Source organism: Haliotis rufescens, unplaced genomic scaffold, assembly GCF_023055435.1.
Source record: "Haliotis rufescens isolate VD_foot unplaced genomic scaffold, xgHalRufe1.0.p SCAF_45, whole genome shotgun sequence".
Classification (NCBI taxonomy): domain Eukaryota; kingdom Metazoa; phylum Mollusca; class Gastropoda; order Lepetellida; family Haliotidae; genus Haliotis; species Haliotis rufescens.
The window spans coordinates 2,311,143-3,446,995 of NW_025964168.1; the positions used below are offsets into that span (position 1 = coordinate 2,311,143).

Sequence of the window (1,135,853 nt, forward strand, 5' to 3'; positions counted from 1 at the left end):
ATTCTACCCCGAATCTTCACGGTTCGGTTTATCGTGTGAGTGACGGGCATCACCAGTAGAGCAGACCATGCTTCCCCTTTTCGCAAATACCTGGTGTCTTCGCTGATATTCAATGAATCATGCATATACTCTTCGTCGCTATTTTGTCTTTCCCTCAATGGAATCTGTTTCGGCAGATAATGGAGATTGCTTATTCTGCGGGGTTGATGTTTTCAATTATATAAAGTTGAGGGAAGCCACTTCCTATTCTTACTGTGTGGTGCATGGAATATGGCTGATAAGCTGCACGTGTTGTGTAGATATTTTACTTGCTGAGAAGCCTTGCCAGTTGTCCTCATTTCCTTTTATGATAATGGACAAATTTAATTGGTTCAACTTTCGGAAAATGTTCTGATTCTCGAATTCCTGATTCTGTTGGAATTTGATAGAGTTGATAGAATAAATTGATAGAAAGAAATTGCTGATTGCGTTAATGAATTAAACCGTACAGATTACATCTCCCCAATGTAGGCGCACCAGGCTACTTTTATGTGATAAATTTGTTCATGGAGAGGTATCTGTCACTTTTGTAGTAACAATTTTAATAGCACAACCGTCGTTACAGTCCTTAATCACAAACTGTAACACTATAAATGTGCAATTTAGGACTCCAAGTTTTGATCCAAGCAGCAGCTGTAATATCAGGCTAAGCATTGACAGTGAATGCTCGATAACTGGATTTGGATTAATTCGATAATATAGGTCTTCAGCAACCCATGCTTGCCGTAAAAGGCGACTAGGCTTTCGTAAGAGGCGAGTAACGGGATCGGCTGCTCAGATTCGCTGACTTGGTTGATGCATGTCATCGATCCCAATTGCGTCGATCGATGCTCATGTTGTCAATCACTGGATTGTCTGGTCCAGACTCGATTACTTACAGACCGCCGTCATATAGCTGGAATATTGCTGAGTGCGGCGTTAAACAACAAACAAACAAAGAAATAATTCGATAATAGATCACATATAGCTGCAATGTCATTTTTGGCACTTTGGTCAAACACTGGAACTACCTTGAAAGGATATAGCGTCGATTGTCATAGTGACTTTGATTGAATGTGAACATGTCCTTCTACCCTAGTAGGTTATACCTAGACGACCAAGGTGCCTGGACATGGGTTACACGCTACAACTGTCCGTGGTCATGTGGGCTCCATTCTAAGAAAGCCATGCTGTGCTGGACTTTCCCTGTGAAGAATGTGATCAGTAGATATAGGGGTGTATTTTGCTGGTCAGAATGTTCCGAGTAGCGGGGAAAGTATAACCTTCCGCATTCATGGTGAAGTGTAAGAATGAGTTGCGGGTGCTGTCCACACCCAATGATACCCCAGTTACCGTAGAAAGGCAGTTGTAGTGTCAGCTGAGGTCGTCTGGAAGCCTGATCTGCGTGTTCAAATATCGTTACATACGGAATAGCTCTAAGTAAAGGTGTAGAAAATAATGAGTATACAATCTCGATTTGCTTACGGTGTTTGCACAGTAGTCAGTGCAAAGACAAAGAAACCTCCTTAACTCGAACTCCATTTACTCGATATGTCCTTTAAGGTGATATAACTTTATTACCTAAATAGTTCCGGGAGAAGCCTTTTGACACAATTATTTAATGTTGGTCAGCACACTGAATGTGTAGAAAAAGAGGATTATACAATCTCGGTTTGCCTTTGAAGTTTGCACAATAGTCAGTGCAAAGACCCTGAAACCTCGTTATCTCGAACTCCGTCGATTCGATATGTCGTTTAAGACGCTATAACCTTATAACCTAGTAGTTCCGTGTGAAGCCTGTCAACAAAATGTTCTCATATTGGCCATGACCCTGACATTTTGAATATCCAAGTACGGTTCTGCATTTGCTTTCCAGGGGTCTCCTGGAAGCCTGATTTCATCTGTTAAAATATCTGTAGATACTGTGTAGCAATACACAAGCATATAGGCTAAGGCATATATCAGTGCCAGCAGAATACAAATGCGCAACTTGGCTACAAAGTTAAACGTAACCCATTTTACAGGTACTGGATTTAAGCGGAAAATAAATATATATTTAAATAATTTAAATACACCTGGAATGAAATATCCAGCAGCAAAATTGGAGTGAAAACTGCATAATACCACGTGTACCTACGGGTACGTTATTAAGACTACATTTGGATTATGAAAAGGGGTTTAACGCATTTAAGATTATTTCACTCATAGCAACGTGTATGCACGTGTGTCTGTGTGACTGCTTGTATATATGTTTATTCATAATACTGAGAGGCCATAGACCTATAGTACATGTTATATAGTAATGGGTGTAAAAACATTTATAAGGTAAGACATTTGGAGACTCTTAGCTTCATAGCATGCAATATGTACATTGACAGCTTTTCCGTTATTACTACATTCTGACTTGACATTGATGTAACAAATTTCTGTTGACTTGGATAACGGATATACTATTTATCAATGGACTGTTTTCTGAGTTCAGTATATACAACGGACAAATTAGTAAGAAATGGTATTCATTTTCTACAGTGTTTAAATTACAAAACTGGCAAATTCTGTGTTCTGTCAGTTTTGTGACTGCTTGTACTAGTCCGGACAAGTATAATACCGGTTTTATAGTGCTGGCCCACTGAGATACCATGCCGCAGTTTAACAGGGATACCCAACTCAGACACAGACACAGCATACAGACGGAGCATTGAAAATAACAAGGTAAGCGTTGGAATGTGTATCTAAACAATTATTATTTGATCATGATGTGTATATATATGTATGATATGTCCACCACTTACCCAAATGTAACGTTAAGGTTACTCTGAAAGTATACAATATTGATAGAAACAAGCAACTGCATTTAAATTGAAAAGGAGTTCCAGTAAGATTTGAGTTTCCTGACCCATATCTACTAGACCACGGAAGCGGTTTGACTCATTTCGGGATTTTTGCAGTTAATAAGCTCTTACATACTTTAAGACCCGCTGATATTCTGTAATATGTCTGGAAAGAAGCCATAGATTATTATAAACATTGGTATGAATGACTTACGAGAATACAGCCGAGAGCGCTCGCCTTTCATAGGTATCAATTAATCATCACTTCGGGCATCACTTCGGGCTTTCCTCCCACATTAAGCTGACACGCCGTGATATAACTGGAATACTGTTAAAAGCGGCGTTAAACCCAACTCACTCACTCAAAGAAGGATAAACTGATTGCAATATAAGTCATTTGCCAGAAAGCCATTAGCAAGATGTGTTCGAAATCTGAATTTTTCAAAATCTCTGACGAGAAGGTAATATTCTCATCAACTGCCTGAACAACATTACCTAATCATATCCTAGTGACATGGTGTATTCTGTGATATGTGTGGAAAGAACCCATAGATTATTATAAACATTTGTATGAATGACTTACGAGAATACAGCCGAGAGCGCTCGCCTTTCATAGGTATCAATTAATTATGTTTAATGTATTCCATCAAATCGCACTAAATACAGGTGGTATGCACCTGGCTATATCAACCAATCACCTATTAGACCAAGACACCCGAGTATTTATATTCAAATAAACTCATTGCCATGTTAATATGTCCTGATAAAGACTTGTTGTTTAACTCCGCACTCAACAATATTCAAGCTACATGGTAAAAAATCGAGTCTAGACAAGAAAATCGAGTGATTGGCATATATCGTTCTATTTATATCCGAAATCCATACATTTAACACCCTTTTATCATCGCAAGATCTGAAAATTATCATTAATGAAGGAAAAGAGTTGTATTATGCACATGAAATAAAAATACAGTTTCACATGTTGAGAATAAAATCCTGTCTTACACGAACCTTTTGTACACAAAGACCTGTGTCTTACAGTTATTTGAAAAAAATATGGAGCGTTTGAGCTCATGTGTACAAGATTTTCTGAGATCTGGTTTGGGTTGAAAGTGACAGTTAGCTGAGCAAAACAAGTAACATTCGAACTCGTACTGACCCCGGAGTCACACCACAGGGCAACATGATCTTGTTTGATGCAGCTTCTTGGGCAACGCGACCCGTGAAGATCCAGGGTAGAAAAGGTCATCAACCCATGCTTTCCGTAAAAGGCGACTAGGCTTGTTGCAAGAGGCGTCTAACTGGATCAATGCTGATGATATCAATCACTGGATTGTCAGGTACAGGCCGTCATATAGCTGGAATATTGCTGAGTGCGGCGTTAAACAACAAACAAACAAACAAACAAATATCTTGGGCAACGCCTGGTTGACTTCTATTTTGAAAAGCCAAGTAGTTTGAATTGTTGAGTTGGTCAGTTGGGAGTTGGTCAATAAAAAGTGTGGCCCACGGTATCAAAGGCTGCAGACAGGTCTAATGAAATCGAAGATGCCGTTTTACCACCAACAACACGCGAGATCATTAATGACTGATCAGTGACGTTCCCCTGCTAAGAAGGATAAACTGATTGCAATATAAGTCATTTGCCAGAAAGCCATTAGCAAGATGTGTTCGAAATCTAAATTTTTCAAAATCTCTGACGAGAAGGTAATATTCTCATCAACTGCCTGAACAACATTACCTAATCAAAACTAGTGACATGGTGTTTTGTATCGAGATTATATTTCTTTCAGCTACAGCTAGAACATTTTGCAACACAGCAATTTTTGTGTCCGTCAATCTCTTTTTTTATATCCAACCACATGTAATATTAAATGGTCGGTCTCTTGAGTATAGATCTGGGCGTTGTTAGTATTACCCTCTGGCCCTGCCCGACTTTGGCAATCCCAAGTTCCGCAATGCTACTACCTTCCTGCTATGGTTGTCGTAAGTCTGTGTGTAAGTATGCATGGGAGTTACGATCGTCTTAGCGTTAAAATCGCTTTGTGGAACGTGGCCTGGCCATTGGGAGGTAGATATTGGTTAAGGGGCAACTATGGCAATGGACAGGTTCTACGTTTTCTAGCTTTTCTGCCAAAGATTTGTTGTATGTTCTCATATAAACAACACCCTCAAGACCACGGAGGCGTTTTGCCTTATTTCGGGAGTTTAGCAGTCATCTGCATGAGCCAACATACTTAAAATACCGCGCATATTCTTATATATGTCTGGAATGAACACATAGATTATTATAAACATTTTGGTATATTTTTTCTTACGAGAATACAACCAAAGGTAATCGCATATTATAGGTAAGAATGAATCACGTGTGAACTCATAAGTGAACTCTGACATTGTGAGAGGCCCGCTTGATATAGTCAGACAGTTCTTGTTAACTTTTAAGAAATTTCTATCTGTCAGATACCATTGCGTTATTGTGGATTTAGTTCAACAATGCTAGAAACAGTATTTCAGTTACACCAGGATGTGTCAGCTAAAGAAATTTAAAAAGGAGGAAATCCCAAAGTTATGCATATCTAAGACCTTTTACCACTTAGGTGAAATCCACAAACGCGTGTATGGTGCTGACAAACCAACCCCGTGGGGAGTCCTGGTTAGAACTGGCCCCAGCAACACATGATATTCGTCAGAGCGGCAGCTTAATGGGTCGGTTAGTGACAGGTGTCCTCGTACCCCAACTGCGTGGATCGTTGCTCGCAATATGTTGATGGGGGCCTATTCTAATCACTGGATTGTCTGGTTCTGACTCGATTATTTACAGACCGCCGCCATATGGCTGGAATATTGCTGAGTGCGGCGTTAAACAACAAACAAATATGTAATCAGCAGTACTTCCGCTCTATCACAGTGCCCTGTAAAGTATTGAGTCTTGATCAGAGAATGATAGCTAGAACAATGTACCACAGTCAGGTCACACATTGTAACCACAAAGTCCTACTTTTGGTCAGCTCTTATGGCACAAAAAAGGCCCTTTGGAACAATTCTTCTATGGACTCCCCAACAGGTCACAATACAGTGTTCGTCCGTTTCATTGTTTCAGTTTCAGTTTCATGTTGTTTAACGCCGCACTCAGCAATATTCCAGCCATATGACGGCGGTCTATAAATGATCGAGTCTGGACCAGACAATCCAGTGATTGACATGATGAACATCGATCCGCGCAATTGGGCCGTTTCATTGTACTTTACATTAGAAACCGACACATGGACATCATGCCAGAAGAAGGTGTCATATTCAGGTCACTTCTTGCATGTCGAGGTTACCAGGGTTACAGCTGCTACCTGACCTCGCATTCTGCTTGGAATGTATCCCCATGCAGTCAGATCTAGCCTTGCCATCTCCTGTATCCACACATCATATGTCCTTGTAGATGAGATCATATTTTGGGATATCACTGGGATCAAGTGGACTCCTCACCATCACCTTGCCTTTCATAGCCCCTCGGAACAATGTCTCTACAACATCTATGAAATGCTGCTTCTTCTTAAAAGTGCCAATGAACTTGGTGTTGTCAGGACTCCTGGTTAAATAAAAAATAAATTAATAAGATGTTAAAGGATCTAAGAAAATAAAAATATCTGGTCAAAACTTATATTGCAGATGTCAATGATTACATTGTAGCTCATCAGATTTGGTTTTGTTCAACAACAGTAACTGGAAAAGTTGTTTAAGGCACTGATTAGGGCTTGGCCAGTCCAAATTTACTACCCGGATACCCACCCCCCTATTACCCGACCCTACCCGGGTACCCGCTGGAGGTCTCAAGAGATAGTTAAAACATGTCCAATTGGGAATAGTTTGACCGTACTCCTGTCAAAATAAATTTAGATACACGTATAAACCTATCTTGTCATGCATACACTGAAGTTGACTGATGTTTTATCATAAAGCAAACATATAAAGTCAGAAGGAATGTGTGCAAAGTCAGAAAGAAATCTGAACATTTATCACTTATGTTGTAACCATAGAGTTCTAGATAATTTTTGCCATTAAACAATATAATCATGTGACTAACCACGGGTCCGGGTAGTCCTGTGGGTACCTGGGTCCTACTCAGTACCCACCCGACCTGGGTACCCGAGTTTCCCGTCCCATCCCTAGCACTGATGTTTGTAAATGCAGCAATTGTCACTTTACATGGAGAGAGCACATACCATCATACATCATTCCCCTAGTCATACATTGACAGACAGACTGACAGTTAAGTTTATTCGTAGTTCAGGCCTGAAAAACCCTATGGTACAAATATAGTTACAAATGTCGTCTAGTGGGAGTTACAAAGAGTTTACAATTCTTCATTTATTCTAAATACACATTTGAGATATTTGGCAAGTTAAATAAATGAATTTGAACTAGAGATAGATCTAATGCTGTAGTACATGTTGTCCTTTCTAGCGTATCACAGTCTTTCACTCTGTTTAAATATATAGAGAATCTCAACCAAGTGTCTTTTGATATCAAATATATCTGCACAAGTTGATAAAAGTTTTAAAGCTCTTCCAAAGCAAAGCTAAACAACCATTCACCCATATCATGGGTATACAGTTATCTGTTGCAAAGAAACATGACGTAATCACAAAGAAAGAAAAGAAAAGTAACATAAGTTAGAAGGACAGAGATTTTAAGCATGCCTATTCTCTTCACTTTCTCAACACCCTCTTCAGGCCACCATAAAAAATACATCATTACATAATGTTACATTTGACATTGTCTGACAGGCATTTCTGATCCCTCAAGATCTGGGGTAGAATAGGTCTTCAGCAATCCATGATGCCGTACAAGGCGGCTATGTTTGTTGTAAGAGGCGACTAACGGGATCAGGTGGTCATGCTCGCTGTCTTGGTTGATGCATGTCATTGCATCCCAATTGCGTGGATCTATGCTCATGATGTCAATCACTGGATTGTCTGGTCCAGATTTGATTATTTACAGTCCGCCTTCATATAGCTGAAATATTGTTGAGTGCGGCGTTTAACAACAAACAAACAAATGATAAGCATTTCTTAGAAGTTGACAGATTGCAAAGCAGAGGTGGATAACAACTTCTTTTTTATACTTATAGATTGGTATAGATCCTCATACGGTTGTAAAGCAAGTTTGTAGTTTTGCTTGACAATGGCATAAAGATCTATACTGAAATGTCGCTATTACAGTATAATAAATATATTGTTACCAATAAACCTTTGTCTGCTTTTACATTTGACATGTTTGAGATTATCAATAGCTTCCACTCAAAACTTTTGGTAAGTCTTACCCCCAATCAACTTTCATGTGTTGAGCATTGAAGAAAAAGACTGTTGCAGGGATGAGAGTGATGTCGAAGTAGGTTTGATACACCGGCACTGCATCCACATCAACCAGGTAAATAGCAGCCATGTTCTTCAGTTCAGGGGCTGCCTTGGCCAGCTGTTTGTAATTGGCACACATTAGACAAGTCAGAGATAAGGTTAGGAGAGGTGAGGTGGAATGGGGTTTAACTTACATTCAAGATTATTGCACTTATATAGCGACGTGCATGCACATGTATGTGTATGTGGTTGTACTAGTCTGGACTAATGCTGGTTTTATAGTGCTACCCAACTGAGATACCATGCCCACAGTTTAACATGAATACCCCACTCAGACACGGTGTACTGACTCTGAGCTGACTAGTCCTTGATTTAGCCTCTGAGTGTCGAGGCAGGCAGGGTAATAACAAGTATCATCTTTAGATGTCTTTTGGAATGATGCGGCCAGGGATCAAACCCCCAATCTTTTGCTCTCCAGGCAGATTCTCAACCACTAGACCATGGAGGTGGTCTGTGAGAGTTAAAATCCATCATCGACGGTATTCCAGCCATATCGTCAGAGATAATATGACATTAAAATATGTATATGTATATAAATGAATGAGTTTGGTACATTAGTAATGAAGGTTGGTTGGTTTGTTGTTTAACGCCGCACTCAGCAATATTCCAGCTATATGACGGCGGTCTGTAAATAATCGAGTCTGGACCAGAATATTAAGCATTTAATATACATGAGTTTATACTGGGTTTCGTTGTGTTTTTATGTTAAAACTACCTTTTATTAAAACAATTTGCCCTGAATTAGTAAATCTATATCGTGAAATTACTGTGGTGATTTTTTTCTCTCTTGATACGATGAACCCTGCGTTGTAGTGCCTTGCTGCGCTATTGTAGCAATATTACCACAAGTGATGAACATTGCTTAGTTCTCAGGTCAGAGTTTGACTGACACTGACGGACTTTAAATGCTTTCAGATGGAACACTGCTTACGATATCATCCATCTGAAGACAGCCATGATCATCATCTCTCCCAAACCGCAAAACCAATACTAGATCCTCTATGTCTTTTATGGTATTATCGACCTGTTTCTTTGTACTCAGTTTAGGGAGCAGAAAACTCATCCTGACAACACCGTGAGACCCCAAGTCGCGAAACTGGGCTCCAGTCTTGCTAAAGAGTAAACGCGCTATGTTTGACAGTGGGAACCAGTTAAATACGGCCTTGACCTTAGCTCCGGCCTCATACAGCATAAACATTTTTTTCTTCCATCAGGGAACGTATTTATTAGTAACTTTGAAACCCCAAATTAAATACGGCCTTAAATACTTCTTTTAAGAAATAATCATTTATTTTTTAAATGACATGGTCGATAAAATTTAGTTTGTACCAACTTTGCACGTTGTAAGCAGCACCCCCGCATGGCATGAGCGAAAACTGTGGCATCAAGATAAGTCCGAATGACAAGGGCAAGGGAAGATTTGGTAATTTTGTTGTTAGCGTAGAAATGTACACGTCGTTGTAACTATTTAACGTAACTATATGTTGCGTTAACGTTTGAAAAACAGGTAATAGTGTGAATAGAGCTGTCAGTAATGATCTCTATGAGACATATTCTCAAATTAGATATCAGATATTCTCAAATTAAATTCGGCCCTCGATTATAGGACGTCTAATGTATTCTAAATCGGATACCAGTCCTAACGACCATAACAGCCCACTTGTCTGATGTAAAACGGGCCAGTGCAATATCATATTGAAAACAAATTTTATTTTATTATCTTTAGCCATATACGTATACAGTTAAACTTTGTAAGAATAGTATGAAAATTAGTCAATAGGGTAGTTGCCAAATAGCCTTTATCTTTCTAACACTTGCAGGATTGTCTGAACCCCTAAATGGCTAAAATGAGCTAACCAGGTCAATTTTTCCAAATTCAATGGAATGTCTAAAGATCTGTGAGCAGTCTGTGACCCAAAATTATCTTAATTAGACATCTCATATATGAGAAAATCAGCTTGAGTCATGTCATTGTTCAAATATTAAGAAGATACTTCTTGAAACGTCCAAAAGAGCATTTTTTTACATATTTTTGTTTTAAGTCCAAAACGAGCAAGTGTTCAAATTTACAAAGTCCTGTTCTTCTTACGGTCATATATGATAAGGTTAATAAGAATTTCTAAAGCTGTACTGATGTGTTAAATTATGTTATCCTGTGGGTCAAAAAGGGCCCTATCATACCTTAGTTTTCCTTTGCTATGACTACCAATCTGTCCAAGCATATAGTTTCCCTTTCTACACAAGAAAGTTGCCATCGATGTGTTAAGATGTATATCCTCATAACCAACATGAAACTTCTGAATTAATCATCAAATTCCATTATCTCTTTTCAGTAACAGGAAGCTGACAACGTACAGGTCTACACCTATAAACTGATTTAGTCTGCAAAATGCTGAGGCAGTTGTTACGGACACAGTGTCCTGTAAAAAGACTAATTTTGACATGTATTGAAAGACCTCTGCAGAATGCTGGTCTTCTTTCAAGGCAGATGTGGACAATGGTTTGTCCGAGCACAAAGCAGACACTGATGTTGCCAAAGCCTGCTTGGTGTCAATCAACAAGGCTGCAACATGATGATATACTCATGACAAAGGAAGAGAAAGCTGCTGCTGCTGAGAAAATTCTTGCCAATCTTGACCCAGATAGACAAAAGCAGCTTGATATCATAAAGCTAGAATATGATGTACTCCAGCAGTCTCGTGTGGATGTATGTCATCAAATCCTTTTTACATGTTTTATAACCATTTTCCTCTGATAGCTGAAAAGATTCATTACAATTTACTGAGAACACAGTTTAATTGTATCCATAGCAAGCATAGCTTACTGGATATTTATGATCAAATTTATTAGAACAAATCATTTTATTTTAGAAATCAGAGGTGATTAGAATTATTCTCCCAGCATGGGTAATCTCTAGTTTTCTGGATTTCAAAGATAAGCCAAGACAAGTTCCCTTACAGTTCAACATATCATTAAGTTAATCATCTAGGCACTATCATCTTGATCACAGGGAACATGAAATAAGATGGTGTTTTTCAAAACATGAATATGTTGCCATGTGTCACATTTGTGAATGTTATGCAAAACTTGTTAGTTTTGCAGCTTTAACATATAAGGGTAAAAGATCTAATGTTTATTAGATCATTTTTCTTCTTGATGAACATACAAGTTTGCATTTGGAGAAATAAAAATAATATTGTTTTTGAGATATTCTTTTCTTTCGTATATATTTTCTTGATGTTGTTGCAGGTACCAGAGAATATCCTAGCATCAGATTGGCTAGAGTTACTAAATCTACCATCACAAAGCTCCAGAAGGCGTCTCTATCGTTACCTTGTGAAAACCGAAAGAAAAAAGAAATCTGCAGTGATGAAGAAGGCCAAGAGGGCTCTTTTGAAAGCTGAACAGATGTCGAAACCTGAAGGAGAGAAGGAAAAAAAATCAAACATTATTTTCCCTATGTATAACAACCCTGCAAAACTGTATCGGAACAATAATGTGGCTCATTCAATGATGTTTGGACCTGATGTTATTGTAGATCTTGACTTTGATGACCACATGCGAGATATGGATTCTTCACATCTAGCAAACCAACTTTTCATGGGTCACAGGTTCAATTGTGAGGACCCAGAACCTTTTCATATGATTTTTACCAATGCCTCCTCATCAAATAGAACCATTCAGTATATGTCCAAAAGGTGTGGTTTTTCACTTGACAAAATGATGTTTACTGTGACTGAGAAGGATTATCTAGATCTGTATCCAAAGGAAAAGCTGGTGTACCTGACTCCACATACAGACAAAGTCTTGACCGAGTTTAGCTATGACGACATCTACATTATAGGAGGTCTCATTGACAAAGCCATTTCAAAACCTTTGACTTTTGCCAAAGCAAAAGAACAAAGGATTAGGACAGCCAAATTTCCCCTGGACAACTACCTCATGTAAGTGGTCTTCTTTCTTTTGTTGGTGAAGTTTATAGAATCTGTCGGGATTCTTGGTGAAAATAGGTCTTTAGCAACCTTTTCTTGTTGTACATTGTTGTACAAGGCGACTATATTGATAGGGTGGTCAGATTTAGTGACATGGTTGATTGCATGTCATCGTACTTTCGGGGTGTGACTTTGATAATCATACCGAGATTGTCTCGTCCATACTTGAAAAGTGACAGGCTGCTATCATAAAACAGAAATATTGCAGAATGTGGTTTTAGACCATGTAGACAAGATAGAAAAATGATAAAGCCCCGGGAATTCCAGGTTCTCCACTGGCTCATACATTTTACAGGAGCTGAGCGATTAGGATTGTGCGGTTTCAGTGTACGATAAGGCTGATTGTGATTGCTCAGGCAATTTACTACTGGTTTGTCTGATCCACATTTGTCTGTTTTATATGTTGCCATTATCAGATAATAAAGCGGGAGTATTACCGACAGTGGCATAAAAGAATGTTCAATCACTCACATATCAGGAGGTGAGGTGAACTGGGGTTTATTGTTTAGTGCACTTATGTAGTATATGTGTGTGTGTGTGTATGGCTGCTTGTACCAGTCCGGACTGAGGCCGATTTATAGTGCTAGCCAACTGAGATACCAATTACCATGCCACAGTTTAACATGAGTACCCCACTCAGACACAGTATACTGACTCCAAGCAGACTACGGGGGTAGTCCTTGTTTTAGCCCCTTAGTGCGGAGCATCAGACGGGGTAGCAACAAGTACCATCTATTAACGTCTTGGTATGACATGGCAAGGGATCAAACCCAGACGCTCTACCACTAGACCACAGGGGTGGTCCACACATCAAGACGTTTAAGAATGCTCATTTGTCAGTCTTTGATGCCGAGCACCAGGCAGGGTAATGAACATCAACTTTGAGTATCGAGCCGCTACGGTTCGTAAATCAATAATATTGGGAGAAAATACATAACTTAACATGCTTAAAGTAGCCCTTCTTTTCAACCTTTTGGGATCATAATATTAATTACATAAATGTAGAACTTTATTGATTATGTTGAAAATGCCTAAAAGAAACAGTCAGGTGAGCCAGAGGACCTTATGATTTTCTCACGCTTGACTTTCAATCTCCTTTAAAAAGGTCCACAATGTCCAGACCAAGTCTAATTGCTTCATTATTCTGATTTCAGTTGGGAGAAAGGAGGAAAAAGACTGACAATAGATCAAGTGATCAAGATTCTTGTGTCACTCAAACACAGCAACTGTTGGAAAACTGCACTGGAACATGTACCATCACGAAAAATTGTCAGATTCTGAGAGCTGCCGAGAAACCTAGGACACTGTATAGGTTAAACTGTTAGGCTTGGATACATGTCATTGAATGCACACTGACCTTGAGAGACCTCAGAAATGTGCTAGTCTTTGTAAAGGGACGATAACAAGGAGTTCAGTGTTGAGAGGAATTAGAGTGAGTGAGTATTCCATTTATATCGCTGCGTGTCAGCTTAATGTCGGAGGAAAGCCTGAAGTGATGCAGGTCTCAGACGTTTACCACTTCGGTGAAACCGACGAGCACGGGTATGGTGCTGACAAACCTAGACACATAATCGGGATGAACCGGGATTCGAACCCACAATCATAGGTTTCTGGCGTGCCCAAGTGACGCAACCCTGCACAGCAAATCGCGGCGCCTTAGACGACTGGGCCACCTGTGCCCCCAGAGGAATTAGAGATGACCTTCGGATGGTCATTAAAAAAACAGCTTAATGGAACAAGAACACAGGGCACTTATACAATGTTTACTCAGATATATTGCCTTAGTGTTTTGTGGGATACGTTCAATCAAGATGTAGTTTGCTATTTATCATGTTTGTAGTAATGCTGTTTTGCCAAGAATTCCATTGTGGCATATTCCGCCATATTTAGACCACATGTAACATTAGGTCTTTCAGCCTTTTAAAATATCCAAAAACTATCTTGAAGAGCAAAATACTCTTGCATGTCTCAGCAGGAGTGCTGCTGAATACCAAAAAGTGTGTATGTATGTATGTGTTCATACCTGCTGGAAAAACTGTTAGGAAACTGCCGCTGATTGATTAAAAATGTAGTAGATATTCATGTGAAGGTTCAACGTATGCTGATTAGAGAAACTTATAAAGGCCAGGTAGATAATATGTCTTCAGCAACCCATGCTTGCCGCTAGAGATGACTATGCTTGTCGTAAGAGGCTACTAAAGGGATCGAGGGTCAGGCTCGCTGACTTGGTTGATGCATGTCATCATATCCAAATTGATTAGATTGATGCTCATGATGTCAATCACTGGATTGTCTGGTCCAGACTCGTTTATTTACAGACCACCATCACATACCTGGAATATTGCGGAGTGCAGCATTATACAACAAAAACAGGGGACCCTGTGTTTTTTTCAGCACTAGTATTAATTTCCTTTCAAATACTGCTTATTTGGAGAAAGTGCTGGTTGATTAACTGAACGCAAATGACTTCATTATTCCCTGGTATGAATCCTGCACCCCTTTATCTGTGCCAAGATATGTTTCTACAGAGCTATTTGCATTCATCCCAATATTATCTGACAACGAGTTTAAGTCCTTGGCTGTTTCTCTGATTAGATAATTACAAAGAGTTCCTCAAACACTAATTTGTGAAAAAATAAGAGTGTGTATTAGTCAAAGAGTAATAAACAATGAGAACATATCCTTTCTGTTATTACATAGTCTGCATCTATGAAATAAATTAATGGTTGACGGACTACAGCCATAGAGTCCCCGGATACAGTCAAAGGTAAATTTGATATCGCCACACAAATCTCATGATGGTACAACACATGGTATTGCTCTTTACAATGACATCTCGGCTTGTTTTCAAATATCAGTGCAGTGAATTAGCATGTGATGGGTACAGCATCAAAGTGCCTTATGTATCTTGTTCAGCTTATCTTTATTTATGTGTTCAACATGTTTCTACATGTAGGATACAACCAGGTCAAAACATATAGAATCTGTTGCAGATTGCATAAGCACAATCGTCAACATGGTTTATGGAAATTTCCTTTAGGTGAATATGAACCATATCTGTGTCCCAAGATCATGTCATAACCATGTGTTTGTACATTGACAAAGAAAATCAGCTTTGGTTGAAAAGCTTGTTTATATTCAATGCTTCCTGAAAACCTTTAAATATCAGCTTGCAACACATTTTAGCCTTTTGTATTCTGTCAGTGTTATAAGCATAGGTTCAACAGTATTATTTACAAGTATGATTGGAGATGAAAGCATGAATTAGTTACATGTTTCAGTGGTCAGAATATATTTATGCACAGCCTTAAACAGAAATCTATTGACACTGTCATCTGAGTTTTGGTTGCCATATAGAATAACATTTGAGGTCAAATATTATGCGGAGTCTGAACCACAATTACAGATATGATGTTCTTAAAGATTTTCCTTGAATCAGTCAGGTTACAATTACTGCATGCATACCAAAGTCTTGAATGTAAAATATTTGCTTCCCATTTCCCGTCAGGTAAAAACAATGCACAGTGTTTTCTTTGTAACATACATTCTGTTCAAATACTTTGAATGAACTTGTCCTCTAACTTCATAAAAGAAAACAAGGGACATGAATTTATACATAATGGTTTAATTCAAAACAATAAACTGAGAAACAAACATTTCGATTGTCAATGGTAGACATCCTCAAATATCCAATGTATTATATTTCTATTGTATTATTTACGATAAATTCACTGGACCAATTTCCTCTGATCTCCTTTGAGAGGAGTCCAGTGTGAGTCCAGGGTAATTATCATATTAGAATGGAGATATCAAAATCATAATACACTGGTTAATGTACAAGTAAGTCTTTATATGAATACAACGTGTGATAATCATGCACCTTCAATGAACCAAAAACAAAAACTTTAAACTCTGAACAATGCATCACAACATATGACTTTAGAAATAATTGGCTTTTAATGGCAAATAAATAATGATCATGGAGTGTGTTTTTTTTATCATATCAGTGTGGTTACTGTTTAGCTAAGTGATTATCCTTTGATGACACATGCAACAGTGCACATGTATCTGATTTCTGAAGATACATGACATAGCCAACATGTGCCATGCTGTCATTATGTGTGTAACTGTTACATCAGTATACTGCATGTCAGGTTATTTTCAGTTTTTTAATGTATTAGGAGCATCAGTTGTCATGTGATGGCACAGAGGTCCTGAAGCAAACGTACAGCGTTCATTGTTGTCATTTCTTTTCTCTGGGACACTGACATCTCTGATCAGGAGGGACACCTTCCAAGGCTTTCTCAATGTGATTCCCACAGCCTGTTGATTAGAAAAATATAGTGCTACTTTTAAAAGGCTTTAATTGGCTCCGATTACCAAATATAATTACTGTTTTCTTTAATACTTTCATTATATAAAAGTGTGTTTTAACTAATGCTAGAAAGAAAACTGCAAACATCGAAGACAAACTGATTTAGAGACAGCCTAGATCAGATCGGTCTATATGAACGATACATCTTGCCAACGCGGCCATCCTAACCTACACCTCTATTCTTTCAACGCGTAGAAATTTGTCACGTGGCTTTGCAGTCCTTGAAAGGGGGAGAGAAAAAATCAGAATCTGAAAATTGTCCTTACCGGCCCAGGTAGGTTTTCCGCATTTCTCACAATCCTTTCTAAAACACATGTTTATCTAAATATTGGTAACGTCTTTTGAGAGGAAGTAGATGGCGCTGATTTCTTTCAAACTCCTCACATTATACTTCAGTACGACCGAGAGCCTAAAGTGTGTCAACTGTCGCTGTATGGAGTTCAATTACTTGTTTACGATGGCAACAAGATGGCGCTGACTTTTTAGTCTAACAGTAAGAATATTTTGGAAATATTTTCGCCCTTCTCTATTTATTTCTTTGACCACAGACCTCACATTCCGTTGATTTACTGTGATAAATAACGGGATAAAACAGCTGTTTACATGGGTTAATATTTTAGCGTTGCTGTGTCGCCCACCAATTAAATCCTTCGGCTTCCCTGGCTTGGTAGGCCAAGTAGGCCAAGATACATGACACATTTGTTCTAAAATTATAAAATATGATAAATCGCAAAGAACAATGAAGAAAGAAGTGACGTCTATATATCAACATTACGTACAACCTCTTTATGGATGTTGATAAAATGTACAACCTTTAAGAATATATACCAATATTTTAATAATGATGATTCCCTGAATAGAATCAGTAATAGAAAGTAATATGTTTAGTCCACTAGTCCTTAAAATGCCAACATATTACGAAACCCCTAAAAATTATAAATTTCTACTAATCCTTATGATACCCTAACTATTGGGCAGATTGGCAAGGATTACAGGCGTGCAGGCTAAAACGCAATCTCATTAAAATCAGATCTTAGTTCTCACTACCGGTAAACAAAGATCTGAATACATCCCATTACGGGTCACGTCAGACCGACCTTGGGCAAACTTTGACCGACCAATTATGACTGACAAGAAGTCAACATTAGCCAATCAGAAGGCAGCTTTCTTGTGCTTTACGGCACTAATTTCAAATTGGCAACTACGCTTCGAAACATATTTTGACAAGTTCTCGATTACAAATTTGAAACCTGAACAAAAGAACATTTGGGAATGGCTAATATATGGTCAAGATTGTATGGATTCAGTTGTTAAGTCTGTAACTATCATTCGGAATACCCCGTGTTAAAGTTTTCGCGGCTGCATGATCACATTCCGACTGTCACTTTCATGATCTGGTAAGCGACGGTCTGATTGGTCGGATGAAAGGTCGTTCTGACGTGACCCCTAATGGGATGTCCTCAGATCTTTGTTTAGTGGTAGCGAGAACTAAGATCTGATTTTAATGAGATTGGCTAAAACGGCACCTCAGCAAAATGTCACCAATTTCTCAGGCGAAAACAGCACCTCTATTTTTAAAAATGATAAGAATGATTTTTGTAGTAGTATATATGCATTATTTACATACTTTATTATGTTATGACAATGATATCTCATATAAGAAATAAACAACTCGTGGTTGTTGTTTATCGTACAATAAAACGCTGCAGGGGATTCTATGCGCCCCTCATGGTTTACTCTCCCTGCAGTGTATTATTGTACGATAAACAAGGACCATGAGTAATTTATTCCTTAAATAAGTTAAAAAAAATGGTAAAACATCCTAAAATGTACTGTTTGTGCATTTGTGGATGATCATTTGAAAAGATATATATATATATATATACAAAATACAAGATACAAAAATCTAGCATTAATGTCAGTGAAATATCATAAGGTGGCATGGATGGCCCAGTCATGATTAAGTTTTGGCCAACATGACACTTGACACTACTAGAATATTGTTGACTGCAGCAACACACACTCTGTCACTCATCCTACTGGTCCCAAGCACGCATAGCCACTGTTCCAAACGAGAATCCTAGCAATGCATCTATTGATGGCCAGTGCTTCAATATAAATATTGAAATAATTCATTTTCAAAGTATGATATGACCTTTTCAGATCTTTTCCTTTCAGATGAAGCTGTGTGCCCGTTAATGAAGACCACAGATGGATGCAACATAACAAACTAAGGTCTACCCATCTGAACTATTTCTTCTCATTAAAAGATTAAAATAACCACAAACATGCCACCCTTCCAGCGTGGTGCTCCAGATCTTCTGGATGCTGATGTCAGCTTTTCTCTGGAGCGTCTGTTTGACCATCATAATATGGATCACATCCCTGAGGGTAAAAGGCTTGATGGATTCCAACAGAGAGATCTTGGTCATATTAAAGGCTACAAAGCTGCAGTGAGAATATTTGGAGGCCCGCTCAGCAGGAAACGTATTATTGTCGCTCCACCTATGGAGACACCAATGAAACACAGACTTGGCGTATATCACAACAGGAAATCTCCACCTCCGTCAATAACCTTGAACTCTGGCTTAGAGCCACAGACTCCCCCTGAAAAAAAGCCATCAGTGGAGGAAGTGGAAGCGAAGAAGGAAAGGGAGAAATGTGAAGAGTATCAGCAATGGATAAGTGATCGTAAAAAACTTCGACAAGATTTAAACAGCATTGGTCTGAATGATAAATGGCTTCAAGGAAAATCAAAGAAAACAGTGTTGGAGACACGTGTTATGAATAGGATGAAAGAAGAGAGGAATGTTAAGCCAGAGGAGCCAGTAATTAAGGAACCCCGTCCTACAGTGACTCAGGCTCCTCCTGTCCCAGTGATGAAGATCCCTTCCCCTCATGGACTGCAGGTCTTGGATGAGCATCTCAATAAAAAGAGACTCAGGCTCTTGGATCTTTTCCGGCTGGTTGACAAGGACAAAAATTGGTCTGTGTCTAAGGATGAATTTGCCAAATGCATAGAAGAGGTAAGAGGGCTTTGTTCAAATGTATTTTATTTGTCATAAATGATGCTGTGCTTGCCTGTTTAGGTTAAGAATTTCATCATGACATGATAACAACCTTAACAGGAATTGTTGTATTGACCTTCTCATCCAATAGATAAGCTCAGTGACTTGATTGACAGTGTGGGACTTTGCTCATGATATCACCCACTTGTTTGTCTGCTCCACAGAGATATAGCTGAATGATGCTAATTGTGGCAACAATCAAAATATTTAACATCTTTCGTCCCTAATTGAATTGGACGAATATTAATTCTACACTCAGAGAGTAGGAGTTTTAAACTTTTATTGACAAGTCTTGAAATATTTGCTATCAAAAGACAAGAGGGTGAGATTCTATTTTTCATCCAACATCATTGTTCCAACTGTTTCAGTTTGTAGACAGTAAGAAGCAGTGTTGTAAAAGTACGAGCTAACCAGCTTCAGTGTCAGAGAGATTAGAGATTTCCTGTGATTGTGATGTCATGGTAACCAATGGCGTTAAAAGAACATATTTGTTAAACTTTCTGGCGCTCTGCATTAAGGGGCTAAAACAAGGACTTGTCGGCTCAGAATCAATATACTGTGTCTGAGTGGGGTATTCATGTGGAACTGCAACATGGTATCTTGGTGAGCTAGCACTTTATAATCGGCATCAGTCCAGCCAAGCATACACACGCACACATACACACACAGATGGCATCACTATGGTCTGCAAAGCATTGTGATGCAATTTCATTGCAGCAATATCTCCTTGGAGAAATAGCTTCTTCTCACCCAAGTAAGATCTTCTGTGGATGCCAGGTTTGGATGATAAAGCTTTTATTTGCTATGTTTATGTGCTACATTTCTGCTGATATCAAGCCAACTTTCTCTACCATTGTGTCTTCAGGCTGAGCTTGACATCACGGAGAAAGAGTTGGAAGACCTGGTTATCTCCCTTGACTCTGATCTGACTGATGAAGTAGACTATCGTGAGCTGGCCAGGGGGATGCTGGTATGGAAGAGAGAGAGGCGAGAGAAGAAGAGAGAGCTGTTATCTCAGAACTCAGGAAGCTCTTCAAACAGAAGTCGCTCAGGATCTCCAGGTTCCTAATACTGTCTAATACTGTTATTACACTGACTAATGTGAAAACAGTTACCTTCTAAAAAACATGTATCAGTGATGTATTAAGTCTGATAAATTGTCAGTTTGAGAATGAATCTGAACAGAATTTGTACCAGACGCAGTGCCTTCAGCATGTTCAGTTGGTTCCATAAATGCAGTATCCAGTATTTCACTGAATTCTCACACATTAGCTGTGTTATTTTGTGTTAAGAAATAGCATGAGTCTAAAATGTTCAAAGTATAAACAGATTTTTAACCCCTGATATTGTCAACAATAATCTCTAATTGCATATTATCTGTCGAAGCATTTGATAACATTCACTCACTCTTTGTACATAAAATGATTTGTAAATATCTCAAGGGTTCCTGCAGTCCTTTCACAAATAAGAATAAATGCAAATAGCCTTGAAGACATGAAACTTTTTATGGACAATTTCTTGATTGTTTGTAATGATGTTTCATGGCTACTTCTCGCCCTTTCATCAAAGGAATGAAGTGGAAAGAAGAAGCCCTGAAACTAATATCATCATACCTCCATGTCAGAATGATGAGATCTGATTGATCCACGTGATCTTGGTAAAATACTGTGTAACCCGCCTTGGAGGGTAATAAATTTTTCAGCAGGGGAATGAATCTCCTATACCCCACCACGAGCAATACAGGCTGCACGTGGATTTCTCAGAGGCAGAATAGATCCCTTATACCTTATACCCTTATACCCCCTTCCACGCTTTTTCCGTATCAATGGAAGTCACGTCGACTCATGGGACACAGCACAAGTTAACCTCAGCTCATTCGAACAGCTGTTTTCTATCAGTTTTGAATTTGTGTTAATTATTATGTCAAATTTAAACATGTCGGTAAGATAAATTCGATGTAGCAGGATCACGAGGGGTACATGGGGTTTTATGTGTCCCTTCTAAGGTTTAAGACCACTCACCTCCGGCTCATGGTATAAAACCTAACGTGATACGTATAAAGCCCCATGTACCCCTCGTGATCCTGCTACAACTTATAAAGATGTTGTTATCCTTAAAATGTTTCATGTGTTCATGTCATTCCAACTTTTAAGTGCCAAAGAAAAGTAGGTTTACAATATTTTCTGCAGCAACATCAAGAGGTGGAAGATCACCGAGTTCATCATCCAAGAATTCACATCGTAATCAAGGTGATGAAACTATTGCTAAGCATCCAGTAGACAGAGCTTTCGACAGAACTGTGACAGCCGAAGGCCGACCAACCTCAAACAAAAGTAGCAACAGCAGTGAGCGATCAAGGGGCGGTAACTCTACTCCCCAGTACCTCGAGCCCCCTTCTGGTGACACAAGACTGGAACAGATGATCTTATCATCAGATGAGGCTATGGTTGACCTTCGGAAACATGATCACGTGGTACTTGCAAGGGCCCTTTCAAAAAGACAGGTGGGTTTTTTCAAATGTACCTTTCATTCTAAAATTTAATAAAATTTAATTAAAGTAAGGGACCACAATTTTGCAGGGGATATGAAAAAAGAACATCAACGTTTATAATCAATTCATGAGTGAATAAAAGTTTAAAACTTTGAAGCTTGCTCAGGTGATACTTTCTATATATTACCCATAAGGGTAGAATCTTGTGTAGTAACATTCCGATATTAACACCTGTGCATGTCACAGTGCTTCGAAGTTGTGTACATACAATATGACATCATCCTTTGTTCATGACATCACAGATTGATTACATTATCTCAGTAGGCTGCCTACAGTGAAGTTTTGAGGGGTTGACATTTCTTCAGTTTCTTCAACTGTCAATGAATAATATACAGAATAACCTTCTCAAAACTAAGAATGACAGATTATTTGTCCATATGTACAGATATGTCATAACTCCTGCTTGTTGGTTATTCTCCATCTTCCCAAAGCAAGGGTATTAGCTGACTATAAAATTAAAAGTCCAGTTTCCACCCTTGCCGACCTAGGCTGGAATTTCCACCCTTGATCGTAGCGCCACCAGTGGCTATACCAAGTTATGTCTCTTCTATGTTCCTCCTATTGACCAATCAGATTCCATCTCTCATATCACTTGCATTTGCTTCAAACAAAATGGCGGTGCCCAGTCAAGACGATCTGCTCAATAGTCAAGATCTGTTTTGTAATAAAACGGGTCTTAACCAGGGAAGTGCATCAAATCATGTGAGCACCTTGATTAAAAACATGAATGAATTTGAAGAATATCTCTCTCCGCCCAGTTGGCGGTACACATGCTTTGCAAATCCTACATTCGACCGAAATCTGCACGTTGAAACCATGTTGAACCGGATGTCTAGTTCGTTAAGCGATTTTGATTGGACTATGCATAGACTAGTTAGTCCAGCCAAAATGTAACTCCACAATTGCAGCCTAGTTCAAGGGTGGAAACTGAACTTCCTCTAAACATGGTAATACTCGGAATATTAATACGTTTTAAGTAATATTCACCAAAGGAATTACATACATTTGGAGGTTGAAGAAAATGATAACTTGGTAACTTCATAAATGACATGGTATGTGTTCCAGTATTATAAACTGAAGTACTATGAAATTTGTTGCCTTTTTAATCATACATCACACCACAGATTTACATGATAATGCAAATATTGCTCACTTTAAATTTATCTTGTTCAAGATCTCTAATGGTTGGTCATTATGCACTGCAGGATGAATCACACCAACAATTTTAGTGGGATGGAATAATAAGATGTTTTGACACATTTTGGTGAGAAGATATGTGGAGCTTACCCCAACTGGTGCTTCCCTGAATAGTTGTCTCCCTTGTTTCAGTCTTCTGCAAGCAAGAGAGATTCGTCCATGTCACCAAGCCCCCCTGCCTCTGTCATCAAGATCGGCAATAAGGCAATAGACAACCACTCGCTCGTCTCCACCATGGGAGGGGAGATCGGTGAGATGGTGAATCGCTTCCGTCAGCTGCGACTCAAGGAGTACTATGATGTTGTTCGTATGTGTGAGGAGAAGGGTGTTCCCCTGACACGCCATGTGTTAGACAGAGGTAGGGGAAAAATACATGTGTCAATTGGGTAATTCAAGTAGGGGCCCCAGTGCTTTTCCCCCATAAGATTGAAAAAATAACAATCTCATTAAAATCAGATCTTAGTTCTAGCTACCGTTAAACAAAGATCTGAGGACATCTCATTAGGGGTCACGTCAGAACGACCTTTCATCCGACCAATCAGACCGTCACTTACCAGAGTGACAGTCGGAATGTGATTTCTGATCATGCAGCCTCGAAAACTTTAAAACGGGCTATTCCAAACGATAGTTACTGGCTTAACGACTGAATCTATACAATCTAGACCATATATTAGCCATCCGAGAATGTTCTTTTGTTCAGGTTTCAAATTTTTAAGTGAGAATTTGTCAAAATATGTTTTGAAGCGTAGTCTCCAAATTGAAATTAATGCCGTAAAGCACGAGAAAACTGCCTTCTGATTGGCTAATGTCGACTTCTTGTCAGTAATTCCATTGGTCGGTCAGAGTTAGCAAAAGGTCGGTCTGACGTGACCCGTAATGGGATGTCCTCAGATCTTTGTTTAGCTGTGCAGCGAGAACTAAGATATGATTTTAATGAGATTGAAAAAACAACAACACATTTTCAAAGAATATTTGAAATTTTCAAATAAAGGGCCCATGTCAGAAAATGCCAAGAGTGAACCCTGAGCCCCGGTCATAGTTAATGTTAAATCATGGGAACCTGAGATGGGCTGCTTTACTGATTCATGACTTCTATGGTTGCATACCTGATGTTTGAGGCTGCCTCCATGATCTTATAGAAGGGACATTCTGCCTGGAGAGTGGAAGGTCGGGGGTTCGATCCCCAGCCACTTCATACCAATAGGCGTAAAAAAATTATGCTTATGGTTACCCTGTTTTGAACTTAGCATTAAAGGGGAAGTGTACACGCAAAAATCACTTTCTTTCTTTTTCTAAACAAAACGCAATTTTAGAATTAGTTAGTATCTGTGTTTGAAAATATACACTCATTTTTTTCACAGTGAAAGTAGGAAGCTCACAATAGTGTGAAAATGATATGCCGTTATGAGGCCTTCGTTTTTCGAGCTAAACAGGCCTGAGTTATCCCCCTTAGATTATGACGTAATTGGTGCCAATTCAACTGGGTCCCTGTCTATTCTGAACGCAAAAGATATCAAGTACAAGTTTTCGGTAAAACAACATGGCCTACGACACACTCCGGCGCAGTGGTGACTCAGCATAACACTATGCTGGCTGGCATCTGAGACGCTAGAATCACACACCTGTACCTACACCACGTGAAGCGGCTCTAACAAAGCATGATGACATCATAATGTTTATCAATTGGCACCAATGACGTCATATTGCAAGGGGCATAAGCCATGGTGTTTTTGTTATGGAAATAGAACACTTGGTAAATGTGAAAAATATAAATCGTTTTAATGCAAAACATATGTTAATTAATTGTGATATTTTTATATTTTTGTCTATGACACTTTTAGGTTAACACTTTTATTGTGGAAAAAGTACAAGGAAATTAGGTTCATTTCTGTGTGCACTTGCCCTTTAAGGGGATAAAACAAGGACTTGTCTGCTCAGAGTCAGTATACTGTGTCTGAGTTGGGGTATCCATGTCAAACTGCTAGCATTATAAAACCGGCATTAGTCCAGACTGGTATAAGCTGACACACACGTGCATGCTTGTCGCTATATAAGTGCAATAATCTTGAACACAATGTTTTAACCCCAATTCACCTCCTTACTTGACGGTTGAGTATTTTTTCAAGCAGTTGATGGGACACTTTCAGGCCTGGGTCCAATTTCAAAAGGCAGATTTAGTCCTATTGATGTTATAAATCTATGTTAAAGTATACACATTACGAAAGTGCTACCATCACTTTGTGGAACTGGTCTCAAGTGCTTGCCAATCTATATCAGCCAAACCACTAGAACAATTTAAGAGTTTCATACACAGGAAAATATGTATTGCCCTTCTTACATCAGATGAATCTGAGAAATATTAGAATTCAGAAGTTAATCTCAAGCTTCTTTCCCCCCAGTTCTGTTGTATCCACCTGACCTTCCCCCTGGGAGCATCAAGAGACGGGTGTCCCAGCCTGGACAGAAACTGCTCTCCACCCGCTTTGCTATCTCCCCCAAACCTCAACGCCAACCACTGGAGGTCAGACACAAAGACAAGATGAAACGATCCAAGAGCGGGCAACTCATGATCGACAGCCGTCATAGATACCCAAGAGGATCTAATGTGACCCAGTCTGTTTCCAAGGAGACTCTGTCAACTGGACGAGCTTTGATCAGTCGTAAGATTGATTGCTGGATGTCTTTTGAGGAATATGAGGAGCTCACTAGGTATGTTGGAAAATCATGATGACATCAGTGTTGAGGTTTCAAAAAGATATTCAGAAACTATTTCAATCTGCTTGGTCATTGTTCTTTGTATTATGTTATATAAGTATATATGTTCATTTTAGCCTCCTCTTGTCCAGTAATGGAGAAGGCTATTTAGAATAAGATCTCAAGATTTGAAGTCAGTTCATTTGTATCACCAATATGAAAATGATAAAGATTCATGTCATCAAAGCTATACAGAATCTCACCAAAGTGTCTTTCATATTATCAAATATATGAACACAAGTCAACTAAAGTAGCAATACTCTGAGGCTTATCGTGGGTTCTACACACTAGTAGCTGATCATGCTGATGCAAAGACATAACTCAAGGAAATTATGTTATTGTAAATGAAAGTTTTGTCCATAATTATGTTGCAAACATCTTTGTAAAATGTCCATATTAGTAATAATTCTTTATGTGTATTTTGTTCAGTGTTTGAAAAAGGCGTCTTGCTAAGCAAATTGCACAGCGACGTGCATGTTATTTCATGTGAACGTTATGCCATCAGTGCTTTATTAACATTGTCTTCCATTCTGAAGTACAATAAGTTTGTGTGCATAATTGTTTGGTTTGTTTCATGTATACTACTCAAAGAAGTTAAGGAGCACTCGATTCTTTCATATTGCCAGTTAATCTGTCCTGCCTTGACAGATTCACTATAGTAATATGAAAGAATCGGAGTCTTTTATTCCATTAACTTCCTTTGAGTAGTACATGACATCATCATGAACTCGGGGACAATGCCTGTTTTTGATGTCATACTTAAAATGGATCTCACAATAAGCATGACAAGAATTTTGATATTAAATAATCACACAAGGAAAAAAGCACCCTCCAAGCTCAGAACAATAGTGAGTTTGATCCTGTTCAACTGATTTCTTGTTCTTTTTGTACTATACATCAGGAAAGTTTGTGCAAGCAGGAAAGTACAGCGAAAACTGTGAGTGACATGGACGGGAGCAAAAAAACAACAGTTTGTATTATCCGTCAGTTCGTTATAAGCGTGTTTGTTATAAACATAGTTAACTGAATATTATATGTGCTCCATCTCTGTTTCAAGTCATTTGGCAGTGCAGTACAAGCAGCTCCATGGCAACGTGGACCACAATGCCTTCTGGCCTGGTCACCTCCTCAACAAGCTGCGTCTGTGTATGCCGACCTCCAACGATGGTTCCCAGGCTGTGTTCTACAACACAAAACAACCGAAGCGTTCCAACCCAGGATATCACAATGACCTCCAGACTTGGCCGGTTGGGCAAGAAGGTCATGTGATGTACGCCCCCTATGAGCGCCACTACAGGAACCCCTGAAAGGGTTCTGGATATTTGTTGTGTGTTGTACAGTGTGTAGAAATCTCCAGATTATGAGGCTGTGATATTTTTGCCAAAGATGAAGAAATTTTTGATTTTCTAAAGAAGTTGAATGTATTGTACATGATGAACCAACCATGATACAGACATTATATTGTGTTTTTTCGATAATTCATATTTCATATATATGTACCAGGTATTTTACATCTAAACTCAAATATAAAAGATGATTGTTTTCTACCCAAAACAAGAGAAATAAAGCAATTTTATTCTAGGTTTATTCTCTGTTATTCTCGAGTCCTGCGAGTCGAATCACATCAATAAATGCCTGGGTGCCGTTGTACAAAACAATCTAGTGCTACGCTGTCATATGTCTATGTTAAGATATGGAAGTTACGATCACCTGAGCGCAAAGATCGCTTTGTACAAAGCACCCTGTACTGTAAAATTATTAGCAAACATAATCATGATGATATACAAATGTTTAACATCCATGATCTTGCATCTTTACGATAAGATAAGAATGAGTGCGAGTGAGTTGGGTTTAACGCTGCTTTTAACATTATTCCAGTTATATCACGGCGTGTCAGCTTAATGTGGGAGGAAAGCCCGAAGTGATGCAGGTCTCATACGTAAACCACTTCGATGAAACCCACGAGCACGGGTATGGTGCTGACGAACCTAGAAACATAATCGGGGCAAACCGGGATTCGAACCCACAATCATAGGTTTCTCGCATGCCCCAGGGACGCAACTCTGCACAGCGAATCACGGCGCTTTAGACGACTGGGCCACCCGTGCCCCCAGATAAGAATGAAACGACCAGCTTTGTTACGTGAGACACAGTGACTGAAAGCTGATAGATAACTCGCTCAAACTGTGCACATTGCACATGTATAGCATGCCATCCACAGTGACACACCCTGGTAACCTGCATGTGTCATAAAACGCCACAACCACATGGTTCATTGATCGGGTATAACGAAGGCAAATGCCTCCAAAGTGTATATGACAGAAAAAATAAAACTGCTAGAATAGGCATGATTGAATTTGCCACACACATTTGTAATCTGAAAGTGTGATGTCGCGACTGATGGAACAATATGGGCAAACAGGTGGGTTATGATAAGGATGGGTAGAGAAAGACCTTAGGGTTAGTTGTGAGGTTGGGTATGGGTGAGCTATCTCTTTTAACATATTAATCCAATGTAATCTGAAAGTGTGATATCGCGACTGTTGGAACAATATGGGCAAATAGGTGGGTTATGATAAGGATGGGTAGAGAAAGACCTGAGGGCTAGTTGTGAGGTAGGTATGGGTGAGCTATCTCTTTTAACATATTAATCCAATGTAATTTGAGGAAACTCCATATTTGGGTTAACAATATTTTCTTTATTTTGTCCATAGTGAAGATTCAACAATAGCTATCTGGGATCCACCAGACCAACAACAGCAGCTAAAGAAAATAACAACACACAAACATACAGTGGGAGCTGAGAACATCCTCCATTGTTCAATGTATTTCCATTCTAATTCAATAAATACCTTAGGCTAAATTGTACAAAGCGATCTTAGCACTAAGATCATCTTTACTCCCATACTTTAACATGGATTTACATGGTTGTAAATTACAACAGTCTTAGCGCTAAGATTGCTTTGTACAAGTAGGCCCTGGACTTTCACCATGTTAAAATTATCAACCAATTCAAATTACACTAAACATTCGTTCGTGACTGAAAGAAGTGGCAATATAACCAGCACTTTTCTCCACTTTTGCATGCCATCTCAAATACAACTGGAACATCTTCTAGCAAAAGGAGTTCTTAATACTCAGCTAAAAGTTCATTTCTAACCGATTTCATAATCAATCCAATACACGAAGGACTTGTTTGGACGAGTTAACAATTTTGAATGTATATCTATACCAAACATAGATTTTTTATTGGTTATTGATTTTGCGAGAGAAATTCTGTGCTCAGTTAGTTTCAAGACCATTAAAAATAGGATATGTTTTCAGAAAGACAAGCTGGGTCAGTGCTTTGAAGGGCATCAATCGAGATTTGACATTTTACCAGCCGCTCAGGGGCAGTAGACACAAATGGTCATGTCCCATTAGTCACCAGTCGGACAAGTGGTTTTTGAAAAAAAAACTAGATTTTGGGAGAAAACAACTATAGCCCATCTAGATTTTCACTGACCCTTGAGGATCCGGGATAGAATAGGTCTTCAGCAACCCATGCTTGCCATAAAAGGCGACTATGCTTGTCGTAAGTGGCAACTAACAGGATCGGGTGGTCAGGCTCGCTGAGTTGGTTGATGCATGTCATCGATCCCAATTGTGTGGATCAATGCTCATGATGACAATCACTGGGTTGTCTGGTCCAGACTTGATTATTTACAGACTGCCGTCATATAGCTGGAATACTGTTGAGTTGGCATTAAACAACAAACCAACCAACTAGATTTTCACTGCTGGGGAGAGACTAGATACCTCCAAATGTAATGCATATTGTGTGTTCCACACATCAGGATAGGGCTGGGACAGGTAACTCGGGTCCTCAGGTCGGACGGGTACTGGGTAGGACCCGGGTACCCACAGGACTACCCAGACCCGGGGTTAGTCATGGGATATATTGTTTACTGACAAAAATGATCTAGAACTCAATGGTTACACTACAAGTCACAAATGTTTGCATTTCATTCTGACTATGAACACATTTCTTCTGACTTTTATGTTTGAATAAAGATAAGACTTCTGTCAACTTCAGTGTATGCATGACCAGATCGTTTTTATTAAGACGTGTACATCTAAATAATTTTTCCAGGGGTACGGTCAAACTTTTCCCAATCTGACATTTTGTACCTATCTCTTAATTGCGACCTACAGCAGATACCCGGGTAGGGTCAGGTAATAGGGGTGTGGGTACCCGGGTAGTAAATTTGGACTCGTCCCAGCCCTACATCAGGGTCATGCTATGAAAGTCATTGTGCTGGCTGCTGCATCATATTCCTTCCCCTGAACACCCTCGGTGTATGTCTGTCCACATAACAGCAATAGAACATCCTGTATCCATGGTAACAGGTTTTGTTGGGATGGCCATGTTTTCGTCTTCAGTCATTGTCACTAAGTTCTTCCTCATCACTGAAGTAGGAATCCTTCTTATACTTCTTCCTCTTGGGTTCTTCCTCAGCATCATCTAGGTAGGGAAAAGGATACTGACCGGACTCCTCGTTGTGTTTTTGATGCTGAAAAATCCAGTCCGCAATGTGAAAATATCATTCCAATTTGGTAAAGTACTACTAAAAAAAAGTCTTTCATAACAAATTAACCACAGTCATATGAAAAAATGGGGTGTTCTTAACTTCTTTTGAGTGGTATATTTGAATGAGTCAAGGACTTAGATTATGTGAATATTCAACCATCTTGTCTTCAATCAGACTTTAATTTGCAGCAGTTATTGGTATAGATTTTAGTTGTCAACTAACAAGGGGTGACATGTAAATGAAAACTAACAATCACAATAATGATTCTGGGGCAGAATATTTCCTCATGCTTGTCTTAAGATTTGTGATTTATGGCCGGGAGGCGACAAAATGGATCGAGTGGTCAGACTCGCTGATTTGGTTGATGCATATCATCCTATACGCTCATGATATCAATCACTGGATTGTCGGGTCCAGACTCTATTATTTACAGACCGCTGGAATATTGCTGTGTGCAATCAAAATGTTCTTACAGATACGTAACACAGACAATTCCCTGATTCCTTCATGTGTTTATGATCACATGGTGGAAAACAACAACAGTTTCTTATAACAAGACAAATTAAATCAAAACTCATGATCATATAACAAATGATCACCTTCAAACCTATCTTAATCAGCGAATGAAAATCAGAAGACTGTGCCTACCATCACACTGAACATCGAAATCCATCTGATATCATAAAAATTCAAATATTGCAACTTAACTTTTGTTTAACTTTATACAGAAATTTGAATTTGACTGTGACCTGTTATCACTGTAAGAAGCCTTACCTGGTAGCGGATAGCTGCCGATAGACTGTCTTCGGTTTGGTTGTCTCCCTTGTCAGAATCTTCTTCATCCCTGGAAAATAAATACGCTCTGTTGTGAAATCGCAGTAGCAACCTGTCACGTATTACAGGTCAAGGAACATTTTTGCCATCTTCAGAGTGCATCAGAAACATCACTCTTCCAAAGTACATTATTTTTTTAAGTGGCCCTACCTCAAGGCCTGTCTATGTCTCTAATGACCATGCATAACCGAGGACAGAAAAGTGCCAAAGTGGTTGATGATGTAGGTGAAAGTTGAGTTACCCGGCATTAATGCAGCTATTTGTATAAACATAATGGCAACAATGACATTCAACCCTAGTTTATCCAATTTTGGAGTCACATGTCAGCCTTCAAAATTCATGCTAGTCCGCAAGCCCGAGACTACTAAATTGTGCTGTGGGCAAGAAAAACCTGATGATGGCAGTGCTTCAATACTGCTACAAATTGGAACTGAATGAAACTGACAGAAATTGTAAACACAGTACAGTCTAACATTGTTGTGTCAAACACTGATGTGTCAAACTTTTGTCTCGAAGTAAAAGCTTGGTGTGTATTCCTTCTTTATTCATCATTTTTGGTTGTGTCAAATCTTGGACAACTCAAAGTATTTACATTGGTCCCTTCAACTTCGACACAACAGTGTTTGACTGTAAATGTTTTTGTCTTGTTCATGCAGGACTAGCAACAATTTCTGAGGACCCATGAAATGTTTACACCTAACCTCTGAATGAGTCTGAAAAAAATGAACTGAGTGTTGAACCAAAGACATTCCAACATACTCTTCATCTTCCTCGTTCTGTTTCTTCTTTTTCTTCTCCGGAGGCTCTCGGTCTCCCAGCAGGTTCTTTGGACATTGATAGCTCAAGTGACCTTCATCCTGTTAAACACAAACATCACACAAATTTGAATTGCACATTGATATATATAATTTCAGTTAGGCTTAAAAAAATAAAAGAACTGGTTCTCAGGCAATGACTTTTGAAAATATTGTGTGGGCGGCATTTTTTTTTTTTGCTTGTTCAAACTAGTATTTAGCCAAATAAACGGTTGGCATACCATCAACCTGGGAAAGGGCCTCCCTACATAAACAAGCATACAAACTGCTATTGCCTCCATGACCATAACATGTGATGCGCAGTAAAGCAGTGCTCATGTAAAGGGAAGTAACTGCTTGCTTTATTGGATCCAAACGAAACGAATGAAACATGCAGCAGACTTTATGATGATGCGGGCAGTGCCTGAGAACCAAGACTATTATTTTGTAAGCCTGATTTCGCAAAAGAGTTGTTGTCATGTGCACAGTGAGAAGGCTGTAGGCATATACTACTTTGGTAAAGTGCAAGGGAATAGTGCCACTGAACATGGCCATAATATCCTGACATTGGATCCTGGAGACTCTAAGGGCCACAACAGCTCCTCAGATCATTGAACTATGTTCCCCTCAACATATCACAGTAGGAAAAAAGAAAAGGTTGAAAAGAATACCAGTACCAAAAGACAAATAAAGTCATGACTCTTTTGTACAATAAAATATATTTGGACATAAGCAATAAGCAGACACTGCAAATAATGTTCAGCTTTCAACCTATCACATATAAAATTACATTTTGTCAAGGTGATGTTAGAAATTTAGAAGCTTAATGGAGATTGATGGAGGGATCTCCCCATGTTCAATGCTGGTAACATGTATCATATTTTTCAGACATTGCAAGTCTATAACAATGATTACAACAGTTAAGGGACGGTGGGCATGGTGCAGTAGCAGGGGTGATGGGTTGGCTTGATGACCCAGGTTCAGTTCCACACATGGTTTCAGTAAATGTGTGAAGCCAAACCTCCCCACCCCTATCACACCCCCTGCGTGAAATGGCTGAATTGTGTTAAGCAGCATGAAACATATTAGATTCACTACGATAGTTGAGATGCCAGACCATGACAACAAAAAGCAAAATTACACAACAACAAAAAATGACATAAGAACTCTGAAGATCTGGGGTAAAATAGGTCTTCAGCAACCTATGCTTGTTTTATAAGGCGATTATGCTTGTTGTAAGAGGCAACTAACAGGATCGGGTGGTCAGGCTCGCTGACTTGGTTGATGCATGTCATCGTATCCCAATTGTATAGATTGATTCTCATGATGTTAATCACTGGATTGTCTGGTCCAGACTCGATTATTTCAAACCGCTGTCATATAGCTGGAATATTGTTGAGTGCGGCATTAAACAACAAACAACAAAGAAGTTCTCCTCTCACCCCACATTCATAGCACCGTGATTTGTCTTTGTACGTTTTCTTCTTGATGAACTCAGTGGTTCTCCCATTGTCCTTCGCAATGCTGCATTTGATTGTCCTTCCAAACATCTGCAAAACAGGGACAAGAGAGAACATGTAACCATGGTAACACAAATACCATCCACCTTTTGGGGCAATTCATGTCAAAAAGAAAGAAATATATGTTTAGTCAAGTGTGTGCCACCGGGCACTCCAAAAGATATAAGAAGTGCTCTTTTGAATTTAAGTGAGGCAACCGGAAGGAAACTTTTGATCACACTTTGATCTCAGTGAATATTAATTCAACATGAACTAGATAATATTACATTGTGAAACACAAAACGTTTGTCTCCTTCCATTTCACTGCAATTGATAGCAGACCCATGAAAATGCGGGGTAGAATAGGTCTTCATCAATCCATGCTTGCCGTACAAGACGACTATGCTTGTCGTAAGAGGTCTAACAGGATCGGATGGTCAGGCTCGCTGACTTGGTGCATGTCAACGTATCCCAAGTGCGTGGATCGATGCTCATGATATCAATCACTGGATTGTCTGGTCCAGACTCGACCGCCGTCATATAGCTGGAATATTCTTCAGTGCAGCGTTATATAACAAACAAACAATTGATAGCACCTTTTTCAGTATACACCTGTGGACTACAGACTACCTGAGACTTGTTGAGAGAGCGCACAGCCTTGTGAGCGGAGTCCCGTTCGAGGTACAGCACAAAAGCCACGCCCTTACTCCGCCTTGTGTCTTTGTCCTTCATAACCGTCACTCTGGAACAAAATATCCCAGTCATGTGTCATCACTACAAACAACCACCATACGACCATGTTTACACTTGTACTTGGGACATCAATATAAAGAGTTAGCTGTGGTCCAAGGCAAGTTGAGGGCCGACATGAAGCCATAGGTCACTAAACCATTAACTAATAAACAAATATGCATGTATCCTAATCTGATTGGTTGAAACACATTGTTAATATCATTCATTTTGATAGTCACAAATGTGGCCAAAATTTGTTTTTGTTATAAATCATATATTATAAATTTTTAATATACATGTAACATAATCAGTTGGATTAGAATTTAATGAGGAGAAAATCACTGAAGATGCATGACCTACATGTTCAATGAGAATGCAGTGTTAAAAAGGAAGGGTCCATGAGGAATACTGAAATCATATTTGAATCTTGGGACTAGGGCTGGGATGAGTCCAAGTTTACTACCCGGGTGACTAACGGGTGGTCAGACTCGCTGACTTGGTTGATACATGTCATCGTAATCTTCCCCAAGCAAGAGAGTTAACTGACTATTAAAGTCCAGTTTCCATAGTTTCAGTTTGTTGCCGTCTCCATTGAAAATGTGGCAGGTTTTAATCATTACGATGGAAACTTTATGGGGATTGTGTCTTGTTTGGAGTTGTTTCTATTTAAAGTACAGTGTATGTACATAGTCCATACTTTGGTTGCTCTCTGCTGGTTTTCTTTGGAAAGCCTGGGTATGCATTAAGTTTTTCATATTAATACCTCATCAAAACCCAACATTTGGGTGGGATGGAAACGGGGCTTGAGCATCCCACTAGCCTGACCAGACAAGTTTGTGGTCAATAGTATGAGCAGCATGCTCCACAACCATTGTGACCACCCAATACCCATCAAAGTCTCTGTGGGGATTCTGGTTAAAAATATAGGTCGCCAGCAACCCATCCTGCGTTAAAACTCAAAGACCTCAGTGTCATTCTGGGATCAGGGAGCTGGGATCTATTCTGAACTCAAAAACACACGGCTTCCCAAGCGCGGGTATATAGTTTTCTTGAAAAGGAGAGTATTTTGTGATTTGTCAATCTGTGTTCAGTAGTAACTAGTGAAACAACATGTGTAGACTAGCTGTGATAAGGCTCAGCTGATTGCAATCATCCTAGGCAGAAGTTCAAAGCAGTGTGACTTCATATCTCGTTACGCATTAAGGAGAAAAAGAATTGCAAATTGTCAAACAAAGGTATATGACAGTCAGAACTGCATGAGGGTATGATAATGATTATCTCCTAAATGACAGGGGGAACTTAGTTAATAAAACATTAAGTCATAATTCACGGACTGGGTATGTTATATACTCTGATTCGGGTACAAGATTATGCCTCAATCGGAGAATCTCCCACATCATTAAACTTCAGCTGGTATTGTTATGTACATATACAATAGTCCAGGGCTGAAAAGTGAGTGAGTGAGTGAGTTAAAATTTTACATCGCATTGGCAATATTGCAGCCATATTGCGATGAAAACAAGTTAATTATTACTAAATACCTGTCGACAAAGGACAGTAAAACAGTAAGTCATGTATCACAGCTTAGGTATAAAACAAACCAGATCTAGTGCTGGAAAGGGTGAACTCGGATATTCGGGTCCTGAGTATAAACCGGATACACACAGGATGTCCCAGACCTGTGGTTAGTCACATGTTATATTGTTTAATAATAACAAACTCCATGGTTACACAAGTCGATAAATATTGGCATTTCTTTCTGACTATGCATGACTTCCTGGTGACTTTCATTCGTTGGAGTAAAGATAAAGCTTCTGTCAACTTCAATGTATGCGTGATCAGATTGTCTTAGGCGTGTATCTAAGAGGCTATTGCCGGGACTTCGGTAAAACATGAGACCTACATACAGCGGGTACCCTAGTAGGGTTGGGTACTACTGTCAGGTCCTACTGTAGTCATATCTTTTTGTGGATACATACTAGTTTAAGATACAAATCTGTGATAATCTAGTTCTTATACTATCCATTGTCAACAGGTTTTAAGTGATCTAAATGTATTTAATTATCAATGTACAATTTGTTCTGGTCTTGCCTGAAATACTGCTGTGTGACTTTTAACTCACTCACTCACTATTGTCATGACTTTCCCCAGACCTGCTGACAGTGTCGCTGATCGGATTGCTTACCATCGAAAAAAAACTACGTACAAAATGATTTATCGAGTTCTTTGTTGCTGATTTGGTCGCTTACCATCGAAAAAAAACCTACAAACAAAATGATTTATCGAATTCTTTGTCGCTGATTGTGTCGCTTACCATCGAAAATAACCTACGTACAAAATAATTTATCAAGTTCTTTCCAGATTTTTGTTTGCTTAGCGGTATACTGATATGAAATGCTGAATGAAATGCTTCAACAAACTTCACCACCATAAACCTAGTTCTCGCTCGCTATATCGTATTGTTCCTAGGAGGGCTGGGACGGGTAACTCGGGCACTTGGGTACTGAGAAAGATCTGAGAAATTACATGTATATATTGTTGGAAATGACAAAAAGTATCTAGACCTATATGGTTACACTACCAGTCACAAATGTTCGCATTTCTTTCTGTCTATGCACCAATTCCTTCTGACTCTTATTTATGTTTGAATAAAGATAAAACTTCTGTCACCTTCAGTGTATGCATGACCAGATCGTTTTATACGTGTATCTAAATACATTTTGCCAGGGATACGGTCAAACTATTCCCAATCGGACATTTTGTACCGATCTCTTGAGACCTATAGCCAGTACCCAGGTAGGGTCGGGGAATATTGGGGTATTGGTACCTGGGTAGTAAACTTGGACTCGTCCCAGCCCTAGTACCCAGGGTACATTCCGAATGTAAACCGATCTCGAGTGACTGTATCTATCTGTATCAGCCAGTGTCCGACTGTCCAAATTTACTTACTTGACCACTTTCCCATATTTGGCAAATATCTTGTGCATATCATTGTTAGTTAGTGAAAACGGTAAGTTGGACACATAAATGGTACTTCTGCTCGGGGCTAGTCCACCGCTCATGATGATCATCAATGCAACTCAGTCTGTTGACATAACGGGGGTCGCACATTCACATTTAGAGTTGTCTGCCGATAGTTCACTGTCGCGCCGCAAGTCGATGATCCCGCCAGCTGACTGTTGAAAACCAAATGTAGCAACTCCAGTGTGTTGTAGGCAGTAAAGATGAGATGATCTTGATATTCTGGACCAACCCCTGTATCCTGCTGTATCCTCCCTTGAAAATCGTATTTGGTACACAGATTAAACTTTTAAAGAAAATTATGGCTAACGTAAATTTTTTCCTTTATTTGTATTTTTTGGGGTCTGAAAAATAGCTGGGGGGGGGGGGGGGGGGGGGGGGGGGGGAGGCATTTGAATCCTTTACGTAGGGGTAGGGGGGCCATTTTTTAAATAACTGACGACTCATTTAGTATCAGATGTATGAACATATTGGCGATTCTCATAGATAGGCCCCTAAATATGCTCGAAATCGAGATCTTGGATATACTTGCATTCGAAGGAATTATTTCTTAAAAACCCCACCCATCTATACGACACTAATAGAAGAATTTCTTTGATAGGCATTTAGAAGTTGGAGTACTAAGTAAGGAAAAGAATTTATGGATGAACAACTTCTTTATTACAATAAGAGCGACGTTTCGGTGTAGGTTCTAACACCGTTATCAAGCAAGTGATCTACAGAGTGTGGTTGGCAAGTATATATACAAGTAGGAGGCAATGTTTATACAGTAGAGTAAATATTGTTATACTGGAGTAGAAAGTGAGTATGGTTTTACGCCGCTTTTAGCAATATTCCAGCAACATCACGGCGGGGGACACCAGAAATTGGCTTCACACATTGTACCCATGTCGAGATTCGAACCCGAGTCTTCGGCGTGACGAGCGAAGATTATGGCTGATTGGGTTTTTTGATGAGTTGATGGTACGCCAGGGGTATGTAATAGCCTTGGTCAGGGTTGATTGACGGCTGGAATCTTTTGATGTTGATGGCTTCTTGTAGTTTCCTGATCTTGAAGTCTTTGAGGTTGGTGGTAAGGGCTGTGACTCTCTCCCACTGAATGCTGTGGCTTGGGTTGTCATGGATGTGGTCTGACAGAGATGATTTAGAGTCATCTTTGGAGACTGAGCTTTGATGTTCTTTTATTCGGGTTTTGACGGGCCTAGATGTTTCTCCTATGTAAGCTTGTCCACAATTGCATGGAATGTGGTACACTGCTCCTGATGGTTCTAGCTTGTGGCTGGATGGTGGTTTCCCGTGGCTTTAATTGTGTTCTGAATGGTATGACTTCTCTTGAAACCTACAGCGCTAACTTCGAAAATATGACCAGCAAAATCTTTATAGAATATAATGGTTTTCAATTATTATGTCTTTCCTTTTTTCTTTTGGCCAAGCTAACCTACAGATTGGAGGATACATTTAAAATTGTCAACATATCAACAATATACTTCAAGCTAAAAGTAAAACTTCTAGCCAAATTCCCTTGTTTCGATTTTCGCAGTCAGGGCAATTCAATTCATATGCAAAAGGAAACAGTACCGCTGGAAGGGGAGCACGATTCGTGCCCATATGGGGATACGTAAATCGAAATGCCTTATCCGTGACTTACTTAAATCTGATATATATGTTATCAGTTAGGAAGTCCAGGATTTCACCGAATGTTTTGTCAGTAATCTCCAGGTGGCGGATTTATATGGAACTTTGGAATCCAGTACACAAGAGGAATGGACATGTCTTTAGGTTTTAGAGTCGAGTCAGAAGTTGATAACACTGATGCGTGGTTTTGGCAGACTTCTTTCTCAGTTAACCTACTGGCCTTATACTAGTATGTGGTAGTATTTCATACGTCACTCATTCCAAGTTCTTTCATGTGTCTTTAGTACAAATTTCACGTTATTCGTTTCATTTCAGAACGATGAGTGAGTATGGTTTTATGCCGCTTTTAGCAATATTCCAGCAATATCACGGCGGGGGAATCCAGGAATGGGCTTCACACATTGTACCCATGTCGGGAATCGAACCCGGGTCTTCGGCGTGACGAGCGAACGCTTTAACCACTAGGCTACCCGACCGCCCCCCAGAACCATGAGCATTAGGCAGTTGATGATTCATTGTTTGTTATTTTACAGTAAACTACGGTTATAACGAAGTCAAAGGGACCACTGATTTTAGTTCGTATTGCCGTAGTTTGTTATGTGCATATATACAGCATAACTACAGCAAATAGTCGGGACAAAAAAAGTAAGTTCGTTATACCCGTCAGTTCGTTATAAGCGTGTTCGTTACAAACGTAGTTTACTGTAACTTCAATGCACCCACGTCAAAAGGATATGTGGTGTCTGAATCATGTCTGAAGACGTGCAAATCTAAGTGGGAGTTGTTGGGATTATAAGCAAGCAGACCCTGTTTTACTGATTTCATTTTACATATGCTGATCCCCAAAGCAAAATCCAAACCCACCAAACCACCCCCACCCTCACCCCCACCACCAACCCCACCCCCAACCCCAACCCCAACCCCAACCCCTGAAAATCAAATAGTCGCTCCCAAATAGCAATTAAGAATGGCTTCCGCACCATTCGTAGGAGGATAAACATGGCTTCATAATCCGTGGGCAATTTGAAAGGAAATAATAATGCATAAATGAGTAAATGACAAGTCAAGCTACAGCTCCCACGACAGTCGGCCTATATAGTCAATCTAAAATTAACACAAAAATAGATGGTATGAATTAATGTCGCTTTCAGGCCGAAAAGCATTACGTTCTCGAGTCTTTGCTGTCGGGGCAAAATGACGTCAAACAAGTTGATGCTTTTGAACTACTTCCCTTTTGTACAGTGTTGAGTTAAATACGTTAAGGAAATGGTTATTTAACATGATATAATCCATCTGTTACAGCAGTCAATTGTGCCATTGTTTAACACAGCATTTCACATTATGCCATTACTACTCTGAATCCATTATCCCCTGGGGCGTGTCTGTAATCATATCCATAAATCCCCTGACCAGGGCATCATTGTCTCTCCGTCTGTCCATTGTTGTCCAATAGTGTATTATATATACTGAACCGCAAAAGAAACGTCACCATGGATAGATATAATGGGAAACCTTAATTGTCCAAACACTGTAAACATACTTTGAGACATATTAAAAAGATTAAACTTGGCAAAACTGATCATCAAGGTTAAAATTAAAGTGACAAATGTTCTTAAAGTGAAACACAACACTAGTCTCTGAGAAAATGGCATCACGGGTCAGTATCTCGTGTGTCCGCCATGTGCATTGATGACTGCCGTGCAATATCGATACATGGAATGGATGAGGCGGTTGATGAAGGCCATAGGCACTTCAGCCCACACTCTGAGAAACGCCTGACGCAGCTAGTTCAGCTGCAGTTGTCGGCCTTGGTCGGACGTTATTCAGCCGTATTTGAATCATGTCCTACATGTGCTCAATGGGACTGAGGGCAGGTCACTGCATGGTTCTGATGCCATTCTGCTGGAGGAAGTCTCTTAATGCTCTCGCAGTATGGGCACGGGCGTTATCATGCTGAAACTCGTGGTTGCGGCAACATGCCAAATGAGGTATGGCGTGTGGTCTCAAGACTTGATCAATGTACCGAGCTGGTGTGACACCATTGCCCCTCCCTGGCCCGATGTTCTGGAAGACCACAGGGCCGACCCTCTGTGAAAGACCAATTCCAACCCACAGCATGATGCTCGGACCACCCAACGAGTTTCTCTAAAACATACGAGCATCCGAATGACATTCTCCGCGGCGTCGCCAGACTCTCCCTCAGCCATCTGCTGTTGAAATACAGTTACGGCTCTCGTCTGAGAAGAGGACTCTTCTCCAGTGCTGGTGGCGCCAATGCTGGTGCTGTGTTGCCCACTGAAGACGGCCCCGGTGATGACGTGGTGTCAGAATGGTTCCTCTGTGTGGCCTGTGACAGTGGAGGTGTCTGCTCGTCAATCATCGTTTGTCCAGCTTGCAATCGTCCAATGGCCAAGGATTTCTTGTCAATCTTGGCATGTGGTAGCAATTCAAGAACGAATGAATGTTATCCGATCTGGGTGGATATTTATAGGGCAAGAAATGGGGGAGCGCATGTGCATTTCAATTTGCAGGGTTTACCATGGCCATTGCCGTGATGCGTTTGGGTGATCGGTTTTATTGTCATCTGCTTTGTTTTTTTATCATCAAATTTCATTTTTCCCAACAAGGTAATGTTAAATTTCAAAAACTTTGACAAAAAATCCCCAGATATTTAAATGACAATTTTTCATGCAATGTGACTCGGGGTGACGTTTCTTTTGCGGTTCAGTTTATATATGAAGGCCAATGACATGTGGAGTGTTTTGAGAAAAGTAATGAAAACCATTACCATATGCATGTCAATGAACATTTTTTATTCACCGATAAATTCCTAAACTTTAACACATTCTGACAGCAGACATATAACTGTTGCTATAAAAAATATTCAAAAAAGGAAATAAACTTTTTTAATTTGTGTAAGGGTGGAAAGGGCCAATGTCTGTATTTTGGCTCTTTTGACCCCAGGAATTTGCATGGGATTTAACATGTGAGATTGATAAACTACTACTAAAAGTATAAACGCTTACTACTGAAGTTCTTTAAATGATTTAAACGCATGCCAACTTCGTTGAAATAATTGAAACATAATAATAATGTTTCCAAACTTTCAAAATCTCTTGAACAACCAGTCTCAGTCACACACGGAAATGAGAGCTAAAAGGTCCAAAATCTAGCAAAGTGACTTTGGCCCTTTTGGTACCTGACTTTGGCCCTTTTACAGAATTTTAAGTAGCTATATTTAAAAAACTTGTCAATGAAAACATACAATATTTTTACTACAACTAGAAAAGAACTCATAGATGTTATTTATGCAATAAGATGCAATATATATACATCTGTACTGTTAGTCTTGTATTCCGACTGCACCTGTTTGTACAACCGCTAGTTGTAAACGCCTCCTTGCTGGACTTGACTTGTATTATTAGAGTTGGAATCACCGTTCGACTTATTTCTATTAGTAATTTGTACAGTAATTTACATTTATAACGAACTCAAGGGGACCACAAATTTTAGTTCGTTATAACCGTAGTTTATTATAAGTATATATACAGGGTGTATACAGCAAATGCCCGGGACCAAAAAAACAGTACGTTATATCCGTGTTCGTTATAAACGTACTTTACTGTATTTGATTTTTTCACTACCGACTAAAGCAGTTTGGACTCAACATTTTTTTTAGCAATATTCCAGCAAAATGACGGCGGTCTGTAAGTCGTCGTTTCTGGACCAGACAAACCAGTCACTGACATCATGAACAAAGATCCACGCAATTGGGATCGATAACATGCATCAGAGACCATATACCGAGGGACAGGCCTCAGGGCTAATTAGTAACTGATCACCGCCGCGCGAGACAAAGCGATGATTATCGCGTGACTGTGCGAGATCTGCGAAATCTGACGGCTCACGTTCGAGTGTATACGCTGCATGCATCAACCAAGTCAGCGAGCCTGATCACCCGCCTCTTACGACAAGTAAAGTCGCCCTTTACGGCAAGTGTGGGTTGCTGAAGACCAATCCTATCCCGGATCTTCAGGGGCCCATTAATTAAAAGAGCTGAAAACATGCATAAATCATGCTTTATGTACTCGGGTGAAATCGCATTTGCACTGTACAGCGAAAAAATGGTAGCTGATACCTACCAACTTCCTGTTCCAGCGTTTAGCCCGTGCGAGTGTCTGCACCCCAAATCGACAGCATGCACCCAAATAACAGCGATTTTTATCCTCTCAATCATTGACAAACATATGAAATTAATAACTAATTTATTTATACCCATGCATATCTTTATAGTATACGAACTAGTGTGTTCCCATGTACACTATAGTAACTTTTCTTATGATTTATTGTTATACATTGTAGATAATCATGAGGGTGCATTATCAAGTGTGAATGATCATTCACCATGTATGTGATGTGCATTATCCTAATTATATATTCATATACAATTCCTTATCCTACCGTCTTGCTTTATATTTGATTATTTTGCTGAAATTTATAACTTTTCGCTTGTACCACCGTGTGTGGTTTTTTCATGAGAATAAACTTGAGTTGAGTTAAAAGCGCGCAAGTTTGACTCCGTTTTCGACAAAACAGAAGTGGCTTTAAAATATAATATATTCCCAGGAATACTGGGGGAAAGAAATCATTTCGCCCCCTGTTTTGCAGCAAAATATAAAATCGTTCACACAACACACTGGTTCTTCTAAAACACAACGTGTTCTTGGTTCCCCCTTTCAGAGAGAGAAGGAGCTGTGTGCCCTGAGGCGCTGACTCAGAAAATATATTCCGTCTCAAACAGAATTCACAGAAGCTCCCAATTTATGTTCAGTCAGTTTTAATGGTGAATATCAGTCTATCAGTTTCTGGAGAATCAAATACTACAGGGTTGCTGTCTCAAAAGATAATACATCTGTGGTTACAATCGACAGGAAGTTGTCCAAAGAGGTCGCCACTTGATCAGTCTGCATCAATCTTAGTTGCGTTCTGATATTTACTTGTTTCGGGTTCAATGAGTCGTTATTTATGTGCTAACATAATACAATGGAAACTGCTCCAGTCTATGATTACAAGTGATACTTTTACGTTTGGGTAATATGAGTACCTAGTATTGAGTAAAAAATAATTTCTAATAAAAAAAACTCCAGAAGCATGTCCATAATCATGATAAATCAACTCCAACCATATCATAAGCATAATTATGTTCATGAATCATTATCAAATAGTGATGATACCAGGTGTTCGCGTGAAGGTGTCTATCTCTATCAGCTGATTTCTCATCCACAATAATATTTGTTGCTGTAATACAGGCCAAAATAACTCTGACCTTATAAATGTATTGATAACAGATTGATTAATCTGCGCTGTGCAGAGTTGCGTCAGAAACCTCTACTCGTGGGTTGGAATCCCGTTTCGCCCTGATTATGTTTCTAGGTTTGTCAGCACCATATCCCTGCTCGTGGGTTTCACCAAAGTTGTAAACGTCTGAGACTGCATCACTTCGGGCTTTCCCCCCACATTAAGCTGACACGCTGTGAGGACACTGTTTAAAACGGCGTTAAAACCAAACTCACTCACTTCTTAATACATGTAAATAGCAAAATACTCTTCAAGACAGACATACCTATATGTTTTTCTTTCACTGTCAAGCTGCCATACATGATATGGGAATAACTTTGACAGGGCATTGCCTCGGTAAAGAACACAAAAATGCTTGGCAACGGTTTTGATTAATAAAATTTGAATTTTATTATTTTTCCTTCAAACTTTTAGAACGTCAATGGGAATCTATCAGCTTTTTTAACATCAGATCAGGATAACTCTTCAACGAATAATAGATGAGTTTGTGATGTGTGATCAAAACCACAATATTATAAATAAGAATATGATCACATACACACGTACGGACATATGTATAAATGTTTACACCAGCGGTAGCCTTGTGATAAAGTGATCGCTCGTCACAGGCCCGGGTTTGAAGTATCTCATACTTGGTGTCCCTCACACACTCGCTTTAGCACAAAGATTTGTTTTTGTTTGTTTGTTGTTTTACGCCACACTCAGCAATATGACGGCGGTCTGTAAATAATAGAGTCTGGACCAGACAATCCAGTGATTGACATCATGTGCATCGATGCACGCAATTGGGACCAATGACATGCATCAACCAAGTTAGCGAGCCTGACCACCCGATCCCGTTAGTCGCCTTTTACGACAAGCATAGTCGCCTTTTACGGCAAGCATGGGTTGCTGAAGACCTATTCTACCCCGGAATTTTCACGGGTCTTGGCACAAAGAAGCTGTTGTGACATTACAATAAACTATGTGAGAATATATCAGTTTATTGCTGACAAATATATCTGTTCTTACGTTGTTTTTGTAAGATTAATTAAATACTGGGACTTCATATTTTGGACGTTCATACGTTTTTCAGGAGGCTGTATTCTTGAAATGACGTAAACACTGATGGATTACTTTCACATTCCCAGGGAAACCCCTGGGAATTCCATGCACAAATAAATACAGAAGAGTTGGTTCTGTACTGATTGTATTTTGGTGACAACAAATAGATCCAAATAATATCTATAGATTGCTGAAGGCAGTCGCCTGACCTCTTGTCCAGAGGGCACGGGTGACCTTGTCGTCTTAGGCGCCGCGATTCGCTGGGCAGAGTTGCGTCCCTTGGGCACGCCAGAAACCTATGATTGTGGGTTCGAATCCGGGTTCGACCCGATTATGTTTCTAGGTTTGTCAGCACCATACCCGTGCTCGTGGGTTTTACCGAAGTGGTAAACGTCCGAGACCTGCATCACTTCGGGCTTTCCCCCAACATTAAGCTGACACACCGCGATAACTGGAATACTGTTAAAAGCGGCGTTAAACCCAACTCACTCAATCACCTCTCGTCCAATGGAAAGCCGTATATCGTGTAAACGTCACATTAAATACTTATATTTATTTGTAGTCAATTTCAATTGAAGAAAAATATTGAAATGCTTGTAAAGAAATTGATATGGAAGCTGGATTTGAACCGCAGTCAACAGCAGCGAGTTATGTTTTCCAGAAGGGCTTTGTATTCCAGTTACTGTCACCGTATTCGACGTAATAAGCGCTCTGCTCTAATAAGCGCCCACGGCGATATTTGCTAATACATGTATATTGGCGAGTGATTAATCCCAATTAGCACTCCTTCCGATTGGCTTATTTTTTTCTGTATAATACGCACTCGTGGGTTATATGCACCCTTAATTATGGGCAATTAAATTCTGGAAAAATATATTTCAATTGTCGTATATAAACATTTCAGGCTGTCAGCATAAACCACAAAATTTACTATCTTTCAACTCTGTGTTTTTTCCACCAAAATTATATTCTAATAAGAGCCCCCTACTTCTAATTTTGAGAGCGCCCTGGGCGCTTATTACGTCGAATACGGTATATGTCCCTTGTTTAAACGAACAAGGCAGGCTTGATCGCTGGAGCCGTTTCGTGATGGGACAGTTTCTAGAAGGCTGGCTGTACATATATAAGACCTACAAGAGGGCGATCCGAGGCCTTGTCGACCTGACCTGTGTCGAATCAACTTGCGGATTGTGTAATTATCTATAAACACAGATTCCTGCCAGTTTCCAACACTATTCTGGATGTCAATGTCAATCACTGGATTGTCTGGTCCAGACTCGATTTTTTTTACAGACCGCCGTCATATGGCTGGAATATTGCTGAGTGCGGCGTTAAACAACAAACAAACGAACAAACATTGTTTACATTATGGTTACAATCGACTGGATTGATTGTGAACCTAAAGCTGTGTGTTTCAAAATAATCTATCAATTATTCATTGATCTTGTGTGCATGGTCGTTTACTGAAATTACTGAATGGTCTGTATATATACGTACCGATTTCCGGGTAAACCCTTCGTTTCTAACTAATTACGTTTCAATTTGGACATCACACAGTAACATCACCGTTTGTACTATAATAGCTGCGGTGTCACGTTTATAGTACGTCTGTCTGAATGGGAAAAGCGGAGGCGTGCACCTCGGATAATAATAGATCATAAAGCCGTTGACTACAGTCACGTGATCTATAAGGTCGTTGCACCAAACGGAGTATCAGGGTGATATGGCTGTTTTGGTAGGTTATATGTTGACCGATAGACAAATATAGTTGACCCCTTTATCTGGACGGTGTATGCTTACGTCGCTGGTGCTACCAACCTTTAATTATGATGGACGAGGGAGTTCGGGATGAAACTTTTATTCAAGCAGCCAAGATGACAAACATTACAACATTTTCGTAATTAAGAAAAAAACAAACCATAAATAACATATACAGTAAACTACGTTTATGACGAACACGCTTACAGCGAACTGACGGATGTAACCAGCTATTTCTTGGTCCCGTCGATTTGTGTATTTTGTTGTACATATGCCTATAACGAGCTATGGTTAAAACGAATTAAAATTATTGGTCCCTTTGAGTTCGTTATAACCGTAGTTTACTGTATTTAGATGTGATGGTTCTTAAGTTATTAAGTGTTTTTAAATTATGAAGGAATGGGAAGATACGGTTATAACGGTAGAGGGGCCTCGTGGTTAAAGCGTTTCTCTCGTCACGCCGAAGGCCCAGGTTCTATTCCCGACATGGGTACAATTTTTGAAGCCCATTTCCATTCCCCGTCGTGATATTGCTGGAATATTGCTAAAAGCGGCGTAAAACCATACTCACTCACTATAACGGTAGACGTAGCTATATACAGATCAATCTCATTAAAATCAGATCTTAGTTCTCGCTACCGCTAAACAAAGATCTGAGGACATCCCACGTCAGACCGACCTTGCGCGAACTTTGACCGACCAATGGAATGACCAATCAGAAGGCAGCTTTCTCGTGTTTTACGGCACTAATTTTAAATTGGCGACTACGCTTCGAAACATATTTTGACAAATTCTCGATTACAAATTTGAAACCTGAACAAAAGAACATTCTGGAATGGCTAATAGATGGTCTAGATTGTATGGATACAGCCGTTAAATCCATAACTATCGTTCGGAGTTAAAGTTTTCGAGGCTGCATGATTAGAAATCCCATTCCGACTGTCACTTTCATAATCTGGTAAGCGATGCTCTGATTGGTCGGATGAAAGGTCACTCTGACGTGACCCCTAATGGGATGTCCTCAGATCTTTGTTTAGCGGTAGCGAGAACTGAGGTCTGATTTTAATGAGATTGTATATAGATAAACCCCTCCAACTCACATAACATAGGAGTGTCCTAACGTAATCGTCGTGAAAGATTACAATTACCGCTGAGCCTATCAAAGCGGAGTTGGTTGTGCGTCAACACGTGTACACCCATCGTACGATCTACGCTGGACCTTTAGACTTTTTTCGTTAATCGCGATAAACGTGTACTGCTGCTAATGAATTGGGTATTTACACCAATCACAAATACTTTAGATCTGCAGCTACAGATCTATGTCCCGAATCCGCAGGCTGAAGGACCTATCATCAGAAAATTGAGTAGTTGTTCCAAACTTTGATTGTGTTGGAGATTTTACGATGCTCCAACCTATAGGCTTTGCTAACGAGTTGTTTGCGACAATACAATGATTGACATCATGAGCATCGACGTACGTAATTGGGATAAGATGATATGCATCAAGTCAGCATGTCTGACCTTCCGATCGATCGATCCCGTTTGACGCCTCTTACGATAAGCATGGGTCACTGACACAAGACAATTCACTGACCCGGATCTTCACTGGTGTCCCATGTAGCCCCGTGGGTACTCCTGGTCCCGCTTGCACAAAGCGATCTTAGCGCTAAGATGATCGTAACTCCCATTCTTCAACATAGGCTTACGATAGTCTTAGCGCTAAGATCGCTTTGTGCAAGTGGGTCCAGGTTAGAAAACAGGCCTAGTCACAAAGCTATCTTGGCGCTAAGATTGTCAAAGTTATCGTAGGGAAAGAAATTCCAGCTGAGGCAGTTTCGTGAAGAGCCCCAAGCATCCAATGTTTGTCGTACACAGAGAGTATCGCTGTCCATGTCAAACCGGATGTTGGTAGGTGTCAACTACCATTTTCTCCCTGAACAGTAAAAATGTGATTTCGCCGGAGTTCATGAAGCATGATTTAGGCATGTTTTTAGCCCTTTTCATTAATATTTTGAACCCATTCGAAAATATATCATGCACCGAGAGCTTCCGGACCATAATCGTTATAGTATTTTTATACAGCACTGAGCCACTGGGTAATAAGGTCGATATTTGTATTTTGACCTTTGATGTCATTTGGCGTGATAGTCACGCCGTGAAAACGACAATATTAAATCATACTAGCGAACTTTTGTGTCAGGTTTAGCGTTATAGGCTATTTTAGTATTTGTATCAATGTATTACCTTTGTGAGATGAATATATTCTGAGATATTTAACAAAACAAAAACTGTACGAGTTGATGGTAGTTGGCGGCGTGAACAAATGTACTGTCAATGTACTACCTACCAACTTCCGGTTCCAACCAACAATAACTGGTTTGTCTTGTCCAGACCGAATGTTTTCATGTCACCATTAAAAAACTGGAATACTGTTGAGTGCGGCGGCTGGAAACTGCATTCTACCATGAATTTGGAAAATGATCGATTCTGATTGGTCATTCAGAGGTATCAAATCGCCATAACCACCCCTGATTAGAACAGACGATCTGACGCCCGCACCACCACGGAAGATAATATTAATAGAAACTTACTGTGTGCTGTTTGTTATTCGTACTATAGATCAGTACATCTCGCTTTATCCAATTATCTGTGTGGTACCTGTTATCTTGTCTTATCTACCTGTTATTGTATAATGTTTATCTATCTGCTGCTCATCACAACACGTCATGCATATATACCTCTCGTCACTTGGCGGTAGTCACTCCAGCTTGATAAGGGTGTCAGAATCTATATCGAAACGTTGCTATATGCAAACCAGTTGTTGATGTTGTTCTTACTGCCGAAACCTGCTTTAACATTTTACAACGTCGAGTCATTTTTTATATACCTAATATTCACTGTAATATAGTTTAAGTATTTTGATTTTAGTTAATTTTGCTTTCATTGTATTTTATTTGAAATAATATCTCGTAGACACTGTAAAAATATGCTTAGAATGTAAACACGTACGAGACATGTTTAGGAGTGTGTTTAAACCATAGTGAGTGAGTGAGTTGGGTTTAACGCCGCTTTTAACAGTATTCCAGTTATATCGCGGCGTGTCAGCTTAATGTGGGAGAAAAGCCTGAAGTGATGCAGGTATCAGACGTTTACCACTTCGATGAAACCCACGAGCACGGGTATGGTGCTGACAAACCTAGAAACATAATCGGGGCGAACCGGGATTCGAACCCACAATCATAGGTTTCTGGCGTGCCCAAGTGACGCAACTCTGCACAGCGAATCGCGGCGCCTTAGACGACTGGGCCACCCGTGCCCCCTGTTTAAATCATAAACGGACTACACATTTGGTGTTCTATCTGAACATGTTTGGTGCCACAACACACGAAATGAGCTATCGTTCACACCCGATACACATCCAAAGTGACATGTCTAAATAAAGTGCATATCATAAAGTGTTTGGACATTAAGTCAAATATGGAAAATATGTATAATATATATTGATATTAGATATAGTTTAGACACTTCAGACTAACAGTTATTTGTATTTGAATTACCTAGTTACCATGACAATACATCTTTGCCAATCAGAGTGGTCGTTGGGCTTCGACGACAGCACGTGCCACCGCACGCGGTAACTGATGTGTCCAACGGATAAATTCACTAATGAAATATTTTTAACGCTGACACTGTCAGTTTTTCACAGCAGATGTTAGCACCTTCTCCCTTCTCTCTTATTATGTCTATGTATTTGTGGAGATTTAACCCTTTCTATAACCGCATGTAGTAGTCTATAAAGCGACCCCTTTCGCAAGAATGCAGGTGCAGATACTGCGGCCCTCACACTATTAGAAGCAACAGCATATTACAATGAAAGAAGTTCTCCAGTCTACTGTGCATTTCTAGATAATGAAAAAGCCTTAGACAGGGTTTGGCTGGATGGACTTTATTAAAACTTTATGACCTTGGTATCACGGGTAAAACATGGCGAATACTACGTAGCTCTTATATGTCCATGTACTCCTATGTCAGCTTTGCAGACTATAGATCAGACTTGTTTTACGTATGCCATTGAGTTGGTAAAGGCAGAGTTATATCTGCTTGGCTCTCTACATTATATATCAATGATCTGTTATGTGAGCTGGAACGCTCTAAGCAAGGGCTAAATCCGCCGTGGGCACATACTCCAGGCCAGCTCTTGGCAGATGATACAACACTGTTTAGTAGCTCACCAACAGGCCTTCAAGATCTTCTCAATGTTGTAAATCAGTATGCATATAAATGGCAGCTTAAGTACAATGTCACGAAAATCGCTGTTCTAATATTTGATGTGCAGCGTAAATTTACCTGCTCTCAATCACTGTACTTGGGCAGTATGTGTGTTCCACTTCAGCAATCTATAATATATGCAGGTGTCAGGATTAGCTCTGATAAGTTTTCCTTAGAACGAACGCAATTAGCTTGTGAAAAGTTAAACATGTTAATCAATAGTAATAATGAAACTGGACTAAAGTTTGGAGGCATGAATCCAATCCCAGCAAAAAGGATCTGGAAACGAGTGATACTCCCATGCCGGCTCTATGGATGTAATGTCTGGGGACTATTAACCCTCAAAGAATACGATATGCTGGAAGTTATTCAACTTTTTTTCAGTAGAAAAATACACGGCCTTCCAAAATGTACATCAGGTACTGTTGCTGTGGACAACATCGGCTTGATATCTCTCCAATACTTTATTGACAAACAGTCACTGTTACTACTTGGAAAACTATGCCGGTCCAGTTACAGCTATGTTTTTAAAAAGGTATTCATTACTCGCCTTGGGCAGTTTAGATACGAAATATCGTTGGATAACTTCAGAAAACGATGTGCTTTGTCACTTGTATATAACATGCTTAGACTTGTCAAAAAATACAATCTCTATGCAGAAATAGAAGATTATCTAATTAAATGTAGCTTCCCAAGTAAAAAGGCATGGTCTGATATTGTTAAGGAAAGGATTATTTTGCAGACTGGGAAGCTCTATGCACTAAGCTGCTATCTAGACTTAACTTAAATATATATGTTTCGCTACGTAATGATAAAGAACACAGACTCTGGCTACTTGCACTTGAAAGTCCTGAACAGTTCCCAAACCTGTCTCATCTTGGGATGCCTAAATATAGAATCTAGGGAATGTCGATGTAGAATTGTAGCTCATGATATTATTAAGCATGTCTTTTGTATTGTACATTGAATATGAATGACAGAAATGAACTATTTGAAATCATTTGTGATGTGATAGATGTCTCTACATTTGCAAGACTATGTAGTGAGGGCGATGATTAGTCTGTCTTACAGACCCTGATACAAATATATATCAAATACAGCCCATGCAAGTCTATAATGTTTGGCAAGTCTAGAAATGAAGAGAGTCACTGGGCTCCTTTTTATTATATTTTTATTAAGATAACTGAACAACTGTTTTTTTTATGTAGGATATGTTCATTTCAGAGACTAGATTTTAGTCTAGGCGATGATATAATCCTGTCTGTACTACTTGGCGGTATGCCTGAGTGTGTTAGCTCTTTATCTCAAAGTCTATGGGGTGACCTTATGGTTATTGTGTCAAGATACTGTAGGAAATGGCTGTATCTGTTACAAAACAGTTATGCTTGATTGTCATGCATTTTGTAGTTATCATTTCTCATAATATTGTTAATACAGGGTCCAGTTGCACAAAGTGATCTTAGCGCTAGGACTATCGTGAGCCTATGTTAAAGTATGGGAGTTACAACCGCCTTTGCGCTAAGATCGCTTTGTGCAAGTGGGCCCGGCTCTGTAATTATACACAATATCATATATGATATGTATCTTCAATATCTGGAGGAAATAAAGAATATCTATCAGGCGCCCCCCAGTACAAGCCTTCAAAATCTATGCTAACTTATATACCCCATCTATAAAGCGAATCGGAATGAAGCACGTCACCAGCGCATACACTATCCCTCCCTACATTCGCAATAAAAACGTGTTTGTCTTCCTCAGAAAAAAATACATTTTTTTGTACCTTCTTTGTAATGTCATCACTTATACTGTTCCGTCTCCATTCATTTGATACATGCCACCGTATCCCAATTGCTTATCGACGCTTATGATGTCAATCACTGGATCGTCTGGTCCAGACTCGATTATTTACAGACTGCCGTCGTGCAGCTGGGATATTGCTGAGTGCGGCGTTAAACAACAAGAAGGGGGCACGGGTGTCCCAGTCGTCTAAGGCGCCGCGATTCCCTGTGCAGAGTTGTGTCCCTTGGGCACGCCAGAAACCTATGATTGTGGGTTCGAATCCCGGTTCGCCCCTCTTATGTTTCTAGGTTTTTCAGCACCATACCCTAGTCCTGCACCATGAGCGTGGAACATATTAAATTTATGAAAAAAATCATCTAGAAATGCATACAAAAGCAAGTCTAGACAGCTCAAGCTAGCTGTATTCCACAATCAGCATAGGGGATTTTTGTTATCTTTAGAGTCAAGAAGGATATTGTGTTATATAAGATTTCAGAGACTAAATGTTTGTCTTCACCATACCCGTGCTCGTGGGTTTTACCGAAGTGGTAAACGTCTGAGACCTGCATCACTTCGGGCTTTCCTCCCAAATTAAGCTGACACGCCGCGATATAACTGGAATACTGTTAAAAGTGGCGTTAAACCCAACTCACTCACTCACTCACTTAACAACAAGGAAACCAAAAGAAAGGGTTCGTGTTTTGTCACGGTAGAAAGGTTTACAAACATACTGTGTTACGCTTAACATTTAAAACCTCACACTGTCCATTCGGTTCCAAATTCAGTTTTGCGCTGTTAAATCTACAGGAAACCTTGTTCTACTTTGAAAACACGGCATGTTTGTCCCCTATACAAACCCGTGTCCAAACCTACTTGAGCTCAACACCAAGTCGCGTGCACGTGTTGTTTCGTGCAGACCACGTGACTGATTATATCGCAAGTCAAGTGGTATTGTTTCCCGACCTTTCAGATTGACACGACAGTTTAAGTCACGTACACGCACGTAGAGACTGTCTGTCAAATGTGTGTCACAGAGTATGTGTGAGTTAATTAAAGGGGCCGTCGGCGCGCGTGTGGGTCCTTCTATATCTGTACATCGCACATGTCAAACGTCACCTACTTATTGTAGGGGTCGACTGCCTTCCCTAGACTCGGATTATTACTCGATTTTTTATATGCCACCGTGACAGAGCTCGAATATTGTTGACTGCAGCGTAGTCCTGCACCATGACTGAAAAGTATTTATTTTATAAAAAAAATCAAAAAAAAATCTAGAAATGTATACACAGGCAAGTCTAGACAGCTCCAGCTAGCTATTCAACAAATCAGCATAGGGAAATTTGTTTTTAATTATTTTTAGAGTCGAGAAGGGTATTGTGTAATATAAGATTTCATAGGTTAAATGTTAGTCAAACTGCAGCGTAATGATATTTTTTATTGAATGTTTGTGTTACGGTCAATTTATACACGATTAAGACGTTGTTCGTTGCCACTCAACGATCTTAATTTAACGCCGCTTTGAACATTATTTCAGTTATATCACGGCGTGTCAGCTTAATGTGGGAGGAAAGCCTGAAGTGATGCAGGTCTTAGAAGTTTACCACTTTGGTGAAAGCCACAAGGACGGGTATAGTGCTGACAAACCTAGAAACATACTCGGGGCGAACCGGGATTCGAACCAACAATCGTTAGTGTCTGGCGTGCCAAAGGAACGCAACTCTGCACAGCGAATTGCGACGCCTTTGACGACTGGATCGCCCGTGCACCCCTCAATGAAATGTGTACATGCATACGTCAATACACATCTCAATATATCGTCCACCCAAATTAGATACATAGTGCCAAACTTTAATCTGGACTCCCCATTTCGAAATTCTTGGAACCGCCCTTGACCTTTGCGTACAATCAATGGGCTGATTATGTGGTAGCAAAACCACGCTGACCTGGTGTCGTCCCTTGCTGAAATCTTGAGCTATCAACATGTAAACATTCCTTATCTTATCTGGAGAGAGCGTTGACAGATATAACCTGTAGACAGAAACCGATGAGCTGTAGCCACGTGGTGACATGGTGCTCTAAACATATGTCACAGGTGAAACGAGTGAGTGAATGTTGTTTTACACCGCACTAAGCCAGCTTATCCACACTGAGATGGTTGTGCTATAAAATCGAAACCCTCATACTGTAACATTGCAGGGTAGATGTAACGCTACATTCGCTTTGTGCGGTTGGGCCCTTGTCCAAGCAAAGCAATGGATGACAATCGAATTTGCATATGCCAGAGGCAAGGGAGTTAACTGACTCTAAAAGTCCAGTTTCAACCCTTGCCGAACTGAGCTTGAATTACTTGGCTCGATCGATCGTAGCGCCACCATTAGCTATTGCGAGTTATGTCCAATCTCATTAAAATCAGACCTCAGTTCTCGCTACCGCTATACAAAGATCTGAGGACATCCCATTAGGAGTCACGTCCGAACGACCTTTCATCCGACCAATCAGAACATCGCTTACCAGATTATGAAAGTGACAGTCGGAATGGGATTTCTAATCATGCAACCTCGAAAACTGTAACTCCGAACGATAGTTACGGCTTTAACGATTGAATCCATACAATCTAGACCATCTATTAGCCATTCCAAAATGCTCTTTTGTTCAGGTTTCAAATTTGTAATCGAGAATTTGTCAAAATATGTTTCGAAGCGTAGTCGCCAATTTGAAATTAGTGCCGTAAAGCACGAGAAAGCTGCCTTCTGATTGGTCATTCCATTGGTCGGTCAAAGTTCGCGCAAGGTAGGTCTGACGTGACCCGTAATGAGATATTCTCAGATCTTTGTTGAGATGAAGCGAGAACTAAGATCTGATTTTAATGAGATTGGAGTTATGTCCCACCTCTAATATCACTTTGCTTCAAACAAAATGGCGGCGCCCGTGCAGTGAAGACATAAGCATATGTATTGTGAAATACGGGTCTTACCTCGCGAAGTGCATCAGATCACGTGAGCAAATTGATTTAAACATTTAAACAGATTTGAAAAATATCTGTCGACGCCCAGATGACGGTACATATATTTTGCAAATCCTGCAGTCGACCGAAATCTTCACGTTGAAATCCATGTTGTTTACGAACCGGATGTCGATTTCGTTACGCGATTTTGATTGGACAATGCATAGACTACGTGCCTGTTAACTCCCTTGCCTCGGAAAGATGCCCAACATACAGTCGGGGTAAAATGACACGCAAGTCAGATTGTTATCACCTATTCTCCAGTTTAGCCACCTCGATACTTTAGTGTATTTCATCCCTATTCAGTATTGGAGCTGTATGCTACCGTAGTTTCGTTTTGAGTCCGATTTGAATGACGGCGCTAAAAATAGCCTTCCAATTCAATTGTACTCATGTGCGGTAGAAAGTGGGAAGCTACTGAAATGGGTACCCGGTATGATGAGACGGAAACGTGGCTGTTAACTTTCTAGCGTCTCAGGCAGGATGGGTTGTATACTATGGATCGAGCGCAATATTTCACAATGTAAACAAATTATTATTATTAGTAGTAGTAGTATCCCAAAAGCAAGGTATTTTCACTTACTGCATTTACTGCATCGAATCTAACGACAAGCACGAATGAGATTCTCCGGGCTTATTTTGCCCCAAGGAACAAGGTGAGGTGAAATGGGGTTTAACGTCGCGTCCAAGATTATTGCACTTTATAGCGACGTGAATGCATGTGTGTGTGTGTGTGTGTGTGTGTGTGTGTGTGTGTGTGTGTGTGTGTTTGGCTGCTTGTACTAGTCCGGCCTGATGCCGATTTATAGTGCACACAGTATACTGACTCCGAGCCCCTTAATGCCGAGCGCCAGACAGGGTAACAACAAGTACCATCTTTTAACGTCTTTTGGTATGACGCGGCCGGGAATCGAACCCCGAACCTTCCGCGGTCCCCAAGGAACAAGTGAACTGATGATTGTCCGTTGACACTGGTGATAACGCACTGCGAGCATGTTTGCACGTGCGGAGTCCGACGGTGAGTAGTTGGAACATGTCGTTACTGCCGATGTAATCGAGGAAGAAATTGTCAAAACGCTGTTCCCGGAAACTACTGCACGTCATTAGGCGGGATTTCCAAGCTCGGTGTTAACAGAATGAATAGAATCGTCTCCAGACATTTGTCTGATGTATACTATCTACATAATGACTAAAGAGATAAGAGTGCACACGTGCACATGAACCAGAAAAACAACTGCACAGGTGACTCAACGTCGTCGGAACCTTGATACAGATAGAACAGGTGTTGAACCATGTGTCATGTACTGACGTCTAGAAACTGCAGTTATCTTTAATCAGTGACCCTTGAGTACAATGTAGGGGAACTACCTGACCAAAGTCATCCCTCAGCAAACCGGACCGCAGGTCACCGTACCCTCTTGGTAAGGTGTGAATGAGTGAACATGTTTTTATTCTTTCATTTCTTTGTTATACACACAGACAGCACGAATATTCATTGCATATACTTCAGTCCACGTGTAATATTTAAAACACACACACACACACACACACACACACACACACACACACACACACACCGTGAAGAATCGGATTAGAATTTGTCCTCAGCAACTAATGCTTGTGGAAAGAGGCGACTAACTGGATCGGATGGTCAGGCTCGCTGACTTGGTTGAAGCCCATGCACTCGGCATTATTCCAGCTATATGACGGCGGTCTGCAAAATAATCGAGCCTGGACCAGACAATTCAGTGAATGATATCATGACCATCGATCCACACATTTTGGATCGATGACAGGTATCAACCAAGTTAGCGATAGTGACCACCCGATCCCGTTAGTCGCCTTTTACGACAAGCACAGTCGCTTTTTACGGCAAGTATGGGTTGCTAAAGACCTACTCAACCCCGGAATCTTCACAGGTCCGAAAATTCTTGAAGAAAATGATCATGCTGAAAAAAAAACAAGAAATTGCCTGCCACACGAATTACATTTCTTGCTGCAGCGTGACGTTCATCCCTGCACAGAGGGTAGAACATGACCCTGATGGATGTCGTCTCGGTAGCGTACACCATTCAAATTGTCATTAACCATGATGAGTTGTGATGAAACCCCATACCATTAGGGACAGTGGGGCAGTCTAGTGGTTAAAGCGTCACGCCGAAGACCCGGGTTCGATTCCTGACATGGGTACAATGTATGAAGCAATTTCTGGTGTCCCCCGCCGTGATGTTGCTGGAATATTGCTAAAAGTGGTGTAAAACCATACTCACTCACTCAGCCAATACCATTACATTTCCACCCCAAACTGACGACGTTGAGTAACGCCAGCGTCGTTAAAACGTTCTCCGGGACGCCTGTAGACCCTTGCACCACCATCAGAGCTGTCCAGATGAAACCGGGGCTCATCTGTGAACAATATACTGTCCCAGTCTTGTCTACTGAAACTCAGATATTTTCCATACCAAGATAGACGTGCCTGACGTTGACGTGGAAGCAAAATAGGGCGAATCGCTGACCGTCGGGGCCGGATGTTGTGCTCCCTCAACCTGTTGGGTAAAGTGTTCTGCCGCTAATTGGTCGCAACCAAAGCATTTTCTGAGCTGCTAATGTGGCAGTTTGGTATCAATTCCGTAGATGCATCCACGGAATATGGCCCGTGGCAAGTCATGAGTGTTTTCCTGCTGTAACGTCTCTAAAGAGATGGTATTATGTTTCGGTGAACATTAAAATGTCCGGCAACTTCGTTTTACGCCATTCCTTTTTGTAGCATATCCACGTCGCGTAGACATTGATTTTTCAGCAAATGTTTGTATGAGCACCTGACAGCTAAACAATCTGTATTCCCTGTTCACATTAAAAAAAACACGTTTCTTAGTATCATGCTCCCAACAAACACGCAATCATCAAAATTAGTCGCCGTGCATGAGTGAGTGAGTATGGTTTTACGCCGCTTTTAGCAATATTCCAGCAATATCACGGCGCGGGACACCAGAAATGGGCTTCACACATTGTACCCATGTCGGGAATCGAACCCGGGTCTTCGGCGTGACGAGCAAACGCTTAAACCACTAGGCTACCCGGCCGCCCCTTCGCCATGCATGAACATGCTCATGCAAATTGTGAATCACAACGAGATATCTTCATGAATATGTATTCAAAGATGCATTATTTAATTTCAGAAATTGTTTCAGAAGTATTTTCATTTCATTTATCATGAAGCAGTCACTTTTTTTCCTTTAGTATACATCTAAGGCTGTTTTAACCTCTTATTTATTAATTTCCTGAAGTTATACATCGAGACCCAAACTCTCTAAAGGCAGACACGTAACATGATATACTACTAAAAAAAAGTTAAAGAGTGAGTGATAAGGGACCATGGTCAAACGCCGTTTTGAACAGATTGCAGGAGCCGTATATCACATACAATGTGACTGTGGCGACTCCTATGTAGGAGACACATCCAGGCCCCTACCCATTAGAATAAAAGAACACAAGACCTCAGTACAAAAAAATGACTCAAAATCAGCCATCTCCGACCACACCCAAACCCACCCCGATCACAACATCCAGTGGAACAACATCAAGATCCTGGCCAACAACCAATCAGACTACAAAATCAGGAAACTCCTAGAAGCCATCCACATCAAAAGGATCCAGCCAGCAATGAACAGAGACCAAGGCTATTACATCCCGCCTGCTTACCATCACCTAATTGCTCAATCCCTTTGTCCATCCAATTAATACAGTGGCTTCCATCATCTCCATCAGTTAGCGTGTTTACTCTGCTAGTATACTCTGTGTTCATCAGTCATCCACTGGCTTCCAATTAGCTTAATCACCTCTCTGTGCCCATCAACTAGTCACTGTAACAACTTAGATGTCAATAAGTGTATATATACCTATGTTGTTTAGCCCTATCCGAATAACTAACTACCTCAATGAACACCAAACTCAAAATCTTAAACAAAACTGCAAAAAATCAAATATCTTCACCCCTAAACTCAAAATACCCCAAATAGACACAACGCTAGCTAACCAAATAAATAAACAAACCGACCCAAACATAGCTAAAACCACCACACTTGCATACATACACGAAAATTGGCCAAATTGGTGTCACATATACACTGACGGATCTTCAGACCCGACCTCCAACCACACAGGCTTCGGAGTCCATACCACACATCCAGTTATACCCACACAATCTTACCGACTCCCTAACAACCAATCTATATTCACAGCCGAACTTATGGGCATGGCCTCAGCCCTGCATAACCAACAATCTAAAAACAACACAAAAATCCTAATTCTCACCGACTCCCTTAGTGGACTACAAGCCCTCCAAAACAAAAATACCAAAAAGGGCCTAAATTAATAAACCAAATACTTAAAAGCTCCAACGACCTAACAAAAGCAGGCAAACAAATAACCTTCTTGTGGATCCCCGCCCACGTAGGAATTTACGGCAACGAAAGCGCCGATAAAGCAGCTAAATTATCTCTCAAAATACCAGAAATAAGCCTAAACCTACCCATCTCAAAATCAGAAATTAAAAGTGTAAACAAACAAAAAATAACCAAAAATGGCATAATCAATATCAAAACTCAAATAGCCAAATCAAAAAAGGGCTCAGAAAACCACTAGCCAAACCTAAAATCCTACACCCCTCAAAAAAAATTGACAGATTAATTACAAAACTCCAAACAGGACACACGAACCTAAATAACCACCTAAAACAACTTAAAAGACACACCACAGGACACTGCCCCCACTGCAAACAACCCGAAACCACAGAACACGCACTCATCCACTGCACCCACTACCAAACACACAGAACCACACTACAAACCAATCTCAATCTAAATAAGGTTCCTACTCTAGATGAAATACTAAACCCTCAAAATAAACTAGAAAACTTCAAGGCCCTAGGCGTATTCCTAATCAAAACAGACCTAATTAAGCGCATCTAAAAACTAATTAATCTACCAATCCAAAATCCAATAAACATACAAACACCCACCTCACCCGGCTCCCTTAGTTCCCTCCTCCACCCACCTCGGCATTTATTCCAAATTTAAAAATTTCAAAAAATCAATATAAGCAACCCATAAAACCCACCTCTTGGGTTGCACACACCACTTTCACCCTTCTCGGAATACACTAAATGGTCCGGCCAGGCCCGTGTGCGAAATACGCTGCAGTCGGAAAGCGCACGTTAAATCTTCTATATCAGTCAGTCAGTCAGCCCTATCCATCACTTGCTTGATAAAGGTGTTAGGATCTACACCGAAACGTCGCACTAATTGTAATAAAGAAGTTGTTCATCCATAGAACTAGTCTTACTTCAGATTGCAGGTTGTACCACGGGGTGTCAGCGTAAAGGAGATTTACAGTAAACTATAAATGTGGGACTAAATCATTTATAAAAAAAACCCCAATTAATAAGAAGCAAAAAATGTTCTAAGGCAATATTTGTCACAAAAACCGTTAATTAACTACCGAGAGTTAATGAGCAGAGTTGTCACGTGACGTGACGTCACAGTGAAGAGTTGACAAACGAATAGCAGCTACAAGATATATGGTCCCCACCCAACTATATAAAGGGAAAGGGATCTAACGAGTTCGTTCGAGGACAAATTCACAATGTTCACTGTTAATACCCCTATAAAACTACACACTGGTTAAACGGCACCCTTCACTCTAAATCTATGTGTTCTAATACAGAATACTGGACGCGTCCATACGTTCGGCCACAAAATACGAATGTTCTAATTCGGGCAGCACGAACGCCTGTGATCTGTTGTAGAACGCGTGTGTTCTCTCTTGGGAGAAGTCCATGCACATTTGCAGAGATAATTTGCTGAATATTGTTAGACAAATTTAAATTCAACGAATCTTATATTTGGAATAACACTTTCTTAGTAAAGTACAGATTCTCGTTCTCTTTTTTTTTTTTTGGGGGGGGGGGGGGGGGGGGGGAAGTCCCGTCCGGGATTCGAACCCACACTTGCCAGGGTGAGGCACCTAATCGCCAGCACACAAAGTCAGCGATCTAACCCACTCAGCCACCGAGACTTCCACAAAAATGAAAGTCCGACAACTGGTAGTCTAGATCACGTACTTTGTGTACCCCTCTGACAAGTGTAAATTGGCACGGCTCCCATGGCTGAAAGCTATGAAAACACAATGCCATTTAGAAAGTGGTCAAATGTAACAATTGTAATATTTGGGAAAACACTTTCTTAGTAAAGTACAGATTCTCGTACCATTTGGGGGTTGAGTCCCGTCCGGGATTCGAACCCACACTTGCCAGGGTGAGGCACCTAATCGCCAGCACACAAAGTCAGCGATCTAACCCGAGGCTTCCACAAAAATGAAATTCCGACAACTGGTAGACTAAGTCTAGATCACGTACTTTGAGTACCTCCCTGACAAGTGTAAATTGTTTACTAAGAAAGTGTTATCCCAAATATAACATTCGTTACATTTGACCACTTTCTAAATGGCATTGTATATTCACAAATTTAAATTCGACGATATATTTATTTTTGAGAAGAAGAGAGGCTTGTAGATTGGTATGTCAAACAGAAAATGTGTATAAGAAGGGTTATATTTTGAGTTTGATGAATAATAAATAGTTTATTAACATGGCATACGTTGTGTTAATAATAACTCATATGTAGCCTGACTAGATACAACAGCAACATTATTGATTTACAACTCATTGCTAATACATGGAAATAACTTGCTTGCATTGGGGACATTTACGTGTATCAGAACACTGGCATTCTGATGGCTAATCTTATGGGTGCTCTGGAACATATACGGTCTAATTGCTGGGGTTCTGTTTTTCTAACTAGCATTCAAAGCTGCCTATGCCCTGTGAACCACATCCGTTATGTGAGAAACTGGCGTGACGTCTCATTTATTTGGCGCTACACTTTCCTATGATCTGAGGGATATCTGTGGTAAGTATCCATCTAGGAATACTCTTGTTTCATATTTTATTCTTACCTAAAATTGTGTTATATTTCGGCGATATAATCATATGCTGATAGCATGCGAAATAAAACCGGCCCCTTACGAAGCGCATAGCAGACGACATATTCCTCGCCATTTTGACAGCCATTGTTCCACACGCATTATTCAAATTGTGAGATGAAATCACAATTCAAATTGCACTTGTGACTATTTGAAAGTTTCCGTTCATTTGAATGATGTTCAAATAAAATGAATATATATTTCAGGTTCTATAAGAATCGTCCGAAAGTGTGTAGCGGACTACATGCGACAGATCTCTGAACATCTAAATGTGGGATCCTAGGGCATGATCAGCATGCATCGACAAAGCATCGAAATCATCAGAGAGTAGGGTAAGTATGTAATGAACAAAAAGAACAAAACCATCACAGGACATGTTTTTGGCTATCTTATGTGAAATATTTTAGATAAAACAGTCTTTTTGTTTCTATTACAGGGTGCACTGCAGATAATCACTACCATCCATGGAAATTATTGCACACAGCACACGTCTATATGTAAATGAGGAAAAGAAACAAGGTTTCGCAGATCAAATAAGAAGGTACTTGTGTATATTGTGCTCTAGTCTTTATCCAAGTAAGTAATAACTTTGTTAGCCAAATGACATTTTTGGCAAAACATTTTGTAACCTGTAAATAATGAAACAAATGTCACGGTAATCTTGCGTTTACTAACGAACATTGGTTAGGATAATGTCTTATGTAATATGTACGAGTTTTATAAATATATGACTATGACAAAATATTTGTTTGGTGTTATAGGATGTTGCGGAGTCGTATTTGACATGAAGATTCCTGAAGCATGCGATGGTCATGTCGCTGTTACGATCATCGTCCTCGGGATATTTACCCACAAGAAACATCTGCGAAGTAGAATCTTGTTATCTTAAGTATGGAAGCATATGCTTCAATTTGCTACACGACAGTTTGTAATGTTTCATGAATAACTCTGACTCACATATCTAAGTGACTTGATATCCATGTCCATGACTAATAAATTGTATTCGACACACACGATGATTTGTCATTTCAATATATACTATGCAAGCACGTGCCTGAGAACGTGTAGTGTTCTGAATCTCGGTCCAGAACACTTAACAGGCGTTCTAAAAGTGTTACATCGCCAGAACACGTTGAAGCGTTCTAAATATGTTTGTATAGAACACTCCTGTCCTGTGTCGAGAACATCAACGTTCCGAATATGTTCAGAACACATGGACGCGTTCTAAAAGTGTTACATCCTTGTGTTCTGTCTAGTCTGTTAATTTCTCCCAAAATTCATACTTGTCTATATTGTTATATTGTTAAAACAGTTTTTTTAGTAAACAGTTATATTGAGCAGTAGTGTAGCTAGGAATGTTTGTATTGTAAGCACATGCATGCTGCATAGCTTGACATAGGATTTCCCGATCTTTACTGAGTTGCCAAGAAAACGTTAGTACTTTCATGGACCATTGTAATGATCTTTAATTAAGCAATTATCAGATCAAACACTAGTAGTGACCAGTTATGTTTACAGGCACAAATACAAGGCGATCCAAACACAAGCAGGTTCCTGTAATAATGTCTCCAATATTGATGCCAAGTTGACATATTGTAAACTTGTAACATAACCGTACAGGCTGGAACCACATCCTCAGAATGTGCGTACATTGTGTGATGCTACAGTCGTCAAACTATTGGAAATAAAAGTACATTTCTCCTTGTATATTTAAGTGATTTTTCATTCCTTACATCTGTTGCTTAATTCTTAGAAGTGTTCACTGAATTTGTTTGAACGATTTCAGGTCGCTGAGTTATGTACCACGAAATATTAACGTCACTTTAACAGACCAAAATTTCGATATTTCTGTCATACATGTAACACATTTCAAATATCTTCATAATCAACAAGAAACATTGAGGAATATTTTCACAACTCGTGTCATTACGGCAAGCCGAATTCAGTCATCTTCCCGAGGCAAGTGAGTGAACTGACTTTAAAAGTCCAGTTACCACCCTTGCCGAACTAGGCTGGAATTCCTGGGCTCGACCGTAGCGCCAGTGGCTATTACGAGGAATGTCCCTTCTATGGCTCTCCTAAGGACCAATCAGATTCCACCTCGCGTACACTATCACTTGCATTTGCATTGAACAAAATGGCGGCGCCCAGTCAAGACGATCGGATCGATTATCAAGATCTATATTGTGATAAAACGGGTCTTACATCGCGAAGTGCATCAAATCAGGCGAGCAACTTGATTAAAAACATGAAAAGTTTTGGAAAATAACTTTTGACAACGACAACTCCATAATACCAGCCTAGTTCGGCAAGGGTGGAAACTGGACTTTGATAATCAGTTAACTCACTTGCCTCGGGTAGATGAATTCAGTTTACGGGGTGAGGTGTAATGGGGTTTAATGTCGCGTCCAATATTATTGCACTTATATAGCGACGTGCATGTACGTGTGTGTGTTTGTGTGGCTGCTTGTACTAGTCCGGACTGATGCCGATTTATAGTGTTAGCTCACTGAGATACCATGCCGCAGTTTAACATGAATATCCCACTCAGACACAGTATACTGACGCCGAGCCGACCAATCCTTGTTTTAGCCCCTTAATGCCGAGCGCCAGACAGGGTAACAACAAGTACCATCTTTTAATTCATTTGGTATGACGCGGCCGGGGATCGAACCCCGGACCTTCCGCTCTCCGGCCGGACGCTCTACCACTAGACCACGGAGGCGGTCCAATTCATTTTACGGAAAGGGGCGAGTTGTTATGAATGGCACACGGTCCTTCCAGCCATTCAATAACACAGGCATGGCAACATACATTGATCATTGTGTGAAGTATAACCTTATTGTGTATTCTGAGTGAAATCCCATAACAATTGCACGTATATTTTCTATCGACCAAAGGAAATTAAAAGTGCACAACAAACAGTGACGTAAGCAGTTCGTGGGCGGTTCTCTACGCGTAATATGCCCAGAACGGTTATGTGTGATAACGATTTTTCACCATTTGCGTCATGTCAAAATGTCTGAAGAAATTATGGCATATTGAGAAAACAATATACATGTGCAAATTCTATATTTTATTGTCTCTGACAACGTGACTTTAAAGGCAGCCTCACTGTGTCTGGTTTGTGTTCGACATCCTCGGGTAAAACGTGAGAAAGTCGTTTCCCACGAACCTGTGCTAAATACATAAAATAAAATCCAAAATGAAACTAGAAAATTTACAATCGTGAGATTCCAAAAATACAATTCAAATATGTGTTTATTAAATATTTTGAGGAAACTATATTCAAAATATAGTATTCTCACAGTGGTTTAGAGCTGAATCAAAGTAATCAACCTCACAATACCATGTGCATACGCCAATGTCACGCCGCACAGTTTGATATGTGTCATTTTGAAAATTATCAATAATTATTTTTTATCAACAATTTTATTTCCAATAACACACAATGAGTGGATAAATAGAGGATTCATCACGAGTGTTTTTTAATACCTCGTCCCGTTAATCGGTATTTGCCTCGCCAAAGGCTCGGCAAATACCGATTAACTAAGACTCGGTTGATATTTCCCATATTAAAAAACACAAGTGATGAATTCTATTTATCATTTTCACATTTTTGCTTCCCTTTTAAGGAATAATTGCATAACATTTTCATCAGCAACTTGTCGAAATCTTACGTATAGATCGTGCGTAGTGATACATGTTTTCCATAGCCGTGTAAACCAAAATATACAACCTCTGAACTCCTCTATGGCATATTCCTTCGCTAATTTGCATACTTATGTCATTGGGGTAAGACATACATGTTTTTATGTCATAAGCTTATGTCATGGATAAATGTTTTAGTTAAATGATAAAATCAGTTAGTCCGCGAAACAATCTGCGTTTCTGCAATACACTATAGCTAAGATCCGTATTGAGTGAGTGAGTTGGTTTTAACGCCGCTTTTAACAGTATTCCAGTTATATCGGGCGTGTCAGCTTAATGTTGGAGGAAAGCCCGAAGTGATGCAGGTCTCAGACGTTAACAACTTCGGTGAAACCCACGAGCACGGGTATGGTGCTGACAAACCCAGAAACATAATCGGGGCGAATGGGGATTCGAACCTACAATCATAGGTTTCTGCACAGCGAAATGTATGAAATAACAGATTTATGTTGATCATATTTTAAAATTTTGCGGGGATGGGTGGTAAACTGTGTAAGCGCTTGCTTTATGTGCGACACAATAGCTACGCCAATGTTGAGTGAGTGAGATGGGTTTAACGCCGCTTTGAACAGTATTCCAGTTATATCAGGACGTGTCAGCTTGAAGTGGGAGGAGAGCCTGAATTGATGCAGGTCTCAGACGTTTACCACTTCGGTGAAACCCACGGGTATGGTGCTGACAAACCAAGGTACATAATCGGGGCGGATAACTATAGGACCTTGGGTTTCTGGCGTGCCCAGGGGACGCAACTCCTACGGCGCCTTAGACGACTGAGCACCTGGGCCCCCTACGACACTGTTCAGCGACGGGTATTTCGAATCAGACTCAAAACGAATCTGTCGTGGCGAATGTGTCCAGTGTATTAATCACAACAGAATGGATATAAATAAAGGATAATTGAGGATGAATTGATGCTAACTGGACAGTCTCCTGACGAAAACAGCACGTGGAGTAAGACTCTCATTGGGCGGACAATCTCTCACCCGTGTGACACCCTATCCCTGCAGACACCTTCTCACTTGACAGCGTCAAACATAATTCTATCATAAGGAAGGGTGAATGGACAACATCGGTCCCTAAGCTGATTGCTACATTTTATCTACAGGATTCACCAGTGTCGACATACAGCAGTCAAGAAATCAATGTATCCACGAGAAAGTGTACACGCGCCGAGTGTCGATTCATTCACTTCCGAGAAAGAGAGCGTGCAGACAGCACGTGACCACCGTAAGACGGAGTTCTCTGTGGCTCCATGTGACAGAACAGCGTGCACACAACGTGGGCTTATTTCACTGTTGCGGGGATATATGTATGTTTGAGAAACGTTGATATCGCCCACATGAATTTGACGGTTTTCTTATGTGTGTTGGAGAATCCATGTCTCCGAGGGATTACTAGAGATTGTAAACCCTCACATGAGGGAACGTCCCGAGGGGGCCGTAGGGTATATGTATGTTTGAGAAACGTTGATATCGCCCACTTGAATTTGACGGTTTTCTTCTATGTGTAGGAGAAACCATGTCTCCTCGAGATTACTAGAGATTGTAAACCCTCACATGAGGGAACGTCCCGAGGGGGCTAGACTAACATTTAGTCTCTGAAATCTTATATTACACAATATCCTTCTTGACTCTAAAAATTAAAAAAATTCCCTATGCTGAAATAGAGCTAGCTTGAGCTGGCTAGACTTGCTTTTGTATGCATTTCTAGATTATTATTTGTTCATAAAATAAATATATTCCACGGTCATGGTGCAGGACTACAAGGGGGCCTACTCGGGACGTTCCCTCATGTGAGGGTTTACAATCTCTAGTAATCTCGAGGAGACATGGTTTGTCCAACTTATAAACCGACTCATCGCATAGACAACGTTTTTAATTAAATAACTGTAATAAAAACTCTCAAATGTATAACCTGCATCGGAGATGAAATATCGCCTGCAGTCGTGAACTCGGTTCAATGAAACCGGTGACCTCAGCACGTGGGTTTGCAACGGTGCGAAATCTGCACGTGCGTCTCGCAATGGCACGAAATCTGCACGTGCGTCTCTTAGGCTGTTCGTAGGTTTTGTTCTGTCAAGGGTTTTCAATGATTGTACAATTCCTGCGAGGTGTAACCACAATTTCAAAAACTCCATATCGAGTTACACAAACAGCCAGTAGGTTTATAACATTCTAAAGATGCTCTTGAAAGAATGACTCCCCAGGCAGCCAATACAAACATGCGTCAGATTGCGTCAGATTGCTCATTTATAAAATATACCTTGAAACTGAACCTGATTTAATTGTTACAAAATACGAGCTATGGCAACTTGTGCATACATTTGGACACAAATACAAAGAGATACGTGGTGAAAATAGGGCTGTGTCATGTGAACGATCTGACATCCTTCGTCTCCAAAATCATTATCTTCAAACAGTCAAGCAGAAACGAGAGGAAGGATAAGAGCCTGTTTTCCTGGATGAGACATGGGTGAATGACTCCCACACATGCAGCCAGCAGTCAGTGGGTACCCAGTGGGAACTGTAAGGAGTCTGGGGACGTTTACCACTTTCGTGGAACCCACGAGCACGGGTATGGTGCTGACAAACCTAGAAACCACAATCGTGGCGAACCAAAAAGACGTTTAAAGATCGGACTTTTTGTTAACTTGCCTGGCACTCGGCATTAACCAGATTAAGTGTAGGATATGGTCCGAAAAGTCACGATTATATTTGCACGTGGGGTCAGTTCGAGGCCGTCAGGCCGAGAACTTGCCCCACGTGCAAAAATAATCGTGACTTTGAGGACTATATCCAACTTAAAACAAAGTCCCATTCAAAATACATGTTAAACTAATGTCCACCCAATATGCACGTGCATATATAATGGAGGGTCGTTCTTGTTTATGCTGAATCGATTGAAACTGCGCGCATGAACGCGCTAAAGTTCGAGCAAAACTATTGGAGGTCTCGTCTAATATGAGCGCGGAAAAGCACGTGCGATTTCTCATTTAGCTTTCAGTCTTTGTACGTGATGAAAATTCATTACACGAAGTCGAACCAGGCAGCAATTAACTCAGATTTTGAAAGACTCATTAATGCTCATATTGAATTACTTGACGTGGCTGTACCAGATTTTGATGTGGGTAAAAGTGATATCTTGGAATCAGATGAGTTGTCTGGAAATGATACAGATTTGGTGGAACTCTCTCAACACGTAGAAGCAAGTATTCCCCAGGCCATACAAATTCCCGTTACAACTCATAACATTGATGACGCAGATAGTATTTGGAATTCCTAACCTTTTAGCAAGCCTGTGTCAGAGCAAGATCTTCAAAGTCTAAATTGTAATTCGGCTTTTTCTCAGAACACAGAAAACAAGAGTAGCTAGGCCGTCGACGTCTTCCAAGCGCGGGTCAAGGAAAGACAATCCCATGGGTTACGTGATGACGTCGTGTTAAACCCCGACAGTATTGCTCTTTCGCATCGTGAAACAGATATTAATAAAAAATCTCATGCGTTTCTTGGTGGAAGTACGAAACCTAAAGGGCGAAAAATATCGGGGAAATACGTTATATGAACTGATCGCGATCGCCTCATCGCAATACTATCGCCGAAGATATCCAGATTAACGTTAACGAGTCTCCTTATATCAAGGGGATGAGAAACGTTTGGATGCTCGCATGAAGTCATTAGCTAAGCAGGGTATTGGCATTTAGAAAAGACAGGCAAATGTTGTTTCTGTCAGAAATCATGGTAACATATTGTTAACACAAATACAGGACGGTTCCTGTATTTGGGGTTTAGTGCCCTTTTGGAATCTGCCGCCTCTGGTTCTGCTATCTCAACTTCGAAAACGTTGACATCCACTGCCTCTACATCGGCTGAGGCAATGTTGACAGCTACAGCGGTGACCTGTGAAGATCCGGGGTAGTATAGGTCTTCAGCAACCCATGCTTGCTGTAAAAGGCGACTATGCTTGTCGTAAGAGGCGGCTAACGGGATCGAGTTGTCAGGATATCAATCACTGGATCGTCTGGTCCAGACTCGATTATTTTCAGACCGCCGTCATATAGCTGGAATATTGCTGAGTGCGGCGTAAAACAACAAACCAACCAACCAACCTACAGCGGTTCTGGATGAAACGTCAACTCTCGCAGTAACTGAAACAACTACAGCCGAGAGTGCAGCAAAAAAATCCATGAAACTCGTATTACCAGATGGGGCAACTTTGTCGTTGTCTTTCTGAAATAAATTTAATTTCTAATGTGTCTCCGTTTCATTTACCTCAGAGGACAGAAATCATGGTAGTTTTATAGTGTTAACACAAATACAGGACGGTTCGTGTATTTGGGATTTAGCGCCTTTATTACAAACAGAATTTCAGTTATATCACGGCGGCATGTTCATTGCAGAAGAAAAGCCTGCCAAACTATTGTGGTTATGTGTTGCAGTGAAACGTGCGAACGTCGACTGGCATATGCAAACCAATGGTGAGCGTAGTTCCTTAACTAATTGGGAGGGTGCGTTTCTACGTTTTGTCTATCAAAGTTCACAAACACGGTTCGACTGACATGATCGGGTAATGGAGTTTAAACTATTGGAGGGTGCACATTAGTTGATAACTATTGGAGGGTGAACATTAGTTGTTAACTATTGGAGGGTTTATCTGCAATACACCGACTACTGGAGGATTACAGCATGAATGCGCACGACCCAATTCACACGAACATTCATGTGACTTTGTTTTAAAACAAGGATCGGCCCGTAGTCGAGGTGTCCAAGAGGGGTATGCATGTTAGACCTCGGCATGGTATCTGAGTGGGCTTGCGGTATAAAACCGTCATTAGTCCAGACTAGTACAAGCAGCCACACACACATGCTGGCACGCTCGCGTCGCTGCTACATATACGTGCAATGATCTCCAACCCCATTTCACGTCATGTTTTACAGACCGCCTCCGTGGTCTAGTGGTAGAGCGTCCGCCCGGAGAGCGGAAGGTCCGGGGTTCGATCCCCGGCCGCGTCATACCAAAAGACGTTAAAAGATGGTACTTGTTGTTACCCTGTCTGGCGCTCGGCATTAAGGGGCTAAAACAAGGACTGGTCGGCTCGGAGTCAGTATACTGTGTCCGAGTGGGGTATTCATGTTAAACTGTGGCATGGTATCTCAGTGAGCCAGCACTATAAATCGGCATCAGTCCGGACTAGTACAAGCAGCCACACACACACGTGCATGCACGTCGCTATATAAGTGCAATAATCTTGGACGCGACGTTAAACCCAATTTCACCTCACCTCATGTTTTACAAGGACCGCCTCCGTGGTCTAGTGGTAGAGCGTCCACCCGGAGAGCGGAAGGTCCGGGGTTCGATCCCCGACCGCGTCATACCAAAAGACGTTAAAAGATGGTACTTGTTGTTACCCTGTCTGGCGCCCGGCATTAAGGGGCTAAAACAAGGACTGGTCGGCTCGGAGTCAGTATACTGTGTCTGAGTGGGGTATTCATGTTAAACTGCGGCATGGTATCTCAGTGAGCTAACACTATAAATCGGCATCAGTCCGGGCTAGTACAAGCAGCCACACACACACACACACGTGCATGCACGTCGCTATATAAGTGCAATAATCTTGGACGCGACGTTAAACCCCATTTCAACTCACCTCATGTTTTACAAACTTCGGAATACCAGAATCTTCTTTTTAGAAACCACAAGCTGCGACTTAATGACGAGTGAGAGACTGACTTGGTTGATGTATGTTATCGTATCCCAATTGCGTGGATCGATGCTCGTGATGTCAATCACTGGATTGTCTGGCCTAGACTTGATTATTTACATACCGCCTTCATATAGCTGGAATATTGCTGGAGTGCAGCGTTAAACAAACAAACAAACATGAACACCAACGTCGAAGACGGCACAGGGCAAGGACAGTATTTTTTTTACTTGTGAACGATTCTGCTTGTTCAATAATGATAGTCGTGTTCGGGTTTAATGTCACAGCTAGAAGGGGATGGGGGGAGAGGTGGCCAGGTGGGGGTTGGGGATACATTGCTGAGTGCGGCGTTAAACAACAAACAAACAAACAAACATAAACTTGGATCTAGTGGTGAGACTGCATGACGTTGTGACTTTAACACCGCGACCCGACGACGCGTGAAGCGTTACCTATGTTTTCAGTCACGGTTTGTCTGAAATATTTGGTGTACCCGTAATGGGATGTCCTCAGATCTTTGTTTAGCGGTAGCGAGAACTAAGATCTGATTTTAATGAGATTGAATATTTTATTAATATTGGCGTGTACAGTGCACAACCAACCACCTTTAGCTGAAGTGATATCGTGTATATTGTGCAAGGGTATCGTGCAGAAAGTCCCCAAGGACCCCATCGAGGTGGCCTAGCTTTGGCAACTGGTGGCCTATAGCCCATGTTCTAAACTGTATAAAGAATTTTGTTATGCCCACATTTGATTTTTGAATATAACTTTGTATTCATGACTCACTTGTGTATGTATCAACTTGTTATCGTCGCTATATGGCTGAAATAATGCCGATGCGACGTTAAATTTTAACTCACTCACTCATTCACCCAAATAATGATACAAGCATCAATATTCCTATTGGTGCAACCACCATAAAATGATATCATACTATCCTTTTTAGTGATGTCATACTTTAGTGATAACTTGTGTTTATGATATATATTATGGTCGTCAATTATACTTTAGTGATATTACACAATCATACTTAAGTGATATCATACTATCATAGTTTAGTGGTATACTGTCGTAGTTTAGTGATATTATACAATCATACATTAGTGATATCATACCATCATACTTTAGTGGCATCATACTATCATACTTTAGTGATATCATACTATCATACTTAAATGATATACTATCATACTTTAGTGGTATACTGTCATACTTTGGTGGCATCATACTATCATACTTTAGTGATATCATACTATCATACTTAAGTGATATACTATCATACTTTAGTGGTATACTGTCATACTTTAGTGGTATACTATCATACTTAAGTGGAATACTATCATACTTTAGTGATATCATACTATCATACTTAAGTGATATACTATCATACTTTAGTGGTATACTGTCATATTTTAGTGGTATACTATCATACTTTGATATCATACTATCATACTTTAGTGGCATCATACTATCATACTTAAGTGGTATCATACTATTACACTTAAGTGGTATACTATCAGACTTTGATATCATAGTATCATTTTAGTGGTATCATGTTATCATACGTTAGTGGTTTCATACTATTATACTTAAGTGATATCATACTATCATACTTTAGTGGTATAGTATCATACTTAAGTGGCATCATACTATCATACGTTAGTGATATCATACTATCATACTTTAGTGGTATAGTATCATACTTTAGTGATACACTATCATACTTTAGTGGTATACTATCATACTTAAGTGATATCATATGTTTATACTTTAGTGGTATACTATCATACTTTAGTGTTTTGGAAATATATCAGGACTCGGTGCGTTGTTCCTATGTGTTTGCAACATTAGGAAAAGTACATAGCTCAGACGGCATTGACAATGATTAAACGTTTTTGCAAGGTTACAAATGAACTCTCCAGTCAAAATAGAAATTGAGAGTCCATGAATATGTACTTACGTGGGGCAACAGACCCTTGTATTCAGCTCATATACAGGTTGTCTATCAAATAAGAACGACAAAACACGGTCCGCAATCATATAAGAAATCTCTGCCAAAAGCGGGGTCTAATGCACTATCATGCAACGTCAAGATCAGAAAACAAACCTTTGTTGCAATGTCCTTCCTTTGTCATTAGGGATTGCCGGTCGACGCCCCATGCACGTAACGCCACCTGCTAAACATGTCCAGTCTCGGCGTCTGTATTGATTAAATCAGTAAAACTGTCCTTCCTACGCATGTCAATCGATAGATATAAATATTAGCAATTGATATTGTGTAAATTGCCAATCACACATCTTTAGTATTATTGCCTGGTATTTTATTGGAAAAAAAAAATTGTCCCTGACAATTCTTGAAAAATATAATCATGCTTTAGAAATTTCCTGCCTCAAAAATGCCATTGTTGCAAATTGTTTTTCTTAAAAGAAAATTCAGGCTCATAGTTTTAAATAAAAAAATCTGGTTTTGCAGCTTAAGCTGTAAACCTATTGTAATAGTACATGTATGAAAATAGTTTGGTGGGTCCTTTTACCGTCTTTAAGTATTTGTCCTTGAATTATTCGTGATGATGACATATGGGGAAAGTGTTAAGGAAATTATAAAGGTGCCATGATTAATGTCTGACATAAGTATATTAAACGTTAATCGAATGGATACTAAACTAAATATCTTTACACAAGGTATATTTTGGATCAAAACTAAAATGGAACATTAATTATAATGATTAACAATATGGGTTTTGTTCAGGTTTTGGCGCAGGGGTGTAGAGTAATGAGGAAAGAGCGAAACTTCCACAAACACAGAGGAGTCGAACCGGAGCCATCGGCGTGACAAGCAAACACTTTAACCACTAGGCTACCCACCGCTCTCCTCGCAGTTGACACTTGCCAGTGGTTCATGCACGAGTCGGTCGATATTGAGGCCTGAAGCTTCACCTCACGTCACGAGTTGCGAGCAAACATCCAACCCGACCTACCCGGATGTAGCAGTGTTGCACTGTTGGTATATATAGAGCGGGCGTCACGTGCAGTATGTAAACAACCCACAAGATCGGCCTGTCCTCATTTGGCCGACACCCCATTTGACCTTCACCCCATTTCGCCTACACCCTTATCAAAACAAATTTACACCTGACTGCACATCGCCATCACTCCTACAACTTGGGTAAAGAGTTCACCCATTGGAAAATAAACTTGCCCTCGTTTGGCCTACACCTAATAAGGCCTACAATAAATGTAAAAATACACGCAGACAATCGTGAATTTTTAATGTCAGTTTAATAGTTTAGAATAACAATGTATACATTTTTGTAAACAATCCATATCTAATATAAATCCCCCTCCTCCTCCTCATCATCTTCATCCTCACCATGTCATCAACATCATGAAATCACTGTCACTTTAACAGATGACCAACAGCATCCAGAAACTGCATTAGTTCTTCTTTCAGTGGATAGCTGGATATCAAGTCTTTCAATTCTTGCAGGGCGGTGGGGTAGCCTTGTGGTTAAAGCGTTCGCTCGTCACGCCGAAGACCCGGGTTCCATTCCCCACATGGGTACAATGTGTGAAGCCCATTTCTGGTGTCCCCCGCCGTGATATTGCTGGAATATTGCTTAAAAACGGTGTAAAACCATACTCCCTCAATCAATCAATCAATTCTTTGGTCTATGTCTGTCAATACGGGTTCGAATCTGTGAAGAGTGGAATAAACAACCTTTAACAGAACAACCAGGAATATAGCCAAAAGAAGCATGGTCGCAACTGTTTTTTCGTCACGTTGGTCGAGTTCGGAGTTGTATTTCTGCTGTGCAGGTGATATGCCGAAGTGCTTAATAAAGGTGTTAGGATCTACACCGAAACGTCGCACTAATTGTAAAAAGGAAGTTCTTGATCCATAGAACTCGTCTTACTTCATCACACCAACTTCTATAAATGCCACTGAAAGAGGTTACGTGATATGCCAATTAACACACACTTCCAGTGAATGGCAACCTGACCCTTGGCTTTCAGCCGGTGTCTAAAGCATGCATGAAGAACTTGTTGACCGCCTCTTTGAGATGTAACAAACTCAACTCTCTGAAGATTTGCCATTTTGATACCGACTGTGAAAGGGGCGGTCGGGTAGCCCAGTGGTTAAAGCATTCGCTCGTCACGCCGAACACCCGGGTTCAATTCCCAACATGGGTACAATGTGTGAAGCCCATTTCTGGTGTCCCCCGCCGTGATATTGCTGGAATATTGCTAAAAGCGGCGTTAAACCATACTCATCATCATCCGACTGTGAATTTGTTGTTCCTTTAAGTGTGTAAGCTGTCGCTGTCTGCCTCAGCATCTTTGGCTGACCTGCCTCTCTTTGGGACTCATGTGTGCTAATAGGGTATACACATCTATTGGGAGTTTTAGAATTGATAGGGTTTCTGTTTATAAGATACTTTTAACCCATGGATTTATCATACAGTACAGCCTTGGAGCAAGGCTAGAGTTCGCACTAACGCCAGGTTCATAGTGAAGGCCCAGAGATATTGAGCATCAGTTTAACATGGATACCTCACTCAGACACAATCTACTGAGTCCGGCCAAAGTTTTCATGAAACAATTCGTCTCCATTTTTATATATCATATATATGATTCTGAAAATAGAGAGTTCAAATATTTCTATAAAGGGAATTTCAACATGAACAATGTCACGTGTATCTGCTGTTGACACGGATTATAATAATTTCACCACTTTGCCCGAGCTGCATCATCGAGAGAGATTTAAAAAAAGAAAGAATATAATATTCTTGTGCTTTTAAATAATCGAACTGTTTCTACATCGATAATATAAGAATACAAATGACCACGTGAGCACAAAACACTCGCGCTTATAACAGAGTTAAAACGGTAAGACGGCCGGCCCACTTTCTCGACTGAGAACGCCTACGTGCTTCGCTGCTGATTTGTATGGGTTGTTTTTTTGGCAAGGAAGAATTTTACTTGCTTTATCTAAGTACTATATGACGGTCACACATGCGCGTGTGTGTTCGTTTTCCGACAAGCATCATGTGTTTAATGGTTTACGATATACGCCCTTACTAAGTATCCCGATCGTGTGGTGCATACATGTTGTATCGATCTCCTATCGAGACTCCAGTATCAAGAGCTGTGACGTGCCATAACGTACGTCTCTTGGCAAATTTCCCATTTCAGAAATTGATAGTTTCTAAATGAAAAGAATACCTTTCGTAGATATGCATGTTTAATTCAACACAGGCTATATCAATAGTTGCCACACATATGTTGATTAGATCGATAAACTATAAATATAAGCAACCCGTCACATGATCGATTTATGCCAACTCTATCGGACATATCCCTGTATTTTTATACTATGTAGTTGTTCAGTTATATTTTATGTAAAAATTATCTTAACCACATTTGACATGCATGTGCTGTTTGCAACCACGTTGCTTTCCTCTTGAAGCATAAAAATATATGAACCTAAATATAATTTTTATTCAATTATCCGTCAATTTTCATCTGCAGACACTGTGTAATGTAACAACAGCTCTCTCTAACACCTATCAACATCTATCTATCAAGAGTATATAACACTACTTGCTACCTGACGGCCCGTTTTATGGATAAGGTTGTACACCGCGAAGCACGTGTCGGAGAAGCGTGACTATGACGTCACAGCATGGCCGTACACGTGAATTTTCTAGAGGCAATTTCTGTCAAAATGTGAGCAGACGAAACAACGTGTACGCGAGAAGAGATGGTGTTTTAGCTCTGTCTTAGTATACATTCACATTTTGTGATAAACCCCTATATGGATTCCAACGATTTAGAAGGGAATAACGGACGAGGACTGGACGAAGGCGGGATTCGGTAAGAATGTATACTGTTTACGTTTTGAGCGAGCAGCTTGAGTTGGCGCGAGCTGCATATACTTAATGTCGTATGCATACTTTTCTATACTAATTTTTGAGTGAAGGCATTGATGGTAGGTGATTTGTATTTTGTGATATTTCATTTCGATTATCAGTTATTGCAGAACGTTGGGTTTTGAGGCAGGCGTGTTTCGTGTAGCCATTGAATGTTGTTTATGGGCTGTTGGTATCTCTAGTCGACAACGTGCACAAAACGTGACTGCGCTCAACCAAGGAATACCGTACATAGCGCAATAAATTTAACTAGAACGATCCAGATTTTATCGTTTAATTCCGATTTAAGACACATTTGGTGACATATTGTTTTGGCGAATTAATCTAAACTTTAGAGTAAATTAATAAAAATAATTTCTCGTGTGATTTTATTTATTTTAGCTGCTCTGAAGAGATTGTTGTGAAACGAATTCTAATTTTACAGTTCATTTCTATTGTATCGCTCTACTAGGTGTGTGTGACATGTGGATTCAGAGTAGTTTGTTTCGGATGTTTTCCTCAATATAATTCAAATCTGTATTCTGTAGAAAAGGGAGTTAATGTTATATGTGTTTGTTTTATTACTAGAAACACTTAACTTTTTTTCCACCAAAATTACTGTTCTGAGTATGAGAGTGTGAGATGTTGCAGAAAATACTTTTACCCATGTAGGAATAAACACTATCATTGATGCTGATGAATGTATAGCTGTACATAAAAATCTTTCCAATTTTATTATTTTAACCTGTGTATCATTGTATGATAGATACATGGGTGAATTTTTTTATATAATTTGAGGCAGGTACTTGACTCATCAATATTTTTAGTAAATCTGTTGTCTTATCTTATACATGTCACGTTTCTGAATGTCAACATATTTTATCCTTCACACAAACCCACTTGTCCTGATTGTAGTCATGTGGCATACTTGATACATATTGCTGATTAAATGTTAAGCTGATCATAAAGTCACAATGAAATAATTATTAGATTTTAGTCCATGTATTTAAGTTGAAGTGAGAGTTATTTTATGTTTTATGTTTTTTCATAATCAGCTATCAGTGAATGAGTGAGTGAGTGTTTTATGCTGCCGTCAGCAGGAACATCATTAAGTCCAGTTCAGGAAAACCAATGATTGATGGCTTCAATACTCATCCACTCTATAGTGATACACAATCAAATAGGGTGCCATTCCACAAAGCGATCTTAACGATGAGACGATCAGGGATTGAATGGTCAGGCTCGCTTACATGGTTGATGCCTGTTATCCATCCCAATTGTGTGGAGAGATGCTCATGATATCAGTCACTGGATTGTCTGGTCCAGACTCGATTATTCATAGACCGCAGTCATATAGCTGGAATATTGCTGAGTGCAGCATTAAACAACAAACCAACCGACCCATACTTTAGCAAAAACTTACATTAGTCGTACCGCTAAGATCGATTTGTGGAATGACACTTAAGGTCAACCAATCCTCTCTTTACATTCCCCTAAGAAATTTGGGGTCACGAGTGGCCCAGTCGTCTAAAGCACAGCAGTTTGCTGTTCACAGTTGCGTCCCTTGGGCATTCCAGAAACCTATGATTGTGGGTTGGAATCCCAGTTTGCCCCGATTGTTTCTAGGTTTATCAGCACCATATCCGTGCTTGTGAGTTTCACCAAAGAGGTTGATGTTTAAGACCTGCCTCACTTTCGGGCATTCCTTCCACATCAAGCTGACACACCATGATGTAACTGGAAGAATGTTCAAGGCGGCGTTAAACCCGACTCACTCACTCACTCACCCCTAAGAACGTATGGGGCAGAATATGTCCCCATCAACCAATGCTTGTTGTAAGAGCTGACTTAAATAAGGATTCTGGGGGTTAAGATTTGTGAACTGGCTGATGGTGTGTCACCGTGCCCAAACGGAATGAATTGTTGCTCATGCTGTCAACCACTGGTTTTCTTAGTCGAGACTTGCCAACTTGAGGTTGGCATGACATTGCTTCACTATTTATTTGTTTATTTTCTTTATTTGTTTCTGTTTATTTTCTCCATGAATGTTATTATGGTGTGTTTGTCACACAAGATATTAGAGATTTAATGTTACTTCTAGTTGCTGATGATATTGTAATGTTTTCATACTCTGTTAATGGTCTACAGACACAATTGATTGTACATTGTATTACATTCTTTTTGTAACAGGTAGGGATTGGAAATTATAATTTGTCTAAAACAAGTGTAATTGTTGTTAGATATGGCGGTATCATTGCCAACAATGAAAATGGACATATAGTAATATATCCCCTTAAAAGTGTTAATTTTTAAAAATATTTAGGCTTGATGCTATCATCTAAACCATCATGGTCAGTTGCGTGCAAACAATTAGCATCACAAGCATGAAATTATACCTGTCTATAATATTTTCGAGCAAAATATACTTGCTTCCTTTTCTATAGCTTGTGCTATATTTGACGACAAAATTGGGTCAGTCTTGTTATATTGAGTGCAAAATATAATGAAGCTATTGAAAAGTACTTCATCTTACTTTAAGTGCTTTTTTTAAGGTTGGAAAATATGCTCGTTAGGGCTTTGTGTAAATCCAGAGTGTCATTAATCATTGAACAATTTCAATATATATTTTAGACGTAGATGCGAAAAAAGAGAAGTTGAGATGTGTGTCTGTAAAAACTGCCAATTAAGAGAGACTGAGGATGAATTTCATGATCTATTAGTATGTTATAAGTATGAACATCTTTGAGAAATGTATAAAGTTTTACAATATGCACAAAAACAAGATGTTAATGATCAGACTTATAATCCAACAACTCTGCTGTTATACGATCACTAGCCATGTTGTTGAAACATATATTCTCTGTCAGAGAGTTTTTGTACATCATGTATATCACATGACTAAACAAAGGAAACTGACATGTCAGCCGTACAATGGACAGTGTGACCTTAAGTACTGAATAAAATATCTGCCTGTCTCACTATTGCTGGTGTGAGACAGCATTCATTTGCTCACTCAAGGGTACTGCAGAGATTTATCAGAGATTTCTGACCAAGTGCCCTTGGCAGACAAACAGGGGAAAAAACAATTATTTTGTGCAACATTGGGATTTCGTGAAAGTTGAAATTAATAATTATTTAGTATTTTGACGTTGCATTTAATACAAAAATTCCTCTTCCCCTTTATTGTCCTGTCTTTAGTGAAATACAAGTCAACTCCACAATGCCACATATTTCTTAATATTAATTAATGTAAATTAGGAATTTCTTTCATTCCTAATTGGGACCTTGAAGACCCGGGGTAGAACAGGTCTTCAGCAACCCATGCTTGCCATAAAAGGCGACTATGCTTGTCGTAGGAGGCGACTAACAGGATCGGGTGGTCAGGCTCGCTGACTTGGTTGATGCATGTCATCGATCCCAATTGCGTGGATCGATACTCATGATATCAATCACTGGATTGTCTGGTCCAGACTCGATTATTTACAGACTGTCATCATATAGCTGGAATATTGCTGTGTGTGACGTTAAACAACAAACCAACCAACCAACATTCCTAATTGGGAATTTTACTGATATTTGCTGCAGGCTTTGGTCGAATGTCGGCTTCTGAGCAGGTCTAGATAAATCCCTGTACTGATTTAAGGAGTGGTTGGTTGACTGATTAACTTTCTGACAGAGGGTACCGCTGGCATAAAAATCGGATAGAAATGTGTGTTTTTAACACTGTTTTTACCTGAAACAGAATAGAAATCAAATTACTTTTTAATAATCTATTCCTTGGTTTACAAAACCAAAAGACTGGACCCAAGAGAGTTAAAAGATGTGACCCACGGACCTAATGGGTGCTAGGATACAATTGTGCTATGACGTCATAAGACATTTGCTGTCAACTTACTTCAGTGAAGATCGTCATGTCTGCTGACTACAAACATATCTTATTTTTCTCTCATTAGTTTGTAATGTAAAAAAAACATTATTTCAAATCCTTTCAGCTTTCATATCTACTTTCAATTCATCAGACATTATGTCTAAAAACAGCAATTGTTACATTAACATTTACATTAACTGTTAACAGTTATAAGTAGGAAGCGTCCAAATGTTTGACGTCATGTATCTCTGTAATGAATATGAATTGAAGCTTGCGAATTGTATTTTTGTGTTCTGAAGATACTGTAGTTTTATAATATAATGAAAAGTCAGAATGTGATTTTGTTACCCATAAGGTCCCTTATGCCATGGTTGGTCACACATATTGAATACCCAAAGAAAATTATCAATAAGCATTGTGAATGATAACTTGTGCGTAAATACTAATTTGCTTGAACAATTACCTCGAGTCCTCTTAAGAGATGGTACTTGCAGTAACCCTGATGCTTAGCATCAGAGTCCTTATAATGTATCTGAATGGGGTATGCATGTTAAACTGCGGCATCTTGTGTTTTGCATTAATGGTAAACCGTAAAGGTAGATACTTCCAGGGACTCGCAAGTATTTGGACCAAGCTAAATTCCTGTATATATATATATATTTTTAACCCTGTTATTTCGTTTTCAGGTCTGGGAAAACAGATGCATCCCAAGAGAAGGGGATGATTCACGATGATGAGAGCAGGTGAGAGAGAATTCAGAAACCTGACTGGCTATACCTCCCCAAAATCAAGGGCTGTTACGTTCTCCTTTCAAAATTTGCCCCTGGGAACAGCTGCACCAAATTGTTTGATCCCTAAAACTAAGCTGAATATTGGCTCAAAAACTCAAAAATGACCCAGAAGTTGCAGTGTTCTCTATGAGAGTTGTAGATAAAGGGAGGTAACTCTAGGTTGCAATTCACGGCAGCTGAACATGTCTGTGGTATATCAGTGGCCAGTACACTGTGAATTTGCCTTCCTTTTTTTCATGGGGTATATCAAATTGGTTAAAGACTTATTTCCAGGGGTATTTTTCTATGGAATGTAAGAGCCCTTGTTTTTGGGGTGCCTTTGACTTCATTGCTCCCGAGCCTTGTTTCACTGTAAGGGTCTATCGTATAGAACTTAATATTAGTGTCAAATAAACTGTTGTATGCAGTGAAAATCTGTAATTTATGAATAAGTCAATGCAATTTTTTTTTTCCAGTCATAAGAAAAAGTAAATTTTAATCATTTGTTGCTATTTTCAGAAGTTATTAAAATTGTTTCTGACGTGACCTGTAAAAGATGTTCTCAGGTCTTGTGTAGCAATAGTAAGCACTAAGATCAGGGCCCAGTACCACAAAGCACTTATCACTTTGACTGTTATAGGTTTATGTTAAAGTATAGGAGTTACATTCTTTTTACCACTAAGATTGCTTTGTGGAACAGGGCCTTGATTTTAATGAGATTGCGAGTACCGAGATATGATTTTTTTGAGATTTACTTTCATATAATTTGAGGGTTTTCTCAGCCAATAGAACATTTAATATTATGATTGGGAACTACCATACTTGCTGTAATAAGTGCCACAGGTGCCAAGAAAAATAACAAAGGGGTAGGTGCTTTTTTAATTCTTATGAGAACCATCGCAAGTTCAATTTATCAGAAATTGAGCGATAGAGAACAAAATTAGTTCAAACTTAATTTTTTGTATAATAGTTACAAAGCAGTTGGATACCTTTTTGACACTGCTGTGTTTGCTGTGACATGATCTGTAATATGCACAAGAAAAAAACGGATTGTCATGTCAGTTTTTGGGCTTAGTACCAGGCGCTTATATACATTACTAAGAGATTGGTCTAGAAGTAGGAGCGAGATGCTTAATACAGCAAATATGGTATGCAGAATACTTTCAAATCAACTGACAGTATATATTTTTCACTCTGTAATTTCTACCTCAAATGCTCTATTGAATTAAGAAAGGAGTCGATCCTGCTCCAGGTGTCAATTTCTTGTGATGTTCACCCAGCCAGGCCACTGTGATCCTTATCCCTTATTTCTGACTGCTGTGTCAACTGTCACCTTGTTTACCTACTCACTCACTTGGTTCATTTGCTTCTCGATCTTATATCTGTACCCTAATAATCTGTCCTGTACCCTTCTTGTACAGTTGAATGTTCCTCTGTCTTGTACCTGTCTTGTACAGTTGAATGTACCTCTGCCCTGTACCCTTCTTGTACAGTTGAATGTACCTCTGCCCTGTACCCGTCTTGTACAGTTGAATGTACCTCTGCCCTGTACCCTTCTTGTACAGTTGAAAGTACCTCTGCCCTGTACCCTTCTTGTACAGTTGAAAGTACCTCTGCCCTGTACCCTTCTTGTACAGTTGAAAGTACCTCTGCCCTGTACCCGTCTTGTACAGTTGAATGTACCTCTGCCCTGTACCCTTCTTGTACAGTTGAATGTTCCTCTGTCCCGTACCTGTCTTGTACAGTTGAATGTACCTCTGCCCTGTACCCTTCTTGTACAGTTGAATGTACCTCTGCCCTGTACCCGTCTTGTACAGTTGAATGTACCTCTGTCCTGTACCCTTCTTGTACAGTTGAAAGTACCTCTGCCCTGTACCCTTCTTGTACAGTTGAAAGTACCTCTGCCCTGTACCCGTCTTGTACAGTTGAATGTACCTCTGCCCTGTACCCTTCTTGTACAGTTGAATGTACCTCTGTCCTGTACCCTTCTTGTACAGTTGAATGTACCTCTGCCCTGTATCCGTCTTGTACAGTTGAATGTACCTCTGCCCTGTACCCGTCTTCTACAGTTGAATGTACCTCTGCCCTGTACCCTTCTTGTACAGTTGAATGTACCTCTGCCCTGTACCCTTCTTGTACAGTTGAATGTACCTCTGCCCTGTACCCTTCTTGTACAGTTGAAAGTACCTCTGCCCTGTACCCTTCTTGTACAGTTGAATGTACCTCTGCCCTGTACCCTTCTTGTACAGTTGAATGTACCTCTGCCCTGTACCCTTCTTGTACAGTTGAATGTACCTCTGCCCTGTACCCTTCTTGTACAGTTGAATGTACCTCTGCCCTGTACCCTTCTTGTACAGTTGAATGTACCTCTGCCCTGTACCCTTCTTGTACAGTTGAAAGTACCTCTGCCCTGTACCCTTGTACAGTTGAATGTACCTCTGCCCTGTACCCTTCTTGTACAGTTGAATGTACCTCTGCCCTGTACCCTTCTTGTACAGTTGAATGTACCTGTCTTGTACAGTTGAATGTACCTCTGCCCTGTACCCTTCTTCTACAGTTGAATGTAGCTCTGCCCTGTACCCTTCTTGTACAGTTGAATGTAGCTCTGCCCTGTACCTGTCTTGTACAGTTGAATGTACCTCTGCCCTGTACCCATCTTGTACAGTTGAATGTACCTCTGCCCTGTACCCTTCTTGTACAGTTGAATGTACCTCTGCCCTGTACCCTTCTTGTACAGTTGAATGTACCTCTGCCCTGTACCCTTCTTGTACAGTTGAATGTACCTCTGTCCTGTACCCTTCTTGTACAGTTGAATGTAGCTCTGCCCTGTACCTGTCTTGTACAGTTGAATGTACCTCTGCCCTGTACCCTTCTTGTACAGTTGAAAGTACCTCTGCCCTGTACCCGTCTTGTACAGTTGAATGTTCCTCTGTTCTGTACCCTTCTTGTACAGTTGAATGTACCTCTGCCCTGTACCCTTCTTGTACAGTTGAATGTACCTCTGCCCTGTACCCTTCTTGTACAGTTGAATGTACCTCTGTCCTGTACCCTTCTTGTACAGTTGAATGTAGCTCTGCCCTGTACCTGTCTTGTACAGTTGAATGTACCTCTGCCCTGTACCCTTCTTGTACAGTTGAATGTACCTCTGCCCTGTACCCGTCTTGTACAGTTGAATGTTCCTCTGTTCTGTACCCTTCTTGTACAGTTGAATGTACCTCTGTTCTGTACCCTTCTTGTACAGTTGAATGTACCTCTGCCCTGTACCCGTCTTGTACAGTTGAATGTACCTCTGTCCTGTACCCTTCTTGTAAAGTTGAATGTACCTCTGTGCATTGGTACTGTTCTTGACATTTGAAAACTATAGTTCGTGGATTTGGTTTTATGATAAAGTTTGTTATTGTAGACTATTACATTGAACTAGCCATGATAAGCAAGAATGGTTACAGAAGGGAACAATGTTTAAGCTCCTTGGTTATGATTATTTTGCGGATTTATTTAATCCAACTGATCTTACTCTCAGCTTCAGCTGTTTTCTGTGTCCCATTGAGCCGCTGGAGATTGCATGTGCTTGCACTTCATTGACAGACCCGTGACATGGCCCGCTATGAGGAAGCTGCTGTTTTATACAGCGTTATATTGCCACCTGGAATGCAGCTGTTGACTTGTCCAAAGGGAGCTTTTTATTTGGAAGTTTATTGACATTGTGCAAGTTGAGACAAACTTTGCACCCAACAAGAACGTTGTTGAGTATTTGCTGGGTTAATGTTGATAAGCTGTCAGTTGTGATCTTATATTAGAGCTGTCTACTGATCCTGCTTTTATGTAGAGATGAGAACATCCTCAATTATCCAGTGTTTGTTATCTCTTCTTATGATAAATACACTTCAGAAACAAATCTTTGGTGGCGAATGGGGCCAGGGTATTTATTATAACAGAATGCAGGTATTATACCCTGGATTATCGAGGATGGGTTGTTCTGTAGAGTTGTAGAATACACAGTGTCGTATTTCAATAGAATGGAAAGTTTTAGAAAGATGACATCATGACAAGTCTATTAAAGGGACACTACTCTAAATCTCCATGTTCAAAGAAAGTTTGTAATGTCATTTTAGTTTACTTTAATAGTAATCATAGTGATTTTCTTTTTTACCAGGATACAATTATTTTTGAACTAGTGAATTCCTGTTTTGACTTTGTAAACATTAAATGTTTATTTGAATGAGAAAAAAATAACTTAAGGTTTTTTATCCATGTGGTACAAAAAGCAAAGTGAACCGCAATGCTTGTGGCGATTTGTTTCTGTTTCAGACATCTGAATTTCAACATCTGTGGTGACGATTTTGAGACTAAGACAATCCACAGAAATAAGACCCCACGGGTAAGATTTTAAGTGTTCATTGCACATGTCAGCGATACACGTAGGCCATGTGCAGTCTGCTGTGCAGAGTTGTGTCCCTTAACCCTGCCTAATTATGATACTAAGACCATCAGCGCCATACTCTTGGGTTTCATCATGGCGGTGAAGGCCAATAAGCTGCTCACTGGTGTTGCTGCCCGCCTCTGTGGTGCAGTGGATAGAACCTTTGCACGGAGAGGGGAAGGCCATTGGTTCAATCCCAAGCTGCGTCATACCAAAAGACGTTAAGAGAGGGTACATTTTGTTACCCTGTCTGGCATTTAGCATTAAGGGGAGAGATTCAGGACTGGCTGGCTCAGAGTCAGTAAGAGGTATCTGAGTGGGGTATCCATGTTAAACTGTGGCATGGTATCTCAGTGTGCAAGCACTACCTCACCTCACCTCACCTCACCTCACCTCACCTCACCTCACCTCACCTCACCTCACCTCGGTGACATAAAACAACATTCATTCACTCCCCCCTGCTATCCAAATACCATTGCAGTATGGACTGTTGACATTTGACAGGCCACTTTGACATACCTACGCACCCACCATTCATGACAAACAGGACCTTTACGTGTCTGCCAATTTCTAGAAACATGTCGTACGAATACTGAATGACTCAATCCGAGATTTACGTGACAAGATCTGGTACTCACGGGAATGCTGGATGCTGTGCCCTGTTCCTATGTGTACACAGTGACTCACCCAGATTACCTGGGATCAGGCAGATACCTAATCTAGATAGTGTGCATTGCCTCTTGAGGCTCCACACATGACTGTCCCCGACCTGTGCAGATCCGGGGTAGAATTGGTCTTCAGCAACCCATGCTTGCCGTAAAAGACGACTATGCTTGTCGTAAGAGGCGACTAACAGCATCGGGTAGTCAGACTCGCTGACTTGGTTGATGCTTTTCATCTTATCCCAATTGCGTGGATTGATGCTCATGATATCAATCACTGGATTGTCTGGTCCAGACTCGATTATTTATAATTGCTGAGTGCGGCGTTAAACAACAAACAAACAAACAACATGACTGCCCCCATGAGGATTCCAGGTTAGAATTGATCCTCTGCAAACTATGCTGGTCGTAAGAGGCAGTCGTCAAATGGCTGGAATATTGCTGAGCAAGATATTAAACAACAATCAAACAAACACTAGAACCAAAACTGATCATATTATGGGGAAGGATCTGTTGTACCCAGAATATTTTGAAAAATGCAGTTTGTAAACAAATATGTCCACAAGATGTCAAAAACATTTTTCTTTACCTGAGCACCAGGAATAATGTTGAGCGTGGGTGTATATATTTCCATATACAATAATCTTTTCTCACTGACAACGATGTGGAGTAAAATGCAGTAACATACAGGGTGTTAGTTTTCAGTAGGTGCCAGTGGTATCAGACATATGTAAAGATGAGATCAATGTCAAGCTAAAAGATACATGGAAGTTGAGGCTATATGTAAATTTAGAATGAATGGGATGTATGCCAGAAAAATCACAGAATTTGCGGGGGTTTTATCAACCAGAACACTCATTTTGCACTCTAATGATGTCCAATCAATAAATATACGTTTCAAACACACGAAATATGAATCCACCAATAAAATAAAATTTGAAATATTCTCACTTTTAAAGGTGTTTTGGTATTACGACTGCATAAATTAAGTTTACATCTGAACATGAATTCATATCAGACACTATGCTTATGTATTTGCCTAAATGCAAGAGATAAAAAAAAAATGAAGAAAAAAAAGAGAGTTTGTATTAATGTTTGCGGGGGAATGGGGATGCTTTTGCAGAATTGTGTAAATCCCAACTCACTCCTTTTAAACCTTTCTGATATTGTCTTTATGTTGTTTCTGACATTGCCGAGTGTGTTGAGAAAGTTAAACATTATACATTGAAGGCAGACATTTTACTATTGGATGTGTTACCGTTTATTGCAGGACCCAATGTCGCACCGTATCATAGAGAAACGTCGGCGAGATCGGATGAACAACTGTTTGGCCGATCTCAGCAGGCTCATTCCTGCAAGTTATATGAAACAAGTGAGTACATCTACATGACATTGATGGCGTGGGTCACCGGCCGATTGTTCAAGCTACTTTCTTTAGAAAGTCCTGTACTTAAAGTTTGGAACATATCGCCATAGGTTTTTGAAAAAACCCATTCTTGTCCCATGATTCCAGCTCAGTTTCTAACAAATTTATTAAATATACTGTTAATATTCTGTCATCCCAAATTAACATCTAAGTGCAACCCTCTCCTACACGTGAAGATTGTCAACACACAGTCACCTCCCTTGCCTTACATGAGTCTTAACCATGGCAGTTGTCATACAAATTGTATATGGTTAGTGTAATGGATTCAAGTCAAATATTTTGTTCTACAGTGAGGTTTGTTCAGACATCTGAGATTTAAAAAAAAGTGTTTTTTTCTGTTTTAAAAGTATTTTTGTGAATCTTCATTCCAGGGTCAAGGTCGTATAGAGAAGACTGAGATAATTGAAATGGCAATTACACTGATCAATACACTCACAGAGAAGGTTGAGAAAGCAGGTAAGTTCAGACATGCTACCCTGGATACAATGTACAGAAGTGTTCAAGTCCAACCTAAACTTTACTAATTCTCTTTTCTTTCTGTACAAATGATTATTCCGACTTCATTCCGGATCCTAGACTTGTGCGAAATCGTATGACAAAGATTTATTTTCTATGCTTGTAACCAATACCAAATGAGGGCCTAAGTGGTCTATTGCATAGAACGTCTGCCTGAGAAATTAAATTGGGCCCAGTTATACCATCATCTTTATGAATGTTCAAAACGTATTTCAGAGAGTTCCAAAGGACTTCCGGACCAGTCTCAAACCCTGAGCCACTGCTGTGTGTCGCAGTTGTCACTGGGCTATCGGGAATGTAAAGACGAGGTGATGCGCTACCTCGTGGAGGGCGAAGGGATGTGTGCAAGTGACAGCTTCTGTGACCGGGTAATGGGTCACCTGACGTCTGCAGGGGAGAAGCTTCTTGCATCAGGTACAACATTTACCAATGGCGCCTTTGGACAACCATCGGCTGTCCTTTGACCCTGAAGTCACTGTTCACAGTTGCAGGGTATTACCCGATAAAATAATGCATCCAATTCACATGAAAATTGGGGTTTGATGCATAAAATTTGCACTTTTAGTACAGTGGGATGCAAGTATTTGGCCGTGCAAAGCGGAATGCATGTTTGATTTTGCTGTAGATTTTGTGGACCTTACTCATGCCAGGATCTGTTAATCTTTGTTTCAAATCCCAGTTTCACCTCAATTATCTTTATCCATTGTTTCTTGTATATTGTGATTTTATATAGACTTATAAATGATTGTCAAAATCATCATTGACGATCGTGCTCTATTGACATGTCACTATAGGTTTGTAATGCATACTTCTTGATATTTTTGGGTTTGTTTTTATTTTGACAATAACTTTTATTTCCATAGTATCAAGAATTCCAGCAGATGAAAAACCTGAGATTAAGACTTCTGACATTCCCAGTAACTTCGCTGAGAGTCTCTTCAACCAGCAGACATCTGGTCAGTCCAGCCACAATGATCTACAGTTACGTAATCTCCTCACCAACAGTGAGCGAATGATGGATTTAAGTGATGGACTCCGAAACAGCCGGTCCGACACCTGTTCCCATATCAGTCTGTCATCCTTAGCTAAGCCATACTCCCGAGCAGATGGGCACTACTCCACAAATTCCAGTGATGGCACTTCCTTCACAGAATTCTTACGGCCAGACTCCGAGAGGGGTAGCTCAGGTAGCGGAGGGGGAGGACAAGGCAGCATCTATAAGTTCAAACACAACATTACGCAAAGATTCTCCCAGGAGAAGAACGTGAATCATCCGAGTGACACAAGCAGCTCCTGCAGCAGCTCCAGGGAAGATGCAGGCAAGCTGCAGAGGAGGAAGATCTCCAAGGGTAAAACCCGAAGCCAGGGATCACGTATTTCCCCCTACCCCAGCTCTAGCGAACTGAGTTCCGGAAATACCTCCAATGGTACAAGCTCCTACCATGGTGATGTGTCTGCCGTTAGAAGTGACTCTAGCAACAGTCCACCTGACCAAGGACTGAATGTACAGTCTTCATCAAACGTTCCACTCCCTGGGTTTGTTCTGCATCCAGCCGGAACACACTATTTCCCTATATCTATCCACCCAACTAGTATCCCAGAGTGCTTCCGACAGTCCAAGTCGTCGGCGGCAGGAATGGGACTGTTCCATCCGATATCTATACCTGTTCAGTTTTTCGGACCATATATAGCCATGGGTGATGATCGCAGCATAGACAACTCAATTCAGTCGGGAAGTACGTGGGAACCCACCCAGCTTCCTTTAACCTACGCACATGTCCCTGGGCATAATAGTGGAAATGGTGTATTGTGATTTTGAGCGCAAGGAACATCAATGTGTGTGAAAAGATTATGTAAATAAGAGGCAAGACAATCTCTGTCAGCTTCTGTTATATCATCAACATTGTAACCCGAGATGTTCAGGGAGCTGCAGCATGTCATCCTGCATTCCCAGCATGCACTTCAAGTGGTCATTGACTTGTCGCCAGAACAAATGTACATGGAGTTCTCCATAGTGCAACATAAGCAGTTGTGATCATTTTATATTAGTTATGTCTATGTTAAACATACATAAATTCCTTATGTAATTAACTGGTACTGAGGTACTAAGCATAGTATGAGGATGATGTCATTCATTACCCCTTGTGGTCAAGGGGGGCACGAGTGGCCCAGTTGTCTAAATCACAGCGATTCGTTGTGGAGAGTTGCGTCCCTTTGGCAGGCCAGGAACCTATGATTGTGGGTTCGAATCCCAGTTCGCCCCCATTATGTTTCTAGGTTTGTCAGCACCTTACCCGTGCTTGTGGGTTTCACAAAAGTGGTAAACGTCCGAGACCTGCATCACTTTGGGCTTTCCTCCCACATTAAGCTGATATAACTGGAATAATGTTAAAAGTGGCGTTAAACCCAACTCACTCACTCACTTGTCATGGCCATTACCCATTATTTCTTAATCCTTTTGAGCTCCCCTTTAGAAACATGCAGCAATCACCACTGCTGTCCTGAAAAAAACACACAATTTGTCAACAGTCATCAGCTATGACGTCATTTCTAGTGTGACGTCATTCTGACCCTATGTCACAATAAGATTCGAATGATGTCAACAATACTGAAACAATACACTGGTACACGAGAAGGGATATTTGCACTAGCACACGTATGATGTTTAAGAACTTGTTTATTTCTAACTCTGTGGGTAATAAATGGTATTATTACCTACAAGATAAAGATGCAGGAAATAAGATACTAAATCCGTATGTCACACATGTGTTGTACATGGTGAAAATCACTGTGCCATCAGTGAAAACTCTGTGGAATTAAATTACCATAAGGTGAAGAAATTCTGAAAAAAAATCTTAAGTGTTAGCGATGTCATGTTCTCACATTCGAGCATAGAAATGTCAACAATGCCCATATTTGGGCATATATTAATATTCATGGGCAACCAGATTTGCAACTGGGTTCAGTTTGGTCTGTTAACGATCAAAACTTGTTACGCATTTCACAAATTGCGAGACAAATGACATGTTCAATGAATTGTTATTGTTTGCTCAAATACTGTTCATGTCTTCTCCGGGGGCACGGGTTGCCCAGTCGTCTAATGTGCCGCGATTCGCTGTGCAGAGTTGCGTCCCTTGGGCACACCAGAAACCTATAATTGTGGGTTTGAATCCCGATTCGCCCCAATCAGAGGCTTTTGAGATTAAAGTCTGTACAACAATTGATAGAAGACAAAAAGGCACGAAGGGCGTGGAGAATCATGCAAATATTGCTGTAGTTTTTAGGCATACATATACATACTGGCATAATTTTTCTTTGCTTTTATGTACATGACATGTTTTGAAATCACTGAATGATATTCGTGAGTTTTATCAGGAATTACTTGTTCAAGTTGTAATACGAACTAGTCATATCAGAAACAATATGGCAGCTGTGTACTAGCAGTATGTGATGGTGCAGGAATACCGATGGAAGGTTGCCCTGTTGCAGTGGCTGTTAGCTGATGGGTAGATTGTAACAGTAGGGACTTGCGAAATACAGACATGGCTCTTTAACAGCTGAACATTTAGTTCAGGGAATTGAATAACACTTTCATGATAGACCAGACCTATGTTTAACTGATTTTCTAGCCAGTTTGCAGATCCACAATAGATGTGAGATGAATTTCCGAGTGTCCTTCAAACCCAGGTACTTCACCACGATCTATGTTCAGTGGACAGTAGAAGCTTATGATTACTATGTTATCACAGGGTAGCCTAGTGGATAAAGCGTTTGCTCATCATGCCAAAGACCCAGGTTCAATTCCTAACATGGGTACAATCTGTAAAGCCCATTTCTGGTGTCCGCCGCTGTGATATTGCTGGAAAATTGCTAAAAAGCAGCGTAAAACCATACTCACTCACAAACTCAATCACTATGTTATCACGATGGTATAAATGTTGTATCATCAAAGGTGAATAGGTGGTCATGTGACAGGGCTAAAAGGTCAAGGTAAATGTTGAAACATCAAGGAACTTGGTTGTGAGGATGTGTCCTCGCATTAAGCTAAATTGTTCTCTCAATATCCGATGATACTGCTTGCTCTTGAAATTGATTTTTTTTTCTTAGAAATGGCTGACTGTTCATCCTCATGACTCAAATACTTGTTGAGGTCGTGTGTCGACAAAGTCCCGAGGTTAAGTCTAGCTGTGAAAGGGTTGCTGGTCTAGGTGTACATTAGTGTGTTATTTTGTTGTGTCCCTGCAGTTCATGGGATGGAGTTTGTGATAAGCAAAAGCTCTGTGAAACAAGAGAAGATTCTCGAAAATATGTTTCCCCACCTGATTTTCATTAATCTTAAAATTGTTGGCTTTTGTGATAATTTGTGATAATTTTAATACAACCTTGTTTGAACCATGGCTGTGATTATCAAGCTGTTTGAGCAGGGTCCTGTTCACGGAGAAATGTTAGTTCTTGACCTGACAGATGATGTATAGAGATATCTTGGCACTACTGCTAGATATTGTCGGAAGTTTTCTAATAAACTTTGTCCCCAGCTGTGCACATGCCCGTGTTCCTATGCTACAGCCCATCTAATATCACTTTGATAGTAAGGTAACAACAGCGTCAGGAAGTACCGGTAATCAATGAAAACAAATTATCAACGCAGGGCTGTTTGAGTTAGGTTGCTAAAGATTGTTATAGAATTGTCCACTGACAATAAACATGCAATATTCTCCTTGTCAAGCTGTGTTCGTTACCTGTGACCTGTTCAACACTGCAATGTCAGTGCTACAACTGTCGTTTGTGTGTTTGTTAGAGTATTGGAGTTATTCTGGTTGGCTAAATTGGGGACAGTGATCTCCAATCTCCGGTTGGATAAACTTACGAGTGTCTAACCACTCATTGAACTTGCAGGTTCTGTTTCCGAGTTTAACTCTGTCTGTTACCTAGAATTTATTTGTTATAGAAATTGTTATGTTTTTAAAAAACTGTTGTGGTATATATTCCGTTTTTAATGTGCATGTTATTTATCATGAATTACAAAGTTTGGAATTGTTAATGTCAGATTAACATAGGAGTGGTGCTTGATTAAAAAAGAACTGTAACTATTCGTAAGAAATCGAATGTGATGGTGTCATGCTTTTACAGGAATTTATCTTTAATTCGGGTTCATGTATGGTGTATCATCTGTTCATTGTTTCACATCTTACAGACGACATTCCATTTGTAGCTCACCTGGACCAAAGGTCAAGTGAGATTCTGCCTGCTTGTTAATAGTCCGTCGATGTCTACATGTATGGACAGTGGACATCTCCATAAAAGGCCTGGACTGCTAAATATGAAAATTAGTATGTGCATTCCCACAAGTGATGACGCTGTTGTTTTGTTGTTGCACAGTTAGCTCTTACATTCGAATAGATTCAATAAGACTTTTGTTGTTTGGTTCAATGATGATGACAATGAGGAGAGCGCCACATTCACTGTGACCCAGAGCTGTCACCCTTATCCTACAAGGATCTTCTGATCCTCTACAACAATATCAAGTTAGTCAACTGTCAATGTAGATGAATATCTCCAACTGAAAGTGTAAATGTACCAGGTGAGCTACAGTGCTTGGGCACTGTCACTTAACAAAAACAATTGTAACATGGAATTTGTATGTGAGCCTTTTCTGCAGGGACTGAAAACAATGTACTTAACGAAGTAATGTTTTAATGAGGTTTTATTATGAAAATAATCTATCAAACAATCTTTACCTTGTGCAAAGATGAGTTTGATTTTTATTTTGTTTTGAAAGTATCGTGACGGCTAACAGTATATATATATACTTGGCAATGTCTGTTCTAAGAGGCGACTAATGGATCGGTTGGCCAGTCTTGGGGACTTGGTTGATGCATGCCATCGTATAGAAATTATGTGGATCGATGCTCATGATGTCAATCACTGGATTGTCTGATCCGGACCCGGGCACATGTATATACAAACTACTTTCATTTAGCTGGAATATTGCTGAGTGTGTAATTAAACAACAAAGAAAACTAAGTTCTTACAGAGATTGATTGAAAATCAAGCCACAGTTTGATTATTTCACAGAAAGAATAGGACAGAAACAGTGCCTTCACTTTCATCCATGTGCAGGATAGCAGGTCATTGCGTGCACTCATTCAAAATGCGACTATTGGTGAAGCTGAAACACAAAGTCTTCTCAGATAGACCTTCTTTGGAATTGGCACCCTCTCAATTTATTTTCAAAGAATAAGCCTTTTTAATATCTTTAATTAAATTAGATTTTAATTGTTTTTTGATGATGTACATATGATAAAGAATTAAAAATGTAATATTTTTAACCTTAAGTTATATAACAGCTATTGTCATGAAGTGACATATGAAAACAGCTGTATATTTTCAGAACGAAATATCGTTGTACATAATATAAATAATGATGATGATGTATGTTATTGGCAGTTGTTTTTGTTAGATGTTGACGTGAATGGAAGGAAATGCAGCTATCATTTACTGTATTCGATGTAATGAGCGCCTCGCTCCAATAAGCGCCCACGGCGATATTTGCTGATATATTGCCTTGTGAACAATCTCAATTAGCACCCCTTCCGATTGATCAATGTACACAAGACTTATTTATTCATGTATAATACGCACTTGTGTGTTATATGCACCCATTTATGGGCAATTAAACCCAGGAAAAATATATCTGTGACTGTTGTGTATAAACATTTCAGGCTGTCAGCATAAACCACGAAATTTACGATCTTTCAACTCTGTCTTTTTCACCAAACTAATATTCTAAAAGGAGCCCCCTATTTCTAATTTTGAGAGTGTTCTGGGTGCTTATTACGTCGAATACGGTAATTAGTATCCACTTTGTCTGAGACTCTTCTGTCTGTCTGTTTTGGAGTGTCCTATATTTTATCAGATGTCCCGTGTTATAAAATCATTTGCATAATTCATACTTTTTCAACTTGTTGTTCTGTTCTGGCTTTTCCGGTTTTACAAGGAACTGAATTAGCCATAATTGTTATGTTTCATTATTACACAAAGAAATCACTCCCGGTGTTGGTGAAATACTTTGGATATATTAAGGCCAGATTAAGTGTGATGTCTATGGTCATTTATTTAATTGCTCCTGAATTCTCAAATTAAGGTTATAATAAAACTAATAATAGGAATAGTTTCAAGTACTCTCCTTCAAATTTAACTTTGTTTTTTTACCATTACAAAGTTTAGGCTGACTTATCTGAAAGACCATCTTCAATTTTTCCCAAACATGTTTGTATTCATATGGCTCAAAGTCTTATTAAATTCCTCAAGTCAACTGGTATAAAATATAAATGAAGTATTTTCATACATTATGAGATATTTTATTTGATAGGAAATCTGTACTTTTTAGGCTTGATTTTACTGTAGAATTTAAATAACACCTTTAGTTTGTTGATGCAGACATCATGTGGAAAATTGCCAAGAGTCATGTGATAAATCTACCTCTGTAACAAAGAAGCTTAAGTGATTGAGAAAAATTATTTTTCAAAAATGCATAAGATTTGAACAGCATCAACACGAGGTTGTGATGTGTGCATTGGCTGCATCGAATGGATGAATCGTTGTTTGTGTGTATATAGATTATCATCCCAAACTGGCTTCCACAGGAGATAGCGCTTGGGTAAGATCAAGCGATATCTCCTTGGAAATATTGTTACAATGAAATTACATCACATGTGTTTTCATACTGCATTGGGCGAGAGAGTCATGAATGTAGAACCCTCTTATACATACTCGGGACGCTCCTGTCATTGGGTATATTACATACTGTTACAGATATTATGTTGTTAGGATTTTGTTGTTTGTTCAGCTGACCTCCAGATCACTGTGCATAATTTTATGTGATAAAATACAGATGATATCAATGTTTTTTCTTGTCTGTTCTTGACTGTTAGGACATGTGACCGTGTCACCCCACGCTGTTGGAGAGCAATGACATGTGACATCACCAAATGCCCATGGGCAGAAAACAGTGTCACTCCATTCTTTTGGGCAGTAATGACATGTGACAGTGTCACTCCACGCTGTTGGAGAGCAATGACATGTGACGTCACCAAATGCCCATGGGCAGAAAACAGTGTCACTCCATTCTTTTGGGCAGTAATGACATGTGACAGTGTCACTCCGAGCTGTTGGAAAGCAATGACATGTGACAGTGTCACTCCACGTTGTTGGAAAGCAATGTAAACCAAGAGATTTCAGAAAGATCATCTGCAACATCAATTGATCTTGAGACAAGATAAAGAACAGATTTCATGTGTCAGTTTGAAAGGTTTATTTTTTTACACTGAGAAGAATATATTTCTTCTTGAAAAACACAAATATGTACACAGAAATGAATGGCAGGTATTCATAAAGGCATGCATGTATCCTAGGTGCTGAATGTTGATGATGCTTCAGTCAACCCATTCTTCCTGAAACAGGCAAACACATATTTTAAGAACCCGAGACTCCTTATACATTATGAATTAGTGAGTGAGTTGGGTTTAACAACGCTTTTAACAGTATTCCAGTCATATCGCGGCGTGTCAGCTTAATGTAGGGGGAAAGCCCGAAGTGAAGCAGGTCTCAGACATTTACCACTTCGGTGAAACCCACGAGCACGGGTATGGTGCTGACAAACCTAGAAACATAATTGGGGCGAACCGGGATTCGAACCGACAATCATAGGTTTCTGGCATGCCCAAGGGACGCAACTCTGCACAGCGAATCACGGCACCTTAGACGACTGGGCCACCCGTGCCCCTGATAACATAGAGGAATATCCCCAAAGATGTTTGAAATTCTGCTAGCCCTAGGGATACATTTAACATGAACAAAACTGGTCCAGGCTAGTGGGAAGATGCTGCTTTCTACCTCTGACATCATCAGCAAGCTGAAAACTTGGTCTCCCATCCAACTACTATTCATACAGAGATGCCACCCATTACCATTTCGGTGGAATCAGTACAATATCTTTGCAACAAATTCCTCTGATACAACAAATTGAATTTTTTTACAAATTGTGGCAAAACCAGTGATTTTTGTCCGCTGACTTCAGTGTTGTCGGTCATGGTGGTTGTGAATGTAGAAAGCAAGTTCCAAAGAACATAGTGTTTTGATATATGTAAGCGAAGGTACATCACATTTTTTCAAAGTGTCAGGCAGGCAGATAGTTTCAGTTTATCAAGTTTACAGATTTTACTCTGAATCTGCTCTTCCTGGAAATCTACTGGATTGATTGCATACATGATAACTTTGGCTAAAAAGGAAACATTTCTGGGGCATTGGCATGTCACTTTACATCATGCGTGTCACTGTCAGTCATCTTTATTGCTAATGAAAAAATATGTTTTTACAAAATTTAATGATTAACAAGTGACATTGTATTAAAGGGTCAAGTTCAGTGACTTTTTTCAATAAAATACTGTAATGTGTATTTAAATAAAGTCATACCTTCCTCCTCATTTTTGAGAGATTCTTTTTTTTTGATTATGGAGACTAAATCTACCTCAAACTATCTTTGATTTGTGTTGGTTGTATAATCCTATTTTTAAATCTGCAAAAAGACTCTCAATCTCTGATGACATCAAACTATATTCTGAATATCAACTGACTTTTAAACACTAAACAGTGCATCTTGGTTTGGATGAAAACAAAACATTTCAACAAGAATGATATGTTACAAGCACTTACGCTTCGTGGACAAACACATCAAAAGTGATCCTGTCTATATCAGCACCAGCTGGCTGATCGTCATACTTTTTCACACCAAGAGTTGTCAGAGCTGAAAAAGATTTGGGATATCTTTCAATAATATGAAGTCACATATGCACAGAAAATTTAATTTGTGCATTCTTTATCTAAAATACAAAATATTTTCAACTGCAGTGGTTCAGGGCTCACTTGCACAAAGTGATCTTAATCTAACAAATGACCCGTTCTCCTGTTAAATAATAATAATATTCATTGTATACATGTATCATGATGTATATAGTCTCTGGTAAAGGTAGACTCTTTAAAAAAAAGTAAAGAAACCAACTATATTTGAAGATAATACATGTACATCTTACTGTAAAAATATTTAACAAAATGGTCTGAAAAAAAACCAGCATGTATTTTTTCAGTTAGATGGACTAATGTTAACAAATTTATGCCAAATAAGGTAACAAATAATGGGCTACACACATTTGTCTGACAAATGGGGTCTTTCCCCCATTTATACTTTCAAAGACAATAACCTTAATAAAAACTACACTAGTTTAGTTTCTTACTTGTTGCCATAATCAAACCATGAGCTTAAAATATTCAAAAGAGATCAATACTTCATGGTTTGAAATACACTGTCTTCCTCTATCACCCATCAATACATATACAACAACTTTGCAGTAAAGTCCTTATTTTTAACCAACAAATCAAGTCACGGCCTGCTTCAAGCCAGAGGTAACCAGTAATTCGTGTGCAACATGTCCCATAGGCTGGCAGCCATCTACTCCACACATAACTTCAATATCAGGCAATGGTGGGATTAGTATCACCTTTCCGAGGCAAGGGAGTTAACAGACTATAAAAGTCCAGTTTCCACCATTGTCAAACTAGGCTGGAATTTTGGAGTTGTATTTTGGCTGGACTACCGAGTCTATGCATAGTCCAATCAAAATCGTGTAACGAAATCAATATCCGGTTCATAAACTGTTGTGCAGATTTGGGTAGAAGCATGTGTACTGTCGACAGATTTTTTCCAAATCTCTTCATGTCTTTAATCAAGACCCCCTCTGTGGTTTAGTGGTAGACCTTCTGGGGTATGTAATAGCCATCAGTAGCGCAACGATCGAGCCACGAAATTCCAGCCTAGTTCAGCAAGGGTTGAATCTGGACTTATAGTCTGTTAACTCCCTTGACTTGGGAAGATGGATTAGTGTTAAGTTCATGCATGGAGTAGGACTCTGAGTTACACAGTCAAATTTCTCTACCTGACTAAAAGTTGACATGTGTCACTATCGTTCCACATATCAGCCTTAAATAATAAATGAATGTTGTGTATACAAGCCTGTGGTGTACTGACAATGGTTATCACCAGAACAGTACATCCACTTGTATATCTAACTATGATCATTCAGCACAGTAACCATAGTAACCTACCTTCATAGTATTGCTGTAGGGTAATGTAGCCCCTGTTTGTGGGATCTAGCATTCCAAACACAGAGTGAATGTTGGAGTCGTCAAACAGACTTGGGATGTCTAACTTTGTGCTCCGACACTTGTGAAGCTTCTCCAGTGTACCGATGAGGAATTTTTTCGGATCATCTGCAATAAGAAGAATAAAAATGTGTAATATATTTCCTGACTACTCAGTGCATAATACCCAATCACATGCTATTTGATTAAAAAAACTCAAAACAGTGAAAATATTAACCACCTGGCAACTGATACAATTTTCCTTGAGTAAAAAACTTTATCTTAAAAACAAGACATAGGTTCTAACCCTCATGAATCGTGATAATCATGCCAGTCAGAAATTGATGATGTCTGAAGATGTATATTTATTATTTTATTTTATATTTTGCCAATTATATATATATATATATATATTATGGAATGGAAAGAATGAAATTTACCTTAATAATCCACCATTTTGAATTTGTTTTCCCTGTTATTATTCTAATGTCCACTAGACTTTAATGGTAATGCATTTTACTAAATATGTAGTCATTTTGGTTAGGAGTACGATACAAATGCAAGCATTGTAATTTTTTCTGTTTATTTTGAGATCTATATAGCTAAAGTGAGCCACCTCCTAAAGATGCTTGTGAAGGTTCCTCTTACCTGCTGACTGGTCACCATCAATATCAATGTTTACATCACAAAAGTATAGAATACCAACAGTGAAGGTGTTTCAAGTAAGGATCGTAATTATAATTACCAGGTCTGCTGTATATCAGTTGGGATGTTAAATTGTTAAAAAGGTCAATAACTCTATGTTTATCCAGGTATTCATGAGCGTCCAGTTGTCTAGGTCCTTCCTCGGCTGCCATTTTGTCACAAATGAATTTGTTATGGCAACGCAAACTGGTCCTTAAATAGCTATGCGGAACTTGCAATTGCGCAGTCAGCTACTAAACTGGCGCCAGAGAAGGTTCGCGCAGCAAACTTAGTGTGTTTGATTAAACGAAAACGGATAGACAGGAGCCCAGTCTATCAGTTTTTGGCCTGAGATCATAAGTCAAATCCAGTACTTTGTAAAATAAATCATACGGTTGCTTTGGCCATTATAATAAGCTATTACACTTGCAATGAAGAGAAATATTCCGAAATATAACACATAATGAACAATATTGATAAAAATGAAGATTTGTTTTCATCCGGGTCTTTTCAAAATGGCAGCGCCCATTTGACATGTTATCCTAATCAGGCGGGAGAGCACGAGTTGTTTACATGAATAAAAAAATTCGGAGAAAAGGATTGCACGTGCTTAAAATAAAGAATTAACACTTCCGGATACGGATACGCTATTGTCATCGGTTATGCGGCTTTACAGCTGCTGTGCATCGGGTTGAACTTGAAGACCAAAGGGAAGCAAATACAGGACGAAGTCAAGTCTCAAGACAAGCACCAGCTGATTACCTGTTCAGTGAAACATCTTCAAAGATCTAAGCGAGACGTCTTAACATAAACGTCAACATGGCTATGTCAGATTGCATGTCGGATCAAGTGTTTGCGAACTCTCTGAAATCGTCACACAAAACCCTTTTTGTTCTAGATAGACATCCATATTTCAGTAAATCTAGTAAACAGCCAATTGAATATGATGTGATAACAAGGTCCAAAACACCAGGTATAATCCCAGCAGCTCCGATCACAAAGACGTTATGGACCTGCAGCGTGGAATGCATGATGGAATACATGCGAATTGTATTTGACATCTACCCAGTGAGAAAGTTGGTATGTACCCGGACTATCTGATAATTGTCAACAATGATCAGTCTGGGGTTATAGCGAAAACGGCACCTCAGCAAAACGGCACCGGGCGAAAACGGCACCATATTTTTTTTTTTACCTTGGTCAAATGAATGATATTAAACTTACATTGTAACTTGCAAAGGCCAATAATTGTGAGATGTTAAAACAAGTTTACATTAGAAATTAGCCTCTGCTCCAACTATAATCCAACTTAGCTTATACGCAACTCAACTTATGGTGAAAACATAACATGCTTTGTAAAAAACAAAACAAATAAGAAATTAGCCCCCTACTCCAATTTACTCACCGACTTTTATTCACTATACGCTTTGAAGTTTTAAGTACCTTTACTCAATTTAAGCTGAAACTGTATTTAAGAGGCCTAACATGGTATGCCAATTATTCACAATGGCCTTTCGATGTGTTGCATGCGAGAAGAATGACAGAAAAAAAATCAACATGCTGTCTCATGTGATAACTGTGACCAGTGGAACCGGACTTTCTATGGCCCGTTATAGAGAAATTTGCCATACTGACTTCCCTTTCCGCTGTGTGAAATGCGTAGCTCCCGTCATTGAAGAGGTGATCGGTAACTTTCATGTCAGTTTCCAGTCAGAAGATGCTGAAGAAATGAGAGTACCAAACCTATCGGAAATTCACATTACGGCTTCAGATGTACTCAATACATCAAATACCATGTAAATAAACCCTATATATTATGGAGCTAAAACGGCACCTCAGCAAAACCCTATATATTACTACAAAAATCGTTGTTATCGTTATTAAACATAGAGGTTCCGTTTTCGCCCGACACATAGTAGCCGTTTTCGCCAAATGCGGTGCCGTTTTCGCCAGAGAAATCGGTGACGTTTTGCTGAGGTGCCGTTTTAGCCTGCACCCATCAGTCTGCATGGAATAAGTTCCAACAAATATTGTAAGTGTATTGTGGAAAATAATTCTTTGTGAAAACTTCTTTTTTTTATAATTCCCCCGCCCTTTAGAAAATTAGCACAAAGGAACAATTTCACTACAGGTACAGATAGTCTTTGACAATATCACCAGGGGTCATTGAGTGTGCATAAAGCTGCTCTCAATGATCTATTTCTACATGCTATGCCATTGAATAAGTCCATCAATGTTGAGAGTTTTCAATATTTGTTCAATAAATATATATGCGGCAACACATTTTATAGCAGGCACCAGTTTATGAAAACATTTGTATTTTCAATATATCATGTATATATATTTGTTTCAGTTTTAACTTAACCATGTTAACTCATGTGGTTAATGGATTGTAAACATGGTAAAAGGGAACTAATATTCTAAAAATAATTATTCGGTTTTCATAACTATGGACAGGAATGCAGTTAATTAGGTATTTATTTATTGACATTGCACACATGTTAACATTGCCAGTCCAAACCATACATATATATACTGTGGGACTTCTTTTGCAATAAATCAATTACATTTGTAATGACAAGGATAAATACAAGGCTTTACAAGCCGTGTTTGGGGGTCTACAGGGGCTTTACCCCCATCTGATACATTTTCAAGCATGGGAGCTGAACACACAAAGCGTGCAAATAAATGCTATTGTCAGGTTTTTCCTGTTTATTTTCACTTTTTCTCAGTTGGATTTAGTTTTCTCCTAAAAACGCTGAGTGACCAGGATGAAGTAGTTCCATGTCATATGTTTTGGCTACAAGAAACTGTCATGGAATTTCCACATGAGCCACTTTTACTCACTGGGCTATAGGCCTACACTTCTGTCAGTAATGATTCAAAAGCCGACCCTCGAGGTGTCAGAAGCCATGCCTATACCTTCCTACTCCAAGTTCCTTACTATGATGGGGGCCACGGGTGGCCCAGTCTTCTAAGGCGCTGTGATTCTCTGTGCAGAGTTGCGTCCCTTTGGTAGGCCAGAAACCTATGATTGTGGGTTAGAATCCCGGTTCGCCCCAATTATGTTTCTAGGTTTGTCAGCACCATACCCGTGCTCGTGGGTTTCACCGAAGTGGTAAAGATCTGAGACCTGCATCACTTTGGGCTTTCCTCCCACATGAAGCTGACACGCCGTGATATAACTGGAATACTGTTAAAAGCGGTGTTAAACCAAACTCACTCACTACTATGATCCACATGATCCTTACAGTGTTCCCTCCCACACTGTTCGGTCACAAAATCGCCAAATGAATTATTAAGACTGTCATTCATGCATACACATGAATTCAATGTCTGACCCTTTGAGCCACATCGCCTCATTCCTCACCACTCGGCATCATGTAGATTACGGAATGGGACGAGTGTTGCCAAATGGCATCAGGATCACTCGTGAGTGATAATAATCCGTGTGGAGGGTCTTGTCAGAAACCCTTTATATTTCCAGATGATAATGCAGGCTTGGCAGATTGTGTGGCACTGCACCCATATGTCGTTGATCATTGCTCATGCTATCAGTCACTGGTTTGCTAAGTCAGGATTCCATTAAAAGGTGTCTCTATTTTATGTAGATGGAACATTGCTGACTGAGGTATCTCTTCTTATCTTACATGTCCTTTCATGGATCATATTTCAACATGTTCAATACTTCCCGGGTCATATTTCCATTCTTCCCGGATTTGTATACACTTCGTTCCTCCATCACCTCACCTGTGAATACATATTGCTGATGATTGTCACTACTTTTAACACATTTACTAAGCAAAGACCTGGTTCAAGCGAGAGGGAAGTCATTAATTATTAATGGCCTCATTTCATTAGCTTACTTTGGGGCACGAATGACCCAGTTGTCTAAGGCGCCGCGATTCACTGTGCAGACTTGCATCCCTTGGGCACGCCAGAAACTTTTCATTGTGGGTTCGAATCCCCGTTTGCCCCGATTATGTTTCTAGGTTTGTCAGCACCATACCCGTGCTCATGGGTTTCATCGAAGTGGTAAACGTCCTAGACCTGGATCACTTTGGGCTTTCCTCCCACATTAAGCTGACACGCAGTGATATAACTGGAATAATGTTAAAAGCAGCGTTAAACCCAACTCACTCACTCACTCATTAGGTTACTTAAACATGTTAAAATAGACATGTAAGAGCTATACTGTTTATCAACCTGAAGTCATCATCAGCTGATAATCACAGGTGACAGGGCTGCATAGTGTATACAAACCTGTGAATTATTACTATTATTATTATTATTATTTTTATTATCATTATTATTAGCGTACCTATGCTTACTCGTAGATTTGCAACTGCCAGGAAATATTTAATTCAGAGTAGCATGCTGATGCCTTTGGCATGTTCATGGTACATGATTAGCATCATAAATGTTAATTGGTGTTAATTACATATTCAGTTTATTAACTGGCATCGTCAGGTTTATGTTTGTCATGTTTTGAAGGTAAACCTCACTGTATCACCTGTCAGTAGTGGTCAATTCATTTGTTTTCAACAAACTGTATCATGTGTATATAAAGCGTACATAATTACACATGTTACATATGTACAGAATCTGATTGAAGTATTACTATTACATGTATTAGGCATGTATGGTCAAAATCATTGTAAACATGGTAAATAGGAAATTTTAATGTTTGAATATGTTTTTGTTTTCAGATTCGCATTGTCACCGGAAATCATTCGCTAAATTCATGGTCTCAGAAAGAACAAAATTTACAGCAGGTAAAGTATCTTTCAACACTCAAGGTTATGTGGATTAGCTTTTCCATTATGACATTTGATGCTGTAAAATTTGGCGGCATGGGTGGCCTAGTTGTCTAATGTGGCGGGATTTGCTGTGCAGTGTTACGTTCCTTAAGGCAAGCCGGACGGCTGTTATTGTGGATTTGAGTGTCAGACTCACTCTGATTATTCTAGCATGTCTAGGTTTGTCAATGTGTTGTCAGCACCGTAACTGTGCTTGTGGGTTTCACCAAGATGGTAAACATGTTGACCTTCATCACTTCAGGCTTTCCTCCCACATCAATCTGATACACTGTGATGGTAAAAGATGGTACTTGTTGTTACCCTGTCTGGAGATCAGCATTAAGGGGCTAAAACAAGGACTGGTCGGCTCGGAGTCAGTATACTGTGTCTGAGTGGGGTATTCATGTTAAACTGCAGTATGGTATCTCAGTGAGCTAGCACTATAAATCAACATCAGTCCGGACGAGTACAAGCAGTCACACACACACGTGCATGCACGTTGCTATATAAGTGCAATAATCTTGGACACCTCAACATTTTACAGTAAAGTCTTGGAGACCATAAAAAAATATTATTATGAGTTATCGGTAATAAGAAAGTATTATGCATGCTATAGATGTACAACATGGTTGAATGATGCTGCAACATGCTATGTTCCAGCTGATGATTGCTCTCGCTCACCTGGGCCCGCCGACAAGTCGCAACAAGTCGGAGGACGAGTACAGCGTGATGCACGGCTTGGCTCGGGCTGTTGAGGTCATGTGTGAACCAAGTGAAGCCCAGTCTGATCAAGTTGAAAATGGAGAGGTCGTGCACAACCATGGACGTATCATTTGCCTCACTTCATTTAAAAGGTATACCAGTAACCATGGTAACTTATGACATAGTGTTATTCTTTTCAACATGTGGAACTTGCCAAGACGTACAATATTTGCTGTAATAAGCATCTTGGGCGATTAGAAAATTGACAGAGGTGTGCGTCTATTGAAACTATAATATCAAGTTAAATTTGTTTTTAGAGATTGAGAGGCATTGAACAAATTTGATTCAAACGTTGATGAATCTATACCTTTTTCGATGATAGTAACTGGGCAATACTATACCCCCTGGTGTGAAGAAATGGCGTAATAAGCGCCCCGCTCTAATAAGCGCCCACAGCGATATTTGCTTATATATTGGCTAGTGAACAATCCCAATCAGCACCCCTCCCAATTGATCAATGTTCAAAGACTAATTTATTCGCGTATAATACGCACTCATGTGTTATAAGCATCCTTAATTATGGGCAATTAAATTATGGAAAAATATATCTGTCGTATATAAACATTTCAGGCTGTCTGCATATAAACCACAAAGTTTATCTTTCAACTCTGTTTTTTTCACCAAAATATTATTCTAATGAGAGCACCCTATTTCTAATTTTGAGAGCGCCCTGGGCGCTTATTACGTTAAATACAGTATGTTGAGTTGATTCCAAGTTGTCTAAAATTTACATTAAAAATAAATGGCTTCTATCTCCATGATGTAGTTAAACTAGTTTGAAGTTGCTTGTGAAGATGAAGTTGGTCCAAGGGAGATAACTCTAGTGTCTGTTACCAGTTATGTCTGTACATGATGCTATGTTTGCCTTGAAAAGTAGAAACCAGGGCTGGGACGAGTCCATATTTACTACCTGGGTACCCATCCCCTATTACCCGACCCTACTCGGTTACCCACTGTTGGTCTCAGGAGATGTCTCAAAATGTCCGATTGGAAACATTTTTAGCATAGCCCTGGCAAAATGTATTTAGATACAAGTATTCAACAATCTGGTCATGCATACACTGAAGTTAAATTAAGTTTTATCTCTATTCAACCATGTAAAAAATCAGGAGAAATGGGTGCATAGTTAGAAAGGAATGTGAACATTAGTGACTTGTAGTGTAACCATTGAGTTTTAGATAATGTTTGTCATTAAACAATATATCACATGACTAACCACGGGTCCGGTTAGTCCTGTGTGTACCCGGGTCCTACTCAGTACCCACCCGACCCGGGTACCCAAGTTACCTAGCAGAAACTCTTCCAAACTGGTACCAGGAATGCTGTAATGTAACTGAAATACTGTTCAAAGAGATTTTGAACCAAACTCACAACAAAGGAACCAATTTTATTGATGGTTACGCTGCATCCTTGCATTACGCTTCAGCTACTGCTGATCTTCGTATTGTTTCACCATGTACAGGCGTGAAGACTAAGTATTGAAGCAGTTTTATCTTATTGGTCCTGAGAGTGTTTATTGGCAGTTTGAAGTTGGATATGATTATGACAAGGAATATTATTGGGGACAACTTATTTATGATACTTGCAAGGCGACTAAGCTTGTCATTAGAGGTGACTATGCTTGCCGTAAAAGGCGACTATGCTTGCCGTAAGAGGCGACTAATGGGATTAGGTGGTCAGACTCGCTGACTTGGTTGATGCATGTCATTGTATCCCAATTGCGTGGATCGATGTTCATGATGTCAATCACAGGATTGTCTGGTCCAGTCTCTATTATTTACAAACCAGTGTCATATAGCTGGAATATTGCTGAGTGCGGTGTAAAACAACAAACAACAACAACAAAAGGTTCCAGGGAACTTATCAAGACTGATGCCATAATGTTTTTGTTTTGGAGTTACCCCGCCCCCCCTTTGCCCCCCTTTGTCCCTGTATATTCACTTCTACATCAACAAACAAAATTCTCATGTGGCCCATGGTGGGGGATAATGACACTGCTTTCTTGTCTATAATATTCTTTGTCATAATTTATTGGTCCTGCTGTCATTGAAATACATGGCACATTTACCAACCCAAACATCCCTATGATTATATGGCTATTATGACTTATGGTAACCAGAATCTGGAATTTTGAATTCCCATTTTGAAATTTTTAGTGACTTGCTGTAGACCTGTTACCAAATCTTACCATGTGACGACAATGTTGCATTGATAAAGGGAGTTAACTGTGTATTGTGTTTTTGTGTGGCCAGCGATGCTCATGTCCGGATGCTGGAGGAGTGTGTTCTGGATGCTATCACTCAACACAATAAGCTGCAGGCGGACCAGGAAGGGTATGTATTTGTCAGTAATGTCCCATATTTGTATATCCAGGAAGATCCGGGATAGAATAGGTCTTCAGCAACCCATGCTTGCCATAAAAGGCGACTATGCTTGTCGTAAGAGGCGACTAACGGGATCGGGTGGTCAGGCTCGCTGTCTTGGTTGATGCATGTCATCAATCCCAATTGCGTGGATCGATGCTCATGGTATCAATCACTTGATTGTCTGGTCCAGACTCGATTATTTACAGACCGCCATCATATAGCTGGAATATTGCTGAGTGCGGCGTTAAACAACAAACCAACCAACAGCCATAACCATATAGTTTTATATAGATATACAACTGCTACAGTGCTGTTGCTTTTTCAGTTGTAGGACTATAAAATATCGACAGTGTAATGACATACGATTACTGCAAACACTTTCAGTGGGCTATCGTAAGTCTATGGTTTAACATAGACTTACGACTGTCAATGAGTCTAGTATTGAGGCTTAGTAAGTGAAATTACAATTTATGGACAAAGATTAAAATTCAGGGTCAGTACTTTGTCAAATATCTTTATTTGGCTTAAAAAAAATAGTCTGGGTTCTCAGGCACCGCCCGCATCATCATAAAGTTCGCCGCATGTTTCATAAAAAAGAAAAAGAAAAAAAGACGCCGCCTGCCTGCACTATATTTTAAAAAAACATTGCCTGAGAAACTGAGAACCAATTCTTTCTTTTTTTTAAGCCTTTAATGTGATATTGTTTTTAAGAACAGTCAGGGAGTTCATGATAGTGTGAGTCATTCTTGTACGTTTCATGTGAAGAATAATATCATTGTTAGTGCTTGCCCTGAGTTCCAAGAGTGTCCAAGACTTTACTTTGGCAGATATATCAATGAAATGGTAAAGAATCCTCAGTATTACCTTTTGCATTGCCAAATGCATAATGATATTACATGGTCATGATGGTAGCATTGAGATTGTTATGTGCCGATTAATTAGTTGATGTGCGGAGTTGCGTCCCTTGACACCAGAAACCTCTGATTGTGGGTTCAGATCCCGGTTCGCCCCGATTATGTTTCTAGGTTTGTCAGCACCATACCCATGGTCGTGGGTTTCACCGAAGTGGTAAACGTCTAAGACCTGCATCTCTTCGGGCTTTCCTCCCGTCGTGATATAACTGGAATACTGTTAAAAGCGGCGTTAAACACAACTCACTCACTCACTCATTAATTTGTTGAAATATGTTTTTTTAATTGAACATGTTGAACATGTTGAAGTCTTGCTTTCAGTTTGATTGTATGCTCTCTTCAATATGATGTTGATGTTATACTTGATAGAACAGAATTTCATACTTGAATACCAAATGAAATTTAGTCTCCTGCCAATTTTTCCAAAACCTTAACATACATAGCAGGTTCAGATATAGATGCTCAGTGATTATTGAAGTGTCCTGAAGCCCATAACAGTGACAGGAAGACGATGGCACCAGTCTCCACAGACACTGAACATCGCAGCTCAGAGGATGGCTACACATGAACACAAGTCCACCTTGTTGGAATACAATGTCGAAAAGAAGTGAAAAGAGTCAATGAAATCTTATATTCAGTTGTCATTGATGGCCAGCTTTTATTATCACAGAAACTGTTGTGCATTCTTTGCTTGTGTTCAAACATTGGGAGCAAGATTAACAGAAAGTGTACTCAAGTTGTCAACCATGGTCAGATCCACATTGGATTAGTTTCATGCAGGACAAATATTGCCAATGTCAATGTATCGTGGAAAGATTTACATAATCAAAACTGTTCCATGGGAATAATTCTTGAACATAGAATTTCACAACAGGAACAGATACTCTTTGGCAGTATATCCGTTTGAGATTGTGAGACTTTGAGATTTACAACCCAGGATGTTTTCCATGCAACTACCTTCATTGATGTCTTATTGTGAGACTTTACATGGACATTTCATCATATCATCACCAGCCAAATGGGGAAGTTACTTTCGTGTTAACAATTCCTGTCATACAAAAGATGGTCTGTGAAAGAAGAGGCGTTGTCAGAACAGTTATTTATCATCCCGCTCACTGAAGATACTTGGAACTGCTATCGATGGAAGGTGATCATGTGACATTGACTGACTGTGTGAAGTTCAAGACTGTGGAAGACCCCTGATGTTGTCATAGTTACGGTGATTACAGGTAAGTGTTTATTAAAATTGATTTTCTGATTTTTCTACAAAATATTTTTATTTAGATTATGTTTGACCCAACTGCATTTATCACATGAAATATGCTGATAAGCATGTCTACCTTTTATTTTTTGGTTCTTGTGCAGCAGAACTACATTATGTAGAGGGGAATGGAGAGTTACGAGGATATTCCACTACTTAAAACTTATCCCTACTTTTATTTTACACTTTGACAAAATATTCTGTGGTTGAAAATATTTGAAAAATAAACCAGAACTCTTTGTTGTCTGTATTTATACTGCGTGAGTCGCCCTTGCGTGATGCACGAGGAATACGTTCTCTGACGCTGTTGCACGTACACCAAGCTCCATCGCGAGCTGACATTTACAATGCATGGTACACGGCTCTTCATAATTTCGTTGGATCCTAAACTAGTATTTATCAATCGCTTGCACATTGTTAATACATGCTGATGGGTTTAATAGGAAATATAGAGCCCCGAACAAGCGATATTTATATTAGCTTCTCTTTTTTTTTCGTCCAGGTTTATCTAACTGCTATAAATATGAACATTGTTGTGAGTAACCTGCTCTAACACAAACTATATACATATTATTTTGAGCTTTTAAGCATTATGCAAAATTATGAAAATATTTAATAGTTAATTTCACACCATGCCTTCAGGTGCCGCAGTAGCTGAGATTGACACGTTTTTCAAATCTAACGATATGGGTTCGAACCCCGCTGACAACACATGTTTTCAGAGAAAATTGAAAATATTCACTTGTAAATAAATGTAAAAAATAGTTCCATCTGCACCAAATGGAAATTAATTCAAATGTGGCTTCAACATGTTCAAGATAATGTACAGTTGACAAGCAACTCTCCATTCCTGAAAAATAATGGAGCGTTAAAACAATGGAATGACGTCACAGATATGTTTTAAGTCAAATGCTTCTTCATGAACCATTCACATATACATGATGTAGGCTAGTGATTTTCCTTGATGTATTAATTTTTAAAATTTACTCATTTCTTTGAAAAGAAGCTGGACTTAGATTTAACTGAAGTAGAATCTTTTTCCGGAAAGTCATTTACCCCAAGGAGTGAGTGAGTGTGCCCCCCACCGTGATATTGCTGGAATATTGCTAAGAGTGGCATGAAAACCTCTCTCTCTCTCACTCACTCACTCACTCACTCACTCACTCACTCACTCACTCACTCACTCACTCAACCACTCAACCACTCACTCAACCACTCACTCAACCACTCACTCACTCACTCACTCACTAACTCACTCAACCACTCACTCACTCATTCAACCACTCACTCACTCACTCACTCACTCACTCACTCACTCACTGGAATATTGCTTAGTGGAGCATTAAACAACAAACCAACCATGCCAGTAAGTTGTGCAAATGTATGGTCATATGTGGTGTATATGTTGAACTCAACAGGTGCTTGAACAGTTCAACATGTTCAATGTAGTGATGGTTATGCAACAACATATGATCTGTATAAACTGGAATAAAGTTAAATGCGGCATTAAACCCAACTCACTCACTCACTCACTCATCAGCATGGTCAGCTGAACAAGGAAGCTAATTTAGAAATTTTACAGCACTTCCTCTAGTGATTATGAGAGTTACTTCCCTTCCATTGATTTCAACTCAGGTGAGTTGACAGGGGGTTTAACATTTCATAAAGAGTATGTGCATGCATCTGAGTGTGTGGTGATGTGTGTGTGTGTGTGTGTGTGTGTGTGTGTGTGTGTGTGTGTGTGTGTGTGTGTGTGTGTGTGTGTGTGTGTGTGTGTGTGTGTGTGTGTGTGTGTGTGTGTGTGTGTGTGTGTGTGTGTGTGTGTGTGTGTGCGCGCGCGCGCGCTGTTAAACATGAATACCCCATTCAGGCACACCAAGCTGACCAGTCCTTGTTTTAGCAATCTCATTAAAATCAGACCTTAGTTCTCGCTACCGCTGAACAAAGATCTGAAGACATCCCATTAGGGGTCACGTCAGAACGACCTTTCATCCGACCAATCAGAGCGTGGCTTACCAGATTATGAGAGTGACAGTCCGAATGTGATTTCTGATCATGCAACCTCGAAAACGTTAGCATGGGGTATTCCGAACGATAGTTACGGGTTAAACGACTGAATCCTTACAATCTAGACCATCTAGTAGCCATTCCAGAATGATTTTATGTTCAGGTTTCATATCTGTAATCGAGAATTTGTCAAAATAATTATATTTCGAAGCGGAGACGCCATTTTGAAATAAGTGCCGTAAAGCACGAGAAAGCTGCCTCCTGATTGATCATTCAATTGGTCGGTCAAAGTTTGCGCAATGTCGGTCTGACGTGACCCGTAATGGGATGTCCTCAGATCTTTGTTTAGCGGTAGCGAAAACTAAGATCTGATTTGAATGAGATTGTTGTTTAAGCCCCTTAATGCCGAGCGCCAGGCAGGGAGAGTACCATCATTGCCATCTTTTAGTGTCTTTTGGTATGCCATAGCCAAGTGATTGAGCCACCCACCTTCCAGTCGCCAGGCAGATGCTCAACTAGACCACAGAGGCAGTGTTTTAACTCAGAGTGTTCAGTTTTAGTTGAGACAGAAAACACTCACACAATGATAAGAAATCTAACACTTTGCAAAAATAATTTTGTTCAACTGGAGGGTATGGCATTCAAGAGGACCTGTAGCTCATGACTTAGGATTTTTAAATACTAGTTTCCATTTGCATGATTAGATGGAGTGAGTGAGTGAGTTTTGTTTACTGCTGCTTTGAACAGTATGCCAGTTAGATCATGGCCTGTAGGCTTACTGTGTGAGGAAAGCCAGAAGTGATCTTAGACGTTTGACACTTTGTGAAACCGATGAAGAAGGGTTTGGTGCTGTTGAACCTATCATCAGGGCAAACTGGGATTCAAACAGAAAAATAGTCACAAAATAGAAGTTACAAATAAAAGACGTTGATACTTCATAACGTACAGTGCCGAGTCTGGTGAGTCCCATCATTATGTAAAGAGTTATAACATGATATAGCAGTTGTCTTATCAAACTACATCAATCTGTTATCTGCGAAGATAATAACAAATATTGGACATTGCGATTTAATTACATTAACAACTGCACAGAGAGTAGATATATACCTAAAACATGATTTAAACAACAGGATACGAGAAACAAGATAATATCTTTTAGATTAAAAAATTACAAAATCTAACATCAATAAATATTTTGTTAAAATGACCCCTAGGAAAGACCTATGACTCATTCAGGGATGTGAAATGCGGAATATCACATTTTTTAAAACAGTAGTCCTCGGAAAAAATCATCATCCGCGTGAAAATATGATTGAAGATTTTAAAAAACCACTCTGAAAAATGTTGTCAAAAACTGGACAATCTTCGCTGATTGGGGAGGGGGGGAGTTTATGGCAGTATTGCTCCCAGACCTGGCGGGTAGCCGGGTGTGCGGAAGCTATGCCCAATTTTTAAAAAGTACTGATTTAACTTCGAAATTTTATTGCATTCGCCATCATTGTTTATTTGACTTTTTGACTTTTGCCATTGACTTATTACATTTCTTGGTGAATGTTGTCTAAACTGCACGAAATTGCTTAAAATGCAATCAAATATTTAAAAAATTTCCCCAGACCCCCATAGACATTTCCTCTTTTCCCTCGGAAAACCTGCTCACATCCCTGCTCCCTGTAGTACAGATAAGGAGTCATAATGACCTCCAGTTTTACAAGGATAGGGCTGCATGACAATCAGTTGAGCACAGCCTCACTCAAAGGCTCTTGTTGATTTGTTGCTGAAGTCAGTGGGGCCACTAATGCTGTTTATGTGCACCGTATCTGGCTGGGCATTTAGCATGTGTTGATGGAGGGCAGACAGAGACATCGGAAACACCCTGTTGTCAAGATGTACCAACAATGCAGGCATTTTATGGGAACATTAATTGCAGAGCATGTTATTTTCGAGGAGTTTGAAATGTCTGGTATGGTTGTTCCCTGGTAACATTTCAACTGTTTAGTGTGTGTGTGTGTTTGAGGGTAAAACCTCCTGAACTTGATAATGAAGCTCAATGTAAACGTGGACAAGAATCCACATGTTGCTTGGTGTCAGGTACATACCACTGCAGTTTTCACGTGTGCTAACAAAAAACTGGGCTGGGGGCATCTTCCTGAGGCAAGAGCGTCCTCTAGCCTTTTTGTCAAAGTCTTTTTTCCACCCTTGCCACTTTCCTGTGCTAAATAGACTACCGCACATATTGATAGTCCAATCAGAGAATGTTTCACAAAATCAACATCCATGACTGGTACACCTGCGTATGAAAGTCATTTACCGCTGCCTGTCTTTGTTGTCATGAATATGTCTTTTTCATCTTTTAAACCCCTCAGTGATGTTTTTGTTTCAGGGATGAAATTGTGAGTGTTTTCGTTATCTGATCGACTAGGTTGTCGCTTATGGTAGTTGCCATCGACGAGCGATCTGATTGGATATTGCGTTTTCATTACAAGGCGCACAACTCGTGATCTACACGAGGTGGCGGCAGGGTTCAGCCAAGAAAGTGGCCTTGATGTGGCAAGGGTAGAAACTAGGCTTTCATATAGGCTTGTGGACACGCTTGCCCCGGGAAGATGGGCTTGGGGTGGGGGGGGTGTGGGGTGTGGGGTGTGTGTGTGTGTGTGGGGGGGGGGGGGGGGTGTGGTTGACCTTGTACTGGAAGTTGTTGCCAAAACAATTAAATAAAACAAAATAAGTAAAAAATAAAGTACAACCTGGTACAGTAGTATGGGGTTTTACTTCACCTCAGTTTTACTTCAAAGTAAAGCCTCGCAACTTGAGGAATAATTGTAAAACTTGAATAAGACACACGGTTGACAAGTTCTGTTTCAACCAATCGATCAGCTAAAGTTGAATGTCAGCCACATGATTGCAGTCATATTGGACAGCTGGCTGTGCAGATTCATCCTCAGGCACAGCCGCCTGCTTCCTGCCTTCATCATTGGTTCAGGGGCACGGGTGGCCCAGTTGTCTAAGGCGCCGCGATTCGCTGTGCTGAGTTGCGTCCCTTGGGCACGCCAGAAACCTATGATTGTGGGTTTGATTCCAGGTTCACCCCGATTATGTTTCTAGGTTTGTCAGCACCATACCCGTGCTCGTGGGTCTCACCGAAGTGGTAAACGTCTGAGACCTGCATCACTTTGGGCTTTCCTCCCACATTAAGCTGACATGCCGTGATATGACTGGAATAGTGTTAAACCCAACTCACTCACTCATCATTGGTTCTTCTGTAGATGTTGATGGCTCTGCTTCTGTGACCTGAAATGTAGAAGTTGTAACTGTAGATATTTAAACAGGTTGAATGAATAGAATAGGTACAATTTCACTATTCGCATGAAAATGACTTGACGTGACTTTATTTGGACATCCTTACAACTGATCAGTGATAACAGACATCTTCGCAAGCAAGTTTTGTAGAAATATCACAAAGATTGTTGTGTCATTTCAGAATGTGTAGTAAAATGAATATTGTATATATTTGACCTCACGAGAGACTAAAGAACATTCTGAGGAATGAACTGGGCATGACAAAGATTTCTGCAGCTGAGTTCCAAGCTCTGGCTCCAGGGCCCGCTTGCACAAAGCGATCTTAGCGCTAAGATGACCGTAACTCCCATATTTTAACATAGGCTTACAATAGTTGTAGCGCTAAGATCGCTTTGTGCAAGTGGGCCCTGATCAGAAACACTCAAGCTTCATCAATTAAACATCTTTTGTGAGAATTTACGTAGTATTGAAGCAGACCCAGGTTAATAGGTGATTAGGTGGTTTTGTTGAGCAATTGTAAACATGGATTTGTAAACATGGATTTGTAAACAGTCAAAGCAATGGCAACATTTAACATCTCCTCTGAAGAAGGCAAAGGTCATGGTGATGGCTTCAGCTTTCTGGGATTCAAAAGGAATCCTATTGGTGGACTACCTCCAGAAAGGTCAGACCCATTAATGGACAATATTATGCTAATCTGCTGAGGCAACAGAGTGAAAATATCTAGCCTTTCTAGGCTAAAGACCCGTGAAGATCCGGGTTAGAATAGGTCTTCAGCAACCCAAGACTTACAATGCAACTTTTTGGGAAGATCTTACAATATAACTTTGTGGGAAGATCTTACAATATAACTTAGTGGGAAGATCTTACAATGTAACTTTGTGGGAAGATCTTACAATATAACTTTGTGGGAAGATCTTACAATATAACTTAGTGGGAAGATCTTACAATGTAACTTTGTGGGAAGATCTTACAATATGACCTTGTGGGAGAATCTTATGGTATACCTTTGTGGGAAGATCTTACAATATAACTTAGTGGGAAGATCTTACAATGTAACTTTGTGGGAAGATCTTACAATATAACTTTGTGGGAAGATCTTACAATATAACTTAGTGGGAAGATCTTACAATATAACTTAGTGGGAAGATCTTACAATGTAACTTTGTGGGAAGATCTTACAATATAACTTTGTGGGAAGATCTTACAATATAACTTTGTGGGAAGATCTTACAATATAACTTAGTGGGAAGATCTTACAATGTAACTTTGTGGGAAGATCTTACAATATGACCTTGTGGGAGAATCTTATGGTATACCTTTGTGAAAAGGTGTTACAGTATAACTGTGTGTGAAAATCTTTCAATTTAACTTTGTCACAAGATATTTAGCGCTGGGAGATCTTAAATTATAGCTGTGTGTAAATTTTACAATAGAACTTTGTTGGAAGATCTAAACTCTGGCTTAGTGGGATAGTCTTTCAGTATAACTTGATAGGATCAGACTTACTATGTTTAATTCCTCATGGTGACTGATCTCTCAATTCCATGATGTTCAAGTCTGACACTCACTCGACACAGATAGATGCGTGTTTACACACATGGTTCTGATGAGAAGCAGTGAGTAATTAATCCATTGCTAATTAACAGTGGCTCTTGTGGCTTCTGCTAATATTGTGGGTAGATGATGGATGCCTTGATGCTTGCTTTGTGAGAATCCTGTTGGAGGAAACACCATCACCCGCCAGAGTGTTGAGGAGACCATGCGGCTTTCACAAGCTGTATAGAGAATATGGTATTTGACGTAATAAGTGTGCAGGACGCTCTCAAAGTTAGAAACAGGGGGCTCTTATTAGAATAGTATACTGAACCACAAAAGAAACATCACCCCAAGTAACATTGAATGAAATGTTGTCATAAATATCTGGGTAATTTTAACCAGTTTCTAAAGTTTTTAAATCTAACATTACCTTGTCCGGAAAAAGGGAATTTGATGATAAAAAAACAAAGCAGATAAAACCGATCGCCCAAACGCATCAGGGCAACGGCCATGGTAACACAATGCACGTGAGTTCCGTGAAATTTGAAAGGCACATGCATTCCCCAATTTCTTGCCCTATAAAAATCCACCCAGATCGGATAACATTCATTCGTTATTGAATTGCTACCACATTCCAAGATTGACAAGAAATCAGCGACACCAAGCCCTTGGACGATTGCAAGTTGGACAAACCGTCCGGCAAGTAGCCAATGCATGTCAAGTCCACGTAAGGACCATATACAGGCTCCAGCAACGGTACCAGACCACCAACACTACAGGTGACCGACCATGTATTGGAAGACCAAGGGTCACCACCCGACGTCAGGATCGTCAGATTGTGCGACAGCATCTTCAAGATCGCTTTGTTACTGCTGCAGAAACTGCTCGACAGACCATTGGGACACATCAATGACACATTAGTGCGGACACCATGCGTCGACGATTGACAAGCAGACACCTCCACTGTCACAGGCCACACCAAGGACCCATTCTGACACCACGTCATCGCCGGGACCGTCTTCAGTGGGCAACACAGCACCAGCATTGGCGCCACCAGCAGTGAAGTGGAGTCCTCTTCTCAGACAAGAGCCGTTACTGTATCTCAACAGCAGATGGCAGGCAGAGAGTCTGGCTACGCCTTTGGGAACGTTTTTCGGATGCTTGTGTTGTTGAGAGAGACTCGTGGGGTGGTCGGAGCCTCATGGTGTGGGGTGGAATTGGTCTTGCACAGAGGGTCGGCCCTGTGGTCTTCCAGGACATCGGTCAAGGGAGAGGCAATGGTGTCATAGCAGCTCGGTACATTGATCAAGTCTTGAGACCACATGCCATACCTCATTTGGCATGTCGCCGCAACCACGAGTTTCAGCATGATAATGCCCGTGCCTACACTTCCTCCAGCAGAATGGCATCAGAACCATGCAGTGGCCTGCCCTCAGTCCTGACTTAAATCCAATTGAGCACCTGTGGGACGAGATTCAAAGACGGCTGAATGACGTTCGACCAAGGCCGACAACTGCAGCTGAACTCTGTCAGGCGTTCCTCAGAGTGTTGGCTGAAATGCCTATGGCCTTCATCAACCGCCTCACCCATTCCATGTATCAACATTGCACAGCAGTCATCAATGCACATGGCGGACACACGAGATACCGACTTGTGATGCCATTTTCTCCGAGACTAGTGTTGTGTTTCACTTTAAGAACATTTGTCACTTTAATTTCAACCTTGATGATCAGTTTTGCCACGTTTCATCTTTTAATGTGTCTCAAAGTATGTTTACAGTGTTTGGACAAATAAGGTTTCTCATATATCTATCCATGATGATGTTTCTTTTGCAGTTCAGTATATATTGGTAAAAAAAACAGAGTTGAAAGATCGTAAATTTCGTGGTTTATGCTGACAGCCTGAAATATTTATATAAGACATATTTTTTCCAGAATTTAATTGCCCATTATTAAGGGTGCATATAACACCCTTAAGGGTGCATATAATGTGTGTATTATACACGAATAAATAAGTCTTGTGTACATTGATCAGTCGGAAGGGGTGCAAATTGGGATTGTTGACTAGCCAATATATTAGCAAATATCGCCGTGGGCGCTTATTAGAGCGAATATGGTTAGTGATTGAAAGTTGATAGTTGGATAGAAACATGTTGAAAACTAATTGTTTCACAGATCACAGAGATTAAGTCACTCCTGATTGATTACAATTGTCTTTGATTACATGTTGAAGTCGTAATAGACAGGGTTATTGATGATTTATAACAATTTGCCAAAGGACATCTAATACAATGTCATGTCATGTTTTCATTGACTTTTTTCTGAATTCAGTTCAAATGGAGACTAACCGTGAAGAACCGGGTTAGAATAGGTCTTCATCAACCCATGCTTGTCGTAAAAGGCGACTATTGGGATCGGTTGGTCAAGCTCGCTAACTTGGTTAATGCATGTCATCGTATCCCAATTGCATGTATCGATGTTCATGATATCAATCACTGGATTGTCTGGTCTAGGCTCGATTATTTACAGACCGCCATCATCATAATCATATAGCTGGAATATTGCTGGGTGCGGCATTAAACAACAAACAAATCCCAAACAAATCAAATGGAGACTTTATTTACCATTGATAAGTTTACCATCAGTTAAGTAGTCCTTATGAAATGTACCTAGCCTTGGGTAGCCTTGGTATGATTGGTTGCTACTGTGTGGGTTAAGTGAGACTCTTGTCATGGTCATGCTGTTATGTGGAGAATCGGAGCTGACTTAAGGCAATCTGGAACATCACCTCTGATGTGCAGGGTGGCTGCCCTTGGGTGTGCCAGGATCACTGTGTGGTTTGTCTGCACTATATCCATGTGTCTTGGTTCCACTGAAGTTGTAAAGGTCTTTGACTAGTATGGCATGATATAAACAAAATACTGTTCAAAGCGAGTAAAACACCACTAATTCATGCCCTCACTCACTCTCCCGCTGACTGACTCACTAGCTCAATCTCTAGCTCGCACTAACTCACTCGCACACTCACTCACTCTCTAGCTCACTCACTCACTCATTAACTTACTAGCTCACTCACTCTCCAGTTCGCTCACTCACTCACTCATTAACTCACTAGCTCACTCACTCACTCTCTAGCTCCCTCACTCACTCATTAACTTACTCGCACACACACTCACTCTCTAGCTCACTCACTCATTCACTCTCTAGCTCACTCACTCATTAACTCTCTAGCTCACTCACTCTCCAGTTCACTCATTCACTCACTAGCTAGCTCACTTTCTAGTTCACTCACTCACTCACTCACTCTCTAGCTCACTCACTCACTCATTAACTCACTAGCTCACTCACTCTCCAGTCCACTCATTCACTCACTAGCTAGCTCACTTTCTAGTTCACTCACTCACTCACTCACTCTCTAGCTCACTCACTCACTCATTAACTCACTAGCTCACTCACTCTCCAGTTCACTCATTCACTCACTAGCTAGCTCACTCTCTAGTTCACTCACTCACTCACTCACTCACTCTAGCTCACTCACTCACTCATTAACTCACTAGCTCACTCACCCTCCAGTTCGCTCATTCACTCACTAGCTAGCTCACTTTCTAGTTCACTCACTCACTCACTCATTCATTCTCTAGCTCACTCACTCACTCATTAACTCACTAGCTCACTCACCCTCCAGTTAGCTCATTCACTCACTAGCTAGCTCACTTTCTAGTTCACTCACTCACTCACTCATTAACTTACTAGCTCACTCACTCTCCAGTCCACTCATTCACTCACTAGCTAGCTCACTTTCTAGTCCACTCATTCACTCACTCACTCACTCACTCACTATGTTACTATGTATGTCAACAGTTGCTCAGACCTTGGTATGTACTGATCATCGTGATTGTACTTGCCTTCTGAGTGGCGGGAGCAGGTTCGTATGGCACAGGGTTGTAAATATTTTCTGGAGAAAGACAAGTATTTGATTGACCTAATGTACTCATATATCATACATTGAGGAATGAATTTTGTACAGCGATGTCAAGTAGAGCCATTGACCCAGTCTCACAAATTGGCATGTCAAAGGCTGCATATCCCCCTTACTGTTAGTTCAAATCAAAACGTACAGGAATGTTGCTGATATTTTTAACCAAGGGTCACGACAGGTGTGATTCTAGGATTTTTAACCCATGACTAGGGGATCCAGGCACAGCTAAGGGATGCAACTCTGCACAGCCAGTTGGTGATCTGTGCCCCATGTCACAGTTGAATCAACACATGTTAGCCTTTATGCAAAATTAAGTTTAAAAGGATAACAAAACAAATGAATGTTATATTAATCAGGTTTGAACATACTCTGAGAATTTCTCCTCCTCCATGAAGTGGCAGATGCACTTTCTTGACCCATATCCTGTACATCATGAACTTGAAAGTTTGTGTTTCATGGATTAATGGTGTTTTGTTCGGAAGGATGGGACCCGTGAAGATCTGGGGAAGAAAAGGTCTTCAGCAACCCATGCTTGTTGTAAGAGGCAACTATGTTCGTTGTAATAGGCGACTAATGGGATCGGGTGGTCAGGCTCGCTGCCTCGCTGTCCCAAATGACACGTGACAGTGTCACTCCACGCTGTTCAAGCGCAATGACGTGTGACAGTGTCACTCAATGCTGTTGGGAGACCTGTGATGATCTGGGGTAGAATAGGTCTTCAGCAACCCATGCTTGCCGTTAAAAGACTTGTCATAAGAGGCGACAAACGGGATCGGGTGGTGAGGCTTGCTGACTTAGTTCATGCATGGCATCATGTCCCAATTTCGTGGATGATGCTCATGATGGCAATCACTGGATTGTCTGGTCCAGACTCGATTATTTACAGACTGCTGTCATATAGCTGGAATATTGCTGAGTGCAGTGTTAAATAAATAAAGAAACAAACGAACAGATGGATGGATGGATGTTAACCTCAAGACCTTATAATTATCAGGGTCAAGACTTATTGCACTTGATCATGCTGAGGTCTTCTGTTTAAAACCATATTGTGATGAACCTATATTTTTCTCTGACTTTTTTCTTTTATGTATATTGCAACATGACAGTCAGTAAAAGGCGACTAACGGGATCGGGTGGTCAGGCTCGCTGACTTGGTTGATGCAGGTCATCGATCCCAATTGCGTGGATCGATGCTCATGATAGCAATCACTGGATTGTCTGGTCCAGACTTGATTATTTACAGACCACTGTCATATAGCTGAAATAATGCTGAGTGCAGTGTTAAATAAATAAAGAAACAAACGAACAGATGGATGGATGGATGTTAACCTCAAGACCTTATAATTATCAGGGTCAAGACTTATTGCACTTGATCATGCTGAGGTCTTCTGTTTAAAACCATATCGTGATGAACCTATATTTTTCTCTGACTTTTTTCTTTTATGTATATTGCAACATGACAGTCAGTAAAAGGCGACTAACGGGATCGGGTGGTCAGGCTCGCTGACTTGGTTGATGCAGGTCATCGATCCCAATTGCGTGGATCGATGCTCATGATAGCAATCACTGGATTGTCTTGTCCAGACTTGATTATTTACAGACCGCCGTCATATAGCTGGAATATTGCTGAGTGCGGTGTAAAACAACCAACCAGCCAACCAAGATATCTAAATGTGTGGCATTAAACAACAAACAAACAAACAAACAAACAAACAATCAATCAATCAATCAGTTGGCTAGAAGTAAACACTGTCCCAAAATACAGATGGTTTCTCATAAATAGGCCAAGTAGCCCTGGAGCACATTGCCACAGTTTTGTGCATCATCATGGAGTTTGCCTGTGGTGATGGTGGTGATGGATGTACACCATGGTACACATGGGCCAGAAGTATGTAGCTCCTTCCAGCATCATCTGCATGTGTGCTCAGTCAGCATTGTAGGGCCATCTTGGTATGTCGGGTGTCAGGCAGGAACATTTTGTCCCAGATATAAAGTTATCTTATTTAAAAGTATATATCTACAAAATAAAAAGAATAAGATCCAAATGGAGGCAAGAACAATCCTTAATTTCAGGCAATATGGGGCAACCTAGACTTGCCAAATCATTCTAGACTTTTTTTTTCTCCTTTTTAAATTTTTAATCTAGGGTCCTGGAGACCACTAGGTCTGAGTATGTTGACAATGTGATTGACAGTTGAAGAACATGTTGTTTATGTCTATGCCACACTGACTGGATGCTTTTATGAAACTGGAATAATGGATGACTAAAAGGAACAATGAAAGGTGCAAGATTGAAGGAGATGGATGTGGATGGTTGGTTTGTTGTTTAACGCCAAACTCAGCAATATCCGAGCTAGATGATGGCGGTCTGTAAATAATTGAGTCTGGACCAGACAATCCAGGGATTAATATCATGAGCATCTATCCATGCAATTGGGATCGATGACATGCATCAACCAAGTCAACGAGCCTGACCAACCAATCCCATTAGTCGCCTTTTACGGCAAGCATGGGTTGCTGAAGATCTGAAGGAAGGAGATGGAAAAAGCAAGCCAAAACACCTGCCCCAGTGCTGTCAGTGGTTTGGCCCATGCACGTGCAATACATGTCAGTAACAGTCAGTGTGGTAGTCCTGCACCATGGCCCCGTGAAGATTCCGGGGTAGAATAGGTCTTCAGCAACCCATGCTTGCCGTAAAAGGTGTCTATGCTTGTCGTAAAAGGCAACTAACGGGATCGGGTGGTCAGGCTCGCTGACTTGGTTGATGCATGTCATCAATCCCAATTGCGTGGATCGATGCTCATGATAATAATCACTGGATTGTCTGGTCCAGACTCGATTATTTACAGACCGCCGTCATATAGCTGGAAAATTGCTGAGTGCGGCATTAAACAACAAACCAACCAACCAACCAAGTCCTGCTCCATGACTGTGTAATAGGTGTATTTTTTAGAAAACAAAACCAACTGGATGTATGTAAAAGCAAGTCTAGCCAGCTCTTTGAAATCAGGATCAGGACTGTTGTTTATTACAATTTTAGAGATTGGAAATGTTTAGAAATGTATTGTGTAATAAAAGATTTGAATGACGATATGTTAGTCAATCAATTTGTGTACTACGTGGTTCATTCCAGATGTACCGTATGTGAACTGCACTCTTGGAAGTTAAAAATGAGACGTTTTTCTATCTCTCTCTCTCGTTATCTGTGTGACCCCTCAATAGTGACGCTGACTTTATATTGGCGAAGTAGATACTTCTTGCTGATATGGTTTTGTGAGATGATATCGAAGTATCCTGTGTGGTCCACTCAATGATAAACAAAATCTTTTCATACCTTCTCATGATGTGTCCTATATATGTTGAAGTGACCATCAAGGCCTAAAATACCTATGTTGTTGCCAAATTGTTTTTATGTTTTGGTATTGTGATTGGCACTGGTGCCATTTTGAGCTGTACATTCTGTCAGTCTTGCTGAAGTGTCTTGAAAAAGGACATCTTTTGGACACTGTTCAACTTGTGAAAGTAGTGCAAATCAAAAGCGTAAGACACAAATTTAAAATGAAGAAAAATTAATTGTGGAATGGTTTTGATGCATGATGTGGTGCCTGTGGTTTGAACAGTGTGCTCAAGGACAAGCTGTGTTACAATTGTATGATTAGAGTGTGTGAGTATGGTTTTATGCTGCTTTAAGCAATATTCAAGCAATGTCACGGTGGGGGACACCTGAAATGGGCTTCACACACTGTACCCATGTGGGGAATCAAACCAGGGTCTTCGGCGTGATGAGCCAACACATTAACCACTAGACTAAACCATCCCGTTTGATTAGAACCTTCACGGACAGATCCAAAATTTTGAAAAAATTCCCAAGCATTACGAAGTGGACAATTCCACATGATAGTTTACATGTGAGGTATCTGAAAACAAGAAAGAGCTCGCAGTCTCTGCTACATCCCAACCCCACCTCTCCCCCACCCCCAGTGCAAGTATTTATCCAACAATTTCAAGCCCACGAGGGCACGCTGATCTCTTCTGTATTCCAATGTAGAGTTCCTTGAATACTGGACAGGATTACAAAGCCAAACACACCTGCCAAGTCCTTGATTCTGTAGACTGCGTGAGACTTTGTTTGTGTTGAGGCAGATGATCGTCTGATGTAGATTTGTTAACCGATTGGATACTCATGTGTATCTTCAATCAACATTTTGGCTCAGTATGAATAGATAAACATCACTTTTTAATTTCATTACATCTGTTGATACTCTCTATATAAAAATTATTAAAATGAATTCTTTGATCTGCGGAACATTTATCATGTTTATAGAAGGAATATTTTCAATCATTTTTTAGGCTTTAAAAAATAAAAGAATTGGGGACTGAATTTTGTGTACAATAATTTCGGCAAAATCATGTTGAACTTAAGTATTGAAGTATTGTAGCATTTTACTGCCAGGGTCATGTGTTCGAAACATGGAATATTTAAAGATTTGTAAAAACTTTTAAAAATAGAAATACAAACGGAACATGTGGCGGACTTTCTGATGATGCAGGCGGTGTATGAGAACTATGTCTATGTCAAGCAAGCCGTGGACCCGGCGTCTATTAGATGCCCGGCATCTGTTCTGTTTAATGCGGACACAGTGGAAACACTACGTTGTCGAAATCCCACAATTGCAGGAAACACCCATTATCAAGTGAAGGAGGAATCATTTCATGCAGTAATTAAATGTGGTAAGGATAAGTAATTTCATCAAACGATGGACCCGTCAACAATTAGAGGCCAGCGTGTATTGAAGGTCCTGTATAGAGGAAATACAGAATTTTTTGAAAATATACAAATCTGTAAACCAAACATAAATGATAGTGGCCTGACTAAAAATGGAAAGTAAAGATAATATTTCTGGATAACCAGATTCACTTGCTTGATAACTGTGTTAGAACCTACACCGAAACGTTGCTCTCAATTGTAATAAAGAAGTTGTACATCCGTAAATATTATTGTTACTTAGTATTCCAACTTCTAAATGCCTCTCGGGGGCACAGGTGGCCCAGTCGTCTAAGGCGCCGCGATTCACTGTGCAGAGTTGTGTCCCTTGGGCACGCCAGAAACCTATAATTGTGGGTTCGAATCCTGGTTTGCCCCGATTATGTTTCTAGGTTTGTCAGCACCATACCCGTGCTCGTGGGTTTCACCGAAGTGGTAAAAGTCTGAGACCTGCATCCCTTCGGGCTTTCCTCCCACATTAAGCTGACACGCCGCGAAATAACTGGAATACCGTTAAAAGCGGCGTCAAACCAAACTCACTCACTCACTCTAAATGCCTCTTAAAGAAGTTAAAAATGGAAATGTGACAGTTGCATACAACCAAGTGAGAACATCTGTTCCAACCTGACACCTACTTAAAGTTAACCTTTATCATGCCGTCTACAGGTTGTGGAGATTAAATTAGAAAGTGCTAACAGCATCATGTATGTTGCTTGTTTCATCTTCCATCACATATTAATCATGGTCATGCTTGCGGTGATCCTATCTTGATGAGTTGGTGATGAAGACCAGATGGTTGGCAAGGGGCTTCCCTGGGAGGCTGCATCCGCTGTCATCAACTTGTAGTAACAGCTTCTTCAGCAGTGTTCACAGCATGTGGAGCTTGTTGGAATTATTGTTAAAATCAAGGTAATTTGTGGTGGGTTTTTGTTTACCGAAGACTACAATCATGGAGATTTGACTCTATTGTGAGAGTTTTCTTTGACATGGACAGTCTCCATCACACACTGCTTCCATCACACATTGCCTCCATCAGACCATCACACACTCCCTCCATCCAACGAACACTGCCTCCATCCAACGAACACTGCCTCCATCCAACGAACACTGCCTCCATCCATCACACACTGCCTCTATCCATCACACACTGCCTCCATCCAACGAACACTGCCTCCATTCATCACACACTGCCTTCAACCATCACACACTCCCTCCATCCAACGAACACTGCCTCCATCCAACGAACACTGCCTCCATCCATCACACACTGCCTTCAACCATCACACACTGCCTCCATCCATCACACACTGCCTCCATCTATCACACACTCCTTCTATCACACACTGCCTCTATCCATCACACATTGCCTCCATCATACCATCACACACTGCCTCCATCCATCACACACTGCCTCCATCATACCATCACACACTGCCTCCATCCATCACACACTGCCTCCATCATACCATCACACACTGCCTCCATCCATCACACACTGCCTCCATCATACCATCACACACTGCCTCCATCCATCACACATTGCCTCCATCATACCATCACACACTGCCTCCATTCATCACGCTCTGCCTCCATCATACCATCACACACTGCCTTCATTCATCACGCTCTGCCTCCATCATACCATCACACACTGCCTTCATTCATCACACACTGCCTCCATCACACATTGTCTCCATCCATCACACACTCCCTCCATCCATCACACACTGCCTCCATCCATCACACATTGCCTCCATCCCATCACACACTGCCTCCATCCCATCACACACTGCCTCCATCCATCACACACTGCCTCCATCCATCACACACTGCCTCCATCTATCCCGCACGCACGCGCGTACACACACACACACACACACACACACACACACACACACAGAGTCACTCAATGACTTACTCTGATCCTAAACTAGGTCTTGGCAGGAGTGGAATCAGTACCTTGTATAACTCTTTGAAGATGATAAGTATTTCCATCATTTAATTAGTGACCAGCAAACCAAGTGTTTCTTGTTGACATGAATAAACTGAGACATACATTCAAACCAGGTTGTGTCAAACCTAACTTGTCGAAGTAGAAGCTTGGTTACTGCAGTATTCCATCTTTGTTCATCATTTTCATTTGTATCGAACCTTGGATAATTCAAAGTATTTTACGTAGAGCCCTCCAACTTCTACACAACAGTGTTTGACTGCATGTCTCTTTCATTAGGTTTCTGAATCAATCCGAACATAATGTACCATCATCAGTTACTTGGTCCAAGAGAACCAAGCTCTATAGTTAGCAGCATCTGATATTAGGGATATAAAATTGAATACCACATACACCGGTAACCCAGTTGAGCACAGTTCCCAAAGTGTTCCCCTGCCTCCCTTAATTTTGATTTATGGACACAGGAGCAGTCTAGTCAGGCTAATCAATATTTATTTGTTTAGAAGGAGGTTAAACCAGTATTGTCTTCCCATTTCCATTGCACAGCATTAGGTGCACATACGTCTTGATTGCCTCTCCGTTCCAGGGAGTTATGTTTATGATGTGTTATCGCATCAGATACTTATGTAGATAATTGTGAACAGCTGTTGCATATTACAAGGCACTCTCACTCAGAACTAAAGCCAATAGATGAGATGCTTCTTAATCACATAAGCTTAGCATCTTCTCATTAATCATCTTAATCAGAGCAGTTTTCGACAGTTTTTCCCCAGTGATGGGATGTCTGATGATGTGACTTTTAATAGGGATTAGCTCGTCACAATGGCTGAACATAATGGATTGAACTGGGACCGTGACTGTCGGAGTATCTTTGTAGTACTTAATGCCACAATATGAGGTGAGGTGAGGTGAGGTGAGGTGAGGTGAGGTGAGGTGAGGTTTAACCCCACATTCAAGATCATTGCACTTATATAGTGATGTGCATGTGAGTGTGTGTGTGTGCTATACTTGTCCAGACTAGTGCCAGTTTGCTGAGACACCATGCTGCAGTTTAACATAAATACCACACTCAGACACAGTTTTGTGACTCCTGAGCCAACCAGTCCTTGTTTTAGCCAAGTGCCAGGCAGGGTAACAACAAGTACCATCATTTCATGTCTTTGGTATGGCCCGCCAGGGATTTAAACCACCAACCTTCCACACTCTGGGCAGAAGTTCTATCTACTAGATCACGGAAGTGCTGTTTCAGCTTGTTCAGTATTAGGTGTGTCAGATAACACTCATACTGTGATCAAAATTTGGGTATTTTTATCCCCTGCCACGAAGTTCCGCAAGGGTGGAAACTGGACTTTTATAGTCAGTTAACTCACTTGCCTCGGGAAGATGTGTGTGTTTGGTAGAGCCTTACTGGAAATTGTGGAAGAGAATAACAATTGTTGATAAAATGTGTTTGTGTTCCTTGCCATTAACCCCGGTTTGGTAAGTGAGTCGGGGTCAGTGGTGTGGGAAATAGTTTATTTTAATAGTGTTAATAGCATTTTGATTTTTTAAAAAACATGACTTGATTGAAGATACCTTTTACTTACAGTCACCTTTTAATATTACTCGGTTTAATGAAATGGAACATTAAAGTGTTGTATTGAGAGACACAGCTGTGCTGATGAACGATAATGCGTTTAACATTGCAATATATTATGGCTTTGTTATGGCAACTGCTTTGGATGGCTAGGGGATACATTTGATTAAAAGGTTAAACTTTGAATGTATTGAATAAAAGGCCAGAAGGTTGAAACAGTTTGTTCAGCAGCTGTGCTTAATGTTCGTTGGAACATAACCTGGGGCTCTGATTTTCAAGTTAAATTGAGTCTGTGGTGTTTATATTAACAATAAAGTTTTACTGTCCATATTGGCATCATTTTACAAAGGTAGGATTTATTCATGACACTCTTGATGGCTCAGATATTGCTACTACAACCTTAACTTTAACTCAGTTAGTCTCTTGAAATACACAATAATTGTAAATTAGAAGATTGACTGTGGACTTCTTCTTCCACTTGGTCCAAAGAAATGTCCTTGCCACATATGAAAGGTGAGCAGTCAAGGTCACAGTGACAATACTCTGTGAAGTGTTTCTTGTTACGCCTCAAAGAATTGTCCCCCATCAGCAGACAGACTTGACTTATGGATGTCAACTTCTTTAATCTCTCAAGGGCAAGTGCATTGATGGTTCTGGAATAAATGAGGGGGCACGGGTGGCCCAGTCGTCTAAGGTGCCGTGATTCGCTGTGCTGAGTTGCGTCCCTTGGCACGCCAGAAACCTATGATTGTGGGTTCGAATCCCGGTTCGCCCCGATTATGTTTCTAGGTTTGTCAGCACCATACCTGTGCTTGTGGGTTTCACCGAAGTGGTAAACATCTGAGACCTGCACCACTTGGGGCTTTCCTCCCATCTAAGCTGCCGCGCCGCGATATGATTGGAATACTGTTAAAAGCGGCGTTAAACCCAACTCACTCACTCACACTCACTCTGGAATAAATGCATGAAATAATTTCCCAGTGTGACGTCACGTCTTTAGTTCATGCACGATTCAGTTCACAAACCAAAACTAAAGAGCTCCACACAGCGATACTGACAACCAAGGCACTGTGCAGAATAAACTGGCTCTGGTCATGTAAATTATTCAAAGCAAATTGAAGAGAAAGCTTGTGTGTTTGTCTTAGAGATGAGTTAATAAATACTAACTGCCAGCTTGATTGCATTAGCAGCTAGTGTTTATCAAAGCCTAGATTATATAATATAAATGCCTCAGTTGTATGAAGCCAATCACGTTGCAGGTTCCCCAGAAAGAAGGGCTTCTTGACCTGCTAATCAGCAGTGCGGTCACTGGAGCAGAAACTTCTCTCGTGGAATAAAGCGAGCAGAGCCAAATAAACTCAGGGTTATCGGCTTTTGTTTGCAAACAATGCTTCAGAATGGTCGATGTACTAGCCTTTAAAGAATTAAGTTGATGAATTCCGAAAGTCAACACTGTCTTCACTGAGATTACAGCTTCTATAATGCTAAAATGCCACTAAAGATATTACACAATGGGCATGAGGTATGGCATGTGGATGTTTCACTACGACCTCATAGGCCATGTTAAACTAACAATGTTAATAATCTTCATGGTGTTTTATTTTATTTTACAACTACTAGGTGAGGTGAAATTGGGTTTAACGTCGCGTCCAAGATTATTGCACTTATATAGCAACGTTACAACTACTAAACATGACACTGTTTTATATACAGTTTACTCATTTGAAAGAAATTTAGTTGCATGACACTTATATTTGTTTTTAAAAATAAAGTACAAAAATGAAAATGATAATTGATCTGCATAGATGCATTGTATATATTCCCCGGCAACTGCAAGTTCTTATAAAGTGCGAACAACTTTCACTGAAGTAATTACATTTGCATAAGACTTAAAAAATACAGAACATTCTGTAGTTTAACAGTACTAGCATGAATACAACTCAAAAAAGGTTAGGCCAGGCGTTTTATATTTTTTGGTTTACAGACCCCCCAACTCTAGTTTTTGAGAAAACGTATAAAAAAAGTGGTAAGTGGTAGAATTTATGTTGTTACAAGGGGCTTTATCGTCACAAATGGTGGTCTTTTGAGCACAGAATATGTTCATAAAGTATGCCAGAGCTATTCTGCATTACAAAAAAATGCATCTTGGCTTCTTTTCTTTTCCCCCCTCCTCCAACCCTGGACTTTGGGCTGAAAAATCCGTAATTCTAAAAATAAAAAAAGCCTGGACTTAAGGGCCTCCCAATTGTTTTATATTACTATAGTTAATCGATCTGTCATGCCTTAACTTTTTGGGTGAGTATATGTTTCCTGCCAGGCCTCAAGACCCAAACAACTTCATTCCAAATATAATTAAAACATATGGATCAGTTTTCTTTCCACCGACCCGAACTAATTGGTTAGCACAAATCTAGAAACCATGAATTCAAAGTGTTACTATTTCAGTTGTGGAAGGTTTATTATTGATGGAGTTTTCCATTCACCATTGTTGCTTGTTGCATTATCAAAGTGGTCTTTTGTTCATTATGTGTCTTCATGGTTGAGTCTGTGGTGCTTGATTTGAGATGTTTCCCTGTTATTTGGGGGAAGGCAGACGACAGAGAAACGCCCTGTAGACTACAGGAATACGTAGCTGTACATAAAAAGATATGAAATAAATATTCACCCGTGTATTCTTAGAGGCCTGAGGCCGAATATGAAACAGCACAAAATTATTTTTAAAAAGGTCGAAGGATACATGGGTCAATATTCTTCCAATTATTTATTTTTTCCAGCTATTTTTCTATTTTTCCCATACAACAGCGTATTCCTGTGTGGAGATATGCAACTGTTCAAACAAGAGACTAGGTCGTCTGTGATGGTCATCTGTTTTACAGGAATGTCGATCTTCAGCCAATTCACTCAATTCTAGAATTCCCTGATTCGGCATGTCTTGAGGGTTGTTTTAGATTGTCTTCGAAATCAGGAGCGGTGGGGTTATATGCCAAGTGGTTGAACAGAAAGAAGAAAATCCAGCAAGAATTCTATGTTTGAGTTATATTTGTTTTTCAATTGAAAAAATGTCTTCAGGGATTGTCAGAGACAGCATCAGAAAAAGGAATGTGGTTGGGTAGCCAAGTGGTTGAAGTGTGTACTCGTCGCACTGAAGGCCCTTGGGTGGATACCCACATGTACAATGTGTGAAGCATGTTTCAGGTGTACCCCGCCCTGGTATTGCTGGAATATATCTGCGTTAAAACACACTCACTCTTTCAAATTGTCTCTGTGACCCAATGTAGATTTGTTTGTTTTCGGGCTGGGACTGGTAACTCGGGTTCTTGGGTACTCGGGTGGGTTTGGTACTGAGTAGGACCTGGGTACCCACATGTCTACCCAGACCCGTGGTTAGTCATGTGATATAAGGTTTAAGGACAAAAACTGTCTAGAACTCCATGGTTGTACTACAAGTCACTAATGTTCGCATTTCTTTTTATATGCTTGGAAAAAAGATGAAGCATCTGTCTACCAGATCGTTTTATACGTGTATCTAAATATATTTTGCCAAGCCTATGGTCAAACTATTCCCAATCGGACATTTTGTTCCCATTTCTTGAGACCTACAGCGGGTACCCAGGTAGGGTCGGGGAATAGGGGGATTGGTACCTGGGTAGTAAACTTGGAATCGTTCCAGCCCTAGTTTGTTTCTTGGTCAACAGATCTCAGGATCCCAAGGGACTCGCCAGGAAAGTTTGATCAGCGCACATGTCTGTGACTTTTGCCACTAGTCCAAAGTCAAGCAGAATTTCATTTGGTCGAGTAAACTTAACTAGTCTGTTATATTAAGGCTAGAATGTTCTGAAACTGATGTAAAGAGACAAGTACAGGCTGATTGACTCAAAAGTTTTCAGCACAGCTCAGTGTTTCTGTTTTAACATGGTCGGTAAACTAAAAGGCTGCCAGATCTTGTGTCAGGTATAAATATTATATGGTATGCCATTGGAGTTATATGCTTTATCTGACTCGCCTCCGTGGTCTAATGGTAGAGCATCCGCCCGGAGAGCGGAAGGTCCGGGGTTCGATCCCCAGCCGCGTCATACCAATAGACGTTAAAAGATGGTACTTGTTGTTACCCTGTCTGGCGCTCGGCATTAAGGGGCTAAAACAAAGACTGGTTGGCTCTGAGTCAGTATACTGTGTCTGAGTGGGGTATTCATGTTAAACTGCGGCATGGCATCTCAGTGTGCTAGCACTATAAATCGGCATCAGTCCGGACTAGTACAAGAGGCCACACACACACACATACACGTGCATGCACGTCGCTATTTAAGTGCAATAATCTTGGATGTGACGTTAAACCCCATTTCACCTCACCTTTATCTGACTCATACAGTATATAGTTATCTTTTGTCGTAAATGGATCGCAAACACGATCTATGAATGAATGATGAAACTCCGAAAGTCAGACGACATGCAGTGATAATTCTTCTGCAAAATAAACATCAAAGCAACAATCAAACAGACGAATGATTGTCTTTGGTTCCTAGGCTTTCAGCCCATTGGGAATCCAGTTTGGAATAAAATAGGCCTTCAAGCAAACTATGCTGGCTGTAAGAGGCCACATGATGAATCTGTTGGTCAGGCTCGGTGGCTTGGTTTATAGCGTGTCTTTGTACCCTGATGGTGTTACTGGATTGTTGCTCACAATATCGATCACTGGACTGTCTGGTCCAGACTCGACTCTTTGCAGACCGCTTTCATATAGCAAGAATGTTGCTCAGTGCGGTGTTAAACAACAGACAAACAGTTTCTATGCTTTCATTGGGGTAGTTGCACAATGTGACCACGCATGACATGGTTCAAGAGCATGATGACCAGTAAAAAGCAGGCAACACTGACAACTATCTGTTATCAAGTCTGGACCAGACAATCCAGTGATTGACGTCATGAGCATCGATCCACGCAATTAGGATATGATGACATGCATCAACCAAGTCAGCGAGTCTGACCACCTGATCCCATTAGTCGCCTCTTACAACAAGCATTGATTGCTGAAGACCTGTTCTAACCTGGATCTTCATGGGTGGAAAATTATCTATTTGAGAAAGATGCAAAATTTTGAAATGCAACTCAGAAACAAAATTTGGTAATGTCTAGTGATTGTGCTAAAGGCAAATTTACTTTATACTTTATCAGCTTTTAACAAGATATTCTTCTGCATCATAACCAAATTTCTTTTTTATATCTTAAGACATTTTGTCAGCACCAAACCCATGCTTGTGGGTTTAACCTCACTCACTCACTCACTCACTCACTCACTCACTCACTCACTCACTCACTCACTCACTCACTCACTCAATGGACCAAAAGCCTTTAGCTGTGCTTTTAATCCTTGTCTGCAGAATGCTCTTGTTGGAAGAATATGATGTTCAATTTGCATGCTGAAAAAATAATAAATACAAATATGTAATAAGTATCTATACAATGTTTTATTTCAATAAGACATGCATTCTTGTCGAGGACATGTACACAGTTTGTGGTGGCGGGAACCACAGTTATCGGAGCCCCTATGCAGAAAGGGAGGTTCTCCATTCGAAATGCTTGATTCAGTAATCAAGGGCAGATTTTGGGGGGTGATTTAGATTCTTCAGAAACTCAGACCAATTTTGTATCATGTTTTACAAAAATGCTATAAAATATTTGATGTAAGGTTTGTTTTTTAAACATTGTTTGATTTTTGTTACTACAAACTGATTAGGTATTTAATTCTAATTTCATCTACTGGCATTTTGACCATGAAAATTTGTAAAATCATTAATTAGTGTGGTCTTACCTACCTAATGGTTAAAGTGAGTGAGTATGGTTTTATGCCGCTTTTAGCAATATTCCAGCAATATCACGGCAGGGGACACCACAAATGGGCTTCACACATTGTACCCATGTCGGGAATCAAACCAGGGTCTTCGGCGTGACGAACTAACGCTTTAACCACTAGGCTACCCAACCACCCCCCTAATGGTTCAAGCAAGACTGACATACTACTCAAGTAGGTTAAGGATCTTCTGATTCTTTCATGTAACTGTACATGCTATAGTTAATCTTGTCATGACATGACGTAGTAATATGAAAGAATCGGTCATCATGGCATCATAGATAAACTATAGTAATATGAAAGAATCGGATGATCCTTAACTTTTATTGAGTAGTATATCAAAATATGCAAGTCATACTCATCAGGTATTTTTAGTCAACCAAACTCTTGTGGCTGAAGCTGATTCATGATCAGGGATGGAAATTAATCAAGAACGCCTATGACTCTAAATAGGGATAACATATACCGTATATCGCCATGTATAAGGTGAGGTTTTTATACCTAGAATTAGGGGTTTTTCAAGGGGGGTCATCTTATACACAGGGTTGAAGAGTTTTGATGTTCCCCCCCAACACAAAGACATTATCGTGAGCACATAACACTGGAAATACAATACCATGTCAACAAATCCGTACTGAAGTACACAAATTAATCATGTAAATACACTGTCTGGTTTTAAAAAGTGTTCATTGTATTTCTGGATTTATGTTTGTAACCTGTATCTGGCAGTAGCGATCGGCTGTACCAAAGTCCTATGATTATGGTTATTAATTTTTTTTAAATGTATATAGTAAAGCTGCAACTAAAATAACACGATACTGGAATATATTGTTCCTGATAAAATAATAGTTTCAGATACAATTCTTCCGATCATTGTATCAAAAATCTTTAAAGTTATATTATTGGTAATATTTAACCGAATCACTGATTGGGAAAAAAATGTGTGAACACCTGAATGCTGTTTCCGACTTTGTTTACAATTGAGACAATACAATACACAGGGTAATCTGAATCTCTGCATTTTAAACAATGGCACTCAGAACAGAAAATACAATTTAAAAGGTAAATCATCGTGTGTAGTGATGTTTTATCTCAAGTTTCAAATTTGTATTGACCAAGTTTACTTGTTATCACCTGTTTATTTACCTGAATTCGCTGAAGGGATACAATGTCATTTTTATCTGCGGAAGACAAACACGTTTTTATTGCAAATGTAGGGGTTGTGTATGTGCTGGTGATGTGCTTAATTCCGATTCGCTTTATGGACGGGGTCTATAAATTAGCATCGATTTTGAAGGCTTTTACTGGTGGGTTGCCTTATAGGCGGGTCACTTTAAAGAAGGCGATATACAGTGACAATACCCCTCCAAATTCTACTAATCTTTAGTGGTATTCACAAAACTGGTTCGGCTAGCGATCTCGTACTAAGTTCCATCCCTGCATGATGTGGTTCTGATATGTAGGAAACAGCAGAAAGTACCATCTTCTTTTATAAAGAAATCTAGTAAGAATTCTAAGAGTTCTATTTGTCATATAAATGTCTTCAGGGATTGTCAGAGTCAGCATCTGAAAAAGGATTGCTTGGATAATCGGAACCACAATGTACACCTTAAACTATGAATACATAATTACAGAGTGAAATGTTCCAGAATAGAGAGAAAACTGAAAAAACAAACTGTTTCCGCCCCAAACCTGGAACAATAACACTGATCATTCCAGTATCCTGGAAACTAAACACAAACAGGACAATGGCTTCTATAACAGGAACAGTCTTATAGATTTCTACACACACCTTTGCATAATTCTTGTATGATACATGGACACGGAAGATATACACACTGCTAGCCCTAACCCCTGCAGGACTAAATAACCAATGGGTGTTAGAAGCTATGGCTAGATCTAACATGTCATAACACAGTTATCAGCCGTATTACATGTATACTACACAAAAGAAGTTAAAGAACACCCCATTGTTTAATGACAGATTAACTAGTAATATAAAGACTCACGGGTGTTCTTTAACTTCTTTTGAGTAGTATATTAGGCACCAACCATTTTGTGTAGGACACTGGAAATATTTCCCCTTAAGGCCAGATTATGTTCGTTTCTTGTTCTACGGATATATTTTGCGAGAAAATCGTTTTTGTTTAGTGGGAAAAAACAAGGTTAAATAAGATAAGACAAGATTAATTTTTGTTTGATGGCGCATTTGAGATAATTAGTTTATCATTTTTATTTTATTTGATAAATTTTGAAATTTAAAAAAAAGTCCTGCCCAACTATTATGTGGTTGGTTAACATGGTTAACAGTTTTTAGGCACACCCTGTTGTTAAAAAAGATATTGTTTTGAAAATAATATTGTAAAATGTCTGTCTTGAAGGATTCTCAGCTCTCATCTACATACTTATGTTTATGATCCATCTTTGTATCCTCAGTGCTAGTTTAATATGTGCTACACATGTACTGTATCCCTACAACAGCCTTGATGGACTATAGTCATTAAATCGGTTCAAATAATTTCAAACAATTTTGAATGAATATTTAAGTACCATATTCTTTTGGGTATAGTGCACACTTTCCCCAGTCATCTAAGGCGCCGCTATTCGCTGTGCAGAGTTGCGTCCCTTGGACACACCAGAAACCTATGATTGTGGGTTCGAATCCCGGTTCGCCCTGATTATGTTTCTAGGTTTGTCAGCACCATACCCGTACTCGTGGGTTTCACCGAAGTGGTAAACGTCTGAGACCTGCATCACTTCGGGCTTTCTTCCCACATTAAGCTGACACGCCGCAATATAACTGGATCAATACTGTTAAAAGCGGCGTTAAACCCAACTCACTCACTATTTATAGCAACCATGGTTAGATTACAGCTATTGGCACCTTGAAACAAACTTTAGTTGACAGAGAATGGATGCATATATCATAAATACCATACTTTCACTTGTTGAAAGTGATATTTGTTGTAATTTGATGATTGTGTATCAATATATCGTTTTTGCGATCAAACTGGCAAGACTGCGGGAAGTCTCAATGGTGACTGGTCAAATTGTTCCATATGTAAATAATATCTGGCAATAGGAATCAGCTGTACCTACACTTGCTACACTTATGGTTATTATTTTGAATATATATATTAAAAGCTGCAACTAAAATGACACTGTATTTAAATTCATTATTCCTGTTGAAATAATAGTTTCAAATTCATTTAAAACAAATTCTGATCATTCTTTCAAAATTCATTTCTAGAATAGAGAAAATGTGTGTACAACTAATTGCTATGTCCACCTCAGATTACAAGAGAAAAACCAAGGTATTTTTAATCTCTGCATGTAAAACAATGCCTATCAGAACAGGAAATACAGTTTAACTGGTAACTTCTCATGTCTTGTCTTGTATTTTTCTCAAATTTCATCTTTTTAATGACCAAGATGGTTATTCCCTGAACATGTGAAGGAATATGATGTAGTTTTTAACTGTGCTTAAACAAACAATCTATTTCCAAAATACAAATCCCCCATTTGATTGCGAGTCATGCTTGGGTGCACACTGTACTCAAAAACATATGGTGCTAAAGAATTTCAGAAATGTTTTCATAATAATATATTGATTCAAGATCTATTGTTTTGCTGTCCATGTGATATGTACAGGCTGGTAAGAGGCCTGGTAACCAACCTGAGATTTGGGCATTGGACATGTCCTCCTTGGCCCTACTGGAGCAGCCGTATATCAAACTGGCCAATACTTTCCACTACCCAAGCAGATGGAATTAATCCAGCTTATTCAGAGGCCTTCAGATAAGATAGAATTTATTGCAAGCTCGGGATTTTGTGACCCACATGCAGGACCACGTCAAGATGCCCTCTCAGTGGACGATAAGTCTGTTCCATATTGTGCTAAAACTTGCTGAAATTGTGTGAAATGAGTTTCTTTATATATAATTTGCAAGTTATTAAAAAATAATGCATATGGTATCTTTACCAAGTTAAATTGGCAATGACTATGATGTGGCTTATTTTTTTTAACTGCGCTGCGTAATTTCATTGTTTATGGCTGATGCCGGTTTTTTTGGATAACGTCTTTTTTCTGTCTGCTCATCCATCATTACCGTGTCCGCAACTTATGTCATCTTAGTAACAACACTGAAGATGCCTGCAGTTGTTGACTCAGGGGGTTAAGCCCTGACAGGCATTTATTGTGGGGAATAGGGCAGAGGGCAGCTGGTGTTTTATTACCCGACCAGGAGGTTAGTGATAAAACTCTAAGTACCGAATTTAATTATTCACAATGTCAAGATCAAGGGTCGTTTCACACATTCAACAATGTATGCAATGTTTTTGTAGGATTAACTGATATAGCAGAAACAGTATATGTATAATGTCTAAGAATCACAAGATAGATAAACGCGGCGAACGTATCAGCCAACGAAAACAGTTGTCACCGCTGCGGCGGTAGCTTTAGGCCACGCCCCCAAATTAGTTTGTTTTGGAAAGTGGATTACTGAGCGTGTGATTTCAGCACTTTCACTTGGACATTTAAATACTTTCTGCGAATATTATTGTTATTATCTCTCTCTCTCTCTCTTTCTCTCTCTCTCTTTCTCTCTCTCTCTCTCTCTCCTCTCTCTCTCGGAAATTGACTAACTGTATCTTGGAAATTTATTTTCGCAAAATGTTTTTCGCTTTACTTGACCTTTACGTGATAATATATACTTCACTGTTGGGGAATACGTATTGTGTATACCTGTTCTAATCAAATGATAACATGCTTTACTGTTGGGGAATACATATTGTGTATACCTGTTCTAATCAAATGATAACATGCTTCACTGTTAGGGAATACGTATTGTGTATATCTGTTCTAATCAAATGATAACATGCTTCACTGTTAGGGAATACGTATTGTGTATACATGTTCTAGTTAAGTGATAACATTTGCAGAGGAGAAAGCATGATAAATGATAATATAGTTGACAAAATATATATGGATCTTTCAAATCTCATCAGACTTTAACACTGACATCACATGTTGCTATGGTGAAACACCTTCGTTTATATTTACAAATATAGCACAGTTCCAAGTATGGGTCCTTGTCCCACAAAGCCATTTCTGGCAGGACATAATTCTCACATACACTACCAGTAATATAATTGGCATGAATTGTTCCACATTCTCACCAATATTCATAACACTCCCAAACACTTGATTATGAATCTGTAACAAGAGACACATAGTTGCTTGTGTTAATCCAATCACAGGTTACATAACACTCTGCGGTTGTCGGGTAGTCACATGACTTTTAACCAGTCATATTGTATGTTACACCAAGGTCCAGTTGAACTGTCTTTCCCATTGCTCCCGGGCAGGTGTCTTAGTAGATGATGGGAATTTGTAAAATCAACAAAATGCACTTGGTCCATCCCAGAATTGAACAGAGAGGCTGTTCCTGACAAACAACGGCCAGTCATTGATCTTGATCTGTCCCATACTATGCTTAGAAGGAATTATGGCCATAATCCTAAAGATGGCCGCTATTGCACCACTGGAAACTTTCACTATTCCTTCAATGAAATCCACTTTCAGAATTTTCAAATCCTTTGGAAGAAATACCTTTGTCTTTTGCCCTGAGCATTAATTTATGTCATCCATTCTGGGAACTTATTTCGGTCAAACGGGAGACTCATTCCGTCTGTCGTAGTCATAATCATGTTCGTGGTCCAGCATTCCGTTGGAAACTGGGTCGTGTTCGGGCATCTTCTTCTCAGAATTAAAAAGCAGCAAAATTAATCTTGCTATTAACTCCATGAGTTCCATGATAGTCAGTACTGAAATCCCCATCCACAGTCCCAGAGTGCCGCCAATATCAGCAAACAGATCGGCCAGGCCATACGCTGGGAGCTGGCGAAACTCCACCACACTTAAATCCTCCAGGTAAATGTTAAGTCGCAGCAAATTCTGCCGAATCAAGTTTGATGCTCTCTCGGTTTTCTCTTTCTCGGATAACGAGTAACTTTGTTTGATGATGTTCTCAGTTCTTGAATCATTTCTATCACTCTTCAACTTTGTAAGGTTGGCCAGATTGGAAAGATACGTATAAGCCTCATGCATAAAGTTTTGGTTTATTTTGTCTCCATAAAGCAATTGCAAGGCATTCAGCTGGTAAAACTCCAGGGGCCAGTACGAAAGCGACACCGATTTTTGAAACGTTGTCTCATGGCAAGGCTGGAAACATTTACACGATTTTTCATACGATCTGTCGTGGGACATCTTTTGTATCAGTTCTTGCTCACACTTGAGCTTAGGGAGGTCTACGTGCCTTGTTTCGTTAGAGTTCATTGCCTTGTACATCAGATCCTTCCAATTGTCTATCACGCCACAGAAGGTCACATTTTCCGCTTCAGTTTCCGGCAGATCAGATGACATGCAGCCACACTGACTCATGATAAGTCGCTGCTGACAAAGCTGCAAACATGAGAAGAACGTGTTCCGATACACCTGCGTTCCCAGCAAGTCATCGTTTGTGCAGTTTCCGTAGGGCTCCGACAGCCGCGTGTGCAGCACGGCTTTCAATCCGATGGAGGAGGAATACCCAGGTGGAACATCAAAGCCGTGATTTACTGGACTTGGCATGGTGTTGGGTGCATGCACCACCACTCTGACCCCCGCACTGTGGAGGATGTTGGAATTCATATCATACAATCCGTAGGACCCCAATGGAGGATCGTCATTGTCAAGGGAGATAATCAAGGAGAGACCTTTTTGTGGTCCAGTTGCGTGCATCAGTAGCTTCTCCGCCATATCTCCTCCATTGAATGTGAAGCAACTGTAATAATTTCCATCGAAAAATGTTGTAAAATTGTGCACCGAACAGACTTCGTCACTGAATTTGCAGTTGATGAGAAAGTCGTTTATGTCATGGCTCATAAACTTGGCTTCTTCGCCAAGATTCTCATAGAAGGCCCGGATAGACGTTAAGTGAGCAGCATGCTGATCATCAAAACGTAACTTTTCACTGCTCACAAAATTAATCCAAGAAATGAGTTCTGTGCTGTTTGATGAAAACAGAATGCGCATTTTGCGCCAAGAAATGGGTTCGATGTTACATACAGAAATGGACGGGAACTCCACGGGCATGCTCTCCTTGATCTCGGAGAGCTCCACCACCTGGAACTGTAGGTATTTCCTCACCAACAGGGACAGCTGGAGTGTTGCTGCTGTGAAACCCATGATCACCAAGAGGGCCCAGATCACCTTGCGCTTTGTGTCGTCGGACGTAACAATCTTTGCAAAGCCGTGAGCATTGCTCTCCGACCCTAACTCTGCAATCACGGAGAGGGCAGTGCGGTTTCTGTGGCGATGACGTTGCTTGACCATTCTAACAGGGTCGTTCAGAAGACCAAACTTGCCCACGCCTGAAAACTTCATATGTTCGCTTCTGTGACCTCTGAAAAATACAAATGTTATAAGGGAATTATGGAGTGTCATAAATCCAGTGGAAGTTTGAATGTAAACAAAAGTTTTATGTCGGCAATATTCCAGCTATATCATGGCAGCCTGTACATAATTGAGTCTGGATCAGACAAACCAGAGGTTGATATTTTTGAGTATCTTCCCATGCTGTCAACATTACTGATTGAAACTGATGCAGAAGTGACAGGCCTCTCACCCATAATTTTCTTTTTATGAAATCTGAAAAATGAAAGTCAGTTTGTAAACATTTTAATTTTGTTCTGCTGTAATGTAAAAAATGTACAATTTCGATGATCTCGAACTTGCCCACGCCTGAAAACTTCATATGTTCGCTTCTGTGACCTCTGAAAAATACAAATGTTATAAGGGAATTATGGAGTGTCATAAATCCAGTGGAAGTTTGAATGTAAACAAAAGTTTTATGTCGGCAATATTCCAGCTATATCATGGCAGCCTGTACATAATTGAGTCTGGATCAGACAAACCAGAGGTTGATATTTTTGAGTATCTTCCCATGCTGTCAACATTACTGATTGAAACTGATGCAGAAGTGACAGGCCTCTCACCCATAATTTTCTTTTTATGAAATCTGAAAAATGAAAGTCAGTTTGTAAACATTTTAATTTTGTTCTGCTGTAATGTAAAAAATGTACAATTTCGAAGGGCACTTTCTTCTGGAAAAAAATGATTTTATTAACTATTGAAACAATAAAATCTTTGGAAGTAAATTGTTCCAAATGCTGACTTTTATCATCAGCTTGGAGATTGATGCCAGCATTTGTAGTATCGGTGTTATTCATTTTCCTAATTGTAACAAGCTTCTTTAGGAAGTTAAGGAATTTTGAATTTAAAAAAAATAAAAAATTGGGATCCTGGATCTTGAATACTGACCAAACAATCTGTAAGAATTAGGAAAAAACAAGTTAGAGAATTGAACTTACACATTACATTCTTAGTGACGTGCCTATTGTAGCTCCTGCACTTTAACACAAGTTAACAATAGTCAAAGCACTAAGATGGCATACAGTGGTCACAGTGCAAGATAGCTTTGTTTAAGCGGGCCCAGGGCCAAGGCAAATAATAATGATAAAATATCCTCCAGACCCATGGGGAATCCAGGTTATAATAAGTCCCCAGCAACCCATGCTGGTTGTACGTGGTTGGGTGGTCAGATTCAGTGACTTTGTTGCATGTCATCGTACACCTACGGTGTGAAAATGTTGCTCATAACCATCAATCACTGGATTGGCTGGTCCAGACTTAATTTTTTCTTTGTTCTTTTATTCTTTTGTTGTTTAACGCCGCACTCAGCATATTCAGCTATATGACGCGGGCTGTACATTATCGAGTCTGGGCCAGACAATCCAGTGATTGACATCATGAGCATCGATCCACGCAATTGGGATCCGATGACATTGATCAACCAAGTCAGCGAGCCTGACCGCCCGATCCCGTTAGTCGTCTCTATGACAATCATAGTCACCTTTTACGACAAGCATGGGCTGCTGAAGATCTAGTCTACCCCGGATCTTCACAGATCACTTGATTATTAACAGGCACTGGAATATTGCTGAGTGCATTGTTAAACAACAAACAAACAAATCGTTTCCTCATGTGGAGCACACTGTATGACATAGTGAGTACTGGAGTCACCTTATTCTTGAGTGTGGAATAAGAAATATTAGCATTTGTGGAAAATAAAACAAGTGGGCTATGATAGCCAAATAACAACTACAACACATGGGTGTTGCATGGGAAGGGGTGTTTTGACAGCCTTGTGTTTGTTGATTGATGAACTGGGAGATAAGGTCCATCTCATAACAACTTAGTCACATTCTAAATCTGGCAATGTTGTTGCTTCTCTAGAGGTATGACTGGTGATGCAAAATGCAGCTGAAATCAAACTCACTCCAACAGAATACAACTGATGGCATCAATAAATATGATACAATGGAGACCTATTAATACCGTGGTCTAGTGGGTAGAGCGTCTGCCTGGAGAGCGGAAGATTGGTGGTTTGATTCTTGGACGTGTCATACCAAAAGACGTTAAAAGATGGTACTTGTTGTTACCCTGCCTTATGCTTAGCATTAAGGGGATAAAACAAGGACAGGTTGACTTAAAACGAGCATTAGTCCGGAGTAGTACAGGCATGCACGTCGCTATAAGTGCAAGAATCTAGAACGTTAAACCCGGTCTCACCCCATCTCACACAATGGATATGTGTTAACCAACAAAGACATGGAAATGAGGATCTGATGATCTGTCATAAGTACTATGGAACAATTAATCGCTATTTTCAAGTGAACTGGTACAGTACGTCAGCTACAGTTATTGCCATTATGCCATCCAGAACTACCTATGCTTCGGTACTAATTCATCCAGTGGCTTGTTCCATTGGACTGACTGGTATTCCTAGCGAATGTCAGTGACGTCTGCTGGTGGGGGGTCACATTTGCTGACCGCGTTTTCAGAACAAGTTTGGCTGATGTATCTGCCACCATTGCTTGTTTCTGTCCTTTTGAACTTACATAGTGATGCCAGACCAATGTATGGGGTGGTGGTGCCCCACTGGTTGGGTAGCCTTGTGGTTAAGGTATGTGCTCGTCATACTTAAGGCCCGGGTTTGATTCCCGACATGGGTACATTGTGTGAAGCCTATTTCTGGTATTCCCTGCTGTGATATTGCTGGAATATGGATAAAAATGGGTAAAACCATACCAATCACTCAGACCAATGTTTAATCTTGTTTTGCTGATTTGGTGTTCCAGGAGGCAAAATGGAAAAGCTTAAAAAATAATTCAGAGTGTGTTTGGTTCAGACACATATTTTATTGTTAGTGAAGACTAACAAAATAAAACAAGAATCTTCTTTAGTTGCATTTGATTAGGATAATATACATATACGAGTCACTAATGCTTTGTCTCTGAAAATATATAGTTTTGATAGAAACAAACAGAGCCATATAATTAAAAAGGAGCCCCCATCTAACTGTTAGATGGACCTGTGGACAATCTAGACTTGCTTCATTTAGGGCTAAAGCATTACGGGTTCAGGGACAGACTTTGTCAATGAGGGCAGGATTTTTTTTATAATTTCAACATCTTTTTTATTCTTTGAATGTCATGTTTCCACACAGTGACTCTTTGGTTGCAGACACGTCAGTTTTAAAGAATACAAATAAGTCACTCCAAAAGGTTTTTGTTATTTTTTCCCAACTCTTTGAAATTACTGTTAGGCGCATCCATGAAGCATTGAAATAGTTTGGTCTTGCTTTAGATGTCTTTCTTATGAAGCTTTGATATTGATTTCAGTACAAGTAACATGATCTATATTGACTTATAATTAACATCTGAAGAAATAATGTGATGGAAGGAAATATTGCACAGTGTGAGATTATTCTTTGGGTTTTTTCATATTTCCACAAACATGTCAGTCTGTCTTGAGAGAGTGTTTTGTTCTGCTTGAATCATAGCACGTCTCCTCTAAACATGGAAATACAAATGAAGCGAAAAAAGGGCATCTTCCAGGTTTATTTGTATGTGTTTTAGCAATTAAACAGAGAGTAAGACATTAATGAGTGACGAGACTGGTAATGATAGTACTCCTACAATGCTGGACTCTGTACAGAGAGATGCTCAAACTCAAAGCCCATTATTATAGTACCGGAAATGAGTATTTATAATGCGCCAAATTCCGTACACTTGTGTTTGCTCGAAGCACTACACCATTATTACCCTGGTCAATTGATCAGTGTGGTCTTAGTAACATTTTCAGCTCCCTTGGGAGCCCCCGAGGTGCCTATGAGACGCTTGGAGGTTAACAGTCACTTTGCCATCTCATCCTCCCTTAGAACCCTCAGCTGGGTGAATATTACATAGGCCAGTGGATCGGAATGGATCAGTGTGCATTTCTATCCTCAGATTCCTGGGAGATATTACCCAAGCTGACAGTTTGACTTCACTTGTAGGTTAAGTCATCGTACGGATGACCAACAAGGTTGTGATATCCCCGTGGGGCGGTCGGGTAGCCTAGTGGTTAAAGTGTTTGCTCGTCAAGACGAAGACCCGGGTTCAATTCCCGACATGAGTACAATGTGGGAAGCCCATTTCTGGTGTCCCCCGCCCTGATATTGCTGGAATATTGCTAAAAGCGGCGTAAAACCATACTCACTCACTCACTGATATCTTTGCAGTGTTATCAACATTTACTCACTCAATGCACCTGTGAAGATCCGGGGTAGAACAGGTCTTCAGCAACTCATGCTTGCCGTAAAAGGCGACTATGCTTGTCGTAAGAGGCGACTAACGGGATCGGGTGGTCAGGCTCGCTGACTTGGTTGATGCATGTCATCATATCCAAATTGCGTGGATTGACAACAAAGTCTAGTCTTCATGATGAACACATGTTATCACTTAACTGTTTTATAACAAAGCTTTGCTAATTCCATAAATTGTGCAGATCCTGGAGTTCAGAAAGGGTGCTTGTAATGCACATCCCCTAAAGTTTTTACTCCTTGACTTGGACAGTTTATTATTCACCTTAGCTGACCTTCACTTGCAGTGTTCCATTCAGCAAGGGAAGTACTCTCTCATCCATTTCTCGAATACCTGCTGTCATTTCTTCAAATGTACATTGATGAATAGTGAATCTTCTTGATTAATTAATTCCAATTTGTCAGGAAACCTCTGGAAATCCCTCGCTACTTTGTCTCATCTAAAGAATGAAGCTTGATATTTTGCATTCTAAAGCAGTTGTTATGATAGTAAGCTAGGTTAATCATTCATAATCAGTTGTGAGGTAAACCTCTTATAAAATAAAAGTAGTTGTCAGCCACTACAACCTGCAGTAGGTAACGCTGCAGAAAAGGTGTACACCTGTCCAAGCCATGTGATTACAACCAGGATGCTGCCTATCTACATGTGAGCAGTAAATTAGTTTAAGCAGCCTTGTGCTCTCTTACGGAGGCCCTCTGATATCCCCTGTGTGGTAATTGTTGGATGATAAGAGCTTTGGAGATAGGAATATGATTCCCCGATTTCACGTGTTTCCAGTGATGGATTGAAGGCCCTCCTGGGGATTAGGGAAGTTTGGGGAGGGACTAACGTGGTCAGGAAGACCCCTGGGAGAAGACAGGCAGGTGGATTAGCGGGGAGATTGCTTGAATATGAAGCAGGTGGTAGGCATGCTATGAGAGTTGGAGAAGCCATGATTTTTTTATATCTTTTTGCTTGTTTCCATGTCAACCAGGACAAAGTATAGCTGATTGTTCTGACCTGCAACATAACAGTTCTAAGGAAGAGAAAATATGGGACCCTTGAAGATTCGGGGTGGAATAGGTCTTTCAGCAACCCATGCATGATGCTCATGTATCAGTCACTGGATTGTCTGGTCCAGACTCGATTATTTACAGACCGCCGTCATATAGCTGGAATATTGCTGAGTGCAGCATTAAACAACAAACTAACAAACAAACAAAACAAATTTATGGATGTCAACTTCTTTATTATGAGGAACACAACGTTTTGGAGGATGTACTTACTCTTCATCATTCACCTGATGGAGGAGTAAGTATACAAGTACTCCGAAACGTTGTGTTCCTCATAATAAAGAAGTTGACATCCATAAATTCTCTTCTTCTCTATGTGTATCACTTTTATGCCTTTCAAAGACATAACAGTTCAAGCAGATCCAAGTTAAACATCTACCTCTCGTTAGTACGCCTCTGAGTCTTTGATGTAGAGGTATTTATTTTTACTCAAGTTGAGAAAAATTATATTTTCATTGCTGTGAACATAACACTTGATATTTCACTGCAGTACACGTAACACTTGGACGGAACTATTGTCGTACAAGAGTTACCCCTCTGCAAATTGTCTCCCTTTATTATAAATATCTAGCCCCTACACAAACTGTTGACTTCCTTTTTACATTAGTTCCACATTGACAAGGCAAAATAATGACAGATGTTTTTTTATGCAGTTAATGTCTTTTTTTTTGCCGTTTCTTTCTCTCTTGAAAATGTTTTGTTATAAACTGTAAATTTCACATTTAACTTGTCATTCAAGACTGTTCATTACTCAAAGCACCATTATTGTTACTTGACCAGCGTATTTTCTTTCACTTCCAACAGCGATGTCGTAGATTTCAAGAATATTTTTTGTTTAAGTTGATTTTGTTTCGTTTCATATCCAAATGTATGATAAAGAATTTCCGTGGCCTACTTTTTAAGTTGCAACAACAAGGGGTGGTAAAACGTCCCTGCGTGTTAGGTAGGGAGAATTTACGTTTCAAGGTTTTACATTTGTAATGAAATCATTTATTTTCCAGTTGACGACTACACAAAAGGTGTTTGATAAATAGGATATTCCATGTGTCTCGTGAAATATCATGTTTCTCTCATCTCATGATGGGGGTAAGCACTTGTGGCTACTCCGTACTCGTGAGAATATCTCCTTTCACCCCCTCCCACACCCTCATCCCCTTATTTCACTCAACACATGAAATATCCTCCATATATCACTGAAGATCATAAGGTTGTATACATGATGCAGTGAACTTCAAGTGAACTTACATTTTATAAATAATTATATGTGATGTTTATGATGTATGGTACATGGAAATAATTAAAAAATGATACTAGATATACGTACAGTAGACTTTCAATTAAACAACACTCCAAGTTTGAAAGTCTTGAAAAAATGGATGGGTATTTTCTTCGCGGATTCAAAATTTGCTTATAAATGATAATTTCGACTTGTTTGACTTGTGTTCGGTGCTATTCTTGCTGAATCGGAGGATACATGAATGGGAAGCCGTATATTACTACAAACGTATATACAATGACGAGCTGCAGCCAAACTAACACATGTTTTGTTGTTGATTAACGCATGTACAACTTGAAAGGGAGAAGCTGTCGGTCAACATCATACAATAAAAAACTACATAGTATCCCTTCAGATAATTCAGGTAAATGAATTGGTGCTAACCTTGATCAATAAAAATGTGGAATTCAGATAAATTATCACTAAAACTGATGATTTACAATTAAAATTGTATTTTCTGTTCTGCTAGCATTGTTTTATGTACAGCAATAAATATTACCATGTGTATTTTCCTGTAAACTCACCTGGTAAAAGCAATCAGCTGTATACACATTTTCTTCCTATCTACCAGTGATTTGGTTAAAATATATACAATAAATATCAAAGGATTTTGATGAAATGATCAAATGAATTGTGTCTGAAACTATTATTTTATCAGAAACAAAATATTCCAACATCAAGTTATATCTCAGCTGCAGCTTTTACAATATATCTATAAAATAATAATAACCATAAGTGTAGCACTTTGGAACAACTGATTGCTGTTGACGGATTTGTTTTACGTTTAGAACAATTTGATCAGTCACTGTTGAGACCTTCTGCATTCTTGCTACAGCAAATGAATAAAAATAAAATGCAAATATCATAATTACAACTGGCAAAAGTTATATGTATAATATCAGGCAATGGCCTTGTTCGAGGAATGTATCCGCAGATATCCACATAAAGGATTAATATCCCATACATCTAAAGCTGTACAAAGAAACTTGTCGGATGTCAAATGTCTTTGTAACAATCTAATATTTTAAAATATATATAGCGTTTCGGGATATTATGACCCGTGACCACATATTTTTGTTGTTGGGGTGTTTCACATAGGTGTCAAGTCTCATTGGTCAGCTGAGATAGCACACATGACAACTATGTTCATGATGTCCACGTTTCGTGAAGAGATAAGCGCAACTCACACAGGTCGGCCCGTCGTTACGACCTCCTGATTTCCATACATTGTACAACATTGGCTGTAACAAATATGGACTAATCGATTTGCTACCACTCACACGATTCGATCTGCCGATTCAGTGTCAATCTCATGATATCTCACGGTAATTTGTTGCCATGGTATCAAAATGTCTGAAGAAGACGTGGCAGCGTAAAAAAAGAGAAGTTCTTGGACGAAGGGCTGGAATCTCTGTCGCCACATGCATGGAGCATACAACTAATTAAAGCAGGGGTCCGGAAACCGTCATATGCGCCGGACATGTCCGATTGGGAATCTCAAATGTCCGTTTTAAAATATTGCTTACCGGACATTTTAAAAAGTATTGTCCGGACATTCTTAAATTTTGACCGGACATGATCAACAGTTAGGACTGAGCAGTTTCTGTCTGCAGTTGCAACACAATGAAGATTAACTACACTGACAAGCTTTGTTTGTTTTGATTGCTGTAAATACATCGTACCTACATGATAGTCCAATCGGTCAATCACTGTAATAGGCAATAAACTGAGTTGACACTGATTAATCGAGGATTAATTACTGAGAACATCTTGTTAATTTGCGTGAAAGGTGTTTACAACTGTACATTAATACCTTGCATCATTATCCTCACAATGCTACGATACGTAACCTCAGACAAGAAGCGAAAGCGTGACGACAGCCAGTCGACCGATGCAGATCAGTCGAGCGGATCTGCCAAACCCTCAAAGTCTGGACGATCATTTTGTAAGTCGTGGCTAACGACTTTCACTTGGTTGACATACAATGAGGATTTGCAGATTTTATTGTTTTCAGTAGCTAGTCGTATATTGAATCTTGATTGACCGCCATTTTGCTTTCTCGGACGATCGATATCCAATTTTTTTATGGTCAATAATTAAGTACAGATGAAAAAAGTATTCAAATAACTATTGCTATCAACGATATTTTTGTATTTGTGATTAAATTATCTGTCTTGTTTTTAAAAAAATCTTTAGTTTAAAAAAAATAATTCCCGTGAGGTCACGTGATAACCAAATATGGGATAATAGTCTCGATCCAAATGTTACAACGCGTACACTTGAGCAGACTCATGAATATAACTCATGAATATTAATTAGACCGTTCACTACGTTAACAGATCGTTATTATAAAAGAAACAAACGTATGTTTTCCATGTAAATCTAAAATGATATTATTTGTTATTAATCGTCCGGTGAATTAAACAATTTAAATTGAAACAATTCATAATTCATCATATTATGAATACGTAAACTTGTAATGTGTGTGAAAAGTCGTACTAAAAATACGCTATTTGAAGGGGGCGTGGCCTAAATGCAAATGTCCGATTGGGATTTTAAATTTTCCGGACCCCTGAATTAAAGAATTAGAAATGGAGGATGATCAGTCTTATTACTTTTTTGCATGAGAAAGGAAAGTTTTGACAATCTCTTGACAAAAATCCAGCCAAAGATCTAAAAGCATGACACCAATCTGCGTGAATGCAGGTAGTGAGCCACAAAATGCTCGGTTTCCTCTCTTGAAAAGTCGAGGCATGGTTTCTTCACAGCAGACGAAGCCATGTTTCCCGCTTGTGTGTACACAAATATCACCTGACATCAAAACGCAATTTGATTGGCCGCGCCACATCCAACTTGCCAATTAGCTAGAACAGACTCTACACACTCGCGACACAATCGATGCGGGTTCGAGGGGCTGATTTGTCCCTTTTGTCGAATTTGATTAATCACTCAGACGATACGACTCGGCCGAATTTGGCATGTCAATTCGACGGGCCGACCCATGTGAGTTTGTGTGAATGATGACAAATACACAGGTGGAGGGTTATACCAGGAAACATGGATGACACATTTACACATGCAGATGAACATGCAAGGTGAAAGGTTATAGTATGCATTATCCACTAAATGTGAGGATTCAAGGGAATTAACCCTCGCAGTCAAGTTTGTTGGGTCACTCGCGCTAATTGGCATTTGGTGAATACGCGAGCTAATTAAAATGGGGCCGGCTAGACGACTGAAAGTTGGAGTGTTGTTTCCCTTTAAGTGAACGTTGTGTTCAAGGGGACTGGGTCCAAAGTTTCTACTTGTTCGACTTGGCTGATACTACCATTTATCATATAATGGGTAGGTTTAAGCGATATCCATTGGGGTCATATGCGGATAGAGATGCAAATATCAGAGGTCAAGTAGGACTACTTTCACTGTTTATAAACAAACATGGCGTCGCCCTCGTCATTCGGCGATCGAGTCAGAATTAACTATCGGGAATCTGGATAAACTACAGGGATAATTGCTATCATTATCAAAAGAACAGACTAATATACTGAAAATCAGTGTCTAACTGTGACGTAGCTAAGGCTCACTAAATACAATGTTTATTCCTTATGCAGGATATTTACCATCCCCAAACACACTCGCGTGATAACCTCTATTTATCATTGTTTATAGCCACTGTTATGGTCCTATAGATACACAGAAGAAATAAATATGAAGTTCATTATCTTTGAACAGGTCACTGTACTTGCTATTATTAACGTCTAACCTACACGTTCGCTCGTGACGCCGAAGACCCGGGTTCGATTCCCGACATGGGTACAATGTGTGAAGCCCATTTCTGGTGTCGCCGTGATATTGCTGGAATATTGCTAAAAGCGGCGTAAAACCATACTCACTCACTCACTCACTCTAACCTACATGTTTGCCTCACAAACTTTGGAACTTCTAATCACAGGTTTCTTGTTGAAACTGGGAGATTAAAATGTTATTAAAGAAGAGAGAAAGCGTATATTGTGCAGAAATGCAGTTGGTGACGAAATGCTTTTTTGTTGGAATGTCCCAATTTGTCATGTTAGAAATGAGTTGCTACCAGATTTCTTCTGTAAAAATCCTACTACTGTTAAATTTTCATATTTAATTTCATGTAATTTAAATTCCTTACTAATGAAACCGGCATACTGTTTTAAAAAGGTAGGCTCTATAAAAACATGTTGCACCTTTCTCTGTTTCACCGTTGTGATTTATGAGAATAAATCGTCTTTTACTTCACCTAAACTTACACAAAGATTTGAACTAAGTACCGTGTAGCGCATAGCGTGTTGATAGCTGATTGCTAGCAGCCAGTGAACAGTGATCCACAGCTGGTGTGTTTAAGCATTTGTTTGTCTAGTTAAACCATTACCGTATTCCACGTAATAAGCGCCCAGGGCGCTCTCAAAATTAGAAATAGTGGGCTCTTATTAGAATATTATTTTGGTGAAAAAAAACCAGGGTTGAAAGATCACAAATTTCATGGTTTATGCTGACAGCCTGAAATGTTTATATACGAGAGATATATTTTTCCAGAATTTAATTGCCTATAATTAGGGTGCATATAACACACGAGTGCATATTATAGGCGGATAAATTATGTATATTGATCAATCGGAAGGGGTGCTAATTGGGATTGTTCACTTGCCAATATATTAGCAAAAATCGCTGTTGGCCCTTATTAGAGCGGGGCGCTTATTACATCGAATACAGTAATTTGTAAAGTGAATCAGGGAATCAGGAAGATTATCTAGCTATTAGGAATTCCTGCCTAGATGATTCTAGTTATCAGGAGGTTAGTTGATAAAGAATGAAGGATTCGGTTGGAATGTATCTGGGTTTTGTTAGGTCTTGACCCTGCAAGGGTCAATTGATTCAGCCTACTGCACATCTATCAGTATCTTCTAATGGCATGCATAGGAAAGCCTGAGTGGGCTGCATGTCGCCACTCTCCATGCTCTGAAGGCTGTTTTACTTAATCACCAGTTCAAGTCACATCAGGGGTGGTCCGTCCACCTGTGGCAGAAGCCAGTCAACCTGCTGATAGATCCCATGTTCACCCAGAGTGGATGTTTGGTGTTTTAGCTACGAATCTGTGTTAGTTAGTTTCATCTCAGTGGTAAATGTCTGAAAAAACTGAGATACTGTTCAAAGTGGAATTAATACAACTCTCAGGTGCTCCCCCCGAATGAAACAACCTCATAGAACATTTATCCATTGAAAGCGACACGCCGAAGACCCAGGTTCGATTCCTGACATGGGTACAATGTGTGAAGCCCATTTCTGGTGTCCCCCACCGTGATATTCTTGGAATATTGCTAAAAGCGGCATAAAACCATACTCACCCACTCACTCACTCACTATCCATTGAAATTCACTCACTATTGAAAGTAAGTTTATATATTAACTGTGTCCAATTCACATTTTATAATTGTTTCACCTGGTAGCTGTTGTCAGCAAGAAAGACATACATGCACCCAGTTGTAGGAGTATAGCACCAATTAAAACTCTGCTAATGGCACTTTGAACCAAACAGTCTTTTAAATGAACAACAATTTTTAAAATTTCTGTAATCATTTTCTTATGAACATTATTTTCATCAAAAAGTTTTGGTTCACCTCTTGTATTAATCACATCTTGGCATATTTAGAATTCCATAAACAAAAACAAGGATTGGTCTTACCTATAGACAGTATAAGCTTGTATCCTGAAAAGCACATTTCAATGATGTGACCATGAAATCTTGGCAACTGCAAATATTTCTGAGAGCTTGAAATGGGGCTTTTTATAAGGGCAGTCAGTATGTGTGTTTCCATGTCATCTAGTGCAGGTCCTTGTCAGGATGGGGTTCAGAAGATATCGGTACAAAGGTAATCTCAGAATATCTTTCCAAACTCAGCATCACCAAATCTATTTTATGGGTGAACTTTGATGATTTTGTGTAATAAAAAGGGACACAAGTTTGTTTTGTGTGTTTGAGTATCTGTCAGAGTGACACTTTATGTACAGGAACACAAACTGTGGCTGTTTGATGCCGGCGCGGGCGGCCGAGCACATCACACTGTCTCCTACACTGATAAGGGCCTTTGGGTCAAAACAGCAATCCGCATCAAAACACTATATTCTGTCATTTAAAGCCTTGTAAAACTTTAGTTTATAGAGTTTGTGGATTATTTTGTCAATATTTCATCCATTTGTAACCCTTTGCAATTATCTCTTCCAGAGCTGATAACATTTGTTACTTTTTGAACTTCATCTTGTGTAAAAGCTCTTCTCGCATTGCAATGCCTGCAAGCATTTCAGGAACATTTTGGATATTCATGTTGTTTTCAATGTATTTGTTATCAGAAATTGAAATGCGCTGCATGAATATGTACAGACTTGCTTGTTAGTTTTGGTAATTTTCAGCAGGATGTATGTATGTTTCTGGAACTTTCTGTCATGATAAATGTCAACAAATCTGTTTTAAAGACTGCAAGACGGTATTACATTTGTTGTACAAAACCTACACACCTGCCATGTGTAGCAGGTGTGAGTGTGTGTGCTTTTTTTACCAACTGAACAGCATCTCTGTCATGTTATGATGTGTAAGCTTCATGTGGGAGGAAAGCCAGAAGTGATGCATGTCTCAGAGAATTTGCACTTTTCTGAAGCCAAGGAGCACAGGGTATGGTGCTGACAAACTGTCAATAGTGACAAGTAATTTAGATATCTTGGTTGGCTGGTTGGTTGTTTTACACCGCACTCAGCAATATTCCAGCTATATTACGGCGGCCTGTAAATAATCGAGTCTGGACCAGACAATCGAGTGATTGACATCAAGAGCATCAGCCAACCTGACCACCCGATTCCGTTAGTCGCCTCTTACGACAAGTATAGTCGCCTTTTAGGGCAAGCATGCGGGTTGCTGAAGACCTATTCTACCCTGGATCTTCACGTGTCCATAACTCTATATGGGGATTTGTGATGCTTTAGATGACACACTCTGCAGGCCGATGAAATCCAAAAATTGATAGTATAGTGTTGCAGATAATTTACAAAATATAAACTAACATCTGAGACTGAGTGAATGTTTGAGAAACTATATCCCAAATGAAGCAAGTCTTGATTTTCCTGAGGTAAATCTCCCATCTCACAATTTAAATAGTGTTTCTTTCAAAATTATACATTTTCAGAGACTGTCTCTAATCCATGACCAGCAAAGGGACATAATCCAGAGCAGCAAGTATCGTCACCTCAGATCACTGCTCTTTGTTGTGTAGTACCATAGAAAAGGCCATGTAAATGATACAAAGGAACAAGGTATATTTCATATAACTGATGACCAAAATAGAACAGAATGACATAAGTTGATATGACCGTGGTCTAGTGGTAGAGCGTCTGCCCAGAGAGTGGAATGCCCAGGGTTTAATCCCCGTCCGCATCATACCGAAAGACGTTAAAAGATGGTACTTGTTGTTAACCTGCCTGCCTCGGATTTGAGGGGCTAAAACAAGGACTGGTCGGCTTGGAGTCAGTATACTGTGTCTGAGTGAGGTATTCATGTAAACTGCACATGGTATCTCAGTGGGCTGGCACTATAACATCGGCGTCAGTGAGGACAAGCTGCCACACACACATAAACACACACCATGCACATTGCTATTTAAGTGCAATAATCTTGGACGCGACATTAAACCCCATTTCACCTCACCTCACATAAGGTGGTACAAAAGAGTGGATGATAATGAGAATCTAGGAGACAGGTCGAGGTGTAATTCTGGTACATCGCTTAAAACATAATGGGGGGTAAATCTGAAGAAAAGTCACAGACCATCGTATGTGAAAGTTGGAGGACTTTTCAGCTGAGATGAACAGGTGTAAGGAGGCTGCATGTGAAGTTCTAAAGCACCTTCTCACAGACATGTAGTTGTAATGGTGGAAACAAAATGTACATGTGTAAAGTACATCCGACTCAACTGTGATGATGAGCCAAAATGTAAATCAGGTAGCTAGCCAGTTTTCTTCAGGGAGCTATTACACAACTGCATACATGAGTAAAAATGGTTATCATTAGTATATAGTTTCATTGAAGAAGAGTTCATGTTTGCTGCAGTATCAGTTCCCATGAAGACTATTTTACATAGGAAGGGTGAAAAACGTTCATAATGATCAATATGGATAGTCAAAGAAGCTGTAGTCATTGATGTGTGTGGATTTGTCATGTTTGTGTCAAAATCAAAAATAGATTCCTTTTTTGCACCACTAGACAAAATGATTAAGGTTATCCAGTTCGTCATTGCAGTTGGTTTAAAATCACGTGAAACATGAAACACTGGAAGGTAAACATGAGCATGGAGTCTACCTGCAGAACATATGGTATGACTCTCATATTACAGATTAACAGACCATGGTATAACTCTTATATTACAGATTGACAGACCATGGTATGACTCTCATATTACAGATTGACAGACCATGGTATAACTCTCATATTACAGATTGACAGACCATGGTATAACTCTCATATTACAGATTGACAGACCATGGTATGACTCTCATATTACAGATTGACAGACCATGGTATGACTCTCATATTACAGATTAACAGACCATGGTATGACTCTCATATTACAGATTGACAGACCATGGTATGACTCTCATATTACAGATTAACAGACCATGGAATAACTCTCATATTACAGATTGACAGACCATGGTATAACTCTCATATTACAGATTAACAGACCATGGTATGACTCTCATATTACAGATTGACAGACCATGGTATGACTCTCATATTACAGATTTACAGACCATAGTATGACTCATTTTGCAGAGTAACAGACCAGGGTATGACTGCCATATTGCAGACCAATAGACCATGGTATAACTGTCATATTGCAGACCATCAGACCATGGTATAACTGTCATATTGCAGACCAATAGACCATGGTATAACTCATAATGTAGACCTACAGACCTTGATATAACTGTCGTATTGCAGACCAACAGACCATGATATAACTGTCATATTGCAAACTGAGTCTTCACAGCCTGGAAATTGAGAGGGGGACTGATACTCCAACACTCCAGTTGAATATAGTTTCTGCCCGCACTGTGACTGCCATTCCGTGGAGGATGAGGAACACTTCCTGCTCTCATGCCCACTGTATACAGACAGACCTTAGGAGAAATCTCATCACACTGATAGAAATAGGCAACCCTTCCCAGACTGATAAAACCAACCTCCTAAAACAATTTATGAACCCACCAAAAGAATGGTCAAGTCTTGTTGCCAGGACTGTATTCCACATGTTTAAGCTGAGGCCACGAGAAATTCTATTCTAGTCCATCAATGCAGTATCAACACTAAGTGTACGCTGCTAGCCATCTCATGATATACATAAATGTTTGTATGATGTAAATGAAATAACATGTAATACCTCTATGTATAATGTACATCATGTATATCTACCTTTCATGTCTATAATTATATTTATTCCATATGTAGATCGTTTGTACCCTACCCTATGGGGGTGTTCAGTACAATAAAAATTCTTGATTCTTGATTCTTGATTCTTGACCATGGTATAATGACTGTCATAGTGCAGCCCACGGCCAACATATTGCCACAATATGACACAAGAACAATGCCTAATGTTTCTTGATACACAGATTACCATGTTGAGCAGTGCTGTGTCGTGCATGCATCAGTAATGGTGAGATCTCCTCTCACAGTATCAGTCGGCAGTGCTCCTGGAGCCAGAAATGTGAATGTGTATTGATGACTGACTTCTTGGTCTTGATAAGAATCAGATTCATTTCTCTCCATTGGCCTGATACATGTCTTCAGGAGCTGTGTTGTCTGAAGCTGTTGTTCAGATTGGACAAATGTTGGGTTGGAATGAAACCGGGGTAATGGTTGAAATATTTGACCCCGATATTCCAGTGATCACCAGAGTTCACTGGAGGTAATATCCTGTATTGTGTCACGAACATGTGGAATAAATAAATACAGAATTAGAAAACTAAATCCTTGGGGCCACAGGAAATATATCAAGTTGTCCATTAATGGATTTTGAGACAAGAAAGGAAACATCATTGAACTGATGCTTAAAAAAGATTCTATTGGGACCATCTTTGGGACACAGAAAATTAATCAAGTTGTCTGATATATACTGGATTTTGAGATGAGGAAAATGGTTTTTTTAGATGAAGCATATAAAAAATAATTGTAAACAATAAGAATTCTTATTAATTGGGACCATCCTTGGCACTGCAGAAAATACATCAAGTTATTCAATATTGGATTTTGAGAAAAGGGAAATGAAATTTTAAATGAAACATTTTAGATAATGGTGAAAACAAATATTTGGACATGACATTATTGTGCCGTCTGTATGGAGTTTGAAATAATGAAGTCTCATTTCATGTTAGTATTTCGACTTTTATCTTTTTAACTCTTTGAATTATATTTGTATGCTAAGATAAAAAAAATGTTGTTCATGGAAACATGGAGATTTTTAGGGGTGACATTGTAATAAGGTTGGACCATTGTTTTCATTTTCAGTAACATTTTGTATCTTCCATGTAATCACTGAATAATGCTAACTGAGTCTGATAATGATGTGAGTGAGTGAGTGAATATGGTTTTACGCCGCTTTTAGCAATATTCCAGCAATATCACGGCGGGGGACACCAGAAATGGGCTTCACACATTGTACCCGGGAATCGAACCTGGGTCTTCGGCGTGACGAGCGAATGCTTTAACCACTAGGCTACCCGACCGCCCCTCTGATAATGATGTGATGAGATCCAGGTTGTATATAGGCACAGACTTGTTATATAGGTCCGTGATATGGGCTATCACGTATGGTTAAGTGGAAGAGGATGAAAAAACAGTTTCATCAACTTGCAAGATATTACCTATGTAAATGTTAATTCACTATGGTAAACTGTCAAAGTTTAGCCTTTACTTTTTTCGAGGTTCATAAGTTTTTAGATTGAAGTTGAGTTTGTTTATTATGAGGCCTATCATTAATGCAAATTGGAAGACTTGTCAGTTGTGTTAGCATGCATACCAGTAATCATACAGTTGACTCTGCTTTTAGGGGAGATTTCCATTGAATAAGGGGCAGGTTCTGTTGTTTTTATTGACTGTTCACAGTAGCATGAAGGCCAACACACTTTAACATGTGTCAGGATGCGGTCCTCACACAAATTCCAAGCATGAAGTTGTATTTCAAATGCTCATACATGCTAAGCAGGGATCAAGCAGAACCCCATGTGGTCTAAATGGGCTAGAACATGTAGGGTTCCCTGTTTCTTCAGGCTGGATGGACTTCAAAGGTAGCCTGCTTGCGGTACTGTTGTAAGGGGGACCTGCAACATGCACAGCCTCTGTGATCTTGCAGGTCCAACACTCTTCAAAGGCAGACAGCTAATAATATTGTTGTATGCAGTATGCCTCATTGAGTAGACACCTAAACTAATCTGTTTGTTTGGCCTTTCTTGTGATGATCGATATACAATGGCTACCACCTTTACCTGCACCTGTTTGTATGGATTTGTAAAGTATCTAGCTCTACCTGATCATGCTGTCTTGCTTTGTGCTCATGGCTTCTTCAAGGAACAGCTGTTATCAGTATCTAAGTATTAATATAGACCATTTTCATCATTATAAGAAATCTGTACTAAAAACTGTCCATTGTACAACTCCGACTACATGTATATGATAAGCATGTGTAGAATGCTAAATATATTGATCTGAATATATGACTGGGCAATATTATTTGACAGAATGTATTTGAATTTTAGCATCTTTCCATTCGTGATATCTGATTTAAAACGGAACTAGACTATGCAGAAGAAAATATAGATACGCATCAAGGAAAGTATTCATCCACTGTGAAACGATTTGCGGAATCGAATCTCATTTAGCATGACTTTCAACCAATCAGATTGCAGAACACACTCATTCATTTTACAATATTACTATTATAATTACCCTAATTACATAGAGTTGTTATTTTACACAGGGCACTACCTTCAACACCTAGCCCTAGACTGGAAACCGACAACAGACTTGGGAGTATTGTCACCTCTTTTATCATCAACACCAAAAGCATATTTACACTGGTATCTCTCTTGCTTGATGGGAGTCAAAATGAAGTTGAGGAAAAATTTGTAATATTACAATTAATTGTTTACATATAGAACTTAATTTTTACCGCTATTTTGCATTTGGTGGCCACTGAATTCTTTTCCAAATCAATCAGTACTGGTTATTAGCATTAGCATTTTATAATCCATGTCCTTCTATGGTGGTTCTATCTACTGTGTACCTGTTGAGGCTCATCTGTGAAATATGGACCTGTGAAGATCTGGGGTAGAATAGCTGTCTTCATCAACACATGCTTGCCATAAAAGGCGACTACGCTTGTCGTAAGAAGCGACTGATGGGATAGGGTGGTCAGGCTCGCTGACTTGGTTGATGCATGTTATCGTGTCCCAATTGCATGGATCGATGCTCATGATGTGAATCACAGGATTATCTGGTCCAGACTTGATTATTTACAGATCGCCATCATATAGCTGGAATATTGCTGAGTGTGGCGTTAAACAACAAACATCTGTGAAATAGCTGACATGCCTTTTACCTCAAAGAGAAACTTGCTGCAAATGTCAAGCAATCAGTCACAAATAAGAGAGGATGAATTTGATTTGACAGAACAACTTTGCAGGCTGTTCTAAGAAGTTAACTAGCTTCACTTAAACCTCCATTTGCTTCAAATGCCTCTGTAAAAGTCAGTCTTCATTGGGGAAGTGCACACCCACTTATCTTGTCCCAGCATCATGTAATTATCATCGTTTACTCATGAGAGACCTTTTATTGAATGTACGACTCATCTGGTTAACAAATTGTAAACGTCAACACGATGCACAAGAACAAATCTTTCTGTAAAATTGTTATGACAGCTTCTGACTCCAAGAGGTCAGACTGTCTGGGCTGTGGGGGAGCCTAGTGGTAAAAGCGTTCACCCGTCACACTGAAGGTAGAGGTTCCATTTCCCAATGGTCAGCATTAGAAAAACTAGCACTCATCCTGTAGTCCTTGCCAAACTGACCAATGGTTAAGGTATCGTAAGGACTTGTAGAAATTTGCCATTTTGAAGGGTTTTGCTGTATGTGATCGTTATAAGGACGAGTGGACTAAAAATCTTGGTTTCTATCGCTATGAATATTGCCGATGTGATGCTAAACTTTAACTCACTCACTCTATCGCTATGGTACTATATGTGAAGCCCATTTTTGTTGCCCCAGCTGGGATATTGCTAGAATATTGGTAAAACCAGTGTAAGACCCAACTCACTCACTCATTATGTGTAGGCTGACTGCTTCACAAGGATCACACAGTAACAGTTGTCTTCTAAGAGGCAATCAGAACTGCTTTGCATGAACATGCATGTTAACTGTTGAAAGTTTTGTAGGCCAAATATAACTGCATAGTATTCAAAAGTTTATACAGCCTGACCCCCAAAACATCTCTGTCCACTGGCCAGGATGTGTTTTGGGATTTTACTGGTCTCACGATTCAAACTAAGTGGCTGGTGAAGATCCAGGGTAGAACAGGTCTTCATCAATCCATGCTTGCCTTAAAAATCGACTATTCTTGTCACAAGAGTCAACTAACAGGATCGGGTGGTCAGGCTCCCTATTGCGTGGATCGATGTTCATGTTGTCAATCACTGGAGTGTCTGGTCCAGACTCGAATATATTCAGATTACCATCATATAGCTGGAATATTGCTGAGTGCGGCGTTAAACAACAAACAAACAAACAAAAATCAGACTAAGTATCCCCCAAAATGTGTCTTGTTTTAATGTAGCAGTCCAACTATTATGTCATCTTCAACAAGCAAATGTCAAGAAAAAGCTGCATCCCTATATACTGAAATGTCACGTTCCTAAGCTGTACAGTCTTTCAATTTGACAAGTTGGCATGTTCTCACCCAACACAATGATGTGGTCATTTACCATGATTGAGACAATTTTACCAATTCCGTCAATTCCAAAGGAGTACACAATCATATACTTGCATAACTGCTGGCTACGGTCCATGCACTTGCACTGTTCTTGATCCAAACATTTCAAGTGCAAATGTTGGAAACATGCTGAAGGAATTAAGTGCTAACAACTGTTATTTAAATTCTTAGTGATACTGAGATTTAAATACTCTATAGAATTCTCTTGTGTAAATGGAAGATCTTGGGAAATCTTTCACGGAGGCACATCTGTACCTGTGTCAAAGAATTCAACTTTCAATAGATTGGTAATGCAGGCATCTGCTATGAATTGATTGACAAGGTAATCAAATTCACATCAATTGCTAGAAATTGTTTATCATGTTGTTGCCAATTTTTAAAACCACTTGTGGTTGAGACACTGATGAATGGTAAAGCTTGAAGTGAAACACAGGAAGAATCGGTGTCTATGTGATATACTGGATGAGCATGTATGTGATACAGCATTGGACTGTGTTAGATAATGTGTTGTTTGTTAGTGAATAATATATTGCATTAGAGTGGATGGAATATATAGCATTGGAGTGGATGAGATATATAGCACTGGGTGTGGATGAGATATATTGCATTAGGTGTGGATGAGATATATTGCATTGGGTGTGGATGAGATATATTGCATTGGGTGTGGATGGAATATATTGCTTTAGGTGTTGATGGAATATATTGCTTTAGGTGTTGATGGAATATATTGCATTGGAGTGGATTAGATATATAGCATTGGGTTTTGATGAGATATATAGCATTGGGTGTGGATAAGATATATTGCATTGGGTGTGGATGGAATATATTGCATTGGAGTGGATTAGATATGAAGCATTGGGTTTGGCTCAGATATTTTACATTGGTGTGGATTTGATATATAGCATTGGTGTGGATGAGATATATTGCATTAGGTTGGATGAGATATATTGCTTTGGGTGTGGATTAGATACATAGCATTGGAAGTGGATGTGATATATTGCATCGGTGTGGATGAGATATATAGCATTGGTGTGGATTAGATATATTGCATCAGTGGGGATTAGATATATAGCCATGGTGTGGATGAGATGATAAAGCATGAGAGTGGATGAGATATATAACATAAGATAGGATGAGATATATAGCATTAGAGTGGATGAGATATATAGCATAATAGTGGTAGAGATTATATAGCATAAGAGTGGATGAGATATAAACATAAGATAGGATGAGATATATAGCATTAGAGTGGATGAGATATATAGCATAATAGTGGTAGAGATTATATAGCATAAGAGTGGATGAGATATATAACATTAGAGTGGATGAGATATAAACATAAGATAGGATGAGATGTATAGCATTAGAGTGGATGAGATATAAACATAAGATAGGATGAGATGTATAGCATTAGAGTGGATGAGATGAAATAGCATAAGAGTGGATGAGATATATAACATTAGAGTGGATGAGATATATAACATAAGATAGGATGAGATATATAGCATTAGAGTGGATGAGATATATAGCATTGGTGTGGATTAGATATATTGCATCAGTGGGGATTAGATATATAGCCATGGTGTGGATGAGATGATAGAGCATGAGAGTGGATGAGATGATATAGCATAAGAGTGGATGAGATATATAACATAAGATAGGATGAGATATATAGCATAAGAGTGGATGAGATATATAGCATTAGAGTGGATGAGATATATAGCATATAAGAGTGGATGAGATATATAGCATCAGAGTGGATGAGATGATATAGCATGAGATATATAACATAAGAGCGGATGAGATATATAGCATAAGAGTGGATGAGATGATATAACATAAGAGAGGATGAGATATATAGCATAAGAGTGGATGAGATGATATAGCATAAGAGTGGATGAGATATATAACATAAGAGTGGGTGAGATATATAACATAAGAGTGGATGAGATATATAACATAAGAGTGGGTGAGATATATAACATAAGAGTGGATTAGATGATATAGCATAAGAGTGGATGAGATATATAACATAAGAGTGGATGAGATGATATAGCATAAGAGTGGATGAGATATATAACATAAGAGTGGGTGAGATATATAGCATAAGAGTGGATGAGATATATAACATAAGAGTGGGTGAGATATATAGCTTAAGAGTGGATGAGATGATATAGCATAAGAGTGGATGAGATATAGCATAAGAGTGGATGAGATATATAGCATAAGAGTGGGTGAGATATATAACATAAGAGTGGATTAGATGATATAGCATAAGAGTGGATGAGATGATATAGCATAAGAGTGGATGAGATATATAACATAAGAGTGGATGAGATATATAGCATAAGCGTGGATGAGATATACAGAAAACTACAGTCAAAGGGACAACTAATTTTAGTTTGTTATGACAGTAGTTCGTTATAAGCATTTCAACATGTCCTATGTTTATTAATCTCATAATGACATAAAACGCATAACAAGTAAACAAGTGTCATAGAGATATTAATGGCACAGTTTTATTGACATACAGACACAAGTGTCACTTGCCATGGAGTTGTCTTACTTGATCACCCATTTGTGGAAAATTCTCTCGTCATCCATGTTTTGGAGTTGAATTTGTGATTGACTGGCAAACTTTAAACGTTTTGAAACGCCTTAGATTCTCGGATTCGGGCGCTGTTTTACTATTGTTAATTGAAGAAATTAATCACTTGCTTTTTAATTGTTTATTGCCACTTTAAACAGCCGTGCATGGCCGCAGATGTTTTGATTGGCTGATTGGTAACACGTGAGCACCAGCAGAGATTAACAGTTTGTTATAAACATAAACATTTTAACAGAGTACACGCGGGACCACAAAGTGAATTCACTATATCTGTTATTTCATCATAAGCGTGTTCCTCGTATCCAACAATTTTATATAATAAAATATACAGCAAATGGCCGGGACCATAAAAACAGTTTGTTATATTCATCAGTTCATTATACAATATTAAAAAAAATATATATAAGGATGTTCGTTCAATGTAGCTTTCTCTTTAGCATTGTAGTGGATAAAATATATTGCATTGGATTGCAACAGATATTGCATTGAGTGTGGATGGAATATCTGGCATCGGTGTGGATAAGATATATTGCATCGGTGTGGAGCTAGTAGATATTAAAAGTATATCACAGGCAAAAGAGACACTTGAATTGACATTTTAAGAAAACAAACATTTCTATTGATGTTTACGAAGCCTTCACTTTAAGATGAACTTATTCCCATGTGACCAGGTGATGTAAGAGATTAGAAATTAATTTAATTTTTACTATCCCACTAAAATGATCAGTTACATCGTTGCCGTCAATGTTAAGTGATTGTCCACAAAGAAATACAATCTAACACCGTTGTCTCAAACTTTAATGTGTCAAATTGCGGCTGTCTCGAAGTTAACGTTTGGTCCCTACATATTCCTTCTTTTTTCATCATTTTCGGTTGCCTCAAACCTCGGATAACTCGAAGTATTTACGTAGGTTCCTTCAACTTCGACCCCACAGTGTTTGACTGTATCACTAGGCCTTCCTGAAGTCTCTGACTAACACTTATGACACTTGCGAACCCAGACACGTAATATGTTATGGTTGTGATATAATACTTCCCTAACCTCTATTGCTTAATTACTGCTAAAACCTTTTTCAGTAAGGTTATATAAGTGACAGTTATCACGCATTTCAACATGTGGCCACATACAGAGTTTGCTTTTATCACCTTCTTAATGAGTGACTTCAGGTGTTTGGGCCATGAAGATAGTTTTTTTCAGTTTTTTTTAGATTGGACAATGAAGATCTGGCAGAAGTTAGTGCTGGTTATCACTTTGAATATTCAGATTGAAATCCCAGCCCTCCCAGCACTCATTATGCATTTGTAATTGTTTTAATTTCAAAAATGATGTAATGTTTCTTAAGCCACTGAAACAACTGACGATTGACGTCTCTTTTTAAGAGACTTTAAAGGTGAGGTGAGGTGAGGTGAAATGGGGTTTAACGTCGCGTCCAAGATTATTGCACTTATATAGCAACGTACATGCCGTGTATTTGTGTGTGTGTGGCTGTTTGTACTAGTCCGGACTGATGCCGATTTATAGTGCTAGCACACTGAGATACAGTATACTGACTCCGAGCCAACCAGTCCTTGTTTTAGCCCCTTAATGCCGAGCGCCGGACAGGGTAACAACAAGTACCATCTTTTAACGTCTTTTTGTATGACGTGGCTGGGGATCGAACCCCAGACCTTCCGCTCTCCAGGCAGACGCTCTACCATTAGACCACGGAGGCGGTCCCAGACTTTAAAGAAACAAGGCCCATTTGATAAGAGATGAAGGATACATGACTGTCAATTTCATTAATTTACACCGGTTACAATGTCTTATTGTCATTTCATTAATCATGACATTGCCAAAGAATATAATTATATCCTTCTTTTTCAGTTTCTTAAACATATTTTTGGGTAAGAATTAGACATGATAGTAGATCAATAATGGTTCAGACTATAACATGTTATATTTGGGATTACACTTTCGTAGTAATTGTTCAGAATTAATTACCTTTTATGGGATCGATCTCGCCTGCATTAGTAGAAATGATATGCCAATATGATATTCTACTTAAGAGTGGATATGTAAATTTGATCTGAAACAAGTTGTCTTTAGTTCAAACTTTTAGACTTAAGAAGTTAGCAACTTTTTGAAGTTTCAAAGCAGTCATATCTGAAAGTTTGTGTGTGCAGATGTATCTTGTTTGTAACTATCATTACATATTCTTACTATGGATGCCCATTTTTAAAGTCTTTAAATATCATCTGTTGCTTTGGATTTGAAAGAAAAACATGGCTAGAAATTTTCAAACCGATTTCTACAAATTTTGTTTATGATTATATGTATCTTGAAATTTCATCAATACAATTTTAATTGAAGTCATATTTCTGGAGAAATTTTAATATTTATCATGATTCTAACAATTTTGTTTGGTTATCTCCTCATCGTTAAGTTTCTCACTCAACTTTAATTAACTTTTACCTGGTACATTTTACTAACATTTGTCTTACATGTTTACTGGTTTTATCTGTATGGAGTGTTACATCAAAAGAAATTTTTACATCAAAAAGTCATTTATATTTTTTGTCCATGGTACTTTCTAATTTAATAGTCATAATGCATTCACTGAAACTGAAAGTGGTTAAGATTATCCATACAGGTTATGAGTTTATCAGGACAAGATAGGCGGGGAAGATGTTGGACTGTGAAAGTAATTAAATACCTTGTCTGCAATGAGAACAACAGACCCTCTCTTCACCACACCACACTCAACAAGCATGCTTGGTTAACCCGAGCACCTTATCCTGATCTACAAACCCATTTTATCATCAATCACACATTAGTCCTTAATCAAGACAATTAATTTTAACAAGCTGCTGACGCCTACAAATTTTATCTTTTAGATAATCGCTTGTCTTTATGAAAGTTTTAAAAGTTTGAAAAAGTATAAAATCATTTTATGACATACCTAGACTTGTCCGATCCTGAATTGAATTCCGTGGTTCCAAAGGTCAGAAAACCATCCATGGGTATGTGAAATGCTATGGGTTCCACTGAAGATCCCATAGTATCCGGATGGAGTAAATAGGACTGGTTGCTAAACTACCATCACAGTGAGTGCTGTCCCACTGGGTTCTCTATGTTTCTGTGCAGAGAGTGGAAGAGGGATGTGTCTCACCGGCTCTCTTAAAGGCACAGTGTGTATGTATGTCTGTCAGCTGTTACACACCTTTCATACACTACACGCAACATGTGCGTCCAAACAAAGGGGATATTCAGACAGGCGGTGCCAGTGGTTGATCCTGATGGTGATTGGAGGGGGTAGGAATTAACAGTGATGATGGACTTGGGATGGATAACTTTTGAAGATGTGACGGGTGGTGGGATGGCTATATCACTGCCCTGCCCTGCCCTGCCCTGCCCTGCCCTGCCCTGCCCTGCCCTGCCCTGCCCTGAACAGGAACTTTTTAGAAGGAAGTGCAAAAGAACTTTTAGGAAACATTATGACACAGTTCACTCAGGACTTGCTGTATTTTCATGAGAGATTCAAACACAGGTTTTTAATATTTCTGAAAACTCATATCTAGTTCTGAAAAAGAAGTAGTGTAAAATTATTGTCCCCCTGAGATGGTTTGTAAGACCAAGTCTTTCAAAGTATGTTTATTTCTGCCACATTTTTAATCGCAGAATATATGTTCCTTTAAATTTTGGCTAAATTTGTCAATAATTGCCAACAGCTGAGGGGATGATGTAAATCTGGCTGGGGTCCATGCAGGTAGCAAAAGTACTGTAAGTCCCCATGGACCCTAGCATGGTGATCCACCTTCAGATGCTGGCGATCTATAGCCCTTTTTTATATTGTAAAAAATGTTTCGTGACTATTTAGTGATACCTTTTTATTGTTGTATGCTAGTTTTAAACATTAAATCTGTGATATTCTAGTAATTTTACTGTCCGTCGCTGACAGGTTTTTATTTGGTTTAGATATATGTATAAATACTATATAACTTCTCGTCATGATATGGCTGAAATATTGCTGATGTGACGTAAAGCATAAACTCACTCACTCACTCACTCTGAAAAGGATATGGTTAAATATTTTTGTTAAGTTGTCTTATAATATATTACCCTGGTATGGAAAGAAGCCCAGGGAATATCTTGAAGAAGTCTTGACTGACCAAAATATGAGACCCACCAGAAGAAAAGAGCTGTGACGTCACAAAGAAAGACGTTTGACGTCAACTTACTCCCGTAATAATTGCCACGTTTGCGGACTGTACAAAAATATCTCATTTTTCATTCATTAGTTCGCAATGTAACGGAAACATTCTTTCAAAAAATTCTAGCACACATGTCTGCTTTCAATTAATCAGATATTATTTTCTAATAACTGCAGTCAGTACATACAGAGTTTTCAGTCTGAAAAAGGGACTTTGCAGAAAATGAGGCCAATGTTTGATGCTATGTGTCTCTGTAAAAAATATGAATTGAAGCTTGTGGGTTGTATTTTTGTGGTCCTAAGATATTGTAGTTTTGAACTATATCAAGAAGTCAAAAAGTAATTGTTCACCAATAAGGTCTCTTATTTCATGGTCAAATATTATAAACCTGTAGGGGATTTCTTGGCTATTTTTGGTATCAGGGTCTGTATGAGAAACAAATATTTCCAACTCTGCTGGACAATCCAAGTCTGGGTTGGCATGAACCCAATTCTCTAAAACGAAAGTTTGCGTCACACACGCTTAAGTGATTATACATGGCACTGGTACTTGAGCTCGAGGATGGAGATGTGATAGGTAAGCTGTGTGGTGTAATTGTGGTATTATGTCCATTATAAGTGATGCGGATGCTGTCAAAAGACGTAATTAACCTTTCCGGACCAAGACCATACAGATATTGGGATTACACAAATAGCTGTGTATATCTCTTGGTTGTTTTGGCATTGATAAAGTCCTGTGTTTATTCATCAATAATCTTGTCTTTACTGATAATGACATTATTAGCTGTTCATTTAATCAGCTGCACAAATATAACAATAAATCTTGCCACTGTTTATCAGGAACTAATAAATGTCTTCAACTGATACTTAAAGAGAAAGTCAAAACTTCTTCTGTTTTGGGGGGGGATTTGATAAGTTTCTCAGATGACAGCATCCGTTGATGTTAGTCAACCAAGTTGGACCCCAAGGTTACTTTAGTCGCCTTTTTAACGGTGTAGACTCGCAACCCTCTGGTAATTTGACTCAATTATGCACACCGGTTTTTAAGTTATACCTCCCTTTAAAACACAATAAATATAGAAGTAAATTCTTATGAATATATACATCAACACTAATAACTTCGCAGGCTGCTTATTTAATCATTTTCACCAAAAAAAATGAACACAACAATACAGAATCAGTGACATCATTCAGCCCACTAATGCAACACAAGACCCACCGGTTGTCAACCAATCAAGAATCAGTCGTCTGTTGTAGGTTGTGGCCTAATACTTTTTAGTTTATGGAAACATTAATGTGACCGAAATGTCCACAGAATGAGTGTCTTGCCATGTGTTTATTTCGCCATATCACTCCCTGATATATCACTTCACAGTGGTGACATATTGAGTACAAATACTGTCGTTAAAGGACCAGCTGCTAATATACAATAGTTGGACTTGGGCAGTGAACTCTAACTCATACCAGCATTACAGCTGACACTGTTCCAAAGTGGTATTAAATCTTACTCACAAGCTCCCATGTTGAAGGTAGCCTGTCTCACAGTCACTGAATCATTGTTCTCCCTTCAGCCAAGCCCTCCCTTTAATGCTATAGCTCTAAATGAAGCAAGTCTAGATTTTCCTCATGTTCTGAAGGTCCAATCTCACTGGGGCTCCTTTTCAATTAAATTGGAGTTGTTTGTCTTTCAAAAACTTATAGAGAGTCAATATGTTTAAGGTTGAAATGGTCTTTTCCTGGTACTGAAGCTACGAGCTGTCTTGGTGTCGGAGATACAGATGTCCACAATAGTCACCCAAACCAGCAATAGCGATCAGCTGCACCAAAGTGCTACGCTTAGGGTTATCATTTTTTTGAATATATATAGTAAAAGCTGCAACTAAAATAACAAGATATTTAATATATTATTCCTGATAAAAAAAATAGTTTTAGATACAATTTTTCCCAATTCTTGCATTAAAATCCTTTAAAGTTATATCATTGGGTATGTTGACCAAATCACCGGTAGATTCCAAGAAAACGTGTGTACAGCTGATTGCTGTTTCCGGCTTAGTTTACGATTAAATCACAAGGTAATCTTAATCCCTGCATGTAAAACAATGCCTAGCAGAACAAAAAAAACAATTTAAATGGTAAATCAACATGTCTGGTGATTTTGTTATCTCAAATTTCAAATTTGTGCTGACCATGTTTCTTATCACCCGTTTGTTTACCAGAATTAGCTGAAGGGGTATGGTGTAATATTTTAGTGAGCATAATATCTATTTTAATAATAATGTTTTTGTTTTCCAAATTACTAAATCTGCTAGAGTGGGATGCGCATTATACTTGGGTGCGAACTATACTCATGAAAATACGCTACTTCTACAAGTTCTAAGAAGTACGATACACGTTTTGGGTGACCATTGTAAACAGACATCAGACATGAGCAGGCACCAGGGACTCCAGGAGAGGATCAGCAGTAGGTGGTTGTGGGCGGACCCGATTGGATGACCACAGGAGCCTCCATCAGGACTCCATCAACATACCAGCAACTATTTACATCAGTGGTAGCTGTGGTAATTACATCTCAGGCTGATCCTCTCGTGTAGCGTCTGTATATGCCCCCAGTCACTTAATAGAGTATGTGTACATGAGATTCATGGCTGTTTCTCAGATCTTTGGTTTCCATATCTGTGGTAGATCTTACTATGGCAGGGCTACAAATGTATTGAATTAGTAAGAATTTTGGGGTGTTAGTGACACCATCTTCACTTGACAAAATCCCAATGAATAATGGAGGAGTAATGTATAAATATCACCAACTCACCTGAATGAACTGTTACAATACTTGTAAAATAATTGTGACATTATATGTTATAATAATAAAAATATGATGCACTGAATAATATAATTGTGGTTGAATTTACACAGCAATGTCATCATCTAATATGTTGGACAGGCGCTGTGCATATAAATTGTTATTGTAGTTGGTCTTTCTGGTGGAAGCCTGCTTGTCCACACCCCACAATCTGGAAACCAAGCTTACCCAGAAACCCTGATGACCAGATGAATGTATAAAATATAAAAACATGACTACAGAAAATGTTGCATTTATCCTGAATTTGGATCTGGAGATGGTGAATTTCACTCACCAACAACCATGCTATTATGCTCCACTTGCCGGACAATGCCAATGCATAATGATGTTTGTTTAGTAGGTCATCACATGGCACAATCTGTTCTTATTCGTTTGTTTTCCTTGAATAAAGCGAATATGCATATGCATCTGAGTTTTTGGTAAAATATTTTGTTTAAGATAAGGGGAGCTAACTCTGGTCTGTTAGTTTAATGATTCACATACCTTGACATTCATTTATCCAGACAACAAGTATCTGGATAAGCGAGTTCCACTGACTCGTCTCATATTAAAAACACAGGTCTGTGTACTCGCGGGCAGATGACCACAGAGTACGCTGATCACTGGGCGGATTAACGAGACTGATCAATGAGTGATTTTGGTAGTTTGTTGCAAATTAGGTGTGTCGGAGTCGGAGTGAAAGACTGTCGGATTAACGTGTCCAAATAGCACTGTTTAATCAGTTCCCATCATTTGTGTCAGATAAAGCCGATTGTTGGATTAACAAGTGTCGGATTAACAAGACTTGACTGTATTTGAAAGGGCTATGGTAGAGAACTAATTGAGACCAAGTAGATGTATGGAGAGAACAGCAAAAGAAGAAATGAATCTTCAACCTGTCTTGAATGGCAGAGTTTAGATACTCACTCTTCTCTAGGAGAGATGGATTATCTTCCTCTCACAGTCTCCAAGTTACGTATGAGCACTTAGTTGTAATTCTGTAAGTGCCTTACTGTGTTGAATAATGTCAACCATACTTGTATGAATATAGGTACTTGTTGTTACGCTGCCTGGCGCTTGGCATTAAGGGGATAAGACAAGGACTGGTCGACTCGGAGTCAGTAGAGCTTGCACTATAAAACCAGCATTAGTCTTGGCTAGTTGGCAGCCTAGCTCATACTTCCACACGCATCGTTATATGAGTGCAGTTATCTTTAACGCGATGTTATGTCCCATTTCACCTCACCCCAACACCACAGTTATCGCAAATACCTGCACAGATACATATACAGGATATATACAGACACATTCAGGCCCGATTTCTGGATAGAAACTAAGTCTGAATTTTGACTCCAATTTGAGAAAACTCAACAAAATGCATTTCTCAAATAAACCAGTTCAATTTTTTACTCAAATTGAGTTCAAAACCATGCAAAACTTAAGTTAACCTACATGGTAACTTATATTTTATTCAGACAAAAATGGCTATTGCTAATAGATTTAATACCTGCACAGATACACAAAGAGTACATAAACTCATTCAGATCACCCAGTTGGGACAATCCTGTTCACGCAATGACAGCTAGGTTTAAGCCATAGTGATTGACACTAAGAACGTCTACATATGTTATCTCAACATTTTGATACCGTGGGAAAGTGGTTGGAAGACAAAGATGGATGTAAATGTCAAAGATTGTCTGATGAATGATCAAACCAGCTCCCAAGACGGAAGACGTCTGCTCACCTATTGTAAGTTCTTCTGTACCGCCCGGTCAGTACCTCTCATCACACTGTCGGATGAGCATGCTTCCATTGCATAGTACAGAACAGGGGTAGTGATACACTTTGCAGCGATGTCAAATGTACTAGATAGTGATGTTGCAGTACGGAACACATCACATCAAAATTGACATTTGTCACATTGAAGAGCCACATGTATCACCAATGGTATCATCTTCTAGAGGCAAGGGCGTTAACTGACTATAAAAGTCCAGTTTCCACTCTTGCCGAACTAGTCTGGAATTTCCAGGCTTGATCGTAGCGCCACCAGTGTCTATTATGAGTTATGTCCCTTCTATGTTCCTCCTATTGACCAATCAGATTCTATCTCTCATATTACTTGCATTTGCAACCCGTGAAGATTCCGGGGTAGAATAGGTCTTCAGCAACACATACTTGGGTAAAAGGCGACTATGCTTGTCGTAAAAGGCAACTAACGGGATCGGGTGGTCAGGCTCGCTGACTTGGTTGATACATGTCATCGATCCCAATTGCGTGGATCCATGCTCATGATATCAATCATTGGATTGTCTGGTCCAGACTTGATTATTTTACAGACCGCCGTCATATAGCTGGAATATTGCTGAGTGCGGTGTTAAACAACAAACAAAACAAACAAACAAAACTTGCATTTGCTTTAAACAAAATGGCGGCGCCCAGTCAAGATAATCTGCTCAATAATCAAGATTTATATTGTGATAAAACGGGTCTTACCCCACGAAGTGCCTCAAGTCACTATGCATAGACTGGTTAGTACAGCCAAAGTGTACCTCCATAATTGCAGCCTAGAACGGCAAAGGTTGAAATTTGACTTTTATAGTCAGTTAACTCCCTTGCCTCGGGAAGATGCAACGGCATGGGCTTGATACCCGAAACAATATTTTATATGTGATATGTGTTTCTTGTTGTTAAACACAGCACACTGCATCCAAGTCAGCGAGTCTGACCACCTAATCCATTTAGTTGCCACTTATGGCCAGCATGAGTTGCAGGGGACCGATTCCGAGCCAGGAATTCCCATGGGAATTTTATGAAGTTAACTCGGGCACGCCTGAAATCTCGGTGAGATCGAATCCAGTTTTTCCTCGATTGTGTTTTCAGGTTTGTGATCACCATACCTGTGCTCATGGGTTTCACCAAAGTGGTAAACGTCTGAGACCTGCATCACTTCAAGCTTTACACCCACATTAAGCTGATATCACTATTTAAAGCAGCGTCAACCCCAACTCACTCACTATCATGTTCAGGAATTATTTGGAGTCATATCATGGATTGTTATCAATGTGATAAGACCACCTGCATGGTCTAGTGGTAGAGCATCTGCATCTGTCCGGGGTTCGACCTCATGGCCGCCTCATAACAGAAGATGTTAAAAGATGGTACTTGTTGTTACCCTGTCTGGTGCTAAGCATTAAGGGGCTTAAACAAGGACTGGTCGGCCCTTGTTATGTCGAATGCGATATATATATATATATATGATACGGAAACCCACTCAACGCATAATCTCTATAAATACATGATATGATACTCTTACCTTCTCGTTCTGTGGCACGACATATCACGATGTACCAAGCCTTGGATGGACATCTTTGAGAGACATTTTTAAAGCTGTTGTGAGTTAACAATTAAACTTCTTTAATGAATGTGACATTTCAGTGCAGGGGCTAGTACCTCTGTGAAGCATGTGTTGCTTTATAAAGGTATCAGCACCTGTACCGAAACGTCATAAATATTTTAAAATACAGAAGTCACAGCTTGTCAGAAGTCCTCACTTCATTACCATAACTGACTGAAACTACGATTACAGTGTGTTTATTTCCTGTGTGTGAAATTATCTAGGTTTGCTTTAAAGCTATTTCATTATGTGTGTTACGTGAAAACAAATTTCATGCGAGTGTCATTATCTTGCCGTTACAATTCCTACAGTTTAGGTATCAGTATAAACCATTTTGTATGAAAGCGCCGGAGCGTAATGAGATAATAGAGACCATTTCGATTCTACATCCCGCCATCTGTTGCGTTGACATGTTTTGAACGTTTAGAAATACAGATCACTGAAAGTTATATTTCTGGCTATTCTCTCAATGTGACTGTCCTGTACATAAATCAGATCTTTGATTTGTCCATCCAAACATGGTGGCATGGTACCCCAGTCTTCTTAGGCGCCATAATTTGCTGTGCAGAGTTGCGTCCCTTGGGCCTAAGAAACCTCAGGACGGCCTAGCCCTGGACCCAGGGGGGCTTGCAGCCCCTGCACCCTGGCTTCTCACTCATTTAGGGTGGGTTTTACCAAAGTGGTCAACGTCTGAGACCTGCATCACTTCAGGCTTTCCTCCCACATTAGGGGGCACAGGGGGCCCAGTCGTCTGAGGCGCCGCAGGTCGCTGTGCAGAGTTGCGTCCCTTGGGCACGCCAGAAACCTATGTTTACGGGTTCGATTCCTGGTTTGCCCAGATTATGTTTCTAGGTTTGTCAGCACCATACCTGAGCTTGTGGGTTTCACCAAAGTGGTAAACGTCTGAAACCTGCATGACTTCGGGCTTTCCTCCCACATTAAGCTGACACGCCATGATGTAACGGGAATAATGTAACATTAATTAAAGTAACATTACATCTAACTCACTCACTCTCTCCATTAAATTATGGAAAGCCGTAATTAACCAAGCTAAACAATTCTGCCAGACTTCACTAGTCATTCTTAAATCAAAAGTCAATTGTTTACATGCTCCAAGAATGGAGTGATGGTGGGGTAGCATCGTTGTTAAACTGTTCTCTAGTCACTGGGTTATATTCCCCCCATGTCTGAAGCTCATTCCTGGTGTCCCTGACCATGACATTACTGAAATATAGCTAAAATGGCATAAAACCTCACTCACTCACTCACTCACTCACTCACTCACTCTTAGCAGATAAATCCCAGAATAAAGAGTGTTTGAAAGAAATATACACCTGGGTGTTTAATTACAGAAATATGGTACTTCTCACCCAGAATCCACTGCTGTATCTTCATCAGCATATCCTGATAAAGAAACCTGATAACATATTTCTGCTGGTTCCACCTTGTTCAAGTATTGCTGACGATATTCCATTCTCTCCCTTCTCTTTCTTCTCTTATGCATCAGTGGGGAAAGTGTCACTCTGGAGGAAGTCGTAGGAGTAATAATTCTGACCTCTTCTTCTGTATCACCAGGTTCTCATCTACAAAGTGTGTTTTCCATCAACACACAGATCCATCATACTATTTTTACTTGACGAAACTAATGAATTTCAACTTAGTGCCATACTAGACCATGCCACAAGCTGATGAGATCATTAGAATATAGGATTTGGTGTGCTCTATGACCTTCCTTTTAGAATTTGTTTGTTTGTTTGTTTGTTTGTTGTTTAATGCCTCACTCAGCAATGTTCCAGCTATATGACGGAGGTCAGTAAATAATTGAGTCTGGACCAGACAATCCAGTGATTGACATGAACATAGATCCATGCAATTGGGATACGATGACATGCATCAACCAAGTCAGTGAGTCTGGCCAGCCGATCCCATAAGTCGCCTCTTATGACAAGCATAGTCGCCTTTTACAGCAAGCATGGGTTGCTGAAGACCTATTCTACCCCGGATCTTCACGGGTCCCTTCTTCTTAGAGGTCATGGCATCCAATCTAATTTATTCAATGATTATTTGAAGTATTATTTTCTTATCCGACTTGATTTATTCTTAATAGAAAATACATAAACATGTGCAGGCATTAACCCTCCCATCAAATACACTGTCATTTTATCATTTACTCCAGTGCATTTTCGCAGACAGCGTCCATATCGAGAGGAATCTTGTTTCGTTATAAACTATCGCAGGTCAATAACGTTCCTCCCCCACTGCCAAGCTTGACACAGGGCAGTATACCTGTATCATATACCTGTAATCAAACAAATCTGGTGTATAGCCAGTGTAAGAGAACCTGAGTTTGCATCACAAACATAATATATCCCCCTGAAAAGACTACCATCTGTAAACAGGACACAGCTGTGCAGTGGAAAAGCCGAGACAGGGGTTTTAGATTACTTGATTTTCACATACTTTCTGCGATTTTCGTTGGAGCAGATCACAACAAGTGGCGATATCATTGGAAGCTGACTCAACTTGTTTTGTATTCCCTCAAATACAACGGGGGATGCTGAAAGTACAAGGACTTCACTCCATTTAAGTACAAGGATTAAATTAATTAAATTAAGAATTTGTACAGCACATTTCCCAATTAACAACTGCTCAAGTGTGCTTAGACCATTATTGATGTAGTCAAAGGCTCTCTTGAAGAGACAGGTCTTGAGCGTTTTTTTAAAGTTTGTCAGATTTTCTGCCTCTCAGATTTCTTGTGGCAGATTGTTCCAAAGCAGTGGGCCAGCATGTTTAAATGACTTTTTGCCGTACGTTTTGGTACATGACATTTTTCTAGCTCAGAGATCTTAACTATATGGCTAAAATAATGCCGATGTGAAGTTAAATTATGACTCACCACAGCTAAGAAATAATTTCTTATACATGTATTTGATTAATTCTTTCGAGGCATTGCTTGTATGAGGCTGCTATGTTAATTTTGAACTCTCATTCAAAAGTGTAATTTTAATTGACTGTTGATTTCAAGCTCATGAGTGACAGAAATTCTGTGCTGAGATGTTAATTTTCAAAATTCAAAACACCCTCGGCAACCATGACCTTGTACCCGCACTGAGTTGACCCCATACATGCCAACACTAAACATGTTTCAACTTCTGGCCAACATTTATCTTTTTCAAGATAGTGTGTAGCATGGCTTCTCATAGACTTTCACAAATTTCTAAGGCAATAATTATTTGTCTAAATAATTATTTCTAAATTATATAAATAATAAGAACAAGTTGTCCCTATAACAGACTGGCTTGTACTGTCCTTGTACTATCTAGACTTGCTTATCATAAGTATAGAATAACTACACATCCATGGAGTTATCTTTCAGTACAGCTTGGAGCAAGGCTAGGCTTCCCACATCAAATAAATATAAACACTGTCTCAGATGTGTTTCATGAGTTATGCTAGTACTTGTTGAAAACCCTTTCAGTTGTACTGTCTTCTGTTGACTCACAATCAGTGAGTGTGTGTGTGTTTAGGTGTTGTCTAGAGTGGGCCAGCAATGGCGTTTAATGGGTCTTGGTTCAGGACACCTTACAGTCCCAGTTAGTTTGATCCAAGTCCCTCAAACACCATTATGTTGTGTTATCACCTACCTCAAATGATTTACTTGTATCAATCCAACAGTGAATGAATACCCTACGCAATGTCACAGAGTCCCACTTGGCAACTGACCTGGGCTGGGCACCAACCAACCCACCCATCCACCCACCAACTCACTCACTCACTCACCAACCCACTCACTCACTCACTCACTCACTCACAGAGTCCCACTTGGCAACTGACCTGGGCTGGGCACCGACCAACCCACCAACCCACCAACTCACCAACTCACTCACCAACCCACTCACTCACTCACTCACCAACCCACTCACTCACTCCCCAACCCACCCACTTACCAACCAATTTACTCACTCACTCACTCACTCACCAACCCACTCACTCACTCACTCACTCACTCACTCACTCACTCACTCACTCACAGAGTCCCACTTGGCAACTGACCTGGGCTGGGCACCAACCAACCCACCAACCCACCAACTCACCAACTCACTCACTCACTCCCCAACCCACCCACTTACAAACCCATTCACTCACTCACTCACTCACCAACCCACTCACTCACTCACCAACCCACTCACTCACCAACCCACTCACTCACCAACCCACTCACTCACTCACTCACCAAATCACCTACTCACTCACTCACCCACTCACTCACTCCCCAACCCATCCACTAATCAACCCGTTCACTCACTCACTCACCAACTCACCAACCCACTCACTCACTCACTCACTCACTCACCCACCAACCCACTCACTCACTCACTCACTCACTCACAGAGTCCCACTTGGCAACTGACCTGGGCTAGGCATCAACCAACCCACCCACCCACCAACCAACCAACTCACTCACTCACTCACACACTCACTCACTCACTCACTCACTCACTCACTCACTCACTCACTCACCAACCAACCAACCCACTAACCAACCCATTCACTCACTCACCAAACCACTCTCACTCACTCACTCACTGTCACTCACTCACTCACCAACCCACCCACTCACCAACCCACTCACTCACTCACTCACGCACTCTTACAATCTTTGTTTTTGTCTGTTTCAAAACACTGTCAGATCTGTGGTGTAGTCAGGCACTTGTATCAGTGAAGGGGATTAAAGCTACACGATATATCTTGATGACCACACGCCTCGATCTACCCAATTAGATCTTCTCTCCTACTCATACACAGCCACTCTTCTGTCAAGGAGTTACTTATCCCCTAGAAACAACCCCACGATAGCAGATTGCGTGTTGAGTTCTCCGAACTATGTGACGTGTTTGGATAAAGATGATTATAATGTCCGATTGACTGTTTTAACCCATGGTGCCTTGTGTCAGATTGACAGATAATTGACAGATGTTTGATTGATGCTAACAGATGATACAAAAAGTAACACTGCTTGTGAATGCTTCATTTTTTAATCCAATTAGGAAGAAAAAGTGTGATTTTATCATTTTTTAAGGATGTCATTTGAGTATTTCTTCATTTGAGTGTGATGGAGATGCGTAATGATCTTTTATTTCTAGTTCCGTTCCACCCCAGACAAAGGCAGAGAAGGAAATGCTATCAGCTGATTCGGCTGATGAGTTGTTGAACTGTCAAGCTGTTTTGGTGGACTAACGTCTAGTTTCTGAAATGAACATATCTTACAGAAAGAAAACAGTTATCTTAATAAGAATATAATAAAAACGAGCCCAGAGACTCTCTTCATTTTCAGATACTAATTCTGCGTTAATCTAGACTTCCCCACTATTATAGACTTGCATGGGCTTTATTGGAAATATTTGTTTCAGGGTCTATAAACCTATAATAGCGGTCAACCCACCTATAATAGCAGCCAACCCACCTATAATAGCGGTCAACCCACCTATGATTACATATAGCCACAGAAGTTACAATGGCGATTTTATACGAATCACAGGTGTTCTTTTATGAGATGGTATTCAATCTGTGAGACAGTATATGTATCACTTGCAAGTGTTTAACTTTTTTTGGGTCATTGTGTCATGTTGTTCCTGACAGTACGATCAAAATATATCTGATATCTCTGTTATTTGTAATTATGTGAGAGATTAATTTACTATATTGTCCAGTGGTCAGAATTTGTTTGGGTCTGGGCAGACATTCTGGAGTTTCAAGTTACAAAATGTCATTCCATGTACAGGCTCTGTGCTGGTCCTAATGAAAGGGCTGGGGATGGCTTATCTTGAAGACAGATAACGGAGATCATATTACTAAGCAGTAACCACTGAAGATCCTGGGTAGAGTGAGTGAGTGAGTATGGTTTTACGCCGCTTTTAGCAATATTCCAGCAATATCCCGGCGGGGGACACCAGAAATGGGCTTCACACATTGTATCCATGTCGGGAATCGAATCCCGGTCTTCGGCCTGACCAGCAAACACTTTAACCACTAGGCTACCTGACCACCCCATGTAACAAAGTAAATTGACAGGTTTCTTGACAAATGGTTGGGAAAAGGGCAACTCATAAATTACAACTCATAAATTATTTTTGGTTTTTGATGTAAAGTCTGTCATGGACGCGATCCGTGGGTGGACTCTGGTACAACACCATGATTGGTGCAACGAGGTTTGGGTGGATTCACTGACCTGGGCTCCAGCAAGCTGGACAGTGTGCGTCATTGGTCATACTATCAACCACTGGTACTTCCTGACCTGACTTGATTATGGACAGAATAAAGGAATGTTCTCTGTAACTTACTGACATTCTCGTCTCTACAGGTGTGAACATCAACATCCTTACAAACACCCGGTAACTTATCGACAAACTTGTCCTCACAAACACCCGGTAACTTATCGACAAACTTAGCCTCACAAACCCATTACCTATCAACAAACTTGTCTCTTTATGTGTGAACAGGATTGTCCTCACAAACACCCAGTAACTTATCGACAAACTTGTCTCTACAGGTGTGAACAGGATTGTCCTCACAAACACCCAGTAACTTATCGACAAACTTGTCTCTACAGGTGTGAACAGGATTGTCCTCACAAACACCCTGTCACTTATCGACAAAGTTGTCTCTACAGGTGTGAACAGGATTGTCCTCACAAACACCCTGTAACTTATCGATAAACTTGTCTCTACAGGTGTGAACAGGATTGTCCTCACAAACACCCGTCACTTATCGACAAACTTGTCTCTACATGTGTTAAAAAACACCCTGTAACTTATCGACAAACTTGTCTCTACAGGTGTGAACAGGATTGTCCTCACAAACACCCGGTAACTTATCGACAAACTTGTCTCTACAGGTGTGAACAGGATTGTCCTCACAAACACCCTGTAACTTATCGATAAACTTGTCTCTACAGGTGTGAACAGGATTGTCCTCACAAACACCCGGTAACTTATCGACAAACTTGTCTCTACAGGTGTGAACAGGATTGTCCTCACAAACACCCGGTAACTTATCGACAAACTTGTCTCTACAGGTGTGAACAGGATTGTCCTCACAAACACCCGGTAACTTATCAACAAACTTGTCTCTACAGGTGTGAACAGGATTGTCCTCACAAACACCCGGTAACTTATCGACAAACTTGTCTCTACAGGTGTGAACAGGATTGTCCTCACAAACACCCTGTAACTTATCAATAAACTTGTCTCTACAGGTGTGAACAGGATTGTCCTCACAAACACCCGGTAACTTATCAACAAACTTGTCTCTACAGGTGTGAACAGGATTGTCCTCACAAACACCTGTCACTTATCGACAAACTTGTCTCTACATGTGTTAAAAAACACCCTGTAACTTATCGACAAACTTGTCTCTACAGGTGTGAACAGGATTGTCCTCACAAACACCCGGTAACTTATCGACAAACTTGTCTCTACAGGTGTGAACAGGATTGTCCTCACAAACACCCTGTAACTTATCGATAAACTTGTCTCTACATGTGTGAACAGGATTGTCCTAACAAACACCCTGTAACTTATCGACAAACTTGTCTCTACAGGTGTGAACAGGATTGTCCTCACAAACACCCTGTAACTTATCGATAAACTTGTCTCTACATGTGTGAACAGGATTGTCCTAACAAACACCCTGTAACTTATCGACAAACTTGTCTCTACAGGTGTGAACAGGATTGTCCTCACAAACACCCTGTAACTTATCGACAAACTTGTCTCTACAGGTGTGAACAGGATTGTCCTCACAAACACCCAGTAACTTATCGACAAACTTGTCTCTACAGGTGTGAACAGGATTGTCCTCACAAACACCCTGTAACTTATTGACAAACTTATCTCTACAGGTGTGAACAGGATTGTCCTCCCAAACACCGTGTAACTTATCGACAAACTTATCTCTACAGGTGTGAACAGGATTGTCCTCACAAACACCCTGTAACTTATTGACAAACTTATCTCTACAGGTGTGAACAGGATTGTCCTCACAAACACCCTGTAACTTATCGACAAACTTGTCTCTACAGGTGTGAACAGGATTGTCCTCACAAACACCCTGTAACTTATTGACAAACTTGTCTATACAGGTGTGAACAGGATTGTCCTCACAAACACCTGGTAACTTATTGACAAACTTGTCTCTACATGTGTTAACAGGAATGTCTTTGCCCCACTCTAGAACGTATCAACATACCCGCCTATACAGGTGTGGACAACGTCACATGCCACACCGACCTGCAGACTGAGTGCAAGGTGCAGAGGGATGCAACACTGACAGATGTGCAGCTGTGCAGCTGCCTTGCATGACGAGATGCTCGGCTACAGTGGGAACAGGCCATCATGGCCCAGAGTGCAAGCTGTGGTAGGTTCAAGGCTGGTGGGAGATGGAGCCAGTCTTTCACCAAGCTAGAGTACTTCCATGAGCAGGCTGGCATAGTGTGCTGAAGCTGTGAAGGGATTACTGAAGTTAGTAGGCAGGGAATTGTTGTAATATCACAGGGGTACAGCTTGCTGATAAGGTCCTGGTTTAGTGCAGTTTCTTCTGGTGTGAAACAGATTCTGCTACTTCTACTGCTGCTACTTCTGTTACTACAACTACTACTGTTGCTACTACTACAACTACTGCTGCTACTAGTACTACTAGTACTGTTACTACTGCTGATGCTACTTCTACTACTACAACTACTACAACTGCTGCTGCTGCTACTACTACCACTACTACTGTTGCTACTACTACTACTGCTGCTCCTACTACTACTGCTGCTACTAGTACTACTACTGTTACTACAACTACTGTTACTACTACAACTACTGCCTCTACTACTGCTGTTACTACTACTACTACTACTGCTACTACTGTTGCTGCTACTACTACTACTATTACTACTACTGTTACTACTACTATTACTACAACTACTGTTACTACTACTACTACTGCTACTACTGCTGCTGCTACTACTACTATTACTACTACTGTTACTACTACTATTACTACAACTACTGTTACTACTACAACTACTGCTTTCTACTACTACTACTACTACTGTTACTGCTACAACGTACTATATTACTGCTGCTACTCCTGTATACTGTGTCTGAGTGGGGTATCCATGTTAAACTAGATTACGTGATGTCATAGAGGTACAGCCACACAAAACTTGAGTCAACTGAGCAAATTGTTTTGTTGTGACAAGTCGGTAAAATAAGCAGCGATCTGTGACCTTTTGCAAACGGACAAACTTGAGGAAAGTGCGGTGATGAAGTACCTGCTTAAAAAAGGCTTAACACTAACAAATGGACTGACCCATCATCTTGAAAGGCTTTGGTCTCCGTGTTCTGGAACACCATGGTGTCATCATGATGGACTATCTTCCAAAAGTCCAGACAATAAATTGAGCATACTATGCTGCACTTCTGAGGCAATTACCAAATGAAATTAAGAGTGAGTGAGTATGGTTTCTAGCGGTACTCCAGAAATGGGCATCACACATTGTACCCATGTGGGGAATCAAACGCGGGTCTTTGGTGTGACGTGCAAACGCTGAAACCACTAGGCTACCCTCTCCCCCGAAATTAGGAGGCATAAGAAACGGAGGAAAGGTGTGCTCTCCTTTCTGAACAGTGCGCCAGTGCACAAGTCAGTCATTACCATGGCTAAAATCCATGGATGTGGCTTTGATCTCCTTCAGCACCCACCTTATTCATCTAATCTGCTTCCGTCATTATGAATCAACTGGATCTGGAACCCATTTTAACTCAAACAATAACATCATAGCAGCTGCGTAGAACGTTTTGGACAGCCAAGAGGACTTCTATAAAACTCACCTGGGATAATATCCCCCAATTTAACATAGTTGATAAATGTGTATGAATATGGAAAGGGATTATGTTGAAAAATATATCGTGTTAATGTCTGTAGATCATGTCTTTCTATGTAGGGTTCCGAACATATCAATCATGCTTTGTATGAGGACCTCGTATCAACATGCAGGTGTTGATATCGCAATGGCAAGTCATTACTGATAAATACTTCTTTAGTTTCACACTTAATCGCAAATTATATTTTTTTATGAAACAAAGTATTAACAGGTAGGTGTTGATGTCTTAGCAGCAATAATTGCCTGATATATACCTTCTATTGTTTCACCGTTTAGGGAACATTTTTTGTTTTGTATGAAACAAAGTATTAAAAGGCAGGTGTTGATGTCTTAGCAGCAATAATTGCCTGATATATATATATACCTTCTGTTGTTTCACCGTTGAGGGAATTTTTTTGTTTTGTATGAAACAAAGTATTAACAGGCAGGTGTTGATGTCGTATCATTAATAATTGACTGATATACGTGTATATACCTTCTATTGTTTCACCATTTATGGAATATTATTATTTTGTATGAAACAAAGTATTAACAGGCAGGTGTTGATGTTGTAGCATTAATAATTGACTGATATATACCTTCTATTGCTTCACCGTTTAGGGAAGATTTTTTGTTTTGTATGAAACTGAATCTTATCGCACTATCTTTTCAGGTATAAAATATTGTCCTGTGTTAAGTAATGAGCAAACAATGTGTTGAGGGATCTCATTATCTTGAAAACAAATTTTTGTTTATTATTGTTGGCTCTGAATGGCATAGATTGTGTATACAGACACACTGTTGTTTACATGGGAAGATAACACACTCATCATTTCAGCTCGTATTATACTCGTTTCAGTCATTTAAGAATTGACTTCAATATTTTTTTGGTTTATGGAAGTATAAACGTGAGAAACGACGTGCAAACTGTTTAAATCCTCGTAGCGGGTTTACTCAAAGTGTGCACACCAGGTGTTATGTTAATAAGTCCGTAAACGCTGAACATAGTGAAGTCAGTTCTTATAAATTATACATCAACAAACTTCCCAGACTGCTTATTTAATGATTAGCACACAGGAAACTGTAGACAATAGTAGGAAATCAGTGGCATTGTTCAGCACAATAATGCAACACTGACCACACCCATTCTATTATCAACCAATCAGGAAACAGTAGTTTGTAAGAGGGCATGTCATATAATTATGGGTGGTTATGGGAACTTAAACGCAAAGTAAAATTGCTTGTTTAGCCAAGCAAATACCATGTAATTGCTTGAAATTTTTTAATTTAAGATATCTTTTAAACACATGGGCATGATTGTGACCTTCACCTTGTAATTTCATGGCTGGAGGTAAGGTCATGATAAATTAGTTGTTCCTTTTTATCCCTTCTCTCTTTACTTGAAAGATTCACCATGTACTAGGGCTGGGACAGGTAACTTGGGTACTTGGGATGGGTAGTCCTGAGTAGGACCCGGGTACCCACAGGACTACCCAGACGCGTGGTTAGTCGCGTGATATATTGTTACTATAACCCCATGGATACTTGCTGGTTACACAACAAGTCACAAATGTTTGCATTTCTTTCTGACTTTGCATGCATTCCTTCTGACTTGTATGCGTACACTACAGTGCACACATGACCAGATCATTTTATATGTGTAACTAAACACCTTTTGTCAGGGTTTCAATAAAAAGTAATTCCCAACTCTTGAGACCTACAGCAGGTACCTTGGTATGGTCGGATAATGGGGGGGCAGGTACCTTGGTATGGTCGGGTAATGGAGGGGCAGGTGCCTTGGTATGGTCGGGTAATGGGGGGGCAGGTACCTTGGTATGGTCGGATAATAGGGGGGCAGGTACCTGGGTAGGGTCGGCAATAGGGGGGCAGGTACCCAGGTAGGGTCGGGCAATAGGGGGCCAGGTACCTGGGTAGGGTCGGCAATAGGGGGGCAGGTACCCAGGTAGGGTCGGGCAATAGGGGGCCAGGTACCTGGGTAGGGTCGGCAATAGGGGGGCAGGTACCCAGGTAGGGTCGGATAATAGGGGGGCAGGTACCTGGGTAGGGTCGGCAATAGGGGGGCAGGTACCCAGGTAGGGTCGGATAATAGGGGGGCAGGTACCTGGGTAGGGTCGGCAATAGGGGGGCAGGTACCCAGGTAGGGTCGGGCAATAGGGGGCCAGGTACCTGGGTAGGGTCGGCAATAGGGGGCCAGGTACCTGGGTAGGGTCGGCAATAGGGGGGCAGGTACCCAGGTAGGGTCGGATAATAGGGGGGTCGGGTACCTGGGTAGGGTCGGGTAATGGGGGGGCAGGTACCTGGGTAGGGTCGGCAATAGGGGGTCAGGTACCCAGGTAGTAAATTTGGACTCATCCCAGCCCTACCATGTATGTACACAAACCAAACATTCATGCTTGGTCTATGAATCACATCATGGACAGTTAATGTACACACAGATGCCTTGCACAGATTGGTAATGTAATACGGAAAATGAAATGCCTCTCGCCTTACGTTTCAGAAAAAAAGGGATTAAATTTAATAACTTATTAATTGTTGCCTTATCTCTAATCACCTTTTAAATTTGTATTTACAAGATACACTTTGATCTTTTGAACCCTGGGATTGAAGCCAATTCATTTATTACTTTTTCAACATATGCAGCTGAAACTTTCAAACGAATTCATCCATTCTGTACATAATAAACAGTTTAATTTCTATATGGGTACAATGGTAAGAGATGATCTGGAAATGCCAGGGTTAATTATATGAATTAACCGCTTGTTTTCTTTGTTAACTAATCTGATCCAAGGATCCAGCTCAAGGAATTACCTCGCCTACCGTGAACATTTCTGGTAATCTTCAACACATTATCAAAGCATTACACTCATTACTCCTCTTGTTTATTCACTTCTTTTGAAGACTGTATCTAATTCAGTAACCATATATCGCTGTGTAGAAGGCAAGTTTTCCGTACCTAGAATTAACGGGCTTTCATGTCGTCTTATTCACAGGGTTGCTTAACACCGTATTACCATGTCAACGAATCTGTACTAAAGTACGCAAATTAATCATGTAATTACCCTGTCTGGTTATAAAAAGTGTTCATTGTATATCTGGACTTATGTTTGTAATCTATTTTAATTTTATTCAAAATTGAATTGAATTCATTCATTCCTTTGAAATCGTGTGTGAAGTGATCGGTAGATCAGACAACTCACCGTTATATACAGCAACAATGGTCAGATTACCGCTATTGATGCCTTGAAATGAACTTTAGTGGATAGAGAATGGATATACGCACTCTACAGACAGACCTTGCGAACTAAACTATATATCCAGACAAACTGAACTATATATCCAGAGAAATAAACTATATATCCAAACAAACTGAACTATATATATATATATACATAACATTTAGGAGAACTATGACGTCACAATACCAAGGTATTGGTCACAGAACTATATGTTACTACTTCATGTCCGTTATTTAGTTATGGCCTGATGAGACTCGTACGTGGTACGAGTTGAAAGCGCTAGCCAATTAAAACTGTGTTCAATCTTACTCCACTTATTTAATTATTACTATATTGTGCCTGAGAGTTAGAACTTTACTGTGCTTTTTTATATATATACAAAAACAGATTAAAGTAACAAACCTATTTTGAATCTTACAAAAATTACACACTCTATGCAAAAACTGTGTTTATTCAGTTGTGATGCGTGTAGTAATCTATACTGTTCTATCATAATGGGATTGTCAATGGTGTAACAATATATGGCAATACAGCATTGTATCCCGATACGAGGCCTACGATACAATACATCGATTGACAACCACTGTATCAGTGGTGAATAATAATAATTTAAAATGCTACACGAAACTTCAACAACCGCCTTATACAGACTCTGCTATTTCCAGGTGGCTATAGTGAGTGAGTGAGTGAGTTTTATATTTTACACCGCTTTTAGCAATATTCCAGCAATATCACGGTGGGGGACACCAGAAATGGGCTTCACACATTGTACACATTGTCGGGAATCGAACCCGGGTCTTCGGCATGACAAGTAAACGCTTTAACCACTAGGCTACCCGACCACCACCCCCAGGTGGCTATTAAGAGCATAACATTCACAGTTCCCTCAAGCATATATATATCTGCCCTCAAATATCTTCAAAATCGGAAATTTAAATACAAATGATTCAGGGTTGTCATTCACCTGCAAATAGACAGAATATCAACTTATGAAGACAAAGTACCATATCAGGATAGGAATCGTATCGCATCTATGGTATCGGGATATGAATCGTATCGAGACCCCACCATATCGTTACACCTCTGTGATGGTATCACGGTTGGCATTTCATTTGTCTGGAACTATCCTGATTATTTATGGTAACGCATGTACTTATGAAGGCCATAAATCAGATTTTCAATTCAGTAATCTTGGCCCAGGATATTGTAGAAACTCTTTATATTTCTCCCGGATGATATTTGTATCTGATTATCTGTATGCCTGGCAGCACTTGCAATTGTAACAGTCCATTCCTCACAACTAATTACATTATTGATACTGAGGCGCCAGACAGGGTAAATAAGATCTAAGTTTATGACACTTTTTATCATTTCATAATGTTCCAAGTCTTAAATCACACAAACGTCTTCTCTCACTTCAAAAAGATAGAAGCGGAAAACATAACACATGTATTCTACATTAAGATGATACTGTCCGACTTTTGTTCAATAAATAAGGAGAAATCATAATTTAACCATTCCGCCTAATTCAACACAGAACAGGTTGATTGTGAGTATCAGCAACAACATTAGTTTGAGGGGAAGCAGTATATACTATTAAGATTGTCTGGTGAGGCGAGGGAGGCAGGTCAAGAACATCTTTACATGTTAATCTGAAACTGGACGGAATCAACACGGGGTCGTGTAGACGTGAAATGGATGCTATTAACATACTCCTACTTTCAACACTTGAAAATAAATATTGTGTTTAACATCAGGTGGTATCTGTTAATATGTTCAGTCATTGACACCAGGCCTCGGATATAAAATATGGAGAGGGTATTTTTATGAGTTAAAATTTATGATGTGTTGATGCAATATGCATGGCTGTAGCTTGGTGCCAAATAAGATTAGGCCTCTCTGTTTTTATTATTTGTTTGAGGTTCTCTTTTCATAATTACAGGAATACAAATTGAACAGCAAAATCATATTATTTTTCAAATGTCTTTAAAGTATGACCAATAGAGTTTGAATAAATAACTGAAATTATAGAAAGTGTTTGGGGTGTTTCGCTGAAAGGACAAGAGATGTTGTATTCAAGAACATATTACATGTAACTAGGTTACCTCTAGGTCGGTGTAATATACATAGTAAATATTTAGTATAAGTAAAACTTGTTTCTTTATCTTTAAATTACACAGTTGGTAAGGCAGGATGTTTCTAACTAACAAATCACTAAATTTATCTCATATCGTCATATAAAGGGCAGTTGAATATGACATGATTCTCATCTTCAAGAACATTACATTCTATACAAAGAAAGAGTGTCAGCATCTGGGCATATTCCGAATGAGTTAAACCATGGACACTTAATACGATTTAGGGTCCATGGTTAAACCAGCTAAAAGGGACAAAATGTTTAATAGAATTGAAGACCTGAAAGAGTTAATTTGTACATATACTTTTTTATTACTGAAATTTGTAAACAGATTGAAAAATATAAAAAAAACACGACTTTATATGGCGCATTGTGAAATTCTGGATTAAATTGATATCAGGAGCAGTAAATGAAATTTACAAATCATGAAAAAGGTTTAAATACAGTGAATATTGCAGGTGCTGAAGGCTAATTTGTGCATTCGGTTGTGATAAATGCTGTTGGTAAATAGATGCATTGATGCTTCAGTAGTCATGGAGGAAAGGCTTGATTGTGTTGGTTTTGTTTTTCAGACTCAAGAAGGAAAGGAAGAATTCATGGATACAAGGGAGACAACCAAGGTAAGGTTGATTATTGGTACATCCCATGTGATGTCAGTGGGTGAATCAGATGAATTTGACACTGCTTTCAACAGTATTTAAGTTACATCACTGCCTGCTAGCTTGTGACGGGAATTCTCTGAATCATACAGGTTGCAGACATTTACCTTTTGGCGAATCAATGTTTATATGAAAAACAAAATATCTTAATTCTTACGAATACACAAACCTGTATTACATCAGTAACATAAAAACTGTATTTTGACTGTTGTCACACTATAAAATCTTCAGATTTTCAACAGAAGTCCTCTTCACAATAAACCATCCATAATCAGTTGTGCCACCAATAGTATTTTGTTACCCATGCTTCAAGCATGAAAACTGGGATTCGAACCGATGAACAGTGATTTGTGACACACTTTGCATGGTGTCTGAGGCATATCATGATTTATTTGACTATGATGGATATATGAAATTTATTTGAGATAACATGCTATGGCATTTGTCATTACTAAGTGTGTTTGCTCTGGCCAATTTGCGGATTTTTTAGTGGGATCGAGACAAAATATTCTGGTGAGCTACAGAGTCAAAGGGCTCATTTTTGCTTTAATGTCAGTAAGTGAATGAGCCATGAGAAAAATGTCACCTGGGAGATATTTCCATATTCACACACCTCAAGGTCTGAGGCAGGTCTCTGTGCCACGGATGGCGCCATCGTCTTCAAACGTCCTAATCATAGTGGTCACCAGAGACGGGCTGTTATTGTAGAAATATTGACCACTAAGTTGTGTGTGCTGGTCAAGATGCAGAATGCAGTGTCGCCTTGCATGGATATAGATTTCTGACTGATCTCTCACATGGACATACTGACCATTAAGGGCAATCCTGATCTTTGAAACTGGTCATGAAGACGTCCCATTGTGTAGCATCAGGTCAAAGTAGCAGATATGGGGAAATAGGTCAGGGGAATACAACATGGGGCGAAGTCAGGATTGTCAGTGAAACATATTTGACATTTGGTAATCCTCAAATAAACCTGCCCATGCAGAATGGAAGAATCTTTTACAGGAGTAGTAAAAAAGGATGAATAATGCAAGTTAGATTAGATTGCGATATCTATAGTGAATTGAGAAATGGGATAGATTTCATAGAAAACAACATCCACCGTAGACATAGACACAAGATTATGTTCCAACCAGTATAGGTTAATCATCAGTTTCGTGAGGTATATTGTGATAAACAGTTATATATTGCGAGATGCACAGAAAACTGCAGATGTTGGTCTTGAATGTAGATATTGTTGTTTTCTTTGTTTCATAATTTGAAGTATTGGCTATGTTGTATGATAAGTCATGTAAGCTATTGAAAATTTTGAGACATGATTTTGGCTGCTTATGCTTTTAGTATGACCCTGGCAAAACAGATGTTCTTCCCTGGAAGGATTAATGTTGTCTGAGCCAGGTGATCTACAGCACTCTGTGTCTCCTTTAGCCTTGCTCCAAGTCTAACTGAATGACAAGTCCATGTATAGTAATTCTATTCTTATAATAGGCAAGTCTAGATAAGTAGACAGTCTAAGGACGCTAGTCTTTTATAGGGACAATTTGTTCTTATTATTTACGATGTGTAATCTGGGACTTATGATTTTAACTAATAATCATTTCCTTAGAGATTTGTGCAAGTCTATGTCTCTTTGTACTTGTAGCCTTTGATCATCTGAAGTCTGATCTCCCTTATAGTGAGGAGCCTTGGGAATTATAATCTAATTTGAATTTAGTTCTATAGCTATTTCTTCATCAGAATATTTAGGAATTATGTTATTTACAGTATGACAAAGGTATGTAGCGTGGAAGCAAAGTTTATTCCTGTATAGTTTAAGTACCAGTAGTTTTGTACTGGGTGGTACTCATAAGACATTTGAGCAGGTTATTTGGCTCCATTATACAGATGAGGAATATCACACTGGAGCTATTTTCAAGTTTTAGGCCATACATTTATTTTTTGTTTCACGGGCCCGCCGCACCAACTGAAAAGCAGCTGGAAAAGAAATAGATTAAACATAAATACCCTTTTTATTATGTCTCCCACTAGTAATACAGACCCCCTTATACAATATAAATGTTACATATAAATTCCATGTCTACATCACGATCAGTGATTCAAGAAGCCAGCTGCAGAATTCTTTTATATAAATAAATTAAATAAATAAATAAATAAATTGATTGATTGATCGAACGAACGAACGAACGAACGAACGAACGAACGAACGAACGAACGAACGAACGAACGAACGAACGAACGAACGAACGAACGAACGAACGAACGAATGAATGACATAGCTATTTATTTTTATTTTTATTTCAACCGACCTTGTGTGGAAAAGCTGGAACAAATCCGTGAAACATAAAATTAAAAAAGAGTGACCTTAGTTGCACCGGATTGTTGGTATGATTGATAGTCTGCCAGGGATCACTGATGCTAGTTTGGCTTGATAAGGTTGTTATGGGTTAATATGTAATCAAATTCAAAGTTAGGTCATTATTGTCGATTTTATGCAGAAGATTAATTTTTTTAAAGTTTTTGGAGGAAATTAAGTTATTTACTGTATGAGTTATGTGTGATTTAAATCGAAGCAAAAAACTGTACAAAATATCTTCATGATGGTTTTGGAATAGCCTATTGACCATGATGAATCTTGATATGATTTATGCAAGGTGGAAAATCAAGTTTTAATTTTATAAAATGGTTGTTTTATCATATTATCTAAAGATAGCATCCACATCAAACAAGGCCATTAATCTTGTCTTCAAATGATTGATCAGAGTTTGTTTCATGACATTCCTGTGGTGATTTAAGTTTAAGATTTGAATTTCAAATTGACTTTTATTTTGGCAAATAACATTGAATGATGTAGATAATAGCCATCCTTGATACAGTGACAGCAATATTGATGACAAGTTGATAAGAAGCGACTGGGTTCAAGGGAAGCATAAACTGCTCTCTGTCTGCTGCTTGTAATATTGTACTGATTTCATTGAACAATTGCATGTTACACATTATTATGTAGTGTTTATCAAGAAATGTGTTCGATGGATTTATAAAAGATATTTATTACACGCCTGTGAAGAGATCACCTGTTTAATCACACTAAGCTGGTATTACACACTGTTTAATACCAAAGAGCGTGCTTATGTACTTGGGGAACAAGTTTCATGTACAAATGTTGAAACTTTTAACGTCCCTTAGCTAATTCAATGACTTTGGGTGTAGAGATATGATTGTTTCTCCAGCGTGTCTTCCAACGACATTTCACAAATTATGTCATCAGGCATTGTGACGTGATTGTAAACTGTGTGGTGCAGGACCCCATTCCACAAGGCGATCGTAGCGTAATGACAGTCATAAGTCTATGTTAAAGCATGGAAGTTACGATAGCCTTATCGCTATGAAAGCTTTGTGGAACAGACTCCTAAATTCTAAAAGTGGGACGTTTTATGGAATTAAATTAGTACATGGCGACGTTTGACATGTTTGAAGTATTATTCTTTTAAACTCAATTGGCTTATGTTGTGAGTCGTGTAAATGTCTGCCTTTTCACACATGACAGTGTAAGTTTAAAATAGGTTATGAACAGCAAGTATAGGCTGCTGGGGCAGAGAAGGGGATGAGTATAGGCTGTTAGAGCTGAGAAGGGGATGAGTATAGGCTGCTAGAGCTGAGAAGGGGATGAGTATAGGCTGTTAGAGCTGAGAAGGGGATGAGTATTGGCTGTTAGAGCTGAGAAGGGGATGAGTATAGGCTGCTAGAGCTGAGAAGGGGGTGAGTATAGGCTGCTAGAGCTAAGAAGGGGATGAGTTTTGACTGCTAGAGCTGAGAAGGGGATGAGTGTTGGCTGCTAGAGTTGAGAAGGGGGTGAGTATAGGCTGCTGGGGCAGAGAAGGGGATGAGTATAGGCTGCTAGAGCTGAGAAGGGGATGAGTTTTGACTGCTAGAGCTGAGAATGGATGAGTTTTGACTGCTAGAGCTGTGAATGGATGAGTATTGGCTGCTAGAGCTGAGAAGGGGATGAGTATAGGCTGCTCGGGCTGAGAAGGGGATGGGTTTTGACTGCTAGAGCTGAGAATGGATGAGTATTGGCTGCTAGAGTTGAGGAGGGGATGAGTTTTGACTGCTAGAGCTGAGAATGGATGAGTATTGGCTGCTAGAGTTGAGGAGGGGATGAGTTTTGACTGCTAGAGCTGAGAAGGGGATGAGTATAGGCGGCTAAAGCTGAGAAGGGATGAGTTTTGGCTCAAGGAGCTGAGAAAGGGATGAGTATGGGGTGCTGGAGTTGAGAAGGGGATGAGTATAGGCGGCTAGAGCTGAGAAGGGATGAGTTTTGGCTCAAGGAGCTGAGAAAGGGATGAGTATGGGGTGCTAGAGTTGAGAAGGGGATGAGTATAGGCGGCTAGAGTTGAGAAGGGGATGAGTATGGGGTGCTAGAGTTGAGAAGGGGATGAGTATGGGGTGCTAGAGTTGAGAAAGGGATGAGTATAGGCGGCTAGAGCTGAGAAGGGAATGAGTATAGGCTGCTGGGGCAGAGAAGGGGATGAGTATAGGCTGCTAGAGCTGAGAAAGGGATGAGTATTGGCTGCTAGAGCTGAGAAGGGGATGAGTATAGGCTCCTGGAGCTGAGAAAGGGATGAGTACAGGCTGCTAGAGCTGAGGAAGGGATGAGTATAGGCTGCTAGAGCTGAGAAAGGGATGAGTATAGGCGGCTAGAGCTGTGAAAAGGACGGGACTGGAATGGAACCCCCATGTCTTGTTGAATATATGCTCTTAGGTCTGAAAGAGAGACTGGATGAGACAAGTCTGTGCTAATATTTTCATATCTTGTAGTGTATAACAACATACCAGTCAGTACAAAGAGTTAAATCTCAGCAAGAATCCATCACAATATGTCTTATCCAATCAAAATACATATGTCATGATTAACACATCGTTTACATAAGCCCCGATAGATAATGGGGAATTCTTGCACAGGCACCACAAACTGTTTGAGGTGCATTCCAGTCACTCTGGTGTTGACTAATGGAATAAGTGAGCGTGGGATAACATCTTCGTATCCCCCCTAAACTATACAGCACCCTAATCATAACACACAGGCTCTCCAAGAATCCTTGAACAAGTCATTTCCAGGAACAATCCAATCCGTGTAATAAATTTACATTACATACATTTAGCTCTAGCCATTAAAATTTATGAGTCTGCTTCTGTCTCTATTCACATAACTAATTTATGTAAAACGTTCGAAAATAACTGATCAGGAAAGATATTTTTGATGGATTACATCTGAGGAAGTACCGACAGGTCTTTGTTCCTGTCAGGGTGGGGGAGTCCAGTGGTTAAGGTGTTCACTCAAAATACCAAAGGCCCATGTTTGAATCCCTACAAGGGTACAATATAAGAAGCCCATATCTGGTGTCTCCTACAATCATGCTGCTAGAATATTGCTGTGATGTTGCTAGAATATTGCTGTGATGTTGCTAGAATATTGCCGTGATGTTGCTAGAATATTGCTGTGATGTTGCTAGAATATTGCTGTGATGTTGCTAGAATATTGCCGTGATGTTGCTAGAATATTGCCGTGATGTTGCTAGAATATTGCTGTGATGTTGCTAGAATATTGCCGTGATGTTGCTAGAATATTGCTGTGATGTTGCTAGAATATTGCTGTGATGTTGCTAGAATATTGCCGTGATGTTGCTAGAATATTGCTGTGATGTTGCTAGAATATTGCTGTGATGTTGCTAGAATATTGCCGTGATGTTGCTAGAATATTGCCGTGATGTTGCTAGAATATTGCCGTGATGTTGCTAGAATATTGCTGTGATGTTGCTAGAATATTGCCGTGATGTTGCTAGAATATTGCCGTGATGTTGCTAGAATATTGCCGTGATGTTGCTAGAATATTGCGGTGATGTTGCTAGAATATTGCCGTGATGTTGCTAGAATATTGCCGTGATGTTGCTAGAATATTGCCGTGATGTTGCTAGAATATTGCTGTGATGTTGCTAGAATATTGCCGTGATGTTGCTAGAATATTGCTGTGATGTTGCTAGAATATTGCTGTGATGTTGCTAGAATATTGCCGTGATGTTGCTAGAATATTGCCGTGATGTTGCTAGAATATTGCCGTGATGTTGCTAGAATATTGCCGTGATGTTGCTAGAATATTTCCGTGATGTTGCTAGAATATTGCCGTGATGTTGCTAGAATATTGCTGTGATGTTGCTAGAATATTGCTGTGATGTTGCTAGAATATTGCTGTGATGTTGCTAGAATATTGCCGTGATGTTGCTAGAATATTGCCGTGATGTTGCTAGAATATTGCCGTGATGTTGCTAGAATATTGCTGTGATGTTGCTAGAATATTGCGGTGATGTTGCTAGAATATTGCGGTGATGTTGCTAGAATATTGCCGTGATGTTGCTAGAATATTGCCGTGATGTTGCTAGAATATTGCCGTGATGTTGCTAGAATATTGCCGTGATGTTGCTAGAATATTGCTGTGATGTTGCTAGAATATTGCAGTGATGTTGCCAGAATATTGCTGTGATGTTGCTAGAATATTGCAGTGATGTTGCCAGAATATTGCCGTGATGTTGCTAGAATATTGCCGTGATGTTGCTAGAATATTGCCGTGATGTTGCTAGAATATTGCCGTGATGTTGCTAGAATATTGCTGTGATGTTGCTAGAATATTGCTGAAGGTGGCATAAAACAACATTCACAAGTGTGAGTGAATTAACCTGCCATGAATGACCTTGTAAGATATAGTGTCAAGGACATGCTGAAGGTAGCGTGACTATATCAACAGTATAGTTACCATACACCCTTAATAATATGTTCCTGTTCAATCATTTACATAATCTATTTGGGAGGCAGCTCCCAGTTTACTTCAAAATTGCCTTCAATATTTTTTGCGTTTTTTGAACTATTAACGTAAAGATTGGCATGCGAACTGTGTAAATCTGTGTAGCTGATTTAGGCAAAATGTGAACATTGATTTTTATGTAAAAAAATTCATTAAAAGTAAAATATTGAAGGCAATTCTTATAAATAGATATGCCAACAATAATAACTTCACAGTTTGCTTATTTATAAGTCAAACACTGTAGACAACAAATTAGGTTACATCATTCTGCGAAATAATGCAGCACAACCCAAGCCGGTTCTGTTATCCAATCCAATCAGGAAACAGTGGTCTGTTCGTGGGTGTGGCCTTATATCTTTGGTTTATAGGAAGAAACACAAACACAAGTCCTTCGTTACCTCATCAAATGAGACGGTATCCCTTGCAGCACTTTATCAATATAGCTGTATGGGTGTTGCCTGTCAGGTAACAAGTCCTTGGTTACCTCATCAAATGAGACGGTATCCCTTGCAGCACTTTATCAATATAGCTGTATGGGTGTTGCCTGTCAGGTAACAAGTCCTTGGTTACCTCATCAAATGAGACGGTATCCCTTGCAGCACTTTATCAATATAGCTGTATGGGTGTTGCCTGTCAGGTAACAAGTCTTTGGTTACCTCATCAAATGAGACCGTATCCCTTGCAGCACTTTATCAATATAGCTGTATGGGTGTTGCCTGTCAGGTAACATGTCCTTGGTTACCTCATCAAATGAGACCGTATCCCTTGCAGCACTTTATCAATATAGCTTTATGGGTGTTGCCTGCCAGGATAAGAGCTTCTATTTGAGAGGGTTCACTGTTCCCCTGAGAGAAGTCATCTATACATGGGTCCCATGTAGATGCATTCATATGCAATGAGCTTGCATCTGGTTTTCTTAAGTCATAACTCGTTGGGATTCTGGGTAAGAATATAGGACCCCAGCAATATAGTTTGAACGAGTTTACTTCATGGAACAGGTTGCCAGGCTCGGTGACTTTGTTGATTGCATGTCATCGTATCCCAGTTTTGTGGATTGATGATCATGATGTCAATCACTGGATTGTCTGGTTGATACAACAAACAAAGCCAACTCCATAATGTTATTACTTTGCTTCTTTACATGGACTGACCGTCATGTAGAGGGCGCTGTCACTGGTAGGGTTCAAGGGGAACTACCCTGTCCTTCATTTTAATCCGTGAGCTCAGTTTGTTCGGCTAAGATGATGTACCCTTCCATGTGGCTCCAATGCAATTACATGTGTCTGTGTATGTTAACAGTCAAGCAGTTTAGTATCATTTTGGGTCCACATATAACCTCCGTACAGTGAAACCCTGTTAGTATGGACACAGATGGTCCTGATATCAAAATAACTGCTGAATCTGCGATTATGCACAAGGACATGACTTATTGTGCCAGTAAGAGGCTGTTGAGTAGTGAAGTGGTTACAGCCTTTTTGCCTCGTCAACCTGAAGACCTGAGTTTGATTCCCAACCTACAAAGTGTGAAACCTGTGGTTATTCACTGGCTCACTCACTCACTCACTCACTCACTCACTCACTCACTCACTGATCATCGGTAGAAATTTGCACTAGTCCTATAGTCCTTGCCAAATTGCCCAATAGTTAAGGTGTCATCAGAGACCATATAATAGAGGGACGGCCCTCTAGCCTATGCGCGAAACCATCAGTGCTACGGCTTGTACTGCGCAGCCTGTCCGGAAGCGAGCAGAAACGCGTTCACTCAGTCATCGTTGTTGCCTTTTTTTCCCATGCAAAAGATATATTTCACAATACATAATTACACTCATGTATTTCTTAACATTGTTAACATTACAACTGAGATTTGTTGGTGCCCTAAAGCATGTCGTTGTCACTGTATTTGATGACTGTGATCACGCTTTGTCTTTGTCCGAGAGAACAAAATGGCGCACATGTAAAATCGGCAAAAGTGCAGATTTTGATTTTCAATAACGGCCTCTAATTCGCAATGAAAGTCCTTGGTTACCTAGGTGTATAAAAAGGAGATATGTTAAAAATTGGCTTAGTGCCATTAACAAATTTAGGGCGGATCCGAAATTTCAGATTTTGACTCCAGAAATGGGACTAAATCTGAATTAATCCGAAATAATTACATCACAACTCTTAATTTTCGCATGCTTTCAGACGAATGCGTTCCTATTATCGGTCCTGAATTTAATAGTTTTACATTCATCACGATTTCCCCTATGGCTTGGTACCAACGTTATTTAGGTACGATCGGTAGTTTTTTTGGTATGATTTTTGGCGCAAGGCCATATTTTACGTCACATATTTTAAGTTAAATTACCATATAGCAGACGACATAACATGCATTTTGTCTGTGATTATCATCCGCATATATCCTTTGAAACATTCTACAAAGTGACTTATATTGTATGATATTAGAATTGTTTTTGTAAAACGCGTATTTATTTTTACCATTGCTTCGCAATTTCTTCGTAAGTTTAACTTTGTTTCAGTTAGGCTTCTATCACATATCGCGCATATACTACATACTACAATACTACATATTTGTTATCTTCTGTAGATTTTGTCTGTATAAATCATGACTACATTTAATCAATTATTTATTTTATGCCGTGTAAATATTGATTATGAGCAAAATGATATTGGCCTAAACCCAATCATAATAATGTAAATATGATGAAGGTACTACTTACTTTGTGTATTTATACAACAATGAAAACATCATACAAAAATAAAAATCCGTTACATGAAATATTTGTATAATAAAATTATCATTTGCTTTGTAAATGCCAAGAAAGAAGAAGGATTATATCGGCAGTCGTCGGGAGAGAAGTTCCAGACAACAAGGTCGAAGGTGTCATTCAGTACAATATATAGATGGTCTATTGTCCTTTACTGTGAAAAATACATTTACATATTTGTCAGAGTTTGTGATGTTTTGTTTTGTTTTAATAGTAATACATGTGTAGTTGCATGCTTTGTTCCAGGTTAGAGTTTAAAGTTTGTTTTTGATTGATCAGATATAGAAAACTATGATGAAAGAATATTGAAAACAACAAACGTTACTACAGTTTACGATATACTAGTAGATATCTGGTACCATGCTCGTTGAAGCTATATTGTTATACCTGAAATACCTAATTATTTGTATGCTGAAATATCAATCTAATCGGGTAATATCGGAATATTTGGAATTTAACAGTAGCCTCCCTTTGAAAAGAAACTTACCTCGCTCCGGCAAACCCCTTTATCACTGCTAGGCCCAAACTGGCATTAACCAATAACGTTTGATTCTTTCGAAGCCCATTGTCGGACACATCGAAAATTCATTTAATAACGCTCGTAGTTTAATGTGTATTTCTAATTCATTGGAACTATTAGCATTATAAAATAGTAGCGAATTTACATGAAATAAAAACATTAATATGGCGTCATTTTTTTTCTTGCTAATAGTAAAGCATTTACACCAGTCGGTGATCATGCATTTTTGCAAGTAAATCTAGTCTGGACTTATTATAAGATATGAAGTTAATATGGAGACATATTTTGTGAACATCGGGAATATGGTGATTTGTTACAAGTGTCTTCCCTGCTTCTGGATGAGTTTTATTTACACTTCCTGAGTTCCTGTGCAATTTACCGGATCGTAGTTTTCTGTGGCGTTCGTAGTAGATTTGGTATATTTGTTTATTTATAATAGTTAACAATTGCAGCATAAAATGAGATATATTAACTGATTTTTAAAACAAATAGAATGCGTTATAAAATACTTTTGATATCGGAACGGCTTTTTCTTCACACGCCCTCGAAAACTTACGCTTGTGGACAGACGTCATATTTTCATTTCCTATCTTTTTCTTTGAGTGAATCTTTTTGGGAGGTATTTACCAACGGCTTGGTAGCGGTAACATCACTGTCATTCTATTTAGACCAGGAAAATCTTTGTGATCCGCTAAGAGACGTCCTTTTATTGGATTGTCGCTGGTCGTAGTCGGAGAAATCTCGGCTAAGGGAATTAACTCTAGCCCCGGATATTATATAATATTGTTTACGTGGTTACCAGAATGGTCAGTCGTGAATGTCTGCGCATCTATTGCGCATCTGCAGCGGTACAGAGAGGTTAACAGCAGGGTGTTGGGGTGTATCAGTTACATGCCAGACCGTAGCGCTGATGGTTTATGATAAACTGTTGGGGAGGGCCGTCCCTCTATTATATGGTCTCTGGTGTCATAATGACAAGTGGAAATTTGCCATTTTTAAGGGTTTTGCTGTATGTTACCATTATAAGGACTAGTGGACTAAATATGTTAGTTTCTATCACTGCTGATGAGCAAACACCTTAACCGCTAGCGTACCCCACCATCCAGACTACTGAAGAAGTAACTGGGTAGAGTTAACTTTCTTGAAATCTTGTACAAGCACTGCATGTAACTTTCATCATGCATCAGGCAACTGCTGAAATAATCATGAACATAAAATGTTACGTTTTTGCGTTTCTTTTGGAGAAATTTCAACTGCAGGTTATGTTTGGGTTCAGCGCCAAACTCATAAACCTTTCAGTGTCTCTCTAAGAAAGGTAAGAAAAGCTAGTTTATACCTTCACACTTCGAGAACTGCAGGGTGGGCTTGTTGAAATTTGAGTAGGTTTTGTTTCAAGCGTATTGCTCTAATAACATTTTGTATTGCTTTCAGAGGATTTGCACAAATATAAATCTACAGTGCTTTTTTACACAGTTTGATGTCATGATGATAATGATGCATGTTTGAGGCAAGATTTTGATGCTCTGTGTTACCTTTTTCATTTTTACCCATGTGCTAGTTTTATCACCATGATGAGCCATGTTGCTAGCATCTGTCAAATAAAGGTAATATTTATTTGTGTTCAGGACCCGTGAAGATCCTGGGTAGAGTGAGTGAGTGAGTGAGTATGGTTTTACGCCGCTTTTAACAATATTCCAGTAATATCACGGCTTGGGACACCAGAAATGGGCTTCACACATTATACCAATGTTGGGAATCGAACCCGGGTCTTCAGCATGACAAGCGAACGCTTTAACCACTAGGCTACCCCACCGCCAGATCCTGGGTAGAACATGTCTTCAGCAACCCAAGCTTGCCGTAAGAGGGGACTAACGGGGTCGGGTGGTCAGGCTCGCTGATTTCGTTCATGCATGTCATCGTATCCCAATTGCGTGGACCGATGCTTTGATGTCAATCTCTGGATTGTCTGGTCCAGACTCCATTATTTACGGACCACTGTCACATAGCTGGAATATTGCTTTGGCAACCAGTTTGGACATAACATTGAAAATATATTTCTGGTGACGTTTGAAAAAAACATAAATGGTTCATGAGAATTGTCGTGTTCACGAGGCGTAAACATTCAAAAATGAAATTTCGCTGACAATTTTGAAATGTTGATGGAAGAAGCATGTGAAATCGGTGCAGAATATAACATTATTGACAGTTTCGCACTCATCAAATCTAGACATGAAATTGCTTGTAAAAAATATTCATAGGCAAAAAGTGCAGATAACGCATCAGTTGTAAATGGGCAAAGATTTGAAGAAAGTGATTGTTGATTATGAACTTGATGCCATTTTCAAAATGGATGAGACTGGTTTGTTATATGATTTACACTCTGACATCTAAGCCTGTTAGTAGTACAAAACTTTCAAAAGAATATTGAATAAAGATATTATGCATTATATAAGAGGGTTTTTTATGCCTCGGTGTAATTTGGGTAGTGGGTTAATTTGGTTGTCAGTTAACAAGGGATTCAGATATCGAGAAACATGTTTATCTGGACACTATTTTAGAAAGTGTCCATTTAAGTAAGGCTCAGCTGTACAACAAGGCAGACTGTAATTAATCAAATCTGAAACCAGGGGTTGACAGCATGAGCACCCATCCAAGCCAGGTGAACTTTTGTCAATCCACATTTTGGTTACGTTTGTGACAGACCTATGGTTTGAGGGACCTGTTTTGGCCAAGATTACCCATTAACTGTTCTAGCAGTGCAGTTAGGGACACAACTGGTAATGCGGCGCCTACGTCCATAGGCTAGACTGACCTATGTCCCCCATTACATTTCACTGTATTGGCACCAACATTGTATTGCAATATATTGCGATACAGGTATCTGTATTCTGATATGTATTGTGATGTATTTGGAGATGAAGTGTTTGACAGTGATTGAAACTGATTGACACAAATTGTACATGCAGATCCTATTTTCTCCATACTATGGTAAATATTACTCAACACGGTCAGTTGCTGCCATTTGTAGTTATGGATAAAGGGGAGAAAAATCACTTTCTGCATTTCCACCGTTTTGTCAATCAATTTCGAATCACAATCATTAGTGAATAAATTTCTGTGTAGTTTTTAGTTTAAACGATACAAAATGATAACGAAACCCATTATATTGTTTTACCCAATATCCTGGAGCGCAGAAGAAATATTGCAATACATATTGGTAATACCATTCAGTCCTGTTTCAGTCAAGCAAAATGAATTAAGACACATTTTCAACTATACAGTTATCAGCAAATATGGAAAACAATATGAAAAATGGTGCAACTCACATAATATGCTCGGGAGAATGGCCTCTGACCATCGTCGCACTCAAGTTTCAAGTACCTGTGCACTGAGTATATTTAGGAAGTGGAAGTGGCAGCATTCACTTCCTAATAAATGATAGCGTGAAACATGGTGAGTGTTGATGCTCACTGAAGTATGTGGCAGTGATGACAGCACTCAGACAGGGCTAGGCCTCTCTGCTCCTGTACCTTCATGGCCTAGTGGATAATGTCTGCCTAGAGTGTGGAAGGTCAGTGGTTTCATCCCTGGTCACTTCACTCCAAAAGACATTACAAGATGGCACTTGTTACCTTGATTGTCGTAAGGGGCGACTAACGGGATCGCTGTCTTGGCTGATGCATGTCATCGTATCCGGATTGCGTGGATCGATGCTCATGATGTCAGTCACTGGATTGTCTGGTCTAGACTCAATTATTTACAGACCGCTTCGATATAGCTTGAATATTGCTGAGTGCGATGTAAAACAACAAACAAATAAATAAATAAATGTTACCTTGACTGGCACTCGGCACTAAAGGGATAAACAAGGACTGGTCAGCTTGGAGTCTTTATCCTGGTTTCGAGTGGGGTATCGGTGTTAAACTGCAGTATGGAATCTTGGTTGGCTAGGACTATAAGACTTTAGTCTGGACTAGTAGAAGGAGATAAATACAAACACATGCATGTTGCTATACAAGTTCAATAGTCTTGCAAGTGCCGTCAACCCCATTTCACCTCAGCCACCTGTACTGTGAGCCAGGGAGGTAAATTATTTGGGGGCAAGGCGTCCAGTGAAGATAGCTATCTCTTTTGATAGATACCTTCACATATCCTATTTACCTGCTTCATGCATTTGAAGGCACCGATTTAATGGAGGGGAATTTGTAATGGATCGACAGGCAGGAATTTTAGGTGATATGAACATGGACCATCCTCTACATACCGACAGTTGGTGGAGTGCTTTGTGCTGTGTCACCATGTTGTTTATGGGATTTCAAAGGAATTATTTCAATGAATCTGGTCCACAAGGCATATTCTGCAGGTTATTTAAGTGTATGACTTCAGACATATGGGGTGATGACTTTTTATTATTGACCAGACTGTTGAATTCTTTGGATTGATAGCAAGCAGATAATTGAAGGATTTATTTTTTATTTTTATTGAAAAAGTCTTGATATGTTTTTTTGGTTTTTGTTTTTTTTGGGTGGGGGGGGGGGGGGCTTGGAAAAAGGTGTTGACAGCCTGGGTTTCAGTTTTTGCATACAATGCAGAATAAATTCTAGATATTTCTTTTGTTGACAACCAGGAAGTAATAGTATTTCCGGCACTTGACAGACATGTAATTTCCTCTTTGTTTTTTAATATCTCTGAAAGATGTAATTCAAATAAAAAAAAAAAAAAATAGACTCATGAACACCAGGTGTCAAACATGACATGATAGGGGGTAATTCATCATATCATGACAGTTCAAGATTTAAACAAAAAACATTTCCTGAATCTTCAACAGGTGGTTATGAAAAAGACTCTGTGGGTTAATGGCCATGACTTAATTTCGAATTGGCCAATTAACCCCATTGCTCATTCCAGCATGGACAGGTAGGTCTTTGTTCTTGACCGTGCAGAACGTTCTGACATATCTTCAATGTGTGCCAATTCTGCCATGATAATGTCCAACACGTCTGCCTCCCCCTTACATTGTTCTGCACCATTGGGAGCAGACGGCAACTCTTTCAGAAGTGCTCTCCTCTGGAACGTGACCTGATTTCTCCCCTACATGATGCCAGCATTGATCTCAACTGTTCTTGCTGAGAACATGGCAGGTTAATACTCGAATATAACAACCTAATTGCACACAGACCCAGATCTGAAGATGGTGGCACAGTTTCTGGGGAATATTTCGGTAACATAGATATAATCCTGTCTAGTTCGTCTATGCTGTTCCCCCATGTATATTTTCAAAGCATCCAGAGGACATATTACAGCGAAAACAGTAGTATGTTTCTTTTTCGTAAGAATATTTCAAAGTTGAAATCAACAAATACAGTGAACCTTTTTCCTTTGCACTCGTTAATCTCAGTGCACATCTTCAAGTGCTCAAATTCACACTGATTGCCCTGTATTGTGGATTTGGGGCCAAGAATAATTCAGTTCATTCATGATGAAAGATATGTGCCCGGAATTGGATGGTATTTTTTAATTTGCACAAAACTAAGACACAGCCAATGAGCCAAGTCAGTCTGGGAAACAAACAAGACCTTGTTCTGTCTTGCGGTACTTGTCAGAATTAGTCATGTCAGGACCAGTGAAGATCCGTGGTAGAATAGGTCTACAGCAACCCATGCTTGCCGTAAAGAGGCAACAATGCTTGTCGTAAGAGGCGACTAAAGGGATCGGGCGGACAGGCTCGCTGACTTGGTTGATACATGTCATCGTATCCCAATTACTTAAATTGATGCTCATGATGTCAATCACTGGAAATGGATGTGTGAGTGAGTGAGGCTTATGTTGCTTTGGAGATAATATCTTGAGCTGTATGAAGACTTGTTAAATCAAATGTGTGACGGAAGAGAGCATAAGTTGGTTGTTGGTTGGTTGGCTGTTTTACGCAGCACTCAGCAATATTCAAGCTGTTTGGCGTCAGTCTGTAAATAGTCGAGTCCGGACCAGATAATCCAGTCATTGATATCATGAGCATCGACCCATGCAATTGGGATCTATGACATGCTTCAACCAAAACAGAGAGCCTGACCATCTGATCCCGTTAGTCACCTCTTCCGACAAGCTCAGTCGCCTTTTACGGCCAGCATCGGTTGCTGAAGACCTAGTCTACCCCGGATCTTCATGGGTCAGAAGAGAGCATTAAACAGTTATGACTGTAAATTGACTGCACAATATAAAAATATAAAAGTGGTCCTGCCCCACACTGGAGCACATGTAACACATGTTGCGTCTCCTTGGGCAAGTGACTTTGTTTGAAATGTGCCTCTGTTCACCAGGCAGTAAATGGGTACCCGGTAGGATGAGATGGCAACTTGGGTTGTATAGTCCCCAGGGAGCTGAGAATGATTCTTAGGTGCACACTAATACAGTGACTGGGGTAATAATAGCACTTTGGGCATGCCCCTGTGTGGTGTGTAAATATGTGCAATGATAATGGCCTATTATTATTATAAATAATCATGTCTGGACCAGACAAACCACTGATTCATATGAACATTTGTGCTTCACAATGACACAAAATCACACCATCAGATGTCCTTAAGAGTGTTCACTGCCTCCAAAATTTCAGTATGCATTTTGAAAAATTATTGTAAGAAATGCAATAAAAGCACCATGACTGATTTGAGTACATAAATGCCATATTGCCATAAATGGACCCTCAAAACACAGAAACGCAAAAGAATTTAAGAACTAGAAGTGAAATCTTTAGATTCCCTTAAACAACCATGAATTAAACCTTTTTTATGCTTAATGTGAAACTGGTATCTTGCCACTAGTTGTCTGGGTGATATTATCTTCTGTTTGAATCAGTCTTCCTCCAGACAGCATCATCTCTACACCATTCTTTACATTACCGTAATTAAAAAGAGAATGTGCCCTGCGTTCCTGTAAGGAATACCTGGGCCAGTGGAATAGGGACAAATTAAACATCAATTGACCTACAGCAAACTAGCCATAGAACACGACTCAGGAGGCCCGCTACCCCAGAAATTTCTAAAAATAGCCGCAAAAAGTGATTGTGTGGATGTATGACACAGACAGTTGCGTGCCATCTTCAGAGTTTGGTACGTCCCAAATATGTAATTCCCCACTGAATGCTGGGATACCTTGACCCTCCAAGAGCTGGTATGTCTACTGGCAGTGTTTGAGGTGGTGAGGTGAAATGGGGTTTAATGTCATCTGATTATTGCACTGATGTAGCGACGTGCTTGCACGTGTGTGTGGCTGCTTGTACTAGTCCAGACTAATTCCGACTTTATGGTGCTAGCCAACTGAGATACCATGCCACCGTTTAACATGAATACCCAACTCAGACACAGTATACTGACTCCGAGCCAACCAGTCCTTGTTTTAACCCCTTAATGCTGAGCACCAGGCAGGGTAATAACAAGTACCATCTTTTAACATCTTTTGGTATGACGCGTATGGGGATCGAACCCCGTCAAGGGCTACTTTACATGGGGCTAATGGTAAGAAATGGATTTTGCAGGACCCTTGATCACTGTTTGTTCACAGAACCACTTGCGTTCCTGGCCAAGATTAAGTTATAACTGGACAATAAATGACTTACTTTATTAATTCATTATCTTTATGAACTCAATATTGTTTTTTCGAGTTATTAATTCTTATAAATTTCAAAATTCTTGAGTTATTAATTCAATAAACTTCAAAGTGGAATTTCAGAACCACACTTTTTCATAAATCTTTTAATAACATTTAACTAATATTACGAAAAACAATTTGATCAATATAGTTTTTTGTTATTTCATGTGTCTGAAAACTTCTCCATAAAATAAGTGTGAACTACTCCGTATTCAACAGTTCGCGTGTACTAACCTAATATTAAGAAATAAAATTGTTTTTTAGAGGTTTTGAAGCCCTACAACTTTAATGCATCTGTGTTGAATATATATCCCAATGGACATTAAATGCCATGGTTCAAAAGATATTTTCTCTAAGTAATAAAAGATCCGTTTTTATATAATGTCATGAGATGTTTGTGTCTGGAAATTGTTCCTTCACAAAATATGCTTGTCCTGCTCCATATTCAGCAGCTCGGGCAATACGTACGCAATTTCCATATTATGTTTTCCTCTGACAAAGATAAAATCTGTCCGATCGGTTACAAGCTCAGCATGGTTTATGGGTAATATTGGCGATGGGAAAATAGTCTCTCCTGTTAGTTTATTGATTTGCGTGTAGACAAGGTGTATAAACGGCACATGCCACACGGGGAAGAAGCACACTAGCTTACGATGAAACAACCGCCATCAGGGGACACAATTTGATCCCCTATTTTGTCAGATGTTTCATGTGTTTGTTGTCGACAGTTTCTCTTGAGTCTTTGGTAAGGTTGCTTTGAAAGGGAGAAATGATTTTTCAAAAGATAAAAAATGTGGAATTACCATTATGTCTCCTTTTCAAATAACATAAAAGGACAGACTTACTGATTTTCTTCTTTAACAAGAAAGACTGCTGCAAATTTACATGTCAAAACAGCGAGTGAGTTTTGTTTAACGCCACTTTGAACAATGTCCAGTTTTTCATGGCGTGTCAGCTTAATGTGGGAAGAAAGCCTGAAGTGATGCAGGTCTCAGACGTTTACCACTGTGATGAAACCCAGGTATACAGTATATAAGTATGGTGCTGACAAACCTTTAGAAACATCATCAAGGCGAACAAATAATCATTGGTTTCTGGCGTGCCTAAGGGAAGCAACTCTGTACAGCAAATTGTGGCACCTTAGATGATTGGGCCAAACGCACCCCACAAAATGTCAAAACAAATAATTGAATTAACATTCTGTGCTGAATATAGATCTATGCCTATCTTATTTTCTGTTTTTGTTTTTAAATGTATTTAAAAATATTTAAAGAAATTGTTACATCCAGTTAACCAAAATAACCTTGTTTATATATTTATATACCTCCTGACTCAGTTTATATGAAGACAATACTCAAAGAATTATACCGACCTGGCTGAACAATGAATGACTTTAAGTCTGAATGTAAAAATATCATATTGGTTATTAAGGCAAAAAGGTTGATCTGATTATGATATGTAAGTGTTCAATTACCCATACACCAGCATGAAGTCAGCCTTTAAGTGTCTCCTAATGAATGATAATGGGTTAAACGGTGTGAGGGATGGGCTTCATGTGGCAATATCACAGTGGGTGATGTCGAGAATGACCAGAACACACTTCAGCTAATGCTGGGCATTGAACTGGAACCATGCCTTAGCAAGAACCAGGAACCCTGATCTACAAGTGGTCTAGTGCTGGGACTGCATTAAGTACTGTATATTACAGGGAAGTCCTTAGTCAGGGGTAGAAAGTAACAGTTATAGCCCACTAGTCCTTACAATGATAACATATAGAAAAACCCTTAAAATTGGCAAATTTATACTAGTCCTTATGATACCTTAACTATTGGACAGATTGGCAAGGACTACAGGACTAGTGCCAGTTTCTAACACTGCCTTAGTGCCTCAAAAGGCGACTAATGGGATCAGGTGGTCAGACTCGCTGACTTGGTTGATGCATGTCATCGATCTCAATTGAGTGGATCGATGCTCATGATATCAATCACTGGATTATCATGCCCAGACTCCATTATTTACAGACCGCCGTTATATAGCTGGAATGTTGCTGAGTGTGGCGTTAAACAACAAACAAGCAAACAATAACACTTTATCTATGAAAACATTTCTTTTAAGTTATTGTAATTTTTCAAAATAGCCTATTCTCTTCTGCTGTTTTCATTCAAGGAAACTAGACTTTGTTCAGCTTGTTCTAGACTTGCCTTGGACTTCAGTAATAATAATGTGAAATATGAATTAATGGCACAGGACTAGGAAGTTGCTCCTAAGCCATCCCAAAGTGTCCTTGTCACCCCTAACTTGCTCTAAGTCCACCTAGGTCACTTCTAAGTCATCCTTGGGCGGTCGGGCAGCCTAGTGGTTAAAGCGTTCGCTCATCACACCAAAGACTCGGGTTCGATTCCCGACATGGGTACAATGTGTGAAGCCCATTTCTGGTGTCCCCCGCAGTGATATTACTGGAATATTGCTAAAAGCGGCATAAAACCATACTCACTCACTCTATGTCATCCCTAAGTTGTCCTGTCACCACTTATTCGTCCATCAGTTCTCCCATGAGCTGTGATCACTTTGTTGGGGATGAATAGGTCCCAACTGCCTCCGTTTGCCTTAAGGGCCAACTGTCACCCCTGATTCGTCCATAAGTTGCCCCAAAGAGCTGCGAATCAGCCTTGTGAAGACTATATGTTCCTTTCTAGGCTATATATGTCCCTTGCAGGAAATATGTTCCTTGTGTTCTTGCGAGACTACTGTCTTTGCCCAATCTGAGACCATTATCCTCTTTTGTTTTAACTACCTCCGTGGTCTAGTGGTAGAGCATCCGCCCGGAGAGCGGAAGGTCTGGGGTTTGATCCCCGACCGTGTCATACCAAAAGACGTAAAAAGATGGGACTTGTTGTTACCCTGCCTGACGCTCGGCACTAAGGGGATAAAACAAGGACTGGTTGGCCTCAGAGTCAGTATACTGTGTCTGAGTGGGGTATTCATGTTAAACTGCGGCATGTTATCTCAGTGTGCTAGCACTATAAATCGGCATCCGTCCAGACTAGTACAAGCAGCGACACACACACACATGTGCATGCACGTTGCTGTATAAGTACGATAATCTTGGACGCAACGTTAAACCCCATTTCACCTCACCACCTTTTGTTTTCAAATTGTACCAAAGACTCTTATGGGAACAGGTGCTGGATACTTCAGACATGGTATTTGAAACATGAGAGCGAGGTTCAAGAACAAAACATAATCTGTGATTTCCAAGTGTCAGGATAATGGCTGCCCATTGTATAAACTTTACAATCAGATCATGAAACATGAACATCCATCTTGAATTACACCAGGGATCATTTGGACAGATTTGTTAAAGGACTGAATTAACATTTTGAAGATTTCCAGATAGCGATCTCTTTACACTTAGCCCTGAAGCAGCAGAGGATCATGTTTAATTTTAGCATAGTCTTGACTTCACTTTCAAAAAAATATATAATTGTATTAGTTGTTTTTTCCCCAATGGTTATCATGGGAAGACTGTCAGAAGGATTAAATCAGATGAAAATGATTGCTCTCTTTCCAACAGATTTCATATCCAAGGATTTTTTTCTAAATCACTTGACATTTTGATAATTTAAACAGCATTGCCATGTTAACAATTTAATTTGAATCTCCTTAATCAAAAACCTCTGATTATACGGACTCTGATTATGTGCTGCAGTTGCGTGATGTCAACAACTGAGGAAGAACAGTTACTAAAATTAACTCAGCTTCTATTTTCATGGGAGAGCTAAATATTGACCAACCATGAAACTGTATAAGCATATATGAGATGTGATTGTACCCCGCTTAGCCTCAGTTTCAACAAACTAGTCCTCTTGCAGTGCAGCATGGGTAATCTCACGCCGCCAAGATGGTACTTTATCAATTTCCTCCAGAGAATGGAGATAATCAGAATAGTTATAAAATTCTTCGTTTTAATATTAAGTATCAGATCAACTTCTGCCATCTTCCATCTTCTTAATGAAAAAATTTAAGAAATCAATCCCAATCAGTTCTTACACGTGTGCGGGGCTCACGGCATAAAGGGAGACCACTCTTGTGATGATGGGATCATGAAGGAATTCAGAACACTGACTGAATCAAAGAGATGGATTAGTGCCAAAGATCCTGTTTGTAAGGAATACGATTATCTGGCCACTTTCATGATTTGCAAACATCACATGATGTATTTAGCCATATTTATGGTATTATCTAGGGGATAGACTAACATCTAGTCTCTGAAATGAACATATCGTACAGAAAAAACAGTTGTTCAGTTATCTTAATAAAAATATAATAAAAGGGAGCCCAGTGACTCTCTTCATTTTCAGATACTGCAGTAATCTAGACTTGCCAAACATTATAGACTTGCATGGGCTGTATTTTATATATATTTGTATCAGGGTCTGTAAGACAGACTATCTAGGGGAGTATAGAGGAATATTGGTGTATTGTCTTGCTCAGTGATAACACTGGGGAAATGATGTAAATTTTGTGTAAAGTTTGTGTCAACTTTGATATCTCTTTATTTGAAGTTGTTATGTAATAATGACAAAAGATTTTTTGTGTTAAATTATTTACGTATCAAATCGGATGAGATAAGATTGGGTCCTGTCACTTTCGGTATTAATGGAAAGATTTAACCATGGTTGAATTCATGGGTTGAATTCACAAGGCTACGGAGAATGGCCATGTAGTACACAGTCACCACTTGCTACAAAATCTACTTTGAGAGGAAGGCTGACTGGCGGTCCTTCCTGGTTTGAACTTGTGTTTTGTGATGCATATAATCAGGATTTATACGCGATGCAGAAATGTGCTTCCACATAAAAAATGTATATTGTGTCCCGAGGTACGCTCAATAAAAATATTCATTGTACCAAATTCTTGACAAAAAATATATAGTTCCTGTAATTTCGGTAACTATTTAATCTTACAGTGCTCTCAAATATCCTGTGAGGACCCATGAAATTAGTAATCTCTGGACCCCTAGTTTTGTAGGTCAAGGTAAAACACTGGTATCAATAGCTGTTGATGATTTCTGTTACACAGAATCAAAGTCTAAGTTTGACCCATCACCAATGTCAAGGTCACCAATGTCAAGGTCATGACCTTCACCAGAAATTGGCATCAAATTATACTGCATTGTGCACCTGTGGACCAATCAAGTACTGGAACTACAAAGCTGACGCAGGGCATATTTAACCAGGAACCAGTCTAGATGAGAAGGTCTACATTGCAGGATGTCACCCATTTGTTAAAAAATTAATGTACGTTGTATGTAGCTCTTTGTACACACAAAATAAGGACTCATATTTGAAGACATATTTTGTCTATAATTTCATGAGGGTCAGTACTCTACGCATTAGATTAAACATCCTTTGTTGTCATAAACAAATCATTTTTAGAAATTAATGCCTTTGAAAAACTGACAAAGAAAATCCTTGAAACAGGTAATTAACATAATCTGGGCTTTTGCAACATCGAGACAGTTCTGTTTGCTTGAAGGATATACTGCTAAGATATTACGCCACTTTTAGCAATATTCCAGCGAGGGAGACCCGAAGTTGGCTTCACTCTTTGTACCCATGTGGGGAATTGAACCCAGGTCTTTGGCATAACGAGGCTACCCCATACCTCAAAGAGAGCATGAGTGGTTGATACTGGTGCTGGATGCCTTCCTGAGCCAGGGCCAGACAACCCTGCTGGTTTAAGCACTGATTGACAAGTGTAGCAGATCAGAGAAAAGCTGAACAGTTTTAATGATGTATTTACTCAGAGGAAACGTCTTCAAATGCTTCCTGAATTTGCCTGGATTGTGACAGAGCATGTGTGTCAGATGCCAGCTCTTTAACAAATCCTTGTTAGCGAATGAGTATGAAAAATGTCCTATCAGCTGTGCAAAAGACTTGGGTAAATACTTTCACAGAATTACATATAGGCCCAAAAATAAACTTCTAGTAAGTTTAAAGAAAAATAATTCTATAAAGAACTCTTGAGTAAAAAATAATTCTATAAACTCTTCAGTATTCTAAGGAAGTCTCAAGTCTCTTAATTTCAGAGCTGAGAAGGGGATGTGTTTAGGCTGCTATAGAGCTGAGAAGGGGATGAGTATAGGCTGCTAGAGCTGAGAAAGGGATGAGTATAGGCTGCTATAGAGCCGAGAAGGGGATGTGTATAGGCTGCTAGAGCTGAGAAGGGGATGTGTATTGGCTGCTAGAGCCGAGAAGGGGATGTGTCTAGGCTGCTATAGAGCCGAGAAGGGGATGTGTATAGGCTGCTAGAGCTGAGAAGGGGATGTGTATAGGCTGCTAGAACTGAAAAGGGGATGTGTATAGGCTGCTAGAGCTGAGAAGGGGATGTGTATAGGCTGCTAGAGCTGAGAAGGGGATCTGTATAGGCTGCTAGAGCTGAGAAGGGGATGAGTATAGGCTGCAAGAGCTGAGAAGGGGATGTGTATAGGCTGCAAGAGCTGAGAAGGGGATGTGTATAGGCTGCTAGAGCTGAGAAAGGGATGAGTATAGGCTGCTATAGAGCTGAGAAGGGGATGTGTATAGGCTGCTAGAGCCGAGAAGGGGATGTGTATAGGCTGCTAGAGCTGAGAAGGGGATGTGTATTGGCTGTTAGAGCTCAGAAGGGGACTTATATCCAACATTAAGCTGACACACCATGATATAAATGAAATACTGAGTTGTTAAAACCAACCCACTGTTTGTTTCAGCCTTGAACTTAGTGTGACTTCCACCTGGCCAGAATGGAGTCCTTCTTTAACACTGATCTGTTGTGAACCACTTGCCTGATAGATTCCAGCAAGTTCCTACATTAAACAGACCCTGCTATCAGTACGGGTGTTTCTCATTAGCCCTGCTGACTGACGGGAGTACTCAGCATTTAATCTACTGCCCTAATCAATTCCACTTACACTAATCTGTATAGTTTCCTGGTGAATTTATAGCTGCTATTTTTGTGTATTTTTTCAGCTGCTAGAGAACAACTATCCCACGTTAATGGTTATGAATGACTTACACAGATTAAAAGAAACATGTTTTTTTTTATAATCACAAAATGCAAGATTAACTGTTTTCTACATGCTAACGTTAGCGCCCTTTCACTCATACCATCCCCACAACAACAACCACAAGGCTTAATAGCTCTGTCATGAAGCAAATGAATTACAGTCAAACCTCGTTGTCTCGAATTTGGATGAGTCAAACACACAGTGCTGTCCCAGCCATCACTATCTGAACCCAGATGTGTCAAACTGGATGTGTCAGACTGGATGTGTCAGACTGGATGTGTCAGACTGGATGTGTCAAACTGGATGTGTCAGACTGGATGTGTCAGACTGGATGTGTCAAACTGGATGTGTCAGACTGGATGTGTCAGACTGGATGTGTCAGACTGGATGTGTCAAACTGGATGTGTCAGACTGGATGTGTCAGACTGGATGTGGATGTGTCAGACTGGATGTGTCAGACTGGATGTGTCAAACTGGATGTGTCAGACTGGATGTTTTAGACTGGATGTGTCAGACTGGATGTGTCAGACTGGATGTGTCAGACTGGATGTGTCAAACTGGATGTGTCAGACTGGATGTGTCAGACTGGATGTGTCAGACTGGATGTGTCAGATTGGATGTGTCAGACTGGATGTGTCAGACTGGATGTGTCAGACTGGATGTGTCAAACTGGATGTGTCAGACTGGATGTGTCAGACTGGATGTGTCAAACTGGATGTGTCAGACTGGATGTGTCAAACTGGATGTGTTGAATTCCCAGTTGTTTCAAACTCACTTATAGTCTCAAGACAAAAGGACGGTAAATCTTGAAAGTAATATGTCTCTAAATTAATACGACTGCCGACCCCCAGGCCAATTATGCGACTCAATATCAATGGGACACCCCACACCATCCCCAGTGGAATGAAACACATCCTTACCTATAATCCAACCTTACCTTAATGCAATCAAACAGCAAATAGGACCACTTATCAGCGCTCAGTAGAGCACTTCCGTGAAAACAATAAACAGTGTTTTCCTAAAAACAATACACAGTTTTATGTTTATTCTGTTGACTGGCGTTAAGGAAGTTCAAAGGCAATAAGGGACGGTCGTGTAACCTCATGGTTAAAGCGTTCACTCATCACGACTAAGACCCGGGTTCGATTCCCGACATGGGCACAATGTGTGAAGCCCATTTCTGGTGTCCCACGCCGTGATATTGCTGGAATATTCCTAAAAGCAGCGTAAAACCATACTCACTCACTCAAAGGCAATAAAAAATTTGAACCAACAACAGTTCACTGATTGTTATGCGGAAAATTGAAAGCAGGTGACAAGAGAAAGATGCTGCTCAATAAACCTTGTTGGTGTTAATATATTGAAGTTGGTATTTCCGCCATCTGATTGTTGACAGTATGGGCCGGTCGGATAGCCCAGTGGTTAAGTGTTCGCTCGTTACGCCAAGAACCTGGGTTCAATTCCTGACATGGGTACAATGTGTGAAGCCCATTTCTGGTGTCCCCCGCCGGGATATTGCTGGAATATTGCTAAAAGCGGCGTAAAATCAAACACACTCACTCACTATTGTTGACAGTCATTTTGGATATGTAAATGTGAAGTTCCATTAATGCGAACAAAGACCACTCACATTTTCCTCATTTATTTCTTGCGCTTGTTAATTTCAAGATTTACGGTATGTCTCTAAATTAATGCGACTGCTGACTTGTAGCCAATATGTGACTCAATATTATTGCGACCTTTCCCCAACCCTAGTGGAATTTTGGAGAGAAAATTACTTCCATGAGGTTTACCCAAGATGTATTTAATCAAACTTACTTCAATCAAATAGCACTGCTTATTAGCAAGAGTAGAGAACTGCTTCCTGTACGAAAACCTCAAGGGAGGTCTATTACGTAATTTCTCATTAGTGTTCGAATTATTTATTATTATGTACTTGATGCAACTGCTGCTCAATGTAGTGTGATGTGGAATTGATAGTTGTTGTATGCATTGAAGTTGGTATTTCCGCTGTCCAAAGTGTCTTCCATATCTCATTCATTAGTGTTTACATTCATTTTGGCAAAATCATGTGTGAACTGATCAGCCGATTGCGCAAACTCACCGTTATTTACAGTAACCTTGATCAGATAACCGCTAATGACGCCTTGAAAAGAACCGTAGTTGACAGACAGAAACATTTGACATAAATACCATATTTTGACGCATTAAAAGTCATATTTGTTGTAGTTTGATTATTTTTTGTCTACATTATGTTTTTGGATTAAGACCGCAGGAAGCCTCAATGGTGACTGGTCAAATTGTTCCATTTGTAAAAATATCCTGGAATAGCAGTCAGCTTTACCAAAGTGCCATGTTTATGGTTATAAGAATTTTAAATATATTTAGGAAGAGCTGCAACTAAAATAACATGATATTGGAATATGTCAAAAAATAATTCTTTCAGATACAATTTCTTCCAATCATTGCATCAAAATTCTTTGAAAGTATATTATTGAGTATTTTTTTAAATTGTTATTAAAAAATGTGTGTTCTGCTGATTGCTCTTTCCGGCTAAGTTTACCAGACAGTACACACATGTTAATTTTAATCTCTGCATAAAAAACAACGCCTAGCATAACAGGAAACACAATTTAAATGATAAATCATCATGTCTTGTGATGTTTTATCGCAAATTTCACATTGTTTGACCAAGTTTGTTATTACCTGTTCATTTACCTGAAGAGATACAAGGGGAAGCCCTCTTGTCAACAGTTTTAAACATAAATGCCAACTTTAATTAATGCAAGCAAAGATTACTCACATTTTTCTCGTTAATTTCGCTCTTGCATTAATTTCAAAATTTACCTTATGTTTCAACTTACCCCAATGAGTTTAACTCCATTTTGTGTGGAAACACATCTTGTTAATGAGTATGGAGTATAATGGCTAGTCATGATATGGCATGAAACATCAAAGACAGGAATCTTTGGCGTCAAAGGCCATGATGGTAATGAGGTCAAGCACTGCCCCTCGGATAAGTCAAACTGTTTCTCTGGTCTCCCAACACGTACCCGTTAATCCGACATGGTTGGTTGCATATGATTATGTCGGATTAACAAGTATGTCGGATAAACGAAATTAAGTAGCATCAACGTTCGTGATAAAAAATCAGACAACTACACGATAGATAACGATAGAAACATGTAATAAAAAATAAAAATGAAATATTCATATTGGTATGTTACATTGTTAGCGGAATATGTTTTCTAATCATGCAACCTCTAAAGCTCAGCACGACACAACTGTTACGGACTGTATGACTTAAGCAAGTTTATCTCTGCAGCCGTTGTAATATGCCGGCTCGTCTCTCATCAAAACATGGGCTGTGTACTCGCGGGCACATGACCATGGAATACTGTGTCGGATTAACAAGACTGATTAATGAGTGATTTTGGTAATTCGTTGCAAATTAGGTGTGTCGGAGTCAGAGTGTGAGACTGTCGGAATAACAGGTCTAAATAGCACTGATTTTATCGGTTCCCATCATTAGTATCGGATAAAGTCAGATTAAAGAGCGTCGGATTAACGAGACTTGACTGTATATGGGTAACCTTCAAACACTCAGAACGAACTGGTTGAAGAAAGATTTTGGATGATAAATACAAGCTCAATCTCAATCTCATTGATAAAAAGTAAAGTAACTCGTCTTCATATTTATCATCTCGGGAGAGGTTTTCTATTATGTTGAATAAACACATACAGGTCCAGTGGTAAGCAACACATCTATTCTTGACACTCATAATACTAGTAGTGTGACGATACTCCGTTGCATCAACGATTTTTTACTTCTCGATACATGTATCGATCACAGTCTCACACTAAGTAAAAAGTATCGATTCTCACCTCAAACTAATAAATGTTACACCAAACACTAAGTACCAGTGAAAACGTAAATATTTTCAGCCATTCTGCCATACTAATGACACTGCCAACTGTAAATCGTTAGTGTGCCAGGTATTTTACCATCCTGTCTATGAAAAACATGGCTTACGCACTACAGATAAGAGCCCATGCAAGTATCATGATACGTATCGGATTGTGAGCAAGGTATCGTGATACGTATCGGATCACACAGTTGGTTTATCGTCCAAGCCCAACAGAATACCCCATTTGGCATTCCAGGTCAGAATTGGTCCCCTAGACTAAAATCTAGTCTCTGAAATGAACATATCGTACATAAAAAAAACACTTGTTCAGTTATCTTAATAAAAATATAATAAAAAGGAGCCCAGTGACTCTCTTCATTTTCATCTAGACTTGCCAAACATTATAGACTTGCATGGGCTGTATTTGATATATATTTGTATCAGGGTCTGTAAGACAGACTATTGGTCCCCCAGCAACAGAGTGCTGGTGAAGAGGTGAATTAATGGATAGGGTGGTCATGCTCGGTGTCTTGGTAACTTCGGTGTAAATGCACCACGACATTGACCAGTCATCAGTCACTTGATTGTCTGGTCCAGACTCAATTATTTACAAGCTTCAGTAAAATATCTTGAATATTTCTCTGTATGATGTTATTAAAACAACAAAGAGACAAACCAATAAAATCATGACTGATATTGGGAGATTATTCTCTAATTAATCTCATTCTCATAATCATATTATTTGAAAAGAAACAATACATTTTGTGTCTACCCTTCACAAACAAACATGCATACTCTTTCTTAATCAAAAGTTGTTTGATCAGCCGGTTACAACACTTAAGGCCTCATTATAGCTTTCAAAACGTTTTATGGTGGACGTGTGGACATTTAGAAATTTGATGCATCAGTGACCAAAAGTGTGTCCAATGCTTTTCCCTATTTTGACTTATACCATATGTTGCCATGGGTTTTTTTCAGGTGAACATTTGACTTGCCTGCATGTGTTTGTGATGGTTGCCACCTGAGGGGCAGGATCTGCTCACCTTTTTCACAACATTTGGTATCATTGCTATTTGATAGTGATTCATAAACACATGCTAATCAGAATCATTCAATGGACTTGCTTTTAGCAGAGATTTCTTATGATTGAGAAAATATTGTTTTGTCACTTTTATTTAAGAGTTCAAACTAGACCGCCTCTGTGGTCTAGTGGTAGAGCGTCCGCCCGGAGAGCGGAAGGTTCGGGGTTCGATCCCCGGCCACATCATGCCAAAAGACGTTAAAAGATGGTACTTGTTGTTACCCTGTCTGGCGCTCGGCATTAAATGGCTAAAACAAGGACTGGTTGGCTCGGAGTCAGTATACTGTGTCTGAGTGGGGTATTCATGTTAAACTGCGGCATGGTATCTCAGTGTGCTAGCACTATAAATCGGCATCAGTCCGGACTAGTACAAGCAGCCACACACACACACACGTGCATGCATGTCGCTATATAAGTGCAATAATCTTGGACGCGACGTTAAACCCCATTTCACCTCACCTCACTTAAACTAAATATTTAGGGAATCATGAAGAGAAATGCATCTATAGCAATTAGTAAGTGTAGTTAGGTTCCGGTCTTCAAACCACATCATGCCTTTTTGTTCATTCATACAAGTTTATATAAAACCTGATATTAATTTTAAGAAATTGCATTAACTGTGAAAGTATGGATTTGTTTGAAGCCCTTGGTTACTTTCTCCTGTGTTCTCCTCATTCACTGATGTTGTGTGAAAATGAGGACTCCAGCCTTGTTATTAAGGCTGTGTTAGAGATATAACGAGCACATAATTCGACATGACAAAAAAATGTCTCAAAGCCAGTTTCCTACTCAGGAATTGTTTCATATTTTTTTAAGTTGGAAAAATGTTGGACTGGCTTGAAAAAGTCAGTATAAAATCACCTCTTGTGTTGAAAATTCCAAACATTGGCCGATGGCTTAATTTGAAGAGGAAAAGTATCAACATAACTGTTTTGGCTCAACTCGATTACTTGTACTGCCTCTTTTCTTTACATCAATTCCCCTGGCAATAGCTTCAAGACTAGCCTTGCTCAAAGGCTGTACTGAAAGAAAAATCCATGGATATGTAGTAATTCTATCCTCCTAATAGGCAAGTCTAGGTATGTGGACAGTGAGGACTCCAGTCTCTTATAGGGACAACATGTTCTTAATATTTACATAATCTAGAACTTATGATTTAAACTAATAATTATTGCCTTTGAGTCTTGTGCAAGTCTACTTCAAGATGAACACAGGCATTTGTGTTATTCATGACGACAAGGCAGGCTATTAAGTAACACAATTTCTTACCATGGACATGTGTTTCCTGAAACTGAAAACTATTCCCATGTTGTTCATTCATAGGAAAGCCATACAGTACTTGATATATGATTCACACTATTGTAGCCTTGGATGTAGCAATATGTGGATTGGAGGGAAACAATGGCTGCTTGTTATGGATAGAACTTGAAACAATGACATGTACCGTATTTACCACAATAAGCACCCTGGGCGCTTACAAAATTGTCACTGTGAGGGTGAATATTAAAACCATACACAAGTTAAATTCTTTGTCAGAGGTCAAGCAGGAAAAAAGAAGTTACTTCAAATGTTGACATGTTGATGAAATTTATATTTTTTTAACAATAGTCACTAAGTTTATATGAACACACTTATAATGAACTGATGGATATAACGTACTGTTTTTTGGTGTGTTTTTTTTTGGTCCTAGCCATTTACTGCAAACATCTTGTATGAATATGTATACAACTAACTATGGTTTTAACAAACCTTTGAATGATTTTTAAGGGCGGTTGGGTAGCCTAGTGGTTAAAGCGTTCGCTCGTCATGCCGAAGACCTGGGTTCGATTCCCGACATGGGTACAATGTGTGAAGCCCATTTCTGGTGTCCCCCGCAGTGATATTGCCAGAATATTGCTAAAAGCGGTGTAAAACCATACACACTCACTCAATTGAATGTTTTAGCTGAGTACAAGGTGCTTAATGTGGTGTGTCTTATATATGGATTATTCACTACAGAATGTCCATATCTATGTCAAGTTCATATCAAGGCTCACAGTGATAATACCATGTAAAATATCTTTTGACTGTATAAACATTGCCTTACCTGCAAGTTTCTTTTTCTCTATATTAACTGTTTAATGAGTCATTAACAATTACTGCGGACTAAGACTCTGTTACTATTTGTGGTGCAGAGTTGCCTCCCTTAGCCATTCCAGGATCCACTGACCTTGATAATGACCCTTGGCTTGTCAGCAGCATTAAAATGTGTAAGTGTTTCACAAAAGTTGATCTTGACCGCCTCCATGGTCTCGTGGTAGAGTGTCCACCCGGAGAGTGGAGGGTAGGGGTTTGATCCCCGCCGCGTCATACCAAAAGAAGTTAAAAGATAGTACTTGTTGTAACCCTGCCTGTTGTAACGCACGCACGCACCCAAGCCATCCCTATTTAAGTGCAATTATTGTGGATGCAACGTTAAACCCTATGTCACCTCACCAAAGTGGATCTACATCACTTAATCTTTCGCCTATTGTAAACCTCCTGATAAAACTGACTCAGATAAAAGGGCATCCTTTTCTTTTCTGTCCACGGTCGTCTACAAATGTGGCAGCATGAACAAAAACATTTACCGGATAAACCACAGACCGATATGTTGGATAAGTGCACTGACATTCGTAGGGCTTCTATTGCTTGCCTGATTACAGAGACAGGCAATCTGAAGTGACAGTTACCTGTAAGCCATACTGTTACCCTTGCAAAAAGATGATTACTGTTCACAGGCTATTTTTTTGTAATTCACAGTGTTGTGTTTTGAGTCCAATTTTTTTAGGTTGTATATTACTCTGTCCTTTTGACTTACCACATTTTTCATATCTTGTCAGCTTTACTTCCATTATGGAGAATGATACATGGCTGGCAACATATAGATTTTACTTGATGTAAATGTACTGTTTTATCTTACTGGATCCAGGCTTGAGTTCTTCTGTTATATTGCTGGAATATTGCTGAAATATTGCTGAAAGTGGTGTAACACCATACTCACTCACTCACTCACTCACTCACTCACTCACTCACTCAAGCACTCACTCACTCAAACACTCACTCAAGCACTCACTCACTCACTCAAGCACTCACTCAAGCACTCACTCACTCAAGCACTTACTTGGGCAGTATCTTATATGTTCACTCAATATGCAAGCACATTCACACCACCTTCTTTTATAAAGACTGTTAAAACTTTTGCCACAGGAAGATGGTAGACACTTACTAATTTCCACCCCTGGTTGCCACAATGTCCCTCTTTTTCAACCCTCACGTTGAATTTGAATAAAACTCAAAATACATCACTCACCTTTTGAATTCTGAGAGAATATCTCTGTTCTCTGATATCATCCGCAGTCATGGCAAATCAAGATTATTGAAAACAACCTCTGAATAGTAAGTTCAATGTAAATGTCACTACTTTTGACCTGTTGCTAAGTCACTATTCACTGTGTTATTTCATGTGTGTATATATATTATCTAAATATTGGACATTTACTCAGAAAATTCAATTGTTTAGATTTAAACAAAGCAAAAATCTGCTTGGTACCTTGACTGATAAATCATGCACGGTGATGATGGTATTTATCTGCATTTCTGCCTAATTCTCTCGAAAACAATTGAAAACATAACAAAAGTAACATTACAAGTCCTCCTCTGAAAATACTGTGTCCTGCTGTCAGTCAAAAGGCCATTTTGTATTGATGTATTGATGTGATATGGAAACACGGGCACAAATATTTGGTACTTTCTTTGAGGTGAAGGTCGGGTGAGTGAAAGTACACATGGTCATTAATTCTCTCCTGCTGTTAACAGTTTTTATCATCATGTAGATTTTGCATATCTTTTACATATTTTTTCACACAGTGAATTACACAAAGTTTATTTATCAATGTTCAATATATCATATCTAGTTTATTTGTTTGTTTGTTTGTTATTGAACGCCACACTCAGCAATATTCCAGCTTCATGACGGCGGTCTGTAAATAATCAAGTCTGGGCCAGACAATTCAGTCATTGACATCATAAGCATTGATCCACGGAATTTGGATCAATGACATGCATCTACCAAGTCAGCGAGCCTAACCACTCGATCCTGTTAGTCGCCTCTTACGACAAGCATAATTGCCTGTTACAGCAACCATGGGTTGCTGAAGACCTATTGTATCACGGATTTTCACGGGTATATCATTTCTAGAACTAAGCCATAAAATTGATGAACTTTTGGTATTCTGTTTGTTTTAACATTAATTACAAAAGAAATTAACAAATTTAGTGTTGTGTACCATGTTTCTTACCTTTAGACAAGCAACAACTACTATTCTAATCTTTTTTAAACTCTGAAACGTGCAGCGTAGATCGTGTTAGGTAGGCAGAGCATGTACTGTTTTGTTGGTCATCTACCCCCATTGACTTCACCTCATCCGCTCGTCATGCCGAGGACCCGGATTCGATTCCCGACATGGGTATGTAGCAGGGCGTGGAGTCATCCCACAGATGACACCCTTACCTTGTCAGCTTGCTGACGGGGTTAACCTCTTTGGTCATGTGGACAAGGCGTCCGACCTCTGATCAGAAGGTTCGTGGTTCGAATCCCATCACGGGACTCGGAAATTTTATGTCCGCTACATTGGCGCCCAACGTGGGGCTGAGCACGTTCATATTAAATTTGAGCAAAATAAGCCTCAGTACCCTACTATGCGGCCCGGGACGTGCCTTCTGTTGACGGGGGAGTATGTAGCAGGGCGTGGAGTCATCCCACAGATGACACCCTTACCTTGTCAGCTTGCTGACGGGGTTAACCTCTTTGGTCATGTGGACAAGGCGTCCGACCTCTGATCAGAAGGTTCGTGGTTCGAATCCCATCACGGGACTCGGAAATTTTATGGCCGCTACAGGTACAATGTGTGAAGCCCATTTCTTGTGTCCCCCCGTGATATTGTTGGAATATTGCTAAAAGCGGCATAAAACCATAATCCAGGGATGTGAAATCTCCGCGGAAATGCGGAAAGTCGCGTTTTTTAAAACAGTAGTCCTCGGAAAAAATCATCTTCCGCGGAATTTTTTTTAAAAGTTTAAAAAAAAACACTCCGAAAAATATGATAGAAAACCGGACAATTGGCGCGGATTGTCCTGTTTTCGATCGGAGCTTTCACAGCATAGGTTTTCGGACATCATACGTTTTCTGTCACGAATACTTGCACTATAACGTGGGGCATGGCGTCACACAGAAATTGTAAATACTCAGTCAGCTGATGGCTTGTTTTTAAGATAAAGTTGTCTTTTAGCCTGTAAGTGAATGAGATGTTTTACAGTTGTTCATGTGATAAGCGAGAAATTTATGAATGTTTCTTCAGCGTCCAAAACCCCATGTCATGGGGATATATATTGTATTAATGTCTTATGTTTGCAATGGAGTTTTGTTTTTTTCATCAAAAGGTAAGTACAAGGTAAGTTTTTTTCAATATGCTTCAACATGGGGAAAGGGTCAGACATTGCACACTTGTGACAGTTGTCCTTGTGTCTGGGGGATGGGGGTTGAAGTTTATGGCAGTATTGCTCCCAGACCTGGCGGGTAGCCAGGTGCGCGAAAGCTATGCCCGATTTTTTTAAAGTACTGATTTAACTTCGAAATTTTACTGCATCTGCCATCTTGTTTATTTTACTTATTGACTTTTGCCATTGACTTATTACATTTCTTGGTGTGAATGTTGTCCAAACTGCATGAAATTGCTTAAAATGCAATCAAATGTTTTAAAAATTTCTGGGGGGGCATACCCCCAGACCACCCTAGACTTTTCCTCTTTTTTCGGGAAAACCTGCTCACATCCCTGATAATCACTTACTCAGTTACCTCGGTTAAACCGCTGATCGTCTATAACGCTCATAAATTATTATTTAATCCCAAAGGTATTGTTGCAGCGAGGGATCACTGTATGTGATTTTTTCAAAATGGATAATATTTCTATTAAATATTTGCACACACATTTGTAAAAGGATTTTTTTCATTTTTTTTTCCATTTGATTGACAAAACATTAATGTCAAATGTTCACCAACTGCATGTTTATTCAGTATATTTCGTACAAACTATACATATTATGTTATACGATTTTATGACATTGGATATGCATCATGGTATTGGATAACGTTAGATTTCCAATCTAATTTGAAATACAATATACATATATTTTTTATTGATGTAATATGTATTTTACAATTAGTTATAGACACCATATCATAGGCTTGGTTGTTTGTTAAAACTTTACAATGAGTGTGTATCCCGAAAACTTTACAATGAGTGTGTTTCCCGAAAACTTTACAATGAGTGTGTATCCCGAAAACTTTACAATGAGTGTGTATCCCGAAAACTTTACAATGAGTGTGTATCCCGAAAACTTTACAATGAGTGTGTATCCCGAAAACTTTACAATGAGTGTGTTTCCCGAAAACTTTACAATGAGTGTGTATCCCGAAAACTTCACAATGAGTGTGTATCCCGAAAACTTTACAATGAGTGTGTATCCCGAAAACTTTACAATGAGTGTGTATCCCGAAAACTTTACAATGAGTGTGTATCCCGAAAACTTTACAATGAGTGTGTATCCCGAAAACTTTACAATGAGTGTGCATCTGGATACAGAGGACAATCATGCTTTTCATCTTCTAGACATTAGTCACAAATGATTTCTGAATTACTCTCTTGTTTTGTATAATTTAATCAGTTGTTTCACCCTTTTTATATATTGAAATGAAGCTCTTTACTTTATTTCTTTGCGAACAGTAAAAAATATATCAACATTGTGGAAATTTATACGATTATCCTTGCGATTCCATATGAAAGGAGCATTTTTTGCATCTTTCAATGTATAGTTCGGGACAAAAAGACAAGAAACAACTACATAAGAATGAACAAAAACATGTCTAGGGTTCTTTAAAAAACAAATGAAATATTCTTTTCAATATTTGATTTATGTAAAATTGATGCCTAGCAAGTGCACGTAATGTCCAGTTAAGATGCACGATCAGCATATCCAATTTAATCTATTCAAGATATTATTTTCCCGGGTAAAACAGTCATTTTATGATTTGTCTAGAAAGTGTAAAATTCTGTTTTACAAATCAAGATCTATCCAACTGTGAAATAAAATTAGGTGAGATATATATTAATCAATATACCAATGTTGTCTTTCTCTGACTTTGTAAGGGACAGAATACAAGACAGGACGTCATACAAAAAGGCATAACAGTTTCTGTAATTCGTAACGTTTTGTTATAAGACTCGTTCTCCATTAATACATGGACAACATGAGTCCACTCACTCACTCACTCACTCACTCACTCACTCACTCACTCACTCACTACAAGTAGAAAACAGAATTTGTACATGTTGACTGAGCTAGCTTCCCTACCTGAGTCACAGGTTAACATGTAACTGTCTTGTACACGCGGTACCCACTCACTCACTCACTCACTCACTCACTCACTCACTCACTCACTCCAAGTAGAAAACAGAATTTGTGCATGTTGACTGAGCTTCCCTACCTGAGTCACAGGTTAACATGTAACTGTCTTGTACACGCGATACCCTCCATGTCAGTGCTGCCCCCTGCTGTGCTCCTGCCAAGAAGGTGCCACGATGTTTACACTGGGCTGAGACACGAGCAACAACAAGGCATGTTACACTGCACATATTGCATCTGCTTCACTTGCCAACAAAACCATTGTCTTGCACCAGGACCTTTTTGGGGGGGGCCCACCCAATGTTTGTGTTGTCTGTCTAATGACTGGTTGTAACATTTGGTGGCAACAGCTCTCTTGACACCGGCAACAGCTCTGAAGCAAAGATGTACCATTTGACGAGGGTCCTGATGGGTCGCCATTTCTCAGTGGGCAGTTTCAGTTTGTTTGTCAGTAAATTAGCCGTCAATGTTTATTATAATTTTAATGAGTAAGAAAAATGGTTTTATGTTTAATAACTAATTTCCACAGGAGATGCCGCATCTGTGATGTTGCTACAATGAAATTGCATCACAATTATTTGCAGACCATTGTGACGTCATAGGTTACCATGACATCACAATCACATGTCATTCATAATTTCACCACCACTGAAGCTGGTTAGCTGTACCTTTTTACATTGAAGACACTGGTTATTAATGTTTACAACTGATAAAGTTGGAATAATGATTTTTGATGATAAATAGAATCTCACGCCCATGTCTTTTGACATCAAACATATCATCGGTAAAAGTTTATGACTCCCCGACAAACCTCCGAGTTTTAATTTTGATTGACTCGTGTTGATAATTTTTACATCAAAAGACACAAGGGTGAGATTCTCTTTGAATGCACCAATGTTTATTCTTATTTTGCTCTCCTTTTTTGACAGGACTTGTTTTTTATTTCACAGCAGGCACTGATGCTGTCTAAGTTATTGATAAAGGTGCAGTGTACAAAACCATGGGGGACCAGTAACAAGTTGCTTGTCGTCATTCTTCCACATTTACAATAAGTACTAAAAGTTCATTTAAACAAAGTAGTATTTCATCGTTGTTTTATGTTTAACATTTATGATAGAACTTAAAACAAGTCCTTGTGTTAGTGTTTCTGCATCCTTTTATGCTTGTCACAATAACCGTTCAGGAACCTCGTTTGATGGCAACAGCCAGCGCTCTTGGATTGCAGTGGCAAGACCTTTGGTGGAAGTAGAGGGAATTTTGTCACTGACCTTTATGTGAAGGCATTTGGCTTCAGACCACACAACCGTTGCGGGATATGTTGGGTGATTTCTTTTTGAGGACTAACGAGTGTTTGAAGACCGAGGTCACCAAGGCCCTAGTTATAGATTAAACCGTAAATAGATGTGGAGCAATATTGGGGATTCAGCGATGACATTTACACAGTTGCTGCTTTCGTGTCAGGTCTTATGCATGTTGATGACTGCTTGTGTAGTTTTAAAGAAATTTTCAATCAGTCTTGGTGCTCAAGCATGTTCATTTTTCGGTAATCTTTTGCCCTGGTCACCTCTTTCACCTTTTCCTACGTCACAAGAGTGATAGGATGATTTTCGGTTTCCATCATCAACGTCAGACATTTGTAAAGATAATATTGAGTTCATATCCATGTTTATATTTGTAAGGACCTCCAAGGAAAATGTTTATGTGTACAGATAGTTCTATGGTCGTAATTGTATCTGCAAGATATGAATTCAGATTAATTAGATTTTATTTGTATATGGATATTTTGTGTGTGTTCTTTGACACTGCATCAATCACACTGTGCTACAATATTCGTTGATGAAATCGTCTGAAGGTTTTTACGTCTCTGTTATGTTGGCTGGTTCTTGGACCAACATGCTTATAATAGTGGGGGATGCAAATTTGAATTTTGTTTGATGTGGAAGACAACTACCAAAAAGTGTACAGTAAACTAGATTTATAACAAACTGACATATAACGAACTGGTCTTTTGGCCCCGGACATTTGCTGTATATATGCTGTATATATGCCTATAACGAACTACAATTACAACGAACTGACAGATATAACGAACTGGTCTTTTGGCCCCGGACATTCGCTGTATATATGCTGTATATATGCCTATAACGAACTACAATTACAACGAACTGACATATAACGAACTCATCTTTTGGCCCTGGCCATTTGCTGTATATATGCTGTATATATGCCTATAACGAACTACAATTACAACGAACTGACAGATATAACGAACTCATCTTTTGGCCCTGGCCATTTGCTGTATATATGCTGTATATATGCCTATAACAAACTACAGTTACAACGAACTGACAGATATAACAAACTGGTCTTTTGGCCCCGGACATTTGCTGTATATATGCTGTGTATATGCCTATAACGACTACAGTTACAACAAACTAAAATTTGTGATCCCTTTGAGTTCGTTATAACTGTAGTTGACTGTAATTTATTGTCTTCTTTTATTATACCAGTAATTAATATTTTTCATATGATAGTTTCTCTTACATATTTAATCAGACATTCAGGTTAATACCGGACCCGAGTACAACAAAGAGCTACAAAGAATGTGATAAGACAGGCAGTATCTACAAATAAGCTTGGGTTGTGATACTGGACATATAGCAATATATATTTGTTAAAGAACATTGACAAACTCACTCAGTCACATTCACATTCACACACTGTTTGGACACATTCCTTATTCAAAAGCATGGTAAAGTAATGAGTGAGTGAGTTTGGTTTTACGCGCTTTTAGCAATATTCCAGCAATATCACGGCGGGGGACACCAGAAATGGGCTTCACACATTGTACCCATGTCGGGAATCGAACCCAGGTCTTCGGCATGATGAGCGAACGCTTTAACCACCAGGCTACCCGACCACCCCTAAACATAAAGTAATGATATGACTTATTATCAAATTGAATAATTAATAATTATTCCAATCAAATGATTGACACAGTATCAAAGTCAGATTTATGATTGTTACTTCAGGATGAGGCAAATCAACTCACAGTACAACATCCGTTTGGTATACTTAGACTTGTTGGCTCTTGCCATAAGAAAAATTTCTTTCAGTGATGTATCTGTTATGAAGGATAACATTGAAATAGTGCGAAGTTAAGTCATTTATTATCTTGCCCTCTTTCAAGATAAACGAAAGGGCATGATTTACAGAATAGATCGCAACAAAGATTTGCCTCTACACATCTGAAAGAAGAGAGATTGGTCTGTAGCAGTGGACTGCATCCGCATCCAGAGCATCTGCACAGAGAGCTTATCCCTGGCTGCCTCCTACCAAAAGAATGGTACTTGTTGTTACCCTGCCTGACATTTGGCATTAAGGGGATAAAACAAGGACTGGTCAGCTCGGAGTCAGTATGCTGTGTCTGAGTGGGGTATTCATGTTAAACTGCGGCATGGTATCTCGGTGAGCACAACACACGCACGCTATTTGAGTGCAATAATCTTGAACATGACCTCAAACAGCATTTCACCTCGACCACCTCGAAGGTCCGGGGTTCGATCCCCGGCTGCGTCATACCAAAAGACGTTAAAAGATGGTACTTGTTGTTACCCTGTCTGGCGCTCAGCATTAAGGGGTTAAAGCAAGGACTGGTCGGCTCGGAGTCAGTATACTGTGTCTGAGTGGGGTATTCATGTTAAACTGTGGCATGGTATCTCAGTGGGCTAGCACTATAAATCGGCATCCGTCCGGTCTAGAACAAGCAGCCACACACACACACACACACACACACACACACACACACACACACACACACACACACACACACACACACACACACACACACACACACACACACACACACACACACACACACATGTGCATGCACGTCGCTATATAAGTGCAATAATCTTGGACGCGACGTTAAACCCAATTTCACCTCACCTCACCATTGCACCTCACCTAGTGCAGCAGTGGGTAGCCTAGTGGTTAAAGTGTTTGCTCTTCACGTTGAAGCCCATGTTTGCTGCGACTATGTGTGAAGCCCATTCTTGTTGTACCCAACCATGACATTCAGAATATTGCTATAACATTAAATGTCAATGCCAGAGAATTATCAGTCGATTATCTATTGAAACAGATTCTATTGCTGATGAAAGGCAAATTACCATATTCAACGTAATAAGCGCCCAGGGCGCTCTCAAAATTAGAAATAGGGGGCTCTTATTGGAATATTATTTTGGTGATTTTGGAGTTGAATGATCGTAAATTTCGTGGTTTATGCTGACAGCCTGAAAGGATGATATACGACAGATATATTTTTCCAGAATTTAATTGCCCATAATTGAAGGTGCATATAACACATGAGTGCGTATTATACGTGAATAAATAAGTCTTGTGTACATTGATCAATCGGAAGGGGTGCTTAGTAGGATTGTTCCCCAGCTAATATATTAGCAAATATTGCCGTAGGCGCTTATTAGATCGGGGTGCTATTTACGTCGAATACGGTATATGAGATGGATCACTGAAAATCAGTGATGATAGTCAAGGTATAAATATACTCTCTCACTCCGATTCTAGTACAATTTGTGAAATTCTACTTACCCCCTGAACTACAGAGCGTCATCTTGGAGTGGAAAGACTATTCAGACGAGGTACCTATGTGCTATTTTGAATGGTGAGGTTGCAATGTGGTTCGAGTGTTGGCTTGCAACAGACACAGTCCGAGTTTGAATCCTATCAATTAATACAGTATGAGAAACTTAGTGATTCTCTTCTGATACTCATGTTCGTAAAACAAGCAGTGACACAACAAATGAAGATATAGATGAGTCTATATACAGTCTCAGAGAGTCAGTGTGATCTATAAGTGGCAGATTTCAAGAACAATGGAGCAACAGGACCTAAGACATTCTCATTCAACAACCTACTCAGCTGTTTGATGGCACTGATGATTCCGCTTGTATAACCATCTTGTATCGGATTTTATTTCAACAGTTTGAGAATCTAGCAGTCCGTTCAATCTATTCACAGGTTGTATATATCAGCTTTCAATCCTAGGAATTGATACGATCTATCTAGTTCATGTATGTATGTTGAAATTCTTCATTATGAAAATCAATTTGTCGCCATTTCTGTGATTGAATGACGTGGGCATGGTTGGAATGGGGATATATTAACTGCGAGCAGGTCCCTGTCATTAAAAGTCACTTTTCTATATGTCAAAAGAAAGAGTTTATTGTTGTAAATAGATGTTTTACTTCTACTCGTGAAATCATTGATTGTAATAGTAGGGTTTCTATACAACTCTTGATTAAAAAAACTTAATTCAATATCATATATTAATATTCGTTTCCGGAGCATAATTTGAAGGTGAGATGAGGTGAAATGGGATTTAACGTCGCATCCAAGATTATTGCACTTATATAGCGATATGCGTGTGCGTGGGGGGGGGGGGGGGCTACTTGTCCAGACTGATGCCAATTAATAGTGCTAGCCCACTGAGATACCACACCGTAGTTGAACATGTATACCCAACTCAGACACAGTATACTGACTCTGAGCCGACCAGTCCTTGTTTTAGCACCATGGAGGCGGTCCGCATAATTTGAAAAACGTCAAAGATTTTTGTATAACATGTATTAACCAGGAGCTGAAGTGGTGCTTTTTGCTATTGTGGGAGCCACGGGGATTTGTCATCTTCTGATGACTCTTTCAAATGTGCAACCATTCATTAAAGCTGTACATGATTTCATCAGCAAGTGTTGTGGCAACAAATAAATCATTTTCATTTGAGGAAAAAGATTAACTATTTCAAAGCAGGAAAGTACACAATATTAATAACGGATCATGATTTAAGATGTAACCTGTCATGCTAGTTGTCTCTGTGAATAATCATATCAATTTCAGGTGTTCTCACATCAATCATTAATTAGGTGTAATCGCTTCGTTCTCATTGTAATAGTCTGGCTTGGTCATAAGCAATCGAGTCCTTTGATTGTCATTCATGTGCCCTGAAACACTGAATTTTATGACTGTTGGATAGGGCTGCGACGATACAGGAAGGTCAAGATACGATACGCATCTCGATATTCTGGTCACGATACAATACGTATCTCGATACGCAATGATAAAAAAACAAGACCTAAAGCATGTCAAGATTGAACCTTTCATGATTTCGGAACAGTCAAAATTATTTTATAATAACAAGACTACTGAAGTTGTTAAGCTTCAAAGTGGAACTTTCCCTAACTTTCCTTCAAAACAATTCAAAGTTCAAACACCAGAAAATAAATAATGTACTTCACCAGTGATACAACTTCAAAGAGTTTTGATGCAATGGTCGAAGAAATTGTATCTGAAATTATTGTTTTATCAGGAATAATATATTCCAATATCGTGTTACTTTAGTTGCAGCTTTTACTATATATATATATATATATATATTTAAAGCCATAAGAACCACAAGCGTAGCATTTTGGTACTGGTGATTGCTGTTGCAGGATATTTTTACGTATGGAACAATTTGACCAGTCACTGTAGCGACTTCCAGCGCAACATGTATGTATGTCAAAACGTTATGTTGACATATATTAGCCAAATTGCCTCAAAAATGAATTTTATCGAGTCAAAGTATGGCATTTTTAATATATGTATCCATTCTGTAGCAACTGAAGTTCGTTTCAATGCGTCAAAACCGGTAATCTGACCGTGGTTGCTGTGTCTCTTCACACACGATTTCACCTAACTTAATGAAAACAATATTAAATGAGATTTTGAATAAAATTTGTAAAATATATTACAAACACAAGTCCATATATACAATGAACACGTTTTAATAACAAGATAGTATAATAATGGTATTGAATTGTGTACTTCAGTTCGGATTTGCTGACTGGTATTTCCGGTGTTACGTGCTTGCGGTGATCAGCTGATAATGTTCTTTTTGAGATGGGAAAAAACATCTGTCAGTGTACATGTAAAATCTGAGCTTATTAAAAATGTAAGTACGTTTTTTGGAGCCATGCATTACCGCGCACTATAACCAAGTTAGCGGTTTATAGAAAGGCACAATAGCGAGGAAACGCTGTACTTGAGATTTGCGTTCCGTATCGTGGCGTATCGATAAAGGGGCCCACGTGTATCGTATATCGTATCGTGGGTCAAGTATCGCGATGCATCAGAATATCGGTGTATCGTTTCACCCTGACTGTTGGATATATCTTTACATATTGTTATGTACACGTCTTGTGTGTTTTTATAGTTGTTGTTGTGTAGTTGTATCATTTAAGACGTGCAAGTTAAATATTCAATGAAATGTGGCACAGGAATGAAAACCAAAGGAATCGATCGTTTATGACCCAAAATGAAATCATTGTAACTTAACCAGCATTACTGAAGTCTCTTCTGGCTGATGTGAAGACACTGAGCTCAGTTCATGTCATGTCATGTCATGTCATGTCATTCTGTTGCTATCATCAATTCATGTCATTCTGTTGCTATCAAGTGTCATATGTGACACAAACTCATGTCAAAGTTATTAACACTATTTATTACCTACGAGGGCAAACATATCGGGGGTTCATAAAAATCATATGTGCCCTAGGATCATATCACGTCACGAGACAACAGTGTATTGTTTCCATCATCTGGACGGCATTGTTGACGTCATTCAAATCTTATTGTGACGTGAGGTCAGAATGACGTCACGCTAGACGTCATAGCTGAAGATTGTTGATGTCATTCGACAAATTTGGTTCTGCTGCTGTTGCGACTTGCTGTCCTTATATGTAAACACTAAAATTTGTCTCTGTTTGTAGACATCTTCTTCGGTAATAAATAGAACATTATGTTCGTGTTCATACTATGTTTACGACACTCATGCCTAGATACCGGAATTTAGACACTCATGTCATATAGTATGACATGAACCTGAATACAATATCCCCTATTTATTGACTGTTTAGAGAAAATATAATTGATACCTCTCTCAAGTAAAATAACACTTCATGCTAGAACTATTTTCTGTCTGCTTCCTTGACCAATCTCATTAAAATCACATCTTAGTTCTCGCTACCGCTAAACAAAGATCTGAGGACATCCCATTAGGGGTCACGTCAGAACGACCTTTCATCTGACCATGCAATCAGAGCGTCGCTTACCAGATCATAAAAGTGACATTTGGAATGTGATTTCTTCATGCAACCTTGAAAACTTTAACACGGGGTATTCCGAACTATAGTTATGGGTTTGACGACTGAATCCATACAATCTAGACCATATATTTGCCATTCCAGAATGTTCTTTTGTTCAGGTTTCAAATTTTTCATTGAGAATTTGTCAAAATATGTTTCGAAGCGTAGGCGCCAATTTGAATTTAGTGCCGTAAAACACGAGAAAGCTGCCTTCTGATTGGCTTATGTCAACTTCTTGTCAGTCCTTCCATTGGTCGGTCAAAATTTGCACAAGGTCGGTCTGATGTGACCCGTAATGGGATGTCGTCAGATCTTTGTTTAGCGATTGTGAGAACTAAGATCTGATTTTAATGAAATTGCTTCCTTGACCTAATGGTGTTAAGAATAAGATTTTGAGGATCAGTTAGAAAATACATGATGAAGACGGCATCCTTTCTTATATAATATCATGTATATATCATAATGATGACCAGACTAAGGTAACAGTTTCACTCGTAACTGAGCAGCATCAGAATAGCAACTTTACCAGGTTACTTAATTAGACTTTTGTGTTATTTATCAAGAAACTACAAATATTCTCCAGATGTATCTGGTTTAATGCCACAGTAAATGTCAAAGAAACAATATGTAATATGGCAAGTTGATAGTGAATACTTATTTTTTTGAAGGTATATATACTTAGAAGTTGACGGACGACAAAGTAGACACAATTTATAGATAACAACTTCTTTCATACTGTAAAGGCGACGTTACAGTATAGATCCTTATACCATTGTCAAGCAAGACTGGACAGTTAGAGAAGTTGTTATCCATAAATTGTGTCTACTCAGTGAATACTTACTTTGAGTGAATCCCCATAGAATTGGTCCCCAGCATCCTAACCTGTCACAAGAGGCGACTCAATGGATCTGACTCAGTGACCTGGTTGATCCTGTGCCATCATACCCTGATGGCGTGGAATGTTGCTCACAATATCAATCACTGGATTGTCGGGTCAGATTCAATTATTTACAGACCGGGTCAGATGGCTATATTATAGCAATTAATATGCAGTTGTATGTATGATCCATGTGACAGCACAACTCCGAAACATGTTGTTTACTTCTGAAATTTCACTCCTGTATGACACTGACAAAGGAAAATATTACCTATCTACGATATAGTTGAATACCATTATCAACTGGGTAATAAATCCAGTATTATGACTGTCACAGCTGTATCTTCATGAATATCATTATTTGTAATGTATTTATTGATAAATACTATATTTATTTGAAAATATATACTCCATGCTTCATTCAAGTGAAATTGCACTTACTGCTGTTACTGTTGTTGAAGCTCTACAGAAAATAACAGGGTTGGGAATTGGACCAAAAAGTGTATTGGGATATACATGTATTGCAATATTATTGCAATATATTGGGTAATAATTTCTACCAAGAGAAAAGCTTTTTTCATATCCCTTTGACAAATATTAATATGAAAGCTGCAATGTTAACAATTTGGTCAAAATTATGAACCAATTTTAATAAATTGTACTATTATTTTTATCTACAATCAAATAAAGAGTATGAAGCATTTGTTTTGTCTTTGATATAATAAGGTAAGACTTTACATCATGGCATATATACATGTCAGTCACAGTCTCCAACCTTTTTTAATCACATTTGAATAATGTTAACTCTGTGAAACAGTTTGAAAAACAATGAAACATTAACATTAACATTAACATAAATTTGATAAGAGTTATACATCATGACAAATTCCATGTCAGTCATTGTCTCTCATCAAACATTGTGAAAAAAATTATACTCAATGTCAGAAGATACAACTGGTCAAATTTCAAATGTTTTACCACTACCAGCACTGTGATCAGTGATCACAGTACTGGTAGTGGCCCTTTTGTTTGGCACGATGTCAAAGGCGTCCGCCATGTTGGATAAACAATCAAGGGAAGTAACTCTAGTTCCAAGTTGTCAGCAACGTTCGTTCCCGATGATTTCCGATTGTAAAATAGGTATTTTTATCAGGTGGTGTTTGAATAATGAGGGAAAAACCGATATGCCAAAAACGTATCGCGATACGTATCGTGATGAATTTGTATTGCAATATACCGGTATACCGATAAAACCGCACATCCCTAGAAAATAACTATTACATATGGCTGCAGTGTTACTGGGTGCAGCATCAGGCAACAAATACTTACTTTTTATGCAACATTTGGTGAGTGGCGGGTTCTACCGGTAGAGCGGGACATGCTTACTCTTTCTGCAAACACCTGGTGTCATCACTGATTTTCAGTGATGACACCATATAATTCTTATCACTCTTTTGCAGTTTATGCCCAATGGAATCTATTTCAGCAGATAAATGAGACTGGTTATTCTTCTGGCGTTAATGTTTTGAATGGTTGATTCCGTGCCATCATACTCCACATGCAGTGTTACTAAATGTGACAAATTTTATGACCTAAAACTAAGTATTTTTTAACTGTAAAATACATCATATTAATTGGTCTGTCCCTAAAAACAAAACTTCAATTCAAACCCAGGGATTTAGAAGAAGGGAATATAATGTTCTTTACTGAAACAAGGGGGTCTTTCCTATGGAAGCCCATGAAGGCCACAAAATTGTATTTTTGTTCTTGTAAATTCTGGTCTTGGAAATTTAAGTTCTTATCTGGCAACAGTGTTAACTGAAAGCAGAAAGCCTTGGTAATTAAGTTCTTTTAACAAATTCAGTTTATCTTGAATTTTCAAATTATACAAGACAATTTTTCAACTTAATTAATATCTTGAATTTTCTAGATAGTATAAGATAGTTTTCAGAATAATTTTCAAATTAGTCTCTTGAATTTCAAGATACTATCTTGAATTTTCAATGAAGTATCTTAAATTTTCAGCTAAGTATCTTGAAATTAAAAAGATAAATAAATGGAATGGCTTCTTACATCTGGCATATATAGTTGTAATGTACTTCTAAAGGCCAGCTGATCAAACACTACAAGTTTGATATGCGAGATGTGCATTTTAAGAAATTAAATCAATAAAATCTCTCTCCAAACCAAATGTGTATGGACAATATTCTTTTCATGTAAATAGATTATGCTGGCTAGAACAAAGTGAGCTATACAAAGCCAACAGCAGCCTGTATGAACACACTTCCTATAGACCTATAAACTGTAATTTTCATATGATCAGATATTTGAATATGTCATCTCATTTAGCCTTACACTTAATGCTTATGAAGACCCAAGAGCATATATTTAATAAAACGGTCCTCTCTATTTGATACTCATCCCCTTCTCAGCTCAATCAGCCCATACCCATCCCCTTCTCAGCTCATAGAGACCATGCCCATCCCTTTCTCAGCTCATAGAGCCTATGCCCATCCCCTTCTCAGCTCATACAGCCCATGCCCATCCCCTTCTTAGCTCATAGAAACCATGCCAATCCCCTTCTCAGCTCATACAGCCCATGCCCATCCCCTTCTCAGCTCATACAGCCCATGCCCATCCCCTTCTCAGCTCATAGAAACCATGCCCGACCCCCTTCTCAGCTCATACAGCCCATGCCCATCCCCTTCCAAGCTCATACAGCCCATGTCCATCCCCTTCTCAGCTCATACAGCCCATGCCCATCCCCTTCTCAGCTCATACAGCCCATGCCCATCCCCTTCTCAGCTCATAGAGACCATGCCATCCCCTTCTCAGCTCATAGAGACCATGCCCATCCCCTTCTCAGCTCATAGAGCCTATGCCCATCCCCTTCTCAGCTCACACAGCCCATGCCCATCCCCTTCTCAGCTCATAGAGCCCATGCCCATCCCCTTCTCAGATCATAGAGACCATGCCCATCCCCTTCTCAGCTCATAGAGACCATGCCCATCCCCTTCTCAGCTCATAGAGACCATGCCCATCCCCTTTTCAGCTCATAGAGCCCATGCCCATCCCCTTCTCAGCTCATAGAGACCATGCCCATCCCCTTCTCAGCCCAGAGAGCCTATGCCCATCCCCTTTTCAGCTCATAGAGCCTATGCCCATCCCCTTCTCAGGTCAAAGAGCCTATGCCCATCCCCTTCTCAGCTCAATCAGCCCATACTCATCCCCTTCTCAGCTCTAGGTAAATGCGGGTTCCTCGATACAAACTTGATATGTTGACATGACATTATTCATACCCTTTTTCAGGGACCATGTGTTAGTTACCTTACACTTTGATGTGTGCAGTATGACATGCTTTATTGTGATATAAAACTAATATCTTCCACATTTTAGCAATATATACAGTGATACACTGTCATGGTGTCATGGCAGATGTATCATTTACATATTCATGCAATAACTGAAAATATCCAAACCAATATTTTATCTCTTCTCTATAACTTCCATGAAGAGAATTGATCTATTCTGATAATGGTAATAGGACATCTCTTGTTAAGTTTCAACCGGCCATCCTCCAGTGGACATTATCACAGGTAGCTGTTAACGCTCATCAGATAACGAAACAATCCATCACACATTACTGTCACATGCAATGGTATTAGACACAGTAGTTCGAAGCTTACCTTCTTATCGCATTCGTCCTCACAATAGTAGTCTTTGGCTTTTGTCGTTCGTTTCCCGGGGTAATGTGTGTAAACATAGAATGCATTTTACTCCGAAGTTTGCAGACAAATTCTGGCAGCGATACGGCGCTTACGTTTTCCATGTATCTGTCACTTATTGGCGCCGATGGAACCCATGTAAACTGATCCTGATGCTGAAGAGCATCACACAGCTCAACTGATGCAGCTACGATTGACTGAGATGACGAGATATCAAGAGATACGTCCAGGCTTCATTGCAACATTAAATATTTCTTATGTTTATTAGCTTTGTAACAAACTAAAAAAGGTTTTAATGTAGACTATTGCACATTTTCTGCTGTCAACTCTTGATTCAGGGCGAGATGTGGGCTGTGGCTAATGTAGAGGGAAGCTGACTGATGAATGGTGCTTCCTTCATGTAATTAACTGTGTGCAAGATTCACCTGTTTCTAAAACCAGCTTGTCAGTCGATTGTTTATCTCTACTATTCATGTTTAATTTCATATTGCCATTTTAATCAATGGTTTAAATACACCAGTTTTTGTCGAATAAATGTGCTAAGTTATATTCCTCTGATACCTCTCTTGTTAACTTTTGTATGTTTTTTGTCAAAGGAAATAGGTTTGATGATAACTGAAAATTGATAATTGGAACTTGGTAATTATTTGGAGGATGGTTAATAATAATCTGTGGGATGTTATTGACAATATGGCTTTAGAGATTGATAAGTCTTCTGTGTACATAATAAACCTTATATCTGGACAAAATCAGGGAAGGTTTTTTGTGAGTATTGGCGTCGAAAAAATGAGCCACACCCTCAAAGTTTCTGTTCCTTTCGAACATAAGTGTAATGGAAATAACTTAAAGTCTAATCTAGGTTGGTAACACTCACTCACTCAAAGCTGATGCAGTGCATGGTTATCCTAAAACCAGTCTATATTGCATACATTATATTGTGTGATACATTCCCTCACTGTGTAATGCACTCACTCACTCATGGGGGGCACGAGTTGTCCAGTCATCTGAGGCGCTGCAATTCGCTGTGCAGAGTTGCATCCATTGGTCACACCAGAAACCTATGATTGTGGGTTCGAATCCTGGTTTGCCCCGATTATGTTTCTAGGTTTGTCAGCATCAACCCGTGCTCGTGGATATCACCGAAGTGGTAAACATCTAAGACCTGCATCACTTCGGGCTTTCTTCCCACATTAAGCTGACACGCCACGATATAACTGGAATAATGTTGAAAGCGGCATTAAACCCAACTCACTCACTCAAAGCTGATGCAGTGCATGGTTATCCTAAAACCAGTCTATAATGCATTATACATTATATAGTGTGATGCATTGCGTCTGTGTAATGCACTCACTCACTCATTCACTCTCTGTATAACCTTTGCACAACTGTTTTTGAAGTATGCCAACCTGGTGATCAGGTTATCGATAAACATATTTGTTACCCTTAACAGTCTCACGTATGTTTTCAATATAAATGACATGACTACCACTTGCATACATTTGGCATTATTTTTGCATACATATAGCACTTTATGCTAACTTGGGATCATGAAATACACCCATGCTTTTCAAAAGAGCTCTGATTCAGTGCCGACAATCTCCATAACACATGCTCTGAGTATACTCAGTTGCGTCAGATTCTCTGAGCTTCAATAACCCCTCGATTACATCCCTGAAATGTGGCATTGTCTCGATGCATCTCCTCCAAGACACTTTACATCCACAAACAGTCGATATATAGTTTCCATATATCATTCATGCCAGTAGTTATCTGTTTCCTTGTGTGCAAATATTTCATAATGATAGAAAATCTCCAGCATTCTCTTCGGATAAGAAGATTACTGACATGGTGGGACATTAGATGTGGGACAGTAACTTGAGTCTAGGGAATCAAAATTGTTCTGTGACGAGATTAAAATGGCCTCATCATTTGTCTATGAAAGTTTTTCTGTTGCATTGACCATAAATTATAATAAATTGTCACAAAATACATTATTATACCTCCATGTCAGAATGATGCATCATGTGTCCTTGATAAAATACTGTGTATCCTGCCTTGAAGGGAAATAAATTTCTCAGTGGGAGAATAAATCCCTTATACCCCGCCATGAAGAACACAGGATGCTGGCCACTTCATTTGTCTATGACAGTTTTTCTGTTACATTGACCATAAATTATAATATATTGTCACAAAATACATTATTATACCTCCATGTCAGAATGATGCATCACGTGTCCTTGATAAAATACTGTGTATCCTGCCTTGAAGGGAAATAAATTTCTCAGTGGGAGAATAAATCCCTTATACCCCGCCATGAAGAACACAGGATGCTGGCCACATCATTTGTCTATGACAGTTTTTCTGTTACATTGACCATAAATTATAATATATTGTCACAAAATACATTATTATTCCTACATGTCAGAATGATGCATCACGTGACCTTTATAAAATACTCTGTATCCTGCCTTGAAGGGAAAGAAATTTCTCAGCGGGAGAATAAATCCCTTATGCTCCCCTTCGATGCAAAAAGTTGCGCACTTTTTCTGAGTCAATGAAAGTCATGTAACATGGCACAAATTAACCTTAGCTCAATGGAACAGCTGTTTTAATTCTTTTACAATGTCATATTGAAACATGTTGGTAAAATAAATTCTTTGTAGCATGATCACTCGGGGGTACATGGGGTTTAATGCGTCCCTCGTTAGGGTTCATACTACGAGCCTGAAGTTGGACATAAAACACCATGTACCCCGAGTGACCATGCTGCAACTTACAATGAGACCCCTACCATTGGTATGAATGACCTGTGTACTTGGTGCCTTGGTCAAGTCATGGCAAAGACTGTCAGTTAACTGCAATGGGTCAGTCTTCAAGTTGCAAGCTCCCCACAGTGTTAGCCCATTCTCAGAACTCTCTATACTAATGAAGATCCGGGGTAGAATAGGTCTTCAGCAACCCATGCTTGCCGTAAAAGGTGACTATGCTTGTCATAAGAGGTGACTAACGGGATCGGTCGGTCAGGCTCTCTGATTTGGTTGATGCATGTCTTCGATCCCAATTGTGTGGATCGATGCTCATGATATCAATCACTGGATTGTCTGGTCCAGACTCGATTATTTACAGACCACCGTCATATAGCTGGAATATTGCTGAGGACAGCGTTAAACAACAAACCAACCAACCAACCAACCAACCAACCAACCAACCAACCAAAATCAGAACTCTCTATACTATCACTGCTTCCCACTGTACTTAACAGCCTAAAACCATGCATGGAGTTACATGGAGTAACTCGCAACACTAACCGTGATGTTTATGTGCAAATGATGACTGTTATGACACCATACACTCTCCCCAACCCTCACCCCCAGCTAGATTGTTTTGTTTGTTTGTCAATTTGAATTTCTATTTCATTTCACTGTCTGAATAGATTGGGTTAGAACATGATGGTCGACAAGGCTTTCGGGGATTAACCTACGCCATGTGAAGCTTTTGCCGCTCCAGTTGTACAACCGTACAATCAAACATTATAATTGCATGTATATCCAGTATTCAAATTCAGTTTCTAAAATCATAATAACCACCTCTGTTTGTCACAAGCCACATCACCACAGAAGCTCTTAGTCAAAGAAAAATATTTCTTTTTCAATCACTGTCGGTACTCATTTTGAACAACATGTGAGATTCCAACAGGTAATCTAGCTCAACAGTGAAAACACAGTATGTTTTATCACCTATAATCTTTCTGCTATTGCTGTCAGTCACAGCTGATGGTTGCCATTTCATTACGAATTCTATGTACAAATTTGAGCTAATGTTTCTGTGCACATATATTTCAAGGTGTCTTCATTTGTATGGCTGTAAGAAAAGATTTCAGTGGGTGATTTTATTAATTTATTGTAAATCAAAGATTTCATGAAGTCAGCAGCTTCTTAAAGTGAGTGAGCTGAGTTGGGTTTAACGCCGCTTTTAACTGTATTCCAGTTATATCGCGGCGTGTCAGCGTAATGTGGGAGGAAAGCCCGAAGTGATGCAGGTCTCCGACGTTTACCACTTTGGTGAAACCAAGGAGCACATGTATGGTGCTGACAAACTTAGAAACATAATCGGGGTGAACCAGGATTCGAACCCACAATCATAGGTTTCTGGCGTGCCCAAAGGACGCAACTCTGCACAGGGAATCGCGGCGCCTTAGACGACTAGGCCACCCGTGCCCACCGCAGCCTCTTTAATGTCTTAAAGGGTTAATATTGTTCCAGTTACATATAATTTCAAAATAAGGGAGGTGGGTTGGCTTTGTAATGTTTTATTTTTCGTTTATTCTTTCATCTGCAACAATAAAAGGAGAACTTCTTTAGGGTTTGCTGTGTTTGATGTGATTTTTTTCATGTGTGGTGCATGTTTTTTCATGAACTGAAAATTAGTTTGGGTCAGCACCTTTAATTTGGGTCATTCAGCTTCTCAGAACCAAGTCCCTCTTTGTATAGGCCTTCCAGCAATTCAAGATGGTTTGCATGGGTGAATTCAACTATAGATACTGAACAATAAAAGTAAGGATCTTAAATATATATCTGTTGATATATTTTTGAAGTGAAGACAGAGCACACAATTTCATAAAAAATTTCCCCGAAATATTCATGATCCCTTACTTTATTTGTTCAGTATACATGGAACTGAACTTTCTTGGAACTGGTCCGTTATGTTTATCCAGAATAAACCAATCATCTTCTTGCATACATCTTACATATGCTTTTGATATCCTTTGTAAATATACACATCACCAGGGAGATTTTTATCCCTAAGTCTATCAAAGTGAATTTCCAAGTATCTAGATGTGAACCACAGGCGTCAGAAGATTCATATCAGATTCCAATCATAATCTATGTTTTCATAGTTTTTAGATCCAGACGTTCAGTTGCCAAATGAATAATTGATAAAGTAAGCATATTTACCAGCAGTCTTGGCTTAGAAATAAGTATACTCATGACAACATTTTGAGTTACATGTATAAATAAACATATAAACTAGATTCAAGCTATGTGGGGACATGAGTGGCCCAGTCATCTAAAGTGCTGTAATTTGCTGTGCAGAGTTGTGCCCCTTAGGAGTGCAGGATCCTATGATCGTAACAATAAGGACACAACACTGTTATTCCTGCTCCAAGCCTTCACCTTTGATTGAGGTCAAGGTCACTGTTCTTTAACCTGAGTTTGTTCAATTGAGGAGAAGGTAAAAGCGAAGCCAACAGATTATTAAATTCAAAAGTATATATGATAACTGTTCTAAATAATTAACTTCTCACAGCCTATGGCATCAATGGTGGAAAGTAATGTGAAATAATGGCTGACATGCCTGTATTTCACTACCATGGCATGGATATATGGCTCTTCAAATGGATAAGGACGTTTGTGTTGACCTGTATTGAGCTCTTGATGCATTGCCACAAGTAGAACATATTTCCATGCTGTGAACAGCTGTAGTCCAGTAAACATCACGCTGACCTTCCATCATATATCTGCCATTGTTACATCCAGACACACAGACTATAACTCAAACATGGCCTCCATTTCGAAGCATCCAGACACTGGCTATAACTCAAGCATGGCTCCCATATTTACCATGCAGACACATAGACTTTTACTCGTCTCATTTGGATTCCAGATTTAAAATGGTCCCCAGCAAGCATGGATGGGGGGGTTGTTGCTCATAATATCGACCACTGGATTGTCTGGTCCTGACTTAGTTATTTACAGGCTGTCACCATATAACAACAAACAAACAATTACTCAAACATTTGGTCGTCATATCGACTGTCAAGACAAACTGTTATAATCTGCAACTTCTGTCCCCCAAGATTCATTTGATAGTGAGAACCAACAGAACTTGTACAACTGGACCAGTATTTTGATAATTCTGATAATACAAAACAGAACTAAACTCTCATAACACTTGCATTCCCAAGCTGAATGAATGCATGATTGGTTGGTTTGTTGTTAAATGCCACAATCCAGTAATCATGAGCATCGATCCACGCAATTGGGATCGATGACATGCATCAACCGAGTCAGCAAGCCTGACCACCCGATCCCGTTGGTCGCATCTTACAACAAGCATAGTCACCTTTAACGGCAAGCATGGGTTGCTGAAGACCTATTCTACCCCGAATCTTCACAGGTCGGATGAATGCATGAAGCAGTTTTGTTGGTTTACACTTGGTCGCTGGTCCAAAAAAGAGAAATTGTCACAAGGCTCATGAATGTCTCCATTTTCCTACTAAATTAAACGCGCAGGCGTAACTCTTTATTGGTCTACATCGCTGCAAACTATGCAGTAAACATTTTGATGTGCAGTAAACTGTTTATAACGAACATGCAATTAACAAACTGACGGATATAACAAACTGTTTTTTTGGTCCCGGCCATTTGCTGTATATATGCTGTATACATGCGGGCGGTCGGGTAGCCCAGTGGTTAAAGCGTTCGCTCGTCACGCCGAAGACCCGGGTTCGATTCCTGACATGGGTACAATGTGTGAAGCCCATTCTGGTGTCCCCCGCCTTGATATTGCTGGAATATTGCTAAGAGCAGCGTAAAACCATACTCACTCACTCACTCACTCACTGTATACATGCTTATAACGAGCAATGGTTGAAACAAACTAAACTTAGTGGTACCTTTGAGTTCGTTATAAACATAGTTTACTGTATTTCGTATTTCGCAATGAATTCTCTTTTCAGCACTTACTAATTTGAGTGATATTTCAATTCAATTTTTTTTATATATATATACATACCATTAGAGTTGGAGGTATTAAAAAAAAATGTCACAAAAGCGTATTTGTAAACCAATAATGGCATGAGACGTTTTGTTTTGATGACATGAGAGATTGTATGTATCAAATGGGGAGGTGAGTTCTTCACACCTGTTGGTGTGTGTTTCAGGAGACATGGCGCTGCCAGAAACACTCCTACAGCAACTATTCTTGGAACTACCTGTTAACTGCCTTGACAAGATCAAAATAGCATCTTTCAAAATATCAAGGTTATAACATGGGAACTTTGTAGTAATTTGGTATCAGAGAAAATCAATATGGAGTCCCATTTGTTTCATAAAATCAATTGATACAGACACTAGTAGCTATTATGCGTTCCAACATCAATTAATTCCTGGATGGCTTTAAGAACTGAACAAATGTTCCAGTTGTGCTTCTCTGTAAAACATCTGTTCCTCACGTATGAATATACTTTTTGGCAATTCTTGTTGTTGTGTTGATATGTTTTTTCTTATAGTTGTTTCGTCTGTTCACAGGAATCCAAGTTTTGAGTGTTACATCCCACATAATGGCTTCATGGACAGATGTGGTAAGTTTTATACATTGCTGCCATCTTAGAAACTAAAACGTGTGTCTGTTTAAACACGACTGCTTCCGTGGTCTAGTGATGTAGCATCTGCCTGGAGAACGGAAGGTTGGTGGTTCGATCCCTGGATGGGTCACACCAGAAGACATTAAAAGTGGTACTTGTTGTTACCCTGTCTGACGCTTGGCATTAAGGGATAAAACAAGGACTGGTCGTCTCGAAGTATACTGTGTCTGAGTCAGGTATTCATGTTAAACTGAGGCAAGGAATCTCAGTGGGCGAGCACTATGAGACCAGCAGTAGTCTGGACTGTACAGGCAGACACACACGCATGTGCACATCTCCCAAAAAATGCAATGTTAAACCCCATTTCACTTCACCTCATCTGTGTATATAGGATTTTATCCGTGAGTTCCAACTAAGTGTTTGTTGTCATATTGGAAATATTCAGAGGTAATATATACCATTCTGTACAGTTATGTAAAACTAATTATAGCTATTTGACCGGCCAGCCACCATCTGGTAAAAAAACATACCAATTATCTGCAGGTCTGTTTTGAAATTGAGATGGGATAATGATTGATCGGATGTTTCTGTTGTCGAAATATAGATGCAGGAATATTCCAAAAAGAGGTGTAACACTCCCTCACTCACATTAACACAAAAACTTCTTACAAGCACAATCGACACAAAGACAAATATATTTTTTGCAGACACCATCACTGACATTTCTAAGACACACATCCCACAGCCATCATGCATCTCTACCATGAGGACTTTCTCCAGACACCCCTCTCTAAATTGTAGACCTCTTCCTGACACTGCTGTCATTTCGATATCCCTTTCCCCTGAAAACTGAAGTCAATCAGACATCTGACCGACACCTCCTTCAAGAGATAGAGACATTTCACAGATACCATGTCTAAGCCAAAGACATCCTTGCCTCCATTGTTTCCAAGCCATTTTTTGTGAACATTCCTCGTAGTGTTTCACAGAAGTCTAGAAAAAGTTTCCTAATAAGACAGCAGAGGTTATAATGTGTTGAACGCCAGGTCAACGATCTTTACCTTGTTCATCTGTATTGCCAGACCTTCTCGCATCAGAGATGGAAGCAGTGGTGGGAGTAGTAATAAATTGGCCACTTTACACCTTGAGATCATAACCCTACGCCGACATCAAAAAGTTCTGTCAGCAGGTGGTCGATGTATGTGCTCTCTTGCGTCTGTTAATAAAAGACGTGCCGTAATCTGCTTGCAGTTTCGTTTGAGTGAGCTCTTGGAATGAAATTAGCTTTTCTCCATGGTTAAATTGTACTTATTGAATCAGTGAGGAATTGGGAAGGATGCATATTTCAAAAGAAAATTATGTGATGACATGTTAGTGGGATATGGACCATGAAATTGTGGGGGAAAAAACAAATTTCCGATCTTCTTTTTCTTCTTTTTCTCTCCACAGTGGAATCAGTGCTTAAGGAACACACATGACAGAGACAGAATGGAATTTAACAATATTAAAGGAGAACTACACACAACACATTGGTTACCATGGTCACCGGGCCAGTCGGGTAGCCTAGTGGTTAAAGCGTTCGCTCGTCTTTCGAAGACCCAGGTTCGATTCCCGACATAGGTACAATGTGTGAAGCCCATTTTTTATGTCCCCTGCCGTGATATTGCTGGAATATTGCTAAAAGCGGCGTAAAACCATACTCACTCACTCACTACCATGGCCACCAGTCTCACTTTTTGAGAATAATAAAACTATCTGGTTGACCTGTTGTTTTTTCTCCAAACCCAGTGATGTTACTCTCTTTGCCATGCTAAACACCCCTGTGTTTGGAAGATTTGCAAAGGGGTGCTTAAAACCATACATAACAGTATATGTTTGATGTCACATATCAAGCAGGATGAAACTTCAATATCACGTGGTGATGAAACTGAACATTTGGAATAATAGCTCACTACACAAGGTGACTGACAACTTATATTGTATTTCCGAAATTAATGCTGTAAACAGTATTGTCAAAGTTTCTTATCCATTCTTATCATTGTCTCTGCTCTTTTTCCTTTCAATGGAATCTGTGTCAATGGTTGACACTGGTTGACTGGCGTTGACAATTATATAGACGATAACGGAAATAGCAATCACACTGAAATTCATTTTGTGTTGCTCCTGTGTTGAGTTAGTAAACAATCCTACACATCTTTACGTCGATAATTTCTTAGTGCAAACATCAAAGGAAAATAATCTGCAACCATTATTCTACCACAAATGAAACTATCAAAGTTATTTTAGTTTTTGGGGTGGTACTAAGGTATGGGACTCTTTTAAAGATTACTTGCATATTGGTCGAGAATTTGGTCAGGTGGTGTTTATTTGAAGAGCGCTAAATACAGTGATTATGGTACATGAATGACCATTCTGAAGTGATCTGTTGACTAATCAGATGTAACTGCTTATTGAATTGTGTCTCCTCAAGTTGTTCTAATTTGAAAGATTTGAGTCCTGAAACCATTTACTAAATAAGAATAACAGTAAATGTTATCCTCTTTGATTCCAGGAAAAGTTGTTTAAGAAGTGCATATGAAAAAAGTTGTGCTTTTGTTGAAGAAAGTTTCCTACAAATGTTTTATTGCTGTTGTGCTAAGTTGTAACTGTTAGTTGAAAAAGTTGATCTCATCTTCCAGTTTCACACTTCATTAGCACAAATAGGTATCATTATTGATTGAAATGTAACCAATTAGAGCCCCAGAGTAAACAAATGTCAACATTTTGTTTTGAAAGAAAACGAGCATAAAGATAACTCACCCCTTCGTCTTCTTCGCTCCACATGTAAAGCCCCCGACATGTTCATACCACGGCTCATAGATCGTACAGCCAATCCATTGATTCCAACTTTCTCTCAAATTAAAAGTTATTTTGAAATGTGGGGGGTTGAGAAATGAGTTCTACAGTGGGCGATGGCCCAAGTCATTGAGAACTCCACAGTGAGGGTAAGCCGGCCAGAGACAGGCAGGGGGATGCGTGATGGGGGATGCGGAAGAGGATTCCGGGAGCAGGGAGGGGTAACACGAGAAGCTAGCTGATCACTTAAACACGCTCAGATCAATTATCAGTGATTGGGAGCATAGATGACGAAGGTAGTTATGAGATGCTGTTGAGAGACATGCTCGATCACACAGCCAGCTAATTGTTAGGCAGGAGGAATGATTTCAGGATACTTTGCTCCAGGATTCAGAGAACTTTGAACATGTTTATGTGGTTGTTAATGAAGGGAGGATCAAGGAATTAGCACAGAGCAAATAAACCTGGCAATGCTACACAGGTATAATGATATTAGGAGATGATGTCTTCTCCTTACTGTACAGCGGGGGCTACTTCTATCAGAGGAGTTGAAGTCAACATGTTGATTGAGGTTATTTATACTACTCAAAAGAAGTTAAAGAACACCTGATTCTTTTATATCACTCGTTGATCTGCCATTGCATGACAAAGTAGACAATGTATGGAGAATAACTTCTTCATTATCCATAACAAAGTAGACAAAATTTATGAATTACAACTTTTTTTATGCTTGACAAAGTAGACAAAATTTATGGAAAACAACTTTATTTTTCTAAAGAATAGTATGTTAAAGAAATTGTTATGCATAATTTGTGTGTAAATTGTGTCTACTTTGTCATCCATCAACTTCTAAGAAATGCCTATCAAACTGTCATGGCATGACAGATTAACTTTAGTAATTTGAAAGAATCGGGTGTTCTTTAACTTCTTTTGAGTAGTATACATATTGTTTAGGGCACAAATTTTACAAACAAGAATAGAACATGAGTATTTGTAGTGGGCAGAATCATTATTTGAAGCTTTATTCTTTACAAACTGGAGAATAATCTTGGCTTTTTTAGGTCACATAAATTCTTTCTTCCCTCCATATTTACATCATGTACAAGAAAATTCGTAAAAACACGGAAGTATGTTAGTTCAGCCTTTCTCACAAACCTTATATCTGGACAAAATCAGGGAAGGTTTTATTGTGAATATTGGTGTCGAAAAAATGAGCCACACCCTCAAAGTTTCTGTTCCTTTCGAACAAAAGTGTAATGGAAATAACTTAAAGTCTAATCTAGATGTGTAACACTCACTCACTCACTCAGCTGATACAGTGCATGGTTATCCTAAAAGCAGTCTATATTGCATACATATTTACAGACTGCCGTCATGTTGCTGGAATAATGCTGAGTGCGGCAAACAAAACACTCACTAGCTCACTCAGATTCACTCACTTACACACTCTGTCACTCACTCACTCACTCACTCACTCACTCACTCACTCACTCACTCACTCACTTACACACTCACTCACTCACTCACTCACTCACTCACTCACTTACACACTCTGTCACTCACTCACTCACTCACTCACTTACACATACTGTCACTCACTCACTCACTCGCCAGTAGCGTGGTGCAGGCCTGTTGACATGTAGACGTGTATTCAGGTAGTGAAGTCTCATCTGAGACTGACATTTGGAAACTTTTTGAAAGCACCATTGCAAAAGCAATACACCACTGCTGATCGTCATGGTAAATTACCAGTTGTAACAGAATTGTCATGTAAATAATGTCTCCAGGAAGATAGCTTTGAAGATATGGGAGATTACTTTCACACCCTAATTAGTTGAATGATGGCCCAGAAACAAAGTGAGATGGTGAACCAGAGAGTCCTTTCCACAAAATTGTCTATTTGTTCTAAGCCTTTTCTCTGCTCTTAAATGACATGAATGCGTAAAGTTGAGCCCCAGTTTGTTTACCTGCTGGCTATGTTAACACACTAATTGGAACCGTGGTACAATTGAGAACTCTTCAGTTGGGAGATACAAACATGAGCGATGGTGTGATTACGGGACGGAGATACAGCAGTAGGTTAAGGGACAAGCATCCCGTTATAGGTAGTTTGTTTTCTGTACAGGAATTTGAGATATTGTCCTTGTTAGTTTTTATGAGTCATAACATTTCGATTTTCTTTTTTGCACTGTTGGTCTTTGAGGTGGTTCCATCTTGGTTTTAATTTGTACTCTGTGGAGTTTGTTGCAATCAGGAATGTAAAGTTTCATATAGTATCTTGTGAAGAGGAATTATCTACTCAGTCTGTTGCACATTTTCAGTATGTCTCGATGTTGCAATAAGTACCTTGTAATAAATGTTTTGTTTGTTTATTTGATGTTTAATGCTGCACTCTGCAATACTCCACCTATATGACGGAGATCTGTAAATAATCAAGTCTGAACCAGACAATCCAGTGATTGATATCATAAGCATTGACCTACGCAATTGTGGTGATGACATGCATCAACCAAGTCAGCGAACCTGACCACCCTATTCCGTTAGTCGCCTCTTGAGACAAGCATATTCGCCTTTTACGGCAAGCATGGGTTCCTGAAGACCTATTCTACCCCGGATCTTCACGGGTATTGTCATAAATGAAATTATTTCCTGTTAGGTTGATATACGCCATAACCTGTGAGTTACCATCAAACTTGATGGGCTGTCCATGTGTCATGCCTTGTTCCTCTTTCATTGATGTGTCAGCCTTACGTTTGCATGGGCGAAAATATGGTTGCTTCTAATATATTTTGTTTGTGTTTTTGTTTGATATTTATTTCCAGAATTAACCAACCTCAAATCAACATGTTCTATTTCCTCCTGAATCTTTGCAAATTGACCGAAAAAATATGTGAATGAAATTTGGTCTGGAGTCTTGTAGTTGTGGATAGAGAGACACAGTGGCAAGTGAGTGAGCTGGGGTCAATGCCACTTTGAACAGTTGTATCACGGCATGTCAGCTTAATGTTGGAGGAAAGCCTGAAGTGATGCAGGTCTCAGACATTTACCACTTTGGTGAAACCCACGAGCACGGGTTTGGTGAAGCAAACCTAGAAACATAATCAGGGCGAACCGGGATTTGAACACAAAATCATAGATTTCTGGACGCAACTCTGTACAGAGAATATTTCATTGGCTTTGTCGTTATATTGTCATTATCTTTGGACATTCATTCCATCTTGTATTGTGTAAATATCATCATGTATATATAGTTATAGTTAAGAAGTAGCTCTGAAACATCATGACGATGAATAAAAGAAGTTGTTATGCATAAAAAGTGTCACGTATTCATACTGGAAAACTGTTCAAAGCTCTCTTAACTCACTGACTACGTGCACTATGGAATGATATTCAATATAGCATTGAAAGAGATAGCGTTTTATATAATAACTTTATTGGCTATATATGCAGTTGTATTTGTTGCATATATTACTTTATATAAATCAATGCTATTTCAGTGCACATATCAGGATCTCGAAATAATGGATATTGATTTTATCTCAATGCAAATATTTTGCCGCCAAGCGGATCCGCAAATTTTATTGACTACAAATTTTTGAAATCTGATGGCTTCCCCCATAAACACCCCGTAATTATGGACCACACTCCATTGCAAAGATGTTTCATCTGAAAAGGAACATATCCATTCTCATCCCTGCATCTCAACACAGTTGCAAGGGCAATGCACTTCTACTGCTCCATCAGGAGTCCCCAAGTTTTTATTCAAGGGAGAGTACACTGGTTTGTGTTTCATACTCATCACACCAATCCTGCTGTGGAGTCTTGGAGAGATATCACATCATCTTTCATTCCGTATCTTTTGATGCTAATTTGGCCATATTGAATCAGCCCATGTTAAAGCAGAAATGGGGGAGAGTTTGTTCAGAGTAATCAAATGGCAAACTTCACAGCAAGTACCAACCAGTACCAACCAGTACCAACCAACCTCTGTATGGAGGTTCATAGTGCAATGTTTCAGTTATGGGAGCTTGTTGGAATGAAGCTTGACTAACACTTAGTCTTTCAAATGAACATATATCTTACAGAAAAAACAACAAACAGTTGTTATATTATCTTAATAAAATATATATAAAGGAGCCCAGAGACTCTCTTCATTTTCAGTTACTGCAGTCATCTAGACTTGCTCATTATTATAGACTTGCATGGGCTATTTGGATATATTTGGACAAGAATGAAGCATTTGTGTCTTGTCTTTACCAGGGCATATTGATTTGAATGAACATTCTTTTGGGTTTTGTGGTGCACTGATCGATCTTATGATTAGATAAGTGATTGTTTGTAGGACGAAAAGTGATTATTGATCACTTAATCATTAAATCGGTAATAATACACTAACCAACTGACTTTGGAGCATATTTTGTTTGAAAAATCTATCTAAATTAAACTTATGTGTTTTCCTTAGCTCAATAACTTGGCCTAAACATTGTGGGCACCCTGCTCTCTGTTGCTGAAGACCCCTGCTTGCTGTAAGATGCTGGGTCGGGTGGTCAGGCTCGCTGACTTGGTTGATGCATGTCATTGTATCCTAATTGTGTAGATCGATGTACATGATGTCAGTCACTGGTTTGTCTAGCCATTACTTGGCCTTGGTATTGCTGGAATATCGACCAATCAGATTCCACCTCTGATCTCACTTGCATTTGCTTCAGACAAAATGGCAGTGCCCAGTGAAGGCAATCTGATCCACAATCAAGATCTGTATTATAATAAAACGGGGCTTAACTCCTGAAGTGGATCAGATCACTTGAGCATGTTTATTAATAACATGAAAAGGTTCGTAAAATATTTGTCGACACCCAGTTGACAGTAAACATGCTTTGTAAATCCTGCATTTGATAGAAAATCTGCATGGTGGTAGCCATGTTCTCCGCGAACCACATGTTGATGTCTTCACACGATTTTGATTAGATTATGCATAGACTGGATGGGCCAGCCAAATATCAATCTGAAATACCAACCGCCTTTCGGCAAGGGTGGAAACTAGACCATTTGGATTATATATTGTACAGGCAGAGCATGTTCTGTTTTGTTGGTCATCTCCCCCCCTACGACTCTGCTGATCGTCTCTAACGCTCATCAATTATTTGACCCCGAAGGTAGCATTGTAGCGTGGGATCACTGTATTTTGTAGGTATATTTTAACTGAGGTAACTTTATTTGGGGGACTAAATGTTACATCTACATCATGCCCCAGTTCATGTGTTTCCTCAAAGTGGTAAGCATCTCTGAGCTACATCCTTTCTAGCTTTCCTCACACATTAAACTGGCACAAGTGGGTCATCCGATGATTCCATATTTGCCTATTTATGCATCCTTGCTTGTCAGCACTATGCTCGCTCATGGGTTTTTCCATGATGGTAGACTGCCTCCGTGGTCTAGCGGTAGAACATCCGTCCTGAGTACAGAAGGTCCGGGGTTCGATCCCCGACCACGTCATACCAAAAGACGTTAAAAGATGGTACTTATTGTTACCCTGCCTGGTGCTCAGCGTTAAGGGGCTGAAACAAGGACTGGTCGGATCGGAGTCAGTATACTGTGTCTGAGTGGGGTATTCATGTTAAACTGTGGCATGGTATCTCAGTGAGCTAGCACTGTAAATGGGCATCAGTCCAGACTAGTACAAGCAGCCACACACACGTGCATGCACGTCACTATATAAGTGCAATAATCATGGACACGTGAATGTCTGAGAGTTGGTATATAATGAACCAAAAATATTGTTCCAAGTTGCATCACTTCTACTGCATTGGCTCTGGTCCCACACAAGGCTGCCACATCAGGATGTAACTGAACGACTGTTCAAAGTCATCTAAGGTGCCACAATGTGCTCTGATTGTAGGTTCAAATCCCAGTTCACCTTGATCATGTTTCTAGGTTTGTCAGCACCATACCTGTGCTCGTTGGTTTCACTAAGGTTTTAAACATCTAAGACCTGCATCACTTCCGTCTTTTCTCCCACATCAAACTGACACGCTGATACAACTTGAATACTGTTCAAAACTTTTAAGACAGAGTCCAGTTGGAACCGTTTTCACAAAAGAGCTATTTTTAAGGTGGTTGTCTATTTCAGAATAGAATGCTGCAATACTTTCTTGCACCAGACACTGAAGCTCTCTCAGGTCCATGTGTCCTTATGCTGCATCTTGAAATGTCAAGATAATTTTTAAATGTCATCCGTGGATATATCAGGATACCAATATTTTTCCATTTTGTAATGTTAAGTGTTTTTTTAACAAAGTATCATTCCCTGGGTAAGGTGATATGGACTTGGAAAAGGTTTGATATGTTTTAGAACCAACAGATTTATTTTCAGTCTTAATATGAACTAATCTGTCATGGCCGCCATGGGGTTGTGGATAGAGCATATTTTTCACAACAAGCATTTGCAGTAAACAGTTCTTCTTCTTTTTTGAGGGGTGGTCAGGTAGCCTTATGGTGAAAGTGTTTGCTGGTCATGCTGAAGACCCGCGTTCGAATCCCAACATGTACAATGTGTGAAGCCCATTTCTGGTGTCCCCCAACTTGATATTTCTGAAATATTGCTAAAAGTGGCGTAAACCCATACTCATTCATCTTCTTTTTTGAGTGGAAAGCTTAGGGCAAAATATCTTCTTTATATGATTTCCAGAACAAGATATTTTGTTCTAAAAAAATCCCCATCTCTCCCCTTTCTCTTACACCCCACCCCCTTCCCTATGATAATAAATAGTCCATCCCTAACGGAAATCATTTTCAACAATGATTAAGTGCAATGCATTCCAAAGTATTTATCATTAAGGTTTGATGTCTGAAAATATTATGACCGCTGTTCAGATTACATAAGCTAAATATTCCAGTACTGCAACAAAATCTATGTGCATGTATTTTAAATATATTCATCATGCATCCTGAAAGCTGATTACGCAGATTCATATAGTTTGCACATCGTTTTTTTAATTCATACCTCAATGAACCGAAAAAAATACACAGTCAATCCTCAAGTAACATGGATGTCATATCAGGGGCATATTGCACTTTCTCGTTGTTGAAGAATTCTGGTCGCCATGGTGCCACTGATGGTGACAATGTCATGTGGGCACCATACTGATTGTCACAGCGAGATAGGTCACTGTCCATTTCATTGCAGCTCTCGTCTCGTTTCTAGCTATTTGTTCCAAAGTTGATGATACATAAACTAATAACATAGGATATTCATGGCCACATTAACCTTTTGAAGAAAGGAAAACCAGCCAAATGAACATGTCTGTTTTTGTATTCTTTTGTTCATCACAAGCCTCCATCCCTTTATGTAGCCCCAACCTGACATCTTGAAGGAGATCCACAGCAGAAAGTATTTGCAATAACACTCTTGCATTGAAGCTACTTTGGTATCGCAATTTCAAGCATTCCTCTGTGACATCATACAAAGACTATACAGTAAGCTACGGTTATAACGAACTCAAAGGGACCACTTATTTTAGTTCGTTTTAACCGTATATAGTTCATTATAAGCAGATGGCTGGGACAAAAAGACAGTTTGTTATATCCGCCAATTCGTTATAAACGTGTTCATTATAAACACAGTTTATATATACACTGTACATATACCTTTCTCACTGAAACCAATTTCTCTTTCTCATTCAAGAAAGTTTAATCTTGCTCAACATGCCAAGATGCAGGAGAGTTTTTTAAAAATAGATAAAGCTTAATCAATTATTTTCAGGCATGTATGTGTTCAAAATGTATTTTCAATAAAATTCAGAATTATTCGTTTTTACTTTTTCTAAATTTATTTGCAAAATGTAAGATAGACTATTAATAGTAATTTTGATCTTTTGTTTGCTTTCCAATGCTTGTGAAACATCAGTTGTATTTTACTAGAATGAAAATAATCATTACATTTCCTTGGAAGTTAATTTGCATATTTATCAGTAAGTGACCCCAACAGAAACCATTAATATCTGTTGCCTCTATCATGCCAAGAAGTTTGCCCGTTATATACCGTATTCAACGTAATAAGCGCTCAGGGCGCTCTCAAAATTAGAAATAGGGGGCTCTTATTAGAATATCAGTTTGGTGAAGAAAAAACAGAGTTGAAAGATACATTTCGTGGTTTATGCTGACAGCCTGAAATGTTTATTTACGAGAGATATGTTTTTCCAGAATTTAATTACCCATAATTAAGGGTGCATATAACACACGAGTGCGTATTATATGCAAATAAATAAGTCTTGTATACATTGATCAATCGGAAGGGTTGCTAATTGGGATTGTTCACTAGCCAATATATTAGCAAATATTGCTTATTAGAGTTGGGCGCTTATTACGTTTAATTGTTGAGCTACAAAAATTTATATATTTTTAACCTACCCATGTTAATTGGTTATAGTCAACGAATCCATCAACCATAAAATAACAAAGTGTTGCCTGGCTGATTACAGTGCTCAATATTCATAGACAGGTTCAAATCTCATATCATATTCATTTTTTTATATTAATTTCATCAAATCAGTGACTTGTGAATTCTTTGGGTTAACAAGTGATTTACATTTGCTACTTGAAGTGAGCTTGTCGTAAGAGGTGACTAACGGGATCGGTTGGTCAGGCTCGCTGACTTGGTTGATGCATGTCCTCGATCCAATTTGTGTGGATAGATGCTCATGATATCAAGCACTGGATTGTCTGGTCCAGACTCGATTATTTACAGACTGCCGTCATATCGCTGGAATATTGCCGAGTGCAGTGTTAAACAACAAACAAACAAACAAAACTTGAAGTGAAATAACATGTATTCAGGTCACAGGGTACGATATAGACTGACATTTAGTCCCAGAAATAAAAGTTATCTTATTTAAAAATCCAAATGGAGCCCAGAACAATGCTTAATTTCAGGGACTGGCCAAATCTGCTAGGCTCTGATTGAGGCAATCTGGACTTACCCAATCTTTCTAGACTTGAGTTGGACTTATTTCTTAAATTATTCTTTAGGGTCTGGGAGACAGACTAGGATTGATGTTTAGGCCTGGAAACATGGTCAAAAGTACCTGATCATAGCCATGTATTCTATGGATGTGAAAACTATTAACAAGGCTGTTGATATCAACATAGTATTATCACAGTGTTTTCAGTTCAGAAATAGGACAAAATCTGACCAGGCTATGTTCAGTTTGTGATTTATGAGGGTCAGCTGACAGCAGTGTATGACCTTGAACACAAGGGGAGGGGGGCACGGGTGGCCCAGTAGTCTAAGACGTGGCAATTCGCTGTGCAGAGTTGCGTCCCTTGGGCATGGGTTTGAAATCCGGTTCGCCCCTATTATGTTTCTAGGTTTGTCAGCACCATACCCCTGCTTGTGGGTTTCACCGAAGTGGTAAATGTCTGAGACCTGCAACACTTCAGGCTTTCCTCACACATTAAGCTGACACCCTGTGATATAACCGGAATACTGTTCATTACTGACTTTATCAAAAGAAATTCACTCACTCACCTCAAAAGCTTTCAGTACATGCATGCTATACCAGTGATGTAATACTAGTACTTGTCATTATATGGCTGAGATACTGCCAATAGGTCGTTAAATATTAACTCACTCTAATGCTAATGATGGACATATGTCTATAACAGAGTGCAATAACCTTGAGGTTTTTTGCATAATATTAAATATTCTTAAAATACCTGCACCTCTGTAAGTATGTTTGTATATAAGCCTTACTTGTCTTTTGATTACAGGCTTTTGTTTTGAACAGTCAACATCTGTGTTGGTTTGTTTGTTGATTAATGCAGCACTCAGCAATATTCCAGCTGTATGAGGGTGGTATGTAAATAATTGAGTCTGGACCAGACAATCCAGTGATTGACATCATGAGCATCGATCAAGGCAATTGGGATACGATGACATGCGTCAACCAAGTCTGGAGCCTGACCACCCGATCCGGTTAGTCTCTCCCTCTCATGACAAGCTTGCTTGTCCCCCTGTTGGCATTGCATAGCAAATCTTGGGTCAGAATAAGTCCCCAGTACCTCATGCTTGTCCCCCAGTTGGCATAGCAGAGCAAATCCTGGGTCAGAATAGGTCCCCAGTACCCCATGGTTATCCCCCTGTTGGTATTGTATAGCGAATCCTGGGTCAGAATAGGTCCCCAGTAATCTATGCTTGTCCCTCTGTTGGTATTGCATAGCAAATCATGGGTCAGAATAAGTCCCCAGTAAGCTATGCTTGTCCCCCTGTTGGTATTGCATAGCAAATCCTGGGTCAGAATAGGTCCCCAGTATTCTATGCTTGTCCCCAGTTGGGAAACCATATCAGGAAAGGTCCCCATCACCTCAAGTCTTTACCCCATGATTCTACACAGCTTCCAAATGAAACTGAAATGTATTGTAGATCACCAAGTAAATACATGTACATGTACTTTGCCTGAAGGTGAGAAGTTCAATATATCAAACTAAACATATGAACAATCATGGTATACTCACAGCACAGCACATACGTCTATCCACAGAGGAACATACTGCTGATTGACCTGAAGACCAGTCCCCAGTAATTACAGGCCTCATGAAAGCACAGGGAACCACTGCAGGGTCATGATTGGTGGTGCCACAGACACAGGCAGTAGTTCCTGGAACTGCTCAGACTGCCATGAGGTCTTGAAGAGTGGAATGTGCACTTTCCTAAGTTTCTTGTAATTCACCAAGGTAACTCTAACTCCTGCAGTGGATGCCTCGTCACCAGCATCTTATCAGACCATACATCATGAAACCATCCTACAGGTTTGACATTCTCCTTGTCCCAGGATCAAGATCTGCAGGTGAAGCATGCAAATCTACAATGATTGAAACTTTGTGGTATTCTTCTGTGTTAAGTTTATGTATGGTTTTGACAGATATATTGAAGGTGATAGATATTTGCTGCAGTAGTACCGTGTACAAGGCAAGTTTTACCATACCTAGAACTAGCAGGTTACAAAGGGGTTGCCCTGTATACAGAGTTGAAGAGTTTTGATGTTTTTTTCTCCCCAAAACAAAGACATTACTGTGAGCATGTAACACTGGAAATACCTCAACAAATCCATACTGTATGCAAATTAATCATGTAATTACACTGTCTGGTTATAAACAGTGTTCATTGTTTATCTGGACTTATGTTTGTAGCCTGTTCTATTAATTTTATTTAAAATTTCATTCAATTTCGGCGAAATCCTGTGTGAAGCAATCGGTAGATCACACAACTCACCGTTATTTACAACAACCATGGTCACATTACCGCTATTGATGCCTTAAAGCAAACTTTAGTTGACAGGGAATGGATACCAATATCATAAATGCTGTACTTTGACTCATTACAAGTCATATTTGCTGTCGTTTGACTATTATATGTCACCATAAAGTTTTCGCAATCACGGGCGTGGGAGCCTCAATGGTGACTGGTCAAATTGTTCTATACATAAAAATGTCCAGCAATAGTGTTCAGCTGTACCAAAGTGCTACGCTTATAATGGTTATTACTATTTTGAATATATATAGTAAAGATGCAACTAAAATAACATGATATTGGAATATATTATTCCTGATAAAATAATAGTTTCAGAAACAATTCTTCCGATCATTGCATCAAAATTCTTTTGCTGAAGGGATACAATGTAATTTTTTTTCTATGCATAATACTGGTACTTGAAGTTCGAAACAAAAGAATTTTTGTGTGTGCGCAAATGTAGGGATTGTGTATGTGCTGGTGATGTGCTTCATTCCAGATCGCATTATTGATGGCGTATATAAATTAGCATCAATTTTGATTTATAGGTGGAGTTTCTTTATAGATGGCAATATATGGTATATGACAGAGCACATCTAACATTTGTGGTTGATTTCATCCACTTTGATAATGTCTTGTTTTGTTCAACAGGGGACTAGGATTACAGTCTTTCTCTTTCTGAAGTCATCTTGTAGGTTCTCAAGATATGGTCACAGATTCCTGTGATATGGTCACAGATTCTTGTAATATGGTTACAGATTCCTGTGATATGATATGGACACAGATTCCTGTGATATGATATGGTCACAAATTCCTGTGATATGGTCACAGATTCCTGTAATATGGTTACAGATTCCTGTGATATGGTTATAGATTCCTGTGATATGGTCACAGATTCCTGTGATATGGTCACAGATTCCTGTGATATGGTCACAGATTCCTGTGATATGGTTACATATTCCTGTGATATGGTCACAGATTCTTGTGATATGGTCACAGATTCCTATGATATGATATGGTTACAGATTCCTGTGATATGGCTCCGGATTCTGATGATATGGCCACAGATTGCTACGGTATGGTCAAAAATTCCTCTGATAGTGCTCCCGATTCCTATATGGTAATAGAATCATATGATATGGTCACTGATCTGATTCTAGTGATATAGAAACAGAATACGTGTTTAAAAGAAGAAAAATAATTCAGTCCCTGTCTCAGAAGCAATCTTTTGTTCAGTGAATGTCAGCACTGTGCTGAAAATAAACTGTAATCCTCCACATGATGTTGATGTCTGTCTGAGGGCTCCTTCAAGTATGTACCCTTATCTCTTAGTCAGATGGACAAATCAATCAGTTGAAAGAACTTGATAATTCTTTGTGTCAACATGACTGAATCCTCATTATAAGGGTATTCATTTCCCTTCTTAGTAACAGTTTGGTATGATCAACATTATCTCCCTTAAACTACATGTCTGAAGTTGCCACAGAATATGGATTCCGTCTCACTTCAAACACATTATATTTTTATAAAGTGCCCTGTTCAACAAAACAATCTTAGCACTAAGGTGATCGTTACTCCCATACTTAACTTCAACAGGCTTACGATCGTCTTAGTGGTGAGGATGCCTTGTGGGATGGGGCCCAGGGCCTTAGTCTGGTCAAGTTTTCATGTTTTTTTTATCTTATATTTTTTTATGTTATGCTGTTTTTTGTGTTCAACTGGTCATTTGGCCCAAGGTGCGACAAGTCACTGGACAGCGTTGGATTCTGTGGATGACAGAGTCTGAGTACCATTTTTGCCTAACTACCACTTTGTTATAATGTAGGCACCACACTCATAGACTGACATATTGCCCCCCAAATATAGTTCTGCATAACATCTGATAAAAATAGTTCCATGATAAAAGGTTTGGGCACAAATGCCTTGAACTCTACGGACATGGGGAAATGCTACACTGACGTGATGTTGGCAAACGTACTGTTTGCGGAAGAGAGAGTTCACTTCTCTTGTCTTAAGATCGCCAAACTCCTTCCCATTTATTGTTTTCTTTGGGAATGCAATCATAGTGAATTTTGAAAAGGTTTACAACTGACCATATTTCCCAAATGATTTCACCTTTTTGTTTGTTTGATCAGATTGGTTCAAGATTGCAAACGAATGGAAAATCAACCTACTTCCCTCTTACATGCTTACTATATCGATTATGTGATAGTTGTAATGAAATAGAAATTAAAATTGACAAATAAAGAAAATAATTTAGCAGGGGTAAGGTTATTGGGCGTCACAGCAATCATTCCTTGTTGTAAACATAATTGTCAGTCGGCTGCAAGCTCAATTCCATGCATGGTTGTAGCCACCTATCTCAGTAGGGAATTCGGACTTTGACTGGTGGCAGTGATAGTATAGAGAGCTCTGTGAATGGGAGAGCGCTGCGAGGAGCTAGTAAGATCGCCTGCCATATACGATCATGGAGGTGGACTCGGTCTCATTCTTTCCCATGATAAAACTTGACACAGTCGTTAACCGAGGCCTGATGTGGTGCCGTTTGTCATTTAGATTTTTTAGAAGTTGTTGCTTATGAAATGACGATCAATTATGTTCAGGTGCCAGTGAGACTGTCTCTATTGCGATAATCAACAAAGTTATTCACAAATGTCATGAAAATATTTGCAGACAAATAGTGTAAATTGTGTGATAGGCATTACTTAGAAGTTGACGGATGACAAGGTAGACACAATTTTATGGATAACAACTTCTTTAATACTGTAAAAAGCGACGTTTCGGTATAGATCCTTATACCGTTGTCAAGCAAGACTGAATGAGGGACTTAGTACAGACTATATATAGTAGGTGGAGGATTAACAGTAAGAACAATTGCATATATGAGTGGGATATCATAGGTAAGGTGTTGACAACAAGGGGATAATACTGTCACAACACGATGGACAGAGAACACATAAGTGGAAGCCAATGGGACATGAAGACAATTAAACAGGATAAGTGATTATTGCTTGATGAGTTCATAGTAGGTGAATGGGATGAAATAGCCTTGATCTCTGATTGATGGCAAATAGTGTATTGGCTTATCTCTGGTAACAAGGTCATGGAGCTAAGGTACCAACCATTTGATAGTGATGGGGGGATTTTGTATGGAGACCAGATATGTGTACAGCTACATCTCCAAAACCTGATTGAGGCTAAAAAAAATTATTAAAAAGTATAGAGCAACAATGTGTTTTTTGTGGCTGACAATTTCTTTATTTTTCAACAGTCTGAGGCATCATTATTTTTTTCAAGCATTTTCGGTGACAATTCATTTATCCAATTTCTATGAAATACCAGGCCAGGCCCCTACCACCAGAAAATGAAATAGTCCGTCCCTAAGATACCTTGGTGTGGTACGGTTTTGTCATCACGATTATTCATAGTGAAGCCTGGTAGTCTGGACCTTGCTGATATGGACCCCTGCTTTTGGACAACATCTAGATCTAGATATACAAAGAACATTATACTGTAATGACCCGCCCAAGGGGTTTCCAGGTTTGATTAGCCCTCTCAAAATATATGCCTTAAGAGGCGACAATCTCATAAAAGTCAGATCTTAGTTCTTGCTACGGCAAAACAAAGATCTGAGGACATCCCATTTCGGGTCACGTCAGAACGACATTTTGTGAACTTTGTCCGACCAATGAAATGACTAACAAGAAGTCAATAATAGCCAATCTGAAAGCATCTTCCTCGAGGTTTATGGCACTAGTGTCAAACTGTTGACTTCCATTCCAGATTTTGCTTTGAAAAAACATTGATTCAAAATTTGAAAACTGATCAAATAGATGGCGGAGAATGTATATGGCAGTACTTCCCACGGTCTATACAAAGTCTCTCCCGTTGAAGCAAGAGATTGACAATGATTTTGATGGAGTCGGTCATACAGCCCATAACTGTCATTCGGAACACCCCGTGTTAACATTCTCGAGGTTGCATAATTAGAAAACACATTCTTACTGTCACTTTCCCGATCTGAAAAGTGACACTTTCATCGGATGAAAGGTCGTCCTGACGTGACCCAAAATGGGATGTCCTCAGATTTTTGTTTAGCAGTAGGAGCACTAAGATCTGATTTTAATGAGATTGTAAGAAGCGACCAAGTGGATCTGGTGGTCAGGCTTGGTGATTTGTTGACTGCATGTCATTGTACTCCAATGGCGTGGGATGTTGCTCATTATAATTATCATTTGAATATTTACAGAGCACTGTCATAGTGTGGGCTGATCTTCAGACAAGCAAACAAAACTGTGATAATGAATCCTTAATCGGAAAAACCATATGGTTTTACTGTGATCAGTGCAACTTTGACAATGTTGCACTATGTATGTTTGCCAATACGCAACATCACTGACAAAGCATTCATTAGCTTAAATGTTGTATATTGACATGGCATATAAAAATATTACCACATGCATTGTGCAATTCCACTGAGAGCATGCGCATGTCAATGGGGTTCAACCATGTTGTGCCTACATCCCATTGTGCCTACATCCAAATTTTCCTACAGACGTTAATGTAGGCACACTGGGAACTCAGTTTCATCCCTATATATGTAAATGGACTGAACCACAATTGTTTGACTTATTAGGTTTTTTTTTATATCTGTTGCCCAATCAAGTCAGGCTTGTACTCTTGACGATTCCAGTAAAAATTCTTGAATTAAATCAAATTTGAACAATAAATTTCTATGATTTGCCTGTGGTTAAATGATTGAATGTAAAAGTATTGCCAAAACTATTGTTATAATTTTCTTCTGTGTTATATTATGAATGTAATGTATCCTGACTTTTATTACATGTGTTATTTAATCTCACAGTGTTTCCCTTTGTGCCTACACTGTTTTGTTGGTATGGTGCTGACAAACCTTACCACACCAACAGATACAGAACTGATTTCTTTGCCACCACGCCCTACTTGTGTTGAAGAAACATTTCTTGAAACAGTGAGATTGTTGTTGCAGTGATATACGCAACTCAGGCAACGGGTGCTGCAGCATCATCTACTGTGTCTGCATCAGCAGTGACAATGCTGCTTGTTCAAATTCCACTTATCTGCAGGCTTTCTAAATTAAGAGCTTGTGTTTAGCATTGAAGAAAGGGTATCTTTGTGCCTGTAATGAAAATATAGATCGTAACCAATTTACCTAATCTGTGCAGTAATTAGCAGGTGTTACTTAACTCGTCCACACCGCAGGCTGGTAAACTCAGACAAGAAGCTTAAATGAGTGAATGAAGGTTCATGTTGGTTTCAGCAATGTTGTAAGTTAATAAATTTGCCAGAGACTGCAAGAATCTATTTCACCCATTGTTGGGGGATACCAGCAAGAGAGAATGTTCGGCTTCATGTCACTTTTCATTTCTCAGCAGGTCAACTTAATATGGGAGGGCATCCCAAAGTAACACAGGTCGTAGAATCAAGGTCAGCTTAATGTTGGAGGGCATCCCAAAGTAACACAGGTCGTAGAATCATTGTCAGCTAAATGTGGGAGGGCATCCCAAAGTAACACAGGTCGTGGAATCATTGTCAGCTAAATGTGGGAGGGCATCCCAAAGTAACACAGGTCGTAGAATCATTGTCAGCTTAAGGTGGGAGGGCATCCCAAAGTAACACAGGTCATGGTATCATTGTCAGCTTAATGTGGGAGGGCATCCCAAAGTAACACAGGTCATGGTATCATGGTCAGCTAAATGTGGGAGGGCATCCCAAAGTAACACAGGTCATGGTATCATTGTCAGCTTAATGTGGGAGGGCATCCCAAAGTAACACAGGTCGTAGAATCATTGTCAGCTTAAGGTGGGAGGGCATCCCAAAGCTTAAATGAGTGAATGAAGGTTCATGTTGGTTTCAGCAATGTTGTAAGTTAATAAATTTGCCAGAGACTGCAAGATTCTATTTCACCCATTGTTTGGGGATACAAGCAAGAGAGAATGTTCAGCTTCATGTCACTTTTCATTTCTCAGCAGGTCAGCTTAATGTGGGAGGGCATCCCAAAGTAACACAGGTCGTAGAATCAAGGTCAGCTTAATGTTGGAGGGCATCCCAAAGTAACACAGGTCGTAGAATCATTGTCAGCTAAATGTGGGAGGGCATCCCAAAGTAACACAGGTCGTAGAATCATTGTCAGCTAAATGTGGGAGGGCATCCCAAAGTAACACAGGTTGTAGAATCATTGTCAGCTTAATGTGGGAGGGCATCCCAAAGTAACACAGGTCGTAGAATCATTGTCAGCTAAATGTGGGAGGGCATCCCAAAGTAACACAGGTTGTAGAATCATTGTCAGCTTAATGTAGGAAGGCATTCCAAAGTAACACAGGTCGTAGAATCATTGTCAGCTAAATGTGGGAGGGCATCCCAAAGTAACACAGGTCATGGTATCATGGTCAGCTTAATGTGGGAGGGCATCCCAAAGTAACACAGGTCGTAGAATCATTGTCAGCTAAATGTGAGAGGGCATCCCAAAGTAACACAGGTCATGGTATCATTGTCAGCTTAATGTGGGAGGGCATCCCAAAGTAACACAGGTCGTAGAATCATTGTCAGCTAAATGTGGGAGGGCATCCCAAAGTAACACAGGTCATGGTATCATGGTCAGCTTAATGTGGGAGGGCATCCCAAAGTAACACAGGTCGTAGAATCATTGTCAGCTAAATGGGAGAGGGCATCACAAAGTACGAGACATAGGTCGTAGAATCATTGTCAGCTTAATGTGGGAGGGCATCCCAAAGAAACACAAGTCGTAGAATCATGATCAGTGCAAATGTAGGATTCAAACCCACTATCACAGGATTCTGGCATGACTAAGGGATGCAACTCTTCACAGCAAAGATGTGTGCCCATGGTGAGTGAGAATGTAGGCTTGTACATGTTGTGGCATCGACCAAGTGAAACGATACTGTTGTGCTTGGGAGTGTTCTGCCAGACTCTGTTGCATCAGTTTAGAGTTGCAACCAGCGTTGATCGATAAGTTAATTATCCACAAACCAATTTTGTCGCTTATTGTTATATAAGGAGTACAAAACAGTTATTAAAAATCTTCTTTCTTTTTTTGTCATTTTTTTGTTGGTTGTATTTGAAAACCAACTAAAAAAATATGAGGCATCTAGAGGGAAATCCAATCCTCATTGACTGACAAGATATCTTCTCACCAGTTTGTTTCCACAGGAGTACCTTTAAGAAAAGACCTTTTGTTCATACGGAATATAAATATGAAAATGAGTCCATGGGGGTAAGATTCAATCTACTGAATTGATTTTTGTTGTTTTAATGCCTGTAGCATGTTGGGAACAATGGCAATGACCCAGACATTACCCCAGACAGTAATGGAGGGCCATGCATCACTCATCAGAAAATACTGGTCAAAATTCTGTCAGTCTGGACTGTAAAAGTGTTTATAGGAATGATTTGAGCAACATGAGAAGAGGTTCTTGGGGAGATGATTGACTTCCGCTGCCTGTAGACGAGAAGCGTTGGTGGATACGATATCACAAGCACCATTATCTGTTCCGTAAACCACAGCGGATTCATGTAATCCTTTAACCTTTAGCTTGCTGAATTTCTCTCCCACTTCTTTACCGTAGCCTTGCTCCAGGGCTTTACGGAATGATAATTCCATTGATGTATAGTAATTCTGTCCTTTGAACGGCAAGTCTAAATAAGCTGAAGTAGACCTATGATGCCAGTTATTATGGGGACAACTTGTTCTGATTATTTATATAATCTGAGAATTATAATTTAAACTAATAATCATTTTCTTACAGACATGTGCAAGTCTATCTTACCCTTGCCTGCTGGATTTTTTAAGCATAAGGTGTTGTCATAAAGGAAGGTGGGTGATTTCAAACGTTTGAAGTTTCATTTGACAAGGGACAATTGAAACTACATTTTGCACATTTATACCTGAGAGATAAATGCACATTATATTTTAAAAAAAATATCTTGACATTTTCAATGACATTATATATAAGTTTAAGACCAAATTAAAGCGAACATAAAATTAGTAAAATTTTAATGTTGATTAGAGATGCATATATTTTTAATAGATCTTGAAAGAAGATTTTAACAAAACTGATAGAAAACGCATAATATGTGATCAAACTATTGGGCTGTGGTACAATAGCTATTATCACAACTAAAACTATTTTAAATTGTTTGTAATGTTTGATAGGCATTTCTTTGAAGTTAATGGATGACAAAGTAGACACAATTCATGGATAACAACTTTTTTAATATACCCTTATTGCCATGTTTTGGTATATTTACCATTGGCAATGAAAGTATATTCAAGAATTTGCTGTCGATTAATTGTCTCTACTTTGAAACTATTTTACGGGTAGGAGTGAGTGAGTGAGTGAGTATGGTTTTACGCCGCTTTTAGCAATATTCCAGCAATATCACGGCGGGGGACACCAGAAATGGGCTTCACACATTTTACCCATGTCGGGAATCGAACCCGGGTCTTCGGCATGGCGAGCGAACGCTTTAACCACTAGGCTACCCGACCGCCCCTTTACGGGTAGGATAAAGCATGTCCAAGTGTTTTTCTTATATCTAAAGGGGCGGGTAGCCTAGTGGTTAAAGCGTTCGCTCGTCACGCCGAAGACCCGGGTTCGATTCCCGACATGGGCACAATGTGTGAAGCCCATTTCTGGTGTCCCCCGCCGTGATATTGCTGGAACATTGCTAAAAGCGGCGTAAAATCAAACTCACTCACTCACTCTTATATCTAAAATCTGTATCCATTGGATAAAACCTCTTTATACCAAGGGTAAGATTTTTAAATATCATAAAAACCTGAGGGGAAGTGTTTTATCTAACTTCTAAGCTGAAAAAAAGAACTTATAAAACAACCTTTATCAACATGTTTAAGTTTCAAACATACTTTCCATGAAATTTAGGAAACTGGCGCAATATATCTGTTGTTGGCGTACGGTACTTGGAAAAGACATTCTTAAAAGCATTGTGATTTATCAGCGCTTCTATAGCCTAATGGTACACTCACTGGGCTATAGATACGAAGGTTACGTGTTTGATACTTGGGAATATAAAGAGTAGATTTGTTATTTGATTTTACGTTTCATTACATTGTGTTCAAATGCAAAACAAATTTCTAGCGAGAAACATTCATATGTTACAATGTAAATGGAAGTTGTATTTATTAAATACCCGGGATATTATATAAAATCCTGGGATATTATAACACATTATACGAGTGTCGGATTAACGAGACTTGACTGTATAAATAAAGTGACCAAACCCTTTCCATTTCCAGTAGAAATATCTGCATATAGCAGAATCGATTGTACAATTCCGACCATTTCATGAGCAAGTGTTTATGAATCACTATCAAATAGTGATGATACCAGGTGTTTGAGAAGAGGTGAGCGTTTCCTGCCACACTGGTGGCACCACTCACTAACACAATATTACATGGCCTGGGGCCCCCACAAATTCCTTACTTACCTGGTCCGGCGCAGCTATCAGTTTCCCATTCCATACCCGCATGGTACCCCTATCCTTCAATTTCATAATAATCTGCTCCCTCGACACCTTTCTACCCGCAGGGTATCCATATCCTTCAATTTCATTAAATTGCTTCCTCTACACCTCTGTACCTGGAGGGTATCCATATCCTTCAATTTCATAATAATCTGCTCCCTCTACACCTTTCTACCCGCAGGGTACCCCTATCCTTCAGTTTCATAATAATCTGCTCCCTCAACACCTCTCTACCCGCAGGGTATCCCTATCCTTCAATTTCATAATAATCTGCTTCCTCGACACCTTTCTACCCACAGGGTATCCATATCCTTCAATTTCATAATAATTCGCTTCCTCTACACCTCTGTACCTGGAGGGTATCCATATCCTTCAATTTCATAATAATCTGCTCCCTCGACACCTTTCTACCCGCAGGGTACCCCTATCCTTCAGTTTCATAATAATCTGCTCCCTCAACACCTCTCTACCCGCAGGGTATCCCTATCCTTCAATTTCATAATAATCTGCTCCCTCTACACCTCTCTACCCGCAGGGTACCCCTATCCTTCAATTTCATAATAATCTGCTCCCTCGACACCTTTCTACCCGCAGGGTATCCATATCCTTCAATTTCATAATAATCTGCTCCCTCGACACCTTTCTACCCGCAGGGTATCCCTATCCTTCAATTTCACAATAATCTGCTTCCTCTACACCTCTCTACCCGCAGGGTATCCCTATCCTTCAAGTTTATAATAATCTGCTCCCTCGACACCTTTCTACCCGCAGGGTACCCCTATCCTTCAATTTCATAATAATCTGCTCCCTCGACACCTTTCTACCCGCAGGGTATCCCTATCCTTCAGTTTATAATAATCTGCTTCCTCTACACCTTTCTACCCGCAGGGTATCCCTATCCTTCAGTTTCATAATAATCTGCTTCCTCTACACCTCTCTACCCGCAGGGTATCCCTATCCTTCAATTTCATAATAATCTGCTCCCTCGACATCTCTCTACCTGCAGGGTACCCCTATCCTTCAGTTTCATAATAATCTGCTCCCTCGACACCTCTCTACCCGCAGGGTATCCCTATCCTTCAATTTCATAATAATCTGCTCCCTCGACACCTTTCTACCCGCAGGGTATCCCTATCCTTCAATTTCATAATAATCTGCTTCCTCTACACCTCTCTACCCGCAGGGTATCCCTATCCTTCAATTTCATAATAATCTGCTTCCTCTACACCTCTCTACCCGCAGGGTATCCCTATCCTTCAGTTTCATAATAATCTGCTTCCTCTACACCTCTCTACCCGCAGGGTATCCCTATCCTTCAATTTCATAATAATCTGCTCCCTCGACATCTCTCTACCTGCAGGGTACCCCTATCCTTCAGTTTCATAATAATCTGCTCCCTCGACACCTCTCTACCCGCAGGGTATCCCTATCCTTCAATTTCATAATAATCTGCTCCCTCGACACCTTTCTACCCGCAGGGTATCCCTATCCTTCAATTTCATAATAATTCGCTTCCTCTACACCTCTGTACCTGGAGGGTATCCATATCCTTCAATTTCATAATAAACTGCTCCCTCTACACCTTTCTACCCGCAGGGTACCCCTATCCTTCAGTTTCATAATAATCTGCTCCCTCAACACCTCTCTACCCGCAGGGTATCCCTATCCTTCAATTTCATAATAATCTGCTTCCTCTACACCTCTCTACCCGCAGGGTATCCCTATCCTTCAGTTTCATAATAATCTGCTTCCTCTACACCTCTCTACCCGCAGGGTATCCCTATCCTTCAATTTCATAATAATCTGCTCCCTCGACACCTTTCTACCCGCAGGGTATCCCTATCCTTCAATTTCATAATAATCTGCTTCCTCTACACCTCTCTACCCGCAGGGTATCCCTATCCTTCAAGTTTATAATAATCTGCTCCCTCGACACCTTTCTACCCGCAGGGTACCCCTATCCTTCAATTTCATAATAATCTGCTCCCTCGACACCTTTCTACCCGCAGGGTATCCCTATCCTTCAATTTCATAATAATCTGCTTCCTCTACACCTCTCTACCCGCAGGGTATCCCTATCCTTCAAGTTTATAATAATCTGCTTCCTCGACACCTTTCTACCCGCAGGGTACCCCTATCCTTCAATTTCATAATAATCTGCTCCCTCGACACCTTTCTACCCGCAGGGTATCCCTATTCTCGCAGGCCAGCACGCCCCGAGAACTAATTTCCCATCCGCAGGACATTCTTTGTGCGATCGAGCAGCCCCCTTGTATATATCATATATATCCCAATGTGTTTTAAATTATATTGTTTTTAACCTTTGTCGTGTTTTCATTGCACAAATGCAAAGGTAATTCATTTATTATAAGTAATTCATTTATTGAATCACACATTTGAATTTTAGATATCAATAAAACTTATGCATTTTTAGATATGAATTATTGATATCACTATATCAAATATGTGATGTAAAGAAAACACTTCTTATAATGAGATGTCACATTCCGAAATAGAGATTATTATACAAGCATGTGTGTTCTACTGATTATATGAAATGAGTCTCAGAATTATTGTATTTTGTGAGCAGGAGCAAGGGTAATACATGAAGTCTCGACAATGTTTTGTAAAATCAGTATGACACACATGTGGATAGATTGACTTCTCTTTTACCTGGTACTTATTATTTCTTAATCCTTTCGAGGTCCCTTTTAGTAAAATACAAAGGTCGCGACCACCATCTTAGATTTTGTTTGATGTTGTTTAAAGCTGCACTCAGCAATGTTCCAGCTATATGACAGCAGTCTGTAAATAATCGAGTCTGGACCAGACAATCCAGTGATTGACATCATGAGCATCGATCCAGGCATGTGGAATACGATGACATGCATCAACCAAGTTAGCGAGCCTGACCGCCCGATCCCGTTAGTCGCCTCTTACGACAAACACAGTCACCTTTTACGACAAGTATGGGTTGCTGAAGACCTATCCTTCCCCGGATCTTCACTGGTCTCAGAAAACCACTATTGTCAAATGACATCAACAATCTTCATCTATGACGTCTCTCCTGGTGTAATGTCATTCTGACTTTAGTGACATAACAATCAAGTTCTAATGACATCAACAATGCCTTCCGGGTGATATGAACAATACCCGGTACACTGGTGTGCATGAAGTGATATTTTGCACTAGTGCACATACAAATTCTATAAACTCTAAGGGTAATAAAAGACATTTTTAGGGTATAGAAATATAATTCATTTTGTGCTAGCAACTATTTCCTCCACCTTTTTCAAACTCCTGGATCTGTCTCTGGGCTTTTGTGTGTGTGAAGATCCGTGAAGAATAGGTCTTCAGCAACCCATGCTTGTCGTAAGAGGTGACTAACGGGATCGGGTGGTCAGGCTCGCTGACTTGGTTGATGCATGTCATCGTATCCCAAAAGCGTGGGCCGATGCTTGTGATATCAATCACTGGATTGTCTGTTCCAGACTCGATTGTATACAGACTGACATCATATAGCTGGAATATTACGGAGTGCGATGTTGAGCAACAAACAACAAACAAAATTGTTTGCATTCCTCTATACATCACATGCAAACTTTCATGCACATCTATACTGCTGAATTGTCTCCAGGGGCAAGACACAGCACTCTGTTATCAATTTGTTAACACAAATGTTTATCGGCACTAAGCTGAGAGGAACACAAACCCATCTTAATCATCTCTTTGGGCCCGTTGATTGGCTTGTTCCTGTCTTAGCTTGTGTACCCCCATAAACTCATGTTAATGTGCCAAACATTCTGATAAGAAATATTATGTCTACAAATTCAAATTATGTTTCACATTTTTAGTGACCATAAAGTATTTTTAAGTACATCTTCCCAGATTCCATTACTTTCACAATCAATCGTAGTGTCACAGTTTTTCACATAGGCTCTGACAAGCTCTGTAAGCTTCCAGCATGTATAGTGTCTGATTCATTCATTCAGAATGTTCAATGGAAGCAGTCCAATATCCAGTATAAATTTAAAAACATTTGAAAAAACACAAGATATTCAGTTTTGTGTTCTGAATGCATTGGAAACCTTATACTTATATATATATATACATTGTATATCTTTTTAAATGTTTCAAAGTTTATTTTTGTTTCATTTTGTTTGTTTGCTTGCTTTAGGTAATTTGAGACATAATTTGAATGTTGCTAGATGCTGCTCCAGTGTATAAAGATAGCTGCTGGATTGTTTTGAGTTCTGTGTTGGTCTCCTTACTGTCATGTATAAAGTGGTCGAAAAACAGAACAAGTCAATATTACCCAGTTGGAGTCAGATGGGGTGGTATTACAGGCCTTATCATCCATTACTAGAGAAGTGTGTTCGAGGTGGGGCGAAATGGGGTTTAACGTCGCGTTTAAGATTATTGCACTTATATAGCGATGTCCATGCATGTGTGTGTGGGTGGGGTGGGTAAGGTGTTCGGGCTGATTGTTAGCTCAACTGGTCTGAAGGACCAAGGTGAGCTTATGCGTCTGTCGTCTGTTTGCAACATTTTTTCAAACGACTTCTTCTTCAGAACCACTTATTAGAAATTAACAAAATTTGACTGGAAGCATCCCAAGGTGGTGGGGATTAAAAATTGTACAAATGGTGGAACTGACCCCCAAAAGGGGCTGAGGGGTGGGGCGAAATAGGGGTAATATTGCGTTATTGCTTTAAACGACTTCTTCTCTGGAACTAAGAGATAGATATCAACCATATATGGTTGGAAGCATTCCCTCACTTTATGTTTTTCCCCAACAAGATATTCCATATATTATATTTGGGATAACACTTTTTTTCAGTAAAGTACAGAATATCATACTTTTTTTTGGTTGAGTCCCATCCGGGATTCAAATCCATGCTGTCAGAGTGACAGTGTGGCAGTGTGTGTTCTAATCCCGGACAGGACTCAATCTGTACTTTGCTGAGAAAGTGTTATCCCAAATATAACATTTGTTCCATTTGAACACTTTCTAAATGGCATTGTGTGTTCAAAGATATACCAACAACCAGTCAAAACACACTGAACTCTACTGTTTATATATTGTCAGATGTCAATCATGATATCAGAGTCTGCTTCATATGATATGGCAAGTTTGCAAAAAAAAAATTATTGGCAAAAGACAGCCACTGTCGCACCAGACGTTAAGTGACGTGCCTATGCCTGAGAACCATTTCCTAATTTCCTAGCCTAACAGTTACGAAATTGTACACCAACACATCTTAATTACTTCAGTGGGAACAGCCAGAACCACTCAGGCGTTCACCTCCCCATCAATACATGTGGATTACTTCCTTGATATGTAATGACTAGAGTGTCTAGAGTTGTTCAAGCCCTCCACTAGTTTAAGTTATAGTGCACTGAATTAGTACATACTGCTTCTATAATCGCCTGGACAGCTTGACAGACCAATATCTTTCATTCCTACTTAGTGTCAGTTTGCCTGGCGTACCTTTGGCAGCAGACAAAACATCAAATTTGTGATATCAAGTAATGTTTTATGATATCAGTAATTATTTTAGAAGTGATGATGAAAGAACACTTTATATTTTTCCCCAAACAAGACTTCCAACAGACTAAAGTGGGCACTCATTGAACTCTGTTATATTTTGCCAGTTGTCAAGCATGAATAACAGTGCCTGCTTCATATGATGCATGTGTAGCGGCCATAAAATTTCTGAGTCCTGTGATCGGATTCGAACCACGGACCTTCTGATCCGAGGTCGGACGCCTTGTCCACATGACCAAAGAGGTTAACCCCGTCAGCAAGCTGACAAGGTAAGGATGTCATCTGTTGGATGACTCCACGCCCTGCTACATACTCCCCCGTCAACAGAATGCGCGTCCTGGGCCGCATAGTAGGGTACTGAGGCTTATTTTGCTCAAATTTAATATGAACGTGCTCAGCCCCGACCTCGGATCAGAAGGTCCGTAGTTCGAATCCCATCAGCTGACAAGGTAAGGATGTCATCTGTGGGATGACTCCACGCCCTGCTACACATGAAATTTTAAAAATATTTGAAATAGTTTTTGTTATATCAACTGTTTACTCCCCTCTGTTAGAAATCCTGGATCTGTCGCTGGGCTTTTATTTGAATTCCTCTACACATCACAGGTACACATCACAGGTACACATCACAGGTACACATCACAGGTACACATCACAGGTACACATCACAGGTACACATCACAGGTACACATTCATCCTCATGCCGTAATGTTTCAACGAGCAAGATACAACGCTCTGTTATCAATTTGTTAACACAACTGTTTACCGGCACTAAGCTGAGAGGGACACACAGACTCATCTAAATCAGCTTTGTGGTCCATGGAGTGATCTGTTGAAGTATTTCATTGGGCGTAAAAGGCAAATTCGCGGTGAAAGTTATGTGCATGGACTGCTGAAAATCCGTGATGACTGCAGGTTTTTGTGAAAAGGGTAAGAACACCCTGAACTGCCCTGATCTGAACATTGGAAGATTTGTACTCCTGACTGTTGGTGCACCTCGAACTGGGCCTAGTATCAGTGAACATAGCCCTGATCAAGAAAGGATTACTTTTTCCTATCTATTAAGGCACAATTACCAAACATTCAATGTATGCTGAATAAAACACAAATATCACCATTCCTTATCATATGAACTATGTCTTACAGTTGTAAATATTTTTATGTGAATTCCACAGAATTTCTTCCTTGTACAATTGTTAGCTTTTGGTACAGATACATTTTTTCCAATGAATGCTTTGTTTACGTTAACAACTCTCAAAAGTAAATTAAGCGGACATAAAATATTTGAACACAAAAAATCCTTAAACCATAATTAGTTTGGCAGATCGGTAATTTCAGTGGTTTCAGGTCGGCATTCAACGTAACACTTCGTCAGTCATCTCGTCCACTCATCCACTACCATATAGGTATTCAGTACAAGTGGTTTTCAAAGCAGTAGTATGTAAAGTTTCTCAGACTGGTCTTTAGCAACCAATGCTTGCCGTAAAAGGTGACTATGCTTGTCGTAAAAGGCAACTATTGGGATCGGGTGGTCAGGCCTGCTTACTTTGTTGATGCATGTCATTGCATCCCAATTGCGTGGATTGATGCGCATGATGTCAATCTCTGGATTGTCTGGTCCAGACTCGATTATTTACAGACCGCCGTCCTAAAGCTGGAATAATGCTGAGTGGGGCGTTAAACAACAAACAAACAAACAAAAATGAAGTTCCTCAAGTTGACAGGAAGCATATCTGGTCAATCTGGTGATGTTCCCACTGCAGTGTGGCCTCATGAACTCTCATGTCAGCTTCGTGTGAATACCCATCCCCAGTGTATCCTGACAGTTTACGTCCAATTGTGTGGATTCCTATCATAGGATGATTACAGGGTTTGTGCTTAAAGATCACCAAGCCCAAGTTAACATTTTCTTTCATGTTTTATCTGGATAATGATGATCAGATGATATTTCAAGTAATACATGCCTATTCTCTGTACGCACTGTGAGTAATTTGTTTGTCATTTTCACCTGCAGTTATCACGAATATCATCATGATAATAATCACAATAATGATGCTTCGCATTTACTTCGCGAAATTGTCAGTGACAAGTTCACAAATATTTAGAACTGTTTTGTCTCATCTCTCATGTGTCTCATAATGATACTGTGAATATCCTGTCCATTCATTTCATTTTGTAGATTCACAAAACCTCTGTGCGTTTAAGGCCAGCAATAAAAGTGTTCTGTGAGAGGGAGAAGATGGTATGGAGATTATCCGACCATTTCGGGCTTGATCCTATTTCAATTTGCAATAGTAAGTAGGGCTGGGATGGGTAAATCGGGTATTCGGGTATTCGGGTCGGGTGGTTCCTGAACAGGACATGCTCGTGGGTTTCACCGAAGTGGTAAACGTCTGAGACCTGCATCACTTCGGGCTTTCCTCCCACATTAAGCTCAGACACGCCGTGATATAACTGGAATAATGTTAAAAGCGGCATTAAACCCAACTCACTCACTCACTCATCATATTCCCGTAACAGACACACAAGTATACAGATAGCCCTGATGCACTGGAGTTTTGATATGTAAATGGTATGTTGGGTGTAAGTCACTATTTCACTGAGAATCATCAAAGAGGACATTTATCGAAAATGTCTACTAGTTTTCCTCTATGAAAATGTATCTGTCAAGCAATGGATTATTGATAGCTGTGGGAATGCTTGTGGTTTCATTACAGGGGTTACACGTTTGACCTGTGTCACCTCCGGCTTTCCTCTGTATGCTTTGATGTAAGTGAAATACTGTTTTAAACTGCGTTGAACTGACTCGCTGAGTTCGCCATGATTGTTATCATCACTATCAGTGTGATTGTTTTTTATAAATTGACCAAATTAACTATTCTGAAGTGAGAAGCATCCTTGGTAATATCCTGACCAAAGTTTGCCAGAGACCAGAGATGGAATCCTTTGAGTCCAAGCCTCTTGGTTATCAATATACTTTCAAAGTCTTCACTTCAGAGACTTGGAGGTGGCCACAAGGATACCATTCTTCTGGCATTGTGTCAACTTACAGCACCATGATCTTGTAACGTTTACTTTATCGTCCTCAGTCACAGATACGGGTTTCAAAGTAAACATGAGAAAACTTCATTGCACTTTTAGTTTCGTTGTGTCAAGATGGTGCCAAAGATGCCTTGTTGTTATTGGCAACCAGAACTCTTACCCATGACTTTGAGAGATAGAAGTTTTCCAGATAAAATGACATAGAAAAGACAAGTTGAGGCCTTTCCCTACCTATGAAAATACTGTTACAGTTTACTAGGGTGAACTTATCATTGAAGCTTGTGAAGTGGCACTTGTATTCTAGAACTTACCAAAAAGAAGAGGTTACATTGTAAACCATGAATTTTACTCTTTATTTTCTTTCTAGCTATTCTGTCATTGATTCTTTCCCTTTCTTTCCAATAATGCAATAATGAACTTTTTCACTTCTATTTTGCTATTTCTTTCTCACAGTTAGGTGTATCTTGCCTCAGTGTTTCTCATTCATTAATCCCATCCTGTCATCTTCACTTGTTTATCTCTCTCTCTCTCTCTCTCTCTCTCTCTCTCTCTCTCTCTCTCTCTCTCTCTCTCTCTGGGTACTGCTTCTCATTCTTCCCCACTCTTTTTCTGTTGCTCTGCCTCTCTTTGTCATTCATATCCCTTCAATATCTTTCTAACCATCCTTCCAAAGGGCATTTAATTCTTTATGAACCGTTTCACAAGAGGCACAGTTTTTTAATGGTAATCTCTTAACATTCATAGGCGACAAAAAAGTTCTTTATAGAGACGGTCTTTTCAATAAAGAAAGCAGCGAATCCCACATTGCATTGAAATTGGTTACGTCTCCAGATATCAGCATCATTAATGCCTTATTGGTTAGTGCCTGTTCTTTGCCATTCAGCCGATGGCGCCAAGGGGTTTAACCAGCTAATCTGAATTAAGACTTGTATGATCTGGAGTCATTCAACCTGAATCACATGGTATGGCTTACCAGGGATCTTAGGGATGATAACTTATCTTTATTTTGAGGAACAAAATCCAAAATTACTTAATGGAGCTGAAGAACGTGTCAAGATTGATATTTAAAATCTATTTTTGTGAAATGATATTTAACGCTTTTTTCTTTGTAGGCAGGTTGCAGTAGTAAAGGTGACAGGCTATAGGAATGTTGCTGTTGTTTGAAATGTGTAAAGTATGTAATGTCTTTTATGTCTTTTGCCTCTGTTCACCCAGCAGTGAATGGGTACCCGGTAGGATGAGATCGTGATTGTAAATCTTCTAGTGCCTCACAGGCAGATTCGGTTGTATAATCCCTCTTGTATCATTTGGGTAGTAATGGTGTCAGCTCTTTGAGCATGCTTCAACAGATGGACGACAAATATCCTTTTATTATCACTATTGTTATCTAAATAGAACTGATAGGAAGAAATGTTGGAAATAATGAAACACAATGACTTGGTTGTGTGCGTGTCTGAGGGTATGGGTAGTTGCTCATAATATCAATCACAGGATTCTCTGGTTGCAATTATTTAGAGTCTATTGTAGTAAAACTGTTTTTTTTCTGAGTGCAGTGCAGTTCTGAAACTCCATCTTAGTTGTAAACGCTGATGGAATCTAATCCATGTTCATTCTAATTTGTGGCAGCAAATCGTCACTAAAGAATTTGAAACCTGCATCACTTTGGGCTTTCCTCTGACATTCACCTGAAAAGACGTGATATAAGTGGAATATAGTTCAAAGTGGCTTTACACTCACTCACTCACTCACTCACTCACTCACTCACTCACTCACTCACTCACTTTACCCCTAAGTTCTTGTCGATATACTCCTACACTTCCATTCTCTATGGTAACACAGAGCCTGGTTCAGTATGGACCAGTTGAAGGAAAGAACACATGGTTATCTACCAATACGTGATACCTGTGTACATTTCGTAAATGTCAGTTGGGATATAACATAACTGACATTTCATTACAGTGAGCCAGATCAAAGAATTTTATGGCAGTCTTGTCAATTTCATGATAGAGTAAAATAAAGTCTGAATAAGAGCTGGGCTATTATCTGTGAATTAGGTTACTATGGGAGTATATAAGGCAGTGAAAATTGGTTATTACTTGGCGGGTTTATGGTTCATTGTCCGGTGTAGAAATGCCGTGGAGTGCATTAGATTGATGATAACCATTAAGGGAGAGTGAGTGAGTGAGTGAATTAGGTTTATCATCCCAATCTGGCTTCCCCAGTAGATATCACTTGAGTGAGATCAAGCAATATCTAGGTTTGGGTTAGAACACTAGGATCTGATGTTTTATTGTTGAAAAGGGCAGTTAGATCCCGAGGCGCGGAACCCAACAGGCATTTAAACACCAACAAGTTTGTTAAACAATATTTTCTCTACTTCATGCCAATGTCTGAAATTATGGTGACAAGTTGGTATGGACAAATAAACAACTTTAATGCCATTTAAGACACATTGTTGTTTTCTGATTTATATCTTTCATATTATACCTCCGACCTTTTTGGTCAGGGGTATATAGTTATACCAAGGTTCCGTCCGCCTGTCCGAAACTATTCAGTGGATTCATCTTAAACTTAGTACATATAATCTGTGTCATATGGAGGGGTGCAGTCAAAAGAAAAAAAATGTTTTTATTAATTTTCCATTTTTTTATGAATTTTTCAAACCCTAACCATATCCATTATTTAATTTGAAACTATTGACACATTAGGCGGGTCAGGGGTATTAGTGAGCCACGCTCACTTTTGCCCTTGTTATTTCATCGGTATGATTTTGCAGCAAACAGACTATAAACCATGGTCAACATTCATAGCACCTAAAATGCTAAAACATTAGGAAGAGAATATATGGATGTCAACTTCTTTATTATGAGGAACACAACATTTCGGAGTACCGGGCTATATGCTTACTCCTTCATCAGGTGAATGAATGCCATGAGGCAGAGAGCATGTATATGTACAGGTAAGGACAACAAAATTAATAAGATAACAAAAGGTGGAAAATAACAAAGGGTAGAAACTCATAATAAAGAAGTTGACATCCATATATACTACTCAAAAGAAGTTAAGGATCACCGGATTCTTTCATATTACAATAGTTAATCTCTCATGCCATGACAGATTAACATTACCAATATGAAAGAATCGGGTTATCCTTAACTTCTTTTGATTTCTTTCGTGTCAGTTAAATATCACAGTATGTCAACTTGATGTGAAAGGAAATCTCGAACTGATGCAGGTCTTAGATGCTTACCTCCTTAGTGAAACATGAACACTGGCATGGTGTTGACAAACCCAAAATGTAATTAGGTCATATCTGGTATTCAAACCCATAATCATCAGGTTCCTGATGCGCCCAAGGGATGTAACTCAGCACAGTTAATTGTGGTGCCTTGAATGACTTGAAGTAATGGTGATGAGATGTGTCCAATATGGAATGGTACACCAGATGGGTGTTATTTCGAGAAAGACGAAAGAGCTCTGATATCTGTAAAACTATAAATAAATAAAAACATACATCATGTCCATGTTTTATATCCTTCATTCTAATTCCCTCGAGACTGTGGTATTTAAAAAAACAACTTTATTAACGTAGTTAATGAGTGCATGGACAGGCAGCAAGTTAATTAGGTACTTATTCTTCTTCAGCCTGCAGAGATAATAACTTCAAATAAATGGTTGCATGCATTGAATGGGGCTTTAGAACCTGCCATTACGCTTCCCTGCCTCAGGGTAGACATTCCCTAGCTCATTACCTCAGCTGGACTTATTCAGGAAAAAAGATGCTTCAACCTACAGTCTACAGAAAAACAACGGCAAAAATAATGATGCAAAAAAGGTTAAAAGGATAAAATATATTGAGCTATTTTGTAAATTACATTCAGGATCATGAGTTTTTCATTTTCACCGATCCTGCCAATTCAAATGAAGTCTAAGAGTGAGTTAAGATTTAACGTAGCCTCAGCCATATGGCGACCCAAGTCCAACAGTGAGTAACATGGCCTCAGCACAATGTCAGCGAAAGAGCGACCAAGGTCTAAAAGAGCTAATGGGTTGATAAACTTAAGCCGATGCTGGACCCACATCTGTGTTATTTATGTTTTTATTCATGCGAGTAGTTTGGTTTTGATGAAGCTGTATTGGGATTCTTGGTCAGAATTGGTCCCCATTACCACTTGTGGTACAAGTGCCATCTGGGTTGGTGGGGTAGCCAGGTGGTTTTTTTAGTGTTTGCCATTCATGCCAAATGCTAGGGCTGGGATGGGTAACTCGGGTACTTGGGTCGGGTGGGTCCTGAGTAGGGCCCGGTTACCTACAGGACTACCAGGACCCGTGGTTAGTCACGTGATATATTGTTCAATGACAAAAACTCACTATGGCTCAGTGGTTACACTACAAGTTGCTAATTTTCGCATTTCTTTCTGACGATGCACACATTCCTTTTGACTTGTATATGTTTGAGTAAAGATAAAGTTTCAGTCAACTTCAGTGAATGCTTGTCAGTGATCTAATTGTTTGATACATGTATCTAAATAGTTTTTGGCCAGGGCTGCGATAAAACATTTACCAATCAGACATTTTGTTTCCAACTCTTTGAGACCTGCAGTGGGTACCTGGGTAGGGTCGGGTAATAGGGGTCGGGTACCCGGGTAGTAAATTTGGACTCGTCCCAGCCCTACCAAATGCCCTAGTTCGACTCTAAAAATGGGTCCATTTCTGTTGTCCTCCAGTGTGATATTGCTGGAATATTACTAAAAGCAGCATAGAACCATACTCACCAACTCACTCACTCTTTCAGTCCCAAAACTCCCTCACTCACTCATCCCACCCACCAACTTGCTCGCTCATTCACTCACTCAAACAATTTTCATCACTTTTTTGCCTTTTACATGAGGAATTTGTTTTGACAGATATCTGAGACTGAGTATTGATTGAACCCATATATTTATATACAACTGAACTTTTGATAGTAATAATCTGATATGTTTTTCTATTTGTGATGTGAGGTGATGTGAGGTGATGTGATGTGATGTGATGTGATGTGATGTGATGTGATGTGATGTGATGTGATGTGATGTGATGTGATGTGATGTGATGTGATGTGATGTGATGTGATAATTTGGTGGTTAGCATGTGTGGCCTGGCCAATTGGCAGATTGGCATCAGTGTAGGACAGTGGCATGCAATATGGGTCATGCTGTCAACCTCTTGTTTAACCAGTCCCCAGTGTGACCTTGGTCATAGCTTGCTTCTTATTCATGATTGGGAAGAAAATATTTGAACATATTGAAAACAATTTGAGTGAGAATTGTCCTACTTTTAGAATTTTTCCTTTATGTAGTGGCCATGGTAAAGATGTACAAGTCCCACGAAGGGACTTGAACCACAGACCTTCTGACCTGAAGTCGGACACCTTGTCCACATAGCTAAAGAGGTCAACCTTGTCAGCAAGTTGACAAGGCAAGGATGTCATCTGTGCGATGACTTCAACTCTGCTGCATCAAGCTAGTTTTTTCACTAATGGATGGTGGTATCTGCAGTGAAATGGAAACATGATGGATCGCTGTGCTGGGATGTGCTTATAACTAATTCACTCAGGTGTTTTACAAGCAGGAAAATTGAAACATGCACCACCGACCACACAACTGATTAGCTTGTCTCCATTACGCGTGAACATCGTCATCAGTGATGGCCTCAGTCAACACTTGTTGAACATAGTATTGCTGCAGGGATGGGGCCCTTTTTTATGGAACATCCATGAGGTTCATTCCCATCTGGTACCGGGGATTCAGGGGCCTTTTAAGACCGTGTTCAAGCAGTGTGGTATTTGGATGCAAATAAAATCGCATTTCAGTCCTTTGACCCTTTAAACATTGGATCGTGTCTAGTTTTTTGTTCTGCCGTTGTAGAGTGAATTCTGACGTGTGCTTTTCAGATTGGTGTACCATATTTTCTTGAGTGTTGTGCGCCCCTTTTTGAAAAAAAACACAGCTGTGTAGAAGGGTGTTCACATTATACACGCCATAATGAGTTTTGACGTTTTTTTCCCCCAACCCAAAGACATTACCATGAGCATGTAACACCTGAAATACCATGTCAACAAATCCATACTGAAGTATGCAAATTAATCATGCAATTACACTGTCTGGTTATAAAAAGTGCTCATAGTATATCTGGACTTATGTTAGTAACATATTTCATTAATTTTATTCAAAATTCCTTTTAATATTGTTTTAATTAATTTCGGCAAAATCGTGTGTGAAGCGATCGGATTACCGCTATTGATGCCTTGAAACAAACTTTAGTTGGCAGAGATTGGAGACATATATCATAAATGCCATACTTTGACTTTTCAAAAGTCATATTTGTTGTAGTTTGACGAAAATATGTCAACACATAGTTCTCGCGATCACCTGCGCAGGAGCCTCAACGGTGACTGGTTTAATTGTTCCATGCGAAAAAAATAACCGGCAGTCGCAATCAGCTGCACCGAAGTGCTACTCCTATTATTTTTAATATATTTAATTAAAGTTGCAACTAAAATAACATGATATTGGAATATGTTAATCCTGATAAAAAAATAGTTTCAGATACAATGTTTCCCGATCCTTGCATTAAAATCCTTTAAAGTTATATCATTGGGTAAGTTTTAACCGAAGCACCGGTAGATTCCAAGAAAACGTGTGTACAGCTGATTGCTGTGTCCGGCTTAGTTTACGAGAAAATACACAAGATAATCTTAATCCCTGGATGTAAAACAATGCCTAGCAGAACAGAAAATCCAATTTAAACGGTAGAACAACATATCTGGTGATTTTGTATTTCAAATGTCCAATTTGTACTGACCAAGTTTCTTATCACCCGTTCGTTTACCCGAGTTCGCTGAAGGGGTGTGGTGTAATGTTTTTCTGCGCATAATATTCTATTTGTATTTTTTCCAAAATACTGAATTCACAAGAGGGGGGTGCGCATTATACTTGGGTGCGCACTATATTCAAGAAATATGGTAATAGTACTGGGGATTCAGTGGTGAACAAATGAGAATCAGTGTGAAAAATAGGATGGTATTCAGGATTCTTGGAAAGGGCCATAACAACCTGAGTTAGTTTCTTGTTTTGGGGGTTGAATTTTCCTGGTCAGTATGCCCCCCATCGAAAAATACCTATGTTATTTATGCCTAGCCTCCGTGTGGATTCTGAATAGTGAGAGAGAGCTTTTAGCAATATTTCAGCAAGACCACAGCAGGGTAGACAGAAATGCGCTTCACACATTGTACCCATGTGGGGAATCAAACCCGGGTCTCCTGTGTGACGAGCGAACTATTTAACCACTGGGCTACCCCAGACTCCAAGTTGGAATAGGTCCCGAGCAACCTATACTGGTCGGAAGATGCGTCAGTGGTCAGGTTCGCTTGGAAAGCTTACTCCAATAGGTCAATGCCAGAGAATGCTCAGTCTCAAATATCTGCCAAGACAAATTCCTCAGGTAAAAATAGTGATGAAAATTGTGTTAATAGATCACTGAAAATTAGTGGTGACACCAAGTAAGCATGTCCTATTCTGGTATCCGACACTCAAACAATTTTCATTGAAGAAGCGACCCATGAAGATCCGGGGTAGAATAGGCTTCAGCAACCCATGCTTGCCATAAAAGGCGACTATGCTTGTCATAAGGGGCGACTAACGGGATCGGATGGTCATGCATGGATCGATGCTCATGATGTCAATCACTTGATTGTCTAGTCCAGACCGCCTTCATATAGCTGGAATATTGCTGAGTGCAGCGTTAAACAACAACCAACCAACCAACAACCATTAAAGAAGCACTAGTCTCACCCGTCATCCTACATGCATCATGGGGAGAAGTGAATCTTACCAAGACTGTCATTATTCACAGAACTGTTGTGTGAGTTAACTCAGCAAACTTAGCTAGATCCCGCTAGGTGAACCAGAAGATACAAAATCTCCTTAATCTTGTTCTCCCAACAAGTGGTTTTGCATTCAGGGTAAACATGTTGGGGGAAAATGAACCCAGTGATTGGTTGACCATATGCAAACATAGATTAAGGGTTTAGCTGGTGTAGCTCTGTTCAGATACTTTGTTGTACTGACTGTCCTTCTGTTGACATAGACTGCCTTTAGTAGATGGAGCAGAAGATTGTCTGACGAGGTGGTCAGTTGCCATAGGACCCGTGAAGATCCGGGGTGGAATAGGTCCGTAAAAGGTATCTATGCTTGTCGTAAAAGGCGACTAACTGGATCGGGTGTTCAGACTCGCTGACTTGGTTGAGGCATGTCATCATATCCCAATTGCATGGAACGATGCTCATGATGTCAATCACTGGATTGTCTCGTCCAGACTCCATTATTTACAGACTGCCGTCATATGGCTGGAATATTGCTGAGTGCGGCGTAAAACAAACCAAACCAAACCAAAAGTTGCCATAGATGCTGCAATTTGCTCACAAGAGTTGCCTCGCCATGATACTAGGTTTGAATCACAGGCTCTGATTATGTTCTTGGTTTGTCAGCACCGTACCCATGCTCATGTGTTACACCAAGTGGTAAACATCCAACATCCTGCATCATTGGGGCTGTCCTCCCATATCAAGGTGACATGCCATGATATGACAGGAATATTGATGCTGTTCAGAGCAGGGTGAAACTCACTCACTCACTCTAAGATTGTCTAGTCTTTGTCCTGTCTTGGTTGTTTAATGCCACACTCGACAATAATCCAGTTATATGATGGCGGTCTGTCAATAATCGAGTGTGGACAAGACAATCCATTGATTGATGTCGACTATGCTTGTCGTAAGAGACGACTAACAGGATCGGGTGGTCGGGCTCGCTGACTTGGTTGATGCATGTCATTGTATCCCAATTGTGTGGATCGATGCTCATGATGTCAATCACTGGATTGTCTGGTCCAGACTCCATTATTTTAGACTGCCATAATGTAGCTGAAATATTGCTGAGTGTGGCGTTAAACAACAAAAAAACAAACAAAAAAACCTTATTTCACCCAGATGGCCATGATATATCAAACATATTGCACTCAAAGCTAGTCTGTCTCACAGTCCCTGAACCATATTGTTTTCCCTTCCTTCAGCCCTTACTGTAATGCTATAGCCCTAAATGAAGTAGGTGAGGTGAAATGGGGTTTAACGTCGCGTCCAAGATTATTGCACTTATATAGCGACGTGCATGTACGTGTGTGTGTTTGTGTGGCTGCTTGTACTAGTCCGGACTGATGCCGATTTATAGTGCTAGCTCACTGAGATACCATGCTGCAGTTTAACATGAATACCCCACTCAGACACAGTATACTGACTCCGAGTTGACCAGTCCTTGTTTTAGCCCCTTAATGCCGAGCGCCAGACAGCCTAAATGAAGTAAGTGTAGATTCCACAGGTGAATCTCCCCTTTCACTGAGGCTCCTTTTCAATTTAAGTGTAGTTGTTCCTGTCAAAATTATATATTTTCAGAGCCTAAATGTTCTGGAGAGGGTCTATCTCTGATACGTTGTACCCTGTTCACATGCACCTCAATACATATGTATTTACTTATGTGTGTATCTTTACACCAGGAGCACATTTGCATCATGTCTGGAGCAGGTGCAAATGTAAATGTAAATTTGCACTGTGTGTGTATGTTGTAATGTGAACGTTTATGCCAACGTCAGAGGATGATCTAATTAATATATGTTGATTTGTAAACACCAAACGAATTGTCAACAGCTCTGTGTTCTGAAGTTGACACTATTCAGTAAACAGCAGTACCAGTGAGTGAGTGAGTATGGTTTTACGCCGCTTTTAGCAATATTCCAGCAATATCATGACGGGGGACACCAGAAATGGGCTTCACACATTGTACCCATGTCGGGAATCGAACCTGGGTTTCGGCATGACGAGTGAACGCCTTAACCACTGGGCTACCCCACCGCCCCTACAGCAGTACCAACTTTATGTGGACATCCAGAGCTGGGCGAACGGTGTTTTCTTTGGGTTTCAAGGAGTCAAATATTTGTGTACAAATTAGATCAAACACATGTAGCTTTATGCGAAGATTTCGGTAAAGTAACTCTCTTCTCATTCAACTTTGATTGGTAAACATCCTGTTTTATGTTGAAAGTGGTGAAAAAACTGATGAATATATGTGCCTTACACCATTTGCATACTTTATTTACACACCTTGGATGCTTTTCATGTGAACGCATAGTTAATTTACATATACACAAGTATGTGTTGTGCACATGTGTAAAATTACTTACGTGGATAAATGTTGTGCATGTGAACGGGGTATGAGAGATCAAATACTACACCAAGACACCTCTCGCAGAGAACCTTGTGACTCGGAGAGTTCTTCCTGTCGATATGACCAGCATCGGTGTGTTTACAAGATGGAGGATAAGTTCCCCATGATGTCAGACTGATAGCCAGGAACAAGTTATTAACATTGTCGACTAACTCCAAATACCTCCTGTTGTTTGTCTTCCATACTTGCTAGTGTTTGTCTTAGATTGCTGGGACATCTTGCATGTTGAAAGGTGCAAGTCAGAAGATGCATCCATCACATGGCGGAGAGACCTTTCCTGTTTGGAGCATTAACTTTGATTAATTTCCGAATTTTTTCATGGCCTATTTTTGTTTATATCTCTTTGTCATTGGATGTTTGTGTTTTTGTAGCTGACATGTGAAAGTTGGTTCACACATAACAATTAATCTATTTCACATTATTCATTTGTTCAGATGCTGATCCTGAGAAACATGTTTGTTCTTGGGGTTAATTGATAGGGCTATGAATGGAGCTGAGAAGATAACATCAGGAAAATATTCACTTTGGGATGTTTTTGGTTCTGTGAGAGTGATGATTTTTTGAAAACCTTCAAACAGAAGATAGCTGCATCTTTTATTCACTGCATTTTAAAGACCTGATTATGTACGGCTTTTGTTCTTTGATAAGAAAGTAAAATATGATAAAGCGCTTTCTTGTTGCAGCATGTTGTGATTATAAGCTGGGGTATTCTGATGATTAATCTTATTTGAATACATGCAGAGCATGTTGTACTTTGTGATTTTAAATTTTTCTTTCAACCAGAAGTTTTTATACTGCTACAGCTTCACAATGATGAAGATGAAGATCTGTTTGTCACCCACTGTATGCTTGTAAACATTAATCAGAACAGTTATTCTAAATTTGATTGAGGTTGCTCAATGGGCCAATGGAAATAAAGGATGCCAGTTTCCAGATTTTGGTCATATTTAATGGAATGAAAAGGCAGAAATTTTTGATAGTGGGAAATAATGATGCAAAACAATTGATAAATTATTTGAAACTTAACATTTTTCATGTTGCCTGGAGATTGTTTTCTTTGGGCCCTATTGGTTTCTGAAAGATTTGTGAAACCCTGATTTTGTAGATGGGCAATACCATGTACCAGGGTCACGTTCCTCAAGGGACGTCAGCACTATGACTGTTGTATTGTGGGCAGTGGGATAGCCTCGTGGCTCAAACGTTCTCTCTGCACACCAAAGGCCTGGGTACCTTTCCACACATGGGTATAAGTGTAAAGTCCATTTCTGGTATCCCCCTGCCACGATATTGCTTGAATATTGCTAAAATTGGAATAAACCCATACTCACTACTCATGCGCCTATGTAACGTACAGAGTTCCGTAGCACTGAAATCCCTTTCTGGAATGATGTGTGGCCAGTGTACCTGAAACGTCAGGGTACTTTGGACAAATCAGAGAGATCTACTTTGGCCGTCAAATGCCTTGAATGCTTGTAATTATAGCCCAGAGCCTAACAGCAGGTTGTATCCCCTTTTAGGACTGAGCAGCTCATTCCAAATGAATTTTAAGCCATGTGCTTAAATACGGAAAAAATGCAACAACAACTAAAGATTCCATTTCATTCAATTTCAATGAATCAACTCTTTTCAAGTTCAGAGGTAAATAAAACAAGAATCACCACTTATAAACACCAGGACATCATGAAATACGAGCCAGGAGACCAATGTGTCTTATAAATATGGAACCTCTCACAGCGCCAACAGTCTGAACTAGTCTGGAGGATCCTAGTAATACCTTCACATTCCACATGTTTCCAAACAGCCTCTGCTCGGAATTGATTTCTTAATTTAAACCCATGGGCTACAAAACGAAAGAAAAAAAACTCTCGTTTTTAAGCTCATGAGCTAAAAAATGGATGGGATTAAATACATGGTAGGCACTTTCCATTATTAATACGGACATCTGTAAGTAACTGTTTGCAATGTAGAACATGTTCTGGAATATTCGAGTTTCATTGCACAATGAAAGGTACAGCCATTTGTCAGAGCCTCTTGGGATCATGTATTTGAAAATAACTGTCTGTGGACCTCAACAAACATGCAGACATGTCAGTATTTGTTCAATGTCACATGAACTGCCTCCGTGGTCTAGTGGTAGAGCATCCGCCCGGAGAGTGGAAGGTCCGGGTTTCGATCCCCGGCCGCGTCAACCCAAAAGACGTTAAAAGATGGTACTTGTTGTTACCCTGTCTGGGGCTCTGCATTAAGGGGCTAAAACAAGGGCTGGTCGGCTCGGAGTCAGTATACTGTGTCTGAGTGGGGTATTCATGTTAAACTGCGGCATGGTATCTCAGTGTGCTAGTACTATAAATCGGCATCAGACCGGACTAGTACAAGCAGCCACACACACACACACACACACACACACACACACACACATGTACATGCACGTCGCTATATAAGTGCAATAATCTTGGATGCGTTGTTTAACCCAATTTCACCTCACCTCACCTCACCTCACCTAACCTCACCTCAATGTCATATGGGAGCTCATCCGTCCCAGTTTTCAGAGAGGTCTTTGTGACATGTATGTGTGATGTCGACACGTGGAGGTCATTTCCACATTTGGATGCATCAGTGATCAAGATGGTGTCTGAGGCAATTCCCTATCTTGACTTGTACCTATGTTCCTGTGTTTGTTCAGATGAACAATTGACTTGCCTTTGCATGTGTTTGTGACAGGTGACAAGATTTGCTGACATTTTTCACAAACACTTGATATCTTCACTAGTTGATAGTGATTCATAAACGAATGCTTGTATAGACGGAATTATACAATGAATGATTATGATTATGATTATGATTATGGAAATGGTTCTGCTGCTTTTATTTCCAACTCTTGAAGAAATAAGGGTCGATATTTTGGTGGCCATTTCCAACCGAACGTAGACTTTGCCATCAGTGCCAAGCATTAGATTGAGAGTGAGTGTGAATAGGTATGGTTTAACGCGCTTTTAGCAATATTCCAGCAATATCGTGGCGGGGGACACCAGAAATTGGCTCAACACATTGTACCCATGTCGGGAATCGAACCTGGGTCTTTGGTGTGACGAGCGAATGCTTAAACCACAAGGCTACACAACCGCCCCTTAGATTGAGACATTGTGTCAATATTATTAGGGTAATCATAATAAGATGATCACAGAAAAATTGCCAATTATCATTTATCAATTAATAACTGAAAATTATCATGAATATTATGGTATGAATTCGTCTTACACATTTATCAGGCTTCTTATGTACAAAACAAACCAATTGTCAGATCAGGGTAGCTTCATGCACTTTTAATGCAAAGAAACAAATAATAAAAAAAAATATATACCGTATTTGACGTAATAAGCGCTCGGGGCGCTCTCAAAATTAGAAATAGGGGTCTCTTATTAGAATATAATTTTGGTGGGAAAGAAAAACAGAGTTGAAAGATTGTAACTTTCGTAGTTTATGCCAACAGCCTGAAAGGACACAAAAGAAAAGTCTGTGTGTATCAAACACGACAGATATATTTTCCACAATTTAATTGCCCATAATTAAGGGTGCATATAACACAAGAGTGAGTATTATACATGAACAAATAAGTCTTGTGTACATTGATCAATCAGAAGGGGTGCTAATTGGGATTGTTCACGAGCCAATATGTTAGCAAATATCGCCGTTGGCGCTTATTAGAGCGGGGCGCTTATTACGTCGAATACGGTAATAGATAAATCCAGAAAATCACTTCACAATTTCTCTTTCCCTTTCAAGCTGCTGTGCATGTCTAAATGTGAATGGAAATATCATTTCACAATCGCCTGTTCCAAGAACATGCTAAGCAACGTTTGAACTTGATTAATTTTAATTCAAGAAACTTATTAATCATGAAAAATCCTGTTGGCTCCCTCTTTAGCCCAGTTAAGCACTCGTACTCTTTAAATCTTCAAAGAAAAGGAAAGTAGTTTTGTTGTCCTGTCCATCCTTATAAATGAATCAAAATGATAAATAACACCATGATCACAGTTTTTTGGCCTTTGAGTATGTCATTAAGGGATAAAGTTAGAAGATGAATTATGCGTTGGTTATAATTAGCAAGAGCTACAAATTCGCTGACACAAACGCTTCTTTAATGTTGCCATCAACCCACAACATCAACAAGGATGTTGATGCAGCGGAGAGAAGATGTGGAACGATATAGGATAGTGGTCTTTAAATGCCCTGATGTCCCAAGTGGGTAAACATGGAATCAAAGGAATGAGCTTCAAGATTTACTTTTATTTCTGTTGAGTCAGACAGAGCAAAGCTGCTGGAGTCTGCCTTTTGATAGTGAGATCAACAAATTATCAACAGTGTATGTTTCCCATGTGGTCAGCAAGAATGGTACAGAATCTGACCAATGCTTGTGAGGCCGCACTTGAATGATGTTATAGTTTTCAGTTTTTTTTGCTAAACAATTAGTTTGGGAAAGAGAATATATGGATGTTAACTTCTATATTATGAGGAACACAAAGTTTCGGAGTATATTCTGACTCCTTCATCAGGTGAATGATTGCTAGTTTCGGTTTGTTGGAATAAAAGTAGGAATTAATTAGTATAGCTCAAATTTTATTTTTTTTCTGACATGAAATCGTTTCAGTCATTTTGGGGCTTTCTATTTTTTTATTTTTTTTACTGTTCACTGACATAAAATTTTACAAATATGGAACAAAACTTAAAATATGAAATGTTATACAGTTATGTTGAATTGTTATATTTCATTTTGAATTATTTTTGTAGTTTTATTTTTTATTTTGCCTAATGTATCTGTGATGGAGCAGTAGGGCAAATAAAAAATATAAAAAATTCTCATTGTGGCTTTAGCCTGTCAAATCAGTCAACTGAAAAATACAATAGTGTCAGCTTGCCAACATACATCACATTCAGACTGAATCAAATGCAAGTGATGATTGAAGGCTTGTGGTCCTAAATATACACTATTTATTTGATGTATGATATTGTATGAAGGAAAATAAGTAAGTTAACATCAGATTAGTATTGTCTTGTACACAAAGGACCGCCTCCGTAGTCTAGTGGTAGAACGTCCGCCCAGAAGGCAGAAGGTCCAGGGTTCGATCCCCGGGCGCATCATACCAAAAGACGTTAAAAGATGGTACTTGTTGTTACCCTGTCTGGCGCTCGGCATTTAGGGGCTAAAACAAGGACTGGTCGACTCGGAGTCAGTATATTGTTTATGAGTGGGGTATTCATGTTAAACTGCAGCATGGTATCTCAGTGAGCTAGCACTATAAATCGGCATCAGTCCAGACTAGTACAAACAGCCACACAAACACACACATACATGCACGTCGCTATATAAGTGCAATAATCTTGGACGCGACATTAAACCCCATTTCACCTCACCTTGTACACAAAGAAGATATGTTGTATGTTATGATTGCAATTTGAAGCCTATGAAAACCACATTGAATATTTCCATTTTAAGAAATGTAAGAAAAATATATTCAAAGATCATTTTCAACACAGACAGATGTATCAAGATTACATCTGAAAATACCATATTGAAATTCTGCTATTGATTAATAGCCATGAGTTGAATGCCTCATTAACCAGCTTCATATAAAAACCTATAATAAGCAATTCCAATCTGATTTTCACTGAAATTATTCAATTTATTTTTATGTAGATTTGAGATGACATACTCCAGACGACTCAGAATGAACTAACTGGCAACAGGTTCCTAAAATCCAAAGATTGTTAAGGCGTGTGGAAATGCAATCATGTCAGCTGGGGTATTTTTCATCGGGGAAAAACGGATGACATGTTTTTGTTGGTGAGAAAGATTGATAGATGCATTTGCAGTGTAATTTTTCACTATGTCATTTTATCAGTGAAAAAAACTCCCAATGTGGTCGAAAGCTTGATTTTTTTCAATCTGACTGTGACTTTGACTTTTAAGCATGTTGATAAAGTTCTTTCGGAAATTTTCCGAGTTATATATATCCATGTTTTACATGGTAAGAAGGGTAAGTGTTCTGGTGTATTTTGAACTGTGCTGAAGGTCCAGATGGAAAAATAGTGAGTATGAGGGTGCAGGGAGAGATTCCCTTGTGCTAAGTTTTGTTTGTTTGTTTGTTGTTTAACGCCGCACTCAGCATTATTCCAGCTGTATGACGGTGGGGGACACCAGAAATGGTCTTCACACATTGTACCCATGTCGGGAATCGAACCCGGGTCTTCGGCTTGACAAGCTAACACTTTAACCACTAGGCTACCCGACCGCCCCCCTTGTGCTAAGTAAATACTGTACATATTCCACTTCTTTTCAATCTAATACATCAACGCCAGAGAATAACCAGTCTTGATTATCTTTCAAAACAGATTCCATTGGGCTTAAAAGGCAAAATAGTGGTGAAAATTATATGAATGGATCACTGAAAATCAGTGATGACGCCAGGTGTTTGCAAAAGGGTATGTGTGTCCTGCTCCACCTTCATTCATATAATTTGTATAAACTGATAAGTGTTTGTTTGTTGCTTGACGCCACACAGCAGCACTTATGCTATATGATGGCTGGTAAACATTCCAGCCTTGAGCAGACGATCCAGTGAACGTCCGAATACTTCATTATGATGTAGGGGCATATATCTATGTTATACTTTCTAGAGGACTTTAGTGTGTAGTATGTTCAGAGAACTGAATAGGGAACTATGATCTGAAACTACCAGTTTGATATACGGTATTCGACGTAATAAGCGCCCAGGGCGCTCTCAAAATTAGAAATAGGTGGCTCTTATTAGAATAGTATTTTGGTAAAAAAAAACAGTTGAAAGATAAATTTCGCGGTTTATGCTGACAGTCTGAAATGCTTATATACGACAGATACTGTATATTTTTCCAGAATTTAATTGCCCATAATTAAGGGTGCATATAACACACAAGTGCGTATTATACACAAATAAATAAGTCTTATGTACATTGGTCAATCGAAAGGGGTGCTAATTGGGATTGTTCACTAGCCAATATATTAACAAATATCGCCGTTGGCGCTTATTAGAGCGGGGCGCTTATTACGTCGAATACGGTACATTATAAAATACAAGTTGACAAAAAAAGTGAAGTTTCAATTACATGCTTGAGGTGAGGTGAAATGGGGTTCAACAAAGTGTTCGGGATTTTTGCACGTATTTAGCGACATGCATGTATGTGCGTGTGTGTGGGGGGCTGCTATAACCAGTCCAGACTAATGCCAGTTCTATATTGCTGGAGCACTGAGATACCATGACGCAGTTAAACATAAATACCACACTCAGACACTGTTTACGCCAAGCGGACCTGTCCTTGTGTTAGCCCCTTAATGCTGAGCGCCAGGCACCTGTAACAAGTACCTTCTTCTAACATTTTTTGTATGACGCGGACAGGGTATTGGGCCACCGACTTGCCCCCTGACAGACCCTTAAACACTTAACCACCAAGGTGGTCCTTTAATTCCTTGTCTCTACCATGAATTTGGAAATTACTTGATTCTGATTGGTCAATCAGAGGTTGTCAAATTAAAGTAAACCCAATTTGACAGCCGCATCACCACGGAAGCTAATATTCGTAGAACAGTACTTTTTTCAGTCATTGTCATATTTGAATAATTATGTGTACAATTATAGGTTACAAAATGCAATAGGTTACTTCAATATATTTAAAGGATGTGTGGCAATAAAATTCATGCAGAAAACAAAATAGAAATCTACAAAGAGAATGTAGTTGAAGTTTTGGCGAGAACAGAAAACTTGGAATTTGGTGCTTTTCCATATACGACTGTGACATCATATCTTTTGCGTCACAATGACGCAAAATATGAAGTCATGTTGGTGACATGTTTGTAGAACGAAAGCTTTGCAAGACTTGCTTAGTTTTCCACCTGTTAGCTTCCTCGTATGTTGTCGTGCTTATATGCTTTCAATGCCTGTCATATGTTCGAGTATAATATTACTGCTTGAGCATATACAACGCCATATTTTGTTTAAAGACTGTTGTCGGTGAATCCGTAATTTACATCGACAACCCACTAAAAACACTGGATCCAACCAATGCCGCTTCACTCAATACATTTGCTAACACCAAAGAGTTCGCATTTTAGTTAGTCATGGTAGAATGGCAATATACATACTGTGTTTTCAATGTAGAGCTAGGTCACCTGTAGATTTTACGACGCTAACTTTAACACTTAAAACCACATGCTGCGCGTTCGGTTCCAAATTCAATTTAGTGCAGTTAAATCTACAGGTAACCAAGCTCTACATCATTGAAAACACAGTATTTTTATCTCCTAATTAACGTTGTAGGACTTATGTTATAGGTCATCAGTGTTTTGTGTATCTCTTGGAGAAAGAGACACCATTGAAGTTAATCTATGTTGTCGTTTGTTTGTTTGTTTAATGCCAAACTCAGCATTATTCTATCTATAATATGGCAGTCTGTAAATAATCAAGTCTGGACCAGACAATTCAGGGATTGACGTTATGAACACTGATCTACGCAATTGAGATACAAAACATGCATCAACCTACAGTCCGTTTTGTTCCAAATAACAACGTTGAATTGCAGCATAACTCAAAATCGGGAATAATCTATTAAATGTCATTACGGTACACAGCAATGATACCCTGTACCCAACAATAGCTGCTGTTCATTATTTTAGTCCCATCACTGGAAAAAGTTGTTAAGAAACTATCATGTTGTTATGTGTACAAGTTGACATCTTGAATGGAGGGAGGAACAACGGTAGGAGAAATCCTGACAGTCGCCTCTGACGACAAGCATGGGTTGCTGAAGACCGTTTCTAACTTTGATCGGGGGCACGGGTGCCCCAGTCGTCTAAGGCGCCGTGATTCGCTATGCACAGTTGCGTCCCTTGGGCACGCCAGAAACCTATGATTGTGGGTTCAAATCCAGGTTTGCCCTGATTATGTTTCTAGGTTTGTCAGCACCATACACATGCTTGTGGGTTTCACCGAAGTGGTAAACGTCTGAGACCTGCATCACTTCGGGCTTTCCTCCCACATTAAGCTGACACACCGTGATATAACTGGAATACTGTTAAAAGCGGCGTTAAACCAAACTCACTCACTCACTCTAACCTTGATCTTTGCAGGTCTAACCAGTGTCTTGATAAATGAATTCATTGTGTGTTGTAGAGTGAGTGAGTATAGTTTTCCACCGCTTTTAGCAATATTCGTGGGACACTATAAATGAGCTTTTACCCAGTTTTTCAGAAAAAATGGTGTGTATTATGATTAGCTTAGTTGCAGTTGTGATGAAGGATTATTTAACTGATGCTGAGACACTGTGGCAACACAGATGGATGCAATGTGCACTTTTATTTATAGCTAGCAGCCATGTCTTGAAATTAATATTTATGTTATTTATTTCTTGGCATACATCTAATTGTGATCAAAGAATGCGTGTTTATTCTGTGTGTGAGTGTTTATTCTATGTGTGAGTGTATTATTACTTGTATAAACCAAGGAATAAACAGAATCAAACTGTATATGAAAGAAACCAATCTGTTAACATCAAACAGTTTCTCATATGACAAATATTTGCAGAAGTCAAACTTGCCTGTTTCCTGGTTTTCATTATAAGTTGTAGCAGTATCATGAGTGTTTTATTCATCCTGCATTCGAGGCGGAAGTATAAAACCTAACACAAGACACGGTTGGTATAAAAACCTAACACAAGACATGGTTGGTATAAAACCTAACACAAGACACTGTTGGTATAAAACCTAACACAAGACACGGTTGATATAACACCTAACACAAGACATGGTTGGTATAAAACCTAACACAAGACATGGTTGGTATAAAACCTAACACAAGACACGGTTGATATAAAACCTAACACAAGACACGGTTGACATAACACCTAACACAAGACATGGTTGGTATAAAACCTAACACAAGACACTGTTGGTATAAAACCTAACACAAGACACGGTTGATATAACACCTAACACAAGACATGGTTGGTATAAAACCTAACACAAGACACGGTTGATATAAAACCTAACACAAGACACGGTTGATATAACACCTAACACAAGACACGGTTGATATAAAACCTAACACAAGACACGGTTGATATAACACCTAACACAAGACACGGTTGATATAAAACCTAACACAAGACACGGTTGATATAACACCTAACACAAGACATGGTTGGTATAAAACCTAACACAAGACACGGTTGATATAAAACCTAACACAAGACATGGTTGATATAACACCTAACACAAGACACGGTTGATATAAAACCTAACACAAGACACGGTTGATATAACACCTAACACAAGACACGGTTGATATAAAACCTAACACAAGACACGGTTGATATAACACCTAACACAAGACATGGTTGGTATAAAACCTAACACAATACACGGTTGGTATAAAACCTAACACAAGACACGGTTGGTATAAAAACCTAACACAAGACACGGTTGATATAAAACCTAACACAAGACACGGTTGATATAACACCTAACACAAGACACGGTTTGTTTAAAAACCTAACACAAGACACGGTTGATATAAAACCTAACACAAGACACGGTTGATATAAAACCTAACACAAGACACGGTTGATATAACACCTAACACAAGACACGGTTGGTATAAAACCTAACACAAGACACGGTTGATATAACACCTAACACAAGACACGGTTGGTATATAAACCTAACACAAGACACGGTTGATATAAAACCTAACACAAGACACGGTTGATATAACACCTAACACAAGACACGGTTGGTATAAAACCTAACACAAGACACTGTTGGTATAAAACCTAATATAGGATGCCTAAAACTACCTATACCCAACATGATACTGCTATAACAAATTTATCTTGCCGACATGTTTCAGTCTGCTGTTGTAAAAGTGTTAAAACACATTGAAAATTGATAGAAAACAGCTGTTAGATTGAGCGGAGGTTAACTTGTGCTATGTCACGGGACTTTCATTGACTCGTTAACACCGTGCAGCTTTATGCTTCGTAGCAGGGTGCAGGAGATTTATTCTCCCGCTCAGAAATCTACATGCAGCCTGTTTTCTTCCTGGTGGGGTATAAGGGGTTTATTGTGTCACTCTGAAAGTTATTCCCCCCCAGGCAGGATACATAGTATTTATCAAGATCACGGGAACCAATCAGATGTCACATTCTGACTTGGTAGTAAGTTTATGGCAATTATGTGTATGAGCAGGGATAGAATTGTTTTTCAAGTGTTCCACGTAACATTCATTAAGATGATGTTTAGATGTGTCCTTGGGAATTAAAGTGTATGTACCATCTGGAATCATTAAATTTTAATCCAGCTAAATCTCATCAAGGCCAGATAATAAGTGATTAATATTTTTTGAAAGTTTATCCCTTTCTGTTTCATTGAGATTGATGATATATAGTTCCCTTGTTCATTTCTTCATACACACACATATTTTGTGAATAATACCGTGCATTACGCGTGTTCACATGTTAATCACTTCAGTGTTTGTCATGACAGCTCCATTTATGTGACCAATCACAACAAGCAACACATTTGAAGTGGATTGTGTTAACGATCCAAAGTTCAATCAAATGAGTTAATTCAACAATAAAGTTATGGATATTTTCCCCTATATTTTCACCAGCAATTACAAGAGGTATCAATAGTAAAAAGGCCTCTGAAGACACCGGGGTAGAATAGGTCTTCAGCAACACATACTTGCCTTAAAAGGTGACTATGCTTGTCGTAAGAGGCGACTAACGGGATTGGGTGGTCAGGCTTGCTGACTTGGTTTGATGCATGTCATAGATACCAATTGCGTGGATCGATGCTCATAATATTAATCACTGGATTGTCTGGTCCAGACTCGATTAATTACAGACCGCTGTCATATAGCTCGGACATTGCTGAGTGCGGCGTTAAACAACAAACCAACCAATAGTAAAACAATTGTTTGGACACCATTGTTTCAACAAGGGTATTCACACACAAAAACCCTAAAAAAATATTAAACTTGGATGTTTTACTCAAGACTTAGATGCAACAAGACTTAGAGTATACGTACAAGTATGTGTCTTATTTTAAAGAGCATCGAATGTAAGTAATGAGAGGCCATTTTGTTTATGATGAGTAGATGTTAATCACCACAGATGAGGAGGGTATATAAGAAAACATGCAACTTTATAGATAACAACTCCCAGCTTATTGCATTTAGCCACGTTTCCATGTTGATTCATACACCGTTATCAAGCTGGAGTGACTATAACCAGGTAATGAGAGGCATATATTCATGATATGTGATAATCTACATCGAAACGATGCTAAATGCAATAAACCAGAAGTTGTTATCCATAAAGTTGTATATTTTCTTACTTTCTCACCTTCTAAGATGCCAATCAAACAGTTAGATACAAGGGTAGTTATTGTGTTCTGCAAGCTCTGTTTAGGTTATCAAGGGAAACGTGGGGGCATGGGTGGCGCCGCGATTCGCTGTGCAGAGTTGCGTCCCTTGGTCACGCCAGAAACCTATGATTGTGGGTTCGAATCCCGGTATGCCCCGATTATGTTTCTAGGTTTGTCAGCACCATACCCATGCTCATGGGTTTCACCGAAGTGGTAAACGTCTGAGACCTGCGTCACTTCTGGCTTTCCTCCCACATTAAGCTGACACGCCGCGATATAACTGGAATGCTGTTAAATGCGGCGTTAAACCCAACTCACTCACTCAGTCAAGGGAAACGTGATAAGAGTGTAATTCTTATCAGCACTGTGTTGGTTCTTGACTGTTGATTAAAAAGGTAGTAAAGTTATCCTCTTACCCTATCTCCCTCACATTTGTTCTTTTTCACTTGATCTGCGAACACAAATAGGATTTGGTATGATTCACGCTGTTCAGTTTCCGGGGCTCATTAACTAACACACATGAAACAAAGAAGAATTAGACATAACTTGCAAGCTACGAGGAATTACCAATTATCTGTCCAGACTGAATTAATTTTGTAACTTTCAACGTTATTTCACGAGGGACAAATATTCTGTAATGCAAAGTTGCAAGTTGGTTATTTTGCATATAACATGGAGTCTTTCTTTCTGAGATAATGAAGAAAAAAAAGACTGTTTCCCAATAGGTGCTGACCGGCTGAGCAGCGTTAGAAATTGGCACTCGTCCTATAGTCCTTACCAAACTGCCCAATAGTAAAGGTATCCTAAGGACTAGTAGAAATTTGCCCATTTTAAGGGTTTTGCTATATGCTATCATTATAAGGACTAGTGGACAAAAACTGTTACTCTCTAACCCTGCTGAGGCAATCTATTATTGGAAACCGACTGTGATGTCATTAACAATGGATGACGTCATCTATGTTGAAAAAATGCTTTGATATGATGATACACTGCTGTAGGCCACGTCCCAAATAAGGAAACAGATCGGCATGATTCAGCCAATCAACATGAAACATGAGTTATATAATGCTCAGTGAGAACTGAAAATAAATGCTCCAATATCAGAATAAATGATAATGTAATTATTCTTGTATGTACAATATGATACTCCAAACTAAACAGAAACAATCTGACACTTGATCGAGATCGAGAAAATGATCCTTAATGATATTTGATATTTGCCATTTCCAAAGAGTTCCTGTTCGTGCTTTGTTTGATGTCATACTAGCTTTTTGTTTCAAATCAAATATTGGCAGCTGTGTTCAGGATAGAGTTTTGGTTCTAATTTATAATGACCATATATGTATAGAATCAGTTTCAGGTGACAAAGCTTCGTCCATGTATTTCTGTATGTTTTTTTTGACGTGTGTGCATTCAGACGTGAGTCAGAATGTCACATGAAGTAAACGGGATTGATGCTCATCTCTCAGATGGTGGGATATATAGTAACTGAAATTTGAAATGTCACCGTTGTTCTTCTGGATGTAAGTTGGAGTTAATGATGCAGAAATATCAGACATCCAGTTGTTTTTCTGGATGTAAACAAGTGTAGCTATTGATGCAGCAAGGAGTGTTATGTTCATGCTTTTAAGGAGATGTGAAGTTACGTTTGTAGCTGCACCAAAATATGTCCCTGTCTTGCAAACTTTCTTTGTCAATACACCAAGAGGCAATTGGCAAAATAATAAAATAGAATCGGTCAGGGTTGATTTGAGACAAAGATCTTGAAATCATTATTTCATACTTATGGAAACATAAAGGTGTTTTTGAAACAGGCAATATTTTGAGTGAGTATGGTTTTACGCCGGTTTTAGCAATATTCCAGTAATATCATGACGGGGGACACCAGAAATGGGCTTCACACATTGTACCCATGTGGGGAATCGAACCCGGGTCTTCAGCGTGACGAGCGAACGCTTTAACCACTAGGCTACCCGACCACCCCCAATATTTTGAAATAAACAATTGTTTATTGTTGTTTATCGTACAATAAAACACTGCAGAGAGAATAAAACCATGAGGTACATTACATTATGTACTGCATCTTTAAAGTTATTGATAAAATGTACAAAATTATGTACCCAAATTTTAATAATGATGGCTCCCTAAATATAATCCGACCTCGGAAATTTCGGACAAGTGCAATTTACGATTTAAGTTTGGTATTTCCCGCATATTCTCACATTCTTCACATTGATTATCTGCACTTTTTAGCCTTATACCCATTGTCATATCGCTCCCACTTTTGGATGCGATTGTTCGGACACTGCGTTAATCTGCGAGCCCAGCTACATCTATGGGCAACAACTTACTAGACACTTTCCCCCAAAAAATAACGTTGTCCAATACATGAGATCATCAAGTTGCGAGCACATATTCGAATCTGCAAAAATGATGTCATGATAGAACAGTGTTTAGTGTTGTGAAATAGACCATGCTTCGTTCTTCATTGTTCTTTCTGATTTATCACATAGCTGTTTTATATTTTCAATTATATAAAAAACATATCTTTATTCATTTTCTTGATTTTTTTTTGTCATTTCATCCATAAAATGTGAAATGTGAAGGACATTTTGGAACATTATTGGATGTAAACAGATTCACATGTTACAGAATCTGCTCTGGCAAACATGGAATATAATAGCACAAATATTATAGTGAGCGATTGGATTTAATGCCGCTTTGAACAGTATTCCAGTTATATCACATTTTTTCAGCTTAAGTGATGCATGTCTTAGACGTTTACCACTTAGGTGAAACCCATGAGCATGGGTTAATGGTGCTGACAAACCAAGAAAGATTATCTGGGAAACTGGGATTCAAACCCATCGTTGTCGGTTTCTGGTGTGTTCAAGGGAAGCAATTCTGCACGACAAATTGTGACGCCTAAGACGACTGGGCTACCTGTGCCCCAACAAATGTCAGATCTGAATCTTAATTCATTACGTTAAACTTTTAGAAAATCCTTTAAAAGCATTGAAATACTCTTATCTGGTATTTGATGCTTTGTCCTTGGATTCATTTATATTTGATTTTACCTCATAGACATTCATTAGCATTAGAAAAAACAATAAGTTAAAATATTTGAAAGTTTAGCTGAATTTACTTTTCATAACTCAGGATAAGAACAAAACTTAATCAGGGCTTAATTATTGTAATTACTTAGAGAACAGATATTTTACCAGTGGATACCAGGTTTCATTTTAACAAAACCTGTTTGTCCGTCAATGACATTGATGTTATATTTCTCAGTTCTAGCACAGCTTCTCTATTATGAACTGTCTATCGTAAATATGAAAATGATCAAATATCAAATTGCAATCAAATGTCAGTTAAAAAATGAAAAACGGTAAACGTGTTGATCTACTTCTGTGTGCTCTGTAGTGGAAAACCTGTTTGTTTCCACATACAGTTGAAATGTCATGATCCTGACTGATCCCACCCACGGAACTCCCAGCCATCAAGGACAAATCTTTAAGAAATTGTATCTTTTATATACACTCAGACACAGCAGACAGATGCGAGGAATCTTGATAGCTACCCAATAAGGTTGGTTTGTTTGTTTGTTTGTTTGTTGTTTAATGCCTCACTCAGCAATATTCCAGCTGTATGATGGCAGTCTGTAAATAGTCTTGACCAGATACCAGTGACTGATATCATGAGCATCAATCTTCGCCATTAGGAAACAATGATATATGCATCAACCAAGTCAGAGAGCCAGACCACCCAATCCCGTTAGGTGCTTCTTACGACAAGCATAGTCAACTCTTACGGCAAGGATTGGTTGCTGAAGACCAATTCTAACCCGGAATCGTCACGGGTTTACCCATTAAGGATGCAGTGTGAGTGTGTGAGTGAGTGAGTGACCATATTGCACTTTATAGCAATATATTGCATCAATCTTATTTTGAGCAAACACTGTCATGTAGGCTACCCTCCACATACTCTTAACACTGAAGTGAGTACTCATTTCTCTCATGATATTAATCACTGGATTGTCTGGTCCAGACTCGATTATTTACAGACTGCCGTCATATAGCTGGAATATTGCTGAGTGCGGGGTTAAACAACAAAACCAACCAACCAACCAACCAACCAACCAACCAACTCATTTCTCAGAAAATATTGAGTATCATATGTAGTTTCTAGATGGAATTTTGTTTTCTTTAAAATATAATTAATAATTGTTTCTTCAATTCTATTTATTCTTCAATTCTATGATGTAACATTTTTTGCGAAAAAAAGGTAAGTTAGTAGTAGTTGTCAAATGGAGGCAGTGATAGACTTCCATCACGATGTACAGGTGTCAAGTTCCATCAGTGTTATGTTGACAGGAATTATGTGAAATATAAAAACATATCAATTCTGAGCAGACACTTTTATCAGCTTATAACAAGCAGTGAACAGGTGATTAGGTGCACCTGTAAACTCAGGGGAGACAACTCTGCATGCTCACATATCACTGTGACAAGGGAGGACAAGAATTCAGCAAATTGCTGTTTTCTCGTCATATTGTAATGGGGTAGTCGTGGTTAAAGCGTAGACTCAAGTTTGATATCTCACATGGCTTCAACGTGTTAAACCCATTTATGTTGATGTGGCTGTTATACTGGTAAATGTGACACAAAGTTGCTCACTCACTCACTCACTCACTCACTCAATCAATCAATCAATCAATCAATCAATCACTCAATCACTCACTCACTCACTCACTCACTCACTCACTCACTCACTCACTCACTCACTCACTCACGCAGAAGTATTGTTTCTTCATAAGAATTCGTACATGTGAAGTAAACAAGATATCCCTGATGGTAGAAGTGATTAAAATGGGAATCTGTTGTCCACAATGGATACGCATTAATTGTCGTTTGATTAGTGACCACCAGGGGAAAGCATGTCGCTGTTGTCTAACTGGTAGCCTATCATCGCTGGATTTCATGGTACAACTAAGGACAACTAAATGCAAATTGGTCGTTAGATGGCTGTCCTTAAACTAACATAACCAACTGTAATAAGGCTGTGTTGTTCAGTAATGACAGAACGGTCTTCTGCCAATTACGACAGTTATTATAGTTGATTTTAGCAAAGGTGCTACTCAAAATAATTCATTCTTTGTCTGAGACTATATGTTGATAGCCAACCATTGATGGGCATATAAAGATATTGCCATCAAATTGATAAAGTATCTTGGTTAAGTCTAAAAGTAAACTGGAAACACATCGTGGCCACACGATCCTCATTAGTCCGCCCTTCAGGGGCGCAACTAGGCTAATATTAAGTGTATGCAAAAACAATTTTACAAGGGTCCGTTAGCTCCACCAGAAATTTAAAAAAATAAGAGGCTCTTAAACGCTATTTCCTGCATTTTTGGACCATTAATGTTCGATTTTTTTGTAACAAATATTGGTAATTTATTTGTTATAATTTTGTATTAGTAATATCATTCTATACGAGTTTCACCCACACATTTTAGACTAGAAACATCTATGATTACAAATGAAAATTGAATGTTAAAACGAATTGATAATATTATTTTTATGTGTTTTTACATGTTCATTTGTAATATCTGATGGTTATATTTATTTTTTCATATTTGAATGCAAGCTGACCTATCATACTGAAAATAATTGTGTGAGCACAGCTTGCTTACGTCAAAAACCATCAACCACTAAAATCCTGAAGTGCAAAAACATTCCGATTTTCAAGTTAGAGAGTAAATATCATGTTCGACCGTGTAGAGTTTAAATCAATAATTTACTGCATAGATGGTAAATTGAGGTTTACTTCTTAAAAAATTGTGGGTTTTTTTTATGTTTAAAAAAAAGTTGTGGTTTGTTTTTTTTAGATGTAAGCAATTGCTTTTCTGCTACAGTGGTAGTTTCGCCCCTGCCCTTATGACAAACATGAGGTACTGGGGACCTATTCTGACCTGGAATACCCACAGGGTCTGTTTGTCCTGAAAAAACATCTTCCGCTTAGAAACAAATTATTATATCTCAGACGGCTCATCTTTTGTCATGTTTTGAAACATAACTCTGGACAGTTTTTGAAACCCTACAAGATAAACAAGGCTCCTGTATAAGAGTGACTATTCTAATGCTGGTTCTATTTGGTTTAAATTTGGTTCCAAAGCTAGAAAGAGGCAGAACAGTACTGTTTTGGCTGGATTGTGTAATTTAATTTGAGCTTTTAATCAACTTATTGAAACAGATTTCATAGTCTAGCTTATGTTCATATACTACAGTCAAGATCCAGTAGCAGACTTAAAGGGGCACTGATCTAACGCAATTCCCCGGGACTGGTTGTTGCCTTTGTTATTGTTTTTTCCCAGTGAGTACCCGGATGTATAGCAGAAATCTAGACTAGTTCGCGACCTCTGCTGCGCAATTCGTAAACGCATTAGTCACTTTTATGGGTAGTAATAAGGGCGTATGGTCACATTGATCAACAAAATAAAATACAGCTTTCGACATAATAAGGAAATGTAGGTATCTTTGTGGGTATCATCGGTAATGGTGACGAAGTTTTGATAAGTCACTTGCTTGGTAATTTTGCGGTTTTCATTTACACTATTTTGACTTGCAACACAAAGTAAATATTTCACCTGAGCATTGCCTTTTTTATAGTGTGTATTTTTTAACTGTCAAAATGTGTTACAATGTCAAATTTATTAAACGTCTAAATATTCAGTTATTTTACAAAGTGACTGAAAAACATTTCCATCTGTATTATTATGATAACGAATTCCAAACATTTGGATGTTTAATGTCATCACCTAGAGACTGAAAATGTTGAAGAGTACATTTCTATGTTGTTTGGCTTCTAATCATACATACTAATCTGTTGTGATGTTTAGAGGCTCTTCTGATCGTCTTAATCAATCTGGGCAGACTTTTTTTGTCAAAATGACTGAAATATTTACACATTTTATAAATTGCCTGAGAGAATTACATTTTACAAATTGACGGTAATATATACACGTTTACAAAGGAAAAGACCTGTGAAAACAACGTCTATCGCGCATTGAAGAATTTCCCAACCAAGACGAAGAGAAACAAGAACGAATCGGTTCAAATGAAGGAAAACAAAATGCAAATACCATAATTACAACCTACCAAATTTATGTGTATAAATTATAGGCAGCTTCCTTGTTCGAGGAATGTATCCGTGAATATCCACACAAAGGAACAATATCCCACTCGTCTGCAGCTGTACAAAGAAACTTATTCGATGTCACGTGTCTCTGAAACAATCAAATATTTTAAAAGATATATATCGTTTCGGGATATTATAACCCGTGTTCGTTTCTCAACTGATCACTTGGATTGTTTCAGGTGTTTCACATAGGTATCAAGTCCCAAGGGTCGGCTGAGAAAGCCCACGTGACAACTATTTTCATAACGTTCACGGTTCCTAAAAATCCATTGAGTGATAGATAACAATGATCAACCAATCAACGTATTATCAGTTAACCCTTTGAACAAAGTATGTTGTTTTTACATCGGCACTTCACGCCATGATATGAGTGTATTCCCTTTGGTTTAGTAAACCTAGACATGTAAACACTCACTTTTGACATATCCACTGTGCAAGATAACAGTGATTAATCAATCAACGTATTTTCTGTTAATCCTTTGATGACTAGGAACGATCCGTTGATTTTCAAAAAAAAAGTAAATCAACTGATCATTCACCTCTTGCTGGTCTGCCACGTGCATATTACATAACCCACATTTCACCTCACTTCAAACCTGGATTTAGATTGAATAATTACCCCAGACACAATAAAAGCCAAATGGGAACCTTTGTCAGGTAATCTAAGTGGTGCTACCACTAATTGTACCTGTAATAAAACCATTAACTGAGCATCAAGTAAATGACGACAAATACACAAGTGTAGGGGTTATACGAGAAAACGTGGATGACAACAAGGGAGTAGTAATCGTATTATCGACGCAAGCCGAAATCCGAAAATGCTTTCACTGCATGGATACTTTTTCAGTATTAAACTATAACCATGTGGGGTATTTCCAAATGACGACATCCGATGAGCTCTGCCTTCCTTTTTGTCTCTTTGTTTAGGCTGAAGAAATGAATTAACATGCGCCCTTTGTCGAAATCTTTATAGATCACAGTGAACCAATCAGTGTTTATGCAAAAATGCGTAAAACAAATATTGCCTCCAGCCTCCCAAGTTTATTTAGCTGTCCTTGCAGACGGTAGCCCAGTCTCTGGTCACGCTCAGTTGCGTTATGTATCATCCGGGTACTCACGGAGGGAAAAACAATAACAAAGGCAACAACCAGTCCGGGGAACTGCGTCAGATCAGTGCCCCTTTAAAACAGTATGATCTCACTTAGTGCTGGGCAAAATCTAACTCATTATATTAATAGGGCTGTGTGACCTTCAGGGAAAGGAATGACCTTGCACAAACGTACAGAGGCCAGTCTTTTGAAGGAATTCCTATTCAAAGGGCAAACTGTCTCTTAGAGCTAGCCATGCCTACTCTGCTTGAATTCACAGCAAAAAAGTAACCTGATTAATGGAAAAGATATGCTGGCAGCTATATAACATGATCAGTCTATATTCTCTAATTAGCAGAACAGACTGGAGATTTTAGAATTATTAACAGAATCATCTTCACTTCGGTATACAATCATTCCACTTGAGTGAAAAGAATTTTCATGTCTTCTAAATTACATTTTGTCATTTATGGAGTGAGATATTTCCCAGCTAAGACGTGGAAAGAATTTCGTAATTCTGTAATTACAAAATGACTTCTATTAATATACAAAGGGCAAAAAACACACGTCCATGAAGACAGTCTAAGGGTTATAACAGTAATATGTTGTCCGGAAAATCTGATTATCTGAGATATTTCTGATATATGCTATTCACATACGTCAGTGTACCGCGATGGAATTAATAGTTTTGTGTAGTTGATTTCATAAAGATGGTTTAGTTTATGTGTTCAGTTGAAAAATTAATGATAATATGATTTTATATGTTGGTAAGCTACTTTTATGTACCATTTACCACTTACCAATTTGTATGTTACCGCATTTTCTTGAGTATAGTGCGCACTTTTTTTCCAAAAAACACAGCTGTGTAGAAGGGGGTGCGCATTATACACGAATTAATGAGTTATGATGTTTTTTGCCCCCATGGAAAGACATTACCGTGAGCATGTAACACCGGAAATACCAAATATATCGGAATCAGAAAAATTGTGTTCAGACAGAGTGAGTGAGTTGGGTTTAATGCTGCTTTTAACATTATTCCAGTTATATCACAGCGTGTCAGCTTGATGTGGGAGGAAAGCCCGACGTTTACCACTTTGGTGAAATCCATGAACACGGGTATGGTGCTGACAAACCTAGAAACATAATCGTGGCGAACCAGGATTCGAACCCACAATCATAGGTTTCTGGCGTGCCTGAGGGATGCAACTCTGCACAGCGAATCGCGGCGCCTTAGACGACTGGGCCACCTGTGCCCCCCAGACAAAGTGATGTCAATTTGATGGATTTTATTGATCAGTTTTTCTCCTTTGAAAAGAAATCATATTTTCTAATATTAAATTAACTTATTGATTTTTGATCCACCGAGGGTATGGTCAGTTTGGTTTTTGGGGGGTGGGAATATGATAGGTTTCAGGACTGTATCATATTTTTCTGACACCCCATTTTCTGTTACACATTTTATTGAAGTTGTCCATTGTTCATGATTAAATGTGGGGTCATTGCAACAATAGGCCAGCTGAGATGATGTCTTCACTTGAGGTCAGGAAAACTACACTTTTCAACATTTTATCAGAAAAAAAGACTGGGTAATATAAGAAGTATAACCTTCTTCCAACTCGATCCGTGAAGATCCCGGTTAGAGAATAGGTCTTCACCAACCCATGCTTGCTGTTAAAGGTGACAATGCTTGTTGTAAGAGGCGACTTATGGGATCGGGTCGTCAGGCTCGCTGACTTGGTTGATGCATGTCATTGATCCCAATTGCGTGGATCGATGCTTATGATGTCATTCACTGGATTGTCTGGCCCAGACTCGATTATTTACAGACCGCCGTCATATAGCTGGAATATTGCTGAGTGTGGCGTCAAACAACAATCAAACAAATTCTTGCAACTCAGAATTACGTATTATCTGTCCCTCGTAAGTTGATGCTGAAAGTCCTTCACCAAGGCTCGGAATCATTCACATGGAACAGACAATTCCTTGTAGCTCCTAGGTAAACTGGGCCCTTTGAATACAACTAAAAATGAGTACTCTGAACTTGTGCCATGACATGTGACACCCCGCTTTGCCCTCATATCTAGTGTCACATTGAAACATTTAAGACCAGTTTGAAAAATAATATCTAATAAATTGCATCCAAAAAAATATCTTAAATGAATACAAGTCCTTTTTACATTGACTTCCTTATTCTGCACAAAGTCTCCTGATGCAACAGCTTTATAACATGGGAAAAACTTAATCCAATCAATTCTGTCATGGACTACTGTTTTTCGCTGACTCAGGAGATAACGCTGTTTCAACATCCCCTTGAGTCGGAGAAGATCTTGAAGGATAATTTGATGTTGTTGCCTTTGCTGCACTTTCTTGATCAGACATCGTCTTTGTTCAAAGGAATCCTTGGTATTCTTATCAGCTGTATCGTGTGATGAGCCTCTGCAAGTACTATAGTTGTCCTTTATCTCTCATGAATTGAAAACTTACCTATATTTAGCAATTTCTGTACACAAACAACTACATTTTCCTCGACATTTTTCAAAGTTCCTGACAGTGAGGTAATGCAGATATATCTGTTATTATGGAAACACTTTGACTAGGAATCTTTTCTCAACAGTCAACCATCCTGTCTGAAGAAAGTCTGGAAATAGCTGAAAGGTTGTTAAGGAAATTGGTTCAATTGAGCACATCTCTGAATGAGTGGTTTGATCAAAGCCTCTAATCTTGGTGATCAGGTTGCAGGTAATGTGAACCTCCACCTACTATTGCTACCAAGGAGTGACTGTGGGCGATCACAGCAGCCTCAAGTGCTGGGCAAGCTGGGATGTCCCAGGGTCTGTACAGCTAGTGGCTCTCATGACATAGTCACGTCCTTGAGATGGAAGCTGGTCGAGATAGTGGTTGGTGGGAAACAGGTCATGGGGATGTGATTAGAAGTGTCTGTAGATGTGATTAGAAGTGTCTGTAGATGTGATTAGAAGTGTCTGTAGATGTGATTAGAGTGAGTGAGTATGGTTTTACGCCGCTTTTAGCAATATTCCAGCAATATCACGGCGGGGGACACCAGAAATGGGCTTCAAACATTGTACCCATGTCGGGAATTGAACCCGGGTCTTCGGCGTGAGGAGCGAACCCTTTAACCACTAGGCTACCCGACCGCCCCAGATGTGATTAGAAGTGTCTGTAGATGTGATTAGAAGTGTCTGTAGATGTGATTAGAAGTGTCTGTAGATGTGATTAGTAGTGTCTGTAGATGTGATTAGTAGTGTCTGTACCTGTGATAAGTAGTGTCTGTAGATGTGATTAGTAGTGTCTGTACATGTGATTAGTAGTGTATGTACATGTGATTAGTAGTGTCTGTACCTGTGATTAGTAGTGTCTGTAGATGTGATTAGTAGTGTCTGTACATGTGACTAGTAGTGTCTGTACATGTGATTAGTAGTGTCTGTAGATGGTATGTGGCTGGTGATTGACTAAGGATGCTGTTTACAATGTTTTAACTAAATTCATAAATTTCATGAAAAAAACACTTAAAATTTGGACATTGATGCTAAGATAAATATATAAATCATATTTTTATGAAATGTGAAAAATTAAAACAATGGTTAAAAAAAATACTCTTCCAGCTGGCACAGTTTGGAAAATATATCATACTACCTGGTGTCAGCTAAAGAGATACGGCTGCCCAGATGTAGACAAGCCATCTCATTTCATGAACATGTTTGTAACTGGAGGCTGCACCAGTAGATAGTGTAATTTACGACATGGATCACATTTTACAGTGCTCGTCACCAGTGTTGAAGTGTTTGTTATTATCTGTGACATTTTGAAATGAATTTTCACATTTAGATTTTGGTTGAGTTATATTTTCATGAAATCACTTGAAGGATTAAATTACTATTTTTATGTCCATTTGAATCATTTCACTTTATTGTTCCAATGACATTTAGGAAATATATGTATTCTCTGAAATTGACTGATTTTCAACACGATGGCAGATGATTATCTTAAACATTTTTGTATTCCAGTGTTTCAAAATGTGTGATAGTCTTGGAGGTCATTGTAAACTTGTGTCAGACTTTTACATATTCAGGCTGTGATACAGGTGGAATATTAACTCAGTAACTCTATATACAGTAGCATGCAGAAAGTACCAGTGTTCAGACACACGTCTGCTTTAACATTTCGCTCTATGAAGATCGGTGTCTAATTTGGGTTTATTTTCGAACTGAACCATGCAATCAAAATTTTTGAATGACTTGCTACAAGGTATTTGCAATAACCTGCCAATTTCACTCAGACTTTTCTGTCTCGATACCCTATTAACCCATATCTTATGACAGCCACAACTGCAGCAGACGACAGCAGGAAGACATAGACACTGCATCAACATGATGTCTGAACTTGTATTTATGTTTTATTCAGAGTTTGAAATGGATAGCCTGAGTGTCCAGTAAAAGTGAGATCTGAGTATGACTGATTGTTTGGAAATGTTGTCAAACAAATAGTATCAGTATTGCCAAGAAAGTTGTGAGCTTTTTTTAACCCCTAGTTTCGAAAAAACGGGTGGATATAGCGATCAGACATGTCCATCCACTGTCTGTTTTCCGGAGCAGAACTCCAAAGCCGTTGAATATTTCTGAATAAAACTTGGTGAACAAGCGCATTTTGATCATTTGGGATACTTTTTTAAATTTTATTTTTTTGCATTAAGACAAGTTGGAATTATACAGAAAATGAGACTAGTGCTCGTTTCCAGAGCAGAACTCCAAAGCCGTTGAATATTTCTGGATGCAACTTGCTACACAGATCAGTCCAGTGGTGAACTGGTGCTCTTTGATTTGGGAGTTGTTTTTTGTTATTTGTTTATGTTTTCATGACGACAGGGTGGACTTTACTGAAAATGAAGGTGGTGCTCGTTTCCGGAGCAGAACTCCAAAACCGTTGAATATTTCTGGATGAAATTTGCTATACAGATCAGCCTAGTGGTGAACTGGTGCCTTTTGATGATTTGTAATACTTTAATATTTTTTTAATTTTATTTTCATGACAAGTTGGACTAAATATGAGGATATTGGGATATTGAAAAATATTGAACAACATTATTGTATCACCATCAAGTTTGAGTAGTTAATGTTTGCATATAAAATGGATTATGATGTTTTCATCAACAGGGATGAGAATTTTCCACAGATCTGTGGAATTCTTCGGATTCCATTACTTCACTTTTGTGAGACATGCTATGATGATATGTGCACACATCATATAGTCCCCTGGCCCCAGCTAACTTCAGTGTTTTTTACATGTGAATCTGAAACTTCTGCCATTGCGTGGTATAGATATCTCCTCAAATGATCGGATGGGTGGGAAGTGGCCTTAATTTGACGGCCTGCAGTCAATGTCTAACTGTTCCACAGGAATGTGACTGTTTTCTTGACTTGCCGATAAAATGTTCATTGCAGGAAATGTAGACGTCTGCTTTTTAACACTTTAACATTGAAAACATCACTCCCCAGTGAGGCAATAGATGTTGTTGTATCAATGTCAGGTTTTATGAATCCAAAAGAAGTGAAGGAAATAGAAAATGAATTATTGATAAGGGGTTTGTTTGTTAGAGGCTTGTTTTATTGAAGCTTCGTCTTGGAAATCAGAAGTTCGTGGTTTTTATGAAGATTTCTCGTTCCTAAACTACATGTGATATGAAATTTGAGAAATGACACTTTTATCATGATTTTTTTCCCTTCATTCTGATCTAAGGTTCTGATATTTTTTTAATGTTTGAATGGATTTTATTTCTCCTTGAGTTAATAAAATATTCTCAAAATAATTACCATGGGATTATGTATAATTATTTGACCAGATTTATTGCAAGTTTCGTTACCTTTTCCTTTTATGGAGATTGCTACACGTTTATGGCTGATAATGTTTGCACAGATGCCAGCCATTACAGTTTTGGCAGAATCATTACGATACTTCAACCAAATTTCACCAACACACTTTAGCGAATTTAAACAAGGGATTGACCTTGCTACAGTCACTGTCATAAATAGCACCAAATAATAATCAATCTACAATCCTTGTTTTAGCTTGTGATTGCAACGTTTTATGGAGTTCGGTTGAAAAAATATGTTTTGTCAGACATCCTAACAGCTGGCAATTTTATATGTCAATTATCCCAGATAGTCCTAATTGCCTCAATCTGGGGTTGGCATCTCTGTTTGCTCAAGAAATATTTATGACTAAATGCAACATTGCCAACATTGAGTTTTGTGATGTAATTAAGCAGGTCATGTAAAGTGGATGCTTGAAGATTTTTCCTGAATTTGACTGACGCTGTTGGGTATGGGGGGGGGGGGGGGGGGGGAGTGTGTCATGCATATCTCCTTTATTGTGTTGGGAATTTTTGTTATTCAGACTCAGGTATGTCATGTCAAGGGTCAAGGTCTTTTTCAAGTTCATACCCTGAAGTCAATGAGGCTTAGATGCAAAAAGGTTGTGACTGATCTATTTATAAGGTCATAGTGAAGGTCATTCATAAAGTATGTTTGTAATTTTCACTAAAATGCCTTTTTAAGTTTATATATGAAGTTGCTACATTATTTTGATACAAATGTATGACAAGTGATCACAGGTTGGAGTGACCTACTTCAGCAAGATAGAACGAGGAGGATTATGTTATACCGGTATTTATGTTTTGTTGAACTTCACCAAGGGACATCGTGTCTGGTCTATAGATGCTGGATAGCCCTTGGGAATGTTCTTGAAATACTTGCAACTGATATTAAAATCGATTTCACTCTCAAGGTCATACACGATGAATTGTATTGTCTTATGTGAGTATGGAAAGCGCTTTGTCCCTTAATGTTATGATGTTCACAAGGACTCAAGTGTTCACTGTGGTGGGATGAAATTTAGGATGTGTCATTAGCGTGGGAAATGAAAGTGGTGGGTTTTTTGTGACATCTTTGAAGTTCAAGGTCACGGGGATGGTCATTCTTTAGGTTTCTTTCTTTGTTTTGTTTCTTCTTTAATGCTGCACAGCAATATTCCAGCTATATGACAGCTGTCTGTAAATAATGGAGTCTTGACCAGACTATCCAGTGATTGATATCATGAGCATTGATCTACGCAGTTGGAATACGATGCCGGCATCAGCCAAGTCAGCAAGTCTGACCACCTGATCCTGTGAGTCGCCTCTTACAGCAAGCTTAATTGCCTTTTATGACAAGCATGGGTTGCTGAAGACCTTTTCTAACCCAGATCTTCTTTAGGTAGTTCTGATTCTTGTGCTGAACCACCCCCTGTGTTTGTTTGTCATGTTTGTAATCATGTTTATAAAAGCTTTTAATCAAGCATGTGATTTGCTGAACTTGAAAGTCCAGGTCATTTAACTGAAGTGCATGTAACTGTCTTATTAATGTTAATAATAAGAAGGGCAGTTGGGTAGCCTAGTGAAAGCTCCTCACACAGAAGACCCGGGTTCGATTCCCGACATGGGTACAATGTGTCAAGCCCATTTCTGGTGTCCCCTGCTGTGATATTGCTGGAATATTGCTGAAAACAGCGTAAAACCATACTCACTCACTCACTTATATTAAACATTCTTATAATGCGCTAACTTCCACACAACAACATGTTTAAAGCACTGACAACGTACATTCATATGTACACTAGAGTTGAGAGTCTGAGTTGTCACACAAAACTGTTCAAGTCTTGACTTGAAACTATCAGGTGATGGGTCCATTCAGGGGGCAATTGGAAGAGCATTCCATGTCTGACGAGCAGTTACTTAAAAGTTTGGTAACCAAAGGATTTAAGTTTCCATGTGGGAATGACAACATGAAGTTTGTCATCAGACTGCATGGCTGGTAGACTGACAGACAAGATCCTTGAGATAAGATGGAGCTGTTCCATTTACACTGGAGGGAACATAACACTGGGATTCGTGTGTTCTCACACGTCTTGAAAAGTTAAGGTAAAATTTGGGAGTAATATTATGTTTTTAAGACTTAAGAATCTTTAAGGAACAATTTCACAAATTCAGAATAAAAGAGTACGATAAAGTAAGGGCATTACCCTATGAATTAAACTTTCATTTTAATTTCTTTCACTTTATTATTTAATGTTACTTTTTATTTGATCACTAACATGGAAAAAATCTGTATGCCAAGTAGTTAAAACAGAAGAGTTTCTCCTTCTTTCTTTTCAGTAGCATCCTTTAAAGTTAGGGAAAAGAGTTCATGGATGTCAACTTCTTTATTATGTATTATTGTTTCTCATAATAAAGACGTTGACTTCCATAAATTCTCTTCCTTATGTGTATCACTTCTAAATCCCTTTCAAAGACTTGATCCTTTACGGTTGACTAGGTGATCCCTTGCTGTGCGTGATGCAGCTGGTGGAACAACTCTCTGTGTTTGTTGTACCGAAGTGTAGTTCCTGGTTTTTAGCTAAAGAAATAATCAGATTTCCCTTGAAGTTAGTGACTTGCCAAAACGCTGCCCTACATGACACTGAAGAATGGACTACAAGCTTAGGGTCTTGCATGTTTGCTTTGCTTGAAACCAACAAAGACATTTTCTGAAAATGTTTTTATAATTTGATTGAAATAATGTTGCATGAAAACCAAATATAACACTTAATGATTAAAAAACACGGACATTTTGAACTTGTAGCAAGAATTATACGCCTTTGTTAGAGGAATTTAATGTATTATGAGATTTCCGCCCTCAGCCTTTGGCCTTGCTGTCTATGAGGCAAACTGAGGTTTAATGTTTCGTTTAGGATTGTTACCCTCATGTAGCATGTTTTGTTTTGTTTGTTTGTTGTTTAACGCTGCACTCAGCAATATTCAACTATATGACGGCCGTCTGTAAATAATCGAGTCTGGACCAGACAATCCAGTGATTGACATTATGAGCATCGATCCACGCAACTGAGACACAATGACATGTATCAACCAAGTCAGTGAGCCTGACGACCCGATCCTGTTAGTCGCCTCTTACGGCAAGCATAGTCGCCTTTTATGGCAAGCATTGGTTGTTGAAGACCTATTCTACCCCGGATCTTTACGTGTCTCATATAGCAAGTGCATGCATGTATGTGCATGTTTGAGTCACTGCTTGTACAAGTCCGGACTAAGCCAGGTTTGGTGTGCTAGCCCACTGAGATACCATGCCGCATTTTAACATGGATACCCCATTCAGAAACAATCTACCGACTCCAAGCCGACCAGTCCTTCTTTTAGCCCCTTAATGCTGAACACCAGGTAGGGAAACAAAAAGTACCCCCTTTAACACCTTTGGCATCTTCATCTGTTTCTGTTTTAGCAGACTTCTAAATGCATGTGGGGGCACGGGTGGCCCCGTCGTCTAAGGCGCCTCAATTCGCTATGCAGAGTTGCGTCCCTTAGGCATGCCAGAAACCTATGATTGTGGGTTCTAATACTGGTTCGCCCCGATTATGTTTCTAGGTTTGTCAGCACTATACCCATACTCGTGGGTTTCACCGAAGTGGGGTAAATGTCTGAGACCTGCATCACTCCGGGCTTTCCTCCCACATTAAGCTGACACGCCGCGATATAACTGGAATACCGTTAAAAGCGGCATTAAACCAAACTCACTCACTCACTCAAAATGCATGTGTAGGAGTAAACAGAGCCTTTGGGGGGACATATTTCCATTTGACCGCATCAAAAAAATAAAACCAATTGTTATAATCATAGAGTGTTCATGAAGCCATACTCTCCGAGGGATAGGCTAACAACAAAATTATCCTACAGCTGTGGTTTTCTTTTACTACAATTTGAAAACAAATGGAGATTGAGATACAAAGTGCTTATTTGTTGACATGTTGCCAGATGACGGTTTGGGCTCTGTGCATCACATACATCTAAGGTCAATGTTCATATACATTACACGATGCCATTTCACTGTAAGGAGCTAGAATTACAGAAATATCTGTTGCCATAATGGCAGTTATTTCTTACCAGTTTATATGCTGCTGTAGCAGACAACATGGAAATTTATCAAAAGTCATTGACCATTGTGGCAATATTTCTTGTAACCTGCCCACATTTTTCATAAATTAGAAAGAATCCACTTGTACATGTTTACAGCTGGAGTCCCAGACAAACAAATTGACGATATTTGACCATTGTGTTGACCAGGAATCTGTTATAAGGGTACACTGTCTTACAGGAGTTGAATACCTCTTACCTCATGCTGGCCTGAAGTGTACGTCGCAGGTCTTAGATGTTTACCCCTTTGGGGAAATTCAGGAGCACGGCTATGATGCTGACAAAACTTGAAAACAACAAAACAAATCTTGGATTTGAACCTACAATGATAGGCAAATCTTGGGGCCTCAGATAACTGGGCCACCTACAGCACTCATGACTCGATTTAGCTATATATGTACAGTGCAGCCTAGTATTGAAAAATGCAACCAAATCTTTATGGCCACATGCACCAAGTGCATGTAAAAAGAATTTGAATTTTTTGTGTGACCAGCCCTTACTCTTCCACACAAAAGTAATCATTGGAATGCTCTTCCAATTCCTTCAGAATAGCCCCTTCACTTTATATTTTCAAGCTAAGACTTAAAACTTTGTTTGATAACTCAGCCATTTAAATCTTGTTTACATATGTATGTGTGCTCTCAGTGCTTTGAGCATGGAAGTTAATACATTAAAATGATTCTTATTATTATTATTTAGACTAGTTTATAGGGCTTGGATGAGTCCAGATTTACTACCCAGGTACCCACCCCCCTATTCCCCGACCCTACCCGGGTACCTGCTGTAGGTCTCAAGAGATAGGTAGAAAATGTCCGATTGGGAATAGTTTGACAGTTGCCCTGGACAAAATGTATTTAGATACACGTATAAAACGATCTGGTCATGCAAACACTGAAGTTGATTGAAGTTTTATCTTTATTCTAACATATAAAAGTCAGAAGGAATGGGTTCGTAGAAAGAAATGTGAACATTAATGACTTGTAGTGTAACGGTATAGTTACAATATGGTTACAAGAGGAACAAGCCAAATGGCTACTCCTGCCCCTCTCGTGACCATTCTGGTTGGTTTGTCATATTTTTGCACATAACATTCATCGATAGGGGTACGAGTCTTCTTGCACATTGCGGAAAGGGGCGAGTGGTGATGAATGGGGATGAGTCTTCTTGAAGGTTACGGATAGGGGTGAGTGGTGACGAATGGTGACGAGTCTTCTTGTAGGTTACGGAAAGGGGCGAGTGGTGATGAATGGTGACAAGTCTTCTTGTAAGTTACGGATAGGGGTGAGTGGTGACGAATGGTGATGAGTCTTCTTGGAGGTTATGGAAAGGGGTGAGTGGTGACGAATGGTGATGAGTCTTCTTGTAGGTTACGGATAGGGGTGAGTGGTGACGAATGGGGATGAGTCTTCTTGCAGGTTAAGGAAAGGGGCGAGTGGTGACGAATGGTGACGAGTCTTCTTGTAGGTTACGGAAAGGGGTGAGTGGTGACGAATGGGGATGAGTCTTCTTGCAGGTTAAGGAAAGGGGCCAGTGGTGATGAATGGTGACGAGTCTTCTTGCAGGTTAAGGAAAGGGGTGAGTGGTGATGAATGGGGATGAGTCTTCTTGCAGGTTAAGGAAAGGGGCCAGTGGTGATGAATGGGGACGAGTCTTCTTGCAGGTTATGGAAAGGGGCGAGTGGTGACGATGGTGACGAGTCTTCTTGTAGGTTATGGAAGGGGGTGAGTGGTGACGAATGGTGACGAGTCTTCTTGTAGGTTACGGAAAGGGGACAGTGGTGATGAATCGGGATGAGTCTTCTTGGAGGTTACGGAAAGGGGCGACTGGTGATGAATTGGGACGAGTCTTCTTGCAGGTTACAGAAAGGGTCGTGGTGACGAATGGGGTCGAGTCTTCTTGCAGGTTACAGAAAGGGGGGAGTGGTGACAAATAAACCAGAGGGTTGAGAATAGATTAACATATTGTCTCTGAAATGAACATATTTTACAGAAGAAAAAAAAGTTGTTAAATTATAGTTATAAAATACAATAAAAAGGAGCCCAGAGACTTTCTTCATTATAGACTTGCATGGGCTGTATTGGATATATTAGTTTCAGGGTTTGTATAAGAGACAAGGTTAAGAACTTAGCTCTTTGAAAGATAAAACTGTCAAGATATGTTTAACTCAGATGCCTCTACACAATTAATGTACGGTTTCATCGTATTGAAAAGCCCATCATCACCAGTTAGCAACAGCCCCCTGGTGGTGAAGTGCATACGTGGAACCTGTGGTCTTCCGCGGAGCATGCTTTAGGGGAATATTTTGTGAGTACATCACGTCATATTGTCCCCGCAAAACTGTACTGGCAGCTTTCATCTTCATAACCCACAGTGGCGCCTTGAACATAATAAAATCTACACTTGCGTGGGTCCTGTTATTGACTACATTGTCTCTTGAGACTCTACAATCGCATGCTAGTGGCGTCTGTATATTGTAGCACTGAGGCTGGTGTTGGGTATATCGTCTGGTTTCATTGAGGTGGTGTAATCGTCAACAAATGCACGCCCTCAGTCACTCACACGCAATTACACTTGCACCCACTCACTCACTCATGTACTTACGCACACTGACAAATGTCACTCACTCACTCACTCACTCATATACCCACTCACTCACTCACTCACTCACTCACTCACTCACCCAGCCACTCACTCTGACAAATGTCTGATACAAACTCTATGAGCATGTTCTGAATACTGCATGGTAGATCACACACCGCCTCACACACCGCCTTTATGGTTTAGTGGACAGAGCATCACTCTCACTCACTCACTCACTCACTCACTCACTCACTCACCCAGCCACTCTGACAAATGTCTGATACAAACTCTATGAGCATGTTCTGAATGCTGCATGGTAGATCACACACCGCCTTTATGGTTTAGTGGACAGAGCGTCACTATCACTCACTCACTCACTCACTCACTCACTCACTCAGCCACTCACTCAGCCACTCACTCAGCCACTCACTCAGCCACTCACTCACTCACTCAGACAAATGTCTGATACAAACTCTATGAGCATGTTCTGAATGCTGCATGGTAGAACACACCGCCTTTATGGTTTGGTGGACAGAGCATCACTCACTCACTCACTCACTCACTCACTCACTCACTCAGCCACTCACTCAGCCACTCACTCAGCCACTCACTCACTCACTCAGACAAATGTCTGATACAAACTCTATGAGCATGTTCTGAATGCTGCATGGTAGAACACACCGCCTTTATGGTTTAGTGGACAGAGCGTCTGCCCAGAGAGCGGACTGTCAGTGGTTCGATCCCCTGGCAACACAATACCTAAAGATTGTATTTGGTACCCTGCCTGGTGCTTGCATTAGGGGATAAAACAAGGACTGTCCAGCTCGGAGTCAGTATACTGTAAAAGCATGGGGACCCATGTTAAACTATGGAATAGAATCTCAGTGGGATAGCACTAAAAATATGGTATTTGCCCAGACTAGTACAAGCAGTCAGAGACCCAAGCACAAAGCAAAGCACAAAGCATTGAAGCATGTAGCTATGTGAGTAAAATAATCTTGACAGTTACATGAAACCAAAGGATGCCATGAAATAACTGGGATAATGCTGATCGCAGCATTCAACAACAACCCTCTCTCTTTCTCTCTCTCTCTCTTCTCTCTCTCTCTCTCTCTCTCTCTCTCTCTCTCTCTCTCTCTCTCTCTCTTCTCTCTCTCTCACTCACTCACTCACTCACTCACTCAAGATAAAGAGATACTGCTGACTGGAGATATTGAGAACGATGCTGTGGACATCTGTGGATCCTGTGTTGGATGATAACACAGACAAATAACTCCAGTGTTCATCACCAATTTCGAAAAGGGGCAGGAATTTAAGGATTGCTCGTCCATGAGATGCTCTAATTTGTGTGAAGCCTTTGAGGCGGCTCGGAGCTTGTTACAGACAGACTGGTATGTGAGGGTGCAGGGGGCAAGGTAATGATGATGATAGAGAGGAGGGGGAGAAATGGGGTGCAACATCACGTCCAAGATTATTACACTTATATAGCGAAGTGAATGCATGTGGGTATGTTTGTGTGTCTGTGGGTGTGTCTGTGTATGTGTCTGCTTGTACTAATCCGACCAATTTCATAGTGCTTTCCCACTGGGATACCCTGCTGCAGTTTAACATGAATACCCCACTCAGATACAATATACTGACTCCAAGCCGACCAGTCCTTGTTTAAGCCCCTTAATGCCGAACACCAGACAGGGTAACAACAAGTACCATCTTTTAACAACTTTTGGTATGATGCGGCCGGGGATCAAACCTCTGACCTTCCGCTCTCCGCGGGTAGCGCTCTGCCTCTAGACCACGGAGGCCGTCTGATGAGAGAGAGAAAAGAAGAGAGATGCATATAGAGCGAGATTATGCCACACTAGACAACACATTTCCTGTTATGTATGGAGTGAAGAGTTTTGTTGCTTAAAGCATTTTGTCTGTACAATTTTTATTTTTATATGAATACTGCCAGAGACTTGAATTTTATAAACTCAGTGCATATTAAATCCATATAAATAAGTTGTTGGTCTTGTACAGTTTGGCATAAATCATGGTTTAGAAGCAGTTCCATAGCAACCAAAAGTCGACATTGCATGAGGTATTGATACAAGTTTTAAAATGTATGACCACATAGGCAACTCCTAAGGGACCAGTTCAAAAGTTCAATGTCAGATAAAAATCTAAATTCTTTAAGTTTAGGGGTGGGGGTATTAATAGCCCTGCTAGTTTTCCATCCAACAAAATATCTTTTTTTATGGATATTTTCTGATAGTCTAACTAAACTAAGCAAAAACTCTGTTCCCATTTTATTTCATATGCTGTTAGGAGTTGTCATACAGACCGCTGTCATATAGCTGGAATATTGCTCAGTGTGTCGTTAACACAAAACAAACAAACAAAAAACATTAAATACATCCAGTCTTTGCATGAGGTAGGGTTGTGTCATGGCCAGCACTGGCAGGATGTCCTTCTAGTGCAGTGTGTAATATAGAATGGCAGATCTATAAAAAAAACTACAAATAATTTTCCACACCTAGTAAATAAACTTCAGTGGATAAACTTTCTGAAAAAGGGCCCAACATGAGAATATGTAACAAAAGAGGCAACTAATCTCTGGAAATCAATATTTTCAATGTTACCTTATGGACCCGTGAAGATCCGGGATAGAATAGGTCTTCAGCAACCCATGCTTGCAGTAAAAGGCGTCTATGCTTGTTGTAAGAGGCGACTAAAGGGATCAGGTGGTCTGGCTCGCTGAAGTTGTTGTTGCATGTCATCGTTTCACAGCTGCGTGGATTAATGCTCATGATATCAATCACTGGATTGTCTGGTCCAGATTATTTACAGGTGATATAGCTGGAATATTGCTGAGTGTGGCGTTATAAACAACAAACATACAAAAAATGTTGGGTTTTGGGGGGACGGGGTGGGGGTATGTCTCAAAACTGATAAGGTCTTTAATTTATTTATCTGACATTAGACGTTTGAACTGACCCCAAAACCCCCACAGAACAATTCCTGGTTGCTGCATTGTTGAACAAAGTGTCACTGTAAATGTTGTGACTCCAGAGTATTATATGTTCAAGGGCTTCATGCAGATACATTCAGCTTCTTCCTCTGAAAAAAATGTCCTGGTGTTTTGCAAGGGGAAAAAACAAGTTCAGTGGGTTCACAGCATGTCACAACTGGGACCTTCAAGCTTTTATGCATAATAAATCTTTCTTTTATCTTTGAAATGAATGAATGTCTGTACCTCAGTTCAGTCAATGGTATGCTTGGAAGTAACACAGCTCTTGTGTCACAAGGATGAATTGCCGATCATTCACACAGACCGTCGGTACTTCCCCAGTATAATACCTTCCGGAAAAAGACATTTTGAAGTATGCCATCATGGTCAATCTCAGACTGAATGACACCTGACATATCCCATGATGCCACACTATTCTATTTGTAATTTTCTTCAAAGCCAAACTCACCAAAACTCACACAGACTCAAAGGGACTTTAAACGTGTAACCGTCCCCATGGTGTAGTGGATAGAGCATCTGCTTATCCCAGGCCATGTCATACCAAAAGATGTTAAAAGATGTTACTTGTTGTTACCCTGCCTGGCACTCAGCATTAAGGGGTTAAAACAAGGACTGGTTGTCTCGGAGTCAGTATACTGTGTCTGAGTGGGGTGGCAGTTTTAAGCTGTGGCATGGTATCTCAGTGAGCTAGCACTATCAAAGGCAATAGTCTGGACTTATACAGACACAGACACACACACAGACACAGACACACACACAGACACACACACACACACACACACACACACACACACACGCGCGCGCGCGATTCGCTGTGCAGAGTTGCGTCCCTTGGGCATGCCAGAAACCTATGATTGTGGGTTCGAATCCCAGTTCGCCCCAATTATGTTTCTAGGTTTGTCAGCACCATACCCATGCTCGTAGGTTTCACCGAAGTGGTAAAAGTCTGAGACCTGCATCACTTCGGGCTTTCCTCCCACATTAAGCTGACACGCCGTGATATAACAGGAAAACTGTTAAAAGCGGCGTTAAACCAAACTCTCTCACTCACTCACAATTCCTGAGCTATGAGCTGTTTTCTGACAATTGTCTAAACCAGGACTGTGCTTGACAAAGAACCCCAGTAACAATAATAGATTCATCTTTAAGGAAAATTCTTTCTCACAAACTGTTTGCAGTCATTGTGGCCATTTCATACACCTGTTCTACAAATTCTGTTCAGGCAATATGAGATATTACTGAGTATATCTCTCCCTTGTAAATCGATGGCAGTCAATTGACTTCTTACTACCATCTGACACTGATGTACATGTAATTATCTGTCACATAGGCATGAAGATGTTTTTTCTATGCTGTTGGTTACCTGGACACCTGCTCATCGCTGCCAGGTACCCGTGAGTCATAACATTGTTGTGTTAGGATCCATGTTCGTAAGTTACGTTATTCCTTTCATGGAATAGTTGGACTTAATCTGTTGCCTGGTTCAATATGCCAATGCCCCGTGCCACACAGTTGTCTGTCGCAGTTCCCATTTTTGTAGATCAGTTTCATGAAAAAAGAAATCAATTCTCGATCATGACATGTCACATTAGTGCATTTTACAGTTGACAAAGCTGCCAAGTCTTCCATTTACCTCATCTATACTTCCATATTCCCCATCCATACTTCCATATTCCCCATCCATACTTCCATATTCCCCATCCATACTTCCATATTCTCCACCCGTACTTCCATATGCTCCATCTATACTCCCATATGCTCCATCCATACTTCCATATTCTCCATCCATACTTCCATATTCTCCATCCATACTTCCATATTCCCCATCCATACTTCCATATTCTCCATCCATACTTCCATATTCTCCATCCATACTTCCATATTCTCCATCCATACTTCCATATTCCCCATCCATACTTCCATATTCTCCATCCATACTTCCATATGCTCCATCCATACTTCCATATTCTCCATCCATACTTTCATATGCTCCATCTATACTCCCATATGCTCCATCCATACTTCCATATTCTCCATCCATACTTCCATATTCTCCATCCATACTTCCATATTCTCCATCCATACTTCCATATTCCCCATCCATACTTCCATATTCCCCATCCATACTTCCATATTCTCCACCCGTACTTCCATATGCTCCATCTATACTCCCATATGCTCCATCCATACTTCCATATTCTCCATCCATACTTCCATATGCTCCATCCATACTTCCATATGCTCCATCCATACTCCCATATGCTCCATCCATACTTCCATATTCTCCATCCATACTTCCATATTCTCCATCCATACTTCCATATTCTCCATCCATACTTCCATATGCTCCATCCATACTTCCATATTCTCCATCCATACTTCCATATTCTCCATCCATACTTCCATATGCTCCATCCATACTTCCATATTCTCCATCCATACTTCCATATTCCCTATCCATACTTCCATATTCTCCATCCATACTTCCATATACCCCATCCATACTTCCATATTCCCCATCCATACTTCCATATTTCCCATCCATACTTCCATCTTCCCCATCCATACACCTTTTCTTCCATGTACCCCATCAATACTTCCATCTTCCCCATCAATACTTCCATATTCCCTATCCATACTTCCATATTCTCCATCCATACTTCCATATACCCCATCCATACTTCCATATTCCCCATCCATACTTCCATATTTCCCATCCATACTTCCATCTTCCCCATCCATACACCTTTTCTTCCATGTACCCCATCACTACACCTATACCATTCATGTACCTCATCCATGCATCTCAAGTTTCCAAATTCCAAGTCCGACTCCAGAGTCCAATCTCTGTCCTTCTGTCTGCAGTCACGTCTGCACAGTCTCAGGTGTGTCTTGACTGTGATTGTTTAATCTGTTTCCAGACCTCACTTTGTCTGGGTGGTTGTTTGTCTGTCTGTCCTTGTGTCCTGGTGTGTATTTAGCCCCTCCCATGTTAATACCTGTCTGAGACTGTATGTCAGCCTGACTTGCCCTGACTTGCCCTGAGTAGTGCAACTGATAATTAAGACTGGGGCCTGTCACCATGTTGATCCCCTCTGTGGTGTGAGAAGGGGAACTAATCAAGGCTGGGGACGTCTTTGTGGTTGAACCTCATCAAGGCAACGCTCTCTGTATTCAACTGTGCAGAACAAATGTCATATGGTAGACAGCGAGTGAAGAAGTCGGGTTTAACACCCACCTTGAACAATACTTCAGCAACGGTAATGTCATGGTATATCATGGTGTCATGCACAGATTAAGGGGGGAACAAGGCAATTTGGCAGCAGTTTCATTCAAATCACTTAAAGACAACTGTGCCTATTCAAATTCAAGATTTGCCATGATTATATTTCTTCTATCTTTCTTTAAACAAACTGTACTTAAACCTTTGAAGCCTATAATGCAATTCCAACAAAGAACTTTAATCGAACTTTGAAGATGTGAAAACAGTGACACATGCTCCACCGCTATCTCAACCAGGGGAGATAACTGTGCAGGAATGCGATCATTCGTGACCAACGTGTGTTATTTCGGGACAAGCCGAATAGCGACTTGTGCTCCTCTAAGGGCCATTTTTCGCGACCTGGTCCCATTTAGAGTGAGTGAGTGAGTTGGGTTTAACGCCGCTTTTAACAGTATTCCAGTTATATCGCGGCGTGTCAGCTTAGTGTGGGAGGAAAGCCCGAAGTGATGCAGGTCTTAGACGTTTACCACTTTGGTGAAACCCACGAGCACGGGTATGGTGCTGACAAACCTAGAAACATAATCGGGGCGAACCGGGATTGAACCCACAATCATAGGTTTCTGGCGTGACCAAGGGACGCAACTCTGCACAGCGAATCGCGGCGCCTTAGACGACTGGGCCACCTGTGCCCCCGGTTCCATTTAGAGCAAACGGGCATGCCTTAAACAATTGTCAACTCGTTGCGTAATGGTTCACATATATTTCCCTATAAATTATATATATTTCAGATGTAATTTAAAGCACATCGGAACGTGCGGGATTATACAGTGTGATTGAACACACTTATCTGTGTCTTGTGTGTATTTTTGGATGCAAGACATATGTAAAATCAAAAATTATTTCTGAGGGATTCTTTGATGAAGAACTTGAAATCTTACACGCATTCTGATTGGATTGTCGTATTTTCACACAAAACATTCATCGATAGGGGGACGAGTCTTCTTGCAGGTTACGGAAAGGGGTGAGTGGTGACGAATAGAATGTGATCATTCAGGGGAGATAACTACAAAGGGTATGTTATATGTTAAGGATAAAACATTTTTCAGTTTTGAGGGCCTGAGACTTTTTTTCCCAAGCTCATAATTTTACATTTTCAACCCCAACCGAGGAGGAGTGTTTTAATCAACCTATGAACTCTCTAAATGCAAGAAATACCCACAGAAATTAAGAAAACATTCGGATTCCTTATAGTGAAACAATACAGTGTGTCGTGGTATGTGTCCATCAAAGCGTGAAAGAGAATGATCACATGCAACATGCACACAACTGAAGTCATGACATGAAAGATTGAACAGTCTTTCATCACCTGCCCTGTTGGCTCAGTGGAAAAACAGTGGGTTACCAAACTGAACATGATATGTGAGGTTGCAGGTTCAATTCATGTCACAGAATTTTCATGTGAAATTTTTTGTGTGACTTTTAACCAATCCAATATTAGCATTATATTTATATCAAAAGGCCAATCTATAAAACTTCAATTGTAAACCCAAGGTCTTACAATTCAAATGTAAAAACCTCAAAGCAGGTTTATAAAACTTCAATTGTAAAACCTAGGTTTTACAATTCAAAATGTAAAACCTCTGAGCAGGTCTCATTTGAAAGTAGTACCTCTAACAAGGTTACTATGAGACAGGAAGACATCTTCAATGAATAGGCAAAAGTGGCAGCAGGTTTATAAGCGATTGTTCTTTTTTCCCCAGGGCCCCGTTCCACAAAGCGATCTGAGCGCTAACATGATCGTAACTCCGATACTTTAACATAGGCTTACGATAGTCGTAGCACTAAGATCACATTTTGGAATGAGAGCCTGGTCCATACAGGTGGAATCTTAGTAAAACCATGTGTTTATATTAATTTTTTATATTTTTTTTATGAATTTTAATATTTTAAAATGTGAGGACCACAGGGCACTGAAATCTGAAACTTTGTGAATGGTAATGACGATAATATTCAAGTTTTTGTTAAGTATCACAATTTGCAAAATGTGTGTTGATGCTGCAAAATTTATTTCTTGTTTTGTTGAACCTTTTTGAATTTTTGTTTTGCTCACTACAGATGTGAATTGTGAGGAGGTGAGCTACATGGCCTTCTGACTCTATTTGTCTGGACTCACAGCATATTATGCAGACTAATCTCTATGACCAGTAAATACTTTGCTCTGTCTTCAACAATGCATTTTATGCCAGTTTTTTATGCATTTCAGAACTGAAAAACAAACGGATGGAAGATTGAAAGAAAGGTAAGATGTTATTTTTGTATCAGAAAAGTTAAAAGATGTTTCTTTCGATGGCCATGATCCAATATTGATTTTGTGGTTTTGCAAACTTAGCTAATTTGGAGCATAAATCCGAACAATTTCACCCTGTTCATTAGGGTATCTGGTTTATCAGTTATACTCCATTCACTGGGGCAGCAAGTATAATTGTTTAACCCTTTCACTGGGCCACATAGTACAACAGTTTAACCCATTTACTGGAACATCTGGTGTAATAGTTGTATCATTAAAAACCCTTTCACGAGGACATCATGTCCAGTTGAACCCCATCATCTCGAACCTTGCAGGACCGTGTTGTAACTTTAATTTACCTGGACATTCAAGATAACATGGTATGGTCAGCTGGACAGAACCAGTAACAGTATTATAGATCATAGCCATTTGATTGCATACTAGTCTGTCTAACAGACCCTGATACAAATATATATCAAATACAGCCCATGCAAGTCTATAATGTTTGGCAAGTCTAGATTACTGCAGTATCTGAAAGTGAAGAGAGTCACTGGGCTCCCTTTTATTATGTTTTTATTTAGATAACTGAACAACTGTTTTTTTCTGTACGATATGTTCATTTCAGAGACTAGATGTTAGTCTAATTGCATACACAAGAAATTAAGAATATGACATGTGTATGACAAATTGAAATGTATTTCATCGGCAATGATGAATAATGATAATGACAAATTATGTACAGTGTACATGTACCTTATTAGGCATATCAGTAAAACCCCATGTGTCAATACACGAATCAGTTATGGCTTGATGGCTACAATCCACGAATTCTTTCATCTCGCACCTTACACAAAATGAGAAACATCTTGAAAATTACCGTATTTTCTTGAGTATAGTGCGCACTTTTAAAAAAACAAACACAGCTGTGTAGAAGGGGGTGAGCATTAAACACGAAATAATGAGTTTTGATGGGTTTTTTCCCCATGGAAAGATATTACCGTGAGCACGTAACACCGGAAATACCATGTCAACAAATCCATACTGAAGTACGCAAATTAAACATGTAATTACACTGTCTGGCTATAAAAAAAGGTTCTTTGAATATCTGGACTTATGTATGTAACTTATTCCATTATTTTATTCAAAATTCCTTCTAATATTGTTTTAATTAATTTCGGCGCACAACTCACCGTTATTAACAGCAACCATGGTCAGATTACCGCTATTGACGCCTTGAAACGAACATTAGTTGACAGAGAATGGATACATATATCATAAATGCCATACTTTGACTCGTTAAAAGTCATATTTGTTATAGTTTGACGATTCTATGTCAACACGTACTTATTCTTAAAGTGCATATCATTGAGTGAAGCTCATTAAAACAATCTCTCACAAACCAATAAACATATGACATTTTCAGTTTAAGACCAGTTGTCCTTCAATCCCAATTTCTTAATACAACAATCAGAAGAAAAACCCATTTGAAAGAATGCAATAAAATTCAAGTTGTAGATTTGTCATTTTAAGTGCCATGTTACCCGAGTTCATATTTTCCCAGCTGATATAAGAACTGACAGGAAAACATGAAGCCACCACTCACCATATGTCACAGGTTGTCAAACTCCCATCAGAAACTACTTTGTGTTTGACTGGAGCAGTAATGGATCTAAAGGTAGAAAATATGTAAATAATTTTTACACTGATTTATCTTTTTAGACCATATGCACATATCATTGTACTTTTTCAAGGCTGTAATGCTTATTATTGGTAAATAGAAACATGAGCTCAGAACGAAAAGATTGTCATAAGTTATATTTGGAACAACATTAGCTTATCATTAGTGATCTTTTGTTAAAGGGAGTATAATTTGGTGTCACTTTAAACAGTCCCAGTGGGGATTCCAAGTTAGATTTGATCCACAGCAACCCATGCTGGTTGTAAGAGGTGACAAAATAGATTGGGTGGTCAGGCTCGCTGACTTGGCTGATTACATGACCTTGTCCCGAACAGCATGGATTGTTGCTCACAATATCAATCACGCGATTGTCAGGTCCAGACTCAATTACGTAGAGACTGCCGTTATATACAGTCAAGTCTCGTTAATCCGACACTCGTTAATCCGACAATCGGCTTTATCCGACACTAATGATGGGAACCGATTAAATCAGTGCTATTTAGTCCCGTTAATCTGACAATCTCTCACTCCGACTCCGACACACCTAATTTGCAACAAATTACCGAAATCACTCATTAATCAGTCTGTAGCTGGATTATTGCTGAGAGCATCGTTAAACAACAAACAAACACTTTGAAGAATATTTCAGTCTTCGACAATGTTGTAACTTAGTGTGGGAAGTGACCCATGAAGATCCACGTTAGAATAGGTCTTCAGCAACCCATGCTTGCTGTAAAAGGCGACTATCCTTGCCGTAAGAGGCAACTAGTGGGATTGGATGGTCAGGCTTGCTGACTTGGTTGATTCATGTCATCGTATCCCAAATGCGTAGATCGATGCTCATGATGTCAATCACAAGACAGACCGCTGTCATATAGCTGAAATTTTACTGAGTGCGGCGTTAAACAACAAACAAATCTAGTGTGGGATGCAAGCCCAAAATGATGCATGTCGTAGATATTTTTACCATTGGGGAACCCAGCATCGTTGGCCTGATGAGTTGACACTTTAACCACTTGGCTGTCCCACCACAAGGCCATGTTTATGAGGGCCGGACATAAAGATGGAAGAACATCTTTGAAATAAAGTCTGAACACGAGATATAACACTCTGACTGAGTGGAAAGAGGCAATTTGGACCCATTACCACTCATATGGTTTCAGAACATTTTTTAAACTTTCGGTGTCATGCCATAATGGAGTAATATTTGCCGGAGAAAGCAGGTGCTTGAATATGTCCTGCTTTCACCGGCTGCCATGATAGTAGTTACCTGGCAGATGTATGCTGCATGTGTTGCAAAGTTCTACGTTTATGTGTGCTGGTGATCCATGTGTCCTCATCAAGATCTGCCTTTGATGTACTGTAACCAACGGCAACGGAGTGGACGGCCATGGTTTTATTTCTGGTGTTGAAATCTAAATCAAGCAGTTTATTGAATATGTAAACTGCGGGGAGCATGCATCAGTTGGTAACATGTGTTTGCTGTACAGTATGAAACAGTATTCTTCCTTTGATATTTAAAACCAGTCAGTTTGAATTTATTTAAACCGTTCACATAGGAACATTTCCAAGAATGTCTCATGAACAGGTTATTGAAGATATCAGAATACATGCGTGGTATCCAAACCAGCCTCATGAGCTATTTTAATTATAGTCATACAAATATCATAAGACCAGACAATTTTTTTTTAATTTGCCGATTTTGAACTTTGTCGGGAGGTCAAAAAACATTATCTAAAAATGGATAGTACAGGCTTTGTACAAATAACGTAATGCAAGACATATTTTTGTTGGCCAACATTGATAGTGAAAAACTTAGGTCAGTGGGTAAAAAAAGATATTTAAAAAAAATATTTTACACGATTGTTTTAATTAGCTTAAAGTATTTTATTGGGATCGTTAGGTGATTAAAAACAGTAGGATTGTGGCCTGGTTTATCTTCCCGAGGCAAGGGAGTTAACTAACTTTAAAAGTCCAGTTTCCACCCTTGCCGAACTAGGCTGGAATAACTGGGCTCGATCGTTGCGCCACCAGTGGCTATTACCAATTATGTCCCTTCTAAGCCTCTCCTAAGGACCAATCAGAATCCACCTGTCGTATCACTTGCGTTTGCTTCACACAAAATGGTGGCGCCCAGTCAGGACGATCTGATCGATAATCAAGATCTATATTGTGATAAAACGGGTCTTACATAGCAAAATGCATCAAATCACGTGAGCACCTTGATTAAAAACATGAAAGGATTTGGAAAATATCTGCTGACAACGAATTGGCAATGCACATGCTTTGCAAACCCTGCATTCGATCGAAATCTGCACGACAGTTTATGAACTGGATTTTGATTTCGGTGTGCGATTTTGATTGGACTTTGCATAGACTCGTTCATCCAGACAAAACGTAACTCCATAATACCAGCCTAGTTTGTCAAGGATGGAAACTGGACTTTTAAAGTCAGTTAACTCCTTTGCCTCGGGAAGATGGGCCTGGTTTGGAATATTGTAAATATTTTAAATTTCAAATATGACTTGTATTGATGATTAACCTTGGAATTTTTTTTGTTTTAGTCATATGAAAATCTCTTAGATTATTTATGTTGTCAGAGTGATCTTTATTGTCGGCCGTATGAAAAACATGTTGTCATTCTGATGTGTTTTCTTCTTCTGAATGTTCCATGTTAAAGGGCAAGTTCACACAGAAATGAACCTATTTTTCTTGTACTTTTTCCACATTAAAAGTGTTAACCTAGTAGTGTCATAGACAAAAATATAAAAATATCACAATTAATTAACATATGTTTTGCATTAAAACGATTTATATTTTTCACATTTACCAAGTGTTCTATTTTCATAACAAAAACCACCATGGCTTATGCCCCTTGCAATATGACGTCATTGGTGCCAATTGATAAACATTATGACGTCATCATGCTATGTTAGAGCCGCTTCACGTGGTGTAGGTCCAGCTGTGTGATTCTAGCGTCTCAGATGCCAGCCAGCATAGTGTTATGCTGAGTCACCACTGCGCCGGAGTGTGTCGTAGGCCATGTTGTTTTACCGAAAACTGGTACTTGATATCTTTTGCGTTGAGAATAGACAGGGATCCAGTTGAATTGGCACCAATTACGTCATAATCTAAGGGGGATAACTCAAGCCTGTTTAGCTCGAAAAACGAAGGCCTCATAAGGGCATATCATTTTCACACTATTGTGAGCTTCCTACTTTCACTGTGAAAAAAATGAGTTTACATTTTCAAACACAGGTATTAACTAATTCTAAAATTGCGTTTTGTTTAGAAAAAGAAAGAAAGTGATTTTTGCGTGTACACTTCCCCTTTAAGGTCCACAGATCCGAAAGTGTACAAGGCCTTCATCAATAGTTCCTTGGAACCAATCTATTTTCTTTAAAATGAGAAAATATATTTAGTTAGAGTGAAAGAATGAAAGAAAGGAGGGTGGAAAAAGACAGATAGTTGTATTTTGCCTCCTGCAACCTCTTGACAACTATGTAAAACAAGAAACTAAATAAATTGGCTTGCATTATTATTCATCAAAATTTCATGTCAAATATTTATCTTCATTTTAAAGATGTTTTCCCCTGCTCCAAACCGATGTGTGACAGGATGACATGTGCAAGGCACGATACCTTTCCCATCATTTCATTCCTCATCCTATTGATGCAAAAACCATACTAATTTCAGAACTCTGGCATCATGAGAAAGATGTCTCAAGTAACACAAAGTCTATAAAAAGATTTGCTGTGTGGAATCAAGGAAACCAGACATGGCTCTGTTTGTCATAGACAAGACTTTGTCAATGACATCAGACATTTCTTTAAAATAATTATCATTTTATTTTTTCGAAAGAACCTTTCCTCTTCTGCTGTTGAATCAAGCAAACTAGACTTGGTTAGTTTGATGTAGACTTGCCAAGGCTTTTAGCAAAAGAAAATACCTGAAAAATATATATTCCACGGTCATGGCGCAGGCGTAGACTTGCCTCAGCTTTAAGTAAAAAATATTGGAAAACATATAAATTCCACAGTCATTGCACAGGACTAAACATTGCTCATAAAAAAAATACATGAATTTCCAAAAAGCAGTGGGTTTAGTCAAAGCCAACCTAATGCAAGATTGTCCAACAATGTTGCCTAAACACCTCCCATGTCCTGTCAACAAACAGGCAACAAGATGCTGATGTTTCCCCAACAATGGCTTCCTCTTCCTGAACCCAGCCAGCAATAGTTGTATCTGAGATCCCTTGAGGAGTTGCAGACTGACAGCAGGGTGTTCAATATCGCCTGTACACTCCATGAAGACACAACAATGTCTAGACTCCACCTGTGTCTTGGCCTGCACCCTCAGGGCCATACAGTCATGGGACATATATATGTGTTTGTCAGTTGGGCTGAACTGACTGTTGTCTTCATAAGTATCAGTACCACTGTTATGTTCCCCAGGTATGATATTGTAGTATAAGGGGAGGTAACTTGTACGGGCAGTGTAAGGGGGATAACTCTAAAAGGGTGTAGAACAAATATGGTGGACGAAGGGGATGCGTTGCTTGGTAAGCGGGTGCATGGTAAGAATAGAAGGGAGGAGAGGGCAGTTAGACCGTTAGGTTAGTTGGATTTGTACAGTAATGGAATATATAAAGATGTGTGTTGATTGTAGCAGTGACCTGCGTGTTCTCTGGAAATGTTTGATGATTACAGTGTGAATGAATGGGTTACTGCCCTTCTCCGTATTGATGAGAAGCTTGTTTTCATCGTCCCTACACATCACTGAATACCCCAAAAACTGCCTGCAATAATCCAGTAGGTCTTCTAAATTACATTTCGACACCAGTAATGAGTATAAGCTCAGTTTAACACCACTTGGAACAGTGTTCCAGTTATATCACAGCATGTGATGTGGGAGGAACGCCCCAAGTGTCATAATGCAAGTCTCAGACGTTTACCACTTTAGTGGAACACACATGCATTGGTACGTTGCTGACAAACCTAGAAACATTATCAGGGCGAACACGAGATTTGGGGTTTCTGGCTTTCCCAAGGACGCCACTCTGTACAGCGATTTGCGGCGCCTTTGACGACTGAGCCTCCTGTGCCCCCTATTTTGCAGCAATGTTCACCGTAGCTCTAGGCTCCCAAACTCTGTGGCAGTTAACATGGTTATTGTGCCAGATTAGGTACATCAAAGAATGGTATAGAGGCACAAGTCCATTATCTTGTATAGCTTGTATGCCAGCTTCTTAGTGTTAGTCTTTTCAGTTTCTAACACAATGAGGTGAGAAACCTATTTGAGATAACTGGTTACAAACATACAAGTGAGGTAAAATTCCAGGCCCGTGATTGGCTACTCCATGGTGATGACCCAAGGATAGGTCAAGCATTTCACCCACGTCTGTGTTGAACGTTGTTGTTTTAGAGTCGTTACACATGTTCTTTGATCTTATCTAGTTTGCATTATAATCATCGCCTTATTATCAACAGATACGGCAGATTACTTTTGTGCAGGGTCATCATTTAGTTATGAGAAGTAAGCTGTACATAGGATGATGTCACTCATGACCATTGTGTTATGTATAAGTGTGCAACTGCGATCATCTGAATAAACAAAATATGCATCTATTTCATGCTAAAAAGAAATATTAGGGTGTGTAAGAAACAGTGTGAAGCTAATATTGTCATACTCATATGTCCATTGGTTGAATAGGAGCTATCTTGAGTGACTGATGAATTTGGGGTTTTTTCTTACTTCTTTTTTTCCACTTCTATGCCAGCAATTGAAAAGATGGACCTATACATTTACTGTTTATTACATTCATTAACTATTTCTGAAAATAATGACATGGATTTATTTTCAGATTTGTTGTACTGAGTAAACCTTGGATGACTTTGTTCAAGCTTTTGAAGTTCCTCATTTACTAATCAGTTCCATCGCAGAAAGTGCAGGAGAGCAACTTACTGGGATTGAATGTCTGTGATTATAGTTCTGTATCATAGCATGATTCATTACATTGAGGCTCTATTACAGGGATCGCACATGTTGAAAGTGACTGATTCATGGTGTTAACAATGGAATATTTATTGAATACCATGAACAAACAATGGCAGTGCTGGTTGATCTTATCGATAGCACATTTTTATTTCTTGTTGAACAGATGAACCATTTTGTGAAGGGAAACAAAGTAAAGTGAAAAAGCTGATTTCAAATCTTTTTGTTTATATTTATGTTAACTTTTATGTCAAATTTTTTTTATAAATAATCTAAATTCAACATTTATGGAAATCAAGAAACCATTTTAGGAAAACCTATTTAGACCAGTCTCATCTTTCGAAATTCATAAATGTTGCAAGTCAATGCCAGAGACAAACCAGTCTGCCATCACAGATTCCACTGGGAGTATAGGCAAAATAGTGGTGAAAGTTGTATGAATGGATCAACTGGGCAGGATACCAGATATTGACCTGGTAGTCTGTATGTTTAGGCAAGAAATCATGCATGGTTGTTGCAAAACAAGCAATTCATAGGTTGCTAAAACTTCTTCTTTGTTCCCCACATCAATTACAACACAAAACTTAACATCTTCAGATCTGTAGATTTGTCAAAATCATCTTGATGAAACCTGGTATGTAAACAGTGTGGAGGAAGTCTAAACATTTTGCTTCCTGAGTCTACTCCTTAGAGAGACTCTTCCAAGCCGCTAGTTTTGTGGAAGATCTGAACATACAAGTGGTGCTCCAAAATAAACCTTAAATAACAAATACACGTTCTGTTGATCGTTTACAGAATCTCAGGTTAACTGCATTGAATCTTAAGATCTGAAGGTTGTAGGGTTGACTAACTAGATAATATCTGTCCTGTAAACATGCATCTGGGTGTTTAACACAGTTTATCAGTGTGAGAATTTTGTTTTGCGATTAGATGCCAAGGTCTGCTGCAGAGATAATCAGGTGTAAGATATTTCAAAACATGCAGGAGACAAAACTTGGTTTCTTTTGCCCCAGACTGATGTGGCCAACACATACTTGAACCCTGTAGAAACATTGATAACCTTTGTTTACTTTATTTAAATATAGTTCCTTTCCTCTTATGGGAAATAAAGGATTATATGAACCCACAGAAATTTAATATGTCATTAGTCACAAAAATGAAAATGTCCAAACAAATCTATGCTATTTTTTAAAATATGTAAAGAAACTTTGGATAGTAAATTGTAAATATTTTTGGTGCAGTTCAGATTTATTTTTGTAATGTACAGTAAACTACGGACATAACGATTCAAAGCGACAACTAATTTTAGTTCGTTATAAGCATATATACAGCAAATGGCTGGGACTAAAACATTAGTTTGTTATATCGGTCACTTCGTTATAAGCGTGTTCGTTATAAACGTAGTTTACCTTAATTTGTATTATAGGCTGGTGGCCTTAAAACTGAAATAAAACTGGACGGACGGATAATATGAATGCAAGTCCTACCTTTCCATTATTTGAATACAGGTTATTATGAAAGTTCTTTATAGTTCCTAGATGGATAAATGATAATATGGAAGTTGTATATAACTGTTTGAATAGAGGGTCTTAAATCAGGTGAATGACATATTTTTCTTGTGTAAGGAGACACATTTCAAGGTTTGATTCATGTTGATAAACTGAGGGAGGCTTTTTCAGAACCATTTTCCTTATTATCCATGGATAGAACTTTGGTACTTGGATTACATTAATGTATCACCGTGTTATGGGTTTTCGAACGCTTAAAAAACATTTGTAGATTCTCTCTAATCACATGAACAACTGTAAAACATCACTTATAAAAGACAACCTTCTCTTAAAAACAAGCCATCATCTGAGTATTTAAAATGTCTGTGTGATATGTTACACCCCCAAGTGAGACATGTCGCGATAAACATGGCTGTCCGAGAACGTATGATGTCCAAAAACCTATGATCCAATGATATGCGAGTTAATTCTCTATGGAAACGTGCTTGTGAGATCTTCAATAGTAGTTCAAATGTTTTATGTTAGTTGTGTTTTTGAGGGTAGGAAAACAGTTTCTTGAGAGCACACTTAGGAAAAGCCCTCCAGAAACTGTTACTGTCAGTCGTCCTCTTGGTAAAATAATCACGACCCTTGTTCTGCCATAACTCGAGCAAGGCAGTGTGAGAAGATGTACAAGGGAGCTTTTCTAAGTGGGTGTCGGGTTAACGAAATAATATATCTCTTGTCTAGTAATTGTCATATTGTTGTCTTAAAAAATAACATAGCCGTTGGTAAGTGGATGCTGTTGACTTGTTATCATGCTATCGTCATACACCATTAAATTAGGGAGGTATATTGTGAGAAGAATTAGAGACATGCCAGGAATTGGTTGCTGAGTTTTATGGAATTGTTGATAGTAAGTTTCATTGCTGAGATCCATAGAATTTTTGGTAATAAGAAGTTTTTTTGCTTTGTTTGTGGAATTGGTTATAGGATGGTTGTTAATGTTGTTTTGGGGAATTGGTAATTAGGAATTGGTTGCTTTGTTTTTATGGAATTGGTAACTAGCTAGGATAGTAGGTTTTTAATTGGTAACTAGGATTTGGTTGCTTTTTTATGGAATTGGTAAATAGGAATTGGTTGCTTTGTTTTATGGAAGTTGTAAATACGAATTGGTTGCTTTGTTTTATGGAATTGGTAAATAGGAATTGGTTGCTTTGTTTTATGGAATTAGTAAATAGGAGGTTGGTTGCTTTGTTTTATGTAATTGGTAAATAGAAATTGGCTGCTTCATGTTTGTGGTATTGTCAAATGAGGAGGTTGACAATCTTGTTTTGTGAAATTTGTATGTCATTAACTTTCTCGTTTTCTTTATTGGAATGAAGAATGTTTCTTTTGTCATTCGTTATGTGGAATTGGTATAGTTTGATTCCTTTTACTGGAAAAAAAAAGTTTGTCACTTTGTTTCTATGGAATTGGTTAAAGTTAAGAAGAATGTGTTTTTATATAAGAATATGTGTTGCTTAGTTCCTTGGAATTGGTAGAAAAAGGTCTGTTGCTTTGATATATGGAAATGGCAAATAGGAGGTTGGTTACTTGGTGGCTTTATCAATATCCTAGTCCAACTCTTCTTAGAATTCCTGACTCAGAACTCAAAAGCTTGAAGTAGCCTATGTAAATCTTATGATACAGCCAGACTCAAATACAGTGGCACACCCTCGCACATCAGACAGAAGCCTTGATCCATTAGGCAGATATGATCTTGTTATGTTATTCCAAGACATTGTACATATTCAGGTTACAGAGGTAGATACTGACTGGGGAAACACAAAAAGGTGTTTCCTCAACACAAGAAATAAAGAGTGAGTTGCCTTTTTACCCACTTTGAACTGTACTTCAGTCGTTATTTCACAGCATGTCGTCACTATGTGAGAGGAAGACCACCTCTGTGGGCTAGTGGATAGAACGTCTGCCTAGAGAGCGGAAGATCAGGGGTTCAATCCCCAAGCCGCGTCATACCAATAGACGTTAAAAGATGCAATCTCATTAAAATCTGATCATAGTTCTCGCTATCGCTGAACAAAGATCTGAGGACATCCCATTAAGGGTCACGTCAGAACGACCTTTCATCCAACCAATCAGAGCGTCGCTTACCAGATCATGAAAGTGACAGTCGGAATGTGTTTTCTAATCATGCAACCACGGAATATTTTAGACGGAGTATTCCGAACGACAGTTACAGGTTTTATGATTATATCCATACAATCTAGGCCATCTATAAGCCATTCCAGAATGTTTTCCTTATCAGTTTTAATTTTTCTAATCGAGAATACGTCAAAATATGTTTCAAAGCACACTCGCCAGTTTGAAATTAGTGCTGTAAAGCTCGAGAAAGCTGCCTTCTGATTGGCTAATGTCAATTTCTTGTCAGTTATTTCATTGGTCAGTCAAAATTCGTGAAAGGTCGTTCTGACATGACCCGTAATGGGATGTCCTCAGATCTTTGTTTAGCGGTATATAAGTCATTCGGGGTAGAGTAGGTCTTCAGCAACCCATGCTTGCCATAAAAGACGATTATGCTTGTCGTAAGAGGCGACTAATGAGGTCGGGGGGTCAGGCTCACTGACTTGGTTGATGCATGTTATCGATCCCAATTGTGTGGATCGATGCTCATGATGTCAATCACTGGATTGTCTGGTCCAGACTCAATTATTTACAGACCGCTGTCATATAGCTGAAATATTGCTGAGTGCGGCGTAAAACAACAAACAAACAACCTTTAAGGAAATCAAAAGGTTAGCCAGTTTGTAGCATGGGCCTTGTTTCACAAACACCCTTGGCACATGAGTGTGGTAAATCTTTGAAAGTATGGAAGTTAGCGCTAAGATCGTTCTGTGGAAAAAGACAGAGTACCAGAAGTCAATCTTTTTGAAACAATTATGGTAGAATATTGTTAAATTAACTTCCTGACTATTCCCAATGGGGGGGGACAGTGATACAAGCTTTCCCCAGCCAAGCGTCTCTTTCAAGTGAAAAGGGGGGCACGGGTGGCCCAGTCGTCTAAGGCGCCGCAATACGCTGTGCAGAGTTGCATCCTTTGGGCACACCAGAAACCTATGATTGTGGGTTCGAATCCCGGTTCGCCCCAATTATGTTTCTAGGTTTGTCAGCACAATACCCGTGCCCGTGGGTTTCACCGAAGTGGTAAACGTCTGAGACCTGCATCACTTCCTCCCACATTAAGCTGACACGCCACGATAGAACTGTAATACTGTTAAAAGCGGTGTTAAACCCAACTCACTCACTCACTTATTAGCCAATAAACAATTGCACATTAACAATAAAAAACACTTGCCAATATGTTTCTTTGTCCTTTTGGACACTAATATGACAGCTCTTTGTGAAGATCGGCATGAGGACAATCCACAGATGGTCGCATCAAGTGAACTTTTTAATCAGCCAATTAGTGTTGCGGCTTCTGAATTCTCGGTACGTGTGAGCGAAACTTCAGACAAGCATATCTGACTTCTGTATCTTGAAAACGAATATAATTGAGTAAAACCGAATACGAAAAAAATATAATGCTGTGCTATTATATTGTTATGGATACTTTATACATGTTTCCGTTACTATGGAGGGTATATATGAGTTGTGTGGTATTTGTTTTTGGCAGATAATGACATCCGAATCCAGGTGGTAAAGAAATGAAGCTGAATTGTGTTAGAAAGCTATCATTTGATTGGCTCCAGAACCCACGCATTCTTCATTTTTAAAGGAATTTGCTAAGGGTGCAACTGAGGCAACACTTATGGTATCCTCAGAACTTGACACAGACAGGTATCGTATCGGGGTGACAGATTTGATGTTATTGAGATAAGGCAAGAGTCACAGGATCACCATAATTTAAGAAATAACAAAATTTGAAGACCTGTTTTATAAAGTTATCAGATGTGCTCATAGATATGGGAATAAGACTTTGCTCTCTTCGACACTTACATTTAAAAAAACTATAACACCAAGAGCTAACGTAAAATTTTATTTTTTTTAAAGGTAGGTTTTTGAGGTTTTCAGGAAGTAATCTTTTTACATTTGAACATGAGCAAGTTTTTGACCCTTTGATCAGACTGGCTCATACATTTCTTCTTGAATATGGAATAATTAGCCTTTTCACTCAGAAATCTAAAACTTGCAACTGGAAGAAAGAAAAAAGGCTAGTTGTCAGTTATCTTCACATGACTGACAATGTTGATACCTATGTGCTCCAAATGTCACATTTTCAGTGGACCAAAAATGGCCTTATTCACTCTTATCCTTTGATTAGCTATTTTAAAGAAAACGCCATCAATTATTACATTTGTATGCTCAACATGTTGAGGATTTCACTGTTTGAATCCTGCTTTCTGGAAACATTATCTCCTTCAGGATAACTGACGTAAAGTGAGTGAGTTGGGTTTAACGCCTTTTTTAACAGTATTACAGTTATATCGTGGCGTGTCAGCTTAATGTGGGAGGAAAGCCTGAAGTAATGCAGGTCTCAGACATAACCACCTCGGTGAAACCCATGAGCACGGGTATGGTGCTGACAAACCTAGAAACATAATCGGGCGAACCGGGATTCGAACCCACAATCATAGGTCTCTGGCGTGCCCAAGGGACGCAACTCTGCCCAGCGAATTGTGGCACCTTTGACGACTGGGCCACCCGTGCCCCCACTGACGTAAAGACTGGTTGGAAAGTGGCAATTAGCAAGTACAGTAATGACAATTTCCGAATGAGTAAACCTATGAATTTGTTTAATTATCCATGCCTTTGTACTGTTCATTGTCTGATGCAATTGCCTATTTTGACTGATGTACCATATGTTCCTGTGTTTGGTGAACACTTGCCTTGCCTTTGCAAGTGTTTGTGATGGGTACCGCCAGTGGGCAGGGATACACTCACCTTTTCTTGAATACCAGGTATTATCACTATTTGACAATGGGGGCAGGGGTGGCCTAGTCATCTAAGGCGCCGCGATTCGTTGTGCAGAGGTGCGTCCCTTGGGCACGCCAGAAACCTATGATTGTGGGTTCAAATCCCTGTTCGCCCTGATTATGTATCTTGGTTTGTCAGCACCATACCCATGGTCGTGGGTTTCACTGAAGTGGTAAACGTCTGAGACCTGTATCACTTCGGGCTTACCTCCCACATTAGGCTGACACGCTGCGATAGAGCTGTAATACTGATAAAAGCAGCATTAAACCCTGTTCACTCACTCACTATTTGATTGTAATTCATAAACATTTTCTTTGATACAGTCAGAATTGTACACTGGACTGTTTTTAGCACAGATTTCTCATGATTATGGAAAGGGTTTTGTTGCTTTTGTCTTTTTTATTTTTATTTAGGTCTGTAAAATAAATCATTTCATTGACACGGCCTAATACTGCAGTTCCAATAGATTAAACATATTTTTTAACAAGTTCAGTCTTTGTTTGGCAGAACAAGAAGAGAATGACACTTTTCCACTTTGTAGGATCATCAATTCCATCACCCAAGGAAGAAAAATGTCACTTTTATTTTGTCTCACGACCATGAGTAGTTCAAGTCATAATCCATGCTCAACTTCTTGATAAGAAATCTGATAAAGGTGTAAACCTATGAACAAACACTTGCATCCCTTCAGAGTCCAAGTAATCCATCTTTATTAAGCCGAGTTTGCTGTTTCCACCATCAGCATCATGCGTTAACTTGAAGCTGGCCAGTAATACCTTCAGAGACTCAATATCAATCAGGGCCTCATTCAAACGCATGATGAGATGGCCACAGCTAATTTCTCCAGGGCAAAAATCAAAGTTTTCTGTTTAAGTTGATGGTCTAAGGAGTTCATCGCCTCTTCATGTTTTTTATCGGTGTTTTTGATGAGTTTACATGTGCTTGTGACCGCAGTGCTGTGCTGATGAGTAGAATTAGGAGTGTTATTTTTAAATCTGTGGCTCTCGTTCTCATCCTTCCTGGCTGGGAAGAATTACAGATTATGTTCAAGAATGTTTTGTGAGCAACATTTATATAGATGTAGAGTTATATATTGATTAAATAATTGTCATTTCAAGCAGAATTTTTTTTTTTCAAGCACACCTTGGCAGTTAGTTCACACCTTGACTAACACTTAGTTTCTGAAAATATATACAGTCAAGTGTAGTTAATCCGACACTGATGATGGTAACTGATTAAATCAGTGCTATTTAGACCCGTTAATCCGACAGTCTCGCACTCCGACTCCGACACACCTAATTTGCAAAGAATTGCTGAAATAATTTATTAATCAGTCTCGTAAATCCGACACAGTGATCAGCGTACTAACAGGAAATCAACATTAGCCACTAAGAAAGCAGCTTTCTTAAGCATTGCGCTACTAGTTTCAAATTGGCGACTTCCATTCCAGACTATGCTTTAAAAAGTATTTTGAATAAGTCATACAGTCTGTAACAGTAGTTTTGTGTTAAACTTTAGAGATTGCATGATTAGAAAACATATTCTGCTAACAATGTAACATCATATGAATATTTCCTTTTTTTTATTACAACGTGTTTGAATCATTATCTATCGTGTAGTTGTCCGATTTCCGATCACGAACGTTGATACTACCTATTTTCGTTTATCCCATATACTCGTTAATCTGACATAATCATCTGCAACCAGCAATGTCGGATTAACGGGACTTGGATGTAATTTTAATAAAAAGAAGCAATTACATTTGAATTAGGGCCCTAGTGATCAGGGAGATTGCTGAAACTGTGCAAAATATGGATGTGTTTCCTTTGGGCCATGGCATTACAGTACACGCTGGGCGGAAAGGGAAATAATAATATGGTTCACGGACTGTGAGACAGACTAGGTCACACACAACAGCAAGGTTTAAGATATATATTCGGGGTGAGGATGGAGGTATAAAAAACCTTTTGGGGAAATATCAGGAAAAAATTGCATGGTTGTTTGGTAGGCAGAAAATGAATACATTATATATATAAGATATACCTGAGACATATTGAACAACAAGCTCTTTCAACTCTACATCAGTAGCGACATGTAGTCTTGAAAAAGATGACAGAGCACTTCGTGCAGAACCTCTAGATTGATGACATTTGGGATGGTAATTCTTTTGTACACTCATGTTTGAGAAAGTGTGAAATAAATGATGGAATAATATTCCCTCATGTTGGTGTTTGAAATTTCACTGCTCATTGCGCTTCCCAGCAGATGTATAGAACTCTTGTGATTAGACTTGCTGTATTAATCTATAGTGTGTTGAACATGATGGTGATGATCAGTCAGGACTGACATAACCACTTGGCATGAAATGATGCTTTGGCAGTGACAGTGATGCTGGAGTATTGCAATGGTTTAACTCACCTGAATTTTGTTTGTTGTTTAAAGCCGCGCTCAGCAATTTTCCAGCTATGTGATGGCGGTGTGTAAATAATTGAGTCTGGACCAGACAAACAGTGATTGATATCATGAGCATGGATCTAGTCAATTGGGATAGGATGACATGCATCAATTAAGTCACCCAATCTCATTAAAACCCGATCTTAGTTCTCGCTACCGCTAAACAAAGATCTGAGGACATCCCATTAGGGGTCACATCAGACTGACCTTGCGCGAACTTTGACCGACAAATGGAATGACCAATCAGAAGGCATCTTTCTCGTGCTTTATGGCACAAATTTCAAATTTGCGACCACGCTTCGATTTTTTTTGGACAAAATCTCGATTTAAAATTTGAAACCCTTAACAAAAAAACATTCTGGAATGGCTAATAGATGGTCTAGATTGTAAGGATTCAGTCGTTTATTCGGTAACTATCGTTCGGAATACCCCATGTTAAAGTTTTCGAGATTGCATGATTAGAAATCACATTCCGACTGTCACTTTCATGATCTGGTAAGCGACGCTCTGATTGGTTGGATGAAAGGTTGTTCTGACGTGACCCCTAATGGGATGTCCTCAGATCTTTGTTTAGCGGTAGCGAGAACTAAGGTCTGATTTAATGAGATGGTTCTGGGGAAGCACCTTGGTGCTTGTGGCGGGGTGCTGGTGGACTGCATTACAAGTTACATTTGGCGTCTTGGGATACATCCCAAATTATAAATTATTTAGGATAGGGTTACCCGCTTTACAGCAGGAACCAATTTATCCATTCTGCTTTACAGCAGATGGCTTAGTGTCCGCTTTACAGCGGATGGTCAGCTTGGCAACAATAGTTGCCCTAGCTCATGGTTTGGCAATGGTACTTGCCTGGCAGCGATAGCTGCATAGCAACATGGGTTGCTTGGCAACGGTAGTTGCAGGGCAGCGGGCGCTGCATTGGTAAGCAACATGGGTTGCTTGGCAACGGTAGTTGCAGGGCAGCAGGCGCTGCATTGGTAAGCAACATGGGTTGCTTGGCAACGGTAGTTGCGGGGCAGCGGATGCTGCATCGGTAAGCAACATGGGTTGCTTGGCAACGGTTGTTGCAGGGCAGCGGTTGCTGCAGTTGGGGTTGCTTAACAGGTGTTAAGCTCATTGCCGTAGTCCACCAGTACCTCCACATCCGCGACCATTTCATCCAATAATATCTCTTGTCTTAATTTGAAGCTCCGCTATCATGCATGATGGCGGCGCCTGTCATAATGGAGCCATGTCCTTATATAATGAGATTGTTAAGTCACCGAGCCTGACCAACCAATCGCCATAAACGCCACATAGTTGCCACTTGCAACAAGCATGGGTTGCTGAAGGCCAAATCTAGCCCCGATCTTCACTGGTCTGTGACAATTAAGAGATCTTATGGCATGGCACATTGTCTGTCGTCCTTCTGTCTGTTAACTTAAACATCTTGTCAATCACCTTGAAAAAAACAAGGTCTGTGAAGCTGATACTTTACAATTATGATCCTAGCTATTGTGTCTCAAAGAGTACTCACAGAATTTAACCCCTGTGGTGATTGGGGGTTAGAATTTATCCCCAGCAACCTTTGCTGGCCAGAGGGCGGTCAGGTAGCCCAGTGGTTAAAGCGTTCACTCGTCACGCTGAAGACCCTGGTTCGATTCCCGACATGGGTACAATGTGTGAAGCCCATTTCTGGTGTCCCCCATTTCTGGTGTCCCCCGCCGTGATATTGCTGGAATATTGCAAAAAGCGGAGTAAAATCAAATTCACGCACTCACTCACTTTGCTGGCCAGAAGCATGATAATTGATCGAGTGTTCAGGCTCAGTGACTTGGTTGATTGTGTGTCAAAGTACCCTTACGGCGTGGATCAGTTCTTGTAATATCAATCACTGGATCGTCTGGTCCAGACTTGATTATTTCAGACGGCCATCAAACAGCCGGAACATTGCTGAATGTGGTGTTAAACAACAAACACACACAAAGGATAGACCACACATACCCTTTTAAAAAACTATTTACTGATAAGGTTTTTTGTGTAAGACAAGGACAACCCACCACACAAAGCCTTGGTTGACATCTGTTTCTGTTTTAAGCAACAAAGATAACAAAATCGAGGCTTCAACGCTTTAAACATTTGGTGAGGATGTCTCTGTGTTGTCAGCAGGAGATAAGTTTTCTTGCAAGCTCCTGTTGTGTAGTGATACAGAAAATAAAAGAAAAATGTTATTGTTTTATGCCACACCAATAATCTTGAAAATACTTTGTAGCTCTTGATGTTTGATGTATGCCTCCTTTTTGACGAATACTCCCTCAGATAGAACACTTCTGTCACTTTATTCTGCTCAATTACACAACCAAGGAAAACATTTTCCAGCCCCTGGCTTAGACACGTCCGACAAACCAGTAAATCTTGTTTTCTATCGTATGATTTATTCAAATAATGTTTATTTTCAGGTGTTGTCAGCTTAAGCCACAAAAATATATAACTTAAATTGCTCCAAGATAAAGCATGGACAATGTTTTTGTTTGTTGGTTTAACTGCAATTTGTTTTTGATACCTGTTTTAATTTAATTTTATATTTTTTTCTGGAATATATCTATTTGTTTGTCAGTTGCATTTGTTTTTATCAGTAAATCCCTACTGAAAAAAATAATTTACATGAGCAAAGGAAATATTTTTGATCGTCATCATGATTGTTCATAGAATTTACAGGGATACTTGAAGGAGGAAATCTCACAGCCTCAGCTGCACTGGGGGAACAAGGGTTGTTTTCACAAAAACGGTCTTAGCGCTTAGATGTTGTGATGACTTTCTCATTGACTTTCTTTCACATTGACTTACTTCCCTTCACTTTCTTTCATTTTCACTTACTTTCACTTTCTTTGACTTACACTTACTTTCACATTGACTTACTTCACTTACATTCACTTTGACTTACTTTCACATTGACTTACTTTAACTTACATTGACATTGACTTATTTTCACTTACATTCACATTGACTTACTTTCACATTGACTTTCTTTCATGATGCTCATGATGTGAATCACTGGATTGTCTGGTCCAGACTTGATTAATTACAGACCGCCATCATATAGCTGGAATATTGTGGTGTTAAACAACAAACAAACAAAACATTGACTTCCTTTCACATTGACTTACTTTCACATTGACTTCCTTTCACATTCACTTACTTTCACATTCACTTATGTTCACACTGAGAGAATGTGTGTGCGACAGGTGCCACCGATGGGGTAGGATACGCACATCTTTTTGTGAATACCTGTATCGTCACTTTTTGCTAGTGATTGATAAACACATAGGCTTCTAATATAGTAAGAATCATACAATGGACTCTCTTTTTAGCGGAGATTTCTTATGTTTTGTCGATTATGTTACAACAGAACGAGGACCTGGAGAATGAATCAACACATGCAGTGCAAGCTTGTTACCTCCTTAACTTGATATAGTGTTTAACAGGCTGTAGCTGTACAGTGCCAGCAGAATCCTTGTTTGCGCTATCGCCTATTATCATCACTCCGGGTGTCTTTAACAAGAGGACCCGTGAAAATCCGGAGTAGAAAAGGTCTTCAGGAACCAATGCTTGCCATAAAAGCCCTATGAGTGGAAATACTACGATGGCATCACAGTATCTGAGACCGCCTCCGTGGTCTAATGGTAGAGCGTCCGCCTGGAGAGCGGAAGGTCCGCGGTTCGATCCCCAGCTGCGTCATACCAAAAGACGTTAAAAGATGGTACTTGTTGTTATCCTGTCTGGCGCTCGGCATTAAGGGGCTAAAACAAGGACTGGTCGGCTCGGAGTCAGTATACCGTGTCTGAGTGGGGTATTCATGTTAAACTGGGACATGGTATCTCAGTGTGCTAGCACTATAAATCGGCATCAGTCCGGACTAGTACAAGCAGCCACACACACACACACATACAAGTGCATGCAAGTCGCTATATAAGTGCAATAATCTTGGATGCGACGTTAAACCCCATTTCACCTCACCTCACAGTATCTGAAGATCTTTTCAGAATTTTAGCCCTGTTTTCTTAGATTTACAATTTTATTCTAAGCTTTATGGTTGAGCTGCTATCTATAATCTTTTGACAGATTAATTGACAGCAACACTGTCATAATCTTTTCAGACTTTAAACCCAATTTGTAAATTTATTATATAATTTTTCAGCTCTATGTCTTATCATGATTTTGCCTCATTGAGGCACTGACAGACAGCAGCACACTGATTACCTTTTCAGAATTTTAAACACATTTCTCATTTTCATAATTTGATTCTTTGCTTAAATTCACAGCAGGGCTACTGCTGTACGGCTGCAGGCAATAAACACATACTTTTTTACTGCAGGTTGTGTGAGTGGCAGCGCCACCTATTGAGCAGGACATGCATAACCTTTTTGTGAACATCTGGAGTTGTTACTGATTTTCAGGGAACGATTCATATAATTATCACGGCTATTTTACCTTTTCCTCCCTGGAATCTGTTTTGTCAGATTAGCGAGACTGGTTATTCTCTGGTGTTGATATTTTATGTAATGTTGACAATGTTTTCAATTATATTCAGACAGACTGACAGACAGCAACACACTGAGTATCATTTCAGAATTATAAACACATTTCTTAAATTCATAGGGGGCACCGGTGGTCCAATCGTCTAAGGCGCCGCCATTCGCTTTGCAGGGTGGCGTCCTTTGGGCACGCCAGAGACCTATGATTGTGGGTTCGAATCTCGGTTCGCCCCGATTATGTTTGTCAGCACCATACCCGTACTCGTGGGTTTCACTGAAGTGGTAAACGTCTGAGACCTGCATCACTTCGGGCTTTCCTCCCACATTAAGCTGACACACCTTGATATAACTGGAATAATGTTAAAAGCGGCGTTAAACCAAACTCACTCACTCACTCACTTATATTCATAATTGGATAATCTGCTCCATTTTGACCATGTTGTCAATTATCTTCTGACAGACTAATGGCAGTAACACTTTGTTCATCTTTTCAACAGACAGCAACCCACTGAGCATCTTTTCAGAACTTAGCACATTTCTTTTAATCAAAAAGCCGATTCTCTGCTTTATTTTGACTATGTTATCAATTATCTACGGACAGACTAATGGCACCAACATATTGATAATCTTGTCAGAATTTAAACCCATTTCTTAAATTTAAGATTTGATCCTCATGTCTCAAGTCTTACCATGTTATCAATTCACTAACGGACAGCAACACATTGCCTGATGACAGAGTCGAATGTTTTTACATTCAGACCCAGACAAACATAGCTTCCTTGATGAAATGCTGCTTGTTGTCTAGACAATTACATCCTGACATGTTGACAGGCTTGTTACCAAGGAGTTAAGTCTGAAAGACCTCCCTGCCGATACCCAGCTTAAACATGTCATTCATCCAGGAAGTGTTCCGATGCCATGACGTCATCACCAGAAGTAAATCTCAAATGTAGCATCTCTACCCACATAGATGTTCTTAAATACTTTTTACAATACAGGAACCTCTCCAAAAACCGATTCCATAAGTGCCTGGTCTCACACTTGACAGCTTATTGCTTTCTCGCTACTACGAATTTCAATGATGAGCCCAGTGAGACCCTTCTCTTCAGAGATCAGTGTTCTGATGTTTTAAGGGTTAACTGTGTTTAGTAAACAAATAAAAATAATCCATAGACTTGTGGTTCTGATGTTTTTACAGGTTCCTTGTGTTTTTTATACAAACAAAAGTAAACTTAAAGTAACATGAAAGTCAATACTTATCTGAAATATTATGGTCTTATAATCAATTGGACATTTATTGGTTCGTACATGTCAGAAAGTAATATTACCTCATGTGTAAGTCAACTAACAACAGACGTGTGGAGCCCTTGAGTTTTTTTTTAAGCAGATAAAAATATATGTCAGGAGAGTGTAAGTCATGTTGTTAATGTGCAACAGGTGGCTAAGCTCTTACTGGGGAATGGGTAGCCCATTTGTCTAACATGTCGCAATTAGCTGTGCTGAGTTGCCTCCCTTAGGTTGCCAGAATCCTGTGATCATGGATTTAGATCCCAGATTTGCCCTGATTGTTATTCTTGGTTTGTCAGCATTATTCCTGTTTATGGGTTTAAAAAAAAAAAACATTCTAAGACCTGCATCACTTCAGATTTTCCTCCCACATTAAGCTAACAGTGCCATGATATAAGTGGAGTTATGTTTAAAGTGATCATTTCCATGGTTTAGTGTCTTGAGCGTCTTACCAGAGAGCGAAAGGTCAGTGGTGCAATCCCTGACTGCATCATACCAAAGACATTAAAAGATGATACTTGTTGTTACCCTGTTATAGGGATAAAACAAGGACTGGTTTGTTCAGAGTGCTCGCCCCCTGAGATTCCATGCCCACACTTTAACATGTATACTGACTGCCGACTGATGCTTGTTTTAGACCCTTAATGCCCAGCGCAAATACCATCTTTTGAAGTCTTTTGGTGTGACGCATCCGAGGGATCGATCCCCGACCTTCAGCTATCCAGGCAGACGGTCTATCAGAAGCAATCAAAAGGGGCAAGGCCCTAGAACCCCTTTTCAGTGACGCCTCCAGGGGATCAAACCCCAGACCTTCAGCTATTCAGGCAAACGCTCAATCCTTGAGGCCATTGAAGCCATCGAGAGGGGCAATGCCCTAAAGCCCCGTTTCAGTGTGAGTCAAGAGGGTGTAGTTATAGGACAGTATGTGGAATGAAGACATTGTCTCTGTGTCATAAGGATAATCTTTAACGGCTGGACTGGGATGTGTTACAAAGTTTGTGTGTATATATATACACACATATGTGGTTATTAAGACTGCATGACCTGCGCATAGTCTCACTCTATTTACGACACCTCATGTAAACGTCAAAACATTTACAAATTTTCAGGAATTATAATATTCAGACAACACCAAAAACATCAATGCATTCACACTGCAATAAAAGGACTGTGCCAATTTGTCTTCAAATCTATTTCCTGTCCACTGGTTACCACGTTGGAGGTCACATTTCTTTGTTTCAACTTTCAGCAAGTTAAAAATTTAAAATACCAGAACCTTAAGGGTATAATCTATCATTGTCATAAGTAAAGGAACATTATCCTTCTACAATGGAAAAAGCAATTTCAAAATTCCTACGTTCACGAATCTTTGTGAAGTTTCAGTTATGATGCATGGTTTTTGGTGAAACAGTTGACAGGAAATCTAAGCTATCTTTGGCCATTTTGAGTCGGCCTTCAAGGTTAAATCAAATGTACTTTCACAGAAATAACTGTCATAAATAACAGAATAAATCTTGCCTGTGCATTTCTAGCTTTTGATGTTGATAAGGATGTAAGAGTTATGTCCCTTGGGAATATATTAATTTGTTTACCATGAAGTGCTGTTAATATACTATTCCTTCTTTAAAGATTAAAAAAAGAATTATACTTGATGTACGTATATTTTTGTTATGTTGTTATTATGAAGCTTATGTCCTTTATGTGTTTATCTAAATAAATATTATATGAAATAATTACAAGCTGTTTATGGATGTAAACAATAGCATGCTATATAAGCTTCTTTTTAGATGCACTGATTTTAGTTATCCATATCTTCTTCCATCTGAAGTATTGGTTAAATAAGTATGTTTGTTTGTTTGTTGTTTAACGTCGCACTCAGCAATATTCCAGCTATATGACGGCGGTCTGTGAATAATCGAGTCTGGACCAGACAATCCAGTGATTGACATCAGGAGCATCGATCTGTACAACTGGGATACGTGGACTTGCATCATCCAAGTCAGCAAGCCTGACCTCCCAACCCCGTTACAACATTTACAACAAGCATAGTTGCCTTTTACGGCAAGCATGGGTTGCTGAAGACCTATTCTACCCCAGATCTTCGCGGGTCGTATTTCAATGAATAGATGATAGCTGAACTTTGTAAAACTTAACATTCTCATACTAAAGCTAATGAATTTATTTCAATTAATTTATGCAAATACCTCGTATATTTCAAATAAACTTAATGGTGGCATTATAGTGGCAAGTTCTGAAGGAAATTTCCGTAGTCCCTTGAAATAGTTACACCTGTTTATAAACCTCGCCTTGTACCTAAATGTACAGTTGTACATCTTCCAAGCCTTCTTCTGAGGGGGCGGTCGGGTAGCCTAGTGGTTTAAGTGTTCACTCGTCACGCCAAAGACCCGGGTTCGATTCCCGACGGGTACAATGTGTGAAGCCCATTTCTGGTGTCCCCCACGGGAATATTAAAGCGGCGTAAAACCATACTCACTCATTCACACACCTTCTTCTGAGAAAGCCCAATCATCTTTTTCCAGCCAAAAATGGCCGATATGGTGCCAAAGTCCTAAAGAGGAGTGAGTATGGTTTTACGCCGCTTTTAGCATGGTAGTTTTAGTATTGGTAATTTGTTTAGTCCTAATGAAGTTATTGTGATATTTTTTGTGATTGTGTCATAGCTAGACGAGATTGTTGTGATTGTTTTCATGATTGTGTCATAGCTAGACAAGGTTGTTGTGATATTTTTCATGATTGTGTCATAGCTAGACGAGGTATTTGTGATATCTTTCATGATTGTGTCATAGCTAGACGAGGTATTTGTGATATCTTTCATGATTGTGTCATAGCTAGACGAGGTATTTGTGATATCTTTCATGATTGTGTCAGCTAAAAGATGTTATGGTGATGGGTATAGGTTGTCTCATTGGGTACCTGCAAGCTTAACATGTAACATGGGACAGTATCAAAGCAATCAACATACAAAGCATTTAAGACATGGAATGTTCAGTTGAAATACAGTAAACTGCATTTATAACGAACACCGTGTAACCATCTATACCGTAACGTCACCTTTACAGTATTAAAGAAGTTGTTATTCATAAATTGTGTCTACTTTGTCATCCGTCAACTTCTAAGTAATGCCTATCAAACAATACTGACACCTTGTTAAAGGGCAAGTTCACACGGAAATGAACCTTTTTTTCTTGTACTTTTTCCACATTAAAAGTGTTAACCTAGTAGTGTCATAGACAAAAATATAAAAATATCACAATTAATTAACATATGTTTTGCATTAAAACGATTTATATTTTTCACATTTACCAAGTGTTCTATTTTCATAACAAAAACACCATGGCTTATGCCCCTTGCAATATGACGTCATTGGTGCCAATTGATAAACATTATGACGTCATCATGCTATGTTAGAGCCGCTTCACGTGGTGTAGGTACAGATGTGTGATTCTAGCGTCTCAGAGAACAGCCAGCATAGTGTTATGCTGAGTCACCACTGCGCCGGAGTGTGTCGTAGGCCATGTTGTTTTACCGAAAACTGGTACTTGATATCTTTTGCGTTGAGAATAGACAGGGATCCAGTTGAATTGGCACCAATTACGTCATAATCTAAGGGGGATAACTCAGGCCTGTTTAGCTCGAAAAACGAAGGCCTCATAACGGCATATCATTTTCACACTATTGTGAGCTTCCTACTTTCACTGTGAAAAAAATGAGTTTACATTTTCAAACACAGATAATTCTAAAATTGCGTTTTGTTTAGAAAAAGAAACAAAGAGATTTTTGCGTGTACACTTCCCCTTTAAGTCACAAATAACAATAGTAACACAGTGATTATGCTATATAACCTTTGGAGTGGATATATTCTATGTATAAAATGTCTGACAGTCAAAATGCTTATAGCAAACTATATTGACAGTAGCGGGTGACCTCACCTAGGTGAACACTACCAAGCTGACTGTCGTTCATTTCCCGATGAACGTCAGTATGTCACGTGATTACATTGTCAATTGAGCGGAGTCATACAGAACTACTTTAAGGGAATTCCTCAATGTCTAAAAATAACATAAAAAATCATTAGGGACAACTGACAACATCGATTCAGGCTATGAATGATGCGGGCTTTGAGGCCAGACAGATCATATATGTCGAAATGAAGCGTCCATTCAAAGCTATAACAGAGAATGCTCGACTTACCAAAAGAAATCCCTGAGCTCCACACTGCCGTGTATTGCTTCGAGAAATCCAACCACGCCACCTCATGCGGTAATCCCCGTCATGAGCAGACTTAGTATGACTCAAACACACACCCAAAGTTCACAGAATGTTAATATCAATCCATTTTCAGCATCAGCCGCGTCTGGATTTCTTTCCAACGCTTACTTTTTCTGGGTGACATTTCCGTAGCCGCCATTTTCTACCATTTGTAAAACCAAGGGACATCACTCCAAATGGAATGTTTGGGACGGACATCACTGATCTCCGCGTTGATATAGTTCGCTTTAAATAATTAAAGTTTGATGTTTAATGGATAGTTTTGTTACATCATGGAATTTGCTCACGTGAGACACTGTCTTCATCAACTGATGAACTTCAATCCTTAAAAGAATATAACAAACTAAAATAAGTGGTCCCTTTGAATTTGTTGTGACCGTAGTTTCTGTATTATACTTTGTAGTGGTTTTCATGGATGAGTGAAGCATCTGTGGTCACATGTAGCTAAGGCTTGTGCGGGCAAGTTCCAACAAAGTTCAGTGAACTGTCACAGCGACTGATTCATGACACCCATTGTCTGAAGAACATTTAATTGCAAAGGCGCATTACCCTGGCTCATTACTCTGGAGCCTTGACATCTATATGCCTTGAAACACTTAATTGCTGTTATTTATAAGATGCTAATCCTAATTGTTGATCCCCATTTTTGTGTACATCGGCCGTCTGCCATCCTGAACGAGATGTGCAAGTATGTCACTGATGAATTACTGTTTACATTTATATTTATTACTTACTAAATGTCAGGTGACCTTGTCTATATAAGCCTTGGTCCAGAGGGATTGAAAAAAAAGAAAAGGTCTTACCCTTAGCCTAGCTAGGGTTAGGCTGGGTGCTCCGGGGCACCTAGACAACAACCACTACCACTATGTGCTGACCTGGCACATAGTGTCTTTTGTATGTATATATCTACATGTATAAAGTAAAACTGTATATACCGCAAGCCATCGTCTCCAAGTTGTCACTTCCTACTGAGAACCATACGTCGGCCCCCTTGCATATACGAGTGTGCAAATTATTCATTAATCAACGTCAGACCAACGCGTTGTTAGAACACTGCCTTATGCCCATTTTAAACCTGGACCCTCCCACAGGCTAATCACCAGAAATGGGCTTCACACATTGTACACATGTCGGTAATCTAACCCTGGTCTTCGGTGTGACGAGCGAACACTTTAACCACTGGGCTTCCCGACGGCCCCTTGACACTAGAACCCATGGACATCCATCCTGTCCAGGAAGTACATTGATATCAGAAAGGTTGCTCTCTCGGACTATGTTGGCCAAGCAGGTCAAGCGGCATTAAGTGGTCAAGAGGAATGTAGTGAGTCTCCCTTACATCAGTGAGAAGGCGCTATGTTGGTCAGTGAAGTGCTTGTGATGGATCACTCCCAGAGGTCACGGTATCCCATTCTTCTTGCCCAGTAGTGGTCAGTTTATGGGATATGACATATGTAGGCCAGGCTGAACCAGGCCATTACCTATCTGAATTCCTAGCTGATGAAAGAACTGGACACTTTGGAGCTGTAGTCAAATAGATTCTCCAGCAGCTAGTGATTGATGTCGACCATTCAAGATCAGGACTAAATGCTGCAGAAGTAGTATTGGGAGTGATCTGTTCTTAAGCCACCTTTCTCTTCAGCTGGTTATTCCAATGTCAGACTCTGACTGATAAGGATATTATTGATTTGTTTATTGGATAATCTATCTGGACCCAATTTGATAAAACTGAAATATATTTCACCAAATTTATACTTATTTCTTGCAGCCAACATGACACACATGCAAAACTATTTGGTGATTACTCAGTGTTTTTAGAAAAATGTTTCATATATTTGAGAAGGGGAAGAAAGGGAGGCAAAATGTTACATAATACTGGGGTGGCGAGTGTAGAGAGTCATCAAGATATACATGATACAGTCCTGGACCAATCTGACTGACCCTCCCACCCTTTATAACATGTTTTTTTTATTTTGTTGTTTAACGCCACACTCAGCAATAGTCCAGCTATATGATGACAGTCTGTAAAAAATTGAGGGTAGAATTGGTCTTCAGCATCAAAAGGCGACTATGCTTGTCATAAGAGGCGACTAACGGGATCGGGTGGTCAGGCTCACTGACTTGGTTGATGCATGTCATCCTATCCCAATTGCATGGATCGATGCTCTTGATGTCAATCACTGGATTGTCTGGTCAATACTTGATTTTTTCCTGATCGACATCATATAGCTGGAATATTGCTTAGTGCGTCATTAAACTGACAAAGAACATGATTTCAACTGCAATTTTCTTTAACCATCACCATTCACTGTGACAAGTCAGTAAAATAATCAGGGGTCTTTGACCTTTTGAAAATGTTTCAAACTTGGGGCAGTGATGCATTCTCGTTGTCCTTACACCTATCAACAATGATGGATGATGTCTACAGGGTGACTAATTGCTGACTTGGCTATATCCAGAGTTGAATGCATGTTATCTGAAAACTGATTCTGAGTCCTATCAATCAGTCATATCACATGCCTGTCGTGGAATTTGACAGTTTCAATAAATCTAATTTCAATAAATTGGTCTGGTGTGTGAGTTCACATAAGTCCTTCTATGTCTGCTAGTGCAAATAGAAGTAGCATCAAGGGAAATAGTAGGAAAACCTACTGAAATACAGTAGTCATTATCATCATTTGTAGTTATTCCATACTGGCTCCATTATGTAAAGTGATGTGGCTCAAGTTGGGAATTATCAGCTATATACACTGGGAGATGGAGAAACTGAATGTATAACGTTGAGTACAGACATTCGTTACAAGTATTATGCTGGATCAGCATCGCATAGGATAAATTATCTTAGCTGATATCTCATGGGAAGAAACACATGTAACATTTGGTATACACTTCTATATCACTATAACTTCATCACTTCATCTCTGGTACCTTTCGGTTTCATCCCAAGACATCCGTACCTCCGTGAGGATTAACACAACCCCCAGACCATTAGCACAAACCCCACACCGATAACACAACCCCCAGGCCGGCCCTACTCAACCCCCAGGCCGGCCCTACTCAACCCCTAGACCATTAACACAACCCCCAGGGCCAGCCCTACTCAACCCCCAGGCCGGCCCTACTCAACCCCTAGACCATTAACACAACCCCCAGGGCCAGCCCTACTCAACCCCAAGAGCTATCGAGATCCAGAACCTTCAGTTCAAACCTTGATGATTCACCTCAAGGATGTCCATGGGCCTCCATCTGCCAGTGCCTCTACACATCTCAGTGTTTTATATCCATCTGCTGGTCATAGTGACCGACATTCTTTCATTTTGCAAGTTTCATTTTGACCTTTTGCGTTCTTCTTAAATAGTGTGCTGTTTTTCCCCATTGATCATGGTGGCAGCAGTATGTTTCCCATTCACCATCCTTCTTGAACCATGTCCCACTTCTCCCTGTTTGTTTATCTATACGAGGGGCGGTCGGGTAGCCTCGTGGTTAAAGCGTTCGCTCGTCACGCCGAAGACCCAGGTTCGATTCCCGACATGGGTACAATGTGTGAAGCCCATTTCTGGTGTTCCCCGCTGTGATATTGCTGGAATATTGCTAAAAGCGGCGTAAAACGTCACTCACTCACTCAATTATCTATACGATAATGTTGTGCTTGGCTTATGACAAGTGCTGAGGTATCAATGAATGGTAAAACTATACACAAAACAACCAATGACTTTACTGCTAGTTCATCCGACTTGCTCATGGTTGTCTTCAGGAAGGAAATACCTGCATGTTATTTCACTTTCATTACATAGTACTCAGAAGAAGTTAAGGAACCCCTGTGACAAATGTATCATTTCATGACAGAGTAACTATAGTAATATGAAAGTATAGGGTGTTCTTTAACTTCTCGTAAGTAGTATACCTCTGTGGTTATGTTTTGTGATCTGAAAGCTGAAAGACATATCATGTTACAGTCATCTTCTTAATCCCAGTGAGGTTTCATCAGTTTGGACTGTCCTATTCAAAGGAGCATCTGGCCAGATTATCAAGACACTGTACACCTGGCCATCCACGTACGCACGCACGCACGCACGCACCAGGCTATCCATTTTACGTTGCCGCCCAAGACCTCAATCTCTTGAACAGCACAACACCTGAACCCCCAAACACTTCATCGGGGTGTCCATATAGACATTGGCACCGGAGATTCACTCCCTTGAACAACAGTACACCTGACTTCCCAAAGATTCCAACCCTACCAATCACATTAAAATTTAGATCTTAGTTCTCGCTACCGCTAAACAAAGATCTGAGGACATCCCATTAGGGTTCATGTCAGAACAACCTTTCATCCGACCAATCAGAGCGTCACTTACCAGATCATGAAAGTGACAGTTGGAATGTGATTTCTAATCATGCAGTCTCGAAAACTTTAAAACAAGGTATTCCAAACGATAGTTACGGGCTAAATGACTGAATCTATACAATCTAGACCATATATTAGCCTTTGAAAATGTTCTTTTGTTCAGGTTTCAAATTTCTAAGCGAGAATTTGTCAAAATATGTTTCAAAGCTTAGTCGCCAATTTGAAATTAGTGCTGTAAAGCACAAGAAAGCTGCCTTCTGATTGGCTTATATCAACTTCTTGTCAGTAATTCCATTGGTCGGTCAGAGTTCGCGAAAGGTCAGTCTGACGTGACCTGTAATGGGATGTCCTCAGATCTTTGTTTAGCGGCAGCGAGAACTAAGATCTGATTTTAATGAGATTGCAACCCTACAAACATCAAAAAATCGTCACCACTTTTTCTGATTTCTAAAACAAATGCACAGCAGAGTGAAAGACTTATAGTAGTTGATCAAGTTTTCCACTCATTCATTTATATTAGTATGCGGACTTCTCCATCACGATTGTTTAATTTGACATGGTATTTTCTCCACAGATTGATCGGTGACATCTCAAGCAACCAGACAGCCAATTGACCCTACATGCAGTGAGGAAGCCATCTTTGACGTAGGTATCTGATCTCAGATCCACGCTTTCAATGATGCATTCGAATTGTCGTTATATCTGTCGCCACTGATGGATGATGTTGTGGTAGCAGCAATTGTCTCTGCATCAGTGATGACAAGTTTAAGTGTTAATCAATGAGATCTTATCTCAGAAACAACACTCAATCACACCCACCATCCCTGTATGAATACATACACTGTCCATGCAAGTCCTGTAGAGAGCAATCTCTATTGGATATACAGATGACAAGGACTAGATTAAAAGTCACAGAACCTGATCTGAAATGTAGATATTGAGGTATGCTTCAAAAAATACTTTATTGTTATTGTTATTATAAAACCTGAGGTAAGTCTTCCCAATATGTTGTTGTTGTTGTTGTTGTTGTTGTTGTTGTTGTTGTTGTTGTTGTTGTTGTTCCATGTAGAATCTCCACTTCTCTGATAGGTGATACCAATATTACTTGTAGTCACCACCCATGCAGATCCGGGGTAGAACAGGTCTTCAGCAACCCATGCTTACAGGAAAGGGTAACTATGCTTGTCGTAAGAGGCGACTAACGGGATCGGAGGGTCAGACTCATTGACTTGCTTGGTTGATGCATGTCATTGTATCCAAAATGTGTGGATTGATGCCCATGATGTCAATGACTGGATTGTCTGGTCCAGATTCGATTTTTTTACAGACTGTCGTCATATAGCTGGAATATTGCTGAGTGTGGCATTAAACAACAAACAAAATCATGTCCAGGAGTGACAACATCCATTTCCAATACTGGTTAGAAGGCATTCTGTGTAATGATGACAACGATATTCACTATGTAATTTTGCCAAAACTATATATCTGTCTCATCTTGCAAAGATAGTTGAATATTGTCCTCACTCAGTGACAGTAACATGGTATTCGGCTAGACAGTATAAATATCCTCTGTATAGTGTAAGATGGTCAATAAACTATCCTACTTCATGCGAGAGGCATACAGACATATTTACAACAAATTCCTGTCATCGCTTCTACTTTGTGTTTCATAAATCTGATGTACGTGGTAGCATGCTAAACGAGTCACTGCAGTTTTATCTCTGATTAAATGACAGTTTAGAAGCACTATCCGCAATACTTCCCTAGAGTCCTGCTTCAGCTTTCATTATCTTGTTCTGTGTCTACCACCCATGCTGCCGCAACTGCGTCGATGTAGTTATGGTGGTGAAAAATACACGCTCATCTAATTCTGAGGCTAGGGCATTTGGAATAGAAATGGTAAAGTAGAACCTTGGTGAATAGTGAACACTGGTATTTGGAGCGGCAGTCTGACGGATATGTTGATGACTCCTGTGTTTTTATCATCTTTTGGAATGCAGGAAGTATCAGTCACATCATGATAAGTGAGTGAGTGAGTGAGTTGGGTTTAACGCCGCTTTTAACAGTATTCCAGTTATATCACGGTGTGTCAACATAATGTGGGAGGAAAGCCTGAAGTGATGCAGGTCTCAGACGTTTACCACTTCGGTGAAACCCACAAGCAGGGGTATGGTGCTGACAGACCTAGAAACATAATCGGGGCGAACCGGGATTCAAACCCGCAATCATAGGTTTCTGGCGTGCCCAAGGGATGCAACTCTGCACAGCAAATCGCGGCGCCTTAGACGACTGGGCCACCTGTGCCCCCTTTGAAAAGTAGATGTGAATAATTGTCATTGTTGGCTTTATCATATATGAAGATGTGAAATGTCTTTGTGCATTCTTCTTGGTCTAGCAGTACAGTGTCCGCCCGGAGAGTGGAAGGTCCGGGGTTCAATCCCCGGCTGTGTCATACCAAAAGATGTTAAAAGATGGTACTTGTTGTTACCCTGTCTGGCGCTCAGCAATAAGGGGCTAAAACAAGGACTAGTTGGCTTGGAGTCAGTATACTGTATCTGAGTGGGGTATTCATGTTAAACTGCGGCATGGTATCTCAGTGGGCTAGCACTATAAATCGGCATCAGTCTGGACTAGTACAAGAGCGCATGCAAGCACACATGCATCCACGTCACTATATAAGTGCAATAATCCTGGGTGCGGCATTAAACTCCATTTCACCTCACCTCACCAGGCTACTGTGTGTTATATATTCATGTGTATTAATAATGACCAGTTGAGTATATAGGGTTACTATTTGAGTAAACCAAACATGATATGCCTAGACTAATGAGAAATACAATTAAAACTGTAAATAATCATGTCTTCTAATTTTGATGACAAAATTTCCATTCATTGCCCTTTTGACCAAGTTTGTTGGCTCCAGCCAAGACCTCACATTGTACGCAATCATTATATCCTGAAACCTATGCCCAAGAAGACGTGGCGATATTGTACTCAAGTGTGTCTTATACACAAGAAAAAACCCCAGAAGAGTTAAAACCGATATTTGCCCATGTGCTTTCTTGCCATTCTTAATGCTGATTGGTCAGTTGGCCAGTTCTTTACTTTTAAATATAAGACTTAATTTCAAATGTTATGTTACAATCCAATTCAACTCAGTGAGCAAGATTTTGTGCTACATTTAACAGTATTGCTGGAATGTCATGGCAAGGGACATCAAGAATGAGTTTAAAATTCCTCCATGATACCCATTTGTGGAATAAAACATGGTAATCAATGTGATGAGTGAACACTTCAACCATTGGACTATCTTGCCCCCATCTAATTACATGAAGCGTTATTCTATAACACAAGAGTGTTCGTCTCGCGTTCTTGAATTATTTGAACATATTGACATTAGTTGTGAGGCAAATAGGATCAATGACAAACAAGGTTGCAATATTTACATATATTTGACATAAGAGTTAATCCCTTTATCTCCTAATCGGATGTAAGGGCCATACGTCCATCTTGTCATTATACAAGTTGGATTTGGAAATCTGTGTTTGGTGATCCCATCAGTTTGGCATTGAATGACAGGATTTGATGTCTGCAATCCTCTTTGCACTGACGAAAGTCATTCTCTGTCAACAAGGCCTCCTACAATGTGGTTACTGAAGCCGATTGTCTGGATATGATAGCTTAAACTGGTAATGGTAAGTCCTTCAATCAATGCAGCAGGACATGAACTACTCAACTGATAGGGATAATCAGATATGTCAGATATATTTAGATATACACTTTTTTAAAACTTTTAAAAAATATTTTTTTAAATTCAAATCAGTATATGATATTACAGAGTTCTACACTGAGTAGCACTTCATGTGGTATACTTATAAGGTGTAGGTTACATACCTATTAAGCAGACACTTGACTTAGAACAAAAATCAGTTTTGTCTCATGTAAAAAACAAACAGTGGGGTCGTTTAGTTTAACAGACAAGGATCTCACTGACGCAGCCTTAGACATTTGTGGGGTTTTCCAAGACTAGTCCAAAGGACTAGTGTAAGAGTTTGTATTTAGAAATTGAAACATTAAGAACATGTTCAGAATTATAGCCCCCAAATACTACTGGTCAATGTTTTGTTTGATTGTTTGTTGTTTAATGCCGCACTCAGCAATATTCCAGCTATATGACGGCGGTCAGTAAATAATTAAGTCTAGACCAGACAATCCAGTGATTGTTTTCATGAGCATCGATCCACACAATGGGGATACGATGACATGCATCAACCAAGTCAGCAAACCTGACCACAGGATCCCGTAAGTTGCCTCTTATGACAAGCATTGTCGCCTTTTACGGCAAGCATGGGTTGCTGAAGACTTATTCTAAACCGGATCTTCATTGGCTACTGGTCAATGAAGACTACCATGATCTGATTTTCACTTGTCCTCAGCACAATTTACTAGTCTCAGGCTAGTGGACTAGCATGAATTTCAATGGCTGTTCAGAATCACAATCAGAGTTAAAATATGTTTTCCAGTAAACTGTGTTAATTATGTTTAAAAACTAATATCAAATAAACAGTCACCATTTAAAAATGTACAATAATCTAAACAGCGTACTTGAGCATGAAAACAGTAACTGTAAGAGGGAAGAAATAGGGGAAAAAACCAATGTAACAGTGTTAGAAGTGATGGGTTACATGTGTGGACATATTCATCACTGTTATGTGCGCCATGCTGTTAGGGTATAAATTCAGGCCGATCTGCAATCGCTTCTTGCCATGTCCCTCTGTCATCGTAGCTAACACTTCATGAGTCGATGGTCAGGAAAAAAAGCAATTGGACGTAGAAGTGCCACCTTCCCTGGAGACATAGTCTCTAAAATTAGCTGTGAACTGGAAATGTTTGAAAACCGCGCATGCAGTGATCAATTGGTTTGGATTGAGTCAGTTCTGTTACGAGCAGTAGCACGCATTATCTTTCTCGTAAACGGATATGACCTTGGTCAGTGATGCTCAACTCCATGTTCTTGATATATCTGAGTATTTTAGGGTGTGGTTGGGAATAGTTTGCTCACTATTAGGAAAATAAACATTTTGAATCTGTGCTTGTCATGTGTGTGTTAAAACATCTAAATAGTTGTCATTGACTTTTGTTGTCATTGACAGTGATTTTTATATGTTGATTAATATTCATACATTACCTCGAGTAGAGATCACATTACTGTTTTTCTAAATAGTGAAGTTTTAAAATTACTGTAGTTGTTTTCTTAAATTTTTAGGGGCGGTTGGGTAGCCTAGTGGTTTAAGCGTTCACTGGTGACACCGAAGACCCGAGTTTGATTCCCGACATGGGTATAATGTGTGAAGCCCATTTCTGGTGTCCCCGCCGTGATATTGCTGGAATATTGCTAAAAGTAGTTTGTGGAATTGTCATGAAACAAAATTAGAATGCAGTGGTGTCATTGTTCAAAGAATGTTGTGCCACAGCTCTCATTCACTGTTGTTAGAACTGTTTTCTGAGATGGGGGAAAATATCGTGTGATTGGAAAACTTGAGTTTATTCAAAATGTTAGTAAATTTTGCGAGCCATGCTTTACCGTGCGCTATAACCGAAGCGCGCAATGATGAGGGAACACTATACGTAACAACTTTTAATGTGTGTGAAAAGTTATACGAAAATACGCTATTTGAAGGGGGCGTGGCCTGAATGCAAATGTCCGATTGGGATTTTAAATTTTCCGGACCCCTGGTTGTAAGCATTACGCAACCTGTCTCAATGAGAATTAATTCACTATTTGTTTAATCTTTAAATTGTTATCTTTGACAATATGACTTAATGTCATATAGTCCCTCTTCGCTTTCTTTGGGAGATCGATTGACTAAGGATATGTCGTTACAGGACTCTGAATACACAGAAACTCGAGTTGTGCACTGAACATATTCATACTAGCAAACAACGCTTTCTTATTACTGCAAACATATTAGTGTGGTAGAGGATATTTCATCTTATCTTGGTGTAGAGGATTTGTTGGTAAATTGGTACAAATCATAGAAATAATAAGATCCAGCAATGGGATGACCATTATGCAGAAAACAGGTCAGTGACCTTTGAGGTCAAGGTCATAATCAAAATAACATATGGAGGTCATATTCCCTGCATGTGTCCCATTAATACTGGAGAACAACAATCTTGCCTCTTTGACCACAACAGATAAGAGCTTGTCCGTGATTTGTTGATCAACTGAGAGAAGACCTTTGAGGATATGTCAAATGTGAGGTGATTGGCCCATTAAGCGTCCAATTCGTCAATAGGTTTTTGATGGCCCAGGAATTGGCCAATTATTGAAACGTGTTTGTTCTGAATTGTTTCTATTGGTGTCCTATCTTTTACTACTCAGTTATTAGACTGTTGTTTATGCTATCTGATCACGATCAAGGGGGGCAATGGACTTTTCTGAGACTATATAGTCATTAATTACTCTGCGATTATTGGTCGCTACTTGAACGATTATTGACATGTCCTGGATCAATTTACTGTCTCTGTGAGTAGTTTTCTTCTGTGATAGCCCACAATTATACGTAGCTTTTGGACATTATATTTTTTATTTGTTGGAACACGGGTCTGAGAATCCTTTTTTCAACATACATAGAAAAAATCCAACTACAAATGAACTATTATGTTTTTCCACACTCGGAAAACTCTCCTCAAAAGAAGTTAAAGAACATCCAATTTTGTCCTATGACTATAGTTAATCTGCCATGGCTGGTCGGTATTGCAACACACAGCCTTCCAATTCCTGTTTTCTTTAGCTTTTTTATAGTAGAGTTTACCTATTCAATCAGTCACAGCTGCATGATTCTGTGCATAGTAAATATAGAGTTCTGTCCCTTGTCCTTGATAAACAGTCTTTACTGAAATTAACACCCTTAGTATTCCAAGAAATGCTGACACTTCGCACACTCCTAGAATTCCAAAATCAAATTTCATTGATTGCCTGAGGCTAATGGATTTGGTGAAGTTGTTTGATCAAGGTTACAACATTCAAGGCCTCAGTAAATCTTTCAAAACAATTTATGGTAGACACGTAGAGCACATTTCCAAAGTTGACGGATCAGTGACAAGAGTTATGTCCGATGCAATTACCTTTTTTTGACTAGTGACATATGTTCCCGTGTTTTGTCAGTTGAACAAGTGACTTGCCTTTGCATGTGTTTGTGGTGGGTGCCACCAGTGGGGCAGGATTCGATCACCTTTTCGCAAACACCTGGTATCATCACTATTTGATAGTAATTCATAAACACATGCTCATATAGTTGGAATCGTACAATTCACTCTGCTTTACGAAGAGATTTCTATCAGATATGGAAAGGGTTTTGTCGCTTTATTTGTTTTTCACTTCTTATGAAATGTGACATGACAGAAAAATCTGTGAACCAGCTAATTATAATGGCCTGTCTTTACAATACAATCCATGGTAACATATTACCCCAAATCCACGATTTAACAAAAACATAATTCTTGATTATCTAGCATCATACCTTACCTGGCCTCGTACCCAAACAATGTTTAATCACTTGTTGGTTTCTCAGGGGTTGTCATTTCTCCTGCTTTATCTCCCAAATTTATAGTTTGGATTTTAACGCCACACTCGGCAATATTCCAGCTTAATGACAGCGGTCTGTAAATAATCGAGTCTGGGCCAGACAATCTAGTGATTGATATCATGAGCATCAATCTATGCAATTGGGATCTGACGTGCATCAACCAAGTCAGCGAGCCTTACCATCCGATCCCGTAAGTCGCCTCTTAGGACAAGCATAGTTGCCTTTTACGGCAAGCATGGGTTGCTGAAAACCTATTCTACCCCAGATCTTCACAGGTCTCCTCCCTCATTAAACTGACATGGGGTTGAAGAACTCAACTACTATAATGGGATCTAACATTTACAAAATAACATCTGCTGTTAACAAACTAGAAATGAACATTCCATTAAAAACATGATGTACTGTGTGATCAATCAACAGTGATTATTTCACAACAGAAGAAGCCCATGGCTAAAGTTTGTCATCTTCCCAGTTTCTTTTGATGACAATCTGGTGACATATTGTGGCCGTCAGCGAGTTAAGACCGGATGCTATCTTCCTACAACTTGTCACAAGCTGTGGAATGTCATCACCTTCTGTTGGTCTTTCTTCTAAAAACTGGACCATTTCCTGTCCTGAAGCATTTCATACGTTTCTTAATTGAAATGTGTCCCAGGATAGCGACCATCCCGGAAATGATTCCAAAGAAAGTCGAAGATGGATTTTGTGAAAATATTAAAAATACCACACAGGTACTAAATAACCCATATATCTTGTATAGAAAAGTGTTGGTATGTTCATTGTTCATAAAACTGTTCTGCTTGTTGCATTGAAACTAATTATCTTTTGAGAATCTTTCGAGAAAGTCACTGTATTTTTTCCATATTGTTACAGAAAGGATGGCAAATATTTGAGAATTGATATATCATTACTGAGCAAATTCTTAGCCGTATCATTGAAAATACAGTTTGCAGACAACTCCATGTGAGGTAATATCTTGTCCACCTTGTGTCAGGAGATGGCCTGAACTTGAAAGGTGCATGTACGTTCATGTAAGGCAATGAACCACTCAAGAGACTACAAACAGGGTGTTGCTCCAACTATTCATACCCTGAAAGTCGATGATCCTAAATGATCACGTATTTAGAGATATCCCTGAGAAAGCTTGAGATTCATCTTGTCTTCAAGCTACCTCAAAGACTGGGCAAACTCAGCATGGAAGTGCTTGTTATTTCCCCACTCACAGCAGTAGGTTTTAACCTTGAAGTGAGTAAGTTGGGTTTTATGCTGTTTTTAGCAATATTCCAGGCTGTCATGGCTGGGTAGACCAAGAATGGACCCATGAAGGGAATCGAACCCAGACCTTTGGCTTGACGAGCCAACGCTTTAACCACTATGCTACCACCCATTCACCCCTAAAATAAGTAGACCAAAGTTCGAACATATTTGGGGGACTACGCATGGTAGTCTGAATTAATACCAGCCTTTGATCAAGATACTTTTAACATTGGACAAACGTGGACAACTTTAGTACTAATTTTTCTCCTTCACATACAGGGGTCAAAATTAATCTTATCCTCTAACCCAAAGACTGATAACACAGAGGGACATCCCAATAAAAATAGCCTGAACCACCTCTTGGGGAGGCAGAGGTGGTCCAGTCGACTGAGGGGCTGCATTTTGTTATAAAGAGTTGCCTCCTTTGAGCACACCAAAAACCTATGAGGTTCGAATCCCAGTTCTTCCCCGATTAAGTTTCTGGGTTTGTCAGCTTGTGTTTGTTTGTTTATTTGTTGTTTAACGCCGTACTCAGCAATATTCCAGCTGTATGATGGCAGTCTGTAAATAATCGAGTCTGGACCAGACTATCCAGTGATTGATATCATGAGCATCGATCTACACAATTGGGATACAATGACATGCATCAACCAAGTCGGTGAGCCTGACCAACCGATCCGTTAGTCGCCTCTTCCGACAAGCATAGTCGCCTTTTACAGCAAGCATCACCTGCTCGTGGGTTTCACCAAAGTGGTAAACATTTGAGACCTGCATCACTTAGGGATTTCCTCCATTATAAGCTGACAGGTTGTGATATAACTGGAATACTGTTAAAAGCAGCATTAAACCCAACTCTAAACATCTAAGAACTGCATGAATTCTGGCCTTTCCCAAAAATTGAAGCTGACACACCGTGATATGACTGCAATTCAGATAAAAGTTTTGTTGAACCAAACATTCTCAAACACTCACAAAATGACTGTGGGGTGGGATATTGCTACTTATTCTCCTTTCATCAAGTTTTGTTCCTAGTCTGCACGATTAAGTCAGCAAACCGCGCGACCCGTGTAGATCCGGGGAAGAATAGGTCGAGCTACCCATGCTTGCCGCAAAAGGTGACTATGCTTGTCGTAAGAGGTGACTAATGGGATCGGGTGGTCAGGCTTGCTGACTTGGTTGATGCATGTCATCCCAATTGCGTGGATCGATGCTCATGATATTAATCACTTGATTGTCTGGTCCAGGCTCGATTATATACAGACCACCATCATATAGCTGGAATATTTTGCTGAGTACAGCATTAAACAACAAACAAACCAACCAACAGGAAACCTTGCAAATCCATTTCCGTACTAGTACAAGTATAATTGTGTGTCTTGTGCAAGCCAATTGTGATGTTCCGTCTGTCAGATATCTTCCAGTGAACTTGTTAATTCATCAAATGTTCTTGCTAATTTGACAATCAAACATTTTTCTCCCCTAGACTGGCTTCGTGACGTATCAGTATTCTACATCAGCAGCAAATCAATTTGCAATTTATTCACGGGGAAACTGAGCCCCTAGCATCATTTACATCACATCGATATCGTCAATCATATTTGTAATTATCACTTGTAACTTAACCGGTACGTGTCTATCGCCCACTTATGAAGTAATTGTGTACCTCAAGGAATGTGTTAATGGCAGTTGTGTCTGGTCGGAATTGCTGTGAAATTGATCAAGATGTTTTCATGAAGCCCTGTTTAATATCAAATTTCAAACAGTTTCCTTAAGCATTGTTAAGTATGATTAATCAGATTAAAATTAATACATTATACTCTACTTTCCCAAATAATTGATGTAATATTTCTATAAAAATTGTATGTTGAAATAAATGATATTTAAGAACTGTACACTATTATTATGATAACTGGGCTTAAATTCCAGCAGTAACAGATTGAAATGTAATATTTGAGATGGACTTGTGTGATCTGGCATCCTAAACATTGGTTTGGTAAAATGATAAAAAAGCAATTATGTTAACGTTAATGATAAAAAAACATATGCGGTATCAATTACCTTCTTGGATTAAGTTAATAGATGTGTCACTTTGTGACTCAGTAAAATGAAATGTGAAATTGGTGATGTGATTACATGACTGTGATATGGGCGCCACTAGGAGATGAGACTGGCCCAAAGTTTACCCATGTATACATCGAGACTGCATTGCTCAGTGACTGAGAAACATCTCCCTGGGAGTGGAAGCATTGCCCTTCAGACAATCGGTAAACCACTAGTAGGAAATGATATATGCTGATTCTAGCGTACTGTTAAAATATGCTTTGGACAAGTCATTTCCATTATTTGGTAAAGTGTTACATGAGCTATTCAGGGAGATTATGTAGTTGTCATGATTTCACCAAAAAGACGAAGTATCTCATAAACAACATGGATCAGGGTTTTACAACCAATTTCTTCCATATCCACATGGGTGATATAACTCTGAGACTCTTTTGGCGCCAATAATTCCTGGTAATTTTGTTCTTGTCACCTTGAATGATGGAGTTTGAGAAAAATCTGTTCTTTGACCCAAATCACCTTGCTGCTTAGTTGTAAATATTGTGCGATACAGAATTGTTTTATCCGGCTACTCAGTCCCCTTTCTCCGCCCTAACTTGATGAGAAAATGACGTTATCTGGCGTTACTTCAAACACCTTTGCTATTTAATCCGGTGTAATTGATAGGACTTTAACCTTAATGTTTGAATGGTTACTTGAGAAATTAGATTGTATTGAGCAAAGCTTTTATGAAGAGACCTATAGAGCGAAATGCTTGTAATATAATATTTTTACCTATCTTATGATAATAAGAAGCCAGAAATATCTCTTGTTGTCATTTAAAGAGGTTCAGTTGTTAAGTTGTGTATTTCTATAATGAAGATGAAGATGTAAATACAGATTTTCATATGAGCATGCATCTCATACTGAGTTTACAAAAGAGAGAGAGAGAGAGAGAGTATGGTTTTACGCCACTTTTAGCAATATTCCAGCAATATCACAGCGGGGGACACCAGAAATGGGCTTCACACATTGTGCCCATGTCAGGAATCGAACCTGGGTCTTCGGCGTGACGAGCGAACGCTTTAACCACTAGGCTACCCGACCGCCCCCCGAGTTTACAAAAGAAGTGTCAGAAGTCTTGTATTTCCTCATCACTGAGCTTTCATCCTGTGTGCAATATTTTAATGTCTTTTGTAATGACGAACCCAGGGATTGACCCACCGACTTTCCGCTCCCTGGGCAGACACACTGTCCACTAGACCATGGAGTCGGTCAAGGAAGAAGGGCTGTGTATGTTCATGGTCATAGATTGTGTTGGTCATATGTAAAGATTAAAAATGTTGTCAGTGTTGCTTTCAGCTTATTTTCATTAAATGTACATCTTGAAATAAAGTTTGAACCAAATTAGGAACAAAATCATGTTATCAAGTAAACACATCACAGTTTTTATTTTAGTTTTCCTTTAGCAAAATTGTTTTGTAGTTTATCCATAAAACATGGCATAAGAATGAAAATATTCTCAGACCAGAGAGAACACATTTGATGAATGGTTTGTTTATGAGGACAAGCTTTAAATCCTACCTTAGCCATTGATCAAGAAACATAAATCAGATGTGACATCGGAAGTAAGGAATGAAAACGCCATCGAGCGAAAGAAGAAGGACATAAATCTGTCAGCACGATCATGATGACAAGAATCGTATCCCCATCAAACTTTCACTTTAAGCGTCACCAACAAAACTGATCCAATTACGACATTTACAACTGTTTAAATAAAACTTTATCAAAATCTGATCATATCAAATGAATAAAACCCAGCTATATCTATTTGCTATCATTGTGAATGTTCATGACTGACACTTTACTGGAATTGTATTTCACCAGCTGATATTCGTTTCATCCAAATCAGACTTTTCTCCACTGAACAGTTTTCTTTGTCAATGTCTCAGAAATGGATGTGTAAAAACTTGATGAATCAATTGCTGTGAAAGCCATGTTTTTTTACACGGTCTCCCCATTTTCATTTATTGATGCTTGTTACAACTGGAAATAAAGTTTTGATACTGTTAGGATGACAACTTATCTCATAAAATCAATTATTGTTTGTGAATACATGATGACCAATAACTTCATAGTGTTTGATAGATGTCTTGAAAGTAATACCTTTGAATGAAAAAATATATGTTTGAAGCACATATTTGATTAAGCTGTCTTGTGTATAATATTTTATGGTATTTTCTTTGAAGGGTTGGCTGCAATATTTGTTTCACATGATTTCATCTGCTATGATTTCCATGCGTCTATAGAATCTCAGCTGGTAGGGCAGGACTTGCTTACCGTTTTTCAAAGACCTGGAGTTAATCATTCATTTTCAGTGATCCATTCAAATAATTTTCAACACTATTTTCAGCGTTCGAAATACCTGCCTGCCCGACCGTCTGAGACAGGTTGATTTCAACTCGGACTGTCAGATTTTCACATCCCCCTGCCCAACGGTCGGGTTATATTTCATAGGTGAAAATATTCTAAACATTTCCCGATGATAAGCATTAATTCACATGTAAAGATGAATGATAAAATGTAACCAAAAAGAAACCCCGTTAGTTTTTAGACAACCTAGCATTTAGCGATGCGCTTATGCTACAAGCAATCAGTTTTCATATTTTTAATTAAATTATCCTGAGAAACATATGATTATAGTGGGCAGGCAGGTTTTAGTCAGGGCTGGCAAGTATTTCAGCTAGCCAGTCCTGTGGTCTGGCTGAAATTTTTGGGAGTTTCATACCCTGCTATTTTGCCTTTTACACCTTATGGAATTTGTTTGTTTCTCTGGTGTTGACGATTTATATACCATTTTGATGCATAACTATTCTATTTTTGCGTAAGATGAGCCCGATGCAATAAAAATGCAATTCATATATGGAAAACATGATATTTAAAGAGAAACAAACAAGGTACAAGGAATTGTGGATTGTCTGTCACCAGAGAATGAATGGTGTTAATCCCAAGCCTTTTTGGGAGGGACTTACAGCATTCATTCTTGAGTGACAGAAAATTCGTAAATCCGAGTTTCGAGGAGGTTATTCTAAATATTAACAATTGACATTTTAAGAAAGAGAATGAAGAAAGGTAACAGTTAGAAACGTCCCCCAAAAGGCAACTGATAGCAGCCTAATTGTTCAGGTGAGAGCATGTGATCAATTTGTGAACAGTGGGTGCAATATTCCAGCTATATGACAGCGATCTGTAAACAATCGAATCTGGACCAGACAATCCAGTGATTGATATCATGAACATCGATTCAAGCAATTGGGAAACGATGACATGCATCAACCAAGTCAGCGAGCCTGACCACCCGATCCCGTTAGTCGCCTCTTACGACAAGCATATAGTCACCATAGACCTATTCTACCCAGGATCTTCACAGGTTCTCTGAAATGAAGCGCTGTGACATCATAAGGCTTCAATTGACCAATCAACTTTGAGAATTGCTAAAATGCACATGTGTAAATATCGGAAAGTTATCATTCTACCCTTCTGAGTATTTCCAGATATTAATTAATATCAGGGACAAGTGAAATGAATATCAGCTTCTCAACAAGATGTGCAACCATTTTTGTAATGTGTATAAATCCAAATAATGTCAAATATCAGCAACTATATATAAATACATTTCAATAAGACAGCTGAGACATATCGAAGCTATAAATCATTCTATCAACCTGCTTCAGTGAATACTGACTGACTGACCTTTGGAAGAGTTCTCGGTGGTCAGACAAGGAGGCTCGTTGCCACTTTGCCCATAGTAAAGGTTTTCTATAGTTCTGGAAATGTTATGAAGTAGAGAAACTGGCACATTTTTATGTAAGCAAGAATTACTTTCTGAACTTCTTCAAGACAAACGATATTCCAAGAATAGTCCAGCCAATGAAAAGTAAATATTGGGAACTGGAAGAGACTCAATCATAACTGTACATTGATTTACATATCTTTGAGAAAGCCATAAATAATTAGCCACATTTTCAAGCCTGTTATAAACTGTACAAAATCAAGGGCGGATACAGCATGTATATAAGGGGTGGGGGGTGGGGGCAGAACCCCTGGGCACCCCCTCTGAATCTGCCTATGAATTTGCAGAAATATCTTAATAGAGAGTTTTGACATATGGACAAAGGCTACAATTCTTGGGACGAAGTCCGGTAAAGAGAACCTCTTCTCTCCGATTGTTTCTAGCTCTTTGGAAATTATTAATAAGAACTCAATGCCACAGATATGGCATCCCATTCTTTTTCAACTTGTCAAAATATTATTTCACTTGATTACAGAAATAACAATGGTAAGCATAGCTATACTTGGGTGACAGACATCACCCACCAAATAACATCCCTCCTTTTCTGAAGAACCCCAAAACTACAAATATGAAGATCTGCACCTGTCATGTCATTAGAATGTGCCTCCTTCCTTCCATAGGCAAATCCCAGAAACATTTATTGCATTCATAGCTTCCAGATAAGCAGGCAGCGTTCAGAGATACCTTCAACCTGACCTGTGAGGGACATTTATCACTTATGCAAAGACCTCTGTTATAACCCTAGTCTAATCATTCTCCTTAAAAACATGCTGCCTCCCATAGGCCAGGTCGTTAGTGCTTTTGCCTTGATGTAATGGCACGTAAAGACGGAAGGTAATTTAGAAAGTGTGAGACTGATCTGTTCTTGACAAGATGGTGTGTGACAGAAACCATACTACCGAACAGTAGAGTGAGTGAGTGAGTGAGTGAGTTCGATTCCATGATGCTGTGAACAGTATTCTTGACAAGATGGTGTGTGACAGAAACCATACTACCACACAGTAGAGTGAGTGAGTGAGTGAGTTCGATTCCATGATGCTGTGAACAGTATTCTTGACAAGATGGTGTGTGACAAAAACCATACTACCACACAGTGGAGTGAGTGAGTTCGATTCCATGATGCTGTGAACAGTATTCCAGTTTCATCATGGCATCAGCATGATGTGGGAGGGAAGCCTGAAGTGGTTCAACCCCTGGGGTCATATGCCAAATAATTGTTAAGAGTTGGTATTTGTTGTTACCCTGCCTGGTGCTCAGCATTAAGGGGCTAACACAAGGACCTGTCAACTCATAGTCAGTTTACTGTGTCTTAGTGGGGTATTCATGTTAAACTGCAGCATGGTATCTCAGTGGACTAGCGCTGTGAAACCAACATTATTCTGGATTAATACACACATGCACGCACGCATGCACACAAACACGAAAGCATGCATGAGCTTCACAAGATAAGTGCATTAATCTTGAACGCAAAGTTAAAATTCATTTTACCTCCACTTATACAGTCATAGAAATATATTTTTGTAAGTGCCACAGAACATTCATAAAGATGTTGAAGTGTGTTATAATAATTGTAATTGAAGCATGTCATAATAATTTTGATCCTTCATCAAACTCGGTAAAGAGCATTTCACAAAGGCTATATAATGAGCAGTTGGATGTTTGAAAGTTTGCACTCTTCCTTTTTTAAGAGATTGATAACACCTTGTTTCACAAAAGAAAACCCCTAAAATAATTTCATAATCCTACTGTGCATTAAGCGTGTTCATTTCTACGTATGCCCTTTCTTTTAACCATGGAATTAAGATTTTGACCATGCCATAATGATTTTAACCATGCCATTATGACTTTATCCATGCCATTAAGACTTAAACAAAGCCATTATGACTTTATCCATGCCATTATGACTTTAACCATGCCATTATGACTTTAACCATGCCATTATGACTTGAACAAAGCCACTATGACTTTATCCATGCCATTATGACTTTAACCATGCCATTATGACTTGAACAAAGCCACTATGACTTTATCCATGCCATTATGACTTTGACCATGCCATTATGACTTTGACCATGCCATTATGACTTTAACCATGCCATTAAGACTTTAACCATGCCATTATGACTTTAACCATCCCATTATGACTTTAACCATGCCATTATGACTTTGACCATGCCATTATTACTTTATCCATGCCATTGGCAATAGAATACAAGGACGTTCAAATGCTGCTGTAGTAACTCCCTGGTTTCCGCTGATCTTATGTGTTTGATCATCAATCAATTTGTACATCAATCCAAATTTATTTCATCAGTAGAGCAGCTTGCTTTGTTAAGATGTAATAAAACTTTTGAAAAGGCAACCCTTCTAGTTTGAAGTTTTCCATTCCAATGAACGCTCTGACTCTGACTCTGACTGTGGCTGGTTGATGCATGCCCTTAAAAATGTGACTCTTATGTAAACCCCAAGAAAAAAACTTAGAAAAAGACTAACATGGAAATTAGCAATACCTCACCTGCTTGTTAATTTACAGAATAAGCCACAATCACATTGTTATCGATAAGGGATAACATTGAATGAAACCCAGCTATGAGGGTCAATGTGGAAATTGAATCCTACTTTAGCGGAATTGGATTCCAATATTTGCCGAGACAGACGATGGCAGTTTGGTCTTATTCAACATGGTTTTCTCAAAACACTGCTAGATTTTTAAGAAAATTGTAATCACAAAAAATGTCTTGATTAAATTATTTTTTGGCAATTCATTATTTCTTGAGTAATGTGATAGGTTGTCCATCAGTTTCATGTGATATGCGTTATCCAGAAATAGGAAGTGGTCAACACCACTTTTCCTTCCAAGACATGTTTTTTTAACATGTCATTTAAAGGGTTAACTAACCTGGTTTATGATGCAATACTGTTGCAATTTCATATTTTGACTTACATAAGTGGGTGGATAGATGATTGATTAGTTACAAAAGTGGGTGGAAAGATGATTGATTCGTTACATAAGGGGGTGGATAGATGATTGATTAGTTACATAAGTGGGTGGAAAGATGATTGATTCGTTACATAAGGGGGTAGACAGATGATTGATAAGTTACATAAGTGGGTGGATAGATGATTGATTGGTTACATAAGTGGGTGGAAAGATGATTGATTAGTTACATAAGGGGGTGGATAGATGATTGATTGGTTACATAAGGGGGTGGATAGATGATTGATTAGTTACATAAGTGGGTGGATAGATGATTGATTGGTTACATAAGTGGGTGGAAAGATGATTGATTAGTTACATAAGTGGGTGGATAGATGATTGATTGGTTACATAAGAGGGTGGATAGATGATTGATTAGTTACATAAGTGGGTGGATAGATGATTGATTGGTTACATAAGTGGGTGGAAAGATGAATGATTAGTTACATAAGGGGGTGGATAGATGATTGATTGGTTACATAAGTGGGTGGATAGATGATTGATTGGTTACATAAATGGGTGGAAAGATGATTGATTAGTTACATAAGGGGGGAAAGATGATTGATTGGTAACATAAGTGGGTGGATGCATGATTGATTGGTTACATAAGTGGGTGGAAAGATGATTGATTGGTTACATAAGTGGGTGGATAGATGATTGGGTGATTACATAAGTGGGTGGATAGATGATTGGGTGATTACATAAGTGGATGGATGGATGATTGGTTTCATAAGTGGGTGGATGGATGATTGGGTGATTACATAAGTGGGTGGATAGATGATTGATTGGTTACATAAGGGGGTGGATAGATGATTGATTGGTTACATAAGTGGGTGGAAAGATGATTGATTGGTTACATAAGTGGGTGGATAGATAATTGGGTTATTACATAAGTAGGTGGATGGATGATTGGTTACATAAGTGGATGGATTGGTGATTGGTTACATAAGTGGTCGGATGGATGATTGGGTGATTACATAAGTGGGTGGATAGATAATTGGGTTATTACATAAGTAGGTGGATGGATGATTGGTTACATAAGTGGATGGATGGGTGATTGGGTGATTACATAAGTGGGTGGATGGATGATTGGTTACATAAGTGGGTGGATGGATGATTGGTTACATAAGTGGGTGGATAGATAATTGGGTTATTACATAAGTAGGTGGATGGATGATTGGTTACATAAGTGGATGGATGGGTGATTACATAAGTGGGTGGATGGATGATTGGTTACATAAGTGGGTGGATGGATGATTGGTTACATAAGGGGCTGGATAGAAGACCGAATGGCTAAGTTGGCAGACAGATAATGGTTGCATAAGTGGTTTTCTCTCTCTGTATGTGTTGTGAAGTTGTAAAGCAGAAACAATCCCAGCATGTAGAGGAATCGGCTTGCATGCAATGGCACATGGGAATGTGTCATGAACGTCCCTTGTCAATGTCTCATCACCACAGGCCTGTACATGTGCCAGACCTTAATAGCATGACTGGACCAGCCATAAACTAGGGCTTCCATTGGCAGGGTGTCGATGTGGAGACCTGGTACACATCTCAGGGTCTCAACCAGGGACTAGTTCTGAGGTTAATAGCATGCCCTGATTATATCTGTGTTAAACCTCCCTTCTACAATTTTCGAATGTGAGTGTCGTGATTTGCTGCTGAAGACATTTATCACTGACTGCGCTGCTTGCTGAGAGACTTTTAGCAAAAGGCTGTTTTGGTATATTTTAGGATGGTATAAGTCAGGTTGGGTGAAACGGGGTTTAACAGTGCGTCCAAGATTATTGCTATTATAAAGTGACGTGCATGCATGCGTGTGTGGCTGCTTGTACTTGTCCGGACTAATCCTGCTTTTATGGTGCTAGTCCACGGAGATACCATGCCACAGTTTAACATGAATACCCAACTCAGTCACAGAATTCCTACTCCAAGCCGACAGTCCTTATTTTATCCAATTAATGGTGCCAGCTAGGCAGGGTACAAGTACTATCTTTTTACATCATTCTGTATAGAGGGGCATGGGTGGCCCAGTCATCTAAGGCGCCGCAACTCGCTGTGCAGAGTTGTGTCCCTTTGGCACGCCAGAAACCTATGATTGTAGGTTCGAATCCCAGTTCGCCCCGATTATGTTTTTAGGTTTTTCAGCACCATACCCATGCTCGTTGGTTTCACCGAAGTGGAAATCGTCTGAGACCTGCATCACTATGGGTTTTCCTCCCACATTAAGCTGACACGCCGTGATATAGCTGGAATACTGTTAAAAGCGGCGTTAAACCCAACTCACTCACTCAGTCGTTCTGTTTAATGCGGATGGGGATCAAACCACTGCTCTCCAGGCACTGGACGCTCTATCCACAGGACCACAGAGATGTAGAATCAGTCAGAATGTTGTGGAATACTTTATTTTAGGGTTACAGATTTGTCAGACAGTGTAAGATGCTGTGTGAAATTCTTCCTAGCCAGGAGTCTTTTAATATTGGTTTTCAGAATTTTATGATGAAAAGGCTTTTGATTTCTTTGCAGAAAGTTTTAGTCATATAATATGCCAAGAAGTTAGAGGCTAAAAAATATTTATAGTGATGCCAGCGTTGATTTGAGGTGGCCTTCTTAAATACAATCCTTGATCTTTTTACCAAAACACAATCAAAAGAAAACAATAACAGTTTTAAGTGAAAGCAAGAAAATGTAATTCCCCTTATTGGATTGTGTAATGTTTTCACTGCCATCAAATGGCAGATAATGGCCTTTCTATGGTTCCCCTGATCACTGGTAAACTCAATGCAAAATGTTTGAAAGAAGTTGTTATATTTTTATGGGCAGTCTGCAAAACATGTTTGAAAGAATGTTTATTGTCTGTGCAGCCAAGTTTGAAAATAGGTGTAGGAGAGGATGTAACAAAATCAGTTCCCTGTGCTAGGCAGCTTGAAGCTGAAGAGCCTCCAGTCTAGGTTGCTACTGTTTGTTGTTTCTATTAAAGTGGATCCTGGTATTAATTGATTTAATTGTTAGGCATGCAGTCTTTGGGAACTGGCTCTTATCAAATTGACATTCTGCTCAGGAACACATGCGTGCGATGGATGTACTTTGTGTTCATAAAATTATTCCTGGCTGTCAGAATTTGACATCCCTCAAATATTTTGCGAAGTTTCAAGGTGACATTTGCATGTGGGTATGTTTGTTTGTTTGTTTAACATCACACATAGCAATATTCCAGCTATATGACAGGGCCTGTAGATAATGAAGCCAGGACCAGACGATCTGGTGACTGATATTGTAAGCGCAATTCTCACCTTAGGGATATGATGATACACGAGCAGCCAAGTCACATGCCTGACCGACCGCCTCCGTGGTCTTGTGGTAGAGCGTCCGCCCGGAGTGCGGAAGGTCCGGGGTTCGATCCCCGACCGCGTCATACCAAAAGACGTTAAAAGATGGTACTTGTTGTTACCCTGTCTGGCGCTCGGCATTAAGGGGCTAAAACAAGGACTGGTCAGCTCGGAGTCAGTATACTGTGTCTGAGTGGGGTATTCATGTTAAACTGCGGCATGGTATCTCAGTGGGCTAGCACTATAAATCGGCATCAGTCCAGACTAGTACAAGCAGCCACACCTGCATGCACGTCGCTATATAGGTGCAATAATCTTGGACGCGACGTTAAACCCAATTTCACCTCACCTCACATGCCTGACCACCCAATCCACTGGTCACATCTCTAGACAAGCATAGGTTGCTGGAACCTTCTCAGAACTGTATATACACAGGGCATTTTGTACAAGTCTGACCTGTATCTACACAGGGTATAGTGACCAAATCTGACCTGGATTTACACAGGGCATAACGACCATGTCTGACCTGTATCTACACAGGGCATAATGACGAAGTTCCAATCTGTATCTACACAGGGCATAATGACCAAATCTGACCTGGATCTACGTAGGGCATTATGACTAAATCAGACCTGGATCTACGGAGGGCATTATGACCAAGTCTGACCTGGATCTACACAGGGCATTATGACCAAATCTGACCTGGATCTACACAGGGCATTATGACCAAATCTGACCTGGATCTACACAGGACATTATGACCATGTCTGACCTGTATCTACACAGGGCATTATGACGAAGTTCAAATCTGTATTTACAGTATACTGACTCTGAGCGGACCAGTCCTTGTTTTAGCCCCTTAATGCCGAGCACCAGACAGGGTAACAACAAGTACCATCTTTTAACGTCCTTTGGTATGACACGGCCAGGGTATCAATCCCCGGACCTTCCGCTCTCCGGGCGGACGCTCTGCCACTAGACCACGGATGCGGTCTATAAAGTTATTAAGTTTACTGACATGTAATTGTGTTGTTATTCGGTTGTAAGTACATGGTGTGGAAAAACAGTTGACAGCCAGTCCCTTGTGAAAGGTTCCTTGTGCATTTATTGTATGTAACTGAATCTGGCAATAGGGAGCAGACCAATTGGATCTAGCCATGAAATGTCATGCACTCATTAACTATCAAATCATTTTTTATCCAGACAAAACATATTAACCGTCTAGGTCTAATTAGATACTTGTAATCAGTTTGGCAACAGGTTCTTTTCAAGATTAATAAAACAAGAATTGAATTATTGTCTTCTGTTTATTCTGATGAAGACCCAAGTCAGTGATACAAATCTTAATGCCAGCCATCGTTGATTTGTCATTATATCATGGGCCGCCTCCGTGGTCTAGTGGACAAAGGGTCTGCCTGACGAACAGATGAATAGGGTTCAGTACTTGTTCATACCAAAAGATGAAACTTGTTGTTACCTTGCCCGGTGTCGGCATTAAGGGGCTAAAACAAGGACTGGTCGGCTTGGAGTCAGTATCCTGTGTCTGAGTGGGGTATTCATGTTATACTCTGCCATGGTATCTCAGTGGGATAGGACTATAAAACCAGCATAAGCTAAACTCCATTTCACTTCACCGCATTCATTAGATCATTTATGTGGATAGTGTGTTCATCATCCCAAACTGGCTCCCACAGGAGATATCACTTGGGTGAGATCAACCAATATCTACATTGTAGATAGGTTTTTCACAACAATTAATGACCAGTGAAGATCCGGGTAGAAAAGGTCTTCAGCTGCCACTCACTCACTCACTCACTCACTCACTCACTCACTCACTCACTCACTCACTCACTCACTCACTCACTCACTCACTCACTCACTCACTCACCCTCACATCATGCATGTCCCACAATTCCATAGATTCAGAATGTCTGAGTGATATGATGAAGATTTCATTCTTCACGTTACAGTGTTGATCTCTCATGCTAAGCCTGCAGTTTTTAAGAAACAAGAGCTGGCAGTAATTCTGCAGTTATCTGCACAGACCATAATTTGATTAAGGAATTTTGCAGAAATTTGTTCTTCACTAAAATGACATATTTAGAAGGGGGTCCTAAGTTTTTAAAGCCATGTTATTAAGTGCAGATGCATGGCTGGTGGCTGCCATATGCTTGCTGGTCGGTCGGTGCTGTAGATCTATGGGAATAGCATCAGTATTGATCCTGGGCCTCAAGATCATATCAAAATGCTGCAGAAATACATTACCAACTATAAGATTTTAAATGAATCCAGTTAATCTAATTTTAGTTTTTTGGTTTGTGACGTTTTTTCCTTCACCTTTTAAGATGTGGAGAAATTTTGACTAGGGATGATGTCTTTATGATCTACAGCAGAGGGGACTCAGAGTCTGTGGTTGAGGGGATGAGGCAGCTCCTGTATGGTGATGTCTAGCTGTAGGTTAGAGAATGGGAGTTAGACCAGGCTAAGTGGTAAGATTCTTTGGATGAAAGAACCTTGAATTTTTACTACAGGGCAATCATTGCTGTAAAGCTAATTTAGGTTTTATGAGTTTTGATAGACGTACTTGGGTCACTTTGTGGCAAATGGACTTGGTCTTTGTGGATTCCGCAGAACTCATCACTCGTTCTCCCACTCTTCTACATTCATGTTCACTCACTCACTCACTCACTCACTCACTCACTCACTCACTCACTCACTCACTCACTCACTCACATTCACTCTCACTCACTCACTCACCTATACTCACATTCACTCTCGGTCAATCACTCACTCACTCTCTCACCTACATTCACATTCAGTCTCCATCACTCACTCACTCACCTACACCCACATTCACTCTCCATCAATCAATTACTCACTCACTCTCTCACCTACACTCACATTCACTCTCCATCACTCACTCATTCACTCTCTCACCTACATTCACATTCACTCTCCATCACTCACTCACTCATCGACACTCACATTCACTCTCCATCAATCACTCACTTACACTTTCACTCAATTATTCACCCACCTTTTCACTCACACTCACTCACTCTTTATCACGTGTTCAGTTACACTTTCACTCACACTCAATTATTCACGAACACTTTCACTTACACTCAATTATTCACTCACATTCATTCATTCACTCACTCACACGTACGTTCACCACGATGACACTCACTCAGTCACTCACTCATGTATTGCCTTCCCAATGATACAGACCTCCCACACATGGCAAAGCTGACAGATTGCTGATCTTGCAAATTCTCTCTAACTCACTTGAAGCTATGCAAAACACCAAATACTCCTACAGCTGTGTCTGGCAGTACAGCATGGGTGATAAGAAAGTTCCAGGCAGCGGCTGCCTATATCTTCAAGTCCTCGTAGGTCCCTACTCTCTAGGCACAATGTCACCCCGTGTATTTCACCTCCCATCGATTCCTCCATCAACCGCTAATTTGATTAACTGTATTGTTTTAGCCTAAACAAGAGCTGTGTTTTGACACCGAGTTCGGCTAGAAGCAGGGCAGGCTGTGGCACCAGCGGGTCCTATTACGACAAACTTGGGCAGCCAATTGAGCGCTCTTCGATGATTGTCAGTTATGCGGCGTTATTGGGGATTTGTCCGTATCACATTGCGGCAATTGACATGTTTATAGAAATGGGTAGCTTATGGAATCATACTGCCATGTCTGGGTGTGACGGCCATGTGAAGCTTTTTACAGGATCATATTTGGTAATATTGACAGGTAATGTGACAGTGATGATAATTATTGATAATGTCTACCGTAAAGAAATAAAAACTTACTACAAGAAATAAAATGTTTTACTTCCATATGTAATATGAGATAACATTTTTGAGGGAATAAAACTCAAAATGGAGAGACTTCAAGACTTCAAGACTTCAAGACTATATATCACAACTGTTACAAATTTTAATTGTGTGTTAATCGTAATCGGCATGGGAACAAGTTGATTTTTCAAAACAGTGAGTCTGAAAATTAAATCGGCAACCAGGATTCCAGCAGTAATGTAGTGAATCACAAGCTTTTGGTCAGATCTCGCAAGCTGTATGCAACTTGACATCATGTGGATGCAGAGTTGTATACAACTTCAGTTTGTACAACTAATATATCGTACAACAAGTTGTACCAACTAGTTGTACCATGTGAATGCCCCTTTAAATAGTTCTTAAGATATATATTTAACAGGTTTTAATTATGTTATTTCAGATATTTTATGTATATTGATGGCGACAGTGAGTTTGGTTTTTTACATTTTTCTTGTTTCTGGTTTGCGGAATAAACAAGAACAAAACTTGTTTTCACATTTCAATTTTCGGGAGTGGGGAGATTCGTAAACCAAATTTTGAAAAAGGTCTGGCCTAACACCATAATGGATTCCAGGCAGGTTGGTGGTTAGTCTATGATTGTCCATCTGGGTAATTCAGTCTGTAATAATCTGCCAGTTTTTCATGATGGATGTGAACTATTTGTGTATGTATGCCAAATTTAGATATCATTGTGTCAATTATTGTTTCTTTGGCTGTAACAAATGTATTCATATCATTGCTGAAATTTTCAAATCATATCTGAAAAACTGACAATAGACATCAAACAAAGACAAGATCTCTGAAATTGAAAAAGTTTGGAAACAGTGGTTCTTGAAAGTTTAATGATGGATTGATGCAAGTATGGCTACTCTACTCCATCACTCGTTCGTCAGTGACAATAATTTCGGTCTTGATTCATGGTTCTGTAGGACTTGTTCATCAGTGAGGAGAGGCAGAAGTTGAAACCCGCCGCTACCATCTCGCACTCATGTTTTACTTGTTGGAGTGATGTATCACGTGGCAAGCGCGATGTTCGGTTCAGTCTCTAGATGGCAGTGATAAATGGAGGAATAATGACATGTGGAATTCGTACCTTGTGTGTGTGTGTCCTATTGATACAGATCATTCCAAATTATGTTGACAATTTCATTTACAAGTAAGTAAGTGAATTCTGCTTGGAGCGATATTTCACAACGTGGCAGATTAAAGTGATGTTTGATTTTACCACGTTGTCCCTTTGTCTAGCCAGGGGCCCCATTGAAAATGTCAGTTTGGCCATTACTGAGCCATTTCTATATGTATCATTTTGAAATTTGATCTGTAGCAAGTATGTGGAATAAATATACTACCGGTACCCTTTTTTTCATTTTTACATCCTTGAAACTACAAAACCTGTGGGGTTGATTCAATTTTGTTGTTTCTGTTGTTGTTGTTGTTGTTGCTGCTGTTGTTGTTGATATTATAGCTATATTGCAGCTGCCTGTAAATAATTGTGTTTGGACCAGACAATCCAGTGATTGATATTATGAGCAATGATCCACGCCATTCAGGGCACATTTACACTTAATCAATCAAGTCACCAAGTCTGACCAACTGATCCATGAAGTATAGGCTCAACAAGCATAGGTTGCTGGGGACCAATTCTAACCCGGTATCGCCGCGGAGTTGATTCAATTGATTCATGTGAAGGAGAGTGCAGGGTAAGACAGATTGTAACGTAGCATAGCATGGTGAAACAGATCATAGCATAGCATAGCATGGTGAAACAGATTGTAGCATAGCATAGCACGGTGAAACAGATCATAGCATAGTATGGTGAAACAGATCGTAGCATAGCATGGTGAAACAGATCATAGCATAGCATGGTGAAACAGAGTTTAGCATAGTATGGTGAAACAGATCGTAGCATAGCATAGCATGGTGAAACAGATCGTAGCATAGCATAGCATGGTGAAACAAAGTTTAGCACAGTATGGTGAAACAGATTGTAGCATAGCATAGCATGGTGAAACAGATCAAAGTATAGCATGGTGAAACAGATCATAGCATAGCATAGCGTGGTGAAACAGATCGTAGCATGGCATAGCATGGCGAAACAGACCGTAGCATAGCATGGTGAAACAGATCGTAGCACAGCATGGTGAAACGGATCATAGCACAGCATGGTGAAACAGATAGTAGCATGGCATAGCATGGTGAAACAGATCGAAGCACAGCATGGTGAAACGGATCATAGCACAGCATGGTGAAACAGATCATAGCAAAGCATGGTGAAACAGATCATAGCATAGCATAGCGTGGTGAAACAGATCATAATGGGATTGGGTGGTCAGGCTCACTGACTTGGTTGATGCATGTTATCCTATCCCAATTGCTTGGATCGATGCTCATGATATCAATCACTGGGTTGTCTGGTCCAGACTTAATTATTTACAAACTGACATCATTTAGCTGGAATATTGCTGATTGCTTTGTTAAACAACAAACAAATAAACAAACATAACTTGTTGGAATATGGGATCCAGTCTCACAACAAGCAGATCTAACTTATTCAAGGAAAGATTGAGGAACATTAGAAATAACCTGAATGAAATTAGTGTGAAAAGGCAGGTCAAGGATATTGTTGTTTAGGTGAGATTTGATCTCATGATCAGCTGATCCTGGCACATCTAAGGGATGTAACTCTGCAGGGAACCCCATTCAATAGATCATTGTACATATCAACGTATGACATCCATTTCCTTTATCAGAGAAGCTCACTGTACTGTTAATTTGATTGATTAGATTTCTTTGTCAATACACCAACCCCTTCACTAAGTATGATCCCTGTGGGATAGGACTGGGTCGAGTCCAAATTTACGACCCGGTTACCCACCCCACTATTGCCCGAACCTACCCAGGTACCTGCTGTAGGTCTCAAGAGTTGGTACAAAATGTCCGATTGGGAATAGTTTGACCGTAGCCCTGTATTTGGATACACGTATAAAACAGTCTGGTTCTGTATACACTGATGTTGACAGAAGTTTTATCTTCAATCAAACATATGAAGGTCAGAAGGAATGGGTGCATAGTCAGAAAGAAATGCAATCATTAGTAAACAGTATATCACGTGACTTCTCAGTACCCACCCGACCCGACTACCCGAGTACCCGAGTACCCGAGTTACCCATCCCAGCCCTACTGTGGGGATCTCGGTTTAGAAATGGTCTCTAGAAAACTATGTCGTAAATGTTGACCCAATGGATCCAGAAGTTAGGCTCAGTGACTTAGCTGATTGAGTGTTTTCGTACCCCAACACATGAAACGCTACTGACAATATTAATCACAGGATTTTTCAGGTCCAGACTTGATTATTTACACACTGATGCCATATAGCTTGAATATTGGTGAGTGCGGCGTTAAACAACAAACACACAGACACGAGGTATGATTCCACTGTCTGTAGGTCAGAGGAGTCCAGGACAAATCAGTGTGAAGGCCAGACAACAGTTCCCTCCGACATAAACCAGGCCAGGCTACCGAGGGATGGGTTGGAGTTATGAGTGAGTGAGTGAGTTGGGTTTGACGCCACTTTTAACAGTATTCCAGTTATATCATGGCGTGTCAGCTTAATGTGGGAGGAAAGCCCGAAATGATGCAGGTCTCAGATCGTGTGTCTCAGACCGTGTGTATTTTCTCGTAAACTAAGCTGGAAATAGCAATCAGCTGTGCACATGTTTCCTCCCAATCTACCGGTGATTTAGTTAAAATGTACCCAATGATACACTCTGACGGTCAAAATGCGTATTACGAACGACGGATATAACAAACTAAAATAAGTGGTCGCTTTGAGTTCGTTATAGCCGTAGTTTACGTAGAGGGGAATGTCTGAGTAACTCTCCATTCCTTAAAAATATCCCTACTTTTACACTTTGACAAGATATTCTGTTGTAGAAAATATTTGAAAAATAAACCAGAACTCTTATATATACTTATTATTTTGAGCTTTTAAGCATAATGCAAAATTATGAAAATATTATATAGTTAATTCACACCATACCTTCATGTGCCGCCGTAGCGGAGGTTGACAATTACACGTTCTCAAATCAAATGATGCGAGTTCGAACCCCGCTTCGACACATGTTTTCGGAAACAAATTGAAATTATTCACTTGACAATGAATATCCAAAATAGATCCGTCTATTCCAAGTGGAAATGAATTCAATGTCGGTTCAAGATAATGTATAGTTGACAAACAACTTTCCATTTCTGAAAAATAATGGAGCGTTCAAACAATAGAATGACGTCACAGATGTGTTTTAATGTAGAGTGCCGACAAGTAATCAGAAAGACTATCATGCCAGATGGAGCCTCAATCAGCCATGTCCTTGTACAAGTATTGGCCTGAGGAGACATTTGTTGACTGAGTAAGTATTTCTGTTATACCCCCATTCCACAAGGCGACGCTCTACTGCACTCTACATGCTCATTTTTCTGCTATCTAGGGGCACTTACGATCTGATTACAATCAGATAGTGCTCCTGTTGCGATCCAGTAGTGATCTATGCAATCCAATAGCGATCAGTTACTGTTCCTTTTGCGATCCAAGGTGATCAGGATGCGATCAAATGGCGCTCTATTTGCGCTCTGATGGCGATATATTGCTATTTAATGTGTTCTACTCTGATCCAATAGCGATCTAGGCGACCTATTGAGATCCATTGACACTCAATTAGTGCTCTAGGGAACCCTTTTGTGACACGATCGCCAAATTTTGGGTCCGATCCTATAATAACTCGTAGCGTTCTGAGGCGCTCATCAGTTCTACGCTTGGTAGCAGAGGGGTAGGTCCTAGTCTTTCGTGGCGCTCGGCGGCGCTCTAAGGTGATACGATAGGGCTCTGATTACGATCTTGACGATCAAGTAGCGCTCTGATTACGACCTTGGTGATCAAGTAGCACTCTGATTACGACCTTGGCGATCAAGTAGCGCTCCAATGGCGATCTCAGGGATCAAGAAGCGATCTGACGACATTCTGGGTGGAGCGCCACGGATTTTTGTGCAGGGAGTCGACAGGCGGCGACCTTGACGATCATGGAGATCAGTTAGAGATAAGATAACGATCCATTAACGCTTTTGAAGATCTTTGCGCTCTATATGGCGATCTATGGGGATTTGTAAGAGCGCCACAGATCACCGCTTAGTGGAATGGGGGTATTACCACAAATTTTAATGCTTACACTCTAAAGATGGTTGTGGCCTCTCTACGGCATGGCTTATGAAGTCAGTATCCAAAATATTGGGAAACAGCGACACTATTATTTTTTTTATACTTAACCAAGAGGAAGACAGAATATCAAATCAAACAAGTTTGAATATATTTTCATTTGCCTTACAGATCACTCTTTGATGGATTAGATAATAGAAATGATACCATTATGAATATTTAACAAAAGGTTCCTGTGAACTTATATTTGATCAAAAGGATTATATACTTCTCAAAAGAAGTTAAAGAACACCCAGTATTTTCATGTGACTCTGGTTAATCTGTCATCATGGCTTCGCGTATTAACAAATGAGGCGACTATGCTTGTCGTAAGAGGCGACTAACTTGATCGGGTGGTCAAGCTTGCTGACTTGGTTTTTGATGCATGTCATTGTAACCCAATTGCATGGATTGATGCTCATGATATCAATCACCAGATTGTCTGGTCCAGACTCGATTATTTACAGACTGCCATCATATAGATGGAATATTGTTGATTGCTGCGTTAAATGACATGCATCAACCAATTCAGCGAGCCTGACCACCCAATACCGTAAGTCACCTTTTACGGCAAGCATGGGTTGGTGAAGACCTGTTCTGATGATTGTAACTGTGTTAAGAATTATCACCGATATGTTGTTGCTATCATAGCGGAGGACATCCCAAGGCTTGTAATTTCCTCCCAACTGCCTTCTGGGATTGATGTTGGTGTTAAAAAATGGAAGAAAGCTTGGCCTTCTATGTCTGGAAGGTTAATTCCTGCCCTGACTAGCCCCATGGTAGACATTGTCAATGACGAGGAATCAAGTCTGAGAAGTAGATCATCTGTGTGTTGTATAAATACTTACAGCATGATGGAGTTTCACGCTCCATGAAGCTAATGGAGTATTTTGATGGAAAAAGTCATTACCCGAGCTAAGTGGTGCATGACAAGACCCGTCAGGAGATGGTGGCCAGGTCAAAGATGGCCGTCGGGAACAGGATTTTACAGGAGTGATGTAACATGGGCCAAATGAGAATTGGGCTTGACCTTTATTTCGAAAAAATGTAACTTTTTTTCTACTTGAAAATGTTTGATACATATGTGTGCTTGGGTGCATAATGTTGAACAGATATAAGTTTAATAAAACTATGGAGAAATAACGGTGTGGTGCTTTAAAAAATGTAGTGTCTGATGGTTGTACGTCTTTACAAGGTAACAAAATTAAGAAAGTTATGTATTTATGAGGCTGCAAGAAACTTACATATTTATAAGGTACGTTGCTAAAAAGTTTTGTTTATATAAGGTTACAAGAAAGTTTTGTATTTTTGAGGTGGCAAGTCAGTTATGTATTGATGAGATTGCAAAAAAGTGACATATTTATAAGGTGGCAAGAAAGTTTTGTATTTATGATTGCTATAGTATCATTTGAATTCATACCCGTGGAAATAGCAGAGTGGAATAGGTTTAAATCACCTTCTGGTATGTTTGTAGTTTCTGAGTTTGTTTGTTTTTGTTGTTTAACTCTGCATGATATCAATCACTGGATTATCGGGTCCAGATTTGATTATTTACAGTCCACCGTAACGTAGCTGAAATATTGCTGAGTGTGTCACATTAACACTACCGGTACTACTTGGGTCACACTGGACTCTCCCCCCAGAGTAAACTGACATGTGACTGAAACAATGCTAGAAACAGGGTTAAACCCACTCAATCACTCACTACACAGGCTTGATCCCATGTTTGATGTTACCTAATGCCCCCCTCCGTGTGAAACACGCTGCCAAGATAAACAATCCTTAAGTCACCCATTTCTAGACAAGAAGATGATATATGTATATTTATAGTTGCACAATTGGAAGATCATCACAAAGATGGCTACATGCTAATCAATGATGTTGATTCTTGGTGAGGCTGAAGAGCGGTACTGCTTCTGCAAGAATGAAAAGTTGGCGATATAAGTACAAACTGCGACCGTCAGCTGTTGTTGACTGATGAGTTGTAATCATTGTGTCTGTGGGGCATACATGATATTGGGGGCATGGATGGACCAATCTTCTTCAATCAACTTGCTGTGCAGAGTAGTGTCCCTTGCGGAGAATCAACCCAGGGCCCACTTGCACAAGCGATCTTTGCAATAAGATGATCGTAGCTCCCATACTTAAACATAGGCTTACGATAGTCTTAGCGCTAAGATCTCTTTGTGCAAGTTGGCCCTGGTCTTTGGCATGGCAACCACTAGGTTATCCCACCAGCCAGAACCAGTAAGGAATGGTATGAGGTTTTAATTGAGGTTAAATTTTTAACTCAAATCACTTGAAATAAAAGTACAAAATGAAATGTTTTTGTTAAGAATTAGGGAAATTTTAATCAAACCAAGTACTTTTATCAATTCATTACGCTTTTATTTTTGTCAAATATCGGTTAACGTTCTTCAATGATGGCATGCATCAATGTATGTTTACATCAGCCCTACTTCATGTTTTTATAAGGATTAACTGTTGATATTTTATTGTTCCTCACAATGTTGTAGTAAGATTGTTTAGAATAATATATGATGTTAACAAAGAGCTAGGTTGCACCTGATTTATTATCTGCTATATTATCGAGCTTATAGATCCATCTATAGAGAGAGCTGTATTTCATTCATGTTGCATAATGTTATGATACCAGACAGCAATGTGATTATTCCTTGTATAGTTATACAAATACTGTAAATCTCATTATGCATATATCATTGATGTAGATTGAGACTTGAAAACATAATTATGTCAATTAGATGGCATTTATAGGCTTTAGAGAATAAGTAATTACATTATGATCGTAATGATGTTGTGTTAGCATTCTCCATAATGTAATCATAATATTTGCAAAATGGTTTTTCATTTAAAATACGTACAGAGGCATTTTGCACCATGTGTACTAATTGTCTGGAATATTATTTGACTCTAACTTGTTTAATTTCTGTGACTGTAGGTGCATAGCCATAGAGGCTTTACACTGACTGTTTTGCACCATTTTGATACAATAGATGCTCCCTTGAGTATTTGTTTTTACTGCGAGTGAGTGACCCGCGATGGTCAGAGAGTTTGAGAAGTGTGGAAATTCAACTGTTGAGATGTGTTACATGGCCGAGATCCACTCTTGAGGTACAGACAACATGAATATGAGATAATATTAAGATATATGGGCATTTCATAAGCTGTTGTCAGTCAATTTCTTACATTTATTGGAAAGTTGAATTATTTAGCCAAGTGCGATAGTGTATCCTATTTTCGTAGTAGAGGTGCGCGCTATCACAGGAAAATCTTCATATATAGCAAGTTTTATGTGATAAAACCAATGCTATTGAGATTATTAATTGTGTTAGAAACTACATACTGCCCACATGGTCAGTGTTAATGCTTTCTTTTCATATTTTTGTGTGAACATAACATTTTCAAAGTTGCACGTAGCAAGGGAGCAGTCATTGTATTACAGTGTAAGGTATCATGCTATTGCTGTGTTGCAATTATATCAGCATGTGTGTGGTGTACTTCAGCATGTTTAATTACATGTATTGTCATGACAGTGAATGATGGATACATTCAATTACATTGTATCATTCTGTAATTTTCAGAACCCTGGAAAAGTAAATTCCGTGTTAGAAGAAATCTCGGCTTTGTGATGTCTGTATGATTCTTTCATCCTACCAGATATGAACCCCTCAATTGCTCCACAATGACCTATGGGGGCACGGGTGGCCCAGTCGTCTAAGGCACCGCAATTCGCTGTGCAGAGTTGCGTCCCTTGGGCACGCCAGAAACCTATGTTTGTGGGTTTGAATCCCGGTTCGCCCCAATTATGTTTCTAGGTTTGTCAGCACCATATCCGTGCTCGTGGGTTTCACCGAAGTGGTCAACGTCTGAGACCTGCATCACTTCGGGCTTTCCTCCCACATTAAGCTGACACGCCGCGATATGACTGGAATACTGTTAAAAGCGGCGTTAAACCCAACTCACTCACTCACTCACACAATGACCTATGCTGGTCGTAACATGTGACATAATGGATGGGGTGGTCAGCCACAATGACATGGTTGATTTTCAAACAGTAATACATTCAAAGGTTTACAGTAACCCAGCCTGATAACTGCTGTGTCTATTCAACCCAAAATCAAGTGTGTATGAAAGGAATAATGCTGGTCATGCATTATTTTTTAAAACTTTTAAGTGATTTTCATTTATATTTAATTTCCGACCAGCTTTCAGGTGTTTTGACGATAACATCTGTACAAAAAAGTAGTTAGGTTGGTCTCGCCTCTGCCTTAATTAAATACTATTTTCAAGATTCCTTACATCTTGTAGTGTTTCCAGAATTGATGGAGACCTTGTTTTTATTTCCTATGTTATAAAGCCAACTAGACATGTTTTGAATTTATAACTTTTTACAATTTCTAAATTGACAGCAATTTCAATTTCTTCCCCAAATTCTGAAAATTATCAACTCTTGTAAACGTGATCAGCTTCATTGTGACACAGAAAAAAATATATCAATTTTTTTTTCTTCAGTCGCCAATTTGATCTGTGCAACTCTGTTTTAATGTGCTGTTTGAGATGGTGAGAATTTTACACGACCATTAAGCCACCATATTTGCAATTTTCAATTACGGATTTCTCTCCCAGAACCAAAAGCCATCATAAAAAAATAAAATGAAATAAAAATAGTTTGTATTTTATTTGTACAACAACTATAAAATCTGACATAATTTGCTGATAACATTTTAGAAGATAATAGAATAAATACATTTTATTTATTGTCTCCAGACACAAAACATATAGAGTCAAGCACATGTTACTGTAAATATATTGAACATCCTACACATTTAACAGAATATTTATGGGGGTAACACTAAACAAGCAGACACAAACAATTTTGATGCAATATTTTTAAAAATATTACTGAGGAAAACGGAAATTATTATTTTAATTTTTCCCAATACAAACCCTTAAAATCATAAATCTGTTATCTTATAATCTATGAAGCTGTAGTAATTTGACCAAATAAGAACTACTGGTTATGGAAGTGAGCGACAGACAGACCTTAATTACAAGAATTTGAGTGAGTGTGTGAGTTAATTTGTAAAGTTACTTCTTCATTATTTCAGTCCCATTGTGAGAAGAAAATGTCGTACGTCAATATTGTGTAAAAAAACTGTCAATGAAGACTCTTTAATGATATTTTGTTGGTTTATTCTTTGTTTATTTGTATTTAATGCCGCACTCAGCAATATTCCAGCTATATGATGGCGGTCTGTAAATAATCGAGTCTTGACCAGACAATCCAGTTATTGACAACATGAGCATCGATCCACGCAATTGGGATACGATAACATGCATCAACCAAGTCAGTGAGCCTGACCACCCGATCCTGTTAGTCGCCTCTTATGCCAGGCATAGTCGCCTTTTACGGCAAGTATGGGTTGCTGAAGACCTATTCTACCCCGGATCTTCGCGGGTCTTGATCATTTGGCAGATTTAAACTTAAAACTAGTTGGGAGAATATCAACAAAGATTTATCTGTAAAACAGCAATACAATATGCAATTAGTGGTGCAGACTTGCAAGTGACCCCCAACAAGATGCTAGCCCTCTCAGGCAATTAAATTGAAAGTGTCGTATGATTTATCATAACCTCAAGGCAATATAAAATCTGAATGATTAACTAATGGCACTTTAGTGTTTTACCATAACCATCGACTTCAAATACATGACCATGGAACATGACTTATGTCACCATTGGCGCTTAATTATGGTCTTGTTGTACAAGAATCTGACTGTGAACCATTGACCCATGACCAGTAGCTGCAGTCATCCTGTCAGTGATTTATGAAGAAGAAGAATTATTGGGTGACAGTTATTGTCAGAATTGCTGTCTGATAAGTGGACAAGATGAAGATAGTCCCCTCTTGCCTCCATCTTGGCACTGTTGCATGTATAACTAATGACACTGTATTGACTTAAGGCTGGGAAATGACAGTGCTAATGTACTGCGTGATGACTTGTTTTGAGAGAACACTTGTGGATTTATGGGATGGTATAAGAACAACATCTGAAAGATCAATCTCAGTATGCCCCCAGAGAAACACAGGCAACCTGCAGATAAAGATCCTTGTGTGAGAAAATGGGTAAAAGTTGTATAATGAAAAAAGGATGTTTATTGTTTATTTCCGTCTCACGTTATCATCACCATGGAGTATTGGATGTAAAGGCTTTGATGAAAGGGAGTTATGTATTTCATGAAAAATTAAAAGAAAATAATGATATTGTTGTTTCTAATTACTAATTACTAAAATTATTTTCTAATTACTCAACATGTTTTTAAATGGTTCCGAGAAAGGTGGTTTTGAAATGAATCTGTTGATGTACTTTGTATTTTAAGTATGAAAGTCTCTTGGGTTCGATCAGAGGGAGATCAGGATCTGTTACAATCTCAAGACCCATCAGTGTTCATTAACTTCATCCAGGTATGAAAGCTTTGACATTTATCATCATCATCATCATCATTTGAAATTATACCGATGACATTTCCTTGTAAAGATTCATTTCAGTAAATGTGCCCAGGATGTTATATATCCTATAGAAGAAGCATCTTATGTGGAATTTGATCCTTGTAATGGCTGCTGAGTATGAATAGTTGATTGAATTAGTCTGAGTTATATTCTTGGTTATTTTCCTACTCCATTAAGTGATATACTCCATGCAGTGATATAACTGAATAAGAGTAATTGTTTATATGGTATTTTGCAAAGTATTTACAATCACAAATTATTTGAAAAGAATCTACATGACAGCCACGTCAGCCCAATTTTCCATGATTATGGAACATCCTTAGAAAATGGCCACTTTTCTTCTTGTGGCACAAATAGTCCCAGTGACTGTCATTATGACATCACCATAAAGCAGACAGTTACAATAAGTTGGTAGGAATATGCTTTCGATCATCAGATACAATAAACCCCCTCCAAATTTCCTATGTCATTGTGATGTCACCATTAAACAGTCACATTTACAATAAGTTGGTAGGAATATGCTATCTGTCATAAGTTACAAACACAAAACTCCAAATTTCCCATGTCATTATGATGTCACCATTAAACAGTCACATTTACAATAAGTTGGTAGGAATATGCTATCTGGCATCAAGGAAAGTCGTGCACAGATGTCATGAAGTCATCAGTTTCTGTGTTCCTCACATTGTACCATGTTTTGTGAAAACTATCAGCATTTAAGGTCAGCTACATCTGATAATTTGTGGGCAATTTGAAGGAGTGTGATCCTGAAACTTGTAGTATATCAGAAACACTATACATCTTTCACATCAGCATTCAAGAGGCAAGAGAGTCAACTGACTTTAAAAGTCCAGTTTCCACCCTTGCCGAACTAGGCTGGAATTCCTGGGCTCGATCGTAGCGCCACCAGTGGTTATTACGAGTTATGGCCCTGCTAAGCCTCTCCTATGGACCAATCAGAATCCACCTCTCATATCACTTGCATATGTTTCAAACAAATGGCGGCGCCCAGTCAAAACCGTCTGATCGATAATCAAGATCTGTGTTGCGATAAAACGGGTCTTACATTGGGAAGTGCATCAAATCACGTGAAAATGTCTGGAAATATCTGTTGACAACGAGTTGGCGGTGCACATGCTTTGTGCACATGCAATCAACCGAAATCTTCACGACAGTTTATGAACCGGATTTCGATTTCGGTGCGCGATTTTGAATGGACTATGCATAAACACGTTAGTCCAGCCAAAATGACACTACATAATACCAGCCTAGTTCGGCAAGGGCTGAAACTGGACTTTTACAGTCAGTTAACTCTCTTGTCTCGGGAAGATGTATCTGAATCTGAAATTATTGACATTTTTGTAGGTTTGATAAAAAAAAGAAGTTAATGAATGTCATGAGGCCTAGCTTCAACTTACCAATCCCAGTGCCGCTTAAATCTCTGAGAAAAAAATGCTTCTGGAAATCACAATAGGATAGATAAGCGCATGTACAGTCATTTAAGCTGCTTATTCTTTTCTCACGGGAGTGGGAGAATGTACACATCTGTGAATTGCTCCAAAGCATGCTGCACATGGCACTTTGTACAAAGAGATAACAATCTCTGAAATAATATTAGAAATTGTAAAAGGCTTTGGAAGTCAAGCGTTGTTGTATATTCCTCTTTGTGTTCTAGCTGTGTAATCATTTCTCTGGCATATGAAATCAAATTTTGTTAAAGACTATGAAATTATTTCAAATTGCCTGATTGACTGCGTGAGACTGTTGAATGTTTCTATGATAAAGTACAATGGTTGGAGCTCTGGGCCATTCAAATCGGATCATTTGTCCAGAATTTCAGAATAATTGGTGTAGATAGCTCTGAAACTTTAGGAATTTAAAAGATATGATTCATGTTTGTTCATCTACATTTGGCTGATTATGACCAGAGCAGATTGCAGGATCTTTTTGTGAAATGGAGGCCAATTTCAAAACCTCTTGGCATTTCAAGGTCAAGCAGTCTTTTATATTCAAACGCAGGCAGCATCTCGTACAGGACTTTCCCTTTTGGTTCTAATCATTATTTTCTTCGAGAAACACAAATCAGAACACCCCTGTCAGAGGGAGAAACTCATTCAGACCCTGTGGTGATAGATTCAGGCGAAGAGGGGAAACGGGCTGTAACGTCTCGTTCAAGATTATTGCACTTATATAGCGATGTGCATGTACGTGTGTGTGGCTGCTTGTTCTAGTCAGGATTGATGCCGATTTATGGTGCTAGCTCACTGAGATACCATGCGACAGTTTAACATCAATACCCCACTTGGACACAGTATACTGACTCGGAGACAACAAGTCCTTGTTTTAGCGCCTTTATGCCAAGATCCAGACAGGGTAGCAAGTTTTAACGTTTTTTGGTATGACATAGCCGAGGAAACCAGCAACCAGGAAGACGTTCTATCAACTTGACCACAGAGGCTATTGACATATACAGGAAGACTGACCATATTTTAAGAAATTTAATAATTGTAGTCTCAGGCCTCTGACCTACTTGTTAATCCGACATAATCACATGCAACCGGTGTTGACTGTACCTGTATTGCAATATATTGCAATGCAATATTTTTTCCAATACATAGCCTCAGACACTGATGGATCCAGATGGTGTAGACTGGATCACTGAAGGTTAAACTTGTTTGTTGTTTAACGCCGCACTCAGCAATATTCCAGTTATATGACTGCAGTCTGTAAATAATCGAATCTGGACCAGACAATCCAGTGATTGCCATCATGACCATCGATCCATGCAGTTGGGATACGATGACATGCATCAACCAAGTCAGCGAGCCTGACCACCCAAATCTCGTTAGTCACCTCTTACGACAAGCATAGTCACCTTTCATGGCAAGTATGGGTTGCTGAGGACCTGTTCTACCCCGGATCTTCATGGGTCCCAGATATACTAAGATATTGTTGACAATGTATGGCACAAAACTATTTACACATAATCAATTAATGACATTTCCTGGGATGAGGTCACTGACCCCTTGTAAAACTCTCACTCACACCTACAAGCAAGGTGAACTTGTGTCCAAGGGATTGGTTTATCCAGACTGAACTTTGCTATCGTCATGCAAACGGTTTGATGTTCCTCCAGGAGAATGTGGCTTAATCCCAAGGGAGCAGGCTACAATTGATTAGATTTTGATTGGCGCCAGTCTATTTGTGGCTTGGTTAGAGCCTTTATAATTACTGTGTTGGCTCTGCAGGAACAAATCGAGCATCTTAAGTGCCTCGAACTCTTTGTGCTCATTGCCTAGGCTTGTGGACTTGTCAGCTCGGTTTCTAACTCGTTTCATTTCGGGTATGAACTTATCAGCTGGCTGTTTCGTCTTCAGATGATGCAATCGTCGTAAATTGTATGGAATTTAAAACAAAATTTTGGACAAAACAGGATTATTCAAGGTATCCTAACGTCATTTTGTGACTACACATGCTACTCAAAAAATGTTAAGGACCAGCCAATTCTTTCATATTACTTTAGGTACTAAAGCTTTGGACAAAACGGGATTGTTCAAGGTGACCTAACCTCAGTTCGTGATTGTATTGTTTCTCAAAAGAAGTTAAGGAATACCAGGGTTAGAAACTAACAGTTTTCGGCCACTAGTCCTTATAATGATAACATATAGCAAAACCTTTAAAAATGGCAAATTTCTACTAGTCCTTATAATACCTTTACCATTTGGCAGTTTGGCAAGGGCTATAGGACTAGTGCCAATTTCTAACACTGAATACCTGATTCTTTCATATCACTATAGTTAATCCGTCATGCCATGACAGATTTATTATAGTAAAAAGAAGAAATCATGTGGTCCTTAACTAACTTGTATAATTGTTGTATATTTTTCATGATGTCCTGTTGATATGATATTTGATAGTTTGCATTGAAGAGGTTCATGATGTTCATAAGTAAATATATATATACATGGATTCATAAATGCATGCTTTTGATATAGTCGGATTCGTACAATGAAGATTTCTAATGATTATTTGATTTGCGTGTTTCTTCAGGTGAACAATTGACTTGCCTGTGCATGTTTTTGTGATGCGTCCCACCAGTCAGGCAGGATACTTTCACCTTTTCGCGAAAACCTGGTATCATCACTAATTGGTAGTGATTCATAAACACATGGTCCTGATATAGTCGAATTTGTGCAATGGACTCTGGTATTAGCAGAATTTTCTTACAAATATGGAAAATGTTTTGTCGCTTTTGTTAATTAGTATGATTTTGGAAAGGTATTTGTTGCCTATATTCAAGGAGATTGGCAATAATCTCATGAAAATTGTTTTCCAAATTAAATTGCTTCATTACATAGATGTCCCTTGCACAGGATTCGTGTCACCTAAACACTCCAGCATCTGAAATAAGGTGTTATTCGCCAGTGTACAAAAACAGTCTTGAATTGAGATGGAAAGGAGCCATTGTTGTCAATTTGATCACGTGAAGTCGGTCCGTTGTGAAAGTTGGGATCTGTATTTGGTAGCGGACTTGATGTAGTTTTGCATCTGAATCTATAGCAGTGGCAGGTGACGCCTTTGATCAGGACAGTATTGAAGTATGTGTTTGTATTGGAGATTCGGTTGGAGCAACTTGTCTTCATTTTGACTGGGTTCATTCTGGACAGGGAGGTTTTTCAGGCAATTCGGTGTCAGAAACAGAAGTTGCACAGATTTTATGGTCTTGTCGGATGATGATTGAAGAAATTCATTTCAAAATGTCAACGCCAGAGAATAATCAGTCTCGAATATCTACAGAAATAGATTCCATAAGGCATTGAAGCAAAATAGTGATGAAAATAATATAATGGATCAGTATGGATATATATATGAAAATCAGTGGTGGTGTTCACTAAAGGGTAAATATGCTCTGTATGTGGACTGATATTGCAGTAATTGATTGAGTAATTAAGCAACTTATACAGTGTTAATTCTATACTGTGATCATATAATTTTATTAAAAACTTAAGACTGATATAGCTTCACAGATTGGTCTGTGATTTCACCACTCGTCAAGACAGAACAGGAAAGCTGCATGTTGTTTTGATGTCTTTCCCATTGACTCTGCTGAACATTTCTCATAGGGAAGGGGCGGTGGGGTAGCCTAGTGATTAAAACGTTCGTTCATCACGCCGAAGACCCAGGTTCGATTCCCCACATGGGTACAATGTGTGAAGCCCATTTCTGGTGTCCCCCACTGTGATATTGTTGGAATAGCCTACTGTTTAAAACGTTCGCTCATCACGCCGAAGACCTGGGTTCGATTCCCCACATGGTTACAATGTGTGAAGCCCATTTCTGGTGTCCCCTGCTGTGACATTGTTGGAATATTGCTAAAAGCGGCGTAAAACCATACTCACTCACTCACTCACTCACTCACTCACTCACTCACTCACTCACTCACTCACTCACTCACTCACTCACTCACTCTCTCTCTCTCTCTCTCTCTCTCTCTCTTTGAAAATTAAACATTCTTTAACAAGCCAATTTGGTTCAATGTACATCTGCTCCACCTGGGTGCCACAGTCATATACGACCTTGAAGGGGTAGGGGTCCCACCCAGACCTGGAAGGGGGGTAGGGGTCCCACCCAGACCTGGAAGGGGGGTAGGGGTCCCACCCAGACCTGGAACGGGGGTAGGGGTCCCACCCAGACCTTTTTTATTCCAACTGAACTATTATATGCTGTGAGTTTGCAATAAGTTGCAGCTATATGAAAGCTGTCTGTAAATAATCAAGTTTGGACAAGACAATCTAGTGATTGACATCATGCGCATCTATCTACTAAATTCATGGGGAGCTTTATGCAACTGTTACTAAAACCCCTATAACATTTTGTGATATGTTTTCATTACCAATTACATGAATACCAAACACAGTCTCTCTCCCACAGTTTTTTAAAGGATGTATTTGCATTCATAATCACTTGTCTTTAAATGTGTGGTCACTAAATGATCCCCTTCGTTTCCAAAAAGCTGCATCCACTATGGTAAGTCTATGCTAAATGTTACAGTGATCTAAGCAAGAAGATCAATTTTCAAACTTGGCCCATCTTCCCAAGGCAAGGGAGTTAACTGACTTTCAAAGTCCACTTTCCACCCTTGCCGAACTAGGCTGGAATTATGGACTTTGAACTTTGGCTGGACTAACGAGTCTATGCATAGTCCAAGCAAAATCGTGTAACGAAATTGTCATCCGGGTCATAAACAGCCATGAAGAGTTTGGTTGATTGCAGGATTTGCAAAGCATGTGTACATCAACTTGGTGTCAACAGATATTTTCCAAATATTTTCGTGTTATTTATCAAGGTGCTCACATGATTTGATGCACTTCGCCAAGTAAGACCTGTTTTATCACAATATACATTTTGATTGTCAGTCAGATCGTCTTTACTGGGCACCGCCATTTTGTTTGAATATAATGTTAGAGGTGGAATCTGATTGGTCAATAGGAGGGACATAGAGGGGATATAACTCATAATAGCCACTGGCAAGGGTGGAAACTGGACTTTTACAGACTTGTAAACCTTACTCCCTTGCCTGGGGAAGATGAACTTGTCCCTGTACACTTCTTCAAAGAAAAGGAGAGCAATTTTGAGAACTGTATAATATTCTAATGTGTTAATATATGATGAATGAGAATAGAAAACCTCTCCGACATATCAGTATGTCTCTTTCAGCCAACAAGTTTGTACACCATCTAACTGCCAGGATAGAAAGGTGGTTAAAACATTCATTGAGTATACCAAAGACCCAGGTGCAATGTACGAAGACTAATTCTGGTGTCCCCCCCCCATGATATTGATGAAATACTGCTGAAAGCAGTTTAAAACCATATTCACAAAATCACCTATATGTTGAACTTTATCTTTACTTTTTTGGTTTTGAAAATCATGAAGTAGTAATGCATTCAGCACTTTCAAGAATGAGCGTGACAACCTGGTTCATTTAGTCACCTCTTACGGGGCGGTCGGGTAGCCTAGTGGTTAAAGCATTCGCTCGTCACGCCGAAGACCCGGGTTCGATTCCCGACATGGGTACAATGTGTGAAGCCCATTTCTGGTGTCCCCCGCCGTGATATTGCTGGAATATTGCTAAAAGCGGCGTAAAACCATACTCACTCACTCACTAGTCACCTCTTACAACAAGTATAGCATGCTGGGGACCTACTTTCTTACCCAGAATCCCCAGGTGCCTTAAGGTTTGATAGACATTAACATTACAAGACATACTACCTTATTGTGAGTTTTTCTCAATTGATTTAGTAGATACCTTCCTCTTGGCAGCCAAAACATTAAATCAGTTAATTTGGACATTTTCTTCCACTGAAAAGGTTCCAGAAGTGTCAACACAATAGACATGAAATATTTGGTAGTATTACAGAGTTTAAACAGGCCATCCATATTTTCCACTTAAACGTTGAAATAGTTCTTCTACGCCAACATAATTGTCAAGTATTAATCATCATTCTCCCAAATATAACTAAGCCATAGCCCTTTTCTTTTATATGTAGCTTTCTTTTCTTATGGATTAATCTTACTAGAAAAACCCACATAAGAATAAAAGTCGAACTAAAACAATTACAATCCATGAAATAAAATATGTGCCTCCATGCCTGGGCCTACCCTAGAGAGGTTCATAAAGTCTGAACCAATCACCAATAGCATGATTTGACGACTCCCGGGGGTGCGCGAGCTCAAACTACTGCTTCTGTCGACTGTCGTGTCTTGTCTACTGCCAATTGCCAATCAATAAGCATCTATTTCATGGTGTCTGTCTTCACAAGAGTGCTCGTGTAACTACTTCGCGTTCCGACCAGATAAGTTGATATAAATGGTAATCATGATTTAGGTGTGTGACAGGGGGATGAACTCCAACCGGGTTTATCAACCAGTGGTCATTGTTTTCTTCGTCTTGTAGTGTAACAGGTTGCAAGTGTCATGTAAGTTGTAAGGATAATAGTATAAATGATTTTTTCAAATGAATTGGGTACTAATTTATTAAAAAAGGATTTTGCTCTTTGGTGTTCAGATTTTTAGGTTCATGCCCGAGAGACTGGTGTCATAGCTTTAACATTAATCAAGGAGAACCTTTATCCAGCGAGGAAGAATTGTCTTGTTGACCATATGCATATAACCCAGCAAAACTTGCCAACTCAAATACTTTTATGACCCTAGGCCTCTCCCTGACAAAAAATATTTAAAAAGTTAAAAGATTTCTTAATTTCATTTAATTAATAAAGTGTCAACTATTACAGGATCTTACGTTCATAATAAGAAATATTGTTCAGTTCCTCTTTTGCTTGCCGTAAAAGGCGACTATGCTTATCATAAGAGGCGACTAACGGGGGCAGGTGGTCAGGCTTGCTGACTTGGTTCATGCATGTCATCGATTCCAAATGCATGGATCAATGCTCATGATATCAATCACTGAATTGTCTGGTCCAGACTGGATTATTTACAGACCGCCGTCACATAGCTGTAATATTGCTGAGTGCGGTGTTAAACAACAAACAAACAAATTTTAGAGTCAGATATTACTCTCTTCCCCCTCCCAACCACCACCGACCAAATATTAAATGAGTGGCTGGACCTTGTTAAGATTCAAAGACCAGTGCCTTGCCTTTTCTCCAGAAATGAAACTAACAGGCCATGATAGAACTTAAGTACTGTTTGACGCATTGTTAAACCAAACCCCCTCACTCCTTAACCTTTACCTCCTGCTGGAGGTTACTTATATAGGATAATTGAAATAGTGCCATGCTTGTCTGCTCATGGCTGGTTCATAGGTGGAATCAAATCTTGACTACAGGAGCAAGATAATATGATATTCAAGGGTCATATAGTTCCATTTAGCCAGACTGATTGCTTCTCACATTATAGATGCAAAAAGGCAAAGTAGATTACCCAGAACACTTTTCCCAATGTAACGAACTCCATGCTGCAACAGCTTGTAGCTAAGAGCTATTTATCTTTTATTGAATCTTATACCCTGTGTGTTATCTCTACCAGAAACAGTTTTACGATGCTGGATACACAATCACTTGCCTGATTTCCTCCAAATCCGAGTTATTGACCATAATTGTACAAGTGTAACGTATCGAAGAGAGGCTTGTTGCACGGCGGGAAGCATCATACGACAAAAGTGTCTTATCTGTCAGTGAACATGACTCGACTGAGAAGATGGACTTGTGTCGTGACGGGATGCGATAAGGTCTACTTGGGAGTCTAAGACTGGAAGTGGCGTTACCGGGTTCTGGACACTGACCAGGCCAACTCAATACTCCCTGTAATTCCATCAGACGGATGATTTCAGATCCTTTAAATAAGCTTCTCGGGACTACAGACAGTTTCACCTTGTTACCAAACTAATTATTCTGTCTTGTTTAGTTTTGGTTTTGTCGTTTTCTTGCTTTTTAAGGGTTAGGTATTTTATGTGTTGCTGAGATATATCACCAGAAATAGCAGAGAAGGATTATGGCCTGTCTGAAGGAGGTCTCAGTTTGTCCTAATCAGGCATTGTAAAGGATCTAGCAGTGATGGTAGATTTATGCTTTATCAGCAATTTATGTATGTGTGCTGGGGCAAATGAAAGTGTTTATATGTGGTATTTTGTGTAATGGTGACAACAGTGTTACAATGGCAGGTCGGTTTCCTATTTAACTAACTCACTCACTTTCTCAATTAAATATTGAGAATTTCAAATATAAATTTTTAATCCATCAAAATACAAACAAAAATTTTTCAAAATTGATGAACTAAATCCAAATATTAGACAATGTTAATTATTATTACTTTGCATGTTTGCATATCTTTTATATGTTTAGTTGATAAATGTTTTGAATCATTTTGAGTGAGTGTGATTTCTGATAGTTTAAAAATTGTATTCTTTGGGGACAAAACTCCAGTCTTACACTTTAACCTATAGGCTAATCTACTATCACTCATCACGCGAACTTGGCAACAATGGACAAAAGACATTCTGTATCATCAACTGTGTTCTTTGTGTTGAAATGTCTGTCTTGTTCCGTGGGTCTTTTAAGTTCATAATGGATTTGAAATATAAATAGCTCCATATTGCTCCTCAGCAGACAGCATGTCAGGAGAAAGATGTGTCCTTAGCATGTTCATTACTCATTGTCAGCCATAAAGAAAGTCTAAGACATCGTGTGTGTGTAGTCTGTGTGATGTAGCTCCATCCTTGTGTTAACCTGTAGGACTCCGGTGACGATCTAGGTTAGAATTGGGCTTCAGCAACCCATGGTTGTCTTAACAGGCAATTAGAGAGATCCAGTCAGGCTCAAACACTTGGTTGATGCATGTCATCGTATGCCAACTGCGAAGATTGATGCTCATGATGTTAATCACTGGATTGTTTGTCCCAGAGTAACGTTATATGGTTGGAATATTGCTTAAAAATGGTGTAAAACCATACTCACTCACTCACTCACTCACTCACTCACTCACTCACTCACTCACTCTAATCCTAGGTTCACCCTGTTTATGCTTCTAGATTTGTCAGTACTATACTTCTAGATTTGTCAGTACTATACCTGTGATATGTCAGTACTTTACCCATGGTCATGGGTTATATCAAGGCTCTAAACATATTAGACTTTTATCAATTCAGGCTTTCCTCCCACATTAAGCTGACACACCATGATATAACTAGAATACTGTTCAAATCGGCATTAAACCGAACTCACTCACTCACTCATGAAAATCTAGACTATAACTTAGTACATGTAGCTTGATTCGACATACCCTCTGACCCGTATCTGTTTTGTTTCTTTCTTCGTACAGGTAGTTTGGGTAGCATTGTAGTTACAGCGTTGACTCATGACGCTGAAGGTCTGGGTTTGATTCCTCATATGGGTACACTATGAAGACTATTACTGGTGGAATATTGCTGAAAGCAGTATATGAACCCTACTCCTTTCTTCGTTCCTTTTTAACATTCTCAATGACTTCTCTCCATAGTTCACTTAACGTTGATAAGTGTTAGAGTTGTCTGAAAAGACAACATTTCTTGAAGGCACTCAGTTGTATACTATTTGGGTAACTTACACAGGTACAAATGTACAGGAAAATAATTTCATATGTCCCAAACTGAATTTGTCTTATGCAAGAAAAGAAGAAATCGCATTTCAGAATTTAAAGGGTTATAATATCTGCTTCAGGCGTTCAGAAGAAATTGTATTTCAGAATTCGAAGGGTTATTCAAAACTGAAATGAAATTTCATCTGGAAGAATGATAGGACAAAAACACCCACCCTTTTTTAACACCTATGAATATAATTTGCCATTAATTCAACTATGACTTTACCTTATGGAATTCTGTGAGAAAAAAATTCCTGAAGTGACAATAAGGTTCTTTACTGTGGAGATGATGAGAGGCGCGCAGGGATGCAGTGTACATGAGATTTTCCTCATCCCTCGCACATGGATGCAGACCTCTAGACAGCTCCAAGAGGCAATGTACACATGACAGTGCTGTGAGGGCAGTCCACCCCAACATCCAACAGCCATTTCTGCCCCTCCATACTTCAAGAAATCACTTCACATTCCTTTGATGCATCAATATTTCCGATAAGGCTAATTTGGTCTTAAAACAGTTTGAAAATGTTGTGCAGGGTTCTGTTCCACAAGGTGATCTTAGCGCTAAGATGATCGTAACTCCCATATTTTAACAGCGTACTGCAGATTCTGTCTTAGGTGGGCCCTGGTTGTAAGACAGAACTTCTGCGTCTTGGTCCTAATCTAACTGTATGGACAAATTATGTTCTTCTATATTGCTTAAGCATTACATTATAGCTAAAATGGATAGAATTATCATTAAACTGCTCTGCTGTTGTCAGAAATGAGCGGGCCACTGTAACTTGATAATGCCCTCATATTGCTTGACGACGGGCCATTGTTAGCTAGGTGGCGTCATAGGGATAGGGATAGGTGACGTAACGTTCAATAGTGACGTCATCTGAATTAGAAGTGTGAATTTTATTTTCAAAGATTCATTCTTTTAGAATTATCAGGCATCAGGGATTTTGGTGTGATTTAGTTCTAATGGATGTTCAAATCTGTTAGGTTGAAGAAATTGGTAGTCCACTGGAGTGTGAGCAAGCATTTATCAGGATCAAAGTGCATGATCTTTAAAATATTCTCATCTAAATATGGTTTTAAGACTGGCAATGTAACATGATGTACCACATCCATGTGTTATGGCTATAGCTGGCAGTACACAGTTGCTTGTGATTTGTTTTCTATTACTCGGTTTTTGGATCCACCAACCCAAATATTCAGGAATGTGGAAAAAAAAGTAAAATGCTACCATAAGGTATAGTACAAACAGCAAGGGGCAGTTGGGTAGCCTTGTGGTTAAAGCATTTGCTCATCGTGCCGAAGACCCGGGTTCAATTCCCGACATGGGTACAATGTGTGTACTCATTTCTCGTGTACCCTGCTGTGATATTGCTGGAATTTTGCTGAAGATCCGGGGTAGAATAGGTCTTCAGCAACCCATGCTTGCCGTAAAAGGTGACTATGCTGTCGTAAGAAGCGACTAACGGGATCGGGTGGTCAGGCTCGCTGACTCACAAATCATGGAGAGACATAAATATGTTGAAGTTTACATATCTTGTTAACTTTCTGTTACCATACAATGCTGTTTTCCGATCAAAACCCTTTATGTAGTAGTACATAGTGCTTCTAATGTTACGATAAGTGGGACAAGTTACGAAGTGGCATTAAACCAAACTCTCACTCACTCACTCACTCACTCACTCACTCACTCACTCACCAATAATGGTCTAAATTCCATCACATGTCAATCAGTCATTGGATTGTCAGGTCCAGACTTGATTATTTACAGACCGCCATCATATAGCTTGAATATTGCTGAGTGCAGCATTAAACAAACAAACAAACAAACAAACAAACAAACAAACCTGGAGGAGCGGCATCAATGTCAGGCAAGACTATGCACTCCATGAAGTATCATCTCTAGAAGCAGGTTGGAGCACCTTGATGTGTTCAGTGAATATTTATGATTAGTGGTGTAACAATACGGCAATGCAGTATGGTAATCACGATGTGAGCCCCTTGATACAATACAACCTTTGTATCATGATACATACGATACTTTGCATTACAAGTTATATTGGTGTTATACCCGTGAATAATAACAGCAACTGTTCAACCACCAGCCTACGCAGATTCTCGAGTATTTCCCCGCTGGCGTTAAAAAGCGTAACTTTTACACTGCGCTCTAACTTTTATGATTCTGTCCTGCAATTTTCCAGCTTCGATCTCTGACATTGGAAAATAAGTGATTCAGGGTTGTGATTCACTTCCAAAAAGAAAAGAATATTAGCTTATGAAATATTAATACGGTATTGAGATTTGAATCATATCACACCAATGGTGTTGCGATATGTTTCGTCATGAATGACTACAGTGCAAACATTCCAGGAAAACTTGTAATGTCTCTTGTAAGAGATGGGTTGGTTTGGTTTGTTGTTTAACGCTGCACTCAGCAATATTCCAGCTATATGATGGCGGTCTGTAAATAATGGAGTCTGTGCAGAGTTGCGTCCCTTGGGCACGCCAGAAACCTATGATTGTAGGTTAGTATCCCGGTTCCCGATTATGTTTCTAGATTTGTCAGCACCATACCCGTGCTCGTGGGTTTCATCGAAGTGGTAAACTTCCGAGACCTGCATCACTTCGGGCTTTCCTCCCACATTAAGCTCAGACACGCCGTGATATAACTGGAATACTGTTAAAAGCGGCATTAAACCCAACTCACTCACTCACTCATATTGACTCAGAACTATGCATTATTTGTAAGGACTAAGAGTTTTTGATCATATGTCACAAAGGTATGGAATTGCTCATAAATGATTAAAACTATGACGTATCATAAATGATAATAATAAAAGGGACAAAACCCTTTCCATATATTCAAAAGAAATCGCTGCTAAAAGCACAGTCGATTGTTCAATTCTGACTGTATCATGAGCATGTGTTTATGAATCACAATTAGGTAGTGATGATACCAGGTGTTTGGGAAAAAGGTGAACGTATCCTGCCCCACCAGTGACACTGTCACAAACACATACAAAGAATATTTGTAAACATTTAAGATAGGAGGGTTTGTAAACAGAAAAAGACAGATTTTTCCATAATGTTTGTACACAACGACCTTTGGCCAAAGTTCTGAATAAGTAAATTGAAAAGATGGCTTGTCCATAAATTGTAAATAATATAGCATCATCTGTGAACGGGTAACATGTCCTAGGTCTACAAGACCTCTGCAGCTACAGTTCGGAGGCTATGTCTGACCTGTTGCTGAAAATCACACCCTTCCTTGCAGGCCATTTACAACCTGAAGCTATCAATCCGCTTGCTTCCTCCACACAGTGCTATTTGTATTAATTTATGGCATTACTGGGCATTGAGGCCAGACCAGAAACAGCTCTCTCTATCCCAGAGGTGAGCTGTGGAACCTCGTTATAGTAGTTCTCACAGTAACAAGACACATCAAATGGCCATGTGTCAGTTCCTTTGCCTTCATTAGAACCCTGATATGTTTGTTGACATTCATGTTTATGAATATTGCAAAAAATGGTTATGATATTTCAGTCCCCAGAAGAGACATGACCTTCTGTTAACACTTGTGTTCATGCCCTTGAAGCTCCTCATTTTGTGAATGAGTGAGTGAGTTTGGTTTTACGCCGCTTTATGCAATATTCCAGCAATATCACAGCGGGGGACACCAGAAATGGGCTTCACACATTGTACCCATGTTGGGAATCAAACTCGGGTCCTCGGCGTGATGAGCGAACGCTTTAACCACTAGGCTACCCGACCGCCCCTCATCATTTTGTGAAGGCCAATACAAGTGTAATGGATTAATGGCATTCTAACACAATTAAATACTGTTTTCACTGCTTGAAGTCTTTGAAGAAGATATTTTCTTTTACACTTTCTAACTAAGGAATGAATTTGTCTTCACAGTTGATTGTTAAAGCAAACTTTCTTTAGCTGTTACAATTTTTTTTTGGTCGGTTTACAAGACCAAACAACAAAGTTGGAAACAAATGAAAACTACTTTGGACAATTTTTGGGGAGGTCAACTACAATAAGTAGATGAAATGAAAAACCTTGAGATATTATCACCACTGTTTATAAGAAACAATAAATAATACATATAAACAGAATAATATACTCAAGAAGGATTTGTAACTTTAAATTTTTGGAGGTGTTGAACTTTAATATTTGTTTTTTTAAGTTTTTCTCGTCTTGAGAGGGTCCATATCATCTAGCATATGCAGTATCGATTTCTATTTACTTTTTATTTTACCTTCTCATCTCATTATATCAATAGTGTGATCAATCCTTGCACCCCCAACAGATATACCCAGTAATGCATCAAACAGCAGTGGCCCTTGGTAACACAGATTGTATGGCCATCTGGAAATGTCTTGTCTCAGTGATCGGTGATAGCGCATGACTGGGCACAGTCTTGTAAAGTGTTACATTGCCATTAAGCATCCTTGCAAGCATTCAGTGGATGTTCTTGGTGGATTTCAGCAGTCTGCAAAACACATCAGACATCAATGGGCTTAGTCTTTGCATTGGTTTAATAGAGAAATTCTCTTATGTTCAGTCTGAAGTTTGTCTCAATGATCCCATCACAACATGTGTGATGTCTCGTTTCTGATTCTGTTAAGGATGACAAAACTACTTTGTACAGACCACGTGATGAAACGAGATGGTTTTGTAAGATAAAATGAATGTGGATTTGATGATGTTATTTTCGTTTCATCTTTGGTGTGAGGTGAGGTGAGGTGAAATTGGGTTTAACGTTGCGTCCAAGATTATTGCACTTATATAGCGACATGCATGCACGTGTATGTGTGTGTGTGGCTGCTTGTACTAGTCCGGACTGATGCCGATTTATAGTGCATGCCCGCTGAGATACCATGCCGCAGTTTAACATGAATACCCCACTCAGACACAGTATACTGACTCTGAGCCGACCAGTCCTTGTTTTAGCCCCTTAATGCCGAGCGCCAGACAGGGTAACAACAAGTACCACCTTTTAACGTCTTTTGGTATGACGCGGCCGGGGATCGAACCCCGGACCTTACGCTCTCCGGGCGGACGCTCTACCACTAGACCACGGAGGCGGTCCTTTAATCTTTGGACCTCTTGGACTGAAAAAAAACTTGTCATATTTATTAGATGCATGTGAATTAAGATTGAAAAGATTAATGATTGTATGTTGTTTTGCCAAAGATGAAACAGAAAGTTTATAACCCTTTTGGTTTTGATATTCATTGCTAAATTATATCTCTCTGAGTCATTGAGGTTTTGTCCATACAGGGTACCACCATTCCGCTTGGACATGTTTTTTGCTGTATGTAAAAATCAATGCGTCATTCTTGATTCCCTGATTGGTTTTCTGTTCAGTATGTATAAGTAATCTGTATTTTAAATTAAGTTTTGGCACAGTGATAAAGATCCTGTTCAGTGTTTATATGACAGTGCCATAAATGAATGTCTATCTTTGGGTATTCCAGAATCCAGATGTATTTAACATGTGAATATACTGCGCATCTTTGATAGAAATATTCGGAGTGTCCGGGAGGGATACTGTATATGACTGTTTGTTTGTTTATTTAATGCCTCACTCAGCAGTATTCCACCTACTTGACAGTGATCTGTAAATAATCGAGTCTGGACCAGACAATCCAGTGATTGATATCATGAGCATCGATCCACGCAATTGGGATCAATGACATGCATCAACTAAGTCAGCGAGCCTGACCACCCGATCCCGTTAGTCACCTCTTACGATAAGAATAGTGGCCTTTTGGCAAGCATGGGTTACTGAAGACCTATTCTACCCCAGCCCTTCACGGGTCTATGACTTATTGTTGTGAGATGTTGTCATGCAAAAAGTTTTCATTATTGCCATGGAAATGAAACATTTACAGCATCATTATTTTAAGTTAAAAAATAATTAAGTACACTTAAGCTGTTTCCCTTAGTTTTGCAACATTATAAAATATCGCAGTATCTTTAAGGACAATTGAGTAGTATGTATTGAATTCATGATGTATTTGACCTGTAAAAGACAATACATTGATATTATGATGAATTTGACCTGTAAGTACATTGAACATCTAACTACACATTGACAAATATCCAGTTAATGTTATCCAGTTAAGGCTTAAAAACTTGCCAGGTGAGCTACTGCAAGGTGAGCTACTGAACCTCATGGTTGTTATATTCAGTTTTTCTTACCTTCAACATTTGAGATACACTTGACCTTGAAAGACTCAGGTTTATATTGGTCTCTGTGCCTTACAAGCTTAAAAGCCAAATTTAAACCATCAACTCTTGCTCTGAAGGTCACTTTGAGGACGGAAGATGCTGTCACCATAACATGTTTCCTCAGCTCACGTCTACATCTGTCACCAAACTAACAGCAATTAACACTGGGACTGCAGCTCTGCTGTGGTTTAACAGGCCTGGACAGATTTTGTGAACCTTTTCAAAAAGGCCTGGATTTAGACGTATCAATTTTTGTTCAACTTCATTAAACATGGTGGTAGATGGTTGACAGGCAGAATGTCAGTCTGAAATTGTAACATTCAGATGGTGAAATAAGACGGAAACAGGCTGGAGGAAATTTGGTAGAGAAGTTCAGATTGTATTGGGAATCACACTGCTTTTGAAAATGTCTAAGACTTGATAATTGCTCACTTTTGCTTCTTTTCCCTTTCTGAACACTTGTGTTTGATATCAATTTGTGGATGGAGTGTGATAGATCTGGAAAAACTACAGAAGTATTCATTGGAGAGTTACTGGCTGTTTCTCACAGTGAGATTTGCTGAAGCCTTGAACAGTTGGTTGGTTGGTTTGTTGTTTTACGCCGCACTCAGCAATATTCCAGCTATATGACGGAGGTCTGTAAATAATCGAGTCTGGACCTGACAATCCAGTGATAGATATCATGAGCATCGATCCACTCAATTAGGATACGATGACATGCATCAACCAAGTCAGCGAGCCTGACCACCAGATCCCGTTAGTCGCCTCTTACAACAAGCATAGTCACCTTTTACGGCAAGCATGGGTTGCTGAAGACCTATTCTACCCCGGATCCTCAAGGGTTGAAGCCATGAACGGCCTTGAACAGCCTTGAACAGCCTTGAACCGCCTTGAACCGACATGTATTAAGTACATTAAGCATCTCAGGAATATCTTTTATTAAGTATGTTTTTTTAAGAAATAAAGTTGTTTATCGTACAATAAAACACTTCAGGGAGGATAAACCATGAGGGGTGCAGCTATACGTTAAATGCCATATTTCCACACATAGGTTATTTCCATTTATCCTTGATACGGTAGTGACTATATGGAATACACAAGGACACACCCAAACGGTGTAGCTGCATTTATAACCTTCGAGGGCAAACATATCGGGGTTCATAAAAATCCTATGTGTCCCAAGAGTCATATCACATCACGAGACAACAGTGTATCGTCTAGTGGAAGGCAGTGTTGACGTCACTTGAATCTTATTGTGACATGAGGTCAGAATGATGTCACACTAGAAACGACGTCATAGCTGAAGATTGTTGACATCATTCGACAAATTGTGGTTCCGCTGCTGTTGTGACTTGCTGTCCTTATAGCTTAACATTAAAATTTGTCTCTGAATATAGACATCTTCTTTGGTAATAAATAGAACATAATGTTTGTATTCATGTCATACTGTTGCTCGGGAAGTACTGGAATTTAGACACTCGTGTCATAGTATGACATGAACACTATAATATCCTCTATTTATCTCGGATCACACTAGTGTCATCTCGCATAATGCATTCAATTTATGATAACCATCTTGTGTGTTTCAGATTAACTGTCATGAACCGGCTCCATTTATCTGCTGGTCTGTGGAACGTGTGACAAGTGTTTGTGCCGATGTGTAAGTATATCTCTAATCATTTCTTCTCACTCTCTCAGGGATGTGTGTGTGTTGGGGGGTGGGCACGGGTGTCCCAGTCGTCTAAGGCACTGCGGTTCGCTGTGCAGAGTTGCATCCCTTGGGCTCGCCAGAAACCCATGATTGTGGGTTCGAATCCCGATTGCCCCGATTATGTTTCCAGGTTTGTCAGCACCATACCCTTGGTCATGGGTTTTACCGAAGTGGTAAACGTCCAAGACCTGCATCACTTCGGGCTTTCCTTCCACCTTAAGCTGACACGCCGTGATATTACTGGAATACTGTTAAAAGCGCCGTTAAACCCAACTCATTCACTCACTCAGGGATGTACAGTCAGAGAAGTTGTGTCAGATCACCAGGATGGACATAGGTGGATATATATAATGGCCACAGTCTAGAGAAATCTGTCGCAATAGTTTTCTGAAGTTTTCAAATTTTCTCTGAATTGTAGGAAAGAGGATGTGTTTTCTTTTATCCTTCTTAAATAAAGCTACAAAACCCTATCCATATCCAATAGAAATATCTGCATAAAGCAGAGTCGATTGTAAGATTCAACTAAATCATGAGCATGTGTTTATGAATCACAATCTAATAGTAATGGTACATTCCAAGCTGTCTTTTCTGTTTCAAGATTAACTTTCAAATGACGTTTGTTTCTACTTTTGCGTTGTGACGTAAATCAATTTCAAAACCTTAAATTTGGCCATCAAGCACTCAATTCACTTCTTAATTCAAACAAAAGTCTAAATATATGTTGCTAATTGAGTATTGGCACCCTTCACGAAGGGGCAAGAAGTATCCTAAATGATGTCTATGAAAAGATGTATATACAGTAGGGCTGGGACGAGTCCAAATTTACTACCCAGGTACCTAACCCCCCTTTACCCGACCCCCCATTACCCGACCCTACCTGGGTACCCAACCCCCCATTACCCGACCACCACGGGTCCGGGTAGTCCTGTGGGTAGCCGGGTACCTGACCCCCCATTACCCGACCCTACCGGGGTAACCACTGAAGGACTCAATAGTTGGGAACAAAATGTCTGATTGGGAATTGTTTTACTGCAGCCCTGGCAAAAACTGTTTAGATACATGTATCAAACGATCAGATCATGCACCGAAGTTGACTGAAGCTTTATCTTTACTCACACATATACAAGTCAAAGGAATGTGTTCATCGTCAGAAAGAAATGTGAACTTTAGCGACTTGAAGTGTAACCACTGAGCTACAGTGAGTTGTTGTCATTAAACAATATATCACGTGACTAACCACGGGTCCGGGTAGTCCTGTGGGTAGCCGGGTCCTACTCAGGAACCACCCGACCCGAGTACCCGAGTTACCTGTCCCAGCCCTAATATACAGGGGTTGAATCCACACACAATAACTTGACATTGCATAAAGTTATCGCAGACAAAAAGACTGAAAAGTCTGTAGTACAAATTACATGAATTCTCCACACAATCTGAAGTAGGAGTAGTGGAGAGCAGTTGAAAACACATCAGAGACTCTTCGTTACCCAGAGTGTTCTTAAGCAGACCACCATGACAGATTGGCTTGCTTTTTGTGATCTCTGTAAGTCTTAATGCTGTTAAAAAAATTCATGTAATGCATAAGTTTTGCTGAGGTGTAGAGGTGTGAGTGTATTATACACACAGACAATGAAATCTGATTATTTTTTTTCCCAAAGTGAAATATTTTTTAGAGTAAAGGTTACTTAACCAAAATTACATATAACTTTAGCTGTGGTTGCTGGAGTCAGAGGACTTTCTGCTTTGAAAACCATCTTGCATTGGAAGTGATATCATTAAACAGGAATTGCCTTTAAATTTTAACATTCTTGATTTTTATGTAGTTGGCTTTAAATTTTAACATTCTTGAGTTTTATGTAGTTGGCTTTAAATTTTAACATTCTTGATTTTTATGTAGCTAGCGGCGTAGGGAGTCAAATTCACATTGCATATGACATGTGTTTTCCCCAACTGTATCGATTTTTTGGTTTGGCATTTGTGCTTTCATTTATGCATGATTCACATATTTTAACATGAAATCAGAGCTCCGTACATAAAAGGCCACAGTTTGTTACAGTCCCTGCACTATTACATTAAGTCACTACTAAAGGAGAAGATCATGCATGTTGGAGTGATTTATTCATTCCATGGAATAAGTAACTACCGTATTCGACGTAATTAGCGCCCCGCCCTTATAAGCACCGACAGCGATATTTGTTAATATATTGGCAAGTGAATAATCCTAATTAGCACCCTTTCCGTTTAATTAATGTACACAAGACTTATTTATTCACGTATAAAACGCACTCGTGTGTTAAATGCACCCTTTATTATGGGCAATTTAATTCTGGAAAGATATATATGTCGTACATAAACATTTCAGGCTGTCAGCATAAACCATGAAATTTATCTTTCAACTCTGTTTTTTTCCACCAAAATAATATTCTAATAAGAGCCCCCTATTTCTAATTTTGAGAACGCCCCAGGCGCTTATTACGTTGAATACAGTAATTGGTTTTCCCTTTAAAGTTTGCACCTTCTTCTCCGAAACTACAGACGGAGCATGACACGGTAGGAGGATGTCAGGCATCATAAACTGACTGAGGGTAGTTCATGGAGTGACTGACGGTATTCTTTTGCTTCGAAATGAAAAGACCGCCTCCGTGGTCTAGTGGTAGAGCATCCGCCCGGAGAACAGAAGGTCCGGGGTTCGATCCCCGGCCGCATCATACCAAAAGACGTTTAAAGATGGTACTTGTTGTTACCCTGTCTGGCGCTCAGTATTAAGGGACTATAACAATTAAGGACTGGTTGGCTCGGAGTTAGTATACTGTGTCTGAGTGGGGTTTTCATGTTAAACTGTGGCATGGTATCTCAGTGAGCTAGCACTGTAAATCGGCATCAGTCCGGACTAGTACAAGCAGCCACACAAACACATACACATACATGCACGTCACTATATAAGTGCAATAATCTTGGATGCAGCGTTAAACACAATTTCACCTCACCCCACCTCAAAATGAAAAAGGAATCAAATTGTGCAAATAATGTTGAAGGACATTTGTCTTAGAAACCACAAAGTCTAAGCATCTAAAACTTTGACTTGCTGTGCAGCATCACATGTGGATACAAATTTGTTCTTTTCAGTTAAAATGAAAAACTATATACAGAAGAGTGTTATTACCTCCTCAGAAACCACAATATCCAGTCAGCTGAAATATTTTGAAGAATTGTAGGTTCATAGTTTGACTTTGATGTCTTCATGTCATGGAATTGAAAAATGAAGCACACTGTTTAAATTGAAAAGTTTTTCTTCCATTGTGGAAAATGTAAATCATCTTCTCAGAAACCAAACGACTGACAAAGCGGATATTTTGTAAGTATTAATAGCTCTACAATGGAGTTTTGATTTAATCATAGTATATTGATAAAGAATTAAGCTTTGTTCTTTGAATTGGAAATAAAATGTATTCGTTTAGAATGTCTCAGTGATCAAGGTAGGACTTGTACAGAAGATGATGCCATAAAGTTACTTTTAGACGTTTACTGTGGCCATTGTTGAAGAAATTATAAAAATTAGAATATTTTGCATCACATAAAATTCATAACCACATGCGGAGATGCTTTACATGAATTTTTGTTACCATGTGATAAGAAGAAAAACATAACACAGGGATTATTCAGTCTTCTTACATCAATGAGACCACATCACACATCCCCCAGGAAGATCCAGGTTGAATGTACTGTGGAGTGATACTCCTCAAAATTTTAGTCTTTCTTTCATCAATTGTTGAATCAATAAACAAAATTAAATATATCTTTTTTTATAAACTTTCAATTGTCAAACATGCTTCTTTCTTTGAGAATTGATGATTTCCCAATGCAGTTTTATCCCAGAAACGCTGCTGGTAGTTTGGTTGAGTTCCAAAGTGTAGTCATTGGTCTGATTAGCCAAGCTTCATCACAATGGGTTTGTTGTTTCTTATCACACCAGGTCTACTTCGTTCTACTAGCTGTATTTAAGGTCGCACCGGTGACTGGCGGGGCAGCAGTTTTAGGCAGGAACCTTCTGTATGTCATGTACACTCCTACACAGTGGGAGCTGCTGACACACACATACGTCTCTCTCAATCACCTACCCAGCATCGGGCTGTCCACTGACCTTGTTTAGCCATGGCCTGGAAGATGGAGTTAGTTGGAGATACAGTGAAGCTCCCCAATATCAGGCTGTCCACTGACCTTGTTTAATACTGGAGTATACTATAGCCATTCTTGCTTCACAGCGGTATACAGATCTATACCGAACGTCGCCTTTACAGTTATTAAAGAAGTTGTTGTCAATAAATTGTGTCTACTTTGACTATAGCCACAGCCTGGAAGATAGCGTTTGTTGGATAAAGTATGTGTGGCAATACATAATTCATAATCAATATAACGTACAAAATCATGTCGCTGCCAAAAATGTACAGTCAAGGCCCATCACAATCTCTGGCAACGATGTTGTGCTGTCAATAACTGTCCTCTGTAAGGTCTGTTAGTCCAAATTCCTTGAGCCCTGTGTCACCTGGCCACTGTCTGTTGTATAACAATATGCCCTTAGGCATTCGTCGCTGGTGACATCATTGTCAGGAAGTGATTCCAGAGATGCAAAGTATGCAAGTACCGGTCTTCATTGTGCATAGTTTACTGGGCCTGCCTGTTCTTCTCTTGTGTCTGCCCTGTCTGTCTGTTACATTGTAACAGCAACATGGGAGCAACCAAAAATACCAGCAATGTGGACATGGGTGGCTCCTATGTGTATCATACCCAGGACCCGGTTGTGCTGTTAAGTTGTCAGTCGTGGCATTACTATGGTGGTTTTCATCAGTGTGAGTGTCTGACATGCCATCAGTATCATTTATATACCCTTATAGCTAAAATGGATAGAATTATCATTAAACCGCCGGCCTGTTATCAGAAATGAGCGGTCCACTGTAACTTGATAATACCCTCATATTGTTTGACGCAGGCCATTATCACGCCTATTGTTAGGTGGCGTCATAGGGATAAGGATAGACAACGTCACGTTCAATAGTGACATCATCAGGTTTGTTCTATGACGTTTCCATATTTGTAAAAGTGGGTCAGTGACATTTGTGTTGATTGCACTAAATGTTTCAAAACCGATATTGTTGTTTATTTTTATTTGATAACAAATTCTATCCATTTTAGCTATAATAATGGTAACGCTATTTTTCAGGGCATTATCATTTGCAGAAGCTCTCGGTCTTTTCACCTGCCCTCCTTTGTCAGGCAGTTAATGGAAGACCTCGGGCTTCTGCTTATGATAATGCCCTGAAAAATAGCATTACCCTTATATTATTGCCCTGTCGGCACAAGTTTTTAACTTTTTCACATCTTCTACAAAAAAAACATGCCTTGAACATGCCGACTCGTCTTGCATCAAAACACGGACTGTGTACTCGCAGGCAGTTAACCACAGAGTATGCTAATCACTGTGTCGGATTAATTAGAGTGATTAATGATTGATTTCAGTACTTCATTGCAAATTAGGTGTTTCGGAGTCGGAGTGCAAGACTGTCGAGTCGGATAAAGCCGATTGTCGGATTAACAAGTGTCAGATTAACAAAACTTAATGGTATCTGTATTGTGATACGTATTACACTACGTTTGGAATGTTTACACTGATTTTTGATTGTGCATACAGATCCTAATTTCTACAATCTGAAGTAAATATTACAACATCAAAGTCAGCATGGTCAGTGGCCTCTGCCATGAGAAAAAAATTACTTCCGCGTTTCCGCCTTTCAATTTTGAAGAGAAACATCATTTTATGAGTGAATTTCTGTGTAGATTTTTCTATGCTTGACACTTTATAAATATAGTTTTTACCATGTATACAAGAACACAGAAAAAATATTTTGCAGTACGTAAAAACATTTAAACGTGTATTGTTGTACACAGGTATACCGGTAATACCGTGACCTTGACCTTGAATATAGTGACCTTGACCTTGAATATAGTGACCTTGTAGGGAAGTGGGACTGTGTCAGAACATTGAGTCGTCCGACATATTTGTCCTGCTGCCATCTAAAGGCTATGGATTAGCACACACAACAGAGATCAGACAAGTCGAACCACAAGACATAAAACACATACTGTATGAAATGTTAATTGACACTCTTAAATGAAATGTAAATGTGGCCGTATTCATGAATGGCCTATTTGAACTCTTAATACCAGATAATGCATTGTGGGACGATGTAAGCGTGTGCTAATGATCTCCATCCATTTTCATCACTGCAAAACTCAGACGTGAATGTACAAGTAACAGTCGTTTCTGTGAAATACTCTTTTATGTTTACCCATAAAGTATTTTAGTATAAAGTGAACAACTGTGGTCTGGCTTTGGGTTTCCATTACTGCTTCCAGTTCATTATATCAACTCACCCTTCCTTCTGATGTTTTCGATCGACTATTATGTTTACCATTGCGTATGTGATGTGTTGTCCATGATGAGTGTTTACCGATGTAATATGTGTTCACTATTGTGATTTGTTTTCTTAAGATATGAAAAGATCCGGGTTGGAGTAGGTCTTCAGCAACCCATTCTTGCCGTAAAAGGCGACTATGCTTGTTGTAAGAGACGACTAACGGGATCGGGTGGTCAGGCTCTCTGACTTTGTTGATGCATTTTATCGTATCCCAATTAAGTGGATCAATGCGCATGATGTCAATCACTGGATTGTCTGGTCAACAAACAAACAATGCATACAGTGGACGGAAACTCCTCCACTTTGTATTAACAAGGATAAAGTTCTGTAGGCTTTCGATAAAAAACATGATAAAACATACAGATGGGAAGGAAATTAAAGTGTATCGAAGTTATAAAAATTTCAATATGTTAGGTTACCAAATGGATCAGAGTATGTACTATTTCCAATATGGTTTACATGTCCAATATTAATGTTTGTTTGTTTGTTTGTTTGTTTGTTCTTTAACGCCTCGCTCAGCTATATGACGGCGGTCTGTAAATAATCGAGTCTGGACCAGACAATTCAGTGATTGATATCATGAGCATCACTTCATACAATTTGGATATGTCGACATGCATCAAACCAAGTCAGCAAGCCTCACCAACCGATCCCGTTAGTCGCCTCTTACGACGAGCATAGTCGCCTTTTACGACAAGCAAGGGTTGCTGAAGACCTACTCTACCCCGGATCTTCATGGGATCCAATGTCAATGTCCAGTGTCAGGTGGCCTTGTGGTTAAAGGGTTTGTTCATCATGCTCAAGGCTTGGGTTTGATTCCCCACATGGATACAATGGTTGAAGCCCAATTCTGGTGTCCCCTGCTCTGAATTTTTCTAAAAGCGACATAAAACCATACTCCCTCACTCACTCATGGAGCACAGGTTTAAGTATTGAGTTGAAGAGTACGAAACTTCTGTGTAGTTTGTTATGGCAATGAATAACTTGGGGTGTTTGTTTACAGCCCTTATGTTAATATTCAACTGAGACAATGTTTCTGTAGAATGTAAATTTCAAGAATGTTAATAGTCAAGATGGATAATTTTAATTTAAATTGAAAACAAATTAACAAATCCTGTTTATAAAGATTGATAACTTTAACAAAAGTTTTAGATGTATTAATGGCTTTGGTCTAATGTTCTTCCCAACTCCTCAAGCAAAGCTGCTCGAGAAGAATCAATTGAAAATCATCCAGCAGTTTTGCCAGAAATTGAATTATTAACACCTTGAAGTAAAATGAAAATGTAAAATCTATTTCAGGGCAAATGACCCTTCCTTTCTCCATACAACATGTGATGTAATTGTGGATATCATTCATCATAGCCTACATCCCTGGACAAAAAGTGATTGAAAAAAACACAAGTTCCTTAATGGCTTTCTATGCACATTGATTAAGGGGATCTGTTCCCTATTTCTGCTGTTGATTCAGGGTACTTACATGTCAATTCCATATCGTGTCTTCCGTTTGCACCCTCGTAATCTCCATGCAAATCTAATCTACAGGCTTGTCTGATTCACAATCTGCATGTCCACAGAATGGTAGTTTGTGTCCTCGGAATTGGAAACAGTTCACAGACTTAATGTACATCTGGCAATTGTCTATATGTATAATCCAATTACAGGCTCACATTTACCAGGATAAAGACATTATTGTAGCAAGTCGGAATTGTACAATGGAAAATGGAGATTTCTTATTATTATGGAAAATGATTTTTTTGCTTTTAGTTTTAATTAACTAAATACTCCAGGACACAGTTGACACAATTTTATGGATAACAACTTCTTTATGTTACTGTCATGGTGACATTTCAGTATAGATCCTTATACCGTTGTTAAGTAAGGATAATCGGTATAAGGATCTACACCAAAATGTTGCTATTGTACATAATTTTATTATGAGTTTATGCAATAACAACATCGCCCACCGGCTCGTATAGGCTATCTCCATTCTTAGCATCCATAACTCTTCAATCCACAACTACTTCCGTGCACCATGCTGGTTTTCTACTTAGCGTTTACACAGGTCTCCACTGTGTATATTTTCATTACCATGCTCTCTGAGGCTATCTTACCCCAGTCCACAGGTACAGCGTAACTACACGTGTCTAGCACGGCAATTAATATGGCCCATTCTATATATATTGTGCATCTGCGTAACAGTAGTATAAAATATATATATGTTATAGGAAATAATTAACATTATACTTTATCAACTAACAATTTATCTATCGAACATAATACCCACAGTGCCTCGGGTAATTGACCCACAATGCATTTTGGGTAGCACGTCTTTTATTCGCCATATTGAAAGTTCCCACGCATGAATTATTTGAAAATAAAGAAGTTGTTGTCCGTAAATTGTGTCGCCATTGTCATCCGTCAACTTCTGAGAAATTTGTATAAAATATACTCCTTAACTACAATTATTTCCATGTGAAGGAAGGCTCATGTGGAACATATCTTTTATAGAAATATATTAATATTGTGAATTAATTGAAAAATATGTGAATATGAATCCAGTGTTGTACTGATGGATCCTCATCCTTATAGATGTGGAAATGTCCGAGTAAACATGTTGCCCCTGAACATTTGCCCTGGAGAAATTGATATACCGTATTCGACGTAATAAGCGCTCAGCTCTAATAATCCCAATTAGCACCCCTTCTGATTGATGAATGTACACAAGACTTATTTATTCACCTATAATACACACTCGTGTGTTATATGCACTCTTAATTATGGGCAATTAAATTCTGGAAAAATATATCTGTCGTATATAAACAGTTCAGGCTGTCTGCATAAACCATGAAATTTATCTTTCAACTCTGTTTTTTTCACCAAAATAATATTCTAATAAGAGCCCCATATTTCTAATTTTGAGAGCGCCCTGGGCGCTTATTACGTCGATTATGGTACCAGGAGTATTGGTTCCTGTGGAACAATATTCCCAGGATGTGGGCTGTATTTCCTTCCCTCAGTCAATTTCTACATGTGAATTTTATTCGTTCAGAATATTTATACGCAAGACTAATTCATCGCTTACAAAAACACCATTCACCTGAAAACAAGGCCAGAGCAATTAAATCACTTGTTTAGTTATTTATTTACAGATCTGCCAGTCACATTTTAGTCCTTTTCAACAATATAAAGTCGAAATTACCCTACCTGCTGAAAACAAACCCAATTTGTATGACCAACCATTAGTATCCACTGATCAGGCTAGGGCTAGAAGCGTCTTGATGTCAGTGACTGTTACATACCATAGTGCTGCACTGAAGATGTACTTATATAGATGTACTGTGTCTCTTAAAAAACAACTAAAATAAAGAGATTTCAGAAAGTGTTATTCTTGGAACCATAATGGCTACAGATTAAATTCAAAATTTTAAACAAATGCCTTGGTGATTTCTATCGTTATTGTATGAGACATTTACGTGATATTCTAATCACTTCTCTTTAAAATTTGGACAAAACCGCATCACAAGAGTACTGCATCACGCAAGAAACACTTACATTTTTGTGCAGATTGTGTAAAGTGGCAGGTGCAGCCAGTATGGCAGGACATGCTAACCCTTTTCGAAAACCCTTTTCAGGTACTGGTCCTATACAGTTAAGTACTGGCCCCGTACAGTTAAGTACTGGTCCTATACAGTTAAGTACTGGTCCTATACAGTTAAGAACTGGTCCTATACAGTTAAGTACTGGTCCTATACAGTTAAGTACTGGTCCTGTACAGTTAAGTACTGGTCCTATACAGTTAAGAACTGGTCCTATACAGTTAAGTACTGGTCCTATACAGTTAAGTACTGGTCCTGTACAGTTAAGTACTGGTCCTATACAGTTAAGTACTTGTCCCATACAGTTAAGTACTGGTCCTGTACAGTTAAGTACTGGTCCTATGCAGTTAAGTACTGGTCCCGTACAGTTAAGTACTTGTCCCATACAGTTAAGAACTGGTCCTGTACAGTTAAGTACTGGTCCTATACAGTAAAGTACTGGCCCCATACAGTTAACTTCTGGTCCTGTACAGTTAAGTACTGGTCCTGTACAGTTAAGTACTGGTCCTATACAGTTAAGTACTGATCCTGTACAGTTAAGTACTGGTCCTGTACAGTTAAGTACCGATCCTATACAGTTAAGTACTGGTCCTATACAGCTAAGTACTGGTCCTGTACAGTTAAGTACTGATCCTGTACAGTTAAGTACTGATCCTATATGGTTAAGTACTGGTCCTATACAGTTAAGTACTGGTCCTATACAGTTAAGTACTGGTCCTGTACAGTTTAGTACTGGTCCTATACAGTTAAGTACTGATCCTGTACAGTTAAGTACTGGTCCTGTACAGTTAAGTACCGATCCTATACAGTTAAGTACTGGTCCTATACAGCTAAGTACTGGTCCTGTACAGTTAAGTACTGATTCCATAAAGTTAAGTATTGCAGTTGTATGCTGTTCTTAAATGTTGCAGTTGAACAAGCGCTGACAGTTATGACTGTGTCTGTCAACTGGCTTAATGTCACACTATTTTCTTGCTTTAAGGAATACTTGAAAAATCAATTTTGAAAGAAATCAACAAATTACATCTTACTTACTCCTACCTGTTCGTAGTCATGTGCACTGCTTCACAACTGTATAAGGATCTACACCAAATGTCACTATAATAGTAAATTAAAGAAGTTTAAACATTATTGTCTTAATTAAGAAATGAAAATATCGTAAAATAAAAAGGGATATGAATTATTGGTAGTTTATTTCTAAAATCAATAATTACTAGTAGCCCTGTAAGATGCTTTAAATACGAGGCATAAACATTGCAGCCGGGAGCTAATACAAACTCTGTGACTTTCATCCAGTTTGAAATTGTATGAGCAATCAAGATCTTCTTCTGATTGTATTCAGCAATGCTTCCATTACATGTTCCAGCCCAGCATATTAAACTCCATGTTTAAGCCGATCGGTTCAGCAGGACTTTCAAGAAAAACATATGTAGTCAGAGTCATACAATGGAATGCTTTTAGCAGCAATTTCTTATAATTATGGAAGTGTTTTTTGTCACCTTTATTTCAAGAAAAGCGCATTAAACATGCACATTCTTCCTTAAAAGTTCGGATCAACTTTTGCAATTGTCATTCTTGTGTTTTTGAGCAAGGCTGATGATACCTCATTTCCGAGGAGCTAAAGAATATAAATTATTCCTTTGGAAAATGGCAGTAGCATCATACTTTTCCGTCTTTATAATGTGGAAGAAAGCCATTTGTGAAGACAATTCGAATTGTTTATGTGAGAGGACATGCATTGGAGATATTTCTCTTGCTAAAGAATGCATTAACGTCATCCTTTGATCTCACTGAAAATTCACTGAAACATTACAGAATTAATATTTGCGTGATAATTTCTATCAGAAGGAACATTTCAACACCTTTAAGTATCTCTGAAAACAAAAGTCAATAACTTTGTATGAACACTACAATATAGAGATCAGGTACGTGATTGACCAAACTAAGCAGAAAGTTGAGGAAAACTTTAATCCCCATCATGACCGTTCATCCCCGTGCTGTGAGGAGGGGCAATCAAGTCCCTCCCTCATCATCAGCCTCAGATTGCTGTTGTAGTTCTTAGAATCTTGTCGATATCTGTTCTTTCTTGAACATTATTTGGACTTTGTGAAATGTAACTTGAATAATTCGGGATCCACACATTGTCAAATGTGACAGAAACATTGTAGTACAGTCACATATCAGTACAAAGAGTCACGTTTACAGCATTAAAAAATGTATGTCGTAGTTCTTGCTTGAACATTGTTTGGACGTTGTAAAATGTAACTTGAACTTTTCAGTATTCAGATACCATCAAATACAACTGGAACGTTGTCACATTGAAACAGTCAAATTGCAGTAAAGCCAGTGAGTTACATTTACAACATTGTAAGATTGCAAATGAACTCATCTTTAAGAATGGTTTCAGAACCCTGATTCTGTGTTTCTTTTAGATTCAGATTGGATGTTCATTGTAATAGAACCTAATGGATCAAAAATAGGATTGACTTATTTCCACAGATAAAATTCCATTAGTACAACCACTCATTCTGCAATGATGATTCAAACAAACACAGAGGTAATTAAATTCAGCATGCACAATGTCAGGAGTTAAATGTCAGCACAAATTTCAAGTATTGAAATTTGATATTTGCAATTTGAGATCCCCTACCTGCAATGACATTTCATACACAGAGGTCATAAAATTCAGCATACACAAGATCAAGATTTAAATGTCAGCCTAAATAAAAATTTCAAGTGTCGAAATTTGATATTTGAAATTTGAAATCCCCTACCTGCTTGACGGGAGGTATCCATTACTGTACATTGTGTTGTTGTGCACTCTCCTCATGCTAAATCCTCTCTCTCCTTGTGCGTGGAGATTTAAGGGGGCACACCTCCCTCACGCCTATGTAAGGGTCAGCACAGCATCCTCCAGAATCACAACTTTATCAAGAAATCAACAGGTGTAAGTTTTCCAGTTTCATCCTGTTTTGTTGTAAGTTTACCAAGTGTTTCGCTCTGGCTTCTATACCGTTCCTTATTCTCAGAGCAATAGGAAGAGGGCTATTCGAGAAAATCAATGAAATTCCGACATGATAATTATACTTTTCCCCCGGTGTGCCCGCTTGCTTATTGCCTCCCCTGATCACTGAGCTAACCCATCGCTGGTATTTAATGCCAAATTTTACTTTTCTTGCCTGTTTTTATGCATCAACCTTCATCAACTCAGGATTCTGCAAGGTACTAAGATGTTGTGTGTATGTGTGTGTGTGTGTGGTGTAACATTGTGTTGGTTCCCTTTGATAGGCGCGAGGGTTCCTGTTGATTTATATCTTTTCTAAATCTCGTCAGCCTTTCTTCAATGTTTCCGTTTCTAATGACTGGGCGCAACAGCGCAACATTTCACAATGATGATGGTGATGGTGAAGGGCAATTTGTTGTGTGTTTAAAGCGTTTCTGTTGAAAACAGGTTTTGTTTGATTAAAGATGGCATGTTTTGCATGCTGGGATGACTTTTGTTGCCCTCTTGTAGTCAGCGGCTGCCATTCTCTACTGACATGTTTCTCACTCTCTCGTGTGTGAATTATGTAAGTGTTCGTGGTAGCATCACATTGTGTCCAAGGTGGCACGAAGACCAGCTTCAGCAACATCATCTTGTAGTGAATGTACATGAAACCATGGCTATATTATCGATGGGAGAAACATCTAAGTTAAATGTCTGAACAGGCTGTAGAGGTATGTGATTTAGCAGGTGTTATTTTTTTTAACAAGTATTGTTTGATCAGTGGGTGTAAGTTTTGAGAAAATTATTCATGATGTTATGGATTTTCACTGTCAGCAGTCTTCAAGGTAGTTAGTTGTGATTCAAGGTACAGTGGGAAGCTATGAAGTACTTGCCGTGTGTTGGATCACCATGGGCAGGTGGGTGTTGGTAGCTCATGAACAGATGTTGGGGAATACAAACTGACCTGAGAATGATTGTTTGTACATCACTGGTGTGTTGCTGGTGTGTATCTCGATCTGCTTGCTGTGCTCAGACTGATGTTTCACTGCTATCAATTTTCTGGATTAAGTCATTTAATGTTAGGAATAAATTTGAGTTTTGGATTTTCTCATTTTCTTAAAGTATCTACTCCACATTTGACAGGAGTACTGAGATATGTCATACTATGATGTTATGTCATAACTTATTGAACTGTGTAATTTTTTTAAATTTTTTTGTTTGTTTGTTTTTTAATGCCGCACTCAGCGATGTTCCAGTTACATGACAGCAGTCTGTACATATTCAAGTCTGGATCAGACAATCCAGTGATTGACATCATGAGCATCGATCTACACAAAAGAGATACAATGACATGCATCAACCAAGTCAGTGAGTCTGATCTCACGATCCCGCTAGTCGCCTCTTAGGACAAGCATAGTTGCCTTTTCCGGCAAGGGTGGGTTGCTGAAGACCTACTCTACCCGGGATATTTAATAAACTTGTAATGAAGTTGCACATATGCTTCATATCCAGGCAGTATCAAATACTATTTGCAAGACAACATGTCCAAGCAATCAGTCACATTCAGACCCCACTTGGATAGTCACAATTCCTATCAAAATTTGAGTAGTTTTTTTATATATATATATATATATATATATATATATATATATATATATATATATATATATATATATATATAATAAAATAATAAAGTCCACGTTAGTCCATCATCTTCTTTATATCAGTTTACTATGTCTGAAACTGATATAAAGAAGATGATAGACTAACGTGAACTTTATTATTTTATTATATATTACATGTACACCGAGTGAACATTTACCTCATTTTTGTGTATATATATATATATATATATATATAAAAAGGACAGTAAAGTTCTAACTCTCAGGCACAATATAGTAATGATTAAATAAGTGGAGTAAGTTTGAACTCAGTTTTAATAGGCTAGCTCTTTCAACTCGTACCACGTACGAGTCACCAGGTACGAGTTGAAAGGGCTAGCCTATTAAAACTGTGTTCAATCTTACTCCACTTATTTAATTATTACTATATATATATATAAAATACAAAAGTTCAAAGATGAGCGGTATTCATGGAGCATAAAATTGTCAGTTTGTGAAAGAAATATGCTCCAATACACTGCATAGCTGCACAGCTTATGTCTGTATCTGTGTTTGAATTTCAGCCAGTTCGAGATCAATATGATGGAAAAGGTATGTGATATTGAGAGAATATAACCTTCATATGACATGATGACTTTGTTATCGACCCGTGAAGATGCGGGTTCACTAAGAATAGGTCTTCAGCAACCCATTCTTGTCGTAAAAGGCGACTATGCTTGTCGTAAGAGGCGACTAAAGGGATAGGGTGACAGGCTCGCTGACTTGATTGATGCATGTCATCATATCCCATGATGTCAATCACTGCATTGTCTGGTCCAAACTTGAATATTTACAGGCTGCCATCATATAGCTGGAATATTGCGGAGTTAAACAACAAACAAACAAACTTTGTTATGAATGCGTGAGTGTGTGTATGTCATAAGGGGAAGTATAGCAGCTGTACCACAGTGGCCTGTAAATAATCGAGCCCGGAAATGTCAAACTAGTGGCTGAAATCATGAGTATGGATCCACTCCATCGGTTTACAGTGAAGTCAAATCACAGAAACTGATCCCAACGAAAGTGAAGTCACATGGATCTGTTCTCACCTGCCTGTGTTAATTAGTGAATGCCTTGCCATAATGTGCTTGTCGTAAGAGGCGACTAACAGGATCAGGTAGTCTGGCTTGCCGACTTGGTTGATGCATGGCATCGTATCCCAATTGTGTGGATCAATGCTCATGATGTCAATCACTTGATTGTCTGGTCCAGACTCAATTATTTACAGATCTATAGCCGAGTGCAGTGTTAAACAACAAACAAACAAATACTAAAGATAAACAAAAGATGTAAGGGAGTGATGTCCCTTTGTACAACTCCCAGTCATATTAATTCAGGGGGCAGCATCCGGACAAATGTATGTTGTTCTAGCCTTGGACTTTAGATAGAATTATGACCCACTTGTCTAAGTGACCTAGGTTTCTAGCTTTGTCAGCACTTTACCCATGCTCGTGGGTTTCACCGAAGTGGTAAACGTCTGAGACTTCGGGCTTTTCTCCCATAAATAGCATAGATAGCATCATCTTTCATGTTGACAAGCAACATGTCATATCTGGTTACTTCCTAGATTGTCTACCATAAATTTTATGGAATTATTTATATAACCAGATTTTTTATGGTGAAATCTTGATTGTAAACGTAAGTTGAAAGCAAAATGTGCCTTTCCATGAAATTGAAATAAAATGCACATGCTCTAGAGAACTTTAGCAACTGAGATATGTCGACATTGTAAGCTGAAGCTGATGGTTAATTACTCAACATGAAGGGGAATTCACGACCGGAAAATCATCTCTCTGATCAGTTAGCATGGTACAGAGTCTGTCTTCAGTAAGAATTTCTATGCACAGACCCAAATAAGACACTGAATATTGTGACCCGTGAAGATTACGGGGTAGAATCTTGGTTGATGCATGTCATCAATCCCAATGGCGTGGATCGAGGTTCAAGATGTCAGGCTTAATATATATTTATACTCAATGTACAAACATACCATTATTTTCTATAAATCACGGAGAGATATAAGTATGTTGTAGTTTACATCTCTTGTTAACTTCCTGTTACCACACAAGGCTGTTTTCCGATCAAAATCCTTTATGTGGTAGTACATAGAGCTTCTAATGTTACGATAAGTAGGACAAGTTACGAGGGCGGCGGGGCGGTCGGGTAGCCTAGTGGTTAAAGCGTTCGCTCGTCACGCCGAAGACCCGGGTTCGATTCCCGACAATGTGTGAAGCCCATTTCTGGTGTCCCCCGCCGTGATATTGCTGGAATAGTGCTAAAAGCGGCGTAAAACCATACTCACTCACTCACTCACTACGAGGGCGGCCCTCTCCTCTAAGGTGTGCAATTTGCTGTTCAGGGTTGTGTCCCTTAGGCATGGCAGGAACCTTTGACTGTGGGTTCAAATCCAGGTTTGCCGTGATGATGTTTCCATGTTGTCTCAGACCTGCTTCACCTCAGGCTTTCTCCCACAATACTCTTCAAAGTGGTATTAAACCAAACTCTCACTCACTCACTCACTCACTCACTCACTCACTCACTCACTCACTCACTCACTCACTCACTAATGTTCTAAATTCAGAGGATTGTGGGAGTTGTTGGGGAGCTAAGCAAGTTAACTCTGTTTATTAGCTCAGATGAATTTATTTAAGGGAGGTAACTCTGTCTATTTTCTTATATGAAGTTTGTAATGTTTTCAAGTAAGGTTTCTTTTGGATAAGATAGTAAAGTATATGAACAGTATTTTTTTCATTTTGTTACCTTGATCAGTATTATTTATAGTATAGCTCCTCACTCACTGACTCACTGACTCACTTAATTTTTCGGCAGTAACAGTAATAGACAAGGTGACACATCGTCAAATTTGAGAGTAATGGAAAAGTAGGCTTATGAAAAGAACAACTCTTAAAAAATTGATGGTGTCGCCCCCTGACCTGACTAAAAGTGGCAAAATACTCACTCACTCACTCACTCACTCACTCACTCACTCACTCACCCAGCTCACCCACCCTCCCACTCACTCACTCACCCATCCACCCAGCTCTTTTCAGCTCAGTTCAGCTCCACTCCACATTTTTAAGAAATAATCAAAGAAAAGCTGTATCTGACAAACTCATTTCGCCAAACATCATTTGCGAGTAGACACACATCAGTATTCATTAATGTGATCCTGGGGTTCAAGGCCAGATGATGCTATTACTGGCAGTCCATGCATGTCAATTTGCATGTTCAGGACTATCAAGAGATGGCCTTTGTCGTGAATGGTGTCACAGATGGGTGGGAAATCAGGCTATCAAGATGCAACTTTCTGTTTTAGAGCCCTTCTGAATCAGGAAAGTGTTTTCCAAAGTGGAAGTGCATGCCCACTGAATGTGTTAGCTTTTAAATGGCATCAAACATGAATATAAATAGATGCATGTATCAGGGATGTTTGCAAGCTGGACCCTGATTTGTGACGTACCAGATGGGCAGTGGGTGGCTGGATAGTTAAAGCAGTGTAAAAAAATATAAATATCAATGTTATTTTTTATTAATAATATGCTCAATTATATAGGGCCCGTGAAGATCCGGGGGTAGAATAGGTCTTCAGAAACCCATGCTTGCTGTAAATGGCGACTATGCTTTTGTCATAAGAGGCGACTAACGGGATCAGGTGGTCAGGCTCGCTGACTTTGTTGATGCATGTCACTGTATACCAATTGGGTAGATCGACGCTCATGATGTCAATCATTGGTTTGTCTGGTCCAGACTAGATTATCTATAGACCACCATCATATAGCTGGAATATTGCTGAGTGAGGCATTAAAGAACAAGAAACAAACTAACAAACAAGCAAATTCTAGTCTCTGAAGGAAAATATTTTACTGGAAAAAAAACAGTAGTTGAATTATCGACTCCTTGCCTCCTTAAAGACACATGTTCCACTACCAACATAGGTAATGTGAAAAAGCCAATGGCCATTCCCATGCTTGAATCAGATCTTAGTACTTGCTACCGCTAGACAAAGATCTGAGGACATCCCATTACGGGTTACGTCAGAATGACCTTTGACCGATCAATGAAATGACTAACAAGAAGTAGACATTAGCTAATCAGAAAGCAGCTTTCTCAAGCTTTACCGCACTAATTTCAAACTGGTGACTTCCATTTCAGACTATACTTGAAAAATATGTTGACAAAGTTCTCAATTAAAAAATTGAAAACTGAACAAAAGAACATTCTGGAATGTCTAACATATGGTCGTGATTGTAGGGCAGACAGATTGACGATGATTTAGACGGAATCAGAAAACACATTCTGACTGTCACTTTCCTGATCTGGTAAGCGATGCTTACTGATTGGTCGGAAGAAAGGTCATTCCGACATGACTGTAGTGGTGTTGTCCTCAGATTTTTGTTTAGCTGCACCGAGAACTAATGTCTGATTGGATTCATGTAGAAATATGTCAGAAGTATTGGTATGCATGTAACAGTTTGGGGAAGGAGGTCGAGGATGCTTTTCTATTTTTTTCCAAAAGTTTTCTTTTGTCTTGTTCATTTTTTCCTTGTTTTTTCTTTCCTGGCGTACAAGTACACACATTGTATAATTGGTTATTCTTATTAAGTAAGGCTATGTTCATATCGATAGATGATAGAAAGTACAGTTAGAGTAAGTACAACAGATAATAGAGATATGTGTGTGGACTTTGTAAATGCACTTCTAGAGAAAAGTCAGTGGATCTGTACAATTGTTATTTAGTTTTTTTCTTATGTTTTTGTGAGTTTTTAATTTTAATTTTCATGAAATCAACAATGGCTGTGAAGCAACACAGTTTGGGTCCAAAATATTGATTCATAAAAAGTATTTTAACACAATCAAAATCAAAACATTAAAGCATTCACACAGCTTAACAATCTAATGAGACGTGAGTGATTACAAAATTTAATTGCTAGAACTCTTGTTTGCTTCATGAGAATTAACTTTAATCTTGTTTACCAAGCGAACTGCTTTGAGTTGGTAGCTCTTGTGATATTTGTGATGTTTGACACGCCACCACATTAATGAAATTGTACTGCAAAGGATTCACCGCTTCCAATCATGCCTGTTTGAGAGCAAAATGCAATTTCTTCGATATCAGGTTCGGGGGTCAACTTTCACTGTAATTCCAGCTCTTGTAATTGACAATTTAAATTGGAAAATATTCCAAAGCTCTTGAAAGTTATGATCATTAAAACCCAAACCAAATTCCAGCATGACAGTTTCAGTCATATCGCATTTTTCCTGATGGTTTATCACATTGCTTTATATTTGTAACTGTTCAGTGTGACTTGTGAAGATCCGGGTAGAATAGGTCGTCAGAAACCCATGCTTGCCATAAAAGGCGACTCTGCTTGTCGTAAGAGGCGACTAACGTGATCGGGTGGTCAGGCTCGCTGACTTGGTTGATGCATGTCATTGTATACCAAATGGTGGATTGGTGCTCATGATGTCAATCACTGGATTGTCTTATCCTGACTTGATTATTTACAGACCGCTGTCATATAGCTGGAATATTGGTGAGTGCGGCGTTAAACAACAAACAAACAAAACTGTTCAGTGTCGTCACATTGTTGATGTATATGTGTTACAGTCAGTGTCTTGAATTAGGCAATATGTATGCTGACTGAAATTGCAGGCAATATACATACTGCTTGATTATAGACATTGCCTGTAACATGTAAATGCTCACATACACTCATTGTATCACTTGCATGGTAAAGGTGTTAGAATTAACACCAAAACCACCACGTGGTGAGTATGTATACCTGTACTGTTCTACAGCGTAGGTTTACTACTTCATTCAACAAAGCATAACTTACACATAATGTTCTGGGGCGGTGGGGCAGCCTAGTGGTTAAAGCAATGGCCTGTCACTGACTGACTGACTGACTGACTGACTGACTGACTGACTGACTGACTGACTGACTCACTGACTCACTGACTGACTCACTGACTGACTCACTCACTCACTCATGAGATCACTAACTCATTCACTCACTCATGAGATCACTCACTCACTCACTCACTCACCAATAATGTTCTAAATTCAAAAGATTGTGGGAGTTGTTGGGGAGCTAAGGGAGTTAACAATGTTTATTAGCTGATATGAAGTTATTTAAGGGAGGTAACTCTGTCTATTTTCTTATAAGTAATGTTTTCAAGTAAGGTTTATTTTGGACATGATAGTAAAGTAAATGAAAAGTATTTTTTCACCCTTATCAGTATTATTTATAGTATCACTCACTCACTCACTCACTCACGCTGTAACCTGAAACCAGTTGATCCAGTTTCCAATGGATGCACGGTCACCCCTCCACCTACTCTCCAGGCCATCGTCATTACCATATAAGTTCTCCTGATTCCTGACTGTACACAGGACCTCATGCCACCACAAACTTATATATATCCTAATTTTGAAACAAATGCCATGAAACCGAACACATAATTGACACCTCTTCAACTAATTGACTTCACACAGAGTACAGACTGCCACTCTTTCATCTCTTTAAATTGACCAATTTGTTGAACAACCAGGATAAAATGTGGCACATTACGATAATATTCCGTTTTAACTCGACGAAGATTAAACTAGTGACTTTGAATGATTGTTCGTAGGCTGATAACAGTGTTATGTCCTCCCGCAAGGTGTGTTTTCTAGGTCAAGGTCAGTTCGGAGACCATTCTGACTGTTTCCACATGTCCTAACTGCGTTAATCAATGTCGAGGCTAATGAAACCAGATGTCAAGGCAAATGAGTTTGGTTTCATGTTGGGATGGTGCTGTGTTCTCTGTGCAGAGTTGCATCCCTTGTTGCAGTGCCAGCATCTGTGGTAGATTCAAGGTCAATTTTACCCTGATTAGGATCCTAGGTTTGCTCATACTCTAGGATGTAAATGTCTTTAGTCTTTGCTCATAGGATAGTTGGGGTGTATTCTTACATTTTGTAGGGCGGTCGGGTAGCCTAGTGGTTAAAGCGTCCGCCTGTCACGTCAAAGACCCTGGTTCGATTCTCGACATGGGTACAATGCGCGAAGCCCATTTCTGGTGTCCCCCGCCGTGATATTGCTGGAATATTGCTAAAAGCGGCGTAAAACCATACTCACTCACTCATTCATATTTTGTTTCTTATTATATTTGAATAAATGTTTATCTAACCTGACTGAAAGTCATGTGAGATTATGTCGAGTCACGTTGTCCATCTGTAGTTATCTTTTGCACTTTTTGACTGCTTCTTTGACTGATCCCAGCTACGGTGTCTCTGAAATTCTGATCTGATTTTAAACAAGGCCGCCACAGAGGCCATATTGGAAATGTCATTTTTGGCCATAACGTAATAACATAATTTGATTTTCAGCAAGTAAGTGATGTTAGGAATAACATCTGAAATCTTTTTTGGCATAGTTTCATTTTTGATCCAATTACAACCTTTAACTTTCATGTTTGCCCCGTTTTTCTGGTATTACTGTATTTTCCTGTTGCGCTGAAACCATTTTTTTATAATCCAAGTTATACTGTCACATAATTTCAATCCTATAATAAACAGTTTGTATACCATTAATGGCTATCAATAGGCCATCTTTTTCTCAAAATGTATTCAAATTTGGTATAAACATAGTAACTACAAGGGCACAACATGCATGTTCCCGTTCTTAAATATTATGAATTTTGACCTTGATTAAACCTTTACAGGATAACCGTAAGTGTCAAGAAAATGAAATGATTTTGTGGCAATAAAAATCAAAGTACCGGTAAGTGCAAATTGGAAAACCATATCTTGAGCAGACAAATAGCTTAATTGCTATCATGTTTCGTCAAATTACATGCATACATTGGGGAGCAAGAACTAAAAGTAGTTTTTGCATATGGTTGCCATGGAAACCAAACTTGACTCCAAACATAAACTGTTGGAGCAACACTGGGAGAGGCTGTGGGTAGGATGGTCAAGTCACAGTTTCACCATCCTACATCTTTTTATATAGGTTATAAATAGTGAAACAAGTCCATGGACAACAGGCCAGCATGTTTTTCCCTTTGACTCATTTGTTTGTTACCCCTTGGCTGATCAAAGCTAAAAAGGCCTTTGTTTGGCCACTGAGCCATTCAATGAGAAGTTTCTTTCTTGTGTGGGGCAACTTTAGAGTTACATAGGACCCTGTGACCCCATTGACCTGACCTTGACCTTTGCAGTTGAAAGACCTTTGAACTTGCACCATGCTCTAAAGCATCTTCTACTCTAGCTGATGAAGTTCAATTTGGCATGTAGGTTCTTTTTTGTGAAGACATATTTTGATCAAATTGATGTGATTTAATTTTTATTTTTTTTAATATTTAAAAAATCTGATTGTACAAAACAGTTTAAAATCTTGTTCTTATGAAACACTGGGCACTGGACTTAAACTTTGTGTGAATGTGAAAACCATAAGAAGATTGAAGTTTGTTAGAGGCATCACTATTTGCACTCAACATCATTGGTCTAAACAATGTTGCAGAAATTATGTTTTGTGTGTTTCCCATAACCCTTAGCACCAATTTATCTAACTTCACCATAGATGTCTTTTTTGTGTTATTGGATGCAGCTGAGGTGTTTATCCTTAAATATTGTAAATCATGAAATTAATACATAAAAATGAGAGTGTCCCTTGTTGCATTATTAAAGTGACACACTATTACTGAAACATGTGAACATATCCTTGTAGAATTGACAATGTGTGAACTGAGGAAAAACTCACTCTACATAATCAAAGTGAAAGCATTTGTCTTATTGGCTGATTTAAGTTTCAGCACGACAGGACTTTGCAATACAGCTATTGTAACAGAGGAGGTTTGGTTTCTGTTTGATGTTCAGTTTCAATTTAATATATTGATACAATGGGCAGATGCAGCAGCTCCCACAGATAGGTCTATGCACTTCAGTGTTTGACTGTACTAAAACTGTTTCTTTTTTCATCTTTATTATACAACCTGATATACACAACCATTCATTGACTGGGTTTGCTGATAGCAGGAATTTAATCATCATCCAGATCAACATTGTGAAGTCGCCCTGGATGGTGTTGTTTAAAATCAGGAGAACCAGTAGCCATACTTAATGTGATATTGTAGTTTATCATCAAGAATGTTAGCCAGCTCTGATTTTATATGGTGGTTATGCATCAGTAGCCAACCCTAAAAGGATATGGTGGTTATTCATCGGTACCAAGCTCTGATGGGATATGGTGCTTTTTCATCAGTAGCCAGCCCTGATGGGATATGTTGGTTATTCATTTGTAGCCAACCCTGATTTTATACGGTGCTCATTTATCAGTAGCCAGCCCTAAAATGATATGGTGCTTATTTATCAGTGGCCAACCCTGATGGGATATGGTAGTTATTCAACGGTAGCCAACCCTGGTGGGATATGGTAGTTATTCATCAGTAGACAGCACTGATGGGATTTGGTGGTTATTCATCAGTAGTCAACCCTGAAGTGATATGGTGGTTATTCATCAGTAGCCAATCCTAATGGGATATTGTGGTTATTCATCAGTAGCCAGCCCTGGTGGGATATGTTGGTTATTCATTTGTAGCCAACCCTGATTTTATATGGTGCTTATTCATCAGTAGCCAGCCCTAAAATGATATGGTGTTTATTCATCAGTAGCCAACCCTGATGGGATATGGTAGTTATTCATCAGTAGCCAGCCCTAAAAGGATATGTTTTTTATTCATCAGTAGCCAGCCGTGATGGGATATGGTTGTTATTCATCAGTAGCCAACCCTGAAGTGATATGGTGGTTATTTATCAGTAGCCAGCCCTGATGGGATATGGTAGTTATTCATCAGTAGCAAACCCTGATGAGATATGGTTGTTATTCATCAGTAGCCAGCCGTGATGGGATATGGTTGTTATTCATCAGTAGCCAACCGTGATGGGATATGGTGGTTATTTATCAGTAGCCAGCCCTGATGGGATATGGTAGTTATTCATCAGTAGCCAACCCTGATGAGATATGGTTGTTATTCATCAGTAGCCAGCCCTGATGGGATATGGTTGTTATTCATCAGTAGCCAACCCTGAAGTGATATGGTGGTTATTTATCAGTAGCCAGCCCTGATGGGATATGGTAGTTATTCATCAGTAGCAAACCCTGATGAGATATGGTTGTTATTCATCAGTAGCCAGCCGTGATGGGATATGGTTGTTATTCATCAGTAGCCAACCCTGAAGTGATATGGTGGTTATTTATCAGTAGCCAGCCCTGATGGGATATGGTAGTTATTCATCAGTAGCCAACCCTGATGGGATATGGTTGTTATTTACCACAAGCCAACAATGATGGGATATGGTTGTTATTCATCAGTAGCCACTCAAGATGACATATCTTAGTTATTCATCACTGAGAATGTTAGTAGCCAGTCAAGACAAGAAACCATGGTTATATTCCACACCAACAATGTCAGTAGCCAGCCCTGATTGGATATGGTTGTTATTTGTCAATATCTAGCTGTACGGTGGTCATTCATTGGTATAGCAAACTTTGGTTGGCTATCATGATTATTTGTCAGTAGCCTGCCATGATGGGATATATCATGATTATTTGTCAGTAGCCTGCCATGATGGGATATATCATGATTATTTGTCAGTAGCCTGCCATGATGGGATATATCATGATTATTTGTCAGTAGCCTGCCATGATGGGATATATCATGATTATTTGTCAGTAGCCTGCCATGATGGGAAATATTATGATTATTTGTCAGTAGCCTGCCATGATGGGATATATCATGCTTATTTGTCAGTAGCCTGCCATGATGGGATATATCATGCTTATTTGTCAGTAGCCTGCCATGATGGGATATATCATGCTTATTTGTCAGTAGCCTGCCATGATGGGATATATCATGATTATTTGTCAGTAGCCTGCCATGATGGGATATATCATGATTATTTGTCAGTAGCCTGCCATGATGGGAAATATCATGCTTATTTGTCAGTAGCCTACCATGATGGGAAATATCATGCTTATTTGCCAGTAGCCTGCCATGATGGGATATATCATGCTTATTTGTCAGTAGCCTGCCATGATGGGATATATCATGATTATTTGTCAGGGCAGAGTAAGAGAGTACATGCAGAAGACTTAGTTTATCATACCATTAACATGGCCAATGTAAGGGATGCATGGGTTCGTCAGCTTGAATCCTGACAGTTTCTTGGGCTTTGGTCCTACCCGACACTAAAGCACATGTAGCACATGTGGTGTCTCCTTAGGCAAGTGCCTTTGTTCATAATATGCCTCTGTTCACCCAGCAGTATATGGATTCAGATGGTTATGTTAACCTTCTAGCGCCTCATAGGCAGCTTGGGTTGCATACTCCCATGGGAGCTGAGAAAGAAAATCGAGTGCGTAGTGATCATTTGACCGGGGTAGTAATGGTGGATGCGCTTTGAGCATTCGTCACCAGATGGACAATAGAGCATTACAAATATCCATTTATTTATTATAACGTGTTTATGCAGTTGCGACGTTGCTTGGTGACTTGGTTTCATGTAATGGATCCAATGTTTTTATCTAAGAATTTCAGAATCACGTCCCCATGTTAACATGGCAATCCTAGCCATCCGAATTGAAATCAGGATTTGATGTTGCAAGCTATGAGAATGAAGGCTGAAGTGATAGGTGGGTTTTTTCCAAAGTAATATCTTCAGTCAATGGGAGTGTGAGCCTCAGATTGAAAATGTGTTTACCATGGAAATAATTGAGGAGCCCCAGTGCAATATAAAGTGACAACATCATCAGGCTTTGTGGAGACATTTCGTTCTCATCATTGGAGTCTGAGTTAAACAACCACCTCTCACCACAGGCAGTGTAATATGACATTCAGTTGAGAAGCATAGGTTTCAGTACATCTGGAAGGTGCTGTACAGATAGGTGACATCAAGGAAGACCTATTCTGAGGTGTCACACCTACAGACAGGTCACACCTGAGAGTAGGTCTCCCTTGATGTCTCCTGTACAGAAAGATCACACCTGAGAGTAGGTCTTCCTTGATGGTCACCTGTACAGATAGGTCACACCTGAGTGTTCATTACCCTGTGATCACCTGAACAGATAGGGCACACCTGAGTGTTCTTCACCCTGTGATCACCTGTACAGATAGGGCACACCTGAGTGTTCATTACCCTGTGATCACCTGTACAGACAGGTCACACCTGAGTGTTCATTACCCTGTGATCACCTGTACAGACAGGTCACACCTGAGAGTAAGTCTTCCCTGTGATCACCTGTACAGATAGGGCACACCTGAGAGTAAGTCTTCCCTGATGTCACCTGTACAGATAGGGCACACCTGAGTGTAGGTCTTCCCTGATGTCATATGTACAGACAGGTCACACCTGAGAGTAGGTCTCCCTTGATGTTCTGTACAGATAGGTCACACCTGAGTGTTCTTTACCCTGTGATCACCTGTACAGATAAGGCACACCTGAGAGTAGGTCTTCCTTGATGTTCTGTACAGATAGGTCACACCTGAGTGTTCTTCACCCTGTGATCACCTGTACAGATAAGGCACACCTGAGATTTGGTCTTCCCTGATGTCACCTGTACAGACAGGTCACACCTGAGTGTTCATTACCCTGTGATCAACTGTACAGATAGGTCACACCTGAGAGTAAGTCTTCCTTGATGGTCACCTGTACAGATAGGTCACACCTGAGTGTTCTTCACCCTGTGATCACCTGTACAGATAGGGCACACCTGAGTGTTCTTCACCCTGTGATCACCTGTACAGATGAGGCACACAGAGTGTTCATTACCCTGTTATCACCTGTACAGATAGGTCACACCTGAGTGTTCTTTACCCTGTGATCACCTGTACAGACAGGTCACACCTGAGTGTTCATTACCCTGTGATCACAGACAGACAGGTCACATCTGAGAGTAAGTCTCCCTTGATGCTCTGTACAGATAGGGCACACCTGAGTGTTCTTTACCCTGTGATCACCTGTACAGATAGGATAATATCGCTGCACTATGTTGACTGCTCACTGACTCATAAACCCATGAGGAGATCATTAAAATGCTGGTACACCAATTTTACTGATCTGATCATATTCCCTCACACAATAATGACAAAATGAAACAATATTTCTTCCCTGATGGCAATAACAGATAACGAAAATATGAATTACCCTCAGACAAAAATAGATTCTTTTACAAACTAAATCTTCTTGGTTACCAAAAAAATAGGCATAATTCAGAACATACGATGGCATGAACGTGTGTTTTGGTCGTTATCCTGAATACCGAATGGTTAAGCAATCTTTTTCAAGTGTGCTGGGCCCTTACCCTCTAATCCTCAACCATATAAATGTCTCTTTTATTTGAATCTATTGTGGCATTAGGTATTCTATGTGCTGCTTGTTTCCGAATAGAGTTTGTAATGTTGTTATCAAACACTTCAGGCACAAGTTCATTGGCAATAGAAGTTAGGGCTGATTTGACTTTATAGAGTGAGAAAGGTTAATAAAAGCACTTGTGCTGTTTTAGCTTCCCTATCTGGGTCCAAGAAGCACCTGCATTGAGGTTAAAAAAAACTTACAGCTGTCTTCACTATTTGTACCAGACACAATTTGTTTTGGGAACAGTTAATCTGGTTTGTTGCATGTCGGCAGGTTTTTTATATTTTTTAGTATTTATTTTCTATTTGTTTTACAGATCTACCAACCCAGTATACTGAGTAAATGGAAAAAGACTTTAATCTTTTTAATTTTTTTAAATTTTTTTTATTCTGATAAAGAAATAAAAGAACAAAAAATATTTTTTCGAGAATCTTGCGTTGCAGTAGAGAAATGATGTTGCCTTTAGGACTCTCGTTTCTCACACCTACATGTATTTAAAAATGCAATTAAAAGTATTATGGAGTACAGAGAGAGTTAATGTGCTGTATATTTTTTTTATCTTCTCACAGTTTAAACGTACAGTTCTATTGTCTCAGTATTAAAGGGCATTTAAGTCCAAATACAGGTATATGTCGAGTCAGATCTCATCTTTGCGAAAGTTTTAGAAATGGAATATTTAATTGCTAGTTTTAATTAAGTCTTTCTTCTTGTAGGTTTTATTTCACTCTACTGACCATGACTTGAAAAAGTAGGTTTTTTTTCACTTTTATGAATATGTTTGTTTTGACCACTAAACTTTTGGTTCTGAAAATGTTTCAACAAGACATATGCTTTATTCAATCCATTCATAATGGTTTTATATCTTCCGAATAATTAGGTTTATTTAAAAGGGAGGTCACCCTAATTGCCATCTGGAGTGGGTTTTACTCATTTTTTCTGTATAATGTATTAAATAGGCATTGTGTTGTACCACGAATTTGGTGAAAGATATTATTTGGTCAAATTAATTTGGGATAAATTTAAACAGGATAAAGGGTTAGTTAGCCTAGTGGTTGAAGGTGAATGCTGAATTTCTGGGTTTGATTCCCAACATGGGTACAAAGTATGTAGTCCATTAATTTGATAGTTTGGAATATGAGCTAAATCCCTTGAATGTTAACCTCTGCCTATGAAAGTCGAGTCTAAATTAAAAACACAGTATTCAGTCAAGGACATCAACAGTGATCACTAACACATCTACGTTACACCACATACTTTGAGGGTGTGTTGGAGTAGCCAAGTGGATGAAACATTAATTCATCACACTGCAGAGACTGGTTCAATTCCCACATGGGTGATGTGTGATGCCCATTCTTTATGTCCCTTGCGGACTGCCTCCGTGGTTTTGTGGTAGAGCGGAAGGTCCGGGGTTTGATCCCCGGCCGCGTCATACCAAAAGACGTTAAAAGATGTTACTTGTTGTTACCCTGTATAGCGCTCGGCATTAGGGGGCTAGAACAAGGTCTGGTTTGCTTGGAGTCAGTATACTTTGTCTGAGTGGGGTATTCATGTTAAACTGCGGCATGGTATCTCAGTGAGCTAGCACTATAAATCGGCATCAGTCCAGGCTTGTACAAGCAGCCACACACAACGTGCATGCACGTCGCTATATAAGTTAAGTAATCTTGGACACGACGTTAAACCCCATTTCAACTCACCATGTGTCCCTCGCCATGGCTGGACTATCTCTAAAAGCTGTGCAAAACCGTATGTTCACTCACCACAACCTGAATAACACAAGCAAAGGACCCGTTGTGCCTATGATACAGAAATTATTTGACATATTGATAGGAATACAACCCTAATTACCAGAAATTGCAGTACATTTGAATGTAGACCGTAAGCCTGTAACATGATTAGAGCTGGGACCAGTGCTATCCTACAGGGACACTGGTGAACTACCTCCTGGGAAACTGGTGAAATATCCCGGAGAATGCAAGGGATGTTATCCTAACTGGATCAGAATCAGGAAGTATCTTGTCTCAAGAGTTTGTATACTTGCGAAATTTAATTACCACGTATACTAGGTGGCGCTACCTGTAGGCAGGAGAGGATCTCTGAATCACCATCGGGATGGGAAATACGATTGACCTGCGCCGCTGACGTGATGGCGTGTTTATTTGCTGTCTGCCTCGCGCATATACACGTAATTGCGGTACTAATTCAATTTTCGGCTAAATGTAGTGGCAGGGTCAAGTAGAGCAGTAGGTAGTAAGTTGATTGTAGATGCTTCGCGAAAAGCTTGTCCTTGGCCATCAACAGTTCTCGAGATGGTATTAGGCAGACTACCACAGGCGATACAGGGCTATATTCACAATGAAATTGGGGTGATTTGGGGGAGGGTGTTGGGACACTGTCATCTCCTGTTTGGACTGTCATCTGTTTCTGCTGACATTTGTATAATTAAGTATTTGAATTGATTTTGAGGTTGTAGCTCAATAAATCTTAATTTCGCCCATGTCTGTAAAGTGCCTACGGGTTAGCTTCAGAAAGTGTTTTGTGATGGGAAGCATGTTGGCGAACCTGTGAATATGCTTGATGAAATTGATGTGACATTTGAAGGCTAGAATAAATAAAGTGGTCAGCTATGAAAATTGCTACTACAAAATTTGGATGGATATGCGAATAGAAGAATTTTTATCCTAACTCATTCTAACTTGCGAAACTAATAGTGTATGTGTCGCACATCGATGTCGGTGAATAATATTTGTAGAACCTGTAAATATATTTTACGAAAATTAGTGTGCCATATGTACTGATTTCAACTTACTTGAGTTTGTTTATCAATAGAGAGAAAAAAGATCTGATTTTAATGAGATTGCTTGAGTGTATGAATGAGTACATAATGCTTAACACTGTATTATCAATGTTGCAGGTAATCACGGCAATCGCTATTGTCATGTTGCTTTAAATATACTACTCAAAAGAAGTTAAGGATCACTCGCTTCTTTCTTATTACTATTGTTTATCTTGCCATGACAGATTAACTACAGTAATATGAAATATTAACTTCTTTTGAGTAGTATATTAACATCCCCCAAACAGTGGATAAGACAACACACAAAAGATGGCCTCCAGGCTCTCGTTCAACAAAATGACAGTCATAACTTTGACACAGTGTGAAAGGCCCGTACCATGGTGGAATATTTTCTTAGAGCAGCAATAAAACTCACTCACTCACTCACTCACTCACTCACTCACTCACTCACTCACTCACTCACTCACTCACTCACAGGACTATTGTACCTGAAGATTGTACCGCCATTAACACAAATTAGTTGACTTAGTTGTAGGGGTGGTGGGGTAGCCTATAGGTCGAGGTGTTCGCTCATCACACTGAAGGCCCAGGTTCTATTCCCAACTAGGTACAATATGTGAAGCACGTTTGTGATGTCCCTTGCTGGGATATTGCTAGAAATTGCTAAAAGAGGCATAAAACCCAACCCACTTGCTCGCACAAAAAAAGCCAACTCGCTCTCACGAATGCAGCACGCTTGTTCACAGATTTAAGTGTTTAACGACTTGAAAATATCTAGTACATGGAATCCTAAATGTAAAAACTTATAAACTCTGAATCTTCGTGGTCGACGGAGCCATGGTGTTCATCAGTGATCTCTTGTGATCTGGAAGTACCCCATTCATGCACAGAGAGCATGGTAGTGCAGTCCACTGATTTAGCACAACTTACTGGGACCCTCAGCACTTGAGACCAGTCTGGGCCTTCCTTAGTATTTCCCCAATAATCTCTTTGTGCTGTAGAATATAGGGAAGCAATCATTACAATACATTGATTTCATGAAAAATAGACATATCTAAAGCATGCTATGTACTGCCTTCTTTTATTTACCCAATGTGAATTTTCCCATGTTATGATATGTTTTTCGAGAATATGTTTTTGCTATGAATTGATTTGTTGACAGTCAGTTTGATTAGGTTGTTTTTTAGCGATGTATATGGGCGATGTGTTTTCATGTTTAGGGCATTTCCTGTTGTGCCTGTGCTTATTAAGTTGTTTTCAGTCTGCAGATCAATCAACCACAGCCAAACTCCAAACACTGGAAACTAAATGGTGATAATTAAAAAAATAAATGATAGAAAAAAACACACAAAATGCAAGAAAATAATAATGGAAAATCTTCCTATTTTTAACTTTTCCATGCTAATTGTAAACATCATGAACATCATGCCCACCAGTCACAGTTTGGTTGAGACCCGTGAAGATCCAGGGTAGAAAAGGTCTTCAGCAACCCATGCTTGCCCTAAAAGGCGGTTATGCTTGTGGTAAGAGGCGACTAATGGGATCGGGTGGTCAGGCTTGCTGACTTGATTGACGCATGTCAACGATCCCAATTGTGTGGACCGATGCTCATTATGTCCATCACTAGATTGTCTGGAGTATTGCTGAGTGCGGCATCAAACAACAAACAAACCCCAAAACAGTATGGTTGATGCTGATATGTTTGCAGAAATTCTGTTGTTGATCATATGATTAGAGCTCATTACCGACCCTGCTGATGTAAAAGTCAAAGGAATCTTCATTTTGGATTGGCCCATGGCTGGCTCAGTAATTCGTGGTTTGGGATTCTAGGCAAAGATAGCTTGGTGTTCAGTTCCCCATGCTTGTCATTAGAGTGAGTGAGTTAGGTTGGATTTATAACTTGCCTGTGAAGAGATCACCCGTTTAATAAACATACAGCTGTATTACACATTGTGTAATACCAAAACGCGTGCTTATGTACTTTCGGAACCTGTTTCACAAACAAATATTGAAAGCTCTCAACATCCCTTGGCTTATTCAACGACATTGCGTGTGGAGATGATAGATCACTGAGAGGAGCTTATGCACACCGGATGACCCCAGCAACCTTGTTGTTAGGTTGACGTCACATGGCATTGTTTCGCCGAAGGATCTTGCAAAAGAATTCCACAAATTATGTCATCGGGTATTGTGACGTGATTGTAAACTTTGAGGTGCAAGGCCCCGTTCCACAAGGCGATCGTACAGTAGCGCGACGACAGTCGTTGGTCAAAGTTAAAGTATGTGAGTTGCGATAACCTTAACGCTACGATAATTTTGTGGAACGGACGTCTGAATTCTAAAGGTGGCAGTTTGATGGTATTAAATTCATACGTTTCAACTTTTGACGTATTTGAAGTATTACTGTGTTGAACTCAGTTGGATTATGCCGTGGATCGTGTAGGTGTCAGCCTATTCACACTCAACAGTATAATTCTAAAAACGTTATAAATGGCCAGTAATAAATAAAATACTAAACTCGCTCCCGTGTAAAACCAATTTTATGAAACTCGTGAATAGTTATGGTATACCAGAACTATTCACTCGTTTCATAAAATTGGTATTAAACGGGAGCTCGTTTAGTATTCTATATTTATAACATGGCTTTGAGCAGTATTCCAGTAGTATATCACGGCATGTCAGCTAAATGTGAGAGGAAAGCCTGAAGTGAGGTTTGTCTGGTCCAGATTCAACCTGGCCGTGTAATTTACAGGCAGCCATGATAAAGTAATATTGCTGACTATAGTACAACGACCAGAATCCGTTCACTTCCTACAAGCAGGCAGCAGTGTTGAGAGAAGCACACGTCATCAATATTGCAAGTGTGAGTAAATATAGCCTCGGTCCCTCAAGAATAGCAGGGTGATTATCTGGGACTTAATCACACATCAGGTCTGGAGATTTCAACATGAATGATTAAATATGTAAACCTCCACTTCTTTCTGAGTGATGAATTCATCCTGAGTGCATTGTTAGTTTGTCCCTTCTCCATCGCAGATTGGTTCAGATGGAGTAATGTGCCGAACTACACAGTCAGGCATGGCCCCTGTTGTCAACACCAACCAATACCATTTGTCACAAAACATATATCAAACAGCTTTTTATCTCTCACTACAAAGTGAAGTTGGGAATATATACTACGCAAAAGAAGTTAAGGACCATCTGATTCATATTACTTTAGTTACGCTGTCATGCCGTGACAGATTAACTATAGCAACATGAAAAAAATCAGATGGTCCTTTACTTTTTTTGAGTAGTATAGTATTGGGTTCCATATGTCAGTCCATCCCACTTCAATGGTTACAAGTTCTTTTGGAAACTGCGTTGGATACAAGGATAGTATTTTGCATTCATCAGTAGGGGATCAATGAGTTGAAGTTTGAAAACTCTCATCGGAAATCTATCTTATACAGAGTTATGGCCCTTGTTCATATTGTTTGTTTGTTTGTATGTTGTTTAATGCTGCACTCAGCAATATTCCGACTATATGACTGCAGTGTGTAAATAATTGAATCTTGACCAGACAATCCAGTGATTGACATCATGAGCATCGATCTACACAATTGGGATATAACAAAATGCATCAACCAAATCAGTGAGTATGACCACCCAATCCCCTTTGTCGCCTCTTTTGACAAGCATAGTTGCCTGTTACGGCAAGCATGGGTTGCTGAAGACCTATGCTACCCCAGATCTTCACGGGACCCCTTGTTTGTAACTTTCTTCAAAACTATTATGTCAGTATTCAAAATGTATCAGAAGTGAAAAAAAGTAAGAAAGGTTTTGTATGGTTATGGTGTTTCAAATCCCTGTGGGGGCGGTTGGGTAGCCTCATGGTTAAAGCATTCGCTCGTCACGCCAAAGACCCGAGTTCAATTCCCGACATGGGTACAATGTGTGAAGCCCATTACTGGTGTCCCCCGCCGTGATATTGCTGGAATATTGCTAAAAGCGGCGTAAAACCATACTCACTCACTCACTCAAATCCCTGTGTTTGGTTGGCCCAGTTGTCAGAGGCAGCCCTGTTGAAAGACCTGACTGTGGGTGGCTAAGCTGTTTGACTTAGTGATTTTGTGTCATTGTACACCGATGGTATGCAGTCAACCAATGGATTTCCAGGGCAAGTTGATTATTACAGGACGACATAAGATTTTGCTGACGGTGGCCAAAACATGCACTAACTTTCACATGTCAGGGAGCTTCAGTGGAAACTGTTATAGGAATTCTTGGAGCAGAGCCTGGTGGTTCCAACTATGGCTCGTCATACTGATGATTGGGCTTGGTGTCTCACACCTCTGTATGGATTCTGGCAGGTCCCAGATACAAGGGTGCCAACCCTCCCTGAATCCTGAATACCATCTAAGTTTTCTCATTGCTAACACCTGAATCCTGAATACTACTTAACACAAATCTCAAAAGCATTGAGAAAAAGGCGCAGTTTTGAAGTTAAATTACTGAAAAAATATAATGTATTTAGGAAACTTTTACAAAAACAAATAATTTTTGGGGAATGTAGAAACTGAGTACAAAATACAATTATAGTTGCGTCCCACGTACCACACAGCTGAGACCCCCAAATCCTGAGTACCGAAGGGGAGTTGGCAGCTTGAAGTTCCCTAATGCCATGATTGTAAGGGCTGACAAATAAGGATCAGCTTATTACAATGTGTGAGTGAGTGAGTTTGGTTTAACGCCACTTTTAACAGTATTCCAGTTATATCACGGCGTGTCAGCTTAACGTGGGAGGAAAGCCCGAAGTGATGCAGGTCTCAGACGTTTACCACTTCGGTGAAACCCACAAGCACAGGAATGGTACTGACAAACCTAGAAACATAATCGGGGTGAACCAGGACTCAAACCCACAATCAAAGAATTCTGGCGTGCCCAAGGGACCCAACTCTGCACAGTGAATCACAGCGCCTTAGACGACTGGGACACCCGTGCCCCCCTACAATGTGTGACCTGGATGACCGTGTGTCAACATGGCATCCGATGTTGCTCATGCTATCAATCTCTGTTTACCTGGCCCATTCTCCATTATTTATAGGCCATCACGCTAGAGGTGAAATATTGATGACTGGCGCTTTCTTTCTGTCTTCATTTCAAGGGTTCATACACTAAAAATACAATACTGGTACTCATTCCATCATTTTACAGTTGTCAGGAATAGACTACATTTTTATACAAGATGCTGTATAGATTTTCTATTTTGAAAGAAAATAACTGTCATTAAGTAACAAGTACTTGTCAATATTAATTGTCATCCTCGTTTGATTGGCTGCATCTGCATGCAATGCATAATGTCAGCTGCCAATCAAATTGGCTTGATTACTTACAGGTAGGCAGTCTTGTGTTTAGTTCTATTTGAAGGGTACTGTTTTGTTTCTTTGAAGCTTTACATGTTTTTAAGATTCTATACATATCTCTCAGCAGTGTTCTGTCACAAATGTTATCGGCTGTGCAGGTTTTTGTGATTTCTCAGAATTTTGTCTAAATAAAGATATAAGTTGAGTTTGTTCATTAGCAACTTCTAAAAAGAATTTGACATATGTTATTGTCTTGATTGCCCTGAAATCTCAGTTCATCTTGTGTTCCCTGGTGTAGTTTTGGGTTCAGGAGGTAACCAGCCTGTCATTTAAGAAGGGGATCATATGGTCCTTGTTCACAGCTGAGTAGGCGTAATAGAAGGTTGTGTGATTGCCAGATACAACACTCTCGAAGCTTTGACCTAGTGTGTTTTATCATACCCCGATTACATTTGTAACTTTGCATTGCCTAGACTTGATTACATACAATACAATCGACTCTGTTTTGGGGAGAGATTTTTTATGAATATGGAAAGGGTTTTGTCGTTTTATTTATATACAAGATAATGGATATATGGATGTTTTTTTTAGACCAGGCATTTCGAATTTTGGTGGTATTTGGGGACCTTTAACTTGAAAACTACCAAATAGATTTATTTCAAACTTTTGAACACTTTCTGTGGAAATAGGAGAGGTGCAATGTAAGTTTGATTTCAATATTGGGATTTTCTGATATATTTACTTTTTATTTTTTACTTAAACATTTGTACGACCTATAACTTAGAAACTATATTATGGAATATTTTCAAATTAAGCGAACAGTTTCCATGCTAATAGAAGAGGTGCAGTGCAAAGTTAGATTTTGATATGTAGGATTTCCTGAAACAATATGAATGTTTACATGTTTTGAACTTAGAATGATCTTTTTACTTCAACATTTGTGCAACCTATAACTCAGATTCTTTTTTGATTTAAGGAATACTTTGTATACTAATAGGAGAGGTGCAGTGCAAAGTTTGATTTTGATATGTGAATTTATTTTCTGAAAAAATATTGCTTTTTTTTCATGTTGTGAACTTAGAAATATGTTGGAGTCAAAGTTGGGGATATTAGTGATCCCTGCTCACTTCTTGCCTTGTTTATTTTTGTTCTTATAACTGATTTTATTGGTTTCAAAGTTTAATGTATTGTATGTAATTTATAGGTGGGGAACATGTAAGTATCAGTGAATTAAATTTATAGTGGGTTTCAGATTTGATTTTTCTGCTGTCATGAAATCTGTAAACTACTTGAAAACAAATAATGCTGTGGCTGTGTTTCAGTTTCGGACAATGACTGGCTACGTAAACACAACTGAGTGTCGGGAGAAGCTTTTTGAAAACCGTACGAAAACAAGATCACCAAAGACCGTCCAACTTTGTATGAACATGAATGACAAACCTTGGATACCAGAAATGGCTCCATATCTTGATATAAGTCAATAAATCTTCTGTAGTTTTATCATAAAAAATCAAATCGGTCGTGTTTAAGTGTCTGCAATAATCACAGTGGGCGGAGCTTATTTAGGAGTGCGCTATAAATAAGTACACTTGTTTAAGCATTAACCAATGAAATGTGTGTGTTACGACATTATATTGACCTGTCCGATCACTCGTATAGGCTACGCCCACTCAGAGTGCGTTAGTTCCGCAAATGCCCCTTTAAATAATGTATTTCAGAGTCAGTAACCATACTACAACAACGCCAGGGCTGAGGCTGTGTGTCTCTTGTGTTTTCATTTGAAAGATTTCCAGAAAAACAAATACATCCATCTGAGAACATTCATAAACTGTGTTATAAGTGCAGTTACATTCCTTACACAATATCATACTCACTGATGAGCTGAAACAATCTTTGCCTGAATTTATATCTGAATCATTGTCTAGTGGATAGAGCATCTGCCCGGAGAGCGGAAGGTCTGTGGTACTTTTTACCCTGCCTGGTGCTCGGCACTAAGGGGATAAAACAAGGTGCATGCATGTGCAATAATTTTGAACGTGACCCCATTTCGCTCACCTCTGAATCATTAACAATGCTGATTAGTTGGGCAGTCCCCCTGCAACACGCCTGATTAGGTGTACCTTCAACCAATGTGAAGTCCGTGTGTGGCGCCTGAAGTGCCATGTGTGTGTTGAAGTCAAGGTCACAAGGCAAATTGACAAAGAAAAGATTTTCTATCAATCAAATACTAACCTAAATACCAGGTCTCGTATACAGTCTACTAGGGCTGGGACGGGTAACTTGGGTACTCGGGTCAGGTGGGTCCTGAGTAGGACCCGGGTACCCACACCACTACCCGGACCCGTGGTTAGTCACGTGATAAACTGTTTAATGAAGTTAACAATAAACTCCATGGTTACACTACAAGTACTGCTAATTCCACATTTCTTTCAGACAACGCAACCGTTCGTTCTATCTTTTATGTGGTCATGTAAGCAAAAACGTCTAACAACTTCAGTGTATGCATTAGCAGATCGTTTTATACATGTATCTGAATAGTTTTTGCCAGGGCTCCTCTACCCTGGTAATAACGCCAACATCTGTCCAGGAAAATGTGGGCGTTATAACCAGGGTGGCATTATAACCAGGGAAGGCATTTTAGTCATGTCAAAACCAAGTCATACATGAATACATGTATATTTAATAAAAATCAGTGTAGTGCAGAGAGATCTGTATTCATTCAACAAGTACATACATATGTAATATAACACTCATATTGTTTGTGCACTAAATGGACATAGCACACTGTCATACTGGCATTCATTGTGCCTTACAGAAGCCTTGTATTGATTACAGCTGTATAGTGAATATGATTAAAACCAGTGTTTAACAATGAAGCCAGTGCACTATGTTCAAGACATCATGGCACCATCATGAACAAGTTCCCACATGCATAGGGGCGGTCGGGTAGCCTAGTGGTTAAAGTGTTCACTCATCACACCAAAGCCCCGAGTTCGATTCCCAACATGGGTACAACGTGTGAAGCCCATTTCTGGTGTCTCACCTTGATATTGCTGGAATATTACTAAAAACAGCGTCAAAGTTGGTTGGTTGGTCTACTGATGTTTTTGCCTCCCTCCTCTCTCTCCCCCCCCCCCCCCCCCCCCCCTGAATCAACTTCTTCTTTATTTAATTGGACATGACATCTTTTATTAAAGTTGTATGGTTTTATGGATGGTATTGTACAAGTGGTTCATGCATGTTAATATTATGATAATGTTGAGGTGTGTGGTTACTCCGCATGAGGCTGTGCAATATAAAGCACACAGCAATACACCAGTGAGGCATTGTGTTTTTATCAATACCATGCTAAGAAAACCTCTAACAGACAAGTTTAATGAAGCAGCCTTGTGGATAAAACAAAGGTTCATCACATGAAAAACCCAGGTTCCACATGGATACAGTGTGACATCCATTCTTTGTGGTCCTCGACATGATATATACTACTCAAAAGAAGTTAACGACCACTCAATTCTTTCATATGACACTACATGGCAGGACAGATTAACTATGGTAGTATGAAAGATTTGGGTTGACTCTTTACTTCTTTCAATTAGTATATATGGCAGGAATATTGCTCAAAGTGGTGTGAACTTTCTATACTGATCTCCCAATGCTAACTATTAATGCTATAGTGACATGCTGTATTACTCTATTTATGATGTTTTAACTTTGCTAATTACAGATACAGTTGTGGAGTAGGACTCATGCTCGACAGTGTCGTCTGCACCTCGCAAATCAAGAAGATCATGTATCCAGGACAGTGTCGTCTGAACCGTCTGAATAAAAAAAGTCACATATACAGGACAGTGTCGTCTGAACCTTCTGAATCAAGAAAGTCACATATACAGGACAATGTTCTCTGCACATTCCGAATCAAGAAGATCATGTATCCAGGACAGTGTTGCCACAGAATCTTGTATCCTTGATCAAGCACACCTTGAACTGTATCCTTGAACAGGTGGCATATATTGCCAACCGAATGTAATGTATCCTTTATCAGAGAAGGTTAATTGCAATCCTCTCATTTGATTATGGCATTAATTGACATGTATATTTCATTTTCATATTTGACTTCAAAATACATCTGATATGAATAAAAATGATTATAATTAATAATGTGAATTATTTTCAATTTCATTTAACAATTATGATAAAAATTCTGAAATGGCAAAAAATCAAAGATCTTTTCTGAAAATTTTGGTATTAGAAGAACTAAGTTTGTTGAACTCCAATGGGTTATAATACACATTTAAGTTCAGGATCCCATTCCACAAAGCGATCTCAGCTCTACGACTACTGTAAGCATGGTTGTTACGATCATCTTTGCACTAGGACGGCTTTGTGGAACCGGGCCCTGAACTGTTACAGTAACTAAATGAGGGCACCATTAGAGATGGTTACTCTATGGTGTCTGTGTTCAGTCAGATGTATGTGGTCAGGTATGGAAGCTGTGTGTCTGACAGGAAGGGTATACAGTGTTGTAAAGGCTGTTGCTGTGTGTTGCAGATTGATCCCCATCGATCACATGGAGTTGGTGCTGTTGCATATCACAGCCGTCGGGGACGAGGCCAAGCTGTCCGAACGACCAAAACGAGAGGTACATATACTAACCACACCCATCATAGTGTTTTCAGATACAGTCAAACACTGTTGTGTCAAACTTTGATGTGTCGAAGTTACGGTTGTCTTGAAATAAAAGCTTGGTTGATGCCATCTTCCTGAGGCAAGGGAGTTAACTGACTTTAAAAGTCAAGTTTCCACCCTTGCCGAACTAGGCTGGAATTCCTGGGCTTGTCCGTAGCACCACCAGTGGCTATTGCGAGTTATGTCCTTTCTATGACTCTCCTACTGACCATTCAGATTCAACCTCTCGTATTTGCTTCAAACAAAACGGTTGCGCCCAGTCAAGATGATCTGATCGATAATCAAGATCTATATTGTGATAAAACGAGTCTTACACCGTGAAGTGCATCAAATCACGTGAGCACCTTGATTAAAAACATGAAAAGATTTAGAAAATATCTGTTGACAAGATTGGTTGATGCGTATTCCTTCTTTTCGGATGTGTCGTACCTCGGATAACTCGAAATACGTACGTAGGTCCCTTCAACTTCGACACAATGTTGTTTGCCTGTAGTTGGGTTATGTGAGGTACATATGCTGTCATTCTAACCATGTCATCAATGTGTTACCAGGTAGTTGGGACCAGACTCAGAGAATAGGTCCACGTAGCAATGATTTTATTCACTTCATACACTTGAAGTTGTTTCAAGTACAATGTTCAGTGAGACCAATCATTTCTTTCATTTGACGAATTTTCTTGGTCAATATGCCAAGATTGAGGAGGAATAATAACTTCATAAAATTAATGTTTGAGATTCATTTTCTGAAAATACTCTTGGAATAAAAGTTATATAAATAAAACTAAAATGTTTTAATTGAGCATATTATTAATAAAAAATAACATTGTTGTTTATATTTTTTACAAAATATATATATATTTTTTTTCCCTATATATTGTAAAAAATATAAATAACAATATTATTTTTTATTAATAATATGCTCAATTATATAGGGTCCGTGAAGATCCGGGGTAGAATAGGTCTTCAGAAACCCATGCTTGCTGTAAATGGCAACTATGCTTGTCGTAAGAGGCGACTAATGGGATTGGGTGGTCAGACTCGCTGACTGCTGAGTGCAGCGTTAAACAACAAACAAACAAACAATATATAGGGCTGATTCATCTGTTGGTCCTGCCTTGTATTGTTTTCTTTTGTCCTTCCCCCTGGAAGTTACCAGGGCCCCTTTCCACAAAGCGATGATCAGAACCCTCAGGGTTGGTGTACATAGCTACCTAGCACCTGCTTGTCAAACAAGGTGCCTAGAATTGGACTGGCTGAACATCGTGTATGACCTTGTTGACCTTGCTGATCTTGTGTATCATTATCCTCGGACGGGGTGGATCGTTGCTCTTGCCCAGACTCCATTCTTACAGCTATTCATACATTCCTTGCAATATTGGATGATCATCAAATGACACAATAAAAGATGGTATTCTTAGGTTACGAAATTGATAGCTGTGGCAGCAAACTTGCTGTGCAGAAATAATTGTCTGCCTTCACTGCCATGATGAAATGGTTATGAGTTTAGATTCCTGAATTTCATTTTTTTAAAGTGGTACTAGTCTGAAGAAAATTGGCAATCGTTTCAAATTTGATTCCAGTTGTTCAAACTGGTTTATATGTGTCTGCTCAGTTTTTCATGGTGTCTTTCTCCAGTAAATCATGAAATTAATGAATCACCAAATTAATGTGAGTGTCAACGCCAACCCTAAAGTGCAACATTACAGGACCCCCAAAGATCCGGGGTAGAATGGGTCTTCGGCAACCCATGCTTGCCGTAAAAGGCGACTATGCTTGTCGTAAGAGGCGACTAACAGAAACGGGTGGTCAGACTCACTGACTTGGTTGATGCATGTCATCGATCCCAATTGCGTGGATCGATGCTCATGATATCAATCACTGGATTGTCTGGTCCAGACTTGATTATTTACAGACCGCCGTCATATAGCTGGTATATTGCTAAGTGCGGCGTTAAACCACAAACCAACCAACCAACCAACCAATATGACATTACTGGTTCAAATGCGAGTCGCCCAACCTGTGAACTCAGCTCACGATAACACCAAGAAGTTGACTTAGAATACCAGGATATGGGGTGATGGCACTTTGACTGAAAAATATGTTTTGCTTTCGTCACAAACTTCACTTGATCAACATGTGTAAACAAATTGACTTCACTGGACATGAAATTTTGTAAGAAGCACTCAGTTACATGTCTTTGTTTCTGATACGTGCAGTGAACTTGACATGAAAATAAATGCCAAATATACAGATACAAATGTATCACTTATGAATTTTATGCTCACGTTAATCTTGTGATTACTGTGTATAACAATTAACAGTTTCACACATATGACACTGATGTCAACATGAAGACATAGAAACCATTGTACTTGACTAAATTTAGAAGAAAAAAGTCCTGCTAATTAGGCACATTATTTTGTGCGACACATCTTTTTTCAGTCACATCATTTCCAAAATTGACATCAAGGAAACTGAGAGTTAGCTGTGACGTTCAGTGTCATTCAAAGTTTCTCATCTGTTCTTCAGGAGGTTTTTTATCCATCTTCTGAAAAGCGGGGGGTTATCTTGATTAGCATATGTGTATCCGTCCGTTTTCCGTTTCCTGAGTATAAACATTAAATATTTCTTGTTGAAACTTGATATACAGATCAGTCTGGTGGTGAGTTTGTGCATTTTAAAGATTTGGGATTTTTAATTTTATTAATTTATTTTTTTGCCATGACAACGAGGTTGATTTCTACTGAAAATGAGGGTAGTGCTCGTTTCAGGAGAGGAACTCCAAAGCTGTTAAATATGTATAGAGCAAACTTGCTATATTTATCAGTCTAGTGTTTAACTGGTGCTTTTTGATAATTTGGGAATTTAAAAAAATATTTTATTATGGTTTCATGAAGTTGGACTTACTGAATATGAGGGTAGTGCTCGTTTCCGGAGCAAAACTCCAAAAGCATTGAATATTTCCTGTCGAAAATTGCTTTACAGATCAGTCTAGTGGAGAACTGGTGCCTTTTGATGGTTTGGGATGTTGAAAAGCGCTGAACAGCATTAAGTTTTTCTTCACTCAACTGAACTTATCAAGTGGCAGTGAATCAAAAGTGGGGTATGAGTAGACAAACTCCATTTCTGAATTGCACCAGACCGGGGAGATATGTCATCACCTGATGACTCTTGTTGTATCTACAGGTTGTTCATGTTGACTGGGATACATGGGGACCCCGTTGTCAGGGTCGACCTATCACTACAGAGTTGTGTCACTTCGACAAATCCTTGGATCCCCGATTTCCCTGATCAGGACTTTTGGTTTGGCAGCTCCATACTCGAGGAGATAAACGTTTAGGACCTTTGGGGTTGAGTTTTTCTGACACATCAGCCTGATGTTCTGTGAGGTTGCTGAAACACTGTTCAGTGTGGGGTTAAATTACTCAGTCAGTTGACTAATGCTTCTGAATGGTTGAAGTAACATTTTGGTTTAAAGTTATTATGTGTTATCAATATCTTGTACACAGACAACAGAGACTCCCCCTACCATGCATGATTCTCAAAATTGTGCACTCGACTGAGATACAAGCCTGTTGTGATTCAGGGTCGGAATAGCTAGGTGAGTGCCTGGTAGCGACTGAGCCATAGAGATACAAGCCTGTGGTGATTCAGGGTTGGAATAGCTAGGTGCCTGGTAGTGTCTGAGACATAGAGATATAAGCCTGTGGTGATTCAGGGTCAGAATAGCTAGGTGTCTGGTAGTGTCTGAGCCATAGAGATACAAGCCTGTGGTGATTCAGGGTCGGAATAGCTAGGTGCCTGGTAGCGACTGAGCCATAGAGATATAAGCCTGTCGTGATTCAGGGTCGGAATAGCTAGGTGCCTGGTAGCGACTGAGCCATAGAGATACAAGCCTGTGGTGATTCAGGGTCGGAATAGCTAGGTGCCTGGTAGCGTCTGAGCCATAGAGATACAAGCCTGTGGTGATTCAGGGTCGGAATAGCTAGGTGCCTGGTAGCGACTGAGCCATAGAGATACATGCCTGTGGTGATTCAGGGTTGGAATAGCTAGGTGCCTGGTAGTGTCTGAGCCATAGAGATATAAGCCTGTCGTGATTCAGGGTCGGAATAGCTAAGTGCCTTGTAGCGACTGAGCCATAGAGATATAAGCCTGTGGTGATTCAGGGTCGGAATAGCTAGGTGCCTGGTAGCCGACTCAGCTGGGCATTGGGTAAGTTTGCTGATGTCACCATACTCAGACGTCATTGAGGCTTGTACTAGTCCGGACTGATGCCGATTTATAGTGCTAGCCCACTGAGATACCATGTACAGTTTAACATGAATACCCCACTCAGACGCAGTATACTGACTCCAAGCCGGCCTGTCCTTGTTTCATCCCATAATGCCAAGCACCAGTTAGGGTAACAATAAGTAACATTTTTAGATGCCTTTGGTATGATGTGGCCAGGGATTGAACCCCTGACCTTCCACTCTCCATGAAGATGCGGGGTAGAATAGGCCTTCAGCAACCCATGCTTGACGTAAAAGGCGACGATGCTTGTAAGAGGCGACAAATGGGATCGGGGGGTCAGGCTTGCTGACTTAGTTGATGCATGTCATCTATCCCAATTGCGTGGATCGATGCTCATGATGTCAATCACTGGATTGTCTGGACCAGACTCGATTATTTACAGATCGCCATCATATAGCTGGAATATTGCTGAATGCGGCGTTAAACAACAAACAAACAAACAAAAACTCTCCAGGCAAGCACTCTACCCACTAGACCACGAAGGTGATCTCATGAAACAGAAATAAATTTAGGCAAAGATTGCTTTAGCTTGTCAAAGGAGTGGGAATGATTTGTTTAAGAATGAAACTTAGCTTATAAGAGAACACACTTTAACAAAACTGTAAAGGCTAATGACCTGAGTTAGTTGTGTTTGTACATCTGGAAATCTTTCAAAACAAAACAAGAAGCATTTACTCCATATAAGGGGCGGTGAGGTAGCCTAGTGATTAAAGCATTTGCTCGTCAGGCCAAAGACTCTGGTTCGATTCCCCACATAGGTACAATGTGTGAAGCCCATTTCTTCTGTCCCGTGATATTGCTGGAATATTGCTAAAAGTGGCATAAACAACACTCACTCACTCACTCACTCACTCACTCACTCACTCACTCACACTTTAAGCATCAACTAGACCACGGATTCATTCTTCAGAAAGTTTGGAAGAAGCCATCATCTCATCTTCATACTGTTTCATACACACAGATGAGAAAAGAAATGAATGATAAATGAAAAAGAATCTGAACAAAATTTACCAACCAACAAAACTTTGATTCCTAAACTGAGACACAATATGTGAATGAAGGAAGCATTGAGTGTATCAACCACTGGTGGAACTGTGTTGAAGGATGGCAGAGATGCCGGGAGGTTTATGACCATTTTATGACAGTTTGGCGGCACAAGAGCGTCCCAGGAGAAGGATGTGTTCTATTAAGTATCAATATAGCCCCTGACTGCCACCTATCATGAAATACTATTATTTTTTCAATCAAGCTGGTCGGTCCATAATCTTGGAATCTGTAAGTCTCAAACTTGTTTCTGTTTTTGATGAATTCGCCTGTTATTGTGCAAGTAAATTCTTTTTTCCAAATATACATGTAAATAAGCATGTTTTGAAACTCTGATATATAACACTTTTAGGAAACAAAAACAGCTATACTGAAACACTTTCAAAATTAATTTTTTTGTAATACATGTATTTGGCAAAATGGCCCCCAAAATCAAATTATGTTGTTCTGTGTATTTAGGCATGAGGTAATCACACACATCAATGTCGTCGTACAGGTTCGACTTTTATTCGAGATGGATTTACAAGAGCATTAATTACTGACTTTATTACATACTTCAGTGTGAAAGACTGAGTGTTCTGAAGTTGAGAAAAGTGATATTTTCATTGCAGTGAACATAACACTTGATATTTCACTGCAGTGAACATAACACTTGATATTTCACTGCAGTGAACATAACACTTGATATTTCACTGCAGTGAACATGACACTTGATATTTCACTGCAGTGAACATAACACTTGATATTTCACTGCAGTGAACATAACACTTGATATTTCACTGCAGTGAACATAACACTTGATATTTCACTGCAGTGAACATAACACTTGATATTTCACTGCAGTGAACATAACACTTGATATTTCACTGCAGTGAACATAACACTTGATATTTCATTGCAGTGAACATGACACTTTGATGGAACTATTGTCGTTAAAGAGTTACCTCCCCTCAAATTGTGTCCCTTTATCGTGTCTCGCCCGTACACAAACTGTTGACTTCCTTTATGCGTTAGTTCCACATTGACAAGGCAAAATAATGACAGATGTGATTTATGAAGTTAATATTGCTTCTTGCTGTTTGTTATTCTCTTGAAAATGTTTTGTTATAAACTGTAAATTTCTTATTTAACTCGTCAATTGAGGCTGTTCGTTTTGCAAAGCACCATTTTTGTTACTTGACCAGCCTGTATTCTTTCGCTTCCAACAGCGGTTTCATAGTTTGAAAGAATATTTTTTATTACAGTTTATTTTGTATATAATTATATCTAAATGTATGATAGGGAATTTTCGTCACCCTAAATGTTTTTTGATACTTTTGGTTATATTTTTAAAGATTTTGTTAACACAAAACTACTTTCAAAGTCGCAAATACAAGGGGTGGTGAACTGTCCCTGTGTGTTAGGTAAGAAGAATTTATTTTTTAAGGTTTTACATTTGTAATAAAATAATTTAATTTTCCGGTAGACAACTACACAAAAGGTATATAATAAATAGGATATTCCATGTGTCTCGTGAAATATGTTTCTCTCATCTGGTGACGGGGGGAGGAGGAGATATTTTCACTCGCGTCAAAGCCACTCCTTTCCTCCGTTACTCGATGAGAGAAACATGATATTTCACTCAACACATGAAATATCCTCTATGGATATAATTTTAGTTTTCATGCATGTAATAATTCCATGGGGAATGTATATAATACATCGTTGGTCAAGGTCACTCTTTATGCAGTAGGGAGCAAGAGCTTGAGGGGTCCTAAAATGATTGAAGCCATGAACACACATGATCGCTTGAGGGGTCCTAAGATGATTGAAGCCGTGAACACACATGATCGCTTGAGGGGTCCTAAAATGATTGAAGCCGTGAACACACATGATCGATTGAGGGGTCCTAAAATGATTGAAGCCGTGAACACACATGATCGCTTGAGGGGTCCTAAGATGATTGAAGCCGTGAACACACATGATCGATTGATGGGGCCTAAAATGATTGAAGCCGTGAACACACATGATCGCTTGAGGGGTCCTAAAACGATTGAAGCCATGAACACACATGATCGCTTGAGGGGTCCTAAAATGATTGGATATTTGGTGACACCTATATAAGGTCATGCAATGTCATATGTAATAAAAAACGTAGCATTTTTCTTTACTACACCTGTCATATGTCATGGTTTTCTTGTAAAAGATGTGTGAGTGTGTGCATGATCGAGTGTTTATGTGTTTTTTGATTGGTTAATGCAGCACCCAGTATTTAATATTCTAACAGTATGAAGGTGGCCTCTAGATAATAAAATCTTGACCAGACAATCTGATAATTCATATCATAAGCAACGATTCACGCTGTTGGGATATGTTGACACGCCATGAACCAAGTTGCTGAGCCTGACTACCGGATCCATTTAGTCACCTTGTACGACTAGCACATTTTGCTGGGGACCAGTTCTGACCCAGAAACACCACAAGGCAAAGACTTTTTGTGGCATTTATGAAAGGCAGTGATGGTAGTGCTTAAATTAACAAAAATAAATATGATTTTTAACGAGTCACAGTATGGCATTCATGATATATGTATCCATTCTCTATCAACTAAATTCGTTTTAAGGCGTCAATAGCGGTAATCTGACCGTGGTTGCTGTTAATAACGGTGAGTTGTGCGATCTTCCGATCGCTTCACACACGATCTCACCGAAATTAATTAAATGGAATTTTGAATAAAATTAATAAAATAAGTTACAAACATAGTCCAGATATACAAAGAACGCTTTTTATAGCCAGACAGTGTAATTACATGACTAATTTGCATACTCCAGTATGGATTTGTTGACATGGTATTTCCGATGTTACATGCTAACGGTACAGTCTTTTAAATTTGCATAAGGGAAAAAATATCAAAACTCATTAATTTGTGTATAATGCACACACCCTTCTACACAGCTGTGTTTTTTGGAAAAAAAGTGTGCACTATACTCAAGAAAATATGTTAATGCAAGAACTTATTTAGTCATATGTACATATTTAATTCTGATCATAATCAGTACACAATATTATAAAAGGTCTGAAAGAAAAAAAGTGACCACTAGAAAATGTTTTTACGGAACAATTAAGCAATTTTTTATCATACGTTCAGATATGATTTTTATAAACCCCCAAAAAGCATGATCAGATTCCGTAAAAATAAAAAAATAAAACATCTTCATTTGTACAACAAAGCAGTCTAATAGAAAATGTCAGATGTAATACAAATGAGGGATTTGTGAGCTCTGTACAGAGACAAATACGTTGACACTTTTTTCCGATTGTGCCATTTCTTTTTCTCCTCTGTTTGGTCAAGCAGAAGAATAAAACACCAACCGATCTTTGAACCAATAGCCTGGGGAGTTATTACACATCGTGTATTAGCTTCTTAACTTCACTAGGGCAGCTGGAAGAACGAAGAGGTTGATGGAAACTGAATGAAAGTATTGAATGTCTCCCTACATCATATCTTGTAGTCCCTCTGGAAGCCAATCTGGCAATGCTTGCGTAATATAACGGACCTTATCCGAGCTTAGCATCACTGTGATTCCTCAAAATATTCGTCAAGCAGCTTACTATGTTTGTTTTATCAATAGCTAGTTTTAATCGTGAGGACATTTTTTCATCTGTGGAGATCGGAAAGTAATGACAGATCACTAAATAAATATTTGATTTCAATTTTACTCAGCTTGCGGTAAATGCGTAATTTTCTGTGTCACTGATGTGGCTATTTATCAAGTTTAGCCATCATTTCCTCACAGCTTGACATAATAATGCCTTGATTGACGATTTCATACGTTATTACGACGCTAACGCTGTAATTTTATTTCCACACGTCTCTGAGTGCTTGTCCACGGATGTTTTCTCAATGGGCATAGATTTCTTGCGGGTTTTCCAATATTTTTCTAGATGCCCTCTTACGACAAGATTGTGACAACTCTAATGAATTGTCACGTTGAATTCCACTGCTCTTGTGTTGCCAATATTGTTAGCTTAACTTGAATTAATTCTGTGTACAGGGTAACTATACTTGTGTCATCTCTTCAGATGTTTCCAGACAATAAATATTTTTCAACATTACTCTTTAAGTCAATTGTGTTTATGAGATTTTCTTTATAAGGGAGTCTAATATTTTCTTTTTTCTGATATTGGAAATTCTTCTAAACAATGATAGTGTGAATTATCTTTCATGCAGAATATATTCATGTAATTTGTTTGGTTTGAACCTGTTTTATTGACATAGTCAAAAGAACTAGATAACAGTGAATCACTTAGTGGGGCCACTTCTTTAATACAGGGGCAGTCGGGTAGCCTAGTGGTTAAAGCGTTTGCTCATCACCCCAAAGACCCGGGTTCAATTCCCGACATGTCACAATGTATGAAGCCCATTTCTGGTGTCCCCCGACGTGATATTGCTGGAATATTGCTAAAAGTGGCGTAAAACCATACTCACTCACTCACTCACTAATACATTTATACATATGGTTACTATGTACTATATGGTCATGTTCATCACATATGTTAAGATAGGCGAGGCTGTATCTGTACCAGACATTTTCAAATGTACATGTCGTTTGAAATTACACTGAAATTAAGAAAGTACAGATTGTTTTCTGGATTTCTATTTGCATTTTGTCTGTTGTTTACTGTTTCACGTTTGTATTTTATTTTGAATTGGGTAAAGGCTCGGGGCAATGAGAAGTCCCAGTAAATGTGATTCATTCGGAAACCATTGGGTTGTCTACAAAATTGTGTAATGTCTGTCAATCTTATATGTCATGCCTATCCTAATTACATAGAGTGAGTGAGTGAGTTGGGTTTAACAGTGCTTTGAACAGTATTCCAGTTATGTCGCAGTATGTCAACTTAATGTGGAAACAAAGCCCAAAGTGATACAAGTCTCGGGTGAAACCCACGAGCACAGGCATAGTGCTGACCAAGCTAGAAAAATAATCGGGACAAACTTGGATTCGAACACACAGTCATAGGTTTCTGGTGTACCCATGGGACACAACAACCTTAGATGACTGGGCCACCTGTGCCCCCTAATAACATAGAGAAAATGTCTTAGTTTCACACATGCCACCAGATAAAGTGTCTCAACCCTGACTTCACATTAGATCATGGAAAATAATACCTTTTTAATTATGATAAGAATGGTTGGGTAGCCTAGTGGTTCAAGCATAGACAGGTCATCCTGAAGGCCTGTGTTTGATTCTGCCCATTCTTGGTGTCCACCGCTGTAATATGGCTGGAAATATTGATAGATCAGGATTACACACAACCACTAGAAACTTTTAGCTGACCCCAACATTTTTTAAACAAAGAGTATGCACTTTTATCTTCTGGCCGAAGATATGTATTGCCACAATTTGAAACAAGTAGAGCTCTTAAATCTTTTTTCCCATCAAGTGTCTGTGTTTTCAATGATTGCCAAGTTCTGTAATATTTGAATTGTCTCTGTTTGTCATGTCATTTTTGGTATACAATATGTCATCACTTCATATGTACAAAGAATTCCCTTGTGGGTCATAAAGAATTGCCATTGCCATTGCCATTGCCATTGCCATTGCCATTGCCATTGCCATTGTCTTTATAGGTATGAGGAAAAAGATATGAATTATTTTAACAAAATCACTTTTTTGCAGTCAACACCGTTGAGTAGAAGTTGAAGGAACCTACGTAAATACTTCGCGTTATCCGAAGTTCGACACAAACAAAACTGATGAATAAAAAAGGAATACACAGGGAGGAAGCATTTACTTCAAGACAACCGTACATTCAACACATAAACCTTTGACATATCGGTGTTTGACTGTAAATAAATTTAGATCATCATATGGTAGACAAAAAAATGTACATCAGTACCAAATTTTAGCCACCTAATGTTCACATATTCAACGCAATTAGAAATGTGTGTCAGTGGCAATAAGGGTAATTTATCGACTTGTTCAGTGACATTGTGCACCAGAGCAATGGTGAATGGTTTCAGCCTTCGTAATCAGAAAACTTCTATAAGGTTTGTCACTTCCTTCCTGAATTTATTTGAAGAATTTGTTCTCAGAGCATCAATTAGGAGGGCTATGTTACCTGTAAACTGGATTTACAAAATTTAATTTGTCACATGAGGCATCAACACAAGGTTTAAAATTCTGATTTATGTTGAAAACATCATGACGTTCTTTTATCGTGGACATTTTCAATTCAAGGGCAATCTAACCTTGAGACGGACATTTCTTATAAATAAGTGGACTTGCCCAGGGGTAGAAGGTATGAAGGTTGACTGATAAGTTCTCAGCCTCACATAGAAGGAATTGCATGTACAGTAAACTACGGTTAGAATGAACTCAAAGGGACCTATAATTCTAATCCATTATAGTTTGTTTGTTTCTTTGTTGTTTAATGCCGCACTCAGCAATATTTCAGCTATATGACGGCGATCTGTAAATAATCGAGTCTGGACCAGACAATCGAGTGATTGACATCATGAGCATCGATCCATGCAATTGGGATCGATGACATGCATCAACCAAGTCAGCAAGCCTGACCACCCGATCCCATCAGTCACCTCTTACGACAAGCATAGTCACCTTTTACTGCAAGTATGGGTTGCTGAAGACTTATTCTACCCCGGCTCTTCACACGTATAATTCGTTATAACCGTAGTTCATTATAAACACATATACAGCAAATGGCTGGGACAAAAAAGCAGTTTCTTATATCTGCCAGTTCGTTATAAGTGTGTTTGTTATAAACATAGTTTACTGTTTTGAAATCTTTTGTTTTTGGCATTGCTTGATGTCATGGAGGTGTATCCACAAAAACTTGAGTCAAAATGTTTCACTGTGACATAGGCAGTTATAATAGCAAAAAGTATTATCTGCAATTGAAAATGCCTAGCAAATGGAACTTGAAAACAATCCACTCTTATTTTCCCGAATGTGTTCGTTTGTAGTAAGGTTGATGTTAAAGAGGGGCATCAATTAGCCATCTCACAAACAGCTTGTGTAGGCTGGTGAAACACTCTACAAATACAATGTTTACTACTCAATTGTTTACTCTTTGTTTTATGTGTTTATGTGTTGTGCTGTGTGTCGAAATATAACATGTTTGTTGTTTAACACCACGCTCAGCAATATACCAGCTTTGTGACATTGACCTCTAAATAATTAAGGCTGGTCCAGACAAGCCAGTGTTCAATGTTACTAGCAATGATCCACGCTGTCAGTGAAGGATGACATGCTGTCAACCAAGTCACTGAGCCCGACCACCGAATCCTTATGACCGGCGTAGGTAGCCGAGGCCCTGTTTTAACCTAGAAGCTCCACGGAGTGGAATGAGATGTGGGCCACATGTAACTCTAAGTTTTTCCAGCCTTTTGCTGTGAGTCAGTGACAAAATCTCGCCATTGAACTGTATGGAATTTGTCTTTGTAGGTGTCATCAATCCTGGCTAGTGAAGTTCTAATCAGCCAGTCTGGCAAATTCCTCTACAACAAGCTGGTGTCACTGGTACAGAGGCACTACAACCTTGGGTCTACCACCGTTACAGGCATCCCTATGAAGGTGAGTCTTGTAGGACCCTAATACAGAGGCACTACAGCCTTGGGTCTACCACCGCTACAGGCATCCCTATGAAGGTAAGTCTTGTAGGACCCTAATACAGAGGCACTACAGCCTTGTGTCTACCACCGCTACAGGCATCCCTATGAAGGTGAGTCTTGTAGGATCCTAATACAGAGGCACTACAGCCTTGGGTCTACCACCGTTACAGGCATCCCTATGAAGGTGAGTCTTGTAGGACCCTAATACAGAGGCACTACAACCTTGGGTCTACCACCGTTACAGGCATCCCTATGAAGGTAAGTCTTGTAGGACCCTAATACAGAGGCACTACAGCCTTGTGTCTACCACCGCTACAGGCATCCCTATGAAGGTGAGTCTTGTAGGATCCTAATACAGAGGCACTACAGCCTTGGGTCTACCACCGTTACAGGCATCCCTATGAAGGTGAGTCTTGTTGGACCCTAATACAGAGGCACTACAGCCTTGGGTCTACCACCGTTACAGGCATCCCTATGAAGGTGAGTCTTGTTGGACCCTAATACAGAGGCACTACAACCTTGGGTCTACCACCGCTACAGGCATCCCTATGAAGGTGAGTCTTGTAGGATCCTAATACAGAGGCACTACAGCCTTGGGTCTACCACCGTTACAGGCATCCCTATGAAGGTGAGTCTTGTTGGACCCTAATACAGAGGCACTACAACCTTGGGTCTACCACCGCTACAGGCATCCCTATGAAGGTGAGTCTTGTAGGACCCTAATACAGAGGCACTACAGCCTTGGGTCTACCACCGCTACAGGCATCCCTATGAAGGTGAGTCTTGTAGGACCCTAATACAGAGGCACTACAGCCTTGGGTCTACCACCGTTACAGGCATCCCTATGAAGGTGAGTCTTGTAGGACCCTAATACAGAGAAACTACAGCCTTGGGTCTACCACCGCTACAGGCATCCCTATGAAGGTGAGTCTTGTAGGACCCTAATACAGAGGCACTACAGCCTTGGGTCTACCACCGCTACAGGCATCCCTATGAAGGTGAGTCTTGTAGGACCCTAATACAGAGGCACTACAGCCTTGGGTCTACCACCGTTACAGGCATCCCTATGAAGGTGAGTCTTGTAGGACCCTAATACAGAGGCACTACAGCCTTGGGTCTACCACCGTTACAGGCATCCCTATGAAGGTGAGTCTTGTAGGACCCTAATACAGAGGCACTACAGCCTTGGGTCTACCACCGCTACAGGCATCCCTATGAAGGTGAGTCTTGTAGGACCCTAATACAGAGGCACTACAGCCTTGGGTCTACCACCGTTACAGGCATCCCTATGAAGGTGAGTCTTGTAGGACCCTAATACAGAGGCACTACAGCCTTGGGTCTACCACCGCTACAGGCATCCCTATGAAGGTGAGTCTTGTAGGACCCTAATACAGAGGCACTACAGCCTTGGGTCTACCACCGTTACAGGCATCCCTATGAAGGTGAGTCTTGTAGGACCCTAATACAGAGGCACTACAGCCTTGGGTCTACCACCGCTACAGGCATCCCTATGAAGGTGAGTCTTGTAGGACCCTAATACAGAGGCACTACAGCCTTGGGTCTACCACCGTTACAGGCATCCCTATGAAGGTGAGTCTTGTAGGACCCTAATACAGAGGCACTACAGCCTTGGGTCTACCACCGCTACAGGCATCCCTATGAAGGTGAGTCTTGTAGGACCCTAATACAGAGGCACTACAGCCTTGGGTCTACCACCGTTACAGGCATCCCTATGAAGGTGAGTCTTGTAGGACCCTAATACAGAGGCACTACAACCTTGGGTCTACCACCGTTACAGGCATCCCTATGAAGGTGAGTCTTGTAGGATCCTAATACAGAGGCACTACAGCCTTGGGTCTACCACCGTTACAGGCATCCCTATGAAGGTGAGTCTTGTAGGACCCTAATACAGAGGCACTACAGCCTTGGGTCTACCACCGCTACAGGCATCCCTATGAAGGTGAGTCTTGTAGGACCCTAATACAGAGGCACTACAGCCTTGGGTCTACCACCGTTACAGGCATCCCTATGAAGGTGAGTCTTGTAGGACCCTAATACAGAGGCACTACAGCCTTGGGTCTACCACCGCTACAGGCATCCCTATGAAGGTGAGTCTTGTAGGACCATAATTCAGAGGCACTACAGCCTTGGGTCTACCACCGTTACAGGCATCCCTATGAAGGTGAGTCTTGTAGGACCCTAATACAGAGGCACTACAGCCTTGGGTCTACCACCGCTACAGGCATCCCTATGAAGGTGAGTCTTGTAGGACCCTAATACAGAGGCACTACAGCCTTGGGTCTACCACCGTTACAGGCATCCCTATGAAGGTGAGTCTTGTAGGACCCTAATACAGAGGAACTACAGCCTTGAAGGTGTCTTGTAGGACCCTAATACAAAGGCACTACAGCCTTGAAGGTGTCTTGTAGGACCCTAATACAGAGGCACTACAGCCTTGAAGGTGTCTTGTGTAGAACCTTAATACAGAGGCTCTACAGCCTTGAAGGTGTCTTGTAGAACCCTAGTACAGAGGTACTACAGCCTTGGGTCTACCACCGCTACAGGCATCCCTATGAAGGTGAGTCTTGTAGGACCCTAATACAGAGGCACTACAGCCTTGGGTCTACCACCGTTACAGGCATCCATATGAAGGTGAGTCTTGTAGGACCCTAATACAGAGGCACTACAGCCTTGGGTCTACCACCGCTACAGGCATCCCTATGAAGGTGAGTCTTGTAGGACCCTAATACAGAGGCACTACAGCCTTGGGTCTACCACCGTTACAGGCATCCCTATGAAGGTGAGTCTTGTAGGACCCTAATACAGAGGCACTACAGCCTTGGGTCTACCACCGTTACAGGCATCCCTATGAAGGTGAGTCTTGTAGGACCCTAATACAGAGGCACTACAGCCTTGGGTCTACCACCGCTACAGGCATCCCTATGAAGGTGAGTCTTGTAGGACCCTAATACAGAGGCACTACAGCCTTGGGTCTACCACCGTTACAGGCATCCCTATGAAGGTGAGTCTTGTAGGACCCTAATACAGAGGCACTACAGCCTTGGGTCTACCACCGTTACAGGCATCCCTATGAAGGTGAGTCTTGTAGGACCCTAATACAGAGGCACTACAGCCTTGGGTCTACCACCGTTACAGGCATCCCTATGAAGGTGAGTCTTGTAGGACCCTAATACAGAGGCACTTCAGCCTTGGGTCTACCACCGTTACAGGCATCCCTATGAAGGTGAGTCTTGTAGGACCCTAATACAGAGGCACTACAACCTTGGGTCTACCACCGTTACAGGCATCCCTATGAAGGTGAGTCTTGTAGGATCCTAATACAGAGGCACTACAGCCTTGGGTCTACCACCGTTACAGGCATCCCTATGAAGGTGAGTCTTGTAGGACCCTAATACAGAGGCACTACAACCTTGGGTCTACCACCGTTACAGGCATCCCTATGAAGGTGAGTCTTGTAGGACCCTAATACAGAGGCACTACAACCTTGGGTCTACCACCGTTACAGGCATCCCTATGAAGGTGAGTCTTGTAGGATCCTAATACAGAGGCACTACAGCCTTGGGTCTACCACCGTTACAGGCATCCCTATGAAGGTGAGTCTTGTAGGACCCTAATACAGAGGCACTACAGCCTTGAAGGTGTCTTGTAGGACCCTAATACAGAGGCACTATAGCCTTGAAGGTGTCTTGTAGGACCCTAATACAGAAGCACTACAGCCTTGAAGGTGTCTTGTAGGACCCTAATACAGAGGCACTACAGCCTTGAAGGTGTCTTGTAGGACCCTAATACAGAGGCACTACAACCTTGAAGGTGTCTTGTAGGACCCTAATACAGAAGCACTACAGCCTTGAAGGTGTCTTGTAGGACCCTAATACAGAGGCACTACATACTTGGGTCTTCCACCATTGAAGTCATGTCTTCACCTACCCTTTGCCAGCTGTGTGCCATGAGACATTATCAAACTTAAACCCTATTTACATGATTTTCTTCAGCCTAATGAAAACAGTGGAATTCAGTGTCCCGAAAGCCTCGCTTCAAACACCCATAGGCAATATATGTAAAAAGCCTAAAGTCCCATCAAATCAAATTAGTTGTCACTCGATGAGACAGCCAGAAAAGAAAGAAATGTTTTTTTTTCTCTTTGCTTCAGGAATTATCTTTTCTAGACATGTAAAACTAACTTATCAATAAACACTGTCTCTATATGTCATTAACGTTTGCCTGAAATACCATCGCAGCCAGAGAGGGGGCATCTTCCGTTAAGAGTATATCACATCTGGTTTGGTGTCTTTAAGTTGGTAACGAAGACATTTACTGGTAACAGCAGTATCACACGGGGGAAGAAGACCGTGGGATCACCGTGTACTGACAGTAGTCGGTACTGATTACTGGCAAAACACTGGGCGATTACATTGTGTTTTTGATTACTTGGGGAAAATGGTCACTGACCTGTTGAAATACTGCACATGTCGTTGTTGATTTAGTCATTTTGTGGTGATTTTTCTTATAGATTATGAGTATTGATTGATTCTTGTCCTGCTACTGCTTCTGATGCAGGTTTATCATGTCATGACTCGCCACCATTGATTCAGGGGACTGGGGATGATGGCAGGGAAGTCACATTAAAGGGGTTCTTTGAATTGACTGCATTTGTGTTTTCTATGTAAGAAATCTTCTTTCAATAGGAATTCAACTCTGTTGTATTTTATGGGTGCAAATTCCTAAGATTTGTTTAATATTTTTATTTGGGAGATTAACCTTTTGTGTTTTCAATTTAAAGGTTTCAAAAGTAGATTATATTTATATTTTTATTTAGATCATATTTATTGAATCGAATTTCTTATTCAATCATTGTTGGTAGGCATTTTGAAAACATATTTACAACTACGGTCCACGTTCTAAATGCCTGAAATATATGTGGGTAGAGCATAATGATTTAAAGGGCAAGTTCACACGGAAATTAACCTATTTTTCTTGTACTTTTTCCACATTAAAAGTGTTAACCTAGAAGTGTCATAGACAAAAATATAAAAATATCACAATTAATTAACATATTTTTCGCATTAAAACGATTTATATTTTTCACATTTACCAAGTGTTCTATTTCCACAACAAAAACACCATGGCTTATGCCCCTTGCAATATGACGTCATTGGTGCCAATTGATAAACATTATGACGTCATCATGCTTTGTTAGAGCCGCTTCACGTGGTGTAGGTCTAGATGTGTGATTCTAGCGTCTCAGATGCCAGCCAGCATAGTGTTATGCTGAGTCACCACTGCGCCGGAGTGTGTCGTAGGCCATGTTGTTTTACCGCAAACTGGTACTTGATATCTTTTGCGTTGAGAATAGACAGGGACCCAGTTGAATTGGCACCAATTACGTCATAATCTAAGGGGGATAACTCAGGCCTGTTTAGCTCGAAAAACGAGGGCCTCATAACGGCATATCATTTTCACACTATTGTGAGCTTCCTACTTTCACTGTGAAAAAAATGAGTGTATATTTTCAAACACAGATACTAATTAATTCTAAAATTGCGTTTTGTTTAGAAAAAGAAAGAAAGTGATTTTTGCGTGTACACTTCCCCTTTAACAAACTAAAACGTTTGAGCATATACAGGGCTATACTTTGTTCAACAGCTAGTATCAGTGTTTCCCACTCAAAACACTGAGCTCAACAAATGCAGTTACACTTAATATATTCGTAGCCCCAAAGAGTTGTGTTTAATGTTGTCATAGAGGAAAGAACGTACATTCTCAATACTCTGGCGATGCAGATCTGAATGCAACATCTAATCACAATGAAATTTCACATCATGCATGAACAGGACGTGATGCACATGCACATGGAGAAAACAAAGTGTGTGCGCCTATAGGGGAACTCACAATCACTAATGCAATTGAGCTGAGCATAGGCTTAAGAATGCCTTCCAGCAATATCACGGCGGGGGACACCAGAAATGGGCTTCACACATTGTACCCATGTCGGAAATAGAACCCGGGTCTTCGGCGTGACAAGTGAACGCTTTAACCACTAGGCTACCCAACCGCACCTGACACATTTGAATCCAGATACAAATGTAATAAGGTTCGTTGGAAAATGTTATTACTTTTAATTCTAAATTATCTCCAATACACACTTCATCAGGGGGCACGGATGGCCCATTCATCTCTGGCGCTGTGCAGAGTTGCATCCCCAAATCCTATGGTTGTGGGTTCAAATCCCAGTTTGCCCTGATTATGTTTCTAGATTTGTGAGCACCATACTCATGCTCATGGGTTTCACCAAAGTGGTAAACATCTGAGACCTGCGGGCTTTCCTCTCACATCAAGCTGACACGCCATGATACAACTGGAATACTGTTCAAAGTGGCATTAAACCCAACTCACTGACAGTTCATCAAGTTTCTTTACACATTCTAATGGTTGAAATCCCAAACTGAAACAATGAGGTAAGGGCTCTCTCAATTTACCTTTTAACCTTCCACCAGATAAATAATATATGGACTGCAAACTCAACAGGCCTATATGTGTGTCAGTGACACACCATTACCCAGTTGCATCACTTTGGTGGTGTGTTCTTGTAATGAATTGTTCATTTGAAAACATTTCGAGAAGCGATGAGAACTTCTCAACGTGCAAACACCAGTGAATAATTGACATGTGCATTTTTGTACACTGAATAACCTGGCTCAAAGAAATATTTTTTGTCACACAGTCTCTCAGCTTTTCTGTTCATGAGGAGAAATATTCAATAAATGTTTTTTATAGACCTTAAAAACTTGCTGTTATATCCTTGCTGTTGAAATGCTATGAAAAGTTTGCCTGAATTTTGAGGAATTTTGAAATCCTCTCCATTGAAGTAGACATTTAAATTTTGGCACTTGTGAGTGTAAGGAATTCAGTGTGATTGAAAAGTGCTAAGAATTCCTTTCTAAAGAAACATGTGGCGAAATCCGAGTCAGTGAAGCGTGATAAAAAGCAATTAGATCCTAACTGGTCTCTACGTCACGTCTCTATCAGCAGTTGGAGCATATGGATGAGTGGATGAGTAGCAATCTGACCCCACCAGTGATTATCAGTGTATCATTAATGAAGGTCACAGTCTGTGTATGGACAATTGATCCAATATTCTACAACAACTTGGGAGAGTCAGAGGAAGACATCTGACCTCGACAGCAAACTGACAACAGTAATTAACACTGATTGCTGAATGTGAATCTGTTCTTGTCAGCATGTGGAAAGTGTTGCTGGAGCCTTGAATAAAGCCCTGAGTGGAGTCCTGATTGGAGCCTTGAGTGGAGCCCTGGGTGGAGCCTTGAGTGGACCCTTGACTGGACCCTGAATGGACCCTGAATGGACCTTTGATTGGACCTTTGACTGGACCCCTGACTGGACCCTGACTGGACCCTGACTGGAGCACTGACTGGAGCACTGACTGGACCCTGACTGGACCCTGACTGGACCCTTGACTGGACCCTTGACTGGAGCCCTGACTGGACCCTTGACTGGACCCTTGACTGGACCCTGACTGGACCCTTGACTGGACCCTTGACTGGACCCTTGCCTGGAGCCCTGACTGGAGCCCTGACTGGACCCTTGACTGGAGCACTGACTGGACCCTTGACTGGAGCACTGACTGGACCCTGACTGGACCCTGACTGGACCCTTGACTGGAGCACTGACTGGAGCACTGACTGGAGCCCAGTGGTCAAAGCGTTTGCTTGTCCAGCTACATACTTGGGTTCAGGTCTGCACATCGACTGTATATATATCTAAGGGGATTAACCTGGGGCAAATTGGCAGTCCTAGCAAGTTACATCCAAATCTTTCTTACACCATTATGAGTGTCTGATTAGTTAATGTTATGAGTTGATGTTGGAGGAAGGCCCGAAGTGATGCTAGTGTTAGATGTTTACCACTTCGGTGAATCCCACGGGAACAGGAATGGTGCTGACAAACCTAGAAACATAATCGAGGCGAACTGGTGATCGAACCCACAACTCTACACAGTGAATTGCAGGGCCTTAGACGACTGGGGCACCCATGCCCCCAGGACAAGTTTATAATGTCAGTCTACCTAACAGTTGAAGGTATTTCTAATTACTCTGGACTCAGGACTATCTCTGTGGTCTAGTGGGTAGAACATCTGTCTGGAGGGCAGAAAGTCACTGGTTTGATCCTTAATCATGTCATACCAGTGGGCACGGGGTAGCCCAGTCGTCAAAGGCGCCGCGATTCCCTGTGCAGAGTTGCGTCCCTTGGGCACGCCAGAAACCTATTATTGTGGGTTCGAATCCCGGTTCGCCCCTATTATGTTTCTAGGTTTGTCAGCACCATACACGTGCTCGTGGGTTTCACTGAAGTAGTAAACGTCTGAGACCTGCATCACTTCGGGCTTTCCTCCCACATTAAGCTGACGCACCGTGATATAACTTAAACCCAACTCACTCATGTCATACCCAAAGACGTTTAAAGATGGTACTTGTTGTTTCCCTGTCTGGTGTTTGGCATTTAGGGTATAAAGCAAAGACTAGTCGGCTCGGAGTCAGTATACCATGAGTGGGGTTAATCCAGGGATAGGGCATATCAGCGTCCTAGCAGTGGTTGGGTAGCCTAGTGGTTAAAACATTCGCTTGTCATGCAGGAGATCCTGGTTCTATTCCCAACTTCGGTACAATGTGTGAAGCCCATTTCAGGTGTCCCCCGCTGTGATATTGCTGAAATATCGCTAAAAGCAGCGTAAAACTATGCTCACTCACTCACTCACTTCTAGCACTATAAAACCAGCATTAGTCCACAGACACATACACATCACTATTTTAGTGCAATAGCCTTGAACGCAATGTTTAACCCCATCTCACCTCACCTTATAATCTTAATGGCAGGTTAGAGAATTCAATATGTATTTTTTTTATAAATTGTGAAGGTATTTAAAAAAATCAGTCATCAAAATATGTTAGTGTGAGAAACTCCATCATTGATTGGATGCACTTGTGATGAGGTATCTAAGATGTTGTTGTGACATGGCATGCTTTTTTCCAGAGTTGTGGAGAGAAAGTTTGGCACCTTTAATCATGCCTCAAGATATTCATGTGTAATTCATGCCAAGAACATCCGTTCACTATCAAATATTTATGTCTTTGCTCCAGGGAGAAATATGTCTGCATCTGTTTGTGATTCACACACAGACTTGTTGCCTTCTCCTTCTTGACTTTTTTGTTGACTGAATTGTTTTTCTTGAATTCCATACCTGACAGATTTTATGACTTATATAAAAGGTTATTTGAAATGTTGGCAATATGAGATCTTCTGTCTACACCCAGGGGAAATATCTTGAGAGGAAATTGTGAAGAAAATTCGAAAAAAATATAGATTCAGAAAGGTGATACTTTTGTGTCAGTGTTTGTTATGCTAGCAAGAGCCACATAAGTGTAACAAAGTCATTCTATCATAGTGGTTTGATTTTATTTTTATTTTAATTCATAAATTGTACTTAAAAAGCTAAATAGTTTTTTTGTGAACTCATCTAATACCTAGAACAGCACCTAAAAGATTGTTTCCAGATTTTTTTCCAATCAGTTTGCTTTAATCAGGAGATTATCACTGATCAGATATTAATTGTGATGCCTTTAAAGATTCACTGTGCAGAGTTGCTTTTTTAGTTGTACCAGGATCTGCTGTTTATGGATACTGATCCTAGATTTACACAGATTACGATCCTTGGTTCATGTCATCATTCCCTTCATATTACTGAAATAGTAGCGATAGCTAACTTACTTTATGATCCAAAGTTTAATAAAGAAATAGAAAACATGGATGGCCATCCTCCTCATGTAACAGGGAAAAGGTAAAATAAAATGTATAAAACAAAAAAAAGAAACAGAAAACATGTTTCCTGATAGCTGTTTTAATTCTTGCTACAGTTGATCTTCAAATATTTGAGTTTATGTGCATCCCAAAGGTTACCACTTTCCTGCTAGCAATTCTCACAAGATTTTTTTATGCGGGATTCCAGGATAAAAGTGGTCCCCAGCGATCTATGCTGCTTATAACTGGCGACTTAATGGAGAAGACGGTCCGACGTGGCTGTGTTGGTTGCATGTTAATGTACCCCAGCATGGTGGATCATTGTTCATAATATCAATCACTGGACCTTTGATCCAGTTCAAATATTTACAGGTTGCTGTCATACATTTGGAACAATGCTGTGCAACATAAAACAACAAACAAACAAATAAACACAAGATTTACAGTAATTATTCCCTCCCCCCACGACTGACTGTTGGAATTGTCCTCTGTTCCAGGAAGAGCAGAATGCAAGTTCCTCTGCCAACTATGACGTGGAGCTGTTGCACCCAGCATCTGTCCATGAGGAGATCTTCAAGACAGGTGAGTTAACTTGTGATGAACCAGCCGGTAGATAAAACACAATATCAACACAGGCATAAAGGCTACACCAATAATTACTTTAGGAGGAGGTCTTAAAGGCAGATGAGTTAACATGTGATGAACCAAGCAGTGTATAAAACACAATATCAACACCGACATCAAGGCTACACATATGATTACCATTTATTGACAATCTCCAACTTGATATTGAGTGATTCTGGGGTATAACAGAGAATTTTCCATGGATCTGCAGATTTGTAACATCAATGATCACTTTTGTGTATATGCCATAACAATATACACATAAATTATATACCGGTAGTCCCTTAGGTCCCCAGCTAACATTTGGGTGTTTTTTTTGTTAAAAACATTCTCATCCCTGTAAAGGGTTTCAGTGTAGTTTAATTCTTTTCCAGTGCTTCAATTTTTGTTTTTTTAGCTAAGTAAGTGACAAAAGTTGTTTCTGATGCTACTCTCATTAAGATTGTTTCAATGATGGATTCAACAAGTATCATCCATGATGTCTTATTTCAAATATTTCCTACGTGTTTGTCTACTCATAGTTTTATTCTATAGCCATTGTTTTGTTGTACAAGAAATAATGGTTGATTATTTTTAACAAATTTAATCTAGAGTATGGAGATATGTATGTCTAACATGTAGATTACATCAGAAGGAATATTCAAATCCAAAGTATTTTTGTTTCACAATGTATTCTTAGAGCTCAACAAGAATTTCAACTCTTTTTCAAAATTAGATGAAGTTCCACTGTATTCAGTCTTTGAATGAAATACCATTTCATAATCTGCCTGATTTAAATTTCAAAATAGTTGAATGTTTGATTTCTAGGATCTCTGAAAGTAGATACAACATCCGTGACCCGTGAAGAATAGGTCTTCAGCAACCCATGCTTGCTGTAAATGGCAACTATGCTTGTCATAGGAGGCGACTGACGGGATAGGGTGGTCAGACTTGTTGACTTGGTTGATACATGTCATCGTACCCCAATGGCGTGGATCGATGTTCATGATGTCAGTCACAGGATTGCCTGGTCCAGATTCAATTATTTACAGACCACCGTCATATATCTGGAATATTGCTGAGTGCGGCGTTAAACAACAAACAAACAAAACAAGTCATTGCCAGCAGGCCATGTTATTCCTTGGACAGATAATTCATAGCTTTTTCCCAAAATTTCTTTTTCAAACTGATTAGATTTTAGCTCAAACTGCACTGTAAATATTTCTGTTGTTTTCTTTAAGCACTATATATAGACACACATGGTACTAGGTCTTTACAGTTCCCCATGTAGATTCAATATTTTACAAGTCATGCACTCAGTAAAATGTCTCATATATTTGATTGAAGATGGGAAGGTTAATTACTTGACATCAAAATGGTTTTTAAAAAATGTGATTTGAAAAGACATTCTGAGGACAGAGTGGAACGTACGGAATCAACAGCCAAACCAAGGTCATTCTGGAGAAGAGTGGCAGGTTTATGGAGTGAGCTGTTGTATGACTGTATTGATGCCTGCATAACTTCACACTGAATCACATTATTCTTTCATGTGATGGAAGAATTTTCCCTTTAGGAAATATAAAATATTATGTTATATGTATAGATTTCAAGATAGAGATTTATTTTCTGACAGCATCTGATGATTCATTTACATCAAAGAATGTATAGAAAATGATCACCACTATTTCATTGGCTTCATTTCGCCACTTGTTTGTGGTGTACTAACTCACCGAAATTCTTGCATAATTTCTGTCTTTTGTTTGAATGATTTGCCACCAATTCCCTGACTCTTGTCCTATCCATACATCAATCTATTAAACAATAGCAGGCTGTGATATGATTCTATTGAAGCCACTGTTGAGATTGACATTATGCTTGTGGTTGACAATCAGGAGCTGCCAAAGTTGGTGATAAATCTTTCAAGTCAGTTCAAGTTTTCCCCTGTTGAACTTTATTAGAGTGAGTGAGTACAGTTTTATGCCGCTTTTAGCATTATTCCAGCAATATCACAGCGGGGGACACCAGAAATGGGCTTGACACATTGTACCCATGTTGGGAATCAAACTCGGGTCCTCGGCGTGATGAGCAAACGCTTTAACCACCAGGCTACCCTACCGTCCCTTAATTTTTTTTTAAAAGATTTAGAAAATATAAATTATTACGTAAACAATATGTTAGCAAAGCATAGTCTTCAGGGTGACTTGCCGATGTGACGTAAAGCATTAACTCACTCACTCACTCACTCTTCAGGGTGACGAGTGAACGCTTTAACCACTAGGCTACCCGACCATCCAGAACTTTATTAGAAATGGTGGCACCCTTTCTCAGTAATTACAAGAGACTAAAAGTGCTCTGTTAAGCTCAGTGGCTGGGCTTCCTTTGGTCATCAAGCCACAATGGTGTGTGTGGATAGATAAAGTTTGGGTTTGTTTTCAGTTCATGGTTTGATGGGTCCAGGCTCGATTTTTAAAGGAGACTTTGATATGGATGGAATATTGTGACTGTTGTTAAACAGCATTCGAAAACCATAAGTTCAATGTTAATATTTAAAAAAAGGTCTGAAAGATAATCCGACATGTCCAAATGTCATTTATGGATTTATGTCTTCCAGCCTCATCAATACGCTCATCAATACTTGTTGAAATTGCCAAAAAATGTTTTCTGTGTACTTTGCTCCTTCCAACGTTACCAGAGATGGTCTGGAATCAATGCTGGATATCTCCAAGGAAATACTGTCCAGTGCTTGTAGGCTTGTAACACTTCGCACAACTCAAGGGAGTCACTTCAACCTCCGGTTGAGGCTCAGATCAATCCTGGTAAAAAAAAATGGTTTATCACGCATCAGAGATCGTTGCAAGTCCTTCTATGAAATTTGATTTCAATTTAGACAGCTTTGTCACCCGTTGAATGCAACTTCTGATAATCATAGCAATTGGTGCACTTCTTTGAAGTTTAGATACGGACTCTAGATGATGTGCGTTCTCTTCATTTGCATTAATCAGTCTCAGGAAAAATGTCTTGTCTGGGCCACACAGCAGCACAGAGCATTACATGTCATTTTATTACAACGATGGAAGCTAATAAAGCTACAGAAAACCTTTATTTATGCACATAGAATGTTTTTGCAGGATAGAAAATGCAGAGATTGGAGAAAACAGGATCAGCTGTAGTAGTCTCCTTGTGCTTTTATTGCCCATAACAGAGCATATGTAACATCTTCTTTGTGTTTGTATTGTGAGAAAAGACAACTTTCTCAATGCTGGTTTTTCTCCTCTTGAATATTTCATGATTCTGCTGGGAGGACTTGTTACAGTGTGTCTGAACTAGGTATTAACAATTTCGTTGAAAGGACAGGAAAGGTGTTTGAAAAGGGCAAATTGTCTTAAGAAGGCTTATGTTCAAGTAGCAGAGCTTGGTGTTTCCACATGGATAGTGTTTTCCTGCATTTGTCTGTTCAACTCACTGATGGAGTGAACCTTTTTATTTGTCTCAGTAGATTTCTGACTTTAGGATAAGTGACCTTGTAGGGAAGGTCAACACAATCCCATGCTTCTTCTGTAAATCAGAGTGTGTATTATTTGTCAGAACTGTTTAGGTTCAACTATATTTGACTTACAGATGAAATAAGTATTCACATCTCTTCAGAGTCCCCCAGCCTCTGACTGACTCGGTTGTCTAGTGGAAGGTGAGCGGAAGGTCAGGGGTTCAATCCCCGGCATGTCATACCAAAAGATGTTAAAAGATTGTGCTTTTTTCTCTCTGGCGTTCAGCATTAAGGGATAAAATACGGACTGGTTGGCTCGAATTCAGTACACTGTATCTGAGCGGGGTATCTATGTTAAACTGCGGATGGTATCTCAGGGGGCTAGCACTATTAAGAATGGCCTAGTACAAGCACACACATGCACGCACACACTCACAAACTCTCTCTCTCTCTCTCTCTCTCTCTCTCTCTCTCTCTCTCTCTCCCCCCTCTCTCATGCACTCACACAGTCTCTCACTCACACTCACGCACTCTCTCACACACTCACACACTCACTCACACACTCACTCACACACACACTCACACTCACCCTCACCCTCACCCTCACCCTCACCCTCACCCTCCATCCTCTCACATGTCAGTGGGTCCCCTCAAATATAAAATGCACTCTATTACACAGATGTGACTGTACTGCAATTACAATAATTAACAACATTCATATTATCATGTTATTTGAGTTTAACGCTTTGAACACAAAATCTTTTCTCCAAATAAAGTATGAAGGTCATATTATAAACAGAACCTTCCTTTAGTGATTCAAAAGATAGCAGCCATGAAATCAAACCCAAGAAAGACAAGACATCACTTTACCACTGGGCTAGACCACCACTCCCCTAATTTAATAATTACCGTAACCTACACTGCAAGCAGATGCAAAACTTGTAATGACTCCAGTCTGATTTTGTTTGTTGTTTTGGAAGGGGCAGCCTGTGAACTGTGTTTCTAGCATAAGCAGATCATGTGGAGCCTATTTAGGGTGTGCCGTGCCAGTTCATGAGTTCCAGATTATTGAGGAAATGAAGTAATAGTCAATGAAAAGAATCAGTTAAAGATATTCTAAAATAGTTTCGCAAATATTGTACCAATGAAGTCTGATTTGTCAGTTCTCAGATCAGTATGTTCGACACTATTTCTGAAAAAATTGTGAATGAAGTTTGGCATTATTGATGTTCAAAGCAGGCTGATTGAGAACGGAAATGTGTCAAGAACCAGTGAAGAACCTGATGCTGCTGTGTCAGATCCCAGAGCATGCGATCTCGGTACATGTGGAGGGTGCCTGTGAAAATGAAATTGTACTATTTTGAAGTGCTATTGATTTCTTCCACTGTGATGTCGCCAGTTGTTCAGTCACAGTCTGGATCCACCGAAATAATTCTCTCCTAGACATGGAAACTCTTACTTTCCTTATGGCTAGATGTTTTCAAGAATACTCAGTAATGAAGAAATCACACGAATCTGTTGATTCTTTATCCAAAATCAACAGATTCAAGTGACTTTTCCGACATATACCCCATGGTTGATATATTATTCCTCTATAATTTTACATTATGACCTATAATTGTGTCAGTTTTTCTTTTGTAAATGCACGTTCAGATTGGCCATTGAATTCCTGGCTCAGAATCACCTGTAACAACAATAGAGTTACATCATGATGATGGTTTAATAGGCATTAATCAACAGGATTTAATATAAGGGCAGGACATGGGACAGATATTTTCATATTTGTTGATCATCTCTTTGAGTCAAAACAGTGAAATCCTGATCATTTGGAATAAAGGATTTACCATGGTCTATATATACCGCTCAACTTGTGATAGGGATATTTTACATCCAATGGGGCATACAGTGGATATTATTTGCATCCATTCTTAATTTTGTATGTGATACTATTGTCCACACAACTGTTCATGGATAGTTGACCAAGGCCGTAGTTAACTTTTTTTGACGACGGAAGGGGGGAAATATTTGTACAGGTATCACTTGTCCCCAACTTGATTCAAATAAAACTGTTTTCTATAAAAGTGGGTATGTGAAAGTGGGCAGCTTTAGTGGAAGGGGGTCTAGTGGGGGTGTGAAAGTGGGCAGCTATAGTGGAAGGGGGTCTAGTGGGTATCTGAAAGTGGGCAGCTTTAGTGGAAGAGGGTCCAGTGGGGATGTGAAAGTGGGCAGCTATAGTGGAAGAGGGTCCAGTGGAGATGTGAAAGTGGGCAGCTCTAGTGGAAGGGGGTCCAGTGGAGATGTGAAAGTGGGCAGCTATAGTGGAAGGGGGTCCAGTGGAGATGTGAAAGTGGGCAGCTCTAGTGGAAGGGGGTCTAGTGGGGATGTGAAAGTGGGCAGCTATAGTGGAAGGGGGTCCAGTGGAGATGTGAAAGTGGGCAGCTCTAGTGGAAGGGGGTCCAGTGGGGATGTGAAAGTGGGCAGCTCTAGTGAAAGGGGGTCTAGTGGGGATGTGAAAGTGGGCAGCTCTAGTGGAAGGGGGTCTAGTGGGGATGTGAAAGTGGGCAGCTATAGTGGAAGGGGGTCCAGTGGGGATGTGAAAGTGGGCAGCTATAGTGGAAGGGGGTCCAGTGGGGATGTGAAAGTGGGCAGCTCTAGTGAAAGGGGGTCTAGTGGGGATGTGAAAGTGGGCAGCTCTAGTGGAAGGGGGTCTAGTGGGGATGTGAAAGTGGGCAGCTCTAGTGGAAGGGGTCCAATGGAGATGTGAAAGTGGGCAGCTATAGTGGAAGGGAGTCTAGTGGGGATGTGAAAGTGGGCAGCTCTAGTGGAAGGGGTCCAGTGGAGATGTGAAAGTGGGCAGCTCTAGTGGAAGGGGTCCAGTGGTGATGTGAAAGTGGGCAGCTATAGTGGAAGGGGGTCCAGTGGGGATGTGAAAGTGGGCAGCTCTAGTGAAAGGGGTCCAGTGGGGATGTGAAAGTGGGCAGCTCTAGTGGAAGAGGGTCCAGTGGGGATGTGAAAGTGGGCAGCTATAGTGGAAGGGGGTCTAGTGGAGATGTGAAAGTGGGCAGCTATAGTGAAAGGGGTCCAGTGGAGATGTGAAAGTGGGCAGCTCTAGTGGATGGGGGTCCAGAGGTTTAGTCGTCCTCCCTATGAACTGAGAGAGTTGCTGTAAGTAGGCATGTACCACAGGGAACACAGGAAGTGATGGCAGACCTCCAAGACAACATGTTTGCTGGTAACATCCATGTGATGAATGGCAGGGTAAACAGTGTATGGAAGAGAGTACCTCATCATTCAGTCTCTGAGGAGTGTTAATTTGGCAGCACGTCATCGATCAACAATATATTTGCCATGGCAAACATATACTGTTACACCTTGCATTGATGAGTTGTTGATCTTTGTTCTCTCTATTATACTATTCAAAAGAATTTAAGGACCACTCCATTCTTTCATACAGTTAACCTGACATGCAATGACATATGAACTATAGTAATATGAAAGAATCGGATGTTATTTATCTTCTTTGGAGTGTATATTTCTGCTGTAAACGGCGACTATGCTACTATGGTAGTTACGATCACCTTAAAGCTACGACAGTCGAAGGTCTATGTTAAAGTATGGGAGTTACAATCACCTTAACGCTGGGCTGTCGTAAGTCTATGCTAAAGTATGGGAGTTAAATCACCCTAACGCTACAACCGTCGTAAGTCTATGTTAAAGCATAGGGGTTACAATCACCTTAACGCTACGACAGTCATAAGTCTATGTAACAGTATGGTAGTTACGATCACCTTAACGCTACGACAGTAGAAGGTCTATGTTAAAGTATGGGAGTTACAATCACCTTAACACTACGACAGTCGTGAGTCTATGTTAAAGTATGGGAGTTACAGTCACCTTAGCGCTACAACTGTCGTAAGTCTATGCTAAAGTACAGGAGTTACAATCACCTTAGCGCTACAACTGTCGTAAGTCTACATTACAGTAGAGGAGTTACAATCACCTTAGCGCTACGACAGCTGAAAGTCTATGTTAAAGTATAGGAGTTACAATCACCTTAACTCACAGATCGCTTTGTGGAACAGGGCCCTGGAGCATTGCCGAGTGCTGCGTACATGATTCACATGGAAGACAGCCATAGGGGGTCGGTACAGAAGACTGTTGATAGTAATTAAATACTATCCTCATGATGACACCATGACCTGCCTCCATTAATGTCCTACTTAAACAGCATGTCACCTTAATCTGACCCAATTACACCACAAGACCGCTATGATGGCTGGGATATGGCGCTCACCAGGGCATAAACAGCCATTCACTCACTCACTCTTAAGTGTTAATCAAACACTGCAGGAAGAACACAGCCTACTGTTTGTCTCATTGGACAGAAAGTGGCTCACGAACAGCCAGGGAATCCCATTTAACGACGGTCCTATTCTGACCTTACGGAGGCTAAACACAACATCAGGACTTAAATCTATGCAGAATCCAGTTAATTGGGCTTAATAGGAATCAAATGGGAGATCTGAACTGCCATTCCCTCAAATACAACTCCTATTCAGAGTGCTTTTCCTCATCAAGTTTATGCTGACTCTTCAGTTTTCAAATAAAGCTGTCCATTTGTCTGTTTACGCTGTCTTCAAGGGAGCAGTGTTTTGTGGTTTGTCATAAATTCACTGATCTTACGTAGTTGAGTGATCTCGCAGGAATGCTTTGTCTCAATGGAAAGCTTCATTGGATGTTTTTACGGTATTCCTTTATATATTTTATATTTTATTTTGTATATATGGGTCAATAAATGGGCATTTAGATATTTTTAGATTTATTTTTGAATCACAATGCATTAAGCAGAAAAATATTATTTGATCTCATGTTTACAATAGTGAGTGAGTTTGGTTTTACGGTGCTTTTAGCGATATTCCAGCAATATCACAGCGGGGGACACCAGATATAGGCTTCACAAATTGTACCCACGTGGGCATGTTTACAATACATTTGCTACATTGTTTATGTGAATGTGTGGATGATTGTACTGAGATGGACTGGACTCGGTGACACTGAAGAAATGGTTTGATCTACCCGCTTGCTTGCTGCACACACTCACGCCATATTTGACTTTCACAATATTTAAATTTTTATTTGGAAAAGTAATATGGTAGTTGGAACTATATATACTTGAGTGAGTGGTTGTCGTAAGACTAACGGGATCGGGTGGTCAGGCTCGCTGTCTTGGTTGATGCATGTCATTATATCCCAATTGCGTAGATCAATGCTTGGGATTGTTTGGTTAAGACTCGATTATTTACAGACCGCCGTCATATAGCTGGAATGTTGCTGTGTGTGGCGTTAAACAACAAACAACATGGATAGGATTGGTTCTTGCTGTAATGCAGGTAACCCTGTCTTGTCATTTATATTTTAGGATATATCCCAAGATGACAGGTGTAACTTGTAATGAAGGCCACAATGTTTTTCATAATGAAATGGAAGGGAAAAATGTTACGGCAAGTGAAAATGTTAAAGCAAGTGAAAATGTTACGGCAAGTGAAAATGTTAATGCAAGTGAAAATGTTACGGCAAGTGAAAATGTTAATGCAAGTGAAAATGTTACGGCAAGTGAAAATGTTGAAGTGAGTGGACATGTTAAGGCAAGTGAGAATGTTAAGGCAAGTGAAAATGTTACGGCAAGTGAAAATGTTAAAGCAAGTGAAAATGTAAATGCAAGTGAAAATGTTAAAGCAAGTGAAAATGTTAAGGCAAGTGAAAATGTTAAAGCAAGTGAAAATGTTAATGCAAGTAAAATAAACGTGGTAGCAAGGAATGATTGAGGGCGACTGAAGCAGCAAGCCAATGCTTATTAATGTCACAGGATGATATAGTTACTCCCTCATACCTAGTCTGACAGTAGAAGACAAATGTGAAGTTGAGCTGGAGATAATGTGAACAACCATAGGGATGCAGCTGGGATGATGGCATTTAGCTGTAAATATTAATATGAACAACAGTGGCGACAAGCATGATATAAAGGTATTTAGTGCTATATCATGTGTATATATTCCCTGACACAATCTATATCATGTCTGTATATTCCGACACAATTTATATCATGTCTATATATTCTCTGACACATCTATATATTCCCTGACACAATCTATATCATGTCTGTATACTCTCTGACATAATCTATATCATGTATATATATACAGTCTCTGACACATCTATATATTCTTTGACACAATCTATATCACACCTATATATTCTGACACAATCTATATCATATGTATATATTCCCTAACACAATCTATATCACACCTATATATTCTGACACAATCTATATCATATGTAAATATTCCTTAACACAATCTATATCACACCTATATATTCTGACACAATCTATATCACATCTATATATTCCCTAACACAATCTATATCACACCTATATATTCTGACACAATCTATATCATATGTATATATTCCCTAACACAATCTATATCACACCTATATATTCTGACACAATCTATATCATATGTAAATATTCCCTAACACAATCTTTATCACACCTATATATTCTGACACAATCTATATCATATGTAAATATTCCCTAACACAATCTTTATCACACCTATATATTCTGACACAATCTATATCATATGTATATATTCCCTAACACAATATATATCACACCTATATATTCTGACACAATCTATATCATTTGTATATTTTCTCTAACACAGTCTGTATCACACCTATATATTCTGACACAATCTATATCATATGTATATATTCCCTAACACAATCATTATCACACCTATATATTCTGACACAATCTATATCATATGAATATATTCCCTAACACAATCTATATCACACCTACTAAAGGTATATATTCCCTAACACAATCTATATTGCACCTATATATTCTGACACAATCTATATCACATCTGTATATTCCCCATGTCAGTATCAAGTTTGACCTAGTTACTGTCATCTGTGGCCATTTCCAGAAACTCCCCCTACAAAGATATTATCAAAGGAACGATATGACGTCCAGTATGACTGATGGTCTGAACAGAGACCATTATCCGATATGCGGTCTCTGGTAGGAGTAATGACTCCATCAAGATGAAGTTCAATGGCTGTCTTCATATGGAAGGAATGGAGGAATACTGTCTCAATAGAGTTATCCAAAGTTAAGATGGTTCATTGTGACTTCCTACATGCCTTTGTCTACAGTTCTATTGTTCTATAAAACCATATCTTCCTTAATATTTAAGCCCATTCTTTGGTCCTAGCCCTTATAGCAGAAAACCCTATCTTCCTATATAAGATAGCTACGCAAAAAATCGCAAAGAACAATGGAGAACAAAGCATGGTTTATGTCACGTTAAAACATTGTTCTGTTATGATGTCATTTCTGGAGATTCGAACGTGTGCTCGCAACTTGATGACTTCATAAATTTGATGACATTATTTCTAGAGGGAGGTGTTTAGTGAGTTGTTCCCAATAGATTGAGCGGGGCAACATAGATATACGCAATGGCTGAACGATCGAATACGAAAATGTGAGAGTTAAGACAATCGGTATTTGGAGAAAAGGTACAGGTAGTCGACGTGAGGATTGTGAGAATATGTCGGAAATAACCACCTGTGCATTAAATGGGCTTGTCCGACATTGCCACGGTCGGATGCATCATTATTAAAATACGGGTAAATATTTTTAGATTTTGTCCATTTTATTATCATCCATATAGAGGCTGTACATAATGTTGATATTTCATATAAGAAATAAACGACGAGTGGGAGTTGTTTATTGTACAATAAAACACTGCAGGAAGAATATAAGCCATTTATGCGCCCGAGTGGTTTATTTTCCCTGCAGTGTTTTAGTGTACGATAAACAACTCCCACTCGTCATTTATTTCTTAATTATATTTAAACCTTTATTTTGGTCATGGCCCAGATAGCATCATACCCATGGGTTTCACTATCATGGTGTAGGCCTCTGACCTGCGCCACTTTGGGCTTTTATTCATGGTAAACTGACACTTCATGATGAGTGACATTCTGTTAAGTCAAAAGTCTCCCTGGGGAATCAAACTGGACCTTCCAAGTGATGAGGGGGCTCAGGTGGCCCAGTTGTCTGAGGCACCACGATTCCCTGTGCAGAGTTGCGCCCCTTGGGCATGCCAGGAACCTATGATTGTGGGTTCGATTCCCGGTTCACCCCGATCATGTTTCTAGGTTTGTCAGCACCATACCCGTGGTCGTGGGTTTCACCGAAGTGGTAAACGTCTGAGACCTGCATCACTTCGGGTTTCTCCCACATTAAGCTGACACGCCGTGATATAACTGGAATACTGTTAAAAGCGGGGTTAAATCCAACTCACTCACTCCAAGTGATGAGCGAATGCTTCAACCAGTGGACTGTGGACTACCCCACACCCCATAATTTTTTAATTATTTTACGAATTCAGAACAGTTGAGTGTTTCATGATTTAAGCATGGGCATTAAACCTTATCTTTTGAACAAAGTGTCAGTACATTAAAATTGGTGTGAAATATGCTTGTAGAAGGTTTTCTAGGTACACTCGCACTGAGGGAGAACTGCACACCATAAGGAATGTGATATCAGATGTTTCACAAACATCATGACTACACACATCTAGCATGATTTACTCATTTGATGTCATTGTAAAAAAATCAATTTATTTGGTTGAGGCGACTCTAGGGAGACAATGAAAAGTTATGCTCAAAATCACTTCTCTTAAAATTTAGAAGATCTATGCACTTGTCTGGAAACAGTCACTGTTTATTTGAATAAGATAAAAAGTCAAGTAGAAAAAAGATGTTTTTAGAGGATTGATTTACTTCGGCATGACGAGGAGAAGTCATGAAGCTTGATCTAATACGGATCTGTTTGTAACTGATGTTTTATGTCAGGTCATTGGGTACAAGCAACGAAAAACATTGATCTATTCAGCTTTAATTTCTTCCAATTATTGTGTTCAAAGCACTGCAGTAGTTGTGTTGGGTCAAAGTCACAAACAATAAGAGTTTCAATTATCCATAATCCTTGTGAATAGCCTACCTCTATTACATCATAGCCAAAACACTGAATTTGGGCTTTCAACACAATATAAAATATTCTGATTGTCACAGAAGTCCTCTTCACTATCAGCTATTGAAACAAGTTGTAGTAAGTAGTATCAATGGATATTGTTAACTGTATTGTTACAGTAAAAGTTGTACTGAACATCTCTGTTGTGATCTCTATTCACAAAATGCAACTTACGCTGACGTTGTTGGAAGGTGAGGTGAGGTGAAATGGGGTTTAACGTCGCGTCAAAGATTATTGCACTTTTATAGCGATGTGCATCTACGTGTGTGTGTTTGTGTGGCTGCTTGTACTAGTCCGGACAGATGCCGATTTATAGTGCTAGCCCACTGAGATACCATGCCGCAGTTTAACATGAATACCCCACTCAGACACAGTATACTGACTCCGAGCCGACCAGTCCTTGGTTTAGCCCCTTAATGCCGAGCGCCAAGCAGGGTAACAAGAAGTTCCAGCTATTAACGTGTGTTGGCATGACACGGTCGCTGATCGAACCCCGGATCTTCCGCTCCCCGGGTGGACGCTCTACCACTAGACCACGGAGGCGGTCTTATTTGTTGGAAGACTTCTGCTGAAGCCCTGCGGTGACATCTCTCCGAGATGTAAAAGTCAAGTTTCCACTCTTGCCGAACTAGGCTGGAATTTCTGGGCTCTGTTGTAGCGCCACCATTGGCTGTTATGAGTTATGTCCCTCCTTTGCCCCACCTCTGATATCACTTGCATCTGCTTCACATAAAATGTGAAGACGATCTGATAGATAATCAAGATTTGATGGTCTGTTGGTAGAGCGTCCGCCCAGAGAGCAGAAGGTCCAGGGTTCGGTCCCCAGCCACGTCATACCAAAAGACGTTAAAAGTATTTGTTGTTACCCTGTCTGGTGCTCAGCATTAAGGGGCTAAACAAGGACTGGGTATCTCAGTACACAATAAATCAGCATCAGTTCGGACTTGTACAAGCACACACACACACGCAGGCACGCACGCACAGAAAAAAAATCTTGGACGCGATGTTAAACCCCATTTCAAACCTCACCTGTTTCTGTTTCTGATTTTGGATGTTATTAGTTCAAACTTCATTTTGCATTAAACACATTTATTTGGATTTATTTAAAAGAATATACTCTAGACATCAGTACATTATATCATTTGTTAATTATACATCAACATGTGCCTATGATAAAGAGTATATTATCAAGATCAATATCAGCCATCTTTAAATAACCATACCCCAACCAGTGGCAAACATAGCACAGAGATTAAGTCTAACTAGTTAAGATTTATGGCATTAATTAGTTATGTGTGTTCCACACATTTTATTTTTGGAATAATACTGTGCAAACTTTAGTATTTTTTTCAAACATTATGTGAATGCCATGTTGGGAGGCCGATCTAGAGCTGGAGTGGGCCAGTTATTGATATGGTTAGTCTAGTTTAGTTATGCAGACTGGCATCACATGATGGCAACATACCAACTTGGGGACATGTCACACATGTAGAGCATTGCACATGGAAGTCTGATTTGACCAGCCTTTACACACTGGTACGAGAACAATGTTATCACCATGCCTTAGCCTTGATATCATTGTTATCACCATGCCTTAGCCTTGATATCATTGTTATCACCATGCCTTAGCCTTGATATCATTGTTATCACCATGCCTTAGCCTTGATATCATTGTTATCACCATGCCTTAGCCTTGATATCATTGTTATCACCATGCCTTAGCCTTGATATCATTGTTATCACCATGCCAAAGCCATGATATCTGTTATCACCATGCCATAGCCTTGATATCTGTTATCACCATGCCATAGCCTTGATATCAGTTTTATCACCATGCCGTAGCCTTGATATCAGTGTTATCACCATGCCTTAGCCTTGATATCATTGTTATCACCATGCCTTAGCCTTGATATCATTGTTATCACCATGCCTTAGCCTTGATATCATTGTTATCACCATGCCTTAGCCTTGATATCATTGTTATCACCATGCCATAGCCATGATATCTGTTATCACCATGCCATAGCCTTGATATCAGTTTTATCACCATGCCGTAGCCTTGATATCAGTGTTATCACCATGCCATATAGCCTTGATATCTGTGTTATCACAATGCCATAGCCTGGATAATGGAGTTATCACCATGCCATAGCCTGGATATATGTGTTATCACCATGCCATAGCCTTGATATTAGTGTTATCACCATGCCATAGCCTTGATATCAGTTTTATCATCATGTTATAACATGCCATAGCCTTGAAATCAGTGTTATCACCATGCCATAGCCTTGATATCAGTGGTATCACCATGCTGTCACCTTGATATCATTGTTATCACCATGCCTTAACCTTGATATCAGTGTTATCACCATACCATGGTATTGATACTTCAAATCTGGAAAGTTTTCTGTCACAAGATCACTGCGAGTGGCTGACAATAGCCTTAGTGAGTCTGGAAAGTTTCTGCGACACCCTGTGGATGAGGTTACTCCTTTTGAAGAGTAGGAATCAGTTTGATTGTTGAAATTGTAACAGTGGGAAAGAAATACCCGTCGGGTTTAAATACTGGATAAGTCCAAAGCCGCCACCTCTGAGAATGCTGCAAGGATGAGCAAAGCTCAAAGCGAGTTGAAGTTCTTGGATTAGACGACAAGCATGACAATGCTACTTGGCAGCACAGCCATGGAACCCTGCTGCCCTACCCCATCCAGCTGATTTACCAAGGCCTGACTCACAAGAAACCCTGCTGCCCTACCCCATCCAGCTGATTTACCAAGGCCTGACTCACAAGAAACCCTGCTGCCCTACCCCATCCAGCTGATTTACCAAGGCCTGACTCACAAGAAACCCTGAAGCCCTACCCCATCCAGCTGATTTACCAAGGCCTGACTCACAAGAAACCCTGCAGCCCTACCCCATCCAGCTGATTTACCAAGGCCTGACTCACAAGAAACCCTGAAGCCCTACCCCATCCAGCTGATTTACCAAGGCCTGACTCACAAGAAACCCTGCTGCCCTACCCCATCCAGCTGATTTACCAAGGCCTGACTCACAAGAAACCCTGCTGCCCTACCCCATCCAGCTGATTTACCAAGGCCTGACTCACAAGAAACCCCGCTGCCCTACCCCATCCAGCTGATTTACCAAGGCCTGACTCACAAGAAACCCTGAAGCCCTACCCCATCCGGCTGATTTACCAAGGCCTGACTCACATGAAAACCTGCTGCCCTACCCCATCCAGCTGATTTACCAAGGCCTGACTCACAAGAAACCCTGCTGCCCTACCCCATCCAGCTGATTTACCAAGGCCTGACTCACAAGAAACCCTGCTGCCCTACCCCATCCAGCTGATTTACCAAGGCCTGACTCACAAGAAACCCTGCTGCCCTACCCCATCCAGCTGATTTACCAAGGCCTGACTCACAAGAAACCCTGAAGCCCTACCCCATCCAGCTGATTTACCAAGGCCTGACTCACAAGAAACCCTGCAGCCCTACCCCATCCAGCTGATTTACCAAGGCCTGACTCACAAGAAACCCTGCTGCCCTACCCCATCCAGCTGATTTACCAAGGCCTGATTCACAAGAAACCCTGCTGCCCTACTCCATCCAGCTGATTTACCAAGGCCTGACTCACAAGAAACCCTGCTGCCCTACCCCATCCAGCTGATTTACCAAGGCCTGACTCACAAGAAACCCCGCTGCCCTACCCATCCAGCTGATTTACCAAGGCCTGACTCACAAGAAACCCTGAAGCCCTACCCCATCCGGCTGATTTACCAAGGCCTGACTCACATGAAAACCTGCTGCCCTACCCCATCCAGCTGATTTACCAAGGCCTGACTCACAAGAAACCCTGCTGCCCTACCCCATCCAGCTGATTTACCAAGGCCTGACTCACAAGAAACCCTGAAGCCCTACCCCATCCAGCTGATTTACCAAGGCCTGACTCACAAGAAACCCTGAAGCCCTACCCCATCCGGCTGATTTACCAAGGCCTGACTCACATGAAAACCTGCTGCCCTACCCCATCCAGCTGATTTACCAAGGCCTGACTCACAAGAAACCCTGCTGCCCTACCCCATCCAGCTGATTTACCAAGGCCTGACTCACAAGAAACCCTGCTGCCCTACCCCATCCAGCTGATTTACCAAGGCCTGACTCACAAGAAACCCTGCTGCCCTACCCCATCCAGCTGATTTACCAAGGCCTGACTCACAAGAAACCCTGCAGCCCTACCCCATCCAGCTGATTTACCAAGGCCTGACTCACAAGAAACCCTGAAGCCCTACCCCATCCAGCTGATTTACCAAGGCCTGACTCACAAGAAACCGTGCTGCCCTACCCCATCCAGCTGATTTACCAAGGCCTGACTCACAAGAAACCCTGCTGCCCTACCCCATCCAGCTGATTTACCAAGGCCTGACTCACAAGAAACCCTGAAGCCCTACCCCATCCAGCTGATTTACCAAGGCCTGACTCACAAGAAACCGTGCTGCCCTACCCCATCCAGCTGATTTACCAAGGCCTGACTCACAAGAAACCCTGCTGCCCTACCCCATCCAGCTGATTTACCAAGGCCTGACTCACAAGAAACCCCGCTGCCCTACCCCACCCAGGTGATTTACCAAGGCCTGACTCACAAGAAACCCTGCTGCCCTACCCCATCCAGCTGATTTACCAAGGCCTGACTCACAAGTACCACCCTTGTTACAACTTTCCTGATGATTGGCATGTCACACACACAGCCAATCACTAGAGTAACGGAGACAGCAGGCTGGATAATGCAGAAAATGTGCTTGTTCCCTTCACTAAGAAAGTGGAAAAAAGAGCTCAAGCTGCCAGCACGACAGAAATGCCTGGCAATTGTTGACGTTTTTGCTGCACACAGATGTCAATCTTTCTCAGATGTATTGCGAAAGCGAACATTTGGAATTAGGTTTTTGCCGGCCATTGGATCCCTACGTCAACGGCGAACTGAAACTCGCAATGAGGGAACAATTTTCAAAGTAGTATGCCGACTGTGTAGCCAAGAATCTGAAAGAAAAATCCGAGACACACGTGGACTTATGAATTAGTGTTCTAAAACCAATCCATGCTCGCTTGACTGTGGCCGCCTTTGATCAGCTGTGAAAAGACAAGGAGACCGTCTTGCGTGGCGGGTGTATGCCTGGACTACTGGGTGTTGTGTAAGCTACCTGATCATCAAATTGACACTGATTGACAATGTGTAGTTAAGAAAACAGGATGTTAGATATTATGTATTTAAATATGTACTTTGACGATGTGTGGAATCTAATAAAAGAAATATGCTTCCTTACGTGCTAGTATCTTGTTTGTTTGTCTCTCTGCAAAAATAACTGTGTCATGAAACTATTGCCAGTTAATGTTATTCACAGTTTTCACAGTGCTTTCCAGTATCAGTGTTATCACCATGCCATGATATTGATATCAGTGTTATCACATGCCATCCCAAGTGAAAATAATAGTGGGATTTCCATCCCAGTGGGATCCCACTGGGATATGGTATTCTCAGTGGGATATATATATAGTTTTGATATCCTTGTTATCACATGCCTGTCTTGATATCCGTGTTATCACATGCCATAGTCTTGATATCAGTGTTATCACATGCCATAGTCTTGATATCCGCGTTATCACATGCCATAGTCTTGATATCAGCGTTATCACATATGCCATAGTCTTGATATCAGTGTTATCACTAGCTATAGTCTTGATATTAGTGTTATCCCATGCCATAGTCTTGATATAAGTGTTAGTGAGTGAGTGAGTGAGTGAGTATGGTTTTACGCCGCTTTTAGCAATATTCCAGCAATATCGCAGCGGGGGACACCAGAAATGGGCTTCACACATTGTACCCATGTCGGGAATCGAACCCGAGTCTTCGGCGTAATGAGCGAACGCTTTAACCACTAGGCTACCCGACCGCCCCTATATGTGTTAGTACTTGCCATAGTTTTGATATAAGTGTTGCCATAATCTTCAAGAATATTCAGCTTGTTATATTTGCCTTTTGTTTCACAGTGAGCCATGTGGAGGGTCTGGTCATTCCATCCAAGGAGGGACTTCCCACTGAGACGGTCACACTTAAGTGGTGCACACCCAAGTCCAACACCATAGGTAGGTGTTAGCAGCGTGGCCCCACTGAGACGGTCACACCCAAGTGGTGCACACCCAAGTCCAACACCATAGGTAGGTGGTAGCAGCGTGGCCCCACTGAGACGGTCACACTCAAGTGGTGCACACCCAAGTCCAACACCATAGGTAGGTGGTAGCAGCGTGGCCCCACTGAGACGGTCACACCCAAGTGGTGCACACCCAAGTCCAACACCATAGGTAGGTGGTAGCAGCGTGGCCCCACTGAGACGGTCACACTCAAGTGGTGCACACCCAAGTCCAACACCATAGGTAGGTGGTAGCAGCGTGGCCCCACTGAGACGGTCACACTCAAGTGGTGCACACCCAAGTCCAACACCATAGGTAGGTGGTAGCAGCGTGGCCCCACTGAGACGGTCACACTCAAGTGGTGCACACCCAAGTCCAACACCATAGGTAGGTGGTAGCAGTGTGGTCCCACTGAGACGGTCACACTCAAGTGGTGCACACCCACGTCTAACACCATAGGTAGGTGGTAGCAGCGTGGCCATCTAAGAGGGTCACACTCAAGTGGTGCACACCCAAGTCCAACACCATAGGTAGGTGGTAGCAGCGTGGCCATCTAAGAGGGTCACACTCAAGTGGTGCACACCCAAGTCCAACACCATAGGTAGGTGGTAGCAGCGTGGCTCCACCATGTAGTCATTACAAGTCCAAGTGGAGACATTTTACTGCAGCATCATGGAGAAGTGGAATCGTATTAAATTATACACATGCTTCTTTCAATATACTCCCTATTTTCTGTTTTCATTCATCTCCAATTAACTCAAACTTTCCCGAAACATATGATCATGGGTTTGAATCCCAGTTGACCCAGATTGTGTTTCAAGGTTAAGCAGCACCAAACCTCATGGTTTTGCCTTAGTGGTAAACGTCTTAGACCTGCATTGCTTTGAGCTTTCCTGTCACATTAAGCTGACACACTGTGATATAGTTGATGCTGTTCAAAGTGGCGTTAAACCAATTCACTCACTCACCAATGCAGATTGTTTTTTGTTCCACAAACATGATAACGCAGGAATATTGTTGAAAGCAGTTTTAATGTTGAAAAAAAATGTTCAAAGGGGTGCAGGGGAGATCAAGTGGTTTGAGGCACTGCTTTGTAAAGTTGTGTCCCTTTTCTGTGCCAGGATCCACTGGTCATGGCCTCAAATTGAGTTTCAGCCCATCATGGTCCTTGGCCTATCTGCACCAGATGTAAACTCCACAATCTGCCCTACTTTCCTCCCACAGATGGCACACTGTCACATTACTCAAATACTGTTGAAAACAGCATTAAACCCAACTCAACCCAAGAAACTAAAAAGTTTAGTCTCGCTGATTAAGTAAATGGCTGACAGTTCATGTTGATGTGACACTGGGGTACGGTTGGTTGTTGCAGAGCTGCATCACTGCGTCGGAGCTCACAGGATTACTCCAGTTGATGTCAACAGTCGGCCATCTTCCTGCCTCACCAACTTCCTGCTTGGTGGTAAGTGTTTTGTTGCCCAGATGTCCCTGTGCTGAAACTACAACAGCTGAGAGTTGGAGACCTAGCAGCTGAGGTGCTGGACACAACGTGTGACGTGCATGCTTTGTCTTTGAGAATATACCTGATGAAGATTCGGGGTAGAATAGGTCTTCAGCAACCCATGCTTGCCGTAAAAGGCGACTATGCTTATCGTAAGAGGCGACTAATGGGAACGTTTGGTCAGGCTTTCTGACTTGGTTGATGCATGTCATTGTTTCCCAATTGTGTGGATCTATGCTCATGATATCAATCACTTGATTGTCTGGTCCAGACTCGATTATTTACAGACTGCCGTCATATAGCTGGAATATTTCTGAGTGCGACGTAATAGATTAGATTAGATACCTAATCGAATCTTGACCAGACAGTCAAGTGATTGATATCATGAGCATCGATCCACACATGCATCAACCAAGTCAGCAAGCCTGACCACCCGATCCTGTTAGTCGCCTCTTACAACAAGTACAACATGGGTTGCTGAAGACCTGTTCTACCCCGGCCCTTCACAGGTTTCAAATCTTCACACACAGTAACTCCGTGTTGTGAATGATGGTGTGTGTGCTTTGTGTTTGAGAAATGTATACTGAACAAAAGAAAGTAGGAATCCATATTTTGGGTTGGTTTTTGTTGTTGTGGAATTGGGAGCTCATATGCCCCCAAATAACATTTTTGTTCATTATTTATCACAATAGCCATTGAAAACAAAATATGAATGTGATCTTGCATCTTTAAATCCCCTTGATTTAATGACAGTTATCAAGAATACAAACTTTGATTGAATGAATGATGCTGTCTGTAGAATTTAATCCTCTCATGTTTCCCTGTGTTTAGGCCGGGCCGTCATGCTGGAGCAGCCCCGGAAGACTGGCGCCAAGGTGATCTCTCACATGCTGACCAGCCACGGAGGCGAGATATTCATACACACCATACCTACAGCCAGGTCCATCCTGGAAGACCCTCCCTCCATCAGTGAAGGAAGTGGAGGTCGAGTGACGGACTACAGGATTCCTGTAAGTATATCATTTGCAGACATCACACCATACCTACAGCCAGGTCCATCCTGGAAGACCCTCCCTCCATCAGTGGAAGTCGAGTGACGAACTACAGGATTCCTGTAAGTATATGATGTGCAGACATCACACTATACCTACAGCCAGGTCCATCCTGGAAGACCCCCCCTCCATCAGTGGAGGAGGTCGAGTGACAGACTACAGGATACTAGTAAGTATGTCATGTGCAGACATCACACTATATACCTACAGCCAGGTCCATCCTGGAGACCCTCCCTCCATCAGTGAAGGTAGTGGAGGTCAACTGACGGACTACAGGATACTAGTAAGTATGTCATGTGCAGACATTTCCATGAAGACTTAGCAGTCACAACTTAGACAACTGAGTCCTGTATCAGTCACAGCCGGACTGCAGACATTTTCAAATCAAATCTGACCCGCCCTGGAGAATCTCCCTCCTGCAGTGTAGACTGTCAACCTGTATGAAAGTCAGGTTCAGTGTACACAAAAAGCCAACTAACATGCCCAGATTATTCACCAGCTGTTTTTCTTCCAGGACTTTGGAGAGTTCATGAAATCAAATCGTCTGGCTCCGGGAACAGCAATCACCCTGGAAGACAGGATCGGGAAGCCCATCGAGAGAGGTACCCTTATAATGATATGTCATTCTGGCTTCATGAAGATAAAAAACTGTGTGAAGATAATGTTTGGTACTAACAGAATTGGTTGTCATGGAGTAACAAGAATATATTCTGCAGGGAGTTGTTTGGCCAGGAGAAGACAGGAATAACCATATGATCTCTGTTTGTTTTATATTGAGAATCAGATTACGCTACACCTGTGCAAGAAGCAATGTAACTACATGTATTACCCATGGGGTTAGAAATAACGAAGCTCATAAAACTCGTATGTGCTCTAGTGCAAATATTACTTTAAGCTTACAGTGTATTGTTTCTGTTATCCGGATAACATTGTTGACGTCATTTGAATCTTATTGTGGCCTAAGGTCGGAATGATGTCACACTAGAAACGACATCATAGAATAAGATTATGGAAATCATTCAACAGTTGTGGTTTTCGTAGACGTTTGTTGTGATCAGTGCTCTTTTGTAAAGAATTGCTCAAAAGGATTAAGAAATGAATATATTATTACACTCACATGTGTGTCATACTGATTTTATGAAAATCATGTAAGAATTCATGTATTACCCTCACTCTTGCTCAGGAAATGCAAGAATTCTGACACTCGTTTTGTAAAATCAGTATGACACACATGCTCGTCTAATAATCTCTCTGTATTACTGTGTCTCTATCATGAGTGGGGGCACAGGTGGCCCAGTCATCTAAGGCGCTGCGATTCGCAGTCAGCACCATACCCCTGCTCGTGGGTTTCACCAAAGTGGTAAACGTCTAAGACCTGCATCACTTCGGGCTTTCCTCCCACATCCAGCTGACACGCCGAGATATAACTGGAATACTGTTAAAAGCAGCATTAAACCCAACTCACACACTCCATCATGAGCACCCTAAATGTTGATCATCACTTTTTTTATAATCATGATAGTTATTGATCATGGACCGCCTTGGTGGCCTGGTGGAGAGAGCGTGCATGTCGCTATATACGTGCAATAATCTCAACGTGAAGTTAAACTCCATTTCACCCCACCTTACCGTTATTGATCATTTTGGATAATAGTGCTTGCTGACAATGTTTGATAGTATTGATTGTTGTCCATGTCCTTGACTGTGGTCCTCGTGATGATTGATGGTGATGGTCTGTCTGTTTGTCTTGCAGCCCAGCAACACCTGGAGAGACTGACCAGGGTGTGGCCGATGGTCATTGGGGAAACCATCATGTTCAACATGGTCTCGGTCAGTATCATGTCCAAACTGGTCGGGGTTAAGCGGCTGACAAGTTTAACAAAATAATTGTTCCCCCCTCCCACATGGAGAGAGAATCTTTCAAAACAGTGCTGTAGCAAATAACCTTAGTAATATGTTGTAATCCAAACAAATCCACAGAGTTGTGTCCCTTAGCTGCCAGGATCTGCTTGTGGGTTCCAATCCTTGTCCTTGTACAAGGTTTCCCCAAGGTGGTGATCATATGCAACCTGCATCACTTTGTGCTTACACTTCCTCCATGATAATCTGACAGCTAAAATACTTACAATATGGTGTTATGTGATGAGCTGCACAATTCACTCCTATTTCCTCATTGTCACCTGGCGTGATACTGTTTACGTTTGGTTTTGAATTTATTTAGTTTCAATACCAACTAATTATTAGTACCATATTCGACGTAATAAGCACCCAGGGCGCTCTCAAAATTAGAAATAGGGGGCTCTTATTAGAATATTATTTTGGTGAGAATAAAACAGAGTTGAAGATCGTAAATTGCGTGGTTTATGCTGACAGCCTGAAATGATACAAAAGAAAACTCTGTGCGTACAGATATATTTTCAAGAATATAATTGCCCATAATTAAGGGTGCATATAACACACGAGTGCGTTTTAAACACGAATAAATAAGTTTTGTGTACAGAAGGGGTGCTAATTGGGATTGTTCACTAGCCAATATATTAACAAATATCTCCATGGGCGCTTATTAGAGCATTGCATTTATTATGTAGAATACGGTATTAGAATTATGATCATGCTTTTATTTCTTCTGAACAATATGTGAGTTTATTATGGATAGTGCCTACTGAATAACACCTGAATATCACAACCTTTCTTGTAGCCTGGATATATTCATACCTTTCTCGTATCTTCAATATTCTGTAGACATTATGCTGTTAAATACCTTTTCTGGACACGTATAGCTCTGTCTAAAATGATGCAATTTATTTTGAAGAGTTGTCTTCCTTATAGCTGTGCCAGGATCTGCTGGTAATGGCTACAAATCTAGATACATCCCAGCAATGATCCTTGGACTCTCGGCACTATACCGTGGCTCGTTGCTTTTACCAAGTGGTAAATGTCTAAGACCTGCATCAAATTCAGCTCTCCTCCACATAAGGTGATACGGCCAATCCATTCCTTCAGTTATAACATACATAGGCAGTGTATAAAACATATTCTTCCCTTCCCCAGTCTCTGGAGCCCCTCCTGGGCCTCATCACACAGGCAACGCTCAATGATGATGACGTTCTCGAGTGCAAGAAGGCCATCTACAAAGTGGTTGCCATGGAGAGCAAGAATGAGGCGCTACCATTCCCCGTACTTGGGTCCAGAGGGAAAGGCCCCAAGAGGTGAGAGCTGAACACACAGTTGAACAAATTGTAAAAATAAATTAGAGGGTGAAATTATTATCTGGTGTTTTCGGTTAATATTAACCCTGTTATACATGATTTTACCCTTATCAAAACTTTTACTACATGAGCGCAGGTTGCCAAGTGGTTTAATTCAAAGCCTCAACTCACTCTGCAGAGTTTGTTGTGACAGGATCTGTTTGTTAGAGTTTGGTTCCATTTTTTCCTGTTATTATCCCCCGCCGCGCGAAAGCGCGAAGCGGGGGATATAGTATTCACGACCGTCCGTACGTCCGTCCGTCCGTCCGTACGTCCCACCTGTTTGTTGCCGCGATATCTCAAGAACTAAACACTGGATTGTCTTCATATTTGGAACTATGGTGTATATACAGACACCGCAGACACCAGTCGGTTTTGGTGACCTTGATCCCATTTTAAAGGTCACAGCAGACAAATCTGCTTTTAGAGTTGGAAAACGGTGTTGCCGCGATATCTCAAGAACTAAACACTGGATTGTCTTCATATTTGGAACTATGGTGTATATACAGACTCCGCAGACACCAGTCGGTTTTGGTGACCTTGATCCCATTTTCAAGGTCACAGCAGACAAATCTGCTGTTAGAGTTGGAAAACGGTGTTGCCGCGATATCTCAAAAACTAAACACTGGATTGTCTTCATATTTGGAACTATGGTGTATATACAGACTCCGCAGACACCAGTCGGTTTTGGTGACCTTGATCCCATTTTAAAGGTCACAGCAGGCAAATCTGCTTTTAGAGTTGGAAAACGGTGTTGCCGCGATATCTCAAGAACTAAACACTGGATTGTCTTCATATTTGGAACTATGGTGTATATACAGACACCGCAGACACCAGTCGGTTTTGGTGACCTTGATCCCATTTTAAAGGTCACAGCAGACAAATCTGCTTTTAGAGTTGGAAAACGGTGTTGCCGTGATATCTCAAGAACTAAACACTGGATTGTCTTCATATTTGGAACTATGGTGTATATACAGACTCCGCAGACACCAGTCGGTTTTGGTGACCTTGATCCCATTTTCAAGGTCACAGCAGACAAATCTGCTGTTAGAGTTGGAAAACGGTGTTGCCGCGATATCTCAAGAACTAAACACTGGATTGTCTTCATATTTGGAACTATGGTGTATATACAGACTCCGCAGACACCAGTCGGTTTTGGTGACCTTGATCCCATTTTAAAGGTCACAGCAGGCAAATCTGCTTTTGGAGTTGGAAAACGGTGTTGCCGCGATATCTCAAGAACTAAACACTGGATTGTCTTCATATTTGGAACTATGGTGTATATACAGACACCGCAGACACCAGTCGTTTTTGGTGACCTTGACCCCATTGTCAAGGTCACAGCAGGCAAATCTGCTTTTGGAGTTAGAAAACGGTGTTGCCGCGATATCTCAAGAACTAATCGCTGGATTGTCTTCATATTTGGTACTATGGTGTACAGGCGGGGGATATTTCGTCACTCTGTGACAAATACTTGTTTTTCTTGTTCACAGCAGGGGTGGTCGGGTGGCCGAGTGGTTAAAGAGTTTGCTCGTCATGCCGCAAACCCGGGTTTGATTCCTGACATGGGTACATTGTGTGAGGCCCATTTCTGGTGTCCCCCGCCGTGATAATGCTGGAATATTGCTAAAAGCGGCATAAAACCATACTCACTCACTCCCTTGTTCTATAAGCTCCATACCTGTAAATGTCAATGACCAGCACCACTTAGGATTTCCTCTGACATAAACCTGTGATTTAACTGAAATACTTTTTAAAGCAGTTTTAGACCCACTCATTCCTCTTACCCTGTTCATGACATCTTTTACCCATGATATCCTCATTCAGGGAGGAGCAGTACCGACAGCTGTGGGCAGAGCTGGAGATGTTGGTGCGGGCGCATGTGTTGACATCTCCATTCCACGAGAAGGTGCTGGAGTGTCTTCTGGAATGCAAGAAGCCGTCCGATGACGCCAAGGGATCTCCCAAGAAGGCCCTGGAGAAGTCGGCCACAAAGGACGAAAAGATGGAGGTGTCCGAGCAGGAGGATTCATGGAAGGACTACGACAAGTAGGTCCACACAGTTGTGTCCCTTTAATCCCAGGAGTAGCCAATGCAATTGCATATTAAGTGGACATAGAATTGCAAGTCACTCATTGGTAGGGACTAGGGCTGGGACGAGTCCAAATTTACTACCCGGGTACCCTACCCCCTATTACCTGACCCTACACGGGTACCCACTGTAGGTCTCAAGAGATAGGTAAAAAATGTCAAATTGGGAATTTTTTACTGTAGCCCTGACAAAACATATTTAGATACATGTATTAAACAATGTCATGCATACACTGAACTTGACTTAAGTTATAGCTTTATTCAACCATAGTCAGAAAGAATGGGTGCATAGTCAGAAAGAAATGCAAACATTAGTGACTTGTAGTGTAACCATAGGGTTCTAGATATTTTTTGTCATTAAACAATATATCAGGTGATTCGCTGTGCAGAGTTGCATCCCTTGGGCACGCCAGAAACCTATGATTGTGGGTTCGAATCCCAATTCGCCCCGATTATGTTTCTAGGTTTGTCAGCACCATACCCGTGCTCGTGGGTTTCACCGAAGTGGTAAACGTCTGAGACCTGCATCACTTCGGGCTTTCCTCCCACATTAAGCTGACACGCCACGATATAACTGGAATAGTGTAAAAAGCGGTGTTAAACCCAACTCACTCACTCACTCAAACATATGTTTTCTGTTGTTCATGGTTCTTACATCTTCATCTTCTCATTACGTCACAGAATGAAAAGAATGACAGAGAGGGAAAAACAAGATTTCCTGAAAGGTGAAAAATCTCTGGACCCTTCTCCACCCAAGAAATTTAAGGCCGAGGAATCCTTTATCAGATCAGGCGGTCAGTTCCTTCACTTTTGACCACGTGTTGACCTATCATGATGAAATCCTTTTATTTAATTAACGCATTGATTGGTCGGATGAAAGGTCGTTCTGGGGCCCATAATGGGATGTCCTCAGATCTTTGTTCAGCGGCAGCGAGAACTTAGATCTGATTTTAAGGAGATTGGGCCGTCATCACAATATAAAACTCTTCAACAGAAGTCCTCTTCACTATCATCAATGGGATGCTGAATATTTCTACAGTAACATGAACATGTATTTACGCCCGTGAGAGGAGACGTTCTTGCCTTTATTAGTTGGACACTAACACATTTGGTTGTATATTAATCAAAATTTAAGACTTACATCTTGCTCCATTTTCTTAATTTAATCTTTTTGTTTTTCTAGTCCATCAAAGATAATGAGTAAATGACACTAAATTGTAAAAACTTTCATCATCAAATACATAATCGTTTTGATCTCAGGCCAGAACCTGCTGTCAATGTGGACCAATCGCATCAAGACGATACACAACAAGCGACACGTGGAGTTTGCTGGCCGTGAAGATTGTACCGGTGCAGTGGCTGAGTTGTACATACATCTCAACGATGATGAGTAAGTGGTCAATTATGTTACTATAACATCTTCATGGGAGAGTGGTTGGTTGGTTTGTTGTTTAACGCCGCACTCAGCAATATTCCAGCTATATGACAGCAGTCTGTAAATAATCGAGTCTGGACAAGACAATCCAGTGATTGACAGCATGAGCATCGATCCACCCAATTGGGATCGATGACATGTATCAACCAAGTCAGCGAGCCTGACTACCCGATCCCGTTAGTCGCCTTTTACGACAAGCATAGTCGCCTTTTACAGCAAGTATGGGTTAGTGAAGACCTATTCTACCCCAGAATCTTCACGGGTCTCATCAGAGAGTGAGCAGCCCAGTGGTTAAAGTGTTTTTTCGTCACGTTAAAGGCTCTTGCCGATTCTCAAAGTGGGAGCAATGTGAGAAGAGAAGCCCATTTCTGGTGTCCCCCGCCATGATATTGGTGGAATATTGCTAGAATCGGTTTTTAACCCTGCTCACTCACTTAAGCCTCATATTCATAAGAATTTTAACAAATAAATTTCTTGGCATTTAAATATTAGCTACCAATGATTTACTTCCACACCAGCAACATTAACATACCTCAATTACAAATTATGCCATCCATTGGGACAACTTGGGTCAGAACAGGTCCCCGTCGATCTGTTGCTTGTTGTAAGAGGCGACTAAACTGGATTGAGTCATACTTGGTCATTTGGTTGGATGCATGTCAACCGTATGCTGGAGATATAATATCATCCAGTGATTGTTCTTGCTCAGACTTGAATATTTACAGAACATTGTGATAGAGCTGTGAAATTGCTCTGTTTGGCTTACAACAACAAACAAACAAACAAACCAGCTGGAATATTGGCAACTACAGCTTAAAGAAATACCAAATCTATGCAATTATTCACATATTGGCCTGGATTATTTGCACACATTTCTAAGTACTTATTTGTTGGCCAAATGCTACTGCCATGTTAGCTCCTAGACTGATAATAAATGTTTATCTATTTGACTTCCCCTGAACAATGAACTTCACTGTGGAATGTTTAACACTTCACTAAATACTGACCTCCATTAACCAACAGTGACCAGCCGCCCATGGAGCAGACGTCCCAGGCCTCCAAGACTGCACCCACTTCCAAGCCACTGCAGAGTTTGAAACGTTGACAGATCATCATCAAGTCTTTAGCCACACATCAGCCTCGAACTCAGATAATAACCAAATAATGGAACACTTGAAACAATATTGATATCGTATTGCGTCGTTTTGAGATAACATTTTACTTCTAAGGGCTTTTGTCTGTTGGTTTACCAGATTTCATGTGATTGCTGCTTATCATGGGTTTGAACCCTGAATCACTTGGGTGGTCCAGTGGAATAAACAGCATCGTCAAGCATGTCAGGATCCATAGATAGTGGGTTTGAATCCCGATTTATCCCGACTGGATGTGTGAGCACCAAACCTGTGCTGATGGACTTCAAAGTGGAAGAAATCTGGGCTCTCAAGCTCAAGCTGTCATGATATAAGGTCCCTTCAAAAGGTACGCATGTTTCAGGTGACTTGACCGTCCCATCACTGGTGACCCTTATGATTTCATCACAGCTGGAAAGAGCCTTAAAGAAACTCATAGTTTGATTTCTGAATAAAGTAGAATGTTTTGGCATGTCATTCTATCTATTTTGACCTACACATTCAACATTGATTAAAATTAACCAAAAAGAAACCCCACAAAAAAACACCCATATATGTTCATGTTTCCTGAAATACAAGTATGTATATTTTTGCCTACCTTTTTTATCCTTTTTTTGAGGTGGGGTTGTATGCCAACTCAAGTGATGGCTAACTAGAATACAGTTCCGACATGTATTATTTTATCAACCAAGAACCAGTGTCTGTAAATATTTGAACCATGTTATCAATCTTAGAGTGTTACTTTCATTACTAAAATCTCTCCACTTACCATTTACGAATCTTCATCAGTCATTCACTAGTATTAGACTCAATCAGAATTACTCAGTCTTCCTATCTACATGTACATGGAATCATCTTGTTTGTAAGAAATGAATGTATTACACATGAGGAATAAAATAATTCTTCTCATATTTGTAAGTTATTATTTTAAACCCTGCTGGGATTGGGGAGCTGAATGTGGCCCCCAGGTCTCATATTTGTATATTGTGCAGAACACAGTCCACAGGTTCCCTTGCTTGCTGCAAGAGTTGACTTGTAAGGTATGGAATATTTCTTATATTTGACAGGTCTTTATATACCAAGGTTCCGTCCGTCCGTCCGAAAATGTTGTCCGCGCGATTTCTCTTAAACTATTCAGTGGATTCATCTAAACCTTAGTACATATAACCTGTGTCATATGGAGGAGTGCAGTCAAAAGAAAAAAACTTGTTTTTATTAATTTTCCATTTTTTAATGATTTTTTCAAACCCTAACCCTATCCATTATTTAATTTGAAACTACTGACACACCAGGCGGGTCGGGGGTATTAGTGAGCAATGCTAACTTTTGCCCTTGTTTTTGACCGAGTTGTGGTTTTGGAGCTCAATGTGGCCTCGAGTCTCATATTTGTATATTTTGTGTAACACAGTCCCCAGGTTCCCATGCTTGTCATAAGAGCGGACATGTGAGGTATAAAATATTTCTTCTCATTTTTTGTGAAGTCTTATTTTGACCCCAGTTGGGATTTGCTCATGTTTATAGTGCCCAGGCTACCATGCTTGTCGTAAGAGTGGACATGTGAGGTATAAAATATTTATTCTCATTTTTTGTGAAGTCTTATTTTGACCCCAGTTGGGATTTGCTCATGTTTACAGTCCCCAGGTTCCCATGCTTGTCGTAAGAGCCGACTTTTGAGGCTGTTGCCTGGTGTGGTCGGACTGATTGTGTCACATCCCTTAGTTCTTTAGGGTCATATCCACAATCCCAGATTGTGATCCTTGGTGTGTCAGCGCCATACCCATCCTCGTTGGTTTCACCACATTAGAAACATCGAAAACCTACATGCAAGTGAGGTTATGACCAACTGTCACAGCTATAGTCAGTAAAAGAGTTAAATTGAGATTTATCAAGAAAATACCTGTTTTTCTACACCACGAGTTAATGCCATTTGTCAAAGTGCTTTGAACCAAATAGAATGTACAAGCATAGAGAAAGATATTTTCAGGGTGCTTCGATCAGTTTCTGCTGGTATGAGGCCAGCATTCATTGATAATACTTCCTTTCCTTTTTGAGATCCTAAAATCTGATGTGCTGCTCTGAATGCATTTGTGATCCTGGACGTTATTATATACTACTCAAAAGAAGTCAAACAACACTGATTTTATATGACGATAGTTAATCTGTCAGTATGTCTGGTTTATTTAACGTCTTTGAATAGTATAAATGAAATTCTTATTCATACTAACATGGAACTTATTTTACTATATTGCTTAAATGTTGCTAAGCTTTCGTGATACCAGCAAGATCCTTGTGCAGATGCTGCCTTTTTAACTTCCATAGAGCCACAGATGAATGATGTATTTGTAGCGGCCATAAAATTTTCGAGTCCCGTGATGGGATTCGAACCACGAACCTTCTGATCCAAGTTCGGATGCCTTGTCCACATGACCAAGAGGTTAACCCCGTCAGCAAGCTGACAAGGTAAAGATGTCATCTGTGGGATGACTCCACGCCCTGCTACACATTCACTAGGCAAAGTGCTTTAAATGTACATATTAGGCAAAGGCAGACTTTGCATTTAACACTATCCATGTACCATAGAAACTGCCTGGAAATTGCAGATGTCATAAACAGCATTTGGTTGTGCATAAATTGAATATACAATGTGACGCTGTAATGTAGGACGGTTTTATTGCTGGAGAGGATCAAGCAAGTTCACATTATATACAATCACAACGACAATGGAACAATTTCAGAGTTGTCTCCCTTGCTTAAGTTTTCACATTGAAATCAACAGAGACGCTGGGAAGGGTATATGAGGGTATTAGTGTCTTATGCTTGCAGTCATTCTCATATATGACTGAAATAATATCGATAGATAAAAATTCTTTCAATATATGAGTGAATCCTTAAATACTATATAATGATATGCTGAGTGTAAAATACAGCGACATTAACAAATCAACTAATAATTGTTTGTGTCAGCATCGGTTAACATAGCTTCATGATTACCCGAGAACATTTGCCCTGTACAATTAGCACGATGTATACATGGTCGTTAGCATCATTGGTCCACCATAACTGTCCCTGGATGATGGAAGATGGTTTGGAAAATCAGGAATAACTCATCGTCAGTACTTCACAGGTTTGTACACTCCATATTCGACCAGAGTAGAGATCCAGGGAAGAATAGGTCTTCAGCAACCATGCTTGTCGTAAAAGGCAACTATGCTTGTCGTAAGAGGCGACTATGCTTGTAAGAGGTGACTATGATTGTCGTAAGGGCTCCGTTCAAACAATTATACGACATTTTGTACTAAACTCTTGAAACCTACAGCGGGTACCTGGGTAGGGTCGGGTAACAGGGGATTGGGTACCCGGGTAGTAAATTTGGACTCATCCAATCCCTACACTATTGCTTCGTTATCTGGCAGCAGTTGGGCTCACACAAAAATCATGTATTAAGTAGGGCTCATTTTACTTGTGTATACACTGCCTCGTGTTATTACCTGACTAAAAATAGTCACGACTACACTGCAAAGTGGCCGGTTGTATTGACGGTTGATGGTGGAATGATGTGTATACAAACCTGTGATTTACTGATGCTGGTTCCAACAGAGGTGTCATGACATACATTGTTCTGAAATGACAATCTTCTGCAGAAGTCCGTGGAAAGTAAGTTATTGTTTCTGTGGAATCCAAGAGGAACCAAGACCCCTGGCTGATAAGATCTGGGCCCACTTGCACAAAGCGATCTTAGCGCTTAGATGATCGTAACTCCCATACTTTAACATAGGCTTACAATAATTGTAGCGCTAAGATCGCTTTGTGCAAGTGGGCCCTGCACAGACCCTGTGTAGGACAAATAAAGACTGTAACAATTTTCAGTTTAACAGCCACAGACCCTATGCTATCTTAGTGCCATACTGTCATTATGTCCCTTAGGATATTGAGTCTTGAATTTTATGCTTGAATATTTTTCCACAATTCAACGCTCATATTGTCAGTTGATCTTTCTCAGATCACCAAGTTAGACTAGATTTTGCTCTTGATAGTTTAAACACCTTGTTTACTCAAATATTAATTCATACATATTATTAATTATTTCAACCTTTTACTAACCCATTGATGTCTAATTAAATTATCATCTTGTCAAAAACATTTGATCTATCAAGTCTGTCACTTGACTGTGTTACTAGGTTTGTCAGCACCATACCCGTGCTCGTGGGTTTCACCGAAGTGGTAAACGTCTGAGACCTGCATCACTTCAGGCTTTCCTCCCACATTAAGCTGACACGCAGTGATATAACTGTAATACTGTCCCAAGTGGCGTTACACACAACTCACTCTGCAGGGAAGGTGATATGGTAATATAACATCATGGGTACATGTAAATATCTCCCGGGCCTATGATGTTGTGTATAAGGAATTGATCCCGTATATCTCGGTTCCCTTACAATTGTTAGTAGCTAGCGCCGATATTGTGATCAATATTTGTGACAAAAGTCCACAACCATAATGAGGACGACATTACTTCATATAAACTATGTCGACATTAATCCACTACATATCTGTACTCACACACACTGGTTTGAAATTAGTTGTCTGGAAATCATTGTCATTTCTTACATACAATGGCAGCAGAGGTGAAGCAGGAAGACAGTGACACGATATAAAGGGATATAGAAAAAAGGCATTTGTAAATAGTTCTTGGATTACAGATATAGATTTTTTTAATATAAAATAACCAAATAAATATTGAACCTTGAAATACTATTTTCATTTTTTACTAAATCTCTTAAGTGTATCTTCTCGAGAAAATAAATGAAATAAAATAATTTATAGTTGTGCTTTTATGTTATGTCAAAGGGTTACCTCCCTTCCCTTCCTGCTGTGGTTTCATTCATTAAGGTCCAACAATTTCATATTCCGGGCTGGGTAGGCCTTGTATGTTTTTAAAGTAATATGTTACAGAAAATAATTGGAAAAAAATCATTTGTTCGCTGGACCCCGAAAAAATAATGTTGAGGGATAAAAACTTGAACTGGCAGGAAGGTAAAAACACAATGTTATGAAATTTCTGAGAATCCATAAACCAAGTTATTTCAACAAAATGCCTGAGAAAATATACAACACATACACAATATATACATACAGAACACCCCCAGTCTCATGACAGTGAAATACAGGACAATCTAGTGACATTGTTCATAAAGGTAGCCATATCATTGACCCAATTATCTAATGGAATATCGCATAGTCTTCAGCTATCTTCATTAAGATATCGTATTCTCTGTAATCGGTTTATCAGGATTACACCGTGAACTGCAGACACTTGTTTGAACTTCAAGATGTTCCTCATTTAGACCACAAATATATAAAGAATAACTTCACAAAGTACCCAAATCGGAATTCAAAATATTTTACAACCTACACAACAGATACGTGAACAAATTGAGCAAGGAAGTGACTAGACAAATCCACTTTAAGCAAGTACATATTTACATGGGTACTGATTTAGAAGTCAGGACATGATGGCTTGCTAACTCTTTCTAACAAGAAAATCCTAAATATAAAATAAAATAAAAGGTGAGACTTCCCATCTGACTAGGCAGGTACTGAATGTCCTTCCATGCAAGTCACATAGTCTGAATGTGACCTTGCCAGTTGACTAGACAAATGACCTCATTAACATGAAGGTGTGACCTCCCCTTTAACGATAAAAACATTAAAACAACAAAAGTAAAATTAGTCCCAAAATAATGAACAAACAGTTTTTGAGAATGTTCGTCCTAAAATTCAAATTGTGTGTTGTCAGAGGATAAGACTTACAAAGAGGACTGACAGATAAACTTATTCTAAAAAATTCAACTAACCGCAATTTCAGTAGAAGCATGGCTAGGGTGACAGTGAATGAAGTATACGTAACATCTTATTATTAAACATGAAAAAACACAGAATCTCACATTCATAGTAATGAAATATATAAACATGCTGAACAATCAATAAAATAAGTACAAAGTAAATAGTATCAAATATACAGTATTACAGGTTAAACGTCAGTAAAATATCCAACTTTGGCACCGTGCTAGTACATAGAATGTTATACAGATGGTTGGTTCTTGGCACTCTTCTCTTGAAATCATTTTGGTGGAAAGGTTTTATGGAACACGATCTATGTAATAACTTGGAATTCGAGGGGGTCTTGGTGTCCTTGAGCTTTCTGTTGTGTATTAATTTGGAACCCGAAATCTGTTCTAGGTAATGACAAGGACCCCTTGACTTTAATTCTTAATTTTAAATATTAATTTTAATATTACAAAATCATAAACTGAAAATAGTATTCACATTTGAAACACTTGTTTGACCATAAACATTTGCCCAAATCACTAGCTTCACTGGAATCACTATAAGTATCAGATGTTACCATACATGCTAATCACCAGCTGCTCTTGAAGAAATAGGGGCAGTGAGTAGCCTAGTGGTTAAAGCGATTGCTCTTGACGCCGTAGGCCAATGGTCAATTCCCCACATTGGCACAATGTGTGAAGCCCATTTTTCATCCTTTCACCATGATATTGATGGAATATTGCTATAAGTGGCATAAAATCATACTTGAGTAAGTTAAAATGTGCCTGCCCTGAACTGTCCAGGCAATAATACAAAGTGTGTATATTGACACAAGGTAGATATGTAATCATAATGGACATATGAAGAACTGGTGTATAACAGCATGATACATGCCTACATGGTGCAATGCGAGATCTTGTGTTATGAAATACACCACTCAAAAGAAGTTAATGGCCATGACAGATTAACTTATGTCATAGGAAAACGTTAGGTGTTCTTGAACGTCTTTTGAGTAGTATTGAAGGAGTCTCATGTACAAAAGCAACTGTGGTACGCAAAGTGGTGATACGCTGTGATATGAGCTCCTGAAACTACAAATAGTGCCATGGCAATGTAGCTCACCTGGATATGCAGTTGCTGTCAGCATTGATATTCAATTTTTTTCAGCAAAAAGGACTTGAACAAACACACTAAAATCCAAAAGATGTATTGTAGAAACAAGGTATGGCAACAACAGGCCATATATGCCTAAGTTCCTTAGTATAGCCATCATAGGGAATCTTACAGAGCCCAAACTGTATTTCAAAAGAATAAAAAAAAGTATGCCCTAAGTCAGAATTAAAAATACTCTGTATTGTAAGAAATGGAACATATGTTGAGCTCCAACACATACACCAATTTCATTCTGAACAAAAATGGCTGAGAAATGGCCATGAATAGGCTTTTTAATGAGGTAAATACGCCAGGTGAGCTAAAACTTTGTGTACAGGAGCCCCTGAAACAATTACACATATTAATAATCCATCGACGGCACAATATTACTTCATAATACCTACAGATGCTCCTACACCAGTGGTGTTTATACAGTATACAGCCCTAGAAATTTGGGTGTTTTTTCAAGATTGGTCAAGAAGACAAGTAAACCTTATTTCACAGGTCCCCAGAGTTTGTAATTAGCTGTGCTTGAACAAAATAAAAATGTTTACTATGTTTATTGAAACGCTGAGAACTTGTTCAGAGTTATAGCCCTCAAATGATACTAGCCAAAGAGGACTACCACCATTTGATTTGTACTTGTCTTCAGCACAATTTAGTTGTCTCAGGCTACAGGACAAGCCTGAATTTTGAAGGCTGCATACATATTCGACTGGTCAGCTAGGCAACTTACATACTTCTCAAAAGAAGTTCAATAAAACCTGACTCTTTCATATTAGGCTAAAAAAAATAATAGTCTTGGTTCTCAGGCACCGCCCGCCTCATCATTAAGTCTGCCTCACGTTTTTTTATATGCCATTTAAAAAAACAAATACAAGAAAAAAAACACTGCCCACCTGCGCTCTGTTTTCAAAAGTCATTGCCTGAGAACCGATTCTTTTAATTTTTTTAAGCCTTACCATAGTTAATCTGTCGTCGCGTGCATAGTAAGTACCACCATAACAATAACGGTTTCACAATAACTGTACATATGCAATGTACAAGGTTGGATGGACTGATCTGATATAGAAGTCATTCATTACGAAGGTAACAATACTGAAGAAGTGAACAATACTCTCATGGACTGGTGACAAAAATGTCATCTAAAGAATATAAAGAACAATAGCACTGGGCTCCCAGTTGATTAGACGTTAAAGGCACAAATGGGTCATTTCATATACCCCTCATCAATCTCCAACGATTTAATTTGGATTCCTCTGAGACTAGATATGCAGTGATAAGAGAAACACAATGATCGTCATGCATCTTCAGTTTCATGTAAAATGTATCCAAGAGGAATCTCTAAGATGATACTATCCTATCGACTCTCCTTGATTGTACGAGTCTTGTTAATGTTTGTTCATCTCCTCAGACTGGAGACTGAAAGCTGTCCAATCAAGACAGCGAATACTGACAACAAATCTCTGTCACAGAGACTCAACATATTCCTTAACAAACAATACACAATAAACAACAGTTATCCTGGTAACATAAAGGATATGTTCAATCATAAACTCCAGAAACACCTATCTTGACCACACGACTGTCTGTGTAAGTATTCATTCAACAAACATCAAATCACCATGGCAACATTCATATCCCATCATACATCTGACGAGTTATTGAGGTAGGGCGGAGGAAGTCGGTACGGAGGTGGATCAGAATGAGGCTGGTAATATGGCGGAGGTGACTTAGGATGTCGACGACCTGACCCTGTCCGACTTCCTGTCCCATAGTTACTGCCATGATCAGACTGAGGCTCATCCTCGAAGTAATATGTTGTCCTTGGCGACGGTGATGCGGACTGGTTCCTGTCATTGGGTAAAACTATGGGTTTCTTTGGTTTTAGTCCCATATCGTCGCCCTCCATTTCCTCGGGGAAAATTATGGGATTTCGGTCATTTGTAAACACAGGTTTTTCAGAATTCTGCAAAGCAGACTGTCGTTTCCTTCTCCTATTTACAAGCAGGATGATGAGAAGGATCAGCAACAGAAGCAGAAGGGCAATCATCACTGGCAGGACAACCTGAGCCCAGATACTCAGTCCCGTCCCTGTGGTGCTTGCCTCAGTGGTAGGGGAGATAAATGTTGTGGGCTTGTAAACACACGCTCCCTGCAGTTCATAGGAAATATCAAGGAGCCGATAGTCGGGACTAAGGTGGCGGCTGAAGCTTGGTCGAATATTGTTACCTTTCCTAACCATCCGTCTGTACAGCCTGTTGATGGTCTTGTTGTTGCAGATGTCGCCATTAAGAGTCGTGTTGCTCCAGGTCAAGACCAAGGAACCCATGCTGACGTCCATCACCACCATATTTTCTGGTGAAGAGTCACCAAAGTAGGAACTGATACGCTTCAAGAGGAGGTTCAGATTGGTCCTATCGTTCATAAAGGCTGCAAAATCCATCTTGAAGGTCATGATGAACTTGTGGGTGAATCTGACGAAGGAGGATGAGTTTACGTAGAGTTTGATGGCATCTTTCACCGACTGTCCCTGCGAATCTGTTGCAACTAGTGTAATCAGATGATAGCTAATATCAAGGTCAACGAGAAGTGGAAGCCCCGAAATAATCTGCTTCCTGGCATTCAGCTGCAGCCAGAAGTCTTTGGGTAACTTCTGCCCATTGAGCAAGGTCAAGGACAACTGCAATGCTCGAGTGTCGCCATCTTCCCGATCGTAGAACACACCTCGTGGAATAGGGAACTCCAAGTACTTGCCAAGATGGGCTGGTATATAGTCCACAGGGTTCTCCAAATAAGGAAAATGGTCTGTGGCTGAAACCAAAAAGAAAAGATGTTCATAAACATGATAAATGAAAACAAAGTCTGCAACAAAAAATAATACAATTACAATTATTGTTTTATTGATTGAAATCACAAATCAATGTGAGGAATAAGGATTGTGAATATGCTTAATGCACAAATTTAATTCACAAAATATATTTGGGTATTCAGAAATGAAAAAGGGTATTATCAATCTCAGTGAAAAGGAACGGGGCAAAGTTTCATTATTACAACAGCATATAACCTAGCCTTGAAATGACATTCACATAGTTCGATGATGACTCAAAATTATTCTTCTACATGTAGTTGGCACATATGAACTCCAAAAAAAACACCTAAACATCTTTATGAGTGTTCTGTGGCAGACATGAAAAACATATTTTTCTATCCCAGCTATTCTTGAAGGAATTCATGAAACCAAATCATTCACAAGCACACTTCAAGTAGCATCTCTTCACTCTGAGTGGGGTAAACCAGCTTTCATCTTCTACACGGGGGCACGGGTGGCCCAGTCGTCTAAGGCACCGCGATTCGCTGTGCAGAGTTGCGTCCCTTGGGCACGCCAGAAACCTATGATTGTGGGTTCGAATCCCGGTTCGCCCCAATTATGTTTCTAGGTTTGTCAGCACCATACCCGTGCTCGTGGGTTTCACCGAAGTGGTAAACGTCTGAGGCCTGCATCACTTCGGGCTTTCCTCCCACATTAAGCTGACACGCCGTGATATAACTGGAATAATGTTAAAAGCGGCGTTAAACCCTACTCACTCACACTCATCTTCTACAGTTTTATTCCCAATACAAGGACTATACATACCTTCTTTATATTTGTTATGTCTGTTTCAGTGAGTGAGAGTGAGTATGGTTTTACGCCGCTTTTAGCAATATTCCAGCAATATCACGGCGGGGGACACCAGAAATGGGCTTCACATATTGTTCCTATGTCGGGAATTGAACCTGGGTCTTTGGCGTGACGAGCGAACAGTTTAACCACTAGGGTACCCGACTGCCTCCTGTCTGTTTGAAATCATTTACTCTACCATAAGTTCTCATGAACAAGAGCCCTTTTCACAAAACAATCCAGGGTTGATGCCATTGGTAATATCCAATAGTCCGCTTCTCATTTCAGACTAGTTGTTATGTGAAATAACTAGATTTACAAATACTAGTCTGTCGAGATTGTTACTATTCTCGGACTAACAGACTAGAGGCAGTGTCTGTTCCTGCAATCTAAATTGTTACTTGTCTCGGACTAACAGACTAGAGGTTGTGTCTATCCCTCAATCATAGCTTTAGGACCGTCATAAATACTTTACTATGTAAGTGAGTGTGTTGGATTTATTGCTGCTAAAAAGTATTTCAGTCATATCATGGCATGTCAGCTTGATTGTGGAGGGAAGTCCGAAGTGATGCAGGTCTCAGACGTTTACCACTTTGGTGAAACCCATGAGGACAGGTATGGTGCTGACAAGCCTTGAAAAATAATCGGGCATTCTAACCCACAATCTGGCAAGCCCAATGGACGCAACCCTGGGAAGCAAATTGCAGCACCTTAGACGAATGCGCCCATCCATGTCCCCTACTTAATAGAAATTAAAGAAGGATAGTAGTATCACTATGGTAACGTGGGACATGGAACATTGCCTCTAAGAAAGCAGCACAAGAATGCAATAGGAAGCATTGATAGTGTCACTGCTGAACAGGGAAGTAGTAATTTACCTTAGAACTATTTTCCTTAAAACTACTTGATGACCTTATTGTATACAAAAAGCTTCAGCTGTGAAAATATCCTGTGGTGAATCTCCTCCATTTGTCTAAACTAAAGTCAACAAGTTCACCTCTTAAAAATACCACACAGAATGCAGATATCTCGAATTTCAGATAACATCAAATAAGACCAAAAAAAATCAGATTATCCATAAATATTCCGCCATGTTTGTAAGCTCATTTAGACAGGGAATGCTTGAGTTGGTTACATGATGATAGAAGGGGAGGTAATTGGTACAGGTATTAGTTTTTTTCTTCAATGAGTGGCGACTCTATCACAGTCTGTCGATGCAGTGATAAGACAGGACCTCTGAGCATCTCTAACATCTGGTTGTGTGAAGCATGTATCCTGTAGCTTATGTCTATACTCAGCTCCTTCACAGCATCAACATTATAGTGATTGCATCATCAAAAACTGACTTCCACTGTCACTATCCTACCCAGCATAGTACCTGCGCCATGTGACGATTCGTCACATCTTTCACAGTCCATTCAAAATATTGCATACGCTTTTCATCCATTTCATGTTTGACAAGTCTACACATTTTCATAAACAAATGTCAAAGAATGGTTACGGTTCATTAAGAAAGTATCCTAATAGGTGAAAATCTACTTGTTTTTGCGTAGTTATCCTTTGTTTACAGCTCCACGTGCTGTCATCGAAGCCCAACAGAGAGCTAGCGATACGGTTACTTTATATATAAATATATATTGTCATGCAACTCACTGTCGCAGTTGTAGTAGCATATCTATATAATAATGCAAAACAATATGTAAAGCGCCCCCAAATACTTGCATTAGTCCGTTCTATACTGATTTCTGAAAAAGCGCGTTTGTTTACAAACGAGAGAAAAGTCCGGTCATGTGATATGCAAATTAGCCTGTGGCAGTGGTGTCACCACTGCGCCGGAGTGTGGTCCACTGTAGGAGTGTAATGACTTGCCCTTCAGGGAGAACAGTTGGTACTACTTTCAGCTTTAGGCTTAAAAAAGTAAAAGATTCGGTTCTCGGGCAGTTTTTTTTGTTGCTTTTGCTTGTTCAAACTAGCAAGTAACAAAATAAACAGTTGTGTACCATCAACCGGGGAAAGGTTAACATCAAGACAAACAAGTATTCAAACCCCTATACCGCCATGACCATGATGCACAGTTACGAAGTGCAATGTAAAAGGAAGCAACTGTGAGCTATATTGGATTGCACTGTTTTTAAGTATTAGGATTTCTTTTTTTGTTTGAAAGTGTGCTGCTATGGTAAACTGTATGTATTTTAAGATTCCTTATTCAGATTTTATGTAATAAATAAGAATTGGTATAAACTACTGTTGAAATCATGAAGAAATTGGTATAAACAACCTTAGAAATCTTGAAAATTTTCGACTAACTACTGTTCAAATTACTTAACATTTTGGAATAAACTATGTACTGTCGAAAACAAGAACATTGTGGAATAAACTATGTATTGTCGAAAACAAGAACATTGTGGAATAAACTATGTACTGTCGAAATCAAGAACATTGTGGAATAAACTATGTACTGTCGAAATCAAGAACATTGTCGAATAAACTATGTACTGTCGAAAACAAGAACATTGTCGAATAAACTATGTACTGTCGAAAACAAGAACATAGTGGAATAAACTATGTACTGTTGAAATCAAGAACATTGCGGAATAAACTATGTACTATTGAAATCAAGAACATTGTGGAATAAACTATGTACTGTTGAAATCAAGAACATTGTGGATTAAACTATGTACTGTCGAAATCATTATTGTAGTTTAGTGAAAATTACAACATTAATTCATTTGGCTTAGCTAAACCTAGACTAACATTTAGTCTATGAAATCTTATATTACACAATATCCTTCTTGACTCTAAATATATATATAAAATGACTCTAAATAAATATATATATAAAAAGTCCCTATGCTGATTTCGTATGTGGAATAGAGCTAGCTAGTGCTGGCTAGACTTGCTTTTGTATGCGTTTCTAGATTGATTTTTTCTTTTCATAAAAATAAATATATTCCACAGTCATGGTGCAGGACTAAGCCATACCTTGTAGCCCCTGTAAGTTAAATTATTGTCTAAGTAAACTTTGACCACAATAATTGAATTCTTGTTTTACAGAATTTCCTGATCAAAATGCCAAGAAGCCAAGGCAAATTAGATACAAACAAAAATGTTCAACTAAATAACACGATAGGATCTAGTCGTACCTTCTGTTGTCCCAGCAGGAAGTGTCCAGGGCTCCACTGACACCCAGGGCAGCGTTTTCTGCTCTCTAGATGACGTCATCTCCTCCGTTGTTGTCTTCTGTCTCCGACTCTTGGACGTCGTAATCTCCATGAACGATGTTGTGGAAGAAGTGGATGAATCGGTATCAGTTGAGGACTCAGTCCTGGTGTCAACAGGATCAGTGACAAAATCTGGCCGGAAATCAGGAGGAAGGATAAAAGCTGATGAAGATGCCATTGTTGAAACAAGCTGAGGAGAGATGGTAGCGAAGTACTGGGCACTCTGTGATGATCCTGGAGGAGCTACTGCTATTGTCCACATCCCGCCACTCCCAAACACAGAGGAAACATCCATCCTGTCTGAAAACAGACCCATTCCTTCAGTCATCAGTCCACTACCTTGACCTGAATGATATAAATGATCAGTTACACTTGGAGCCATTCCAACCACTGACGCCGATGATGGGAAGATCTCTGGTCCCCTTGGATCCACAAACACAGGCTGATATGGTTTAGCTGTCTGAAATGTCTCCACTATTGGGACAACAGGAGGATTAGCACATGCTCCCACCAACTCATACTCCACAAACAGGGGGTTAAACTCTGGCTGCATGTGTTTGATGAAGGTCGAACGAATGGTCTCTCCTCTCCTCATTATCTTTGTGAAGGTTCTCTTGATGGTGTGGTTGTTGCACTCCAACCCATTCAGCGTCACATTGTTCCACGAAAGAACCAGCGACCCTCTGCGAAGATCCAACACTCTAATGTTGCTGGAGTCCTCGTCACCAAAGTAGGAGCTAATCCGACCCAAAAGTCGTTTCAGGTTTGATTCTTTCTCTCTCATGAATTCATCATAATCAACCGAAAATGCAATGTCATATTTATGTGTCTGTTGTATAGCTGCTGGTGTCTCAAAGTCCAGCTGTATGACAGTCTCTGCAGACAGTCCGCCCAAGTCGGTCCCCACAAGAAGAATCTTATTGTTCGTGGCATCAAGATCACTGACCAGCAGTAGTCCTGTGAGAACACGTCTGTTTTTGTCCACCTGTAGCCAGTAATCAGGGGGGAATCTCTGCCCGTCCATGAAGGTCAAGCTCAGCTCAAGGTTAGTCACATCCCCATCCTCCTCGTCAAAGAAAACATCATTGGGGATAGGGAACTCCCAGAAAACACCCAAAGGTACTCTTAGCGGCTCAGACATGGGGATCACAACAGATGGGGCATGGTTGATTTCTGAAACATTCAAAATGATAAATGATATTGTTTCCAAATCACAAATCTTCTGAAATGTTAGAATTATGACTTTTATGATATTTACATCATAACACAATGATTGCTTTGTGACGGTGAAGCCCAGGTCAAAATATCAATGCAACAGAAACAAGGCAAAAAGTGGCAAACTAATATCCCCGACCTCGACTCCAATACATGTCTAAGTTCAAACCATGAAAACAGCTCCTGTTGATATTGAAACTGTACCCGCTATTGGAAAAGAATCTAAGCAGTAGTTTTCAAGTTATAGGTCGCACAAATGTTGAGGTAAAAAAACAAACATTCTAAGTTAAAACATAAAAAAAATCATATTTTTTCAGAAAATACACATATCAAATCAAACTTTGCACTGCACCTCTACTATTAGTATAGAAAGCGTTCCTTATATTTGAAAAGAATCCATGTAGTAGTTCTCAAGTTATAGGTCACACAAATGTTTAAGTAAAAACAATTCTAAGTAAGAACATGTGAAATAGTTGTATTTTTTCAGAAAATCCAAATATTGAAATCAAACAGAATTCCTTGGTACAACTATATACCCACGCCTTTTTAGGTAGGGCTATAATAACCGGTTGTACGTTTGAATGTTTGTTTGTTTGTTTATTTGTTGTTAAACACTGCACTCAGCAATATTCCAGCTATATGACTGTGGTCTGTAAATAATTGAGTCTGGACCAGACAATCCAGTGATTGACATCATGAGCATCGATACGATGACATGTATCAACCAAGTCAGCGAGTCTGACCGCCTCATCCCGTTAGTCGCCTCCTACGACCAGCATAGTCGCCTTTCACGGCAAGCATGGGGTGCTGAACACCTATTCTACCCCGGATTTTCACGGGTCTTATGTTTGAATAAATCTGTTTAGTTAGTGATGTCATTTGATGCCTTTGCTACCATACACAATTTCTTGTGATCTATTTCCAAATAATGCTGATTAAACAAACTGTATAGTGACTTCAATAACAATTGAGTCATATGATAAATAAAGGATGTGGACCTTCACCTTAATCTTTGTATAGTGAAGGCAGTGGGGAAGCCAAGTGGTTAAAGCATTTGCTCATCAGACTGAGGGCCAGTTTTGATTCCTCACATTGGTCCAATGTTAGAAGCCCATTTATGGTGGCGCTGTGATGTTGCTAAAAAATTGCTCTAAGCATCGTAAAACCACACTCACTCAGTCATTCTAGGGTGAAATAACTCCAGAAACATAATGGTACCTGTCATTTCTGTAGTGGAATGATCTACTGCACGTGTGACATTGTCTCCAGATCCCATCACTCCAGAACCAGACATCTCAGAGACCTCAGCTGACCCTGCAACAGTTGTTGAAGCATACCCGCTTGAAGGGAGGGACTCCTTAGGGATACTATCCCCAGAACCGGACCCAGATCCAGACCCAGATCCTGATCCCATTGGAATATACAATGCTGATGACATCAAGGGAACAACGGAACTGACGGACAACTCATCACCAGAAGCCACTGAAGCAAACATCTCTCTGGTTGTGGGGACGAAGAGCTGTGTTGGGTACATTCCCATTGATACCTTGGATGACCGGATGACATGCGAAGACACGGGGATCAGTTGTTCGGGGATGATAAACATGGCTGTGTCGCCACTAAACTCTGATGAAGATGCATAGATGTTCTGACCAGATGATGAAAAGATGTATGGACTTGAGGATGTAGAGAAGGAGGAGGAGGAGTAGGAATAGATTACAGAAGAGGAAGAGGTGTAGGGGATCAGCATCTCCAAGTCAGATGTGTAAAGGGTTGTCATCCTCCGTGACAACTGTGTAAATGAGGGGCTGTAGTCATAGTCACTCTCCTTAGCCTGCACAACATAAGGCGTATCCCAAACACCCAGTGCTTCTGATATGCTTGTGGATTGAACTGGAGGAGTCGGTAGTGTCTCTGATATTGTGGACTGAACTGGAGGAGTCGGTAGTGCCTCTGATATTGTGGACTGAACTGGAGGAGTCGGTAGTGCCTCTGATATTGTGGACTGAACTGGAGGGATTGGTAGTGCCTCTGGAGATGTCACCTCCTGAGCCACCTTGGTAAAGGATGCTTCATAGTCACTCAGTTTAGGATGCATGACATCAGATGTTTCCCAAACATGCATTTCCTCCGATGTATCTGTGGTGGTTGGCACTATCGGGATCGGTAACACCTCAGGCAGGGCTGATGATGTATAGAACATGTCCACAGCTGGCGTTGCTTCAACTTGAACACTTCTTGAAGGTATTGTTTCTACAGATAACACAATGCCAGATGAGGAGTAGTCCGGAAGGTCATACGTCCTTGTGATAGGGCCTGTATCCACAACAGATGGCCAAGCATCTACATAAGAAGATCCCGAACCAGAATAGGAGCTATCAAGAGAATCTGGTAGAAGTCTTGTGACATGGGGTATCCATATTGGTCGAGAAGAAGGCACAACCCTAGCCTGACTAGACTCTAATGAGTCTGATTCACCACTGGTTATCATAGATTCTTGTTCAACATATTTGGAAGACATCATCATAACTTTTGAAGATGTCGAGAACGATAATGAGGGAGTGATTTCATCAAGTACCACCCGACTGGAGCTTGGTATTTCTTCTGGTCGAGAGCTAGGAAGCATAAATGAAGGAGATTCTTCAACAATCACTTGCTGTCTTGTCATGACCTGTGAGGCGTACATGGATTCTTCACTTGAAATTGTCTGACTCATTAAAATTTCTTTACTAACTCGGACAGTTTCGTACACCACTGTCGGTGTGACTGGCTGGAGCACTGGAGTTGGGACTGGGGTTCTGTAAGGTAGCTGTCTCCGTCTCCGTTTCTTGCTGGTCTGAAGCGAGTCTGATGAAGCCACATACCATCCTACTACCGGCTGACCCACTTCATTCTCGATGCGTCCTACATTCAGGTTGTGCTCAAGAACCTTCACAAAGTCTCCAATATGTTTCACCGTCGAGCAGGTCAACCTCCATGACAGTTCTACGTTCTTCTCCAGATCACAAAGCCCACCAGGCCCTGGTCCAGCTGAGAGGATCTGGAATCCTCGTTCAACTGCTCGCAGTTTATGACCACTAGAGGGCATCACTGTCATCTTCCATACAGGCTGGGACAGGAAGTCAGCCATGTTGGTCAACATTGTAACCTTCTGTTGCATGTCAAGCGAGTCAATGGCCACACACAGGACAAGACTGGCCAGCACAACCTCATCTCCGCATCCATGCTCATTTAAAGTGGACAGTGATGGCGAACTTGCACCCAATATGGCGGCATTGTCAACGGCAGAGGTTGGTTGCCATAGCAACGGTGTGGGTGTTCCTGTTGCTCCCAGACCAGCATATTTTACAGTAATTCGGAACACATCGGATATAGTCTGGCAGGAAGCTGTATCGGCATCGCACTGACGTGTCACCTCCACGTAGGTGTCCCCTGTGTCATGTGACCTTGGAACACCAATCAGTGAATGGGATGAGGAGTTGTAGTTGATCCAGTCAGGGAGGCCATCTTTGTCCACCTCATGTATCTGAAATATGACAATCAATCATTAAACATACAGTATACAAAGAATGTAGACATACTCATACCTATTTCACCACCACAGTTCTAAAACCTGTGACAAGAAAAGCATTTTACTCCATGTTATTAAACAGACTTAATGAATTCAGTCATAACATGATGCGACTAACCTTATACATGTGTTTCAATTTACTGACAAACAGTGGGTTATGCCCCCTTTTTAACACACACACTCAACCAGGTATCTCTCAGTATAAAAATTGTGGGTAGCCTTTGGAGGGCAGATTTGGGCATCAACCAAATACACATGTACATATAGATTCTGGAAGCTATCTGGATCTACCCAGATATACCATGAAGGGCAGATTCTGAGAGATCTCAGTATCAACCTGGGGATATTCATTGAAAGAAGATTCTGGACTCTACTTTGTCAGTTCTGGAAGCTACCATTTCCTGGATCTACCTGATACACTTTGAAGGACAGATTCTGAGAGATCTCAGTACCTGGTGATATTAATTGAAAGAAGATTCTGGCATCTACTGGGTAGATTCTTGCAGCTACCTGGATCTACCCAGATATCCTTTGAAGGGCACATTCTGGGAGATCTCAGTATCTGTTTAAGGGTATTCTTTGACCTGTGTTTATGTTATATTATGGAAGCTACCAAGTAAATTCAGGTAGTTAACATCTACCAAGCAAGGGGTATTCTTCGTATAGAAACACATGCATTAAATAAAAAACTCAAATGTATAAAAACAACACACATAATTACCCAAATGAAGCTTTTACAGCATGCTTACAAAGGAGCTAATTTTTGAAACAGTTATATACATCTAAAACATAATTTCATTTTTTTTATATCTTAAATTGTTCACTAACTTTGGGAAGAACCCAATAGAGAAATGAACAGATGAATGAAAACATATTGGTTACCCAATGAAAAATGTTATAACTCAATTAAAATTGAAACCCTAGAGTAAAAACTTAATTGCTCAAAAAATTATCTGGAGCTCTTCAACACTCACACGTGTCCTGTTTTAATATAAACTAATCACAGGGCAGTCACAAGTGGCTGTGGAATTTATATTTTTTAGGTATTTTCTTTTTACCTTTTTTTTTTACTAAATGCCTAGGCAAGTCTAGATCAAACCAGGGGCGGTCGGGTAGCCTAGTGGTTAAAGCGTTGCTCATCAGACCCAGTTTTGATTCCCAACATGGGTACAATGTGTGAAGCCCATTTCTGGTGTCCCCCACTGTGATATTGCTGGAATATTGCTAAAAGTGGCGTAAAACCATATTCACTCACTCACTCACTAGATCAAACTAACCAAGTCTAGTCTGCTTGATTCCACATATGAAAACAGCAGAAGAGGAAAAGTTCTTTCAAAGAAATTTTAAAAAAAATATATTGAAGACATGTTTTCATTGAGTAAGTGTTAGTCAGTCACAGCACAACCCTTTGAGGATCACTGCTGTAACAAGCCTCACACATGGAACACCTTGTAGAGTAGTTATTGTGAGCATGACATGGGAGGGCCATTACTCCGCGCTGCATCCATCTGTGTGGGAGCTGTACAGAAGGGGCAACAGGTGATACAGCCATTTAACTACAACACTATCAACTCTCAAGACGTTCCTTACGGAATTCACACATGGCAAGACAGTAGCAGGATCTATCTGTTACACACTGACACAGAGAAACCTCATTATCCCAGACTCCAATAGCTTGGTATATCGTTCAAGACAATGTACCCTGGCTCTTTTGGTGCTATGTTCTGAGATTGGCATTGTCATAACCTCCAGCTACGGATAACTCTAGACAAAACATTTCTCTATCTAAAATTATTTTTTTCCAAATCTAGCTAGACTTTTTTAAAAATCAACTTTAGTTTTGATTTATTCAAATACATATATTTCAGTCATAGTGAAGAACTAGGATAACTCTTAAGGAAGAGAATATATGAATGTCAACTTCTTTATTATGAGGAACACAACGTTTCGGAGTATATGCTTACTCCTTCATCAGGTGAGGGGACACGGGTGGCCCAGTCGTCTAAGGCGCCGCGATTCACTGTGCAGAGCTGCGCCCCTTGGCCACGCCAGAAACCTATGATTGTGGGTTCGAATCCCGGTTTGCCCCGATTATGTTTCTAGGTTTGTCAGCACCATACCCGTGCTCGTGGGTTTCACCGAAGTGGTAAACGTCTGAGACCTGCATCACTTCGGGCTTTCCTCCCATATTAAGCTGACACGCCGCGATATAACTGGAATACTGTTAAAAGCGGCGTTAAACCCAACTCACTCACTCACTTCATACCTTCAGCGCTAATTGATGTAAAGTGTTGGCTGCCATTGTCTATTGCTTAGATCACCTATCAGCGCCAATCATCTGTTGGCTTCCCTTGTTAGTTTCTACCCTTTGTTATTTTCCACCTTTTGTTATCTTATTAATTTTGTTGTCCTTACATGTGCATATACATGCTCTCTGCCTCATCGCATTCATTCACCCAATGAAGGAGTAAGCATATAGCCCAGTACACCGAAATGTTGTGTTCCTCATAATAAAGAAATTGACATCCATATATTCTCTTCCTTTTATGTATCACTCCTAAATGCCTTTCAAAGACAGGATAACTCTTGCTTTCATCCCAAAGATTTAAAGAAAACATGTACTCTCGGATTCCGGGGGCGTATCTCTATGTCCTCCTAACCCAAAGTTTGCTGCTCTCTGCATTCTAGGGGGCGGTCGGGTAGCCTAGTGGTTAAAGCGTTCGCTCGTCACGCCGAAGACCCAGGTTCGATTCCCGACATGGGTACAATGTGTGAAGCCCATTTCTGGTGTCCCCCGCCGTGATATTGCTGGAATATTGCTAAAAGCGGCGTAAAACCATAGTCACTCACTCACTCTCTGCATTCTACAACACTCCAAAATACACCAACAGTTTTAATAATAGCCATGATCAAATTGATACCAAACATATTACTTATTACACGCATAAACTCACAACATTGCTTAAGATAATGCATCTTCCTGGTAATGTCTTTACTTCTATCGAGACCGCCTCCGTGGTCTAGTGGTAGAGCGTCCGCCCGGAGAGTGGAAGGTCCGGAGTTCGATCCCCGGCCGCGTCATACCAAAAGACGTTAAAAGATTGTACTTGTTGCTACCCTGCCTGGTGCTCGGCATTAAGGGGCTAAAACAAGGACTGGTCGGCTCGGAGTCCAGTGAGCTAGCACTATAAATCGGCATCAGTCCGGACTAGTACAAGCACAAACACACACACGTACATGCACGTCGCTATATAAGTGCAATAATCTTGGACGCGACGTTAAAACCCCATTATACCTCACCACCTCACTTTACTTCTATCCACATTCCGCTGTCTCAAACTGTAGAAAACCCACTATATTTGTAATGGTTCTCAAGTTTCACTGTACTTGATACAGTGTTACTGCTGGCTTTTGAAACTGTGTCCTCTAAAAATTACCTATATTATTAAAAACTGATGAAAATTACTTTGTTTTAATTCTTTCAATATCATGTTCAATGCAACGATGTCATCTCTGAAGTGGTTTAAACATATTTTTATTTCAAAAGAAATCTGGATCGGTAAACAAGCAAAACTTGCGTATGTAATACCACTCCAGGTAATAACTTAACAACAGCTGGTTATATATCAGATTATATGTAAGATAGTGCTAAACATAAACATACTAAATGCACAAATGAAATATATGAAGCCAATACAAGTGGTGTCTGTGAAATAAGACATAGCAGTTTTCCATTACTACATGCATAAAATTAAGCTACTTGAATCTTTTGCTTTTGACAATAAAATCGTAAACTGATGTAAGAATAGTCATGTTTGTAGAACTGCTAACTAAACTACTGCCATGTAATATCATTTTTAAATCATACCCATGTGTGTAGAAATACATAGTGTTTCTGATATTATCGTATTTTTGACAGGTATAGAAAAAGTGAATTGCGTCTTCAAAGTGATACCCACAAGTGCAGTCTGATATGTCTGATACATGTCGTCTAAACTTATCAGCATTTAGGTCACTGCAGCCAAGCCGATCTCTGAAGTAACACTTCATTCCCACAAAGTTGAGTCACAATTTTCTCTTTTTTTGTTTGAATATTTCGGAACTAAGTCGCTACAAATATATATTTAATCTCAAAGCAAAGTGAAATGTTATTTCCTTGCACTAAAAAATAGACAAGGGGAAACCCTGATGGTAACAGATAAGCTGACTTCATCCGAAAAAAGTATACTTATATGAATATCGCAGATGTTTTGTTCAACAACAAAGATTTATAAGGTATTTTAATTGCCGGTCCACATGGACTGGCAGTCACATGAATTACTGGTCCAAACCTAATTTTACCGGTAAAAAACTGGTAATTACCGATAAACGGGACCATTGCTTGATGTAAGCTTGTGAGAATCCTGCAATCTTTGAGTCCAACTAACAGTGACAGTGAAGAACACAGGAATTGACAGGCTAACTCAGTCCTAACCAATGTGTTGGCACTCCTGTGATTCATATCACTGATTAAAATGCCTGGTTTAGATGACATTCATGAGATTAAAATTCCATTACTGCATAATTAAGAGTATTCAGAATCTAAACCCAAATGACAAGATGTTCTAAACATAAGTTAACTTAATCAGAAATTATTTTTAGCCCAAATCTCCCTTTACATTTAAAACTGTATGGAACATAATTCATGCATGGCAAAAACTGAAATTGCCTTCGCACAGTTTGACGCATGGGTCAGGAAAGGTTAAGCAAGATGTCTGCATCCTACATTACCGTAGTGCAGTGTGTGCATGTAGTGAGATGTTAGTTCTTGAGCAAATATATCTTGGGATGTATGACCAGACGAGATGAACATGATACCAACTCTAGTGGCGATATGTCAGAATTACGGCAATACACAGAAAACAAACACTGAATCGTATGTGTCATTCATAAAGCTGAGATATAAACATTTGCAATAAACATCCGACAGGAAGCTATGTAATTGCTGGTGATGTGTTACACATGCACTCCCTGTTTGGAAGTCATACGTTTAAAGAATTTAGAATTTCTAGTTCCTGCATATAGAGCTGTAATGATACACTAGGGCTAGGACGAGTCCAAATTTACTACCCAGGTACCCACCCCCCTCTTACCTGACCCTACCCGGCGGGTACCTGCTGTAGGTCTCAAGAGATAGGTCCAAATGTACGATTGGGAATAGTTTGACCGTAGCCCTGGCAAAATGTATTTAGATGCTCGTATAAAACGATCTTGTCATGCATGCACTGAAGTTGACTGAAGTTTTATCTTTGTTCAAACATATAAAGTCAGAAGGAATGTGTGCATAGTCAGAAAGAAATATGCAAACATTAGGGTTGCACTACAATTTTGCCATTAAACAATATATGATGGGACTAACCACGTGTCCGGGTAGTCCTGTGGATACCCGGGTCCTACTCAGTACCCATTCGACCCCGAGTACCCGAGTCACCCGTCCAAGCCCTAATACGCTTTGTTGCAACATGATACATATCATGAAAGACTCACGCTTAGTCTCTGAATATAAACTCACCGACAAAAGAAACACGTATACCATACATGTTGGTTAATATATGAAAAATTACTCCTATTCAAGAGAAATTAGATTGGTTCGACGCACAAATGAACATACTGGTATGTTGTGTGAACCGATGCTCATGAACACATCACATGTGACGTCACAGATCCATGCCTCGAGATGAACCATTTGTCTCGTGCAGGATTAGTGTATAAAGTTTGGAACACATGTTCAGCATATCTTGATAATGAAGACACTGTGTGGTAACACTTGACTGATTGTTAGTTTTGTCATGAATTGGTACTCATTGGAAACATCTTTTCTTAACATAAATACTTCTCTACATGTTTCTATGGTTCGCGTTTTTCTACGAATTACGAAACTCGAACTAAGTATCGCGATGCATCGATTATTCTATAAACTGTTACACTCTTAATACAGGCATTGGCGGATCCTGACAGAGAAGGCACACTTTTCTTTTTTTCAAGTCCAGATATACAATGAACACTTTTTATTACGGTTAGTGTAACGACAGGATTAACTTGCGTAATTCAATATGGATTTGTTGATATTCTATTTCCGATGACGGATCATGATCAGACTTGTTTAAGGTTGCGGGTCTGGCTTATGTACTGCATATACAATTTTGATACAGACTTCAAGGACCAAGTTAATACATCGGCTTATCTACGAGATTAGCTACAGTCATATACGGTAGGTCTTCGGCATGACGTCCAACACATCAACCACAAGGCTACTAATACTATAATAAGTTGCACCCATTCACAGCCAGGTGTTAACACGGTACAGGCGCCATTCATCAATGAAAATAGACAGAAACATATATAGCCTTTCTCCAGCACAACTGGCCAACATCAAAGGGAATATCAATGACTTCTCCTCCTGGCCCAGGTTACAGTTGTCTTGTGTACACAGAACCTCACCCATGCCCTAACATCTCCACTTCTCCCGAACCACTTTTCTAAACAGATTTCTATGATTACAATGTAATTGAAGATCTTGAAAACAACTTAGGTCATTGTGTATGAGTTTGTTTGGATTCCAGGAGGAAGAACTGTGAGTGAGTGAGTGAGTGAGTATGGTTTTACGTCACTTTTAGCAATATTCCAGTAATATCACAATGGGAGACACCAAAAATAGGCTTCACACATCGTACCCTTGAATCCTTGTGGGGAATATACCTCAGGCCTTTGGCATGATTTGTTTTTTAGTTAGTTTGTTTGTTGTTTAATGTCGCACTCAGCAATATTCCAGCTATGTGACGGCGGTCTGTAAATAATCGAATCTGGACCAGACAATCCAGTGATTGACATCATGAGCATTGATCCAAGCAATTGGGATACGATGACATGCATCAACCAAGTTAGAGAGCCTGACCACCCGATCCCATTAGTCGCCTTTTACAACAAGCATGGGTTGCTGAAGACCTAGTTATTCTCATCCGGATCTTCAAGGGTCCCTTTGGCATGACGGTGAACGCTTTAACCGCTAGGCTACCATCCACCTTAAGGGAGGCATCGACTTAAAGTACCCCATTCAGAAATTCAGATACACCACTATGGCCATGTTTTAGCCATTATTGTACATCTAACAGTTTGAAATTCAGTCAATCAGGTGACAGCTGACCTCACGTATAAGTATTGTGTCAGTTTGATGATTGTTAACAACTTTAAACATTTCAAGACATAAAATATATTTCTCCATGTTACCACTGATGATTTCTGAACCCATGTCAACTTGACTAGATTTTCATTCATTCAACGTAATTTGTTCTATCCTTGTGAGTCACTGATTTCACTTATATTCATGCCTCAAATACAATCATCGGACTATACAACACTTATATATGAATCACGTCAAGTTGAGAAAACTCAAGACAGACTTCCCTTTTACTTCATGACATTGGGAATAATACAGAGCACCTGATTCTCATTTTGTACAATTAGTATCAAACAGAACCACCCCAATTATGTCCTGCCTCCCAATCAAGTCCCCATTTAGTTTCCATTAGTGCTGGTGCTAAACTCTCTAATCCTGATATACCAGGACGCCCTTGGGAAAGAACCTTTGTGTCCCATCACTACCTTTAGGAATACATCACATCTTATGGCACTCGGGGTACAGTAAAATAGATTGTGAGGAAGAAAGCTGTGCCTTGTTTCAATATGAAGAGAGTTGAAGTGAGGTAAAAGGAGGTTTAGCATCAAACTTATTACATTTATACAACAATGTGTGTGTGTGTGTGTGTGTGTGTGTGTGTGTCGGGTCCAGTCTTTTGGGTATTTTTACACCAATGAGTAGACATTTTTTTAAATAATTCTGCTTAAAATGCTGTTTGAGATGACTTCTAATTTGTGTGTATCCATGTGCTGCCTACAGTGAGTATAAACTTACAACAGTAATATACATGTCCAATCAATAATAGTGAGTGAGTGAGTTGGGTTTAACGCCACTTTTAACATTATTCCAGTTATATCACGGCGTGTCATCTTAATGTGGGAGGAAAGCCTTAAGTGATGCAGGTCTCAGACGTTTACCACTTTGGTGAAACCCACGAGCATGGGTATGGTACTGACAAACCTAGAATCATAATCGGGGCGAACCAGGATTCGAACCCCCAATCATAGGTTTCTGGCGTGCCCAAGGGACGTAACTCTGCACAGCGAATCACGGCGCCTTAGACGACTGGGCCACCCGTGCCCCCCCAATCAATAAATAATAAACGAAATGTAGAGCCTGTTTTATGCATTATTCACATCAGTAGTGTTGCTGTGTGTGTGTGATGTGTGATGTCAGCAAATGAGACTTAAAAGAAGTACAGTAATACAAGTTGAAAATTCTCCATTACAGTGTTGGGGTTCTCATACTACTCAAAATTAATATGGTAATGGTATATAGCAGCTTAAACTCATTCAAAGGAATGTTCACGCTAGACAGAGGGGCTTGGGTGGCCCAGTTGTCCCACGCTCCAGAATGTCTCCCCAGCCATACTTAGACATGTTAGATGTCCAGGGTCTTATGATTGTGGCTTCAAATTTTGGATTTGCCCTGATTTTGATCCTTGGCTTGTCAGCACCATGCCCTCAGGTTCAGCACAGTGGGGAACCTGTAAGACTTGCATCACTTCTGGCTTCCTTCCAACGCCTAGCTGACATGCTGTGATACAGCCCAGAGCCATGACTGTGGAATTTATATTTTTTAGGCATCTTTTTGTACTAAGAGCCTAGGTAAGTCTAGATCAAACTAACCAAGTCTAGTTTGCTTGATTCCACAAGCATGAAAACAGCAAAAGAGGAAACGTTCTTTCGATGAAAAGTTTTTAAAATTATCTCAAAGACATGTTTTCATTGAATAAGTGTTAGTCTAGCTGTGATATAGTAGAAATACTATTCAAAGTGGCTTCACCCAACTCACTCACTCACTCACTCGGAGAATAATTGTGGAACATCTTCATTTTTTAACCTAAAGAACGAATGTGATAGGTACTATCTCCTATGAAGCCTGCATCATTCGTGCCTTCTGTCCTAATTAAATCTTAACACTGTTTTCTTTGTAACAGAATGTGAGTGTTATCTCGAGAGGAGATATATTTTTTTTAAAGTTATTCTCGCCCCACCCCATCAATCACAAAAGTGAAGCTGAAAAAGTGTGTCTTCATGTATACACCAATCTATCTGAACTTTGCAATGAATCCTCTCAGAATTCTCATCTAGATAAATAGGAGGAAAGCCTCATCCGGCGTCATACTGACAATAACTGTGTCAGTCTTATCGCACCATTTGGGTAAGTGACTGAGCTGGGCTTGATGCAGCTCTTTAAAACTTAGTTCAGTTACATCATGGCGTGTCAGCGTTATAGGGGTGGGGAATTCCTGGAGCTAAGCATGTTGTAAACACTTTCCACTATTGCTCAGAAACTGAGGATCATGATCAGGATGAATATAGGATTGGCACCCATGACAAGCAGATCCTGACATGACTAAGGGATGCAACTCTGCACATCGAATTAAACTCTTTTGACCACTGGGTCATATTTCCCCCTCAGAGACCCCGAGTGAATTCCAGGTTAGAATTGGTCTCCAGCAACCTATGGTGGTTGTAAAAAGCTTGGTTGATAGCAGGTCCTCCTACCCCGACAGCATGGATCGTTGCTCACTTTATCAATCACTTGATTGTCTTGTCCAGAATTGATTATTTACAGGCAGCCATCATATAGCTAAAAACTATTGCTGAGCGTGGCGATAAACAGCAAACAAACAATGCTTCAGAGGTATTCCTACCATAATTACTAACAATGACCGTCACGTTATTAAAGAGCCCATGAGCAGCTCTTCCCTCACACCTTCAGTGTTATTAAAGTCAGTATCTAGACAGTAGATCATTTATCAAGAAGCATCACACATGCTCCGTGTGATGAAAGAGTCATAACCACCGGTCTATAAGGCAACTACAGCATGTCAATTATCATTCCTGACCATGTACAACTGTCTACAGTCACTCTCGCAGCACCAACTGCAGGAATACATCTGCCACAACCCTCCCTCCACCTATTCAGTGATGGGTATTCCACCTCCCCCTGAATGTTTATAATGGCCATTCCAGTATGGCTTACACAGCTGACTCAAAACCAACCAACATGGAATAATAGCCCATTCAACACATGCCTACATAGTAGGCTTGGTAAATATGCTACTTATACCATGGCAATTGTTCCCCTTGGGAGATATGTTCCTCTTGATTTCAACACATTAAAATAAAAAATTAACAATTATATGGCTTATATGAAAAAATATGGCTAATACCAAGCACAGATGCAGTGCATAAGGCTGGACTTAACATACAACATGCTTGATGAATTTAAATAATGCACAATACAGTTTGTATTTGGGTGTAGTGTTATTTTTGTTGAAAACGACCAAACGATTTAGTTAACATACAACATGCTTGATGCATTTAAATAATGCACAATAGAGTTTGTATTTGGGTGTTGTGTTATTTTTGTTGAAAACGACCAAACAATTTAGTTAACATACATCATGCTTGATGAATTTAGATAATGGACAATACAATTTGTATTTGGGAGTGTTATTTTTGTTGAACTGGACCAAACGATTTAGTTAACATACAACATGCTTGATGAATTTAGATAATGGACAATACAATTTGTATTTGGAAGTGTTATTTTGTTGAACTGGACCAAACGATTTAGTTGATATGTTTTGGATACATATACATGTTTAGTATGCCACAAAGAGGAGGATGGGTAGGATGGGTGGGGGATGAGGGTGGATGGTGCTCCCAACCTCTGGATCCATATGCATGGTGTGTATTCTTTTCTCACCAAATTGGTTTTGCAACTTAATACTACCCTATCCTACAATACAAACAGACTTCAGGACCATAATTACTGCAAGAAATCTTCTAAGTTTAGGGGTATTCATATTTCTGTCTGTCACCAAACTGGAACAAAGTAAAAAAGACCATGGAACTGACAAATTCAAGAAACTACACAACCAGAGATGAGACAGGAATTCATGAAACTGCTGAAATATCCACCATACCAACAGTATACCCCTCATAACTCAAGGTCAAGGTCACACTTCAGATGGACCATGCAAGCATACTGATCATTTAAAATTCTGGTTAAGCCACCTGGGAATTTAAAATAATCTATTAAAAATTTAAACTGTTTCAGAAGAGTTTGCCTCAGAGATACAAAAAAATAATTGTTCACTGTAATTGAAAATAGATTGGTCGGGCACTAATATGTCCGGGAAATAGTTCTGTCTCAAAGTAATTTGAAGATGAAAACATTTTCAAAGGTCATAAGGTAGGTGTGTCTTGTCTGGGTGATAAAAAGTAGTTTTCAAGACCAGGAACAACTTTGAAATGGAATTGGCAGACTGTCCGTCTCATGAAGGCAACCCAATTCTACACACAATCCATACATCTTTAATGACAGAGTCTAATTACTTGTGGACATTGATACCTTGTGCTCATACACTTCCACATTGTTTCCTCATATCATGTTTCTCAGTCTCAAGTTTGGTCCACTCAAAACAAAAGGAAGCCATGGTAATAAATTGGCGGAATAGTTCTTGGAAGTGCCAGACTACAAGAGCACCTGCCAGATCATAAATTGCCCCTGGTCCCTATGCATGGCACCAGTGGTCATCTGTCTGGAAGTGCTGCACATGCTTGTATGCAATAACACACAGTCAGTGTTTACATAGAGCATTCCTACCTGGTATGGCACAGAAGGTTATAAACACCATATCTTCCCCAAATGTCTTAATGGCTGTTGAAAAGTCATTTCAAGTATGCCTTGAAGATGCTGATTGTGTTACATGTGTGTGAAGATGTAGTTACCTGTACTTGAAGATTGATCCTACAGCGTAAACATATCGCTCTGACATGACAAGAAATAGGCGTAGTGACACTCCAGGATTTGTTACAGTATAAATACATAGGCCAGATCAATCAATGTTCTTGTTTAACAGATTTTCTTTATCCCTATACCAAATGGTGTGGTGAAAAAGAGTTTAGCGTCACGTTCAAGATGATTGCACTTATATATAGTGACGTGTGTGTGTGTGTGTGTGTGTGTGTGTGTGTGTGTGTGTGTGTGTGTGTGTGTGTGTGTGTGTGTGTGTGTGTGTGTGTGTGTTAGGGTTGAGTTTCCTTAGAATTCTTGACACAAACGTTTTGGTATAAACCAAATCAAAAGATGTTACCATGGTTACTAAAAGATTATATATATCAAACACAGCATTTGTATTCTTCAATGCATGGTGCTGGTAGATTCATTTGTGAAACCAAATATATTGGTTTGGCCTTATAATTACCCAATTTACAGTCCAGATTTACACCTCCAAAATACTTTGTGAAACATAAATCGTAGAAACTTCAGTTTTTATTCAAATACAAAAAACAATACATGTTTGTATCCCATAATTCATGTATAACATGGTGAATAAAACGGAAAGGATTTTCAAGGACAGCATTTATTGAGTTGTGAAGTTTTGGGATGTTTGTTTGGAAAAAAACATCCCTCAAACAATCTATGTTTGTTTTCCAATGCTCACCTGTGAAACGACCAACTATACGAAAAACATCTCTAATAAAAGAAACTCCCATCAAGTGTCCGAAGCAGTTCATATGTTTGGGTATCAGGAAGACAGGTGTGGCAGAGTCAAGCATCCTTGGGTAATTAACCATCTTGTGATGCCGACTTAAATGCGAGTTAAACACCAAACAGCCACTATCAATCATGTGACCAAAACAGGACCAGGTCCTGTCAGTCATGCTTCAGACAAAGTCAAAACAGACAATTTGTTCAAAGGAAACCCTAGAAGAATCTTACATCCTGTTTGGATCCATCATGGCCTCACAAATTTCTTGGTTGCACCAAAAGGTCAAGGTCATATTTTCTGATCAAAATAACTGGTCCTGGGAATACTAACAAACATTCAGGATGTGCTGGGTAATATTGTTATTTATTCATGTATGATTTAACATGATATACAAGTCAAATATATTTGAAAATAATCCCAATAAATAGTGTAAATGTTCAAGTTTCTACTTCATGTTTGAGCTGAATATTATATCCAGCACATGAAAGCCAACCACTGAAAACAGGCAACTTGACACTGGTTTCAATGTTGATAAGCTGGAAGGGAGATCTAAAAAAGCCTAAAATATCCTTTCAAAGTTAAAGAAAACATGTCAAATACACACACAAAAATACATTCGTCACCACTCGCCCCTTTCCATAACCTGCAAGAAGATTCATCCCCCCTATCGATGAATGTTATGTACGAAAATACGACAAACCAATCAAAATGTGCGTATTACTTCAAGAGCTTCGGTCAAAGAATCCCACAGGAATAATTTTTGATTTTACATATGTCTTGCATCTAAAACTATAGCTAAGATACAGTTAAAAGTGTTCAGTCATACTGTATAAATACCGTAAGTCCTGATGTGTTTTAACAGCATCTTGAACATATAACATGGGGAAAATATACATGAATCCTTATGCAACGAGTTGACAATTCTTTTAACTATGCTGGATTACACTTAGATGGAACCAAAATGGCCATGAGAGGGCCCCTAGTTGCTATTGCTATTCAGCTTGTCCTGGAATAATACGAGTTGGTCACGAATGAAAAAACTGATAACAACTTTTCATACAGAGCTAGTGAAGCCACATGGTTTGGGTTTCATTTGAAGATTTGACTCATGCTTGTGACAGGGAGTATAAAGCATAGAAAACCAGAGTTGGGGAATTTCTTTGGGTGGGCTGCCAAAAACAAACACTTTTTTATGGAGGCTAAATAATATAAGGGAAGTGTTCAGTTAATCAAGTGTGGCAAAACATAAGTAGTTCAATTATCTTGATTATTTAAGTGGGCTGCAATATGTGCTGCTTGCTTGATGCTACACACTGCATCACACCACATGCTGGGGGGGGGGGGGGGGGGGGGGGGGGGCAGGATACCTTGTTGGGAGATTGGGTGGGGGTACTTGTGTTCAACACTTTAGTTTAGTAATCATTATTTCTAGACTAACATATAGTCCCTGAAATATAGTTAAATGTATAAGGTTAAACAAAAATAATTCTAAAACCATGAATATAGATCTGAGAATGGGATGGGTGTAGCTGCTAGAGCTGAGAATTGGATGAGAGTCGCTTGGATGAGAGTGTCCTGTACCCCACTAGTGACATTATAAATACAAGACTTATTTACAGTAAAATATATGTGTATGACAATTAGATCTATTTTGTAACTGCCATCAGACTTTCAGCAAGGTACCTCGAAGTGCGTAAGTGAAGTAAGTGATGTCACACTGGTCCACACTCGATTATTTACATACCAGAATATTGCTGAGTATGGTGTCAATCAATCAATCAATCAATCAATCAATCAATCAAGACAGCAACTGGCCAATCAGATAGTGATATTCTATAAAGAGTGATAAGACTTTTCCAGAAATCTCAAGAATACCCACAGGGTAATGAAATACAGGTGAAACTGTGGGTGACAATGTTTCAACATGGCACTGGCAATATCCCAGCCATATATTATCACAGACACACCATCCATCTTCACCTCACAGCAGTCTCGTAACTCTGGTGATACCCATGAATATTGCTACTCAATTAATAGACTATAACACACCATGCCTTTACTAATTCTCCTCACACCTCCTTTCTGATTTACATGGACCAACTGTCTGTGGCTGGCTGGCTGTTAATGGAGCCACGGTTCTACCCACGGCTTAGAGTTGATGAGTGCTGTTCTGTTCCTGCTGCTGAGTATATGACCATGACGACAGGTATAAGTACCAGCTTCCTCATGCCATAACACTGATAACATTATACCAGCTAACAATGTACATGCTTTTCTTGTCTCCCACACCCTAGTGAATAAATTGATATCAATCCAACTCAAGTCTTAGAATGATTTGGCAAGTCTAGATTGCCCCTGTTCTGGGCTCCATTTGGATTGTATTTTTTATTTTGTAGATACAGTATATATCTTTAAACAAAATAACTATTTCTGGGGTAAAATGTTCGTCTTAAGTTTCAAGAGAAAACTGTAGACAACATGGATGAGTTCAAATCTTCAACGGAATAAAGTGGGACTAATCCATATATAAACTAAAGTATGTACAATCAAACAGGATATGTTTTTTGTCCTCCACAGTATGATAAGAACCCTGTTTCATCTGGCAAGATTTTCATTCTGTAATTCCAGAAGCATAGCAAAATATGTTATCCCCTATATCTTCTGTTTTGGGGGTGTTTTTGACACAATTTTCATGAAAATGATATCTGAAGTCTTCTGCTGTAGACCCCTTGTATAAATCACAGACTGATTACTTCATCAAAGAGATAATGATTCTTCCTGACAGTTGCTCCAGGCATTTCTCCCACAATAAACAGACCATTGTGTTTCTTCTGCTTGACTGGCACCAAACCTATCTAGCCAACAACTATCACAGCCAGGGCAGACTAAGACTAACAGACAGTCCCGAAATAAAGTTATGTCTAAGGTTAGATAAACATAATCCTAAAAAGAAACCCTTGAGTATTAAAGAACCCGAGAATTTCTTAATTTGCTCCTGTTGAAAGGGGATGAGTATCAGCTGCTGGAGGTGAAAAGAGGATGAGAATGGAAATGGGGGAGATCGTTTCATAAATATGTGCTCTGGGCCCTGTAAGAGAGACTCCAGGGTTTGTTGAAAGCCTGTTTGATTAGGTCCGTCTGACCACATGACCACTCCCAGGACTGTTTGTCCAGCCTGTCCGCATCTACAGGTGTTGTCAGGAATGTTGGTCCAACTGTACAAGCTATGCTATCACCTATCAGTGAGAAAAGGTCTTGCATGCTTCCTCTAACACTTCAGAAAGTCTTTACCAAGCTATTTCCAAGTCATGCTTGGCTAAATTGAAAAATGGTATCTCTATTCCAATCCATTGGCATCATTGGTCTGTATAGTGCCACACAGCTTCAACAAATGAATAATGGTCAAGAAGAGAAGCTCAAAGTGATGCAGGTCTTAGACATTTACCACTTTGGTGAAACCAACGAGGACGGGTATGGTGCTGACAAACCCAGAAACATAATCGGGGCGAACCAGTATTCAAACCCACAATTATGGGTTACTGGCGTGCGTAAGAGTAAATGAAAGCTTGAACAATACTTGTTGTAATATATCATCGTGAGTGAGTGAGTGAGTGAAGTTTATCACTACTTTGAACAGTATTTCATTTAGGTTATGTGGAGCTTATCACCTTGAAAAGGGAAGAAAGAAGTGATGCAGATAATACAGTAAACAACGTGTTTAATGAACATGCTTATAACGAACTGACGGATATAACAAACTTAAATTAGTGGTCCCTTTGAGTTTGTTGTAACCGTAGTTTACTGTAGATGTTTACCACTTTAGTGAACACTGGTACTGACCATCATCTGGTCAAATCTTGGACTAGTACCCCCTATCAGACAGATTCTGGCATGGCAAAGGGAAGTAACTCTGCACAACAATGGTGGCACCCTATGGACCACTGGACTACCTGTGCCCCTGCATGGTAGGAATAGGGTTGTTGGGTGGCCAAATGGATAAAGCATTTGCTCATAATGCCGAAGATTCAAGTTTGATTCACCACATGGCTGCAATATGTGAAACCCATTCTTGGTGTCCCCTGCCATGATAGAGCTGGAAAAGTGCCAAATTGCAGCATAAAAATCTACTCACTCACAGTAGGGAGACAATAAGAATTGGCATCACATATTGCAACCACTTTCTCCATGTTGATGTTTTAACCCTTCGACCACAACCACACACCCAGGTTTTGTCTGAGTTGGTCTGTCCAGGTTAACCCTTTAACAGTCCACTCATTGTGACAAGTATGGAGTACATTCAGGGACTTTCCTCACATTCTGAACACACTGTGAAGTATTTCATTTAATTATGTCATGCTAAACATTTGACTTGGCCACTGGTTTGTCTGGCCAAACTCAACTAACTCAGTGGGTGAGTGAGTGAGTATGGTTTTACGCTACTTTTAGTAATATTCCAGCAGTATCACGGTGGGGAACACGACAAATGGGCTTCACACATTGTACCCATGTGGGGAATCCAACCCAGGTCTTCAGCATTACAAACCACGCTTTATCCACTAAGCTACCCCACCGCCCCCTACAAAATCAGTAGCCATATTGATGTAGCAGCGACATTACTATGACATCAAGCACCACTCATTCACTTTGAAATAGAAGCTTGTAAATACACTAAAGACTTCTATATTAATAGTATGAATGTCAAATTAAGGATAAAGAGGGCCCTAAAATACAATAGCAGAAAGGTAAACCCTCGGATATTATCTAATTGCCTAAACAGACCCAAGAACATATAGCACCCCCTTCTCAGATCTAGGATCCCCTTCTCAGATCTAGCATCTCCTTCCCATCCCCTTCTCAGCTGAAATTTAGAGACTTCAGGGTTCCTGTATATATTTTTATTAAATTTTACACAATACTTCACCATGTCAGGGACTCTGATATTCTGGTAGCTCAGCCCCTAATTTCCAGACATCCCCCCTCCCTTGGTGGTATGGGACGGCACCTTCAGTTGATCTGACCTGCAAGTCTGGGGTCAGACATATCCCAGCAATAATGAGAGAGGACTGAAGTAATATTGACAGAGTTTCAGCTTTCTCTCTCCATCATGCAGCCCCCATCAGGAGAGTTGGTGACAGACTGACTGCTACCACAACATGCTCCCCTGGTCTGCCGAGGCAGGGTGGTGATTGGTGGGGTACACACCAGGCATGATGGAAGATCCCGACGGAGATACTTTCATGTACACTGGGAAAAGCCAAACAGTTCCCACTGTCCATAAATACTGCTTCATTTATCGCCAACGTGGGACAATTTGTAAAAACACTTAGGCTGTTGGTTGATAATTACAGATGTTATGCTGAGTGAGTGAGTGAGTGAGTGAGTGAGTGAGTGAGCAGAGTTGTGCAAGCACTGAGCAGTATTTCAGTTCTGTCAAGTATGCACAACTTGCACAAGTCTCTAAGACAATAATTATTAGTTGAATTTCATAAATATCTAAATTATGTAAACAGTAAGAACAAGTTGCCCCTATGAGATACTGGAGTCCTTAGACTATCCACATATCTAGACTTGCCTATAAGGAAGATAGAATTACTACACATCCATGGACTTATCTTTTGGTGAGCCTAAGAGCAAGGCTAGGAAAGCCTAGATGGACTTTTTTGTGGACTAATTGTTATGAATCCCAAGAGCATGGGTGTGACAAGCCTTTTGTAAAAGGGGGGTGTATAGGGGTTATTTTTGTTTGTTTTTAGACAGGGGAGGGGTGTGCACTAAAAATATAATAATGCATGGACATAATTGAGGAAATCAGGGGTGAAATTGCAGTTGTTAGCCAAAACTGAAGTAATTAATTGTTATGTTTGTTGAAAGGATGTGACCAGATGAGTTACGTAAGTGTGTTTAATCTCCATCAGCATTGTGGGAGAAGACTTGTATAAAGTTAATATTTCTACCATGTCCTGTGTGGTTTCAAGTTCAAGTTAATTTTCAAGGTGTACCTCGTCTTGAAACTGTGAGGTTGTGGTTTCAAGCCCAGGTACCTGCGAAAACTTTATCACTTCGTTAAACTATTTAGATAGAGCCTCCACCTGGTATTGATCACATGACAAAAGCACACAGGAGGTACCAGTGGGAAGTCTCCGTTCTAAGCTTGAACAGCATGTTGAAAGCAGGCAGTACACATAATCCTCAATACAAAATATACTACTTGAAAGAAGTTAAGGACCACCCGATTCTTTCATATTACTACAGTCAATCTGTCATGCCATGCGAAGGATTGGGTGGTCCTTAACTTCTTTTGAGTAGTATATAAGGCAAGTGTACACAGTTACATATTATATGTTGTATGTAAACACTGAATATTGCTACTGATACACTTTTGAGAATGTAATTGTAAAATGCTGCAACCAGCCTAGCATTTCTTTTTGTTATAGTTTTCTAAGCCTCATCAACTCTCAAATTGTCCAACAATTATCAACTCTCAAATTGTCTCAATTATCATGTTTCAATGTCTAATGAGAAGATGTACTCTAAACTGGTTTCTTGCATCTCCAACACAACACAATTTTCTCTATTGCCAAAGAGTGTTCATTAATTTTGTCAGGGTAGATATGAAATAAAGCTACTGTGTTGAATTCAGAGGTTTCAAATGTGTCAGGTTTCAAATGAAATTTACAAGTATCAAACCAATGTTTGAAACCCTCTGAATTAATACAGTAGCTTTATAAACCTTAATGAATTTTATACAGGGAAAATGTACTATTAGAAACCTACAACTGACAAAGGTTCTGGCAGTGTATAGAATAGATCCTAACACAACAAATATTCAAAGGTTCTGGCAGTGTATAGAATAGATCCTAACACAACAAATATTCAAAGGTTCTGGCAGTGTGTAGAATAGATCCTAACACAACAAATATTCAAAGGTTCTGGCAGTGTATAGAATAGATCCTAACACAACAAATATTCAAAGGTTCTGGCAGTGTATAGAATAGATCCTAACACAACAAATATTCAAAGGTTCTGGCAGTGTGTAGAATAGATCCTAACACAACAAATATTCAAAGGTTCTGGCAGTGTGTAGAATAGATCCTAACACAACAGATATTCCCAATTCAAGGTAGTGTCAGAGGAGACCTGCTTAGATACGGCTGAAGAGAGTACAAGCAAGGTGTTACAACACCTGAAATGTTTTCTCACTTTATCCCCGGAAACTGAAGAGTGGTAGACAGGAGAACTATTTATAAGTAACTGCCAACATCATTACTTCAGGTTTTTATGACACTGAAGAATACAAAAAACAGAACTCCTGAAAAAACATACTTTCTTTGAAGTAAAATGCACATTACAATGTATTTCCTGTAAATTGAATTTACCTACTTTACATGCTATATATTCCTCCTTATTTTTGTTACATGTTACCCCCTGTAATATCATGCAGTATAAATATGTGTTTAGACAGAAAGGGACTTTAAAAAGTTGAAGGCATTCATTACAAGGACTCACAGCCCAAAAATAACTTGTGTTCCCAGTAACCTAACTAACCAATCATGTACTAAAGTTACAACCGTGAACTTTTGATCACACGTCATAGATTTTGGAGAACATTCATTAAACACTTATTGCCATATATAGGTTTAGAGCACGTTACTTGAAACACAGGACCTTATGAAACATGAAATACCTGGGTCTGTTATATAACATGAATTATCTTATCTTGGTATGTGATAAAACATGAATTATCTAATCTTGGTCTGAAATATGAACTATCATAGCTTATCTGTCTGATAACATGAACCATCATACCTTGGTCTGTCTGATGACATGAACCCATCATACCTTTGTCTGTGTGATAACATGAAATGCCATACCCTGGTATGTGTGATAACATGAAGTATCATACCTGGGTCTGTGTGATAACATGAACCATCATACCTTAGTCTGTGTGATAAATGAACTGTAATACCTTGGTCTGTGTGATAACATGAACCATCATACCTTGGACTGTGTGATAACATGAACCATCATACCTTTGTCTGTGTGATAAATGAACTGTAATACCTTGGTCTGTGTGATAACATGAACCATCATACCTTGGACTGTGTGATAACATAAACCATCATACCTTAGTCTGTGTGATAAATGAACTGTAATATCTTGGTCTGTGTGCTAACATGAACCATCATACCTTGGTCTGTGTGATAACATGAACCATCATACCTTGGTCTGTGTGATAACATGAACCATCATACCTTGGTCTGTGTGATAACATGAACCATCATACCTTGGACTGTGTGATAACATGAACCATCATACCTTGGTCTGTGTGATAACATGAACCATCATACCTTGGTCTGTCTGATAACATGAACCATCATACCTTGGTCTGTGTGATAAATGAACTGTAATACCTTGGTCTGTGTGATAACACGAACTATCATAACCTATCTGTGTGATAAATGAACTGTAATACCTTGGTCTATGTGATAAATGAACTGTAATACCTTGGTCTGTGTGATAAATGAACTGTTATACCTTGGTCTGTGTGATAACACGAACTATCATAACCTATCTGTGTGATGAGACTTTGAGCGGCAGCATGTTAAGAACACAAAGAAATTCTCTTACTTCTTTCACTGCCTGTTGCTGTTTGAGTGCACTGTTTCATTCTTGTACACAACTCCCAACACCTGTACACCTAGCAAACCTCCCTATCTGTCCATGATGAACTGAGATTGTCCATCCCACACAACCTACAGCAACTGTGAGTGAAAGTTGCTGGTCGATGTAGATCCTGACAGTTGGGAGATATACCTCTTACACCTGGACAGGTGATGGACAGAGTCCATCTGGAGGGATCCTGGCACAACTAAGGACCACAACTCACTTAAACAAGACCGCTAGGCCATCCCTGTTTCAGGACGAAGCAGGCCACAGACACAGTGAGAGTCAAACAGGATAGGGGGTGTCAGTTAAACCAGGGATTTAGACTGAGGTAGTGATGAAGGGGGGTTCTGTTCTAATGTTACATTACGACTTCACATGGTAACGCAAGACTCAAGACACCCCCAAGAAATATGGTTGCACTGAGCCTGGATAGAAAGCAGGTGGTCTGTTCTAAATCAGATTGCCTCACATTCAGTTTTTTTCTACAGCTTGTACACATCCCTGCAGACAGAGAGCTGACATTCTACATGAGGAGAAGGTAGTAGAGGTACAGCCTAGGATACTTCACATGTTTACAAGATCTCCCTCTCGCCATCCACCATATAAACAGAGAAGTCCGCATTCATCTTCCTGGTTCCCTCCATCCAACACAGCACCTAGTCTGTTACACACATGGCCACCAAATCCTGGCCAACCTAGGTATTGTTCCCGAGCTGTGTTGTCGTGTTTACACAGGTAATAGAACACACCTCCCCTACCTTCTCCACTGCAGCAAGAATCAGAGCCTCCGCTGGTTATCAGATGTAATAACATTGCCTTAATGTTGACATTGTTATGAAAACATATTGATGGTTAACATACATTCGCAGGTATTCTGATCACTTTGTCCATATTTCTGTTTCATTTCAAGGCAACGACATGAAGCCAGTCATGGTGCTATCTCTTCAAAACTAACATAACCTCATGCATGATAAGAGTCTATGTCCTTTCTGTATTGTACCATCTGTCGAGGATGAATTCCATTTTTCTGCCCATTCTATAAAGGATTATGAACCAGTATTCTTCCAAAATACTACTATATTTATCCAACTCATGACAAGCTGATATAACTGTCTTCCTGTAACAATAGTATTATTATTAACAAGTTTGCACAATTTGTATTCTTTGCTGCACATTAGTCTGATCACCAAACATTCGCCTGATCACCAAACATTCGCCTGATCACCAAACATTAGCCTGATCACCAAACATTCGCCTGATCACCAAACATTCGCCTGATCACCAAACATTAGTCTGATCACCAAACATTAGTACGATCACCAAACATTAGCCTGATCACCAAACATAAGCCGGATCACCAAACATTAGCCTGATCACCAAACATTAGTATGATCACCAAACATTAGCCTGATCACCAAACATTAGCCTGATCACCAAAAATTAGTCTGATCACCAAACATTAGCCTGATCACCAAACATTAGCTTGATCAACAGACATTAGCCTGATCACCAAACATTAGCTTGATCACCAAACATTAGCCTGATCACCAAACATCAGTCTGATCACCAAACATAAGTCTGATCCGTCATTCCTCCAAAACATGGACAAACTTGATAATATAACAATAATACTGTAATTGGGTAGGATTCCTTTAAGATTTGGAGATGACATATACAGTAGGAAAAGGGGAGAGACAGAACAAGACATATTCTTCATACAGCTAATCAAGATCTACCATCTTAAAACTGAACTGTGACAAGTGTAACGCCTATTTCTCAGAACCCACAGTGTGCCCTAGTTGTGTGGGCTGTTCCAGGGCCTGGAACATGAGACTAACAGGCCACATCTTGCCCTTGACATAACAACAGAACATGTCGGAGACATCCGATACCAGTCCCTGCACCTCCTATCTGCCTGCTTCACATGTCAGTGGGATGGATAAACATGCTTAAACACAGCTGTAGGGGATGACAGTATGACAGGCCCATTGACGCTTATTGGAGAATGAGAACCATGGAGAACCATTGAGCCACCACCACCACTATCACCATCAACACCACCACCATCACTATCACCACCACCATCACTATCACCACCACCACTATCACCATCAATACCATCACCACCACCACCACCATCACTATCACCATCACCACCACCACTCACCATCACCACCACCACCACCACTATCACCACCACCACCATCACTGTCACCATCACTATCACCACCACCACCATCATCACCATCACCACCACCACCACCACCATCATCACCACCACCACCACCACCACCATCAACACCACCACCACTATCACCACCACCATCACCACCACCACCACCACCACCACCACCATCAACACCACCACCACTATCACCATCAACACTATCACCACCACCACTATCACCACCACCACCATCAACACCACCACCACTATCACCATCAACACCACCACCAGCACCACTATCACCACCATCACCATCAACACCACCACCACTATCACCATCAACACCACCACCACTATCACCACCACCATCATCACCACCACTATCACCATCACCACCACCGCCATCACCATCAACACCACCACCACTATCACCATCAACACCATCACCATCAACACCACCACCACTATCACCACCACTATCATCAGCACCACTATCACCACCACCACCATCACCATCAACACCACCACCACTATCACCACCACCATCATCACCACCACCACTATCACCATCAACACCACCACCACTATCACCACCACCACTATCACCACCACTATCACCATCACCACACCACATCACCATCAAAACCACCACCACTATCACCATCATCACCACCACTACTATCACCACTATCACCATCATCATCACCACCGCCACTATCACCATCAACACCACCACCATCACCATCAACATCATCACCATCACCACTATCACCATCAACACCATCACCGCCAATACCACCACCAACACTGCTAATACCAGCCTCACACCACAATCATCATGTAGTATTCATCACAGCAATCAGCAGTGCAGTGTAAATTACACATACACAATTCCATAAATGCACAATAACTAATCCCCTACATCTTGGTGAATGAGAGACACACTGACTTGTCATCGCTGCACTGCAGGGGTAGAAATACGGCACTCATAAAGATGTTTACGTATGCCATTGGGACCATTAGTGTATCAACTGGAAGAATATAATATAATGTTAAACTCTGTTCATTGAGCTTGTCATATGTTCTTCATATGTTTGTCCTCTGTATTTTCTAAGAGTGCCCTGAAGGCACCAGCAACTAAGAGTAACATTGCTCCTGTCATTTTCATACAAGGAACTTCGACCCCTGTATTAATGTATCAGTTATGACTGCCTACAAAGAATCCACAGACTGCCTACTGACTGCCTACAAGTAGTCCACAGACTGCCTACTGACTGCCTACAAAGAGTCCACAGACTGCCTACAGACTGCCTACAAATAGTCCACAGACTGCCTATTGACTGCCTACAAATAGTCCACAGACTGCCTACTGACTGCCTACAAAGAGTCCACAGACTGCCTACTGACTGCCTACAAGTAGTCCACTGACTGCCTACAAGTAGTCCACAGACTGCCTACTGACTGCCTACCAGTAGTCCACAGACTGCCTATTGACTGCCTACAAAGAGTCCACAGACCGCCTATTGACTGCCTACTGACTGCCTACAAATAGTCCACAGACTGCCTACTGACTGTCTACAAAGAATCCACAAGTTTGCCTACTGACAGCCTACAAATAGTCCACAGAGTGCCTATTGACTGCCTACAAAGAGTCCACAAACTGCCTACAGATTTCCTTCTGAAGCCTTGAATTCATTGGAGTCAGTCTGTGCTTCATACACAATCTATTGATGAAATACACGGGTCTACAGAGTTGAATGCTTTAGCATATGTTGAGTGTCAGTGCATACCATGGTATATGTGTATGTAAGAGTCTGTGGGTTATAATAGACTGACACTTCACTACTGAGTCATTCAGGCAGTCCTGCACAAGTATAGGTTTCCACAAGCACAGTTCACTGATCATACCTCACATCCAAATCTAATTGGGCAGTGGATGTTTCCTCAGATAAAAGGTGCCACTTCCACCAAGACTACTGATAATGACAAATTTCAACTGACAACTTCGTACCCAGCCTTGACCTTGAAACTTCCAACATGTACATACATCAAGCGCAAACAATCTTCTTGGCAAGAGCATCCCAGGTGCCTGTTTGATTCTATTAAATGGCTATTTAGGGATCACAAATTACCCCCAGCCTCCTTTCCAACCCATCCTAACCTCATACCAATCTCCCTCCTGGGACCAGCTAAGTCCCATTGCACTCTCAAAACAAGTCTTACAATGTTCACCACAGAAAGACTCAACAAGCTAGTATCCCGGCTGCCCAGATGGTTGTACCAGAGCTCCACACTGACTCAAGGGGTGTGACGATACGTAGACTAACATTTAGTCACTGAAATCTTATATTACACAATATCCTTCTTGACTCTAAAAATATATAAAAATTCCCTATGCTGATTTCAGATAGAGCTAGCTTGAGCTGGCTAGTCTTGCTTTTGTATGCATTTCTAGATTTTTTTTTTTTCATAAAATAAATATATTCCACGGTCATGGTGCAGGACTAGACGATACGGTGATACAGAACATAACAAATGTTATATTTGAGAAAACACTTTCTTAGTAAAGTACAAATTCTAGTATTTTGGGGGGTTGAGTCCAAGTATTGTATCCTGATACAAGGCCCAGGGTACAAAACATCGATTTACAACCCCTGTATCTTGATACATACGATACATGACAATACAAGTTATTTTGGTGTAAAAACATGTGAATAATAACAGAAACTGTTCAACCACCAGCTGAAGCAGATTCTCTAGTACCGGTATTTCCTGGTTGGTTATAAATAGTATAACATCCACAGTGCCCCCAGTTTTATGTTTCTGCCCTTCAATATCCCATCTTGGATCTCTTAAGAAACAAATGACTTCAGATTGTGATTCATCTGCAAATATCCATTTATGAAATACAAGTGCTGTATCAGGATACGAATCATATTGTACCCATAGTATGGGGATAAGTATCGTATCTCAACCCTACCAAATCATTACACCTCTAATTGACTTGAATACATATGGGTCTGCCTGTGAGCACCTAGACTAACAGTTAGTCTCTGAAATCTTATATTACACAATATCCTTCTTGAATTCTTGAAAAATTCCCTATGCTGATTTCAGACTGTGGAATAGAGCTAGCTTGAGCTGGCTAGACTTGCTTTTGTATGCATTTCTAGATTATTATTTTTTCATAAAATAAATATATTCCACGGTCATGGTGCAGGACTAGTGAGCACCCTGCTGGTCGTGAGAGGCAACTAAATTGGAGCTGGTGGTCAGACTCTGTGACTCGGTTGATTGTGTGTCATCAAGCTCATGTCATCAGTCACTGGTTTGCCTGGTCCAGACTTGATTGTTTACAGGCCACCGTGAATATCGCTGACTGCTGTGCCATACAACATTCAATAAATCACAAAGGGGTCAAGTGACCCTTTACCTGTGAAGGAAACCCTGTAGGGATTCCAGGTTAGAATAGGTCCCCAGCAGCCTATGCTGCTCGTAAGAGGCGACTAAATGGATCGGGTGGTCAGGCTCAGTGACTTGGTTGATCGCGTGTCCCCGCACCCCAACAGAGTGGATCGTTGTTCATAATATCCATCACTGGATTGTCTGGTCTTTACAAGCTGAAATATTGCTGAGTGCAGCATTAAACAACAATCAAACAAAACTGTCAAGGATGACATTTCAGTGAGTTCTATCATGATGTATCAGATGAATGCGGTGTGTGTGTGTGTGGGGGGGGGGAATAATAAGCTCACCAATTCCATAGCACCGATTCCACTCAGAAAGTGAAGGCCATGTGGTTTTTGTAAGGGTCAGTGGCAATCCAAAACATTGTGATCCCATCTGCTACCTCGCTGCAATTTGTGTGCAGTAATACATCCTGCAGTAATACATCCTGCATGGTCAATATAAACCCATAACTCCCATGTTAACCTTGCTAAGATTGGACTAAGATAAGAGATATAAGTCACTGTAGCCTGTGGTCCTGGTACGGATTACACATCAAAGAAGCCCAGGAATGTACTTGGTATACCAAGAACTGTATACACAGCTGGGCCAGATACTTATCAGGCTTATGGTCTCTAACTTACTGGCTCATTGATGAACTAGCTGGGAAATTAGATTACAGTCATTAGGCCAGGCCAACTTGTCGTCTTATCTTTTTATTATACCAAATTTGTGGCTAACTTAGACCCCTACAAAACCAGTTAAAAACATTGTAGACTTAAACAAGCCAGAACACATCCAGCTTCATTTTCACTAGATTTCCGTATTATCAGATATAGCTGAGCTAACTAGACAAAGGGAAGTATTATAAGGCTGAGACAAGTGGTTAATGTCACAGACTGCAATAAAATGTTTGTATCAATAGGGTTAATTTGAAGCTGATTTCCTGAAAAAAGCTAGTGACATTGAAATATAACCATTAACCATGTCAAAATTGTATATACACTGAAACCAATGAAAACACATAATCAACTTTAACTCAAAATCAGAAAAGATGTGTTTTTGTGCTCAAATCCATCTCCAAACACATCGCATGAGATTCAAACCTTGTTGTGTTTGATTATCTCAGCCTAAATACCCAGAACAACTTAAATTGATTTTTGTTGCCAATTTGTCAAATTAGTAAAAATTGAATATGTCTTTTCAAAGTGTGTCAGGATATATTGTCAATCAACATGATCAAACATAACTTTTTTTAAATTTTTTTTATCAAAGTAGACTCATTCAACAAGAGAAATTGATCTGGCATTGTCCCATAAATCTCTCCCGACATACCATGTGTTGATATTCATCACAAATTACTTCATTATTTTTACTTTGATCATTTCCAAGACAAAAGTTAATATTTTGCATGATTAGGTTCTATGTGTTTCTTTCTACTATCAACAAAATTACAACTCAGGCTTGTAACTAGGTGTCAAAGAAAAACCAAGAAATGCCTCGAGCCGGCTGCCCGACCGACACAAGTGAGTCACAGGGTTACACGTCTGACAAACACAAATACATCCAGTTGATGATTCCTTGGAAGCTGTCCAATATGTTCATCACTACAGCGCATTTCTTCATGTTTATGACAAAAACTCTAAGCAGATGTCAGCCACCAGCCACAAACTGCCACAGCCATAGCCTTGCTGTAAGGCTTCACTGAAGAAACAGAATTTGGGTTATTTAAGATTTGACTTCAACACTGTTCAGTATTTTTTGCATTTATGGAAGTATAAACATCAAAACCAGTGTATTGGACTTATGCAAAGTGTGAATAACAATTTTTACATTTATACTTTCGTTAAATGTTTGTCGTAAGAGGCGACTAAGGGGATCGGGTGGTCAGGCTCGCTGACTTGGTTCATGCATGTCATCCTAATTGCGTGGATTGATGCTTACGATGTCAATCACTGGATTGACTGGTCCAGACTCGATTATTTACAGACCGTCGTCATCTGGGGGAATATTGCCGAGGGGGACGTTAAACAACAAACAACCAAACAAACTTCCACAAACACTAGAACATATTGAAGTCAATTCTTAAAAATAAACATTTCAACAATAATTACGTCAAAGACTGCTTATTAAATTAACAGACAAACTGTAGACATCAGTACGAAACAGTGACATCATTTAGTGCAGTAATGAAACACAAGGCCTGCCCATTCCAATCAGTCAGGAAACATTCGTCCATTAGTGAGTGAGTGAGTGAGTTAGGTTTAACGCCGCTTTTAACAGTATTCCAGTTATATCGCGGCGTGTCAGCTTAATGTGGGAGGAAAGCCCGAAGTGATACAGGTCTCAGACGTTTACCACTTTGGTGAAACCCACGAGCACGGGTATGGTGCTGACAAACCTAGAAACATAATCGGGGCGAACCGGGGTTCGAACCCACAATCATAGGTTTCTGGGGTGCCCAAGGGACGCAACTCTGCACAGCGAATCACGGCGCCTTAGACGACTGGGCCACTCGTGCCCCCTCGTCCATTAGTGGGTATGGCCTATATCATTCCCAGTTTTTTGAAACATTAACACAAAAACAATTGCTTGGTTAGCCAATCAAATGCCACATTTTCACTTGAAATATATTAATTGTGTCTTGGAAATCACCAAGTCTAGATTGGCTAACAATACAAGGATGTCAGTCTTCAATAGGAACAAAATATGCTGATAGAAACAAAAACAAAAATTAACTAATAATTTTATCAAGACTGATTTAAGTCTATCAGCGCAACTGCCTGGCAGGATGAAAAAAGACAATATCATTTCCATGTAACAAAGTGAGTACCCCGTGTTCCTTGCCACATTCCACTTTGTAAGCCTTGAATAAAGAAAACAAACCTTTGGAGGAGAGGGGGGCATGGATGTGTTTATTCCTTGTTTATTGCAATCTATAGGTCATCATAAACAAGTAAAAAGCCTCCTCTACGTAGGGAGTGAGGCTGATGTTTTCTCTCACCTGACATTCAAGTCGGGGTGGAGAGAGAAAAACGTTCCTTTGTGAACTTTGGTTTATGCTTGAAGTGATTATTTGCCTGGCTCTGTTAACATGGTAAATGCTGAATCCACATAGAGGGAGTTGCCTGTTGAAGTGGAAATTGGTATATTTGTATCTTTCCTTTCCCTCAACACGGAACTCCAATGGGGATTCCAGACATAAGGTATGGTTATTGGAGAAACTATAAGGTTGGTTAGGTATGGTTGAAGGCTGCATGATGAAAACCTTTATCTTCACGTACTAAATGAATACCCACGTGTTTCTTCCAACAAGCTGCATTTAGGATAAGAACGAAAGGTAAAGTAAACGATTATCAGTATTTGTTTTTATTTCATTAAGGAAACTTTTTTTAGTTTCTGGTTTATGGATTTGACCGACCAGAGCCTAAAAATATGATCAGAAAATAAATATAGATATCTGATAGTTGAAATATGTTTTCCAAACAACTATCTTCATAGTATTAGAAAAATAGAAACGTGTAACTTCAAACTCTAACAAAAAGTAAATATTGCCATTCTGAAGGTTATCCCAATAAATGCATTGTATATATTGTCAGATCATAGGTTTTTGGATGTCATAAGTTTTTGGACGGTCACGTTTATCGTGTTTACTCGCTATAACTAGGGGTGTAGCATCACACAGAAATACTCAGATGATGGCTTGTTTTAAAGAGAAAGTTGTCTTTTATGAGCGAATTAGATGTTTTACAGTTGTTCATGTGGTTTGAGAGAAAACTACGACTTTCTTAAGCGTCCGAAAACCAATAATACGGGTGATATACAATCTTTGGCCACTGCAAACACCTCATAAAGAGATCCGTGAAGATCCGGGGTAGGATAGGTTGCTGTAAAAAGCGACTCTGCTTGTCGTAAGAGGTGACTAACGGGATCGGGTGGTCAGGGGCGCTGACTTTGTTGATGCATGTCATTGATCCCAATTGCGTAGATCGATGCTCATGATGTCAATCACTGGATGGTCTGGTCCAGACTCGATTACTTACAGACCGCCGTTATATAGCTGTAATATTGCTGAGTGCGGCGTTAAACAACAAACAAACAAACCTGATGAAGAGCTTTCTGTGACAAGTCAATATGAGTACTACTGAACCTACACAACATTACTACATATGTATTATCTTTATTTCAAACTACCCAAAATTATTGGTATGCCAGTAATCTGCAAACCGTGAATATCCTGTGTGGACTAATATCTATTAATATTAACGAGAGGTTCTGGTGCTTGGACCTTACATTTTAGTTGGATTACAAGGCCGATCAATCTCCCAAATAAATTACAGAAAAAGAAAAACAGACTTTTGAAAAACATATTTTGGCCAACTGTTTTACGATTAAGTGAAATGAATAAAACTTGTGAGTTTAACAAGCTCTGAGTTTTTCAGTTTTATTGACACGTTGAAATATTTGATTCCAACAACACACAGGAGAGATTCTCAATTTCTTTCATATTAATCTTGTCCTAACAGTTGCTATATGGGAGAGTCAGGAAGTGAGTTGAGATTATATCACAGAGTGTCACTTTCATGGGGGTGGGGTGGGGGGGGAGAAAGCCTAAACTGAAGCAGGTTTACCACCTCAGTGAAACACATGTGCATGGTAGTTTCACAAAAATATCTGCAAGCTCCCAAGCAAAGTATACAATTGTTTGGAAAGTATATATCAAAAGACAACTGACATGTTGAGAAAAAGAAAATCGTGACACATTTTGATTTCCGAGACTAAATATTAGTGTAGGTGCATGGGTATAGTTGCCGTGGCATAACAGCTGCAGTATATGGACCCTGATGGGAGCTTGGCCATAACATGGGTGTTGATGATGAGGGTGAAGAGAAATGGGTCATAAAACAGAAAGCTGGTGTTTTTTTATTTAGCTTTACTCTGACAGCTGCAAAATCATGTCACAGTACCTGAAGGTTGTGAAGTGTTAATCACGTAAGTGAAGAATGACTAACATTCAGGAATTTCTCACAGATTTCTCTTTCAACAGCTGAGAGAGACTGTTGTTTGACACCCAGCAACATTCTAGGAACCAAGGCAGGCAGTACATAATCAAGTCTGGATCCAGCAAACCGGTGATTGAAAGCATGGGCTATGTCTACACTAGGGCTGAGACAGGTAACTCGGGTACCCGGGTCGGGTGGGTGGTGAGTAGGACCCGGGTACCCACAGGACTACCCGGACCCGTGGTTAGTCACATGATATATAGTCTAATGACTAAAATTATCTAGAACTCTATGGTTACCCTACAAGTCACTAATGTTCGCATTTCTTTCTGACTATGCACCCATTCCTTCTGATTTTTCATATGGTTGAATAAAGATATAACTGAAGTCAACTTCTGTATATGCATGACCAGATTCTTTAATACATGTATCTAAATACGTTTTGCCAGGGCTAGGTTGGAAAAGTTCCCAATCGGGCATTTTGAGACATCTCCTGAGACTTAAAGTGGGTACCTGGGTAGGGTAGGGTAATAGGGGGCGGGTAGTAAATATGGACTCGTCCTAGCCCTCGTCTACAACCACCAGGCTATGATCTGAGGCAAATGGGGAAAAGGACACTACTGTTAAAAAACATGTTTATATTCCTAGGGTTTTGTGTTTTGCGACTTGTGCCACAATATGAGTACAATATCATGAGATCTTGTATTGTTGTATACTCCCAAAGGAGCTGAGAATGAAAATAAATTGAAAGTACACTGATTCATTGACCAGGGTGATAATGTAGGACTTTGAGAATACTTTAAGGTGTGAATTTGGCACAATACAAATATATGCAAATTATTGTTATTATTGTTGATCCAAAACAATACTTATATGCATAGAGTCTTGTTAAAAACATTTAAACAGTAACATGAAGATTTACGTAAAAGTGTTCTCAACATTCTTAATTCAAGGCAAAATATATGATAATCAGCATTTGTTTTCATTTCATGAGACAACACTTTGTTTATTTTGTGGCTTATGGTTTTGACCGACCAGAGACAAAAGATACGAGCAAGTAAATAACTCAAGATGCTTGGTAGTTGAAATGTATTTTCCCAACAACTACCTTCATAGTATTAGAAATACTAAAAACACACAGCAACAAAAATCTAACAAATAGCAGGTGTCAGCTTATTAATAATTCTTCATCGATAATCGCATCAATTATCAACTAACAGTAAATCTCTTCCATTTGAGGAATAACATTTCTTTTAAAATGACTTACCTATATATCCTAAAAGACCGAGGGCCTTTGGCCTCGTAGGATACATGAGTCAATCATTTTTTTGAAAAAGATTTCATAACTATATGTATTCCTGTATTTGGAGGTTGGTCTGTGGTTGCTGAACACAGCAAGTTTCAAGTATTCACATATCTTGCATGTCATGTACCTGACAAATTAACACAATGTAATCATGTCTTATTGCAGTCCTGTATTTTGAAAACTGTTGTCATAAAACCTTGTTGGTGCCTACACCCTTCAAATACAACAGCTTTCTCCTCAGCACTAAGGAAGTTAGGATCTCAAGTAGAACCATCAAATTGTCATATCCCCACTTCCTGTTTGTGCTTTGGCCCTATTCCTGTGTCAAACCGGATTATCTATTCTTCAGTTACCAAACATTTATTGTCTCAATTCATGTTGCCAAGTTCTGAAGTGGAGCATCTATGGCAACCACTGAAGAGTTCGTCTCACTGGCAGTTAAGACCTGGGTGTGTTTTGGAAAGTAAACAGTATGACTGGTCTATGGTCAGGCTAGCTAACAGAATTATAAACAGACAGTGAATATCTCTGCCAGATCGACCAAAACCAACAAGGCAGCCATTAATCCATGCCACATTGTCCAGGTCCAAGTTTGGGGAAGGACTTTCTAACCTTCGGTATTTCACTCGAACATCACGAGGTCACTCTGTATGTCATAATCAGGTTATGTATATATAACATTTATTTTGGAAATGGAAACCGTTTCCTCTCAGATTCCTCCCAGACGGTGCCATTTTTTTTATTTTCGCGGCATTGTATTGATGGCAAGAATTTTGTTGCACATTCACATTATGAAGCTGACAGCACCTCCTGAAGTGACATATTTCCAGAGCAAGATTTGTTTTTGAAAACATTTTACATTATTCTATCATGTCTATTACGCTTCCTTGATAGGAACTGTAGAAATAAAACTGGAAATGTAGAAGATAAGAAATGGCTGAATAAGCAGTGGGGCTTCTTGATAGGGTTCACTTCTAAGACAGACTGTTGAACAGACTTGTATCAAGATTTTCCTTGGACACCAACTGTCAGTGTAACCAAGCTTTAAGCATGAGGTATTAAGCTGTTGACATACAGAATGTGTCAGCTGGGATTAACTTCTTCCAGGAGTATTTTCGTCCATATCTCAGTGCATCAGCTTAATGTGGAAAGTAATCCCAACATGATGCAGGGCCCTGCTTCACAAAGCATCTTAGTGCTGGGACTATCGTAAGTCTGTGTTAATGTATGGGATCGACCATCATTTAGTGCTAAGGTCACATTGTGCTAAGGTCTTCTTCAGCTGAAACCACAAGTATGCTTAGGCGCTGACAAACCTGATCATGAATCAGGGCAAATCATGGATCTGAACCCACGTTTATCATATTCTGAACAAGGCATCCACATTTATATCGTGAATTGCAGTGCCTGAGATTAAAGGGACATTCCACCCCTGTAATCCAGAAACAATAAGTAGCATGCAATGTCTTTCACATGTAAGAACTCGTTGACTTGAAAGTCTCCAGCCGATAAGAAAATATCAAAACAAAAATATCCTGACACTGAGCGGCTTGGATAGCACACACAGTTGTTCAATCCTTCAAGGAGCCTTGCATCACTGAAGAGAACAAGTTGCCTAACCTGTTTTTCTTAACTGAGGTAAAAACAATATTTTTTTCCAAAGTAAAGAACAGACTGAAAAGTATGTGGGAGGATTTCTATCACATGTACTGATATGTAACATCGCCTGTCAAGCAGAGGACACATGACACAAACCCATCCCGGCCAGCAACGATAGGTGAGTGATTGAGTTGGGTTTTACACCACACTGCCCTAAAATTGCAGGCACTGGCAGGGTAGATACCATTAGTCCAACCCAGTAGGGATACACACATTCTAACCAGGTTTGGAATCAACCCAGATCTATAGAGTCAACACTTTAACCACTAGGCTACCCTTCAGCCATGACAGGAGGAGTTCCTGCAATACCTCATGGAGTGAGAGTAGAGGACTAATGCCCTAACATTGTACCCATGTTGGGACTCGAACCATGGTCTTCAGTGTTACAAGCAAACCCTTAACCCACTAGGCTCCCCCCCCCCCCACACACACACACACACACACATGACAGTACGAGTTCCTGCAATACCACCTGGTGTGGGAGGGAGGATCCCGAACTAGGAATGCTTCACTTTGTATGTTTTGTAAAGATAGTGATTTACGGAGATTAAGGGCACATGGGTGTTATTCCACGAGTCTGTTCCATTCCACATTCTCCATGCAAGGTCCTGTGAAGAACATTGTCTGGACTTCCAGTCTGGAGGATAGGCAACCTCAGCCGCCAAGTTTCGCATTCCTTCTGCTGGTTTGTGACAGATCTCATTAGAGCCAAGCCCTACATGAAAGGCACATGTAAGTGTATGTAACATGTGCATGGAAGTCTCTCAGGCTTTCTTTAATGTTCTCGGTAAACCCAAGCTTTTGGGCATTAGCTGTATCATGTTTCCATGACAACTTCTTCCTGTGACCACTTCCTGTTTGTCTGATAATCAAAAAGGTTATAGACTAATCAAACCTGAGTTGGATAATGAATTATGTCGCTGTTCATAAAACGTCTGCAAGTCTGTTTCACTTCAGCATGACCACACACATGCTTTCTTATTATCCATTACTGCAGTGAATATAAAGTGTCCTTGAAAGGTATCCAAGATGGCAGCCAGGTAGCCATATTGAATTGATATAGCAGATGATGCACAAAGTTAACATTTACTATTTCATTTTGGATCATTCCTTTCCTCCAATTTTAAGCTGACATGAACATCATTGCCTGCTTGTTTAATGTGGGAGGAAAGTCTAAAATGATTAGGTCATAAGCATTTAGCACAGACAGACTGAGGACCATTATCAAGGGTTATTTGGGGAATACAAACTCATGATCAGCAGGTCCTAGATGGCTAAGGGATACAACTCTGTACAGCAAGATACATCATGTTAAAGCATTTGGCCACCTGACAATAATATCACTGTATTTGGGTGACTAGAAAGAGTGAGTGAGTGATTGTTTTTACACCGCTTTTAGCAATATTCCAGCAATATCACGGTGGAGAACACCAGAAATGGGCTTCACACATTGTATGCATGTCGAGAAGCAAACCCAGTTCTTCAGGGTGACGAGAAAACGCTTTAACCACAAGGCTACCCAACCACCCTTGACTAGAATGAACTGCAAGCATACAGGAAAAGTTTTAAAAAGAACCAGAAAAATCTAGGTCATGCATTCACAAAGAAATATACGAATATATTTAGAAAGTTATGTGAGGTTTAAGTGCTCTCATCAAATAGATTCTGTTCATATCAGTAGGAATGGTAAAAGATATACAACTATCCCTGCCAACACATCCACCATCTTAATGTGTGTAATACAAACGTTATGACCTTTCTCCACACAGCTGCATGCTGGGATTATCACAGCAATATGTTGAATATTTGCTATCGGGTGATAACAGAGAATGTAATTACTTTCCATCTCATGTGTCTTTTATCGCTGGTCTTACAGATGTATTTGTAGTTTAATGTTAAACTGTGATTTTCCAAAGGAAACAAATTGCAGAGTTTACATTTGAGCAAACTTCGAAATGGGCTATCGGGTGCTGCCTGCGATAACCAAGATAACATTGCTCTCCAAATGTGAGTAAATGTGGTTTCAACGGTCAACAATATTCAAGTTATACCACAGCATATAAATATCAGAACTAGTGGTCGACAGCATGAGAAACAATCCACATCGTTTGTGTATGACGATACACAATAAGTCAGTCAACACAATAATCGGGACGGTCGGGTAGCCTAGTGGTTAAAGTGTTCGCTCGTCACGCCGAAGACCCGGGTTCGATTCCCGACATGGGTACAATGTGTGAAGCCCATTTGTGGTGTCCCCTGCTGTGATATTGCTGGAATATTGCTAAAAGGTGGGTAAAACCATACTCACTCACTCATAAAATAATCCCCAAAAGCATTATCAATCTCAGTAAATAGGAAGGTGACAAACCTTTTCTTAATGTCATGTTGAAATGACATTCACCAAGATCAAAGATGGATCAAAAGTATTTTTCTTGTTGCCATACTTAAACTCCAAAGGACAGATCTAAAGACTTTACAGAGTGCCCTGAACAATAGATGACTGAGACTGAATATGCTCGTTGCAAATTCATCTTCAGTCGAAAAATGTCCCGTAAAATATTTTATGAATAAATAAGAACTTCACAACTTCTTGGACATGCCCATCCTTCAAAGCCAGTGCAGCGACTGAAGACACAAATAAGCTGAAAAATGCCCCTAGTGTCATGTGTTTTCAATTAGAGAGACTGCGAGTGAGGAGATTTTGATAGCCTACAAGTTGGTGCCTAGCCCACACAGGCTTCCCATGTTGCCATAGCTGATTCCACTTCACAATGAAAAGGCTGGTGTTTTTATACACAAAGATAACTTAATTGCCATCACATTTCCTGACTTTCAAATATTTCAGAAATCCCTGAACCCTATTCACACCCTTTGAAGCATCTGGTAGTAAGTATGGCTTCAAGATTAGCGTCATTTGGACATTAGTAGAAATTATTTTTAGTTGTGCCATTTCGCCAGTGCTTGAACGTTGACCTAGTCGGGTCTTCGTTCAACATCACCTTTAAGTGCCAAGGCACTTGGTAAAACATCAGTGAATGAAAGTGATCATTATCTTTCTTTGCTCTTAAGATATTTCAACTACAAATATTTTTCCCTCCTTATGCTGATACTTCCTTATTAAATATACAAGAGTTAAACTGTACTGTGAACCACCGAACATCATGGGGTCTTATTCATAAGGCTAAAAAAATGAAAGTCTTGGTTCTCAGGCACCGCCCGCATCATCATAAAATTTGCAGCACGTTTCATTTTTATTTCTATATTATTTTTTTAAATATAAAAAATCCTCAAATATTCCAAGTCGAAGGGTAGTCAAATACTGTTTTCCAGTATTTACCTCATCAAGGAATACTTTTATGTAGGGAAGCCCTTTCCCAGCTTGACTGTACACTGTTTATTTGGTTGCACAACTCTTTATTTAGTTACATACTAGTTTAAACACACACACACACACCCAACAAAAAGACATTGCCCACCCACACCATATTTTTTAAAGCTATAATCATGATAATGCCTGAGAAACAATTCTTCTTCTTCTTTTAAGCCTAAAACATGGTCATTTGTTTTAAGTTGGCTGGTTGGAAACCAACAACACAAGCCTAGGTGTAGACTTAATATGACTGTCTATGGAAACATTTTGAAATAATTGCAATTTATTTTTTTAAAAAGAACCTTTCCTTCTCTGTGGTTTTCAAGAATACTAGACTTGATTTGGTATAATCTTGACTTGCCTAGGCTTTCAGTCAAAATATAATTTTGAAATATTAATTAGGTTCCTCACTCCAAGAGTGTGGATCAGAATCCTGGATGGGACTCAACCGACAAAGGTACTAGAATTTGTACTTTACTAATAACCCATGCTTGCCGTAAGGGCGACTAATGAGATCGTGTGGTCAGGTTCGCTGCCTTAGTTGATACATGTCATCATATCCCAATTGCTTAGATGGATGCTCATGACGTCAATCACTGGATTATTAGACTCCATTATTTACAGACCGCCGTCGTATAGCTGGAATATTGCTGAGTGCGGCGTTTAACAACAAATAAAAGAAAACTTTATTAAGAAAGTGTAATCCAAAATATAACATTTGTTACATAAATTCCCAAGTCATGGTGCAGGACTAGCCTAGGTGTACAAGATGTGCACACCAGCATGTCGTTAACCTGCTGCAGAACACTAATTACACAGCCACCATGTAACCAATATCTACAGCATGTATACAAGGAGTAGAAGATATAGGCCAAGTGCATCAGTGATGACAGTTAATCAACACCAACTGCAATGAAGTAATTACCGTATTCATCGTAATAAGCGCCCAGGGCGCTCTCAAAATTAGAAATAGGGGGGGGCTCTCATTAGAATATTATTTTGGTGGAAAAAACAGAACTGTTTTTATACGACAGATATATTTTTCCAGAATTTCATTGCCCATAATTAAGGGTGCATATAACACACGAGTGCGTATTATACACGAATAAATAAGTCTTGTGTACATTGATCAATCGGAAGGGACTCTAATTGGGATTGTTCACTAGCCAATATATTAGCAAATATCGCCGTGGGCACTTATTACGTCGAATACGGTAACTGATTATCTCTCTCATTAACTTGTCATGTCTGACTTGTATCCAGAGATACAGTTTTTATTAACAGATATAATGTTACAGTCTCACCCTTCAGGAATTAGATGTTCTTAGGTTTAGCTTATCATAATTGCAATCAGACCTTGATTAAACCATCAGGACAGGACAATTAATTCTTGGTTTAATGGATCAGCCTACCCTTTAATTTATGAATGAAAACTAAACGTGGGATCTTCCTAACACTAATTTATTATGTTATCCATAAATGCCAGTAGTAGATGATTTTAGATTTGAAAGTTAATTTTCACAAACCTCTCTCACTCCCAGCATGCAATATGTTATTACGTTACAGCCATCTATCAAACATTTGAGTATAGGGCCATACTTTACCTTCAGATCAATCTCACACTGTGCATGGTGTTCAATAAAGTCATCTACCTGCAAATGGTTCCTTCACCTCTCGTTTCCCTCTAGCCTCATCTAATCCCTCCCTTGTCCCTTCTCTCACTCCCTTGCCCCCCCCCCCAGTTACACCCTCATCCCTTCTCTCACCCCTAATCCCCCATCTCTCACACCCACGTCCTCCTTCCTCTTACCCTCTTGTCCCTTTTCTCTCACTCCCTCCTAGTCTGTCTTACAGACCCTGATACAAATATATCAAATACAGCCCATGCAAGTCTATCATGTTTGGCAAGTCTAGATTACTGCAGTACCAGGATGAGGAAAATGAAGAGAGTCTCTGGGCTCCTTTTATTAAATTTTTATTAAGATAATTTACCAACTATTTTTTTTCAGTACGATATTTTCATTTCAGAGACTAGATGTTAGTCTGCCTCCCTCCCTCCCTCCCTTCTTTACCACCTCCCAGAACACAGCCCTCATATCGTGTAACAAATCAGGAAAGGTCATAACCAATGAAAAAGCAGAAGGCTTGAGGAATGACTTCTGACCACAATCGGATATGCTTCCATCGGAGAACATTTATAGAATCGCCCTAGTGTGTGCCGTCACCTGACAATCATATTGCCATTTAGATGAAAGCAGCACCGTTGTTGTCTGGCATCAACACAGTATTAGAGTGGCATTTCTACAACCATTCGTCTTCGTCAGAATTCATTTCACCGCCTAAACTACAGTTAACCGTTTTCCTTTGCCCCATAATGCTTTGCAACACATGATTATTCAGAGGTTTTATCTCATTCCCACAAAAAACGATGGTTCAGTTGGAAGAATTGCGATGTGGCTATCAAGGAAACAGAATGGAACCAGCAAAGCAATTGATAAGACTCCTCAGTAGAAGAAGAAACAGGATGAAATCGGGCCTCATATTGGGTGAAATGAACACATGAGGCCAGGGGCGCTACTTCACATCCTTTACTATCTGTGAAACACTCGAGGCAATGATAACGCTTATACTTAAGCTTCAGGATGATTGTTACTTGTTAAGATCTCAACAACAAGGCTGTTCATAACGGCCTGCTATCATCTTTTTGAAACATGAAACAAAATTATCCTCACAGTGCTGTGTTTGTGCCAAGACGAACAGGATCCACTTCTCTATTCCTTTCCCACTCATCAAAATACGATCTTAGCTCTCGCAACCGCTAAAAAAAGATCTGAGGACATCCCATTAGGTGTCACGTCAGAACGACCTGTTGTGAACTTAGATAGACCAATGAATTGACCAACAAGAAGTTGACATTAGCCAATAAGAAAGCTGCTTCTTGAGCTATACAGCACTAGTTTCAAACTTTCATTCAGGACTACACTTTGAAAAATATTTTGACAAAGTTCTCAATACAAACTTTGAAAACAAAACGGAAGATCATTCTGGAATGTCTAATAGATGGCCTCCATTGTATGGCAGTACTTCCCACGGGCTATGCAAAGTCTCTTCCATTCAATTGTTTATCCCATTGCAGCCAGAGATAGACAATGATTTTGACGGATTCAGATATACAGCCCCTTCATGTTGTTCAGAATACCTTATGTTAAACTTTTTGAAGTTGTCTAATAACAAAACACAATCCGACTGTCACCTGATCTTGTAAGCAATATTCTGATTGGTTGGATTAAAGGTCATTCTGACATGACCCTCAATGGGATGTCTTCAGATCTTTGCTTAGTGGTAGCTAAAATATGTTTTGCCTATTCAAATCAACATCTATTTATTCATTCACTTATTTAATCTCCTATTTTAAACAGAACTTACAGGACTAATTCCTGTGGTAAAACCTTCATGGTAAAATGGTTAAGAGATTCTTTTCAGCTTTCATCATTTACAATTCCAGAATGTCTGCATGGCTCTATTTACATAAATAACAAACGGGAAGCCTAGGTTTAAAGCATTGTCCCCTCAATCTGTAAAACCCATTCATGGTGTCCTCCACTGTAACTGTATGGATAACTCTAGCACTGCTAAAACTTGCTTCAAAACATCTCACTCACTCACTCTTTAGAACCATTGTTTAACACCACTCAGCAATATTCTAGTTATATGATGGCGGTATGTATGGTTTTTACGCCGCTTTTGGCAAAATATTCCAGCAATATCATGGCGGGGGACACCAGAAATGGGCTTCACATATTGTACCCACGTCGGGAATCAAACTCAGGTCTTCGGCGTGACGAGCGAACGCTTTAAGCACTAGGCTACGTGACCGCCCAGTCTGGACCAGACAATCCAGTGATTGACATCATGCACATCGATCTATGCAATTGGTATACGATGACATGCATCAACCTTGTCAGCAAGTCTGACCACCCGATCCAAATGTCATTTCTGACAACAAGCATGGGTTGCTGAATACCAATTCTAACCCAGATCTTCCCAGGGCTCCAGAGAAAGGATGTCAATGGGTAAACAGTGGAAGATACAAAAGTAATGCCTTGTTCTACAGATATGCCTTTTAGGCACGTGGGCAAAGTTTTTCAGATATTGACTTTTTTTATCTTTTGCAAATAGGGTAGGCTGACCCTAAAAATACAAAAAACAAATTGGTCTTTCCTAATGGTCAGTGTTGATATGAGGGTAAACAAACTCTTGAAATAACAGGGTATTTTTTTAAAATATACAAACAAAAGCAGCAATAAAAACAATGTTTAATTCCCCTACTCTGGTTCTGTGTCTGCTGTTAGTCGGCCATTATCTCATGTCCCAACACCATGTGTTCTGCATTAGTATCAAGTCACGGACAGAACCTAAATCTCATCCCTCCTAAATCTCGGCTCATTCAGTACTTATCTATGGTGCTCACAGCTAATATCACGGTACAGATACTTTCTCCATCTCCTTGCATGGACGTATAATACATGGCAGTCCATCAGGTTCCGCTTGTCTTGCAGCAGAGCACACATACTGGGTCCAGTGACATACAGTGAGTCAATATTGTTTAACATCACATTCATGAATATTCCAGCTATCTCATGACAGTCTCTAAATAATCGAGTCTGGAACAGGAATGAGCATCAATCCACACATTCGGGGGACGATGACACACAATCAGTCAAGCCACTGAGCCGGATCCCCACATACACTTTTGTCAACTCTTACAACAAGCAGACATTACTAGATAAAGAGACCAAATCTAACTTTGAATCCCCGCTCAAACCAAAACATATCAGAACCATAAAATTATGGACAAATAGCCTTTTGGCAAATAGATTTTGGCAGTTTACTAGTCAAATTAAGACAAGTGAAATGTCTTTTTATTTCCATCCACTGATACAAGGGATTGAAGTTCCAACATGTTAAGAAGCTCACAATAAAGTGGCTTGATGACTCTTGTACTTTATTCATTTCACATTTCACCCTTAAACAATTCTTGTATTGTTAGGAAATCGTTGGGAGGCAGTTTATTTTTTATGTCGATCTTTAAAAACCAACTGTTTAATGCATCTGTGGACACTAAATGTTGACAAATTTGATTCACATAAAGCATGAATGTACAACTGGTAGGATTGCAGATATGGTGTATTTCATCAAGAAGAGACACAAGGAACACACACAGTGATCTTATTTGTCTGAAGGGCAGAATAAAATGATGTGATGTGGATGGTTGTAGTGAGGCTGTTGGCGATAAAAATCAATTAGTTAACTTATTATGGCCTTATGAATGTAAGCATGATCACACTTAGACCAGAGCCCATACACCGATATATGGTCTCTCTTTATACTAACATGTGTGAAGCCCATTTCTGGTGTCCCCCGCCGTGATATTGCTGGAATATTGCTAAAAGCGGCGTAAAACCATACTCACTCACTCTTTATACTAACATATGGTCCCCAAAATAAAGTAAAGAAAATTCTCTAAACAAGCTTAGGTAACCTAAGCTGGACCTGAGCATGGGATGAGTAGAGTCAGATAGAGAAGAGAAGAAGATGAGAGTGCAATGGTTGTGATTGTTTTATCAAATATATGCTCCAGTGTCTTCAAGAGACTTAACCTAACAATTGAAATACTGAAATCTTATCACAAAGTATCAGCACTCAATAAACATTTTGGGAATCATTACCCCCTATCCGTCACTTGGAATAGAGAGCTAGTCTGTTTCACAGTCCCTAAACCATATTATTTTCCCTTTCAGTAACGCAAAACCTAAATGAAGCAAGTCTAGATTTTCCTATGGCTCAGGAAATCTGTGGTTCTGAATCTCCCATCTCCCTCGGGCTCCTTTTCAATATATATGTTTCTATCAAAATTTTCAGAGACTAAGCGTTAGTCTAACAGAGAATCTGTCATCCCTTCTAAAGGATTGGTTTCCTCTACACTGATGTCCGTGATTACATGCAGTATCTTGTTACACACCTTACAGACCTAACAGCCTCACAACTAATGCAATGGTTACATAACAACTCCCACAAGTCTGCACTGTTTTCATTATGAATCATTCACACATACAGCTACATTAACAACAAAAATATGATGTGGAAATCCTACAAATAGCTCGCAAGATAAGAGTTTCAATTTCAACTTCTGTCAAGATCACCATTTCAATCTCAGAAAACATGCTACAAATAGCTCTCAAGATTTCAATTTCATTTCTGAAGCACCAATGGTATGAAACATTAAATGAAAAAACATACGATACATTTTGTCCACCAACATGTTCTAAGTGCTCATGAACCTGTTTCACCCATGGTCTTAATAAGCTTAATATGTATATAAGTCTGAAAGCCATATATGTGCTCTAAAACTTTCCAATCCTTGCCTCAACATTATCAAATTTCTGGCTTATGTTCCAGCCCATGTGTTGCTTACCATTAGGTATGGAAGCAGTCAAAAACCACATGCACAACTTCTGCTTACACAAAAGCAATCAAGGCAGGTTCATGAACAGCTTGTATTGTGTGGTCGTGTGATATGAATTTTGGTGCGGACTTCATTGACCAAAAAAGATCTTCAAAACCTCTCACAACCTACATATGTGTGTGCTGGTGTACTTTAATGGCAATTGTCAAGCTATGCCAAGAATAGGACAATTAACAAGATTAACAGTTTTGTTTCATGGACACATCTGCCTTAAACATGTTAAATATAACCATTTAAAAAAAAAAAAATTAATATGTGTTTGAATGAAAATATGCTTCATATAACCTTTTTGGGTTTGTCTTATTGGGAGAATGTTTTATACAAGAACCTCTTTAACCCCGACATTTTATGTTTTCATTATTATTTATTTTGCATTCTTCCTCTCTGTAAATTCCAAAAGAACATCTCTTGCTACCTCAACACAATCATAATACCTGCAATTGGCAGGAACTGGTTTGAACATGTTGAATTCAGAGAAAGGAAAACACAAAATACCATTGCGCCAACATGATCAAATCAATACTCGGCAACAAAACCTGCTGGAGAGTTCTGTATCAGTCAAACCCACTTGAAGTTATATTTCAACATATGAAATGTTGTTCAAGCCAGCACCATTTACCCTACGATCATCTGAGTGAGGAAGAGACCGAGGTGTGGGTGAGGAAGAGAGACCTGGGTGTGGGTGAGGTAGAGACTGATGTGTGGGTGAGGAAGAGACCCAGGTGTGGGTGGGGTACAGACCCTGGTGTGGGTGAGGAAGAGACCCAGGTGTGGGTGGGGTACAGACCCAGGTGTGGGTGAGGAAGAGACCCAGGTGTGGGTGGGGTACAGACCCAGGTGTGGGTGAGGAAGAGACCCAGGTGTGGGTGAGGCTGCAGTAGGGCAGCTGTTGTACCCCCACATCTTGGAAGCATGTCACACAGTTTGAGGACAGTATTCCTTGTCCCCTTAACTAGTATCAGGCACAGGTCCCCTGGACAATGGAAGGAAAAGGTCTATCGGTGTAATGGCCCATTGTTCCCCAAACTCCAACCATTTTACAAGTTCTCTGGCAACAAATAGCACCACTGCCGCTACAGAACGGAAAGCCAGCCTGATGAGTCAAGACTCTTGAAGCATGAAAAGGAAATTGCTACTGTTAGCAGCTGGGGGGACCGTTTATACACAATAGTAACAGCAACGTGCACAAACTGGCGGCATCTGGGCTGGCACACCCACCTTCCGATGTTTTCAAATTTAAGTGAGGTGAATTTCAACTGTAACCAATTGTATTGTTAGGGAGCTACTTTAAATGTTCATGGGCTGTTCCAACCTGTTTTTTGTAAAAGAAATTCAAAATGTGATTCACGGAAACACTATGTGGTTCCATTCTAGTGGTACTAGCTGCTGTTTTTGTCTGACATATATCGTTATATATTGATCAACATTATTATTCAATTAATATGAAACATTTACCCTGTACATCTAGGATTAAGCAGGTCTTTTCTATATATTGTCATGTTATAACAATTGCCAAAACAATCGGGAAAGTCATCTGGTAATATCAGTGAGTGAGTGTTGTTTTACGCCGTTTTAAGCAAGATTACGACAAGGACACCAGGAATGGACTTCATACATGGTACCCATGTGAGGAATCAAACCCAGGCCTTGGGCATGACGAGCGAACGCTTTAACCACTAGGCTACCCCCTCACTCCCTGGTCATAACAAAACCCCTTATCTTACAACTGACGTATCATGAATGTTGTTCCTTTTCATGAACGGACTACATATTTGGAGATTTCATATTTTTCTGGTACTGCCAGTACAAACACTTGGTTTTACTGCTTACTAATGTGTGTGACTATTTTTTCGTTGTTAGTTCGTGCTGCACTTAGCAAAATACCAGCTGTAAGACAGCCGTCAGTAAATAATCGTGTTTGGACTAGACAATCCGGTGATTGTATGACCGTTATTCATTGCAATGAAAGGTTATGGTTCATGTATTTTATTTTGAATATTTCTTCAAAACAAAATAGGATAAAAAAATCATTATTGATTGATCAACACTACGTAAATGGTTCCCCTTATAAAGAGTAAGAGAGTAAGTTTAAATATGCTGTGACAATATTGCAATTATATCCTGGGAAGTAACAAAATATCGGAGGACAGTCGAAGTGGGATACTTGTGGGAATACCCAGGTATTAGATATTTACAATTTTTCAGAAATCAACAAACACAATTACAGTGCTGACCTATCATGCCTATCAAAGATTCCAATCAGGTTAATCTAGGATTTGAATCAAATACTAGCAGATCCTGGCATGGCTAAGGGATGCAACTCTGCACAGCATATGGTGGTCCCTAGGCCACAGGGCGATCCATGTCCCCTACTTTATCAATAATCAATAAGATATAGAGTTGGGTTTTACCCTGATTTCAGTTATATCACGGCCAGGACATGTAGTACATACATAAAGGTTTGAAATAGCAACATCGCCTAATGTTGTCAGTTATTGTTTTAGGTGCCATGACAAGTACAAGCTATTAAAATCAAACCACACTAGCTGGTCCATTCCTCAGCAGAGTTTGATTTTTACATATACTACACAAAAAAGGTTAAGGACTTTTACTGTAGTAATATAAAAGAATCAGGTGGTCCTTAACATTTTTTAGTAGTATATGTTAAAAAATACACTTATATCAATCAATATTGTTGAAAGAATTAGCATTGTTCTAGATACAAAATGTTATTTCAAAACATGTTACCTGTAGTTTGACACCATCTTGTCCAAATATTTCATGTGATGCCAATGAGTACTCAAAAATTCTTCCCACAAACACAAGAACATCTGGTAAGCCGTGTGATATATGGGCTCCCTGGGTATAAAGCGGCACTTTGTCTGGGACACCAACGCTTGCATCTCCCCGGCCGATGTTGACAAGAGAAAGGAACAGCAACACACATAGTGGAATGTTTTGGAACGATGTGCATTGGGGCTCCATTCTGTGTTTTAGAACAAAAACTTTCTTCTTTTCATATCAGATAAACATTCTATTCCATGCCATGTCCTGAAATTAACAAAAAAAACATAAGATTAATAATATGTTTACAAATCTGCTTTTGAGCAGTAATGACGTTGGTAGGAAGAACTTTTGTACAATGAAAACCTTTAGTGCTTATCAGATCTTGAACAGTTATCACATATATTCCCTTAACAAAGAGTATCATATCTTCACCTTGCCTTGCGTGTGTGATAATTTCAAAGATGTGAAGTGGTATAGATACAGCTTTACTCACGGTTAACGAGGGTCGGACTACGTTTTCTCAGCATGTGACGTATTGTGGAACAAATCAGTCACACCCCTCCTCTGCTGCAACGAGGCCCAGGTGGCGGCAAATGGGACAATCCATTAATGGACTGGTCCAGTCAAAGACGTGTGGTATATGCCGGTATGACCAATGTTATAATTCCAGAGTGTTCGGCATAAGGACCAAACGGGAAGCTCCTGCCTCCAACTCTTTCTTACGCTGACTGTGTTTGATTACAGTGTCTAAGACATTATACACCGTCAGAGAAGCTAACTAAACGAGTTCCCACTATAGTCTGCAAGAAATTAGGTTTGTCAGCCGCCGGCGTTAAATTTAGTCTTTGAAATATGACACTCGCCTGCCACAACTCGCTTTCATCGGCACCGGTATTCTTCGCAGCTCACTCTACGAGCAACGCACGATTCCTAACGCTTTCACCCATATCGCACAGCAAAGTTCAAGTCATAGTTACATTATGAAAATGCAATCGTATCATGATTTACTTCAAATATAAATGTATCTCAAATCTCAAGAATAATAACAAATCAAGTCAAAATACTGTCCTTCCCCATTCATCAATGATCGAGCATGTTGCCGTTTGTATGTCCCGCAAGTTCAAAAGCATAGTCACGTGACCAATCACATGACCGGTAATACAACAGTTATCAACAGCCGGTCGGCGCAATCAGGTGATTGAGGTGCGATTGTACTTGATAACAATGAGTGAATGGCTAGCTGTTGACCCGTACGATCTTTGTGAAGGGTTGGAGAAGGTACCTGTTCATTTCGAAGACAAAAGGCTGACAGAAACGGCGAAGGAATTCAAGGTTTGAGACGACACTAGATATTGTGTCTATGTGATAACGTTGAGTTATATTACCTGCATATACAGAGAAATCATTGTTTCTGATTCACAAACTGGTGATCTGTAATTATGAAACATCAGTTGTCAACTTACAGATATGAAACATGTGCTTTCGACACACAAATCTTTGAATAACTGCTAAATTTCCTGAATGGAATAAATTCATTCAAACACCAAACGTGTTGCGAGGATCAAGGACCATAAAATTCCTTATTATTTAAATTATTTTATGGGTTTCTGCTAGGGGGGTATTGGGAGGTCTGTGTGAACTTTCTAGCTATAAATTCTAAAGGCAGAGACCTACTCTGTCTTACGGACCCTGATTCAAATATATCAAAAACAGCCTATGCAAGTCTTTAGTGTTTGGCAAGTCTAGATTACTGCAGTGTCTGAAAATGAAGAAATTCTGTTATATGGTCTCTGGTTAAGGTCACAGTTTATTGTCTTATATCTTTACATTCATATGCATTTTATAGACAAAATGGGAACAAACAAATAAACTTATAAGTTTTATCATGCTAATTCTTTCATGTTAGTTGTGTTCAAGCAATATCAAACTGATAGCTGATTCTGGATATAAATCAAATGAATTGTTTCTGCAACTCTCTTTCCTGTTGGTCCATTAAAACATACTGACGTATAAATCTGTTGATGCACTGCAGCTGCACATGGTCAGTTGGAAGTACATCAGTAACAAGAGGCAACTAACAGGATTGGGTGGTCAGGCTTGCTAAACTGGCTGGTGCATGTCATCGTATCCTAATTGCGTGGATGGATGCTCATGATGTCAATCACTGGATTGTCTGGTCCAGACTTAATTATTTACAGACCACCATCATATAGCTGGAATATTGTTGAGTGTGGCGTTAAACAACAAACAAACAACAGCAATAACAACCTCAAAACACTTGATTTTGGAAAAGACATAGGCTTAACTATTCACATTGTAGTTTTGGCAGCAAATTTTACGATTCTTTTGTTGCAACGACAGTGTGGAGTGCACAGGAACTGAAGTACATTGAAGGTCAAGTGTGTTGAAATTGTTTAGTCAGTTGATCAACATAAGCTTGATTTACACCAACTCCAAGCAAATGGTATTGTGACACATCAGGTTCTGCAGGGATAAACTGTTCATAACAGTCAACAAACACACACTGGGGCCGGTGTAGTCTGTCCCACAGTCCCTGAACTAGGGCCGGGACGAGTCCAGATTTACTACCCGGGTACCCGACACCGCTATTACCTGACCCTACCCGGGTGCCCACTGTAGGGACCCATGAAGATTCCGGGGTAGAATAGGTCTTCAGCAACCCATGCTTGCCGTAAAAGGCGACTAACGGGATCGGGTGGTCAGGCTTGCTGACTTGGTTGATACATGTCATCGGTCCCAATTGAGTGGATCGATGCTCATGATATTAATCACTGGATTGTCTGGTCCAGACTCGATTATTTACAGACCGCCGTCATATAGCTGGAATATTGCTGAGTGCAGCGTTAAACAACAAAACAACCAACCAACCCACTGTAGGTCTCAAGATGTGGGAACAAAATGTCTGATTGAGAATTGTTTTACCGCAGCCCTGGCAAGAAATGTTTAGATACATATATCAAACAATCAGTTCTTGCATACACTGAAGCTTTAGCTTTACTCAAACATATACAAGTCCAAAGGAATGTGTTCAAGAAATGCGAGCATTAGCAACATGTAGTGTAACCACTGAGCTACAGTGAGTTTTGGTCATTAAACAATATATCACATGACTAACCATGGGTACAGGTAGTCCTGTGGGTACCCGGGTCCTACTCAAGATCCACCCAACCCGAGTATGTGTGTTACCCGTGCCAGCCCTACCCTAAACCATATTATTATATCTCACCATGAAATGATATAACCAAAATTAGGCTACAACTAGACTAACATCTAGTCTCTGAAATGAACATATTGTACAGAAAAAACAGTTGTTGAGTTATCTTAATAAAAATATAATAAAAGGGAGTCCAGTGACTCTCTTCATTTTCTGATACTGCAGTAATCTAGACTTGCCAAACATTATAGACTTGCATGGGCTGTATTTGATATATATTTGTATCAGGGTCTGTAAGACAGGCTAGGCTACAACCAGCTCACTCACAAACATGTTTTATTCCAAACACAGCCATAGTCCATATTCATAGTTGTAGTCAGAAACCATATGCCAATATATGGTCTCTTTTGTAGTGAAACAGCCAGAAACTCCACAAAACATGTTTCTCCCATTAGAGTTGTCTCCCTTGGTTTGTTAATGTGGGTTTCAGTGAAATAGGCATGATCAGTCAGACTTCCTTTATACATAAAGGGGTGTTGGGTCAGCCTCATGGTTAAGGAGACATTGGCTTGTCGCACCCGAGATCCACATTTGACTTCTCACATTGGTAAAATGTGTGAAGCGCTATTTTATACGAGTACATGTGGTGTGACAGTATCTGCGTATGTGTCTCCATATGTGTTCATCTGAAATCAGTATGTTCTGCATTCTTATCTTCTTGTTTGTGTCAGTATCTACTGGTATATGTCTGGCATAGATAAGAGTCTTTATACGTAGTAAGGACCCGTGAAGATCCGAGGTAGACTAGGTCTACAGCAACCCATGCTTGCCGTAAAAGGCGACTATGCTTGTCGTAAGAGGCGACAAACGGGATCGGGTGGTCAGACTCGCTGACTTGGTTGATGCATGTGATAGATCCCATTTGCGTGGATCGATGCTCATGATATTAATCACTGGATTGTCTGGTCCAGACTCGATTATTTACAGACCATTGTTATATAGCTGGAATATTTCTGAGTGTGGTGTTAAACAACAAACCAACCGACCAATGTAGTAAGAAGTTGATGTAATAATGACAAGGAATATGGTCTATTGTATAAACAACAGTTATGATCCAACAGTCCATCAACTCCCTCTTAATTGTACATCAAACTTTAATCTTGTTACAGCTGGCTTCACTTAATGTATCTAATTAATACTGGATTCATTTGTATGTATCGTCAGATCATATGTTTTCCGACGGCCATGTTTATCGCGATTACTCGCGCAATAACAGGGGGTGTAGCATCTCACAGACATTGTAAATACTCAGATGATGGCTTTTTAAGAGAAAGTTGTCTTTTAAAAGTGAAAGAGATGTTTCACAGTTGTTCCTGTGATTGGAGAGAAAACTATGAATGTTTCTTCAGCGTCTGAAAACCTATAACACGGGGATACATACTTGAAAACAACCACAAGTTCTGTTTTTTGTCTTTTCATGGAATCCATGGTCAACATTGTTCAACTGACTTTATTAATTTTTGAAGAATAAAAAACTATCTGTAGTTCTGTTAATGGAAGCTTGATTGATGGTACATTTTGCTGATTATTAGCATTGGATAGAAACATATCACAATAAAAGTATCTCACTCAGTAACCTTCATGTAACAGATAATAAGATAAGATACGATAATGAATTATTAATTGTCAGGGAATTCTTTTCACGTAGATAAGAAAATAAATAAATAAGAAGATATTAAATAACAAAAGATCTGACAATAATCTAATCAAAAATTGCTCATCAAGGAACTGTTGGGACAATATTGAAAATGTCATTGGGGACATTAAGTGATTTTGTGGTGTTTAATTTGTAATTATGTTTAAAATGCGTTTACTGTATCATGCTGTATAGAGATGGAGGTAAACTAATAGCTTCGCCTTGTGTTGGAGATTTTACTGGTGCTTCAGATGGAGCCAAGTTTACTCTCAGCTTGTATGTGATGTTTGTCTATTTTATTTGCAGTATGTAAGATCAAACATTCCCCACAAAGAAACTCCTCTGGATGACTTTGAGACCCAAATCTCTGGATGTGACTGTCGGACAATTTGCACAGAGGTCTGTCAGTGTATTGCAAGATTTGGACCAAACTACTCGACTAACCACAAAATCTTACCCGAACTCCTCACAGCTTCCTCTGTGAAACCTGTATTTGAATGTAACACTAAATGCTCTTGTGATAAGACATGTGTTAACAGACTTGTACAGTTTGGAGTTGGTATAAAAATGGAAGTCTTTACATCAGAAGCTAAGGGTCACGGTTTGAGGACATTAGAAAACATTCCAAGTTGTTCTTTTGTTTGTGAATATGCTGGTGAAGTGTTATCTGAGAAAGAGGCACAAAAAAGAATTGATCGTCTAACCCATGAAGATATGAATTATTTGTTTGTACTGAAAGAACATTATTCTTCAGGAACTGTGAACACTTGTATCGACCCGAAATATATTGGAAATATTGGACGATATATCAACCATTCATGTGATCCAAATCTAATCATGGTTCCAGTGAGAGTGGACAATAATGTGCCAAAATTAGCCCTGTTTTCTAGATGTGATATTCCAGCCAATCAGGAACTTTGTTATGACTACAGCGGCCAATCAGAAGACAGGAAATCTACAAACTCTGATGAAGCGACAAGGAAACCGTGTCTGTGTCATTCCCAAAACTGTTGGGGTTATTTGCCCTTTCATCCACATATACTTGAGTGATGTTGCAGGAATAAAGTGTATTAAGACCATAGAGCTTTTGTGTATAATGTTATAAATGAAGCAAGCGGACACAGCCTTTTGGAAAAGTGAGGGTACTCTCAAAATACCAAAATGCTAGCACACCATTTGGGAAACAAATTTAGTCAATTAGTTGTTACTTTTGTTGAAAACATGTCACCCAATGATTTAGCAATTTGTTTTTGTATACATCAACATGATTAGTATGCTCCGGAAGGTGGTGGTGCGTACCCCTGCACCAACCCTCTGAATCTGTATATGAAGGAGGCATGGGCAGCCCAGTTGTTTCCCTTAGCCAAGCCAGGATATGCTGGTTGTGGGTTTGAATCCATGATTTGCCAGAATTATGATCCTTGGTGTGTCTGAAGAACATTTTTGCTGCTCTGAAACAGTCTGGGCATAAAAACGGTTGTATTCTTTTATCTGCAAATTACCAATACCTTTGTGACAAGATCATTCTGTGGAGGCCCCGGACCCATATGCCAATATAGCTTTGTTTTGCATCCAATTTCAATGATTCAACACTACAAATACTGTCTAAATGAATTATTTGGTTTCATGATTAAAACAAGCAATGATATCACTCTTCTACGGAAGCCTTTTAGAGCCATTTTTTTATATAATTTTTTCGATACTATCTTGAAATTTCAAGATACTAAGTTGAAATTTCAAGATACTATCTTGAAATTTCAAGATACTAAATTGATATTTCAAGATAGAGAATTTGAAATTTCAAGATACTAAGTTGAAATTTCAAGATACTAAGTTGAAATTTCAAGATTATTCACTTCAAACGTATTTTTACATCTTAGGATGTTAAAAACTTATTATCTTGAAATTTCAACTTAGTATCTTGAAATTTCAACTTAGTATCTTGAAATTTCAACATAGTATCTTGAAATTTCAACTTAGTATCTTGAAATTTCAACATAATATCTTGAAATTTCAAGATAGTATCTTGAAATTTCAACTTAGTATCTTGAAATTTCAAGATAGTATCGAAAAAAAGAAAAAAACAAATGGCCCTAAAAGGCTTCCGTACTCTTCCTCAACCCATCTAATATACCGTCCCATATATATGCCAGTGGGTAGCATAAGGAGTTCCCTCTCTGTGTCTTAATATATAGGAAAACCTTTTTTCTCGAAACAAGTTAACTTTTAGTCTTCTGACTGGTCCTAAATTCTTGTACTTTAAATATATCAAGGGTGAGGATGCCATAATGAAATAAGATATGCCCCTCAGAGGGGTTTTGATTGGTTGTTGATTTCATGAGAAATTCAGCGCTAAGTCATAAGAGATTCTGTGCTCGACATGCAAAATAAAAGAAAAAAGGTGATTTTGAGGTCACTTCCAAAATGAAGCTGTCCTCATAACCATGGAAACGTTCACCTGCTCATAAGCCATGAAACATGGCAACTAGATTATCCATTGTATCATATCTTCATTCTGTTGTGACAAATACCCTGGGTGGTGTTCCTCAAAGCAATAAGAGTGCTGCAACTATTGTAAGCCTGTTACAGTACAGGAATAACCCTGCCAAATGGGTGCAGGGTGTTTATCTTTATAAGATGGAGATCTAGTTCACTGGATCATCGAGGATGGGCAACTAAGACACTACAAAGGCGGGCTCCACTCATGCTGTCCTCTGCCATGACATTGCTGATATAACCGCCTCCATGGTCTAGTGGTAGACCGTCCGCCCGGAGAGTGGAAGGTCCGGGGTTCGATCCCCAACCGCGTCATACCAAAAGACGTTAAAAGATGGTACTTCTTGTTACCCCGTCTGGCGCTCGGCATTAAGGGGCTAAAACAAGGACTGGTCGGCTCGGAGTCAGTATACTGTGTCTGAGTGGGGTATTCATGTTAAACTGCGGCATGGTATCTCAGTGAGCTAGCACTATAAATCGGCATCAGTCCGGACTAGTACAAGCAGCCACACAAACACACACACGTACATGCACGTCGCTATATAAGTGCAATAATCTTGGACGTGACGTTAAACCCCATTTCACCTCACCTCACCTCACATTGCTGATATATTGCTAAAAGCAGCACAGACTCACTCACTCACTCACTCACCTACACAAAACAGCTCTCAATTGAAAACAAAACAGTGTACCAACATAGTCTTTATTTCACTTTTATGGCTTCCATGATCACTCCACGAGTGAATCAAGACAAACACTTCAACATTTAATTTCATTGACAAATATGTTGAACCAATGTCATAAGCCAATCTTAAAGTATGGGAGTTATGATCACCTTAGTTCTGGCTCCGGCTGTAAAACCTAGCCAAGGAGTGAAGAGTGAACTTTTTGGGATATGTTTATGTATGGGTGGCTTAGAATAGTGATCAGTACACTATTCGCTGAATGGTAAATGGCCACAATGGCACAAACAGAAATTGAAAGAGGACATATGAAATAGCAAATGTCTGTGTTAAAAGATACCCACATGCAATGATGTAATATGCTCAAGCATCCCAATTCCCAACAGAATAGTGATCAGTCCATTTCATTACAGCAGTCAATGACCATAAAGGACACATGGAATGCAGCATAGGAGTTTTGAGATCACAAAAAGATATTTCCTTCAGCTTTCAGATGATCAAGGAAGTTTGAAATATGAGGATATGTGACGCAGAGACTGGGAGGATGGTTGACATGATGAAGTAGTCTTAGTTGGTAACACAGACTTTATAATGCCGTAAAGTTATGTGATGGCGACCAGTAAATAATTGAGTCTGGACCAGACAACAGACAAACCAGTGGTTGATATTATGAGCAATGTCTCACACTGTCATGGTACAATCACATTCGACCAAGTCAACTACCTAGTCCACCTGATTTATAGCGGACTCTCCTGACATGTATATGTTGGTAGGACCTATTCTAAACCCGTAATCCCCATGGGGCTACCATCCAAGTATCATTCTTAACACTTGTGTCCTGATTCCAACATTGGTCTGCTCGTAAAACAAGTACAGTATTATTTTTATTATATAGTATGTATCATGAACACCCAAGCATAATGTGTACCCCTCTCTAGGGTATTTTGGAGAAAAAAAGAATTTTCAATTACTAAGCACAGTAAAAAAAATACATCGTACAAGTATGATACCTGCCCTTAAAAGTATGAAAACAATTCATGGCATATGTTAATATGAGAAAATATTAATTACAGATAACAAAATTATGTTAAACTTTAGAGCAATCATTATCAAACAGGTTGCTCACTAAAATTCAAGAAGTTAATTTTTTGTTTAATGTACGAAAAGTAATCACATCATGTGATTGAATAAATGCATATAATAAATATGTAATATGTATACATTGACAGCTAAGATATATTTATATATAAAACTTTGATTTCATTGTAAGGTTGAGAATATAGATGAACAATGGAAGACTATATACCACCTTTTATTGCACAGCCATTGTCTATGATGTAGCTAAAAGGTTGTACATTGTTTCTGAGATCTTAAAGATGTCGCTGTTCACGATATTATCAAAATTACATAGCAATACAAGTACCTATGTTACATTTCATCTGATATTTCTTTGAGTACAAGATGTCAGTCAGAATCGATATGTATCAACATGGTCAATGGAAAAGTCAATAACAAATATTGCCAAAGCAAACAAAATCAGCTTCAATTTAGAAGCTATTGATTACTTTTGTATTTTCTGTTCTGCACTTTAATAGAAAAAACATATTTGAATGCAAAACATTCACATGAAACTGGAAATATGAATATTTCTCTGTGTCAGTTACCGTATTCGTCGTAATAAGCGCCCTACTCTAATAAGCACCCACGGCGATATTTGCTGATATACTGGCTAGTGAACAATCCCAACTATCATCCCTTCCGATTGATCAATGTACACAAGACTTACTTATTTGTGTATGATATGCACTCATGTGTTATATGCACCCTTAATTGTGGGCAATTAAATTCTGGAAAATATATGTCATGTCCAATATGCACCAACTTTTCTTTTGTATCATTTCAGGCTGTCAGAATAAACGACAAAATTTACAATCTTTCAACTCTGTTTTTTTTGCTCACCAAAATTATATTCTAATATGAGCCCCCTATTTCTAATTTTGAGAGCACCCTGGGTGCTTATTATGTCGAATACGGTACTCTAATCTGAAGGTTATTCACAAGACAAGATGTTGCTGTTATCTTGCTGGAACATGTAATTCCATTACCAGAATGATGTGCTCATACACTTCTATCATGGGAACTATGAATACACTGTGAGGAGGTGAAGACAATTGTCATACTATTATGCACCTTCTAAAATAATACAAACAAGTTGATGATGGCGAGTCATTAACTGTATGTGATAGAGGTGGACTGGACTGGACACAAGCAAGACTGCTCCCCAATGAAAGTCCCACCCTACCCTGATTCTCTCTATCACCCTCCTCCCTAGATTTTTATCGCTACCACCTTACTACAAAACACACTGCCTCACATCATTTTATTTACATGCAGAAAATCAGTATGTGCGTTGCCTCCCTTTTTTCCCTTGATAAAAACACACCAATCGCATTAAAATCAGACCTTAGTTCTACTTCCTCTGAACAAAGATCTGAGGACATCCCATTACAGGTCACGCCAGACCGACCTTGCGCGAACTTTGACTGACCAATAGAATGACCAATCAGAAGGCAGCTTTCTCGTGCTTTACGGCACTAATTTCAAATTGGCCACTACACTTTGAAACATATTTTGACAAATTCTCGATTACAAATTTGAAACCTAAACAAAAGAACATTCTGGAATGGCTAATAGATGGTCTACATTGTATGGATTCAGTCGTTAAACCAGTAACTATTATTCGGAAAACCCCATGTTAAAGTTTTCGAGGTTGTATGATCAGAAATCACATTCCGATCTGGTAAGCAACGATCACATTGGTCGGATGAAAGGTCGTTCTGACGTGACCCCTAATGGGATGTCTTCAGATCTTTGTTTAGCGGTAGCGAGAACTAAGGTCTGATTTTAATGAGATTGTAAAACACACCAAACATTCATGTGAATCACATCCGTAGGTAGTTCATGAGACTGGACACAAGCAAGACTGCTCCCCAATGAAAGTCCCATCCTACCCCAATTCTCTCTATCACCCTCCTCCCTAGAATAAAAGTCTTAGACCATAAAAAATAATTATTAGATTTTCATCCCTACCACCTTACTACAAAACACCCTGCCTCACATCATTTTATTTTCCCAAAGTACCTTCAGAAAATGAAATGTATGTTACCGTCTTTTTTCCCATCGTACAATACACCAAATTCAACGTACCCTAAACATATGCTTGATTTGAATCACATCCACAGGCAGTTAATTTACATTTTCCAATTAGTTTGTAGTGAAGTTAAATCATGAAAATAAACTGCCCCTTTCAACACATTTTTATAAATATGGATGAAAATCTAGTAATTAATTATTGGCGGCCTTAAGGCACGGTTATGTTTTCACATTAACATTTTATACAGTATATAAAGAATAAAATCATAAGACTGATTAGTATCAAATTATTGAAAAAATATATTCATAAATATATATATATATATATGTCAGTGTAATATCTTGGAAAAATTCCGCTTTAGAAAATGCATACAATAAAAACATACCTATGGCTTAAATAAATAAAAGAATTGGTTCTCAGGCAAAGCTTTTGAAAATATAGTGCAGGCAGGTTGTAGTTCAAGCTAGTATATAACCAAATTTTGTTTACAATAATTTTGGTGAAATCATGTTCTTAAGTATTGAAGCATTTCACTGTCAGAGTTGTGTGTTCGAGACACAGAATATTTGAAGATTTAATTTTTTTTAATTAAAATGGAAATAAAAACAAAATGTGCAGTGGACTTTATGATGATGCGGGTGGTGCCTGAGAACCAAGACTATTATGTTTTTAGCATAAAACTATATGCAGACAACATGGACAACAGATGGTGGAAGATGAAATACATGGTGTGTAGCTCTCAGCTGCCAGTTCTGTTAGTATACACTCAGGGCTTAATTAATACTTTATAGCTAATTATATCCAACAAATCTCAAACCTGTCTACTGAAGTACAAATAGCTTCTCCCAATCATGTTCATTTCATAATGACAATGGAATTAAGTCATCAAATTATTTCAGAAGTAATTCATAAAATGACTATTTTAAAAATAAGGTATGGGTGTTTGCTTTTAATAGACAGTACTAGAAAAATACCAATACAGTTAAAACCAAATATTATTAAATTTGAATGTTGTTTGGAAATACGTGAAAGTCTAATACAAAACCATTAATCTGATGATGGGCGTTGATGTTGACCCAATATATCACCTATTTGTTTCATTTTTCACTTATATTATATGATGATAACTTAGAAATTAAGGGTAAAACTAATATTGTCTTACAGGATTAAGAAGTCACCTGATACTACTGAAAAGAAGTTAAGGAACACCTATATGACTACCAGGTATAGTTAATCTGTCATGGCTGATGGGTATTGCAACACACAGACTTCTCTAACTTGTTTTGAGTAGTATATATCCAAGGTGTATACATGTGATAACACTGGTTGGATTTCCAGTTTGGATTTCTGGATTGTTCACAGAACATGCTTATTGTCATCCTAAACATTATGGATTTGTGAAAAGATAAAAATGCAAAATAAATAAAGTACTGGTAAATTATTGTCATGAAGACATTTTAGCGATATCCCCCCTCTTTAATATGAAATACTCATGAATAATGGTTCACCTGTGATCCCTGATACCAGTAACCTACATGTAATTACTTACCAGGTAGATATAGAATTTGCATTTTGTATGAAAGTAAAATTTACAGAGAAAAGTAATTATGAAGAAAATTGAAAGTTTCAAATTATAAATTCTCAAGTCAATTTCCTAAATATGAATTAATTTGCGTCTTTCAAATAACTAGGCAGTTTGCTGGCTGCACATCGGAATCCCAGATTTGCTGCGGAGCTATCAGGTGTATTCTGACTTCGGGCTACACATCGGTACCGGTAACAGTAGGACTGAAAATAAATACAAGGAAAACATAAGGATATTACCAGAGGAATCTGTTACAATCCAAAGGGTTTCATCAAAAGGTCATCACAATTTATTAGTTGATTAACTGATTTTCAAAAAAGAATATTCTCAAGCATATGTAATTGTCCAACACAAACTGCTTGCTGTTACTTCATGCTGGTAGTGAAGGTACAAACCGGTGCTTGTGGCCGAGGACTTCCACATCAACGGCCTATACTCACACTTAGAGTCACAATACATGAACATCATGAATGTTGTAGTTTATATATGATAATTAATATCGTTCAAGTATATCAAAACAAATATACAAACATCATCTGTAAATTCACATGGCCCTGTTGGCTCACAAGTTTTTTTCACGAATAAATTCTGTTCAACACTTTAGGGGACTGACCATTTAAAATGAGAGGGGATGGCTGGATTTTTTGTTTGAGACAGAATAATTGTTTAGCATGGGCTCAAAAACATACAATTGTTATTGTTGGGGACTCACAGTACATTGTTTTGTCCAGTGAATGATTTTTTGTGGTGTAAATCTTGAGGGGACAATTTTTTCCAAGTATTTTGGGGAACAGATTATTTATGAAATAATATCCAAACCAAAATATCAGATGGTAAAGCCCCAAAGCCCTGCTGGAACAGTAGGTTTTTTTTTTACATAAATCTTAGAATCCAGCCCTGACCTTTTTTTCAAGTCAGCTGGACTCACCTCATGACACTGGAATGAACCCCCTTTCTTCACTTTGTCATCTCCTTTGCTGGGTCCTTTCTGTAACAGACAATATAGCTAAAATTGATAGAATTAACATTAAACTGCCCGCATGTTATCAGAAATCAGCGGGCCACTTGATAATGCCCTCATATTGCTTGACAACAGGCCATTATCAAGCCCGTTGTTAGGTGACGTCATAGGATAAGGATAGGTGACGTCACGTTCAATAGTGACATCATCTGGTTTGTTCTATGATGTTTCCATATTTGTAAAAGTGGGTCAATGACATTTGCGTTGATTGCAATAAATGTTTTAAACCGATATTGTTGTTTCTTTATATTTGAGAAGAAATTCCATCCATTTTAGCTATAATAACAGTAACGCTATTTTTCAAGGTATTATCATTTGCAGAAGCCCTCGGTCTTTTTAACTACCCACCTTCGTCAGGAGGTTAATGGAAGACCTCGGGCTTCTGCAAATGATAATGCCCTGAAAAATAGTGTTACCCTTATAATATTGTATATTGTGAGAGAATAGTGTCCACTTGTTTAACAACTCAAGGTGCACGTAACTGCCAAGCTGCAAGACTGTCTGTTAAGCCCCATTCTGAGGCAAAGTTTTCATCATGTGAGTAGTGTTAATCTTGAAATTAACGCGAGCGTGAATTAACTGTGTAAAAAGCAAGTGGTCTTTGTTCTCATTAATGAAACTTCGTATTTATGTCTCCAAAATGACTATCAACAATAAGATGGCCTCACTGCACACTTTCGTTAGTGGAAATACCAACTTGAATATATACACAAACACGGTTTATTTGGCAAATTATGTCAAGTTGACCTAATAGAAGACAAGTTTCATTTCCTGCTAGTGTGCCCTGCATATAGTCACCTACGCCATCTCTATATTCCTTCAAAATATTATCTACACCTAAATGTCCATAAGTTTAATATTCTTTTCTCTACAACTAACACAAAGCTCATTATTAACATCGCTAAATATCTGTATCACAGTAAAGAAGAAAGAATACATATTTTATCATTGTGACTGTTGCCATAGATATGTCATACATTTGTACAAAGGGCCTGTGGCTTGTATAGTACTGAATACAGAATTCGAATTTAAGAATCTGGTGAGCTATCACTGCTGGGGTCAAGAGATCTACCCACTCGTGTCAAACTAGGCTTCACTGACCACTCCAATCACTGAACTGTTGTTGGTTCAATCATTTTATTGCCTTTGAACTTCCTTAATGCCAGTCACCAGAATAAACAAAAACTGTGTGCTGTTATTTTGGAAAACACTGTTCATTGTTATTACAGAAGTGTTTTACTCGGTGCTAATAAGCGGTGCTATTCGCTGTTTTTTTTGATTAACATAAGGATATGTATCATTCCACTGGGGATGGGATGGGGGGAGTCGCATTGATTTTGATAAGCATTTTTGGCTAGAGGTCAGCAGTCGTATTAGATTTGAGACGCTTTAATTTCACGATTTACAGTATTTAAACCGTACTTCTCTATGGGTAACATGGATACCCAACGCAGACTCATTATACCGAATCTAAGCCGAACAGTCCATGTTTTATCCCCTTAATGACAAACACCAGTCAGGGTAACAACAAGTACCATCTTTTAATGTCTTTTGGCATGACACAACCAAGGGATTGAACCACCAGCCTCCCCCCCCCCCCAAAACAAGGTGGCACTGCATACTGGTAACATTAATATATCCAAACATTTTATGAGGGCTTCATTCAACATGCAGTTGACTTCACATTCCCCATTTACGGAGGCTCCTGTAACCAAGGGAGATATCTCATAATTGAAACTAAGTGCCTGTGCAGCAGTAGAAACTAACATTTTTAGTCCACTAGTCCTTTTAATGGTAACATTTAGCAAAATCGTAAAAAGGGCAAATGTCTACTAGTCCTTATGATAACTTAACTGTTGGGCAGTTTTGCTTGTTTGGTTGTAAATCGATCTATTGTATCGTGGATCTGGTGTTGGGATACAGTGCTGTATCGCTGTACCGTTACACCACCAACAGTCAAGTCAGCTAAAAATGAGACCGCCCTCATGTAAGAAGTCTACAGTTCTATCCTTACACAGATGTCAGTGATAGAAACTAACAGGTTTAGTCCACTAGTCCTTATAATGGTAACATATAGCAAAATCCATAAAAAGAGCAAATTTCTACTGGTCCTTATGATAACTGTTGGGCAGTTTGGCAAGGACTATAGGACAAGAACCTATTTCTAACACTGCCATGGTGGGCATGTTAATACAAAAATATTTGTTGTTTTCCAAACTCAGGAACTTTGGTTAGATTCTTAGACATTATTGCACTGAATGATGTAAATCATTGGTAAGCCAACTAAGTCACATGTGCAAAAAAATAACATATTATACCCATTTGTTTCATATTGCTATTGTTACCCTACAGATTAATTGTAGTCATATGCAAGAACTGAGTGTTCTTTAACTTCTTTTGAGTAGTTTGTATGATATTTTATTCAAATTTGGGTCTTTTTACATTTGACCTCTGAGAAAATCTTACATCTATGTTAACCATGACGTTTTCTCATTATCATAATCTTTTCAGAATAAAAACCTTTGTTCATTGTATATATGATTTTAGGCATTATGAAAAATGGCTGTTGAGGGGAAACTTTTGGAGTGATTGACATGCGGGGGCCCTTCTGTGTGAATATGATATTGGTTTACCTATTGGTACACCTTAGAAGTTTCAGAGAAGAGTTATTAGTGCATTGCCACCAGGTGGACACATGGTGGACACATGCACTTTGGACAAGACACACATAACATTACAAGGAACTTATGCTCTATTGTCTGGTAGCCATTTTGTGCCTGGATGTTACACACTGTAACAAATGCCATGTTTGTTTGTTGTTTAATGCCACAATCTGCAATATTCCAGCTATATGACGGCGGTCTGTAAATAATCGAGTCTGGACCAGACAATTCAGTGACTGACATCATGAGCATCGATCCGTGCAATTGGGATCGATGACATATATCAACCAAGTCAGGGAGCCTGACCACCTGATCCCATCAGTAGCCTCTTACGACAAGCATAGTTACCTTTTATGGCAAGCATGGGTTGCTGAATAACAAATGCCATGTGAGACACTGAGACATTATCTGTGTAATTAGGGTAATCATTAACTGCAAGATAGATATGAAACATAAAATGTGAGTGAGTGAGTGAGGTTTGGGTTGGGTTTAATGTCACTTTGAACAGTATTCCAGTTATATCACAGCGTGACATCTTAATGTTGGAGGAAAATCTGATATGATGAAACCTACGGGCATGGGTATGGTGCTGACAAACCTAGAATTCAAACCCACGACATAGGTTTCTGGCATGCCCCAGTGCTCTAACTCTTAAATTGTGGCACCTTGGACAACTGGGCCACCCATGTCCCCTCATAAAATTTGAACTAGCAGACAAACAAAGTGGTGTTTGAGGGATGGGCTTAACTTACTGGAACTGTCAAACAGCCTGAGTCTAGCACTCCTTTAACTGAAATAAGAAAGTCGAAATGAGGACATTCACTCACAGGATTATCCTTGAAGTCTTTTGTATGTGTCGTCTCCCACCAGTCACTGGTCCACTCCCACACGTTGCCTATGATGTTCTTCAGGCCGTACTTGTTTTGGTCTGGGAAGGCTGTCACCTGCAATACAATACATATACAGGGACATGGAGGTAGAGATTATACTGATTTTACGAAACAAATTCTTGTATTTTTTTCCCCGAGCATGAGCAAGGGTAATACATCAATTCTTACACAAATTTCGTAAAATCAGTATGACACACATACGAATGGAAAAATTTCTTTATTACCCATTTATATTTCTTAGCCCCCCTTAAGAAAATGCACTGATCACGACAGCTGTCTTAGAAAGGCTCAATTGTTGAATGACATCAACAAATTTCAGATATGACATTGTTTCTAGTGTGATGTGATTCTGACCTTACGTCACAATAAGATTCTAATGACGTCAACAATGCTATCCAGATGACGTATACAATACACTGGTGTGTGTGAAGTGATATTTGATAAGTCAACATATCTCTTTTAATGAACTCTGTTATTTTTAACCCTATGGGTAATAAATAGAGGATATTATATGAGTGTTCATGTCAGTCTATGTCATGAGTGTCTAAATTCTGGTATTTCTTGAGCGAGAGCGGAATGTATGGTATAAACACGAATATAATGTTCTATTTTTTTACCGAAGAAGAATTTTCGTGTTTACCTATAATGTCAGCAAGTCGCAACAGCAGCGGGAACCACAATTTGTCAAATGACATCATCAATCTTCAGCAATGATGTTGTTTCTAGAGTGACGTCATTCGGACCTCATGTCACAATAAGATTCGATTGACATCAACAATGCTGTCCGGGTTACAGAAACCATACACTGTAGCCTCATGACATGATATGACCTTATGGCACATATGATTTTTATGAACCCCGATATGTCTGCCCTCGTAGCTAATTAACAATATTATCTCATTTCAACTGATAAGTGACACACTTACAGTCATGAAAGTGTTGTGAGGAGGTGCCATGATGTGAGTTGGTGAATGTTGTTGAACACTTCAGTCACCAATATTCCAATCTCATGAAACTCAGATCTTTTACTCTGATACTCTCTGACTGAACATCTGAGGACACCTCAGGTGAACTCTTAGCTAAATTTGACCGCCCAATCTGGGATGGACTGAAGGATGTGTACTTTCATGAGCCAATCAGATGTCAGCTTTATTAAACAAATCGGCTTCATTTCTTTACCACCTTGATTCAGAAATTTTTATTGAGGAAACGAAAACTACCACAGACCACCTACATACCCGCTGTAGAAAACCTTTCCTGGTGTAGATGCCATGGAACTCATTGCTGGCAGGAGGTGTATAAAATATCCACAGCAATATAACAGCACTGCTTTAAGTTTTTGCATTTGGAACTTCCCGATTATATCTGTTTTTGATATACAGAAATCAGACATGCTTGTCACTCACTCATACCAAGACTTTTGAAGCCTTGGCACTGATAAAAGTTTGCCTGACATGGTGGTCAATGGAGGTGTCATAAGATCTTCACATAGAGAGGTTCGTATTGGAGTAAAAGATCAGATTTTAGTGAAACCGGCAATATTCAAGCCGTATCATGGCAGCTTGTAAATAGATGAGCCTGTGTTAGAACAGTGAGTGAGCACTTGACTTTTCCAAAGAATTGTGGTGATCTCGCAATGGAGCTAGCATGTCTTACATTTCTCTATTTTTTTAACAATATCAAAAAGTACCACACTGTGAACATAGATTCACTGCAAATTGCCTGTGTGAGCTTAATCAACAAGATGACCATTCATTACTCATCACTGATCTCTTATAGCTTGTCCTAACATCACATGGTCAATTTTTTGAAAATTTTAGTCAATAAAAGTGATCTAATATGTTACTAGATATATATACTGCAAACCAAAAATTAATGTGAAAAATTAAAGTGTTTCTTGCATGCAATAATAAAAGATGCATTTTCATCTCGACATACTTATTAAACAAAGCTCACTATAAACAATGTAACTGATCGCTAGATTTAGCGTTTCTCACCAAGTTCAGTGTCAAGTGTGGTCAAATTGATGAAGCAGTTACGATAGTTGCCAACAATGTATTTCTTCATGCTAACCTTGTCAAATAATCCAATAAGTACAAGCAAAATGCTGCTTACCCACGTAGTGAGCATGTCGTAGTGAATACATAACACTGCTCATATATATTCAAAGGAATGCGCAAACTCACAACACTTGCAACCTGTACAGTCTTCGTCTGTAACCTGACCCATCTCATTTGAATATGCCCATTTGGAATTTCCTGCTTTTGATTTCATTTGAAGATATGCGTGTTATTGTTTGCTGATTAGATTTTTAAGCTCAATGGAAGGACTCTTTGCATAAATTTCATGATGCATTTTAGGCCATGGGTCGACCAAGGCTGCAATGAATACACTATAAGGCGAATACGATTCGTATCACGAATATAGGGTAACGAATATGAATATTTATTCACAAATGTATTATTTGTTATATTCATTGAAACAATAACAGAATATATTATTTGACATGGTTTGTAAAATATTAATATATTAAACATTAATATACTTCACTTATCCAGGTACTAGTATCTGCTCAAATGTGACAATGACTAGTGACCAAATTAAATATTATAAGAGTATTGTCTTCAAAGAAATCTATGCATATAATATGTTCTTATGGACATTTTTGGGTCCAGTAAATGCACATGATTGCATATCCATAGATATTCGATTCTAGTGGCCACGAATAACGAATTCAATTCATGAATGGATACGGTTTGATTCACCGAATACTCGAGTGAATCATAACGGCCCTATTGGTGACACATTAATTTCTTGATTTACAGTATATGATCTACTTACAGGGCATGTGCCAAAGTAGCCATCTTCCTTGCTGTTGTCCTTGGGGAACTCTCCTTGCCAGATGTTCATCCAGTGTTCGTTCTTTGGCATCAACTTGTTGCCCCACGGGAACAATCTGAGGCCGCATACAATGTAGCATGTATATCAGGGGTAACATACGCTGAACAGTTTGTTGAATAGTGACACTCAGTGGCACAACACAAATACTGTATCATGAGGTCATGTACCGCTACAAAATGCGAAATGTACATAAGGTTGATTTATCACCCCAAACTGGCTCCAACAGGAGATATCGCTTGAGTGAGATCAAGCAATATCTACATTGTAAATATCACTGCAATGAAATTGCATCACAATGCTTTGCAGACCATGCCAAAGAGACCATGGTCACCATGATGTTACAATCAAATGACATCACTACTCTGCTACTGAAGCTGTAAGCAGTACCTTTTACACTAAGACACTGCTTATTACTGTCTACAAACTGAAAAGGTTGGACAAATGATGTTGGATGATAAATAAAATCCCACCCTCGTGTCTTTTGATATCAAATATATCAATACTCATTGATAAATTTGTTATCAGAAGACACTCGGGTGAGATTCTCTATATGAAAAAATTTAAATAGATTTTCTACCTAAGGAAGGAAATTTATGGATGTCAACTTCTTTGTTATGAGGAACACAATGCTTTGGAGTATATACTTACTCCTTCATCACCTGATTGACATCCATAAATTCTCTTCCTCATGTGCCATTCAAAGACATTATTTTTCTACAGGTTTGTACAAGATGTCTCAAGCCACGTCTTAAATTATTAATTAAATCTATCATACTATGTTTTGGTTCAGTTTCCATTCATTCCCTTTGATGATGGCTGGCAGGGCAAGTGGTCATTTTTCTTGTATCATTTCATGTAGTGTAGCAGGGGCAAGGGTGGTCCAGTCATTTTAGGGGACGCAATTTGCTGTGCAGAGTTGCGTCCCTCAGACACGCCAGAAACCTATGATCGTGGGTTCGAATCCCAGTTCTCCCCAATTATGTTTCTAGATTTGTCAGCACCATACCCATAGTCCCGAAGAAGTACAGTTTTCAGCTTGTTTCTGGCTAACTTTCATGTGAATGTGTTGTCCTAGTGATTGACAAGCAGTGACACAGTTTACAATTTATTCCATTAGCCCATGTTGACAAAATCTTTTTTGGTCTAGTAAGCTCAGTTGAAAATAGTCCATATTAAAATGCTACTGAAAGTAATGCTAAGAGCAAAGTTGGAACTGATATCCTTTGTGTTGCTGTATGAAACTGACCTGTTCTCCAGTTCACCCCTACATGCAAACTCAAACTCTGCCTCAGTGGGAAGTCTCTTGCCAGCCCATGTACAGTAGGCCACAGCATCATTCCAAGAAACATGCATCACAGGGTGGTCCATCCTGGGGCAAAGAAACAAGCATCAATGAATATTGTCTAACATATTCCTATGAATAGAATGTGTTGTATAAATGACATAGAAACATTATTATCCACCTGACAATGGGTTTGCAAACATTGGGAACACTTAATGCAGGTTTTAAGGCCTACACATGACCATGCAGTGTCTTGTCGCCCGGCATCATGGTCAAGGGTTCGAATCCCAGATAGGTCATATTAAGTACATTGTTTGTCAGCGCCATACCAATGTTCATGTTGTCATGCTATGTGGCAGTAGAGGCTGTGGTAAATTTATTCGCAGTAACTGTCAGTAGCAGCAAATGATTTAAGTGCTGGTAAAATGTTGAGTTCTATTGGCAGCAACAAGTGGAATTTAGAGTTATCTCCCTTGTAAACATTAATGGCAGATTGATTGTTCAAGAAGTTTTGGGATGGAATAGTTTCTAGAAGGCTGGCTGTGTTCAAGGCCTTTTTCAACCTGACTGGCATCTTACCTACTTGGTAAAAGTCGATTGGATGCCTATTTGTAAACACCAAATTCCTGCCAGCTTCTGAACACCATATTGGATTCAAGATCAGAGACAAGCTTAACATTTGACATTGACAAAATTCTGAACATTTACATTAATTCTAGATCCTGTTACTTATTGCTGCTGCCAAATTGACTCATTGTGGTGCTTTCTTTATTGTGGACAAAAACTGTGTTTTTGAATACTATTTGTTGATAATCATTGATCTTGTGATGTTATTTACTGATTTCACAATTTAGTTCTGCACAAACTGATTTCTGGGTTAACCGTTGCATTTCAATTTGGACATCAGCTCGTAACAGTAATCACTCAAGACCTGTGTCACTATGGACTACCCACCTACTGTCATAGCTCCAAATCTACCTGGTTGCAAAATCTCTTTTCAATTAAACATTTAATGCAATATCTGGACAAACAATGGTATGTTCCCAATTAAAAAAAATATTTCTGTGGTCCTATTTTCATCTTCCCGTGGCACAGGAGTTAACTTACGAGGCTGGAATTTTGATCGCAGCGCCACCTGTGGCAACTATGAGATTTTGATTGGACTATGCAATTCCAGCCTTGTTCGGTTGGATGAAAGTATCATGGAACTGGACTTTTATAGTTAGTTAACTCCCTTGCCTCAGGAAGATGTTCTATTTTAAGTTATTACAATAAGAATAATGACTACCGTATTCGACATAATAAATGCCCTGCTCTAATGAGCGCCCACAGCGATATTTGTTAGTATATTGGCTAGTGAACAATCCCAATTAGCACCCCTTACAACTGATCAATGTACACAAGGCATTTATTCGTGTATAATATGCACTCGTGTGTTATATGCACCCTTAATTATGGGCAATTAATTCTGGAAAATATATCTGTTGTGTATAATATGCACAGACTTTCAACCTTGTGTTTTTCTCTCACCAAAATTATATTCTAATAAGAGCCTCCTATTTCTAATGTTGAGAGTGCCCTCGGTACTTATTACGTCGAATACGGTATTTGCTGAAAAGAACCTCCGGACTCATACCCTGTTTCACAATTTTACTTGTACCACCACTTAAACAATTTTTAACATCATTTTGCAAGTACTACAGAAAAAATCATTACCGCTCTTTTATGGATGTTTTTGGTCCTTCAGGATGTCTCCAGTCAGCGCCATCTACTGGCAGCCACCAGGGAGCGGCAGCGACCTGAACAGGTGGCCAGGAATAGGGCTCAGTTTACTTTTATCAATAGTTATCATTTTATCAGAATACATGTACAATAGCCTTGACAGATGTTTTATCACAGAACACACAAAGGTATATAATAAGTAATTGGACTCAACTGACGTCTACCTTTACTGACATTGCCAATACATTTAGAATCTTAAAGATACAAATTTCCTATTACGTTATATTTTTCAAAAGCACATAAAAATCATGTTTTCTTAAAAAGTAAATTCCAGCACTTAAGATAATCTATCTGTTAAATGATATAGACCTGACTAACCCCTCCACTTGTGATAATTCATCTGCTGAAAGATACAGATCTGATTAAGTCCTCCTGCAAAACAGTTAATACTTACAGCTTGCGTAATCTTTTGTAGTTCTTCCTCGCTCAGATATTTGTCCATTACAAAAGAATTACCAAAACCCTCGGCCTGAAACAACAGACATGTTTTGTATTATGTACTATAGCGTCAAAGGTAATGGATACAAGACTACCCCTCATAATGGGGAATGAATAAAACAGAATACTGAAGTCCACCTGAATTTTTTACTAAATGGTGACCTTATTTAAAATCAGATCAGAATTCAGTCAGTGTTTGGAAACAGCTGGGATCAGTCATACAAAGTTTCAGCTCCATATGCCTTGCAGTTTCAGGGGAAATGGTTAAGATACAATAACACTACTGGTATTAAAACAAGATCAAAGGATGTAGCTTGATCAAAAATCAAAATATGCCAAAAGATATATTACAAGTTATTCTGCAGAGCACATAATCAATCCATATCAAATTATATAATGATACATACAAAAATGGGCAAAAATTAAAATACCATAGTAAGGATCATTTAATAAAAAGTTTTAGCTCAATAGGCCTTGTAATTAATTGTAACATGTTGAAAATGTGAAAGTTAGCAACATTCAACTGAAGGGACAGATGACAGACAACGAGCCACAACATAGGTCACTTGACTTGCAGTCAGTAGAGGTGTGACGATGCGATGGGGTCACAATACACTATGTATCGTGATACTATGAGTACGATATGGTTCGTATCATGACACAGTACTTTTATTTCAGAAGTTGATATAATTTCTTTTTCCAGGTGAATCACAACCCTGAATCAAGGCTTATAACATGACTAAACTTCCAAACTCTTTAACGTTTCCATTATAAAGGTGTTGAGAGGACACCACCGAAGCCCATCACTGAATTACTGTTAAATAACTAACTAATCTGTTATGATTCATATGTTTTACACCAATATAACTTGTAATGTAATGTATCATATATATCGCGATACAAGGGTTGTAAATCGATGTACTGTATCGTGGATCTGGTGTTGGTATTTAGTGCTGTATCGCTGTACCGTTGCACCACCCAATCAAGTCAGCAAAAAATGAGACCGCCCTCATGTAAGAAGTCTACAGTTCTATCCTTACACAGATGTCAGTGATAGAAACTAACGGTTTTAGTCCAATAGTCCTTATAATGGTAACATATAGCAAAATCCTTAAAAATGGCAAATTTCTACTAGTCCTTATGATACCTTAACTGTTGGGCAGTTTGGCTTGTTTGGTTGTAAATCGATGTACTGTATCGTGGATCTGGTGCTGGGATACAGTGTTGTATCGCTGTACCGTTACACCACCAACAGTAAAGTCAGCTAAAAATGAGACCGCTCTCATGTAAGAAGTCTACAGTTCTATCCTTACACAGATGTCAGTGACAGAAACTAACAGTTTTAGTCCACTAGTCCTAATAATGGTAACATATAGCAAAATCCTTAAAAAGGGCAAATTTCTACTAGTCCGTATCATACGTAACTATATGGCAGTTTGGCAAGGACTAGTGCCAATTTCTATCGCTGGATGTTAGTTTTGACAGGGGATTTGTACATGTTGTATGGACTCCCTGTTTTTGCAAATATAAGGCCTAAAATTGCAGACATTTCATGACATGTTACAATAGTAAATATTCTCAACTCATAGACTGTTAATAATATTAATTCACTGCAAAAAGGAATATTAAGTGGAAGACACCATCGGTCATATATATTCCTCTTTTTTTTTAATTCATATCTTTAAAGCCCAGAGATCCAGATAACTTTTTGAGCAGTTGAGTTTTTACTCTAGCATGTCTAGGGTTTCTATTCTAATTGGGTTATTACATTTTTCATTGGGGAACCAATATTTTTTCACTCATCTATTCATCACTCTTGGGTATTTCCCCAAAAGAGTGAACATTTTAAGATTTTAACAAAACTTAAATATTGTTTTAGATGTACATAACCAAGATAACTGTTCTAAATATATAGACTTGACTAGGAAAGTAAATTAGCTCGTAATTCTGTTTCGGAAATTAGCTCTGCTGAAAAGCTTCATTGGGATTTACGTGCTCTTTTATACATTTGAGTTTTTTATTTAATGCATGCGTTTCTGTACGCAAGTTAATTGAAAGTTATTGGTTTTTTAATATTTTGCGCAAATACGCTGCTTATCTGTAGCTGTGAAGCCATTTCACCTTTAGCTCATTCAATCGGGATTACAACTTATGTAGACTTGCCTACTAATTTATATAGACTTGCCAAGAGAACTAGAGTTATCAAAATGTGCAGGCATTCCACAGTCATAGAACCGAACTAGTCAAGTGGGTTAGGGGCATTTTCTTGGTTTGGTCCTTTAGAAAAAATGTTCTTCAGAAAACAAATCCTCTATTGTTTCACTTTAGCAAGTTTACTGATGATGCCCCTAACGTTTTGTGAATACAAAGGACTGCATGCACCCGGATTAAAGTATTACTCATAGTTTATTATGCATGTTACATATATAATATATATATTTTTTTAAATAAGTAAACAAAAGATTATCATCACTCTCACACTCAGCTCAGCTGCTGTCTACTCAAGAGTCAGATGTACAAGGCTTAAATTCTTTAATGACTATATACCTTAATAAGATATTCATATTTCTCTACAGCTGTTGTAATATCTATACAAAAAAATAATTTAAATTTTTCAGCAGAATAGCACTGAGTTGATTTTAGTTAGTATATGTACATATATATATTATCTAGGTGTCTATCATGCATGTCAATACTTCATATTCCTCTTTTGTGCCTACACAACCTGTGAATCAGGGTAATGTCAATCATGCAGCTGTAAACAAAAATGATATCCATCATTTATTTGTGATAAAAACGCACGAGTTAAATCAACCCTATTAAGAGAAGGGTCTGTGATAATAAATACAACAAAATGAAATTTCATAGTAGTAATTAAAGACAGCATTTTGTTCTATTTTTTAATGTCATTAAATTCCTACACAAACAGAATGAAATAACAACAAAGAAATGAGTTTTGATGAACATTCTAACTGGCAAAATACATGTTAAAACAGTATACACTCAACATACTCAATAGTTATTATTCTTAATAGAAACACCACTGTCAATATCATGTTACTGAATATTTGATTCCAGGAAATGACAAACGTTAAAATTCTGCATCAAATACTCAATATCCACATGCCATACAAAAATCATATACAGATCAATATTAGATGATATCAAACAGCAACAGCTTGCTGCATCAACTGAAGCCTTTCCCACTTAACCCAACATTGCTTTGTATGGTTGTTAGATCAAGAGATCTGTGGATGTATATATCCCAGATAGTGATACATGTACAATCGAAATTGCTTTTATATCAATATGTAGTCTACATTAAAATCATCATTGTTATTGTTGTCATTATGCACAATATCCTATTTGTGCTGAGGCTGTTCTCTATGAAGCTTCATTATCATGATCATGGACTCTTTACTGTGTTATCCAGCTGTTGCATGTTACACATTTCAATTTTCTCATGATAGGTCTATTTTAAGATTTTAATTATATTAGATAAGATCATCATGTCTATGTAAAATGTTTAAGCTTTTCATTATACACTTCACAGTTAACAGAGTACTGGTATCTTAAAATTACTGATGAGGGTGGTATATTATGGTGCTGCATGATATCTGTGTACAATGCTAGATAAATCTACAATCCAATAATACATGTACATGTAAATGCACAGTCTGTGCCATAAACAACCGCCTCCATGGTCTAGTGGTAGAGCATCCACCTGGAGAGCGGAAAGTCTGGGGTTTGATCCCCGGCCGCGTCATACCAAAAGACGTTAAAAGATGGTACTTGTTGTTACCCTGTCTGGCGCTCGGCATAAACACACAAAAACAAGGACTGGTCGGCTCAGAGTCAGTACAGGTATACTGTGTCTGAGTGGGGTATTCATGTTAAACTGCGGCGTGGTATCTCAGTGAGATAGCAGTATAAATCGGCATCAGTCCGGACTAGTACAAGCAGCCACAAACACACATGTACATGCGTGTCACTATATAAACGCAATAATCTTGGATGTGATGTTAAACCCAATTTTACCTCACCTGTGCCATAAATCTTTGTGTCTATTAGCGTGAACTTGTCAATTGGCATCATTTCTGGCAGATTTTAGTGTTAATACATGAATTATTTTTGGCAAAGTTTACTTGACCAAACGACACTTTACTAAACCGACTTCAGACTAGTGGCTAAAGTTGCAGAGTGTATATTAAATATTCCATTACTTTCTCTCTGTTAGATCTTCGCAGTGATCAGCATCAATGTCAAACATTTACACTGCATCTGGAAAGTTTGGGTTTTTTTAATTTAACATCACAGACTGTTACATATTGCTGCCTTTTCATTATTTACAACTACCGTATTCGACGTAGTAAGTGCCCAGCTCTAATAAGCGATATTTGCTAATATATTGGCTAGTGAACAATCCCAAATAGCACCCCTTCCGATTGATCAATGTACACACGATTTATTTATTCGTGTATAATACGCACTCGTGTGTTATATGCACCCTTAATTATGGGCAATTAAATTCTGGAAAAATATATCTGTCGTGTATAATACACACTTTCTTTTGTATCATTTCAGGCTGTCAGCATAAACCATGAAATTTACAACCTTTAAACCAAATTTTTATTCTAATAAAAGCCCCCTTTTTCTAATTTTGAGAGCACCCTGGGCACTTATTACGTCGAATACGGTATCCCCAAAAGATCAAAATATGTTATTTACTTAATACATGTACAAAGTATCAAACACACTATGTGCATGTCCTCTTTGATGTGTGTATAGGAAAGTCATCATGTGCATGATGATGTACAAAAAACATATCACTAAGAAAACAATTTTAAAAAGTGGGCTCAAAATACACAATGCAAACAAAGCATCTTCTCGGGAAATATTTCTGAAAATGACAATGAAAAAGCTAAATGTAAGAGTAAGAATGTGAGTAATTTTATCAGAAAATACTGTATAGTAACAATGACAGCCCAATTTGATAAGAATGCTAAGGTTATGCAATAGATAACACAGCAAATGGCAGATGTCCCAAACAATCACAAGGCTAAATACCTGTACACTACCACACATGTTTTACATTTTTTTCAGATAAGATTAATAAGCATGGTTAATAGACATAAAGGATAGGATATGTCCAAGTATCGGAGACATGTATATATATTATTCATTCCTTGTTTAATTGTTACCTAACAAATGAATTGTGCTTCTTTTGCTGAGGACAAGTATGTAAAAGAAAATCTGTTCATGTTTGACTACACTTAAATAACGTCACTACCCATGCTAAGAACTTTAGATTCATTATGAGTCAAGTAAGCTTTTACCTGTGAAATTGACTGACTTTGTATAAGTTATTTCAGAAACATATAGCCAAGGGCCCATTATTTTTTATCTTGGGTCAATAACTCGAGCTGCTTGGCTGGCTGAATAACTTTTCCTTATGTCACACAAGTCTAGTCATGCATGAGTTATCCTCCAATTACTTTAACAGAGTGTTATTTATGTTACCAACTTAACAAAATTACTATTTCCATTTTCATCAAATTCTAACACAAACAAATATCAAAATTTACTTCCTGTCCAATCAAACATTTCTGGAGAGGATTGCAACACAAAAAGGCAGTTATTGGAATGTTGTTAATATATTCATGGTATTCAAACTACATCATACAGTGTTCAAAGCTAAGTCAAGGGGCCTTTGAATGTTAACCTGAATGTTAAAACAGAAGGGTCCCTAGATTCATGGTGTTTTGTTTTTGTTTGTTGTTTAACACTGCACACAACAATATTGCAGCTATATGATGGTGGTCTGTTAATAATCAAGTTGGAACCAGACAAGCCAGTGATTGACATCATGAGCATCGATCCATGTTGTTGGGATATGATGACATGCACCAACATAATCAGTGAGCCTGACCACCCAATCCTGTTAGTCGCCTTTTCCGACAAGCATAGTCACCTTTTATGGCAATAGGTTGCTGAAGACCTATTCTACCCCGGAACTTCACGGGTTCATTGAGAGTACTATTAAGTCGGTAGCTTTGATGACGTCACCTCTCTTTATAACATGTCAAATCACTATCAATATGTCTGTTAGACAAACAAGTGTCATTCTGTTTACTGGACACTCGATGATATACAAACATTATGAAGAAAGCATCATAATATTGTACTGGTGGGCTTAATGTACTGTAAAAGCAGAGCAGTAGACAAGCAAAGAGCTATAAGGGGGTCCAACAATTAAGGGCCTTTGTCTTGATTGTTGGACAACTATCAGCGACAATTTCACATTTACATAGCTATTTTCTCCACTAAATAAGAATATCAGTAGATCTAAATGACAACTGTCTGTATATGGGGAGAATTTTATGTCAGTATTTGAGAAGTGACAAAAAATTATTCAAAAGCTACTGCAAGAGGATTGTCTTTGTTTTCAATTCGTTAAATAAGCAAAGCTCAAAGTAAATCTAGTTACCTCAGTTTTATATCCACTTTGGTTCACGAACAGCTCGAACTCGGCATTGCTCACTTCATACTTATCAAGATAAAATGCATCAACCTTGACCTTCCTTGCAGGCCCTTCACCATCTGCTTGAAATACGGGTTTGTCTGTGCCCATTGTAAACTTGCCTCCTGGTATTGGAACCATCTTATTTGTTCTTTTGTATGGACTCTGAATGTTGCTCTGGGGGTGATATTTTTGTTTTGCGTCGTCTGCTTGCACGCCCTCTGAACTTGATGACTTAGATCCTGAGTGCTGTCTGCTCTTGGAACAACCACAATCCTTTTTCTCTTCACCGTCGCATTTGCTGCTGTCATCGCCAGAACATGTCTCAGAAGTGCAACGGACAGAAATAACACAATGCACAAAAATGATGGTTACCAACATTACACACCACCTAGACGACGCCATTTTGAATTTAGTGATATCATGTGATAGCAGGTTATAATCCGGACGTTCCGAATTCTAACCCAGAATTTGGAAACGGAAAAATGGTTCAAGGTTATTATTTTTTAAAATGTTTAGCATTTTGAAAGAGACATACGACTACTGGCCCTGTATCAGTGATTGTGTAATATAAATTAATACGAAGGAAAATCTAAAGAAAAATAACAATTTAAGGAGGAGAATATATGGATGTTAACTTCTTTATTATGAGGAACACAACGTTTCTGAGTATATGCTTACTCCTTCATCAGGTGGCCATAGCAAGGGGCAAATTGAAGCCAGCTAGGTACTTAGCCCCGACAAAGATCAATGCAATAAGTCCCAAGCACTAGGAAGATAGGTTCCCTGGTCACGGTTCATGGCTTGCTGGTGTCTCTTGATGTCAATGGCTTCTTGTAGTTTTCTTTGTCACCAGTTGTTGTTGGTAAACAGGACTTTGGTGGCTTTCCACGTGATGTTATGTTTTTCGTTCTTCGGGATGTGTTCGGAAAAAGCCGGTTTCTGGTCGAGTTTGTCAACAGAGGTCCGATGTTCTTTGAGTCTTGTGTTGAGGGGTCCAAGGGTTTCTCCAAGGTACTAATGGCCTTACACATTCACCTCGCAATTGCGCAAACAGTCATAATCTAGGGGCCCGATAGCCATGAATTCTGAATTTGTCACATTGTAGAAGATCTTTTTTTCAATTCAATTTCTTTATAAACTCAAACCACCAGCCGGTGGTACATGAGGAACATAATAACATACACATATACAAAAATACAATGTGATCAAATGGCAACAGTGGTTTACTTTAGTACAGAGAGTATTATTTTTACAAATTTAGATATTTATCAATTAATGTTTTTCTTTCCTGATCAAAATATTCACATCTAAAGAGGTAATGGAACTCGTCGGCTATGGCTTGGGAGGTGCAAAGCTTACATGTGCGATATTTCGCCTGCAAAGCCCTCCCAGCGGCCAGTCTCAATCGGCAAATTGTTATTTATCTGAATTTTAAAATTGGAGTAAAGATTTCTGGTGATAAGAGAAGATATTGTTCAAATTTGAAATTAGTTTTGTAAATTCTATAATTGCCAGTTTTGGAGCCTGTAGTTAAATCGGTATTCCATTTTTTTAATAAATTGATCTTTTACAATGTTTTTTTTTAGACTAACCAGCCGTGACTTACAGAATCCGGTTCATTAAAAACTACAGAAAGGTCTTTTTATCAATAGCCATTATAAGTTTCTATTTATAGCAGAGATCTAACCTGTCTTGTAAAATTTAATTATTGTGTATCTATCTGCTGTTTGTTCTTTGGACTTCGCGAAATATATCCTCGGCCAATGAGTTTAAGGCATCCTCGACACCATTTGGCGTGATCTATACCGTATTCGACGTAATAAGCGCACATGGTGCTCTCAAAATTAGAAATAGGGGGCTCTTATTAGAATATTATTTTGGAGAAAACAATCAGGGTTGAAAGATAAATTCCGTGGTTTATGCTGACAGCCTGAAATGTTCATATACGACAGGTATATATTCCAGAATTTAATTGACCATAATTAAGGGTGCATATAACACACGAGTGCGTATTATACACGAATAAATAAGTCTTTCGTACATTGACCAATCGGAAGGGGTGCTAATTGGGATTGTTCACTAGCCAAAATATTAGCATATATCGCCGTGGGCGCTTATTAGAGGTGGGCGCTTATTACGTCGAATGCGGTATTCTGAACAACTCGCCTCACGCCGTCATTGAAACCCAGATGTGGTTTTTAGATCCGAAGATAAATTACCGGGCTAAAGAAAGTATACACCCATGTTTGATGTTGGCTTAAAATGAAACAAACAAGAAATGGTTATTCTATGGAAATGTATTTGATATCATAATTAAAGTTTTTAATAACGTTTGAATATATTTCGTGAATCCAATTTTCCTGTATAAACTTTCGTTTGAGCAGCAATTCATTTAATATTTACATTTGCTAACCCGCATATATAATTTTTGACATAGAGGCCCAGTTCTACTGAGAGAATTGTTTGAAACGTGCTTATTTGGACCAGCATTGTGAATATTATGTTTGTGTGGTATAAGAACATGGCGAATTAAACATTATTATAAGCTTTCCTTACTTTTTACTTTCTTTATGTCTTTAAAAAATCTGGTGCCGCTTTCACTATTTTAGTGCCGTTTTCGCCGGTCAAAGAGATGTGTCACAGTTCGTTTGCAGTATTGCTCTCTTAACAATATTAATGGATGGTTCCATTACAGAAGCAGGTGTGTGGGCAGGTTACGACATTCTTGTATGGTAGTATAATTGCAATGTTTAGACTCATGTTAATGGGCTAGCGTGACGTTTCCAATGTGGCTTCCGCGGTGGCAGATCTTGACATGAATATAGTCGGGTCCACAATACAATGCGATCAGGCAGTGTGATAAATGGTGGTACATGTATTACTAACGGGCGGGAAAATAGTACATTTCTTTAAAAAGACTTTGTAGAATTACATTTTGACAATCCTCGTGACATACTGGACACTCTATATAAATCTTATATTCGTATCCGCCAGAACGGTACGGCATATTGATTAGTAAGCGGGAGACAATTCAAAAGTGTGCTTATTTTAAATTTCGTGACATGGTTCTCCTCGTTCGAAATGCTGCTAGCCTACCGGTTCTCCACTGATTGACGTCAAACGTCGGAGTTTGTGCACGGAGCTTCTGACGACGAGGATAAACCATTTCTATTCAGAAAATTTCCAGATTTCCTTACTTCGGGGAATCGGAGTTAAATAAGACTTAGTATAGACTCTATGCTTGTGACATGTGTTAATGGTAACCTGGTTCTTTAAGGTAAAGGAACGATAACCGGTCGAATGTGCAATGACATACTTGATTCAACGCAATTTCCCCAAATTTCTTCGGTCTGGTCCGGATAAAGTTTGAGCAATTATTTTAAATGTTATTTCTTTTCAATGCATTTTTAAAAGAAAACTTGTGGCAATCAGGTTAAGCTTTCTAAAACGGACTTATTTTAATGTGTATACATACATTTTGTCAAAATGCCATATATGTTACCCGACATTTATTGAATAGAATAATAAACGTAAAATATATCCTAAGAAGGGTCCCTAAAACAAGGGACATAACTCTAACTGTAAACGTGGCCCGTTTCATGTTATGTGCGAGGTCACTTCTTCATGATCATAGTTAAAAATGGAAGAAAATAATTGGGGTTGGCTTGCACGATTTGAGAAATTTGGACGACTTGGTGATAGCAAAGATAATTTCCAACCTATTGAATATTCCGAAGCTAAATCAAAACACCCGTCATTTACCCATGCATCTCACGGAATGATATTTGCAAGAGATGACAGAGTACTTTGGGATTTATATAAAGCACGAGGAGCTGTTCTTGTAAGATTTAGATTTGGATTCAAACGTTCTACCGGGCGCACCTTATGGCATTGTTATCGTTACATTATAACCTAAATTTTAACTTCATAAAAAAACAACTAATCTCAGTCCTGTATTTGTTCATAATATGGTCTCCAACTCTCAAGTTGGGGAACCGTATTATAGTACCTATTACGTATCTTTAGATAATCTGGTTCTGAAATACTTTATTTATCTGAAAAAATAAAATTTCACTACTTTCAGTCTGTTTCAAATACTAAGTAATTTTCAGGGTAGGGTAATGAAGATCAGTAAGATAAAATGCACAAATAAATAGGACATTTGCTCTTTCCCGTCAGATAACATGTTGATTTCATCCTGTGAACTGAAGTATTCAACATTTTTACTTCAGTATGTGCCACTTATGAACATGTCAATCCCCTTTGAATAAGGCCATCCAACATAATTTGAATTAATATTTATTAATTGTGCATTAGAAGATTGTTGTGTGACATCATAGTGCTATATGACATCACTGCATTGTAACCTTGTTGTGCCACATAGTACTGAATGATATATATCAGGGGAATGTTGCTTCACATTACAATTTGCATTGGTAGAGCACCCGCCCAGAGTGTAGAAAGTCCGTAGTTCGATCCCTAGCTGTGTCATGCCAAAAGACATTAAAAGATGGTACTTCTTTGCGCTCAGCATTAATGGGGTAAGACAAGGACTTGTCGGCTCGTAGTCCTTAGACTGTCTGAGTGGGGTATTCATGTTAAAATGGCATGGTATCTCATTGGGCTAGATCTATAAAATCAGCCTTTGTCCAGACTAGTACAAGCACACACAACACACATGTGCATGTGTAAGAGTGAATATTATCCTACCCTATTTTTTATCCCGGGGAAGATATTCTCTAGTGTCAAGATGATTCTCCCTAGTGAATTTGGACCCCTATCAGTGTGTTTAATCCTAGCCTATACTATACTCTAGAGTAAAACTTCCCCCGGGATAATATTTAGGTAGGATATAATCCTTGCTTAAACATGCACATCGCTATAGAAGTGCAATAATCTTGGATGCGACGTTAAACCCCATTTCACTTCACCTCACCTAAAATTTGTGGGTAATACTAAAATTAGCACACTAACTAACAAAATTATTATATTTGCTTACAGATAAAAGCTGAATCCATCATATGTGGTTCAAAATATTATTAAAATTAACAATTTATTATACTTTTATTCAGAACTGTTAAGATAGTAATTCCTCAATATGCCTCAATAGTAAAATGAGAATTTTGAGCAGTGGGTGATGAGTGCACCCAGCTTGATAGAAAGTACAGTAAACCCCCTTCTTTTTCAAAATGAGAAGTAAGATTAAATTATCTAGATTTTAGAAATATCCGTCTTAGAAAAAGTTTAATAGTATTGATACAGACCAGCACACATCCAATATGGTGGAACTCTGAAGAATACAAGCCTCCGTTTCAGATGCAGATGAGATTTGATGGTGTGATAGGCTTCCCTGGAGGTCTAGTTGAGAAGGGAGAACACCCAGTATGCGGCTTGAACCGGGAAATGCAAGAGGAGATCAGCCTAGACTTGACGAGTCACAGATTCACAGACCACGATCATGTTGTCTCTTTTCTCAATGAGGACAAGTCACTAGTGTTACACTTCTACAAAAAGGAGGTCTCCATGGAAGAGTTCAAGGCACTGGAGATTAAGAATCTACAGGCTCCAGAGTATGGCATTGAGGTATGTGGAGACTTTGGTGCAATGACTGGTCCCTTGAAGACATGGAATACAGTAGGTGTACTGTGATGACAGATACTTACCCTGTGGGATTCTGGCACAAAGCAAGTACTCATTACCCAGTGCTTGTTATAAGAGGCAACTACAATGAGTCTTGGTGGTCACAATATCTGACCTGGCTTTAAGTGTACCATTACGACCATGTAAATTTGTGGTCTTAATAGGGGGAGTTTTCAGGAGCAAGGCGGTTAATACAGCAACTACGATATTGGACATACATAATCATTGGTGATGAAGTATTGACCATGTTGACTGTTAGTGATAGTGTCCCTGACAAATCTATCACCTTGACACATTAAATCATGAAAACAAGGAAGCATTAACTTGATCAATGAGTTCCATCTGTTTCAGACATATGGTATCATCAGACCGCCTCTGTTTACAATGGGGGACGGTATACGAGGACTTCCGGCGTTTCTAGCCAATCATTTTGCAGGGAATGCCCGGGAGGAATTGGTCATGGCGCTGAGTTTAAGTAATCTCCTCAGTCAAGAAGAACTGCAAGTAGCTCTCAAAGCTTCACAAACATTCCAAGAGACATGCTTTGTGAACCGGAATCAAACACACAAGCATGATTAATGAAATATGCTACTCAGAAGAAGTTAAGGACAACCTGATTCTTTCATATTACGTGCCATGACAGATTCACTATATAAATATGAAAGAAGGTGGTACATAACTTCTTTTGAGTGGTACAGATTTGACACCTGCGTCATTTAGTTTATTTGTTACATTCCATCTTCCTGTGATACTGAATATTTTAAGTATTCAATGTGGTTGTCATGGTTATTTGAACTGTTTGAGGTGAGAAGTGATTTCCTAGATCACTGGATATCATGGCCTCAGTATACAGGGTGTTCTTCATCAGCTGTATTTTGAATGTGTCTGTTGATTGTGGGGGTATTTGTTTGTTTGTTTTTAAGGTCCTAATTTAAAGATAACAGTATAACCATTTTTGTGTCTTTATGAATTTCTCTCTTCGATTTATGTGAAACTATTAGGGAAGAGCCTAAAATCTATGAAGCCATATTTTCAGGCAGAAATGAAATGTGCATCACCTTGTTTACATGAACTGGTCACATGACGCGCCCCCCCCCCCCAAGTTATTTTAAAGTAAGTGGCTTATCTGTGTTGTAGTTGTAATATTCCCAAACCGTCACATTTGCTCATTTTGGATAATTATGTTTTCTCTTTTAATGAAAATGAGCAAATCTAGCTCAGTTGCAATCACATACGACATGGTGTTGGCAATAATTAGCGTCTCTCTAAACTGGTCATCTGACAGTTGGGATGAAAATACTTCAGATTGAACCCGTCATTATGGCCCTTTTGCAATATTTAGCAGTGTCTCAGAATTTACAGACTGTGTTGCAGAGTATTGGGGTAATATCACATCACCTGACAGAAGGCAGTTAATGCAAAACAAAGTAAAACCTGCAGACCATGTCATAGTACACAATAGGTGAGGCTGCATTACATGACACTGTTACGAAAATGACAATTGAAAATAGAATACTTATATATATAAACCCTCTTCCCAAAAGCAAAATCTATTAATTCTTTTTATGATGAGTTTAGTGATGAAATACTGTACTTAATCCCCTAATACACAATCAATAAATGTCACAGGAGTGAGATAACACCGCAAGAGTTACTGTCAGTCTACCTCACATGCACTGGTTTTCAGCATAATATTGTGAAATTATCCTAGAAAATACATGATAAATAGAATATTTGTCTTTCTATATATATATATATATGTAAGTACAAGGTATACAACTGTTATTTCACTCAGGTCAAATAACACTTTATGTCGGAACTACTTCGACCTTCGACCCTACCTTTAAGATCAGGAAAAATTATGTAAACATTAGAACATTTGTCATGTCAAAAGCATGTTTATCTCATCATGTGACCTGATAAAGTTAACATTTTCACTTGTGTCTACACCACTTTGTTACGTCAGTCTATGAGATAAACATGTTATTTGACCAAAGACGCTACATATCTTCTATGCAACTACAACAGCACTTGTCAACCCCAGAGAAAGTGCTATTAATCTTTACTGCTTCTTTAGGCTGGGGAAGAGTTATGTCCCTTGATTTTCGTAACCCTCAAACTGATATTGACAAATAGATCTGTTTCACCAGCAGGATTAAGGCTTTGTTTAGATTTTGTTGTTGGTCATACCTGATATTGCCAAACTGTGTTATCACCTGGCCATTGATCTGATCCATCATGTCTTTTTAATAATGACAAGCATAGGCTCCTGGAGACCTTACCTGGAATCGCTTTTTTCAAAACAAGGTTTCATTTTTGTAATAAATACATCTTAGTGTTTAATTTAATTATGGGGAGGGGGGGGGATATTTAAAAATATTTTAATATTTATTAATTAGTAGTGGTGGGACGATACACCGATCCATCGGTGGATTGGGATACTTTACTTCCCGATACAAGTATCAATCACAGTTGCACAAAAAGTAAAGAATATCATTTCATACCTTAAATGTTTACTTTAATAGTTGTTATACCAAACACTAATTAGTAGTGAAAAAGTAAATATTTTCATCCATTGCGCCATGCTAGACACTGCCAACTGTAAATCATCACTGTTTCAGGTATTTGACTATCCTGTCTATGAAAAATATGGGTTACGCACTACAGGTACGAGCACATACAAATATTGTGATATGTATCGGATCGTGAGCAAGGTATCATGATACATATTGGATCGCACAGTTGGTGTATTGTCCAGGCCGAATTAAGTAGTCATTCTCATTCTCATGAGATGATCACTGGCAGCAAGCAGTTATAAGGTATACACAGATTTCAGTCAAGTCCCTGTGATAATATAGATGGCACTTAGACAAACTGTTCTTTCTACTTCTATCTTTTTAATGAATATTTTAGAAAAAATGTCTTGCCTTCATCATGTTTTCTCATTGTTTTTCATCATTAGTGGTTATTACTGTTTGTAATGTGTGCAATTCACGAACAAATGATAGGCTTTGTATTTGTTACTGTTACTGGTTTATTCTTTAACAAGATTTGGTTTTATACTCCCACCTGTATTCACTATGAGCTCGGGGGCACGGGTGGCCCAGTCGCCTAAGGCGCCGCGATTCGCTGTGCAGAGTTGCGTCCCTTAGGCACGCCAGAAACCTATGATTCTGGGTTCGAATCCCGACTCGCCCCGATTATGTTTCTAGGTTTGTCAGCACCATACCCGTGCTCGTGGGTATCACCCAAGTGGTAAACGTCTGAGACCTGCATCACTTCAGGCTTTTCTCCCACATTAAGCCGACACGCCGTGATATGACTGGAATACTGTTAAAAGCGGCGTTAAACCCAACTCACCCACCCACTATGAGCTCACTGTAGACTTAGTCCATACTGACCAAAAATACATTGTGATTTGATATTTGGCAGGGGCCCAGTGGTCGAAAGTGCTGCAATTTGCTGTACAGAGTTGCTTCCCTTGGGCACGCCACTATTTTTAGTAGTAAAGGTGGAAGGCTAATTACAACACATTTTGGGATATTTGACTGACAAATTTGCTGGGGGGTCATTAAGCCAGTAATATATTTTAGCAAGTGTATCCTCTTGTATGGATACAGAAAAAAATGTATTGTATATCATATGTGATGTGAATGGGTCATGACTGACACTATAATGGGTGGCAAATGGGGACTTATAAATTATATTTTGGAAGACGCATTTATGTCTGTTGTACTTGTGAACTTTATTGAATAAAACTAGGGAAAAAAATTATTTTCATATGTGTTTGGAAAATGGGAAGTTCTAGGATGATGGTGACCCAGTCTGATCTTCAGTGTGCTTCAATGTGGTCGAAGATTACAAAGTTGTGTCTCTTAGCTGCCAGGATCTTATTGGTTCCAGCTAACAATCTCGATCATTAAAATCAGACCTCAGTTCTCGCTACCGCTAAACAAAGATCTGAGGACATCCCATTAGGGGTCACGTCAGAACGACCTTTCATCCGACCAATCAGAGCATCGCTAAACCAGATTATGAAAGTCGGAATGTGATTTCTAATCATGCAACCTCGAAAACCTTAACTCCGAACGATAGACATCATAGTTACGGGTTTAACGACAGAATCCATACAATCTAGACCATCTATTAGTCATTCCAGAATGTTCTTTTGTTCAGGTTTAAAATTTGTAATCGAGAATATGTCAAAATATGTATCGAAGCGTAGTCGCCAATTTGAAATTAGTGCCGCACTGACGTATACGTCTTTGAGTGCCGTAAACCACGAGAAAGCTGCCTTCTGATTGGTCATTCCATTGGTCGGTCAAAGTTCGCGCAAGGTCGGTCTGACATGACCCGTAATCATGGTAATTGGATGTCTTCAGATCTTTGTTTAGCGGTAGCGAGAACTAAGATCTGATTGTAATGAGATTGTTCCAACTAACAGACTAAGATGAACAGAGTTGTGTCCCTTAGCTGGTCCAAAGTCGAGAGGCGACTTACTGGTGGATCAGGTGGTCAGGCTCGGTGACTTGGTTTATGGGGTGTCACTGTACTTGGATCATTGCTCATAGTATCCATCACAGACTTAATTATTTACAGGGCAGCTGTATTGGTCTTGTGTGTAACTGAATATAAAGTAAAACACCTGTTCATATATATTTGCTACATCTAAAGACATTGCAACAAGTAAGCATGGTTTTGCGCCCACTCATATTCTACAAAATCTAAACCGAAAGATAACACATGCAGGTGGGGAATCGAACCGGGTATTCGGCACTACAAGCGGACGTTTTAACAACTAACGCCTTTTCCACAGTATTATTTCCCTTAGCTAATCTATAACTTCATGTTACCATTTGTCTGTGATCTCTTTTTAAAAGTATTTTAGTTGGAGATACAAATTCAAGTGTAATGTTATCATAAAATGATTCACGCTGATTTAATATATCCGATGCAAAGATATACTGTAAAAAAGATATATATGTAACTACATGTATAATGACAGATTCATTATTTCAACTCGTCTTCCATGTATACGGGAATAACATACCATATTTTTTATTTTTTGGGGGGTAACAATAACATTTCCCGAAAGTGCAGACTTAGCATTTTTGGATAATCTCAATCTCATAAAAATCAGGCATTTTACTCTTATAGATACCTCTCTGTGTGATCTGATTTTAATTAGAGTGAAGATAACATGGTAGACCTTCTAGAATACCAAGATAAAATTACAAATACGGCCTGTTCTTTCACATCTTCCCAAGGCAGGAGCGTCCACTAGCACACTAGTAGTATATCAAAGTCTAGTTTTCACTTTGGTATACTAGCGGACACTGTCGGGAAGATGTTCTTTCACTACATAAAATGATATGTCATGATAAGATAAGAGTGAAGAAGGGAATTTAAATGAATGAATATTCGACGTAAACAAATTTAGGGACCTAATCTTTATCTGGAATCCAATTACACATATACTAAAGCAGCGCCTTGCAGAAATTCATTCAGGGATTTCTTAAAAGGCAAGCCATTTCTAGTTGTGTAATCACATTTCACCTTGACCCCTATTGACCTTTAACCTTCTATAAGCTGATCTTATCACTCAGATGAGGAAATTAGTGGGAAATACTTGAATGTCGCCCGGTGTCAGTGAGATTTACTTAAGATACGCCCTCAATAAACCGATGCGCGATGCAAGCAAACCGAGACTGACCTGTGTGATACCACGTTTGCAAAGTACATGCATCCCATGGATGAAGACAACGCTGACATCAGGCGTTGATGTAGACTTGCACAAGTCCATAAGGCAATGATTATGAGTTTAAATGATAATTTCTAAATTAAATAAATAATAAGAACAAGTAGCCTGCTTTTCTAGACTTACCTTTTATAAAGATAGAATTACTAGCGTTGTAGTGGACGATGACCAGGCCCAGCGGGGGAGTGGCCATGTATTTTAATTGAACTTTAATTGACATAAATATAAATTATTGGCCAACTGTGTAAATATTATATGCAGTATTCACCTAGAACGAAAACAACGCCACTTTCGGTATATAGATAGCTACGCGATAAATTGCAAAGAACAACGAAGTGTGGTTTGTTTCACGATAAAACAGTGTTCTATCATGACGTCAATTCTGGAATTTCGAACATGCCACTTGATGACGTCGTATATTGGACGACGTTATTTTTTAAGGGGGGGGGGGGGGTGGGGGTCTTGTGAGTTGTTCCCCATAACTGTTGCTGGGCAACGCAGAGAAACGCGATGGCCGAACGATCGCATCCAAAAGGAGGAGAGATATGACAATCGTCATTGGGAGAAAAGGTGCAGGTGATCGACATGAGGATTGTGAGATTATGCGGGAAATACCCACCTGTGCGTAAAATGGACTTTTCCGACATTGCCGAGGTCGGGTTCTATTGAGGGAGTCATCATTATTTAAATATGGGTAAATATCTTTAAAGCTTCATCATCGTCATTAAAGAGGCTGTACATATTATTGATAACTCATATAAGAAATAAACAACTCCCACACGTCGTTTATTCTTAAATACATGACAGTTCGGGATATACATGTATAAAAAAAGGGTGTGGTGCTTAGCGTTTTGTTCCGTGGATATAGGTAATTAAAGATGTATGTACAGTTATATTGTGCGACCCTAATATATACATATTGTATTCCCAATGGCTCGCACAATACATATTTCTGTTCTTTTATGTTATTGTTTTTATATGGAAATACACAGGGGTAAGCAGTATTTTCATTCACTATGGAAGCGTATTAGTGACACAGTCTAAATTTGTTTTTTTTCTTCTACGTAGCTGATACTTTAATCTACGTAGAAGATATTTTCATCTCGGTATGTGACATTATAATTGTACGTATCGTGACTCTTACAGTGATTTTGTCTTGTGAAGATGCGACACTATTTGGATACCAATTTATACGAACATTTATTTTTCAATAAACATGATAAAGGTGATTTCTTAATTACTGTTAACTTTATTCACTGTTTGGGAGCATGGTGGTTGTTTATTTTCATTTGGCCTTTTCCGTATTTTTACAACATACTGAGATCATTTTAAATGTCAAACTATCATCACTAGAATAAAAACACACACTGCAGAATTGTACCTTCAGTGCTTCAAAGGATGATTACGAGTATGTATTTGATATAGTTTTTATAGTTTGATTGATTCACACCCATCCATATTCACGTTTTGCCTCTTAAACCCCGGCTTTAACCATGTTATGGTTGATATATAATTTCGCTTAAATATTGAATAATGACTTATAGTTGTGTGTTTGTAGTTTGGAGAACATTTTGTGCTCTCCTCTCTTTATTACGTGTGTCCTTCCCAAGTAAATTGGACTCATTGAAATGAAGATTTTATTTATGCAATGGGGGTAGAATAGGTCTTCAGCAACCCATTCTTGCCATAAAAGGCGACTATGCTTGTCGTAAGAGGCGACTAACGGGATTGGGTGGTAAGGCTCGCTGACTTGGTTGAGGAATGTCATCGATCCCAATTGCGTGGATCGATGTCCATGATGTCAATCACTGGATTGTCTGGTCCAGACTCGATTATTTACAGACCGCCGTCATATAGCTGAGTGCGGCGTTAAACAACAAATAAACTTTATGCAATGTTTAGATATCACCTAAGTAAAGACAAGGTAGAAAGTCAAACAAGTCAAACAAATCTGTCATCAAAGTTACATATAACTGACCTCGGACATACACTCTAGAGTGAGTGAGTGAGATCCTGGTTGGTTGGGTGAGTGTGTGTTGTCGACGCTACAGTTAGCAGTCTTCCTGACACCCCAGGATGTCTATATTCACATGCAGTGTGACGAGATTATTGGCTTTTGTGTGAAATATTACGTCACGGAGACGTTCCCGCTCGGGAAATACAAGAATTCTGGAACATGTTTCGTAAAATCAGTATGATACACATGATCGTATAACAATCTTTATCATATAATGGGTAGGCAGGATAAAGCCAACGGATAAAAACGATATCCGTTGGAGTCATATGCGGATAGAGATGCAAATATCAAAGGTCAAGTAGGACTACTTTCACTGTTTATAAACAAACATGGCGTCGCCCTCGTCATTCGGCGATCGAGTCAGAATATTAACCATCGGGAATCTGGATAAACTACAGGGATAATTGCTATCATTATCAAAAGAACAGTCTAATATACTGAAAACCAGTGTCTAACTGTGACGTAGCTAAGGCATTTTATAGGTTTTGGCAACTTTGGAGATATAAATTTTGAAACAATTTTGCGAGGGCACGATCGAGGCCTAGCCAAGCGGGATCAGTAGCCATATCTGTGCTTGGAGACCTCTGCAGCTTGAAACCTTCTCCACAAATTAAAATAGTTGGATTTGGCCGAAATATGTTTGAATTGTTACCCTTGTTTCGTTTTGTCGCTGTGTGTACATCTGACTACACTTCTAAACGTTATGACAGGACAGACCGACTGTCAACAACGTCTGACCGTGGCCGTGACGTCTCATAGACTAGGGTTAGAGTAGCTTCCCTTTGACAAAGGGCAGTTACTCTAGCGGGCAGACCGATGGATTACCACGAAAGGCAATTAAAAACAACTTTTGTTTTGCGTATATGTTGCTTCGCCACTGTCCGAATGACACATCACTGACCCTGTGACGTAAAAAATATTAATGCGCGCATTCCAGGAAAACTCGCAATGTTTCGGTAATGTTTGTGAGAGAGGGAAAACGATTTTAAAGCACAGAATGACATTATATGATAAAGAGGTTATCACGCTTGTGTGTTTGGGGATAGTAAATATCCTGTATTGTTTATTCCTAATGCAGGATATTTACCATCCCCAAACACACTCGCGTGATAACCTCTCTCTCTCTCTCTCTCTCTCTCTCTCTCTCTCTCTCTCTCTCTCTCTCTCTCTATATATATATATATATATATATATATATATGTATCTTTACACAAAGATTATATAGTAGAAATGCATGTTACACGACGCATACATATTATGTACATTAATCTACCCCCTACGGGTACAATAACAACGTGTCAATGTCATAATACGTCACAGTGCTTCCTTGTGAAAAAGACGATATGACGTCATCCATTGCTCATGACGTCACAATTGACGTCATCTGAATAGCCTGGATCAGTGACGTTTGTTTGTAGGGCCGACATTTCATACGTTTTCCTTCGTTGTTTCTCTTAAAATGTCAATGAGCAATACATATAATGCCCTACCGGAAACTGGGAACTGCGGATTAATTCTCCCTCGTGAATGTAAACCCCTCGCCAAAGACTACACCATTCATTCATTCATTCATACGACACAGATAATCCGAAATCCCTCGTAGCTCGTTGGTTATTATAAGGGTAACGCTATTTTTCAAGGCATTATCATTTGCAGAAGCCCGAGGTCTTCCATAAACTGCCCGACGAATTAGGGCAGTTGAAAAGACCGAGGGCGTTATCGTTATTATAGCTAAAATGCATGGAATTTGTTATCAAATAAAAAAAGAAACAATATCGGTTTTGAAACATTTACTGCAATCAACACGAATGTCACTGACCCACTTTTACAAATATGGAAACGTCATAATCCAGATCCAGATGACGTCACAATCCAGATGACAACACTATTAAACGTGACGTCACTATCCCTACTCTATGGCGTCACCTTACAAGGGACGTGATACTGGCTCGTCGTCAAGCAATATGAGGGTATTATCAAGTTTCAGTGGCCCGTCGATTTCTGATAACATGCGGGCGGTTTAAAGATAATTCGATCCATTTTAGCTATAATGTCTGATGATTTTCGGGACTGTACAAGGGTAAATCGAAAGGTTTGTGGCATCACATAAAAAATTGTCCAGAATAAAAATTATTCACACATTGAATTTCAATAATATCTCCTTTAACTTCAAGACGCTCGGTCCAGTGGTGCTCCAGTTTTGTTATCCCTGCCCAGGATGGAAGTCTTCATCTTGGACCTCCCAAAGGCCTCGACGGCGGCAATCACCTCGTCGTTTCTGGTAAAAACGCTACCACGCAGATGTTATTTGAATTTAGGAAATAAATCCATGTCAAGTGGTGCTAGGTCAGGGGAGTAAGGGGCATGGGGAAATAATTCAAAGTCTCAGACTACAGCTGCAGCCGCTGCCATCTGTGGCTTGTGCATGTTGTCGTTTTTTTCTTCATAGCTTCTCTTAACTGTTTTGTTTTATTTGTTTATTGTTTACGCCGCACTCAGCAATAGTCCAGCTATCTGGCGGGGGTCTGTAAATAATCAAGTCTGGACCAGACAATTCAGTGATTTACATCATGAGCATCGATCCACGCAATTGGGGTACGATGATATGCATCAAGCAAGTCAGCGAGCCTGACCACCCGATCCCGTTAGTCGCCTCTTACGGCAAGCATGGGTTGCTGAAGACCTATTCTACCCGGATCTTCACCTTGTAACATCCTATTTTACTCTACCCTTGAAGGCTCGCTGACTTGGTTGATGCATGTCATCGATCCCAATTGCGTGGATCGATGCTCATGATATTAATCACTGGATTGTCTGGATTATTATTATTATCCAGACTCGATTATTTACGGACCGCCGTCATATAGCTGGAATTTTGCTGAGTGTGGCGTTAAACAAGAAACCAACCAACATATTTTACTCAACAATTAGAAATCTACTTTACATTGGTACCGAGCAGACGAACTCCTGTCGTCTGCTCGGTACACCGGTAGAGTAAATGGTTGAGTAAAATAGGATGTTACAAGGACAACGATGCACCACATCACAGTGGCCGGTGACCCAGCTGTCGATGGAGTAGTTGACGTAACAGCACAATCGGTGTTTATTGCAAGCAAGCAATTTGAAACAACACATCACATGTAGGTGAGCAACAGCGTATTAAAAACCCAGGCTCGATGCTGAAACAGTAGCGAAAACACCTGAAATAGCCTGCCCACAATACCAAGTGTGTGCCACTACAATTGCTTACAAACCTCTTTATATAGTCCCACCAAAGACATTTCTATACAATAATAACTGTTGAAGGGTGACCCGTTATCAAAATAACCCGTTGACGTCAGGCTATGACGTCACGGATGATATTCAGGACTGTGTGGCTTACACTGACCCGCCAAGCAGCCGGCACGCCGACTCGGTAAAAGCCAGTCACATTTCGGACACTTTGACTCGGATATCGACCGAACACACGTTCGCGTGCACCAAAATAAATTCTGTGACGTAGGCGCGATTAGCGGTATTTCCCCGCCAACCATAGATGCCATGCGTTGGGGTGGCATCAACGGCGGGTCGCAGAAGTCTACGCGAGCGTTATTTACCATCAGTTGTGGCATATAAATATTAAATAAAGACACTGTGTTTACAGCGTAGACTGAATGCAAACACCCTATGGGTTTTGTCAAGGGATGCTGGAATAACATGTATTTGACAAAGTATGAAGTTATTCTTATACTGTGGGGTAGATTCCTCATCCTAAGATGCAAACATTTATACAATGTTTGTTTTTTAAAGCAGCGATTATTTTTTAAAATTCGATACGGGGAGGTTGTGTAATTCGTTAGCATAGTTTATGCCCGTGTATGCTCATTGTTTATATAGATCTGGAACATCAGCGAAACTGAGATCTATAGGCTATGATGACGTAGAGCTGACCCCACTGTAGCATAGGCATTGGATAAGAAGTACAAGCTGCGTCAACTGGATGACCATGTGTCATCGTGCCCCGTTGGCGCGATTCCTTGCTCATGCTTTCAGTCACTGGTTTGCTGTGTCCATTCCGCTGTGATCCAGCTGGACGATTGCTTGAATTCGGGGTTTTACAACAGTTCCTCACTCACTCACTCACCCACTCACTCACTCACTCACTCACTCACTCACTCACTCACTCTGTAGTCGCCTTCGTTCGTTATGTCTCTTAGGGAGTCTATATAAGATCTTTGTATTGTCTCACTGTTTATTTCCCGCTAGGCGGATGCCCGCTTTCAAGAGTGTTGTTGTTGTTGTTGGTGGTGGTGGTGGTTTGTTGTTTAACGCCGCACTCAGCAATACTCCAGCTATATGACGGCGGTCTGTAAATAATCTAGCCTGGACCAGACAATCCAGTGATTGATATCATGAGCATCGATCCACGCAATTGGGATCGATGACATGCATCAACCAAGTCAGCGAGCCTGACCACCCGATCCCGTTAGTCGCCTTTTACGACAAGCATAGTCGCCTTTTACGGCAAGCATGGGTTGGTGAAGACCTATTCTACCCCGGAATCTTCACGGGGCGCTTTCAAGACTGAAACAATTGGGAAGGACATTGACCTTCGCCATCGACGCTAATCGTAACACTACTACAGCCAGGTCATTAACTGTGGGGTGTCTGAAAATAGAAGTCTCCGAGTGTTGTAACATGGTGGACATTCCGTCATACGAGAACCGTAGTGTTATGCTAGCGGTAGTATTACGGTGCAGTGAGAAGTACACAGCCGGGGTAAAGTTGGTATACACTTGAAAATTGGATTTGACCAAAAAATTACAAATGTTATCAAAACGTTACTGGGCTAAAAACAGTCGTCGAAACACTGCAAACTTAAGGTGCAAAACACAACTATGAAACCCGTATCGAATACATCACCGCTGAATAACCATGTTTTGTTTGTTTATTTGTATCCACCACCAAACATGGGATTATACTTTCTTTAAACCGGTCGTTTAGTGTAGGAATTAGTCCTGCACCATGACCGTGGAATATATTTATTTCTGAAAAAAAATATATTTAGAAATGCATACAAAAGCAAGTCTATCCAGCTCAAGATAGCTCTATTCCACATAGGGATTTTTTTAATTATTTTTAGAGTCAAGAAGGATATTGTGTAATATAAGATTTCGGAGACTAAATGTTAGTCTAGGTAGGAATATGGTAGTAACGGTAGGATAATATATATTTATATAAGCCCCTATAAATTCCAATAACGCCTAATGACGTCAGTATTTTATCAAATGGCATCAATGACGTCATATTCTCAGGGACCTTATAAAAATTGAATTCACTGTAAACATGATAAATATTAATCGATCGACAAATCAGTTTAAGTTTCATTTTTTGTATTTCTTGGGCTATGAAACTACGAGGTTGAAATATTTTATGCTGGAAAAGTATAATAAAAAAGGTTCCTTTTCGTGTGAACGTGTCCTTAAGTATAGTACGCGTTTGAAACATGTGGTAAATATCAAATTTAGGACGATACGTTTATTGAGTATAGCATCACTCGTGTATATCAAAAGGATATTGATATTGAATATATCATTACACATAAAGTACAGCGGTATTAATATTGAATATATCGAATACATCATTACACATGGGTATTAAGATTGAATACAACAACACACATATAGCACATGAGTATTAACATAGCACACTACGTGTTTATCAGTGGGTATAGAATGCAACACCACATATACCTAGCACAATTACCTCATATAGCACACGCTTCCCAAAATTAAATATTACCCATACCTACAAGAACATAACTGAAATGTTTTTTTCACGTTTCCTTATATTTGGCTAGTCCACGTGAATAGTTCATTTGTTTTCATTGGTTGCGAATCGGCCCTTGGCAATGTGAGGTCGTGTCATCTATTGTTCATGACGTCACAGACGACTTTTTGTGACGCCGTCCCAACAACAGATTGAATCCACTTACATTTGGAAAATATAAAATTGTACATTTTCTTAGAAAAAGGAATGTGGGTAGTATATAAAATAATCGAGCCTTGACCTATTTACTCGTCGCTTATTCTTAGCATAACACTATATAAGCGCGTATGTAACAATGGGACACTACTATCAAGTAGCGTAGTAGCGTAGTAAAACCTATAACGGTGTATAGTATTGTAGACGGTACAGCATTATACTACGCGACGGATAACCTCGACCCGCCACTTGACCTCAATAGCTGGTCATGAGTAGACTAGTCTATCTAGAGCATGGTGTGCCCAGGGTTGTATTGATAGTACTTCGGTGCATAGAATACCTTGCGCCAATAACTTGATCTACCCATGTCTTCAGAATGGACTGTACGGATAACGACAGCAAAGTGAGTTCTGCGCAGTTTTTCCTATGTCGGTTTGCCAGTACCGGTAGGCTGGTCGCTAACAGGCAGGGGCCATTGTTGTATTATTAATAGTAGCTGTAATGTAAACAGTCGTACAGTGGAGCAGCAGTTAACACTAGTTTATCCGAGTGTACTTCCGTCTTGGTTATCTGTGTACAGACAGATGTGGTATGTCAACACAAACATGTGTTGCGTGACGAGTTCCATTCGTTCTGTAACAACTTTACATCTGTGACCCCCAGTCGTCACTTAAAACACAGTAACAAATAATTACGATGAATCATGTGTCTAACTAGGGTATAGTCGTCATCGTCAGTGAGTAATGGCATTATTTTGGTAGACAGCAGCTGTGTTTATAACTATAGTATATTCGTCATTCTCTGAGAGTAGTGGCATTATAGAGAGAGAGAATAATGTTTATTATAGTGTCACATGTTGTATACACTTCATACAAAAACACGTACACAAACAATACAATATAACATCCGACCAGGTATGACCTACGAGACACTTAGACATAAAAGCAAATTATAACGTCATGATCTGGATAAGGTAAAAAAAGACATATATATATACATATATTATGTTAGTAAAAACGTTTGGTTTAACAAGGGTATATATTCATCATTTTCAGAGAGCAGTGGCCTTCTTTTCAATCATCACCTTAAAAATTCCACATATGCTGGACTTTATCATATATATGTGGTAATTATTGATTACTTGGTTATAAATCAAATGGTGAGTGAGTGAGTATGGTTTTACGCCGTTTTTAGCAATATTCCAGCGATATCACGGCGGGGGACACCAAAGATGGGCTTTACACATTGTACCCATGTCGGAAATCGAACCCGGGGCTTCGGGGTGACGAGCGAGCGCTTTAACCACTTGGTTACCCCACGCCCCAAATCAAACAGTGAATTTTAAGTGTTAATTATGTCGCCTCTCTGGCGTAAAATTGGTTTTAATCTGTTTGAGTCATATTCCAGCTATATGACGGTGGGGTCAGACGGAATGTGCTTCCCAATTTACACCCATGGGGAGTCGAACCTGCTCTTCAATGTGACAGGCGAATGCTTTGACCACAGCACCGCCCCACAACCTTATCTCACATCGTTACTGATGTGAGGGAGTATTGTTTTACGCCGCTTTTAGCAATATTCCAGCAATATCACGGCGGGGGACACCAGAAATGGGCTTCACACATTGTACACATGTCGGGAATCGAACCCGGGCCTCAGCGTGACGAGTGAACGCTTTAACCACTAGGCTACCCCAACGCCCCCGTTACGTAAGAGCTTAATGGATCTATAGTTGGAATGGTTTGCTATTTGAAATTCAATTTTTGTAATTTGCATGGGATGGTCTCAGACCATCAAAGTCGCGTGTGCACCGACGATGATTTATTGCGTATTACCAATTCGCTCAATAATGTAACCCGCGGTGTTTTGAGATGCCCCCCAAATGTCTGCGAAGTCGGGCGTATCGTCGAGGCGTTGTTCCACGTGACTGCTAATCTTTAGTTGTTGATCTAATTAACGATAATTGCAATTAATACTAAATAGCAATCAGATCAATTGATTGTTTACTCGGTATTATGTAGTGGTGCTTAGAGCAGTATTCTGACTTGGTTGATGTATGTCATCCTATCCCAATTGCGTGGATCGATGTTCATGATGTTAATCACTGGATTGTCTGGTCCAGACTCGATTATTTACAGACCGCCGCCAAAAAGCTGGAATATTGGTGAGTGCGGCGTTTAACAACAAACAAGCAAAACAAACAATAAAGCAGTATTCAGGTTGATACAGAAATAGAGGGTTGGCATGGAGCTTATGAGTTATTGCATTTTATAGAACATTTAGTGATCCAGTGATCAATATCATGAGCATCGATCCACGCAATTGGGATCGATGACATGCATCAACCAAGTCAGCGAGCCTGACCACCCGATCCCGTTACGACAAGCATAGTCACCTTTTACGGCAAGCAAGGGTTGCTGAAGACCTATTCTACCCCGGAATCTTCACGGGTCCAGTCAATTTAGTACCTCCTTACTGGCTGTTGAGGGTGCATATTCGTACTCGGAATCTTCATGGGTCTTTTGTGTAAACCTGGACATTTTAAACAGAGTTGATGTGATGAATACGGTCATACATAAGAAGAATATACATACAATAGTAATATGTAATAAGTTGTCATCGTAATAGTATTAATTATTACAGATTAGGCAAATATGTTCACAGTTCATTAATAAGTATATGGGTTTCTTTAGCTATAAATTAAAAGTGTGACGGTTGTAAAAAAGTTCTGCAAAATGTATGTGACGGATCAGAATAGGCCAACATCACACAGGTCAAAGATTAAGAAACGAAGACATGTGGAATCATCCTCTTATAATATAAGTATGCCAGGTATAAATGTTATTCTTGCCATTCGGACTCATTACGCATAACACACCAGAACCGTTAACACGGAACCCTTGACACATTTGATATGCTATCTTTCCACGAACCGTAATGTTTTGAATTGATTTATTTATCCTCAATAAATAATTATACCAAGAACGTTCACGAAAAGTATCAAATAACGTACAATGCTTTATTGCAGTTGTTCTGATACCATATTGTATCTTATAATGTTATATATAGATCTAGTATACCTTTATACATATGTGATATGGCACATTAAATATATTATGACATCAGTCATACTCCCATAATTATGTGAAAAACGTGGTTTTATTTAGTCTTCATTTGATAGATCGCTAAAGCTGTGTATTCTGTTTTATTTACGACCAAATTAGGCTAAATATGACTGACAATGCATGAAACGGAATCAAATATTTTCTGATAAATAAACATCTACGCAAGCGCTGATCTCACAGCTGCGTCGAAGTAACGCGAGACTGAGTGATAATTTAGGAGGTCACGTGAGCATATCGTCAAAGCATGTAAGATGGCGGTCGTGCAACAACCGACGATGAACGGAGATATTAATACAAGTTTCACCATAGGGCCACGGGAGGAAGATGCTTACACTACTGGAAACCTTCAAGATGAGGTATAATCTCTTATTTACTCGAAAAATTATGTTGGAGTTAAAATGATGACCTGATTTCTTCATTTGCGTGCATTTTATTCCACTGTTCCAGTGGCATAAATGCAAATTTCTGAAAATAAAATAGAAAATGTTATTGTTTAGGTAGTAATTGTGTGTGTCATTGTCATTCCTTTTAAGGGAACCTGTTATCAATTGACTTGACGTATTTGGTTCCATGTTTGGTTTTCAAATTATGGTAATATCTAGATTAAATTAACTAGCAGATAGACACTATAGCTTTTGTGCAGATGTCACTCGACGGTAGCTTGTCTAAAGTTGCAGTGATAGTCATCAACAATCAAAGTGTCTAAAAATATCTCAGTAAGCCTATTTTAGGATGTTGAATATTAGTTAGCTCTATTAATTTGTACTGACATAGCATCATGACAGTCGATAAGCGTTTGTGATCTAGATCCATGTAGAAGGTTTAGAAAAATACATTCCATTACTAGATACGGGAGGATTGTGATGACAGGTGCTCAGTGAATATTAGTGAGTGAGATTGACTTACTTCATATAGTGTGTCATATTGTGTAGTGTGGTAATTTTTACCATGTTCGAACATTTCCATATTTCGAAAACAGTTTTATTTTCTCACGAACATGCACCATGTTGTAGTCAAAAGACAGGGTAGGGATTGTTTTTGTGTCCGTGTAAAACACCAGTATGAAAAGCATTTTCATGTCTCACAAGTGCATTAGGAAACATGTTTTTGTAAGACGCTAGCCTGAATGTGCCCTATACGCTGTGTTTATGTATTACATCGTCTCCTTTCATTTGAACAGTCACATTGTTATTGTTGTCTTATTTTGTCCATTGTTACAGGTCATACATACATTTATCATATTTTTATCATCATGGTAATATGCATGATACATGTACGTAATTACAAATATATTGAAATAATTTTATTTCAATAATAACATATGGATCTATCATGTATGTAGTAACAGTGATTTGCTAGAGTCAATTAGAAATGGCAGAGGAAACTTTTCAAGATTTTTTAAATGTCCGATAGGACATTCTTCTGCATTATATAATTATGGCATAATTATAGTTTTCAGTTTTCATAAGAATCTTTCAGACATTTTGGATAACAATCGGTCATTGACCTGCAATTGTAACCAATATGAAGCCCTGTAAACCATATGTACAATGTATTTGATAATGTGATCATGTTGCCTATCAAACTAGTTTGATTTTACCAAGGACTTGAAGGATGTTTTATCGAAGGATGATTATTATAGTTGTGTTTGGCTGACAATTAGGACTTTTTCAACAAAAAAGAATTACATTGCCTTTTCTAATAATACCTTAGACTTATGTTGTTTGATTTTGAAACTAAAGGGAACTGGCACTTTATTGCCCTATCTGTTGATAAATATTACTAAGTGTATGTTATCTCAAATTAAACCAGTAATATATTTTTTGCTATGAGTTTATTCATGAAGGAATTGATAACATTGTCCATAGCTATGCCAGTGGTAGCTGTAAACAGGGTTTATTTTCTAGAAAAGACCTTGTCATCCAAAATGTCCAAAAGATTTTATTCAAATTTGTTGAGATAGGAAAAGGTTTCATAAAACAATTAATAATATTATGAACATGTCCTAATGTTTTCTTGTGAGTAGCAATAATACTGTTTTTATGCAAATGTTAACACACTTAAATTTTTTTGTGCAAGGTTTGTTGTTTAGGTTGTTAGTATTGGATGATCTTATCACCTTATGAAAAGAGCCAATCAGTAGAAATTTCCTGCTTGGGAATGATTGAACTTTTCCCCCTGAGCCTCCTTTAACCATGTTAACAGTGAAACTATAGCTTCCTCTTGTCGCTATATACATTTTGTGGCAATGAAATTATGTGAGATATATCATTTGTATGTGTAGTAGTGTTTTATTACACCTTTGTAGTTATGAACTTTCTTAAGCTAGACAGTTCAGACTGTTTCTTTTTAGAATCAACTGGACAGACTATAGACATACGTGAGACTGCATTTTGGAGAATTATGTCATCTGGATTTGTGTCCCAACCCAGGATCTAAATGAGCAGAGGTTTTACACAGATAGTTGATAGCTTTGTACAAATACTTGCATTTGAAAATTTGGTTTTATTTATAAATAAGGGTTTTACTAATAAATGACTTTTCTGGAGATTAAATATCGATGTCAAGTGCCTATGCCTCTGGCAAGGATAATACTGTAATTTTGTTATCATGCAGTACATTTGGTGTTGTGAGGTTATGTTCTTGGTGAAACACGAAAAAATTACTTCATGTCATGGATCAAGATAAATTCTGATTTCAAATTGTGAGTGTGGTGTTACTGTTACAGTAGATGGGATGTGTGTGTGTATGTGTAGGGGGAGGCGGAGCGCAGATTGCAGTTTGCTATGTAGATTTGCATCGCTCAGTCTATGATCATGCTTTTAATTTACCCTGATTATAGTTCTTGGTCTGTAACCACAATAACTGCGGTCATGCATTAAAACAAAATGGCAGATTGCTTATGATCTTCCTTCATGTATGACAGCAGTGCTTTTCAAATCAGTCTAAAACCAAATCTTTTTACTTATGCTCTATGGGGGCAGTGGGGAAGCCTATTGGTTAAAGCATTTGCTCATCAAGCCGAAGACCCCGGGTCTGATTCCCCATATGGGTACAATGTGATGCCCATTTCTGGTGTCCCCTATCGTGATATTGCTGGAATATTGCTAAAAGCAGGTTAAAACTGTACTTACTCCCTCATGCTTATGCAACAAATCATGCTAACAAAATGGGTAATGTCTGTGGTCTGTGTTACTTTGGATTTTCCTCCATATATGGGGGCAGTGGTTAAAGCGATCACTTGTCACGCCAAAGACCCAGGTTCGATTCCCCACATGGGTACCTTGTGTGAAGCCCATTTCTGGTGTCCCCCGCTGTGATATTGCTGGAATATTGCTGAAAGCGGTGTAAAACTGTACTCACCCACTCCTCCATATATGACAAATGCTTTTCAAATCAGCCTTTAACCCAACCCTTTCACTTATGCTGTGAGAGGCGGTGTTGTAGCCTGGTGGTTAAAGTGCTCGCTTATCATGCCGAGTTCAATTCCTTACATGGGTACAATGTGTGAAGCCCATTTCTGGTGTGCCCTGTTGCTAAACACACCATAAAGCCATACTCACCCACTTACTAATGCTGTGTTAACACATAGTTATGAGGTTAATTGATGTTGAACATATTGTCTATCAGAGATGGCATGCAGTTCTTAAGAATGGTATAATGTGGATCAAGTGGTTACATTGTGTCATTTGTCTGATTTTTGTGTCATATTGCTTCTGTGGTATAGGTCATTGATCATGCTATCAACCACTGGTTTCCCTGGTCCTTTTTATTGTTTACAGGCTGCTTCGATGTAGCTTGCATATTGCTGGTTGCAATGTAACTAACTTCATCAAGCACCCCTATGTAAATGGTGATGCTTTTAGGCTTTGTCTGACTGCCACTGTCGCCACACTTTCTTTTTTACAACCACAGTCCTGTCAGAGAGTTTTTGGCACATTGATCGGTGAAAACTGTTTAACACATGAAGGTTGGACTGTGGAGGGCTATGAAACTTAGAATATGTTATCCTTGGGCATGTTAAGGGGGAACTGAGATTGGGAAATGGTTGTGATTGACCTATGTATAAGGTGAAGGTCACTGTGAACATGGTGAGGGTGCTTTTTTAAAGTGTTATGTCTGTTGTATTTATGTTATTTGAATACAAAATTATGTGCACATGTGATGACAATCTTATGTTGTAGGTTGCAGTGAATTACTTTGAATGTGTAGTGTATGCTATGTTTTTGTTGTTACATTGTATTCCACCTTGGGATGTTTGGGTTTTTATGTTGGAAAGCCCTAAGGAATGTTTTGAAGTGCTGGGGTCATTTGTGGTCATGCTCTCATGGTCATGATGTCAAAAATAGATTATGTTCACGGTAACTCAAGTGTTTACTATAGTAGGATGTAAGTTTGTACACATAATGCTGAGATCTTTGCAGTAGTATGGTTTTGAGAAGCCTTTGTGGTCAAGGTCACAATCAAGGGACAATCTTTTGGCATATGGCATAAGGCCAAGGTCATTAATTGACCCCCTCATTGAAAAGTTGAGATAGTCAAAGGTTTTTGTAAAACATGGCTGTCATGGCTATCATGGCTATCATGGCTATCATTATTAGTTTATGAGAAGTGGTTATCTCTACAGAAATGGAATTTTATGTTTACATCTTTTTCAAGAAATCCTACCAACTCAAATGTCAACAGTTACATTTATGGCAAAGGTCAAGGTCACCTTGAGATAATTGTCAATAGTAGTTGCATCATTTGTTCTCTTGAATATGGTGGAGAGATTATTGACATTAGAAGATATACTACAATGAACTTTTTCTACATGTTCCAAGGGAATGTTTTGGTACGTGTATTGAGATGATGAAAGGTTAAGGTCATGTGATAGAAAAACCTCGCTCAGAAGTTTGTGGTTACACGTTTTGGGAAAGTGTTATTGCATTTATCATTAAACTTTTAGGAGTAGAAGTTTGATCATCATGTTGAGGAAATGGCAGTGAAAGTCAATCTCAATAAAATCAGATCTTAGTTCTGGCTGCCGCTAAACAAAGATCTGCATGAGGACATTCCATTACGGGTCACGTCAGAACGACCTTTCATCCAACCAATCAGAGCATCGCTTACCAGATCATGAAAGTGATAGTTGGAATGTGTTTTCTAATCATGCAACCTCAGAATATTAACAGAGGGTATTCTGAACGACAGTTACGGGTTTTATGATTATATCCATACAAACTAGGCCATATAAGCCATTCTAGAATGTTCTTTTGATCAGTTTTAATTTTTTTTAATCGAGAATATGTCAAAATATGTTTCGAAGCGTAGTCGCCAGTTTGAAACTGGTGTTGTAAAGTTCAAGAAAGCTGCCTTCTGATTGGCTAATGTCGATTTCTTGTCAGTCATTTCACTGGTCGGTCAAAGTTCATGAAAGGTTGTTCTGACGTGATCCATAATGGAATGTCCTCAGATCTTTGTTTAGTGGTAGCGAAAACTAAGATCTGATTTTAATGAGATTGGTGAAGGGTCTGCTTCTGGTTTTGCAAGTATACTTGCTGACGAAAGAAACGTGAATACCATACATGTTGGTTAATATATGAAGAATTACTCATGTTCAAGATATATTGAATTAGTTCAATGCACAAATGAACATACTGTTTTGTTGCCTGAATCATCACTCGTGAACGCATCACATGTGATGTCATAAATCCATGACTCGAGATGCACCATTTCTCTCGTGTAGGATTAGCGTGCAAAGTTTGGAAATCACGTGCAGCATATCGTGATAAGAATAATGACTGGTAACACTTGACCATGTTGACTGATTGTTAGTTTTGTCATTTATTGGTACACATTGGAAACATCTCATCCTTACGTACATACTTCTCTTTATGTTTCTATGGTTCACTTTTCTTTTGGTGGTGAGTATATTTGCAAACTTTATTAGTCCATTGCAGACTAGTTGTTTATATGACATGGGGGAGGAGGTAAGCTAGTGGTTAAGGTGTTCACTCATCACACCAAAGCTGGAATATTGCTAAAAGCAGCATAAAACCATCCTCACCCACTACTGAATTTTAGGAGAAAACTTCTCTGTACAGCATTTTGCTAGTGGCTGTAACAAACCAGCTGCATTCACATACTATAGAAAAACTTCATTTTGTGTTTTTGGAAGTGAGAATAAATATCCCCGTCAGCAGCTTTTATTGATGTAAAGCAGGGATTTATCTGGACCTTCTCAGAAGCCAACATTCAGTGCTAAGTCAGCCGAAAGTTTTAGTACAAATTCCCAAATTGGAATTAAATTTTTCAAATTCATGCTGTTATTTTTTTAACTTATTTGTTATGGCTTTGTAGAGGTGACTTGTATTTAACTCATAACTGGGACAATAAATGACAATAGTTTGGAATCTTGGATAAATCCAAGGCAGTGTTATACATTATGAATATATGTTTTTCATATGTAGTATGAAACACAGGAAAACAAAAAGTAGAGGGAAATATAACCACAAACGAACCAGAATATCAATACTAAGCATGCTAAGTATGTATCATAAAAAAAACCAAGTTAAATACACAGATATAGACAATTACCAAACCTGTTTTGTAGGAATGTGCAGAATTAGGGGAAATTCCCTTTGACAAATCTATCAGATCATGATTGCAGTACTTACTACTTATCGCTACATTATATGTTGTCAAATGATCTCGAATGATATATGGTGTGATGTATGCTGTGTGTGAGCCCATGTACCCTGAGCCAGCAGGTGAGGTTTATTTCAGAAGATCAACGTTACTTATGGGAGATAAGCAATTTACCTAAGATGTGTTCTGATTGATTTGTACCTCTACTCAATGTTAGAAATAAACTGAAAAGCTTCACTGGACCAGGTCATGATAAAAAGCCCTTGCAGTTTAAAACAATTTGGAAATTTGTACTAGTCCCGGACTGATGGGCTAGGGTACATGGAAATAATTGCCCGCTCCTTAACCAAACAGAAGCTAGTATTTTAATCTGAACTAAGATTAGTTGCAGTGGATCGCTATAACGTGTTTACTGGCAGTGCTCATCCCAAGCAGGCAACCAAGGTTGTGTTGGGATTACGGGTTAGTCTCCAGCAACATGCTTGTCATGGTTCGTGAGACTGAGGGGGTCAGGTGTGTTGGTTGTTGATCGTGATATCATTCACTGTTTTGTCTGGTCCATTCTTTTCTGGGTTTTTTTGCAGTGACCATGGATCATGGTAGTTTGAAGACCACTCCCACTACAGATACATTTATTTTTTTCATTGGTTGTCCTTTCTATACATCTCACATCGTCAACTGTTCCATCTTTATCTATTCTTAATTTCGCTTACAGATTGAAAACATACAAAAAGTTATTGAAGTCACTCGGCAAAAGTTGGAGGAAATGAATGCTGAGTTTGGCCGACATCAGCATCCTCCTCCTATGTATATTAAGGTAAGTCTGGCTGTGTAATTGTCCCAGGGAATAATAAACAAGTACCGTACTTCCTACATTAAACACCAGGGTACGGGATATCTGAAAACAATAAACATCGGGTCTCAATTAAATGCCTGGCTCTGATTTGGCACTGGTAGTTTTTATGCACGGAATTCTCCCCATTATTTTCTTTCTGTTACGATCAATCTACTTAATGCGTACAGCACTTTGTCCCAGCTAGCAGAAGCATTTTAGAGAACTTTTTAACTATGGACCCGAAGATGTGTCGGAGCAAAACATTTGTCGGAAATTGTAATTACAAATGCAGGGCCTTGATTAAATGCTGTAGGTTATGAGGGTATGAAAAAAATACATACGACCGGGGGTTTAATTGAGGAAATACGGTACTTCAATACAATGTGTATGGTGTCAGCATCCAGCACTATATGGATGCGTTAGCAGAAAACTTCAGGATATATGGGTGACAGAGTTAAGTCCCTTAGGTGTGTGAGGTGGGGTCCTTTGATGTTTTCTGTTATTGTATTTGTAGTATTGTAATCTATTGATCCGTAACATTTTTGTATTTAAACTTATTATGATGAGGACCCCTTGGCTTTCACTCTTAGTTTTAGTTTATTCTTTAGTTCATGATCCTTGGTTTGCCTGTACGATCTGTGCTGGTTGTTTCACCTAATGTTAAAGCATATTTTTCAGGGTATTTTATCTCCATTCTATTGTGATAATACCCTGGACCCATTTGTTGCCATAGCTTTGATTTGAGCCTTATTTGAATGAGATAACACTACAAATAGTTGATCAATCAAATTACACTCATGAGTGAGAACATTCTTTGTCAAGACAAATGGAGACATCACTTCTGATGCAAAGATTTGGTGATTATGGTCCAATGTATTTATCATGATCAAATGGAAATATAATACGCTGGATAATCGGGGTGATTGCTATGATTTCATGCTCATTCCTTGTTGAGGTAGCTATGCTGTACGGCCTTGTACTTATTACAGAGGTACATCAAGGCTTTGTGACTGGAATTCTGTTCAAAGGTTTACATCAGAATCAATTATGATCCCCCAACCACCCATCCTACAGTATGCATTGCCCATCAGCGCCTTTTGCTATTTTGAAGTTTGTCAAATTATTGCTCATCAGGTTAACTGGTGCCTTTTGCCAGAGATCCGGAAATATTTTTTTGCCAATCGGACATTTGCATTTTGGTCATGCCCACCTCATAGCTGAGGTGCTGGATGTATGAACAAAAAGAATAAACTCAAGTGTCACTTTCATAACATATAAAGTGTTCCCTCGCTATTCTCCCCCTTCAATACCTTTGTTATAGCGCGGGGGAACAATTGGCTCCCAAAATTTACTTACATTTTTAATAAACTCAAGGTTTACACTGACATGTTTTTCCCCATCTCAAAAAACATTATCAGCTGATCACCGCGAGCACGTAACACTGACCAGTCAACAAATCTGAACTGAAACACACAATTCCATTATTATGCTATCTGGTTATAAAATCGTGTTCATTGTATATTTGGACTTTATGTTTGAATATATTTTATCAATTTTATTAAAAATTTCATTCCATATTGTTTACATTAATTTTGGTGAAATCGGGATCGGTAGATCGCACAACTCACCGTTATTGACAGCACCCACGGTGAGATTACCGCTTTTGGCGCCTTGAAACAAACTTTATTTGCCAGAGAATGGATACATATATCATAAATGCCATACTTTGATTTGTTATATGTCAACATTACATTGGTCAAAATTGTCCACATGTAAAAATATCCTGCAATAACAATCAACTGTACCAAAGTATTACGCTTATGGTTCTTATCATTATAAATGTATATAGTAAAAGCCGCTACTAAAATAACACGATTTTAGAATATATTGTTCCTGATAAAATAATAATTTCAGATACAGTTTGTTCCGACCATTGCATCAAAATTCTTTGAAGTTGTATCATTGGGTACTTTTTGACTGAATCACGGTAGATTGTTGTGAGAACGTGTGCACAGCTGATTGCTAGTTCCGGCTTAGTTTACTAGAAAATACACACATTAATCTTAACCACTACACATAAAACAATTCCTTGGAGAGCAGGAAATACATTTTAAATGGTAAATCTTCATGTCCAGCGAAGTTTTATATCAAATTTCATATTTTTATCGACCATGTTTGTTATACCTTTTCGTTCACCTGAAATCGCTGAAGTGACAGATCTACGATGTGTTTTATAGCCTACAACACTTGATAAATAATATACATTTTCAACCTATCGGGATGTAGGTCAGTGTGCCTGTGGTGATTGATGTTGACCAAATTTTAAAGTTTTCGGGTTTGCACTATTTCAAGTTGGACATTTTGCAATCAAAATCAGACAAGTCTGGCACACAGACTTATTTCCAGGTCCCTGCCTTTTGCTATTTGAATTTTTTCATAATTTTATTTTGTTATGTTTACATGGAAACAATTTGGACTTAATCTCAAACAACTCTAGGCTTTGTTTCTGAGCCATCTCAAACTATTGAATGGTTGATTTCTTGATAAGAATAATGACACTTTGCAGTAACACTTGACTGATTGTTAGTTTAGTTATTAATTGGTACACATTGGAAACATCTCTTCTTAACTTAAATACTTCTCCATGTTTCTATGGTTAGTCTTTCTTTTGGTGGTATATATACATGTATTTGACAAGTATATTTGTTGAAATTACAATACAATATGTATGTATATTTGTTGAAATTACAATACAATATGTAAGTATATTTGTTAGGGCTGCAACGAATACACTATGAGGCGAATACGATTCGTATCCCGAATATAGGGTAACGAATACGAATATTAATTCACGAATACAATAACAAGTCAGCAGTTGATGTATTATTTGTTATATTCAGTGAAACAATAACAACATAAATTATTTGACATGTTTTGTTAATTATTAATATATTATACATTTATCATGTTTATATACTGCACTTATCCAGGTACTAGTATCTGCTCAAATGCGACAATGACCAGTGAAATATTATGACAGTGTTGTCTTTTGAAGACATCTATGCATATAAACATGATAAAGTGTTCTTATGAATATTTTTAGGTACCGGGTATGTAAATGCCCAGGATTGCATATTCATAAATATTCGATTCTAGTGGCCACGAATAACAAATTCAATTCATGAATGGTTACGGTTCAATTCACCAAATGCGCAAGTGATCGTAACAGCCCTAATATTTGTTGAAATTACAATACAATATGTAAGTATATGTGTTCATATTACAGTACAATATGTAAGTAATTCTGGTTTCATTACAATACAATATGTAAGTCATTTTGGTTTTAATTCAATAAAATATGTAAGTATATTTGTTGATATTACAATACAATATGTAAGTATATTTGATTTCATTACAATACAATATGTAAGTAATTTTTGTTTGAATTCAATAAAATATGTAAGTATATTTGTTGATATTACAATACAATTTCTAAGTATATTTGGTTTCATTACAATACAATGTGTAAGTAATTTTGGTTTCATTTACATTTTGTACTGTATGTGTTACTGTTAGACATTTTAGATAGATAAGTCCAGGGCCCACTTGCACAAAGCGATCTTAGCGCTAAGACTATTGTAAGCCTACGTTAAAGTAGGAGCATTACGATCATCTTAGCGCTAAGATCGCTTTGTGCAAGTTGGCCCAGATTGACTAGCTGGCTGATTGGTATTATTGATTGTATTCAATAGTTCAGCTTTACAATATGCATAGTCAAAAATCAAACTAGCTTGATGTTTCAAATATTTTGAGGTGACAAATGTATGCAGGTTTGAATGAATCTTCACTGGTTCTTGTATATGTGTGATATTCTGTTCACATCAGTATTCAGTTTTGGTTTTAGTTTTGTTTCCTGGTTAACAATACTAAGACAGATTTCATACTATGGAGATCTCTCAGTTCATTTAAGCCCATCAGTTATGATCGAATAAGAGAGATGGCATGTTGTCATCATGACTTCTCAGAATATACAGCAGCTGGGACGCTTAGATTTTACAGGATCTTTAGGTTTATCTTCCAAATCTTCCATCTGGGGCAGTGAGGTAGCCTAGTGGTTACACAAGGCTAGAAACTAACAGTTTGCGTCCACTAGTCCTTATAATGATAACATACTGATATAGCAAAACCCTTAATAATGGCAAATTTCTTCTAGTCCTTATGATACCTTTACCATTTGGCAGTATGGCAAGGACTATAGGACTAGTGCCAATATCTAACGCTGTTACAGCAAGGGTAAGCTGTTCAATGAGACAGCGTTAGTGGTTGCATGATCTCAGCTAATGATATTATTTGATTAAATGTTTGAATATTATGTATGTGTACATTTTGAATTACTTTCAGGAATATGAAGAGCTTGCAAACAAAATCCATGAATTACAGACCCGAGAACAGAAGCTCTTAGAACAAATGAGTATTGGGCGTGCAACGCCTCCCCCACAACCTTCTCCAGAACCCGCTGGTGCGGCAGCGGAACCCGAGCCACCAGTCATGTCCCCGGGGCCCCTCACCCCAAACAACAGCTCCACCAACCTATGGTCCATGAACACAGGACAGCGGAGTCCTCAGCTCCCACTCCGCTCCCCTGTAGGACACACCAAACACATCAAGGCATATCTACCAGACAACATGGTGTCAACTGTGAGTTCTCTCCCTTGTGTGATGCCTAATTATAGCTATGTCCCCGTGCATGACAACTGCGTTACACTCTCGGTAACATCGCTGCCACAAGTGTGAGCACGGCCATTACAAGAATCTTGAAATTTGCCCTCTAAAACCAAATGTAGTAACGTTTATACTTTTGTTTATGTTTTTGGAAATGTCATCATAGTGAATTCAAAAACGTTTACTACTGACCCTATTTCCCAGATGAATTTACCTTTTTATTTTTTGATCAGATTGGTTAGAGATTGCAGACGAAATGAAATTCAACAAACTTCACGTTTACATCTTACTTTACCAATTACGTGATAGTTGAAATGAAATAGAAATTCAAATTGACAAAGAAAGTAATTTAGCAAGGGTAAGTGTATTCAGCGTCACGACAGTCATCACTTGTTTGTAAACATAAAGGTCAGTCAGTTGCGAGTTCAGCTCCAAGCATGGTTGTGGCCACCTATCACAGTGAGGAGCTTTGCTTGGTGGGCAGCGATAGTATAGAGAGGTCCGTGAATGGGATATCGCTGTGAGGAGCTTGATACCTTTTCATGTGACAGAAGGCCATTTGAGTTATTACTACTGTGTAATGGCTACTTGGATTAGAATGCTATATGTTCTGATGTACTTGAAATGTTATTGTAAGGATCATAAACACTGCTCCATGTAGATAGTTGGAGCTTAATTTCTTCCATTTAATCAGCAGAATAGATCTCAAGTGTCACATGGTTGTCATGAGAGGCAACCGATTCGGTGGTGTGGAAAACATGGTCTTTGCACATTGACAACATCTGGTTTGCCTGATCACAATTAGTTACAGCCTATTGGAATAGAGATGAAATAATATCATAATGTGGCATAAAAATGCAAGTGACTCTCTAACTCACGGTTTCCCTTCCTTTCTTACAGCAGTCCCAGACAAAGTCTGTGGTAAAGTTACCGAAAGTCTGCATTTAATTCTGCCGTAAGACCATAACCATTGCCCCTCGAACATTAATACAAACTCATTTGTTTCTTTAATATATTTAATCTCTTGCATTTAGACATTTCAAGGCATAAAATTATGCATAGATATTCATAGTGTCTGATATTTTATTAATGGTTAGATGTAAACATAGTTTATGTAGTTGTAATACCACAAGAACGTTTAAAAGTGAGAATTTTCTGTTTCAAATTTTGTTGATTGCATGATTCATACTTTGTATGTTTGAATCATATGTTCAATGTTTGGGCATCACTCTAGTGCAAAATTCCATAGAAAAGCTTGAACATAATGAAAATTATTGCATTGCTTGATTAAAAAAGAGAGGCAAATGCCACGATTTGTCTGTAATTTCTATGGAAAGCTTTTTTCTGCAAATCTCTCCACGATTGCGGAATCACAGACTTCGTCTGGGACTGGTACAGGGATAGACAGTAGACAAGACCACAATTCTGTTAGCTGCTGACTAGTTGGATATAAGCAATGGTGTCTACACCTTGAGTAGTCCAGTGGTTATAGTGTTTGCTTGTCTCATAGATGTGTTTCATTACCAATAATGTTATAATATGTGTCGATCCCACTAGTGCCCCCACTGTGATAATGCTAGAACATTGCTTAAGAAATGTTTATAATCACTCACTGCTGTTACTTTTGTAAGAACTATTTCAGTCATCACAAAAATATGCAGAAATAATTTGGCAGTATAACATAAGAAATTTTCATGCTTATACTATTTGGGTGTTCTTAAACTTCTTTTGAGTAGTATATTTTGACAGTTGATGCAATGAAGTTTGAATTACCTCCTGCTCTATGAGAGATGTTTTTGTTTTTAGGTGAATGCAACGCCTAGTGTAACATTACGAGATGGGTTGATCAAATCAATGCGCAGAAGAGGACTCGATCCCAACAAATGCCAAGTCTTTCGTCATAAAACAAGGTAACTTTGGTCTACTCAATTTGTTTTTGTTATGCATGTATATCTATGATATCTGTTTCTGTTGCTAAAATGTTTCACATGTTTAAGGAATTAATTGGAAAGTATAGTCATCATATGAATACAAATTTCAGGTTAACAAAAACCGGTACAGGTTTTGGAAAATAATGTGACGGCCCCTCGAAAACACCACCATTTTTTGTTTCTGATCTGGAATTCATATTCGAAATTAACTTTCGATGAAATAAAGGAAGAGATTGGTACAGATTTTACAAATATTTTTGATATATATTTATTGGAGATGTGGAGGTGAGGTGTAAATCCTACAGCACACATTGGCAGACTTTCCTTATTGGATGATCTGCAGGCCCTTTAGTGACATGTAGAAAAAATGTTATTTAACGAAGAACATGGGTGTCATGGTAACTGCAGCTAATGAAAGCTAATGCAGCTAATGAAATTTGCAATTTTCAGCCAAATAATAGCATGTTGTATCATTTGAATGTCATTCATTGGTCAGGATTCCACTGACATGGAACACAGACATGGCTGAGTTGGCCGGACAGGAAGTGACGATCGAGCTGATGGAAAGTGAAGAGGATTTGACCGTTGCCCAGCGAAACACAACACGGGCTGTCATCCTTTCACACAACTTTGTAAGTGAAGGTTCCAGGACAGAACAGAACTCATGTACCTTCCCCTTGGGGATTTCGGGTTGGAAAAGGTCACCCGTATGTATGTCCGTAAGGGGTGACCAATTGAATAAGGGAAGATCCGGGGTAGAATAGGGCTTCAGCAACCCATGCTTGCCGTTAAAGGTGACTATGCTTGTCGTAAGAGGCAACTAACGGGATCGGGTGGTCAGGCTCGTTGACTTGGTTGATGCATGTCATCGATCCCAATTGTGTTGATCGATGCTCATGATGTCAATCACTGGATTGTCTGGTCCAGACTTGATTATTTACAGACTGCTGTCATATAGCTGGAATATTGCTGAGTGAGGTGTTAAACAACAAAACACAACCAACCAATTGAATAATGGTGGTGAGGTTCAGTGACTTGGTTGATTGCATGTCATTGTACACTGAGGGTGTGGGTAGCTGCTCATGGTAGCAATTACTGAATTTTTTGCAAGCTACCATCATATATTATATAATATATAGCTGGAATATTGCGCATTAAACAAAAAACAAAAACTAGGTGTTGTGTACTACAGGCTTGATGTAAGAACCGATTAATAGAGAATCAGGTGTTTACAATGTCTTACGATGCTGATGGTGTGTCATTGTTACCCAGCTATTTTGTTTTTTGTCAAACCAGTGTTCTGCCTTCTGTCAGCGTTCACAATCTATAGCTTTGCCTTATGCGCCTCACCGTACAATCAGCACCTTTCTTTGGCGGAAAGTCCCAAGTAGTCCAGTCAGAATTTAGCTTTCACATCTTTTGCAAATAAAGTAGCCATATACATGATGTAGATGTTTTTCAGTGGTTCTTTGCCGTTTTTAATAAATCATTGCTTTAACAGGAAAATCTGTGGCAGATAACTGCAAAAAGGTTGAGAAATATATCATCTGTTTAAAAAAAATTTCGTCATAAAAGCAGCCAAAACTGTCTTCCGACAAAGAAATCAATTTTTCTGTTTGAAATGACCCTTATAGGCAGGTTATTGATGCAGAATCACCAACTACTAATCTTAGTGATATTCAGAATGTTTTGCATGGCTTATTTCTCAAATGTTATGTTACAAATTGCAGCAACAAAGTCTGATTTTATTTATTAAGCCTTGACAGCTTGTTTGTGATCACTGCCGTCAGATCTAGCGTGTCTCTTCCAGGTACTTGTTCTATAATTAGTAACATTGAATTAAGTTTACTCTCTGACTTATACAAAGCTGACATGTCAAAGTATTTTGTTATGCTTCACTACATGTCATCGGTTTCAAAGTGTCACTGTCTGGAGCTCCATGCAAATATTCTGTGTATCACTAACGTTACATATTCTTGTCAACCTGTGTGTTGGGTTTAAGTTTGATATGATCTCTAAGAGTGTGACCCCCTAAGTTTTGAAAATGACCCCATATTTTAATGCTGAAGGGGCCCCTGTCGCCACTTGTTCAGTTTGTTAAGACACTCATGCTATCAATCACTGGTATTTCTCTGAGCCATGATGTCCCTGACACTGTTGACTGTGGCATAAGACAACATTCTTTCACTCCAGACTATTACCTATTTTTTTAAATTTTATTTTTATATTTTTTCTGTCCATGGCCCAAAATGTGTTGATTAATCAGGATTTCTAAAGATCATTTTTCTTAAAAATATGTTTTGTACATTGTTTATTTTCTTCAATTCTAGTTGAAAAAGTGACAAGATCTTAAACTGTGATTAGTCATCAGTTGATCATTTTTGTCCTCGTGCACATTACTGATTAGAACTTCACTGATCAGATGCTCCAAGGCTGGTCCATATTCCCTCTCTTTATACCTTACTTTACAACCCGTGAAGATCCGGGGTAGAAAAGGTATTAAGCAACCCATGCTTGCCGTAAAAGGCGACTATGCTTGTCGTAAAAGGCGGCTAACGGGATTGGATGGTCAGGCTCGCTGACTTGGTTGATACATGACACAGTATCCCAATTGCGTGGATTGATGCTCATGATGTCAATCACTGGATTGTCTGATTTAAACTTGATTGTTTACAGACCACGTTCATCTAGCTGGAATATTGCTTTGTGCAGAATTAAACAACAAACAAACAAACCTTTCTTTACATGTGTGTTTCTGTTTGCAGGGTCGCAAGACGTTTTTCTCGCTGACTTTCTGTGATATGTGCCGCAACCTGTTGTTTCAAGGCATACGTTGTCAGACATGTGGCCTCAAGTTTCATCAGCGATGTGAGGAGAAGGTGCCGCGTACATGTCAGGGTGACCTTGAGTACTACTTCCGTGCTCAGCGGGAAGGATCACGGGAACAAATGAGACAGTATGTTATTAAACTTATTAGAATGTTAAGACAAATAATGAAATATTTTATTACAACAACAGGAGTAGACACTGCCACCAACACCCTGTTCCATAAAACCATCTTAGCACTAAGACAATCGTTACTCCCATACTTTAACAATGACTTACTGAAGTATTAGCACTAGGCTTGCTTTGTGTTTACCAGGCCTGAGACTACTGAAAATGTGAAGGGACTAGTTGTCTCCTAAGGTATAGCAATGTTATGGAAACCACTTGTCCCAAGGCAGTGTAAAATAAATCATTGTATGACACCAAGCCCATTAGCCCATTGGGCTATCAAGAAATATGCCCAATCTAGACTGCAAATGGTGCAATCGGCAGCATGAATTAAGGATGTTTCTTGTTGAACTTTAAGCTGGATAAATGAATAGATGTTGTCAAATTGTCAAGATGAAGGAAGTCTGAACAATGTTAAAATGTCTAAACAAACTTATCGCTACAATGTTCTAAGTGATCCTTCAATTTAATCATCATAGCCAATCGGTCTAGGTAAGTTCTCATATCGTATACCTATCAGAATTTTGATAGCCATGGGCCATAGGTCCACCATTCGTTTTGCACACTGTAAAATACTACTGAAATTGCAAACTCTAATGCGTCATGTTTTCTTGTGTGGAATCGGGTACAGTGTGTGAACCATGTGTTGGTATCCCTGCCATGATATTGCTGGAAAAAAGCTAAACCCACTCTCTGTGTGGAATTCCCCACCTTTCTATGGCTGCATTTGAGTTTGCATGTGTGATGTTTCTTGCAGGATACTAGTAGAAGAAGAACAGCGTAGTAGAAGCACACGGAGGAACCAGGGTTTGCCATCTCCCAGAACAGGTCATCGTAGTCGGGCTCCAGCTCCACAGTTGGGGCAGAGGGAGCGGTCAACATCAGCTCCCAATGTCTGTGTTAATCTAGTCGATCATGGAGAGCAGGTGAGTGGTAGTGAAAGAGAAAAGACGTTTGTCGACCAGTTAATCTTTTTATGCATCGGCTACAGTACTTTGGAAACAAACTCTTGATGGTTACTGAATTTAAATCTGCAACCTAACAATTTTTTTCCTGATTGTAACAGTTTATTTTTATTATAAAGATAACGATAAAGGTATGTTTGCCACATTAAGATTGTATCACTGTAGATGACTGCCAAATAGCCTCATGGTCGAGAATTGTCTATATCGTTCTATGACGTCAGGGACCAGGTTTTGGCTCAGTGATGTCAAAGTTTAAAGAACATTTTGGCACTATGCCTATTCACCTTGCCATTAGCAATACTCATCTTGTTGTACATGTGACATTGTATCTTTGACAATAAGACTTTAAGCCTATGGTTCTTGATAGCACAGCTTCATAAGTGGTGGTAGATTGACTTAACATGTCGTAAAAGGATCCCGATAGATGACAGAGTTGACCGCAGTGATCACAAAAACATCCCAGTTGACAACCTTATCCATGGTTTGGCGGTACTAATCCCTGATCATTATTTACAGGATTTCAGTAGAAGACTGGGAGCACTAGGATCCAGATCGCATCAAGGTAACGTTAACAGTGTTCTCCCAGTTTAACATTTGCTGCCATACATCATGGCTAAGCCTTTTGTTGAAGTCATGTTGGTGGGGGCATGGGTGGCCCAGTTGTCTAAGGCACCGCAGACTTGCGTCCCATGGGCACGCCAGTAACCTGTGACCATGTCAGAAACCGATTATTTTTCTTGGTTTGTCGGCACCATACCCATGCTCGTGGGTTTCTCTAAAGTGGTAAATGTCTAAGACCTGCAACACTTCTGGCTGCCCTAACACATCATGATGACATACCGTGATATAACTGGAATACTGTTCAAAGCGGCATTAAACCCAACTCACTCACTCATAAAGATTGGTGACCCACCCTTGCAGTATTCCATCACAAACTTGCTACAGGTTGAGAGAAACATTTTTCAGAGAGCATGAGCAGACATGGTGCGTAAGTGGTCACCGAAGGTACTGTGCTGTGCATTTGTGCCAGGATTCAGTGATTGTGGGTTTGAGTCTCAGATTCACCCTGATTACGATCCTTGGTCTGTTGGCTTCACCAAAGAAATAAACCTCTACAAGTTACCTGTGTCCTTTCCACTTTCTTCCCACATAAGGACTGCCATGCCATGATATAACTGGAATACTGTTCCAAGTGGCATTTAAATCAAATCTCTCATTCACACACTTTGTTAAACGATTGACTTGATTATATACTACTCAAAAGAAGTTTAGGATGGATTAACTATAATAATATTCAAAGAATCAAGTAGTCCTTAACTTCTTTTGAGTTATATATCTGTGATTTTAGCCATTTACAGTTAAGTAACAGTACCTTCTACAGTTGTATGCCTAGTGATGTTGGATATTTTGTAGTCAACCAAAATCCAAAGAACCCATTTTTGTAGTAAACCAAATTGAATTTCCAGATACTCAAAGCAGCACAGGCCATGCTGTACCAATCCGATATACCCAGTATAAAGATAAACGCCATGCTAGCGATAGCAGTGCTCCATCACATAAACATTACTTCTTTGGCCCCGGGCAGAAAGGGGTAGTTGGTGAGAGTAGGCATGAGTTATCTCCCTTTTTGGGATGTGTTTTTATGCACTGCCGTTTCAACTAATATACTGACTTGGTTTGACAGTGACAGTGACAGTTCCAGAAAACACAGTTTAGATGTTATATAGACATAGTCCCTCCCAGTGTGTGAATCTGTGATCTATAACATACTGTAGATATATAGAACTTTCAATTAATGAAGTTGTGAAATAAGATGAAAAATGTTGTTGCTTTGAATGTTGAGATTAAACATTTACATCTATGTATATGTTAAGTGGCATGATATTTCTTTATTTTCTGAATACATACATGATCTTGTGTTTATCTTAGGTGTTGATATACTTTTAGATGCAGGTTTTATTTTCTAAGCAGTTCCTCAACTAGGCGATGCGTGAGAAGAATCTTCCTTTTGTATTAAGTGAATAATGTTAAACATTGTATTTAGTGTGAAAACATGTAGTTCCTTGTGCACTTTAATCAAGGGCAATTAGCATTTGGTTCTGCTCTAAGAATGGCATAAACTCTTCAGAAGAGCTTGAGATAACGCATCCAATTTTCACAAACGGATCTCATAAGTTCTATTAGGCTTAGGGGGCGGTCGGGTAGCCTTGGGGATAAAGCGTTCACTGGTCACACTGAGGACCCGGGTTTGATTCCTGACATGGGTACAATGTGTGAAGCCCATTTCTGGTGTCCCCCACCGTGATATTGCTGGAATATTGCTAAAAGCGGCATAAAGCCATACTCACTCACACACGCTATTAGGCATAGTTGTAAAACCTATTCCAAATGGGTGAAAAAATGTTTTCAATCCTGTTATGGAAACCAGCAAAATATTGAAAAAATATAACAGGGTTCAATGCTTATAAAATGATTGGGTATAAACTTTTATGCTTGAGTCTAAGCAGTGGAGTATGTGCCAGGTTGAGGAGCTGCTTGTGTGGTCTGATGACTAGTGACTTAGGTCGGATGTTGTGATTCCCCCTCCCCTCTGCATACCACGTCTCATTGCTTGTTGTCCGGCACCTGCTGTCCACCACTCTCTGACCAGTGTTGTGTTTCACCCAATTCATTTACACCGTTGTCAAACTTGCCACAATTTGTTGACCAGTAAAGACGTTTGTATTTGTAAGACACCAACTGCGGTAACCCTATCTCTCTACTGCTCTCCTTGTAAACGATTTGGATATTGACCATGTTGACTTGTCACTGAACAGAGCTACAGGCTGTTCCGTAGTGTTTTCCTATAGATCCCCTAATTGGAACATACCACGCTAACAACCATGCCATAATATTTATGAATCGTAATCCAAAAAAACCCCTCGAAAACAATTCGCCTCGTAAAAGACTTGCCTTCAAATGTGAGTACTATATTTTCGATCATGAAACTTTCTATCTAGTTACTATAGCTCAGTGGTTACACTACAATTCGCTAATGTTTGCATTTCTTTCTGATGATGCACACATTCCTTTTTCCTTGTGTATGTTTGAGTAAAGATAAAGCTTCAATCATCTTCAGTGTACGCATGATCTTATCGTTTGTTACGTGTATCTAAATAGTTTTTGCCAGGGCTGCGGTAAAGCAAGTCCCAATCAGACATTTTGTTCCCAACTCTTGAGTGAGTGAGTGAGTTAAAGTTTAACATCACATCGGCAATATTTCAGCCATATTGTGACAAAACAAAATTTGACATTAACAATATATATTAAACTGTATAACATTCTGCTGAATTCTGCAGTATAATAACTAGAATATCACAGATTTTCGTAAAACTAGTTTGAAAACATGTAAAAATAGATAACTAACTAATCATTCAACAACACATAAAAAACGGGGTATAGATCGCCACCAACTGAAGGTTGATCACCGCACTGGGGACCATGGGGAATTACAGTACTTTTGCTACCTGCATGGACCCCAGTCGGATTTACATCATCCCTTCAGTTGTTGGCGATGGCTGGCAAATTTAGCCAAACATTAAAATAACACATATGCTACGATTAAAAACATGGAAGAAATAAATACACTTTGAAATACGTGGTCTTACATACCCTCTCAGGGGGACAATAATTTTACGCTTCTTTAACCCCCTTCGAGGATATGGTGGGTACCCGGGTAGGGTCAGGTAATAGGGGGTCGGTTACCCAGGAAGTAGACACATCCCAGTGAATCATGTTGCATTTTTTGTTAGATAACCACACATGCCCTTTGCTGAAGTATATAAAGGGTGATTTGGTAATCTATTAGGTAAACCCAATGGGACAGCCCATAGCTCTGTGTACAAAATTGTTTATAGGGAGCAACACAGAGATGCAGTTACTCACAGCTTTTAAGACACTATCATGTTCAGTTGCCACTGTTTTCTTACCGTTGGTATTTTCAATTTTTGGTGGATAAAATTACTGTGTGATTTCTTTTATTGCATTATTCTAATGTCCTGCCATCTTCGGTTGTTTCATTGCTTCATTTGTAATGGTTCCTGTGACCTTTGCTTGAATAGTCATCTAAAGTGGAACACACAATCCTATTCTTGTGGTTAGTTTCAGCTGATTGTCTTGACTCCGTCTTTTGTGATTAGGGTGTCTGTAATTTGTGGTGATGTTCTTTGCAGGTCAGCATTTAAACACTTTGACTCTGCCAGGAGGTCACTCCCAGAGTCCTAGCAATAGTCCCACGAAGAGTGCTCAGTCCTCCCCAACCAGCACATCCAAACATGTGCGCCCAAGAGCTAAGTCAGTGGAGACAGACCCAGGAAAGAGTCGGGTATGATTGAAATGCAGTGTTAAAAAATTAAGGGGTCCTTTAGACCCGTGAAGATCCGGGGTAGAATAGGTCTTCAGCAACCCATGCTGGCCGTAAAAGGCGACTATGCTTGTTGTAAGAGGCGACTAATGAGATCGGGTGGTCAGGCTCACTGACCTGGTTGATACATGTCATCGCATCTCATTTGAATGGATCGATGATCATGATGTGAATCACTGTATTGTCTGGTCCAGACTCAATTATTTACAGACCGCCATCATATAGCTGAAATATATACAAACAAACAGACAAAAAGGGGTCCTTTAGGTTTGCTACTGTTGTTTTTTAATCTAGGGACCCTAAATCTTAAACTTTTTACATTGGGGCCATACTTAATTTTGAACACTGAAATTGTCCTTTCAGATTTTGATTCTTTATTTCTTTTCATTGTTTAATGTCTTCAAGCAATTCCAGGGACATGGGTGGCCCAGTTGTCTAACAAACAAAAAAACTTTATGGTGTAGTTTTCACTGTTATTCAAAATCAGTATTCAATTCTTAAGTTATTTCAGGGACAGCCCGGGCACATTTTAAACATGGCCCTACTAATATTATTATTATGTAGGTGAATGTATTTTGAACCCTCCTTGTGTTCCTTGCAGAGACCAAGAAGAGATTCCAATGAGGATTGGGAGATTCCTAATGATGAAATTGTTTATGATCAACGAATTGGATCGGGGTCATTTGGAACTGTGTACAAAGGTCATTGGCATGGTCCTGTAGCTGTGAAGAAGCTGAACGTTACGGATCCCACACCAGCCCAGTTGCTGGCTTTCAAGAATGAAGTAGGAGTGCTGAGGTAGGCTGTATGTGTCTCTCTTAGTTTGCCGGGCAGCTGCTGCTGCTGCTGCAACATGAGGGTCTACCTGTACTTCTGTAAGTTGGCTGTGCAGAGCTACGTCCCTTAGTTATCTCAGGATCCTGATATTTGTCCTGATAGCAATCCTTAGTTTGTCAACACCATACCCATGCAGTCATATGCTTTTCTTCTTGAAATATTATGCTACAGTCATTTTTATTGTCAGTAAAAAAGCTTAAGATCCAGTTCTTATGAAGCAGACACTATCCATGAAATGAATGTTTTCCACATTTTTTTAAAGATCAAAGTTCAATGTGTACCCACTTGTGTTTGTTGGTATTCAACCTGGGGAAAAAACCGTTCCTCTCATCCCATTTTTTGTCTTTCAATAAAACCATTAAAAAACTACCCTTCTCAATTTGAGAAAAATGTGCCTGAGAAACATGCTTCGGGGCCATGGTTTGTCCATTTTTTGTAGTTGATAATAATCCATGTCATATAGCAATTAAAATCTAACGTTTTCCAAAGAATTACACGCAATATGCCTCAAAAAGTTTTGATCACAAACTGCAATATATGGGTTGAGCATGCACTATTTTGATTTAGTTGTATGATTATAATTTTCTGTAACAGTTGTGAAATCTTAATGGTACATGTTTGAATGTTGTATTGCAGGAAAACCCGTCATTATAATGTGTTGCTGTTCATGGGGTGTCTGTCGAAGCCCCACCTGGCCATCGTGACTCAGTGGTGTGATGGCCACAGTCTGTACAAGCATTTACACGTGAAGGAGACGAAGTTCAGGATGGACCAGCTCATCATGATTGCAAAACAAACAGCACAGGGCATGGAGTAAGTTGATGATAATATTGAGTAACACAATTATATGTCAAGCATAAGTTAATGAAGTAGAATCATGGGCTATCTTTGACAAGTAATGGTCTATTTAACACATAACTCTTTTCATTTATATTCCGAACCATATACATAATATCTTTCAAGCAATTCTCTGAAGAGTTGTGTCCCTTGATTCCAGATTTGACCTTAAAGCAGTCAAGTTATGTCAGATAAAGGTGTAATATATTTTGATGATTGACAACTTCTCGGATTAATGAGGCTAGCCTGTTATGTGTGTCTTATGATGTTTTATCTACTTTTCAGTTATCTTCATGCCAAACACATCATCCACAGAGATCTGAAAACAAACAGTATCCTTTCTAGTCAGATATAATGCCTAACAGTTGTCTAGCTAGGAGCAAAATACAGTTTTCATTCAAAATATTAATCTTACATTTGCCCAAATCTTAGAGGGGCTGTTAGTAGCCTAGGTGTTAAAGCATTCACTCTTCATGCCACAAGTCTGGGTTTGATTCCCCTCATTAGAACAATGTGATGCCTGTTTCTGTTGTCCCTGGTGTAAATGGTGTAAAATTAGACTCGTCCCAAAGCTACAAGTGATGCGAGTAGCAGTGTGAAGGATGGGTTAATCTAGGAATGGGATTATCTCACATCTGTGAAAAGCCTGTACAGTTTCATTCACAAATCACAACAATATATGACTGAAGGTAAGCCGAGGTATTAATTTGGTCCTTGGACTCTGTATCAACATATCATGTGCGGTACATAACCTACCACCAACCTAAAACTACGTCTTCTCGTCTTGATCTGTCATTAGAAATAGAATGTCAACAAATCCATATTGAATTACGCAAGTTAATCCTGTCGTTACACCATCGGTAATAAAAAATGTTCATTGTATGTCTGGACTTACGTTTGTAATTTATTTTATTAATTTTATTCAAACTTTCATTCAATAATGTTTACCTTAATTTCAGTGAAATCGTGTGTCTCTCCAATACTACACCTTCTGTTTATTTACCCCATTTCATAAGGTACACTTTACCCCATACTGTGACAGCACCAACTCACAGCAACCACCATCATATTACCGTCATTGAAACCTTGAAATAAACCTTAGTTGACAGTTAATAGATACATAATTCATACCTGCCATACTTTGGCTTGTTAAAAGTCGTATTTGTTGTAGTTTGACTATCATATGTCAGCATATTGTTTGCGATGGAAAATAGCGAGATCGCGCGAAACCTCAACTGTGACTTGTCAAATTGTTCCATGTGTAAAAAGTATTGACACTACACCAAAGTGCTACTGCATAACCCTAGTTATCGTTATCATTATCTTGAAGATTTATAGTAAAATCTGCAATTAAAATAACATGAAATCAAAACATTATTCGTAGTAAAATAGTAGTTTAAGATACTATTTGTTCCTGTCATTGAATCAAAATTCTTTTCCTTTATGTTATTGGGTATGTTTTAACTTTAACTTGAAATAGTAAATCATCATGTCTAGTTATGTTTAATCGCGAATTTCACATTTTCATTGACAAAGTTTGTTAAAGTGTTGTTAGTTCACCTGAAGCGATATGAAGACGTTTTTTTGTTATCAGTAAAATTGTTTGATGAAAGTGTAACCTCAACATAAGCCGACCCCTTTCTACAGAATCTTTTTTTCTGGTCCTCAAAATTCAACTTACCTAAGGTCATATACAGCAGTTTTTGTTCCTCCCCCTATTTGAGCCAAGAGCTTATAGTATCACTGTCAGTATTCTAGAAATACTTTGAATGTTTATGTCCACGGTGAGCTACAGTTTTATTATCATCATTATTATGTTGTGATATGGCTGCAACATTGCTGACTGCCGGAAGACAATAAACAAAATATTATCATGAATAAGAAAGATATTGACATGCAGAGTAAAATAGCTTGCAATTCCTGATATCTTTTCTCTTGTGCAGTGTTGTAGGTGAAACTTTCTTTTTTGAGAGAAAAAAAATCCTTAACAACCCTCAGACATATTCTTGACAGAAGTGCTTACAGAGAACATGACAGTAAAGATTGGAGACTTCGGACTGGCCACCGTGAAAACACGATGGAGTGGTTCACATCAGTTCCAGCAACCATCTGGCTCAATCCTCTGGATGGTGAGTCTACAACATAGTAGCACTAGATAGCAGTAAAATCTACCCCAGATTAGAGTGTCATTGGGTTGTTCCTGTGAGTCTTATTGTTTAACACCACACAGTGTTTCTTTCGAATTATCTGTCAACCATGGGGGGCACGGGTGGCCCAGTCGTCTAAGGCGCCGCAATTCGATGTGCAGAGTTGCGTCCCTTGGGCACGCCAGAAACCTATGATTGTGGGTACAAATCCCGGTTCGCCCCGATTATGTTTCTAGGTTTGTCAGCACCATACCCGTGCTCGTGGGTTTCACTGAAGTGGAAAAACGTCTGAGACCTGCATCACTTCGGGCTTTCCTCCCACATTAAGCTGACACGCTGTGATATAACTGGAATACTGTTAAAAGCGGCGTTAAACCCAACTCACTCACTCACTCACTCACTCACTGTCAACCATGGTCTTCTCTGCATGATATGGGTTGTAAAACGTGATGGCTAGTATGATGATGTTTGCTGATACTATACAGAACTGATGCCGTGTTGGTCAGTGTTATGAAGGACTGATATTTCATGTTGGTCCTTGGTTTATGCATGTCATTGATCCAAATTGCGTGGATCGATGCTCATGATATTAATCACTGGATTGTCTGGCCCATACTTGATTATTTACAGACCACCGTCATATAGCTGGAATATTGCTGGGTGCGGCGTTATACAACACACCAACCAACCAATTATGTTGGTCTTTATTATCAAGAACTGATGTCATGTTGGTCAGTATTATCCTATGCCCTCATATGTGATCTTTGATCCAATCTTGAGTTGTCTCCCTTGCTGTGTTCAGGCTCCTGAGGTAATACAGATGAGGGAATCCAACCCCTACACCTTCCAGTCCGATGTTTACGCCTTCGGTATTGTCATCTTTGAGCTCATGACACAGGAGTTGCCTTACGCAAACATCAACAACAAGGATCAGGTGAGCTAACTGTTTATTCCATGGAAGATGGAAGTCACAGGACTTTGAATGATAGCTATACAACAAAGATTTGTTAACTGTGAACTTGCCGCCTACAGGCAAGGAAGATCCGATATTTTCATGCTGACTTATGTATGATTTTGTATTGTTATTTTAAAAAAAAATGTTTTATTATGATAATGTTTTGAGATATAAAAATACAAAATAATTTAAAAAAATAAGAAGCTTTTTAGGATTTTTCTCCCTACTATGATTTTTCGAGGAATAGTTTCATGTTTTGTGGAAGAAGGTATTTATTGCGATTAACAATAAACAATGATTTCAGCATGGATCAAGAACTGTTTTGATTGCTTTGCACATGATTTGATTACTTGTAGTAGGTTAACAGATTGATCCATTGATTGATGTTAGTGTGTTCCAGATTGGTCTGAATACATGTATTTAAATAGTGCGTGTGTTCCATGGTCTGGTAGACCCTTCTAGTCAATGTTGTTGTCAGTGAGACATCTGCTTATTCGGGGTTATCATTAACTGAGATCTCGATGTACATCATTAAACTTAGGTTACTAGTTAAAGGTGTTTTTTAATGACAAGAACCAAGTTGACCAGACCTTGGGTTGTGTGGTAGCCTAGTGGTTAAAGCGTTTGCTCATTATGTTGAAGGCATGGGTTCAATCTCCCACATGGATACAATGTGTGAAACCCGTTTCTGATGTCTCCAGCTGTGATATTACTGGAATATTGCTAAAAGCAGAGTAAAGCTATACTCACTGACTGACTGACTTGACTTGAACTCACCTGACCTTTACTCTGTGTTAAAGTCAAGTGATGGGAAGGTAGCAGATAGACATCAATCAGTTGTTGTCCTTTGTTGTCTCTTGTGTATGTTTAAATATATCTGACGTATCTGATCATCTCTATCAAAAAAAAGAGTTGTATGTCTTAATAGGACTTTTTCTTTCAACCAGAATTGAAGGTTACACGTTTGGCATTAAATTGCTTTCATCATAGTCTATTCCACTTTTGATGGGGATATGTTTATCTTTCCATGATACATAAAACCGATTATCATAATGTGCCAGGTGTTTATTTAAATAGACCGACATATCTGATTATCCCTATCAAAAGTTGACTAGTATATATACTGAACAAAAAAAGGTTAGCCATGATGAATATTTTTGGGGATATTTTTATGAAATTGTGTGTTCAGTCACAATAAAAATATATCCCCCAAAATATTCATGATCCTTTACTTGTTTTGTTCAGTATATCCGGCTGATGTGCTATTTATTCCGAATGCTATGTTGACACAAGTGATTGTAAGCCTGTTTTTCCCTAGATATTGTTCATGGTTGGAAAAGGCTACCTACGGCCAGACATGACAAGAGCAAGGACAGATACGCCCAAGACCTACAAGCGTCTGGTTCTTGATTGTGTTTGTTATGACAGGGAAACAAGGCCCCTGTTCCCTCAAGTAAGACTCCCCATAATCAATACTCAAGATGAACACCATAGGTTAAATCAAACTAAACCACTTTCCTTTCAAGTTGTGTGTATGACATTACTTGCATTTGGACATCGCAATGATCCAGGGTTTAGCATCCCATGCTGTCTTAACAGGCGAATAACAGAATCAGGTCGTTAGACTCGCTGACATTGTTGATGCATGTCATCATGTCCCAATCGCATTGATTGCTGCATGTCATCGTATCCCAAATGCATAGACTGATGTGCATGATGTCAATCACTTGATTATCTGGTTTGCTCGATTATTTACAGACTGCCGTCATACAGCTGGAATATTGCTGAATGTGGCGTTAAATAACAAACAAACATACAAAACATAGAGCTTAGACTGTTGTTGCACTATGATCACAAATTTTCATAAGTCTTGGACTAGTTTCTGTATATATTCCAGATACTGTTTGTCAGTTTGTTTGCAAGAAAAAGTGTACCATGTATGGAAAAATATATTTGGTTATTATAGTATTTTAAGGGTATGTTGATAATGGGCACAATTTGTTATGATCATCAGACTTGAAAGAAATACGTCATTTTATTAAGAGAAAAAGCATTTTTTAGGAACTTTTATATTTTACAACTGTGATCATGATTTTTTCTGTTGCAGGTGTTAGCCATTTTGGAGAACTTATATTTGTCTATACCAAAGATCAAGAGAAGTAAATCGGAGCCAGCCATCCACAGAACAGACTCTTTTGACATGGAATTTAAATATATGTGTGCATCACCAAAGACTCCTATTAATAGTCAATTTGGACATTTCTCATTTTTTCCCAACTACTGAGTGCTGTGGTGGACGGTGGCGATGTAGGTGGCCTGAGTCACCTTGTGGCCACCCGAACAGACCTGATAACCTGCGACAGCGGCATGTACAGTCAGATGATCTCCTCCTTCCAGCGCCCCCTGGTGGCAGTAGGACAAGACCTCGACAGTCACATGTACGCTGTCGACGGGCTCCCTGCCCGCCTGACCGCCGCCCACTTGCTGGCCTGCTCGCTCGCACATGCACGGTGGTGGACTGTATCTACCATGTCTTTCTCATTACTGCAGTAGCCTCATTCCAGGTGCTTGCTGTCCCATCAGAAAGAGGCCGACCCAGGTCGCGCTAAGTCCGACTTAGGGGCTGGTTCAGATTTATATTCAATTGCAGACCTATGAATCTGTGAGATGAAATATGTTGTCAATCGTCACGATTGAACTGTTGTTGGCCGATATTTATGATGTTGCTTTGTGATTGGCTCCTGAGTTTGAATAATGTGTTCAAAATGCTTTTCAAGTGCTAACTGAAGGGATATTGCTGGTGTCTGCTACGACGAAGAAAGGAAGAGGATTTGTTGATGGATGTTGGCATCGACCAGAGAGTGTGGAGTATGATAGTATGTGATATCTGCTCGGGAGAGTGACATGTGATGGACAAAGTGGAAGCAACTCGGAAGCGATTACGATGACGACAACGGTCACCACAACTGACTGTCTTCTTTCTGATCAACAGTCCATCTGTGCTCTGCCAAATTATTTATGGTTGTACGTGTACATTATGTAAATACTTCTCCCTTATGTACATATGTGACTTTCCACATACTGAATGGGTGGGGTGGGGATGGGTGGGGATGGGTGGGATGGGGTAAGGGTCGGGAGGGTAAGGGTTGGGAGGGGTAAGGGTACGGGAGGGTTACTTATGTAAGAGTGGGGCTCCAGGGTCAATCCTGACAGCACCCACAGGGTTCCAGCTAACAGGGAGGGGACAGACAATTTTTCAGTGTGAAATTTTTGCCTTAATTTATTACAAGTGTTGTAATTGTTGATGTTGAAGCCTGATTGGGCCAGCCAGCCTGCCTGCTCGACTCAGGGCAGGTGGGATGGTCTGTGTTGTAGGTGGTTAGTATTTATGCAACAAGCCTCCAGAAAGACACTTCTCAAGCTTTCACAGAAAGCAACTAGTTGTTGGACAGGCTTATATGACATGTTCTGCCGTCACAGAAAGCTGTGAACAAGTGCACGCCTGCCTGTCTGCCTTCCTCCCTTCCTCCAGGACAGGGAACACCTATTGTAGTCAGTTCTACCCAATGTCTCAAGGGAGGGAACTCCTCCCAGCCTAAAGACCTCATTGAGACCTGGACGTTAAGGATTCAAGAGTTCTACATCCCACAGAAATACATGAACAAATGTATATACATTTTACTGAATGTTTTCGACAATTTTATGCTAATGACCTTATTATTTTAATTTGTGATTTGAGTTCACAAAGCCAATTGTAATACACAGCTTTAAAAGAGGTCTCGTTTTACAAGTTTTAAGGACATTCCATGTATCTTATGAAGAGAAACATTATTCATCTTTCTCAAATGTACATCACTTAGGTTATAAGTTATGACGAAGATGCTATTAATGTTTAACGATCTATTCTATGGAAAATATTGTACAAAACAAGAACTTCAACCCCTGGTTTGTATTCTGCTATGTGCATGTGTTGAAACAACAATCATGTGCCAATTGAAGGGCATCCTTATCAGATATTGGAAAGTACAAAATTACATTCAGTGTCTTATAATACTATTGTTCATGAACAAATTATCATATGACTTTCTGTCTACTGCTAAGTATTCTGTTCTGTACATAGCCCTATGCCCAGGATTTGCACCCAATGCCTCAAACATACGCATCACTTAAGGCTTTCCTTCCACATTAAGCTGGAATACTGTTAAAAACAATGGGAAGTCAAACTCACTTACTCAAACATACGCTACTTACTGTATATAACTAACGTTTCTGTAAGGATTATAAGACTGTTATTCCTTCTTTAGATGAGTTCTATTTTTATGGAAAAGATTATTCCTGGCCTGAGAGGTTATAAAGAATGTATAGTAAGTTATTGTTTTTTGTTTACTTGAATGCATTTGTAGGGTTTGTTTGTCTCATTTCCAAAGTTGTTGAAGTAAACACTCAGGGTATTTACATCATCACACTCTTTGACAGGATGGTTAGAGGGGTTCAGTGAGATGTTAAGCAAGATGCTGAACTACTATGGAATAAGGGTAACGTTCAATGAAATTTATGCAAATACGTTCTACCATGACATTGAAGAATGCTTGCTTCTGATTGTTTAAAATGAGGTACCCAATCGAACAAGTGTCTGTTTTGGGCCTCTAACTTAGTCTTTTTACACAAAAATGTGTATATGAATACATTGGTATACTACATATCGATCCATAAAAATCGTGGCCCAAAACATAACTATGCTAAAATGCTCAGCTTTGAATCAATAAAAATAACAGGTTTTAAATCGACAGTGAGAGTACCTCAAATTTCAAAATACAATAGGTTTATCTTAATTGTTAAGGGTCAGCATGTACGTAAGTGGTGGGGATGCCTGCTAAAGTTTTAAATATTATTTGATTCTGAAAATGCTGTTTTCAGCTGATCAGAGATAAAAATTATGTGCAGGATAAATTTGCAGAATGTTTTTTAATTCTTTTTAATTCTTTTTTTCCTCTGATATTTTGTCATGAGAACTGTCAGCATCCAGAAATATCTTGTCAGTAATGAATCTAGGTTATAACTGTGTATTGTGAAGGGTTTCAAATCCTGGGTTGAGGCGTCAAGTGCTTTCAGTTTGCTCAGGACAGGGCTGAAGGGCTCATACATTGTGGGGTCAGTTTGAGAAATTTAAGTGTAAGGTTGTTACTGAATAATCTTATCCACACTAATTAGATCTATACTCTGCCAAAAATGTTAGAGAACACACAATTTTCTCATATGACTAAAGTTAATCTGTCATGACAACATATTAACTATAGTCATATGAAAAGAAAATTGGTGTTAACTTCTTTTGAGTAGTATATTTAGTTACGAGAATAAGGTTCTTAAATTCATATACTCTCCCCTCTCACATTATTGATTGCTGTGGTTAGTTCCTGGATATAATGAATTTGTATGGGCTTACAAAATTGTTTGTTATATGTAAAGTTTGCCTGGGTCCAAATCCACAAAGTGATCTTAATATGCATATTTATAATGCCCCAGATCCACATCCTTAAGTATGCTCTAAGTGCTACATTATTACATCTTCCTGAGTCAAGGGAGTAAACTAACTATAAAAGTCCAGTTTCATCCTTTGCCAAACAAGGCTGGAATTATGGAGTTACATTGTGGCTTGACTAACGAGTCTATGCATACATAGTCCAATCAAAATCATGTAATGACATTGACATCTGGTTCATGAGTACAGTCAACTGGGTGTGGACAGATATTTTCCAAATATTTTCATGATATTAATCAGGGTGCTCAAGTGATTTGATGCACTTCGCGAATTAAGACCCGTTTTATTATATAAGAAAGATCTTGATTATCAATCAGATCGACCTGACTGCCGCCATTTTGTTTGAAGCAAAGCATGTCATATGAGAGGTTGAATCGTAATTACTCGTAATAGCCAATGGTTGAGCTATGATTAAACCACGTAATTCCAGCCAAGTTCGACAAGGGTGGAAACTGGACTTAAGTGTCAGTTAACTCCCTTGCCTCGGGAAGATACCTCGTCAATGGATCAGTGTGCACTCTTAGCACTACGGCCGTCGTAAAGTCTAAGTTAGTATGGGAGTTACGATAGTCATAGCACTAAGGTTGCTGTGTAGACTGAGGTTCTGAGCAGCATCATAAAATACCACTGGTTTGGGTTTCATCAAAGTGGTAAACGTCTGAGAACTGCATCCATTCAGGCTGACATGCCGTGAAATAACTGGAAAATACTGTTAAAAGCGGCATTTAAAAGGCATTTAACCAACTCACTCACTCAGTAAATAACTGACTTCATTATATCCAGGAGTGACTACTAGAGAGAAACAATGTGTGAAGCCCATTTCTGGTGTCCCCCGCCGTGATATTGCTGGAACATTGCTAAAAGCGGCGTAAAACAAAACTCGCTCACTCACTAGAGAGAAAAATACAAATTAACTTGTTCACATTTGCTAAAATAATTTTGATGACTACCTGACAGTATCAGCCCTAGTAATGCCTGAGTGAAACCTGTCTTCCTCCTCCTGTCAATCATCCTGACACCACCTCCAGGTCTTCATTCCTCCTCAGCATCTACTGTCTCTGTCTCTATCTCAGTCTTTCTGTGTTTCCTCCGTCACTCGGCTCTTTCAATCAGGGCAAGTCATGCCTGGCATGACGCCCTGCTTCTCGAGTAGTGTCAACTGCAGACTGGAGTGAGGCTTCTCACTCTTTGGAAATTTACATTTCTGTTGAAATGATAAATAAATTATGAAAAATATGGTTGCTTAGTGTTGTTATTTGTTTTGGGGAGTTGTGAAGTTTTCACATTTTCAGCCTCTGGTCTAGAACCACTGTAGGTTTGTGTAGCCTTAACCGTCCTTGATTAGTCAGTGTATTTTTCACCATGCTATTATGATAAATTCCCTGATCCTATAGTGGTGAATGAGTCAAGGGCGTTTATCCCAACACAACGGAGGTGTGATACACTGGATAATCCAGGATGTTATGATATGTACTCACCGCCGAAAGCAAACACGAACCCTAGAAACAGAGAGAATGTATGTACGTTAAGAGATGTTTCCAATGTGTACGAGTTACTGACAAACCTAAAAACATAACAAACAGTCAAGTGTTACCACAGTGCCTTTATTCTTATCACGATATGCTGCACATGATTTCCACACTTTACACGCTAATCCTGCACGAAACAAATGGTGCATCTTGATTCATGGATCTATGACGTCATGTGTGATGCGTTCATGAGCGTCGATTCACACATCATACCAACATGTCTGGTATTCGCGTTTATTTTGTTGGTGAGTATATATACCCTGGACCTTTTCATCACCATAGCTTTTCCATCTCTCACTAACATATCAGCACATGTACTTGACATCAACTATCAATCAAAATGCAACTTTTGAACTTGAATTTGGTATATCTACATTTGAGGTCACAGCCTCGTATGAGCAAGCTCTTTATAAATTTAATCAAATCACGACAGTTATGAATGAACTTTTAACTGGAAAAGATGTTTTCTTGAATGTTAAGTGACCAATAATTATTACAGTGGGGTGGGGTAGGGTGTCCGAGGTTTTTTATGCACTTATATACACACAATAATGGTAACATGTTTTTGCATGTACATTGGTGGTATACACAGTACTTCAGTGGCATGTATAGGGGTGGTATACACAGTACTTTAGTGGCATGTATTAGGGTGGTATACACAGTACTTCAGTGGCATGTATAAGGGTGGTTTACACAGTACTTCAATGTCATGTATAAGGGTGGTATACACAGTACTTCAGTGACATGTACAATAGGGTATACACAGTACTTCAGTGACATGTACAGGGGTGGTATACACAGTACTTCAGTGACATGTATAGCATGTATAAGGGTTGTACACAGTACTTCAGTGGCATGTACAGGGGTGGTTTACACAGTACTTCAATGGCATGTATAAGGGTGGTTTACACAGTACTTCAATGGCATGTATAAGGGTGGTTTACACAGTACTTCAATGGCATGTATAAGGGTGGTATACACAGTACTTCAGTGACATGTACAGGGGTGGTATACACAGTACTTCAGTGACATGTACAGGGGTGGTATACACAGTACTTCAGTGACATGTACAGGGGTGGTATACACAGTACTTCAGTGACATGTATAGCATGTATAAGGGTTGTACACAGTACTTCAGTGACATGTACAGGGGTGGTATACACAGTACTTCAGTGACATGTATAGCATGTATAAGGGTGGTATACACTACTTCATTGGCATGAACAAGGGTGGTATACAAAGTACTTCAGTGACATGTACAGGGGTGGTATACACAGTACTTCAGTGACATGTACAGGGGTGGTATACACAGTACCTAAACTGCATGTATGAGGGGGGTATACACCGTACTTCAGTGACATGTACAGGGGTGGTATACATCGTACTTCAGTGACGTGTACAGGGGTGGTATACATCGTACTTCAGTGACGTGTACAGGGGTGGTATACACAGTACTTCAGTGACATGAACAGGGGTGGTATACACAGTACTTCAGTGACGTGTACAGGGGTGGTATACACAGTACTTCAGTGGCATGAACAGGGGTGGTATACACAGTACTTAAGTGGCATGTACAGGTGTGGTATACACAGTACTTCAGTGACGTGTACAGGGGTTGGTATACACAGTACTTCAGTGACATGTACAGGGGTGGTATACACAGTATTTCAGTGACATGTAAAAGGGGTGGTATACACAGTATTTCAGTGACATGTAAAAGGGTGGTATACACAGTACTTCAGTAACATGTATAGCATGTACAAGGATTGTATACACAGTACTTCAGGGACATGTACAGGGGTGGTATACACAGTACTTCAGTGGCATGAAGAGGGCCGGTATACACAGTATTTCAGTGACCTGTACAAGGGTGGTATACACAGTACTTCAGTGGCGTGTATGGCATGTACAAGGGTGGTATACACAGTACTTCAGTGACATGTACAGGGGTGGTATACACAGTACTTCAGTGGCATGTACAGGTGTGGTATACACAGTACTTCAGTGACGTGTACAGGGGTGGTATACACAGTACTTCAGTGGCATGAACAGGGGTGGTATACACAGTACTTCAGGGACATGTACAGGGGTGGTATACACAGTATTTCAGTGGCATGAACAAGGGTGGTTTTCACAGTACTTCAGTGGCATGAACAAGGGTGATATACACTACTTCAGTGGCATGTATAGCATGTACAGGGGTGGTATACACAGTACTTCAGTGGCATGTATATCATAAACAAGGGTGGTATACACAGTACTTCAGTGACGTGTACAGGGGTGGTATACACAGTACTTCAGTGGCATGAACAGGGGTGGTATACACAGTACTTCAGTGACATGTACAGGGGTGGTATACACAGTATTTCAGTGACATGTAAAAGGGTGGTATACACAGTACTTCAGTAACATGTATAGCATGTACAAGGATTGTATACACAGTACTTCAGGGACATGTACAGGGTTGGTATACACAGTACTTCAGTGGCATGAACAAGGGTGGTTTTCACAGTACTTCATTGGCATGAACAAGGGTGGTATACACAGTACTTCAGTGGCATGTATAGCATGTACAGGGGTGGTATACACAGTACTTCAGTGGCATGTATATCATAAACAAGGGTGGTATACACAGTACTAGTGGCATGTATAGCATGAACAAGGATGGTATACACAGTACTTCAGTGGCATGAACAAGGGTGGTTTCCACAGTACTTCATTGGCATGAACAAGGTTGGAATACACAGTACTTCAGTGGCATGTATGGCATGTACAGGGGTGGTATACACAGTACCTCAATGGCATGTATAGCATGTATAAGGGTGGTATACACAGTACTTCAGTGACATGTACAGGGGTGGTATACACAGTACTTCAGTGGCATGTACAGGGGTGGTATACACAGTACCTAAATTGCATGTATAGCATGTATAAGGGTGGTATACACAGTACTTCAGTGACATGTACAGGGGTGGTATACACAGTACTTAAGTGACATGTACAGGGGTGGTATACACAGTACTTCAGTGACATGTATGGCATGTACAGGGGTGGTATACACAGTACTTCAGTGACATATACAGGGGTGGTATACACAGTATTTCAGTGACATGTACAAGGGTGGTATACACAGTACTCCAGTAACATGTATAGCATGTACAAGGATTGTATACACAGTACTTCAGTGGCGTGTATGACATGTACAGGGGTGGTATACATAGTACTTCAGTGACATGTACAGGGGTGGTATACACAGTATTTCAGTGACATGTACAAGGGTGGTATACACAGTACTTCAGTAACATGTATAGCATGTACAAGGATTGTATACACAGTACTTCAGGGACATGTACAGGGGTGGTATACACAGCACTTCAGTGGCATGTAGAGGGCCGGTATACACAGTATTTCAGTGACATGTAGAAGGGTGGTATACACAGTACTTCAGTAACATGTATGGCATGTACAGGGGTGGTATACACAGTAATTTAGTGACATATACAGGTGTGGTATACACAGTACTTCAGTGGCGTGTATGGCATGTACAGGGGTGGTATACACAGTACTTCAGTGGCATGAACAAGGGTGATATACACAGTACTTCAGTGGCATGTATAGCATGTACAGGGGTGGTATACACAGTACTTCAGTGGCATGTATAGCATGTACAGGGGTGGTTTCCACAGTACTTCATTGGCATGAACAAGGGTGATATACATATACTTCATTGGCATGTAGAGCATGTACAGGGGTGGTATACACAGTACTTCAGTGGCATGTAAAAGGGTGGTATACACAGTACTTCAGTAACATGTATAGCATGTACAAGGATTGTATACACAGTACTTCAGGGACATGTACAGGGGTGGTATACACAGTACTTCAGTGGCATGAAGAGGGCCGGTATACACAGTATTTCAGTGACCTGTACAAGGGTGGTATACACAGTACTTCAGTGGCGTGTATGGCATGTACAAGGGTGGTATACACAGTACTTCAGTGACATGTACAGGGGTGGTATACACAGTACTTCAGTGGCATGTACAGGTGTGGTATACACAGTACTTCAGTGACGTGTACAGGGGTGGTATACACAGTACTTCAGTGGCATGAACAGGGGTGGTATACACAGTACTTCAGGGACATGTACAGGGGTGGTATACACAGTATTTCAGTGGCATGAACAAGGGTGGTTTTCACAGTACTTCAGTGGCATGAACAAGGGTGATATACACAGTACTTCAGTGGCATGTATAGCATGTACAGGGGTGGTATACACAGTACTTCAGTGGCATGTATATCATAAACAAGGGTGGTATACACAGTACTTCAGTGACGTGTACAGGGGTGGTATACACAGTACTTCAGTGGCATGAACAGGGGTGGTATACACAGTACTTCAGTGACATGTACAGGGGTGGTATACACAGTATTTCAGTGACATGTAAAAGGGTGGTATACACAGTACTTCAGTAACATGTATAGCATGTACAAGGATTGTATACAAAGTACTTCAGGGACATGTACAGGGTTGGTATACACAGTACTTCAGTGGCATGATCAAGGGTGGTTTTCACAGTACTTCATTGGCATGAACAAGGGTGGTATACACAGTACTTCAGTGGCATGTATAGCATGTACAGGGGTGGTATACACAGTACTTCAGTGGCATGTATTTCATAAACAAGGGTGGTATACACAGTACTAGTGGCATGTATAGCATGAACAAGGATGGTATACACAGTACTTCAGTGGCATGAACAAGGGTGGTTTCCACAGTACTTCATTGGCATGAACAAGGTTGGAATACACAGTACTTCAGTGGCATGTATGGCATGTACAGGGGTGGTATACACAGTACCTCAATGGCATGTATAGCATGTATAAGGGTGTTATACACAGTACTTCAGTGACATGTACAGGGGTGGTATACACAGTACTTCAGTGGCATGTACAGGGGTGGTATACACAGTACCTAAATTGCATGTATAGCATGTATAAGGGTGGTATACACAGTACTTCAGTGACATGTACAGGGGTGGTATACACAGTACTTAAGTGACATGTACAGGGGTGGTATACACAGTACTTCAGTGACATGTATGGCATGTACAGGGGTGGTATACACAGTACTTCAGTGACATATACAGGGGTGGTATACACAGTATTTCAGTGACATGTACAAGGGTGGTATACACAGTACTCCAGTAACATGTATAGCATGTACAAGGATTGTATACACAGTACTTCAGTGGCGTGTATGACATGTACAGGGGTGGTATACATAGTACTTCAGTGACATGTACAGGGGTGGTATACACAGTATTTCAGTGACATGTACAAGGGTGGTATACACAGTACTTCAGTAACATGTATAGCATGTACAAGGATTGTATACACAGTACTTCAGGGACATGTACAGGGGTGGTATACACAGCACTTCAGTGGCATGTAGAGGGCCGGTATACACAGTATTTCAGTGACATGTAGAAGGGTGGTATACACAGTATTCAGTAACATGTATGGCATGTACAGGGGTGGTATACACAGTAATTTAGTGACATATACAGGTGTGGTATACACAGTACTTCAGTGGCGTGTATGGCATGTACAGGGGTGGTATACACAGTACTTCAGTGGCATGAACAAGGGTGATATACACAGTACTTCAGTGGCATGTATAGCATGTACAGGGGTGGTATACACAGTACTTCAGTGGCATGTATAGCATGTACAGGGGTGGTTTCCACAGTACTTCAGTGGCATGTATAGCATGAACAAGGATGGTATACACAGTACTTCAGTGGCATGAACAATTGTGGTTTTCACAGTACTTCATTGGCATGAACAAGGGTGCTATACACAGTACTTCAGTGGCATGTATAGCATGTACAGGGGTGGTATACACAGTACTTCAGTGACATGTATAGCATGAACAAGGGTGGTATACACAGTACTTCAGTGGCATGAACAAGGGTGGTTTCCACAGTACTTCATTGGGATGAACAAGGGTGCTATACACAGTACTTCAGTGGCATGTATAGCATGTACAGGGGTGGTATACACAGTACTTCAGTGGCATGTATAGCATGAACAAGGGTGGTATACACAGTACTTCAGTGGCATGAACAAGAGTGGTTTCCACAGTACTTCATTGGCATGTACAGCATGTACAGGGGTGGTATACACAGTACTTCAGTGGCATGTAAGCATGAAGAAGGATGGTATACACAGTACTTCAGTGGCATGAACAAGGGTGGTTTCCACAGTACTTCATTGGCATGTACAGCATGTACAAGGATTGTATACACAGTACTTCAGTGACATGTATGGCATGTACAGGGGTGGTATACACAGTACTTCAGTGACATATACAGGGGTGGTATACACAGTATTTCAGTGGCATTTACAATGGGGGTATACACAGTACTCCAGTAACATGTATAGCATGTACAAGGATTGTGTACACAGTACTTCAGTGGCGTGTATGGCATGTACAGGGGTGGTATACACAGTACTTCAGTGACATATACAGGGGTGGTATACACAGTATTACAGTGACATGTACAAGGGGGGTATACACAGTACTTCAGTAACATGTATAGCATGTACAAGGATTGTATACACAGTACTTCAGTGGCGTGTATTGCATGTACAAGGGTGGTATACACAGTACTTCAGTGGCATGAATAGGGGTGGTATACACAGTACTTTAGTGACATACAGGTGTGGTATAAACAGGACTTCAGTGACATGTACAGGGGTGGTATACACAGTATTTCAGTGACATGTACAAGGGTGGTATACACAGTACTTCAATACAACATGTATAGTATGTACAAGGATTGTATACACAGTACTTCAGTGACATGTACTGGGGTGGTATACACAGTACTTCAGTGACATGTACAGGGGTGGTATACACAGTACTTCAGTGGCATGTATAGCATGTACAGGGGTGATATACACACTTCTTCATTGGCATGTACAGGGGTGGTATACACAGTACTTCATTGGCATGAACAAGGGTGGTATACACAGTAATTCAGTGGCATGTATAGCATGTACAGGGGTGGTTTTCACAGTACTTCATTGGCATGAACAAGGGTGATATACACAGTACTTCAGTGGCATGTATAGCATGTACAGGGGTGGTATACACAGTACTTCAGTGGCATGTATAGCATGAACAAGGATGGTATACACAGTACTTCAGTGGCATGAACAAGGGTGGTTTTCACAGTACTTCATTGGCATGAATGAGTGAGTGAGTATGGTTTTACGCCGCCTTTAGCAATATTCCAGCAATATCAGGGCGGGGGACACCAGAAATGGGCTTCACACATTGTACCCATGTCGGGAATCGAACCGTGGTCTCATTGGCATGAACAAGGGGTGGTATACACAGTACTTCAGTGGCATGTATAGCATGTACAGGGGTGGTATACACAGTACTTCAGTGGCATGAACAAGGGTGGTATACACAGTACTTCAGTGGTATGTATAGCATGAACAGGGGTGGTATACGCAGTACTTCAGTGGCATGTATAGCATGAACAAGGGTGGTATACACAGTACTTCAGTGGCATGAACAAGGGTGGTATACACAGTACTTCAGTGGCATGTATAGCATGAACAGGGGTGGTATACACAGTACTTCAGTGGCATGTATAGCATGAACAAGGGTGGTATACACAGTACTTCAGTGGCATGAACAAGGGTGGTTTTCACAGTACTTCATTGGCATGAACAAGGGTGGTATACACAGTACTTCAGTGACATGTACACTGTGCTTATCGTAAGAGGAGACTAACAGGATCGGGTGGTCAGGCTTGCTGACTTGGTTGAAGCATGCCATCGATCCCAATTGTGTGGATCGATTCTCATGATATCAATCAATGGATTGTCTGGTCCAGACTCGATTATTTACAGACCGCCGTCATACAGCTGGAATATTGTTGAGTGTGGCGTTAAACAACAAAGAAACATCATGGCATACATCAACACACAGGAAGACTCAGTTGATATTGTTTGATGTAATTTATTTAACAAAGGAAATATAAGTATCAATCACATATGTACAAGTCAAACTGTAAGTGTTACATCACAGCTTAATAGAACCAGTAATCTGAAACCATTTCTCAAAACGAAGGTAAACAACAACTGAAGGCATTAATCACAACTGTTTAGTTGCTATAGATAAAAACAACTCCAAGGTTTTGGTGGAAAATGTAAAGCCTCGAGCATGGGTAGATCCAGCATTTATAAAAGGGAGGGGTCCAAATTATCAAAACCCTCTCTTAGATAATTTTACTGATTACAACATACATTTGGTCTTCAAAAGGAGTGGGTGGGTGGGGGGAGTACTGACCCATATCTGGATCTGCCCGTGGTAAGCGAGGGAAAAGTCTGCAGATACCAAGTACCTCCAAGCAGGTCTTACAATTCAAATGAAAAACCTCTCAGCAGGTCTCACTTGAACGTTTCACCTCTCATAAGGTTGCTATGACACAGTCATTTTTTTTAACCCCCCATGTTTATCATATACCACAATTTGAAAACAAAAGATGATTGGAATGCGAAATGTTTGTTGCCACATCTGCAGGTGACCTCCAGTAGACACATACTTCAAAGCCTATGTTTATACACTGTACATTACGTGACAACATTTCTCTATTATTTGTTTGTTGTTTAACGCCGCACTCAGCAATATTCCAGCTATATGAAGGCGGTCTGTAAAGAATCGAGTCTGGACCAGACAATCCAGTGATTGACATCAAGAGCATCGATCCACACAATTGGGATCGATGACATGCACCAACCAAGTCAGCGAGCCTGACCACGCGATCCCGTTATCTCTATTTCTCTATTAGGAGAGATAACGAAAATGTATGTTGCCATGACGGCAGGGTATATTATTTCTAGTTATACACGTTATTGACCAATAAAATTCAAGCATTTTACGTGTAAGATGATATAATTGTCGTCGTCCATCCTTTGACAAACAAGATAATGGTTGCTTGTAAAGATGCTAAAATCACTTATTTATTTCTCATAATTGGCTCACCTAACACTATTGCATTGACTTAAATCAAAAGTCGTGAATGCTATACATAAATATCACACAAATATAATATTCTATTAAATTTGCTACATAAATATTGACCTTATTTCTGGGCCATTCTGTCACATTGTTACCCTGTGATCAGTACATTGTTAATGATATGTAATAAACACAATATAAAAAACAATCATAGATTTATAGCCCCTCAAAGCAAATCATATCACAATCAATTGACACCAGTGTGAATTCTCACAGACCTTGAGCATGTTGAGGCTCCTATAAGCCTTGTTATACAACTCCACTTTTGACAAGATAATTCATAGATAATGGAAATATGTACCAGCATATATAATAAATTGAAAGATCTTGAAATGAATCTAAAAAATATGACAAAGCTCAAAGGAATTTAGAATACTATTTGTATGATAACTCCCAACCAAGTCATATTCAGTACCCACCTAGGCACCCAAAATGTCCTTATCACACATATTCATGGAATATATTTTTAGTTGAAAAGAAAATCAGCCACATTTATTGAATGTCTGCACACAGCTAATGGATGATATTTTCAGAGAAGCAACTCCTCTGCTATCACCACTTCTCAAAATATTCCATGTTACACTGGTCCCGCCATTCAATATGGAACATGCATCCTGGTACTGGTTACCGTGCTGGTGGTGATGGTGGCTGTGTTTCACAGGTCCTATGTCACATATTTTAAAGCAAACGAATGCTGAACTGAAAAAAGTATACATGCTGTTCACAGAAGGGTTCCGCCTTCTAAGGTCCTTTCAACATGTCTAGAGGTGAGATCAAAGGAAAACGCTACAACCATGATGCAATCTCTGTTTATGGTTGTAAAAAGCACTCTCACATGTGTAACCATGGTGATGATGATAATGCCACTGGATACGTTATTGGAGTACTTGAATATGTGTAACTCCACTACCTGAAGAGTAAACGAACATGTGTAACTCCACTACCTGAAGAGTAATCGAACCCTGGCCTTCTGCGTGACGAGCGAACGTTTTAACCACTAGGCCTCCCCACCGCCCCTAGTTATATTACAGAGTGTCATGTGGGAGGAAATCTCTAAGTAATGTGGGTCTTAGATGTTTACAACTTGGGTAATCCCACAAGCATTGTTATGATTCTGACAAACCTAGAAACATAATCCGGGCAAATCTGGATTCAAACCCATGATACATGTAATAGGTTTCTGGCATGCCTAAGGGACACAACTCAGTGAATTATGCCACCTTCTGGGATGTGATTATACATCGAGATATCAATGTACTATCAGTAATATTTTATGTCAATGATACAAATTTACTGCCACAGAAATGTCATTATTCCTTAAGGTTACTATGGTCAAGATGGACAATGAGAAGGCAGAAAGTTCAACTTTAAATGTCTAATTGACATGATTGATCAGCCTAGTTTGTTTTTAACTTTAAATCGATTAATTGAAGGTCAATGCAGGTAATGTTTATTCATACATATACAGAATAATTAATATTATTCCTAATCAATATATAGATATATTGTGATACTTTTATGTGGATAAATCAATACTAAAAATTCCAATCAATGACACCCCCAGGTTTTACGACTGTGCAACCTGTGCCACATTCCCATGATGCAATACAACAGGTGATGGATGTTGAGTCATGCAATACAAGTTTGGTTTGTTTGTTGCAATATTCCAGCTATATGACGGCAGTCTGTAAATAATCGCGTCTGGACCAGACAATCCAGTGATCGACATCATGAACATCGATCCACACAAGTAGGATCGATGACATGCATCAACCAAGTCAGCAAGCCTGACCACCCAATCCCGATAGTCACCTTTTACAACAAACATACTCGCCTTTGCAACACAAGGGGCACTGTTACATCCCTAATAGCAAGTATGCTAACCATGTTGGATTTAGCATGCTTAAATCTGGGTGCTGTCATAAGTGGCGACATAACATATTTACTGCAGAATAAGAATAAACTGTTTTTCATATGATGGAGACAAGTTTTAATTTGTAAAAGAGTGAAAAGATCGCTGCCATCAAGCAATTAACAAAGTCATAGTCAATCTCACTGAAAGATCTGAGGATATCCCATTATGTCATAGAAGGTGACTATACTTGTTGCAAGAGGCGACTAACCATGCTAATGGGATTAGGTGGTCAAGTTCATTTAAGTGGTTGATGCATGTCATCGTGTCCCAATTGCATACTGGATTGTCTGGTCTAGACTTGATTATTTTCAGACCCCCATTCATTCAGCTGGAATAGTGCTGAGTGCAGTGTTAAACAAACAAACCAACAGTAAAGCTTATTGATCCCTTGTCAGTCATGATTCCTTCAGACTCTGTATCGTTAGCTTGAGACTGAGCATGCTTAGAGGTATTGTTTATTGCTGTCAAATTCAAGAACTGGCTTTCACAAAATCATATTTGAACAAAAGGGTAATATTGTACAATACGATAAACATTTCAAACACGTTGTGTTAAGGATTACACTACTCAACTTCTGATAGGGATACTGAGAAGTCTCATACTACTGGTAGTCTTCAGGGCAGCTAAACCAATATGTGTTTTCATTTCGGATAACGTCAAATGAAGCAGACAATCAGCCACTTCCACAGCAATATTGAATGCCATTTGTGTTCCAAACGGGACATGCTATACACTCAGAATAACTATACCAAAAGTTGAGTGGAAATATATACTACTTTAAACAAATTAAAGAGCACCCACAATTGGAAGGCTGTGTGTTGCAACAGTCATAAGAAAAATTGGGTATTCTTTAACTTCCTCTGAGTAGTATATAACAAAAATCAAGGATCCCAACAACATAACACTAACAGCATCATGAGCATGACGAGTAAGCAAAAAACACAATATCGCAATTGGGCAAAAAACCTCTGAAATGAAAAGTTGAATATTTCGAAAGAACTAAACTTGAGTCAATGATTCCTCACACTCAAAATCTGTCCTATTCACACATTTGTTAAGTTTAAAACAATCACATGCAATAAACAGGTATATTTGCCATTGCATAAATGTCAGTACTTCATGACCATGAGGTATTGCTCCATCTTCACGTCATCTCAAGGAATAGTTCCATATGGCACTTTGCAGTGTAAGTTCGACACAGAGACAATCACTCACATCCTTGGGACAACACAGGCTCACTGCTTTTGTCACTGACACTTCAAAATATGTTATTCCCAATCCCCAGCGGAAAGAGATAATTACGTTTCAGGTCTGACGTTGGGAGTCGGTTGTAGCAGACATTGTCTTTCTGGTTGAAATGGAAATGACTCTTATGGAAATGTGCAGTGGTAGTCAAGACCTCAGCCTCACTGTCCTTATATGCTGCGATAAAGTTTGTGGAAAAATCCTCATGTCGCACTTCAAGACTGTTCTCAACCCACTCCATTTTGACATCGGAGAGCAACCGTGTGCCACGGCCCGTCTTCACTTCTTTCATTCTCCGTTTGGTTTTGTCCATCACATTGGAAAACTTCTCCCCATCTGACTTTGTCGGGGTAACAAGGGTGACCTTGAACCCTGTTCCCTTGTTGCGTATCATCAATAACATGACTTGCAAAAGGCGTTCGGAGTCTATCTTGGGCGTAACCACGTAAACACAGGCTCCAACCCCACACCAGTCGTCGATCAGACTTTTCCATACACGCATGATGAAGTCATGCCCCATAATTCCTCCACCCTCGGGGATCATATCCAACAAATCTTGTACCTGCAAATAAGTTGGTATAAAATTGAGTTATTTCAAATTTTCCTTGCAACAGCGAGTGATGAAAAAACGAACTTGTATTCAAAGACATGAAATAAACTACCATTTCTCCTTATACCATGCATAAGGTACAAGAAATGCAACATTGTATCTGACCTGGTACATATTGTAATATAATTAGTCATTCCTGTCTAGCCATGTAAACTGCAACAGTATGTATCCAACAGGCAGTGTGTTTTATTTGTTTAACGCCGCACTTAGCAATATTCCAGCTATTATGACAGTGGTCTGTAAATAATTGACTCTGGATCAGACAATCCAGAGATTGACATCATGAGCATCGATCTACAAAATTGGGATAAAATGACATGCATCAACCAAGTCAGCGAGTCTGGTCACCCGATCCCTTTAGTTACGACAAGCATGGGCTGCTGAAAACTTATTCTACTCTGGGTCTTCACGGGTATTTTAGTCAGAGTGATATGTGCGATTCTATCCTGACTGAATACATGTATACCCCCAAAAATAACAAACAATATCAAGGGTTGCTGAAGACCCATTCTAACCCAGATCTCCACGAGTGGTCTTCAGCAAACCATGCTTTTCGTAAGAGGCAACCAACTGTATTGGATGGTCAGGCTCGCTGACTTGGTTGATGCATGTAATCGTATTCCAATTACGTAGATCGAGGCTCATGTCAAGTACCGGAACGCAGTTCTAGTCCAGATGTGATTATTTACATACCACAGTTACAATGCTGTAATATTGCTGAGAGCGGCATTAGACAACAAACTGCTCTAACCTAACAATCATTTAACATAAACCCTTTGATATGACATAACCATTATATACTCCCATTCATAATAATTATAACAATCACAGTACTTGCCTCTTCGTCATCTTTATTGAGCTGGAGGAATCGTGTGACGGAACTCTCCGACGCTTCAGTTAACATTTCCACGTTGTCGTTGCCATGTTCAAGAAGACTGTTGAAGTTCTCAATGAACCAATTCCAGTGGTTCTTGCCGGTGACTTTCAAAATACCATTTGCCTTGTTCAACTTTAAGCTGACTCCATGTACCGGTTTCAGTTTGATAATGTCTCTTTTCTCGGAACATGTGACGTCGGGATAGACAACTTGGAAGATGTCGATCCACCATGCTGCGATTTCCCGATGTGACGATGTCACAACGATCTCGTTTCCTTCATCAAAGAAGTCAATGTCACGGGCGGTTGGTGTTCCCCAAATTTCTGCCAAAACCCTTTTCCTTTCCTTCTTCGACATTTTCTTCTCAATTTATAGTATATATTTCTGTTGACAAATCTATTCAACGTGTACACATAAACACTATCTTCCAATCGATGGATTTCCGACTTTTGATCACCCCGCCTTCTCACTCACTCCAATGTGCCTATAGCTGCTGTTTACCTGTGATTGGGTTTTACCTGTTGACAAACGACATTGTTCTAAGGTATACAATTAGTGATTAAGACAACACGCGGAGGTATTTGCTTGATACAATTGTAATTCCGGTTTGTCCTGATATGAGTAGTCACGTCTGTGTAATGGCGACATGACGCAGTATTGTTTATTGTTCGCGGCTTCTGATTGGTTTACCTAGGAAAACTAGCCAATCAGTGAGCTCTATTAATGCAGGTAAAGCAAAATTGCAAGGTGTGACTAGTCTATAAATAGTAACAAATATGTCAAAGATGACGTCATATAAACAAAAAAAGACTCCTAATAATATTGAGCATGTTTCACAAGTGAAAGGAAATATAAGACGAATAAACGTTTTTACAACTACAAAACATTATATATGACAAAATATATTAACAAAGTTTAAACTTTATTTCTTTTGATGTCATTTGTGCTAAGAACAGTCTTTCAAAACGTGATTTCATGAGTTTGTTTTTAATATCGCTTTGTACTATTTAAAATACCTTTTAAAATAAAATACTATGAAGAACATAAAGTAAACATTATAAGTTTCTTCGATACGTTGACTTAGTTTCCATTGACTTATATATTTAAGTTTAAGTGACTGCAAATATGAGGAAATGAAGTAATTGTCGAGTGTTCGCTCGTCACGCTGAAGAACCAGGTTCGATTCCCGATGTAGATACAGTCAATACAATGTGTGTAATCCATTCTTGGTGTAACCTGCTGTGAAATTTGTTGTTTTAATCGCCGTAGATCTCTATCCACCCACTCCAAATTGCCATAGGCTACTTTCTCCTGCCTAACCTCGGGAAAACCATATTGACGGCCTCGCCGACACCAGCATCGTGTAAGCGGCATTATAAACCTATCATGGTGTTGTAACCATCTCCCAGACGACCTTTCTTTTGTCATGTTTGTAGTAAGACCCATCAGCAGGTTTTACAATTGCTCCTCAGGTTTTACAATTGCAATTGTAAAACCTGGGGAGCAATTTTTAGCAACTTCATCATCTGACAAAGGGTCGCCAGAGACCATATAATAATCTATTATATGGTCTCTGGGGTCACCAAAACGGAAACAAAAGTCATCCCCATCCTTTTCTACAGAATTTTCATCAATTAACTTACTTTGAGTAAGGAAAATATCGTCATCGTCAGACATCCTCTCTTGTGAACAGTCAACGACACAATGCCATGTGGTACGACGCACGCGGTTCTTTCTGCACGTACAGCCCTCTTCTGCACGTGCAGTCCGCGCAGCGGCCCGCGATAACAACTGTTATAAAGCGTGTCTCGTTATACCGCGCTTATTTGTGACCCATATACCGCGTAAATATAAGCTCCTATAGTTTATAAGTTGGACCTATATGACTGCGGTTTGTAAATAATCGATCTTGTACCAGACAATCATGAGCATTGATCTACGAAATTGGGATACGATAACATGCATCAACCAAGTCAGGGAGCCTGACCACCCGATCCCGTTTGTCGCCACTTACAAGCATAGGTTGCTGAAGACCAATTCTAACCAGGATCTTTACAGGAGTTTGAACTGTTTGAATGTCGTAATTCTAGGTTAAAACATGGAATTTTTTTTTTCGTTTTAGTGCTAAGATCACTTGTGGAACATGGTCAAGATTGACCTTCGCGAAGTTTCTTTGTATTTGTGGCGTTTTTACATAATTCGATCAGGAAAGACAACCCGTATTTCCTGGTGTTCTACTAATACTCCTAGTTCAAAGCGGAGTAATACACAACTCACTCTTCGTTTACGGCTTGTATTATTAGCGGACATGGTTTGCCAAGTCGTCTTAGGCGCATCAATTCACGGTGCAGAGTTGCGTCCCCCTGGGCACGCCAGAAACGTATGACCGTGAGTTCGAATCCCGGTTCGCCCCGATAGTGTTCCTGATTGTCTACACCATACCCGAGCTCGTGGGTTTCATCTGGGACCTGCATCACTTTGGGCTTTCCTCCCAAATTAGGCTGACACACCGTGATATTTCCAGAATACTATTCAAAGCGGCGTTAAACCCAACTCACTCACTTTTGTATTAGTGACTTAATAATACATTCCCGCTTGGTGGGAGCACGTTAGTGCGAAGTAAACTTCATAAACAAATGCCAAATATTACTTTAGGTACGAATTTAAATAACAACATTTATCATTCCTCTCCCGGTGAACACGGTCTCAGACTCATATGGGTGCGTAACGTATATTGATGCATCGTACATGATCGAAGAGAATGTAAATACCGCATACTGAAAAACAATTGTTAAAGGCTTTAACTGCGCTTCATTTAGTTCGGTTCCAATTCAATTAAGCGCGGTTAAATATTCGGTAGCCTTGCTCTAGCTTGAAAACACTGTTTGTTTGCTTCCCAATTCATACCTTAATATTATTGAAATACAGACAAGTTCATAAATCTTCCCAGCCATTCTTACATGGCTGACCGTCTGATTATAGAAGTAATAAAATTGCCATGAGCAAGTGCTCTTAAACTTGTATTGACTTGCAATATATTTATTAAAAGTCAACGAGACCTCAGATTTTAAATCTAGAGAAACCCTGAGACAGACATCATTATACACCATCTTCCCGGGGCAAGGGCGTTAACTGACTATACAAGTCCAGCTTACACCCTTGCCGAACCAGGCTGGAATTTCCAGGCTCGATCGTTGCGCCACCAGTGGCTATTACGAGTTATGTCCCTTCTATGTTCCTCCTATTGACCAATCAGGTCCATCTTTCATATCACTTGCATTTGCTTCAATCAAAATGGCGGCGCCCAGTCAAGACGATCTGCTCAATAATCAAGATCTATATTATTATAAAACAGGTCTTACCAAGCGAAGTGCATCAAATCACGTGAGCACCTTAATAAAAGCATGAAAAAATTGCAAAATATCTGTCAACGCCCAGTCGGCGGTACACATGCTTTGCAAATCCTGCAGTCGACCGAAATCAGCACATGAAATCCATTTTGTTCAGGAACCGGATATCTTGTTCATTAAGCGATTTTGATAGGACTATGCATAGACCCGTTAGTCCAGCCAAAATGTAACTCAATAATTGCAGCCTAGTTCGGCAAAGGTGGAAACTGGACTTTTATAGTCAGTTAACTCCCTTGCCTCGGGAAGATGATTATACACCATGAAGAATGTCCCGTGTGTATCCGCGAGTGTTTTCTGACAATTCAACTTTCTTGTGTCCGCCCGTGTTTTGTGACTTTCTTGTGTCCGGGCGTGTTTTCGAGAATTAAACTTTCTATCGTTATCATTAAAAGATGAAACGATGGGAAGCTCAACTTCGTTTTCTCCAAGTTTAATTAAGGAAGATATAAAAACTGTCTAAATATGTTGGATTTCAGGGCCATAGGAGCCATTTTGAGGCGGTATGGCTCTAAAAAAAAGTCCTTTTGGTAGAATGCTCAATACATTGTTAGTGTATACTTACCTTTATTTCACTAATGGTAACACAATTTATATCTAATTATACTGTTATTTACTGTTTTATTAATATCTATGCATTTTGTTTAGTGCAAACAGTGCATGAGTGGATGTGAGTGTGATTGAATGTCTGTGATAATTCCAATGTAACAAAAGTCCGAGTCCATAATATCCATACCCCTAACATCAAAACTGTTAATATCAACGTGCATAACAATAGCTTCCTTGGAGAAGACCCCTATACATCCGGGCGGTTTGGGAGGATTCCATCTGCGCAGGTGCATACTCATGCGATCTATTGTCATCTAATCACCATGCATGAGGAATTAATTACCGTGTGTGAATAGCGTCCAGTGAGCTGATGACCACAGAGTGGACATCATTAACTGTCGCCTCCTGCCAATGCCACTCTGGAACACAAACAAAACCAAATCACAATACAGTGACTCTAATAATACCGTATTTCCTGGATAAAAACGCCGGGACTCGAATAAAAGCCGAGCTTCGATTAAACGCCAGGTATAGTTTTCATGCATGGGATTCTTCCCATTATTGTCTTTGCATAACGATCGATCGACCGCTAAACAGAAGCATTTTTAATGAACTTTCAAACTACGGTACCGAAGATGAGCCTGAGCTAATCTTATTACAGTAAACTACGGTTATAACGAACACGGTTATAACGAACTGACGGATATAACGAACTTACTTTTTTGGTCCCGACTATTTGCTGTAGTTATGCTGTATATATGCTTATAACGAACTACGGTTATAACGAACTAAAATAAGTAGTCCCTTTGAGTTCGTTATAACCGTACTTTACTGTAAGTCGGAAATTGAAATTATACGCCGGACCTCAAATAAACACATGGGGTAATGAATGTCTGAAAGAAATATATAGACCCGGGCGTTTAATCGAGGAAATGTGGTAAATCCTTGAGTTCCTTCATTGAAGACAACCAGGATGACCCTGTCCAATAGCCGTATTGAAATTGGTTGTTACTTGTGCCTCCAAAACCTTGTCCACACAAGTAATTATGGCAGGTAGACACGCAGCCATTAGGAAAAACTAATAAACCATCTGAATTCTAAGGGGAAATAATTGGTTTCTTGCGTTTAGTTGCGCTAATGTGAAAACGATATGAGAGAAAACTTATTTCAGTAGATCAAAGGTGGAATAAACAGTTATCAATGTACAGTAAAGTACGGTTATAACGAACTCAAAGGGACTACTAATTTTAGTTTGTTATAACCGTAGTTCGTTATAGGCATATATACAGCTTAACTACAGCAAATAGTCGGGACCAAAAAAGTAGGTTCGTTATATCCGTCAGTTCGTTATAACCGTAGTTTACTGTATACCTTTGTCACTGCTGTGGGAAAGGAGTTTTGTCTCGTTTTCAGCTTGTGCGAGTTTGGGGCGTTTGGTCCACAATATAAAGCCTGCATGGCCTGAGGCTTAACTGACCATATATATATATATAAAATAGTTCGGAATAAATCGCAAAAAACAATGAAGAAGAAAGTGTGCTGTATTTGTTATATGAGAGTTACGTCATGATGCACAGACGTCATGGCGCTGTTCCAAGTTCCAATTATCCTCTGTAACATCGTTCTTTCATTACCGTCAAGCAAGAACTGATTAATTTTCGGTGAAATAGTTTCTTTAATCTAGTCTCATATTTGAATGTTATTGCGTTGGAAGAAATACGGAAGATGATGTCAACCATCTCTCATGCTGCAGGCTAATCCCAAACTTATAGCTAAAATGGATAGAATTATCATTAAACCGCCCGCATGTTATCAGAAATGAGCGGGCCACTGCACATTGATATCGCCCCCATATTGCTTGACGACGGGCCATTATCAGGCCCGTTGTTAGGTGACGTATTGGGATAGGGAAAGATGACGTCAAAGTTGAATAGTGACGTCATCGGGTTTGTTCTATGACGTTTCCATATTTGTAAAAGTAGGTCAGTGACATTCGTGTTGATTGCAGTAAATGTTTCAAAACCGAAATTGTTGTTTCTTTTTATTTGATAACAAATTCCATCCATTTTAGCTATAATAACGGTAACGCTATTTTTCAGGGCATTGTCATTTGCAGAAGCCTTCGGTCTTTTAAACTGCCCTCCTTCGTCGGGCAGTTAATGGAAGACCTCGGGCTTCTGCAAATGATAATGCCCTGAAAAATAGCGTTGCCCTTATAATATTCAAACAGCTGTGTCCGTGCCACAGCAACCACCAAATTGTCTGAGGCGGGCGCTGGTAGAGTACTTTATTACACTACGTGCACGTGGGGGCAGGGCAAGTACAATTCGTGCCCAGACCGTAAATATTTATTACCCACAGGGTTAGAAAGAACCGAGTTCATAATATAAGTATCGACATTCGCATATGGGGCAAATATCACTTCATGCGCGCCAGTAATATTGTTTACGTGATCGGGATGGCATTACTGACGTTATTCAATTCTTACTGTGACGTAAGGTAGGAATGACGTCACACTAGAAACGACGTCATAGCTGAAGATGTCCTCCTACAATATTGTGGTTTTCTATGATATGAAGGCGGTCGTGATTAGTGCATTTTTCTAAAGGGGAGGTTAATGGGATTGAGAAATAATGGGCAATGAAGAAATTCTTCCACTTGCAGTTACACACTCGCTCTCGCTCGGGAAATACAATAATTCTGACACTATTTTCGTAAAATTAGTATGACGCACAAGCAAGGGTAACTCTTTGGTGTTAGCAAATATATTGAGCGGCATGGGGTGAGTCCAGTGTTCTGAGTGGGTTGTTGATGTGAATTACGTATTCACCGACAACAGTCTTTAAAACAAAATTTGGCGCTGTATATGCTCAGGCAGTTTCTTTACACCGTAATGCTTCACTCGAACATGTGACAGGCATTGACAGCATATAAGCACGGCAACTTGGAAAGCTAACATGAGGTGGGCATCCCTAAAGAAAACTAAGCAAGCTTTGCAAAGCTTTCGTTCTAAACCGAACGTCACCATTATGACGTCATATCACACATTGTGACGCAAATGATGTGACGTCACAGTCGTATATAGAAAAGCGCCAAATGCCAAGCTCTCTGTTGTCCCCAAAACTTAAAATACTCTCTCTTTGTTGATTTCTATCGTTTTTTTCTGCACGAAATGTATTGCCACACATCTTTTGAATTTTGAATTTTGCAATTTGTAAGCTTTATTTGTAGGTATAATTTTTTAAATACGCCGACCGACAATGATTGAAAAAAGTTCTATTCTATGAATATTAGCTTCCGCAGTGATGCGGCCGTTAAACCAGCTGTTTTAATCAGAGGGGGTTTATTGTGATTTAATAGCCTCTGATTGACCAATCAGAATCGAGTAATTTCCAAATTCATGGTAGAATCTGTGATAACATGAATATTACGTGATATACAGTCCAAATCAGCGTAAGACCCATGTTCACTTACTCACTCACACTCAGTGCCGTCTGTTTCGAAGTACCTATGTATGATTAATCGAGATAGACATTCCATTTACTTACAATGAGTTGCCTACAACTTCTTTGCGCGAAAGTCAGCATTACCCCTCCACCTATACCACGGCCAGTCACAGGTCCCCTGATCTTTATAGTCCGCACCACAATAATCATGGACCCTCACAGAGCTTGCTTACGTATAATGAGTGTACTGTATTTCCTCGATTAAACAGGACGATGGGGTAGCCTGGAGGTTATAGTGTTCGCTCGTCACGCCGTAGGTGTATGTTTGATTCCCCACATTTTTAAAATACGTGAAGCCCATTTCTGGTGTCTCCCGGTCGTGAAATTGCTGGAATAATGCTAAAAGGGGCATAAAATCATACTCACTCATAGATTTAAACGCCGGGGTCTCGATTAACGCCTCCTGGTGGTGTCAGAAGTCCTCCACAGCAGAAATGACGACATTGTCATTTGAATAATGACTATCAGACAGTTTGGGAAGTATGGAAGAGGCGGAAATTTGACATCGCCTTTCCTGTCATGTATTTGATCAACATTTACCTTTGTGGTGGTAGTTGAATCTCGTTCTCTCTCCCAAAAACATAGATAAATAAAATAAATTAAAACAAATGCAGAATTGGGGTTCCAACAATATTAAAAGCATGTGTGGCAATAAGTTTTAAGTAAAAAATCACGATCGAAATCAAGGAATCATATACTAGTATCTATTTCACGACAGTGAGCAATGTTTTTTTCTCATTTTGAGACATTTAAAACATGTTTTTATACAAGAAAAGTATATTCACTAGAGTTGAAAATTATCGCCTTTTGTATTATTTCTAACACATTTCTTTTACAGTGGAGTTTCTACTTCAGGGTTACAGGACATGCATTAGACTAACCCAAGCTAAGCTAACTTTTAAACAACATAACTATATACTAGTATATATGACTATATATCATATATATATAATATATATTTATATCCTGGAAATTCGGTATATTTTGAGTTTGATGAGTTTTTTTGTCAGTCGCAGCAATGGATTCCTTTACGTGCAAAAAATCCCCAAATCGATCGTTAGGTAGTAATAGCTCTTTGTGATTTTAGAGTTAATAGGTTTTCGTAGTAGCTTCCTGTAGAATAGTTTCCTGTGAAGCTCATTGGAAATTAGCCAAGGATTCCCCAATGTGCTTTGCGCACGCATCCCGTGTCGATGTCAACATTGACAGGTCATCAATCAAAATGGATGTCGGTGCAACAGGATGTATAACAGACTTTGGCAGATAAATATAGTAAGAACATATTTCCAATACACAGGCGCAAAAATACAATATCCGCCCATGATATGATCAGAAAAAAGGTTACATGCAGTTTTTCTAGTCCAGAGTGAGTGAGTGTGTGAGTGTGTGAGTGTGTGAGTGAAGATTAGGGTGCAAATGGGTGGGTGAGTGAGTGAGGTTAGCGCCGCTTTGAACAGCATGCTGGATATATTATCCCGATGTGTCAGCTTCAGGTTGGAGGAAAACCTGATGTGATACAGAAGTTGAACGTTCATACATCCCTGCTATGTCCATATACAAGTTGTATATAGAGACCACCAGTCTGAGGACCCATGCTCACTTTCTCAACCATGGCCATACCATGAGTCACGTGATCATACCTTCGCCATAGAGATAGCACAGTGACGTGATTACACCGTTGCCTTAGCGATACCACTCACGTGACGATGCTTTCGACATAGAACCATAATAATTATGTGACGTTAGCTTTGTCAATAGCGATGCGATTTCTCCAAGTGACCATATACTTATACTTTTGCCATGGGTTTTTTTCAATTAAATTATCGCAAATGTTCGTAATACCTAAATATTTTTTCAGTAAACCTTTTGATTTTGTATATTTATCTTTTTTTAAATAACACGTGAATTCCCGTCTTCGGTTGCTTTGTCTTGAAACCTTTCTTCAATCTGTGTAACCTAACAATAGAGGAAATAATATACTAAATTCTTCGCCATTGTAAGCGACAGTGTATAGTAGGAGTATTATATTATAGTATGTGGGTTAGAGTGTGTGATGTACACACAACGTGGTATATTGTATTGTCGAGTATTGTTCTGTAATTTTATAATGTCTTCTTGTTTTTAAAATAAAAAATTTAAACGCCCGATTGATGTCATCTCAGACCATAATATAATTAAAAAATCATTTTACCTATTTCAGCAGGACTTTACTAAAAACGAGAATATAATAAGAGTTACGTCTCACACTCATGCACACGCTCAGATAAAAATAGGTGATAATTGTTCCCCTCGTTTAGTGTTTAATCAGTGACAGTTATAGGTAATTACTGTTATCCAAATAATCCGCGTTCAACTATCCGTTAATTGCAAGGTACGACAAACAATATCCAATTAACCGCGGTGTCGCTAATTAGCGCTGCAACCAGCACCTGTCGCGGCCACCCTTCTGTGGCCTATTCATCTAGTCTAATATCGCTTTCAATCTGTTGATTGCGTACTGAAAAGCATCAAATCGATCCAGTTTGCCCGCGGATGTACATTCTGGTTTGATGTGGATGGGTTTGCTATGGTCCATATAAAGTGACGCATCACATCAGACGGCGCACATGCTGCACGTGCACATCCCGTGCTGCACGCTTGTCACTCATCCGGGATCTGTTGTAAGGGTGCTGTTCATTTCGCCTTGCAACAGACAACTTTTCTCAATACAGGGCAACGTTTTAGGAAGAAAACATAAAACTGGGATTATTCTTTCCGACCCTTGTGATTCTACTCTGTCATGGACCGGAGAACTACTCAAAAGGTAAAGTAACAATTCTTGTAATAATAAAAATACAGATTAGCTTGTTTCAAAGTTTCTTTCGAAATCTTTGAGTTTAGTTCAATAAATTATTTAACCTTTATATTACAAAGTATTTAGTGATTGGTGTTAACGTTTATGATTTTCTTTAGGTTTTGTTTTAATGTTATATAGTTCAGAGAGCACATGCTTTATGTGATCATTGTTTAGACTCGGTCGGCTTCAGTAGCCGGGTTGTAAATCACCATATTTAAATTAAACATTTCGTTTCTTTCAAGCACTCAAATGAGTATTGTATTTACAATTGATGATAAATAGAAAATGTCAACGCCCGAGAATAACCATTCTCGATTTTCCGCCGAAGCAGATTCCATTGAGCGCAAAATGCTAACTAGCGTGAAAACCATGTGAATGGATCACTAAAAAAATCAGTGATGACACCACATCCAAACGTTCAACCCTGTTTACGCATTGCGTATTGCCAATGAATAATTTTGTTATAAAGTGTATTCGTATCACATTATATGCATTAATGAACAAATAGAATAATGTTTAAATCGTGAATACCAAGTGGCGTGTTTTCATGAATGAATTGAAAGTTACGCGTCTCATCGGCCATATTGCAACGGCAGCCTGTTTCAGCATTTAGACATTTTTTTTAATGAATGCTGGAAACGGGTGGGTATCGGGTGGTCAAGGTCCATTTCACAGGCGATTATGTTAATCGCACCCCGACATTAACCATTAGTTTGTCTAGTCCTGACTCGATTATTTAAAGGTATTCGACCGATACATATGGGTTTTTTTTTGATAAAGACGTTTCAATTTTTTAGGCAATTAATCGGTGATGTACTCTTTTTAGTATGCACGAAATGAGTCTTTTTACAAGATTGAGATAACGCACGACGATAAATCATTTGAGTAGTTCCTGAATATACATTATGTACAAACCCTGCTAAAACGAAGATAACTCCTTAATGGGAATTAAATTTGAAGCAAATTTACGTTATATTTTAATAGACAAGGTCAATGTTGGAGAACTAAACAGGAGAAAACAAAATAAATTGGTTAATTCACTAGAAATCACACATCCTCAGTACCACAAACAACGTCGCGGTGTGCATTCAAGAACGATAACTCAAATCCGGAAACATGGCGTACGCATGCGTAGCTTTACTGTTGTCAAGTTTGAACAGAAATGCAAAATGACTTGAGATATGGCTCTAGAACAACTAACGGAGCAGATATTGCTTTGTTGAAACATACGCAGTATCGATATCGCACGGTATGTTTACTAAACGGTGGTATTTATTATGTCAGTTAATTGATATGGCATACTTCAGTTGAATTATTTTCTGTGCGCTTTTCATGATGCGTCCAGGCATGTCGCCCTGAGCGATATCTGTCATACTCTGCGTTCAGTGGCATAACACAGTCTAGTCCCTCGCATTTGCGGACTTGATAGATATGCCATGTCATTTCGAAAACCTTCTTTGTGCATCTTTTTCGACCTGAAAACAGTATTGCAGTACCAGTGTAACGTTATCAGTAACGGTAGGTTTATATGTTATGGCCTATACTATAGGCGGATCCAGAGAGCGGGGTCTGGAAACACCACCCATATACATATATATATATACATACACACATGTATCTTTAGATCATACATTTTCAGACGGCCATGTTTATCGCGACTATTTGTGCTAGGCCTATAAGGGGGGCTGTAGCATCATGCAGACATTGTAAATACTCAGATGATGGCTTGTTTTGAAGCGAAAGTTGTCTTACATAAGTGAATGGTATGTTTTACAGTTATTCATGTGATAAGAGCGAAACTACACCTGTTTCTTAAGCGTCCGAAAACCCATAACGGCCTACCTTTAGAATACAGTACCACAAACTTTTCAAACACGTGACAGTACCCTATGACATAGTTTGTAGTATTTCGTTGCCATTCACACCGCCGAAACAATGCCCTGTGACATCAGGGGTCATCGAGTGTGCATAAGCTCCTCCCAGTGATCTATCATTCCCTATCATTTCTATACGCAATGTCATTTTACATACTTTTTTACTAAATATAGGCTGCGGCGGCGCATTTTATAGCGAGCACTAGTTTATGAAAGCACATTTATTTTCAATATATTTTTTATTTAGTTATTTTCGTGATTCAAGTGGCTAAAATGGTTATAAATCGGAACTAATATACATATATTAGTTTTTCGGTTCTTTAATTTTCATATTATGCACAAGAATGCAGTTTATTAGGTATATTATATTGGCGCTGAACATATCCAAATGTCGCCGGTGTTAGGTTAGGTTATTCCGAAATCTATCCTTAGCCCTTGGATCCCCTTTACGATCAATCACCCCTTTACAATGATTAGGGTTAGGTTCCCGTTTAGTGGCTATTAGATTACCTGAACTCTATCCTTAGCCCTTGGATCCCCTTTACAATCAATCACCCCTTTACGATCATTAGGGTTAGGTTCCTGTTTAGTGGCAGTTACAAATTCTATACCGGCTCCTAATATTCTTCACACAAAAACGTCGAGTCAAAAGGATGAAATATTTTGGCTACTGGAAACTGTCCTGGAACATTCACACAAGCCACTTTCACCTGCTACATTTTTTAGTACTGATTCAAAAGCGAACTCACCGTTGTGTCGTCACTGGCCATGCTTATTCCTCCCTCGTTCCGTACACTCATCCCCATCATCCTTACAGTGTTCCCTACCACATTTTTGCTGTCACAAAAATCACCCGATTGATTATTAAATACCATGTCATTCATGTGCACTCGTGGGTTCGACGTCTGATGCCTGGAGCTGTTTTCGCGCCATATCGGCTCATTCCTCACCACTCGGTATCTTGTAGATTACGGAATTGGACGAGTGTGACAAATGGCTTGGGATCATTCATAAGTGTACGTAGACTAAAGTCACGAGACACCTACCCGTAACCTTCATAAGTCGCATTCACCTATTCGACCCTTTTCGTTCAGTTCCGTAACGTCGTAGGCATGACAAGGTAAATTTACACTATGTTTCATAGTGTGGATGGTCAGTCGGTTAGCTCTCGGGCTAACAATCCGAAGGTCGCTGGTTCTCACAAAAACTGATTGCTTGTCTTTGAGACATGTGACCTACGGCAGAGATCGTCCTCATAAGGAGTTGTGGGACTGTATTCCAAAGGTGCTCCTCCATTACATGGGTACATATATATGTATCCCATTCAGTCAACACATTGATCAATGTGCCGGAAATAAAACACCAAATTTTGTGATATTCTCTTTTTACAAATGTGAAAATGATGCACTGAGAAAGATAAAAGAAAGTTAATGGTTTATATTTAATAAATATTTTGTGACTTAAAGGATACATGTCTTCAGACATAATTGATTATTTAATGAAATCTCTAAAGATCAGTTATCACAAGTCCAATGTAAATTCTATACAAAGTATGACTTGGTTAGATTTGAGTTTATTCCCTTTTTACAAATGTGAAAATGATGCACTGAGAAAGATAAAAGAAAGTTAATGGTTTATATTTAATAATTTTTTTGTGACTTAAAGGATACATGTCTTCAGCCATAATTGATTATTTAATGAAATCTCTAAAGATCAGTTATCACAAGTCCAATGTAAATTCTATACAAAGTATGACTTGGTTAGATTTGAGTTTAAAGCACATATTCCAATTTGCCCACGACACAGTTTTATGTATTTTATAAAAAGGAAAACTACATTCTAAATTTTCACTTGTGTAAAATTATAGCCAGCTTATCTCAAGTGCTGTTAATCTCTTTCAGGGTGCGGGCAGAAAGATGGCAACTGCTAGCTTCCTGGCCGGGAGTCCCTTGCAGGGGGGTGGGTCATCTCTTGCACAACAGCTGCCACAGCTGATGCAGGAAACAGAGTTGCAGAAGATGCTGACAGATGAACGGATGCGCAGTGAGCAACACAAAACCAACTACCAGCAGCTGAAAACAGAACACTCGAGGTGAGAGGATTAGGAAGGATTGTCATGCATTAACTATAAGGAGATCAATCATATTCAAATATGAGTTTTAAAGTATCACCTGCTTCATGCATTTTGTACTTGGTAATTTTTTTGGTCATTACATACGAGCATAGCTTCACATTACAGTTCTAACAATAATTAGGCCTATTAATTTGTGTTAGATGATATATTTGATACTCCTTAATGATCGTCTCATGTGACAATTTTTGATTTATTTATTATTCCTGTTTTGATGTGATCAGATTACAAGATGAGTACATGCAGCTACAAATGGAGGTCAAGAGCACAATTGAGGAGAGCCGCATCGTGCAGGAGAAGTACAAGAGCATGTTGGAGCAAACCAGGAGAGAACTTGTTGAGAGGACAGCTGAGATCGAGGAGCTTAGAGCCAAGGTCTGTAGCATGTCAGGGCAGTGGTTAACAGAGTAGTGATGGTGTCTGACCACCAGTCCATCAGTTGTAATCGTCATGTGGGATATCTCTGAAAATACTTCATTAATGATTATGATAATGCAAAATAGTTCATATAAGAAATTGTTTCTTTTTCAGATAAGTTTAACTCTGTGGTAATATGCTTTTGTGCACTGGTGCTGATTAAACTAAGATGCATGTACTACAGGAAAGATATTTTTGTGCACAGTGATGAGGATGAATATTGTGTATACATCTTTTAATGTTGTTTAAGTAGATACATTTGCCACAAGATCATAATGATGTTTATTATCATAATGCAGTGAAAGGAACACTGTTTCTGACTTAGGTGTTTGTCGGGTTATTTTGCCATGGAAAGTTAAAGATCTTAGGTTTGTTCATGTGGGTTTCAAAGTTGTAAATATCTACTTTCCTCCAATTTTAAATTTATGTTCTGTGATATAATTGAAATACTGCTCAAAGAGGCATTGAACCCAACTCTAGTGTAGTTTTCAATGCTGTCCCTTGTTACAGGTAGTGACCCCTCAGAGACTGGAGATTCTCAAGCTACAGGTGACGGAAGACCTGGAGAAGACATACCGGGATAAGTACTACAAGCAGGAGCAGGAGATTGAGGAATATCGCAACTCACTCAATAAAGTCCGATACGAGTTCTCCTTCCTGAAGTCTGAGTACGAGCATGACAAGCTGGAGAGTCAGAGAGTTGTGGAGGAGCTGAAGATGCAGCATGATGCAGAGGTAGGTCTGATGGGGTTGGCGTATAAGAAGAAATAAATGCAATTTGAAATTTTGAATAATAATGCATTTAGGATGGGATGTACCTCAACAGTTGCATCACAGATCTCATTGTGTCTTTGTGTTACTTAAGGACATGAGGGACAGACTGATATGGGTGACTGAAGCAAATGTGAATTACTGATATGAATTTAAAAATTCAGAGGATAGAGTGTGGTGTCCAGTTTTGTTACTTCTTTTTCTGGGGGTGGTAGGGTAGCCTAGTGGTCAATGCGTTACTTTTGTTACGCCAAATGCCTGGGTTCAATCGATTGCAGGAAGTGGGTGTTTCAACTGTATGGTCATGTTGTATGTTCTATGGCACTTTTGAGTTGTATCCCTTAAATATGTACCTGTGTTGGTCCATGTCTCTGCAAACCTAAGAAGTTATGTGATGCAAAAATGTAAAAAAAGAATTCCCCATATGGGTTCAATATGGGAAGCCCGTTATAATATTTGTTGTAATATTGCTACAAAGGATCAAAATCATGCTTACTCACCTTCTTTTCTGCTTTTATGGAATATGTATAATATTTAGAATACTGTTGTATGGTGTCTATTCCATATAGGTGACCAACCTCCGTAAAGAGCGGGACACGACAATCAATCGCATCACGACCGAGAACACGGCAGACTCTCAGAAGGTGCGAGTGTTACAGCGGGAGAATGCTCAGCTCCACCTCAAGCTGAAGAGTCTGCTGTCAGAGATGGAGGAGATCCGGGCTCAGAGGGAGAAGATAGGACTGGAGTCGGACAGTGTCACACGCATTCAGTCCAAACAGCTTTCAGAAAACACTGCAGTCATCAAGTCACTTGAGGTGGGGCATAATAGCTCAAACTGTCACTTTTTATATGCTCTGGTAAAATGTTCCACTGATTTAGTAGGTCAAGTCTTATGAGTTAGCTTCGCACACAGTGCAAGTAGCTGGAAAACAGGAAAGTATTGGAATATTTTTGGAAGGAAATATATGTGTGCATTGTCATACATGAAGGATATTTATTGATAAAAAACATGTTTATATGGCAGTAGTTGTAGCTCAGTGGTTAAGGTGTGTACTTGTCATGCAGACCTTGTCAGTAGTTCCTTGCTGTGCTATTGCTTGAATATTGCTAAAGGTGTTATTAAACTGTATGACCAGTGAAGATCTGGGGTAGAATAGGTCTTCAGCAACCCATGCTTGCCATAAAAGGCGACTATGCTTGTCGTAAGAGGCGACTAACGGGATCAGGTGTTCAGACTCGCTGACTTGGTTGATGCATGTCATTGTATCCCAATTGCATGGATCGATGCTCATGATGTCAATCACTGGATTGTCTGGTCCAGACTCGATTATTTACAGACTGATGTCATATAGCTGGAATATTTCTGAGTGTGGCGTTAAACAACAAACAAAATTAAGCTGTATTATATTAGAGTTGATGACACATCAACTTTTGTATAGAGGAAGGTTTTTGTTTGTAGGCTGAGAGGGAGTCCCTGCGTCGTCAGTCAGACAGCCTCCAGAGGGAGCTGTCTGGGACGGGGGAGACCCACAACCGCCTCACGGGGAAGATCCATGAGCTGGAGAAGGAGAACCTGGTGTTTAAGAACAGAGTGGAGGAGCTGACACACAAGAACAAGGTAGAGCTGACCAATCTGAAGATGGAGATGCTGAAACAGAGGGGAGATCTGGAGAGGGAGCGGGACAGGCTAGCTAACATGGTGGAAGGTGGGCAGAAATTGGCTATTGCTGACTTACTCTCTGTCTCTCAGTTGTAGTGGTTGACATGTTCCACAATATAGGACAAAAATGTTGATTCTACTTGTACCTTATGTCATTGCTATGTGGAGGTTTAGTTTTAAGAGGGACTTTACCAGATCTTACAGATTTCTTTACAAGATCTTACAAGATTGAAAGAAATTTTACTTGAGACCAGTGTTGTTGTGGGTATTTTTGTGTGCTGCCTGTTGTTCCTAAATGCCAATGGAGGTGTTTTCAGATCTTCATGCAGGGATGTATTATGTTGTAAAAGATCTGATTTTGATGAGATTGAAAGAAAGCACTGTCCTAAATTTTGTTTAGTCCATTTATTATTCACCCTAACCTCAGGGGTCTTCCTATAGGTTGATGTCAGTATATATTCTCAGTGGTTTCCATGCAAGCATGCTACAATACTTGTTACTTTCTACAGATATGCAGACCACCGTTGAAATCTCAGAGCATAAGATAGAGCAGCAGAGCCTGGCCCTAGAGGAGAAGGAGCGCGAGGCCGTGAGACGGGTGCAGGCCGCCAGGGAGGAGGAGTTCACCAAGTTCACACAAGCTGAGAATGAAAAGTCAGTCTCTTGTCCTCCATTTAAGATTTTAATAATAATCACCATTCAAATTTGGGAATATTTGTTTGTTTAAAATAGGCACAATGTGGATTTGAATATTGATGGGTATGTGCATGATATCACCTTCCCTGTTAATATCATTTTATTGATTTATTCAAGATTGGAGTTGGAAGCTAAGCTTCAAGAAGTAGACAGAAAAAAGATTGACGAGGAAGCTGCAAGACATGTTGCACAGGAGCGTATGGGAGAAAGAATAGCAGCAGCCAACAGTGCTCGCGATTCAGCGGAGAAGGAACTACTAGTGCTCAAGTAAGGACTTGTTAAGATGCCTCTTTTCTTTGTTGGGCCACATTCCTATTCATTGCTTTCTGATTCAAAATTGCTTTTTTGAAATCAAAATTATTTTTGCTATTTCTACTAACCCACCTTTGCATATGGAGCATTTAATCTTTTAACTCAAGAAGAAAACCTTTGTTATCAGGTTATTATTTTATGTACCAGTATACTACATATGACTGATTGTGATTTTGTTTCCAGGACACGAATACATAATTTCGAGTCTCTTCAAAGTCAGTTGGAGAGAGAAAGAGGAGAAAATTCTGATCTTAAGAGTAAAATCAGCAAGCTTGAAGATGAGTTGGGTGGATTCCTAGGAAATGAACATGACATGACTGATCAAGTTATAAAGTTAAGGAATCAAAACGAGTTGTTGAAAGACGAACTAAGATTAACGCAGGATCAGATGGTGAAGATTCAGGACAACCATGATCGTATTGTGGCCCAGCAGAGGGCAGCACTGGTGGATGAAAAGACACAGCTAGGGTTAAGGGTTCAGGACTTGGAGGAGAAGTACAGCAATGCTCATTCTAAACTACAGAAAGCAGCATCTATTCATAAAAAGGTGAGACAGTGAGTCACAGTTGTAGCACTGCAGTTTCTGCCACTACAGTTTGTTTTATGTTTTGTTGATCTTCAAATATAAGCCCTGATCCAGAGATATATAAAGGCAAAATGATCTCGGCATTCATGCAATATCAATGTACGTTCCAGCATACGTTTGTTTTTAATGGGTGGATATGCTGTCACACATTTTCAGTTGTGTATTTGCATGAGCAGTTGTCATTGAAACAATCTCCTATGATACATAAGATACCAAATGTAAACTTTTGCTTTTAAAATCAGTGAGGAAAAGGAAGTTTCAGAGGAGTAATGAGGAGGTTGTATATGACATTAGCGGTATATTCTTTTGGAACACATTAAAGAGTGTTTCTCTGCCATTTACTAGTATGAGTCTTCTTTGTTTGCATGTTTTGGTTAATTAACATCGCCATGATTTTCTGTGTTGGATAAAGTTTGTGTTTGTATCCTGACTGAAGGTATGACAGTTGTTTGTTTTCTCTGCAGTACAAGAAAAAGCATCACAGGGTTACAGAACACCTCCGAGAAAAACTGCAAGTGCTTGATGCTAAGAACACAGAGCTAGACCTAGAGAAACAGGCACTTTCGTAAGGAGACATTTTTCAGTTGTTCAACTTATTATCAATATATGTCTACTTTGATTATGATTGTGAGAGATGGGCCGCACTACAGCCAGGAACATTGAACTGGAACAGTCTTCAACTTGAGCCCCTAGACAAAGTCAGAGTCTAGTAGGGTTCTGTTCTGTCCAGATAGCTCACCTATAGAAGCTAAAAATAGCTGTTATAATTACATAAACTGAAAAAGATGCCAAGACTCAATGTTCAGTCTTCAGGCTAGTGTTTCGCACATATTGCCAAAAATGTGAGATCTGACTTTGTGTGAAGTTGGTTTGAGATAGTGTGTCTGTTTTTCTCCATGAGAGCTGTTGTTATATATACTTTCACAGGCATCTCGGTTACAGCTGATTTTATTTATACTTCCACAGGTAGTGTTTTTCTCGATGACAGCTGTTATATATTCTTCCACAGGCGCTGTGTCCCCCAGGATGCTTATAACCGTCTCAAGAAGCAGTGGAAGGACTTGTACCGGCGCCACCAGGAGTTCCGGGCCATGTTGCTACCCGGTGTCAGGCACGTCAACATAGGGGACAAATCCTTTGCCACCATCAATATGCCCTTTGATGCCTCACTGCCAAACTGGAGTGTCTTAGATTTGGTGAGATATAATTATCAAATTTGAATGTAGAGTGTGTAGATTAATCATACACCAATGAACACTTTGTATTTGTGGGTTGTTATAACAGTTTGTACACTTTGGTGTAAAACCCCATTTTCCCAATCAATTATTGACTGCAGTCATTGCCTAACATAAATACATTGCAAGCAGCAACATTTCAGAAGGTGATCTTTGTGCTAAGACAGCCATGATTACAGAACTTTACATTGTCTTATTACATCAAGTTTATTGCCAGGGATAATATGACAATGTTAAGGTGCTCACACATCACAAATTTAGCTCTGTGTCTGTGTTGGAAGTTTTGAAGTTACAGCATGGTAAAAATCGTTGACATGTTGACATACCGTATTCAATGCAATAAGCGCCCAGGGCACTCTCAAAATTAGAAATAGGGGACTCTTATTAGAATATTATTTTGGTGAAAAAAACAGAGTTGAAAGATAGATTTCGTGGTTATGGTGACAGCCTGAAATGTTTATGTACGACAGATATATTTTTCCAGAATTTAATTCCCCATAATTAAGGGTGCATATAACACATGACTGTGCATTATACGCGAATAAATAAGTCTTGTATACATTGATCAATTGGAAGGGGTGCTAATTGGGATTGTTCACTAGCCAATATATCAGCAAATATCGCTGTGGGCGCTTATTACGTCGAATACGGTAACTGTGGTTGTTGGGGCATTCTTTCAACTTTGTTCATTTGTGCTGGTGACAGGAGCGAGAACACCAGGATGACCTACGACTGCTGAAGCGGCGCCTGGACACTCTGGACGACACACAGAGGCAACAGCTGCAGGAGCTGACTGAGATCACTAACAAGTCCTTCCGCCAGTCACAATTTGACGGCCATGCTACGCTGACCAAGGCTGACCTTGATAGTCGGAGTACACTTCGAGACAATGTGGAGGACTCCAGAGAAAAGGCAGATGAAGAAAAGGCCTCCATGTCCATGTGATCCTTAACAACTCAAATTACAGATCAATAATTTTCATTCTCTTTAGATGAATCGGTTATACTTTTTAGAATTTCTACATCTTTAAAATATATTAAAAAGTGTTGCTAAGAATGTCTATATTATCTCAGGTTCTTTTATCTTATTGCTTATAAAACGGTATTGTGTCATCTTTTTAAGTGCCTATTTACTCTTCCCACTCAGTTTTTCAGGGTATCTGAGAGGCAACTGTATGTTCGGATGGTATCCCTTTGTGTCTGGATTCATTAGATCTGGACGTGTATTGCTATTTTATTCAGTGAAGTGAAACTGAAAGTGATGAAACATGGGGCAGAATGAAATTGTTTTGTATGTCATTGTTATATTATATATATTGTAATATATGTATAGATAAAATCAAATATGTCTGAATGAGTGTGTTTTTTTAAAGTTTTTGACCAACAGAAAGAATGAGAATTTTCACAAGGGGGGAGAACTTGAGATGAACTAAATGCCATTTTCATCACATCTGCTCTCCATCAGGATCCCAGGAAGATCCCTTCCATCCAGTGTTTGTTGTAAAGAGGACAGGGGTGGTCAGTTAGCCTAGTGGTTAAAGCGTTCGCTCCTCATGCCGAAGACCCGGGTTCGATTCCCGACATGGGTACAATGTGTGAAGCCCATTTGTGGTGTCCCCTGCCATGATATTGCTGGAATATTGCTAAAAGCAGCCTAAAACCATACTCACTCACTCACTCACTCACTGTAAAGAAGACAATGTAGTCACACACTGTGACCAATCTCATCATAGTCAGTGTTCACGCTTGCTCCACAAAGATCTGAGAACATCCAGTTACAGGTTAACCTCTAAAACATAGGGCATTCCAAACAACAGTTATGGGCTGTGTGTCTTAATGCTGGACATCGTTTATCTGTCACTTCAATGGGATAAGCATTTGAAAAGAAAGACACTTTCCATAGCCTGTGGGAAGTACTGCCATACAATCTTGGCCATCTATTAAACACTCCAAAATTGTCTCTTGTTCAGTTTTCAAATGTTGAATGGAGATCTAGTGCTGATTGTTGACTTCCTGTAAGTCGTTTCATTGGTCAGTTTAAGTTCGTGAAAGGTTCATATCTGATGTTACCTGTAATGGGATGATTTGTTTATTGTTTAAAGCCGCACTCAGCAATATTCCATCTATATGACCGCTGTAAATAATTCTGGACCAGACGATCCAGTGGTTGACATCATAAGCATTGATGTACGTAATTGGGACACGATGACATGCATCAGCGAAGTCAGTGAGCCTGACCACCCGATCCCGTTGGTCGCCTCTTGCAACAAGTATAATCGCCATTTATGGCATAATGGGATGTCATCAGATCTTTCAGTGAGATTTATTCTGTGACTGTCCTGATGGCAGCGATCTTTTCTTTTTTTAACAAATTACAAACTCATCTCTAATATATGAAAAACAGTTTATTCCTATTCTGCAGTAAATATGTTATTTCAACATGTGAAAAGTTGCATTGTTACGTCACACTCAGTTCAACAAAGAAACACCTCAAACTGGGTTGTTGGGCATGTAGCCCTTGAAGGTTCTGTACAGGTGATAAGTAGCATCAGGCAGGGAGCGCTGTACATATGAAGACTTAACTACAGATCCAAACCAGCACTTTACAATACATATGACAGACAAATGTTCATGTCATACAATTGGGGGAGGGATGGTTTATGAAATGAAAGACAATTCTTAAAAAGGGAAAATGATCTAATTCAAGGAATGACAATTATTTCTACAAATACAAAGTAGCCGTAGACACAAATACACAGAGAATCTCACCGGAGTGTCTTTTGATATCAAATATATCAACACTAGTCCATAGCTTGCCGAGGATTTTTGCCACTTTTATCAATGAGTGTTGATATATTTGATATCAAAAGACACTCGGGTGAGATTTTATTTATCATCCAACATCATTCTCACAACTTTTTCAATTTGTAGACAGTAATTAGCAGTGTCTTCAGTGTAAAAAGTACTGCTTATAGCTTTAGTAGCAGAGCCATTAGTGATGTCATTTGATAGTGACGTCATGGTAATCAGTCATGTCACAATGGTCTGCAAAGCATTGTAATGTAATTTCAATGCAGCAATATCTACAGTGTAGATATAGCTTGATCTCATCCAAGCGATATCTCCTGTGGGAGCCAGTTTTGGATGATAAATTCTTCATATGACAACACTTTGTGCATTTTCACAAGATAACTTGGACAAAGAGTTGAAAAAATCTTCACAATATGTATGCATTACTACAAAGAAGTTGCAATCAACAGTACATATCTTTCAGTTTCTGAATACCTCTCAGATGCATGAACTTCTGAACACATATACAGGAAACTGGGTTTCATCGTAGGGGTCCACACAAATTACACCCCTAAGGCCTCCCCACCCACACCCACACACCCCCCCCCCCCCCCACACACACACACTCAGCTTGTATTACTTAGGACATTTATGGACATTCTCCACAGTATCCTCCACGAGTGAGTGTTTGTTGTTTAACACTGCACTTAGCAATGTCCAAGCTATATGACAGCGGTCTGTATATAATCGAGTCTGGACCAGACAATTCAGTGATTGACATCATGAGCATCGATCCACGCAGTTGAGATACGATGACATGCATCAACCAAGTCAGCGCGCCTGACCACCTGATCCCGCTAGTTGCCTTTTACAACAAGCATCGGTTGCTGAAGACCTATTCTATCCCGGATCTTCACGGGTCCCCAACTGTAATAACAAACTAACATTCACTTTAATAACCACCCGATATTGACATTAATAACCACCTGATACTGACATTAATAACCACCTGCTTCTTACTTTAATAACCACCCGATACTGACATTAATAACCACCTGATTCTTACTTAAATAACCACCCAATTTTGACATTAATAACCACCTGATACTGACATTAATAACCACCCAATTCACACTTTCATAACCACCCAATTCTCATTTTAATAACCACCCGATACACACTTTAATAACCACCCAATACACACTTAAATAACCACCGGTCCTCACTTTAATAACCATCGATCCTAACTTTAATAAATACCGATCCTAACTTTAATAACCACCCAATACACACTTTAATAACCACCAATCCTCACTTTAATAACTACCGATCCTCACTTTAATAACCACCCAATACACACTTTAATAACCACCAATCCTCACTTTAATATACACTTCACAACATTACTCCCAGTCTCACAGAAACATGATCATATGAACAGTTACAAAAACATAGAGCATATGAAGTTACAACTCGGCGATTCCACAGAAGAATCTTTAATCTGCAGACATTGCATGTGACAAATACACCACACCATATCAACTTATATTTAACTCCCATAAGAATCTTCAGAACAAATGGGAATCTTGATAAAATCCTGGTTGCAGCTTATGAAACTTGCTCAGTTTCTAATAAGACAAATATACCACATATCTATGAGAAAATACCACACCTGGGCCACTCTATTGGCATGTTTTAAGTGCTGACCTGTTGCCCATATGGTTCAATCCTTACTTGATTGACTCCACATGACCGAATGATTGAGTGAGCGACTGAGTATGTTTTTTTGCCGCCTTTAGCAAGATCACAGCAGGGGACACTGGAAAATGGGCTTCACACATTGTACCCATGTGGGGAAATGAACCCAGATCTTCGGAGTAACGAGCCAACACTTTAACCAGTAGGCTACCCCACCGCCCCTACCGAATGAGTGAGTTTGGTTTAATGTCGCTTTGAACAGTTTTTCAGTAATATTCTGCTATGTTAGCTTAATGTTTACCATTTTGCTGAAACTCGAAAGTTAACTCAAAGAAGTGACCAAGTACAGCAAACATAAATCTACTTCTCAATGTTTGATGGGGACACTAAGGTATTTCATATCTACACAGACGTATTCTATGCATTTAGCCGATCTCATAATAATCACATCTTTTTAACTTCTACTTTGCTACAGTGACGCTCTTTATGACAACACATCCGTTGCAGGTTGCAAACTGAGCAAACTGTGACTGCCCAATCCAAATCTCTCTTGGCTCTTTAGCCAATCAAATGTCAGTGTTCTAAAACAAGTGGATTCATTTCTTTACCACTTAATTCGGATATTTCGATCTTAGCAAAAGATAACAGCCACAGCAGACAAATATCACTTTCATAAAATGCCCTAAGTTCTTACAAGTATCCCCAAATTAAAAACAGAAACACTTATTATGCTTATTCTCTAAGATCTGAATTTCATACACATGAAGGCGCATTATGTTTACTTTAAGTCAGGAGTTGTTTGTTGCTGTTACTATTATGACTCTTGCAGCTACAGCCCCGACATCACAGATGGTTGAGTGCAGAGTTGCTAAAACAAACATTACCATGGTTATGAATACACAATGCCATTTAGAAAGTGGTCAAATGTAACAAATGTTATATTTGGGATAACACTTTCTTAGTAAAGTACAGATTCTCGTACTTTTTGGGGGGACTCAGACCAAAAAAAGTACGAGATTCTGTACTTTACTAAGAAAGTGTTATCCCAAATATAACATTTGTTACATTACCATGGTTACCACGGTAAAACAACTATTCAGATTGTTGACAAAATATAGTAACATCTGCCGTCAATTACGTGCTGACGAGGTTGCCTCTGGTTAATACGATTGTTAAATTGTGTCTGTACCTGTACATAGCAACATGCATAAAAGATAAACAGTAAACTACGGTTATAACCAACTCAAGGGACCACTAGTATCAGTTCGTTATAACCGTAGTTCGTTATAAGCATTTCAACTGTCAGACATCTTGGATCAAGTCATGTGACCGCATCATGTGACTTGATAAACTGTTTTAAATATCCAGCTCAAAGGCTATAGCCCAATCACCGTTTAACTATTGTTAATTGAGGGTGTAAATTGAGGACAAGGTGTCGGTATTTAATCCATTAATCACCTGCCTTCAATTGCTCACTGCCACTTTAAATAACCACCTGTGGCCATGGATGCTCTGATAGGCTGATTGTTGACACGTGAACAGTTCAGAGATTAACAGTTCATTATAAACATAAACATTGTCGTTGAAGGAGTACACCCGGGACTACAAAATCAGTTTGCCATATCCATCTTTTCGTTATAAGCATGTTCGTTATATCCATCAAGTTTATATGAGAAAATATACAGCAAATGGCCAGGACCAAAAATACAGTTTGTTATATCCATCAGTTCGTAACAGGTATGTTCATTTTAAATGTAGATCACTGTAGTCATACCATCCTGTTTATAGGTTTGTATAGACATGCACATCCAGACAGAAGCACAGCGCCATGATGTCCATACATAGGATGTGTATGGAACAGGTACTAAGTCCTTGAATAATGTTGATCTTCCACAATCAAAAGTTCACACCGGTAATTGAGTGAGTGCGCATTGGGTTTAATGCCACTTTCAACAGTTTTACAGTTATATCACAACGTGTGAGCTTAAGAGGGAGGGAAGCTCGAAGTGACAAGGGTCTCAGACTTTTACCACTTGGTGAAACCCATAACCACGGGTATGGCGCTGACAAACCTAGAAACATAATCAGGATGCACCGAGATTTGAAACCACAATCATAGGTTTCTGGCTTGGCCATGGGAAGCAACTCTGCAGAGTGAATTGCAGAGCCTTAGACGACTGGGCCCCACCAGGCTTCCCTCAATGAATTAGAGACAGACTACCATGTTAGGAGTGCCGCACACGGCAAAATGGTCTCAAAAAGACATTTAACTTTTCTGATTAAAGAGTTCAAAGAAAATATATAACCCTCAAGCACATCAAGTATACTGAGGCTGCATAATTCGACAGTCATCATGACTAGAAAAGAAAAACAAACCTAGTCTTGGCACAGGCGCCTCATCAAACAACTACAGACATATTGTCTGATTATAAATGCAATCAATGTTGAAACATCTTAAACAAATAGTTGATGGGACATCTGACAAGCAAAAACATACTTTGTGTTTGGATGATGAACACATTTTGAAGATGAGTGAGTTGGGTTTCACGCTGCTTTTTAACAGTATTCCAGTTATATCATGGCTTGTCAGCTTAATGTGGAATGAGTGATGCAGGTCTCAGACATTTACCACTTCGGTGAAACCCATGAGCACGGATATGGTGCTGACAACCTAGAAACATAATCAGGGCAAACCCGGATTCGAACCCACAATCATAGGTTTCTGGCGTGCCCAAGTGACGCAACCCTGCACAGGGAATCATGGCGTCTTAGACGACTGGGCCACCCGTGCCCCTATTTTGAAGATGAAGTTCAGGCTATCATTAGCACATGTTACAAGCCCTTACAGACTCACTCATCATCGATGATCCAGTGTATTATACCTCCTTTCTATCATCATACATACCCTGGACCCATTTGTCACTGCCTGAATCAGGCTTGAATGAGATGACACTAATAATAGACGCCCTTAACACAGGAAAAAATCCTAAAGTGAGGAATCTTGTAGCTTTTCACCTTACCACTTTGGTGAAACCACATGCCTGAGTATGATCAAACCAAGGATCATAATTGGGCCTAATCTTGGTGCTCAAACCCAGATAGCAGATCCTGGCAACCATGGGAGACAACCCTGTACAGCAAATTATGGTACTTACAACAACAGATTACTCATGTGCCCCAAATCATCCATATATCACCGAAGGTAAGGGAAGGACTGACAATTGACAACATGCCATGGGAAATGTCTACATACAGTTCGTTTTTTTGTGAAACATATGTGTATTTTTGCGGGATATGTATTTCCATGTCTCCCCTGCCGTTCTACAAACGGAAACATTAAATGATCTTATCACAATCCTCTCACTTATCATCAGTTACTTTTGCAAATGATGTAAAATAGATGGTTTTTCTTCTTCAAAATTAATAACAAATGCAATTAATACTGAACATGTACTTTCATGGCTGTATATAGTAAAACAAGAAATTGGCTACATTGTGAAAATGTATCCACTTTTTTCAGTCTTTTTAACAACTAACACAGCTCATGATTAAGTACAAACTTCACACAGTAGGCCAGGCTTTTTTAATTTTTAGGATTACGGATTTTTCAGCCCAAAGTCCAGGGTTGGAGGAGGGGAAAATTTTCTAATGCAGAATGCCTCTGGCATACTTTATGAACATATTCTGTGCTCAAAAGACCGCCATTTGTGACATTAAAGCCTCTTGTAACAATAAAATTTCTACCACTTACAACACAGACAATTGTCAAGGGAGGCTATTTATGTTCGGCTTTGAGATCAACAAAGATCGATTATGTATCTCTTTACTAGTTTACAACGGTAAATTCATATGTTTTTGATTTAAAGGTGATCATAACAAATAAAATAACTGACTACGCAGCTATCGGCGGGGGGGAATGAAATGTGAATCTGATTTATTTTTTACATTTTCTCAAAAATTAGTGTTGGCAGGTCCGTAATCTGAAAAATATAAAACGCCTGGCCGTATAATACTTACGCCCATTTTCTGCAAAATATACAGTTATAATTAAATATAACAACTGTCTCAACATTCCAAACATAAATCCCTTGTCCCATAATGCAACTGTAGCTCCTGCTGGAAATGGCCAGTTTCAGGGTCAGTCATTGTTCGTTGTCATACAGCTTGACCTCAGCGACACTGAGGCGCCCCCAAATACTGATCCCTGCCTCTGTGTAGTGAGGTCAACTCCCAGGCTCTTTGGCAAGAGTAAGAATAAGATCCTTGATGCTTGTTCGTTTGTTGGATATGGAATTGACAGTCACAGCATCAGCTAGTGGGATGCCGGCAAACTCACAGAACTCCTTACAGAGGTGTTCGGACACTGAGATCACATACATTCCACAGTCATACCCTGTAAGAGAGCAAAAGAAATTAAGACATGATTTGAACTGTTGATATTCTATGTTGTATTAAAAGGTCCAAGCTTAATCATGTCATTCGTAAAAATGTTTTCAAGTCTTTTTAGTTTCTTATATGTTTTGTGGCTTATACCAATGACTAATTTGATCATAATTTCTGTTACAGTTTTATACGTGTGGACCAAAATAGATAATCCCTGCTTATTAATGAACTGAAAATATTATTTCCAAAGACGTGTTTTATAATAGGAATGAAGTTTAAGCTAAAGCAATACTGGTGTGTGACACTGCCCATATCAACAGGACCACCAAACAGTGAGTGAGTGAGTACGGTTTTACACCGCTTTTAGCAATATTCCAGCAATATCACGGCGGGGGACACCAGAAATGGGCTTCACACATTGTACCCATGTCGGGAATCGAACACGGGTGTTCGGCGTGACGAGCGAACGCTTTAACCACTAGGCTACCCGACCGAGCCGACCACCAAACAGGCACTATACTGTATGAAGCTCAGATTTAACCAATTATGACAATGGATGGTCTTTTGCAAAATATGTGTTAAGCTAGCCCAGATTATTAAAACTACAGTGATGAACAATCCATAAACATGATAAAAAGTATTTAATGCTTATATTTGCAGCAGTGTTACTGAATTGTGTAAGATTTGTATCAGATCTTTTACTCCGACACAATACCTGTGTGCTTGAGGACCTCAGTGGTGGATCCTGAGGAGTTCACCCCCCACCTTTTTTATATCTTTGTTGTTTAACGCCGCACTCAGCAATATTCCAGCTACACTGTATATGACGGTGGTCTGTAAATAATCAAGTCTGGACTAGACAATCCAGTGATTGACATCACAAACATCGATCCACGCAATTGGGATATGATGACATGCATCATCCAAGTCAGCAAGCCTGACCACCCGATCCCGTTAGTCGCCTTTTACGACAAGCATAGTCGCCTTTTAAGGAAGCATGGGTTGCTGAAGACCTATTCTACCCCGGATCTTCACTGGTCTTTTTACATCTGATGACATTTTGTATGTGCATTGCCTACTATAACATTTTGATTTGGTTATTAAAGTTAAACAATAATGGTTACATATAGTGTTTGTGATTTTGAAGGTAGGTTTTTGGGTGGAAAGCCCCCTGAAGTTTCAAATGGCCTGAGTGGACCCCTTTTTTAAATTCTGGATCTGCCTCTGGACCTGACAAACACTCCATTGGAGGTTGCGTCAGTTTAACCCTCAGCCATTTTTCACAGCACAATAAATAATTTTGGAGCCAATCAGATGACACGTTTTGAAAATGATTTCTTCAAAAACAAAACACAAATATTTCCAGCCTTGTGAGCATAGATGCCATGGCATCCAAAATCAGCTGGTTGTATAAGATATCCATAATAACATAAATACAATGCCTTTATTATTTCCATTTGAATCTGGCCATTTATGTTCATTTTCGAGATACAGGAATCAGATATGCTGCTCTGAAAGTTCTGTTCACTCGTAGTGAGAATTTAGAAGATTTGTTGCAGATTGGCTGATTAGAAAGTTCACCTGACTTGACCTTCTATGGAGAGTTTTTCAGATCTTGAAGCAGAGATCTCATCTAATGAGATAGTTGTTACCATGGTAACTAAAAGATGAAATATGTCACGTATACCATTCTGTTGTTGCGGACAATCCATTTCCACAAACTTCATCCTGCCGTAAGGAGCTGAAACAAGTTTAATATTTTACCAAAACCGATAAAGACTTGGATCAACAAACTCACTAACCATACTCATACAAACGGTGCCATCCAAAGTACAATCATACAGAGAAGCACAGAGAAAACAAAAATAACTTCTTTCTCATTGCCTTTTTAAAAACCTCACTGGATAGGGAGAGAGTATAATGTAACACATGTACCACATGTGGCATCTCCTTGGGCAAGTGACTTTGTTCGAAACGTGCCTCTGTTCACCGAGCAATGAATGGGTATCCAGTAGGATGAGATGGCAATGTGGTTGTTAACCTAGCGCCAAACAGGCAGCTTGGGTTGTATACTCCCCAGGGAGCTGAGAATGATTCTTGAGTGCACATTGATGCAGAGACTAGGTTACCATATTTTCTTGAGAATAGTGCGCACCCAAGTGCGCTACCCCCTCTAGCGGATTCAGTATTTTGGCAAAAAAAGGGCTGTTGAAATATGGGCAATATAAATAGCCTATTATTATTATTATTATTATTATTATTATTATCTCAGATACCAATATAAAGACCCATCAACTTTGCGTGAATCATGTGAAATTGAAGAACAAGTACCATGAAGCGATATGCTAATGGCAATGATCACACAAAAGCTGATGAGGCTGAATATATGAAATCAGGCATGTTGCTACAATTTATACCGTCAGAAAGAAGCCAAGTAAACATTAACTTTACTTGTGAATGGCGATTCTACGCATCAATAGCATCATATTAGGTTCTAAGTTTTACATGATCTCTCAGAGTGTGGCACCATATTTTCATGATGAAGCGATCCTTGCCCCCATCTGCTCAATCTGTTGACAGAACACTGCACTACTCACCATGCACATGAGGTTGCAGCCTGTAGGCCAGTTTTTTGGCAATGGCCTCGTTACTGTGACCGGCTGAATCGTAATGACGGAACTCCTGGGAGCTACGCACATACACAAGGAGACTCCTGAAACAGCGATAATTGTACATTCCCTTCCTTCTGTAAACATAAGCATCGCTAGGAGTGGTCAGGTGAGATGAAATGGGATTTAACGTCGCGTCCAAGATTATTGCACTTATATAGCAACATAAATGCACATGTGTTTGCTGCTTGTACTAGTCCGGACTATAGTAATTTATAGTGCTGGCAAACTGAGATACCATGAAACATGAAACATGAAAACCCCACTCGGACACAGTATACCGACTCCGAGCCGACCAGTCCTTGTTTTAGCCCTTATGCTAAGCGCCTGACAGGGTAACAAGTACCATCTTTTGACATCTTTTGGTATGAAGCGGCAGGGATTGAACCCAGGACCTTCCGCTCTCCGGGCAGACACTCTACCACTAGACTATGGAGGTGGTCCGTCAGGAGTAAATATAGTGGGTATAACAGAGCTTCAAACAGAACCTCAGTTTTATGATAGTGTGTCGCCTTTATACATGATAAGTTGGAGGAAAACCAGATGTGCCTGAGATCAAGATGTTTGGTGAAACCTACAACAATGGTGCAAGCCAACCAAAATCTTAACGGTTGGGTCTTAAAATCTTAAAGTCTGGGTTTTCAAACACACAACAAGATCCTGGCACATCTAAGGGATGCAACTGTGTACAGACAAGCAGTATTGATCCGGAACATTCTGGGATTAGAACCCAGTCTGGCAAAGCTAAGGGCTGCAGTTGTGCACAGATCAAGGATCTAAATCAGGACCCTGGGTTTAAAACCCAACCTGACAAGGTCAAGGGATGCAATTGTGGACAGACTAAGGATCTTAATCTTATCAGAACCGAACCTGGCACAGTAAACTGCACGACCTTAGGTTTAAAATTATAAAAGAATTGGTTCTCAGGAAATGACTTATGAAAATATAGTGCGGGCGGGCAGTGGTATTTTATTTTTTGGTATGTAACCAAATAAACAGATGTGTACTATCAACCTAGAAAAGGGCCTCCCTACATAAACAGGCATACACATTGTTGCCATGACCATAACAAACGATGTGCAGTAATGCAGTGCGCATGTAAAGGGAAGTAACTGTGTGCTATATTGGATCGAATTGTGTTTAAGTATTAGGATTTTGATATTTTAAAAAAAATGGAAATAGAAACGAAACATGCAGCAGACTTTTTAATGATGCGGGCTGTGCCTGAGAACCAAGACTATTATTTTTTTAGCCTCAGACTGGGTAAACCACTTTGTATCCCATACTGTATGCAGAAAGATGAATGTGTTGGTGTGCCCTCTTACCAGTGAGATCCTCCTACTTGATCACATGAGTTGTTGTCGTTGACAGCCAGAAAGACAAACTGTTTGGTTGGAAGGCCTAGAGGCTCTAGTAAAACAACAAGCTCTTCAACTGAAAACAACATGCGTTCATTATATACTGAACTGCAAAAGAAACATCAATTCATGAAAATTCTTCATGAACGTTTCCCATTGAAATATCAATGCATTTTTGGGAGGCATCTTGTTTTTGACATTAGCCTGCATCCACATTTAATGTTAACAGCCAAAGAGTGCCACAAATATGGATGTATGGGTCACCAAAATGCAGCTTAACAAACGACCATGGTAAAAAGTCCTGAATGCTTTTAAAAAAGAAATCAAAATACACTTGCGTTTCCCTGATAGATGCGACCCCAATACGTGAACCCAACATTCTTGTATTGACATTAGTGCCATGCCAAGACTTACGAAGTATTTAGAGAAACCAGGCTTCAGTACAACTGTATGCTGGCCAGACTGCACAAATGGATGCCAATACTTTTAATGTCCACGTCAGAACCATCTACAGATTATAGCAACAATACCAGGTCATCAACAGCAGCAGTCGTCCAAAAGCCTGGTTTCCTTGATTCTTCGTGAGTCACTTTGCTACCCCATTGCCCTAAACTTTCAAGTGTCTTTAGCAACAATTCCCTTCCTGATGGTAGTTCCTCTTAAAGTCTTATTTCACATCACATGAAGTATTCAGAAGCTTGGCTCCTCTTAAGCAAAGTGGAATAGGAAGCCAATGATACGCATAATAAGCCCCAACCTTGAACACAATTTAAGCACTCTGAATAACCAGGGAATACCCTGAGTAACCTGGGAATACCCTGAGTAACCTGGAAATACCCTGAATAACATGGGAATAGCCTGATTAACCTGGGAATACCCTGATTAACCTGGGAATACCCTGGGATAACCCTGAATAACCAGGGAATACCCTGGGATTACCCTGAATAACCAGGGAATACCCTGAGATTACCCTGAATAACCAGGGAATACCCTGGGATTACCCTGAATAAACAGGGAATATCCTGGGATTACCCTGAATAACCTGGGAATACCCTGAATAACATGGGAATGCCCTGAACATGGGAATAACCTGAATAACATGGGACTACCCTGAATAATATGGGAATACCCTGATTAACCTGGGAATACGATGAATAACATGGGAATAATCTGAATAACATAGGACTACCCTGAATAATATGGGAATACCCTGAATAACCTGGGAATACCCTGAATAACCTGGGAATGCCCTGAACATGGGAATAACCTGAATAACATGGGACTATCCTGAATAATATGGGAATACCCTGATTAACATGGGAATGCCCTGAATATCTTTGGAAAACCCTGAATAACAAGGGAATACCCTGAATAACCCTGGAATTTACTAGTAAGAACTCTTGAAGATTCGGGGTAGAAATGGTCTTCAGCAACCCATGTTTGCGGTAACAGGCGACTATGCTTGTCAAAAGAGGCGACTGAGGGGATCGGCTGGTCTGGCTCGCAGACATGGTTGATGCATGTCATCATATCCGACTTGCGTAGATCGATGCTCATGAAGTCAATCACTGGATTGAGTGGTCCAGACTTGATTACTTAAAGAATGCCATCCTATAGCTGGAATATTGCTGAGTGCGGCGTTAAACAGTAAACAAACTACAAGTAACATTACAAGAAATAACGAAAGAAAACTTTTCTTGCCTAAATGAAAGTTTGAAAGTGGTGCTTTAGATGGAAGGACTTCCGGACAACTAGGAATCGCTACAGGCATTGTGGGTATTGGCACAAGGTTAATGTGCCAACAATCTCACCTGGGGATAGTTTCAGTAGCTGTGTAAAAGATGGTGAGATGAAACAGAGGCGATCAGCAGAATGGTTGAACTGTTCTCTTTCAAAGTACCTGCAACAATGAATGGTATCACTTGATAAGAATGATAAGTGCATTGTCAATACCTCACAGGTTTGTATACACAACGTTCCTTTATCAGATGGGAATATAAAGTCTTATTGATGCATGGGGATTATTTTAGGAAGGAATAAAAAAGTGAGTATAGTTTTATGCCACATATTGCAATATTCCATCTATATTAGGGCGGAGACCATCAGAAATGGGCTTCACACATTGTACCCATGCCAACTGTGCGATGAGCGAACACTTTAACCAATAAGCTACCTCACTGCCCCTAGTCAAGCAATAAAAGGAGGCTGTTACATGTATAGAGCATTCTTTCCATTATGTATAAGCCACAGAAGTCTAAAGTGAGTTCTACTCTTTGCATGAATGTTATATGAACCCTACCACACTCTGGTTTCCCTCTCGCTGAGTTCATTGTTAAAAAAAGTGTGTGTGTGTGTGTGTGTGCGTGCGTGCGTGCGTGCGTGCGTGCGTATTGTTTAATGTTGCACTCATTCATAATGTTGCGCTAAATTCATTGTTAAAAAAAAGTGAGTGCGTGCACGTGCGCGTGTGTGCATGTGTATTGTTTAACGTTGCACTCATCAATATTCTAGCAATATGACAGCTGTCTGTAAGTGTCCGAGCCTGGACCAGACAACACCGTAGGGATACGGGATATGATATGTCATCAACCAAGTCACCAAGAATGACCACCCAAGCATCTTACAACCAGAAAAAGACAGCGACCTCAAAACGGTCACATGTATTTACGGGAGAATGACAAGCCTAGTGTAAACAAACCCATGAATCATTGATGACAGCAAATGGGATGATTTCTGAATGTGTTGTTCACTCCTTATATTTCTAATGCTATTTCATGCAATTTTAGTTTGACACATGCATCATTTTCTAAGCTTATAAATTCACTAGGAAAATGAGGAGTTGACTTGTTTGAACAGGTTTCTAACATTTCTCATTCATACATACGGGACCTGGTGACTATCATGATTATATTTTCTTAAGCCTTAATGATATCCATATCTTCAGATTTGATTTTTTTTTTAATGTGTGTAACACCACACTCTGCAATATTCCAGCTATATGATGATGGTCTGTAAATAATTGAGTCTAGACCAGACAACCTAGTGATTGACATCATGAGCATCGATCCACGCAATTGGGATATGATGAAATGCATCATCCAAGTCAGCGAGCCTGACCACCCGATCTTGTTAGCTGCCTCTTATGACAAAAATAGTTGCCTTTTATGGCAAGCATGGGTTGCTGAAGACCTATTCTAACCCGGATCTTCAACAGGTCCTGACTATTCAGAGTAATGGCTTCGTAATCGCAAACTAAGTGCAGCATGTAAATTCACTGTTTTCCATCAAGAGTTGCAAGACACGGCAAGAATCCAAGAATCAATATGAGTGTAGTAAATAAAGCCATCTTAAAGTTGATAGGATCAGAGTTGCGTATTAATACACACAATAAATCCCTATAACGCAATTAACTTATGGACAAATATAAGATAGCTACACGATAAATTGCAAAGAACAACGAAGAACGAGGCATGGTTCATTTCATGATAAAACATTGTTCTATCATGACATCATTTCTGGGGATTTGACCTACTCATGGTTTATTTTCCCTGCAGTGTATTATTGTATAATGTATGATAAACAACTCCCCCTTATTGTTTATTTTTTAAATATGCATGAGAAATATACAACAAACATCAGTATGATCACTGGGTGATTACCCAATCTCCCCTTTTCAGCTTGCATATCTGTACTGGTCACCCACAAATTATCGTTAACTTTATCGTGTTATTCCTGAAATATTCCATGTACAAAGCTGACTGTACCAATCACTTTGATTTTTGTGAAACTAAGACCAAACTTGCTTATTTCTGTCTAGTAGATTTCTGTTATAACGTTATAACTCTACTGAAGTGAATAATGGAAAAAGGAGCTATGTCTTGCATTTTGTAACTTAGACATATATCTGAATACATTACATCTTTCATTCTTTGTATGACGTTTCAGAACTACTTCTTGTTCCTTCAGCAGGTGAATGCAAGCAAGTGCATAGAGTTGATAAAAATGTTTATCATATAATGGGTAGGTTTCTCGGCAGGATAAAGCCAACGGATAAAAACGACATCCGTTGGGGTCATATGTGGACAGAGATGCAAATATCAAAGGTCAAGTGGGGACTACTTTCACGGTTTATAAACAAACATGGCGTAGTCCTTGTCATTCGGCGATCGAGTCAAAATTAACAATCGGGAATCTGGATAAACTACAGGGATAATTGCTATCATTATCAAAAGAACAGTCTAAAATACTGAAAATCAGTGTCTAACTGTGACGTAGCTAAGGCATTTTATAAGTTTTGGCAACTTTGGAGATATAAATTTCGAAACAATTTTGCGAGGGCACTAGGCCTAGCCAAGCAGGATTAGTAGCCACATCAGTGTTTGTAGACCTCTGCGGCTTGAAACCTTTTCCACAAATTAAAATAGTTTGATTTGGCCGAAATATGTTTAACTTGTTACCTTGTTTCGTTATGTCACTGTGTGTAAATCTGACTACACTTCTTAACGTTATGACAGGACAGACCGACAACACGTCTGAACATGTCCGTGACGTCTCATAGACTAGGGTTAGAGTAGCTTCCCTTTGACGAAGGGCAGTTACTCAAGCAGACAGACCGATTATTGCCGGGAAAGGCAATTAAAGACAATTGTCGTTTTGCGTATGTGTTGCTTCACCACTGTATAAGAAACAGATTTCAGTTGGAACTATATTGACCACTGTCACTGTCCGACTGACACATCACTTCCCTGTGACGTAATAAATATTAATGCGCGCATTCCTGGAAAACTTGCAATGTTTCGGTAATGTTTGTGAGAGAGGGAAAGAGATTTTAAAGCACAGAATTAAAGAATGACATTATATGATAAAGAGGTTATCATGCTTGTGTGTTTGGGGATGGTAAAAATCCTACATTAGGAATAAACACAATATCTTTAGCTCGCCAAGGCTCACTAAATACAATATTTTTTCCTAATGCAGGATATTTACCATCCCCAAACACACTCGCGTGATAACCTCTATATATAAATCATGATATGTTTACATAACACGAGGTGGCGTGAATGTACAAAAATAACACTATAAGGACGAATCCGATGAGATAGGATTGATGTACAAGATAACATTATAATGCTCTTGTAAGTTTATGTGATATGTGGCACACTTGAGCATCCCATTTTGATAACTGCCCAAACTGATATGGTGTGTTCTATGACCCAGATACTTGACCTAAGAGTGACCCACTTTCCTGTGTAAACGTTCATTTTACAAGTGCATTTACTCAAATATGCACGTGTATGATGCCAACGTAATGCATGTGCCACACGGGTGACATTTCGACGTCTCTGACACGTAGCAACATTATTCATGACAACTCGTGTGTGATTCTTTTACACCCTGAGTTTGCAATATGCAAATGTCTCGACTCGACAGAGCCGAACAGTGGATAGTGTAACCTTTAACCGAATGTCACGGTCAGTGCTATAGCAAATCAACACGACATATTTGTTTCAAAACGATAGCTTTCCATAAACAACCGTCACTGCATCACGATTCCGATATATTGACGATTTATTCCCCTGTGAATGTTTGTTTACGATTGAGAAAAGAAGTTGTAAAATTATCTACCAACTGCCCGTCATGTTTACGCTTCTAAGTCAGGATTTATCAATGCTCTGAGGTTAATACTTACTCAAAACAAAAGCCTATGAGCTTGTCATTTAGCCAACCTGGGTCTTCTAGCAGTCGGAGGTCTCCTTGTCGGATGAGACTATCATTAAAACTAAGAACTATCGCATCTTCGTCCTCGGCCATGGTCACACTACATACGTGACATCACTTCCGTTTAGTGCCCAGCCCCCGTAAGTCATCCAATCGAAGACACCGATGCCCTCGTGCCTCCAAATTTACTTGGTGTTATTGAGCTTGAATGAACGACCCCGAGAAAGGTCACTGACACCACGAGTGTGTAGCGTAAATGAAACGCCTTATGTGCATTGTTTACAAAATAAAAACAATATTGCATCATCTTCGTATGCACTTGCATCATCATTTGATGCAGGTGCATATTGCTTTTGGTAATTATTAATCAAACATTAACCCACTAAACTACTACAATAAACATATGTAAAGCACAAAATCAGTAGCGCTCTTACTGATATATCAATAGCTGAAAATACAATATTATGTAACGAACTCAGTGTGTTTTTTTCTGTGATTATTATCATGTATATGGTTTAAATAAAAAAAAAATTAATTCAAAATTAGATTTTGTTCAAGACAATTTTTTTAAATATTTTAAATAGGTGCATTTGTTTGCTGGCCAGTGTAACTGAATTGATCCATTTATCAAGAAGGATGCAAAATACTTACATCGGGCTTACCCGCACCCAGGTAGTAGTGCCAACAGCCCTGTTTTAAGCAAGCATAACACTTACCGTATTTGATGTAATAAGCGCCCACGGCGATATCTATTAATATATAGGCTAGTGAACAATCCCAATTAGCACCCCTTCTGATTGATCAATGTACACAAGACTAATTTATTTGCGTCTAATACGCACTCGTGTGTTATATGCACCCTTAATAATGGGCAATTAAATTCTGGAAAAATATATCTGTCGTACATAAACATTTCAGGCTGTCAGCATAAACCACGAAATTTATCTTTCAACTCTGTTTTTTTCACCAAAATAATATTCTAATAAGAGCCCCCTATTTCTAATTTCGAGAGCGCCCTAGGTGCTTATTACGTTGAATATGGTAATATCTCTTGGCATCCAGTTAAGAGCTCTTGAGTAATATCAGTGTACATAGCTGGAACAAATAAATTAAACTGGGATTTTATATGGAATGCATGCACTGTGTGTGATAGGACTGGGACAGTCCAAAATAGTTTACTACCAGGGTGCCCGACCCCCGACTCTACCCGGGACCCCGCTGTACAAGATGTGGTTTGGTACAAGATGTAAAATTGGGAACTCTGGGAAAAACTATTTCGATACAGGTAAAAAAACCCATACCATGCATACAAGGAAGTTGACTGAAGCTTCATGTCTACTCAAACTTATACAAGTCAGAAGGAATGTGTGCAGATCAGAAAAAGCGAAAATAAGCTACCTGTAGTGTAACCATGGAGTTATGTTGATATTGTCATTAAACAGTATGAGTAACCCTGGGTCCGGGTAGTCCTATGGGTACCCGGGTCCTACTCAATACCCAGCCAGCCCCACAACCCACTGCTGTCCCAGCCCTAGTGTGTGTCTACACGAACTACCATATTCGACGTATTATATTTGCTGATATATTGGCTAGTGAACAATCCCAATAAGCACTCCTTCCGATTGATCAATGTGCACAAGACTTACTTATTTGCGTATAATACGCACTCGTGTGTACCCACTGGAGATGCTTGTTTTTGTTGTCTAACGCTGCAGTCAGCAATATTGCACCTTTCCGACAGTAGCCTGTAAATAATTGAGTCTGGACCAGACAATCCTGTGGCTGATATTGTGAACGATCCACATCGTCGGGGTACGCTGACATGCAATTATCTTAGTCATGGAGTCAATTTGGTCACCTCTTACGACCATGCAGCATAGGTTGCTGTGGGCCTATTCTAGACCAGAATCCCCAAGTGTTTGGAGTTAATTGTTACAAGATTGTTACAAAACCTGTTTTTCTCACTAGGGACTACCTCTTCTTGGTTCATCTGGGGATGATATCAAAAGTCACATGTCAGAGTGAAGATTAAAGTCTTGAACCTGTTTTACAAAGTTTGTTTGTTGTTTAACATAGCACTCAGCAATATTCCAGCTGTATGACGGCGGTCTGTAAATAAGAGTCTGGACCAGACAATCCAGTGATTTTACAAAGTGTCCTCAGATGTGTTTCTGTAGTCTGATTTTCCAATGCACAATGTGATACATTGAAGACTCTCAGTCACCTTTCACTCCCATCATCTAGAAGAGGAAAAAGGTTGCCCAGTCATCTAAGGCACCACAATTCACTGTGCAGAGTTGTATCCCTTGGCTACACCAGAAATCTATGATTGTGGGTTCGAATCCTGATTTGCCCCCATTATGTTTCTAGGTTTGTCAGCACCATACCCGTGCTCGTGGGTTTTCATCAGAGTAGTAAACGTCTAAGAGCTGCATCGCTTTGGGCTTTCCTCCCACATCAAGCTGACACGACATGATGTAACTTGAACACTATTCAAAGCAGCGATAAACCAAATTCACTCACTCACTGATCATCTAGAACAAGTTTTGAGTCAGTCTCCCTTATCTCCACACTGGCAGTCAATACTGATTATCAGACTACATTGCTGAGTGGGTCCACACTACTCCTGCCTGTCTAAAAGCAGGTTAATGGAGATCTGGGGCCCAATTCACAAAGCGTTCATAAAGCCACAAGTTTTATTTATCGTTTCACAGGCCCGCCGCCCCTACTGAAAAGTAGCTGGTCTTAGAAATAAATTAAACATGAAAATATTTATTTTAATTATGAGTGAGTGAGTGAGTGAGTTGGGTTTAACGCTGCTTTTAACAGTATTTCAGTTATATCACGGCGTGTCAGCTTAATGTGGGAGGAAAGCTGGAAGTGATGCAGGTCTCAGACGTTTACCACTTCGGTGAAACCCATGAGCACGGGTATGGTGCTGACAAACCTAGAATCATAATCGGGGCGAACCGGGACACGAACCCACAATCATAGGTTTCTGGCGTGCCCAAGGGACACAACTCTGCACAGCGAATCACAGCGCCTTAGACGACTGGGCCACCCGTGCCCCCTATTTTAATTATGTCTCCTGCTAGTAATACAGAACACCCTTATACAATATAAATTTCATGTCTACATCACTATCAGTGATTTGTGGCCGCCTGCAGTTTGAACTCTACAGCAGAATGAATGAATGAATGAATGAATGAATGAATGAATGAATGAATGAATGAATGAATGAATGAATTTTTATTTTGACCAACCTTATGTGGAATACTTGACTTACAATAGGTCCAGACTATTTATAATTTTTCTCGTAACTTTGCAAAATATTTTCACTAAGCTAGCTTTATGGATAGATTTTTGTCCTAAAGCTCTGCTGGGTTTTAGGATGTTTATAGCTCTATGAAATGCCTTGTGGACCAGGCCCCTGGTACCACCATATTCTAACAGCCTCTACAGACTTGATTACTTACAGACTGCCATGACAAATGGAGCAGTAAAATTGCTGACTACGGCATAAAACACATAAACCATCACACCCACCAGGTGTAAACACAGATACAACACATTTCATTGTAAAATAGTTTATTCATGCATGACTTTCACATGTAATTTTGTTACATAACTTCCCAGGATTACCATGTATATTATTGAAAACTGTAAGTGATTTACAGAAATCTACGTTACTGTACACAACGTGGGACCTACAGGGAGACAACTCTGCAGAATGAGTTGGGAGCAAAGAATCCACTCAGTATTCTCCCTTGTTTGTGTGCTTCATGGATGCTGCGTACAATGTTGACTTCAATGTTGACTCTGCAGTCAACTGCTGAAGAAACCAGTTTATATAAGCACCATCTTTCTTACGAGTCAAGTTATAATAGCCCTAGTGATTTATACTCTACTTATATAATATGTAATTCAAATATTGCCTAAAGCTGCATCAAACGAATCCCATCACACTTGTCCCACATATAAACAATAATGCCTTACCATATTTTTATATATATATTGATAACAGTAAATAAGGTCGTCTTTTTTAAACATTTTATTTCATTCTGGTCAGTCAAAAAAGCCGCTGCATTTCATTTATTTTATATTTTTTTCATCATAATTGTTTTGAGTTGGTGGATTTGTGTCCCTAAACATATATTCAAGTGAACACGCATGTATTAACATTTTCCGCAAACATGTTAACAGTACCGGGTTCTAGAATGTAATTGACATATTTCCACCATACCTGACCCATCAGTTCAAACAAACTCAGCCAAGCTGTTATAAACTGATAAATCGTTCCAGGGAGACATACCAGTATGATGCTACAGCACTAAGAAGGCAACATTGTACTAAGGAATGCAACTTGTGATAATCTTCACACAACCCTTTACATTTCTATCGGAGTACCAAGGAATCATACGTGCCCAAACTCTAGACTAGATATTTCTAATGACTAAAAATACTAAAGACATAAAATCTATGTTTGATTTTTCTTTCCAAAACATTTGATTAAGGGAAAACATGACTACTGTTTATAGGGATACAAGTCTTGTTTCTGAGCTTATGTTTGTCAGCACCATACCTGTGCTCATGGGTTTCACTGAAGTGGTAAATGTCTGAGACCTGCATCACTTTGGGCTTTCCTCCGACATAAAGGTGACACGCCACGATATAACTGAATTACTGTTAAAAGTGGCCATAAACCCAACTCACTCACTCACTCCCTTGTTTCTGAGCAACTGTTTGAGTGCACGGTTTTTCAGTTTTTTTTTACAGAGTTATTAGAGTGAGTGAGTATGGTTTGAACAACACTTTTAGCAATATTCCAGCAATATCACAGTGTGGGACACCAGAAATGGGCTTCATACATTGTACCTAGGTGGGGAATTAAACCCAGGTCTTTGGTGTGACCAGTAAATGCTTTTATCACTAGGCTACTCCACTGCCCTGTTTTTACAGAGCATGTGACAAGGTGTCAATTGGACTTTCAGAGGCCAGCGTGTAATGGAGGCCCAGGGTCTAATAGAGGAACTACGATACTAACATTATGAAATATGTTACATAAATAGGTGATTATTGTTAGGACAGATCTATTCACATTCTTGGTCATTAGATTTCTTTGGTCAATCGGTCAAGACGCAGGGGAAATACTAAAGACAGTGTTGATTTCAGCTTAATTCCACTGATTTAAAGCCCTTGAATAAGAATAAGTTCATTTAAACGGCATTTTTAATCCTTCTTATAATTTACTTTTGCAAAATACAGGGTAGACCCATTTGTAAAATAAGAGGGGTGTCTGGAATAGCCTAGTGATTAAAGTGTTCACTTGTCATGCTGAAGGCCTGGGTTCGAATCCCAAAAGGAGTACAATGTGAAGCTCATTTCTGGTGTCCCATAATATTAGAAATGCAGAGCAAAAGCATTCTCACCCTAGTGAAACATGAAAATCAACTTGTCTAGCCTTAACATCACTATCTTAGCTCATTTTATAAAGAGTGAGTTCATATGGTTTTATGCCGCTTTTAGCAATATTCCAGCAATATCATGGTGGGGGACACCAGTATTGGGCTTCAAACATTGTACCCATGTCGGGAATCGAACCTGGGTCTTCGGCGTGACGAGCAAATGCTTTAACCACTAGGCTACCCGACCGCCCCCATTTCATAAAGAAAGCTTGCTGACAGTCTGTGTGCTAGCATTACAGTGGAGGCTTCCCTCGGGAACAGGGCTCCTTTACTTTCATGTACAATACCATATTCGATGTAATAAGCACCCCACTCTAATAAGTGCCCACGGCGATATTTGCTAATATATTGGCTAGTGAACAATCCCAATTAGCACCCCTTCCGATTGATCAAAATACACAAGACTTATTTATTCGTGTATATTACGCACTCATGTGTTATATGCACCCTTAATTAAGGGCAATTAAATTCTGGAAAATATATCTGTTGTGTTTATACACAGACTTTTCTTTTTCTATCATTTCAGGCTGTCAGCATAAACCTAGAAATTTACGATCTTTCAACTCACTCATTTTTCACCAAAATTATAATCTAATAAGAGCCCCCTATTTCTAATTTTGAGAGCAACCTGGGCTCTTATTATGTCGAATACGGTATCTACATTGTCTGTATATGTCCAGATAAAACCTATCCACCATTCTTCACATTAACACTCTCTGATTATATCTATTGAATACATCGCCAGAACCCTATAGGCTGTCATACAATGCCGCTAATATGGTTTGGGTGGTCAGGCAGGTATTGGATGATTGCCTGTCACTGTACCCTGGCGGCATGTGACTTGACTCATAATATCAACCACTGGTTTGTCTGGCTGGAGACACTCGCTTAAACCTAATATGAAATAATCAAGTTCCACCTTTTGGGGGACTTGTTATTTCTGGATTACTGAACCTCCTCTAAATGTTTATGAATATCTTGATTTCTCTACAATGCTTTAAATTTGTTTGTTATGAACAATGTCACGAAAATCCCACAAATGTTGTTAATAGGCATTTTGTTAACCATCCTCCTCTGGATCCTGTGGCTATCATGTAACCATGGTAACAGTATTACATTAACTATTAACAACAGGTGTTCCCCAAAATATACAACAAAGGTTTACTTAATTAAAATAATAAGACCCAATCTGTTTGTACTGTACAACACACCACAATACCCATGGGGCACATTAATCAATGAGATATAAATTACACACCCAATTTACAGATATTTCAATATATACCAATTGCACAAATATGAAAGTGCAGTTTACACAATACACCACACATTGGAAGTACACTTGAATTGCATCTGGGTAAGTTTTTGGCACCTTCAAACTAATCAAACATCAAAGATTAAAACAAACAAACAAACAATGTAAGGAACTAAAACCTGCTCCTGCAAATTATTGAGCAGGTACTATTCCCTAGCCAACAACATTTATGATTATCAATTATTTTTACACAAAAAATCCCAATTTTTTCCTGGTTGCCAACAGGACAAAAACACCAGAAAAAGTACTGGTGCTAAAGAAAATCATCCTTGAGTATCAAGTGTACAAGGTCTCCATTATATTATTAGAAATTCCCTGAATATTTCCCATAATAGTTTTGTTTCAGAAGTTCACTATTCACCAACTTTGCAGAGAGTGCCTCACACATATGAAATTGAATTTGATAAAGAGGGTATTATCCTCATATGTTTCTGTATCTAGAATAAATGCACACTCGGCTAACAATGTCTTTTTATTCTCGCTCTATATCATGGTGTCAGCTGTTTACTTGCAAAATGTGAGTATCCCTTCAAACACAAACACAGTTTCAAACACAAAGGATGAGATCAAAGTATTTAGCCCCCAGTTTATATACATACTTTATACATGTAGTTTTGTACAACACAAAAGGACTGGAGCACAGTAATGAATCTATTTTCTACTGGAATCATATTTAAATGCTCGTGATTTTATCTGATTAAAGACTAGTACTGTAAGGTCTGCATGATCAAGGAGTCCGAGTGTGACGAAAACGCCTGCCATGAAATACAATTTACAAACATATATATATATATATATATATATATACATACATACATACATACATACATTGAGAGTGGCCATTAGTGACATCTTGATATATACCAGGAGACAAATGTATATTTACAAATTATACACTTTGGCCATATGTTCAAATTTGTTTAAGAACAAAACATCAAATATGATAAAAATCGCTATATATTTCACAAGTGGCAAAGTGTTTGAAATTAAGGGGACACATGGGGTTCTGCATGTTTAACTTCTTTCAGTGGCATTTAGAAGTTGGTGTGATGAAGAAAGACAAGTTCTATGGATGAGCAACTTCTTTATTACAATTAGTTCGATGTTTCGGTGTAGATCCTAACACCTTTATCAAGCAAGTGATCTTGATCATCACTTGCTTGATAAAGGTGTGAGGATCTACACCAAAATGTCGCACTAATTGTAATAAAGAAGTTGTTCATCCATAGAACTTGTCTTTCTGCTGCATGTTTGTTGCAATAGTATTTGAATCTAGAGACCCCTAATCTTAACCTATAACATTAAGGCTAAGGCAAGGATGCGACTTCCCTGCTTAATTTCGGACACCGGTATGGACAATAAAGAGTCTAAATACTGATGCAACGAGGAAGCATATGATTGTGTGGTGACCCTGAGTCATCTATACAAGCCTATGTGTCCTTTAAAAAGATCAAACAATTCTCGTTTTAAGCAATATCTACATCATTAAACTTAAACGAGATAACAGCTTTCTCATTTTACTTTAAGACAAAAATCAAATTCAGACACTGTCTGAACAAGGTGTGAGTCTGTTATCTCATAGCCATTCATATCTTTGCCAGTCAAGATATCTTTCAATTATTCTATTCAGTGGGTGTAATTTAACACTTCGTTAACATTGCCTGAGCAATAAATATTAAATACCCTGAGTCACTCTTCTAGTTTTCGTTTGTCATCATTAAAACATAATATCTCATCATAGATTGAAGTAAAGTGAACATCGACCTTGACCTTTCAAGCACTGTCCCTACACTTGAGCAGCACTGTTTTTCACAGTAAAAGTTTCTCATTTGTCTCAACAAACCATAACTGGCCGACATTACTGATGACCACTCGTGCTAAATTCTGAATACCAGTACACAATCTGACATCTAGTCGAGACTATCAAATTCCAAAATTGTTAAAAAGAAGAGCTTGTTCATTTATTCCAAACAGCATTCAACTTTTAAACAAATACTGAAAACATATTCTGTTGTTGAATATTGTCCATCTCTTTCATGCCTATTTATATATTTATCTACATATTTATCAAAATAAACTAAATGACAATCACCAAGATTACTGTTACACTTTTAGATTAATCTGTGTTTTTGGCTTACCTTTGGGAGTCTGTACATGTGCTTTATGTTCCCTGTTGCTTTAATTTGATAATGTAAAAAGAATTGCTGCACAGGTAACAAAGTACTGTCCATTGTCTGTCTTATCAAACTGTATATCATGTATATTAACTTAGTACCGTATTTCCTCTATTAGATGCCCGGGCTTCTATTTATTTTGGACAAGCCTTTGACCCGGCGTCAATTAGAGGCCCGGCTTCTATTAATATCCCCATTTCTCTATGACCACGAATGTCCCGAATCGTCACGAAATGGAAATATTTTAGGTCCCAAAAAGGGATCATTAATTGTATCAATTGATCGACCCGGCTTCTATTTTTTGCAGTGAACAATTGACCCGGCTTCTATTAGAGGCCGGCGCCTAATAGAGGAAATATGGTACACACTGGAACCTGTGTACAGGTGTACTATGTACATAGTACATAGTGTCACATACATTAACTAAAAGTTAATAAACATGTTGACAAGAAATCATACTAGGTATATGCTTTGAGTTAAAGGTGCCATTCTATAAAACAAAATGTTATAAAAATATGTGTAAATTTTTGGCAGGTACTAAAGTTTCTTGCATAAATTAGAAGTCATCTGATGCCATGTGACTCAATAAAAAAATACCATTTCCACATAAGTCTCACAAGGTTGTACCCGTCTCTACGAGGCAAGGCAGTTAACTGACTAGAAAACTAAAAGTCAAGTTTACACACTTGCCGAACTAGGCTGGAATTCTTGAGTTACAGTTTTGCTGGACTAAAGAGTCTATGCACAGTCAAATCAAAATCACGTTACGAACTAGACATCCGGTTCGTAAACAACATGGATTTCAAAGTGTAGATTCCGGTCGACTGCAGGATTTGCAAAGCATGTGTACTGTCAACTGGTTGTCGACAAATATTTTCCAAATCTTTTCATATTTCAAATCAATGTGTTAGGTGATTTCTTGCATTGCGTGAGGTAGGACCCATTTTATTACAATTAAGATGTCGATTATCGATCAGATCGTCTTGACTGGGCAATACGAGCGAGCCACAAACTTCCAGCCGAGTTCGGCAAGGGTGGAAATTGGACTTTTATAGTCAGTTAACACCCTTGCCTTGGGAAGATGGGTTTTTACCCTATATGTCACGGACAAACTGTACACGGACACCCAGACAGATTCCATAATCCATGTACAGTGACAACACAGAGAAAAGAAAACATTCATGTCCCGTTCATACCTACTAGGGAGAATGCACAGATAATATCACACATATACAGAGTAGACAATATCATACCGAACAGACAACTGATTTTATTATATAATTTTGGGAATATGTTTTGAAATTGTATAATATTAGGATAAAAGAACAAATATTTGACATGAGCTGGACCTGAGAATGATAATGTATAGCTTAGATGAGGAAAATGCTGAATGGAAGAAATATGGGGAAACGCTTCATAATTTTATACCTTAGTACTTAAACAAATGTTAAGTTTGCTTAAGTATTTGGAATATCACTAAGACACATTCTCAGTTGAATATTGAATTGATTTGAGACATGAATGTATAAAAACATACAAATGACTTGAATAAGCATGATAAAAACCTTTCTTTATAGGCTATTTAAAAGTATTGCAACCCAATGATGGGATTAGTCTCAGTTATCTCCCTTTGCCTTCTAAAGCTGTATGTTGTCATACTCTATTAAACACTATACAAATAATGACATGTCATGAATGTGTGTGCACGAATGACTGATGACAATATGTAGATATTGTAGGTACAAGGTGAAATACAATCTAATTTTATGTCTTATGGACTTTTGCGAACAATATTCCATGAGTCAGGAGGCATATTATACTCACTGCCAAAAGAAACGCAAACCAGAGAAACATACAGAGAAGTATCTACATAAAGAAGAGGTGTTGTCAAAACTAAAAATCAGTCGAATGTTACCACAGTGTGTCTTTATTCTTATCAGATATGCTGCACATGATTTCAAAACTTTACACATTAATCCTGCATGAAACAAATGTGCATCTCATACAACATAACAGCATCCTCGTTTGTGCATCTCATACAACATAACAGCATCCTCGTTTGTGCATCTCATACAACATAACAGCATCCTCATTTGTGCATCAAACTAATCTAACATCTCTTGAAATGGAGTAACTTTTCATAAATTAACCTCCGTGTATGGTATTCATGTTTCTTTTGGCAGTGAGTATATAATGTTTTTGTCAGAGTTGATATGGGGTTGATTTTTGCAAGTTTTAACAAAAACACAAAAAAACATATTTAAAAAAAAGAATCACGAAATTAATTTGCTTTTTCAGATGATATATAGAACAAGAAGTAAATTGGTTCGGTCTGCAGTATGATATGCGCAAGACTGCCATCACATAGAATGCCCTGTGTTGAGACACACTAGGTATGTATAAAGCTGGAATGTGTCACAAAGTGTCGTGTAGACCCACAGCAAGCTCCATCTGCTCCAGGTAACGGGACTTCATTGGTAGAAAGTACCGACTGTCCGACGACACTGTATCACACTGCAACAAACAGACATAGAATACTTCTTGTCAAAAATCAGGATGTAAGAAAACATACAACTTTATGGATAACAACTTCTGGTTTATTTCAGCGAGACCCGTGAAGATCCGGGGTAGAACAGGTCTTCAGCAACCCATGCTTGCCGTAAAAGGTGACTATGCTTGTAACGGGATCGGGTGGTCAGGCTCGCTGACTTGGTTGATGCATGTCATTGTATCCCAATTGCGTGGATTGATGCTCATGATATCAATCACTGGATTGTCTGGTCCAGACTCGATTATTTACAGACCACCGTCATATAACTGGAATATTGCTAAGTGTGGCTCTAAACATCAAAAACACATACTCATATAGCGACGATGATGAAGATTCTTACAATGTCAATTGTAACATGACCCTCCCCCACCAAATATATGTATTATTTATTATGACCCCACCTTCCTGTGGCATAGAAGTCCAGTTTCCACCCTTGCTGAACTAGGCTGGAATTTCCAGGCTTGATCGTTGTGCCACCAGTGCCACTATATATGAGTTATGTCCCTTCTATGTCCCTCCTATTGACCAATCAGATTCCATCACTCATATCACTTGCATTTGCTTCAAACAAAATGGCGTTGATTAAAATCAAAACAATCTGATCCGGTGTTACACATGCTTTGCAAATCCTGCAGTCAAAATCCATGCTGTTTACAAACCGAATGTCTAGTTCGTTGCATAATTTTGACTGGACTATGCATAGACTAGTTAGTTCAGCCAAAATGTAACTCCGGAATCCCAGCCTAGTTTGGCAAGGGTGTGAACTGACTTTTATAGTGAGTTAACTCCCTTGCCTCAGGAAGTTGCTATGACCCTGCCCTATAGATTGTCCTATTTTTTAGTGATTCCCTCCCCGACATGTGAATCGTCACACCCCTAATCAGACAAAGTATAATGGACATATATCGTCCCGCACTCAGACTCACATTTGACTTGTTTGTGCGAACATCCACCACGGCTGCCGATGGAATGGGTGTCTGGGGCTGCCATTCTTCCCATGACTTCTTGCGGAGTTGTCTGCTGACAGGAAACAGGTGCCCCTCTGTGGAGAACAGCCACTTGCTGGCCTCCGTGTTCACGTGATTGTCTTTGTCAAATAGCTGAAACCCAAAGGTCTTACAGCCACACTGACAGAAATTCCCTGAAAAAAATACCACAACATTGCCATGACAGTATAGGAGTAGTATATCTACCAAACAAAGAAACATGCTTGGGGGTATAAGACATATTATTCCATTAAACTTGCATGGAAACACAACTGCAATAAAACTGATGTTATAAGCAGTATTACCTGACCACAAGACTGATACACATACAGTCTTGAGAGACAAAATATTAAATACTTCGTTAATTTTATTTGAGTGGTTGAGATGTTGAATCAGGTTTAATACTGCTTTTTACAGAATTGTTGTATCACAGTGTTTCTGCTTCATATGGGGTGGAAAACCCCAAGTGATGCCGGTCTTAGACGGTCATGAACTCATAAGCAAGGCCATAGTGCTGAATATCAAAGGATCTCTGCACAGTGACATCTGCTGCTAAGGGCCATCTTTGCCAATTTTGTTTTGAAAATGAACCTCAGTAGATTGATAAAAGTAAAACATGAACTGTAGACTTGGAAGAAGGTTTGTTTGTTTGTTGCTTAATGCTGCACTCAGCAATATTCCAGCTATATGACAGCGGTCTGGAAGGAGGTACCACCACTTGTTTGTAATATAGGTGTCATGAGGAAAAGTTCAATTGGTATTTTAGCTCTGTTTCTGAAAAGAACAACAATCAGCACCATCAACCCCTATATAAGTCCAGTTTTCATCCTTGCCGAACTAGGCTTGAATTTTGGAGTTATTTTCTGGCTGGACCAACGAGTCCACGCATAGTCCAATCAAAATAGCATGATGAAACGGACATCCTGTTCGTAAACGGATGTGCAGTTTCAGTTGATTGCAAGATTTGCAAAATATGTCGGCATCGACAGATATTTTCCAAAACTTTTCATGTTTTTATTCAATGTGCTCAAGCAATTTGATGTACTTCGCGAGGTAAAGCATGTTTTATTACAATAAAGATCTTGACAATGGATCAGATCGCTTTGACTGAGCTCGGCTATTTTGTTTGAGGCAAATGCACGTAACATAATAGGGGGAATTTGATTGACAAAGAAGCGACATAAATCGTAACAACCACTGGTTGGGCTATGATCGAGACATGAATTTTCAGTCTAGTTTGGCAAGGGTGGAAACCAGACTTTAATAGTCAGTTAACTAGCTTGCATCGGGAAGATGACCAAGCACCATCATTGGACTAATCTGGGATTCAAACCCGCATCTCAGCAGATTCTGCCACCTAAGGGGACACAACTCTGCGCTTAGGCCACATATATAACCAAGGCAACCACCATGACATATCTGATATTATGAAACAATACATAACAACCTATATACAGTAGCTTCAAAATATTATCCTTACCAAGTACAAATATTTACAAGTTTCACTAAGAAAGAAGCTCTCCATTCTGTCCTCCAAAGTTTTTGTATTCACATTGTGTATTGTTCCATACCCGCACCTGTAATACAAAAGCAGATTTAGGAACAAGAAAACCCTACAATAAATAGCATAGATATGCAGTACTAATGTTTGTTGTTTAACACCACGCAGCTATATTCCAGCTATAGGACAGTTGAGTCTGGACCAGACAATCCAGTGATTAACATCATGAGCAACAAACCATGCAATTAGGACATGATGACATGCAGCGGACCTATATGCTTAACCAGACGGTTGTACTAATGGGGCAGAGGGGTAGCCTAGTGGTTAAAGCGTTTGCTTGTCACACCAAAGACCCGGGTTTGATTCCCGACACACTATGGTAAAATCATTTCTGGTGTCCCCTGCCGTGATATTGCTGGAACATTGCTAAAAGCGGCAAAAAAACATACTCACTCACTCACTAATGACATATGTTTACATATATTATGTATGGTAGATTACCATAGGTTTACAACACTAGTCACATACTAGAATCCTTCACTGCAATATACAGTAGGCCAAGGTTAAATCAAGCTACCAGCCCTTTTACCTGATAGATTGTGATGGAATGTCCCTGTGGCGCTTACAGAAATTGATAATGCTGCTTCAGCAATTTTGCAGATGATAGTGCATGGAGATTGAGTGAGTAGGGTTTAACGCTGCTTTTAACAGTATTCCAGTTATATCACGGCGTGTCGGCTTAATGTGGGAGGAAAACCCAAAGTGATGCAGGTCTCAGACATTTATCACTTCGGTGAAACCCACCAGCAGGGGTATGGTGCTGACAAACCTTGAAACATGATTGGGGCAAACTGGGATACGAACCCACAATCATAGGTTTCTGATGTGCCCAAGGCACCTTAGACGACTAGGCCACCTGTGCACCCTGATCGTGCATGGACTTACAAATTGTGACTACAGTAGAGTGAAATAAACATGAGGAATGCAGCAATATTCCAGCTATATGACAGCAGCCTGTAAATACATGTATATAGTCATGGCCAGACAATAAAGTGGTTGATATCATGTGCAATGCCCCACACTGTTGGTGATGCCATGCACTCAGCCAAGTCACCAAGTCTGACCACCGGATACATTAGGCTGCGACCAACACAGGAATCCCCACAGCGTTTCATCTTTTGAACTTTCGATGGAAAAAGAGGTGAGGTGAAATGGGGTTTAAAGTCGCATTCAAGATTATTGCACTGACATAGTGACATGCATGCACGTATATGTGTGTGTGTGTGGCTGCTTGTACTAGTCCGGACTGATGCCGATTTATAGTGCTAGCACACTGAGATACCATGATGTAGTTTAACATGAATACCCCACTCAGACACAGTATACTGACTCCGAACTGGCCAGTCCTTGTTTTAGCCCCATAATGTTAAGTACCAGACAGTTTAACAACAAGTACCATCTGTTAACATCTTTTGGAATGATACGGCCGGGGATCAAACCCCGGACATTCCGCTCTCTGGGCAACGCTCTACCACTAGACCAGGGAGAGATGGAAAAAGAGGTGTTCTCACTCTGCTTTGGCATGTTGATTGAGGCTGTTGAGAATGTCTTTCCCCACATGCAGGTAGAATGGGTTTTTGGTGGCCTGGTAGAGGTAGTATGTTGATTCCACCAGTTCTGGGCGCAGGGGGTAAAACATGACATCCGGGGCCTTCATCTGCCAGTTGTAGCGCTCCGGCAGGGCCCCGTACTTCCTCCATATTGAATAGTATAATGCATGGGAACAGATGGCCTCCTCTATGTCACCATTCAACACCTGCAACAGAGGAAACAAGTTCTGTATTGGTATGTTAGGCTAAACAAAAAAATTGTAGAATTTTCCTATTCGGAATATTCTATAAGTAATACGTTACCACTGTTATACCGAGGCTGTTGTCTCCCACAACTGCTGCTATAGCGAAATCTACCACAGAGATCTCAATTACCTCATGCAGCACGTGCGTAGCCACCCAGCTGCCATGTGACACCCTTCACTCTTGTCTCCTGCGAGAGCAAGTGCTCGGGGGACGGACGGGCGGGCAGCAGCCCAGTGGTAACGTATTACTTATAGAATATTCCGAATAGGAAAATTCTACAAATTACATTAAGTAATACGTTACCACTGTTATACCGAGGCTGACTACCACAGTAGGCGGTGGGGAGCACCTACAACCCGAATCCTGACTGCTAGCGTTCCTTCCTACCAGCGGAAGTAAACACCAAGGCGGAAGCACTCGATGCGCATGCACCTAGCTAGGCGTTACCCTATAGGAATACCAAAGCACTGTCAAGCGCATACCGTAAGGCTCAATCGTTATTGCCAAAACGATTGGTGACTCCAAACGGCCCCACTGGATAGGTATTTCATCGCCGCAGCGGATGAGAACACTGTATCCGCGTGAGCTTAATCTTAGATCAGGTTAAACAGTCGAAAAGAGGGAAATTAATTTCATTCAGACCGTATATCCCAGAGCAAGCCTACTTAAAGTATGCATTAGGCGCGTGACCTAATTCCAGTATTTGTAAGCATGCATCACAAGGTTGGGATACACGACAGACAATTAAAGACATAATTGTCAAAATACAAATAAGGACAAAGCACACAAAAAGCCGCCCTCACCTGTGGTGTGAGTGCGCTGGTTTGCGGGACCCCAACTCCTGTACCCACGGCAGTGGGAACATTGGAGTCGACCCAGATTGACCACCGTGCAAGGTCAGACGCCTGAGGAGTTCGGAATTGCGCTGGGCACACCCCTTAGGTGCCCGCTTGCGCCGCGATCCGCGGGCCAAGACGGTGCACACTCTCCACGACGGCATCAGCAACCTGTTTGAGGTAGTGATTGGCAAAAACCGAGTCAGAACGCCAGTAACAACCTCGTAATATTCTGCGAACAGAGATATTCGAGTGTAGGGCAAATGTTGCCGCTAGCGCCCTGATCTCGTGCGGGTTTGACCCCGCTACCGGTAACCCCCGAGACCGGTACGCCAGATTGATGACAGAACGAAGCCACAACGCAATCGAGTTGCGAGTTATGTCAACCGTGCGATTAGGGTTACACGATATGAACAGACGGTCACGCCCTTGTCTACGTTCATTCGAAGCCTTAAGATAATACTTAAGGGCCCTAACCGGACACAGCGCTCTGTCCTCAGTATCAGCAGGATGTAAGATTTCTTTGAGTGATCTTACAGTGAATTCTCTCTCCGTTTGCCCGACTCTCTGATTCTTGGCGACGAAGCCCATGAGCAGGCCCAGGCGGACCGCTCCTTCGTCACCCCTATCGAATCGTACCTTGGCGACATCGAGTGCATGAATTTCGGATACACGTGCCGCCGTGGCAAAGGAGAGGAGAAATGCTGTTTTCCAAGTCACATGCCGGAACGAAGCACTATGCAAGGGTTCATACGGAGCTTCCGTAAGTGATTGCAACACTAGGGAAAGATCCCAGGCCGGTGCCCGAAGGCGGCCCTTCTTAAGATCGTGCTGTTTGAAACCCTTGATAATACCCCGTATCACCGGCTCTTTGGAGAGACTGGTACCCATAGCAACGTCCCGTACCGTAGCAACGGACGAGACATAGTTGGCAATGGAACCCCCGGAGAGTTTCCGGGTCTCTCGCAAGTGAGACATGAAACGAGCAATATCCTGCACAGATACCTTATCTGGCGAATGAATGTGATGTTTACAACACCACTACGTGAAAATAACCCAACGTGCATTATACACCTTCTGGGTAGAATCACGATGCATACTAACGTATGCCCGAGACGCCCGGCGAGAAAAAACTTTACTCCTCAGACGCTCGGTGACAACATCCACGCGTGCAGATTGAACTGCCCTGCGTTTGGATGAAGCTGACGGGTGTGAGGGTGGATCAAGAGATCCGGTCTCACAGGCAGTGGAAGTGGCGACTGCGTGACCTGGGTCAGCAAGTCGGGGTACCACGATCTGTTCGGCCACATGGGCGCGGTCAGTAACATTCGACAGCGAACTCCTCGGAGCCGGCTTGGAATGTGTGGTATCAACGCTGTCGGCGGGTAAGCATAAGCGACCAAGCCCGTCCAGTCTAACGCGAGAGCATCGTGATCGATGGCCCTCGGGTCCGGGACTGGTGATACAAACAACGGGAGTTGATTGTTGAACCGCGTTGCGAACAGGTCGACCATCGGACGACCCAAACGTTCGCACAGCCACTGAAACACTACTGGGTTCAGCATCCACTCTGTGGGGCTCGGATCCTGAGGCCTCGATAGAGCATCGGCCAGTACGTTCCGCACACCTGGGATGTGACGGGCGCGTATCTGGCACGGGACACTGTCCACCAGAGCGTAAAACTCGAACGTGAGATCGAGTAGCGAGTGACTGTGGGTTCCCCCCAGTTTGTTCACATAGGACACTACCGTCGTGTTGTCGGTCGCCAGCATGAGCCGGGCGTCGACGAGACGATGCTTCCAGTGATTGACTGCGTTGATCACTGCCTTGAACTCGAGACAAGTGATGTGAAGACCTAGTTCGTCTACGCACCACAGCCCCGAGCTCACCTCCCCCTTTAGATGGGCGCCCCAGCCCACTAGAGAGGCGTCTGTATACAGGGTCAACGTGGCCCGGTAGGGCCGCATAGAGACTCCTGATAAGACAATGTAAGGGACCGTCCACCACTCCAGATGCGGTCGGAGCCGATCCAGGAGGGCGACGGTCGCACTGTTCACCTCCGTTGCTAACAACTGGATTAAAAACCGTTGCAGCGGGCGGAGTTGGAGACGACCCCGTGCGGTGCAGTCCTGGGCTGATACAAGTAGCCCTAACAGCTGTTCCCAAAAGTGAACAGTCTGTTGCACCGCTAAGACTTTGGCAATCATCGCCTGAATTTTGTGCCACCGGTCTGGGGGGACAAAGAGGCGATGGGACACCGTGTTGAACCGACCTCCGATGAACAGCAAGTTCTGAGAAGGGGTTAACTCGCTCTTGGGGAGATTGATAATCCACCCAAATTGCTCCAAGAGCCGACGTGCGAAAACGAGATGGCGTGACAGGGTGTCCGTCATTCGATTTGCTACAAGCGAGTCGTCCAGGTACGCGAAGTACCGGACACCCCTCCTGTGGAGGAACCCCACTATGGGGGTGGTTAACCGGGTGAACAGCCAGGGAGCGGACGTGTGAATCATTCTGAGTTCGGCACTGTCCTACTTGGGAACGAGAAATATCCTGGAGTAAAACCCCGGTGTTATTTCTGGTAGAGCTAACTCCCCTACTGCCCCTTCTCCACCAACCTGCCGATGGCATCGGCGAGGATGGGAAGATCGGTTTCCGAATCGAAACCTGCCAACGGGGCAACGGTGAGCGGCGGATTCGCTTTGAGATCAAGCCGATAGCCGTACCGAATCGTGTTGACCACCCACGGGTCATCGAACACTTGTTCCCAATTCTCCCAGTAAGTCTGGAGTCTGGCTCCCACTGGGGAAGGAGAGGGGGCCCTGACAGGTTGCGGCAGGCGCAACTGTCCAGGGCCAAGTGACTCGGGTTCGCCTAAGGGCCAACCGAAGTTGGCGCTGTCGGCATACGAACCCCTCCAATGAGAGTCACCTGGAGGGGCCCTTGCCGTCCGTCGACGACTTGGGCTTCCCCCAGTTCCCCGTCTTCCCGCAAAAGGGCAGCTGATTGCCCATACCGGAGCCCTCAGGGCGGGGCTACTTCCCAGAGGAAGAAGAACCCGACCCCTTAGACCTACCGGCCGCAGCAGCCTGGGGCGCGCTTTGGTTAGGAGCGGCACCTAGGCGCCTATGCAGGGACCCAACAAGAGCAAGTGTGTGCCGAGAGTCCTCGGCAACGTACTCCAGGGAAGCATTTAAACTGAGCAGGCAGTTGTAAATGCGCTGGTCACGGTCCGTGGGAGAACCTTCGACCAGACGGGCCGCTGCAGCCAAGTAAGTGTCTCCGTGAGACATGGAGTGCCGAGCGAGGGCGTCCAGCTGGTGCAAGGTAGCTTGCGTCACCGTAGCAGCCGGTGGGGCACGGACACCCAACCGCTCAACATGGGCCTCCGCGGTAGGACCAGCCTCGGGAAAGGCAAGGTCATGTACCGGGAAGAAACCCTTTCTCCACGACGCCGGAGGCAACGGGAGACCCCGACCGGAGGCCGCCGCGAAGGCGTTCTCCAAGGAAGGCTTGAAACCGCGCAGCAAGGTTGATGCGGGGAAAGCCGTGTCGGAAGACTCATCGTATACCTCGGAGGAACCCACAGTCGTGGATTCCCTGCGGTACCGGCCGGGGCATGTCCTCAAAGAGGTCAGAAACCATGGCCACGCGGTCCTAAACCGATAGCGGGAGCAACGGTTCGGGGGAAGGACCGGTGACCACGGGAGCCGCCGCCGTACCGGTGGACCCCGCGTCCGACCCCGCGGCCACCGAAGTGGCCGGGGACGGAACAGCCAGCGGCCTATCCTGAGATAAGGCCGCCAGCTTGGAGTCCACAAGTTATGCAAGTAATGCAGCGACGGAATCCCCGGACAGCACACGGGCCGCCAAGAGATCCGCCGCTTTACCGGTGGACCCCGCGTCCGACCCCGCGGCCACCGAAGAGGCCGGGGACGGAACAGCCAGCGGCCTATCTTGCGATAAGGCCGCCAGCTTGGAGACCACAAGTTTCGACAACAATGCGGCGACGGAATCCCCAGACAGCCCGAGGGCCGCAAGGGGATCCGCCGCAGCCGAGGAGGTGGTACCCGCACGGGGACCCCGACCGGACGAACCGGCCACCACAGGGGTGGAGACGGACTGTACCTACAGCCGGTACCGCTCAAACTCCGCAGGCCCCAGACCTTCGCACAGGATGCACCGGGTGTCCCCGCAAGGAACCCTGCGCCGCGGGCAACGATCGTGGGGATCCCGGGACGACAAAAACTTTCTGCACACCCCACAACTCCGAGGAGCAGGGGTAGAGGGGGGTGGATACTGGGGACATATCCATGTCAGACATTGATTGTTTGCTATAAACAAAGAACAAAACATGGTTACAACGCACGCACCACAATGATTCACAAACGAACATTTTCACAAGAAAATAAACGAGCAATGTGAACATATAACATACACATATAACCTTTATTAAAGTAATAACTGATGTTAACCCCCAAAACATACAAGAACAGGGGAAACGTAAAACACAACGTGCTTACGCGAACCCCGCAAGTATATAGAAAAAAGGGCAGGAAGAATTTTCCGTTTGGCGGGAAAATTATAACCAAGCGTAGCTACCGCAACGCCCCATAAAAGCACAGTTTATTAGAGAATAAACTATAATAAATATCACCAAATCTTCAAGGAACGCTTCAGCAGGAGAAAACACGTCTTGCTAAGCAGACGAAGGAGACAAGAGTGAAGGGTGTCACATGGCAGCTGGGTGGCTACGCACGTGCTGCATGAGGTAATTGAGATCTCTGTGGTAGATTTCGCTATAGCAGCAGTTGTGGGAGACAACAGCCTCGGTATAACAGTGGTAACGTATTACTTAATGTAATTAGTCTTGGTTCCCCAGGCACTGCCCACATCATCATAAAGTTCATTGCATGTTTATTTTGTTGTCAAATTTCAAATTTTGTGTGTGCATTGTGTTAAAGTATTAGAATTTATTTTTTTAAAAATGGAAAAAAAACAAAACGTGCAGCAGACTTTATGATGATGTGGGTGGTGCCTGAGAACCAAGACTATTATTTTTTTTAGCCTTATGTACACTTTCCAGGGTAGTATGCTGGTTTTCTATGATATTATTTCAATAAAAGTCCCAACAAAGTCCCAAAGCTTGGGAGGTGTTAACTCAGAATAACATGGAAAATGGCCGATGGTCGAGTTTTATTTCTTTTTCTGTTGCTGATATATCACCAAAAACCAATTACAGTTATAAAAAAATGTATCCATGACTTTTTAACAATTTTCTATTTTCCACAAATATTCCCGGCCTGAGAAAATATTAAACTTCCATGATGTTCTCACGCTGCATGGGGGTGTAACTCTGAGACCAATCTTTGTTCTGGCAAGACAACATTTGCAAACCAAGAGGAGCACCAGGAACATGCATCAAACTTCAATGGCTGTTGTCCACTAGACAAGCACATTTGCCCAGCGTATTTGTCTATTGGACCATCATATCTGTCTTGAGGACCATCAAATACATCTAATAGACTGACATAGTTGTATAGTGGACCATCAAATACGTCTAGAATACCAGTATAGTTGTCTAGTGGAACAGCATATATGTCTAAATAACCATCAACAACGTCTCGTAGGCTGACATCGTTGTCAGTAGACTGACATAGTTGTCTAGTGGACCATCAAAAACGTCTAGAATACCAGCATAGTTGTCTAGTGGACCATCAAATACATCTAGTAGACTGACATAGTTGTCTAGTGGACCATCAAATACGTCTAGAATACCAGTATAGTTGTCTAGTGGACCATCAAACACATCTAATAGACTGACATAGTTGTCTAGTGGACCATCAAATACGTCTAGAATACCAGCATAGTTGTCTAGTGGACCATCAAATACATCTAGTAGACTGACATAGTTGTCTAGTGGACCATCAAATATGTCAAGAATACCAGCATAGTTGTCTAGTGGACCATCAAACACATCTAGTAGACTGACATAGTTGTCAAGTGGACCAGCATATTTGTCTAGTACATATTTGTCTAGTGGACCAGCATATCTGTTGAGTACACAGTTATCTTGTGGATCAGCATCCTTGTCAAGCCCTGGTGCAGACAAACCAGTTCCTAATGACATGAGCACTAACACATCAACTCCATACGAGCTAAAGGCCAACCCCGAGCGGTCACTCAACAACCAGCTGCGGCCACCCAATCCTGATGAAGATGGAGATTTTATGAGAGCTTCTTGTTGCGTCAATTTTGCACTCGATACCCAATCCCAGGTTGAAAAACCTCTAAAGATAAACACAAAGATTCTGGAGAAAGATTCTGTTTAGCAACCTCCATGGTTCCACTGACCTGCACACCTGACCATGCTGACTGCAGGGCATCAATCCAGGTGTTGGCGGTGTCGCCTGTCATCATGTTGACGTTGACGTAGATAGGAGGGTTCCCTTCACCATTGTTGCACCGCGACCTCCTGAATAAATACAAATCTAGTTCAGGTGAAATTTACACTAACTGGCATTGTTTCTAAAGAGAGTGGGTATGGCTTCAACCCACTTTTTGAAATATGCCACTTTTAGCAATATGCAAGCAATATAATTGGAGGGAGAAACACGGAACAGTTCAGCTTTAACCACTGGCATACCCTACAGGCTATTCCCATGTGGGGAATTGAACTTGGGTCTTTGAGGGAATGCTCTAACCACAAGGCTACCACACCACCCCGTTGTTTAATAAACATGTACCGTATTCGACGTAATAAGCACCCCGCTCTAATAAGGGCCCACAGCAATATTTGCTAATATATTGGCAAGTGAACAATCCCAATTAGCACCCCTTCCGATTGATCAATGTACACAAGACTTATTTATTCGTGTATAATATGCACTCGTGTGTTATATGCACCCTTAATTATGGGCAATTAAATTCTTGAAAAATATATCTGTCGTATATACAGTCAGGCCGTCGGCATAAACCACGAAATTTATCTTTCAACACTGTTTTTTCCACCAAAATAATATTCTTATAAGAGCCCCCTATTTCTAATTTTGAGAGCACCCTGGGCGCTTATTACGTCGAATACGGTAATCAGGGGTAATAACAGACATCAATGGACATATATAACTTCAGTTGGGAAATTTGTCTTTGACTGATTTCAGAACAGAAGAAACAGACTAATGTATTATTGCTTTCATCAATATCACATCAAGGATTATCATGAAGCAGACCTACCCCCTTCTCATATGGAACTTGATTGTCTCGTAGGATTCATTGAACATCTTCAGGTCATGTTCATCTCCGAACATAATGTATGACTAAATAAATACAAAGGAAACAATATAAATCCATCTTTAATATTATATTGCTTCCATGAAAGCATTGTGTAAGTAATGATTTTATCAAACACACATGGATTTAGCATGTTCAGTGTAAACCTTTTGCCAGTTAATGATTCTGAGGTATAAACACCGAAAACCAGGCATCTATCTGCCATGTTTGTTGTTTGTTTAATGTTATTAATACAGCCGTAAGTGAGAGCGAGACTATTTTTAAAACATCTAAATTGAATAGCAAAGCAATTCATAAACATTGAAAATGGATATCAAAATAGATGTGTTACTCGAAAACAGAAGTTTCATAATGGTGCGCGGCAACCACATCAGTGACATCCATTGAGGCCACATTTCAGCAAAAAAACATAAAAAAACTTAGAAATTGTTACTAGGGATAGAGCTTGTGCACATTCCTTACACATATGGCAGAAGATACCTAGTATTCTAGCCAATTCTGACTTCAAAACATGCATAAATCTGAACAATGACCGAAACTGTGTTACTGCACATACCTTGAGGAGATACTCGTAGAATGAATCAATCCCGGCACCTAGACCACTCATCTTCCCAACCCACTCTCCAGTCTGGATATTGATGACATTACCTGGAACAATAAGTGTGCATCTCTAATCACCATGTTTGTTTGCTTGTTTGTTTGTTTGTTGTTTAACGCCCCACTCAGCAATATTCCAGCTATATGACAGCGGTCTGTAAAATAATTGAGTCTGGACCAGACAATCCAGTGATTGACATCACGAACATCGATCCACGCAATTAGGATTGATGACACACATCAACCAAGTCAGCAAGCCTGACCACCCGATCCTGTTAGTTGCCTCTTACGACAAGCATAGTTGTCTTTTACGGCAAGTATGGGTTACTGAAGACCCATTCTACCCCGGATCTTCACGGGCCCTAATCACCATGATCAGGTTCTTTTACGTTGGTTGCTTATGATCAACACAATTGACGGAAATGAACAAAAATTAACACAATGTTAACATGTCAACATGGTTAACATATGTATCTAAAATCTGTAGAAAATTATATTCCAAACGTGTTTCAGGAGGGAATGAAGTTACTCTCTTTTATATGCCCGAGTTGGTCATTTTGGTAAACCTAGTAATGAAAGATATGTTTAACTTAAAAATACATAGCTTAAACATGTTAAAGGTAAGGACATTTGGTTGGTATTATCTGCATGACAAAACATGCCATATGTGTGTTACCAACATCGGAACCTAATACAGAAAACTGTTTTGTGTTTTTGTTATTTACAACACTCAGCAATATTCCAGCTATATGACAGCTGTAAATCTTGATATTAACGTAAGCCGTGAATTAAATGCAAAAAATGTGCGTGGTCTTTACTCCCATTATTAAACATCGCATTTTTATCAACAATAAGACATTTTGGATAGCAGAAATACCAACTTAGTCATATGCTGAAAACAAACAACTATATATTCCACATCACTGTTCATTGAGCAGCACTTGTAACAAGTATATAAACAATGTCATTCAAACACTAATTACATCCTGTGAATTTTCACTGCTTGGGTCAAGACAAAAGTTCTACTCACTTAGACAATCCAGTGATTGACATCATGAGCACTGATCTACGCATTTGGGATACAAGCATGCATGGGTTACCGAAGACCTATTTTTGTCACGGATACAGAAAATTAAGATATACAGAGTTCTCAGTGTTATGTTTGCACATTTTACTCTGAGAACTAAGAACGTTTTACCAAACTTTAAACATAGAAAAAGCATCTTTTCATCACACAGGTCATTTCTATGTGCAGTATGTCTATTAAATTGCAGATGGTCTGCTACATGGCATGCTATCCAAGTTTAACTGACCGAACAAGCCTGTCACATTTGAGCGATATTTCCACAGCATCTGCACTGCTCGTCTGGCCAAAGATTCATACACAGGATCTCCCAGCAGCCGAGACAGTATGCCAAACTCTAGCACCAAAGTCCCCGCTCCTGATGTACATGTTTCATTGATACAGTCAGGTGGTACTCCATGACGCAGATTTATCTGGAAGGTAAATAAAGCAGATGGATAAAGAAAAAAGAGATTGACGATCAGTTCCTTTGCTATCGACATGCAAAACATAAAAAAAGTTCAGAGAGCAAAGTAGAAACACATGATCATGAGGTCACTCAGAAATTCTGTCAAAATCCATACATACATTTTGATCTTAAAAAAAAAAATCTTATCAGAATATTTATTACCACTGAGCCCAATAATCATGATAACACAGAAAAAATAATTCAAATTATATTTTGAAGGATCTAATTTTATTTATATTTCAAACACTGACCCAAAGATTTGAGAAAAATTATGTACACAAACTACTGGTTATAAGAGTGTTCAGTGTTACCCTTGGATAAGGAATTCCTGTTGCTGTATTTTCGAAGGCAGGAAGAAGTCTTGCAGCCAAGTCATGTGCTAGGTGAAGCAACTCCCCTTCATAGTGTATGGGCATCATATTACCGAATGGCTGACTGGGGTCAATGATGATTAGGTGTGCTGATAATAATGCTCCCATCATCCTGGAAATTACATAAGGCATCCTCAGTAAAAAAAGCCATTTATTGCTTCAAAGGAAATATTATCATCATCCTTAATTCAGAGCAAAGATGATAAATTTTTTTTGTTTATATTATTACTATTAGTGACAAAGAAATCAAAGAATCAAATGGTGAGAATTAATACAAATTACAAATAAGATATGTAATGCTATATATAATGCTATACATGTTCATATTGATAATTTCTGAACCAGTGATAATAAAACGTCAAGCAGATGTGATAGTGAGTTATTAACTTTAAGATATGTAACTTGGGGGATAAGAAGGCTGTTTTACCGGATCGTAGTTTCGAAGACTTGAACGGTGCTTGACTTGTCAAAGTCAAGGTTATCCTTAATGAGGTTCACCGCTTTCTTAAATTCAGTTTCATTTCCCATTACCTTAAACAGACAAAATTAACTCAATTCAGCATGTTCAGTATTGCTAATAATCAGTGATAGTACATCCAGGTTAACAAGGCAAGGTGGACAACCTCCAATGTGCTTAATCATGATCAGATGTGTTAATATCAACAAAATTATATGGCATACTTGATTATGAACAAATTGTATATAAATATCAGCGTAATTTCACTAAAAAAATACCAATTAACATGGTCATATCAATATGATAACCATGAAAAAATGATGACATATTTACAGTTAACCATATAACTGGAAAAATAATCAACAAAAGGATATCATATTAAACACTTTGACTGTACAGCACCATGGTCCAAAAACAACAAAATCTACTCACAGCTAATGTGTCCAGGGCGTCCACTAGCGTCAGAATGTAGTCACCTAAAACATCATTGATGTTTATGTTGGATCTGAAATGCAAAAATCATGGAAATTTTCCCGGATGCTAACTATAATTAATAAAGAATATGTTTGACCTTCCATTTAACATGATAAATAACCTTTTATACCAAATAAATAGTTTTATGTCTGTAGATATTTATCAAATATTTCTTATTGCATGTTTTTATACATGTTATAGTTATTAAATACATGACCATAAGACAAAATAACAAGACTATTCACATGTCTCATTGTCTGTTGTTCATTGGATATGTCATCAAATGAACTGTGATTATCATGATTATGTTCAAGGTCTGGTTCATCATTGAATACAAAAAATGAGTTAGCAGAAAACGACATGTTGAACGACTTGAAAGCTACTACTGTTACTATGACTTTCCATGCTAGAAGTCCAACCACATGACCACCGGGTCTAAAAATGCCAGTGAGGGTTGGCCAATATTTATAACTTTTCATTCTTTGGCATGTTGCATGTAATCAGCACACAGCAGAACCATGATAACATGTCAAAACATAAGACAACTTAGGTTGATTGTAATCATTAAATAAACATTGATTAAAGGATGGTATCATATACATGGGGTTATAGCGAAAACGTCACCTCAGCAAAACGTCACCGGGCGAAAACGGCACCGATTGGCGAAAAAGGCACCTCGACTCGAGCGAAAACGGCACCTTATTTTTTTTACCTTGGTCAAATAAATGATATTAAACTTACACTGTAACTTGCAAAGGCCAATAATTGTGAGATGTTAAAACAAGTTTACATTAGAAATTAGCCTCTGCTCCAACTATAATCCAACTTAGCTTATACGCAACTCAACGTATGGTGAAAACATAACATGCTTTGACGAAAGATAATAGAAATTAAACTCACATCGTCTCTTACAAACACAAATAATTGTGAAATAAAACAAATAAGAAATTAGCCCCCTACTCCAATTTACTCACCGACTTTTATTCACTATACGCTTTGATGTCAGTTTCCAGTCAGAAGATGCTGAAGAAATGAGAGTACCAAACCTATCTGAAATTCACATTACGGCTTCAGATGTACCCTATACATCAAATACCATGTAAATAAACCATATATATTACCACAAAAATCGTTGTTATCGTTATTAAAAATAGAGGTGCCGTTTTCGCCCGACACATAGTAGCCGTTTTCGCCAAATGCGGTGCCGTTTTCGCCAGAGAAATCGGTGACGTTTTAGCCTGCACCCATATACATGGAATATACTCGTATTATATGGTTATTCACACGGTTAGTGCCCACTTAAGGTACGGCAAATGCAATTGAGTCACTGTCCCTATGATCTAATTAGGTTTTCATGGCATTCACTTCATGACAGTCAGTATGTATGAATGACATTATCAAATGTGTTATGATTGAATTTCTAACGAACCAACACTGTCCAACACTGGCACTAGAAGCCTACATTTGATAACAGTTTCCTCACCAGCTGCTAAGCTGTTGGCCTCGTCTAAAAGAAATCATGGTCTTACCAACTAGTTGTTGAATACTTACGGGTTGTCATAGTCTGGCCCACGCCCAGAGCAGTTTATTGGGTTCAGTTCATCTTGTGGAAAGGCGTATTTCATGTAACTGTCATATCCGAAATAAAACATGTTTTTCGATGCCTGTAGCATCTCAAGCCGCTCCGTCTCAGAAAAGTGTCCATATTTAGTGTCATATGGATCCCAGCTGCCCCTAAACAAATACAGTCTTCCTACACTGGGTACACACGATAACATTAACACAAACAAATGGTAGTACATAGCAGTATTGTTGTTTTCCCATATTCACTCAACTTTCTAGTCCATGGTGCCCTGTAACATACCAGCGGATATAAAGCCGACTTCCGTATTTGTAAGAAATAGTCCCTGATACTTTACTTGATGCATCATCTAAAAGTAAAAGTTAATGTTGATATTATCTTATTTCTAAGATACACACAGCCATATAACTAAATGTTGAAATATTTAACATTTCTCGATGATCCCATAAAACGGAAGTAAGCACCCAAAAGGATATCACTACGCATATGCTTCACAGGCCATCAATCCAATCAGAAAAGTCGACGTGGGCAGCCCATATTAAGCCAAATTGATCAGAATTATATACAATTTTAGTTGATCGTGTTGCATGGTGTTCATACATATTGTAAAATATATCAATCTTATTATCACACACCAAAATATTTACCCGGTAGAGCCCAGAGACTATATATCTTATGTATATATAAATGTTCAAACTCCTTTTTAAGAAAAGGATAAAACAACGACTAAAGATGCAGTTCTAAGCAACCCAACCTTTTCTCCTCCACATTCATTGCATAGATAAGGAAATATTAACGTACGTTTTCAAAAACTTTATTTCAAGGATATCCGCACTATAACATGGACCATATTTTTAATTTCGTTACAAATTCGATGGATACTTATATATGATTCAAACAACTTTATTTCCAGGATATCGGCACTATAACATGGACCATATCTTTAATTACGTTACAAATTCCTGTAATCGGATACTTATATATGACCAATATGCTGGAAAGACCATTGTTGTGAAACACACGACTCATACGGTATGATGCTGACAAAGCAAGGATATGTTGGGACGAATCTCAGATCCGGGCACTAGATCAACCGCGACCCTGCTACTATATTGTACTAAAGGACGCAACTCGACTACTACTACTACTACTACTACTACTACTACTACTTGGACCCATGAAGATCCGGGGTAGAATAGGTCTTCAGCAACCAATGCGTGCCATAAAAGGCGACTATGCTTGTCGTAATTAATTGATCGATGCTCATGATGCCAATCACTTGATTGTCTGGTCCAGACTCGATTATTTACAGACCGCCGCCATTTAGCTGGAATATTGCTGAGTGCGGCGTTAAACAACAAACAAGTAACACAAAACTACGTGTATCGATACCATATACATTGGTGTGTGGTACAGTCGTACACCGATAGCGGAAATAATTTATTCCCCATACCAAGTACAAATGTATATACATTCACTATCCGAGACAGTGGGGTGATTGAACTGTAAAACTCTCCGTTCTTGGCCAGTCAGATTTAACGAACGAGATATTTCAGATGACAAATCTATGATTTACAGATCACTTTTAGCAATATTCCAGCAATATCACGGCGGGCGACACCAGAAATGGGCTTGACACATATTGTTTTACATGTGGGGAATCGAACCTGGGTCTTCGACGTGAAGAGCGAACGCTTTAACTACTAGACTACCCCACCGCCCCCCTATATAACTGTAAAGCATCTGCCTTAGGCAAGGGTGTTAACTGACTATAAAAGTCCAGTTTCCACCCTTGCCGAACTACGTTTGAATTCCAGGCTGGATCGTAGCGCCACCAGTACAAATTTAACTGGACGTATTATTTAACTCCCTTGCCTCAGGAAGATGCTCTAATGCGTATATAATTAAACTTTTTTATGTTATTGGTAATAAGACCATACTGAACCATCTGAATAAAAATAATTCTTCATTCGACTTTAAAAAATGCGTTATGTCGGAAATACTTTCAGTCTGATTGATGTACAATGTTTTTCAGACTAAGATCATGAGGATCGATCAGTGAGAAAATATTAGAACAAGCTAATTTCAACTTTTTCTGGTTACTCGATTAAATCATCTATTTGAAAAGACAACCGCCCCGATGGCCTTGCTGTCTTTATCAGTTGCATCCACGGGGATCCAGCTGTGAGATACGTTTGACATATGGTAAATATTCAATAAACGACACTACGCATCACAACAGATAGCAGTATAATCAACCAATGTCTGACAAGATAGGTTGATATGTGGTATACGCTAACCAGCTTGTGCCCCGAAGCTGGTTTAGCTTGTATTGTTGATGCATAGCAATCTCTTCAATCAACATTCTACTCAGCAACATATAGGCCCATGCTTATGGGCTTCAACTGCTTGTGACGGACATGTTCATAATACACTGAATGTTGTGCGAGAATTACGCTCGCGCGGCACTGGGTCAACCTCCGACTGTGATATTACCCAGAGATGTCGAATATCACATTTGCTATCTTGTGGTGTAAATGTAACCGCAAATATTTAACCTGTTTGAAAAGGAGACAAGGCTATGTGTTGTCGGAGATTTCCTTATGCATAGAAAACAGCAAATTTCGCCACTTTTTATCGTACACCATGCATTGAAAGCATTTTCTTTTTAACAGCTTATCGAAAATTGTGGGCGAACAAATACTGCCTAATATCTGAACGACATAAACATGTATCAAATGATTATGTATGCTTATGTATATAATGTTATACATTCGATACGAACAATATAGATAATTTAAGTGGGCACGACTGGCCCAGTCGTCTAAGTTGGCGCAACTCGCTTTGCAGAGTTGCGTCCCCTTGGCGTGTCAGAAATTTTATCGATGATCGATCGCTGATACGAAACTGATACTCCTGATCATGTTTCTAGCTTTGTCAGCAACATATGGCCCCATGCTTGTGGGCCTCACCATACTGCATCAGTTCAGGATTTCCTCCAACATCAAGCTGACACGCCGCGAAATAACTGGAATGTTTCTCAAAACGGCATAAACAATGTTCCGTCACTGATGATTTTATCCCTTTTGACAAAAAACGCACTTTGCGAGCTTTGTGAATTAAGAAAATATTTCTCATTTTTTGTGTGATGTTTAAATACACCAATCTTCAGATAACCGGTGAGAAGCATATCCCTGGTGCTCCCCTCCGTCATATTGCTGTAATATTGCTAAAAGCGGCGTAAAACCACACTCACTCACACCGATAACCGACGACCCATTAACCCACAGACTTACCTCCCCATTTACGGACGATTTTATGCGCCTTTATAATCGTTGTGACTGAGTTCGAGTTCTGAGCTCATTCATCTATAAATTACAGATCGTGCTTTATGAAAAGTTTGAAAATAAGCTGTAATTAACATTGGCGTGACAATGCGATATTTCATCAAAATGTCGGGCTTTAGGTCATTTTGACACTTTATGCTTGTTTTTGTAAGGGCGACAAAGTTCCTTCTAGTATTACATAATTTCCAGGATGTTTGCAGGGATGCCATTTAAACTAAAACATTATCTCACCCGGATATCAATCACCCCATAGCGAGAACTAGGATCTGATTTTAATGAGATTGACCCGAATAGTGATAACATATAAGGACACTCCCAATGACTTTCTCGGGATGTCGGGCTGTAGTTTTCTTCCATTTATGTCTTTCTGCATACTTCTAAACCACACGGGTATATTCGAGTCACAGACCCCATGCTACATTAAACCAATGTTTTTCTTTTCATCGTATATGCGTCTTTTTAAACACATGGCTCGTAGATCCACCGACCCGAAATTTCACAATTGTGGAATAAAACTTATTTTTGACAAAACTAATTTACTATTTTAACTAAGGAAGTACATCGACCCCATTAAACTCTCTCGTCATAATTATTTTTATGATATAATAAATTTGGGTTTCCTAAATATCAAACAACTTATGAATATCCAGTCGTGATACCTATGTTCACCCTAGCAGACATGCCCCCCATAGTACGCGTAATAAAGAGGCGTTGCAATGGACAAGAAACAGAACTGGGATCCTACCATGAGCTCATACACCCAAGGTATTTCTTTATTTCTAAGTTAATCATTTTGGCTTTGTTTGTTTCTTTTCTGATTTATTTTCTTAATTCAATCTGAAAAGAAGAAACTTCTATTTCTAGAACACACTGCCATCAACTATGATCATTTGTCACATGTTAAGAACTCTTTCACGTTAATCGAAGCCTTTTCAGTCTTTTAGTTGTTCAATTAGCAACATACTCATGTTTTAGCGTTTTATTAGATTTATCTTTTCAATTTCAAACAACGAGCAACAAAAAAAAAGGAAGCAAACAAACAATATAACGCGATATCAAGTCCAAGTCTGTCAGTGTCTCAAGCTGCATGGTGCGATCTCGGAAAACATGCTGTTTCTTCAAACTTCTCTCAGTTTCCTCACACATCAACAAGAAAGTAGCCATGTTGAAATTCAATGAAGTATCAACCTTAGCGTGGCTAAGGTTGGGTCTGACCAACCTTCAAATTTTCACCTTAACTAAGGCTACCTTAGCGTAAGGTAGTTTCATGCAACAGGGGGTCAACCTTAGTAAAGGCCTAAGGTTAAAACTTAAGGATATAAGGTAACCTTAGCGCTAAGGTTGTTTTGTACAACGGCACCCTGGGATCCTACCATGACAGTCTCGCGAGATTTATGACGTCGTCATGACGACAGTTCACTCTTGATGTCGCCATATTGTTGTGCTATATGCTCCCCGCCCCAATCACGACCCCCTACGTCGACTACTTCCCTGCCTCTAATGATGACGACAGTGTCTACTGGGTCTACGAGGACGAGGATGACGACAGCTTCGTGGAGGACCGAGAAGTTTATCCTCTGAGGAAGGCGCTGAGGAGAGTGGTTGCCTTCTGGGGGAGAATCTTTTCGTAGATTTCTCATCCAGTGTGTGAGAGGATGTGTTTTTGCATGTGTGACAGAAAGTGTAAGTGTGTATGTGTGTTAGGATGTATTTTTGCATGTGTGATGGAGAACGTATGTGTTTATGTGTGTTAGGATGTGTTTTTGCATGTGTGATAGAGGGTGTATGTGTGAGAAGGTGTGTTTTTGCATGTGATTTTGAGTGTCAGTGTGTATTTGTGAGAGGATGTGTTTTTGCATGTGTTATAGAGTGTTAATGTGTATGTTTGAGTCAGAGTATGTGTTCTTGCATGTGTGACAGAGAGTGTAAGTGTGTATGTTTGAGAGGATGTGTTTTTTGCATGTGTGGCAGTGTATTTGTGAGAGGATGTGTTTTTGCATGTGTGACAGAGAATGCAAGTGTGTATGTGTGACAGAGCGTGTGTATGTGTGCTAGAGAGTGTCAGTGTATATGTGTGAGAGGATGTGTTTCGCATGTGTGTTTGAGTGTTTGTATAAGAGGATGTGTTTTGCATGTGTGTTTGTGTGAGAGGTTGTGGTTTGGTGCCTCTGTAATAAGCCTTTCTCCCTTTTGGACTGAATATATCTAAATAAATATGGAATAATGGTATACACATGCGTTTGTTTTCATTCCATGGATCTAACAACGACTAGGTGACAGCAACACCGCAGAAAAGGCAGGTAACCTGAGTCTGGTGTTAATAAAATATGAAGTTGTAATACCGAGAATATTTATTATCAATTTAACATATAAAGGTACCATTTGCCCTGAACCGTTGTGTTGCTGTCTTCTAGCACAATGTACTAGAGGAATCTCCAATGGAAAGTCCGAACTCCATACCCATAGATAGCTGTTATATAGCCTGGAAGCCGATGCAGTAACACTGGGTATTTTACGATCACTTTACTCACTGTTGGGCACATGCATGGATGAAAGATCGAGAGTTATCTCCCTTCGCCGCTGTTTCTCCTGTCATCGAGTCTTAAGATATATCTAGGTATTCCTAAGTTTCTTAGCAAACTAACACTTGAAGGGCGACTGCGCTTCTGTCTGGTGCCCAGTTTCAGTCCAGGTCTACACCTTGTACTTGTATAAATAATCATTACTGCTACAAGAACGTCCACCTTCATACAGATGCACAAGTACATTCATCTTAGTATTCATTTCTCCACCCACACTGACAAGATACAAATTGTCATTCAGGTATATAATCTAAATATTCAGCGAGTACAGAAGGAGCACGGTATTCCGTCCATGTCGACCTGGGAGATCAACAGCCTGTAGCTATTTGTGTTGAGCGGAATGAACAACCTGATATAGGTGTATATTATAGGCATACAGCCAACCCATAACCAATCGCTGATTGGAAAAGTAAGAAAGCTGAACATAGAAATGAGGTGTTTAATCGTCTAAGTTGTTTCGAACATGGCCTTCGTCAGTTGACCAGACGGTAGATCAGGGACCAAATCTGTCCCCAAAATACATATACAGGCAACCAACGCTGAATGTCACAACACATCAATACGAGCAGGTTATCAAGTACATTACCCTACACTTAAACTGGTGGGGTCCCAGCTGCCTTGACACGTGGATGACAGGGATATAGCTGGCGCTATGTTGTGGGAGTGGCGTTAATTTCTTACTCATATCATGTACACAGTAAACACGCTAACACGCTGATTGAACAAGCTAGCAGCTAAGATAGCTTTTATCTTCCGTGTATGTGAGGGGAATAGGCTTCTTTTCTACCAATGAACAAAGGGAGACCACTCATGTCAGACTATTTCTCCCAGTGTATCAGTGGAGATGCTAGTGAGGGATTTCCCAAGCGACTTGCGCAGCTGCCTTCCGCGGCAATAAGTGCAGAATTCCCGCCAACTTTAACCACACATCGCGCTTTACACACCAGTAAACAGTCCCCAGTTAAGACGAACGGTCTTTACCAGCAAACACCTTCATAATTAAACCAGAAAATTCTCAGGTACAAAACAAACTGAACCTGCCCTTCTTTTTATCAACCTCGGAAAACCACGGCAACGGCCACCACAACATTATCTGCTTCCCCTTTTTAAGTGTTTGACCCCCATGACATGCAGCTCTAGAGGTTTTAGCCTTGCCGGAAATGGACGATGAAGCCTCGTTCTGACTTCGTCTTACCGTAACGTAGCTACCGTTGTCGCGGCCAACGTCCCCCTCTGTTTTGAACAGATTCACTATCGCTCTTGCTCCCTATCGCTCTGCATTTCGTTGACTACAGCATCGTTTCAAGATCTTCTACTGACAAGATGTTTACAAGGCTACATATTCAAGGTAATTAAGAATGAAGTTATTGTATTCTAAAGTGTTTAGTACGTAGATTAGCACTGAAATTGGCAGTAGTTTGACAGGTGGTGATGACATTGGTCGCCATTTGCAATTGTTTTGATTCAGGAATGTGTGTCTTTTAAATCTCTTGTCTGCTCTGAAATGAGTGCGGTCCGTATATAAATATGACGGACGAGGTTGTTCAAACATTATAGATCAAATGTGTCACATTGTATAACTTTGATATCTATTAAAAATAAACTACTCTTTCAAACCTACCGGCTTGAAATGACATGACTAAAACACATGAACACAACTATGAAATGCCCATTTCACTCCTACTCACGCCTGCACATAGTCTTTAGTATTTTCTGTTCTTAAACCCCCGTGTCTGTCTGTCTGTCCACACATTCAGGTGTTGAGGAGGAAATAAGAGCTCATACGTTTCTGTAGAGATGTGCTGCTTGTAAAATATCCAGATCTATATTTGTTGACTTGAGACTGGGCGATGTCTTTTCCTCAACGCAGTACAGTCAAACCTCGTTAACCCGAACTCCTAAACTCGATACGTTCATTGAACATGTATTTTAATGTATTTTAAATGTGTTTATTATTTTTTTCTTTTCAGCACGGGAAGACATGATCCGGTATCATGTCACTCCTGCTGCGAGTTTATGGCCGTCGCTGGATGAGGAATCCGACTGTGTATGTAGTTTATCTACATCTCTCTCAGATTCGGCCGCCGAATAGCTCACCTTTGTTCATTTGTCCATGTCCCCTCACGCACACTATTGACATTGTCCATTTTCTCCGTGGGTTATTGTGTCCTGAAAAATAGCTGCATGATCCCCCTCCTCCACTTGCATGTTTCAAACATTCGATCAGATTTTTTGTCTTGTTGTACCGCCTTTATGCATGTGTAACCTGTGTATCAGACTGACTTTCTTTTCCACACTGTTATTTGAAAACCGCCTATATACCTCGGACACTGACCCTCCTTTCTCCCTCCCTCCCCACTCACTGATGTAGCGTCCCCAGGCTGCGTCCACGACCCCCTTTCCCAACCCTCTGAGTGTTTTCACCCCCTTCTGGGCCCGCCCTGACCACGGTGAGACGCTCCCCGCCCCAATCACGATCACCTACGTCGACCACTTCCCTGCCCCTAGTGATGACGACAGTGACTACTGGGTCTACGAGGACGAGGATGACGACAGCTTCGTGGAGGACCGAGAAGTTCATCCTCTGAGGAAGGCGCTGAGGAGAGTGGCTGCCTTCTGGGGGAGAATCTTTTCGTAGATTTCTCATCCAGTGTGTGTGTATGAGTACGATTGTAAATGTGTAAATGTGAGAGGATGTGTTTTTGCATGTGTGACAGAAAGTGTAAGTGTGTATGTGTGTTAGGATGTATTTTTGCATGTGTGATGGAGAACGTATTTATTTATGTTTGTTAGGATGTGTTTTTGCATGTGTGATAGAGGGTGTATGTGTGAGAAGGTGTGTTTTTGCATGTGATTTTGAGTGTCAGTGTGTATTTGTGAGGGGATGTGTTTTTGCATGTGTTATAGAGTGTTAATGTGTATGTTTGAGTTAGAGTATCTGTTCTTGCATGTGTGACAGAGAGTGTAAGTGTGTATGTTTGAGAGGATGTGTTTTTTGCATGTGTGGCAGTGTATTTGTGAGAGTATGTGTTTTTGCATGTGTGACAGAGAATGCAAGTGTGTATGTGTGACAGAGTGTGTGTATGTGTGAGAGGATGTGTTTTTGCATGTGTGACAGAGAATGCAAGTGTGTATGTGTGACAGAGTGTGTGTATGTGTGCTAGAGAGTGTCAGTGTGTATGTGTGAGAGGATGTGTTTCGCATGTGTGTTTGAGTGTTTGTATAAGAGAATGTGTTTTGCATGTGTGTTTGTGTGAGAGGTTGTGGTTTGGTGCCCCTGTAATAAGCATTTCTACCTTGTGGGCTGTTTTGGCTACACTCTTTCGGCTTATTTTTGGACATTCTCTTTCGATCTTCTTTTCATTTGTTTTGGCCCACCCTTTGGCTGACATTTCTAAGTTTATTCAGCTCTCTGATATGGGAGAACAATTTTTGAGCTCACTTTTGGCCCTGCTTTAATTACTTTCTTTTGGCACATGCCATTCAATTTTGTTGAACATATCTAAATAAATATGGAATAATGGTATACACATGCGTTTGTTTTCCTTCCTTGGATCTAACAACGACTAGGTGACAGCAACACAGCAGGAAAGGCAGGTACCCTGAGTCTGGTGTTAATAAAATATGAAGTTGTAATACCCAGTAGTATCAGTTTAAATACGCATAATCCCGATAACAGTTATTAATTATTTAGAATGATGATAAAATTAAAAACGTAAGTTTCTTAGCAAACTAACAGTTGAAGGGCGACTGCGCTTCTCTGTCTGGTGCCCAGTTTCAGTCAAGGTCTACACCTTGTAATTAATGTCTAAAGGACGCCGGGGTCAGTCAGAGTACACATGAGTTCTTAGATTGATATAAATCATGAAATTTGAGTCAACAGACAAAGAAAATTGTATTTGAGCCAAACTTACTAGAGCTGCCAGTTTGCCCGGGGATAGTCGCTCTTTAAATGTTTACCAAACATATACTTTAAGATAATCGTTTACACCTGGAATAGAACCTAGGCCTTAGGGTAATGAGCCTACACCTTAACCACTCATGCAGCTACAACCCCGCCCCCTTATGTCATCTATGTGAAATACGATACCCGTATAAATAATCATTACTGCTACAAGAACGTCCACCTTCATACAGATGCACAAGTACATTCATCTTAGTATTCATTTCTCCACCCACACTGACAAGATACACATTGTCATTCAGGTATATAATCTAAATATTCAGCGAGTACAGAAGGAGCACGGTATTCCGTCCATGTCGACCTGGGAGATCAACAGCCTGTAGCTATTTGTGTTGAGCGGAATGAACAACCTGATATAGGTGTATATTATAGGCATACAGCCAACCCCTAACCAATCGCTGATTTGAAAAGTAAGAAAGCTGAACATAGAAATGAGGTGTTTAATCGTCTAAGTTGTTTCGAACATGGCCTTCGTCAGTTGACCAGACGGTAGATCAGGGACCAAATCTGTCCCCAAAATACATATACAGGCAACCAACGCTGAATGTCACAACACATCAATACGAGCAGGTTATCAAGTACATTACCCTACACTTAAACCGGTGGGGTCCCAGCTGCCTTGACACGTGGATGACAGGGATATAGCTGGCGCTATGTTGTGGGAGTGGCGTTAATTTCTTACTCACATCATGTACACAGTAAACACGTTAACACGCTGATTGAACAAGCTAGCAGCTAAGATAGCTTTTATCTTCCGTGTATGTGAGGGGAATAGGCTTCTTTTCTACCAATGAACAAAGGGAGACCACTCATGTCAGACTATTTCTCCAAATGTATCAGTGGAGATGCTAGTGAGGGATTTCCCAAGCGACTTGCGCAGCTGCCTTCCGCGGCAATAAGTGCGGAATTCCCGCCAACTTTAACCACACATCGCGCTTTACACACCAGTAAACCGTCCCCAGTTAAGACGAACGGTCTTTACCAGCAAACACCTTCATAATTAAACCAGAAAATTCTCAGGTACAAAACAAACTGAACCTGCCCTTCTTTTTATCAACGACGGAAAACCACGGCAACGGCCACCACAACATTATCTGCTTCCCCTTTTTAAGTGTTTGGCCCCCATGACATGCAGCTCTAGAGGTTTTAGCCTTGCCGGAAATGGACGATGAAGCCTCGTTCTGACTTCGTCTTACCGTAACGTAGCTACCGTTGTCGCGGCCAACGTCCCCCTCTGTTTTGAACAGATTCACTATCGCTCTTGCTCCCTATCGCTCTGCATTTCGTTGACTACAGCATCGTTTCAAGATCTTCTACTGACAAGATGTTTACAAGGCTACATATTCAAGGTAATTAAGAATGCAGTTATTGTATTCTAAAGTGTTTAGTACGTAGATTAGCACTGAAATTGGCAGTAGTTTGACAGGGTATCGGTGGTGATGACATTGGTCGCCATTTGCAATTGTTTTGATTCAGGAATGTGTGTCTTTTAAATCTCTTGTCTGCTCTGAAATGAGTGCGGTCCGTATATAAATATGACGGACGAGGTTGTTCAAACATTATAGATCAAATGTGTCACATTGTATAACTTTGATATCTATTAAAAATAAACTACTCTTTCAAACCTACCGGCTTGAAATGACATGACTAAAACACATGAACACAACTATGAAATGCCCATTTCACTCCTACTCACGCCTGCTCATAGTCTTTAGTATTTTCTGTTCTTAAACCCCCGTGTCTGTCTGTCTGTCCACACATTCAGGTGTTGAGGAGGAAATAAGAGCTCATACGTTTCTGTAGAGATGTGCTGCTTGTAAAATATCCAGATCTATATTTGTTGACTTGAGACTGGGCGATGTCTTTTCCTCAACGCAGTACAGTCAAACCTCGTTAACCCGAACTCCTAAACTCGATACGTTCATTGAACATGTATTTTAATGTATTTTAAATGTGTTTATTATTTTTTTCTTTTCAGCACGGGAAGACATGATCCGGTATCATGTCACTCCTGCTGCGAGTTTATGGCCGTCGCTGGATGAGGAATCCGACTGTGTATGTAGTTTATCTACATCTCTCTCAGATTCGGCCGCCGAATAGCTCACCTTTGTTCATTTGTCCATGTCCCCTCACGCACACTATTGACATTGTCCATTTTCTCCGTGGGTTATTGTGTCCTGAAAAATAGCTGCATGATCCCCCTCCTCCACTTGCATGTTTCAAACATTCGATCAGATTTTTTGTCTTGTTGTACCGCCTTTATGCATGTGTAACCTGTGTATCAGACTGACTTTCTTTTCCACACTGTTATTTGAAAACCGCCTATATACCTCGGACACTGACCCTCCTTTCTCCCTCCCTCCCCACTCACTGATGTAGCGTCCCCAGGCTGCGTCCACGACCCCCTTTCCCAACCCTCTGAGTGTTTTCACCCCCTTCTGGGCCCGCCCTGACCACGGTGAGACGCTCCCCGCCCCAATCACGATCACCTACGTCGACCACTTCCCTGCCCCTAGTGATGACGACAGTGACTACTGGGTCTACGAGGACGAGGATGACGACAGCTTCGTGGAGGACCGAGAAGTTCATCCTCTGAGGAAGGCGCTGAGGAGAGTGGCTGCCTTCTGGGGGAGAATCTTTTCGTAGATTTCTCATCCAGTGTGTGTGTATGAGTACGATTGTAAATGTGTAAATGTGAGAGGATGTGTTTTTGCATGTGTGACAGAAAGTGTAAGTGTGTATGTGTGTTAGGATGTATTTTTGCATGTGTGATGGAGAACGTATTTATTTATGTTTGTTAGGATGTGTTTTTGCATGTGTGATAGAGGGTGTATGTGTGAGAAGGTGTGTTTTTGCATGTGATTTTGAGTGTCAGTGTGTATTTGTGAGGGGATGTGTTTTTGCATGTGTTATAGAGTGTTAATGTGTATGTTTGAGTTAGAGTATCTGTTCTTGCATGTGTGACAGAGAGTGTAAGTGTGTATGTTTGAGAGGATGTGTTTTTTGCATGTGTGGCAGTGTATTTGTGAGAGTATGTGTTTTTGCATGTGTGACAGAGAATGCAAGTGTGTATGTGTGACAGAGTGTGTGTATGTGTGAGAGGATGTGTTTTTGCATGTGTGACAGAGAATGCAAGTGTGTATGTGTGACAGAGTGTGTGTATGTGTGCTAGAGAGTGTCAGTGTGTATGTGTGAGAGGATGTGTTTCGCATGTGTGTTTGAGTGTTTGTATAAGAGAATGTGTTTTGCATGTGTGTTTGTGTGAGAGGTTGTGGTTTGGTGCCCCTGTAATAAGCATTTCTACCTTGTGGGCTGTTTTGGCTACACTCTTTCGGCTTATTTTTGGACATTCTCTTTCGATCTTCTTTTCATTTGTTTTGGCCCACCCTTTGGCTGACATTTCTAAGTTTATTCAGCTCTCTGATATGGGAGAACAATTTTTGAGCTCACTTTTGGCCCTGCTTTAATTACTTTCTTTTGGCACATGCCATTCAATTTTGTTGAACATATCTAAATAAATATGGAATAATGGTATACACATGCGTTTGTTTTCCTTCCTTGGATCTAACAACGACTAGGTGACAGCAACACAGCAGGAAAGGCAGGTACCCTGAGTCTGGTGTTAATAAAATATGAAGTTGTAATACCCAGTAGTATCAGTTTAAATACGCATAATCCCGATAACAGTTATTAATTATTTAGAATGATGATAAAATTAAAAACGTAAGTTTCTTAGCAAACTAACAGTTGAAGGGCGACTGCGCTTCTCTGTCTGGTGCCCAGTTTCAGTCAAGGTCTACACCTTGTAATTAATGTCTAAAGGACGCCGGGGTCAGTCAGAGTACACATGAGTTCTTAGATTGATATAAATCATGAAATTTGAGTCAACAGACAAAGAAAATTGTATTTGAGCCAAACTTACTAGAGCTGCCAGTTTGCCCGGGGATAGTCGCTCTTTAAATGTTTACCAAACATATACTTTAAGATAATCGTTTACACCTGGAATAGAACCTAGGCCTTAGGGTAATGAGCCTACACCTTAACCACTCATGCAGCTACAACCCCGCCCCCTTATGTCATCTATGTGAAATACGATACCCGTATAAATAATCATTACTGCTACAAGAACGTCCACCTTCATACAGATGCACAAGTACATTCATCTTAGTATTCATTTCTCCACCCACACTGACAAGATACACATTGTCATTCAGGTATATAATCTAAATATTCAGCGAGTACAGAAGGAGCACGGTATTCCGTCCATGTCGACCTGGGAGATCAACAGCCTGTAGCTATTTGTGTTGAGCGGAATGAACAACCTGATATAGGTGTATATTATAGGCATACAGCCAACCCCTAACCAATCGCTGATTTGAAAAGTAAGAAAGCTGAACATAGAAATGAGGTGTTTAATCGTCTAAGTTGTTTCGAACATGGCCTTCGTCAGTTGACCAGACGGTAGATCAGGGACCAAATCTGTCCCCAAAATACATATACAGGCAACCAACGCTGAATGTCACAACACATCAATACGAGCAGGTTATCAAGTACATTACCCTACACTTAAACCGGTGGGGTCCCAGCTGCCTTGACACGTGGATGACAGGGATATAGCTGGCGCTATGTTGTGGGAGTGGCGTTAATTTCTTACTCACATCATGTACACAGTAAACACGTTAACACGCTGATTGAACAAGCTAGCAGCTAAGATAGCTTTTATCTTCCGTGTATGTGAGGGGAATAGGCTTCTTTTCTACCAATGAACAAAGGGAGACCACTCATGTCAGACTATTTCTCCAAATGTATCAGTGGAGATGCTAGTGAGGGATTTCCCAAGCGACTTGCGCAGCTGCCTTCCGCGGCAATAAGTGCGGAATTCCCGCCAACTTTAACCACACATCGCGCTTTACACACCAGTAAACCGTCCCCAGTTAAGACGAACGGTCTTTACCAGCAAACACCTTCATAATTAAACCAGAAAATTCTCAGGTACAAAACAAACTGAACCTGCCCTTCTTTTTATCAACGACGGAAAACCACGGCAACGGCCACCACAACATTATCTGCTTCCCCTTTTTAAGTGTTTGGCCCCCATGACATGCAGCTCTAGAGGTTTTAGCCTTGCCGGAAATGGACGATGAAGCCTCGTTCTGACTTCGTCTTACCGTAACGTAGCTACCGTTGTCGCGGCCAACGTCCCCCTCTGTTTTGAACAGATTCACTATCGCTCTTGCTCCCTATCGCTCTGCATTTCGTTGACTACAGCATCGTTTCAAGATCTTCTACTGACAAGATGTTTACAAGGCTACATATTCAAGGTAATTAAGAATGCAGTTATTGTATTCTAAAGTGTTTAGTACGTAGATTAGCACTGAAATTGGCAGTAGTTTGACAGGGTATCGGTGGTGATGACATTGGCCGCCATTTGCAATTGTTTTGATTCAGGAATGTGTGTCTTTTAAATCTCTTGTCTGCTCTGAAATGAGTGCGGTCCGTATATAAATATGACGGACGAGGTTGTTCAAACATTATAGATCAAATGTGTCACATTGTATAACTTTGATATCTATTAAAAATAAACTACTCTTTCAAACCTACCGGCTTGAAATGACATGACTAAAACACATGAACACAACTATGAAATGCCCATTTCACTCCTACTCACGCCTGCTCATAGTCTTTAGTATTTTCTGTTCTTAAACCCCCGTGTCTGTCTGTCTGTCCACACATTCAGGTGTTGAGGAGGAAATAAGAGCTCATACGTTTCTGTAGAGATGTGCTGCTTGTAAAATATCCAGATCTATATTTGTTGACTTGAGACTGGGCGATGTCTTTTCCTCAACGCAGTACAGTCAAACCTCGTTAACCCGAACTCCTAAACTCGATACGTTCATTGAACATGTATTTTAATGTATTTTAAATGTGTTTATTATTTTTTTCTTTTCAGCACGGGAAGACATGATCCGGTATCATGTCACTCCTGCTGCGAGTTTATGGCCGTCGCTGGATGAGGAATCCGACTGTGTATGTAGTTTATCTACATCTCTCTCAGATTCGGCCGCCGAATAGCTCACCTTTGTTCATTTGTCCATGTCCCCTCACGCACACTATTGACATTGTCCATTTTCTCCGTGGGTTATTGTGTCCTGAAAAATAGCTGCATGATCCCCCTCCTCCACTTGCATGTTTCAAACATTCGATCAGATTTTTTGTCTTGTTGTACCGCCTTTATGCATGTGTAACCTGTGTATCAGACTGACTTTCTTTTCCACACTGTTATTTGAAAACCGCCTATATACCTCGGACACTGACCCTCCTTTCTCCCTCCCTCCCCACTCACTGATGTAGCGTCCCCAGGCTGCGTCCACGACCCCCTTTCCCAACCCTCTGAGTGTTTTCACCCCCTTCTGGGCCCGCCCTGACCACGGTGAGACGCTCCCCGCCCCAATCACGATCACCTACGTCGACCACTTCCCTGCCCCTAGTGATGACGACAGTGACTACTGGGTCTACGAGGACGAGGATGACGACAGCTTCGTGGAGGACCGAGAAGTTCATCCTCTGAGGAAGGCGCTGAGGAGAGTGGCTGCCTTCTGGGGGAGAATCTTTTCGTAGATTTCTCATCCAGTGTGTGTGTATGAGTACGATTGTAAATGTGTAAATGTGAGAGGATGTGTTTTTGCATGTGTGACAGAAAGTGTAAGTGTGTATGTGTGTTAGGATGTATTTTTGCATGTGTGATGGAGAACGTATTTATTTATGTTTGTTAGGATGTGTTTTTGCATGTGTGATAGAGGGTGTATGTGTGAGAAGGTGTGTTTTTGCATGTGATTTTGAGTGTCAGTGTGTATTTGTGAGGGGATGTGTTTTTGCATGTGTTATAGAGTGTTAATGTGTATGTTTGAGTCAGAGTATGTGTTCTTGCATGTGTGACAGAGAGTGTAAGTGTGTATGTTTGAGAGGATGTGTTTTTTGCATGTGTGGCAGTGTATTTGTGAGAGTATGTGTTTTTGCATGTGTGACAGAGAATGCAAGTGTGTATGTGTGACAGAGTGTGTGTATGTGTGAGAGGATGTGTTTTTGCATGTGTGACAGAGAATGCAAGTGTGTATGTGTGACAGAGTGTGTGTATGTGTGCTAGAGAGTGTCAGTGTGTATGTGTGAGAGGATGTGTTTCGCATGTGTGTTTGAGTGTTTGTATAAGAGAATGTGTTTTGCATGTGTGTTTGTGTGAGAGGTTGTGGTTTGGTGCCCCTGTAATAAGCATTTCTACCTTGTGGGCTGTTTTGGCTACACTCTTTCGGCTTATTTTTGGACATTCTCTTTCGATCTTCTTTTCATTTGTTTTGGCCCACCCTTTGGCTGACATTTCTAAGTTTATTCAGCTCTCTGATATGGGAGAACAATTTTTGAGCTCACTTTTGGCCCTGCTTTAATTACTTTCTTTTGGCACATGCCATTCCATTTGTTGAACATATCTAAATAAATATGGAATAATGGTATACACATGCGTTTGTTTTCCTTCCTTGGATCTAACAACGACTAGGTGACAGCAACACAGCAGGAAAGGCAGGTACCCTGAGTCTGGTGTTAATAAAATATGAAGTTGTAATACCCAGTAGTATCAGTTTAAATACGCATAATCCCGATAACAGTTATTAATTATTTAGAATGATGATAAAATTAAAAACGTAAGTTTCTTAGCAAACTAACAGTTGAAGGGCGACTGCGCTTCTCTGTCTGGTGCCCAGTTTCAGTCAAGGTCTACACCTTGTAATTAATGTCTAAAGGACGCCGGGGTCAGTCAGAGTACACATGAGTTCTTAGATTGATATAAATCATGAAATTTGAGTCAACAGACAAAGAAAATTGTATTTGAGCCAAACTTACTAGAGCTGCCAGTTTGCCCGGGGATAGTCGCTCTTTAAATGTTTACCAAACATATACTTTAAGATAATCGTTTACACCTGGAATAGAACCTAGGCCTTAGGGTAATGAGCCTACACCTTAACCACTCATGCAGCTACAACCCCGCCCCCTTATGTCATCTATGTGAAATACGATACCCGTATAAATAATCATTACTGCTACAAGAACGTCCACCTTCATACAGATGCACAAGTACATTCATCTTAGTATTCATTTCTCCACCCACACTGACAAGATACACATTGTCATTCAGGTATATAATCTAAATATTCAGCGAGTACAGAAGGAGCACGGTATTCCGTCCATGTCGACCTGGGAGATCAACAGCCTGTAGCTATTTGTGTTGAGCGGAATGAACAACCTGATATAGGTGTATATTATAGGCATACAGCCAACCCCTAACCAATCGCTGATTTGAAAAGTAAGAAAGCTGAACATAGAAATGAGGTGTTTAATCGTCTAAGTTGTTTCGAACATGGCCTTCGTCAGTTGACCAGACGGTAGATCAGGGACCAAATCTGTCCCCAAAATACATATACAGGCAACCAACGCTGAATGTCACAACACATCAATACGAGCAGGTTATCAAGTACATTACCCTACACTTAAACCGGTGGGGTCCCAGCTGCCTTGACACGTGGATGACAGGGATATAGCTGGCGCTATGTTGTGGGAGTGGCGTTAATTTCTTACTCACATCATGTACACAGTAAACACGTTAACACGCTGATTGAACAAGCTAGCAGCTAAGATAGCTTTTATCTTCCGTGTATGTGAGGGGAATAGGCTTCTTTTCTACCAATGAACAAAGGGAGACCACTCATGTCAGACTATTTCTCCAAATGTATCAGTGGAGATGCTAGTGAGGGATTTCCCAAGCGACTTGCGCAGCTGCCTTCCGCGGCAATAAGTGCGGAATTCCCGCCAACTTTAACCACACATCGCGCTTTACACACCAGTAAACCGTCCCCAGTTAAGACGAACGGTCTTTACCAGCAAACACCTTCATAATTAAACCAGAAAATTCTCAGGTACAAAACAAACTGAACCTGCCCTTCTTTTTATCAACGACGGAAAACCACGGCAACGGCCACCACAACATTATCTGCTTCCCCTTTTTAAGTGTTTGGCCCCCATGACATGCAGCTCTAGAGGTTTTAGCCTTGCCGGAAATGGACGATGAAGCCTCGTTCTGACTTCGTCTTACCGTAACGTAGCTACCGTTGTCGCGGCCAACGTCCCCCTCTGTTTTGAACAGATTCACTATCGCTCTTGCTCCCTATCGCTCTGCATTTCGTTGACTACAGCATCGTTTCAAGATCTTCTACTGACAAGATGTTTACAAGGCTACATATTCAAGGTAATTAAGAATGCAGTTATTGTATTCTAAAGTGTTTAGTACGTAGATTAGCACTGAAATTGGCAGTAGTTTGACAGGGTATCGGTGGTGATGACATTGGCCGCCATTTGCAATTGTTTTGATTCAGGAATGTGTGTCTTTTAAATCTCTTGTCTGCTCTGAAATGAGTGCGGTCCGTATATAAATATGACGGACGAGGTTGTTCAAACATTATAGATCAAATGTGTCACATTGTATAACTTTGATATCTATTAAAAATAAACTACTCTTTCAAACCTACCGGCTTGAAATGACATGACTAAAACACATGAACACAACTATGAAATGCCCATTTCACTCCTACTCACGCCTGCTCATAGTCTTTAGTATTTTCTGTTCTTAAACCCCCGTGTCTGTCTGTCTGTCCACACATTCAGGTGTTGAGGAGGAAATAAGAGCTCATACGTTTCTGTAGAGATGTGCTGCTTGTAAAATATCCAGATCTATATTTGTTGACTTGAGACTGGGCGATGTCTTTTCCTCAACGCAGTACAGTCAAACCTCGTTAACCCGAACTCCTAAACTCGATACGTTCATTGAACATGTATTTTAATGTATTTTAAATGTGTTTATTATTTTTTTCTTTTCAGCACGGGAAGACATGATCCGGTATCATGTCACTACTGCTGCGAGTTTATGGCCGTCGCTGGATGAGGAATCCGACTGTGTATGTAGTTTATCTACATCTCTCTCAGATTCGGCCGCCGAATAGCTCACCTTTGTTCATTTGCCCATGTCCCCTCACGCACACTATTGACATTGTCCATTTTCTCCGTGGGTTATTGTGTCCTGAAAAATAGCTGCATGATCCCCCTCCTCCACTTGCATGTTTCAAACATTCGATCAGATTTTTTGTCTTGTTGTACCGCCTTTATGCATGTGTAACCTGTGTATCAGACTGACTTTCTTTTCCACACTGTTATTTGAAAACCGCCTATATACCTCGGACACTGACCCTCCTTTCTCCCTCCCTCCCCACTCACTGATGTAGCGTCCCCAGGCTGCGTCCACGAACCCCTTTCCCAACCCTCTGAGTGTTTTCACCCCCTTCTGGGCCCGCCCTGACCACGGTGAGACGCTCCCCGCCCCAATCACGATCACCTACGTCGACCACTTCCCTGCCCCTAGTGATGACGACAGTGACTACTGGGTCTACGAGGACGAGGATGACGACAGCTTCGTGGAGGACCGAGAAGTTCATCCTCTGAGGAAGGCGCTGAGGAGAGTGGCTGCCTTCTGGGGGAGAATCTTTTCGTAGATTTCTCATCCAGTGTGTGTGTATGAGTACGATTGTAAATGTGTAAATGTGAGAGGGTGTGTTTTTGCATGTGTGACAGAAAGTGTAAGTGTGTATGTGTGTTAGGATGTATTTTTGCATGTGTGATGGAGAACGTATGTGTTTATGTTTGTTAGGATGTGTTTTTGCATGTGTGATAGAGGGTGTATGTGTGAGAAGGTGTGTTTTTGCATGTGATTTTGAGTGTCAGTGTGTATTTGTGAGGGGATGTGTTTTTGCATGTGTGATAGAGTGTTAATGTGTATGTTTGAGTCAGAGTATGTGTTCTTGCATGTGTGACAGAGAGTGTAAGTGTGTATGTTTGAGAGGATGTGTTTTTTGCATGTGTGGCAGCGTATTTGTGAGAGTATGTGTTTTTGCATGTGTGACAGAGAATGCAAGTGTGTATGTGTGACAGAGTGTGTGTATGTGTGAGAGGATGTGTTTTTGCATGTGTGACAGAGAATGCAAGTGTGTATGTGTGACAGAGTGTGTGTATGTGTGCTAGAGAGTGTCAGTGTGTATGTGTGAGAGGATGTGTTTCGCATGTGTGTTTGAGTGTTTGTATAGGAGAATGTGTTTTGCATGTGTGTTTGTGTGAGAGGTTGTGGTTTGGTGCCCCTGTAATAAGCATTTCTACCTTGTGGGCTGTTTTGGCTACACTCTTTCGGCTTATTTTTGGACATTCTCTTTCGATCTTCTTTTCATTTGTTTTGGCCCACCCTTTGGCTGACATTTCTAAGTTTATTCAGCTCTCTGATATGGGAGAACAGTTTTTGAGCTCACTTTTGGCCCTGCTTTAATTACTTTCTTTTGGCACATGCCATTCCATTTGTTGAACATATCTAAATAAATATGGAATAATGGTATACACATGCGTTTGTTTTCCTTCCTTGGATCTAACAACGACTAGGTGACAGCAACACAGCAGGAAAGGCAGGTACCCTGAGTCTGGTGTTAATAAAATATGAAGTTGTAATACCCAGTAGTATCAGTTTAAATACGCATAATCCCGATAACAGTTATTAATTATTTAGAATGATGATAAAATTAAAAACGTAAGTTTCTTAGCAAACTAACAGTTGAAGGGCGACTGCGCTTCTCTGTCTGGTGCCCAGTTTCAGTCAAGGTCTACACCTTGTAATTAATGTCTAAAGGACGCCGGGGTCAGTCAGAGTACACATGAGTTCTTAGATTGATATAAATCATGAAATTTGAGTCAACAGACAAAGAAAATTGTATTTGAGCCAAACTTACTAGAGCTGCCAGTTTGCCCGGGGATAGTCGCTCTTTAAATGTTTACCAAACATATACTTTAAGATAATCGTTTACACCTGGAATAGAACCTAGGCCTTAGGGTAATGAGCCAACACCTTAACCACTCATGCAGCTACAACCCCGCCCCCTTATGTCATCTATGTGAAATACGATACCCGTATAAATAATCATTACTGCTACAAGAACGTCCACCTTCATACAGATGCACAAGTACATTCATCTTAGTATTCATTTCTCCACCCACACTGACAAGATACACATTGTCATTCAGGTATATAATCTAAATATTCAGCGAGTACAGAAGGAGCACGGTATTCCGTCCATGTCGACCTGGGAGATCAACAGCCTGTAGCTATTTGTGTTGAGCGGAATGAACAACCTGATATAGGTGTATATTATAGGCATACAGCCAACCCCTAACCAATCGCTGATTTGAAAAGTAAGAAAGCTGAACATAGAAATGAGGTGTTTAATCGTCTAAGTTGTTTCGAACATGGCCTTCGTCAGTTGACCAGACGGTAGATCAGGGACCAAATCTGTCCCCAAAATACATATACAGGCAACCAACGCTGAATGTCACAACACATCAATACGAGCAGGTTATCAAGTACATTACCCTACACTTAAACCGGTGGGGTCCCAGCTGCCTTGACACGTGGATGACAGGGATATAGCTGGCGCTATGTTGTGGGAGTGGCGTTAATTTCTTACTCACATCATGTACACAGTAAACACGTTAACACGCTGATTGAACAAGCTAGCAGCTAAGATAGCTTTTATCTTCCGTGTATGTGAGGGGAATAGGCTTCTTTTCTACCAATGAACAAAGGGAGACCACTCATGTCAGACTATTTCTCCAAATGTATCAGTGGAGATGCTAGTGAGGGATTTCCCAAGCGACTTGCGCAGCTGCCTTCCGCGGCAATAAGTGCGGAATTCCCGCCAACTTTAACCACACATCGCGCTTTACACACCAGTAAACAGTCCCCAGTTAAGACGAACGGTCTTTACCAGCAAACACCTTCATAATTAAACCAGAAAATTCTCAGGTACAAAACAAACTGAACCTGCCCTTCTTTTTATCAACGACGGAAAACCACGGCAACGGCCACCACAACATTATCTGCTTCCCCTTTTTAAGTGTTTGGCCCCCATGACATGCAGCTCTAGAGGTTTTAGCCTTGCCGGAAATGGACGATGAAGCCTCGTTCTGACTTCGTCTTACCGTAACGTAGCTACCGTTGTCGCGGCCAACGTCCCCCTCTGTTTTGAACAGATTCACTATCGCTCTTGCTCCCTATCGCTCTGCATTTCGTTGACTACAGCATCGTTTCAAGATCTTCTACTGACAAGATGTTTACAAGGCTACATATTCAAGGTAATTAAGAATGCAGTTATTGTATTCTAAAGTGTTTAGTACGTAGATTAGCACTGAAATTGGCAGTAGTTTGACAGGGTATCGGTGGTGATGACATTGGCCGCCATTTGCAATTGTTTTGATTCAGGAATGTGTGTCTTTTAAATCTCTTGTCTGCTCTGAAATGAGTGCGGTCCGTATATAAATATGACGGACGAGGTTGTTCAAACATTATAGATCAAATGTGTCACATTGTATAACTTTGATATCTATTAATAAATAAACTACTCTTTCAAACCTACGGGCTTGAAATGACATGACTAAAACACATGAACACAACTATGAACTGCCCATTTCACTCCTACTCACGCCTGCTCATAGTCTTTAGTATTTTCTGTTCTTAATCCCCCATGTCTGTCTGTCTGTCCACACATTCAGGTGTTGAGGAGGAAATAAGAGCTCATACGTTTCTGTAGAGATGTGCTGCTTGTAAAATATCCAGATCTATATTTGTTGACTTGAGACTGGGCGATGTCTTTTCCTCAACGCAGTACAGTCAAACCTCGTTAACCCGAACTCTTTAACTCGATATGTTCATTGAACATGTAATTTAATGTATTTTAAATGTGTTTATTATTTTTTTCTTTTCAGCACGGGAAGACATGATCCGGTATCATGTCACTCCTGCTGCGAGTTTATGGCCGTCGCTGGATGAGGAATCCGACTGTGTATGTAGTTTATCTACATCTCTCTCAGATTCGGCCGCCGAATAGCTCATCTTTGTTCATTTGTCCATGTCCCCTCACGCACACTATTGACATTGCCCATTTTCTCCGTGTGTTATTGTGTCCTGAAAAATAGCTGCATGATCCCCCTCCTCCACATGCATGTTTCAAACATTCGATCAGATTTTTTGTCTTGTCGTACCGCCTTATTACATGTATAACCTGTGTATCAGACTGACTTTCTTTTCCACACTGTTATTTGAAAACCGCCTATATACCTCGGACACTGACCCTCCTTTCTCCCTCCCTCCCCACTCACTGATGTAGCGTCCCCAGGCTGCGTCCACGACCCCCTCTCCCAACCCTCTGAGTGTTTTCACCCCCTTCTGGGCCCGCCCTGACCACGGTGAGACGATCCATTCACGATCACCTACGTCGACCACTTCCCTGCCCCTAGTGATGACGACAGTGACTACTGGGTCTACGAGGACGAGGATGACGACAGCTTCGTGGAGGACCGAGAAGTTCATCCTCTGAGGAAGGCGCTTAGGAGAGTGGCTGCCTTCTGGGGGAGAATCTTTTCGTAGATTTCTCATCCAGTGTGTGTGTATGAGTACGAGTGTAAATGTGTAAATGTGTAAATGTGAGAGGATGTGTTTTTGCATGTGTGACAGAAAGTGTATGTGTGTTAGGATGTATTTTTGCATGTGTGATGGAGAACGTATGTGTTAATGTGTGTTAGGATGTGTTTTTGCATGTGTGATAGAGGGTGTATGTGTGAGAAGGTGTGTTTTTGTATGTGATTTTGAGTGTCAGTGTGTATTTGTGAGAGGATGTGGTTTTGCATGTGTGATAGAGTGTTAATGTGTATGTGTGAGAGTATGTGTTCTTGCATGTGTGACAGAGAGTGTAAGTGTGTATGTTTGAGAGGATGTATTTTTTGCATGTGTGGCAGTGTATTTGTGAGAGTATGTGTTTTTTCATGTGTGACAGAGAATGCAAGTGTGTATGTGTGACAGAGTGTGTGTATGTGTGCTAGAGAGTGTCAGTGTGTATGTGTGAGAGGATGTGTTTTTGCATGTGTGACAGAGAATGCAAGTGTGTATGTGTGACAGAGTGTGTGTATGTGTGCTAGAGAGTGTCAGTGTGTATGTGTGAGAGGATGTGTTTCGCATGTGTCTTTGAGTGTTTGTATAAGAGAATGTGTTTTGCATGTGTGTTTGTGTGAGAGGTTGTGGTTTGGTGCCCCTGTAATAAGCATTTCCACCTTGTGGACTGTTTTGGCTACACTCTTTCGGCTTATGTTTGGACACACTCTTTCGATCTTCTTTTCATTTGTTTTGGCCCACCCTTTGGCTGACATTTCTAACTTTTATTCAGCTCTCTGATATGGGAGAACAGTTTTTGAGCTCACTTTTGGGCCTGCTTTAATTACTTTCTTTTGGCACATGCCATTCCATTTGTTGAACATATCTAAATAAATATGGAATAATGGTATACACATGCGTTTGTTTTCCTTCCTTGGATCTAACAACGACTAGGTGACAGCAACACAGCAGGAAAGGCAGGTAACCTGAGTCTGGTGTTAATAAAATATGAAGTTGTAATACCGAGAATATTTATTATCAATTTAACATATTAAGGTACCATTTGCCCTGAACCGTTGTGTTGCTGTCTTCTAGCTCAATTTACTAGAGGAATCTCCGATGGAAAGTCCGAACTCCATACCAATAGATAGCTGTTATATAGCCTGGACGCCGATGCAGTAACACTGGGTATTTTACGATCACTTTACTCACTGTTGGGCACATGCATGGATGAAAGATCGAGAGTTATCTCCCTTCGCCGCTGTTTCTCCTGTCATCGAGTCTTTAGATATATCTAGGTATTCCTATTCCTTTACGGGTAGCTGGTTGATAAGTAAATATATCAGTTTAAATACGCATAATCCCGATAACAGTCATTAATTATTTCGAATGATGATAAAATTAAAAACGTAGGTTTCTTAGCAAACTAACACTTGAAGGGCAACTGCGCTTCTCTGTCTGGTGCCCAGTTTCAGTCCAGGTCTACACCTTGTAATTAATGCCTAAAGGACGCCGGGGTCAGTCAGAGTACTCATGAGTTCTTAGATTGATATAAATCATGAAATTTGAGTCAACAGACAAAGAAAGTTGTATTTGAGCCAAACTTACTAAAGCTGCCAGTTTGCCCGGGGATAGTCGCTCTTTAAATGTTTACCAAACATATACTTTAAGATAATCGTTTACACCTGGAATAGGACCTGGGCCTTAGGGTAATGAGCCAACACCTTAACCACTCATGCAGCTACAACCCCGCCCCCTTATGTCATCTATGTGAAATACGATACCCGTATAAATAATCATTACTGCTACAAGAACGTCCACCTTCATACAGATGCACAAGTACATTCATCTTAGTATTCATTTCTCCACCCACACTGACAAGATACACATTGTCATTCAGGTATATAATCTAAATATTCAGCGAGTACAGAAGGAGCACGGTATTCCGTCCATGTCGACCTGGGAGATCAACAGCCTGTAGCTATTTGTGTTGAGCGGAATGAACAACCTGATATATGTGTATATTATAGGCATACAGCCAACCCACAACCAATCGCTGATTTGAAAAGTAAGAAAGCTCAACAAAGAAATGAGGTGTTTAATCGTCTAAGTTGTTTCGAACATGGCCTTCGTCAGATGACTAAACGGTAGATCAGGGAACAAATCTGTCCCCAAAATACATATACAGGCAACCAACGCTGAATGTCACAACACATCAATACGAGCAGGTTATCAAGTACATTACCCTACACTTAAACCGGTGGGGTCCCAGCTGCCTTGACAGTGGATGACAGGGATATAGCTGGCGCTATGTTGTGGGAGTGGCGTTAATTTCTTACTCATATCATGTACACAGTAAACACGCTAACACGCTGATTGAACAAGCTAGCAGCTAAGATAGCTTTTATCTTCCGTGTATGTGAGGGGAATAGGCTTCTTTTCTACCAATGAACAAAGGGAGACCACTCATGTCAGACTATTTCTCCCAGTGTATCAGTGGAGATGCTAGTGAGGGATTTCCCAAGCGACTTGCGCAGCTGCCTTCCGCGGCAATAAGTGCGGAATTCCCGCCAACTTTAACCACACATCGCGCTTTACACACCAGTAAACAGTCCCCAGTTAAGACGAACGGTCTTTACCAGCAAACACCTTCATAATTAAACCAGAAAATTCTCAGGTACAAAACAAACTGAACCTGCCCTTCTTTTTATCAACGACGGAAAACCACGGCAACGGCCACCACAACATTATCTGCTTCCCCTTTTTAAGTGTTTGGCCCCCATGACATGCAGCTCTAGAGGTTTTAGCCTTGCCGGAAATGGACGATGAAGCCTCGTTCTGACTTCGTCTTACCGTAACGTAGCTACCGTTGTCGCGGCCAACGTCCCCCTCTGTTTTGAACAGATTCACTATCGCTCTTGCTCCCTATCGCTCTGCATTTCGTTGACTACAGCATCGTTTCAAGATCTTCTACTGACAAGATGTTTACAAGGCTACATATTCAAGGTAATTAAGAATGCAGTTATTGTATTCTAAAGTGTTTAGTACGTAGATTAGCACTGAAATTGGCAGTAGTTTGACAGGGTATCGGTGGTGATGACATTGGCCGCCATTTGCAATTATTTTGATTCAGGAATGTGTGTCTTTTAAATCTCTTGTCTGCTCTGAAATGAGTGCGGTCCGTATATAAATATGACGGACGAGGTTGTTCAAACATTATAGATCAAATGTGTCACATTGTATAACTTTGATATCTATTAATAAATAAACTACTCTTTCAAACCTACCGGCTTGAAATGACATGACTAAAACACATGAACACAACTATGAAATGCCCATTTCACTCCTACTCACGCCTGCTCATAGTCTTTAGTATTTTCTGTTCTTAATCCCCCATGTCTGTCTGTCTGTCCACACATTCAGGTGTTGAGGAGGAAATAAGAGCTCATACGTTTCTGTAGAGATGTGCTGCTTGTAAAATATCCAGATCTATATTTGTTGACTTGAGACTGGGCGATGTCTTTTCCTCAACGCAGTACAGTCAAACCTCGTTAACCCGAACTCCTTAACTCGATATGTTCATTGAACATGTAATTTAATGTATTTTAAATGTGTTTATTATTTTTTTCTTTTCAGCACGGGAAGACATGATCCGGTATCATGTCACTCCTGCTGCGAGTTTATGGCCGTCGCTGGATGAGGAATCCGACTGTGTATGTAGTTTATCTACATCTCTCTCAGATTCGGCCGCCGAATAGCTCACCTTTGTTCATTTGCCCATGTCCCCTCACGAACACTATTGACATTGCCCATTTTCTCCGTGGGTTATTGTGTCCTGAAAAATAGCTGCATGATCCCCCTCCTCCACTTGCATGTTTCAAACATTCGATCAGATTTTTTGTCTTGTTGTACCGCCTTTATGCATGTGTAACCTGTGTATCAGACTGACTTTCTTTTCCACACTGTTATTTGAAAACCGCCTATATACCTCGGACACTGACCCTCCTTTCTCCCTCCCTCCCCACTCACTGATGTAGCGTCCCCAGGCTGCGTCCACGACCCCCTCTCCCAACCCTCTGAGTGTTTTCACCCCCTTCTGGGCCCGCCCTGACCACGGTGAGACGCTCCCCGCCCCAATCACGATCACCTACGTCGACCACTTCCCTGCCCCTAGTGATGACGACAGTGACTACTGGGTCTACGAGGACGAGGATGACGACAGCTTCGTGGAGGACCGAGAAGTTCATCCTCTGAGGAAGGCGCTTAGGAGAGTGGCTGCCTTCTGGGGGAGAATCTTTTCGTAGATTTCTCATCCAGTGTGTGTGTATGAGTACGAGTGTAAATGTGTAAATGTGAGAGGATGTGTTTTTGCATGTGTGACAGAAAGTGTAAGTGTGTTTGTGTGTTAGGATGTATTTTTGCATGTGTGATGGAGAACGTATGTGTTTATGTGTGTTAGGATGTGTTTTTGCATGTGATTTTGAGTGTCAGTGTGTATTTGTGAGGGGATGTGTTTTTGCATGTGTTATAGAGTGTTAATGTGTATGTTTGAGTCAGAGTATGTGTTCTTGCATGTGTGACAGAGAGTGTAAGTGTGTATGTTTGAGAGGATGTGTTTTTTGCATGTGTGGCAGTGTATTTGTGAGAGTATGTGTTTTTGCATGTGTGACAGAGAATGCAAGTGTGTATGTGTGACAGAGTGTGTGTATGTGTGCTAGAGAGTGTCAGTGTGTATGTGTGAGAGGATGTGTTTCGCATGTGTGACAGAGTGTTTGTATAAGAGAATGTGTTTTGCATGTGTGTTTGTGTGAGAGGTTGTGGTTTAGTGCCCCTGTAATGAGCATTTCTACCTTGTGGACTGTTTTGGCTACACTCTTTCGGCTTATGTTTGGACACACTCTTTCGATCTTCTTTTCATTTGTTTTGGCCCACCCTTTGGCTGACATTTCTAACTTTTATTCAGCTCTCTGATATGGGAGAACAGTTTTTGAGCTCACTTTTGGCCTTGCTTTAATTACTTTCTTTTGGCACATGCCATTCCATTTGTTGAATATATCTAAATAAATATTGAATAATGGTATACACATGCGTTTGTTTTCCTTCCTTGGATCTAACAACGACTAGGTGACAGCAACACAGCAGGAAAGGCAGGTAACCTGAGTCTGGTGTTAATAAAATATGAAGTTGTAATACCGAGAATATTTATCATCAATTTAACATATTAAGGTACCATTTGCCCTGAACCGTTGTGTTGCTGTCTTCTAGCTCAATTTACTAGAGGAATCTCCGATGGAAGGTCCGAACTCCATACCCATAGATAGCTGTTATATAGCCTGGACGCCGATGCAGTAACACTGGGTATTTTACGATCACTTTACTCACTGTTGGGCACATGCATGGATGACAGATCGAGAGTTATCTCCCTTCGCCGCTGTTTCTCCTGTCATCGAGTCTTTAGATATATCTGGGTATTCCTATTCCTTTACGGGTAGCTGGTTGATAAGTAAATATATCAGTTTAAATACGCATAATCCCGATAACAGTTATTAATTATTTCGAATGATGATAAAATTAAAAACGTAAGTTTCTTAGCAAACTAACCCTTGAAGGGCGACTGCGCTTCTCTGTCTGGTGCCCAGTTTCAGTCCAGGTCTACACCTTGTAATTAATGCCTAAAGGACGCCGGGGTCAGTCAGAGTACTCATGAGTTCTTAGATTGATATAAATCATGAAATTTGAGTCAACAGACAAAGAAAGTTGTATTTGAGCCAAACTTACTAAAGCTGCCAGTTTGCCCGGGGATAGTCGCTCTTTAAATGTTTACCAAACATATACTTTAAGATAATCGTTTACACCTGGAATAGAACCTAGGCCTTAGGGTAATGAGCCAACACCTTAACCACTCATGCAGCTACAACCCCGCCCCCTTATGTCATCTATGTGAAATACGATACTTGTATAAATAATCATTACTGCTACAAGAACGTCCACCTTCATACAGATGCACAAGTACATTCATCTTAGTATTCATTCCTCCACCCACACTGACAAGATACACATTGTCATTCAGGTATATAATCTAAATATTCAGCGAGTACAGAAGGAGCACGGTATTCCGCCCATGTCGACCTGGGAGATCAACAGCCTGTAGCTATTTGTGTTGAGCGGAATGAACAACCTTATATATGTGTATATTATAGGCATACAGCCAACCCATAACCAATCGCTGATTGGAAAAGTAAGAAAGCTGAACATAGAAATGAGGTGTTTAATCGTCTAAGTTGTTTCGAACATGGCCTTCGTCAGTTGACCAGACGGTAGATCAGGGAACAAATCTGTCCCCAAAATACATATACAGGCAACCAACGCTGAATGTCACAACACATCAATACGAGCAGGTTATCAAGTACATTACCCTACACTTAAACCGGTGGGGTCCCAGCTGCCTTGACAGTGGATGACAGGGATATAGCTGGCGCTATGTTGTGGGAGTGGCGTTAATTTCTTACTCATATCATGTACACACACAGTAAACACGTTAACACGCTGATTGAACAAGCTAGCAGCTAAGATAGCTTTTATCTTCCGTGTATGTGAGGGGAATAGGCTTCTTTTCTACCAATGAACAAAGGGAGACCACTCATGTCAGACTATTTCTCCCAGTGTATCAGTGGAGATGTTAGTGAGGGATTTCCCAAGCGACTTGCGCAGCTGCCTTCCGCGGCAATAAGTGCGGAATTCCCGCCAACTTTAACCACACATCGCGCTTTACACACCAGTAAACAGTCCCCAGTTAAGACGAACGGTCTTTACCAGCAAACACCTTCATAATTAAACCAGAAAATTCTCAGGTACAAAACAAACTGAACCTGCCCTTCTTTTTATCAACGACGGAAAACCACGGCAACGGCCACCACAACATTATCTGCTTCCCCTTTTAAGTGTTTGGCCCCCATGACATGCAGCTCTAGAGGTTTTAGCCTTGCCGGAAATGGACGATGAAGCCTCGTTCTGACTTCGTCTTACCGTAACGTAGCTACCGTTGTCGCGGCCAACGTCCCCCTCTGTTTTGAACAGATTCACTATCGCTCTTGCTCCCTATCGCTCTGCATTTCGTTGACTACAGCATCGTTTCAAGATCTTCTACTGACAAGATGTTTACAAGGCTACATATTCAAGGTATTTAAGAATGCAGTTATTGTATTCTAAAGTGTTTAGTACGTAGATTAGCACTAGAATTGGCAGTAGTTTGACAGGGTATCGGTGGTGATGACATTGGCCGCCATTTGCAATTGTTTTGATTCAGGAATGTGTGTCTTTTAAATCTCTTGTCTGCTCTGAAATGAGTGCGGTCCGTATATAAATATGACGGACGAGGTTGTTCAAACATTATAGATCAAATGTGTCACATTGTATAACTTTGATATCTATTAATAAATAAACTACTCTTTCAAACCTACCGGCTTGAAATGACATGACTAAAACACATGAACACAACTATGAAATGCCCATTTCACTCCTACTCACGCCTGCACATAGTCTTTAGTATTTTCTGTTCTTAATCCCCCATGTCTGTCTGTCTGTCCACACATTCAGGTGTTGAGGAGGAAATAAGAGCTCATACGTTTCTGTAGAGATGTGCTGCTTGTAATATATCCAGATCTATATTTGTTGACTTGAGACTGGGCGATGTCTTTTCCTCAACGCAGTACAGTCAAACCTCGTTAACCCGAACTCCTTAACTCGATACGTTCATTGAACATGTATTTTAATGTATTTTAAATGTGTTTATTATTTTTTTCTTTTCAGCACGGGAAGACATGATCCGGTATCATGTCACTCCTGCTGCAAGTTTATGGCCGTCGCTGGATGAGGAATCCGACTGTGTATGTAGTTTATCTACATCTCTCTCAGATTCGGCCGCCGAATAGCTCACCTTTGTTCATTTGTCCATGTCCCCTCACGCACACTATTGACATTGCCCATTTTCTCCGTGGGTTATTGTGTCCTGAAAAATAGCTGCATGATCCCCCTCCTCCACTTGCATGTTTCAAACATTCGATCAGATTTTTTGTCTTGTTGTACCGCCTTATTGCATGTGTAACCTGTGTATCAGACTGACTTTCTTTTCCACACTGTTATTTGAAAACCGCCTATATACCTCGGACACTGACCCTCCTTTCTCCCTCCCTCCCCACTCACTGATGTAGCGTCCCCAGGCTGCGTCCACGACCCCCTCTCCCAACCCTCTGAGTGTTTTCACCCCCTTCTGGGCCCGCCCTGACCACGGTGAGACGCTCCCCGCCCCAATCACGATCACCTACGTCGACCACTTCCCTGCCCCTAGTGATGACGACAGTGACTACTGGGTCTACGAGGACGAGGATGACGACAGCTTCGTGGAGGACCGAGAAGTTCATCCTCTGAGGAAGGCGCTTAGGAGAGTGGCTGCCTTCTGGGGGAGAATCTTTTCGTAGATTTCTCATCCAGTGTGTGTGTATGAGTACGAGTGTAAATGTGTAAATGTGAGAGGATGTGTTTTTGCATGTGTGACAGAAAGTGTAAGTGTGTTTGTGTGTTAGGATGTATTTTTGCATGTGTGATGGAGAACGTATGTGTTTATGTGTGTTAGGATGTGTTTTTGCATGTGATTTTGAGTGTCAGTGTGTATTTGTGAGGGGATGTGTTTTTGCATGTGTTATAGAGTGTTAATGTGTATGTTTGAGTCAGAGTATGTGTTCTTGCATGTGTGACAGAGAGTGTAAGTGTGTATGTTTGAGAGGATGTGTTTTTTGCATGTGTGGCAGTGTATTTGTGAGAGTATGTGTTTTTGCATGTGTGACAGAGAATGCAAGTGTGTATGTGTGACAGAGTGTGTGTATGTGTGCTAGAGAGTGTCAGTGTGTATGTGTGAGAGGATGTGTTTCGCATGTGTGACAGAGTGTTTGTATAAGAGAATGTGTTTTGCATGTGTGTTTGTGTGAGAGGTTGTGGTTTAGTGCCCCTGTAATGAGCATTTCTACCTTGTGGACTGTTTTGGCTACACTCTTTCGGCTTATGTTTGGACACACTCTTTCGATCTTCTTTTCATTTGTTTTGGCCCACCCTTTGGCTGACATTTCTAACTTTTATTCAGCTCTCTGATATGGGAGAACAGTTTTTGAGCTCACTTTTGGCCTTGCTTTAATTACTTTCTTTTGGCACATGCCATTCCATTTGTTGAATATATCTAAATAAATATTGAATAATGGTATACACATGCGTTTGTTTTCCTTCCTTGGATCTAACAACGACTAGGTGACAGCAACACAGCAGGAAAGGCAGGTAACCTGAGTCTGGTGTTAATAAAATATGAAGTTGTAATACCGAGAATATTTATCATCAATTTAACATATTAAGGTACCATTTGCCCTGAACCGTTGTGTTGCTGTCTTCTAGCTCAATTTACTAGAGGAATCTCCGATGGAAGGTCCGAACTCCATACCCATAGATAGCTGTTATATAGCCTGGACGCCGATGCAGTAACACTGGGTATTTTACGATCACTTTACTCACTGTTGGGCACATGCATGGATGACAGATCGAGAGTTATCTCCCTTCGCCGCTGTTTCTCCTGTCATCGAGTCTTTAGATATATCTGGGTATTCCTATTCCTTTACGGGTAGCTGGTTGATAAGTAAATATATCAGTTTAAATACGCATAATCCCGATAACAGTTATTAATTATTTCGAATGATGATAAAATTAAAAACGTAAGTTTCTTAGCAAACTAACCCTTGAAGGGCGACTGCGCTTCTCTGTCTGGTGCCCAGTTTCAGTCCAGGTCTACACCTTGTAATTAATGCCTAAAGGACGCCGGGGTCAGTCAGAGTACTCATGAGTTCTTAGATTGATATAAATCATGAAATTTGAGTCAACAGACAAAGAAAGTTGTATTTGAGCCAAACTTACTAAAGCTGCCAGTTTGCCCGGGGATAGTCGCTCTTTAAATGTTTACCAAACATATACTTTAAGATAATCGTTTACACCTGGAATAGAACCTAGGCCTTAGGGTAATGAGCCAACACCTTAACCACTCATGCAGCTACAACCCCGCCCCCTTATGTCATCTATGTGAAATACGATACTTGTATAAATAATCATTACTGCTACAAGAACGTCCACCTTCATACAGATGCACAAGTACATTCATCTTAGTATTCATTCCTCCACCCACACTGACAAGATACACATTGTCATTCAGGTATATAATCTAAATATTCAGCGAGTACAGAAGGAGCACGGTATTCCGCCCATGTCGACCTGGGAGATCAACAGCCTGTAGCTATTTGTGTTGAGCGGAATGAACAACCTTATATATGTGTATATTATAGGCATACAGCCAACCCATAACCAATCGCTGATTGGAAAAGTAAGAAAGCTGAACATAGAAATGAGGTGTTTAATCGTCTAAGTTGTTTCGAACATGGCCTTCGTCAGTTGACCAGACGGTAGATCAGGGAACAAATCTGTCCCCAAAATACATATACAGGCAACCAACGCTGAATGTCACAACACATCAATACGAGCAGGTTATCAAGTACATTACCCTACACTTAAACCGGTGGGGTCCCAGCTGCCTTGACAGTGGATGACAGGGATATAGCTGGCGCTATGTTGTGGGAGTGGCGTTAATTTCTTACTCATATCATGTACACACACAGTAAACACGTTAACACGCTGATTGAACAAGCTAGCAGCTAAGATAGCTTTTATCTTCCGTGTATGTGAGGGGAATAGGCTTCTTTTCTACCAATGAACAAAGGGAGACCACTCATGTCAGACTATTTCTCCCAGTGTATCAGTGGAGATGTTAGTGAGGGATTTCCCAAGCGACTTGCGCAGCTGCCTTCCGCGGCAATAAGTGCGGAATTCCCGCCAACTTTAACCACACATCGCGCTTTACACACCAGTAAACAGTCCCCAGTTAAGACGAACGGTCTTTACCAGCAAACACCTTCATAATTAAACCAGAAAATTCTCAGGTACAAAACAAACTGAACCTGCCCTTCTTTTTATCAACGACGGAAAACCACGGCAACGGCCACCACAACATTATCTGCTTCCCCTTTTAAGTGTTTGGCCCCCATGACATGCAGCTCTAGAGGTTTTAGCCTTGCCGGAAATGGACGATGAAGCCTCGTTCTGACTTCGTCTTACCGTAACGTAGCTACCGTTGTCGCGGCCAACGTCCCCCTCTGTTTTGAACAGATTCACTATCGCTCTTGCTCCCTATCGCTCTGCATTTCGTTGACTACAGCATCGTTTCAAGATCTTCTACTGACAAGATGTTTACAAGGCTACATATTCAAGGTATTTAAGAATGCAGTTATTGTATTCTAAAGTGTTTAGTACGTAGATTAGCACTAGAATTGGCAGTAGTTTGACAGGGTATCGGTGGTGATGACATTGGCCGCCATTTGCAATTGTTTTGATTCAGGAATGTGTGTCTTTTAAATCTCTTGTCTGCTCTGAAATGAGTGCGGTCCGTATATAAATATGACGGACGAGGTTGTTCAAACATTATAGATCAAATGTGTCACATTGTATAACTTTGATATCTATTAATAAATAAACTACTCTTTCAAACCTACCGGCTTGAAATGACATGACTAAAACACATGAACACAACTATGAAATGCCCATTTCACTCCTACTCACGCCTGCACATAGTCTTTAGTATTTTCTGTTCTTAATCCCCCATGTCTGTCTGTCTGTCCACACATTCAGGTGTTGAGGAGGAAATAAGAGCTCATACGTTTCTGTAGAGATGTGCTGCTTGTAATATATCCAGATCTATATTTGTTGACTTGAGACTGGGCGATGTCTTTTCCTCAACGCAGTACAGTCAAACCTCGTTAACCCGAACTCCTTAACTCGATACGTTCATTGAACATGTATTTTAATGTATTTTAAATGTGTTTATTATTTTTTTCTTTTCAGCACGGGAAGACATGATCCGGTATCATGTCACTCCTGCTGCAAGTTTATGGCCGTCGCTGGATGAGGAATCCGACTGTGTATGTAGTTTATCTACATCTCTCTCAGATTCGGCCGCCGAATAGCTCACCTTTGTTCATTTGTCCATGTCCCCTCACGCACACTATTGACATTGCCCATTTTCTCCGTGGGTTATTGTGTCCTGAAAAATAGCTGCATGATCCCCCTCCTCCACTTGCATGTTTCAAACATTCGATCAGATTTTTTGTCTTGTTGTACCGCCTTATTGCATGTGTAACCTGTGTATCAGACTGACTTTCTTTTCCACACTGTTATTTGAAAACCGCCTATATACCTCGGACACTGACCCTCCTTTCTCCCTCCCTCCCCACTCACTGATGTAGCGTCCCCAGGCTGCGTCCACGACCCCCTCTCCCAACCCTCTGAGTGTTTTCACCCCCTTCTGGGCCCGCCCTGACCACGGTGAGACGCTCCCCGCCCCAATCACGATCACCTACGTCGACCACTTCCCTGCCCCTAGTGATGACGACAGTGACTACTGGGTCTACGAGGACGAGGATGACGACAGCTTCGTGGAGGACCGAGAAGTTCATCCTCTGAGGAAGGTGCTGAGGAGAGTGGCTGCCTTCTGGGGGAGAATCTTTTCGTAGATTTCTCATCCAGTGTGTGTGTATGAGTACGAGTGTAAATGTGTAAATGTGAGAGGATGTGTTTTTGCATGTGTGACAGAAAGTGTGAGTGTGTTTGTGTGTTAGGATGTATTTTTGCATGTGTGATGGAGAACGTATGTGTTTATGTGTGTTAGGATGTGTTTTTGCATGTGTGATAGAGGGTGTATGTGTGAGAAGGTGTGTTTTTGCATGTGATTTTGAGTGTCAGTGTGTATTTGTGAGAGGATGTGGTTTTGCATGTGTGATAGAGTGTTAATGTGTATGTGTGAGAGTATGTGTTCTTGCATGTGTGACAGAGAGTGTAAGTGTGTATGTTTGAGAGGATGTGTTTTTTGCATGTGTGGCAGTGTATTTGTGAGAGTATGTGTTTTTGCATGTGTGACAGAGAATGCAAGTGTGTATGTGTGACAGAGTGTGTGTATGTGTGGTAGAGAGTGTCAGTGTGTATGTGTGAGAGGATGTGTTTTTGCATGTGTGACAGAGAATGCAAGTGTATGTGTGACAGTGTGTGTATGTGTGCTAGAGAGTGTCAGTGTGTATGTGTGAGAGGATGTGTTTCGCATGTGTGTTTGAGTGTTTGTATAAGAGAATGTGTTTTGCATGTGTGTTTGTGTGAGAGGTTGTGGTTTGGTGCCCCTGTAATAAGCATTTCTACCTTGTGGACTGTTTTGGCTACACTCTTTCGGCTTACGTTTGGACACACTCTTTCGATCTTCTTTTCATTTGTTTTGGCCCACCCTTTGGCTGACATTTCTAAGTTTATTCAGCTCTCTGATTTTGGAGAACAGTTTTTGAGCTCACTTTTGGGCCTGCTTTAATTACTTTCTTTTGGCACATGCCATTCCATTTGTTGAACATATCTAAATAAATATGGAATAATGGTATACACATGCGTTGGTATTCCTTCCTTGGATCTAACAACGACTAGGTGACAGCAACACAGCAGGAAAGGCAGGTAACCTGAGTCTGGTGTTAATAAAATATGAAGTTGTAATACCGAGAATATTTATTATCAATTTAACATATTAAGGTACCATATGCCCTGAACCGTTGTGTTGCTGTCTTCTAGCTCAATTTACAAGAGGAATCTCCGATGGAAAGTCCAAACTCCATACCCATAGATAGCTGTTATATAGCCTGGACGCCGATGCAGTAACACTGGGTATTTTACGATCACTTTACTCACTGTTGGGCACATGCATGGATGAAAGATCGAGAGTTATCTCCCTTCGCCGCTGTTTCTCCTGTCATCGAGTCTTTAGATATATCTAGGTATTCCTATTCCTTAACGGGTAGCTGGTTGATAAGTAAATATATCAGTTTAAATACGCATAATCCCGATAACAGTTATTAATTATTTAGAATGATGATAAAATTAAAAACGTAAGTTTCTTAGCAAACTAACACTTGAAGGGCGACTGCGTTTCTCTGTCTGGTGCCCAGTTTCAGTCCAGGTCTACACCTTGTAATTAATGCCTAAAGGACGCCGGGGTCAGTCAGAGTACTCATGAGTTCTTAGATTGATATAAATCATGAAATTTGAGTCAACAGACAAAGAAAGTTGTATTTGAGCCAAACTTACTAAAGCTGCCAGTTTGCCCGGGGATAGTCGCTCTTTAAATGTTTACCAAACATATACTTTAAGATAATCCTTTACACCTGGAATAGAACCTAGGCGTTAGGGTAATGAGCCAACACCTTAACCACTCATGCAGCTACAACCCCGCCCCCTTATGTCATCTATGTGAAATACGATACCCGTATAAATAATCATTACTGCTACAAGAACGTCCACCTTCATACAGATGCACAAGTACATTCATCTTAGTATTCATTTTTCACCCACACTGACAAGATACACATTGTCATTCAGGTATATAATCTAAATATTCAGCGGTACAGAAGGAGCACGGTATTCCGTCCATGTCGACTTGGGAGATCAACAGCCTGTAGCTATTTGTGTTGAGCGGAATGAACAACCTGATATAGGTGTATATTATAGGCATACAGCCAACCCATAACCAATCGCTGATTGGAAAAGTAAGAAAGCTGAACATAGAAATGAGGTTTTTTATCGTCTAAGTTGTTTCGAACATGGCCTTCGTCAGTTGATCAGACGGTAGATCAGGGAACAAATCTGTCCCCAAAATACATATACAGGCAACCAACGCTGAATGTCACAACACATCAATACGAGCAGGTTATCAAGTACATTACCCTACACTTAAACCGGTGGGCCCCAGCTGCCTTGACACGTGGATGACAGGGATATAGCTGGCGCTATGTTGTGGGAGTGGCGTTAATTTCTTACTCATATCATGTACACAGTAAACACGTTAACACGCTGATTGAACAAGCTAGCAGCTAAGATAGCTTTTATCTTCCGTGTATGTGAGGGGAATAAGCTTCTTTTCTACCAATGAACAAAGGGAGACCACTCATGTCAGACTATTTCTCCCAGTGTATCAGTGGAGATGCTAGTGAGGGATTTCCCAAGCGACTTGCGCAGCTGCCTTCCGCGGCAATAAGTGTGGAATTCCCGCCAACTTTAACCACACATCGCGCTTTACACACCAGTAAACAGTCCCCAGTTAAGACGAACGGTCTTTACCAGCAAACACCTTCATAATTAAACCAGAAAATTCTCAGGTACAAAACAAACTGAACCTGCCCTTCTTTTAATCAACGACGGAAAACCACGGCAACGGCCACCACAACATTATCTGCTTCCCCTTTTTAAGTGTTTGGCCCCCATGACATGCAGCTCTAGAGGTTTTAGCCTTGCCGGAAATGGACGATGAAGCCTCGTTCTGACTTCGTCTTACCGTAACGTAGCTACCGTTGTCGCGGCCAACGTCCCCCTCTGTTTTGAACAGATTCACTATCGCTCTTGCTCCCTATCGCTCTGCATTTCGTTGACTACAGCATCGTTTCAAGATCTTCTACTGACAAGATGTTTACAAGGCTACATATTCAAGGTAATTAAGAATGCAGTTATTGTATTCTAAAGTGTTTAGTACGTAGATTAGCACTGAAATTGGCAGTAGTTTGACAGCAGTATCGGTGGTGATGACATTGGCCGCCATTTGCAATTGTTTTGATTCAGGAATGTGTGTCTTTTAAATCTCTTGTCTGCTCTGAAATGAGTGCGGTCCGTATATAAATATGACGGACGAGGTTGTTCAAACATTATAGATCAAATGTGTCACATTGTATAACTTTGATATCTATTAATAAATAAACTACTCTTTCAAACCTACGGGCTTGAAATGACATGACTAAAACACATGAACACAACTATGAAATGCCCATTTCACTCCTACTCACGCCTGCTCATAGTCTTTAGTATTTTCTGTTCTTAATCCCCCATATCTGTCTGTCTGTCTATCTATCTATGTCTATGTCTGTCCACACATTCAGGTGTTGAGGAGGAAATAAGAGCTCATACGTTTCTGTAGAGATGTGCTGCTTGTAAAATATCCAGATCTATATTTGTTGACTTGAGACTGGGCGATGTCTTTTCCTCAACCTCGTTAACCCGAACTCCTTAACTCGATTCGTTCATTGAACATGTATTTTAATTTATTTTAAATGTGTTTATTATTTTTTTCTTTTCAGCACGGGAAGACATGATCCGGTATCATGTCACTCCTGCCGCGAGTTTATGGCCGTCGCTGGATGAGGAATCCGACTGTGTATGTAGTTTATCTACATCTCTCTCAGATTCGGCCGCCGAATAGCTCACCTTTGTTCATTTGTCCATGTCCCCTCACGCACACTATTGACATTGCCCATTTTCTCCGTGTGTTATTGTGTCCTGAAAAATAGCTGCATGATCCCCCTCCTCCACTTGCATGTTTCAAACATTCGATCAGATTTTTTGTCTTGTTGTACCGCCTTATTGCATGTGTAACCTGTGTATCAGACTGACTTTCTTTTCCACACTGTTATTTGAAAACCGCCTATATACCTCGGACACTTACCCTCCTTTCTCCCTCCCTCCCCACTCACTGATGTAGCGTCCCCAGGCTGCGTCCACGACCCCCTCTCCCAACCCTCTGAGTGTTTTCACCCCCTTCTGGGCCCGCCCTGACCACAGTGAGACGCTCCCCGCCCCTATCACGATCACCTACGTCGACCACTTCCCTGCCCCTAGTGATGACGACAGTGACTACTGGGTCTACGAGGACGAGGATGACGACAGCTACGTGGAGGACCGAGAAGTTCATCCTCTGAGGAAGGCGCTGAGGAGAGTGGCTGCCTTCTGGGGGAGAATCTTTTCGTAGATTTCTCATCCAGTGTGTGTGTATGAGTACGAGTGTAAATGTGTAAATGTGAGAGGATGTGTTTTTGCATGTGTGACAGAAAGTGTAAGTGTGTATGTGTGTTAGGATGTATTTTTGCATGTGTGATGGAGAACATATGTGTTTATGTGTGTTAGGATGTGTTTTTGCATGTGTGATAGAGGGTGTATGTGTTAGAAGCTGTGTTTTTGCATGTGTTTTTGAGTGTCAGTGTGTATTTGTGAGAGGATGTGGTTTTACATGTGTGATAGAGTGTTAATGTGTATGTGTGAGAGTATGTGTTCTTGCATGTGTGACAGAGAGTGTAAGTGTGTATGTTTGAGAGGATGTGTTTTTTGCATGTGTGGCAGTGTATTTGTGAGAGTATGTGTTTTTGCATGTGTGACAGAGAATGCAAGTGTGTATGTGTGACAGAGTGTGTGTATGTGTGCTAGAGAGTGTCAGTGTGTATGTGTGAGAGGATGTGTTTCGCATGTGTGTTTGAGTGTTTGTATAAGAGGATGTGTTTTGCATGTGTGTTTGTGTGAGAGGTTGTGGTTTGGTGCCCCTGTAATGAGCATTTCTCCCTGTTGGACTGTTTTGACTACACTTTGTCGGCTTATGTTTGGACACACTCTTTCGATCTTCTTTTCATTTGTTTTGGCCCACCCTTTGGCTGACATTTCTAAGTTTATTCAGCTCTCTGATATGGGAGAACAGTTTTTGAGCTCACTTTTGGCCCTGCTTTAATTACTTTCTTTTGGCACATGCCATTCCATTTGTTGAATATATCTAAATAAATATGGAATAATGGTATACACATGCGTTTGTTTTCCTTCCTTGGATCTAACAACGACTAGGTGACAGCAACACAGCAGGAAAGGCAGGTAACCTGAGTCTGGTGTTAATAAAATATGAAGTTGTAATACCGAGAATATTTATTATCAATTTAACATATAAAGGTACCATTTGCCCTGAACCGTTGTGTTGCTGTCTTCTAGCTCAATTTACTAGAGGAATCTCCGATGGAAAGTCCGAACTCCATACCCATAGATATCTGTTATATAGCCTGGAAGCCGATGCAGTAACACTGGGTATTTTACGATCACTTTACTCACTGTTGGGCACATGCATGGATGAAAGATCGAGAGTTATCTCCCTTCGCCGCTGTTTCTCCTGTCATCGAGTCTTTAGATATATCTAGGTATTCCTATTCCTTTACGGGTAGCTGGTTGATAAGTAAATATATCAGTTTAAATACGCATAATCCCGATAACAGTTATTAATTATTTAGAATGATGATAAAATTAAAAACGTAAGTTTCTTAGCAAACTAACACTTGAAGGGCGACTGCGCTTCTCTGTCTGGTGCCCAGTTTCAGTCCAGGTCTACACCTTGTAATTAATGCCTAAAGGACGCCGGGGTCAGTCAGAGTACTCATGAGTTCTTAGATTGATATAAATCATGAAATTTGAGTCAACAGACAAAGAAAGTTGTATTTGAGCCAAACTTACTAAAGCTGCCAGTTTGCCCGGGGATAGTCGCTCTTTAAATGTTTACCAAACATATACTTTAAGATAATCGTTTACACCTGGAATAGAACCTAGGCGTTAGGGTAATGAGCCAACACCTTAACCACTCATGCAGCTACAACCCCGCCGCCTTATGTCATCTATGTGAAATACGACACTCGTATAAATAATCATTACTGCTACAAGAACGTCCACCTTCATACAGATGCACAAGTACATTCATCTTAGTATTCATTTCTCTACCCACACTGACAAGATTGGTCCATGTCGACCTGGGAGATCAACAGCCTGTAGCTATGTGTGTTGAGCGGAATGAACAACCTGATATAGGTGTATATAATAGGCATACAGCCAACCCATAACCAATCGCTGATTGGAAAAGTAAGAAAGCTGAACATAGAAATGAGGTGTTTAATCGTCCAAGTTGTTTCGAACATGGCCTTCGCCAGTTGACCAGACGGTAGATCAGGGAACAAATCTGTCCACAAAATACATATACAGGCAACCAACGCTGAATGTCACAACACATCAATACGAGCAGGTTATCAAGTACATTACCCTACACTTAAACCGGTGGGGTCCCAGCTGCCTTGACACGTGGGTGAGCAGGGATATAGCTGGCGCTATGTTGTGGGACTGGCGTTAATTTCTTACTCATATCATGTACACAGTAAACACGTTAACACGCTGATTGAACAAGCTAGCAGCTAAGATAGCTTTTATCTTCCGTGTATGTGAGGGGAATAGGCTTCTTTTCTACCAATGAACAAAGGGAGACCACTCATGTCAGACTATTTCTCCCAGTGTATCAGTGGAGATGCTAGTGAGGGATTTCCCAAGCGACTTGCGCAGCTGCCTTCCGCGGCAATAAGTGCGGAATTCCCGCCAACTTTAACCACACATCGCGCTTTACACACCAGTAAACAGTCCCCAGTTAAGACGAACGGTCTTTACCAGCAAACACCTTCATAATTAAACCAGAAAATTCTCAGGTACAAAACAAACTGAACCTGCCCTTCTTTTTATCAACGACGGAAAACCACGGCAACGGCCACCACAACATTATCTGCTTCCCCTTTTTAAGTGTTTGGCCCCCATGACATGCAGCTCTAGAGGTTTTAGCCTTGCTGGAAATGGACGATGAAGCCTCGTTCTGACTTCGTCTTACCGTAACGTAGCTACCGTTGTCGCGGCCAACGTCCCCCTCTGTTTTGAACAGATTCACTATCGCTCTTGCTCCCTATCGCTCTGCATTTCGTTGACTACAGCATCGTTTCAAGATCTTCTACTGACAAGATGTTTACAAGGCTACATATTCAAGGTAATTAAGAATGCAGTTATTGTATTCTAAAGTGTTTAGTACGTAGATTAGCGCTGAAATTGGCAGTAGTTTGACAGGGTATCGGTGGTGATGACATTGGCCGCCATTTGCAATTGTTTTGATTCAGGAATGTGTGTCTTTTAAATCTCTTGTCTGCTCTGAAATGAGTGCGGTCCGTATATAAATATGACGGACGAGGTTGTTCAAACATTATAGATCAAATGTGTCACATTGTATAACTTTGATATCTATTAAAAATAAACTACTCTTTCAAACCTACCGGCTTGAAATGACATGACTAAAACACATGAACACAACTATGAAATGCCCATTTCACTCCTACTCACGCCTGCTCATAGTCTTTAGTATTTTCTGTTCTTAATCCCCCATGTCTGTCTGTCTGTCCACACATTCAGGTGTTGAGGAGGAAATAAGAGCTCATACGTTTCTGTAGAGATGTGCTGCTTGTAATATATCCAGATCTATATTTGTTGACTTGAGACTGGGCGATGTCTTTTCCTCAACGCAGTACAGTCAAACCTCGTTAACCCGAACTCCTTAACTCGATACGTTCATTGAACATGTATTTTAATGTATTTTAAATGTGTTTATTATTTTTTTCTTTTCAGCACGGGAAGACATGATCCGGTATCATGTCACTCCTGCTGCGAGTTTATGGCCGTCGCTGGATGAGGAATCCGACTGTGTATGTAGTTTATCTACATCTCTCTCAGATTCGGCCGCCGAATAGCTCACCTTTGTTCATTTGTCCATGTCCCCTCACGAACACTATTGACATTGCCCATTTTCTCCGTGGGTTATTGTGTCCTGAAAAATAGCTGCATGATCCCCCTCCTCCACTTGCATGTTTCAAACATTCGATCAGATTTTTTGTCTTGTTGTACCGCCTTTATGCATGTGTAACCTGTGTATCAGACTGACTTTCTTTTCCACACTGTTATTTGAAAACCGCCTATATACCTCGGACACTGACCCTCCTTTCTCCCTCCCTCCCCACTCACTGATGTAGCGTCCCCAGGCTGCGTCCACGACCCCCTCTCCCAACCCTCTGAGTGTTTTCACCCCCTTCTGGGCCCGCCCTGACCACAGTGAGACGCTCCCCGCCCCAATCACGATCACCTACGTCGACCACTTCCCTGCCCCTAGTGATGACGACAGTGACTACTGGGTCTACGAGGACGAGGATGACGACAGCTTCGTGGAGGACCGAGAAGTTCATCCTCTGAGGAAGGCGCTGAGGAGAGTGGCTGCCTTCTGGGGGAGAATCTTTTCGTAGATTTCTCATCCAGTGTGTGTGTATGAGTACGAGTGTAAATGTGTAAATGTGAGAGGATGTGTTTTTGCATGTGTGACAGAAAGTGTGAGTGTGTTTGTGTGTTAGGATGTATTTTTGCATGTGTGATGGAGAACGTATGTGTTTATGTGTGTTAGGATGTGTTTTTGCATGTGTGATAGAGGGTGTATGTGTGAGAAGGTGTGTTTTTGCATGTGATTTTGAGTGTCAGTGTGTATTTGTGAGAGGATGTGGTTTTGCATGTGTGATAGAGTGTTAATGTGTATGTGTGAGAGTATGTGTTCTTGCATGTGTGACAGAGAGTGTAAGTGTGTATGTTTGAGAGGATGTGTTTTTTGCATGTGTGGCAGTGTATTTGTGAGAGTATGTGTTTTTGCATGTGTGACAGAGAATGCAAGTGTGTATGTGTGACAGAGTGTGTGTATGTGTGGTAGAGAGTGTCAGTGTGTATGTGTGAGAGGATGTGTTTTTGCATGTGTGACAGAGAATGCAAGTGTATGTGTGACAGTGTGTGTATGTGTGCTAGAGAGTGTCAGTGTGTATGTGTGAGAGGATGTGTTTCGCATGTGTGTTTGAGTGTTTGTATAAGAGAATGTGTTTTGCATGTGTGTTTGTGTGAGAGGTTGTGGTTTGGTGCCCCTGTAATAAGCATTTCTACCTTGTGGACTGTTTTGGCTACACTCTTTCGGCTTATGTTTGGACACACTCTTTCGATCTTCTTTTCATTTGTTTTGGCCCACCCTTTGGCTGACATTTCTAAGTTTATTCAGCTCTCTGATTTTGGAGAACAGTTTTTGAGCTCACTTTTGGCCCTGCTTTAATTACTTTCTTTTGGCACATGCCATTCCATTTGTTGAACATATCTAAATAAATATGGAATAATGGTATACACATGCGTTGGTATTCCTTCCTTGGATCTAACAACGACTAGGTGACAGCAACACAGCAGGAAAGGCAGGTAACCTGAGTCTGGTGTTAATAAAATATGAAGTTGTAATACCGAGAATATTTATTATCAATTTAACATATAAAGGTACCATTTGCCCTGAACCGTTGTGTTGCTGTCTTCTAGCTCAATTTACTAGAGGAATCTCCAATGGAAAGTCCGAACTCCATACCCATAGATAGCTGTTATATAGCCTGGAAGCCGATGCAGTAACACTGGGTATTTTACGATCACTTTACTCACTGTTGGGCACATGCATGGATGAAAGATCGAGAGTTATCTCCCTTCGCCGCTGTTTCTCCTGTCATCGAGTCTTTAGATATATCTAGGTATTCCTATTCCTTAACGGGTAGCTGGTTGATAAGTAAATATATCAGTTTAAATACGCATAATCCCGATAACAGTTATTAATTATTTAGAATGATGATAAAATTAAAAACGTAAGTTTCTTAGCAAACTAACACTTGAAGGGCGACTGCGTTTCTCTGTCTGGTGCCCAGTTTCAGTCCAGGTCTACACCTTGTAATTAATGCCTAAAGGACGCCGGGGTCAGTCAGAGTACTCAGGAGTTCTTAGATTGATATAAATCATGAAATTTGAGTCAACAGGCAAAGAAAGTTGTATTTGAGCCAAACTAACTAAAGCTGCCAGTTTGCCCGGGGATAGTCGCTCTTTAAATGTTTACCAAACATATACTTTAAGATAATCCTTTACACCTGGAATAGAACCTAGGCCTTAGGGTAATGAGCCAACACCTTAACCACTCATGCAGCTACAACCCCGCCCCCTTATGTCATCTATGTGAAATACGATACCCGTATAAATAATCATTACTGCTACAAGAACGTCCACCTCATACAGATGCACAAGTACATTCATCTTAGTATTCATTTTTCACCCACACTGACAAGATACACATTGTCATTCAGGTATATAATCTAAATATTCAGCGGTACAGAAGGAGCACGGTATTCCGTCCATGTCGACTTGGGAGATCAACAGCCTGTAGCTATTTGTGTTGAGCGGAATGAACAACCTGATATAGGTGTATATTATAGGCATACAGCCAACCCATAACCAATCGCTGATTGGAAAAGTAAGAAAGCTGAACATAGAAATGAGGTTTTTTATCGTCTAAGTTGTTTCGAACATGGCCTTTGTCAGTTGATCAGACGGTAGATCAGGGAACAAATCTGTCCCCAAAATACATATACAGGCAACCAACGCTGAATGTCACAACACATCAATACGAGCAGGTTATCAAGTACATTACCCTACACTTAAACCGGTGGGCCCCAGCTGCCTTGACACGTGGATGACAGGGATATAGCTGGCGCTATGTTGTGGGAGTGGCGTTAATTTCTTACTCATATCATGTACACAGTAAACACGTTAACACGCTGATTGAACAAGCTAGCAGCTAAGACAGCTTTTATCTTCCGTGTATGTGAGGGGAATAAGCTTCTTTTCTACCAATGAACAAAGGGAGACCACTCATGTCAGACTATTTCTCCCAGTGTATCAGTGGAGATGCTAGTGAGGGATTTCCCAAGCGACTTGCGCAGCTGCCTTCCGCGGCAATAAGTGCGGAATTCCCGCCAACTTTAACCACACATCGCGCTTTACACACCAGTAAACAGTCCCCAGTTAAGACGAACGGTCTTTACCAGCAAACACCTTCATAATTAAACCAGAAAATTCTCAGGTACAAAACAAACTGAACCTGCCCTTCTTTTTATCAACGACGGAAAACCACGGCAACGGCCACCACAACATTATCTGCTTCCCCTTTTTAGGTGTTTGGCCCCCATGACATGCAGCTCTAGAGGTTTTAGCCTTGCCGGAAATGGACGATGAAGCCTCGTTCTGACTTCGTAGTACCGTAACGTAGCTACCGTTGTCGCGGCCAACGTCCCCTCTGTTTTGAACAGATTCACTATCGCTCTTGCTCCCTATCGCTCTGCATTTCGTTGACTACAGCATCGTTTCAAGATCTTCTACTGACAAGATGTTTACAAGGCTACATATTCAAGGTAATTAAGAATGCAGTTATTGTATTCTAAAGTGTTTAGTACGTAGATTAGCACTGAAATTGGCAGTAGTTTGACAGGGTATCGGTGGTGATGACATTGGCCGCCATTTGCAATTGTTTTGATTCAGGAATGTGTGTCTTTTAAATCTCTTGTCTGCTCTGAAATGAGTGCGGTCCGTATATAAATATGACGGACGAGGTTGTTCAAACATTATAGATCAAATGTGTCACATTGTATAACTTTGATATCTATTAATAAATAAACTACTCTTTCAAACCTACGGGCTTGAAATGACATGACTAAAACACATGAACACAACTATGAAATGCCCATTTCACTCCTACTCACGCCTGCTCATAGTCTTTAGTATTTTCTGTTCTTAATCCCCCATGTCTGTCTGTCTGTCCACACATTCAGGTGTTGAAGAGGAAATAAGGGCTCATACGTTTCTGTAGAGATGTGCTGCTTGTAAAATATCCAGATCTATATTTGTTGACTTGAGACTGGGCGATGTCTTTTCCTCAACGCAGTACAGTCAAACCTCGTTAACCCGAACTCCTTAACTCGATACGTTCATTGAACATGTATTTTAATGTATTTTAAATGTGTTTATTATTTTTTTCTTTTCAGCACGGGAAGACATGATCCGGTATCATGTCACTCCTGCTGCAAGTTTATGGCCGTCGCTGGATGAGGAATCCGACTGTGTATGTAGTTTATCTACATCTCTCTCAGATTCGGCCGCCGAATAGCTCACCTTTGTTCATTTGTCCATGTCCCCTCACGCACACTATTGACATTGCCCATTTTCTCCGTGGGTTATTGTGTCCTGAAAAATAGCTGCATGATCCCCCTCCTCCACTTGCATGTTTCAAACATTCGATCAGATTTTTTGTCTTGTTGTACCGCCTTATTGCATGTGTAACCTGTGTATCAGACTGACTTTCTTTTCCACACTGTTATTTGAAAACCGCCTATATACCTCGGACACTGACCCTCCTTTCTCCCTCCCTCCCCACTCACTGATGTAGCGTCCCCAGGCTGCGTCCACGACCCCCTCTCCCAACCCTCTGAGTGTTTTCATCCCCTTCTGGGCCCGCCCTGACCACAGTGAGACGCTCCCCGCCCCAATCACGATCACCTACGTCGACCACTTCCCTGCCCCTAGTGATGACGACAGTGACTACTGGGTCTACGAGGACGAGGATGACGACAGCTTCGTGGAGGACCGAGAAGTTCATCCTCTGAGGAAGGCGCTGAGGAGAGTGGCTGCCTTCTGGGGGAGAATCTTTTCGTAGATTTCTCATCCAGTGTGTGTGTATGAGTACGAGTGTAAATGTGTAAATGTGAGAGGATGTGTTTTTGCATGTGTGACAGAAAGTGTGAGTGTGTTTGTGTGTTAGGATGTATTTTTGCATGTGTGATGGAGAACGTATGTGTTTATGTGTGTTAGGATGTGTTTTTGCATGTGTGATAGAGGGTGTATGTGTGAGAAGGTGTGTTTTTGCATGTGATTTTGAGTGTCAGTGTGTATTTGTGAGAGGATGTGGTTTTGCATGTGTGATAGAGTGTTAATGTGTATGTGTGAGAGTATGTGTTCTTGCATGTGTGACAGAGAGTGTAAGTGTGTATGTTTGAGAGGATGTGTTTTTTGCATGTGTGGCAGTGTATTTGTGAGAGTATGTGTTTTTGCATGTGTGACAGAGAATGCAAGTGTGTATGTGTGACAGAGTGTGTGTATGTGTGGTAGAGAGTGTCAGTGTGTATGTGTGAGAGGATGTGTTTTTGCATGTGTGACAGAGAATGCAAGTGTATGTGTGACAGTGTGTGTATGTGTGCTAGAGAGTGTCAGTGTGTATGTGTGAGAGGATGTGTTTCGCATGTGTGTTTGAGTGTTTGTATAAGAGAATGTGTTTTGCATGTGTGTTTGTGTGAGAGGTTGTGGTTTGGTGCCCCTGTAATAAGCATTTCTACCTTGTGGACTGTTTTGGCTACACTCTTTCGGCTTATGTTTGGACACACTCTTTCGATCTTCTTTTCATTTGTTTTGGCCCACCCTTTGGCTGACATTTCTAAGTTTATTCAGCTCTCTGATTTTGGAGAACAGTTTTTGAGCTCACTTTTGGCCCTGCTTTAATTACTTTCTTTTGGCACATGCCATTCCATTTGTTGAACATATCTAAATAAATATGGAATAATGGTATACACATGCGTTGGTATTCCTTCCTTGGATCTAACAACGACTAGGTGACAGCAACACAGCAGGAAAGGCAGGTAACCTGAGTCTGGTGTTAATAAAATATGAAGTTGTAATACCGAGAATATTTATTATCAATTTAACATATAAAGGTACCATTTGCCCTGAACCGTTGTGTTGCTGTCTTCTAGCTCAATTTACTAGAGGAATCTCCAATGGAAAGTCCGAACTCCATACCCATAGATAGCTGTTATATAGCCTGGAAGCCGATGCAGTAACACTGGGTATTTTACGATCACTTTACTCACTGTTGGGCACATGCATGGATGAAAGATCGAGAGTTATCTCCCTTCGCCGCTGTTTCTCCTGTCATCGAGTCTTTAGATATATCTAGGTATTCCTATTCCTTTACGGGTAGCTGGTTGATAAGTAAATATATCAGTTTAAATACGCATAATCCCGATAACAGTTATTAATTATTTAGAATGATGATAAAATTAAAAACGTAAGTTTCATAGGAAACTAACACTTGAAGGGCGACTGCGCTTCTCTGTCTGGTGCCCAGTTTCAGTCCAGGTCTACACCTTGTAATTAATGCCTAAAGGACGCCGGGGTCAGTCAGAGTACTCATGAGTTCTTAGATTGATATAAATCATGAAATTTGAGTCAACAGACAAAGAAAGTTGTATTTGAGCCAAACTTACTAAAGCTGCCAGTTTGCCCGGGGATAGTCGCTCTTTAAATGTTTACCAAACATATACTTTAAGATAATCGTTTACACCTGGAATAGAACATAGGCGTTAGGGTAATGCGCCAACACCTTAACCACTCATGCAGCTACAACCCCGCTCCCTTATGTCATCTATGTGAAATACGATACCCGTATAAATAATCATTACTGCTACAAGAACGTCCACCTTCATACAGATGCACAAGTGCATTCATCTTAGTATTCATTTCTCCACCCACACTGACAAGATACACATTGTCATTCAGGTATATAATCTAAATATTCAGCGAGTACAGAAGGAGCACGGTATTCCGTCCATGTCGACCTGGGAGATCAACAGCCTGTAGCTTTTTGCGTTGAGCGGAATGAACAACCTGATATAGGTGTATATTATAGGCATACAGCCAACCCATAACCAATCGCTGATTGGAAAAGTAAGAAAGCTGAACATAGAAATGAGGTGTTTAATCGTCTAAGTTGTTTCGAACATGGCCTTTGTCAGTTGACCAGACGGTAGATCAGGGAACAAATCTGTCCCCAAAATACATATACAGGCAACCAACGCTGAATGTCACAACACATCAAAATGAGCAGGTTATCAAGTACATTACCCTACACTTAAACCGGTGGGGTCCCAGCTGCCTTGACACGTGGATGACAGGGATATAGCTGGCGCTATGTTGTGGGAGTGGCGTTAATTTCTTACTCATATCATGTACACAGTAAACACGTTAACACGCTGATTGAACAAGCTAGCAGCTAAGATAGCTTTTATCTTCCGTGTATGTGAGGGGAATAGGCTTCTTTTTTACCAATGAACAAAGGGAGACCACTCATGTCAGACTATTTCTCCCAGTGTATCAGTGGAGATGCTAGTGAGGGATTTCCCAAGCGACTTGCGCAGCTGCCTTCCGCGGCAATAAGTGCGGAATTCCCGCCAACTTTAACCACACATCGCGCTTTACACACCAGTAAACAGTCCCCAGTTAAGACGAACGGTCTTTACCAGCAAACACCTTCATAATTAAACCAGAAAATTCTCAGGTACAAAACAAACTGAACCTGCCCTTCTTTTAATCAACGACGGAAAACGACGGCAACGGCCACCACAACATTATCTGCTTCCCCTTTTTAAGTGTTTGGCCCCCATGACATGCAGCTCTAGAGGTTTTAGCCTTGCCGGAAATGGACGATGAAGCCTCGTTCTGACTTCGTCTTACCGTAACGTAGCTACCGTTGTCGCGGCCAACGTCCCCCTCTGTTTTGAACAGATTCACTATCGCTCTTGCTCCCTATCGCTCTGCATTTCGTTGACTACAGCATCGTTTCAAGATCTTCTACTGACAAGATGTTTACAAGGCTACATATTCAAGGTAATTAAGAATGCAGTTATTGTATTCTAAAGTGTTTAGTACGTAGATTAGCACTGACATTGGCAGTAGTTTGACAGGGTATCGGTGGTGATGACATTGGCCGCCATTTGCAATTGTTTTGATTCAGGAATGTGTGTCTTTTAAATCTCTTGTCTGCTCTGAAATGAGTGCGGTCCGTATATAAATATGACGGACGAGGTTGTTCAAACATTATAGATCAAATGTGTCACATTGTATAACTTTGATATCTATTAATAAATAAACTACTCTTTCAAACCTACGGGCTTGAAATGACATGACTAAAACACATGAACACAACTATGAAATGCCCATTTCACTCCTACTCACGCCTGCTCATAGTCTTTAGTATTTTCTGTTCTTAATCCCCCATGTCTGTCTGTCTGTCCACACATTCAGGTGTTGAGGAGGAAATAAGAGCTCATACGTTTCTGTAGAGATGTGCTGCTTGTAAAATGTCCAGATCTATATTTGTTGACTTGAGACTGGGCGATGTCTTTTCCTCAACGCAGTACAGTCAAACCTCGTTAACCCGAACTCCTTAACTCGATATGTTCATTGAACATGTATTTTAATGTATTTTTAAATGTGTTTATTATTTTTTTCTTTTCAGCACGGGAAGACATGATCCGGTATCATGTCACTCCTGCTGCGAGTTTATGGCCGTCGCTGGATGAGGAATCCGACTGTGTATGTAGTTTATCTACATCTCTCTCAGATTCGGCCGCCGAATAGCTCACCTTTGTTCATTTGTCCATGTCCCCTCACGCACACTATTGACATTGCCCATTTTCTCCGTTGGTTATTGTGTCCTGAAAAATAGCTGCATGATCCCCCTCCTCCACTTGCATGTTTCAAACATTCGATCAGATTTTTTGTCTTGTTGTACCGCCTTATTGCATGTGTAACCTGTGTATCAGACTGACTTCCTTTTCCACACTGTTATTTGAAAACCGCCCATATACCTCGGACACTGACCCTCCTTTCTCCCTCCCTCCCCACTCACTGATGTAGCGTCCCCAGGCTGCGTCCACGACCCCCTCTCCCAACCCTCTGAGTGTTTTCATCCCCTTCTGGGCCCGCCCTGACCACAGTGAGACGCTCCCCGCCCCAATCACGATCACCTACGTCGACCACTTCCCTGCCCCTAGTGATGACGACAGTGACTACTGGGTCTACGAGGACGAGGATGACGACAGCTTCGTGGAGGACCGAGAAGTTCATCCTCTGAGGAAGGCGCTGAGGAGAGTGGCTGCCTTCTGGGGGAGAATCTTTTCGTAGATTTCTCATCCAGTGTGTGTGTATGAGTACGAGTGTAAATGTGTAAATGTGAGAGGATGTGTTTTTGCATGTGTGACAGAAAGTGTGAGTGTGTTTGTGTGTTAGGATGTATTTTTGCATGTGTGATGGAGAACGTATGTGTTTATGTGTGTTAGGATGTGTTTTTGCATGTGTGATAGAGGGTGTATGTGTGAGAAGGTGTGTTTTTGCATGTGATTTTGAGTGTCAGTGTGTATTTGTGAGAGGATGTGCTTTTGCATGTGTGATAGAGTGTTAATGTGTATGTGTGAGAGTATGTGTTCTTGCATGTGTGACAGAGAGTGTAAGTGTGTATGTTTGAGAGGATGTGTTTTTTGCATGTGTGGCAGTGTATTTGTGAGAGTATGTGTTTTTGCATGTGTGACAGAGAATGCAAGTGTGTATGTGTGACAGAGTGTGTGTATGTGTGGTAGAGAGTGTCAGTGTGTATGTGTGAGAGGATGTGTTTTTGCATGTGTGACAGAGAATGCAAGTGTATGTGTGACAGTGTGTGTATGTGTGCTAGAGAGTGTCAGTGTGTATGTGTGAGAGGATGTGTTTCGCATGTGTGTTTGAGTGTTTGTATAAGAGAATGTGTTTTGCATGTGTGTTTGTGTGAGAGGTTGTGGTTTGGTGCCCCTGTAATAAGCATTTCTACCTTGTGGACTGTTTTGGCTACACTCTTTCGGCTTATGTTTGGACACACTCTTTCGATCTTCTTTTCATTTGTTTTGGCCCACCCTTTGGCTGACATTTCTAAGTTTATTCAGCTCTCTGATTTTGGAGAACAGTTTTTGAGCTCACTTTTGGCCCTGCTTTAATTACTTTCTTTTGGCACATGCCATTCCATTTGTTGAACATATCTAAATAAATATGGAATAATGGTATACACATGCGTTGGTATTCCTTCCTTGGATCTAACAACGACTAGGTGACAGCAACACAGCAGGAAAGGCAGGTAACCTGAGTCTGGTGTTAATAAAATATGAAGTTGTAATACCGAGAATATTTATTATCAATTTAACATATTAAGGTACCATATGCCCTGAACCGTTGTGTTGCTGTCTTCTAGCTTAATTTACAAGAGGAATCTCCGATGGAAAGTCCAAACTCCATACCCATAGATAGCTGTTATTTTGCCTGGACGCCGATGCAGTAGCACTGGGTATTTTACGATCACTTTACTCACTGTTGGGCACATGCATGGGTGAAAGATCGAGAGTTATCTCCCTTCGCCGCTGTTTCTCCTGTCATCGAGTCTTTAGATATATCTAGGTATTCCTATTCCTTAACGGGTAGCTGGTTGATAAGTAAATATATCAGTTTAAATACGCATAATCCCGATAACAGTTATTAATTATTTAGAATGATGATAAAATTAAAAACGTAAGTTTCTTAGCAAACTAACACTTGAAGGGCGACTGCGTTTCTCTGTCTGGTGCCCAGTTTCAGTCCAGGTCTACACCTTGTAATTAATGCCTAAAGGACGCCGGGGTCAGTCAGAGTACTCAGGAGTTCTTAGATTGATATAAATCATGAAATTTGAGTCAACAGACAAAGAAAGTTGTATTTGAGCCAAACTTACTAAAGCTGCCAGTTTGCCCGGGGATAGTCGCTCTTTAAATGTTTACCAAACATATACTTTAAGATAATCCTTTACACCTGGAATAGAACCTAGGCCTTAGGGTAATGAGCCAACACCTTAACCACTCATGCAGCTACAACCCCGCCCCCTTATGTCATCTATGTGAAATACGATACCCGTATAAATAATCATTACTGCTACAAGAACGTCCACCTCATACAGATGCACAAGTACATTCATCTTAGTATTCATTTTTCACCCACACTGACAAGATACACATTGTCATTCAGGTATATAATCTAAATATTCAGCGGTACAGAAGGAGCACGGTATTCCGTCCATGTCGACTTGGGAGATCAACAGCCTGTAGCTATTTGTGTTGAGCGGAATGAACAACCTGATATAGGTGTATATTATAGGCATACAGCCAACCCATAACCAATCGCTGATTGGAAAAGTAAGAAAGCTGAACATAGAAATGAGGTTTTTTATCGTCTAAGTTGTTTCGAACATGGCCTTTGTCAGTTGATCAGACGGTAGATCAGGGAACAAATCTGTCCCCAAAATACATATACAGGCAATCAACGCTGAATGTCACAACACATCAATACGAGCAGGTTATCAAGTACATTACCCTACACTTAAACCGGTGGGCCCCAGCTGCCTTGACACGTGGATGACAGGGATATAGCTGGCGCTATGTTGTGGGAGTGGCGTTAATTTCTTACTCATATCATGTACACAGTAAACACGTTAACACGCTGATTGAACAAGCTAGCAGCTAAGACAGCTTTTATCTTCCGTGTATGTGAGGGGAATAAGCTTCTTTTCTACCAATGAACAAAGGGAGACCACTCATGTCAGACTATTTCTCCCAGTGTATCAGTGGAGATGCTAGTGAGGGATTTCCCAAGCGACTTGCGCAGCTGCCTTCCGCGGCAATAAGTGCGGAATTCCCGCCAACTTTAACCACACATCGCGCTTTACACACCAGTAAACAGTCCCCAGTTAAGACGAACGGTCTTTACCAGCAAACACCTTCATAATTAAACCAGAAAATTCTCAGGTACAAAACAAACTGAACCTGCCCTTCTTTTTATCAACGACGGAAAACCACGGCAACGGCCACCACAACATTATCTGCTTCCCCTTTTTAAGTGTTTGGCCCCCATGACATGCAGCTCTAGAGGTTTTAGCCTTGCCGGAAATGGACGATGAAGCCTCGTTCTGACTTCGTCTTACCGTAACGTAGCTACCGTTGTCGCGGCCAACGTTCCCTCTGTTTTGAACAGATTCACTATCGCTCTTGCTCCCTATCGCTCTGCATTTCGTTGACTACAGCATCGTTTCAAGATCTTCTACTGACAAGATGTTTACAAGGCTACATATTCAAGGTAATTAAGAATGCAGTTATTGTATTCTAAAGTGTTTAGTACGTAGATTAGCACTGAAATTGGCAGTAGTTTGACAGGGTATCGGTGGTGATGACATTGGCCGCCATTTGCAATTGTTTTGATTCAGGAATGTGTGTCTTTTAAATCTCTTGTCTGCTCTGAAATGAGTGCGGTCCGTATATAAATATGACGGACGAGGTTGTTCAAACATTATAGATCAAATGTGTCACATTGTATAACTTTGATATCTATTAATAAATAAACTACTCTTTCAAACCTACGGGCTTGAAATGACATGACTAAAACACATGAACACAACTATGAAATGCCCATTTCACTCCTACTCACGCCTGCTCATAGTCTTTAGTATTTTCTGTTCTTAATCCCCCATGTCTGTCTGTCTGTCCACACATTCAGGTGTTGAAGAGGAAATAAGGGCTCATACGTTTCTGTAGAGATGTGCTGCTTGTAAAATATCCAGATCTATATTTGTTGACTTGAGACTGGGCGATGTCTTTTCCTCAACGCAGTACAGTCAAACCTCGTTAACCCGAACTCCTTAACTCGATACGTTCATTGAACATGTATTTTAATGTATTTTAAATGTGTTTATTATTTTTTTCTTTTCAGCACGGGAAGACATGATCCGGTATCATGTCACTCCTGCTGCAAGTTTATGGCCGTCGCTGGATGAGGAATCCGACTGTGTATGTAGTTTATCTACATCTCTCTCAGATTCGGCCGCCGAATAGCTCACCTTTGTTCATTTGTCCATGTCCCCTCACGCACACTATTGACATTGCCCATTTTCTCCGTGGGTTATTGTGTCCTGAAAAATAGCTGCATGATCCCCCTCCTCCACTTGCATGTTTCAAACATTCGATCAGATTTTTTGTCTTGTTGTACCGCCTTATTGCATGTGTAACCTGTGTATCAGACTGACTTTCTTTTCCACACTGTTATTTGAAAACCGCCTATATACCTCGGACACTGACCCTCCTTTCTCCCTCCCTCCCCACTCACTGATGTAGCGTCCCCAGGCTGCGTCCACGACCCCCTCTCCCAACCCTCTGAGTGTTTTCATCCCCTTCTGGGCCCGCCCTGACCACAGTGAGACGCTCCCCGCCCCAATCACGATCACCTACGTCGACCACTTCCCTGCCCCTAGTGATGACGACAGTGACTACTGGGTCTACGAGGACGAGGATGACGACAGCTTCGTGGAGGACCGAGAAGTTCATCCTCTGAGGAAGGCGCTGAGGAGAGTGGCTGCCTTCTGGGGGAGAATCTTTTCGTAGATTTCTCATCCAGTGTGTGTGTATGAGTACGAGTGTAAATGTGTAAATGTGAGAGGATGTGTTTTTGCATGTGTGACAGAAAGTGTGAGTGTGTTTGTGTGTTAGGATGTATTTTTGCATGTGTGATGGAGAACGTATGTGTTTATGTGTGTTAGGATGTGTTTTTGCATGTGTGATAGAGGGTGTATGTGTGAGAAGGTGTGTTTTTGCATGTGATTTTGAGTGTCAGTGTGTATTTGTGAGAGGATGTGCTTTTGCATGTGTGATAGAGTGTTAATGTGTATGTGTGAGAGTATGTGTTCTTGCATGTGTGACAGAGAGTGTAAGTGTGTATGTTTGAGAGGATGTGTTTTTTGCATGTGTGGCAGTGTATTTGTGAGAGTATGTGTTTTTGCATGTGTGACAGAGAATGCAAGTGTGTATGTGTGACAGAGTGTGTGTATGTGTGGTAGAGAGTGTCAGTGTGTATGTGTGAGAGGATGTGTTTTTGCATGTGTGACAGAGAATGCAAGTGTATGTGTGACAGTGTGTGTATGTGTGCTAGAGAGTGTCAGTGTGTATGTGTGAGAGGATGTGTTTCGCATGTGTGTTTGAGTGTTTGTATAAGAGAATGTGTTTTGCATGTGTGTTTGTGTGAGAGGTTGTGGTTTGGTGCCCCTGTAATAAGCATTTCTACCTTGTGGACTGTTTTGGCTACACTCTTTCGGCTTATGTTTGGACACACTCTTTCGATCTTCTTTTCATTTGTTTTGGCCCACCCTTTGGCTGACATTTCTAAGTTTATTCAGCTCTCTGATTTTGGAGAACAGTTTTTGAGCTCACTTTTGGCCCTGCTTTAATTACTTTCTTTTGGCACATGCCATTCCATTTGTTGAACATATCTAAATAAATATGGAATAATGGTATACACATGCGTTGGTATTCCTTCCTTGGATCTAACAACGACTAGGTGACAGCAACACAGCAGGAAAGGCAGGTAACCTGAGTCTGGTGTTAATAAAATATGAAGTTGTAATACCGAGAATATTTATTATCAATTTAACATATTAAGGTACCATATGCCCTGAACCGTTGTGTTGCTGTCTTCTAGCTCAATTTACAAGAGGAATCTCCGATGGAAAGTCCAAACTCCATACCCATAGATAGCTGTTATTTTGCCTGGACGCCGATGCAGTAGCACTGGGTATTTTACGATCACTTTACTCACTGTTGGGCACATGCATGGATGAAAGATCGAGAGTTATCTCCCTTCGCCGCTGTTTCTCCTGTCATCGAGTCTTTAGATATATCTAGGTATTCCTATTCCTTAACGGGTAGCTGGTTGATAAGTAAATATATCAGTTTAAATACGCATAATCCCGATAACAGTTATTAATTATTTAGAATGATGATAAAATTAAAAACGTAAGTTTCTTAGCAAACTAACACTTGAAGGGCGACTGCGTTTCTCTGTCTGGTGCCCAGTTTCAGTCCAGGTCTACACCTTGTAATTAATGCCTAAAGGACGCCGGGGTCAGTCAGAGTACTCAGGAGTTCTTAGATTGATATAAATCATGAAATTTGAGTCAACAGACAAAGAAAGTTGTATTTGAGCCAAACTTACTAAAGCTGCCAGTTTGCCCGGGGATAGTCGCTCTTTAAATGTTTACCAAACATATACTTTAAGATAATCCTTTACACCTGGAATAGAACCTAGGCCTTAGGGTAATGAGCCAACACCTTAACCACTCATGCAGCTACAACCCCGCCCCCTTATGTCATCTATGTGAAATACGATACCCGTATAAATAATCATTACTGCTACAAGAACGTCCACCTCATACAGATGCACAAGTACATTCATCTTAGTATTCATTTTTCACCCACACTGACAAGATACACATTGTCATTCAGGTATATAATCTAAATATTCAGCGGTACAGAAGGAGCACGGTATTCCGTCCATGTCGACTTGGGAGATCAACAGCCTGTAGCTATTTGTGTTGAGCGGAATGAACAACCTGATATAGGTGTATATTATAGGCATACAGCCAACCCATAACCAATCGCTGATTGGAAAAGTAAGAAAGCTGAACATAGAAATGAGGTTTTTTATCGTCTAAGTTGTTTCGAACATGGCCTTTGTCAGTTGATCAGACGGTAGATCAGGGAACAAATCTGTCCCCAAAATACATATACAGGCAACCAACGCTGAATGTCACAACACATCAATACGAGCAGGTTATCAAGTACATTACCCTACACTTAAACCGGTGGGCCCCAGCTGCCTTGACACGTGGATGACAGGGATATAGCTGGCGCTATGTTGTGGGAGTGGCGTTAATTTCTTACTCATATCATGTACACAGTAAACACGTTAACACGCTGATTGAACAAGCTAGCAGCTAAGATAGCTTTTATCTTCAGTGTATGTGAGGGGAATAAGCTTCTTTTCTACCAATGAACAAAGGGAGACCACTCATGTCAGACTATTTCTCCCAGTGTATCAGTGGAGATGCTAGTGAGGGATTTCCCAAGCGACTTGCGCAGCTGCCTTCCGCGGCAATAAGTGCGGAATTCCCGCCAACTTTAACCACACATCGCGCTTTACACACCAGTAAACAGTCCCCAGTTAAGACGAACGGTCTTTACCAGCAAACACCTTCATAATTAAACCAGAAAATTCTCAGGTACAAAACAAACTGAACCTGCCCTTCTTTTTATCAACGACGGAAAACCACGGCAACGGCCACCACAACATTATCTGCTTCCCCTTTTTAAGTGTTTGGCCCCCATGACATGCAGCTCTAGAGGTTTTAGCCTTGCCGGAAATGGACGATGAAGCCTCGTTCTGACTTCGTCTTACCGTAACGTAGCTACCGTTGTCGCGGCCAACGTCCCCTCTGTTTTGAACAGATTCACTATCGCTCTTGCTCCCTATCGCTCTGCATTTCGTTGACTACAGCATCGTTTCAAGATCTTCTACTGACAAGATGTTTACAAGGCTACATATTCAAGGTAATTAAGAATGCAGTTATTGTATTCTAAAGTGTTTAGTACGTAGATTAGCACTGAAATTGGCAGTAGTTTGACAGGGTATCGGTGGTGATGACATTGGCCGCCATTTGCAATTGTTTTGATTCAGGAATGTGTGTCTTTTAAATCTCTTGTCTGCTCTGAAATGAGTGCGGTCCGTATATAAATATGACGGACGAGGTTGTTCAAACATTATAGATCAAATGTGTCACATTGTATAACTTTGATATCTATTAATAAATAAACTACTCTTTCAAACCTACGGGCTTGAAATGACATGACTAAAACACATGAACACAACTATGAAATGCCCATTTCACTCCTACTCACGCCTGCTCATAGTCTTTAGTATTTTCTGTTCTTAATCCCCCATGTCTGTCTGTCTGTCCACACATTCAGGTGTTGAGGAGGAAATAAGGGCTCATACGTTTCTGTAGAGATGTGCTGCTTGTAAAATATCCAGATCTATATTTGTTGACTTGTGACTGGGCGATGTCTTTTCCTCAACGCAGTACAGTCAAACCTCGTAAACCCGAACTCCTTAACTCGATATGTTCATTGAACATGTAATTTAATGTATTTTAAATGTGTTTATTATTTTTTTCTTTTCAGCACGGGAAGACATGATCCGGTATCATGTCACTCCTGCTGCAAGTTTATGGCCGTCGCTGGATGAGGAATCCGACTGTGTATGTAGTTTATCTACATCTCTCTCAGATTCGGCCGCCGAATAGCTCACCTTTGTTCATTTGTCCATGTCCCCTCACGCACACTATTGACATTGCCCATTTTCTCCGTGGGTTATTGTGTCCTGAAAAATAGCTGCATGATCCCCCTCCTCCACTTGCATGTTTCAAACATTCGATCAGATTTTTTGTCTTGTTGTACCGCCTTATTGCATGTGTAACCTGTGTATCAGACTGACTTTCTTTTCCACACTGTTATTTGAAAACCGCCTATATACCTCGGACACTGACCCTCCTTTCTCCCTCCCTCCCCACTCACTGATGTAGCGTCCCCAGGCTGCGTCCACGACCCCCTCTCCCAACCCTCTGAGTGTTTTCATCCCCTTCTGGGCCCGCCCTGACCACAGTGAGACGCTCCCCGCCCCAATCACGATCACCTACGTCGACCACTTCCCTGCCCCTAGTGATGACGACAGTGACTACTGGGTCTACGAGGACGAGGATGACGACAGCTTCGTGGAGGACCGAGAAGTTCATCCTCTGAGGAAGGCGCTGAGGAGAGTGGCTGCCTTCTGGGGGAGAATCTTTTCGTAGATTTCTCATCCAGTGTGTGTGTATGAGTACGAGTGTAAATGTGTAAATGTGAGAGGATGTGTTTTTGCATGTGTGACAGAAAGTGTGAGAGTGTTTGTGTGTTAGGATGTATTTTTGCATGTGTGATGGAGAACGTATGTGTTTATGTGTGTTAGGATGTGTTTTTGCATGTGTGATAGAGGGTGTATGTGTGAGAAGGTGTGTTTTTGCATGTGATTTTGAGTGTCAGTGTGTATTTGTGAGAGGATGTGGTTTTGCATGTGTGATAGAGTGTTAATGTGTATGTGTGAGAGTATGTGTTTTTTGCATGTGTGGCAGTGTATTTGTGAGAGTATGTGTTTTTGCATGTGTGACAGAGAATGCAAGTGTGTATGTGTGACAGAGTGTGTGTATGTGTGGTAGAGAGTGTCAGTGTGTATGTGTGAGAGGATGTGTTTTTGCATGTGTGACAGAGAATGCAAGTGTATGTGTGACAGTGTGTGTATGTGTGCTGGAGGGTGTCAGTGTGTATGTGTGAGAGGATGTGTTTCGCATGTGTGTTTGAGTGTTTGTATAAGAGAATGTGTTTTGCATGTGTGTTTGTGTGAGAGGTTGTGGTTTGGTGCCCCTGTAATAAGCATTTCTACCTTGTGGACTGTTTTGGCTACACTCTTTCGGCTTATGTTTGGACACACTCTTTCGATCTTCTTTTCATTTGTTTTGGCCCACCCTTTGGCTGACATTTCTAAGTTTATTCAGCTCTCTGATTTTGGAGAACAGTTTTTGAGCTCACTTTTGGCCCTGCTTTAATTACTTTCTTTTGGCACATGCCATTCCATTTGTTGAACATATCTAAATAAATATGGAATAATGGTATGCACATGCGTTGGTATTCCTTCCTTGGATCTAACAACGACTAGGTGACAGCAACACAGCAGGAAAGGCAGGTAACCTGAGTCTGGTGTTAATAAAATATGAAGTTGTAATACCGAGAATATTTATTATCAATTTAACATATTAAGGTACCATATGCCCTGAACCGTTGTGTTGCTGTCTTCTAGCTCAATTTACAAGAGGAATCTCCGATGGAAAGTCCAAACTCCATACCCATAGATAGCTGTTATTTTGCCTGGACGCCGATGCAGTAGCACTGGGTATTTTACGATCACTTTACTCACTGTTGGGCACATGCATGGATGAAAGATCGAGAGTTATCTCCCTTCGCCGCTGTTTCTCCTGTCATCGAGTCTTTAGATATATCTAGGTATTCCTATTCCTTAACGGGTAGCTGGTTGATAAGTAAATATATCAGTTTAAATACGCATAATCCCGATAACAGTTATTAATTATTTAGAATGATGATAAAATTAAAAACGTAAGTTTCTTAGCAAACTAACACTTGAAGGGCGACTGCGTTTCTCTGTCTGGTGCCCAGTTTCAGTCCAGGTCTACACCTTGTAATTAATGCCTAAAGGACGCCGGGGTCAGTCAGAGTACTCAGGAGTTCTTAGATTGATATAAATCATGAAATTTGAGTCAACAGACAAAGAAAGTTGTATTTGAGCCAAACTTACTAAAGCTGCCAGTTTGCCCGGGGATAGTCGCTCTTTAAATGTTTACCAAACATATACTTTAAGATAATCCTTTACACCTGGAATAGAACCTAGGCCTTAGGGTGATGAGCCAACACCTTAACCACTCATGCAGCTACAACCCCGCCCCCTTATGTCATCTATGTGAAATACGATACCCGTATAAATAATCATTACTGCTACAAGAACGTCCACCTCATACAGATGCACAAGTACATTCATCTTAGTATTCATTTTTCACCCACACTGACAAGATACACATTGTCATTCAGGTATATAATCTAAATATTCAGCGGTACAGAAGGAGCACGGTATTCCGTCCATGTCGACTTGGGAGATCAACAGCCTGTAGCTATTTGTGTTGAGCGGAATGAACAACCTGATATAGGTGTATATTATAGGCATACAGCCAACCCATAACCAATCGCTGATTGGAAAAGTAAGAAAGCTGAACATAGAAATGAGGTTTTTTATCGTCTAAGTTGTTTCGAACATGGCCTTTGTCAGTTGATCAGACGGTAGATCAGGGAACAAATCTGTCCCCAAAATACATATACAGGCAACCAACGCTGAATGTCACAACACATCAATACGAGCAGGTTATCAAGTACATTACCCTACACTTAAACCGGTGGGCCCCAGCTGCCTTGACACGTGGATGACAGGGATATAACTGGCGCTATGTTGTGGGAGTGGCGTTAATTTCTTACTCATATCATGTACACAGTAAACACGTTAACACGCTGATTGAACAAGCTAGCAGCTAAGATAGCTTTTATCTTCAGTGTATGTGAGGGGAATAGGCTTCTTTTCTACCAATGAACAAAGGGAGACCACTCATGTCAGACTATTTCTCCCAGTGTATCAGTGGAGATGCTAGTGAGGGATTTCCCAAGCGACTTGCGCAGCTGCCTTCCGCGGCAATAAGTGCGGAATTCCCGCCAACTTTAACCACACATCGCGCTTTACACACCAGTAAACAGTCCCCAGTTAAGACGAACGGTCTTTACCAGCAAACACCTTCATAATTAAACCAGAAAATTCTCAGGTACAAAACAAACTGAACCTGCCCTTCTTTTAATCAACGACGGAAAACCACGGCAACGGCCACCACAACATTATCTGCTTCTCCTTTTTAAGTGTTTGGCCCCCATGACATGCAGCTCTAGAGGTTTTAGCCTTGCCGGAAATGGACGATGAAGCCTCGTTCTGACTTCGTCTTACCGTAACGTAGCTACCGTTGTCGCGGCCAACGTCCCCCTCTGTTTTGAACAGATTCACTATCGCTCTTGCTCCCTATCGCTCTGCATTTCGTTGACTACAACATCGTTTCAAGATCTTCTACTGACAAGATGTTTACAAGGCTACATATTCAAGGTAATTAAGAATGCAGTTATTGTATTCTAAAGTGTTTAGTACGTAGATTAGAACTGAAATTGGCAGTAGTTTGACAGGGTATCGGTGGTGATGACATTGGCCGCCATTTGCAATTGTTTTGATTCAGGAATGTGTGTCTTTTAAATCTCTTGTCTGCTCTGAAATGAGTGCGGTCCGTATATAAATATGACGGACGAGGTTGTTCAAACATTATAGATCAAATGTGTCACATTGTATAACTTTGATATCTATTAATAAATAAACTACTCTTTCAAACCTACGGGCTTGAAATGACATGACTAAAACACATGAACACAACTATGAAATGCCCATTTCACTCCTACTCACGCCTGCTCATAGTCTTTAGTATTTTCTGTTCTTAATCCCCCATGTCTGTCTGTCTGTCCATTCAGGTGTTGAGGAGGAAATAAGAGCTCATACGTTTCTGTAGAGATGTGCTGCTTGTAAAATATCCAGATCTATATTTGTTGACTTGAGACTGGGCGATGTCTTTTCCTCAACGCAGTACAGTCAAACCTCGTTAACCCGAACTCCTTAACTCGATACGTTCATTGAACATGTATTTTAATGTATTTTAAATGTGTTTATTATTTTTTTCTTTTCAGCACGGGAAGACATGATCCGGTATCATGTCACTCCTGCTGCGAGTTTATGGCCGTCGCTGGATGAGGAATCCGACTGTGTATGTAGTTTATCTACATCTCTCTCAGATTCGGCCGCCGAATAGCTCACCTTTGTTCATTTGTCCATGTCCCCTCACGCACACTATTGACATTGCCCATTTTCTACGTGGGTTATTGTGTCCTGAAAAATAGCTGCATGATCCCCCTCCTCCACTTGCATGTTTCAAACATTCGATCAGATTTTTTGTCTTGTTGTACCGCCTTATTGCATGTGTAACCTGTGTATCAGACTGACTTTCTTTTCCACACTGTTATTTGAAAACCGCCTATATACCTCAGACACTGACCCTCCTTTCTCCCTCCCTCCCCACTCACTGATGTAGCGTCCCCAGGCTGCGTCCACGACCCCCTCTCCCAACCCTCTGAGTGTTTTTACCCCCTTCTGGGCCCGCCCTGACCACGGTGAGACGCTCCCCGCCCCAATCACGATCACCTACGTCGACCACTTCCCTGCCCCTAATGATGACGACAGTGACTACTGGGTCTACGAGGACGAGGATGACGACAGCTTCGTGGAGGACCGAGAAGTTCATCCTCTGAGGAAGGCGCTTAGGAGAGTGGCTGCCTTCTGGGGGAGAATCTTTTCGTAGATTTCTCATCCAGTGTGTGTGTATGAGTACGAGTGTAAATGTGTAAATGTGAGAGGATGTGTTTTTGCATGTGTGACAGAAAGTGTAAGTGTGTATGTGTGTTAGGATGTATTTTTGCATGTGTGATGGAGAACGTATGTGTTTATGTGTGTTAGGATGTGTTTTTGCATGTGTGATAAAGGGTGTATGTGTGAGAAGGTGTGTTTTTGCATGTGATTTTGAGTGTCAGTGTGTATTTGTGAGAGGATGTGCTTTTGCATGTGTGATAGAGTGTTAATGTGTATGTGTGAGAGTATGTGTTCTTGCATGTGTGACAGAGAGTGTAAGTGTGTATGTTTGAGAGGATGTGTTTTTTGCATGTGTGGCAGTGTATTTGTGAGAGTATGTGTTTTTTCATGTGTGACAGAGAATGCAAGTGTGTATGTGTGACAGAGTGTGTGTATGTGTGGTAGAGAGTGTCAGTGTGTATGTGTGAGAGGATGTGTTTTTGCATGTGTGACAGAGAATGCAAGTGTGTATGTGTGACAGAGTGTGTGTATGTGTGCTAGAGAGTGTCAGTGTGTATGTGTGAGAGGATGTGTTTCGCATGTGTGACAGAGTGTTTGTATAAGAGAATGTGTTTTGCATGTGTGTTTGTGTGAGAGGTTGTGGTTTGGTGCCCCTGTAATAAGCATTTCTACCTTGTGGACTGTTTTGGCTATACTCTTTCGGCTTATGTTTGGACACACTCTTTCGATCTTCTTTTCATTTGTTTTGGCCCACCCTTTGGCTGACATTTCTAAGTTTATTCAGCTCTCTGATTTTGGAGAACAGTTTTTGAGCTCACTTTTGGCCCTGCTTTAATTACTTTCTTTTGGCACATGCCATTCCATTTGTTGAACATATCTAAATAAATATGGAATATTGGTATACACATGCGTTTGTTTTCCTTCCTTGGATCTAACAACGACTACGTGACAGCAACACAGCAGGAAAGGCAGGTAACCTGAGTCTGGTGTTAATCAAATATGAAGTTGTAATACCGAGAATATTTATTATCAATTTAACATATTAAGGTACCATTTGCCCTGAACCGTTGTGTGCTGTCTTCTAGCTCAATTTACTAGAGGAATCTCCGATGGAAAGTCCGAACTCCATACCCATAGATAGCTGTTATATAGCCTGGAAGCCGATGCAGTAACACTGGGTATTTTACGATCACTTTACTCACTGTTGGGCACATGCATGGATGAAAGATCGAGAGTTATCTCCCTTCGCCGCTGTTTCTCCTGTCATCGCGTCTTTAGATATATCTAGGTATTCCTATTCCTTTACGGGTAGCTGGTTGATAAGTAAATATATCAGTTTAAATACGCATAATCCCGATAACAGTTATTAATTATTTCGAATGATGATAAAATTAAAAACGTAAGTTTCTTAGCAAAATAACACTTGAAGGACGACTGCGCTTCTCTGTCTGGTGCCCAGTTTCAGTCCAGGTCTACACCTTGTAATTAATGTCTAAAGGACGCCGGGGTCAGTCAGAGTACTCATGAGTTCTTAGATTGATATAAATCATGAAATTTGAGTCAACAGACAAAGAAAGTTGTATTTGAGCCAAACTTACTAAAGCTGCCAGTTTGCCCGGGGATAGTCGCTCTTTAAATGTTTACCAAACATATACTTTAAGATAATCGTTTACACCTGGAATAGAACCTAGGCCTTAGGGTAATGAGCCAACACCTTAACCACTCATGCAGCTACAACCCCGCCCCCTTATGTCATCTATGTGAAATACGATACCCGTATAAATAATCATTACTGCTACAAGAACGTCCACCTTCATACAGATGCACAAGTACATTCATCTTAGTATTCATTTCTCTACCCACACTGACAAGATACACATTGTCATTCAGGTATATAATCTAAATATTCAGCGAGTACAGAAGGAGCACGGTATTCCGTCCATGTCGACCTGGGAGATCAACAGCCTGTAGCTATGTGTGTTGAGCGGAATGAACAACCTGATATAGGTGTATATAATAGGCATACAGCCAACCCATAACCAATCGCTGACTGGAAAAGTAAGAAAGCTGAACATAGAAATGAGGTGTTTAATCGTCCAAGTTGTTTCGAACATGGCCTTCGCCAGGTGACCAGACGGTAGATCAGGGAACAAATCTGTCCCCAAAATACATATACAGGCAACCAACGCTGAATGTCACAACACATCAATACGAGCAGTATATCAAGTACATTACCCTACACTTAAACCGGTGGGGTCCCAGCTGCCTTGACACGTGGGTGAGCAGGGATATAGCTGGCGCTATGTTGTGGGACTGGCGTTAATTTCTTACTCATATCACGTACACAGTAAACACGCTAACACGCTGATTGAACAAGCTAGCAGCTAAGATAGCTTTTATCTTCCGTGCATGTGAGGGGAATAGGCTTCTTTTCTACCAATGAACAAAGGGAGACCACTCATGTCAGACTATTTCTCCCAGTGTATCAGTGGAGATGCTAGTGAGGGATTTCCCAAGCGACTTGCGCAGCCTGTCCTTCCGCGGCAATAAGTGCGGAATTCCCGCCAACCTAAACTACACATCGCGCTTTACACACCAGTAAACAGTCCCCAGTTAAGACAAACGGTCTTTACCAGCAAACACCTTCATAATTAAACCAGAAAATTCTCAGGTACAAAACAAACTGAACCTGCCCTTCTTTTAATCAACGACGGGAAACCACGGCAACGGCCACCACAACATTATCTGCCTATAATATACACATATATCAGGTTGTTGATCTCCCAGGTCGACATGGACGGAATACCGTGCTCCTTCTGTACCCGCTGAATATTTAGATTATATACCTGAATGACAATGTGTATCTTGTCAGTGTGGGTGGAGGAATGAATACTAAGATGAATGTACTTGTGCATCTGTATGAAGGTGGACGTTCTTGTAGACTCAAATGTCCATTAGGCATTAATTTAAACGTGTAGACCTGGACTGAAACTCTGCACGAGACAGAGAAAAGAGCAGTCGCCCTGTGTTGGTTTGCTAAGAAACTTACGTTTTTAATTTTATCATCATTCTAAATAATTAATAACTGTTATCGGGATTATGCGTATTTAAACTGATATATTTACTTATCAACCAGCTACCCGTAAAGGAATAGGAATACCTAGATATATCTAACGAATCGATGACAGGAGAAACAGCGGCGAAGGGAGATAACTCTCGATCTTTCATCCATGCATGTGCCCAACAGTGAGTAAAGTGATCGTAAAATACCCAGTGTTACTGCATCGGCTTCCAGGCTATATAACAGCTATCTATGGGTATGGAGTTCGGACTTTCCATCGGAGATTCCTCTAGTAAATTGAACTAGAAGGCAGCAACACACCGGTTCAGGCCAAATGGTACCTTAATATGTTAAATTGATAATAAATATTCTCGGTATTACAACTTCATATTTGATTAACACCAGACTCAGGTTACCTGCCTTTCCTGTTGTGTTGCTGTCACCTAGTCGTTGTAAGATTCAAGGAAGGAAAACAAACGCATGTGTATACCATTATTCCATATTTATTTAGATATATTCAACAAATGGAATGGCATGTGCCAAAAGAAAGTAATTAAAGCAGGGCCAAAAGTGAGCTGAAAAACTGTTCTCCCATATCAGAGAGCTGAATAAGCTTAGAAATGTCAGCCAAAGGGTGGGCCAAAACAAATGAAAAGAAGATGTGTCCAAACATAAGCCGAAAGAGTGTAGTCAAAACAGTCCAAAAGGGAGAAATGCTTATTACAGGGGCACCAAACCACAACCTCTTACACAAACACACATGCAAAACACATCCTCTTATACAAACACTCAAACACACATGCGAAACACATCCTCTCACACATACACACTGACACTCTCTATCACACATACACACGCTCTGTCACACATACACACTTGCATTCTCTGTCACACATGCAAAAACACATCCTCTCCCACATACACACTGACACTCTAGCACACATACACACACTCTGTCACACATACACACTTGCATTCTCTGTCACACATACACACTTGCATTCTCTGTCACACATGCAAAAACACATCCTCTCACGCATACACACTGACACTCTCTAGCACACATACACACACTCTGTCACACATACACACTTGCATTCTCTGTCACACATGCAAAATCACATCCTCTCCCACATACACTGCCACACATGCAAAAAACACATTCTCTCACACATACACACTTACACTCTCTGTCACACATGCAAGAACACATACTCTCACACATACATATTAACACTGTATCACACATGTGCAAAAACACATCCTCACACACTCTGTCACACATACACACTTGCATTCTCTGTCACACATTCAAAAACACATGCATTAGGGTGATCGGTTTTATTGTCATCTGCTTTGCTTTTTTGTGATCAAATTTCATTTTTCTGGACAAGGTAATGTTAAATTTGAGACACTTTGACAAAAATTACCCAGATATTTCAATGACAACTTTTCATACAATGTTACTTGGGGTGACGCTTCTTTTGCAGTTCAGTATATATAGTCTGCAATCATCATATTGGCCTTTGGAAAAATGAAAATGAAAATAATATTTTTCGTCATATGAAATAGAAGAAAGATGGTTCCACTTCAAAAACCTTCCTTGGTGTGCAACAGTTTACAGCTAAGGGTTTTGGGGTATGTGGGGAGAATGTCTCAAAACTTCAGGAATTCAAATTTATATCAAACATCAAATTTTGTCCACTACTTTTATTCCTACACAATTTCAGATCTCTCAGTCAAGGTTCACAGCATACACGCTTTTCAAATAAAAAGCTTGTTACATGTTTATCAGTTAAATGTACTTTGTTGATTTGTTGTCTAACACCACACTCAGCAATATTCCAGCTACATGACAGGGGTCTGTGAATAAATGAGTCTGGACCAGAATCCAGAGATAGACATCATAAACATTGATCCTCACAATTGGGATACGATGACATACATCAACAAGGTCAGCAAGCCTGACCACCCGATCCCGTTAATCGCCTCCTACCACAAGCAATGTCGCCTTTTACGGGAAGTATGGGTTGATGAAGACCTCTTCTAACCTGATGGTGGGTCAAATGTACTACTAAACATCTTGACTGTTTGAAAATACAAACAGAAGTTTACCGAATGTAAACTTTGTCATAAGAAAAGCACCTCCCTTCCCTCATGTGTGTTGTGTTTGCTATTTGAAGTGATGTTCTACTGTTTTAAATATTGGAGCATCCATCATGGAAGAGAAATAAGTTATGGTGCTGCAGAGTGAGTGAGTGAGTTGGGTTTAACGCTACCTTGAACAGTATTCCAGTTATATCACGGCATGTCAGCTTTATGTGGGAGGAAAGCCCAAAGTGATGCAGGTCTCAGATGTTTACCACTTCGGTAAAAAACACCAGCACGGGTGTGGTGCCTACAAACCTAGAAACATAATCGGGGCGAACCTGGATTTGAACCCACAATCAAAGGTTTCTGGCGTGCCCAAGGGGCGCCACTCTGGACAGCGAATCACGGTGCCTTAGACAGCTGGGCCACCTGTGCCCCCTGATGCTGCAGAGAAACACTGACAATGATACAAATGGATGGTTTGTTGTTTAACCCCACACTCAGCAATATTCCATATTCCATCTATATGACAGCCGTCTGTAAATAATCGAGTCTGGACCAGACAATCCTGTGATTAATATCATGCAATTGGGATCGATGACATGCATCACCTAAGTCAGCGCGCCTGACCACCCGATCCCGCATAGTCGCCTTTTCAGGCAAGCATGGGTTGCTGAAGACCTATTCAACCCTGGATCTTCACGAGTCTGACCATGATACAAGGGAGGATGTCAACATCATAGGTAGCTCCTGTTTGACCATCTACCTGGTTATTCATCATCTCACCTGCCTCCAGGTGTAATGGTCTACCTGTTCCTCTAGGTTTAATGCCCCTTTGAATAGGATTACAGTCATATCAGCTTCATATGGGAGGATAGCCCGAAGTGATGCAGGTCTCAGACATTTACCACTTTGGTGAACCTAGAACAGGGATGGTGCTGACACACGTAGAAACATAATCATGGGGAATTGGGCCAACCCCATCCTTCTATAGATCTGAGAAGTCCTGTATGTACTCACGACACATAATGTCAAACAAAAACCTGTGTATAATAAGCAAGAACAAAACAAAAAAGTCAAGGGTAAAAAGAGGCATAGATGTTTTAATGGCTATTTACAAATATATAGAGTGTATATAATTGTGACTGTACCAGAAGTCTTGTAGTGGAAAGATATCAGCACCAGTTAGCGATCTTTCTGTAGGTCACTTGGCATTTCCCTCCTAAGGCCAGATGTAATCAAGAGTCAGTCAAACTGGTCTATCCAGAAAGCCAAATAGCACAGTTCACAATTAATACATCATTATGTACTCATTCCTGACCGCCTCACTTCTTAACACCCTGCCTCGCATCATTTATTGTTTTTAATGCCTTGAAAAGTGTCATTAACATAATCAATAAAATATTAATAAATATGCTTTCCAACTCATAGTTTTTAAAAATGTCATCACAAAGTTCTCAATTTATAAAGAAATAATAGACGCAATGCTTCAAATCCTACTGGAATTCTGTAAGCAAGTTTTAGAGAGGCCATAATTGGGATCATTCATTCAAAGTTCCAGCTCCCCATGCTTTGTGAGTTTCAGGGAAAATGTTGAAAATGTAGTAAACTGGTAACTAGTTAACAGGGTATGTGAGGTCAAAGGTTGTAGCTTGATTAAAATCAAAATATTGCAAAAAACATCATATTCTGCACACTACACGCTTGCTGCATAGCAAATGAAATGAGTTTGCCACTAATGTGGCTATATCCCCCACCCCTGTTGCAGAATTTATGACATTATTAAATCTAAACAAACCCTAACCTTTTTTAACCGAGGTGGAACTTGTCATGGAAATTGTAAAAAAAAGAAGAGTTTGGAACCAAAGTCCATCTTGCTGCTATGGAAACGTTAAAAAAAAATAATTCTAAAGTTTCTAAATAGCAAAAGGCACCAGTTCAGCATGTACCTGACAGACCTGCAAAGTTTGATGAAAAAATCGGGTGCAGGCTAAAACGGCACCTCAGCAAAACGTCACCGATTTCTCTGGCGAAAACGGCACCGCATTTGGCGAAAACGGCTACTATGTGTCGGGCGAAAACGGAATATTGAACGGTTAATGAGTTATGCTCCGGAAATGAACCCTACCCTAACAGAACCTAAGTCCATCTTGTTGCCATGGAAAAGTAACAAAATAAAATTTCTAAAATTTCTAAATAGCAAAATGCACCAGTTCAGCATGTACCGGTACCTGACAGACCTGCAAAGTTTGATGAAAAAATATTGAACGGTGTATGAGTTATGCTCCGGAAATGAAATGTGACGGACGGACGTACGTACGGAGCCCGTTTCTATATCCCCCGCCAACTTTGTTGGGCGGGGGATAATAATGATACAGGCAGAAACAAAAAATGCCTGATATGTGGGCAAAAATATGGCCACCATGGCAGCCATTTTAAATGTTTTTTTGTTTGTTTGTTGTTAATGCTGCACTCAGCAATATTCCAGCTATATGACGGCGGTCTGTAAATAATTGAGTCTGGACCAGACAATCCAGTGACGTAATTGGGATACAATGACATGCATCAACCAAGTCTGTGAGCATGACTACCAGATCCCGTCAGTTGCCTCTTACAACATGCATAGTCGTCATTAAGGGCAAGCATGGGTCGCTGAAGACCTGGATTCTAACCCGGATCTTCGCGGGTACAGCCATGTATAAAATTGGATCGGAATGATGTGAGCACTTTTTAGAGACACCATAGCTAGGATTATTAAAACACAGTTTCAGCTTCACAGGCATTGTTTTTCAGAGGATATGTAAAAAATGTGAATGATAATGACAGACAACCTTACAATGCCCCCAAAACTAAGATCACTCGATTTTCAGTCAGGTGAGGTAATACTTTGGATGGCTGAACACAACCTTCTTGAAAAGTATAAAAAATAACCACTGTATCACAGGAAACACAACAAATAATTTGAACATAATCAATAGATGAATTTTGTGTAAACAGAAATATGCACGTGTTAAAATCACACAGTTTGAATTAAACCATGTAAGGATGCCTGAGGGTTACATAAACAAAACTAGAATTTTATCAATAAAAAAGTATAATTCAGTGACTTTGAATAGACACGCCGCGCTACCACATTGCATTTCAGTGGTATGTATTGATGGGTGAAGTTATGGAGTCTACTTAAACCTATGAAGTACATGTGATGTGATTTCAATTAGGCAACATGCAGATCGTAAAAGCTAGCACCTCAACAGTTCTAACACAAGCGCTGCATGTCTTGCCCCCCTTGACCCTGTCATGATACAGGGTCAATGTCCTCCGCCTCCACTTCCACTGCTTCCTGGTTATTGCGAGATTGACCGAGTGAGCTCCGGTGTGGATGGGGATCTTGTAACTGGTCACAAGCATCTTCATCTCGTGTTAAGGTACCGTCAGTTTTCAGCTCAGGGTTACTGGACAACGTTGCTTCCATGTCAGGAGCAGAGATGTGTCTGTGTCTGTCTCCACTGTTGTCAAGTGCATAGTGTCGAGCGTTGTCTGCAATGGCGCCATGGTACTTCGGTATGATGACGAATTGTCCTGATTCGTCCTTCTCCATGCAAAATGTTAAAGATCCATCATCACTTCCGCCAAGAACATCGGGTGGACAGAAATCAAGATTGGATACGTCCCACTCGTTTCCTGAGCTAAGTCTCTCCGTAACCTCTGGAGGGAACACTGGATATGGATCATAGAATTCAGAGGAAGGATTTAATAATGGTACACTTTCCTGCAAGTCTTCATCACAAGGATGAGGAACAGGCTGTCTTTGAAGTAGTGGATTATTCACACACTGTTTTGTGCATGGACTACTTTGCCCTTGAAACAAAGACTCCTCCGTATATTCTTGATAAGGATATGAAAGTTGCCTGGGGATAAAGGACATCTCGGACATGCCAGGATGGCCCCTGGACCAGTCTGGTTGTTGTTCCGTAGGGAGGTGCTGAAGAACCTTGTTGATGGAAATATAACCTCCTGGTGGCTCTCGGGTGTCAACAACTGTTTGTCCAGGAGGATTATGATGTTGATACATCTTGGTCCGTCCAGGCAGATGACAACATGCTGCAGAACTGTTGTGATCCAATGAATCTTTATACTGTCCACTGTCGTCATAATGTCCGCTGTCTTCATAATGTCCGCTGTCATGGAAAGACTGATAGCCAAAAGGACCGCAAGGGTAGGCTTGACCTGACAAACTGTCATCCCATTTCCCAGGCCCCATTCTATGTTGGCCTGGAGTTGTATAAGGATGTAGGTTCTGTGGGGGATCCACATTGCAGTGACCAACCTTCATTATTCTTCCATGTGCATTTCCCATCTCATACATATCATAAAGGTGTGGGGCTTTTGATGGGTTACAATGATCTTGTCTGTATTCTCTTTCAGCATACATTGCCTCAACTGAGTTGTGTGGACTTGAAACAAATCCTGAGTCGGGTGCATAATTACTTGGCAGATCTGGTTGCCCTGGGTATTCAAGGTCACCATGACCATGACAAGCTATACCTGAACTCACCAAAGTAACACAACTCTTATCAAGATCTGAAGATTCTTTCAAAGTCGTGAGATTTGTTTGAGGTCTCAAGTTCTTTTTATCATGAAGGGATTTACGTGGTGAGGCAAACGGAAGTGACCGTTCAGACGCTTCTTGGTCATGTGCCACTTCCACATACTGGAGATCATTCATATCTGAAATTGAACTCATTGAAGAAAACTGACAATCATACTTCACAATTGTTACTCCAGTTATGCTAGATACTGCATCACTATCTGCTATGGATGGTGTCTGTCCTATGATAACTCTTTGTGGTTGAGGATTTACTATTTCTTTACAGAAATCTTTCCAAGTTTCTGACATCTTATATTTTTCATTCATCCCACGTTTCCTCAGCTTCTGTCCTAGCTTTGAAAAATCTCCCGGCAAAACATAGACATTGTCCTCACTTGAAGCTTTGCTGAAACAATTTGGTTTCATCCCATCCTCAGTATGTTTTTTATTAGTTGAAAAGACCTCCATATGCTTGTGACGTCCATCGAAACATACAATATATACATGGGAACATAATGCAGCATTGCCCCGAATCTGCTTCAGAGCCTGGTAGTAATAACTGTCCCTTTGATGCTTTTCCGATATTTCTTTTCCTAACCGGGAGCAAACAACTAGGATGGTGGAATCCTTTGCCTTGTCTTCAAACCATTTTGCCAGTCCAGTTCCTGTTGTGATCTGCTGCAACTGATCCTGGTCATAGTGGACATCGACGTGCAGGTTCTGCCGCAGGACACATGACAGCATCTTCACTCGGCTCTGGACATCGCTCGCACTCAGCAATAACATCCGTCCATTTTCTGAAACTATATTTAGAGAATATTCGAAACTGACAATGAGTGATAACATCCATATATTTTCATAATGTGTCATAAGGTGTGTTTGTTGTGTGAAGCTGCACTCAGCAATATTCCAGCTTTATGACAGCAGCCTGTCAATAATTGAGACTGGACCAGACAATCCAGTGATTGATATTGTGAGCAACAATCCATGCTGTTGGTGTACAATGGCACACCATTAACCAAGTCACCTAGTCTGACCACTCAATCCATTAAGTCGCCTCTTATGACCAGCAAATGTCACTAGGGGCCAGTTCTAAAATGGGATCTTCAAGTGGTAACTGCTTTTGCAATGTACTCATTTTGTCAAATTACCAGGGCCCACTTGCACAAAGGGATCTTAGCGCTAAGATGATCGTAACTACCATACTTTAACATAGGGTTACAATAGTCGTAGCACTAAGATCGCTTTGTGCAAGTGGGCCCTGATGATTTGATGAAGATGCTAGTATTGTTGTTGGTAAAAAGTCATCCAAAATTAGCAAGTGAAGTCATCCAAAATCAGCAAGTGACAACTCTGAAATGATAACAGGTCTAACATGATATAGATGTACTACATATTGGAATACAATCATCCCCCGCGATAACGCCCTTCACGATATCGTGGATTCGGTTGAACTGCTGGGTCATCACTGGCTCCCATAAATTTCATGCTGTTTCCATTCTGAATACACATACAGTCAAGTCTCGTTAATCCGACACTCGTTAATCCAACAATCGTCTTTATCCGACACTAATGATTGGAACCGATTAAATCAGTGCTATTTAGACTCATTAATCAGACAGTCTTGAACTCCGACACACCTAATTTGCAACGAATTACCGAAATCACTCTTGTTAATCCGACACAGTGATCAGCGTACTCCGTGGTCATAAGTCACACAGTAGTTTTGTGTTGAGCTTAAGAGGTTGCATGATTAGAAAACACATTCCGCTAACAATGTAACATAACAATATGAATATTTCATTTTTGTTTTCATATTACATGCTTGAATCGTTATTTATTGTGTAGTTGTCCGATTTTCGATAACGAACGTTGATATTACTTAATTTCGTTTATCCGACATACTCGTTAATCCTACATATTCATATGCAACCAACCATGTCGGATTAACGGGACTTGACTGTATTTGGTGAGAGTACAGCGATGACCTAATAAAATATATGTCCAAACAACTATGAACACCTGGTTTGTTTTTTTGTTCAAAAGACACGCCGTAGGTTCTCCATATTTAGGCCTGATGTATGCTGATCACCTTGTCAGCTGCATAGTTAAAGCATTCACTCATCACGTCAAATGTCCCGGTTCAATTCCTCACATGAGCACAATGTATAAAACCCATTTCAGGCGTCCACTGCCATGATATTGCTAAAATATTGCTAAAAGCAGTGTAAAACTCAACTCACTCACTCACACATCCAGATGTGGCCTTGTTTATCTTCCTTTCAGTAATTATCTTTTGAATATCAAAGATGGCTTCCTGACTGTCATCTTGATTTTGTGGTTTTGATGCCTTGACAAGTGACTTACCATGTGTTTGTCTGATGCAACCTTGGCCATGCCAACAGATGACGATCAGAAGGATCACGGCCAGAACTGCTCCGCTAATGGCCGCCAGAAGTATCTTCAGCGTAGAGTCTTCTTGTTTAATGGGGGCATCTGAGGAGAAGCAGCAACAACCAATTTTGAGGTTCACCTAACACTTGGGTGATGCATACTTTGGACTGTTAAATATTTTGAGATGTAAACAAACTTAGGAGAAATCCTAGATAATACATTTAAATTTTTCCCAATTTGGATGGGCCAATGAAAAACTGAAGTAATTAATAGCATTTGTTAAATAATATACTTAACATTAACACTATACAAATGCAAACGCTGAATCTATAAAATCTTAAATGATTAATCATGATTTTATTCTATGTCACCATGATTATTCTATTACTGATTTTCAACATGGGCAAATTGTTTTGTGATTTGTTTCAGACACGCAAAGATACATTCGTCACCACTTGCCCCTTTCCGTAACCTGCAAGAAGACTCGTCCCCCTATCGATGAATGTTTTTTGCGAAAATACGACAAACCAATCAGAATGCGCGTATGATTTCAAGCTCTTCATCAAAGAATCCCTCAGAAATAATTTTTATTTTAAATATGTCTTGCATCTAAAAATATACCCAAGACACAGTTAAATGTGTCAATCATACTCTATAATTTCGCATGTCCAGATGTGCTTTAAATTGCATCTGAAATATACATAATATGTGGGAAAATATTACGCAACAAGTTGACAATGTGTTTTAGGTATGCCCGTTTGAGCTAGGGCGAAACCTGGTCACAAAAATGGCCAAGAGAGGGACACGAGTCACTATTTGGCTTGTCCCAGAATAACACAAGTTGATCACGATTGGCAGAGATACTGACACAAAGCTTTCTACTGGTGACACAATGGAAGCCCTAGGAATTTGGCCCTAACAATTCGATAAACAAAAGACATCAATGTCATAAATTTGTTTCAGTCAGACAAGAAAAGTACTCAAAGATTTACTGTTTGTTGCTTAAACCACACTCTGTAATGTTTTAGCTATAAGCTCGAAAATGTGACCTCAGGTGTCAAACACCAGTGTTGTTATATTTCATAGCCATATAAGTTTTATAACATAACTCTGCTCACGAGCTCTGCAGTTAGCAGATGAAACGACTCTACTGAACATACGATTTTTTTAAACATTTTTCCATTTCTATTTCATCATTACTGTTATTTTATTTTCCCAATGAAATAAATATAATTACCATGAAAATATACAACTATTTATGTCTTTTTTAAGGTGTTTACACTTCTTTGATAACAAAAAGGGCACATATGTGAAACGTCAGGTCTGAAATGCTCTAACTGATTTTCCAGCACAGAGTCAAGGAAATTGGCCCTCGAACAAGAGGTCACCCTGATTGATATAATGGCAGCCTGTAAATAATGAAGTAAATAATTGAACAGATATTCCAAAGACATTCAATCAACACCAAGCCTGACCAGATCTATTATGTCACCTCATACGATCAAGCTAAGATAACTCGGGACCAACTCTAACCCGAATCCCCACTTGGAATTTTGGAGCTGTCCCTACCTGCAAGGACTTCAGAGTTGAATCCCAGACTGGGATTCTTGGTCTGTAATCATAACACACCTAAGTGTAAAATGTCTATGGTGTGCATTCCTCCTGTAATAACTCCACCCAAACCACCTGACTGACACACAGTACTCACCAATATATATCAGCTGAATGTTCTCGTACACGGTCTGTCCACAGGGGCTTGTGTTATTCACCGCCTTTGGTTCTACCTGCACAACAGTCAACCACACTATTGCCATAGAAAAATATCACAGATACAATATATGTAAACATATACAAATCAGAAAATTAGAAAATGAAATTACATTGGCATTATGTTTTCTGAAAGTTTTACAAATTTATGTATCGAAAACCACTGGCACAACATATTTTCTGAGATGAAAGAACATGGCAAGATAGAAAAAAATAGACCAAATGACCAAATATATAACTCACTAAAGATGTCTATTATGTACATCAGTAAAACTCACATATACTAAGTTCTAAGTTCACTGAATGATATCAAGTTTGCTTATGTGATTTGATTCCTGCAATTGTATATTGTATGCTCAGTAGAGTAAGACCACCTTCTCCAAAAGAAGATGACAAATCCCACTGGCCCCTACAAATTCGAAAGAACAAATAGTCTAAAATCATCTGATGTCACTTTAAATCTAGCGTGATGAGAGACTTTCTCTCTAATCTGTCTATACAAGAGTAGTTATTGAGCTATCAAAACAATACCATGGAATTGTGATTTGGAACTTTGTATTTCTATGTCAGGTACACACCACCATGAATCGAGTCAAAGTCAAGCTTGTTGCCATGGAAACAGAACAAATAATAAATGCTAAAAATCATATATCATTATATGCCGGGGAAATAAAAGTAAATTGTGTGCAGAGATTAAGTACAAATAGTCACCCACTTTTGCTGAGTAGGTAAAATATTCACCACATCCTGATGTGTCCGATCTGGTGTCAGATCTGTCCTCAGGTCTATATCCCCCCTATTTGGGGAGGATATAACAATGTTTCAAGGACAAATGAAGGGGAGATAACTTACCTTGACTATATAATAACCAGGCTTGAGTTTCCCAAATTCATGCTGTTCAAATCCATAATCTTTCTGCATAAACAGACAAAAATATTCAATGTTAGCATTATAAATACATTTTTTTGTTAAACAAGTACTGGGTTTGAAATGGGAGGTCTGGCACTTGTTCTGATTTCCGGTCAATCAATCAAAAGCCTTCAAATCACTCTCACGATTAGTATGTCAGTTTCCTAAGAAATCCCAGAAAGTTGCTCTCAAAGCTACAATTTGGCTTCAAAAGATAATAAGAATATAACACATATTCAGATATTTCAGCTTCTTATCAAGCATGGAAGATTACTTATCCGATCAAGTTTTATACTTTGTGTGTGCATGCGTGCGTGCATGTGCCTGAGTTATAAGGAAAATAAGATATTGACTTTTACATAAAAAATGATTATTGGACATACAATACAAATGTTACAAAAAACAAACAAAATTGTTTCCTCTTCTTTTCACAGAAAACAATGTCTTGACACAATGGCCAATAAAAAGACACTGTCTCCAACAAAAAAATGACAAACACCCAACGTAATTAGATTGTTGGTCGACTCTAAGTACATAGGACGCACCTCAATGGTACTAAGAAGCTGCTTCTTCTGGTACAGTGACACATTATAGTGAGTAATCCTGGCTTCTGTTGGTCTCTCCCACACAACGTGCACGCTCTGCCGGGCTGGAATAGCGGCTAGTGCCAGTACCACGCGACACTTGGGGTCTTCTCGTGGCTCACCTGATCAACAATCACAATTATTTTATTATTTGGGACAAAATCTTAAAAACATAGCCAAACTACAACTTTCTCTCCCTCTTACTTTTATTCCCCCAATTGTTTCTCCATAAATGAAAAAAACAAAAAAAAACAAAACTGTAGTCAATTCCTAAATAAGATTTTTTACCACCAACATGAACTCACTGTGTATGACGAGGGTGTATGACGTTTCTGCCTGTGATGGGAGTGAAGTCAGCTTCAGCTGGTAGTAATACGTGACTCGATTCAGGATCGTCAGGCCCACCAGGCACTCATACTTGATCTCACGCTGAAACAAACAGCATCAGGCATGTTGACTCACTCTAACTTGATCCACATGTCCAGTTTCTTTTATGCTTCCAGCAATCCAAAAACGTCTTTGCCTGTTTTGGTTTAAATTTCTTTTTTAAACCCAATGTCCTTAAAATCAGATCTTATGACAACTGCTACGCAAAGACCTGGGCCCACTTGCACAAAACGATCTTAGCGCTAAGACTATTGTAAGTAAAGATCATCTTAGTGCTAAGATGATCTTTGAGCAAGTGGACCCTGATCTCACGCTGAAAAAACATTAAGCATGTTGACTGAAGATTGGTCCTATGTCTAGTTTCCTCTGTGGTACCAGAAATAAAAAAATAATAATTCATGTTTATGTTTATGATAAGCTTGTGTTGGTTGAAAGATATTTACTGTAAAACCAATCTTCAAAATCATATCTTAGTGCTCACTACTGCTTCACAAAGACCTGATGACATAACATTACAGGTCATGTCAGAATGACCTATCATGACCTGTGACAACCAATGAAATGACTGACAGGAATTAGACATAAGCCAATCAGAAAGCAGCCTTCTCAAGCATTTTTGCCACTAGTTATTAAAATTCCAGACTACATTTTGAAAAATATTTTGACCACATTTTCAATTCAAAATTTGAAAACTCAGCAAAAGAAAATTCAGGAATGGCTGAGATTGTATGGCGGTACTTCCAATGGGCTATGGAAAGTCTCTCCCATTTCAAATATCTGTACCACTGAAATGAGAGATGTCTGGTATTTTGTACAGTCAATAACTGTCATTCGGAATGCCACGTTGAGGTTCACATGTTTAGGAAACACATTCGGTCTTTCACTTTCGTGATCAAGGAAGTGGTGCTTTGATTGGTCGGATGAAAGGTAGTTCTGATGTGACCTGTGATGGGATGTTTTAATCTCAGAAATCTAAGATCTGTGTGGAGGTAGGAGTGAGTGAGGTTTTACGACGCTTTTAGCAATATTCCAGCAATATCATGGCAGGGGACACCAGAAATGGGCTTCACACATTGTACCCATGTCGGGAATTGAACCCGGGTCTTCGGCATGACTAGTGAACGCTTTAACCACTAGGCTACCGGACCGCCCTGTGGAGGTAGGAAGCATAATTATTGTATTTGGAATGACATTATGTGGGGCCTGGACTGTTGTGGACAACATTAAGCTTCTAAAGTTCCAAAATATCACCATGTAATTCCAGTCCTAAAACATGACTTTCAGACCAGGGTGACGTTGTACAGAGCGTTCTTAGCGCTAAGTTGATCATAACTTCCATACCTTAACATAGAATGACAACAGTTGTAGTGCTAAGGTTGTTTAGTACAACGACACCCTTGACCTTAATAAAGACAACTTCTTAAGAGCCAACAATTAAGTACAAGTAAAAGTGCAACAGTAACTGCCAATGAATGATACAACTATTTTGTAATATTCTGAAAGATGACCTTGACCTTTGACTGAAAAGGCACCAACGTGTCATGTTGTAGCATTTGTAAAGAGACATGTCTGTAGAGGTAACGATGCCTCAGAAACCCTGACTTCAGCATAAAGTCCCGTGCCTTTAGAGGTATCAGAAACTGACCATAACACAATCTCATTAAAATGAGATCTTAGTCCTCGTTATCGCTAAACAAAGATCAGTGGATACCCATCACGGGTCACGTCACAACGACCTTTGATCCGACCAATCAAGGGTCTTTTACCAGATCATAAAGTGACAGTCGGAATGTGTTTTCTAATCATGCAACCTCGAAAATGTTAACACAGTGTATTCCAAACGACAATTACGGCCCGTACGACTGATTCTGACACCATTATCATCTTTCTCTCGCTTCTGTCATAGCGACTGATTTACGACACCCATTGTCTGAAGAACATTTAATTGCAAAGGCTCATTACCCTGGAGCCATGACATCTATATGCCTTGAAACACTTAATTGCTGTTATTTATAAGATGCTAATCCTAATTGTTAATCCCCATTTTTGTGTACATCGACCGTCTGCCATCCTGAACGAGATGTGCAAGTATGTCACTGATGAATTACTGTTTATATTTTTATTTATTACTTACTAAATGTCAGGTGACCTTGGCTATATAAGCCTTGGTCCAGAGAGATTGAGAGAAGGGAAAAGAAAAGTCTTACCCTTAGCCTAGCTAGGGTTAGGCTGGGTGCTCCGGGGCACCTAGACAACAACCACTACCACTATGTGCTGACCTGGCACATAGTGTCTTTTGTATGTATATCTACATGTATAAAGTAAAACTGTATATACCGCAAGCCATCATCTCCAAGTTGTCACTTCCTACTGAGAACCATACGTCGGCCCCTTGCATATACGCGTATGCAGGTTATTCATTAAGCAACGTCAGACCGCCACGCGTTGCTACTTCCATGGGATAAACATTTGAAAGGAGGAGGCGTTGCACAGTACTTGGGAAGCACTGCCATACAATCTAAACCATGTATTAGACATTCCGGAATGTTTGTTTGTTCAGTTTTCAAAACTTTAATCGAGAACTATGTCAACATATTTTTCAAGCGTAGTCTGAAATGGAAAGCGCCAGGTTGAAACAAGTGCTGTAAAGCTCGAGAAAGCTGCTTTCTTACTGGCTGATATCTACTTCTTGTTAGTCATTTCAGTTGCCAGTCAAAGGTCATAGCGGCAGCGAGAACATAGATCTGATTTTAATGTGATTGGACCATAACATAACAATGTTTTTCAAAATCTGATGTTGACCTTGACCTATGGCTAATCTTGACCACAACCTTTTCCTGGAGAAGGTACATACCAAGTTTATTGATAAATGGCCATGGCAGATAACTGTATCCATAGTGTGTTCTTACTGGCTGATATCTACTTCTTGTTAGTCATTTCAGTTGTCAGTCAAAGGTCATAGCGGCAGCGAGAACATAGATCTGATTTTAATGTGATTGGACCATAACATAACAATGTTTTTCAAAATCTGATGTTGACCTTGACCTATGGCTAATCTTGACCACAACCTTTTCCTGGAGAAGGTACATACCAAGTTTAATGATAAATGGCCATGGCAGATAACTGTATCCATAGTGTGTTCCTTAAGTTCTTTTGTGTAGTATTTATCCATAAAAAGCATGATGCTTCTGTTGGAAAGTGAAACCAATCAATTACCAATGAAATTTAAAGAACCCTATTTATTTGTTTAAGCGAAGAAAATAAGGCTACATTTTATCAAAACTGTTATTTTTTTAAACCATCAATAATGCAATGGATGTGCAAACAAACATTTTTAGAGTGAGAGAGTTTGGTTTGAACAGTATTTCAGTAATAAAATGGCATGTTAGCTTGAGGAAGACTTATGTAATCCTGGTGTTAGATGTATAATTCTTAAAATGATCGGGGGGCACGGGTGGCCCAGTCGTCTAAGGCGCTTTGATTGGCTGTGCAGAGTTTCATCCCTTGGGCACGCCAGAAACCTATGATTGTGGGGTCCAATCCCGGTTCGCCCCAATTATGTTTCTAGGTTTGTCAGCACCATACCCGTGCTCGTGGGTTTCACCGAAGTGGTAAACTGAGACCTGCATCACTTCGGGCTTTCCTCCCACATTAAGCTGACACGCCATGATATAACTGGAATACTGTTAAAAGCGGCGTTAAACCCAACTCGCTCACTCACTTAAAAAGATCAATTCAATTTGTATTTTTTATTTGGGTCAGTGAATCCATAATTGAGACAAATTACAACAGTGTTGCTTTGTGATTAGGTCATTAAATGGACAAGCTGCTTGCATGTGGCTATAACTGTTTTAAGCACCCTGCTAAAGTAAGTGCTCCTTGACCCAACTTCTTTGCCAACCTGTCAGTAGTGTTTATACTTCTCCCCTACATCAATCTCATTAAAATCAGATCTTAGTTTTCACTACCGCTAAACAAAGATCTGAGAACATCCCATTAGGGGTCCGTCAGAACAACGTTTCATTAATTTTGACCGACCAATGAAATGACTGACAAGAATTCGACATCAGCCAATCAGAAGGCAGCTTTCTTGAGCTTTATGACACTAGTTTCAAATCGGCAACTACGTTCCGAAACATATTTTGATGTATTCTCGATTAAAATGTGAAAACTGATAAGAAGAACATTCTGGAATGCCTTTTTGATGGCCTAGATTGTATGGATATAATCATAAAACCTGTAACTGTTGTTTGGAATACCCCGTGTTAATTATATCATTGTTGCATGATTAGAAAACACATTCCGACTGTCACTTTCATGATCTGGTAAGCAACGCTCTGATTGGTTGGATGAAAGGTCATTCTGACATTCTGACGTGACCCGTAATGGGTTGTCCTCAGATCTTTGTTTAGCGATAACGAGAACTAAGATCTGATTTTAATGAGATTGCCCCTACATGACAGTCCATATTACTTGTGTATATTACAGATTCTGTACAGAAAACAACAGTGCATAAGGAGTAGAGAATTACCTTGTAACTCTCATTAAAAAGTTCTAATTTCTATGCACACCCTCACCTTTGTAAATCTTCCATTATAGCAAATACGGTCCCACCCAATCCCGTTAACCGCCTCTTACGGCAAGCATGGGTTACTGAAGACCAATTCTAACCAGGATCTTCATGGCGGCTTTCCTCCCACATACATGAAGCCCACACACTGTGATATAACTGAAATACGGTCTAGGAGCAGTGTTAAAGCAACCTTACTCGTTGAATAACTTACATCTTTGCTGTGACAAATGACAAGGAATCATTCAAGTGGTAACCGAGGGGTGATAACAGCATACCACTAATCAAAATCATTGTAACAACGCTTCACTGACTTTGCTGTTATGCAAAAACACACATTACGACATTTAAATTGCAATCTACATTTTGAAGAGGGAGCCTTCATATCTCTGTAAGTCATCACACATATTTACATGACTGATGACAGACATTCTCTACAGTGAGTGTCAGATATAAGAGATATGGGAACAATAGACCCAGGTGGCACTCATGCTTATCAAACATGTTGACAGCTGCATTTTTATTGACTGTAATATGAGATCCAGGAAGCAGTATCAACTGAATGAGGGATGTCACTGTGATATATGATCTCGGCAAATGTTAGAAACAATCAACATGGAATATCGGGTGGTACTTTGAAGCTTCAGTTGACAGCCCAGAGATTTTGGCATCAAATATATTTTGTGAGTGAGTGAGTATGATTTTACACTGCTTTTAGCAATATTCCAGCAATATCACAGCGGGGGGACACCAGAAATGGGCTTCACACATTGTACCCATGTCTGGAATCGAACCCGGGTCTTCGGCGTGACGAGCAAATGCTTTAAAAATATGTGAAGTACTGGTGTCCTGTACCTCTTATGGTATTTGTACATTTGGGATAGGGGCCCTTTCGGCCCACTTGAAATGTACAATTTCTAAGTTACGGAAAACTTTATTGATGGTATGAAGATTATAAGACATGTTCAAAGAGTCAATAACTAACATATCTTCTTTCAAACACTTTCAAGACTTCTAACATGTTTAAGTACACAAGAAGGGCTTAACTTTAGCATTAAGTAAAATGGCTGATTTTTCAAACTTGAAGACTTGAAACTAGAGGTGAAACAATACATTGGTGCACCGGTGCATCGTGAGTTTTCATGTGACGATACAATAATACACGATACCATCTCCACAGCTTGCTTTTCCTTGAACCTTCATTCAAATATTAAACATGTTTAATATCAAAAAGTTTCCATGCGATTTGAGGTAAACATGCGTAATGTGATATGAATCCTATTGTCACCGATGTATCGTGATACGTATCGTATCGTGACCTTGCTGTATCGTTTCACCCCTACTTGAAACACACACCACATGCTGGAGTACTCACTGGCACATTCTGTACAAGTGTGGCAGAACTGAAGTCAAACACGCGACATATTGGGTTTTTCTTGTAGTAGTCATCTTGACCCAATGGACAGCTGAAATCCACAAGCACAGCCTTTGTCCTTAAAGCTTCAATCCCTGAAATAACAACACCGAGACGACATCAGGCACCATATAGAATCCAGTTCATACCATCAAGAATAAACCGTTAATTGATAGTCATGTCTTACATGCTGAAGGATGACAAAGAAGACATAATTTATGGATCACAATTTCTTTAATATACTTTTGTTTGTTTGTTTGTTTGTGGCATTAAACCCAACTCACTCACTCTAATGTTGTATTCTAATAAATTACTGGTACCAGTTTTTCCACTGCTGGTTTTAATGGACACAAAGACATTTTTTTCATCCAAAAGAGTTTTGAGTGTTTTCTTTTGCCTGCCAGTAATTTTTTCAATGCTGAATTTCTGGCAGACTCTATCGTAATCATTGGGACTGGCAAGCATGTTGTTGATATCGCTAACCCAACATTGAGACTGGTTTGTAACTCGCATTTTGATTGGTCCATTTGACTGTGTAGCGTAGCAAATCAAATGGCTAATGGAAATCAAGGACAGGTAATTTGAGATCGAGAGAACCAAGGGAATGGATCGATGGGCCTTTAGCGTAGGTTTACCATATGATATTCTTTGTTTGTTTGTTGTTTAACGCTGCACTCAGCAATATTCCAGCTATATGACAGCGGTCTGTAAGTTATTGAGTCTCGACCAGATGATCCAGTGATTGACATCATGAGCATTGATAATTGAGATATGATAACATGCATCACTGGACATGCATCAACCAAGTAAGCGAGTCTGACCACCCGATCCCATTGGTTGCCTCTTACAACAAGCATAGTCGCCTTTTGCAGCCAGCAAACATATGCAGCTAACATGACAGTATTTTAAACGACTGGGCAGTGTTTGTTAAAGTTGGTAAAAAGATGGGCACTTCAGCAACCCATGCTTGCCGCAAAAGGCGACTTTGCTTAGACCTATTCTACCACGGATCTTTACGGGTCCCCTGGAGATGTAGAGGATGCAGTTCTTCCAGAATGACCCACCTCCTTCTTTAAACAAACCCTCCCTGCTGAACATGCTGAAGAGCCCATCTTTTCACCAACTTTATCAAACACTGCCCAGTCATTTAAAATACAGTCATGTTAGCTGCATGTGTTTCAGATTCAGGGTGAATCTGGGATTCAAACCTGAAATCACAGGTTTCTAGCACACCTAAGGGACACAACTCTGCAAAGACAGCTGGGCCACCTATGCCCCTAATGAAAGTAGCCAATTTTGTTTTGTTTTTTGTTTCAGATTGAATATCTTATGGTTACGGCTTCAAGACAAACATTTTTTTCTCTGAAAAGTGGAGCCAAACACATTATTTAGGGTAAAATACCCAAGTCAAATTTGTTTTTAGCTCAACTTAAAGTATATCTGTTATTGGCCATTACTCAGTCATTTTAGTTCAAAACGTAATGCAATTTGGTATATGTGTAGTTAGTAGGGGGACTCATTTGACCAAACGTAAACCTGAAACTTTTTATGACCATAACTTCGTCATTTTAGTCCAAACCAAAATGAAATGTGGTACATATGTAGTTAGTTGTGAGGCTCAAAACATTATGCTCCATTTTTAAATTTTGACCTTCATTGGACCATTGCACTTTGACCATGCTCCTAAATCTTCAAATATGCATATTTCGCTGTGAACATTCTGTTCTCAGAAACCACTTGATCAATAAAGCTGATACTGCACATGCTTGTTTCATACATATTACGACATCTGAATTTGTCTTAGAGGTTCAAATCTGATTTTCAATATGGCTGTCACATTTTACATAAAACTTTTTCCTTCTGCCTTCAGGGATACAAATCTGAAAAAGAAGTAATTTAATTGACCTGGCCTCATTGAAAAGGTACTACTTTCTACAGCTTACCTCCATGTGGTGTCTTAAATGAGTATGTAAGACTTGGGTTGTTGACACGCAGATAGGTACCGATGGTTGCCAGTAACGCAAAACTGTGGAACGCCACGGACGGGGAGTTGTTGTACTGCTTACTATTGTTGTTGCACTCTGAAACAATCAACACTTTTTGAGACTAACTTATATTCAAATAAGGGTCATGTTAAATGAATCATATCACGTTCATCATATCGCACCTCACTTAAATTTATTAGCCATAATGTGTAATAATGTAGCTCCTATTCATCTCCATTTGCGTGAACAAAGTAGACACAATTTATGGATAATAACTTCTTTAATTACTGAAAAGGCGACGTTTTGGTAAAGATCCATATACCGTTGTCAATCCATTTGCCAATCTTTGCATACTGCAACATGTCTTCTTTCAGATAATGACAGGGAATTTAGAGACAAATGGTCTTACTTCAGTTGACATTTTTGCTTCAAGGATGAACAGTGTTTCGCCTGCACTGACAAGATACCTTGACAAGGATGCAAAGATTAAAGACACCCTCATGTATGGTTGGTAAATGTCAAAACTGTCTGCGTATTAGTGGCAAGAAGCAGTGCTCAGACTTGACACGGTACCCAGTGAAAATACTGACTCTAATTAGGGCTGGGATGGGTAACTCGGGTACTCGGGTCGGGTCGGGTCAGTTGGATCTTGAATAGGATCCAGGTACCCACAGGACTACCCGGACCCGTGGTTAGTCACTTGATATATTGTTTAATGAACAAAACTCACTATAGCTCAGTGGTTACACTATAGTCGCTAATGTTCGCATTTCATTCTGGCGATGCACACATTCATTTCGACTTGTATATGTGTGAGTAAAGATAAAGCTTCAGTCAACTTCACGGTACGCATGATCTGATCGTTTGATACATGTATCTAATCAGTTCGCCTGATTCATGTCACTGCTTCCAGAATGAACTTGAGACAACAATAAGTGAGCGAGCGAGTGAGTCGGGTTTTACGCCTCATTTAGCAATATTCCAGCAATATTAGGGCGGGAGACACCAGAAATGGGCTTCACACAATGTACCCATGTCGGGTATCGAACAAGGGTCTTCGGCATGACGGGCGAACACTTTAACCACTAGGCTACCTAACGGCCCTGCTTCCCGATTTTTAGGAACCTGAAATGACAATGAACTCCAGTATGATAAGATAATAATGTGTCATTTTATTCATGCAAGCAAGTACATTGACATTTCTCACATGACTTTCATGCTCACATTGACTGCACGACTTACACTATAAGGAAAAGGGAAGTTTGCCACTGTCTATATCAAAGAGGCTTTTTCCAGGACAACGCAGTTTATTTCAAGAAAAGCAAATCACAAAAACTGATCCTCTTTCTATATCCTACAAGGCTAATTGGCTACGATTGCTTTGTGGGATGGGCCCTGAAAACTCGGATAAGTTGATTCAGGATATAGAATGCTACAATGGGTATTCATGCTAAGAATATGAAAAAAGAAAATTGCCTCTCTGCATCATGGAATCTGGCTTTTTATGCGGGAAAATGCAGTTAATTTATAAAAAATGTACTTCTTTCTGTATCCTGCAAGCTGGTTAATTGCTGGTTATTGATACTTTCCAGAAAGATGCTGTCAGTTTCAAGGTAAGGTGAGGTGAAATTGGGTTTAACGTCGTGTTTAGGACTATAACACTTATATAGCGACTTGCGTGTGTGTGTGCGCGTGTGCTTGCGTGCGTGTACTAGCCTGGACTGATGCCGATTTATAGTGCTAGCTCACTGAGATACCATGCCGCAGTTTAACATAAATACCCCACTCAGACACAGTATACTGACTCCGAGCCGACCAGTCCTTGTTTTAGCCCTTAATGCCGAATGCCAGACAGGGTAACAACAAGTACCAACTTTTAACGTCATTTGGTATGACGTGGCTGGGGATCAAACCCCAGACCTTCCACTCTCCGGTTGGACGCTCTACCACTAGACCACAGATGCGGTCAGTTTCAAGAATTTAAAGAAAGAAAATTGCCTCTGTATCCTGCAAATGTGGCTTGTTTTGAAAAGACATTGTTATTACTTTCAAGACAAAAATTGCGCGAATAGAATGTCTGCCTCCATCAGCGTCTGATGTGTATAAAAGAGCCTCAAACGCACCATGCTGATTGGGCTGGTATGTACTGCCATTCGCTAGAACTGCAGATAAGAACAACGAAGACCATTTTTCCTCTTCAATATCAAGAAAAAACACACATTAACATCAAAATGCTTCCTGAATTTGAAATAATGTGGTAAAAAGAATGTTTTTTCGAGGAATAACAATGGCAATAAATTCTAAATGTTGCTTAGAATGACATAATATGCTGATAAGAACCGAGATGAAATAACCACTGAAATCTGAGTAACAAATCACGTATGGTACATTTAATTTGTATTGAGAGACAAAAAAGCTCACCATCTTTATGTCCGATCTGACAGGGGAAGTATGGAAGAGGACCAATTGCCTGAAAAACAAATAAAGAAACAATTATTTCAGAAGCTGATTCTTCATCAATAGAGCTGTGAATGGCTATGTTAAGGATAAAACACGACTCCTCGTTTTGGGTTGAAAATGTAAAACTGCGAGAGAGGGAAAAGTCTGAGGGCTTTTCAGGGCATTTTAGGGCTCACAACCGAGGAGTTGGGTTTTATCCAACTTATGAACCGTATAATTGCAAGAAATACCAGAAAATTAAGAAAACACTGAGATACCATATAGATGTAGTGAAACAATACAGTGTGTGCAGCATGAACCAACTGAATTTATGACATATAAAAATATGGCACAGTGGGTTACAAAACTTAACACAATATGTGAGGTTGCAGCTTCAATTCATGTCATGAAATTTTCACGTAAATAAAATTGTGACTTTTAACCAATCAAAACTCAACATTACATTCATATCATAAGGCCAGTTTACAAAGTGTCAATTGTAAAACCAAGGTCTTACAACTGAAATGTAAAACCTCAAAGCAGGCTTTGAAGTGACCCAGTTCCCAAAACCTAGAATATGAAGTCAGCCATTTCAAAATCCCAGTTTGGGAGATGAGCTGGTTACTGATTTACTTCCTAAGTAGATATAGCCGAGGTTGTCCAGAACCTAATGTTATATAGGGTAATATGGTGATAGGTTTGTTTATAAGGCAGAGTGACCAAAGGCTAGATACAACACATCAAATTGGGCCAAGATGGAGTATCAAATCAAAACTTAGGTATCAAATACAAAATGATATATGGATAAATACATATAGGGTGGACATACATAACGGTATGATTTATTTGTTTGTTTGTTGTTTAACGCAGCACTCAGCAATATTTCAGCCATATGACAGCGGTCTGTAAATAGTCAAATCTGGACCAGACAATCCAGTGATTCATATCATGCAATTGTGAGCAATGACATGCATCAACCAAGTCACCAAACTGACCACCCAATCCCGTTAGTCGCCTCTTATGACAAGCATAGTCACCTCCAACCCCAAGCATGGGTTGCTGAAGGCCAATTCTCTACCCAGATCTTCATGGGTTGTAAAACAGTACGAAAATGAATATTATTTTCTGATGGTATGAACAAATGTAATTTAACTTCCATTATTCTATTTTGGTGATGGAAAAGGGTTCCTCAATATGACTATAGCCATGTTTTAATGTATTGTCACCTGCAATGATTGGGATCTTATTGTGAAGATACATTTCATATACTTAACAACTGTGCTTCGTGGTCCATTCCACAAAGTGACAACAGCCTTCAGCTGTTTCCGGAAAACAATTTTGCACAAAGCAAAATCATTGCTAACATCCGTTTGTGGGATGGGTCCCTGAATACGCGGACAAATTGATTCCAGATATAGGATGGTACAATGGGTATTCATGCTGAACGCTTCTCTTGTCTGTGAACACAGCTGGATTTGTATCATTCATGATGCTTGATGAGGGGGAAAGAACTAGCTTTGAAACGGTGTGTACATAGAACACAGGAGCTGAAACCCATATATATCATGTGATGTACTCTTTCTTTGATACATAAACATGTATGCAAACAAAGTAATGCGATGCACTAATATTTTAAAGACCCCTGACAGCACTAACTTTCTGTTTGTGAGGCCGACCCATCAGCTGTCACTATACAATTAGCTCGCTGACCATTACAGAACTGAATACCTTGGGATGACACCGGATCTGATCTGTTACCAGTAAGCACCGGTTTTCCCCACTGTTTCAACATCATCATAATGTTTGCAAGAAGCATGGATTTCTTATTGTGAAATATTAATCTTATCTTCAACTCTCTACAGCCCACTGAGTTGGACAATAGTTGTTAGTTTATTTGTTGAAAATGTGACCACGTTTGGTCTGTACTTCTTGACCTGTACAAGGACGTTATCGTACCCAGACAGGATCTGAAATGTGACAGAACGGTTTACTGAGTACTGCTGTGCGGCGTCAGACAACCAACACTTACTTTCTTCATGCAATTTGTGTCAGTGCCGGGTGCTACCAGTAGTGTTAACACTGATTTTCAGCGATCCATTCCTATAATTTTCACCATTACTTTGCCTTTTCTTCCCAATGTAATCTGTTTCGGTGGATAATCAAGACTGGTTATTATCTGGCTTTGATGTATATTTACATCTTTACATCACAAAAAAGGTTTGTTTTCAGGTCATAAGGCCGAACGATGATGTTGATCTTCCATGGACAGACCGTCAGAAGACCTACATCCCCAAACAAGTAATCAGACTAGTTTTAGGTCTCTTGATATACACCTCCATACAGTACATAGGATAGAAGTGTGTTTTTGTCACGTGTGCCACAGAGTGTCTTATGGGATTTAAGTGTGCTAAGAGGCAGAAATAGATTATTTTAAAGTACATCTATTAGGGCAGAGACGAGTAACTTGGGTACTCGGGTCGGGTGGGTACTGAATAGGACCCGGGTACCCACAGGACTACCCGTATCCGTGGTTAGTCACATGATATATTGTTTATTTACTAGATTTACCCATAACTCCATTGTTACACTGCAAATCACTATTGTTCGATTTCTTGCTGACTATGCACGCATTGCTTCTGACTTTTATATGTTTGAATAAAGACAAAGCTTTAGTCAACTCCAGTGTATGCATGACCCGAACATTCTAAATAGTTTTTACCAGGGCTGCGGTCCAAGAAATTGTGTACCCAACTCTTCAGACCAACAACGGGTACCCAGGTGGGTCGGATAATAGGGTGTTTGGTACCCGGGTAGTAAATATGGACTCGTCCCAGCCTTTAACATCTAACACACCAGAAAGAAGGATAAGTCCAAACACACCAGAAAGAAGGATAAGTACAAACACACCAGAAAGAAGGATACGTCCAAACACACCAGAAAGAAGGATACGTCCAAACACACCAGAAAGAAGGATAAGTCCAAACACACCAGAAAGAAGGATAAGTCCAAACACACCAGAAAGAAGGATAAGTCCAAACACACCAGAAACTTATATCAGCAGTAATCATATATAATGTCACTGACATGTCAATAAAAGGAATGTTTCTAGCTGCAGGTTTCGAGAAAAATATTTTCAAAATAACTTATACGGGTTTCTCTCACACCTGTATTTGTTTATCACATTTTTTATCTCAATGATGTATTCAGAAGCTAACCTGCAGCTGGTTAATAAGAAGAGGAACAGATACGTGATACGCACACCCCCTTGAAAACTTCCTGTTTCGGGGGGATTTATCTAGGCTTCCAAACTAAGTGCCCTTGGCAGGCAAATAGAGAACAAAATCATATTTTATATTCATATTTTCCCAAATTAGATGGTACCTGTATTCTAAACAATGAGTAAAACTATGCCTAAAAGCGCCTTTGATCCACTTAATTGGCAGTGAAATACAAGTCAGCTGTACGGAGCCACATTAGTTATCCTTGGTGGTAACTATTACAACATGAATTGGGAAAGTTTTAAATGCAATTTGAGAATTTGGTTTGACAATTGCTTCTGATTTGGGGCATTTAGTCAAAACCTTTCCATTATGATAAAAGTCCATTGTATGACTCTGACAATAACATAAGCCTGTGCTTGTGAATCACTAGTGATGATACCAGGTTTTCACCAAAAGGTGAGCAGATCCTGCCCTGCCGGTGGTACCCATCACAAACACATGCAAAGGCAAGTCAACTGTTCACTGAAACAACACAGGAACATATGGTTCAAGTCAAAATTTTGGATTGTATCCGACATGACTGTAGAACTTGAGATTCTGTAAGTCTCGGAGTTGTCACTGTGTCAGCATTAAACTGAATAGATGACGAATGCTAAAAGACGCCAACAGCTTGTTTGAAATTAATAGACAGCCATGGGTGTCTAATAGAGGAAATATGGTAAGTAGACGGGATCGCAGTCAAAGGACCTGTCCTCTTGTTTCCAAATCAAATAGCAATACAGCCATTGCATACTGCAGTTTATTGCAATACATTTTAACTGGCAATACTCTTCCTTAATCGTGACAAATTTTCACTTCCAGAACACACCCCTGACCAATACATTTGATAGGAGATAAGGAAACTGTAGGAATGGGTGATTTCTGACAAGGAAATAAAACTGAGTTTTTTACATCGATCCTGTAAATACAGTTTGAAGTGAATATTTAGACAACATTTGTAACTGGTTTAGCAATTCTACAGACCTGAAAAAAATGAAAAAAATGGCTAAAAATAAAATCTTCTGAAAATATAAAATGTCAATGTCTGAGAATAACCAGTCTCGATTACCTGGCAAAACAGATTCCATTGGGTGTAAAAGGCAAAATAGCAGTGAGAATTATATGAATGGATCACTGAAAAATCAGTGATGAAAACTGAAGTTCACAAAAAGGTATGCATGTCCTGCCTTACAGCACTATGCAGAATACAAACTTGTTTTTTCTTCACAAAAAGGTGCACACTATATATCAATGATGAGATAAGATTAACTTAAACTAGAAAATGTTCAGATGACACTTGGCTCTTTGTTCCATTCTTCCCTCTTACCAACCCATTATTTCCCAAATTATAAAGACCCGTGAAGATTCTGGGGATCGGGTGGTCAGGCTCGCTGACTTGGTTGATGCATGTCATCGATCCAAATTGCGTGGATCGATGCTCATGATATCAATCACTGGATTGTCTGGTCCAGACTCGATTTTTTTTACCGACCGCCGTCATATAGCTGGAATATTGCTGGGTGCGGCACTAAACAACAAACCAACCAACCAACCCAAATTATAAATTGAGAAAAAGACAATGTTTATTGCCATGGAATGACATGCCTAAATGATATGTCTGTGTAAGATCACTTCCTCCTTGATTCAGTCATGTCAACATCACTATTATAAACACCTACTGTCACATTTGCCTATTTTATTACAGGTGTCTTCCTCTCCTATTAGCCTCTTGGGAGGTTTTTTACGTTTTCCTAGTAAGACCTCATCCTTGGTATGAGGTTTAACTTTTTCCTAGTAAGACCTGGTATGAGGTTTTACTTTTTTTTAGTAAAACCTGATGAGTTGTGAAGTAAAGTGTGGACTTGGTGTTTCAAACGTCTCGTGTTCTAATATTAAAGACATGAAATGAAACTTTTTCATTATTGATGACTGGAATTGAACCTGCAACCTCACATATAGTGTTCTATAGTGTTTCAGTCTTACATGTCATGACTTCAAATGTGTGCATGCTGCACATGGTCTCTCTCTCGCACACTTTGGTTGAATTCCCTTCACACCAAGATAGACTGTATTGTTTCACTATGAGGTATCCCGATGTTTGTATTTTTTCTGGAATTTCCCACATTTAGGTGGTTCATAAGTTCGATAAAACACTTCTCCTTCCTTTTGTTTGAAAATGTAAAACCACGAGCTCAGGAGAGAACCTCTGAGTAGTGTCTTAATCATTGAGGTCAAGTGGCTTGTACACTCTCTTATCTCACTTCCCGTTTGTCGTTACTTATCTGACTCTACCTATCATGACATTGCAGTTATTTCACTTGTTTGACAACAAACAACTTATCTTTGATATTTGACATACTCTTCGGCAAAAAATGCTTCCTTGACAGATTAATAATCATGGCAATATTTTAAAGTTTATTCAGGTTGACAGATTACAAGTACAAGACAGTTTGAATTGTGCAAAAGATTATGAGACATAAAAATGTATTGGTTCTAAAGTAAGCCACGGAGCTTTCAAAATCATGTTTTGGGGTGCCCTTTGGCATTTAAGACTGCCAACAAGAAGAAAATTTGATCAATCTTCAAACGACCCGTGAAGATTCTGAGGTAGAATAGGTCTTTAGCAACCCATGCTTGTCGTAAAAGGTGACTATGCTTGTCGTAAAAGGCGACTGATGGGATCAGGTGGTCAGGCTCGCTGACTTGGTTGATGCATGTCATCAATCCCAATTGCGTGGATGGATGCTCATGATATTAATCTGCTTAATATTGCTGAGTGCGGCGTTAAACAACAAACCAACCAACCAACCATCTTCAAACACAGTGTATGTTATTTATGCATGAGCTAGACAATAAGCAGTTGTCATTAACAAATGTAGCACCCTTTTCTTTCAATGAGATTGATAATTTACCCTTTTCAGTTTTCAATGCCCAGGTTTTATCTGAGTATGATATTGTGAATTAAGTGTTTTTATTTGTTTATTTGCCATATGTGTGTCCAGTTTACTTGTGTGAAAGTACAAATTTCATTGGCTTCATAATAAACATCCTCACAATATATCAAAAAAATAATTTCAGGCATCAGGAACTCATTTTAACAATGCCATTACATTTTTTACTGTGCCACTGGTGCTCCAACATGTCTAACACATGGAATTTACCCTGGGTATCCTCATATTATCCCATCATATATTGGCATTTAAGAGTGACAACAAGAACACTGCCTCCGTAGTCTAGTGGTAGAGTGTCCGCACGGAGAGCGGAAGGTTTGGGGTTTGATCCCCGGCCGTGTCATACCAAAAGAGGTTAAAGGATGGTACTTGTTGTTACCCTGTCTGGCGCTCGGCATTAAGGGGCTAAAACAAGGACTGGTCGGCTCATAGTCAGTATACTGTGGCTGAGTGGGGTATTCATGTTAAGCGGCATGGTATCGGCATGGTATGCGGCATCGGCACTATAAATCGGCATCGGTCCGGACTAGTACAAGCAGCCACACAAACACAAACACACACACATACATGTCGCTATATTTTTATTTGGGTTAGATATTTAATTATTTGGGGTTGGATATTCAATTATTTGGGTTAGATATTTAATTATTTGGGTTAAGGCTAGATATTTAATTCTTTGGGGATAGAGTAGACATATGATTTGTCTCAGTAAAGATATAACATATATTAGAATTTGAAAAAAATGTTGCTTTCATATATTTTGTACACCACACCTAGCAAGTATGACGAACAGCAATCACATCCAAGGTCACAAAGAGACATGGCTACTCAAACCATGCCCTAACAATCTTTCACAAAAGCTGGAGGGGCGGTCGGGTAGCCTAGTGGTTAAAGCGTTAGCTCGTCACGCCGAAGACCCGGGTTCGATTCCCGACATGGGTACAGTGTGAAGCCCATTTCTGGTTTCCCCCGCCATGATATTGCTTGAATATTGCTAAAAGCGGCGTAAAACCATACTCACTCACTCACTCACTCACTCACAAAAGCTGGAACACCATTGTTCACGGGAACATTAATCTTGTATAAAGACTTTGAAATAAACTGTTTATGATGTGGAATTTAGCATATTCTACAGTCTGAACGGTGTTGTCAAATGGAATACAAAACCTGGTTATTCTTTGGTCTAATCATGACATATGCACTTATTTTGGGTTAGATATGTAATTATTTTGGGTTATTTTATTAGTTTGGGTTAGATATTTAATTATTTTGGGTTAGATATTTAATTATTTTGGTTTAGATATATAATTATTTTGGGTTAGATATTTAATTGTTTGGGTTAGATATTTAATTATTTGGGGTTGGATATTCAATTATTTGGCTTAGATATTTCATTATTTGGGTTAAGCCTAGATATTTAATTCTTTGGGGATAGAGTAGACATATGATTTGTCTCAGTAAAGACGTAACATACCGTATTCGACGTAATAAGCGCCCACGGCGATATTTGCTAATATATTGGCTCGTGAACAATCCCAATTAGCACCCTTTCCGATTGTTCAATGTACACAATTATTTATTCGCGTATAATACGCACTCGTGTGTTATCATGGTTATATGCACCGTTAATTATGGGCCATTAAATGCTGGAAAAACATATCTCTCGTATATACATTTCAGGCTGTCAGCATAAACCCCAAAATTTATCTTTCAACTCTGTTTTTTTCGACAAAATAATATTCTAATGAGAGCCCCCTATTTCTAATTTTGAGAGAGCCCTGGTTACTTATTACGTCGAATATGGTATCTTAGAATTTGAAAACAATGTTGTATTCAGAACATACCCTACAGAAAACATTCATTCAGGTTCGCCATGAATAAGATTGCTGATACAACATTAAGCAATAATCATTAGCTGACTCACTTAACAGCTAACTTTTCTTATAAGCAACATAATTGTTTTTTATTTTTTCATTTGTAATTTTGAACCTGTTATTTCTAAAACAGATTTACCCAAATGAACTCTGACAAATCTTCTATCATGTTGCCACCTGCCTCTTGCCATATTGACCAAGGAAATATATAAACCAAGACATTTAATCAGTCAGAGCTTAATACACATGTAATAGGAGTGGCCATAGTGGATAAATGTTTTTTTATGGAAATGCGAAACATTTTCCCAGGGAGGAAAACTTACACGCATGAAATGAATGTAATTCCCTAAACAACAAGTTAGTTTAAACCACTCAGGCATATCGTTCAGGTGAAAGAACAAAGAATGTTTGCTTCCAAATCATAATTGAGGTACCCGGTACCCGTACTGCACGTTTTTAAGCCCTGGGCTTAATAACGAATTTTACGTATTTTAGTTGAAAAACAATTTATTCAAATTTAAGCCCAGGACTTAAAAACAGAAAAGGACAAAAACATGATAGGAAGAATCATAATCCCAAGTTCAATGAAACAATACTCAAGTTGAGAGCAACTCTTCAACAGAAGACAATATTTTTAAAGGTATAAGTCAAGAACACGTTCAAAATTGAAATGACACCTGTAAAAAAAAAGTTATAACAAACCAATATTGCAGTTGTGCATGTATGTCATATTCTTTTAAAATGTCACACTGAATACCCCAGAATATCACCTGCATTAAGGGTTCAAGGTGCCTCGCTAATGTGGAAACCTCCAACAGTGTTTAAGTCGCAGTATTGGGGGGAACTTAGACTAACATTTAGTCTCTGAAATCTTATATTACACAATATCCTTCTTGACTCTAAATTTTTTTTTTTAAATTCCCTTAGCTGATTTCAGAATAGAGCTAGCTTGAGCTGGCTAGACTTGCTTTTGTATATATTTCTAGATTATGTTTTTTAGCTTGAGCTGGCTAGACTTGCTTATGTATGCATTTCTAGATTATGTTTTTTTCATAAAATAAATATATTCCACGGTCATGGTGCAGGACTAGGGGGAACTGGCCATATGGAGTGTGCTACAACACATGTTGAAGGATATCCGGTATGGGAGATCAATAAATTTTCAATTTTATTTAAGCCCATAGGTTTTAAAGCGTTACATATTTTTTTGTAGCCCACAGGCTAAATATCGAGGTGGGGGGGGGTGGGGGGGGGGGGGGGGGGGGGTGGGTAAATATGCACTGTCCCTGTAGTTTTAAGCTTCATAAAACCATTCTGATTGTTTTTATCCATTTCTGTTATAATCCAGATGCACAGCTGCACGCACAGTGATAGGAAGATTATAGGTTGGTGTGCTTTGTACATGACTGAGTTTGTGACAGGGGTAAAAACAATCTCCTACCTAATGAACCCTCAGCCGATATGGCTGAAATATTGCCAATGTGACGTTAACCATTAACTCACTCACTGAGCATGAGTAGATAACTTTCAGTTGCCTACAATTAGAGTCACAATTTTATGCTTAAAAATCCTTTCAATCTCTACCCAACAAACCATGTGATTGTTTAATTGCCTGCACAAATCATACTACCGAATTGATTTCTAATATGTTGTACTATTGCTTGAGTGATATTGTGTGCTTATTAATTCTTCTCAAAGGAAGAGGGGCGGTGGGGTAGCCTGGTGGTTAAAGCGTTCGCTTGTCACGCCGAAGACCCGGGTTCGATTCCCGACATGGGTACAATGTGTGAAGTCCATTTCTGGTGTCCCCCGCCGTGATATTGCTGGAATATTGCTAAAAGCAGCATAAAACCATATTCACTCACTCACATAGGAAGATTATTAACAGGAGAACCCAAAACAACAAACAAGCCTGTTGTGCCATATTCTAATGGCAGCTGACCACGGCCTTGCGTCGTATTACGCTCTTTGATATCTTGGTAGAAAGAGCATGCTCGATTGCACATCAAAAGTTGTGAAAAGCAGTCACCAGAGGCAGGATCTGGTGGAATATTTCTCAACACAAGAGGAAAGTTTTGTTTTGCTTTGTTTTTTTAAAAAACAGAGACAGATTAACAAACACTTTTTACTCATGAATCAAACAAAAAATATTTCCATGGTTATCAAGTCTTAGCTGATTGTTGATAGAGATATAAAACAAATGATTTATGTGCCCAGTGCAGATTTGAAAAATTAGACATACCAGGAAGGAGGAATTCATCAGAACCAGAAGTCAAGTTCGACCGTCCCGAGTCAGGAACAAGGAATCAAATCAATGTTTGATCATAAGCTTAAGGAGATACTATAGTCTTGGGGATTTTGGAAATTTATTTATTTTATATTCCAATTGTTTTTAATATTTAGTGAAAGAAATAGGCATAATTTCAATGTTAAACAATTCCAAATACACTGATCTGACACGTCCGTGTCATAACAAAAGAAGTTAAAAGATGGAACTTGTTGCCCTGCCTGTAAATAAGTAAATAAATTTGTTGTGCATAAGTTTAACGTGGGATGCGGCAAGACATGAACGAATACAAATTAGAAGTCACCCCAAGCTTCATCAAGCAGAATTATTTAAAAAAATGTTTACTCATTGGTGTAAAAGGTACCCAAAAGACTGGCTCCAAGGAAGAAAAATGTACTGAATACCCCAAAAGAACTTTCAATACCCAATTAGACTGGAACTAAGGAGTAAAAATATACTGAATACACCCCAAAAATTATCAATACCCAATAGACTGGACCCAAGGAGTAAAAATATACTGAATACCCCCCAAAAATTATCAATACCCAATAGACTGGACCCAAGGAGTAAAAATATACTGAATACCCCCCAAAAATTATCAATACCCAATAGTCTGGACCCAAGGAGTAAACATATACTGAATACCCTAAGAAAACTATCAATACCCAATAGAATGGACCCAAGGAGTAAAAAAATACTAACTACCCAATGAACTCTATCAATACCCAATGTGAATGATAACTTGTGAGATTATACCCAGTGGCTCAGTACATTATCTGCAGCCCTGGAAACATCATTTTCAATTAAAATTGTATTTTTACACTTGGTTCCATTATTATACACAAACTCTGACATTCGTAGTGTGTTCTATCACAGGGAACCCTAACTGTGGTACATTGATTCAAGTTTACTTTAATAAAATTTGAAAACTTTAAGAAATAGTTTTAAAAAATCCTTTATCCCAATCCATTCTGGAAAAAAGACGCTTACCTATGCGAGCATGTGCTAATATTTCATCATTTTATCATACATTTCATATATTAACCTTAAGAAATGTCCCCGTTCCAAATGTTGCACTTGTACGCTCTGCGCTGTAACGCCTGACCTAATTATTAATAGCTGACAGCAGTAATAGACAATAAAACATCTAAAGAAGACTTAACTAAAGTCTGCCAAACAGCAACACACGTAATTGACGTTAATACAATTCTCATTTAAATAACGTTTTGTCAAAAAAAGATATATATATATCTCAAGAATTTAAATTTTCGTCGTTGTTAACTGCGACTTGATATTGTGAAGCAGTACTTACAGATTGGCTGCAGTTCTTGGGAGCACATTCACTGTCGTAACGGGTCATGTCTCCTTCAGCGTGAACGCTCGAACATGTCTCCTCGAACTGGACAATTCCGATAATGAGGACCCCAAGGAAAAGTCGTGTAATATCCATGTTCTTTGTCACTTGTTGTCATATATTAAATATATTTGGGTGTCATTCGTGACGCTTAAACGCATGCCCTCAACCAGGAAGTATGTGTACCTGTAACTCATACCCGTTTGATAATCCGGTTTGGATTGGCTGTGTGCCTGTGTCTCGTGGGACGAGGCCCGCGTTGTCAGGTTGACAATCAGCTGGGAGTGCAGTAGGGGGAATTCGGTGATATCATTTACGTCAGTTTAAAGGAAACTAATACGGCTTTGTCAGTGTGTTTTTCTTTCTTTTGACAGCTACAATGTATCGTGATTTAACTTGTTCAATTCAGAAAACTGCCCGTTACGTTTTCTGATTATATCTTCGAGGGAGTGCCGAATTTGATGAAAAAACCCCATTGTATCTGATATACCTTGCATTTTCATTTATGGCAAGTTAGTGTTTTAATACTAAGCACAGATACAAAACACGCAAGTGAGCGAGCTACCTCAAGTTTAACATCGGGAATATTACAGCCGATGGTCAAGGTCTGCATGTGTGTGTGTACGGAAGAGCACAATTTCACATTCGGCAGTTCACTGAGCATAAACAATTTGAACCAAGTTTAACCCTTAATCCATTCGATTAAAAAATGACGATATTTCTCTTATTTATTTTCTGATAGCATATTAAAGCTCGACCGAGTAGGTTAAAACAATACAGTTATGTTTGATTTTGTTTTATATCGGCAAAATAAGGACATGAAAACGTTTAATGTCTTTTCAGTTGAAGGCGATACGCTTATAACAGTATCATGAACAAATGGCGTGGCAGAATAGGGGCCATGTTTGCCTCAATGACAATGTCAAAAAGTTCTGAAGCCACGACAACTTTAAATACTGCCATGAATTATACAGATCACTTGGGTCAATTTTAAGGGTGGAGACGTCATCGGAACAGTTATAGTCTGTCAGACACTATAGAGAATAAATTATTAAAGGAGTCTAGAATGATTTTGCAAGTCTAGATTGCCTCAGCTCAAGGAAATGTATTGCTCTGGGCTCAATCTGGATTTGATTTTATATTTTGTAAATATATAGTTTTCAATAAGATAAGTTTATTTTTTGTTTAAGGAATAGTATGAAGGACGACATCTACCTAAATTAAAGGTCAATCTCATTAAAATCAGATCTTAGTGCTGGACACCGCTACAGCGAGAAGTAAAATCGGATTTCAATGAGATTGATTCAAGGGTAAAGGTTAACATCTTGTAGCCAAACATGGCTTCATTGATTGTCGACACTTTCATATATACATGTGTAGTCATACTCAGGTCAAAAGTGGATAGCTTATAGATGCAAATCTGAGTAATCAAACACGTGCTTTGAAATGCCAAACCCGAAGTAACCAGGAAGATCAAAGGCGAGAAAGGCCTTCAATCGATTGATCGATTTCACTTGGGTTTCAGCGGAAATGCCGAATCATAAATAAATAAATAATCTCCAGAACTGATAATATTTTTTAGGAGAAGAGAGTGGGTGGTGTTTAACGCCGTGGTCAGCAATATTAAAATAATGCATGGCAGTTGCCTTAGAAACCGTGGAGCCTGAAACAGAAAATTATATCGAGTATAGGTCCTAGACTTACATCTAGTCTCTGAAATGAACATATCGTACAGAAAAAAACAGTTGTTCAGTTATCTTAATAAAAATATAATAAAAAGGAGCCCAGTGACTCTCAGTATTTTCAGTATTCCTGATACTGCAGTAATCTAGACTTGCCAAACATTATAGACTTGCATGGGCTGTATTTGATATATATTTGTATGAGGGTCTGTAAAACAAACTATAAAGGTCCCAGTGCCCTGAAATGGGAATATGGTTCCGCAAAGCGATCTTATAGCTATACAGCTGTCGTTAGCCTATGTTAAAGCCAAGAGTAACGATCCCCTTGCGCTAAGATCGCTTCGTGAAGGAATCCGTCTCGCATGTGTCTGGCTCGGTGAGCCGCTCTTATACAATAATCGGGACAATAACCGATGATCAGCTTCACAAGTTATATCCTTGTACGGACTTCAAATATCACGTTTTGCATGAAATGGTGCACCGAACAGACGGGACACATACTCCTTATGTATTTATCCCACCTGTGTGTTCGTTTAGGACACGTGCTTTGTTGATAATTAAACTGACAAATGTGCTACAACCATACCAGTATCTCGAAAGATAAGTTTGGGTTATATATAAATATTAACAACATGTTTATAGGTAACGCACATTTCAGGGGTGAGATAAACTTCTTTTATTTTTTTTTATCTACATACTATTAGTAGTTAGCAGCCAACACATTTACTGTCAGGGGAATTTTATTTTCCTTACATGTTTCTCTTTTCCTTCTTCCTTCATACGGGGGGCACTACCTCTTTCCTTGTATTGAAAGCAGAGACAGGCGTATGACTCGTCATTTATAGGAAACATATTCAAAAATCCTGTAACAACCGTGATTTCAAGATACGTCCTGATCATGTTCCTGGTCTGTGATCAGCACGATGTCCCATGTTCCTGTGACACCTTGGGGACACGGGTGGCCGCAGCTTGCTGACAGTGGGTTCAAATCCCGGAATTACTCTGATTATGATCCGAGGTTTGTCTTCATCAATCCCGTACTCGTTTCTATTAACAAACATCGAACAGACATGCCGTGCAAAAAACTGAAATAGCTCGTCTGGGGACTTCAGGTGCTTATGTTTGTTTGTTTGTTTGTTGTTTAACGCCGCACTCAGTAATATTTCAGCTATATGACGGCGGTCTGTAAATAATCTAGTCTGGACCAGACAATCCAGTGATTGGTATCATGAGCATCGATCCACGCAATTGGGATACAATGACATGCATCAATCAAGACAGCGAGCCTGGCTATCCGATCCCGTTAGTCGCTTCTTTCGACAAGCATAGTCGCCTTTTACAACAAGCATGGGTTGCTGAAGACCTATATTCTACCCCCGATTGTCACGGATGTAAGGTGGTTATGACTGTACGTTGATGTATAGGTTACATGTGAGAACCTGCATCGGACCACAGGCCCCCGTATAGTTGCTATATGTGGTTATTATAGGTATAGGTGCTGTCGTTACCGTATACAGCGTATATACCTACTTATAATACTTTACTATAACCAATGACATTTAAGATCTATATTTTGTTGCCAATAGGAACACTGGGGCGCCTGTGTGCTCTGAGGGCACATTACATTGGCCCATGAGGACGGGTGATGACCTATGGCCGTGGCTGATTGACCAGTTTCATTCGCGAGCATTATTTATTTGGCCTTAATTAGAAACGTCAATATAACAGACCCTCTAGCAGTAGATACAAAAGCTTTAGTATTGGATATAACGAGTGATTGTTTTTTTAGGTCACTTTTTGCACTGTTCTCGTATTATCTCGGCGGGGAATGAGATGAGTCTAACTAAGTATACCTTAAAAACATCCAGGTCAAATATGAAACGCACCTCAGACTTATTCCTGCACAATGACAGTGGAATATATTTATTTATTAGAAAGGAAACAATTTAGATAACTATACAAAGGCAAGTCTAGTCAGCTGTAGCTAGCTCTGTTCAACTATAAAATCAGCATCGGGAAAATTATTTGTTAAATTTTAGAGTGGAGAAGGATATTGTGTAATATAAGATTTCATAGACTAAATGTGCCAGTCTACCTCAGACTATACATAAACTGTTAGCATGACTAACCTAAACCAGATCCGTTGTCCACTAAGAGGTTCTTCCCTACAACATAGTGCCTGTACACTTGTAGGGCTGGGACGAGTCCAAAGTTACTACCCAGGTACCCGACCCCCTATTACCGGACCCTACCGGGGTACCCACTGTAGGTCTCAAGAAACAACATGTCTGGTTGGGAATTGTTTTACCGCAGCCCTGCAAAAACTGTTTAGATACATGTATCAAACGATCAGATCAAGCGTACACTGAAGTTGACTGCAGCTTCATCTTTACTCAAACATATACAAGTCAAAAGGAATGTGTGCATCGTCAGAAAGAAATGCGAAAATTAGCCAATTGTACTGTAACCACTGAGCTAAAGTGAGTTTTTATCATTAAACAACATATCACGTGACTATAACCACGGTTCCTGGTAGTACTCTGGGTACATGGGTCCTACTCCGGACCCAACCGACCCGAGTACCCGAGTTACCCGTCTCAGCCCTATTGGGTGGATCTTCGGTCTCCCAAACCATGCACATGTGTTTGTGATCTCATCGGCAGACATAAAGGCATGTTGAGGTACACGCAACACCTTTTAGTTTAATCCTCATTCTTTGTATTCGTGTTGCTACTCCTCAATAATCTTATGCCACTCGGTGTGATTCATGTTATAAACATGAATCGTGTCAAGTGGCATACGATTATTGACAAGTTTTAAACATCTCCGTGTACCCGCAGATTGGGGCCGTCGTGACGGGGATTCCCCTTACACAGAACGAGGAAGCTGACTGCACTGGGCAAGTTCCCACATGATTCAACTGTGTCGCAAGTTTCTAGTGAGTAACTACAAATTGTGTGACAAGTTCGATCGTGTGCAGGTCGTGAATAACACACACACACACACACGCACGCACGCACGCACGCACGCACGCACGCACGCACACACACACGCTTGCGCTATAAAACTATAAGTCGATTGTGTGTCGCAATAAGCCCCCCGCATTATTTGATACTGTGTTATCTGTGATAGTTCAGACAATAGGTGGCTTAAGACACGGAAGTAACCTATGTTTTTTCTTCTGTATTAAATTCTAAAGGGACCAATTAATGTATCCTAAAATGAGTTAATCCGGAGGGGCATCGTTCGGGTTAATGGGGTTTCATTGTATATTCCCATGACAACGATTGTTGTTGCATCTCTATGCATGCATGGTTCTTTACTGGACTCGATTTGTCTCTAGAGCTAATTAAACTTGATTAATTCAAGACTTGACCATCTGTTTTCTTGTAACTTCGAAACAAGTCGCGCAACATAGTTTACACATTGTTCTAAGAAACTCTCTGATGTGAGGAATTAGTTGTTTTTCGGTGATCTAGGCGACTAAGGTTGTAGGTGTTGTGAGCGAGGGGTGCACTGTCCCCCGTGGATCTATTTCAACAAAAACACGTTTGTGTTTTCTGACAAGTTCTCTGCTTTATAGACCGTACGCCAACCACACTGCCAGGCGTTGTTTCCTTCTCTATTGAATACCGTATTTCCTCGATTAAACGCAAGGGCGTATATATTGTCAGACGTTTTTTTTTACTCCCGGCATTTAATGGCAAAGATAATAATGAGGAAAATAACTGTTAGGATCGGGATCATCATCATCGACCTCGTTCGTTATTCCCATCAGTTCGGAGACGTTATGACAGTCTAGATTGTACAGGACTCATCGGTGTTCTCTCTGATCTTCAAGCTTTGGTACAGATTATGCCTACCGGTGATAGTAAACATGGCTTGCATTAGTATCACCCTTAATCAATATGATGTTTCTACGCGAGTACCATCGCCCTCACCGAGGAAACGTTCAGCCTTTATTGAAGCTACACCGATCAAACAGAAAGTTTTCTTTTTTGTTTGTTGTTTAACGCTGCACTCAGCAATATTCCAGCTATTGTAGGTTAACGTGTACGCCATCAACCAATTCACCAAGCCTGACCACCGATCCATTTGGTCGCCTCTTACGACCAGCATAGGTTACTGAGCGGGTTAGAATAGGTCTCCATAACCCATGCTTGCCGTAAAAGGCGACTGACTATGCTTGTTTTAAGAGGCGACTGACGGCATCCGGTGGTCAGGCTCGCTAAACTGGTTGATTGATGTTATCGTACCCTAACTGCGTATCAATCAGTGGATAGTCTGGTCCAGACTCGATTATTTACAGATCGCCGTCTTATATCTAGAACATTGCTGAGTGCGGCGTTAAACAACAAACAAACAAACAAAAAAGGTTACTGGGGACCTTATTCACACCCGGAATCCCGAGGGGTTGATGAGAGAAAATGACATAGGGAAAGCAAAGAGTGGGGGTCGCTGAAATGTATCACAACTATACAATCTCACTAAAATTAGATTTGAGTTATCGCTGCCGCTAAACAAAGATCTGAGGACACCCCATTACGGGTCACGTCAGAACGACCTTTCGTGAACTTTGACCGACCACTGAAATGACTAAAAAGAAGTCGACATCAGCCAATTAGAAAGCAGCTGTCTATAGCTTTACGGCACTCGTCTTAACCTGGCGACTTCCATTTCAGACAACGTTTGAAAAATATGTTGACACAGTTCTCGATTAAAATTTTGAAAACTGAACAAACGAACATTCCGGAATGTCTAATATATGGTTGAGATTGTACGGCAGTGCTTCCCACATATTGTGCAACGCCTCCTCCGTTCAAATGTTTATCCCACGGAAGCGAGATATAGACGATAATTTTGACGGAATCATTCGTACGGAATACCCCGTGTTTAACGTTTTCGAGGTTGCATGATTAGACAACACATTCCGACCGTCACTTTCATGATCTGGTAAGCGACGCTTTGATTGGTCGGATGACGTGACCCGTAATTGGATGTCCTCAGATCTTTGTTGAGCGATAGCGAGAACTAAATAAGATCTGATTTTTATGAGATTGCACAACTTATATGGGATGGTTTTGGTGGGAGTGGCCATGAAACACTGACACAGTGGAAGAGTCATATAAGATAATTTACGAATCTTCTGTGGTATGTACAAAGCGCTGCCAACACGTGTAACGAAAACGTTGTCATGGAGAGTTTTTTTTGTTGTTTTACGCCGCACTTAGCATTATTCCAGCTATATGACGGCGGTCTGTAAATAATCGAGTCAAAGGTAGTAGCTTGATTAAAATCAAAATATTGCTAAAAACATCATATTCTGCACTACACGCTTGCTGCATAACAAATGAAATAACGATACAGGTACAGGCAGAAACAAAAAATGCCTGATATGTGGGCAAAAATATGGCCACCATGGCAGCCATTTTAAATGTTTTGTTTGTTTGATTGTTGTTAATGCTGCACTCAGCAATATTCCAGCTATATGACGGCGGTCTGTAAATAATCGAGCCTGGACCAGACAATCCAGTGATTGACATCATGTGCATCGATCCACGCAATTGGGATCGATGACATGCATCAACCAAGTCAGCGAGCCTGACCATCCGATCCCGTTAGTCGCCTTTTACGACTGAACTACTGTCGAATATACTACAAGTTGATTGCAAACTTGTTTTCACCAATCATATCAAGGTGCCCCAGAATGAGCCATTTTATTGTCTGAATGATCTCAAGCATCTATCTATATTTTTTTAACATTAACGAGTAGATGTACACATAAATATTGAAAAGACCAAAATCAATTATTATTTAAAAATCCCACATGTTTTAGATTTAAAAACTGATGCGAAACCTTTATGTGGTTTTTACATATGTAGATTGATATAATTTTATAAAATGCGAAAATAAAGACTAAAGCATTGACACATATGCGATCCAGAAAATATAACAGGGGAACTCCGCGCTTTATGAAAACTGTAACACGGAGCAAAGTCTGGCCGGGCGAATACAAAGGGAAACCACTGTCAACTGGAGTGTGAACTAAGGTTAGCTGCCCCTGAGTAATCAATAAGGTCACGGTTATTACTATAGCCTGTCGACACCTTCCATTTTTATCCTTCCCAAATTATCGAAAAGGTACGTTGTTTCACACTTATTCAGCATGGACTTGGATAGAAATATATTTTAACCTTCTTGGTGCCACGGGACCATATACGGTCCCCCACTTTTCACACCCTCATAGTGCCATGGGGCCATATATACTCTTAGTCCAAAAGTGTTTCCGCAAGATGGCTGCCGAATATATGATTTACAACCGCTTCGCGTTTTTCGCTCTCTATAAATAATATATATGGTCCCGTGAAAATGTCCCTTTTCAACTGTAAATTAAGATGTCATACAAGTTATATTGTATACAGTGCTACGGATTGCGAAATATGGTGAGATTAATAAAGTGGTTACCGAACTTCTCGACCTTTTTCTGCCATGTTGAACTTCATGCGAATGACGGCGATTTTTTTATTATGCACTCATGTCACATACAACTATTATAATATCAGACTGTCAGTTTGAAAAAAGGAATCTGATCAGACTGGTCAGAAAGTTTTACTTGTACCCACTGTACAGTTATTGGCCCAAGAGTACTAACGTTTAGTCCGCAACGGAAGTTTTTTGTTCAAGTAGGCCTATTGCATATGTGTATCGACTGTGTGTCATGGCGATTCAGCACGGCGCTAGAGACGAAACGGCAGTGCAGATAGTCTTTCTTTTTATGATGCTGTTTTACAGAAAATATTCAAATCAAAGATATGGAAAGATAGCTATGAACGTAAATATTAAGGTGGTATAGTGTATATTTATGGGCGGGAAGTTCATGATCAAAACCTATACATTGAATGACCAAGCCCGAAGTGATCGACAGGGCACTTTCGCATCATATCTGTGCCGCGATTTCTTGTCTACCGGTTGTCCTACATGCTCGCCCGTTTAGACGAATAACTGCTATTTTTACATATGAAATGACTAAGAGTCATGAGTGATTGCTCAAACTACCTAACCATGTGAATGACTTGCTCTAACTGTTTCACATTTTGTCGCAAAATGAGATTTCATTTAGTGTGGCCACGACATCTAACGTGAGTCGACGCCATACTGTAAACAAATTGTGTCAAGGTCGGTTTCACATGTGCTTGCTCGACCCCCGTTTCTGTCGATGGTACACGCGATACAAACATAATACAACTTCTGAAAACATCAACATAATTTCTACAATATTAATGATAACAGCAATACCTTTTTGCATTTACTAAATTAGGTTAACCGCTTACGGATACGATGTGCTGTAAACATGGTAAAGTTCGTTTTCGATTTGTTTTTCCTTTCATTGAAACTGTGATAATGGCGCTATTATTGGCTAAAATAGTATTTTCCGTGAGTCTAATGTACATGGTATATTCTGTAATTGTACAAGATAATTGATAACCAATTGTGTATGCATATATATAATCAAATACACATTACTAGTAATCTCCTCAGAAAATGGAATATATAATCATAACACGACAGCTTGTATTTCAAACATTCTGCCATGGATATTAGATCTAATTAATATTAGTTTATAAATTATTGATGTACACTGTTCTCTCGATTAACGTATGCTAATCTATTGCAAGTCTTCAACTCTTATTTGATTTGTTATCTAAAATGTCAGCAATGGGTAAACTTTTTTTCTTTTCTTTATAATCTGCAATTTTATTCGAATAGGTTAATAGACGGTCGGTAATATCCCGCCGCTGTGAAGTTGTCCGGACAGGTGCGCGTGATTTGACCTCGCGTGTTTCATGTCTGTTTGAAGGCTTGATATTCCAAGAAAATAATGTGCATTTAGTTGAGTAAGGGAATGAAATGATTTACAGTGAGAAAGCTGTCAAAATGGATCCAATATTAAACAACCTAGATTTTTAATATTTAAGCTTCATCTATTAGAAACTCGAATGGTTCAATTTATTACATCAACAGTAAAAGTAATTAGATTTACTCACAGTGTATAGATATTCGATTTCTGAAAGACAGAATGTTTTGAGTGTAAATTTGATTTCGTTTTGATGTTTTATATAGTTTTATTTATGTTATTTAAATTATCAAATACTTCGATCAGTGACATAGTACTAATTACTGTGTTTTGTATCCCTGAAATAGATTTTAGAAAAATAAATATTTGTCTAAGAGCAAAATCAAAGCATTCTTGTGGGTTCTTTTTTAACCATTTTAATTTATTTTAAAGACATAATAACTGAAAACCATTTATAGTAAAGATTTTGCTGGTTACATTTTCTAAGTTCAATACCAAGAATATATTTTTCCTTTTAAGATTATTAGTATGTCCTTAAATGTACATGTACATATCTAGGTGTAGGTACACTTCTAAAGTCGTATTTATAAAACAATATGAAAGACAAAGTTGCATTTCATGGACTGGTATGTTTTGAGCAAAGGTTTAAGTGAGGCAGCCAAGTGCGAAATACTAGCTGAGACGAGGATGTATGATTTCTAGTGGCCATAGTGAAACAAATGTGTTCAGAGTTTTGAGCACATAAACTGTATATACATTGAACACTACTTTAATCGAAGTAATTCATATTTTCGTACTTTTCTCTTTCACTTAATCTATATATTATTTATAATTGAACCGTAAAACAATAATATTGCCTCCTTTACCTGTATTGTGCAAGTTATCGTTTCCTTGTATTAAATATAGCCTACTCTACTCTTCTTGAGCTTTCAAATTCCAGTATTAAAATTGTCCAATTACATATCGTTTCAAGCTTTTTTTAAAGTTAGATTTAAACCATTAAGATCACTTCATCACACCCGAAGTATCAATCAGCGGTCTGTGTGATTGCACAACGAAGCAAGGACATGGCGTCCAAGTTGCGAGTGATCGAAAATAGGTTTGTTGATTAGAATTGATGCTAATGAAAAAGTATCAACGATTTTGATTTAATATGCATATACTTACTCTTGGGTGGTATTACGTTAGTATACTCTTTTTAATTATTTAGAAATAATAATGATGTCCGATATTGAGCGATGTCAATTTGAGTATTGTTAGGGCTGTTCAGCGATCTTTCACTTTTTGTCCTTTGAAAATGTACGATGTCAATAACCCCGAAGTTGTTTTTATCACTAATAAAAGAGCACGGTCACTGACACACATGGGCATAACTGGTATTTCTTCAAGATATACATTCCAAACTGTCATTCGTATTGTAACAATCTTTGAAACAGTCTGGGTATGAACTAATCACGACCACTTCCGTCAGTTTTGTTTTGACGTAAAAACACGGACTATTTCATCGGGATTTTTTATCGGTAATTATAACTCACGGAAAATTCTCAGTGAATGTGTATCAATATATGTGTCACGTGTCTGTCACCGTTAGGATATGTACTTTCCAATGATATGAAATATTGGCCATTCAGATTTCGAACAAGGGCGCTTACTTGACTTTACTTGCAACATTCGTACGTTTCTATACTACGATTAATGTAGAAAAGTGGGAAACTTATAATACCAGCATTTTTATCGATGGCTAGCTAGTCAGTGCATAGATCTTTTGGATTTTTGACTTTAGATACTGATGGAAAAACAATCAACTCGAATTGCATGTTATACAATTTGGTTACACTGTATGAACGTTGAAACACTTTTGATACAATGTATATGTTTTTGAAACCGCGACGTCATCACAGTGCGGCACTGAGCGGTGGACAAAGCCAGCTGACGACCAAGCACCATGAGGGTTAGCGGTCTCATTCACTCGTCGTGGAAATTTTCCAATCGTAATGTACTAGGTAAAATATACTTTCTAGTTCAGGGAGCACCTTTAGAATACAGTACCACAACTTCTCGTGAGGACGATCTCTGCCGTAGGTCACATGTCTCAAGACAAGCAACCAGTTTTGTGAGAATCAAGCGACCTTCGGATTGTTAGCCCGAGACCTAACCGACTGAGCTACGTCCACACTATTAAACTTAGTGCAAATTTACCTTGTCATGCCTACGACCTTACGGAACTGAACGAAAAGGGTCGAATAGGTGACGGACACTTACGAAGGTTACGGGTAGGCATGGTGTCTCGTGACTTTAGTATACGGACACTTACGAATGATCCCGATGCCATTTGGCACACTCGTCCCATTCCGTAATGTACAAGATACCAAGTGGAGAGGAATGAGCCGATATGCCGCGAACTGAAAACGGCTCCAGGCGTCAGACGTCAGACGTCGAACTCGCGAGTACGCATGAATGATATGGTATTTAATAATTCGTCGGGTGATTTTTGTGACAGAAAAGTGTGGTAGGGAACACTGTAAGGATGATGTGGATAATAGTAAGGAACGAGGGAGGAATAAGCATGACTAGTGACGACACAACGGTGAGTTCGCTTTTGAATCAGTACTGAAAAAATGTAGCCGGTGAAAGTGGCTTGTGTGAATGTTCCAGGACAGTTTCCAGTTGCCAAAATATTCGACACAAAACCATTTCATCCTTTTTACTCGACGTTTTTGTATAAAGAATATCAAGAGCCGTTATATAATCTATAATAGCCACTAAACGAGTACCTAACCCTAATGATCGTAAAGGGGTGATTGATCGTAAAGGGGATCCAAGGGCTAAGGATAGACTTTGGGTAATCTAATAGCCACTAAACGGGCACCTAACCCTAATGATCGTAAAGGTGTGATTTATCGTAAAGGGGATCCAAGTGCTAAGGATAGAGTTCAGGGTAACCTACCCTAACACTGGCGACATTTGGATGTGTTCAGCGCTAATATAATATCCCTAATAAACTGCATTCTTGCGCATAATAATGAAAATTAATGAACCGAAAAAATAATATATGTATATTAGTTCCCATTTATAACCATTTTATCCACTTGAATAACGAGAAAAACGAAATAAAAATATGCAAAAAAAAGAAGTGCTTTCGTAAACTAGCGCTTGCTCTAAAATGCGCCGCCGCAGGCTATAATTAGTAAACAAATACTCAAAACTCTCAACACCGCAGGGCGTATTCAATGACATTACGTGTAGAGATGATAGCTCACTGGGAGGAGCTTCTGCACACTCGATGACCCCTGACGTCACAGGGCATTGTTTCGCCGGTGTGACTGGCAACAAAATACTACAAATTACGTCATAGGGTATGATCAGGTGTTTGAAAAGTTTGTGGTATCCTCGTGTCATGGAAGTTCGATCACTTACGAAAAGTCGCTGAATATTCATAGTAACATTCATATAATCTTTTTTCAAATATCTTACCTGTGAACTTGTTTATTTATGACAAACATTTCCCAAATCCACGTATTTCCATTGAAATTTACACTCGCGGCATGGCCGCCCTCTCACTGTCAACAGAAGTGACCAAGAAAGCTACGTCACACAAGTTCGATCATTTGATTGGTTGGCTTGTCGCATAACCGGGATGACATCTATGGACGATCTCTTGTGTCAAAATTCGAATTAGAACAGTCCGCAGTTGTTTTATTACATCTTTGTCCATCAAACGTTCATTTTATGTTTTAATATTGAAAAAAACCGATGAAAAGTCACAAATATCCAGATTATTTACAAGGTTGATGCAGGGAGTTATTCTTCAGGCTCATCGTGACAGGGGCACCAAAACTCAGAATGTCGACGCACAACACGAACTGGCGTGCAGAAACGTAAATGTGTCCAGTGCTGACATGTAGGGTGGGTACATTGTGCCCAGGTTGTTATGATCAGGGAGACATTAGCTCGAACCTCATCAGGTACAAATTTGCTACATTTGCAGCACAGTTCGTCATCACTTGTCACATCACTATCAAAACTATCGTCCTGATGCGCGTTGGACCGTGAAGTTCCAGTACTTGCATTCGTTGCAGTGACAGAATTTTTAAAGATTTACTTGGTTTAGGTGCTTGCTTTCTTTTTTTGGGTGCCGATTTCACAGTCTGGTGGGAAATAATTTTATTCAGAATGACGTCTTCGGTGATGGCCTTGCCCCCGACAACAGCGCTCAGAACGTTTTTCTTTTTAGTAGGCACAGCTTTCTTGAAAAGTACAGTCGTCTTGTCTTTAAAGAATCCTGCTACATCATTGCCCTCAGTAGGTGAAGTGACAACCTTGTCTCCAACTGGCACACATGAATCAATAACACCAGTATCAGGATGCAGCAAAGGTTCAGTCGACTTAAAAACTGTTGATGGCGCAAAGTTGATATTGGCGGTGGAAGACTTGTCAAATGGATAGACTCCACATTTCCTGAAAGAGGATTGCAGATTTGTTGGTGTCAGCGACAGGTTATAAGCTCTACAGCCAAGTTCACAAACAGAATGTTTATCAACTGAACTTGTGGCATTTTCCCGCATATACGTATGACGGAGGTTGTTGTAAATTTTAGCAAAAGGTCCAAAGCAACCAACATCCATTGGCTGTAAAACATGGGACGTGTGTGCAGGCAGTACAAACAAAATAATGTGATGTTGACGTGCCCATTCGATGAGTGGAATAGATACGTGGGATCTATGACCATCATACACAATTAGAAGTGGGATCTATGACCATCATACACAATTAGAAGTGGACTATCTGCAGACGCGGCGACAGCATGCTTCAGGAAATGCTCTGTCAGATAGTGCTGAAAAATCTCCGTGTTTGACCAGCCAGAGTCGCTTACAGTGCCTGCTGCTCCAGGGGTACTTCCTGAAAGGAGTTCTTCCCGCATCCTCTTGCCCTTGAAAACATAATACGGTGGTATAGAACTACCAGATGCATTGCCGCAACCTATAACCGTTGTAGTACTTGATCTTGATGTTGTGACTGCAGCTGGAGTACTCTGACTCGATGTAACAACTGATGGTGGGGTATGATGCTCCATAAGTCCCTTTTCGTCAACATTATAAATGCGATGAGGGCATGTCTTCAGGTTGTATTTATCCATGATGTGCCCAAGCTCATTAAAATAATGAGTGATCGTCTCCTCCGAGGTAGCTTTTGCTCTCTGTATCTCAAGGGATCGTGGCTTCTTCACTGACAGATCAGGTCATCGCTTCATAAACCCATAGAACCACTGAAGTGATAGGGGTTGTTCATCCTTTGACTTCTTTCCAACATACATTGCTAGGTCTGTGGCAATAGTAGTAACTTCAGCCCTTGTATAGCCATACCCAAAATTTGCCATGGCTTCAATATGTGAAACAAGTCCCTGTTCTTCTTCCATGGACAATAGTGGTTCTCTACCAGTGGTACTACATTCAATAGAAACCTTCCCACTCATCCTGTCATGCAGTGTAGCAAATGGAACAGCAAAGGTAGTGGCAGCTTTCCTAATTGCCATTCCATCTAAAACAGCATTATATGCCTTGTCTAGGGCTGCAGACAAATATTGCCTATATTGACCTCTTCTGGTTGGTTCACCATTGGTCAAAACCTGTAAAAATAAAGGTTTATTTTATATATCACCAAAACTCCAGAGACAGAAGTTCTCAAAAAGCATAACATTTTCAATAAGAAATGACCCTAATTTGTTTCCATAGTTTTAAATTTTGGCGAGCACATCACGTGTCTCATCACGTGACATTTACACCATGAACGTAAACAAGCAGACGACAGGTGTGCCGTCGATTTACAACCTGTGCATTTATTACAATTGACATTTTATTTGAGCTGATCAAGTTACATTAGTGATCTCGGGTTAAAAAGTAGTTGTTTGCTGAATATGAGCTATTACTTACGTTTGGTAACTTGACACGAAGCATTTTCCGGTCCAAGCGAACGAAAGCGGTGTTGTCAGAAGATCAAAGCTGCAGGTACCGTAATTTCTCGTTACATTTCGCGAGAAATATCATTCAAAATGGCCGATCGAAGTTACATGTCGATCGAACTTGTGTGACTTGACGATACTGTATTCTAAAGGTAGGCCGTAAAGTATATATTAGAAAGCATCTTATTCCAGCAATACCACGTCGTGTGCGTGTGCGTGTGCGTGTGTTAAGAATAGTGTTAAGAGCGTCTTACACTCATATTTACAATATTTAAAGCAGGCATTTCACGGCGGGATCACCATAAAGCGGGGTCACAGTACCAAATAGGGAAACGAACCGGGAGCGAACGCTTCAACGAACAGGCTACTTCATCGCACCATTACTAGTGTATATGAACAGGAACGTAGCTGTCTATAGGCACTGCCTACACTTACATTTTTTAAAACAATCAAATATCTTAAAGGGGAAGTGTACACGCAAAAATCACTTTCTTTCTTTTTCTAAACAAAACGCAATTTTAGAATTAGTTAGTATCTGTGTTTGAAAATATACACTCATTTTTTTTCACAGTGAAAGTAGGAAGCTCACAATAGTGTTAAAATAATATGCCGTTATGAGGCCTTCGTTTTACGAGCGAAATAGGCCTGAGTTATCCCCCTTAGATTATGACGTAATTGGTGCCAATTCAACTGGGTCCCTGTCTATTCTCAACGCAAAAGATATCAAGGACCAGTTTGCGGTAAAACAACATGGTCTACGACACACTCCGGCGCTGTGATGAGTCAGCATAACACAATTATGGCTGGCATCTGAGACGCTAGAATCACAAAACTGTACCTACACCACGTGAAGCGGCTCTAACAAAGCATGATGACGTCATAATGTTTATCAATTGGCACCAATGACGTCATATTGCAAGGGGCATAAGCCATGGTGTTTTTGTTATGGAAATAGAACACTTGGTTAATGTGAAAAATATAAATCGTTTTAATGCAAAAAATATGTTAATTAAATATGATGTTTTTATATTTTTGTCTATGACACTTCTATGTTAACACTTTTAATGTGGAAAAAGTACAAGAAAAATAGGTTCATTTCCGTGTGAACTTGCCCTTTAACCCTCTGGATGCCGAGTTTTTTTTCTGACGCACATTTTCCTAAGATCGGAAAAGTGAAGGTTGTGCGAGAATTGCGCTCACGCGGCACTGGATCTACCTCTGGCTATAAAATTACGCAGAGGTGGAGAATATTAAATTTCCTATTTGATGGTGTTAAGTTAACTGCAAATATTAAACCGGTTTTAAAGAAATACGCTTCTAAGTGTTGTCCGAGAATTTATTCTGCGTTGAAAAACAGTAAATTTCTCAGCTTTTTATCGTACATCGATAAAAGTACTGTGCGACGATTTTTTTTATTTCGAAGCTTTACGGAAACTGTCAGCGAACAAAATACTGCCAAATATCTGAACGACATAACAATATATCAAATGGAGTTATATGCGTATGTGTAACGACATACATTCAATGCCAAAAATAGCATGCCGTAAATGACGAAAACTGATTTTTCTCTATGACGTCAAAAGGCGACCGAGAGGTTACACGCGTACAAAGAAAAGGGGGCATAACTCCGCTATGCTTAGCACTAGTTTATTGTAACTCAGGTCAATTGGTGAGAATTAGCTGTGGGTAAGGACAATGTATTTTCGTTGTGTTTCGTTCACGAGGAACCAACTATTCCAACACAAATATCGATATTGAAACTGTATACGTTTTCTTATAAATAAAACCCACAAGAAATGATGAAATCGTACTTCATAAAAAAGAGGTAATAGAGAAATGGATGGCCCTATCTAACCTATAACTTAGTCCTTATATTCCAACATTCTCCTGAGTGTGTAAGTGTAATTTGACTTATGGTGCACCATTATTAATGGAGCACTAGCTTTATCATCAAATGTAATGAAATACCCCAAAATAACACCATTCCTTTTGACGTCATGGCTGGTTTTATGTCTTTGATAACGTCGGAGAAAGACGACACTGGTATTTTGATTTATATATATCTCCCATAATTTTCGTTCATGGTTTGGAAAATCTCGATGTGTAAAACGGAATTTGACGCTTTTTCGACGCAACATAAAATTACTGCTTTCACCAAGTAAATAATGTCTTGAATATGTAAACAATTAGATAGTTTATCGTGTATCTTAATTGGACAGGACACGCACCTGTTTGGCATCAATTTACGTTATGAAATTCACAAAAGAATATTTCAAAACAACCAAACTTATATTCAGTATTGGACATATATTTGTTCATTATCATGTTAGTATTTCTCTTCATCTCGTCTCAGAATGAAACAATAAAAGATGCGAAGAAAGCACTATCATATTGGTATAGAATTATCAGGATAATCGTATAAGGTTGAACCAACGGGGTACCTGGCATGGATTTTATTTTATACATTTTAAAATTCTGGAGAAATTAAGTAAACAGTTTAATATCCCGTGATCACAATATTGAAAAAAGAATGAACCCATTGATTATATAATGCAAAACGAGAGGAATTAATTCGTAAAATGTGTGTGACTAACGCGCACCTGGCGAATCGTTAGATATCACTGTTCTGTGTATCAAACGACATCAAAAACAGTTCCAAGACCAAGACAGTTCTTTCAGAAATGTGTGCATATATTTTACCGAATATTTTTTGTAAAAGTAATATATTCAGTTTTAGTTATACAATAAAATGAAACGGCTATTCATGGACATTGCTAATATGAACTTATAATATTGACTATTGCACATCCCAAGAAATGCGTACATGCTGCAGTTACATTTACACTTCTTGTAACACTTGTCCAAAGGAAAGAAATATCGTATGCGACACTAAAAACCTATCAATTGTTATGTAAACAATGTTCAAACAAACAGGAGATTATCAAGATTCCTTCATACATGTTGTGGCCGATATTTACGTATGATATCATTTTGAACATTGACAAATGTCCAAAGTGAAATTAGAATCTAATTGTGTGAAAAAATGTATAAAAGATATACAAAATCTGCATCATAACTGAAACTGTAAACAGCATGGTACAATGATCGTGTGCACTCTCATTCAAAGACCTTCACCTCAAAGAAATTACCAAATATGTACAACAATGTTGACGTATGACATCACTACCTGTGACCGACTTTTACAAAATGGCGTGTTCACTGTCAACAGTACGCGGGATTTTACGAGGGGACTTTCGTTGATTCAGGGATCGTATTTACATAAATGTGACATGTAAGTAATCAGAAACATTCTGACAATCTATGTACTGTTATTTGTTGTTATAATTTTCATTGAAACAAACCGAAATAGTCAGAAATTCCGATAAATACCGTTGTCGTTGTGCGTGATTTTGCGTCAGTCATGGCGTCACACAGGACGGTAACTTTGCAATGATTTGATATTTTCAACAGAAGTTGTCAATGTATCTATTTTAAATTCCTTATTTCTTCCTACGATTCTCTTCCCATGACTGTTCTGCAAATGTTGAGCCAATATTTTGAACGAATAGACGAATGGATAGCTCAAAATAGGAGAAAATGCTACAGTGTGTAAAATCTGTATTTTGCTTTGTTTACACTTCAAACAAGTGCAGTGTTTCGAGCACAGCGTTCGTTTTCACACCTGACTTATATTGCTTGATTTCATCCAGCCACTTCGTATTGGTGACAAAGACCATTGTTCATTCGATTCTAAAATGTATGAGGAATTCAAGGATGTGTGTATCGCAGCAAAGTTTGGAATATACGGGATTTTACAGGCGCCTCATAACCAGTGTACCTGAAACGTGATTTTGTAAACACTATCCAATATGGCGGAAAGTTCACTTCGGCGTTCGTGTTTGCGTATTTTCCAAAACATTCTAAACGATTCTAGGGTTATCGGAGACGTTTTTGAATGATCATTGGTGATTTCATAAAGGACAGATACCCGTGATCACTAATATGCTATTTTTGAAATTCATTTCACGGAGTAAATATCCGAAATTTAGATTCCAGAACATGCTGTAAATAACGCGGCGAGTGGTGATTTAGTAATGTGTAAAACATGGCGACATTTACGAAGTACCAAATTTTCAGAGGTCTTTTTTTGTACTTTTGCTTGGCCTAAAAAGCCAATGAATAATATCACAGAACAGGGAATCTCCCACCTTATTCAAAACTGTGATGTGTATTAGTGTGCATGATGTATGTTGAATTTTATTCGACTTCAAAGTGAGGGTTGTAGAGGAAGGACATATATGTCCCTCTGGCATCCAGGGGGTTAAGCTATATTATATGCTGGATATCAATGTACTAATGAGAATGCCATATATATGTTCACATAGGCATTCCTGTGAGCATTGAGAGAGTCATCAGAGGAGTGATGGTTCGAAAAACATATGCCTTGACTCTATTGGAGATGACGATACACAATGGAGTATTGTCATACCATGACAGTATCGTGATCTGTGTCTCGAATGAAGACTCGTCAAAACGTGACTTTCCCAAGAAAGAAACGTCTATGACTGTGTCCTATCATATCTAGCTAAATATTTGGTCACCAAACTTACCTATAATAATACATAAAAGTTGTTTCTAATTTTAGCATCTCTGTTTCTGAACATCGGAATTATAACTAATGTAACAGATGCTGAAAAAAGGCTATTATGGGGGATGAAATGATTGTTTTGTTTGTATGTGTCACAAACGGGTTGTTAAATTACATATTCTTGCACTTACCTTGTGGTTATTTTCAACGTTCCGTCAAACACATTGTACAACACTGCAAAATATCACGTTGATATTCATAATGCTAATGACAAACCAAAGGAACGTTCATAGTACCGCGTAAGTGATGTAACCCGTAACAATTCGTGTCTAAACTCACGTTTGTTTCGGTTTTAAAGGAATTCTTACCAGTTTCTTGGAATAATTTGACATGCACCGTGGAATTTGTAAACATATATAGCCACTTCTGCTCCACGATCCTTGAATTAACGCGCATGAGAAACTCGTGCAACGGAAGTGAGCTTCGATTGGTTGAACTCGTTACCATGGCATCACGCGACAAGGCTCGCGAACACCTGCGTGAAATAGACCACGATTTAAACTTGATTTGACATTTGTTTATGTTCAAACTCAACTACGAACGACGAAGTTTTCAAGTGGGGTAGCCTTGTGTATAAAGCGTTGGCTTACAAAGGAGGTAACAGTTCGATTCTCCTCATGGGTAAAGTGTCAAGTCCATTGTTGGCGTCCCGCGCTGTGGTATATACGAATAATACTGGAATCTTTAATAAATCCCACTCACTTAATTTCTAAAGAGGATCCATGTTTAACAGCCCTGTGCTAGATTAGATTGATGTGGTACACGATTATGGAATTTGAGTTTACAGACAGTTTATATTTGAATGACTTGAATCAAGCTTATTAAATCAATGATAAATGTCTTATTTGTTTTCATTCTCTCTATAATAGCATATAGAATTCAAATCGACTTTAACATCTTTGGCTTAATTGGATAAGCAACGTAAGAAGCCACTTCTATCAGCTGCTGTCAATACACATTTGTTCTACCTCCGGGAGTCGGTAAAAGGTATCTACATTTTACAATATTTTAACAATAACCTGTCACAATATATGTTTGTTTGGTGTTTAACGCCGCACTCAGCACTATTCCAGGTATATGACGGCGTTCTGTAAATAATCGAGACAATGTCCTGACAATCCAGTGATTGACATCACGAGCATCGATCTACGCAATTGAAATTCGATGACATGTATCAATCAAGTCAGCGAGCCTGACCACCCGATCCCGTTAGTGGCCTCTTACCATAAGCATTTATGTACTATAGCTGAGGAACGTATTCGAAGGTTAAGTTCCATGCAGATTTATACTGATGGATCTAAGTGTCCAGTGTCCGGTCGTGTTGGTGCCGGTATCTTCGTTATAAATGAAAAGAGAGAACCTTCTATCCAATTGGCTGATCACTTATCAGTATTTTCCGCTGAACTTAGACAATATTTTAAGGCCTGTATCAGGGGTAATTTTCAGTGACTCTGTCAGTGCATTACAAGCAATTCGGGTAGGTACTTCCTCGGCGAGGCAGGAGTTCATCAACATTATTCTCGACCTTTAAAATGACTTAAGTAAAGATCTGTTAGATGTTGAATTTTCATGGATCCCCGCTCATGTTGGATTACTTGGAAATGAGAAAACTGATAAATTGGCAGAAGCTGCATTAGAATTTGATGAATCAGAACAGGATGACACAATTTTACCTTCCCCTGCAGAGTTAGGCACCGTCAGTATGATACATGCTGAAACAAAATGGCAGCAGAGATAGGCATCATCTTAAAAGGACATCATCTCTATGGCATCGACCCTTTTATCACTAAATTACACATATCAAGAAACAACCGGAGGGAGGAGGTTCTTTTAATCAGACTTCGTCTTGGGCATTGTGGTCTTGGTGCATATCTCAATGTTATTAATAAAGACTTTTCTGCACATTGTACAGTGTGTAATCAGCTTGATAATGTAGCTCATTATTTACTGCATTGCCAAAAGTATGTCAATCAGCGTAAGGCAATGGTGGAGTCTAACAGTTCTCAATAGTGACCTCTCATCGGCTGGACTTTTATGTTCTAGGAATATTGTTCGCCATGACGTTCAGAATGTCATTCGAGCTTATATTAAAGCGTGTGGCAGTTTTACTAGTTTATAAATATCTTGGTACATAGCAAACCTTTATTTTGGGCAAGGTGTAAATGGGCCTAGTTGCCCGAACACCTATAAAACTTTAAATGATCAATCAATACTTCACGGATTTGCATACACAAGTTTCTCCATCACCATTGAATATACACAATGTTGTGGTGCAGTCGCTGCCTCTAAGCAACCCACGACCCGCTTTCATCTCGAGGGAAACCAGCGAACCCCAACATCGATCCACCCAACTGGGATACGATGACATGCATGAACCAAGTCAGCGACCCTGACTACCCGATCTTAGTCGCCTCTTTACGACAAGCATAGTCGTCTTTTACGGGAAGCGGGACGGTCGAGTAGCCTCGTGGTTAAAGCGTTCGCTCGTCACGCCGAAGACCCCGGTCCGATTCCCGACATGGGTACAATGTGTGAAGCCCATTTCTGGTGTCCCCCGCCGTGATATTGCTGGAATATTGCTAAAAGCGGCGTAAAACCATACTCACTCTCATTTACGGGAAGCATGGGTTGCTGAAGACCTATTCTACCACGGATCTTCACGGGTCACATCTATCTTGCCCGACACTGCAATACCAGGCTGCTCCTTACACAATCTAGTGATTGACAACATGAGCACCGATCTACACGTTCGGATACGATGACACGCGCATCAACCAAGTCAGCTAGAGTGACCAGTGTTCGAAATAGCTGCCCGCCCGCTAGCCAAATGCCAGTGGTTTTAAAATTGGGAGAGTATGAACCACTTCTGTAAAGTAGGCCCGACTGCCTTGGTGAAAAAAGTAGTGAATACATATTGTTTCTACGACTCATCAAGTCAGTTAATGCATCATTTAATGTCAAAGTCAGCGGTAATTTTGTTTTCATTTCGTAGTTTATCGGAAGTGCTTTGGGATAGAAAAATACGAGGGCAACATTTTTTGCTAACATTTGGTTGGTTTGTCGTTTAACGCCGCACTCCGCATTATTCCAGACACGCATCAACAAAGTCAGCGAACCTGACCACCCGATCCGTTAGTCGCCTCTTACCACAAGCATAGTCCTCCTGGCCAGTGAACTTTGAAAACTAATTCAGATACAGAATCTGACCATACGCTTGTGGCCTCTTACGTTTGTTTGTTTGTTTGTTGTTTAACGCCACACTCAGCAATATCCCAGCTCTATGACCGCGGTATGTAAATAATTGAGTCTGGGCCAGACTATCCAGTGACTAACATCATGAGCATCGATCCACGCAATTGGGATCAACCAAGTCAGCGAGGCTGACCACCGGACCCGTTAGTCACGTCTTACCACAAGCAGTCACCAGCAAGCATGGATTGCTGAAGACCTTGTAACGGTTCAGGGGGTGGGTATTGGGGTAGAGCTTTGGGTAGCGAATGGATCACTCCCAATACCACCAACCACACAGTTTTAATTATTTTACTTATCAAGAACAATTACACAATCACATTTATTACATTACAAGAATATAATTATTTTTTTCAGTATTTCATTCAGTTAGGAAAATATACAAGAAATATAAAATACGTGAATGACAAGTAACATCTCTCGGATCGAACCGGCAATCTCTCTCTCGCCTCAGAATTTGTACAACTGATAAAAACTGTCAACAAAGTGACGTCATACCGGAAGTAGTCTCTCGCACGCGGATACGGTCGATGGAACGTGGGGAAATTGCATTACACCAGTGACAGAAGTTATTTTACTTCGTGTCACGGCTATGTAGTAATATACAATGCATTTAGATGGACTAGATGCAATTTTGTAGCAATGCAAGGCAGATTTAAGCCATTATGCTACAATAAGTAGTTTCGTGGAACGGACTCACGAATATGGGTGACGTCACACGAACTATCACGTTGCCAGATCGAAACAAGTGATTTAGAACGTGTTCACTTTTTGTTTTTGCAAACAGTCAGTAAGATCGGTAGTTGCCTCAGAGGGAGGGGGGGGGGGGGGGGGGGGATTTCGAAAAAAATCTGTATATTTCTGTATAAATTACCACCAAAGACAATAAATAGATCTTAAATGTGCACCCCCCCCCCCCTTTTAAAAAAATAATTAAATAAAAAAAATTAATCACAAAACCAGTCTCCAAGGTTCAAGCTTTTATTGCACATATAAAATATTGGAATAGCCATAACATCAGCAAGGCAAATAATTGAAAGATTGGGTGGTGTATGCAGTTCGCTGAAGGAAGTCTGTCATAAAATAGCGAGGGTCTGCTTCCAACATTCGGTATTCAGTGGGCTGTGTGACATGTAACTAGGAAATTCACTGACATTAAAATAGATTCTGTGTAAAGGATCCAACCTTAGTGAGACAGACCACAGACCTGAACATGGCTTCCTGTTTTGTCTTTTGTCTCAGTGTTAATCTTGTACTCCTATAACAGCCAATTGATGTTTGTTGAAGCTAGACTCCCAGATGAATATCATAAATGATCCGGATATTGAAGTTCTAAGAGATATCGAAGTTTTAAGAGATATCATTACCACAGATATTAGCAAGCTAGTGAAGAGACATAAGCAGAATCGGATTAAAATGTCCAGTGCTGACAAAAGTGTGTAAAATTGTTCTACCACCAGAACAATGAAAATCGTAAAGCAAAGATGGTTACCAGCTTATACAGAACTCCAGAACTGTAGAGTGGAAATAGAGCTTGTGTAGCAGTGTGATAAAAAAAAGTATCATCTTACGGATTAAACAAAAATTTAAGATGATTAAAAAAATCCTGTCTAATGCATTTTATTTTATTTTATTCTTCGACCTACCAATCACATTTTTCCCTATCAAAATCCATAAACAAAAAAAGAGTGATATTGTATACTGTCTAACAGAGTGTGGCCAGATATTACACACTGATAGATTGTTAGGAAGTTTTTTATATATCCCATAATTAACCTTTTTACTGAGGTTTGAAGAATGTACAACAGCCTTGGTGGATAAAAAAGAAGGTGTACTTCACAAGTGTATTGACATCCAAAAGTCTGAAATAGTGCATAACCAGATTTGAGTTACATCCAAGTTCTACCAATGTTTTCCAAAATAGCCCCCCTCCCTTCTGTGAAAGCAATAAATTTAAATATAAATTGAAGAAAAAACCACACAGGGCTGTTGGTTAAATGTTGCAATATCTGAATAGATAATAAATTGATGTCTACCTATAGGTGATGAAACAAATACAGTCTATATGAGAAGGGCTTCATCGCAGGGTCAGGCACATTGGCTATGCTCTTTGTGAACAATGAGCATCCCTGTGTGGAGCTTGGTGTAATCTGTGAACACACAAAACTCTATTGTCACAATTAGAAGCATATGTTACTGTATAAGAGAGGGTGTGTTGAGTATGGGATTAGATATTTGCTGTCACAAATACATCTAATTAAATTGAATGAAAAGACATAATATTTCCCTATCAGAAAAAGCAAACAAAACAGTTAACATAAACATAAATGTAAATCAGATCTGGCATCTCTCAGAGAAATACCATTTTGACACTTTTCATCATAATACTGCTTCCCTGATAGTGTTATGACATCTTTCCAAGGAAAGGGAGGTAACTGACAAGAGAATTCCAGTTTCTGCCCTTCCTGGAATTATGGAGTTTTAATTTGGCTGGACTAACGAGTCTACGCATAGTCCAATCAAACTAGCATAAAGAAATCATCATCCTGTTCGTAAACTGCAGATTTCATTTGATTCCAGGATTTGCAAAGCATGTGTACCACACCTGGGCGTTGACAGATATTATCCAAATACTTTCATGTTTTGAATCAAGGTGCTCAAGTCATTTGGTGCACTTGGTGAGCTAAGACCCATTATATTATAATACAGACCTTGATTATTGATCAGATTGTCTTGCCTGGGCGCCACCAATTTGTTTGGGGCAAATGCAAGTAATAGGAGAGGTGGAATCTGATTGGTCAATAGGAGGGACATAACTCTTAATGGCCACTGAGGGGCACTACGATCAAGCCACAAAATTAAGCCAAGTTCAGCAAGGGTGGAATCTGGACTTTTACAGTCAGTTAACCTTGCCTCAGGAAGATGTAATACATGTTCCAATAAACTGTCAATATGTCTGTACAACAGATGTCACTATGCATAGTACGTAAATGTTATGATTGAAATACTTCCACAACAACTCATGCATAATAGATCCCCTGGAAAAGTCTCAGTATGAATGCTTAATGATAGAAGACAGACATGAGGATAAACCCCATTAAATCCAGTACCACATGGAGTTGTTTGGTCGATCCCCACATCTACAACCACCATTAATGCTCCCCAACCAGTATCAGCTGAAATTACAAATAAACCTGAATAGTGCAAACATGTATCAAAACACTAATGTACTGGATGGAGTGAGTCAGTGAGTGAACGTTCTCAAACACAAAAGTCTGCAACATTCCAGCTAATCACAGCGGCCTGTGCCTAATCATGTCTGGACCAGACAAACCAGTGATTGAAAGCATGAGCATTGATCCACACCATCAGCCAGAATCTGACCAGCTGATCATCTTAAGTCGGTTCTCCTGACAAGGGTGCATGGGGGGCCCAGTCATCTAAGGCGCTGCGATTCGCTGTGCAGTGTTGCATCCCTTTGGCATGCCAGAAACCTATAATTGTGGGTTCGAATCCAGGTTTGCTCTGATTATGTTTCTAGGTTTGTCACACCATACCCATGCTCGTTGGTTTCACCGAAGTGGTAAACGTCTGATACCTGCATCACTTTGGGCTTTCCTCCCACATTGAGCTGACATACAGTGATATAACTGGAATACTGTTAAAAGCTTTGTTAAACCCAACTCACTCACTCACTCCTCTGACAAACACAACTGCCTGGGACTGGTACTCTGTTTCACAAAGCAATCTTAGTGTTACAGAATCCCAATGTGGTTACTACATGGAACATATGGAAGAGTTAAACACATCTACTCAAATTGAAAAGTGCTGAAGCAGCATAAAATAATTACTGGCCATCATAAAGAGTTGTGGGTTGTGTACATATTAAAACATTAATCTGACATAAAACAAAGCACTGACTGATGAGCTGAAAAGATGAGGTACAGTAAGGGCTCTTCTTGGCATACCGGACATTTCAAATTTTAAAGTTATGGAGAATATTGTATGAAAATTATCATGACTGGACATATGGCTGACAGCCAGGCTTCTCATCTTCTCAAACTTGCAAGTTTTGGACTTGTGGTATCATCAGAGTGGCAAAAATGAGTGATTTCTCCAACTTCAAGGGAAAAATCAAACCCGAAGTCTGTGACCCATGATGAATTTTTACATATGTTTGTGCTGTTTTTAGCCACATCTCAGAAATCAGATTGGGGACAGAATTTGCTCATGATAAAATACTAGAAAAAAGCTTCCCGAAAACCTCTTCAACCTTTGAAACACATTTTTACCTCACATGTACATTTAGTGTCTATTTGAGGTCCAAAATATTCATGTATTGAAATGAACAACGTTCAGTTGTTATTCTCATGAACACATCAGATAATGTTCTTAACAATTCCTAAAAGGTTGGTTCACTGCTAAAATAATGCTGTTTCTGTTGGTCGAAATGGGCCCTTAGCATACCTTGTCCTTCAGGGACCGGTCCCTTACAGGGGTGAGGGGTTTTATGCACTAATGATCTGAAAATAAATACCCAATCTAAAAATCCGATCTTAGTTCTCGCTACAGCTAAACAAAGATCTCAGGACATCCCATTACGGGTCACATCAGACCGACCTTGCGCGAACTTTGACCGACCAATGGAATGACCAATCAGAAGGGAGCTTTCTCGTGCTTTACGGCACTAATTCCAAATTGGAGACTGCTTCGAAACATATTTTGACCAATTCTCGATTACAAATTTGAAACCTGAGCAAAAGAACATTCTGGAATGGTTAATAGATGGTCTAGATTGTATGGATTCAGTCGTTAAACCTGTAACTATCGTTCGGAATACCCGTGTTAAAGTTTTCGAGGTTGCATGATTAGAAATTCCATTCCAACTTCACTTTCATAATCCGTTAAGCGATGCTCTGATTGGTTGGATGAAAGGGTGTTCTGACGTGACCCCTAATGGGATGTCCTCAGATCTTTGTTTAGCGGTAGCGAGAATGAGATTGAATTAGACAGGAAGTGACCAATAGCCCTTCTATACAGTCAGGAATAGGATCTGAGTGTGAATTATAGACATTTCAAAATCTCCCCAGTTCACATGTTTAAGGCAACACATACCATGCATAAAATTGCAATATTGTGACCGCATAATGCTTGACAATTCATGACTTGCAAAGGGTAAAAAATATAGCAGTAGATATAAAAGCCTACAGTTTCAGTACTACCTCCAAACAATGTACATCTCTCAAACTAAAAAAGAAACATTCACACTGATATATCCAATAGTTGCCTAGACATATAAGATAAAGAAGTGTATATGATGGTGCTCTTAGGCTGAAAATAATAGTCTTGGTTCACAAGCACCGCCTGCATCATTTTAAAGTCTGCAGCACGTTTCATTTTAGTTTCCATTTTTTAAAAATAAAACAATGCGATCCAATATAGCACACAGTTACCTCACTTTACAGCGCACTACTTTACTGCGTATCTCTTGTTATGGTCATCGCGGCAATAGAAGTTTGTATGCTTATGTAGGGATGCCCTTTACCAGGTTGATGGTACACAACTGTTTATTTGGTTACATACTAGTCTGAACAAGCAAAAAAAAAACACCGCCTGCCCACACTATATTTTCAAAAGTCATAGCCTGAGAACCAATTCTTTTATTTATTTTTTTGAAGCCTAACATTCTTTGTCAAAAACTAAGAATACTGCCTATCATTCGCTGAATTATATAACACTGGCAAGACAGCATGGGGCCCTATATTCTACACAACCTACAGTTGGCTATTTCTGCAGATGCCATTCATATTAAGGCCAACAAACCTACGCTAACCCACACTAACCCCTGGACCCATCTTCGTGGTTCTCGCAATCTCAAATTCCACCATTAATTCCCTTAGCCAATTTGATTGGCTATGCTAGGTCTAGCGTACCAATCAGAATGCGAATTACAAACCAGCCTCAACGTTGGGTTGGCGATAACAACATAGCGGCCAGTCCCAATGATTATGATAGTGTTTGTGAGAAATTCACTGTCTGACAAAAGAAAGCCCTAAAAAATCCTTTTGATTCTTGCAAATGCTTGTGTCTATCATAGAAAATACCCATAGCTTTGTTATCCATTGTTGAAATAACTCCCCCCACAAATTGTTTGTAAACACACCATGGCATAAACACCTGTGTTGCTTGTTGGGCAGGGCATGTATCCATTCTTGTTTGAGCTCACTAGAGGTGTTTTGTTTGTTTGTTGTTTAATGCCGCACTCAGCAATATTCCAGCTATATGACGGCCATCTGTAAATAATCAAGTTTGGACCTGACAATCCAGTGATTGACATCGTGAGCTTTGATCTACGCAATTGGGATACGATGACATGCATCAACCAAGTCAGCGAGCCTGACCACCTTATCCCTTTAATAGCCTCTTACGACAAGCATAGTCGCCTGTTACGGCAAGCTTCGGTTGCTGAAGACCTATTTTACCCCGGATCTTCATGGGTCTTCACTAGAGGTGACAAGTTAACATTGACATCTGAGGTTATTTCAGAATAAACAAAACAGCATGAACATTTAGGACTGTGTTTTGGTTGTCATTGGATACAGCAAAGAACAAGGGAACACATATAGCCATTATCATTTTCTGTAGAATATTTAATTTTAGATTGTAATCAAGTACTCCTTTTGTCTGAAATAACAAATGATCAATATTATTGAGAAACAGATCAGGTAATAGTACCCCTTGAGCCTTGACAAGTGAATCAAATCAACCCCAAAGGTCTATACATACCGGTAATAGTTCAATGACAGAATACACACTCTGTGTGTGTCTCTCTCTCTGTCTGTAATTTAGTGTATTCATTACAAACTCCATCTTCCCGAGGCAAGAGAGTTAACTGACTTTAAAAGTCCAGTTTCCACCCTTGCCGAACTAGGCTGGTATTACGGAGTTACATTTTGGCTGGGCTAACGAGTCTATGCATAGTCCAATCAAAATCGCGCACCGAAATCGAAATCCGGTTCGTAAACTATCATGCAGATTTCGGTCGATTGCAGGATTTGCAAAACATGTGCACCGCCAACTCGTTGTCAGCAGATATTTTTCAAATCTTTTCATGTTTTTAATCAAGGTGCTCATGTGATTTGATGCATTTCGCAATGTAAGACCCGTTTTATCACAATATAGATCTAAATTATCGATCAGATCGTCCTGACTGGGCGCCACCATTTTGTGTGAAGCAAACACAAGGGATACGAGAGGTGGAATCTGATTGGTCAATAGGAGAGGCTTAGGCGGGACATAACTGGTAATAGCCACTGGTGGCACTACGATCTAGCCCAGGAATTCCAGCCTAGTTTGGCAAGGGTGGGAACTGGACTTTAAAAGTCAGTTAACTCTTGCCTCGGGAAGATGTACAAACTCACAAAAGAATAAGAACTTTGGTCAATGTGAACTGGGCCTTTTCATCATTAGCTTTCCTGAACTTTTCCATTTCGTGTGGGCAAACTGATCTAAATATATGAACAGAAATGAAAATATGCTCTGTATATCCCAACTGGTCTGTAATTGCAGCTTTCCAAGACAACAACAGCAGTGAACAGCATGTAGAGTGTACACAGAAGACATCATGAACAGGTCAGATCTATTATGAAGACCATAGTTAATTCCTAATAGTGATAAGTGTCAGCTTAATGAACGAGGAAAGCCCCAAGTGATGCAGGTCTCAGACGTTTACCACTTCTGTGAAGCCCACGAGCACGGTTATGGTGCTGACAAACCTAGAAACATATTCGGGGCCAACCGGGATTCGGTCCCACAATCATAGGTTTCTGGCGTGCCCAAGGGAAGCAACTCTGCACAGCGAATCACGCCACATTAGACGACTTGGCCACCCGTGTCCCCTGATTACTGAATGAAGAAGTACCATTTGCACAACTCTATATGATTTGGGCCCCAGTACGTATTGCAATATATAGCGCAGCTCTCTGTATTGCGATATACTTTAATATGATTTATGTGCTATGATTTATGTGCTATTACGCCATACCTACTATATAGCGACATGAGTTGATACCTTGGTTTAAATACCGGTAAGTATACACTTGATAGTTTGACCAGACTTACTCCTTGTGCTATTTACAAGTACTTATTTACACCACATGGTATTATAGGCTGTAGTACCTTCATGAATCATGATTATAATTTATAGTTAAAGATAAACCACTAGGTATTATCGGCTGTAGTACCTTCATGAATCATGATTATAGTTAAAAGATAAACCATGTGGTATTATAGGCTGCAGTACCTTCATGAATCATGATTATAATTTATAGTTAAAGATAAACCACTAGGTATTATCGGCTGTAGTACCTTCATGAATCAGGATTATAGTTAAAGATAAACCACGTGGTATTATCCGCTGTAGTACCTTCATGAATCAGGATTATAGTTAAAGATAAACCACGTGGTATTATAGGCTGTAGTACCTTCATGAATCAGGATTATAGTTAAAGATAAACCACGTGGTATTATAGGCTGTAGTACCTTCATGAATCATGATTATAGTTAAAGATAAACCATGTGGTATTATAGGCTGTAGTACCTTCATGAATCATGATTATAGTTCAAGATAAACCACGTGGTATTATCGGCTGTAGTAACTTCATGAATCAGGATTATAGTTAAAGATAAACCATGTGGTATTATCGGCTGCAGTACCTTCATGAATCAGGATTATAGTTAAAGATAAACCACGTGGTATTATCCGCTGTAGTACCTTCATGAATCAGGATTATAGTTAAAGATAAACCACGTGGTATTATAGGCTGTAGTACCTTCATGAATCATGATTATAGTTAAAGATAAACCATGTGGTATTATAGGCTGTAGTACCTTCATGAATCATGATTATAGTTAAAGATAAACCACGTGGTATTATAGGCTGTAGTACCTTCATGAATCATGATTATAGTTAAAGATAAACCATGTGGTATTATAGGCTGTAGTACCCTCATGAATCATGATTATAGTTCAAGATAAACCACGTGGTATTATCGGCTGTAGTACCTTCATGAATCTTGATTATAGTTAACGATAAACCATGTGGTATTATAGGCTGTAGTATCTTCATGAATCAGGATTATAGTTAAAGATAAACCACGTGGTATTATAGGCTGTAATACCTTCATGAATCAGGATTATAGTTAAAGATAAACCACGTGGTATTATAGGCTGTATTACCTTCATGAATCATGATTATAGTTAAAGATAAAGCACTTGAGTGAAGAAACTCCTCAAATTAGCATGCTCCTAAGGTTGTAGAACTACATCACATTCATACAGGTACATGCAAAACATCATGTAATATGCCGGCGATTAATAAATATTTCATTGCCTTGAATATTATCAATAAATTAGTACAAACTTTGCCTCTATGTACACCTGGCTATATAAGGAAATGTGATTATGTATTCTTATTCTTATGTCAACATCAATGATACAGAAAGTCATATCTACTGGTACACGTATCACGATACACATGATACAGTGATACAATTTCAGGTCATGTACATCAGAGCCAATCTTTAAACCAGCATAACAAGGTCACAATGTGCATAGATAAAATGCATTAGGATTTCTAGCTCACTTAAAGGGGCACTGATCTAACGCAATTCCCCGGACTGGTTGTTGCCTTTGTTATTGTTTTTCCCCCCGTGAGTACCGGGATGATACGCAACGCAGCTGAGCGTGACCAGAGACTGGGCTACCGTCTGCAAAGACAGCTAAATAAACTTGGAGGCTGGAGGCTATATTTGTTTTACGTATTTTTGCATAAACACTGATTGGTTAACTGTTATCTATAAAGATTTCGACAAAGGGCGCATGTTAATTAATTTCTTCAGCCTAAACAAGCAGACAAAAAGAACAGCGGAGCTCATCGGATGTCGTCATTTGGAAATACCCCAGATGGTTATAGTTTTATTTCGGCTTGCGTCGATAATACGATTACTACTCCCTTGTTGTCATCCACGATTTCTCGTATAACCCTACACTTGTGTATTTGTCGTCATTACTTGATGCTCAGTTAATGAATTTATTACAGGTACAATTAGTGGCAGCACCACTTAGATTACCTGACAAAGGTTCCCATTTGGCATTTATTGTGTCTGGGGTATTTATTCAATCTAAATGCAGGTTTGAAGTGAGGTGAAATGTGTGTTATGTAATATGCACGTGGCAGCCCAGCAAGAGATGAATGATCAGTTGATTTATTTTTTTTGTAAATCAACGGAACGTTCCTAGTCATCAAAGGATTAACAGAAAATACGTTGATTGATTAATCACTGTTGATTTGCACAGTGGATTTGTCAAGATTGAGTGTTTACATGTCTAGGTTTACTAAAACAAAGGGAATACACTCATACCATGGCGTGAAGTGCCGATGTAAAAACAACATACTTTGTTCAAAGGGTTAACTTATAATACGTTGATTGATTGATCATTGTTATTTATCACTCAATGGATTTTTTAGGAACCGTGAACGTTATGAAAATAGTTGTCACGTGGGCTTTCTCAGCCGACCCTTGAGACTTGACACCTATGTGAAACACCTGAAACAATCCAAGTGATCAGTTGAGAAACGAACGCGGGTTATGATATCCCGAAACGATATATATCTTTCAAAATATTTGATTGTTACAGAGACACGTGACATCGAATAAGTTTCTTTGTACAGCTGCAGACGAGTGGGATATTGTTCCTTTGTGTGGATATTCAAGGATACATTCCTCGAACAAGGAAGCTGCCTAAAATTTATACACATAAATTTGGTAGGTTGCAATTATGGTTTTGCATTTTGTTTTCCTTCATTTGAACCGATTCGTTCTTGTTTCTCTACGTCTTGGTTGGGAACTTCTTCAATGCGCGATAGACGTTGTTTTCATGGCTCTTTTCCTTTGTAAGCGTGTATATATTACCGTCAACTTGTAAAATGTGATTCTCTCAGGCAATTATAAAATGTGTAAATATTTCAGTCATTTTGACTAAAAAATCTGTCCAGATTGATAAATATGATCAAAAGGGCCTACAAACATCACAACAGATTATTATGTAGGATTAGAAGCCAAACAACATAGAAATGTACTTTTCAACGTAACATTTTCAGTCTCTTGGTGATGACATTAAACATCAAAATGTTTGGAATTCGTTATCATAATAATACAGATGGAAATGTTTTTCAGTCACTTTGTAAAATTACTGAATATTTAGACATTTAATAAATTTGAAAATGTTACACATTTTGACAGTAAAAAAATATACACACTATAAAAAATGCAATGCTCGGGTGAAATATTTACTTTGTGTTGCAAGTCAAAATAGTGTAAACGAAAATCGCAAAATTACAAAGCAAATGACTTGCTATCAAAACTTCGTCACCATTACCGATGCTACCCACAAAGATACCTACATTACCTTATTATCTCGAAAACTGTATTTCATTTTGTTGATCAATGTGACCATACGCCCTTATTACTACCCATAAAAGTGACTAATGCGCTTATGAATTGCGCAGCAGAGGTCGCGAACTAGTCTAGATTTCTGCTATACATCCGGGTACTCACTGGGGAAAAACAATAACAAAGGCAACAACCAGTCCCGGGGAATTGCGTTAGATCAGTGCCCCTTTAACAGTGGCTGCAAAACAGAATGCTTAATAAGATCAGGCCCATTTCTTTTGTTGTTTTACAGACAAGCCAGTTATCCTAGATTTGACTAAAAAACAAAAATAAAACTTGTGATTGAAACATGTTACATGTGGTGTCTCCTTACATTGCCTTAGGCACGAGACTTTGTTCAAAACATGCCTCACTTCACCCAGCAGTGAATGGGTACCCGGTAGGATGAGATGGTAACTGTTAACCTTCTAGTGCCTCATAAGGCAGCTTGGGTTGTATACTCCCCAGGTAGCTGATCCACTGACCGGAGTAATAATAAAATATAACTTTGTGCATGGAATCTACAAATGGAATTACTATTATTTCATTATTACAGATAAATCTTCCTACAGTTTGAAACCAGACTATACCGTTATTGTAAATATAATTTTTCTATCTCTGTTAGCATGGTTAAAGCTTTCTCAAGTGCTTACAGAAATTATTAACCTCAAATCGATCCCAACAATATTTTTCTATTAATCACCTGTCAAGGAAAAGGTCTATAAAACAAAAATGACGTTGGTCTGGCCCAGACATTTCCTGGTATTGAAAAACTGCACAATATGGACAATTTGGGATTGGATATTCTATCATCAGTCAAGCATTGCCCTGCCTAGTGAATCATTCCAAATCTAGACATGATACAATACTGTAAATCATGAAATAAATAATTATGAAATAAAATAAATAAAATCACTAAATAATTAATGTGAGTGTCGACCCCTGGCCTTAAATGCATCATGAAATTAACATGAGGACCCCTGCTTGAAATGAGATAGGTAGGTCACTAGCGAAGATAAGGCATTACACTTGACACGGAATTATCTACATCTAACACTCAATTACATTGTTTAGTGTGAGCATTGTTATATATGTCACTGTTTCCGTGTGTGTAGAGAATCTAACAGGACAATATACTACTTCAAAATGTCCCGATAAAAATGCCTTACTTTATTAATGCAAGCTAGGGACACTCACTTTCTGCATTAATTTAATGTTTGCATAAATTTCATGATTTACAGTACTTAAACATACATTTACAAGTTAGCACAACCAAATCATGCATGAGTTTACTGCAGTACCCAGGGAATAGAAGGACACTATGACATGAAACCCTCTCCCTGTTCACGGAGATAAGCAGCTTTCAAGTCTTTCATGTTCTGTTTCAACATTGCAACTTCATCCCACCTTTGAGCTTTCGTTGCCTGTTGAATATATCCATGAATAATCTTTATTTGTGTCACCATCGGATCGTCATCGTTGTCCACATTGGGCACAACTTCTGTCGGCTTCCAGCCCCTCCCAACACTATCCTGTGAATCTGAACGTTTATGTCCGAGCTGTTTCACACCCTCGGTCGGAGATTTCACCCCGGGCTCGTCTTGTCGTTTCTCTTTCTCTTGAGCATCCATGGCTGCTTGTCGCTCAGCTGCAATTTTACGCTGAATCTCTTCTTTCCTCCTTCCTTGCAATATCTTATACTCTTCTTCTGTTGGGAGGACCTGTAGACCCAGCAGGTTCTCGTGCATGAAGTTACTGGCATAGACTCGTATTGCTTTTTGAAGGTAAAGCTGTCTGGGGTTGGGCTGGGGGTCATCGTTCAGGTTCAGAACCAGAATTTTCTTGCTGAAAAAACGTATCACATGACAATAATTGAGAGTACAAATACATTAGAAAACAATATGCACCACTTAGGCAAATCATACAGTCATCCATACTTACTGGAAGATGGTTATATTTTAATAATTCTGTTCTTCATGAAATTCAAATTGGGTCAGGTCTTTACCTCAAAAGACACTTCATATCTAACGAAACAATAAACTCATTGCGATATGTCTCACGATAATGTATAATTCTAAATTATGAATTCGGAATTTGAAACATCAAAGTATGAATTGCAGTTCATGAACGGAACAAAACGAGATGCTGGAACAACATAATGTTTACTCAATCAATAAATATGCACAGAGGCACGGAATGGGGCAGTGATGACTTGGCATTACACCACTACCACAGTGAGACTAATCTTCAAAAAAAAAAAAATCAACCTTTAACGTTATACCAGTAATACGGCCCACCCTCACAACAAACCCATTTTGGGGGTTATTGATTTTATCAATATTTCCATCATATTCTTAATAGAATTAGAATAATTGTCATGACTATCTACATTCAAATATTGTAACTCTCAGGCTTGAACGCTACCTGAGTTGATCCACCACTTCATATTGCCGGGTCAACTTTGTCCGTAGGATTTGAGCTTGTCTGTAGTTGTATACAGTCTCTCCAGTGCTGGAATACGAGTGAGTGAGTGAGTGAGTTGGGTTTGACACAGCTTTGAACAGTATTTCAGTTATATCATGGTGTGTCAGCTTAATGTTGGAAAAATTCCTGAAGGGACGTAGTTCTTGGATATGTACCACTTCGCTGAAATCTATGGCACGGTATGGTGCTGACAACAATCAAGGAAGGAAATCTTATATTTTTCCATGTGATCATAGGATCCTGGCATGCTTAAGGGGCACAACTCTGCACAGTGAACTGCAATGCTTTAGACAACCCTTCTGGAATAGGAATACATAGGCCCATACACAGTCATACAGAACCATCATTGTGAATCAAGTGTTCCATGTTATTATTATAATATACATGGACCCATTCCACACCAGAGCCTCATTTTAAGCTTTGATTTTGAATGTCATAATGCTAATAATAGCCATCCAATCAAATTATATGTACTCACATGAGCAAGAGAACTCCTGTGTTATGTTAGTGATAAGAAAGAAGGAGCTGGTGATGTCACTTCCGAAATAAAGCTACGTATCTTAACAAAACAAAACTGTTTGTTGTTTAACGCCTGCACTCAGCAATAGTCCAGCTATATGACGGCAGTCTGTAAATAATCAAACCTGGACCAGACAATCCAGTGATTGATATCATAAGCATTGATCCACACAGTTCGGATAGATGACATGCCTCAACCAAGTCAGCGAACCTGACCACCCAAGTATAGTCGCCTTTTATGGCAAGCATGGGTTGCTGAAGACATTTTTCAACAGGCATGAAATACTCATATCCCCTGCCAATATGACATGTCCGGTCTAAACCAAAGCCATTGCCATGGAAACTCGAAAAATAAATGTTTAAAAAATCACAAACTATCAAAAGCCACCAGTCCACCACTTGACCTATCTATGCGCCAAATTTGGTTAAGATATCCCTCATGGTTTTTTAAACGAAATGTGATGGACGGACGGAAGGAAGGAAGGACGGACAGCACCCATTCCCATATTCCCCTTCCACTTTGTGGCGGGGGATAATAATACCGTATTCGACGTAATAAGCGCCCAGGGCGCTCTCAAATTTAGAAATAGGGGGCTCTTATTAGAATATTATTTTGTCGGAAAAAACAGTTGAAAGATAAATGTCGTGGTTTATGCTGACAGCCTGAAATGTTTATATAGGAGAGATATATTTTTCCAAAATTTAATTGCCCATACTTATGGGTGCATATAACACACGAGTGTGTATTATAAGCGAATAAATAAGTATTGTGTACATTGATCAATCGGAGAGGGTGCTAATTGGGATTGTTTACGAGCAAATATATTAGCAAATATCGCCATGGGCCCTTATTAGAGCGGGGTGCTTATTACGTCGAATACGGTAGGTTAATATCTAGCCCTGATACCGGTAGTGACAACAGACACGCGTTTACCTGAGAGAGTCTACCATTGGTAGGTATCTTGTCAGTAGCTCCTCAGCCTCCTGAATGCATGTCTTCATTTTCTGATAAAAACAAAGTTCCATAACATTTTCAAACCTTTTTGCCTTACAAATATTAAAATAAAATATGCATGTGTAACATAACAAAGTACCCTTAAATGTTCTACTCTTGGAATATATTATCTATCGGAAATATTATTGTCTGGGTGTAAACTGTATTATGTGCATGTAGAAAAGGTAATGGTGACGTTAAAACAGTAAAATATAAAAAAACATACTGATTAAATGTTACAAAATATGAACACTCAACATCTTTGGGATGGTATCCATTGTAACTTCTATCTAGTATTGTTTGTTTCTTGTTTAACACAGCACTCAACAATATTCAATTTGTATGGCCGCTGCCTGGAAATAATCGAGTCTTGACCAGACAATCCAGTGATTGACATGAGCATCAAGCTACGCAATTGGACGGCATGCATCAACCAAGTCAGCGAACATGACCACCTGATCCCATTCGTCGCCTCTTACGACAAGCATTGGTTGCTGAAGACCAATTCTAACATGGACCTACACGGGGGATCTATCTAGTAATTCATGAAACCCATACATCATATAGCTGCATAAGTGGTGTCTTAGTGTTGCGCTGTTCCGTCATCTGGTCTCGTCTCTCCAGGAGACGCCTACAACTGTCACACACTCGCATGTGCCTCTCCCCCTCTGGACCCATCAGAGAGTTGAGGCTGCTGTTACTGCCCGTCCGACGCAGGAAACCTCGACCTTGGAAGCTGAACGCAGGGTTCACCAGCTTCTCTGTGAAAGTAACGGCAACATTCTGAAGACGTGGCATTTTATACTTTTAGGTTCAACATTCAGACCATAAAATAAAGTAGTTTCAATGTATTTCTAGTCAATGGCTCCATCTACCATGAATAAGAAAAATAAACAGCTACTACTTAAAAGCCTAACAAAAAGTATCTCAACGTTTTAGATAATAATTAAAACAATGAATAATCTCTCGGCACTGCAAACCCCTTACAAAGAGAATGCAGCAGTGTCTTATTTTTCTGTACAAATAATGCACTTTAAATAGAATTCACACTTACTTTTCCCCATTAAACCCACACAACCTTGTGCCAAATGAAACAAAAATATTGAACAGCACAAATTTATTTTAATTTTAAACTGAGTATATTGTTCAGCTAAAACATCCTAAGAACATCCTATGGTAAGCCAGTGGCGTATTCTGTCTAGCAGTAAGCCACCTTGTCTGTCTCCCAGGGAGTTACCCTAGTATTACCCCTGCTTCACTACTTCAGTGGTGGAAATCAATGCTAGCTTGTGGCTTTTAACTTTTTCCAAGGGCTAGAGAAACGTTGACAGCCACTAGCCATTAGGGCTGTAACGATTCACCGATACCTATGATATCATCCTTACTTAGATGACAGTGGCCTGTAAATAATCAAGTCTGGGCCTGGTGAAGCCATTGGTTGATAGCTTGAGCAAGGATCCACACCCATTGTGACAATGTACATTTTAGTTAGCTCCACACCCATTGTGACAATGTACATTTTAGTTAGCTCCACACCCATTGTGACAATGTACATTTTAGTTAGCTCCACACCCATTGTGACAATGTACATTTTAGTTAGCTCCACACCCATTGTGACAATGTACATGTTAGTTAGCTCCACACCCATTGTGACAATGTACATTTTAGTTAGCTCCACACCCATTGTGACAATGTACATTTTAGTTAGCTCCACACCCATTGTGACAATGTACATGTTAGTTAGCTCCACACCCATTGTGACAATGTACATTTTAGTTAGTTACATCTTACAGAATTTAGACAGCACTTGTCATAACTAAAATAACTTTAACATTAGACCACTTTCCCAGTGCTAGAAACTAACTTTCTTTTGTCCTTATAATGATAAGATATAGCAAATTCCTCAAAAATGGCAAATTTCTACTAGTCCTTATGATACCTTAACTATAGGGCAGTTTCTAACACTAGCAGATGTTGCTGATGCTTCAAAATGCTAGCTTTAGACAATGCTTGAGATTTTTTTATAGATTCTTTCTCCATGTAATTTATGACATTATTGGCAAATTCTTGAGCCTGAGAATGTATGATTTGGCCATGCCTGCCTAGCTTTGACATATTTTGTTTTTAACTTTATCAAACAACTTTTAAAGAATCCTGGTATTGACTTGTCACGCCGACCTCTTAATAGTCTTATGAGATACCCATGTGTCAATGGGAGCGTAGTTAATTTCATCGTCATGACCTGCACGTGCACAATATGGGTACACCCTCTCTACCTGTAACAAACCAAATGTGTTTGCCCCAATTCTGTGCACCACGTACTTGTCTTAAACTCATTTTGTGAGTCAGTTCATCATATCCTTGATTACCAGTAGTATGATTTATACAACTGTTTCCCAAGCTAAGGCCATTTGTTAAATACATACGAGCATATGAGAACGTGAGGAACTGAGAGCACTGTTCACACATGATCCCTCCACAGATGCGGCAGTGATGGCGGCGTCGCCGCAGGGAGAAGGACCTCTCACAGCAGAGGCAGGCTGGAACCTCACTATCCGGGATCCAAGGTACCACGGACTTCTCGAAAGCTGCAATAGAAATCAGTTGTCACATTCTACATGCTGAAATAAAGTAACTTCTTTCACATGTTAAAATATATTACAAAGATATGATACAGGCCCTTTTTAGATTTGCAAAATTTAAGAAATGAGGTAAACCATAACAAATCTAAATGAGTGTGTGAGTGAGTTTTGTTTTACGCCACTTTTAGCAATATTTCAGCAATATCATGGCGGGGGACACCAGAAATGGGCTTCATACATTGTACCCATGTTGGGAATCGAACCCGGGTCTTCTGCCTGACGAGCAAACGCTTTAACCATTAGGCTACCCCACCGACCTCTAATCCAAATGAAATATATCAAATATGTTTGTATGACTGAAAATTTGGCTTTGTGCTTTTCAACTGTTGCACATTTGGCATTTATAACAACACCAAATGCATAGGTAATACTAAAATCTGTCTAAAAGGACGATTTTTTAGGTCCTCAGGAAAGCATTGTTTTTCCAATAATGAATTTTTAACATGAGCAAGTCATTGACCCAAGCTGATTTTGGTAGAAGATGTACATCTTTGATCACTGACTTGCTCATACTTCTCGTAAAGTTCGAAAAATTCACCTTTTACACTAATTTTAGAACATACATATGAATTTGGTCATGTCAGAAGTCCAAAACAAGCAACTTTAATATTGGACATAAATAGGCCCTTAATCCTACTCTTGTATTATTCAGGGTGGGGGGGTAGCCTAGTGGTTAAAGCCTTCGCTTGTCAGGCCGAAGACCTGGGTTCGATTCCCGAAATGGGTACATTGTGTGAAGCCCATTTCTGGAGTCCTCCGCCGTGATATTGCTGGAATATTGCTAAAAGCAGCGTAAAACCAGACTCACTCACTCTTGTATTTTTCAATCAACAAACAGGACTAGAACCGGGTAATGATACAAAGAAGGATTGATATGACAAAATAAATAGATCGGGACAAGTACCACTAATAACAAGAAGACACTGCTTCAAAATTGGTTCTCAAAATACCTGTCTTTGTTCTTAGTGATTGTTTGATACTAAATGACCACCATCTCATCATTGATGACAAAATATGATCTCCCTCACTGAACCATCAGGTACAGCCGTCATCAGCGGCAAACAGATTAATGTCCTCCACCCTGTCAAAATGTCTTCCATACAACAGAGTTAGTAACAAACGTGGTGTCATGCCTCAAACAGAGTCAGCAAGTGAATGTTGTTGGCATTAACCAAGCAAAACCACCATGATTAAATTCTAAATTATCAAGTGTATCATATCTCCATTCTGTTATATGATGTATAGCTTGGACCGATAGTGAGTGAGCGAGCGAGGGGGCAGGTGGGCGGGCTGGGGTGGGTGCGAGCGTGCGAGTGAATGAGCAGTCTTCGGCACGAAGAGCGAATGTTTTAACCCCTGTCAAAGTACTCAAGAAAGCATAAAAGATAAGAAATCATTTATAACAGTCCAGTGATTATCTTAAATACATCATGTGCATGCTAGTATGACGTTGAGATTTCGAACATACATGTAGATCCATAATGAACTCTGAACATTCTGAAGAGGCAATAGGACTGGCTATGGAGCAAGGGCAAATTCTGTGCTAGGTTAGTGATAAGAGAGATGGCGCTAGTGATGTAACTAAGGTAAATGGGTCTAGGATATTGATCACAGCAGAATGGAGATATACACTGGATAATCGAGTATGCACGTAAATAATGGTCCAGGTCAAGCGAACCAGTGGTTGGTACTATCATAGCTTCGGCAATGATCCACACTGTTGGGGGTCAACGACAAACAAACAACTAGGTCACAGAAAGGGACCATGCCATCTTCACTTCAGTCCATTCTTACAACAAGCATAAAACACAGGGACCTACACTAACACACAGTCCCCCCCCCCCCCCCCCCCACCAAGCAATGTATAAGGTTAAATAAAAGTAATTCTCTAAAATTAGTTTGATTGTTTGTTGTTCAATGCCGCACTCGGCAATATTCCAGTTATATGACAGCGGTTTGTAAATAATCAAGTCTGGACCAGACAATCCAATGACTAACATCATGAGCATCAATCCACACAATTGGGATCGATGACATGCATCAACCAAGTCAGCAAGCCTGACCCAATCCCTTTAGTCGCTTCTTCCGACAAGCATAGTCGCCTTTTACGGAAAGCCTAGGTTGCTGAAGACCTATTCCACCACGGATCTTCACGGGTCAATTCTCTAGGAGTATCAAGAAACCCTCAAGTCTCTTAAAAATTTCAGGAGCTGAGAAAGGGATGAGAATGGAATTAAGGGTGAGGTTGGGGTGAGGGCGGGTTGGGGGCGTGCGTGTAAGTGTGGGATGGTGTTGGTGGTGTTGGTGTTAGCGGTGTTGGTGTTGGTGTTGGTGTTGGTGGTGTTGGTGTTGGTGGTGTTAGCGGTGTTGGTGTTGGTGTTGGTGTTGGTGTTAGCGGTGTTGGTGTGGGTGGTGTTGGTGTTGATGTTTTTTATTTAATACATGCTCTGGGGGCTGTAAGAGAGACTAACTGGGATCATATTTTGACCCAGAATCCTAATGGGGTTTCACCCTAAAATTAGGTCACATATACAACATGCATAATTGATTATTGAAACGAGTTTCCAGTTTAGACAACAAACATAAAAATGCATAATTTTGTAACGTAAACATCTTTTAACCCGCTTTTCAACAACGGTAACCGTAGTACATAAAACTAAACTCAAACTGTGCACAGCCATGCATAACATACAACATACCTCTTCGTTTGTGCCTATCTGTCCATCCTAAGACTAAAGAAAGGAAGAAAATATAAACCCAAGAAGTTGCAACACACATAAACTGTCCTCTCCTTGCATGCTGTTTCCAGGAGTATTTTCCATCTTCAGATTTACTATACTAGTGTGTGTAGATAGTCAGGGTCATTTAAAAGAAACATATTACTAAAATAAAATACTATACATGTATTAATAATGCAGTCATTTCTTCTTTGAACAAAATTATACCACAAACAGTTGACTTCATCATAAACCCAGGAAAGATTATTCGTTTCAACATAAGGACGTCTGCTGGTTTGATTTTGTTTCACTTTCATTACGAGGTGCATCAGATCATGTGAGCACTTTGATTAAAAACATGTAAATAGCTGTGAATCGAGCTAGCGGTGCACATGCTTTGCAAATCCTGCATTCGACCAAAATCTGCATGACAGTTTACGAACCGGATTTCAATTTTGTTGAGCGATTATTGGTCTATTCATAGACTCCTTAGTCCAGCCAAAATGTAACTTCATTATACCAGCCTAGTTTGGCAAGGGTGGAAACTGGACTTTTATAGTCAGTTATATCGCCATGATCACTTGCCTCTGGAAGATGTAATTCATAGGCTAAACTCGAATAATTAAATATACTGCATAATATACCAAACAGAAAGTTAACTAATTCACATTTTAGGACAGATCGCGTGCTGCTAACGACAAGGGGAAAGAGAGCAGTACCACAAAATTCTCTAAACTATGACATCACTGCATTGTAAAGACATAGGACCTATGTGTGACTTCATTGAGAGAAGATACCTGCACATAAGAAATTGAGGGAGACACAAAAAGACTTCTTATTATCCTTTTCATGAAATATTTGCATATTAGAAATTATCATGTTTCCTAAGCCTCATAGGTGAATGTTTATCCGTGTGTGGTTTTAACTATTGTAGTCACTTTTATGCAAAATTGTGAAGACGGCAAGTGATTTACCAACACGCTTCTACAGTAAAGTGGAAGTTAATATAATTAAACTCACACTAACCCATTTTTTGTTGCCATGAAACTTTTTAAAAAATCAAGTAGATTGTAAAAATACCTCTGTTAGAAAAAGTTAAATACTCAGAATACCCATCTCCCCGAGGCAAGGGAGTTAACTGACTGTAAAAGTCCAAGTTCCACCCTTGCCAAACTAGGCTGGAATTTCTGGGCTCGATCATAGCGCAACCAGTGGTTACAAGTTACGTCCGTTCTATGCCTCTCCATTTACATATGCTTCAAACAAAATGGTGGCGACAAGTCAGGACGATCTGACCGATAATCAAAAACTATTTTGTAATGAAAAGGGTTTTATTTCGCAAAGTGCATCCAATCACATGAGTACCTTGATTAAAAACATGAAATGATTTGGAAAACATCTGTTGATGCCAAGTTGGCGGTACACATGCTTTGCAAATCCTGCAATCGACCAAAATCTGAACAGCAGTTTACAAACCAGATGTTGATTTTGTTACGTGATTTTGATTTGGACTATGCATCGACTGGTTAGTCCAGCCAAAATGTAACTCCATAATTGCAGCAGTTTGGCAAGGCTAGTCATAGACCGATAAAATTTCAATTTGATGGATGGTTTGTTTAAGTTGTCTGACTACTGACCGATAGAAATCACATGTTTCACAATTTTCATGATAAAAAAGTAAATAGTAAGGGTTACTCCTACTTACGGTTTCGATTTTAATAACCAATGAAGTGCTCTCATAGAGTTTCGTGTCATTCTAAGAATGGACAGTACACATATTCTCCTGTTTTGGATCTGAATTTTCAGCATCATGGTGGGGGTGAAGTTTATGGCAGTATTCCTCCCAGACCCATCAGGTAGCCCGGTGTGACAAAGTTATACCAGATTTTAAAAAAATACTGATTTAACTTTGACATTTTATTGCATCCGCCATTTTTGTTTATTTGACTTATTGACATTGACTTGGGTTCAAGTCATTGACCTATGTACAGCCTTTTATGTCAAAATCACTGTCATAAGTGTGTGTATAGGTTTATGTGGCTCTTAGCATTATTCCAGCAAATGAGAGACAAATTCCACACACCAGAAATGGGTTTGACACATTGTACCCATGTAGGGATCTGGACCAAGGTAATGTGTGGTGTGATGAGTGACACTTTAACCACTTGGCTACCCCACCAGCCCGACTGATCAGGAATAGTGAGTGAGTTTTGGTTTTACGCCGCTTTTAGCAATATTCCAGCAATTTCACGGCGGGGGACACCAGAAATGGGCTTCACACATTGTACCCATGTCGGGAATCTAACCCGGATCTTCGGCGTGACAAGCGAACGCTTTAACCACTAGGCTACACGACCTCCCATAAATCATAAATAAAAAGTCATAACATGGTTACACACATGAAAACTAGGAATAATTTCAAAGGACCTTTTGTGTCTTCTGATAAACATGGGAAACTATCATGTCGATGCAAATAATAAACTTTCACTAAAAACACAATATATAAATAAACAATTCAAAGATTTCAACTGAAATTTCAGAGTGAATTAGTAGGAACCTGCTTCAAAGTGGCTGCTGAGATAGTGGAAGACAATGTGACTCCAACCTCGTGGGTTGATCCTGGAGGGAGGTAAAAATATGTTTCGTGGGCAGCTTTTTCGTGAGAATCACTTCATCCTGATCAAACAGCATGTCAAAGAGAGCACATTTTGATGTGTACGACAACCTCTCAGTTTCTGGAATACCTTTTCGTTTATTTGGCTCCAGTGGTGAATCTGGTCCAATGAGTTTGTCCAATCGGATTAGCAGCTTGTTGGTTTCTACGACGAAATGGTCGACACGAGCATCACGAACTCCTTTGAAGCAGTCAGTGTGGCTACGGGTAGCACCTGAATCAGTAATGTTTAGCTAACAATATTTAAATGACAAACGAAAATAATCAATGGAAACTGAATTAAAAGATTCCTGTTTTCCGTCAAAATCTGTTTGGAAAATGCAGTCAAATGGCACATAAATGTGTTTAACATTTGGTTTTAAGTCTTCACCCGTAAATTGTTCTAAGCAACACATTGAGACATAGCATGTGTGAGCCAACTGTAAAGAAAGACAATGAAACCACATCACTAGAAAGGAATATTAGATATTAAATGAATACAAACAGCATCACTTGGTCCTGTGACATTTCACATAATTACCTGGCAGGCCAATCTGGAGCATACCACATCATATCTAGTGGTACCATGACATGACATGCTACTCAGGGGAATCCCATGACACATATTGCCTATACAGGGATCCATGACATATCATGCTTATCTTGGGATCCCATGACATATCATGCCTATCTAGCGATCCCATGACATATCAGGACTATCTAGCGATCCCATGACATATCATGCCTATCTAGCGATCTCATGACATATTGGGCCTATCTAGCAACCCCATGACATATCAGGCCTATCTAGGGATCCCATAAAATATCTGGCCTATCTAGGGATCCCATGACATATCATGCCTATCTAGCGATCCCATGACATATCATGCCTATCTAGGGACCCCATGACATAACATGCATATTTTGGGATCCCATGACATATCGCGCCTTTCTAGCAATCCCATTACATATCACGGCTGTCTAGCGATCCCAATACATATCACACCTACCTAGGGATCCCATGACATATCATGCCTATCTAGGGATCCCATGACATAACATGCATATTTTAGGATCCCATGACATATCACGCCTTTCCAGCAATCCCATGACATATCATGCTTATCTTGGGATCCCATGACATATCAGGCCTATCTAGGGATCCCATGACATATCAGGCCTATCTAGGGACCCCATGACATATCAGGCCATCTAGGGATCCCATGACATATCACACCTATCTAGGATCCCATGACATATCATGCTTATCTTGGGATCCCATGACATATCAGGTCTATCTAGGGATCCCATGACATATCATGCTTATCTTGGGATCCCATGATATATCACACCTATCTAGGGATCCTGTGACATATCATGCCTATCTAGGGATCCCATGACATAACATGCATATTTTGGGATCCCATGACATATCGCGCCTTTCTAGCAATCCCATTACATATCACGGCTGTCTAGCGATCCCAATACATATCACACCTATCTAGGGATCCCATGACATATGCCTATCTAGGGATCCCATGACATAACATGCATATTTTGGGATCCCATGACATATCACGCCTTTCTAGCAATCCCATTACATATCACGGCTGTCTAGCGATCCCATGACATATAATGCCTATCTAGCGATCCCATGACACATCATGCCTATATGATATAACAGGATATAATGACAGTACCTATGCCTCACATGTTATGTCAAGCCCAGTTTGGCGTACTGTATGAGGCCACATTGGTGAGACAAAAATGTCACTTTTTGTACCACATTTTGCTTTTGAACTGGTCCTGCAAATGCAGGTCATCTGTTGACAACTTCACTGACCTGGGTCCTGGGGCTCCCACCATGAAACATCTGACCCAGCTGGGTAGAGAGACAAATAAGAGTTGCCCCCACTTTGACTGTCACCCGTGCTGGAATAACCATGTTCCTTTTCTCCTAGAATCTTTTTCTTAGCCTTGTCAAAGAATCCTTCAACAGAGAAATAGACACGCAAATTTAGTCATTACTTTGCCTAACAACAGATGCAGTTTTTTACTTTCTACAGCCTGAACCAGTTTAGTTTCTTGTCAAGCAAGTGGGGGAAATAAAGATACATAGAGAAATGATGCTTGGGTCTACCTGACATAAATTTCTGAAGAAGAAAAAAACTTGTAAAAGTAAGGCCTTAGAAAAATACAGATAAAATAGTTGTTTACAAAAAGGACACTCGTCAATCAAACACAGTATCTATTATCATTGCTCCAAATAAAGGGGTACTAACATCAGAGCTCCTGTATTGTCATCCATTATTTCGAACACAGATTACTTTTGGGACATTTTACTTTTTATGTGGGGTTGGCTAATCTGTAAAACGAAGAAAATATATTCATCGGACTCAACATATCAAATGAAAAATTAGAATAATTGATAACATTTTGCAAAAGAAACCATGGTCAAACAGTAATGAGGCATTAGTGAAAATTTATATGTCGCAGTTGTCAGTGGCAGTAAAGACATATAGATAGACGTCTTTGGTGGCAGCAAGTGACTGAAGTGTTGGTAAAATGTTGAGTGTGGTCGGAGTGCAGCGACTGTTTAGAGTTATCTGCCCCTGGTTGTTTACGAACATGGCAGGCTTAATCAGTCCAGAAGTTTCAGGATGGGACAATTTCTAGAAGGAAGGCTATATGAGAGCAAAAGAAGGCGATTCGAGGCCCTTTTTCACATTTGTGTACAATTTATTAATTTTCTTTACTTGAAAAATAGTGAGAAGACATTAAAATAGTACCCTTCAGCTGTTGAAATACTGCCTTATCTTCTGATGAATGAGCCTGCTCAAAGTGGTCCTGCAGTTGAGTGACTGTTCCGAAATCCTTCATGCACATGGGGCACAGGAAGCCCTCCTTGATTTCTGTTGTCTCTGACATGGCCGCCATGTTTCTGCAGGCACTGTAACACATGAGACAACGTCAAGGTGAAGATAATATTGTTTACATCATGATCAGGTGAAGGCACCTGAAGTTAAATCTTTCAAGTTTCTGAAACAGGTTCAAGATCAACAACGTATACTATGAATAAATTAGATTCCTCCAAGCAGGGATCTAACTTTTAATATTTGACAGTTAGATCCCTAAGGGCACAGATTTGTCCCCGATTGAGCATCTGTGGGACGAGGTGGATCGACGCGTTCGCAGAAGGAATCCACCGCCCCAAACACTTCCGGCGCTTCTTGATGCACTTCAGCATGAATGGCAGCACATCCAGGAGCGTGTTATTGACAACTTGATTGCATCTATGGGTCGTCAGTGTCAAGCGGTGATTGATGCACGTGGTGGGCACAACTGATACTGACATTTTCTGTACCCCTGTGACATTAACTGTATCGTGTACGTGTGTCTGTCTAGGTGACACGATTAATGTTTTGAACATTGTGTACATTGATCTTCAAACAGTGTTTCAATTATGGTTTCTGTGTCCTATTTTGAAACAATCGCATTATATTACATTTTGAAAGTCAGTGTCAAGTTTCTTTTTTTGAAGAGTATATGTTCAAGGGTCATGTATCCAAATGTTGCATAAACAAAATTATTTTTGAGCCAAGCCTCCTGAACAAGTTGACCAGTTGCATATCTTAGCAACATGCATGTTGCTCAGTCTGAGCTGTGTTTTCTGATTTATGACACTGTGCTCAGTACGAGTTAAGTAATAAATAACGGTGTATTTCTCCTGTTATCTACTGATAAGTAGCCCTTTGTGGATTCCAGAGTAGTAAAACAGGCCCCGATCAACATTTATTCGGAATTGGACAAGTCCAATTGGGAATTGTTTTAAAAGAGCTCTGGCAAAAAGTATTTAGAAACACATAAAAAACGATCTGATCATGCCAATACTAAAATTGACTGAAGCTTTATCTTTACTCAAACATGTACCATACAAGTCAGAAAGAATGTGTGCATTGTCAGAAAGAAATGAAAACAACAGTGACTTGTAGTGAAACCTGAATTCAGTGTTCCTGCTGGCTTTTGAAACTGCCAGTCCTGGTGGACTGTCAACTCCAAAAATTACCAGTCCCCCCTAATTTTTGTTAATCCCAACTTTCAATAAATAGAAAAACGTATAATTCCTTCAGCACCATGTTCAATGCAATGACGTCACCTCTGCAATAACATAGTTAGATCTACACGTCATTCACACAAAGTTCAGTCACAATTTTCTCTCTTATTTTTGAATATTTGAGACAAAGTCGCTACACATATTTAACCTTGAAGCAAGGCAAAATGTTATTTCCTTCGACTAAAAGTAGACAAGGGGAAACCCTGATGGTAACAGACAAGCTGACTTTGTTCGGAAAATTTTGAATATTGCTTATAAAATAATGTTTGTTCAACAACAAAGATTTTTATAAGGTACTATATTTGCCGGTCCACAGAGACTGGCAGTCACATGAATTACCGGTCCAAGCGTTATCATACCGGTTAAATACTGGCAATTACCCGTAAACGGGAACACTGGAATTGTTGTCATTAAACAATTGATCCTGTGACTAACCACTGGTCCGGGTAGACCTGTAGGTACCTGGGTCCTACTCAGTAGACACACGACTCGAGTTTAGGAGTCACCCGTTGCAGACTTGACATTTATGATCGGATACTTCTGCCTGCAAGAGCACTCACTCCCCCTGACATTGTGCTATCTATACAGGAAAATGATAGGCTACTGTTGCTGTTACAGAAGTGTCTCCAGTCCAGGTCAAATTGTCCTTATACCATATCATACCATATACTGTCTCTGAAATATACACTAGCGTTTTGAAGAGGTCAACATGTATTTCTGATATGTGCAAAACATATATTTGTAATCAAAGTCTACACGAAAAAACAAAAACTTCTACGATAGCAATCTGTTTTATGAATCACTCACTTCAACTGTCAAAATTGATCAATCGTTTCCCCAGAAGATAGCCTAGACCTTTTACTGTTACTATTTCAAGAATTAAATTCCAATTTATCGTATTCACCATTCATGAATACAACCATAGGTTATTCTACATGAACAACATAGTGATGAACGTGCACGATACCTGAAACAGAGTCTTCAAGTCAACATCACTGACATTCCTCCACTCATCAACTCAAGTCGTCTCATTTCTGGAGGCGTCGCCTGTAAATGTTTTGCAATTAGAAACAGGTAATTATAGTGTAATCTGTTGTATATTTTATTCAAAACTATATGCACACAGCAAATGATATATAGCGAAAGTATAAAATTAATATTTAACGCATCTTTCCTATTATATCCAATCATATTTGTAAACACATATTGTTCGATACTACCATTAGTGCCGGACCTGTTCAGAGTTCACTTCCGGTGTGCTAGCCGGGCAGAGAGTTATCATCATGGGGGGAACTGGTAGCACAAGACGGTTAGTCGTGGAAGAAATTGATGGCGATGGTGTTGTCAAGGTATGACGATACAATAGACCATATTTAACTGTTTGTATTCTAATTTGTAGCTTCGCAAGACCTCCATATCGAAGGCAGAAGGTTTGTCATTGGGGCACCTGCTGTGACCTACGGAAGGTTTTACCACACGAGAATAACCAGTCACATTGATAACACAAAAGCAGGTCTTGTTTATTTGCCATCAACATGACATTGTTGGGAGTAGTGTTACCGGGCGCACTTTTTCAGATCCAATTAGCGCTGTGGGTTCGAACGCGCTTCGCCGGCTCACGGGCTTGGCTAATTAATGCGTTAATTAGCCGACGCTCTAGCTCTACCACGGGACCACAAGCGCTATAACATGTAATCAGTGCTCGTTTAACGGGTTATTAGCACCCCTTTAACAAGCATGCGTAATTCAGAAAACAAAGAAATGCGCATGCATGTGACGTTACTGTCTGCTCTCCTATTAATTTTTTCGGCAACAATGCAGTTTACCGGGCGCAGCCCGGGCTCTACCATCCGCTCAATTACCGCGCTTTAGTGCCACCGCTGTCTCGTTATACTGTTACCGTGCCTCATGCTCTGGTGACTCTCGCTTCACAATCCAACACCCGTTTTCGGTCTTGGGGAAACTTACACATCTTTACAATCAAACACCCATTCTCGGTCTTAGGGAAACTTACACATCTTTACGATGAAACACCCGTTCTCGGTCTTAGGGAAACTTACACGTCTTTACGATCCAACACCCGTTTTCGGTCTTAGGGAAACTTACATGTCTTTACGATCCAAAACCCCTTTTCGGTCATTAGGGTTAGATTGCTTTGGGCAAGGGTGAGCCATAAATTCTTACCTTTTCAAGCGTTAATCCGGTTAATTTCCATTGGTCGGTCATGTTGACATAAACAATTTGCGGGTGTGGTTTCAAGAAAAGATGAATGGGAGAGCGGACCGTGACGTCACACGCATGCGCAATTCATTGTTTACTGAATTACGCATGCATGTCAATGGGGATTCTAATGACCCGTTAAACAAGCACTGATTACATGTGATAGCGCCTGTGGTCCAGTGGTAGAGCGTCGGCTAATTAACGCATTAATTAGCAGAGCCGGTGAGCCGGCGAAGCGCGTTCGAGCCCTCACAGCGCTAATTGGATCTGAAAAAGTGGTAAAGTGCACTACTCCCATTTTTTCTTGAAACCACATCCGCCATTGTTTATGTCAACATGACCGACCAATCGGATTAACTGGATTAACGCTTGAAAAGGTAAGGAATTATGGCTAACCCTTGCCAAAAGCAAGCTCACCCTCAGGACCGAAAAGGGGTGTTGGATCGTAAAGACGTGTATGTTTCTTAAGATCGAAAAGGGGTGTTGGATCGTACGGACATGTAAGTTTCCCTAAGACCGAAAAGGGGTGATGGATTGTAAAGACGTGTAAGTTTCCCTAAGACTGAAAACGGGTGTTGGGTCATAAAGACGTGTAAGTTTCCCTTAGACCGAAAACGGGTCTCGGATCGTAAAGAGGTGTAAGTTTCCCTAAGACCGAAAACGGGTGTTGGATCGTGAAGCGAGAGTCACCGGAGCGTGAGGCACGGTAACAGTATAGCGAGACAGCGGTAGCACTATAGTGTGGTAATTGACTGGATGGTAGAGCTCGGGCTGCGCCCGGTAAACTGCATTGTTGCCCATGCGTTGTTATGTGAAAACAATCAAGCAAATGCATATTCATGATATCTAGATAACAACAGGTAAATGTAAGTGGGAACTAGAGACAGCTGATACAACTGATATGCAGTTTCCGAAGATCGTTGCAAGCTACCAACAGCCCAAATACCACTCTATTGCGCTATCACTGTCTCACTGTTTCGTTACAGTGGCTCGCACTTGTCTTAGGGAGCGATCCAACATCCCTTTTTGATCTCAAGGAGCGATTCACCACCCCTTTTCGATCTTAGGGACCTGACACCCCTTTTCAATCCTTAGGGTTAGCCTGGTTAGGACTAGGGTTAGCCATAAATTCTTGCCTTTTCACAGTGTTTCCAATAAGCCAATGTGGATAATCCTATCATAGTAGTCTGTTTTAACATGTTTCGTTGCTTGATTTTCCCATTTTGATAGACAATGGCAGGCCTGGCTTCCAAAAGATGAATGGAGAGGGTCTGACCTCAGTAACAATATTAATGGTTTACTTGATTGTGCATGCATGTTAATGAGGTACTAATGACCCGTTAGACAAGCTCTAATTACATGTGATGGTGCTCTTGGCCCAGTGGTAGAGTGTCGGCTAATTAATGTACGAAGTAGCCAAGCTGGTTAACCGGCAAATTGAGTTCGAGCCCCGCTAATTTGATCTTAAAAAGTGCACCCGGTAAAGTGTACCGCTCCCATTATTATTTATACAATACCCATGAAGATGTGGGTTAGAATTGGTCTTTAGGTGAGGTGAAATGGGGTTTAATGTTTGTCTATCTACCAAATGTAAAGATTGCTTTCTCAATATTCTTGTAAATTATTTTCATGGGTTTAGCATAATATTCGACATGATTGCTCAATGCACATTTCACCACCCCTTTTAAGTACCAGAGTTGAACTGTTTGTTAATGATATATTAACCCCAACCATGACAACGTACATGTATCCTTGCAATATGATTTGTATCACAATACAGACGGACGATACTACTGATATCACGATACACCACATCAAATAGTAAGAACTGAACAAATCACTGAAATACAGCTCTAAAACCTCTTTCTTCATATGTTTATGTATTGTTATCTCAAAAACGTTAACAAAGAAAACCACAAGAACAAAACAGTTCAAAGTGAAGGGATGGTTAATAAATGTAACAGTCGGTGCATCCTGAGCCACCACATCCTTATGTTCTGCCATGCCTACAGGTGGCGCTATGCTACTTCCGCCATTACGGGAGGTAACTCTATCAGTTCCTGTTCTATTTATAGTGTATTACATTTCACAAACTGACGATGCAAGTATCAGTGAATTGTTGCAGCCCTAGTGTTCAACATGTTTTACTTATATCGGTTGTCTTTAATTCTGCTTCAGATATCGGAATCAGTTGTACGGAGACTGAAAGGAGAGTCTGAACCGGAGGGAGCCTCGAGCAGTCAATCCAGTAAGAGACATGAATACTTTAAATGCCAATACCATGAAGACCATGATATTACTCTGCTAACTTTACATGCCAATACCATGAATACCATGACATTACTCTGCTAACTTTGCATCACAGTTTGTCTGGTATTGTTTATTAGTATTAATCAAAACATGGTGAACATTCAATATTCTGTGCCAGATAATCTTCCTAGACTCAAAGAAATTTTACATGAGCAGGGAATGGGTACCTGATGTGAGAGGCAGATGTAAAAACCCTCTAGCGTCCGTAGGCAGCTTGGCTTGTAGACTCCCCAGGGAGTTGAGAATGAAAACTTGGTTGCACACAGATTCTGTGGTCGGGGAACAAATAAAATGGCATTTGAGCAGATACTAGTACCTAGATACCTCTAGAAATAATGATAATGATAATAATAATGATTCAGTAACATGCACGCCATGAGGATTCTAGAGCAGAATAGGTCCCCATTTTCCAGGATTGTTGTAAGATATGACTAAAAGAGGGTTGGACGGATACAGTAAGTGACCTGCTTGGTGTACGTCATCAGCAATAGAAACTAACAGTTTTTGTCCACTAGTCTTATAACATATAGCAAAACCCTGAGAAAGGGCAAATTTCTACTATTCCTTATGATACCTTGACTAATGGGCAGTATGGCCACGACTAAGTCTGGTCATTGTGTGGGTTGTTGCTGAATTGTGCCCAGACTATATTACCAGTACTTGAATACTGCTGTGATATATATAGCTTGAAGATTGCAGTCTGTGTTTTTAAGAACATTCACTCACTCACAATGTTGACAGTATATTGTCGTTAAAATTGAGATGAGGCTTACTCATCAGGGGCCCCTCATCAGCATGTTCAGTGTAGGTCAGTGTAATTAGGTCATGAGTTATGTATAGGGTAAAACACGTCCGAGGGTTGTTATGATATTTAAAACCCGCATCCCGAGGGAAAGGGTTTTAAATATCATAACAACCCGAGGAAGTGTTTTATCTATTTATAAACCGAGAAAAGAAACTTTAAACAACATTTATCAATATATTTATGTTTCGAACATAATTTCCATGAACATTAATAGGAAACGGGCGTAAAATATCTGTTGCTGGCATATGGATCTTGAAAAGGACATCCTAAAAAGCAGTGCAGCTTATCAACGCCTCTGTAGCCTTGTGGTACACTCATTGGGCTACAGATACGAAGGTTGCGTGTTCGATCCTCGGGAATATATAGAAAATATTTGTCATTTGATTTCACATTTCATTAGGTCGATTTCACATTTCATTACATGTTACAATCTGAACGAAAGTTATATTTATAAAATCCCTGGGATATTATAACACATTATATAGCAAATATGACTTGAATATCCTATAAAATCCCGGGGATATTATATATAATCCCAGGGACATTACAACGTCCCTGTTTATGAGATTTAACCCGACTGGAGAACAATAGGATGACGTCACCCTTCAAGATCCAGGGTAGAATTGGTCTTCAGCAACCCCATGCTTATCAGAAACATGATAAAAGGCAACTATGCTTGTTGTAAGAGGCGACTAACAGGACCGGGTGGTCAGGCTCACTGCCTTGGTTGATGCATGCTATCGTATCCCAATTGTGTAGATCGATGCTCATGATGTCAATCCATGGATTGTCTGGTCAAGACTCGATTATTTACAGCTGTCATATAGCTAGAACTGTGGAAACAACTTGGACTTATAATGGACAGACGGTTTATCTCACACCTCACAAAATTCTCTTTGCAACATGGTTGTTGATGATTGCTTGTTGTTAATAGTGTCAATAACTGGTTTAATAAATTACTTAAACTGAATTTGACTATTTATCAAAACAATATTCTTCTCTCTTTTTACAGAAAGTGCACCACGTCCAGAGGTATGTATTATTGACACTCACTCACTCACTCACTCACTCACTCACTCACTCACTCTATCACTCACTCACTCACTCACTCACTCACTCACTTTTGTCTCATGGGTGATGAGATGGTGGTCATTTAGATTCAAATAATTAATCAAAACACTTTAGAACAAAGACAGGTATTTTGAGAACAAATGAAGCTGTTGTATCTTCTTGTCATTAGTGGTACATGTCTCACTCTCTCACTCACTCACTCACTCACTCAAGTTGAATCAGGAATTGTGTCAATATTAAACTCCCAGACAAATGACACCAGGGTAATTATGTTGTCCAACACAATAATATAATGCTGAATGTTTTGTGACAATGTATTTAGAAGGGTAACAGTTATGAGAGACCCAACTATCACTTCAACTTTGACCGGGATTATGAGTCATCACATCCTATCCTCATGGTTCATAGTTCACCATTGTCAACTGCTTATTTTTTAAGGCCTGACATTTGTTAATTTTGAATACAGATTTACAGAATACACTTTACAAATTTAGGAATAGGATTATTGCTTGTCATGTTTGTTGTTGATACTGACATGAAATATATTTTTCAAATGAATGTAGAAATTGTCTGATGACAGTTATGTTCTCAAAAATTAACTCTTTTTATATGGAGTAAGATCATGGCAGCATGGGCTGTTTGCAAAAGCAGTTTAAATTCTGCTGATGACTTTCCATTGCGAACACCAGTTCGGGGGGCACGGGTGGCCCAGTCATCTCAGGCGCCATGATTCTCTGTGCAGAGTTGCGTCCCTTGGGCACGCCAGTTACCTATGATTGTGGGTTCGAATCCCGGTTAGCCACGATTATGTTATTAGGTTTGTCAGCACCATACCCATGCTTGTGGGTTTCACCGAAGTGGTAAACATCTGAGACCTGCATCACATCAGGCTTTCCTCCAACATTAAGCTGACATGCCGCGATATAACTGGAATACTGTTAAAAGTGGCGTTGAACCCCTACTCACTCACTCACTCACTCACTCACTCACTCACTCACTCACTCACTCACTCACTCACTCACTCTAGCACCAGTTGTCAAATGATTTCTGTTATCGCCTCCTACAATGATGTTTCCGTGCTGATGGTGGCTGACATCTGTGTTGCAGAGGGTGTTCCTGCCTCCCCCTCCCCCCCAGTATGGCCAGGCCAGGATAGACTCCAAGAAAGCAGTCCAAGAAGTAGAGGCCTTCTACCAGCAGAAGCTTAGACAGCTAGAAGAAAGAGTAAGTTTTACATCTTGTACAAATTGGGGCAAATGTGATCCACTCTTCTAAGGTGCTGGAAGAGTTGCATGCCTTAATGCCAGAAATCTATGATCACTGATGATTGTGGGTTTAAATCTCAGATTCGCCCTGTTAGAATAGGTCTTCAGCAACCCATGCTGTAAGAGGCGACGTTGCTTCCTGTATCAGGCAACTAACGGGATCGGGTGGTCAGGCTCGCTGACTTGGTTGATGCATGTCATCGTATCCCAATTGCATGGATCAATGCTGACATCAATCACTGGATTGCCTGGTCCAGACTCGATTATTTTTCAGACCGCCGTCATATCGATTGAATACTTCTGAGTGTGGCGTTAAACAACAAACAAACAAATAAAACAGACCCGCTAGGGGTTTGGCTGTCATCATATCCCAATTGCATGGATCAATGCTCATGATGTCAGTCACTGGATTGTCTGGTCTAGACTCGATTGTTTGCAGACAGCTGTCATATAGCCGGAATATTGCTGAGTGCGGCGTTAAACAACAAACAGATTCTCCCCAATCATTTTTCTAGGTTCTTGTTTCCCATGTTCATTGGTTTCTCCGAAGTGGCAAATGGCCAAGAACTGTATCACTAATGGCTTTCATCACACAATAAGGTGACATGCTGCATTAAGTCAAACTCTCTGTCTTTCGCTAATGTCTCTCAAAGTTTTTTACCATCCAGTTATGTTCGTTGCCTGGTTTGGCTGTGCAGTATTTACAGGCTTCCATGGTACACATGATAAAGCTGGATATAGATAATGTATGTAGGAATGTTGCTGATCACAGGGCACATAACAGATGAACTAAAGACAAACACTTACTTTTCTATATTTACATTTTAGTATTTCTCATACCGATTGATCGGTATAGATATTCTAATGGTGTTCTTGAAATGGATATTGCGTGTGTTATCAGTGCATCATGGTGCCATCCAATCTCATTAAAATCAGATCTTGGGGCTCGTACTGCCACACTTAGATCTGAGGACATCCAATTACAGTCACACTCAAAATGACGTTTTCACTTACTTTGACAGACAAACAAGAAGTCAACATTAGCCATTCAGAAAGCAGCTTTCTCTATCTTCACAGCATTAGTTTCAAACCGGCAACTTCCGTTCCAGGCTACTCTTTGAAAACTATTTTGACAATGTTCTTGATACAAAAGAAAATTTTGGAATGTCAATTAGATGACAGAGATTTGCATGGCAGTACTTTTCACGGGTTAGGGATATAGTCTCTTCTGTTTCAAATGTTTATCCCATTGAAGTGAGAGATAGACGATGATTTTTATGGATTGGTCGTAGAGCCCGGATAAGTGTCGTTCGGAATAACCTATGTTAACCCTTTCAAGGTTGAATGATTAGAAAACACATTCCAAGTGTCACTTTCTAAATCTGGTAAGCAGCTCTTTGATTGGCCAGACAAAAATTAGTTCTGACGTGACCCGTAATGGGATGTCCTCAGATCTTTGTTTAGCGGTAGAGAGAACTATGATCTGATTTTAATGAGATTGTAGTGCCATCCATTGTTGGATACGTCATAAGTTGTAAAACTCTTATCCTTGTATTAAGGGAGTCATATTTTTTTTAAAGGGGCTGTCAGGTAGCCTAGTGGTTAAAGCGTTCACTCGTCACGGCAAAGATTCGGGTTTAATTCCTGACATGTGTACAATGTGTGAAGCCCATTTCTGGTGTCCCCCGCCGTGATAATGCTAAAACTTTTAGCAATAATAAAAGCGGCGTGAAACCATACAGGCCATCATGGGGGATCATGGGGGATGTGTAACCTCATAAGTAATGTTGTTATCATTCATTCATGAATGGATATAAAGCTCAATCAGATTGTGAAAGGTTGTTTGTTTGACATGAGCTCACATGAATGCAATCTAGATTGGCCAGTTTTGAAACTTGGTGTCATCTAAAAGGATCCAAGATTACATTTCTAACAATCTAATTTCTTACATCTTAAATATCATTTAAACAAAGGTGTTTTTGAGTCAATGCGGTCAACATTTCTCTGAAAAGGAAACTTAGCTGATTATTGTTTTGTTTGTCTTCAGAATGCAACACTACAGAAAATAACAAATGAGCAGTTTGCCAAGGCAGTCCAGGAGGTTGAACAGAAGTTTTTGTAAGTCATCGTAAAACAATCCTGCCCTCTGTTTTTCAGTTTAATTGATGTCTTGAGGATTCTGGGGCAGGGAAGCTCTCCAGTACTGTCCCCCTGGTTTTATAATGACTGATCATGAATAAGCATAATAACATCATGCATTTTGCATGTTCAGAGAATTCATCATCAGTGTCAATTCACTGCTGGGGGAACAGAGGCACATTTGAACAAAGTCGAGAGCTACAAAATGCGTAAAATACCCCCCCAAAATATTCAAAACCCAATTACTTTCAATTTACTTGCATACAGAAACATATGCATTAAATGAGAAACTCATATGTATGAAAACAGCATGCGTGAATATCCAATGAAGCTTTTTCAGCATGCGTACAAGGGAGCAAATTTCCGAAACACAATTATGAGCTAATTTACTTTCCGAGTCAGGCCAAATCAAGATGGTACTTGTTGTTACCCCTACTATTACAATAGCTATTATATTGTCTTGATTGTTGTGATGTTTGTGTTGTTACAGGAAACAGACTGGTTCCCCAGTGTGTCAGGACCTACAGAGTCGAGTGTACAACTGTTACGTGGACAACCCTAAATACACGCTTAGATGTTCAGCTGATGTTAGAGCATTTTCATTATGTGTAGAGACAGCTAGACAGGTAGGGTATTATATGTGGTCTATACAGTCAGGTCTCATTAATCTGACACTCTTTAATCCAACAATCAGCTTTATCCGACACTAATGATGGGAACTGATTATATTTAGTGGTATTTAGACCGACCAATGAAATGACAAATAGGAAATCGACATTAGCAACTAAGAAAGAAGCTTTCTTGAGCTTTTGCAGTACCAGTTTCACACTGGCGACTTCAATTCAAGACTAACGGTATGCTTTTTTATGTATTTTTAATCAGTCATACATTCCGTAACAGTTGTTTTGTGTTAAGCTTTAAAGGTTGCATGGTTAGAAAACATATTCCACTAACAATGTAACATCAAATATGAATATTTCATTTTTAATTTTTTTAATTAAGTGTTTGTATTGTTATCTGTCATGTCGTGTCCGATTTTCGATCACAAAAGTTGATGCTACTTAATATTGTTTATCTGACATGCTCTTTAATCCGACATAATCATATGCAATCAACCATGTCTTATTAACGGGACTTGACTGTACTTTGTACTTCAGTTGATGACTGATGAATAGCTGGATACAATCCACCATTGCTGGAATATTGCTAAAAGCGGCGTAAACCCAAACTCACACATTTATTAGGGTTTTAATTACTTTTTAACACTGATGGTCCAGTGGACCTCGTTATTCATAATTCTCAGGATACGAGGGTCCCCTATCTCAGACTTTAAAGTTCTTACTTAAATAGTAATCAATAGCTAAATAGTAAAACAAACTTTAGTTTTTATTAAGAGAATCTGTGTACCCCAGGATGCAGTTAGGCATGTCAGAATCACCTGGATGATGGGTTTCACCTAGGTGTTAACACCTGCCTGTCAGGGTTTCCTCATACTCTAGGTAGACTTGCTGTGACATAACTGAAATATTGTTCAAAGTGGTTTCACCCACTCATAAAATTTATTGAGGGGCAATCAAATTGTAAAACAGCCAGTACCTAGACTGTTGTAGATTTATGGACTTGTTCTTGTCAATAATAAATGTTGCTGATGACAGTGTATAAAATGCCCATCACTCAACTGTCCTTATAACAAATACCTTGATTAATTAATGACATTGCTCTTTATGTTTTTAACAACCCTATTTTCAAATATTGATAATGAAAATTATGTTTATGTAATGTCATCAAAGGTGCCACAAATAGCTGTTACAGAAACCTATGACCGTGGGCACGAATCTCCGATACGCCCTCACTAGTTTTAGGTTAAAAAACATAATAGTCTTGGTTCTCAGGCACCACCTCCATCATCATAAAGTCTGCTGCGTGCTTCGTTTTTTATTTCCATTTTCCAATTTAAAAAAATTTAACCTAATACTTAAACACAATGCTATCCAATATAGCACTCAGTTACTTCCCTTTACATGCGCACTGCTTTACTGAACATCTTGTGTTATGGTCATGGGGGCAATAGGAGTTTGTATGCTTGTTTATGTAGGGAGCCCTTTCCCAGGTTGATGGTACACAACTGTTTATTTGGTTACATTCTAGTTTGAACAAGCACAAAAAAAACCTGTCCGCCCACACTATATTTTAAAAAGTCATTGTCTGAGAACCAATTCTTTTATTTTTTTTAAGCCTTGGTAGCCCATCATTGTTGGCATGGCTGTAGTGTTGCATCTGCCCAGGGAGCTGAAAGTCTGTGGTACAATCCCCTGGCCACGTCATACCAATAGCCATAAAAAGAGGACACTTGTTACCCTGCCTGGCACTTGGCATTAAGGGGATACCGGTAAATCAAGGACTGGTCAGCTCAGAGTCAGTATACTGTGTCTGAGTGGGGTACCCATGAGAAACTGTGGCATGGTATTTCAGAGGGCTAGCACTTTAAAACCATCGCAAGTCCAGCCTACATATAGTACAAGCAGCCACACAGACACATACAACGTTAAACCCAATAACACCTCCCCTCACATTTCTTCCACATCTTCTATTGTAATTTGAAAGTTTTTATTTTTCTCTTTTCAGAATGCCTTAGCAAGGAAGGGCTGATGCAGCAATCATGAGTGCTTATTTGTTATGGTCAGAGTGTGTGCTTTATTAAAGCCTAGATGTCGGAAGTCCTACCATTTTCGAATTCATATTGAGAACACTGCATCGATGGCTCATTCATTAGCTAACACACCATTGGAAGTATGGAGAAGTAGACCTGTGATCCTCGTATACAAGGGTGTTATGTATCATCAGAGAACTTGTGCCTGGTATATTAAAGAAAAACACTGAATGTAGTGATATCTGATACTTGTAAATATTTGTTATTCATCCTAAAAGGTTTGTGCCATTAAATCAAATATATGGGAATCAGTTGTTTGTTGTGTTTCATCACTTCTTTCATCCTGTAGGGAGGTGGGACAGAATTCGTCCTCACCAGCATATGCTGGTCACGAGAGGGGACTTAATGGATATGGTGGTAAGGCTCCGTGACTTGCGTGCCATCATGCCTCATGGATCCTTGCTCATCATATCAGTCACTGGATTGAATGGTCCAGACCATCTTCCCGAGGCAAGGGAGTTAACTGACTATACAAGTCCAGTTTCCAACCTTGCTGAACCAGGCTGCAATTTCGTGGTTCGGTCGTAGCGCCACCAGGGATAATAACGAGTCATGCCCCTTCTATGCCCCTCCTATTGACCAATCAGATTCCACCTCTCATATCACTTGCATTTGATTCTAACAAAATTGCAGCGCCCAGTCAAGACAATCTGATAGGTAATCAAGAACTTTTTTGTAATAAGATGGGTTTTACCCCGCAAATTACACCAAATCACCTGAGCACCTAGAGTAATAACATGAAAACATTTGGAGAACATCTGTCGGTGCCCATTTGACAGTACACATGCTCTGCAAATCCTGCAATCAACATGTCAGACGCCATGTTTATGAACCGTCGATTTCGTTCCACAAGTTTGATTGGACTATATATAGACTCGTTAGTCCAGCCAAAATATACCTCCATAATTTGCCTAGTTCGGCAAGGGTGGAAACTTGACTTTCACAGTCAGTCCACTCCCTTGCCTGGAGAAGATGGGTCCAGACACAACAGGCTGCCATCATACAGCTGGAATAATGTTCAGTGGGGCGTAAAACAAAATTCAACAAACATCCCTACACCCTTCTTCAAACTGGACAGATACCAGACTGAGATGTTGAACATGTTCCAGGTCAGAGTAGGGCCACTGTGTACAATACTTGTGGGGATTCCATGGCAGAATAGCGCCCCAGTAGCCTGTGCTTGTCTCTAAGCCATTGGGCAGGCTGCCTTCACTTCCGAGTGAGAATTGCTCCCCAACAACCAATGCTGGTCTTAATGGAACAGACCCGTGAAGGTCCGGGGTGGAATAGGTCTTCAGCAACCCATGCTTGCCGTAAAAGGCAACTATACTCTTCGTAAAAGACGACTAACGGGATCGGGTGGTCAGACTCGCTGACTTGGTTGATGCTGTCATTGATCATAAGTGTGTGGATCGATGCTCACAGGATTGTCCAGACTCGATTATTTACAGACCGCCGCATATAGCTGGAATATTGCCGAGTGCGGCGTAAAACAACCAACCAAGCAACCAACCAACCTTAATGGAACATGTGATCAGGCTCTTTTGTTTGGTTGATTGAGTTTCATCGTATCCTGACAGCATGAAGTGTTGTTGTCAGTATCAACCACTGGATTGTCTGGTACAGACTCGATTATTTACAGGCTGCGGTCATATACTATAGCTGGAATATTGCTGAGTTTGATGTTATACAAACAATGAAACAAACAGCCAGGTTGACTGGCCAAGACTTCATATTTATAGTTCTCCGGAACATGGCTGGCTGTAGCTGACATTCAAGCACTCACTTGCTTTAGGGGTGTATGGTTTTACACCAGCAATATCAGGTGGGATACACCAGAAATGGGCTTCACACAATCTACCAATGTAGGGGAATCACCCATGTCTTCCGGAGCCAGGTAAATCCTTATAAGCTACCCCACTTACCCTGCTTACACTGGGGATTGGGTGGTCAAAATGGCTGCCTAGTTTAAGTGGTTCTGGGTCTTCTGCCATTGGTTAAAAACCAGGAAGACCCAACCAGACCTTTGAAGAAGGCCTTATTGATTGATAGGATTTATTACAAATCAATCTGATCACTGTTTAAGCACATTTGGTGCAACGGATTCTGATAAAATGTGAAAAATATATTTTTTGAACATCATCTGAGACTCTGGGAGGTTGAAGGTGATAATGATGTGTTGTAGAACGTGAATATTCCTATAGCTACGAGCTGTGCTGGTATTAACAATCAAACACATTTGCTCTATTGGCCCAGTGGTCATGCACCTAAAATATGTTCACTGACGCCAAGGGGCCAACCTGGCAGTCACAAACTCAGGTGAGCTAAATAGATGGAAACAATCTTAATTTTAGAAGAATTCAGCTAACTTTTGTTTGTTTGTTGTTTAATCCACTTCGCAATATTCCAGATATGTGACGGAGGCCTGCAAATTAACTATTTTACCCCGGATTTTCACGGGTCGGGGTCTGTTTAAGAGGGTATTTGGGACTCAGAAGTGTGTGCGCTGGACGCCAATAACATCGGAGTAATATAAGGGCGGATCCAGCCTTTTCAAAAGTGAGGAGACCAAAATATTAAAATCCTCTCTCAGATAATGTCACTGCCAACAACATACAATATTTGGTTTTGAAAAGGGATCGGGGGATTGATTAGTGTAGGAGAGGGTTGGCACCCTCACTCACAGGCTACGGGAAGAAACAGCAGCTGGGACGCATTTCACAACGTGGTCGTATATCTTTAATATTTTAGCATAGACTTACGACAGTCATAACACTTCGATCTCTTCATGAAACGGGCCCTAGATTTCTGGCAATTTTTAGTGATTTTCGCCACGTCCATTCTGCCGAGGCCAAATGAAAAAGCTTTGATCGGTTTGACCTGAAGTCAAAGAGAGATCAACAATGCATACTACCGTAATGTTGTTAGTACTTAATTTATGATGATGTTACTTTTCAATCCCACCGTATATATGTTATTTGCCTTATCCTCTGTGTCACACTATAACAGCATCTTACATGCCTATTATTTAGCCTTAATTTAGGCCTGTATCATATTACCTGACACGCGCGCGCGCACGCACGCACGCACGCACGCACGCACGCACGCACGCACGCACGCACGCACGCACGCACACACACACACACACACACACACACACACACACACACACACACACACACACACTTGATATAACATTTCTTCATGCCCCATCACAAATACATGTAGCATTTTATTCTTGACACACACACATTTCCCTCCCTACAGTCCTTAAATAATTCAGATTCGTGATCGATTTTCACCTGACTATTTTCAGCGTTGTTTCCTCTGACGGAAAAAAAGCCTTTTAAGAGGTCAAGAGATTCAAATCTGGGTCGCCAGAATCATGATAGGGCACTGAAAAATAGATATATTGTTGTTCGGATTATTGCTTTTTTCACAACAAATTATTTGGCCATTTATACATAAACACGCTTCCAGAGCCACATCATGTGAAAAAATGTACGTTCCTACCTTGTTTTTTGTTTTTTTGTTTAAAGCAGCACTAAGCAATATTCCAGCTGGAGACGGACAGACAGACAGACAGACAGACAGACAGACAGTTTATTAGGGTCTCACCTCATGTACAGCAATACATACATAAAATATTATACATCTATTATAAAAGTACAAAAGCCATTCTAAGAGAATTGCGAGAGACCATATATAAGTGAGTGAGTGAGTATGGTTTTACGCCGCTTTTAGCAATATTCCAGCAATATCACGGCGGGGGACACCAGAAATTGGCTTCACACATTGTACCCATGTCGGGAATCGAACCCGGGTCTTCGGCGTGACGAGCGAACGCTTTAACCACTAGGCTACCCGACCGCCCCTGACCATATACAAAACAGGTTATACTTAATATATTTAAAACAGCATTCCCTGAAATAAAATAGAAATACATAATAAACTCAGGAATATAAAAAAAGCCCTCTACCCCGGGTTAAAATCAAATACTAGGTTTGGCCGAAATTAAAACTAAATGACAGTAAAACACACATCTTATCTATATCAGACAGAGAGTTGTATTGTGGTAATAGTAGCGTTGTGTCCTGCTCTAGCTTTCACCGCAGGTCTGAATATACTGCACAATGTAAAAGGACATGTGTCTCATCTTCGATGCAGTTGTCACAAAAGGGGCTTAACCGTTGTTGAAGGGACAGTCCTTCATATCGGCCCGTTTCATTACGTATTGGGGCGAGTCCCGGCGACACCACAGCGAAATTTACTTAATGCACTCCTGAAGTTTTGGGGCATGTTAACTTGAGTACAGTCAAGTCTCGTTAATCCGACATCGTACTCGCGGGCAGATGACCACGGAGTACGCTGATCATTGTGTCGGATTAACGAGACTGATTAATGAGTGATTTCAGCAATTCGTTGCAAATTAGGTGTGTCGGAGTGCGAGAATGTCGGATTAACGGGACTAAATAGCACTGAATCAATCGGTTCCCATCATTTGTGTCGGATAAAGCCGAGTGTCGGATTAACGAGTGTCGGATTAACGAGACTTGACTGTATAAGGTTCCGTGCAGTAATCTTGTTTGAAAAGTCGATAAGTTCTCAATTTTCTATCGTTTTGTCGAATGTTGTCACTCCATATTTCAAATATTTTCAGCTCATATGCATTAATAACACTATCGATCACATTCTTGGATATAAAAGTTTTGAAGGTTGTAGGAATTACCCGACCCTTGGTTTTCACAGAACTTGTAAATTCTGTAGTTCCATATCTTAAATCTTGATACTCGGTAATTGTGCAGTAGGGTGCATATTCTTCTGTTCAATCTATCAACATTCATGTTCACGAATCTTCTCCACTGACATAACACGGCTTTCCACAGGTTGCCACACATAGGGGTCCATCCCATCTCCCCCCTTACTGCATCATTAGGAGTATATTTTTCCGACTCCAAGAAAATGTCTACACGCCCTGTTTTGAATCTTTGTAAAATTCTCGAGTTCCCCAAACTGATGCACCATACGTAATCACAGGTAGCACAGTTGCATCACACAGTTTGGAATACGCGTCGTAGGGGAGACCACCCAGGGCTTTACTCTTAGTAATGATAATACCCAGGGATCTACTCGCTGTGAAACTGCTTTTGCCGCCGTGTTAAAATCCCGGAATTCATCAATTAAAAGTCCGAGATAATTGTATGATGAAACTGTCCTTCGGGGGTCGTCACCGCAGTAAAAAATACAATTTCGTACTGCTGCACGATGGGTTACGAAAACGAAAAACACACATCTTGTTATCGACACACCACTTGTGAACATCACTTAGCATTGTTTGGAGATCAGTTTCAATCTCCGCGAGTAATACAAGATCGTCAGCATAAAGTAAAACACATACTAACTCAGCAGACAACCCTGTTTAACACCACAATGTATTTCAAACCAGTCCGTTTTAAAACCATTTATTCTCACACAACTTGGTACGTAATATCTGTGATATGTTTAAACTCAGACCGCGTTGGTGTAGCTTCTCCCACAATATTGATCTGTCCACTGAATCGTACGCCTTTTTAAAGTCTATGAGTGTTGCGTATGTTGACAATTTCTTCTTTTTTCTCAACTCCACAATCGATGTCAGAGTGTTTAAATGATCAACAGTACTTCTTCCCTTTCTGAATCCATTTTGTTCTTCAACTGAAATGCCATTTTGTTCAACCCATTTAGTAAGTCTATTGTTAAGAATATTGCAAAACAGTTTATTCATAACATTTATCAGAGTAATGCCTCTATATGACATTGGATCTCGCATGTCTGCTGTAGATGCTTTGGGGAATGGGTTGATGATACCTTGTCGCCATGAATCAGGAATTACGCCACTGCTAAAACATTTGTTGAAAAGGCTCAGACGAAATTCATTACATAATTCTTTGCTTTCCGGGGGCACGGGTGGCCCAGTCGTCTAAGGGCACGCCAGAAACCTATGATTGTGGGTTCGAATTCCGGTTCGCCCCAATTATGTTTCTAGGTTTGTCAGCACCATACCCGTGCTCGTGGGTTTCACCGAAGTGGTAAATGTCTGAGACCTGCATCACTTCGGGCTTTCCTCCCACATTAAGCTGACACGCCGTGATATAACTGGAATAATGTTAAAAGCGGCGTTAAACACAACTCACTCACTCACTCTTTGCTTTCCCATTTTTCATACTGGAGAAGGGCCGGGATAAATCTTCCTCCGTTATGGGACTATTCAAAGTATGATCAACATTAGGTAGCTGCCTATCTGCGGGGAGGGTAATATCAGAGTCTGCATGAACATTTAAAAGATTTCTAAAATCGGTTTTCTATTTGCCCATTACAACATCAAATGAGTTGGATACAGTCCCATCATCCTTAATCACTTCCATAGGGATTGTCTTTCTGCGTTCATTACCCACGCCCACTTTTCATATTGTCTTCCAAAACTGTGTGTTATCATCCCTTACCATGTCAGCAATCTCACCATGCAATTTCTTCACATAGTCCCGTTTTGAGCGCTAAACACAGCGATCGAATTGCTTACGTTTATTAACAAAGTCAGCTTTGAGAATTGTCTTTTGTAACTCTTTACGTTTCGTCCATACTTTCTCCGCTTTAAACAAGTCACACCACATGTCGGTAAGATTGTCATCCCACAAGACTTTCTCTGCTAACACTTCTTGTTATAACCCTGATAAACTTTAACCTTGTTTAACTACAGCTCCGAGTTCATCTCCGTTATAACATGTGAACAGAATTTCTGGTATATACACTACTGCCTAAAGGTTCATTCCCCTAACACGCGTTGAGAACGCGTGTAACACGCATATGACACTGGTGTGCAACGGGTGTGCAGCGCGTGTGCAACCCGTTGAGCACGCGTGAGTCACTCGTTGCACACGCGTGTGCCATGCGTGTAACACGGGACCGGGTTTCAGTTGAAGTTGGAAAATATATTAAAAGAATTGTGAGATAAATCAAAACAGTGAGATGTGAATCTTGAGATAACGAGCCGCCATTGACCTGTGTTCACCAGACCATGAACACAAGGTCGGCCCGTCATAATTAGTGTTCCGTTGTTGGACTTTTATGGCATGAACCATTCAAAAAGGGTCCAGTCTAGCCATTGTGGCTACCCGACAGTAGAACAGCAGTGAGTTTAGAAGCGAGTTTATTGCTAGGGGAATCCCCGAGTTGACACGATTTTCGCGGGTTGGTAAATGCTCGCCATTAGTGAAGTGATTGTTTGTGGATTGCGGACATATTCGTTTTAAGTTTTGCCCACGTAAGTCATTGAGGGTGACTATGAATATAATGTTTTTCGTTCGTCAAATTCATGCTTTAGATAGTACAATTATGATAGAACAGTCATCACTACTTATGTCTTATTATTTCACGTAGGAATATGTCCCATTTTCCCACACCCCACTTTCTGTTTGGTATTTTGTAAGAATTATTAAGAGAATGTTTAGTGTGGGACTTAACATATTTATCACTAATTCTAAGAGGATATTGGAAATGATTATGAACAGCCATGTTGTCTCACTGTTGATAGAATTTTAGATCTTCACAATGACCGGGTGTGACCATGTAGGCAGAATCTCGTTAGGTAGGAAAATCTGGACCACAGTTACCGATTAACAACTTAAGACATAGAGACAGGCACTCGATACACAACAAACGTTATGGTCCTATTAAGACGATTGACAGTTAGAACGTTGGAGTAAATGACCCTATATTGTAGGGTCAATCGCTTTTGACATGTTTAAACTCTCTTTAAGGCATGTATCATAAATCTGTTATATGTTTCTACTGTTAGAATGTGTCCTGATCACCATAAAAAAACACCATTCATTGCGTGCTTGTAACAACCACCTGTGTTAACATAACACGCACATATCATCAAAGAAAAAACGCTGGTCTGAGAAACACGAATAATTTATTTCTGAAAGACGGCGTAACGCGAATGAACCGAATTGGTACCTTGATATTCAACAAGAAATAATCTTGTTTATTTCCAGGCCATCCTGGTCATCGTTTACTCCTACTTCATGCATGGTTAGAGGCAAGATCAAAGGCGCCGCCCAGCATTTATTAGGCAACAGACAGGGTTGTCTGTTTCGCTTCGAACCACAATCCCCACCCTGTCGGTAGGGTATATCTAATCGGTGAGCACATAACTGTGTCCAGTCTACCGCGGGGTTTGATGCGGTGTCAGTGTCGAATGGTTTTGTGATAGTTGTGAAAATATGCCTTGTACATCTTTGTTACTAATTATCCTCTTATTTGCTAAAAGAAAACGGATATTACCAACAGAAAGTTAGCCAACTGGAAGATCCACTGTCTGCTACATTCCTTATATAGGCTAAACGGTCCTGTTTGTGTGTACTAGACGTCACATCCGAAGACTAATAAAGTCAATTTTGAGACAGTACAGACTATGGAGCCGAAAGGTAATATGTCCAGAACGCATCTGCTATGTATAAGAGGATGTCTATGACCTGAAATGTTATAACGTTAGATCGCGAAGGCGAAACATTAATGTAGATACACGAGAGTTGGGACACTGGCTGTGTAACACCAAGACACGCGGTTTGAAATCAGTCACTGACATAAGAGATAATGTTAATATAACACACAATTTTGCTTTCATATGAAGCATTATGAGAACTGGGGAGCCAATATGCAAGTATTACACGCATTCACTCACGGAAGAAATTTATAGTTGATATTGTATATTTTTCAATCAGTCTGAACACATGTATATCAAAATAGCAAATAAACAAGTCCATGGAAAATGCTTTGTTGCACTTTAATGTTTTTTTTCTTTCACTTAGACATTCATAACAGTAAGAGAAGGTTTGGGATTCCTCTTGAAAGTATTAAAATAACAACTGTTGTTTACTGAAGAGAGAGTTTTTATGATAAAAACATTGACAATAAATTTCTTCTCTCATTTTCCAATGTAGTTCACTTCAAATTTCTTCTCTTTTGCTAAACTGTTAAGAAAAAATGTTAACACGATCCGAAGGTAATGAGCCTGTTGAATGTTACCCTGTGAGATCTGTCAAATCCTTCACGGATTTGACGCTATCTACAGGTTCAGCCATTTCCAATTTCCTCCACTAGTTATTGGAAACGTTCAGGAAAATATTTCCTTTCTCCCTTAATCCCATCTTTCATGCATGTAAAACATATACTTAGTGAGAGCTTTCTATAATCTATACAATAAACTAATGTTCATTCATTATGATATTGATGGGTGTAGGGAACAGTCCCTTTGAATTTTATGATTTAACACACGCACATTTATGTACAGTTTGGCAGATTATAATAATATAAATATAAAAAGTCATCACATCCCACTTCCCAAGTTTACTACAATGTCACCAGTGGGAATTTGTCGGAGATAAACACGGATTCTAACCAAGTCTGATCTTTTTTTACCATGGAATGCATGAACTGGTTGAGTGACTTCTTTCCAACAGAATTACACACAGAGAAAGAAAGGGGGGTTAAATTTATTACATTACGTTACATTATTGAGTATAGTAAAGATTTATAGGTATATATGTTGACTATTAATTATAAATGATGTATAAAAGTTTGCAATATAGATAAAATTAAGCCCATATAATTTAGTAATGTATAGCTTTGATAGGTGTAAAGCACAGCAGGATATAGTAATATAAACAGTTAGGCTGTATGAGGGGCCTGCTAAATAAAGGAAAACTGAAGTGAAGCCTAGCTTCAACATTGATATATTTGTATGTTAACATGTTTGATAGCGCTTGTACAAGAAACTTATTCTCCAGGAAAAGTAATTAAGCATTAAGAAACCTGACAGACACTTTTGACGTTCAATCCGTAATCTGTAGGTTTGTTCATTGGGACAGGACGTCGTTCTTTCTGAAGTATTGTTTTCACACAACAGCCGATAATCCCTAAGCTTACTCTGGTCCATTCGCCTTATTCAAAAAGATTGAGAGAAGTTTCAGCTCTCGTGACCAACTCCGAGAGTTGGCCTCTTTCCCGGGAATACCTCTGCCTTCTGGCTTCAAACGACCAAAGCATTTATTTTGTAATCTAGGCTTACATACATTTACATTCATACATAATTTACATACATTTAATCATACATACAGCCATACATACCATGCGTACACACAGCCATGTAATCATACGTACATGCTGAATAGGAAGCGTGTGTATTGATCTGTTGTCTTAATCACTGACCCATCAAGAGTGTCAGTCGCCAGGTATAAAATCTTTTTATTGTGATAACTGTCACACCTGATCATGACTTATTTGTCTGAATGAGACGCCTGAAAACAAGGGGTGAACCTTTACACAGTCACTCGGGGAAACAATTTCTGTGCTGTAGAATCAAAGTACCGTTGTGCTCATGTGTATGGAGTACATATATCTCACGATGATGTGTCATTCCTTAACCAGTACGATGTATGGCATAAGTATATACACTTAAAAGTAGACACATGTTAACGATAATAATGACAGAGAGATAAATAAACGCAGGTCGGGTAAGTATTATTACCTTGGTTAATTATAAGTTGCCATTTTTTAAACAGTTTTTCATAAGATGAAAGAAATGATGGTGCAGAAAAACAGACTAGCAATTAACACTATAGCCGTGATGCAAATGCGTTACTTAATACAGTCCACAAAAAACAATATATAGGGCGCCTTTTTACTATTTATTCGTTATATGATATCAATAATGCATATATGGATACTAAAGAATGAATTTATATCACACATTTGATTTTGTTTTATCATGAAATGTTGATCAATATGGCAAATCGGTTTTTAGATATCAATAACTGAATTTATTATCAAATGTACTTTATCATCTAAAAAATCAAATGTGGTATTGTATCTATAGCCTTCGTTTCCGTGAGCTTTATGCCCATTTTTTAATAATTCGTGAAGATAGATACAGTATCGTAACATTTGCATATATAGTCATATTCAGATGATGTCCCTACATATATACTGAGTCAAATTAAAAACTTCACATTTTTAAAAGTAATCCCACATATGATATACAACGGACAAATGTATCAGAGAAGGTAATGTTTAATCATTAATGTCCAAAGAAGGATTTTGATTAACGGTGGTAACCATAATTTGTTCCAAGCACCTAGAGTATTCGGTAATAACATCAACAGTTTAAATCATAAGTCCCAAGCACGAGAATCTGATGGCACACAAGTTCAGTAGCGTGTATGGCCACCATGTGCGTTGAAAACTGCCAGACAACGCCTCCGCATGGACCTTGTGATGCTTGTGAACACATGATTGGGAAGACGACGCCATTGTTGCTGCAAAATGGTGCCAAGATCGTCCATGACGTTGACTCCCGCATTCTGAAGGAAATTCCTTGTCAAAATTGCTGTGTGGGGTCTGGCATTGTCGTGTTGGAGTGAGTGAGTATGGTTTAACGCCGCTTTTAGCAATATTCCAGCAATATCACGGCGGGGGACACCAGAAATGGGCTTCACACATTGTACCCATGTCGGGAATCGAACCCGGGTCTTCGGCGTGACGAGCGAACGCTTTAACCACTAGGCTACCCGACCGCCCCTTGTCGTGTTGGAAGATCAAACCGGGTCCATGTACATGTGCTGTCATAAAAGGTTGGTTGGTTGTTTTTTAACGCCGCAATCAGCAATATTCCAGCTATATGACGGCGGTCTGTAAATAATCGAGTCTGGACCTGACAATCCAGTGATTAATGTCATGAGCATCGATCCACGCAATTGGGATCGATGACATGCATCAACCAATTCAGCGATCCTGACCACCCGATCCCGTAAGTCGCCTTTTACGACAAGCATAGTCACCTTTTACGGCAAACATGGGTTGCTTGAAGACCTATTCTACCCCGGAATATTCACGGGTTTACCATAAAAGGCAGAAGTTTTGGTGCCAGTACATGGTCTCGGTAAGCAGCAGCGTTGATGTTGCCACGGATGACAAGAAGCCTGGAACGTGCATTGCCACAGAAAGCACCCCACACCATGACACTTCCGCCTCGAAATCTGTCAACCTCCTGCACACAACACTGGGCGTAACGTTCATGACGTCGCCTCCACTTTATTCCAATTCCTCTGAGTCCATCGTAAGTGTCGCTGTGCCCACAATTGACGTTGACGTCTGTGTAATTGAGTCAGACTCGGCCCGCAGTATGTCCGTCGTGCTTGAAGGTGAACAGTTCTCAGACGGTTTCGAACAGTTTGCGCACTCAGTCTACCCCTAAACAGTTCATTTCTGGTTGATGTAGCCGTCAAAAATCGGCTACGGAGGTGACGTAAAGACAATCTATCGATCCTCTGCGTGTGACGTCACACGTGGTCGATCTGACCGAGGGCGATCAGCGGTGGTACCCGTTTGCTGTAGACGCGTCTGTAAATCACAAACAGTCCGTCGACTACAACCCATCGTCCTTGCGACTTCAGCTACGGACGTTCCCGTCTTCAACATGCCGATGGCACGTTCACGTTGCACATTTGAAAGACGTGGCATGACAAATGGCCGTAAAGACTTTTTGTTGTTGTTGTGTTTTTCTTTTTTTTATTAATGACTGCTAACAAGTATGGCTGAAAACACGTGCGGTATTATGGCCACGTGACCAGTTGCACGTGGAAAACCACTTTTGCCACTATAGTGCTGTGCACATGATTTTGATCGATTCACCTGCACAAAAACGGGTGTTATCTGAAGACAAAACGTGGCCATTACTGTTTAAATACACAATAAGGGCCCACAAACTGGTCATAATGTTAAAATTTTAGGATTGTGAAGTTTTTAATTTGGTTCAGTATATGTAAAGGCAAGCTTCTTCCCTTTGTTTAGTCAGCAGCTGTCCTCCTGGCTATGAATGTGGAACACAGGCTTTAGGGTTACATATGAATCTTGTTATCATTGTATTTTAATGCGATTTGAATATTATTATTTACTATCGTACTTACTTCATGTTTTAAATGAGACGTTTTATATTTATATGTCACCACAAATTACAATTATTGCTTGTACGTTCGACACAATTGACAAATACTCTAAAAGATATAACTAGTAAACCATTAATGTACGTTGAAAATGCCAAAATGATGTATCCAGGATCAAGTAGAAGATATATGGACAGCAGCGCCGGGAATTTATTCAACAGGCCCGTGAAAACAACACTGCTTTAGCTCAATGTTAAGCACTCCTGGCGGCCATTATGCAACGGCCATCTTACACACAACCCCGCGCTCACGTCTACAGGTCTCTTCCTGTGGTACGGTAATTAGTAGAACCCTCTCCCTCAAGTGTATCCTCCATGATATAACCTACTCTCATTAATTAAATGCTGCCCTTTCCCAGCGTCACGGCTATGGAGCTGAGACAAAGAGACCCAACCATCATTAAATAATTAGGGTCCAATGAAAACAATGCTCCACCAAACCTCATAAACATGATCACTGAAAGTCGTACAACAGACTTTTAATGTCAAATCACAAAAAAACCCATTTGAATAGCAATAACATTTAACAGGATCATGTATTCTCTTAACACCATCGGAAATCATCATGTAGAAGCCACAACAGTACTCCTCATATTTTCCAACAAAATCACATCTAAAAATGAGACATCAGCAAGTGCATAAAACAAAATGTGTGTTAACATTTTTCGTCAGGAAATCAAAACGTTATCGCCTTGTTACCACGTCTAGGTTCAGCCTGCATGGTGGGACGCAGAGTGTGATAGACTGAAGTCGGAGAAGTATTTTGAACTGGATAGATTCAGGGAAACGGATAGAGATGAAGATTACCAATTATATAAACAGCACAGACGAACCTTTAAAGAATTATGCAAACAGAAACAAGATGAATTTCAGCGTTCACTCAGAGATAGATTTAATGAGATAAAAAGTGATAACAACAAACTGTGGAAGGAAATCAAGAAAATAAAATGTTGCAGGAAAACAAACAGTATCAGTTCTTGGGGATGGTTTTCATATTTCCAGAATCTATTAAATTCTCCCCGTTCGAAGTCATCTATTGAAGATTTAGTAAAATCAGACATATCACAGCATGACAATGATGTATGTGAGGCTTGTGAACGTGGATCGCCTGAAGACGTAAACAGAGAGATATCAAGTGATGAAGTGAAGACAGCCATTATCTACATGAAATCAAATAAAGCACCAGGATGTGATGGGATCTCTTCTGAACTATTTCTGAATTCTTTGGATATTATTGTTCCTATATGTGTGCATCTGTTTAACGAGATAATGAAATCAGGCGTTTATCCGGAATCATGGTGCAGAGCAGTTATATGTCCGATGTATAAAGATGGAGATACGAACAGTGTGAATAATTATATATAGAGGCATTTCATTATTACCCGTTTTGGGGAAAATATTCACAAAAATGATCAACGAACGCCTGCAGCTATGGTGTGATGACAATAATATATTATATGAAAACCAGTTTGGTTTTAGAAAAGGACGCTAAACAGTCGACAGTATTTTCACATTGTATAGAATGATACAGAAATACCTATCAAAATCAACCGATGGAAGATTTTATTGTCTCTTCATTGACTTCAGTAAAGCGTTTGACTGTTCACCATAACTTGCTTTGGCATCGGCTTATGAAATATGGTATCCATGGAAACGTTCTAAAAATTCTACGAGATATGTATTCGAAACTAAAAGCTTGTGTGAGAACTGATAATGGTTTAACTGAATATTTTAACTGTTTTATTGGAACACGACAAGGATGCATGATCAGCCCGACACTCTTTTGCCTGTTTATAAATGAATTGGTCAACGAACTAAATCAATCTGACTCTCGTGGAATATTCATCTCAGAAGAAGTACCAAATATTTGTTCTTTATTATACGCCGATGATGTTGCCAACACTGCCGATACCACTGGAAGATTACAACAACAGATCAAATGTATAAGTGAATTTTGTAAAAAATGGGGACTGTCTCTAAATATGAACAAATGAAAGATAATCGTTTTTAGAATTGGTGGACGTTTAATGAACTATGAAAATTGGACTTACAGAGAAGAAAAGATAGAGACTGTTTCATCTTATAAATATTTGGGACTATTTGTCACTGCTAAATTGCTATGGACAAAAGCAACGGCAACACTTTCACAACAAGCAGAACAAGTATGTCATTATATCTATAAAATAACTATGTGGAGGATTACCAATCACTACTGCAATCAAGATGTTCGAATCCATGGTTTTACCAATATTAACATATGGCTCTGAAGTTTGGGGTTTCCAATACTACGAAACTATAGAGATGGTAAAGACTAAATATTACAAACGGATTCTTTACCTACCAAATAATGCAAGCAATGACGCTGTTCTTGGTGAAACTGGAAGACAACGATTATATGTGTATTATATTAGTAAATGTATTAAATATTGGACAAAATTAATCTCTATGAACACTGATCGTCTACCGAAGCAAACGTATTTAATGATGTACAAATTAGATGAAGCTGGCCGTATATCATGGGCAACATATATAAAAAACATTCTTTTCAAGTATGGATTTGGCTACGCCTGGAAAATTCAAGATGTTGGAGATCCGCAAATATTCATTTCACAATTCAAACAACGTATCGTGGACTGTGGTCAACAACGTTGGACTGAAAACCTATCTCAAAAATCAAAACTTAAAACATATTTAACTTTCAAATCGGTATTAACAATAGAAATGTACCTTCAGGAAGTAAACAAGAAGATCTATAAAGAAACCCTAACAAGATTCCGATGCAGCTGCCATAAACTTATGATCGAAACTGGACGTCATACCAATATAGAAGAAAACAAAAGATTTTGCCCACAATGTCAAAAATTGGACTTCAACTACATTGAAAATGAATATCATTTCCTCCTTATTTGTACTTCATATTCAACATTACGTTTACATTTTATTGATACATATTTTCACACTAATCCATCATATGAAAAATTTGTAAATCTTATGTCTTCTAAATGTAAATACACTATTACACAACTTGCTAAATATATCTACCACGCTTTTAGATTACGCGAGTCACTCACAATTCACTGATATATTATTTATGTATTATATTAATTTCATGTATTTATGCATACACTTTATTGATATCATGTATGTTCTATGGGCCTATGGCCTGAAACTTGGAGGAAATAAACTCTAGAGAACGTCCAGGTTCAGCTAGACATGGATCCTACTTTGGACGAAAGTTTGTTCTCCCTCTAATGAGTGTGTCACGCGTTGCACACGGGGATCACACACGTCGCGGACGGGTTCGAGTGACCAACGGGGTGCACACGGGTTGCGTAACGCGTTTCCCATGCGTGTAAGGGGAATGAACTTCAAGGCAGTAGTGTAGCTATACATAGTGATACATGCACACCCAGGAAGTCAGTTTACAACGCAGTTATACATAGTAATACATGCACACCAAGAATGTCAGTACACAACGTAGCTATAAATAGTGACATATGCACACCTAAGATGTCAGTATACAACGTAGCTATATATAGTGATACATGTAGACCGAAGATGTTAGTATAGAACGTAGCTATATATAGTGACACAGGTACATCCGGGATGTTAGTATACAGCGTAGCTATCTATGGTGACACATGCACACCCAGGTTGTTAGTATACAACGTAGCTATACATAGTGACACATGTAGACCCAGGGTGGCATTATACAACGTAGGTATATAAAGTGACACATGCACACAGAGGATGTCAGTATGCAACGTAGCTATATGTAGTGACACGTGCACGCTAAGTGTGTCAATATGTGAACTAGGTTTACCTGGTGACACCTGCATAACCAGGATGTTAGTATATAATGTAGCTGTTTATAGTGACACATGTACACCCGGGATGTTAGTATACAGCGTAGCTATCTATGGACACATGCACACCCAGGTTGTTAGTATACAACGTATCTATACATAGTGACATCTGTACACCTAGGATGTCAGTATGCAACGTAGCTATATAAATTGACACATGTACACACAGGATGTCAGTATTCAACGTAGCTATATAAAGTGACACATGTACACACAGGATGTCAGTATACAACGTAGCTATATATAGTGACACATGTTCACCCAGGATGTCAGTATACAACGTAGCTATATATAGTGACACATGTACACCCAGGATGTCAGTATACAACAGAGCTATATATAGTGACACATGTACACCCTGGTTGTCAGTTTACAACGTAGTTATATATAGTGGTACATGAACACCCATGATGTCAGTTTGCAAAGTAGCTATATATAGTGACACATGTACACCCAGGATGTCAGTATACAACGTAGCTATATATAGTGACACATGTTCACCCAGGATGTCAGTATACAACGTAGCTATATATAGTGACACATGTACACCCAGGATGTCAGTATACAACAGAGCTATATATAGTGACACATATACACCCTGGATGTCAGTATACAACGTACCTATATAGTGACACATGTACACGCAGGATGTCAGTATACAACGCAGCTATACATAGTGACACATGTACACCCATGTTGTGTCTGTATACAACGTAGCTATATATAGTGACACACGTACACACAGGATGTCAGTATGCAACGTAGCTATACATAGTGACACATGTACACCTAAGATGTTAGTAAGAACGTAGCTGTATGTAGTAGTATATGTACACAAAGGATGTCAGTATACATCGTAGATATATATAGTGAGAAATGTACACCCATGATGTAATGATACAACATAGCTATAAAAAGTGACACATGTAGACCCAGGATGTCATTATACAACTTAGCTTTATATAGTGGTACAAATATACAGGGAAATTCAGTATACAACGTTGCTATATGTAGTGGTAGATGTACATATGTATACACAGGGTGTCAGTATACAACAGAGTTATACGTAGTGACACATGTACATTCAGGATGTCAGTATACAACGTAGCTATATAAAGTGACACATGTACACACAGGATGTCAGTTAGACTTGCGACATATATACTTGTTCTAATGGCAATCCTTCGCATGATTACGTGGAATGTGCGTGGGGCATTGAATTGCTTAGATGAAATTCGCTCAAAACTAATGAGCTGTGACATTTTGGTTATTACCGACCACTGGCTAGACGACACACGTGAATATCTACTCTATGACTTGGATGATGACTTTAACGTCTATGTTAAATGTCAGCATGACCACTTATCTCAAAGAGGCGCAGGGGGTATAGCCATATTTATTCGTAAAAGTACATGTCGGAGGTCAGCAATTAGTATACCTTCAAGCGAGCATATCATTGGGGCTAAACTCTTCATTAATAAATGCCCTATGTATATAATTGGTGCTCGCCTTCCCTCATCTAACGTATTAGATAGTGTATACATAGAAGAACTTAATAATGTACTGGAGATTTATGATAGATGTTCTCATCAAGGGGAGACAATTCTTCTGGGTGATTTTAATGCAGACCTGCGGCATGGAATTATATTGAAACGCAGAGCGAAATATCTGCAAAGAGTGCTCACTGAACGGAATCTAATCTCTGTCGTACCCCTTGACGAAAATTGCCTTTTTTACCTTCACAAGTAAATGTAAAACTATAAGAAGTATGATAGATTATGTGTTCATTAATCTCCAACATGTTAGTAACGTTGTTGGTTATACTTTAGATACTGGTGTTCAATACTCAGTATCAGACCATTGTCCGATATTCCTATGTCTGAGTACTGATTCCCAGCCACGCCACCATGGCGGTGAACATCTAAACTGGCGTAAAGCTAATGACGTAGACTTTATGTTATACCGATATGAAACTGAAAACTATTTTAGATGTGCTCAGTTTGACGAAACTCAGTACGCATCTCCTCATGAATACATTGAAAGTTATCACGACTATATCCTACAAGCGTTACATGCTGCAGCTAAACTAAGTATACCATCTTCAAAATTCCAATCTCATTTAAAACCATACTGGAAAAAAATTAATTTAAATACGTTGCATCGTACAATGCGACAACGCCGTAGTGAATGGATCTATAATGGTAAATCTCATGATAAAGAGGATGCAAATTACATTGAGTATAAAAGAGCAAAACGTATCTTTAGGAAGCAGCATCGCCGTTCCAAACAAAACTGAAAGACGAAAAGTTTCAGGAAATATATGAAGCAGCTGAGGTTGATATAACAGAGTACTTTAGAGTAACCAAGAAATATAAAAGAAAGAAGGAACAAACCCAGACGCTTGTGTATAATGAAGAGTCCGGTAATACACAGGAAGGAATTTGTAATCTGTTTTCCAAATATTTCAAGGATTTATCAATGCCAAATCATGATATCAATTGTGACTCAGATTTTACTGATTATGTGAATATTCGCATGGAACAGATTGAAAATGACTCGTATAATGACCAAGGGAACAGTGACGTTAGTTCCACGTTGATTTGCCCTTTCACATTTGATGAGTTATGTTATTGGCAACTATAAAACGTCTAAAAAGTGGAAAATCGCCTGGTCCCGATGGCATAGTTAATGAACATATCAAATACTCTGGTAGATCTATTATCCATCACCTTGTTATATTCTATAATAAAATTGTTTCTCATGAATATGTACCTAAAATGTTTAACGTTTGAAAGATTTTACCTATCCATAAAGGCCATGGTAAACGTAAAGACGACCCCACTAACTACAGAGGTATTACCCTCACTCCAGTATTAAGTAAACTGTTCGAAAGACTTCTGCTGAATAGAACTGAAGAGTGGGCAAACAAATCTAAAGGCTTCCCCCACCGCTTTCAATTTGGATTTAGGAGAGGGGCTGGGGCAGAAACTGCCCTGTTTACATTAATGGAAAGCATAGCTTATTATAACGAAAGACAGTCTCCAGTTTACTGCGCTTTTCTCGACAACGAGAAAGCTTTTGACAGAGTCTGGCTTAATGGTCTTTTCTTCAAACTGTATAACTTTGGTATTAATGGAAAATTATGGCGACTTTTACGCACAATATATACCTCAATGCAGTCATGTGTAAGCATTGGAGGTTTTACCTCAAATGTGTTTGATGTTAAGCAAGGTGTTGGTCAAGGTCGCGTTTTATCGGCATGTTTTTTTACTCTATATATTAACGACTTGTTGTATTCACTTGATGATTTAGGGCGTGGCTTGTGTCTTCCATGGGGTAATACACCCGGCATCCTATTAGCAGACGATACTACGCTGTTGAGCAGCTCCTCTGACGGACTGCAATGTCTACTGAATAATATATACACCTATGCTTATAGATGGCATTTGAAATATAATGCCAGTAAAAGTGCACTTCTACTGTTTGGGAATATTCGCAAATCTGTCTCTCAATGTGTCTACATTGGTTCACAAGTACTTCCTAAAAAGGAAAATGTAACTTATGCTGGATTGCTTCTAAGTACATCAAAGAAAACCTTAGAACGTACCCATCTAATATGTGAAAAACTCAGAATGTTAGTCAATATAAATTATAATCATGGACTATACTTTGGTGGCTTAAATCCTATCCCAGCTGTTCGTATATGGGAAAGGGTAATTTTACCATGTGGACTATTTGCTTGTAGTGTATGGGGTAAACTGTCACCGAAGGAATACGAAATGCTTGAAATTATTCAACGTTATTTTTGTAAAAAGATTCAAGGACTGTCTAGACACACCCCTTCCGTCGTCACCAGAGATTGTCTGGGTTTAATTTCTCTCCAGGCGTACATTGATCAACGAGCTCTCTTATTTCTGGGAAGACTATGTAATAGTGACATTAACTTTGCATTTAAAAGACTATTTCAGCACAGACTTGTTCAGTTTGAACTCGATACAATTAAAGAAAAAGATGATAAATGTAAAATGTCACCCGTGTACCACATGCTTTCACTTGTAAACAAGTATGAACTCAATAATGACATAAACACATATACCATTTATTCTCATTTTCCCTCAAAACATACATGGGCGAGTCGAGTTAAAGAACAAATAAGCGTATGTGACCATAACATAATTCATGCAGAGATTCATTCAAGAGAAAACCTAAAACGATACTCTCTTATACGATCACCTAAGGTACACAGACTTTGGTTACTAACAATTGAAAGGCCGGAACACTTCTATGATTTAGCATATTTATTATGCCTTAGCACCTACAGTATACAATCTGATGAATGTTTATGCGGCACATTTGCTTTTGATATTATCAAACATGTGTTTATGTATTGTAAAAAGACTCAACAACAAAGAAATATTCTTGTTGAGTCTATTATTGATTTACTAGATGTGACAACTTTTTCTAGTATCTGGAACGATGATGACGATACCTTTCTGTCCTTTTTACTTGGCGGTTTGCCAACAGAAAGTACTATGGCAACTGAATACAATCTATGGGCAAATATCATGCTTCGTGTATGTAAAACTGTTAAAATGTGGAAAAACCTACTAAGAAACATTATTTGATAACGATGTGAAACTGTCTGTACATACAATATATCAGATGTTATATATATACATTTATATCTCATATCAATGTATCTTCATCAACTGGAGGAAATAAAGATGATCTATCTATCTGTAGACCCAGGGTGGCATTATACAACGTAGGTATATAAAGTGACACATGTACACAGAGGATGTCAGTATACAACGTAGCTATATGTAGTGACACGTGCACGCCAAGTATGTCAGTATATGAAATAGGTTTACCTGGTGACACCTGCACAACCAGGATGTTAGTATATAATGTAGCTGTTTATAGTGACACATGTACACCCAGGATGTCATTATACAATGTAACTATATAAAGTGACACATGTACACCCAGGATGTCATTATACAATGTAGCTATATATAGTGACGCATGCACACCCAGGATGTTATTTTACAACGTAGCTATATATAGCGACATATGCAGTCCCAGGACGGGAGTACACAACGTAGCTATATATAGTGACACATGCGCATCCAAGATGTCAGTTTTCAACGTAGCTATATATACTGTCACATGTACACCTAGAATTATATATAGTGGTACATGTACACCCAGAATGATAGTATATAATGTAGCTATATGTAGTGAAAGGTGTACACCCTGGGTGTCAGTATACAACGTAGCTATATATAGTGGTACATGTACACCCAGGATGTCAACTCAACCCATAGCGCGGATTGTCTACTCCGACGTCCGCGCCACAAACTCATATATCCATACTCAGTATCTCTATAGCCGTTTAACCAGCCATCCACCCATAGCCGACAACAACAAGCCCACTACCAATCACGCCGACACACAGCCTTGCCCCCACCACCCACCCCCCGCGCTAGGCCCCTGTTTTTAACTTAGGTTACTCACACTTATCCATTACCTTTCCCCCTTATAATTTATTTCATTTTTATTAATAGTAGTTATACATCAGCTTAACTGATTACTTCTGTCACTCTACCTATCCTAGTAACTACACCCCAATAAACCTGGCTAAAGTAGAACTTTACTATCACTCCTCGGCTCTCTATGGCCACTAAATCCTCAACCTCTCTTCTCATTACTTTATCCCCCTTCACTTACAGTTTTTTGGGCTAGACGTTTATATTTATTCCCATTATTTTATACTTTATAAGAACCGTCTGCCCCGAGTGCGAAATAGCCAGAGGCTGAAGCGCTCGTAAAATCACCAAATATCTCTCTCCCAGGATGTCAGTATACACCGTAGCTATATATAGTGACACATGTACACCCAGGATGTCAGTATACAACGTAGCTATATATAGTGGCACATGTACACCCTGGATGCCAGTATGCATCGTGGCTTTTTAAAGTGCTACATGTGCACAGCCCGGTTGTCAACACAGAACATTATGTTTCAGACAATGTGTATAATCAGTCAGCGTGTCAATGGACAATAAACAGATTTGTCACTTAATTTGTAAAATGACTAAAATATTTAGACATTTTAGAAATTGCCTAAATGAATCAGATTTAACACATTGAGTGCAACATGTATATTGGTACGTATTCACATTGGGTGTTAGTGTAGATCATAGCAGGATGCGCATGCGCCTGAATGGCATGTCGCTGAAAAGAATGCTCCGTCTCAATCGCGCTAATTATGAGATGATGTTGTGCAAAAATAATGTAATTTGACCTTGAAGCAACCCGGAATGGGTATATGTGAGTGAATCATGAACATTATTGAGCGTTTTGCTTAAAATCAAGTGTCCAAAATGAAAACAAATGTGAAGGCGAATTTACACAAGTATTGTCACTGCTGACTGACCCAGCGTCCAGGCAATCAACAAACAATGGGCAGCCCGTGCAGGGTTATTGAAGCACTGACCAGTTCTCACAGCAAGGAAGACGGCCTACGATATCCAAAGTGTGGAGGATACACGCATTGACATTTTCAAAGCAATACACAGACGGCTTGGACAACGTGATGGAATTTATTTTGAAAATGAACTGTTTGAAACATACACTGATGATAAAGAAAACGGAACGAAGAGAGGAAGAGTAGACATGAAAAGTCGACGTGATTCCCCAAAATGGACGTCCACCAAAACGTGTTCACAGAGAGCATTCCAAGAAGTCGGTGATTGAGAAATGTGCGTCTGGTGTATATTGCCTATATGACTTTTTTACAAACACAACCCCCTCCCACACACTGGAAAAAAAACAAGCACGCAGCAATTGCAAGCCCGCACCCCGCCCGACCCACATGGAGACAGTTCAATGGACAAACAACGAGGTAAAGATTTTTCTACCCTTATCTATACCACGTCCAATTTTCATTCTTTAAAAATCTGTTGTCCAGAAACTCTAAGCATTGTGGCCGGTTTTACACAGTTGATCGTGTTGTTTCCGCGGAGACATCCTAAGGTGTGAAAAGCGCAGCAATATGTTGTCGAAAAACCATGTGGTGACCAATTTTCCTTTGCACAAGTCTGATATTTTTGGCAGTCAAGACATATAACTCAACCGATGTCTAATATAATTCAATGTTTAGCGCCATGTAAACATTTGTCCCATGAACCAGCGCGTGTTCCTTCATTCAAACATCATTTCTTTGTTTTGAAGAAACACAACCGTGTAAATACAAATATCACCAAACGTAAGTTATGCTTTTATTAAATATAATTCAATAGACACTGTGATTTCACAAAAAAAATCCATGTTGTAAAACAACCGTGTGATAAAACCTGCGCCCTTTTCAACACCTACCGTTGGATATTTATGATCAGTCAGACGGGTGATTGGTAAAAACAATGAGGGTAGGTACTTGTGTTAGGAGGGGGTCACCTCACCTGTTAGTGACAGCTTGGTGTGTCACTTGTAACAGGACAGGCTTTGGGCACATTTAGACACCTAATATTTTCATGACTTTGCGTTGTGATTTTTTTATCAAGGAGATATTGATGCCGAAAATACTAAAGAATGTTTCTACGGTCCCTCCGTCTGTCCTTTACGACCTCAGTTCGTTGGATGTAGGGGGGTGATTCACGACAAAATACAATCAAGTTTCAACAGTTTATTACAGAAAATAAAAAACACACAACAAAATATAAAACAACAATTACAAATTAGTCAATACTATTACTAACTAAAATTTACATTATTAAGCCAAAAATCCTACTTACTTATACCTTAAGAATAAAACCCAGAAGCAGCCTAAAGCAGACGAACAAACCCCTAACTAAGCCACTTTAATAAATAATCACTACAGCATCCTTAACACAGTCTACGAGGACAAACAAACCACCCTTCCAAACCTCCCAACACAATCGGTCAATGTAGCTACATCACATAGCTTACATTATTTCCTAATTAAATCCACCCGTCCAACCCACCTTTATAACCATAAAACACTAAATCGGCATGCAATCGACAAACGCACGTGCCCGCACGTGGGGCATGATCTGAAGCGTGCTGTCCCAAAGCGAACTACATATCGGTAAGGAGCTATAAACCACGTAAATGCTACCATATATCCTACATAATCAGAGGACATTTTAATGTTTCTACACCAGAATAAGGGTAGGGAGTTCGGACATTACCGCAACACCAGATGCACTTTACAACATGCGCATGCGCCGCAATGTAACATGTCTGCAGTTTCTAAATACGATGTCTCTACAAATATTGAATGTTTACTGATAAAAGAAGCTGTCATATTACGATTTCGCGACAGAAACCCTGTAAATTCATTTACAAGTAATTGCTGCAGTTTGTCAACATTCATTGTTAATGACAAGTATATAACATAGATGTTTCTTTGACGATATTCATCTTTACTCACGTGCTTCCAAAAGCTTTACATTCTCAAGTTCGACTACTTCAAACGTGTAAACCTAATTAAATTGCATTAAACATTATTTTGAAATGAAATGGCATAGTTTACGTATTTACAGCTGTTACTTCCGTGTGTTTACCGATTAGCATACAACGCTTACACAATAACATAGCGAAACAGATGGTCATGAGCGCCTATTGAAAATCTTTATTAACAAAGTATGTACGTAATTAAAGTTTAAATGCAAGAGTAATTTATACGTAATTTAAAGTCTTAATGCTGGAGACAAAAAGGTCTTGCTGTGACCTCGTGAACAGAAAGTAATGAACTATTACTCTGTTAACTCTATGACATAATCTCTGGTGTTCTCACGAGTCGGATATGGTCGACACATTTCACTCACTACCCCGAACATAACTCGGCGTCTGTTGGTTGCATAACATTGATGAGAGATGAGTTGACTGTCAAGCCAGTATTCCTCTTTTAAACAGCAAGATACTACTTTGTATACACCGGTCTAATGCCCATTTAATTGTAAAATACTCTTTGTTAGCCATTTAGAAGTTGTAGGAACATGGGGACATAAAACAGTTATGGATAGCAACTTTAATGTTTGTAGCGATGTTTCATGGTTACTCTATCAAACGAATACTGAGTAAGATTATTAAGTAACATTGATTATCACACATCACACATCACGCATCACATATTACATTTCATACATGCTACCCGTCATCTATCGCATGACACACATGACATGACACATAACGCATTTCACATGTATCCACGAGGAATGACAAATATCAAATATCACATGAAACATATAACATAAGGGCCGATGGAGTAGCCTTGTGGGTAAAGCGTTCGCTCGACACGCTTCAGACCCGGGTTCGATTCCCCACATGGACACAATGTGTGAAGCCCATTTCTGGTGTCCCCCGCCGTGATATTGCTGGAATAATGCTTAAAGATGCGTAAAACTATACTCACTCACTCACTCACTATAACATATTAAATAACATTCAATGTATGCCATGACATATTTCGCGTGACACAACACATGATACATCACACAAATCACATTTCACATGATACGACACACGACATATGAGACGTATATATCACCTAGGACATGACACATGACAAAACAGGACACTACACTCATCATATGCCACATGACAAATACCGGACGCCCCATATTACGTAAAACCTTTCGGGGCTCATACCACAGAATCACAGGTAAAATGACACATCATGCATAAAAGGTTAATCACATATCACATAATACATTACAGAACACATATCACAGGATACATGATATATATGGCACATTATTACTTAATACATGACGCACGATACAGGACACATATAAACGAACTCATGACAAACGTCACATGAAACATATCGCCTGATATAAATCGCAAGACACAGGACACATTGCATATAACATCGCATTACACATATCTCACCTCACATATAAAATGACAAATGATATATGAAATGAAATATACCACATGATATGACGCATATGGCAGGCATACATGACATATATGGCACATCACAAATATGAATTGATCACATCACATATAACAACAAAAACATTGCATGCTACAGATCACATGATACATGACACATATTGCACATGGCACATCACACTTATACAATTACTCACATAACACAAAAAATACATGACACATATCACAGGATACATGACAGATATGGCACATGCCACATCACACATATACAATGACTATGATATGACGCATATGGCACGCATACATGACATATATGGCACATCACAAATATCAATTGATCACATCACATATTACAACAAAAACATTGTATGACAGATCACATGATGCATGACATATAAAACACATCACATATATACAGTTACACACATTACATGACATATATCACGGGATACATGGCGCATATGGCATATCACACATATACAATTACTCCTATCATATATCACAAACAACATTCCATGACACAGATCACTGGGCCCAACGTTAGATTACGCCTGTTTTATTCCTCAATACCTCTTTGCAGCCAGAAATGTTTGTACCAATCTGGTTAAAATATCAGGTAACAAGTCATACTTTTTGCAAGCTGAATTCACTTTGAACTCTAGCCGTGAAAGAATTGAAATAAAAAGAAATATTCAAAGTTAAAAACATGTAAAGAATCATATCTTTTTCAGAAAATATGGATATCAAAATCAAACTTTGCACCAACATTGGCCCAACGTAGGACCGCCGATCAAAATAACGTTGGCCCAATGTTGATAGCTAACGTTGGCCCAACGTTAGATTACGCCTGTTTTATTACTCAATACCTCCCAGTCAGCCTGAAATGTTTGTACCAATCTAGTTAACACATCAGGTAACAAGCAAATCATTCTGCAAGCTGAATTCACTTTGAACTCTAACCATGAAAGAGTTGAAATAAAAAGAAATATTCGAAATTAAAAACATGTAAAGTATCATATTTATTTTCCGAAAATATACATATCAAAATCAAACTTTGCACCAACGTTGGCCCAACGTACGACCGCCGATCAAAATAAGGTTGGCCCAATGTTGAAAGCCAACGTTGGCCCAACGTTGGATTACGCCTGTTTTATTCTTCAATACCGCCCTGTCAGCCTGAAATGTTTGTACCAATCTAGTAAAGACATCAGGTAACAACCACTACATTCTGTAAGTTGAATTCACTTTGAACTCTGACGATGAAAGAGTTGAAATATAAAGAAATATTCGAAGTTAAAAAAATGTAAAGAATCATATTTTTTCCGAAAATATACACATCATAATCAAACTTTGCGCCAACGTTGGCCCAACGTAGGACCGCCGATCAAAACAACGTTGACCCAACGTTGATAGCCAACGTTGCCCCAACGTTAGATTACGCCTGTTTTATTTCTCAATACCGCCCAGTCAGCCTGATATGTTTGTAGCAATCTATATGAGACATGATGTAACAAGCACTACATTCTGCAAGCTGAATTCACTTTGAACTCTATCCATGAAAGAGCATGTCAATGAAATGCGCTGTCTTCTGGCAGGGTACCTCGGCAGACATAGTTTCAAATACGGCCAAGACAAAATTCAAAATGTTTTTAATTACGTGAACAATTTCGACTTAATATTTACTTTCCAAAACAATTTTCAAGGCTATGTGCAAATTCTTCACCAGTGTTTCAACACTATTAAAAGATATATGATTTTCCCACGAGTTTGCAAATTAAAAACCATCAGACAATAAGCCCGGCACAAATTGAAACATTTAATTTTCCTTGGCCTTATCCCATACATTCAGCATTGAGAGCAACACTGAGACAGGCAAAATAGTCCATGCATCGGATCTCCTTTGATTGATTGCCTCGATCCATTAAAAAATATGATGACAGCAACAAAATGACAATCGAGTTCTGGTTTAGGTGACCTTTATTTATTTGTTAAATGACAAGTCAGAACTTGGGTTGAGTGGTTGAGGAGCCTTTTCAGTCCTCAAATGAGGAATCAGACAAACTTATAACAGGGTGGATCTTCAACCTTATCCATGGTCACTGCTTTTGCCTTGGTAACTGAATAAAACAATTACACAAATATAATTAAATTCCAAGGTAAGAGACATAATTTTGATCCTTAAAAAGTTGCCTTCCCTCAAACAATAATTTGATGTCTGAAAAAGATTCAGCAGTGCTACCTCCACCCGTCAAAGTCATTAAACTGTTCAAAACTGCAAAAACTGGGAAGGTGGCATGGACAAAAATACCATGATGCTCTTGGATCATACATTGGCAGAAAAGCTTTTAACACTAAAATGAACAAGGTTAACCTCGACTCATTCCTTTTTCAAAGTTCAAAACATGAAACAAATAATATTTGTTCCGAAAATACACATATCAAAATCAACATTTGCCCTGCAAATCTCCTATTGGTATAGAAAATGTGTCTCACATTTGGAAAGAATCCATAAAGCAGTTCTCAAGTAAAAGTACAAACATTAGATTAAAAACAACATTCTAGGTTCAAAACATGCAAAAAAATCATATTGCTTCATAAAATACATATACCAAAATCAACATTTGCACTGCACCTCTCCTATAAGTATAGAAAGTGTTTCTCACATTTCGAAAGAATCCATGTGGGAGCTCTCAAGTAAAAGGTAGCACAAACATAGAATTAAAAACAACATTCTGTGTTCAAAACATGTGAAAATTTCATATTGTTTCATAAAATAGACATATCAAAATCAACCTTTGCACTACATCTCTCTAATTAATATCTCAAGTTAAAGGTCGCACAATGTTGAATTAAAAAAAATTTCTCAGTTAAAAACAAGTAAAACATCATATTGTTTCATAAAATATACATATCAAAATCAATCTTCCACTACACTCACACAAAATAATATCTTTGGATAAACGGACAGACGGATATCCTTGGTATGGCTTTATCAACCCGCCCTTTTAGATTCGGGATATCATTAAAAAAGAAACATCTATTTTTTTATTATTAAAGATGTATGTATATATTATTGCAGGGCACATCACACATTAACACTTAATCACATCACAAATCGCATAAAAAAACATTACATGACACAGATCAAAGGGTACATGACACATATGGCACATGGCACATCACAAATATACAATTAATCACATATCCCACAAAAAAATACATGGCACAAATCACAGGAGACATGACATATACGGCACATGGCACATCATAAATGTACAATTAATCACATATCAAGAAAATACATTACATGACACAGATCACTGGATACATGACACATATGGTACATGGCACATCACACATATAAAATCAATCACATCGCATATCACAAACAAAAGCATTACATGACACAGATCACTGGATACATGACACACATGGTACATGGCACATCACACATCACACATCACACATATAAAGTTAATCACATTGCACATTAAAAACACCCAAACAATTCCATGACACATATCACAGGATACACGACACATATGTCACATGGCAAATCACGGATATACGAATAATCACATCACATATCACCAAATAAAAACATCACATGACACACATCACAGGATACATGACACATATGGTACATGGCACATCACTCGTCACACATATAAAATTAATCACATTGCATATGAAAATTAAAAAAACCAAACATTCCTTGACACATATCACAGCATACATGACACATATGTCACATGGCGCATCACGCATATACAAATAATCACATCACATATCACCAAAAGAAAACATTACATGACACAGATCACAGGATACATGACACATATGGTACATGGCACATCACTCGTCACACATATAAAATTAATCACATTGCATATGAAAATTAAAAAAACCAAACATTCCTTGACACAAATCACAGGATACATGATACATATGGTACATGGCACATGGCACATCACACATCACAAATATGCAATTGATCACATCATATATCACAAAAAATATTACACGACGCAGATCACAGGGTACATGACACATCCCAGAAAGAAGCCAGGCGTTGTGCCGTCCGTCAAAACAGACAGCGTTGGCCAAACGTTAGATTACGCCTGTTTTATTCCTCAATACCTCCCAGGCAGCTTGAAATGTTTGTACCAATCTCGATAAATATCAGGTAACAAGCACTACATTCTGCAAGCTGAATTTACTCTGAACTCTATCCATGAAAGAGCATGTCAATGAAATGCGCTGTCTTCTGGCAGGGTGCCTCGGCATACATAGTTTCAAATACGGCCAAGATAGAATTCAAAATGTTTTTAATTACATGCACAATTTTGTGATATAATATCTACTTTCCAAAACATTTTTCAAGACTATATGCAAATTATTCACAAATGTTTCAACACTATTAAAAGATATATGATTTTCCCACGAGTTTGCAAATTAAAAATCATCAGACAATAAGCCCGGCCCAAATTGAAACATTTAATTTTCCTTGGCCTTACCCAATACATTCAGCATTGAGAGCAACACTTAGACAAGCAAAATAGTCCATGCATCGGATGTCCTATGATCCGTTGCCTTGATCCATTAACAAATATGATAACAGCAACAAAATGACAATAGAGTTCTGGTTTAGGTGACCTTTATTAATTTGTTGAATGACAAGTCAGAACTTGGGCTGAGTGGTTGAGGAGCCTTTTCAGTCCTCAAATGAAGCATCAGACGAACTTACCACTCTCAAGTAAAAGGTAGCACAAACATAAAATAAAAAAACATTCTAAGTTCAAAACATGCAAAATTTCATATTGTTTCATAAAATACATATATCAAAATGAAGCTTTGTAATGCATGTCTCCAATTAATATAAAAAAGTGTTCCTTAAATTTGAAGAGAACCCATGTAGCAGTTCTCACGTTAAAGGTCGCACAATGTTGAATTAAAAAAAACCATTCAAAACTTGTAAAAAAATAATATTGTTTCATAAAATACACACAACAAAATCAACATTTGGACTGCACTTTAGAGGCAGAAAGCTTCCAAGGGGACATGTCGAGGCCTTGATTGCTAAGAAGAAAGTCAGTAGTAATTCACTTTCACGAAGAAAGGCAGAAAGCAGAAGTGTGCTAAGAGGACATTTCGAGGCATTGATTGCTGAAAAGATATTCAGTGACACTTTACTGTCACGAAGACACCATGGAGGCAGGCAGGGCCAAAAAGTCATCTATGAGTTATGATTGCCAAGAAGATTGTCAGTGAAAATTCACTTTCACAACGGCGTCCTGCAGCTCATGGAGCAATTATTTCCTAGAAGATATTCGGTGACAATTCACTGTCAAGAAGACATCCTAGAATTCTTAAACCAATGACTGCCAAGAAGATATTCAGTGGCACTTCACTGTCACGACGACACCATTGAGGCTGAAAGGTGCCTTGATTTCTTCTGGAAACATTGATGTCCAAGAGGATAGTCTGTAACAAATCACAGAAGAGACACAGACGAGTTGCAAGGACACGTCTGGAGGCAATGTTTGCCAAGAAGTTGTTCAGTGGCAACTGACTGTCACGAAGAAACACTGGAAGCATTAGGGTGCCAACAAGACTTCTGGGGGCAGAAAATGGCCGAGAAGACATCTATTGGAATATGTCTGCCAATAAGACATCATTGAGGCAAAAGGCATCACCAGGAGACTCTCCAGGACCAGGTTTCCCACCTCCCATGGTCACTGGTACCCAAATAAGACCTCTGGAGACCTCGATCTAAGGGTCGGGTATGCTTCTGAGGCACGTTAGGTTCAGAGACTTAACACTGTACTAACCTCCACTAACCCGCACTAACAACCTGCACGTAGGCGCATCACTTTATAGAAAGACACTTCCAAATTATTTAGATTTATGTTCAAAATCGGGGATTGTTTGGTTGTCAGAGGCAGTGTCAGCCTCTTTGTATCCGCCTGAAGCATGCCTGACCACTGGATAACGACGGTCACACACTGGAGGCAAAGGGGGGTCAAGAAGACTTATGAATGCAGTGATGCTGCTAATACGATATTCAGTGGAAATTGACTGTCACTATGGAGGCAGAAGAGATCAAAGTGCACATTTCGAGGCATTGATTGCCAAGAATTATTAAGTGGCACTTCTCTGGCACGAAGACACCCTGGAGGGAAAACTGTGACATGACGCATCTTGATGCAATGAATGCCAAGAAGATATTCAGTGACACATCACAGTCACGAAGACACCCTGGAGACAGAAGACTTCCATGAGGACATCCCGAGGCAATGATTGCCAAGAATATATTGAGTGACACTTCTCTGTCACGAAGACTCCCTGCAGGCAAAAGAGTTCCAAGAGGACATTTCGAGGCATTGATTGCTAAGAATATATTCAATGACACTTCACTGTCACAAAGACACCCTAGAGGCAGAAAAGTTCCATTAGCATTGTTACGAAAACATCCTGAAGGCAGACGATTTCTTAGAGGACATGTCGTGGGGTTGATTGCTAAGAAGATTTTCAGTGACACTTCACTGTCCCGAAGACACCCTGGAAGCAGAAAAGTTTCAAGAGGAAGTTTCGAGGCATTGATTACTAAGAATATATTCAATGACACTTCACTGTCACGAAGACATCCTGGAGGCAAAGGATTTCGGAGAAGACATCCCAAGGCATTGATTGCTGCCAAGAATAGGTGGAAGAAAAGGTCAAAGTGCACATTTCGAGGAATTGATTGCAAAGAATGTATTAAGTCGTACTTCTCCTTCACTAAGACACCCTGGAGGCAGAAGATTTCTGAGAGGTCATTTCGAAGCATTGATTGCTGAGAAGATATTCAGTAACACCACACTGTCACGAAGACATCCTGGAGAGAAACGGTGACATAACGCATCTTGAGGCAAAGAATGCCAATAAGATATTTAGTGACACGTCACTGTCACAAAGACACCTTGGAGGCAGAAAGATCCAAGAGGACATTTCGAGACATGAGACACTGATTGCCAAGAATATGTTCAATGACACTTCACTGTCACGAAGACATCCTGGGGGCAGAAAGCTTCCAATAGGACATTTCGATTAGTATAGAAAGTGTTTCTTACATTTGGAAAGAATCTATGTAGAAGCTCTCAAGTAAAAGGTAACACAAACATAGAATAATTAAAAAACATTAAAAACATGCATGTTCAAAACACGCAAGAATTTCATATTGTTTCATAAAATCAATACATCAAAAGCAAACTTTGCACTGCACCTCTCCTATTTGTAAAGAAAGTGTTTCTCAAATATGGAAAAAATCCGTGTAGTAGTGCTCAAGTTAAACGTAGCACAATTTTGACTTACGAAACACATTCTTAGTTCAAAACATGTACAAAATCATATCGTTTCATAAAATAAGCACATCAAAATCAACCTTTACACTGCATCTCTCCTATTTATATAGACAATATTCCTCAAATATGGAAAAAAATCCGTGTAGTAGTTCTCAAGTTAAACGTAGCACAATTTTGAATTACGAAACACATTCTTAGTTCAAAACATGTAAAAAATCCTATTGTTTCATAAAATATACATATTAAAATCAACCTTTGCACTGCACTCAGACAAAAAAAAAAAAATCTTTAGAAGGACGGACAAACGGATATCCTTGGTATGGCTTTATCAACCTTCCCTTTTAGATTGGGAATATCATTAAATAAGAAACATCTAAATTTTTATTATTAAAGATCATCAAACATCACACATTAACACTTAATCACATCACATATCGCACAAAAAACATTACATGACACAGGTCAAAGGGTACATGACACATATGGCACATGGCACATCACAAATATACAATTAATCACATATCACACAAACATATTTGACACAAATCACAGGATACATGACACATACGGCACATGGCACATCATAAATTACAATGAATCACATATCACGAAAATACGTTACATGACACAGATCACTGGATACATGACAAATATGGTACATGGCACATCACACATATAAAATCAATCACATCACATATCACAAACAAAAACATTACATGATACAGATCACAGGGTACATGACACATATGGTACATGGGACATCACGCATATAAAATTAATCACATTGCATATATAAACAATATTAAAAAATTCAATGACACATATCACAGGATACATGACATATATGTCACATGGCAAATCACGCATATACAAATAATCACATCACATAAAACATACAAAAACATTACATGACACAAATCACTGGATACATGACACAAATGGTACATGGCACATCACACATCACACATATAAAATTAATCACATTGCATATAATTTTTTTTTAAAAACAATAAAATATTCCATGACACATATCACAGCATACATGACACATATGTCATATACAAATAATCACATCACATATCACACAAAAATACCATAACATGACACGGATCACAGGATACATGACACATATGGTACATGGCACATCACACATTACAAATATGCAATTAATCACACCAAATATCACCAAAAATATTACACCGGACAGATCACAGGGTACATGACACATCCCAGGAAGAAGTCAGACGTTGTGCCGTCCGTCAAAACAACGTTGGCCCAACGTTGATAGACAGCGTTGGCCCAACGTTAGATTACGCCTGTTTTATTCCTCAATACATCCCAGGCAGCTTGAAATGTTTGTACCAACCAGGTTAAAATATCAGGTAACAAGCAGTTAGTTCTGCGGGCTGAATTCACTCTGAACTCTATCCGAGGAAGAGCATGTTAATGAAATGTGCTGTCTTCTGGCAGGTTACCTCGGCATACATAGTTTCAAATACGGCCAAGACAAAATTCAAAATGTTTTTAGTTACGTGAACAATTTCGTGATACAACACTTTCCAAAACAACTTTCAAGACTATGCGCAAATTGTTCACAAATGTTTCAACACTATTAAAAGATATATGATTTTCCCACGAGTTTGCAAATTAAAAATCATCAGACAAAAAGCCAGGAACACATTGAAACATTTAATTTTCCTTGGCCTTACCCAATATATTCAGCATTGAGAGCAACACTGAGACAGGCAAAATAGTCCATGCATCGGAGCTCCTATGATTGATTGCCTTGATCCATTAAAAAATATGATAACAGCAACAAAATGACAATAGAGTTCTGGTTTAGGTGACCTTTATTTATTTGTTAAATGACAAGTCAGAACCAAGTGGTTGAGGAGCCTTTTCAGTCCTCAAATGAGGAATCAGACGAACTTATCACAGGGATGATCTTCAACCTTATCCATGGTCACTGCTTTTGCCTTGGTAACTGAATAAAACAATGACACAAATATTATAAAATTACAAGGTAAGGGACATATTTTGACATAAAAAGTTGCCTTGCCCCAAATAGTAATTTGTTGTTTGTAAAAAGTCTCAGCAGTGCTTCCTCCACCCGTCCAAGTTATTAAATTGTTAAAAACTGCTAAAACTGGGAAGGTGGCATGGACATCAATACCATGATGCTCTTGGATCGTACGTTGGCAGAAAAGCTTTTAACACTAAAAGGAACAAGGGAAACGTCGACTCATTCAAACAATATTTGTTCCGAAAATACACATATCAAAATCAACATTTGTACTGCACCTCTCATATTTGTATAGAAAGTGTTTCTCACATTTGGAAAGAATCCATGCAGCAGTTCTCAAGTAAAAGCTAGCACAAACATAGAATTAAAAACAACATTCTAGGTTCGAAATATGCAAAAAATCATACTGTTTAATAAAATACATATATGAAAATCAACATTTGCACTGCATCTCTCCTATTTGTATAAAAAGTGTTCCTCAAATTTGGAAAGAATCCATGTAGTAGTTCTTAACTTAAAGGTCGCACAATGTTGAATAAAAAAACAAAAACATCCTAAGTTCAAAACATGTACTAAATCCTATTGTTTCATAAAATACACATATCAAAATCAACCTTTCCACTGCATCTCTCCAATTAATATCTCAAGTTGAAGGTCGCACAATGTTGAATTAAAAAGAAAACATTCTAAGTTCAAAACAAGAAAAAAAATCATATTGTTTCATTAAAATCTACATATCAAAATCAACTTTTCCACTGTACTTACACCAAAAAATGTCTTTGAAAGGACAGACAGCTATCTTTGGTATGGCTTTACAAACCCGCCCTTTTAGTTGGGGGTATCATTAAATAAGAAACATCTAAATTTTTATTATCAATGATGTTTGTATATATTTTGCAGGGCACATCACACATTAACACTTAATCACATCACATATCGCACAAAAAACATGACACGACACATATCAAAGGGTACATGACACATATGGCACATGGCACATCACAAATATACAATAAATCACATATCACAAAAACATATATGACACAGTACAGGATACATGACACATGTGGCACATGGCACATCATAAATGTACAATGAATCACATCACATATCACAAACAAAAATATTACATGATACAGATCACAGGATACATGACACATATGGTACATGACACATATGGTACATGGCACATCACACATCACACATATAAAATTAATCACATTGCATATAAAAAAAATAATTTAAATTCAATAACACATATCACAGGATACATGACATATATGTCAGATGGCAAATCACAAATATACAATTAATCACATCACATATCACAAAAAAATACATGACACAGATCACTGGATACTTGACATATATGGTACATATAACATCACATAGATAAAATCAATCACATCACATATCACAAACAAAAACATTACATGATACAGATCACTGGGTACATTACACATATGGTACATGGCACATCACACATCACACATATAAAATTAATCACATTGTATATAAAAAAATAATTAAAATTCAATGACACATATCACAGCATACATGAAACATATGTCAGATGGCAAATCACAAATATACAATTAATCACATCACATATCACAAAAAAATACATGACACAGATCACTGGATACATGACACATATGGTACATGGCACATCATAAATTACAATGAACCACATATCACAAAAGTTTGTTACATGACACAGATCACTGGATACATGACACATATGGTACATATTACATCACATATATAAAATCAATCACATCACATATCACAAACAAAAACATTACATGATACAGATCACTGGGTACATTACACATATGGCACATGGCACATCACACATCACACATATAAAATTAATCACATTGTATATAAAAAAATAATTAAAATTCAATGACACATATCACAGCATACATGACACATATGTCAGATGGCAAATCACGCATTTACAAATAATCACATCACATATCACATAAAAAAACCATAACATGACACGGATCTCAGGATACATGACACATATGGTACATGGCACATCACACATTACAAATATGCAATTAATCACATCAGTTATCACAAAAAATATTACATGACACATCCCAGAAAGAAGTCAAACGTTGTGCCGTCTGTCAAAACAACGTTGGCCCAACGTTGATAGACATCGTTGGCCCAACGTTGATAGACAGCGTTGGCCCAACGTTAGATTACGCCTGTTTTATTCCTCAATACATCCCAGGCAGCTTGAAATGTTTGTTCCAACCTGGTTAAAATATCAGGTAACAAGCAGTAAGTTCTGCAAGCTTAATTCACTCTGAATGAACTCTATCCGAGGAAGAGCATGTTAATGAAATGCGCTGTCTTCTGGCAGGGTACCTCGGCATACATAGTTTCAAATACGGCCAAGACAAAATTCAAAATGTTTTTAGTTACGTGCACAATTTTGTGATATAATATTTACTTTCCAAAACAACTTTCAAGACAATGTGCAAATTGTTCACAAATGGTTCAACAATATTTAAAGAAATATGATTTTCCTAAGAGTTTGTAAATTAAAAATCATCAGCCTGGCACAAAATGAAACATATAATTTTCCTTGGCCTTACCCCATACATTCAGCATTGAGAGCAACACTGAGACAGGCAAAATAGTCCATGCATCGGATCTCCTATAATTCATTTTCTTGATCCATTAAAAAATATGACAGCAACAAATTGACAATAGAATTCGGGTTTAGGTGACCTCTATCTATTTGTTAAATGACAAGTTAGAAATTGGGCCGAATGGTTGAGGAGCCTTTTCAGTCCTCAAATGAAGCATCAGACGAACTTATCACTCTCAAGTAAAAGGAAGCACCCGTGTAGCAGTTCTCACGTTAAAGGTCGCACAATGTTGAATTTAAAAAAACATTCAAACCTTGTAAAAAAATAATAATGTTTCATAAAATACACACATCAAAATCAACATTTGGACTGCACCTTTCATATTAGAATAGATTGTGTTTCTTACATTTGGAAAGAATCCATGTTGTAGCTCTCCAGTAAAAGGTAGCAAGACCATGGAATAAAAAAAACATTCTTGTTTTAAAATGTGAAAAGGAAACAGGCGATATATCTCCTTTTTACTATCCCATTACACCACGAAATCCGGTTGAAATGTAGTGATTTTGTACCCATAATTTCTGTTGATTGAATACCCAGAATAAGTTTGCATTAGTTTCAAAATATACGTACATATTAGTTTGCAATATACATGTAAAAAGAAATATAATTATATAGATCGATTGTTATATATTCATTGGTACAAAATCACGTAGCATTTTGGGTAGAAAATATTTTTATGGTTCATCACAAACATCACGTGTATCTTGTTTCATCCGTTCTGAGAGGGGCTGTCGGATAGCATAATGGTTAAAGCGTTCGCTCGTCACGCCGAAGACCCGGGGTAGATTCCCGATATGGGTACAATGTGTGAAGCCAATTTCTGGTGTTCTCCACCATGATATTTCTTGAATATTGAAAAAAGCGGCGTAAAACCATACTCACTCACCCACCCATCCGTTCTGAGAACGGGAGATTCTCAGAAAAAGTTTGTAAAGACTTTCTAAATTGTCCTTCTTGCAATGATAGACCAATAACACCATTATTTGGGTACAATTATGTCACATCAATATGTCATATATCTATCCTCGCCGCCCTGTTTCAAAAAACAATTCGAAAATCATCGAGCGTAGAATCCATGACTATTTCCGATTTCGGCTTCAAAACTTAGACTTCGATATGTACGATGCTGTATGTGCTTCCGATTTCAGCAAGGAGTCATAGTTTGATTATTTTACATAATCTGCATTATGCTGCAAATAAATCGTTTTGTTACTATGTAAATAAGTTCAGATTATAAATAAACTTATTAAAGTTTTGATGCTTAGAAAGCTTGAGGCAGAAAAGTTTCAAGAGGATATTTCGAAGCAATGATTGCAAAGAATGTAATAAGTGGCACTTCTCTGGGGAAACCTGTGGGTTGAAGAGATCCAATAGGACTGTCACGAAGACACCCTGAATGCAGACGATTTCTCAGATAACATCTCGAGGCATTGACTGCTGAGATGGTATTCAGTGACACGTGGCACCTCACTTGCACGAATACACCCCAGAAGAGAGCTAAGAGGACATTTTGAGGCATTGGTTGCTAAAAAAGATATTCAGTGACTCGTCACTGTCACGAAGGCACCCTTGAGGCATAAGATTTCTAAGAGGACCTTTCGAAGCATTTATTGTTAAGAAGCTATTCAGTGACACTTCACGGTCACGATGACATCCTGGAGGCAGAAGTGTGCTAAGAGGACATTTCGAGGCATTGATTGCTGAAAAGATATTCAGTGACACTTCACTGTCACGAAGAAACCCTGGAAGTAGTAACGTTTCAAGAGGACATGTCGATGCATTGATTGCTAAGAAGAAATTCAGTGGTAATTCACTTTCACGAAGACAAACTGAAGGCAGAAGTGTGCTAAGAGGACATTTCGAGGCATTGATTGCTGAAAAGATATTCAGTGACACTTCACTGTCACGAAGACACCCCGGAGGCAGGACAGGGCCAATAAGCCATCTATGAGTTTTGATTGCCAAAAAGATTTTCAGTGAAAATTCACTTTCACGACGGCGTCCTGCAGCTCATGAAGCAATTGTTTCCTTGAAGATATTCGGTGACAATTCACTGTCAAGAAGACATCCTAGAATTCTTAAACCAATGACTGCCAAGAAGATATTCAGTGGCACTTCACTGTCACGACGACACCATTGAGGCTGAAAGGTGCCTTGATTTCTTCTGGAAACATTGATGTCCAAGAGGATAGTCTTTAACAAATCACAGAAGAGACACAGACGAGTTGCAAGGAAACGTCTGGAGGCAATGTTTGCCAGGAGCTGTTCAGTGGCGATTGACTGTCACGAAGAAACACTGGAAGCATTAGAGTGCCAACAAGACTTCTGGGGGCGGAAAATGACCAAGAAGACATCATTGAGGCAAATGGCATCACCAGGAGACTCTCCAGGACCAGGTTTCCCACCTCCCATGGTCACTGGTACCCAAATAAGACCTCTGGAGACCTCGATCTAAGGGTCGGGTATGCTTCTGAGGCACGTTAGGTTCAGAGACTTAACACTGTACTAACCTCCACTAACCCGCACTAACAACCTGCACGTAGGCGCATCACTTTATAGAAAGACACTTCCAAATTATTTAGATTTATGTTCAAAATCGGGGATTGTTTGGTTGTCAGAGGCAGTGTCAGCCTCTTTGTATCCGCCTGAAGCATGCCTGACCACTGGATAACGACGGTCACACACTGGAGGCAAAAGGGGGTAATGAAGACTTATGAATGCAGTGATGCTGCTATTGAGATATTCAGTGGAAACTGACTGTCACGAAGGCACTTTGGAGGCAGAAGAGATCAAAGTGCACATTTCGAGGCATTGATTGCCAAGAATTATTAAGTGGCACTTCTCTGGCACGAAGACACCCTGGAGGGAAAACAGTGACATTACGAATCTTGAGGCAATGAATGCCAAGAAGATATTCAGTGGCACTCACTGTCATGAAGACATTCTGGAAGCAGAAACATTTCAAGAGGGCATTTCGAGGCATTGATTATTAAGAATATATTCAATGACTCTTCACTGTCATGAAGATATCCTGGAGGCATTGATTGCTGCCAAGAATATATCAAGTGACACTTTGCTGTCACGAAGACGTTCTGGAGGAAGAAAAGATTTCCAAGAATGTATTAAGTCGAACTTCTCCTTCACGAGGACAACCTGGAGGCAGAAGATTTCTAGGAGGTAATTTCGAAGCATTGATTGCTGAGAAGATATTCAGCAACACCTCACTGTCACGAATACATTCTGGAGAGAAACGGTGACATAACGCATCTTGAGGCAATGAATGTCAATAAGATATTTAGTGACACGTCACTGTCACGAAGACACCCTGGAGGCAGAAAGATCCAAGAGGATATTTCGATTAGTATAGAAAGTGTTTCTTACATTTGGAAAGAATCTATGTAGAAGCTCTCAAGTAAAAGGTAGCACAAACATAGAATAAAACATTCAAAACATGCATGTTCAAACCATGCAAGAGTTTCATATTGTTTCATAAAATCAACACATCAAAATCAACCTTTGCACTGCACCTCTCCTATTTGTATAGAAAGTGTTCCTCAAATTTGGAAAGAATCCATGTAGCAGTTCTCCGGTTAAAGGTAGCATACTTTTGAATGACATATTTTGACATTAAAAATGTTGCCTTCCCCTAAATAATAATTTGATGTCTGAAAAAAGTCTCAGCAGTGCTACCTCAACCCGTCCAAGTCATTAACTGTTCAAAACTGCTAAAACTGGGAAGGTGACATGGACAGTAATACCATGCTGCTCTTGGATCATACATTGGCAGAAAAGATATTAACACTAAACTGAACAAGGGTAACCTCGACTCATTCATTTTCAAAGTTCAAAACATGTACAAAATCATATTGTTTCATAAAATACACATATGAAAATCAACCTTTGCTCTGCACCTCTCCTATTTATATAGACAGTATTCCTCAAATATTGAAAGAATCCATGTAGTAGTTCTACGGTTAAAGGTAGCAGAATGTCGAATTAAAAAACACATTCTCAGTCCAAAACATGTAAAAATTCATATTGTTTCATAAAGTATACATATCAAAATCAACATTTGCAATGCACCACTCCCATTTGTATAGAAAGTGTTCCTCGAATTGGAAAGAATCCATACCAGGAGCTCTCAAGAAAAAGGTCGCACAAACATAGAATTTAAAACAACATTCTGTATTCAAAACATGTGAAAATATCATATCGTTTCATAAAATAAACATATCAAAATCAACCTTTGCATGACATCTCTCCAATTAATATATCAAGTTAAAGGTCGAACAATGTTGAATAGAAAAACACATTCTAAGTTCAAAACATCTACAAAATCATATTGTTTCATAAAATAAACACACCAAAATCAACCTTTGCACGACATCTCTCCAATTAATATCTCAACTTAAAGGTCGCACAATGACGAATTAAAATAAAACATTCTAAGTTCAAAACATGTACAAAATCATATTGTTTCATAAAAAAATACACTTATGAAAATCAAGCTTTGCTCTTCACCTCTCCTATTTGTTTAGAAAGTGTTCCTCAAATTTGGAAAGAATCCATGTAGCAGTTCTCCGGTTAAAGGTAGCACAATTTTGAATTAAAAAAACCATTCTAAGTTCAAAACATGTACAAAATCATATTCTTTCATAAAATAAATACATCAAAATCAACCTTTGCACTGCATCTCTCCAATTATTATCTCAAGTTAAAGGTCGCACAATGTTGAATTAAAAAAACAAACATTCTAAGTTCAAAACAAGTAAATAATCATATTGTTTCATAAAATACACATATCAAAATGAACCTTTTCACTGCACTCACACACAAAATGTCTTTTGAAGGACGGACAGACGTATATCCTTGGTATGGCTTTATCAACCCGCCCTTTTAGATCTGGGATATCATTAAAAAAGGAAATATCTAAATTTTTATTATAAAAGATGTTTGTATATATTATTGCAGGGAACATCATACATTAACACTTAATCACATCACATATGGCATAAAAAAATTTACATGACACAGATGAAAGGATACATGATACATATGGCACATGGCACATCATAAATGTACAATGAATCACATATCACGAAAATACGTTACATGACACATATCACTGGATACATGACACATATGGTACATGGCACATTTAAAATCAATCACATCGCATATCACAAACATAAACATTACATGACACAGATCACTGGATACATAACACACATGGTACATGGTACATCACACATCACACGTCACACATATAAAATTAATCGCATTGCATATAAAAAAACACCAAAGCATTCCATGAGACATATGACAGGATACATGACACATATGTCACATAGCAAATCACGTATTTACAAATAATCATATTACATATCACAAACGAAAACATTACATGATACAGATCATAGGATACATGACACATATGGTACATGGCACATCACACATCACAAATATGCAATTAATCACATCAGATATCACAAACAAATATTACACGGCACAGATCACAGGGTACATGGCACATCCCAGAAAGAAGTCAGACGTTGTGCCGTCCGTCAAAACAACGTTGGCCCAACGTTGATAGACATCGTTGGTCCAACGTTAGAATACGCCTGTTTTATTACTCAATACCTCCCAGGCAGCTTGAAATGTTTGTACCAATCTGATTAAAATATCAGGTATCAAGCAGTAAATTCTGCAAGCTGAATTCACTCTGAACTTTATCCATGAAAGAGTATGTCAATTAAATGTGCTGTCTTCTGGCAGGGCACCTCGGTATACATAGTTTCAAATATGGCCAAGACAAAATTCAAAATGGTTATAATTACATGCATAATTTCGTGATATAATATTTACTTTTCAAAACAACTTTCAAGACTATGCGCAAATTGTTCACAAATGTTTTAACACTATTTAAAGATATATTATTTCCCCACGAGTTTTCAAATTAAAAACCATCAGACAATAAGCCCGGCACAAATTGAAACATTTAATTTTCCTTGGCCTTACCCAATACATTCAGCATTGAGAGCAACACTGAGACAGGCAAAATAGTCCATGCATCGGATGTCCTATGATTGATTGCCTTGATCCATTAAAAAATATGATGACAGCGACAAAATGACAGTCGAATTCTGGTTTAGGTGACCTTTATTAATTTGTTAAATGACAAGTCAGAACTTGGGCCAAGTGGTTGAGGAACCTTTTCAGTCCTCAAATGAGGAATCAGACGAACTTATCACAGGGATGATCTTCAACCTTATCCATTGTCACTGCTTTTGCCTTGGTAACTGAATAAAACAATGACACAAATATGATAAAATTACAAGGAAAGGGACATATTTTGACATTAAAAAGTTGCCTTCCCCTAAATAATAATTTGATGTCTGAAAAAAATCTCAGCAGTGCTACCTCCACCCGTCCAAGTCATTAAACTGTTCAAAACTGCTAAAACTGCTAAAACTGGGAAGGTGACATGGACAGTAATACCATGATGCTCTTGGATCATACATTGGCAGAAAAGCTTTTAACACTAAAATGAACAAGGGTAACCTCAACTCATTCAAACAATATTTGTTCCGAAAATACACATATCAAAATCAACATTTGTACTGCACCTCTCATATTTGTATAGAAAGTGTTTCTCACATTTGGAAAGAATCCATGCAGCAGTTCTCAAGTAAAAGCTAGCACAAACATAGAATTTATAAACAACATTCTAGGTTCGAAATATGCAAAAAATCATACTGTTTAATAAAATACATATATGAAAATCAACATTTGCACTGCATCTCTTCTATTTGTATAGAAAGAGTTTCTTACATTTGGAAAGAATCAATGTGGGAGCTCTCAAGTAAAAGGTAGCACAAACATAGAATAATAAAGAAAAACATTCTATGTTCAAAACATTTTCAAGAATTTCATATTGTTTCATAAAATCAACATATCAAAATCAACTTTTGCAATACATCTCTCCAACTGATATCTCAAGTCAAAGGTCGCACAATGTTGAATTAAAAAAACCATTCTCAGTTAAAAACATGTAAAAAATCATATTGTTTCATAAAATATACATATCAAAGTCAACATTTGCAATGCACCACTCCCATTTGAATGGAAAGTGTTCCTCGAATTGGAAAGAATCTATTCAGGAGCTCTCAAGTAAAAGGTAGCACAAACATAGAATTTAAAACAACATTCTGTATTCAAAACATGTGAAAATTTCATATCGTTTCATAAAATAAACATATCAAAATCAACCTTTGCACGACATCTCTCCAATTAATATATCAAGTTAAAGGTCGAACAATGTTGAATAGAAAAACATATTCTAAGTTCAAAACATCTACAAAATCATATTGTTTCATAAAATAAACACACCAAAATCAACGTTTGCCCGACATCTCTCCAATTAATATCTCAACTCTCAATAGATCAAAGGGTACATGACACATATGGCACATGGCACATCATAAATGTACAATGAATCACATATCACGAAAATACGTTACATGACACATATCACTGGATACATGACACATATGGTACATGGCACATTTAAAATCAATCACATCGCATATCACCAACATAAACATTACATGACACAGATCACTGGATACATAACACACATGGTACATGGTACATCACACATCACACATATAAAATTAATCGCATTGCATATAAAAAAAACCCAAAGCATTCCATGAGACATATGACAGGATACATGACACATATGTCACATGGCAAATCACGTATATACAAATAATCATATCACATATCACATATCACAAACGAAAACATTACATGACACAGATCATAGGATACATGACACATATGGTACATGGCACATCGCACTTCACAAATATGCAATTAATCACATCAGATATCACAAACAAATATTACACGGCACAGATCACAGGGTACATGGCACATCCCAGAAAGAAGTCAGACGTTGTGCCGTCCGTCAAAACAACGTTGGCCCAACGTTGATAGACATCGTTGGTCAAACGTTAGAATACGCCTGTTTTATTACTCAATACCTCCCAGGCAGCTTGAAATGTTTGTACCAATCTGATTGAAATATCAGGTATCAAGCAGTAAATTCTGCAAGCTGAATTTACTCTGAACTCTATCCATGAAAGAGTATGTCAATTAAATGTGCTGTCTTCTGGCAGGGTACCTCGGTATACATAGTTTCAAATACGGCCAAGACAAAATTCAAAATGGTTATAATTACATGCATAATTTCGTGATATAATATTTACTTTCCAAAACAACTTTCAAGACTTTGCGCAAATTGTTCACAAATGTTTCAACACTATTTAAAGATATATTATTTCCCCACGAGTTTTCAAATTAAAAACCATCAGACAATAAGCCTGGCACAAATTGAAACATTTAATTTTCCTTGGCCTTACCCAATACATTCAGCATTGAGAGCAACACTGAGACAGGCAAAATAGTCCATGCATCGGATGTCCTATGATTGATTGCCTTGATCCATTAAAAAATATGATGACAGCGACAAAATGACAGTCGAATTCTGGTTTAGGTGACCTTTATTTATTTGTTAAATGACAAGTCAGAACTTGGGCCAAGTGGTTGAGGAACCTTTTCAGTCCTCAAATGAGGAATCAGACGAACTTATCACAGGGATGATCTTCAACCTTATCCATGGTCACTGCTTTTGCCTTGGTAACTGAATAAAACAATGACACAAATATGATAAAATTACAAGGAAAGGGACATATTTTGACATTAAAAAGTTGCCTTCCCCTAAATAATAATTTGATGTCTGAAAAAAATCTCAGCAGTGCTACCTCCACCCGTCCAAGTCATTAAACTGTTCAAAACTGCTAAAACTGGGAAGGTGACATGGACAGTAATACCATGATGCTCTTGGATCATACATTGGCAGAAAAGCTTTTAACACTAAAATGAACAAGGGTAACCTCAACTCATTCAAACAATATTTGTTCCGAAAATACACATATCAAAATCAACATTTGTACTGCACCTCTCATATTTGTATAGAAAGTGTTTCTCACATTTGGAAAGAATCCATGCAGCAGTTCTCAAGTAAAAGCTAGCACAAACATAGAATTTATAAACAACATTCTAGGTTCGAAATATGCAAAAAATCATACTGTTTAATAAAATACATATATGAAAATCAACATTTGCACTGCATCTCTTCTATTTGTATAGAAAGAGTTTCTTACATTTGGAAAGAATCCATGTGGGAGCTCTCAAGTAAAAGGTAGCACAAACATAGAATAATAAAGAAAAACATTCTATGTTCAAAACATTTTCAAGAATTTCATATTGTTTCATAAAATCAACATATCAAAATCAACTTTTGCAAAACATCTCTCCAACTGATATCTCAAGTCAAAGGTCGCACAATGTTGAATTAAAAAAACCATTCTCAGTTAAAAACATGTAAAAAATCATATTGTTTCATAAAATATACATATCAAAGTCAACATTTGCAATGCACCACTCCCATTTGAATGGAAAGTGTTCCTCGAATTGGAAAGAATCTATTCAGGAGCTCTCAAGTAAAAGGTAGCACAAACATAGAATTTAAAACAACATTCTGTATTCAAAACATGTGAAAATTTCATATCGTTTCATAAAATAAACATATCAAAATCAACCTTTGCACGACATCTCTCCAATTAATATATCAAGTTAAAGGTCGAACAATGTTGAATAGAAAAACACATTCTGAGTTCAAAACATCTACAAAATCATATTGTTTCATAAAATAAACACACCAAAATCAACGTTTGCCCGACATCTCTCCAATTAATATCTCAACTCTCAATAGATCAAAGGGTACATGACACATATGGCACATGGCACATCATAAATGTACAATGAATCACATATCACGAAAATACGTTACATGACACATATCACTGGATACATGACACATATGGTACATGGCACATTTAAAATCAATCACATCGCATATCACAAACATAAACATTACATGACACAGATCACTGGATACATAACACACATGGTACATGGTACATCACACATCACACATCACACATATAAAATTAATCGCATTGCATATAAAAAAACACCAAAGCATTCCATGAGACATATGACAGGATACATGACACATATGTCACATGGCAAATCACGTATTTACAAATAATCATATCACATATCACAAACGAAAACATTACATGATACAGATCACAGGATACATGACACATATGGTACATGGCACATCACACATCACAAATATGCAATTAATCACATCAGATATCACAAACAAATATTACACGGCACAGATCACAGGGTACATGGCACATCCCAGAAAGAAGTCAGACGTTGTGCCGTCCGTCAAAACAACGTTGGCCCAACGTTGATAGACATCGTTGGTCAAACGTTAGAATACGCCTGTTTTATTACTCAATACCTCCCAGGCAGCTTGAAATGTTTGTACCAATCTGATTAAAATATCAGGTATCAAGCAGTAAATTCTGCAAGCTGAATTCACTCTGAACTTTATCCATGAAAGAGTATGTCAATTAAATGTGCTGTCTTCTGGCAGGGTACCTCGGTATACATAGTTTCAAATATGGCCAAGACAAAATTCAAAATGGTTATAATTACATGCATAATTTCGTGATATAATATTTACTTTTCAAAACAACTTTCAAGACTATGCGCAAATTGTTCACAAATGTTTTAACACTATTTAAAGATATATTATTTCCCCACGAGTTTTCAAATTAAAAACCATCAGACAATAAGCCCGGCACAAATTGAAACATTTAATTTTCCTTGGCCTTACCCAATACATTCAGCACTGAGAGCAACACTGAGACAGGCAAAATAGTCCATGCATCGGATGTCCTATGATTGATTGCCTTGATCCATTAAAAAATATGATGACAGCGACAAAATGACAGTCGAATTCTGGTTTAGGTGACCTTTATTAATTTGTTAAATGACAAGTCAGAACTTGGGCCAAGTGGTTGAGGAACCTTTTCAGTCCTCAAATGAGGAATCAGACGAACTTATCACAGGGATGATCTTCAACCTTATCCATGGTCACTGCTTTTGCCTTGGTAACTGAATAAAACAATGACACAAATATGATAAAATTACAAGGAAAGGGACATATTTTGACATTAAAAAGTTGCCTTCCCCCAAATAATAATTTGATGTCTGAAAAAAATCTCAGCAGTGCTACCTCCACCCGTCCAAGTCATTAAACTGTTCAAAACTGCTAAAACTGCTAAAACTGGGAAGGTGACATGGACAGTAATACCATGATGCTCTTGGATCATACATTGGCAGAAAAGCTTTTAACACTAAAATGAACAAGGGTAACCTCAACTCATTCAAACAATATTTGTTCCGAAAATACACATATCAAAATCAACATTTGTACTGCACCTCTCATATTTGTATAGAAAGTGTTTCTCACATTTGGAAAGAATCCATGCAGCAGTTCTCAAGTAAAAGCTAGCACAAACATAGAATTTATAAACAACATTCTAGGTTCGAAATATGCAAAAAATCATACTGTTTAATAAAATACATATATGAAAATCAACATTTGCACTGCATCTCTTCTATTTGTATAGAAAGAGTTTCTTACATTTGGAAAGAATCCATGTGGGAGCTCTCAAGTAAAAGGTAGCACAAACATAGAATAATAAAGAAAAACATTCTATGTTCAAAACATTTTCAAGAATTTCATATTGTTTCATAAAATCAACATATCAAAATCAACTTTTGCAATACATCTCTCCAACTGATATCTCAAGTCAAAGGTCGCACAATGTTGAATTAAAAAAACCATTCTCAGTTAAAAACATGTAAAAAATCATATTGTTTCATAAAATATACATATCAAAGTCAACATTTGCAATGCACCACTCCCATTTGAATGGAAAGTGTTCCTCGAATTGGAAAGAATCTATTCAGGAGCTCTCAAGTAAAAGGTAGCACAAACATAGAATTTAAAACAACATTCTGTATTCAAAACATGTGAAAATTTCATATCGTTTCATAAAATAAACATATCAAAATCAACCTTTGCACGACATCTCTCCAATTAATATATCAAGTTAAAGGTCGAACAATGTTGAATAGAAAAACATATTCTAAGTTCAAAACATCTACAAAATCATATTGTTTCATAAAATAAACACACCAAAATCAACGTTTGCCCGACATCTCTCCAATTAATATCTCAACTCTCAATAGATCAAAGGGTACATGACACATATGGCACATGGCACATCATAAATGTACAATGAATCACATATCACGAAAATACGTTACATGACACATATCACTGGATACATGACACATATGGTACATGGCACATTTAAAATCAATCACATCGCATATCACAAACATAAACATTACATGACACAGATCACTGGATACATAACACACATGGTACATGGTACATGGTACATGGTACATCACACATCACACATATAAAATTAATCGCATTGCATATAAAAAAACCCAAAGCATTCCATGAGACATATGACAGGATACATGACACATATGTCACATGGCAAATCACGTATATACAAATAATCATATCACATATCACATATCACAAACGAAAACATTACATGACACAGATCATAGGATACATGACACATATGGTACATGGCACATCGCACATCACAAATATGCAATTAATCACATCAGATATCACAAACAAATATTACACGGCACAGATCACAGGGTACATGGCACATCCCAGAAAGAAGTCAGACGTTGTGCCGTCCGTCAAAACAACGTTGGCCCAACGTTGATAGACATCGTTGGTCAAACGTTAGAATACGCCTGTTTTATTACTCAATACCTCCCAGGCAGCTTGAAATGTTTGTACCAATCTGATTGAAATATCAGGTATCAAGCAGTAAATTCTGCAAGCTGAATTTACTCTGAACTCTATCCATGAAAGAGTATGTCAATTAAATGTGCTGTCTTCTGGCAGGGTACCTCGGTATACATAGTTTCAAATACGGCCAAGACAAAATTCAAAATGGTTATAATTACATGCATAATTTCGTGATATAATATTTACTTTCCAAAACAACTTTCAAGACTATGCGCAAATTGTTCACAAATACTTCAACACTATTTAAAGATATATTATTTCCCCACGAGTTTTCAAATTAAAAACCATCAGACAATAAGCCTGGCACAAATTGAAACATTTAATTTTCCTTGGCCTTACCCAATACATTCAGCATTGAGAGCAACACTGAGACAGGCAAAATAGTCCATGCATCGGATGTCCTATGATTGATTGCCTTGATCCATTAAAAAATATGATGACAGCGACAAAATGACAGTCGAATTCTGGTTTAGGTGACCTTTATTTATTTGTTAAATGACAAGTCAGAACTTGGGCCAAGTGGTTGAGGAACCTTTTCAGTCCTCAAATGAGGAATCAGACGAACTTATCACAGGGATGATCTTCAACCTTATCCATGGTCACTGCTTTTGCCTTGGTAACTGAATAAAACAATGACACAAATATGATAAAATTACAAGGAAAGGGACATATTTTGACATTAAAAAGTTGCCTTCCCCTAAATAATAATTTGATGTCTGAAAAAAATCTCAGCAGTGCTACCTCCACCCGTCCAAGTCATTAAACTGTTCAAAACTGCTAAAACTGGGAAGGTGACATGGACAGTAATACCATGATGCTCTTGGATCATACATTGGCAGAAAAGCTTTTAACACTAAAATGAACAAGGGTAACCTCAACTCATTCAAACAATATTTGTTCCGAAAATACACATATCAAAATCAACATTTGTACTGCACCTCTCATATTTGTATAGAAAGTGTTTCTCACATTTGGAAAGAATCCATGCAGCAGTTCTCAAGTAAAAGCTAGCACAAACATAGAATTAAAAACAACATTCTAGGTTCGAAATATGCAAAAAATCATACTGTTTAATAAAATACATATATGAAAATCAACATTTGCACTGCATCTCTTCTATTTGTATAGAAAGAGTTTCTTACATTTGGAAAGAATCCATGTGGGAGCTCTCAAGTAAAAGGTAGCACAAACATAGAATAATAAAGAAAAACATTCTATGTTCAAAACATTTTCAAGAATTTCATATTGTTTCATAAAATCAACATATCAAAATCAACTTTTGCAAAACATCTCTCCAACTGATATCTCAAGTCAAAGGTCGCACAATGTTGAATTAAAAAAAACCATTCTCAGTTAAAAACATGTAAAAAATCATATTGTTTCATAAAATATACATATCAAAGTCAACATTTGCAATGCACCACTCCCATTTGAATGGAAAGTGTTCCTCGAATTGGAAAGAATCTATTCAGGAGCTCTCAAGTAAAAGGTAGCACAAACATAGAATTTAAAACAACATTCTGTATTCAAAACATGTGAAAATTTCATATCGTTTCATAAAATAAACATATCAAAATCAACCTTTGCACGACATCTCTCCAATTAATATATCAAGTTAAAGGTCGAACAATGTTGAATAGAAAAACATATTCTAAGTTCAAAACATCTACAAAATCATATTGTTTCATAAAATAAACACACCAAAATCAACGTTTGCCCGACATCTCTCCAATTAATATCTCAACTCTCAATAGATCAAAGGGTACATGACACATATGGCACATGGCACATCATAAATGTACAATGAATCACATATCACGAAAATACGTTACATGACACATATCACTGGATACATAACACATATGATACATGGCACATTTAAAATCAATCACATCGCATATCACAAACATAAAAATTACATGACACAGATCACTGGATACATAACACACATGGTACATCACACATCACACATCACACATCACACATCACACATATAAAATTAATCGCATTGCATATAAAAAAAACCCAAAGCATTCCATGAGACATATGACAGGATACATGACACATATGTCACATGGCAAATCACGTATATACAAATAATCATATCACATATCACATTTCACAAACGAAAACATTACATGACACAGATCATAGGATACATGACACATATGGTACATGGCACATCGCACATCACAAATATGCAATTAATCACATCAGATATCACAAACAAATATTACACGGCACAGATCACAGGGTACATGGCACATCCCAGAAAGAAGTCAGACGTTGTGCCGTCCGTCCAAACAACGTTGGCCCAACGTTGATAGACATTGTTGGTCCAACGTTAGAATACGCCTGTTTTATTACTCAATACCTCCCAGGCAGCTTGAAATGTTTGTACCAATCTGATTAAAATATCAGATATCAAGCAGTAAATTCTGCAAGCTGAATTCACTCTGAACTCTATCCATGAAAGAGTATGTCAATTAAATGTGCTGTCTTCTGGCAGGGTACCTCGGTATACATAGTTTCAAATACGGCCAAGACAAAATTCAAAATGGTTATAATTACATGCATAATTTCGTGATATAATATTTACTTTTCAAAACAACTTTCAAGACTATGCGCAAATTGTTCACAAATGTTTTAACACTATTTAAAGATATATTATTTCCCCACGAGTTTTCAAATTAAAAACCATCAGACAATAAGCCTGGCACAAATTGAAACATTTAATTTTCCTTGGCCTTACCCAATACATTCAGCATTGAGAGCAACACTGAGACAGGCAAAATAGTCCATGCATCGGATGTCCTATGATTGATTGCCTTGATCCATTAAAAAATATGATGACAGCGACAAAATGACAGTCGAATTCTGGTTTAGGTGACCTTTATTTATTTGTTAAATGACAAGTCAGAACTTGGGCCAAGTGGTTGAGGAACCTTTTCAGTCCTCAAATGAGGAATCAGACGAACTTATCACAGGGATGATCTTCAACCTTATCCATGGTCACTGCTTTTGCCTTGGTAACTGAATAAAACAATGACACAAATATGATAAAATTACAAGGAAAGGGACATATTTTGACATTAAAAAGTTGCCTTCCCCTAAATAATAATTTGATGTCTGAAAAAAATCTCAGCAGTGCTACCTCCACCCGTCCAAGTCATTAAACTGTTCAAAACTGCTAAAACTGGGAAGGTGACATGGATAAAATATGAAACAAATCATACTGTTTAATAACATACAGATATGAAAATCAACATTTGCACTGCACCTCTTCTATTAGTATAGAAAGAATTTCTTACATTTGGAAAGAATCCATGTGGGAGATCTCAAGTTCTATGTTCAAAACATTTTCAAGAATTTCATATTGTTTCATAAAATCAACATATCAAAATCAACTTTTGCAATACATCTCTCTAACTGATATCTCAAGTCAAAGGTCGCACAATATTGAATTAAAAAACACATTCTCAGTTAAAAACATGTAAGAAATCATATTGTTTCGTAAAATCAACATATCAAAATCAATGCACCACTCCCATTTGTATAGAAAGAATCCATGTAGTAGTTCTCAAGTTAAAGGTCTCACAATGTTGAATTAAAAAAACACATGCTGTGTTCAAAACATGCAAAGAATTAGATTGTTTCATAAAATAGACATACCAAAATGAACATTTGGACCGCACCTCTTCTATTAGTATAGAAAGTGTTTCTCACACTTGGAAAGAATCCATTTAGAAGCTCTCAAGTAAAAGGTAGCACAAACAGAAAATAAAAAAATATCTGTGTTCAAAAGATGAAAAAAATTCTTTTGTTTCATAAAATGAACATATCAAAATCAACCTTCGCACTGCATCTCTCCAATGAATATAAAAAAAGTGTTCCTTAAATTTGAAGAGAACCCATGTGGCAGTTCTCACTTTTAAGGTCGCACAATGTTGAATTAAAAAAACCACATTCACAATTTGTAAGAAAATAATATTGTTTCATAAAATACACATATCAAAATCAACATTTGGACTGCACCTTTTTTATTATAATAGAATGTGTTTCTTACATTTGGAAAGAATCCATGTTGCAGCTCTCAAGTAAAAGGTAGCACAAACATAGCATCAAAACAAAAATTCTGTGTTCAAAACATGCAAAAAAATCATATTGTTTCATAAAATACACATATCAAAATTAACATTTGGACCGCACCTCTTCTATTAGTATAGAAAGTGTTTCTCACACTTGGAAAGAATCCATTTAGCAGCTCTCAAGTAAAAGGTAGCACAAACAGAAAATAAAAAAATATCTGTGTTCAAAAGATGAAAAAAATTCTTTTGTTTCATAAAATGAACATATCAAAATCAACCTTCGCACTGCATCTCTCCAATGAATATAAAAAAAGTGTTCCTTAAATTTGAAGAGAACCCATGTGGCAGTTCTCACTTTTAAGGTCGCACAATGTTGAATTAAAAAAACCACATTCACAATTTGTAAGAAAATAATATTGTTTCATAAAATACACATATCAAAATCAACATTTGGACTGCACCTTTTTTATTATAATAGAATGTGTTTCTTACATTTGGAAAGAATCCATGTTGCAGCTCTCAAGTAAAAGGTAGCACAAACATGGAAAAAAACGATTCTTTTTTTAAAATGTGAAAAGGAAACCTACAGGCGATATATCTCCTTTTTAATATCCCATCACTCCCATGAAATCCGGTTGAAATGTAATGATTTTGTACCCATAGGTTTTGTTGATTGCATACCCAGAATAAGTAAGCATTAGTTTCAAAGAAATACGTAAATATATTGAACCAAATTAACAACTTCACAATCCTAAAACTTTAACTTTTTGACAAGTTATCATTGTGGGCCCTTATTGTGTATTTAAAACAGTAATGTCCACGTATTGTCTTCAGATAACACCCATTTTGTGCAGGTGAATCGATCAAAATCATGTGCACAGCACTATAGTGGCAAAAGTGTTTTTTCACCTGCAACTGGTCACGTGGCCATAATACCGCACGTGTTTTCAGCCATACTTGTTAGCAGTCATTAACAACAAAAACGAAAAACGCAAGAAAACAAAAGTCTTTACGGCCATTTGTCATGCCACGCCTTCAAATGTAAAACGTCAACGTGCCATCGGCATGTTGAAGACGGGAACGTCCGTAGCTGAAGTCGCAAGGACGATGGGTGGTAGTCGACGGACTGTCAATGATTTACAGACGCGTCTACAGCAAACGGGTACCACCGCTGATCGCCCTCGGCCAGGCCGACCACGTGTGACGTCACATGCAGAGGATCGTCAGATTGTCTTACATCACCTCCGTAACCGATTTTTGACGGCTACATCAACCAGAAATGAACTGTTTAGGGGTAGACTGAGTGCGCAAACTGTTCGAAACCGTCTGAGAACTGTTCACCTTCAAGCACGACGGCCATACAGCGGGCCGATTCTGACTCAATTACACAGACGTCAACGTCAGTTGTGGGCATAGCAACACTTACGATCGACTCAGAGGAATTGGAATCAAGTCGTCTTCAGTGATGAATCCCGATTTAATCTTCGATTTGCTGATGGTAGGGCGAGGGTGTGGAGGCGCCGTCATGAACGTTACGCCTAGTGTTGTGTACAGGAAGTTGACAGATTTCGAGGCGGAAGTGTCATGGTGTGGGGTGCTTTCTGTGGCAATGCACGTTCCAGGCTTCTTGTCATCAGTGGCAACCTCAACGCTGCTGCTTACCGCGACCAGGTACTGGCACCAGAACTTCTGCCTTTTATGGCAGCACATGCACCCGGTTTGATCTTCCAACACGACAATGCCAGACCCCATAAAGCAATTTTGACAAGGAATTTCCTTCCGAATGCGGGAGTCAACGTCATGGACTGGCCATCAAGGTCTCCCGACCTCAATCCCATCGAACTCGTCTGGGATGCTCTTGGCAGAAGTCTGCGCACTCTCAAGAACCAACCACAGACTTAGCAAGATCTTGGCACCATTTTGCAGCAACAAATGGCGTCGTCTTCCCGATCATGTGTTCACAAGCATCAAAAGGTCCATGCGGAGGCGTTGTGTGGCAGTTGTCAACGCACATGGTGTCCATACACGCTACTGAACTTGTGTGCCAGCAGATTCTCGTACTTGGGACTTATGATTTGAACTGTTGATGTTATTACCGAATACCGTAAGTGCTTGGAACAAATTATGGTTACCACCGTTAATTCAAATCCTTCTATGGACATAAATGATTAAAAAGTACCTTCTCTGATACATTTGTCCGTTGTATATCATATATCGGATTACTTTTAAAAATGTGAAGTTTCTAATTTGTCAAAAATATTTTGAGTGGCACTTCAGTCACGAAGACAACCTGGAGACTCAAGAATTCTAAGAGCACATTTTGAAGCATTGATTGCCAAGAGTATACCAAGTGACACTTCTCTGCCACGAAGACACCCTGGAGGCAGAAGATTTTTGAGAGGACATTTCGAGGCATTGCTAAGAATATATTCAATGACATTTCACTGTCACGAAGACACCCTAGAGGCAGAAGAGTTCCATCAGGACTGTAACGAAGACATCCTGAAGGCAGATTTCTAAGAGAACATTTCGAGGCATTGACTGCTGAGAAGATATTCAGTGACACCTCACTGGGAGGAAGAATGCCCAGAAGAGATCTAAGAGGACATTTCGAAGCAATGATTGCAAAGAATGTATTAAGTGGCACTTCTCTGTCACGAAGACACCCTGGGGGTTGAAGAGGTGAGGTGAGGTGAAACGTCGCGTCCAAGATTATTGCACTTATATAGCGACGTGCATGCACGTGTATGTGTGTGTGTGGCTGCTTGTACTAGTCCGGACTGATGCCGATTTATAGTGCTAGCTCACTGAGATACCATGCCGCAGTTTAACATGAATACCCCACTCAGACACAGTATACTGACTCCGAGCCGACCAGTCCTTGTTTTAGCCCCTTAATGCCGAGCGCCAGACAGGGTAAGAACAAGTACAATCTTTTAACGTCTTTTTGTATGACGCGGCCCGGGATCGAACCCTGGACCTTCCGCTCTCCGGGCGGACGCTCTACCACAAGACCACGGAGGCGGTCGGGGATTGAAGAGATGCAATAGGACTGTCACGAAGACACCCTGAAGGCAGACGATGTCTCAGATAACATTTCGAGGCATTGACTACTGAGATGCTATTCAGTAACACGTGGCATCTCACCGGCACGAATACATCCCAGAAGAGATCTAAGAGGACATTTTGAGGCATTGATTGCTAAAAAGATATTCAGTGACTCGTCACTGTCACGAAGGCACCCTGTAGGCAGAAGTTTTCTGATTGGACATTTCGAGGCATTGATTGCTAAAAAGATATTTATTGACACTTCTCTGTCACGAAGACACTTTAGAGGCAGAAAGCTTCCAAAAGGACAGGTCGATGCATTGATTGCTAAAAGGATATTCAATGACTCTTCAATGTCACGAAGACACACGAGAGGCAGAAGAGATGAAACTGCACATCTGGAGGCATTGATTGCTAAGAATGTATCAAGTGGCACTTTTCTGACACGAATACACCCTGGGAGCATAAGATTTCTAAGAGGACATTTCGAGGCATTGATTACTAAGAATATATTCAATGATATTTCACTGTCACGAAGCCACCCTACAGGCAGTAGGTTTCTGAGAAGACATTTCGAGGCATTGATTGCTAAGAAGATAGTCAGTGATATTTCACTGCCACGAAGACACTCTGGGGGCAGAAGAGATCAAAGTGCATATTTCGAGTCATTGATTGCCATGAATATACTAAGTGACACTTCTCTGTCACGAAGACACTGTATAAGAGATCTAATAGGACATTTCGAGGCAATGATTGCTAAGAATATATTCAATGATACTTCACTGTCACAAAAGACCCGTGAAGATTCCGGGGTAGAATAGGTCTTCAGCAACCCATGCTTACCGTAAAGGTGACTCTGCTTGTCGTAAAAGGCGACTAACGGGATCGGGTGGTCAGGCTCGCTGACTTGGTTGATGCATGTCATTGATCCCAATTGCGTGTATCGATGCTCATGATATTAATCACTGGATTGTCTGGTCCAGACTCGATTATTTACAGACAGCCGTCATATAGTCATATGGAATATTGTCGTTAAACAACAAACCAACCAACCAATGTCACAAAGACAGTCCATTAGGACGGTCACGAAGACATCCTGGAGGTAGAAGATTTCTAAGAGGACATTTCGAGGCATTGATTGCTAAGAAGATATTCAGTGACACTTTACTGTCACGAAGACATCCTGGAGGCAGAAGAGTTTAATGACAACTCGACGCATTCATTACCAAGATTATATTGAGTGGCACTTCTATGTCACGAGGAGACAGCAGAAGAGATCTAACTGGACATTTCGAGGCAATGATTGCTAAGAATATATTCAATGACACTTCACTATCACGAAGACACCCTGGGGGCAGAAGAGATCAAAGTGCATATTTCGAGTCATTGATTGCCAAGAATGTACCAAGTGACACTTCCCTGTCATGAAGAGACAGCAGAAGAGATCTAATAGGACATTTCGAGGCAATGATTGTTAAGAATATATTCAATGACACCTCACTGTCACGAAGACACTTTACAGGCAGTGGAGGACATGTTGAGGCATTGATTGCTAAGAAGATAGTCAGTGACATTTCACTGACACGTAGACGCTCTGGAGGCACAAGAGATCCAAGAAGACATTTCGAGGCACTGATTGCCAAGAATATACCAAGTGACTTCTCTGTCATGAAGACACCAAATAAGAGATCTCATAAGCCATTTCGAGGCATTGAATGCTAAGAATAAATTCAAGTGGCACTTCTGTCACGAAGACTCCTTGGATGCAGAAGAGGTTTAAGAGGACATTTCGAGGCATTAATTGCTGAAAAGATATTCAGTGACACTTCACTGTCACGAAGACACCCTGGAGGCAGGACAGGGCCAATAAGTAATCTATGAGTTATGATTGCCAAAAGGATTTTCATTGAAAATGTACTTTCACGACGACGTCCTGCAGTTCATGAAGCAATTATTTCCTTGAAGATATTCGGTGACAATTCACTGTAAAGAAGACATCCAAGAACTCTTGAACCAATGATTGTCAAGAAGATATTCAGTGGCACTTCACGACGACACCATTGAGGCTGAAAGGTGCCTTGATTTCTTCTGGAAACATTGAGGTCCAAGAGGATAGTCTGTAACAAATCACAGAAGAGACACAGACGAGTTGCAAGGAGACTTCTGGGGGCAAGGTTTGCCAAGAAGCTTTTCAGTGGCAATTGAGTGTCACAAAGAAACACAGGAAGCATTAGAGTGCCAACAAGACTTCTGGGGGCAGAAAATGACCAACAAGACCCCTTTAGGAATATGTCTGCCATAAGACATCATTGAGGCAAAAGGCATCACCTGGAGACTCTCCAGGACCAGGTTTCCCAACTCCCATGGTCACTGGTACCAAATAAGACCTCTGGAGACCTCGATCTAAGGGTTTGGTATGCTTCTGAGGCACGTTGGGTTCAGAGACTTAACACTCCACTAACCTGCACTAACCCGCACTAACAACCTGCACGTAGGCGCATCACTTTTTGAAAGACACTTCCAAATTTTTTAGATTTAGGTTCAAAATCGGGGATTGTTTGGTTGTCAGAGGCAGTGTCAGCCTCTTTGTATCCGCCTGAAGCATGCCCGACCATTGGATAACGACGGTCACACACTGGAGGCAAAAGGGGGTCAAGAAGACTTATGAATGCAGTGATGCTGCTCATAAGATATTCAGTGGAAATTGACTGTCACGAAGGCGCTATGGAGGCAGAAGAGATCAAAGTGCACATTTCGAGGCATTGATTGCCAAGAATTATTAAGTGGCACTTCTCTGGCACGAACACACCCTGGAGGGAAAACAGTGACATGAAGCATCTTGAGGCAATGAATGCCAAGAAGATATTCAGTGACACATCACAGGCACGAAGACACCCTGGAGGCAGACGAATTCCTTGGAGACATCTCGAGGCATTGATTGCCAAGATTAAATTTAGTGGCACTTCACTGTCATAAAGACAGCATGGACGCATAAGGTTTCTTAAAGGACATGTCAATTCATTGATTGCTAAAAATACATTCAAAGACACTTCACTGTTACGAAGACACCCTTGAGACAGAAGAATTCGATGAGGACATTTCGAGACATTGATTGCTGAGGATACATTCAGTGACACTTCACTGTCACAAAGAAACCTTCAGGCTGAAGAGTTCTAAGAGGATATTTTGAGGAATTGATTGCTAAGAATATATTCAGTGATATTTCACTGTCACGAAGACACCCTGGATGCAGAAGAGTTCTGAAAGGAAATCTCGAGGCATTGATTGCCAAGATTGTATTGTTTGACATTTCAATTTTACGAAGACACTCATTAAACAGAAGAATTCCATAAGGACCTCTCGAGGCATTAAATGAAAAAAGTGGATTAAGTGGCACTTCACTGTTCACAAAGACAGCTTCGAGGCATAAGGTTTCTCAAAGGACATTTCAATTCATTGCTTGCTAAAAATACATTTAAAGACACTTCAATGATGCAGAGAAACCTTTGAGACAGAAGAATTTCATGAGGATATTTCGAGGCATTGATTGCTAAGAATACGTTCAGTGACACCTCACTGTCAAGAAGACACCATGGATGCAGAAGAGTTCTCTCGAGGCATTGATTGCCAAGATTATATTGAGTGGCACTTCACTGTCAGGAAGACACCCTTGAGACAGAAGAATTTGAAGAGGATATTTCGAGGCATTGATTGCTAAGAATATATTCAGTGACATTTCACTGTCACGAAGACACCCTGGAAGCAGAGGAATTCGATGAGGACATTTCGAGGCATTGATTGCCAAGAATATACTGAGTCAAATTAAAAACTTCACATATTTAAAAGTAATCCCATATATGATATATACCGGACAAATATATCAGAGAAGGTAATTGTTAATCATTAATATCCAAAGAAGGATTTTAATTAACGGTGGTAACCATGATTTGTTCCAAGCACCTACGGTATTCCGTAATAACATCAACAGTTTAAATCATAAGTCCAAAGCACGAGAATCTGCTGGCACACAAGTTTGGTAGCGTCTATGGACACCATGTGCGTTGACAACTGCCACACAAGGCCTCCGCATGGACCTTTTGATGCTTGTGAACACATGATCGGGAAGACGACGCAATTGTTGCTGCAAAATGGTGCCAAGATCTTGCGAAGTCTGTGGTTGGTTCTGGAGAGTGCGCAGACTTCTGCCAAGAGCATCCCAGACGTTCTGGTGCCAGTACCTGATCGCGGTAAGCAGCAGCGTTGAGGTTGCCACTGATGACAAGAGGCCTGGAACGTGCATTGCCACAGAAAGCACCCTACACCATGACACTTCCGCCTCGAAATCTGTCAACCTCCTGTACACAACACTATGCGTAACGTTCATGACGGCGCCTCCACACCCTCGCCCTACCATCAGCAAATCGAAGATAAAATCGGGATTCATCACTGAAGACGATATGATTCCAATTCCTCTGAGTCCATCGTAAGTGTTGCTGTGCCTACAATTGACGTTGACGTCTGTGTAATTGAGTCAGAATCGGCCCGCTGTATGGCCGTCGTGCTTGAAGGTGAACAGTTCTCAGGCGGATTCGAAAAATTTGCGCACTCAGTCTACCCCTAAACAGTTCATTTCTGGTTGATGTACCTGTCAAAAATCGGTTACGGAGGTGATGTAAGACAATCTGACGATCCTCTGCATGTGACGTCACAAGTGGTCGGCCTGGCCGAGGGTGATCAGCGGTGGTACCCGTTTGCTGTAGACGCGTCTGTAAATCATAAATAGTCCGTCGACTACAACCCATCGTCCTTGCGACTTCAGCTACGGACGTTCCCGTCTGCAACATTTGAAAGGCGTGGCATGACAAATGGCCGTAAAGACTTTTGTTTTGTATGGCTGAAAACACGTGCGGTATTGTGGCCACGTGACCAGTTGCAGGTGAAAAAACACTTTTGTCACTATAGTGCTGTGCACATGATTTTGATCGATTCACCTGCAAAAAAACGGGCTGAGAATACATTCCTTGACACTTCATTGTCACGTAGACACCTTGGATGCAGAAGAATTCTCTGACATCTCGAGGCATTGATTGCAAGATTATACTGAGTGGCACTTCACTGTCACGAAGACACATTCGAGATAGAAGAGTTTGAAGAGGATATTTCGATTCATTCATTGCTATGAATACATTCAGTGACACTTCACTGTCACGAAGACACCTTGGATTTAGAAGAATTCTATAACATCTCGAGGCATTTATGGTGAAGATTATATTGAATGGCATTTCATTGCCACGAAGACACATTTGAGACAGAAGAGTTTGAAGAGGATATTTCTATGCATTCATTGCTGAGGATACGTTCAGTGACATTTCACTGTCACAAAGACACCCTGGAGGAAGAAGAATTCCGTGGGGACATTTCGAGGCGTTGATTGCTAAGAATACATTCAGTGACACTTCACTGTCACGAAGACACATTGAATGCAGAAGAATTCTATGACATCTCGAGGCATTGATTGCCAAGATAATATTGAGTGGCACTTCATTGTCACGAAGACACCCTTGAGACAGAAGAGTTTGAAGAGGATATTTCTATTCATTCATTGCTGAGGATACGTTCAGTGACACTTCAATGTCAGGAAAACACCCTGGAGGCAGAAGAATTCCATGAGGACGTTTCGAGGCATTGATTGCTGAGAATACATTCCTTGACACTTCATTGTCACGTGGACACCTTGGATGCAGAAGAATTCTATGACATCTCGAGGCATTGATTGCAAGATTATACTGAGTGGCACTTCACTGTCACGAAGACACATTCGAGATAGAAGAGTTTGAAGAGGATATTTCGATTCATTCATTGCTATGAATACATTCAGTGACACTTCACTGTCACGAAGACACCCTGGAGGAAGAAGAATTCCGTGGGGACATTTCAAGGCATTGATTGCTAAGAATACATTCAGTGACACTTCACTGTCACAAAGACACCTTGGATGCAGAAGATTTCTCTGACATCTCGAGGCATGAATGGTCAAGATTATATTGAGTGGCACTTCATTGTCACGAAGACACCCTTGAAACAGAAGAGTTTGAAGAAGATATTTCGATTCATTCATTGCTATGAATACATTCAGTGACACTTCACTGTCACGAAGTCACCTTGGATGTAGAAGAGTTCTATGACATCTCGAGGCATTGATTGCCAACTTTATATTGAATGGCACTTCACTGCCACGAAGACACCCTTGAGACAGAAGAGTTTGAAGAGGATATTTCCATTCATTCATTGCTGAGGATACGTTCAGTGACACTTCGCTGTCAGGAGAACACCCTGGAGGCAGAAGAATTCCATCAAGACATTTTGATTCATTGATTGCAAAGAATTCATTCAGTGACACTTCACTGTCACGAAGACACCTTGGATGCAGAAGAGTTCCATGATATTTCCAGGCATTGATTGCCAAGAATATACTGAGTGGCACTTCACTGTCACGAAGACACATTCGAGATAGAAGAGTTTGAAGAGGATATTTCGATTCATTCATTGCTATGAATACATTCAGTGGCACTTCACTGTCACAAAGACACCCTGGAGGCAGAAGAATTCCGTGGGGACATTTCGAGGCATTGATTGCTAAGAATACATTCAGTGAGACTTCACTGTCACAAAGACACCTTGGATGCAGAAGATTTCTCTGACATCTCGAGGCATGAATGGTCAAGATTATATTGAGTGGCACTTCATTGTCACGAAGACACCCTTGAAACAGAAGAGTTTGAAGAAGATATTTCGATTCATTCTTTGCTATGAATACATTCAGTGACACTTCACTGTCACGAAGTCACCTTGGATGTAGAAGAGTTCTATGACATCTCGAGGCATTGATTGCCAACTTTATATTGAATGGCACTTCACTGCTACGAAGACACCCTTGAGACAGAAGAGTTTGAAGAGGATATTTCCATTCATTCATTGCTGAGGATACGTTCAGTGACACTTCGCTGTCAGGAAAACACCCTGGAGGCAGAAGAATTCCATCAAGACATTTTGATTCATTGATTGCAAAGAATACATTCAGTGACACTTCACTGTCACGAAGACACCTTGGATGCAAAAGAGTTCCATGATATTTCAGGCATTGATTGCCAAGAGTATATTGAGTGGCACTTCATTGTCACGAAGACACCCTTGAGACAGAAGAGTTTGAAGAGGATCTTTCGAGGCATGTATTGCTAAAAATATATTCAGTGACACTTCACTGTCACAAAGACAACCTGGAGGCAGAAGAAATACCTGAGGACATTTCGATTCATTGATTGCTATGAATACATTCCTTTACACTTCACTGTCACGAAGACACATTGAATGCAGAAGAATTCTATGACATCTCGAGGCATTGATTGCCAAGATAATATTGAGTGGCACTTCACTGTCACGAAGACACCCTTGAGAGAGAAGGGTTTGAAGAGGATATTTCGATTTCATTGATTAAATACATTCAGTGACACTTCACTGTCACGAAGACACCTTGGATGCAGAAGAATTCCATGACATCTCGAAGCATTTATGGTGAAGATTATATTGAGTGGCACTTGATTGTCACGACGACACCCTTGAGACAGAAGAGTTTGAAGAGGATATCTCTATTCATTCATTGCTGAGGATACGTTCAGTGACACTTCACTGTCACATAGACACCCTGGAGGCAGAAGAATTCCATGAGAACATTTCGAGACATTGATTGCTATGAATACATTCAGTGACACTTCACTGTCACGAAGACACCTTGGATTTAGAAGAATTCTCTGACATCTCGAGGCATTTATGGTGAAGATTATATTGAATGGCATTTCATTGCCACGAAGACACATTTGAGACATAAGAGTTTGAAGGGGATATTTCGACTCATTGATTGCTATGAATACATTCAGTGATACTTCACTGTCACGAAGACACCCTGGACTGGAGGCAGAAGAGTTCTATGACATCTCGAGGCATTTATTGCCAAGATTTTATTGAATGGCACTTCATTATCACGAAGACACCCTTGAAACAGGAGAGTTTGAAGAGGAAGGTTCCTTTCATTCATTGCTGAGGATACGTTCAGTCACACTATACTGTCACAAAGACAACCAGAAGGCAGAAGAATTCCATGAGAACATTTCGAGGCATTGATTGCTATGAATACATTCAGTTACACTTCACTGTCACAAAGACACCCTAGGGGCAGTAAAACTCCATGTTTTCATTTTTGGGAATTGATTGCTAAGAATACATTTAGTGACACTTCACTGTCGGGAAAACACCCTGGAGGCAGAAGAATTCCACCAAGACATTTTGATTAATTGATTGCAAAGAATACATTCAGTGACACTTCACTGTCACGAGAAAACCTTGGATGCAGAAGAGTTCCATGATATTTCCAGGCATTGATTGCCAAGAATATATTGAGTGGTACTTCATTGTCACGAAGACACCCTTGAGATGAAAGAGTTTCAAGAGGATCTTTCGAGGCATGTATTGCTAAAAATATATTCAGTGACACTTCACTGTCACAAAGACACCCTAGGGGCAGAAAAACTCCATGTTTTCATGTTTGGGAATTGATTGCAAAGAATACATTTAGTGACACTTCACTGTCACAAAGACACCTTGGATGCAGAAGAGTTCCATGATATTTCCAGGCATTGATTGCCAAGAATATATTGAGTGACACTTCACTGTCACGAAGACACCTTGGATTTAGAAGAATTCTCTGACATCTCGAGGCATTTATGATGAAGATTATATTGAATGGCATTTCATTGCAACGAAGACACATTTGAGACAGAAGAGTTTGAAGGGGATATTTCTATGCATTCATTGCTGAGGATACGTTCAGTGACATTTCACTGTCACATAGACACCCTGGAGGAAGAAGAATTCCGTGGGGACATTTCGAGGCACTGATTGCTGAGAATACATTCCTTGACACTTCATTGTCACGTAGACACCTTGGATGCAGAAGAATTCTATGACATCTCGAGGCATTGATTGCAAGATTATACTGAGTGGCACTTCACTGTCACGAAGACACATTCGAGATAGAAGAGTTTGAAGAGGATACTTCGATTCATTCATTGCTATGAATACATTCAGTGACACTTCACTGTCACGAAGACACCTTGGATTTAGAAGAATTCTATGACATCTCGAAGCATTTATGATGAAGATTATATTGAATGGCATTTCATTGCCACGAAGACACATTTGAGACAGAAGAGTTTGAAGGGGATATTTCTATGCATTCATTGCTGAGGATACGTTCAGTGACATTTTCACTGTCACATAGACACCCTGGAGGAAGAAGAATTCCGTGGGGACGTTTCGAGGCATTGATTGCTGAGAATACATTCCTTGACACTTCATTGTCACGTAGACACCTTGGATGCAGAAGAATTCTATGACATCTCGAGGCATTGATTGCAAGATTATACTGAGTGGCACTTCACTGTCACGAAGACACATTCGAGATAGAAGAGTTTGAAGAGGATACTTCGATTCATTCATTGCTATGAATACATTCAGTGACACTTCACTGTCACGAAGACACCTTGGATTTAGAAGAATTCTCTGACATCTCGAGGCATTTATGGTGAAGATTATATTGAATGGCATTTCATTGCAACGAAGACACATTTGAGACAGAAGAGTTTGAAGGGGATGTTTCTATGCATTCATTGCTGAGGATACGTTCAGTGACATTTCACTGTCACAAAGACACCCTGGAGGAAGAAGAATTCCGTGGGGACATTTCGAGGCATTGATTGCAAAGAATACATTCAGTGACACTTCACTGTCACAAAGACACCTTGGATGCAGAAGATTTCTCTGACATCTCGAGGCATGAATGGTCAAGATTATATTGAGTGGCACTTCATTGTCACGAAGACACCCTTGAGAGAGAAGAGTTTGAAGAAGATATTTCGATTCATTCATTGCTATGAATACATTCAGTGACACTTCACTGTCACGAAGACACCTTGGATGTAGAAGAATTCTCTGACATCTCGAGGCATTTATGGTGAAGATTATATGAAATGGCATTTCATTGCCACGAAGACACCCTTGAGACAGAAGAGTTTGAATAGGATATTTCGATTCATTCATTGCTGAGGATACGTTCAGTGACACTTCACTGTCACGAAGTCACCTTGGATGTAGAAGAGTTCTATGACATCTCGAGGCATTGATTGCGAACTTTATATTGAATGGCACTTCACTGCCACGAAGACACCCTTGAGACAGAAGAGTTTGAAGAGGATATTTCCATTCATTCATTGCTGAGGATACGTTCAGTGACACTTCGCTGTCGGGAAAACACCCTGGAGGCAGAAGAATTCCATCAAGACATGTTGATTCATTGATTGCCAAGAATATATTGAATGGCACTTCATTGTCACGAAGACACCCTTGAGACAGATTGAAAAGATCTTTCGAGGCATGTATTGCTAAAAATATATTCAGTGACACTTCACTGTTACAAAGACACCCTAGGGGCAGAAAAACTCAATGTTTTCATTTTTGGGAATTGATTGCTAAGAATACATTTAGTGACACTTCACTGTCGGGAAAACACCCTGGAGGCAGAAGAATTCCATCAAGACATTTTGATTCATTGATTGCAAAGAATACATTCAGTGACACTTCACTGTCACGAAGACACCTTGGATGCAGAAGAGTTCAATGATATTTACAGGCATTGATTGCCAAGAATATATTTAGTGGCACTTCATTGTCACGAAGACACCCTTGAGACAGAAGAGTTTGAAGAGGATCTTTCGAGGCATGTATTGCTAAAAATATATTCAGTGACACTTCACTGTCACAAAGACAACCTGGAGGCAGAAGAAATACATGAGGACATTTCGATTCATTGATTACTATGAATACATTCCTTTACACTTCACTGTCACGAAGACACATTGAATGCAGAAGAATTCTATGACATCTCGAGGCATTGATTGCCAAGATAATATTGAGTGGCACTTCACTGTCACGAAGACACCCTTGAGAGAGAAGGGTTTGAAGAGGATATTTCGATTCATTGATTAAATACATTCAGTGACACTTCACTGTCACGAAGACACCTTGGGTGCAGAAGAATTCTATGACATCTCGAAGCATTTATGGTGAAGATTATATTGAGTGGCACTTGATTGTCACGACGACACCCTTGAGACAGAAGAGTTTGAAGAGGATATTTCTATTCATTCATTGCTGAGGATACGTTCAGTGACACTTCACGGTCAGGAAGACACCCTGGAGGCAGAAGAATTTCATGAGGACATTTCGAGGCATTTATTGCTAATAATACATTCAGTGACACTTCACTGTCACGAAGACACCTTGGATTTAGAAGAATTCTATGACATCTCGAGGCATTTATGATGAAGATTATATTGAATGGCATTTCATTGCCACGAAGACACATTTGAGACAGAAGAGTTTGAAGAGGATATTTCCATTCATTCATTGCTGAGGATACGTTCAGTGACATTTCACTGCCACAAAGACACCCTGGAGGAAGAAGAATTCCGTGGGGACATTTCGAGGCATTGATTGCTAAGAATACATTCAGTGACACCTCACTTTCACAAAGACACCTTGGATGCAGAAGATTTCTCTGACATCTCGAGGCATGAATGGTCAAGATTATATTGAGTGGCACTTCATTGTCACGAAGACACCCTTGAAACAGAAGAGTTTGAAGAAGATATTTCGATTCATTCATTGCTATGAATACATTCAGTGACACTTCACTGTCACGAAGTCACCTTGGATGTAGAAGAGTTCTATGACATCTCGAGGCATTGATTGCCAACTTTATATTGAATGGCACTTCACTGCCATGAAGACACCCTTGAGACAGAAGAGTTTGAAGAGGATATTTCCATTCATTCATTGCTGAGGAAACGTTCAGTGACACTTCGCTGTCGGGAAAACACCCTGGAGGCAGAAGAATTCCATCAAGACATTTTGATTCATTGATTGCAAAGAATACATTCCTTGACACTTCACTGTCACGAAGACACCTTGGATGCAGAAGAATTCTATGACATCTCGAGGCATTGATTGCAAGATTATACTGAGTGGCACTTCACTGTCACGAAGACACATTCGAGACAGAAGAGTTTGAAGAGGATACTTCGATTCATTCATTGCTATGAATACATTCAGTGACACTTCACTGTCACGAAGACACCTTGGATTTAGAAGAATTCTATAACATCTCGAGGCATTTGTGGTGAAGATTATATTGAGTGGCACTTGATTGTCACGACGACACCCTTGAGACAGAAGAGTTTGAAGAGGATATTTCGATTCATTCATTGCTGAGGATACGTTCAGTGACACTTCACGGTCAGGAAGACACCCTGGAGGAAGAAGAATTTCATGAGGACATTTTGAGGCATTGATTGCTAATAATACGTTCAGTGACACTTCACTGTCACGAAGACACCTTGGATGCAGAAGAGTTTCATGACAACTCGAAGGCATTGATTACCAAGAATACATTCAGTGACACTTCATTGTCACGAAGACACCTTGGATGCAGAAGAATTCTCTGACATCTCGAGGCATTGATTGCAAGATTATACTCAGTGGCACTTCACTGTCACGAAGACACATTCGAGATAGAAGAATTTGAAGAGGATACTTCGATTCATTCATTGCTATGAATACATTCAGTGACACTTCACTGTCACGAAGACACCTTGGATGCAGAAGAATTCTATGACATCTCGAAACATTTATGGTGAAGATTATATTGAGTGGCACTTGATTGTCACGACGACACCCTTGAGACAGAAGAGTTTGAAGAGGATATTTCTATTCATTCATTGCTGAAGATACGTTCGGTGACACTTCACTGTCAGGAAAACACCCTTGAGGCAGAAGAATTCCATGAGGACATTTCGATTCATTGATTGCTATGAATACATTCCTTTACACTTCACTGTCACGAAGACACATTGAATGCAGAGGAATTCTATGACATCTCGAGGCATTGATTGCTAAGATAATATTGAGTGGCACTTCACTGTCACGAAGACACCCTTGAGAGAGAAGGGTTTGAAGAGGATATTTCGATTCATTGATTAAATACATTCAGTGACACTTCACTGTCACGAAGACACCTTGGATGCAGAAGAATTCTATGACATCTCGAAGCATTTATGGTGAAGATTATATTGAATGGCACTTGATTGTCACGACGACACCCTTGAGACAGAAGAGTTTGAAGAGGATATTTCTATTCATTCATTGCTGAGGATACGTTCAGTGACACTTCACGGTCAGGAAGACACCCTGGAGGCAGAAGAATTCCATGAGAACATTTCGAGACATTGATTGCTATGAATACATTCAGTGACACTTCACTGTCACGAAGTCACCTTGGATGTAGAAGAGTTCTATGACATCTCGAGGCATTGATTGCCAACATTATATTGAATGGCACTTCACTGCCACGAAGACACCCTTGAGACAGAAGAGTTTGAAGAGGATATTTCCATTCATTGATTGCTGAGGATACGTTCAGTGACACTTCGCTGTCGGGAAAACACCCTGGAGGCAGAAGAATTCCATCAAGACATTTTGATTCATTGATTGCAAAGAATACATTCAGTGACACTTCACTGTCACGAAGACACCTTGGATGCAGAAGAATTCTCTGACATCTCGAGGCATTGATTGCAAGATTATACTCAGTGGCACTTCACTGTCACGAAGACACATTCGAGATAGAAGAGTTTGAAGAGGATACTTCGATTCATTCATTGCTATGAATACATTCAGTGACACTTCACTGTCACGAAGTCACCTTGGATGTAGAAGAGTTCTATGACATCTCGAGGCATTGATTGCCAACATTATATTGAATGGCACTTCACTGCCACGAAGACACCCTTGAGACAGAAGAGTTTGAAGAGGATATTTCCATTCATTGATTGCTGAGGATACGTTCAGTGACACTTCGCTGTCGGGAAAACACCCTGGAGGCAGAAGAATTCCATCAAGACATTTTGATTCATTGATTGCAAAGAATACATTCAGTGACACTTCACTGTCACGAAGACACCTTGGATGCAGAAGAATTCTCTGACATCTCGAGGCATTGATTGCAAGATTATACTCAGTGGCACTTCACTGTCACGAAGACACATTCGAGATAGAAGAGTTTGAAGAGGATACTTCGATTCATTCATTGCTATGAAGACATTCAGTGACACTTCACTGTCACGAAGACACCTTGGATGCAGAAGAATTCTATGACATCTCGAAGCATTTATGGTGAAGATTATATTGAGTGGCACTTGATTGTCACGACGACACCCTTGAGACAGAAGAGTTTGAAGAGGATATTTCTATTCATTCATTGCTGAGGATACGTTCGGTGACACTTCACTGTCACAAAGACACCCTGGAGGCAGAAGAAATCCATGAGAACACTTCGAGACATTGATTGCTATGAATACATTCAGTGACACTTCACTGTCACGAAGACACCTTGGATTTAGAAGAATTCTCTGACATCTCGAGGCATTTATGGTGAAGATTATATTGAATGGCATTTCATTGCCACGAAGACACCCTTGAGACAGAAGAGTTTGAAGAGGATATTTCCATTCATTCATTGCTGAGGATACGTTCAGTGACACTTCACGGTCAGGAAGACACCCTGGAGGCAGAAGAATTTCATGAGGACATTTCGAGGCATTGATTGCTAATAATACGTTCAGTGACACTTCACTGTCACGAAGACACCTTGGATGCAGAAGAGTTTCATGACAACTCGAAGGCATTGATTACAAAGAATACATTCAGTGACACTTCACTGTCACGAAGACACCTTGGATGCAGAAGAATTCTCTGACATCTCGAGGCAATGATTGCAAGATTATACTCAGTGGCACTTCACTGTCACGAAGACACATTCGAGATAGAAGAGTTTGAAGAGGATACTTCGATTCATTCATTGCTATGAATACATTCAGTGACACTTCACTGTCACGAAGACACCTTGGATTAAGAAGAAGTCTATGACATCTCGAGGCATTTATGATGAAGATTATATTGAATGGCATTTCATTGCCACGAAGACACATTTGAGACAGAAGAGTTTGAAGAGGATATTTCTATTCATTCATTGCTGAAGATACGTTCAGTGACACTTCACTGTCAGGAAAACACCCTTGAGGCAGAAGAATTCCATGAGGACATTTCGATTAATTGTTTGCTATGAATACATTCCTTTACACTTCACTGTCACAAAGACACATTGAATGCAGAAGAATTCTATGACATCTCGAGGCATTGATTGCCAAGATAATATTGAGTGGCACTTCACTGTCACGAAGACACCCTTGAGAGGGAAGGGTTTGAAGAGGATATTTCGATTCATTGATTAAATACATTCAGTGACACTTCACTGTCACGAAGACACCTTGGATGCAGAAGAATTCTAAGACCCGAAACATTTATGGTGAAGATTATATTGAGTGGCACTTGATTGTCACGACGACACCCTTGAGACAGAAGAGTTTGAAGAGGATATCTCTATTCATTCATTGCTGAGGATACGTTCAGTGACACTTCACGGTCAGGAAGACACCCTGGAGGCAGAAGAATTCCATGAGAACATTTCGAGACATTGATTGCTATGAATACATTCAGTGACACTTCACTGTCACGAAGACACCTTGGATTTAGAAGAATTCTCTGACATCTCGAGGCATTTGTGGTGAAGATTATATTGAATGGCATTTCATTGCCACGAAGACACCCTTGAGACAGAAGAGTTTGAAGAGGATATTTCTATTCATTCATTGCTGAGGATACGTTCAGTGACACTTAACTGTCACAAAGACACCCTGGAGGCAGAAGAATTCCATGAGGACATTTCGAGACATTGATTGCTATGAATACATTCAGTGAAATTTCACTGTCACGAAGACACCTTGGATTTAGAAGAATTCTCTGACATCTCGAGGCATTTATGGTGAAGATTATATTGAATGGCATTTCATTGCCACGAAGACACCCTTGAGAGAGAAGAGTTTGAAGGGGATATTTCGATTCATTCATTGCTATGACTACATTCAGTTACACTTACTGTCACGAAGTCACCTTGGATGTAGAAGAGTTCTATGACATCTCGAGGCATTGATTGCCAACTTTATATTGAATGGCATTTCACTGCCACGAAGACACCCTTGAGACAGAAGAGTTTGAATAGGATATTTCCATTCATTGATTGCTGAGGATACGTTCAGTGACATTTCGCTGTCGGGAAAACACCCTGGAGGCAGAAGAATTCCATCAAGACATTTTGATCATTGATTGCAAAGAATACATTCAGTGACACTTCACTGTCACGAAGACACCTTGGATGCAGAAGAATTCTCTGACATCTCGAGGCATTGATTGCAAGATTATACTGAGTGGCACTTCACTGTCACGAAGACACATTCGAGATAGAAGAGTTTGAAGAGGATACTTCGATTCATTCATTGCTATGAGTACATTCAGTGACACTTCACTGTCACGAAGACACCTTGGATGCAGAAGAATTCTATGACATCTCGAAGCATTTATGGTGAAGATTATATTGAGTGGCACTTGATTGTCACGACGACACCCTTGAGACAGAAGAGTTTGAAGAGGATATTTCTATTCATTCATTGCTGAGGATACGTTCAGTGACACTTCACTGTCACAAAGACACCCTGGAGGCAGAAGAATTCCATGAGAACATTTCGAGACATTGATTGCTATGAATACATTCAGTGACACTTCACTGTCACGAAGACACCTTGGATTTAGAAGAATTCTCTGACATCTCGAGGCATTTATGGTGAAGATTATATTGAATGGCATTTCATTGCCACGAAGACACCCTTGAGACAGAAGAGTTTGAAGAGGATATTTCCATTCATTCATTGCTGAGGATACGTTCAGTGACACTTCACGGTCAGGAAGACACCCTGGAGGCAGAAGAATTTCATGAGGACATTTCGAGGCATTGATTGCTAATAATACGTTCAGTGACACTTCACTGTCACGAAGACACCTTGGATGCAGAAGAGTTTCATGACAACTCGAAGGCATTGATTACAAAGAATACATTCAGTGACACTTCACTGTCACGAAGACACCTTGGATGCAGAAGAATTCTCTGACATCTCGAGGCATTGATTGCAAGATTATACTCAGTGGCACTTCACTGTCACGAAGACACATTCGAGATAGAAGAGTTTGAAGAGGATACTTCGATTCATTCATTGCTATGAATACATTCAGTGACACTTCACTGTCACGAAGACACCTTGGATTAAGAAGAAGTCTATGACATCTCGAGGCATTTATGATGAAGATTATATTGAATGGCATTTCATTGCCACGAAGACACATTTGAGACAGAAGAGTTTGAAGAGGATATTTCTATTCATTCATTGCTGAAGATACGTTCGGTGACACTTGACTGTCAGGAAAACACCCTTGAGGCAGAAGAATTCCATGAGGACATTTCGATTCATTGATTGCTATGAATACATTCCTTTACACTTCACTGTCACGAAGACACATTGAATGCAGAAGAATTCTATGACATCTCGAGGCATTGATTGCCAAGATAATATTGAGTGGCACTTCACTGTCACGAAGACACCCTTGAGAGAGAAGGGTTTGAAGAGGATATTTCGATTCATTGATTAAATACATTCAGTGACACTTCACTGTCACGAAGACACCTTGGATGCAGAAGAATTCTATGACATCTCGAAGCATTTATGGTGAAGATTATATTGAGTGGCACTTGATTGTCACGACGACACCCTTGAGACAGAAGAGTTTGAAGAGGATATCTCTATTCATTCATTGCTGAGGATACGTTCAGTGACACTTCACGGTCAGGAAGACACCCTGGAGGCAGAAGAATTCCATGAGAACATTTCGAGACATTGATTGCTATGAATACATTCAGTGACACTTCACTGTCACGAAGACACCTTGGATTTAGAAGAATTCTCTGACATCTCGAGGCATTTGTGGTGAAGATTATATTGAATGGCATTTCATTGCCACGAAGACACCCTTGAGACAGAAGAGTTTGAAGAGGATATTTCCATTCATTCATTGCTGAGGATACGTTCAGTGACACTTCACGGTCAGGAAGACACCCTGGAGGCAGAAGAATTTCATGAGGACATTTTGAGGCATTGATTGCTAATAATACGTTCAGTGACACTTCACTGTCACGAAGACACCTTGGATGCAGAAGAGTTTCATGACAACTCGAAGGCATTGATTACAAAGAATACATTCAGTGACACTTCACTGTCACGAAGACACCTTGGATGCAGAAGAATTCTCTGACATCTCGAGGCATTGATTGCAAGATTATACTCAGTGGCACTTCACTGTCACGAAGACACATTCGAGATAGAAGAGTTTGAAGAGGATACTTCGATTCATTCATTGCTATGAATACATTCAGTGACACTTCACTGTCACGAAGACACCTTGGATTAAGAAGAAGTCTATGACATCTCGAGGCATTTATGATGAAGATTATATTGAATGGCATTTCATTGCCAGGAAGACACATTTGAGAGAGAAGAGTTTGAAGAGGATATTTCTATTCATTCATTGCTGAAGATACGTTCGGTGACACTTCACTGTCAGGAAAACACCCTTGAGGCAGAAGAATTCCATGAGGACATTTCGATTCATTGATTGCTATGAATACATTCCTTTACACTTCACTGTCACGAAGACACATTGAATGCAGAAGAATTCTATGACATCTCGAGGCATTGATTGCCAAGATAACATTGAGTGGCACTTCACTGTCACGAAGACACCCTTGAGAGAGAAGGGTTTGAAGAGGATATTTCGATTCATTGATTAAATACATTCAGTGACACTTCACTGTCACGAAGACACCTTGGATGCAGAAGAATTCTATGACATCTCGAAGCATTTATGGTGAAGATTATATTGAGTGGCACTTGATTGTCACGACGACACCCTTGAGAGAGAAGAGTTTGAAGGGGATATTTCGATTCATTCATTGCTATGACTACATTCAGTTACACTTCACTGTCACGAAGTCACCTTGGATGTAGAAGAGTTCTATGACATCTCGAGGCATTGATTGCCAACTTTATATTGAATGGCACTTCACTGCCACGAAGACACCCTTGAGACAGAAGAGTTTGAAGAGGATATTTCCATTCATTGATTGCTGAGGATACGTTCAGTGACACTTCGCTGTCGGGAAAACACCCTGGAGGCAGAAGAATTCCATCAAGACATTTTGATTCATTGATTGCAAAGAATACATTCAGTGACACTTCACTGTCACGAAGACACCTTGGATGCAGAAGAATTCTCTGACATCTCGAGGCATTGATTGCAAGATTATACTGAGTGGCACTTCACTGTCACGAAGACACATTCGAGATAGAAGAGTTTGAAGAGGATATTTCGATTCATTCATTGCTATGAATACATTCAGTGACACTTCACTGTCACGAAGACACCTTGGATTAAGAAGAAGTCTATGACATCTCGAAGCATTTATGGTGAAGATTATATTGAATGGCATTTCATTGCCACGAAGACACATTTGAGACAGAAGAGTTTGAAGAGGATATTTCTATTCATTCATTGCTGAAGATACGTTCGGTGACACTTCACTGTCAGGAAAACACCCTTGAGGCAGAAGAATTCCATGAGGACATTTCGATTCATTGATTGCTATGAATACATTTCTTTACACTTCACTGTCACGAAGACACATTGAATGCAGAAGAATTCTATGACATCTCGAGGCATTGATTGCAAGATTATACTGAGTGGCACTTCACTGTCACGAAGACACATTCGAGATAGAAGAGTTTGAAGAGGATACTTCGATTCATTCATTGCTATGAATACATTCAGTGACACTTCACTGTCACGAAGACACCTTGGATTAAGAAGAAGTCTATGACATCTCGAAGCATTTATGGTGAAGATTATATTGAATGGCATTTCATTGCCACGAAGACACATTTGAGACAGAAGAGTTTGAAGAGGATATTTCTATTCATTCATTGCTGAAGATACGTTCGGTGACACTTCACTGTCAGGAAAACACCCTTGAGGCAGAAGAATTCCATGAGGACATTTCGATTCATTGATTGCTATGAATACATTTCTTTACACTTCACTGTCACGAAGACACATTGAATGCAGAAGAATTCTATGACATCTCGAGGCATTGATTGCCAAGATAATATTGAGTGGCACTTCACTGTCACGAAGACACCCTTGAGAGAGAAGGGTTTGAAGAGGATATTTCGATTCATTGATTAAATACATTCAGTGACACTTCACTGTCACGAAGACACCTTGGATGCAGAAGAATTCTATGACATCTCGAAGCATTTATGGTGAAGATTATATTGAGTGGCACTTGATTGTCACGACGACACCCTTGAGACAGAAGAGTTTGAAGAGGATATTTCTATTCATTGATTGCTGAGGATACGTTCAGTGACACTTCACGGTCAGGAAGACACCCTGGAGGCAGAAGAATTCCATGAGAACATTTCTAGACATTGATTGCTATGAATACATTCAGTGACACTTCACTGTCACGAAGACACCTTGGATTTAGAAGAATTCTCTGACATCTCGAGGCATTTATGGTGAAGATTATATTGAATGGCATTTCATTGCCACGAAGACACCCTTGAGAGAGAAGAGTTTGAAGGGGATATTTCGATTCATTCATTGCTATGACTACATTCAGTTACACTTCACTGTCACGAAGTCACCTTGGATGTAGAAGAGTTCTATGACATCTCGAGGCATTGATTGCCAACTTTATATTGAATGGCACTTCATTGCCACGAAGACACCCTTGAGACAGAAGAGTTTGAAGAGGATATTTCCATTCATTGATTGCTGAGGATACGTTCAGTGACACTTCGCTGTCGGGAAAACACCCTGGAGGCAGAAGAATTCCATCAAGACATTTTGATTCATTGATTGCAAAGAATACATTCAGTGACACTTCACTGTCACGAAGACACCTTGGATGCAGAAGAATTCTCTGACATCTCGAGGCATTGATTGCAAGATTATACTGAGTGGCACTTCACTGTCACGAAGACACATTCGAGATAAAAGAGTTTGAAGAGGATACTTCGATTCATTCATTGCTATGAATACATTCAGTGACACTTCACTGTCACGAAGACACCTTGGATTAAGAAGAAGTCTATGACATCTCGAAGCATTTATGGTGAAGATTATATTGAATGGCATTTCATTGCCACGAAGACACATTTGAGACAGAAGAGTTTGAAGAGGATATTTCTATTCATTCATTGCTGAAGATACGTTCAGTGACACTTCACTGTCAGGAAAACACCCTTGAGGCAGAAGAATTCCATGAGGACATTTCGAGGCATTGATTGCTATGAATACATTTCTTTACACTTCACTGTCACGAAGACACATTGAATGCAGAAGAATTCTATGACATCTCGAGGCATTGATTGCCAAGATAATATTGAGTGGCACTTCACTGTCACGAAGACACCCTTGAGAGAGAAGGGTTTGAAGAGGATATTTCGATTCATTGATTAAATACATTCAGTGACACTTCACTGTCACGAAGACACCTTGGATGCAGAAGAATTCTATGACATCTCGAAACATTTATGGTGAAGATTATATTGAGTGGCACTTGATTGTCACGACGACACCCTTGAGACAGAAGAGTTTGAAGAGGATATTTCCATTCATTCATTGCTGAGGATACGTTCAGTGACACTTCACGGTCAGGAAGACAACCTGGAGGAAGAAGAATTTCATGAGGACATTTCGAGGCATTGATTGCTAATAATACGTTCAGTGACACTTCATTGTCACGAAGACACCTTGGATGCAGAAGAGTCTCGTGACAACTCGAAGGCATTGATTACCAAGATTATATTGAGTGGCACATCATTGTCACGAAGACACCCTTGAGACAGAAGTTTGAAGAGGATATTTCGACTCATTGATTGCTATGAATACATTCAGTGATACTTCACTGTCACGAAGACACCCTGGACTGGAGGCAGAAGAGTTCTATGACATCTCGAGGCATTTATGGCCAAGATTATATTGAGAGGCACTTCATTATCACGAAGACACCCTTGAAACAGAAGAGTTTGAAGAGGAAGGTTCCTTTCATTCATTGCTGAGGATACGTTCAGTCACACTATACTGTCACAAAGACAACCAGAAGGCAGAAGAATTCCATGAGAAAATTTCAAGGCATTGATTGCTATAAATACATTCAGTTACACTTCACTGTCACAAAGACACCCTAGGGGCAGAAAAACTCCATGTTTTCATGTTTGGGAATTGATTGCTAAGAATACATTTAGTGACACTTCACTGTCACAAAGACACCCTGGAAGCAGAAGAATTCCATGAGAACATTTTGATTCATTGATTGCAAAGAATACATTCAGTGACACTTCACTGTCACGAAGACACCTTGGATGCAGAAGAGTTCCATGATATTTCCAGGCATTGATTGCCAAGAATATATTGAGTGACACTTCACTGTCACGAAGACACCTTGGATTTAGAAGAATTCTATGACATCTCGAGGCATTTATGGTGAAGATTATATTGAATGGCATTTCATTGCCACTAAGACACATTTGAGACAGAAGAGTTTGAAGGGGATATTTCTATGCATTCATTGCTGAGGATACGTTCGGTGACATTTCACTGTCACATAGACACCCTGGAGGAAGAATAATTCCGTGGGGACATTTCGAGGCACTGATTCCTGAGAATACACTCCTTGACACTTCATTGTCACGTAGACACCTTGGATGCAGAAGAATTCTCTGACATCTCGAGGCATTGATTGCAAGATTATACTGAGTGGCACTTCACTGTCACGAAGACACATTCGAGATAGAAGAGTTTGAAGAGGATACTTCGATTAATTCATTGCTATGAATACATTCAGTGACACTTCACTGTCACGAAGACACCTTGGATGCAAAAGAATTCTATGACATCTCGAAGCATTTATGGTGAAGATTATATTGAGTGGCACTTGATTGTCACGACGACACCCTTGAGACAGAAGAGTTTGAAGAGGATATTTCTATTCATTCATTGCTGAGGATACGTTCGGTGACACTTCACTGTCACAAAGACACCCTGGAGGCAGAAGAATTCCATGAGAACATTTCGAGACATTGATTGCTATGAATACATTCAGTGACACTTCACTGTCACGAAGACACCTTGGATTTAGAAGAATTCTCTGACATCTCGAGGCATTTGTGGTGAAGATTATATTGAATGGCATTTCATTGCCACGACGACACCCTTGAGACAGAAGAGTTTGAAGAGGATATTTCCATTCATTCATTGCTGAGGATACGTTCAGTGACACTTCACGGTCACGAAGACACCCTGGAGGCAGAAGAATTTCGTGAGGACATTTTGAGGCATTGATTGCTAATAATACGTTCAGTGACACTTCACTGTCACGAAGACACCTTGGATGCAGAAGAGTTTCATGACAACTCGAAGGCATTGATTACCAAGAATACATTCAGTGACACTTCACTGTCACGAAGACACCTTGGATGCAGAAGAATTCTCTGACATCTCGAGGCATTGATTGCAAGATTATACTCAGTGGCACTTCACTGTCACGAAGACACATTCGAGATAGAAGAGTTTGAAGAGGATACTTCGATTCATTCATTGCTATGAATACATTCAGTGACACTTCACTGTCACGAAGACACCTTGGATTAAGAAGAAGTCTATGACATCTCGAAGCATTTATGGTGAAGATTATATTGAATGGCATTTCATTGCCACGAAGACACATTTGAGACAGAAGAGTTTGAAGAGGATATTTCTATTCATTCATTGCTGAAGATACGTTCGGTGACACTTCACTGTCAGGAAAACACCCTTGAGGCAGAAGAATTCCATGAGGACATTTCGATTCATTGATTGCTATGAATACATTTCTTTACACTTCACTGTCACGAAGACACATTGAATGCAGAAGAATTCTATGACATCTCGAGGCATTGATTGCCAAGATAATATTGAGTGGCACTTCACTGTCACGAAGACACCCTTGAGAGAGAAGGGTTTGAAGAGGATATTTCGATTCATTGATTAAATACATTCAGTGACACTTCACTGTCACGAAGACACCTTGGATGCAGAAGAATTCTATGACATCTCGAAGCATTTATGATGAAGATTATATTGAGTGGCACTTGATTGTCACGACGACACCCTTGAGACAGAAGAGTTTGAAGAGGATATTTCTATTCATTCATTGCTGAGGATACGTTCAGTGACACTTCACGGTCAGGAAGACACCCTGGAGGCAGAAGAATTCCATGAGAACATTTCTAGACATTGATTGCTGTGAATACATTCAGTGACACTTCACTGTCACGAAGACACCTTGGATTTAGAATAATTCTCTGACATCTCGAGGCATTTATGGTGAAGATTATATTGAATGGCATTTCATTGCCACGAAGACACCCTTGAGAGAGAAGAGTTTGAAGGGGATATTTCGATTCATTCATTGCTATGACTACATTCAGTTACACTTCACTGTCACGAAGTCACCTTGGATGTAGAAGAGTTCTATGACATCTCGAGGCATTGATTGCCAACTTTATATTGAATGGCACTTCACCGCCACGAAGACACCCTTGAGACAGAAGAGTTTGAAGAGGATATTTCCATTCATTGATTGCTGAGGATACGTTCAGTGACACTTCGCTGTCGGGAAAACACCCTGGAGGCAGAAGAATTCCATCAAGACATTTTGATTCATTGATTGCAAAGAATACATTCAGTGACACTTCACTGTCACGAAGACACCTTGGATGCAGAAGAATTCTCTGACATCTCGAGGCATTGATTGCAAGATTATACTGAGTGGCACTTCACTGTCACGAAGACACATTCGAGATAGAAGAGTTTGAAGAGGATACTTCGATTCATTCATTGCTATGAATACATTCAGTGACACTTCACTGTCACGAAGACACCTTGGATTAAGAAGAAGTCTATGACATCTCGAAGCATTTATGGTGAAGATTATATTGAATGGCATTTCATTGCCACGAAGACACATTTGAGACAGAAGAGTTTGAAGAGGATATTTCTATTCATTCATTGCTGAAGATACGTTCGGTGACACTTCACTGTCAGGAAAACACCCTTGAGGCAGAAGAATTCCATGAGGACATTTCGATTCATTGATTGCTATGAATACATTTCTTTACACTTCACTGTCACGAAGACACATTGAATGCAGAAGAATTCTATGACATCTCGAGGCATTGATTGCCAAGATAATATTGAGTGGCACTTCACTGTCACGAAGACACCCTTGAGAGAGAAGGGTTTGAAGAGGATATTTCGATTCATTGATTAAATACATTCAGTGACACTTCACTGTCACGAAGACACCTTGGATGCAGAAGAATTCTATGACATCTCGAAGCATTTATGGTGAAGATTATATTGAGTGGCACTTGATTGTCACGACGACACCCTTGAGACAGAAGAGTTTGAAGAGGATATTTCTATTCATTCATTGCTGAGGATACGTTCAGTGACACTTCACGGTCAGGAAGACACCCTGGAGGCAGAAGAATTCCATGAGAACATTTCTAGACATTGATTGCTATGAATACATTCAGTGACACTTCACTGTCACGAAGACACCTTGGATTTAGAAGAATTCTCTGACATCTCGAGGCATTTATGGTGAAGATTATATTGAATGGCATTTCATTGCCACGAAGACACCCTTGAGAGAGAAGAGTTTGAAGGGGATATTTCGATTCATTCATTGCTATGACTACATTCAGTTACACTTCACTGTCACGAAGTCACCTTGGATGTAGAAGAGTTCTATGACATCTCGAGGCATTGATTGCCAACTTTATATTGAATGGCACTTCATTGCCACGAAGACACCCTTGAGACAGAAGAGTTTGAAGAGGATATTTCCATTCATTGATTGCTGAGGATACGTTCAGTGACACTTCGCTGTCGGGAAAACACCCTGGAGGCAGAAGAATTCCATCAAGACATTTTGATTCATTGATTGCAAAGAATACATTCAGTGACACTTCACTGTCACGAAGACACCTTGGATGCAGAAGAATTCTCTGACATCTCGAGGCATTGATTGCAAGATTATACTGAGTGGCACTTCACTGTCACGAAGACACATTCGAGATAGAAGAGTTTGAAGAGGATACTTCGATTCATTCATTGCTATGAATACATTCAGTGACACTTCACTGTCACGAAGACACCTTGGATGCAGAAGAAGTCTATGACATCTCGAAGCATTTATGGTGAAGATTATATTGAATGGCATTTCATTGCCACGAAGACACATTTGAGACAGAAGAGTTTGAAGAGGATATTTCTATTCATTCATTGCTGAAGATACGTTCAGTGACACTTCACTGTCAGGAAAACACCCTTGAGGCAGAAGAATTCCATGAGGACATTTCGAGGCATTGATTGCTATGAATACATTTCTTTACACTTCACTGTCACGAAGACACATTGAATGCAGAAGAATTCTATGACATCTCGAGGCATTGATTGCCAAGATAATATTGAGTGGCACTTCACTGTCACGAAGACACCCTTGAGAGAGAAGGGTTTGAAGAGGATATTTCGATTCATTGATTAAATACATTCAGTGACACTTCACTGTCACGAAGACACCTTGGATGCAGAAGAATTCTATGACATCTCGAAACATTTATGGTGAAGATTATATTGAGTGGCACTTGATTGTCACGACGACACCCTTGAGACAGAAGAGTTTGAAGAGGATATTTCCATTCATTCATTGCTGAGGATACGTTCAGTGACACTTCACGGTCAGGAAGACAACCTGGAGGAAGAAGAATTTCATGAGGACATTTCGAGGCATTGATTGCTAATAATACGTTCAGTGACACTTCATTGTCACGAAGACACCTTGGATGCAGAAGAGTCTCATGACAACTCGAAGGCATTGATTACCAAGATTATATTGAGTGGCACATCATTGTCACGAAGACACCCTTGAGACAGAAGTTTGAAGAGGATATTTCGACTCATTGATTGCTATGAATACATTCAGTGATACTTCACTGGCACGAAGACACCCTGGACTGGAGGCAGAAGAGTTCTATGACATCTCGAGGCATTTATGGCCAAGATTATATTGAGAGGCACTTCATTATCACGAAGACACCCTTGAAACAGAAGAGTTTGAAGAGGAAGGTTCCTTTCATTCATTGCTGAGGATACGTTCAGTCACACTATACTGTCACAAAGACAACCAGAAGGCAGAAGAATTCCATGAGAAAATTTCAAGGCATTGATTGCTATAAATACATTCAGTTACACTTCACTGTCACAAAGACACCCTAGGGGCAGAAAAACTCCATGTTTTCATGTTTGGGAATTGATTGCTAAGAATACATTTAGTGACACTTCACTGTCACAAAGACACCCTGGAAGCAGAAGAATTCCATGAGAACATTTTGATTCATTGATTGCAAAGAATACATTCAGTGACACTTCACTGTCACGAAGACACCTTGGATGCAGAAGAGTTCCATGATATTTCCAGGCATTGATTGCCAAGAATATATTGAGTGACACTTCACTGTCACGAAGACACCTTGGATTTAGAAGAATTCTATGACATCTCGAGGCATTTATGGTGAAGATTATATTGAATGGCATTTCATTGCCACGAAGACACATTTGAGACAGAAGAGTTTGAAGGGGATATTTCTATGCATTCATTGCTGAGGATACGTTCGGTGACATTTCACTGTCACATAGACACCCTGGAGGAAGAAGAATTCCGTGGGGACATTTCGAGGCACTGATTGCTGAGAATACACTCCTTGACACTTCATTGTCACGTAGACACCTTGGATGCAGAAGAATTCTCTGACATCTCGAGGCATTGATTGCAAGATTATACTGAGTGGCACTTCACTGTCACGAAGACACATTCGAGATAGAAGAGTTTGAAGAGGATACTTCGATTAATTCATTGCTATGAATACATTCAGTGACACTTCACTGTCACGAAGACACCTTGGATGCAAAAGAATTCTATGACATCTCGAAGCATTTATGGTGAAGATTATATTGAGTGGCACTTGATTGTCACGACGACACCCTTGAGACAGAAGAGTTTGAAGAGGATATTTCTATTCATTCATTGCTGAGGATACGTTCGGTGACACTTCACTGTCACAAAGACACCCTGGAGGCAGAAGAATTCCATGAGAACATTTCGAGACATTGATTGCTATGAATACATTCAGTGACACTTCACTGTCACGAAGACACCTTGGATTTAGAAGAATTCTCTGACATCTCGAGGCATTTGTGGTGAAGATTATATTGAATGGCATTTCATTGCCACGACGACACCCTTGAGACAGAAGAGTTTGAAGAGGATATTTCCATTCATTCATTGCTGAGGATACGTTCAGTGACACTTCACGGTCACGAAGACACCCTGGAGGCAGAAGAATTTCGTGAGGACATTTTGAGGCATTGATTGCTAATAATACGTTCAGTGACACTTCACTGTCACGAAGACACCTTGGATGCAGAAGAGTTTCATGACAACTCGAAGGCATTGATTACCAAGAATACATTCAGTGACACTTCACTGTCACGAAGACACCTTGGATGCAGAAGAATTCTATGACATCTCGAGGCATTGATTGCAAGATTATACTCAGTGGCACTTCACTGTCACGAAGACACATTCGAGATAGAAGAGTTTGAAGAGGATACTTCGATTCATTCATTGCTATGAATACATTCAGTGACACTTCACTGTCACGAAGACACCTTGGATTAAGAAGAAGTCTATGACATCTCGAGGCATTTATGGTGAAGATTATATTGAATGGCCTTTCATTGCCACGAAGACACATTTGAGACAGAAGAGTTTGAAGAGGATATTTCTATTCATTCATTGCTGAAGATACGTTCGGTGACACTTCACTGTCAGGAAAACACCCTTGAGGCAGAAGAATTCCATGAGGACATTTCGATTCATTGATTGCTATGAATACATTCCTTTACACTTCACTGTCACGAAGACACATTGAATGCAGAAGAATTCTATGACATCTCGAGGCATTGATTGCCAAGATAATATTGAGTGGCACTTCACTGTCACGAAGACACCCTTGAGAGAGAAGGGTTTGAAGAGGATATTTCGATTCATTGATTAAATACATTCAGTGACACTTAACTGTCACGAAGACACCTTGGATGCAGAAGAATTCTATGACATCTCGAAGCATTTATGGTGAAGATTATATTGAGTGGCACTTGATTGTCACGACGACACCCTTGAGAGAGAAGAGTTTGAAGAAGATATTTCGATTCATTCATTGCTATGACTACATTCAGTTACACTTCACTGTCACGAAGTCACCTTGGATGTAGAAGAGTTCTTTGACATCTCGAGGCATTGATTGCCAACTTTATATTGAATGGCACTTCACTGCCACGAAGACACCCCTGAGACAGAAGAGTTTGAAGAGGATATTTCCATTCATTGATTGCTGAGGATACGTTCAGTGACACTTCGCTGTCGGGAAAACACCCTGGAGGCAGAAGAATTCCATCAAGACATTTTGATTCATTGATTGCAAAGAATACATTCAGTGACACTTCACTGTCACGAAGACACCTTGGATGCAGAAGAATTCTCTGACATCTCGAGGCATTGATTGCAAGATTATACTGAGTGGCACTTCACTGTCACGAAGACACATTCGAGATAGAAGAGTTTGAAGAGGATACTTCGATTCATTCATTGCTATGAATAAAATTCAGTGACACTTCACTGTCACGAAGACACCTTGGATGCAGAAGAATTCTATGACATCTCGAAGCATTTATGGTGAAGATTATATTGAGTGGCACTTGATTGTCACGACGACACCCTTGAGACAGAAGAGTTTGAAGAGGATATTTCTATTCATTCATTGCTGAGGATACGTTCAGTGACACTTCACGGTCAGGAAGACACCCTGGAGGCAGAAGAATTCCATGAGGACATTTCGATTCATTGATTGCTATGAATACATTCCTTTACACTTCACTGTCACGAAGACACATTGAATGCAGAAGAATTCTATGACATCTCGAGGCATTGATTGCCAAGATAATATTGAGTGGCACTTCACTGTCACGAAGACACCCTTGAGAGAGAAGGGTTTGAAGAGGATATTTCGATTCATTGATTAAATACATTCAGTGACACTTCACTGTCACGAAGACACCTTGGATGCAGAAGAATTCTATGACATCTCGAAGCATTTATGGTGAAGATTATATTGAGTGGCACTTGATTGTCACGACGACACCCTTGAGAGAGAAGAGTTTGAAGAAGATATTTCGATTCATTCATTGCTATGACTACATTCAGTTACACTTCACTGTCACGAAGTCACCTTGGATGTAGAAGAGTTCTATGACATCTCGAGGCATTGATTGCCAACTTTATATTGAATGGCACTTCACTGCCACGAAGACACCCCTGAGACAGAAGAGTTTGAAGAGGATATTTCCATTCATTGATTGCTGAGGATACGTTCAGTGACACTTCGCTGTCGGGAAAACACCCTGGAGGCAGAAGAATTCCATCAAGACATTTTGATTCATTGATTGCAAAGAATACATTCAGTGACACTTCACTGTCACGAAGACACCTTGGATGCAGAAGAATTCTCTGACATCTCGAGGCATTGATTGCAAGATTATACTGAGTGGCACTTCACTGTCACGAAGACACATTCGAGATAGAAGAGTTTGAAGAGGATACTTCGATTCATTCATTGCTATGAATAAAATTCAGTGACACTTCACTGTCACGAAGACACCTTGGATGCAGAAGAATTCTATGACATCTCGAAGCATTTATGGTGAAGATTATATTGAGTGGCACTTGATTGTCACGACGACACCCTTGAGACAGAAGAGTTTGAAGAGGATATTTCTATTCATTCATTGCTGAGGATACGTTCAGTGACACTTCACGGTCACAAAGACACCCTGGAGGCAGAAGAATTCCATGAGAACATTTCGAGACATTGATTGCTATGAATACATTCAGTGACACTTCACTGTCACGAAGACACCTTGGATTTAGAAGAATTCTCTGACATCTCGAGGCATTTATGGTGAAGATTATATTGAATGGCATTTCATTGCCACGAAGACACCCTTGAGAGAGAAGAGTTTGAAGGGGATATTTCGATTCATTCATTGCTATGACTACATTCAGTTACACTTCACTGTCACGAAGTCACCTTGGATGTAGAAGAGTTCTATGACATCTCGAGGCATTGATTGCCAACTTTATATTGAATGGCACTTCACTGCCACGAAGACACCCTTGAGACAGAAGAGTTTGAAGAGGATATTTCCATTCATTGATTGCTGAGGATACGTTCAGTGACACTTCGCTGTCGGGAAAACACCCTGGAGGCAGAAGAATTCCATCAAGACATTTTGATTCATTGATTGCAAAGAATACATTCAGTGACACTTCACTGTCACGAAGACACCTTGGATGCAGAAGAATTCTCTGACATCTCGAGGCATTGATTGCAAGATTATACTGAGTGGCACTTCACTGTCACGAAGACACATTCGAGATAGAAGAGTTTGAAGAGGATACTTCGATTCATTCATTGCTATGAATAAAATTCAGTGACACTTCACTGTCACGAAGACACCTTGGATGCAGAAGAATTCTATGACATCTCGAGGCATTTATGGTGAAGATTATATTGAGTGGCACTTGATTGTCACGACGACACCCTTGAGACAGAAGAGTTTGAAGAGGATATTTCTATTCATTCATTGCTGAGGATACGTTCAGTGACACTTCACGGTCACAAAGACACCCTGGAGGCAGAAGAATTCCATGAGAACATTTCGAGACATTGATTGCTATGAATACATTCAGTGACACTTCACTGTCACGAAGACACCTTGGATTTAGAAGAATTCTCTGACATCTCGAGGCATTTATGGTGAAGATTATATTGAATGGCATTTCATTGCCACGAAGACACCCTTGAGAGAGAAGAGTTTGAAGGGGATATTTCGATTCATTCATTGCTATGACTACATTCAGTTACACTTCACTGTCACGAAGACACCTTGGATTAAGAAGAAGTCTATGACATCTCGAAGCATTTATGGTGAAGATTATATTGAATGGCATTTCATTGCCACGAAGACACATTTGAGACAGAAGAGTTTGAAGAGGATATTTCTATTCATTCATTGCTGAAGATACGTTCGGTGACACTTCACTGTCAGGAAAACACCCTTGAGGCAGAAGAATTCCATGAGGACATTTCGATTCATTGATTGCTATGAATACATTTCTTTACACTTCACTGTCACGAAGACACATTGAATGCAGAAGAATTCTATGACATCTCGAGGCATTGATTGCCAAGATAATATTGAGTGGCACTTCACTGTCACGAAGACACCCTTGAGAGAGAAGGGTTTGAAGAGGATATTTCGATTCATTGATTAAATACATTCAGTGACACTTCACTGTCACGAAGACACCTTGGATGCAGAAGAATTCTATGACATCTCGAAGCATTTATGGTGAAGATTATATTGAGTGGCACTTGATTGTCACGACGACACCCTTGAGACAGAAGAGTTTGAAGAGGATATTTCTATTCATTCATTGCTGAGGATACGTTCAGTGACACTTCACGGTCAGGAAGACACCCTGGAGGCAGAAGAATTCCATGAGAACATTTCGAGACATTGATTGCTATGAATACATTCAGTGACACTTCACTGTCACGAAGACACCTTGGATTTAGAAGAATTCTCTGACATCTCGAGGCATTTATGGTGAAGATTATATTGAATGGCATTTCATTGCCACGAAGACACCCTTGAGACAGAAGAGTTTGAAGAGGATATTTCCATTCATTCATTGCTGAGGATACGTTCAGTTACACTTCACGGTCAGGAAGACACCCTGGAGGCAGAAGAATTTCATGAGTACATTTCGAGGCATTGATTGCTAATAAAACGTTCAGTGACACTTCACTGTCACGAAGACACCTTGGATTTAGAAGAATTCTATGACATCTCGAGGCATTTATGGTGAAGATTATATTGAATGGCATTTCATTGCCACGAAGACACATTTGAGACAGAAGAGTTTGAAGGGGATATTTCTATGCATTCATTGCTGAGGATACGTTCAGTGACATTTCACTGCCACAAAGACACCCTGGAGAAAGGATTCCATGGGGACATTTCGAGGCATTGATTGCTAAGAATACATTCAGTGACACCTCACTGTCACAAAGACACCTTGGATGCAGAAGATTTCTTTGACATCTCGAGGCATGAATGGTCAAGATTATATTGAGTGGCACTTCATTGTCACGAAGACACCCTTGAGAGAGAAGAGTTTGAAGAAGATATTTCGATTCATTCATTGCTATGAATACATTCAGTGACACTTCACTGTCACGAAGTCACCTTGGATGTAGAAGAGTTCTATGACATCTCGAGGCATTGATTGCCAACTTTATATTGAATGGCACTTCACTGCCACGAAGACACCCTTGAGACAGAAGAGTTTGAAGAGGATATTTCCATTCATTGATTGCTGAGGATACGTTCAGGCAGAAGAATTCCATCAAGACATTTTGATTCATTGATTGCAAAGAATACATTCAGTGACACTTCACTGTCACGAAGACACCTTGGATGCAGAAGAGTTCCATGATATTTCAAGGCATTGATTGCCAAGAATATATTGAGTGGCACTTCATTTGCACGAAGACACCCTTGAGACAGAAGAGTTTGAAGAGGATCTTTCGAGGCATGTATTGCTAAAAATATATTCAGTGACACTTCACTGTCACAAAGACAACCTGGAGGCAGAAGAAATACCTGAGGACATTTCGATTCATTGATTGCTATGAATACATTCCTTTACACTTCACTGTCACGAAGACACATTGAATGCAGAAGAATTCTATGACATCTCGAGGCATTGATTGCCAAGATAATATTGAGTGGCACTTCACTGTCACGAAGACACCCTTGAGAGAGAAGGGTTTGAAGAGGATATTTCGATTCATTGCTATGAATACATTCAGTGACACTTCACTGTCACGAAGACACCTTGGATGCAGAAGAATTCTATGACATCTCGAAGCATTTATGGTGAAGATTATATTGAGTGGCACTTGTTGTCACGACGACACCCTTGAGACAGAAGAGTTTGAAGAGGATATTTCTATTCATTCATTGCTGAGGATACGTTCAGTGACGTTTACTGTCACAAAGACACCCTGGATGCAGAAGAATTCCATGAGGACATTTCGAGGCATTGATTGCTATGAATACATTCCTTGACATTTTACTGTCACGAAGACACCCTTGAGACAGAAGAATTCCATGAGGACATTTCGAGACGTTGATTGCTAAGAATACATTCAGAGACACTTCACTGTCACGACGACAGCTTGGAAGCAGAAGAGTTCCTTGATATCTCGAGGCATTGATTGCCAAGATTATATTGAGTCGCACTTCATTGACAATTCCGTCACGACGACAACTTGGAGGCAGAAGAGTGGCATTTATCATGAGGAGGCAACGACAGGCAAGGATATATTCAGTGTCAATACAATGTCACGAAGACACCTTGGAAGCAGAAGAATTCCATCTCGAGGCATGGATTGCCAAGAATATATTGAGTGGCACTTTACTGTCACCCCGCATTCAGAAGAGATTCATAAGAGGACATTTCGAGACATTGATTGCTGAGGATATATTCTATGATACTTCTTCGTCACGAAGACACCCTGGAGCCAGAAGAGATCCATGAGGCCATTTCCAGGCATTGATTGCTGAGGATATATTCTATGATACTTCTTCGTCACGAAGACACCGTGGAGACAGAAGAATTCCAATCGGCCGTTTTGAGGCGTTGATTACGAAGAATATTTTCAATGACACTTCGCTGTCATGAAGATGTATGAAAGTTCCAAGAATGTTAATCTCGAAGCATTGATTGCTAAGAAGATATTCAGTGATAATTCACTGTCACGAAATTATTCGAGACCTCTTGAGGAAATGATTGCCAGAAGATATTCAGTGTCACTGTCACGAGGACACCCTGGAGGCAGAACAGTGCCGTTCACTTCAGTGTCTATTTCTGCAGATATTTGTTAGGTCACAGTGACCTATTTTCAATGAAAAGCATGAACCATATTTTCGTTGTGACATAGAATTCCACCATGAGACTTCATATTGGGTTTTATATACTGGTTAACCCTTGAAAATATTGCAGTTGATATTGATAATGTCAAGGTCACGTGTTCTCAATAATAAAAATCGTTCAATGTAGTTACAATTAATTGAAATGACGAAGACCTACTATAAGGTCTAAATGACTAGGCAATCAAATGCAATTTTCCATAATAATCCCCCAAATGTTTTCACGTCGAAGGTCAGCATTCATGTTTGTTTGTTTGTTTGTTTTTGTTAAGTGTATTCTAGATTCTCTGGACATAGCACTGAAAAACATTAAAATGACACAAACCAATTAATTCCTAAGATCGATTGGTTGGCACGTCACTAGTTCAGCAATTATGATTTTACAACCAGTTCTCATCACCAGTTGTGGATGGACGACGTCCTGAGGGTGGCGCTTTGAAGTGATGAGGTTTTGAGTGACCTTCTATGAAGATAAAGGTCACTGGATGGGTCTGTCTTAAGGTACTTCTGCTCCTTTCTGTACTGAGGAAATAATGTGTGTGTATAACATGTTTGTAAGAGCTTACACCTATGTTTTCAACTAAAAATAATCAAACATGTGATTCTCTTAAATTGAGGTCAAGGTCATTACACCAAAAGTGCTTATAACTTTCTGTTTATGGTAGCTTGTGGAATAACACTTTCTGTTTTGAAGTTGTCTTCTTTCCAAACGGGAAATGATGTCATTTAACTGGAAGTGCCAACAACTTTCTTAGTAATGTTGGTGCAGAACTGTTTTTAGGTTGTGATGCATTGAGCTTATGTTATGTTTGGCCTTTACTACAATTAAGTCAGTTTGTCTGTTTTCCCATTACAGAGGTGAAGTTATCAAACCAAGAGTGCTTGCATTGACAGCTTGAGGCACAGGACTAATTTCTACTGCATTTGGCAACATGAGGTATCCGTGATGAATCTAAAACATGTATTGATGAGATCATCTGTCACTTGAGTAGATGGACGTTAAAATGGATCATGATACACGTTTGTTGTGGTAAAGTTTTCGCTATTCAAGAAAGGTTATGTAGGGACTAGTTCTGTGTTGCATGTAATTTAATATATTTATTCATATATGTTTACATGTTTGTCCTTGCATCTGTAGGTAGTTGTAGAATAGCATTACTGTCGTAAATATGTAAGCTTAGTGCCATAAGATAGAAATGGATCCCATACACCTCGGGATATTGTAACAATTTAAACCTTTAAAACTATGGTCGCGGTTGTTTGATCAACATCCATGGCGAGATGAAGTATGAAATTCATTGCTTCGATGCTGTCAGTGCCATTCAAATTGATTAGCAGAGACAGATAGCATTAATTATGAGAAACAATACGCGCTGATGGCTGAAAATCAATGTTACGACAATTCTAATTCTACATGTCACCAATTTGTAAGTGCTTACTTGTAACGTTGTCTTTCTTTTTCATTCAGTATGAATCACTTGATCCACCAAGACTTGAACGAGCTGTGGAGGACAAGTAGTTGGTACCTGACAAAAGCCACTGTGATGGGCATTACTTGCACCGGGTACCACCTGGAAAACTCGCAGTTGTGCCCTGAGTGATTGTGCACCGTCCTCTAATCACTCGAACGTGATGCCACACTTACAACTACTGTGGGACTAGGTGGTTTCAATATCATACTTGTGAGGCTGACTTTCATGAACTATAGTGTCACGCCATTTTTCTGTATCAAACCATGTATAATAAAAGTATGAAAAATCCACCATTTGGTTTTCATTGTAGCTAATCGGGCATTTGAAGCCATGAGAGTATGAAATGATTTGTTGAAAATCTTGATATGATTCCCTAGTCTATCAGGCCAAATGATTTTCTCTTACTGCAAAATATATTGATTGACTACAGAGCCTAATGTTTCAACACCAACGTGTTGTTTACTACAAAAATGACTGCTGAGCGATATTTTGAAGTACATAATACAAAGTGGTAAATAATAAATGTCTGGCAGAAATTTCTGGAGGTATAAAAAAGATTCTTCCAGAAATTTCTGCAGTACAAAACAAATCAGTCAGAATTTTCTTCAGAAATGCATTTGAGCTCATTGGAGGAACATAAACTTTCCAATGTTCCTGTGTGTTCCTGTAGGCTCGATCCCTTTATGGGCATGTTCGGACTGCTGACCATTCCAAAGTTGTATCACCTCTCCCTCATGTAAGTTATATCCCAACGTGTTACATGTAGGTTCATGCAGAGGAAACGTCTGAAGCGGTACAGAACGTAGGAGAACCCAAATGTCAGTAAAATGATAAAATATAAAACCTAGCAAATTCGAAAATTAGGCTACAAAAAATACAGTGCCCTCGCTGTCAGTTGACAATGCATTTGTTTAAAAACAACTCTCGCAATGCAATTTAATTTTGATTTTCTAACAAAAATGATCACACATCTTCACACCGCGATTAAGTTGTAACCAGGGTGAAATATTCACGTGAAACGTGTGACGCACCGCCTGAGAAGGGATGTATCAGGGTGTTTCTGTTCAAATAATGTTTTCTCATCTACTGACCTGACATAAATGATCAAACGTGCTCCATTCATTCAATATTTAGCAAGAAATGACATATGTTCTCTTCTATGGAAACTCATTGAAACACAAAGAAAGTAGTTCCTGCAGCTTCGTTTTATTGAAAATGTCTCCACTGACGCGTACAGCAAAACTCAGCGTTCTAAATGAGCGAACACCACAACATGGACAGATCAGAATATTTTAGCGAAGTGACTTATGCTTTTAAGGATAAAAGACGCATCAACAGCCACTGTTTTATTCGACTATTTAACGTTACAAAAACATCAGTTGAAAAAAGAGGATAAGAAATATAAGGAAACAAAAAGTGAAACATAAAAAGTAGCCAGTTCCAGGGACTACATATCACCAATTCTCTGTCACTCGGGTGAATGAGAGAGCTCAGCATTATTCCGGACGTAAAATGTTAAAATTGCAGAATAAAGTAGTTTAACTATGTGCTGCTTGTTGGTCAGTTCGGGAAACATGCGTCTACGGGTAATTGATGGGTGGTGACACCAGAAACCCTGGATCTGCCTATGCCTCTGCTTGCTACACAATAATATAAAATATAATTTCCGTCGCTAGCTTGTCAGTTTTTGCTGACTGTGTCGTTATACAAAATTCAACATAATATACCACACATCACTTCACGTACAAAAGAATAATTGTGGATATCCTATCTTGTGTAAACGGGACAATTATAATAGCTTTTCGTCACAGGGATCACGTTTTACACATGATTCTTATTATTGACCATAAGAGAGAAATGTTCAGAGGAGATAATGCCGGACTGCACGTTCCACTCTTGCCTATGAATACATTACATTACCACTTTCACATGGCTGTCCAAATCGCCAAACATTAAAGCCACAGAACATTTGGGCTAGCTAGGACCCAAAGCCTTCTTCAATCATGACGATGCGGATCAGTTTTGGAGTCACGTAGTGGTCTCAATAGCTACCGAGAACAAGGCCCATTTGTGAACTGACATCATCACTGCTTGAACTTTTATTGACTTATTTACAATTACTAACATTCTCACATTCAGGCCATCATTTCTATGTGAGACGTTGACTTGCCTTTACACGTGTTCGCAATGTGTGGGGCAGAAAAATCGCACCTTTTCGCAAACATCCGATGTCATCACTACTTTTCACAGTTATTCATGAACACTTGATATGGTCGCACTCGTAGAATGTACACGGGTGTCACTTTTATTTCCAAGTTCTAATTTTAGCGGTTACACTGTGTGTAACACCCACGCATATTAATTAAATACATCAGGGAATGGTGTTGGCGTTTGCTGTATATTACAAGATACATGTTGAATGGAGCAATGCCTTTGATCCCGTTTGTGACGTGGTATTATAACAGTGATTGGTGATTAATGAACTGTCATAAAAATATCGAGCAATTAAATTTGGAGAATCGACATCTGATGTGGACATGGCAAACGTTGAATTACGAATTGTTGTATAAGAGCACCAATTACTGCATTTTTAAAATATCACATAATCCTCAAATCATTAACGATACATCCAACAATGGGTATATATATCCAATCAACAACATTGGTATTCTATGTTAAAATAGAAAGCATGTAAGTCTCCTAAAAGCAAGGCTTGACCAACTTACTGGTACATTAGCATCAAATAGGATATCAATATGGTCTAATCAATGTATTGATGTACGTGGGGAAACCTGGCCAGCATACATGTGTAATAATATACAAAGCAATATGTCATCAGGTCGGTTCGTGACCAGTGAAGATCCGGGGTAGAATAGATCTTCAGCAGCCCATGCTTGCCGTAAAAGGCGACTATGCTTGTCGTAAGAGGCAACTAACGGGATCGGATGGTCAGGCTCGCTAACATGGTATCCCAATTGCGTGGGTCAATGCTCATGATATCAGTCATATATCATGAAACACTGAACATTGAACCATATATGTAATCCTGACACAGGACACCTCACATTTGAAGTCAGGATTTGTGTGAGTCAGTGTGTTGGGTTTAACGCCGTTTGGAACAGTCTCCCAGTTATATCACGGCGTGCCAGCTAGACGTGGGCTGAAAGCCCATAGTAATGCAGGTTTCAAACGTTTATCACCTTGGTGAAACCCACAAGCACGGGTGTGGTGCTGGCAAACCTAGGAAGGTAATCGTGGCGAACCGGGATTCGATCTCACAATCATATGTTTTCAATGGACCTAACTCTGCACAGTGAATTGCTGAGCCTTAGACGACTGGGCCACCCATGGACTCAAATCAGAACAACTGTTAATGCAACGTTGCGAGGGCACCTTTTTAAAACGACGTCCAAGCTAATACTTGATTATCTGTTATTCTATGCATTGAACCAATGACCTGCATGCACAAAACATGATAATGATGTATGATGAAACTATTCCATTGTCACAATGGATGTAATGTGTGGATAGTGCTTGAATAGGATCTGACCCGTGAAGATCCGGGGTAGAATAGGTCTTCTGCAACCCATGCTTGTCGTAAGAGGCGACTAACGGGATCGGGTGGTCAGGCTCGCCGACTTGGTTGATGCATGTCATCGTATCCCAATTGCGTGGATCGATGCACATGATGTCAATCACTGGATTGTCTGGTCCAGACTCGATTATTTACAAACCGCCTTCATATAGCTGGAATATTGCTGAGTGCGGCGTTAAACAGCAAACAAACAAACTGTTGATAGAATTTTAGATCTTCACAATCACAGGGTGTGACCATATAGACAGAATCTCGTTAGGGTTTGTGATTTTTACATTTGCCCAATGACCATGATGAGTGTTATTGGGGATACCAAAGGTGACAGTTTACTATTGGAGGAAATTGGTTGTGAGTACTTATACCATTTGGATAGGATATCTTTAGGATTTTAATCCTCTCTTTCGCTGTGGGTAATCCTTTCACGTTGATGGAAGGAAGTCACTCAACCAGGTCATGACAATGGTTATGCGCAAGGCTCGGAATCACGAATAGATCACTAGAGGTGTTGATGGAGGCTGGACATGCAGGATACAGCATTTCCAGTGTAGGCTGGCACCTCGTCTTTGTTTCACTCCGTATTTAAAACCTTGACCATTCACAGGTGCATTTGTCTATTTACAATGAAGTTGTTTGGCGTTCCCAGTATTTATATAATATCTCACTGATTACTTGTTAACTGGTCACTGCAAGTGCCTTAATTATTTAAGTTTCAGTGAACTGAGTTTATTCACATGTTAGCTTTCAAAGGTTGTGATACAAACTTGTAAAATCCTCAGTTGAGTTTACTCACTAACTACTGTGAGCGTTTTTGGCATGATATCTGTGGGAATTGTATAAACACAGTAACTGCTAAAAGCGGCGTAAAACCATGCTCACTCACAGTAACTGTTAATCCTCTGCATTGTGCTGGCAAATTGGAGATAAACCTGTGACGATCAAACTCAGTTAGAATCCATGTTTATCTGTGACATCTTCCAACTGGAGACATTTTTGTAAACTTGAAAAGTGATGATGAATTTTAATATTCATATTATTGAAACCGTCCTTTTTAAGGGACCGTTTATGCCTTGAATTGTTACGGGGAATTAACTCCGGGATCTCCACGCCTTCAAAAACAGACAGAGAGGTTCTCAGGCGAAATGCAGGAATGACCCTATGCCAAGATACCCCTGCATTTATACCCGAGACCTCCAGTCCACGTTTGAAAGCATGTCACTACCCATCTGTCCAGTTTGGAATTGATAACAATATAACAATAATAATTGATAAATCTGGACCGCAGTTACCGATTAACAACTTAAGATATAGAGACAGGCAGTCGATATATAACAAACGATATGGTCCTGTTAAGACGATTGAAAGTTAGAACGTTTGAGTAAATGACCCTATATGTGAGTTACCGCCCTTGGACAGAGAGGACGTGGCCGGATGAGCTCCCGCAATTTGAAAACAAAATCCAAGTTTTACTGAACCATCCGACGCCGAAGGTATACTTAATTGTACTACAGAGCCTTTATAAACGCAAATATACAACATTCTGTGAAGATTTTGTGTAAAAGGTTTCATATTTGCCTCTTTTGCTTAACTTTTGAACTCAAACAATGTCGGAACCATTTATGGATTCTCAAAACTATGTTGAAGCGGTTTTGACACAAGCAAATGTCACTACTTGCAACGTTGAAGCGGGTGTACCATCTGCAGCTAAAAAGGTAAAGCGGAAAAATTGTGATACAAACGGTGTTGCAAACTCTGATGAACTCCCATATATTTCGAATCATGAAATTTTGGCAGCAATAAACAACCTGAAAAGTACATTCAGTGATCAGTTAACTGACATCGAAACGCGGGTAACAAAGCGGTTTACAGAGATTCTGAAGGAAGAAACTGTGAAATTACGTCGAGACTTTGAGTCGGAGATGACGAAATTAAGTGACAGGATAAATAATGTCGAAAAAGGTCAAACAGGCGAGATAAAGAATGTCCAGAAGAATTTCGAGACTCTGAAAACGAAAGTTGCGACTATGGAATCGACTTTTTCTGATGCGTTAAAGGATGGTAAAACTGACAAAATTATGTGTGAATGTGTTGTCAGAAATCTCCCAGTTGACGCACGTGAAGCTAATGACCCCAGTGTGACACGTCAACTTGTAAACAGTGTGATTCGAGATGGCCTAAAACTGTCGGATGTTCGGGCTGTACATGCGACAAGAAAAAAGCGTGCTGACGGTAAACCCGGCGTTGTGTTGTTTACCCTTGAAACCCCCGATCAGAAAAGGAAACTATTGCAGAAAAAAAAACACCTGAAACAGAGTAAGGACTATTCTCGCGTTTATGTGGATTCGGCGCTTTCAGAAGATGAACTGATAAATAGGTCTAACATGCAAACCATCATTAAGGAATTGGGGAAAGACACTGTGTTTCGTTTCCATGGCAAACGGCTAGTCAGCTCCAAGAAAGACTAGGATATATTGCGGTTAGGCTTTTGGAACGTGGGTGGCTGGTCGCAGCGGGAATCAAGTAACAAACTATTTAGGGAAAATATAGTATTAGATTTACAATATGATGTGTTAGGTTTGTGTGAAACCTTTCTTCAAAACGAGGACTCTTTAACAGTGGACGGTTACACGTGGTACGGAAATAACCGCTCTCAACTCCATAAACGAGCAAAGAGAGGTTCGGGTGGGGTAGGTGCTCTATTTAAGAACTCTTTATTGAAAGATTTTAGTGTTGAGATTTTAGACAACGATTTTAACGACATGATTTGGTTTAAACTTACGTCTCATTTTGATGCTGATTTTAAGATTGTTTTGTGCGTGTGCTATTTACCCCCTTCATGTTCATCACGTGTTAACGATGGAGAAGAATTTTTTAACACTCTGTTGGAAAAACTTTATCTCTTTCAAAATGATGGTATTTTATGTATATGCGGCGATTTCAACGCACGAGTTGGTAATGAAAGTGACTTTATCGAGGGAGTAGACAGCGTACCCGCAAGGGAGATAATTGACTACACTAAGAACTCTTATGGTGGTTTGTTTATTGACTTTCTGACTGAAAGTAACCTATGTATGATCAACGGTCGACTAGGAGCACAGGACTTCACTTATGTGAAGAATGGGGCGTCCGTTGTGGACTATGTGGTTACAGCACATGATCACCTTAGTAGCTATAAGAACTTTAATGTTGTTAAAATGTCTTCGATTATCACTGGAAGTAATGTCCCTGATAAAATACCCGATCACTCGATACTTTCATGGGACTTGGAGGTACCAACTAATTTGTCTGATTCTTTTACCACAATAGGCCAAATAGGTAAATGTAAAATGTACGTTAAAAGTAAAATTAAAAGTTATTTTTTGTCTGAGGTGTCTGCCGCTCAGATAAATGAAGTTGTACATAAAATAGAAAGAAACTTGTCTGTTCACGACGATGTTAATGCAGCCTACAATGAGTTTGTTTCTTTTTTGCATTCTGAATTAGATAAGTGTGCTTTACCATCACAGTCTAATGTTAGTGTCAATCGAAGATGTAAATCATTTTATAAGCCTTACTGGTGTAATGAACTACAATCTCAATGGGATAAAGCATGCCTTGCAGAAAAATATTGGTTGAAATGCAAGTCTCGGGTCAGGAGAAAACGTTCCAAGCATAGCTATTGTCAGGAGAGGAAATGTTTCGATCGACTATTACGCAAGTATAAAAGGGCACATCAGCTCAGTGAGCAACAACGTCTATTAGATAAGTACTGTGACAGTGACTCGCGCAGCTTTTGGAAAGCAATAGGCAAGATTGGTATCAGTAACGACCGAGTGTATGATGTCCCCTGGGAGGTGAAACATGATAGTGGTATATCTACAGATAGAGGAGTAGTCTTGAATACATGGAAAGATGAATACAGTTCTCTATTCCTTGAGAGTACATCTCCTAGTTTTGATGATGGTCACTTCCATAAGATTTGTGATGAGTTGGCAAATAATCAGGTGAGAGTGGACTGTCAGTTTGATACCCGTGACCTAGATTCACCGATTACAGTGTCGGAAGTTGTTCGTGCAGTTGCACGAGCAAAGCGCGGGAAAGCAGTTGGTTTTGACCTACTCCCGGCTGAGGCCCTAAAGAACGATACTTGCATCGATATCTTATTTAGAATGTTTTCCTATTGCTTTGATAACAAGGTATGCCCCGACTCGTGGCGAACAAGTTTGATTAACCCAATTAAAAAAAGTGACACTGATCCCCGCGACCCGTTGGGCTACCGGGGTATTGCTCTCCTGTCCGTGCCTTGTAAGATTTATTCTGATATATTAAATTGTCGTTTTAGTAATTGGCTAGAGGTGAATAACATACTGGTAGATGAACAAAACGGATTCCGATCAAAGAGAAATACACAAGAGCACATTTACAGCTTATTCACAGTGATAAATAATAGGAAACTATCAAAACAATCGACATTTGTGTGTTACATTGATGCTATGAAAGCTTTTGATAAAATTAACCGTAAATGTCTATGGTATAAACTTATGAAAATTGGTGTTAACGGTAATTTTCTTCAAGCAGTCCAGGCAATGTATGACGATACTTGGTCATGTGTTAGAGTAAATGATCACCACACAGACCGCTTTCCAGTTGACTCAGGTGTACGCCAAGGGTGTGTTTTATCACCAACTTTGTTCTCTGTATTTATAAATGATTTAGCTGCTGAAATTAATAGCTTACACTGTGGTATCCACCTGGACACTGACATGCTGAGTATCCTAATGTATGCTGACGATGTTGCTCTCGTAGCACCTGACGAGCACTCTTTACAGCGGATGTTAGACTGTGTAGCAAACTGGTGCGCACGTTGGCGCTTACTTGTCAACATCAAGAAAACTAAAGTTGTGCACTATCGTCCCAGTTACATTAAAATGTCCGATTTTGTGTTTACAATTGGGTCTGACCAGGTTGAAAGTACTCACGCTTATAAATACCTAGGTGTCTGGCTACAGGAACATCTTGATTTGAATTTTACAGTTAAAGAAATAGCTAAATCTGCAAATAGGGCACTTGGTGTTATAATTTGTAAATTCAAAGCAGTTGGTGGTTTAGCTTATAACATTTTTACAACTTTGTACAATAACTTGGTCCAGCCTATCTTATCTTATGGATCGGCAATTTGGGGAACTAAGGAATTTAGCTGTATAAATGCTGTCCAAAACCGAGCGTGTAGATTTTTCTTAGCAGTCGGTAGAAAGACTCCAAATTTGGCTGTCCGTGGTGAAATGGGCTGGACATCCTCATTTACAAAACAAAAGATTGAAATTCTTCGGTTCTGGCGCAGTTTGCATGCTGCAGATCAATCCCGAATGCTGAGTATTATTTGCAGATGGTCAGTAAAATTCCGTAGATCCTGGAATAATACAGTTTTCAACTACTTTGTCAGTTTACATTTACCAATTTATGATCTAAATAATATTTCTACTGAAGAGTTTAACTTGTCTAAAGTATGTCTGTTATCCTTAGACCATTCTGATTGGTTACATGGACTCTGGAACGATACGAGCCAGGTAAATGGTAATAAGTTACGTACATACAGATTATTTAAAGATTCTTTATCAGTAGAACCCCATGTCAGTTTATTGATGAACAGATGTCAGCGCAGTATATTAAGTAAGTTTCGCTGCGGCTCACTGCCATTAGAAATAGAATTAGGAAGATTCACCCGCCCGAAAACACCGCTTATTGAACGTATGTGTAAATTCTGTAATTGCAATGCTGTTGAGGATGAAATACACTTTTTTGCTGAATGTTCTCTCTATACAGATTTACGCTATGATTTATGGAATTTAGCTTCTCAATCAAATCCAAACTTTATACAGATGTCCGCTGCCGACCAGACCGTGTTCTTTATGCGGAACAATAAGGTGGTCAGACCCCTAGCCGCGCTTCTTCACCACATGTATGAGCGAAGACAACTGTGTCTTTCGTCTCTACCAGCCTAGTTCCATGTATCTTAGTATCAGAATGTTCTGATAACTGGCGATAACCGGTGATAACTGGTGATAACTCATTTTTATGTATATGTATGTACTGTGATAACTGGTGATAACTCATTTTTATGTATATGTATGTGCTGTGATATTTCTCATTTTTACTTATATGTATGTGACGTCCTGCGTGTCTCGTAGGCCATAATGGCCGGACACTGTACACACTATTTATGTATTTTTATTGTCACTGCTGTACAGTGTGTGACACGAAAATAAAATAATTTTCTTCTTCTTCTTCTTCTTCCTATATTGTAGGGTCAATCGCTTTTGACATGTTTAAACTAACTTTAAGGCACACGACAAGTCAAAGCTGGCCGCCCTGATTACGTTCTTATGTTTGACAGAAACTATGCCCGTGGATTTCAGAGAAAGATATGACTTTTTACCTTGATCTCATTACAATAAGCGAAAATGTCTCCAAAGTCCACAGTTTGTTAATAGTACAAAAATAAGTGTGTTAAAAATCAACGTTTTCTTTTATTGAACACAATATTTGAACTGTATTGCTGTAAATAATCTAGCCTGCTGCCTATGTAACTTAAACATATTTATGTATGATCTTCTTATGCCACGTCTTATGACCTCTATTATCCCTGCTGACGCTATCATAATGTTCAATTTCAGTCTGGCACACCAAGCGTGAATAAGCATTATACATGTGTTGATAAAGCACACTGACACATATACATTTTGGTGGATATGAATCATTCTAGTTAATTGTGGATACACTGGATACATAAGAAAACCACGTGACCGATGAATTGGTACCTTGATATTCAACAAGAAGAATCTTGTTTATTTCAAGGCCATCCTGGTAATCGTTTACTCCTACTTCATGCATGGTTAGAGGCAGGATCAAAGGCGCCGCCCAGCATTTATTAGACAACAGACAAGGTTGTCTGTTTCGCTTCGAACCACAATCCCCACCCTGTCGGTAGGTGTTTATCTAATCGGTGAGCACATAACTGTGTCCAGTCTACCGCGGGGTTTGATGCGGTGTCAGTGTCGAATGGTTTTGTGATAGTTGTGCAAATATGCGTTGTATATCGTATATTTTGTTACTAACTATCCTCTTATTTGCTAAAAGAAAACGGATATTACCAACAGAAAGTTAGCCAACTGGAAGATCCACTGCCTGCTACATTCCTTATATAGGCTTAACGGTCTTGTTTGTGTGTACTAGACGTCACATCCGAGGACTAATAAAGTCAATTTTAAGACAGTACAGACTATGGAGCCGAAAGGTAATATGACCAGAACGCATCTGCTGTGTATCAGAGGATGTCTATGACCTGAAATGTTATAACGTTAGATCGCGAGGGCGAAACATTTACGAGCGTTGGGACACTGGCTGAGGTTTAAATCAGTCACTGACATAAGAGATGATGTTAATCAAACACACAATTTTGCTTTCATATGAAGCATTATGAGAACTGGGGAGCCAATATGCAAGTATTACACGCATTCACACACGGAAGAAATTTATAGTTGATATTGTATATTTTTCAATCAATCTGAACACATGTATATCAAAATAGCAAATAAACAAGTCCATGGAAAATGCTGTGTTGCACGTTAATGGGTTTTTTGCTTTCACTTTGACATTATATATCATAACAGAGTAGGAGAAGGTTTGGGATTCCTCTTCAAAGTACTAAAATAACAGCTGTTGATTACTGACCAGAGAGTTTTTATGATAAAAAAAACATTGACAATTAATTTCTTCTCTCATTTTTCAATGTAGTTCACTTCAAATATCTTCTCTTTTTCTAAACTGTTAAGAAAAAATGTTAACATGATCACAAGGTAAAGAGCCTGTTGAATGTTACCCTGTGAGATCTGTCAAATCCATCACGGATTTGACGCCATCTACAGGTTCAGCCATTTCCAATTTCCTCCACTAGTTATTGGAAACGTTCAAGAAAATATTTCATTTCTCCCTTAATCCCATCTGTCATGCATGTAAAACATTTACTTAGTGAGAGCTTTATATAATCCACACAATACACTAATGTTCATTCATTATGATATTGATGAGTGTAGGGAACAGTCCCTTTGAATTTTATGACACACACACATTTATGTATAGTTTGAGAGATTATAATAATATGAATATAAAAAATCATCTCCACTTCTCAAGTTCACTACGATGTCACCAGTGGGAAGTTGTCGGAGATAAACACGGATTCTAACCAAGTCTGATTTTTTTTTTACCATGGAATGCATGAACTGGTTGAGTGACTTCTTTCAATCAGAATTACACACAGAGAAAGAAAGGGCTAAAAATCCTGAAGATATACTGTATAGATGGTATTAAGTTTTCACCACCAATTTCCTCTGATAATAAAATATTCCATTTGACATCACTAAGCACCAATACTCAGTAGGATCATTTGGGCAATTGTACAAATCCCCTCTAATGTGAAACCCCCAGTGATTGTTAAGATAACAAATCCTATCTGTAGTCAGACAACATGACAGTCTACAGTATATTCATTTCCAATATCCTCCAGTAAATAGTGGGTAATGCCAGAATAACACCCTCTGTAAAGATACCACTAGTCCCCCACTAAACCTCCTCTTATTAACTTTTACCATAAATAAACAAAGTGGGCTGTGGGGAAATGTCCAGTATTGAATATCAAGAGAACTATTTTTTCATAACGAAATACTAAATACCCTTATGGACCTTCTATTATAAGAAATACATCTTCTTGTAGACCTTTTAATTTCAACGGTCATATGCGACTTACGTTTAAGTGTATCTAATTTTACCGTTAAAAAGGTGTAGAAATAGGTTAATGTGTCAAATGTATTCAATATATCTTCACACGCGTCGCTTGTTGCATTAACATTCATATATTATCATCATCATACAGTCCTGTATTACATCGACGGGGTAGGTCGGGTTGAATACCCCCAACAAAACATACTTTTCCTGAAGCCTTAGAGTGCCCTGAACATGGAATCATATGTTAACATTGAAATTATAGGCATGCACTTCCTGTTTTCATCATATTTGTGGAGGTACCCTAAAGATCACGATTTTGCATTCCACGTCAGCGTCATTTTTGTACTGCATCAAAAAGGTCAATAAATGTCTTTAAAATTGTCCAATTTCCATGTGTAATCTATCAAAATAAAGCTGAAGTTATTACGGTTACGATTATGTTATTTTCATATAAATATAATGACAAGTATAGTGGCTATTAAACTTTTACTTAGTAGAACACACATATGGAAATTCACTCCGGGCAGATCGCTCAAACTTTCCATCATTTTCTATTATATGGAAAAATAAATACAAGGTAATCACAAAAACAAATACAGGCAATAATCTAGTGATATATAACTTTATCTTGAAAAAAAAATCATTTGAATAAACATGATAATTGGACACATGAGAATTCAAACTATCCATGGTACAATCCATAGAATTACCATTTACATTATAGATTACTTTTCACTTAGAATAGCTTTTGTTTGCCAATATAGAATATCTGGAATTACATTTGGGTCAAACAAATGAAATTTCAAAAAGACTCTTGGCCACATAAGTGGATATCAAATTAGGTATTACAGTGCATGTTTTACATATCATAAGTATAGTTTATATACATATGATTCCATGTTCAGGGCACTCTAAGGAAAAGCATTGTTTTCACGCAACAGCCGATAATCCCTAAGCTTACTCTGCTCCATTCGCCTTCTCCAAAAAAATTCTGCGAGAGAAGTTTCAGCTCTAGTGAGCTCTGCGAGAGTAGGCTTCTTTCCCGGGAATACCTCTGCCTTCTGGCTTCAAACGACCGAAGCGTTTAGGCTTACATACATTTCAAACACGCACGCACACACATAAATACACATACATAATTTACATACATTTAATCATACATACAGCCATACATACCATGCATACACACAGCCATGTAATCATACGTACATACTGAATAGGAAGCGTGTGTATTGATCTGTTGTCTTAACACTGACCCACCAAGAGTGTCAGTCGGCATTTATCAAATCTTTATATTGTGATAACTGTCACACCTGACTTATTTGTCAGCGACATGCGGTAACGCTTTGAAGTTTTAATGTGTTTACGTAAAGGAATAGTATGTTTTAACATAGGATTAATATGTTCTCCATGACCACATCTCAGTAATTAATTATGATTTGGTAATCATGCCAATCGTAGTAGCATGTTCAATCAGTGTCAATCTTAATTAATTAAATGAGCATTATTAAAAAGCGAGAAGTTACTTGCAAAATGGCAAACGCTCAAGTTGACATCAAATTCATACCATCCCATCGTGGAGGTAGGATTCTTTGTTTTCATGGATTTATGTTCCGTTGCAATAAGAAGAGAGACACGTGGCAGTCTTGGCTGTGTCTTGAAAAGACATGTCCTGCACGTGTTTCGACTGAAGGTCCTTGGTTACTCCACTGGAGACAACTTGCGACATCTTTCAGAACAGAACTTTATTACGCTCAGGCCGAGATCCTCGGCATATGAGGTACAAAATGACAGCAAAATACACATTATAACCACTTCGGCAACGATGGTCCAAGAACTAACAACTTGAGCACGACTGATGGATGGTGCCGTATCCAGAATGGAGTATGCCGACCATCGCTTCACTTGGAGTAATGTAAAATGATACATTGTTGATGGTGAATATTTTGTGAATAAAACGAGAGTGACAAAACTTTAGATTATCTTATTTTGTTATTAAAAGAAGAAATATATCTTATTTATGTGTCATATTTCGTGGTGATGTGAAACATGATATGGATTACTGTGTTGTTTTAAACCCTTAATGTGTTTTCATAAGGATTAGACATGGGAGCTTAAACACATGGTGCACTAAACCGACCTAAATTGGTTCGTTAGCAAATCTAACGCGAGAGCGACACACAAGTTGAGTCAAATTGAGCTATTGTCACGGTTCACTCCCAAAACTTCTACATGCCAAAACGTCTACAGAGAGTTGTCATGGCTGATTGAGTTTATAATGGTTTAGTCCTCCTTTAATTAAGAAGACTCATTAGCTTCTTTTCGATGTTGTTTTAGAAAGGCAAGGAAGGGTACTTTGTGAAGATTAAATAGTTACAGATGTACCTAATGAAAACAACTTATTTGTAGATAAAGAAGATTATAATAAAAAAGACCCGTCACTTTTAATGAAATTAACTGGTTTAGGAAATCACAATTATACACTGTTTAAGATCAAAAGGTTTCATGTGTATGCAGTAAAAACAACTTACAAGTTGTCGGGCTGAGAGTAGTTTGAACTTTAAATTGGGTATATAGTATATAACTAGAGTCCATCATAATGACATTTGACAAACCAAATTCTCTCTAAATCCCCCTTCACTCACTAACGAACCCCCTTTAGAAACCACCCAGCAAATAAAATTCAAATTTCAAAAAGCCAATTGGCAACTCTTTACAAAACTATGCAACCAAACCGACCCCGCAAAAATACAAAACAGCAACATAGACACATTCAACACCAACCTTACCAACACACTATTCGATATCGCAAGCCAATGCATACCCACAACCAAACCCGCCCCTTCCCACAACCCAGTCCCCTGGTGGAACGACGACATCTAAAACTCTAGAAAATTAAGAAAAAGAGCCCTTAATAGAAGTAAACGGGATAAAACAAAAAACCCTGATTTCATTCATCTCAGAAACCATACTCAACAGCTTATTAAAACGGCCAGGAAAAAACACTGGCAGTTCTTCTGCAATACCCCAAAAATTGGCGAAAATAATTCAAGAAAAATCTGGAACTTAAAATGACTAAAACGGACATTTCGAAAATCAGTCCAACCCAACTTCAAAAACTGCCCATCCAATAAAGATAAAGCCAATCATATAGCTATCCACTTTGCCAAGACCAGCAGCACCGCCAATTACGCCCCCCCCCCCCCCCCCCCCCCCATTCCAAGATACAATCAAAAGGCACCATCTACCCATCAATAAAACCATTAATATACATGAACTTCTACATGCACTTCATAACAAAAACACAGCCGCAGCCACAGGACTCGATAACATACGTTACATAATACTAAATAAAATCACACCTCAAATACAACAATTATTACTACAACCCTACAACCAAATACGGTCAACAGGCACAACACCACAAACCTGGAAACACGCAAAAATCATTCCAGTCCTGAAGCCGGGCAAACCCCCCAACGACCCAGACTCCTTCCGCCCCATATCTCTAACCTCCCATATATGCAAAATCCTTGAATCAATTATCAATAATAGACTTAAGCATCACATCTCTATAAACAGACTAATAAGCCCGGACCAGAGCGGCTTCACAAATAACAGACAAACATTAGACCACATTCTACACCTAGAACAAGACATTAGGACTGCGCAATCAATGAAACAATACACCCTGGCCATCTTTATAGATTTCAGCAAAGCTTTCGACATGGTTTGGCATAACGGCCTCCTTAAAAAACTCGAAAATAATCATATCAATGGGAGAATACTAACCTTCATTCACTCTTTCCTAACAGACAGACACATCACCGTTAAATCCCATCAAACCCTATCCGACACACACCCCATTGAAAACGGAACTCCACAAGGAAGCATCTTATCGCCAACACTATTCAATTTTATGATAAATGACATCTTCTCAGATTCCAAAAATAAAGAAAAAAAATACCACAGCAAAATTCGCAGATGACGTTTCCCTTTGGACCTCCTCGGCCTCCATCAATTTATTAAAAACCAGAATGCAATCTGCTTTAAACAATATAAAAAAATAGGCTTCCAACTGGGGATTCCAAATCAACACCAAAAAGACCATTGGCATGCTCATCAAAAAACAATATATGCAAAATTACACACCCAAACTTCACCTTAATGACAAAGAAATTACATACCAAAAAGAAGCTAAGTTCCTAGGGGTTACATTTGACCGACACCTTACATGGGGCCCCCATATATCAAAATTGGTCAACTCTTGTGAAAAAGATTTAAACTTAATGAGAGCTATTAAAGGTAACAATTGGGGGTCTGACAAACAAACCCTCCTCACCAACTACAAAACACTTATTCAATCCAAAATCGACTACGCCGCTCCGGTCCTAAGCGGCATTTCAACTACTAACTACAACAAAATAAAATCAATTCAATATAAGGCCCTCAAAATAGCTACCGGCACTAGGACTGGTACCTCACACCACGTCATACTCATGACCAACACTCTCTCCATTACAATTTCTGGTGTCCCCCGCCGTGATATTGCTGGAATATTGCTAAAAGCGGCGTAAAACCATACTCACTCACTCACTCTCCATTACACACAGAATACAACCGACAATCCTCAACTACTGGGCTGGGGCACAACACAATCCAATCTTTAAAATACTCAAACAAAAATATAACAACATTAACAAACAAACAGCATTCAAATTCAATAAATCCCCTGACCAAGCCCCATACATGACCCACCTACACAAGCTAATACACACCCACAATCTAAGCAATATATCACACACACACCCCTCCCTACTATACATAGCCGACCTCCCATCCCCCCCAGTTGACACAACGCTCCACGAACTTTTCATACAAAGCCCCGGCACCCCAACTGCAAAAAAGGCCGAAGCAACCCTTAGACACCTCCACAATAACTGGCCGACACACACTTACATTTACACCGACGCATCCCAAACCAATGGAAAAACAGGACTAGGAATACACATAGACCAACAACCCCCCCCCCCCCCCCGTCACCACAAACTTTCACTATAAAAACTTCACTAACAATAACACAGGGGAACTATTAGCCATATCCTTACAGCAATACACGCTATCAAAACAAAAATGTCTAATAATATCAGACTCACTATCAGACTCACTAACATCAACAACATTATTACTCTAATCAACCAACTTAACAACAACAACAAACAAATCAGTCTACTCTGGGCCCCGGGACACACAAATATACCTACCTGGCAATAACACAGCACACATCGCAGCCAATATAGCCACCCAACAGCTCTCATTAGAAATCTATTTACATACCTCCAAAACGGAGATCAAGAACAAATTTAAAAAGTCTATAAAACTTCAAAACTACAACAATATAATCCAAAACACTAACTCGCAATGGCTCAAAACACTTTTTACGCAATACAATCTCAAATGTCGCAACTATAACAGCTCTAACCATTTGGACAATATTATATCAAGAATCATCAGCGGAAATACCAACCTCAACCACAATCTACGCAAACAAGGCAGACACCCGGACGGGAAATGTACATATTGTAATCAACCAGAAGACTTATATCATATTTTTAACAGCTGTCCTTTCTATAACACCCTTCACTCCGAACTTTATCACGCTATCCCTCCTAACTATAAACAAAACCTCACACTACTTTTCAACCCTTCCAACCCTATCTACATCTTCAATGCAATAACGCAATTCATCATCAAAGCCGACCTTATAGACCGAATTTAGAACCTCCCAAACAAATCTATACAAAATAACTATGCCCTAGTAAACAAACACCCCAACTTTCGGATCGGGATCGAAATTTCCAACACGAGTCGCCCTCTCCGACGTCCGTGCCTATAACCCCAGCTAACCATACACTAACTCAATAGAGTCGTTAAGCCAGCCGGCGCCAACAACAAGCCCACACCGCACGCCACCCAACCACGTCACAACCCCCTGCCCTCCTGCCCTTGCGTGATGTCCAGGACACCTGGTTGGATGCTAAGCAGGCAACTTCACCAGTTCCGAGAACTGAAGACTTCAATGACTATATGGTCATCAACTATATGGTCATCAACTATATGGTCATCAATTGACGATGATGCTCGGTTTCCAATACCTCTCTTGAATCACCACCAGACAGTCGGCCCTCGCACCAACAACAATCTTGAGGGATTTCACCATGGCCTTAACAGAACCTTACCCCACCGCCACCCGAATATCTACCGATTTGTAGAAGTGATTAAGAAGATTGAGTGTGCAGACAGGACAAAAACAGTTATACTTTGGTGCCGCCCCACCCAGCAGGAAGCGAGTTTACAGAGAGACTGAAAATCGCCTGAGACGTCTTAAGGTCATGTTGACTCAAGGACAGAAAACCCCTTTCGAGTTCCTTGATGCTGTTGGTCATCTTCTCAAACTTGGTTAAGAGACTTGAAATATAGTAGTTTTAGTGCTGTATGTGACAGAGTGAGGCCAGTTATGACATTAAATTAGTGTGTGTACTATTTATTTATACCAGTGCTATATATAAGTTAATTATAAGTTGCCATTTTTTAAACATTTTTTCATAAGATGAAAGAAATGATGGTGCAGAAAAAAGACTAGCAATTAACATTATAACCGTGATGCAAATGCGTTACTTAATACAGTCCACAAAGAACAATATATAGGGCGCCTTTTTACTATTTATTCGTTATATGATATCAATAATTCATTTATGGATACTAAAGAATGAATTTATATCACACATTTGATTGTGTTTTATCATGAAATGTTTATTAATATGGAAAATCGGTTTTTGGATATCAATAACTGAATTCATTATGAAATGATGTACTTTATCATTAAAAAAAAAAATATGGTATTGTATCTGTAGCCTTCGTCTCCGTGAACTTAATGCCCATTTTTTAATAATTCGTGAAGATAGGTACAGTTTCGTAACATTTGCATATATAGTCATTTTCAGATGATGTCTCATTGTAGTTTAATGCGATTTGAATATTATTATTTACTATCGTACTGACTTATTGTTTTAAATGAGACGTTTAAATTTAGATGTCACCACAAATTACAATTATTGCTTGTACGTTCACCACAATTGACAAATACTCTAAAATCTATGACTAGCAAACCATTAATGTACGTTGAAAAATATTATAATGTAAATGCCAAAATGATGTATCCAGGATCAAGTAGAAGATATATAGACAGCAGCGCTGGAAATTTATTCAACAGGCCCGTGAAAACAACACTGCTTTAGCTCAATGTTTACCACTCCTGGCGGCCATTATGCGACGGCCATCTTACACACAACCCCGTGCTCACGTCTACAGGTCTCTTCCTGTGGTACGGTAATTAGTATAGCCCTCTCCCTCAAGTGTATCCTCCAGGATATATTCTACTCTCATTAATTAAATGCTGCCCTTTCCCAGCGTCACGGCTATGGAGCTGAGACGAAGAGGCCCAACCATCATAAAGTAATTAGGGTCCAATAAAAACAATGCTCCACCAAACCTCATAAACATGATCACTGAAAGTCGTACTACAGACGCTTAATGTCAAATCACAAAAAAAAGCATTTGAATAGCAATAACATGTAACAGGATCATGTATTCTCTTAACACCATCGCAAGACACCATGTAATCACATCTAAAAATGAAACATCAGCAAGTACATATAATAAAATGTGTATTAACATTTTTCGTCAGGAAATCAAAAAGTCATCTCCTTGTTACCACGTCCAGGTTCAGGTAGACATGCCCATGGGTCCTCCTTTGATCAAAAGTTTGTTCCCCCTCTAATGAGTGTGACACGCGTTGCACACGGGTATCACACGCGTGGCGTACGGGTTCCACACGGGTGACCAACGGGGTGCACACGGGTTGCGTAACGCGTTGCCCATGCGTGTAAGGGGAATGAACTTCTAGGCAGTAGTGTACCATTCACATCAGCTTGTGTTCCCTGCACTCTGTATCCTATCAATTGTGTCTTGGACAGCTAACACAATGTCCTGCTCGTTCAAGAAGGTATCGGTAATATTTTTCAAATCAAACTTGGTATATTCCGCAGTGGGTAAAGGTTGACAGGACTCGTCGCTATATGGAACGTTAATCTCCCAGGAAAGCAAGGAATGTTCGGGAACACATCTCGGTCCTACACCCGACTGTCCGCATATCTTACTGGCAAGGTCGGAGGCACGATTCACACTGAAATTACCGTAGACAATACGGTAGTCGACAACAGCACACCCTCTTGATGAAATAGATGTTAAGTCATTATTTCTACATTTTCTTCCATTAAGCATACACATGTTGCATTTGATCATGATATCAATAAAGAGTTCACCATATCTATTCACCACATTGTCAAAAACACCTCTATCTGGTATATCATCAACTCCCTCAATATAAGCACATATGTCGTCACAGCGACTATTGAAATCACCACACACAGAAAAACTACCCTGCTTTTGAATTTCATAAATATTAAAAAATAATGTATCAAAAAGTCATTAACATCCTCGTGTCTGCTTGAGTTTTCAGGGGGGAGGTAGCATACACATAAACTGTGCTGAAAGTTCAGATCTTTATGTTCCTATCTAAAACATCAAGGACATATTCATTTAAAACACAACGACTTGGCCTTACGGTTAACCCTAGTCCTGTTATGTCCCACCCACTTGTATCCGGGGACACATATAACTTCATCTCCTCTTAAACGAGTTTCGCAATGTCATATTTACCAATTTCTATGCAAGCAACACGGAATGAATGATTAATTGAGTTTATGTTAGTGTTCCACCCGTTGACATTCCAAAACCCTGTCTTCACCTATCTTCTGCGCTGTGACCTTAGCTGGCTTGAACGTCGCTCAACGCGTGACCAGTCTTCAACGCTATTCCCGCTCTCTGCGCCGAAGTCATGTCTTCTTTACGTCGTGTAGCGGTTCTCGGATGAGTGATGTCTATCGCCTTTTGCACGGACGCTTTCATGACGGCTGTTGTTGTGATTGCTTGCTTCCTTTCAGCTCCAGTTCACCTCGTCCCACAGCATTTACAATTGTCCTCATATTTTGAATTTCACGTTGCTCGCTTCTTGTTTGGTAGGGCGCAATGTACAAATCTTTAAAGTCCCTTTACTTTTAAGCGATTTATTCTTTTCTAGAATGCTCTTCATTTGTTCTAGATTTTCACACTTTCCGATGATTTTCCCAGGCTTGACAGTTTTGGATTTTAGCCTCGTAACTTTAACCATGTTAATGTTGTGAATGTTTAGACCGTCTCTGATCACAGAAATGACCTTGTTTGGCACGTTTTCGCCGTTCGTCTCGTGAACGTTGAGAAGCACAATTTTGTCCTTGTCAGCTGTATGATGATATGATAGGCTTTCTTTATTTGCGCATATACGATCTTCCAGTTTGCAGACTTTACGTGACAAATCTTGCTTTACATGGTCTATTTCATTTTCAAACTCACAACGTAATCTTCTTGTTATTCGATCTTCAAGTGCAACTAACTTGTTATTGAAGGCTGTTTTCATATCTTCTATGGCAGCCAGCACGATCCGTGTCTGTTCATTTGGTTTTGCATTTACATTAAGCGATTCATTCGTGTTATTTCGAATACGCTTACATGCAGTGTCGTTATCCCCGGTACAAGGTCTCTTCTAGACTTGAATTGACTTGACTTGACTTGACATAGGGGCTGCATCATGTTGATCCACACAGATAGGCTGACTTTGACAATCCGACATTACATCTCTCACGCTATATGACGGCGGTCTGTAAATAATCGAGTCTGGACCAGAAGATCTAGTGATCGATAACATGAGCATCGAACCACGCAATTGGGATATGATGACATGCATCAACCAAGTCAGCGAGCCTGACCACCCGATCCCATTAGTTGCCTCTTACGGCAAGCATAGTCGCCTTATACGGCAAGCATGGGTTGATGGAGACCTTCCTCCCCCCCCCCCCCCCCCCCCCGGATCTTCACGTGTCGAACGCTCTTACCTGCTTCGCCCGTATGACACCGTAACTCAATTACTTATTTGCCTACATGTTCTGTTCAAATTCGCCGGTTTGTTAATAAACACTATATAAAACATAGTTGTTTTCATACTATCAAAACTTGGATTATTGTAATCATATATCCACATTTTACAAGTCGTAATTAACAAATAATTTAAATGCGAGAACTTCGAAAGCGAAGCATAGTTATGTAATCCATTCTACACGGAAAAGCAAAGGTCTCTGACATTAATGAAACTATTATCTTGGTTAGGAACATATTCTAGTATATCTTACTACTGACTCAGTACATATTGTCACAATGGATGACATTCATTATCAAGATATGTTTCAATATTTTCGGGATGAAATACAGTGGGTAAATATATATTTGTTTTATTTTTATCCACATTGTGACGTTACATTTTATTCTAGGATATGTTTCACCTCTAATGAAGTGACATTCAAAGATTATATTTTAAGTTTAGAATGTTAAAATGACAGAATACTAATTTGGACAAATATATAATAAAATATCCTTCGAAAGAGTATCAACAGCTACATAGTTAAAGCAATATTAGGGTAACCTATGTATTAATAACGAAAGAAGGGTTTAAAATCTGGCTTGCCCGTTAGAAATCGTGGCTTAATCTGTGTCCAATCTATTAACACAACACAACACATGTTTCACATCTCCATCCTTCTACACCATCAGAGTCACAGTGTGTGTTTTCGGGTGCTGTAACGTATGTATCAGATACTCATCACATATCTCTACCAGATAGTTCTACTGCTTCCTTGTCTCCCTGCTGCAGCTTGGAGAACCTGTAGAACCTCAACTGTCAACTGCCACAGAGGCAACAGTTCAACATCTGTCGTTGCGAGCCACTGAGCCACAGAGGCAACAGTTCAACATCTGTCGTTGCGAGCCACAGAGGCAACAGTTCAACATCTGTCGTTGCGAGCCACTGAGCCACAGAGGCAACAGTTCAACATCTGTCGTTGCGAGCCACTGAGCGCAGGTAGTTCATGCTGCGTCTGTGAATGAAGTCTGACGCAATGGTGGGAAGTCTCTGTTGGCAATCCTTATATTGTTTTCGATGCTCGATTTCGTGTCACACTAAAACAACTTTGGATACAAATGTTGTTTGTTTGTTTGTTTGTTGTTTTACGCCGCACTCAGCAATATTCCAGCTATATGACGGCGGTGTGAAAATATTAGAGTCTCAACCAGACAATCCAGGGATTGATATCATGAGGGATACAAAAGAAATACAATTATCATACATATATGCAAAAATGCCAAGTCACAATAAACACAATAGCACCATAATATATACTATGCATATGAGTGAGTGAGTGAGCGAGTTGGGTTTAACGCCGCTTTTAACAGTATTCCAGTTATATCGTGGCGTGTCAGCTTAATGTGGGAAGAAATCCTGAAGTGATGTAGGTCTCAGACGTTTACCACTTCGGTGAAACCCACGAGCACGGGTATGGTGCCGACAAACCTAGAAACATAATCGGGGCGAACCGGGATTCGAACCCACAATCATAGGTTACTATGCACAGCGAATCGCGGCGCCTTAGACGACTTGGCCACCCGTGCCCCCAATATGCATCTTAGATATTCAAACAACAAACATATAAATAAAACGACTGAACATTAAGTGAAATAACTTTGAGATGGGTGTTGTGAGCTTGTTACAGGAAGAGTTTACGTGTATACATTTTACAAAGTGTTGCCGAAACAGATTGTTGTCATAATCATAGGAAAGTTTGTCTTGAGGCTGCACAGAGCTAGAAAATCTGGATCCAACTGAAACAGATCATATCCGAATAAAATGGCACATGACTAAAAAGTGGCATTCATCTTCCACAGCGTTAAAATTACAATGTTTACACAAACCATTTTTTAGAGGGGTTGTGGGGCGGTTATAACGGCCGAGCTCAACTTCAAAAGGAAGGGTACTACATCGAAACTTTGCTAAAATACTGCCGTTTTGCCTCGAGGAAATATGTTTTATATCTTTGTCTTGCCTCAGGTTATCATTCCATGTATTAGTATTAATTTGTAACCATTCGACCCGTGAAGATCCGATGTAGAATAGTTCTACAGCAACCCATGCTTGCCGTAAAAGGCAACTATGCTTGTCGCCCATTTCTGGTATCCCCCGCCGTGATATTGCTGGAATATTGCTAAGCGGCGTAAAACCATACTCACTCACTCACTATACTTGTCGTAAGAGGCGACTAACGGGATTGGGTGGTCAGGCTCGCTGACTTGCTTGATGCATGTCATCGTATCCAAATTGCGTGGGTCGATGCTCATGATGTCAGTCACTGGATTTTCTGGTCCCGACTCGATTATTTACAGACCGCCGTCATATACCTGGCATATTGTTGAGTGGGGCGTTAAACAACAAACGAACAAGCTTTGTAACAAAGCATCCTTTATACTGACAACGCTTAACCACATGTTTGTGATATCAATTAAAACACGTGCAAATAGAGCAAATCGTAGAGCTGTGACACGTTTTACCCATGCAAGAATTAGAAACAGTGGTTGACCACCTACAAAAGGTTACATAAAAGTTAACTTTTCGGATACAGAAATTGTAGCCCGCGCCAAAAGCCCACAATTTCAACTTGTTTATACAAACACGAACACCATCCCATGTCCCCCCCTCGTTGCCAAATGGGGGTTTTACCCGCAACACCAAAATACAATCTACAGGCACTTTTTTGCACTGTGTTGATACAGCTGTACTCTCGGGTATCCATATAGCCGTAACACAGAATTGGCTGTACAAGACTGTCGTACAGGTTTTTTAGAACACTGTATGGCATACCACCAAAACTGTTAAATTTTACATTCCGTGGATAAATACCGACAAGCAGATTGAGCAATTTAGCTGTACAATTCTTGTCAAGATATTCATTAAGCCACAAACCTAGTTATTTGTAGACAGGAGAAAATTCTATACTTGTGCCTGACCACGTAAAACAGAAGTAGACAAAGAACAGTATGGACAATTTTAGTTTTATTAAGATTCACACACAGTTTCCATCGAGTGAACCGGGATGATCCACAATTTAACATCTTTTGCTCACCGGGGGCGGCTAAAGCTACATCGTCTGTAAACATTAACATCCTCAACATTTCCTCATTTACTTCAACACCACATCTTAGATTGTTGATTTCCGAAACAAGGTCGTTTATAGAAACAGAAAACAGTGTGGGTGACAATTCACAGCCTTGTTTCACTCCGGACGTGACACTAAAATGTTCGGTTAAGTGACCATCCACAGATACCCTGCTTTAAACATTATCATACGGTGACTTTACAGAGTCTAAAAAACGCCCTTTGACACCAATAATACAATTTCAATCACAATCATTCACAGTAGATTGATAGGTAGAACAGATTAGGCAATAATGAATACAAATGGACCCAATACTATCATTGCCTAGACACCTACGAAGATTATGAATAAATACTAGTGTATACAACTTTATAAATAATTAACCTTCATTAACAATTAAAAAGATGTAATTAATGCACGTCATCTGGATCATTTGTGTGTTCATGTAGAATTCTAACACACTGGTTGTCCTTGATGGAAACTTCTTCACATTCTCCTCTGCACTGCAGTTCGCAGTGTTTGTTTGTTGTTTAAGGCCTTACTCAGCAATATTCCAGCTATATGACGGCGGTCTGTAAATAGTCGAGTCTGGATCCGACAATCCAGTGACTGACATCATGAGCATCGATCCACGCTATTGGGATACGATGACATGCATCAACCAAGTCAGCGAGCCTGACCAACCCGTTAGTCGCCTCTTACGACAAGCATAGTCGCCTGATAACTTACAACAGTGTTCATAAGTTCCTTGTGTCGCATATACCTCTGAAAGTGAACTTTCATTACCCCCTTTTCTCTGATTTTACAAACTCTACTTGGTTATCCATGCCTGTGAACAATGCATGTTGATCATTCTTCTTCTTGTTGCTTTTGGTGTTGAAGAGGACGTCTTCTGCCTTAGCAATTTCGGCTGACCTGTTCCTCTTTGGGACTCCTGTGTGTGAGTAGGGTACACATGTCTATTGTGAGTTTTAGAATTCATAAAATTTCTTCGATTGCATTGATAAGATTTCTATTTTCGTATATTGATATGATTTCATCTTTTATCTTTGGCTGGTTTGTTTCATATACGTATGTTCGAGCAGCTGTCCATCTCGCAGAGTTAATTTGGCTTTAGGAGATCTACGACAGATAGACAATCTAACTGTTAGTCGAGCCCGGACTGGGGCATGGTCTTGATCATCTTCCCGAGACAAGGGAGTTAACTGTGGAAACTGGACTATTATAGTCAGTTAATGCCCTTGCCTCGGGAAGGTGGGTCTTGACATTCCAGTAACAAGTGAGCAATGGATTCCGGTTGATTGCAAGGTGGCCATACCTTGTCATAGTGCTTTTTGTGGCCGAGTCTGGAGCTTGAGATGGCTACTTCCACTTTTCCTTTCATTTGAGTATGGGTATGGCGTTTGGTTGATCTTGGGTTGAATTTTGTATATCCATGGGGGGTTAGATCATATTAAACAATTGGAATCTGTAGAGATAACGGCATGTCCGGTTTCAGGGGGTAAGGACTCAAACTCAAACTCTACTCAAACATTATGTTGTCCTAGGCGAATGTGGTGGCCTCCCCGCTTCACGTATAAGAAACTAAACGTGTAATTATAGACTGGTTTAAGTTATTAGTTCACGCCATGATAAATTCAACTGGGCTTCAAAACTTAAATCTTTGCTATATCGTTTTGGATTTTGATTTTGGGAAACTCAAAATGTTTTACTAAAAGGATCGTTTATTTCAGAATTTGTTATGAGACTTAAATGTACTTTTGAACAGGACTTGCATTTCTCATTGTCAAACAATTATAACACACAAATTTATTCCTCCTTTAAACATCTTTTCATTGTTGAATTATATTTGAAAGAAATTACTATTGCAAAATTTATATCTTTGTCCCAGTTCAGTTGCATTTCCCATAATCTCCGCATGGAAACGGGGCGGCATCACAATATTTCAAGACGTGAAAGTATTTGCCTGTACTGCAATACTAATGTTGTTGAGGATGAAAAACATTATATTTTGTTTTGTTCTAAATACAAAACGTAACGAGATAGATTTAAGGAAGAGAATATATGGATGATCATGTCAACTTCTTTTTTATGAGGAACACAACTATTCGGAGTATATGCTTACTTTTTCATCGGGTGAATGATCCTGATGAAGCATATACTCCGAAACATTGTGTTCCTCATAATAAAGAAGTTGACATCCATATATTCTCTTCCTTATGCGAGCTAGTTTCGCCAATGTGTCTGCTTTTTCATTTCCATGAATATCTATGTGGATCCAACACAGCTCCACCTGTTGCCCTTGGTCCGATAATTTTGTGTATTCGTATAGAATACTATTGACTGTGATTTGTCTAGAGATGGGGGGGGGGGGGGGGGGCCACGGGTGGCCAAGTCGTCTAAGGTCTAAGGCGCCGCGATTCGCTGTGCAGAGTTGCGTCCTTTAGGCACGCCAGAAACCTATGATTGTGGGTTCGAATCCCGGTTCGCCCCGATTATGTTTCTAGGTTTGTCAGCACCATACCCGTGCTCGTGGGTTTCACCGAAGTGATGAACGTCTGAGACCTGCATCACTTCGGGCTTTCCTCCCACATTAAGCTGACACGCCGTGATATAACTGGAATACTGTTAAAAGCGGCGTTAAACCCAACTCACTCACTCACTCACTCTTACGCTGATGGCTTGAAGTGCTCTTAGCGAGTCTAATAGGGTGATTCCTACACACCTGATAGTTATATATCTTCCTTTCATTGGGACTAGTCCGGCTTCATTCTACCATCCAAGGATGAAACAGTTTCCAATATATTCGGTAAACCCTCTCTAACAGTAACCGTATCACAACATATGTTATCGTGGAGTTAGCAAACAATGGTTGATTCCTAATCAATGTTATTTTAAGTCACAAGCAACTCTGCCCCCAAAACTCAGCCCATCCTCTCGCAAAGGTATACAAAGAAAACTCCTTACATCTCACTTTCAAGAACATGTGTTTGTTTATCTACCTGTAAACAAGTGTTAAACCTTTCATTTCATAACAACAATTGGGTGGGAATAGTCCTCAATAACAATATAGTGACGAAGCCGATGGGATAGGATTAACAAATAACAAAAAATCTATTTTGTGCTCACATTGCTACTAATGCTATTGTCAATATTATCCGCCCAGTAAGCATATGCAACATCCTTCTATATACTGCTAAAAATATCACACAACTAAGGAATATAATGATAGTGGTTCATTCCCAACTAAACAGGCTTGGCGAGCTCTTGTAATCAGACGTCTATCAAAGAATGAACAGTACATTTGGAGAGAGAGACTAGCACAGAGACCAGATCTCTCACGGTTTCATAAAATTCATAAACGGTTACAAATGCATGTTTTTTTTATAATGTAATGTATCTCTTTCCACATATAAGATAACCCCTGTATCTCTATCCACATGTAAGACGACCCCTGTATCTCTATCCACATGTAAGACGACCCCTGTATCTCTTTCCACATGTAAGACAACCCCTGTATCTCTATCACATGTAAGACAACCCCTGTATCTCTATCACATGTAAGACAACCCCTCTATCTCTATCACATGTAAGACAACCCCTGTATCTCTATCCACATGTAAGACAACCCCTCTATCTCTTTCCACATGTAAGACAACCCCTGTATCTCTATCCACATTTAAGACAACCCCTGTATCTCTATCCACATGTAAGACAACCCCTGTATCTCTATCCACATGTAAGACAACCCCTGTATCTCTATCCACATGTAAGACAACCCCTGTATCTCTATACACATTTAAGACAACCCCTCAATCTCTATTTACATTTCAGACAACCCCTGTATCTCTATCCACAAGTAAGACAACCCCTCTATCTCTATCCACATGTAAGACAACACCTGTATCTCTATACACATTTAAGACAACCCCTCTATCTCTATTTACATTTCAGACAACCCCTGTATCTCTATCCACATGTAAGACAGCCCCTGTATCTCTATCCACACGTAAGACAACCCCTGTATCTCTATCCACATATAAGACAACCCCTGTATATCTTTCCACATATAAGACAACCCCTGTATCTCTATCCACATATAAGACGAACCCTGTATCTCTATCACATGTAAGACAACCCCTGTATCTCTATCCACATATAAGACAACCCCTGTATCTCTATCCACATATAAGACAACCCCTGTATCTCTATTTACATTTCAGACAACCCCTGTATCTCTTTCCACATATAAGACAACCCCTGTATCTCTATCCACATGTAAGACAACCCCTGTATCTCTATCCACATGTAAGACAACCCCTGTATCTCTATCCACATGTAAGACAACCCCTGTATCTCTATCCACATGTAAGAAAACCTCTCTATCTCTATCCACGTGTAAGACAACCCCTCTATCTCTATCCACATGTAAGACAACCCCTGTATCTCTATCCACGTGTAAGACAACCCCTGTATCTCTATCCACATGTAAGACAACCCCTCTATCTCTATCCACATGTAAGACAACCCCTGTATCTCTATCCACATGTAAGACAACCCCTCTATCTCTTTCCACATGTAAGACAACCCCTGTATCTCTATCCACATGTAAGACAACACCTGTATCTCTTTCCACATGTAAGACATTCCCTGTATCTCTATCCACATGTAAGACAACCCCTCTATCTCTATCCACATGTAAGACAACCCCTCTATCTCTATCCACATGTAAGACAACCCCTGTATCTCTATCCACATGTAAGACAACCCCTGTATCTCTATCCACATATAAGACAACCCCTCTATCTCTATCCACATGTAAGACAACCCCTGTATCTCTATCCACATATAAGACAACCCCTGTATCTCTTTCCACATGAAAGACAACCCCTGTATCTCTATCCACATGTAAGACAACCCCTGTATCTCTATCCACATGTAAGACAACCCCTGTATCTCTATCCACATGTAAGACAACCCCTGTATCTCTATCTACATGTAAGACAACCCCTGTATCTCTATCCACATGTAAGACAACCCCTGTATCTCTATCCACATGTAAGACAACCCCTGTATCTCTATCCACATGTAAGACAACCCCTCTATCTCTATCACATTTAAGAAAACCCCTGTATCTCTATCCACATTTAAGACAACCCCTGTATCTCAATCACATGTAAGACAACCCCTCTATCTCTATCACATGTAAGACAACCCCTGTATCTCTATCCACATGTAAGACAACCCCTTCAACTTTGCTCCCATCGGTCTTTTCCTTCGTCGGGCAGTCAGTGGAAGACATCGGGCTTCTGCAAATGATAATGCCCTGAAAAATTGCGTTACCCTTATAGTGTTGTATCTAGCAGGACGCGAAAAGGTGAGCGTACCCTGCCCCAGCGGTGGCACCAGTCACAAACACATGCAAAGGCAAGTTAATTGTTCACCTGAAAAAAACACGGGAACATATGGTACAAGTCAAAATAGGTAATGTTTAAAAGTTTACAATAAAGAGACGATTAATACTAGCTGATTTTACAACCTATTTAAATTATGAATAATAATTCACAACCAATATACAATATAAACACGGGTAACGTATGTAGTGCTGACTTTAACTCTAATAGATAAAAAACGCTCAAAATATTCCACAAGCGATGAATCGAACAGCTGAAGTCATCACGGAATCGACATGTAGATCATTGACCGGGATAGTACGGCCCATATAATCCGACTGTCAATGATAGTGTGCTATCCAAACGACTATCTTCACAACGGCAACGCGTGTATCTGGACATTGGTGACAGTCTCTTGTGGTGAGGCTCCAACAATGCTTTACATCTTTAAACTAATTCAAAATGTCAAACGCTTATCACGAGGCAGTGCAGTATTATTTAAAGTTTATGAAACACGCTTCCTTAAGAAACGTTTTAAAGGAACAGTCTTGGTCCAGCGTATTAAGTGCGACAGGAAACGTAGGTATTAATTTGCTTATATAAAGATTCTTAACAGTTAGCTTTGCTGTATCAATCTCATGATCACTGTGTTAGGAGTTTATCTGTATGTATACTATTTATTAGAAATATTTAAAATGTTATAAAAAGAAAGCTTTTTCACGATACAACATTAAAAAAGATATTGCTTCCAAGACAGGTAAATCAGCAGAAATTCTATGGTACTTGGATGCTGTATCATGAACTTTTCGAAAATGGGGAGCAGCTTTCATTTTAATTTTAGTTTTGTACTTAGTACTTTAATATTTGAGACCATGTACTTTCCTGCACTGCAATATGATGTGTAAACTTTAATAGTTTATGCATACTTGATATGTGCAGTATGTTTGTATTAGTAGAGTGAATGTGTGAATGAGAAGTATGTTATTTTCTGTGAAAAAGAAAGATGTACTGATAAGTTGTGATATATGTCATGGGCTCTCTGCTAAAAAAAAACAATATAAAAAATTAGAAAAAGAAATATTTAAAATGTCTTGCAAAAGTCCTCATTTTATTAGTCGGCGTGGTACATCAAGTTCATCTCATTAGTGAGAATGAGTGATGTACATCGTGTGAGATGTTGGTTTATCTTCTCTCAGAATTGTTGTGATGACTGCACCGTTTTTGAACTGTATTTCCTGGATATTCGGAAGATGTTTCAAGAAGATAGGAGACTGATTTGGAGATTTAATGAACCCTTCTTGAGGGGTTCTTGTCGTTTCCTAACATCATCTGTTACTTGGATGGCACATCACATGTCCCGTGACCGCCTCCGTGGTCTAGTGGTAGCGTCCGCCCGGATATCGGGAGGTCCGGAGTTCGATCCCCGGCCGCGTCCTTCCAAAAGTTAAAATATGGTACTTGTTGTTACCCTGTCTGGCGCTCGGCATTAAGGGGCTAAAACAAGGACTGGTCGGCTCGGAGTCAGTATACTGTGTCTGAGTGGGGTATTCATGTTAAACTGCGGCATGGTATCTCAGTCCGGACTAGTACAAGCAGCCACACACACACACGTGCATGCACATCGCCATATAAGTGCAATAAGCTTGGACGCGACGTTAAACCCCATTTCACCTCACCTCACATGTCCCGTCCAAAAACATGTATTGAATAAACAAGAGACCATATATCGGTTTGGAATCTCTGGATAAACCGTTTGCCTCATGCGACTATTGCATCATCAAACGCAATAATAATTGAAGACCCAGGACTGACTTTAGGAATCGTACCTCTTAATGGTTTCAAGGCGAAGTTTGCAAACAGGTGCTTGTACCTTTATCAAGCAAGTGATATTGGTTTGTAGTTCCAATATCAAGCACGTTATTATAACGCTCGCACCTGTATCGACATCCGTGAAGATCCGGGGTAGAATAGGCCTTCACGTGCTTGTCTTAAAGAGGAGACTGAGCTTGTCGTTAGAGACAACTAACGGGATAGGGTGCTCAGGCCCACTGACTTGGTTCATGCATGTCATCATCGTACCCCAATTGCGTGGATCTATGCTCATGATGTCAGTCACTGGATCGTCTTGTCCAAACTCGATTAACTACAGACCGCAGTCATATAGCTGGAATATTGCTGAGTGCGGCGTTAAGCAACAAACAAACAAAATTGTATCAAAACTTAGCATTTAAAGAATAAACAACTTAAAAACCATATTTCAACCCTGTCTTGATTGATACTACATATTCTTAATGCCATTTAACTACAATGTTCATTCTTGAGGACGAACGTTTTACTGTGCAAAATATCTGTTAGTTCGTCACAGATCTTTGAGGGTATCCATAGGTAATTTTAGCGAGCATAATTTTGACAATGAATACTCTCTCATAGTTGATGTGGTTGAATGTTACTTTTCCTATGTAATGATAACATAACCAATTCTAAAATGAAATTGTAACGCTTCACACTTGACGTATGATACTGATTTTCTTTATCACTCTGCATTGGACACGTTAAAATGTTGAAAAGGAAAGCAAAATGAACACTATATTTGATCACTTTATCGAACGAGATAATCTTACTCCGACGGGGTGGGAGGCTGCTCATAATATCAGTCACTGGTTTATCTGGCCTAGACTCGATTATTTACTGGTCTTCTTCATATAGCTGGAATATTGCCGAAGGCGGCGAGAACAACAAATCGTCATAGTCCCTGCCCTTACCACTTCAAGGCATCGACTGAGCGTAGACCATTTTATAATGATATCTGAATAAGAATATACTATGATTGGTGATTAGATTATATAGGGGTGGCTTATAAATGTAAATAATTACAAAGATATGGTTTGGGTTAAATGGGCACAGATTGCATGATTGCCATGATTGCAATGGACATTTATAGAATAACCCACGAGGTACGAGTGATTACGCAAAATATGTCACGAGTAAAATTAATGTTTTAAGTTCCGAGTGATTGAACCCAATGAGAGAAAAATAGTCCCGTCGACCAATGAAAATTGACATTTGTTTAACTGACCAATCAGCTTCGAGAATCACTTATTGCACACTGTTCAAATATCAAAAAGTTATTACACTGCATATTTGAGCCCATATGGGTAATAATCATGAATATGTCCTGCATTTATACTGTTTATTAATTGGTGATCACTACGCTCACGCATTAGTATAAATTAGTGAACGCGGTCACTCATATTGGCATAAGTTCTAATTGGTGAACAGGGTTTAATCTGGCAGGTGGGTGAACTTAACTCACTCACCAGCACCCCTACCAATTGTGTACCCAACTAATCCCTCTATTGTTCTACGCCTGACTGGGTTTGTTGTTTTAAGAAATGTTGGGAAACCGGGGGCACCCCGTCGAACCTGCCTTTTTCCGCCATGACGTAGCAGAAAGGATCCCCGCCCACGTAGGAATATACGGCAATGAAAACGCCGATAAAGCAGCTAAACTATCCTTTAAAATCCCAGAAATAAGCTTAAACCTACCCATCTCCAAATCAGAAATTAAAAGTGTTAACAAACAAAAAATCACCAAAAAATGGCATAACCTATATCAAAACTCAAATAGCCAAATCAAAAAGGTTCTCAAAAAACCCCTAACCAAACCAAAAATTCTACATCCGTCCAAAAAAATCGACAGAGTAATTACTAAACTCCAAACAGGACATACCAACCTAAATAACCACCTCAAAATAATAAGAAAACACGCAACAGGAACCTGCCCACATTGCAAACAACAAGAAACCCCAGAACACGCACTCATACACTGCACCCACTACCTAACACACCGAACTACACTACAAACCACCCTAAATCTAAATAAGGCTCTTACTCTAGAAGCAATCCTAAACCCACAAAATAATATAGAAAAATTCAAAGCCTTAGGCGTATACTTAATCAAAACAGGACTAATAAATCGCATTTAAAACCCCAATAAACTACCAAAACCAGACCACATAATCAAACTAACAAACTTCCAAACTCAGGTCCCTTAGTTCGTCCCCCAAACCCTCTTGGCATTTTTTCAAAATTTCAAAATTTCCAAAATTCTATATAAGCTACCACTAAAACACCCCTACTGGATTGCCAAACAACTTTTTCCCCTTTTCGGAAATACATTTAATGGCTTGGCCGGGCCCGTGTGCGAAATACGCTGCAGTCGGAAAGCGCACGTAAAATCTCCAATATAAGTAAGTAAGTAAACAGAAAGGCCCACAATATTGTGATACTTACACCCCACCCCGCCCACCCCACACGCCTCCCACTACAATACAAGCAGGTAACCAAGTATATTTATTTGATAAGGGCGTTGAGCCCCGTTAGCACCATGCCTGCCGTACAAAATGTTTATTTTTGAAATTACAGTGCATACTGTTCCTTGGGGGACAATGCTGAAAAATAAAGTTCCGAATGAACATTTAAAATTAAATAGATAGAATATTAAAATAAAAACACACACAATAAAATAAGGTCTTATGGCGATATGGTGAAGGAGGGTGTTTTTTTAAGGTGCAAAGGGATGTGACCGGGTTCGAGCTTTGAAAAATGTGAAAGCGACGTAAGGGGTAGCTGTAGAAGTGATATAAATTGTGGGAAGTGACGGTAGGGGTTATTTAAAGATGCGGAAGTAAATAACTTGCGCGGGAGATAGTGTGATTAGGGAAAGTGTCAAGATGACAATGTTTGATATTTAAATTGCTATCTATAAATCCATTTAGCTAAATATGGTAAAATGTTATTAAAACAAGAAGTGTCTCAGGGTAATGCTGACATGATTATGTTTATAGTGTTTTTATTATTACTATTGTTTTCATGTCGTCTGAGACCTACAGCGCTTCGGGCGTTCCTCCCATATAACTGGAATACTTTCATGTGATTAATAATACATGCAGTTACAATTTGCGCAAGGGGAGTCTCAGCAAGTCTATATAGGAATCTTTAACGAAGGGACGTTACTCTTGATGTGTTCTGTTTGAACCAATCAGTGAAAGGGCACTGTGCAAATGGCCGCGAAACATTTAAAATTGCGCCCAGCTATGTAAGAAGGACCTTGTATCCTGCATGTCATACTCCGTATCTTCTGTTTGCAATTTCCTAGAATGCAGGACATTTGAACAGGTATCAGTTTAAGAATAAGAAACATAGGATGGCGGATGGCGACCATGATGTTCGTGTGGCGTGCCTGTCCGGAATCTTGGATTTGCAACGTGTTTGCCAGAGAGAAAACCTCCAGTTTTCACCCGAAACCAATAAGTTCCTTGTGTACCAGACCTTGAAAAAGGTCGGGCCATGGACAGCACAAAAGCTCATAAGTAAACGTAAGTATGTGTGTTGTGCACTTAATTAAGATCTATCGTTTTTGACCAGTACAAGCCTATTGCGCACGAACTTTAATCTGTTGTCAATCGATAGGGCCTATAGTATAAGATCTATGTTCTAAATAGGAGCACACTAAAAGTGTTCCGTGACAGTGCCATTGGAACGAGCATACTGAAATCATGAACTAATTTCATTTTACCGACAATACATACAAGTAGTGACGGTATATTCAGTATTGTACCCTTTGACACAAAAATCAATATGTTCACAACATCAATTATTTAATAGGCCTAGGCCTTATTCTTAGAATGTCATTTACCAGTGACCTTTTGAATAATCTGTATGAATTTACATTGTATTTCTAGTAGTTGTCACTTGATATGGTGACTTGAACCAGTCACAGTTAGGTGCTGTGTCGACTTGTGATTGGCGAATAGGGCCTACTCTTGATTCATTATTTACATCTACAGTTACTTGGACATCTGTTCATATGGCGAATGGCAACCCAATGTTATTTGTTATTTTTCTATAAGGCAGACTTGAAGGGGCGGTCGGGTAGCCGAGTGGTTAAAGCATTGGCTCATCACACCGGCTTGCCATGAATAGCTGGAAAATTGCTGATGCGGCGTAAAACAATATTCATTCATTCATCACGCTGGCGACCTGGGATCGATTCCCGACATGGGTACAATGTGTGAAGCTTATTTCTGGTGTCCCCCGCCATGACATTGCTAGAATATTGCTAAAGGCAGCTTAAAACCATACTCACTCACTCACTCTCCGGGGAGAAATAGAAAGTGAACTCATCTTCCAGGGGGAAGGGAACTACAAAAAAGTCCAGTTTCCACCTTTGCGGCGAAGTCAGCTTGAATTTCGTGGCTCAATCGTACTGCCACAAGTGGCCACCAGTGGCTGTTACAATGCCATTGCCCAGTGAAGACAATCTGATTGATAATAGGGATCTATAATGGAATAAAAAGGGTTTTACTTCGTGAGCACCTTGATTAGAAACATGAAAAGATTTGGATAACATCTGTTTATGCTTAGTTGATGTCAACATGCTTTGCAAATCCTTCAATCGACCGAAATCTGCACAGCAGTTTACAAACCGGGCCGAAGTCTGTTAACTACCTTGCTTCGGAAAGATGGGTAAACTTTCTAATCAGCATCAAGGTGTTTAAATTTTTGGTAAGCCTGATCTTTTTTAAACTCAAAAAGGCTGTACTTCTGAAGGTATACTCGGACCCCATGGTACCGCGGCATTCATCGTATCGCGGCATTTGTGATTTCCGGTAGTTCACGCGGGACACGCCTCTTAGCGGCTGTCTATTAATGCTAATCAGTAACCAGGAAGTGCTCACTTCGTAAACAATTTCAATTTCCTCGGAATGTGAAATTTTGCTGTAAGTAAGGAGTTATTAATCCGTTGATACATATTTCTGGCATCTGTTGTAATAATGCCTTACCCCCATCTATCAATGGCCAACAATATAACCCGCAGTTCCCCAAGTAAACTTTCTCTATCAACCTGAACTAGATCATCTGCATATTCATGACGACTAATGAGGTAACGGAAGTTACGTAGTCCGCACATTTTTTCCCGCTCTGTGCCCAGAATCTATTGGGAGATCATAAGGGCCATAATGCCAAACTTAGAAATACGTTCTTCACTAGTAACCAAAAGATAAATACATACTTTGGGCATACTAGGAGTGCTTTTTATATATTTATTGTTGACTTTTAACATTTTTCCATTTTGTGACAAATTATTGTCATCCAATTTTTTTTAAACAATCTTAAAATATCATTTCTGATATTTTGATGTTGACTTATAAAAATATTTTTCTCTTACATTTTGGTAAATATGCATTGAATACCTATTGCTGATAACACATTAAGAATTTTACTTGTGCTTTCTTTGCACTTGTCTGTACAAATCACTGATGTCTGGCATGATCATACCAAGTGGTTGGTAGAATTATGTCCTCTTTTTGTCCAATTCGGATCTCCATACACAACTTTTCTCTGTACCGCGATACGATGGAGTTCTCTCCCTTGTCAAACTGAGCGCGAGGCCCGGCTTTTACTCGGAGCTACTGATGTAAATAATGAACTTTTATAAGTAAAATATGCATTGTTTGATAACATAAATGATATCTGATACAGAGAACACGAATAAACATAAAGGTTAGTGAGTGCATTTTGTTCCGTTTAGCGTACATGACAAGTACCGCGATACCCCGAGGTTGCAGGCTATATCTTTTTTGGGTGGCGGCAGTTTTCATTTTCCTTTCATTTAGATTACCCAGGGTTCACCTGACATGGCATTTTGTGGAGAGGGTACCAGACCTATATTCACAGAGTTATCAGAGTAAAAGATCTGGTTTTATTAAGATTGAGTTACAAATAAAACATTAATGGCAACATACCATGTTCATTGCATGGGAAAGGAGATCGAATGATAAGAGACTCAGAACTCCAGATAAGCTGCCTATCTGCGTGAAATACGCATCAGAAATACACAGTAAAATATAATCTAAGCGTATCAAATACGCAACGAACATTACAGATACGCTACAAAAATCAAACTTGTGCGTATCATCAAAATATTGTGAAGTAACCCTGCGTATTCGATTAGCAAATCAGCAACTTATTTTGAAATTAACGGGCATTCCGTCAACCTTGCCAAACTCCACGATGACAGTAACATCATGATCATTTGCCATCACACTTTCTTGTGGAAGTATCGTGGTATTTTTTAGTCCTATAAAGCTCTCGAACCCACACAACACCAGTTTGTAGGGACTAGATGAATAGTGTTTTTAAATATTTAACTTAAATACCCACATGTGTAAAAACTAGTGGGTAACAGAAATTTGAATACGCAGATAGAATTACTGATACCCAATGATTTTAAAATGCATGGGTAAAATACCCACAACACCAAAAGCTTATCTGGAGCTCTGTGACTCCACCGCTGTGCCAATTCACTACCTCGTTTATCCTCACTAATCCAGGGTATTATATCTCCATTCTGTTGTGATATATTCTCTAGTCCCATTCAGTATTACAGCTTCGTTTTCAGACTTGGTAAAATGACAAGACAGCAGCCATTCTTACAATAGATGTAAAAAAATATTCATGATCAAAACATAGGGATTGGTTCCTGACTTTGTGTGCTGTCTCAAATACAGCTGGAAACATCTAGCAGCATAAGAACATTTATCATTTAACTAAAGCATTTATCCATGACATAAGCTTATGACATAAAAACATGTATGTCATACCCCAATGACATAAGTATGCAAATTAGATAACCGGAAGTGGGACTTTTTTCGCCGGTGCACGTGAGTAGGTGTTTACAAACAACATGGATACCTTTGATGTGGGAGACATTATTTCAATTATTCTGCAAAAGTCTGTTCAAGTATTTTGTTTAAAATAATCCGAGGAACTTTTTTTCTCAGCGAAGGAATATGTCATAAAGGAGTTAGGGGGGTTGTTTATTTTGGTTTACACGGCTATGGAAAACATGTATCACTACGCACGATCTATACGTAAGATTTCGACAAGTTGCTGATGTTAATGTTTAATGCAATTATTCCTTAATTGGGAAGCAAAAATGTGAAAATGATAAATAGAATTCATCACTCGTGTTTTTTAATATGGGAAATATCAACCTCGTCCCGTTAATCGGTATTTGCTCGGCAAGAGTGTTAACTGACTTTAAAAGTCCAGTTTCCACCCTTGCCGAACTAGGCTGGTATTATGGAGTTACATTTTGGCTGGACCAGTGAGTCTATACATAGTCAAATCAAAATCGCACAACAAAATCGAAATCCGGTTTGTAAACTGTCGTGCAGATTTTGGTCAATTACAGGATTTGCAAAGCACGTGCACCGCCAACTTGTTGTAAACAGATATTTTCCAAACCTTTTCATGTTTTTAATCAAGGTGCTCGCGTGACAGGTGCACTTCGCGATGTAAGATCTGTTTTATCACAATATAGATCTTGATTATCGATCAGATCGTCTTGACAAGGGGTCCGGAAAGTTTTAAATCCCAACCGGACAAAAAGTTGTTATGTTCAGTGTTCCCCTCGTTATTGTGCTAACTCGGTTACACGCTAACTTACAGCGTGCAGTAAAGCATGGCTCCCAAAATTTACTAACATTTTTAATAAACTCAAGTCTTCCAATGACACAATGTTTGCCCCCATGTCAGAAAACACTGTAACACCGGAAATACCAGTCAACATATTCGAACTGAAGTACGCAATTTAATCCTATTATCATAATATCTTGTTCATTGTTTATCTGGACTAATGTTTGCAATATGTTTTATTAATTATATTCAAAATTTCATTCAATAATTATAATAATGTTTACAATAATTTCGGCAAAATCATATGCGAAGTGATCGTTAGATCGCACAACTCAATTATATTTACAGCCACCACGGTCAGATTACCGCTATCGATGCCTTGAAACGAACTTTAGTTGGAAGAGAATGGATACACATATCATAAATGCTGTACCATGACTCAAAGTCATATTTATGGCAGTTTGACTATTAAATGTCCACATAACGTTTTCGCAATCGAAATACATGTAGTGCAGGAAGTCCCTACAGTGACTGGTCAAAATCATTCCATACCTCAAGAAATATCCTGCATACCATCTGTACCAAAGTGCTACGCTTATGGTTCTTATAATTTTAAGTAAATATGGTGGAAGCTGCAACTAAAATAACACGATTTTGGAAAATATTATTCCTGATAAAATAATAATTTCAGATACAATTTTTCCGACCATTGCATCAAAATTCTTTGAAGTTGTATCAATGGGTACGTTTTAACTGAATCACCGGTAGATTGGGAGGAAACGTTTATACAGCTGATTGCTATTTCCGGCTTAGTTTACGAGAAAATACACACGGTAATCTTAATCTCTGTATATAAAACAATGCCTTTGAGAGCAGGAAATACATTTTAAATGTTAAATCATCATGTCTAGTGTTTTTTTATATCAAATTTCATACTTTTATTGACCAAGTTTGTTTTCCCGGTAATTCACCTTAATTCGCTGAGGGGATATAACACTCATCAATTATTTGGATCCCATTTGTTTAAAATGTCTGGACAAAAATTTAAATGTCCGGTAAGCAATATTTTAAGACATTTGAGATTCCGGATCGGACATGTGCGGTGCATATGACCGTTTCCGGACCCCTGGTCTTGACTGGGCGCCGCCATTTTGTTTTAAACAAATGCAAGTGATGGACTCTGATCGTTACATTGGAGAGGTTTAGAAGGGACATAACTCAATATAGCAACTGGTGGCGCTACGATCGAGCCCAGGAATTCCATACTAGTTCGGCAAGGGTGGAAACTGGACTTTTATAGTCAGTTAACTCTCTTGCCTTGGTAAGATGAAGAGCTTGGCTAAGTACTCAGTAGGCTTGTTAGGGCTGCTACTAATACGCTGTGCAACGACAGAAACTAGCTGTTTTAGTCCTCTAGTCCTTATAATGAGAACACGTAGCAAAACCTTTAAAATGCCAAATTTCTACTAGTACTTTTAGTTAGCTATTGGGCAGTTTGGCATATAATTTCTCAAGTTTTAAGTAACAACTAAATACAGGTCATATCATAGACAACATTAATGAAATGGCTGATATACGGAGGTTTTTGATCGGGGATAGTGGGGTTATCGACAAAAAAACCATGATGTAATTAACAAATGGGCCGAAAATAGGACACTTTCTAAAAAATAGTATGACTGGAAAAAAAGAAAACGAACCTTGCAATATGCGTGGTTGAGCGAGTTTTGAACGGGAGGCAATGAATGTAAATATCAGGGAATTATTTTGTACTGTCTGCTGTAAATAATAACGGAGAACATAAAACTTTAAGAATCTTAACAGGGCAGGTGAAAATATTGCAGGATAAGTTAGGTTTAAGAAATTTTTCAAGCTCTGATGTCACATGATTTCTTGTGAGTAGTAAATAGTAGGGCATGTGTTCTGGGTTTGTTTGTTTTGTGGGGGGGGTGCGGGGGGGCGGGCGATATTTTATACTTTTAACTTAATTTGACATTTCGGCCATCTATTAGACATTCCGGAATATGTTTTGTTCAGTTTTCAATTTTGAATCGGGATTTTTCAAAACATGGTCTGGAATTGAAGCCACCAGTTTGAAACTACTGTCTCACAGCACATGAAGGCTGCCTTCTGATTGGATAATGTCGACTTCTTGTTAGTCATTTCATTGTTTGGTAAAAATTCGCAAAAGGTCATTCTGACGTGACCTGGATTAAGATTTTAATGAGATTGTGTAAACATCTGTAAAAACACGAAACCAATTGAGCTGCAACTTCACAGGCTTGTTCCCACCATGTAGACATCTGAATTTGTTCAAGATCTTTGAAGCCGATTTTTAAATATGGCCACCTTGTTAGCGGTTAGTCATATTGAAAAAGCTGTTTATGAAAAATCACGAAGTCATTTTTGTTGAAATTGTAATGAAATTTGGCATGTGTTGTGTACTACAGTGGAACTCAACAAATATCACATGTTCTGTCTTCTCAATTTTTTAAATGTTGATCTTGATTTCACCTTCACACTTCTACCATACTGAAACTTTTTATTGTCATTTCTCAGCCATATTGTTTTTTGAAAAATGGAATCAATTTTGTATCCACGCACATTGTGTTTGTAGCAATACATGTTTGTTTTTATTTTCACCTATATTTGACTTTTGCACTTTTAAATTCTGTAAAAATCCAATTTCCGCCTCCGTGGTCGAGTGGCAGGGCGTCCGCCTGGAGAGAAGAAAGTCCGGGGTTCAATCCCCGGCCGCGTCATACCAAAAGACGTTAAAAGATGGTACTTGTTGTTACCTTGTCTGGTGCTTGGCATTATGGGGCTAAAACAAAGACTGGTCGGTATACTGTGTCTGAGTGGGGTATTCATGTTAAACTGCGGCATGGTATCTCAGTGAGCTAGCACTATAAATCAGCATCAGTCCGGACTAGTACACGCACACATGCATGCACGTCGCTATATAAGTGCAATAGTCTTGGATGCGACTTTAAACATGTTAAACCCAATTTCGCCTCACCTCACTATTGTCAGAACAAACCCAAAATGCACATCTTACCATGCTTACCAAGAAACTAAATTTTATAAAACATTTGTGAGTATATTACAAAATAATGGATGGTTCTAAATTAGCCAAAGATTTTGTGAAATGTAAAAAATAAGTCATCTTGCTAAATCTTAATTCAAATAATGAATGGACTTTTAACCAAGAAAAAATATTCAAATTTGTGTATTTTCAAAAACCAAACAAAACGAGATAAGTTTGTCAACAGAATCCTTATCTTGGAGAGGGAAAGTTGCTGGGAAAATACTTTGGTGTGACTCGCCATGGTAACGGGTGTGATTGTTATTTCAGTGGTGGAACGAGGAGACCTCCAGTGGGAAACAGATGAGGACTTTGAAGTGGAAACCGTTATCGATCACTGTAATGAAGAGGTGAGTTTTCCCTTGAAGTGTAAACCTGTAGTCAGGTCCTAGGACTGATAGTAAGTGTTGGTGTTTGATGTAGGCCACAGGCTTGTGTACAATGCAATAGATTTAATTTGGTACCTACAAATGTTCACGGGGACATGAAGATGTCTGTGTTCTGGTGATGTTTTCACAACAGGTTTGTTTGCCAACTCTCAATCTCATTAAAATCAGATCTTAGTTCTCCCTACCCCTAAACAAAGATCTGAGGACATCTCATTAGGGGTCACGTCAGAATGACCTTTCATCCGACCAATCAGACCGTCGCTTACCAGATCATGAAAGTCACAGTCGGAATGTGATTTCTAATCATGCAACCTCGAAAATTTTAACACAGAGATTCCAAACGATAGTTACGGGCTTAACAACTGAATCCATACAATCTAGACCATGAATTAGCCATTCCAGTATGTTCTTTTGTTCAGGTTTCCATTTTTTTATCGAGAATTTGTCAAAATATGTTTCAAAGTGTAGTCGCCAATGTGAAATTAGTGCCTTAAAGCACGAGAAAGCTGCCTTCTGATTGGCTAATGCCGACTTCTTGTCAGTCATTTCATTGGTCCGTCAAAGTTCGCGCAAGGTTGGTCTTACATGACCAAATGGGAGGTCCTCAGATCTTTGTTTAACGGTAGCGAGAACTAAGATCTGATTTTAATGAGACTGGCCAACTCTAGGAATTGAAGAATTGGACAACACAATATTTAACCATTAATATTCATTTAGAATTTTCAAGATTACTTCTTTCCCATTCAACCCATGAAGATCTTGGGTAGAATAGGTCTTCAGCAACCCATGCTTGTCGTAAATGGCGACTATGCTTGTCGTAAGAGGCGTCTAACAGGATCGGGTGGTCAGCCTCGCTGACTTGGTTGATGCATGTCATCATATCCACTTGTGTGTATCAATGCTCATGATGTCAATTACTGGATTGTCTGGTCCAGATTCGATTATTTCAGACCACCGTCACATACCTGGCTCAATATTGCTGGGGGGCACAGGTGGCCCCGTCGTCTAAGGCGCTGCAATTCGCTGTGCAGAGTTGCGTCTCTTGGGCACGCCAGAAACCTATGAATGTGGGTTCGAATCTGATTATGTTTCTAGGTTTGTCAGCACCATACCTGTGGTCGTGGGTTTCACCGAAGTGGTAAAGGGCCATGTTTTGCCCCCTCTTCATCCAGGCCAAAGAATGAATCCAGTAAATAAGCTGAGAATTGTCAAATTAAACCTTTCTCACACTCAGACTACGATAGTTTTATGTGGAACTTTGGGTGGTAAACTTGGCAAATAGAAACTAGTTGTGGGCCTCTAGTTGTGATTTCAGTGATCATTTTCTAAGCGTACATGTCCATTTGATTTGTTACCTTTTCCAGGGAGTTGACTTCTACCTGATCAAGTGGAAGGGATGGAGCAACAGCCACAACTCCTGGGAGCCTGCCGAGAACCTGCAGTGTCCTGAACTCATCAAGGCCTTCCACTCCCTGCCACCAAGCAGACTAGGAGGGAAGAGACGACTTGCCGACATTGCCAACGGAGGGGACAACATGAAGCTGAACAAGAAACGCAGAGTAGATGAGATCTTCGCCAAACTGGTAAAATCCCCGATTCGAGAGATAATCTCCCCACTCCATCTCCTGTCACTGTCCAGCCCTAAGAAGGGCAAGCTGCCCCAGTACAAAGGTCTCATCACCGGGGATGACCAGAAGATCAGGAAAGTTAACACAGGAACGTCTTACACGAACCCTCGAACAAAGGGCTATAAACAGAAGAGGCTGGAGGTTCAGAAGGCCTTGAAAGAATGGGAGAAGCATCTCAACAGCATCAGCACTGACCCAGCTCCCATCAGTGTGGAGAACAATATGGACCTGGAGGGACCACCTGAGAACTTTGAATACATTAACGATTATCGGGAGGGAGAGGGGATCACAATTCCCCAGGATCCTCTCGTCGGATGTGAATGTGATGACTGCTGGGATACTCGCAAGGGTTGTTGTCCGGCTGCTTGTGGGGCGGAGTTTGCGTACTATAAGTATAAGCGTGTGAAGGTTCTCAAGGGGACCCCTATTTACGAGTGTAACAAGCGCTGCAAGTGCGGACCTGATTGTCCCAATCGAGTTGTTCAACATGGCCGACAGTGCAAAGTTTGCGTGTTCAGAACTCACAATGGCAGAGGTTGGGGCGTGAAGGCACTGCAGAAGATCAAAAGGGGAACATTCGTCATGGAGTATGTGGGAGAGGTGAGATACACCTTTCAGATATGTTTTTGGCCCTCTGGATTCCGGGTTAGAATTTGTCCCCGCAAACTCTGCTTGTCGTAATAGGCGCCTGTGGATTGGGTAACATACTGACTTTGTCGATTGCGTGACATCGTATACTCTGATGGCATGGGCTGCTGCTCAGTAACTGGTTTGTCTGATCAAGACTCGTATAACTGCAATATTGCGGAGTGCAGCGTGAAACAACAATGTGTTGGAAAATTATAGCAAATATTGGTAATGATGAAAACGTGAGTCAGTGAGCGCTTACAATAGGCCAAAAGATTACAAAAATAACTTGTGGTTAGAAAAAAACAACAACAGGCATGTGTCGCCTGAATAAATGCAGCATTCAAAATTATGGTGGATCTTAGGGTTCTTCAAGTTTGCTCCTGTAGTATGTGAATCTAGGGACCCTGAAACTTTTGTCGTTAGTGCCTTGCCAAATGCCTTTTGACTTGCATCAGTATCACCCTTGTGGGGATTTGGGGTAAAAATTGGTTCACTAAAATCACGCCACACCACACCACACCACACCACACCACACCACACCACACCACACCACACCACAATGTCTACAGGAGATTGTGTCAGGTGAATTTTCTTATCAAACAACCTGTGTTGTGATTTCTAGATTCTCTGTACGAGTGAGCAAAGCATTTCCGAATGTAGGTAATAAAGACCACGCCATTATGTTGCAAATGTTTTATGCCCCTGTCCTTTCTGAGCGTTACAGCATTGACATCATGAAGGGAGTACTATCGTGTCCTGTGTGGGATTTTTTTCTTAATATCAACTTTTCTAAATCGAGGTGGTAAAGAAATGAAGCTTACTTGTTCTAGAAATCTGAAATCTGATCTGATCAAGAAGCTGTCTATCCTTCATTTAGATCAGGTGGTCAAAGTTCACTCAGGATTCACCTGAGATGACTATCTATGGAGACCGTCACGTAGAGATATCTTTCTTTGCTGAGACCTATGCTTGTTGTACAATGTTGTAGGAGTTGACCTAATGCTTCGTCGTGACGTAGTTGATAGCCAGTCATTGTGTCTCCCATAACATCATCAGTGGTTTCATGATTTTCTTGAAGATCCTGGATAAAATAGGTCTTCAGCAACCCATGCTCGTCGTAAGAGGCGACTAACAGGATCGGGTGGTCAGGCTCACTGACTTGGTTGATGTATGTCATCGTATCCCAATTGCATGGATTGATGCTCATGATGTCAATCCCTGGATTGTCTGGTCCAGATTTGATTATTTACAGACTGCTGTCATATAGCTGGAATATTGCTGAGTGCAGCGTTAAACAACAAACGAACGATTATTTTCTTACATCTGGAATATTGCTGATTGCAGTATTTGCATCTTTAACTTTAACTGAGGGCTGATAAGGACCCGTGAACCTTTATGCTTAATTTTGAACACTAAAATGTATCCAGCACATAGTGATTGCAAATAATAGTCACACATAGTGGTCTGCGTTTGACAAAAGCATTTATCCTATATTTCAGGTTATAACAAATGAGGAAGCGGAGAGACGGGGGAAAGTTTACGATGCAGAGTGTCGGACATACTTGTTTGACCTGGACTACAATGATGGAGACTGTCCCTACACTGTAGATGCTGGTTACTACGGCAACGTCTCGCATTTTGTTAACCACTCTGTGAGTACTGCATTTTCTTTGTCATGCACGTATATTCTTCAGTTCAGTTCCCACGAGTATTGAGCCCAATGAGGTGCTCAAGTCTGTATTGTAAGCACTGATGGTTTCGGGAGGTCACGGTGGGAGTGATTTTTGGACTTATCTACCTGCCCAGAGGCTGAATTTCAGCTCCTAGTCTTAAGCAAAAGTCACAGAGCTCGAGATAACTTTTTCGAGCAGTTGAGTTTTACTCTGGGGTTTCTATTTTAATTGGGTTATTACATTTTTCATTGGGAAGCCAATATTTTTTCACTCATCTATTCATCACTCTATTGGGTTTTCCCCCAAAAGAGTAAACATTTTAAGATTTAAAAATAAATTAAATGTTTTAGATGTATATAACCATAATAACTCTTCTAAATATATCAGCTTGACTTGGAAAGTAAATTAGCTCGTAATTGTGTTTCAGAAATTTGCTCCCTTGAACGCATGTTGAAAAAGCTTCATTAGGTATTTACGAGTGCTGTTTTTATACATTTGAGTTTTTCATTTAATACTTAATTGAAAGTAATTGGGTTTTGAATATCTGGGGGGGGGGGGGGGGGGGTATTTTTACGCAAATACGCAGCTTTTCTGTAGTTCTGATGTCAGTAACATTCCCAAATTGGAATGGAAGTACAAATTTCCATCTTTAAGTTACTCAGCTGATGTCATGTTTTTTGGAGGTGACTTATATTTCACTGATGAAGCAATTAGCAACGTAACATCATTGTTACAAACTGAAAGATATTACACAATTTAAATGATAAAAGTTTAATCAGAGCTTATTGTAAACTTAGGATTGCTTTGCACAATTTTAATGTAAATGTATGTCGCATGTCCAAAGATATTGTGAAGTCTATTGTGAGCTCTATTTGTACAAACTGTTCATCCAGAGAAGTAGAGGATGAATACCATGTCTTACTTATATGTGTCTTACTTACGTATTCCCATTTAAGGTATACTTTTCTCCCCATGTTGCAAGGTATTTTTACCATCGGTTAATGATAAATCTGCTAAAGTCTGAAAATCCTGATATGATGGTCACGATGTAAGAATAGTGTTTATTGCATGAGTGGCTATTTTTTAAACCACTGATTTGCCTGGACGGGACTCTTTTACTTGTTATATGATCATGGTGATAGAAACTTAGTTTTACACCTCTAGCCCTTAGTGATTACATATAGCAAAACCCTTAAAAAGGCAGATTTCTACTAGTCCTTATGGTACCTTAACTATTGGGCAGTTTTGGTAAGGACCATAAGACTAGTGGCAATTTCTAATGCTGTTATATCGCTGGAATATGTTTGACTGTTGCATATATGTAATATGTTCATCCCCCTCCTCCCACCAAATGTTTTCCATCTCTGTCTTATTTAGTGTATTATATCTCCATTTCTTTTGTTAAATATCCTGGACTGATTCACAAGCATTTGTACTGAGCCAGGTGGAAGGTTTAGAGGTAGTGAGGTACAAAGCTTTGGTGGTGTATGGTCCAGGGTATTTATTGAAAAAAAAATGGAGATATGATACATTAGATAATTGGACCAGTGAAGATCCGGGGTAGAATAGGTCTTCAGAAATCCATGCTTGCAGTAAAAGTCGACTATTGTAAAATATCTACCAAATGTAAAGATTGTTTTCTCAATATTCTTTTAAATTATTTTCATGGGTTTGGCATAATATTACCATGATTGCTCAATGCACATTTCACCACCCCTTTCAAGTACCAGAGATGAGCTGTTTGGTATTTTAACCGAACATGACAACGTTCATGTACCACCCCTGCTTGCCTTAAAAGGCGACTATGCTTGTCGTAAGAGGTGACTATGCTTGTCGTAAGAGGCGACTATGCTTGTCGTAAGAGGCGACTATGCTTGTCGTAAGAGGTGACTATGCTTGTCGTAAGAGGTGACTATGCTTGTCGTAAGAGGTGACTATGCTTGTCGTAAGAGGTGACTATGCTTGTCGTAAGAGGCGACTAACGGCCTCAGGTGGTCTGGCTCGCTGACTTGGTTAATGCGTGGATCGATGCTCATGATGTCAATCACTCGATTGTCTGGTCCAGACTTGATAATTTACAGACCGCCATCATATAGCTGGAAAATTGCTGAGTGCAGCGTTAAACGACAAACAAACAAAACTACATTAGATAATTGAGGATGAATGTCAGCATCTGAGTTTAACAATAGTATTTCTTCAAGAACTCTTTGTTTAGAATCAAAGTTGTATTGGATCAGCAAATATTTATTTCTGCATGAAACATGTTAGAATAATCAAATGTTTTTTTGTTTTAAAAAAATATATGTTTTTCACACAATATTAAGGCTGCCTTCTTACACACAATAATTATTGTTTGCTTACCTAAACCAAATGTTCGAATGAAGCATATAAGGTATCATATCATGTCCTTTTTTCAGTGTGACCCGAACTTAGAGGTGTTTGGGGTGTGGATAAACACACTTGACCCAAGACTGCCAAGAATTGCCCTCTTTTCAAAAAAAGATATCTTGAAAGGAGAGGAACTTACCTTTGACTACATGATGACAGGTAAATGTTATTAATTATTAATTAATGTTACTAAACGATTGCAACTTGAAACTACAGTCAGGAGTTTTAGCTACCATATATTTATTATTCAATTCTGGGTAATTGGACATATTAGAATGGGGGGACATGGATGGCCCAGTCATCTAAGACGCTGCAATTTGCTGTGCAGTGTTGCGTCCCTTGGGCATGCCAGAAACCTATGATTGTGGGTTTGAATCCCGGTTCACCCTGATTATGTTTCTAGGTTTGTCAGCAGCATGCCCGTGCTTGTAGGTGTCACCGAAGTGGAAAACGTCTTTGCCCTACATTGCTTTGGGCTTTCCTCCCACATTAAGATGACACGCCATGATATGAATGGAATACTGTTCAAAGCAGCGTGAAACCCAACTCACTCACTTTCAATTACATAGCCTATAAACTTTGTAGAGTGATCCCCGCTATAGATTCTCTATGACTTGCTCATAGAATTCTGATCCCATTTTCACACATGATGAACATGATGGCCATACTGAAAATGCCATTTTTCCCTTTTTCTCATCCATTTCTGTATGAGATTATGAAATTCAGTGTGCAGCAAGTATATGGTGTGTGGAATATTTTAATATTTAATCGAGCTGCAAACTTTGCCCTTCACATATTTGTCTTTTATGATTGTTTTGACATGTCTGGAACAACAAGGCCTATTTCGTATAAATGATCCCATCTGGGTTCTCCAGTCCATCTTTAAACATGACCGCTGTTATTTCTTCATAACGCAGGTGAGCTATAGAGCCTTGTGATTTGGGAAATTAATCAGACTTTCCCCGAGTCTTCTCTTAAACTTTAGCTCCTGTCATTTCAGGGGACACAACTCTGCAAACTGTCTCCCAAGTGGCAGAATCCCAGCTGCCGCCCTTGCAGCCCCCCCATCAGACACCCCAGTCCGATGACACCACCAGTGAATACTCCTACACCTCTCAGGACCCTGACTCTAGCTCAACAACCACTTCCAGGTCACCGTCGAAAACTGGAAGTTCCCCTTCAAAACCTACTGGGGGAAAATCTCCATCCAGACCTGAAAGCAGGTCCTCCTCATCCAAAGAAGGAAGATCCCCATCCAAGGCCAACCAGGATCAGTTGCCAGCAAAACTGGATCCCAGTCTGTCTTCGAAATCTGGAAGCTCCAAATCTCCCTCCAAGAGCATGGCTGAACCAGATGACAAAAACATTGATGCCGATGACACCAAGTCTGATATTTCCGATATTCCTAACCCTGTCCGTCAGCAGTACAGGATGGTGTGTCAGTGTGGGGCTGCCAACTGCAGGAAGTACCTGTTTTAGTTGTCCTCGTCTTGTCCATCTTGTTGACCAGGACAAGGGTCAGCTTGTTTTCTCCTCTGTTCTCCTCAGGGAAATGTGGATTCCTCTTGTATGCAAGAAACTCTTCTAGATCTCTTTTGTGAAATGAAAATACTTTTAATTATGAAATGCAGTATTAATCACATTAATATGTTTTGGGGTTTCAGATTTTGATGCATTAAGAATATCTTTAAACATGCTTCTGTTGGCTGTGTGGTTTTGAAAAATACCAACATTGTTTTATTTAATTCTGATTATTGAACTTTTCTTTGAAACAGAAAATCAAGTCTGGACATGACTTAGCAGATTACCACGAAACATGAACTGAACTAAAAAATAATGTATCATTCATGGATTTGTGTCAAAATAGGTTTTCAGGATGGGAAATATGAATTTTATTTAGGAAAGATGTTGATAAATGTCAATCATATGCCAATTTTTTTCTAGATTGAAGCCTCTTCATGTATTGTATGTATTATTTGATAGTTTATATCCAAAATATGAATTAATACAGGAATTGTGTCACTGCTTATGTTGACAGGGTATCGTATGACAACCCAGAGTTATTATGCTGATGTTTGAACCTGGCGTGATACTGCCAAGTTTCAAAAGGTTGTCGTTAACTTTCTAAAGGAGGGGGGCTGTGCTCCATTATCAGATGCCCATTATTAGTCTCGGTAAGATCTGACTTGGGTCATCTGTGTATTTAGGGTACCATCAAAGGAACCATTGCAAGGATGTGGATTGTGTCCTCAGCATGGCGACAATTGTCATTGGATATGTGCAAGAATAATATTATTACGGAAGCAAATGGCCGACTAGTAAACCATGGTAACACTGAACTGGTGTTAAAACCAGGAACACCGTTAAGGAGTCTCAGACATCACAGTTAGTATTCTTTGATCACCTAGGAGAGGTTTCAGTTAGAACCTGTTGTTACTCACTGGCTGGAACAATGTTATCCAGTAGTCATCATTAACCCTTATTGAACCTCATGTAACTAGTCCTCAGAGGTTTTAGCTAGTCCTGCTTGAACGAAACTAAAATGTTTACTTTGTTTACATTTTCTGTCAGGTTTATTCAGTTACAATTGTAGCCAAATTGAAGCATTGACTACTAGTTCCTCAAATGCTACAAGTCAATTAGGACTGCCATGGGTGGAGGTTTCCTCGGGCTAGGGCTAGGGCTAGGGCTAGGGCTAGGATTAGCATGAATTTCGAAGGCTGGCTGGTTCTAACCACATGGGGGGTGGGGCAGTCGGGTAGCCTAGTGGTTAAAGCGTTTGCTCGTCACGCAGAAGACCCAGGTTCCAGTCCCGACATGGGTACAATGTGTGAAGCCCATTTCTGGTGTCCCCCGCCGTGATATTGCTGGAAAATTGCATAAAGCGGCGTAAAACCATACTCACTCACTCACTCACTCACTCACTCACTCACTCTCTCTCTCTCTCTCTCTCTCTCTCTCTCTCTCTCTCTCTCTCTCTCACTCACTCACTCACTCACTCACTCACTCACACACACACACACACACACACACACACACACACACACACACACACACACACACACACACACACACACACACACACACACACACACCATGCAGGGTTGGCTGAGGATGGAATTGATATCCATTGATACCCATATTGATATCAGTGCAAAGTGTATTCTAGGCATCACTTCACATCCAGGAAAATTTTCATCTCAATGATTCTTTTGCTATGAAATATATTTGACTTCCTTTCATACTTGTGCCAATAGTATTTTATTTCTGTATACTCGTTTACAAATATAGCAGATGAACAAACTTTGTCGACCAGAAATCTAGTAGGCCAGACACCTGCCCCCGAGACATCTGTCGCCTCGCCCCCAATGCGATCTTGTTCATAAGCTTATCCGGATAATTCCTCTTAGTGTGAAACTGTATGGATTAACAAGGTTTTATTTATTTAACATGTATAAGAAGGTTGTATCCATGAATTGCATGTCAGGGCTTGATTTAGCTATAGAAGACCAGAGTAACCTGTTATTGAAAATGTTTAACAGCAATACATCATTAATTTACTGACACTGGCAGAAGACTGACCTGTGTTTCAACTTTGATAAGTTTAGGGGGCCAGGGTGCAACCCGGTTTTGTCTGGTGCAACTAGCAGTGTCCTAAATACCCGCCTGCCCGTGGCTGGTAACCTATCTGTTGGGCTGCATGAAAATTTAAAATTTATTTTAATAATACTTGTATCTCAACAATGCTCAAGTAATTGTTTACATTATGTCAACTGAATCAAGACGTGATTTGCCTCTAAGTTTTTGTGATTTTTCACTATTTATAATGCCTGAGTGCGGGCAGGTAATTTTTAAGATGGGCAGGCAACGCTTTGGGTCATCTTCCCGACTGTCTTGTTGGGTTTTAAAATTATTTAGAACACTGGCAACTAGGCTTTCATGTCAACGTGCACCTGGTCCAGTTCCTTAAAATCGAGCCCTGCATGTTCCATGTGTAAGATTCTGGACATAAGTTGACAAGCAGCTGGGTCAGCAGGCCATGACAGATCAGGCCTCAAAGTTTAAATTTTTACCAAGTAGCCATATGGCTACAAGTATTTTTTTCCTGGTAAAATCAAGAAGTCAAGCCAATATTGCAGGTAGCCAAAAGCATATGAAATTATCTTTATCAAATAACTATAATAATATGTACAAGTTACAGCACTAGTCTTGAAATTGTATCTTAATGGAAACTACTTGAATTTTGTTACTTGTGACTTGAACAATGATGCAATTTATGTTACTAGATTATATAGGTATACCCTCGCTTATCCAATGAGCATTGTCAACTAAAATAAAGTACAAATTACATTAAATTTTTGTATTTTGGTTCATTGTCGACTTTTAGAAGGAATTATTTGCGAGTACAATTATTAGCAGACGTGTTTTCCAACTTTGAGGCCTGTAGATTTATGTTGACTGAGTCCCTTGTGTTGGATGTCTAGTCATTCCCTTTGTTGGTCATCTTATTTTTGTGAATCATTTATTATTTCTATCATATCATTGATCATATCTGCAGTTCGCTGTACAAAGTTGCATTCCCTGATTGCATACCTCTGACTGTTTCCAGGTTTGTCAGAACCACACCCATGCTTGTTGATATCACAAAGTGGTCAGCTTCTGAGACCTGCATCACTGTGGGCTTACCTCCTAAGCTGATGAAATTATATCACTGGAATACTGTTCAAAGAGCCATCAAACCAGACTCACTCATTGATCATATGACCATTTTGGCCATCCTAATAATCTTGTTCTACATGTTCTAAATCAGCTGTTTGTTTTACTTCATGGTTTGTGGAACCTATGCCATCCCCAAAAATGTATTTTTGAAAGTCTTTTTTTAACTTAGCCTATTTTGTTCACAAATTTCGAAATTTGAACAATAATTTTAAAAATTGGGGACATTGATCACCCCTTTTCATTAAGAAGTTATTAAAGATAAATACATTTTTATTTCATTCCCTCTGTACACCACCAAGTAGACAATTCTGTTACCATTTCAATATATTTCTTTTCAAGTCTTTGACAGGCATTTAGAAGTTGGAAGAAAATGAAGACAAACTTTTATGGATAGCAATAAGGAAGCTATTATCCATTAAAGTTCTACTGGTGTAATTTTAGTTGGTTTATGAGACCGACCAACAAAGAAACAACTGAATTTACAAAACAAAACAAAAAATGAAATTTTGGGTCACTTTTTTAGTTACACCACCGTTTGTAAGCAAAGATTTAAGTATAAAAATGATTATTCTAAAAATAAAAAAATATCAGTTATTTTGGGGTATCTTGCCTTGTTAAAACTTTTATGTCAGTACTTGTCTGGAAGATGAAAATGATTGATTTCTGTGTTTCAACAACCTACATTGAATTTTAGTCCAACTATTTTGTAAACCAACTAATAATAATAAAAGCCCTCATAATAGAAAAGAGTGTCAAGGTTAGGCATAAAAAATTAAAAGAATTGGTTCTCAGGCAATGACTTTTGAAAATATAGTGCGGGTGGGTGGTGTTTTTGCTTGTTCAAACTAGTATGTAACCAAATAAACAGTTGTGTACCATCAACCTGGGAAAGGACCCCCCTACATAAACAAGAGCACTAACTATTGCGGCCATGTCCATAAGTTTAACACGAGATGCGCCGTAAAGGGAAGTAACAGCATGCCATATTGGACCGCATTGTTCTTAAGTATTAGGATTTTTGTATTTTGATTTCAAATAGAAATAAAAACAGACTTTATGATGGAGTGGGCGGTGCCTCAGAACCAAGGCTATTATTTTTGTTAGCCTCATCAGTCTGCTCAAGTCCGATCCATGAATGAATGCAGTGTTATCCTGAATACAAATGAGAGGGGACAGTGATGTTGATAGAGAATTATAGTGAATGTTGTGGGACATTAATATTACTGGTTTCGTAGGCTGTGCCTATGTATATACAGGGTCATATGGTGGAGCAGCATGACTGCTAAACCTAATCAATAACCATGCACCAAATTTAATGTTGCTGATCTTACAAATTGTCAGGGAGAATTCTTTGCCCTGGACAACTTACCCAATGTGAGCACTTTTATTTGGGATTTATGAATCCACCCCACTTCTGTAGTCGAAAATCACTACACCCAACCCCATTACCGGTATTTGACTTTTGTTTTTTTAAATAATTTTTTCTTATAATCTACCTGAATCTTGATTTTGGTTTGTTTGTTTTTTAGATTAAAAGATACAGAGATGAATTGCAATATAATACAATTAAATGACAATAATTTTGATTGGCTTTTTAATGGTATGAAATTTGTAGAATCGATTGTGTAATTTGAAAAGATCAAATAACAAAACAAATATGCACTGTAGGTTTTAATAACTGCCCTGGTAGTTATACTTGTATCACTCATTGTCATGCCAGATGAAATCAAATGGAGAGATTTAGTTTTGTCTATCCAAGCTGATCTGTAAAATCTTACTTTAACACAATATACCAGAAATATGACAGATGTGTGGCTTCATACTGAAGGAGTAGAACTAACACAAAGATCCCAGGTGAATATCTAACCCTGCTGCTTCCTATTAAATAGGGGTGGTCGGATAGCCTAGTGGTTAAAGCGTTTGCTTGTCTTGCCCAACGTCAGGGTTCAATTCCCCCACATGGGTACAATGCCCATTTCTGGTGTCCACCTGCCATGCGTAAAACCTCATTCACTCACTCACTCACTCCTATTAAATACAAGAGAGCCATATCTAGAAATAAATCTGAATTTTGATTATTCAGTTTGAAATAGAGGTTAGAATAATTTTGAAATTAAGTAGAAAACACTAAAAAAAATTGTATTTACTTTATAAGCAACTTTGTTACTTCAGTAAGAGAACTATGTGACTTTGTGCTATTTCTGGTTCATATAAACTGTTATTTCAATTATCTGTAAGAATGTTTTTCTGGCAATGTGTTGTAGTTGATGTCTAAATGTATCAAAAGTATTTTCCAACAGCTGTCAAACAACTTTCTTCCTTCCTTCCCACTGAACTTCCTTCCAGCCATTGTTGAAGGCCATGGGTGCTACGTATGTTGATAGCACTATTTTAGTCTATTTTCAGAGCATTTTGAACAAAGACTATAACATGTCAACTCCTTGTTGGAATTATTAGATGCAAGTACTTTGTATGTTTTGGCCAAGCACATACTATTAAAAGAACAACCTTCACTTGATATTGCAATTATTGTTTGATGTAAAGTGTTTTGCAAAAGGATCAATATATTTTGACTTTCATCACACTATCCTCATGTTCAAGTAGGGAACAAGGGCAAACAACTCATTAATATATTGGTTGACTTATCTCCCTTGGTTCAAGTAGTTTCAACAATAAGGGAGCATCTCATAGACTGAATCGGATTATTTGTGTGAATGTTTTGTTCTCTGTTTGATATCTATTTGCAAATTTGATCAGATGCAAGTTTCTGCCTTTGTCGTGTGACCCCCTTTGGAAAATTATCAGACATCAGACTTGTTCCATCACGGCCAGATAGAGCAGACAAGTGTTCACTCTGCCACTAATGCCTTTGGTTTTGGGGACTTACTGTACAATGCCACAATATACTTCTTGTGCATTCTCTAAAAAATCAGACCTTTTACTCAGATTTGAAATATCTCTCTGAGTAAAGCGAGGACAACTTCCCCACAGGAGGTAGCGTCGGGTGAGCTTTCTTGTCAGCAAATAAACGTTGATGCTTCTAAATTCATAGTAGGAGTGAGCAGATTCACACAAGCATATCACATATGACAATCTTGAAAATGAATGTAACTGGGAAAATCTGAATGTGAAGATAATGGCTTGTATTTTGTTGTAGATTTTTTATACATCCTGTTGGCGTCATGGCATCTACACCCAGGTTACTATGGATGGGGTATTTGTTTTCTCTGATTGAGATCAAATTTCTAAATCGAGACAAAGTTCGCTCAGTTCTATGAAGGTGGCTTCAGATTTTTACGCATAGGTGTTGTAGCAGAGCAAAAGATCTAATTTTAATGAGATTGCGTGTTCTTTTGCCAACTACCACTAAAAATCCAGGAACTGACTATTGGAGTTATCCCCCTTAGATAAAAACAATTAAAAGATAAAGGTACAGATTGGTGGTATATTAATACCTGCCTTTTCTTGTAATAGCAATCTCAATTTGGTTGTAAAGTTCTTTTATATAATTTGCAAATATTTTTTTATATTTATTTGAAAAATGAAAAAAATACTTAGTTCATAAAATTTAATTATTTTTGGTAAAAGTGTCTCAAAATAAACTTTTAACATAGTCTTTAAACCATGCTCATGAATATTTTTAGATGTTTTTATTGTTTTCAGGTGGCACAATTTGTAACACCTGTGAGAGTGCCATAACTTGTATGTTGTCGATAGGGTACCCTGGGCATTCACCCTCTGCTTTATATAAAAATCTTGAATGAAATGACAGATCAATGTATTGAATGGTTTTTACATTGGACTATACTACATGTGTAATGATTGGAACATCATTTTATCTGTATATTTGTTATCCCTGTTGTTTGTATGGTCTAAATGACTACAAAATAAATACTTTACTTCCTCCTCATCTCCGGACCTATGAGCCTGTTTCTTGTCTTGAGCAACCCATGCTTGCCGTAAAAGGCGACTATGCTTGTCGTAAGAAGCGACCGGCAGGATCGGGTGGTCAGGGTCGCTGACTTGGTTGATGCATGTCATCATATCCCAATTGCATGGATAGATGCTCATGATGTCAATCGCTGGATTGTCTGGTCCAGACTCGAGTATTCAACAGACCGCCGTCATATAGCTGGAATATTGCTGAATGAGGCGTTAAACAACAAATAAAACAAAACAAAAATGTTTCTTAAACTAATATGTCACCATTTTATTCCTCAGGGATAAAACAAGGTAAATTGTGTTCACACTTTCTGTATGAAAAAAAAAGAAATTATAATTATTATTTTTGTATTGAAACTTTTGCTGTATCGTACTTGGTCATATTGTTGCCAAGTCAAAGAACAGATAAAAGATATATTTGAAAGACCATGGCCAATAGAAAGATATGATATATATTACCGTACTCAATATTTGCTAAGGGTCAAAACTGTCATCTTTTGTAAAAGGTGTTGTCCTTAGCTAATGTTGAGTAGTTTACTATATACCCATGATCAGGAGCAGTGTTCGAAATAACTTTGACAACTACCCCCAGTACATGACAGATGAAATAGGAGACGTGAATGAGAAATATGGTCATCCTTAAAAAAATGCTGGGTCAGCAGATTCACGAGAGAGAAAATTCAACAACAGGCTCATATTCAAGGATTTATTATACCCTGGTAGTTCATTCAGGCTGCTGTCATGGACACTGGTCACCATACATATGAGTTTCATAAATTGGGTGTATGTGTTTGTAAGCCTTACATTGTATTTACAAAATGAACAAAACAGCACAAGTCATCAAATATTTTTTATTTTTTCTGGTGTCCCTATGCTGGAATTTTTAAAAAATCGGAATAAAACCCAACTCACTCACTCCCTTAGGCCATCGTAGTCTCGTGTGAAGTGTTGGATCGCTTGCTCAAGATCTGATGACAGTTCTTGTCACAATACAAACAGCAGGTTAATCCTTTTCATCCCTTGAAGCAAAATTTCAGAATTATGCACTTTTATCAACTTCCTTGTTCCTTAGGGCCATGGTAGAAACCACATGGGTTTTGTTTGTTGAATATTACAGACTGTACATAAGTGCTTGAAAGTTAGTTTCCAGTTACAAATTAGATGTTGTTTATGGTGTTTGTGTACTGTGCAGGGTCTTGAATGAAATACACAACTTGGTTAACTATCAAGGTTGAAGAACAAAATATATATCGTCTTATCTTCTATATATGCATTTCATTTGTAAGACTATTTTGGAAGTTTCCTAAAATGTTGAATTTACTATTTTAATAAAGATTGTGGAAAAAAGTATTTGTTTTCTTTATTTCAAACAACTGTAGGCTTGGCTCGACACAAGGGGCACAGATGTCATGGGTTCGAAGGTGTGGCTGTTTGCTGAACTCACTCACTCACTCACTCACTCGCTCAACCAACCTATGCTTGTCATACGAGACGATTGATAGTATGGTCGAGTTGAGTGACTTGGTGTGACGCTATACCCTGGTGGCATGAATATGAGTTATTGATAGGGCTGGCTGATCATAGAGATCGATAAACTTTAACTAAATATTGATGAATATCAGTAACTTTCAGCAAACACACAAAAGTTTCCGAGTGATACCTCCTTCACTTCGCTGGTGAGTGGTGGCATGTTTATACAGGGATTACTTTGTGGACATTTGAGATATTACAAAAACGGCTACTTTCCATCTTCAGCAATATTGGGGCCGGTGGGGTAGCTTAGTGGATAAAGCATTGGCTTGTCACGTTGAAGGCCTGGGTTCGATTCCCCACATGGGTACAATGTGCAAAGCCCATTTTTTGCTGTAATATTGCTAAAAGCGGCGTAAACCATACTCACTCACGCAGCAATATTGACATTAAATATGCTACAATAAATAATCTGTTTTGGTAAATCTCACCTTTATTTCATCACAAAAGTTTATGTAAGATATTATCGATGACACAATTTTCATAGCGATAATCGTTAGTATTTCTTCCCTTCGACGATAATTCCAGGTATTACTCTTTTTAGCCAGCCCTAGTTATCCATGCTGTGAGCCAGATGTGTGTCTCATGAACTCTGCCCAACAGGTGGGCCAGTCGACTTCCCTCCCACTTCAAGCTGGCACCTGTGATATAGACTTCGGGGCTTGAATTCACTGTGCAGAGATGCAGCACTTACGTGTGTGCCAGAAACATGGATCACGGCTCAAAGCCCAGACTTGCCCTCACTGTTTCCAGGTTTGTCTGTACCATACCCGTGCCCTAGCTTTGTCCCCCTGAGTGGTAATCGTGAAAGACCTGTATTACTTCTTGGTGCTAACATTTCTCCAATAGCAAGCCCGACACCTGTGATACAACCAAAGTGCTGTTCAAAGCCGTATTATACCAAACTCACTGTTAACCAACCATACATGCTCACACGCTACATCCAATAAATAAACAGGGATGAGAATCTTCCGCGAATTTTAGTGACCACAAATTTCGTAAATTCTGATGAACCCCTATGAGCATCCCCAAATTGTGGACCACGCTACAGTGAAATGACATTTCAACTGAAGGAAAATACCCATTCTCATTCCTAAATAAAGGATGTGCCTAAAGCAATTCTACACGCTAATAACTTCATGTGAATATATACTACTCAAGAGAAGTTAAAGAAACCCCAGATTCTTTCATATAACCATAGCTAATCCGTCGTAACATTAACTACAGTGAGGTGAAAATGTTTAAATGTCTCGTTCATGATTGTTGCGCTTATATAGCAATGTGCATGCAACTTGTGGGTCTGCTTGTACCAGTCTGGACTGATGCCCATTTTATGGTGCTGTGCCACAGTTTAACATGAATACCCCATTCAAACACAGTGTACTGACTCAGAGCTGACCAGTCCTAGTTTAAGCGCCTTAATGCCAAGCACCAGGCAGGGTAACAACAAGTTCCATCTTTAAACATCTTTTGGTATGACGCGGACAAGGATCGAACTCCAGACCTTCCGCTGTCCGGCCTAATGCTCTACCACTAGACCAAGGAGGAACTAGAGTAATATGTTGGGTGGTCTTCTTTTGAGTCGTACACATTAATCCCCACTCAAGGGATGCAAAGGCCCACACTATCCCCTGCTTGTAAGACCAACTGAAGAGGTCAAGACTTCATGACGTGGCAGGGCGGTCGGGTAGCCTAGTGGTTAAAGCGTTCGCTCGTCACGCCGAAGACCCGGGTTCGATTCCCGACATGGGTACAATGTGTGAAGCCCATTTCTGGTGTCCCCCGTCGTCATATTGCTGGAATATTGCTAAAAGCGACGTTAAACCATACTCACTCACTCACTCACTCATGACGTGGCAAATTGTGTGTTGCTGTGCCTCTCAGAAGCGGATCATTGCTCACGCTATCAGTCACCTGTTTGTCTGGTTCAGACTGGATTGTTTACAAGCCCTTACATATGTACACTACTGACAAATTCTTCATTGATAATGTTTATAGGTCTATATAGCCAGGAGCTTTTTTATTAAATTTTTTTTTACATGATATAATTTAAGGATATTAAAAAATGTAAAACGACTAAATAACTGGAACACTTGTCTAAAGTTGGATTGACATTTTCTGCTGATATTTTGTGCAGGAATGGTTATTTTGTGAGACACTTGACTGAAAGTTTTACAGGGCAGAATTTGTGTATACATGTACATATAGACACAATTTTTGACAATCATTTGAGCACTTTATATCAAAAGTTTTGTATCCATAAATATGATTTATGTAACTGCAGTTTGCATTTTACTGAGTTTTTTTTCCTATTTGATCATTTTTTATTATATAAATACTTTTCTGGATGAAATCCTAACCAGAACGCTTTGAACTTTTAACGTGAGGTATAGATCCATACAGATTACTTGCAGTTATAACATACTCACAAGGTGTTACGTAACGACCTCAAACCTCAAGTCACGAACGGCGTATAATTTTACGATTTCATAACAAACAGTTAAAATCCGATTTGCTTTCAAGGAAGGGCGGGTAACTCTATCTTACTTAATCGCGAGCACCTGCTGCGAGGCCAAACAATCAGACATGTGACCTCTTTCAGTTTCGTGTCATTGTACAACATGTTGGTTAGTCACCTTATTTGGGGTTTGTGTTTGTCAAATGGCGACATCGGGTGGTAAAACGATTTCTTTGAAGACTTACTCGGATCTTCTCGATCAAGACGAAGCAGTTACTGTCAGTGGAACGGGGGATTTTGCCGTGGGTAAGTTTCCCAGCCTTGTTTACAAAAGCATCATGTTACACACGGAAATGACAATATGACGACGCGGATTGGTAACAGCTTGCTGAATGACAAACTCATAAATAATGCCAATAAAACACGATTCTGCTATGTTTGATTTGTGTGGCACGTGATATTGATTTCCAATACACGTACTTACCTAGCTGTCTGTTGACTTCACCTGTCATGATGGGGATGCTCATTTAGCAGGTAAAGACAATATGGATGCAAGAAAGGTGTGTTATTTCGTTGGGAGATTTTATAGTCATAACAAACTTTATCACTGACAATGTTGTCATAAGTCAGTAAGGTATTAAGTGTGCATATGTGATTAATTCATTAATGTTTTCCATTAAGTAATATATATATATATATAAACCCATTATCATATACTCAATATACTCAAAGGTTTTTGTATCCATAAACATGATTTATGTAACTGCAGTTTGCATTTTACTGAGGTTTTTTTCCAATTTGATTATTTAAAATAATTAAAAATATAAATACTTTTCTGGATGATATCATAACCAGAACGTTTTGAACTTTTTATGTGAGGTATATATATACTTGACTTAATAATTAACATGATTAAGCTATGACACAAAAACATGATGACATTGTATGTTTTTGAGTAATGAAAATTGAGCTTGTGTTCTTTGCGCGCAAGGCATATAACTCTAGTTATTTTATGAAGTACTATTTATTTGGTTAAATACTTCAAATTCATAATGTTATTTTAAATTTGGATAATTATATACCTGGCCTAAAACAATCAAAGGCAGAATGAAACATAATCTGTTTATATTAACTATGTTGCATATACCTTGTCATTCTTATTCATTGTTTGAATAACACTGTGACAGCTTTATTCTCTGTTGCCACTAAGCTGTATTGGTTTCCTGACTATGGGAAAGTCTCAGGAGGTAGGAAGTGAAAAACGTACAGCATTTTTTAACTTGTTCGATGTGTCTTTTTCGTTTTGAAATTATAACATTTCTAAAATCAGTTTTGAACAATATATATGTAGTTTTGAAAGAAAGACTCAGAAAAAGAACCACAAAAATGTGACTTTTGCATGCGCACAATATAGTTTTTAATATATTTTTACTTTCATATTTGTCATGTTGGAATATATAAAGCATGTTAAGACAATCACAGTATGTAAACAAATACTATGTCAGTACGACCCGTGAAGATCCGGGTTAGAATAGGTTAAAATGCCGTAAAGAGCGACTATGCTTGTCGTGGGATTGGGTGGTCTGGCTCACTGACTTGGTTGATTAATGTCATCATATCCCAATTGCGTGGATCGATGCTTATGATGTCAATCAGTGGATTGTCTGGTCCAGATTTGATTATTTACAAACCGCCGACATATAGTTGGAATATTGTTGAGTGCGGCGTTAAACAAAAAAACAAACCAAAAACAAATCAGTATAATTTTTATGTGGTGAGAATAAAAATATTAACAAGCATTACTTAGTTATTTGGGGCCATGATAATGAATAACATACCAACATACCGAGAAAACATCTGGGTAGACCTGGGCCTACTTGCACAAAGCGATCTTAGCGCTAAGATGATTGTAACTCCCATACGTTAACATAGGCTTACGATAGTCTTAGCGCTAAGATCGCTTTGTGCAAGTGTTAAAAAAACCAGCATTAGTCCTGACGGACAGATAGACACACAGATGGGTGGAGGTACAGACAGACAGACACGTCGCTATATCAGTGCAATAAAGCTGAATGCAACATTAGATCCTATTTCCCTCACCACCACCAGTGTCATCCCATGATGTGCTTCACCCGTGAAGATCCAGGGTAGAATAGGTCTTCAGCAACCAATTCTTGCCGTAAAAGGCCACTGTGCTTGTCGTAAGAGGTGACGAACAGGTTCGGTGGTCAGGCTCGTTGACTTGGTTGATGCATGTCATCATATTACAATTGTGTGGCTCGATGCTCATGATATCAACAATCTCATTAAAATCAGATCTTAGTTCTCGCCACCGCTAATAAAAGATCTGAGGACATCCCATTAGGGGTCACGTTAGAACGACCTTGCGCAAACTTTGACCGACCAATGGAATGACTGACAAGAAGCTGACATTAACCAATCAGAAGGTACCGTATATCCCTGTGTATAAGGCGACCCCACGTATAAGACAACCCCCCTGTACATGCCTTCCAAATCGACCCCAAATCCTATACTCCGTGTATAAAGCGACCTGTTATGAAGCACATCACAAGTGCGCACCCAACCTTATATTTGCAATAAAAATATGTTTATCTTGAGCTGTTTTTTCTACGATGATTGGTCGCGTGTGTAACTCCAGCACGCGTCGCCATATTGTGTTTTAATGGTGCGACACCAAATTGGTGCACGTAAAATATGATTCACTTATGAAGTAATAACATAAGAGACAGTGGTGAGTAATTTAATCGCCAATTAACTGTGTTGTAACTAACTAGGCTTATGTTTGCTTCACATTCAGCGTGTTTTTTCAACAATCACTTATACACACCGTCTCCAACAGTTGTCAATACAACTGTGAAAACAACGGGAATTGATTTCTCATGCTTTAAGGCACTAATTTCAAATTAGCGACTATGCTTCGAAACATATTTTGACAAATTCTCGATTAAATATTTGAAACCTGAACAAAAGAACATTCTAGAATGGCTAATAGATGGTCTAGATTATATTGGATTCAGTCGTTAAGACCGTAACTATCGTTCGAATACCCTGTGTTAAAGCTTTTCGGGGACGGTCGGGTAGCCTAGTGGTTAAAGTGTTTGCTCGTCACGCGAGGACCCGGGTTCGATACTTGACATAGGTACAATGTGTGAAGCCCATTTCTGGTGTCCCCCGCCGTGATATTGCTGGAATATTGCTAAAAGCGGTGTAAAAGAGCGTGACTGTATTGTCATATAATTAGGTAAATTATCATTTATAGTCGTACATTTGTTAGAAATCATGAAAGGAATGTCATGAATTGTAAGGCAGAAGATCCGGTGTAGAATAGGTCTTCAGCAACCCATGCTTATTGTAAAAGGTGACTGACTATGCTTGTCGTAAGAGGCCACTAACGGGATCGGGTGGTCAGGCTCGCTGACTTGGTTGATGCATGTTCGCTGACTTGGTTGATGCATGTTATTGTATCCCATTTGCGTGGATGTTCATGATATCAATCACTTGATTGTCTGGTCCAGACTTGATTCTTTACAGACCACTGTCATATAGCTGGAATATTGCTGAGTGCGGTGTTAAACAACAAACAAACAAAACTTACCACTCTAGTTTTAGTTGTCAAGAAAGGAGAGCTACTGGATCTCTGGTGCTATGGTTTAGATAAAGCGAACCATATGAGACTCCTATATTGATGTCACCTGGTACACTAACAGTGAATCATTTTGCAAGTGTCCATGTTATTCACACATTGTCCTTTACGGGGGGAAATCTCCATGTTGTTTATCTAAATGACCAACATATGTAACAAACCTACATTGTGTGGGTAACAGAAGGTTTGTCATGGTCATTATATAAGATACCTCACAAACTTGCATGCATTGTTATTTCACGTATCTACAATCTTATCGATATTAGAACAATTGTGATGATGATGATGATGATGATGCAATCTTATCGATATTAGAACAATTGTGATGATGATGATAATGATGATGATGATGCAATCTTATCGATATTAGAACAATTGTGGTGATGTTGATGATGATGATGATGATGATGATGATGATGCAATCTTATTGATATTAGAACAATTGTGATGATGATGATGATGATGATGATGATGCAATCTTATTGATATTAGAACAATTGTGATGATGATGATAATGATGATGATGATGCAATCTTATCGATATTAGAACAATTGTGATGATGATGATGATGATGATGATGATGCAATCTTATCGATATTAGAACAATTGTGATGATGATGATGATTTTAAATAAATGCGATGGTACAGTAGTGAATTGGTTCAAGCAGTTGCTTGCCATGTTCAAGACATGGGTTTGATTCCACAAATGGTTACTTGTAGCCCATCCTGTGTTCCCGGCTGTGATAGTGCTCAAGTATGTGTGGTTTGTGTGGACAGAATTCACAGTACCCAGGAACAGAAAAGCATATTTCTTCCAATGTGCCACCGGGCACTCACGTTAATGATCAGATTCAAGAGAACACTTTTGGTCCACCCTCAATCCTTTGTGACAGCTCATTTCAACATGAGCTAGATAATATTGAGTGAGTGAGTATGGTTTTACGCCGCTTTTAGCAATATTCCAGCAATATCACGGCGGGGGACACCAGAAATGGGCTTCACACATTGTACCCATGTCGGGAATTGAACCCAGGTCTTCGACGTGACGAGCGAACGCTTTAACCACAAGGATATCCCACCACCCAGGACTGGTTTAATAACACTGTAAAGAACCTGTAAGCAGCCTAGCTGGAATTCAGCGCTGTATAAATAGATTATTATTATCAATATCAGTATGATGATCAGGTGGATGTGTGATGCAGATCACCATGACCTAGCGGAAATGTTGTCGACAATCCCAACCAAGTCACATTGCTACGGCCTCTGACATCCTGCCATAGGAAATCATGGCGCCAACTTTATATATTATTTTTAAATGTGTGCTTGAGGCATTTTCCTGCGAAATATTTAGAAAGTGAAATAATTCTAAACATTAAGCCTGATCACATGAGGAAGTAATGACACATATACACATGCATAGCGTAGCAGGAAATACAATATATAATTGTCAATAGTCAGCTCGTGGAATCTGTTATCACAAAATTTACATTTACATTTGATCAACTCACTCTTCCAGATCTTGTGGAATTTGAAACACTGTTTGTTTTACTGGGCATTGTACACAAAATGGCATGTTTTTCCCAAAACTCGTACCCCAGGCGGATCCGGAGAGGGGGTCCAGGTGGTCCGGACACGCCCCTTTGAAAACCAAATGTAGTAGGCAGTAAGATGGATTGAGAGAGTATTTTGGTATTTTGGATCCCTCCCTTTGAAAATGCTGGATTTACCCCAGAGTTGGAAGTGGGTGCAGTGCACAAGAAACACGTCAGTCCCAGTTGGCCTTTAAACGTATCCCAGTTGAAATCACCATTAAAATTCTTGTAACACTGACTGTCTGTGTAAATGAATGCAAGCACATGCACTTGATATTTAAGCTACACACATGTGTTTGCTTAAGAAGTGAGAGTTTAAGAGACACAAAAACCCATTTAGCATGCATGATAGCTTCACATTATGCAGAGAGGGAGCTAGGTATTCATGTATTCAGAGTTGCCAATCACTTTCAGGGGTATGACCGAAATACATTGGTTTCACTTAATAAACAAACAAGCAAAGTCCTATTAAGTAGGAGGGATAAACATATTGCAAAAATAATAATAGACTTCTGGCAATTGTTGTGACACACCAAATGGTGGTTGAAGGACATGATTGAGGCAATAATAAACATGAATACCCTGAACAGCAAAGGTCAAGGTGAGGCCACAATACACCAATTATTAAATCTTCAGCTAAATTTAAAAAATATGAGACAGGAAGCATTTTATTGTTTATATACGGTATATATTTTTACAACGAAATCGCCATTGTATGGTAAAGAATGAAAGGATCACTGACATTTTTTTGGGCACAATGAAATGATGTGAGACCGTGTTTGATTGTGAGGTGGCTTAGATGAAATTATAATAATTTATCATTTCGACCTAAATGACACATTACACACCTAGCTTTAAATAACTGTCTGTTATCCAATGGCAAGTATTATTTCAGGCCAGCCAGCAATCCTATCTCCTTCCTATCTTGAATGCCTGATGTTTTTTTCAAAACCCATAGGGTCAAAGAACAAAATAAAGATAAAAATAAAGTTAGATCATTTCCATTTTAAATGATCTCTGCTATTGGACAGGTGAAATAAAAAGTTTTTATTTTAATTATTTTTTACCTAAATGGAGTCAAAAGGTTCTTCCCCTTCCTATATTGTAGTTTTTGAAGTATTTTTATTTTCATTGACAGACATGTCAGTGGGCTCTTAGGGTAGAAAACAAACCTTCACAAAATTTTAATTTTGTTCAACATGTGTGAACTTAATCCTTAGTGGTTTAAAACACTTTGTTCTCGTGATCTTAATTGCCATGGATAAGGATGTCTATGTTGTTTTCTGTTTCCCGAATTTTCATTCCGACATGAATTAATAAAAAGTTTTCTTATCCCAATTTTACCCGCCACTGTGGAATTTTATGCCCCGATGTGATAAAAAAGTACTCCTATGATTGCACACTCATGAAAAAATAACAGGTCACCTTGATCCTCCTTGAGCTATATTGGTAAACATCTGATTCAGAAGCAAAACGACAAAATTTCCGTCATAAATTATTTACAGACTGATGCCACCTTGTAAACCAAAGCTTGCCTGCTCAGCGCATCTTTGAAATGCTACAGTCTATCTGAGAGCTCCGTACACTGACCTAAAAATCATTAAACAACAACATAATGTTCAGCAGGCGATGCAATGAGTTTGTGTGCGAACCCATGTTTTGAGAAGAGGCTGTCACCAACTAATTCGTGACAGCCTTGGTTGAAATTTGGAGGATGTAGGGGTGGGTTAGAGCTGGGTGATTAACAAAAACATTGGGTGATTAACAAAAACATTGGGTGATTAACAAAAACAATGAAATGAATTTTGTCAAACCATGAGTGTTGCTATTAAAAGAGGTACATTTTTTGACAAAATGTCGAACTATTGCAATTGTTTGCCCTATGAGAGTCCTATATGTCGATGGGAATGTAAACATGTCAATAGTATTATCACACAACTCTGGGTACAACTCTAACATTCTGTTAATCACATTATAATATACTGGCATGCAAAAAATATATACATGTATCAAGTAAAAAGAAAAACAAATTGTCACTTGAAACGTTTCTGAAGACTTTAATTGATATATTTCGGATAGAGAAATCAATTGCACACAAAAACAATACAATAAGACAGTTTGACAGAAAATGGAAAGATTTGGCAAATGAACTGTCTAGTTAATATGTCTCTATTTTTTTATTTTTTTATTTTTTATTTATTTATTTATTTATTTTTTTATTTATTTATTTATTTATTTATTTATTTATTTTTTTAATTAAAAAAATATATATATATTTTTTTTTTACACAACCAATTTGTAAGGATTCAGCTCCACACTTAGTTAATAAATATGGCAAATATTTGCCCGTTTTCACCATGTGTAAACTTTGATGGAAACCTGTAGCGAACATAAACTTGCTGACCTGCTGTCTGCTGTATAGGTAACCTATACCGGTACCTAACAAGTATGCTACAAGATGTGCAACTCCATGTACAACTCTGTAATGTCATATACTGAATTGAATAAAAAAAATAATTTAAAACAATTATTTTTTTTTATCACAAATATGCATAGGCAATCGATAGTTTCAACAGTTGCAATTAATTATAGATAATACATATATTATGCAAATTTCAAACCTGCCTGTGTGTTTGGGTAGCAGAGATGACAGCAGTTTAAGATTAGTCTCACTTTCCTTTGGTTTGAGTAGTGACAGAGTAGAGAATATACATCTTTGAGATTGTCAGCAATACTTTTGACTTGCAATACAATGGCAATGCTAAAAAAAGCTAGGGTTTACTAGGGCTGGGCCAGGTAACTGGGGTACCCAGGTCGGGTGGGTACTGAGTAGGACCTGGGTACCCACAGGACTACCCGGACCCGTGGTTAGTCACGTGATATATTGTTTATTGACAAAATATATCTAGAACTCTATGGTTACACTACAAGTCACTAATGTTTGCATTTCTTTCTGACTGTGCACCCATTCCTTCTGATTTTTCATGTGGTGGAATAAAGATATAACTTGATTCAACTTCAGTGTATGAATGACCAGGTTGTTTAATACATGTATCTAAATACATTTTGCCAGGGCTATTCTCAAAATGTCCGATTGGGAACATTCTTAGAATCTCCTGAGACCTACCAGTATAGTGGGTACCCGGCTAGGGTCGGGTAATAGGGGGCTGGGTACCCAGGTAGTAAATTTTGACTCGTCCCAGCCCTAATTAATACCTTTGGGTAAAGTTACGTCCGATATTCAAACCCACACTCTCAGAGTAAGACACCTTTTATTACACTTTACAATGTTCTAAACTTTCTAAAATGCTCTAAATGTCAAAATAAGTTGCACCAATTTTTTGTAAAACTGTTTTTTTACTTTTTTATTATTTAAAAAATATTTCTCCTGGCTGCTCTCTTGCTGGTTGGGGTTTGAGATGAGAAACATAAAAAATAATATGGATGGCCTTATCACGATCACCATGTTAGTCCTGGCTGATGTCCATCTTTGTTGGTGAGTGGCTCAGTTAGAACTTAAGAATTTTATCTTCCTAAGCTGGCTTACACAGGAGATAAAACTTGTGTGAGATCAAGAATATCTCCGAGGAGATATCACCACAATGAAATTGCATCACAATGCTTGGCAGACCACGATGTCTAATCTCACTTCCACTGGATCTAGTTAGCTGTACATTTACACTCAAGACACTGGTTATTTTAGGATTCACTTGTGTATTTTTTTTGGTTGATTGATGCGTGAATTGAAAAACTGATGTGCAATCGGTATAAATCCGTGTAGCGGATTCTTACAAAAGTTTGAACATCGGTTTTTCGATTCTTACCTCAATGAACTGAAAAAAAATACAAAGTCAATCGTCATAACTAAATTTGACAATGAAAATATGTGTTAGCTACAATAGTTGAATAAAAAACAATGATATAAATCAAAGCAGACACAAATGAAGAGATTGATATATGTTGATCGATAGACATGAATCAGGTGATTGTTTTATTTATGCACATAATTTGACACACCCTCAAAGTCTGTAGCCATTCAACGCAGAGAACTAACAGCAAACAAAGTTCATATAATCTGTCAATCAAGGCAAGAAGAACTGCAACGACTGTAACGAACCGGAACAAATGTCAAGGAAAAGGCATCTTGTTTTAAATGACATGGCCGGTAACTGCCAGATTCAAACATTTGTTCCCTGACAAGGGGAAGGCTCAGTCGGAAATATGTGAGTTAGAAATGAAACCCGAAGACATGGAATTGTGAAACCAGGTGAGCGAGCCTGCACATGTCCTGTTTAAATTCTTCTCGGCCCTCAGCCTCTAAGGGTGCGGTCGGGTAGCCTAGTGGTTAAAGCGTTCGCTCGACACGCCAAAGACCCGGGTTCGATTCCCGACATGGGTACAATGTGTGAAGCCCATTTCTGGTGTCCCCCGCCGTGATATTGCTGGAATATTGCTAAAAGCGGCGTAAAACCATACTCACTCACTCACTCAGCCTCTAAGGGTGCTTTGGACGATAAATGTGCTAAAAAGTCCAGTGCATGGTGGTACTGGCAAATAGAAAGGGAATTCCCTCAGCTGTAATTGGGATTCGCTTCAGTGGGCGTGTCTTAATTCTTTGCATTCATTAGGAAATGAATGAATGCAATAACATGTGACCAATTCAACTAATCAAAATGCATGAATTAGAATGAACACAACGAAACTTTTATTATTAATATTCACAAACTGAAGAAGGTGGAATAATCAATGTTAATGATAAATACACTCTCTCCCCACATGTCTTTGGATATTACATGTATCTACACACATTGATGTAAGTTTAAAACTCCTTAAAAAAAACTCAGAGTTTTATGCTTTTATTGACTTGCGTTGATATATATCATATCAAAAGACATGAGGGTGAGATTCTCTAGGTGTTGAAGTAGCCATGACTCATCCATACCCTGGCATGCTTTAAGCTCATATCAGAAACTTGTTTGGTCATGTTTGTGTAAAGTTTGTAGATATAATGGCAAAACCTTATCATTGATTTCCTAAAGGTCTTCAGCAACCCATGCTTGCTGTAAAAGGCGACTATGCTTGTCATTAGAGGCGACTAACGGGATCGTGTTGTCAGGCTCGCTGACTTGGTTTGATGCTTGTCATCGTATCCCAATGGCGTGGATCGATGCTCATGATGTCAATCAATCGATTATTTACAGACCGCCGTCATATAGCTGGAATACTGCTGAGTGCGGTGTTAAAAAACAAACCAAACCAAAACATCATACATACAGAGAATGGTCGTTGGCAGTATACAGATGACAGGGTGGAGCTAGGGGAAGTTCACATATGAGGAAACATGTTACAGTATATTTACTTAAACACTTAAATATAATGCTTGTGAAACACAGACCAAACAGTAGCAGGCCTGTAAAACATAGGTAAAACAGAGTTGTCACAAAGATATCCCTACCCCGTTCTGGACATATCACATTGTTTTGTTGAACAGTTTTATCATTGTGATCAAACCCAGATATCCTCAAATCCTACTGCAGCAACAAACACAGCAATGTTCAATATACAGAACCAACTCCTGAACGATAAGCTTCACTCTGGAATGGGGGCGGTCGGGTAGCCTGGTGGTTAAAGCGTTCGCTCGTTACGCTGAAAACCCGGGTTCGATTCCCGACATGGGTACAATGTGTGAAGCCCATTTCTGGTGTCCCCCGCCGTGATATTGCTGGAATATTGCTAAAAGCGGCGTAAAATCAAACTCACTCACTCACTCACTCACTCTGGAATGCTGAGTCTACCAGTAAATTCACCATAATTCATGTAAAAACAAATTACTAAAACTGAAGAAGAGCATGCTATATTAAATTATAATAAATTAAAGAAAATAAATGTTTGTACACATCACACTTTATGATGCCTTCATAAAGTAGCCGGGGCATTGTATTAGCAACCAGTTTCTCCACAGTACATATATAAATTTTAAAAAATTATTACATTTTATTTTGTAATGATTTTAGAGTGTAAGCACTTGTGTTCTGTGCTATGTAGTAGCTATGCCACTATGGGACACAGAAACATGGATTCTTGTTATACATTTTATATTTATTTATACCCTATCTGTTTCAAAAAGACATGTTTCGACATACTTTGATTATACAGTTATATAAAAGTTTGGAAATCTGATTTTGGACCTCGATGCATTGATAAATATAGAAGAGGAAATCCACAGGTGAACCCTTTCCTTGATCTGGTTGACAACCCTGCAATGCAGCTGATGTATATCCAACAGCTGAGCTAGTCCAGGTGCTATTAACTGACTTCACACTCCTTATCTAATCAATATGCCACTGTAAAACCTTGAGTTCCCCACATCACACTTTATGATGCCTTCATAAAAGTAGCCTCATCATTGTATTAGCAACAGACCTCTCCACAGCACAGCAGGTTTGTCCTGTGAAAGAGGCTGAATGTGGCTGAAAATGTTCATGGCGCCTCCCTACCACTAAATATGTATGCCCACATCAAACAGATTTCAAGGCCTTAACCCTTTGAAAGGGAGGTCACACCCTTCTTATGAAAGAAAATATTTAGACGTGTGACCTTTGCCTCCCACATGCTGACTTAATCTTGGGGTGCCAAATTGTTGCCGTCTCTGAAGCCACAGGGTTGGTTTGTAAAGGTGACATTTTGTGTATAGGTCATTAAGAATTGCTTGTAAACCTTTTGTCATAATTATACAAATTACTTTTTTTTTACATTCGTATGATCTTTTGTAATCTCAGTCTCAAATAAATATTTCATCTCCAGAGCCTGATTTTATATATGGTCAAAATGTCGTGGTTGTTGAGAATGTACTTTTGACCTAGTTTGGCCAATTCAGTTTAATATGCAGTACGGTAACTATGGATACCAATTCTGTTTCCTTTGAAGGATCATTATTAAGATCCTGGTTTGAGTTCAGATAATTTTGTCAATATCATTTGCAGTTAAAGAACCACCTGGTACCTTGAAATTGCAAGGTTTCTGAAGTTGTTATTAACACAGGGTTATAAATAAATTACATCCAAATTGTAGCCAATTACAGCAAATGTCAAGAGAAACATGACCAATGCTTGAAATATTCTACTGTGAACTGTGACAGTGCTAAGGGGAAATGGTGCAGTGGGGTAGCCTAGTGGTTAGTGTGTTGGCTCGTCACGCCAAAGACCCGGGTTTGATTCTACACATGGTACAGTGTGTGAAGCCCATTTCATGTGTCACCAGGCGTGCTATTATTGGAAGATTTTGACGTAAAAGCAGCATAAAACTCACACATAAGGAACCTCCCTTTAATTTAATTTTACTATTTAATGCCACAGTCTACAATATTCCAGCTGTATACTGGCCGCCTGTAAATAATTGAGTCTGGACCAGACTATCCAGTGATTGACATGATAGCACCAGGGTACAGTGACATGCTGTCACAGAGCCAGACAACCTGATCCTTATTTTGGCCAAACAATGAAAACTGACAAACTGCAACAAAAAACACAATACACAAGGAATCGTCAACAGAAAAAGATGAGAACATAACTAAAAGTTAAGAAACATCATAAATCTGAGAACACGCAGAAAACAGACTGCAACATTCTAAAGTATGCATGCGCAGAACAAGAGGGAAGATGACCGTCATGTCACGAGGATCAACATACAGCGAGTACATTTACATCATACAGCACTAATATAAAAGTACACATCTAGAATATTCTATATTACAGCTGATTTAAGATTTAAATTTATATTTCTAAGGCGCTGCAAATCGCTGTGCAGAGTTGCATCCCTTGGGCAGGACAGAAACCAATCATCAAGGTTTCGAATCTCTCTCTCTCACACTACTTTCAGTACAACACTACATTTAGAACAGTTAAGAATCTGGCCATTAGCTCTTTAATACAGTTGTGTGACAGTCATCAAGATATACATGACATACTAGCTCCACAGATGTCAATATCACCACAACCAGGATGTTCAAATCAATACATGTCTATGTCTGTATCAGAGTCGGAGTCACGTTGACTGTTCATGTATAAATCGAGGACGGGGCAGAGTCGGAGGCGGGTTGACTGTTCATGTATAAATCGAGGACAGGGCAGAGTCGGAGGCAGGTGGACTGTTCATGTATAAATCGAGGACGTGGCAGAGTCGGAGGCAGGTGGACTGTTCATGTATAAATCGAGGACGGGGCAGAGTCGGAGGCAGGTGGACTGTTCATGTATAAATCGAGGACGTGGCAGAGTCGGAGGCAGGTGGACTGTTCATGTATAAATCGAGGACAGGGCAGAGTCGGAGGCAGGTGGACTGTTCATGTATAAATCGAGGACAGGGCAGATTCGGAGGCAGGTGGACTGTTCATGTATAAATCGAGGACGGGGCAGAGTTGGAGGCGGGTTGACTGTTCATGTATAAATGGAGGACGGGGCAGAGTCGGAGGCGGGTTGACTGTTCATGTATAAATCAAGGACGGGGCAGAGTTGGAGGCGGGTTGACTGTTCATGATATTGAATGTCAAGTCAGAAGCAGCCTCTGATTTACTTCAAAATTAAGGGGGATGCTGAGGCCCTGGAAGTTGAAATTTACTCAATCTAATTAAAATCAGAACCTTGAGCAAACTTTGACAACCCAGTCAAACGGGTTAGTGTGTGACTATGGCTTTTAACAATATTCCAGCAAAATCATGACACTAGAAATGGGCTTCACACATTGTACCCATGTAAGGAATCGAACACAGGTGTAATGAGTGATCGCTGTAACCACTAGGCCATCTCATGAGGGCCCCCCCCCCCCCCCCCCCCCAGGTTAAGGGAAGGTTCTGGAGCCAAGGAGCAAAGCTGACGTCCGCCTTCTAAAACAATAAGACAAGTCAACTTTACTTCTTTACTGTCTTGATTTAAGTTTTAAGTCAGTGCCTAAACAGAAGCAGAAAGATTTAGCTGAGAAGTTAGCAGACTATTCTTAAACATACCAACAACAGCAAATAATGATCGTAGCGTTTTGTTTTGTCTTCAGTCGAACATTTTGTACCCTGTGTAATCTGGACCTTGCTGTAAACTGGACTTTTTTACTGGTCTGAATTGACATATTCTACAGTATGATACATATGGAACACTGGGCTAATCCAGTGAGAATCATGGTATGCCCTGCCTGGCACAGCTGCGGGCCACACAACACTGCTGCTGGCTTTGTAACACAAATCTATGGTTCTAGCACAACAATCATGTAAATAGGAACCAGGAACAAGAACAAAATAATTTTCTTTTGTTATTAATTGAATAGCCACAAATTCAGATAATATAACTTGAATATTTATAATATTCAGTCAAGGTGGATCATTGCCCTTGGTTTACAGAAATGGGTCATGTAGGTCTATTTGGCATGAAGTATTAAAGAGATGGTTTTGATATGAATTTATATGGTGATTACCTTATCAGAGAAATGGAAAATAAAACTGGTGTCATGGGATGTTGGTCATGATTATCAATCTTTTATCATCTCACGACATTTTCTAAAACTGTTGGGGTTGGTGTAGTAGCCTTAAGGTAAAGCGTTCTGTCGTCTCTCCAAAGCCCTTGGGACAATGTATGAAGGCCTTTTATGTACTCACTCACTCACTCACTCACTCACTCACTCACCAACCCACCCACCCACTCACTCACTCACTCACTCACTCACTCACTCACTCACTCACTCACTCACTCACTCACTCACTCACTCACTCACTCACTCACTCACTCACTCACTCACTCTTGGACCAGTCAATCTGAAACATGAATACATTGTGCCACCAGTGATGCCACCTACATTTGGTTTAACGCCACATTCAGCTGTATTTCAGTTATGTCATGGTTCGGCAGGAAGGCAGGAAGTATGTTTGTTTGTTTGTTGTTTAACCCTGCACTCAGCAATATTCCAGCTATATGACGGCAGTCTGTAAATAATCGAGTCTGGACCAGACAATCCAGTGATTAATATCATGAAAATCGATCCACGCAATTGGGATCGAAGACATCAACCAAGTCAGCGAGCCTGACCACCCGATCCTGTTAGTCGCCTCTTACGACAAGCATAGTCGCCTTGAACGGCAAGCATGAGTTGCTGAAGACCAATTTTACCCCTGATCTTCACGGGTGAGGAAGGCCTAAAGTGGTGCTGGTCTTAGACATTTACCCCCCTGGTGAAACCCGCCAGCATGGGAATGGTGCTGACAAACCATGGACCATTGTCAGGGTGAATCAGGGATTCAAAACATTTTTGCAAGTCTCAAATGACATTTTCAGATAACAACATGCCTTCAATTCTGATGGCATATTTCATATGTTTGATGGAGATTTTGAAGGATACATCATCACTGAATTTCTAAGAAATATATATAAAACCTTTTTTCAGGTTTAACTGCAGAGGACCAGGTATTTTCCTGCAAGACTGACAACAAACAATGCCATGAGATTTGTGTCCCCTTGTTCAAGCTGACAATATGGCCGACAGAAGGTGTGACCTTGACCCCTGTGAACCGTGACCTTGTCTGCACCATCAATGACGAAGAAGTCATATCAGAGATAAATCTTTTTACTGGTACGTCTGTGTATTTACTGACTATTTTATATTCTGGCTGTGTGTGTGTGTGTGTGTGTGTGTGTGTGTGTGTGTGTGTGTGTGTGTGTGTGGGTGGGTGTGGGTGGGTGTGTGGGTGTGGGTGTCTGTGTGGGTGTCTGTGTGTGGGTGTGTGGGTGGGTGGGTGTGTGTGTGTGTGGGTGGTGGTGGTGGGTGTTGTGGATGTGTGCGCGTTTGGGTGGTTCATTCGGTGATTTCTTTTTTTAAAAAGGAGCCTGTTCCAAAAAAAGGTTCTTGGGAAAAGGTAATCGTTCACTGCACATACTGGATGCTCTGAAAAATATTTTGTTTTGAGTAATTTTTTGTGTGTATCTTTTGAACCAAAGACTCGAAACAAACATCTCAGCTCCCCCCTTCCCCCTGAATATGAGATTAAATTTGGATATGGTTGTCCTCTTACACAAACCATGCAAACTCGAACATGAATGGAGGAACCTGATCATTAAGAGTTTTTGCAAGGGAAATGTTAGGGCTATGCCATAACAGCCTATTAATAACTGGGTGAGTGAGTGAGTTGGGTTTTACCCCGCTTTTAATCATATTCCATTTATATCATGGCGTGTCAGCATGACGTGGGAAAAAAGCCCGAAGTGATGCAGGTCTCAGATGTTTACCATTTTTGTAAGACCCACAAGCATGGGTATGGTGCTGACAAACCTAGAAACATAATCAAGTGCACTGATCATAGGTATTTGGCGAGCTCAAGGGATGCAAGTCTTCACTGCGAATTGCGCTATGCCTATAACTGAGGCTGGCCAAGGCAACCAGTTAGAATTTTTCGGGTTGGCGGGTATTGCCTTATGCCATTGCCAGATTGCCTGTCATGACATGGTTACCATGGTTACATGTATGATGTTCTCCTTAAAGGCATGCAGATAGAGATCGGTGATAAGGTCATTCAGTACATGGAGGGACCCGTGCCCCGAACTCGACGCCACCTACCCCCAACTCCTGGGGTACACGTCAAGGCATCACCGCCACCGAAGCCCACCAGAAATGGGATGTCTCCCCAACCAGAGGTAAGTATTGAATTGTTTGATAGGCATAACTTAAAGTTGACGGATGACAAAGTAGACACAATTTATGGATAACAACTTCTTTGATACTGTAAAGGTGACGCTTCGGTAAAGATATTTATACCGTTGTCAAGCAAGGTTGAATAATGAACATGGTACAGAATAGATATAGCAGGTGGAGGATTAACAGTAACAACAAGTGCATACATGATGGACCGAAGACACATGAGGTGGAAGCCAATGAGATAGAATGGTATAAGGATCTATACCGAAACGTCGCCTTTACAGTAAATAATGAAATTGTTATCCAGGCCTAAAAAATAATAGTCTTGGTTCTCAGGCGCCGCCCTGATGATCATAACATCCGCTGCCTGTTTCGTTTTTATTTCCATTTAAAAAAAATTAAATCTTTAACTATTCAGTGTCTTGAACACACGATGCTGGCAGTCAAATGCAGCTGTACATAAGAACAACATGATTATTGTAAATAATATTTGGTTACATAGTAGCTTGAACAACCAACAAAAGATAAAAACCACCCGCCCGCATTATGTTTTCAAAAGCCATTGCCTGAGGACCATATCTTTTATTTTTTTAAGCCCCATAAATTGTGTCTACTTTGTCAAGCAGTGACCCGTTGATGAATCCAGCAATTTCTAGAGTTGGGTGTGGGTTGTGTCCAAACGAAAATATTTCAATTTTTACAGGTATATTATTTCAGGTGGAAATTCATTATCCATGTTAATTTTAATGCTGATATGGAAAGTGTAAAACTGGATAGAAGAAACTCCCCCTTCATGCACAAGATAAGCAAAGGCAGTTATCGTCATATGAAACATATATTTTGTTTTGGGATGCAGCATTGGCAATAAAAATGTATCTTTCTGAATCTTGAAACAGGTAAATATACCATGTATACTCCATGTGTTGTTGGATAAATAAAATAATCCTTCTTCAATGTGAATACAAGGTCTACGAAAGATGAAATGGTCAACCCATAACATCATATAGGATTGTTGAAGAAATGATTGTTAAAAGAACAGTTGAAGATGCAGTTTATGAACATACATGCAGACAAGACTGACTGTAAAGATGTAATGGGTGATGTGTGTATTACTGCTACAGCTCCCAGCACAGAAGGAGGCTGAGAGTGACTGGTGCCACATCGAGACCCCCGAAATGGAGGAGGAGTTAGTAGACAGACTCCACACCAGCGAGGAGGTGGGTAGCTTCTGGCTCTGTTGTACTCCACACCAGCGAGGAGGTGGGTAGCTTGTGGCTCTGTTGTACTCCACACCAGTGAGGAGGTGGGTAGCTTGTGGCTCTGTTGTACTCCACACCAGCGAGGAGGTGGGTAGCTTGTGGCTCTGTTGTACTCCACACCAGTGAGGAGGTGGGTAGCTTGTGGTTCTGTTGTACTCCACACCAGCGAGGAGGTGGGTAGCTTGTGGTTCTGTTGTACTCCACACCAGTGAAGAGGTGGGTAGCTTGTGGTTCTGTTGTACTCCACACCAGCGAGGAGGTGGGTAGCTTGTGGCTCTGTTGTACTCCACACCAGCGAGGAGGTGGGTAGCTTGTGGCTCTGTTGTACTCCACACCAGCGAGGAGGTGGGTAGCTTGTGGCTCTGTTGTACTCCACACCAGCGAGGAGGTGGATAGCTTGTGGTTCTGTTGTACTCCACACCAGCGAGGAGGTGGGTAGCTTGTGGCTCTGTTGTACTCCACACCAGCGAGGAGGTGGGTAGCTTGTGGCTCTGTTGTACTCCACACCAGCGAGGAGGTGGGTAGCTTGTGGCTCTGTTGTACTCCACACCAGCGAGGAGGTGGGTAGCTTGTGGTTCTGTTGTACTCCACACCAGAGAGGAGGTGGGTAGCTTGTGGCTCTGTTGTACTCCACACCAGCGAGGAGGTGGATAGCTTGTGGCTCTGTTGTACTCCACACCAGCGAGGAGGTGGGTAGCTTGTGGCTCTGTTGTACTCCACACCAGCGAGGAGGTGGATAGCTTGTGGCTCTGTTGTACTCCACACCAGAGAGGAGGTGGGTAGCTTGTGGCTCTGTTGTACTCCACACCAGAGAGGAGGTGGGTAGCTTGTGGCTCTGTTGTACTCCACACCAGCGAGGAGGTGGGTAGCTTGTGGCTCTGTTGTACTCCTCACCAGAGAGGAGGTGGGTAGCTTGTGGTTCTGTTGTACTCCACACCAGAGAGGAGGTGGGTAGCTTGTGGCTCTGTTGTACTCCACACCAGCGAGGAGGTGGGTAGCTTGTGGCTCTGTTGTACTCCACACCAGCGAGGAGGTGGGTAGCTTGTGGCTCTGTTGTACTCCACACCAGCGAGGAGGTGGGTAGCTTGTGGCTCTGTTGTACTCCACACCAGCAAGGAGGTGGGTAGCTTGTGGCTCTGTTGTACTCCACACCAGCGAGGAGGTGGATAGCTTGTGGCTCTGTTGTACTCCACACCAGCGAGGAGGTGGGTAGCTTGTGGCTCTGTTGTACTCCACACCAGGGAGGAGGTGGGTAGCTTGTGGCTCTGTTGTACTCCACACCAGCGAGGAGGTGGGTAGCTTGTGTCTCTGTTGTACTCCACACCAGCGAGGAGGTGGGTAGCTTGTGGCTCTGTTGTACTCCTCACCAGCGAGGAGGTGGGTAGCTTGTGGCTCTGTTGTACTCCACACCAGCGAGGAGGTGGGTAGCTTGTGGCTCTGTTGTACTCCACACCAGTGAGGAGGTGGGTAGCTTGTGGTTCTGTTGTACTCCACACCAGTGAAGAGGTGGGTAGCTTGTGGTTCTGTTGTACTCCACACCAGCGAGGAGGTGGGTAGCTTGTGGCTCTGTTGTACTCCACACCAGCGAGGAGGTGGGTAGCTTGTGGCTCTGTTGTACTCCACACCAGCGAGGAGGTGGGTAGCTTGTGGCTCTGTTGTCTCCACACCAGCGAGGAGGTGGATAGCTTGTGGTTCTGTTGTACTCCACACAAGCGAGGAGGTGGGTAGCTTGTGGCTCTGTTGTACTCCACACCAGCGAGGAGGTGGGTAGCTTGTGGCTCTGTTGTACTCCACACCAGCGAGGAGGTGGGTAGCTTGTGGCTCTGTTGTACTCCACACCAGAGAGGAGGTGGGTAGCTTGTGGTTCTGTTGTACTCCACACCAGAGAGGAGGTGGGTAGCTTGTGGCTCTGTTGTACTCCACACCAGCGAGGAGGTGGATAGCTTGTGGCTCTGTTGTACTCCACACCAGCGAGGAGGTGGGTAGCTTGTGGCTCTGTTGTACTCCACACCAGCGAGGAGGTGGATAGCTTGTGGCTCTGTTGTACTCCACACCAGAGAGGAGGTGGGTAGCTTGTGGCTCTGTTGTACTCCTCACCAGAGAGGAGGTGGGTAGCTTGTGGTTCTGTTGTACTCCACACCAGAGAGGAGGTGGGTAGCTTGTGGCTCTGTTGTACTCCACACCAGCGAGGAGGTGGGTAGCTTGTGGCTCTGTTGTACTCCACACCAGCGAGGAGGTGGGTAGCTTGTGGCTCTGTTGTACTCCACACCAGCGAGGAGGTGGGTAGCTTGTGGCTCTGTTGTACTCCACACCAGCAAGGAGGTGGGTAGCTTGTGGCTCTGTTGTACTCCACACCAGCGAGGAGGTGGATAGCTTGTGGCTCTGTTGTACTCCACACCAGCGAGGAGGTGGGTAGCTTGTGGCTCTGTTGTACTCCTCACCAGCGAGGAGGTGGGTAGCTTGTGGCTCTGTTGTACTCCACACCAGCGAGGAGGTGGGTAGCTTGTGGCTCTGTTGTACTCCACACCAGAGAGGAGGTGGGTAGCTTGTGGCTCTGTTGTACTCCTCACCAGAGAGGAGGTGGGTAGCTTGTGGCTCTGTTGTACTCCTCACCAGAGAGGAGGTGGGTAGCTTGTGGCTCTGTTGTACTCCTCACCAGCGAGGAGGTGGGTAGCTTGTGGCTCTGTTGTACTCCACACCAGAGAGGAGGTGGGTAGCTTGTGGCTCTGTTGTACTCCACACCAGCGAGGAGGTGGGTAGCTTGTGGTTCTGTTGTATGGGGTGGGTCATCTTGCCAGAGTACAGTTGTTCATCTTTTCTGTAAATACTGGAACAAACTTGATTTTTTTTTTGGTTATTATTATCCTCCCGGCATGTTATGCTCTTGGATATAGTCTCATCATATGGCCTGTCCGTCCCTCAGTTCATAGTGGTGTGTACCTTACATAGACATACAAAGTTCCAATCCCGATTTCATGGTGTAGTTTTGATAGTTCAATACCTACTCTTGTATACAGACAGACTGGATAGCTTTCTCTCATCAAGTTGGACTTACAGTAACAGTCAGATGATTTGTTCTTTCGAATTTGTAGGGGCTGGGGGGATCTTCTGATGACTCTTGCTACTAATGTTATACACAGCTTTGGAAAGATGCTTTAGTATACATTATTAGCTTATGCCGTACTGTGTCGCCCGTTCGTCAACAATTTATTCAAACAACTCTTCCTTCTGAACCACTTATAGGAAATAAACAAAATTTGACTTGAAGCATCCCTAGGTGGTGGGGATTCAAAATTGTACAAATGGTGGGGCTGACACCCCCCCCCCCCCCCCCCCCCCAGGGACTGAGGGGCAGGGCCAAATATTGGTAATTTGGCTATTTTGCTTTAAACGACTTTTCTGCTCTGGAACTAAGAGATAGATATCAACCATATTTGGTTGGAAGCATTCTCCAGTGGTAAGGATTCAAATTGGAGAAATGGAGGGGCTCAACCCTACCCCAACCCCCGGGGACTAATGGGAGGGGCTAAAAAGAGTTTATAACTTGGACAGTGGACACAGTTAAGATATTCAGTTGAGAGTATAATGTGAGGAATGCACATATGCTACCAGGACTGGCCCTTCTGTTCATCTGTCCGGCACTCCCAAAGGAGTTGGACCCTTGACCATAACATGCAAACCGATATTATCCCCACCCTATAATAAACAGATACAATTGTATACATTTGTTTGTTTTGAAGAGAGTAATACCTTTGAGATGATTTATCCTGGACCATAACATGGAAACAGTTCAGATCTTTATGCTACATTTGTATCTAGAGAAGTACACGTTCATGCTGTCAGATTTGCCATCCACCCCTTTTAAATGCTGTCAAAATTACGAAATATTTGCAGTATTATATACATGTACAATGCAGATGAATATTTTGTCATGATTGCGTAAATATCCAGGTGAGCGATATGGGCCTCTTGTTGCACTGAATGCAGTGGTAAAATGTCTGTGAATTGATGAAAACATCCAAAACTCACTCAATCACTCACTCAAACCCACCCACCCACTCACTCACTCATGTAAGACTGTGGTACCATGTTTCAGTTATCCAGTTTGGCTGCAGGCTGTATCAACAAACAGATCCATGAGTTCACGGACACACGGATGACAACATCCCTGCTTGATCAGGTGTATAGGATGCTACAGGTAGGCAATATGCAGCTGGATTTGAGATTCCAAAATATATTTGTTAGCACTTTACCTATGCTTGTGTTTTTTTCACCAAGATTTAATTGTCTAAGGCCTACATCACTTGATGAGTTTTCCTCCCAATTTAAGCTGAAATGCTGTTCATTGCAGACTTAAACCCATCTCCCTCACTAACTCAATCCTGTGTGAGTATCCTGAAGCCTAGTTGGCCTATCCCAATCCTGAGGGGGGGCACGGGTGGCCCAGTTGTCTTAGGTGCCACGATTCGCTGTGCAGAGTTGCGTCCCTTGGGCATGCCAGAAACCTATGATTGTGGGTTTGAATCCCGGTTCACCCCGATTATGTTTCTAGGTTTGTCAGCACCATACCCGTGCTCATGGGTTTCACAGGAGTGGTAAACATCCGAGACCTACATCACTTTTGGCTTTCCTCCCACATTAAGCTGACACGCTGTGATATAACTGGAATACTGTTAAAAGCGGCGTTAAACCCAACTCACTCACTCACTCAGAACCAGAGGTTGTTACTCCAGGAATGTGTTCCCAGGAAGCTGACAATCATCTTCACACCAAGTGATAGAACCATGTGTTGTTATTCATGCTATCAATCACTGGTTCAGAACTCTTTGTGGTGTTATCAACCTTCACCACACAGATCTACGTGCTTATCACAAGGATCCTTAATGTCAAAATCAGTATACATGCTTTGTTTCGATAAGTGTTTTCACATGTTCATATTTCTTGTACATTTGACCAGTTGATGCTCATGATATCAATCACTGGATTGTCTGGTCCAGACTCGATTATTTACAGACCACCGTCATATAGCTGGAACATTGCTGAGTACACCGTTAAACAACAAAGAAACAAACAAACAACCATGAGATTATTTATTTCAGTCTTCTTGTTTGATTAAATGTATTAAGGGCTGGCTCATACATTTGTATTTGTCAAAATAGAATGGAGATATACAACGCTGGATAGTCAAGGATGGTGTGTGAGCGGATTCATTGTGTAGCTTTCACTGAAGCAAATCATTGTTAACTTGCTACCAATCACTGGATTGCCTGGTCTGCGATCCTACATGTCAAAATCAGACAGCCCTGATTGTATTCACTATTGTATCTATTGGCAAGAGGTTTGTATTCACCATTGTATGTGTTATATCCGTTCATCTATTACAGGATTGTAGTAACTATTCTTTCTGTCTGTTACCGTATTATATTCACCCGTGTATCTGTCTGTTACAGGATTGTATTCACTATTCTGTCGTCTGTCTGTTACAGGATTGTATTCACCCTTGTATCTATCTGTTACAGGATTGTATTCACCCTTGTATCTGTCTGTTACAAGATTGTATTCACCCTTGTATCGTTCTGTGACAGGATTGTTTTCACCCTTGTATCTGTCTGTTACAGGATTGTATTCACCCTTGTATCTGTCTGTGACAGGATTGTATTCACCCTTGTATCTGTCTGTTACAGGATTGTATTCACCCTTGTATCTTTCTGTTACAGGATTGTATTCACCCTTGTATCTGTCTGTTACAGGATTGTTTTCACCCTTGTATCTGTCTGTTACAGGATTGTATTCACCCTTGTATCTGTCTGTGACAGGATTGTATTCACCCTTGTATCTTTCTGTTACAGGATTGTTTTCACCCTTGTATCTGTCTGTTACAGGATTGTATTCACCCTTGTATCTGTCTGTGACAGGATTGTATTCACCCTTGTATCTGTCTGTTACAGGATTGTATTCACCCTTGTATCTGTCTGTTACAGGATTGTATTCACCGTTGTATCTGTTACAGGATTGTATTCACCCTTGTATCTGTCTGTTACAGGATTGTATTCACCCTTGTATCTGTCTGTTACAGGATTGTATTCACTATTCTGTCTGCTACAGGATTGTATTCACCCTTGTATCTGTCTGTTACAGGATTGTTTTCACCCTTGTATCTGTCTGTTACAGGATTGTATTCACCCTTGTATCTGTCTGTTACAGGATGTTGGGACACACAGAAGAGATATTCTGCGAAGTTTCTTGAAGGAGATGGCACGGCAGGGTCAGGCCACGCCGGAGACGGACAAGGGGAGGCCTCTGCATGGCCCTATCATTCATCTACTCGTGGAAATACTCAAACAGTTCCTGGTACGTTCCACTTTTGCTTCTCATGACGTGGTTCAGCAATTCAAATATCTGTGGAGGAAGTATATTTCTCCAATAGAAATAGTTATCGTGTTTGTGATCAAAATACTACAGGTGTTTTATGAATACATGTACTGTTATGCCAATTGCATCAAAATTGAAAGAAATGCTTTTTTCTTCTTTGTATTTCTATGGCAATTGGTTTTGATGATTTGACCATGATGAATGGCAAAAACAATTGATTGGTATTTGTTCTGTCAACCTGTGGATATACCATGTATACTAGACACCACAACAAATTCCAGCTAAAGCATGATTGACATGTTTCATTGTTATTTGTTGCTTAGACTAAAACAATAACTCATTGACATCCTCACAGATATAAACGGAGAAACCACATGACATGAATGGTTTTACGCTGTGTCAGTATATTTGTTGTAGTGAGTGAGTGAGTATGGTTTTACGCCGCTTTTAGCAATATTCCAGCAATATCACAGCGGGGACACCAGAAATGGGCTTCACACATTGTACCCATGTGGGAAATCGAACCCACTCATTTGCGTATTTGTTTTAAAAAAACATCTGCCTGACCCTGTTGGGATGGTCGGGTAGACTTGTGATCAAAGCGTTTGATTCTGACGCGGAAGATCTGTTTTGGGGAACAATGTGTAAAGCCAGTGTCATGTGAACCCTGACTTGATATGATTATTGCTAAAATTTATGTGTATATATAATCAATCTCACTCTCTGAACCTGTCATATTTTTTACCTTTGTCCTGTCTCCATGTAAAATGTGACAAGTTCATGCACACGTGATGCACAATAGTTCCCTCCTACAATATGTATAAGTTTCCACATTTTGCCAAACCGTTTTTAGCTGGGATGTTTCCAACAAGGCATATTCCTGAGGCAAGGGAGTTAACTGACTATAAAAGTCCAGTTTCCACCCTTGCCGAACTAGGCTGGAGTTTCTGGCCTCAATTGTAGTGACACCAGTGGCTATTACGAGTTATGTCCCTTCTATGTCCTTCCTATTGACCAATCAGATTCCACCTCTCATATCACTTGCAATTGCTTCAAACAAAATGGTGGGGTGCAGTCAAGATCTGGTCGATAATCAAGATTGATATTGTGAGAAAATGGGTCTTTCTTTTGCGAAGCGCATCAAATCACATGAGCATCTTGATTAAAAATTCTTTTGAAAATATCTGTTGATGCCAAGTTGGCGCTAGACATATTTTGCAAATCCTACAATCGATCAAAATCTCCATCACTGTTTAAGAACCGAATGTTGCTTTCGTTACACGATTTTGATTGGACTATGCATAGACTAGTTACTCCAGCCAAAATATAACTCCATAATGCCAGTCTAGTTGGGCAAGGGTGGAAACTGGACTTTTATAGTCAGTTAACTCCCTTGCCTATGGAAGATGCCCACACCACACTAGAGGTGCGCAGGATTACTGGTATACCAGTATAGACAATACTAATGGATCAAATGAAACTATTTGCGACCCGTTTCATGTATATAATATGTCTATTACGCATGCATTGTGACCATAGCAACATGGTGGACAACTACAAAATGGTGGACAACATTGAAGTTGTACAAAAAGTGCAGGGGAAACTTTTTTTCCAGGTTCACTAAAAATTACAGATGAAAGAACACATACACTATATTGCGGTACACCTCACAATACATGAATCATTATTGCAATAAATTGCAATCACTTTTTCAGGATCCTGTGTCCCATGTGTCTTTGTGTCTGAAACTTCTGAGAGCCTTGAGCCATGTACCAAGTAACCTCGCAACCTTTATTGGTTGCCAAGCAACAGCAGCCATATTGGGTTCAATGTCTGTCTATGTGGATGAAGTGGAGGTTCAGCAAAATGGGATCGACATCTTGTGTAAAGTTGCCACGTATACTCCATCCATTGATGAAAAGGTAAAGTAACTCTTTCAGCTGTGCTAAGATGCACTGTTCTCAGATTTGGCCCTTTTATGATCCGTGGTCTCTTTGCATCAAATCAGGGATCATGAGTTTCCCCAAGTTGTAAATGTCTAAGACTTGCATCATGTTGTGTTTACTTAAGGTCATTGAAGTTTAAGCTTATTTCTATATTTTAGCTAAACGTTAAGGAGAGATTGGAAAGAAAGATTCAGTATGAATTAATTTATAATACTGAAAGGCCATAGGCCTAGAGAGGGGCGGTCGGGTAGCCTAGTGGTTAAAGCGTTCGCTGGTCATGCTGAAGACCCCTTGTTCGATTCCCGACATGGGGACAATGTGTGAAGCCCATTTCTGGTGTCCCCTGCTGTGATATTGCTGGAATATTGTTAAGATCGGCGTAAAACCATACTCACTCACTCACTCACTCACTCATAGGCCTTAAGTACATGTTATAAAGTAATGGGTATATATACATTTATAACGTAACACATGTTGAACTCCTTAGCTTCATAGCATGCAATATGTACATTGACAGTTTTTTTGTTATTACTACATTGTTACTTGACATTAACGAAACAAGTTTCTGTTAAGTTGGATAACGGACATTATATTTATTAATGAACTGTTTTCTGAATTCAGCATACAACTGACATATTAGTAAGAAATGGTATTCACTTTGTGCAGTGTTTAAATCACAAAACTGACACCTTCTGTGTCCCTATCATGATCCCCTGTATCTTCCTGTCTCGGTAAAGAGTTTGTGGGAACTACATCTGAATCTTGCAAGTGCAATTTTAAATGTTTTTAGTGTTACATTTAAAAAGTATTGCTCTCCACAGAAGCTGTTTTTGAAGAGGGAATAATGTTATAGTTTATTGGATACTGATAAGGAAAAATGCCAAGTTGAAATATTCATATCTTTCAGGGTCCAAGTAAAAGCATCTATGAAATGATCTGGTATATACATGTCCTTTCTGTCCATACACTTGTATTACCATAACTACATGAATAAAGCTAATGGTTAACAGTTAGTCCGTCCTTGTTGATCATAGAGTAATAACATGTTATAACATTAAAACATTTCTTTGGATATCTTGTTTCAGGCATTTGAACTAATTTAATCCAGTATTTACTCGTCTTCTCCCTCAACAAACATGGTTAATGGGTATCTTCCACATTCGCCATAGACCATTAGATTAGACGTACTAGGTTTCACACCAAGGAATCTTTAGCATGCATATAAATGTACTTTTTCTATAGCTTTAAAAATTTCTCATCCCCAAACCTCTGCTCCATGAGACAAAATTTGACTTATGCTAAAGGTTAAAGAATGTATTGGTTAGCATGTATCTTCCATGACAATCTGTATGTAAGATACATACCTAAGTACTTATAGAACAATGCAACATCTAATAAATGCCCTTGATAAAACATTTCTCTCTTATAACTAGAGGCCCACCATTTTAAAAACAATAACTTTTGTCTTATTCTTGACAGATAAATTCCATTCTTTGCAATAACATTCCAGCTGATTAATTTTCTTCGTAGTCCAGGTATTGTGCTTTCGAAACATAACTATATCATAGCAAACAAAAGAAGAAATAACTTTATAGTTTCCGGGTGAAGTTAGATGTCATCAGAACAGTTCTGCTGAATTTGTTGAGCTAATTAAAGGAAGGAGAACAAAAATGGACATTATACACACCCTTTCTTAACACCAATATTGATTTCAAAGGTGTCAGACACGATACCGTTATTTCGTACACAAACCTTTACATTCTGATACAGACAGCACATTAACTTTCCAATTTTACTGCTAAGACCATGTGCTTTGAAATGTGACCATAATTTATTTCTGCTAACAATCAAAGGCTTTAAAGAAATCTACAAAAATTGTGTATAATTTACCACCCTTCTTTGCTAGGTACTTTTCTATAATTGTTTGCAACATGAATATATTATCAGTTGTCGAGTATCCTTGCCTAAAGCCAGATTGAGTCTCACTCATCTCTTCAAAAGCATCAGCCAGCATTACTAACCTTTTGTTAATGATGTACATGAACGCTTTGTTAAAAATGCTTGATAAGACAATGTCTCTGTAGTTATTTGTAGATAGAAAGATATTAGCTGTAATTGAGCACAAATTATAGGGACATAGTTGTGACTAATACTTTATTTGTTATGTCATAGCACAAAGTAATATTTGAACTATGTTCAGTACCTCATTTCACCACCACACTTTGATGTAACTGAAGTGATGTGGCTAACTCACACTCATTGCAGTATCAGTATCAGAAGATAATTATCTTGTTTAAAGTTTGAGGAGTTTGGAGAGAGGGATGTATGTTTAATGGTATTTCAACGATCAATTTGATCAGTGGACTTGCTGTAAATAGAAAAAATGAAAGACGAGTGGGCTTAAAATCTCTACTGACCTGTTGGTAGATTAGCTAAGTCAGTTCAGATGATATGAATCTAAACAACATAGATAGCTTTTGTAAAATTGCAGAGTAAGTTTCTGAAGGTTGTAGTATTTGGAAGTATTAATTTAGGTTTAATCCAAAGAAGTATGTGATTGCTTTGTTATGTTTTTAGGGATGTTGATGTTCCGTGTCTGTTTCAGGCCCCGTTGAGGGAGACGGCCATTGAGTTGATTCTGCGAGCCATGAAGCGCCATACACACTCGCTGTTTGTCACCCAGTCCGGCTGCCGCACTCTCGCCAGTCTTTGTACCATGGTGTTTGAGCTGGCCAACAGCATCATTGATAGAGGTAGGCCTCCGTGACCAGATATTGTCTGTACCATGGTGTTTGAGCTGGCCAACAGCATCATTGATAGAGGTAGGCCTCCGTGACCATATATTGTCTGTACCATGGTGTTTGAACTGGCCAACAGCATCGTTGATAGAGGTAGGCCTCCATGACCATATATTGTCTGTACCATGGTGTTTGAGCTGGCCAACAGCATCGTTGATAGAGGTAGGCCTCCGTGACCAGATAGTGTCTGTATCATGGTGTTTGAGCTGGCCAACAGCATCGTTGATAGAGGTAGGCCTCCGTGACCAGATAGTGTCTGTATCATGGTGTTTGAGCTGGCCAACAGCATCATTGATAGAGGTAGGCCTCCGTGACCAGATAGTGTCTGTATCATGGTGTTTGAACTGGCCAACAGCATCATTGATAGAGGTAGGCCTCCGTGACCAGATAGTGTCTGTATCATGGTGTTTGAGCTGGCCAACAGCATCATTGATAGAGGTAGGCCTCCGTGACCAGATAGTGTCTGTATCATGGTGTTTGAGCTAGCCAACAGCATCATTGATAGAGGTAGGCCTCCGTGACCATATATTGTCTGTACGATGGTGTTTGAACTGGCCAACAGCATCCTTGATAGAGGTAGGCCTCCGTGACCAGATAGTGTCTGTATCATGGTGTTTGAGCTGGCCAACAGCATCATTGATAGAGGTAGGCCTCCGTGACCAGATAGTGTCTGTATCATGGTGTTTGAGCTGGCCAACAGCATCATTGATAGAGGTAGGCCTCCGTGACCAGATAGTGTCTGTATCATGGTGTTTGAGCTAGCCAACAGCATCGTTGATAGAGGTAGGCCTCCATGACCATATATTGTCTGTACCATGGTGTTTGAGCTGGCCAACAGCATCATTGATAGAGGTAGGCCTCCGTGACCATATATTGTCTGTATCATGGTGTTTGAGCTGGCCAACAGCATCATTGATAGAGGTAGGCCTCCGTGACCATATATTGTCTGTACGATGGTGTTTGAACTGGCCAACAGCATCGTTGATAGAGGTAGGCCTCCGTGACCAGATAGTGTCTGTACCATGGTGTTTGAGCTGGCCAACAGCATCGTTGATAGAGGTAGGCCTCCGTGACCAGATAGTGTCTGTACCATGGTGTTTGAACTGGCCAACAGCATCGTTGATAGAGGTAGGCCTCCGTGACCAGATAGTGTCTGTATCATGGTGTTTGAGCTGGCCAACAGCATCATTGATAGAGGTAGGCCTCCGTGACCAGATAGTGTCTGTATCATGGTGTTTGAACTGGCCAACAGCATCATTGATAGAGGTAGGCCTCCGTGACCAGATAGTGTCTGTATCATGGTGTTTGAGCTGGCCAACAGCATCATTGATAGAGGTAGGCCTCCGTGACCAGATAGTGTCTGTATCATGGTGTTTGAGCTAGCCAACAGCATCATTGATAGAGGTAGGCCTCCGTGACCATATATTGTCTGTACGATGGTGTTTGAACTGGCCAACAGCATCCTTGATAGAGGTAGGCCTCCGTGACCAGATAGTGTCTGTATCATGGTGTTTGAGCTGGCCAACAGCATCATTGATAGAGGTAGGCCTCCGTGACCAGATAGTGTCTGTATCATGGTGTTTGAGCTGGCCAACAGCATCATTGATAGAGGTAGGCCTCCGTGACCAGATAGTGTCTGTATCATGGTGTTTGAGCTAGCCAACAGCATCGTTGATAGAGGTAGGCCTCCATGACCATATATTGTCTGTACCATGGTGTTTGAGCTGGCCAACAGCATCATTGATAGAGGTAGGCCTCCGTGACCATATATTGTCTGTATCATGGTGTTTGAGCTGGCCAACAGCATCATTGATAGAGGTAGGCCTCCGTGACCATATATTGTCTGTACGATGGTGTTTGAACTGGCCAACAGCATCGTTGATAGAGGTAGGCCTCCGTGACCAGATAGTGTCTGTACCATGGTGTTTGAGCTGGCCAACAGCATCGTTGATAGAGGTAGGCCTCCGTGACCAGATAGTGTCTGTACCATGGTGTTTGAACTGGCCAACAGCATCGTTGATAGAGGTAGGCCTCCGTGACCAGATAGTGTCTGTACCATGGTGTTTGAGCTGGCCAACAGCATCATTAATAGAGGTAGGCCTCCGTGACCAGATAGTGTCTGTATCATGGTGTTTGAGCTGGCCAACAGCATCATTGATAGAGGTAGGCCTCCGTGACCAGATAGTGTCTGTATCATGGTGTTTGAGCTGGCCAACAGCATCGTTGATAGAGGTAGGCCTCCGTGACCAGATAGTGTCTGTATCATGGTGTTTGAGCTGGCCAACAGCATCGTTGATAGAGGTAGGCCTCCGTGACCAGATAGTGTCTGTATCATGGTGTTTGAGCTGGCCAACAGCATCATTGATAGAGGTAGGCCTCCGTGACCAGATAGTGTCTGTATCATGGTGTTTGAGCTGGCCAACAGCATCGTTGATAGAGGTAGGCCTCCGTGACCAGATAGTGTCTGTATCATGGTGTTTGAGCTGGCCAACAGCATCATTGATAGAGGTAGGCCTCCGTGACCAGATAGTGTCTGTATCATGGTGTTTGAGCTGGCCAACAGCATCATTGATAGAGGTAGGCCTCCGTGACCAGATAGTGTCTGTATCGTGGTGTTTGAGCTGGCCAACAGCATCATTGATAGAGGTAGGCCTCCGTGACCATATATTGTCTGTATCATGGTGTTTGAACTGGCCAACAGCATCGTTGATAGAGGTAGGCCTCCGTGACCAGATAGTGTCTGTACCATGGTGTTTGAGCTGGCCAACAGCATCATTGATAGAGGTAGGCCTCCGTGACCATATATTGTCTGTATCATGGTGTTTGAACTGGCCAACAGCATCGTTGATAGAGGTAGGCCTCCGTGACCAGATAGTGTCTGCATCATGGTGTTTGAACTGGCCAACAGCATCGTTGATAGAGGTAGGCCTCCGTGACCAGATAATGTCTGTATCATGGTGTTTGAGCTGGCCAACAGCATCATTGATAGAGGTAGGCCTCTGTGACCAGATAGTGTCTGTATCATGGTGTTTGAGCTGGCCAACAGCATCATTGATAGAGGTAGGCCTCCGTGACCATATATTGTCTGTATCATGGTGTTTGAACTGACCAACAGCATCATTGATAGAGGTAGGCCTCCGTGACCAGATAGTGTCTGTATCATGGTGTTTGAGCTGGCCAACAGCATCATTGATAGAGGTAGGCCTCCGTGACCAGATAGTGTCTGTATCATGGTGTTTGAACTGGCCAACAGCATCATTGATAGAGGTAGGCCTCCGTGACCAGATAGTGTCTGTATCATGGTGTTTGAGCTGGGATTTTGTCTTGCGATTAGATAATTTCTTTTTTACAGCTACAAAATGATTTTACTGCTGTTAATTTATATTTACACAGTGAGCCTGAATATATTTTTAAGAAAACACCTTGCAACAATGTAATTATCCCCCGCCCCAACGAAGTTCGTTTCCGGAGCGTAACTCAACAACCGTTAAATAATTTCTTCCAAAACTTTGCATGTTTACCAGACACATACTGAACTGGTGCCTTTCGCTATTTAGGAGTTTTATAAATTTTTATTTTTTACGTTTCCATTGCAACAAGTTGGACTTAGGTTCTATGAGGGTGCTGTTCGTTTCTGGAGCGTAACTCAAAAACTGTTAAATAATTTCTCCCAAAACTTTGCATGTTTACCAGACACATACTGAACTGGTGCCTTTTGATATTAAGCACTTTTAGAAATTTTTATTGTTTATGTTTCCATGACAACAAGTTGGGTTTAGGTTCTATTATAGGGTGGGTTTACTTATCGAGTATAACAAATAAACTGTTAAATATTTCCTTGCCAAACATTGCATGTCTATATATAAAGCACATACTTAACTGGTGCCATTTGATATTAAGGAGTTTTAGAAATGTATATTTTAGAATTTCCATTACAGCTATTTTGACATGGGCTAAGAGAAATGTTGGGTCAGTTACCTGGTTTGGGACCAAAACGTGTTAAAATAGGCGGGGGATATAGATGACTTTGTCAACTATACGCTTGTTTTTGTGGGTTACAACTTCTGTATGTTTCAACATTCTGGTTTTTTTTCACTAAAATACAACCCTGCCAAAAAATATCAAAGGGTCGGTCCCTGAAGCTAGGCCTCCTTAAACCAGGTATACATGCTGTAGGTAATTTTCACTTTCATGTTCCTAGTTAGGTGTCTGCTTTGTGTTTAAGATAGAATGTGTCACCAAGCTCGTAATATGTGTTGTAGAAGCCACATCATGTGTTCAAAGAAGTTGTAACTACTTTGACCAATAACTGACTCATTTGGGACGTCAGATTGAGATGTTGTTTGTCCATTGATTGGGGCATATTTTATCTGCTACTTGGGTCTGCTATGCATATTGCATTCACAACCTAATCACAACCTATTCACATCCTATTCACATCCCATTCACAACATATTCACACCCTATTCACATCCCATTAACAACCTATTCATTCCTATTCACAACCTATTCATTCCTATTCACATCCTATTCACAACCTATTCATTCCTAATCACAACCTATTCATTCCTATTCACATCCTATTCACATACTAATCACAACCTATTCATTCCTATTCACAACCTATTCATTCTTATTCATTCCTATTCATAACCTATACATAACCTATACATAACCTATTCACAACCTATTCACCCTGTTTATTTCAGAGCGGAGTGGCAAGCAGAAGCTGGTGCAGGGGGTGGAGAAGCTAGCTGGTCTCCTTGACTACCTGCAACAAAGTGCCACAGGGGTCATACATGAAGCCATGAAGACCTTCACCTCTGACCTTAGTGTGACCATGGAAGGTCGAAGGTTCCTGTATGTGATGGCCAGACTGGAGCAGTTAAAGTAAGTCAAGGTCAAGAATCAGTTTCAGAGATTAAAAATTCAGATCACTCTGGCAGGACTACTCCCTTGGGATTCTAGGTCCGACATCTCCAGTAGGTCATGCTTGTTGTAAGATCTGGACCCATGGAGAGCCTGCGTAGAATAGGTCTTCGGCAACCCATGCTTGCCTTAAGAGATTGCTTGTCGAAAGAGGAGACTAAGGGGATCGGGTGGTCAGGCTCGCTGACTTAGTTGATGCATGTCATCATATCCCAGTTGCGTGGATCGATGCTTATGATGTCAATCACTGGATTGTCTGATCCAGACTCAATTATTCACAGACAGCCGTCATATAGCTGGAATATTGCTGAGTGTGGCATTAAACAACAAACAAACAAAATGCCAAGCCGTAAAGTTTGAATTGACATACTTCAAAACAGAGATGGTGATCGGGTGATGTGGCTCTGACTCCATGGTCCAGTGATAGAGCATCCACCCATAGAGTGGATGATCCCCAGCTGTGTCATACCAAAAGACGTTAAAAGATGATACTTTTTGTTACCCTGTCTGGCGATCGGCATTAAGGGGCTAAAACAAGGACTAGTCGGCTGGGAGTCGTCAGTATGCTGTGTCTGAGTGGGGTATTCATGTTAAACTGTGGCATGGTATCTCAGTCGGTGCAATAATCTTGGACGTGACGTTAAACCCCATTTAACTTCACCTCACCTCTGACTGTGTACATGGGATGTTCCTCATGCTATCAACCACTGGTTTCTCTGGCTCTTGGATATAGCTGGACTATTGCTGATTTCAGTGTTTTACAAGAAAAACATCAAATGTTTTAACAAGAAAATTTCTTTTTGTTTTTTCTCAGACAAAAGCAGATTTTGTGGCTGGAGAGTAATACAGGTGATGAGAGCGACAATGAGGAGATGTCCGATGACGAACATGTTGATGGAATTCTCAAGAAGTCAAGGTCATACGAGAACTTGCGATCCAATGAGAGGAGAGTATCTTTCGTTGACCTCAATGGTCCCGGTGTGTATGACTCGAGCTCGGATGAATCCACGGAAGACGATACAAACAAAAGGAATTTATCCCCATCCAATTCAAACATGGAGGCTGATGTAACGTCAGTGAAAGGACGTTCTGACAGTGACAATTCTAAATTTGAAAATGGCTCCTACACAACCAAGGACATTGTTAAAGGACTGAACGATGGACAAGAAACTGGTGACTTGAAACATATGCAAAGCAATGGTATCTGTGATAATGGCAGTGAAATGGCTGGCAGTGGCTGCCGCCCTGATGTGGTCACGTCTACATTCAGTGGCGACGATTCTCAGAATGGTGTGTCTTTGTTCAATGAACTGGGTCAGATTGACTGTGGCTTGATGCGGAGCATGGGTGGGGGAGAAGGGAAGTTTGGAGTGGGGGATGAGATCTCAGAGGAGGAGGAGGAGGTGATTGACTACTCTGCTGCTGATATTCAGTTCCTTGACAGGCTGGTTAAAACTCAGGTTGGTAATTGTGAATATTGTTTTCAGAAATTGTGACCAATATACACTGAAACCCCATTATTAAGTACTAAAACTTTCTTATTGGAACAGAGGAGCAGAAGGTGGGTGGAAGTATTCCAGTTAACGGTGTGCAAATTTAATGTGGGAGGAAAGTCTGAAGTGATGCAGGTTCCAAATTAAAAAAGGTCCTTGTCAATCTATACTTGTCTTTCGAGGTGACTAAATGAATCGTGTGATCGGGGTGATTGCATATCATCAATCCTCAAAAGCCTGAGGTTCTTCATAGTATCAACCACTGGTTAGTCAGCCAGAAGGAACACTGACTCAGCTTATAACAAAATACTGTCATGTCATACATTGTTGCAATCCATCCCAGAATGCCTCATCCCATGTTCCAGATTGTGTGCCGAGTGTGCTCCCTTGCCTTCATGGATGAGGACAAGGAGGCCTACACGTCGATAGAGAAGCCCGTGGGAGACGTGCTGAAGACTGGGCAACTGTCCCCTGCCCTGCAGCGCTTCTTCTCGTCCCAGTACAAGCCGGAGTTGACCATGATGGATTTTGACCCGAACATTGTCATCAGTCTGATTGACGCAGTGAGATACAGGTATTTATCATATACTACTAATAAGTTAAAGAACACTCGAACTTTTCATCCGTCTAGGCTGGTGTGTATTGCAACTTATCCTTCCAACTCAGCCTTCCAATTGTGGGACCCGTGAAGATCCGGGGTAGAATAGGTCTTCAGCAACCCATGCTTGCCGTAACAGGCGACTATGCTTGTCGTGCGAGGCGACTAACGGGATCGGGTGGTCAGGCTCGCTGACTTGGTATGCATGTCATCGATCCCAATTATGTGGACCGATGCTCATGATGTCAATCACTGGATTGTCTGGTCCAGACTTTATTATTTCCAGACTGCCGTCATATAGCTGGAATATTGCTGAGTGCGGCAAAAACAACAAACCAACCAACCAGCCCATTGTGGGTGTTCTTTAACTGGTTTCAGGAGTAAATGATTGGCAGTGCAGTAGTCAAATCTATCAGTGATGTAAATCCTCCATCTTTCCCAAGTGGCGATAAACAGATATCATCATTCTCAAAATTTACTGGTTGTTGGTGCACTCACCAACTAAGTGACCCATGAAGATCCGGGTTAGAACTAAGCAGCCCATAACTTTCATATGAGGTGACTAATGGGATCGTGTGGTCTTGCTCGCAATTTCAGTAGATCAATGCTCATGATGTCAATCACTGGATTATCTGGTCCGGACTTGATTATTTACAGACCGCAGTCATATAGCTGGAATATTGCTGAGTGCAGTGTTAAACAAACAATACATAAAGACGTATAGTTTGAACTGATATGCTTGAAAACTTCACTTTCATTATCGCACATTTGAACAAAGGTGCACTGACAGACAATTAGTCACGTAAGTTAGGTAATCAATCATTGGTTTATGCTAACCACAAACAAAAATATAACGGCAAAGTTTCAATTACACTGTTATAAGTTCAAGCTTCTTGTCTTGACTAATTCTAGATCCCTGAAGCAGCACTGCCACATCATGGCTTGAAGACGATGACACTTTCGAGTTAGACAGCATATTTGTCCTCCACCATTAAATATCCACTGTGTCTCTGTTTACTGATGCACTGAGATACAATCATCCAATCCTGGCATGACTAAGGGACACAACCCTGCAAAGAGCACTTAGATACAATCATCAGATCCTGGCATGATTAAGGGACACAACTCTGCAAAGAGCACTTAAAATATGTCTCATACTTTGCTCTTCTTGAGCAGTGTGTCCAGTGAAGTCAGTGTTCCTCAGCTGTTGAGACCGCCTCCGTGGTCTGGTGGTAGGGCATCCGCCCAGAGTGCAGACGGTCCGGGGTTCAATCCCCGTCAGCGTCATACAAAAAGACGTTAAAAGATTGTACTTGTTGTTAACCTGTCTGGCGCTCAGCATTAAGGGGCTAAAACAAGGACTGGTCGGCTCGGAGTCAGTATACTGTGTCTGAGTGGGGTATTCATGTTAAACTGCGGCATGGTATCTCAGTGAGCTAGCACTATAAATCGTCATCAGTCCCGACTAGTACAAGCAGCCACACACACACATACACCTACATGCATGTCGCTATATAAGTGCAATAATCTTGGACGCGACGTTAAACCCCATTTCACCTCACCTCCTCAAGTGTTGATGTTAACATGGTTGATCACCTGCAGCACTGAAAAACAAACAACTTGATATTTGGACTGGTGTTATGTTATATTTGTTTCTACACAGATCCCAAGTGGCACCAAGTGTTGTACAGAAGACGTTGCTCGGTGTTGCCAAGAACATCAACAACCGTGTCCACCAGCGACACCTGAAGCTGGGGGCCTCCATCATCAACAGGATCCTGGATGAGCCGTCGCTTCTGCTGACTGTGTCAGGTAAGGCCGGGACAAACAGGCGTCAATGTGTGTCAATGTGTGTCAATGTTGGTCAATGTGTGTCAATGTTTGGACATGACAATCAATCTTAGCGGTGTAATTACAAACGCAAGATACACTTCAAATTTGCTGTTTTATCGGCAATGTGGAGAAAAAAGTACAGACAAGTCCCGACATGGTTGGTTGCATATGATTATGACGGATTAATAAGAAATAGAGAATCTCACCCGAGTGTCTTTTGATATCAAATATATCAACACGAGTTGATAAAAGTGGAAAAATTCCGAGGCTTGCCGAGGATTTTTCCCACTTTTATCAACGAGTGTTGATATATTTGATATCAAAAGACACAAGGTGAGATTTTATTTATCATCCAACATCATTCTTTCAACTTTTTCAATTTGTAGACAGTAATTAGCAGTGTCTTCAGTGTAAAAAGTACTGCAAACAGCTTCAGTAGCAGAGCCATTAGTGATGTCATTTGATTGTGACGTCATGGTAACCAGTGACGTCACAATGGTCTGCAAAGCATTGTGATGTAATTTCATTGCAGCGATATCTACAGTGTAGATATCGCTTGATCTCATCCAAGCGATATCTCCTGTGGGAGCCAGTTTTGGATGATAATGTCAGATAAACGAAATTAAGTAGTATCAACGTTCGTGATAGAAAATCGGACAACTACACGTTAGGGGACGATACAAAGAAGTAAAAAGAAAATGAAAAATGAATTATTCATATTGTTATGTTACATTGTTAGTGGAATATGTTTTCTAATCATGCAACCTCTAAAGCTCAACACAAAACAACTGTTAAGGACTGTATGACTTATTCAAAATACGTTAAAAGCATAGTCTGGAATGGAAGTCGCCAGTTCGAAAATGGTACCACAAAGCCTAAGCTGCTTTCTTAGTGGCTAACGTTGACTTCCTGTTAGTCATTTCATTGGTTGGTCATAGTTCGCTTAAGGTTGCTCTGACGTGACCTTAATGGGATGTCCTCAGTGATAGCTAAATCTTATGTCTGACTTTAATGAGATTGAGGTAATCTAAGCATGTGATTAATCCTGTTTTCTTTATTTAAAGCATTAATTGTTTATTGTTAAGCAAGTTTATCTCTGCAGCTGTTGTAATATGCAGCTACCAGCCGGCTTGTCTCGCATCAAAACACGGGCTGAGTACTGAGTTTGATTAATGAGACTGATTAATGAGCGATTTCGGTAATTCGTTGCAAATTAGGTGTGTTGGAGTTGGAGTGCGAGACTGTCGGATTTACGGGTCTAAATAGCACTGATTTAATCGGTTCCCATCATTAGTATCAGATAAAGCCGATTGTCGGATTAACGAGACTTGACTATATGTATAAAGATAGTTGCTTGTGCACACCCCTCATCCAAAAGTAAATTTGTAGGTTTTTTTCCTTTTTTACCATGGTAAAATTTTCCTTGGTTGGATGTATTTTCAGATGCCAGTTTTCACATCCAGTGTAGAAAACAGCTAGAGGAATCTTGTCAAAGTCTCTCTGACCCCTCCATCTTCTCAAGTGTGCTGGCCAAGTTGACCCCAGGACACTCCCTCATGGACCTTGACTGTTACTGATTTCAGCAGTACTGGGACCCGGTTACCATGGTTACAAGAGTCAAGCTGGCCAGGTTGACCCCAGGACATTCCCTCATGGACCTTGACTGTTACTGACTTCAGCAGTACTGGGACCCGGTTACTATGGTTACAAGAGTCAAGCTGGCCAGGTTGACCCCAGGACATTCCCTCATGGACCTTGACTGTTACTGACTTCAGCAGTACTGGGACCCAGTTACTATGGTTACAAGAGTCAAGCTGGCCAGGTTGACCCCAGGACATTCCCTCATGGACCTTGACTGTTACTGACTTCAGCAGTACTGGGACCCGGTTACCATGGTTACAAGAGTCAAGCTGGCCAGGTTGACCCCAGGAAATTCCCTCATGGACCTTGACTGTAACTGACTTCAACAGTACTGGGACCCGGTTTCCATGGTTACAAGAGTCAAGCTGGCCAGGTTGACCCCAGGACATTCCCTCATGGACCTTGACTGTTACTGACTTCAGCAGTACTGGGACCCAGTTACTATGGTTACAAGAGTCAAGCTGGCCAAGTTGACACCAGGAAATTCCTTCATGGACCTTGACTGTTACTGACTTCAGCAGTACTGGGACCCAGTTACTATGGTTACAAGAGTCAAGCTGGCCAGGTTGACCCCAGGACATTCCCTCATGGACCTTGACTTACTGACTTTTGCAGTACTGGGACCCAGTTACCATGGTTACAAGAGTCAAGCTGGCCAAGTTGACACCAGGAAATTCCTTCATGGACCTTGACTTACTGACTTTTGCAGTACTGGGACCCAGTTACCATGGTTACAAGAGTCAAGCTGGCCAAGTTGACACCAGGAAATTCCTTCATGGACCTTGACTTACTGACTTCAGCAGTACTGGGACCCAGTTACCACGGTTACAAGAGTCAAGCTGGCCAGGTTGACCCCAGGACATTCCCTCATGGACCTTGACTGTTACTGACTTCAGTAGTACTGGGACCCAGTTACTATGGTTACAAGAGTCAAGCTGGCCAAGTTGACACCAGGAAATTCCTTCATTGACCTTGACTTACTGACTTCAGCAGTACTGGGACCCAGTTACCATGGTTACAAGAGTCAAGCTGGCCAAGTTGACACCAGGAAATTCCTTCATGGACCTTGACTTACTGACTTTTGCAGTACTGGGACCCAGTTACCATGGTTACAAGAGTCAAGCTGGCCAAGTTGACACCAGGAAATTCCTTCATGGACCTTGACTTACTGACTTCAGCAGTACTGGGACCCAGTTACCACGGTTACAAGAGTCAAGCTGGCCAAGATGACCTATGGATTAGAACTGAGTCAAGTGATAGCCTTTCCCATCCCTCCATCTTTGAAATATTCTAGACAAATTGTCTGCAGCTCATCCCTGATGGAGGTGACTGTCCATGTTTTATGTGCCTGTTGATGCCTTTTGAAAATATCCCTCCATCATTATCAAGTATATTTTAACAAAACTGAAAGTACTACTGACTAAGACAAAAAGGTCCATTTGAGAAATCTGTGACAGATTTCAAACCTGTTCATAATATCCGTGCCAGAATGTGATTAGTCCCACATGTGTCACACATCCAGTTTATAGAGGTCGTGGATGCAATGTCAAGGTCAGCTGCTGGAAATATAGTTCTTACTCTCTCCTTGGTATCCCCAATCTGTCACACCTAGCAGGCAAGTTAACCTCATCCCATTGTACATCATATAGCTGGAATATTGCTGAGATCAGCGTTAAATTACAAACATACAAACAACTTTGTTTTCTCACGGAAGTTATCAAATTTGGCATGAAAATGTATTTTCAGGTCGTATTAATTTCTTCCAGCTATGCTTAGCCACAAAACCAGGCGCTGTTGTTTCAGTTAAGAAAATCTTTCCAGTAAGCTGCTTAAAGGGAATCGACAAGTAAATTATTGAATTCATTCTAAGAAATTTCTCTGAATACAAGCACTGGGATGTTTTCCCTGGATATCAAATATAGGGAAACAGAATTTTGAACTGATTAAATGTCTCAAGTCCTCAAAACATTGCTATTTGACATCGTGATTGTTCCTCAAGTTAAGCAGCTATAAACAGTATTATGAAATGAATACAGATGATATACACCAGCATACATAACACCTTTTGTTGAATTTCCCATTAAACTCAATATTTTGCATAATGTATAAGGAGGCGGTCTGGTAGCCTAGTGGTTAAAGCGTCATGCTGAAGACCCGCATTTGATTCCCGACATGGGTACAATGTGTGAAGCAGATTTCTGGGTCGATCTGAGTTTCAAGCTCTGACATTAAGACCCACTGCTGGTCAAGATAAAGACATGAACCTTACCTCAGTGAATAGGATACACTGTGTGTAAAACCACAGGGGCACAGGGCCTAAAGTATATGTGTGAGTGTGATGGGCCGTATACAGACATATTTGATATTTAATTAAGTGTTTAGGCTACGACTGTGATAAGTCACATTATAGTTGAAGTAATAATGAAGTTCTGGAGAATACTGGAAGATATGAGTGATGTCCCTTTGACAAGAAGTAACCTTGACCTTGAGTGGCTGCCATGTTGATCTTCACTATAATGGAATTCAAAGGTCCTGTGTACGGAGTCTTTGTGTACTGCAAGATATAGGCATAAGTGACTTTTATATGATTTTGTCATATTGAAAATGTTTGTAATATAACTCTATTGATAATATTGACTATTCAGATCAATGAACAAGATGTACCGATGGTACCTGAACCATATCCAAGCCTGTCACACCTTCAGAAATACAGTGTGTAAAATATCCATTCTGTTTTATAAATACCCTGAACCCATTCACTAACATGACACTATAAATATATATCCAGTTTTGTCGTGATTGAAACACGATGTGATTCTCGCCTCAACATTTACTTACTATCTCAACCAGACCAACCTATCTAGTACAACCAGACTTACCCAGGATAACATCTTTTTGAGCTAAAAGTTCATTTCTAACAGTTTTCTGATTTAATAAGCTATTTTGAGAAAGCTATAATTTCAATGTAGATTGAATTTTGGTTATTAATTTGAAGATTATGGGCGAGAAAAATTTGGTGCTAAGTTAAAGAGAGATGGAAATCGACACTGAAAGGAAGCTATGTTGTGAATAGGTTCAGAGTGAAATTGTAAATAATAATCATGATAATAATTCACTGGATAATAGAAGTGCATTTGGGAAAAAGGAGAATGATAATTATTATGCACCGAGAACTGTAAGTATGTACTTGCCATAGTTGCTAACTAGAAACACTTTTTTGTAAAAACCTATGCTTCCACGCCTACCATGGATCGACTGCTGTGGGTTAGCTGCAATGACAGTATACAACGACCAATCACAGGGCTAGCTGCGGACAGATTGAAGAACCAATCGGTGCTTTCCTCTTATTACGGCCTGTAACTTTTCTCTAAGAAATTGTAACTTCACTTCTCAAAACAAGTTAAGAACACCCACCACCGGAAGGCTGTGTGTTGCAGTACCCACCAGCCATGACATTATCTACGTCACATGAAAAAAAATCGGTGTTCCTTAATTCTTTTGAGTAGTATGGATGTATATATCTATGTCTTCCATGTATGAGAATTTGGACAAATGTGAAATATGGTGAGATTGGCCTGGCTGAGTGTTTACCATTTAATTTTATGGGTTGGAACTGTTGCTGGTGTTCGTTTCATGCTGAAAGGTACATTTAGCATAGAGTATCAGAGGTGTTTATTGAGAATGTAGTTTATAGTAGGGCTGGGACGAGTCCAAATTTACTGCCAGGTTAACACACACACACACACACACACCACACACCACACACCACACACACACACACACACACACACACACTCAAGAGTTGTTTACATAATTGGCAATTGTTTGACCGCAGCCCTGTCAAAATGTATTTTGATACACATATAAAACGATCTGGTTATGCATACACCGAAGTTGACTGAAGTTTTATCTTTTTTTCAAACCTATAGAGGTCAGAAGGTACGGGTGCATAGTCAGAAAGAAATGCGAACAACGGGTCCGGGTAGGTCTGTGGGTACCCGGGTCCTCCTCAGTACCCACCCGACCTGAGTACCCGAGTTACCCGTCCCAGCCCTAGTTTCTGGATTGAGAGTAGTGTCCCTGCTTATCCCAGGTTTACCCTGATTATCGCTCTTGTGTTGTCATCATCATACTAATGTACCGGGTATGATGACACTGACTGTTGTTCACAATATCGATCACTGGTTGGCCTTGATCAGTCTGGATTATTTACAGACTGTTGTCATGAAGTCTGAATATTGTTGTCATGGAGTCTGAATATTGCTGAATACTGCTCCATATCTGATGTATTATATTACAGCATGTTGTTGCATCTCTTAATCTCTGCAAACTTTTGAGTTCATATATGCGTAATAATCACATACAAAACCTACTGTTGTTACTTTTTCTCTTAAAAAAAATGACATCAGCCCCTTTTTCACATTGTGGAGACAACCGGTGATTGTGTAGTATTCTTTGTCTCCCCGTCTTCATGTTTAGTGAGCTTCCTGTATTTTGAATGTGTGTTGAATATCCAGAGGTTCTTGAACTAAACATCTTAGCCAGAACGCGTTTTACCGCACCCCTTCCACCATTTTGGAGGATTGTGCATGAGTTCCCTCCTTAGTGATGGTTTCCAAGTTTCTCAGATGCCAATTTTAGCTGCCTCACTAAAAGAACGGGGGGTTGTGGGACTTGCCTCTCCTCTCAGTGACTTGAATTTAAATGCTTTAAATGAACCTAAAAATTAATGAAAATTACTTCGTTTGTTGAAATGCTACGGATGTCACGGATAAGGTTGCAACACGCCATCATGAAACTTTTTTGAGTGTTTTTTAATGGTGCTGTCCATTTTTTCGATGTTTTTGAATTGCTGTGATCTTCGATTTTGAGGTTTAATCATATTAAATCATACAAATGCAACCGGAGTCATTATTTCTGCTCATTTTGTGCTTCATCTCCTTATGTTGCAAAAAGTAATGTTTTCGGGTGCGGCTGTGTTAGTAGCCTTGCACACACATGGCAGATAGCTGTGGTTGTAGTAGCCTAGCTGGTGCCCATGTTCATGGTTTAAGCAGTGGCTGTGATTGTAGTAGCCTAGCTGGTGTTCATGTTCATGGTATAAGCAGTGGCTGTGATTGTAGTAGCCTAGCTGGTGTCCATGTTCATGGTATAAGCAGTGGCTGTGGTTGTAGTAGCCTAGCTGGTGTCCATGTTCATGGTATAAGCAGTGGCTGTGGTTGTGGCCGTCATTTGAGTGGTAGTAGTTGCAGTGGCTTTTGCCATGATTACCGCTGTGGTTGTAGCTGTTGTCATGGTTGTAGTTGGAGGATCCGAGTGTTCTCTTGGCAACAAGAAATGGAGATACAGTGTGTTAGTACCTGTGATGAGGTCCTTCGTTGTCTGACATCCCACTCTGATATTGCCACGCTGTTCCTGTTATTGTGGTGTGTAGACAGATACAGTATTACTGCCGGCCATGTTCCTTCCAGGAAGACTGCCTCTAGTGACTCCCCATTATCTGCTGATATAAAACTTCCAAGATTATTTTGTTTTGAGGAAGAGAATTTATAGATGTCAACTTCTTTATTATGAGAAATGCAACATTTCAAAGACTTGATATTTTTATTGTTGTGCAATTTTAGGTTAATGGCATCTACGAGAAAACTGCCTCTAGTGACTGCCCCATATCTGCTGGTTTTAAACTTCCAAGATTTTTAATGTTTTTGTGCAATATTAGGTTCATGGCATCTATGAGAGAATTTCTTTCACTACTGTCACTTGAAGCTGAAGTATAGGACTTACGTGAGTCATAGCGATAGGGAGATCCATTTGTTGTAGTGCTAGGGAGTTCTGATGGTCGTAGCACAAGGGAGCTCCGATGGTTGTAGCACAAGGGAGCTCCGATGGTTGTAGCACTAGGGAGATTTGATAATTGTAGCACTAGGGAGTTCCGATGTTTGCAACATAAGGGAGCTCCGATGATTGTGTCTGATGATTCTGAATTGTAGCATTAGGGAGATACAATGGTCATAGTGCCAGCATGTTCCGATAGCACTAAAAATTGCATTATCGATTTTGTGTATTCCATGTCATCACTTTTATTATTGTTAAACCAAGAGAACATTTGCATGTATTTTGGCAACAATGTATTAAGAAATATACAAACATTTCCATATTCAAAAAGATGAAAGCATGTGTTTCAGAATATTACCATTCATATGTCATGTATTGCAAATGTAAAGTTTTGTTTTTTTGCATACATTTATTGATATTCCGTGCAACATAGAAGTCCTATCTACTCAACAATGAAGATCGCATGCAGTGTTTCATTATGGTCATACATATCAGATATATTGCATTATTGTACATGTATTTGCATGATGTTACAAACATTTTGAGTGTATATATTTTAACGATACATGTATTTTCATGTGTGTCCTTATCCGGACAAACTGTTATGGCAAAACAATCTATGGACTAAGCAGAAAGTAATTTAGGATTAGAATTTTTTACTGTAAGATTTTCATATATTTTTTTATAGATAAGGTTTTACTTTCTCTATGTGACTTAGGATTGTAGCAGTGCTTGTAAATTAGGCTGGGTTATGTCCAACATTATAAAAGGGTCGCATAGCGTTAGTGTGGTTGCTTGTCCACTAAAGAACCGAGTTTGATTCCACAATAATAACATGTAGGTAAGAGTTCCCTCTGCCATGATGTTTGACTTCGTAATGGAATCCATTATGGAGTGGTATTCTTGTGACCTAAATATGCCTCAAACTGAAATAGTTGCGGACTTATTTATCTCCAGAACCCGTGAAGATTACCGTACATCGCTGTGTATAAGACGACTTTTTCATACCTATAACTAGGGTACTTAGAATTAGTCTTCAGCAACAAGACTTGTCATAAGAGGCGACTGGATTGTCTAGTACAGGCCGCTGTCATATATATGGAATATTGCTGACTGCGGCATTGAACAACAAACAAACAAATCGTCTCAAGATGTAGTACTTGTCATGATACTGTTGAAATATTGCTGATGTGACATTAACTCACTCACTCACTCACTCAAGATGGAGTCCAGTGTGGTTAATGCATTCAACATTGTTGTAGATTGTGTTACTGTCTGAACAAGAAACACTGGGAAGAGTTGGTTGTGACAAAACTGAATGAAAGAATTTATCCACAGTGTCGGGCTGTTTTCCTCTCTTGTGGTTTTGGTTGACGTTGATGGCAAAACATAACTCATAATTCTTTCAATTTGTTTGTTTGTTGTTTATGCCGCACTCAGCAATATTCCAGATATATGACAGTGGTCTGTGAATATTCGAGTCTGGACCAAACAATCCAGTGATTGACATCATGAGCATCGATCCACGCATTTGGAATACAACATGCACCAACTAAGTCAGCGAGCCTGACCACCCGATCCCGTTAGTCGCCTCTTACGAGAAGTATACTCGCCTTTGACGGCAAGCATGGGTTGCTGAAGACCTTTTCTACCCCGGATCTTCACGGGTGGTTACAATTCATAATCTGTTAATATCTTTAAAGTGGATTGTGAAGGGGAAGGGTGGTGTTTATGTATATAAACAGTGCTGAGTTTAAAGAGGAAGACATAGTTGTGTTACATGTCTACCTTGTGTGTTTTACTGCTGGACAGGTGATTGTTTATGATTTGCCAATCAAGGGCTGCACTACACCTGAAATACACACCTTAATTTTAGAATCTTTATACATCTTATTTACTTTTAATCCGTCATAAAATCAAACCATTTGTTGAAATAAAAGAAGTATGTACAGACATTTTGATTTTGTCTTTGATTCAAACAGAATGTGTCATGGAGCAGTGGAATGATTCATTTGATAGATGACATGATGTGGATGTTCATGGAGTTGCTATGGATACGATTGTGTTGCCACTGAAATTATGTCAGTTCAGTTTCAGGCATAAATACACTTAGGACTCTTGACAAGGTACCAGCTCCCTACTGGTAGCACGTGGTTCTGTGAACAGCACACTAGTTGGTTGTTTGTTTGTTGTTTAACGCCGCACTCAGCAATATTCTAGCTATTTGACGGCGGTCTGTAAATAATCGAGTCTGGACCAGGATTGACATCATGAGCATCGATCCACGCAGTTGGGATACGATGACATGCGTCAACCAAGTCAGTGAGCCTGACCACCCGATCCCGTTAGTCGCCTCTTACGACAAGCATAGTCACCTTTTACGACAAGCATGGGTTGCTGAAGACCTACTCTACCCCGGATCTTCACGGGTCACAGCACACAGGAAAACAATCAGGTGAAGTTAAGAAACGTCGGTCACAGAGAGTCCTTGGATGGGTGACGTGTTTCGGCAGTTTGGCTCCTAAGAGTTTCTGGGCCTTCGTTTCTGCCCCACACTGAAGTACATGTAACACATGTAGTGTCTCCTTAGGCAAGTGGCTTTGTTTAAAATGCGCCACTGTCTACCCAGCAGTGAATGGGTACCCGGTAGGATGAGATGGTAATGTGGTTGTTAACCTTCTAGCTCCGAACAGGCAGCTTGGGTTGTATACTCCCCAGGGAGCTGAGAATGATTGTTGAGTGCACACTGATCGGGGTAATAATAGCGCTTTGAGCATGCCCCTGCGTGGTGCGGAAATATGGGCAATATAAATGGCCTATTATTATTATTATTATTGATATTGAGCGGACAAACAGGGAGGTTGCAGTGTTTATCATTATCCTGTGTATTATGTATGCATTCTATTGTGATCAATATCCTGGACCAATCTGCCCCCATACCTTCATTTGGAAATGCTGCATCAGTTCCATGGCTCTCAGCGACCGCCTCCGTGCTCTAGTGGTAGAGTGTCCGGGGTTCGATCCCTGGCCGCGTCATACCAGAAGACGTTAAAAGATGGTACTTGTTGTTACCCTGTCTGGCGCTTGGCATTAAGGGGCTAAAACAAGGACTGGTCGGCTCGGAGTCAGTATACTGTGTCTGAGTCGGGTATTCATGTTAAACTGCAGCATGGTATCTCAGTAAGCTAGCACTATAAATTGGCATCAGTCCGGACTAGTACAAGCAGCCACACAAACACACACACCTACATGCACGTCCCTATATAATAATCTTGGACACGACGTTAAACCCCATTTCATCTCACCACACCTCATTCCATTGTGGTCAATATCCTGGACCCATCTGCCCCCATACTCCATCGCTCTTAGCACCACTTAGCAAAGAATTTCTCCTGTCAGAGCTTTGAAAAAAATATGCCTCTAATGAATGTGAGTCTTGCAAAGATCTACATTCAAAATCGTGGCCTTATCCTTATTTAAACCGACACAAAACATAATTTACACAGGTACTAGTGATTCGGCTGCTTGTTTAAGTCAAGAACAGCGTAATTTGATTTTTAAGTCTATTTTTAGGGTACTGTCAATAAAATGCGCTGAATAAGCTTCAATACACAAGACCAAAGGTCAAGCAGTGTACACAAACATACAGGTCGTAAAATCTCGTAGGCCCCGCTATTGACACATGTAATGCGTGAGTTGGGTTTAACGCCGCTTTTAACAGTATTCCAGTTATATCGTGGCGCGTCAGCTTAATGTGGGAGGAAAGACCGAAGTGATGCAGGTCTCAGACGTTTACCACTTTGGTGAAACCCACAGGCACGGGTATGGTGCTGACAAACCTAGAAACATAATCGGGGCGAACCGGGATTTGAACCCACAATAATAGGTTTCTGGCATGCCCAAGGGACGCAACTCTGCACAGCAAATCGCAGCACCTTAGGCAACTGTGCAACCCGTGCCCCCGACACATGTAATGACTTCAGAACAAAGACTTATTTTCGGTGAAATATGTTTGTGTGCCAATATCAGATCTACCTTACGACCTCTAGTGATCTCGGTATCGTCACTCAAAATATGAAAAAGGTCAATTATGGTGTGACAAGCAGATGGCGCTGTGTTCTCCGTACTGGGTCCCCGACTTGGCTCTCCTCCCACGTTAAGCTGACATGCCGTGTAATAACTGTGACACTGCTCAAAGCAGCATTTAACGCAACTCACTCACTCACACCGGAATGAGGAGAGGATATAGATGTAGAAAAGAAAATAACAATTCTTTTATGAGCACTTTATATTTTCATCTCCTTTCTGAGCAAATGATAAAACATAATAAAACATGAACATGGCAGCAGGATAGTTACAATCTTTACAAAATATAAACATAGTTGTCACATGACACAGCTGGAAACCATCCGTGGAAAGAATGGACAGCTTCATCAAGTCCACATGACCCTCCGTCATCTGTAGCTATAATACTGTACGACCTCTCTTTATGCATCACGGTATAGAGATTCCCATTTTAAAACCGAAGGTACGATGGAAAAACAAGATCTTAAACACAAGTTTTATAAACAAAATGAAAAGTTATATTTCTCATGACCAATCAATTGTTTTCTATAATGATATATTTTGAAGCTTTTCATCACTGAAATCAGCACGAGAACTATAAAACACCACATCGCTGTGATAGGCAAATCCTGCAGTAACAGTTAACAGAGGACAAGCAAGTTTGATTAATTCATTCAGGGCCATTTTGGAATATAAATAAGTCACCTTAGGCCATGTTTACCGGTACTTAATTCTTAAATTTGCATCCAAAGTTCTTTTAAATATATTTCTTAATAACATGAGACATTTTTTGATAATTTAACAAACTGTTTGAGGCATCTCCAGGTACTATCCGTTGACAGGTATCTGATGAAGCTTGAATATGTCACCATGTAGAAATGGGAACAAGAGTCATGATGTGCCATCTGTAAGTACTTGACACAATAAGATGTTTGGTAGTGCAGCGGGCTGCGATGACAATCTAATAATGAGTTCATGTTGGCCGTAACAACTCTCACCCGGAACTGACATGGTCTCTTTGTTGTTTACCGAAACCACACTTGAGAGTCATGGGCCCCTTAAACTGACTTTAACGAACATCATTCAAAACATGACATATTACTGACAAATGATATAAATACTACAACAAAACTGGTTAAATACACACATTAAATAAACACAATTTAGAGCCAGATCTGGCTTTGATACCAAGACTTTGATAACAGCGCACTATTCCAAGGCAATCATTACTTTGCCTGCAGTTGATTTCGGCTGTCCTTCCTCCCTGAAACAGACCACTGTATATCTCCTGGCATTACATGCCATCAGAGCAGAACCTTGCAGAGGGGATGCTTGGGAAAATATGGAAGCCCATAAGGGCCATACCATTTTTTTAATTGTCTTGAAAATTCAAGTTATTAAGTTGAAAATTATGTTATGCGATCTTGAAAATTCATGTTAATAAGTTGAAAATTCAAGATACAATGTTGAAAACTGAACTTCGACTGAATTAAGAAAATGAACTGCCAAGGATTAACTTTCTGCTTTGAGCTAATGCTGTTGCCAGAAAATAACATGCATTTTCATGATCAAAAAAGAACTTTGTGGTCCTAATGGGCTTCCATAGGAAACAGCACTGCTATGGGTATCTTACAGCTGTAACACAATGATATAATTATCGGTGTGGATAAACTGATTTTCTTTAACTGACACAAAGGGGCATTGCCCACACATCTATTACCTATTAATAAATTATGACAAGAATGTTTATTTTACATGCATGTGTATTCTAAGTTATTGAAGGAAGCCATGTAAAATGGAAGAGCTCTGTAGCATGGTAGGAATGAGCTGTCCCTGTAGGGAGTTTGAGGAATTCCATGTGCCCACAACCACATGATGTCTTGATAGTTGACACACCAAGTAAGAGAATGTGTGTGTTAACATCAAATGATCCATTGACATAACTTTAAAGATTAATTTACAAAGATATGAACACATAGGTAACAAAATATTCTGTGTTCCAGGTAGTTACCACAATTCTACAAAAACCTTCTTAAACCAAAAAAAATCCCCCTCTTCATAACAAAATGGGTTTGATTACCCATGTGGGTACAATGTGTGAAGCCCATTTCTTGTGCCCCTGCAAAAAGCAGCATAAATCCATACTGACTCACTCACTCACTCACCTAGTCTGGCACTCTGTCATATGGCAGTGAAATCACAACAATCAAGACGTTTATCAAATAGAATATAAAAAGAAATAAAAAATGGAAATACAGCCACAAAGTTCTGTAGCTCATCTGAGTGACTTACTGATGTTTGGCCCGGACTCAAATATTTACAGGCCACCGTTGTATAGTTGTAACATTGCTGTATAGTTGTAAGTTGTAACTTGTAACACACACAAACTGAACACATATGCTAGTCCCACTACAAACTACCCCCATGCCAAATTTCAATACAATTAAAAATAAGATGTCTGATTAATACCCATTAATAGGTTTCTAAAATAAGATGTGTATTTGTTGAGCAACGGTTAGAATCACCATAGCTACGATCATTCATGCAAAGTTTCAGAGGCCTTGTAGATTCAGGGAAGATGTTCAAAATGCATTGACACTTAAAAAACTGGACGTGAATGTCAAAGGTCAAAGCTGGATGCAAAATGTAATATTTTAATGCATTAATGAAAAACAACACGTAATATGTGTTATTCCAAAAAACATGTATTTGCTGCTGATCAAACTTCACAATGATACATGCAAAAATGGCGGAGTAATGGCCGAAATCGACACTTCCATGGAGGCCATCACGGCAGTCATGCTTGAAATCATATTGGAATTTTGGGAACAAATATCAGCGCCAATGTTCTTGAAGTTGAAGAGATCTCGAAAATGCAATGTTAACAACAGATGGACAACGGACAACGTACCATGACCTAAGCTCACTTGACTTTCAGTGGATGAGTCTAAAATTAAGTACTGCCTGCAGGGACTTCATTGACTCAGTGGAACTAGTCTCAATGTGAGCTCAAGCAAGTCTGATTCAAGTCATTCAAACATGACTTTGTGTTGTCCAACTAAAATTTTATGTTTATGAATATAATCATTATAGTTTACCCTAAAACCAAAACAGAAATTTGTGTGCATTTTCAAACCAAACCCCAACCTCTCTCTCTCTCAGAAACCTTTTGATTCCCGTAATTGCAGAGAGACCTCATTGTTGATAATTCTACACCTCTTTTACAAGCAATGATTGAAGTCGTCTGATTTGCAAATATCTGATACACAAAAAAAAGAGATAAAAGGTTATGAAGCTCACCTGATATATAAAAAAATATTGGCGCCCATGTTTAAAAAGGTTCAGAATTCTGTAGGCAAATGTTAGTGACACCACAGCTGGAAATATTCATGCAAAGTTTCAGCTCCATCGGCTTTGCAGTTTCAGATGTGATGTTAAAAACATACAATGTTACGACAGACAACTGGAGGGACAGATGGATGACAGGCAACATACCACAACAGAAGCTCCCTTGACTTTCAGTCAGGTGAGCTAACAATAACAAAAGTCTGGCATTGAGATTGCAAGAAACAGTGTCATTACTATCCCCCGCCATGGGGCACACGAGAATTTTGTTTGTTCATATACATGTAGTAGTGAATATAAACTAACCCCCCAAAAAGTCCTGTAAAGCCTTAAGAGTTAGGCACTAGGGTCACTTTATGGGATTAAGTAATGAATTACATGTGAAATTAATACACACAAAAGCCCCCCTCTGGAGAAAATAATTCATGGCACCAATTCTTGAACTAAGTCTTCAAAAGTATCTTTTAGATAAGCTAACTTCAGAGAAAACTTGTCTGCACACACTACACACTAAGTAAAATAACATGGATCACGGGCTGTAAACTTGTAAAAAGTTAATTTACAGGACCAATTTTTGAACTCAGTCTTGATAAATATCACCTAGATAAGCATGCAAACTTTCATTCAGTAGTTTCTGAGAAGACTTGCACACAGTACGCACTAAGTTGAAAAGCACGGAGCAAGGGCCATAACTCTGTAAAAAATGAATTTAAGACACCAATATTCGAACTCATCTCAGATCGTGACCACTAACGCTAGTGTGTAAAATTTCATTTCTCTAAGTTCAATAGTTTTTGAGAAAGTTCGTCCCCATTGAGAAGCGGATAGATGCACAGAAGGACAAACTCCATTCATATGTGACGGACGATAAATAATTATTCAGAAAACGTTTTACTTTCAAGAATAATTGGGCAGCAGACATGGAGAGCCTTCTTGGTACCTTAACTACCTAGGAAAATTGTTTAGATATGAAGTTGCCTCGAGGAAATCCTTGACATGCTCAAAGGTCTCCTGATAATGATGTGCCTACCACAATCACACATTTGGCTTGGTGTCGATTCTTGTAGACAAAAACATCAAGGCAAATATTCCCTATATATAAGAAACTTATACTGTACATTAGGGCTGGGACGGGTAACTCAGGTACCCGGGTCGGGTGGGTACTGAGTAGGACCCGGGTACCAACAGGACTACCCGGAACTGGGTTAGTCACGTGATATATTGTTTAATGACAAAAAGTATCTAGAACTCTATGGTTACACTATAAGTCAATATTGTTAGAATTTCTTTCTGACTATGCACCCATTCCTTCTGACTTTTCATATGGTTGAATAAAGATATAACTCAACTTCTGTGTATGCATGACCAGATTGTTTAATACATGTATGCCCAATCGGACATTTTGTACCTATCTCCTGAGACCTGCAGTGGGTACCCAGGTAGGGTCGGGTAATAGGGTGGTGCGTACCCGGGTAGTAAATTCGGACTCGTCCCAGCCCTACTGTACATCTTACTCAGCAAATTGATATTATTCTGTCTGCTTTGGATGGCAGGGTCCTACATGTATTCTCAAACTTTAATGGTCCTTTTAATCGGTGATAGAACCACACTTCATAATGCCGTGATCTATATACGATTTGAAAACAGCCATATATTGATCGTGAGGTAAAGTGGGTCATCTAACCATACATGATTATCTCCCTTTGTATCAAGCTCCCGAGTCATATGTTAAGGGTACAAAAGCTAGCTCCTTCCCAGCGTGTAAAACTTTCATTTTCCTCCCGGTACTGTCACTGCCAGAGTGCGCAAGCTGCCATGGTGATATCCTCAAACTGGCTATCACTGTGAGGAGCTTGGTGATTAAAAATGTCACAAACAATGCGGTGGAGCATGGAACTTAAAGATGCCATAGCTTCTTACCAACACCATTACGCTTCAAATCAAATCCACAGAGAATTTAAAATTAAAATCATGTCAATAGAGACAAGATTAAGAAAGATCCTGCAAAATAATCATAGAGACACAACAGTTATTGGCTGGCGTTCAAGATGGCGTATTGCATTCATGATTTGAGAATACCGTATTCGACGTAATAAGCGCCCAGGGTGCTCTCAAAATTAGAAATAGGGGGCTCTTATTAGAACATTATTTTGGTGAAAAAAACCAGAGTTGAAAGATAAACTTTGTGGTTTATGCTGACAGCCTGAAATGTTTAATATATGAGAGATACATTTTTCCAGAATTTAATTGCCCATAATTAAGGGTGCATATAACACACGAATGCGTATTATACGCGAATAAATAAGTGTTGTGTACATTGATCAATCGGAAGGGGTGCTAATAGGTATTGTTCACAAGCCAATATATTAGCAAATATAGCCGTGGGCGCTTATTAGAGCGGGGCGCTTATTACGTCGAATACGGTATTCAGTATACGAGAGTATTGAAAAAAACCAAGCACATCATGTCAAATTTGGTACATATACTGCATGCACATATCAACAAAACACTATGTGCTGTTACTGGAATTACCAGACACAATGTGATTCTTCTATGTATGGGAACATCTAACTAACGTAGCAATAACACACTACAGGAAGACTAAAACACCTGGGCCCCGTTCCTCAAAGCGATCTTAGCGCTACGATGATCGTTAACCTATGTTAGAGTATGGGACTAACGATCACCTTAGTGCTAAGATCGCTTTGTGGAACGGGGCCCTGGGCCTAGTTGCAAAAAGCGATCTTAGCGCTAAGATGATCGTAACTCCCATGCTTTAACATAGGCTTACAAGAGTCGTAGCGCTAAGATCGCTTTGTGCAAGTGGGCCCTGGTTGTATATTTTGATTCTGATGGCTGTCACTGACCACTGTAGTTCGTATTGCAAGTTACGTGAGATCATTGTCCTGTCCGTCTGACAGCGAATGTAGTACTGATTAATAATATATAACTTTACTTCCCCAAACTAATAAAACAAAACATTAAATGACTGAAATGGGGTTAACATGGACACATTACTATGGCAGTATATTTTAAAAATTCAGTATTTTTAAACAAAGCACTGGAAAACAGATCTTATTTCAGGAAAGATATTTTCAATACTAAATTCAAAGTTCAATATTAAGTTCAGTAATGCTTAACCTTTCCATGATATTAGAATAGGAGTTGCTATAGCAGCTACCAAATTCGACGTAATAAGTGCCCAGGGCGCTCTCAAAATTAGAAATAGGGGGCTCTTATTAGAATATTATTTTGGTGAAAAAAAAAAATAAATTTGAAAGATCGTAAATTTCGTGGTTTATACCGACAGCCTGAAATGTTTATATACGGCAGATACATTTTTCCAGAATTTAATTGCCGATAATATGCATATAACACAGGAGAGCGTATTATACACGAATAAATAAGTCTTGTGTACATTGATCAATCGGAATGGGTGCTAATTGAGATGGTTCACTAGCCAATATATTACCAAATATCGCTGTAGGCACTTATTAGAGCGGGGCGCTTATTACGTTGAATATGTTATTCCCTATAACCATCTTTATCTTTGAGTGGACTGTATCAATATTTAAATTAGAAAATTCAACAAGTAATGAAAATAATGTAACACTAAAAATAAAATGTAATGTTCTTGGTTCTCAGGCACTGCACGCATCATCATAAAGTCTGCTGCACTCTTTGTTTTTATTTCCATTTTCAAAAAGCATTAAAAAAATCCTCATTCTTAAAAACAATGCAATCCAAAATTGCATGAAGTTACTTCCCTTTACATGCGCATTGCTTTACTGAACATCTTGTGTTATGGTCATGGTGGAAATAGGAGTTTGTATGCTTGTTTATGTAGGGAGCCCTTCCCAGGTTGATGGTACAGAACTGTTTATTTGGTTACATTTTAGTTTGAACAAGTAAAAAATAAAAACCCACTGCCCCCCCCCGCACTATATCTTCAAAAGTCATTGCCTGGGAACCAATTCTGTTATTTTTTAAGCCTAACGCATGCATTATGAATGATTTGTTTGTAATCAATAAATCAAAATAATCTAGTGCTGATAATGAACTCCAAGGAAAATATAACCTGTTTTGATTACCTCCTTGAGGACTTAATGCAACAGACATGAGAATTACATAACAATAGGGAAT

General features: G+C 39.7%; 22 protein-coding genes, 2 long non-coding RNA genes and 1 pseudogene across 35 annotated transcripts; 12 read left to right on the top strand and 13 right to left on the bottom strand.

Annotated features, from left to right (window-relative positions):
* Nucleotides 1-4,185: 4,185 nt before the first annotated feature.
* LOC124145886 (thioredoxin-like protein 4B) lies at nucleotides 4,186-11,680 on the bottom strand. Of its 2 annotated transcripts, none has more exons than XM_046515842.2 (3): nucleotides 11,591-11,680; nucleotides 8,164-8,315; nucleotides 4,186-6,429 (listed from the first exon to the last, which is right to left on the bottom strand). In XM_046515842.2, the coding sequence occupies exons 2-3, from the start codon at nucleotides 8,283-8,285 to the stop codon at nucleotides 6,264-6,266; spliced, it is 288 nt and encodes a 95-aa protein (XP_046371798.2). In that variant the 5' UTR covers nucleotides 8,286-8,315; nucleotides 11,591-11,680; the 3' UTR covers nucleotides 4,186-6,263. The 2 variants fall into 2 exon arrangements, with proteins under 2 accessions (XP_046371798.2, XP_046371797.2); XM_046515841.2 differs by lacking the exon at nucleotides 11,591-11,680 and adding an exon at nucleotides 9,189-9,400.
* Nucleotides 9,579-13,797, top strand: LOC124145885 (mitochondrial ribonuclease P protein 1 homolog). Of its 2 annotated transcripts, none has more exons than XM_046515839.2 (4): nucleotides 9,579-9,680; nucleotides 10,591-10,964; nucleotides 11,507-12,201; nucleotides 13,404-13,797. In XM_046515839.2, the coding sequence occupies exons 2-4, from the start codon at nucleotides 10,647-10,649 to the stop codon at nucleotides 13,528-13,530; spliced, it is 1,140 nt and encodes a 379-aa protein (XP_046371795.2). In that variant the 5' UTR covers nucleotides 9,579-9,680; nucleotides 10,591-10,646; the 3' UTR covers nucleotides 13,531-13,797. The 2 variants fall into 2 exon arrangements, with proteins under 2 accessions (XP_046371795.2, XP_046371796.2); XM_046515840.2 differs by having other exon boundaries at nucleotides 9,583-9,680; nucleotides 10,597-10,964.
* Nucleotides 13,798-15,858: 2,061 nt separating this feature from the next.
* On the bottom strand, nucleotides 15,859-17,025 carry LOC124145884. Its single transcript, XR_006862614.2, has 2 exons — nucleotides 16,891-17,025; nucleotides 15,859-16,572 (listed from the first exon to the last, which is right to left on the bottom strand). It is a non-coding gene; the product is annotated as an uncharacterized LOC124145884 (long non-coding RNA).
* Nucleotides 17,008-27,775, top strand: LOC124145883 (EF-hand calcium-binding domain-containing protein 12-like). The gene is made up of 7 exons (XM_046515838.2): nucleotides 17,008-17,117; nucleotides 18,803-19,650; nucleotides 20,558-20,753; nucleotides 21,882-22,195; nucleotides 23,573-23,798; nucleotides 25,840-26,149; nucleotides 27,252-27,775. Exons 2-7 carry the CDS (start codon nucleotides 18,913-18,915, stop codon nucleotides 27,499-27,501), a joined length of 2,034 nt encoding a protein of 677 aa, XP_046371794.2. The 5' UTR covers nucleotides 17,008-17,117; nucleotides 18,803-18,912; the 3' UTR covers nucleotides 27,502-27,775.
* A 2,066-nt stretch (nucleotides 27,776-29,841) lies between these two features.
* LOC124145882 (zinc finger CCHC-type and RNA-binding motif-containing protein 1-like) lies at nucleotides 29,842-75,112 on the bottom strand. Of its 2 annotated transcripts, none has more exons than XM_048383184.1 (6): nucleotides 75,050-75,112; nucleotides 34,523-34,634; nucleotides 33,836-33,943; nucleotides 32,359-32,456; nucleotides 31,540-31,609; nucleotides 29,842-30,747 (listed from the first exon to the last, which is right to left on the bottom strand). In XM_048383184.1, exons 1-6 carry the CDS (start codon nucleotides 75,100-75,102, stop codon nucleotides 30,613-30,615), a joined length of 576 nt encoding a protein of 191 aa, XP_048239141.1. In that variant the 5' UTR covers nucleotides 75,103-75,112; the 3' UTR covers nucleotides 29,842-30,612. The 2 variants fall into 2 exon arrangements, with proteins under 2 accessions (XP_048239141.1, XP_046371793.1); XM_046515837.2 differs by lacking the exon at nucleotides 75,050-75,112 and adding an exon at nucleotides 37,574-37,752.
* Nucleotides 75,113-78,592: 3,480 nt separating this feature from the next.
* Nucleotides 78,593-92,788, top strand: LOC124145881 (transcription factor cwo-like). Its single transcript, XM_046515836.2, has 7 exons — nucleotides 78,593-78,816; nucleotides 83,406-83,462; nucleotides 87,798-87,867; nucleotides 89,842-89,943; nucleotides 90,369-90,453; nucleotides 90,730-90,927; nucleotides 91,377-92,788. Exons 1-7 carry the CDS (start codon nucleotides 78,758-78,760, stop codon nucleotides 92,324-92,326), a joined length of 1,521 nt encoding a protein of 506 aa, XP_046371792.2. The 5' UTR covers nucleotides 78,593-78,757; the 3' UTR covers nucleotides 92,327-92,788.
* A 6,024-nt stretch (nucleotides 92,789-98,812) lies between these two features.
* LOC124145880 (EF-hand calcium-binding domain-containing protein 10-like) lies at nucleotides 98,813-102,608 on the bottom strand. The gene is made up of 4 exons (XM_046515835.2): nucleotides 102,455-102,608; nucleotides 101,674-101,838; nucleotides 100,228-100,318; nucleotides 98,813-98,966 (listed from the first exon to the last, which is right to left on the bottom strand). The coding sequence occupies exons 1-4, from the start codon at nucleotides 102,564-102,566 to the stop codon at nucleotides 98,924-98,926; spliced, it is 411 nt and encodes a 136-aa protein (XP_046371791.1). The 5' UTR covers nucleotides 102,567-102,608; the 3' UTR covers nucleotides 98,813-98,923.
* Nucleotides 102,609-102,909: 301 nt separating this feature from the next.
* LOC124145877 (integrator complex subunit 13-like) lies at nucleotides 102,910-517,730 on the top strand. 4 transcript variants are annotated; one of them, XM_046515831.2, is made up of 17 exons: nucleotides 102,910-103,473; nucleotides 107,103-107,168; nucleotides 107,853-108,046; nucleotides 110,207-110,287; nucleotides 464,050-464,140; nucleotides 476,975-477,103; nucleotides 487,473-487,557; nucleotides 506,222-506,317; nucleotides 507,735-507,824; nucleotides 508,695-508,873; nucleotides 509,430-509,517; nucleotides 510,669-510,745; nucleotides 511,967-512,124; nucleotides 513,991-514,212; nucleotides 514,936-515,048; nucleotides 515,515-515,644; nucleotides 516,713-517,730. In XM_046515831.2, the coding sequence occupies exons 1-17, from the start codon at nucleotides 103,213-103,215 to the stop codon at nucleotides 516,792-516,794; spliced, it is 2,142 nt and encodes a 713-aa protein (XP_046371787.2). In that variant the 5' UTR covers nucleotides 102,910-103,212; the 3' UTR covers nucleotides 516,795-517,730. The 4 variants fall into 4 exon arrangements, with proteins under 4 accessions (XP_046371787.2, XP_048239089.1, XP_046371788.2 ...); XM_048383132.1 differs by lacking the exons at nucleotides 102,910-103,473; nucleotides 107,103-107,168; nucleotides 107,853-108,046; nucleotides 110,207-110,287 and adding an exon at nucleotides 436,203-436,260 and having other exon boundaries at nucleotides 463,226-464,140; XM_046515832.2 differs by lacking the exons at nucleotides 102,910-103,473; nucleotides 107,103-107,168; nucleotides 107,853-108,046; nucleotides 110,207-110,287 and adding an exon at nucleotides 436,416-436,535 and having other exon boundaries at nucleotides 463,226-464,140.
* LOC124145878 (FMRFamide-activated amiloride-sensitive sodium channel-like) lies at nucleotides 140,183-171,328 on the bottom strand. 2 transcript variants are annotated; one of them, XM_048383134.1, is made up of 2 exons: nucleotides 171,130-171,328; nucleotides 140,183-144,898 (listed from the first exon to the last, which is right to left on the bottom strand). In XM_048383134.1, the coding sequence occupies exons 1-2, from the start codon at nucleotides 171,225-171,227 to the stop codon at nucleotides 143,122-143,124; spliced, it is 1,875 nt and encodes a 624-aa protein (XP_048239091.1). In that variant the 5' UTR covers nucleotides 171,228-171,328; the 3' UTR covers nucleotides 140,183-143,121. The 2 variants fall into 2 exon arrangements, 1 of the variants encoding a protein (XP_048239091.1); XR_007218208.1 differs by lacking the exon at nucleotides 140,183-144,898 and adding an exon at nucleotides 145,228-145,268.
* Nucleotides 517,731-519,472: 1,742 nt separating the features above from the next.
* LOC124145875 lies at nucleotides 519,473-584,187 on the bottom strand. The gene is made up of 5 exons (XM_046515830.2): nucleotides 583,583-584,187; nucleotides 583,051-583,353; nucleotides 533,116-535,423; nucleotides 530,605-531,855; nucleotides 519,473-526,614 (listed from the first exon to the last, which is right to left on the bottom strand). Exons 2-5 carry the CDS (start codon nucleotides 583,285-583,287, stop codon nucleotides 525,446-525,448), a joined length of 4,965 nt encoding a protein of 1,654 aa, XP_046371786.2. The 5' UTR covers nucleotides 583,288-583,353; nucleotides 583,583-584,187; the 3' UTR covers nucleotides 519,473-525,445.
* A 63-nt stretch (nucleotides 584,188-584,250) lies between these two features.
* Nucleotides 584,251-589,041, top strand: LOC124145874 (histone-lysine N-methyltransferase SETMAR-like). The gene is made up of 2 exons (XM_046515829.2): nucleotides 584,251-584,421; nucleotides 588,267-589,041. The coding sequence occupies exons 1-2, from the start codon at nucleotides 584,314-584,316 to the stop codon at nucleotides 589,008-589,010; spliced, it is 852 nt and encodes a 283-aa protein (XP_046371785.2). The 5' UTR covers nucleotides 584,251-584,313; the 3' UTR covers nucleotides 589,011-589,041.
* Nucleotides 589,042-593,820: 4,779 nt separating this feature from the next.
* On the bottom strand, nucleotides 593,821-613,786 carry LOC124145873 (formylglycine-generating enzyme-like). Its single transcript, XM_046515828.2, has 8 exons — nucleotides 613,343-613,786; nucleotides 606,812-606,886; nucleotides 606,352-606,434; nucleotides 604,600-604,722; nucleotides 603,294-603,408; nucleotides 600,390-600,506; nucleotides 596,807-596,866; nucleotides 593,821-596,081 (listed from the first exon to the last, which is right to left on the bottom strand). The coding sequence occupies exons 1-8, from the start codon at nucleotides 613,778-613,780 to the stop codon at nucleotides 595,959-595,961; spliced, it is 1,134 nt and encodes a 377-aa protein (XP_046371784.1). The 5' UTR covers nucleotides 613,781-613,786; the 3' UTR covers nucleotides 593,821-595,958.
* Nucleotides 613,787-616,958: 3,172 nt separating this feature from the next.
* Nucleotides 616,959-622,226, top strand: LOC124145872 (U8 snoRNA-decapping enzyme-like). The gene is made up of 3 exons (XM_046515827.2): nucleotides 616,959-617,219; nucleotides 618,695-618,961; nucleotides 619,370-622,226. Exons 1-3 carry the CDS (start codon nucleotides 617,019-617,021, stop codon nucleotides 619,595-619,597), a joined length of 696 nt encoding a protein of 231 aa, XP_046371783.2. The 5' UTR covers nucleotides 616,959-617,018; the 3' UTR covers nucleotides 619,598-622,226.
* Nucleotides 622,227-636,114: 13,888 nt separating this feature from the next.
* On the top strand, nucleotides 636,115-666,231 carry LOC124145871 (serine/threonine-protein kinase A-Raf-like). 2 transcript variants are annotated; one of them, XM_046515825.2, is made up of 17 exons: nucleotides 636,115-636,238; nucleotides 643,228-643,329; nucleotides 647,749-648,045; nucleotides 649,876-649,979; nucleotides 650,497-650,632; nucleotides 652,766-652,956; nucleotides 653,752-653,920; nucleotides 654,476-654,521; nucleotides 655,426-655,557; nucleotides 658,171-658,322; nucleotides 658,963-659,159; nucleotides 659,835-660,011; nucleotides 660,321-660,367; nucleotides 662,034-662,164; nucleotides 662,985-663,116; nucleotides 664,456-664,590; nucleotides 665,245-666,231. In XM_046515825.2, exons 1-17 carry the CDS (start codon nucleotides 636,134-636,136, stop codon nucleotides 665,419-665,421), a joined length of 2,430 nt encoding a protein of 809 aa, XP_046371781.1. In that variant the 5' UTR covers nucleotides 636,115-636,133; the 3' UTR covers nucleotides 665,422-666,231. The 2 variants fall into 2 exon arrangements, with proteins under 2 accessions (XP_046371781.1, XP_046371782.1); XM_046515826.2 differs by lacking the exon at nucleotides 655,426-655,557 and having other exon boundaries at nucleotides 636,117-636,238.
* Nucleotides 666,232-678,230: 11,999 nt separating this feature from the next.
* Nucleotides 678,231-684,624, bottom strand: LOC124145870. 2 transcript variants are annotated; one of them, XR_007218210.1, is made up of 3 exons: nucleotides 683,917-684,624; nucleotides 680,253-683,030; nucleotides 678,231-680,218 (listed from the first exon to the last, which is right to left on the bottom strand). XR_007218210.1 is itself a non-coding variant. In XM_046515824.2 (2 exons), exons 1-2 carry the CDS (start codon nucleotides 684,310-684,312, stop codon nucleotides 682,482-682,484), a joined length of 945 nt encoding a protein of 314 aa, XP_046371780.1. In that variant the 5' UTR covers nucleotides 684,313-684,624; the 3' UTR covers nucleotides 678,231-682,481. The 2 variants fall into 2 exon arrangements, 1 of the variants encoding a protein (XP_046371780.1); XM_046515824.2 differs by having other exon boundaries at nucleotides 678,231-683,030.
* A 10,745-nt stretch (nucleotides 684,625-695,369) lies between these two features.
* Nucleotides 695,370-705,291, top strand: LOC124145869 (centrosomal protein of 83 kDa-like). Of its 2 annotated transcripts, none has more exons than XM_046515822.2 (12): nucleotides 695,370-695,502; nucleotides 698,029-698,219; nucleotides 698,483-698,633; nucleotides 699,186-699,410; nucleotides 700,016-700,264; nucleotides 700,909-701,155; nucleotides 701,619-701,763; nucleotides 701,923-702,072; nucleotides 702,301-702,664; nucleotides 703,168-703,268; nucleotides 703,713-703,899; nucleotides 704,644-705,291. In XM_046515822.2, exons 1-12 carry the CDS (start codon nucleotides 695,416-695,418, stop codon nucleotides 704,881-704,883), a joined length of 2,337 nt encoding a protein of 778 aa, XP_046371778.2. In that variant the 5' UTR covers nucleotides 695,370-695,415; the 3' UTR covers nucleotides 704,884-705,291. The 2 variants fall into 2 exon arrangements, with proteins under 2 accessions (XP_046371778.2, XP_046371779.2); XM_046515823.2 differs by lacking the exon at nucleotides 695,370-695,502 and adding an exon at nucleotides 695,628-695,771.
* A 6,724-nt stretch (nucleotides 705,292-712,015) lies between these two features.
* LOC124145868 (sentrin-specific protease 8-like) lies at nucleotides 712,016-722,745 on the bottom strand. Its single transcript, XM_046515821.2, has 6 exons — nucleotides 722,525-722,745; nucleotides 718,647-718,735; nucleotides 716,803-716,911; nucleotides 715,406-715,521; nucleotides 714,496-714,549; nucleotides 712,016-712,818 (listed from the first exon to the last, which is right to left on the bottom strand). Exons 1-6 carry the CDS (start codon nucleotides 722,644-722,646, stop codon nucleotides 712,649-712,651), a joined length of 660 nt encoding a protein of 219 aa, XP_046371777.2. The 5' UTR covers nucleotides 722,647-722,745; the 3' UTR covers nucleotides 712,016-712,648.
* Nucleotides 722,746-732,348: 9,603 nt separating this feature from the next.
* LOC124145867 (ER degradation-enhancing alpha-mannosidase-like protein 1) lies at nucleotides 732,349-751,839 on the bottom strand. Of its 2 annotated transcripts, XM_046515818.2 has the most exons (12): nucleotides 751,510-751,838; nucleotides 749,917-749,989; nucleotides 749,455-749,558; nucleotides 748,968-749,139; nucleotides 748,438-748,621; nucleotides 747,084-747,175; nucleotides 746,471-746,553; nucleotides 745,592-745,712; nucleotides 738,117-738,361; nucleotides 736,525-736,621; nucleotides 734,985-735,158; nucleotides 732,349-734,021 (listed from the first exon to the last, which is right to left on the bottom strand). In XM_046515818.2, the coding sequence occupies exons 1-12, from the start codon at nucleotides 751,758-751,760 to the stop codon at nucleotides 733,923-733,925; spliced, it is 1,695 nt and encodes a 564-aa protein (XP_046371774.1). In that variant the 5' UTR covers nucleotides 751,761-751,838; the 3' UTR covers nucleotides 732,349-733,922. The 2 variants fall into 2 exon arrangements, with proteins under 2 accessions (XP_046371774.1, XP_046371776.1); XM_046515820.2 differs by lacking the exon at nucleotides 732,349-734,021 and having other exon boundaries at nucleotides 734,997-735,199; nucleotides 751,510-751,839.
* A 74,402-nt stretch (nucleotides 751,840-826,241) lies between these two features.
* LOC124145866 lies at nucleotides 826,242-856,648 on the bottom strand. The gene is made up of 10 exons (XM_046515817.2): nucleotides 856,401-856,648; nucleotides 844,699-844,747; nucleotides 842,236-842,373; nucleotides 840,254-840,387; nucleotides 834,227-834,350; nucleotides 833,883-834,043; nucleotides 833,281-833,343; nucleotides 832,370-832,445; nucleotides 830,635-830,763; nucleotides 826,242-829,070 (listed from the first exon to the last, which is right to left on the bottom strand). Exons 1-10 carry the CDS (start codon nucleotides 856,536-856,538, stop codon nucleotides 826,975-826,977), a joined length of 3,108 nt encoding a protein of 1,035 aa, XP_046371773.2. The 5' UTR covers nucleotides 856,539-856,648; the 3' UTR covers nucleotides 826,242-826,974.
* Nucleotides 856,649-870,066: 13,418 nt separating this feature from the next.
* LOC125372670 lies at nucleotides 870,067-872,053 on the bottom strand (annotated as a pseudogene).
* A 19,347-nt stretch (nucleotides 872,054-891,400) lies between these two features.
* On the bottom strand, nucleotides 891,401-908,496 carry LOC124145865 (rabenosyn-5-like). The gene is made up of 9 exons (XM_046515816.2): nucleotides 908,418-908,496; nucleotides 906,126-906,286; nucleotides 905,180-905,326; nucleotides 903,428-903,571; nucleotides 897,751-897,912; nucleotides 895,883-896,085; nucleotides 895,265-895,335; nucleotides 893,752-893,838; nucleotides 891,401-893,172 (listed from the first exon to the last, which is right to left on the bottom strand). Exons 2-9 carry the CDS (start codon nucleotides 906,271-906,273, stop codon nucleotides 892,647-892,649), a joined length of 1,488 nt encoding a protein of 495 aa, XP_046371772.2. The 5' UTR covers nucleotides 906,274-906,286; nucleotides 908,418-908,496; the 3' UTR covers nucleotides 891,401-892,646.
* A 171-nt stretch (nucleotides 908,497-908,667) lies between these two features.
* LOC124145863 (MICOS complex subunit MIC19-like) lies at nucleotides 908,668-920,218 on the top strand. The gene is made up of 7 exons (XM_048383189.1): nucleotides 908,668-908,799; nucleotides 911,849-911,918; nucleotides 913,798-913,817; nucleotides 914,964-915,080; nucleotides 917,169-917,239; nucleotides 917,751-917,886; nucleotides 919,886-920,218. Exons 1-7 carry the CDS (start codon nucleotides 908,734-908,736, stop codon nucleotides 919,907-919,909), a joined length of 504 nt encoding a protein of 167 aa, XP_048239146.1. The 5' UTR covers nucleotides 908,668-908,733; the 3' UTR covers nucleotides 919,910-920,218.
* Nucleotides 920,219-1,014,112: 93,894 nt separating this feature from the next.
* On the top strand, nucleotides 1,014,113-1,016,102 carry LOC125372665. The gene is made up of 3 exons (XR_007218212.1): nucleotides 1,014,113-1,014,841; nucleotides 1,015,197-1,015,277; nucleotides 1,015,809-1,016,102. It is a non-coding gene; the product is annotated as an uncharacterized LOC125372665 (long non-coding RNA).
* Nucleotides 1,016,103-1,051,777: 35,675 nt separating this feature from the next.
* Nucleotides 1,051,778-1,068,893, top strand: LOC124125721 (histone-lysine N-methyltransferase SUV39H2-like). Its single transcript, XM_046489087.2, has 6 exons — nucleotides 1,051,778-1,052,131; nucleotides 1,059,589-1,059,668; nucleotides 1,061,072-1,061,935; nucleotides 1,063,465-1,063,617; nucleotides 1,066,056-1,066,185; nucleotides 1,067,027-1,068,893. Exons 1-6 carry the CDS (start codon nucleotides 1,051,960-1,051,962, stop codon nucleotides 1,067,503-1,067,505), a joined length of 1,878 nt encoding a protein of 625 aa, XP_046345043.1. The 5' UTR covers nucleotides 1,051,778-1,051,959; the 3' UTR covers nucleotides 1,067,506-1,068,893.
* A 9,890-nt stretch (nucleotides 1,068,894-1,078,783) lies between these two features.
* Nucleotides 1,078,784-1,122,421, top strand: LOC124125724. Its single transcript, XM_048383130.1, has 13 exons — nucleotides 1,078,784-1,078,981; nucleotides 1,094,352-1,094,537; nucleotides 1,095,444-1,095,595; nucleotides 1,096,718-1,096,813; nucleotides 1,100,952-1,101,053; nucleotides 1,103,060-1,103,206; nucleotides 1,104,943-1,105,149; nucleotides 1,107,779-1,107,926; nucleotides 1,112,681-1,112,861; nucleotides 1,113,715-1,114,360; nucleotides 1,114,759-1,114,967; nucleotides 1,116,655-1,116,803; nucleotides 1,118,268-1,122,421. The coding sequence occupies exons 1-13, from the start codon at nucleotides 1,078,879-1,078,881 to the stop codon at nucleotides 1,118,399-1,118,401; spliced, it is 2,460 nt and encodes an 819-aa protein (XP_048239087.1). The 5' UTR covers nucleotides 1,078,784-1,078,878; the 3' UTR covers nucleotides 1,118,402-1,122,421.
* The last annotated feature ends 13,432 nt before the right edge of the window (nucleotides 1,122,422-1,135,853 follow it).

Coding starts and splice junctions, on each gene's coding strand:
- LOC124145886 (XM_046515841.2), bottom strand. CDS start 9,320: ATGAGTTTTCTGCTCCCTAAACTGAGTACAAAGAAACAGGTCGATAAT. Junction 8,316..9,188: donor GTCTTCAGATGGATGATATC/GTAAGCAGTGTT, acceptor AATTACAAACAG/CTGGCCAAGGCAGCCCCTGA. Junction 6,430..8,163: donor CACATGAAAGTTGATTGGGG/GTAAGACTTACC, acceptor TTATTTAACCAG/GAGTCCTGACAACACCAAGT.
- LOC124145885 (XM_046515839.2), top strand. CDS start 10,647: ATGCTGAGGCAGTTGTTACGGACACAGTGTCCTGTAAAAAGACTAATT. Junction 10,965..11,506: donor TCCAGCAGTCTCGTGTGGAT/GTATGTCATCAA, acceptor ATGTTGTTGCAG/GTACCAGAGAATATCCTAGC. Junction 12,202..13,403: donor CCCCTGGACAACTACCTCAT/GTAAGTGGTCTT, acceptor TTCTGATTTCAG/TTGGGAGAAAGGAGGAAAAA.
- LOC124145883 (XM_046515838.2), top strand. CDS start 18,913: ATGCCACCCTTCCAGCGTGGTGCTCCAGATCTTCTGGATGCTGATGTC. Junction 19,651..20,557: donor TTGCCAAATGCATAGAAGAG/GTAAGAGGGCTT, acceptor TTGTGTCTTCAG/GCTGAGCTTGACATCACGGA. Junction 22,196..23,572: donor GGGCCCTTTCAAAAAGACAG/GTGGGTTTTTTC, acceptor CCCTTGTTTCAG/TCTTCTGCAAGCAAGAGAGA.
- LOC124145882 (XM_046515837.2), bottom strand. CDS start 37,695: ATGATCATCATGAGCGGTGGACTAGCCCCGAGCAGAAGTACCATTTAT. Junction 34,635..37,573: donor AAATATGGGAAAGTGGTCAA/GTAAGTAAATTT, acceptor ATTTTGTTCCAG/AGTGACGGTTATGAAGGACA. Junction 30,748..31,539: donor CGGCAGCTATCCGCTACCAG/GTAAGGCTTCTT, acceptor TGGATTTTTCAG/CATCAAAAACACAACGAGGA.
- LOC124145881 (XM_046515836.2), top strand. CDS start 78,758: ATGGATTCCAACGATTTAGAAGGGAATAACGGACGAGGACTGGACGAA. Junction 87,868..89,841: donor ACAGAAATAAGACCCCACGG/GTAAGATTTTAA, acceptor CGTTTATTGCAG/GACCCAATGTCGCACCGTAT. Junction 90,454..90,729: donor AGAGAAGGTTGAGAAAGCAG/GTAAGTTCAGAC, acceptor AACGTATTTCAG/AGAGTTCCAAAGGACTTCCG.
- LOC124145880 (XM_046515835.2), bottom strand. CDS start 102,566: ATGGCAGCCGAGGAAGGACCTAGACAACTGGACGCTCATGAATACCTG. Junction 101,839..102,454: donor ACTGATATACAGCAGACCTG/GTAATTATAATT, acceptor TTCTTATTGCAG/ATGATCCGAAAAAATTCCTC. Junction 98,967..100,227: donor GATGTGTTTGTCCACGAAGC/GTAAGTGCTTGT, acceptor TGCCTGTTTCAG/GAAGAATGGGTTGACTGAAG.
- LOC124145877 (XM_046515831.2), top strand. CDS start 103,213: ATGGCTATGTCAGATTGCATGTCGGATCAAGTGTTTGCGAACTCTCTG. Junction 103,474..107,102: donor TCTACCCAGTGAGAAAGTTG/GTATGTACCCGG, acceptor TTTTGTTTTCAG/ATTCGCATTGTCACCGGAAA. Junction 515,645..516,712: donor ATACATCTCAACGATGATGA/GTAAGTGGTCAA, acceptor ATTAACCAACAG/TGACCAGCCGCCCATGGAGC.
- LOC124145878 (XM_048383134.1), bottom strand. CDS start 171,227: ATGGGATCTTCAGTGGAACCCATAGCATTTCACATACCCATGGATGGT. Junction 144,899..171,129: donor TCAGGATCGGACAAGTCTAG/GTATGTCATAAA, acceptor TGTATTTTTCAG/AGGTCACAGAAGCGAACATA.
- LOC124145875 (XM_046515830.2), bottom strand. CDS start 583,287: ATGGAGCCCCAATGCACATCGTTCCAAAACATTCCACTATGTGTGTTG. Junction 535,424..583,050: donor AAGATGGTGTCAAACTACAG/GTAACATGTTTT, acceptor GTCATATTTCAG/ATACATGAGGTGGACAAAGA. Junction 531,856..533,115: donor TTCCACTACAGAAATGACAG/GTACCATTATGT, acceptor TGAATGTTTCAG/AAATCAACCATGCCCCATCT.
- LOC124145874 (XM_046515829.2), top strand. CDS start 584,314: ATGAGTGAATGGCTAGCTGTTGACCCGTACGATCTTTGTGAAGGGTTG. Junction 584,422..588,266: donor AAACGGCGAAGGAATTCAAG/GTTTGAGACGAC, acceptor TTTTATTTGCAG/TATGTAAGATCAAACATTCC.
- LOC124145873 (XM_046515828.2), bottom strand. CDS start 613,780: ATGGCGTCGTCTAGGTGGTGTGTAATGTTGGTAACCATCATTTTTGTG. Junction 606,887..613,342: donor AAAGTGGATATAAAACTGAG/GTAACTAGATTT, acceptor CTGTTGTTTCAG/GCCGAGGGTTTTGGTAATTC. Junction 603,409..604,599: donor AGGGGTGAACTGGAGAACAG/GTCAGTTTCATA, acceptor ATGCGGCCTCAG/ATTGTTCCCGTGGGGCAACA.
- LOC124145872 (XM_046515827.2), top strand. CDS start 617,019: ATGGAAGAAAATAATTGGGGTTGGCTTGCACGATTTGAGAAATTTGGA. Junction 617,220..618,694: donor AAGCACGAGGAGCTGTTCTT/GTAAGATTTAGA, acceptor CCTCCGTTTCAG/ATGCAGATGAGATTTGATGG. Junction 618,962..619,369: donor CTCCAGAGTATGGCATTGAG/GTATGTGGAGAC, acceptor CATCTGTTTCAG/ACATATGGTATCATCAGACC.
- LOC124145871 (XM_046515825.2), top strand. CDS start 636,134: ATGGCGGTCGTGCAACAACCGACGATGAACGGAGATATTAATACAAGT. Junction 649,980..650,496: donor GTCTTTCGTCATAAAACAAG/GTAACTTTGGTC, acceptor TTCATTGGTCAG/GATTCCACTGACATGGAACA. Junction 662,165..662,984: donor CTGGCTCAATCCTCTGGATG/GTGAGTCTACAA, acceptor TGCTGTGTTCAG/GCTCCTGAGGTAATACAGAT.
- LOC124145870 (XM_046515824.2), bottom strand. CDS start 684,312: ATGTCGAAGAAGGAAAGGAAAAGGGTTTTGGCAGAAATTTGGGGAACA. Junction 683,031..683,916: donor TCAATAAAGATGACGAAGAG/GCAAGTACTGTG, acceptor ACTTATTTGCAG/GTACAAGATTTGTTGGATAT.
- LOC124145869 (XM_046515822.2), top strand. CDS start 695,416: ATGCAAAATGACTTGAGATATGGCTCTAGAACAACTAACGGAGCAGAT. Junction 695,503..698,028: donor CGCAGTATCGATATCGCACG/GTATGTTTACTA, acceptor AATCTCTTTCAG/GGTGCGGGCAGAAAGATGGC. Junction 703,269..703,712: donor CTAGAGAAACAGGCACTTTC/GTAAGGAGACAT, acceptor ATTCTTCCACAG/GCGCTGTGTCCCCCAGGATG.
- LOC124145868 (XM_046515821.2), bottom strand. CDS start 722,646: ATGGCCGAGGACGAAGATGCGATAGTTCTTAGTTTTAATGATAGTCTC. Junction 718,736..722,524: donor CTCATAGGCTTTTGTTTTGA/GTAAGTATTAAC, acceptor TCATTGTTGCAG/GTACTTTGAAAGAGAACAGT. Junction 712,819..714,495: donor TTGTCCGCAACAACAGAATG/GTATACGTGACA, acceptor GCTCTCTTACAG/GGTATGACTGTGGAATGTAT.
- LOC124145867 (XM_046515818.2), bottom strand. CDS start 751,760: ATGTACTACCATTTGTTTGTGTTAATGTTATCGTGTGTACCCAGTGTA. Junction 749,990..751,509: donor GGGCCAGACTATGACAACCC/GTAAGTATTCAA, acceptor TTTGCATTTCAG/ATCCAACATAAACATCAATG. Junction 735,159..736,524: donor CTTGTAAATATTTGTACTTG/GTAAGGATAATA, acceptor TTTGGGTTTCAG/CTATTTGACAAAGACAATCA.
- LOC124145866 (XM_046515817.2), bottom strand. CDS start 856,538: ATGGATATTACACGACTTTTCCTTGGGGTCCTCATTATCGGAATTGTC. Junction 844,748..856,400: donor CCAAGAACTGCAGCCAATCT/GTAAGTACTGCT, acceptor TTTGTTTTTCAG/GCAATTGGTCCTCTTCCATA. Junction 840,388..842,235: donor ATTTAAGACACCACATGGAG/GTAAGCTGTAGA, acceptor TTGTTATTTCAG/GGATTGAAGCTTTAAGGACA.
- LOC124145865 (XM_046515816.2), bottom strand. CDS start 906,273: ATGGCGGCCATGTCAGAGACAACAGAAATCAAGGAGGGCTTCCTGTGC. Junction 896,086..897,750: donor CCTCACGTTCTCATATGCTC/GTATGTATTTAA, acceptor TTACTTTCACAG/AGAAGCTGGTGAACCCTGCG. Junction 893,839..895,264: donor CCAATGGTAGACTCTCTCAG/GTAAACGCGTGT, acceptor CTCGTATTCCAG/CACTGGAGAGACTGTATACA.
- LOC124145863 (XM_048383189.1), top strand. CDS start 908,734: ATGGGGGGAACTGGTAGCACAAGACGGTTAGTCGTGGAAGAAATTGAT. Junction 917,240..917,750: donor GAGGTTGAACAGAAGTTTTT/GTAAGTCATCGT, acceptor GTGTTGTTACAG/GAAACAGACTGGTTCCCCAG. Junction 917,887..919,885: donor GTGTAGAGACAGCTAGACAG/GTAGGGTATTAT, acceptor TTCTCTTTTCAG/AATGCCTTAGCAAGGAAGGG.
- LOC124125721 (XM_046489087.2), top strand. CDS start 1,051,960: ATGGCGGATGGCGACCATGATGTTCGTGTGGCGTGCCTGTCCGGAATC. Junction 1,059,669..1,061,071: donor TCGATCACTGTAATGAAGAG/GTGAGTTTTCCC, acceptor TACCTTTTCCAG/GGAGTTGACTTCTACCTGAT. Junction 1,061,936..1,063,464: donor TCATGGAGTATGTGGGAGAG/GTGAGATACACC, acceptor CCTATATTTCAG/GTTATAACAAATGAGGAAGC.
- LOC124125724 (XM_048383130.1), top strand. CDS start 1,078,879: ATGGCGACATCGGGTGGTAAAACGATTTCTTTGAAGACTTACTCGGAT. Junction 1,101,054..1,103,059: donor AGGTGTATAGGATGCTACAG/GTAGGCAATATG, acceptor TGTCTGTTACAG/GATGTTGGGACACACAGAAG. Junction 1,107,927..1,112,680: donor CAACAGCATCATTGATAGAG/GTAGGCCTCCGT, acceptor TGTTTATTTCAG/AGCGGAGTGGCAAGCAGAAG.